The sequence below is a fragment of the Hyperolius riggenbachi genome, chromosome 1 (assembly GCF_040937935.1).
Source record: "Hyperolius riggenbachi isolate aHypRig1 chromosome 1, aHypRig1.pri, whole genome shotgun sequence".
In the NCBI taxonomy this organism is placed as follows: Eukaryota; Metazoa; Chordata; class Amphibia; order Anura; family Hyperoliidae; genus Hyperolius; species Hyperolius riggenbachi.
The window spans coordinates 623,076,190-624,179,621 of record NC_090646.1 but is presented as its reverse complement, the minus strand read 5'-3'; the positions used below and the strand labels follow the sequence as shown (position 1 = coordinate 624,179,621).

General features: G+C 45.9%; 4 protein-coding genes and 1 long non-coding RNA gene across 16 annotated transcripts; 2 read left to right on the top strand and 3 right to left on the bottom strand.

The window, feature by feature from the left end:
• Nucleotides 1-37,730: 37,730 nt before the first annotated feature.
• Nucleotides 37,731-67,552, bottom strand: ZNF131 (zinc finger protein 131). 2 transcript variants are annotated; one of them, XM_068271816.1, is made up of 8 exons: nucleotides 67,368-67,552; nucleotides 51,997-52,122; nucleotides 51,250-51,351; nucleotides 48,571-48,715; nucleotides 46,059-46,422; nucleotides 45,734-45,956; nucleotides 42,299-42,429; nucleotides 37,731-39,599 (listed from the first exon to the last, which is right to left on the bottom strand). In XM_068271816.1, the coding sequence occupies exons 2-8, from the start codon at nucleotides 52,118-52,120 to the stop codon at nucleotides 38,955-38,957; spliced, it is 1,734 nt and encodes a 577-aa protein (XP_068127917.1). In that variant the 5' UTR covers nucleotides 52,121-52,122; nucleotides 67,368-67,552; the 3' UTR covers nucleotides 37,731-38,954. The 2 variants fall into 2 exon arrangements, with proteins under 2 accessions (XP_068127917.1, XP_068127916.1); XM_068271815.1 differs by having other exon boundaries at nucleotides 45,734-46,422.
• A 234,613-nt stretch (nucleotides 67,553-302,165) lies between these two features.
• On the top strand, nucleotides 302,166-324,676 carry SELENOP (selenoprotein P). The gene is made up of 5 exons (XM_068251133.1): nucleotides 302,166-302,256; nucleotides 309,388-309,597; nucleotides 312,857-313,069; nucleotides 317,385-317,502; nucleotides 321,960-324,676. The coding sequence occupies exons 2-5, from the start codon at nucleotides 309,401-309,403 to the stop codon at nucleotides 322,416-322,418; spliced, it is 987 nt and encodes a 328-aa protein (XP_068107234.1). The 5' UTR covers nucleotides 302,166-302,256; nucleotides 309,388-309,400; the 3' UTR covers nucleotides 322,419-324,676.
• A 14,273-nt stretch (nucleotides 324,677-338,949) lies between these two features.
• On the bottom strand, nucleotides 338,950-434,391 carry CCDC152 (coiled-coil domain containing 152). 3 transcript variants are annotated; one of them, XM_068251109.1, is made up of 8 exons: nucleotides 434,277-434,391; nucleotides 414,568-414,673; nucleotides 383,988-384,056; nucleotides 378,402-378,466; nucleotides 362,433-362,535; nucleotides 359,711-359,838; nucleotides 357,044-357,130; nucleotides 338,950-342,989 (listed from the first exon to the last, which is right to left on the bottom strand). In XM_068251109.1, the coding sequence occupies exons 2-8, from the start codon at nucleotides 414,608-414,610 to the stop codon at nucleotides 342,867-342,869; spliced, it is 618 nt and encodes a 205-aa protein (XP_068107210.1). In that variant the 5' UTR covers nucleotides 414,611-414,673; nucleotides 434,277-434,391; the 3' UTR covers nucleotides 338,950-342,866. The 3 variants fall into 3 exon arrangements, with proteins under 3 accessions (XP_068107210.1, XP_068107202.1, XP_068107220.1); XM_068251101.1 differs by lacking the exon at nucleotides 434,277-434,391 and adding an exon at nucleotides 432,454-434,238; XM_068251119.1 differs by lacking the exon at nucleotides 434,277-434,391 and adding an exon at nucleotides 430,842-430,862.
• Nucleotides 434,392-471,539: 37,148 nt separating this feature from the next.
• Nucleotides 471,540-967,994, bottom strand: GHR (growth hormone receptor). Of its 9 annotated transcripts, none has more exons than XM_068251067.1 (17): nucleotides 967,768-967,994; nucleotides 870,385-870,469; nucleotides 784,932-785,001; nucleotides 715,244-715,303; nucleotides 653,812-653,892; nucleotides 518,831-518,954; nucleotides 514,732-514,889; nucleotides 512,068-512,234; nucleotides 505,126-505,273; nucleotides 503,785-503,874; nucleotides 501,929-502,064; nucleotides 495,824-495,981; nucleotides 484,692-484,870; nucleotides 482,895-483,042; nucleotides 477,471-477,561; nucleotides 475,301-475,370; nucleotides 471,540-473,293 (listed from the first exon to the last, which is right to left on the bottom strand). In XM_068251067.1, exons 5-17 carry the CDS (start codon nucleotides 653,879-653,881, stop codon nucleotides 472,343-472,345), a joined length of 2,490 nt encoding a protein of 829 aa, XP_068107168.1. In that variant the 5' UTR covers nucleotides 653,882-653,892; nucleotides 715,244-715,303; nucleotides 784,932-785,001; nucleotides 870,385-870,469; nucleotides 967,768-967,994; the 3' UTR covers nucleotides 471,540-472,342. The 9 variants fall into 9 exon arrangements, with proteins under 9 accessions (XP_068107168.1, XP_068107123.1, XP_068107171.1 ...); XM_068251022.1 differs by having other exon boundaries at nucleotides 514,732-514,893; nucleotides 518,832-518,954; XM_068251070.1 differs by having other exon boundaries at nucleotides 514,732-514,893; nucleotides 518,832-518,954; nucleotides 653,818-653,892.
• Nucleotides 621,001-629,060, top strand: LOC137559569 (uncharacterized). Its single transcript, XR_011029809.1, has 4 exons — nucleotides 621,001-621,084; nucleotides 621,307-621,476; nucleotides 622,414-622,542; nucleotides 628,074-629,060. It is a non-coding gene; the product is annotated as an uncharacterized lncRNA (long non-coding RNA).
• Nucleotides 967,995-1,103,432: the final 135,438 nt, after the last annotated feature.

The following is a 1,103,432-nucleotide window of genomic DNA, read 5'->3' as shown; positions in this document are numbered from 1 at the left end:
CACTGCCTCCTCATGTTTTAAACTTTTTAGATTCTTTTATCCTTTTGGTGCCTCTGTATCCATACTACCAGTGGCAGTGCCAGGGTCGTAACTTTGGGGTGCTGAAGCACCCCCTAAAACTCTCCAAGCACCTCCCATCATGAACTGACTTTCGACGTCTAATAGATGCTGTGTCAGTTCACCAGCAGCAGCAGCCCGCAGCTCCGGCAGCAGCAGAGCAGGGCTACGGTAAAATGGCGTCCGAAGCCCTGCTCTGGAGACTTCGGAGTCTGCAGTGCAGGGCTTCAGGCGCCATTTTCCTGTAGCCCTGCTCTCAGTGCGGGAGTTACAGTTGCTGCCTGGCAGAGGATTGTGAGAGCTGCGCGCTGGACGGAGGCCGGGACAGGAGGTCTGCTGCAGGTGAGTACATTTTTTTTTTATATTAGCAGGTGTATTTTCTGGGAAAGTCTGCCACATGATTGAAGTGTTTTCTGGTCAGGTCTGCCACATGATTGAACGTGTTTTCTGGTCAGGTCTGCCACACGATTGAATGTGTTTTCTGGTCAGGTCTGCCACACGATTTGTAGCAAGAGGAAAAGTTAGTCTGGCACTGTAGCTTTTAATGTGGATCAGCAAACATTTGTACATGAAAACAGTGTTGTGGCATGAGTAGCAAACTAATACACTGTGTCACAAAATACTCATCGTGCTGCTGCTGAGGTGAGGGATGGACGTCCGTGGGCGCCAGTGGGTGCACGGCCTTACGACCGTTTCGCTGTGGAATAAGCCTTGCTTCTTCTGAGGCCTGTGTGCACAAAGTGTAGAGCGGAAGACGCTAATGAAATAGCTGTCTTCCGTATAGTGTCCCCGCCTACCATACCCACGATCCCCATGCGCTAACCAATCAGAGCATCTGCTGTCCGGGAGTAAGCGTGATGACGCTGTATGCAGTCCGCTACGGCGGCGGGCGTGCGTTTGTTGCCATGGTGATTACTCCGCCTCCAAGCCCGCGTCACAGGCCAAGGAAGAAATCCTGGACCAGGACGCGGCCAAGGGGCGTGTAGCACAGGGAACTCCCAGATTACATATATTGTTACCAGGAAGATTACCTGGAACTAGCTTATTAGCTAAAGGAATAAAGTGTAAATGCAGGCTCTCCATGCGTTTGAGAAAGCAGTGCGGGAGTTACAGTTGCTGCCTGGCAGAGGATTGTGAGAGCTGCGCGCTGGACGGAGGCCGGGACAGGAGGTCTGCTGCAGGTGAGTACATTTTTTTTTATATTAGCAGGTGTATTTTCTGGGAAAGTCTGCCACATGATTGAAGTGTTTTCTGGTCAGGTCTGCCACATGATTGAACGTGTTTTCTGGTCAGGTCTGCCACACGATTGAACGTGTTTTCTGGTCAGGTCTGCCACACGATTGAAGTGTTTTCTGGTCAGGTCTGCCACATGATTGCACATATTTTCTAGTCAAATCTGCCGACATGATTGAACGTATTTTCTGGTCAAGTCTGCCACATGACTGAACGTGTTTTTTGGTCAAATCTGCCGACATGATTGAACGTGTTTTCTGGTCAAATCTGCCGACATGATTGAACATATTTTTTGGGCAAATCTGCTCACATTCCGTGTATTTTCTTGAGAAAACCTGCACAATTATGTGAATTTTATGGGGAAAGGGTCACCAAAACTTGGGCCCTCTGCCCCTCTGTCTTTGCGTTGCACTTTTAAAGGGAACCCGATGTGAGAATAATAGTGAGGCTGCCATATTTATCTCCTTTTAAGCAATACCATTTGCCTGGCTGCCGTGCTGTCCTCTGCCTCTAATTCTTTCAACCATAGACCCTGAACAAGCATGCAGCAGGTCAGGGGTTTCTGACAATATTGTCAGAACTGACAAGATAAGCTGCATGCTTGTTTCTGGTGTAATTCAGTTCACTACTGCAGCCAAATAGATCAGCAGGGCTGCCAGGCAACTAGTATTGTTTAAAAGGATATAAATATGGCAGCCTCCATATCACTCTCACCTCGGGTTCACTTTAAATTACAGTTAGCTCCGCCCTCATAAGGTGGCTTCGCGTGCCGCAGGTTATAGCCACACCCATTTTTTGCACGAAGCGCGCCACGGATCATCAGCTACCCCAGAAGTTGGTCCAGCACCTGCATAGCACGTCCCAAACAAATAATCCTGGAGCCGCCATTGCATACTACACTATATTAAGTCCACCCCTGGTGGAGGGGTGTTATCCCCTTTTTTTCCTCATCTACGGAGAGCGGGGTCAGGTCTAATCTCCCCACCTGCCTATACAGTGGTTGCCTTGGAGGTAACTCTGCTTTGTGAGTATAGTTTATTACTCTATCATACTTCATTTCGACTACCAGTACATACTACACTATATTTGGCTCTTGGTGTCCCTACTTTGAGTAGCTGAGCTGATATTCCCTGTTCCATGAATGTAAGTATTAAAACTCACTGAACTCAGGAGTTCTACTCTCTACTGCACAACCCCTGGCACTAATCACTGCAGCTTGTATGTCCTGCTCCTCATACAGAGGACGGAAACATCAAGAGATTACATGCAGCAGAGCATGTGAAGGAGATGCAGGGAACTCTGAAATTCAAGCTGCAACAAGTGTGTGCGGAGCAAAGCAGGAATGCTGCAGACCAGGAGAGATGATTTACTTTGACATGTGACCTTTTATCTCTATGACTCCTGCCACCCTTCTGTTTTAACCGCCCAAGGCCATGGCCTTTGTGGCCTTTCCAGAAATCCATCCATGTTCTTGCGAATGCCCAGTTCTTTAGGCTGTGTGGTAAAGACATACATGCAATTTAAATCTACTATTATTTAAACCAGTGTTTCTCAAACCTATCCTGGTGGCTCCTCAATGGTGCATGTTTTGCAAGCAGCCTCACCTATGCACAGGTGGGGTAATTAGTGTCTCAACTAGGTGGATTTCATGTAGCTGAGACACTAATTACCCCACCTGTGCATAGGTGAGGCTGCCTGCAAAGCATGCACCATTGGGGAGTCACAAGGGTTTGAGAAACACTGATTTAAAGAGGAACTGTAACAGCAAAACGTCCCCTGGGGGGTACTCACCTCGGGTGGGGGAAGCCTCCGGATCCTAATGAGGCTTCCCACGCCGTCCTGCGTCCCTCGGGGGTCTCGCTGCAGCCCTCCGTACAGCCGTGACGTAATATTTACCTTCCTGGCTCCTGCGCAGGCGCTCTGATGGCTGTCAGCTCCGAAGTAGGAGGAAATACCCGATCGCCGTCGGGTCCGCTCTACTGCGCAGGCGCAAATCTCCGGCGCCTGCGCAGTAGAGCGGACCCGACGGAGATCGGGTATTTCCGTCTATTTCCGAGCCGAATGCAGCCACAGCGCCTCCGCTGGAGCCAGCAAAGGTAAATATTGAAATTACAGTCGGGCCTGTCGCCGGCTGTTCAGAGGGCTGCAGCAAGACCCCCGTGGGATGCAGGACGGCGTGGGAAGCCTCATTAGGATCCGGAGGCTTCCCCCACCCGAGGTGAGTACCCCCCAGGGGATCTTTTTAAAGTTACAGAGTCTCTTTAAACATTATATTCTCAATAGAATCAATGGAACCTTGCCTTCTATAAATATGTCCCATGTACGATTGGAACACAACGTGCCAGTGTTTGCCAACAAAAGTCACATTGCAGATCAGGCTGTACTTACAAGTTGTGTGCTGGCAGCTTAGGTCTCATCTGTGTACAGTACTAAGTCTCAGTTAATCTTGGTAAACAGAGTGAAGCACTGTAAATTAATTAGACAGCACCTTCCTGTATTGTATATTATTGCTTCTCTCCACACTCCAGCTTCCTTAATACACCATCAAAAATCATGTGCTTTAATCAGCTAGTGTACATCAAAAAAAAAAAATCGCTAGTCTGCCAGATGGGTTATTACAATGGCTGCTCATCGCATATGGGGAGGCGTTATGACTGTACTTGTTGCAAAAGTGATTTTTTTAACAAATATATTAAAGGACCACTATCACGAAAAAGTAGACATTTAGAATCTGACAGAACGGAATAGTTTTGGGCCAGTCCATCTCCTCATGGGGGATTCTCAGAGAAAAAGAGGCCTTATGAAGATTGGACTTGAATAGTGAAGCCCAAATTTATTTATTTGTAAATAATGTGTACCACAAGGTTCTGTTCTTTAACCACTTCTCTTCTGCATGCACACTTGTGGTCACTGCAACTAATACGCTCATTTAGTTTTTACCATCACTACTATGATGCTAAAACCCAACCCCTGGCCTGGCTACCTTATCTCTGACTGCGGTTTCTACATACATACTAAAGTCACAACACCTAAATTCTGCTGTCTAGGGGAACAACTGATTCTGTGCTTTCATTCAAGCTTCCCACCACCACCTAATTAATTACCTTGTGCTACTTCCATTTTGAAACTATATCCTGAATATGCCTCTTCCTCCAAGGAAGCTTGGACTACCAAGAAAGACTTGTACCTCTCCAGTCCCTTCTGAAGTGTGCCGCTAATCTCATCCGTGTTTCTTCCTGCTAGTTTAAAGCTGCCCCTCATGCCACTGGATGCCAATTACCCAGAGAATCCATGTGAAACACCTAAAGGTGGCCATTAATGATACAATTTGCCGAACGATCGATTACAAGCGATTCTTCTTATGAACGATCGTAAATGGACAAAAATCTCCTAACCAATCCGATCAGATTAATGAAATCGATCTAAATTTTGTATCGTCTGCATATAAGCGGTATTGTAACCCAAATGAGTTGATGAAGTTTCCAAGACTGTGCATGTAGATGTAAAAGAGGAGGGGGCAAGGACAGAGCCTTGAGGTACTTCCACAGACAAAGGATGAGGAGAAGACATCTAATCTGAGTGAGAGACTGTGAAGGACCTCCCAGAGAGATAGGAAGATAAACAGGAGAGAGAGCAAGGTCTTTCATGCATACAGATGAAAGTATCTCTAGGAATAAGGTGTGGTCAGCAGTATCAAATGAAGATGACAGATCAAGAAGGAGGAGTATAGAAAAAGGACCTTTGGATTTAGCTGTAGGAAGATCATTGGCCATGTTAGTAAGAGCTGTTTCTGTGGAGTGGTTAGATCAAAAGCTAGACTGGTACTTATCAAGCAGGGAGTTAGACTAGGTCCACACTAGGTACATTAACGTATCCGTGGCTACGTATTTCAGACCAGTTCAAAACCGTAGCCACGGATACCAGTGTTTTAGATAGCAGCTGTCTTCACCCATAAAAAAACGGATCCGTCTGCATTTGCGGCAGTGATAATCGTAATAAGCTACTGTATTTTTTGGACTATAAGACGCACCTAGGTTTAGAGGACAAAACCAGGGGAAAAAAATATTTACTAAACCTTGTGCATCCATGGTGAAGGGCATCTTGTGGATTATGCCCCCTTTGTACCTCATGCCCCCTTGTACCTCTTGTGTCTCCCTGTATCCTCCACTGTCCCCCTCGTGTCCTACTGTGTACGCCGCTGTCCTTCTTGTGTCCTCCTCTATGCCTCTGTGTCCTCCTTTATGCCCCTTTGTGTCCCCCAGTTTCCTCCATTTGTCCGCCTGTGTCCTTCTCTGCATGGGCACAGTACAGGGAGTCCCTGACATTGCGGCGGGTTGGAGCTTCGTATTGGCAGGTGTTCACAAGTCAGGAACTCCCTGCATTTGGACTATAAGACGCAGTGACTTTTTTCCCCCCACTTTTAGAGGAGAAAAAGTAAGTCTTATAGTCCCAAAAATACAGTAATTACGATTACGCAAAATTTCGTATTTATGCTTATACGTAATTACGATTTGTAAATCCAGTTGATTTCGTATAGTGATTCGTAATTTTGCCTAAAATTTTGCGTAATTTTGGCGTAATTTCGTGCCAACTTTGGTTGTGAATAACAAAGCCCCCATATATGGTAGTTCCACCAAAATTGCTACATATGTTAAGGTGAGTACAAAAAAAGAATTTTTCAAAAAGACATTGTAGTTTTTGAGAAATTCGATTTTAAAAATGCAAAGAAAAAATGGTTTTTAAACTAAAAAAATGACATGTTAAAAACAATTTTTCTTTGCATATTTAAAATCTATTTTCTCTAAAACTACAACTTTTTGAAAAATTCTTTGTTTAGCTTGTACCCAATATTCTCCTTCACATATGCACCAATTTTGGTAGCAATAGCATGTGTGGGGGGCTTTGCTATTAACCACCAAAATCAGCACAAAATTTTGCTAAATTGCGTGGAAATTGCACGAAAAATTACGCGAAATTATGAAATACTACTATTACATATGAAATTAATTACGATTTTCCCTTAAATTTCGCATTACGATGTGTAAATGCGAATTTCCATACAAAATTTTGCACCCACCACTGGTTTGCGGGGACCCGTTTTCAAAACCTGAACGGAAGGTCCGGATCTGCTGCATTTTCACGCAACGGATCTGGATCCTGATGCACGGATCCCCCTCTACATAGGCAGATTTGGACACAGAAATGGATCAGTTTCTGTGTCACAGCCTGTGGGGGCAGAGGGGGCCGCCGTGCTGGATGGGTATAGCAGGCAGGACGGGGATGGCAGTAGTCAGCAGGAAGGGGGAACGTCCCCCCACCCCCTCACCTGGGCATACGTTTCCACGTACTGGAAACTTATGCTACAAAAATGCATTTCTGGAAAAACGAGGAATAAAAAAAAAAATATTCTAGAAAAACTGATCCGTTTGAAACAGATGCGATCCTGAACAGACCAGTGTGGACCTAACCTTAGCAGATAAATAATGGTTTAGTTCAGCAGGTATATGGCGTTCAAGTAATTTGGATGCAAATGGGAGAAGTGACACTGGTCGGTAGTTGGTGGGTGCGGTAGGATCTAGGGGTGGTTTTTTAAGTAGTGGTGTCACAACAGCCTTTTTGCATGGGGCACAAAGATGACAGTGGAGAGGGACAGGTTAAATAGTGATCAGAATCAGAATCAATTTTATTTCGTAAGTAAGTTTGCACCTACAAGGAATTTGTCTTGGCAGTTGCTTAACAAACACAAACAAAAACAATGCAAGGACAGACAGTGTGTATATTACAAGTCAAGGACATTATGCAAGTATAGTTAGTACAGGAATGAAAGATGAGGAAAGCTGTGGAATGAGAGGAGAGAGAATGTTCAGAAAGTGGAGAGAAGGCAGATAGAGAGCAGTCGGATGAGAGGTGTGGAGGTGAAAGACGCTACTAGGTGCTCACTGGAGGGAAGTTGCATAGCTAAATATTAACTCTTTCAGGCAGAGAAAAAAAGGAAGGATAACAGCCTAGTTATATGTATGCTAAATGCTTTACATACACATCTATCATCATGTCACTTAAAGTGTACCAGAGCGGACATAAAGTAAACGTTTTATACTTACCTGTGGCTTCCTCCAGCCCCATGCGCACGGATCGCTCCCATGCCGTCCTCAGTCTTCTCCCTCTTCTGCATCAGGTACTGTAACTTCCTCCAGTCGCGGCCAGTCTGTGCAGGAGAAGTGCGCCCTCTATGTATCTCTCCTGCAGCTGCTGGAGAGATACGTAAATAGCACACTTCACTTACGTCACACTGGCCGCGACTGACAGAAGTGACGGGACCCAGTATAGAAGAGGGAGAAGACGGAGGACGGCGGCGTGGGAGCGATCTGTGTGCATGGGGTTGGAGGATACCCCAGTAATGTATAAAACGTTTACTTTATGTCAGCCTGGTTTTCTTTAAAGGAAACCAGAGATGAACGCTTTGGCACAAAATAAACATATCCCCCAATAGATTTTACAAAATAAATACTACACCTGTTTTTTTCGCCGCTGTGGTGTGCCATTTTTTATGTTTTGTTTTTTTACTAAAACTCCATGCAAAAAAAAGCACAGTTCATCAGAAAAGCATATTATTTAGTGGGCTGTGTGCAAAATTAAATCACCATTTCTAAAAACCTCTTATGACTAAAAACAAAAACGTTTTTCAATATACCCTTACATTAGCAGCTCCTCCTATCTCATCACTGTTCTCTGTGATGCTGTGAATATACAGAACAGGAAATCAGAGCCAGAAGGGGGCAGGCTTGGGCTTGAAAAGAAATCAGAGAAGAGACTCTGCTATAATGATTCATGAGCAAAGCCAGATTGAATGCTCAGTCAAGGATTTTATCAGGGCTGATAACAAGCAAGCTGAGCAGTAAAGGATGGAACAGAAAGTAGGTGTTTTCTCTAATGTTCCCACTTATAAATATGGTAAAATACATGAAGGTGCTTCGTCTCTGGTTCACTTTAAGGTTCCCTTTAACAGCGTTCCTCATCTTTGAATACACTGAGCATTAGCAATGAGACACCCACTTACTGTACGAGCATTTGTAACGTTCCAGAGAAGATACTTGATATCTGCTGAGATGAGAGTCCTGAATGTTACAGCGCACTGAGGGTCTTCTGATGCTTAACAGAATGTCATGGTTAACTCACTGGACGGGATCAAGTTACAAAGAGGGAGGCCGAGGTAATTAGCCTTGGAATTTCATCACTCCCCTCTGTTGGCTCATCTAAGAGCTCTGACGCACAAATAAGCAGGTCATATGAAACAGTCTGTGGTGCATTTTTTAGACCCCCCCCTCCCCCCCAAAAAAATTTTTTAAGTGCACCCGAGGCGATATGTGACATGATGAGATAAACATGTGTATGTACAGTACAAAACATATTCATAACCAGGCTTGTTTACTTGTTTTATTTTGCTGCTTAAAGAGACTCTGAAGTCTCAAAAAAAGTTTCTTTTTATTTAATAAAAGTGTTTAACCTAATAGCCCCAACTAAACCGCCGCATTCCCGCCGCTCTAATCTAGCTAAATCCCCCCCCACAAACTCTCTGGGGCAATCCGGGCAGCGCTTCCGTGTGAGGCAGGGCTATGAGCCGCAGCTCTGCCTCTCAGCGCGTCTGTCAGCCCGGATCGCCGCCTCTCAGTCTTTCTTCACTGAGAGGGGTGGGGAAGAGGCGGAGATCCGCCACTGACAGACGCGTGTGAGGCAGGGCTGCAGCTCATAGCTCTGCCTCACACGGAAGCGCTTAGGGCAGCAAAATCCACTACCAAGAAAGTTGTGGATTTTGCAGGGGAGAGGGAGGAAGGAGTTAGGGGGAATTTAGATAGTTTACAGCGGCGGGGATGCGGCGGTTTAGTTAGGGCTATTAGGTTAAACACATTTATTAAATATAAAAGATGTTTTTTTAGACACTTCAGTGCCTCTTTAACAGAGTTAATTTCTAGGAAGGAAGTCACAGCTGCTGACTTGTCAGTACCTTGTCAGGAATATAGTAAACATCAATGATAAGCAAATTACAGCCATAAACGTTTTCCTGGCAGAATACAACTTTTGAGCTCGGGGGAGAGATAAAAAAAAGGTCAAAAGTTCATGTATTTTAAGTCTGGGAAACTGAATAGGCTGCCACTGATTAGAGACAGTAAAACATTCAACCTACTTTGTAAATGTTTAAATATAAAAGACAACCAAGGGATACTTAAAAAAAAAAAGTTATTTTTAAGAGTAGGAGGATAAATATAATTGTTTATCTCATAGTTGAGGCAGGAATGAGGCTGAGATGAGGCAGGAATTAAAAAAAAACCAAACAAACAAAAAAAAAACATACTTGGTGCTTCCTCCATCCCGATCGTTCCAACGCCGTTGTCCTCCACCACCTGGATCATCCGCAATTGGCCCCAGAAAGTACTACGATCAGGGGCCAACTGCACATCCAGGCAACCGAGGAGGATGGCAAGGAGCGATCAGTCTGGAGCAGGGGTGTCAAACTCAAAGACAAAGTGGGCCGAAATTGTCCACTGGGACCTAGTCACGGGCCATCCTCAATGTCTAGTGGCCACCTCCCTCCCTCATAAAGTTCCCAGGTGGCCCCCCTCCCTCCCCTATACACAGTGTCGGACTGGGAGGTGGGAAAGTTAAGGAAAACCACCTGCTGGCCAAGCAGCAGTAATCGGGTGTTGCTGCTCACAGTGAAGACTTGCTGCAGGTGTCTATTGGGAGTGATAACACAGGGCTACTGCTGCTCCCAGTCTGACACTGCCTATACAGTTCCTTTGTGTCTAGTGCTTTCCCCCTCGCTCAGTCTTATGGCTTCTCTGGTGATCTAGGGCTTCACCTGCAATATAGCTTCTCTGGTGGTCTAGAGTGGGCCGAACACAATGAAAAGTGGGGAAACCACTTGAAGGCCACATTGAATGGCTCCGAGGGCCAGATTTGGCCCGCAGGCCGGAGTTCGACATGTATGGCGTAGAGGAAGCCCCAAGTATGTACAGTATATTTTTTTTTCCTGCCCCATCTCAGATACTCTTTAAGGGCTCGTTTCCACTATCGCGAATGTTTCCACGATTCGCACATTTAATGCAAGTGGATGGGCCTGTTTCCACTGTAGCGTTGTTTAGGTGTGTTTTTTTCAGCGGTGAAAAAACGCACAAAAGAGCCACAGAATTTGCCTGCGAGTGGAATGCATGCGAATCGCCGGCAATGTATTTAATAGGGAAATCGCATGCGTTTTTCTTACGCGATTCCGCGTGCGATTCCGCATAGGAACCAATGTAAATTAACACAGGCAGTGACATGGTTAAAAACGCATATAGCCTAACCTATGCGAAATCGCATGCGTAATCGCGTAAAATAACGCGTAAAAAAACCTGCATGCGATTTCATCAGCGGTGTAATCCAGGCGATTCCACACCGCAATAGTGGAAACGAGCCCTCAAAGAAACCTGAACTGAGAAAAAGAAACTGAAGGAATAATTGCTAACTCCCTGAAAAATGCGGCTTGCCTGGCTGCTGTACAGATCTTCTGTTTACATTACTTTAGTTACTGATCCACAGCAAGCTTGTACTGTATATCAAGTATCTGAATGCCTGTATGTGTGTTCCAGTTGTGCGATCCTGACTGAGACATCTGAAACCAGAAAAGGAGCATGACAGCCAGTTAGCATTATTTAAAGGGAAGCTTAATGAGACACTGAAGTGAGAAAAAAAAACTTATGATATAATGAATTGGTTGTGTAGTACGGATAATTACTAGAACATTAGTAGCAAAGAAAATATTCTCATATTTTTATTTTTAGTTATGTAGTTTTTTTTATAACATTGCATCATTTTCTAATATTTGCAGTTTACACACTACTCAGCATTCTGAATGATTTTACAGAGCAGGCTAGTGAACTTTTGAACTGTACTCTACAAAAAAATAAATAAAAACAATACAGTGCAAGACGCTTGAGATAATAAGCTTCAGAAGGCAGAGCTCTCTGGGACTTTGAAAGTCGTGGAGCTCAATGGCTCTTTTGTATAGATAACAACTGGAGTTTCTGAACTCTTCCTGTACTGGAAACAATATTAGACTGATGCCTCTGTTCCTAAAGTTTAATTTCTTAACTGTACTACACATACAAATCATATTTTTTTCCGCTTCAGTGTCTCTTTAAGTGACATGTGACATGATGAGATAGATTAGTCATGTGTATGTACAGTGCATAGCACACAAATAGCTAGGCTGTGATGCTTTACTTTTTTTTCTCTGCCTGAAAGAGTTCATATTCAGCCATGCAACTTCTCCAGTGGGGAGGTGGTCAGCCTACTAATGAGGAATCACAGCCATAAAATACTTAACTCTAGGAAGCCCAGTTCTCTGCCAGGAGAGGATAGACCAAAAACATCAATAGTTCATATATTTGAGTAACTAGACCGTGGCTACCTGAAACAAAACCATAAATCTGCTTTTTTAAGTTTTTAAACATAACATAAAATTGTGGTATATCTAAGTCATTTTAGGAGTAGGAGGATAGATATAATTGTGTATCTCTTCACTTTGTTTTCACTTAAAGTGAACCAGAGACGAAGTACCCTCATATAATGATTGCTGAGCAAAGACAGACTGAATGCACAGTCTGCGATTTTACCAGGGCTGTTAACAAGCAGGCTGAGCAGTGAAGAATGAAACAGAGAGCAGGGTAGGTATTTTCTCTAATGTTCCCACTGATATATATATATATATATATATATATCTGGTAAAATACATGAGGGTTCTTCATCTCTGGTTAAGTATCACTTTAAAAAGACTCTGAAGTCTCAAAAAAAGTATTTTTTATTTAACAAATATGTTTAATATGTTAGCCCTAACTAAACCGCCGCATTCCCGACGCTGTACACTATCTAAATCCCCACAAACTCTCCGGGGGCAGGGCTATGAGCCGCAGCTCTGCCTCTCAGCGCGTCTGTCAGCCCGGATCGCCGCCTCTCAGTCTTCCTTCACTGAGAGGGGCGGGGGAGAGGCGGAGATCCGCCGCTTACAGACGCGTGTGAGGCAGGGCTGCGGCTCATAGCTCTGCCTCACACGGAAGCGCTTAGGGCAGCAAAATCCACGAGCAAGACAGTCGTGGATTTTGCAGGAGAGAGGGAGAGGGGAGTTAGGGGGGATTTAGATAGTTTCCAGCAGCGGGAATGCAGCGGTTTAGTTAGGGCTAATATGTTAAACACATTTGTTAAATAAAATACTTTTTTTGAGACTTCAGTGTCTCTTTAAGGGGAACAAGAAGTGAGAGGATTATGGTGGTTGCCATATGTATGTCCTTTTAAACTATATCAGATGCCTGGCTGTCCTGATCTATTTGGCATCAGTAGTGTCTGAATTACACACCTGAAACAAGCATGCAGCTAATCCAGTCTGGCTTCAGTCAGAAACATCTGCATGCTTGTTCAGGGTCTGTGACTGAAAGTATAAGAGGCAGTGGACCAGCAGGATGCCAGGCAACTGGTATTGCTTAAAGGACACCCGAGGCGAAAATAAACTAATAAAATAAACAATTGTATCTATCATCCTTCTCCTTAAAATGACTTTTTAAAGAAATTCCACGGATTTTATGTTTAAATCTACTTTTTAAGTTTTAACTGTTATATTGTTTTTGCTCAATGACACATTCATTGAAGTATGCCAGAGCTAAAATCTATAAACTATTGACCCATTTTATCTCTTTCCTGCTCTCAGAAGCCATTTTCTGCTAGGAAAGTGTTTTATAGTTGGAATTTCTCATCAGCGAGGGTCACACTGTAGTCACTTCCTGCCTGAGTCAGAACTGAGTCAGCCACTTACATACCTGATATTTAACTCTTTCAGGCAGAGAAATAGGGATGGTCGGAAATGCCAATTTCCGATTCCGCGGTAATTCCGCATTCCGCCATTGCCAAATACCAATTCCCGCTACCAATTTCCACATTCCAATGCGGAATTTCCACCGGAAATCGCGGAAATTCCGCCCGCCTTTAACATCGATTTTCTCAAAAACTATAAGGTCTTTTTGAAAACTTTTTTTTGCATCTTGTTCAGAAGATTCTGTTTAATAAACCCTGAATTTGGTGTTTCTGGGACGTACGGGGGCTTTGCTATTAACAGTTAAAGTCGGCGGAGTTTTCCTGTAATGTAAATGCAGAAAATACGCAGAAGCAGATTTTCTGCATATTACAGGAAAAATCCGCTGATTTTAGTGGTTAATAGCAAAGCTCCCGTACGTCCTAGGAACACCAAATTTTCAAGGTTTATTAAACAGAATCTTCTGAACAAGATGCAAAAAAAGTTTTCAAAAAGACCTTATAGTTTTTGAGAAAATCAATGTTAAAGTCGGGCGGAATTTCCGCGATTTCCGGCGGAAATCCGCCTAACGCACTTGCATTACCGATTTCCGCATTCCGATGCGGAAATGCAATTTCCGATCGGAATTTCGGAAATTGCATTTCCGCGGAATCCGAATGAGCATCCCTACAGAGAAAGAAAGAAAAGGAACACAGCCTGGTTATTGGTGTGCTTGGCACTGTACATACTTATCTCATCATGTGACATGTCACCTCGGGTATCCTTTCAAATTAAAACAAAAGTCAGCCTTCATATCCCAATCCGCTCAGGTAACCTTGATTTTCTGCATGAGGAAGTATGAAGGGATGGCCAACACCTTCAGCCTCCTCATGAGCAACAGGAAAATCCCCATTCTCACGGTGGCAGAGGTCACTTGGTGTTTGGAACCCCAACAATGAACTGTACCTGAAAAGTATCACATTCCCCCATAAGGTGGGGCAGCAGGTAGAATCAGTTGCTGCAGGTGTGAGTTTCAGGAATGGGAAGATCCCAATGAGTTACCACAAAGGGCTCTATTCACAAAGCTTTTCAACCTGTTTTCCTATGTCCTTTTCTATGTTACTTCTTAAAGCTTCCAAAGAGCAAAAATATATAATTAAGGTAAGAAAAGTAATGTTGAAATGAAGTTAACCATTTCTGCCGCCCGGACGTGCTGCGGTGCCGCGCTTCGGTGCGCGATCGCAGGTGCGCCCCTGTGCCGTCCCCCAGTAGCCCTGGGATCAGTGAATGGGAACATGGTTCCCGATCACCGATCCATGTCCCAAACAGAAAAACCGAAGCGCTCTTACAAGAGGTTTCAGTCTTTCTGCACGTAAAATTTTCTGCGTCCCCCTTGTGCTTCCACTTAGCGAGAAGCACAAGGAGGGAAAAAAAACTCAAGGTGGCCATCTTGTGGCCAAATAGTAAAACTACATCTACATATTTTTTACATTACAATTTACACATATAACATTACAAATTAACTGTTTATTTCCCACACCAAAATATTACCCAAATAACATTTTTAATGGAAAAAAAAAATTACAATAAAAAAAAGACAAAGAGTTACCTAAGGGTCTGAACTTTTTAAATATGCATTTGAAGGGGGTAAACTACGAACATTTTTTAAATTATAAGCTTGTAAATAGTGATGGACGCAAAACGGAAAAATGCACCTTTGTTTCCAAATAAAATATTGGCGCCATACATTGTGATCAGGACAAAATTTAAATGGTGTCATAACCGAGACAAACGGGCAAATAAAATACATAGGTTTTAATTATGGTAGCTTGGATTATTTTAAAGCTATAATGGACGAAAACTGAGAAATAATTAATTTTTTCCATTTTTTTCTTATTAATCCATATTAAGGGGGCATTCTGCCTATTTATGTGAAATGCTGTCTATTTATGTGCCTCATGATTGCTGAATTTGTGTTGTTGGGGGCCTCATGGTTACTGAATTTGTCTTGTTGGGGGCCTCAAGATTGCTGAATTTGTCTTGTTGGGGGCCTCACGATTGCTGAATTTGTCTTGATGGGGGGGGCCTCATGATTGCTGAATTTGTCTTGTTGGGGGTCACATGATTGCTAACTTCGAGACTATGGAAAAAGCTGGTTCATCATCACATGAGACAATAGCATTAAACCTACTTTTTCAGCTTTTTTAAAACCGAAAATGGAACACATTTTTCAGGAGTAGGATGGATGGATGAAATTGTTTATTTTCAACTTGGATTTTCTATAATGTTCATGTACGAGTTAAAACGTTTGTATTTATTTTAAATTACTGTTGGCACTTTGCGATAGTAAAGTGACTTTTGGGTTGCAGTTTGGGCACTCGACCTCCAAAAGGTTCGCCACCACTGTCCTAATCTAATGTCCCACCATTGCTAAGTTCATGTAAACTTGTCTCCACCCGCGACCACACCCACATTCTGGTTCATGACCACACCCATTTTTCAGCACGTGACATAGTCCCATTTTTTTATGCACTACGTGCGCCACACAGCGCCGCCCCACTTTTTCCTCCCCCCCTTTTTGCCCCCCCCTGTGGACGCCCATGGCTATAGGAAGTGTTTCTGATGCTGAAACCAGGATATAACATAAAAGTGGGTATCCTGAATAATTTACTGCGTTCTACTATATGCCACTACAGTTTCTGTATAAAGAAAAAGGCAATATGGACTGTGTTAAAGTGGATCCGAGAAACTTTTACACATTGTATAGTTGTGTTCCTTTCATATAGTTTATAGGGCATTCCTCAAGCGAAATACATTTTTTTGTTTAGTTTTAAAACTAAACAAGCCTCACCCACAGCTTCTCCAGAGAGCCATGGCTGCCTTCATTGTATCACAGGAATAAATAATCATATACTGTTGAGGCTGTTTGCAGCTAGATTTGCTATCTAAACTTTAGATAAGATATATAGACAAGTCACTTGTTATAGTTCATCTCGCATCCGCTTTAAGTGACAAAAAGAGGATAAGTTTTGAAACTATCTATACGCTAAATGTAAAACAAAAAATTCAATTTTTGTAAAAAAAAATAAAATAAAAAAAATAACCTACAAATGTAGATGGTTGCTGCTCAAGTCTTTGTAATTTAATGTTAAATATAACCTTTCCACCTGCAGCCAGCCAATAACTTCCAAAACGGACAGGAATCTCATTTTTGTTTACGTAATCACCATGGTAACAATACTCTGTTTAGAGCACTGTTGCCATACTTACGGCACAAGTAATTTGTTACCCGAAGCAGGAGTCCTTGAACACTTGCACTAATCCATTACTGGCAGAAAATTTGAATTTGAACACTCCTGCTGTTTAGATAGAAATGCTGTAACTAGGCCAGTGTTATGTAAGCACATGAAATAAAGAGTAAACATGCTGAGGTAATGTCTGCATACTACTGGCAATATACAGAGGCACACTGAAAGCAGAGTTTTACTCAGCTCAAGTATCATTTCCTTCTAAAAGACCACTCCAGCAAAAAAAAAGTAAGCAGTTAAAATCTGACAGAACCGACAGGTTTTGGACTAGTCCATCTCCTCATGGGGGAAGTTGCAGGGCATGCTGGGTTGTCCTTAATTGCTTCTCTACTTTCCTCTCAAACTTAACGTATGCAGCCTGATTCGCTGAAGCCTCTTTCCCTCCTGTTTTCCCCTCCCACACCTCTGTTCCTCTCTGATTGGCCAATATTTCTCATGCTAAGACAATGCACTTTCTATAGTGGAGGGTAGGCAACGCATACACAATCAGGCAGAGGAGAGTAAGGGAGGAAAGGACATCAGGATTGGCTTCAAAATAGCCACAGTTAAAATGCGAAGAAGTTTTTTCTCTTTCTTTACTGTAGAAAAATCACTAAAATCAAAACGTGGACAGTGCAATACATCTGTTATTCAAGTAGAGCGAGTATTTATCTACTTATATATGAGGTTTTTTTTTCTGAGATAATATGGCTAACCGCTCCTCTTTAGTTTCGCCATACTTGTTAAAGTGGACCCAAATTAAAAATACAAGATTTCAGAAATAAAATCTATTTTCTAAATTATAATAATAAACAGCAGCCTTTTTTCATCTGCATGATGACAAATATAAAATATTTTAAATTTATTGGAAGAAGCCCTCCCTTTCTTTCATATTGCCGGGACAGAATGCGGCAGACTGGTGGAGTAGGAGGTGTCCGGCAAAGGAGGAATTGCTAATGGCTGCCACCTGCATCACCCTAGTTATGCAAAGAGAAGGGTGAAAAGCATGCCCTGAAATGCTCATAGGCTTGAAGGAGTGTTTATTTATCTTTGAAGGTGTCAGAGTGGTGCAACTAAATATTTTGAATTAAAAAAATGTTTTGGTTTGGGTCCGCTTTAAACTGCAAACTATAACAGTAAAGGCAGCTAAACACATCAATTTTCCTGTTCGATTCCCTGCAGATCCGATGAATTGACAATATCAGACAGGACAGAGGTTCTAGGAGGTGAATTGGGGCGGCACAGGAGCGGCGTTAGGACAGCCCATTGCACTACATCGAAACAGCACAACGTTGCCTGCTTGAATCTAATGAAAATCGATGTGCGGAGTATAGTAGGGATGGATTCATTCCTGAATGTATTCCTTTCATAGAGGAATGAATTGTTCTGCCACATCGGGTGGCAATCTATAAGTGTATGGCCAGTAGAGATGATCATAATCAGCTAATTACGATTACGGACATTTTCACAATTTCGCCTATACGTAATTACGACTTGTACATTTAAATGATTTTGCAGTCATTCGTAGTTTTGCGTAAAATTTTGCTTAATTTTCACATAATTGTGTGCCGATTTGGCAGGGAATAGCAAAGCTCCCATATGTGCTATTGACACTAAAATTGCTACATATGTTAGGGAGAATAGTAGGTACAAGTAAAAAAAAATTCCAAAAAGGCCTTGTAGTTTTTGAGAAAATCGATTTTAAACCTGCAAAGAAAAAATGTTTGTTAAACGCAGAAAAATGACAAATTTAAAAACCATTTTTCTGCATTTTTAAAAAATCGATTCTTTTTGAAAAATTCTTTTTTTTATTTTACTTGGACCCACTATTCTGATTAACATGTTGCAATTTTGGTAGCAATAGCCTGTATGGGAAGCTTTGCTATTACCCACTAAAGTTGGAAAAAATGATGGAAAGTTCGTGAAAATTACACAAAAATTACATATTACTATTACATACGAAATTATTTACGATTACAATGCGTAATTGAGAATTTCGGTGCAAAATTTCAGCCCAACACTGTGATGGCCAGCTTTACAGTAAGGCTGTGTTCCCACTAGCGTGGAAAATTGATTTTTTTGTCCATTCTCCACTCATTGCTAAACTGACACTGAATGGCTCCTATTTTATAAATAGGAGCTGTTCAAACTAGTCACTCGGTCACTTGCAGTAAGCAAACCGCACTTCTGTGCAGTCCGCCATAATCCCAGGCAGGTGGATGCATCTACCCCAGTTTACCTCCCACTGCCGATCACTCCCTATACACAGGGAAGAAGCATGGGAAACCCCATTGGGCTGCAAAAGACCTCATCTGGAATCCTCAGCAACAGGGAGTATTGTCATTGGTTCATGGTGAACCAATAAAAATTCTCCATTGGGCAGCACGGTGGTGTAGTGGTTAGCTCTCTCGCCTTGCAGCGCTGGGTCCCTGGTTCGAATCCCAGCCAGGGCACTATCTGCAAAGAGTTTGTATGTTCTCTCCGTGTCTGCGTGGGTTTCCTCCGGGCACTCCGGTTTCCTCCCACATTCCAAAAACATACAGATAAGTTAATTGGCTCCCTCTAAAATTTGCCCTAGACTACAGTACTTACACTTCATAATATAGACATATGGCAATGGTAGGGATTAGATTGTGAGCTCCTTTGAGGGACAGTTAGTGACAAGATATATATATATATATATATATATATATATATATATATATATATACACACACACACACACACACACACTGTACAGCGCTGCGTAATATGTCGGCGCTATATAAATACTAAATAATAATAATTGCTAGAGAGAATTGGCCTAATGCTGCCTATGGAAAGCCCCATGCTCCTGCAACCCTCCACCCTGGAAATAGAGGGACTGAGCGACGGGACACATGAGCAGCGATCGCGTCGGCCGGCATGGAGCAGATGCAAAATAAACAGAGTACATCTGCCTAGGGGACGCACTTACCTTGGGAACAGAGCCTTATGGGGGAAAAAACTGCTTAGAGCCTTAGACCAACAATAAAAAGATACAATTCAGGTTAGAAGTGATTGAACAATTAAATGCTTTACTGCCACCTAGTGGCGAGGTGTGTAGTCTCATCCCCATTGACTGCAAGGAAATTAAAGCATACTTGAAATTAATGCATTTAACCCTTAGACTGCCACAGATGTCTCTAGGTGTTCTGTGTTTTTGCATCGATATGCCACGGAAGTCTAAAAGCTTTTTAATACACGTGTTTTTGTTTCCTCATATCCTGTGCCATGGAGCACAGAGCTTTGTCTCAGAGCTAACTTAAATTACTTTACTTGAAATATGCAAATAATTCTGAGTTGATGCAAAAATATGCAAATGTTACTGCATATCCATGCAGATCGGAAAATGGACCAGTGAAATGCTTAAGGGCCCGTTTCCACTTCTGCCACGCGGCTGCGAGACACGTGGCGGTACTTACTGGTCTGCAGGTACGCAGACGAATCCCATCAGCCGTGCGTAAGCAATTCAGGCGGCCGCGCCACTGTTTCCTATGGCAGAGTTTCTCCGTGCGATTTGCCTGCGAGGAAACTGCGGATTCGATGTAGAAACCGCGCTAGTTGAAATGAGCCCTTAAGCCCCATCTACACGATACGATTCTTTATACGATTCTATTACAATTCTATTTACGATCCTATTAAATCCAACATGTCCGATCGGGATTCGATTCAATTCGATTTGCCATTGCAAAACAATGGCAAATTGAATTGAATCCTGATCGGACATGCTGGCTTTAATCGAATCGTATAAAGAATCGTATCGTGTAGATGGGGCTTTAGTTCACACTGCAGCATTTTACTAGCAATTTCAGCAGCGCTTTCAATCGCTAGTATGGCAGGATTCTCACTGCAGCGATTTGCTGAAATCGCAGACGCGGCGCATGCAGCTTCTTTGAGCGAAAAGTAGAGCCTCCGCCGCCTAATGTCGCCCTCCTTCCTCTGGTCAGCTGTAACCCATAAGGGCTCCTTCACACAGATATGCAATGTATGTGACATTCATATTACTGTATGCTAAAGGAAGAATATGCTCATAGTCACAGCACCACACAACTATATATATATATATATAATATAATAGAAAAATGTCACAATTTTATTGATTAATTGTATACTTCCAAAAAGATGTTAAAAACACTAAAAACAAGCCACCACAGTCAATTGGCATATAACAATATCAAGTAATGCTCATAACAATAATTGGCCATCATATTGATTCTAAATAGTATTAGGTAGAAAAAAAATGGTGTGGCTATGCTCAAACTGAGCATGCCCCCATTTGAACCCGGGTTCAGTACCTCTCAAGGAACAATATATAATAAAGTGCATATATTAGTGCAAATGGTGCATATAAAACAATCAGTGACCATATACAATGTAGAATATATATATCTCAATAGTGCAAAAATGATGACCAGAAACCTGGAGGAAAAGTGGCAGGAGGAACGTTTGGGAGAGACAGAAAGTGGGCAAGATACAGTGGAGTGAGGCAGAGGGATACTTATCCGGTATGGATGGCCAAGACAGGAGCTCGTGGTGGCTGAAAAGAGGCCCTCGGTGGACTACTCCACCGGTTCCGCGGCCGTCACGCCGCTTTTTCAAGAGTGCGAGGGGTTCTCCGTGAAGGTACAGCGTGTAACGCTGTTTAAGTACAGGAAGCTGAATACGTCGCGTGTGCGCCATCAAGGACGTCACACGCGGCGTGAATGGGCGTGGCTAGTGGATCGAGGCAATGTGGATTCCGGAGAGACCAGACTGGAGCGCACCAAGAGGAAGTGAGATGACGCAGAGTGAGGAAGTGTCCACGCTGGAGCGCATACAGAAGACGTAAGTATAAAGGAAACACCAGATGGAGAAAAAAGCCACGTAGGAGCGCATTAGAGGAAATAAGCATATAGGCAATAGGTAATACATAGCAAAACTATAATATATATCAAAGAGGAAATATCCATCATTGACTATACATATAATCATCCAAAAGTATATCAATTTACATCAGGGGAGACAATAATCTATCAATTCATTTTTACCCCAAGCCACATCAAAAATCATAAGAATACCCTAATTATATCATAAGGGGCGATATTGTATGGATACTCGCCCTCAGGGAGCACCCACATAAGGGGAACCCCAGAAAAGAGAGGGGACCACGAGAGCAATGAGTAACAGGTTGGCACCCTGTAAAAATAGAAAATATACAGATATATAAACAGTATATATGAAAAATGCTGGATCCATGTACAGTTCAAAATCCATATTGCACCAATAGGATCGATTCCATTTATATAGTTCCACAGGGATAAACAGCGGCGTAAAATGTCAAAAAAGCGCGACGTACAAAAATTCATTGATGAAGGTCCAATGAGTCCAATAAAGTGATTACGAGTCCACAAGGGTCCAATATATGCATAAACAAGAGTACAATATGCTGTAGAATACACGAGGTCACAATATATATGAACAATCTGTAACAGAAGAGACACAAGGTGAGTACACAATCAAAGAAACCCAGAATAGTCTATCTCCTCATTTAAGCCCTTGGGGGACATGGATTCCAACATAAAAATCCATCTCGCCTCCCTCTGCAAGAGTCTAGAGACGATGTCTCCACGTCTATTGGTGGTCTTAATGTGTTCAAGGCCAAAGACCTGTAAACAATTATATGAACCTGCATGGAAATCCAGAAAATGGGCTGCCACTGATGTAAGACTGTGACCCTCCCTCCGGTCACGTTCAGCCAGTCTTATTTTGGACATGTGCTGCTGAATTCTGACCTTTAATGCATTCTTAGTTTGCCCCACATAAAGTTTAGGGCAGCTACACCTAAGTGCATATATGACCCCTTGTGTCCGACAATTGATATACTGGTTCAATTTAAAATTATGAGACTGTGAAGAGTTACTTATCTCAGACCGGCCACTCATGTATGGACAAACATTACAGGCCCCACATGGGTAACTCCCACGTATGCCTGCTCCAATCGTACGGCCTGTACAAGAGGAAAAATGACTGGTGCAGAGTTTGTCCTTTAAAGTGGGACATCTCTTAGCAGTGATGGATGGATAAGGTGCAATACAGCCCTTCAAATCAGGGTCTGATTGCAAAATTGGCCATGTATTTTTCAAAGCCCCATGAATTTCTCTCCAGCTATTGTTGTAAACAGTGCTGAGTCTCACCAGTTTATCATCCACGCGTGGCCTCTGATTGATAAGTTCCGTTCTCCTCTTGTTTTTGGCAGAAAAGAAGGCTTGTTTGACCACTTTTTTAGGATATCCACGCTCCAGAAATCTCTGCTGTAGCTGTGTTGCTTGTCTGTGGAAATCAGAATCATTAGTACAAATCCGCCTAAGTCTCAAAAACTGGCTGGTCGGTATATTGTTCTTAAGGGCATTATTGTGAGCACTTTTATAATGAAGCAAACTATTTACCGCAGTGGGTTTCCTATACAAATCAGTGGCTAAAGTACCATCCTCATATATCTGGATCGACAGGTCCAAGAATTCAGCTCGTGAGGGAGACATCTGCATAGTTAAAAAAAAAAAATCATTTTTTTTTTTTAACTATGCAGATGTCTCCCTCACGAGCTGAATTCTTGGACCTGTCGATCCAGATATATGAGGATGGTACTTTAGCCACTGATTTGTATAGGAAACCCACTGCGGTAAATAGTTTGCTTCATTATAAAAGTGCTCACAATAATGCCCTTAAGAACAATATACCGACCAGCCAGTTTTTGAGACTTAGGCGGATTTGTACTAATGATTCTGATTTCCACAGACAAGCAACACAGCTACAGCAGAGATTTCTGGAGCGTGGATATCCTAAAAAAGTGGTCAAACAAGCCTTCTTTTCTGCCAAAAACAAGAGGAGAACGGAACTTATCAATCAGAGGCCACGCGTGGATGATAAACTGGTGAGACTCAGCACTGTTTACAACAATAGCTGGAGAGAAATTCATGGGGCTTTGAAAAATACATGGCCAATTTTGCAATCAGACCCTGATTTGAAGGGCTGTATTGCACCTTATCCATCCATCACTGCTAAGAGATGTCCCACTTTAAAGGACAAACTCTGCACCAGTCATTTTTCCTCTTGTACAGGCCGTACGATTGGAGCAGGCATACGTGGGAGTTACCCATGTGGGGCCTGTAATGTTTGTCCATACATGAGTGGCCGGTCTGAGATAAGTAACTCTTCACAGTCTCATAATTTTAAATTGAACCAGTATATCAATTGTCGGACACAAGGGGTCATATATGCACTTAGGTGTAGCTGCCCTAAACTTTATGTGGGGCAAACTAAGAATGCATTAAAGGTCAGAATTCAGCAGCACATGTCCAAAATAAGACTGGCTGAACGTGACCGGAGGGAGGGTCACAGTCTTACATCAGTGGCAGCCCATTTTCTGGATTTCCATGCAGGTTCATATAATTGTTTACAGGTCTTTGGCCTTGAACACATTAAGACCACCAATAGACGTGGAGACATCGTCTCTAGACTCTTGCAGAGGGAGGCGAGATGGATTTTTATGTTGGAATCCATGTCCCCCAAGGGCTTAAATGAGGAGATAGACTATTCTGGGTTTCTTTGATTGTGTACTCACCTTGTGTCTCTTCTGTTACAGATTGTTCATATATATTGTGACCTCGTGTATTCTACAGCATATTGTACTCTTGTTTATGCATATATTGGACCCTTGTGGACTCGTAATCACTTTATTGGACTCATTGGACCTTCATCAATGAATTTTTGTACGTCGCGCTTTTTTGACATTTTACGCCGCTGTTTATCCCTGTGGAACTATATAAATGGAATCGATCCTATTGGTGCAATATGGATTTTGAACTGTACATGGATCCAGCATTTTTCATATATACTGTTTATATATCTGTATATTTTCTATTTTTACAGGGTGCCAACCTGTTACTCATTGCTCTCTGGGTCCCCCCTCTTTTCTGGGGTTCCCCTTATGTGGGTGCTCCCTGAGGGCGAGTATCCATACAATATCGCCCCTTATGATATAATTAGGGTATTCTTATGATTTTTGATGTGGCTTGGGGTAAAAATGAATTGATAGATTATTGTCTCCCCTGATGTAAATTGATATACTTTTGGATGATTATATGTATAGTCAATGATGGATATTTCCTCTTTGATATATATTATAGTTTTGCTATGTATTACCTATTGCCTATATGCTTATTTCCTCTAATGCGCTCCTACGTGGCTTTTTTCTCCATCTGGTGTTTCCTTTATACTTACGTCTTCTGTATGCGCTCCAGCGTGGACACTTCCTCACTCTGCGTCATCTCACTTCCTCTTGGTGCGCTCCAGTCTGGTCTCTCCGGAATCCACATTGCCTCGATCCACTAGCCACGCCCATTCACGCCGCGTGTGACGTCCTTGATGGCGCACACGCGACGTATTCAGCTTCCTGTACTTAAACAGCGTTACACGCTGTACCTTCACGGAGAACCCCTCGCACTCTTGAAAAAGCGGCGTGACGGCCGCGGAACCGGTGGAGTAGTCCACCGAGGGCCTCTTTTCAGCCACCACGAGCTCCTGTCTTGGCCATCCATACCGGATAAGTATCCCTCTGCCTCACTCCACTGTATCTTGCCCACTTTCTGTCTCTCCCAAACGTTCCTCCTGCCACTTTTCCTCCAGGTTTCTGGTCATCATTTTTGCACTATTGAGATATATATATTCTACATTGTATATGGTCACTGATTGTTTTATATGCACCATTTGCACTAATATATGCACTTTATTATATATTGTTCCTTGAGAGGTACTGAACCCGGGTTCAAATGGGGGCATGCTCAGTTTGAGCATAGCCACACCAGTTTTTTTCTACCTAATACTATTTAGAATCAATATGATGGCCAATTATTGTTATGAGCATTACTTGATATTGTTATATGCCAATTGACTGTGGTGGCTTGTTTTTAGTGTTTTTAACATCTTTTTGGAAGTATACAATTAATCAATAAAATTGTGACATTTTTCTATTATATTATATATATATATAGTTGTGTGGTGCTGTGACTATGAGCATATTCTTCCTTTAGCATATGGTTTTTTGGTGCTCTAGCACACACAAAAGGGTTTTTGAGTGCAGTGCTCTCTCTTGCTATTTACATTCATATTACTGGGTTTTTAAGGGACACCCTGCACCAGAGAGGGAAATAGTGATACAAATGAAAGATTGTACTGATCACCAATGCAGGCTTTTTAAACTAGTGGGAGGGTCCTGTAAAATCGGTCAAGCACAGTTCTATGCATGCCATCCGAGAGCCAAGTCAATAGAATCCCTTTTTGTTGATTACATTCTCTAGAGTTAAAAATCCTGTTTGAATAATGTGGTTTAAAGTAAGGGCCGTTTCCACTAGGAGCAGTGCAATGCGGCTACATAGCCACATCGCACGTGTCCTGAAACACATGCACAGCAATGGAAGAGTTTCCACTGTGTGCATGTTATGCGGAGAGATCAGAAAATCTGCAGCACCTCTGTTTTAAAGTACCCCTAAATAGTGGTTTGTATGCTTAATATTTTGTTTGTGGTGCTGAGACGTCACAGCACCATCCTCGTGATACAGCGACGAGCAACACAATTGATACGTGGGATGGAAGGTCTCACTTACCAAGAAAGGTTACATAAACTGGATTTATTTCGTCTGGAGAAAAGACGCCTTAGAGGGGATCTAATTAACATGTATAAATACATCAGAGGGCAATATAAAAGCTTGGCGGATGAGCTTTTTGTCCCTAGGCCTTCTCAAAGGACTAGAGGACATGATCTGCGCATGGAGGAAACACGTTTTAGCCATTTATTTAGGAAAGGGTTCTTTACAGTAAGAGTGATTAAGATGTGGAATGCATTGCCACAGGAAGTAGTTATGGTAAATTCTACACCTGCATTTAAAGGGGGCTTAGATGCTTTCCTTGCGTTGAAAGACATCCATGGCTACAATTACTAGGTAATGCCCAGTGATTTTGATCCAGGGATTATATCTGATTGTCATCTAGAGTCGGGAAGGATTTTTTTTTCCCTTTTGGGGCCAATTGGACCATGCCTTGTAAGGGTTTTTCACCTTCCTCTGGATCAACAAGGATATGTGAGGGAGCAGGCTGGTGTCGTACTTTGTTCTCTGGTTGAACACAATGGACGTATGTCTTTTTTCAACCCAAATAACAATGTAACTACTCCCGGGTCGGCGTCACTGCTGTAAAAATGGTGGGGCTTACGAGAGGAAACTCCAGTGGAACAGAAGAGCTGACAGGACAGAAAAGACAGCAAGTGGAACGTGGAGTAGGCGAGTTCTGACCTGGAGCTTTTTTCCCAGAAGTTCCAAGCTGATAAAGTTTTTAACACTCTCTAGTCAGCTTGCCTGTTCACCTGTTTGAAGGAGTTTGGAGATGGTGGGGGTGAAGGGGGGACATATCCATTGCAGGTCTGAGGACAACAGTATAATCCCTTATGAGACACTGAAGCAAAAAAAATAAATTAAAAAATTATATAATGAATTGGTTATGTAGAACAGATAATTACTAAAACGTTAGTAGCAAAGAAAATATTCTCATTTTTATTTTCAATTAGTGTTTTTTATAACATTGCATCATTCTCTAATATTTGCAGTTTACACACTACTCGGAATTCTAAATGATTTTACAGAGCAGTCTTGTGAACTATTGACCTCTCCTCTGGAGAGAAAAATAAAATACAGTGACTGACAGTTGAGATAACAATCTTCAGAAGACAGAGCTCTCTGCGACTTTGAAAGTCCTGGAGCTCAATGGCTTTTTTTGCATAGATAACTGGAGTTTCTTAAATCTTCCTGTACTGGAAACATTATTATGTCTCTACTCCTAATGTTTTATTTCTTAGCTGTACTACACATACAAATCATTTTATCATATTTTTTTTCGCTTCAGTGTCTCTTTAAACACAAAAGGAAACCTGATTGAAGCAGCTCATCAATGTAAACACAACAGGTAGTGTGAAAACGTCCACAGTTTACAATAGCAGAATTATGTGTTCAGTAATGTTTCAAAGTGCATTATAAGCAAAGGAAATAAAAATTCAAAGATTAACTGCAATAACTGATAACCAGAGATTGGGTTTATTTAACACATCCTCAAGTTTTCCTTTAAATTAACTGCACAGCTCTTTAATAAAGATGTAAACTAAGAAAATCTCAGACAGACGGATCAGACTGAGGACAAAACTGAGAACAACTGACGATGTGAAAGGATGAAAAATTGTAACGCTTTGGTCCCAGTAAGATTTTTCCCATCTCCACTGTTGAGATGTTTTCAATGCCTCTGTAAAGAGATTTAGGTTTAAGAATAACAGCCAGGTACCCATAATTCCCCTGAAAACCAACCATACGTATAGATAGTAAACAACAGATGTATAGGAAACGTAAACCACATCATCCAACTGGCTAAAGAGGAACCAACAATAGGGGATAAATATGACCTGGCTGCATCAAAACAAAAACAAATCATGGCAGAATATTAACAGTGAAGTCTGAATCCATCTAGTAGCAGCTGTTACAGTGACACTCCACCCTTAAAAAGGACCACTCCAGTGAAAAAATTAAGCAGTTAAAATCTGACAGAAAGGTTTTGGACTAGTCCATCTGCTCATGGGGGATTCGTAGAGTTTTCTTTGTTTTCAAAAGCATTTCCTGAACAGCAGTTGCAAAGTCTAACTGCCAAAATAGAGTGCACGTGAGTAGGGAGGCTGGCTGGTATCTTACTATTTAGTTAGGGCCAGTTCACACTTGTTATAAAAAAAAAAAAGTGTCCGTGGGAGACGTTTTTAAAGCTCAGCAGAAACGCAGGAAGCGAATTCTTTGTTAAAAATAGGACCTGTTTCCACTCGTGCAGAAAAATGGATCGCACACGGATCCATGCTGCACGGAAAGAAAACGTCGGAGTCTGGATTTGCCACTTTTCCCCGGACTGGACGGGACAACGTGTCCAATGCAAGCCTGTCTGCTCTCACTAGGCTAGTCCCCGCATCCACGCCACTGCCGCGTAATACTCACACTTCCCGCCATCCATCACCACCGCTCGGTCAATTCAGAGCAGCCTGGAGGGTGACAGAAGCATTGGGATTCTCCATTGGGCTGAAACCGACCAATGGGAATCCTCAGCAGAAGGGAGAATTCTCCATTGCTAGGGAGACTTGGCAGCCTATGGAGAGCCATGCTTCTGCTGGCCCCCGGACTGCTAAAGGGGCCAAGCGGCGGCATGCACGTGACGTCACACGCATGTGATGTGCAGCGTGCCCCTGCCAACCAGAAGAGGATCCTGGGGATCTTTTAGGTGAGCTATAGGGGGCAGGTAGTAAGACAGGCAGTAGTATATGCCTGCTCCTCCAGTTTGTCCAAAGGCTCTGGTATCATTTAACTGCTTACCCTTAAAGGAGGGGTCCTTTAAGAACATTAGCTGTTCCACTGCTTGTCAGCAAGGTATGATGCCACCCCAACCTAAAGATGTGATATAACTGTGTGCCCATCTCTTCCAAATGTATTACGGAAAGAGCATATGTCCATATTCCTTCCTAGGGGCCAGATCTCTGCAAATATCATGCAAACCTTCTATGCCTGATGATTTTACAGCATAGGGTATAACACCACTTCCACCTGCTTGAAAAGAGCTTTCACCTGCTTCCCCAGCCCCATTACACTAAAAGTAGGGAAAAAGAGCAGCTCACTGATAAGTTTATGAATCCCTCGCAGGGCATAGGAATGCAAGTCGCTATCCACTTGGACACAGATCTTGCCAAGACATAAAAAATGTGTACTTCACAGTCAGCCTTGTTTATCAGAATGTCTTCAACCCTGTACACACGGAGGGATTTGAACCATTCGGGTGATTCACCTACACGAAGGAAGATTCTCATGGATTACCGCAAAGCGACAGACTGCGTAAGGCAATTCTTCACACGTATGCAAGAAAAACACGTCAGGAAATCTGGGGGGTGAAACCAAAAGACTGCTTGCCCTGCTTTTCCAAATTTCCAACTATTTTCGATACTATTCCCCTACTGATAACCTTATTGAATAGGAGGGGACGTAATTCAGGCTCCAGCTATTGCTGGCGGCCAAATGATGCAGTTTATATCTCATAATTGAGGGCCAGTGCACAGCAAAAAGCGATAGCATAATCGCAAACACTCAGTGGTTTTTGAAATTATTTTTCTAGGCGATTCTAGGCATGTACTTTTTTGTTACAGTAGAGCTGGAACTGAACAGCTTTTGTAATAAAAACGCTTGAAAAATTGCTCTGATATAGCGTTTTTCCACTTTCCTATACTGAACATTGCGGCTGAATCGCCTCAGAAAAGCTCAGAAATGCTGCAGGTCCCGCATTTGGGGAAAAAAAGCTCATCGCTCTGGTGTGATCCACCCAATTCAAATACATTAGCCAAATGCTTTTCAAAGCTCTAGCATTTTTATAAGCGCTCAGAAGCAAGCGCTCTTGGTGTGCAGCAGATCATACTTGGTGAGCACCACTATAGCCATAATTCACATTATGGCCTATGGCGGCGCCCGTGCCCCAATTACCGGTCTTGCAATTCTTCACTTAGAACCCCTGTCTAGTGGAGTGTAAGAGGGAGGGCCATTTCTTTTTAATAAAAGTATCTGGAAAAGTGATTTAAAGAGAACTGAACTGTATTTAGCCAAGTAGTTCTCCTCAGGAACTGCTTTTTGTCCGGTTATTAAACTATTATTTTTTTCCTACGCTTCAGCACTGGCCAGTCTGGAGGGATTCCAATAAGCCTATCATACTGAACTCAATGCTTCTGGGTGAATTCTCACAGTTTTGTATAACTGACAGACTTGGAGATGTGACAGTAACAGGAATAGGACTAACAACCTCAGGCAGCTGCTAAAACCCCTCTCATTTAGACACTTAGGCCCATATGCAATTCCTTTTTTCACCTCAGTTTTCTCCCAGGTGATATTTTCAAATTTGTCAATAAAATGTCTTCTAAACTATCAGCAGGCAAAAAATTACTCAAAATAAGTTTGATAGTACTTTTTCACCTACTTTTTGGTACTTTTACAATTGCAAAGTGCTGAAAAATTATTTTAAATAGTTGAAAAATTATCTCCTAGGAGAAAACTCTGGTGAAAAAGTGAATTGCATGTGGGTCTTAAAGTAATACTAGAACTGTGGGAAAAAAAGATTTGATACTCTCCCGCAGCTTCCTCCAGCAGCATAAACACGAGAGTCCCACGCCGTCCTCCCGCGGTCTACAATTCAGCAGGGTTCTGCCCCAGTAACAGGCTCGGTTGCGCCAGTCCAAGTTTACTGTGCATGCGCAAAAGACCCAGACTGGACCAGACTTTTCCCACAGCTCTGGTACACTTTAAAGGGACTCCGAGCTCTAAATAAAAACTAAATTGGAACTCACCTGGGGCTTTCTGCAGCCCAGTGTAATCGCGCATGCGCCGTACTGTCACGCCGGCCGCCGTGGTGACGAGAGACGTGACGTTTCAGGAAGAAGGAGCCTGACACTCGGGCCCAGTGTCACCGGGAGTCATTTCTGGCCAGGCCCTGGGAGTAGATCCAGATGGACGCCGTGGGACCTCCCGACCTACGGTGGGCTGCAAAAAAGCCCCAGGTGAGTACCGATTTCGTTTTTATTTAGAGCTCGGAGTCCCTTTACACATTGACATAAAGGAATACAGAGGTGAAAATAACCCTATCTGTACAGTGCCAAGCATACAAATAACTAGGCTGTGTTCCTTTGTTTCCTGTGTCTGCCTCAAAAGAGTTAACATTCAGGTATGCAAGTGACAGTTTCTCTCCAGTTGCGACTCTACTGTACCCATTTATTTTCACTTCTGCATTCCTTTTTAAAAGTATGGATCACCGATTCTGTGAACAAATGTCACTGCACTAGACCAGCACCAGTACCAACAGTCGCTTAATAAGTTGGCAGCACTAAATTCTATCACAAATCATAAGGACAGGAGCTCGATGATCTTTGATTAGGTGCAACTTAACCTGCCTGGCGTTCTATTGCCAGGGAGGCTGCGGGAGGGTTTTTTTTTTAATTAAAAAAAAAAAACTATTTCATGCAGCCAACTGTAAGTTGGCTGCATGAAAGCCCACTAGAGGGCGCTCCGGAGGCGTTCTTCCGATCGCCTCCGGCGGCCAGAAGTAACACGGAAGGCCGCAATGAGCGGCCTTCCGGGTTTCGCTTACCTCGTCGCCATGGCGACGAGCGGAGTGACGTCATCCGCCTCCGATCCAGCCCTTAGCGCTGGCCGGAACTTTTTGTTCCGGCTACGCTGGGCTCAGGCGGCTGGGGGGACCCTCTTTCGCCGCTGCATGCGGCGGATCGCCGCACTGCAGCGGCGATCAGGCAGCACACGCGGCTGGCAAAGTGCCGGCTGCGTGTGCTGCTTTTTATTTGAGCCAAATCGGCCCAGCAGGGCCTGAGCGGCAGGCTCCGGCGGTACTGGACGAGCTGAGCTCGTCCAGACCGCTCAGCAGGTTAAAGAGAACCCGAGGTGTGTTTAAAGAATGTTATCTGCATACAGAGGCTGGATCTGCCTAAACAGCCCAGCCTCTGTTGCTATCCCAAACCCCACTAAGGTCCCCCTGCACTCTGCAATCCCTCATAAATCACAGCCGTGCTGTGAGGCTGTGTTTACATCTGTAGTGTCAGTCTCAGCTGCTCACCCGCCTCCTGCATAGCTCCATTCCCTGCCCCTGTCTCTTCCCTCCAATCAGCAGGGAGGGAAGGGATGCAGGCAGGGACTGGAGTTCTGCAGGAGGCGGGGAGAGCAGCAGACTGACACTATAGAGATAAACACAGCCAGCTCTGACAAGCTGTTTGTCAGCAGCGTGGCTGTGATTTATGAGGGATTGCAGAGTGCAGGGGGACCTTAGGGGGGTTTGGGATAGCAACAGAGGCTGGGCTGTATAGGCAGATCCAGCCTCTGTATGCAGATAATATTCTTCAAACCCACCTCGGGTTCTCTTTAAACTGGTTTCTTGAGACCAAATGGCATGAAAGAATAGACACTGTGCAGCCAGCAGAAATAAAGGTAGCAAAAGATACAACAACAAATGGCAGATGGAATAAAACATGGAGCCTGGAAGTGGTTTTGCTTATCATAAGACGCTGTATTATTAATGAAAAAACTCAATACAAAATTGATAAGGCAGGCTGTCATTGCTCCCAGAATCCTCTGCACGGCACAGTAAGAGCTGCTGTTTTTAAACTTTCATGCCTCCAAAAAAAAATAAGAGACCATGCAAAAACAAATAAAAAAAAAAAATGTACAAAAAGGAAGCTAAAATCTTCATATTGAAATTTCCATTTACTCCTCCATGGCTATGAATCTCTTGTGGCTTGTAATGTATTGTAGAGCATCCACTCAGGCGCCTGCTTGAACATTTTACTTTTATTAGAAAAACTTAGGACTATACTTTTTCAAGGATTCTTCCATGACAGCTCCCACCTGACGGCGTAGAACACCCTCCGCCCCCATTACAACCTTTCATCCCCACAAACCCCTCCCACAAAAAAAAAAAAAAAAAAAAAAAAAAAAAAAAAAATGATCACACACATTATTAATAAATAACAGGGAAACAATGTAATACTACAATGCTGATGAGAAAAGAAAAAAAAAAAAGGTTTAAAGGACATCCAAGGTGAAAAACTAGTGAGATAAACAATTGTATCTATCCTCCTCCTTCTAAAAAGGACTTCTTTAGTCATCCCACAGTTATTTTATATTTAAATCTACTTTTTACGGTTTCATGACCTCTTCTCAATGACACATTCATTGGGGTGTGCCAGAGGTAAAATCTATGAGCCGTTGACCCTTTTTATCTCTTTCCTGCTTTCAGAACCCATTTTCCTGCCAGGAAAGTGTTTTATGGCTGCAATTCCTTATCAGTGAGGGTTACACCGTAGTCTGACCCAGACAGGAACTGTCACATGCATACCTAATTTTTAACCATTTCAGGCAGAGAAAGAAAAAAAGGAACACAGCCTAGTTATTTGAGTGCTTGGCACTACACACGTCTATATCATCATGTCACCTCTGATGTCCTTTAAAGGACCTAAAGTTGATTTAAAAGAATAAAAATAAAATAGATACCCCAGTACAGGGAATACTTTAGAGGCTTCCTGGATCATTCTTAAAAAGGAACCCGAGAGTGAGACACCTATGGAAGCTGACATTTTTATATCCTTATTTCCTTCTAAACAATACCAGTTGCCTGGCAGCCCTGCTGATCCTTTTGGTTAGTAGGGACTAAACAACACACCTGAAACAAACATTCAGCTAATCATCTCAGATTTATCAGAAATCTGATCTGCTGCATGCTTGTTCAGCTAAACATATTAGAGGCAGAGATTAAGCAGGACAGCCAGGCAGTGTGCATTATTTAAAGTGTACCCGAGACTAAAAGCATATCTGGTACCCTACGTACCTGGGGCTTTCTTAAGCCCCCTTGAGGCAGCTCGTTCCTTACTCTCTCTCCGGGTGGCTCCGTTCCCCCAAAATTCAGCCTGAAATCTTGGAAGTCGTGCTTCTCTGCACATATGCGACTCGGCCATGAACCCTACAAGCTCCCGCGGCCGGGAGTTTTTTCCCCCCGAACTACAACCTCTCCCAGCCACGGGAGCACGCAATGAAGCGCAACTAGGCAAAGCTTTCGGGCCGAATTGCGGGTGACAGAAGCCATTCGGAGAGACGCTGAGGGACTGAGCAGCCTCAAAAGGGCTCAAGGAAGCCCCAGGTAAGTATGGAACCTGAGACGCTTCTCTTTAAAAGGAAATAAACAGGTCAGCCTCCACATCTCTCTCACCTCATGTTCTCTTTAAGCCCACCATTCCTGGGCGGGGCCGTGCTGACCACAGCAAACAAAAGCTTGCTCCTGGACACGTTACTGTACTGGGGAGATGCAAATGCAGTCAGTGCCCGCGCAGCAGCATGAAGACCCTTTGTGCAGCCTCTTCCTCCATGCCCATGTGGATTCATGCTACTGCAGACCATATCTGCACATGCAGTCCACCCGGTAACAAGGGGTCCCAAGCAGCAGTGGTGGCATCAAGGACAACATGGGAATCCTTTGGAGCAGCCAGAGCCTTCTCACTACTTAGATAAGGATATATTTATTTATTTTAACTCTCGTTTCCCTTACAGGTTTGCTTTAATGGAAAGGCTCACTTACCCAACCCCTGCCTTGCTGAATCAAAACATGAAACAGAAGTCTTTGTATGGGCAATGCAGATTCTCCTGCTTAACCAAATGAATCATAAAGCACAGCCAGTGGCTGCATTCTGATGTCACACAGGGGGTGGATGGATAAGTGATCTCCATATTTTAAGTTGATCTATCCTAATATTCAATGACACACCCAAAACCAATAAATTCCAGACTAAGTGCTAAATGGGAGTGTCTGCCGGATATAATCATGTCAGTTTCAGCATTGTGCTAAGATACACACCGCATCTCTGGATGTGTAACAATATTCATCAAAGACAAGCGGTCACTGAAGCCCCCTCTACACCATTCAATTTCAGGCGCAAATCGATCGAATTCGATTAGATCGATTCAATCAAAATGTCTAATCGGGATTCGATAGATCATGTGATCGATTTGCACTGAAAACTAGCCAAAATTGATCACATGATTGAATCCTGATTGGACATGTCGGATTTAATCGATCTAATTGAATTTGATCCAATCGAATTCGATCGATCGCGCCTGGAATTGGTATAGAGGGGGCTATAAATAAACTGAAGGTTAAGGCCCCTTTTCCACTGGCAGAAGAGATGCGATGCGACTGTTGCATCTCCTGATGTGGACATGTATAGGAGGAGATGGGCGGGTGCGGCCGTACAAGATTCTGCAGCATGCTGCAGATTCTACGATCGCTCCGCACAACCAGCATGCAGTGGAGTTTGTTCCATTGCCATGCATTGGTGTCAGTACAGCCGCGGTGCATCTGTGTAGCGGAAACAGGCCCTAAGGATCTGCTCCCACTAGAGCGGAGTGTGGACATTTTTTTTGTTCATTCTCATCGTATGAACGGCTCCAATTTTATAAATCAGAGCCGTCCGTTCACACTGGTCACTCTGCAATGGATCCGCAGCCTATCTGTGCAGTCTGCGATAATCCCCAGGCAGATGGAGGTGTTCCCCATAAAGCCTATGGGGGTTGAGCATCTGCCCCGGGCCGCAGCCAGACCACCGGAGTGGACGTTACACTGCCTGCTCCTGCTGTTCCGGCACAAGTGGGAACCGAGCCTTACTCTGTGGAGGCATCATTTTGAAGTGAACTGAATTTTTTTTTTCCCTAATGAACCTCCCCTTAAAAGGGGAACTGAAGAGAGAGGTATACGGATGCTGCCATATTTATTTCCTTTTAAAGAGAACCAGAGATGAAGCAACCTCATGTATTTTACCTTATAAATCAGTGGGAACATGACAGTAAACACCTAATCTGCTCTTTGTTACATTGTTCTCTGTTTAATTTGCCTGTTATCACCTCTAAGATAAGAATCCCGACTAAGCAGTCGGTCTGGCTTTGCTACAGAATAATTATAGCTGAGACTGTGTTCTTTGCTGTCTTCAAGTCCAAGCCTGCCCCCTGCTGGCTTTGCTCAGGAATCATTATAGCTGAGTCATTATAGCAAAGCCAGAATCAATGCTCAGTCCGGGATTCTTATCTCAGCTAGATAACAGACACTTTTAGCAGTGAGGATGGAACAGAGAGCATGGTAAATGTTTTCTCTAATGTTCCCACTGATTTCTATGGTAAAATACACAAGGGTGCTTCGTCTCTGGTTCACTTTAAGCAATACCAGTTGCCTGGCAGCCCAGCTGATCCTCTGCCTCTAATACTATTAGCCATAGCCCCTGAACAAGCATGCAGCAGATCAGGTGTTTCCGACTTTAAAGTCAGATCTGACAAGACTAGCTGCATGCTTGTTTCTGGTGTTATTCAGATACTACTGCAGAGAAATAGACCAGCAGGGCTGCCACTTAAAAGGAAATAAATATGGCAGCCTCCGTATACCTCTTACTTCAGTTCCCCTTTAAGGGAGTTTCATAATAGTGTCGTAGAGGGCAGTAGGGGTTGGGTTAAGCGGCATTACCAACAGGGGCTGCTCCTTGTGTCCTCTCATCCACGTAATGGCTGCCATATCCTCCGCAGTGTTTCATCAATGCCTACTGGGAGATGTAGTCCGTGGATGAGAGTGCATCTCTTAACGCCGAATAGATGAAAACACGGCACTGAACAGAGGAGATGGCAACCACCATACAGATGAGATAAGATCATTTTATCTATCCTCCTCATCCTAAAAGTGACTTTTTACGATATCCCGCAGTTTTATTTTATATTTAAATAGACTTTTTAAATTTTTACTGTTTCATTGTCTCTGCTCAATGACACCTTCATTGAAGTATGCCAGAGCTCAAATCTGTGAAAGAATTACCCTTTTTATCTCTTTCCTGTCAGAAGCCATTTACGGACAGGAAAGTGTTTTATTGCTGTAATTCCTTATCAGTGAGGGTTACGATATAGTCTGACCTGAACAAAAACTGTCACTTACATACCTGATTAACGCTTTCAGGCAGAGAAAGAAAAAAAAGGGAACACAGCCTAGTTATCTGTGTGCTAGGCCCTGTACATACACATGTCGATCTCATCATGTCACCTCGGTTGTCCTTTAAGCACTGTGCAGGCTTCTATTAAAATGAATTAGCCAGTTACCCATGCAGAGAAGTTGGAATTCTAGAAAATCCTGGACATGCACCAAGTATATTAATGCTGACTGAAAGAAGGACATTTTGAATGTAATACAAGATAATGTTTAGTAACTAAGTTACAAAATGCTTTTACACAATTATTATATCCGGGTTTTAACAAAAGTTAAACTCTTTTGAAATGTTCTCTTGGAGTATTCCTGGAAACTTTAAAGTGTTTAATTCGTTCTCTCCAGGACCCCCACCAGACCAACAAAATCTCACGGGGCCCATAGAATGTACACTTCAGTGCCCCCTTTAAAGAGAACCGGAGGTGGGATTTAATGATGTTAGTGGGGCACAGATTCTGGTTGTGCACACTATTACCAGCCTCTGTTGCCCTATGGTGTGCCCTAGGACCCCCCTGCGCTCTGATATCCCCAGCAGGCTGTTTACCTGTGACTGTCTGTCAGCGCCGCCCTCCCGCCTGCTCTTTATCGGCGCTACCCGCCCACGTCCCTTCCCTCCCGCTGATTGGAGGGAAGGGACGCGGGCGGGTAGCTGATACAGAGGAGGCGGGGGAGCGGCGCTGACAGACAGTCACATGTAAACAGCCTTGCTAGCATGGCGCTGGGGATAGCAGAGCGCAGGGGGGTCCTGGGGGCACACCATAGGGCAACAGAGGCTGGTGATAGTGTGCACAACCAGCATCTGTGCCCGACATCATTAAATCCCACCTCGGGTTCTCTTTAAAGTGGACCTGAACTCTTGCACAGGACAGGAGGAAAACAGAGAGAAATGCACCCTGTATGTATTTGAAGAATTTAGGCTGTCTAATCCCCCCTCATCTGTGACTAAAAAGTTTTAATTTGATCCCTCCGCTGTGTCAGCTGCCAGCGAGCTCATTTGATAAACACAGGATGTTAAGATTATGTCCGCTTCCATGAAAGAAGGATGTAGAATCTCTGCAGATTTATTGCAGGATTTGTATCAGTAACAAAGAAATGTTTTTCATTAAAGGTCATTATGCTGCTGCGTATCTTATAGAGCAGCGAGGAAGTTCTGAGTTCAGATCCATTTTAAGTTCTAAAAGCAAGCTACTAGAATGGTTCGATCCCAGGCATGGGCAAACTTGACCCTCCAGCTGTTAAGGAACTACAAGTCCCACAATGCATTGAAGGAGTGACAGCCACAGTCATGACTCAAAGGCAAATGCATTGTGGGAATTGTAGTTCTGTAACAGCTGGAGGGCCGAGTTTGCCCATGCCTGTTCTATCCCATAGTCTTAGGCCCAATACTGCAATACCCCAGTGGCAGCCCCGATTCTGACACCATCCACTGCCACAGCTAGAGGAGAACCTGGATTCGAATACAACACCTCCCTAACAAAAGCAATCATGAGGCTTACTTAAAGCCAAAGTGCCTCAAAACAAAAGAAACCGAGGTTACAGAAAATGACAAATTGAACAAACTATACCCCATGGGGCAAGACAACACTGAAACGGTGCAGCACAACTTCCTGTTTTAGTTGGCAGATAGTGTCAGCTCTCAGGTGGGGGCTGTCATTAAGAATCAACTAAAAATACTAGGCTCCAATCTGGTTGTTCTACTACGCCAAAACATTTGTTCAGGGGGTCGTTTGATTCCTAGAAAAAAAAATTCCTACAGCTTATCACAATTTAGGAATACCCATTGGTTTATACTGTCTGTCAAACAGTTTCTCTGTAGTTCAAAAGTATCTGGAAATGTAGCCCACCCTGTTAAACATTGGCTTTTGTTTGGTTGCCATCAGTGCAATGTGCTACTCGGCTGCAGCCTCTATGTGTGTAATCTCCATCTGCCGGATTTGTAAGTCTTCAGTTTCCGTGTGAACTATTTGATGAAGTTCTGCTTCCTCTGTGTGGCAGGTCTGCTCTTCAATATGTTCAATGTGCTGAATATTGGAGTCATCCAGAAGTTCGGCCTCAACTTCCTCCATGTGTATCTGATTTACATGTACCTCCTCAACGTGAACCTCTGTACCTGGTTCCAGCTGAAGATGTTCCACCTCAATGTGTCCCATGTGTACCTGTGTTTGTAGATCCAATATGTGGGCGCCTTTCACTTGGCTGACTTCTAGGAGATCTTGGTGTAACTGGCCTACCGTAAGCTGTGGAGGGTCTACTTGCACTTGGATAACTTGGTCGACAGGCACCATATGGACTTGTTCCACCTGCTCCACAAAAGTCATAGAAGGCACAGACTCCATTTCCCCCGATTCGGACGGAAGCATGACCTCAGTTACTATTCTCTCTGAGATGCTGTGCATTTCACGAAGGTGTTTCCTCAGTTCACTGCCTTGCATGAACCACACATCACACAGAGTACAGTGGTTGGGTTTGTCTCCGGTGTGTAGAACCAAATGATCTTTAAACTGGTCCCAGCAATTGAAGACGCTGTTGCAAACCTAAAAAAAAGAGAATTTCATTGTAAGAAGAGTATTACTTTGAGGCATTACCATCCCATTTCACCAACATTTCAAACAACATTACCCCTCTCTACTTCTAAAGACTGTCCGAAATGCGTGCAAGAGGTTTTTAGGCATCTCGGAAGCAGGCTCCTGCAGAAGATTGCTAAAAATTAGGATCAGCATTTCCAAAGGATATTAGCAGAAGTAAGCTGATAGGATTTACATACACAGTATGTATGCACAATACTAAGCAGAACTAAATTACAATAAATGTAGATGTCTAATCTAGAATAAAAATAAAATAAATGTAAGAATGGTCAGCGAGATAAAATTATTCAGAGTTAGTGCAGGATTATACAAATTGAATGCAAATCTATGCAGCTTGAAAATGGACTGATTGGATCCTGCCAAGGTTTAATTTGAGTCATTTTCTGGTTCATTTTCAAGCTACATATATTCACATGCAAAACCTGCATAATCCTGCATCAACGTTGAAAAATACTTGAACTGCAAATAATTATGACACCAAGACGCACCCCCCCCCCCCCCCAAAGTGTGGGAGAAAGGTCAGTGCGTCTTATGGTCTGAAGTTGCTGACCCCAGTGGTGTCTCTTTCGTATGGAAATCATGCCTATGCAATTCCAGCAGCGTGAGAGGAGTGAGACCAGAGCAGCAACACTGAGCGCCTGGATGGGGGTGAGAGCCTCTGGCAAATCACAAACTGAAATCACTCAAATTGCAAAATATGCTCATTTGAAGCTATGCTATAGTGACTAGACTGCTAATTTCAAGCCTGCTTATACAGTAAAGGTGCGTACACACATGCGACTATAGTCGTTTGAAACGATCGTTCCCCGATCATTTCAAACGACGATCGTTTGAAAAAAGCAGCCAACGACCATGAAGTCTAACGACGGACGAGCTAGATTGTTCAAAACGAATGATCTAGCTTGGCGGATTTTTCCCAACGACGATCGTTTGCAAAAGTAGTACATTGTTGGAAACGATCGTTCGTACTAGGCTTGACATGCGCATTTCGCTATTTCTCCATGGAACTTTTCATTTTTATGCGCAAGCGCAATCGTTGCTTTATGTGATGTAACATTCGTTTTAACGATCAGATCGTTACACACCTTTACAACTAACTTTACTTAGGTCGTTCTTTCTTCAATTAAAAGTTCGTTCGTCGTTCATAACATAAGCATAAGGCACAACACTATTCCAGGGGACAACCTGCAGAGCAAGTATCATTACCAGGAACTCGCTGCGACAATCAAGCAACATTGTAGTGTCTACAAACATACAATCAGGATTGCCAATGAATTGGCTGAAGCCATATAGTAAATTAGATGAACGAGTAGGGATTCCATGTGAGTTTGCTGTGAGTGGATGCGCCTACAAAGCCGGCTGTGAGCTTATTCAACACCATTCTGTGGTCATGTTTGCATTTTTATGAGGGGGGGGGTTAAATTATATTGTGCATTTAGTGATCTATGGAATTTCAAATAAAATTTTGTATTTTTGAATGACATTAAAAGCAAGGTGCCCTAATCTGTTTGTATCACTTTGCCTATTTTTGAGGGGAGCACCCACTCCCCCCTTCAACTAAGGGGTTAAGTCACAATTAATTAATTGGTATTGAGATCATTGGAAAACGTATTTTGTCAGGGGGACGAGAGATGCAATTCGGGGACACGGAAGACACACAGGGGACAGAAGAAGCACCTGGGGACACAGGACACTGGAGGGATACACGGGGGACAAAAGAGGCAATCTGGGGACACTGAGTACAAGGACAGAGGGGGACAAAAAAGAGGCAAAGGGACACAGGGGTACAAAAAAAAAGAGGCCTTGGAGGTCATGGGGACAATAGAGGCACCTGGGGACAGACACGGGGGGGGGGGGGGGGTAGGACAGAGAAGAGGCATCTGGGGACAGAAGAGACACAGGGGGACAGAAGGACACAAGAGGTATAAGGGGGTTATAATTGGGGGGGGGGGGGGGGAATTGAGGGGAAAAAAAATCCACAAGACGCCCCCTAACCATGGACGCACCAGGTTTAGTTTTGTTGTTTTTTTTTACCCTGGTTTTAGTCCTCTAAACCCAGGTGTGTCTTATGGACCGAAAGTTACGGGTAAGTGACCATCCCTAGTTGAGTTACAGCTAAGCCACACCACCCACTGCTGTGTCATGACTGGGAAGGGTACTGAGCAGCAGATGGCCCCACTGGTCACCAAGGAGGAGAACCCAGCAGGAGCAAAGGTAATTCTATTAAATGACACCTGGAACAAGAGGGATATGGAGGCTGCCATATTTATTTCCTTTTAAGCCATACCAGTTGCCTGGCTATCCTGCTGATCCTCTGCCTCTAATAATTTTAGGCATAGACCCTGAACAAGCATTTTGCAGATAAGGCGTTTGACATTATGGTCAGATCTGACAAGATTAGCTGCGTGCTAGTTTCTGGTGTGATTCCAACACTACTGCAGCCAAATGGACAAGCAGGGCTGCCAGGCAACTGGCATTGTTTAAAAGGAAATATAGCAACTGCCATATAGTTCTCGCTTTAGAGGTTTACGTAAAAAGGTATATGCACACCTTTATTTTTACATCTTTTATTTTGATGTAACATGAGTACTAGGATGGGAAGGGAGAGAGAGACCACTGAAGCAGGCAATTACCAGAGTAGTGCTCACCTGACATTCATAAAGCTTCTTCCTTCCTTTCTTAGCACCGACTCCATACTGGCAGGCTGACAAGTGGCATTTCAGTGTGCTGTTCCTGGCAAAATGCTCGTGACAGTTGGGACATTCAAATGGCTTTTCTCCTGGATAAAAAAAAAAATAAAAAAAAAAATTATACACATTTTAAGTCTATGTTGTGATGCCTGGTTAAAATAGATCAACTCTTTATCTGAGCACCACAACTATTGGAAAGCATATATCAACAATTCAAAGAAAATGATCACTTTAGTACCAAAAATGATTTCTTTGTTTTTATTTTGGAAAAGGTTTGATACTAAAGCTAAAATCAGTTTTCATAGATTACACAACACAAATCAGTAAGCAGGATTTACCATAAGGCACTGCAGGCACGTGCCTACAGGCGTCTGATGATGGAGAGGTTACTCACTGCCCTCTCCTCGCGCCCATCTCCTGCCTTCCCTATGCAGAGTCCTGATGAGAGTATAAATGAGAGGTTACTCACCCTACTCTCTGTATTCCACTGACAAGAGCGCCCTTCAGTCAGGGGCACCTCTAGCTACCTAATACTTGGTGAAACCTCTAGCTATTTAGTGTTAGAGAGCAAGAGGTAGCCTCAGCATTAAGACACACCTGTAGCTACCCATTACTGCCAAGGGAAGTAAGGGTGAAGTAACAGCTGGGCCACCCAGCACACTCGTGGTGCACTTTGGTGGGGGTTTGTGGGTTCATGGAGTGAGAAGTCTAAGATGCCAGGACACCTGTGCCTATAGGCTCCTGTGAGGTAAATCTGGGTCTGTTGTATGTAATATTTGCAGCCTACTGAAGAGATAACACTTGTAGAAGATAAAGTGCCCATACACTTATAGATGGATACCCAACATGGCCAAGATAGATCCCTCTAAGACCAGCATCTGATCAGAGGCATCCATTCCTGCCACATTGCAAATCTATGAAACCTGCCTAATACTGTCTCCCCAAGGTCCCACAAGCCAATAGCGGTCTCTCTCTCTGGGCCCCTGCAGGGTTTTCACTCATCTATCCAGCCGGCATGCTCCCTTTAGTCTTTGTCCTTCCATCCTGGTGACCTGGCGACATGTACGCACTCACATAACATGCTGACGGGTCACAAAAGTATGCCAAAATGAAGATGGAAGGACACATACTTCTGGCTTGAGAGAGGAGTTCGCTCCACTGTCGCAAGTACTCCAGAGAGGCCCCAGGGAAGCACTATTAGCTTAGCAAAGGGAAGGGGGACGGGGTGATCCTGGGGGGGGGCCTGAGAGAGCTGTCACTGGCTCTGGGGTCCTAAGCAATTACCTACCATTGTGCCCTACTCAAGCTAGATCTTTCCTGAAGTACGATTGATAATTTTGATCGATTTCATCCTAAGATCGATTGAAATTACGATCAGGCAACCATTTTTGAACATCGATCTCCGGCAGATAGAGTGTGCACACTTTAATCCTCCAGCTTTAGGTTTTTAGTTTTACAATTGCTAAGCCTTAATCACATGGACGGATCGGGAGGGTGAAGAATGAGTTCTACTTGCATAGTCTAAGCCAGGAACACATGCTAGAGGCCACTCCCTGAACAGTCGCATCAGCTGAGAATCGTGTATATGTACAGGTGCTACTGGGTTTTACATAAATATACAGTATGCCAGATCTTTAGCGCCAGCGAAGCCTGGACCCAAGGTTTCCCTCCTTCCCCTTGAACACGCTATCGAGCGACTCTGCGTAGTCTCTCTTCCCCTCTCCATCGAAGCAGAACAGCACTTGGCCACAAATGGTCATGTGCGATATCGGGTACCAATCTGTGCAACCAGCAACCTTCATGCATGTGTGCAAACCTCACGGAGCAGTTACCTTCCTCAACCTCATACAAAAGTACAGGATTGGCAGTTTTTATGCAGCCCATGGAAGAACAGTAGCATGAATAAACTGCCACACAACTACCCATGCTGGGACAGACAACTATGTGCAATTATGAGAGTAGTAAAACATCTGCACTTTACCACTCATAACAACTCATGTTAACTTACCCTTTACATCTAAAATAATGTTTAAAAAGAGTCTGAAGCCTAAAATTCTATTTAACATTTATCTTCAACAATATCAGCATAGCTAAAACGCTGCATCCCTGCAGCAGAACGCTGTATTTAAACCCCCCAAAACCTGGGGGGAGGGTTAAATCACGACTTTCCAGGTCGTGGATTTTGCCGCCCAGGGAGGCAGAGCCTAGTGCTGTAGCTCTGCCTCCATTAGCGTCAATCTCCGCCTCTCACAGTGAAAGAAGACAGAGGGGCGGGGAGATGTGGCAATCAGCTGGGATTGACGGGATTAGAGGCAGAGCTACTGCACAAAGCTCTGCCTCTACCAGGAATCGATCCCCGCATTTTGCACCGGGAATTTGTTTTGGGGGGGGGGGGGGGGGGGGGGGGAGTTGGTGGCTGACCAGGGTTGGCTGTTCCTGTTTAGTAAGCCAGCGCCTATTCGGTAAGGAGACCTTCACAAAGACTCCCTAACACTGCTACTGCCTATAGAGCGCGCCCTAGTGGCTGCAGCTCTGGCGCTTTGAGCCCACCAGGAGAAAAAAAAAGTGTGACAAATGTTCCCGTGTCTTCTCTTGTCTATTGGTAACAAACAGCTTATGGGAACAGGCAGGATTATATATAAGCACCCACATTGGAGCTACTAAGCAAGCCTGGAGTCCTATGCAGATGAGACTCCATCTTGCTTGTTCTTCTGCCATAAAAATACAGACCAAGCTGCTATCGGTGCAATCATCCCTTGCACTGCGGAAAGCCAGAGGTGCCATGAAACTTACTCCATTTTCAAGTCTTATTGTAAAAAAAATAATGGCTTTCATTGAGGGGAGGAGGAGGGGGAAAAAAAAAACAAAAAAACACCCTAAAAACCTGGAAACATTATTAAAGCGGACCTGGACTCAGAACTTCTCTCCTATAAAGATATGCAACAGCATAATAACCTTTAAAGAAAATAAAATTGTTACAGCTGATACAAATCCTACAATACATCTGCAGTTTGCCTACTTCCTGCTTTCGTAGAAGCAGATATATTGTTAGCATCCTGTGTTTACAAATGAGATCTCTGCCGTGGCAGGCAGCGGACACAGCTGAGGGATCAAATTACACTTGTGATTAGTCACAGGTGAGGGAGAATTAGACGGGCTAAACTCTCTAAATACATACAGGGTGCATTTCTCTGTTTTCCTTCCTTCTGTCCAAGAGTTCAGGTCCATTTCAATCAACAAAACGCATGTATGTTGATGTTATACTGCTGGCCACTACAGATCACAGCCCGCTATCTTCCCTACATCAAAGCTGTTTTAGGAGTACAATGCAGATTGGCTATGGTAAGGCTGCCCTCTGCTGGACAGTACCATAATACCACGGGGTAGGTTTACCTGTATGTTTCCGTAGATGCTCTTTAAAGTGTCCAAAGTGATCGAACTGTTTATCACAGTACTGACAAACGTGGATTTTTTTGCCTGGCTTTGGCCTCTTGGATGCCCCGCTTTCCTCCACATGGTAGCAGGTGAGGTGTTGCTTCCAGGCGATCTCGCGGACGTAGCTTTTATTGCATATTTCGCACTTATAATTGTCAGCGGTGTGCGCTTTCATGTGTTCCTTGAAATGGTAAAACAATTTAAATGAACGATTACATTTCTGACAATGGAACATGTTGTTGACATGTGAGAGATGAACTTCCATAATTTCAAAGCCTTCTACCTGTTTGCCCGCAGCATCGATTTCATTGGCATTGTCATCCTGCAGCTGCCTTTTTCTCTCGCCCTGGCGATATTTGCTGGTGATATCAGCCAATAGGGCGAGAGCAGAGTCATCAGTGCCGCTAGCCTGGATGTACTTCACCGACTGCTCGGGAGAGGTCACTGCTTCCAAAGCCTCCATGTTGTCGTCTAACTCGATTCCTTCAGCTATTTCCACTTCAATTTCCACAGGTTCCCCCTCAGAAGACGGTACGGCCTCTGATATCAGGCTACTGGAATCCTCAATATTCCACTTCTTACCGCTTTCATCATCGTCATCATCATCATCATCGGCTTTCTCTTCGATCAATACAGTCTCTTTACTCCTAGGAAACACACAGTTAAAGTTTATAAACGACTAAATATGCATAATCAAAAATATAAAACATTCAACCAGTTCAAGACCTTTCCTAGATAAAACTACGCTGTACTTGTGGCTGCTTAAGCCTGACACGGCGTAGTTTTAATTACGCCGCCACTAAAGTCATCTGTCTAACGACAACTGAGTTACACACCGTGGTCAGGAGCCAATGACCCTGTGAGTCAATCACAGTGATCACAAAAAAAACCTCATGTCCTTAAAGGGGAACTTCAGCCTAAACAAACATAATGTCATTAAGTTACATTAGTTATGTTAATTAAAATAGATAGGCAATATAATCTCTTACCCACCCTGTTTTAAAAGAACAGGCAAATGTTGATTTTATGAGGGCAGCCATCTTTTTTGGTTGAAAGGAGGGACAGGGAGCATGAGACACAGTTCCAACTGTCCTGTGTCCTGATCACCCCTCCCAGTTGCTAGGCAACGTGAATAACATAGCAAATCCTATCATACTTTGCACAGCATCAGGGGAAAAAAAAGCCCTGGCAGTTCTCTTTGATGGGTGGAGCTTAGCTAAAAATGCAGCTAAAAATGATGCTTTGGTAAGAAAAACAAAGTTATGATGCTGTGAAACTGTTAAACACCAAGCCTTTTCAGTGCTGCTGAGGAGATTTTTAGTCCAGAGGTTCACTTTAACTATTTTCGCCTTTTGGACGGGACTTTCACGTCCAAAAGGCTGCTGTGCTCCGGCGCCCGCTTCCGTGCAGCCACCCATTAATCCCATTCATCGATCTAAGTCCCCGGTAGGAAAATCGACGGCTTCTTTTCAGAGGCCGCGGTCTTTCTGAAACAAAATATAAAAAAAAAAAAACGAAAAAAAAAAAAACCATATCCTCGTAGTTCGCTCACAGGATAGAAAAACAAAAACTCACTGTGGCCCTCTTGTGGCCAAATAGTAAAAATACATGCACATACATTTTGAATACAAAAAAGACACAAATTACATTTAAAATTAACTGTTTACCCCCCACACCCAAAAATATACCCAAATAAAACTTAAAAAAAAATTTACAATTAAAAAAAAATAAAAAATAAAAAAAAGTTACCTCACCCTGTAGACATACATATACTCTTAATTAATCTCACATGCTAGGGGCTGTGTATTAGCATTTGATAGCCATAAACATGTGTTTGTGCAGGGCAGGGGTCTTCTGGTACAGTCAAGTAAAGAAACATGTTTTAACAGGGATCGGGAGGAATGCTAAAGGCACAAAGACTTGCGAGTGAAATAAAATATGTATAGGACTTGAAATCTTTTTCAAATTTTAAAATCAATCTGTCAGTTCAGGTTTGCTTTAAAACATAGCCATCCAGTGTTCTCCCTAGAATTTGTTTTCCAGCCATGTGGCAGGAAAATGTAGCCCTTATAGAACGGGACAGGAATACGCAGGGACGGTGCTTCCGTAAGGCCAAGGGCCCCACAGCCATCTGACAGGAACACAGAAATCACACAGTACGCTTTTCTCAGACATAGGAAAAGCTTACCCTGGCAGCACCTTGAGGAGGAGGGGCCAGCTAAGACTACAGTGAATATTAATGAGAGGCACACACTAGCTCAGGCATGGGCAAACTTGGTCCTCCAGCTGTTAAGGAACTACAAGTCCCACAATGCATTTGCCTTTATGAGTCATGACTGTGGCTGTCAGACTCCTGCAATGCATTGTGGGACTTGTAGTTCCTTAACAGCTGGAGGGCCAAGTTTGCCCATGCCTGCACTAGCTGCTCCCTCATAGTGTGTGTCAGCAACAGAGAGTGTGAGGAAGTTCGTCTGCTGTACCAGGGTACAGCACTGCTGTCCCCTAGAGGATGCTACCTGAATTACATGATTCATGTTTGCAGTATTGTCAGGCCGGCTCCGATAGGCGGGGAGTGAGGAGGAGAGCGAGGAAGGGAGCAGAGGACAGCCGGGCGCTCATTATAGCTAGCCGGGGGCGGAGCGCCCAGCTAATAGGGCATAGGGAGAACACTGGCCATCCAACTATCGCCTCACCACAGCACAGCTTGACATGATCCATTAATGTTGACCACTGAATGGGGACCCACTAGAGATACATACAATGCAGCTGTGGAATGTGCAGGAACTCTGCAGTACCTGATCTCAAGTGCTTTGATGGCCTCCTGCATCTGGAGATACTCTGCAGCTTTATAGATGTCGCTGGCCTCCTCTTCTCCTTGCAGCATCAGCTTTGCTGTGTATGTAAATTCTATGAGATGCCGGAAGGCTTCATTGCTCACACCTAGAGTAAAAGAATAAATGTAAGATTACCTTCCTGCGGAAAATAAATTATGTAAATAAAAATGCAAAGTGAGTCAGAAGGCCATTTTATTTAGCAGATATGTTGCCTTTAATTCTTAGGCTGCTATTCCACTTGCTATGTGTGCAGCGGTAGCATTGTGCACATTGCAACAACAGAGATTAACATGTAAATCGTGGTGCTAATATGCCACCAGCACATTTTGTTTTTGCACAAGTGCAATCATATGCCTGCATGATTTTCAGTGCGATCAGAGTTCCATTTCGTGCAATTGCAGCGAGTGGAAAAAGCAGGTTTCGGGGTCACAAACACAGCACGATTGCGCTCTCAAGTGGAAAAGCAAAATTGTGGTGCTTCTTTTCCATTACCGCAATCTGTTTTTGCTTGATTTTTTTCACAAATGCGATTGTATGCCTGAACGATTTTTGCTGTGATTGCAGGTGGAGAAGCAGCCTACAATTCCCCATCCTTAAGGCTCATACACACATTAGACTATAGTCTTTGGAAAATGCAAGATCACAGACCAATCTTACCACCCTTCCTGTAGTATGAGAGCCATACTCTACACAGTCTATTCTATGGAGCTGAACTCCACATCAGAAAAAAATCTTTGCAAGATGCTGCACACACAGATGCTGTACAGACACAAAAGATCAGTATCTGCAAAAGATCTGTTCCTGCCAAAAATCCATTCCTGCAAATTGCAATGATAGTCTATGAGATCTGCAGATCATCATACACACATGATTTAACTGACATTCATCTGCAGATCAAGCAATCATCTGCAGATCTGAAAATCCATCCTGGTGGATCTGATCTGCAGATGAATGTCAGTTAAATCATGTGTGTATGATGATCTGCAGATCTCATAGACTATCATTGCAATTTGCAGGAATGGATTTTTGGCAGGAACAGATCTTTTGCAGATACTGATCTTTTGTGTCTGTACAGCATCTGTGTGTGCAGCATCTTGCAAAGATTTTTTTCTGATGGGGAGTTCAGCTCCATAGAAAAGACTGTGTAGAGTATAGCTCTCATACTACATGAAGGGTGGTAAGATTGGTCTGTGATCTTTCATTTTCCAAAGACTATAGTCTGATGTGTGTATGAGCCTTTAGCAATATGTCAGTGAGGATACTCAACATCGAGTCTGTCCCTGAAGATCTTCACTAACAATCCCCCTGCTGGGGAGGCTGGGAATGAGGGAAAGTAGGAGACAACTGTGAACTGCTCCAGCCACAGTTTCAGATTATGATATTGCAGGAATGTGACATTTGTGCAATTCTATTTGTGAAATTAGTAGCTGAATCATGATTTTAAATCAGGTGTCAGGAACCTTTTTGGCTGAGAGCGCCACATTTTAAAATGTTATTCAATGAGAGCCATACAATATGTTTCAAACTGGGACAGTGGGGCTCTCGTCCCTGTTGCCATGGTGATGTGTATACAGTTGATCCTCCAGGTAGCGGAAGCGTCAGACAAGTCTTTAGCTTCTCTTGAGGTTCAGCAACATCAGCAATTTCCCCGAGAGTGGCTCAAATGACAGACAGCCTATTGGGTCAAAGTGTGGGGTTCTCATCCTAGAAACTCACTGGACCTGGCAGGATCAGGATAAGGTTTGACAATTGGAGCAGCTAATCGTTTTGGGGGGAGTGCAAGTAAGTCAGTAGTGAATGCTACAGCAGTAGCGTGCCTACTCTGAAAATTTTACTTACGCTGTCACACTAAGCCGTGCTGCTTGAGCAGTGTAGCTTAGTGAATCAACCCCTGCTGATTTGTATGCGAGCCAGATGTAGCCATCAAAAGACCCACATCTGGCTCCCGGGCCATACGTTTCCTACCCCTGCTTTAAACGGGCCTCAGCACCAAACATATCAAACGAATCTCTCCCTAAAGGAGGTTTGTAAATGGTCGGGGCCATCGAGCATTTAATTACCTTTCGGGAAGCTGCTCCCTAGCCCCACACCAGTATGCAGTCTCCCATCTCGATTCTCCCAGCTGCTGCATGACGCGGCTGCAGTAATATTTGCACAACCCTGGCATTGCATGCTGGGAAATATAATCCCATTAATGGACTACATCTCCTGACATTCATTGCGGCGGCCAGGTCAGTGCAAATATTACCGCGGTAAATCGGAAGCTGCGGCTGGGAGAACCAAGATGGAGGCCCATAGAATCTTCCAGAAGCTTCCGACCTCCTTCAGACCACCGCTTCTTGCCGGGACCCTCTGAATGTTCACGGTCACGCAGCTGCGCTGAGTAAGAGAAGGGCTACTGCACAGGTGCGGCTGTGCTAGTACATGGACAGCAGCATGGCCAAGCACTCCTCTTCTAAAAGCCCTCATCAAAGATGTTCAAGGGGTCGCAGGGCTGGAACGGCGAGGTGGAGGGGAATGGGGGAGACTTCCCTCTATAAAGCCACGTACCGATTTAGGGTACTTTTTCTCTACAGGTCCACTTTAATAGACGTTCCAACCAAACCATGCAGAATGAAATGTAATCCACAGTGTAAATACCTTCAATTTCTACCAAGGGCTCTTCTGTGAAATCCTGGAAAAACTTGTAGAAGAAATGGCTGCAGGCAGCGAGGACGGCTTTGTGGGCTTTGAACTGTTGTCCTGCACAGGCGAGAGAGAGAGGAGGTGTGTGATTATTTGGATGCAGGAACTGTACAGCGAGTTACAACCCTCTTCTGAATAACTGCCATGATGAAAGTACCAATTCTCATATTAAAGAGAACCTGAGGCGGTGCGGCAGATGGGACACAGCGGCATGTTCTCTGCCTCATGACATGCCTCTGCCCCCCCCGCGCTATAACCACCCAATATTGGCAACAAGTCGCTAATCTCAAGTGCAAAGGAGGAGAAGGATTCCCTGCTCAGAACGCCCATTCATGCAGCCACGTTGCGGCATTGATCAGATCGAATTAGCCGGATGCTGATGCTGCAAATCGAGTAAAGTATGGTCACTTCACTGATCCTACTGACAACTTAACATCTAGGCAGTCATCTAATGTCAACACAAAAAGTTGCAGTGCTTTTAAAATATAGTATTAAAGGGCTGCACGGAGCATATGGAGTTACTCCCACCCCCACCGTAAAGAAACAAAATAAACAAAAATAAAATGTTATTGCTAAGGCGCAGGAGTTTATTCATTTTTACTTAGTCTTCTAATGCCCACTGACACCTAGATTTTAGCAGATACAGGCACAGACATGCACGCAACATTGAGCCAAATGCAGCGGAGCAGAGCTGAGGCTTACCATCCACAATTAAAGTGATGTCAGTAAACTGGTCCCGCTCCCGCTGTTCATTCAACCGGTCCATCATAACTTTATAATGGTCTGGAAACTCCTGAATACAGCCCATCGTCTCTTCAGCTTCCATACCTGTGCAGGAGCATACATAAGGGAGAGAAGATGAAATAGCCAAAGAATAACGTAACATTCAATGGAAACAGCATGCGAGTTCCGCTCAGCCATTGTTTTCCTGCACATATACATACACACATACACTGTACAGACCAAAAGTTTGGACACACCATCTCAAAGAGTTTTCTTTATTTTCATGACTATGAGCATTGTAGATTCACACTGAAGGCATCCAAACTATGAATTAACACATGTGGAAGTATAGTAAGTACATAACCAAAAAGTGTGAAACAACTGAAAATATGTCATATTCTAGGTTATTCAAAGTAGCCACCTTTTGCTTTGATTACTGCTTTGCACACTCTTGGCATTCTCTTGATAGGCTTCAAGAGGTAGTCACCTGAAATGGTCTTCCAACAGTCCTGAAGTAGTTCCCAGAGATGCTTAGCACTTGTTGGCCCTTTTGCCTTCACTCTCCGGTCCAACACACCCCAAACCATCTCGATTGGGTTCAGGTCTGGTGACTGTGGAGGCCAGGTCATCTGGCGCAGCACCCCATCACTCTCCTTCCTGGTCAAATAGCCCTTACACAGCCTGGAGGTGTGTTTGGGGTCATTGTCCTGTTGAAAAATAAATGATGGTCCAACTAAACGCAAACCGGATGGAATAGCATACCGCTGCAAGATGCTGTGTAGCCATGCTGGTTCAGTATGCCTTCAATTTTGAATAAATCCCCAACCGTGTCACCAGCAAAGCACCCTCACACCATCACCCCTCCTCCACAGTGGGAACCAGGCATGTAGAGTCCATCCGTTTACCTTTTCTGCGTCGCACAAAGACACGGTGGTTGGAACCAAAGATCTCAAATTTGGACTCATCAGACCAAAGCACAGATTTCCACTGGTCTAATGTCCATTCCTTGTGTTCTTTATCCCAAACAAGTCTCTTCTGCTTGTTGCCTGTCCTTAGTAGTGGTTTCCTAGCAGATATTCTACCATGAAGGCCTGATTCACACAGTCATCTCTTAATAGTTGTTCTAGAGATGTGTCTGCTGCTAGAACTCTGTGTGGCATTGACTTGGTCTCTAATCTGAGCTGCTGTTAACCTGCGATTTCTGAGGCTGGTGACTCGGATTAACTTATCCTCCGCAGCAGAGGTGACCCTTGGTCTTCCTTTCCTGGGGCGGTCCGCATGTGAGCCAGTTTCTTTGTAGCGTTTGATGGTTTTTGAGACTGCACTTGGGGGCACTTTTAAGTTTTCCCAATTTTTTGGACTGACTGACCTTCATTTCTTAAAGTAATGATGGCCACTCGTTTTTCTTTACTTCGCTGCTTTTTTCTTGCCATAATACAAATTCTAACAGTCTATTCAGTAGGACTTTTAGCTGTGTATCCACCTGACTTCTCCACAACGCAACTGATGGTCCCAACCCCATTTATAAGGCAAGAAATTCCACTTATTAAACCTGACAGGGCACACCTGTGAAGTGAAAACCATTTCAAGTGACTACTTCTTGAAGCTCATCAAGAGAATGCCAAGAGTGTGCAAAGCAGTAATCAAAGCAAAAGGTGGCTACTTTAAAGAACCTAGAATATGACATTTTCAGTTGTTTCACACTTTTTGGTTATGTACTATACTTCCACATGTGTTAATTCATAGTTTGGATGCCTTCAGTGTGAATCTACAATGTTCATAGTCATGAAAATAAAGAAAACTCTGAACTTTTCTCTGCAGAAAAACCATAAACAAAGAAGAAACAATGAAAGTTGAGATAAGAGCTTCAAAAGACAGTGCTGTCCAGGACTTCACAAAGACGCAGAGCTCAAAGAAGCTCCTTTGCATAGATAAGAACTTAACCTTCCTGGCGGTAAGCCCGAGCTGAGCTCGGGCTATGCCGACAGAAGGCACCGCTCAGGTCCCACTGGGCCGATTTGCATAATTTTTTTTTTGCTACACGCAGCTAGCACTTTGCTAGCTGCGTGTGCAATGCGATCGCTGCCGCTACCCGCCGATCCGCCGCGGCCGCCCCCCCAGACCCCGTGCGCTACCTGGCCAATCAGTGCCAGGCAGCGCTGTGGGGTGGATCGGAGTCTCCTTTGACGTTACGACGTCGATGACGTCAACCGGCCCGTCGCCATGGCGACGGGGAAGCCCTCCAGGAGATCCTGTTCTTTGACTGGGGGGATGCCGCTGAGCAGCGGCTATCATGTAGCGAGACCTCGTCTCGCTACATGGGAAAAAATAAATAAATAAATGAATAAAAAAAAAATGACTTTGCTGCCCCCTGGCGGATTTTGATAAACCGCCAGGAGGGTTAAAGAGACACTGAAGCGGGAAAAAAAATTATGATATCATGAATTGGTTGTGTAGCAGGGACAATTACTAGAGCATTGGTAGCAAAAAAATATTCTCATTTTTATTTTCAGTTATACAGCTTTTTTTTTTTTTTTTTTTTTTTTTTAATAACATTGCATCATTCTCTAATACTTGCAGTTTACACATTATTCAGCATTCTAAAAGTTTTTGCAGAACAGGCAGTGAACTTTTGACCTGTCCTGAACGTTTTTTTGCAAAAGAAATACACAATACAGCTCAGATAACCGAATCATAAATCAGAGCTCTCAACTACTTTCAAAGCTGCAGAGCTCAATGGCTATTTGCATAGATAACAACTGGAGTTTAACTCTTCCTGTACTGGAAACAATTAGACTCATGTCTCTGCTCTTAAAGGTCCGTACACACGCCGGACTGCAGGCAACGACGGGTCCGTCGTCACCTCCCGCTGGGTGACGACGGATCGCTCAGAGACAGCCGTATCAGTCTGCAGACAGACTGTACACACGCCGGACTGTCGCTGGAACGCCCACCCAGAGGGAGGTGACGACGGACCCGTCGTTGCCTGCAGTCCGGCGTGTGTACGGACCTTAATGCTTACATTTTTTTTCGCTTCAGTGTCTCTAAGTTTCTTAAAGCGGATCCGAGATGAAAAACTAACTATAACAAGTAACTTGTCTATATATCTTATCTAAAGTTTAGATAGTTTACACAGCATATCTAGCTGCAAACAGCTTCAACATTTTATGATTATTTCTGTGATACAGTGAGGTCAGCCATGTTCTATTTGTCACATTATCACAGGGCTGGACATGCCATCAGCTTGCCTGTGTGTATATTCAGTCCCCTCTCCTCCTCATCCCCTCTGCCTCTGAAATATCTGGTTAGTAACCTCCTCCGCCCAGACTGAGCCCTCATAAGCCCTTGCTACATGGGACTGAGTGCCAAGGCACTGTGAAAAGCTGTGGGCGAGGCTTGTTTAGTTTATAGGGAAGTAGAGTATTAAAACAAAAGTATTTGGCTTGTGGAATGCCCTATAAACAATATGAAAGGAACACAATTATGCAATGAGTAAAAGTTTATCTCGGATCCACTTTTTGAATTTGAGCTCACCCTGGTCGCAGCGCTCCACATCTCATCTCTGGCTGAGAAGGCGAAAGTATCGGAGTGATGGAGTGCTGTGGCCAGAGGTGACCAGTGCCAGTTAACCGCCTCTGACGCAAGCAGTATTTGTTTCTATTCTGAACCAGTTCATATTTCAGAAGTTCCTACCTACTCCTTACTAGAGATGATCACAGATATGCAAATATATGCAGTATGAAAATGGACCAGTCAATTTAAACCCAGGTTTAAATTGATTGGTCCTTTTTCAAGCTGCATATATTTGCTTAAAACTTTGCATAATGTCAGAACAATCTGCATCTCATTGATCATTCCTACTCCAGCTGGAAGCCACTGTGTTGTGTACCACTCCATTGTCCCTCTTTCCTGCTCCATAACAGCAGCACATTTATTCTAAATGCTGCACTATCAAAAAATAAAATGTAAAGGCAACCAAGCACCACTGCAAAATCTTTTAAGACTGAACCTCCCCATAAGGGATATTCTTAAAGTTTGGCAATGGGGGAGGCGGAGGTTGGGGGGGGAGAGAATTATTACTTACCTATGGGGTCCTCTGGTCACCCCGTCCGTTTGGGATGCACATCTCCTCAGACTTGCTGAAGTGACCACAATTTGTATGTCTCCGGCACTGTTGTGTGCCCTGTAATGCATGCTGGGACATGCAGTCCTTGACTGCGAGTACAGAAGTGAATTCAAAGTACACATGATCCAACCACCATCACCACTGCTTCAGATCTCACATCATCTTCACACTACCATACACTCCAGAGATTGCTCACTAGTGATCACTAGAGCCCTATTCAAGAAGATGTCCTAGACGGGAACACCTAATGGATCAAACTGAGTGGTAGCTACTGCATTGGTATTGCATTTCTATCCCACATGTGGGTATACTGGCAGCTCTGTATATACTGCCTTCTAATGCTGCCATGTGAATAGAGTGACAGGCAGGAATCATGGAAGTCAAGCCAGTCTGTCTAAATCAGGAACCATCAGAAACCGTTTAGCTCCACTAACAGACAGAGGTAAACAAAGTCAGCCACCACCTTGGATACCTAGCTCTGTTTACAGCTCTAGACATATAGTGCCTGATTCACAAAGCAGTGATAACCCAGTTATCACGCCTAAAAGACTTTAGGCGCGATAACCTTTGCACTAGTCACGTTATCACCGCTTTGTGCTGCTGATCGCGTGCAAAGTTTTGCGCGTGCAGCACCCATAGGGTTTAATGGGCGCTGCGCATGCACTGCATGATTGCGTGCAGGAATTTCACGCGAGTTTCTTTTTATCACACCTAAACTTAGTTTAGGCGTTGTCACGGACGGTTGCGGGGCCGCAGGCGCGTCCTGGAACCGCCCGTGAAGAAAAGAACGATCGCACTCGATTCCCTGCATCGATTGCGCTTCAGATCAATAGAACCAAGATTTGATGTGTAGTATCCCTCTGCCTAGGAACAGCTGGGGGATCTGTCTTAGCTGAGTGGAAGCCTGGGGGGGGGGGGGGGGGGGAGGTGTTAATTAGCTTGAACATCTTCCCTGTGGAAGGCACAATTTCCCTTTCTGGTCTGGGAACCAGGTGACACCTAGCTGATCTCATGTAGATGTTAATTAACCAAAGGGTGATCAGGATGCCTAGGTGCAGCCAGGCAGGCTACGAATCTCCGGGAGGTCTTGACACCTTGCTCACTGGTAAAGATCAAAGGGAAGTCAGCTGTTAGCAGCTAGAACACATCCTGAATAAACCTGAGTCTCATAGCATAATCCATAACTTCCCAGATCGGTCATATTTCTGGGGTTCCTGAGATGGCAGCTTCGCCAAACGTGGGGGAAGTGTAGCATGAGTCCCGATGCTGGTTCTGAGGAAGTTTCAGAACATTCTGAGGTAAGGACTGCCAGTTAGGCAGTTTAAAAAAGTGCCCTGATGATACCACAGGGGTCCCACCCCTCATGTCGGGTATCAGGGCGCTGGGTAAATCGAGACCGACCTGAAAATATTAGTAAATCTGCCCTGACCTGTACGGTTCTGTGAGATAGAGCCCATATATGGTTAAGGCATGATTTCTGGTCTCCAGGACAAGGGGAGGACTCATCTCATGTTCTAAGGGGGTGTGTGGCCCCGCCCTCACTCCCTCCTACTGAATCAGGGGCATAAGAATGGCAGAGGAGCCAAACTCAGTGTCCTCCACCCTGAAAACATCTTGAACTCATCGGTGCCAGCTTGAGGATATGCTGGCATCCACCTGGTCTGAACTCTGAACTTTGATTGAAACCCAGAACTCTGTTTTTCCCACAAAAAGGACATCTTTCCAGGAACTAAGTATTTTTCTCCCTTCTTTTATTTTTTATACTGGCTATTACTGTTTTAATAATTGTTGATTTTAATAATTGTCTGTATATATTAATTATTTATATTGCGTGAATAAACGACTTTCTCCAAGTCATTCACTGTCCGCTACCCTGCTTATCAGCACACACAGAACTGATCCCAGGTCTCTGAAGATACGCTACTGTTTGTTCGTTGTTGGCTAGACAGAATACCGTGTGTTTAACCGTTTTATTCGCAGGACTAGTCAGTCAGTTAGTGGGCTCCACGGTCCCATGGTAACCGCGGTGGTGGCAGTTTACTCTGAACCAGTGGGTGACGTTGTAATTATAGTAGCTCTAAAGATCAAAGTGGTAGGTGTGGCACGTCCCATTCAGTGAGTGAGGAACACAAACAATACCCTCACAGTCCAGCAGGTCTGCACTAGCTACACTTGAATCCACTGACACTGGCCGTGTGCTCCGCCAACACCAGGAAGAAACAGTACAAGTAATGATTGAAAGAAAACAAAGGCGTGCACCTTCCGTCCAGGGTTTTAATCTCATGTAGTGACAGTGGTACAAGTCAAAAAGTACATCTCAGCGTGTCAGCGTGCAAAATCCAACATGAGGGGTGAACATTGATGTGAAGCTTACGTGTCCATCCAAATGGCCGGTCTGTGGAAAGGAGGTGGGTGGGAGGCACAGAGGTGGCGAGCGACGGCCGTTTTGCGTCTCCTGACGCTTGGTCACGCTACGTGCCACTAATGGAGGAAGGAGTGAACGGCCGGAGTTAAAGACGAGAAACAACTCCCGCCCCTTCCGGCTACGTCACTTCCTCCTCGTGAGAGCCCGTTGGCCTGGAAACGGGGACGCTACTGCCGGGGACCCAGCGGGGCGGAGTGAATAACTCCATCCTTCAAAACGAGACCACCCCCGCAAACAACACTCACGCTTATGGTGCTGTAACGAGTCGGTGCTACGTGTTCAGTAAGCGGCCGGTGCTCAAAAAAGGCACATCCGCCGCCACTCAAAACGCATCTTAACCAGCTGGGCGGTATGGACGAGCTCAGCTCGTCCAGTACCGCCGGAGCCTGCCGCTCAGGCCCTGCTGGGCCGATTTGCCCCAAATAAAGTGCAGCACACGCAGCCGGCACTTTGCCAGCCGCGTGTGCTGCCCGATCGCCGCCGCGAGCAGCGGCGAAAGAGGGTCCCCCCAGCCGCCTGAGCCCTGCGCAGCCGGAACAAAAAGTTCCGGCCAGCGCTAAGGGCTGGATCGGATGCGTCTGACGTCAGGACGTCGGCTGACGTCCATGACGTCACTCCCGCTCGTCGCTATGGCGACGGTGTAAGCAAAACAAGGAAGGCCGCTCATTGCGGCCTTCCTTGTTTATTCTGGGCGCCGGAGGCGATCGGAAGAACGCCTCCGGAGCGCCCTCTAGTGGGCTTTCATGCAGCCAACTTTCAGTTGGCTGCATGAAATAGTTTTTTTTTAATTTAAAAAAAACCCTCCCGCAGCCTCCCTGGCGATCTTATCAGAACGCCAGGGTGGTTAAACGCACCATTCTCGTAATAGAAAAAAGAGCAAATCAATAACTATAATTGTTAATACTAGCGGGGGTAGCCCGCTGCCTCCCCTTACGAACGCCCCCACAGCCAGAACACTCCGGGAAGGGGTGACTCAAACTGTAAATATTGTGATAGTGCCAATAAAATCACAAAGACGGGGATTACCACATGGCCAATAAAAACATCAAAACTAACATACGGACGTGGCTAGATTCCTGGATATTAGAGGAACAAAAAAGGGGAGAGATACACAGGGGGGGGGGGATGCAAGTCCATGCCACCAATCAGGCGGGGCATAGGGGGTGGAGCTCATTATAATAGACCACCTTAAACAATTGGATGGACCAAAAGGAAGCACCTAAACTTCACATCAAATTTCAAATTCAGAATTTATAAGCCGACAACCCCCACACATTCCACACTTTAGACAGGTTATATTGACACCTAGGCAAGCCTATTGGTGGCAAATTACATGGCCCCCCCAGAAATAGAATACACACCAGAAAACAATACAGGGATAAAACATTAATAACTTCACTGAGTTGCCAGCATATTGTTGCCTAATATATGGCATATATGAACCCAGTTGGCTTATGTAAAGGCAAATACAAACTGTCGTCAATCACAAAAAAACCTTTTTAGGGGTCTAACATACAGGACAATTCTGTTTCATCGTTCAACCCTAAAGGCCCCATCGCTTCCATTCTCAGAATCAATCTCGTCTCCTTCCTCAAAAGTAACCTTTCTCTATCTCCCCCTCTCCGGGGTATATCCTGTTTTTCCAGGGCTGCAAACTTTAAATTAAATCTGTCAGCATTATGGTCATTTCTCATATGTTCAATCAATCGTGTGCAGCCTTTTCCTGATTTAATTGACCCTATATGTTCTCCAAATCTTGTCTTCATCGACCTAGTTGTCTGTCTGATATAGAACTGGTTACAGGGACAGATCATAACATAAACGACAAACTTCGTTTGACAGGTAAAGAATTCCCTAATCTGGAACCGTTCCCTTCCCACCTGGATATTTTTGTGGGTCAGTAGCTTATCGCACCATTTACACCGGCCACATTTGTAATTCCCACAGGGCAGAGAAGAATTAAGCCAGTCATTATTTCCAGGCGAGACGAACTCACTGCTGGTCAGGATATTACCAAGTGTTGGGGCACGTCTAAAGGCTATCCTTGGAGCCTTTCCTGCAATCAGACTCAGATCAGGATCTCTCCTGACCATGGACCAATTTGTATATATGGCCTTCCTGATACGATTAGCCATCGGTGAAAAATCAAAGGTAAATGTGGTTCTATCTGAACCTTCAGCAATAATTTTTTTAGGGGCCAAAAGGGCACTCCTACTTTGCTTTGATGCTCTCATTCTCGATTTGGTCAGGAGGTCCTGATCGTAGCCTCTTCTCCTAAACCTGGCAGTGAGCTAGTCAGCCTGTACTTTAAAATCACATTCCCTAGCATTATCGCATTTTAACCTAAGGTACTGTCCATAGGGGATAGCATCAATGACCGAACCCGGATGGAAGCTGTGTGCATGCAATATAGAGTTGGTGGCCGTACTTTTTCTGTAACCTTTAGTAAACAACCGGCCATCTTCCACCACCAGCTTCACATCCAGGAATGCCATTTCTTTTTCATTAATCTCATAGGTGAATTGCATGTTCACTTGGTTGTTGTTGAGATAACCCATAAAGTCTACAAATTCCCCTTCTGTCCCCGACCACACCACCAGGATGTCGTCCACGTACCTGGACCATCGTCTAATGCACTTTCGGAATGGATTTCCCTCAATAAGCACATGAGACTCCTCCCACGCCCCCAAAAAGAGGTTTGCATAGGAGCATGCCACGGGGGTCCCCATGGCCGTCCCCGACACCTGGTGATACCAGCCGCGGTCAAATAGAAAAGCATTATGCGTCAATATAAAGGAAAGACACTCCAGGATGTAGCCGACATAGCCTACATCTTTACTGGTTCGTAATAAATAACGTCTGACCGCGGCAACACCTAAATCGTGGGGGATCCGGCTGTACAAGCTGACCACATCAATCGTGGCCAGCCTGTCACTCGGGACCCACGTGGCATGCTCCACCATACGCAACACCTCAAGGGTGTCCTCAAGATAGGACGGTACTCCCTTCAGAAGGGGACGTAGGAGGTGGTCCAGGAACCTGGACAACCTCTCAGTGAGGGACCCACAGCCCGACACTATGGGTCGTCCTGGCGGTGCGGTCATGGACTTGTGGATTTTTGGTATGTGATACCAGACTGGTCGTCGCGGATGGAGGGGGAGCAAGTCAGTGGCTAATTTGTTAGAAAGATATCCCTCTTCTACCCCTTTGCGTAATAAAGTACGCAAAGAATTCAGATAACGTGGAGTGGGGTCAGAAAGCAGAGGATGGTATACTTCTGTATCGTTCAATTGTCTTAAAGCCTCGTCTCTGTACTGTGTACTAGATAAAATGACAAGGTTCCCTCCTTTGTCTGCCTTTCTGAGCACCACCTCACGATTCTTCTGCAACCACTTCAATTCTCCCTTCTCCTCCGCTGTTAGGTTGGACCCTGCTTTCTCATAAATTTCTGCTTTAATATCCTTAAGAGTATTCTCAAAAAAATGCTCCAGTGTAGATCCAGGGGTTGTGGGGAAGGGTTGCAATGACCTACATGCCCTAAAGGTGGCAATGTCACCTAGACTCAAATTGTCGGAGTCACCCAGCTCGGGGGTCTGTTTGTTTTCCATCATTAGATCCTCTAACACCTGTAAAATCTCCTCATCAGTGGGGTTCAACTGCACATATGGGTAAAATCCCAGAGTGCTGGTGTCATTTACCCCCATCATTTGAGTATTAGAGGAAAAAAGATTTGAGTTAGTAAACAACCCCTCAATATGTGTCTGTAGGGGGTTTGGGCATAACCCTCCCGTCCCTACTTCGGCACTATTTGTCATTGGGGTATTCAAAATTGTCTGAAGGCTATGCCCTGCACATAGTCCCTTCGACCTAGTCGAAGAAGGGGAGACATCTTGGGGCTGAAATTTCTGCGCGATCACCAACTTTCGCACGGACTTGAAAAGGTCTATTGTAAAGGAGCAGAAATCGAATTCCTGGGTAGGACAAAAGTTAAGACCCTTTTTTAAGAGTATATAACAGGCTTGAGGGATATCAAATCCAGAGATGTTAATAATTTGCAAATCTTCATTTTTCAATTCTCCGCTTTTTTTTTTGACTGGTTTCAAAATGCTGGATCCCTCCCAACTGACCGCTTTCAGCCTTCTTACTAACTCTTCTCCTTCCTCCTCTTCTGATTCTTCTCCCAAAGGGGCTGCTGCACCTACACATTCTCCCTTATTATCTTGGTTATTTGGGCCCTTCTTTTTATCTTTGTTTTTAGGGTTGTTCCTCTTTTTTGGGATATCTCTTGTTCACAGGTGTTTTATTCCCTTTCTCTTTCTCTTCACTATCTGACCCCGAATCCGTGGTCGGGGACAGAAGGGGAATTTGTAGACTTTATGGGTTATCTCAACAACAACCAAGTGAACATGCAATTCACCTATGAGATTAATGAAAAAGAAATGGCATTCCTGGATGTGAAGCTGGTGGTGGAAGATGGCCGGTTGTTTACTAAAGGTTACAGAAAAAGTACGGCCACCAACTCTATATTGCATGCACACAGCTTCCATCCGGGTTCGGTCATTGATGCTATCCCCTATGGACAGTACCTTAGGTTAAAACGCAATAATGCTAGGGAATGTGATTTTAAAGTACAGGCTGACGAGCTCACTGCCAGGTTTAGGAGAAGAGGCTACGATCAGGACCTCCTGACCAAATCGAGAATGAGAGCATCAAAGCAAAGTAGGAGTGCCCTTTTGGCCCCTAAAAAAATTATTGCTGAAGGTTCAGATAGAACCACATTTACCTTTGATTTTTCACCGATGGCTGATCGCATCAGGAAGGCCATATATACAAATTGGTCCATGGTCAGGAGAGATCCTGATCTGAGTCTGATTGCAGGAAAGGCTCCAAGGATAGCCTTTAGACGTGCCCCCACACTTCGTAATATCCTGACCAGCAGTGAGTTCGTCTCGCCTGGAAATAATGACTGGCTTAATTCTTCTCTGCCCTGTGGGAATTACAAATGTGGCCGGTGTAAATGGTGCGATAAGCTACTGACCCACAAAAATATCCAGGTGGGAAGGGAACGGTTCCAGATTAGGGAATTCTTTACCTGTCAAACGAAGTTTGTCGTTTATGTTATGATCTGTCCCTGTAACCGGTTCTATATCGGACAGACAACTAGGTCGATGAAGACAAGATTTGGAGAACATATAGGGTCAATTAAATCAGGAAAAGGCTGCACACGATTGATTGAACATATGAGAAATGACCATAATGCTGACAGATTTAATTTAAAGTTTGCAGCCCTGGAAAAACAGGATATACCCCGGAGAGGGGGAGATAGAGAAAGGTTACTTTTGAGGAAGGAGACGAGATTGATTCTGAGAATGGAAGCGATGGGGCCTTTAGGGTTGAACGATAAAACAGAATTGTCCTGTATGTTAGACCCCTAAAAAGGTTTTTTTGTGATTGACGACAGTTTGTATTTGCCTTTACATAAGCCAACTGGGTTCATATATGCCATATATTAGGCAACAATATGCTGGCAACTCAGTGAAGTTATTAATGTTTTATCCCTGTATTGTTTTCTGGTGTGTATTCTATTTCTGGGGGGGCCATGTAATTTGCCACCAATAGGCTTGCCTAGGTGTCAATATAACCTGTCTAAAGTGTGGAATGTGTGGGGGTTGTCGGCTTATAAATTCTGAATTTGAAATTTGATGTGAAGTTTAGGTGCTTCCTTTTGGTCCATCCAATTGTTTAAGGTGGTCTATTATAATGAGCTCCACCCCCTATGCCCTGCCTGATTGGTGGCATGGACTTGCTTCCCCCCCCCCCCCCCCCCCCTGTGTATCTCTCCCCTTTTTGTTCCTCTAATATCCAGGACTCTAGCCACGTCCGTATGTTAGTTTTGATTTTTTTATTGGCCATGTGGTAATCCCCGTCTTTGTGATTTTATTGGCACTATCACAATATTTACAGTTTGAGTCACCCCTTCCCGGAGTGTTCTGGCTGTGGGGGCGTTCGTACGGGGAGGCAGCGGGCTACCCCCGCTAGTATTAACAATTATAGTTATTGATTTGCTTTTTTTTCTTTTACGAGAATGGTGCGTTTAAGATGCGTTTTGAGTGGCGGCGGATGTGCCTTTTTTGAGCACCGGCCGCTTACTGAACACGTAGCACCGACTCGTTACAGCACCATAAGCGTGAGTGTTGTTTGCAGGGGTGGTCTCGTTTTGAAGGATGGAGTTATTCACTCCGCCCCGCTGGGTCCCCGGCAGTAGCGTCCCCGTTTCCAGGCCAACGGGCTCTCACGAGGAGGAAGTGACGTAGCCGGAAGGGGCGGGACTTGTTTCTCGTCTTTAACTCCGGCCGTTCACTCCTTCCTCCATTAGTGGCACGTAGCGTGACCAAGCGTCAGGAGACGCAAAACGGCCGTCGCTCGCCACCTCTGTGCCTCCCACCCACCTCCTTTCCACAGACCGGCCATTTGGATGGACACGTAAGCTTCACATCAATGTTCACCCCTCATGTTGGATTTTGCACGCTGACACGCTGAGATGTACTTTTTGACTTGTACCACTGTCACTACATGAGATTAAAACCCTGGACGGAAGGTGCACGCCTTTGTTTTCTTTCAATCATGACGTTGTAATTACCCGTGTCTCACAGGCTCCCTTCTGAGTTGTCTGCGGCTAATTCTTAACGGTTCCTGCGCATTGACTGCGACCAGAGTTCGCACGATCCGTGCGCTGGCACCGTTTAGAAGGCTAAGTGCGGTCAGCCACTAGGGCTCCTGTGACAGGCGTGATAAAGGGATTTTCACCAGCGTGCAAACACTTTGCACCGCTTTGTGAATCAAGCCCATAGTGTGGTGACAACAAAACATTTGTAAAGTGCTTTTCTTCCATAGGACCCAAAATGCATAAGCTTGTCTCAGATCAGTACATAGTTGGTTATGTGTTACAGGGAAAAGTTATGTGGTCATAAATGCCAGATTAAACGGTTGGCTTATAAATTTTTTATTTAGAGACTCTGAAGTCTCACAAAATACAGGTTTTTCTTTTAAAAACCTCTGTAACATCAATGCCCTAACTGAAACGCTGCATCCCCTTGCTGAACACTAAATAAAGCACACCACACGCCCGGGGCAAAAATCCACGACTTACCTGGTTGTGGATTTTGCTGCCCGGGGAGGCAGAGCTTAGCGCTGTAGCTCTGCCTCCATGCAGGTCAATCTGCACTGATCACCGCCTCTCCCCGCCCCTCTCAGTGAAAGAAGACTGAGAGGAGCGGGGAGAGGCGGCGATCAGCGCAGATGGAGAGCTGCAGCCCAAAGCTCTGCCTCTATAAGGAAGCGCTCCCCGCAATGTACCGGTGGATTTGGGGTGATTTATTCAGCGTTCAGCCGCGGGGATGTGGTGTTTCAGTTAGGGCATTGATGTTAAATAAGGTTTTTAAAGGAAAAAAAATATGTATTTTGCAAGACTTCAGTCTCTTTAAACACCTACAGGGTGGGAGTTGTCTTGATTAGGTGTAGCAAGGCATTCCAAATGGTAGGGGCAGCATGACAGAAGGCTCTGTGGATACAGTGACTGCTGTGCATACAAAGCCATATAGGCATAGTGCCAGCATAGCCTCCACACATGGGTACAGTGACAGCTATGAATATATGGCATGGTGACAACTACATGTGGGTAGTGGTACAGTGACTGCTGTGTATATAACAGCCATATACTGTAGGCATAGTAACAGCTCTGGATTTATGGCATAGTGGCAACCACACATGTATACACTATACACAGCATCCACACCATATATCCAGAGATGATACTATGCCTTTATATACACAGCAGTCACTATACTCACATGTGGTTGTCACTATGTCCCCATGTACACAGCACTCATAGTGACAGCTCAGGATAGCATGGTGACAGCCACACGTGGTTACAGTGACTGCTGTGTATATGAAGCCATATAGGCTTTACAGTGACAGCTCTGGATAAATGGTGTGGTGGCGACCACATGTTGGTACGTTGACTGTTGTGTATATTGTACCCACATGTGGTCGCCACTATGCCATATATCCAGAGCTGTTACTATGCCTACAGTATATGGCTTTTATATACACAGCAGTCACTGTACCACTACCCACGTGTAGTTGTCACCATGTCATCTATCCAGAGCTATCACTATACCTACGTGTGGACGTTATCTATCCAGAGCAGGCACTATGCCTATATGGCTTTGTATGCACAGCAGTCACTGTATCCACAGAGCCTTCTGTCATGCTGCCCCTACCATCTGGAATGCCTTGCCACACCTAATCAAGACAACTCCCACCCTAGTGACAGCTTACAGTAACTGTCATGTATATAAAGCCATACACCGCCCCTCTGGGGGTGAACACACAGCTGTGCATACTGTATATACAGCCCACACTACAAGCACACAGCTTTAGTCGGATCTGGAAGGCGAAACTCTCCGCTCTGCAGAATGCCCCGCCCCTCAGTCCCTCCACTGGCTGCCAGCCTGAACTTCCCGCAAAGCTGCAGCCAATCAGACGTCAGCTCCGAAAACCGGAAGGCCTAACCTCCCGCCCTCCACCTTATCCACGTTCCCGGGGTCCCATGCGGGAGAGCAGAGCACCGCCGGGGGCAGCGAGCAGCCGCACCTCCTCTCCAGCACCCCGCGGCTGTACAGCCCGCCCTCCACTCCTCTCCCCGCCGCTCACACAAAGCCACCCGGCCCAGCCTGTCAGTGACGGCGCCAGCCGCTATTACGTCATCAAATCGCGCATTAAAAATCTCCCCCTCACCTGGCTAGCCCTTCTGCTGAGTCAGTGCAGGTGCGCGAGCCAACGATCCCGCCCAGCACCGGCTTTCCCGGCCTCTCCTCACCGGCTCCAGCGAGCCCGGCTGTCCGCGGCCTCTTCCTCCCGTCTGTGGATGGCTGTGGGGAAAGGGCGGGCGACTCGGCTTCCCGGCGGCCCCCGCGCGGGAAGTGACGTCATGGCAGCAACAATGGGATTGCAGAGTTCCAGGGAACAGAGGGATTTTGGAGTGGCGTAATGGTCACGTGCCAAGTATAAGCAGAAAGGCGTGGTTTCATGCAAAATAATACACTCAGCTACTGGGATGTGCAGGGCAGGCAGGGACTTGCCTTCTGAAACAGGAGATACCGTATCTGCGATTATTCAGGAGTTATGCTATGGCCGATTCATAAAGCATTCCTTCATGCGAAAATGCTGAAAACAGCTGACTTTATTGAGCACTCAGCAAAATGTCAATTCATAAAAGCTGTTCTTCCGCATGAAAAGCTGACATTCCTGAGCAGTGAGGAAAATTTCCGCCTTATGCAGTGGTTATCTTAACACATGTCACTAAATGTCAATTCATAAAGATTAGAGCAGGTGGTAATGACATGGAGATTACTGACTGCTATGAAGAGGTGATAAGACTGCAATAAGTGCAGGGATGAATGGAGACTCAGCAGAAGCAGCGAGACACCGGTGTAATATCAGATAGTGCAGTCTGGAAGCAGCCTTCCTCACTATCGCGCATGCTCAGTTGGAAGTTAGATATTATTTTCCTGAAAGATCTCCGCACCACGTACACTACCGACATTTTTAGGGTAGGGAGACCCCCCCCCTGATCTAGCTCTGTGCCAAATTGCAGCCCCCGAGCCCCGCTGGTTCCTGAGATTGATTACAGCAAACCTATCTTGAGAAGCAGGGGGGCTTGGGGGCTGTAATTCGGTACAGAGCTAGAAGGGGGGGGGGGGTTTTCCCCTCCCTACCCTGAAAATTTCGGGAGTGTACGCGGTGCGGAAGCGGAGATATTTAGGACGTTTTACGTGGCAGCACAGTTAAATGGGATGCAGGCTCCTACTGCACGCGCAAGGCTGCACTATGTCATAACACCGGCAGCAGCAGAGAAATCGGAACAAGGAAGGCTTCCCTGAATACCCTAGGCTGAGTTTTTAACCTCTTGGTACCTGTTTTTCAGATGTATATTAGCAGGAGATGAACATCACGCCTGGCATGTGCAAAGTTTCTTAAAGTTTTTTTTAAGCTGTGGCAATTAAATAGTGTTTAGAAAGACTAATAGACCGATACAGTGCAGATTCAGGGCAAGGAGAGGCAGTAAAACTAAACATGCTCATTTAAAGGGAAGTTGGGGATGTCTCTTATTGTATTGCTGTTTCTGCACCAGAACAGCCAAATGTAACAAACCAGCCAGCTGCTCATTAATGTAACAACTCCGACAGTTCAGTTTGGTAATTATCGCACCCGTGAAATTGTTTATGAATTAGCACACAGAAGTCTAAAATACCGAATGCGGTATTTTCCCTCCCAGATTTTTTTTTACTGCAAAGCCTTTTATGAATCGAGGCCATTGTGGGAGACCTCATTTGCTCACTCCAACCAGAGTAATTGCAAATACCTTCTGTTTTAATGGCAAAGGTTCTCTTTTGCATAGCATCTTGGGAGGCGTTTTTTGCCACTTTTAGCCCCTTACACACTCCTAGGAGTTCTGGTCCACTATGAGCTTGCTGGGCACTCTGTAACTGGGGTGTCCAGTTGTCTGATTCTGAAGGAACTGCTGAAGTTGGCATTGTGTGGTTGACTGACAGGTACTCAAAGTATGAAATCAGGGAATTAGTGTGAAGGGTAGGATGCCAAGGGGTGCACAGTGAGGGGAGCAGGATTGGTAACATGGAGTGGGGTGTGAGGGGAGCAGGATATAATATCATGGGGTGCACTGTGATGGGAGCAGGATTGGTAACATGAAGTGGGGTGTGAGGGGAGCAGGGTTGGTAACATGGAGTGGGGTAAGAGGGGAGCAGGATATAATATCATGGGGTGCTCTGTGATGGGAGTAGGATATAATATGGGGTGCACTGTGAGGGGAGCAGGATATAATATCATGGGGTGCACTGTGATGGGAGCAGGATTGGTAACATGGAGTGGGGTGTGAGGGGAGCAGGATATAATATCATGGGGTGCACTGTGATGGGAGAAGAATTGGTAACATGGAGTGGGGTGTGAGGGGAGCAGGATATAATATCATGGGGTGCACTGTGATGGGAGCAGGATTGGTAACATGGAGTGGGGTGTAAGGGGAGCAGGGTTGGTAACATGGAGTGGTGTGTGAGGGGAGCAGGATATAATATCATGGGGTGCACAGTGAGGGGAGCAGGATATAATATCATGGGGTGCACAGTGAGGGGAGCAGGATATAATATCACGGGGTGCACTGTGATGGGAGCAGGATTGTTAACATTGAGTGGGGTGTGAGGGGAGCAGGATGTAATATCATGGGGTGCACTTTGATGGGAGCAGGATATAATATGGGGTGCGCTGTGAGGGGAGCAGGATATAATATCATGGGGTGCACTGTGATGGGAGCAGGATATAATATCATGGGGTGCACTGTGAGGGGAGCAGGATATAATATCATGAGGTGCACTGTGATGGGAGCAGGATATAATATGGGGTGCGCTGTGAGGGGAGCAGGATATAATATCATGGGGTGCACTGTGATGGGAGCAGGATTGGTAACATGGAGTGGGGTGTAAGGGGAGCAGGGTTGGTAACATGGAGTGGGGTGTGAGAGGAGCAGGATATAATATCATGGGGTGCACAGTGAGGGGAGCAGGATATAATATCATGGGGTGCACTGTGATGGGAGCAGGATTGGTAACATGGAGTGGGGTGTGAGGGGAGCAGGATATAATATCATGGGATGCACTGTGATGGGAGCAGGATATAATATGGGGTGCGCTGTGAGGGGAGCAGGATATAATATCATGGGGTGCACTGTGATGGGAGCAGGATATAATATGGGGTGCGCTGTGAGGGGAGCAGGATATAATATCATGGGGTGCACTTTGATGGGAGCAGGATATAATATGGGGTGCGCTGTGAGGGGAGCATGATATAATATCATGGGGTGCACTGTGATGGGAGCAGGATATAATATGGGGTGCGCTGTGAGGGGAGAAGGATATATCATGGGGTGCACTGTGATGGGAGCAGGATTGGTAACATGGAGTGGGGTGTAAGGGGAGCAGGGTTGGTAACATGGAGTGGGGTGTGAGGGGAGCAGGATATAATATCATGGGGTGCACAGTGATGGGAGCAGGATTGGTTACATGGAGTGGGGTGTGAAGGGAGCAGGATATAATATAGGGTGCGCTGTGAGGGGAGCAGGATATAATATCATGGAGTGCGCTGTGAGGGGAGCAGGATATAATATGGGGTGTGCTGTGATGGGAGCAGGGTTGACAGCATGGAGTGGTGTGTGAGGTGTGCAGGATTGATAGTGTTATAAATCACCTTTTTCTCCGGCACCAGCAAACTCATCAGCGAGAGTTGCACACACGACTCATCACAGCAAGCAGGAGATAGACTTTCTCAGTTGTCTTCAAAGTATAAGTTGTTTATTCAGGAAACAGATATACAGATACAGTTCATCATATCCTAGCCAAGCAAATCCTCATGTTGCGTTACAGCTGCGTGATTAACTTCCTGCTGAAGATAATCAGGTCCTCCTTATGTAGATACTACGTTACATCTAGACTATGTACAGCATACATTATATCAGATTACATAAAGAAAGGAAATTATTAGGTGTTCCAGTCCGCAAATAGAGAGCATGAAAGTAGGAATCAGAGTGCGCTCCGTTGGTCCCTCCGGCCCTTTAATACTGACTAGGAAAGAGTTAAATGTGACCTCATCTTAGCCATCCCCCAGACCCGGCTATTGGCTTCGACCCCTCGTGGTGTCATAATACACACCTACTCGATTAATATTCAATGCCACTTTTCACTTACTTACAAGAATGTGGTATTTTGAAAATATGGCCTATGTTGATTGTTCTCGTAGTCCATTGTGATGATTTGCTCAGCTGCCTGTGCAGGCAGGCAGCCTTTTGACCATTGTGTAGGTTTGCATGCTGCAGGACTCTGGAAAGAAGAGCTTCTGTCAGTTTTGCAGCTTGTGCTTGCAGAGGAATTTGCATACGTTGTCATGCAAATTGCCTGGCCACATTCATTGGAGGCGTGTACTATAAGTACTATGTCTTTCCCACAATGCTTCTCTGGTCATAAGGATTTCGTCCTATGTAACACTCCTGGTGGGGTGTCAGCCTTACTCTCTGTTTGAAGATCAGCTTAGAGTAATTCCTGGAAACTATGCTAGGCAGATTTCCCTAGTGCAGTTAGGATTGTTTATCTGTTTTGTTTGTCTGTTGCGATTGTCCTGTCCCAGCGGTGGTCGATAGGAAGTCGTTCTGATCTCTGTTCTTGGAGCATAGCTGGTGCAGCGGTTGCTACCAGCTATCTCTTCTGTTCTGCCTCTCTGGATCGCACTAGCCACTTTTCGCTAGCGCTGTGGATCCTTCTGTTCTGTCTCCTGGGATCGCGCTAGCCACTTTTCGCTAGTGCTGTGGATCCTTCTTTTCTGCTACTCTGTACCTGGATCGCGCTAGCCACTTTTCGCTAGTGCTGTGGATCCTATCTCTCGCTTGTCCCTGTTTTCGTGTGTCTGTCTTGTCTGCTACGACCGCTTGCTGGAGGCTCGGTGAGGTAACCGTTAAGCAAGCGTTCGCGTCCTCTGTTTCATGTTTGTCTGTTGATGGTTAGTTAGGCGTGCTTGTCTCTATTGTGCTTATCACGTGGAGACCGCGCATAAACGCGTGCACTGTTGCGAATGAGTGCAGTGTTCGCGGTTAGCTAGCGTTTGTTGTTTTCCGCATCTTCTCATTGTATTAATTGCTGTGCCTTTGCTACCCTCGTATTCTATTCTGATCTGCCTTGTGTCACGTCTGGCGATCGCACCTCTCGCGATCGCGTTCTTATTTCATATCTGCTGTTGTGTGTGCGCAGTCGCGGGGTGGCGACTGGATTGGCGCACACACATACAACCTGTCCCTTTGCTCGTTCTCATTCGCAATCGCCTCTCTTGCGATTGCGTTCTGCGCTTCGTACAATTCCTGTCTGGCATTTGTGGAGGTACAGAGGATTGGTTCCTCTGCACTCCCCAGCGCCATCTGCCGACAGGAATTTCCCTATACAGGTGCGTAGCACCTTTTGCTGGGTGCCTGCAATTACACGCTTGTGGAGGATTTCCGCCGTGTCAGCGCACGCGTTGTGCGCTGATCACGGAGAAAGTTCCACAATCGTTACAGTATGACCAGCCCAACCCAAAACCCCAGTGTAGACGGAATTTCTGATTTGTACGATTTTGTCGAGTTTGGGTCCTGAGTCTTTAAGAGCTTTAAAAGGCTAAATTCAGAGACCAAGGCGGAATTTATTTCTGAATGTGTGAGGTTTTGCCTGAATCCCACCTTTCAGATTTCTGATCCGTCCACGTCGGCTCTTCTGTTTGCCTATGTGCTCTTAAAAAACGATTTGTTCACCTGGGCAAATGATGTGCTAAAAACCAATTCTTGGAATGATAATCTGTATCAGTTTCTTGCAGTGATATTCTCTCACTGGTTTAAACTGCCTGGCTTACCACCTGCTCTGATTGATTGTGTAGCTGCTGATAAGTCAGCTGATCTTTCCCTTCCATGCAAAACCTTTCAGTATGACATTGGGCTCTATTCTCAAAGACTTCCCGCATGCGGTAAAGTACATGCGGGAAGTTTGCACCCAAAATACCGGCAAGTTGGGATTCTCAAAATGTTCCGCATGTTTTTTCCGCATGCGGAAAAAGTGTGATAAAAGTGCGGGATTCATGCGGTAAAATTTCCGCAAAAGTCGGTATTTTCCGCAATAAAAGATCAATTCTCAAAGATGTTCAGGCGCATCTTTTCTTCGTTAATTACCGAATTTTTATCACCTACAAGAAGTAGGTGATATATTCCGCATCCCATTGACTTTAATGAAGTGTGGAGGCTTAAGGGCTGTGCTTGGTGGACTTTAACTTTTTTTTTTTAAACACTTTTTCATGCGACCTTTTTACCGCATGATTCCCGCATGAATAATGCCTGTTTCCGCATCTTTTTTCCCGCATGCGGCAAACATGCGGAAAATGTTAGTGAATGCTAAAAAAATGCGGAGTTTACCGCTGGCGGGAATTTACCGGTAAAATTTTGCGGTACTTTTGGCTCTTTGAGAATAGAGCCCAATCAGTTCAATGTGTCAGTTGCCCCTTCAGGTTTTAAAAAGCAGCCATCCAAAGCCTCTAAGTCTAAACGTAAAAGATCTAGGAAGGCTTCCCAGCGGAAAGATCTGTTGCCCATAGCAACCACAAATAAAGAGGTTATTTCTGTCAAGTCTGAAATGTGCAAAACCATTCAGTATAACAATGATGTTTTGTCTCCTGGTTTTTTGTCTCAATCCAGAGCTTATGTGGATCCTGCTATAGGTAGGATCGCACACTATATTAAAGCAGTTAAAAAATCTGTTCTTGTTCCTGAACTCCACCCATATGGAGATTATCTAGATACTGGCCTGTTTGAACCCCCATTTGCTTCCTGGGATGTTGGGGCCTTGCTGGAAGAATTCTATTTTGATTGGAAAGCCTTTTGCGATTTTTACATCGCAAAAAGCAAAAATGTCTTGAATGCTTGTCTCGATTCAATGTACCTTCTGATTGATTCTGATGAATGTGACAAGGATGATGTGGATCTGGTGATTTATGTGTGGCAGACGATTTTGGATGAGTTGCACACACACTAACCAATTGATTCCAATAAAGAGACATCGTTGTCGGATGATTGTTCCTGCCTTTCTGGGGTAAAGCATGAGAGTCTTGACTTTGTGCAATCTGAAATGAATGGGTGTGCCACTGTGGTTGATTCCTGTGCGAATCCTAAAGGATTCTCTCCTGACAGTGTGCAGTTTGAATCTGTGCGATCTGATGCCTGTTTCTCGGATGTTCCTGCAGATTGTGATCGGCATGAGTCTGCCGGTTTCCTCAAGGATGTGTGGGATCCTTTTTCATTTAGAAACAGATCTTTGAGATCTTCCGTCTGTGACCCTGCTATGGGGAAAATTTCTCGACTATGCAGCGTCAAAAGTAAAATTAATATGCCTAATAAAGTTTATCCTGTTGATGTCGCTATTTCTTCTGCAAATGATTCCGTCTCACCCTGTTCTTGCCTGTAAGGGCCCGTTGCCTGGAGACAGTTGCTCCAGTGTTTCGGTCCTAGATGCCTTGCAGTCTGCTCCGCAGATCGCGGAGGTTTGCGCTATGGAAGCATCAGTTTCACAACCTAAAGTGAATTTTGATTCGCAGGTTTTGCGTTCTGATTCCTCGGATTCCACATTGTTAGCCGAATCTAAGAGTGAGACAGCGCTTCGGTTTTGTGAATCTGATGCTGAACCTTCTTTGCCTTATTCAGAGACGCTTTCTCTGAGCCTGCCCTGTACCATGAATAACAAAATGATGTCCAATCACACTGACATTTGGGAGTCCCTTTCTTGCTTTGAAGAAAGTTCTGACTCTCCACCCTGTACTCTGGATGAGTCAATATTGCCTTGTACAATATCTCCTGCCCTGCCCCTAGAGGCTCGTCTAGGTATTGCTGCTATTTTTACCTGTCTTTCTGCAGTTTTGGAGTTGCAAGCTAGTTTGACTGCTACGCAGAATTCTGGGTGCAGCGAGATTAAAGTTAGGGAGTCAGTATGTGGTCCAGTGAATATTCCTGTACGTTCCACTCATGATGATGAAATTCAGTCTCAGTTTATGGTGGAACCTTCCCTGGGACATCTGCCCTGTTCTCAAAATAAAGTTCCAGTTTTGCCCTGTAACATGGATAGTACAGAATCCTTCTTAGAAAACTTGAAAAATGATGTTCCTGAGGTCTTGTTTGATGTTCTGGAGGTCTCCGAGTTCCTCCCAAAGGGTGCAGAACTTGTAGGAGATGTCTCCTGCCCCCCAAGTCCTTCTGAGGTGTTACCCTCTTCCGTAGGCATTGCTGCCTTGCTGGCTACCTTTTCAGCTCTGATGGAGCTTCACTCATATGTAGTCAATGATGATATTATTGTCACAGAAATTTCTGAATTTGTATCTGAGTCTTCTTTTGAAAGTCCAGTGCCTGTGACCTCCACTCATGATGATTCTCTGTCCGGTACTGGTTTTGGTCTTGTCGTGCCGGACTCTGAGGTTGGCAGTTCCCCGACATGTCCTGAGGTTTCTCCTGTGCTGGTGTACCCCAGTGTGCTCTGTGACCCAGAAAGCCCAAGTGTGCCTCGGTTACCAGCGTACTCAGATGCTTCCTCGGTGGAGACATGCTCTGATATGGCCTGCCTGCTTGCATGCCCAGAAGTGGTCCCTGAAAGTCTTGATCTTGATGGGTGTCCTCGTAATTCTGAATCCGGAATTGTCATTGGTTCCATGGGGGTTCTTGGTAATTCTCCATGTGAGCCTGGTGATTGTTCTGCCATCTTGGGATCTCTATGGAGCTTCAAAAGGTTCTGGGAGATTCTGGGAGAAATTTTGCTTGGTACCCTGGATAAGATCAAAGGTGGCTTTTGTGTTGTAAGGGACACTTCGAACAGGTATTGTGGCAGGTTTGGTATTTTCGGACGCTCCTTGGAAGGTGGTGGGTATTGTCTGGAGGGTGTCGATGGCTTCTTCTCTGGCGTTCACAGTGCTGATGGGTGTTATACTGAGACTGGTAGTACTGATGGGCATGTTTCGGTGGCTTCTGTTTCCGATGAGGTCGGTTTCGGGTGGACTGACTCTGGAATTGGACCTTGTTGGGCTGCCCCGACCTTCATGAGTCTTCAGTTTGAGTCTGTTGCTAATAGCAGTTTTGAGGGTCGTCTGGAATTCGACCCTGGAGGGGGGGGGGGGGTACTGTGATGATTTGCTCAGCTGCCTGTGCAGGCAGGCAGCCTTTTGACCATTGTGTAGGTTTGCATGCTGCAGGACTCTGGAAAGAAGAGCTTCTGTCAGTTTTGCAGCTTGTGCTTGCAGAGCAATTTGCATACGTTGTCATGCAAATTGCCTGGCCACATTCATTGGAGGCGTGTACTATAAGTACTATGTCTTTCCCACAATGCTTCTCTGGTCATAAGGATTTCGTCCTATGTAACACTCCTGGTGGGGTGTCAGCCTTACTCTCTGTTTGAAGATCAGCATAGAGTAATTCCTGGAAACTATGCTAGGCAGATTTCCCTAGTGCAGTTAGGATTGTTTATCTGTTTTGTTTGTCTGTTGCGATTGTCCTGTCTCAGCGGTGGTCGATAGGAAGTCGTTCTGATCTCTGTTCTTGGAGCATAGCTGGTGCAGCGGTTGCTACCAGCTATCTCTTCTGTTCTGCCTCTCTGGATCGCGCTAGCCACTTTTCGCTAGCGCTGTGGATCCTTCTGTTCTGTCTCCTGGGATCGCGCTAGCCACTTTTCGCTAGTGCTGTGGATCCTTCTTTTCTGCTACTCTGTACCTGGATCGCGCTAGCCACTTTTCGCTAGTGCTGTGGATCCTATCTCTCGCTTGTCCCTGTTTTCGTGTGTCTGTCTTGTCTGCTACGACCGCTTGCTGGAGGCTCGGTGAGGTAACCGTTAAGCAAGCGTTCGCGTCCTCTGTTTCATGTTTGTCTGTCGATGGTTAGTTAGGCGTGCTTGTCTCTATTGTGCTTATCACGTGGAGACCGCGCATAACTGCGTGCACTGTTGCAAATGAATGCGGTGTTCACGGTTAGCTAGCGTTTGTTGTTTTCCGCATCTTCTCATTGTATTATTTGCTGTGCCTTTGCTACCCTCGTATTCTATTCTGATCTGCCTTGTGTCACGTCTGGCGATCGCACCTCTCGCGATCGAGTTCCTATTTCATATCTGCTGTTGTGTGTGCGCGGTCGCGGGGTGGCGACTGGATTGGCGCACACACATACAACCTGTCCCTTTGCTCGTTCTCATTCGCAATCGCCTCTCTTGCGATTGCGTTCTGCGCTTCGTACAATTCCTGTCTGGCATTTGTGGAGGTACAGAGGATTGGTTCCTCTGCACTCCCCAGCGCCATCTGCCGACAGGAATTTCCCTCTACAGGTGCGTAGCACCTTTTGCTGGGTGCCTGCAATTACACGCTTGTGGAGGATTTCCGCCGTGTCAGCGCACGCGTTGTGCGCTGATCACGGAGAAAGTTCCACAATCGTTACATCCATATGTCTGGGGCAGTGTAGGCCTGTGGCCTTCCTTCATGAACATGTTCTCAGTATCTGCTTGTATCATCTGCTTCAAGCAGACACTGAGATGCTTCTGCCTGCATCACAAGAAACTCTATTTTAAAGGTATATTCTGCGACCAAGCCTTTTACCTAAATCTCAGTCCAAATAACTGAGGCCTACTTAAATTATAACAGATAGCATGACGTGCATTGTGAGGCGTGCCAGGTATAGTATCATGGGTGGTGTGTGAGGTCCCTGGAAACATTGGGAGGTGCACTTAGAGGTCTGTCAAGTGCAGTATTGTGGCATGCACTTTCAGTTCTGCAGGTCACAATATTGCAAAGAGTATGGAGTGCAGTACTGTGAGAGATACTCCATCCAGTTACCCTGCTGCTGTTAATCATCCCTGAGCAGTTGCGTCCCTACTTCGATACCAGAAAAGCCACATGTTTACACTATATTCTTCTTTATAGTAAAACATTTTCTCACTAATTTCCAAATAGCTTCCTTACTGAAAAGCCTGCTTTGCTGACTGTTTTCTGTTAGGCAGGGGTCTCACTTTGGTAAATCTGTAGCATTTTGCAGCAGCTAAAAAGTGCATGTAATAATTGTCTATCATGCAGCTGCGTTTTCAGGAGAAATTTGCGATTCTGCATAGTGTAAAAAAAAATGCGTTAAATGCAATGAAAATGCATGTAACATGGAAAACCGCTTGCGGGAAATCGCCTGCGGTTTCTACAGACACAGGCGTTATCTCACCCTTATGGTGCCCATACACGGTACAATTAAAACGTTCAATACAATTCAAACGTTTAAACAATTCATTTGTCACTATTTAAAACGATGAAGACATAATTCAGCTAAAAGCTAAATACAAGCACAGGTGCTGTAGATCTGCCATTTATGGGCTTGATTCACAAAGCGGTGCTAACCTACTTAGCACGTCTAAAGTCTTTAGACGCGCTAACCAGGGTGCTAAGTAGGTTAGCACCGTATTTCTCAATCAGATCGCGCGCTAACTTTGCGCGCGCAAAGTTTTATGCGCGCAAAGTTTTACGCGCGCTAAGTCCCATAGGCTTTAATGGGCACTTCGCGCGGAGCGCCCTGCGCTCTGTGCAGTACGCGCGTAAAGTTTTACGCGCATAAAGTTTTGCGCGCGTAAAGTTTTATGCGCGAAAAGCTTGTTTAGACGTGCTAAGGGGGTTTTCACAGGCGTGCTAACAGTTAGCACCGCTTTGTGAATCAAGCCCTATGAGTATTCAGTCAAGTAAAGGTTGGACATCAGTAGAATTTAGTTTTAGTAAACTCTGATATCCAGTACAATCCAATACTTCAGCGCAGATATTGCATCACCACACCGAAAAATGGAAAGTCTTACCAGATCCTATAGACCCACATTATATACAGTGATGTGGAAAACTATTTGCCCCCTTCCTGATTTCTTATTCTTTTGCATGTTTGTCACACTTAAATGTTTCTACTCATCAAAAACCGTTAACTATTAGTCAAAGATAACACAATTGAACACAAAATGCAGTTTTAAATGATGGTTTTATTATTTAGTGAGAAAAAAAAACCTCCAAATCTACATGGCCCTGTGTGAAAAAGTGATTGCCCCCCTTGTTAAAAAATAACTTAACTGTGGTTTATTACACCTGTGTTCAATTTCTGTAGTCACCCCCAGGCCTGATTACTGCCACACCTGTTTCAATCAAGAAATCACTTAAATAGGAGCTATCTGACACAGAGAAGTAGACCAAAAGCACCTCAAAAGCTAGACATCATGCCAAGATCCAAAGAAATTCAGGAACAAGCAAGCAGCAGCTACATCACCTGCCAGCAGTAAAAATGTCACCATGTTATAAATGTCAGAATGTAAATCAGGGAGAAGAAAGATTTTATAATGGGCAAACAGTAACTAGTAGATTTCAACTCACCAACGCTGCACGTTCTCGCAGCTCCCGCTGATTGTGTCACTCTTTGCCCACCGCAGCTCACTCGCTCTGACATCTCTATAACGGCAGAGCCCTATGAGACAGTCAGGAGCCGATTTCATTGGCTCCTGACCCTGTCTATCAATGTAAGCAATTCCCATTGGCTTACATTGATAGGCAGGGTCAGGAGCCAGTGAAGGCGGCTCCTTATCGGGTTACAGAGCTCTGCCGTCATAGAGAGTGTGGTGGCGCGAGGTTCCCGTCATGTCGCGTGAATGGCATTGACAGTGGGTATGTGCGGCGATTCGTCTGTATTCCGCTGTCTCTTGTATCAGCAGTCTCTGGTCCTCAAGGGGGCGGAGACCGCTGGTACTTAAAGAGAAATCGTGACCAAGAATTGAACTTTCTACCAATCAGTAGCTGATACCCCCTTTTTACATGAGAAATCTATTCCTTTTCACAAACAGATCATCAGGGGTCCTTCGTATGGCTGATATTGGGGTGAAACCCCTCCCACAGGAAACTGTGAGGACCATGGTCCTGGCAGTTTCCTGTCTGTGAATCTTGTTGCATTGTGGGAAATAGCTGTTTACAGCTATTTTCAACTGCCCAAAAAGTGCTTCATTTTTACAGTAATTATGTATAAATGATTTAGTCAGTGTGCAGCTATACGATAACAGGTATGTAGCTACTGCATTGTAAGGGGGTTAATAGGGAAATTTGAGGCCTCATTCACACCTAAAAACGCAAGTGTTTTGCGTTTTTGTGCGCTTTTTTCTCCCTTCTGGCGCTCCACTGTGCGCTGCTTTTTTGGAAAAAGTGCTTTTCTAAGCACTTTGCCAGAGCGTTTTTGAGATTTACTCCCTGACGCAAGTCAGGAAGTGAACTCTTTGACCAGGAAAAAAATAAATACAATGGGCCTGATTCACAAAGCGGTGCAAAGTGTTTGCACGCCAGTGAAAAGCCCTTTATCACGCCTAAACTCAGTTTAGGCATGATAAGAAGAAACTCGCGCAAATTTTCCGCGCGCAATCGCGCGGGCGTGCGCGCAGCGCCCATTAAGCCCTATGGGACTTTGCGCGTGCACGTTTGCGCGCGCCTTTGCGCGCGATAATCAGCACAAATCGGTGCTAACTCAGCGGCGCAAAGCTTATCATGCCTAAAGTCTTTTAGGCGTGGTAACTGAGTTATCACCGCTTTGTGAATCAGGCCCAATGTATTTATTCTAAAAAAAAAAACGCCATCTCCGCAAGGTTTACTCTGGTTTTGTGAGCGTTTACGCTCTTCTTATACCTTCAACACCTTCAAAAAAGCACTCAAAACTCACTTCTTCAAGGAGGCCTACATCAACTCAACACAGCCCTAATGCTTTCTGCCAATAACTTCTTGCTGCACCCCCTCCTTTTGTGTCACCAACCCCTCCCTCTAGATTGTAAGCCTTTGGCAGGGCCCTCTCCCCTTGTGTATCATACATAACTGTGTGCACTTTACCCAGAATTTGGAACTTGTTATCACTACCACTCCAGTTTATGATCTGGCATTGTACTACTGTCTGCATTGTGTTGTGTATCTTTTTGCTATTACCTGTATTTAGTTGTATCTGTTGTCTATTACCTGTATTGTTCCGTCACCCCTGTTATCATTGTCTGTAACCTTATTTATTGTACAGCGCTGCGTAATATGTTGGCGCTATATAAATCTAATAAATAATAATAATACCTTCCATTATATGAACATCACCCAATAAATGACGATGAACCGATGAACGAACCGCGCTGATATGAACCTTCTCATAGAGATTCCTTGCACAAGCTTTTTGTGGGCAATTTTAAAAATTGCCTGCGCTTGAAAGAAGGCCGAAAACGCCCCTAGTGTGAACGATCCCTTACTATGTTTATCGTTGGCTTTGTTAGATTACATAAATCTGTTAGATTACACAAAGCCTATCTCTTTTTTTAAATAGACTTATTTGCAGATACTATTCTACATGCGATTTCTGCTCTACTAACAATATTCTCTTCTTATCTAGTCACATCTTCTCACTCCCGCTTGCAAGACTTCCCTTGATCCTCTCCCCTCCTCTGAAACTACCTTCCTCAATTCATCTGCTATTCACCCACACTTGCCCTTTTTAAGCGCAATCTGAAAACTCACCTCTTCAGGCAAGCATCTGCTATCTTCCACTATTATTATTATTTTTTTATCTATATAGCGCCAACACATTCCGCAGCGCTTTACAAAGCACAATAAGATGACAAAGGGACAGTGCAGTTTCTAGGCTAAAATGCACCCAGGGCGAGGGTGTAAAAATTGCGCCCCCCCCCCCCCCCCCCCCGGAGCAAGGTATGGGTGCCCGCAGTATAGGTTAGCCAGGTCTAGTTTAACTTAGTATAGGTCCCCCCAGTATAGGTAGCCAAGAATAGGTACCCCAGTATAGGTAGCCAGGCATAGGTGAGCCAGTATAGTTGCCCCCGCTATAGGTTAGCCAGGTAGGTGCCTCCAGTATAGGTAGCCAGTATAGTTGCCCCCAGTATAGGTTAGATAGGCAGGCGCCCCCGGTATAAGTTAGATAGGTAGGTGCCCCAGTACAGGTTAGCTAGGTGGGTGCCTCTAATATAGGTAGCCAGAATAGTTGCCCCCAGCATAGGTTAGATAGGTAGGTGCCCCCAGTATAGGTCATTTAGGTAGGTGTCTCCAATATAGGTAGCCAGTATAGTTGTCACCTGTATAGGCTAGCTAGGTAGGTAGATGCCCCCAATACAGGTTAGATAAGTGCCCCCAGTATAGGTTAGATAAGTAGCTGCCCCCCAGTATAGGTTAGATAGGTAGCTGCCCCCCAGTATAGGTTAGATAGGTAGGTTCCCCCTTAGTATACGTTAGATAGGTAGGTGCCCCCCAGTATAGGTTAGATTAGGTAGCTGCCCCCCCCCCCCTTCCAGTATAGGCTAGATTAGACAGGTGCCCCCCAGTATAGGTTAGATAGGTAGCTGCCCCCAGCATAGGTTAGATTAGGTAGGTGCCCCCCAGTATAGGTTAGATAGGTAGCTGCCCCCCAGTGTAGGTTAGATAGGTAGCTGCCCCCCAGTGTAGGTTAGATTAGGTAGGTGCCCCCCAGTATAGGTTAGATAGGTAGTTGCCCCCCAGTGTAGGTTAGATTAGGTAAGTGCCCCCCAGTATAGGTTAGATTAGGTAGCTGCCCCCCAGCGTAGGTTAGATTAGGTAGGTGCCCCCCAGGATAGGTAGCTGCCCCCCAGTGTTGGTTAGATAGGTAGCTGCCCCCCAGTGTAGGTTAGATTAGGTAGGTGCCCCCCAGTGTAGGTTAGATTAGGTAGGTGCCCCCCAGTATAGGTTAGATAGGTAGCTGCACCCCAGTGTAGGTTAGATTAGGTAGGTGCCCCCCAGCGTAGATTAGATTAGGTAGGTGCCCCCCAGGATAGGTTAGATAGGTAGCTGCCCCCCAGCGTAGGTTAGATTAGGTAGGTGCCCCCCAGGATAGGTTAGATAGGTAGCTGCCCCCCAGCGTAGGTTAGATTAGGTAGACGCCCCCCAGGATAGGTTAGATAGGTAGCTGCCCCCCAGCGTAGGTTAGATTAGGTAGGTGCCCCCCAGGATAGGTTAGATAGGTAGCTGCCCCCCAGCGTAGGTTAGATTAGGTAGGTGCCCCCCAGGATAGGTTAGATAGGTAGCTGCCCCCCAGCGTAGGTTAGATTAGGTAGGTGCCCCCCAGGATAGGTTAGATAGGTAGCTGTCCCCCATAATGGAGGGGGGAAGCACCGTAGCCGCGGGGAGGGCAACCCGACCTCTCCCGGGCCGCCCTCCGTGCTCCCCCCTCAGATGTATAGTGAGCAGCAGCAGCCAGGGAGGGAGCGCTGTATACAACATACCTCCCTGGCTCCAAGCGCTGCTCTCTCGTCGCCGGTCTTCTCCCATCTGCCTACACGCGTATACATACGCTGCTTCCGGCTAAACAGGAAGCAGCGTGTGTATAAGCGTGTATGCAGAGAGAAGAAGTCCGGCGGCGAGAGAGCAGCGCTTGGAGCCAGGGAGGTATGTTGTATACAGCGCTCCATCCCTGGCTGCTGCTGCTCACTATACATCTGAGGGGGGAACACGGAGGGCGGCCCGGGAGAGGGAAGGAGAGGTCGGGTTGCCCTCCCCGCGGCTACAGTGCTTCCCCCCTCCATTACAGCGCCCCCCTCCCAACAGCGCCCCGGGCGGTGGCATGCCCCGCACGGGGCTAGAAACGGGCATGCAAAGGGAACATAGGTACAAAAAAATGTGCCAAAAACAGTAAACATTAGGAGGAGGACCCTGCCCTTGCGAGCTTACAATCTATCTCCCAGAACACTTTGGCCATTTTATTTTACCATCTCATACACAGCTTCCCTTACCTATTGGCCTACCCCTTACCTTTTAGACTGTTAGGCTCGGTTCTCACTTGTTGCAAAAAAGTATTGGGTATGTTTTTGCAAGCTCCGCTCAGTGTATTTTCAACAATAGGAGCTGCTTCCACTTGTTAAAAAAAGGTTGGTGCAAATGGATTGCAGAGTTCGAACCTGCTCCCTATCTACGGCATCGTAATGGCATAGATTTCAACTAGCATTTATTGCATAATTTTGCGGTGTTACAGCATACAAAACAGCACAACGTTTCGGGCCTGCTGCCCTTGCACTTTTGTATGCTGTAACACCCCAAAATTATGCAATAAAATCACATTGGAAATGTACCTGAGAAGGTAATACTTACATTGGCCGTAGATTTCATCTACAATCAGCATTGTTTTAGGCCCGGTTCACATTAGCGGTTGTTTGCCAAACGGACCGGATGACCTGACCGGATCCGGACCGGATCCGGATCGGAACCGTACGGTTCTGATCCGGATCCGATCCGGATCCGGTCAGGTTGCATCAGGTGGTAATCAGGATGCGATCCGGATCCGTTTGGCAAAGTTAACGTAAAAAAAAAAAAAAATGTTGGGGTCTGGGAGGTCAGCAGAAGGGGGACCTGTGGAATCAGGCCCTCTGCTGTTTAGCACTCACCTCCACCTCCGACATGCTGCCAACATCCTGCCAACACCTCCAGCTCGTGCTGCTCCACTCCAAAATGCTTGCCCATGTGTCCCCAGCCAATATCGCCGCAAAAATCCGCATAGGAAGTGGGGTAGAACATCCGGATTTCTCAGCCAGTGTGTTGTGCGGCCTCCGGTTCCCATTTGTTTGTATTGGCCGGATGGTGCAGTCCGGCTCCGCCCCGGATACGGCTGCCGGAGGGGCCGGATGAAAAAATAGCGCATGTTGGAACGGAGGCCGGAGTCCGGATCCGGCCCGGATCCGGTCCGGCTCCGGTTCTGCAGAACGGACCCATGTGAACGGACGCATAGGCTTTAATTGCTATGCCGTGCGTCCGTTCCGTCCGTTCTGCAGGCGGTGCGGCTCCGGCACGGCGATTCCGGAGGGCCACCGCAAGTGTGAACCGGGCCTAAAAGGAAATAAAATATGTCACCCTCCCAATCTCTTACTACAGAGTCACGTTAACTGGTTAAGGACGACGCTAGTTGAATGCTGATTGTCTAAAAAATTTCTGTTGATGGCTTGTAACTAATAAAGGAAGTGTTGTTTTTGTGTCGTACTGTTTTGTTTTGATTGTTAATAGAGTTGGGCCGAACCTCCGATTTTCGGTTCGCGAACCGGGTTCGCGAACTTTCGCGAAAGGTTCGGTTCGCGTTAAAGTTCGCGAACCGCAATAGACTTCAATGGGGATGCGAACTTTGAAAAAAAAAATTAATTATGCTGGCCACAAAAGTGATGGAAAAGATGTTTCAAGGGGTCTAACACCTGGAGGGGGGGATGGCGGAGTGGGATACATGCCAAAAGTCCCCGGGAAAAATCTGGATTTGACGCAAAGCAGCGTTTTAAGGGCAGAAATCACATTGAATGTTAAATGACAGGCCTAAAGTGCTTTCAAACATCTTGCATGTGTATACATCAATCAGGTAGTGTAATTAAGGTACTGCTTCACACTGACGCACCAAACTCATCGTGTAACGCACCGCAAACAGCTGTTTGTGTAGTGACGGCCGTGCTGGACTGGTGCGCACCATGGCGAGAGTGCAGGTTTTGGTGGCTTTACAGCCCATATGGTCAGTCACCTGGCTGATGTAGCTGAATGACAGAACAGTGACTGTCCAGCTGATCAAATTTGGTCTGACCACAATGAGGCAACGACCTTATTATCGTGGGTGTGCCCCCCGAGACACTCATCTAGGCGCCGGTCATTGCTCCATTGTGATACGCAAGCCCCTTCACCACGGCAAGGTAATGATCACGAAGGGGAATGGGCGCATGTTCATGCCTTTTCTTTTGTTGTTGCAGCTGCCCGCAGTGCAGCCAGAAAAATTAGGCAGTCATGTACACGCACCCGAAAAATTATTACAGCGGCCGCTGCTAGCAGCGGCCTAAAAAATTCAGCAATCCGCCTGGAGTCCCGGACCCTGTTGGTGGTGGCGGAGAAGGTAGTGAAGCGGCCTGCAGGCAGACATGCTGTGTGGAGGGACTGGGAGCGACTTAGTCTTCTTGGGGCAGGCCAGGCAGCCAGTCACACGGCGTGCAGGCAGAGATGCTGTATGTGCGGGGACTGACTTAGTCTTGGGGCGGGCAGCAGCCCTCCGGGATCCATGCCTCATTCATTTTTATAAAGGTGAGGTACTTAACACTTTTGTGACTTAGGCGACTTCTCTTCTCTGTGACAATGCCTCCAGCTGCGCTGAAGGTCCTTTCTGAGAGGACGCTTGCGGCAGGGCAGGAGAGAAGTTGGATGGCAAATTGGGACAGCTCTGGCCACAGGTCAAGCCTGCGCACCCAGTAGTTCAAGGGTTCCTCATCGCTGTTCACAGCAGTGTCTACATCCACACTTAAGGCCAGGTAGTCGGCTACCTGCCGTTCCAGGCGTTGGTGGAGGGTGGATCCGGAAGGGCTACGGCGAGGCGTTGGACTAAAGAACGTCCGCATGTCCGACATCACCATGAGATCGCTGGAGCGTCCTGTCTTTGACTGCGTGGACACGGGAGGAGGATTAGTGGCAGTGGTACCTTGCTGGCGTTGTGCCGTCACATCACCCTTAAAGGCATTGTAAAGCATAGTTGACAGCTGGTTCTGCATGTGCTGCATCCTTTCCACCTTCCGGTGAGTTGGTAACAGGTCCGCCACTTTGTGCCTGTACCGAGGGTCTAGTAGTGTGGCCACCCAGTACAGCTCATTCCCCTTGAGGTTTTTTATACGGGGGTCCCTCAACAGGTAGGACAGCATAAAAGACGACATCTGCACAAAGTCGGATCCAGTACCCTCCATCTCCTCTTGCTCTTCCTCAGTGACGTCAGGTAAGTCAACCTCCTCCCCCCAGCCGCGAACAATACCACGGGAAGGTTGCGCAGCACAAGCCCCCTGCGACGCCTGCTGCGGTTGTTCTCCTGCCGCTGTCCCCTCCTCCTCCTCCTCCTCCCCCAAAGAAACACCTTGCTCATCATCCTCTGAGTCTGACTCATCTTCTGCACATGACCTCTCTTCTTCCTCCTCCTCCCCCCTCTGTGCTGCCGCAGGTGTTGAGGAAACAGCTGGGTCTGATGAAAATTGGTCCCATGCCTGTTCCTGCCGTAACGGTTCCTGGTCACGCTCATTCGCAGCTTCATCCGCCACTCTACGCACAGCACGCTCCAAGAAGTACGCGTAGGGAATTAAGTCGCTGATGGTGCCCTCACTGCGGCTCACCAGGTTGGTCACCTCCTCAAACGGCCGCATGAGCCTGCATGCATTTTTCATCATTGTCCAGTTGTCGGGCCAGAACATCCCCATCTTCCCAGACTGTTTCGTTCTACTCCAGTTGTAGAGGTACTGGGTGACGGCTTTCTTCTGTTCTAGCAGGCGGGAGAACATGAGGAGGGTCGAGTTCCAGCGAGTGGGGCTATCGCAAATGAGGCGTCTCACCGGCATGTTGTTTTTACGCTGAATTTCTGCAAATCGTGCCATGGCTGTGTAAGAGCGCCTCAAATGCCCACAGAACTTCCTGGCCTGCTTCAGGACATCCGCTAAGCCAGGGTACTTTGCCACAAATCTTTGAACCACCAGATTCATGACATGTGCCATGCAGGGTATGTGTGTCAGCTTCCCCATATGCAAAGCGGCAAGCAGATTGCTGCCGTTGTCGCACACCACGTTGCCTATCTCCAGGTGGTGCGGGGTCAGCCACTCATCCACCTGTTTCTTAAGAGCAGCCAGGAGAGCTGCTCCAGTGTGACTCTCCGCTTTGAGACAAGCCATGTCTAAGATGGCGTGACACCGTCGTACCTGGCATGCAGCATAGGCCCTGCGGAGCTGGGGCTGTGTAGCTGGAGAGGAGAACTGCCACTCAGCCAAGGAGGAGGAGGAGGACAGCGAAGAGCATGTAGCAGGAGGAGAGGAGGTGGCAGGAGGCCTGCCTGCAAGCCGTGGAGGTGTCACAATTTGGTCCGCCGCTTTCTGCTTGCCATCGTTCACCACCAGGTTCACCCAATAGGCTGTGTAGGTAATGTAGCGGCCCTGCCCGTGCTTGGCAGACCAGGCATCCGTGGTCAGGTGTACCCTTGACCCAACGCTCTTCGCAAGAGATGACACCACTTGCCTCTCAACTTCACGGTGCAGTTGGGGTATGGCCTTTCTGGAAAAATAAGTGCGGCCTGGCATCTTCCACTGCGGTGTTCCGATGGCCACAAATTTACGGAAGGCCTCAGAGTCCACCAGCCGGTATGGTAACAGCTGGCGAGCTAACAGTTCCGCCACGCCAGCTGTCAGACGCCGGGCAAGGGGGTGACTGGCCAAAAGTGGCTTCTTCCGCTCAAACATTTCCTTCACGGACACCTGACTGCTGCTGTGGGCAGAGGAGCAGGAACCGCTCAAGGGCAGAGGCGGAGTGGAGGAGGGTGCCTGTGAAGGTGCAAGGGAGAGAGCGGCATAAGCAGATGATGCACCTGAAGGAGGAAGAGGAGAAGGAGGGTGACTTTGCTTTTGTGTGCTGCTGCTGCTTTTGCTCAGGTGGCCATCCCATTGCTGTTTGTGCCTTTTCTGCAGGTGCCTTCGTAAGGCACTTGTCCCTACGTGAGTGTTGGCCTTTCCACGGCTCAATTTTTGTTGGCAGAGCGAACAGATGGCTTTGGTCCGATCTGAGGCACACACATTAAAAAATTTCCACACCGCTGAGCCACCCTGGGATGTGGGCACCTCAGCAGCTGATGCTGAAGGGCAAGTTGGCTGGCTGTACATAGGTGGCGAATCTGGCGATACATGGTGCCGGACTCTGCCACCAGCTGTTTCTGACGAAGAGCTGCCCCAGCTTCTTTCAGCAACTTCTATCCTCCTACTACTCTCTGACTCCCCCTCTGAACTGTCCCCCTCTTCATCTCCTCTATTGGGAACATACAGAGGATCCCTATCATCGTCATCATCGTAATCATCCTGCCCAGCTTCGCTTGCCTCAGAAAAATCCAAATGTGTAGGTCCTTCATCCTCCTTACACGTTACATCCATAGTGTTGTCGCGTAACGCAGACATATGAGCTGGTGAAAATTCATCTGGCTGTAACAATGGCTGTGCATCAGTGATTTCACCACCACTAAATAATTCTTGCGAAGTGTCAAATGCAGCGGAAGTGGTGCTAGTAGTAGCGCTGGTGGCTGAGCAAGATGAGGTGTTCTGTGTCGCTAAATACTCAACCACGTCCTGACAATCTTGGGAGGTGATGGGACGTGCCTTCTTCCGAGCACTGTACTGTGGGCCAGGTCCACACGAAATTACATTTACACGACCTCGCGCAGACCTGCCGGGTGGCCTTCCTCTGCCTCTGCCACTACCTCTTCCTCTTCCTCTACCTGTTTTGTCCATATCGGGTATGCACGGAGTGGTATATCACACTGCGTGCACTCACGTAGGTAGGTGGGTTCACTTAACTGCACAGGTATGCGCACTGATGCGGTGGGTTCACTGAACAGTACAGGTATACAGTGGCGGGTTCACTGAACACAACAGGTATGCAGTGGCGTGTTCACTAAACAGGTATACAGTGGCAGGTCCACTGAACAGAACAGGTATACAGTGGCAGGTCCACTGAACAGAACAGGTATACAGTGGCGGGTCCACTGAACAGAACAGGTATACAGTGGCGGGTTCACAGAACAGGTATGCAGTGGCAGGTTCACTGAACACAACAGGTATGCAGTGGCGTGTTCACTAAACAGGTATACAGTGGCAGGTCCACTGAACAGAACAGGTATACAGTGGCGGGTTCACAGAACAGGTATACAGTGGCGGGTCCACTGAACAGAACAGGTATACAGTGGCGGGTTCACAGAACAGGTATACAGTGGCGGGTCCACTGAACAGAACAGGTATACAGTGGCGGGTTCACAGAACAGGTATACAGTGGCGGGTCCACTGAACAGAACAGGTATACAGTGGCGGGTTCACAGAACAGGTATACAGTGGCAGGATCACTGAACAGGTATGCAGTGGCAGGATCACAGTACAGGTGTCACACTCACCATCTCAGGTCCCGGCGTCAGTCTCGTGTCCGTTCCGGGGTGCGCACGCACAGGGGGTCATTGGCTGTTGTGTCTGGACTTCCTGGTTGGCGGCGCGCGGCGTTGCGCGGTGTGCGCATGCGCGCGGGCTGTTGTGCGCGCGCATGTGCAAGGTTTTGCGCGGTTGCGCGCGCCTGTGCGCGGCGCTGCGCGTGCGCGCGCATGCGCGCATCACTGTGCGCGCAGTGCGCATGCGCAGGGCGTTAATTTCGGCGCCAAAATCCAGTATAAAAGCAGCACTGGCCATTACTCCAGTGCTGCTCGTTCTGACAGCTTGGCGTAAGCCCCGTGGAAGCTCTGCCCTATTGTTTGCTGTATTGACTCCTGGATTTGACCCTTGGCTTGTGACCCCGACTTCTCTTGATTGCCGCCTGCCCCGACTCTTGGATTGTACCTCGTTTTGCTGATTGCCGCCTGCCCCGACCTCTGGCCTGTGACCCAACTACGCTGATCTCTCCTGCCCCGGACCTCTGGCAACTGTCTGACTACGTTTACTCATCTCATATATTAGCGTCGCTGTTCTCCTGACCACTTGCTGAGGTTATCCCAGTTGTGACCTGGCTGGGCACTAGGCAGCGAAATCCTGCACTCCCCTCCTGGGGGTGTGGGCGAAGACCCGTGGTCGCTTAGATCCACTTCTGGGTAACGCCTCTTCCTTCAGTGGAAAGGTCAACAGCGTCTGAAGATACCATTGAAGATAACAGTAACGAGCAGCCATTATGGACGCTAGTGAGACTCGTTCACCTGTAGAGATTCTATATGAACTTGTGACGCAGCTACGTCTGTCTGTGGACGAGGTCCAAAAAGGCTATATGGAGATTCGGGACCAACTTCGTCCTCCTGCTACTCCGCCGGCCGGATCTGTGGTGCCAGCTTCTGCTCCTGCCCCTGCTCCTCCCATCAATCCTGAACCTGCCGCGGCACAGGGTGCTGTGGGTCCTGCACCAGAACCAAGATTGCCTCTTCCTGAGCGGTTTTCTGGCGACCGCACGAAGTTTCGTTGGTTTCAGAGTGCCTGTCGACTGCATTTCTCCTTACTCCCAAGAACCTACTCTAATGAGGAGATCAAAGTGGGGGCCGTCATCTCACTGCTTCAAGGGGAACCACAAGCCTGGGCGCTCCGTATGGTCGAACAGCGCCATCCTGCCTTAAGTGGTCTGGACTCCTTCTTTACTGCCATGACTGAGTTGTATGATGACCCGGGAAGAGCTTCTTCTGCTGAGTTGGTCCTAGAGACCTTGCGGCAAGGGAGGCGGCCAGTAGAGGATTACGTCACAGAGTTCAGACGCTGGGAAGCTGACGTGTCATGGAACGACTCGGCCCTGAAGTTCCGCTTCCGTCAAGGTCTATCAGATGCCATCAAGGACGAGCTGGCCAGGGTGGGAGTTCCTGACACCCTGAAGGAGCTTATCCGCCTGGCTATTCAGATCGATAGGCGTCTGAGGGAGAGACGTGCGGAGAGGTCAGGAAGCTCTCGTCCCTTGGGAAGTCCGCCCGCTTGGCCTTCCCCTTCTGGCCCGGTCTTTGACCCCACTCCTGAATCTGATGAACCTGAACCAATGCAGTTGGGTCTGGCCCGGCCTGCGATATCCGCGGAGGAGAGATTACGGAGAAGATCATCTAACCTATGTCTCTACTGTGGAGCTTCTGGCCACTTTCGACTGAACTGCCCTGTCCGCCCTTCGGGTGAGCCGCAGTCTACGTTGCCTTTCAATAGAACTCCTGGTCTGCCGCCTACATCTTCTCATGTTCCTCTCCTCCTTTCTTTGCAGGGCCCCAGAGGAAGGATCGTCGAAATTAGGGCTATCATCGACTCTGGAGCTTGCTCCTGTTTTCTGGATTCATCAGTGGCTCAACAACTCCAGCTCCCTACACGGACCAGACACCACCCTCTCACCATTCAGCTGGCCGACGGATCAAGTCTTGGGTCTGGTCCCATTGTCTCGGAGACTTTACCTATATTAGTGTCCATTCAAGGAGAGCATCAGGAGTATCTATCTTTTGACTTACTCCCATCACCTCTGTTTCCTGTAATCCTGGGAATGCCCTGGTTACGGACCCATGACCCTACGATTAATTGGGCTACTGGGGAAGTTTCCTTCCGCTCTGAGTACTGTGCACGCTGCTGTTTCCCGCGTGCTGGGGTCCTGTTTTGCTTGAACTCTCCTAAGAAGGACATAATCCCTGCCATATATCACGATTTCCTAGATGTCTTTGATAAGACCGGGGCAGATTCTCTTCCACCTCATCGGCCGTATGACTGCCCCGTTGATCTCCAGCCAGGGGCGCCTATTCCATTTGGGCGAATTTATCCTCTCTCGGAACCGGAGACCCTGGCCCTGAAGGAATATATCGAAGAGAATCTTCAAAAGGGCTTCATCCGTCCCTCCACTTCACCGGCTGGAGCAGGAATATTCTTCGTTGAGAAGAAGGACGGGTCACTTCGCCCTTGCATAGACTATCGTGAACTTAATAAGATTACAGTGAAGAACCGCTATCCCCTTCCTCTCATGCCTGACCTGTTTCGCAGACTCCGTTCTGCCCGTATCTTCTCCAAGTTGGATCTGCGAGGGGCGTATAATCTGATCCGGATCCGGGAAGGGGACGAATGGAAGACCGCCTTTCGTTCCCGGTTTGGCCACTACGAGTATCTAGTGATGCCTTTCGGCCTCTGCAACGCTCCTGCTACGTTTCAGCATTTTGTAAATGACATCTTCAGGGATTTCATTGATGACTTCCTAGTGGTTTACCTTGATGACATCCTTATTTTCTCAACCTCGGAGAGGGAACATCAAGGGCATGTGAAGAAGGTCCTTGCTCGTCTCCGCACTCACAGGCTGTATGCCAAACCAGAGAAGTGTGAGTTCAACAAGGAGAATATCCAGTTCCTAGGCCTGAAGATCTCCCCTGCGGGGGTGGAGATGGACTCCCAGAAGGTCTCTGCCATTCAGGAGTGGCCCGTACCGGCTGACCGGAAGGCAGTCCAGAGATTCATCGGGTTTGCCAATTTCTATAGAAAGTTCATAAAGAATTTCTCGTCGATCGTGGCTCCCATTACTCAGCTGACAAGTACTTGTACTCCATTCAGATGGACACCACAGGCTCAAGGGGCTTTCGAGCAACTCAAGGCCAGTTTCACCTCCGCTCCCATTCTCAAGCATGCGGATCCTTCCAGGGCTTTCACTTTGGAAGTTGATGCGTCCGAGATTGCTATCGGGGCCATCCTCTCTCAGCGCTTTGGCCCGAGTTCCATCCTCCATCCAGTGGCCTTTTTCTCCAGAAAGTTGAACTCCGCGGAGAGAAACTACGATGTGGCAGACAGGGAACTGCTGGCCATCAAAGCCGCACTAGAAGAGTGGCGCTATCTCTTGGAAGGGGCGGAGCATCCCATACTCATTCTCACGGACCACAAGAATCTTGAGTACCTCCGCTCAGCAAAGAGACTCAGGCCACGCCAGGCTAGGTGGTCCCTCTTCTTCTCCCGGTTCAAGTTCCATCTTACATATCGGCCAGGTTCCAAGAATACTAAGCCTGACGCCTTGTCCCGGATGTTCCATTCAGAAACTGCTCCTGGTCCAGAAGTAGAGGGGATACTCTCTCCTCAGCACTTCCTCATGATTCAGTCCGACCTTCTGAATTCTATCAAGCAAGCTCAGATACCACAAGATCTGCTCCCGGATTTAACGGCCAAAGAAGGGCTACACTTTTTCCAAGGCAAGCTGTTTGTTCCCTCTGAATTCCGTCTCTCAGTTCTCCAAGCCTGCCATGACGGTAAGCTTGCGGGTCACTTCGGTGAAGACAGGACCCTTGATCTGGTCCGAAGGGATTTCTGGTGGCCTGACATCTCCAAGGACTGTAGGCAGTTTGTGACTTCATGTGAAGTGTGTGCCCGTTCGAAGTCCCCACGTACAAGACCATGGGGTCTCTTGAACCCTTTGCCTATACCCGAGAAACCTTGGGAAAATATAGCCATGGACTTTGTGGTCGAATTACCTTCCTCCCAGGGTTTTACCACCATCCTGGTTGTAGTGGATCGCTTCTCTAAAATGGCTCATTTCCTTCCCTGTAAAGGAACACCTTCTGCTGCTGAGACAGCTGACCTCTTTCTCAGGGAGATTGTTCGCCTGCACGGCTTACCTTTGGATGTGGTCTCTGACCGAGGGGTCCAATTCACATCCAGATTCTGGCAAGAACTTTGTAAAGACCTAGGAGTACACTCATCACTGTCCTCGGGTTATCACCCTCAATCCAATGGACAAACTGAGAGGACCAACCAGACCCTCGAACAGTATCTAAGGTGCTTCATCTCGGCTTCACAGGATGACTGGGTCCCTCTGTTAGCTACAGCCGAATTTGCTTATAATAATTCCATCCATTCTGCTACAAACCAGTCTCCTTTCTTTGTGAACTATGGGTTCCACCCTTCTTTTCTACCCGGTATTAACTTTACATCAACAGTTTCTGGAGTCCAGGAGAGGGTGGCAGCACTCAAGGACAACTTCAACACGATTCAGAAAGTCCTGAAACAAGCTGTGGAGAAAGGGAAAAGGGCCGCTGATAAACTGAGAAGAGAGGGCCCTGAGTTACTTCCTGGAGATCTAGTCTGGTTGTCCACTACAAACCTGAAATTACGTTGCCCTTCCAAGAAGTTGGGCCCTAAATTCATTGGTCCTTTTCCAGTATTGTCTCAGATCAATCAAGTGGCCTTCAAGCTTTCCCTTCCTAAATCCCTGCGAATCCACCCGGTGTTCCATGTGTCATGTTTGAAGAGAGTTAGGCCCAGTACCTTCCCGAACCGTTCGGTTGCTCCCCCTCCACCAGTCCTGGTGGATGGAGCTGAAGAATTTGAGGTGGAGAGGATCCTGGACAGCAGGAGGGTTAAGAACTCTGTCCAGTACTTGGTGAAATGGAAGGGATTCGGCATGGAGGAAAACACCTGGGAACCTGTTCTTAATGTTCATGCCCCAAGACTGGTCAGACAGTTCCACCAGAGGTTCCCTGAAAAACCAGCCCCTGAGGGCACCCAGAGGTTGCCCGTAGGGGGGGGCAATGTCACACTCACCATCTCAGGTGCCGGCGTCAGTCTCGTGTCCGTTCCGGGGTGCGCACGCACAGGGGGTCATTGGCTGTTGTGTCTGGACTTCCTGGTTGGCGGCGCGCGGCGTTGCGCGGTGTGCGCATGCGCGCGGGCTGTTGTGCGCGCGCATGTGCAAGGTTTTGCGCGCGTGCGCGGTTGCGCGCGCCTGTGCGCGGCGCTGCGCGTGCGCGCGCATGCGCGCATCACTGTGCGCGCAGTGCGCATGCGCAGGGCGTTAATTTCGGCGCCAAAATCCAGTATAAAAGCAGCACTGGCCATTACTCCAGTGCTGCTCGTTCTGACAGCTTGGCGTAAGCCCCGTGGAAGCTCTGCCCTATTGTTTGCTGTTCTGACTCCTGGATTTGACCCTTGGCTTGTGACCCCGACTTCTCTTGATTGCCGCCTGCCCCGACTCTTGGATTGTACCTCGTTTTGCTGATTGCCGCCTGCCCCGACCTCTGGCCTGTGACCCAACTACGCTGATCTCTCCTGCCCCGGACCTCTGGCAACTGTCTGACTACGTTTACTCATCTCACATATTAGCGTCGCTGTTCTCCTGACCACTTGCTGAGGTTATCCCAGTTGTGACCTGGCTGGGCACTAGGCAGCGAAATCCTGCACTCCCCTCCTGGGGGTGTGGGCGAAGACCCGTGGTCGCTTAGATCCACTTCTGGGTAACGCCTCTTCCTTCAGTGGAAAGGTCAACAGCGTCTGAAGATACCATTGAAGATAACAACAGGTATGCAGTGGGCTGAGGGCTCACTGAACAGAACAGGTATGCTGTGGCAGGATCACTGAACAGCTATGCAGTGGCAGGATCACAGTACAGGTATGCAGTGGGCTGAGGGCTCACTGAACAGAACAGGTATGCTGTGGCAGGATCACTGAACAGGTATGCAGTGGCAGGATCACAGTACAGGTATGCAGTGGGCTGAGGGCTCACTGAACAGAACAGGTATGCTGTGGCAGGATCACTGAACAGGTATGCAGTGGCAGGATCACAGTACAGGTATGCAGTGGGCTGGGGGCTCACTGAACAGAACAGGTATGCTGTGGCAGGATCACTGAACAGCTATGCAGTGGCAGGATCACAGTACAGGTATGCAGTGGGCTGAGGGCTCACTGAACAGAACAGGTATGCTGTGGCAGGATCACTGAACAGGTATGCAGTGGCAGTATCACAGTACAGGTATGCAGTGGGCTGAGGGCTCACTGAACAGAACAGGTATGCTGTGGCAGGATCACTGAACAGGTATGCAGTGGCAGGATCACAGTACAGGTATGCAGTGGGCTGAGGGCTCACTGAACAGAACAGGTATGCTGTGGCAGGATCACTGAACAGCTATGCAGTGGCAGGATCACAGTACAGGTATGCAGTGGGCTGAGGGCTCACTGAACAGAACAGGTATGCTGTGGCAGGATCACTGAACAGGTATGCAGTGGCAGGATCACAGTACAGGTATGCAGTGGGCTGAGGGCTCACTGAACAGAACAGGTATGCTGTGGCAGGATCACTGAACAGGTATGCAGTGGCAGGATCACAGTACAGGTATGCAGTGGGCTGGGGGCTCACTGAACAGAACAGGTATGCTGTGGCTGGATCACTGAACAGGTATGCAGTGGCAGTATCACAGTACAGGTATGCAGTGGGCTGAGGGCTCACTGAACAGAACAGGTATGCTGTGGCAGGATCACTGAACAGCTATGCAGTGGCAGGATCACAGTACAGGTATGCAGTGGGCTGAGGGCTCACTGAACAGAACAGGTATGCTGTGGCAGGATCACTGAACAGGTATGCAGTGGCAGTATCACAGTACAGGTATGCAGTGGGCTGAGGGCTCACTGAACAGAACAGGTATGCTGTGGCAGGATCACTGAACAGGTATGCAGTGGCAGGATCACAGTACAGGTATGCAGTGGGCTGAGGGCTCACTGAACAGAACAGGTATGCTGTGGCAGGATCACTGAACAGCTATGCAGTGGCAGGATCACAGTACAGGTATGCAGTGGGCTGAGGGCTCACTGAACAGAACAGGTATGCTGTGGCAGGATCACTGAACAGGTATGCAGTGGCAGGATCACAGTACAGGTATGCAGTGGGCTGAGGGCTCACTGAACAGAACAGGTATGCTGTGGCAGGATCACTGAACAGGTATGCAGTGGCAGGATCACAGTACAGGTATGCAGTGGGCTGGGGGCTCACTGAACAGAACAGGTATGCTGTGGCAGGATCACTGAACAGCTATGCAGTGGCAGGATCACAGTACAGGTATGCAGTGGGCTGAGGGCTCACTGAACAGAACAGGTATGCTGTGGCAGGATCACTGAACAGGTATGCAGTGGCAGGATCACAGTACAGGTATGCAGTGGGCTGAGGGCTCACTGAACAGAACAGGTATGCTGTGGCAGGATCACTGAACAGCTATGCAGTGGCAGGATCACAGTACAGGTATGCAGTGGGCTGAGGGCTCACTGAACAGAACAGGTATGCTGTGGCAGGATCACTGAACAGGTATGCAGTGGCAGTATCACAGTACAGGTATGCAGTGGGCTGAGGGCTCACTGAACAGAACAGGTATGCTGTGGCAGGATCACTGAACAGGTATGCAGTGGCAGGATCACAGTACAGGTATGCAGTGGGCTGAGGGCTCACTGAACAGAACAGGTATGCTGTGGCAGGATCACTGAACAGCTATGCAGTGGCAGGATCACAGTACAGGTATGCAGTGGGCTGAGGGCTCACTGAACAGAACAGGTATGCTGTGGCAGGATCACTGAACAGGTATGCAGTGGCAGGATCACAGTACAGGTATGCAGTGGGCTGAGGGCTCACTGAACAGAACAGGTATGCTGTGGCAGGATCACTGAACAGGTATGCAGTGGCAGGATCACAGTACAGGTATGCAGTGGGCTGGGGGCTCACTGAACAGAACAGGTATGCTGTGGCAGGATCACTGAACAGCTATGCAGTGGCAGGATCACAGTACAGGTATGCAGTGGGCTGAGGGCTCACTGAACAGAACAGGTATGCTGTGGCAGGATCACTGAACAGGTATGCAGTGGCAGGATCACAGTACAGGTATGCAGTGGGCTGAGGGCTCACTGAACAGAACAGGTATGCTGTGGCAGGATCACTGAACAGCTATGCAGTGGCAGGATCACAGTACAGGTATGCAGTGGGCTGAGGGCTCACTGAACAGAACAGGTATGCTGTGGCAGGATCACTGAACAGCTATGCAGTGGCAGGATCACAGTACAGGTATGCAGTGGGCTGAGGGCTCACTGAACAGAACAGGTATGCAGCCAGGAAGAAGTTAAGCCTAACTAATCTTTCCCTGAGAGACAGTCTGCAGCAGCTCGCCCTACTCTGACTAATGCAGGCACACGAGTGGCCGTAATGGCCGCCGCTGCCTGCCTTATATAAGGGGGGGTGGGGCTCCAGGGGCTAGTGTAGCCTAATTGGCTACACTGGGCCTGCTGACTGTGATGTAGAGGGTCAAAGTTGACCCTCAGGTGCATTATGGGGCGAACCGAACTTCTTCCGCAAAAGGTTCGCGTGCGGTACCCGCACGCGAACCACCTAAGTTCGCGCGAACCCCGTTCGCCGGCGAACCGTTCGGCCCAACTCTAATTGTTAATAGTTTTGTGAAAAAAAAAAAAAAACTCAAAAATTCTCTTTAAAAAACAAAACAAAAAACTTTAGATAAGATATATAGACAAGTTACTTGTTATAGTTAGTTTTTCATCTCGGATCCGCTTTAAAGTCATTGGGAATCGATGAAAAAAAAACCCAGCAAGATACTTACCTAAGGAGAGGGAAGGCTCTGGGTCCTATAGAGCCTTCTCGGTCGCCACGTTCCAGTGCTAGTTTCCCGGTAGCAGTATTTGACCAATTTTGGTCGAATACTGGTCTAATCCACCGCCTCGGAAGTCTTCGCGTGCTCGAGTGCTCAATACTGCACACACGCAAGCACTCTCTCTCACAGAGAGAGAGAGATGTGGCGCCGCCTGTGACTTCCAAAGTCCCCCGCAGCGGGGAATTCAAACAGAAGCTAGCACTCAACAGAAGAGACTGGGAGAGAAGCGGAAAGGCTCTATAGGACCCGGAGCACTCCCTCTCCATAGGTCAGTATCTTGCTGTTTTTTGTTTTTTTTAGGGGCTCACAATCTAATTCCTACCATAGTAATATGTCCATCATAGACTAGGGGCAGTTTAAGGCGGAAGCTAAATAACTTATCTGTATGTTTTTGGGGTGTGAGAGGAAACCCATGTAGAGAACATACAAACTCCTTGAAGATAGTACTGGAATTTGACCCGGGGACCCATCGCTGCAAGGCGAGAATGCTATCCACTACAGCACTGTGCTGCCAGTCCAAAACCTGTAGGTAAGAGGTTCAAATCTATCAAATATCTACTGCAACTGACAGTTACAGTGGGTTGCAAAAGTATTCGGCCCCCTTGAAGTTTTCCACATTTTGTCATATTACTGCCACAAACATGAATCAATTGTATTGGAATTCCACATGAAAAACCAACACAAAGTGGTGTACACGTGAGAAGTGGAACGAAAATCATACATGATTCCAAACATTTTTTTACAAATAAATAACTGCAAAGTGGTGTGTGCATAATTATTTGGCCCCCTTTGATCTGAGTGCAGTCAGTTGCCTATAGACATTGCCTGATGAGTGCTAATGACTAAATAGAGTGCACCTGTGTGTTATCTAATGTCAGTACAAATACAGCTGCTCTATGAGGGCCTCAGAGCTTGTCTAAGAGAATATTGGGAGCAACAACACCATGAAGTCCAAAGAACACACAAGACAGGTCAGGGATCAAGTTATTGAGAAGTTTAATGCAGGCTTAGGCTACAAAAAGATTTCCAAAGCCTTAAACATCCCACAGAGCACTGTTCAAGCGATCATTCAGAAATGGAAGGAGTATGGCCCTACTGTAAACCTACCAAGATAAGGCCATCCACCTAAACTCACAGGCCGAACAAGGAGAGCGCTGATCAGAAATGCAGTCAAGAGGCCCATGGTGACTCTGGATGAGCTGCAGAGATCTAAAGCTCAGGTGGGAGACTCTGTCCATAGGACAACTATTAGTCATGCACTGTACAAAGTTGGCCTTTATGGAAGAGTGGCAAGAAGAAAGGCATTGTTTAGACAGAACAAACAGAAAGCATAAGAAGTCCCGTTTGCAGTTTGCCACAAGCCATGTGGGGTACACGGCAACCATGTGGAAGAAGGTGCTCTGGTCAGATGAGACCAAAATGGAACTTTTTGGCCAAAATGCAAAACGCTATGGCCTCGATTCATAAAGCATATCCGCATGAGGAAATGCTGAAAACGGCTCACTTTACCGACCACACAGCCAAATCTGTATTCATAAAGGCTTTTTCCGCCTGAAAAGCCGACATCCACGAGCAGAGTGATAAATCACCGCCTTGCGCGGTGATTATCACAGCAAAAGTAACAAATGTCAATTCATAAAGATTAGAGGTAGCGGTATGCGGACGGGTATTACCGCTACCTCTGATGTGGCGAGAAGCGTGCGGAATCCGTTGCAGTGAATGGGACAGACCTCCCAAGCAGCTGCAGAGAGAACACCGCACGGAGGGATTCCGCCTGCTTCTCCTGTTTCCGCATGTCTCCCGACAGCCTAACGCCTGCCTACAGCGGAGTATCTCCGCACGCCTGTCACAACTAGCTAAATTTTTATGAATTACCACCCTGAAGGCGGAAATACCGACAGCGGTGTTTCCCCGCTCGACTTTCCCCGCTCGCAGGCACTTTTATGAATCGAGGCCTATGTGTGGCAGAAAACTAACACTGCACATCACTCTGAACACATCATCCCCACTGTCAAATATGGTGGTGGCAGCATCAATGGACTTTTCACACCTATTCTAGCAGATCCTGAAGGCCAGCATTTGCTTTTGTCTACCCCCCACTGATAAACAACAACAATCAAAGGAAGAGCTTACTTAACCCATTCCTTCCCAAAGAGCAATGTTAATCTATACAGCCAGCTTCTTACTATCTCTCAGGCCATTGAGAGCTGCATCTCACATTGGAAAAAAACAAGCTAATTTGCTGGAATCTCTAGGGATTTTAAATAAAACGCACAGAGGTAAAAAAGGCGGCCAGGCCCATAAAAAGTGCCACACTCAGTCTCAGTCCAACTTCAGGGACCCAGGTCCATTCAAAGAAAAGAACTTTCCAGCGATCTCTAGTGATGTGTACTGGAAATCAGAGGCTGAAAGTAGCAGAAGTTACCATGTCCCTAGTCAGAGATGCAGTAACACCCCGGCAGTGAACCCAGTCGCCATTGCTAAGCCCCATGCAGTCACTGCATTGCTCTGCAATGCCCGTTCTATAAACAATAAGACAGCCATTATTGCGGACCTTATTCAGACATGCGATTTTTCATGCATCACTGAAACCTGGATTGAGGCCAATGCGGGCCCCACATTGGAAGCAACCATCCCATACAATTACTCAGTCCTAAGTGAGGGAAGACGAGACCGCAGAGGAGGGGGTGTAGCAATTTGTGGCAAAACAACTCTGCAGCTCAGGGCCCTGAATGTTGGCTCAACAAAGTCCTTTGAATGTATAGGTGCCCAGATCTCAGCTGGTAAAGGCTTCAAAATTTTAGTGGTTTATCGTCCCCCCGGAGATGCTGACCCTTTCCTACAGGAATTCCCAGAACTTCTGGCCATGCTGGCTCTGTCTTATCCGAGATGGATCATCCTTGGTGACTTCAACATCCGGGCTGATAACACTCAATCACAAGATGCAAATGAACTAATAAATCTCATGGGTGGACTAGGCTTCACGCAAGTTGTAAAATCAGCTACCCACAGAGGAGGGCATACGCTAGACTTACTGTTCCACCTCGGAATGGACATTAGTAACATAACAGTAACCCCAGTGGTGTGGTCAGACCATCACATAATACAGTTTACTATTGAACATCACCCTATCAAGCAGCTCCCTAAAGAAACAATCAAAACCCGTCCCCTGAGTAAATTAACACCGGAGAGGATAACTGCCAACCTGGATTTTACAAATCTGCTCCACAGTCAAATGGACCCAAACTCTCTAGTAACCCAGTACAACAACACGATATATGAAACACTCATGGCGCACCAAATCAGCAACCAAAAAGCAGAAAGCTAATTGGTTTGACAAAACCATCATGGATCTAAAAAATAAAGGGCGCAGACTAGAAAGACAGTGGCGTAAATCAGGGACTGGGGAGCACAAATCTAGCCTAGTTCAACACCTCAGACAATACCAACAAGCAATAAACAAGAAAAAATCAGACTTTATCTCACACAAAATATCTACAGCCAACAACAGAGCTGCTCAACTCTTCCACACAGTGGAATCACTCTGCAATCCTTCCTGCCTAAAAGCCCCAACCACATACTCCAGGGAAAGGTGTGAAGAATTCTCTGCCTTCTTCTCAAACAAGGTGTCTACCATCCGTGCCAGCATTACACCAACAACATCAATTGACCACTGGACGTTGCATATGCCTACTACCGTACCACCATGGCAAGTCTTTGACACTCTGAGTGTAGAAGATTTTGGAATTCTCATTCAAAGTCTCCGCCCCACTACCTGCGACCTGGATCCTGGCCCAACTGGATCCTTAATGCAGTGCCCAGCGCTGTTCAGGCCAGCACTTCACAAAATCACTCAGTGCTCCTTGCAAAGTGGACTTTTCCCAGAAGAACTAAAGAAAGCAATCATAAAACCCCTCCTGAAGAAACCATCACTAGATCCTGATTCTGTAACCAACTACAGACCTGTGGCGAACTTACCATTCCTATCAAAAGTTATCGAGAAAGCAGTCGCCAACCAGCTAGAAGCCAGGCTTACAGATAACAACATCTTTGATACTTTTCAGTCAGGATTCAGGAAAAGGCACAGCACTGAAACAGCATTAGTCCGAGTAATGAATGATCTACTTACTGCAAGGGACAAGGGTGATTGCTCAATTCTGATTCTTCTTGACTTGTCAGCAGCATTTGATACTGTGGACCATGAAATACTAATCCAGCGACTGAAGAATTACTGTGGCCTAAGGGGTACTGTTCTTAGCTGGTTTCAGACCTTCCTATCTGGCAGGACACAGCAAGTATGTCTGGGCACACACTACTCTAATCCAGTGCCACTTGCCTATGGAGTTCCACAGGGTTCTGTACTATCACCATTACTCTTTGCAGTCTACATGCTCCCACTGGGCAAAATAATCCAGAACTATGGTTTAGGATACCATTGTTATGCAGATGACACACAACTGTATCTGTCCTTCAAGCCTGGCACCCAAGACCCATCAGCATCCATAAATGCGTGTCTAGTGGATTTACAAAATTGGATGAACACCAGCTGGCTGAGGCTGAACTCTGACAAAACAGAGGTGTTGGTGGTAGGTGGTCCACACATGATGGATAAAGTTCAAAACGCTCACCACCTCAAACTAGCAATTGGGGGAGATACTGTACAGTATAAAGACTCTGTGCGAAACCTTGGGGTGATCCTGGATGGAAATCTAAAACTCAGACAGCAGGTATCAGCTGTCGTCAAGTCTTCCTTCTTCCATCTAAGAAATATAGCGAAAATAAAACACCTTATCCCAGCTGAAGACCTACCTGCCCTGGTTCACGCATTTGTATCCTCCCGCCTAGACTACTGCAACGCCCTGTTAATCGGATCTACAGATAAGGTTCTGCGCCCCTTACAGCTAGTACAGAATGCTGCAGCCAGACTCCTAGCCAATGCCCCCCGCAGCTCACACATCACCCCAGTACTGCAAACTCTTCACTGGTTGCCAGTAAAATGGAGAATCAATTTTAAGATCTGCCTGCTGACATTCAAGGCTCTACACCACATGGGACCCAAATGCATAGCGGATCTATTGGAACTTTATGCCCCTCCACGCACCCTCCGCTCTGCCAACAAGATGAAGCTGGTTATTCCCAGGATACACTTAACATTTGGTGCTCGGGCCTTTTCCTATGCAGCCCCTACTCTATGGAACTCACTTCCACAATCAGTACGAGAGGCTCCTTCTCTGGACAGCTTTAAAAAAAAGGCTAAAAACTCACCTCTTTTCCCTAGCCTTTGAGACTGCATAATGCAGGGTCACAGCGCTTTGAGTCCCCAGGGAGAAAAGCGCTATATAAATATTATTGTTATTGTTATTGTTATCATGCGCGGGGGGTGCATCTCTTCAGCAGGGACAGGGAAGCTGGTCAGAGTTGATGGGAAGATGGATGGAGCCAAATACAGGGCAAACTTGGAAGAAAACGTCTTGGAGACTGCAAAAGACTTGAGACGGCGGCGGAGGTTCACCTTCCAGCAGGACAATGACCCTAAACATAAAGCCTGGGGAACAATGGAATGGTTTAAAACAAAAGATATCTATGTGTTAGAATGGCCCAGTCAAAGTCCAGATATAAATCCAATCGAGAATCTGTGGCAAGATCTGAAAACTGCTGTTCACAAACGCTGTCCATCTAATCTGACTGAGCTGGAGCTGTTTTGCAAAGAAAAATGGGCAAGGATTTCAGTCTCTAGATGTTCAAAGCTGGTAGAGAGGTACCCCAAAAGACTGGCAGCTGTAATTGCAGCAAAAGGTGGTTCTACAAAGTATTGACTCAGGGGGCCGAATAATTACGCACACCCCACTCTGCAGTTATTTAATTTGTAAAAAATGTTTGGAATCATGTATGATTTTCGTTCCACTTCTCATGTGTACACCACTTAGGGCTCGATTCACAAAGCGGTGCTAACCCAGTTAGAGACTTTAGGCATGATAACCATTGCACTACTCTGGTGAAAAGCCAGTTTAGGTGTGATAAGTTTAGATAAGTTTAGATCGCTTGCAAAGTCCCGCACGCAAAGCAGCGCCAATCTTTATACGAAGTGCACCAGTCTTTGCTAGCGTAAAACTTTTGATCAGCTGTGCACTGCGGTGCTAACGCAGTTGGCGCTTAAACTTATCATGCCTAAACTTATCACACCTAAACTTATCATGCCTAAACTGAGTTTAGGTATGATAAAGGGCTTTTCACCAGGGTGCTAACTGTTAGCACCGCTTTGTGAATCAGGCCCTTTGTGTTAGTCTTTCATGTGGAATTCCAATAAAATTGATTCATGTTTGTGGCAGTAATATGACAAAATGGGGAAAACTTCAGGGGGGCCTAATACTTTTGCAACCCACTGTACATAGGCATAAAAGAAGTAATTTACAGTTTATTGTAGTCCTGGACAAATGTACCTTGTTTATGTGTGTGTGTACTTAAATTTTACATTTCTTTCATCACAGGGGTCCTTTAATGTATTCTGATTTCTTACCACTAGATGGCAACTGAGCACTATCAAAAAACTTATAGAGCAACCTTCCTCTAATAATAGTTACTGTTTTGCATCTGTTTGTATGTATGCGAATTTAACCATGTCAGTGCCTCTGTGTAGGGCTGACCGGAACAGCTGAATTCCAATTTCGTCGAAATTTCGTGTACCGCATGCGAAAACCGAGTTTCGTGTTCCGAATTTTCGTGTTCCGAGTGCATTTCTATTGAATTAAATAGTGTTAACTTCTGCGGTTAATTGTAAAGCCCCCGTACATGCTATCATTGCCAAATTTGCCATGTTTATTAAGCAGATGAGTAGGAACATGGTAAAAAAAAAATTTGTGAAAAGAGCTTATAGTTTTTGAGCAAATCGATTTCAAAGTTTCATAAGAAAAATGTTTTTTAAACTGTGTAAAATGACACTGCTGCAGAACAGGTTACTGCATTCCGAGTTCTGTATACATATTGTATACATTTCATGAAAACAGACAGCGTGGGGTCCCCCCTCCCAAGCCTCCTTAACCCCTTGTCCCCTATGCAGGCTGGGATAGCCAGAATGCGGAGTCCCGGCCACGTGGGGCTTCGCACCCTGAGCTATACCAGCCCGCATGGTCCATGGTATGGGGGGCTCTGGAGGAGAGGGGCGGCCAACCTCCCCCTCTCCTCCAGAGCCCTTGTCCAATCCATGGACAAGGGGCTCTTCCCCACCTCCGGTGCCCCAGGAGCAGGTGGGGGCCGCCGACGTCCTGGGGGGTTCATGGTGCCATCCGGGGTTCCCCTTTAACAAGCGGACCCCGGAAGCCGCCCCCTCCCCAGGAGAAATGAGTATAGGGGTACACGGTACCCCTTACCCATTTCAGCAGAGTTAAAAAAAAGAAATAAAAACACGACAACGAAAAAAGTCCTTTATTGTTCCAAATTAACCAGGGACACTTACCTTGGGATAATCTCACGCCAGTAACCTCAGGAGTGGTCCCACGGCAGTATCCTCTTATGACATCCCACCTCCCTCCCACACTGACGAACTCCCACCACTGAATGGTCACAGTCAGCCTCTGCATCTGTATAGCAGAGGCTGAGAACACAAAAATTTTGCCTTTAAAACAAGAAATTTCGGCAAACAGTGATGCAATCAAAGTGGCCACTGGGAAATGCCCGATCGCTGGAGGCCACACTAGAGTGGCGAAACCAGTGATTTTTCACATAGATGGTGGGTCCAGGTGACTAGAGCAGGAGGTGCCCTGATCCCCTGGACCCACCCATTCATGTGAAATAACGCGTATTCTGACACTCTGAGATGGCCTCCGGGGAACAGGAATTCCCCAGCAGCCATTTTGTTTATGACACTGTTTGCCGAAAATTCTTGTTTTAGCAAACAATTTTCGTGTTTCTAGCTTATGCAATACAGATTGCAGAGGCTGTCTACAGCCATTCATCCCCAGGAGTTCTGCAGGATCGGCAGGTGCGCGGGACCTCCTAAGAGGATAGAGGGGGGCACAGCGCAGGAAGGTGGGAAAGTGGGCACAGAGCGGCGGGGAGGGGGGGGAGCCTCCCCTCCCTCACCTAGGGCCCCCCCTTGCGCACTCCCCCCCACCTCCAGAATTCCAACCAGCCAGCGGAACGGCTTACAGAGAGCGATAGCTCTGTGTGCCGCTGGTCTGGTATTCTGCACTGACACTGTCCAATCACGCTCTCGCAGTACTTCCTGTGAGAGCGTAATTGGACAATGCAATGCAGGAGACCAGACCAGCAGCGGCACACAGAGCTCTTCTCTCGGTAAGTGACTCCCGCTCGCTGCTAAGTTTCCAAGTTTAGGTAGGCAGGTATATAGGTGTCCCCAGTATAGATATACCCAGGTCTATAGGTGTCCCCAGTTTAGGTAGGCAGGTCACCAGTTAGTGGGGGCCCCCATGCTTTAAGGGGGGGCAGTGGGCACAGAGTGGCGGAGAGGAGTGGAAGCCTTCCCCCCTCCCTCACCTAGGGTCCCCCTTCCGTGCTCCCCATCCAAATTTGCAGCCAGCAGCGTCAGCGAGCGGGAATCACTTACCGAGAGAAGAGCTCTGTGTGCCGCTGCTGGTCTGGTCTCCTGCATTGCATTGTCCAATTACACTCTCACAGGAAGTACTGCGAGAGCATGATTGGACAGTGTCAGTGCAGAATACCAGACCAGCGGCACACAGAGCTATTGCTCTCTGTAAGCCGTTCCGCTGGCTGGCTGGAATTCTGGAGGTGGGGGGGAGTGCGCAAGGGGGGGCCCTAGGTGAGGGAGGGGAGGCTCCCCCCCCTCCCCGCCGCTCTGTGCCCACTTTCCCACCTTCCTGCGCTGTGCCCCCTCTATCCTCTTAGGAGGTCCCGTGCACCTGCCGATCCTGCAGAACTCCTGGGGATGAATGGCTGTAGACAGCCTCTGTAATCTGTATTGCATAAGCTAGAAACACGAACATTGTTTGCTAAAACAAGAATTTTCGGCAAACAGTGTCATAAACAAAATGGCTGCTGGGGAATTCCCGTTCCCTGGAGGCCACCTCAGAGTGTCAGAATACGCGTTATTTCACATGAATGGGTGGGTCCAGGGGATTAGGGAACCTCCTGCTCTGGTCACCTGGACCCATCATCTATGTGAAAAATCACTGGTTTCGCCACTCTAGTGTGGCCTCCAGCGATCAGGGATTTCCCAGTGGCCATTTAAGTTCTCAGCCTCTGCTATACAGATGCAGAGGCTGACTGTGACCATTCAGTGGTGGTAGTTCGTCAGTGTGGGAGGGAAGTGGGATGTCATAAGAGGATACTGGCGTGGGACCACTCCTGAGGTTACTGGCGTGAGATTATCCCAAGGTAAGTATCCCTGGTTAATTTAGAACAATAAAGGACTTTTTTCGCTGTCGTGTTTTTATTTCTTTTTTTAACTCTGCTGAAATGGGTAAGGGGTACCGTGTACCCCTATACTCATTTCTCCTGGGGAGGGGGCGGCTTCCGGGGTCCGCTTGTTAAAGGGGAACCCCGGATGGCACCATGAACCCCCCAGGACGTCGGCGGCCCCCACCTCCTCCTGGGGCACCGGAGGTGGGGAAGAGCCCCTTGTCCATGGATTGGACAAGGGCTCTGGGGGAGAGGGGGAGGTTGGCCGCCCCTCTCCTCCAGAGCCCCCCCATACCATGGACCATGCGGGCTGGTATAGCTCACGGTGTGAAGCCCCACGTGGCTGGGACTCCGCATTCTGGCTATCCCAGCCTGCATGGGGGACAAGGGGTTAAGGAGGCTTGGGAGGGGGGACCCCACGCTGTCTGTTTTCATGAAATGTATACAATATGTATACAGAACTCGGAATGCAGTAACCTGTTCTGCAGCAGTGTCATTTTACACAGTTTAAAAAACATTTTTCCTATGAAACTTTAAAATCGATTTTTTCAAAAACTATAAGGTCTTTTCACAATTTTTTTTTTAACCATGTTCCTACTCATCTGCTTAACATACATGCCAAATTTGGTGATGATAGCATGTAAGGGGGCTTTACAATTAACTATGGAATTTAGCACTATTGACTTCAATGTAAACGCGAATTCGGTACTCGGAATTGCCGAATTTTTGGGTTTCGAGAGCTTACTTGGAACTGCCAAATTCCAATGGCAAACTCGAAAATTCGGAATCCGAGAGCTCAGCCCTAGTCAACAAGCCTGCAGACATGGGAGGATGACATCATACCATGTGCCCCTCAGTTAAAGCAGCGCTGCGGTCAACAAGTCTGCAGCTCTGGGAAGGGTGACGTAGATCACAAATTGTGGCAACCTGCAGAGCTGAACTCAGGGGTATATTTAAAATGATTTAAATATACCCCTAAGTATGGCCTCTTCCTCCCCTACAGCCATGCCAATCCTCTCCAAAAAAGTACAAAGGATAACACTTGCAAACCAAACAAAAATTCTGCAGGCTGACAATTGTGATTAGGAAAAACATGAATTACTCTAGTAATAAACCAGCACCACGGTCTACATGTTCATCATGGTGCTGTTGCAATTGGCTGAAGGGCATGATACACGTCCCGTAAGCACCTCAGTGAAGCCTGCACCCATTGGAGGAGTGACGTTGTCCCATGTGCTCCTCCTTGAACGCAGCCCTGCGGTCCACAAGCCTACAGCCATGGGAGGGGTAACGTTATCCCGTGTGCTCCTTAGAGCATGCAGCCCTGCGTTCAACAAGCCTGCAGCTCTGGGAGGGTGATATCATACCATGTGCCCCTAAGTGCACGCATCCCTGCGTTCAACAAGCCTGCAGCCCTAGGAAGGTGGCATCATACCGTGGGCATGCAGCCCTGCGGTCAAAAAGCATGCAGCCCTGGGAGGAGTAACATCATTTTTTGTGCCTCTCAGTGCATGCAGAAATGCGGTCAACATCATACCGTGTGCCCCTCAGTGGACGCAGCCCTGCGGTCAACAAGCCTGCAGTCCTGGGAGGGTGACATCATACCGTGTTCCCATCATATCATGCAGGCCTGCGGTCAACAAGCCTGCCGACCTGGGAGGATGACATCATACCATGTGCTCCTCAGTGCACGCAGCCCTGCAGTCAACGTGCCTGCAGCCCTGGGAGGTGTAACGGCATCTTTTGTGACCCTCAGTGCATGCAGTTCTGTGGTTAACATCATACCGTGTGCCCCTTAGTGAATGCAGCACTACTGTCAACAAGCCTGCAGCCCTGGGAGGGTGAAATCATACCGTGTGCTCCTCAGTTCTTCCAGCCTTGTGGTCAACAAGCCGGCAGTCCTGGGAGGGTGAAATCATAAAGTGTGCCCCTCAGTGAACGCAGCCCAGCAGTCAACAACCCTTCAGCACTGGGAGGAGGTTATCATACCGTGTGCCCCTCAGTTCATGCAGGCCTGTGGTCAAGAAGCCTGCAGACATGGGAGGATGACATCATACCATGTGCCCCTCAGTGAAAGCAGCCCTGTGGTCAACAAGTCTGCAGCTCTGGGAGGGGTGACGTAGATCACAAATTGTGGCAACCTGCAGAGCTGAACTCATGGGTATATTTAAAATGATTTAAATATACCCCTAAGTATGGCCTCCTCCTCCCCTACAGCCATGCCAATCCTCTCCAAAAAAGTACAAAGGATAAAAATCGCAAACCAAACAAAAATTCTGCAGGCTGACAATTGTGATTAGGGAAAACATGAATTACTCTAGTAATAATCCAGCACCACGGTCTACATGTTCATCATGGTGCTGTTGCAATTGGCTGAACGGCATGATGTGCGTCCCGTAAGCACCTCAGTGCATGCAGCCCTGCGGTCAACAAGCCTTCAGCCTTGGGAGGGTGACATCATACCGTGTGCCCCTCAGTTCATGCAGGCCTGTGGTCAACAAGCCTGCAGACATGGGAGGATGACATCATACCATGTGCCCCTCAGTGAAAGCAGCCCTGCGGTCAACAAGTCTGCAGCCCTGGGAGGGGTGACGTAGATCACGCATCCTGTAAGCACCTCAGTGCATGCAGCCCTGCTGTCAACAAGCCTGCAGCCATTGGAGGAGTGACGTTGTCCCATGTGCTCCTCAGTGAATGCAGCCCTGCGGTCCACAAGCCTATAGCCATGGGAGGGGTAAAGTCATCCTTTGTGCTCCTTAATGCATGCAGCCCTGCGGTCAACAAGCCTACAGCTCCAGTAGGGTGATATCATACCGTGTGCCCCTAAGTGCACGCATCCCTACGTACAACAAGCGTGCAGCCCTGGGAGGGTGACATCATACCGTGTTCCCCTCCGTGCATGCAGCTGTGCGGTTAACAAGCCTGCAGCCCTGGGAGGGTGACATCATACCGTGTGCCCCTCAGTTCATGCAGGCCTGTGGTCAACAAGCCTGCAGACATGGGAGGATGACATAATACCATGTGCCCCTCAGTGAAAGCAGCGCTGCAGTCAACAAGTCTGCAGCTCTGGGAGGGGTGACGTAGATCACAAATTGTGGCAACCTGCAGAGCTGAACTCAGGGGTATATTTAAAATGATTTAAATTTACCCCTAAGTATGGTCTCCTCCTCCCCTATAGCCATGCCAATCCTCTCCAAAAAAGTACAAAGGATAAAAATCGCAAACCAAACAAAAATTCTGCAGGCTGACAATTGTGATTAGGAAAAACATGAATTACTCTAGTAATAAACCAGCACCACTGTCTACATGTTCATCATGGTGCTGTTGCAATTGGCTAAACGGCATGATATGCGTCCCGAAAGCAACTCAGTGCATGCAGCGCTGCTGTCAACAAGCCTGCAGCAATTGGAGGAGTGACGTTGTCTCATGTGCTCCTCAGTGAACGCAGCCCTGCAGTTCACAAGCCTACAGCCATGGGAGGGGTAAAGTCATCCTTTGTGCTCCTTAATGCATGCAGCCCTGCGGTCAACAAGCCTACAGCTCCAGTAGGGTGATATCATACCGTGTGCCCCTGAGTGCACGCATCCCTACGTACAACAAGCCTGCAGCCCTGGGAAGGTGACATCATACCGTGTGCCCCTCAGTGCATGCAGCTCTGCGGTCAACAAGTCTGCAGCCCTGGGAGGGTGACATCATACCGTGTGCCCCTCAGTTCATGCAGGCCTGTGGTCAACAAGCCTGCAGACATTGGAGGATGACATCATACCATGTGCCCCTCAGTGAAAGCAGCCCTGCGGTCAACAAGTCTGCAGCCCTGGGAGGGGTGACGTAGATCACGCGTCCTGTAAGCACCTCAGTGCATGCAGCCCTGCTGTCAACAAGCCTGCAGCCATTGGAGGAGTGACGTTGTCCCATGTGCTCCTCAGTGAATGCAGCCCTGCGGTCCACAAGCCTATAGCCATGGGAGGGGTAAAGTCATCCTTTGTGCTCCTTAATGCATGCAGCCCTGCGGTCAACAAGCCTACAGCTCCAGTAGGGTGATATCATACCGTGTGCCCCTAAGTGCACGCATCCCTACGTACAACAAGCCTGCAGCCCTGGGAGGGTGACATCATATCGTGTTCCCCTCAGTGCATGCAGCTGTGCGGTTAACAAGCCTGCAGCCCTGGGAGGGTGACATCATACCGTGTGCCCCTCAGTTCATGCAGGCCTGTGGTCAACAAGCCTGCAGACATAAGAGGATGACATAATACCATGTGCCCCTCAGTGAAAGCAGCGCTGCAGTCAACAAGTCTGCAGCTCTGGGAGGGGTGACGTAGATCACAAATTGTGGCAACCTGCAAAGCTGAACTCAAGGGTACATTTAAAATGATTTAAATATACCCCTAAGTATGGCCTCCTCCTCCCCTACAGCCATGCCAATCCTCCCAAAAAGTTCAAAGGATAAAAATCGCAAACCAAACAAAAATTCTGCAGGCTGACAATTGTGATTAGGGAAAACATGAATTACTCTAGTAATAATCGAGCACCACGGTCTACATGTTCATCATGGTGCTGTTGCAATTGGCTGAACGGCATGATACGCGCCCCGTAAGCACCTCAGTGAACGCAGCCCTGCGGTCCACAAGCCTACAGCCATGGGAGGGGTAAAGTCATCCTTTGTGCTCCTTAATGCATGCAGCCCTGCGGTCAACAAGCCTGCAGCTCCAGTAGGGTGATATCATACCGTGTGCCCCTAAGTGCACGCATCCCTACGTACAACAAGCCTGCAGCCCTGGGAGGGTGACATCATACCGTGTGCCCCTTAGTGCATGCAGCTCTGCGGTCAACAATCCTGCAGCCCTGGGAGGGTGACATCATACCGTGTGCCCCTCAGTTCATGCAGGCCTGTGGTCAACAAGACTGCAGACATGGGAGGATGACATCATACGATGTGCCCCTCAGTTCATGCAGGCCTGTGGTCAACAAGCCTGCAGACATGGGAGGATGACATCATACCATGTGCCCCTCAGTGAAAGCAGTGCTGCGGTCAACAAGTCTGCAGCTCTGGGAGGGGTGACGCAGATCACAAATTGTGGCAACCTGCAGAGCTGAACTCAGGGGTTTATTTAAAATGATTTAAATATACCCCTAAGTAGGGCCTCCTCCTCCCCTACAGCCATGCCAATCCTCTCCAAAAAAGTACAAAGGATAAAAATCGCAAACCAAACAAAAATTCTGCAGGCTGACAATTGTGTTTAGGAAAAACATGAATTACTCTAGTAATAAACCAGCACCACGGTCTACATGTTCATCATGGTGCTGTTGCAATTGGCTGAACGGCATGATACGCATCCCGTAAGCACCTCAGTGAAGCCTGCAGCCATTGGAGGAGTGACGTTGTCCCATGTGCTCCTCCGTGAATGCAGCCCTGCGGTCCACAAGCCCAGAGCAATGGGAGGGGTAACGTTATCCCATGTGCTCCTTAGAGCATGCAGCCCTGCGTTCAACAAGCCTGCAGCTCTGGGAGGGTGATATCATACCATGTGCCCCTAAGTGCACGCATCCCTGTGTTCAACAAGCCTGCAGCCCTTGGAAGGTGACATCATACCGTGTGCCTCTCAGTGCATGCAGCCCTGCGGTCAAAAAGCCTGCAGCCCTGGGAGGAGTAACATCATTTTTTGTGCCTCTCAGTGCATGCAGAAATGCGGTCAACATCATACCGTGTGCCCCTCAGTGGACGCAGCCCTGCGGTCAACAAGCCTGCTGCCCTGGGAGGGTGACATCATACCGTGTTCCCATCATATCATGCAGGCCTGCGGTCAACAAGCCTGCCGACCTGGGAGGATGACATCATACCATGTGCTCCACAGTGCACGCAGCCCTGCGGTCAATGTGCCTGCAGCCCTGGGAGGTGTAACGGCATCCTTTGTGACCCTCAGTGCATGCAACTCTGTGGTTAACATCATACCGTGTGCCCCTTAGTGAATGCAGCACTACTGTCAACAAGCCTGCAGCCCTGGGAGGGTGAAATCATACCGTGTGCTCCTCAATTCTTCCAGCCTTGTGATCAACAAGCCGGCAGTCCTGGGAGGGTGAAATCATAAAGTGTGCCCCTCAGTGAACGCAGCCCTGCAGTCAACAACCCTTCAGCACTGGGAGGATGTTATCATACCGTGTGCCCCTCAGTTCATGCAGGCCTGTGGTCAAGAAGCCTGCAGACATGGGAGGATGACATCATACCATGTGCCCCTCAGTGAAAGCAGCCCTGCGGTCAACAAGTCTGCAGCTCTGGGAGGGGTGATGTAGATCACAAATTGTGGCAAAATGCAGGGCTGAACTCAGGGGTATATTTAAAATGATGTAAATATACCCCTAAGTATGGCCTCCTCCTCCCCTACAGCCATGCCAATTCTCTCAAAAAAAGTACAAAGGATAAAAATCGCAAACCAAACAAAAATTCTGCAGGCTGACAATTGTGATTAGGGAAAACATGAATTACTCTAGTAATAAACCAGCACCACGGTCTACATGTTCATCATGGTGCTTTTTCAATTGGCTGAACGGCATGATACGCGTCCCGTAAGCACCTCAGTGCATGCAGCCCTGCTGTCAACAAGCCTGCAGCCATTGGAGGAGTGACGTTGTCCCATGTGCTCCTCAGTGAACGCAGCCCTGCGGTCCACAAGCCTACAGCCATGGGAGGGGTAAAGTCATCCTTTGTGCTCCTTAATGCATGCAGCCCTGCAGTCAAAAAGCCTTCAGCTCCAGTAGGGTGATATCATACCGTGTGCCCCTAAGTGCACGCATCCCTACGTACAACAAGCCTGCAGCCCTGGGAGGGTGACATCATACCGTGTGCCCCATAGTGCATGCAGCTCTGCGGTCAACAAGCCTACAGCCCTGGGAGGGTGACATCATACCGTGTGCCCCTCAGTTCATGCAGGCCTGTGGTCAACAAGCCTGCAGACATGGGAGGATGACATCATACCATGTGCCCCTCAGTGAAAGCAGCGCTGCGGTCAACAAGTCTGCAGCTCTGGGAGGGGTGACGTAGATCACAAATTGTGGCAACCTGCAGAGCTGAATTTAGAGTTATATTTAAAATGATTTAAATATAACCCTAAGTAGGGCCTCCTCCTCCCCTACAGCCATGCCAATCCTCTCCAAAAAAAGTACACAGGATAGAAAACGCAAACCCAACAAAAATTCCGCAGGCTGACAATTGTGAATAGGGAAAACATGAATTACTCTAGTAATAAACCAGCACAACGGTCTACATGTTCATCATGGTGCTGTTGCAATTGGCTGAACGGCATGATACGCGTCCCGTAAGCACCTCAGTGCTGGCAGCCCTGCTGTCAACAAGCCTGCAGCCACTGGAGGAGTGACGTTGTCCCATGTGCTCCTCAGTGAATGCAGCCCTGCGGTCCACAAGCCTACAGCCATGGGAGGGGTAAAGTCATCCTTTGTGCTCCTTAATGCATGCAGCCATGCGGTCAAAAAGCCTGCAGCTCCAGTAGGGTGATATCATACCGTGTGCCCCTAAGTGCACGCATCCCTACGTACAACAAACCTGCAGCCCTGGGAGGGTAACATCATACCATGTGCCCCTTAGTGCATGCAGCTCTGCGGTCAACAAGCCTGCAGCCCTGGGAGGGTGACATCATACCGTGTGCCCCTCAGTTCATGCAGGCCTGTGGTCAACAAGCCTCCAGACATGGGAGGATGACATCATACCATGTGCCCCTCAGTGAAAGCAGCGCTGCGGTCAACAAGTCTGCAGCTCTGGGAGGGGTGTTGTAGATCACAAATTGTGGCAACCTGCAGAGCTGAATTTAGAGTTATATTTAAAATAATTTAAATATACCCCTAAGTAGGGCCTCCTCCTCCCCTACAGCCATGCCAATCCTCTCCAAAAAAAAAGTACACAGGACAAAAATCGCAAACCAAACAAAAATTCCGCAGGCTGACAATTGTGATTAGGGAAAACATGAATTACTCTAGTAATAATCCAGCACCACGGTCTACATGTTCATCATGGTGCTGTTGCAATTGGCTGAACGGCATGATACGCGTCCCGCAAGCACCTCAGTGCATGCAGCCCTGCTGTCAACAAGCCTGCAGCCACTGGAGGAGTGACGTTGTCCCATGTGCTCCTCAGTGAACGCAGCCTTGCGGTCCACAAGCCTACAGCCATGGGAGGGGTAAAATCATCCTTTGCGCTCCTTAATGCTTGCAGCCCTGCGGTCAAAAAGCCTGCAGTTCCAGTAGGGTGATATCATACCGTGTGCCCCTAAGTGCACGCATTCCTACGTACAACAAGCCTGCAGCCCTGGGAGGGTGACATCATACCGTGTGCAACTAAGTTCATGCAGGCCTGTGGTCAAAAAGCCTGCAGCCCTGGGAGGAGTAACATCATTTTTTGTGCCTCTCAGTGCATGCAGAAATGCGGTCAACATCATACCGTGTGCCCCTCAGTGGATGCAGCCATGCGGTCAACAAGCCTGCAGCCCTGGGAGGGTGACATCATACCGTGTTCCCATTATATCATGCAGGCCTGCTGTGAACAAGCCTGCAGCAATTGGAGGAGTGACGTTGTCCCATGTGCTCCTCAGTGAACGCAGCCCTGCGGTCCACAAGCCTACAGCCATGGGAGGGGTAAAGTCATCCTTTGTGCTCCTTAATGCATGCAGCCCTGCAGTCACCAAGCCTGCAGCTCCAGTAGGGTGATATCATACCGTGTGCCCCTAAGTTCACGCATCACTACGTACAACAAGCCTGCAGCCCTGGGAGGGTGACATCATACCGTGTGCCCCTCAGTGCATGCAGCTCTGCGGTCAACAAGCCTGCAGCCCTGGGAGGGTGACATCATACCGTGTGCCCCTCAGTTCATGCAGGCCTGTGGTCAACAAGCCTGCAGACATGGGAGGATGACATCATACCATGTGCCCCTCAGTGAAAGCAGCGCTGCGGTCAACAAGTCTGCAGCTCTGGGAGGGGTGACGTAGATCACAAATTGTGGCAACCTGCAGAGCTGAACTCAGGGGTATATTTAAAATGATGTAAATATACCCCTAAGTATGGCCTCCTCCTCCCCTACAGCCATGCCAATCCTCTCCAAAAAAGTACAAACAAAGGATAAAAATCGCAAATTAAACAAAAATTCTGCAGGCTGACAATTGTGATTAGGGAAAACATGAATTACTCTAGTAATAATCCAGCACCACGGTCTACATGTTCATCATGGTGCTGTTGAAATTGGCTGAACGGCATGATATGCGTCCCGTAAGCACCTCAGTGCATGCAGCCCTGCTGTCAACAAGCCTGCAGCAATTGGAGGAGTGACGTTGTCCCATGTGCTCCTCAGTGAACGCAGCCCTGCGATCCACAAGCCTACAGCCATGGGAGGGGTAAAGTCATCCTTTGTGCTCCTTAATGCATGCAGCCCTGCGGTCAACAAGCCTGCAGCTCCAGTAGGGTGATATCATACCGTGTGCCCCTAAGTGCATGCATCCCTACGTACAACAAGCCTGCAGCCCTGGGAGTGTGACATCATACCGTGTGCCCCTTAGTGCATGCAGCTCTGCGGTCAACAAGCCTGCAGCCCTGGGAGGGTGACATCATACCGTGTGCCCCTCAGTTCATGCAGGCCTGTGGTCAACAAGCCTGCAGACATGGGAGGATGACATCATACCATGTGCCCCTCAGTGAAAGCAGCCCTGCGGTCAACAAGTCTGCAGCTCTGGGAGGGGTGACGTAGATCACAAATTGTGGCAACCTGCAGAGCTAAACTCAGGGGTATATTTAAAATGATGTAAATATACCCCTAAGTATGGCCTCCTCCTCCCCTACAGCCATGCCAATCCTCTCCAAAAAAGTACAAACAAAGGATAAAAATCGCAAACCAAACAAAAATTCTGCAGGCTGACAATTGTGATTAGGGAAAACATGAATTACTCTAGTAATAAACCAGCACCACGGTCTACATGTTCATCATAGTGCTGTTGCAATTGGCTGAACGGCATGATACGCGTCCCGTAAGAACCTCAGTGCATGCAGCCCTGCTGTCAACAAGCCTGCAGCCATTGGAGGAGTGACGTTGTCCCATGTGCTCCTCAGTGAACGCAGCCCTGCGGTCCACAAGCCTACAGCCATGGGAGGGGTAAAGTCATCCTTTGTGCTCCTTAATGCATGCAGCCCTGCGGTCAACAAGCCTGCAGCTCCAGTAGGGTGATATCATACCGTGTGCCCCTAAGTGCACGCATCCCTACGTACAACAAGCCTGCAGCCCTGGGAGGGTGACATCATACTGTGTGCCCCTCAGTGCATGCAGCTCTGCGGTCAACAAGCCTGCAGCCCTGTGAGGGTGACATCATACCGTGTGCCCCTCAGTTCATGCAGGCCTGTGGTCAACAAGCCTGCAGACATGGGAGGATGACATCATACCATGTACCCCTCAGTGAAAGCAGCGCTGCGGTCAACAAGTCTGCAGCTCTGGGAGAGGTGACGTAGATCACAAATTGTGGCAACCTGCAGAGCTGAACTCAGGGGTATATTTAAAGTGATTTAAATATACCCCTAAGTATGGCCTCCTCCTCCCCTATAGCCATGCCAATCCTCTCCAAAAAAGTACAAAGGATAAAAATCGCAAACCAAACAAAAATTCTGCAGGCTGACAATTGTGATTAGGAAAAACATGAATTACTCTAGTAATAAACCAGCACCACGGTCTACATGTTCATCATGGTGCTGTTGCAATTGGCTGAACGGCATGATACGCATCCCGTAAGCACCTCAGTGAAGCCTGCAGCCATTGGAGGAGTGACGTTGTCCCATGTGCTCCTCCGTGAACGCAGCCCTGTGGTCCACAAGCCTACAGCCATGGGAGGGGTAACGTTATCCCGTGTGCTCCTTAGAGCATGCAGCCCTGCGTTCAACAAGCCTGCAGCTGTGGGAGGGTGATATCATACCATGTGCCCCTAAGTGCATGCATCCCTGCGTTCAACAAGCCTGCAGCCCTTGGAAGGTGACATCATACCGTGTGCCTCTCTTTGCATGCAGCCCTGCGGTCAAAAAGCCTGCAGCCCTGGGAGGAGTAACATCATTTTTTGTGCCTCTCAGTGCATGCAGAAATGCGGTAAACATCATACCGTGTGCCCCTGAGTGGACGCAGCCCTGCGGTCAACAAGCCTGCAGCCCTGGGAGGGTGACATCATACCGTGTTCCGATCATATCATGCAGGCCTGCGGTCAACAAGCCTGCCGACCTGGGAGGATGACATCATACCATGTGCTCCTCAGTGCACGCAGCCCTGCGGTCAACGTGCCTGTAGCCCTGGGAGGTGTAACGGCATCCTTTGTGACCCTCAGTGCATGCAGCTCTGTGGTTAACATCATACCGTGTGCCCCTTAGTAAATGCAGCACTACTGTCAACAAGCCTGCAGCCCTGGGAGGGTGAAATCATACCGTGTGCTCCTCAGTTCTTCCAGCCTTCTGGTCAACAAGCCGGCAGTCCTGGGAGGGTGAAATCATAAAGTGTGCCCCTCAGTGAATGCAGCCCTGCAGTCAACAACCCTTCAGCACTGGGAGGATGTTATCATACCGTGTGCCCCTCAGTTCATGCAGGCCTGTGGTCAAGAAGCCTGCAGACATGGGAGGATGACATCATACCATGTGCCCCTCAGTGAAAGCAGCGCTGCGGTCAACAAGTCTGCAGCTCTGGGAGGGGTGACGTAGATCACAAATTGTGGCAACCTGCAGAGCTGAACTCAGGGGTATATTTAAAATGATTTCAATAGACCCCTAAGTATGGCCTCCTCCTCCCCTACAGCCATGCCAATCCTCTCCAAAAAAGTACAAAGGATAAAAATCGCAAACCAAACAAAAATTCTGCAGGCTGACAATTGTGATTAAGGAAAACATGAATTACTCTAGTAATAAACCAGCACCATGGTCTACATGTTCATCATGGTGCTGTTGCAATTGGCTGAACGGCATGATATGCGTCCCATAAGCACCTCAGTGCATGCAGCCCTGCTGTCAACAAGCCTGCAGCAATTGGAGGAGTGACGTTGTCCCATGTGCTCCTCAGTGAACGCAGCCCTGCGGTCAACAAGTCTGCAGCTCTGGGAGGGGTGACGTAGATCACAAATTGTGGCAACCTGCAGAGCTGAACTCAGGGGTATATTTAAAATGATGTAAATATACCCCTAAGTATGGCCTCCTCCTCCCCTACAGCCATGCCAATCCTCTCCAAAAAAGTACAAACAAAGGATAAAAATCGCAAACCAAACAAAAATTCTGCAGGCTGACAATTGTGATTAGGGAAAACATGAATTACTCTAGTAATAAACCAGCACCACGGTCTACATGTTTATCATAGTGCTGTTGCAATTGGCTGAACGGCATGATACGCGTCCCGTAAGAACCTCAGTGCATGCAGCCCTGCTGTCAACAAGCCTGCAGCCATTGGAGGAGTGACGTTGTCCCATGTGCTCCTCAGTGAACGCAGCCCTGCGGTCCACAAGCCTACAGCCATGGGAGGGGTAAAGTCATCCTTTGTGCTCCTTAATGCATGCAGCCCTGCGGTCAACAAGCCTGCAGCTCCAGTAGGGTGATATCATACCGTGTGCCCCTAAGTGCACGCATCCCTACATACAACAAGCCTGCAGCCCTGGGAGGGTGACATCATACCGTGTGCCCCTCAGTGCATGCAGCTCTGCGGTCAACAAGCCTGCAGCCCTGGGAGGGTGACATCATACCGTGTGCCCCTCAGTTCATGCAGGCCTGTGGTCAACAAGCCTGCAGACATGGGAGGATGACATCATACTATGTGCCCCTCAGTGAAAGCAGCGCTGTGGTCAACAAGTCTGCAGCTCTGGGAGGGGTGACGTAGATCACAAATTGTGGTACCCTGCAGAGCTGAACTCAGGAGTATATTTAAAATGATTTAAATATACCCCTAAGTAAGGCCTCCTCCTCCCCTACAGCCATGCCAATCCTCTCCAAAAAAGTACAAAGGATAAAAATCGCAAACCAAACAAAAATTCTGCAGGCTGACAATTGTGATTAGGGAAAACATGAATTACTCTAGTAATAATCCAGCACCACGGTCTACATGTTCATCATGGTGCTGTTGCAATTGGCTGAACGGCATGATATGCGTCCCGTAAGCACCTCAGTGCATGCAGCCCTGCTGTCAACAAGCCTGCAGCAATTGGAGGAGTGACATTGTCCCATGTGCTCCTCAGTGAACGCAGCCCTGCGATCCACAAGCCTACAGCCATGGGAGGGGTAAAGTCATCCTTTGTGCTCCTTAATGCATGCAGCCCTGCGGTCAACAAGCCTGCAGCTCCAGTAGGGTGATATCATACCGTGTGCCCCTAAGTGCACGCATCCCTACGTACAACAAGCCTGCAGCCCAGGGAGGGTGACATCATACTGTGTGTTCCTTAGTGCATGCAGCTCTGCGGTCAACAAGCCTGCAGCCCTGTGAGCGTGACATCATACCGTGTGCCCCTCAGTTCATGCAGGCCTGTGGTCAACAAGCCTGCAGACATGGGAGGATGACATCATACCATGTGCCCCTCAGTAAAAGCAGCGCTGCGGTCAACAAGTCTGCAGCTCTGGGAGGGGTGACGTAGATCACAAATTGTGGCAACCTGCAGAGCTGAACTCAGGGGTATATTTAAAATGATGTAAATATACCCCTAAGTATGGCCTCCTCCTCCCCTACAGCCATGCCAATCCTCTCCAAAAAAGTACAAACAAAGGATAAAAATCGCAAACCAAACAAAAATTCTGCAGGCTGACAATTGTGATTAGGGAAAACATGAATTACTCTAGTAATAAACCAGCACCACGGTCTACATGTTCATCATAGTGCTGTTGCAATTGGCTGAACGGCATGATACGCGTCCCGTAAGAACCTCAGTGCATGCAGCCCTGCTGTCAACAAGCCTGCAGCCATTGGAGGAGTGACGTTGTCCCATGTGCTCCTCAGTGAACGCAGCCCTGCGGTCCACAAGCCTACAGCCATGGGAGGGGTAAAGTCATCCTTTGTGCTCCTTAATGCATGCAGCCCTGCAGTCAACAAGCCTGCAGCTCCAGTAGGGTGATATCATACCGTGTGCCCCTAAGTGCACGCATCCCTACGTACAACAAGCCTGTAGCCCTGGGAGGGTGACATCATACCGTGTGCCCCTCAGTGCATGCAGCTCTGCGGTCAACAAGCCTGCAGCCCTGGGAGGGTGACATCATACCGTGTGCCCCTCAGTTCATGCAGGCCTGTGGTCAACAAGCCTGCAGACATGGGAGGATGACATCATACTATGTGCCCCTCAGTGAAAGCAGCGCTGCGGTCAACAAGTCTGCAGCCCTGGGAGGGGTGACTTAGATCACAAATTGTGGTACCCTGCAGAGCTGAACTCAGGAGTATATTTAAAATGATTTAAATATACCCCTAAGTAAGGCCTCCTCCTCCCCTACAGCCATGCCAATCCTCTCCAAAAAAGTACAAAGGATAAAAATCGCAAACCAAACAAAAATTCTGCAGGCTGACAATTGTGATTAGGGAAAACATGAATTACTCTAGTAATAATCCAGCACCACGGTCTACATGTTCATCATGGTGCTGTTGCAATTGGCTGAACGGCATGATATGCGTCCCGTAAGCACCTCAGTGCATGCAGCCCTGCTGTCAACAAGCCTGCAGCAATTGGAGGAGTGACGTTGTCCCATGTGCTCCTCAGTGAACGCAGCCCTGCGATCCACAAGCCTACAGCCATGGGAGGGGTAAAGTCATCCTTTGTGCTCCTTAATGCATGCAGCCCTGCGGTCAACAAGCCTGCAGCTCCAGTAGGGTGATATCATACCGTGTGCCCCTAAGTGCACGCATCCCTACGTACAACAAGCCTGCAGCCCTGGGAGGGTGACATCATACTGTGTGCCCCTCAGTGCATGCAGCTCTGCGGTCAACAAGCCTGCAGCCCTGTGAGGGTGACATCATACCGTGTGCCCCTCAGTTCATGCAGGCCTGTGGTCAACAAGCCTGCAGACATGGGAGGATGACATCATATCATGTGCCCCTCAGTGAAAGCAGCGCTGCGGTCAACAAGTCTGCAGCTCTGGGAGGGGTGACGTAGATCACAAATTGTGGCAACCTGCAGAGCTGAACTCAGGGGTATATTTAAAATAATGTAAATATACCCCTAAGTATGGCCTCCTCCTCCCCTACAGCCATGCCAATCCTCTTCAAAAAAGTACAAACAAAGGATAAAAATCGCAAACCAAACAAAAATTCTGCAGGCTGACAATTGTGATTAGGGAAAACATGAATTACTCTAGTAATAAACGAGCACCACGGTCTACATGTTCATCATAGTGCTGTTGCAATTGGCTGAACGGCATGATACGCGTCCCGTAAGAACCTCAGTGCATGCAGCCCTGCTGTCAACAAGCCTGCAGCCATTGGAGGAGTGACGTTGTCCCATGTGCTCCTCAGTGAACGCAGCCCTGCGGTCCACAAGCCTACAGCCATGGGAGGGGTAAAGTCATCCTTTGTGCTCCTTAATGCATGCAGCCCTGCAGTCAACAAGCCTGTAGCTCCAGTAGGGTGATATCATACCGTGTGCCCCTAAGTGCACGCATCCCTAAGTACAACAAGCCTGTAGCCCTGGGAGGGTGACATCATACCGTGTGCCCCTCAGTGCATGCAGCTCTGCGGTCAACAAGCCTGCAGCCCTGGGAGGGTGACATCATACCGTGTGCCCCTCAGTTCATGCAGGCCTGTGGTCAACAAGCCTGCAGACATGGGAGGATGACATCATACTATGTGCCCCTCAGTGAAAGCAGCGCTGCGGTCAACAAGTCTGCAGCTCTGGGAGGGGTGACTTAGATCACAAATTGTGGTACCCTCCAGAGCTGAACTCAGGAGTATATTTAAAATGATTTAAATATACCCCTAAGTAAGGCCTCCTCCTCCCCTACAGCCATGCCAATCCTCTCCAAAAAAGTACAAAGGATAAAAATCGCAAACCAAACAAAAATTCTGCAGGCTGACAATTGTGATTAGGGAAAACATGAATTACTCTAGTAATAATCCAGCACCACGGTCTACATGTTCATCATGGTGCTGTTGCAATTGGCTGAACGGCATGATATGCGTCCCGTAAGCACCTCAGTGCATGCAGCCCTGCTGTCAACAAGCCTGCAGCAATTGGAGGAGTGACGTTGTCCCATGTGCTCCTCAGTGAACGCAGCCCTGCGATCCACAAGCCTACAGCCATGGGAGGGGTAAAGTCATCCTTTGTGCTCCTTAATGCATGCAGCCCTGCGGTCAACAAGCCTGCAGCTCCAGTAGGGTGATATCATACCGTGTGCCCCTAAGTGCACGCATCCCTACGTACAACAAGCCTGCAGCCCAGGGAGGGTGACATCATACTGTGTGTTCCTTAGTGCATGCAGCTCTGCGGTCAACAAGCCTGCAGCCCTGTGAGCGTGACATCATACCGTGTGCCCCTCAGTTCATGCAGGCCTGTGGTCAACAAGCCTGCAGACATGGGAGGATGACATCATACCATGTGCCCCTCAGTAAAAGCAGCGCTGCGGTCAACAAGTCTGCAGCTCTGGGAGGGGTGACGTAGATCACAAATTGTGGCAACCTGCAGAGCTGAACTCAGGGGTATATTTAAAATGATGTAAATATACCCCTAAGTATGGCCTCCTCCTCCCCTACAGCCATGCCAATCCTCTCCAAAAAAGTACAAACAAAGGATAAAAATCGCAAACCAAACAAAAATTCTGCAGGCTGACAATTGTGATTAGGGAAAACATGAATTACTCTAGTAATAAACCAGCACCACGGTCTACATGTTCATCATAGTGCTGTTGCAATTGGCTGAACGGCATGATACGCGTCCCGTAAGAACCTCAGTGCATGCAGCCCTGCTGTCAACAAGCCTGCAGCCATTGGAGGAGTGACGTTGTCCCATGTGCTCCTCAGTGAACGCAGCCCTGCGGTCCACAAGCCTACAGCCATGGGAGGGGTAAAGTCATCCTTTGTGCTCCTTAATGCATGCAGCCCTGCAGTCAACAAGCCTGCAGCTCCAGTAGGGTGATATCATACCGTGTGCCCCTAAGTGCACGCATCCCTACGTACAACAAGCCTGTAGCCCTGGGAGGGTGACATCATACCGTGTGCCCCTCAGTGCATGCAGCTCTGCGGTCAACAAGCCTGCAGCCCTGGGAGGGTGACATCATACCGTGTGCCCCTCAGTTCATGCAGGCCTGTGGTCAACAAGCCTGCAGACATGGGAGGATGACATCATACTATGTGCCCCTCAGTGAAAGCAGCGCTGCGGTCAACAAGTCTGCAGCCCTGGGAGGGGTGACTTAGATCACAAATTGTGGTACCCTGCAGAGCTGAACTCAGGAGTATATTTAAAATGATTTAAATATACCCCTAAGTAAGGCCTCCTCCTCCCCTACAGCCATGCCAATCCTCTCCAAAAAAGTACAAAGGATAAAAATCGCAAACCAAACAAAAATTCTGCAGGCTGACAATTGTGATTAGGGAAAACATGAATTACTCTAGTAATAATCCAGCACCACGGTCTACATGTTCATCATGGTGCTGTTGCAATTGGCTGAACGGCATGATATGCGTCCCGTAAGCACCTCAGTGCATGCAGCCCTGCTGTCAACAAGCCTGCAGCAATTGGAGGAGTGACGTTGTCCCATGTGCTCCTCAGTGAACGCAGCCCTGCGATCCACAAGCCTACAGCCATGGGAGGGGTAAAGTCATCCTTTGTGCTCCTTAATGCATGCAGCCCTGCGGTCAACAAGCCTGCAGCTCCAGTAGGGTGATATCATACCGTGTGCCCCTAAGTGCACGCATCCCTACGTACAACAAGCCTGCAGCCCTGGGAGGGTGACATCATACTGTGTGCCCCTCAGTGCATGCAGCTCTGCGGTCAACAAGCCTGCAGCCCTGTGAGGGTGACATCATACCGTGTGCCCCTCAGTTCATGCAGGCCTGTGGTCAACAAGCCTGCAGACATGGGAGGATGACATCATATCATGTGCCCCTCAGTGAAAGCAGCGCTGCGGTCAACAAGTCTGCAGCTCTGGGAGGGGTGACGTAGATCACAAATTGTGGCAACCTGCAGAGCTGAACTCAGGGGTATATTTAAAATAATGTAAATATACCCCTAAGTATGGCCTCCTCCTCCCCTACAGCCATGCCAATCCTCTTCAAAAAAGTACAAACAAAGGATAAAAATCGCAAACCAAACAAAAATTCTGCAGGCTGACAATTGTGATTAGGGAAAACATGAATTACTCTAGTAATAAACGAGCACCACGGTCTACATGTTCATCATAGTGCTGTTGCAATTGGCTGAACGGCATGATACGCGTCCCGTAAGAACCTCAGTGCATGCAGCCCTGCTGTCAACAAGCCTGCAGCCATTGGAGGAGTGACGTTGTCCCATGTGCTCCTCAGTGAACGCAGCCCTGCGGTCCACAAGCCTACAGCCATGGGAGGGGTAAAGTCATCCTTTGTGCTCCTTAATGCATGCAGCCCTGCAGTCAACAAGCCTGTAGCTCCAGTAGGGTGATATCATACCGTGTGCCCCTAAGTGCACGCATCCCTAAGTACAACAAGCCTGTAGCCCTGGGAGGGTGACATCATACCGTGTGCCCCTCAGTGCATGCAGCTCTGCGGTCAACAAGCCTGCAGCCCTGGGAGGGTGACATCATACCGTGTGCCCCTCAGTTCATGCAGGCCTGTGGTCAACAAGCCTGCAGACATGGGAGCATGACATCATACTATGTGCCCCTCAGTGAAAGCAGCGCTGCGGTCAACAAGTCTGCAGCTCTGGGAGGGGTGACTTAGATCACAAATTGTGGTACCCTCCAGAGCTGAACTCAGGAGTATATTTAAAATGATTTAAATATACCCCTAAGTAAGGCCTCCTCCTCCCCTACAGCCATGCCAATCCTCTCCAAAAAAGTACAAAGGATAAAAATCGCAAACCAAACAAAAATTCTGCAGGCTGACAATTGTGATTAGGGAAAACATGAATTACTCTAGTAATAATCCAGCACCACGGTCTACATGTTCATCATGGTGCTGTTGCAATTGGCTGAACGGCATGATATGCGTCCCGTAAGCACCTCAGTGCATGCAGCCCTGCTGTCAACAAGCCTGCAGCAATTGGAGGAGTGACGTTGTCCCATGTGCTCCTCATTGAACGCAGCCCTGCGATCCACAAGCCTACAGCCATGGGAGGGGTAAAGTCATCCTTTGTGCTCCTTAATGCATGCAGCCCTGCGGTCAACAAGCCTGCAGCTCCAGTAGGGTGATATCATACCGTGTGCCCCTAAGTGCACGCATCCCTACGTACAACAAGCCTGCAGCCCTGGGAGGGTGACATCATACTGTGTGCCCCTCAGTGCATGCAGCTCTGCGGTCAACAAGCCTGCAGCCCTGTGAGGGTGACATCATACCGTGTGCCCCTCAGTTCATGCAGGCCTGTGGTCAACAAGCCTGCAGACATGGGAGGATGACATCATATCATGTGCCCCTCAGTGAAAGCAGCGCTGCGGTCAACAAGTCTGCAGCTCTGGGAGGGGTGACGTAGATCACAAATTGTGGCAACCTGCAGAGCTGAACTCAGGGGTATATTTAAAATAATGTAAATATACCCCTAAGTATGGCCTCCTCCTCCCCTACAGCCATGCCAATCCTCTTCAAAAAAGTACAAACAAAGGATAAAAATCGCAAACCAAACAAAAATTCTGCAGGCTGACAATTGTGATTAGGGAAAACATGAATTACTCTAGTAATAAACGAGCACCACGGTCTACATGTTCATCATAGTGCTGTTGCAATTGGCTGAACGGCATGATACGCGTCCCGTAAGAACCTCAGTGCATGCAGCCCTGCTGTCAACAAGCCTGAAGCAATTGGAGGAGTGACGTTGTCCCATGTGCTCCTCAGTGAACGCAGCCCTGCGATCCACAAGCCTACAGCCATGGGAGGGGTAAAGTCATCCTTTGTGCTCCTTAATGCATGCAGCCCTGCGGTCAACAAGCCTGCAGCTCCAGTAGGGTGATATCATACCGTGTGCCCCTAAGTGCACGCATCCCTACGTACAACAAGCCTGCAGCCCTGGGAGGGTGACATCATACTGTGTGCCCCTCAGTGCATGCAGCTCTGCGGTCAACAAGCCTGCAGCCCTGTGAGGGTGACATCATACCGTGTGCCCCTCAGTTCATGCAGGCCTGTGGTCAACAAGCCTGCAGACATGGGAGGATGACATCATACCATGTGCCCCTCAGTGAAAGCAGCGCTGCGGTCAACAAGTCTGCAGCTCTGGGAGAGGTGATGTAGATCACAAATTGTGGCAACCTGCAGAGCTGAACTCGGGTATATTTAAAGTGATTTAAATATACCCCTAAGTATGGCCTCCTCCTCCCCTATAGCCATGCCAATCCTCTCCAAAAAAGTACAAAGGATAAAAATCGCAAACCAAACAAAAATTCTGCAGGCTGACAATTGTGATTAGGAAAAACATGAATTACTCTAGTAATAAACCAGCACCACGGTCTACATGTTCATCATGGTGCTGTTGCAATTGGTTGAACGGCATGATACGCATCCCGTAAGCACCTCAGTGAAGCCTGCAGCCATTGGAGGAGTGACGTTGTCCCATGTGCTCCTCCGTGAACGCAGCCCTGTGGTCCACAAGCCTACAGCCATGGGAGGGGTGACGTTATCCCGTGTGCTCCTTAGAGCATGCAGCCCTGCGTTCAACAAGCCTGCAGCTGTGGGAGGGTGATATCATACCATGTGCCCCTAAGTGCATGCATCCCTGCGTTCAACAAGCCTGCAGCCCTTGGAAGGTGACATCATACCGTGTGCCTCTCTTTGCATGCAGCCCTGCGGTCAAAAAGCCCGCAGCCCTGGGAGGAGTAACATCATTTTTTGTGCCTCTCAGTGCATGCAGAAATGCGGTCAACATCATACCGTGTGCCCCTGAGTGGACGCAGCCCTACGGTCAACAAGCCTGCAGCCCTGGGAGGGTGACATCATACCGTGTTCCCATCATATCATGCAGGCCTGCGGTCAACAAGCCTGCCGACCTGGGAGGATGACATCATACCATGTGCTCCTCAGTGCACGCAGCCCTGCGGTCAACGTGCCTGTAGCCCTGGGAGGTGTAACGGCATCCTTTGTGACCCTCAGTGCATGCAGCTCTGTGGTTAACATCATACCGTGTGCCCCTTAGTACATGCAGTACTACTGTCAACAAGCCTGCAGCCCTGGGAGGGTGAAATCATACCGTGTGCTCCTCAGTTCTTCCAGCCTTCTGGTCAACAAGCCGGCAGTCCTGGGAGGGTGAAATCATAAAGTGTGCCCCTCAGTGAACGCAGCCCTGCAGTCAACAACCCTTCAGCACTGGGAGGATGTTATCATACCGTGTGCCCCTCAGTTCATGCAGGCCTGTGGTCAAGAAGCCTGCAGACATGGGAGGATGACATCATACCATGTGCCCCTCAGTGAAAGCAGCGCTGCGGTCAACAAGTCTGCAGCTCTGGGAGGGGTGACGTAGATCACAAATTGTGGCAACCTGCAGAGCTGAACTCAGGGGTATATTTAAAATGATGTAAATATACCCCTAAGTATGGCCTCCTCCTCCCCTACAGCCATGCCAATCCTCTCCAAAAAAGTACAAACAAAGGATAAAAATCGCAAATTAAACAAAAATTCTGCAGGCTGACAATTGTGATTAAGGAAAACATGAATTACTCTAGTAATAAACCAGCACCATGGTCTACATGTTCATCATGGTGCTGTTGCAATTGGCTGAACGGCATGATATGCGTCCCATAAGCACCTCAGTGCATGCAGCCCTGCTGTCAACAAGCCTGCAGCAATTGGAGGAGTGACGTTGTCCCATGTGCTCCTCAGTGAACGCAGCCCTGCGGTCAACAAGTCTGCAGCTCTGGGAGGGGTGACGTAGATCACAAATTGTGGCAACCTGCAGAGCTGAACTCAGGGGTATATTTAAAATGATGTAAATATACCCCTAAGTATGGCCTCCTCCTCCCCTACAGCCATGCCAATCCTCTCCAAAAAAGTACAAACAAAGGATAAAAATCGCAAACCAAACAAAAATTCTGCAGGCTGACAATTGTGATTAGGGAAAACATGAATTACTCTAGTAATAAACCAGCACCACGGTCTACATGTTTATCATAGTGCTGTTGCAATTGGCTGAACGGCATGATACGCGTCCCGTAAGAACCTCAGTGCATGCAGCCCTGCTGTCAACAAGCCTGCAGCCATTGGAGGAGTGACGTTGTCCCATGTGCTCCTCAGTGAACGCAGCCCTGCGGTCCACAAGCCTACAGCCATGGGAGGGGTAAAGTCATCCTTTGTGCTCCTTAATGCATGCAGCCCTGCGGTCAACAAGCCTGCAGCTCCAGTAGGGTGATATCATACCGTGTGCCCCTAAGTGCACGCATCCCTACATACAACAAGCCTGCAGCCCTGGGAGGGTGACATCATACCGTGTGCCCCTCAGTGCATGCAGCTCTGCGGTCAACAAGCCTGCAGCCATGGGAGGGTGACATCATACCGTGTGCCCCTCAGTTCATGCAGGCCTGTGGTCAACAAGCCTGCAGACATGGGAGGATGACATCATACTATGTGCCCCTCAGTGAAAGCAGCGCTGCGGTCAACAAGTCTGCAGCTCTGGGAGGGGTGACGTAGATCACAAATTGTGGTACCCTGCAGAGCTGAACTCAGGAGTATATTTAAAATGATTTAAATATACCCCTAAGTAAGGCCTCCTCCTCCCCTACAGCCATGCCAATCCTCTCCAAAAAAGTACAAAGGATAAAAATCGCAAACCAAACAAAAATTCTGCAGGCTGACAATGGTGATTAGGGAAAACATGAATTACTCTAGTAATAATCCAGCACCACGGTCTACATGTTCATCATGGTGCTGTTGCAATTGGCTGAACGGCATGATATGCGTCCCGTAAGCACCTCAGTGCATGCAGCCCTGCTGTCAACAAGCCTGCAGCAATTGGAGGAGTGACGTTGTCCCATGTGCTCCTCAGTGAACGCAGCCCTGCGATCCACAAGCCTACAGCCATGGGAGGGGTAAAGTCATCCTTTGTGCTCCTTAATGCATGCAGCCCTGCGGTCAACAAGCCTGCAGCTCCAGTAGGGTGATATCATACCGTGTGCCCCTAAGTGCACGCATCTCTACGTACAACAAGCCTGCAGCCCAGGGAGGGTGACATCATACTGTGTGCCCCTTAGTGCATGCAGCTCTGCGGTCAACAAGCCTGCAGCCCTGTGAGCGTGACATCATACCGTGTGCCCCTCAGTTCATGCAGGCCTGTGGTCAACAAGCCTGCAGACATGGGAGGATGACATCATACCATGTGCCCCTCAGTAAAAGCAGCGCTGCGGTCAACAAGTCTGCAGCTCTGGGAGGGGTGACGTAGATCACAAATTGTGGCAACCTGCAGAGCTGAACTCAGGGGTATATTTAAAATGATGTAAATATACCCCTAAGTATGGCCTCCTCCTCCCCTACAGCCATGCCAATCCTCTCCAAAAAAGTACAAACAAAGGATAAAAATCGCAAACCAAACAAAAATTCTGCAGGCTGACAATTGTGATTAGGGAAAACATGAATTACTCTAGTAATAAACCAGCACCACGGTCTACATGTTCATCATAGTGCTGTTGCAATTGGCTGAACGGCATGATACGCGTCCCGTAAGAACCTCAGTGCATGCAGCCCTGCTGTCAACAAGCCTGCAGCCATTGGAGGAGTGACGTTGTCCCATGTGCTCCTCAGTGAACGCAGCCCTGCGGTCCAGAAGCCTACAGCCATGGGAGGGGTAAAGTCATCCTTTGTGCTCCTTAATGCATGCAGCCCTGCAGTCAACAAGCCTGCAGCTCCAGTAGGGTGATATCATACCGTGTGCCCCTAAGTGCACGCATCCCTACGTACAACAAGCCTGTAGCCCTGGGAGGGTGACATCATACCGTGTGCCCCTCAGTGCATGCAGCTCTGCGGTCAACAAGCCTGCAGCCCTGGGAGGGTGACATCATACCGTGTGCCCCTCAGTTCATGCAGGCCTGTGGTCAACAAGCCTGCAGACATGGGAGGATGACATCATACTATGTGCCCCTCAGTGAAAGCAGCGCTGCGGTCAACAAGTCTGCAGCTCTGGGAGGGGTGACGTAGATCACAAATTGTGGTACCCTGCAGAGCTGAACTCAGGAGTATATTTAAAATGATTTAAATATACCCCTAAGTAAGGCCTCCTCCTCCCCTACAGCCATGCCAATCCTCTCCAAAAAAGTACAAAGGATAAAAATCGCAAACCAAACAAAAATTCTGCAGGCTGACAATTGTGATTAGGGAAAACATGAATTACTCTAGTAATAATCCAGCACCACGGTCTACATGTTCATCATAGTGCTGTTGCAATTGGCTGAACGGCATGATACGCGTCCCGTAAGAACCTCAGTGCATGCAGCCCTGCTGTCAACAAGCCTGAAGCAATTGGAGGAGTGACGTTGTCCCATGTGCTCCTCAGTGAACGCAGCCCTGCGATCCACAAGCCTACAGCCATGGGAGGGGTAAAGTCATCCTTTGTGCTCCTTAATGCATGCAGCCCTGCGGTCAACAAGCCTGCAGCTCCAGTAGGGTGATATCATACCGTGTGCCCCTAAGTGCACGCATCCCTACGTACAACAAGCCTGCAGCCCTGGGAGGGTGACATCATACTGTGTGCCCCTCAGTGCATGCAGCTCTGCGGTCAACAAGCCTGCAGCCCTGTGAGGGTGACATCATACCGTGTGCCCCTCAGTTCATGCAGGCCTGTGGTCAACAAGCCTGCAGACATGGGAGGATGACATCATACCATGTGCCCCTCAGTGAAAGCAGCGCTGCGGTCAACAAGTCTGCAGCTCTGGGAGAGGTGACGTAGATCACAAATTGTGGCAACCTGCAGAGCTGAACTCGGGTATATTTAAAGTGATTTAAATATACCCCTAAGTATGGCCTCCTCCTCCCCTATAGACATGCCAATCCTCTCCAAAAAAGTACAAAGGATAAAAATCGCAAACCAAACAAAAATTCTGCAGGCTGACAATTGTGATTAGGAAAAACATGAATTACTCTAGTAATAAACCAGCACCACGGTCTACATGTTCATCATGGTGCTGTTGCAATTGGTTGAACGGCATGATACGCATCCCGTAAGCACCTCAGTGAAGCCTGCAGCCATTGGAGCAGTGACGTTGTCCCATGTGCTCCTCCGTGAACGCAGCCCTGTGGTCCACAAGCCTACAGCCATGGGAGGGGTGACGTTATCCCGTGTGCTCCTTAGAGCATGCAGCCCTGCGTTCAACAAGCCTGCAGCTGTGGGAGGGTGATATCATACCATGTGCCCCTAAGTGCATGCATCCCTGCGTTCAACAAGCCTGCAGCCCTTGGAAGGTGACATCATACCGTGTGCCTCTCTTTGCATGCAGCCCTGCGGTCAAAAAGCCCGCAGCCCTGGAAGGAGTAACATCATTTTTTGTGCCTCTCAGTGCATGCAGAAATGCGGTCAACATCATACCGTGTGCCCCTGAGTGGACGCAGCCCTGCGGTCAACAAGCCTGCAGCCCTGGGAGGGTGACATCATACCGTGTTCCCATCATATCATGCAGGCCTGCGGTCAACAAGCCTGCCGACCTGGGAGGATGACATCATACCATGTGCTCCTCAGTGCACGCAGCCCTGCGGTCAACGTGCCTGTAGCCCTGGGAGGTGTAACGGCATCCTTTGTGACCCTCAGTGCATGCAGCTCTGTGGTTAACATCATACCGTGTGCCCCTTAGTACATGCAGTACTACTGTCAACAAGCCTGCAGCCCTGGGAGGGTGAAATCATACCGTGTGCTCCTCAGTTCTTCCAGCCTTCTGGTCAACAAGCCGGCAGTCCTGGGAGGGTGAAATCATAAAGTGTGCCCCTCAGTGAACGCAGCCCTGCAGTCAACAACCCTTCAGCACTGGGAGGATGTTATCATACCGTGTGCCCCTCAGTTCATGCAGGCCTGTGGTCAAGAAGCCTGCAGACATGGGAGGATGACATCATACCATGTGCCCCTCAGTGAAAGCAGCGCTGCGGTCAACAAGTCTGCAGCTCTGGGAGGGGTGACGTAGATCACAAATTGTGGCAACCTGCAGAGCTGAACTCAGGGGTATATTTAAAATGATGTAAATATACCCCTAAGTATGGCCTCCTCCTCCCCTACAGCCATGCCAATCCTCTCCAAAAAAGTACAAACAAAGGATAAAAATCGCAAATTAAACAAAAATTCTGCAGGCTGACAATTGTGATTAGGGAAAACATGAATTACTCTAGTAATAATCCAGCACCACGGTCTACATGTTCATCATGGTGCTGTTGCAATTGGCTGAACGGCATGATATGCGTCCTGTAAGCACCTCAGTGCATGCAGCCCTGCTGTCAACAAGCCTGCAGCAATTGGAGGAGTGACGTTGTCCCATGTGCTCCTCAGTGAACGCAGCCCTGCGATCCACAAGCCTACAGCCATGGGAGGGGTAAAGTCATCCTTTGTGCTCCTTAATGCATGCAGCCCTGCGGTCCACAAGCCTGCAGCTCCAGTAGGGTGATATCATACCGTGTGCCCCTAAGTGCATGCATCCCTACGTACAACAAGCCTGCAGCCCTGGGAGTGTGACATCATACCGTGTGCCCCTCAGTGCATGCAGCTCTGCGGTCAACAAGCCTGCAGCCCTGTGAGGGTGACATCATACCGTGTGCCCCTCAGTTCATGCAGGCCTGTGGTCAACAAGCCTGCAGACATGGGAGGATGACATCGTACCATGTGCCCCTCAGTGAAAGCAGCCCTGCGTTCAACAAGTCTGCAGCTCTGGGAGGGGTGACGTAGCTCACAAATTGTGGCAACCTGCAGAGCTGAACTCAGGGGTATATTTAAAATGATGTACATATACCCCTAAGTATGGCCTCCTCCTCCCCTACAGCCATGCCAATCCTCTCCAAAAAAAGTACAAACAAAGGATAAAAATCGCAAACCAAACAAAAATTCTGCAGTCTGACAATTGTGATTAGGGAAAACATGAATTACTCTAGTAATAAACCACCACCACAGTCTACATGTTCATCATAGTGCTGTTGCAATTGGCTGAACGGCATGATACGCGTCCCGTAAGAACCTCAGTGCATGCAGCCCTGCTGTCAACAAGCCTGCAGCCATTGGAGGAGTGACGTTGTCCCATGTGCTCCTCAGTGAACGCAGCCCTGCGGTCCACAAGCCTACAGCCATGGGAGGGGTAAAGTCATCCTTTGTGCTCCTTAATGCATGCAGCCCTGCGGTCAACAAGCCTGCAGCTCCAGTAGGGTGATATCATACCGTGTGCCCCTAAGTGCACGCATCCCTACATACAACAAGCCTGCAGCCCTGGGAGGGTGACATCATACCGTGTGCCCCTCAGTGCATGCAGCTCTGCGGTCAACAAGCCTGCAGCCCTGGGAGGGTGACATCATACCGTGTGCCCCTCAGTTCATGCAGGCCTGTGGTCAACAAGCCTGCAGACATGGGAGGATGACATCATACTATGTGCCCCTCAGTGAAAGCAGCGCTGCGGGCAACAAGTCTGCAGCTCTGGGAGGGGTGACGTAGATCACAAATTGTGGCAACCTGCAGAGCTGAACTCAGGGGTATATTTAAAATGATGTAAATATACCCCTAAGTATGGCCTCCTCCTCCCCTACAGCCATGCCAATCCTCTCCAAAAAAGTACAAACAAAGGATAAAAATCGCAAACCAAACAAAAATTCTGCAGGCTGACAATTGTGATTAGGGAAAACATGAATTACTCTAGTAATAAACCAGCACCACGGTCTACATGTTTATCATAGTGCTGTTGCAATTGGCTGAACGGCATGATACGCGTCCCGTAAGAACCTCAGTGCATGCAGCCCTGCTGTCAACAAGCCTGCAGCCATTGGAGGAGTGACGTTGTCCCATGTGCTCCTCAGTGAACGCAGCCCTGCGGTCCACAAGCCTACAGCCATGGGAGGGGTAAAGTCATCCTTTGTGCTCCTTAATGCATGCAGCCCTGCGGTCAACAAGCCTGCAGCTCCAGTAGGGTGATATCATACCGTGTGCCCCTAAGTGCACGCATCCCTACATACAACAAGCCTGCAGCCCTGGGAGGGTGACATCATACCGTGTGCCCCTCAGTGCATGCAGCTCTGCGGTCAACAAGCCTGCAGCCCTGGGAGGGTGACATCATACCGTGTGCCCCTCAGTTCATGCAGGCCTGTGGTCAACAAGCCTGCAGACATGGGAGGATGACATCATACTATGTGCCCCTCAGTGAAAGCAGCGCTGCGGTCAACAAGTCTGCAGCTCTGGGAGGGGTGACGTAGATCACAAATTGTGGTACCCTGCAGAGCTGAACTCAGGAGTATATTTAAAATGATTTAAATATACCCCTAAGTAAGGCCTCCTCCTCCCCTACAGCCATGCCAATCCTCTCCAAAAAAGTACAAAGGATAAAAATCGCAAACCAAACAAAAATTCTGCAGGCTGACAATTGTGATTAGGGAAAACATGAATTACTCTAGTAATAATCCAGCACCACGGTCTACATGTTCATCATGGTGCTGTTGCAATTGGCTGAACGGCATGATATGCGTCCCGTAAGCACCTCAGTGCATGCAGCCCTGCTGTCAACAAGCCTGCAGCAATTGGAGGAGTGACGTTGTCCCATGTGCTCCTCAGTGAACGCAGCCCTGCGATCCACAAGCCTACAGCCATGGGAGGGGTAAAGTCATCCTTTGTGCTCCTTAATGCATGCAGCCCTGCGGTCAACAAGCCTGCAGCTCCAGTAGGGTGATATCATACCGTGTGCCCCTAAGTGCACGCATCTCTACGTACAACAAGCCTGCAGCCCAGGGAGGGTGACATCATACTGTGTGCCCCTTAGTGCATGCAGCTCTGCGGTCAACAAGCCTGCAGCCCTGTGAGCGTGACATCATACCGTGTGCCCCTCAGTTCATGCAGGCCTGTGGTCAACAAGCCTGCAGACATGGGAGGATGACATCATACCATGTGCCCCTCAGTAAAAGCAGCGCTGCGGTCAACAAGTCTGCAGCTCTGGGAGGGGTGACGTAGATCACAAATTGTGGCAACCTGCAGAGCTGAACTCAGGGGTATATTTAAAATGATGTAAATATACCCCTAAGTATGGCCTCCTCCTCCCCTACAGCCATGCCAATCCTCTCCAAAAAAGTACAAACAAAGGATAAAAATCGCAAACCAAACAAAAATTCTGCAGGCTGACAATTGTGATTAGGGAAAACATGAATTACTCTAGTAATAAACCAGCACCACGGTCTACATGTTCATCATAGTGCTGTTGCAATTGGCTGAACGGCATGATACGCGTCCCGTAAGAACCTCAGTGCATGCAGCCCTGCTGTCAACAAGCCTGCAGCCATTGGAGGAGTGACGTTGTCCCATGTGCTCCTCAGTGAACGCAGCCCTGCGGTCCACAAGCCTACAGCCATGGGAGGGGTAAAGTCATCCTTTGTGCTCCTTAATGCATGCAGCCCTGCAGTCAACAAGCCTGCAGCTCCAGTAGGGTGATATCATACCGTGTGCCCCTAAGTGCACGCATCCCTACGTACAACAAGCCTGTAGCCCTGGGAGGGTGACATCATACCGTGTGCCCCTCAGTGCATGCAGCTCTGCGGTCAACAAGCCTGCAGCCCTGGGAGGGTGACATCATACCGTGTGCCCCTCAGTTCATGCAGGCCTGTGGTCAACAAGCCTGCAGACATGGGAGGATGACATCATACTATGTGCCCCTCAGTGAAAGCAGCGCTGCGGTCAACAAGTCTGCAGCTCTGGGAGGGGTGACGTAGATCACAAATTGTGGTACCCTGCAGAGCTGAACTCAGGAGTATATTTAAAATGATTTAAATATACCCCTAAGTAAGGCCTCCTCCTCCCCTACAGCCATGCCAATCCTCTCCAAAAAAGTACAAAGGATAAAAATCGCAAACCAAACAAAAATTCTGCAGGCTGACAATTGTGATTAGGGAAAACATGAATTACTCTAGTAATAATCCAGCACCACGGTCTACATGTTCATCATGGTGCTGTTGCAATTGGCTGAACGGCATGATATGCGTCCCGTAAGCACCTCAGTGCATGCAGCCCTGCTGTCAACAAGCCTGCAGCAATTGGAGGAGTGACGTTGTCCCATGTGCTCCTCAGTGAACGCAGCCCTGCGATCCACAAGCCTACAGCCATGGGAGGGGTAAAGTCATCCTTTGTGCTCCTTAATGCATGCAGCCCTGCGGTCAACAAGCCTGCAGCTCCAGTAGGGTGATATCATACCGTGTGCCCCTAAGTGCACGCATCCCTACGTACAACAAGCCTGCAGCCCTGGGAGGGTGACATCATACTGTGTGCCCCTCAGTGCATGCAGCTCTGCGGTCAACAAGCCTGCAGCCCTGTGAGGGTGACATCATACCGTGTGCCCCTCAGTTCATGCAGGCCTGTGGTCAACAAGCCTGCAGACATGGGAGGATGACATCATATCATGTGCCCCTCAGTGAAAGCAGCGCTGCGGTCAACAAGTCTGCAGCTCTGGGAGGGGTGACGTAGATCACAAATTGTGGCAACCTGCAGAGCTGAACTCAGGGGTATATTTAAAATAATGTAAATATACCCCTAAGTATGGCCTCCTCCTCCCCTACAGCCATGCCAATCCTCTTCAAAAAAGTACAAACAAAGGATAAAAATCGCAAACCAAACAAAAATTCTGCAGGCTGACAATTGTGATTAGGGAAAACATGAATTACTCTAGTAATAAACGAGCACCACGGTCTACATGTTCATCATAGTGCTGTTGCAATTGGCTGAACGGCATGATACGCGTCCCGTAAGAACCTCAGTGCATGCAGCCCTGCTGTCAACAAGCCTGAAGCAATTGGAGGAGTGACGTTGTCCCATGTGCTCCTCAGTGAACGCAGCCCTGCGATCCACAAGCCTACAGCCATGGGAGGGGTAAAGTCATCCTTTGTGCTCCTTAATGCATGCAGCCCTGCGGTCAACAAGCCTGCAGCTCCAGTAGGGTGATATCATACCGTGTGCCCCTAAGTGCACGCATCCCTACGTACAACAAGCCTGCAGCCCTGGGAGGGTGACATCATACTGTGTGCCCCTCAGTGCATGCAGCTCTGCGGTCAACAAGCCTGCAGCCCTGTGAGGGTGACATCATACCGTGTGCCCCTCAGTTCATGCAGGCCTGTGGTCAACAAGCCTGCAGACATGGGAGGATGACATCATACCATGTGCCCCTCAGTGAAAGCAGCGCTGCGGTCAACAAGTCTGCAGCTCTGGGAGAGGTGACGTAGATCACAAATTGTGGCAACCTGCAGAGCTGAACTCGGGTATATTTAAAGTGATTTAAATATACCCCTAAGTATGGCCTCCTCCTCCCCTATAGCCATGCCAATCCTCTCCAAAAAAGTACAAAGGATAAAAATCGCAAACCAAACAAAAATTCTGCAGGCTGACAATTGTGATTAGGAAAAACATGAATTACTCTAGTAATAAACCAGCACCACGGTCTACATGTTCATCATGGTGCTGTTGCAATTGGTTGAACGGCATGATACGCATCCCGTAAGCACCTCAGTGAAGCCTGCAGCCATTGGAGGAGTGACGTTGTCCCATGTGCTCCTCCGTGAACGCAGCCCTGTGGTCCACAAGCCTACAGCCATGGGAGGGGTGACGTTATCCCGTGTGCTCCTTAGAGCATGCAGCCCTGCGTTCAACAAGCCTGCAGCTGTGGGAGGGTGATATCATACCATGTGCCCCTAAGTGCATGCATCCCTGCGTTCAACAAGCCTGCAGCCCTTGGAAGGTGACATCATACCGTGTGCCTCTCTTTGCATGCAGCCCTGCGGTCAAAAAGCCCGCAGCCCTGGAAGGAGTAACATCATTTTTTGTGCCTCTCAGTGCATGCAGAAATGCGGTCAACATCATACCGTGTGCCCCTGAGTGGACGCAGCCCTGCGGTCAACAAGCCTGCAGCCCTGGGAGGGTGACATCATACCGTGTTCCCATCATATCATGCAGGCCTGCGGTCAACAAGCCTGCCGACCTGGGAGGATGACATCATACCATGTGCTCCTCAGTGCACGCAGCCCTGCGGTCAACGTGCCTGTAGCCCTGGGAGGTGTAACGGCATCCTTTGTGACCCTCAGTGCATGCAGCTCTGTGGTTAACATCATACCGTGTGCCCCTTAGTACATGCAGTACTACTGTCAACAAGCCTGCAGCCCTGGGAGGGTGAAATCATACCGTGTGCTCCTCAGTTCTTCCAGCCTTCTGGTCAACAAGCCGGCAGTCCTGGGAGGGTGAAATCATAAAGTGTGCCCCTCAGTGAACGCAGCCCTGCAGTCAACAACCCTTCAGCACTGGGAGGATGTTATCATACCGTGTGCCCCTCAGTTCATGCAGGCCGGTGGTCAAGAAGCCTGCAGACATGGGAGGATGACATCATACCATGTGCCCCTCAGTGAAAGCAGCGCTGCGGTCAACAAGTCTGCAGCTCTGGGAGGGGTGACGTAGATCACAAATTGTGGCAACCTGCAGAGCTGAACTCAGGGGTATATTTAAAATGATGTAAATATACCCCTAAGTATGGCCTCCTCCTCCCCTACAGCCATGCCAATCCTCTCCAAAAAAGTACAAACAAAGGATAAAAATCGCAAATTAAACAAAAATTCTGCAGGCTGACAATTGTGATTAGGGAAAACATGAATTACTCTAGTAATAATCCAGCACCACGGTCTACATGTTCATCATGGTGCTGTTGCAATTGGCTGAACGGCATGATATGCGTCCTGTAAGCACCTCAGTGCATGCAGCCCTGCTGTCAACAAGCCTGCAGCAATTGGAGGAGTGACGTTGTCCCATGTGCTCCTCAGTGAACGCAGCCCTGCGATCCACAAGCCTACAGCCAAGGGAGGGGTAAAGTCATCCTTTGTGCTCCTTAATGCATGCAGCCCTGCGGTCAACAAGCCTGCAGCTCCAGTAGGGTGATATCATACCGTGTGCCCCTAAGTGCACGCATCCCTACGTACAACAAGCCTGCAGCCCTGGGAGGGTGACATCATACTGTGTGCCCCTCAGTGCATGCAGCTCTGCGGTCAACAAGCCTGCAGCCCTGTGAGGGTGACATCATACCGTGTGCCCCTCAGTTCATGCAGGCCTGTGGTCAACAAGCCTGCAGACATGGGAGGATGACATCATACTATGTGCCCCTCAGTGAAAGCAGCGCTGCGGTCAACAAGTCTGCAGCTCTGGGAGGGGTGACTTAGATCACAAATTGTGGTACCCTGCAGAGCTGAACTCAGGAGTATATTTAAAATGATTTAAATATACCCCTAAGTAAGGCCTCCTCCTCCCCTACAGCCATGCCAATCCTCTCCAAAAAAGTACAAAGGATAAAAATCGCAAACCAAACAAAAATTCTGCAGGCTGACAATTGTGATTAGGGAAAACATGAATTACTCTAGTAATAATCCAGCACCACGGTCTACATGTTCATCATGGTGCTGTTGCAATTGGCTGAACGGCATGATATGCGTCCCGTAAGCACCTCAGTGCATGCAGCCCTGCTGTCAACAAGCCTGCAGCAATTGGAGGAGTGACGTTGTCCCATGTGCTCCTCAGTGAACGCAGCCCTGCGATCCACAAGCCTACAGCCATGGGAGGGGTAAAGTCATCCTTTGTGCTCCTTAATGCATGCAGCCCTGCGGTCAACAAGCCTGCAGCTCCAGTAGGGTGATATCATACCGTGTGCCCCTAAGTGCACGCATCCCTACGTACAACAAGCCTGCAGCCCTGGGAGGGTGACATCATACTGTGTGCCCCTCAGTGCATGCAGCTCTGCGGTCAACAAGCCTGCAGCCCTGTGAGGGTGACATCATACCGTGTGCCCCTCAGTTCATGCAGGCCTGTGGTCAACAAGCCTGCAGACATGGGAGGATGACATCATATCATGTGCCCCTCAGTGAAAGCAGCGCTGCGGTCAACAAGTCTGCAGCTCTGGGAGGGGTGACGTAGATCACAAATTGTGGCAACCTGCAGAGCTGAACTCAGGGGTATATTTAAAATAATGTAAATATACCCCTAAGTATGGCCTCCTCCTCCCCTACAGCCATGCCAATCCTCTTCAAAAAAGTACAAACAAAGGATAAAAATCGCAAACCAAACAAAAATTCTGCAGGCTGACAATTGTGATTAGGGAAAACATGAATTACTCTAGTAATAAACGAGCACCACGGTCTACATGTTCATCATAGTGCTGTTGCAATTGGCTGAACGGCATGATACGCGTCCCGTAAGAACCTCAGTGCATGCAGCCCTGCTGTCAACAAGCCTGCAGCCATTGGAGGAGTGACGTTGTCCCATGTGCTCCTCAGTGAACGCAGCCCTGCGGTCCACAAGCCTACAGCCATGGGAGGGGTAAAGTCATCCTTTGTGCTCCTTAATGCATGCAGCCCTGCAGTCAACAAGCCTGTAGCTCCAGTAGGGTGATATCATACCGTGTGCCCCTAAGTGCACGCATCCCTAAGTACAACAAGCCTGTAGCCCTGGGAGGGTGACATCATACCGTGTGCCCCTCAGTGCATGCAGCTCTGCGGTCAACAAGCCTGCAGCCCTGGGAGGGTGACATCATACCGTGTGCCCCTCAGTTCATGCAGGCCTGTGGTCAACAAGCCTGCAGACATGGGAGGATGACATCATACTATGTGCCCCTCAGTGAAAGCAGCGCTGCGGTCAACAAGTCTGCAGCTCTGGGAGGGGTGACTTAGATCACAAATTGTGGTACCCTCCAGAGCTGAACTCAGGAGTATATTTAAAATGATTTAAATATACCCCTAAGTAAGGCCTCCTCCTCCCCTACAGCCATGCCAATCCTCTCCAAAAAAGTACAAAGGATAAAAATCGCAAACCAAACAAAAATTCTGCAGGCTGACAATTGTGATTAGGGAAAACATGAATTACTCTAGTAATAATCCAGCACCACGGTCTACATGTTCATCATGGTGCTGTTGCAATTGGCTGAACGGCATGATATGCGTCCCGTAAGCACCTCAGTGCATGCAGCCCTGCTGTCAACAAGCCTGCAGCAATTGGAGGAGTGACGTTGTCCCATGTGCTCCTCAGTGAACGCAGCCCTGCGATCCACAAGCCTACAGCCATGGGAGGGGTAAAGTCATCCTTTGTGCTCCTTAATGCATGCAGCCCTGCGGTCAACAAGCCTGCAGCTCCAGTAGGGTGATATCATACCGTGTGCCCCTAAGTGCACGCATCCCTACGTACAACAAGCCTGCAGCCCTGGGAGGGTGACATCATACTGTGTGCCCCTCAGTGCATGCAGCTCTGCGGTCAACAAGCCTGCAGCCCTGTGAGGGTGACATCATACCGTGTGCCCCTCAGTTCATGCAGGCCTGTGGTCAACAAGCCTGCAGACATGGGAGGATGACATCATATCATGTGCCCCTCAGTGAAAGCAGCGCTGCGGTCAACAAGTCTGCAGCTCTGGGAGGGGTGACGTAGATCACAAATTGTGGCAACCTGCAGAGCTGAACTCAGGGGTATATTTAAAATAATGTAAATATACCCCTAAGTATGGCCTCCTCCTCCCCTACAGCCATGCCAATCCTCTTCAAAAAAGTACAAACAAAGGATAAAAATCGCAAACCAAACAAAAATTCTGCAGGCTGACAATTGTGATTAGGGAAAACATGAATTACTCTAGTAATAAACGAGCACCACGGTCTACATGTTCATCATAGTGCTGTTGCAATTGGCTGAACGGCATGATACGCGTCCCGTAAGAACCTCAGTGCATGCAGCCCTGCTGTCAACAAGCCTGAAGCAATTGGAGGAGTGACGTTGTCCCATGTGCTCCTCAGTGAACGCAGCCCTGCGATCCACAAGCCTACAGCCATGGGAGGGGTAAAGTCATCCTTTGTGCTCCTTAATGCATGCAGCCCTGCGGTCAACAAGCCTGCAGCTCCAGTAGGGTGATATTATACCGTGTGCCCCTAAGTGCACGCATCCCTACGTACAACAAGCCTGCAGCCCTGGGAGGGTGACATCATACTGTGTGCCCCTCAGTGCATGCAGCTCTGCGGTCAACAAGCCTGCAGCCCTGTGAGGGTGACATCATACCGTGTGCCCCTCAGTTCATGCAGGCCTGTGGTCAACAAGCCTGCAGACATGGGAGGATGACATCATACCATGTGCCCCTCAGTGAAAGCAGCGCTGCGGTCAACAAGTCTGCAGCTCTGGGAGAGGTGATGTAGATCACAAATTGTGGCAACCTGCAGAGCTGAACTCGGGTATATTTAAAGTGATTTAAATATACCCCTAAGTATGGCCTCCTCCTCCCCTATAGCCATGCCAATCCTCTCCAAAAAAGTACAAAGGATAAAAATCGCAAACCAAACAAAAATTCTGCAGGCTGACAATTGTGATTAGGAAAAACATGAATTACTCTAGTAATAAACCAGCACCACGGTCTACATGTTCATCATGGTGCTGTTGCAATTGGTTGAACGGCATGATACGCATCCCGTAAGCACCTCAGTGAAGCCTGCAGCCATTGGAGGAGTGACGTTGTCCCATGTGCTCCTCCGTGAACGCAGCCCTGTGGTCCACAAGCCTACAGCCATGGGAGGGGTGACGTTATCCCGTGTGCTCCTTAGAGCATGCAGCCCTGCGTTCAACAAGCCTGCAGCTGTGGGAGGGTGATATCATACCATGTGCCCCTAAGTGCATGCATCCCTGCGTTCAACAAGCCTGCAGCCCTTGGAAGGTGACATCATACCGTGTGCCTCTCTTTGCATGCAGCCCTGCGGTCAAAAAGCCCGCAGCCCTGGGAGGAGTAACATCATTTTTTGTGCCTCTCAGTGCATGCAGAAATGCGGTCAACATCATACCGTGTGCCCCTGAGTGGACGCAGCCCTACGGTCAACAAGCCTGCAGCCCTGGGAGGGTGACATCATACCGTGTTCCCATCATATCATGCAGGCCTGCGGTCAACAAGCCTGCCGACCTGGGAGGATGACATCATACCATGTGCTCCTCAGTGCACGCAGCCCTGCGGTCAACGTGCCTGTAGCCCTGGGAGGTGTAACGGCATCCTTTGTGACCCTCAGTGCATGCAGCTCTGTGGTTAACATCATACCGTGTGCCCCTTAGTACATGCAGTACTACTGTCAACAAGCCTGCAGCCCTGGGAGGGTGAAATCATACCGTGTGCTCCTCAGTTCTTCCAGCCTTCTGGTCAACAAGCCGGCAGTCCTGGGAGGGTGAAATCATAAAGTGTGCCCCTCAGTGAACGCAGCCCTGCAGTCAACAACCCTTCAGCACTGGGAGGATGTTATCATACCGTGTGCCCCTCAGTTCATGCAGGCCTGTGGTCAAGAAGCCTGCAGACATGGGAGGATGACATCATACCATGTGCCCCTCAGTGAAAGCAGCGCTGCGGTCAACAAGTCTGCAGCTCTGGGAGGGGTGACGTAGATCACAAATTGTGGCAACCTGCAGAGCTGAACTCAGGGGTATATTTAAAATGATGTAAATATACCCCTAAGTATGGCCTCCTCCTCCCCTACAGCCATGCCAATCCTCTCCAAAAAAGTACAAACAAAGGATAAAAATCGCAAATTAAACAAAAATTCTGCAGGCTGACAATTGTGATTAAGGAAAACATGAATTACTCTAGTAATAAACCAGCACCATGGTCTACATGTTCATCATGGTGCTGTTGCAATTGGCTGAACGGCATGATATGCGTCCCATAAGCACCTCAGTGCATGCAGCCCTGCTGTCAACAAGCCTGCAGCAATTGGAGGAGTGACGTTGTCCCATGTGCTCCTCAGTGAACGCAGCCCTGCGGTCAACAAGTCTGCAGCTCTGGGAGGGGTGACGTAGATCACAAATTGTGGCAACCTGCAGAGCTGAACTCAGGGGTATATTTAAAATGATGTAAATATACCCCTAAGTATGGCCTCCTCCTCCCCTACAGCCATGCCAATCCTCTCCAAAAAAGTACAAACAAAGGATAAAAATCGCAAACCAAACAAAAATTCTGCAGGCTGACAATTGTGATTAGGGAAAACATGAATTACTCTAGTAATAAACCAGCACCACGGTCTACATGTTTATCATAGTGCTGTTGCAATTGGCTGAACGGCATGATACGCGTCCCGTAAGAACCTCAGTGCATGCAGCCCTGCTGTCAACAAGCCTGCAGCCATTGGAGGAGTGACGTTGTCCCATGTGCTCCTCAGTGAACGCAGCCCTGCGGTCCACAAGCCTACAGAGATGGGAGGGGTAAAGTCATCCTTTGTGCTCCTTAATGCATGCAGCCCTGCGGTCAACAAGCCTGCAGCTCCAGTAGGGTGATATCATACCGTGTGCCCCTAAGTGCACGCATCCCTACATACAACAAGCCTGCAGCCCTGGGAGGGTGACATCATACCGTGTGCCCCTCAGTGCATGCAGCTCTGCGGTCAACAAGCCTGCAGCCATGGGAGGGTGACATCATACCGTGTGCCCCTCAGTTCATGCAGGCCTGTGGTCAACAAGCCTGCAGACATGGGAGGATGACATCATACTATGTGCCCCTCAGTGAAAGCAGCGCTGCGGTCAACAAGTCTGCAGCTCTGGGAGGGGTGACGTAGATCACAAATTGTGGTACCCTGCAGAGCTGAACTCAGGAGTATATTTAAAATGATTTAAATATACCCCTAAGTAAGGCCTCCTCCTCCCCTACAGCCATGCCAATCCTCTCCAAAAAAGTACAAAGGATAAAAATCGCAAACCAAACAAAAATTCTGCAGGCTGACAATTGTGATTAGGGAAAACATGAATTACTCTAGTAATAATCCAGCACCACGGTCTACATGTTCATCATGGTGCTGTTGCAATTGGCTGAACGGCATGATATGCGTCCCGTAAGCACCTCAGTGCATGCAGCCCTGCTGTCAACAAGCCTGCAGCAATTGGAGGAGTGACGTTGTCCCATGTGCTCCTCAGTGAACGCAGCCCTGCGATCCACAAGCCTACAGCCATGGGAGGGGTAAAGTCATCCTTTGTGCTCCTTAATGCATGCAGCCCTGCGGTCAACAAGCCTGCAGCTCCAGTAGGGTGATATCATACCGTGTGCCCCTAAGTGCACGCATCTCTACGTACAACAAGCCTGCAGCCCAGGGAGGGTGACATCATACTGTGTGCCCCTTAGTGCATGCAGCTCTGCGGTCAACAAGCCTGCAGCCCTGTGAGCGTGACATCATACCGTGTGCCCCTCAGTTCATGCAGGCCTGTGGTCAACAAGCCTGCAGACATGGGAGGATGACATCATACCATGTGCCCCTCAGTAAAAGCAGCGCTGCGGTCAACAAGTCTGCAGCTCTGGGAGGGGTGACGTAGATCACAAATTGTGGCAACCTGCAGAGCTGAACTCAGGGGTATATTTAAAATGATGTAAATATACCCCTAAGTATGGCCTCCTCCTCCCCTACAGCCATGCCAATCCTCTCCAAAAAAGTACAAACAAAGGATAAAAATCGCAAACCAAACAAAAATTCTGCAGGCTGACAATTGTGATTAGGGAAAACATGAATTACTCTAGTAATAAACCAGCACCACGGTCTACATGTTCATCATAGTGCTGTTGCAATTGGCTGAACGGCATGATACGCGTCCCGTAAGAACCTCAGTGCATGCAGCCCTGCTGTCAACAAGCCTGCAGCCATTGGAGGAGTGACGTTGTCCCATGTGCTCCTCAGTGAACGCAGCCCTGCGGTCCACAAGCCTACAGCCATGGGAGGGGTAAAGTCATCCTTTGTGCTCCTTAATGCATGCAGCCCTGCAGTCAACAAGCCTGCAGCTCCAGTAGGGTGATATCATACCGTGTGCCCCTAAGTGCACGCATCCCTACGTACAACAAGCCTGTAGCCCTGGGAGGGTGACATCATACCGTGTGCCCCTCAGTGCATGCAGCTCTGCGGTCAACAAGCCTGCAGCCCTGGGAGGGTGACATCATACCGTGTGCCCCTCAGTTCATGCAGGCCTGTGGTCAACAAGCCTGCAGACATGGGAGGATGACATCATACTATGTGCCCCTCAGTGAAAGCAGCGCTGCGGTCAACAAGTCTGCAGCTCTGGGAGGGGTGACGTAGATCACAAATTGTGGTACCCTGCAGAGCTGAACTCAGGAGTATATTTAAAATGATTTAAATATACCCCTAAGTAAGGCCTCCTCCTCCCCTACAGCCATGCCAATCCTCTCCAAAAAAGTACAAAGGATAAAAATCGCAAACCAAACAAAAATTCTGCAGGCTGACAATTGTGATTAGGGAAAACATGAATTACTCTAGTAATAATCCAGCACCACGGTCTACATGTTCATCATAGTGCTGTTGCAATTGGCTGAACGGCATGATACGCGTCCCGTAAGAACCTCAGTGCATGCAGCCCTGCTGTCAACAAGCCTGAAGCAATTGGAGGAGTGACGTTGTCCCATGTGCTCCTCAGTGAACGCAGCCCTGCGATCCACAAGCCTACAGCCATGGGAGGGGTAAAGTCATCCTTTGTGCTCCTTAATGCATGCAGCCCTGCGGTCAACAAGCCTGCAGCTCCAGTAGGGTGATATCATACCGTGTGCCCCTAAGTGCACGCATCCCTACGTACAACAAGCCTGCAGCCCTGGGAGGGTGACATCATACTGTGTGCCCCTCAGTGCATGCAGCTCTGCGGTTAACAAGCCTGCAGCCCTGTGAGGGTGACATCATACCGTGTGCCCCTCAGTTCATGCAGGCCTGTGGTCAACAAGCCTGCAGACATGGGAGGATGACATCATACCATGTGCCCCTCAGTGAAAGCAGCGCTGCGGTCAACAAGTCTGCAGCTCTGGGAGAGGTGACGTAGATCACAAATTGTGGCAACCTGCAGAGCTGAACTCGGGTATATTTAAAGTGATTTAAATATACCCCTAAGTATGGCCTCCTCCTCCCCTATAGCCATGCCAATCCTCTCCAAAAAAGTACAAAGGATAAAAATCGCAAACCAAACAAAAATTCTGCAGGCTGACAATTGTGATTAGGAAAAACATGAATTACTCTAGTAATAAACCAGCACCACGGTCTACATGTTCATCATGGTGCTGTTGCAATTGGTTGAACGGCATGATACGCATCCCGTAAGCACCTCAGTGAAGCCTGCAGCCATTGGAGCAGTGACGTTGTCCCATGTGCTCCTCCGTGAACGCAGCCCTGTGGTCCACAAGCCTACAGCCATGGGAGGGGTGACGTTATCCCGTGTGCTCCTTAGAGCATGCAGCCCTGCGTTCAACAAGCCTGCAGCTGTGGGAGGGTGATATCATACCATGTGCCCCTAAGTGCATGCATCCCTGCGTTCAACAAGCCTGCAGCCCTTGGAAGGTGACATCATACCGTGTGCCTCTCTTTGCATGCAGCCCTGCGGTCAAAAAGCCCGCAGCCCTGGAAGGAGTAACATCATTTTTTGTGCCTCTCAGTGCATGCAGAAATGCGGTCAACATCATACCGTGTGCCCCTGAGTGGACGCAGCCCTGCGGTCAACAAGCCTGCAGCCCTGGGAGGGTGACATCATACCGTGTTCCCATCATATCATGCAGGCCTGCGGTCAACAAGCCTGCCGACCTGGGAGGATGACATCATACCATGTGCTCCTCAGTGCACGCAGCCCTGCGGTCAACGTGCCTGTAGCCCTGGGAGGTGTAACGGCATCCTTTGTGACCCTCAGTGCATGCAGCTCTGTGGTTAACATCATACCGTGTGCCCCTTAGTACATGCAGTACTACTGTCAACAAGCCTGCAGCCCTGGGAGGGTGAAATCATACCGTGTGCTCCTCAGTTCTTCCAGCCTTCTGGTCAACAAGCCGGCAGTCCTGGGAGGGTGAAATCATAAAGTGTGCCCCTCAGTGAACGCAGCCCTGCAGTCAACAACCCTTCAGCACTGGGAGGATGTTATCATACCGTGTGCCCCTCAGTTCATGCAGGCCTGTGGTCAAGAAGCCTGCAGACATGGGAGGATGACATCATACCATGTGCCCCTCAGTGAAAGCAGCGCTGCGGTCAACAAGTCTGCAGCTCTGGGAGGGGTGACGTAGATCACAAATTGTGGCAACCTGCAGAGCTGAACTCAGGGGTATATTTAAAATGATGTAAATTTACCCCTAAGTATGGCCTCCTCCTCCCCTACAGCCATGCCAATCCTCTCCAAAAAAGTACAAACAAAGGATAAAAATCGCAAATTAAACAAAAATTCTGCAGGCTGACAATTGTGATTAGGGAAAACATGAATTACTCTAGTAATAATCCAGCACCACGGTCTACATGTTCATCATGGTGCTGTTGCAATTGGCTGAACGGCATGATATGCGTCCTGTAAGCACCTCAGTGCATGCAGCCCTGCTGTCAACAAGCCTGCAGCAATTGGAGGAGTGACGTTGTCCCATGTGCTCCTCAGTGAACGCAGCCCTGCGATCCACAAGCCTACAGCCATGGGAGGGGTAAAGTCATCCTTTGTGCTCCTTAATGCATGCAGCCCTGCGGTCCACAAGCCTGCAGCTCCAGTAGGGTGATATCATACCGTGTGCCCCTAAGTGCATGCATCCCTACGTACAACAAGCCTGCAGCCCTGGGAGTGTGACATCATACCGTGTGCCCCTCAGTGCATGCAGCTCTGCGGTCAACAAGCCTGCAGCCCTGTGAGGGTGACATCATACCGTGTGCCCCTCAGTTCATGCAGGCCTGTGGTCAACAAGCCTGCAGACATGGGAGGATGACATCGTACCATGTGCCCCTCAGTGAAAGCAGCCCTGCGGTCAACAAGTCTGCAGCTCTGGGAGGGGTGACGTAGATCACAAATTGTGGCAACCTGCAGAGCTGAACTCAGGGGTATATTTAAAATGATGTACATATACCCCTAAGTATGGCCTCCTCCTCCCCTACAGCCATGCCAATCCTCTCCAAAAAAGTACAAACAAAGGATAAAAATCGCAAACCAAACAAAAATTCTGCAGTCTGACAATTGTGATTAGGGAAAACATGAATTACTCTAGTAATAAACCACCACCACGGTCTACATGTTCATCATAGTGCTGTTGCAATTGGCTGAACGGCATGATACGCGTCCCGTAAGAACCTCAGTGCATGCAGCCCTGCTGTCAACAAGCCTGCAGCCATTGGAGGAGTGACGTTGTCCCATGTGCTCCTCAGTGAACGCAGCCCTGCGGTCCACAAGCCTACAGCCATGGGAGGGGTAAAGTCATCCTTTGTGCTCCTTAATGCATGCAGCCCTGCGGTCAACAAGCCTGCAGCTCCAGTAGGGTGATATCATACCGTGTGCCCCTAAGTGCACGCATCCCTACATACAACAAGCCTGCAGCCCTGGGAGGGTGACATCATACCGTGTGCCCCTCAGTGCATGCAGCTCTGCGGTCAACAAGCCTGCAGCCCTGGGAGGGTGACATCATACCGTGTGCCCCTCAGTTCATGCAGGCCTGTGGTCAACAAGCCTGCAGACATGGGAGGATGACATCATACTATGTGCCCCTCAGTGAAAGCAGCGCTGCGGGCAACAAGTCTGCAGCTCTGGGAGGGGTGACGTAGATCACAAATTGTGGCAACCTGCAGAGCTGAACTCAGGGGTATATTTAAAATGATGTAAATATACCCCTAAGTATGGCCTCCTCCTCCCCTACAGCCATGCCAATCCTCTCCAAAAAAGTACAAACAAAGGATAAAAATCGCAAACCAAACAAAAATTCTGCAGGCTGACAATTGTGATTAGGGAAAACATGAATTACTCTAGTAATAAACCAGCACCACGGTCTACATGTTTATCATAGTGCTGTTGCAATTGGCTGAACGGCATGATACGCGTCCCGTAAGAACCTCAGTGCATGCAGCCCTGCTGTCAACAAGCCTGCAGCCATTGGAGGAGTGACGTTGTCCCATGTGCTCCTCAGTGAAAGCAGCCCTGCGGTCCAAAAGCCTACAGCCATGGGAGGGGTAAAGTCATCCTTTGTGCTCCTTAATGCATGCAGCCCTGCGGTCAACAAGCCTGCAGCTCCAGTAGGGTGATATCATACCGTGTGCCCCTAAGTGCACGCATCCCTACATACAACAAGCCTGCAGCCCTGGGAGGGTGACATCATACCGTGTGCCCCTCAGTGCATGCAGCTCTGCGGTCAACAAGCCTGCAGCCCTGGGAGGGTGACATCATACCGTGTGCCCCTCAGTTCATGCAGGCCTGTGGTCAACAAGCCTGCAGACATGGGAGGATGACATCATACTATGTGCCCCTCAGTGAAAGCAGCGCTGCGGTCAACAAGTCTGCAGCTCTGGGAGGGGTGACGTAGATCACAAATTGTGGTACCCTGCAGAGCTGAACTCAGGAGTATATTTAAAATGATTTAAATATACCCCTAAGTAAGGCCTCCTCCTCCCCTACAGCCATGCCAATCCTCTCCAAAAAAGTACAAAGGATAAAAATCGCAAACCAAACAAAAATTCTGCAGGCTGACAATTGTGATTAGGGAAAACATGAATTACTCTAGTAATAATCCAGCACCACGGTCTACATGTTCATCATGGTGCTGTTGCAATTGGCTGAACGGCATGATATGCGTCCCGTAAGCACCTCAGTGCATGCAGCCCTGCTGTCAACAAGCCTGCAGCAATTGGAGGAGTGACGTTGTCCCATGTGCTCCTCAGTGAACGCAGCCCTGCGATCCACAAGCCTACAGCCATGGGAGGGGTAAAGTCATCCTTTGTGCTCCTTAATGCATGCAGCCCTGCGGTCAACAAGCCTGCAGCTCCAGTAGGGTGATATCATACCGTGTGCCCCTAAGTGCACGCATCTCTACGTACAACAAGCCTGCAGCCCAGGGAGGGTGACATCATACTGTGTGCCCCTTAGTGCATGCAGCTCTGCGGTCAACAAGCCTGCAGCCCTGTGAGCGTGACATCATACCGTGTGCCCCTCAGTTCATGCAGGCCTGTGGTCAACAAGCCTGCAGACATGGGAGGATGACATCATACCATGTGCCCCTCAGTAAAAGCAGCGCTGCGGTCAACAAGTCTGCAGCTCTGGGAGGGGTGACGTAGATCACAAATTGTGGCAACCTGCAGAGCTGAACTCAGGGGTATATTTAAAATGATGTAAATATACCCCTAAGTATGGCCTCCTCCTCCCCTACAGCCATGCCAATCCTCTCCAAAAAAGTACAAACAAAGGATAAAAATCGCAAACCAAACAAAAATTCTGCAGGCTGACAATTGTGATTAGGGAAAACATGAATTACTCTAGTAATAAACCAGCACCACGGTCTACATGTTCATCATAGTGCTGTTGCAATTGGCTGAACGGCATGATACGCGTCCCGTAAGAACCTCAGTGCATGCAGCCCTGCTGTCAACAAGCCTGCAGCCATTGGAGGAGTGACGTTGTCCCATGTGCTCCTCAGTGAACGCAGCCCTGCGGTCCACAAGCCTACAGCCATGGGAGGGGTAAAGTCATCCTTTGTGCTCCTTAATGCATGCAGCCCTGCAGTCAACAAGCCTGCAGCTCCAGTAGGGTGATATCATACCGTGTGCCCCTAAGTGCACGCATCCCTACGTACAACAAGCCTGTAGCCCTGGGAGGGTGACATCATACCGTGTGCCCCTCAGTGCATGCAGCTCTGCGGTCAACAAGCCTGCAGCCCTGGGAGGGTGACATCATACCGTGTGCCCCTCAGTTCATGCAGGCCTGTGGTCAACAAGCCTGCAGACATGGGAGGATGACATCATACTATGTGCCCCTCAGTGAAAGCAGCGGTCAACAAGTCTGCAGCTCTGGGAGGGGTGACGTAGATCACAAATTGTGGTACCCTGCAGAGCTGAACTCAGGAGTATATTTAAAATGATTTAAATATACCCCTAAGTAAGGCCTCCTCCTCCCCTACAGCCATGCCAATCCTCTCCAAAAAAGTACAAAGGATAAAAATCGCAAACCAAACAAAAATTCTGCAGGCTGACAATTGTGATTAGGGAAAACATGAATTACTCTAGTAATAATCCAGCACCACGGTCTACATGTTCATCATGGTGCTGTTGCAATTGGCTGAACGGCATGATATGCGTCCCGTAAGCACCTCAGTGCATGCAGCCCTGCTGTCAACAAGCCTGCAGCAATTGGAGGAGTGACGTTGTCCCATGTGCTCCTCAGTGAACGCAGCCCTGCGATCCACAAGCCTACAGCCATGGGAGGGGTAAAGTCATCCTTTGTGCTCCTTAACCACTTGAGGACCTAGGGCTTTCTACCCCTTAAGGACCGGCCACTTTTTTTCCATTCAGACCACTGCAGCTTTCACGGTTTATTGCTCGCTCATACAACCTACCACCTAAATGAATTTTGGCTCCTTTTCTTGTCACTAATAAAGCTTTCTTTTGATGCTATTTGATTGCTCCTGCGATTTTTACTTTTTATTATATTCATCAAAAAAGACATGAATTTTGGCAAAAAAATGATTTTTTTAACTTTCTGTGCTGACAGTTTTCAAATAAAGTAAAATTTCTGTATACATGCAGCGCGAAAAATGTGGACAAACATGTTTTTGATAAAAAAAAACCCATTCAGTGTATATTTATTGGTTTGGGTAAAAGTTATAGCGTTTACAAACTATGGTGCCAAAAGTGAATTTTCCCATTTTCAAGCATCTCTGACTTTTCTGACCCCCTGTCATGTTTCATGAGGGGCTAGAATTCCAGGATAGTATAAATACCCCCCAAATGACCCCATTTTGGAAAGAAGACATCCCAAAGTATTCACTGAGAGGCATAGTGAGTTCATAGAAGATATTATTTTTTGTCACAAGTAAGCGGAAAATGACACTTTGTGAGAAAAAAAAAAAAAAAAAAAAAGTTTCCATTTCTTCTAACTTGCGACAAAAAAAAATGAAATCTGCCACGGACTCACCATGCCCCTCTCTGAATACCTTGAAGGGTCTACTTTCCAAAATGGGATCATTTGTGGGGTGTGTTTACTGTCCTGACATTTTGGGGGGTGCTAAATTGTAAGCACCCCTGTAAAGCCTAAAGGTGCTCATTGGACTTTGGACCCCTTAGCGCAGTTAGGCTGCAAAAAAGTGCCACACATGTGGTATTGCCGTACTCAGGAGAAGTAGTATAATGTGTTTTGGGGTGTATTTTTACACATACCCATGCTGGGTGGGAGAAATATCTCTGTAAATGACAATTTGTTAATTTTTTTTACACACAATTGTCCATTTACAGAGATATTTCTCCCACTCAGCATGGGTATGTGTAAAAATACACCACAAAACACATTATACTACTTCTCCTGAGTACGGCGATACCACATGTGTGGCACTTTTTTGCACCCTAACTGCGCTAAAGGGCCCAAAGTCCAATGAGTACCTTTAGGATTTCACAGGTCATTTTGAGAAATTTCGTTTCAAGACTACTCCTCACGGTTTAGGGCCCCTAAAATGCCAGGGCAGTATAGGAACCCCACAAATGACCCCATTTTAGAAAGAAGACACCCCAAGGTATTCCGTTAGTAGTATGGCGAGTTCATAGAAGATTTTATTTTTTGTCACAAGTTAGCGGAAAATGACACTTTGTGAAAAAACACAATTAAAATCAATTTCCGCTAACTTTTGACAAAAAATAAAATCTTCTATGAACTCACCATACTCCTAACGGAATACCTTGGGGTGTCTTCTTTCTAAAATGGGGTCATTTGTGGGGTTCCTATACTGCCCTGGCATTTTAGGGGCCCTAAACCGTGAGGAGTAGTCTTGAAACGAAATTTCTCAAAATGACCTGTGAAATCCTAAAGGTACTCATTGGACTTTGGGCCCTTTAGCGCAGTTAGGGTGCAAAAAAGTGCCACACATGTGGTATCGCCATACTCGGGAGAAGTAGTACAATGTGTTTTGGGGTGTATTTTTACACATACCCATGCTGGGTGGGAGAAATACCTCTGTAAATGGACAATTGTGTGTAAAAAAATCAAAAGATTGTCATTTACAGAGGTATTTCTCCCACCCAGCATGGGTATGTGTAAAAATACACCCCAAAACACATTGTACTACTTCTCCCGAGTACGGCGATACCACATGTGTGGCACTTTTTTGCACCCTAACTGCACTAAGGGGCCCAAAGTCCAATGAGTACCTTTAGGATTTCACAGGTCATTTTTGTTTCAAGACTACTCCTCACGGTTTAGGGCCCCTAAAATGCCAGGGCAGTATAGGAACCCCACTAATGACCCCATTTTAGAAAGAAGACACCCCAAGGTATTCCGTTAGGAGTATGGTGAGTTCATAGAAGTTTTTATTTTTTTGTCACAAGTTAGCGGAAATTGATTTTAATAGTTTTTTTTCACAAAGTGTCATTTTCCGCTAACTTGTGACAAAAAATAAAATCTTCTATGAACTCACCATACTCCGTACGGAATACCTTTGGGTGTCTTCTTTCTAGAATGGGGTCATTTGTGGGGTTCCTATACTGCCCTGGCATTTTAGGGGCCCTAAACCGTGAGGAGTAGTCTTGAAACCAAATGTCGCAAAATGACCTGTGAAATCCTAAAGGTACTCATTGGACTTTGGGCCCCTTAGCGTACTTAGGGTGTAAAAAAGTGCCACACATGTGGTACCGCTGTACTCAGGAGAAGTAGTATAATGCGTTTTGGGGTGTATTTTTACACATACCCATGCTAAGTGGGAGAAATATCTCTGTAAATGACAATTGTTTGATTTTTTTACACACAATTGTCCATTTACATAGAAATTTCTCCCACCCAGCATGGGTATGTGTAAAAATACACCCCAAAACACATTATACTACTTTTCCTGAGTACGGCGGTACCACGTGTGACACTTTTTTGCAGCCTAGGTGCGCTAAGGGGCCCAACGTCCTATTCACAGGTCATTTTGAAACATTTGTTTTCTAGACTACTCCTCGCGGTTTAGGGCCCCTAAAATGCCAGGGCAGTATAGGAACCCCACAAGTGACCCCATTTTAGAAAGAAGACACCCCAAGGTATTCCGTTAGGTGTATGGCGAGTTCATAGAAGATTTTATTTTTTGTCACAAGTTAGTGAAAAATGACACTTTGTGAAAAAAAAAACAATAAAAATTAATTTCCGCTAACTTTTGACAAAAAATTAAATCTTCTATGAACTCGTCATACACCTAACATAATACCTTGGGGTGTCTTTTTTTTCTAAAATGGGGTCACTTGTGGGGTTCCTATACCGCCCTGGCATTTTACAGGCCCAAAACCGTGAGTAGTCTGGAAACCAAATGTCTCAAAATGACTGTTCAGGGGTATAAGCATCTGCAAATTTTGATGACAGGTGGTCTATGAGGGGGCGAATTTTGTGGAACCGGTCATAAGCAGGATGGCCTTTTAGATGACAGGTTGTATTGGGCCTGATCTGATGGATAGGAGTGCTAGGGGGTGACAGGAGGTGATTGATGGGTGTCTCAGGGGGTGGTTAGAGGGGAAAATAGATGCAATCCATGCACTGGGGAGGTGATCGGAAGGGGGTCTGAGGGTTTGGCCGAGTGATCAGGAGCCCACACGGGGCAAATTGGGGCCTGATCTGATGGGTAGGTGTGCTAGGGGGTGACAGGAGGTGATTGATGGGTGTCTCAAGGTGTGATTAGAGGGGGGAATGGATGCAAGCAATGCACTGGCGAGGTGATCAGGGCTGGGGTCTGAGGGCATTCTGAGGGTGTGGGCGGGTGATTGAGTGCCCTAGGGGCAGATAGGGGTCTAATCTGATAGGTAGCAGTGACAGGGGGTGATTGATGGGTAATTAGTGGGTGTTTAGGGTAGAGAATAGATGGAAACACTGCGCTTGGGTGGTGATCTGATGTCGGATCTGCGGGCGATCTATTGGTGTGGGTGGGTGATCAGTTTGCCCGCAAGGGGCAGGTTAGGGGCTGATTGATGGGTGGCAGTGACAGCGGGTGATTGATGGGTGGCAGTGACAGGGGGTGATTGATGGGTGGCAGTGACAGGGGGTGATTGATGGGTGATTGATAGGTGATTGACAGGTAATCAGTGGGTTATTACAGGGGAGAACAGATGTAAATATTGCACTGGCGAATTGATAAGGGGGGGTCTGAGGGCAATCTGAGCGTGTAGGCGGTCGATTGGGTGCCCGCAAGGGGCAGATTAGGGTCTGATCTGATAGGTAACAGTGACAGGTGGTGATAGGGAGTGATTGATGGGTGATTGATGGGTAATTAGTGGGTGTTTAGAGGAGAGAATAGATGGAAACACTGCGCTTGGGTGGTGATCTGATGTCGGATCTGCGGGCGATCTATTGGTGTGGGTGGGTGATCAGATTGCCCGCAAGGGGCAGGTTAGGGGCTGATTGTTGGGTGGCAGTGACAGGGGGTGATTGATGGGTGATAGGTGATTGGCAGGTGATTGACAGGTGATCAGTGGGTTATTACAGGGAAGGACAGATGTAATTAATGCACTGGCGAATTGATAAGGGGGGGGGGGGGGGGGGTCTGAGGGCAATCTGAGCGTGTGGGCGGGTGATTGGGTGCCCGCAAGGGGCAGATTAGGGTCTGATCTGATAGGTAACAGTGACAGGTGGTGATAGGGGGTGATTGATGGGTAATTAGTGGGTGTTTAGAGAAGATAAAAGATGTAAACGATACATTTGGGAGGTAATCTGACGGCGGGTTTGCGGGCGATCTAATGGTGTGGGTGGGTGATCAGATTGCCCGCAAGGGGCAGGTTAGGGGCTGATTGATGGGTGGCAGTGACAGGGGGTGACAGGGGGTGATTGATGGGTGATAGGTGATTGGCAGGTGATTGACAGGTGATCAGTGGGTTATTACAGGGAAGGACAGATGTAATTAATGCACTGGCGAATTGATAAGGGGGGGGGGGGGTCTGAGGGCAATCTGAGCGTGTGGGCGGGTGATTGGGTGCCCGCAAGGGGCAGATTAGGGTCTGATCTGATAGTTAACAGTGACAGGTGGTGATAGGGGGTGATTGATGGGTAATTAGTGGGTGTTTAGAGAAGATAAAAGATGTAAACGATACATTTGGGAGGTAATCTGACGGCGGGTTTGCGGGCGATCTAATGGTGTGGGTGGGTGATCAGATTGCCCGCAAGGGGCAGGTTAGGGGCTGATTGATGGGTGGCAGTGACAGGGGGTGACAGGGGGTGATTGATGGGTGATAGGTGATTGGCAGGTGATTGACAGGTGATCAGTGGGTTATTACAGGGAAGAACAGATGTAATTAATGCACTGGTGAATTGATAAGGGGGGGTCAGAGGGCAATCTGAGCGTGTGGGCGGGTGATTGGGTGCCCGCAAGGGGCAGATTAGGGTCTGATCTGATAGGTAAAAGTGACAAGTGGTGATAGGGGGTGATTGATGGGTGATTGATGGGTAATTAGTGGGTGTTTAGAGGAGAGAATAGATGTAAACAATGGATTTGGGAGGTGATCTGATGTCGGATCTGTGGGCGATCTATTGGTGTGGGGGGGTGATCAGATTGCCCGCAAGGGGCAGGTTAGGGGCTGATTGATGGGTGGCAGTGACAGGGGGTGATTGACGGGTGATTGATGGGTGATTGACGGGTGATTGACAGGTGATTGACAGGTGATCAGGGGGATAGATGCATACAGTAAACAGGGGGGGGTGGTCTGGGGGGGGGGTCTGGGGAGAATCTGAGGGGTGGGGGGTGATCAGGAGGGGGCAGGGAGCAGGGGGGGGGCTAAAAAAAAAAATAGCGTTGACAGATAGTGACAGGGAGTGATTGATGGGTGATTAGGGGGGTGATTGGGTGCAAACAGGGGTCTGGGGGGTGGGCAGGGGGGGGTCTGATGGGTGCTGTGGGCGATCTGGGGCAGGGGAGGGAGAAATCAGTGTGCTTGGGTGCAGACTAGGGTGGCTGCAGCCTGCCCTGGTGGTCCCTCGGACACTGGGACCACCAGGGCAGGAGGCAGCCTGTATAATACACTTTGTAAACATTACAAAGTGTATTATACACTTTGTATGCGGCGATCGCGGGGTTAACATCCCGCCGGCGCTTCCGTATAGCCGGCGGGATGTTGCGGCGAGCGAGCGGTGACAGGCGCCGGCGGAGGATCGCGTCACGGATGACGCGATCGCTCCGCCCATGCCCTTAAATGGACCGCCGCCTCTGTGGGTGAGGCCGTCCTGCAGGGCTCCACTTCCCCGCCGCCCCTGTGTAGTGGGCGGTCGGGAAGTGGTTAATGCATGCAGCCCTGCGGTCAACAAGCCTGCAGCTCCAGTAGGGTGATATCATACCGTGTGCCCCTAAGTGCACGCATCCCTACGTACAACAAGCCTGCAGCCCTGGGAGGGTGACATCATACTGTGTGCCCCTCAGTGCATGCAGCTCTGCGGTCAACAAGCCTGCAGCCCTGTGAGGGTGACATCATACCGTGTGCCCCTCAGTTCATGCAGGCCTGTGGTCAACAAGCCTGCAGACATGGGAGGATGACATCATATCATGTGCCCCTCAGTGAAAGCAGCGCTGCGGTCAACAAGTCTGCAGCTCTGGGAGGGGTGACGTAGATCACAAATTGTGGCAACCTGCAGAGCTGAACTCAGGGGTATATTTAAAATAATGTAAATATACCCCTAAGTATGGCCTCCTCCTCCCCTACAGCCATGCCAATCCTCTTCAAAAAAGTACAAACAAAGGATAAAAATCGCAAACCAAACAAAAATTCTGCAGGCTGACAATTGTGATTAGGGAAAACATGAATTACTCTAGTAATAAACGAGCACCACGGTCTACATGTTCATCATAGTGCTGTTGCAATTGGCTGAACGGCATGATACGCGTCCCGTAAGAACCTCAGTGCATGCAGCCCTGCTGTCAACAAGCCTGAAGCAATTGGAGGAGTGACGTTGTCCCATGTGCTCCTCAGTGAACGCAGCCCTGCGATCCACAAGCCTACAGCCATGGGAGGGGTAAAGTCATCCTTTGTGCTCCTTAATGCATGCAGCCCTGCGGTCAACAAGCCTGCAGCTCCAGTAGGGTGATATCATACCGTGTGCCCCTAAGTGCACGCATCCCTACGTACAACAAGCCTGCAGCCCTGGGAGGGTGACATCATACTGTGTGCCCCTCAGTGCATGCAGCTCTGCGGTCAACAAGCCTGCAGCCCTGTGAGGGTGACATCATACCGTGTGCCCCTCAGTTCATGCAGGCCTGTGGTCAACAAGCCTGCAGACATGGGAGGATGACATCATACCATGTGCCCCTCAGTGAAAGCAGCGCTGCGGTCAACAAGTCTGCAGCTCTGGGAGAGGTGACGTAGATCACAAATTGTGGCAACCTGCAGAGCTGAACTCGGGTATATTTAAAGTGATTTAAATATACCCCTAAGTATGGCCTCCTCCTCCCCTATAGCCATGCCAATCCTCTCCAAAAAAGTACAAAGGATAAAAATCGCAAACCAAACAAAAATTCTGCAGGCTGACAATTGTGATTAGGAAAAACATGAATTACTCTAGTAATAAACCAGCACCACGGTCTACATGTTCATCATGGTGCTGTTGCAATTGGTTGAACGGCATGATACGCATCCCGTAAGCACCTCAGTGAAGCCTGCAGCCATTGGAGGAGTGACGTTGTCCCATGTGCTCCTCCGTGAACGCAGCCCTGTGGTCCACAAGCCTACAGCCATGGGAGGGGTGACGTTATCCCGTGTGCTCCTTAGAGCATGCAGCCCTGCGTTCAACAAGCCTGCAGCTGTGGGAGGGTGATATCATACCATGTGCCCCTAAGTGCATGCATCCCTGCGTTCAACAAGCCTGCAGCCCTTGGAAGGTGACATCATACCGTGTGCCTCTCTTTGCATGCAGCCCTGCGGTCAAAAAGCCCGCAGCCCTGGAAGGAGTAACATCATTTTTTGTGCCTCTCAGGGCATGCAGAAATGCGGTCAACATCATACCGTGTGCCCCTGAGTGGACGCAGCCCTGCGGTCAACAAGCCTGCAGCCCTGGGAGGGTGACATCATACCGTGTTCCCATCATATCATGCAGGCCTGCGGTCAACAAGCCTGCCGACCTGGGAGGATGACATCATACCATGTGCTCCTCAGTGCACGCAGCCCTGCGGTCAACGTGCCTGTAGCCCTGGGAGGTGTAACGGCATCCTTTGTGACCCTCAGTGCATGCAGCTCTGTGGTTAACATCATACCGTGTGCCCCTTAGTACATGCAGTACTACTGTCAACAAGCCTGCAGCCCTGGGAGGGTGAAATCATACCGTGTGCTCCTCAGTTCTTCCAGCCTTCTGGTCAACAAGCCGGCAGTCCTGGGAGGGTGAAATCATAAAGTGTGCCCCTCAGTGAACGCAGCCCTGCAGTCAACAACCCTTCAGCACTGGGAGGATGTTATCATACCGTGTGCCCCTCAGTTCATGCAGGCCGGTGGTCAAGAAGCCTGCAGACATGGGAGGATGACATCATACCATGTGCCCCTCAGTGAAAGCAGCGCTGCGGTCAACAAGTCTGCAGCTCTGGGAGGGGTGACGTAGATCACAAATTGTGGCAACCTGCAGAGCTGAACTCAGGGGTATATTTAAAATGATGTAAATATACCCCTAAGTATGGCCTCCTCCTCCCCTACAGCCATGCCAATCCTCTCCAAAAAAGTACAAACAAAGGATAAAAATCGCAAATTAAACAAAAATTCTGCAGGCTGACAATTGTGATTAGGGAAAACATGAATTACTCTAGTAATAATCCAGCACCACGGTCTACATGTTCATCATGGTGCTGTTGCAATTGGCTGAACGGCATGATATGCGTCCTGTAAGCACCTCAGTGCATGCAGCCCTGCTGTCAACAAGCCTGCAGCAATTGGAGGAGTGACGTTGTCCCATGTGCTCCTCAGTGAACGCAGCCCTGCGATCCACAAGCCTACAGCCATGGGAGGGGTAAAGTCATCCTTTGTGCTCCTTAATGCATGCAGCCCTGCGGTCCACAAGCCTGCAGCTCCAGTAGGGTGATATCATACCGTGTGCCCCTAAGTGCATGCATCCCTACGTACAACAAGCCTGCAGCCCTGGGAGTGTGACATCATACCGTGTGCCCCTCAGTGCATGCAGCTCTGCGGTCAACAAGCCTGCAGCCCTGTGAGGGTGACATCATACCGTGTGCCCCTCAGTTCATGCAGGCCTGTGGTCAACAAGCCTGCAGACATGGGAGGATGACATCGTACCATGTGCCCCTCAGTGAAAGCAGCCCTGCGGTCAACAAGTCTGCAGCTCTGGGAGGGGTGACGTAGATCACAAATTGTGGCAACCTGCAGAGCTGAACTCAGGGGTATATTTAAAATGATGTACATATACCCCTAAGTATGGCCTCCTCCTCCCCTACAGCCATGCCAATCCTCTCCAAAAAAGTACAAACAAAGGATAAAAATCGCAAACCAAACAAAAATTCTGCAGTCTGACAATTGTGATTAGGGAAAACATGAATTACTCTAGTAATAAACCAGCACCACGTTCTACATGTTTATCATAGTGCTGTTGCAATTGGCTGAACGGCATGATACGCGTCCCGTAAGAACCTCAGTGCATGCAGCCCTGCTGTCAACAAGCCTGCAGCCATTGGAGGAGTGACGTTGTCCCATGTGCTCCTCAGTGAACGCAGCCCTGCGGTCCACAAGCCTACAGCCATGGGAGGGGTAAAGTCATCCTTTGTGCTCCTTAATGCATGCAGCCCTGCGGTCAACAAGCCTGCAGCTCCAGTAGGGTGATATCATACCGTGTGCCCCTAAGTGCACGCATCCCTACATACAACAAGCCTGCAGCCCTGGGAGGGTGACATCATACCGTGTGCCCCTCAGTGCATGCAGCTCTGCGGTCAACAAGCCTGCAGCCCTGGGAGGGTGACATCATACCGTATGCCCCTCAGTTCATGCAGGCCTGTGGTCAAGAAGCCTGCAGACATGGGAGGATGACATCATACTATGTGCCCCTCAGTGAAAGCAGCGCTGCGGGCAACAAGTCTGCAGCTCTGGGAGGGGTGACGTAGATCACAAATTGTGGTACCCTGCAGAGCTGAACTCAGGAGTATATTTAAAATGATTTAAATATACCCCTAAGTAAGGCCTCCTCCTCCCCTACAGCCATGCCAATCCTCTCCAAAAAAGTACAAAGGATAAAAATCGCAAACCAAACAAAAATTCTGCAGGCTGACAATTGTGATTAGGGAAAACATGAATTACTCTAGTAATAATCCAGCACCACGGTCTACATGTTCATCATGGTGCTGTTGCAATTGGCTGAACGGCATGATATGCGTCCCGTAAGCACCTCAGTGCATGCAGCCCTGCTGTCAACAAGCCTGCAGCAATTGGAGGAGTGACGTTGTCCCATGTGCTCCTCAGTGAACGCAGCCCTGCGATCCACAAGCCTACAGCCAAGGGAGGGGTAAAGTCATCCTTTGTGCTCCTTAATGCATGCAGCCCTGCGGTCAACAAGCCTGCAGCTCCAGTAGGGTGATATCATACCGTGTGCCCCTAAGTGCACGCATCCCTACGTACAACAAGCCTGCAGCCCTGGGAGGGTGACATCATACTGTGTGCCCCTCAGTGCATGCAGCTCTGCGGTCAACAAGCCTGCAGCCCTGTGAGGGTGACATCATACCGTGTGCCCCTCAGTTCATGCAGGCCTGTGGTCAACAAGCCTGCAGACATGGGAGGATGACATCATACCATGTGCCCCTCAGTGAAAGCAGCGCTGCGGTCAACAAGTCTGCAGCTCTGGGAGGGGTGACGTAGATCACAAATTGTGGCAACCTGCAGAGCTGAACTCAGGGGTATATTTAAAATGATGTAAATATACCCCTAAGTATGGCCTCCTCCTCCCCTACAGCCATGCCAATCCTCTCCAAAAAAGTACAAACAAAGGATAAAAATTGCAAACCAAACAAAAATTCTGCAGGCTGACAATTGTGATTAGGGAAAACATGAATTACTCTAGTAATAAACCAGCACCACGGTCTACATGTTCATCATAGTGCTGTTGCAATTGGCTGAACGGCATGATACGCGTCCCGTAAGAATCTCAGTGCATGCAGCCCTGCTGTCAACAAGCCTGCAGCCATTGGAGGAGTGACGTTGTCCCATGTGCTCCTCAGTGAACGCAGCCCTGCGGTCCACAAGCCTACAGCCATGGGAGGGGTAAAGTCATCCTTTGTGCTCCTTAATGCATGCAGCCCTGCAGTCAACAAGCCTGCAGCTCCAGTAGGGTGATATCATACCGTGTGCCCCTAAGTGCACGCATCCCTACGTACAACAAGCCTGTAGCCCTGGGAGGGTGACATCATACCGTGTGCCCCTCAGTGCATGCAGCTCTGCGGTCAACAAGCCTGCAGCCCTGGGAGGGTGACATCATACCGTGTGCCCCTCAGTTCATGCAGGCCTGTGGTCAACAAGCCTGCAGACATGGGAGGATGACATCATACCATGTGCCCCTCAGTGAAAGCAGCCCTGCGGTCAACAAGTCTGCAGCTCTGGGAGGGGTGATGTAGATCACAAATTGTGGCAACCTGCAGAGCTGAACTCAGGGGTATATTTAAAATGATTTAAATATACCCCTAAGTAGGGCCTCCTCCTCCCCTACAGCCATGCCAATCCTCTCCAAAAAAGTACAAAGGATAAAAATTGCAAACCAAACAAAAATTCTGCAGGCTGACAATTGTGATTAGGAAAAGCATGAATTACTCTAGTAATAAACCAGCACCATGGTCTACATGTTCATCATGGTACTGTTGCAATTGGCTGAACGGCATGATACGAGTCCCGTAAGCACCTCAGTGAAGCCTGCAGCCATTGGAGGAGTGAAGTTGTCCCATGTGCTCCTCCGTGAACGCAGCCCTCTGGTCCACAAGCCTACAGCCATGGGAGGGGTAACGTTATCCCGTGTTCGCCTTAGAGCATGCAGCACTGCGTTCAACAAGCCTGCAGCTCTGGGAGGGTGATATCATACCATGTGCCCCTCAGTGCACGCATCCCTGCGTTCAACAAGCCTGCAGCCCTTGGAAGGTGACGTCATACCGTGTGCCTCTCAGTGCATGCAGCCCTGCGGTCAAAAAGCCTGCAGCCCTGGGAGGAGTAACATCATTTTTTGTGCCTCTCAGTGCATGCAGAAATGTGGTCAACATCATACCGTGTGCCCCTCAGTGGACGCAGCCCTGCGGTCAACAAGCCTGCAGCCCTGGGAGGATGACATCATACCATGTGCTCCTTATTGCACGCAGCCCTGCGGTAAACGTGCCTGCAGCCCTGGGAGGTGTAACGGCATCCTTTGTGACCCTCAGTGCATGCAGCTCTGTGGTTAACATCATACCGTGTGCCCCTTAGTGAATGCAGCACTACTGTCAACAAGCCTGCAGCCCTGGGAGGGTGAAATCATACCGTGTGCTCCTCAGTTCTTCCAGCATTGTGGTCAACAAGCCAGCAGTCCTGGGAGGGTGAAATCGTAAAGTGTGCCCCTCAGTGAACGCAGCCCTGCAGTCAACAACCCTTCAGCACTGGGAGGATGTTATCATACCGTGTGCCCCTCAGTTCATGCAGGCCTGTGGTCAAGAAGCCTGCAGACATGGGAGGATTACATCATACCATGTGCCCCTCAGTGAAAGCAGCCCTGCGGTCAACAAGTCTGCAGCTCTGGGAGGGGTAATGTAGATCACAAATTGTGGCAACCTGCACAGCTGAACTCAGGAGTATATTTAAAGTGATTTAAATATACCCCTAAGTAGGGCCTCCTCCTCCCCTACAGCCATGCCAATCCTCTCCAAAAAAGTTCAAAGGATAAAAATCGCAAACCAAACAAACATTCTGCAGGCTGACAATTGTGATTAGGGAAAACATGAAATACTCTAGTAATAATCCAGCACCACGGTCTACATGTTCATCATGGTGCTGTTGCAAATGGCTGAACGGCATGATACGCATCCCGTAAGCACCTCAGTGAAGCCTGCAGCCATTGGAGGAGTGACGTTGTCCCATGTCTTCCTCCGTGAACGCAGCCCTGTGGTCCACAAGCCTACAGCCATGGGAGGGGTAACGTTATCCAGTGTGCTCCTTAGAGCATGCAGCCCTGCGTTCAACAAGCCTGCAGCCCTTGGAAGGTGACATCATACCGTGTGCCTCTCAGTGCATGCAGCCCTGCGGTCAAAAAGCCTGCAGCCCTGGGAGGAGTAACATCATTTTTTGTGCCTCTCAGTGCATGCAGAAATGCGGTCAACATCATACCGTGTGCCCCTCAGTGGACGCAGCCCTGCGGTCAACAAGCCTGCAGCCCTGGGAGGGTGACATCATACCGTGTTCCCATCATATCATGCAGGCCTGCGGTCAACAAGCCTGCCGACCTGGGAGGATGACATCATACCATGTGCTCCTCAGTGCACGCAGCCCTGCAGTCAACGTGCCTGCAGCCCTGGGAGGTATAACGGCATCCTTTGTGACCCTCAGTGCATGCAGCTCTGTGGTTAACATCATACCGTGTGCCCCTTAGTGAATGCAGCACTACTGTCAACAAGCCTGCAGCCCTGGGAGGGTGAAATCATACCGTGTGCTCCTCAGTTCTTCCAGCCTTGTGGTCAACAAGCCGGCAGCCCTGGGAGGGTGAAATCATAAAGTGTGCCCCTCAGTGAACGCAGCCCTGCAGTCAACAACCCTTCAGCACTGGAAAGATGTTATCATACCGTGTGCCCCTCAGTTCATGCAGGCCTGCTGTCAACAAGCCTGCAGCCATTGGAGGAGTGGCGTTGTCCCATGTTCTCCTCAGTGAACGCAGTCCTGCGGTCCACAAGCCTACAGCCATGAGAGGGGTAAAGTCATCCTTTGTGCTCCTTAATGCATGCAGCCCTGCAGTCAACAAGCCTGCAGCTCCAGTATGGTGATATCATTCCGTGTGCCCCTAAGTGCACGCATCCCTACGTACAACAAGCCTGCAGCCCTGGGAGTGTGACATCATACCGTGTGCCCCTCAGTGCATGCAGCTCTGCGGTCAACAAGCCTGCAGCCCTGGGAGGGTGACATCATACCGTGTGCCCCTCAGTTCATGCAGGCCTGTGGTCAATAAGCCTGCAGACATGGGAGGATGACATCATACCATGTGCCCCTCAGTGAAAGCAGCGCTGCGGTCAACAAGTCTGCAGCTCTGGGAGGGGTGACGTAGATCACAAATTGTGGCAACCTGCAGAGCTGAACTCAGGGGTATATTTAAAATGATTTAAATATACCCCTAAGTAGGGCCTCCTCCTCCCCTACAGCCATGCCAATCCTCTCCAAAAAAGTACAAAGGATAAAAATCGCAAACCAAACAAAAATTCTGCAGGCTGACAATTGTGATTAGGGAAAACATGAATTACTCTATAATAATCCAGCATCATGGTCTACATGTTCATCATGGTGCGGTTGCAATTGGCTGAACGGCATGATATGCATCCCGTAAGCACCTCAGTGCATGCAGCCCTGCTGTCAACAAGCCTGCAGCCATTGGAGGAGTGGCGTTGTCCCATGTGCTCTTCAGTGAACGCAGCCCTGAGGTTCACAAGCCTACAGCCATGGGAGGGGTAAAGTCATCCTTTGTGCTCCTTAATGCATGCAGCCCTGCAGTCAACAAGCCTGCAGCTCCAGTATGGTGATATCATACCGTGTGCCCCTAAGTGCACGCATCCCTACGTACAACAAGCCTGCAGCCCTGGGAGTGTGACATCATACCATGTGCCCCTCAGTGCATGCAGCTCTGCGGTCAACAAGCCTGCAGCCCTGGGAGGGTGACATCATACCATGTGCCCCTCACTTCATGCAGGCCTGTAGTCAACAAGCCTGCAGACATGGGAGGATGACATCATACCATGTGCCCCTCAGTGAAAGCAGCGCTGCGGTCAACAAGTCTGCAGCTCTGGGAGGGGTGACGTAGATCACAAATTGTGGCAACCTGCAGAGCTGAACTCAGGGGTATATTTAAAATGATTTAAATTTACCCCTAAGTATGGCCTCCTCCTCCCCTATAGCCATGCCAATCCTCTCCAAAAAAGTACAAAGGATAAAAATCGCAAACCAAACAAAAATTCTGCAGGCTGACAATTGTGATTAGGAAAAACATGAATTACTCTAGTAATAAACCAGCACCACTGTCTACATGTTCATCATGGTGCTGTTGCAATTGGCTAAACGGCATGATATGCGTCCCGAAAGCAACTCAGTGCATGCAGCCCTGCTGTCAACAAGCCTGCAGCAATTGGAGGAGTGACGTTGTCTCATGTGCTCCTCAGTGAATGCAGCCCTGCGGTTCACAAGCCTACAGCCATGGGAGGGGTAAAGTCATCCTTTGTGCTCCTTAATGCATGCAGCCCTGCGGTCAACAAGCCTACAGCTCCAGTAGGGTGATATCATACCGTGTGCCCCTGAGTGCACGCATCCCTACGTACAACAAGCCTGCAGCCCTGGTAAGGTGACATCATACCGTGTGCCCCTCAGTGCATGCAGCTCTGCGGTCAACAAGTCTGCAGCCCTGGGAGGGTGACATCAAACCGTGTGCCCCTCAGTTCATGCAGGCCTGTGGTCAACAAGCCTGCAGACATGGGAGGATGACATCATACCATGTGCCCCTCAGTGAAAGCAGCGCTGCGGTCAACAAGTCTGCAGCTCTGGGAGGGGTGACGTAGATCACAAATTGTGGCAACCTGCAGAGCTGAACTCATGGGTATATTTAAAATGATTTAAATATACCCCTAAGTATGGCCTCCTCCTCCCCTACAGCCATGCCAATCCTCTCCAAAAAAGTACAAAGGATAAAAATCGCAAACCAAACAAAAATTCTGCAGGCTGACAATTGTGATTAGGGAAAACATGAATTACTCTAGTAATAATCCAGCACCACGGTCTACATGTTCATCATGGTGCTGTTGCAATTGGCTGAACGGCATGATATGCGTCCCGTAAGCACCTCAGTGCATGCAGCCCTGCGGTCAACAAGCCTTCGGTCAACAAGCCTTCAGCCTTGGGAGGGTGACATCATACCGTGTGCCCCTCAGTTCATGCAGGCCTGTGGTCAACAAGCCTGCAGACATGGGAGGATGACATCATACCATGTGCCCCTCAGTGAAAGCAGCCCTGCGGTCAACAAGTCTGCAGCCCTGGGAGGGGTGACGTAGATCACGCATCCTGTAAGCACCTCAGTGCATGCAGCCCTGCTGTCAACAAGCCTGCAGCCATTGGAGGAGTGACGTTGTCCCATGTGCTCCTCAGTGAATGCAGCCCTGCGGTCCACAAGCCTATAGCCATGGGAGGGGTAAAGTCATCCTTTGTGCTCCTTAATGCATGCAGCCCTGCGGTCAACAAGCCTACAGCTCCAGTAGGGTGATATCATACCGTGTGCCCCTAAGTGCACGCATCCCTACGTACAACAAGCCTGCAGCCCTGGGAGGGTGACATCATACCGTGTTCCCCTCCGTGCATGCAGCTGTGCGGTTAACAAGCCTGCAGCCCTGGGAGGGTGACATCATACCGTGTGCCCCTCAGTTCATGCAAGCCTGTGGTCAACAAGCCTGCAGACATGGGAGGATGACATAATACCATGTGCCCCTCAGTGAAAGCAGCGCTGCAGTCAACAAGTCTGCAGCTCTGGGAGGGGTGACGTAGATCACAAATTGTGGCAACCTGCAGAGCTGAACTCAGGGGTATATTTAAAATGATTTAAATTTACCCCTAAGTATGGCCTCCTCCTCCCCTATAGCCATGCCAATCCTCTCCAAAAAAGTACAAAGGATAAAAATCGCAAACCAAACAAAAATTCTGCAGGCTGACAATTGTGATTAGGAAAAACATGAATTACTCTAGTAATAAACCAGCACCACTGTCTACATGTTCATCATGGTGCTGTTGCAATTGGCTAAACGGCATGATATGCGTCCCGAAAGCAACTCAGTGCATGCAGCCCTGCTGTCAACAAGCCTGCAGCAATTGGAGGAGTGACGTTGTCTCATGTGCTCCTCAGTGAACGCAGCCCTGCGGTTCACAAGCCTACAGCCATGGGAGGGGTAAAGTCATCCTTTGTGCTCCTTAATGCATGCAGCCCTGCGGTCAACAAGCCTACAGCTCCAGTAGGGTGATATCATACCGTGTGCCCCTGAGTGCACGCATCCCTACGTACAACAAGCCTGCAGCCCTGGGAAGGTGACATCATACCGTGTGCCCCTCAGTGCATGCAGCTCTGCGGTCAACAAGTCTGCAGCCCTGGGAGGGTGACATCATACCGTGTGCCCCTCAGTTCATGCAGGCCTGTGGTCAACAAGCCTGCAGACATGGGAGGATGACATCATACCATGTGCCCCTCAGTGAAAGCAGCCCTGCGGTCAACAAGTCTGCAGCCCTGGGAGGGGTGACGTAGATCACGCGTCCTGTAAGCACCTCAGTGCATACAGCCCTGCTGTCAACAAGCCTGCAGCCATTGGAGGAGTGACGTTGTCCCATGTGCTCCTCAGTGAATGCAGCCCTGCGGTCCACAAGCCTATAGCCATGGGAGGGGTAAAGTCATCCTTTGTGCTCCTTAATGCATGCAGCCCTGCGGTCAACAAGCCTACAGCTCCAGTAGGGTGATATCATACCGTGTGCCCCTAAGTGCACGCATCCCTACGTACAACAAGCCTGCAGCCCTGGGAGGGTGACATCATACCGTGTTCCCCTCAGTGCATGCAGCTGTGCGGTTAACAAGCCTGCAGCCCTGGGAGGGTGACATCATACCGTGTGCCCCTCAGTTCATGCAGGCCTGTGGTCAACAAGCCTGCAGACATAAGAGGATGACATAATACCATGTGCCCCTCAGTGAAAGCAGCGCTGCAGTCAACAAGTCTGCAGCTCTGGGAGGGGTGACGTAGATCACAAATTGTGGCAACCTGCAAAGCTGAACTCAAGGGTACATTTAAAATGATTTAAATATACCCCTAAGTATGGCCTCCTCCTCCCCTACAGCCATGCCAATCCTCCAAAAAAGTTCAAAGGATAAAAATCGCAAACCAAACAAAAATTCTGCAGGCTGACAATTGTGATTAGGGAAAACATGAATTACTCTAGTAATAATCCAGCACCACGGTCTACATGTTCATCATGGTGCTGTTGCAATTGGCTGAACGGCATGATACGCGTCCCGTAAGCACCTCAGTGAACGCAGCCCTGCGGTCCACAAGCCTACAGCCATGGGAGGGGTAAAGTCATCCTTTGTGCTCCTTAATGCATGCAGCCCTGCGGTCAACAAGCCTGCAGCTCCAGTAGGGTGATATCATACCGTGTGCCCCTAAGTGCACGCATCCCTACGTACAACAAGCCTGCAGCCCCGGGAGGGTGACATCATACCGTGTGCCCCTTAGTGCATGCAGCTCTGCGGTCAACAATCCTGCAGCCCTGGGAGGGTGACATCATACCGTGTGCCCCTCAGTTCATGCAGGCCTGTGGTCAACAAGACTGCAGACATGGGAGGATGACATCATACGATGTGCCCCTCAGTTCATGCAGGCCTGTGGTCAACAAGCCTGCAGACATGGGAGGATGACATCATACCATGTGCCCCTCAGTGAAAGCAGTGCTGCGGTCAACAAGTCTGCAGCTCTGGGAGGGGTGACGCAGATCACAAATTGTGGCAACCTGCAGAGCTGAACTCAGGGGTTTATTTAAAATGATTTAAATATACCCCTAAGTAGGGCCTCCTCCTCCCCTACAGCCATGCCAATCCTCTCCAAAAAAGTACAAAGGATAAAAATCGCAAACCAAACAAAAATTCTGCAGGCTGACAATTGTGATTAGGAAAAACATGAATTACTCTAGTAATAAACCAGCACCACGGTCTACATGTTCATCATGGTGCTGTTGCAATTGGCTGAACGGCATGATACGCATCCCGTAAGCACCTCAGTGAAGCCTGCAGCCATTGGAGGAGTGACGTTGTCCCATGTGCTCCTCCGTGAATGCAGCCCTGCGGTTCACAAGCCGAGAGCAATGGGAGGGGTAACGTTATCCCGTGTGCTCCTTAGAGCATGCAGCCCTGCGTTCAACAAGCCTGCAGCTCTGGGAGGGTGATATCATACCATGTGCCCCTAAGTGCACGCATCCCTGTGTTCAACAAGCCTGCAGCCCTTGGAAGGTGACATCATACCGTGTGCCTCTCAGTGCATGCAGCCCTGCGGTCAAAAAGCCTGCAGCCCTGGGAGGAGTAACATCATTTTTTGTGCCTCTCAGTGCATGCAGAAATGCGGTCAACATCATACCGTGTGCCCCTCAGTGGACGCAGCCCTGCGGTCAAAAAGCCTGCTGCCCTGGGAGGGTGACATCATACCGTGTTCCCATCATATCATGCAGGCCTGCGGTCAACAAGCCTGCCGACCTGGGAGGATGACATCATACCATGTGCTCCACAGTGCACGCAGCCCTGCGGTCAATGTGCCTGCAGCCCTGGGAGGTGTAACGGCATCCTTTGTGACCCTCAGTGCATGCAGCTCTGTGGTTAACATCATACCGTGTGCCCCTTAGTGAATGCAGCACTACTGTCAGCAAGCCTGCAGCCCTGGGAGGGTGAAATCATACCGTGTGCTCCTCAATTCTTCCAGCCTTGTGATCAACAAGCCGGCAGTCCTGGGAGGGTGAAATCATAAAGTGTGCCCCTCAGTGAACGCAGCCCTGCAGTCAACAACCCTTCAGCACTGGGAGGATGTTATCATACCGTGGGCCCCTCAGTTCATGCAGGCCTGTGGTCAAGAAGCCTGCAGACATGGGAGGATGACATCATACCATGTGCCCCTCAGTGAAAGCAGCCCTGCGGTCAACAAGTCTGCAGCTCTGGGAGGGGTGATGTAGATCACAAATTGTGGCAAAATGCAGGGCTGAACTCAGGGGTATATTTAAAATGATGTAAATATACCCCTAAGTATGGCCTCCTCCTCCCCTACAGCCATGCCAATTCTCTCAAAAAAAGTACAAAGGATAAAAATCGCAAACCAAACAAAAATTCTGCAGGCTGACAATTGTGATTAGGGAAAACATGAATTACTCTAGTAATAAACCAGCACCACGGTCTACATGTTCATCATGGTGCTTTTGCAATTGGCTGAACGGCATGATACGCGTCCCGTAAGCACCTCAGTGCATGCAGCCCTGCTGTCAACAAGCCTGCAGCCATTGGAGGAGTGACGTTGTCCCATGTGCTCCTCAGTGAACGCAGCCCTGCGGTCCACAAGCCTACAGCCATGGGAGGGGTAAAGTCATCCTTTGTGCTCCTTAATGCATGCAGCCCTGCAGTCAAAAAGCCTTCAGCTCCAGTAGGGTGATATCATACCGTGTGCCCCTAAGTGCACGCATCCCTACGTACAACAAGCCTGCAGCCCTGGGAGGGTGACATGATACCGTGTGCCCCTTAGTGCATGCAGCTCTGCGGTCAACAAGCCTACAGCCCTGGGAGGGTGACATCATACCGTGTGCCCCTCAGTTCATGCAGGCCTGTGGTCAACAAGCCTGCAGACATGGGAGGATGACATCATACCATGTGCCCCTCAGTGAAAGCAGCGCTGCGGTCAACAAGTCTGCAGCTCTGGGAGGGGTGACGTAGATCACAAATTGTGGCAACCTGCAGAGCTAAATTTAGAGTTATATTTAAAATAATTTAAATATACCCCTAAGTAGGGCCTCCTCCTCCCCTACAGCCATGCCAATCCTCTCCAAAAAAAGTACACAGGATAGAAAACGCAAACCCAACAAAAATTCCGCAGGCTGACAATTGTGAATAGGGAAAACATGAATTACTCTAGCAATAAACCAGCACAACGGTCTACATGTTCATCATGGTGCTGTTGCAATTGGCTGAACGGCATGATACGCGTCCCGTAAGCACCTCAGTGCTGGCAGCCCTGCTGTCAACAAGCCTGCAGCCACTGGAGGAGTGACTTTGTCCCATGTGCTCCTCAGTGAATGCAGCCCTGCGGTCCACAAGCCTACAGCCATGGGAGGGGTAAAGTCATCATTTGTGCTCCTTAATGCATGCAGCCATGCGGTCAAAAAGCCTGCAGCTCCAGTAGGGTGATATCATACCGTGTGCCCCTAAGTGCACGCATCCCTACGTACAACAAACCTGCAGCCCTGGGAGGGTAACATCATACCGTGTGCCCCTTAGTGCATGCAGCTCTGCGGTCAACAAGCCTGCAGCCCTGGGAGGGTGACATCATACCGTGTGCCCCTCAGTTCATGCAGGCCTGTGGTCAACAAGCCTCCAGACATGGGAGGATGACATCATACCATGTGCCCCTCAGTGAAAGCAGCGCTGCGGTCAACAAGTCTGCAGCTCTGGGAGGGGTGTTGTAGATCACAAATTGTGGCAACCTGCAGAGCTGAATTTAGAGTTATATTTAAAATAATTTAAATATACCCCTAAGTAGGGCCTCCTCCTCCCCTACAGCCATGCCAATCCTCTCCAAAAAAAAGTACACAGGACAAAAATCGCAAACCAAACAAAAATTCCGCAGGCTGACAATTGTGATTAGGGAAAACATGAATTACTCTAGTAATAATCCAGCACCACGGTCTACATGTTCATCATGGTGCTGTTGCAATTGGCTGAACGGCATGATACGCGTCCCGCAAGCACCTCAGTGCATGCAGCCCTGCTGTCAACAAGCCTGCAGCCACTGGAGGAGTGACGTTGTCCCATGTGCTCCTCAGTGAACGCAGCCTTGCGGTCCACAAGCCTACAGCCATGGGAGGGGTAAAATCATCCTTTGCGCTCCTTAATGCATGCAGCCCTGCGGTCAAAAAGCCTGCAGTTCCAGTAGGGTGATATCATACCGTGTGCCCCTAAGTGCACGCATTCCTACGTACAACAAGCCTGCAGCCCTGGGAGGGTGACATCATACCGTGTGCAACTCAGTTCATGCAGGCCTGTGGTCAAAAAGCCTGCAGCCCTGGGAGGAGTAACATCATTTTTTGTGCCTCTCAGTGCATGCAGAAATGCGGTCAACATCATACCGTGTGCCCCTCAGCGGATGCAGCCATGCGGTCAACAAGCCTGCAGCCCTGGGAGGGTGACATCATACCGTGTTCCCATTATATCATGCAGGCCTGCTGTGAACAAGCCTGCAGCAATTGGAGGAGTGACGTTGTCCCATGTGCTCCTCAGTGAACGCAGCCCTGCGGTCCACAAGCCTACAGCCATGGGAGGGGTAAAGTCATCCTTTGTGCTCCTTAATGCATGCAGCCCTGCGGTCACCAAGCCTGCAGCTACAGTAGGGTGATATCATACCGTGTGCCCCTAAGTTCACGCATCACTACGTACAACAAGCCTGCAGCCCTGGGAGGGTGACATCATACCGTGTGCCCCTCAGTGCATGCAGCTCTGCGGTCAACAAGCCTGCAGCCCTGGGAGGGTGACATCATACCGTGTGCCCCTCAGTTCATGCAGGCCTGTGGTCAACAAGCCTGCAGACATGGGAGGATGACATCATACCATGTGCCCCTCAGTGAAAGCAGCGCTGCGGTCAACAAGTCTGCAGCTCTGGGAGGGGTGACGTAGATCACAAATTGTGGCAACCTGCAGAGCTGAACTCAGGGGTATATTTAAAATGATTTAAATAGACCCCTAAGTATGGCCTCCTCCTCCCCTACAGCCATGCCAATCCTCTCCAAAAAAGTACAAAGGATAAAAATCGCAAACCAAACAAAAATTCTGCAGGCTGACAATTGTGATTAGGGAAAACATGAATTACTCTAGTAATAAACCAGCACCATGGTCTACATGTTCATCATGGTGCTGTTGCAATTGGCTGAACGGCATGATATGCGTCCCATAAGCACCTCAGTGCATGCAGCCCTGCTGTCAACAAGCCTGCAGCCATTGGAGGAGTGACGTTGTCCCATGTGCTTCTCAGTAAACGCAGTCATGCGGTCCACAAGCCTACAGCCATGGGAGGGGTAAAGTCATCCTTTGTGCTCCTTAATGCATGCAGCCCTGTGGTCAACAAGCCTGCAGCTCCAGTAGGGTGATATCATACCGTGTGCCCCTAAGTGCATGCATCCCTACGTACAACAAGCCTGCAGCCCTGGGAGTGTGACATCATACCGTGTGCCCCTCAGTGCATGCAGCTCTGCGGTCAACAAGCCTGCAGCCCTGGGAGGGTGACATCATACCGTGTGCCCCTCAGTTCATGCAGGCCTGTGGTCAACAAGCCTGCAGACATGGGAGGATGACATCATACCATGTGCCCCTCAGTGAAAGCAGCCCTGCGGTCAACAAGTCTGCAGCTCTGGGAGAGGTGACGTAGATCACAAATTGTGGCAACCTGCAGAGCTGAACTCAGGGGTATATTTAAAATGATGTAAATATACCCCTAAGTATGGCCTCCTCCTCCCCTACAGCCATGCCAATCCTCTCCAAAAAAGTACAAACAAAGGATAAAAATCGCAAACCAAACAAAAATTCTGCAGGCTGACAATTGTGATTAGGGAAAACATGAATTACTCTAGTAATAAACCAGCACCACGGTCTACATGTTCATCATAGTGCTGTTGCAATTGGCTGAACGGCATGATACGCGTCCCGTAAGAACCTCAGTGCATGCAGCCCTGCTGTCAACAAGCCTGCAGCCATTGGAGGAGTGACGTTGTCCCATGTGCTCCTCAGTGAACGCAGCCCTGCGGTCCACAAGCCTACAGCCATGGGAGGGGTAAAGTCATCCTTTGTGCTCCTTAATGCATGCAGCCCTGCGGTCAACAAGCCTGCAGCTCCAGTAGGGTGATATCATACCGTGTGCCCCTAAGTGCACGCATCCCTACGTACAACAAGCCTGCAGCCCTGGGAGGGTGACATCATACTGTGTGCCCCTCAGTGCATGCAGCTCTGCGGTCAACAAGCCTGCAGCCCTGTGAGGGTGACATCATACCGTGTGCCCCTCAGTTCATGCAGGCCTGTGGTCAACAAGCCTGCAGACATGGGAGGATGACATCATACCATGTACCCCTCAGTGAAAGCAGCGCTGCGGTCAACAAGTCTGCAGCTCTGGGAGAGGTGACGTAGATCACAAATTGTGGCAACCTGCAGAGCTGAACTCAGGGGTATATTTAAAGTGATTTAAATATACCCCTAAGTATGGCCTCCTCCTCCCCTATAGCCATGCCAATCCTCTCCAAAAAAGTACAAAGGATAAAAATCGCAAACCAAACAAAAATTCTGCAGGCTGACAATTGTGATTAGGAAAAACATGAATTACTCTAGTAATAAACCAGCACCACGGTCTACATGTTCATCATGGTGCTGTTGCAATTGGCTGAACGGCATGATACGCATCCCGTAAGCACCTCAGTGAAGCCTGCAGCCATTGGAGGAGTGACGTTGTCCCATGTGCTCCTCCGTGAACGCAGCCCTGTGGTCCACAAGCCTACAGCCATGGGAGGGGTAACGTTATCCCGTGTGCTCCTTAGAGCATGCAGCCCTGCGTTCAACAAGCCTGCAGCTGTGGGAGGGTGATATCATACCATGTGCCCCTAAGTGCATGCATCCCTGCGTTCAACAAGCCTGCAGCCCTTGGAAGGTGACATCATACCGTGTGCCTCTCTTTGCATGCAGCCCTGCGGTCAAAAAGCCTGCAGCCCTGGGAGGAGTAACATCATTTTTTGTGCCCCTCAGTGCATGCAGAAATGCGGTCAACATCATACCGTGTGCCCCTGAGTGAACGCAGCCCTGCGGTCAACAAGCCTGCAGCCCTGGGAGGGTGACATCATACCGTGTTCCCATCATATCATGCAGGCCTGCGGTCAACAAGCCTGCCGACCTGGGAGGATGACATCATACCATGTGCTCCTCAGTGCACGCAGCCCTGCGGTCAACGTGCCTGTAGCCCTGGGAGGTGTAACGGCATCCTTTGTGACCCTCAGTGCATGCAGCTCTGTGGTTAACATCATACCGTGTGCCCCTTAGTAAATGCAGCACTACTGTCAACAAGCCTGCAGCCCTGGGAGGGTGAAATCATACCGTGTGCTCCTCAGTTCTTCCAGCCTTCTGGTCAACAAGCCGGCAGTCCTGGGAGGGTGAAATCATAAAGTGTGCCCCTCAGTGAACGCAGCCCTGCAGTCAACAACCCTTCAGCACTGGGAGGATGTTATCATACCGTGTGCCCCTCAGTTCATGCAGGCCTGTGGTCAAGAAGCCTGCAGACATGGGAGGATGACATCATACCATGTGCCCCTCAGTGAAAGCAGCGCTGCGGTCAACAAGTCTGCAGCTCTGGGAGGGGTGACGTAGATCACAAATTGTGGCAACCTGCAGAGCTGAACTCAGGGGTATATTTAAAATGATTTCAATAGACCCCTAAGTATGGCCTCCTCCTCCCCTACAGCCATGCCAATCCTCTCCAAAAAAGTACAAAGGATAAAAATCGCAAACCAAACAAAAATTCTGCAGGCTGACAATTGTGATTAAGGAAAACATGAATTACTCTAGTAATAAACCAGCACCATGGTCTACATGTTTATCATGGTGCTGTTGCAATTGGCTGAACGGCATGATATGCGTCCCATAAGCACCTCAGTGCATGCAGCCCTGCTGTCAACAAGCCTGCAGCAATTGGAGGAGTGACATTGTCCCATGTGCTCCTCAGTGAACGCAGCCCTGCGGTCAACAAGTCTGCAGCTCTGGGAGGGGTGACGTAGATCACAAATTGTGGCAACCTGCAGAGCTGAACTCAGGGGTATATTTAAAATGATGTAAATATACCCCTAAGTATGGCCTCCTCCTCCCCTACAGCCATGCCAATCCTCTCCAAAAAAGTACAAACAAAGGATAAAAATCGCAAACCAAACAAAAATTCTGCAGGCTGACAATTGTGATTAGGGAAAACATGAATTACTCTAGTAATAAACCAGCACCACGGTCTACATGTTTATCATAGTGCTGTTGCAATTGGCTGAACGGCATGATACGCGTCCCGTAAGAACCTCAGTGCATGCAGCCCTGCTGTCAACAAGCCTGCAGCCATTGGAGGAGTGACGTTGTCCCATGTGCTCCTCAGTGAACGCAGCCCTGCGGTCCACAAGCCTACAGCCATGGGAGGGGTAAAGTCATCCTTTGTGCTCCTTAATGCATGCAGCCCTGCGGTCAACAAGCCTGCAGCTCCAGTAGGGTGATATCATACCGTGTGCCCCTAAGTGCACGCATCCCTACATACAACAAGCCTGCAGCCCTGGGAGGGTGACATCATACCGTGTGCCCCTCAGTGCATGCAGCTCTGCGGTCAACAAGCCTGCAGCCCTGGGAGGGTGACATCATACCGTGTGCCCCTCAGTTCATGCAGGCCTGTGGTCAACAAGCCTGCAGACATGGGAGGATGACATCATACTATGTGCCCCTCAGTGAAAGCAGCGCTGCGGTCAACAAGTCTGCAGCTCTGGGAGGGGTGACGTAGATCACAAATTGTGGTACCCTGCAGAGCTGAACTCAGGAGTATATTTAAAATGATTTAAATATACCCCTAAGTAAGGCCTCCTCCTCCCCTACAGCCATGCCAATCCTCTCCAAAAAAGTACAAAGGATAAAAATCGCAAACCAAACAAAAATTCTGCAGGCTGACAATTGTGATTAGGGAAAACATGAATTACTCTAGTAATAATCCAGCACCACGGTCTACATGTTCATCATGGTGCTGTTGCAATTGGCTGAACGGCATGATATGCGTCCCGTAAGCACCTCAGTGCATGCAGCCCTGCTGTCAACAAGCCTGCAGCAATTGGAGGAGTGATGTTGTCCCATGTGCTCCTCAGTGAACGCAGCCCTGCGATCCACAAGCCTACAGCCATGGGAGGGGTAAAGTCATCCTTTGTGCTCCTTAATGCATGCAGCCCTGCGGTCAACAAGCCTGCAGCTCCAGTAGGGTGATATCATACCGTGTGCCCCTAAGTGCACGCATCCCTACGTACAACAAGCCTGCAGCCCAGGGAGGGTGACATCATACTGTGTGCACCTTAGTGCATGCAGCTCTGCGGTCAACAAGCCTGCAGCCCTGTGAGCGTGACATCATACCGTGTGCCCCTCAGTTCATGCAGGCCTGTGGTCAACAAGCCTGCAGACATGGGAGGATGACATCATACCATGTGCCCCTCAGTAAAAGCAGCGCTGCGGTCAACAAGTCTGCAGCTCTGGGAGGGGTGACGTAGATCACAAATTGTGGCAACCTGCAGAGCTGAACTCAGGGGTATATTTAAAATGATGTAAATATACCCCTAAGTATGGCCTCCTCCTCCCCTACAGCCATGCCAATCCTCTCCAAAAAAGTACAAACAAAGGATAAAAATCGCAAACCAAACAAAAATTCTGCAGGCTGACAATTGTGATTAGGGAAAACATGAATTACTCTAGTAATAAACCAGCACCACGGTCTACATGTTCATCATAGTGCTGTTGCAATTGGCTGAACGGCATGATACGCGTCCCGTAAGAACCTCAGTGCATGCAGCCCTGCTGTCAACAAGCCTGCAGCCATTGGAGGAGTGACGTTGTCCCATGTGCTCCTCAGTGAACGCAGCCCTGCGGTCCACAAGCCTACAGCCATGGGAGGGGTAAAGTCATCCTTTGTGCTCCTTAATGCATGCAGCCCTGCAGTCAACAAGCCTGCAGCTCCAGTAGGGTGATATCATACCGTGTGCCCCTAAGTGCACGCATCCCTACGTACAACAAGCCTGTAGCCCTGGGAGGGTGACATCATACCGTGTGCCCCTCAGTGCATGCAGCTCTGCGGTCAACAAGCCTGCAGCCCTGGGAGGGTGACATCATACCGTGTGCCCCTCAGTTCATGCAGGCCTGTGGTCAACAAGCCTGCAGACATGGGAGGATGACATCATACTATGTGCCCCTCAGTGAAAGCAGCGCTGCGGTCAACAAGTCTGCAGCTCTGGGAGGGGTGACTTAGATCACAAATTGTGGTACCCTGCAGAGCTGAACTCAGGAGTATATTTAAAATGATTTAAATATACCCCTAAGTAAGGCCTCCTCCTCCCCTACAGCCATGCCAATCCTCTCCAAAAAAGTACAAAGGATAAAAATCGCAAACCAAACAAAAATTCTGCAGGCTGACAATTGTGATTAGGTAAAACATGAATTACTCTAGTAATAACCCAGCACCACGGTCTACATGTTCATCATGGTGCTGTTGCAATTGGCTGAACGGCATGATATGCGTCCCGTAAGCACCTCAGTGCATGCAGCCCTGCTGTCAACAAGCCTGCAGCAATTGGAGGAGTGACGTTGTCCCATGTGCTCCTCAGTGAACGCAGCCCTGCGATCCACAAGCCTACAGCCATGGGAGGGGTAAAGTCATCCTTTGTGCTCCTTAATGCATGCAGCCCTGCGGTCAACAAGCCTGCAGCTCCAGTAGGGTGATATCATACCGTGTGCCCCTAAGTGCACGCATCCCTACGTACAACAAGCCTGCAGCCCTGGGAGGGTGACATCATACTGTGTGCCCCTCAGTGCATGCAGCTCTGCGGTCAACAAGCCTGCAGCCCTGTGAGGGTGACATCATACCGTGTGCCCCTCAGTTCATGCAGGCCTGTGGTCAACAAGCCTGCAGACATGGGAGGATGACATCATATCATGTGCCCCTCAGTGAAAGCAGCGCTGCGGTCAACAAGTCTGCAGCTCTGGGAGGGGTGACGTAGATCACAAATTGTGGCAACCTGCAGAGCTGAACTCAGGGGTATATTTAAAATAATGTAAATATACCCCTAAGTATGGCCTCCTCCTCCCCTACAGCCATGCCAATCCTCTTCAAAAAAGTACAAACAAAGGATAAAAATCGCAAACCAAACAAAAATTCTGCAGGCTGACAATTGTGATTAGGGAAAACATGAATTACTCTAGTAATAAACGAGCACCACGGTCTACATGTTCATCATAGTGCTGTTGCAATTGGCTGAACGGCATGATACGCGTCCCGTAAGAACCTCAGTGCATGCAGCCCTGCTGTCAACAAGCCTGCAGCAATTGGAGGAGTGACGTTGTCCCATGTGCTCCTCAATGAACGCAGCCCTGCGATCCACAAGCCTACAGCCATGGGAGGGGTAAAGTCATCCTTTGTGCTCCTTAATGCATGCAGCCCTGCGGTCAACAAGCCTGCAGCTCCAGTAGGGTGATATCATACCGTGTGCCCCTAAGTGCACGCATCCCTACGTACAACAAGCCTGCAGCCCTGGGAGGGTGACATCATACTGTGTGCCCCTCAGTACATGCAGCTCTGCGGTCAACAAGCCTGCAGCCCTGTGAGGGTGACATCATACCGTGTGCCCCTCAGTTCATGCAGGCCTGTGGTCAACAAGCCTGCAGACATGGGAGGATGACATCATACCATGTGCCCCTCAGTGAAAGCAGCGCTGCGGTCAACAAGTCTGCAGCTCTGGGAGAGGTGACGTAGATCACAAATTGTGGCAACCTGCAGAGCTGAACTCGGGTATATTTAAAGTGATTTAAATATACCCCTAAGTATGGCCTCCTCCTCCCCTATAGCCATGCCAATCCTCTCCAAAAAAGTACAAAGGATAAAAATCGCAAACCAAACAAAAATTCTGCAGGCTGACAATTGTGATTAGGAAAAACATGAATTACTCTAGTAATAAACTAGCACCACGGTCTACATGTTCATCATGGTGCTGTTGCAATTGGCTGAACGGCATGATACGCATCCCGTAAGCACCTCAGTGAAGCCTGCAGCCATTGGAGGAGTGACGTTGTCCCATGTGCTTCTCCGTGAACGCAGCCCTGTGGTCCACAAGCCTACAGCCATGGGAGGGGTGACGTTATCCCGTGTGCTCCTTAGAGCATGCAGCCCTGCGTTCAACAAGCCTGCAGCTGTGGGAGGGTGATATCATACCATGTGCCCCTAAGTGCATGCATCCCTGCGTTCAACAAGCCTGCAGCCCTTGGAAGGTGACATCATACTGTGTGCCTCTCTTTGCATGCAGCCCTGCGGTCAAAAAGCCCGCAGCCCTGGGAGGAGTAACATCATTTTTTGTGCCTCTCAGTGCATGCAGAAATGCGGTCAACATCATACCGTGTGCCCCTGAGTGGACGCAGCCCTGCGGTCAACAAGCCTGCAGCCCTGGGAGGGTGACATCATACCGTGTTCCCATCATATCATGCAGGCCTGCGGTCAACAAGCCTGCCGACCTAGGAGGATGACATCATACCATGTGCTCCTCAGTGCACGCAGCCCTGCGGTCAACGTGCCTGTAGCCCTGGGAGGTGTAACGGCATCCTTTGTGACCCTCAGTGCATGCAGCTCTGTGGTTAACATCATACCGTGTGCCCCTTAGTACATGCAGTACTACTGTCAACAAGCCTGCAGTCCTGGGAGGGTGAAATCATACCGTGTGCTCCTCAGTTCTTCCAGCCTTCTGGTCAACAAGCCGGCAGTCCTGGGAGGGTGAAATCATAAAGTGTGCCCCTCAGTGAACGCAGCCCTGCAGTCAACAACCCTTCAGCACTGGGAGGATGTTATCATACCGTGTGCCCCTCAGTTCATGCAGGCCTGTGGTCAAGAAGCCTGCAGACATGGGAGGATGACATCATACCATGTGCCCCTCAGTGAAAGTAGCGCTGCGGTCAACAAGTCTGCAGCTCTGGGAGGGGTGACGTAGATCACAAATTGTGGCAACCTGCAGAGCTGAACTCAGGGGTATATTTAAAATGATGTAAATATACCCCTAAGTATGGCCTCCTCCTCCCCTACAGCCATGCCAATCCTCTCCAAAAAAGTACAAACAAAGGATAAAAATCGCAAATTAAACAAAAATTCTGCAGGCTGACAATTGTGATTAGGGAAAACATGAATTACTCTAGTAATAATCCAGCACCACGGTCTACATGTTCATCATGGTGCTGTTGCAATTGGCTGAACGGCATGATATGCGTCCTGTAAGCACCTCAGTGCATGCAGCCCTGCTGTCAACAAGCCTGCAGCAATTGGAGGAGTGACGTTGTCCCATGTGCTCCTCAGTGAACGCAGCCCTGCGATCCACAAGCCTACAGCCATGGGAGGGGTAAAGTCATCCTTTGTGCTCCTTAATGCATGCAGCCCTGCGGTCCACAAGCCTGCAGCTCCAGTAGGGTGATATCATACCGTGTGCCCCTAAGTGCATGCATCCCTACGTACAACAAGCCTGCAGCCCTGGGAGTGTGACATCATACCGTGTGCCCCTCAGTGCATGCAGGCATGTGGTCAACAAGCCTGCAGACATGGGAGGATGACATCGTACCATGTGCCCCTCAGTGAAAGCAGCCCTGCGGTCAACAAGTCTGCAGCTCTGGGAGGGGTGACGTAGATCACAAATTGTGGCAACCTGCAGAGCTGAACTCAGGGGTATATTTAAAATGATGTAAATATACCCCTAAGTATGGCCTCCTCCTCCCCTACAGCCATGCCAATCCTCTCCAAAAAAGTACAAACAAAGGATAAAAATCGCAAACCAAACAAAAATTCTGCAGTCTGACAAATGTGATTAGGGAAAACATGAATTACTCTAGTAATAAACCAGCACCACGGTCTACATGTTCATCATAGTGCTGTTGCAATTGGCTGAACGGCATGATACGCGTCCCGTAAGAACCTCAGTGCATGCAGCCCTGCTGTCAACAAGCCTGCAGCCATTGGAGGAGTGACGTTGTCCCATGTGCTCCTCAGTGAACGCAGCCCTGCGGTCCACAAGCCTACAGCCATGGGAGGGGTAAAGTCATCCTTTGTGCTCCTTAATGCATGCAGCCCTGCGGTCAACAAGCCTGCAGCTCCAGTAGGGTGATATCATACCGTGTGCCCCTAAGTGCACGCATCCCTACATACAACAAGCCTGCAGCCCTGGGAGGGTGACATCATACCGTGTGCCCCTCAGTGCATGCAGCTCTGCGGTCAACAAGCCTGCAGCCCTGGGAGGGTGACATCATACCGTGTGCCCCTCAGTTCATGCAGGCCTGTGGTCAACAAGCCTGCAGACATGGGAGGATGACATCATACTATGTGCCCCTCAGTGAAAGCAGCGCTGCGGTCAACAAGTCTGCAGCTCTGGGAGGGGTGACGTAGATCACAAATTGTGGTACCCTGCAGAGCTGAACTCAGGAGTATATTTAAAATGATTTAAATATACCCCTAAGTAAGGCCTCCTCCTCCCCTACAGCCATGCCAATCCTCTCCAAAAAAGTACAAAGGATAAAAATCGCAAACCAAACAAAAATTCTGCAGGCTGACAATTGTGATTAGGGAAAACATGAATTACTCTAGTAATAATCCAGCACCACGGTCTACATGTTCATCATGGTGCTGTTGCAATTGGCTGAACGGCATGATATGCGTCCCGTAAGCACCTCAGTGCATGCAGCCCTGCTGTCAACAAGCCTGCAGCAATTGGAGGAGTGACGTTGTCCCATGTGCTCCTCAGTGAACGCAGCCCTGCGATCCACAAGCCTACAGCCATGGGAGGGGTAAAGTCATCCTTTGTGCTCCTTAATGCATGCAGCCCTGCGGTCAACAAGCCTGCAGCTCCAGTAGGGTGATATCATACCGTGTGCCCCTAAGTGCACGCATCCCTACGTACAACAAGCCTGCAGCCCTGGGAGGGTGACATCATACTGTGTGCCCCTCAGTGCATGCAGCTCTGCGGTCAACAAGCCTGCAGCCCTGTGAGGGTGACATCATACCGTGTGCCCCTCAGTTCATGCAGGCCTGTGGTCAACAAGCCTGCAGACATGGGAGGATGACATCATACCATGTGCCCCTCAGTGAAAGCAGCGCTGCGGTCACCAAGTCTGCAGCTCTGGGAGGGGTGACGTAGATCACAAATTGTGGCAACCTGCAGAGCTGAACTCAGGGGTATATTTAAAATGATGTAAATATACCCCTAAGTATGGCCTCCTCCTCCCCTACAGCCATGCCAATCCTCTCCAAAAAAGTACAAACAAAGGATAAAAATTGCAAACCAAACAAAAATTCTGCAGGCTGACAATTGTGATTAGGGAAAACATGAATTACTCTAGTAATAAACCAGCACTACGGTCTACATGTTCATCATAGTGCTGTTGCAATTGGCTGAATGGCATGATACGCGTCCCGTAAGAACCTCAGTGCATGCAGCCCTGCTGTCAACAAGCCTGCAGCCATTGGAGGAGTGACGTTGTCCCATGTGCTCCTCAGTGAACGCAGCCCTGCGGTCCACAAGCCTACAGCCATGGGAGGGGTAAAGTCATCCTTTGTGCTCCTTAATGCATGCAGCCCTGCAGTCAACAAGCCTGCAGCTCCAGTAGGGTGATATCATACCGTGTGCCCCTAAGTGCACGCATCCCTACGTACAACAAGCCTGTAGCCCTGGGAGGGTGACATCATACCGTGTGCCCCTCAGTGCATGCAGCTCTGCGGTCAACAAGCCTGCAGCCCTGGGAGGGTGACATCATACCGTGTGCCCCTCAGTTCATGCAGGCCTGTGGTCAACAAGCCTGCAGACATGGGAGGATGACATCATACCATGTGCCCCTCAGTGAAAGCAGCCCTGCGGTCAACAAGTCTGCAGCTCTGGGAGGGGTGATGTAGATCACAAATTGTGGCAACCTGCAGAGCTGAACTCAGGGGTATATTTAAAATGATTTAAATATACCCCTAAGTAGGGCCTCCTCCTCCCCTACAGCCATGCCAATCCTCTCCAAAAAAGTACAAAGGATAAAAATTGCAAACCAAACAAAAATTCTGCAGGCTGACAATTGTGATTAGGAAAAGCATGAATTACTCTAGTAATAAACCAGCACCACGGTCTACATGTTCATCATGGTACTGTTGCAATTGGCTGAACGGCATGATACGAGTCCCGTAAGCACCTCAGTGAAGCCTGCAGCCATTGGAGGAGTGAAGTTGTCCCATGTGCTCCTCCGTGAACGCAGCCCTCTGGTCCACAAGCCTACAGCCATGGGAGGGGTAACGTTATCCCGTGTTCGCCTTAGAGCATGCAGCACTGCGTTCAACAAGCCTGCAGCTCTGGGAGGGTGATATCATACCATGTGCCCCTCAGTGCACGCATCCCTGCGTTCAACAAGCCTGCAGCCCTTGGAAGGTGACGTCATACCGTGTGCCTCTCAGTGCATGCAGCCCTGCGGTCAAAAAGCCTCCAGCCCTGGGAGGAGTAACATCATTTTTTGTGCCTCTCAGTGCATGCAGAAATGTGGTCAACATCATACCGTGTGCCCCTCAGTGGACGCAGCCCTGCGGTCAACAAGCCTGCAGCCCTGGGAGGATGACATCATACCATGTGCTCCTTATTGCACGCAGCCCTGCGGTAAACGTGCCTGCAGCCCTGGGAGGTGTAACGGCATCCTTTGTGACCCTCAGTGCATGCAGCTCTGTGGTTAACATCATACCGTGTGCCCCTTAGTGAATGCAGCACTACTGTCAACAAGCCTGCAGCCCTGGGAGGGTGAAATCATACCGTGTGCTCCTCAGTTCTTCCAGCATTGTGGTCAACAAGCCGGCAGTCCTGGGAGGGTGAAATCGTAAAGTGTGCCCCTCAGTGAACGCAGTCCTGCAGTCAACAACCCTTCAGCACTGGGAGGATGTTATCATACCGTGTGCCCCTCAGTTCATGCAGGCCTGTGGTCAAGAAGCCTGCAGACATGGGAGGATTACATCATACCATGTGCCCCTCAGTGAAAGCAGCCCTGCGGTCAACAAGTCTGCAGCTCTGGGAGGGGTAATGTAGATCACAAATTGTGGCAACCTGCACAGCTGAACTCAGGAGTATATTTAAAGTGATTTAAATATACCCCTAAGTAGGGCCTCCTCCTCCCCTACAGCCATGCCAATCCTCTCCAAAAAAGTACAAAGGATAAAAATCGCAAACCAAACAAACATTCTGCAGGCTGACAATTGTGATTAGGGAAAACATGAAATACTCTAGTAATAATCCAGCACCACGGTCTACATGTTCATCATGGTGCTGTTGCAAATGGCTGAACGGCATGATACGCATCCCGTAAGCACCTCAGTGAAGCCTGCAGCCATTGGAGGAGTGACGTTGTCCCATGTCTTCCTCCGTGAACGCAGCCCTGTGGTCCACAAGCCTACAGCCATGGGAGGGGTAACGTTATCCAGTGTGCTCCTTAGAGCATGCAGCCCTGCGTTCAACAAGCCTGCAGCTCTGGGAGGGTGATATCATACCATGTGCCCCTAAGTGCACGCATCCCTGCGTTCAACAAGCCTGCAGCCCTTGGAAGGTGACATCATACCGTGTGCCTCTCAGTGCATGCAGCCCTGCGGTCAAAAAGCCTGCAGCCCTGGGAGGAGTAACATGATTTTTTGTGCCTCTCAGTGCATGCAGAAATGCGGTCAACATCATACCGTGTGCCCCTCAGTGGACGCAGCCCTGCGGTCAACAAGCCTGCAGCCCTGGGAGGGTGACATCATACCGTGTTCCCATCATATCATGCAGGCCTGCGGTCAACAAGCCTGCCAACCTGGGAGGATGACATCATACCATGTGCTCCTCAGTGCACGCAGCCCTGCAGTCAACGTGCCTGCAGCCCTGGGAGGTATAACGGCATCCTTTGTGACCCTCAGTGCATGCAGCTCTGTGGTTAACATCATACCGTGTGCCCCTTAGTGAATGCAGCACTACTGTCAACAAGCCTGCAGCCCTGGGAGGGTGAAATCATACCGTGTGCTCCTCAGTTCTTCCAGCCTTGTGGTCAACAAGCCGGCAGCCCTGGGAGGGTGAAATCATAAAGTGTGCCCCTCAGTGCATGCAGCCCTGCTGTCAACAAGCCTGCAGCCATTGGAGGAGTGACGTTGTCCCATGTGCTCCTCAGTGAATGCAGCCCTGCGGTCCACAAGCCTATAGCCATGGGAGGGGTAAAGTCATTCTTTGTGCTCCTTAATGCATGCAGCCCTGCGGTCAACAAGCCTACAGCTCCAGTAGGGTGATATCATACCGTGTGCCCCTAAGTGCACGCATCCCTACGTACAACAAGCCTGCAGCCCTGGGAGGGTGACATCATACCGTGTTCCCCTCCGTGCATGCAGCTGTGCGGTTAACAAGCCTGCAGCCCTGGGAGGGTGACATCATACCGTGTGCCCCTCAGTTCATGCAGGCCTGTGGTCAACAAGCCTGCAGACATGGGAGGATGACATAATACCATGTGCCCCTCAGTGAAAGCAGCGCTGCAGTCAACAAGTCTGCAGCTCTGGGAGGGGTGACGTAGATCACAAATTGTGGCAACCTGCAGAGCTGAACTCAGGGGTATATTTAAAATGATTTAAATTTACCCCTAAGTATGGCCTCCTCCTCCCCTATAGCCATGACAATCCTCTCCAAAAAAGTACAAAGGATAAAAATCGCAAACCAAACAAAAATTCTGCAGGCTGACAATTGTGATTAGGAAAAACATGAATTACTCTAGTAATAAACCAGCACCACTGTCTACATGTTCATCATGGTGCTGTTGCAATTGGCTAAACTGCATGATATGCGTCCCGAAAGCAACTCAGTGCATGCAGCCCTGCTGTCAACAAGCCTGCAGCAATTGGAGGAGTGACGTTGTCTCATGTGCTCCTCAGTGAACGCAGCCCTGCGGTTCACAAGCCTACAGCCATGGGAGGGGTAAAGTCATCCTTTGTGCTCCTTAATGCATGCAGCCCTGCGGTCAACAAGCCTACAGCTCCAGTAGGGTGATATCATACCGTGTGCCCCTGAGTGCACGCATCCCTACGTACAACAAGCCTGCAGCCCTGGGAAGGTGACATCATACCGTGTGCCCCTCAGTGCATGCAGCTCTGCGGTCAACAAGTCTGCAGCCCTGGGAGGGTGACATCATACCGTGTGCCCCTCAGTTCATGCAGGCCTGTGGTCAACAAGCCTGCAGACATGGGAGGATGACATCATACCATGTGCCCCTCAGTGAAAGCAGCCCTGCGGTCAACAAGTCTGCAGCCCTGGGAGGGGTGACGTAGATCACGCGTCCTGTAAGCACCTCAGTGCATGCAGCCCTGCTGTCAACAAGCCTGCAGCCATTGGAGGAGTGACGTTGTCCCATGTGCTCCTCAGTGAATGCAGCCCTGCGGTCCACAAGCCTATAGCCATGGGAGGGGTAAAGTCATCCTTTGTGCTCCTTAATGCATGCAGCCCTGCGGTCAACAAGCCTACAGCTCCAGTAGGGTGATATCATACCGTGTGCCCCTAAGTGCACGCATCCCTACGTACAACAAGCCTGCAGCCCTGGGAGGGTGACATCATACCGTGTGCCCCTTAGTGCATGCAGCTCTGCGGTCAACAAGCCTACAGCCCTGGGAGGGTGACATCATACCGTGTGCCCCTCAGTTCATGCAGGCCTGTGGTCAACAAGCCTGCAGACATGGGAGGATGACATCATACCATGTGCCCCTCAGTGAAAGCAGCGCTGCGGTCAACAAGTCTGCAGCTCTGGGAGGGGTGACGTAGATCACAAATTGTGGCAACCTGCAGAGCTGAATTTAGAGTTATATTTAAAATAATTTAAATATACCCCTAAGTAGGTCCTCCTCCTCCCCTACAGCCATGCCAATCCTCTCCAAAAAAAGTACACAGGATAGAAAACGCAAACCCAACAAAAATTCCGCAGGCTGACAATTGTGAATAGGGAAAACATGAATTACTCTAGTAATAAACCAGCACAACGGTCTACATGTTCATCATGGTGCTGTTGCAATTGGCTGAACGGCATGATACGCGTCCCGTAAGCACCTCAGTGCTGGCAGCCCTGCTGTCAACAAGCCTGCAGCCACTGGAGGAGTGACGTTGTCCCATGTGCTCCTCAGTGAATGCAGCCCTGCGGTCCACAAGCCTACAGCCATGGGAGGGGTAAAGTCATCCTTTGTGCTCCTTAATGCATGCAGCCATGCGGTCAAAAAGCCTGCAGCTCCAGTAGGGTGATATCATACCGTGTGCCCCTAAGTGCACGCATCCCTACGTACAACAAACCTGCAGCCCTGGGAGGGTAACATCATACCGTGTGCCCCTTAGTGCATGCAGCTCTGCGGTCAACAAGCCTGCAGCCCTGGGAGGGTGACATCATATCGTGTGCCCCTCAGTTCATGCAGGCCTGTGGTCAACAAGCCTCCAGACATGGGAGGATGACATCATACCATGTGCCCCTCAGTGAAAGCAGCGCTGCGGTCAACAAGTCTGCAGCTCTGGGAGGGGTGTTGTAGATCACAAATTGTGGCATCCTGCAGAGCTGAATTTAGAGTTATATTTAAAATAATTTAAATATACCCCTAAGTAGGGCCTCCTCCTCCCCTACAGCCATGCCAATCCTCTCCAAAAAAAAGTACACAGGACAAAAATCGCAAACCAAACAAAAATTCCGCAGGCTGACAATTGTGATTAGGGAAAACATGAATTACTCTAGTAATAATCCAGCACCACGGTCTACATGTTCATCATGGTGCTGTTGCAATTGGCTGAACGGCATGATACGCGTCCCGCAAGCACCTCAGTGCATGCAGCCCTGCTGTCAACAAGCCTGCAGCCACTGGAGGAGTGACGTTGTCCCATGTGCTCCTCAGTGAACGCAGCCTTGCGGTCCACAAGCCTACAGCCATGGGAGGGGTAAAATCATCCTTTGCGCTCCTTAATGCATGCAGCCCTGCGGTCAAAAAGCCTGCAGTTCCAGTAGGGTGATATCATACCGTGTGCCCCTAAGTGCACGCATTCCTACGTACAACAAGCCTGCAGCCCTGGGAGGGTGACATCATACCGTGTGCAACTCAGTTCATGCAGGCCTGTGGTCAAAAAGCCTGCAGCCCTGGGAGGAGTAACATCATTTTTTGTGCCTCTCAGTGCATGCAGAAATGCGGTCAACATCATACCGTGTGCCCCTCAGTGGATGCAGCCATGCGGTCAACAAGCCTGCAGCCCTGGGAGGGTGACATCATACCGTGTTCCCATTATATCATGCAGGCCTGCTGTGAACAAGCCTGCAGCAATTGGAGGAGTGACGTTGTCCCATGTGCTCCTCAGTGAACGCAGCCCTGCGGTCCACAAGCCTACAGCCATGGGAGGGGTAAAGTCATCCTTTGTGCTCCTTAATGCATGCAGCCCTGCGGTCACCAAGCCTGCAGCTCCAGTAGGGTGATATCATACCGTGTGCCCCTAAGTTCACGCATCACTACGTACAACAAGCCTGCAGCCCTGGGAGGGTGACATCATACCGTGTGCCCCTCAGTGCATGCAGCTCTGCGGTCAACAAGCCTTCAGCCCTGGGAGGGTGACATCATACCGTGTGCCCCTCAGTTCATGCAGGCCTGTGGTCAACAAGCCTGCAGACATGGGAGGATGACATCATACCATGTGCCCCTCAGTGAAAGCAGCGCTGCGGTCAACAAGTCTGCAGCTCTGGGAGGGGTGATGTAGATCACAAATTGTGGCAACCTGCAGAGCTGAACTCAGGGGTATATTTAAAATGATTTAAATAGACCCCTAAGTATGGCCTCCTCCTCCCCTACAGCCATGCCAATCCTCTCCAAAAAAGTACAAAGGATAAAAATCGCAAACCAAACAAAAATTCTGCAGGCTGACAATTGTGATTAGGGAAAACATGAATTACTCTAGTAATAAACCAGCACCATGGTCTACATGTTCATCATGGTGCTGTTGCAATTGGCTGAACGGCATGATATGCGTCCCATAAGCACCTCAGTGCATGCAGCCCTGCTGTCAACAAGCCTGCAGCCATTGGAGGAGTGACGTTGTCCCATGTGCTCCTCAGTGAACGCAGTCATGCGGTCCACAAGCCTACAGCCATGGGAGGGGTAAAGTCATCCTTTGTGCTCCTTAATGCATGCAGCCCTGCGGTCAACAAGCCTGCAGCTCCAGTAGGGTGATATCATACCGTGTGCCCCTAAGTGCATGCATCCCTACGTACAACAAGCCTGCAGCCCTGGGAGTGTGACATCATACCGTGTGCCCCTCAGTGCATGCAGCTCTGCGGTCAACAAGCCTGCAGCCCTGGGAGGGTGACATCATACCGTGTGCCCCTCAGTTCATGCAGGCCTGTGGTCAACAAGCCTGCAGACATGGGAGGATGACATCGTACCATGTGCCCCTCAGTGAAAGCAGCCCTGCGGTCAACAAGTCTGCAGCTCTGGGAGGGGTGACGTAGATCACAAATTGTGGCAACCTGCAGAGCTGAACTCAGGGGTATATTTAAAATGATGTAAATATACCCCTAAGTATGGCCTCCTCCTCCCCTACAGCCATGCCAATCCTCTCCAAAAAAGTACAAACAAAGGATAAAAATCGCAAATTAAACAAAAATTCTGCAGGCTGACAATTGTGATTAGGGAAAACATGAATTACTCTAGTAATAATCCAGCACCACGGTCTACATGTTCATCATGGTGCTGTTGAAATTCGCTGAACGGCATGATATGCGTCCCGTAAGCACCTCAGTGCATGCAGCCCTGCTGTCAACAAGCCTGCAGCAATTGGAGGAGTGACGTTGTCCCATGTGCTCCTCAGTGAACGCAGCCCTGCGATCCACAAGCCTACAGCCATGGGAGGGGTAAAGTCATCCTTTGTGCTCCTTAATGCATGCAGCCCTGCGGTCAACAAGCCTGCAGCTCCAGTAGGGTGATATCATACCGTGTGCCCCTAAGTGCATGCATCCCTACGTACAACAAGCCTGCAGCCCTGGGAGTGTGACATCATACCGTGTGCCCCTCAGTGCATGCAGCTCTGCGGTCAACAAGCCTGCAGCCCTGGGAGGGTGACATCATACCGTGTGCCCCTCAGTTCATGCAGGCCTGTGGTCAACAAGCCTGCAGACATGGGAGGATGACATCATACCATGTGCCCCTCAGTGAAAGCAGCCCTGCGGTCAACAAGTCTGCAGCTCTGGGAGGGGTGACGTAGATCACAAATTGTGGCAACCTGCAGAGCTGAACTCAATGGTATATTTAAAATGATGTAAATATACCCCTAAGTATGGCCTCCTCCTCCCCTACAGCCATGCCAATCCTCTCCAAAAAAGTACAAACAAAGGATAAAAATCGCAAACCAAACAAAAATTCTGCAGGCTGACAATTGTGATTAGGGAAAACATGAATTACTCTAGTAATAAACCAGCACCACGGTCTACATGTTCATCATAGTGCTGTTGCAATTGGCTGAACGGCATGATACGCGTCCCGTAAGAACCTCAGTGCATGCAGCCCTGCTGTCAACAAGCCTGCAGCCATTGGAGGAGTGACGTTGTCCCATGTGCTCCTCAGTGAACGCAGCCCTGCGGTCCACAAGCCTACAGCCATGGGAGGGGTAAAGTCATCCTTTGTGCTCCTTAATGCATGCAGCCCTGCGGTCAACAAGCCTGCAGCTCCAGTAGGGTGATATCATACCGTGTGCCCCTAAGTGCATGCATCCCTACGTACAACAAGCCTACAGCCCTGGGAGGGTGACATCATACTGTGTGCCCCTCAGTGCATGCAGCTCTGCGGTCAACAAGCCTGCAGCCCTGTGAGGGTGACATCATACCGTGTGCCCCTCAGTTCATGCAGGCCTGTGGTCAACAAGCCTGCAGACATGGGAGGATGACATCATACCATGTACCCCTCAGTGAAAGAAGCGCTGCGGTCAACAAGTCTGCAGCTCTGGGAGAGGTGACGTAGATCACAAATTGTGGCAACCTGCAGAGCTGAACTCAGGGGTATATTTAAAGTGATTTAAATATACCCCTAAGTATGGCCTCCTCCTCCCCTATAGCCATGCCAATCCTCTCCAAAAAAGTACAAAGGATAAAAATCGCAAACCAAACAAAAATTCTGCAGGCTGACAATTGTGATTAGGAAAAACATGAATTACTCTAGTAATAAACCAGCACCACGGTCTACATGTTCATCATGGTGCTGTTGCAATTGGCTGAACGGCATGATACGCATCCCGTAAGCACCTCAGTGAAGCCTGCAGCCATTGGAGGAGTGACGTTGTCCCATGTGCTCCTCCGTGAACGCAGCCCTGTGGTCCACAAGCCTACAGCCATGGGTGGGGTAACGTTATCCCGTGTGCTCCTTAGAGCATGCAGCCCTGCGTTCAACAAGCCTGCAGCTGTGGGAGGGTGATATCATACCATGTGCCCCTAAGTGCATGCATCCCTGCGTTCAACAAGCCTGCAGCCCTTGGAAGGTGACATCATACCGTGTGCCTCTCTTTGCATGCAGCCCTGCGGTCAAAAAGCCTGCAGCCCTGGGAGGAGTAACATCATTTTTTGTGCCTCTCAGTGCATGCAGAAATGCGGTCAACATCATACCGTGTGCCCCTGAGTGGACGCAGCCCTGCGGTCAACAAGTCTGCAGCCCTGGGAGGGTGACATCATACCGTGTTCCCATCATATCATGCAGGCCTGCGGTCAACAAGCCTGCCGACCTGGGAGGATGACATCATACCATGTGCTCCTCAGTGCACGCAGCCCTGCGGTCAACGTGCCTGTAGCCCTGGGAGGTGTAACGGCATCCTTTGTGACCCTCAGTGCATGCAGCTCTGTGGTTAACATCATACCGTGTGCCCCTTAGTAAATGCAGCACTACTGTCAACAAGCCTGCAGCCCTGGGAGGGTGAAATCATACCGTGCGCTCCTCAGTTCTTCCAGCCTTCTGGTCAACAAGCCGGCAGTCCTGGGAGGGTGAAATCATAAAGTGTGCCCCTCAGTGAACGCAGCCCTGCAGTCAACAACCCTTCAGCACTGGGAGGATGTTATCATACCGTGTGCCCCTCAGTTCATGCAGGCCTGTGGTCAAGAAGCCTGCAGACATGGGAGGATGACATCATACCATGTGCCCCTCAGTGAAAGCAGCGCTGCGGTCAACAAGTCTGCAGCTCTGGGAGGGGTGACGTAGATCACAAATTGTGGCAACCTGCAGAGCTGAACTCAGGGGTATATTTAAAATGATTTCAATAGACCCCTAAGTATGGCCTCCTCCTCCCCTACAGCCATGCCAATCCTCTCCAAAAAAGTACAAAGGATAAAAATCGCAAACCAAACAAAAATTCTGCAGGCTGACAATTGTGATTAAGGAAAACATGAATTACTCTAGTAATAAACCAGCACCATGGTCTACATGTTCATCATGGTGCTGTTGCAATTGGCTAAACGGCATGATATGCGTCCCATAAGCACCTCAGTGCATGCAGCCCTGCTGTCAACAAGCCTGCAGCAATTGGAGGAGTGACGTTGTCCCATGTGCTCCTAAGTGAACGCAGCCCTGCGGTCAACAAGTCTGCAGCTCTGGGAGGGGTGACGTAGATCACAAATTGTGGCAACCTGCAGAGCTGAACTCAGGGGTATATTTAAAATGATGTAAATATACCCCTAAGTATGGCCTCCTCCTCCCCTACAGCCATGCCAATCCTCTCCAAAAAAGTACAAACAAAGGATAAAAATCGCAAACCAAACAAAAATTCTGCAGGCTGACAATTGTGATTAGGGAAAACATGAATTACTCTAGTAATAAACCAGCACCACGGTCTACATGTTTATCATAGTGCTGTTGCAATTGGCTGAACGGCATGATACGCGTCCCGTAAGAACCTCAGTGCATGCAGCCCTGCTGTCAACAAGCCTGCAGCCATTGGAGGAGTGACGTTGTCCCATGTGCTCCTCAGTGAACGCAGCCCTGCGGTCCACAAGCCTACAGCCATGGGAGGGGTAAAGTCATCCTTTGTGCTCCTTAATGCATGCAGCCCTGTGGTCAACAAGCCTGCAGCTCCAGTAGGGTGATATCATACCGTGTGCCCCTAAGTGCACGCATCCCTACATACAACAAGCCTGCAGCCCTGGGAGGGTGACATCATACCGTGTGCCCCTCAGTGCATGCAGCTCTGCGGTCAACAAGCCTGCAGCCCTGGGAGGGTGACATCATACCGTGTGCCCCTCAGTTCATGCAGGCCTGTGGTCAACAAGCCTGCAGACATGGGAGGATGACATCATACTATGTGGCCCTCAGTGAAAGCAGCGCTGCGGTCAGCAAGTCTGCAGCTCTGGGAGGGGTGACGTAGATCACAAATTGTGGTACCCTGCAGAGCTGAACTCAGGAGTATATTTAAAATGATTTAAATATACCCCTAAGTAAGGCCTCCTCCTCCCCTACAGCCATGCCAATCCTCTCCAAAAAAGTACAAAGGATAAAAATCGCAAACCAAACAAAAATTCTGCAGGCTGACAATTGTGATTAGGGAAAACATGAATTACTCTAGTAATAATCCAGCACCACGGTCTACATGTTCATCATGGTGCTGTTGCAATTGGCTGAACGGCATGATATGCGTCCCGTAAGCACCTCAGTGCATGCAGCCCTGCTGTCAACAAGCCTGCAGCAATTGGAGGAGTGACGTTGTCCCATGTGCTCCTCAGTGAACGCAGCCCTGCGATCCACAAGCCTACAGCCATGGGAGGGGTAAAGTCATCCTTTGTGCTCCTTAATGCATGCAGCCCTGCGGTCAACAAGCCTGCAGCTCCAGTAGGGTGATATCATACCGTGTGCCCCTAAGTGCACGCATCCCTACGTACAACAAGCCTGCAGCCCTGGGAGGGTGACATCATACTGTGTGCCCCTCAGTGCATGCAGCTCTGCGGTCAACAAGCCTGCAGCCCTGTGAGGGTGACATCATACCGTGTGCCCCTCAGTTCATGCAGGCCTGTGGTCAACAAGCCTGCATACATGGAAGGATGACATCATATAATGTGCCCCTCAGTGAAAGCAGCGCTGCGGTCAACAAGTCTGCAGCTCTGGGAGGGGTGACGTAGATCACAAATTGTGGCAACCTGCAGAGCTGAACTCAGGGGTATATTTAAAATAATGTAAATATACCCCTAAGTATGGCCTCCTCCTCCCCTACAGCCATGCCAATCCTCTTCAAAAAAGTACAAACAAAGGATAAAAATCGCAAACCAAACAAAAATTCTGCAGGCTGACAATTGTGATTAGGGAAAACATGAATTACTCTAGTAATAAACGAGCACCACGGTCTACATGTTCATCATAGTGCTGTTGCAATTGGCTGAACGGCATGATACGCGTCCCGTAAGAACCTCAGTGCATGCAGCCCTGCTGTTAACAAGCCTGCAGCAATTGGAGGAGTGACGTTGTCCCATGTGCTCCTCAGTGAACGCAGCCCTGCGATCCACAAGCCTACAGCCATGGGTGGGGTAAAGTCATCCTTTGTTATCCTTAATGCATGCAGCCCTGCGGTCAACAAGCCTGCAGCTCCAGTAGGGTGATATCATACCGTGTGTCCCTAAGTGCACGCATCCCTACGTACAACAAGCCTGCAGCCCTGGGAGGGTGACATCATACCATGTGCCCCTCAGTTCATGCAGGCATGTGGTCAACAAGCCTGCAGACATGGGAGGATGACCTCATACCATGTGCCCCTCAGTGAAAGCAGCGCTGCGGTCAACAAGTCTGCAGCTCTGGGAGGGGTGACGTAGATCACAAATTGTGGCAACCTGCAGAGCTTAACTCAGGGGTATATTTAAAATGATGTAAATATACCCCTAAGTATGGCCTCCTCCTCCCCTACAGCCATGCCAATCCTCTCCAAAAAGTACAAACAAAGGATAAAAATTGCAAACCAAACAAAAATTCTGCAGGCTGACAATTGTGATTAGGGAAAACATGAATTGCTCTAGTAATAAACCAGCACCGCGGTCTACATGTTCATCATGGTGCTGTTGCAATTGGCTGAACGGCATGATACGCGTCCCGTAAGAACCTCAGTGCATGCAGCCCTGCTGTCAACAAGCCTGCAGCCATTGGAGGAGTGACGTTGTCCCATGTGCTCCTCAGTGAACGCAGCCCTGCGATCCACAAGCCTACAGCTATGGAAGGGGTAAAGTCATCCTTTGTGCTCCTTAATGCATGCAGCCCTGCAGTCAACAAGCCTGCAGCTCCAGTAGGGTGATATCATACCGTGTGCCCCTAAGTGCATGCATCCCTACGTACAACAAGCCTGCAGCCCTGGGAGGGTGACATCATACCGTGTGCCCCTCAGTGCATGCAGCTCTGCGGTCAACAAGCCTGCAGCCCTGGGAGGGTGACATCATACCATGTGCCCCTCAGTTCATGCAGGCATGTGGTCAACAAGCCTGCAGACATGGGAGGATGACATCATACCATGTGCCCCTCAGTGAAAGCAGCGCTGCGGTCAACAAGTCTGCAGCTCTGGGAGGGGTGACGTAGATCACAAATTGTGGTGACCTGCAGAGCTGAACTCAGGGGTATATTTAAAATGATTTAAATATACCCCTAAGTAGGGCCTCCTCCTCCCCTACAGCCATGCCAATTCTCTTCAAAAAAGTACAAAGGATAAAAATCGCAAACCAAACAAAAATTCTGCAGGCTGACAATTGTGATTAGGGAAAACATGAATTACTCTAGTAATAAACCAGCACCATGGTCTACATGTTCATCATGGTGCTGTTGCAATTGGCTGAACGGCATGATATGCGTCCTATAAGCACCTCAGTGCATGCAGCCCTGCTGTCAACAAGCCTGCAGCCATTGGAGGAGTGACGTTGTCACATGTGCTCCTCAGTGAACGCAGTCATGCGGTCCACAAGCCTACAGCCATGGGAGGGGTAAAGTCATCCTTTGTGCTCCTTCATGCATGCAGCCCTGCGGTCAACAAGCCTGCAGCTCCAGTAGGGTGATATCATACCGTGTGCCCCTAAGTGCATGCATCCCTACGTACAACAAGCCTGCAGCCCTGGGAGTGTGACATCATACCGTGTGCCCCTCAGTGCATGCAGCTCTGCGGTCAACAAGCCTGCAGCCCTGGGAGGGTGACATCATATCGTGTGCCCCTCAGTTCATGCAAGCCTGTGGTCAACAAGCCTGCAGACATGGGAGGATGACATCATACCATGTGCCCCTCAGTGAAAGCAGCCCTGCAGTCAACAAGTCTGCAGCTCTGGGAGGGGTGACGTAGATCACAAATTGTGGCAACCTGCAGAGCTGAACTCAGGGGTATATTTAAAATGATGTAAATATACCCCTAAGTAAGGCCTCCTCCTCCCCTACAGCCATGCCAATCCTCTCCAAAAAAGTACAAACAAAGGATAAAAATCGCAAACCAAACAAAAATTCTGCAGGCTGACAATTGTGATTAGGGAAAACATGAATTGCTCTTGTAATAAACCAGCGCCACGGTCTACATGTTCATCATGGTGCTGTTGCAATTGGCTGAACGGCATGATACGCATCCCGTAAGAACCTCAGTGCATGCAGCCCTGCTGTCAACAAGCCTGCAGCCATTGGAGGAGTGACGTTGTCCCATGTGCTCCTCAGTGAACGCAGCCCTGCGGTCCACAAGCCTACAGCCATGGAAGGGGTAAAGTCATCCTTTGTGCTCCTTAATGCATGCAGCCCTGCAGTCAACAAGCCTGCAGCTCCAGTAGGGTGATATCATACCGTGTGCCCCTAAGTGTACGCATCCCTACGTACAACAAGCCTGCAGCCCTGGGAGGGTGACATCATACCGTGTGCCCCTCAGTGCATGCAGCTCTGCGGTCAACAAGCCTGCAGCCCTGGGAGGGTGACATCATACCATGTGCCCCTCAGTTCATGCAGGCATGTGGTCAACAAGCCTGCAGACATGGGAGGATGACATCATACCATGTGCCCCTCAGTGAAAGCAGCGCTGCGGTCAACAAGTCTGCAGCTCTGGGAGGGGTGACGTAGATCACAAATTGTGGCAACCTGCAGAGCTGAACTCAGGGGTATATTTAAAATGATGTAAATATACCCCTAAGTATGGCCTCCTCCTCCCCTACAGCCATGCCAATCCTCTCCAAAAAAGTACAAACAAAGGATAAAAATCGCAAACCAAACAAAAATTCTGCAGGCTGACAATTGTGATTAGGGAAAACATGAATTGCTCTAGTAATAAACCAGCGCCACGGTCTACATGTTCATCATGGTGCTGTTGCAATTGGCTGAACGGCATGATACGCATCCCGTAAGAACCTCAGTGCATGCAGCCCTGCTGTCAACAAGCCTGCAGCCATTGGAGGAGTGACGTTGTCCCATGTGCTCCTCAGTGAACGCAGCCCTGCGGTCCACAAGCCTACAGCCATGGAAGGGGTAAAGTCATCCTTTGTGCTCCTTAATGCATGCAGCCCTGCAGTCAACAAGCCTGCAGCTCCAGTAGGGTGATATCATACCGTGTGCCCCTAAGTGCACGCATCCCTACGTACAACAAACCTGCAGCCCTGGGAGGGTAACATCATACCGTGTGCCCCTTAGTGCATGCAGCTCTGCGGTCAACAAGCCTGCAGCCCTGGGAGGGTGACATCATATCGTGTGCCCCTCAGTTCATGCAGGCCTGTGGTCAACAAGCCTCCAGACATGGGAGGATGACATCATACCATGTGCCCCTCAGTGAAAGCAGCGCTGCGGTCAACAAGTCTGCAGCTCTGGGAGGGGTGTTGTAGATCACAAATTGTGGCATCCTGCAGAGCTGAATTTAGAGTTATATTTAAAATAATTTAAATATACCCCTAAGTAGGGCCTCCTCCTCCCCTACAGCCATGCCAATCCTCTCCCAAAAAAAGTACATAGGACAAAAATCGCAAACCAAACAAAAATTCTGCAGGCTGACAATTGTGATTAGGGAAAACATGAATTACTCTAGTAATAATCCAGCACCACGGTCTACATGTTCATCATGGTGCTGTTGCAATTGGCTGAACGGCATGATACGCGTCCCGCAAGCACCTCAGTGCATGCAGCCCTGCTGTCAACAAGCCTGCAGCCACTGGAGGAGTGACGTTGTCCCATGTGCTCCTCAGTGAACGCAGCCTTGCGGTCCACAAGCCTACAGCCATGGGAGGGGTAAAATCATCCTTTGCGCTCCTTAATGCATGCAGCCCTGCGGTCAACAAGCCTGCAGCTCCAGTAGGGTGATATCATACCGTGTGCCCCTAAGTGCACGCATCCCTACATACAACAAGCCTGCAGCCCTGGGAGGGTGACATCATACCGTGTGCCCCTCAGTGCATGCAGCTCTGCGGTCAACAAGCCTGCAGCCCTGGGAGGGTGACATCATACCGTGTGCCCCTCAGTTCATGCAGGCCTGTGGTCAACAAGCCTGCAGACATGGGAGGATGACATCATACTATGTGCCCCTCAGTGAAAGCAGCGCTGCGGTCAACAAGTCTGCAGCTCTGGGAGGGGTGACGTAGATCACAAATTGTGGCAACCTGCAGAGCTGAACTCAGGGGTATATTTAAAATGATGTAAATATACCCCTAAGTATGGCCTCCTCCTCCCCTACAGCCATGCCAATCCTCTCCAAAAAAGTACAAACAAAGGATAAAAATCGCAAACCAAACAAAAATTCTGCAGGCTGACAATTGTGATTAGGGAAAACATGAATTGCTCTAGTAATAAACCAGCGCCACGGTCTACATGTTCATCATGGTGCTGTTGCAATTGGCTGAACGGCATGATACGCATCCCGTAAGAACCTCAGTGCATGCAGCCCTGCTGTCAACAAGCCTGCAGCCACTGGAGGAGTGACGTTGTCCCATGTGCTCCTCAGTGAACGCAGCCTTGCGGTCCACAAGCCTACAGCCATGGGAGGGGTAAAATCATCCTTTGCGCTCCTTAATGCATGCAGCCCTGCGGTCAAAAAGCCTGCAGTTCCAGTAGGGTGATATCATACCGTGTGCCCCTAAGTGCACGCATTCCTACGTACAACAAGCCTGCAGCCCTGGGAGGGTGACATCATACCGTGTGCAACTCAGTTCATGCAGGCCTGTGGTCAAAAAGCCTGCAGCCCTGGGAGGAGTAACATCATTTTTTGTGCCTCTCAGTGCATGCAGAAATGCGGTCAACATCATACCGTGTGCCCCTCAGTGGATGCAGCCATGCGGTCAACAAGCCTGCAGCCCTGGGAGGGTGACATCATACCGTGTTCCCATTATATCATGCAGGCCTGCTGTGAACAAGCCTGCAGCAATTGGAGGAGTGACGTTGTCCCATGTGCTCCTCAGTGAACGCAGCCCTGCGGTCCACAAGCCTACAGCCATGGGAGGGGTAAAGTCATCCTTTGTGCTCCTTAATGCATGCAGCCCTGCGGTCACCAAGCCTGCAGCTCCAGTAGGGTGATATCATACCGTGTGCCCCTAAGTTCACGCATCACTACGTACAACAAGCCTGCAGCCCTGGGAGGGTGACATCATACCGTGTGCCCCTCAGTGCATGCAGCTCTGCGGTCAACAAGCCTTCAGCCCTGGGAGGGTGACATCATACCGTGTGCCCCTCAGTTCATGCAGGCCTGTGGTCAACAAGCCTGCAGACATGGGAGGATGACATCATACCATGTGCCCCTCAGTGAAAGCAGCGCTGCGGTCAACAAGTCTGCAGCTCTGGGAGGGGTGATGTAGATCACAAATTGTGGCAACCTGCAGAGCTGAACTCAGGGGTATATTTAAAATGATTTAAATAGACCCCTAAGTATGGCCTCCTCCTCCCCTACAGCCATGCCAATCCTCTCCAAAAAAGTACAAAGGATAAAAATCGCAAACCAAACAAAAATTCTGCAGGCTGACAATTGTGATTAGGGAAAACATGAATTACTCTAGTAATAAACCAGCACCATGGTCTACATGTTCATCATGGTGCTGTTGCAATTGGCTGAACGGCATGATATGCGTCCCATAAGCACCTCAGTGCATGCAGCCCTGCTGTCAACAAGCCTGCAGCCATTGGAGGAGTGACGTTGTCCCATGTGCTCCTCAGTGAACGCAGTCATGCGGTCCACAAGCCTACAGCCATGGGAGGGGTAAAGTCATCCTTTGTGCTCCTTAATGCATGCAGCCCTGCGGTCAACAAGCCTGCAGCTCCAGTAGGGTGATATCATACCGTGTGCCCCTAAGTGCATGCATCCCTACGTACAACAAGCCTGCAGCCCTGGGAGTGTGACATCATACCGTGTGCCCCTCAGTGCATGCAGCTCTGCGGTCAACAAGCCTGCAGCCCTGGGAGGGTGACATCATACCGTGTGCCCCTCAGTTCATGCAGGCCTGTGGTCAACAAGCCTGCAGACATGGGAGGATGACATCGTACCATGTGCCCCTCAGTGAAAGCAGCCCTGCGGTCAACAAGTCTGCAGCTCTGGGAGGGGTGACGTAGATCACAAATTGTGGCAACCTGCAGAGCTGAACTCAGGGGTATATTTAAAATGATGTAAATATACCCCTAAGTATGGCCTCCTCCTCCCCTACAGCCATGCCAATCCTCTCCAAAAAAGTACAAACAAAGGATAAAAATCGCAAATTAAACAAAAATTCTGCAGGCTGACAATTGTGATTAGGGAAAACATGAATTACTCTAGTAATAATCCAGCACCACGGTCTACATGTTCATCATGGTGCTGTTGAAATTCGCTGAACGGCATGATATGCGTCCCGTAAGCACCTCAGTGCATGCAGCCCTGCTGTCAACAAGCCTGCAGCAATTGGAGGAGTGACGTTGTCCCATGTGCTCCTCAGTGAACGCAGCCCTGCGATCCACAAGCCTACAGCCATGGGAGGGGTAAAGTCATCCTTTGTGCTCCTTAATGCATGCAGCCCTGCGGTCAACAAGCCTGCAGCTCCAGTAGGGTGATATCATACCGTGTGCCCCTAAGTGCACGCATCCCTACGTACAACAAGCCTGCAGCCCTGGGAGGGTGACATCATACTGTGTGCCCCTCAGTGCATGCAGCTCTGCGGTCAACAAGCCTGCAGCCCTGTGAGGGTGACATCATACCGTGTGCCCCTCAGTTCATGCAGGCCTGTGGTCAACAAGCCTGCAGACATGGGAGGATGACATCATACCATGTACCCCTCAGTGAAAGCAGCGCTGCGGTCAACAAGTCTGCAGCTCTGGGAGAGGTGACGTAGATCACAAATTGTGGCAACCTGCAGAGCTGAACTCAGGGGTATATTTAAAGTGATTTAAATATACCCCTAAGTATGGCCTCCTCCTCCCCTATAGCCATGCCAATCCTCTCCCAAAAAGTACAAAGGATAAAAATCGCAAACCAAACAAAAATTCTGCAGGCTGACAATTGTGATTAGGAAAAACATGAATTACTCTAGTAATAAACCAGCACCACGGTCTACATGTTCATCATGGTGCTGTTGCAATTGGCTGAACGGCATGATACGCATCCCGTAAGCACCTCAGTGAAGCCTGCAGCCATTGGAGGAGTGACGTTGTCCCATGTGCTCCTCCGTGAACGCAGCCCTGTGGTCCACAAGCCTACAGCCATGGGAGGGGTAACGTTATCCCGTGTGCTCCTTAGAGCATGCAGCCCTGCGTTCAACAAGCCTGCAGCTGTGGGAGGGTGATATCATACCATGTGCCCCTAAGTGCATGCATCCCTGCGTTCAACAAGCCTGCAGCCCTTGCAAGGTGACATCATACCGTGTGCCTCTCTTTGCATGCAGCCCTGCGGTCAAAAAGCCTGCAGCCCTGGGAGGAGTAACATCATTTTTTGTGCCTCTCAGTGCATGCAGAAATGCGGTGAACATCATACCGTGTGCCCCTGAGTGGACGCAGCCCTGCGGTCAACAAGCCTGCAGCCCTGGGAGGGTGACATCATACCGTGTTCCCATCATATCATGCAGGCCTGCGGTCAACAAGCCTGCCGACCTGGGAGGATGACATCATACCATGTGCTCCTCAGTGCACGCAGCCCTGCGGTCAACGTGCCTGTAGCCCTGGGAGGTGTAACGGCATCCTTTGTGACCCTCAGTGCATGCAGCTCTGTGGTTAACATCATACCGTGTGCCCCTTAGTAAATGCAGCACTACTGTCAACAAGCCTGCAGCCCTGGGAGGGTGAAATCATACCGTGTGCTCCTCAGTTCTTCCAGCCTTCTGGTCAACAAGCCGGCAGTCCTGGGAGGGTGAAATCATAAAGTGTGCCCCTCAGTGAACGCAGCCCTGCAGTCAACAACCCTTCAGCACTGGGAGGATGTTATCATACCGTGTGCCCCTCAGTTCATGCAGGCCTGTGGTCAAGAAGCCTGCAGACATGGGAGGATGACATCATACCATGTGCCCCTCAGTGAAAGCAGCGCTGCGGTCAACAAGTCTGCAGCTCTGGGAGGGGTGACGTAGATCACAAATTGTGGCAACCTGCAGAGCTGAACTCAGGGGTATATTTAAAATGATTTCAATAGACCCCTAAGTATGGCCTCCTCCTCCCCTACAGCCATGCCAATCCTCTCCAAAAAAGTACAAAGGATAAAAATCGCAAACCAAACAAAAATTCTGCAGGCTGACAATTGTGATTAAGGAAAACATGAATTACTCTAGTAATAAACCAGCACCATGGTCTACATGTTCATCATGGTGCTGTTGCAATTGGCTGAACGGCATGATATGCGTCCCATAAGCACCTCAGTGCATGCAGCCCTGCTGTCAACAAGCCTGCAGCAATTGGAGGAGTGACGTTGTCCCATGTGCTCCTCAGTGAACGCAGCCCTGCGGTCAACAAGTCTGCAGCTCTGGGAGGGGTGACGTAGATCACAAATTGTGGCAACCTGCAGAGCTGAACTCAGGGGTATATTTAAAATGATGTAAATATACCCCTAAGTATGGCCTCCTCCTCCCCTACAGCCATGCCAATCCTCTCCAAAAAAGTACAAACAAAGGATAAAAATCGCAAACCAAACAAAAATTCTGCAGGCTGACAATTGTGATTAGGGAAAACATGAATTACTCTAGTAATAAACCTGAACCTCGGTCTACATGTTTATCATAGTGCTGTTGCAATTGGCTGAACGGCATGATACGCGTCCCGTAAGAACCTCAGTGCATGCAGCCCTGCTGTCAACAAGCCTGCAGCCATTGGAGGAGTGACGTTGTCCCATGTGCTCCTCAGTGAACGCAGCCCTGTGGTCCACAAGCCTACAGCCATGGGAGGGGTAAAGTCATCCTTTGTGCTCCTTAATGCATGCAGCCCTGCGGTCAACAAGCCTGCAGCTCCAGTAGGGTGATATCATACCGTGTGCCCCTAAGTGCACGCATCCCTACATACAACAAGCCTGCAGCCCTGGGAGGGTGACATCATACCGTGTGCCCCTCAGTGCATGCAGCTCTGCGGTCAACAAGCCTGCAGCCCTGGGAGGGTGACATCATACCGTGTGCCCCTCAGTTCATGCAGGCCTGTGGTCAACAAGCCTGCAGACATGGGAGGATGACATCATACTATGTGCCCCTCAGTGAAAGCAGCGCTGCGGTCAGCAAGTCTGCAGCTCTGGGAGGGGTGACGTAGATCACAAATTGTGGTACCCTGCAGAGCTGAACTCAGGAGTATATTTAAAATGATTTAAATATACCCCTAAGTAAGGCCTCCTCCTCCCCTACAGCCATGCCAATCCTCTCCAAAAAAGTACAAAGGATAAAAATCGCAAACCAAACAAAAATTCTGCAGGCTGACAATTGTGATTAGGGAAAACATGAATTACTCTAGTAATAATCCAGCACCACAGTCTACATGTTCATCATGGTGCTGTTGCAATTGGCTGAACGGCATGATATGCGTCCCGTAAGCACCTCAGTGCATGCAGCCCTGCTGTCAACAAGCCTGCAGCAATTGGAGGAGTGACGTTGTCCCATGTGCTCCTCAGTGAACGCAGCCCTGCGATCCACAAGCCTACAGCCATGGGAGGGGTAAAGTCATCCTTTGTGCTCCTTAATGCATGCAGCCCTGCGGTCAACAAGCCTGCAGCTCCAGTAGGGTGATATCATACCGTGTGCCCCTAAGTGCACGCATCCCTACGTACAACAAGCCTGCAGCCCTGGGAGGGTGACATCATACTGTGTGCCCCTCAGTGCATGCAGCTCTGCGGTCAACAAGCCTGCAGCCCTGTGAGGGTGACATCATACCGTGTGCCCCTCAGTTCATGCAGGCCTGTGGTCAACAAGCCTGCATACATGGGAGGATGACATCATATCATGTGCCCCTCAGTGAAAGCAGCGCTGCGGTCAACAAGTCTGCAGCTCTGGGAGGGGTGACGTAGATCACAAATTGTGGCAACCTGCAGAGCTGAACTCAGGGGTATATTTAAAATAATGTAAATATACCCCTAAGTATGGCCTCCTCCTCCCCTACAGCCATGCCAATCCTCTTCAAAAAAGTACAAACAAAGGATAAAAATCGCAAACCAAACAAAAGTTCTGCAGGCTGACAATTGTGATTAGGGAAAACATGAATTACTCTAGTAATAAACGAGCACCACGGTCTACATGTTCATCATAGTGCTGTTGCAATTGGCTGAACGGCATGATACGCGTCCCGTAAGAACCTCAGTGCATGCAGCCCTGCTGTCAACAAGCCTGCAGCAATTGGAGGAGTGACGTTGTCCCATGTGCTCCTCAGTGAACGCAGCCCTGCGATCCACAAGCCTACAGCCATGGGAGGGGTAAAGTCATCCTTTGTGCTCCTTAATGCATGCAGCCCTGCGGTCAACAAGCCTGCAGCTCCAGTAGGGTGATATCATACCGTGTGCCCCTAAGTGCACGCATCCCTACGTACAACAAGCCTGCAGCCCTGGAAGGGTGACATCATACCATGTGCCCCTCAGTTCATGCAGGCATGTGGTCAACAAGCCTGCAGACATGGGAGGATGACCTCATACCATGTGCCCCTCAGTGAAAGCAGCGCTGCGGTCAACAAGTCTGCAGCTCTGGGAGGGGTGACGTAGATCACAAATTGTGGCAACCTGCAGAGCTTAACTCAGGGGTATATTTAAAATGATGTAAATATACCCCTAAGTATGGCCTCCTCCTCCCCTACAGCCATGCCAATCCTCTCCAAAAAGTACAAACAAAGGATAAAAATCGCAAACCAAACAAAAATTCTGCAGGCTGACAATTGTGATTAGGGAAAACATGAATTGCTCTAGTAATAAACCAGCACCGCGGTCTACATGTTCATCATGGTGCTGTTGCAATTGGCTGAACGGCATGATACGCGTCCCGTAAGAACCTCAGTGCATGCAGCCCTGCTGTCAACAAGCCTGCAGCCATTGGAGGAGTGACGTTGTCCCATGTGCTCCTCAGTGAACGCAGCCCTGCGATCCACAAGCCTACAGCTATGGAAGGGGTAAAGTCATCCTTTGTGCTCCTTAATGCATGCAGCCCTGCAGTCAACAAGCCTGCAGCTCCAGTAGGGTGATATCATACCGTGTGCCCCTAAGTGCATGCATCCCTACGTACAACAAGCCTGCAGCCCTGGGAGGGTGACATCATACCATGTGCCCCTCAGTGCATGCAGCTCTGCGGTCAACAAGCCTGCAGCCCTGGGAGGGTGACATCATACCATGTGCCCCTCAGTTCATGCAGGCATGTGGTCAACAAGCCTGCAGACATGGGAGGATGACATCATACCATGTGCCCCTCAGTGAAAGCAGCGCTGCGGTCAACAAGTCTGCAGCTCTGGGAGGGGTGACGTAGATCACAAATTGTGGTGACCTGCAGAGCTGAACTCAGGGGTATATTTAAAATGATTTAAATATACCCCTAAGTAGGGCCTCCTCCTCCCCTACAGCCATTTCAATTCTCTTCAAAAAAGTACAAAGGATAAAAATCGCAAACCAAACAAAAATTCTGCAGGCTGACAATTGTGATTAGGGAAAACATGAATTACTCTAGTAATAAACCAGCACCATGGTCTACATGTTCATCATGGTGCTGTTGCAATTGGCTGAACGGCATGATATGCGTCCTATAAGCACCTCAGTGCATGCAGCCCTGCTGTCAACAAGCCTGCAGCCATTGGAGGAGTGACGTTGTCCCATGTGCTCCTCAGTGAACGCAGTCATGCGGTCCACAAGCCTACAGCCATGGGAGGGGTAAAGTCATCCTTTGTGCTCCTTCATGCATGCAGCCCTGCGGTCAACAAGCCTGCAGCTCCAGTAGGATGATATCATACCGTGTGCCCCTAAGTGCATGCATCCCTACGTACAACAAGCCTGCAGCCCTGGGAGTGTGACATCATACCGTGTGCCCCTCAGTGCATGCAGCTCTGCGGTCAACAAGCCTGCAGCCCTGGGAGGGTGACATCATATCGTGTGCCCCTCAGTTCATGCAAGCCTGTGGTCATCAAGCCTGCAGACATGGGAGGATGACATCATACCATGTGCCCCTCAGTGAAAGCAGCCCTGCAGTCAACAAGTCTGCAGCTCTGGGAGGGGTGACATAGATCACAAATTGTGGCAACCTGCAGAGCTGAACTCAGGGGTATATTTAAAATGATGTAAATATACCCCTAAGTAAGGCCTCCTCCTCCCCTACAGCCATGCCAATCCTCTCCAAAAAAGTACAAACAAAGGATAAAAATCGCAAACCAAACAAAAATTCTGCAGGCTGACAATTGTGATTAGGGAAAACATGAATTGCTCTAGTAATAAACCAGCGCCACGGTCTACATGTTCATCATGGTGCTGTTGCAATTGGCTGAACGGCATGATACGCATCCCGTAAGAACCTCAGTGCATGCAGCCCTGCTGTCAACAAGCCTGCAGCCATTGGAGGAGTGACGTTGTCCCATGTGCTCCTCAGTGAACGCAGCCCTGCGGTCCACAAGCCTACAGCCATGGAAGGGGTAAAGTCATCCTTTGTGCTCCTTAATGCATGCAGCCCTGCAGTCAACAAGCCTGCAGCTCCAGTAGGGTGATATCATACCGTGTGCCCCTAAGTGTACGCATCCCTACGTACAACAAGCCTGCAGCCCTGGGAGGGTGACATCATACCGTGTGCCCCTCAGTGCATGCAGCTCTGCGGTCAACAAGCCTGCAGCCCTGGGAGGGTGACATCATACCATGTGCCCCTCAGTTCATGCAGGCATGTGGTCAACAAGCCTGCAGACATGGGAGGATGACATCATACCATGTGCCCCTCAGTGAAAGCAGCGCTGCGGTCAACAAGTCTGCAGCTCTGGGAGGGGTGACGTAGATCACAAATTGTGGCAACCTGCAGAGCTTAACTTAGGGGTATATTTAAAATGATTTAAATATACCCCTAAGTATGGCCTCCTCCTCCCCTACAGCCATGCCAATCCTCTTCAAAAAAGTACAAAGGATAAAAATCGCAAACCAAACAAAAATTCTGCAGGCTGACAATTGTGATTAGGGAAAACATGAATTGCTCTAGTAATAAACCAGCACCACGGTCTACATGTTCATCATGGTGCTGTTGCAATTGGCTGAACGGCATGATACGCGTCCCGTAAGAACCTCAGTGCATGCAGCCCTGCTGTCAACAAGCCTGCAGCCATTGGAGGAGTGACGTTGTCCCATGTGCTCCTCAGTGAACGCAGCCCTGCGATCCACAAGCCTACAGCCATGGAAGGGGTAAAGTCATCCTTTGTGCTCCTTAATGCATGCAGCCCTGCAGTCAACAAGCCTGCAGCTCCAGTAGGGTGATATCATACCGTGTGCCCCTAAGTGCATGCATCCCTACGTACAACAAGCCTGCAGCCCTGGGAGGGTGACATCATACCGTGTGCCCCTCAGTGCATGCAGCTCTGCGGTCAACAAGCCTGCAGCCCTGGGAGGGTGACATCATACCATGTGCCCCTCAGTTCATGCAGGCATGTGGTCAACAAGCCTGCAGACATGGGAGGATGACATCATACCATGTGCCCCTCAGTGAAAGCAGCGCTGCGGTCAACAAGTCTGCAGCTCTGGGAGGGGTGACGTAGATCACAAATTGTGGCAACCTGCAGAGCTGAACTCAGGGGTATATTTAAAATGATGTAAATATACCCCTAAGTATGGCCTCCTCCTCCCCTACAGCCATGCCAATCCTCTCCAAAAAAGTACAAACAAAGGATAAAAATCGCAAACCAAACAAAAATTCTGCAGGCTGACAATTGTGATTAGGGAAAACATGAATTGCTCTAGTAATAAACCAGCGCCACGGTCTACATGTTCATCATGGTGCTGTTGCAATTGGCTGAACGGCATGATACGCATCCCGTAAGAACCTCAGTGCATGCAGCCCTGCTGTCAACAAGCCTGCAGCCATTGGAGGAGTGACGTTGTCCCATGTGCTCCTCAGTGAACGCAGCCCTGCGGTCCACAAGCCTACAGCCATGGAAGGGGTAAAGTCATCCTTTGTGCTCCTTAATGCATGCAGCCCTGCAGTCAACAAGCCTGCAGCTCCAGTAGGGTGATATCATACCGTGTGCCCCTAAGTGCACGCATCCCTACGTACAACAAGCCTGCAGCCCTGGGAGGGTGACATCATACCGTGTGCCCCTCAGTGCATGCAGCTCTGCGGTCAACAAGCCTGCAGCCCTGGGAGTGTGACTTCATACCATGTGCCCCTCAGTTCATGCAGGCATGTGGTCAACAAGCCTGCAGACATTCGAGGATGACATCATACCATGTGCCCCTCAGTGAAAGCAGCGCTGCGGTCAACAAGTCTGCAGCTCTGGGAGGGGTGACGTAGATCACAAATTGTGGCAACCTGCAGAGCTTAACTCAGGGGTATATTTAAAATGATTTAAATATACCCCTAAGTATGGCCTCCTCCTCCCCTACAGCCATGCCAATCCTCTTCAAAAAAGTACAAAGGATAAAAATCGCAAACCAAACAAAAATTCTGCAGGCTGACAATTGTGATTAGGGAAAACATGAATTGCTCTAGTAATAAACCAGCACCACGGTCTACATGTTCATCATGGTGCTGTTGCAATTGGCTGAACGGCATGATATGCGTCCCGTAAGAACCTCAGTGCATGCAGCCCTGCTGTCAACAAGCCTGCAGCCATTGGAGGAGTGACGTTGTCCCATGTGCTCCTCAGTGAACGCAGCCCTGCGATCCACAAGCCTACAGCCATGGAAGGGGTAAAGTCATCCTTTGTGCTCCTTAATGCATGCAGCCCTGCAGTCAACAAGCCTGCAGCTCCAGTAGGGTGATATCATACCGTGTGCCCCTAAGTGCACGCATCCCTACGTACAACAAGCCTGCAGCCCTGGGAGGGTGACATCATACCGTGTGCCCCTCAGTGCATGCAGCTCTGCGGTCAACAAGCCTGCAGCCCTGGGAGGGTGACATCATACCATGTGCCCCTCAGTTCATGCAGGCATGTGGTCAACAAGCCTGCAGACATGGGAGGATGACATCATACCATGTGCCCCTCAGTGAAAGCAGCGCTGCGGTCAACAAGTCTGCAGCTCTGGGAGGGGTGACGTAGATCACAAATTGTGGCAACCTGCAGAGCTGAACTCAGGGGTATATTTAAAATGATTTAAATATACCCCTAAGTAGGGCCTACTCCTCCCCTACAGCCATGCCAATCCTCTTCAAAAAAGTACAAAGGATAAAAATCGCAAACCAAACAAAAATTCTGCAGGCTGACAATTGTGATTAGGGAAAACATGAATTACTCTAGTAATAAACCAGCACCATGGTCTACATGTTCATCATGGTGCTGTTGCAATTGGCTGAACGGCATGATATGCGTCCCATAAGCACCTCAGTGCATGCAGCCCTGCTGTCAACAAGCCTGCAGCCATTGGAGGAGTGACGTTGTCCCATGTGCTCCTCAGTGAACGCAGTCATGCGGTCCACAAGCCTACAGCCATGGGAGGGGTAAAGTCATCCTTTGTGCTCCTTAATGCATGCAGCCCTGCGGTCAACAAGCCTGCAGCTCCAGTAGGGTGATATCATACCGTGTGCCCCTAAGTGCATGCATCCCTACGTACAACAAGCCTGCAGCCCTGGGAGTGTGACATCATACCGTGTGCCCCTCAGTGCAAGCAGCTCTGCGGTCAACAAGCCTGCAGCCCTGGGAGGGTGACATCATACCGTGTGCCCCTCAGTTCATGCAGGCCTGTGGTCAACAAGCCTGCAGACATGGGAGGATGACATCATACCATGTGCCCCTCAGTGAAAGCAGCGCTGCGGTCAACAAGTCTGCAGCTCTGGGAGAGATGACGTAGATCACAAATTGTGGCAACCTGCAGAGTTGAACTCAGGATTATATTTAAAGTGATTTAAATATACCCTTAAGTAGGGCCTCCTCCTCCCCTACAGCCATGCCAATCCTCTCCAAAAAAGTACAAAGGATAAAAATCGCAAACCAAACAAAAATTCTGCAGGCTGACAATTGTGATTAGGGAAAACATGAATTACTCTAGTAATAATCCAGCACCACGGTCTACATGTTCATCATGGTGCTGTTGCAATTGGCTGAACGGCATGATATGCGTCCCGTAAGAACCTCAGTGCATGCAGCCCTGCTGTCAACAAGCCTGCAGCAATTGGTGGAGTGACGTTGTCCCATGTGCTCCTCAGTGAACGCAGCCCTGCGGTCCACAAGCCTACAGCCATGGGAGGGGTAAAGTCATCCTTTGTGCTCCTTAATGCATGCAGCCCTGCGGTCAACAAGCCTGCAGCTCCAGTAGGGTGATATCATACCGTGTGCTCCTAAGTGCACGCATCCCTACGTACAACAAGCCTGCAGCCCTGGGAGGGTGACATCATACTGTGTGCCCCTCAGTGCATGCAGCTCTGCGGTCAACAAGCCTGCAGCCCTGGGAGGGTGACATCATACCGTGTGCCCCTCAGTTCATGCAAGCCTGTGGTCAACAAGCCTGCAGACATGGGAGGATGACATCATACCCTGTGCCCCTCAGTGAAAGCAACCCTGCGGTCAGCAAGTCTGCAGCTCTGGGAGGGGTGACGTAGATCACAAATTGTGGCAACCTGCAGAGCTGAACTCAAGGGTATATTTAAAATTATGTAAATATACCCCTAAGTATGGCCTCCTCCTCCCCTACAGCCATGCCAATCCTCTCCAAAAAAGTACAAACAAAGGATAAAAATCGCAAACCAAACAAAAATTCTGCAGGCTGACAATTGTGATTAGGGAAAACATGAATTGCTCTAGTAATAAACCAGCACCACGGTCTACATGTTCATCATGGTGCTGTTGCAATTGGCTGAACGGCATGATACGCGTCCCGTAAGAACCTCAGTGCATGCAGCCCTGCTGTCAACAAGCCTGCAGCCATTGGAGGAGTGACGTTGTCCCATGTGCTCCTCAGTGAACGCAGCCCTGCGGTCCACAAGCCTACAGCCATGGGAGGGGTAAAGTCATGCTTTGTGCTCCTTAATGCATGCAGCCCTGCAGTCAACAAGCCTGCTGCTCCAGTAGGGTGATATCATACCGTGTGCCCCTAAGTGCACGCATCCCTATATACAACAAGCCTGCAGCCCTGGGAGTGTGACATCATACCGTGTGCCCCTCAGTTCATGCAGGCCTGTGGTCAACAAGCCTGCAGACATGGGAGTATGACATCATACCATGCGCCCCTCAGTGAAAGCAGCGCTGCGGTTAACAAGTCTGCAGCTCTGGGAGGGGTGACGTAGATCACAAATTGTGGCAACCTGCAGAGCTGAACTCAGGGGTATATTTAAAGTGATTTAAATATACCCCTAAGTATGGCCTCCTCCTCCCCTATAGCCATGCCTATCCTCTCCAAAAAAGTACAAAGGATAAAAATCGCAAACCAAACAAAAATTCTGCAGGCTGACAATTGTGATTAGGAAAAACATGAATTACTCTAGTAACAAACCAGCACCACGGTCTACATGTTCATCATGGTGCTGTTGCAATTGGCTGACCGGCATGATACGCATCCCGTAAGCACCTCAGTGAAGCCTGCAGCCATTGGAGGAGTGACGTTGTCCCATGTGCTCCTCCGTGAACGCAGCCCTGTGGTCCACAAGCCTACAGCCATGGGAGGGGTAACGTTATCCCGTGTGCTCCTTAGAGCATGCAGCCCTGGGTTCAACAAGCCTGCAGCCCTTGGAAGGTGACATCATACCGTGTGCCTCTCAGTGCATGCAGCCCTGCGGTCAAAAAGCCTGCAGCCCTGGGAGGAGTAACATCATTCTTTGTGCCTCTCAGTGCATGCAGAAATGCGGTCAACATCATACCTTGTGCCCCTGAGTGGACGCAGCCCTGCGGTCAACAAGCCAGCAGCCCTGGGAGGGTGACATCATACCGTGTTCCCATCATATCATGCAGGCCTGCGGTCAACAAGCCTGCCGACCTGGGAGGTTGACATCATACCATGTGCTCCTCAGTGCACGCAGCCCTGCGGTCAACGTGCCTGCAACCCTGGGAGGTGTAACGGCAGCCTTTGTGTTCCTCAGTGCATGCAGCTCTGTGGTTAACATCATACCGTGTGCCCCTTAGTGAATGCAGCACTACTGTCAACAAGTCTGCAGCCCTGGGAGGGTGAAATCATACCGTGTGCTCCTCAGTTCTTCCAGCCTTGTGGTCAACAAGCCGGCAGTCCTGGGAGGGTGAAATCATAAAGTGTGCCCCTCAGTGAACGCAGCCCTGCAGTCAACAACCCTTCAGCACTGGGAGGATGTTATCATACCGTATGCCCCTCAGTTCATGCAGGCCTGTGGTCAACAAGCCTGCAGACATGGGAGGATGACATCATACCATGTGCCCCTCAGTTAAAACAGCGCTGCGGTCAACAAGTCTGCAGCTCTGGGAGGGGTGACGTAGATCACAAATTGTGGCAACCTGCAGAGCTGAACTCAGGGGTATATTTAAAATGATGTAAATATACCCCTAAGTATGGCCTCCTCCTCCCCTACAGCCATGCCGATCCTCTCCAAAAAAAGTAGAAAGGATAAAAATCGCAAACCAAACAAAAATTCTGCAGGCTGACAATTGTGATTAGGAAAAACTTGAATTACTCTAGTAATAAACCAGCACCACGGTCTACATGTTCATCATGGTGCTGTTTCAATTGGCTGAACGGCATGATACGCGTCCCGTAAGCACCTGAGTGCATGCAGCCCTGCTGTCAACAAGCCTGCAGCCATTGGAGGAGTGACGTTGTCCCATGTGCTCCTCAGTGAACGCAGCCCTGCGGTCCACAAGCCTACAGCCATGGGAGGGGTAAAGTCATCCTTTGTGCTCCTTAATGCATGCAGCCCTGCGGTCAACAAGCCTGCAGCTCCAGTAGGGTGATATCATACCGTGTGCCCCTAAGTGCACGCATCCCTACGTACAACAAGCCTGCAGCCCTGGGAGGGTGACATCATACAGTGTGCCGCTCAGTGCATGCAGCTCTGCAGTCAACAAGCCTGCAGCCCTGGGAGGGTGACATCATACCGTGTACCCCTCAGTTCATGCAGGCCTGTGGTCAACAAGCCTGCAGACATGGGAGGATGATATCATACCATGTGCCCCTCAGTGAAAGCAGCGCTGCGGTCAACAAGTCTGCAGCTCTGGGAGGGGTGACGTAGATCACAAATTGTGGCAACCTGCAGAGCTGAACTCAGGGGTATATTTAAAATGATTTAAATATACCCCTACGTATTATGCAGCCATGCCAATCCTCTCCAAAAAAGTACAAAGGATAAAAATTGCAAACCAAACAAAAATTCTGCAGGCTGACAATTGTGATTGGGAAAAACATGAATTACTCTAGTAATAAACCAGCACCACGGCCTACATTTTCATCATGGTGCTGTTGCAATTGGCTGAACGGCACCTCAGTGAAGCCTGCAGCCATTGGAGGAGTGACGTTGTCCCGTTGGGAAATACTGCCAAATTATTAGTATTTTGGGGAACTGCTTAACGCCGGGAGAATCCACTGTTTTTAACTATAGCCCATATACAGTGCTGGGACTAACTCCGATCTCTTTGACAGCTCCCATCAAACTGCGCCAATATTGTGTCAATAGTTATATAGCACTGACATCTTCTACAGCGCTTTACAGAGCACATATAGTCATATCACTGATTGTCCCCAGAGTAGCTCCCAATCTAATCCTGCCATAGTCGAATGTCCTGCCATATTATTATTATGTATATTTATAGCACTGACATCTTCTTCAGCAATGGGGGCACCTACCTATATAACCTGTACTGGGGCACCTACTTATCTTGCCTATACTGGGGCACCTACCTATCCAACTTATACTGGGGGCACCTACCTATCTAGCCTATACTGGGGGCATCTAGCTATCTAACCTATGTTGCGGGCACCTACCTATCTAATCTATACTGGGGGCACCTACCTATCTAACCTATGCTGGTGGCAACTATTCTGGCTACCTATATTGGAGGCACCAACATAGCTAACCTAGCTGTACTGGGGGCACCTACCTATCTAACCTACACGGGGGCATCTGCCTATCTAACCTATACTGGGGCAACTATACTGGCTACCTATACTGGAGGCACCTACCTGGCTAACCTATACTGGGGGCAATTATACTGGGGCACCTATACCTGGCTACCTATACTGGGGGGACCTATATCTGGCAACCTATACTGGCTACCAATTTTGAGTGCAACTAGACCTGGCTAAACTATACTGAGGGGGGCACCATTTTTACACGCTCGCCCTGAGTGCATTTTGGTCTAGAAACTGCCCTGATGTACACATATACTGTATCATTACATTACATTCATTTTATCAATATATTTGAAAGAGAATTGGTATAGGTGCGAGGCCCCGCCCCAAACCGTCACTGAGCTCCGCCCCCCAAACTCCACCCCCAGCCAAAGTACTTTATGTAATATAAACATGTACCATAACATTACTTTCTTTATTTTCAATCTATTTGTAAGAGCTCTAAGACCAGTGTGAAGCCCCGCCCAAACCGCCTTTAAGCCCCGCCCCCAAATGGCATGAGGCCCCGCCTACAGCTCCCCTGGCCAAATGACTTTAGAATTGCCTATAGTATGTATGGGGCATTTAGCTGTAATTTTCAGCAGTTCCCTGTTGCTGTGCAGCTCTGCATGCAGCCGCCCTATTCCCTTGTGTTCAGCAGCCTTATGTACGGAATTTCCCATAAGGCAGAAATAAGGCTAAGAATATCCGCTCACTGCTCATACCTCAATTGCCTCCCCGATATGTATTTCTATCTCCAGGGTATAAGACATTGTTACAGTAATGTTACTTATCAGGTCCAGCAGAGGGCGCTCCGGCACAGCTAATGCCTCCTCTCTGCTCACATGCGGGATCCTGGCTGCTCCGTGATGCCGCTGGCTGCTGCTCAGAGATGTCCCCTCCGCTGCAGCCACAGACACGTCCAGCTCCTTCGCCTGTCCCCGCGGAGGTTTGCTAACAGGAGACAGCTGCTCTACTATGACGTCACGCTGATGCCTCGAGCTTGTGATGTCACGCTGATGCCTCGAGCTTGTGGCTGATGGGAGCTGTCGAGCTTGTGGCTGATGGGAGCTGTGCAACCTGCCCCCCTGGCCAAAGTAATACATATATACACACACATATACCATAACATTACATGAATATATACTGTACCATAACATTGCATTCATTTTATTACCAATAGAGTTGAAAAAGCACTGGTGTAAAGCTCTTCCCCCAAACCGTCACTAAGCCCCGCCCCCCGGTTTCCCTGGCCAAAGTACTGTACTTTATGTAATATATACACAAATGCCATAACATTACATTAATATATACACATATACTGTATCATGACTTTACATTCATTTTATTATCAATACATTTGAAAGAGCATTGGTATGGTTGTGAGGCCCCGCCCGCAAAGCGTCACTAAGCTCTGCCCCACCCCCAAACTCCACCCCAAGCCAAAGTACTTTATGTAATATAAACATGTACCATAACATTACATTCTTTATTTTCAATCTATGTGTAAGTGCTCTAAGACCAGTGCGAAGCCCTGCCCCAAACCGCTTTTAAGCCCCGCCCTTAATGCCACGAGTCCCCGCCCACAGCTCTCCTGGCCAAATGACTTTAATATTGCCTATAGTATGTATGTGACATTTATTAGCTGTAATTTTCAGCAGTTCCCTGTTGCTGTGCAGCTCTGCATGCAGCCGCCCTATTCCCTTGTGTTCAGCAGCCTTATGTACGGAAATTCCCATAAGGCAGAAATAAGGCTGAGAATATCCGCTCACTGCTCATACCTCAATTGCCTCCCCGATATGTATTTCTATCTAGAGGGTATAAGACATTGTTACAGTATTGTTACTTATCAGGTCCAGCAGAGGGCGCTCCGGCACAGCTAATGCCTCCTCTCTGCTGACATGCGGGATCCTGGCTGCTCCGTGATGCCGCTGGCTGCTGCTCAGAGATGTCCCCTCCGCTGCAGCCACAGACACGTCCAGCTCCTTCTCCTGTCCCCGCTAGTGTCCCCGCGGAGGTTTGTTTACAGGGAGGCAGCTGCTCTACTATGACGTCACGCTGATGCCTCGAGCTTCTGACCTCACGCTGATGCCTCGAGCTTGTGGCATGATGGGAGCTGTGCAATCAGCCCCCCTGGCCAAAGTAATACATATATACACACACATATACCATAACATTACATGAATATATACTGTACCATAACACTGCATTCATTTTATTATCAATATATGTGAAAAAGCACTGTTGTAAAGCCCCGCCCCCAAACCGTCACTAAGCCCCGCCCCCCAGTTTCCCTGGCCAAAGTACTGTACTTTATGTAATATATACACTAATACTATAACATTACATTAATATGTACACATATACTGTATCATTACATTACATTCATTTTATCAATATATTTGAAAGAGAATTGGTATAGGTGCGAGGCCCTGCCCTAAACCGTCACTAAGCTCCGCCCCCCAAACTCCACCCCCAGCCAAAGTACTTTATGTAATATAAACATGTACCATAACATTATTCTTTATTTTCAATCTATTTGTAAGAGCTCTAAGACCAGTGCGAAGCCCCGCCCAAACCGCCTTAAAGCCCCACCCCCAAATGGCACGAGACCCCGCCTACAGCTCCTCTGGCCAAATGACTTTAGAATTGCCTATAGTATGTATGTGACATTTATTAGCTGTAATTTTCAGCAGTTCCCTGTTGCTGTGCAGCTCTGCATGCAGCCACCCTATTCCCTTGTGTTCAGCAGCCTTATGTACGGAATTTCCCATAAGGCAGAAACAGGCCCGTTTCTTGGGCCGTGCGGCTGCCCTGAGCGCTGGGTGGGAGGGGCGCCGTGATGGAGGGGGAGCCGCAGCTGCACCCTCCCTCCCTGGTGTATATGGGACAAGTTGGGGTTGGCGGCCACGGGCGCAAAGGGGGGCGGAAAGGTGTTGGTGACGTACTGCTTAAGTGTCACTTATCCAGCGGCGAATCTCGCTGCTCTCCCCGCGCTGCCTGGGAGTCATCATGGTAAATCGATGCTAAGCGTTCAGTTACCATGGCGACTGTCACTGTTCCAGGCAGTGCAAGGAGAGCAGCGCAAGATTCGCCGCTGGCCTAGGGGACACGTGAGCAGTGTTCTCTCTCCCTCCCTGTTTACCTCTAGTGCCGGCTTTTATTTATCGCGTCATTACGCGACCCCTTCAGGAAGCAGTGAGGGAGGGAGAGAGGTGAAGTGCTGCTGCTGCTCCCGGGCCCGGGGGGGGGCCGGAGGTACTAAAAATAGGGGGAACAGGCAGACCTACAAAGAGGACAGAGGTGACGCACGGGGTCAACGAAACAGGCGGCACAAGGATGACCGAGGTGACACACAGGTGCAAACGTGTGACCAAGGTGACACACAGGGGAGCATATTGGAGGCATATAAACGACACAAGGAGGACAGAGGTGACACACAGGGAAGAACAGGCACATAAGGGGAAAGAGGTGACACAGAGGCGGGACAGGTGGCACAAGAGGGGCACACAAGGGTGACCGAGGTGACACACACGGGAACACAGGCACACAAGGGGGACACAGGTGACACACAGGGAAGAACAGGCACACAAGGGGGACAGAGGTGACACACAGGGAAGAACAGGCACATAAGGGGGACAGAGGTGACACACAGGGAAGAATAGGCACATAAGGGGGACAGAGGGGACACACAGGCAGGACACGTGGCACAAGGGGGCACACAAGGGTGACCGAGGTGACACACACGGGAACACAGGCACATAAGGGGGACAGAGGTGACACACAGGGAAGAACAGGCACATAAGGGGGACAGAGGTGACACACAGGGAAGAACAGGCACATAAGGGGGACAGAGGTGACACACAGGCAGAACAGGTGGCACAAGGGGGCACACAAAGGTGACCGAGGTGACACACACAGGGAACAAAGGTGCATAAGGGGGACAGAGGTGACAGACAGGGAAGAACACGCACACAAGGGGGACAGAGGTGACACACAGGCGGAACAGGTGGCACAAGGGGGGCACACAAGGGTGACCGAGGTGACACACATGGGGAACACAGGCACCAGAGTTGGGCCGAACCTCCGATTTTAGGTTCGCGAACTTTCGCGAAAGGTTCGGTTCGCGTTAAAGTTCGCGAACCGCAAAAGACTTCAATGGGGATGCGAACTTTGAAAAAAAAAAAATTATGCTGGCCACAAAAGTGATGGAGAAGATGTTTCAAGGGGTCTAACACCTGGAGGGGGGCATGGCGGAGTGGGATACACGCCAAAAGTCCCCGGGAAAAATCTGGATTTGACGCAAAGCAGCGTTTTAAGGGCAGAAATCATATTGAATGCTAAATGATTCGCCGCTGGCCTAGGGGACACGTGAGCAGTGTTCTCTCTCCCTCCCTGTTTACCTCTAGTGCCGGCTTTTATTTATCGCGTCATTACGCGACCCCTTCAGGAAGCAGTGAGGGAGGGAGAGAGGTGAAGTGCTGCTGCTGCTCCCGGGCCCGGGGGGGCCGGAGGTACTAAAAATAGGGGGAACAGGCAGACCTACAAAGAGGACAGAGGTGACGCACGGGGTCAACGAAACAGGCGGCACAAGGATGACCGAGGTGACACACAGGTGCAAACGTGTGACCAAGGTGACACACAGGGGAGCATATTGGAGGCATATAAACGACACAAGGAGGACAGAGGTGACACACAGGGAAGAATAGGCACATAAGGGGAAAGAGGTGACACAGAGGCGGGACAGGTGGCACAAGAGGGGCACACAAGGGTGACCGAGGTGACACACACGGGAACACAGGCACACAAGGGGGACAGAGGTGACACACAGGGAAGAACAGGCACACAAGGGGGACAGAGGTGACACACAGGGAAGAACAGGCACATAAGGGGGACAGAGGTGACACACAGGGAAGAATAGGCGCATAAGGGGGACAGAGGGGACACACAGGCAGAACAGGTGGCACAAGGGGGCACACAAAGATGACCGAGGTGACACACACAGGGAACACAGGTGCATAAGGGGGACAGAGGTAACAGACAGGGAAGAACACGCACACAAGGGGGACAGAGGTGACACACAGGCGGGACAGGTGGCACAAGGGGGGCACACAAGGGTGACCGAGGTGACACACACGGGGAACACAGGCACACAAGGTGGACAGAGGTGACAAGACAAGGGGGGGGGAACAAGTACATAAGAGGGACATAGGTGATACACAAGGGAACACAGGCAGCACAAGGGTGACTGAGGTGACACATAGGTAGAGATGAGCGTAATGACGTAATTACGATTTCGCGTAATTAGTGTAATTACGATTATGGCCGTAAGTACATAATCGTAATGAAGAAGGATTTCTCGAAATTTCGCGTAAGCGTAATTTTTCGCGTAATTTTCGCATTACAGTTGGTATTACGAAGTTAATGCGTATGGCCATGCTCCCAAGCGGAAAAGTTGACGCATGGATCAATGTTAGGTAGCCGCCGACTTTAAGGGTTAATAGCAAAGCCCCCTTAAATGCTAAGAGCCTCAAATTTAGAGAATATATTAAGGAGATCAGGAGGAATAAGAGGAAAAATTATTTTTTCAAAAAGACCTTATAGTTTTTGAGAAAATCGATGTTAAAGTTTCAAAGTAAAAATGTATACAGTTAAAAACCCGCCGACTTTAACGGTTAATAGCAAAGCCTGCTTAAAGTTTAGGAACACCAAAATTCCTAGGGTATATTAAGGGGATCAGTGGGAATAAGAGGAAAAACATTTTTTCAAAAAGACCTTATAGTTTTTGAGAAAATCGATTTTTAAGTTTCAAGGGCAAAAATGTCTTTTAAATGCGGAAAATTTCAGGTTTTTTTGCACAGGTAACAATAGTGTATTATTTTCATAGATTCCCCCAAGTGGGAAGAGTTTTACTTACTTCGTTCTGAGTGTGGGAAATATAAAAAAACAAAAAACGACGTGGGGTCCCCCCTCCCAGACCTCTTTAACCCCTTGTCCCCCATGCAGGCTGGGATAGCCAGAATGCGGAGCACCGGCCGCGTGGGGCTCCGCACCCTGACTATACCAGCCCGCATGGTCCATGGATTGGGGGGTCTCGGAAGGGGAGGGGCAGCCAAGCTTTCCCCTCCCCCTCCGAGCCCTTGTCCAATCCAAGGACAAGGGGCTCTTCTCCACCTCCGATGGGCGGTGGAGGTGGAGGCCGCGATTTCCTAGGGGGGGGGGGTTCATTGTGGAATCTGGAAGTCAGATGCCCACCCCCCCTCCCAGGAGAAATGAGTGTAGAGGTACTTGTACCCCTTACCCATTTCCTTTAAGAGTTAAAAGTAAGTAAACACACAAACACTTAGAAAAAGTATTTTAATTGAACAAAAAACATAACCACGAAAAAAGTCCTTTAATATTCTTAATTAACCAATAATACTTACCTGTCCCTTTAAATAAATGATCCCTCGCAATATCCTCGGAAATGTTCTATCAGTTACAATGTAACAAAGTTATTACAATGTAACAACTTTGTTACATTGTAACTATGCCGCACCCGACGTCACTCGCCGCTCAGCCGCCGCATACGCGTCCGTGCAGGACGCTAAGTCCCCGCTGGCCCCCGCTGTCCACCCCGCCCACATCTGTCACCCACATGTCACCCACATGTGGGTGACATGTGGGTGACATGTGGGAGAGGCGGGGAGGGCAGCGGAGTCCGGACCCGACAGAGCTCTGAGCTATATAGCTCAGAGCTCTCTAAGCATTTTTGTATTTGGGCTCCAAGGAGCCCCATTGGTCCTTAGCAGACCAATGGGGTTCCTTCAAATCAGAAGGAACCCCATTGGTCTGCTAAGGACCAATGGGGCTCCTTGGAGCCCAAATACAAAGATGCTTAGAGTGCTCTGAGCTATATAGCTCAGAGCTCTGTCGGGTCCGTGCAGCACGGATGCGTATGCGGCGGCTGAGCGGCGAGTGGCGTCGGGTGCGGCGTAGTTACAATGTAACAAAGTTGTTACATTGTAATAACTTTGTTACATTGTAACTGATAGAACATTTCCGAGGATATTGCGAGGGATCATTTATTTAAAGGGACAGGTAAGTATTAATGGTTAATTAAGAATATTAAAGGACTTTTTTCGTGGTTATGTTTTTGTTCAATTAAAATACTTTTTCTAAGTGTTTGTGTGTTTATTTACTTTTAACTCTTAAAGGAAATGGGTAAGGGGTACAAGTACCTCTATACTCATTTCTCGTGGGAGGGGGGGTGGGCATCTGGGGGACCCTTTTTTAAAGGGGACTCCCAGATTCCACCATGAACCCCCCCCCCCCCCCCAGGAAATCGCGGCCTCCACCTCCACCGCCTATCGGAGGTGGAGAAGAGCCCCTTGTCCTTGGATTGGACAAGGGCTCGGAGGGGGAGGGGAAAGCTTGGCTGCCCCTCCCCTTCCGAGACCCCCCAATCCATGGACCATGCGGGCTGGTATAGTCAGGGTGCGGAGCCCCACGCGGCCGGTGCTCCGCATTCTGGCTATCCCAGCCTGCATGGGGGACAAGGGGTTAAAGGGGTCTGGGAGGGGGGACCCCACGTCGTTTTTTTTTTTATATTTCCCACACTCAGAACGAAGTAAGTAAAACTCTTCCCACTTGGGGGAAACTATGAAAATAATACACTATTGTTATCTGTGCAAAAAAAACTGAAATTTTCCGCATTTAAAAGACATTTTTGCCCTTGAAACTTAAAAATCAGCTTTCTCAAAAACTATAAGGTCTTTTTGAAAAAAAAAAATTCCTCTTATTCCCACTGATCCCCTTAATATACCCTGGGAATTTGGTGTTCCTAAACTTTAAGCAGGCTTTGCTATTAACCGTTAAAGTCGGTGGGTTTTTAAATGTATACATTTTTACTTTGAAACTTTAACATTGATTTTCTCAAAAACTATAAGGTCTTTTTGAAAAAAAAAAATTTCCTCTTATTCCTCCTGATCTCCTTAATATATTCTCCAAATTTGAGGCTCTTAGCATTTAAGGGGGCTTTGCTATTAACCCTTAAATTCAGCGGCTTTTTTATATTATACGGAGCGTTACGGTTTAACGCGAAATTACGGTAGCGTTTAATGCGAAATTACGGCATGAACGAAACGCGAAATTACGCGTTGAAAATTACGCTTACGGTATTTTCAATTACGATTTTAATGGCAATTACGCTACCGTAATTCTCCATCGTAATCGCAAATTTCGCATGCGTAATTATAGTAATGCGAAATTACGAAAATTTCGGCTCAACTCACACAGGCAGCACAAGGGAGACAGAGGTGATTCATGGGGGAACAGGGGAACAAAAGGGACAGAGGTGACACATGGGGGGGGGGACAGACATACAAGGGGGACAGAGATGACACACGGGGAACAAAGGCGGCACAAGAAGGACATGGGTGACACAAAGAGGAGCATATGTGGCACAAGGGGGACAGAGTGACACAAAGGGAAACACAGGTCACAAAGGGGACAGAAGTCACACACAAGGGAAACAGAAGTGGCACACAGGGGTAACAGACGTGGCACAAGTGAAACAGACTTGACATGGGGACAAAAGAGGCCCACCGTGTGTATTTTGGGGAATACGTTGCCACATTATGTGTATTTGGGGGATACACAGTCGGATTGTGTGTATTTTGAGTGATACGCTGCTGCACAATGTGTGTTTTGGGGGATACACTGCTGGATTGTATTTTAGGGGATATGCTACTACACTATGTGTATTTTAGGGGATACACTGCCGGAGAAGTATTTGCTAGGGAAATACTGCCAAATTATTAGTATTTTGGGGAACTGCTTAACGCCGGGAGAATCCACTGTTTTTAACCATAGCCCATATAGAGTGCTGGGACTAACTCCGATCTCTTTGACAGCTCCCATCAAACTGCGCCAATATTGTGTCAATACTTATATAGCACTGACATCTTCTACAGCGCTTTACAGAGCACATATAGTCATATCACTGATTGTCCCCAGAGTAGCTCCCAATCTAATCCTGCCATAGTCGAATGTTCTGCCATATTATTATTATGTATTTATATAGCACTGACATCTTCTTCAGCAATGGGGGCACCTACCTATATAACCTGTACTGGGGCACCTACTTATCTTGCCTATACTGGGGCACCTACCTATCCAACTTATACTGGGGGCACCTACCTATCTAGCCTATACTGGGGGCATCTAGCTATCTAACCTATGTTGCGGGCACCTACCTATCTAATCTATACTGGGGGCACCTACCTATCTAACCTATGCTGGTGGCAACTATTCTGGCTACCTATATTGGAGGTACCCACATAGCTAACCTGGCTGTACTGGGGGCACCTACCTATCTAACCTACACCGGGGGCATCTGCCTATCTAACCTATACTGGGGCAACTATACTGGCTACCTATACTGGAGGCACCTACCTGGCTAACCTATACTGGGGGCAATTATACTGGGGCACCTATACCTGGCTACCTATACTGGGGGGACCTATAGCTAGCAACAGTGGCGGCTCCAGCTTCAGATTTTTGGGGGGGCTCAAAGGGGGCACGAGGGCTGGCAGGCCGGGCTTGGGCGCGCCGCGGCGAAAAATTGGGCGTGGTCATGATGTCATGTGGGCGGGGCTAACTGTAATGTAGTTGTACCAGCTAACGTAGTTACATGGAAAGAAAAATGAAGTAAACGCACATAATGACAGGTAGCCTTTCACCAGTAAATGCACATAAGAATCAGCTTTTCACCAGTTAATGCACATAATGACAGACTGCGTTTCTGCAGTAAATGCACATAAGAGCCTGCTTTTCACCAGTTAATGCATGTAATGACAGACAGTTTCCCCATTAAATGCACATAAGAGACAGCTTTTCACCAGTTAATTCACATAATGACAGACAGCATTTCTCCAGTAAATGCACATAAGAGACAGCTTTTCACCAGTTAATGCACATGACAGACAGCCTTTCACCAGTTAATGCCCATAAGAGACAGCTTTTCACCAGTAAATGCACATAAGAGACAGCTTTTCACCAGCTAACGCACGTAATGACAGACAGCTTTTCACCAGTAAATGCACATAGTGACAGACAGCTTTTCACCAGTAAATGCACGTAATGACAGACAGCTTTTCACCAGTAAATGCATGTAATAACAGACAGCGTTTCCCCATTAAATGCACATAAGAGACAGCTTTTCACCAGTAAATGCACGTAATGACAGACAGCGTTTCTGCAGTAAATGCACATAAAGAGACAGCTTTTCACCAGTTAATGTATGTAATGACAGACAGCGTTTCCCCATTAAATGCACATAAGAGACAGCTTTTCACCAGTTAATGCACATAATGACAGACAGCCAGTGTCCCCAGTATATGTAGCCAGGCGTATAGCTGTCCCCAGTATATGTAGTCAGGCTAGTGATGGTGGGCTGGGGGCCCCAGGGCACCTCAGGCCTGGCCGGTGGTGGGCTGGAGGCCTGAGACCTGGCTGGTGGTGGTGGGCTGGGGGCCCCAGGGCAGCTAAGGCCTGGCTGGTGGTGGTAGGCTGGGGGCCCCAGGGCAGCTAAGGCCTGGCTGGTGGTGGTAGGCTGGGGGCCCCAGGGCAGCTAAGGCCTGGCTGGTGGTGGTAGGCTGGGGGGCCCCAGGGCAGCTAAGGCCTGGCTGGTGGTGGTAGGCTGGGGAGCCCCAGGGCAGCTAAGGCCTGGCTGGTGGTGGGAGGCTGGGGGCCCCAGGGCAGCTAAGGCCTGGCTGGCGGTGGGAGGCTGGGGGCCCCAGGGCAGCTAAGGGCTGGCTGGTGGTGGGAGGCTGGGGGCCCCAGGGAAGCTAAGGGCTGGCTGGTGGTGGGAGGCTGGGGGCCCCAGGGCAGCTAAGGGCTGGCTGGTGGTGGGTGGCTGGGGGCCCCAGGGCAGCTAAGGCCTGGCTGGTGGTGGGAGGCTGGGGGCCCCAGGGCAGCTAAGGCCTGGCTGGTGGTGGGTGGCTGGGGGCCCCAGGGCAGCTAAGGCATGGCTGGTGGTGGTCGGATGGGGGCCCCAGGGCAGCTCAGGCCTGGCTGGTGGTGGTGGGATGGAGGGCCCCAGGGCAGCTCAGGCCTGGCTGGTGGTGCTGGGATGGAGGGCCCCAGGGCAGCTCAGGCCTGGCTGGTGGTGGTGGGATGGAGGGCCCCAGGGAAGCTCAGGCCTGGTGGGAAGGCCTCAGGCCTGGCTGGTGGGATGGGGGGCCCCAGCCCCCAGGGCAGCTCAGGCCTGGCTGGTGGTGGTGGGATGGGGGGCCCCAGGGCAGCTCAGGCCTGGCTGGTGATGGTGGGAGGGGGGGCCCAAGGGCAGCTCAGGCCTGGCTGGTGGACTGGTAGGTGGGCTGGGGCACCAGAGTCAGGCCTGGGGGTTGTTGGTGGTGGTGCTGCTGGTGCTAGGCTCAGGAGGCCTGGGGGGGCTGCGGCAGAAAGACAATTTGGCAGTTGACTGAGAGAGGACAGCCACCGCCCACCGCACCCACCTTTTCGCGGAGTTCCGACTTCAAGTCCTGCTCCTGCTGCCTGGCTGTCAGGTCCAGAGTCCAGCCCCGCTGCCGCTGTCCGTGTGTCGGTGCCTGGGTGTCCGTGTCTGTGTCACACACAGGCAGCGTGACTAGCCCGCCCCGCAGAGAGAGTCTGACTGTGACGCACTTTTATAACGCCGCTATACGCGGCGCCAGCGAGTCGCCACCACCACGTTACCCCTGGGGCGGGCTGCTCTGCGTGACTCACTCAGCTGAGCCTGCGCCCGGCCCAGGGACAGAAGAACGGAAGCGGACATGTCGGCCGGCCAGGGTGGGTGGGTCCGTGGGATCGCTGCTGGGGTGGGTGCCAGCCCAAGCCCTTGCCCAGTCGCCCTCCTCCCAGAGTCCCAGACTCCCAGGCAGCCCTCGGCTCCACTCACTGCAGTGCAGCCAGAGAGTGACGACGAGCCAGGTCGGGTTTGACACAGCCGGCGGCGGCGGGGGGGCTTTGAGGGGGGCTAATGACTTGCCAGCTGGGGCTTAAGCCTGGGTAAGCCCCAGCGTGGCGCCGCCACTGGCTGGCAACCTATACTGGCTACCAATTTTGAGTGCAACTAGACCTGGCTAAACTATACTGAGGGGGGGCACCATTTTTACACACTCGCCCTGGGCAGTCGTGCTCAGCAGAGCTCGAATATTCGAGTAGCTCGAATATTCGAGCTCTTTTTCAGCTATTTGAGCTCGAATACCGAGCTCGAATAGCTGCAGCTATTCGAATGGGGCATTCGAGTGAACTCGAATAGCCCATTCACTATTCGAGCTAACAGCACTATTCGAGCTCGAATACCGAGCTCGAATAGCGTCATAGCCCAGATTGATGTCCTTAGAGCCATTTAGAGGGCTCCCAGGCCCTCTGACGGCAGCCAATCACAGAGGGGGACCCTGGCCAGCCCCTACCCCATAAATAGCGGCCGCCATGTTCCGTTTTTCCGTCCTTGCCTGACTTTGTACAGAGAGAGATCTGCTCCTTTGTGCTTTGGCTTAGCAAGAGCTTTATTGTGGTCAACTACCTAGCGTTTTTGCTCACATACACCTCCTATATACACCTATATTGTTGTTAGTTAGATAGACATTGTATTTTAGTTAGTAGCTTGTGTGTTACATAGAGACAGTCCAGACACAGCTGCTGCAGGCAAGCTCACAGCTTTAGGCCTCAGGGCCTTGCCTGTGTGGGCAGCTGTCCTCCTGTCCTCTGTTAGTTTATTATACCAGTGTTTCTGCTGTCCTTTACTACTGAGTGATTGTATTTTGTAGTAACTGTACTAGGACACTCACTGTCACTGTTTGTTCATAGCTCCTGCGTGTGTGCGTGCAGTACACACACTCTATTTCCTTCTGATTACTATTGATTATTGTTCATAGGCTAGCTCCTGCATGTGTGTGTGTGTGCACTGTCTGTACAGTACACACACTCTATTTCCTTCTGATTACTATTGATTATTGTAATTTCTAGTTGTACTTACTAACTACTTACTACTAGGGACACTCAGTCACTGTTCATAGGCTAGCTCCTGCGCTGCGTGTGTGCGTGCACTCAGTCAGTACACACACACACTCTATTTCCTTCTACTTAATCTGATTACTACTGATTATTGTATTTTCTAGTTAGTGTACTAGGGGACACTCTCACTGTTCACTGTTCACACTTATACTGATTACTGAATTATTGTATTTTGTATTAGTACTGATTTTTCACCATGCCCACAGTGTACAGCAAGTACGCCACTTGCAACCACTGTCAGCGGAAGTTGAGCAGAGGTGCAGACCCCTTAAAGTTCAGCACCAGCTCGCTCATCAACCACCTTGCTGCGAAACATTTCCACCAGCATGAGGAGTTCCAGAGGCTGAAGGCATCTGGTGCTGGCAGTGGCACCACACCCATCACTGCACAGCCTTCAGCAGCAGCAGCAGCAACAGCAGCCACCCGCCCTCCTGCTCCTCCAGCAGCACCAGCAGGAGTGCGGAAACGCACTGCTCCTCCCCCCTCTGCAACTCCTGCCGCCGACACTGAGGCCTGTTCTGGCAGCCAGTCCTCAGTGGCCTCCTCTGCTGTGTCCGCTGATTCCCGTGCCAGCAAAAGGCCACGCCAGAGCCTTTTGAGCGAGTCCTTCCAGGGGGTGGTTAGGGCTCTGCCTCCCAGCAGCCATCGCGTGCATCAGCTGAACGGCTTGCTGGCACGGGCCATGTGCTCCCAACTCCTGCCGTACACGCTCGTGCAGGAGGGGAGCGACATGCGTGCGCTGCTTGCTTGTGCAGCCCCAGACTGGCAGCTCCCGAGCAGACACTTTTTCGCCCGCAAGGCCATTCCTGCACTGCACCGCTTTGTGATGGCCAATGTGGAGCGAGGGCTGGAACACGCGGTTGGTGAAAGGGTCCACGTCACCATGGACTCCTGGAGCAGCCGCTTCGGGACAGGCCGCTACCTGTCCTTCACTGTCCACTGGGTCAGCTTGGTGGAAGGGGGTGAGGATGGGAGAGCAGCAGCGGGCACAGCAGCAGCAGCAACACAGTGGGTGGTGCCACCCCGCAGGGTCAGGGGGAACTGCAGCAGGTTCCTCCGATCCTCTGCCATCCTCCGGCACACCTGGCCAAACCCCCCGCCTCAGCAGCAGCGTGAAGGCCCGCCACTGCCAAGCGCTGCTGCAGTTGGTCAGCCTTGGGAAGACCAAACTGACAGCAACCCATGTGTTGGCCAAACTCCAGGAGCAGGAGAGGATTTGGCTGACCCCCAGAGGCCTCAGAGTCGGAGAGGTGGTGGCCGACAATGGGGCCAATCTGGTTGCCGCAATTGACAGGGGAAACCTGACCCACATCCCCTGTCTTGAACACGTGCTGAACCTGGTGGTGCAGAAGTTCTTGTGCACCTACCAGGGGATGGGCGAACTGCTGGAAACGGCAAGGAACGTTGTGCGTCACTTCCGGCACTCGGCTGCAGCCTGTGCAAGCCTGGAAGACGTGCAAAAGGAGCTGGAGCTGCCACGCCATCGGCTGATCCTTGACGTTCCAACTCGCTGGAACTCCACCCTGGCGATGTTGGAGCGTCTGGTTGAACAGAAGCACGCTGTCAACCAGTACCTTGCCCTGGCCACTGTTTCCGCCGCTCAGAGAAGGGACAAGACCAGCAACATCCCGTCCATCGTCCCCGATGATGACTGGAGGCACATGCAGCAGGTGTGCTTAGTGCTGGCTCCCTTTCTGCAGGCCACTAACATGGTGAGCAGGGACCATGCTATGGTCTGCGAGTGGGTGCCCCTGGTTTGTCTGCTGAACAGGGCCCTCGATGCTTTGCTGGAACAGGGAGCGGCAGCCTTGGACCAGCAGGAGCGGCAAGCAGCTGCACAGTCCACCTCTGAGGGGGAGGAGGAGGAGGACTTGGTGGAGGTCCCTGACCTTGCTGCTGATGAGGGGGATCAGCACAGCGCAGCTGAGTTGGTGCGGGGGTGGAGAGAGGATGAGGCTGAGGAGGCAGAGGAGGAGGATGAGGACAGCACTGCCGTCGATGTGCCAGCACACGTGGCCCGCCTCTTCCCAATGGCAGCGCACATGCTGACGTGCCTGCGCAAGGACCCCAGGGTGATCCAGATAAAGCAGAGGGAGGACATCTGGATCAGCATGATGTTGGACCCACGCCTCAAGGGGAAGTTGAGCCAGTTCCTGCCGCCTGCAGGAGGAGAGCCAGCGCAACAAATAAGGAGCTTGCAGCAGGCCCTTGTTGAGCGCTTGGAGGAAGCCTTCCCCCAGCCTTCCACCCCCACTGTCCAGCCAGCACAGAGGCAGCAGCAGGTGCCTGCATCCAGCAGCAAGTGCCCAAAAGACCTGCTGTCTCTCAGCAACGAGCTCTACAGGACTGTAGAGGCTCCGGCAGCAGTGACTAGAGAGGAGGTGCATGCAGCAGCATCTTCCTCCGAACACAGCCAGCACCTGACCCGCATGGTGGCTGACTACATGGGGTCCTACAGCGGGCTTGACAGCGATGCCCCTGTTGATCCAATGGAGTATTGGGTCAAGCGCCTGGAGATCTGGAGTGAGCTGGCGCAGTACGCCCTGGAAGTGCTGTCCTGCCCCCCTTCCAGCGTGCTGTCCGAGCGCTGCTTCAGTGCAGCTGGTGGTGTGGTCACCGAGAAACGCTCACGTCTGTCTCACAAGTCTGTGGACAGACTGACGTTTCTCAAGATGAACCAGGCGTGGGTGGAAGGCGAGTTCCTGGCCCCTGTTGTCGGCGAGAGGGGGACATGAACTGGCTGCTGGAACCATCGTTAATGTGCCTTACCACCCTTTACCACCTCCTGGCTCCTGCTCACTAAGCCAGCCTGGTTCACTTTGACTATTACGTCGCCTGCAGCCACACATTTTACATCTACAGTGGGCTGCTGTGTACTGCCCTTCTGCTGTCTGTCTGTCTGTTTCCCACTGCCAGGGTACACAGATTTACCTTCTGCTGCCGCTCTGCCACCAGCTATTACGTCAAACAATAGCTATATCTGTGTAATTTGCTGTTAAAAAAAAAAAAAGTAAACCATTACAAAAAAAAAAAAAAAAGGTTTAATTTTTCTGAGGTGCCCGGGTTGAAAACTGTGTTGTCCCAGTTGTGTATTGGACACGATGTGGGCTGCACGACCGCTGTCTGGGACCTCCTGTTGTGTTTATTTACAGCCCTGGTATCAACGCTAGGTACCAGGGCTATTATGTCACGCTGCCTACCTACCTGCTGCCACACTCACACTACTCTCATCCATTCCTCCTGCTGCTGCTGCTGTCTGTCTGTGTTTCCCACTGCCAAGGGTACACAGATTTTACCTTCTGCTGCCACTCTGCCACCAGCTATTACGTCAAACAATAGCTGCTCGCCTACTCCTCCATTCCTCCTGCTGCTGCTGCTGTCTGTCTGTGTTTCCCACTGCCAAGGGTACACAGATTTTACCTTCTGCTGCCACTCTGCCACCAGCTATTACGTCCAACAATAGCTACTCTCATTACTCCTCCATTCCTCCTGCTGCTGCTGCTGTCTGTCTGTGTTTCCAACTGCCAGGGTAAACAGAATTACCTTCTGCTGCCACTCTGCCACCAGCTATTACGTCAAACAATAGCTACTCTCATTACTCCTCCATTCCTCCTGCTGCTGCTGCTGTCTGTCTGTGTTTCCCACTGCCAGGGTACACAGAATTACCTTCTGCTGCCACTCTGCCACCAGCTATTACGTCAAACAATAGCTATATCTGTGTAATTTGCTGTGAAAACAAAACAAAAAAACATTAAAAAAAAAAAAGGTTTAATTTTTCTGAGGTGCCCGGGTTGAAAACTGTGTTGTCCCAGTTGTGTATTGGACACGATGTGGGCTGCACGACCGCTGTCTGGGACCTCCTGTTGTGTTTATTTACAGCCCTGGTATCACCGCTAGGTACCAGGGCTATTATGTCACGCTGCCTACCTACCTGACTGCCTGCTGCCACACACTCATCCTCCTCCTCCTGCTGCTGAATTTACCTCCTGCTGTCTGTGTGTTTCCACTGCCAGGGAGCACATACAATGGCGCTTCCACCATGCGCCACCAGCTATTTGTTACGCTCAAAAATAGCTGCATTTCTTTAAAAAAACAAAAAAAATATATATACTTTTTATTAATACTTTGTGATATTATTTTTAAAGGTGTCCGGGTTGAAAACTGTGTTGTCCCAGTTGTGTATTGGACATGATGTGGGCTTCACGACCGCTGTCTGGAACCTCATGCTGTGTATTTACGGCCTGGTACCACCGGTAGGTACCACACAGCCTATTATGTCTCGCTGCCTGCCTCATTGACTGCCTGCTGCCACACAATCATCCTCCTCCTCCTGCTGCTGCTGCTGCTGAATTTACCTCCTGCTGTCTGTGTGTTTCCACTGCCAGGGAGCACATACAATGGCGCTTCCAACATGCGTGCGCCACCAGCTATTTATTACGCTCAAAAATAGCTGCATTTCTTTAAAAAAAAATATATAAAAGAGAAATAAGAGAAGAAGAAGAAGAAGAAGGAGGAGGAGGAGGAGGAGACTACTGAACAGAATTTTGGACACAACTTCTCTTCTCTTTCCACCTTTTTTTTTTAAAGGAACATCCCCACATAATCACTTGCTGTTGTTACTTGGAAAAACAGATGTTTCTTGCATCATTCACCCTCAACACAAGTGTTGGAAGCTATTTAAGGCCAATTCGAATAGTCAGCTCGAATAATGAGCTCGAATACCGACTCGAATAGTGAGCTCGAAGTCCGAGGTCGAATCGAATAGTAAAAAATATTTGACTCAAATATTCGACCGAATTCGAATAATTTACTATTCGAATTCGACCAAACTCGAATAATAAAAAGGGGTATCCGAGCATCACTGGCCTTGGGTGCATTTTGGTCTAGAAACTGCCCTGCATGAATTACTCTAGTAATAAACCAGCACCACGGTCTACATGTTCATCATGGTGCTGTTGCAAACCGAGTTTCGTGTTCCGAATTTTCGTGTTCCGAGTGCATTTCTATTGAATTAAATAGTGTTAACTTCTGTGGTTAATTGTAAAGCCCCTGTACATGCTATCATTGCCAAATTTGCCATGTTTATTAAGCAGATGAGTAGGAACATGGTAAAAAAAAAATTGTGAAAAGAGCTTATAGTTTTTGAGCAAATCGATTTCAAAGTTTCATAAGAAAAATGTTTTTTAAACTGTGTAAAATGACACTGCTGCAGAACAGGTTACTGCATTCCGAGTTCTGTATACATATTGTATACATTTCATGGAAACAGACAGCGTGGGGTCCCCCCTCCCAAGCCTCCTTAACCCCTTGTCCCCTATGCAGGCTGGGATAGCCAGAATGCGGAGTCCCGGCCACGTGGGGCTTCGCACCCTGAGCTATACCAGCCCGCATGGTCCATGGTATGGGGGGCTCTGGAGGAGAGGGGCGGCCAACCTCCCCCTCTCCTCCAGAGCCCTTGTCCAATCCATGGACAAGGGGCTCTTCCCCACCTCCGGTGCCCCAGGAGGAGGTGGGGGCCGCCGACGTCCTGGGGGGTTCATGGTGCCATCCGGGGTTCCCCTTTAACAAGCAGACCCCGGAAGCCGCCCCCTCCCCAGGAGAAATGAGTACACGGTACCCCTTACCCATTTCAGCAGAGTTAAAAAAAAGAAATAAAAACACGACAACGAAAAAAGTCCTTTATTGTTCTAAATTAACCAGGGATACTTACCTTGCGATAATCTCACGCCAGTAACCTCAGGAGTGGTCCCACGGCAGTATCCTCTTATGACATCCCACCTCCCTCCCACACTGACGAACTCCCACCACTGAATGGTCACAGTCAGCCTCTGCATCTGTATAGCAAAGGCTGAGAACACGAAAATTTTGCCTTTAAAACAAGAAATTTCGGCAAACAGTGATGCAATCAAAATGGCCACTGGGAAATCCCCGATCGCTGGAGGCCACACTAGAGTGGCGAAACCAGTGATTTTTCACATAGATGGTGGGTCCAGGTGACCAGAGCAGGAGGTGCCCTGATCCCCTGGACCCACCCATTCATGTGAAATAACGCGTATTCTGACACTCTGAGGTGGCCTCCGGGGAACGGGAATTCCCCAGCAGCCATTTTGTTTATGACACTGTTTGCCGAAAATTCTTGTTTTAGCAAACAATTTTCGTGTTTCTAGCTTATGCAATACAGATTGCAGAGGCTGTCTATAGCCATTCATCCCCAGGAGTTCTGCAGGATCGGCAGGTGCGCGGGACCTCCTAAGAGGATAGAGGGGGGCACAGCGCAGGAAGGTGGGAAAGTGGGCACAGAGCGGCGGGGAGGGGGGGAAGCCTCCCCTCCCTCACCTAGGGCCCCCCCCTTGCGCACTCCCCCCCCCACCTCCAGAATTCCAGCCAGCCAGAGCGATAGCTCTGTGTGCCGCTGGTCTGGTATTCTGCACTGACACTGTCCAATCACGCTCTCGCAGTACTTCCTGTGAGAGCGTAATTGGACAATGCAATGCAGGAGACCAGACCAGCAGCGGCACACAGAGCTCTTCTCTCGGTAAGTGACTCCCGCTCGCTGCTAAGTTTCCAAGTTTAGGTAGGCAGGTATATAGGTGTCCCCAGTATAGATATACCCAGGTCTATAGGTGTCCCCAGTTTAGGTAGGCAGGTCACCAGTTAGTGGGGGCCCCCATGCTGGAAGGGGGGGCAGTGGGCACAGAGTGGCGGGGAGGAGTGGAAGCCTCCCCCCCTCCCTCACCTAGGGTCCCCCTTCCGTGCTCCCCCTCCAAAATTGCAGCCAGCAGCGTCAGCGAGCGGGAATCACTTACCAAGAGAAGAGCTCTGTGTGCCGCTGCTGGTCTGGTCTCCTGCATTGCATTGTCCAATTACGCTCTCACAGGAAGTACTGCGAGAGCATGATTGGACAGTGTCACTGCAGAATACCAGACCAGCGGCACACAGAGCTATCGCTCTCTGTAAGCCGTTCCGCTGGCTGGAATTCTGGAGGTGGGGGGGGAGTGCGCAAGGGGGGGCCCTAGGTGAGGGAGGGGAGGCTTCCCCCTCTCCCCGCCGCTCTGTGCCCACTTTCCCACCTTCCTGCGCTGTGCCCCCCTCTATCCTCTTAGGAGGTCCCGCGCACCTGCCGATCCTGCATAACTCCTGGGGATGAATGGCTGTAGACAGCCTCTGCAATTGGCATTCAACATACAGCCTAGCTTGAGAAAGGAGTTGATGTTACTCTGAAACGTTGCAATTATGGCTGTTATCGGAAATGGAAGAATAAAAGAGCGTTAATATTGGATGGTGTCGGCTGTCTTCTTCTCTACATAAGCTAGAAACACGAAAATTGTTTGCTAAAACAAGAATTTTCGGCAAACAGTGTCATAAACAAAATGGCTGCTGGGGAATTCCCGTTCCCCGGAGGCCACCTCAGAGTGTCAGAATACGCGTTATTTCACATGAATGGGTGGGTCCAGGGGATTAGGGAACCTCCTGCTCTGGTCACCTGGACCCACCATCTATGTGAAAAATCACTGGTTTCGCCACTCTAGTGTGGCCTCCAGCGATCGGGGATTTCCCAGTGGCCATTTTGATTGCATCACTGTTTGCAGAAATTTCTTGTTTTAAAGGCAAAATTTTCGTGTTCTCAGCCTCTGCTATACAGATGCAGAGGCTGACTGTGACCATTCAGTGGTGGTAGTTCGTCAGTGTGGGAGGGAGGTGGGATGTCATAAGAGGATACTGGCGTGGGACCACTCCTGAGGTTACTGGCGTGAGATTATTGCAAGGTAAGTATCCCTGGTTAATTTAGAACAATAAAGGACTTTTTTCGTTGTCGTGTTTTTATTTCTTTTTTTAACTCTGCTGAAATGGGTAAGGGGTACCGTGTACCCCTATACTCATTTCTCCTGGGGAGGGGGCGGCTTCCGGGGTCCGCTTGTTAAAGGGGAACCCCGGATGGCACCATGAACCCCCCAGGACGTCGGCGGCCGCCACCTCCTCCTGGGGCACCGGAGGTGGGGAAGAGCCCCTTGTCCATGGATTGGACAAGGGCTCTGGGGGAGAGGGGAAGGTTGGCCGCCCCTCTCCTCCAGAGCCCCCCCATACCATGGACCGTGCGGGCTGGTATAGCTCACGGTGCGAAGCCCCACGTGGCCGGGACTCCGCATTCTGGCTATCCCAGCCTGCATGGGGGACAAGGGGTTAAGGAGGCTTGGGAGGGGGGACCCCACGCTGTCTGTTTTCATGAAATGTATACAATATGTATACAGAACTCGGAATGCAGTAACCTGTTCTGCAGCAGTGTCATTTTACACAGTTTAAAAAACATTTTTCCTATGAAACTTTAAAATCGATTTTTTCAAAAACTATAAGGTCTTTTCACAATTTTTTTTAACGTGTTCATACTCATCTGCTTAACATACATGCCAAATTTGGTGATGATAGCATGTAAGGGGGCTTTACAATTAACCATGGAATTTAGCACTATTGACTTCAATGTAAACGCGAATTCGGTACTCGGAATTGCCGAATTTTCGGGGTTTCGAGAGCTTACTCGGAACTGCCAAATTCCGATGGCAAACTCGAAATTCGGAATCCGAGTGCTCAGCCCTACCTCTGTGCTTTTACATTAATTTAACGCGAAACCGTACGTGAATTTGCATAGCAGAAACGCATGCAAATTTCCTATTAATTACATTACAGGCGAATTGCACACAAGCCTTGCGGTGTGTGAATTCTGGTGGCTCTGCTGTGCAGATTTTTCTGCACAGTCCACCGCACAGATTTCCTGACAAGTGGAAACAGGCCCATCGACTTTTATTGGCTATGCGAATCTGCATGCAGAAAACGCATGCAGATTCGATCTAGTGGAAATGGGCCCGTAGCAGGTTCCAAACAGGGCGACGATTTCAATCAGCGCGCTCTGGAAGCGGTTAAAAAAGTTTTTGCTTCTGTTCCCTATAACTAGTCTTGACGTCTTTTCTTGACCTCATCAACAGGGACATCAAGAAAGCTTTTAGGGAAGCGTTTTATAACAGTAGAATTTATAGAATACGTTGCTGTTTGCCTTCAGTACATTTCATAATAAATTATGGAAATACAAAATTCCCTTTCCCTCTCAGGACCACTCAGAGACTGAGATGCGGGCTCTCGGCTGGCAGTGGTACGATGGTTAATACACTCGCAGTTACATTTCCTAAACGAAGATCTATTCATTATTGCTACAAGTGTCCCTCAGTATGAGAATTCTTGTACTGATCAACCTTGGCTGCATTGAGCAGTATTGCCGGGCTTTTATATTGTGAACTCTGACTCTGTGATCAAGGCTCGGGAGCTATGAAGTTTATTTCAGACTAAGCCTATGTAATGGAAGTACTGATGTGTCTTTTAAAGGGATATTGTAGGGGGGGTCAGGGGAAAATGAGTTGAACTTACCCGGGGCTTCTAACGGTCCCACGCAGACATCCTGTGTTGGCGCAGCCACTCACCGATGCTCCGGCCCCGCCTCCAGTTCACTTCTGGAATTTCAGACTTTAAAGTCTGAAAACCACTGCGCCTGCGTTGCCGTGTCCTCGATCCCGCTGATGTCACCAAGAGCGCACAGCGCAAGCACAGTATGGTCTGTGTCTGCGCAGTACACTCCTGGTGACATCAGCGGGAGTGAGGACATGGCAACGCAGGCGCAGTGGTTTTCTGACTTTAAAGTCAGAAATTCCAGAAGTGAACTGGAGGCGGGGCCGGAGCATCGGTGAGTGGCTGCGCCAACACAGGATGTCTGCGGGGGACCATTAGAAGCCCTGGGTAAGTTCAACTCATTTTCCCCCGACCCCCCTACAGTGTCCCTTTAACTCATGGAAGTACAAAAACTGGTAAACCATCCCCGCAATGTAGAGTACAGGTACAGCCGCTGCATAAGGTAAACAGAGTAATCCTTTGGAGAAAAGAAAAATACAGTATATAAATACTGTGTTCTGTCGTTGGAATTTCATGATCTTAGCAAAAGTTAACACAACTCAGCCAAACTGAAATTGGGAGTATACAGAACTTTACTGACAACTTAAAGCGGATCCGAGATGAAAAACCAACTATAACAAATAATTTGTCTATATATCTTATCTAAAGTTTAGATAGTTTACACAGCAAATCTAGCTGCAAACAGATTTAATAGAAAATGGTTATTTATTCCTGTGATACAATGACAGCAGCCATGTTGTTTGTAAACATTACACAGAGGCAGGCTTATCTGCACCATCAGCACTCAGACTGAAAAAAAAACCTAATCCCCCCTCCTCCCTCCTCCCCTCTGCCTCTGAAATCAATGGCTAGTAACACCTCCTCCTCCCCCTGCCCAGACTGAGCTCCCATGAGCCCTTGCTACTGCCAAGGCTCTCTGAAAACCTGTGGGCGTGGTTTATTTAGTTTTTAGGGAATTAGAGTATTAAAACAAATACAAAAAAGTATTTGGCTTGAGGAATGCCCTATAAACAATAGGAAAGGAACACAATTATGCAATGAGTAAAAGTTCACCTCGGATCCACTTTAACCACTTGATGACCCACCCTTTACCCCCCCTTAAGGACCAGCGCTGTTTTTACTGATCTGTGCTGGGTGGGCTCTGCAGCCCCCAGCACAGATCAGGTAGCAGGCAGAGAGATCAGATTGCCCCCCTTTTTTCCCCCCTATGGGGACGATGTGCTGGGGGGGTCTGATCTCTTCTGCCTGCTGGGTGTTGCGGGGGGGGCACCTCAAAGCCCCCCTCCGCGGCGAAATTCCCCCTCCCTCTCCTACCTGCTGCCCCCCCCCGGCGATCGAGGCTGCACAGGACGCTATCCGTCCTGTGCAGCCAGTGACAGGACGTCCCCTGTAACATGGAGGCGATCCCCGGCCGCTGATTGGCCGGGGATCGCCGATCTGCCTTACGGCGCTGCTGCGCAGCAGCGCCGTACAAATGTAAACAAAGCGGATTATTTCCGCTTGTGTTTACATTTAGCCTGCGAGCCGCCATCGGCGGCCCGCAGGCTATTCACGGAGCCCCCCGCCGTGATTTGACAGGAAGCAGCCGCTCGCGCGAGCGGCTGCTTCCTGATTAATTAGCCTGCAGCTGGCGACGCAGTACTGCGTCGCTGGTCCTGCAGCTGCCACTTTGCCGACGCACGGTATAAGCGTGCGGTCGGCAAGTGGTTAAAGAGAATCTGAAGTTAAAATAAAAAAACAGATACTCACCTAAGGGAAAGGCCTGGGTCTTATAGAGCCTTCTTGTTCTTCTCACAGTCCCTCGTTGTAGCGCTGGATACCCGATTAAAATCTCCCGCTGCGGGAGGCTTCAGAAGTCTTCAGGAGCACTCACACTCGTGAAGAAGGGCAGCTCTCGAAGCCCACTAAAAGTGGAAGAGAGCAATCGGTCGGAGACTGTTAACGGGGGATCCGGAGCCTTCCCTCTCCTTAGTTGAGTGTCTGTTTTTTATTTTTGTTTTCACTTCAGTCTCCCTTTAACCACTTAAAGAGGAACTCCAGTGAAAATGTAATAAAAAAAAGTTACGATGCCGATGTGGCTTCCAGGGCGTAGATTTCAACTCTGTCGACTCAAATTCCGCTTGACCTCAGGGTAGATGTATATATCACTCGGGGAGTCCTACTGGGAGGTGAGGTCCATCACACCTCACACAACCAATCCACAGCCAATGTAAGTTTTCCCACAGGACTCGACCCTTCACAGGTACATTTCCAATGTGATTTTATTGCTCCCTATCTCCGGATGGAGGGGATGCATTGCCACAGCCCCCACAGAGGCGTAGCTAGGGTTTTCAGCATCCGGGAACAAAGACAGGTTTAGTGCCCCCTTCCCATGTTGAGGCCTGCGGTGCTTATAATGCCCTCCTCTGATCGCCTGTGCCCTCCAGACAGTCAAGACCTTTGACATGGAACTACTGGCTGCCGCACGCCCAGTAGCTTTCCTTTACATGGGTAGACCGCACAGTCCAGACTCCCAGCGGCTCTCACTGCCAGCCACACATTCTCCTCAGCTCAGTTTCTCCGTTGGGGGTGAGGGAGGGTGGGAAGTTAAACAAAGAAAAAATGTATTAAAAAAACAACAACAAACAAATACAAAAAAAAATAAACACAGAAGCAGCAATTAGAACCCACCAATAGAAATCTCTGTTGGTGGGCAGAATAGGGGAGGAGAAATCACTTGTGTGCTGAGTTGTACGGCCCTGCAGCGAGCCCTTAAAGCTGCAGTGGCCTGAATTGTAAAAAGTAGCCTGGTCACTAGGGGGTGTAAGCCTTTGGTCCTTAAATGGTTAACCTCCTGGGCGTTATGGACGAGGTCAGCTCGTCCAGTAACGCCGCAGTGCACTGCTCAGACCCTTGTGGGCCGATTTGCACAATTTTTTTTTCAAACACGCAGCTAGCACTTTGCGCCGATCCGCCGCTACCCACCACGAAAATGGCCCCCCCCGCAGACCCGTTGCGCAGCCTGGCCAATCACCGCCAGGCTGCGCTATGGGGTGGATCGGGACTCCCCCTGACGTCACGACGTCGATGACGTCATCGCGATCGTCACCATGGCGACGGGGGAAGCCCATACAGGAAGTCCCGTTCAGAACGGGATTTCCTGTTGGGTATTTGCGCTGGCAGCGATCGGAGGGGTGGGTGGGAAAGCGAAGAGAGGGAGGAAGCATGTTGCTAGCGCTAGGCTAGCTACATGTTAAAAAATTGCTTCAAAAAACCCTCCCGTGGCCGTGCGCCGCAATAAATCAGAACGCCAGGGAGGTTTTAAAGAGAAAATGTGAGCATCAAAAGAGAGATACACTCACCTAAAGGATTATTAGGTACACCATACTAATACGGTGTTTGACCCCCTTTCGCCTTCAGAACTGCCTTAATTCTATGTGGCATTGATTCAACAAAGCATTCTTTAGAAATGTTGGCCCATATTGGTAGGATAGCATCTTGTGGTTGATGGAGATTTGTGGGATGCACTTCCAGGGCACGAAGCTCCCGTTCCATCACATCCCAAAGATGCTCTATTGGGTTGAGATCTGATGACTGTGGGGGCCATTTTAGTACAGTGAACTCATTGTCATATTCAAGAAACCAGTTTGAAATGATTTGAGCTTTGTGACATGGTGCATTATCCTGCTGGAAGTAGCCATCAGAGGATGGGTACATGGTGGTCATGAAGGGATGGGCATGGTCAGAAACAATGCTCAGGTAGCCCGTGGCATTTAAATAATGCCCAATTGGCACTGAGGGGCCTAAAGTGTGCCAAGAAAACATCCTAGACACTATTACACCACCAGCCTGCACAGTGGTAACAAGGCATGATGGATCCATGTTCTCATTCTGTTTACGCCAAATTCTGACTCTATCGAGACTCAGCACACCAGGCAACATTTTTCCGGTCTTCAACTGTCCAATTTTGGTGAGCTTGAGCAAATTGTAGCCTCTTTTTCCTATTTGTAGTGGAGAAGAGTGGTACCCAGTAGGGTCTTCTGCTGTTGTAGCCCATCCGCCTCAAGGTTGTGCATGTTGTGGCTTCACAAATGCTTTGCTGCATACCTCGGTTGTAACGAGTGGTTATTTCAGTCAATGTTGCTCTTCTATCAGCTTAAATCAGTCGGCGCATTCTCCTCTGACCTCTAGCATCAACAAGGCATTTTCACCCACAGGACTGCCACATACTGGATGTTTTTCCCTTTTTACACCATTCTTTGTAAACCCTAGAAATGGTTATGCGTAAAAATACCAGTAACTGCACAGATTGTGAAATACTCAGACCGGCCTGTCTGGCACCAACAACCATGCCACGCTCAAAATTGCTTAAATCACCTTTCTTTCCCATTCTGACATTCAGGGCTGGAACCCACTAGAGCAATTTTTTGAGCATTTAGGGAGCGTGATAAATCGCTAGCTAGTAGCGCGAGTGTGTGCAGTGGGGATGATTGCAATGTATGCCCTGGCAGGAATAAGGGCCAGTTTCCACTAGTCTGATGTGATTCCGTTGCAGCAAATCCAAAAACGAATTTGCATGCGGAGCAAATTAGAAGGAGTTTGTATGCAAATTTTAACATGAAAACGCGTTCAAATTTGCATCTGTTTGTACGTATGCGAATTTAACCATGTCAGTGCCTGTGTGCTTTTACATTAATTTAACGCGAAACCGTACGTGAATTTGCATGGAAAATTTGCATAGCAAAAACGCATGCAAATTTCCTATTAATTACATTACAGGCGAATTGCACACTAGCCTTGCGGAGTGTGAATTCTGGTGGCTCTGCTGTGCAGATTTTTTCTGCACAGTCCACCGCACAGATTTCCTGACAAGTGGAAACAGGCCCATTGACTATTATTGGCTATGCGAATCTGCATGCCGAAAACGCATGCAGATTCGATCTAGTGGAAACGGGCCCGTAACAGGTTCCAAACAGGGCGAAGATTTCAATCAGCGCGCTCTGGAAGCGGTTAAAAAATAGTAGAATTTATAGAATACGTTGCTGTTTGCCTTCAGTACATTTCATAATAAATTATGGAAATACAAAATTCCCTTTCCCTCTCAGGACCACTCAGAGACTGAGATGCGGGCTCTCGGCTGGCAGTGGTACGATGGTTAATACACTCGCAGTTACATTTCCTAAACGAAGATCTATTCATTATTGCTACAAGTGTCCCTCATATGAGAATTCTTGTACTGATCAGCCTTGGCTGCAATGAGCAGTATTGCCGGGCTTTTATATTGTGAACTCTGTGACTCTGTTATGTCAGACTAAGCCTATGTAATGGAAGTATTGATGTGCCTTTTAACTGATGGAAGTACAAAAACTGGTAAACCATCTCCGAAGTGTAGAGTACATGTACAGCCGCTGCATAAGGTAAACAGAGTAATCCTTTGGAGAAAAGAAAAATACAGTATATAAATACTGTTTTCTGTCATTGGAATTTCATGATCTTAGCAAAAGTTAACACAACCTAAGGGAAAGGCTCTGGGTCTTATAGAGCCTTCTTGTTCTGCTCACAGTCCCACGTTGTAACGCTGGATACCCAATTAAAATCTCCCGCCGCAGGAGGCTTCAGAAATCTTCGGGAGCACTCACACTCGTGAAGAAGGGCAGCTCTCGAAGCCCACCAGAAGCAGAAGAGTGCAATCGGTCGGAGACTGCTAACAGGGGAGCCTGCGGGGGATCTGGAGCCTTCCCTCTTCTTAGTTGAGTATCTTTTTACAATAATTATGTATAAATGATTTAGTGAGTGTTTGCCCATTATAAAATCATTCCTCTCCCTGATTTACAGTGGGTTGCAAAAGTATTCGGCACCCTTGAAGTTTTCCACATTTTGTCATGTTACTGCCACAAACATGAATCAATTTTATTGGAATTCCACATGAAAGACCAACACATTAGAAGTGGAACAAAAATCATACATGATTCCAAACATTTTTTACAAATAAATAACTGCAAAGTGGGGTGTGCATAATTATTTGGCCCCCTTTGATCTGAGTGCAGTCAGTTGCCTATAGACATTGCCTGATGAGTGCTAATGACTAAATAGAGTGCACTTGTGTGTAATCTAATGTTAGTACAAATACAGCTGCTCTGTGAGGGCCTCAACGGTTGTCTAAGAGAATATTGGGAGCAACACCGTGAAGTCCAAAGAACACACAAGACAGGTCAGGGATCAAGTTATTGAGAAATTTAAAGCAGGCTTAGGCTACAAAAAGATTTCCAAAGCCTTGAACATCCCAAGGAGCACTGTTCAAGCGATCATTCAGAAATAGAAGGAGTATGACACAACTGTAAACCTACCAAGACAAGGCCATCCACCTAAACTCACAGGACGAACAAGGAGAGCGCTGATCGGAAATGCAGTCAAGAGGCCCATGGTGACCCTGGACGAGCTGTAGAGATCTGCAGCTCAGGTGGGAGACTCTGTCCATAGGACAACTATTAGTCATGCACTGTACAAAGTTGGCCTTTATGGAAGAGTGGCAAGAAGAAAGGCATTGTTAACAGAAAGCATAAGAAGTCCAGTTTGCAGTTTGCCACAAGCCATGTGGGGGACACAGCAACCATGTGGAAGAAGGTGCTCTGGTCAGATGAGTCCAAAATGGAAATTTTTGGCCAAAATGCGAAACGCTATGTGTGGCCAAAATGCGAAACACCATCCCCACTGTCAAATATAGTGGTGGCAGCATCATGCTCGGGGGGTGCATCTCTTCAGCAGGGACAGGGAAGCTGGTCAGAGTTGGTGGGAAGATGGATGGAGCCAAATACGGGGCAAACTTGGAAGAAAACCTCTTGGAGACTGCAAAAGACTTGAGACAGGACCTTCCAGCAGGACAACCCTAAACATAAAGCCAGGGCAACAATGGAATGGTTTAAAACAAAACATATCCATGTGTTAGAATGGCCCAGTCAAAGTCCAGATCTAAATCCAATCGAGAATCTGTGGCAAGATCTGAAAACTGCTGTTCACAAACGCTTTCCATCTAATTGACTGAGCTGGAGCTGTTTTGCAAAGAAAAATGGGCAAGGATTTCAGTCTCTAGATGTGCAAAGCTGGTAGAGACATACCCTAAAAGACTGGTAGCTGTAATTGCAGCAAAAGGTAGTTCTACAAAGTATTGACTCAGGGGGCCGAAAAATTACGCACACCGCACTTTGCAGTTATTTATTTGTAAAAAATGTTTGGAATAATGTATGATTTTCCACTTCTCATGTGTACACCACTTTGTATTGGTCTTTCACGTGGAATTCCAATAAAATTGATTCATGTTTGTGGCAGTAATGTGACAAAATGTGGAAAACTTCAAGGGGCCTGTGAGGAAAGCCGCTGCAGGTGTTCAGAGCAAGGCGGCTGATTCCGCGTCCAAAGCGGCGGATTCCGCATCTGACGCGGCGGTTTGCACGCATAGGCCTACAGCTGTCCACATGGCTGAACGCGGAGAAACCGCCGCATGCTCGGATAGCGGTGCGGCTGGTTCCGCGCCCTGCACAGCGGATGCATTACAACACAGGTCTGGTGTGGCTGGGACTGATAGTCCACCCAGGTTCAGAAGGACGCGCACGCGCGCTGAGAGGCAGAGCTTTTATGACAGCCAGAAGGGAGTCAGCTGACCAAGCCGGCCAGCTGACAATTCCACCACTTCCCATTGGTCCAGCACTTAGGGGAGGCACTGGAGAGTGCCTTGCTATATATACTGGGTGCTGGTCATTCTCTGGTTGTCTGCCGTTGCGATCACTACGTGGTAGCACTCAGACCTTTTTGTCAGTATCTGTGTGATTGTTATTCTGTTATACTTCAGACTAGTTCCAGGGTGTTGATGATCAAGGAACTCACACCCAAGACTAGGGAGTTGTATTATCATTCTGTTATACTTCAGACTAGTTCCAGGGTGTTGATGATCAAGGAACTCACATCCAAGACTAGGGAACTGTATTACCATTCTGTTATACTTCAGACTAGTTCCAGGGTGTTGACGATCAAGGAACTCACACCCAAGACTAGGGAATTGTATTATCATCCTGTTATATATCAGACTAGTTCCAGGGTGTTGATGATCACGGAGCTCACACCTCAGACTAGGCATTGTTATTATCTGTTATGACTTCCTGCTTTCCTGACCTCTCTTTTGAACTCTGATTTGGTACTTCGCTATATCTGATACTCTGTTGCTGAACCCCGCTTGTCTTAGGACCACGTATCTGTCTCCTGTCTCTGTATCTGATCTGTCTGTCCGTTGCCGACTTGGCCTGTCCGACCTCGAGAACTATCTCCCCTGTTAAGAGATAGTTCACAGATCAGTCAGTGACATCCTCCTATTGGTGTCACTCACACTCTGGTCCTTCCTACTCTCAGCCTGGCTCCACCCCTTGGGGAGCCTCAGACCAGTGGAAGGAACCTGCTTTGGACAGTATCTCCTACTGCCTTGCACCCTCTTTACGGGTGCTCTCCTCAAAGTATTACTGTTGCACCAAACACTCATATTACTCAGGTGTCCAGAGGTTAGAGATTGATCTGATTATCGGTGATACTGCAGATCATCTATAATCGGGTATATATCTGTATTGTCAGTGATACTGCAGATCACCGATATGCAGATCCTCTCTGTGTTACACCGATCGTTACAGAGCCGAATACTTTTGCAACCCACTGTACATTCTGCCATTTATCACATGGTGACATTTTTACTGCTGGCACATCACGTAGCTGCTGCTTGCTTTTTTTAGCAGTTGGAAACAGCTGTAAACAGCTACTTCCCACAATGCAACAAGATTGACAGACAGGAAACTGCCAGGACCATGGTCCTTAGAGTTTCTTGGGGGAGGGGTTTCACTACAATATCAGCCATACAGATCCCCCTGATGATCAGTTTGTGAAAAGGAATAGAATTCTCATGTAAAAAGGGGGTATCAGCTACTGATTGGGAGAAAGTTCAATTCTTGGTCACGGTTTCTCTTTAAGTACCAGCGGTCTCTGCCCCCTTGAGGACCAGATACCGCTGATACAAGAAACAGCGGAATACAGACGAATCGCCGCACATACCCGCTGTCAATGCCATTCACACGACATGACGGGAACCTCGCGCCACCACACTCTCTATGACGGCAGAGCTCTGTAAGCCGATCAGGAGCCGCTTTCACTGGCTCCTGACCCTGCCTATCAATGTAAGCCAATGGGAATTGCTTACATTGATAGACAGGGTCAGGAGCCAATGAAATCAGCTCCTGACTGTCTCATAGGGCTCTGCCGTTATAGAGATGTCAGAGCGAGTGAGCTGCGGTGGGCAAGGAGTGACACAATCAGCCGGAGCTGCGAGAACGTGCAGCATGGTGAGTTGAAATCTACGGCCAATGTAAGTATTCCCTTCACAGGTACATTTCCAATGTGATTTTATTGCATAATTTTGCGGTGTTACAGCATACAAAACAGCACAACGTTTTGGGCCTGCTGCCCTTTCCCAAGTGCAAGGGCAGGAGGCCCGAAACGTTGTGCTGTTTTGTATGCTGTAACACCGCAAAATTATGCAATAAAATCACATTGGAAATGTACCTGTGAAGGGTTGAGTCCTGTGGGAATACTTACATTGGCTGTGGATTGGTTGTGTAAATTGTGTGATGGACCTCACCTCCCAGTAGGACTCCCCGAGTGATATATACATCTACCCTGAGGTCAAGCGGAATTTGATTCGACAGAGTTGAAGTCTACGCCTTGGTAGCCACATCGGCATCGTAACGGCATAGATTTAAACTAGCGTCGTCCTTAACCAGTTAAAGTGACTCTGTAGTAAGAGAGATGGGGAGCATGACATCTTTTATTTCCTTTTAAACAATGCTGATTGTCTAAGAAATTTCCCCCAGAATACTGCGCTCTCATGTAGCAACTCAGTTCACTGTAGTGATGCCACTCGAGAAAAAGACAAAAACAAACAACCATAGTGGAATACTGTATTGATACAAATTCCTCCTTTCCAAAACACCCAGTGTTTAAAACCAACTGTATGTACAGTTGTGTTCAAAATTATCCACAGTTAAATCAAAGAGGGCGAGGCACTTGTAAGTCAGAAAAATATAACATAACATTTATAATGAAATAACCACAAATGTCTTTTCTGTGCTCACATCATTATCAGTTTTATTCAACCCCCAAGTGACATTCATTCTTAGTACTTAGTACTACATCCTTTTCCAGTTATAACAGATTTTAAACGTGAAGCATAGCTTGACACAAGTGTCTTGCAGCGATCTACGGGTATCTTAGCCCATTCTTCATGGGCAAAAGCCTCCAGTTCAGTCACATTCTTAGGCTTGTGCGCTGCAACTGCTTTCTTTGAAGCGGTATTGTCACCATAAAAATCAAATTTCAACAGCAACTGGTCTGAGTGTATTAAGTGATAAAGATGCTAATCCTGCATTCAAAACTTACAAAACTTTTTCTGCTGTTATTGTCTGTAGTTATCACATACTTTAGGAGCACTGGCCCTAGTGCCAAACAGTGCCAAAGAGTTGAATGCTGGGAGTTATTTTTATCCATAATATGTTCCTCCTCTTCCATTTATTTTCCTGCCTAGCTCCTTATCAGAAACCCCCTCTGATAACTTGTGTTTACAAGCAAGGCTGAGGGGGCCCTAACCATATATTAACGCTGCCAGGTGTCAGTCAGCAATAAAAGCACTTTATATCTCACAGGTATTGTTCTTTCTCTCCATGCATAAATCTCCTCCACCAAAACCCGTGGCCTCTCACCTGATGTTCTGCTGCCCAAACTATAAGACAGCAAGATCGCTTCTGTTATCTCCCAGCTGGTCTCAGAATTGCACAGCCTCAGCAGAATGGATCACTGTTCAGATAATGGAGCTTGCAGACTCACATGTCACGCTGCACACCTAGCAACTGAAGCAGCTTCTCATAGTGTGAAACGTACAATTTATTTAAAGTCTTGAAAGTAGTGCACTCACATTTCCATGGTAAAAACACACATATCACAATGTAGGTTCCATCGTGCCGACTCCCCACGCCTGTAGCTCCGCCTACGTGTTTCATACTCCGTACTCCTGCTGATTGTCTGGTTGTCCTGCTTATCTCCAATATCTTAAAGAGACTCTGTAACAAACTTCTCAGCCTTATTTCTTCTATCCTATAAGTTCCTATACCTGTTCTAATGTGGTCTGTCTTACTGCAGCCTTTCTTAGTTGCACAGTGGCTGTATTATCTCAGTTATATAATCTAATCTTCTCTCTTCTGTCGTCTTTGTCGGGCTCAGGCACTCAGGCTGGAATGTGCTGCTCTGTTTGTGATAGAATAGAAGCTATACACACCCTCCGCACGCCCCCCTGCAGGCTTTGTGTGAGTTACAGACTGAGCTTCTCTCAGCCTATCACAAGCTGGTAACAGCCATGTCTTTTGTTTGTAAACACTGCCTAAAACTGGCAATTACAAGCCAGGATTACAGCAGGGAGTGGCAGAAACAGCACAGAGTGGCCCAGGAGAACATAATGAATAGAATGGTATGCTTTTTATTGTAAGAATATTAGAGTACAGAGTCTCTTTAAAGTGGGATTATACTCTGAAAATTAAAATTCGGATCTTCCTGCACCACCTGCACAATCACACAAAATGGAGCGCACAAAGCATGATTTGGTGAACACTGCTATTCCAGCGCTATAGACCTTGGCACAGCAGGCCGTAATAGAAATTACGGCTATAGCGGCGCACAGTAAGTAACTTTGGCGCCGTCAGAAAACTGAGCTGAAGTTACTTTTAAAACACTAGAATTCAGCCTCCAGCAATTGCTGGAAGCCAAATTATTTCATTCCTCACCATCCATGGCGGCCTGGAGGGGGAATAGTATTTACCACAGCCAGGAACTTGTGCAACAGCAGGATGAGCCATATACTGGCTGTATCCTGCGCCCAAGTCTCCCGCGCCGTTATCTCTCGTACGCTGATTCGGAGTGTCCCTTTAACTTTGTAGCTTTGCTTAAAACAACAGTGTTTATTTCAGCCCAGGCCTCTGCTCCATAGGATGCAATTGTTTATTCTTCCCTAGAGAGAGGACAATCAACCCTAAAGCAGACCCGTCATAAAACCCTAAATGCCAAAGTGACATTCAAAGAGATATTGGCCTGGCCTGTCCTTCGGAAGCCCAGAGCCAGTGTGCTCCGCGACTTTGATATATATTTCTACATAATGCCATCATTTGAAGAATATTTCAGAACCGCTTGGGCGCAGTTGTTCATGATTCAGAGTGCATAATGCTGCAAGGTCAATACACCTTTTGAGACGTTAATGGTTCGGATAGCTGGTTCACGCGCTAAGATATCAATTCCCTAGACAGGTAAGGTGGTAAAACAAGCATGATTGATATCTAAAGGTTCAGCGCATGATGGCAGTCTGAAATGTTGGTTTTTATATCATGTCGGATATCCACAGAGTTATGGCATAATTGGAGAAAATGCCAAACTCTCTCCCTAAAGCAAGGGACCAGATCGGACTCAGCCTGAGGTTGGATTGCTAGGGGTGAGGGGAATCATCTCTTGTTACCTTCTCCACCCTCCAGCGGAGAGAGAGTTAAATTGCTGCACACAGGCTGTGAGATTGGCCTTCCTTTGCCAATCCATATACCATCAAGGATTTAGGTATTTACCATTGGACTATTACCCACATAACTAGTTAATTCTACAGACTGCTTCAGACATTGTCCAGTGATTTTCACTTTTAATCCCAATTTGTTTACTGTATAAATCTGTTAATTTTCTATATTCATATTATGCATTATTTTCCTATAAAATAAATGATTAAAATCGTTTGTCTAAGTGCTTGTTCTGAAATCTCTGCAAAGAGTTCCGTGTTTCCTGAGAGAACATTACCATAACCATTATTATTGATATTGTTATATTTTGCTATCTCTAGAAAGGATGTTAAATTAACCCATTTTCCTACAGGATTTTGCTAGAGTTAGATTTGCGTATTTGCACGTTAAAATGCGAATTGATGGCAGCAACTCGATCTCTATATGAGATCGCAGATTATATCGATTGAACGTACAATCAAAATTGTATTGTGTGTGGACTCATCAACCAATTCAAAAGGTTACTTTGCCTGCAGTGATGAATGCCTTCAGGATTCCCCCAGGGTCTGAGGCTGAATGTTAAACTGTGGCAAAGGGAACAGGCATTGGAAGATGATGTCACACTCTTTGGTACATAAAAGAACATTTGAAAGCATTCCCTGGGTGTATTCCCTGAGTGTAAAAATGTTGATGACGCTTCAAAAATTTATGACGTGTCATTAGAAGCCGGCACTAGAGGAAGCCACACAGAGAAGACGGATGTCTGCAATCGCCACGGGCATGATGGATGAGGTAAGCCGCTGTCGCTGCGGGGGGGGAGGGGGGGGCAGAGATGCAAGGGGAAGGGAGGAGAGGCACGTGGTGGGGAGCCAGGCACAGCGAGGACACAGGAGGAGACCGGAGGACACTTGGGGAGACAGGAGAAGGCTAGGGGGAGACAAGAGGACACTTGGGGTAGACAGGAGGACACTTGGGGGTAGACAGGAGGACACTTGGGGGTGACAGGAGGACACTTGGGGATGACAGGAGGTGGCATGAGGGTGACCGGAGGACACTTGGGGGAGACAAGAGGACACTTAGGGGTGACAGGGGGACACTTGGAGGAGTAAGGAGGACACTTGGGGGTGACAGGAGGACACTTGGGGTAGACAGAGTACACTTGGGGGTGACAGGAGGACTCTTGGAGTAGACAAGAGGACACTTGGTGGAGACATGGGGTGACAGGAGGACACTTGGGGGAGACAAGAGGACACTTAGGGGTGACGGGGACACTTGGAGGAGTCAGGAGGACACTTGGGGGTGACAGGAGGACACTTGGGGTAGACAGAGGACACTTGGGGGTGACAGAAGGACTCTTGGGGTAGACAAGAGGACACTTGGTGGAGACAGGAGGCATGGGGTGACAGGAGGACACTTAGGGGTGACAGGAGGACACTTGGGGGAGGCAGGAGGACAAGGGGAGATATGGGGGATACAGGAGGAGACATGGGGACACAGGAGGACACCATTTGGGGGAGGTCATGTATATGACGCTCCTGAAATATGGACGCTCCAGGTTTAGTTTATATTTTTTTTCTCTGGTTTTTGCTCTCTCCTAAACCTCGGAGCGTCTTATACGGCGGAAAATACGGTACTTTCTGTAAAATATTTTTATCAATTTTTTCATAGAAAAACGATGGTTCAGATATACTTTAACAGATATGAAAGAGATATATGTTTAGAGCTTAGAGCTTCACCTGCTGGTGTTATTGGCACGTCTCGCATGTAACTATAAGAAAGGCCTCATTTTGCAGGGAATAAAGATAAGATGGCTCCATAAACAACAGTAGGACTTCGTTTTAAGACACTTAGACCGGGGACTTTGTTCCTGAAATGTTAAAGCCTAACTGAAGGGACATGTGGCATAATGAGATAAACAGAGGTACATGTAGTACTGAATTAATAACTTGGTTCAGCTAATCATTGCCAAACACTGGACCTGTAAAACAGTTCCTAAATTCAGCCCTTCTCTGTATGGTATCGTGATAACTAAAACATAACTTTTAAAGGGACCTTGAGGCATAAATTGAAAATCTGGACTTACCTGGGGCCTCCTCCAGCCCCCCCATAGCCCGCAAGGTTTCCCGGCATCATCTTCCCTTCCATGGTCCCGTTGGCGACTCCGGTAATACGGTGACTTCGCACACGGCACATCATCACAGCAGTCGCCGCAAGCGTCTGGCACATGCACGGTTCTGTAATGACTGAACTGCGCATGCGCAGGACACTTATAACGACCAGCGTAATGACTAGGGATGATCAATGAGATGCAATTTTTTTTCAAAATTATGCATTATCTGTGATGATCCCTAGTGATGACGCGCTGGGTGTGTGCAGCACGCACTACTTCAGCCGGGGAGGTAGGATTACCAGAGCCGCCAGTGGCACCACGGAAGAGACCAAGAGAATGCCGGGGGACCTCCTGGGCTATGGGGGGCTGGAGGAAGCCCCAGGTAAGTCCAGATTTTCAATTTATGCCTCTGATCAGGGTCCTTTTAACAAATATTGATCAAATGAAATGGGCCTAAAACATAAACCATCTTGCTGCTCTTTGCTTGCTGCAGTTGGTGCCGCAGGATCGCAGGGTTGAAGTGCCCGCGGTGATATCAATTACTTCCCTGGCTGCCTCTTTGTATGCCAGGAGATGTAGTCCACTAATGTCCCTACATTTCATTGCCGGAGAGTAGAGCAGCCCCATAGGTAAGTGAATCAACGCCACCCCCCACAAAAGCCCACATACATAAAAGAACCTCTCACTAAGGGAGGTTCGTAAAAAAAATTTAAATTTTTTTAACTATTTGCTCAGATGCCTTCATGTCTTGAATAAAAGCAGCAGTATTAAAAAACAGATTATAAAGATCATGGCAGCTAAGAGTTAGCCGCAGTACTGCTAGAGGAGCAAACATGCATGGAAGCGCTTGTATGCTGAATAACATCCCCTCACATTCATAGACATTTATAAATACATGAGGGGGCAATATAAAAGCTTGGCAGATGAGCTTTTTGACCTTAGGCTTGTGCAAAGGACAAGGGGACATGAGCTGCGCATGGAAGAAAAAAGTTTTAGCCATTTATTTAGGAAAGGGTTCTTTACAGTAAGAGTAAAAGAGTTAAAATGTGGAATTTATTACCCTAGGAAGTAGTTATGGCAAATTCTACTGTATACAGTATCTGCCTTTAAGGAAGGCTTATATTCTTTCCTTGTGTTGAATTACTGTATTTTTTGGACTATAAGATGCTCCTGACCATAAGACCGCAACTAGGTTTAGAGGACAAAACCAGGGGAAAAAATATACTAAACCTGGTGCAGCCATAGTGAAGGGGCATCTTGTAGATTATGCCCCCTTGTACCTCTCGTGTCTCCCTGTGTCCTCCTCTGCCCCCCTTGTGTCCTTCTGTGTCGGCCTCTATGCCCCTTTGTGTCCTCCGTTTGTCCCCCTGTGTCCTCCTCTGCATGGGCACAGTACAGGGAGTCCCAGACATTGATGCGGATTGGAGGTTCGTATTGGCAGGCGTTCACAAGTCAGGAACTCCCTGCATTTGGACTATTAAGACGCGGTGACTTTTTTCCCCCACCTTTGGGGGAGAAAAGCGAGTCTTATAGTCCAAAAAATACAGTACTAGGTAATTCCCAGTGGTGTTGATCCAGGGATTTTATCTGATTGCCATCTGGAATTCTTTCCCTTTTGGGGTTAATTGGACCATGTCTTGTAAGGGTTTTTGTATTTTTGCCTTTCTCTGGATCAACAGGGATATGTGAAGGTGCAGGCAAGTACCTTACGATCTGGTTGAACTCGACTTTTTAAACCGAAATAACTATGTAAAAAACAGCGCCACAAGAGGACAGATGATTTTAAGAGCACCCCTTAACAGAAATTGGCAGATACACATGCTCCCAGCCCCTAGAAGTCTTCTGGGTCCCTTGACACAGCTCTGGTGCTCCCCGGTGTCCTGCTGGCCGCCCGTAAGGCTCGCTGACCCATCGGCGGGTTGACGCCTCTACGCGAGTGTGGGCAATGACCTGGGCACATTCGTGCAGGACGGCAAGCTTTACGGGCAGCCATCGGGACACTGGGGAGTATTGGAGCTGCGGTGAGGTACTTAGAAGACTTCTAGGGGCTGGAAGATACTCCAGGTAAGTAAAGATTCATTACCATTTTCACCTTGGGATTCCTTTAAAGAGCAACTTCAGCCTAAACAAACATACTGTCATTAAGTTACATTAGTTATGTTAATGAATAGGCAAATGTTTGTGATTTAATGGGGGCAGCCATGTTTTTGGTTGAAAGGAGGTGACAGGGAGCATGAGACACAGTTCTAACTGTCCTGTGTCCTGAGCACCCCTCCCAGCTGTGCGCGCTAGGCTTCAAATCTCAAATTCCAAATTTAAAAAAACTTTGCACCAAAACAGCAGAATGAGAACAACGTCAGAAATCCCATCATGCTTTGCACAGCACCAGGGAAAAATGCCTGGACAGATTTCTTCTGTGCAGCTAAAAATGAGGCTTGTATAAGAGAAACAAAGTTCTGATGTTGTGAAACTATTAAAGAAACACCAAGCCTTTTCAGTGCTGCTGAGTCGATTTTTAGTCTGGAAGTTCATTTTTAAGTCAAACATCTGATCTGCATGCTTGATCAGGGTCTATGGCTAAACGTATTAGAGGCAGATGATCAGCAGGGCAGCCAGGCAATGTGCATTGTTTAAAAGCAAATAAATATGGCAGCCTCCATTTCCATCTCACTTCAGTTGTCCTTTACCAGCAGATGGCAATTTATCAATCCAGATTTAGTGTATAGTCTGTTATATCCCCACTGGAGATGTCTGGAGATTAGTAAATGAAATTGTTACATATAAGAAGATCAGATCAGACTGTCCCACACAACAAGGCAGAGGTGGACTTGTTACCTGCTGAACTTTACTTGCAATAAATAAGAAATAGCTCTTTTTTGTTGAGTTTTTATTGTTGTGTTACTTTGGAATTTGAATAATAGGCCATCATGAACTTTTAACTGTTCTCTGTGATAAGATGCTGATCCTGACAGTTATTGCACACACTGTCTTTCCTGCTATAAACAGTTAGCTCCATAAACATTCAGTCAATGATCAGCATTTCTTCTTTGCTTTGAAAGAATATTTGCAGCATGAAATCTACCACCAGAAAAAATAGTAAGAGTCAAAAAACAGCATTCAAACAGTTTAACACAGCAGTTTCTTATTCAGTGGGAAGCTTAGTTCCGATGCCAAGGAGGTGGTTATATTGTCTTTTGATTACACAGGTCCTTCTCAACAAAGTAGCATATTGTGATAAAGGTCATTATTTTCTGTAATGTACTGATACACATTAGACTTTCATATATTTTAGATTCATTACACACAACTGAAGTAGTTCAAGCTTTTTATTGATTTAATATTGATGATTTTGGCATACAGCTCATGAAAACCCCAAATTCCTATCTCAAAAAATTAGCACATTTTATCCGACCAATAAAAGAAAAGTGTTTTTAAAACAAAAAATTCAACCTTCAAATAATTATGTTCAGTTATGCACTCAATACTTGTTCGGGAATCCTTTTGCAGAAATGACTGCTTCAATGCGGCGTGGCATGGAGGCAATCAGCCTGTGGCACTGCTCAGGTGTTATGGAGGCCCAGGATGCTTCAATAGCGGCCTTAAGCTCATCCAGAGTGTTGGGTCTTGCGTCTCTCAACTTTCTCTTCACAATATCCCACAGATTCTCTATGAGGTTCAGGTCAGGAGAGTTGGCAGGCCAATTGAGCACAGTAATACCATGGTCAGTAAACCATTAACCAGTGGTTTTGGCACTGTGAGCAGGTGCCAGGTCGAGCTGAAAAATGAAATCTTCATCTCCATAAAGCTTTTCAGCAGATGGAAGCATGAAGTGCTCCAAAATCTCCTGATAGCTAGCTGCATTGACCCTGCCCTTGATAAAACACAGTGGACCAACACCAGCAGCTGACATGGCACCCCAGACCATCACTGACTGTGGGTACTTGACACTGGACTTAAGGCATTTTGGCATTTCCCTCTCCCCAGTCTTCCTCCAGACTCTGGCACCTTGATTTCCGAATGACATGCAAAAGTTGCTTTCATCCGAAAAAAAGTACTTTGGACCACTGAGAAACAGTCCAGTCAGTGCTGCTTCTCTTTAGCCCAGGTCAGGCGCTTCTGCCGCTGTTTCTGGTTCAAAAGTGGCTTGACCTGGGGAATGCGGCACCTGTAGCCCATTTCCTGCACACGCCTGTACACGGAGGCTCTGGGTGTTTCTACTCCAGACTCAGTCCACTGCTTCCGCAGGTCCCTCAAGGTCTGGAATCGGTCCTTCTCCACAATCTTCCTCAGGGTCCGGTCACCTCTTCTCATTGTGCAACGTTTTCTGCCACACTTTTTCCTTCCCACTAAGGTGGCTTGATACAGCACTCTGGGAACAGCCTGTTCATTCAGAAATGTCTTTCTGTGTCTTACTCTCTTGCTTGAGGTTGTTAATGATGGCCTTCTGGACAGCAGTCAGGTCGACAGTCTTACCCATGATTGCGGTCTTGATAATGAACCAGGCTGGAAGTTTTTAAAAGCCTCAGGAATCTTTTGCAGGTGTTTAGAGTTAATTGGTTGATTCAGATGATTAGGTTAATAGCTCGTTTAGAGAACCTTTTCATGATATGCTAATATTTTGAGATAGGAATTTTGGGTTTTTGGGAGAAATGATCATTAGATCGATTTAAATATATAATTATAGCAGCTATGCAATAAAATGCAATAGCAGCATTCAGTGCAGATAAACTATACTTTGGGAACTTTTTTTGTAAGTAGACCAGCCTTTCTCAACCTTTCTACCCTGGAGGAACCCTGCAAATCACTTTGGGATATCAGGAAACCCCTGCAAACAATTGTTTGATCTCGAGGAACCCCTGCATTTATTTTGGAGGAGGCATGGTCTTTAAAAGTATGTGTGGCTGTTTATTTCCTTACCCCTATTACACTGCCACTCATTATACTGTCTCCTGAGCCCCCAATTTAGTGCTTCTTGTTGAAGTATCACCTATTATAATGTGCTCTATTATACCTCCCCCACGATGGGGGAAAATGCCAAGGAACCTTTGCAGAGTATCTCGAGGAACCCTGGTTGAGAAAGCCTGAAGTAGACAATATTACTTGTCCACAAAAGCAAATATGGTAACTATGGGTAGGTAGGCACATTTTTACTGAATGTTATGTCAGAGTACTATCCCACATTAAGCCTCTTACACATGTAGGAGACAAATCTCCCAGCAGGGATCAGGACTCGATCCCTTGGGTGGCAATGCAGGGTCAATGATGTACAGGGAGTCATGGCAGCAGGGGTGGGGGAGGAGAACAATGCTCTCGGCTACAGCTCAGCCAAGTCGATCCGCTGGGCTGATGGATAGCGACACTGTATACATGGTAGATTATTTGCAGAGGCATTATGTGTATGAGGCTTATGGGTACGTACTCACATCCTATTTTGATAATTTATGAGTTTTACCTCTTCTATTTACCTACGCAATCTGTTCATAGTATTAAAAATCTGTTGGCCCCAGTGGCGTAGCAATAGGGAGTGCAGAGGTAGTGACTGCATCGGGGCCCTTGGGCCAGAGGGGCTCCGAAGGGTCCACCCTCTATCACAGTATTAGCTCTCTATTGGTCCTGTGCTTGTAATAATCACTTCTATATATGCTTTGAATAGTGGCAATCCTTAACACACTGTTCCCCATCCTCTTCTTGCAACCCTAACACTGTGGTTGTCCTTGGCAAGTTTTGGTACGTCATATCAATTATTATGTATAGAGGCCCATAGCTCCTTGGATATGTACACTCACCTAAAGGATTATTAGGAACACCTGTTCAATTTCTCATTAATGCAATTATCTAATCAACCAATCACATGGCAGTTGCTTCAATGCATTTAGGGGCGTGATCCTGGTCAAGACACTCTCCTGAACTCCAAACTGAATGTCAGAATGGGAAAGAAAGAGGATTTAAGCAATTTTGAGCGTGGCATGGTTGTTGGTGCCAGACGGACCAGTCTGAGTATTTCACAATCTGCTCAGTTACTGGGATTTTCACGCACAACCATTTCTAGGATTTACAAAGAATGGTGTGAAATGGGAAAAACATCCAGTATGCGGCAGTCCTGTGGGCGAAAATGCCTTGTTGATGCTAGAGGTCAGAGGAGAATGGGCCGATTGTTTCAAGCTGATAGAAGAGCAACATTATCAGCAAGAGCTGATAGAAGAGCAACATTGACTGAAATAACCACTCGCTACAACCAAGGTATGCAGCAAAGCATTTGTAAAGCCACAACACGCACAACCTTGAGGCGGATGGGCTACAACAGCAGAAGACCCCACCTGGTACCTTTCCTCTCCACTACAAAGAGGAAAAAGAGACTGGAAAAATGTTTCTCGATAGAGTCAGAATTTGGCGTAAATAGAATGAGAACATGGATCCATCATGCCTTGTTACCACTGTGCAGGCTGGTGGTGGTGGTGTAATGGTGTGGGGGATGTTTTCTTGGCACACTTTAGGCCCCTTAGTGCCAATTGGGCATTGTTTAAATGCCACGGGCTACCTGAGCATTGTTTCTGACCATGTCCATCCCTTCATGAACACCATGTACCCAGGGCTGGATTACCGACCAGGCAACAAAAGCAGTAGCTTGGGGCCCCATTCAGAGTCAAAGGGGCCCCAAGGGACTCTGAGCAGTGCAGTAACTATGGAAAGATGCATATCATTTTAAAGCTCTCTTTCTCCTCTTTCCAATGATATATAAACCGCCGCCCTATGCCTTTTAGTTTGTTATTTTTGCGATCGAAATTCCGGCCACGTAGGGTGGCAGGTTATCCATCATTGGAAAGAGGAGAAAGAGAGCTTCAAAATGATATGCATCTTTCCATAGTTACATTGTATTACACAGGACGACTTTTCTCCAAAGTCGGCAGCTCGATTCAGCACAATGCAATGAAATATAAGGAACCCAGGGGGATATAATTACAAACATCATGCTGGTAGGTGTGAGGATGTTATTAATTAGTTGTGGGTATGCTTAAAGGCATACCCACAGGCACTGCTCGGAGTCCCTTTAAGGGCTCTGCCTCTGACACAGGAGACCAGGGTTCGAATCTCGGCTCTGCCTGTTCAGTAAGCCAGCACCTAATGAGTAGGAGACCTTAGGCAAGTCTCTCTAACACTGCTACTGCCTATAGGGCGCATCCTAGTGGCTGCAGCTCTGGTGCTTTGAGTCCGCCAGGAGAAAAGCGCGATATAAATGTTATTTGTCTTGTCTTGTCGAATGATGCTGTGTGCTGCTGATTGTCTTCAGAGCCAGGCTCTCCTCCTAGGTCCCCCTCCTGCTACTGTGCGCTCTGCCACTGCCCACTCCTCCCTCCCTTCCCACAGAGAACCACAGCTGCAGCAAGAATGATAGCAGCAGATGGCAAACGCTCACTCACCTATCCATGATCCAAGCGATAGAGATCCCGTCATCTGAAACCCATCTGTCTCTTCTACAGTGCAGCCGCTCGCTCTGAACTTCCTGATTCTCAGCTCAGACAGGAAGTAGGAAGTAGTAATAGTAGTAGTAACAGAGTGGCAGCACTCTAGAGGAGACAGATGGGCTCCGGGTGACAGGACCTCTATTGCTTGGATCGCAATAGGTGAATGTGAGTCATCTGGTGCTGTCATTCTCCCCGCTGTGGCTGCCTTCTCTGCTGGACTATCGTATTCACTGGGATGGAGGCTGCATGGTGGCTGTCTAGTTTGGGAGGAAATCGGTTGTTCGGTGGTGTGGGTGGTTATGTAATTCTGTCTGGGGAACGGCTTCCGGTTTGGCGGTGTCCAGAGCTTTCTGCTATTGCCAGGCTGGAGATGCAGGGGGAAGGTGCTGCTGCTGTGATATCTGGCGCCCTCTTCACAGGGGGGCCCCAGCTCCTGAGTGCTATTCCCTGCACTGTGCACCCACAGAGGAAAGCGGGTTGTTGCCCATAGCAACCAGTAGCTTGGCTGCCCCGTTGTGTGCGGCATGTTGCTGTGCAGCTGCATCTTCTGATTCTATTACGACATGATGGGGGGGCCCAAATCAGTTACTTTGCTTAGGGCCCCATTTAGCCTTAATCCGGCTCTGCATGTACCCATCCTCTGATGGCTACTTCCAGCAGGATAATGCACCATGTCACAAAGCTCAAATTATTTCAAATTGGTTTGTTGAACATGACAATGAGTTGCGTCCAGTTAAAAATGGCGCCAGCCAAATAATGGCGCCTGGTTACGCACGATATTTTTTTAAAAACGAAAAAGATATTTATCGTTTTTACGACAAACAATATTTTTGTGTATATGTGTGTATATATATATAGATATATATGTGAGTGTGTGTGTGTGTATATATATATATATATATATATATATATATATATATACACACACACACACACACACATATATATATACACACATACACACACATATATACACACACACAAATACTCACATCTATACACACACACACCCCTATACATACACACACACAAATACAAATACACACACACACACACACCCCTATACACACACACACACTTATTATTATTATTATTTAGTATTTATATAGCGCCGACATATTACGCAGCGCTGTACAGCGTATATATATATATATATATATATATATCTTGTCACTAACTGTCCCTCAAAGGAGCTCACAATCTAATCCCTACCATTGCCATATGTCTATATTATGTAGTGTAAGTACTGTAGTCTAGGGCCAATTTTAGTGGGAGCCAATTAACTTATCTGTATGTTTTTGGAATGTGGGAGGAAACCGGAGTGCCCGGAGGAAACCCACGCAGACACGGAGAGAACATACAAACTCTTTGCAGATAGTGCCCTGGCTGGGATTCGAACCAGGGACCCAGCGCTGCAAGGCGAGAGAGCTAACCACTACGCCACCGTGCTGCCTACACATATATATACACACACACACATATACACACATATCTATACACACATATATACACACACCCCTATAAACACACACACACACATACACACAAACATACACACAAATACACACACACACACATATACACACACACACAGCAAAACCCATATTCAACACATTTCAAAACGATATTTATCGTTTTATGACTTACATTTCAAAACGATAGTTATAGTTTTATGGAAGTCATAAAACGATAAATATCGTTTTTAGTGCGGCTGTGCCCTTGCCGGAGCTCCGGAGGCTCCTGGTCTTCTTACCTGGCGGCACGGGTCACGTGGTCCAGCCGACGTCATCAGGACTGTACTGCGCAGTAGTTCTGTGCCTGCGCAGTACCATCCCGATGACGTCGACCGGACCATGTGACCCGTGCCGTGGAGCGCAGAAGACGCCGACCTGGAACCCGACCTGGCGAGGTCGGCTGCGCCAGGGAAGAAGACCAGGAGCTTCCGGAGCTCCGGCGAGGGCACAGGACGGCTGCCACGGGCTGGAAGAAGCCCCAGGTAAGTGGATCTTTTTTTTTGTTTTTTTAGTAGGACACTCCCTTTAACATTGAGGCGGAAACGCCTCAGAAATCTAAAAAATGCTGCAGCCTCCAAGTTTGCGTTTGTGGAAAAAAATGAACAGCTCTGGTGTGCTCCAGCCCATTGAAATACATTACCCAAGCAGTTTTCAAACCGCTAGCGTTTTCAAAAACGCTCACAAACCGCTCTGGTGTGCACCAGCCGTTATACTACATGGAGGTGGTAAAATTGGTCAGTGATTGGACAATCATATTTCAAAGTGTGCACCAGTCTGAAACCTAAAACGTGTGCATTAGTTGTGCAGTAGAAGTCGGCACACCATCTACAGTCCCAGGTGCTTGATAAAGTAACATAGGCAATGCTGCACAGCAATAGAATCCATAGTTATTATCAGCACACCAGCAGTTTCAGCACACACTGTTATTGTACCAGTTTCCACAATACAGGTGTCACGGACGGTTGCGGGGACGCAGGCGCGTCCTGGCACCGCCCGTGAAGTAAAGAACGATCGCACTCGATTCCTGCATCGATTGCGCTTCAGATCAATAGAACCAAGATTTGATAAGAAGTATCCCTCAGCTAAGACAGATTCCCCAGCTGTTCCTAAGCTACAGTGACAGCCTGGGGGGAAGGTGTTAATTAGCTGGGACATATTCCCTGTGGAAGGCACAATTTCCCTTTTGGCTCTGGGAACCAGGTGACACCTAGATGTTAATTAGCCAGCAGAGAACTCACTCTGCCGTTTGAAGAAGACAGGATGAGCTCCCAGCAGGGGGCTATTCAAAAAATCTGCTCTGCTCAGACCGGCCGGAGCCATATTAGAAAGCATGGAGTTTAGTATTTTGAGCATGTTTAAGCAATACCGTTCAGGTGAGAAATGTGAAAGTTAGATCATTCTGCTGGTCCGGATCTTGTGAGTGTTTTGATATTAAATTTGGGCCACTGTCCTAAACAGAACTCGGGGAATTCCACCGTTTTTTAACCAGGCATGCAAACATGCCCAAGTTTGATATCATATTAATCGGTAGGTTCTGGGGATCGAGAATATGTACTTATTATTTGTGTGCCGGCCGCGCAGGTCTGCCTAGGGAACATGTCAGGATTATGAGGTTGCTAAAGCCCCTGCCCACATGTGATTACCATAGTCCGGCCTGGAGGGCCGACTCTGGGAGCCCGCCTCTGAGCTCAGCTCCATAAAAAGTGAATGAGCTGCCTGGGAAGGAGATTCCTCCCTTTACCATCTTCATGACAATCTGCTGCCAGCCAGAGGACATAGGGCTGGTGGCCATTTTGCTGACCCATGTGAACAAAGAACTCTAAGAACTTGAAACCGTTTTGCTTGAACTTGATTGGAAACCAGAACTCTGATTTTTCCCACAAACAGGACATCTTTCCAGGAACTAAGTATTTTTCTCCCTTCTTTTATTTTTCATACTGGCTATTACTGTTTCAATAATTGTTGATTTTAATAATTGTCTGTATATATTAATTATTTATATTGCGTGAATAAACGACTTTCCCCAAGTCATTCACTGTTTCGCTACCCTGCTTATCAGCACACACAGAAATGATCCCGGGTCTCTGAAGATACGCTACTGTTTGTTTGTTGTTGGCTAGACAGAATATCGTGTGTTTAACCGTTTTATTCGCAGGATTAGTCAGTCAGTTAGTGGGCCCCACGGTCCCATAGTAACCGCGGTGGTGGCAGTTTACTCTGAACCAATAGGTGACGTTGTAATTACCCGTGTCTCACAGGCTCCCCTCTGAGTTGTCTGCGGCTAATTCTTAACGGTTCCTGCGCATTGACTGCGACCAGAGTTCGCACGATCTGTGCGCTGGCACCGTTTAGAAGGCTAAGTGCGGTCAGCCACTGAGGGCTCTTGTGACAGTGGTAGGCAGCGGTGAGACCTGTGTTGTGCTGAAAGTATCTGCGATAGCGCTAGCGCTATCGAGAAACGAACTAATTCGTTGGTGTAGCTGGAAGGCAATATATTTTTTATATATACAGAGAGACTGTGTAGCCAGTACCCCTTCCCCAAAGTTTTATTTTATTTGGCATGGAAATGTCCGGGAACTACCAGAACATGTGCCTAGCAGACCTGGAAAATCTTTGCGAAGAGAGGGGCATTGGCATCCTCCGCAAGACAAAACGGGACCTGATAGCAGACTTGTCCAGATGGGATGCCCAGCAACTGCGGGAGCCGGGAGTGTCCGCTGAGGTGGATACCAGCCCATCTGACAATCAAGGGGAACCAGAGGCTGAAGATCTTAGGCGTACAGAGGTTGAGCATCCTGCGGGCCCTGTTGCAACAGTTACGCCAGAGACTGTCAGTATGGACCCCAATCCCAGAGTTTCTGACATTACTCGCCCGGAACTGGCCAGTACTGGACTGTCCATGGGTGCTGACCCGGTAATGCAGCAGGCATTACAAAAGCTGATGGAGACTGACCTGGACAAGTACATGCAGTACATGGAAGCACGAGAGGAACGGGAGCGGCAAGCTGCTGCTGCTGAACGCCACGCAGAGAGGGATGCCGCTGAGCGGGAGCGCCAACGACAGCATGAGCTCAACATGGCAAAGGTTCAACAGGCCAGCCGGAGTTCACCGCCCAGCCTCCCTGCTGAAGGAGCTGCAGCACCCGTAAGTGCAAAATTTAAGTTTGCTAATATTGAAAAAGACACAGACATTGACTTGTTTTTGCGATCTTTTGAAAAAGCATGCCGTCAGTATCGTCTGTCCCAAGACCAGTGGGCCAGACATCTGACACCTTTGCTGCGCTACAAAGCGCTTGATGCCTTCGCAGAATTGCCTGCGGAGAAGGATAATGATTATGCTGCTATAAAAGACGCTATCATTACTAAGTACCAGCTGACGCCAGAAGCCTATCGCAAAAAGTTCAGGGCCTGGCAGAAAAAGTCTTCTGATTCGTACCGAGATGTGGTCAGCAGCTTGCTCACCACACTCCGTCAGTGGACTCTAGGCCTCACCAAAGGGTCTTATGGCGTCCTGGAGGACTTGATAGTCCTCGAGCAATTTCTGAACATTTGCCCTGCTGATGTACGCCAATTTGTGCTAGAACGCAAGCCAGCTTCAGCAACTGTCGCTGCAGACCTTGCTGAGACTTTTGCAACTACCCGGGTGGCTGATACCCGCAGAACTGTCCCATCCAGCTGGAGAGGAGGTCAGCCCAATACCTCGGCAGACCCTCCTGCCCCTGTGAGCCGTCCGCCACAGAGGCCACCCAGCGCAGCTGCTGCACCCAGGCCTGCAGCGCCTGGAGAGGTCACCTGTCACTACTGCCGCCAGCCCGGACACATGAAATTCGACTGTCCGGAGCGGAGACAGACCCCACCAGCACCTGGATCATCTGCATCACCTGCACCTCACCCACAGCAGAGGCAACCCGCCAGCGAACCACAGTCTGGATCATCAGATTTTGTCCTGTTTGCCCGCGGAAAGGAAATCCGCAACCGAACCGACCAGCAGCAACTTGTTAGAGTGAACGGCAAAGTTGTCACCGGATTTCGAGACACCGGAGCTGACATCACGTTAGTTCACTCACATCTTGTGCCAAAGGAGAGCATCAGCTCCAGCCGATCCCTTGCCCTTACTGGAGTAGAGGGCACCCTTTTCCACATAGCCCACGCCAGAGTGAAGCTGGATTGGGGAGTGGGAGGGGTCCACGAAAGGGTTGTTGAGGTTATGAAGGATCTCCCAGTCCCTGTGTTGCTAGGGACTGATTTGGGCAAGCTTGTGTCCTACTATGAACCTGCCACGACCGCCTTGTCGCTCACGGAAGGAGACGGACTTTCCACCCACCACCAGGTACTTTATACACTTGGGGGAGCACCAGGGGGAGGTGGGTTGAATGTGCCCAGTTCAAGGGTACCAGGTTCAATAGTGCCTGCTTCAAAGGCACCTGAGTTTGATGTACAGACTGTCTGTTGTGATGATGCTGTAACTGTACCTGAGTTTACTGTACAACCTGTCTGTAATGAAAAAATGTCTATACCTGTCAATATCATTACTGCATGCAATGATGATTTGAGTACTGTCCGTCTGTGCCATTCTGACAGTGTACCTGTGCTAGCAGTACCGCGCAGCTGCACTGCTCAGAACCTGAGCTCAGAACAGGTGGAGGGGGTTCCGGCCTCCTCCCCCTCCTCTGACCGCAGGGATGAGACCTTTCAGCCGCTGGCCTCGTGTGACATGAGCCAGTTGGCTGAAACTGACAGCGCCGTATTCTCAGCTGCACTACAAAGTGACCCAAGCCTGGAGGTGCTCAGGCAGCAAGCCGCTGAGCCCCTCGCAGACGGGGCCGCTTTCAAGGTGTACTGGGAAGGTGGGAGACTGTACAGTGAGTCTGTACAGCCCCCTACAGGTAGATCCCACGCGAATACCAAGTGGCTTGTGGTCCCGAGTGCGTTCAGGGGACATGTGCTGAAATCCGCACATGGTAATCCTCTGACAGGGCACTCGGGTGTCCGCAAGACACTCGCCGGTATTCGGAACCAGTTTTATTGGCCCCGGATGAACAGGGATGTAGCAAACTACTGCAGGGCATGTGCCGTCTGTCAGGAGCTGGGAAGGTCCAGGGATTCCCGCGGGGTTCCCTTAGGTCCACAGCCACTCAGCAGGGGAACCCTGCGTGGGCTGGCTGTTGACCTAACCAACCCACTGCCCGTTGTCAGCAGTCCCGGCAGGCACCACGTCCGACTGCAGTGGCGCAAACGCCCTGTCCAGAACGGTCCATGTTGGGTCAACCCTGAGGGTAGCAGACCGCGACCGCTCCAGGGGAACCGAGCCACAGGCTCCAATAGGTTTTCCCGCCGTACCGGCAACTCGAGGCCCGTCAGCCAGGTTAGCGGCGCCGCCACACATCTTGCAGATGAGTGGCTGAGCCGCGGACAAGGGGGAGGGCTGTCACGGACGGTTGCGGGGACGCAGGCGCGTCCTGGCACCGCCCGTGAAGTAAAGAACGATCGCACTCGATTCCTGCATCGATTGCGCTTCAGATCAATAGAACCAAGATTTGATAAGAAGTATCCCTCAGCTAAGACAGATTCCCCAGCTGTTCCTAAGCTACAGTGACAGCCTGGGGGGAAGGTGTTAATTAGCTGGGACATATTCCCTGTGGAAGGCACAATTTCCCTTTTGGCTCTGGGAACCAGGTGACACCTAGATGTTAATTAGCCAGCAGAGAACTCACTCTGCCGTTTGGGGAAGACAGGATGAGCTCCCAGCAGGGGGCTATTCAAAAAATCTGCTCTGCTCAGATCGGCCGGAGCCATATTAGAAAGCATGGAGTTTAGTATTTTGAGCATGTTTAAGCAATACCGTTCAGGTGAGAAATGTGAAAGTTAGATCATTCTGCTGGTCCGGATCTTGTGAGTGTTTTGATATTAAATTTGGGCCACTGTCCTAAACAGAACTCGGGGAATTCCACCGTTTTTTAACCAGGCATGCAAACATGCCCAAGTTTGATATCATATTAATCGGTAGGTTCTGGGGATCGAGAATATGTACTTATTATTTGTGTGCCGGCCGCGCAGGTCTGCCTAGGGAACATGTCAGGATTATGAGGTTGCTAAAGCCCCTGCCCACATGTGATTACCATAGTCCGGCCTGGAGGGCCGACTCTGGGAGCCCGCCTCTGAGCTCAGCTCCATAAAAAGTGAATGAGCTGCCTGGGAAGGAGATTCCTCCCTTTACCATCTTCATGACAATCTGCTGCCAGCCAGAGGACATAGGGCTGGTGGCCATTTTGCTGACCCATGTGAACAAAGAACTCTAAGAACTTGAAACCGTTTTGCTTGAACTTGATTGGAAACCAGAACTCTGATTTTTCCCACAAACAGGACATCTTTCCAGGAACTAAGTATTTTTCTCCCTTCTTTTATTTTTCATACTGGCTATTACTGTTTCAATAATTGTTGATTTTAATAATTGTCTGTATATATTAATTATTTATATTGCGTGAATAAACGACTTTCCCCAAGTCATTCACTGTTTCGCTACCCTGCTTATCAGCACACACAGAAATGATCCCGGGTCTCTGAAGATACGCTACTGTTTGTTTGTTGTTGGCTAGACAGAATATCGTGCGTTTAACCGTTTTATTCGCAGGATTAGTCAGTCAGTTAGTGGGCCCCACGGTCCCATAGTAACCGCGGTGGTGGCAGTTTACTCTGAACCAATAGGTGACGTTGTAATTACCCGTGTCTCACAGGCTCCCCTCTGAGTTGTCTGCGGCTAATTCTTAACGGTTCCTGCGCATTGACTGCGACCAGAGTTCGCACGATCTGTGCGCTGGCACCGTTTAGAAGGCTAAGTGCGGTCAGCCACTGAGGGCTCTTGTGACAACAGGTATGATTCAACAATTGTTTCGGGGCCGCGCAGGTCCCCCCTTTATCAAGGCATGTGGTTGATAAACATGCCTTGATAAAGGGGGACCCTGCGAGGCCCCGAAACAATTGTTGGATCATATTGTTAAAACTGGCACAATAAAACTATGTGCTGAAACTGCTGGTGTGCTGATATTAACTGTGGATTCTAAAACGTGTGCATAACGTCAATCAACAAAGACAAAAAAATGCAAATCTCTGAAACCAACATTAAAAAAGGGAACTGAACTCATGTCCTTGGAAAATTAGCAGAAATAACAGCATGTGATGCACAATCAGCATTTTTTCTCTCCTCGGTTTTGGCAGGAAGGCCATCATATGTCCTTGGTCAAACTTCTGATGTCACATGGCTCTGCAGTTCGCATGGATTAAGACAATAGCCTGCAGTGACGGTACAGCTGGCCTTTTGCTGATTTTAGAATTTTACAGCAAGTTCTCAAGAAACATTATAAATGATGGTTAACAAACAGCGTCGATACTTTGTTATTCATTAAAGGGACACTACTTTCAGCTTACATTCGATCTGTATCTTTGCATCTTGTACAAAATATGAATGGAATAACAAGCATGCACTCCATCATTCTGTACATTTATGCACAGTCAGCAGGGCCAGGCAGAGGCGAGAGAGGCTCCAGCCTCAGGGCGTACTGTAGGAGGGGGCGCACAACTCCCTCAACTATCATTCCCCTATTGTGTTTGAAGCAGAAATAAATAAGAAAATGGGATACATGGCAGTGACTGCAAGCCAGATAACTAGAGATTAAGTTGTTGGGGGCCCTGGGGATCCTCTTAGTTTAATAGCAATCAGTGTGTGACGGCTGGGGTGGGAGGGATGGAGGGGCGCAATTTGGTGTCTCAGCCTTGGGTGCTGGAGGACCGTCCCTCGGCTCTGACGGTCAGGCCTGGATTTACATCACAGGAGCCTATAGACACAGATGTCCTGGCACCCTAGACCTAGCCCTCCATGAGCCGACGAACCATGCCGAATCGCACCGCAAGTGTGCTGGCTGGCCCAGCTGTCACTTCCCTTGCCTGTCCCTTCCCTTACTTCCCTTGCCTGTCATAGGTAGCTACCAGTGTCCCTTGGCATTCGGAAGCCAGAGGTACCTCTCATTTATGCTCTGCTCAGGACTCTGCATTGAGAATGAGGGAGAGAAGCAATGGAATGAGGGAGGGAGGCACTAGGGGATGAGAGTAAGACACCTTTCCATCATTAGGTGCCTGCAGGCACGTGCCTACGGTGCCTTATGGTAAATCCAGCCCTGTGCAGGGCAATTTGAGGGTGCTGTAGATACTGGAATCTGTCCAAATACTAAAAAGAAAAACAACCCACATATACCTCTTTGAAAAAATAGGCTAACAAAATAAAATATGCAGAAATCACTATTTGTAGTTTATGCTGAATGAAATTGTATGCAGTATGCACATTTTTGCAACAGTATTTGCAATATGTATGTACGGAGTAGCTAGCAACAGTTTCAGCAGTATGGAGCCATTGTTCAAATCATTTAAACGAGATAGCACTCGTAACTACAGTATATGATGCGCGGTATCCACCGCTGACCTCTAAAGCTACCGATACCAGATGGGATGTCACCTGTCGGGTATCGGGACCCCGGCTACACAGACGCGAGTCAGGTGTGTAGCTGACGACATGCTGTGTTGCTATGCGGGGGTCAGAGGGACGATGGAGCTGAACTTGCGTTACATCATGCGGCAGGTGGGGGAGCGGCGTGCATAAAAGAATCGCAAATCGCTTGTGGGTCGCTAATCGGAGCCTTTTTATACACGCATGATTATCGGCTGAAGTGGTCGTTTTCAGCCGGCTTGAATTAGGGCCCCATTCACACTGGGGATAGAAAAATCGCTATCGTTTTGGGACAGGGATGTCACATGACTCTAAGTGCTTACTGGACAGTTCTTCTTGAAGGGTGAATGCTGATCTAGCTGTAGACACGTCTGTGCAAACAAACATTAGCACTGAAGATGACTTCTGGTCTGATAAAGGACTTCCTGTTCAGCAGTTTTCCGCTATGAGTGAACTTGTTCCCTCCTTGTTCCCTGCACAGTGTGCAAAGTTCACCAGAACAATTTGTTTATCAGAGTGATGTGGAACCAGGTAATTGCTGGTTGCCAGCAACAGATGACATCTGAAAGGTTTAATTATTAGAGCAGCCGAATGGAGACTTCGTCCTCTGGTACTTCAATACAGCTGATGCATTCTATACAGTTTCATAATCACTAAGAACCTTTATCAAAATCTGTTCGTACTTTGCATTCAGACACTAGACAGACATAAACAGAAAGCCTGGAGACACCCATTCAGTTGAAAGCTGTCAGAGAGTTTCTTTTAAAGCAAATGTATTTTTCAAGGCTTAACGTTTTGAAAGGAAAGGGTTGCAATGTGGGGGATACTCACACAAAGTTTATTGAAACTCACATAGACGTTTAACCAGATAACGACCGCGACAGGCCAATGGGCATGAACGTGGCGGCACTGCAGCCCCAGGACCGCCTAACGCCAATTGGTGTTAAGTCCTGGGGCGGGGGTTTTGCAGGAGATGGCACGCATCTCTTCTCTGCTGGTGGCCACAAAGCTCTGCTGGTGGCAAGAAAGCTCTGCTGGTGGCCAGAAAAGGAGGAGGGGGGATCACTTGTGTGCTGAGTTGTACGGCCCTGCAGCGAGGCCTTAAAGAGAACCTGTACTGAGTAAAAATATTTAAAATAAACACATGAGGTAACTTCAAATGAACATTGCATAGTTACCTTGCCATCAGTTCCTCTCAGAAGCTCACCATTTTCTTCTGACAATAATCCCTTCCAGTTCTGACAATATTTTGTCAGATAGGAAATATATCAGTTGCTGTCAGTAAAATATCAGTTGCTGTCAGTTATAGCCGAGAGGAAAATGGATGTACCAGGTAATGTCCATGTTTCCCTATGGCTCAAGTGGGCGATGTTACAGTTTAACAGTGTGCTGACCAGAAAGCTGTTATGGGTAATGGCCATTTTCAAAATGGAGGACGGAAAATTCCCTTGATCACAGTGAACAAACAGGACGCGGGACAGGAGAAAGACACTGAGGAGTAGACTACATGGAAGGTAAGTATGACTTGTGTATGCTTATTTTGACTTTTAATTTTCAGTTCAGGTTTTCTTCAAAGCTGCAGTGGCCTAAATTGTAAAAAATAGCCTAATCACTAGGGGGGTGTAAGCCTATGGTCCTTAAGAGTTTAAAGGGGCCCTGAACACAAAAAATAACCAGAATCTGGATTCCCCCCATAGCCTACGAGGTCCCTTCGCATCCTCTGAGTCCCTTCTGTGGTCCCGCTGGCGGCTACGTAAACCCAGTGACACCGGCCGAACAGTACAGGGTTTTAAAAGGGGTACATACCAATAAAATGTTGAGAAACACTGGTGTAGTGGATAGCACTCTCGCCTTGCAGCGCTGGGCCCCCAGTTCAAATCCCAGCCAGGGCCCTATCTGCCCGGAGGTTGTCGGTTCTCCCCGTGTTGGTGTGGGTTTCCTCTGGGCACTCTGGTTTCCTCTCACATCTCAAAAACATACAGATAAGTTAATTGGCTTACCCCTAAAATTGGCTCTAGACTATGATGGACATATGACTATGGTAGGGATTAGATTGTAAGCTCCTCTGAGGGACAGTTAGTTACATGACTATGTACTCGGTAAAGCAGATTGTTGGCACCAGGCCCGGATTTACATCACAGGAGCTTATAGGCACAGATGTCCTGGCACCTTAGACTCCGCCCTCCATGGACCAACAAACCCTGCCGAACCACACCACAAGTGTGCTGGCTGTCCCAGCTGTCACTTCTGCCTTACTACACCTGCCCAGTGTAGGTAGCTACAGGTGCCCCTTAGTATTAGGAAGCCAGAAGTACCCTCAATATTAAGTAACTAGAGGTGCCCCCAAGTATTAGGTAGCTAGAGGAACCTCAGCATTAAGTAGCTAGAGGTGCCCCTGACTGAAGGGAGATCTCGTCAGAGGAATGCGGAGAGCAGGGTAAATAACCTCTCATTTACACTCTCATCACGACTAGTTATAGAGAAGGAGGAAGACACTCAGGGAGGGGAGGGAGCCACCTTTTCATCATAAGGCGCCTGTAGGCATGTGCCTACAGTGCCTTATGGTAAATCCGACCCTGGTTGGCACTATATAAATGCTAAATAATAATACAATCTGTGATTGCATGACAAGTCCCACAATAGACAGTGTACTTTTAAAAAAAGTAGTGAAGCAAACATGTGTTACTGTGAGCAAGTAATACAGGGCCAATTGCAGATCATAAAATATGATTTTAGCTAATCTCAGTTTGGTATTGTCCAATAGAAGCTGGTGATTTGCCAGGTCAGAGTGTCTGAAATCTAGGTTCAAGGAATGTGTCACAGCAATGGTATCTTTGCTGGGCAAAGTCCATCACAGAAAGGGCACAAAAACCTGCCAAGCAGCCAAAAGGCCATGGCAAATATTCAATTAACTTTTCAGCCAAATTTTCTCCTTTTTTTACATTTTTTTTTGTCTGTCTGGATTTTCCATCTTATCTTCAAAATAACCCGTCAGCATTTAGCAATTGAAACTATAGAAAAAAGTAGGTAAAAAAGTAATATTAAACCATTAGCAGCTTCAATAGAGTTATTTTGTTTGAGATAAGTGCTCTTTTTTTGACCTCAGTCGGTAGAACTTGTTGTGCTGTAAATTCTTGGAGTGCTCTGATCTCTCTCTCTACTAGAAGAAAACAAACTGAAAGCAGAATTATTGTCTCATACTGCCACAAGTGGCCATAAATACACAGCAGTACTAATTAGAAGCAAGGAACTGTAACAAATAAGGATTTAAAAAATGTGCTAAAATACATTGGCCTGGAGCACTTTGGTCCCTGCAAAATCACATAAACACTCCTATGATGAATCCTGCGCATTCATGGATACACCAAAACCATTCACCCATAGACTAAATACAGGTAACTGAGCTGGAAAGGTGTTATGTGTACAGAAGAGACACATGCACAGCACAGAGTATATCTTCCTGGATGCAGAAGTGCTGGGTAAAGAGGGGCAGCCTGTGCAATGCTATGTAGTGTCATCCTGGAAATAAAGTGCCTACACACGCGCACAGGGGCCCCTACACTGCCAAACCCCCCCCCCCCCCCCCCCCAGATGACCTCCCCTGACTGCTCCCCATGGATCCCGCATATTTAGTAGTTCAGCTGCCTTGAAATCTCTCACCTGTCCCGGCAGCTGCTGCATCCCGATCTCTGTCTGCCTCTTGTTTATGTATGCTATTTACACATGACATGCTCAGTATGGAGAAGACGCAGGCAACTGGGCTGAAGCAAAGATCAGGACAGAGCAGCCACCGGAACAGGTGAGGGATTTCAAGGCAGCTGAACAACTGAACATGCCACAGGAAGCAGTCAGGGGGAGGCCACTTGGATGGGGGGTAGGTGCCCCCAAGTTACTTTTTCCCTGGGGCCCCCCATGTGGCTTAAACCAGCCCTGCATGTGTAGAAAAGTTATACCTGCATCATGGGGATCACATCCCGATCGTATAGATCAGTGATCACAGCAATCAGATAGAAGTATGCCTATGTATCTTGCTATACAAAGATGCTGCCCATCATATGTCTGAGTCTATATAGTACATAATGTGCACAAAGTGATGGCCCAAAATGGACAAGCTCACCCTTTTCTAAACTGCACAACAAGTCTTACCCCTTTCCAATCCTATGTTGCACTATGCCTGTCTGACATTGGCCTTTTCCAGCATAGGTCAAATGTTGGACATATTCCGGCATAGGAAAAATTGCTGCTACTAGGCAGCACTGCTGCTGGATAAACTCCATCATAGCATTAGCCCCTTTAGATCATAGTCTGTTCATCTTTGCAGACACCCCGTCTCTTTAGAGGAGTCCATGTCTTCATAGCTTGCATTATTTTGCATGTTTGTTTGGCAGGTCATTATAAAAGTAGTAGGAAAACGAAGTAGAAATTCTGAATCTCGTTCAAGTCGAAACTATCTCCCTGGAACACAGTGGCGTAGCTAAGGAGCTGTGGGCCCCGGTGCAAGTTTCACATGGGCCCCCCCAAGCACTCTATACATAACAATTGATACGGCGCACCAAAACCTGCCAATGGCAACTACAGAGTCAGAGATGCAAGAAGGGGATGGGGAACTGCTCGTGATCACTACTATTCAAAGTATCTATAGAAGTGATTATTATGAGCACAGGAGCAATAGAGAGCTAATACTGTAGTTGAGGGAGGGCCCTCCGGGGCCCCTCTGGCCCAAGGGCCCCGATGCGATCGCTACCTCTGCAACCACTATTGCTACGCCCCTGCTGGAACAGAAACTGTCCTGTTGTGGTTTTATGCATGATATTTGTTACAAAATAAAGTCACTAAATGCACATGCTTCTCTGTTCCCCACTTCCCTTTTCCATTCAAAACACAGATTGCTTGAGGCTGCTTTTATACTTGTACGATTAACCCACAGCAGGGGAGCCACGGGATCACCGCAGGAATCTGCATTTTATATGACCAGGGGCGTTGTTAGAATCCTAAGAGATCTGGGGCACTTTTGGGCATTCCGACCAAAAAAATGGGTGGGGCCATGCACCAGAATGGTGGTGTGGCCATTGGTGGAGCCAAATTTACATGAACTTAACAGTAGTCTAAGTAGGCCTACCCAGAAAAATGTTGGATGAAGCCCCCCTGCAACATATCATATAGACTGGAAGTGCCACTTAAACATAGCTAGGCAGAGTTACCTATTTAAACATAACTAGGCAGAGTTACCTACCGTAGTTAAACATAACTAGGCAGAGTTACCTAGAGGGCGCTCTTACTGTGAGATGAAACACAAGAACAGGAAGAAATTTGTAGCTGCAATGCTTGGATCTCGGTGAAGTGAGTATCTGACTCCCTCAGCGGCCGCAGGTGGGGAGGACGAGCGGGCCCCTCAGGGGCCCAGGCCCGGTCGCACAGGAGACTGCTACAACCGTGGCCCATACGTCCCTGCTCATGATCACGGGTAACCTGTGATCATGAGCTGTTTTTCCTGATCACGAGGTCGGATTCCGAATTCGTGATCACCTCTCGATCACCGATTCAGTTCTGAACGCACCCGTGATCGTCGTCCAAATCCGGCTTGTGATCACGGATTCTACATGTAATCACGGCTAAAATCCGAGTTGAATTCGGATTTCAGCATTAAATCCACATCACGATCACTGCGTATCCGGATTTTGATACTGCCATGGCCGGATCTACTCGAATTTGTGATCGGGGGTATCCGAGCACCACTGCTCTTGACTACTCAAAGTGATTCCAAAGCTCTGTGGCTAGGTACTCCACTTGAGATGAGTGTCTTATCTCAAATATTTTGTATGTTTTCTCTTACTAAGAAGTAGCTTGACTTTACTATTATATTCTGCATGGGTAATATTGTGGAATAGCGTACTGGTTAAGGCCTACCTCCCGACTTTTTGAGAATTCCTTAAAATGAACCTCCGGACTAAAAATGTACTCAGCAGAACTGAAAAGGCTTGGGGCTTGAATCACAAAGCGGTGCTAACTGTTAGCACGCCTGTGAAAAGCCCCTTAGCATGTCTAAAAGAGCCTTTGGCGCGCAAAGTTATGCGCGCAAAGTTTTGCAAGCGCACTGCACAGAGCGCAGGGCGCTCCGCGCGAAGTGCCCAAAGCCTATGGGACTTAGCGCGTGCATAGGACTTTGCGCGCGATCTGATTGAGAAATCCGGTGCTAACCTACCTAGCACCCTGGTTAGCACGTCTAAAGACTTTAGATGTGCTAAGTAGGTGAATCAAGCCCTTTGTGAATCAAGCCCTTGGTGTTTCTTTAACAGTTTCACAGCATCAGAACTTTGTTTTTCTTACCAAAGCATCATTTTTAGCTGCATTTTTAGCTAAGCTTCACCCATCAAAGAAAAAAAGCCTGGGCTTTTTTTCCCCTGATGCTGTGCAGAGCATGAAGGGATTTCCTGTGTTGTTATTCACGTTGCCTAGCAACTAGGAGGGGTGATCAGCACACAGGACAGTTGGAACTGTGTCTCATGCTCCGACACCTCCTTTCAACCAAAAAGATGGCTGCCATCATGAAATCAAACATTTGCATGTTCTTGTAAAACAGGGTGGGTAAGAGATTATATTACCTATCTATTTTAATTAACATAACGAATGTAACTTAATGACAGTATATTTGTTTAGCCTGGAGTTCCTCTTTAAGAAAGAGGAACACTTTAAAACACGCCCCTGCCACACCTCTAACCACACCCCTCACCATGATGTAGGGTGGGAGCCTTTAACCAGCGTTCAAATCCAGGGTCAAGCCAGTAAGTAAAACAGTAAAGAGTCTTAACCTCCCTGGCGGTTTAATTATTTTGCCAGGGAGGCTGCAATGTGGTTTTTTTTGAATAAAAAAAAAAATATTTCATGCAGCCAACTGAAAGTTGGCTGCATGAAAGCCCACTAGAGGGCGCTCCGGAAGCGTACTTTCGATCGCCTCCGGCAATCGAAAGTAACAAGATAGGCCGCAATGAGCGGCCTATCTTGTTTCGCTTTCCTCGTCGCCATGGCGACGAGCGGAGTGACGTCATGGACGTCAGCCGACGTCCTGACGTCAGAGCCGCCCGATCCAGCCCCTAGCGCCGGCCGGAACTGTTTGTTCCGGCTGCGCTGGGCTCGGGCGGCTGGGGGGACCCTCTTTCGCCGCTGCACGCGGCGGATCGCCGCGGAGCGTCGGCGATCGGGCAGCACACGCGGCTGGCAAAGTGCCGGCTGCGTGTGCTGCTTTTTACAGAATTCAAATCGGCCCAGCAGGGCCTGAGCGGCGACCTCCGGCGGCATACCCCGAGCTCAGCTCGGGATTACCGCCAAGGAGGTTAAGGCAAGTCCCCGTAATGATCCTGGTCGCCTGTGCAGTGTTCCCTATGTTGCTGCAGCCCTGAAGCGCTTTGAGGGCTTTTTTACACTACATGCGATTTCATTTTTTTGATGCGATTAAAAAAAGTCCTGCATGCTGCGTTTTTCTACGTTTCTCTTCTTGTGTTGCTAGCATCCAGTAAAAATCACAAATGTGTAAAGGAAAGCATGAGTCCGCCAGACGAAAGACGCAATATGAATATTCTTTTTTTATCCGCCAATCAGGCCCGGATTTACATCACAGAAGATTATAGGCACAGATGTCCTGGCACGCAAGACTTTGCCCTCCGTAAACCAACAAACCCTCGCTGAACTGCTCTGCAAGTAAGCTGGCTGGCCCAGCTGTCACCTCTCCCTTACTTTCCTTGCCGATCATAGGTAGCTGCATCATGTGCGTCTTAGTATTAGGTAGCCAGAGGTACCCTCAGTTTAAAGTTGCTAGAGGTGGCACCAACTGAAGGAAGATCTCTAAGAGCAGGGTGGGTAACCCCTCATTTACACTCTCATCAGAACGCTGCATAGGGAAGGAGGGAGGGAGGCACTAGGGGAGAATAGGGGAGTGAGCCGCCTTTCCATCACCAGGCGCCTGTAGGCATGTGCCTACAGTGACTTATGGTGAATCCAGCCCTGCTGACAATTATGTGCTCCATACCATTTGGGGTTTTATTATAGAAATTACCGTTAAAGTGAATTGTGCCGCACACTGAGCAGAGTCTGGAAATATAAGCTTTGCTGATTTCTGAGTGAAATGATTCTGGAACAGCACAACTCATATCATTTGTATTTAATACTCCTTCAATGCTTTCATGATGCAAACTTTGGAGTTTGGAAAATAGGAGTTATTATGAATACTTCCATTGAACTGTACTATAGTTAAATAGTTTCGGTGCCCGGTAATCCAAAAATAAAATAATGGATTTCAGATAAATGCCGTGAAGCAGAACATAATATCAAACGGCTTTTATTTGTATTCAGCCTATATAACAAAAACAATCAAGTCTGCATAGATTGCAGAGGAAGCATCGGCACTGGCACATGCTGTGCTCTGCAGATGGGCAACGCTATTTCATTCTAAAGCAGCCAGGACAATAAAGCAGCAGTTTACATGCTGCTACCCATAAATCAGCACTTTTTGTAACAATAGATAAATAGATATTAAATAGAACCTGTACTTCAATACCTCCCACCACCCTACTTAAAGAGGAACTTCAGCCTAAACAAACATACTGTTATTAAGTTACATTAGTTATGTTCATTAAAATAGACAGGTAATATAATCTCTTACCCACCCTGTTGTAAAAGAACAGGCAAATGTTTGTGATTTCATGGGGGTAGCCATCTTTTTGGTTGAAAGGAGGTGACAGGGAGCATGAGAGACAGTTCCAACCCTCTCAGTTGCTAGGCAACGAGAACAACATCAGAAATCCCATCATGCTTTGCACAGCATCAGGGGAAAAATGCCCGGGCAGATTTCTTTGATGGGCGGAGCTTGGCTTCTGTGCAGCTAAAAATGAGGCTTGGGTAAGAAAAACAAAGTTCTGATGCTGTGAAACTGTTAAAGAAACACCAAGCCTTTTCAGTGCTACTGAGTAGATTTTTGGCTGGAGGTTCACTTTAAAGAGTACCTGAGATTGGCAAACAGAAAAAAATATATACATATGTGGGACTTTCTCCAGCCCCCTCCAGGCTGATCGCTTCCTCGCTGTCCTCCACCGCCTGGATCATCTGCAACTGGCCCCCGGTAAGGCCTCCATTCAGGGCCAGCCGGTGCAGGTGCAGTCTAGCCACATGCGAACCCATGTTGTGCTCCCCCGTTGCATTCTGTGCCCACGCATTAGTACTACACGGACGCAGAATGCTCCCTTCGATGGGAGCACACACATGGTCGGGCTGCGCATGCACAGAACATCCCAGACCGGAGGACTTTCCTGGGCCAATTGCAGACGATCCAGACAGCAGCAGAGGAGGACAGCGAGGGAGCGATCATCCTGGAGGGGGCTGGAGGAAGCACCCAGGTATGTATATATTTTTTCTTTTTGCCCATTGCAGGTTCACTTTAAAGCTTTAGTTCAGTCTCCAGTTTTTGGGGTTGCCATGTTTAGGGCTGGCTTCACTGTGATTCACTTGTATATAGTAACACTTCTTAGTTTTTGCTGTAAACGGTGATCTTTTGCTCTGCTACTAGTGCAGCCGTTATATATAGAGCCAACCTGTTCAAGTCACATACATATACTTGTAGCAGAGACTTGCAAGCATTACTGGCCTTTGCCCTGAGCAACCTGACCGGTCTCTCAGGGCATCGCAATTCCTTGTATTTCCTGACACTTCCTGGCCACTGCCAGAGATTACCTCTTGGTGCTCCTGTGACAACGGCACTCTATCAACCGCACATCTAGGCCCATATGCAATTCACTTTTTCTCCTGAGTTTTCTCATGGCTTTTAATCCACCAGCAAGCAAGAAAACACTCAAAATAATTTTGATAGTAACTTTTTACAAATTTTGAGTACTTTTTCAATTGTAAAATGCTGAAAAGTTATTTTAATCACTTGAGGACCGCAGTGTTAAACCCCCCTAAAGACCAGCCTGTTTTTTCCCTAAATGGCCACTGCAGCTTTAAGGCCAAGCTGCAGGACCGCACAACACAGCACACGAGTGATCCCCCCCCCCCTCTTTCCCCCCACCAACAGAGCTCTCTGTTGGTGGGGTCTGATCGCTCCACATTTATTTATTTTTATATAAATATTTATTTCCTTTTTTTTTTAAAATAAAAATAGCCTTTTTTTTTCCTTTTCCCCTGCTCCCTCCCTCCCACCGCCAGCCAATCAGGGTGATCAGCTGTGATAGGCTTCAGTCTATGACAGCCGATCACTGTCCAGCCTATGGAGGGGACAGCCGTGTCACACGGCTGTCCCCAGTACAGCGCTGCTGCCGATCGCAGCGCTGTGCATGTAAATAGACGATGATTACGCCGCTCGGAGACTGAAGGCGGGGCGGAGCTACGCCCCCCCCCCCCCCCAGAAGGAGATGCCGGCTCCAGGACCTGACGCCAATTGGCGTTAGGCGATCCTGGGGCTGCCGCGGTGTCCACGCCCATTGCCGTGGGGCGGTCTTTAGGTAGTTAAAGAGAATTTAAAGATTATCTCCTAAGAGATAACTCAGGAGAAAAAGTGAATTGCACATGGGCCCTAGTGTCCTGTCTTCACGGCTACAGCGTTGGCAATGCAGAGTTAATAGAGAGCTTCCATCTCTGGAATGCCGAGAGGTGAGTAACCTCTCATCTAAGCTCTGCTTGCAATTCTGCACGGGTGACACACATCTTCTACTAATGCTGGAGGCCTACCTAATGCAACCGGGGCCGGTTCTGTCATGAAGCAAGCTGAAACATTTGCATTCAGGCGCAGAGACTACAGGGGCAGCATGTTTGTGCTGTGTTTACACTAACAGCATGCAGTCAGAGAAGGAGAAGAAGCGAGAGCAGTTTGTTTGTCACAGGCTCACAGCCAGCGGTGTGCTATTGTGTTGTGCTGCAGCATGTCATGTGAGAACATTAAATGAAGCAGAGTAAATTGGTGCTGTGCATTCATTACAAATGGCGGGGGGAGGGGGCGGTAAGAAGGGTAAGAAAATGGAATGCAGCATAGAATGTATCAGGCAGTGGTTAGGTGAGTTAACCCCCGCATACACAGCTCTCACCTCCCACACACTGCAGGACGTTCTCACGCATGCCTATCTCCTACCTCCGATTATCAAAAGGACCATAAGGTTGAGTCAAAGCCTTGCCTAAGGCCCTATTTCTTCTTCATCTATCTTTGACTCTTTGACTGGGGGGGGGGGGCACATCTGCTACCTATAGGGCCAGCACCAGGGCCGTGCAGAGGGTCTTTAAGTGGGGGGTGCTCAAATTTAAAAAAGGGGCCTGGCAATGCCTTCCCCCACATACCCCCCCCCAGCGCCCCCCCCCACACACACACACACACACACACCTTTATAGCAGTGTCAGGCAGACTTTGTGTCTCCTTCCAACCAACTCTTTTGGTGCTACCACCCTCAAATCAGCAGTGATAGGCAGGGCCGGGCCGAGGCATAGGCTAGAGAGGCTCCAGCCTCAGGGCGCAGTGTAGGAGGGGGCGCACAATTCATTCAGCTGTCATTCCTAATTGTGTTTGAAGCAGAAAGAAATAAGAAAAGGGGATACATAGCAGTGACTGCAAGCCAGATAACTAGATATTAAGGTGTTGGGGAGGTTGTGGGCTCTGTGGCACCTCTTAGTCTAATAGCAATCAGTGTGTGACGGCTGGGGTGGCAGGGATGGAAGGGCGCACTTTGGTGTCTCAGCCTTGGGTGCTGGAGGACCTTGTCCCGCCTCTGGTGATAGGTGCCCACTGTTAGTGGGTTAGAGTGGGCACAGTGGAGCCTACAGTGGAGACACAGACTCACCTTTCATTACTGGGACCTCTGTCCCTCTTGATCAGCAGAATCCTCTTTTCAGGCAAATAAGTGGTTACCAATATGCAGTGGTTGCTAAGCATTAGTAGATGCAAAACTGCAGTAAGTGCCAAGGTGCAGTGGGTGCCCAGATGCTGTAGATGGTAAGACGCAAAGGTTCACTGTGTGCTAAGTTGCAGTGGGTGCTGAGATGCCAAAGTAAAGTCTGTGTCAAGCTGCTTTGGGTACCAAGGTCCAGTTTGTATTGGGTGTTTATTTGCAGTGGGTGCTATGCAGTATTGGGTGCTGAATGAGTAGCAGATGGTGATAAACAATAGTGGGTGCCATGTGATTGCTAATTGGTACAGGGATCCATGTGAGTAAGGAGTGCCATGTGTGGTCTGGATGTGTGCCATGGGAGAGTACTGAGTCTCATACGGGTTCAGACCAAGGATGGGTACTATAATGGCTTTGGAACTTGGTGACGTGCGAGTACTGTGCCATGTGGGTGTTGATTATGGGGGTATGTGGGTCTTAGGTGCAAATACTGAGTGCCAAGTGGGTACTGGGAATGAGTACATGGTGACATATGGGTGATGGCTAGTGGGGTATTAGTTGTCATGTGGGTGCTAAAGGCAGATGCTGGGTGCCATGTGGGTTCTTGGTGCTGGCACAGGGCGTCATGTGGATTCTGGCTGTATGGGTGTGTATCAACCATCATGTAGGTGTTGATTGCAGGTACTCAGTCCCTTGTGAGTTCTAGGTGCATGTACTGGATGTCATGTGAGTGCTTGGTGTTTGTGCTGGGCACCAAGTGGAGGCTTAGTGCAACTGGAACTACTGCAGATGAAGCATGTGGGTGTTGGGTGCAGGTACTGAGTATCACATAGGTGCGAATACTTGGTGCCATGCCTGTACTGGATGCTAGCTATGGGTGGGCATTGTGTGTTATGTGGGTTCTGAGTGCAGGTACTTTAGGTGCTAGTACTAGTTATGTGAGTACAGATAGTGGGTGCCATGTGAAGGCGGTGTGCAGGTGTGAGTAGTGAGTGCCATGTTGGGGCTGGGTGCAAGTACTGTGCCATGTGGGTGTGAGTACTGGGTGCCAGCTATAGGGTGAAGGGGTGCAGGTACTGGGTGTCATGTGGCTGTTTGATGCAAGTTCTAAGTGCCATATTGATGCCGGATGTGAGTATTGGATGCAGAGTGCTTGGTGCAAGTACTGGGTGCTTGGTGCAAGTACTGGGTGCTTGCTATAGTGGGGGTTACTAGTTTAGTGTAATGTGGGTGCTGGATATTGGTGGGATTGCTGTGGGTGCAGGGGTTGGGAGATCACTGTGGGTACTGCTAGGGGAGGTAGAGGTCAGTGTGGTTGATGGGGGAAGGGTAGGTCACTGTGGGTGCTGTGGAAGGTAGAGGTCAGTATGGGTGCTGGAGGAAAGGGAGGTCGCTGTGGGTCTTTTGGGGGAGATCACTGTGGGTCTCGGGAGGTAGAGGTCAGTATGGGTGCAGGGGGTGGGAGGTCACTATGGGTGCTGCTATGAATGGCATAGTTGCTGCTAAGGGAGGTAGAGGTCAGTGTGGATGCTGGGTGAAGGGTAGGCCATTATGGGTGCTGTGGAAGGAAGAGATCAGTATGGGTGCTGGAGGAAGGGTAGGTCACTGTGGGTGCTGGGAGAAGTCAGTGTGGTTACTGGAGGAGGGAGTGGATGCTGGATGTTGGGAGAGGCCACTGCGGGCGCTGGCAATGGGAGAGGTCACTGTAGGTGCTGCTTTTGGGATGGGACGTCCCTGTGGGTGCTGCAGGGGACAGGAGGGTAGCCACTGGGGGAGGGAAAAATCACTGTGGGTGCTGGGGGAGGGATAGGTCAGTGTGGGTGCTGGGGTAGGCAGGATCACTGCTAAAGCTGGGGAGGGAGAGGTCACTGTGGGTGCTGGGGGAGGGAAAGGTTACTGTGGGTGCTAGGTGGAGGGAGAGGTCACTGTGGGTGCTGGGGGAGGGAGAGGTCACTGTGGGTGCTGGGGGAGGGAGAGGTTACTGTGGGTGCTAGGTGGAGGGAGAGGTAACTGTGGGTGCTGGGGGGAGAGAGGGGTCACTGTGGGTGCTAGATGGAGGGAAAGGTCACTGTGGGTGCTAGATGGAGGGAAAGGTCACTGTGGGTGCTAGGTGAAGGGGGATGTCACTATGGGTGCTGGGGGAGGTAGAGGTCAGTATGGGTCCTAGGTGGAGGGAGAGGTCACTGTGGGTGCTGGGGGAGGGAGAGGTCACTGTGGGTGCTGGGGGAGGGAGAGGTTACTGTGGGTGCTAGGTGGAGGGAGAGGTAACTGTGGGTGCTGGGGGGAGAGAGGGGTCACTGTGGGTGCTAGATGGAGGGAAAGGTCACTGTGGGTGCTAGATGGAGGGAAAGGTCACTGTGGGTGCTAGGTGAAGGGGGATGTCACTATGGGTGCTGGGGGAGGAAGAGGTCAGTATGGGTCCTAGGTGGAGGGAGAGGTCAGTATGCCACACTAGGAATTCTGTCTGGGCCTCTTCACTTGAAAGTGTCCCAGGCGGGGGAGGAGCTTCCCGCGGGTGGGCGGAGCTTATCGCGGTTGGGGGCGGAGCTTATTTTGCACGCGAGAGGGGCCTTTTTTGAAGATTTTAAAAAAGGGGGGTGCCTGGGCACCCAGAGCACCCCCCTGTGCACGTGCCTGGCCAGCACTACCATAGAGGTAAAGGGGGCAATTGCCCCAGGGCCCCCACAGGTCTTCCTATGACTTGTACTCACTGGGCCCCTGCAAAGTTCTGTCAGCATAGCAACTCACCTGTCCCAGTGTTGTGCTCTGTCCGTGCTCCCATCTGAGTACCTATTACTACTTGTGCAGCTAAAGCTAAATACCTCAATATTAAGTAGCTAGTGGTGGCCCGAATATTAGGTAACTAGAGATGCCCCTGACTGAAGGGAGATTTGGTTAGTGGAATGCCGAGACCAGTGTGAGTAACCTCTCATTTACACTCTGCTCAGGACTCTGCATAGGGAAGGTAAGAGGCAGGCACTTGAGGGGGAGAGTGAGCCGCCTTCCATCATCAGGCGCCTGTAGGCACGTGCCTACAGTGCCTTATGGTAAATCCGGCCCTGGCAACCCCTATTTAATGTCCATGTGCCCCCTTGGGCTGCATCCACTCAAAGCCCAGGCCTTGGTGGCCTTTCCAGAAATCCAGCCCTGAGCACAAGTGCTGAGTTAATCATCACACAACAGGGGGAAAAAGGCAGCTTGTTATGCTTGTTTTGAAATGTCTTCATATTTATGTTCAGCAAGTTCAGATGACATTTAATCCCCAGTGAAAATAACAGATCTGTCCACACTGTGTCCTAGTTAACAAGCAGGTGATAATGCCCAGGCACTGTGCCAGTAGGATCTCTAATTCATACATCTAACATCACGCATTGTAAGAGTGTGCAACCTGACCTTTCACAGCTTTGTACAGCAGGTAAGAGAAAACCAAACCAGGCACAATAAACACAAAGAAAGGATCAGCTGCACTGATTTACTGCATAACGGTAACACCCTCCACCAAAGGTGGACAATCAGCATTACAAACGATGTAACAGAGGCACCAACAAGTATAAAATGTTAAAAAGAGGTAGTGGTGGTGGACTTACTTCCTATTTGATGACTCAAACGGTCAATTTCAAATATACTTTTATTTATTACATTACAAAAACTCCAAAATGCGACACGTTTCATGGGTCTAGGCCATAGGTTCTCAACGTGTGGTACGCGTACCCCAGGGGGTACTTCTGAGGGTTCTAGGCGGTACTCGGGCTTGATATACTTAACCAAAAATAACAAATTTAGAGTTTTAGAAAATGATAAATCCTATTTAAACAGCAAAAATTAGTATTTTAGCTGATTAAAAGCAATAGTAAAGGCTTGGAAATGGTTTAGAACCAATTATGTACTACGATTAAGTATATATTTGTCAAGGGGTACTTGTGATAATGTTTACCATGCTAGGGGGTACTTGGTGAGTACAGGGTTTTAAAAGCGGTGCATACCAATAAAATGTTGAGAAACACTGGTCTAGGCCAGCTTCTTCAGGCAAAGAGGGAGGCATAGAATGTACACATTAAATAGCCCAGCATCAGGACTAAAAATTAATTTTGCACTGTAAAAAAGTATTTAAAGAGGAACTCCAGTGAAAATAATGTAATAAAAAAAGTGCTTCATTTTTACAATAATTATGTATACATGATTTAGTCAGTGTTTGCTCATTGTAAAATCTTTCCTCTCCCAGATTCACATTCTGACTTGTATTACATGGTGACATTGTTACTGTGGGCAGATTATGGAGCTGTTTCTAGCTGGTCTGGCTTTAACAGACAGCTATTTCCTGTCTGAACATTGTTACATTGTGACAGTTTGCCCAGAGTACCGTACGGTACCAGAGCCTCTTGTGGGAGGGGTTTCAGCACAAAATCAGTCATACAGCGCCCCCTGATGGTCTGTTTGTTAAAATCATTATTTTTCTCATGTAAAAGTGGGTATCAGCTACTGATTGGGATAAAGTTCAATTCTTGGTCGGAGTTTCTCTTTAAATAAAACATACTTTCAGACAGGGGCGTTTTTAGGCATAGGCATTACAGGCCACTGCCTAGAGTGCTATTGGTCCTTGGGGGCCATGCTCCTGATTAAACCACGCCCCTTTATGTAAGTTCCACCCACACGGATGAAGCCACACCACCTATGAGTGTTTGTACCTCCTTCTGTCCCCTTGTGTCTCCTTCAGTCTTCCTGTCCCAGTTCTGCCCCCTGTGTGTCCCTCTGTCCCCCTGTGCCTCCTTCTGTCTCTCCCTCTGTCCCTTTGTCCTATTATCAGTTCCCATCCCCCTCCTGCGCTGCCCCATTCCAGTGTGTAAAGGTAGAGTATAGTGCAGCAGAAGCTGTGCTCTAACCTACCCTCTGGAGTCCAGAGCTGTGCCCGTGTGACCATCCTGTCCGTCTCTTGCTCCGTCTAGTGCTGGCTCTCCTCGTGTAGCGTGTAATCACGCTACATGTGGTAGGAGATGCTGGGCACTAAGGTGAGTGGTGAGCATACAGTCGGAAGCACAGCACTAGACTCCAGTGGAGAGGTAAGAGCACAGCTTCTGCTGCACTATACTCTGCCTTTACACACTGGGTTGGGGGAATGAAGGAAGAGGGTGTGCAACGAAATGCGTCAGGATCGGCGGGTTGTTTGTATCTCAGTGACTCCCTGTTTTGTGTATCCACCCTATACAGCACATGGTTTATATTTTGTAGTGTTTTTTTTTTTTTGGGGGGGGGGAGCATGACTCTGGACTTCTTGCCTGGAGTGGCAAATAGGCAAGAAATACACCTGCTTTCAGACATAATGAAATCATAAAATAGAATGTTTCTATTGTCAGTAATTGATTTGTCAATCTCACTAGTATGATAAAACTATGAACATTGTAAAATAAAGGAATCTAATGTAAGGGTAATCTGCATTCCAATTACATCCACATGTCATTTTTATATACTTTATACTTACGCTTCTGTAACATCATTTGTATTCCCTTCTTATGTTGGCCTTCTCTCCATCTTCTTCAGGCACACCCGCCGCTGCACCAGTTTGAAGTTTTGTGGCAGTGTTGCGGTTTCCTGCTGCCGCAATGCATGCCGGGAGATGTAGTCACATCTGTGGTGGCCAGAAACAAGTGACACAGCCGCGGATGCTTCAGGCCCCTTTCACACTGGGACGGTTTCATTGCATTGCGTTACCCTTTTTTACCGCAGGGTGACGCTAAAGCAATGAATGTCTATGGGGCATTTCATACCTGACGCAGTGTGATGGGCTGGAAGTATCAAATCTGACATGAAAACTGGGGGACTAACCTTCGGGAGGAGGGGGGTGGGAGGGAGAGGCCCCCTAGCTTAAAGAGGAACTCCAGTGAAAATAATATAATAAAAAAGTGCTTAATTTTTACAATAATTATGTATAAATGATTTAGTCAGTGTTTGCTCATTGTAAAATCTTTCCTCTCCCTGATTTTTATTCAGACATCACATGGTGATATTTTTACTGCTGGCAGGTAATGTCACTGGAAGGAGATGCTCCTTGCTTCTTTGGCAGTTGGAAACAGCTGTTATTTCCCACAATGCAACAAGGCTCCCACAGTGTGATGTCAGAACCATGGTCCTGACATCACACTGTGGGAGGGGTTTCACCACAAAATCAGCCATACAGCGCCCCCTGATAATCCGTTTGTGAAAAGGAAAAGACTTCTCATGGGAAAGGGGGTATCAGCTACTGATTGGAATGAAGTTCAATTCTTGGTTATGGTTTCTCTTTAAAGAGAACCTGTACTGAGTAAAAATATTTAAAATAAACACATGAGGTAACTTCAAATGAACATTACATAGTTACCTTGCCATCAGTTCCTCTCAGTAGCTCACCATTTTCTTCTGACAATAATCCCTTCCAGTTCTGACAACATTTTGTCAGATCTGAAATATATCAGTTGCTGTCAGTAAAATATCAGTTGCTGACAGTTATAGCTGAGAGGATAACTGATGTACCGAGTAATGTCCATGTTTCCCTATGGCTCAAGTGGGCGATGTTACAGTTTAACTGTGTGCTGACCAGAAAGCTGTCATGGGTAATGGCCATTTTCAAAATGGAGGACGGAAAATTCCCTTGATCACAGTGAACAAACAGGACACGGGACAGGAGAAAGACACGGAGGAGTAGACTTCATGGAAGGTAAGTATGACTTGTGTATGCTTATTTTGACTTTTAATTTTCAGTTCAGGTTTTCTTTAAGTTGGTCTTTATACCAGCCCTGGCAATGAGTAAAAGCAAAAAGTTTTGTATCAGGATGATACCATTTATTCTAAGTTAGCCAATTAATGGTATCATCCTGATTCAAGACCTTTTAATTTTTCACAGCAGCATCATGCCTAAACTGACTGGTTGAAACAGTGCCTATGTCCCAGAGAGTTAAAAACCTTGGCAGGAAGGCATTGTCAATATTGGCAGAGCAATGGGCGTTTGCAGTGCTGAACGCCTGGACAGCTGCCTAAAGCAGCTCTCATACATCAGCTCTCTGACATGCATTTTGTACTATCTGTACTTGGGCAGGTTGGAGCCTAATCTTCCCTTTTATCTGAAACTCTTTCACAAAGGTTTAGACGCCTTGTGCCTAACCTGCAGTGCTTTAGTGACTAAGTGCTGCCTCCAGACTGTTTAACCCATGAGAAAAAAATTCAATCACCATATCATTTTTGGGCACATGCAGCTCCACTCTTACATTTAGTGGCCACTTTGTTAAGTACACCTTTTGCATAGTTCAGTACAGTGGAGTACCAGTTATGTGGAACCCTACTAACCAGAAGTCCAGGGCCGAATTAACCATAAGGCATTGTAGGCACGTGCCTACAGGCGCCTGTTGATGGAAGGGTGGCTCAATCCCCTCTCCGAGCGCCTTCTTCCCTATGCAGAGTCCTGAGCAGAGTGTAAATGAGAGGTTACTCAAGCGGTTCTTGGCATTCCTTTGATGAGAGCTCCCATCAGTCAGAGGAAACTTAATACCGAGTGTACCTCTGGCTACCTAATAGAGGATGCCTGTAGCTACCTATGACAGGCAAGGGAAGTAAGTGAGAAGTGACAGCTGAGACCGCCAGCACATTTGTGGTGCACTTTGGTGGGGGTTTGTAAGTTCATGGAGGGAGAGGTCTAAGGTGCGAGGACATCTGTGCCTATCGGCTCCTGTGAGGTAAATCCGGGCCTGCAGAAGTCTCAACCAACCAGCACAAATCGCCGGCAGTACTCACATTGGTGAAGGCCAATTTCTCCGGATGTCTGTGGAATCTGCTGTACTTAAAAACTGGGTTCCAGGGCTCCCCCAAGGTTAAAGTGGTCTGAAACTCAGCATATCTTTATATTGTAGTTTTAAAATTTTCTTTACAGCATAAAACCTACTACCAGATAAAAAAATTGGTAGCAGAACAGCATTCAGATAGTTAAACACAGCATTTTCTTCTTCAGTGGGAAGCTTAAGGTGACTCAGAGATGAATAAAAAGACTGTTTTTTACTTATCTGGGGCTTCCTCCAGCCCCAGAAGCACGGATGCGTCTCTCGCCATCCTCCTGCTGTCCTCCGTTAAGCCACAATCTGCTCCGTTAAGCGGCTGTATGATGTCAGCAGGGGACCTTCTGCGCATGCGCGGATCTTCAGCGCAAGTGCAGAAGGGCCCCGGCTGACGTCACTCAGACTGTGCCCGACTGAGCAGTCTACATTGGTTTCGTTGCGGCTACATGGAGGATTCCGGGCTGACCGCGTGATGACGCCGAGGGACGCATCCATGCTTATGGGGCTGGAGGAAGCCCCGGGAAAGTAAAAAAAAACAGTCTTTTATTGATCTCTGGGTCACTTTAAATCCGATGCTGAAGTTGAGGAAGCGATTACATTACCTTGATTGTTTTCTTATCAGCCAATATAAGTAAACATTGCTAGTAGTGTTTCAGCTGAACAAAATAAAAAAGTGTACACAGAAGACACATTCTCACTGGATACATTATAATATACACAGTGGCGGACATACGGCCGTGCAGGCCGTGCCGCCGCACGAGGGCCCCTGAAGTTCCGTTTTCTTCAGGGGCCCATTAAGTATTTTTTTTTTTTTATTTTTTTTTTATTATTTTATTCCCCGGGGGGCCCCCCGATTCCTATCCTCCCTCCCTCCCTCCCTCACCTCGGGGGGCCCCCCTCCCGATATGCGCGGCGGGAGAGCGAGCGAGCGAGCGGCAAATGCAGGAAGTCTTTAGGGCTCTCCAGGCATCCGCTAGAGGCCCAGCCGCTTAGTCTCCAATATGTCTCCAGTTGGAGACATATTGGAGACTCAGCGGCTGGGCCTCTAGCGGATGCCTGGAGAGCCCTGAAGACTTCCTGCATTTGCCGCTCGCTCTCCCGCCGCGCATATCGGGAGGGGGCCCCCCGAGGTGAGGAAGGAAGGGAGGGAGGGAGGATAGGAGTCGGGCCCCCCACCCGGATAGCTACCCACCCGGCTACCTAACCACCTACCCACCCGGCTACCTACCTACCCACCCACCAGGCTTCCTACCTACCCACCCGACTACCTAACCACCCACCAGGCTTCCTACCTACCTACCCACCCGGCTACCTACCCACCCACCAGGCTTCCTACCTAACCACCCACCCAACTACCTAACCACCCACCCGGCTACCTACCCACCCGGCTACCTACCCACCCACCAGGCTTCCTACCTAACCACCCACCCGGCTACCTACCCACCCGGCTACCTACCCACCCGGCTACCTACCTACCTACCCACCCGGCTACCTACCTACCTACCTAACCACCCACCCGGCTACCTACCTAACCACCCACCCGGCTACCTACCTAACCACCCACCCGGCTACCTACCGGGCTAGTTACCAACCCACCCACCAGGCTACCTACCCACCCACCAGGCTACCTACCCACCCACCAGGCTTCCTACCTACCCACCCGGCTACCTACCTACCCACCCGGCTACCTACCCACCCACCAGGCTTCCTACCTACCCACCCGGCTACCTACCTACCCACCCACCCGGCTACCTACCTACCCACCCACCCAGCTACCCACCCACCAGGCTTCCTACCTACCTACCCACCCGGCTACCTACCTAACCACCCACCCGGCTACCTACCTAACCACCCACCCGGCTACCTACCGGGCTAGTTACCAACCCACCCACCAGGCTACCTACCCACCCACCAGGCTACCCACCCACCCACCAGGCTACCTACCTAACCACCCACCAGGCTACCTACCTAACCACCCACCCGGCTACCTACCTAACCACCCACCCGGCTACCTACCTAACCACCCACCCGGCTACCTACCGGGCTAGTTACCAACCCACCCACCAGGCTACCTACCTACCCACCCACCAGGCTACCTACCTAACCACCCACCCGGCTACCTACCGGGCTAGTTACCAACCCACCCACCAGGCTACCTACCCAACCACCCGGCTACCTACCTAACCACCCACCCGGCTACCTACCTAACCACCCACCCGGCTACCTACCTAACCACCCACCCGGCTACCTACCTAACCACCCACCCGGCTACCTACCAGGCTAGTTACCAACCCACCCACCAGGCTACCTACCTACCCACCCACCAGGCTACCTACCTAACCACCCACCCGGCTACCTACTGGGCTAGTTACCAACCCACCCACCAGGCTACCTACCTACCCACCCACCGGGCTACCTACCTACCTACCTAGTTACCCACCCACCCACCCACCAGGCTACCTACCCACCCACCCACTCACCCACCCACCCACTAGGCTACCTATCCACCCAACCACCCATGGGAGCTGCGCGCCGGATGGAGGCTGGGACAGGAGGTCTGCTGCTGCAGGTGAGTAAATGTTTTTGTTTTATTTATATTAGCAGGTGTATGTTCTGGGCAGGTCTGCCACATGATTGCATGTATTTTCTGGGCATATCTGCCGACATGATTGCACGTATTTTCTGGGCATATCTGCCGACTTGTTTGCACGTATTTTCTGGGCATATCTGCCGACTTGATTGCATGTATTTTCTGGGCATATCTGCCGACTTGTTTGCACGTATTTTCTGGGCATATCTGCCGACTTGATTGCATGTATTTTCTGGGCATATCTGCCGACTTGATTGCACGTATTTTCTGGGCATATCTGCCGACATGATTGCACGTATTTTCTGGGCATATCTGCCGACATGATTGCACGTATTTTCTGGGCATATATGTGTATTTTCTTGAGAAAACCTGCACAAATATGTGAATTTTCTGGGGAAAGGGTCACCAAAACTTGGGCCCACTGTCTTTGCGTTGCACTTTTCAAGGGAACCTGAGGTGAGAATAATATTGAGGCTGACATATTTCTCTCCTTTTAAGCAATACCAGTTGCCTGGCTGCCGTGCTGGTCCTCTGCCTCTTATTCTTTCAACCATAGACCCTGAACAAGCATGCAGCAGGTCAGGGGTTTCTGACAATATTGTCAGAACTGAGAAGATTAGCTGCATGCTTGTTGCTGGTGTAATTCAGTTTATTACTGCAGCCAAATAGATCAGCAGGGCCGCCAGGCAACTAGTATTGTTTAAAAGGAAATAAACCCTCACCCCGGGTTCGCTTTAAGTTACAGTTAGCTCCGCCCTCATCCGGTCATTGCCACGCCCATTTTTTGCCGCGGCGCTACGCGCCGCAGGTTCTATCCACTATTTTTGGCCGCCCATTTTTTGCCACGGCGCTACGCGCCGCAGGTTCTATCCACTATTTTTTGCAGGTTGTAGCCACACCCATATTTTGCCGCGGCGCACTAAGCGCGCCGCAGGTCGTATGGGGGCCCACAATTACAATTTTGCACAGGGGCCCACTGCTGGCTGTGTCCGCCACTGAATATACAGTATAAATACAGCAGCTATGTATTAAATTACAATGGCAGCTTTCAGAGCAGATAAACTGCAAGTTGTAATTTGTAAATGGATGATAATACTTGTGCACAAAAGCAAATATGATAACTGTAGGGGTAATAAAAAGAAGGAAAACATGTTTTATTGAATGTTATGTCAGAGTTTAATCCCGCTTTAATATACTTTCAATTACTGCATTTTAACACTTAAAGGACAACTGAACTTAGAGGGATATGGAGGCCATATACTGTACCTCTCACTTCATGTGTCAGACAGGAAGAAGCCCAGATGGGGGGTCCATCCTATTGGTCGGTCAGCCAAAAATCGGTTAAATCATCGATCGGGCATGTTTGTTGCAGCACCAATTTTCATCCAATTCCCCAAAATGGGCATTTTTTATGTTACAATGTCTCTTTAAAGTGTAACTGTCGGGCATAAAATTAAAATTCAATTCTTTATTTTTATCTGGTAAACAAGTAATAAGGATGATAACCAGACAATCCTAAAATTTAAATTTCTATACCTTTTCTTGTTGATAAATGATCATTCCCCAGTTTACCTGACTCCAATTTGGTACACACAAAATTTGGTACACAAAAAGGAAGTTGCAGGGCATGCTGGGTTGTCCTTTTTTGCTTCTGTAAATTACCTGGGGGGAAATAAAGAAGCAAAAAAGACAACCCAGCATGCCCTGCAACTTTCTTTGTGCGGCTATGTACCAAATAAGAGTCAGGTAAACTGGGGAATGATCATTTATAAACAAGAAAAGTACCGGTAATAGAGATTTTAACTTTTGGATTGCCTGGTTCTCATTCGTATTACTTGTTTACCAGCTAAAAATAAAAAATTGATTTTCGATTTTATGCCCGACAGTTACACTTTAAGTATCTAATAATATATTAGAATACTGGGACCCTTCCTCAACTGTAACATGCAACAAAGATGTTTCCCTTGTGAAGAGAAAAGCAGAACAAGCATTCAATAGCTTTGCCCTACTTCAGTCGTGCACCATTGAGTTTCTTACCTCCTCCTTTAGGAGTCTAATACAGTCCACCTTTCTTTTTTTTTAAAGTTGATATACTTGGGTCAGATTTGGTATCCCTAGCGATTTGATTTTCAGCTTCAATCTTTGCCAGCCTAATTTATGTTTTTTTATAACTTTTATTGCACTCCTAGGGGCTTGTTCGCACTTAAGGTAGCCATACACTGGTCGATTTGCCATCAGATTCGACCAACAGATAGATCCCTCTCTGATCGAATCTGATCAGAGAAGGATCGTATGGCTGCCTTTACTGCAGATTGTGAACCGATTTCAGCCTGAAACCGTTCACAATCTGTGGTGGTGCTGCCGCTGCCCCCGCCCGCATACATTACCTGCTCCGCCGGCGCGACTCCCCAGGTCTCCGCTGTCTTCTCCGCTCTGGTCTGGTCTCCGGGTCCGGCATGCTTCACTTCTTCCTGCCCGGCAGGAAGTTTAAACAGTAGAGCGCCCTCTACTGTTTAAACTTCCTGCCGGGACAGGAGGAAGTGAAGCATGCCGGAGACCAGACCAGAGCGGAGAAGAAGACAGCGGAGACCTGAGGAGTCGCGCCGGCGGAGCAGGTAATGTATTGCCGCTCTATTGCGTCGGTCGTCAGGCACTCGAACGCCGCTAGCGACGCGCTCCGTACCCGCGGGCGATCGACGGTAATTTCCCGCACGGAGCGATCGATGGGATCAATCTATTTCGGGACAAAAGCATGTAGCGTGAAGGATGTGACAGCAGATTCGATCCCAGTGATCGAATCTGCTGTCGATCGGCGGGGAATCGGCCTAGTGTATGGCCAGCTTAAGAGTGATTTCACTCTTTTTTTAGCACTGGTGATTTAAAAAAATCACCTTAAAAGCGCTAGTGTAATGTTAGCTTATGTGAGTTCTCTTATAAGCAATGAGCTTTCTATCCAATCACAAACGTGGCTCCTGCACCATTTTCTGAGCATTTGCAATTCAATAGAAAGTATAGGGAAAATGCAAAGCGCTTGAAAAAGCGATTTGAATTGCAATTTCTCAAGCTCTTTAATGAATTGTATTCATTTATTTCTGGGTCAAATAGCTCACAGAAAAGCGATTTTGTTAGGGAAAATCACTCAGAAAGTGCTTGTAAAAGCCATGCAGGGTGCTGTGTTGACTTTATGGGGGTGTTCAGGGAGCTGTGTATCTTCTATGGGGGCATGCTGGGAGTTTTGGTGCCTCAATGGGAGGCCTGTGGTAGCATGGGAGGTGGTCCACTCCACTAGAAGGTCAGGGAAGCTATGGGGGACTGCCAGACAACCTGGCGCCAGGCCAGCCCACCCAGGGCCAGCTCTAGGGGGGCGATTGCTTTGCCCCCTCAAATTGGAAAACTCAGCCGTCTCCACCTGTTTCCACACTACCCACGGACGCAGAGCACTTTGAATGTGGAAGTGATGTACTTGGCTATGCAAAGTGCACGGGTGGGTAATGTGCACCCTCTCAGAGCTGCAGAGCCACTGGTGCGAGTGGTTTCCCTGTCTTTGCACCCTGCACTCACCTCAGCTGCAGCCCAGTCAGAAGAGTGCCGGCTGAGAGTCTCTTCTACCATAGCTGAAAAAAAAGTGCTTAACCATGATGCCCCCTTCACATGTCTGACTGCCCCTCATATGAGTCCACCCAGCAGAAAGTCAGACCAGCCAGCACAGAAATCAGATAACTCTGCCTAGTTATGTTTAAAGCGGTTTAAAATTTTCAACAAAAATGTGTTTTCCTACTTTTTATAACCCATACAATTATATTTGCTTTTGTGCACAAGTATTACTATTCATTTAGATATTATAACTTCCCACAGTTCAGTTAATTTACTTTGAAAGCTGCTGGTGCATTTTATTTATAACAGTTGTCATTCTGTTGTAAATGCTGCCAGCAGTTATCTCTGATCTGTTTTTCACCCCAGCACTCATCAGCTGAAGTCCTGCACAGCCAGAGTATGTTTACATAAATGTATCAAGTAAAGAATGTGTACACAAGATAAGATTATAAGCAGCTCAGATGTGGGTTCTCCCTGCAGAAGAAAGAGTCAGCCCTGTGATGTAACCCTTTGAATGCTGTTTTACTAAAAAAAAAAAAAAACATTGTGTTAGTATATAATATGCTGTAAATAATCTTTTAGAGCAAAGAAGAAATTCTGGGTTATATTCCGCTTTAAGTGACACTCCCTATTTATGTGATATGCTGCATTTTTTTTGTATTAATGGGGGTGGGGCTTCATCCAACATTTTGCTGGGCAGGTCTACTTCTACTAGTTCATGTAAATTTGGTTCCACCCATGACCACACCCACATTCTCGTGCAGGGCCACACACATTTGGGAATGCCCAAAAGTGCCCCGGATCTCTTAGGTTCCCGACTTCCCTGTTGTATTTGCAGTAGTGTCTGCGTTGCCCATTGACATACATGCATTCGGTTGCCGTGCCGTGGAAGTCCAACACTAACATGCCGTTGCATTTGAATCGGACACTTCTGGTGCAACTAGTGTACTAGGCCCCATAGACTTTCATTGCTGTTGCGTTACCCTGCAGGCAGAAAGGGTGACGCAACGCAAAGAAAGTGGCCTAGTGTAAAAGGGGCCTCAGTGTCCTTCCCTTGTAGTATACTTAGTGTTTCCCTGAATTTATTAAACTTTGCTTCTCTAAAATTTATATTTTCGTTTTTGCTCCACGACCTGTTAATCACCAGATCAAACGTTATCATGTTGTGATCACTATTCCCCAAATGTTCTATAATCTCATAACCAGAAAACAACCAGTAAAGACACTTTCTAGGAATTTCCAAGCACAAACCATCATTGTCCCTGAGACACATGGGAACTGACAGTCCCATACTTTCCCTGGGTTCCAAAAAACCATCACAGGCTGTTGGAAGCTAATCTGTGTTGTGAAATTGCACACTCCGCCCTGTGGCTGCCTCTTCTTCCTTCCAGACTTTGGTTCTAAGGAGGAATGTGAGTTTAGAACACGCCCTGCCATGTGTGGAGCAATCCATTCCAGCACACAGGGGGGACAATGCCCTGCTGTATTATTTTATTTTCATTGCTGTGGGGCATCAGCCTTTCAGAAATAAGGGTTTATCTCACTGAAGCAGCACAACATGAGGCTGTAAATGTGGGCTTTGCATCCTCTGCCTGCCTGATGGCTCAGAGGCTTGGCTGTATTCTGACCACCCTCCCACATGACTGGTCTGGACTTTGAGTTTCTGTGCAAACTGATAAACAAGTTGAGTATAAATAGGGAGGAGAAAGCCTATTGTGCAGAGCAGCAGTCTGCAGAGGACAAAGTAAGCTATTGCATGTTATGCATTCTTTTCTCCGCAACTATTCTACTCAGCTATTTTTTTAAAACTTTTTTTTTATACTTAGGGGGTATTGAAATAACATTTTGCATCAATCAGGGATGCCTTACTGCTGAAAAGATTAATGTCAAAATGATTTATTAGTAGCACTCCTATAGTGCCAACATCTTTTGCAGCGATGTACAGCGTATATATTGTCTTGTCACTAACTGTCCCTCAGAGGGGCTCACTATCTAAACCCTACTATAGTCATGTGTCTATGTATGTATCGTGGTCTAGGGCCAATTTAGGGGGAAGCCAATCGGTTTGAAACTCATCGATCTGATGGGAGATTGCATGGTGTGTACCTAGCATTTATTCCAGTTTGCCAGAAATCTATTGCCCCAATGTGTCCAATTGATTGGATTTCAATTGATTTTTGACCTGAAGGCAATCGATTGGACAGAACTTTAAATCTCAGTTGATTGGGAATTGGGCAGATACACTGTTCAATCAACAATACTATATAGACTTCCATGCAAACTGCACACGTAAAGTTTAGAAGGCGGTATGTTAACAGCGCATTATACATGTATAATTCGCATTATTACATTGCTTGTATAAGGTGTGTTAGTGGCTAACTTGGTCAAAATTAGCCAGTGACACATATACAAGCAACACAAATATTGTGCAAAGTTGTATGTTCTGTTCCAACATCTTGTAAGCAAACAGGATTTAAAGTGTACCAGAACTGTTAAAAAGAAAACGTTTTATACATACCTGGGGCTTCCTCCAGCCCCATATGCACGGAGTGCTTCCACACTGCCGTCCTGGAAGCCCCAGGTATGTATAAAAGTTTTCTTTTTACCAGCTCTGGTTTCCTTTAAGTCTGATGAAGGCTGCACAGCCTAGAGCGCTTCTGAGCATTTTTCAAAACGCTAGTGCTTTGAAAAGAACTTGGCTAATGTACTTGAATGGGATGGGTCACACCAGAGCGATGTGATTTTTTTTCCTAAACGCAAATGTGGGTCCTGCAGCATTTTGAGGCAATTCAGCCTCAATGTTACGTATAGGAAAGTGGAAAATCGCTCTAAAAAGCACTAGAACAAAGCGATTTTCCAAACCTTTTTTCCCTCCCAAAAGCTGTACACTTTCAGCTCTACTGTTCAAAAAATAAAAAATTACTACCCCAAAATGCTCCAAAAATCGCTAGCTATAAATAGAAAATTGCTATGCACATGCCTAGAATCGCTCCGAAAAATCTCTTCTAAAAACGCTGAGCATTTGCGATTAGGCTAGCGCTTTTAGTTGTGCACCAGCCCTTAGGGTAGGAACACACTAGGCATAATCGCATATGTGTTTTCCGCTATGTGCTTTGGAAAATGCATATGCGATTCTGCCTAGTGTGTTCCTAGCCTTAGCCAATAAAAGTTATCATCCTGATTGAAAACGTCTTGCTTTTGCTGATGGCTAACATAGTGCAATACTCTGCTCCTATTAATATTATCAAAGATAGAGATGGAAATACTCTACTGCTACATATATTGTGCGTATAACGCAAGTTACGTTATTTGCGTACAACATGCCCGGCAGCATTGAGCAGTACAGCAGGGGTGGGGGGACATTTGATTCTCAAATCTGAGATCAAGAGGTGAGAAGTCAGTCATTTCTATCCCACTTTGTTTCTGATCATGGAGTCCTCAATGACTTGCCAGATTGGGATGCTATTGACTTATATATAGCTAGGCTTATGGTAGCCGGGGCATGTTCGCAAATAGCTAGTGTATTGTTATATAACAGGCACTAGTGCTGGCAAGTGGAAAGGGTTGTACCACCTCGTGATTTTGTGCGGGAATCTTTTTGAGGCTTGAGCGATCATTTCCGCGAACTTGCAATGTGCGATTAGGCAGTTGATGCTTTGAGATGCACAGCGATTACGACAACTCCCGTGCAAAGCGCTCGCGATCGTTTTAACTCTCGTTCACGCCCATCCTGCGCTGTCGCGTGACATTGCGTCTTCCCACAGGCAGAAAGATGGATTAGGGAGAGCTCCTGGTCTGGGGCCGTCGCTGGGATCTGTCTATCTGCTTCACCAGGTGAGTTTTTAACTTCAGACCCTTTTCGGCCGTTAGCCGCCATGAAAGCCTTTCGGATGCAAAGAACTGCGACATCTCTATTTTGAGCAAGCCAATGGCTCCATGGGGGAGGGGGGCTCACCAACACCTGTGCTAGCAAGAGCCTGGCTGGTGCACGGGAGCAGCTGACAGCCGGTGAACTCACTTACTTCAGCCTTCCATGTGAACGAGGCATAACTTTTATCTAAGAAACACAAATTCTTGGCCTCTGGCCATATTTTTATTTGCAGACATCACGGGATAATCTTGGTAAATATACAAACCACCCTATCAGGTTCCACAGCTGCAGTAAACAGGGCTGTGATCAACAATAATAATAAAAAAAAAACATTCTGTTTCCTCAGAATACAAAAACAAGAATAAACTATTCTATAAGTACTCTTCTGCACATAAATATTACTTTTTTTAAAACAAAAAGTATCTGGGCTCACTGTGTCTGGGCCATCCTTTTACCTACATTGACAATCTTACTACTTTTTAACACCTCCATGTACCGGTAGTTACAAAAAACGCTTTAAAGAGAGCACGAGGTGGGTTCAGATATAAAAAAAAAAAAGTAGGCTACCTGATCCGGGGGGCTGAGCAGATCAGGTAGCCGCGAAAACTGCCATTCTCCATCACTCCTGTGGGCCCCACTGGCCCACCTTCACTTTTGTGACCTCTGGGTCACGATGCTGGAATGAGTCTGTGGGCCATATGCAATTCACTTTTTTACTAGTGTTTTCTCCTAGGAGATAATTTTTCATCTTCTATTTAAAATAATTTTTCAGCACTTTGCAATTGAAAAAGTACCAAAAAGTAGGTGAAAAGGTACTATCAAAAATATTTTGAGTATTTTTTTGCCTGCTGATGATTTTAAAGACATTTTATTGAAAAGTTTGAAAATATCACCTAGGAGAAAACTGAGGTGAAAAAAGGAATTGCATATGGGCCTAAGTGTCTCTTATTCACAGTGTGTAGTGAGGCGGTGGAGCGGCAGCCGCAGGGGGCACGGCCAGGGAGAGAGAGATGCTGTTCTCGGCATGTTCTCGGAAACCGAGGCATGTCAGGAGGCAGAAAACATGCCTCTGTGTCCCATCTGCCCCTTTCCCCCACAAACCACTTTGGGTTCTCTTTAACACATGCTCAGCTTCCAGGTCTACCTGAACTGTAAGCAGCAGTTTCAGCTTTTCACCTACAGTGCTACCTGCTGGTGAGACGTGGTTTAGCAATATGAAAAAAAAAAGAAAAGAATTTTGAGGAAAAAGTTTTGAAATCCATGGCTGGATTTTAAGCACTGCCTCTATGCCAAAATCTCCCGTCACTGTGTACAGGTGCTCAAAGCAAGGAATTCTAAAGAAAGTCCATATTATGTATTAAACCACATGCAGTTTGATTCACAAAGCTTTCTCATTTTTCACCTTAACTGTAATGGTGGCCATACATCAGGCGACTTATCGGCTGATCGACCATACAATTCGATTATTATTATCGGATGAAAATTGGTACCGCCAAGAGCATGCCTGATTGACGTTGCAACCAATTTGGGGCTGAAATTGGTTGCATGTATCGATCGGACATGCTGCAAGATGTAGGGCGGACATGCTTAATCGTTTGCACTGCGGTAATGGCGTGCGGTATCGGGACGAGTGAGGAACGTGACGGAACCCCTGGCACTGTCCCCTCCCCCCCCCCCCCCCCAATGCAAACTGTGCAGTATACGTTACCTGTCGGTGTCCACCACTGGCTCCGCCTCCGCACTGCCTCCCATACATGCGTCCCATGTGGTTGCCGCCGTATACACCCCTACGATATGCCGGTGCAATGTCAGATTGCGCTGCCCGGAAGCTCCCTTCCTCACTGAGTAGCATGCATGCTCAGTGTGAAGTTAATGATGCTGCTGGTGGTAAAATACTAAATATCTTCACTTGCACACCTCTTACACTGCCCAAATTTTCAGGGTAGGGAGAGGACCCCCAGAACTACCTCTATACCAAATTGCAGCCCTCGTGTCCCACTGGTTCAGGAGATAGATTAGAGAAACCTATCTCGGGAACCAGTGGGGCTCAGGGGCTGCAATTTGACATAGAGGTTGTTTGGGGGGTCCCCTCCCTACCCTGAAAATTTGGGGAGTGTAGGATGTGAGGAAGCGGAGATATTTAGTATTTTACCACCAGCAGCATCATTTAATAGGAACTGTGGCCGCACAGTCTCCTACTGCGCAAGCGGGGCAGCGCAATCAGACACAACACCGGCAACTGAAAACTTGCTGAATTGACGCTAAACTTTATTCCTATCCTTTAAATTGATACATTTCTTTCTTTTTAAAGGTTTTTATGAAGGTAAACAAAGGCTTTGTTTCCATCTTTGCAATCTAGTCACATTTTCAGAAACGCACGGCAATACGATCCGCAGGGACATCAGGAATGTTTCCATCCATGTGCAGAATTGCAATCCATGGCCGCATGTATTTCGGCATGGTAATGATGCAATACCATTCATTATGATGAATCCCAACTGCGTCCGGGAAAATCGCAGTGCAGGGGGTCGTGGCAGCCACCCGCAACACAAAGATGGAAACAAGGCCTGAGGATGAGAGACAGGACCAGTGTAGTCTGAATCATAAATAGAGAGAACCAGTGTAGTTTGAATCATTCAACTAATTCTTTTGTGAATTAGTTATTTTGTATGCGTGACTAGAAGCGTGTCAGGGGCATGACTAGAAGTGTGTCAGGGGCGTGACTGGAGGTGTGTCTTAAAGGTGTCCCTTTTTCTTATCTCAAAAACGTTGTAGCTCTACCGATTGCAGAGTTTGTATACCCATACAGGGGTATAGATGTGTTCATTCTTGCTGTATCCACGATTTGGAAAGGGAGCAATTTGGTCCAGCCAATAGAAAGTCCATCAGCAGACCACCCAGCAAGAGGACCACATGGTCCCTGCATGCTGGAACTAATGCCTTTCAGCTTCTATTTCTCACATGCTGGAGTGTGATGGTTTTCTCCTCTCCTCAGAGAGTCTCCACAAGCTGAGTCTAACAATTCTCCCTCTACCACAAGGGGACAGTGAGATAATACACTAGCCAGGGGCATAACTACAAATCATGGGGCCCCCATTAAAACTTAGATGGGGCCCCCAATGTTTACACCCTTTCCCTTGTCTACCCCTGGTGGTGACCCTCACAGCCTTAAGGCCCATCTTGCAAGGGTCCTAAAACAAAATCGTAATCTTCACACCCATAAAAAGTGTAGCCACAAAAATACCTGATCTAAGATATGGATCCTTTTATCAGAGAGTGTGAGGTAGTAGTAGGGGCCCCCTACAGCTCTGGGCCGCCCTGAAGTCACAGGGGCTGGTCCACTCAAGTTACGCCCCTGACACCAGCCAACCCAGACGCTGTGCTTGCTCTCTTGTAAAACAGATCTCAGATGTGCTCCTCCTTCTTTTTGTGTTTACAATGTGGAGAAGTCCGGGCATTAGGTAAAAATTCAGGCTTTAATTATCCCATAGGACAAAAGTGTACAAAAAAAGACAAACGTTACCATACAGTGGGGGCACAAGTCTGCAGCCTTACAGCTGTTTCGCAGACTTCCGCTTCCTCAAAGACCAATTGGCATAGTCACTCTGGTCTCTGAGGAAGCGGAAACTTGGGCCCCCACTGTATGGTAATGTTTGTACACTTCTGTCCTATGGGATAATTAAATCCTGATTTTTTTTACCTAGTGCCCGGACTTCTCCACATTGTTTACAAGATATCTACCTCTGCCGTGAACAGGGGTGGTTGAGCTAAGTTGTGTACTGCCGCATGCTGTATTGTGGGCACCAATCTCTTTTTGAACAAGTCTTTTTGTGTTTACATCATAGATGATACTCAGGTGATACTGCTAAACGTGCCTATTAACGGTACAATTTTTTCATATGTGATTTTAATGATTAAATTGTATAGAAAATTTGCCATTTATGAAGGCAATCGATAAGGAAAGATTCTTTGTTCGATTGCTAAATAGGATAGAATTGATCCGAAAGTTGAAATTTATGATCGAATTTGATAAAAGAATAGTTCAGTAAATGTGAACAATCGATAATTACCTTCCAATTATTTTTGATCATAAAAATCGCATTGGAAGATCACATTCAGTGAAAAAATTGTACCGTTAATGGGCACCTTAACAGCTGCATATCCTCTGCCACTGACTTCTCTAATACCTACAACACACCCTACTGGGGTACCTCAGCCTTGTCTGCCTAGTCAGTATACAGCAGAGTAGGGGGTCAGCAATACAATATTACCTCACGTCTTCACTTACAGTTTTACTGTGGGTGTAGACAGCCTTTTGTTCTTGTCTGCATAAAATCACGCAGCAATGCTACAGAGCTGAAACCTGATATGGGGAAACCAATCATTAGATTTGGCCTTCAGGCCAGGATACGCCTATTGGTGAATGTTGTGTTCTGTGTTAGTTGGATGGAGGCCCAAATGGCTTTGTTCAGATCATTGTGCCTGTATAAAAGGACAAATTGTGCTCCGTGCTGTACGTGTTTTGTGTTCTGAATATCAGGTGTGCCAGAACAGGTAAATAAGTAACTGGATGGAACAGCGTGTTACCCGGCGCAAACCTGTCCCAAAACACAACGCCAGACACTGATAGCCAAACGTCTTATCTGCACCATCGAAGGAGGGTTCCGCACACAGACTTATATGGAGCAATGCAGCTTTAATTGTTCCAGCCCACATGTAAGACATCTGACTGTCTCAGCCGACGACCGTTTCGGGGGCCTATCTTTTCTCCAAGTGTTCGGATCCCTCCTTCGATTGTTTGGATTAAGTTGCTACAGGGTTCCAGCAACAACTCACCAGCAGGTGTGGGATTCTTTTCGATTGGATATTCTGCAGATCAGTCTGTCAAAGGTTTTCAGATTTGTAGGTTCTAAAATGCGTACGTCTACATTCTGCAGTGGTGTGAAGATAAGAGTCTCTGATGGTTGAGGGATTGTTCCTAATGATTTGATTATCTCTTTGCAGGTGAGGCTCTGCCATGTGGAAGGGCTTTGCTCTTGCCCTGGCTCTCTGTCTTCTCCCGTGGGGAGGGGCAGAGAGCCAGGGTCACCAATGTAAGAAGCCACCAGACTGGAAAATAGGAAACGTGAATCCCATGCAGGACACGCTGGGCTCGGTCACAGTTGTGGCACTTCTTCAAGCAGACTGATACCTGTGCCTGATCCAGGCTTCCAGGTGGGACAACTGACCCCAGTTACTTTAAAGTGGACCTGAACTTTTGCACTGGACAGAAGGAAAACATAAAATACAGAAGGAAAACATATAAAAATAATAATCCTAACATTTAGTGCTTTATAGTGCTTTTCTGCTGTTGGACTCAAAGCGCTCAAGAGCTGCAGCCACTAGGCGCACTCAAGAGGCCACCCTGCAGTGTTAGGAAGTCCTGCCCAAGGACTTCTTACTGAATAGGTACTGACCCTAGCCAGGATTCAAACCCTGGTCTCCCATATCAAAGGCAGAGCCGCTAATCAGTACACTAGGCACCCTGTATGTAAGGCTTAGCCTGTCTAATTCCCCCTTTATCTGTGTCCAAACACAAGTTATAATTTGATCCCTTAACCTCCTTGGCGGTAATCCCGAGCTGAGCTCGGGGTATGCCGCCGGAGGTCGCCGCTCAGGCCCTGCTGGGCCGATTTACGTTCTGAAAAAAGCAGCACACGCAGCCGGCACTTTGCCAGCCGCGTGTGCTGCCCGATCGCCACCGCTCCGCGGCGATCCGCCGCGTGCAGCGGCGAAAGAGGGTCCCCCCAGCCGCCCGAGCCCAGCGCAGCCGGAACAAACAGTTCCGGCCGGCGCTAGGGGCTGGATCGGGCGGCTCTGACGTCAGGACGTCACTCCGCTCGTCGCCATGGCGACGAGGAAAGCGAAACAAGATAGGCCGCTCATTGCGGCCTATCTTGTTACTTTCGATTGCCGGAGGCGATCGAAAGTACGCTTCCGGAGCGCCCTCTAGTGGGCTTTCATGCAGCCAACTTTCAGTTGGCTGCATGAAATATTTTTTTTTTAATTAAAAAAAAACCACATTGCAGCCTCCCTGGCAAAATAAATAAACCGCCAGGGAGGTTAAGCCCCGTACACACACACACTCAACAGTGGTCTTTGGTGCCGGGAATACACGGTGCGTTTAGATGGCTCGATTGATAATTTCCGACGTGTCCGATCACCCGCCAGATCGATACCGCGGGTGGGACAATAGAAAAAGATAAGGAAAACGAGCAGAAGATAAGAGAATCGCCCCCCGCGGGAATCGATCTGGTGGCATAATCGAACCGTGGAAATGTCCTGTGTATGCCCGGCATTAACCTCTCAACAACTTTTCTTGTGAAACACCTAAAAAAAAATCTCTTGCTATTGTTCAAGCAGCTGATAAGACTGATAAGAAGTCAATTCAACAGTTGGATTGACTTTTTATCAATCTTATCAGCTGCTTGAATAATAGCAAGAGATTTTTTTTAAGGTGTTTTACGAGAAAAGTTGTGAGAGCCTAAAAGACCGCTGTTGAGTGTGTGTATGGGGCTTTAGCTGTGTCAGCTGACTGCAACGGCAGAGAGCTCATTTGTAAACACAGGATGTTAGCTTTTTTGCAGCTTTAGAGTCCCCAGGGTTAATGTAAAGATTGCATGGCTGCAAAACCTTTAGTTAGCACTAGGCTAGCTAGTATAAGTAACCGGCACCCCCTGATTGCCCCCGATCACCTGATCCAGCCACTTATACATTACCTAGCATGGCTCCAGCGATCGGCGCAGCCTCCCGCACAGCTCCGGTCTTCACTATGGGGAGGATTGTACATGACGTCATGCGCAGACCCGATCCTCCCCATTGAGAGACCAGAGCTGTGCGGGGAGGCTGCGCCGATCGCTGGAGCCAGGCTGGGTAATGTATCAAGTGACTGGATCAGGTGATCGGGGGCAATCGGGGGGTGCTGGCTACTTACACTACGGTAGCTAGCCTAGTGCTAGCTAAAGGTTTTGCAGCCATGCAATCTTTTACATTAACCCTGGGGGACTCCTGAGGCCAGTGGGCGGTATCCCCAACACAGTGTCGGGCATACCGCTAAGGAGGTTAAAAGACCACTATTGCGCAAAAAGTAGGCAGTTAAAATCTGACAGAACTAACAGGTTTTGGGCCAGTCCATCTCTTCATGGGGGAATCTCAGGTTTTTCTTTGCTTTCAACGGCATTTCCTGAACAGCAGTTTAACTACCAAAATAGTAAAATACCAGCCAGCCTCCCTACTCCCTACTCACTTGCACACTATTTTGTCAGTTAGACTTTGCAACTGCTGTTCAGGAAATGCCGTTGAAAACAAAGAAAATCCCGAGAATCCCCCATGAGGAGATAGACTGGCCCAAAACCTTTCGGTTCTGTCAGATTTTAACTGCCTACTTTTTTCACGATAGTTGTCCTTTAACCACCCTGGCGTTCTATTAAGATCGCCAGGGCGGCTGCGGGAGGGTTTTTTTTAAATAAAAAAAAAACTATTTCATGCACCCAACTGAAAGTTGGCTGCATGAAAGCCCACTAGAGGGCGCTCCGGAGGCGTTCTTCTGATCGCCTCCGGCGGCCAGAAGTAACACGGAAGGCCGCAATGAGCGGCCTTCCGTGTTTTGCTTACTTCGTCGCCATGGCGACGAGCGGAGTGACGTCATGGACGTCAGCCGACGTCCTGACGTCAGCCGCCTCCGATCCAGCCCTTAGCGCTGGCCGGAACTATTTGTTCCGGCTGCACAGGGCTCAGGCGGCTAGGGGGACCCTCTTTCGCCGCTGCTCGCGGCGGATCGCCGCAGAGCGGCGGCGATCAGGCAGCACACGCGGCTGGCAAAGTGCCGGCTGCGTGTGCTGCTTTTTATTTCAACAAAATCGGCCCAGCAGGGCCTGAGCGGCAGCCATCGGCGGTGATGGACGAGCTGAGCTCGTCCATACCGCTAAGATGGTTAACAATATGTCTGCTTCCATGAAAGCAGGAGGTAGACACGCTGCAGATTTATTGCAAGTTTTGAATCAGCTGTAACAAAGAAATGTTTTTCTTTAAAGGCTATTAACTGTTGCTTATCTTTTAGAGCTGTGATGAAGTTCTGAGTTCAGGTCCGCTTTACACAGTATATTCATTTATTATTGTTTACATTTATTAGTGGATCCAAATAAAATTAGAATATCACTGAAAAGTGAATTTGTTTCAGTACTTTACCGTAATTTCAAAGTAAAACTCATATATAATGTAGATTCATTATTACATAGATTTAGTATATATTTCAAAAAATTGTTTCTTTTCATTCTACATTTTTGTAAAAAGTTGAAAAGAGAATTGTTTTTTTTTTTTTTTTATTCTCCTCTTGGTATGTAAACTGTTCCCCAGGTATTGCAGACCTTTATATATGTATTTGGTAAAGGATCTGGTAGTGGTAAATCTAACCTGCTTCTTGTGGTTCTGTTAGTTTGGAAGACCTGCGGCAGAAGCTGAAGAATGAACGCTACACAGATGTGTCCTTCCTGGTAGTAAACAACCAAGCGGAACGCTCCCGCCTGAAGTACCACGAGCTGAGGTCCCGGATCTCTGCCCACATTCCTGTGTACCAGCAAGAGGAGGGGCAGCCGGACGTCTGGACACTCCTGCACGGAAAGAAGGACGAATTCTTTGTTTACGACAGGTACTTACCGGCTTCGCAGAGCACATTCCATATAACGGTGGCGCCTTATTCCTTTCATTCAGCATCACCAGATTTAAGCACTGAGCTTGTGTTAGAGACCTAAACTGAACTTCAAACCTTCTGCTTCTACCAGCCCCATGCAGCCCCCTGCAGCCGCACTGTCATGAAACAATCTTTTGGTCAGCCGCAGTAGCTGAGTTTTGCTTTCAGCGACTGGGCTAGTCGATGGCCAATGCTTCTGCACGGCCTTGGCTGTGTGTGTCCGCAATCACACTCCCTCTGCCAGGAGTGTCCTGCGCACAACACAACCCTGATCGAGTACACGCGAGGCCAAAGCTGCGCAGGCGCAGTGGCTGTTCACTCACCTGAGTCACCAAAACGAAACTTTGCTGCAGCGGGGCCCCGGAGGATCATTCCGTGATGACGTGGCACAGGGCGACTGCAGGGGGCTGGTAGAAGCCCCAGGTAAGTTACTGTTTTTAATGTTTCATTCCTTTGAAGATTGTGTGGAATATATCAAACTTTGCAATGTACAAGAATTTTGCACATTGTACAGTAAATCAACCATTTTTGCATTTATTTTAGTACTGTCAGGCTGCTAGGTTTGCAGTCCCTGTGCAAATATCAGATACTGCTTGAAGGTAGTCAAGGAGGAGGCAGCAGCTAGTCTTTCACTGTGAACAGAGCAGCCTCCGCCCACCTCCACTGTGCTGCTGATGTGAATTTAACTCTTTGTGGTCAGCACTGCATCTACAATCAAATATTACGGTATTTTTAAAGGTCCAGATCCATTAAAGAGACTCTGTAACATCAAAAACCTCCCCTGGGGGGTACTCACCTCGGGTGGGGGAAGCCTCCGGATCCTAATGAGGCTTCCCACGCCGTCCTCTGTCCCATGGGGGTCATGCTGCAGCCCTCCGAACAGCCGGCGACAGAGCCGACTGTAGCTTCAATATTTACCTTTGCTGGCTCCAGCGGGGGCGCTGTGGCTGCTTTCGGCACGGAAATAGACGGAAATACCCGATCTCTGCTCTACTGCGCAAACTTGCGCCTGCGCAGTAGAGCAGACCCGACGGCGATCGGGTATTTCCGCCTACTTCGGAGCCGACAGCTGTCAGAGCGCCTGCGCAGGAGCCGGGAAGGTAAATATTGACGTCACCGCTGCACGGAGGGCTGCAGCGAGACCCCTGAGGGATGGAGGACGGCGTGGGAAGCCTTCATTAGGATCCGGAGGCTTCCCCCCACCTGAGGTGAGTACCCCCCAGGGGACGTTTTGTCGTTACAGTTCCTCTTTAAGTAGAATCTGGAACCTCCTTGGTTAATTGTTACAACTTAATTGTGATGAGTAAAACTTGACAAAGTCTCAAGAACTTGCAGAGTCTATTTATGAAAATGTGATGTGCTCAACAAAAATCTGATGGGCTGCCAAAAAGAGTTCCAATAAGTCAGGATCATGGACGGGGGTGATCTTGCTATTTGGACAATGCACACTTCTTCTGAGTGGGTATTCAGAGGTGAACACACCCCATCTATGATCCTAACTTGTTGGAACTCTTTTTGCACACACTACCCCCCCCACCCCCCCACCAGGCTCCACACCCGTTCCGCTAAATTTTTGTTTAGCATCACGTTTGCCAATAGTGAAGGTGATCACCCTCAGGCTCATAGTGTATAAAGAAAACAAGAATTACACAGCGAGAAGCAATCATTTCTTAATCTATCTTCTATTTTTTACTTCTCAATAAATCTATTGATTTATTCCCCCCCCCCCCCCCCCCCCCCTATTGCTATCCCTAGGAAAAGTTTCTTCTTAAAGGATATATCTTGTAATGTTAAGGCTTTAGTACAGGCCCAGCATGTCCCGAATTGCTGATAAGATCTACTGAGAGTAAAAACCCTGAATATTATTTTTTATAGTTAAATAAAAATAAAAGAGCTGTTCATTCTTCTCTGACTCTTGAAAGCTTCTGTGTTGAAATCCTGTTTAAAAAGAAGAATGCTAAAGAGGAACTGTAACCAAGGATTGAACTTCATTCCAATCAGTAGCTGATACCCCCTTTCCCATGAGAAATATTTTTCCTTTTCTATCATAGATTATCAGGAGGTCTGTATGGCTTATATTGTGGTGAAACCCCTCCCACAGTGTTATGTCATGACCAAGGTCTTGACAGTTTGCAGTCTGTGAACCTCGTTGCATTGTGGGAAATAACAGCTTTTTTTTCCAACTGTCAAGCCACCAATATCTCCTTCTGTGCACAGAACTCTCAGTAATTAACATTCCATCACTAGCGTTGTGGCGGGGGGTGCGACCCGCACCGGCTGGGGTGACCCCAGCCTCCCTAGAGGGGGTGCGCTGTAATGGAGGGGGAGCCGCAGCCGCGGGGAGTGCAGCCCGACCTCTCCCTCCCTTCCTCTCCCAGGCGCAGTGCTCCCCCCTCCAGACTGCAGAGAGCAATGCGCAGGGAAGCCTGTACTAAACTACTCAACTACCTGGTTCCAATCGCCGCTGGTCTTCTCCTCTCTGCATACGCTGATATACACGCTGCTTCCTGTTTAGCCGGAAGCTTCCGGCTAAACAGGAAGCAGCGTGTATATCAGCGTATTGCAGACAGAGAGTAGAAGACCAGCGGCGATTGGAACCAGGTAGGTGAGTAGTTTAGTACAGGCTTCCCTGCGCATTGCTCTCTGCAGTCAGGACGGGGGAGCACGGATGGCAGCCCTGGGAGAGGAAGGGAGAGAGAGGTCGGACTGCCCTCCCCGCGGCTGCAGCTCTCCCCTCCATTAGGGGGGGGGGGGGGCACCTACCTAATACTGGGGGGCAGCTACCTATCTAACCTATACTGGAGGGCACCTACCTAATCTAACCTATACTGGGGGGCAGCTACCTATCTAACCTATACTGGGGGAACCTTCCTTATCTAACCTATACTGGGGGGCAGCTACCTATCTAACCTATACTGGGGGGGCAGCTACCTATCTAACCTATACTGGGGGGCAGCTACCTATCTAACCTATACTGGGGGGGCAGCTACCTATCTAACCTATACTGGGGGAGCAGCTACCTATCTAACCTATACTGGGGGGCAGCTACCTATCTAATCTATACTGGGGGAACCTATCTAATCTATACTGGGGGGCAGCTACCTATCTAACCTATACTGGAGGGCACCTACCTAATCTATACTGGGGGGCACCTAGCCAATCTAACCTATACTGGGGGGCAGCTACCTATCTAACTTACACTGGAGGTACCTACCAATCTAACCTATACTGGGGGCAGCTACCTATGTAATCTACTGGGGCACCTACCTATCTAACCTGTATTGGGGGCACCTACCTACCTAGCTAGCCTATACTGGTGGAAACTATACTGGCTACCTATATTGGAGGCACCTACCTAACTAACCTATACTGGGGGCACCTACCTAACTAACCTATACTGGGGGCAACTATTCTGGCTACCTATATTATCCCACTGCCTTACTATTAGTTACCCCCACCCATGTGATGTCATGTCCACACCCATTTTTTTGCCGCTGTGCACTTCGCTTTTTTTCGGGGGGGGTTAAATTACCTACACCGGGTGTCAAACACCCTAGCTACGCCACTGCATTCCATGCAGATCACCTGGCAGAACTAAAGATGTCACCACCAGTGATACATTTCAGAATGTAAGTCAGAGAGAGGAAAGATTTTACAATGGGCAATCACTGACTAAATAATCTATTGATGAATAGTGTAAAAAAGTAAGCAATTTTATTCATTACATTATTTTCACTACAGCTCCTCTTTAAAGGGAAACTGAGATGAGTGATTCGGAATAAAATATACATACCTGGGGCTTCCTCCAGCCGTCTCCTACCGGATCGCCCACCACGGCGTCCTCTTCTCCCTCTCTGTTCGCCCGCAATTGGCCTCGAAAAGTCCCCTGGACTGATGCCAACTGCGCAGGCACGACCTAGCAGCAGTCACGTCACCGGGAGCGGTCTGCGCGGTACTACTGCACATGTGCAGGACGCTCCTGGCGATGGAAGCAAGGCGGGAGCGCACCTTGCAGGGACTGCATATGCGCCGACTGATGGGGTTTCCGGGGCCAGTAGTGGGCGAATGGTGAGGAAGAAGAGGACACTCTGGGAGTGGTCCGGCCGGAGGGGGCTGGGGAAGCCCCCGGTATGTATATTTTATTCCTGATCCCCCATCTCTGGCACACTTGAAGGATGATGCTTAGTGTGATACCACCATTTTTATTGTAACGCATGTAATTTATGCCAACATTTCCATGATGAACTTACTCAGGTTTTCCGCTTCTCCTCAGGTGTGGACGACTGGTCCAGCACATCCAGCTTCCCTACTCATTCTTACAGTTCAGTTATGTTGAAGAGGCAATAAAGTCGGCTTACTGTGAACATACCTGCGGGGAGTGTGGACACCAGGTACTCCAACTCTACCGTAATCATGATGCATGTTGATGTTTTTATGAATTTGTCAATTACTGATTTTCACATTCCAAGTATTTCTTGGAGCCTTGCACTATAAGGCCTCGTTCACATTGGCTGGGTTGAAAAACGTGTAAAAGTGCATGATAAAGAACGCATGTGCTTGTGCGCGTTGCAGTGCACTTTTTTAAAGCCTGTTTTGCTTATTGTAGCAATAGCAGTTGTCAATAAAGCTTTGTTTTCATATGTAAATGTATTTTTTTTTTGTCTCCAAATAGGGGTAAGGTTCTATGCTCTTAGAAGCGCTAAAAAAGCGCACCCATTCACTTGCATTGATGTACGCTTTACAGCTCAATGCACAGACATGCATGCAACACTACGTTTTTGTGACACAGCTCAGCGCATAGGTGTGAACCAGGCACATTTAATTACGTGGGAAAATCAATAACTTGCAGAACGAACAGGGCAATGTGCTGTGAAAAGCGCTTAAAACGGCCCTGTTGTGAATGAGGCCTAAGGGTGCATACACACAACCAATTATGATTGGCCAATTTTCCATGTGCTATGAGGGTCAACAGATTTTGAATACATGTACTAGGAACAGATTTTGAATGCATATATGTAGAGGTCCATGGACTGTCTCTGATGAACATGCATCCCCAGCGATACACAGTTTACACTGTAATATGTGAAATGTGAAACGTCAAACGTTTTGTAAAAGAAAGGGGCTAAATGGTGTCAAAGTAAATTTGATAAAGAATCACATTACATTCATCAATATAAAACCTTGATTTTTATTTTCAACATATTTAAAAGGGCAAATAGTACAAACATCCGAAATATGAGAAAGGCCCATAATATTAATGAATCTTGATACAGTACAATCATTATTACAAGGTTTGCCATGACATCACAAATGTGTCTTTACAAAGCTCATTGGGTAAGATAAAGGTAGATTTATTTGTGGCATTTAAGAATTGATTTCCAAGTCAGCCACCAAAGGAAATTAAAGTGGACCTGAACTCATAACTTCATCTCAGCTCTTGGCACCCGTTTCCACTGTACGTGGTGCAGCGATGCGGCTACATAGACTCATCGCACTGCCGCTGCACTGTAACCAATGCACGGCAATGGAACAGTTTCCATTACGTGCTGGTTGTGCGGAGCGGTGTGGAGTGATCCGAGAATCTGCAGCATGCTACAGATTCTCGCACAGGTTCTCGCATCCCGTCTCCTCCAATACACTTCCGGTTCTCGCATCCCGTCTCCTCCAATACACTTCCGGTTCTCGCATCCCGTCTCCTCCAATACACTTCCGGTTCTCGCATCCTGTCTCCTCCAATACACTTCCGGTTCTCGCATCCCGTCTCCTCCAACACACTTCCGGTTCTCGCATCCCGTCTCCTCCAACACACTTCCGGTTCTCGCATCCCGTCTCCTCCAACACACTTCCGGTTCTCGCATCCCGTCTCCTCCAACACACTTCCGGTTCTCGCATCCCGTCTCCTCCAATACAACACACTTCCGGTTCTCGCATCCCGTCTCCTCCAATACAATACACTTCCGGTTCTCGCATCCGGTCTCCTCCAATACACTTCCGGTTCTCGCATCCGGTCTCCTCCAATACACTTCCGCATCTCCTGGTGCGGAAGAGACGCAGAAGTGATGCGTAGCCTCATCGGCTCCCATTCGCAAGTGGAAATGGCCCCTAAAATATAAGCAACAGCATAATAACCTTTAAAGAAAAATGTTTCTTTGTTACAGGTGATACAAATCCTGCAGTTTGTCTACTTTCATGGAAGCAGCCATACTGTTAACATCCTGTGTTTACAAATGAGTTCTCTGGCTCAGCAGTCATCTGACACAGCTTAGGGATCAAATTACAAATTGTGATTAGTCTCAGATGAGGGCGAATTATACAGGCTAAACTCTAAGTACATACAGGGTGCATTTCTATATATTTTCCTTCTGTCCTATGCAAGAGTTCAGGTCCACTTTAAACCGATACATTTTGGATGTATTTTCCCAAGGTTGAGCACGTAGCTCGATGCATTTCGTGAAGACAGACTTCACTTCCTCGGAAGGTGTTTGGCCCTTGAGTGGGCAATTTAAAATACCCCTTCAAGTCCACAAATCCATGTGGAATTTACCCCTTCAATATTACAAACTCCAGGTGGAGCTATTCAGTATTTAGGTAGTATCCACTCAATACAATAATGTGATTAACCACTTCCCTGCCACAGGTTATTTCCCCTTACAAAACTACAGCAATTTTCACATATCACGCTTCTTCCATTCATTCGTCAATAACTGTATCACTACTTATCACACCAAATTGATCTATAGCAATAAATAATAGGGGTCTGTTTTACATTTCTAATTTTTTATGTTTATACTGTTTCCCCTTTTGATTGTTTCCCATTTTAATATGTTTTATATTGATGAATTACCACGTGATTCAAAATTTACTCTGACACCATTTATCCCCTTTAAAACTCCCATAGGTTGAATCAATTTATCCAGCTATATTAAAAACCTTAAAGGTGGCCATACACTGGCCCGATTTGCGGCAGTTTCGACAGCAGATTCGATCACTGGGATCGAATCTGCTGCCAATCGTTCGCGCAACACGCACCCGCCGATCCGATTTCCTCCCGAAATCGGATCGGTCCGTCGATCGCGCCGTGCGGGAAATTACCCTCGATCGCCCGCGGGTAGGGAGCGCGTCGCTAGCGGCGGCCGATCCGATCAGGTATACATTACCTGAGGCTGGCTCCCGGGCATCCCGTCCGTCACTGCTCCCGTCATGGCACCTCCGGCATCCTCGTATAACTTCCGCTGTCATGCCAGTGACAGCGGAAGTACAACTAGAGGGCGCTCTATTTGAACTTCCGCTGTCACTGGTGTGATAGCTTAAGTTCTATGCGGATGCCGGAGCCGGAGGTGCCACATGACGGGGACATCACGCCCGGGAGCCAGCCTCAGGTAATGTATACCGGCGGGGGGAGCGGCGGCAGCACCACCACAACAGATTGTGATCGGTTTCAGGCTGAAATCGATTCACAATCTGTTTGCAGGAAAGGCAGCCATACGATCCCTCTCTGATCAGATTCGATCAGATAGGGATCTGTCAGCTGGTCGATCTGATGGCACATCGACCAGTGTATGGCTGCCTTAAGAAGTGCTTTTATAAATCTAGATGTAGATTTAAATGCTTAGAACAGACTTATATTTAGACACAACAAACTCTGTAGTTGCTGAACTTATCACTTAAGGACCAAGCCAATTTTTATTCTTCCTGCTATGCCATTGTTTGAGTTGGAAGATCTCGAGTTGAACTCTACTATACTTTCTGGTTGAACTCAATGGACAAATGTCTTTTTTAACCCAACCCAATGTAACTAACTAGTAATCGATCCAAACAAATTTAGTCTTGTCTTTGGAATAATTTAAAAAAAAAAATAAACTTCTCCAATATAGGAGGTTTGTAATGGAGTGTGCCATGGGGGGGGGGGGGGGGGGGTGTTTGGGATGAGCGTCATAACTTAGCTATGGGGTGTTGCTCCCCTGGCCCACCATCCCACACGGGATCCACCATCCGCAGCTGCTGCATTAGCTTCCTGGCATGTGCCTGCTGCAATGCATCCTGGGAGATGTAGTCAGTGGGTAATAATTCCATTATTTTGTATAGTGCTTTTTCCCTGTCGGACTCAAAGCGTTTGCAAGGCAGCCACTAGAGCGCCCTCAGTAGGCAGCAGCAGTGTTAGGGATTCATGCCGAAGAAATCCTTACTGAATAGCTGCTGGCTTACTGAAATGGCAGAGCCGAGATTTGAACCCAGGTCTCCTATGTCAGAGGCAGAGCCCTTAATCATCACACTATCCATCACCATCATCATGGCCGTCAAAGACATGGCCACCATCACCACTATAATAGAAAAGATGAAGCTAGAGAGGATGTGGCTAGGCCACATCATCATCCTCACGACTAGCTGAGCATCATAGGCAAGGTGCGAGTACAGAGATGCTCTCACATCCTTAGACTACATCTCCCAGTATGCATTGCAGCGGGCATGTGCAACTTTTTCGGGAAGTTGAAAATGCAGCAGCTGTGGGCTCTCCCTGGAGAAGATGTTGTGTCCCAGATGGACGGAGGGCAGGGGAGCAGCACCCTGTAGGTAAGTTACGACGCTCACACCAATTGTGAAGTTTACTGGCCTGCACAGTGGATCAAAACGGCACCAGGAGGACAGTGAGGAACCTAAAGACTACAGGTGCTGGAAGAAGCCCCAGGTAAGTTTCATTATGACTCTGATGGTATCCTTTAAGTTTTATTACAATGTAACATGCAGCCTTTCTGTGAGATTTTAATCTAGCATACGGCTAGTACAAACCTGGAAAAGTCATTAAAGCATGAACAGACTAACTTTTGGGTTGTGCTCATGTCTATTCTAGATTCCAGATGTGTGCAAGAAAACTGAAGAAACCCCAACAAAAGATAAGGTTGAGGAAGAAGCAGTGGAAACTCACAGACATCCCCATCATCATCATCATCATCATCATGGTCATCACAGGCATGGCCACCATCACCACCATCATGGAAAAGATGGAGCTGGAGAAGACAGGGTAGCTGAGCATCATGGGCAGGGTGAAAAGGTGGGAGGTGCATCCAATGGAGAGATTGTGATTACCCCACACAAACTCTGAAAAAAGGCTAAGAGGTGAAAAAAGCAGTATCTCTGAGATTGGGAGGAGGAGTCAGGAAAGGCCATCAGCAGCTGTCACTGACACTGCAGACAGCTGTCTTTTGAGACAGCACAGAATGGAGTCACTTGACAGTGCAGTGGGGCTCTCCCAGCCTCCTGCAGGTGACAAAAATTGCTCTCAGACACCCCCTCAGAGTCCTGTCAGTGACGTCAGCCTCCGGCTGAGTGACAAACAGCCAACGTGGAGCAATCTGTACAACGTGATGTCACATGTGAATGATCAGAAGAGACAGGAAGCTGACAGTGATGGCAGCCTCTGGTTGTATGACAAACAGCAGGCGTGGGGCAGTCTGATGAGAAGGTCCCCTCAGCTAAAAAACAACAAGTTGCTTGAGAATGATCAAAGAAGACAGAAGACTGACTGTGACATCAGCTTCCAGCTCCATGACAGACCGCCGGTGTGGGCCAACCTGATGACAAGCTCTCCTCAGCAACCAAACACCACGTTGCTTGAGAATGATCAAAGGAGTCAGGGGACTGACAGTGACGTCAGCTTCCAGCTGCATGACAGACAACCAGCGTTGGACAACCTGATGACAAGCATCCCTCAGCTGCAGGACAGCGTGCCACATGAAAATGATCGGAGGAGACTGGGGACTGACAATGACGTCAGTCTCTAGCTCCATGACAAACAGTCAGCATGGGCCATCCCGATGAGAAGATCCCCTCAACTTCAAAACACCGAGTTAGTTGAGAATGATCGAAAGAGGCAGGGAGCTGACAGTGACATCAGCTTCATACTCCATGAGAAACAGGCAACGGGGGCCAACCTGATGACAAGCTGTCTTCAGCTACAAAACATCATGTTGCTTGAGAATGATCAAAGGAGATGGGAAACTGACAGTGACGTCATCTTGCAGCTACATGACAAACAGCCAATGTGGGCCAGCTTGATGAGAAGGTGTCTTCAGCTACAAAACACCGTGTTGCATGAAAATGATCAGTGGAGACAGGAGCCTGACAGTGAAGTCAGCTTCCAGCTGCATGACAAACAGCCAGTGAGGACCAACCTGATGACAAGAACTCTTCAGCTACAAAGCACCGTGTTGCTTGAGAATGATCTCAGGAGACTAGAAACTGACAGTGACCTCATCTTCCATCGGCATGACAAATGGCCAGTGGGGACCACCAGCACATGATAAGGTTGCCCTCAGCTAGGGAATACCAAGTCACATGAGAATGATCAAGGGAGATGGGAAACTGACAGTGATGGGTACTGTGCAATGTTCATGAGTAAATGCCTTAAATATTGCACAGTATAAGAAAACACTAGTTTTCCAGCTGTGATGGAACTCCCATTTTTGATAGTTCCTGCTAGGATCTGTGGAACTTGGAGGTTCTACAATGTCTGGAGCACCACATGTTCCACATTTCTGTCTCCTAAGATCTTCTTGTTCACTATTCAGCAGTGAACTGCTGTCAGTTGCTGGGCTTTCCAATGTTCAAACTCTTAACCATGGCGACATAACATCTGAGCAGTGTGCTGGAGAACTCCATAATTAACAGCAAATACCTAGAGGGCATGTGTCGGGGTAGGATGGTTCATGAAATCTATTGTTTTGCCTCTGGCAGGCAAACGGTTCTTTCGGTGAGTCCTTTTGTCATCTCTTTTTGTAGATCCTGCTGCACCTTCTGCCTCTCTTTGGCTGTTACACCTTTAAGGTTTCCACCACTGAAGCCTATCTAGATTCTTCTGAGAAGGTCTTGGTGCTGCAGGACAGAAGGAAGTGTAAAGGGCTCCTCAAAAGGACTAACTGCCTCACCAAAGGCAAAAAGGTAGGTAACATGAACTCAGGTCCCTAACGCTACTCTTCCCTTCAAATATTTGTTTCTGCTGAAGTTCTTTAGCATCTGAAAACGCCTTCAACATCTGAGAACACCAAGATGCAGCCTACTTTTTGCGCCTCTCTCTTTCACCTCCTGATATCATGGTTGCATTAATGACGGCATAAGCGTAAACTACAAAATAGGGGCTTTTGTTAGATATCTTGCAATCAGTATTGGATGGTGGACTTGAGAAGAATTACTACTTTGTGAGTTTTTTTTTTTTTTTTTATAAAACCTTTTTCTTTTTACAGCTAATAGCTTAAAATCTGCACAGAACAGTTTATCCAAAGATCAGTAGATGACACAGCCTTAACCCTTGAGAGCAAATAGTTTAGCTACTAATGTGTTTTTTGATACAAACCTTTGTTTTTGTTATGAACTCAGAATACCGTTGTATTTCAGTTTGCTGTTTCTGTAGCACTTGCTGTAAACGGATGATGGTTTATAGGTAAATAAACTCCCAATGAACCTGAAATAACACTTTATAACAGTGCTATGAAGCAGAAGCGTGGTATGTTCCAAGAGGCTAGAGAAAGTGTCTAACATCCCAAAACAATTACAATAAAACTTTAAGTGCAATTCAGTGTCCTTGTCGTTTTTGTAGCTATTATTCTGGAAATGTGTAGAAAACAAGCACAAAACAATTACATTTCTAAGCTTTGCAGCTTTATAAAATACGTACAACTTTATTACTGTATAGAGCTGTAGGAAAATATTTGCCCTTTTCAGCAATCTCCCAGTTCATATTTTTTCATACTGAATCAGGCGAGAGGTACAGAATATGGAGGCTGACATATTTATTTCTGTGGTTTTTTTTCCAAGTTTATTTTTTTTACCTTATTTTCCCGTAAATTATAGAAAATTTAAGTAATTACAAAAAAATAATCCCCAAAAACCACAATTTGTGGTGAAAAAAAAACAAGATATAGATCATTTAGGTGTGATAAGTAATGATCAAGTTATTGGCGAATAAATGGGAGACACACTGAAAAGTAAAAATTGTTGCTGGCGGGAAGTGGTTAAACAATACCAGTTGCCTGGCAGCCCTGCTGATCTTTAATCAGTAGTGTCTGAAGCACGCACCTGAAAATAGCACGCAGCTAACCTTGTCAGAAACATCTGATATGCTGCATGCTTGTTCAGGCAGGGAACACGCTTGACTGTTTTCGTGCGCATCTTCTGCACAGAAAAACTGAGAACTCATGTAAATCAATGGGCTAGTCCACACTTAATGCGTTTTTCGCCCGCAGAAAAAAAACTGAAATTTTGCATCATGATTCTGCACATTTGGTCAGTTTTCTCTATAAGTTACATTAGCTGCTAGGAAAAAACGTGCGCATTTTCCTGCATAGAAACACACTTGGTGTGCAGAAAAAGCATGCAGAAAAACGCATGAGGAAAACTGAAAGACAAGTGTGTTCCCTGCCTCAGGCTTATGGATAAAAGTATCAGAGGCAGAGGATCAGCAGGACAGCCAGGCAATGTGCATTGTTTAAAAGTAAATAAATATGGCAGCCTCCATATCCCTCTCAGTTCAGGTTCCCTTTAAGTACAAATCATAGGGCCTCACAATTAAACTTTACATCTCCTTTCTTGGTGGAGTCCCTCACTAGAGATAGGCCGAACGGTTCGCCGGCGAACGGTTCCAGGCGAACATCGGGAAGTTCGATTCGCCCCATAATGCTCTATGAGGGTCAACTTTGACCCTCTGCATCACAGTCAGCAGGCGCATTGTAGCCAATCAGGCTACACTAAGCCCTGGAGCCCCACCCCCCCTTATATAAGGCAGGCGGCCATTAGCCTCACTCGTGTGCCTGCTAGAGACAGACTAGGGACAGCTGCTGCAGACTTGTTCTCCTAGGGACAGATTAGTCAGGCTCTTGCCTTCTTAGCTTGCTCCTAGCTGAATCTTATTGCTATAATAGCGCCCCAGAACAGCTCTTTTCAGAGCTCATCCTGCTCGTGTGATGAATTTTTTTTTTTCTGTGTTTGAAACTGACACTTGTGTTGCTTACTAGACAGCATTGCTAATTCATACTGTTGTCCCACTGCAGCAGCAGCAGCACATCCAGTGACTACCTGTGTGTGTGAGACACTTGTGTTGCTTAGACAGCATTGCTAATTCATACTGTGTGTGTCCCACTGCCAGCAGCCCACCAGCATTCAGCAGCACATTTAGTGACTACCTGTGTGTGTGACAGGGAGCTTCACATTGTACTACCCACCCAGTACTGCATTTACCTACTACTACCTGTTGTGTTTAGTTAACCCACCTCATCACTGCATACACCTACGTTTGGGTTGAGTGAACTCACCTCACTGCATCTAGCTACCTTTTGTGTTCAGTGAACTCACCTCACTGCATATATGACTACCTTTGGGTTGAGTGAACTCCCCTTACTGCACATAGCTACCTTTTGTGTTCAGTGAACTCACCTCACTGCATATATAACTACCTTTTAAGTTGAGTGAACTCAGCTGACTGCATCTAACTACCTGTTGTGTTCCGTGAACTCACCTCACTGCATACTGTATATAACTACCTTTGTGTTGAGTGAACTCACCTCACTGCATATAGCTACCTTTGTGTTCAGTGAACTCACCTCTCTGCATATATAACTACCTTTTAAGTTGAGTGAACTCACCTCACTGCACATAGCTACCTTTTGTGTTCAGTGAACTCATCTCTTTGCATATAACTACCTTTTTTGTGTTCAGTGAACTCACCTCACTGCATATATGACTACCTTTGGGTTGAGTGAACTCACCTCACTGCACATAGCTACCTTTTTGTGTTCAGTGAACTCACCTCACTGCATATATAACTACCTTTGTGTTGAGTGAACTCAGCTGACTGCATCTAACTACCTGTTGTGTTCAGTGAACTCACCTCACTGCATATATAACTACCTTTGGGTTGAGTGAACTCAGCTGACTGCATCTAACTACCTGTTGTGTTCAGTGAACTCACCTCACTGCATATATAACTACCTTTGGGTTGAGTGAACTCAGCTGACTGCATCTAACTACCTGTTGTGTTCCGTGAACTCACCTCACTGTATACTGTATATAACTACCTTTGTGTTCAGTGAACTCACCTCACTGCATATACAACTACCTTTTAAGTTGAGTGAACTCACCTCACTGCACATAGCTACCTTTTGTGTTCAGTGAACTCACCTCTTTGCATATAACTACCTTTTTTGTGTTGAGTAAACTCACCTCACTGCATATAACTACCTTTTGTGTTCAGTGAACTCACCTCACTGCATATATGACTACCTTTGGGTTGAGTGAACTCACCTCACTGCACATAGCTACCTTTTTGTGTTCAGTGAACTCACCTCACTGCATATATAACTACCTTTGGGTTGAGTGAACTCACCTCACTGCATATCTACCTTTTCTGTTGAGTGAACTCACCTCACTGCATATACCTAGCTTCCCCCCGAGATGGACAAACCAGGTAGAGGAAGAGGTAGAGGCAGACCCAGAGGAAGGCCACCTGGTGCTGGCAGGTCTGTGCGAGGTGATGCTGCTGTGATTTCGTGCGGACCTGGCCAAAGTACAGTGCTCAGAAGAAGGCACGTGTCATCACTTCCCAAAATTGTGAGGATGTGCTTGAGTATTTAACACAGAACACCTCATCTCCCCCAGCCACCAGCGCTACAACAAGCACCACATCCGCTGCATTTGACACTTCGCAGGAGTTATTTGGTGGTGGTGGTGGTGAAATCACTGATTCCCAGTCACTACTGCAACAACAAGAAGAAGGCGCAGGTACACCACCTCATACGTCTGAGTTAGGTGGCGATAGTATGGACGTAATGTGTGAGGAGGGGCATGATGAACCACCTGAAGTTGGTGCAGTTGTGGAGTTGTCTGAAGAAAGCGAAGCTGGGCAGGAGGATTATGATGATGATTATACGGATGTCACGTATGTTCCCAATAGAGGAGATGACCAGGGGGACAGTTCAGAGGGGGAGCCAGAGAGGAGTAGGAGGAGACGACTCCATGATAGAAGCAGAGGGAGCTCGTCCTCAGAAACAGCTGGGGGCAGTGTCCGGCGCCATGTATCGCCAGCTATGGCCAGCCAGCCAACATGCCCTTCAAGGTCAGCTGTTGATGCCACCGTAGTGCCATCACCCCAGGGGGGCTCAGCGGTTTGGAAATATTTTACGGTGTGTGCCTCAGATAGGAGCAAAGGCATCTGTTCTCTCTGCCTCCAACAATTGAGCCGTGGAAAGGCCAACACTCACATAGGGACAAGTGCCTTACGAAGGCACCTGGAGAAAAGGCACAAACAGCTATGGGAAGAACACCTGAGGAAAAGCAGCACCCCTCAAAAGACAAGCCACCCTCCTTCTCCTCTTCCTCCTTCAGGTGCATCGTCTTCATCCGCTTTCTCCCTTGAACCTTCACAGCCACCCTCCTTCACACCGCCTCTGCCCTTGAGCGGTTCCTGCTCCTCTGCCCACAGCAGTAGCCAGGTGTCCGTGAAGGAAGTCTTTAAGTGGAAGAAGCCAATTTCGGCCAGTCACCCTCTTGCCCGGCGTCTGACAGCTGGTGTGACGGAACTATTAGCTCGCCAGCTATTACCATACAAGCTGGTGGAGTCAGAGGCTTTCCGTAAATTTGTGGCCATTGGGACACCGCAGTGGAAGATACCAGGCCGCACTTATTTTTCACGAAAGGCCATACCCAAACTGTACCGTGCAGTTCAGAGGCAAGTGGTGTCATCTATTGCGAAGAGCGTTGAGTCAAGGGTCCACCTGACCACGGATGCCTGGTCTGCCAAGCACGGGCAGGGCCACTACATTACGTACACAGCCCATTGGGTCAACCTGGTGACCGATGGCAGCAAGCAGGGAGTACGTAGCTGCGCAGCGGCCCGACTTGTCACACCTCCACGGCTTGCAGGCAGGCCTCCTGCCACCTCCTCTCCTTCTCCTCCAGCTACATCCTCTTCACTGTCAACCTCCTCCTCCTCCTTGGCTGAGTGTCAGTTGAACTCTAGCGGTGCTGCCATCTCCTCTTCCTCTCCAGCTACACAGCCCCATCTCCCCAGAGCCTACGCTGCATACCAGGTACGACGGTGTCACGCAATTCTAGACATGTCTTGCCTCAAAGCGGAGAGTCACCTGCATGGCACATGTGCTGAATCTGGTCGTGCAAAGATTTGTCTCAAAGTACCCAGGCTTAGAGGATGTCCTGAAGCAGACCAGGAAGTTGTGTGGGCATTTCAGGCGGTCTTATACGCCCATGGCACGCTTTGCGGACATTCAGCGGAAAAACAACTTGCCGGTGAGACGCTTGATATGCGATAGCCCAACTCGCTGGAATTCCACCCTGCTGATGTTCTCTCACCAGCTAGACCAGGAGAAAGCTGTCACCCAGTACCTGTACAACTACAGTAGAAGGACACAATCTGGGAAGATGGGGATGTTGTGGCCCAACAGCTGGACACTGATGCGAAATGCATGCAGGACCATGCGGCCGTTTCAGAATCAGAATCAGAATCATGTTTATTTCGCCAAGTACAACATAGTTGTACCCGGAATTGGTTTTGGCACAAGCAGGGTCGGTGATGGTACAGTCACATAAAAGTACATACAGTGAATACAGTAGATAGACAATAGTTACAGAGTATATGCAGTGTGTACAGGTACATACATATATTCAGTGGTACATTGCATATATAGGCATAGAATAAAGGAATAGACAGGAAGATACATATAAGAGACACCCAGGGGAAGGACCAAGGGGGTAATCCGCTGCCATCTAGGCACTCAAAACGCTTTTGTAGCGATATTTTGAATCAGATGCCCCATGGTCTGACCCAGGGAAAGAGATGGAGGAAAGATAGGAGAGAGGTGAAAAAGTGAAGTAAGTCCCCTTGGATTCCGATGTAATCTGGCTGTAGTGTCCTGGTCCTGATCTTACCCCCTTGGGTGCATGTAGTGGGTCCTGGCAGTAGTCAAGCAAGGAGCTGCTAGTTGGCCGAAGAGCCAAAACAGGCTGATCCCACGCAGCCTAGCAGGGGCAGAGATGGCTCCCAGCAGAAGGCTCTCGGATGGTGTGCTGGCAGGCGAGGTGGCCTGGTGTGGAGTGGCTGCAGTGTGTGCAGGCAGCTTTGGCAGCGATGTCAGAGCTGTACCTTTAAAGGAGTCCTGGTTCCCTAGGCAGCGGCGGTGTGGAGCGACGTGGGTCATCCAAGGCTGCGTGGTGTCCCAGTCACGGCGATGGAGGGCTCGATCAGCGGCCGGGGGACCGTGTCTACAGTGTTCCAGGCAGCGGCGGTGGAGGGTCTCCAGGCAGCGGTGGTGAAGCGGGCAGCAGGGAGGAGATCGGGGCGGCCGGTGGTGAAGCCGCAGCAGCATGGAGCTCTCCCACAGGCAGTGCGAGCGATGTCCCTGGGCAGCGGCGATGAAGTGGTGGATCAGCGCCGGCGGGGACCTGCTCATCAGAGCCTCCAGGTCGAGCGGCGGCCCAGGCAACGCGAGTGAGGAGTCCCGGACGGTGGCGGCGAAGAGGCAGCGGTGGAGCGGCTGGGGCCGGCACCACGTGGGAAATCAGCTAAGCCGAACACGTGGTGAGCCGAACCCTATGCAAGTGTGCCCTGTCGCCGGAGTCCGGGGAGCCAGAGTGTCCCCCAACCTCCCGATGGTATGGCGGAGCTGGAGGGACACCACCAGTGCGGTCATGGCCGTGAGTCCAGGGGGGAAGGGTGGAAAAAAGTTAGATTTAGCCGGAGCCCTGTGGCCGTGGCTACCAGCAGTCAGGCGCCATCTTAGTTAGAGGTGACCAACCTGGTGAGTCGCGCAGAAGGCACCATCAGCGACTTGATCCCCTACGCTTACTTCCTGGAGCGTGCTGTGCGTAGAGTGGTGGATGAAGCTGTGGAGGAGCGGGAACAGGAACAGCTACAGCAGGAGGATTCGTGGGAGCGATTTACATCCGAACCACATGTTTCCTCGACACCAGCGGCACCACAGAGGGGGGAGGAGGAGGAAGAGGAGTCGTGTGGGGAAGGAGAGGAGTCAGACTTGGATGACGATTATGAGGAAGGTGTTTTTGTGGAGGAGGAAGAGGCGGCGGCAGAAGAACAACCGCAGCAGCCATCACAGGGGGCTTCTGCTGCTCCACGTTCCCGTGGTATTGTTCATGGCTGGGGGGAGGAAGAGGAGTTGCGTGACGTCACTGTGGAAGAGCAAGAGGAGATGGAGAGTACGTCTAGATCCGACTTTGTGCAGATGGCCTCTTTCATGTTGTCCAGCCTGTTGAGGGACCTCCGTATCAAAAAACTCAAGGGGAATGACCTGTACTGGGTGGCCACGCTACTAGACCCTCGGTACAGGCACAAAGTGGCAGACCTGTTACCAACTCAACACAAGGCGGAAAGGATGCAGCACTTGCAAAACAAGCTGTCAATGATGCTTTACAATGCATTTAAGGGTGATGTGACAGTACAACGCAATAAAGGTACCACTGGCAGTAATCCTCCTCCTCCTCACCAGTCCACGCAGGCAAGGACAGGACGCTCCAGCGATCTCGGGGTGATGTCAGACATGCGGACATTCTTTAGTCCAATGCCTCGCAGTAGCCCTTCGGGATCCACCCTCCACTAACGCCTGGACCGGCAGGTAGCCGACTACCTGGCCTTAAGTGTGGATGTACACACTGCGACTGCGAGCAGCGAGGATGAACCCTTGCTCTACTGGTTGCGCATGCTTGACCTGTGGCCAGAGCTGTCCCAATTTGCCATACAACTTCTCTCTTGCCCTGCCGCAAGCGTCCTGTCAGAAAGGACCTTCAGTGCAGCTGGAGGCATTGTCACTGAGAAGAGAAGTCGCCTAAGTCATGACAGTGTTCAGTACCTGACCTTTATCAAAATGAATGAGGCATGGATCCCTGAGGGCTATTGCAGGACCGAAGACTAAGTCACTTCCCACACACGGCATTTCTACCTGCAGGCCGCTTGACTGCCTTCTCCGCCACCACCACCAGGGTCCAGGACTCTAGGCGGATTCCAGAATTTTTAAGGCCGCTGCTAGCAGCGGCCGCTATACTAATTTTTCTGGGGCGTGCACATGCCTGCCTAATTTTTCTGGCTGCAGGCGGCTGCAACAAAAAAACAAAAGGCATGTACATGTGCCCATCCCCCTTCGTGATCATTACCTTGCCGCGGTGAAGGGGCTTGCGTATCACAATAAAGCAATGACCGCCGGCTATATAAGTGTCTCGGGTGGGGGTGGCACACCAAAGATAATAAGGTCGTTGTTTCATTGTGGTCAGACCAAATTTGATCAGCTGGACAGTCACTGTTCTGTCATTCAGCTACATCAGCCGGGCGAGCATATGGACTGAAAAGCCACCAAGCCCACCATCACCTGCACTCTCGTCATGGTGCGCACCAGTCCAGCACGGCCGTCACTACACAAACGGCTGTTTGCAGTCACTGCATACCTTTCACTGCATCTGTGAGTGCACATTATACCTGGCAGTCAGTGCATAACTTGCACTTGAATGGATGGCAGACTTGCCCTCCATAACGGATTCCCGTTAAAAGATTTAAAGTTGATTCATTACAATTAGGGCCGCAAAAGGTCCTCCTGAATCCTGTATTGTTATTTTTGGTCACTACCTCGGGGCAGGCATGCCTGCCTGCTGCCCTCCTTGCCTGGATGTGTGGTGGGAGCTGTTTGTTAGGCTCCAACTCCGGAATGCAATCACACCTGGAAGGGTTCCCCCGCCATTAGCTATGGTCGGTGGTCACGATGGCAGACTTGACCTCCATAACAGATTCTCGCCGGAGACCAACCTGGTGAATCGCAGTGAAGGCACCATCAGACTTGCCCTCCATAACGGATTCCCGTTAAAGGATTTAAAGTTGATTCATTACAATTAGGGCCGCAAAAGGTCCTCCTGAGCCCTGTATTGTTATTTTTGGTCACTACCTCGGGGCGGGCATGCCTGCCTGCTGCCCTCCTTGCCTGGATGTGAGGTGGGAGCCGTTTGTTAGGCTCCAACTCTGGAACGCAATACAACCATCTACAGTTTCAAACAATTTAAAAATACAACCATCTACAGTTTCAAACAATTTAAAAATACAACCATCTACATTTTCAAACAATTTAAAAAATGGCAAAAAAAAATTGCCCTCCGTAAAACATTCTTGGCAAATGCTTTCGACTTGGTTTGTCTTCCGCTGGGTCAAGGCTCCATCTGACCACAGATGCCTGGTCTGCAAAGCACGGTCAGGGCAGCAACGGCATGGGTCTCAGCAGGCTCCCACTTCGGGCCGGAATCCAACCTTCAATCCCCGCCCATTACCCGTGGTGACAATGGCAGACTTGCCCTCCATAACGGATTCCCGTTAAAGGATTTAAAGTTGATTCATTACAATTAGGGCCGCAAAAGGTCCTCCTGAGTCCTGTATTGTTATTTTTGGTCACTACCTCGGGGCGGGCGTGCATGCCTGCCTGCTGCCCTCCTTGGGTGTGTAGTGGTAGCCGTTGCTCAGGCTCCACACCGGATTCCATCCCTCATTCCCCGGCCATTACCCGGGGTCACAAATGGCAGACTTGCCCGCCTCCATATGATTCTCGTGAAAGGAATGTGGTGTCATCTTTGCATAACTGGTTCTCATTAAAGGATTTAAAGAACATTCATTTCAAATACACAGCAGGGCCTCGAAAGTCCTCCTCCTGTATTGTTATTTTTGGTCACTACCTCGGGGCGGGCGTGCATGCCTGCCTGCTGCCCTCCTTGGATGTGTAGTGGTAGCCGTTGCTCAGGCTCCACACCGGATTCAAACCCTCATTCCCCGGCCATTACCCGAGGTCACAATGCCAGACTTGCCCGCCTCCATAGGATTCTCATTGTAGCGGTACTGAACAAGTACACAGCAAGTAGAAAATGTAATTTAAAAACAAAACGTAAGCTTTTTAACAATGCCATGGAAAGTTGATAAGGAAGTCACACATTACCTGACATCACTGAGTGAGGAAGAGCAATCTCGCCATGTTGCGCAGTAGTCCAGCATGGCTGTCACTACACAAACAGCTGGTAACTTGCGGTGCGTTACACAGTTAGTTTGGTGCGTCAGTGTGAAGCAGTACTCTAATTACACTACCTGATTGATGTATACACATGCAAGATGTTTTAAAGCACGTTAGGCCTGCAATTTAGCATTCAATGTGATTTCTGCCCTTAAAACGCTGTTTTGCGTCACATCCAGATTTTTCCCCGGGACTTTGGGCATGTATCCCACTCCGCCATGCCCCCCTCCAGGTGTTAGACCACTTGAAACATCTTTTCCATCACTTTTGTGGCCAGCATAATTTTTTCTATTTTTCAAAGTTCGCCTCCCCATTGAAGTCTATTGCGGTTTGCAAACTTTTTAGCGAACCGAACCTTCCGCGGAAGTTCACGAACCTAAAATCGGACCATCACTATCCCTCACATCCAGGAAGCTCATCTGCCTAGAACACCATTTAAAGAGACTGTACTAAGAGAAAAGCCCCTGGGGGGTACTCACCTCGGGTGGAGAAAGCCTCTGGATCCTATTGAGGCTTCCCCCATCCTCCTATGTCCCACAGCGGTCTCGCTCTGGCCCACGAAAAGCTCAGCCAACAATTTGTCAAGCTGTGCAGGGGGCGCTGTTGCGGCTCTCTGCTCGGAAATAGCCGATCTCTGTCGGGTTCGCTCTACTGTGCAGGTGCAGGAGACTTGCGCCTGTGCAATAGAGCGGACCTGACTGGGATTGGCTATTTCCGCCTATTTCGGAGCCAAGAGCCGCTACTGATCCTGTGCTGGAGCCAGGAGGGTAAATATTTACATGGCTGCCATTCCTGGACCTGCAGTGAGACCACCGTGGGACAGGGGAAGCCTCAATAGGCACCAGGGACTTCCCCCTCCCGAGGTGAGTACTCCCCATGGGCCCCTGTCCTGGAGGAAGGGTAAGAAGTTGCCCCCCCCAAGCTATGGGTCCCTCTGCAGCTGCATGAGCTGCTCGCCTCTAGATATACTTCTCCACTGAATGGTTCTTGATCGTTAAAGAGAACCTGCGACCAACTATCAATGATGTGAGACTCGGGCCTAAGTGGTAGATCATTCCTGCCCCTTCCAACCTCAGTAAGCTGCTGTCATTGGCGAGCTATCACCATTTAAAGTCATGTGATATTGATAAATGAGCACTGGTCTGGTGACAGCTGGCCATTGAGAGCAGCTCAAGAGGAGGGCACAATTTACAGGGTCGGTCCAATTCTCACTTGATAAACCATGGGACACTGGATCACTTTAGTCCTGTCAGGTGCAACTCTGTGAAATGTTTGGTTACTGAGAGTTCTGAAGGCAGTACAAAATATACCTGGTCTCCCAGAATGCTCTGCGGGTGGAGAATTACACATGTAGTCAGTCTTGGCTAAACATCACTAGAAGGGCGGGGCTACAATCAATACTCAAGAATATATGGGAAGTGTTTCTGATGCTAACACCAGGAAAATTACAGTAAAGGTGGGTATCCTGAATAATCTACTGCTTTCCACAATATGTCACTACAGTGACTCTTTAAATCATTAAAGGAAAATTAAAATTTCAATGTAAAAATATGAAGCTTGGGTCAGTGCTGTGGAAACATTTTGTAATGTAACATTACTTAAAGGAACACTATCGTGAAAAAAGTAGGCGGTTAGAAAATGTGACAGATGACAGGTTTTGGGCCAGTCCATCTTTTTAAGGGGGATTCTCAGGGCTTTCTTTGTTTTCAACAGCATTTCCTGAACAGCAGTTTAACTGGCAAAATAGCAAGATACCAGCCGGCCTCCCTAATCACTTGCGCACTATTATGTCAGTTAGATTTTGCAACTGTTGTTCAGGAAATGCTGTTGAAAACAAAGAAAGCCCTGAGAATCCCCCTTTAAATGATGGACTGGCCCAAAACCTGTCATCTGTCACATTTTTTAACTGCCTACTTTTTTCGCGATAGTGGTCCTTTAACATTTCAGTTACAGTTGGAAGTTTATCGTAATTTTGCCTTCTTAAAACAGAAGGTATTTACAATAATTCAGCTTTATGTGGGAAACAGTGGTTACCCATGATGCATCACTCAGGAAAATGCAAATCCTCTCTTTATGCCCTTGAAAGTCAGGCTCATATTCAGAACCACTGGTGTATAGCAAGCCCATAGCTTATACATTTTACAGAGCCACACCAATGCAACATGCGTACAGCCTGCTTTTGACTTTCTGGTCCTCATCATTGTATGGCAGGCAGGGCCGGCCCGCTCATGAGGCGGGGTGAAACTTTTGCCTCAGGCGGCACATTTCTAGGGGCGGCATCCACCCGTCGGTGGGTGCGGGGAGCCGGCCGCCGAGCTGGAGGGGTAGCGGGCAGGACGGGGGTATTGGGCCTAGTGGCGGGGAGGGGGGTCGGACCCCCCCCCCTCGCCTGGGTCCCCCGATCTGCGCTCCCCTCCAGCCTTAAATAGTTCAGAAGCAGCCGCTACTCGTAAGAGGCACGGGCGGGGAAAACTCCTCTTCCTCGTTCCAGGCCAGCGTGCGCTCCACTGACGTCACTTCCTGCAACGCCGCCCACTTACAATACAGTAGCAGCAATAATTTTTTTCAAAATTTTCCTCAGGCGGCAAAAAGTCTAGGGCCGGCCCTGATGGCAGGGATTCATGCGACTCTATGGGATAGGGTTTGGACGAGTAATAAGTAAGGCCCCGTTGGAAACGCGCGCAGGTGGCCGACACGCACGACATCAGACAGTGCATAGAGTGCACTGTCTGATGTTCACACTGCATGCGTTCCCGGACCTGTGCGGTCCGGGAACGCATGCTGCACGCATTTTTTGCAAAAACGCGTGGTTGTCCCATTCACGTTTCAGTGATGGGATCAGCCACGCAACGTACACAAACGCGGATGGCTTGCGTTCGCATGCGTTGCGTTCCACACGCATGGCCATCCGCGTTTGTGATGTGAACGGGGCCTAATACCCAGATGGCTCATGGTTACACAGAATGCCAAAATGTTTCATTTCTATACAGACAACAGAAATCTGGAGTACTGAAGTCTCCCATTGGTGCAGAGAACACCCCCAAACTCCCATCTTCCTGCTTGAGTGCTTCTCAATAGACTAGCTCCAGCCTCACCATCGTGTGGTAGAAATGTCCCTGTCAGCAGCTTTCGGTGGTGGATAGAGATCAGCGTGGGCTCTCTGACTTGTTTACACAGCAAGCTGGGATCCACTGAGTGTTCGGACACCTTTCAGGTCTTTAGTGGGATCAGACCAGATGGGCTAGCCTTCCCTCCCCACCTGCATCAGTAAACCTTGAGTGCCCATCTTCCTATCTGTGGTTTGCCAATAGCAGTTCCTTAGACTGCATTTGGGAGGTACTACCGTAGCCACTGTATACCCGGTTGTCTACACATCACAATTTGGCTCTTTTCAAAGTGTCTCAGAACCTTATGCTTGCCCATGTTCTCCCCTTCCAACACATCTTCAATAATTGACTGCTTGCTGCTTAAAATAGCCCAACCCATAACAGGTCCCACTGTAATGAGATAATATTATTTACTTCATCTATTAGAAATCTTCCTTCCTGGGCAGGGGCAAACCCAGGATTTTCAAGGGGGGGGGGGGGGGGGATTCCTGAAAGGTATCCCTCAGCTACACACAATACAGTAAAATAATATGGTAGGGCATCATGCTGGTGGGACATAATGCAATTTCCTGTCTTTTCCGACCAATCGACAACTTCAGCCTATCAGATGCCGGCGATGCCCGGCCAATCAGAGGCCGGGGATCGCAGATCTCCTTTACGGTGCTACTACGCAGCAGCGGCGTATGATGTTAACACAGGGGATTTCTTCCCCGCGTGTTTACAGTTCGCCTGCGAGCCGCGATCGGAGGCTCGCAGGCTGTTCACGGAGACATGGAAACCACTTACGACCTGCCGTCGCCTATCGAGTTAGGCGGTCGTTAAGTGGTTAAAAGACATTTTATTGTCAAGTTAAAATATCACCTAGGAGAAAACTCAGGAGTCAGGCCTTGTTCGCATTACAAATCACTATCGCAAGTGCTGAGCAATTTGATGAGCGATTTTAGAAAAACTTTTCCCTGCGCGTTGCGCCTAGAAAAGCGTTTTTATAAGGGCTTTTAATAAGCGATTAATGTTGACATTTCCTGAGGTCAGTCAGGAAGTGAACTCTTGTACCCGGAAATGAATAAATACAATGTATTTATTCATTAAAGCGCTCGGGAAATCGCAATTCAAAGTGTTTTTTCAATTGCTTTGCGATTTCCCTGTACTTTCTATTGAACACAAACGCTCAGAAAATGGTACAATATGCGATTCAATAGAAAGCAGAGCGCTCATATATGAACTCTACCATAGGAAATCATTGCACAATCGCTTTTAGAGCGATTTACAAAATCGCCAGTGCTTAGAAAAAAAAACACAAACGCTCATGGGGCTTGATTCAGTAAACCGTGTTAACCCATATCCAGGCCGCACTAGCGTTTTCGCATGCGTTTTGCATTTTGTGCGCAATCACAAATTTTCGCATGCATTCTCGAGGGAAAATTCGCGATTACGTGCAAAAACACTAGCGCGCCTGTGATATGAGTGATCACGGTTTACTGAATCAAGCCCATCGGGTGAACAAGCCCTCAAAGTTAATTGCATATGGGCCAAGGATTGTGATTGGCGATAATAAAAGCCACCAGCACAGTGCGCCTCTGGGGGAATCAGGGCCTCCCCTGCCATTGCCAGGTGCTCTCTCGGGCACACTTTTCCTCACCACGTAATCTTAGGATATTACCTTAAACAAAGTACAACCAGCACATAGCAGAAAAAAAAAACTTTAATAATAAAAGCAGTAAAAATAACTCAAAAATTTACTGTAGACTTTTCCCGTCTGTCGGCCCTTGGCTGGCCAACAATTCCTCTCCTAGGAAACTACAACTTGAAGATAAGATTTCCCCCCCTGGACAAACACTGCATGTAAGTTATATCGATCTCTTCCATGCCAAGATCGCCCTACATGTTTCGTCACTGCATGTGACTTATTAGGGGCTTATACTATCACAACTTTCTACATCTGTGTACTGGATTAAAGTGGCCACGGATATGTCTATTGCACTGGCCACTATAAAGACAGGTGCTTTTTGGCTATTTATTTGATGTGCTGTTGGTTTGTAGTTTGGCTGTTCAGTGAATGTAGTAGTGGGGTATACAGTCTTCTATTCTCATCCTAACTCAGGATGTACAACAGCCAGGGCCGGATTTGTACTCTTTACCGCTCAAGGCCACTGTCACCAGCCGCCCCCCCTTCAGTATAGGTAGCCAGATGACCCCTCCTTTCCTCTATTATAGGTAGCCTGATAACCTCCCCCAGTATAGGTAGCCAGATGACTCCCATAATCCCTTCTTTTCCCACCCCCCTGTCAGTATAGGTAGCCAGCTTACCTTCACACTGCAGCAGCCATCAGTGTCACTAATTTCTCCACTAGTCTCCATTGCAGAAGCTTCCTCTCCCCCTCTGTCTCCAATGCTGTCCAAGTCCATAGCCGGAAGCCACAATGCAAACGTGCTCAGAGAGGAAGATGGCTGCTGCACTGGCAGCTAGCAGCAGAGTACCGCGGTCAGACACTCGCCTGATCTCCCTGCATGGTAGCATTTGCAGGCTTGCAAATGCTGCACCAGTTTAGCCTGCTGCTTTGGTGCCCTTACTCCTGTGGTGCCCTAGGCCATGGCCTAGGTGGCCTTGGCCTAAATCCGGCATTGACAACAGCCATATTCATTTTTTTTAACTTCTGCAGGAAAGTACATTACATAACAGACAAGCAAACTTGCAACAATATCTCCATGTAACTGTAATCCTCTACACGTGGCACATGTCTTTGTTTTACATTTTACCCAGAGATCCTCCTGCAAATAACTGCAGGATAATTAGGAAAGCTGCAATTATTGACCTCTTTCTAAAATAAATACCAGTTTACCTGGATGTCACTCTAAACCTTTGGCTTTACCAGTGTCAGTCACACACCCAAGGATACATGAAAGCAATATAGCGCCCTAAGCATCATGGTGCATTGGTCCGACTACCACCAGCTAGCTACCGGACTTGTTTGGTAAGATGAGATCAGATCAGGCCTTAAAGCGGACCTGAACTCAGAACTTCCTCTGTGCTCTAAAAGATAAGCAACAGCATAATAACCTTTAAAGAAAAACATTTCTTTGCTACAGTTAATACAAGTCCTGAAATAAATTTGCAGTGTGTGCACTTCCTGCTTTCATGGAAGCAGACATAGGGTTAACATCCTGTGTTTAAAAATTAGCTGCTCTGGCAAGACAGCCAGCTGACACAGCTGAGAGATCAAATTATACTGGTGATTAGTCACAGATGAGGGGGAAGTAGACAGGCTAAACTCTCTAAATACATGCAGAGTGCATTTCTGTTTTCTCTCTGTCCTGTGCAAGAGTTCAGGTCCACTTTAAAGCCTGGTACACGCCTTTAATTTTGGTTGGCCAATTATTGGACAATTTTACCACCTCCATTTAGTATGAGGATCGACAGACTTTGTAAATAAACTCCTAAGCTAGCCATACATCTAGCGATTTTGTCGATCAACTTTATTAAGGAATCGACTTCAGTATGGTTGATTGAAAGTCGATCGACTAGTGACCCACATACTACAAACACTATCCTATGCAATTTGCGATTCACCTCTACATTCGATCTGACTGTTGTTGTGTCTCCATGCTCTGAATGCAAAATCGATTCAGAGTCGATCGAGTGACATGTGAACAGTAGCCGATTCCTGTGCAATCGACCGATATCTTGCATCCTGCTCGATCGACTAAGCTGGTCAATTCGACATGAAATCATCCACTTTTCATTGATTGGGAATTCTGGGACGCACTCGATTCCCTCTCGATTCTACAAAGTGATTTGTACAACCAGATCACTAGATGTATAGCCACCTTTATAGTATATAGAAGTGGTAAAATTGCCCAATCAAAATTGAAGGTGTGTTTATCACCTGGTTCAGATTTGCTGGCCTACTCATGTTCTCCTCCATACTCCAGTTTCAGTAAATCAACTCAGTAATCTGCATACTTATTCGGAGTCAGTGGCCCTAATTTACAAAAGCGTCTGCAGAGATCTTCCAGCACCTCCAGTGGAGATATCATAAGAGATCCACCAACCCTGGACTGATCTTATTAGCACTAGCCTGATGTTCTGCGATTAAAGATAGCAGCCGTTTTCTGGATGAGGGTTCCTGAAAGGTTGGTGCATTAGAAGCTGTGGGATTGCCGTCTCATGCAGGCTCTGCATGCAACTGCATTCATACAACCAACTATCCACATGCCTTCCGGAACACCCAGTGAAAGCTGCAAATCCTAACCACCTAATAACAGAGAATCTTTAATAAATCTAGTCTGTAAATGTATTAAAGCCCTTCCAAACCAAAAATAAAAAACACAAGAGAGCTAGTTCTGGTTAGTACAGCACTGCCCTGCTGTTCTCACTGTTTCCAGCTGCTATTTTCCATAGGAACCTCCTTCCTCTGAAAGATGACATTACTATTGTTAAAGCAACCTATATCTGGCGGTCCAAGGTGTCATAGACAAACGCTTGGTGGTACGTGTACACATTTGGGTTGCCTCATATTAAAGTTTAGTTGATAGAAACACAGTCATAACTAACGATACAGCCAGGAGCCCCCAAAGCAACATTATCATGGGCCTGCCCATGCATGGTGGGCAGTAAAACCTCAAACCTTCGCCCCCCTCCAACCTTGTAGAGTAGCGCAGGGAGCAGTGTAATATTTACCTGCTCCTGCTGCATCGGGTGTCCTCTTCCTCTCAGCAGCCACTAGCTCTATGCTGCATACGTGGCTCCTGATCACATGACATACATCAGGAGCTTGAGGAAAATAGTATAGAGCACGCAGCTCCTAGGAGACGGAGACCCAGAGTGGTGTCGATATTTTACTGCAGACTTACCCCTCCTAGTGCCTAAAGGTGGCCACTAATGATCCAATCTTTTCCAACCAATCTTACCATTTCTATGTAATATAAGGTAACTGCCTGAAGTATCCATTCAGTATATTCACTCAATTTACCCTTATACTACATAGATTTGGTAAGATTGGATGAAAAAGATTGGATCATTAGTGGCCACCATAACACTAACTTCCCCATCCTAATACAGTAACATCCAGCACCCAAACAAAGGCAATTCGTAGCCGATCGTCTAAAAAATAGAAGGTCGGCTCCTCTAATTCTTCCCTATGAGGTAGCTGATCAGACTACGTAGAAGCGATCGCTTACTAGTACCGTATTAGACACCCAACTTACCGCCTGAGTGTCCAATTAAAGTTAATTTCCATTGGCGCCTATTAGATGCCTGTTGATCCCAGCACCCAAATGACCTTACACATGGAGCGAGCCCCCATACCCCAAACTCCCACCCAACCCCAACCTGCATTCTCCAGTGGTTAGGACAGTGCCTGGCAGGGGGTCGAGGAAGCATCGCCCCTAGCTATGGAACTCGATGGCAGAAAGTGGTGAGGGAAGCAGGGCAATGTTGAGCCAGTCAATACTGGCACTGTGGTGTATTTTTTTGTGTGAGGTTTTAAACTTAAAAGATAGTACCGTACTACAACTAGGCAAGCATCATTTTTACAACTATATGAACTTTCGTAACCTCTTAGTATAAATCATCTGACACAACCAGCTACATCATAAGGTCCTTCAGAAACGTCTCCTTTTCAATCGTGAATCCGAGTCCCCACCGAGCCGTTTCTCTAAATTCTTGATTGTGTTCCGGAGGCCTTCAATTTCTCTGTTCTTTTCTTCCTGCAAATGTTGCAGTTTCTGTGGGGAGAGAACCAGCTGTGATCCCATCAGGAACAGGCAACAAACACTTGAACTCATCTGCATTCACACATTCCAAACATTTGCGTTCTCAGCAATGATTAACCTGAGCAAGGTTATAGAATCACAGAATCAAGCTCTGTTTACCACAGGTTTCCGAGTTACTGAGTTTTCAGACGTTTTCCTACAAGGACAACTCGACATCTCAGAAGTTATGTCTTCTAACTTGCATAGCTAAAGTAAATTCAGTAATTTCTTCACATTAACTTAGCCATGTTCTAAAGCTACTGAAGCTTATTTGGATGGGTGAGGCTGAATTGGTCATTAACTACTTAAACCACATGGTCGCGGCTGCTATAGCCACACGGATGTGAATATTATGTCTGTGTACTCAGCCATGTAGCGGCTCGAAGCAGGAAGGATTGGTGGAAGGGGACATATGTCCCCTGAGCCAATCCATGGTTGCTTAGTGAAAATAATTGCTGTTACTGAGAAATCAAGCAGAGTGGAACTTTTTTTCATGTACCAAGACAATGTTCAGTTAGAACTCCACGTAGGCTATCTCATTCCTCTTCCTAAAACACCCGTGAGTTATTTGACTCACCTATTTGGTTAGACAAGCATCACATTACCCAGCCCAAGCAGATGGGGTAGTCAATACACTGCCAACTACACAAAGAATGCAATTTAAAAACCTTATACTCGCTTACAAAGCTCTCTATAAACTAGCTCCTTCTTATCTAAATAAACGTATTTCCAGATACAGTACCATCCTACATGCTATCTCCACTCTACTAACAATGTTCCCCTGCCTTCCTCTCTTGTCACCTCTTTTCAGTCCTGCTTACAAGACTTTTCTTGATCCTCTCCCTTCCTCTGGTACACGCTCCCCCAACACATCCGCAGTCACCCACACTTACCCGTTTTTTTGGCACAACCTGAAAATTCACCTCTTCAGGCAAGCATACTCTCCTACTTAGGAAACTTTGGCCACTGACCACCATTTCTCCCATCTCAGTTTCCCTTTACCTATTGTCAGGGCCGAGGCAGAGGCGAGAGAGGCGCCAGCCTCAGTGCAGTGAGTATAGGAGGGAGCGCACAACTCACTCAGCTATCATTCCCACATTATGTTTGAAGCAGAAAGACTGCAAAACAGATAACTAGAGGTTAAAGAGTAACTGTTAGCCCCCAAATTGAAATTTAAAACACTATTGCAATGTTATATTTATTATATAAGTGAGCCAAAAAGCCAATGTACAAGTTAAAAATCAATCTAATTTTGTTACTATCTAACCTTTTCCCCCAGCTCCGGACGCAAGCCGCATATCAGATACTGTAGCATGCAGAGCATGCCTATGTCTGGCCGACCCCCCTCTCCCCCCCAGGACCAGGTGCCAATATATTCTCCCCACCGCAGCTGACCGCTCTGACACGGAGAGAGCGGCAGCACTTCCAGAGCAGCACCGCAGAGCAGCCAGCGCCGTGCATCTCTCTCACATGTGATTCTCTCACATGTGACTCGGCGGCGGCTGCTCCCAACTGCCATAAAAGCATGCAGCAGCTACATCACCTGCCAACAGTAAAAATGTCACCATGTAATAAATGTCAGAATGTAAATCAGGGATTTAAAAGATTTTACAATGGGCAAACACTGACTAAATCATTTATACATAATTATTGTAAAAATGAAGCACTTTTTTTATTACATTATTTTCACTGGAGTTCCTCTTTAAGGTGTTGGGGTGGGGGGTGGGGTCGGGGGCCCTGGGGCATCTTTTAGTCTAATAGCAATCAGTGTGTGACGGCTGGGGTGGGATAGATGGAGGGGCGCACTTTGGTGTCTTGGCCTTGGGTGCTGGAGGACCTTGTCCCAGCTCTGCCTATTGTCCTATCCCTTAAATCTTTAGACCAGGGGTCTCAAACTCGCGGCCCGCGGGCCATTTGCGGCCCTCGATACAATATTTTGTGGCCCTCGCCGGCAAAAGCTTCCTTTTAGTTCGCTTCAGTGCTCCCAAGTAATCCGCCGCATCCCTGCAGCTAAACGAGGGCTGCAGAGCCCCCAAATCGCCCGGGGGCAATCCGCCGTCATCTCCTGGAAGGGGCAGAGCTTTCAGCTTCAGCTCTGCCCCTCCTGACGTCAATCGCCGCACGGATCGCCGCCTCTCCCCGCCCCTCTCTGTGAAGGAAGAGTGAGAGGGGCGGGCAGAGGCAGCGATGCGCCGCGTTTGTGAAATTCCTTATGCGGCCCAGCCTCATCCTGACTTTGCCTCCTGCGGCCCCCAGGTAAATTGAGTTTGAGACCCCTGCTTTAGACTGTAAGGCCTCTTGGCCAGGGCTCTCTTCCCTTTTTGTCTCACAATGCTGTGTAATGGGTGTACATACCTCTTACCCCTGTGTAAAAATATGAAGTTGATTTGTTCACTGTATCAGCTGTAATCCACACGTGTCTTGTATTAACTGTTGTATTGTTTATTTTGTATTGTTATACCCTGTATGCTGTTGTACATGGCTAGAGGATGCTAGTGCCATATAAATCAATAATAATAAAAACAGGCTCCCCACACCTCAGTCAGATCTCTTCAATATGCACAGTCGCCACATGCAAATACGCTGCCAAAAAGTTTCCGCCGTAGTCTACCAACACTTCACAGATGAGGCCTTTTGAATTGGATTTCCAATTCTTTGTTCATCGAGAACTAGCACCCAATCATATCACTCTAAAGCCACACATAACGACCTGTGCACAGGGCCGGCCTTTGACCTGAGCGACCGGTGCGATCGCTCAGGGCGCCGGCTTCCAGGGGGCGCTCCTCTCCCCTGGCTGCGTGTTTTTGCGGCCCCGGCTGGGTACTCCCGCTCCGCCCCCTGGTGCCGCTGCTGGGGGTGATGTGCGTGCGCCGTGATGGAGGGGGGAGCCGCGGGGAGGGCAGCCCGACCTCTCCCTCCCTTCCTCTCCGGGCCATCCTCTGTGCTCCCCCCTCCGATGCAGACTGCAGCAGAAAGAACTCACCTCCCTGGTTCTGATCGCCGGCGCCTCACACTTGCCGCTGGTATCTTCTACATTAGTTACTGATGCACACTAAACTTCCTGCTTAACAGGAAGTTTAGTGTGTATCGGTAAACTATGTAGAAGAGAGTAGACCAGCGGCAAGTGAGAGGCGCCGGCGATCGGAACCAGGGAGGTGAGTTCTTTCTGCTGCAGTCTGCATCGGAGGGGGGAGCACAGAGGATGGCCCGGAGAGGAAGGGAGGGAGAGGTCGGGCTGCCCTCCCCACGGCTCCCCCCTCCACTATGCGGGGGGGGGGCACCTACCTACCTTATACTGGGGGCAGCTACCTATCTAACCTATACTGGGGGCAGCTACCTATCTAACCTATACTGGGGGGCACCTACCTAATCTAACCTACGCTGGGGGGCAGCTACCTATCTAACCTATACTGGGGGCGGCTACCTATATAGCCAATACTGGGGGCACCTACCTATACTGGGGGGCACCTACCTACCTAACCTATACTGGGGGGCAGCTACCTATCTAACCTATACTGGGGGCGGCTACCTATATAGCCAATACTGGGGGCACCTACCTATACTGGGGGGCACCTACCTACCTAACCTATACTGGGGGGCACCTACCTATCTAACCAATACTGGGGGCAGCTACCTATCTAACCTATACTGGGGGCAGCTATCTAATATATACTGGGGGCAGCTACCTATCTAACCTATACTGAAGGGCACCTACCTATCTAACCTATACTGGGGGGCAGCTACCTATCTAACCTATACTGGGGGTGGCTACCTATATAGCCAATACTGGGGGCACTTACCTATACTGGGGGGCAGCTACTTATCTAACCTATACTGGGGGGCAGCTACCTATCTAACCTATACTGGGGGCGGCTACCTATATAGCCAATACTGGGGGCACCTACCTATACTGGGGGGCAGCTACCTATCTAACCTATACTGGGGGGCAGCTACCTATCTAATCTACACTGGGGGCAGTTACCTATCTAATCTATACGGGGGGCACCTATCTATCTAATCTATACTGGGGGGCAGCTACTTATCTAATCTATACTGGGGGCACCTACCTATCTAACCTATACTGGGGGCAGCTACCTATCTAATCTATACTGGGGGCATCTACCTATCTAATCTATACTGGGGCAGCTACCTATCTAACCTATGTTGCAGGTACCTACCTATCTAACCTGTACTGGGGGCACCTACCTATCTACCTACACACTACTAAGCCCCCCCCCCATTAGTGTATGTGTGTGGTGCGCTCACACGCGAAGAGGATGAATGGGGGGGGGGGCACCAAAATCTGGTTCGCTCAGGGCGCTGTGAAACCTAAGGCCGGCCCTGCCTGTGCATTGATATTTCAGAAAAACGAGTGTAGTAATACAGTATGTATATAATACATGAACAGGAATAGCTAGGATTACAAATTAATTTGCCACTAGAGGGTGCTGGTGTATATAAAGAGAAGTGTCTGTAAATTCCCAATAGAGGGAACTATTTGTATATGAATAGACTGCCCTCTAGAGGCTGATGCTAAAAAAAACAAAACATAAAATGAAGTTATTTTCTTCAATATGAAGCGCGGGTAACTAAAACTCATGACATTTTGAGATCTTTAGGCTGTATACATACTAGAACTGACTGGATTTAAATCCCCAGCTCTATAAGATCTCTGTCTTTTTTAGTGGTCTGCTTAATTGTTTAATACAGAAATAACATAATTTGGAGACTATGGAGAATCGTTTTGTCAGACAGGAATGCAAACAAACAGGCCTTCAGGGAAAACCATATTAGCACGCGGTGTTCCCTAGCAGGAAGTGATGTGCGCTTGCCGTCACTTTCTGCTTCGGGTATGCGAAAGTGCATGGAAGTGTATTGTTAAAATACGCTTCCATGCATGTGCGCCACAACGTCAGGACATCAACATTTTTATAATCACCGTGTCACCATAGAGTAACATGACTTCTGGTCTAATGCAGAGCGATGCAAGTATGCACGTTAACGCAGTTTTATCCTAGCGTCGGGGATGCGGCAAAAACGCCAACGCATCGCAAAGTACCGAGCAGTATGAAAGTCTCCATAGACTTTCATTGCCCAGCAGTGGGGTGAGGGCCCTCAGTCTTTTACTTACCTGGGGCTTCTTCCAGCCTCCCGCAGTCTGTGAGGTCCCAACTGTGCACCCGGCTCGATCACGCTCCTGGCCCTGGGAGCGTTCTGCGCATGCACTGTTCTCGAAAGAATGTGTGTGACAGTCTAAAGCATTCCGTTTGTATCCAACGCTTTCAGCTGGAGTCTTGTTTAACTATTTCTGCCACCCAGACGTGAAGCTCACGTCCGGGCGGCTGCTCTGCTGCGGTGCTGCGCTTCGGCGCGATCGCGATCTGCTGCTTCAGGAGGAGCTGAAGCAGCATTTGCAGAGTGGTTTCCCAGGGACCAGGATTGTAACTGCTTAACACTTGTTTTTCCTGCTGGCATGTGAGTGCAACTATTTGTAATCCTTTTAATAAATATATGGAATTATGCTATGTTAGCCCCTCTCAGTTACAGTTTGGTGTGACGCTGGATTGTGAGATAAGAGGATTGCTTGACCTTTTCAACCCCCACAAACTCTCAATCCTACCTCCGGAGACACAGGAGGCTCATAGGGTGAGTGCGGGCACTTAGGGGGGAGTGTCTACGCACTGGTGATTGCAAGGGTGATTAAGTTAATCAGTTCACAGGCTATTGATCGAGGTGACGGGACCTACATCTGGCATAGTGATACGCTATATGGCGGTTTCTCTTATTCTTTTTGCATGGTGAGGCGATTGTCTTGAAGTTAAGAGCCAAAAAGTTTTGGAAGACAGCTGAACTTTCAACGCAGCCTGGTGTGAAAACTAAAGGTGCATACACACATCAGACTATAGTCTTTAGAAAATGAAAGATCACAGACCAATCTTCCCACCCTTCATGTAGTATGAGAACCATACCTACAGTCTATTCTATGGAGCTGAACTCCTCATCAGAAAAAAATCTTTGCAAGATGCTGCACACAAAGATCACAAAAGATCAGTATCTGCAAAAGATCTGTTCCTGCCAAAGATCCGTTCCTGCAAATTGCAATGATAGTCTATGAGATCTGCAGATCATCATACACACATGATTTAACTGACATTCATCTGCAGATCAAGCAATCCTCTGCAGATCTGAAAATCCATCCTGGTGGATCTGATCTGCAGATGAATGTCAGTTAAATCATGTGTGTATGATGATCTGCAGATCTCATAGACTATCATTGCAATTTGCAGGAACAGATCTTTGGCAGAAACAGATCTTTTGCAGATACTGATCTTTTGAGTGTCTACAGCATCTGTGTGTGCAGCATCTTGCAAAGATTTTTTTTCTGATGTGGAGTTCAGCTCCATAGAAAAGACTGTGAAGGTATGGCTCTCATACTACATGGAAGGGGGTAAAATTGGTCTGTGATCTTTCATTTTCTAAAGACTATAGTCTGATGTGTGTATGCACCTTAAGTGGCAACGAACTGTGAGACTGTTTACTCTTACCTTTTTTTGACAGAGAGCGCTGTCTTTTGCCTAACACAAATAAAATACATAGGTTTTAATTATGGTAGCGTGGATTATTTTAAAGCTATAATGGCCGAAAACTGGGAAGTGGGTGCAGATTCATGAAATGCATTGTTTGTGCTTATTACAATTCATATTTATATGAACTTGTTGTTATTGAGTTTTATCTACTTCTGGGGACCTCTTAACCCCTTTGTGTTTCACATAAAATAAGCGTAAATACCTTTGTTTGATGAATCATATGATTGATGTGCTCTCTAGCACCTGATCCAGGTTGTGAGGAAAGAGCATTACAATGCTCAGGTCTAGACTTTTCACTAAGCATATAAGGTATCTACATGGCGTACGTTAAAAAAGGGCGCCGGGAAAAAAGGGCGCAGGGTTTTAAAAGATAATCATGAATAACGTTTGAAAAAAATTTGTGTTATATTTCGTTTAAAAATAATGTTTTATAAAGTTATAAATCATTAAATAATGTGTATAAAATCGGCAATTTTAAAAACGTTAATCTTCCCTGTTTAAAAATTGAAATTTATAATAACGTTTTATAAAACATTAATAAGAATTTTACTAAAGCTATACCTAACCCTACTCTCACACAGAACCCTCCCTGTACCTATCCCTAACCCCTAGACCCCCCTGTTGGTGCCTAACCCTAAGACCCCCCTGTTGGTGCCTAACCCTAAGACCCCCCCCCGGTGGTGCCTAACCCTAAGACCCCCCTGTTGGTGCCTAACCCTAAGACCCCCCTGTTGGTGCCTAAACCTAAGACCCCCCTGTTGGTGCCTAACCCTAAGACCCCCCTGTTGGTGCCTAACCCTAAGACCCCCCTGTTGGTGCCTAAACCTAAGACCCCCCCCCGGTGGTGCCTAACCCTAAGACCCCCCTGTTGGTGCCTAAACCTAAGACCCCCCTGTTGGTGCCTAAACCTAAGACCCCCCTTTTGGTGCCTAAACCAAAGACCCCCCTGGTGGTGCCTAAACCTAAGACCCCCTGTGATAAGCATTAATAACGTTTTAAAAAAATATGGTGCGGTTTTTCGTTTAAAAATGTAAAAAAAAAAATTGTACGGTTTTTCGTTTAAAAGTAATGTTTTAAAAAATATTGTACTGTTTTTCGTTTAAAAATAATGTTTAAAAAAGTATAAATCATTAAATAATGTGTAATCATGAGAAACAGTTATAAAACATTAAAAGTCTCCGGGCGCCGCTTTTAAAACGTTATTTTTCTCCGGCGCCCTTTTTTCCTGTTGGGCGCCGATTAAACGATATTTATTATGGGAGTGAATGGCTGCGCCCTTTTTGTCCACCTGCCTCATGCGCCCAAATTTCCTGCTTCCATCTACATGACCACTACTGGAGGTTGTTGCTTAGAGGTAGTGTTGGGTGAACAGTGTTCGCCACTGTTCGGGTTCTGCAGAACATCACCCTGTTCGGGTGATGTTCGAGTTCGGCCGAACACCTGATGGTGTTCGGCCTTTTAAGTTCGGGTTCGCCCCGAACTACTGAATGGCCGCTGAACAGGGCCCCTGTTCGGCCGAACAGGGCCCTGTTCGCCCGAACATGCCGCAATATGGCCCCCCTATGGGGTCGCAGGCATAAGGGGGGAGCATGCCCCGATCGCGGGGGGGGGGGGGGGTCGGAAATTCCCCCCACCCCCTCCGCTAGCGCTCCCCCCTCTGCCCGCTTCCCCATAAAAAAAGTTTAAGGCAAGTTAAATAGTACTTGGTGGCTGGCCTGGCACTGGCAGTGGAGTGAGGAGGAGGAGGAGTCCGAGTAGCAGAGTGACGCGTTGAGGCCGGGCAGCGGGCGGTTCAGCGGTAGTACCCTTGTGGTACTTCCGCCCTTTCTCTGACCTCACGTCCTCTACGTGATGACGCATACGAGGGTACGCGTGACGCGTACCCTCGTATGCAGAGGACGTGAGGTCAGAGAAAGGGCGGAAGTACCACAAGGGTACTACCGCTGAACCGCCCGCTGCCCGGCCTCAACGCGTCACTCTGCTACTCGGACTCCTCCTCCTCCTCACTCCACTGCCAGTGCCAGGCCAGCCACCAAGTACTATTTAACTTGCCTTAAACTTTTTTTATGGGGAAGCGGGCAGAGGGGGGAGCGCTAGCGGAGGGGGTGGGGGGAATTTCCGACCCCCCCCCCCCGCGATCGGGGCATGCTCCCCCCTTATGCCTGCGACCCCATAGGGCCCCAAAAATGGGCATGTTCGGGGGTCCCATTGACTTCCATTGAGTTCGGCGTTCGGGCCGAACATGCCGAACATCTGGCCCATGTTCGGCCTGTTCGGCCCGAACCCGAACATCCAGGTGTTCGCCTAACACTACTTAGAGGGACCTGTTCCCAAGTGCTACACCACATTGTTACTAAGTGTTATGTGTTTAGTAGTCACAGATGCAGAATAACTGGAGCCTGGAACTAGGTTTATTTATAGGCTGTGTCTTTTCTCGGTATCTCCAGCCTGGCAGAACAAAAACCAATGATCCACAACAGTATAGATAATCAAAACATTTCAAATGCCTTTTAACAGGAAGACAATGACATCTACAGGCCAGACGTATGAACACCACATAACAGATGTATGCCTTCTTTGCTGGATAATTTTTGAAGCCACTTCTCTTATACTCTGTGGCCTGAATGTTTATTTTGGTTAACACCAGTTCATTTTGACCATGCCTCTGCCTGCCTCTTCAGTAGTGTTGGGCGAACAGTGTTCGCCACTGTTCGGGTTCTGCAGAACATCACCCTGTTCGGGTGATGTTCGAGTTCGGCCGAACACCTGATGGTGTTCGGCCAAACCGTTCGGGCACATGGCCGAACTAAGAGCGCATGGCCGAATGTTCCCCGAACGTTCGGCTAGCGCTGTGATTGGTCGAACGGGTCACGTGGTTTGGACCCGAACGCGCTCTGATTGGCCGAACTGTCACGTGGTTCGGGTAAATAAATACCCGAACCACGTCATATCTTCGCCATTTGTCTGTGGGTTTAGCTTTGGGCAGGCAGGCAGGCAGGGTAGTTCGCGCTCCAGCCACGCTAGCCAGGGTCCCCCCAGTCATTGTGTCGATGCTGGGAATAGTAGTACACAGCTCGCTCAGCCACACTATATAGCATTCTGTTTACTGCCACTCTGTGTACCTCGCTCAGCCACACTATATAGCATTGTGTTTACTGCCACTCTGTGTCTGCTGGGAATAGTAGTACACCGCTCGCTCAGCCACACTATATAGCATTCTGTTTACTGCCACTCTGTGTACCTCGCTCAGCCACACTATATAGCATTGTGTTTACTGCCACTTTGTGTCTGCTGGGAATAGTAGTACACCGCTCGCTCAGCCACACTATATAGCATTGTGTTTACTGCCACTCTGTGTACCTCGCTCAGCCACACTATATAGCATTCTGTTTACTGCCACTCTGTGTCTGCTGGGAACAGTACTACACCGCTCGCTCAGCCACACTATATAGCATTGTGTTTACTGCCACTCTGTGTCTGCTGGGAACAGTAGTACACCGCTCGCTCAGCCACACTATATAGCATTGTGTTTACTGCCACTCTGTGTCTGCTGGGAACAGTAGTACACTGCCGCTCACTCAGTCACCCCATTACTATATAGCATTGCTGGGATCTGTAGTACTCTGCTCACCCACCCATACCATTGTACTGCCAGTCACTGTGTATATTGCTGGGATCTGTAGTACTTCACTCACCGTCAACCACTATATAGCATTGCGTACTCTGCCAGTCAGTGTGTATATTGCTGGGATCAGTAATACTCCACTCAACGTCAACCACTATATGAGCTCACCATGAGTTCCTCAGAGACCTCCGCTGTAAGCAGCACTCCCAACAACAGCAACAGCCAACGCCCCACGCAAGCTATAACATCCACCCCAGCAGCCAGTGGTCAGCAGCAGCCCTCCCCGGAGGAGAACGTTGTGTCCATCGGTCCGGCGCCAAAGCGATTATTGAGGGCTGCCATTGAGGAGATGATGGGGCCTGATGTGGAGGAGGAGGTCGGGCTCAGGCCAGCATCCCAAGTTAATGTTGAGGACGATGAGGGGTCTGTGTCTGGGGATGTTGGGGTGGCAGAGGTGGTGGGTGGGTCAGACTCAGGAGAAGAGTTGTATGATGAGGATGATGATCGGGACCATCTGTATGTGCCTCAGAGTCCGACCCCGGAAAACATGTTGTATTGTGTGTTTAGGTACTAAAATCTGCGTTCCCACTTCCCAGTACTGCCCGGGTCCACGGATCCATATAATTTTTTGGGCAGCACTATCAAACTGTGGTACTATGAGTGAGTTGCCATGGTCCTTCTGTGCTGTCACACTCACCGTCTGTCTGCAGATGGATTGTTCAACACCGCTACGCCATCTGACATGTAGTCCTTGACCATCTTCTCCAGGCGATTGGTGTTGGAGGACGTGGAACTGCCCGATTGCTGTTCTGTGGGCTGCTGCATGGGTGTCAGAAAATGTTCCCACTCAAAGGACACTGCCAATACCATTCCCTTTTGGGCACTAGCAGCAGCTTGTGTTCTTTGCTGCCCTCCTGGTCCTCCTGGGTTTGCTGAAGTCAGTCTGTCGGCGTACAACTGGCTAGAGAAGGAGGAGGATGTCAATCTCCTCTCTAAAGTCTCCATCCTCAAGGGCCTGCTGGAATTGTTCCATTTTTGACCTGTCTGACACTTTCTTCAATCAGTTTTTTAACATTGTGTTTGTATAAACTGGGTATAAACCCAGTAATTGGTGTTGTCCAGAATAATGAATAATAATGAATAGTGAATAATGCGCGGGCCGCGTTCAATGCAGTCTAGCATGAATTGAGCCATGTGTGCCAGAGAATCCTGCCAGACTCCTCTGTCTTCATGTTCTTGTGAGCGTTGTGATTGTTGTGATGCACCATATTCGTCACCAGCATCACTTTCTTCCTCTTCTGCTGTCCATTCCCGCTAAATTGTGGAAGTCCAACGTGCACCGCTCTGTCCCTCGGCAGTGGGGGCATCCAATTCCTGCTCCAACTCCAGCTGTTCCTCGTCCTGTTCTTTGTCATAGCTGGGACCAGCGTTTCCTGAGGCAGGTTGCCTGATGTTGGTATCATCACGCTGATCGTTTTCATCTTCAGATTCCCCCACTTGCATCATGCCAGCGGTTTCCATCTTCAACATTGATTTCTTCAGTAAACACAGCAGTGGTATTGTAATGCTGACTGTAGAGTTGTCACTGCTCAGTCACAAGCAACGTGGATTGCTCAAAATTTTGGAGGACTTGGCAGAGATCCAACATGGTGGCCCAATCAGATCCACAGAAGCTTGGTAGCTAGCTGCTGGAATGCGCCTCGGCACTGCGCAAAAGCGTGCTAGCATGTGCAGCGTAGAATTCCAGCGCGTAGGGAGGGACATCACCCAGCGAGCGATGGTGCGCTAGATTGAAGCGCTCCTGCATCTCTTGGTGAGTCCTTCAGAAGCGGTACTGGACTTTAAAAAATGTTTTTTTTTTCCCTTCAACAGAAGATCTGCCACGTTGGAGTGAGGAGGACGCCGCCGACCCCGACACCAAGCTGAACCCCGGGGAACTCCAAGCAGAGGATCTTCAGGAACCCTCAAGGCTTTGAGCAAGCTGAGGAGGATCAGCAGTCCCGACGAGACCTCTCCTCATATGTGACTGTGTGCAGTGGAGTAGAGCTCCCCAGAACAACCTCTCACTTGTCACTTTGTCACTGGTCACTTTGTCACTTTGTCATTTTGTCACTTTGTCACTGGTCACTTTGTCACTGGTCACTTTGTCACTTTTCACTTTGTCACTTGTCACTTGGTCACTTGTCACTTGGTCACTTGGTCACTTGTCCAGATGATCTCGGTACACCTCCTGCGATTCAAATTCCTGCACACATTGCTCTGGGATTTGGGTGTGATGAATGATGCATCTAACTGGCCACCGGTGCGAGGTGCATTTTCCACAGAAAAAGGTTGTGAATCCGGGCACAACATTTGTGGCTGTTCCATTGACCTTTCACAGGTAGAAGATTGTGGGGGTGGGAATAGCTCCTCCGAATAGCCCATTGTGTCCTGAAAACTACTCATTGCATTGCTTTGCGCACGCATTTTTTTGTCCTCATGCAAGGCCTGAGTTGCGCCTGAAAGCATGGCCTTCTCCTCCTGCGCCTCCTCCTGTTCCATCATGTCTGCTGCTGCTGGGTTAGCGTTGCCGCCCGGTCCCTGTTTATTGAACCTCTTATCTTTATTACATTTATGACTACATGGCGGTACAAAGCATGCTATCCGCACGCTTCTTGTCCTCATGCAAGGCCTGGGTTGTTGTGTCTCAAAGCGTGGCCTTCTCCTCCTGCGCCTCCTCCTGTTCCATCACGTGTGCTGCTGCTGCTGCTGGGTTAGCGTTGCCGGTCCCTGTTTATGGAACCTCTCATCTTTATTACATTTATGACTGCATGGCGGTAAAAAGCATGCTATCCGCACGCTTCTTGTCCTCATGCAAGGCCTGGGTTGTTGTGTCTCAAAAAGCGTGGCCTTCTCCTCCTGCGCCTCCTACTCCTGTTCCATCACGTGTGCTGCTGCTGGTGCTGGGTTAGCGTCACCGGTCCCTTTTCCTGGAACCTCTTCTCTGTATTACATTTATGACTGCATGGCGACAAAAAGCATGTTACCTGTGCAAAGAAACATGACATTTTCCACATTTAAAAGACAGTTTTTCCTTTGAAACTTTACAATCAATTTTCTCAAAAACTATAAGCTCTTTTTCAAATATTTTTTTTCCTCTTGTACCCACTCCCAAGGTGCACATACCCTGCAAATGTGGGGTATGTAGCATGTAAGGAAGCTTTACAAAGGACGAAAGTTCGGGTCCCCATTGACTTCCATTATGTTCGGAGTTTGGCGCGAACACCCGAACATCGCGGCGATGTTCGGCGAACGTTCGCGAACCCGAACATCTAGGTGTTCGCCCAACACTACTCTTCAGTAGTTTTCTTGCGTAGCCTAATCTCCAGTTGCTGTCCTCTGTAACAGTTGCCCTTTGACCTTGTCCGGCTTGCCATCATTGTACTGTTTGATCTCCAGTAGTGGACATCTTCTAGTAAATGAGAATCTCTTTTTCTCTTCCCTAACAATTCCTGCATGCACTGGTTTCACCACTTCTGAACGAATCTCGCTCACCAGCCCTGTTTGGGGGTGAACCTGATATTTGTCAACATATATTGATCAACATTCTCCCCATTAAACACTCTAGAGAACACCTGGCTGCTACTTCGACTCTGTGCTTCAATTCATGCACTGCCAATGAAACAGGTTAGGTCCTGTCCCAACCTCTGTCAACCCAACCTCTGTCATCCACCTACAGCAAGGACAAGGACCACCAGCGGTAGTCTTTACTCATTTTGGGGAACATTATTAACAAAGCCCAACTTTCTCCTCAAGGGAGTTTAATATAATATTACCATTCTGTAGATGTTCTGAGATAAAGTGCTTGTTTCACTGTGGGATTTCGTATTCCGGTTTTCTATTCTTGCCAGCTTAGCACTGAACTGAAATACAAAAGAAAACTACTTTCACTAAAGTTAAACATACTGTATACACAGACATTGCCATGTTCATGAAAGGAGCAAATACAGATCTACATATACGGTAATCTTCACTAGGTACGAGACTACTGATAAGCTTTGTGCGCTCACATATGGTGCTTAAACCGTAACCAAGAATTGAACTTCATCCAAATCAGTAGCTGATACCCCCTTTTACATGAGAAATCTATTCCTTTTCACCAACGGATCATCAGGGGGCTCTGTATGGCTGATATTGTGGTGAAACCCCTCCCACAGGAAACTGTGAGGACCATGGTCCTGGCAGTTTCCTGTGTGTGAACCTCGTTGCATTGTGGGAAATAGCTGTTTGCAGCTGTCTCCAATTGCCAAAAAAAAGCAAGCAGCAGCTACTTCCACTGACATCACCTGCCAGCTGTAAAAATGTCACCATGTGATAAGTGTCAGAGTGTAAATCAGGGAGAGGAAAGATTTTACAATGGGAAAACACTGACTAAATCATTTATACACTAGTTGACCTAAGCCCGTTTAAAAACGGGCTCTAGGTCTCTGTGACACCGCCGCCACATGTTAGTGCACATGCGCGCGCACCCATCTGCCCATGGCCCTGTCCTCCTGTCCCAACAGCTGTCCGTGCTGCACATGCGCAGTAGCGCAAACGCACGGATGCACTGTGGAAGATGTCAGCGCTATATAAATGCAAAATAATCAGATAGAATTTAATAATAATAATAAATAAGAATTTTAAATCTGCCATATCAAAATAATCAAACAAACCACAGAAATACAGTTGGCCAAGGTATAGGCCTTGGAATGCCACCTATCTCAAAGCTGATTAGTTATACTCATACATGAACAATAGGTGGTCTGCACATTCAATGAAAAGTGATTACGTGAGGGCCCAGCCTGCTTCGAACAGGCCACCCACTAAATTGGACATGCCTGAATGCACTAAATAAATGGTGAGTACATACACCCCTGAAGTATTACCCTACATGTTTCACCCTTTAAAGGACCACTATCATGAAAATCGTAAAATTTAATATATATGTTAACATATGCAAATAATAAGTATGATTCTTCCAGAGTAAAATGAGCCATAAATTACTTTTCTCCTATGCTGCTGTCACTTACAATAGGTTGAGGAAATCTTACAGAACCGACAGGTTTTGGACTAGCCCATCTCCTCATGGGGGATTCTCAGGGTTTTGTTTTTTTTCAAAAGCACTTAGTGAATGGCAGTTGCTCTGTCCAACTGCCAAAAAAGTTTGCCCAAACAAATGGAAAAAGATAATGGAAAAAGATAATGATAAAGCTACCACTAACTCTTTGTGTTATTGTGAAATATGAGGGGTTGAGATAAGTGGTCACTTGGAAAGGACCCTGGCACTGGTAGTCTGCTTTAAAGGGAACGCAACTCATATGACTTTATACGCTACTTAACAAACTCTGGTATTTAGAGACTATTTATGCATACAGCAGGGAGTAAGGGCTGCAGGGGCCCTTTTAAAATGAGAACCAGTTTAGTGAAAGGTTTAAGTTGCTGGGTTGCTTTAAGATGTGAGAATCCAGGCTTGGTTCCCACCTATGATGGTACCTTATACAGGGCCAGTTTTAGAGTTTTTGCTGCCTTAGACAAACTTGTGAGGCTGCCCCCCCCCCCCCCCCCCCTTCCCTGATTTGGAATGATCGCACAGCACCCGACAATTTACTCTGTGTCATTTAACTTTCTCACATGTCATGCTGCAGCTCAACACAACAGCACACTGGCTGGCTTTGAACTGCTCACCCTCAGCCTCTCCATTCCTCCTCAGTCATGATAGCAGTACCACCTCCTCACTTCTGCTGTGCAATTCAAATGAAACACTGCTGCTCTCCTACCTCCCTCCTCCTCACTCACTGGCAGACTCCTCGCACAGCACAACAAGCTGCTTTTCCCCAATGATGCTCTCCTGCCTCCTCACTCACTGGCAGACTCCTCACATAGCACAGGAAGCTGCTCTTCCCCAATGATGACCTCTTCACCTCGCTTGCTCTCCTCTCGCTTCTCCTCTTACTCTGACTGCATGCTGTTAGTGCAAACACACAGTACAAACATGCTGTCCCTGTAATCTCTGCGCCTGATGCAAAAGTTTCACCTTGCTTCATGAGAGGACCGGCCCTGACCTTATATGACCACGAGTCACTCCGAGCTGAGGCTGGCAGTGATTGGATACAATATGATGAGAGTCATGTGTCAGGCAATGTACAAGACCTGGTTGTGGGAATGAGAAGGACAGTCCATGGAAACAACATGTTCCTGATGAAGTCTCATTTAAGTGGACGACCCCTCTGATTCATGTAAAAATATTAACATAGGATTGATCCAGCCTCCACAAGAACGTATGACTATAATTATAACTTGTGTGTGCTTTGTGGGTCTTGATTGGAAATTGAAAGACGAGGTCAATTTTCTTGTGAGCTGTTAGAGAACAAACACGCCCACAATCTGCCATTCCAGCAGCGCATTCATACTACAGACTGTAAAGTCCTGAATACAGTAATTAGAACAATTGCTAATCATACCTCTATTTGTTGTTTGATCAGCTCACTTTGCTTTTCCTTCTCCTGAGTTTGCAGTCGCTGTGTCAGCTCACATAGCTCCATCTCCATTTTAGAAAGCTGCTTATTTTTTTCCTCCTCTTTAAGCAATACTGTATATCCATAAAATGCAGAATAAACTAAGAGTCAGTGCGTATTAAAGAGGACCTGAACTCAGAACTTCCTCTCTGCTTACAATCACAATTTAAAACATTTTATCATGCTTAAAGGACAACTGAGCCCAGGGCCGGGCCGAGGCATAGGCTGGAGAGGCTCCAGCCTCAGGGCGCAGTGTAGGAGGTGGCGCAGAATTCATTCAGCTGTCATTCCTAATTGTGTTTGAAGCAGAAAGAAATAATAAAAGGGGATACATGGCAGTGACTGCAAGGCAGATAACTAGATATTAAGGTGTTGGGGAGGTTGTGGGCCCGGTGGTGCCTCTTAGTTTAATAGCAATCAGTGTGTGACGGCTGGGGAGGCAGGGATGGAGGGGCACACTTTGGTGTCTCAGCCTTGGGTGCTGGAGGACCTTGTCCCGGCTCTGACTGAGCCGACATGTGACATGATGAGATGGACATGTGTATGTACAGTGCCAGGCACACAAATAACTAGTCTGTGTTCCTTTTTTCTTTCTCTGCCTGAAAGAGTTAAACATCAGGTATGTCAGTGATAGTTTCTGTCCGGGTCGGGACCGGGTCAGGCTATAGCATAACCCTTACTGATAAGTAAATACAGCCATAAAACAGTTTCCTGTCAGTAAACGGCTTCTGAGAGCAGGAAAGAGATAAAAAGGGTCAATATTTCATAGATTTGAGCTCTGGCATACTCCAATGAAGGGGTCATTGAGCAGAGACAATGAAACAGTAAAAACCTAAAAACTAGATTTAGGCTAGGTCCACACTAGGCACGGTTGCAGGATGGACGCTGCAGTCCGGGTTCCTTTTTTTAAAAAAAAAGTGCATCAGTTTTGCATCAGTTTCCGTTCATTTTTTTACCCCAAAAAACGAACAAAAAATGTCTCTATCATTAGGAAGGTCGTGGCAGGAGGTTTTGGGCCAATGATAGTTCAGGCTATCCGTTTTTTCATCCGTTTTTGGTGCTATTTTGCCTGTGGAGATGGAGTTGCATTTTCTCATTGCTTTTCACTACCCATCCGTGTATCCGTGGTCCGTAAAAATGCAGCAATTCCGGACCTTCCGTTCAGGTTTTGAGAACGGGTCCCTGCAAATGCAGACGGATCCGTTTTTTCTTGGGTGAGGACGGCTGCAATTTTTAACATTAGTATCCGGGACTCCGTTTTTCATCAGGGCTGAAAAACGCAGCCACGGATACGTTTCCGGACCAGCACTTAAATATAACATAAAACTGTGGGCTATCTAAAAAGTCATTTTTAGGAGGAGGAGGACAGATACAATTCTTATCAGTTTATTTTCACCTCGGTTGTCCTTTAATGGAAATCTGAAGTGAAAATAAACGTATGATATAATGAGCTGTATGTGTAGTACAGCTAAGAAATAGAACATTATTAGCACAGATATGAGTCTCATATTGTTTTCCAGTACAGGAAGAGTTAAAAACTTCAGTTGCAAAAGACTTTCTCTGAGCTCTCCGACTAATTTAGTCAGAGAGCAGTGCTATTTTTTGAAGCATTTGTACATCAAAGAAACAAAGAAATACAACTTCAGATAAGATTTTACTCTAAGGATGTTCAAAGGGTCATTAGCTCTGCTCTGTTTTATAGTTTAAAATGCAGAGTGTAGTTTGTAAACTGCAAATATTAGAGAATGATGCAATGTTATAAAAAAAAAAAACGACATAACTGAAAATAAAAATATGAGACTCTTTTCTTTGCTACTAATATTGTATCAACTATCCGTACTACACATACAATTCATTATATCATAAGTTTTTGGTTTTTTTTAGCTTCAGTGTCTTAAGTCCACTAGCAATTTGAAAAGAAAAGAAATGGTGGCAGCCTCCACATTCCAATTTCAATATTTTTTGTTATTGTTATTATTGTACATTTAGCAAAACATACACCTCTTGTTACAACATTGCTTCATGGAAAGGTACACAGAATTTGCAGAATTTGCAACACAAACGTTCAACCTATGCGAACAACATTTTACATAAAAATAAAAAAAATAAAATTTTTAAAGTATAAATGCACGCATGGGGGCACATTTACACTAGGGGGCAGCGAGGGAGGCGGTAGATTCTGCGTCACGAGGCTGAATCCTGAGAGTTTTTATGCTGAAATCGATTGGTAATCAGCCTGCGGTTTACAGAGGCCAACAGATCTCTCTCTCCGATCAGATTCATTCAGAGAGAGATCTGTCTCTTTGTCGATCGGCCCCCCAATCGCTAGATGTATGGGTACTTTACTGCACAGCTACTGGACAGCTTTTTATAAAATCGTTCTGTCTTGCAGATAAAAGATCCGCAAGTTTATCTCCTGCATTCAAAGATAAAAAACCTGCGGCCACCTGGATAGCTCAGTGTGGGCTGCTCAGCACTGCACGAGTGACTAATAAAGCTTCCAAGAGAAGATGAAAGTTAAACTATTAACCCTTCCATGCAATTCGATGTATAAGAGTTTGTTGAATAGTTTGGCTAATCTACTGGAACAGTGTGGGAATCTTTTCCACTTTAAGATAATGACTTAATAAATATAAAGGACATGTCTAGTAAACACAATGATACCCACATTTTGCCTCCATCTCACAATGCATCTTCTGCAGCTTTGCCTTCAGTGCTTCCTCCTTGGTTCTCATGTCACTCATCATTAAGTCAATCTTTTTCTGATGTTCCTGAAGAAAATATACCTAATTAAATATGGAATGCGATCTATTTCAAGAATCACAATATCTTTTTAACCATTTCTGCTGCCCGGACGTGATCCTCACGTCCAGGCGGCTGCTCTGCTGTGGTGCCGCGCTTTGACACGCTTCCGCGCATGATCGTGGGCGCGCCCCAGTGCCCCCGTGCTGTCCCCCGGTAGCCCTGGGATCAGTGAACGGCAACATGGTTCCCGATCACCAATCCGTGTCCCAAGCAGAAAAACCGAAGCGCTCTTACAAGAGGCTATAGTCTTTCTGCAAAAAAAAAAAGTTTCCCTGTCCTCCTTGTGCTTCGGGTGATCGAGAAGCACAAGGAGAAAAAAATAAACTCAAGGTGGCCATCTCGTGGCCAAATAGTAAAGCTACATCTGCATACTTTTTACATTACAGTTTACACATATAATAACATTAAAAATTAACTGTTTATTTCCCACACCAAAACATTACCCACATAAAATTTTTAATGTAAAAATAAAATTACAATAAAAACAAAAAAACAAATAGTTACCTAAGGGTCTGAACTTTTTAACTATGCATTTGAAGGGGGTATACTACAAACATCTTTTAAATTAGAAGCTTGTAAATAGTGATGGATGCAAAACGGAAAAAATGCACCTTTATTTCCAAATAAAATATTGGCGCCATACATTGTGATAGGGACAAAATTTAAATGGTCAATATTAAAGAAATGCTGAATACGGTGGGCTGACGTCTGATTAAGACCAATAATTATAAACACAAAACCAATCACACCCTTTCCAGGGTGTGTATATTAATAGAAATTGCAAAATAATACTTCACATGCACCATGTCAACAAATAAGTATAAACTGGCACAAAAAGAGGATTGACTAATGGGCGCATGTGAAAAAATAGAACAATCTTTAATATATCAAACTATTATAAATACAAAAACACACAAATATTAAAATCAGTAAACAAAAGCATTAATGATCTCATACATTAGCATGTTAGGTCACTATATCCCACTGACTGTAAAGAGAATAGCAAGGGGCTGCAGTCCCCTATATCCAGTATAATGGTTTGCCTCCTGGCCCATCAATCACAAGTTACTGTATGTGGTGCTACCATAAATGATAGAAGGGGCCACAAAAGAAAAGGGGGTGATTGTAATCAGGACCGTGTATCTCCACTTGTTTTGACCAAAATGTCCTGCTTCAAATGGCAACAAGAAAAAATGCAGATAAGAGCTATGTGACTGTATTCTCAGCAGGGCCGGATTTGTACTCTTTACCGCCCAAGGCCACTGTCACCAGGCGCCCCCTTCAGTATAGGTAGCGAGATGACGCTTCCCTCCAGTATAGGTAGCCGGATGTCCCCTCCCCCCTTCCCTCTAGTATAGGTAGCCTGATGACTCCCCCCCCCAGTATAGGTAGCCAGTTGACCCCTCCCCCCTTTCCCTCCAGTATAGGTAGCCAGATGACTCCCTTAATCCCTTCTTTCCCCCCCCCCCCCCCCTTCAGTATAGGCAGCCAGCTCGCCTTCACACCGCAGCAGCTATCAGCTCGTCTCCAGTGCAGAAGCTTCCTTTCTGTCTCCAATGGTGCCCAAGTCCATTGCCGCCAGCCACAATGCAAACATGCACAGAGAGCAAGGTGGCTGCTGCACAGACAGCTAGCAGCAGAGTACCGTGGTTAGGCACTCGCCTGATCTCCCTGCATTGCAGTATTTGCAAGCTTGCAAATGCTGCACCAATTTAGCCTGCTGCTTTGGTGCCCTTGATCCTGTGGTGCCCTAGGCCAAAGCCTAGGGGGCCTTGGCCTAAATCCGCCCCTGACCACATACAGTACAGCATCAGTATCGGTTCATACATAGCACCAGTTTAAGATGTTTTTTTTTTATTTTTATTTGGTGTGCGTTGGAAGAGGTGTGTTGTCTTATACGCTGAGTATATCCCAAACGCAATATTTTAACTGGAAAATTTAGGGGGTTGACTTATACGCCAAAATATACGGTATGTTTTCTTCCTGAGTAAAATGAGCCATTCATTTACTTTTCTCCTATGTTGTTGTCACTTACAGTAGGTAGTAGAAATTTGACAGAACCGACAGGTTTTGGACTAGTCCATCTCTTCAAGGGGCATCAGCAAGGCTTTTATTCTTAATAAAGACATTTCCTGAAAAGGATTTATACAAAGATGCTGGCCAGCCTCCCTGCTTGCTGCACACTTTTTTGGCAGTTGGACAGAACAACTGCCTTTCACTAAGTACTTTTGAAACTAAACAAAACCATGAGAACACCCCATGAAGAGATAGGATAGTCCAAAACCTATCGGTTTTGTCAAAATTCTACTAACTACTGTAAGTGACATCACCGTAGGGGAAAAGTAATTTATGCCTCATTTTACTCTGAAAGAAACGTACTTCTTATTTGTATGTGTTTGTATGTATTTTACATTTTACAATTTTCGTGACAGTGATCCTTCAAGTGTCCCTCTTTCTCATCTCAAAAAGTTGGGAGGTATGCTATTCCCCCCCCCCCCCATGTAAATCTATGTGCTGAGCCCACTATGAGCATAGTCACCGGAGCTTGACTTGGATATGGTGGCTGTGTCTCCGCCTACTTTGTAACATCATTCCCCACCTGCCTGCATGCTCATGCTGACCTCTGCCAGTCATATGACACACCCACATCAAGAACTTATATTTCAAGCCCTAATTTAACCTCTCATTTTATGACAGTAATTTTTCATTACTTAGCAAAACATTTTTTTTTCACCATATCTGGATTTTTTAAAGTAATTATAATTAAAGTACCCAGTGGCTGGGTCATGTGAGTCCTTCTTACCAGCAAAGTGGGAGTTCCTTTTCCAACAAAGATTCTTTGTGTCCAGCACTCAAGCTGCTCAAGGGGTATGTCATATTTTTCATGTGACTGCATGAAGTGGGGTGGCAAGTGTGCAGTGTAGCTCCAAAAAGCAAAAATAATGTATTTGTCATTTTTGGAGGTGTAATGTATAGTTTTGTTTAATTGTCTACTTGTCTGAAAATATATATATATTTTTTTTTACTACACAAATTATTTGTGTACCTCTCATCCCCTTACCTTACCTACAATAAGCAGCCACTTTTGTTTAACGGGTGTAACAATAGCCCCTGTGAGCCCGGGGGCTAATGCTGGGAATACACAATGAGATTTTTTAGCAGATACTCTGATCGATTTTCCAATCGTTTTTCTGAACGATTTCTATTCACTTCTATGAGAAAATCGGTCTGAAAAATGATAAAAATCAGATCAGACCTGTCGGAAAATATCTATCTGCCAAAGCATAAGAGGGCCTGATCCTGGGGTACGGAGTAGTGCACTAATGGAGCTTTATACTGTACCTCGTTCCGGAAGTGTGACAGGTTCTCTTAACTTCCTCTTCAGAGTAGCCTATCACTAGCAGGTAATATACAGTATAATGCTCTGCTCCGGTACCGCTCTGCAAAACCGACCCCCGCTCCTGCCCCTACCGGCTCTCAGGCCCTCTCACCATGGGGATGGGGTTTTTGGGGGATATTGTTACACCAATGGTTGCATCCCATAATAGATAGGAATAGATTTGTGAGATGTTTTTTAGTTGCAGCAGGTTTATTTTCTGGTGTGAGGTTTGAATGAGATTGCTCAATCAAATTTTACCCTTAAGCAACAAACTATAATCACTGGAATGTTGTCATTGTTAATGGTTATCTCAGGTAATAACGCCTATTCAGAAGGTAGAAAGATTACTGTTTCTGTTGTATCTCTTATAAATGTAAAACACTGAGAGAACATGAATGAGGACATAGTATTGGTAGATAGTCACAGACACAAAGAAGTTAAAGAAGGAAGCGTAAGAGCAGAGAGATAAATTTGGATGTCAACCACATACACACTACATTATTTTGGAAGCTCAAAGAGACCATAAGTTGCCCAAAGCAAAAGGGGGAGATGAAGAAAAAGGTCCAAGGGCTGAACCCTGTGGTACCCCAACAAAGAAACATTCAGAAGAGCTGATGGTTTTGAACTAAGTGGGCAATGTTGCAATATTTGGTGTTAAGGTGCTGGCAAGATGACACCATGTGGGTATGTCTAGTGTGAGGTTTGAATGAGATTGCTCAATCAAACTTTACCCTATAGCAACAAGCTAAAATGACTGAAATGTTGTCAATGTTAATGGTTATCTCAGGTAATAACGCCTATTCAGAAGGTAGGAAGATTACTGTTTCTCTTCTGTCTCTTCTGAATTTAAAACCCAGAGAATATGAATGAGGACGTAGGTATGGACAGAAAGAAGGTAAAGCAGAAAGCATAAGAGTAGAGACATACATTTGGATGTCAACCATATATATACAGTACATTATATTGGAAGCTCAAAGAGACCATAAGTTGCCCAGTGCAATAGATGTAGATGAAGAAAAAGGCCCAAGGACTGAGCCCTGTGGTACCCCAACAGAGAGAGTCAGAGGAGCTGATGGTTTTGAAGTAAGTGGGCAACGCTGCAAAATTTGGTGTTAAGGTGCTGTCAAGACAACATCATGTGGGTGTAGGAAGGGATATGTCATCATTTTCATGTGAGTATGTGAAGTTGGAAGGCAAGTGTGCAGTGTGTAGCGCCAAAGAGCTACAGATCTTATTATGGACTGAAATCTCCGTTCCTCTATTGTTTGTGCCCTTTTTTTTCGAGAAACTGATGTACAGTAGAGCAGGATAATCCAAAAGGCAACTTAGGCACGCGCTTGGGGCCTAGTGGGTGTCAAGGAGCCCACCTGCCACCTTCTCTCACCTCTCTTCACTTCATCACACCAAAAGGACCACAAGGGGGCTTCAAATCTACTACCTTGACTAGGGTCCCATTACATCTTAATACATCTCTGGTGTACAGTTTAGTGTTATTGTCTATTTGTTTGAAAATATGTTGTTGTTTTATCTCATGACTGATATTACAGTCTGTGTGAAACGTAGAAGCAGCAGGGGTGTGTCTTTTACACAAATATATTTTGGCTTGGAAGCACGTGAGGAAGACAGCAGGCCCTACTTATCACAACTGCTGTAGGCACCGCATGGTGTTGAGTAATCCGTCCTGGAAGATATTGCACTTGTTTTCTACAGACCACAACCAGTTTTCAGCAGTAATTCATACTACTGTATTGATCTGACTTGTTTATCGCTGTAAGGGGCACTTCACACATCAACTGGCAGCGAAAGAAAGTTAGTTGCTCTTCCAATGCATTGAGTAATCTTCTCTTCAGTTCCATGGAAATTCCAAACACTCTAATTAAATCCAGGCGTCACTAATTAGTCTCAGGGTGTTCGTCACACGAATAAACAGTATTGAACTGCATACAGTTGTTGCTAATGCACTGAATCACTTCTCTCTCATCCTAGCTAATAGGAAACGTTCGTGTGACACAGGTTCCAAACTGGGGACCGATGTGTCTTAAAGTGGCACTGGAGTCACATATAGCATAATAAGGCCTGGATTTATCTCATAGGAGCCTATAGGCACAGATGTCTTGGCAACGTAGATTTCGCCTTCCATATACCTACAAAACCCCACCGAACCGCACCTCAAGTGTGCTGGCTGGCCCAGCTGTCACTCTTTCCTTACTTCCCTTGTCCGTCAAAGGCAGCTACAGGTGCCTCCTAGTTTTAGGTAGCCAGAAGTACCATGGACTTAGCAAAAGCCATAACAGCTGCTATGGGGCCCTAGAGCAGAGGGGGCCCAATAGTTATTGATGTATTCACTATGAACGTGTGTTTATTTTTCCCTCTGACTTTGTCTTAGTGCCCATGGACTTTACTAGATTGCATATGTTAATTGTCCAATTAACTCATATCCATAGGGTAGGGGCAGGTGGCATTGCTCAAGAGTGCCTTCATCTGAGGGCCCCATGAAAGTTTTGCTATGGGGCCCCATAATATCAAGCTACACCACTGAGAAGTACCATCAATATTTAGTAGCTAGAGGTGCCCTGAAGTATTAGGTAGCTTGGAGAACCTCAGTATTAGGTAGCTAGAGGTGCCCCTGACTGAAGGGAGATCTGGTCAGTGGAATACAGAGAGCCGGGTGAGTAACCTCTCATTTATACTCTCATCAGGACTCTGCATAGGGAATAAGGGAGGCACTGGGGGAGGGGAGTGAGCCATCCTTCCTTAATCAGACACCTGTAGGCACATGCCTACTAGAGATGTATGAACGGTTCGCCGGCGAACGGTTCCAGGCGAACATTGGGGGTTCGCGTTCGCCTGCACCAGGCGAACTTTTGCGGAAGTTCGATTCGCCCCATAATGCACTATGAGGGTCAACTTTGACCCTCTGCATCACAGTCAGCAGGCACATTGTAGCCATTCAGGCTACACTAAGCCCTGGAGCCCCACCCCCCCTTATATAAGGCAGGCTGCGGCGGCCATTACACTCACTCCTGTGCCTGCTAGACAGACTAGGGACAGCTGCTGCAGACTTGTTCTCCTAGGGAAAGATTAGTTAGGCTCTTGGCTTATTGTTATTGCTAAAATAGCACCCCTCAACAGCTCTTTTGAGAGATAATGTTTTCCTGATGTGTTTTTTTGTGTGTGTTGCTCACTGACACAGACATTGTACAGACCTATCTGTTGCAGCTGGACCTTGGTAATTGTTATTACTGAGCCAGCCAGGCCCTGCCTAACTATCTATACTGGGACACCTACCTATGCCTAGCTAACTACTGGGGCACCTACTTACCTATACGGGGACACCTACCTACCTACCTATACTAGGGGACCTACCTATGCCTACCTACCTATACTGGGACACCTACCTATGCCTACCTAACTACTGGGGCACCTACTTACCTATACGGGGACACCTACCTACCTACCTATACTAGGACACCTACCTATGCCTACCTACCTATACTGGGACTCCTACCTATGCCTAGCTAACTACTGGGACACCTACCTATGCCTACCTACCTATACTCGGTCTCCTACCTATGCCTAGCTAACTACTGAGGCACCTACCTATGCCTACCTACCTATACTGGGACTCCTACCTATGCCTAGCTAACTACTGAGGCACCTACCTATGCCTACCTACCTATACTGGGACTCCTACCTATGCCTAGCTAACTACTGAGGCACCTACCTATGCCTACCTACCTATACTGGTACTCCTACCTATGCCTAGCTAACTACTGAGGCACCTACCTATGCCTACCTACCTATACTGGGACTCCTACCTATGCCTACCTACCTATACTCGGTCTCCTACCTATGCCTAGCTAACTACTAGGACACCTACCTATGCCTACCTACCTATACTGGGTCTCCTACCTATGCCTAGCTAACTACTGAGGCACCTACCTATGCCTACCTACCTATACTGGAACTCCTAGCTATGCCTAGCTAACTACTGAGCCACCTACCTATGCCTACCTACCTATACTGGGACTCCTACCTGTGCCTACCTACCTATACTGGGTCTCCTACCTATGCCTAGCTAACTGCTGGGACTCCTACCTATGCCTACCTACCTATACTGGGTCTCCTACCTATGCCTAGCTAACTACTGAGGCACCTACCTATGCCTACCTACCTACCTATACTGGGACTCCTACCTATGCCTACCTACCTATACTGGGACTCCTACCTATGCCTACCTACATACAAGAAGATAATAAGGTCGTTGCTACATTGTGGACAGACCGAATTCGATCAGCTGGACAGTCACTGTTGTTCTATCATTGAGCTACCACAGCCCGGCGACCATATGGGCTGGAGAACTGCCACGGCCTACACTCTGGCCATGGTGCGCACCAGTCCAGCATAGCCGTCACTACACAAACAGCTATTTGCGGTGCGTTACACAGTGAGTTTGGTGTGTCAGTGTGAAGCAGTACACTAATTACACTCCCTGATTGAGGTATACCCATGCAAGATGTTTGAAAGCACTTTAGGCCTGCAATTTAGCATTTAATGTGATTTCTGCCCTTTGCGTCAAATCCAGATTTTTCCCTGGGGCTTTTGGCGTCCATCCCTCTCCGCCATGCCCCCTCCAAGTGTTAGACCCCTTGAAACACGTTTTCCATCACTTTTCTGGCCAGCATAATTTTTTCTATTTTTCAAAGTTCGCCTTCCCATTGAAGTCTATTGCGGTTCTCAAACTTCTACGCGAACCGAACCTTCCGCGGAAGTTCGCAAACCGAAAATCGGAGGTTCGCTACACCTCTAATGTCTACAGAGCCTTATGGAAAATCCTGCCCTGAGCATAATGCAGTAAATTATTCAGGTTACCCACCTTTACAGGATTTCCCTGGTTTCGACTTCATAAACACTACCAATATCAATATATTGCTGTTTACTGATATGTAGCCTCGCCCTACCAGTGATGTCAGAGCCTAGGCTGTTTAGCAATGCGGAACCCCCCTCCCCCCAATCATTCTGGGGGACCAGGTATGTTTTCTACTGACTTCAGGACTCTCAGTAAACAAACTTTTTACAGAGATCACCTGACAGGACTAAATATGTCACCACCTGTGATAAATGTCAGAATGTAAATCAGGGAGGGGAAAGATTTTACAATCGGCAAACACTGACTAAATCATTTATAAATTAATTTTGTACAAAAAACAGCAATTTTATTCATTATGTTATTTTCACTACAGTTCTTCTTTAACAAAAAAATCATGTGTTTAACATTGAATTAAGTGGACCTCGAGCAATACTTTTTTTTTACTGTAAATGTGAAAATGGCTGTAAGAATGCAGTACAAAAATACCCATAGTTCTTACATCATTGACTAACTGCAACACTTTTTGTTGTTGTTGTGGGAATACTTGAAATATTTTATTACAAGCGTAAGGGACATGTCTCTAATCCAAGACAGAGTACAGTATTGCTTCACAAGTGACTGGGCTCATATCCTGGCTTGCTATTGTAAGGAAAGGTTTTCATTAGAACCATAGATCCATTTTTGTGTATACATTTGATCTTTACGCTATTTATACTCTGGCTAAGTAGGATGTAATTGGTTGTTTGATCACCAGAATATAAGTGACACTGCTTATGTCCATATGTTGGCCTATTATGGTTTGCTTGTAATTTTTCCTTATTTGGACTAGTGAGCTTGGAGTGTACTTGTTGTTACTGGTTACTTTGTGTTTAAAATCAATAAAACTTCTCAGTGGAAAAAAAGAACCATAGATCCAATGCACAAATTGCATCCTCTGTTCCCCTGACTGACATGATTTCTGTCTCTGAGGCCTCGTTTTTCAGAGCAAATAATGTTATCCTGAACAGTTCTTTTTACCTTTTACTAATCATCTAAATTTGTTCAATCAGGAGTGATAAAGTTTTGAGTCGTGCTTCTTAAACAGGTACAGTAAATGAGCAATGGGGGAAGGGGGTGAGGGGGGGGGGGGGGGGTTGTGGCTATAATTCATTATGATATAAGGAATTGTGTAGTACGGATATTTACTAGAACATTAGTAGCAAAGAAAATATTCTCATATTTTTATTTTCAGTTATATAGTGTTTTTTTTTTATACCATTGCATCATTCTCTAATATTTGCAGTTTACACACTACTCAGCATTCTAGATGATTTTACAGAGCAGGCTTGTGAACTTTTGACCTGTCCTCTGCTGGGAAAAATAAAATGCAGTGACTGACAGTTGAGATAACAAGCTTCAGAAGACAAAGGTCTCTGCGACTTTGAAAGTAGTGGAGCTCAATAGCTCTTTTGCATAGATAACAACTGGAGTTTCTTAACTCTTCCTGTACTGGAAACAGTATTAGAATTATGTCTTTGCTCCTAATGTTTTATTTCTTAGCTGTACTACACATACATACACATTATATCATAATTTTTTTTTTCGCTTCAGTGTCTCTTTAAGTGACAAGACTATATACTGTATACTGTATAGCGCTGCAGAAGAATGCTAAATAATAACAAAGAAGGTACCTGTATGTATTTATGTTGACATAAAACCACCACATTTTGATTCAGGTAGTATCTTGAATGACTGCACATGGTTTTCTTGCACTCTTGAAACTTTAAGTTTCTTCTTAAAGTTTCTTCTTCAAACAGGATACAGAACTGGAACACAACAAACAAAATCTATTTGGTTCTGATCCATTTCTGTATGATGCCTGAAGAAGAAACTTAAAGTTTTGAGAACTTGCAAAAAAACAGCGTTTGTTGGTTTGATGTCAGAATCTGCTCCACGACTGACTCCGGACCATACCTCAGTTGCTCTTTTACATCTAACAACGCGTGCAGGAGCCGTTCTCCTGCACGCATTGAATAGCCTGGGGCGTGTCATCGAGATGTTGCGGTGCGACACAATCAGAGGCGGTAGGTATTAATTTACCAGATGAGAAAACGCCGGCTCCTGACGATTAAAAGCTCCCGGGTGCGTCGAACCACAATGCACCGAAACGCAGCATCGGTTGTGAAAGGTAATATGAAAGTCTATAGACTTTCATTTTACCTTGGTTGATGCAAAGTTTCGACTTTGCATTACACTGCAGAAAACGGGCTCTGGTGTGAAAGAGCCCTTAGAATTTGGATTTTAGATTTATTTGTTTTTATCCCAAACATGCTTTTTTTTGGTGGTGATTCCACACACCACCCAGTCCACATTCCAGTTTTAATGTCCCCTGACCCCGTGATTGCTGTGAGCCAATCACATCAATTACAACACTTAAGATGGTGCGGACAACTCTGGTCTTAAAGCGGACAGAGCCATCCAGTCTGCAAGAGATTAACTTATGCAAGGAAAAAGGAAAAAAGTGATAAGAAACACTGTTCACTACCTCTATGACTTCATGCTAACTCAAAACTGTCCACAAGATGTCACTATATGAAATGGAGTTTAATAGAGTCTACAGTAAATCCAAAAGGAGCTAATAATTTAAAACCCTAGTTTCTCAATCAGTGGTATGTGTACCAGTGGGTACTTCTGATGGGTCCAGGAGGGCGTACGTTAAAAAAGGGCGCCGGGAAAAAAGGGCGCAGGGTTTTAAAAGATAATCATGAATAACGTTTAAAAAAAATTGAGTTATATTTCGTTTAAAAATAATGTTTTATAAAGTTATAAATCATTAAATAATGTGTATAAAATCGGCAATTTAAAAAACGTTAATCTTCCCTGTTTAAAAATTGAAATTTATAATAACGTTTTATAAAACATTAATAAGAATTTTACTAAAGCTATACCTAACCCTACTCTCACACAGAACCCTCCCTGTACCTATCCCTAACCCCTAGACCCCCCTGTTGGTGCCTAAACCTAAGACCCCCCTGTTGGTGCCTAACCCTAAGACCCCCCTGTTGGTGCCTAACCCTAAGACCCCCCTGTTGGTGCCTAACCCTAAGACCCCCCTGTTGGTGCCTAACCCTAAGACCCCCCTGTTGGTGCCTAACCCTAAGACCCCCCTGTTGGTGCCTAAACCTAAGACCCCCATGTTGGTGCCTAAACCTAAGACCCCCCTGTGATAAGCATTAATAACGTTTTAAAAAAATATGGTGCGGTTTTTCGTTTAAAAATGCAAAAAAAAATTGTACGGTTTTTCGTTTAAAAGTAATGTTTTAAAAAATATTGTACTGTTTTTCGTTTAAAAATAATGTTTTAAAAATTATAAATCATTAAATAATGTGTAATCATGAGAAACAGTTATAAAACATTAAAAGTCTCCGGGCGCCGCTTTTAAAACGTTATTTTTCTCCAGCGCCCTTTTTTCCTGTTGGGCGCCGATTTAAACGATATTTATTATGGGAGTGAATGGCGGCGCCCTTTTTGTCCACCTGCCTCATGCGCCCAAATTTCCTGCTTCCCCAGGAGGTACTTGGGCTTGATGTAGTTGATTAAGTATAACAAATGTATACTTTTTGAAAATGATAATCCTATATAAATAATGACACCAAATTAGTATTTTAGTTAAGTAAGAGCAATAGTACTGTATATACGCGAATACAAGTCGACCTCGTGTATAAGTTGACTCCAATATATGACTCTCTTAAGCTGGAATTTTTTATTGACTCAAGTATAAGTCTACCCAGCAAAGTTAATGGCTGCACTTGGGGCTCAGGAGGGGTTATTGACTGCACAGCATACAGTATTTCAGCCATTAACCCCTCCTGTCCCTTAAGTGCAGTCAGTAACTCCTCCAGGTCCCCCAATAGCTGCAATTATTCACTCCCCTTTCTTCCCCCCTGCCACTTTCCTTGTTAATTGATGTGGCCCGGACTTTTAGACCTGTGCTTTCTTGGCATTTCCATTATCAAGAATGTATCACTTACCACTGGGTAAATTGCTGCAAATGGGAATGTCACTATTAGTACACACATTACTCAGTGTGCTCAGCATTGCCTGTGACTCATGTAGAAGTCGACCCCTATACTTTTATTTAGTTACGGTGACCATACGTCCCGCTTTACCCGGGACGCGTCCCGCCTTTGGGGGGCGCTGTTCCAGGCTGCATGAGGTACCGGGAAACATCCCGCTTTCAGCAGCGGGACGTCCCGGCCCCGGGACTCTGGTCACCGTACATGAACTAGCCGCAGCGTCTAATAGACGCTGCGCTAGTTCATTCCCCACAGCCCCGCTCCAGCAGCCTGCATTGTCCTCCAGCAGGCAGAGCAGGGCTACGGCAAGATGGCATCCAGAGGCGGAGCCCTGTACTGGAGACTATTTGTGTCTCCAGTACAGGGCTCCGCCTCCGGACGCCATCTTGCCGTAGCCCTGCTCTGCCTGAGCTACGAGAGGCCGGCTGCGTGAGAGGACTTCTGTCAGGTGAGTACATGCTTTTTTTCCAGGTGAAATGTGCACCCATTGCATTTTTGTGCTGACATGTTTGCCCCCATTGCGTTTAATTGGTGCTGACATGTTTGCCCCCATTGCGTTTAATTGGTGCTGACATGTTTGCCCCCATTGCGTTTTTGTGCTGACATGTTTGCCCCCATTGCGTTTAATTTGTGCTGACATGTTTGCCCCCATTGCGTTTTTTGTGCTGACATGTTTGCCCTTATTGCGTTTTTGTGCTGACATGTTTGCCCCCATTGCGTTTATCTTGTGCTGACATGTTTGCCCCCATTGCATTTATCTTGTGCTGACATGTTTGCCCCCATTGCGTTTTTTGTGCTGACATGTTTGCCCGCAGTACGTTTATTTTGTGCTGACATGTTGCCCGCAATACGTTTATTTTGTGCTGAAATGCTGCCCGCAATGCGTTTATTTTGTACTGACATGTTGCCCGCAATGCGTTTATTTTGAACTGACATGTTTTCCCCCATTGCGTTTATTTTGTGCTGATATGTTGCCTGCAATGCGTTTATTTTGTGCTGAAATGTTGCTCGCAATGCATTTATTTTGTGCTGACATGTTTGCCCCCATTGCGTTTATTTTATACTGACATGTTGCCCTCAATACGTTTATTTTGTGCTGACATGTTGCCCATTGCGTTTATTTTGTGGTGTCTGGGGTAACTGTTGCTGCATTATTATTTAATGGTCATAGTTGGCTATGTTTGCTTCTTTAGGGTTACGGTATACTATTAGCATCACACAGTTTCTGCACACCCATGATGCGAATCCTCGTTTAACCACATCATGGCGTTAACACTGCTTTCTTATGCCTCGCTATTACATCATTACGGTAGCTCCGCCCATTTGTTGGCGCGGCAGCCACCCATTTTTCGGCGCGGTGCACCCCCCCCCCTTTCCCCCACTGCCCTTTCCCAGGTTGAGCCTTCAAAAATCTGGTCACTGTAATTTAGTGATGCAGACCTAAATTTCTAGACTTATACTCGAGAATATATGGTAAATGTTTGGAAACTGTTTAGAGACTACTGTGTACTATTGTTAAATCAATCTGTGTCAAGTGGTACTTGAGATAATCTCTACTATATGAAGGCATACTTGATGACTACAGACCTTCAAAAGGGGTACATACCAAAATAATGTTGAGAAATAACAATACCAATTGCCTGGCAAAGTGCTGATCTACATTACTTAATTACATAGTTATTTGGGTTGAAAATAGACATACGTCCATCGAGTTCAAACAGAAAATAAGGTACAGCATTAGCCTACACCCTCACATAGTGTTGATCCAGAGGAAGGCGAAAAACCCTTAGATAGCATGAAAACCCTTACAGGGCATTTCAGTCATCAGTAGTGATGCTCAAATCTGATCTGGATAAAATCCAGATAGTTGTGATTTCATCCTGTTAAAATCAAGTCACCTGTGCGGGCTGGGCGGGGGGTTTAATCTTACCTATTATGACGTCTTCTTCATCCGTCCCTCGGCGCCTCCCACGATGCGGTCCAGTCCGGCGTTATGTGACTAAAAACATTTCCTCCTTCCGGGTTGAAGGAGGAAGTGTATAGTCACGTAAGGCCGGATTGGACCGCATTATGGGAGGCGCCGAGGGGCGGACGAAGAAGACGTCATTGTAAACCATATAAAACCATATAAAAGGGCAGCGAACCACCTGTACCACCCGATTATTAATATCAGCGCGGTATCTTTTTATTGAAGAAGACGTCATGATAGGTAAGATTAAACCCCCCGCCCAGCCCGCACAGGTGACTTGATTTTAACAGGATGAAATCCGGATCACAACTATCCGGATATCATTCGGATCGGATTTGAGCATCACTAGTCATCAGTAGTGTCTGAATCACACACCTGAAACAAGCATGCGGCTATTCTAGTCAGAAGCACTTGATATGCATATGCTTGTTCAGGGTCTATGGCTAAAAGTATTAGAGCCAGAAAGCTCAATAGGACTGCAGGAAAATTTTTATTGTTTAAAAGTAAATAAATATGTCAGCCTTAATTTCCCTCTCATGACTGGTGTGCTTTAGGGCCCGCTCTCACTGCAGCGGAAAACGCTGCATTTAACTGAACACATTTAAATGCATCCTATGTTCATAGCTCACAGCTGTCCCTCTTTCTGAGGGACAGTCCCTCTTTGGGAGCCCTGTCCCTCTGTCCCTCTTTCCTCCTCATTTGTCCCTCTTTCAGAACTTTGTCCCATTTTCTATGTAAATATATATATTTCTCTACTAAAAATGTGTTTGATTGACTCTAAACTTTATCCCCATTCTTTAAATTGATATATTACTTATTTAAAAATTTTACTATGAAGGAAAATAAACCAGGATAGACCAGTGTGCTTTGAAATTTAAAACAACACAATTTTCTTATGAAATCTTTATGGTACGTGTCACTAGGGGTGTGATGGGGCGTGGTTAGGGGTGTGGCATGGGGCGTGGCTTAAATGTCCCTCTTTCTCATCTCAAAAAGTTGGGAGATGTGTATGTTATCAACAGGATGCATTTGCACTGTGAAACGGAAGGCAAATGCACAACACACCGACCTGCGGCATTTTCCCCCAGCCTTAAACACAAAACGATGATCACACGCAATGCAAGCCCATGGGAACAGGCAGTGACCGTTTCCACTAGGCATGTCGCCACATGAAAAATGCTACCTTTCCTGTCAAAATTCAGCGGTGCCGTCCAATCGCGATGGCTCCTGATCACTGAGGTGAGATGTCAGCTGTCATATGACCGCTTAATCTCCTCTCTCAAGTTCGCACGGTCGCGTCGGGAGTGAAAATGGCAGGTGGCGTCAATCCTATGCCGCATCAGGCTTAGAAAGCCACAAGTGCAGCATAGGATTTACGCAAAAGGTTTACCCAAAAGGTTAGTTAGCCTGGCGCTTTTGGAACTAGTGATTCCAAAGCGCAGCTAAAATCGATGTAGTGGGCCACTGACCTTAGAACGTTTTATTACAGGTTTGCTTTAAATTCTGTCTATCGATATAAGAACCAGAGTGCTAGCTCTGTAGTCCATTGTGAGTCCCACCTGCATAGCAGCTTGTAGTTTCTCCTCCAAGGTATTTATAGTCCTCCTAAGGCTGGAGTTTTCATCTACATGTACAGAAGAATATTTATTTATTCAAAGCCACATGAAACAAGAACAGTTGCTGCATTATAAGGAATACAATCAGCTGGAGCACATAATCAAATGTTTATTTCACTGCCATTTAGTCCTGATTAAAAGCAACAGCAACATACTCTTTATATAAGCTAAAGCAATTGGACTGTAAATATTGATGAAGGGGTAAATAAACACATAGGCACATGGCATTTTACTCAGAAACTCTGTATTTTCCTTACAGAATAGTTTGTAAAGTGTGACTGAGGTGGAAGGCCCAGCTGCCTACACATCTAATACAATATAGCGGCCATGCAGTGAAAATGTCCCAACCTGTACAGGTACAAATGGCGCAGGGTGAAAAATGGTGCACCGTTCCGCCAATAAATGTATCATAAAACGCTATTTACCGTTTTAATGTAAATACATTGTTTAATACATTAAAACGGTAAAAAGCGGTTTATTACATTTATCGGCGGAACGGTGCGCCATTAAAAAATGCATGGGGGCTAGCATTAGGCAGCGAGGGTGAGGGGGGGGGGGGAGGCAGCTGGGTGGAGGGAGAAGGATTAGGGAGGTTGTGTGCATATGCATACATTACCTTGTCCCGGCTGGCGACCACTCCTTCACTTCCTAGTTATATTGCTGTAGTCCTTCATCCAGCCAATCACCATGTGGGGACTGAAGCCACATGTTGATTGGCTGGATGCAGGAGTACAGCAAACTGAGGAAGTGAAGGAGCGATCGCCGGCCGGAACAACGTAATGTATGCATATGCACACCAGTGGTGCTCAGCAAGATTTCGGATATCCGAACTACCCAGATAATTCAAACTTTTTTCACTATTCGAACTTTGAATAGCAATTCGGATATTTTTTAAAATCCGAATAGACTATCCGGGCAAACTTGGATTTCCCATCTAAAATCGGAAATCCGGGCGGATAGTTAGTTCAGATATCCGAGGAGAGAGAGAGAGAGAGAGAGATAGAGAGAGACCTCCGAAAGGAGTTTTTGCCATTTGAAGAGACTTTTGGAAGCATTTTAAGCCATTTTCCGGTCCCTTCCGGTTTTCTATCCGGATATCCGAATCCGGCCGGATATTGGGTTCGGATATCCGATTCGGATCGGGATATCTGGGTATCTGGATCCGAATCAATTTGGATTTTAAAAAGGGGTATCCGAGCACCCCTGATGCACACATCTTCCCTAATCGTACTCCCTCCAGAGTCCCGCTGCCTCTCCCCCCGACCCCGCTGCCTAACAGTAGCCCCCTGCATTTTTTAAGACTTATAATGCTATTTAGCGTTATAAGTGTAAGGCACACTGCATGCGCCATTTTTTAACACTTATAACGCTAAATTGCATTATATAATTCATGTCAGTGCAGCGCCTTTTCTATTGCCCCGACGCTGTACGCCATTTTTTATCTGTCCCGACCTGTACACATGGATGCACATGGGGGTGGCTGCCCTGGACATGGAAGAGGGGTTGCTGGCTGCTTTTGGAGAAGGAGGCTACAGAGGGAAAAGAAAGGCTGCAAATGGAGAGGAATGCATGGAATAGAGGAGTTGCTACCCAAGGAAGCTACACCTGAAGGAGAGTGATTGCCGCACATGGATGTAATACATAGAAGTGGGTGTGGCACATGGAATGAGAGGGGGACTACTGTACATACCCATGGAATACGGAGCTGCATATGGAAGGGATGGGCGCTTCTGCACATGGAGGTCACAGTAAATTGGCCCAGGGGTAGAAAAAGTATAAATCCATCCTTGGACTTACTCAACATGGAAGCTCCTGTGGCCTAAGCTACATACCCACGAGGGAGTGTCTTGCAAGGAATTGACAGAGCATGGGCGTCCCCAGAAATATTTCCAGGGGGGAGGGGTGAAAAAAGGCGGAGACGAAAAATGGGGGTAAAGCGCACCAAGCCAAAAAATGAGACTGGTCATGGACCAAGATTTGGGTTTAGTCATGGGTGCCCCCTAGTTTAGGTAGTGACAGGTGCCCCCTAGTGTAGGTAGTGACAGGGACCCCCACTCAGCATCAGTCGTCACAGCAAGCAGCGTCGGCGACCAGTGAGAGTGGGCGCATGGTACCCCCGTGGACATTGCGCTGCATATGCGCCCACACTCACTGGTCACCGACTGATGGGAGGTCTGACGATGGCTGCTGGAACTATGCCTATTACATTATACTAGCCGACCCGCGGCGCAGCATACGCCGCATAAGAGGGTAGAGGGCAGGAAGGGGGTATTGGGCACAGTGGCGGGGAGGGGGTTGGACCCCCCCTCAACTGGGTCCCCCTTGTGTGCTCTACCTCCAGCTTAAGCTTAGCAGGAAACCCCCCCCCCTCTCTCATCTCAGTCCCCCATGTGCACTCCCCCTCCTACTTAAGCACAGTAGCAGCCGCCACTATGAGTAAGAGGCAGCGGGCGGGGATGACTCACCTCTTCCGTGTTCCATCGTGCGTTCCACTGTCGTCACTTCCTGCAATGACGCACACTGTATTGGTGTAATTTGCCTTTTTAAAACAAAAGGAAATCTGCAATAATTCAGCTATAAGTGAACATTTGTGGTTACCCACAATGCACTGCTACTAAACATGCAAATTACCCCTTGGAAAGCCAAGCAAGCATCCAGAGTGTATGGTGTATAGCAAGCCTATAGCTTTACATTTTACACAGCCATATCAAACCCACCTGTGACAGCCTGTTTCAGACTTTTGGTCCTCATCTGTACATGGCAAGGATTGATATGGCTGTATGAGATAGGGCTTGGACCAGTACAACAGACTAACCAAGCAGCTCGGGGTGACCCAAACCACTCGGCATGTATAGGGGGATAAAAGGAACCAAAAGGAGCCAAAAGGAGCCAAAAAAGCAAAGCTTGGTGTAATTTGCCTTCCTAAAACAGAAGTAAATATGCAATAATTCAGCTATAAGGGCCCTTTTCCACTTGCAGTCGCTAGCGTTCACGCTGAACGCTAGCGATTGCTGAATCGCAATTACCGGCGATTCCCCGACGTTCACGGCCGCGATTTTGCTATGCTATGCACTGCATAGCAAAATCGCGGCAAATATCGCTCCGCCGCGCGTTCGCGTTCCTGTAAAAAGCGAATCGCGGTAGTGGAAATGACCTACCGCGATTCCTATGTTAAAAAGCAAACCGTAGCGATTGTAAAATCGCTAGCGGATTGCGTTTTTGCGATTCAGCCAGCGCAAACGCGCTGGTGGAAAAGGGCCCTGAGTGAACATTTGTGATTACCCACAATGCACTGCTTCTAAATATGCAAATAATTACTTTTCACCCTTAGTAAGCCAAGCAAGCATCCAGAACCACTGGTGTATAGCAAGCCTATAGCTTTAAATTTTACACAGCCATATCAAACCCACATATGACAGCCTGTTTCAGACTTTTGGTCCTCATCTGTACATGGCAAGGATTGATATGGCTGTATGAGATTGGGCTTGGACCAGTACAACCGTGTAACCAAGCAGCTCAGGGTGACCCAAACCACTCGGAATGTATAGGTGGATAAAAGGGACCAAAAAGACCTTCTACTAAAAAAATCAAAGCTTGGTGTAATTTGCCTTCTTAAAACAGAAGAAAATCTGCAATAATTCAGCTATAAGTGAACATTTGTGATTACCCACAATGCACCGCTACTAAATATGCAAATTTTTCCTTTTCACTAGTGTTGTCCGGATCATGAACAAGGAATCTCTTTTGTGAGTCGAATCATCCGAATCATCAAAATGAGTGATTCGGATCGCAAAGGGGGCGGGGGCGGGAGCGGCACGCCCCCCTCTCAGCGGGCAGCGGGGTCCTAGAAGCAGAGCAGAGATGGATCGCTCTGTTGGAGGGGAGCCAGCCTTGCAGGGACAGGTAGATCAGAGTGAGGGGACATCGGTGCCACTGCCAGATATGTGTAGAGCACACATACTGGCTATAATGTGCTGCTGATTATAGGCTGTCTGTTCCGTAGTTGTGCACAGTGAACAAATGGGAAAGTTTTGGCTCAGAAGCACAGCTCAGTAACTTTGTAGACAGCGTGCTGGGCTAGAAGGGCAGGCACTGTGATTGCAGGGCAATATGATCCTCCTGCACTGCGCTAAACAGCTGCACTTCACTTCTGGGAATGCTTTGGGGAATGCTTTCTTTCACTGTGCGACGTTTGCATTCAAAGTATACAGATGAACATATAGGGGAAATATATGTAAAGCATATGATTGCAGCATGTGGGTATTGTGTGCAAACAAACATTTCTGCTCTCTGCTCATCCCTCCTCCCTTCTCTGTCCACTCCCTGCCCGTCTCTGTCCACCAACCATCTCCCCTGCTCTGTCCACCGCAGGGAAAGTCCTGTCTTGCTAGTCATTTCACCCCCAAATGCTTCCCTAGTAAAATGATCCGAAATTCGGATCAAAGATCCAGATCTTTTCAATGAGCCGATTTGAATCATCTGAATCATTAAAAAAATCCAAACTTCCCATCTCTACTTTTCACGCTCGGTAAGTCAAGCAAGCCTATAGCTTTAAGTTTTACACAGTCATATCAAACCCACATGTGACAGCCTATTTCAGATGTTTGTTCCTCCTCAGTTCATAGCAGAGATTGATAAGGCTGTATGAGATAGGGCTTGGACCAGTACAACAGAGTAACCAAGCAGCTCAGGGTGACCCAAACTACTAAGAATGTACAGGAGGATAAAAGAGGCCAAAAAGCCCTCCTACTAAAAAAAGCAAAGCTTGGTGTAATTTTCCTTCTTAAAACAGAAGCAAATCTGCAATAATTCAGCTATAAGTGAACATTTGTGGTTACCCACAATGCACTGCTACTGAATATGCAAATTATCCCTCTTTGCCCTTGGTTTGATATGACACTACTTCTTCTTCTTGCTTGGACCAGCCCCTTCTTCTTGCTTGGACCGGCCCTGGGGGCAGGGCGCTACTTCTTCTTCTTGCTTGAAGGTTGAGGCGCTTACTCTATTATATATATAGATAGCCAATGTGTTCAAATTCTAAGGCAGTCTGCTTCCATTGGGAGTTAATAAAAACTTTTACAGAGGCTAGGATATGTTTGAACCAAATACATTTTTTGAAATAAACACACGGTGTACCTGCAAATGAATATTACATACTTACCTCGCTGTCAATTCCTCTCAGAAGCTCACCATTTTATTCTTACAACTATTCCTCCCAGTTCTGACAGGTAATGTCCATGTTTCCCTATGGCTCAAGTGGGTGATATTACAGTATAACAGTATGCTGACCAGGAAGCTGTTATGGGGTAATGGCCATTTTTAAAATGGAGGACTGAGAATTTCATCGATCACAGTGGACAAACAGGACAGAGGAGAGGAGGAAGAGATTGAGGAGTAGACTACATCAGAGGTAAGTATGATGAGTGTATGTTTATTTTGGCTTTGAATTTTCAATTAAGGCTTTCTTCAATACATGTAGTTTGGCATAAAGTGTGATTCACCTGTGTGCTGCGTCAGCATCTGGCTTACCTTTCATGTTGCACTGTAACTCCAACGTATCTTGCAGCCCTTTAATCATGGTCTGTAACGCTGAACACTCTGCACATTATCAAACAAAACTACAGCTGTGAGTGGATCCTCGACACAGTGTAACAAAATACTGCCATGCTTCAGCATCAATGTACAGATTACATATTTTAGTAAGTTGTGTGAAAAGTAGTAAAAACCTACAACATAATTACCAATATGAATGCACAGTTTCATCAGATAATACACATAAATGCATCATGGCAACAACAGTAACTTGTAGATGGAACCATATTGGTCTTAAAGGGTGCCTAAACATGTTGTCAGGATCTGTGCCTCTGTTATCCTGCCGGTGGCATCATTAGTGAACTTTGCTGTAAACTTCCACTGTCAACCAGCTGATGTCTCCCTTGTTACTGAGAACTGTGCAGTTCCCCGGATCACCAGCAGGTGGAACTATAATGTCAGGATCTGTGCCTCTGTTGTCCTACTGGTGAAATCACTAGTGAACTTTGCTGTGAACTTCCACTGTCAAGTGTCAACCAGCAGATGTCTCCTTTGTTGCTGAGAACTGTGCAGTTCCCCGGATCACCAGCAGATGGAGCTATGAGAACTTTCTGAGAGATCACCTGATCAATGTGCTGCTATTTAAAGGAATACTTAAGTCAAAAAAAAAAAAATGACATTTACTCACCTGGGGCATCCCTCAGCACCCCGAAGCTGGATGGTGCCCTCGCAGCCCCGCTCCGATCGTCCTGTCCCCGCCGGCGGCTACTTCCGGTTCGGCGACAGCCGCCGACAGGCTGGGAACGCGGCTGATTTTCCGCGTTCCCAGCCGCTGCTATCACTCTCTATGCTGCTATAGCGTATATATAGACGCTATAGCAGCATAGAAAGTGATAGCAGCGGCTGGGAACGCGGAAAATCAGCCGCGTTCCCAGCCTGTCGGCGGCTGTCGCCGAACCGGAAGTAGCCGCCGGCGGGGACAGGACGATCGGAGCGGGGCTGCGAGGGCACAATCCAGCTTCGGGGTGCTGAGGGATGCCCCAGGTGAGTAAATGTCATTTTTTTTTTTTGACTTAAGTATTCCTTTAACCACTTAACGACCGCCCCCAGCCGATGGGCGGCGGCAAAGACCGGTCCCAAACGACCGCAATACGCCCATCGGCGGGGGGCGGCTGCGGGAGTGGCTATGCGGCGATCGCGTCATTCGTGACGCGATCAGCCGCCGGGGACTGGCTCCGCCCCCCGTTCGCCGTAACCCGCCGGCCGTTCGGAAGCGCCGGCGGGTTACTGGCATCCGGATCGCCGCTGCAACAGTGTATAATAGGCTTTGTAATGTATACAAAGCCTATTATACTGGCTGCCTCCTGCCCTGGTGGTCCCAGTGTCCGAGGGACCACCAGGGCAGGCTGCAGCCACCCTAGTCTGCACCCAAGCACACTGATTTCCCCCCCCCTGCCCCCTGATCGCCCACAGCACCCCTCAGACCCCCCCCTGCCCACCCCCCAGACCACTGTTTGCACCCAGTCACCCCCCTAATCACCCATCAATCACTCCCTGTCACTATCTGTCAACGCTATTTTTTTTTTAAGTCCCTAATCTGCCCCCTACTCCCTCCTGATCACCCCCCCACCCCTCAGATTCTCCCCAGACCCCCCCCCCAGACCCCCCCCCCCCCCGTGTACTGTATGCATCTATCCCCCCTGATCACCTGTCAATCACCTGTCAATCACCTGTCAATCACCTGTCAATCACCCGTCAATCACCCCCTGTCACTGCCACCCATCAATCAGCCCCTGATCTGCCCCTTGCGGGCAATCTGATCACCCCCCCACACCAATAGATCGCCCGCAGATCCGACATCAGATCACCTCCCAAATCCATTGTTTACATCTATTCTCTCCTCTAAACACCCACTAATTACCCATCAATCACCCCCTATCACCACCTGTCACTGTTACCCATCAGATTAGACCCTAATCTGCCCCTTGCGGGCACCCAATCACCTGCCCACACGCTCAGATTGCCCTCAGACCCCCCCCCCTTATCAATTCGCCCGTGCAATATTTACATCTGTTCTCCCCTGTAATAACCCACTGATTACCTGTCAATCACCCATCAATCACCCCCTGTCACTGCCACCCATCAATCACCCCCTGTCACTGCCACCCATCAATCAGCCCCTAACCTGCCCCTTGCGGGCAATCTGATCACCCACCCACACCAATAGATCGCCCGCAGATCCGACATCAGATCACCTCCCAAATCCATTGTTTACATCTATTCTCTCCTCTAAACACCCACTAATTACCCATCAATCACCCCCTATCACCACCTGTCACTGTTACCCATCAGATTAGACCCTAATCTGCCCCTTGCGGGCACCCAATCACCTGCCCACACGCTCAGATTGCCCTCAGACCCCCCCCCCTTATCAATTCGCCCGTGCAATATTTACATCTGTTCTCCCCTGTAATAACCCACTGATTACCTGTCAATCACCCATCAATCACCCCCTGTCACTGCCACCCATCAATCACCCCCTGTCACTGCCACCCATCAATCAGCCCCTAACCTGCCCCTTGCGGGCAATCTGATCACCCACCCACACCAATAGATCGCCCGCAGATCCGACATCAGATCACCTCCCAAATCCATTGTTTACATCTATTCTCTCCTCTAAACACCCACTAATTACCCATCAATCACCCCCTATCACCACCTGTCACTGTTACCCATCAGATTAGACCCTAATCTGCCCCTTGCGGGCACCCAATCACCTGCCCACACGCTCAGATTGCCCTCAGACCCCCCCCCCCCCCTTATCAATTCGCCCGTGCAATATTTACATCTGTTCTCCCCTGTAATAACCCACTGATTACCTGTCAATCACCCATCAATCACCCCCTGTCACTGCCACCCATCAATCACCCCCTGTCACTGCCACCCATCAATCAGCCCCTAACCTGCCCCTTGCGGGCAATCTGATCACCCACCCACACCAATAGATCGCCCGCAGATCCGACATCAGATCACCTCCCAAATCCATTGTTTACATCTATTCTCTCCTCTAAACACCCACTAATTACCCATCAATCACCCCCTATCACCACCTGTCACTGTTACCCATCAGATTAGACCCTAATCTGCCCCTTGCGGGCACCCAATCACCCGCCCACACCTCAGAACGCCCTCAGACCCCAGCCCTGATCACCTCGCCAGTGCATTGCTTGCATCTATTTCCCCCCTCTAATCACACCTTGAGACACCCATCAATCACCTCCTGTCACCCCCTAGCACACCTACCCATCAGATCAGGCCCTAATTTGCCCCGTGTGGGCTCCTGATCACTCGGCCAAACCCTCAGATCCCCCTCAGACCCCCTTCCGATCACCTCCCCAGTGCATTGATTGCATCTATTTTCCCCTCTAACCGCCCCCTGAGACACCCATCAATCACCTCCTGTCACCCCCCTAGCACTCCTATCCATCAGATCAGGCCCAATACATCCTGTCATCTAAGAGGCCACCCTGCTTATGACCGATTCCACAAAATTTGCCCCCTCATAGACCACCTGTCATCAAAATTTGCAGATGCTTATACCCCTGAACAGTCATTTTGAGAAATTTGGTTTCCAGACTACTCACAGTTTTGGGCCCGTAAAATGCCAGGGCAGTATAGGAACCCCACAAGTGACCCCATTTTAGAAAGAAGACACCCCAAGGTATTCTGTTAGGTGTATGATGAGTTCATAGAATATTTTATTTTTTGTCAAAAGTTAGCGGAAATTGGATTGTTATTGTTTTTTTCACAAAGTGTCATTTTTCACTAACTTGTGAGAAAAAATAAAATCTTCTATGAACTCACCATACCCCTAACGGAATACCTTGGGGTGTCTTCTTTCTAAAATGGGGTCACTTGTGGGGTTCCTATACTGCCCTGGCATTTTAGGGGCCCTAAACCGTGAGGAGTAGTCTAGAAAACAAATGCCTCAAAATGACCTGTGAATAGGACGTTGGGCCCCTTAGCGCACCTAGGCTGCAAAAAAGTGTCACACATGTGGTATCGCCATACTCAGGAGAAGTAGTATAATGTGTTTTGTGGTGTATTTTTACACATACCCATGCTGGGTGGGAGAAATCTCTCTGTAAATGGACAATTGTGTGTAAAACAAATAAAAAAATGTGTCATTTACAGAGATATTTCTCCCACCCAGCATGGTTATATGTAAAAATACACCACAAAACACATTATACTACTTCTTCTGAGTACGGCGATACCACATGTGTGACACTTTTTTGCAGCCTAACTGTGCTAAGGGGCCCAAAGTCCAATGAGTACCTTTAGGATTTCACAGGTCATTTTGAGACATTTGGGTTCAAGACTACTCCTCACGGTTTAGGGCCCCTAAAATGCCAGGGCAGTATAGGAACCCCACAAGTGACCCCATTTTAGAAAGAAGACACCCCAAGGTATTCTTTTAGGTGTATGATGAGTTCATAGAAGATTTTATTTTTTGTCACAAGTTAGCGGAAATTGATATGTATTGTTTTTTTTTTCACAAAGTGTCATTTTCCGCTAACTTGTGACAAAAAAAAAATCTTCTATGAACTCACCATACTCCTAACAGAATACCTTGGGGTGTCTTCTTTCTAAAATGGGGTCACTTGTGGGGTTCCTATACTGCCCTGGCATTTTAGGGGCCCTAAACCGTGAGGAGTAGTCTAGAATCCAAATGCCTCAAAATGACCTGTGAATAGGACGTTAGGCCCCTTAGCGCACCTAGGTTGCAAAAAAGTGTCACACATGTGGTATCGCCGTACTCAGAAGAAGTAGTATAATGTGTTTTGGGGTGTATTTTTATACATACCCATGCTGGGTGGGAGAAATCTCTCTGTAAATGGACAATTGTGTGTAAAAAAAATCAAATAATTGTCATTTACAGAGATATTTCTCCCACCCAGCATGGGTATGTGTAAAAATACACCCCAAAACACATTATACTACTTCTCCTGAGTACGGCGGTACCACATGTGTGGCACTTTTTTGCACCCTAAGTGCGCTAAGGGGCCCAAAGTCCAATGAGTACCTTTAGGATTTCACAGGTCATTTTGCCACATTTGGTTTCAAGACTACTCCTCACGGTTTAGGGCCCCTAAAATGCCAGGGCAGTATAGGAACCCCACAAATGACTCCATTTTAGAAAGAAGACACCCCAAGGTATTCCGTTAGGAGAATGGCGAGTTCATAGAAGATTTTATTTTTTGTCACAAGTTAGCGGAAAATGACACTTTGTGAAAAAAAAACAATTAAAATCAATTTCCGCTAACTTGTGACAAAAAAAAAAAATCTTCTATGAACTCACCATACATCTAACGGAATACCTTGGGGTGTCTTCTTTCTAAAATGGGGTAATTTGTGGGGTTCCTATACTGTCCTGGCATTTTAGGGGCCCTAAACCGTGAGGAGTAGTCTTGAAACGAAATTTCTCAAAATGACCTGTGAAATCCTAAAGGTACTCATTGGACTTTGGGCCCCTTAGCGCAGTTAGGGTGCAAAAAAGTGCCACACATGTGGTATCGCCGTACTCAGGAGAAGTAGTATAATGTGTTTTGGGGTGTATTTTTCCACATACCCATGCTGAGTGGGAGAAATATCTCTATAAATAGACAATTGTGTGTAAAAAAAATAAAAAAATTGTCATTTACGGAGATATTTCTCCCACCCAGCATGTGTATGTGTAAAAATACACCCCAAAACACATTATACTACTTTTCCTGAGTACGGCAATACCACATGTGTGGCACTTTTTTGCGGCCTAACTGCGCTAAGGGGCCCAAAGTCCAATGAGCATCTTTAGGCTTTACAGGGGTGCTTACAATTAGGCACCCCCCAAATGCCAGGACAGTAAACACACCCCACAAATGACCCCATTCTGGAAAGTAGACACTTCAAGGTATTCAGAGAGGAGCATAGTGAGTCCGTGGCAGATTTCATTTTTTTTTTGTCGCAAGTTAGAAGAAATGGAAACTTTTTTTTTTTTTTTTTTTTTGTCACAAACTGTCATTTTCCGCTAACTTGTGACAAAAAATAAAATCTTCTATGAACTCACCATGCCTCTCACTGAATACTTTGGGATGTCTTCTTTCCAAAATGGGGTCATTTGGGGGGTATTTGTACTATCCTGGAATTTTAGCCCCTCATGAAACATGACAGGTGCGCAGAAAAGTCAGAGATGCTTGAAAATGGGAAAATTCACTTTTGGCACCATAGTTTGTAAACGCTATAACTTTTACCCAATCCAATAAATATACACTGAATGTTTTTTTTTTTATCAAAGACATGTAGCAGAATAACTTTCGCGCTCAAATGTATAGGAAATTTTACTTTATTTGAAAAATGTCAGCACAGAAAGTTAAAAAAGTCATTTTTTTGACAAAATTCATGTCTTTTTTGATGAATATAATAAAAAGTAAAACTCGCAGCAGCAATCAAATAGCATCAAAAGAAAGCTGTATTAGTGACAAGAAAAGGAGGTAAAATTCATTTAGGTGGTAGGTTGTATGACCGAGCAATAAACCGTGAAAGCTGCAGTGGTCTGAATGGAGAAAAAGGCTCTGGTCCTTAAGGGGCGAAAAGACTGTGGTCCCGAAGTGGTTAAAGAGACTCTGAAGCTTTACAAAATCTCCCTTTTTACTTACAAACCCTCTTGAGCATTATGGTAGTAGCTGAAACTCCGCTATCCCGCGGCTTAACGAGTCCTCTTTGTCTCCCAAATCCCCGGGGCAAAATCTGGGGATCGCTTCCTATAAGAGGCAGAGCTTTCCGTTGTAGCTCTGCCTCTAGGCGCTTCAATCTGCTCCGATCGCTGCCTCTCCCCGCCCCTCTCAGTCTTCCTTCACTGAGAGGGGCGGGGGAGAGGCGGAGATCCGTGCACAGATTGACGCGCTTGAGGCAGAGCTACAACCGAAAGCCCTGCCTCCCGGGCAGCAAAATCCACAGTGAAGAAAGTCGTGGATTTTTGCCCCTGGGATTTGGGGGACAAAGAGGACTCGTACAGCAGCTGGATGGCGGCGTTTTAGCTACTACCATAATGCTCAAGAGGATTTGTAAGTAAAAAAAGGGAGATTTTGTAAGGCTTCAGAGTCTCTTTAAGACCAGACTTCCTAGCAGCACATTGCTAGGTCATTCTGTTTGCTTGTGCAGTATTGTGATTCTGGCCATTGATCCTGTGTTTCCTGCCTTGCCTTATTACTCTGAATTCCCGGTATGGATCCTTGCTAGCCTGACCTTTCTCTGCCTGATGTTATTGCCTGATCCTGATTTCCTGGTTTGACTCTTGCTTGTATGACTCCCCTTTGTGTATGCTGATTCGGATTATTCATTGTTGTATATATTCTGTGTGTTGCTGTATATATTCTGTATAGATAGATAGATCTCTAGGGGTTCTGGTATTGTGCTGCACCACATATTGTTTGATTGTATGTGTATGGTGGATGGTGCAGCACGGTGGCGTAGTGGTTAGCGCTCTCGTCTTGCAGCGCTGGGTCCCCGGTTTGAATCCCAGCCAGGGCACCATCTGCAAGGAGTTTGTATGTTCTCCCCGTGTCTGCATGGGTTTCCTCCGGGTACTCCGGTTTCCTCCCACATCCCAAAAAACATACAGATAAGTTAATTGGCTCACCCCTAAATTGGCCCTAGACTACAGTACTAACACTACATAATACACACATAGACATATGATAATTGTAGGGATTAGATTGTGAGCTCCTTTGAGGGACAGTTAGTGACAAGACAATATATATACTGTACAGCGCTGTGTAAGATGTCGGCGCTATATAAATACTAAATAATAATAATAATGTATATGTGAATTGCTGCACCTTTGTAAATAAAACACGTTTTCCACCTTCAAATCCAACCTGTGCAGACCTCAGTATTTTCATATATGTGATTTCTTGTTCTTGCATTGTCTTGATAAGAATCTGCATGTGCAGATCCTTACACTAGTGGTGCTTTCTGCCCTCTGAACATATCCAACAAGAGTTTGTGCTCCTGCCGTGTATGAGTGTGTCCGTAACTGTGCAGTAAGACAAAGCCGCTTGCCCACTAACAGCTCCGTTGCTACGATGCAGGTGCAGCCGTACTTGTACTTAGGCTTATGCACAGAAGCAAACTCTCAGAGGGTCCCGGGCAGTGGTGCTCAGCAGAGCTCGAATATTCGAGTAGCTCGAATATTCGAGCTCTTTTTCAGCTATTCGAGCTCGGTATTCGAGCTCCGAATAGCTGCAGCTATTCAAATGGGCTATTCGAGTAAACGCGAATAGCCCATTCACTATTCGAGCTATTCGAGCAAACGGCGCTATTCGAGCTCGAATACCGAGCTCGAATAGCGTCATAGCCCAGATTGATGTCCTTAGAGCCAATCAGAGGGCTCCCAGGCCCTCTGACGGCAGCCAATCACAGAGGGGGACCCTGGCCAGCCCCTACCCTATAAATAGCGGCTGCCATGTTCCGTTTCTCCGTCCTTGCCTGAGACTTGCATAGAGAGAGAGTTGCTCCTTTGTGCTTTGGCTTAGCAAGAGCTCTATTGTGGTCATTTACCTAGCGTTTTTGCTCACATACACCTCCTATACACACCTATATTGTTGTTAGTTAGATAGACATTGTATTTTAGTTAGTAGCTTTTGTGTTACATAGAGACAGGCCAGCTGCTTCAGGCAAGCTTACAGCTTTAGGCCTCAGGGCCTGCCTGTGTGGGCAGCTGTCCTCCTGTCCTCTGTTAGTTTATTTCTCATTAGTATTAGACAGTATTAGATAGTATTAGACAGTATTTCTGCTGTCCTTTACTACTTAGTGATTGTATTTTGTATTGTAGTTATATACTGTAACTGTACTAGGACACTCACTGTCACTGTTCATAGGCTACTAGCTCCTGCGTGTGCTTGCACTCACTGTCTGTGTACACACACTCAATTTCCTTCTGAATAGTTATATACTGTAACTGTACTAGGACACTCACTGACTGTCACTGTTCATAGGCTACTAGCTCCTGCGTGTGCGTGCACTCACTGTCTGTACTGTACACACACTCTATTTCCTTCTGAATAGTTATATACTGTAACTGTACTAGGACACTCACTGACTGTCACTGTTCATAGGCTACTAGCTCCTGCGTGTGCGTGCACTCACTGTCTGTGTACTGTACACACACTCTATTTCCTTCTGAATAGTTATATACTGTAACTGTACTAGGACACTCACTGTCACTGTTCATAGGCTACTAGCTCCTGCGTGTGCGTGCACTCACTGTCTGTGTACTGTACACACACTCTATTTCCTTCTGAATAGTTATATACTGTAACTGTACTAGGACACTCACTGACTGTCACTGTTCATAGGCTACTAGCTCCTGCGTGTGCGTGCACTCACTGTCTGTGTACTGTACACACACTCTATTTCCTTCTGAATAGTTATATACTGTAACTGTACTAGGACACTCACTGACTGTCACTGTTCATAGGCTACTAGCTCCTGCGTGTGCGTGCACTCACTGTCTGTGTACTGTCCACACACTCTATTTCCTTCTGAATAGTTATATACTGTAACTGTACTAGGACACTCACTGTCACTGTTCATAGGCTACTAGCACCTGCGTGTGCGTGCACTCACTGTCTGTGTACTGTAGTGTACACACACTCTATTTCCTTCTGAATAGTTATATACTGTAACTGTACTAGGACACTCACTGTCACTGTTCATAGGCTACTAGCTCCTGCGTGTGCGTGCACTCACTGTCTGTGTACTGTACACACACTCTATTTCCTTCTGAATAGTTATATACTGTAACTGTACTAGGACACTCACTGTCACTGTTCATAGGCTACTAGCTCCTGCGTGTGTGTGTGCACTCACTGTCTGTGTACTGTACACACACTCTATTTCCTTCTGATTACTGATTGATTATTGTAAATTCTACTTCCTGACAGTTACTACTTACTTACTGTAGTAGGGACACTCACTCAGTCACTGTTCATAGGCTAGCTCCTGCACGTGTGTGCGCGTGCGTGCACTCACTGTCTGTAGTGTACACACACTCTATTTCCTTGTGATTACTACTGATTATTGTAACTTCTAGTTGTACTTCCTGACTGTTACTACTTACTTACTGTACTAGGGACACTCACTCACTCTCTGTTCATAGGCCAGCTCCTGCGCGTGTTTGCGCGTGTGTGCACTCACTGTCTGTAGTGTACACACACTCTATTTCCTTGTGATTACTACTGATTATTGTAACTGCTAGTTGTACTTCCTGACTGTTACTACTTACTTACTGTACTAGGGAGTCGGGACACTCACTCAGTCACCTCACCCACCAACCCACTCCATTAAAGTACCCCACTTTTCACCCGCCCTTTTCAAAAACTTTTGTGTTTACGCCCAAAACATCGAAGATGTCTGGAAGTGGCAGCCAGTGCGGTTTGGGCAAGGGGAAGGGCAGCAAGGGAATCAGGAGGAGAGGGAGCAGCATTATGGCAAGCCGCGGGCGCGGCCGCGCCACCATGCACAGTTCCGCAGCAGCAGCGTCAGTGGCTAACATTCCTCCCATAGCCACTGGCCGTGGACGCCTTGGGCGCTGCCCAGCAGGAGCATCTGCAACTCACGCTGCAGAGACACAGCAGCAGCAGCGTGTAGCACCTGCTCCGATTTTCCTCCAGCCGGGTCGGAAACGTCCCATTGAGGAAAAGGATGCAGACACTGTGGTGCAACTGATGACGGAGGATGAACAGCCCGCCATCAGCTCTGCATCCGAGGCCTCCACCCTCACCACCACCACCACCACCCCTGTTCGCAGCAGCCGCCCAGCAGGGCCTGGGGAGGAGGCCAGTTCACTGTCACAAGTTGGCGACCTGTCACTCAGCAGTATTTTTACCCCAGGCACCATCAGGGTATTGTCTGCTGTTGTTGGCGATTTGGAGGAGGAGATGCTGATGGGCACTTTGGGGGATGAGGGATTGGACAGCAAGACTGTGGCGACAGTCAAGCAGCCCATCCATGCATCAGGAGAGGAGTTTGGGGGGTCATCATCCCAGCAGGACATATTTCAGGAGGGGGAGGATGATGATGACACGGTGACAGACAGAGACTGGGTGCCACCAGCTCCAGGGGATGTCGTCATCAGCAGCTCTGAGGAGGAGGAGGAGGATGCGCTTGTGGGCCTTGCAAGGAGGCGCATCATTGCAAGCATTGGCAGCAGTAGGCAGGTCCCACAGCCTGCTGGTGTCTCAGGCTCAGCAGCAGCAGCAGCAGCAGCATCTGCCAGTACCACCACCAGCCGCACCCAAGCCCCCCCCCAACCACCACAGGGAGACAGGCAGCAGCGGTTCCATGCCGTAGGGGGTTGTTTTTGTCACCAATCTGGCGCTTTTTCACCATGCCCACTGTGTACAGCAAGTACGCCACTTGCAACCACTGTCAGCGGAAGTTGAGCAGAGGTGCAGACCCCTTAAAGTTCAGCACCAGCTCGCTCATCAACCACCTTGCTGCGAAACATTTCCACTAGCATGAGGAGTTCCAGAGGCTGAAGGCATCTGGTGCTGGCAGTGGCACCACACCCATCACTGCACAGCCTTCAGCAGCAGCAGCAACAGCAGCCACCCGCCCTCCTGTTCCTCCAGCAGCACCAGCAGGAGTGCGGAAACGCACTGCTCCTCCCCCCTCTGCAACTCCTGCCGCCGACACTGAGGCCTGTTCTGGCAGCCAGTCCTCAGTGGCCTCCTCTGCTGTGTCTGCTGATTCCCGTGCCAGCAAAAGGCCATGCCAGAGCCTTTTGAGCGAGTCCTTCCAGGGGGTGGTTAGGGCTCTGCCTCCCAGCAGCCGTCGCGTGCGGCAGCCGAACGGCTTGCTGGCACGGGCCATGTGCTCCCAACTCCTGCCGTACACGCTTGTGCAGGAGGGGAGCGACATGCGTGCGCTGCTTGCTTGTGCAGCCCCAGACTGGCAGCTCCCCAGCAGACACTTCTTCGCCCGCAAGGCCATTCCTGCACTGCACCACTTTGTGATGGCCAATGTGGAGCGAGGGCTGGAGCACGCGGTTGGTGAAAGGGTCCACTTCACCATGGACCACTGGAGCAGCCGCTTCGGGACTGGCCGCTACCTGTCTTTCACTGTCCACTGGGTCAGCTTGGTGGAAGGGGGTGAGGATGGGAGAGCAGCAGCGGGCACAGCAGCAGCAACACAGTGGGTGGTGCCCCCCCGCAGGGTCAGGGGAACTGCAGCAGGTTCCTCCGATCCTCTGCCATCCTCCGGCACACCTGGCCAAACCCCCCGCCTCAGCAGCAGCGTGAAGGCCCGCCACTGCCAAGCGCTGCTGCACTTGGTCAGCCTTGGGAAGACCAAGCTGACGGCAACCCATGTGTTGGCCAAACTACAGGAGCAGGAGAGGATTTGACTGACCCCCAGAGGCCTCAGAGTCGGAGAGGTGGTGGCCGACAATGGGGCCAATCTGGTTGCCGCAATAGACAGGGGAAACCTGACCCACATCCCCTGTCTTGCCCACGTGCTGAACCTGGTGGTGCAAAAGTTCTTGCGCACCTACCAGGGGATGGGCGAACTGCTGGAAACGGCAAGGAACGTTGTGCGTCACTTCCGGCGCTCGGCTGCAGCCTGTGCGAGCCTGGAAGACGTGCAAAAGGAGCTGGAGCTGCCACGCCATCGGCTGATCCTTGACGTTTCGACTCGCTGGAACTCCACCCTGGCGATGTTGGAGCGTCTGGTTGAACAGAAGCACGCTGTCAACCAGTACCTTGCCCAGGCCACTGTTTCCACCGCTCAGAGAAGGGACAAGACCAGCAACATCCCGTCCATCGTCCCCGATGATGACTGGAGGCACATGCAGCAGGTGTGCTTAGTGCTGGCTCCCTTTCTGCAGGCCACTAACATGGTGAGCAGGGACCATGCTATGGTCTGCGAGTGGGTGCCCCTGGTTTGTCTGCTGAACAGGGCCCTCGATGCTTTGCTGGAACAGGGAGCGGCAGCCTTGGACCAGCAGGAGCGGCAAGCAGCTGCACAGTCCACCTCTGAGGGGGAGGAGGAGGAGGACTTGGTGGAGGTCCCTGACCTTGCTGCTGATGAGGGGGATCAGCACAGCGCAGCTGAGTTGGTGCGGGGGTGGAGAGAGGATGAGGCGGCAGAGGAGGAGGATGAGGAGGACAGCACTGCCGTCGATGTGCCAGCACACGTGGCCCGCCTCTTCCCAATGGCAGCGCACATGCTGGCGTGCCTGCGCAAGGACCCCAGGGTGATCCAGATGAAGCAGAGGGAGGACATCTGGATCAGCATGATGTTGGACCCACGCCTCAAGGGGAAGTTGAGCCAGTTCCTGCCGCCTGCAGGAGGAGACCCAGCGCAACAAATAAGGAGCTTGCAGCAGGCCCTTGTTAAGCGCTTGGAGGAAGCCTTCCCCCAGCCTTCCACCCCCACTGTCCAGCAGCCAGCACAGAGGCAGCAGCAGGTGCCTGCATCCAGCAGCAAGCGCCCCACAGACCTGCTGTCTCTCAGCCACGAGCTCTACAGGACTGTAGAGGTTCCGGCAGCAGTGACTAGAGAGGAGGTGCATGATGCAGCAGCATCCTCCTCCGGTCACAGCCAGCGCCTGACCCGCATGGTGGCTGACTACATGGGGTCCTACAGCGGGCTTGACAGCGATGCCCCTGTTGATCCCATGGAGTATTAGGTCAAGCGCCTGGAGATCTGGAGCGAGCTGGCGCAGTACGCCCTGGAAGTGCTGTCCTGCCCCCCTTCCAGCGTGCTGTCCGAGCGCTGCTTCAGTGCAGCTGGTGGCGTGGTCACCGAGAAACGCTCACGTCTGTCTCACAAGTCTGTGGACAGACTGACGTTTCTCAAGATGAACCAGGCGTAGGTGGAAGGCGAGTTCCTGGCCCCTGTTGTCGGCGAGAGGGGGACATGAACTGGCTAAGAACCATCGTTAATGTGCCTTACCACCCTTTACCACCTCCTGGCTCCTGCTCACTAAGCCAGCCTGGTTCAGTTTGACTATTACGTCGCCTGCAGCCACACATTTTACACCTACAGTGGGCTGCTGTGTACTGCCCTTCTGCTGTCTGTCTGTGTTTCCCACTGCCAGGGTACACAGAATTACATTCTGCTGCCACTCTGCCACCAGCTATTACGTCAAACAATAGCTATATATCTGTGTAATTGGTTTTACAAACAAAACCAAAAAACCATAAAAAAAAAAAAAAAAAAGGTTTAATTTTTCTGAGGTGCGTGGGTTGAAAACTGTGTTGTCCCAGTTGTGTATTGGACACGATGTGGGCTGCACGACCGCTGTCTGGGACCTCCTGTTGTGTTTATTTACAGCCCTGGTATCACCGCTAGGTACCAGGGCTATTATGTCACGCTGCCTGCCTGCTGCCACACTCACACTATTCCTCCATTCCTCCTGCTGCTGCTGTCTGTCTGTGTTTCTCACTGCCAGGGTACACAGAATTACCTTCTGCTACCACTCTGCCACCAGCTATTACGTCAAACAATAGCTGCTCACATTACTCCTCCATTCCTCCTGCTGCTGCTGCTGTCGGTCTGTGTTTCCCACTGCCAGGGTACACAGAATTACATTCTGCTGCCACTCTGCCACCAGCTATTACGTCAAACAATAGCTATATATCTGTGTAATTGGTTGTACAAACAAAACCAAAAAACCATTAAAAAAAAAAAAGGTTTAATTTTTCTGAGGTGCCCGGGTTGAAAACTGTGTTGTCCCAGTTGTGTATTGGACACGATGTGGGCTGCACGACCGCTGTCTGGGACCTCCTGCCTGCTGTGTTTATTTACAGCCCTGGTATCACCGCTAGGTACCAGGGCTATTATGTCACGCTGCCTGCCTCATTGACTGCCTGCTGCCACACACTCATCCTCCTCCTCCTGCTGCTGAATTTACCTCCTGCTGTCTGTGTGTTTCCACTGCCAGGGAGCACATACAATGGCGCTTCCAACATGCGTGCGCCACCAGCTATTTGTTACGCTCAAAAATAGCTGCATTTCTTTAAAAAAAAAAATTGAAAAGAGAAATAAGTGAAGAAGAAGACGATATAGAAGAAGATGAAGAAGATGAAGAAGAAGAAGATGAAGAAGAAGAAGAAGAAGAAGGAGAAGAAGAAGAAGATGAAGAAGAAGAAAATGAAGAAGAAGAAGAAGAAGATGAAGAAGATGAAGAAGAAGAAGATGAAGAAGAAGGAGAAGAAGAAGAAAAAGAAGAAGAAGAAGAAGAAGAAGAAGAAGAAGAAGAAGAAGAAGAAGATGAAGAAGATGAAGAAGATGAAGAAGAAGAAGGAGAAGAAGAAGAAGAAGAAGAAGAAGAAGAAGATGAAGAAGATGAAGAAGATGAAGAAGATGATGAAGAAGATGAAGAAGATGAAGAAGATGAAGAAGAAGATGAAGAAGAAGAAGATGAAGAAGAAGAAGATGAAGAAGATGAAGAAGAAAAAGATGAAGAAGAAGAAGAAGAAGATGATGATGAAGAAGATGAAGAAGATGATGATGAAGAAGATGAAGAAGATGAAGAAGAAGAAGATGAAGAAGAAGAAGAAGAAGAAGAAGAAGAAGAAGAAGACAATATAGAAGAAGAAGAAGATATAGAAGAAGATATAGAAGAAGAAGATATAGAAGAAGAAGAAGATAGAAGATAAAGAAGAAGAAAAAGAAGAAGAAGAAGTATATACAGTACTGAACAAAATTCTGGACACAACTTCTCTTTTCACCTTTTTTTTTTTTAAAGGAACATCCCCACATAATCACTTGCTGTTGTTACTTGGAAAAAAAGATGTTTCTTGCATCATTCACCCTCAAAACAAGTGTTGGAAGCTATTTAAGGCCAATTCGAATAGTCAGCTCGAATAATGAGCTCGAATACCGACTCGAATAGTGAGCTCGAAGTCCGAGGTCGAATCGAATAGTAAAAATTATTCGACTCGAATATTCGACTGACCTCGAATAATTTACTATTCGAATTCGACCAAACTCGAATTTTAAAAAGGGGTATTTGAGCACCACTAGTCCCGGGCAACAGCACTGGTCTCAAGGTAGTGAAAGTAGAAAGGTTTGGAGTGGCACACCTTACCGCATCAGGAGGGTGCACAGGCACGGGTGCAAAGCAGACACCCCCTGTACATCAACAAGTCCAAAGTTCGGCTAGCACACCAGGCTTCTCATGAGCAGAAAATGAAAATGTATTTCTTCAAAGCATGTGTCAAAATACCATTGATTGACAATTGTTTTGGGGCCAAACAGGATCCCCTTCCCCAGAACAGTGCAGACATATAACAATAGGTGCACCCCTGAATATATACAGACAAGTGCTGCAGTACCACCCATGGTAATTGGGTACCACCTTCTGATCAATTTGCAGGTAAACAATACACCCACTGAATAAAATCAATGACAGTAAATCCACAACCAGCATGACACATGGATCATAGGAGTGCAATACCACCTCAGATCATTATCCAGTACAAAGGATCACACTCAGGGTGCCCCTTATCCAAGAAGATCCCCCGGTACCTCACCTGTCAATCTGCTGACATTTCAAATCCATCTATCCCCGAGGCTGGAGCCGTTACTGAGCTCCGATGCCAGTGCTACCATGGTAACACTTCGTATTTCCGCTGAAGGGCCCGTGGGACTTGCTGGTCTCGAGGCAGGGGCGTAACTACAAATATGGGTCCCCCAGCAAAACTTTGATAGGTTCCCCCAATGTTTACACCCCTCCCCTCGCCTACCTCTGGTCACCCTCACAACCTGGGCGCCTATCTCACAAGGGTCATAAAACAAGTGTGGCCATCATAATCTTCACAACCATAACATGTGTAGCCACAAATACACCTGATCTGAAGGATGGATTCCTATATCAGAGGAAGGGAAGTAATGATTGGGGCCCTTATAGCTCAAGCCCCTCCCCCTGCAGTTAAAAGGACTGCTTCACTGTAGTCACGCCCCTGTCTTGAGGAGGACATGGGAAGCCTTCGGAGGATGCAGAAGTTTTCCTCTTCATAGGTAAGGATCAAACTTCTTGCTTGTATTCACCTCTGGTTTGCTTTATTTGTATGTAGAATTAGTAGAGTGTTGTACTGTATTAGCCATCAGTTAAAGCAAAACGTTTTGAATCAGAATGATACCATTTATTATTGGCTAACTAAAGGTGGGTACACACATCAGATAAAAGTCTTTGGAAAATGAAAGATCACAGACCAAATTTTACCCCCTTTCCTGTAGTATATGAGCATACTCTACACAGTCTATTCTATTGAGCTGAACTCCCCACCAGATAAAAATCTTTGCAAGATGCTGAAAACAAGGATGCTGTACACATGCAAAAGATCAGTATCTGCAAAAGATCAGTTTCTGCAAAAGATTAGTTCCTGCAAAATGCATTCATAGTCTATGATATCTGCAGATCTCATACACACCTTAACGGACAATCATCTGCAGATCAGATCCACCAGGATGGATCTTAACCACTTCACCACTGAGGGGTTTTACCCCCTGACCACCAGAGCAATTTTCACCTTTCAGCGCTCCTTCCATTCATTCGTCTATAACTTTATTATTACTTATCCCAATGAAATGAACTATATCTTGTTTTTTTTGCCACCAATTAGGCTTTCTTTAGGTGGGACATTATGCCAACAATTATTTTATTCTAAATGTGTTTTAATGGGGAAATAGGAAAAAATGTGGGAAAAAATTATTATTTTTCAGTTTTCGGCCATTATAGTTTTTAAATAAAGCATGCTACTGTAATTAAAACCCATGAAATGTATTAACCCATTTGTCTCGGTTATAAAACCATTTAAATTATGTCCCTATCACAATGTTTGGCGACAATATTTTAATTGGAAATAAAGGTGCATTTTTTTCAGTTTTGCATCCATCCCTAATTACAAGCCCGCAGTTTATAAAGTAACAGTGTTATACCCTCTTGACATAAATATTTAAAAAGTTCAGTCCCTAAGGTAACTATTTATGTTTTTTTTTTTTATTGTATTTTTTTTTTTTTTAAATTACAAAAAATAAAATAAAAATTGGGGAGTGTGGGAGGTAATGAGTTAATTTATTGTGTAAATGTAATGTTTGTATATGTAAAATGCTTTTAGGGTTTAGTTTACTATTTGGCCACAAGATGGCCACAGAGTGTTTGTTTACATGCGACCTGTAAGCGTCCGGAAGGACGCTTACAGGAAGCAGTAGGAGGCTGGGAGACTCACAATGATCTCGCTGTTTCTGAAAGAAGCAGCAGATCATTGCGGGGGCTAGATCAACGAACGGGAATGGATTTTCCCGTTCATTGATCTCCGGGCGAGCGGGCGGCGGCGTGCACGAGCGGCGGGTGCGCGCGCACGAGCGGCGGTAGCGCGGACAGCGGCGGTAGCGTGGAAGGTACGGATTTCTCCGTCCCTGGTTTTTTAGGAGGGAAAAAAGGGGCGGAGAAATTCGTACCGCTGGGGGTAAAGTGGTTAAGATCTGCAGATAATTGTCTGATCCGCAGATGAATGTCCATTAAACAAGGTGTGTATGAGGATCTGCAGATATCATAGACTACGAATGCATTTTGCAGATACTGATCTTTTGCAGGAACTGATCTTTTGCAGATACTGATCTGTTGCATGTGTACAGCATCTTTGTGTGCAGCATCTTGCAAAGATTTTTATCTGATAGGGAGTTCAGCTCAGTAGAATAGACTGTGTAGGTATGGCTCTCATACTACATGGAAGGGGGTAAAATTGGTCTGTGATCTTTCATTTTCCAAAGACTTTTATCTGATGTGTGTACACACCTTTAGATGAATAAAAAGTAAGCTTTCGGCTAATAATAAGCCTGGTTTCTGCTAGGAACCACGTCAGATGAAGGCTTATTATTAGCTGAAAGCTTACTTTTATTTATTTCTAAGTTAGTCAATAAATGGTATCCTCCTGATTCAAAACTTCTTGCTTTGTATGTAGAAGGAGAGAGAAATCTTTGGGCACCGGCTTGTAACTCAAGACATCTACCGTACCACTTAGATGCTGATCAAATCCATCTTCAGCTGCAGTTTATTTCCATCCATAATCCAGCTGAAGGTGATTTCTATCAGCATCTATGAATTCCTGTAAATAGTACAATAAATGCTTTGAGTTACAGGCTGGTGCCCCACACACCTCTCTGTCCATTTACATGGGATTGATTCTCTGATGTAACGGAGGCACAGCACTATACAACTAACATTTCACACATTTAAAGGGAACCTGAAGTGAGAAGAATATCCAGGCTGCCATGTTTACTTATTTCCTTTTAAACAGTACCAGTTGCCTGCCAGCACTGCTGATCTATTTGCTTGCAGTGGTGTCTGAATCACACCAGAAACAAGCATGCAGCTCAGATCTGACAATAATGTCAGAAACACCTGATCTGCCGCAGGCTTGTTCAGGGTCTATGGCTAAAAGTATTCGTGGCAGAGGATCCACAGGCTAGCTAGGCAACTGGTATTGCTTAAAAGGAAACAAATATGGCAGTCTCTATATCCCTCTCACTTCAGGTGTCCTTTGAGGGCCCTTTCTCACTGGGGCAGTGCAGTCAAATTGACCCAGGCTATGCATATGCATAGATTAGGATTTAGTTAGTGTTAGGTCCCCTCCCATCGAGGATGACTTCTCCGCAGTGGGAGGGACGAGTACCTAACAAGTTGCATGCAAGCTGTTACAGGAAACCAACATCCTCCAGTGGTAGACAGGTCATGTGTATGCTCAGTGTGTATTTTATCCCACAAGTGGGGCTTGCACTCTCTTGCAGGTAGGCACTTATCTGTTTTTAAGTAGCGCTGCTCATTTCCTTGCCATGTACGCATTGCTACTGCAGCCTAATAAAAGTCTGTGGAGAAGTTCATACTTCCCATGTTGCGGTACGCTCCACCGGAGGTGCTTAATTTAACGCTAGTGCATACCTATGTCAGCATGTGGCTCCTGCGGTGATCTGCATCAGCCTGGAAGTCATGTTAGTCTATAGCGACGCAGGGTTCTTTAACCACTTTAGCCTTCAGGATGTAGCTCCTACGTCCAAATATGCATGCTGGACCTAGAAGCTACGTCCATGAGAAAACGGGTCCGCAAAGCCGGAACTGCCGGGGTACGCGGGCCGACTAGAGATCAATGAATGGGAAAGCAGTTCCCATTCATTGATCTAAGTCCCTTAGAACGATCGCTGGCATCCATGGAGAAGCCGCGATTGTTCTGTTGCACATCCCCTCTTCACTTCCTGTAAGTATGCTTACAGGAAGCCACCCCCCCCCCTCAAAAAAAAGTGACTGTGGCCATCTTGTGGCCAAATAGTAAAACTACATCTACATATATTTTTATTAAAATGAATAGAAATTTTTACATTTAAAATTAACTGTTTACCTCCCACACACCCAAAAATATTTAGATAAAATTTTTAATTAGAAAAACATTACAATAACAATAAATATATATATAATAACAAATAGTTAGCTAAGGGTCTGAACTTTTTTAATATGCATGTCAAGAGGTTAAATTACTACTATTTTTTAAATTATAAGCTTGTAAATAGTGATGGACGCAAGTCTGAAAAAAGGCACCTTTATTTCCAAATAAAATATTGGCGCCATACAATGTGATAGGGACATAATTTAAATGGTATAATAACCGGGACAAATGGCCAAATAAAATACGTGGTTTTTAACTATGGTAGCGTGTATTATTTTAAAGCTATAACAGCCGAAAACTGACAAATCGTGAATTTTTTCCCATTTTTCTCTTAATATTCTTTTTAAAATGCATTTAGAATAAAATATTTCTCAGCAAAATGTACCACCCAAAGAAAGCCTGATTGGTGGCGGAAAAAACAAAATATAGATTATTTCATTGTGATAATTAGTGATAAAGTTATTGGTGAATGAATGGGAGGTGAAAATTGCTCGGATGCATAAGGTGAAAAAACACTAAGGCCTCGTTCACATCATACGCGCCTCGGTGCGGATATGGAAGCGCGTATGATGTGCTGAAACGCAGGAACGGCAGAAGGGCATAGACTGTCCTTGTACTGTTCACATCTACTGCGCTGCGCAGCAGTACAATGCACTGGGAAGCGCTTGCGTACTGCTGCATGCATTTTGCCCGGAAGAGCTGATCCCATCACTGTCAATGGATGTGATCAGCAGCGCAGCGGGTAGCGGCGCAGATGGCGTGCGATCGGATGCGCTGCGTTCCGATCGGATGAGCTGCGTTCCGATCGCACAGCCATCTGCGTTGGCTAGATGTGAACGAGCCCTAAGGCCTCATTCACACCAGTGCGCTTCTGTCCGCTTTTTTTCAGCAACATGTATCTGTAAACATTGATGTGCTGGAAGGAAAAGTGGACAGAAGCGCATGAAGTGTGATCGAGGCCTAAAGGCTGAAGTGGTTAAGGGCAATGGTGCTGCAACGTTGTGGCGTGTATGCGCCAAAGCATATTTTTAAAAATACGCTTCTGTGCACTTCCGCATACCCGAAACAGGAAGTGACTGCAAGCGCACGTCACTTACGTCACTTCCTGTTTGGATGGATGGCAGACACCGTGTTATAATGTGGTGTTCCCTGAAGGCCTGTTTCTGGCATTAGCGACGCAATGCATAGCTAATGCCAGTTTACACTGTGAAACCAGCCTAAAGAGGAAATTTAACCCAAGACCGAACTTCATCCCAATCAGTAGTGGATACCCCCTTTTCCCATAAGAAATCTTTACCTTTTCTCGAATAGATCATCACGGACATCTGTGTGGCTGATATTGTGGTGAAACCCCTCCCACAGTGTGATGTCAGGATCTAGGTCATGAAAGTTTGTGGTGTGTGAACCTTGTTGCATTGTGGGAAATAACAGCTTTTTCCAGCTACAAAGCAAGCAATATCTCCCTCTGTGCATAGGACTCTCAGTAATGAACATTCCGTACAGATCACCTGGCAGATGTCACCACCAACGCTGTGGCGAGGGCACAGCACGGCTGCCAGGGCTGGAAGAAGACAGAGGTAAGTTGATTTTTGTTTATTTTTTTGCCCTGACCTCCCCTTTAATTAAATGCATTATACTGTAGAATATCTTGAAAAATAAACAATAGTCTGTATGTGTCAATCAGTACTTAATTTCACCTACCCAGGGGCAACTTGGTAAACATCAGCTTTCATGATATACGGTAATAATGTTAAGAAAGCCTGGCTTAGTGTAAGACCACACATGCAGATGTGCTGCTTTATGTGATGTACTAGTTGTCACCTCCAATTGCATTAGAAATGGGACACTGAAAAAATAACCTCTTCACCAGGTGTGATACAAATAAAGGAACATGCGTGTGTTCCTGTCGTTAGACTGACATAAAATATGCTTGAAGGAGATACAAACAGAAACAAAGGCAATGCTTACCAAGCAGTACCTGGCTATTTAAAGTGTACCCGAGGCGACATGTGACATGATGCGATAAACATGTATGTACAGTGCAAAACACATTAATAACCAGGCTGCTTTAATGGTTTTATTTTGCTGCCTGAAAGAGTTAATTCTCAGGCATGGAAGTGACAGCTTCTGTCTTATCAGTACCTTGTCAGGAATATAGTAAATGTCACTGATAAGCAAATTACAGCCATAAAATTTTTCCTGGCAGAATTTAAGTTCTGAGAGCTTAAGGTATTGGGGGGGGGGGGGGGGGGATAGAAAAGGGTCACTAGTTCATGTATTTTAACTCTGGGACACTTAAAGGGGAACTGAAGAGAGAGGTATATGGAGGCTGTCATGTTTATTTCCTTTTAAGCAATACCAGTTGCCTGGCAGCCCTGCTGATCCTCTGCCTCTAATACTATTAGCCATAGCCCCTGAACAAGCATGCAGCAGATCAGGTGTTTCAGACTTTAACCACTTAAGCCCACGGGGTTGAAATTTTTTTGCATCTGAGCAACTTTCACCTCCCATTCATTTGCTAATAACTTTATCACTACTCGGCACAATGAATGGATCTATATCTTGTTTTTTTCGCCACCAATTAGGCTTTCTGTGGGTGATACATTTTGCTGAGAATTAATTTATTGTAAATCCATTTTAACAGGAATATTAAAAAAGAAATGGAAAAAAATCATTATTCCTCAGCTTTTGGCCATTATAGTTTGAAATAAATACATGCTACCATAATTAAAACCTATGTACTTTATTTACCAATATGTCCCGCTTATTACACCATTTAAATTATGTCCCTATCACAATGTATGGCGCCGATATTCAATTTGGAAATAAAGGTGCATTTTTTCAATTTGCGTCCATCACTATTTAGAAGCCCATAATTTAATAAATCATATTGATATACTCCTTTGACATGCATATTTAAAAAGTTCAGACCCTTAGGTAACTATTTATGTTTTTGTTTTTTGTTTTATTATTGTAATTTTTTTATTTTTTTTTTATTTAAACTTGTATGTGGGTATTTTTTGGTGTGGGAGGTAAACAGGGGTTTTTTTTAATGTATTAAAATGTATTTATTTAACACAAAGTGTGTTTTTGGTGTAATTTGCTATTTGGCCACAAGATGGCCAAAGTCAAAAAGTCCTGGGAGCGATCGATCTCGCTCCCAGGCAGAAGAAAGGAGACCAGAGCTCAGAAAAGCCGCAGCGTCTGAAGAGACGCTGTCGGCTTTTCTCCGGGGGGGGGTCCGATCAGCGAAAGGGATTTATAATCCCTTTCACTGATCGGTGGGCTAACGGCCAGCAGCGGGGGCGCGCACGGGTGGGCCCGCGGGAGCGCACGTGACCCGCGGGAGTGCACGCAGCCTAACTGGATGAAAATTTTCATCCAGTTAGGCTGAAGTGGTTAAAGTCAGATCTGACAAGACTAGCTGCATGCTTGTTTCTGGTGTTATTCAGATACTACTGCAGAGAAATAGACCAGCAGGGCTGCCAGGCAACTGGTATTGATTAAAAGGAAATAAATATGGCAGCCTCTGTATACCTTTTACTTCAGTTCCCCTTTAATAGGCTGCCACTGAACAGAGACAACAAAACATTGTAAATGTTTAAATATAAAATTAAACCATGGGATGTCTAAAAAATAAAGTAATTTTTAGGAGTAGGAGGATAAATACAATTGTTTATCTCATCAGTTTATTTTCACCTCAGGTTCACTTTAACCACCTTAGCAGTATGGACGAGCTCAGCTCGTCCATTACCGCCAGAGGGTGCTGCTCAGGCCCTGCCGGGCCGATTTTGATGAAATAAAGAGCAGCACACGCAGCCGGCACTTTGCCAGCCGCGTGTGCTGCCTGATCGCCGCCGCTCTGCGGCGATCCGCCGTGAGCAGCGGCGAAAGAGGGTCCCCCCAGCCGCCTGAGCCCTGCGCAGCCGGAACAAATAGTTCCGGCCAGCGCTAAGGGCTGGATCGGAGGCGGCTGGCGTCAGGACGTCGGCTGACGTCCATGCGTCACTCCGCTCGTCGCCATGGCGACGAAGTAAGCAAAACACGGAAGGCCGCTCATTGCGGCCTTCCGTGTTACTTTTGGCCGCCGGAGGCGATCAGAAGAACGCCTCCAGAGCGCCCTCTAGTGGGCTTTCATGCAGCCAACTTTCAGTTGGCTGCATGAAATAGTTTTTTTTTTATTTAAAAAAAACCCTCCCGCAGCCGCCCTGGCGATCTTAATAGAACGCCAGGGTGGTTTTAAGGCTGGGTGCACACTTAGATGCATTGCAGCATGCTTTGTTTAATGGGATACAACGCGATGCAACTCAACACAACCCATCTAAGTGCTAATTTCAGCCTAAAGAGAACTTAAAGCCGGGTACATCCTAAAGAGGCTTCCATCGATTTCCTCCCCAATCTCGTTCCAGCAGTGTGACCCCCAAAAGTCTGCATGTCAGGCTGTCAGGACTCGCTGATATAGGATTCAGGTAAACACTGTATGCAAATGCAGCCGACTAGCTAACACTTCCAAAGAGTGACCTAACCACACACACTGACTCTTTGTAAGTAGATTTTGCATACAATGTGAGACCTGAATATATAACAGCAATCCTCTGCGAGACAGGTAACAAGGCACAGATAGTATATAAGTAGAACTGGTAATAGTCATCTGAATCTTAGTGGCAACAGTAATCCAGAAGATAGGAGGAGATGTTAACACAGAAGTCCAGAAACAATAGCTTATTGGTATGCAGGTTCCAGGACCAGGAGAATAGACCAGGAGGTTGTTAGTCCTATAATGATGTTCTTATGGGTATGCAGATTCCAGGGCAGGATGAAATAAAGTGCAGAACACATGAGTACTTTATAAATGTCACAGTACAGAAGGGCTAGGCAGAAATCAAGGTCAGGCAATCCAATGGTCAGGGCAGGCAGCAAACAGGTAGAGTCCGTTAACAAGCAATAGATCAGTTCAGGCAGCAAACAGGCAGAGTCCAGTAACAAGCAGTAAGTCAAAGTCCAGAAAAGCAATCCACAAGTTTTCAAAGAGCACCCACCAGTAAGCAGAAGCATACGCTAACACAGGCAAAGTCAAAGTGCACTCAGTAACCTTAAATATATCAGGCAACCAATCAGTGGCCGGCCACATGCACACAACAGCCAATCACACGCATACATTAATCTAGTTAAAATATAAGCTGAGAGAGAGATCAGCTGACATGGGTGCCAATACATGTCAACTGGTAACCAGTACTAACTAGCAAAACATCCTGGCAGTGTCTCAGCTGAAGCACAGTGGCAAGAGCACTGCCTCCGAAGTGAGAGACCAGGGTTCAATCCTAGGCAGGGTCAGCATCCACATATTATTATTTATTACATAAACCCCTGCCTAATTGTCAGCTGACTCCTCAGACCATACTGCGGCCGAGTGGAGCGATCCCTTACAGGCGCCTTGTGCATCCGTGCTAACTCTGTCCTGCTTAATAATAGCCATAGGCACGAGCCATCTCCATCTGCAAGGACTCGATTAGGCTTGGCTATTTCCGACAGACCCTGAGTGGGATGGTGGTAGTGCGCATGCACACAAAGGCAGTGGTGTAGCTTAGAAACCGTGGGCCCCAGTGCAAGTTTTGCATTGGGGCCCCCCAAGTATGCAATATATAACAATTAATATGACGCACCAAAACCAATCAATGACAACCACAGAGTTAGAACTGCAAAAAGGGGATGGGTAACAGTGTGTTAATGATCACTGCTATTCTAATCATCTATAGAAGTGAATATTATCAGCACAGGACCAATAAAAAGCTAATACTGATGTTGAGGGTCAGGGCAGTTTCTAGGCTAAATTGCACTCAGAGCAAGGGTGTAAAGATTGAGCATTCTCCCCACCCCACCCCAGGGCCGGTGCTACCATAGAGGCAAATGGGGCAATTGCCCTAGGGCCCCAGAGCCTGTAGGGGCCCCCAAGGTGTCTCCCCACAACTTAACTGTTGTTCCTCTGTGCCCCTGCAGAGTCTTCAGCTGCCTCAAGGTCCTTGGGTGGAAATTTGGCTGCAACAAAGGGTCCCTACTGCCGATTATTGATTGGGGGGGGTGTCTATTGGGGGGCCCCTGGGTTAATCTTGCCCGGGGGCCCCATTGTTATTAGAACCGGCCCTGCCCCACCCCGTGGACTCATGAACCTTTACTCTTTAGGGACAGTCACACAGCCACAGGTCACAAGTAGATCTGCCTATTTACTAGTGACCAGCCGCTCATCCAGGAGGAAGCAGGGACCAGGAGACACATAGGCTAATAGAGCCCGGAAATCCGATTACTCAATGGGCGCCGCGCATTGCCAGCCTGCAGTACTGCTAGAGGAAATCGGGTGTCATCACGTGGTGGTGACATGATGATGACTTGACGTTGGATGCAGGCAGCCCAGTAGGAGTCAAGGAAGGTGATCGCGCTGGTAATCTTCTTTCTTCTTCCATTTGGCATCACCACACGTCACCAGCTCCCTAGCGGTTATGTCCTTCTGCCTGTGCCCCCCTTTTTCTGCGCCCAGGATGGTCATCCTGCCCACACTGCCCAAGAAACAGCCCTGTTGAGGGTGGGCCCCGCGGGGCCCTTTTAGCCCAAGGGCACTGATGCGGTCGCTACCCCTGCACCCCCTATTGCTAGCCACTGCACGAAGGCCACACTTCCGGGATCTCAGCGGGTAAAGAGGTCTGCGGAGGATGATGGGAGAAGCCTCTTTAGGATCCAGAGGCTTCCCTCACCTGAGGTAAGTATCAATAAATCTGCATTGCAAACCTTCTGGGTATGCTTTAAATGATCTGCAGGGTAAAGCCAGTCAGCAAATGTAAAGGCTCAGTAAATGTGCCTGGATCTGCAGCACCAGATCTAGCATGGGCTTAAAGAGAAACTCCGACCAAGAATTGAACGTAATCCCAATCAGTAGCTGATACCCGCTTTTACATGAGAAATCTATTCCTTTTCACAAACAGACCATTAGGGGGCGCTGTATGGCTGATATTGTGGTGAAACCCCTCCCACAAGAAGCTCTGAGTACCGAGGTACTTCTGGCAGTTTCCTGTCTGTGAACCTTGTTGCATTGTGGGAAATAGCTGTTTACAGCTGTTTCCAACTGCCAAAACAGCAAGCAGCAGCAACATCACTTGCCAGCAGTAAAAATGTCACCATGTGATAAATTTCAGAATATAAATCAGGGATTTAAAAGATTTAACAATGGGCAAACACTGACTAAATCATTTATACATAATTATTGTAAAAATGAAGCACTTTTTTCATTACATTATTTTCACTGGAGTTCCTCTTTAACCAATTACACTACCTCCTCTATCCCAAACTGAGACATTGGCCTCAATTCACTAAGGGCAGTTCGGTAAAATCATTTAGGTTGGTAAAATACCGCATTTTGGATTTGTGGAAAACAAAAAATACAGCATTCAGTATTCTACAATTTTCTCCCAAATTCAATAAGATTTCCCGATAGAAGTTCGTTAATTTACAGAAAAACATGCTTCAATTTGCAAAGTCCTGCTCGGTAAGTCTCACCAGCTGTGGATTCTGGAGCAGGTCAGGCAGGAAGCTGTGAATCTTCCCACAAGGGGTGTGCATGAGTCGGGGGTTTTCTGTCCACTGCATCCCCAGCATCCCTTTAGCTGTGCTGCAGCCACCAGAGGGAGCTCTTCTGTATACCAGTGTACAGATATGCACATCTTAACCTCTTGACGACCAGCTAACGCCGATTGGAGTAAACTGGTCGTCTGTGGGTTACCATGGAAACGGCCGCTCGATCGAGCAGCGCCGTAAGGCAGATCGGCGATCCCCGGCCTCTGATTGGCCGGGGATCGCCGGCATATGATAGGCTGAAGCCTATCCTTTAATGCGCAGGACGGAAATCCGTCCTGCGCAGCTCACAGGGGGAGGGAGAGGGAGGGAGCGGGCAAGACGGCGGAGAACGCTTCGGAGGGGGGCTTTGAAGAGCCCCCCCGCTAAGCAAATGCAGCCGGCGGCGATCAGACCCCCCCAGCAGGACATCCCCCTAGTGGGGAAAAAAGGGGGGTAGTCTGATCGCCCTGCTGCACTCCTGATCGGTGCTGCGGGCTGTAGAGCCCACGCAGCACCGATCATTGAAAAATCCCCTGGTCGGCAAGTGGTTAAAGCGGACCCAAACCAAACATTTTTTTAATTAAAAATATTTAGTTGCACCACTCTGACACATACAAAGATAAATAAACACTCCTTTAAGCCTATGAGCATTTCAGTGCATGCTTTTCACCCTTCTCTTTGCATAACTAGGGTTATACTGGGGGCAGCCATTAGCAATTCCTCCATTGCCAGACACCATCTACTCCACCAGTTTGCCGGAAAAATCCCGGCAATTTGAAAGGAAGGGAGGGGTTCCTCTAATAAATGTAAAATATTTTATATATGTCATCATTCAGCTGAAAAAGGGCTGCTATTTATTATTATAATTTAGAAAATAGATTTTATTTCTGAAATCTTGTATTTTTAATTTGGGTCCACTTTTACAGAAAAGCCTTTTAAAATGTCTTTTTCTCCTGCTGTGCTTTCTGAAGTCCCGCCCCTCAGAGTATCGGACCAAATGGGGTGAGAAGCAGGGCTATGTGGCTCTCCCTATTGGCTGCCTGGCTCTCCCTATTGGCTGTCTGCTGCATCTGTCAATGTTACCGCATGGAGGTTGTAAGTTACCTGCTGGTCAGAGCTGGAGGTAAATACCGAACAATTTTGCTTGATTTACCGAATGCTTTAATATTTGTGAATTGCAATTTTTTGACGTATGTACTGCACAAGTTGGTAATTTACCTCACTAGTCGGTAATTTTACTTTTCAGTGCAGTAATAGGTTTAGTGAATTATCATTTGGCAAGGTGATCGGTAAAATCGGTAGGTTTAGGTGTGTGAGAGTTGATTTAGGTTTTGCCATAGTAAAATATTGGTATTTACCATATATACTCAAATACAAGTCGACCACATGTATAAGTCGAATCTAATAATCAACCCTCTTAAGCCTGATTTTTTTTTATTGACTCAAGTATAAGTCTACTCAGCAAAGTTAATGGCTATACTTGGGGCTCAGGAGAGGTTAATGACTGTACTGCATACAGTATTGCAGCCATTAACCCCTCTTGTCCCTTTAGTGCAGCCAATACCTCATCCAGGCCCCCAAGTGCAGCAGTTATTCACTCCCCCTCCTGCAGCCCAGTATTCAAACCCCCCCCCCCCCCCTTCCTTGTTAATTGTTGTGGCCAGGACTTTCAGACCTGGGTTTTCTTGGCATTTCCTTTCCTCAAAGTGTCACCACAGGGTACATTGCTGCAAATGGGAATGCCACTATTAGTACACACATTACTGCCCGTGACTCGTGTATAAGTCGACAGATATACTTTTATGAAGTGAATCAGACCTAAATTTCTAGTCTTATACACGACTATATACAGAGCAATACTTATATTTTTTACTTTAACTACTTACGGACCGTGCTAATTAAAATCTACACCCTGTTTTGATTGCTATCTGGCTGCCAGGGTGTACATTTGAATTCACTGCCGTTGCTACCGCCGATCTCGCTGCTGAATCCCCGCCATCTCCCATTGCAGCTCACTCACTCTGCCTGTCTCTATGACGGCAGAGCCCTGTGAGCGGGTCAGGATCCGATTCCATTGGCTCTTGACCTTGTCTTTCAATGTAAGCATCTCCCATTGGCTTACAATGAAAGATAGGGCCAGGAGCCAATGAAAGCAGCTCCTGGCCGGCTTACAGGAACTCTGCCGTCATAGAGACGGCAGAGTGGGTGGGCCAGGTTCCCGACGTGCGGCGGTGATGGTGGTTCATCAGGATTCCGCCGTTCCTGTACCAGCGGTCTCTGGTCCTTAGAGAGGCAGAGACCGCTGGTACTTAAGTGGTTAATAATAACATATTGGTATTAACTACCAATATTTTACGATTGGTATTACTGGGCTCTATGCGCCTATTTTGGATAGATGCCCTGTGGGAAGCCATCCCTGTGCTTTGCTCAGTGGTACAGACCAGATGACTATTGGAATGAGAACACACAGTATCAGATTGTACCTTGCGCGAGGCTCTGCTCTTTTGTCTGGCTTATTTTCCACATTCTGCTCAGTTTTTCCAGCTGAATCTCAAGCAGGTTGTTTCTTCCATTCACATCTGCAAATTTCTGTATAGGTAGAAAATGATGCAATCAGACCTATCAGGCTGAACTTGGCGAGCGATTATCCCACAGAAGAATAGCATGCTTTATGCAGTGTTCTCTACCTGCAGCTACGGCACTGTACTGATCGCTGTCCAGACGTCAGTATGGCTGAGACAGACACAGTTTTACATGAGGTTTTTGCTTTATTATTTCCTTTTGCCATTACTAGGCTTCTTAGTCACTTTGCATTCCAGCAGGGGCGTAGCAATAGGGGGTGCAGAGGTAGCGACCGCATCGGGGCCCTTGGGCCAGAGGGGCCCCAAAGGGCCTTCCCTCAACTACAGTATTAGCTCTCTATTGGTCCTGTGCTCATAATAATAACTTCTATAGATAGTTTGAATAGTGGTAATCATTAACAAACTGCTCCCCATTCCCCTCTTGCACTTCTGACACTGTAGTTGCCATTGGCAGGTTTTGGTGTGCCGTATCAATTGTTATGTATAGAGCGCTTGGGGGGCCCCAATGTAAAACTTGCATCGGGGCCCACAGCTCCTTAGCTACGCCACTGCATTCCAGTATTTTACCCCTTAAGATTTCTGATCATTTTGCCATTTAAAGAGAAACTGTAATGAAAAAAACCCACCTGGGGGATATTTTGGGAGGAGGAAGCTTCTGGAGCCTAATGAGGCCTCCTCCGGTCTCCTCTCTCCCCCCGATCCAGCGCTGGCTGCTCCACACCAGACAAATATTTACCTTTCCCGGCTCCAGCGCAGTCACAGTAGTGGCTTTTGGCTCAGGCTCAGGCAGAAATAGCCGAGCCCAATCGTGTCCGCCTGAGCCTGTATGGAAAGCCCCTACAGCGCCTGCGCTGGATCGTGGTAGGTAAATATTTATCTCCCCACAGTTCGGAGGCTTCAAGCAACGCAACAGAGGAATGGAGGAGGATGGTGAAGCCTTATTAGGATTCAGAGGCTTCCCCCTTCTGAGGTAAGTATCCCCCAGGTGGGGGTTTTCTCATTACAGATTTTCTTTAAGTTGTGCCCAGGGCCTTTGCTTCCACATGGGAAAAATATGCAATTGCCAAAGAGCCCCCTGATGGCCCCTGCAGGTCTCTCCACAAGTTAATAGGGGTCCCCCTGCTCCCTATTTTACATCAAGGTAATTGCAGCAGAGCAAACTCACCTGTATGGCCAACACGCTCCCCCTTTCTACATTCAGCGTTCTCTCATCCCCGTGGCGTCTCTGTTCCCGTGACCCAATGTAATGTTATGTGAGTAGTACATGCTTGTAGGGGATGGAGAGGAGGCACCAGCAGGGATGGAAATGGAAGGGGACACTGGCCAGACAGGTAAGTTAGATCCAGTGCGAGTACTCTGCAGCAAAACGGGGACTGGGGGGGGGGGGTGTCTTGGACAACCTAAATAGATTTGGGGTGGTGGGTGGACAAAAACCACCTGATACTACTACCTGAGGGGGTGGCTGTATTCGGGTGGAGGTGGGTGACGTAATTTTTGCCCATGGCCTCAGCTTATGTAGAACCTTCCTGCCTGTTCCGCAAACATTTTTTAAACTTCTATCCAATTCAAGAACTGCAATCCATTTTTCTGACTGATTGACCAATATACCACACACATTAATTTTTTCCCTAATTATGACAAAAATAATGATTGAAAACTCTGAAAACATTGCTTTGGTCTATACATTGAGGGCCCGTTTCCACGCCAAATCTGCAGAGTTTCCCCGCAGGCAAATCACGCATGGAAACTCTGCCATGGGGTATAATGGCGCCGCCAGCCGAACCGCTGGCTCTAGCGATTCGGCTGACACTACCATCCAAAATGGTGCGGGAAGCTGCAAATCCCATAGCCGTGCATGGCTGATGGGATCCGTCTGTGTATCCGCACACCAGGGTGGGATCCGTCTCGCAGACGCGTGCGTTACAATTGGAAACGGGCCTTAAGAAATTGACAATATACCCCACACCATTCAATTTTTATTAAAAATGGATCAGAAAAATCCAGCACTCCCGATCGACTTATATAGAAAAAAACAGGAAACCCGATCGAATCGGATTTCCAGCACAGTGACATAGTGGATAGCACTCTTGTCTTGCAGTGCTGGGTCTCCGGATTTGAATCCCAGCCAGGGCACTATCAGCCTGGAGTTAGTATGTTGTCTGCGTGGGTTTCCACCGGGTACGCCGGTTTCCTCCCACATCCCAAAACCATACAGATAAGTCAATTGGCTTCACTCTAAATGGCCCCTAGACTACGATACACGCACTACACCAGGGGTGCCCACACTTTTTCGGCTCGCGAGCTACTTTAAACATTCGCAGAGGCCAGGAGATCTACCAACATTTCAAATACTGAACTTAGCAATAATAATGCTGGTATATTACTATACAAGTCTTGTATAGTCATATAACAACATTATAAATGCTAAGTTTAGCATGGGACGACCACAAAATGCAATCTCATTGGCAGAGGATTTCCCCACACATGCAATCTCATTGGCAGATGATTTCCACACAAATGCAATCTCATTGGCAGATTTCCCCACAAATGCAATCTCATTGGCAGAAGATTTCCCCACAAATGCAATCTCATTGGCAGATGATTTCCCCACAAATGCAATCTCATTGGCAGAAGATTTCCCCACAAATGCAATCTCATTGGCAGATGATTTCCCCACAAATGCAATCTCATTGGCAGATGATTTCCCCACACATGCAATCTCATTGGCAGAAGATTTCCCCACAAATGCAATCTCATTGGCAGAGGACTTCCCCACAAATGCAATCTCATTGGCAGATTTCCCCACAAATGCAATCTCATTGGCAGATTTCCCCACAAATGCAATCTCATTGGCAGATGATTTTCACACAAATGCAATCTCATTGGCAGATTTCCCCACACATGCAATCTCATTGGCAGATTTCCCCACAAATGCAATCTCATTGGCAGATGATTTCCACACAAATGCAATCTCATTGGCAGATTTCCCCACAAATGCAATCTCATTGGCAGAGGATTTCCCCACACATGCAATCTCATTGGCAGAGGATTTTGCCACACATGCAATCTCATTGGCAGAGGATTTCCCCACAAATGCAATCTCATTGGCAGATGATTTCCACACAAATACAATCTCATTGGCAGATTTCCCCACAAATGCAATCTCATTGGCTGATGATTTCCCCACAAATGCAATCTCATTGGCAGATTTCCCCACAAATGCAATCTCATTGGCAAAGGATTTCCCCACAAATGCAATCTCATTGGCAAAGGATTTCCCCACAAATGCAATCTCATTGGCAAAGGATTTCCCCACAAATGCAATGTCATTGGCAGAAGATTTCCCCACAAATGCAATCTCATTGGCAGATTTCCCCACAAATGCAATCTCATTGGCAGAAGATTTCCCCACAAATGCAATCTCGTCATTGGCAGAAGATTTCCCCAAAAATGCAATCTCATTGGCAGATGATTTCCCCACAAATGCAATCTCATTGGCAGAAGATTTCCCCACAAATGCAATCTCATTGGCAGATGATTTCCCCACAAATGCAATCTCATTGGCAGATGATTTCCCCACACATGCAATCTCATTGGCAGAAGATTTCCCCACAAATGCAATCTCATTGGCAGAGGACTTCCCCACAAATGCAATCTCATTGGCAGATTTCCCCACAAATGCAATCTCATTGGCAGATTTCCCCACAAATGCAATCTCATTGGCAGATGATTTTCACACAAATGCAATCTCATTGGCAGATTTCCCCACACATGCAATCTCATTGGCAGATTTCCCCACAAATGCAATCTCATTGGCAGATGATTTCCACACAAATGCAATCTCATTGGCAGATTTCCCCACAAATGCAATCTCATTGGCAGAGGATTTCCCCACACATGCAATCTCATTGGCAGAGGATTTTGCCACACATGCAATCTCATTGGCAGAGGATTTCCCCACAAATGCAATCTCATTGGCAGATGATTTCCACACAAATACAATCTCATTGGCAGATTTCCCCACAAATGCAATCTCATTGGCTGATGATTTCCCCACAAATGCAATCTCATTGGCAGATTTCCCCACAAATGCAATCTCATTGGCAAAGGATTTCCCCACAAATGCAATCTCATTGGCAAAGGATTTCCCCACAAATGCAATCTCATTGGCAAAGGATTTCCCCACAAATGCAATGTCATTGGCAGAAGATTTCCCCACAAATGCAATCTCATTGGCAGATTTCCCCACAAATGCAATCTCATTGGCAGAAGATTTCCCCACAAATGCAATCTCGTCATTGGCAGAAGATTTCCCCAAAAATGCAATCTCATTGGCAGATGATTTCCCCACAAATGCAATCTCATTGGCAGAAGATTTCCCCACAAATGCAATCTCGTCATTGGCAGAAGATTTCCCCAAAAATGCAATCTTATTGGCAGATGATTTCGCCACAAATGCAATCTCATTGGCAGAAGATTTCCCCACAAATGCAATCTCATTGGCGGATTTCCCCACAAATGCAATCTCATTGGCAGATTTCCCCACAAATGCAATCTCATTGGCAGATTTCCCCACACATGCAATCTCATTGGCAGAGGATTTCCCCACACATGCAATCTCATTGGCAGAGGATTTCCCCACAAATGCAATCTCATTGGCAGATTTCCCCACAAATGCAATCTCATTGGCAGAGGATTTCCCCACAAATGCAATCTCATTGGCAGATTTCCCCACAAATGCAATCTCATTGGCAGATTTCCCCACACATGCAATCTCATTGGCAGATGATTTCCACACAAATGCAATCTCATTGGCAGATGATTTCCCCACAAATGCAATCTCATTGGCAGAGGATTTCCCCACAAATGCAATCTCATTGGCAGAAGATTTCCCCACAAATGCAATCTCATTGGCAGATTTCCCCACAAATGCAATCTCATTGGCAGATTTCCCCACAAATGCAATCTCATTGGCAGAAGATTTCCCCACAAATGCAATCTCATTGGCAGATTTCCCCACAAATGCAATGTCATTGGCAGAGGATTTCCCCACAAATGCAATCTCATTGGCAGAAGATTTCCCCACAAATGCAATCTCATTGGCAGAAGATTTCCCCACAAATGCAATCTCATTGGCAGAAGATTTCCCCACAAATGCAATCTCATTGGCAGATTTCCCCACAAATGCAATCTCATTGGCAGAGGATTTCCCCACAAATGCAATCTCATTGGCAGAGGATTTCCCCACAAATGCAATCTCATTGGCAGATGATTTCCCCACAAATGCAATCTCATTGGCAGATGATTTACACACAAATGCAATCTCATTGGCAGAAGATTTCCCCACAAATGCAATCTCATTGGCAGAGGATTTCCCCACACATGCAATCTCATTGGCAGAGGATTTCCCCACAAATGCAATCTCATTGGCAGAAGATTTCCCCACAAATTCAATCTCATTGGCAGATGATTTCCCCACAAATGCAATCTCATTGGCAGATGATTTACACACAAATGCAATCTCATTGGCAGAAGATTTCCACACAAATGGAATCTCATTGGCAGATTTCCCCACAAATGCAATCTCATTGGCAAATTTCCCCCACAAATGCAATCTCATTGGCAGATTTCCCCACAAATGCAATCTCATTGGCAGATGATTTCCACACAAATGCAATCTCATTGGCAGATTTCCCTACACATGCAATCTCATTGGCAGATTTCCACACAAATGCAATCTCATTGGCAGATGATTTCCACACAAATGGAATCTCATTGGCAGATTTCCCCACAAATGCAATCTCATTGGCAGATTTCCCCCACAAATGCAATCTCATTGGCAGATTTCCCCACAAATGCAATCTCATTGGCAGATGATTTCCACACAAATGCAATCTCATTGGCAGATTTCCTCACACATGCAATCTCATTGGCAGAGGATTTCCCCACACATGCAATCTCATTGGCAGAGGATTTCCCCACAAATGCAATCTCATTTTCAGATGATTTCCACACAAATGCAATCTCATTGGCAGATTTCCCCACAAATGCAATCTCATTGGCAGATTTCCCCACAAATGCAATCTCATTGGCAGATTTCCCCACAAATGCAATCTCATTGGCAGATTTCCCCACACATGCAATCTCATTGGCAGATTTCCACACAAATGCAATCACATTGGCAGATGATTTCCACACAAATGCAATCTCATTGGCAGATTTCCCCACAAATGCAATCTCATTGGCAGATTTCCCCACAAATGCAATCTCATTGGCAGATGATTTCCACACAAATGCAATCTCATTGGCAGATTTCCTCACACATGCAATATCATTGGCAGAGGATTTCCCCACACATGCAATCTCATTGGCAGAGGATTTCCCCACAAATGCAATCTCATTGGCAGATGATTTCCCCACAAATGCAATCTCATTGGCAGATTTCCCCACAAATGCAATCTCATTGGCAGAAGATTTCCCCATAAATGCAATCTCATTGGCAGATTTCCCCACAAATGCAATCTCATTGGCAGATTTCCCTACACATGCAATCTCATTGGCAGATTTCCACACAAATGCAATCTCATTGGCAGATGATTTCCACACAAATGCAATCTTATTGGCAGATTTCCCCACAAATGCAATCTCATTGTCAGATTTCCCCACAAATGCAATCTCATTGGCAGATTTCCCCACAAATGCAATCTCATTGGCAGATGATTTCCACACAAATGCAATCTCATTGGCAGATTTCCTCACACATGCAATCTCATTGGCAGAGGATTTCCCCACACATGCAATCTCATTGGCAGAGGATTTCCCCACAAATGCAATCTCATTGGCAGATGATTTCCACACAAATGCAATCTCATTGGCAGATTTCCCCACAAATGCAATCTCATTGGCAGATTTCCCCACAAATGCAATCTCATTGGCAGATTTCCCCACAAATGCAATCTCATTGGCAGATTTCCCCACAAATGCAATCTCATTGGCAGATTTCCCCACACATGCAATCTCATTGGCAGATTTCCACACAAATGCAATCTCATTGGCAGATTTCCACACAAATGCAATCTCATTGGCAGATGATTTCCACACAAATGCAATCTCATTGGCAGATTTCCCCACAAATGCAATCTCATTGGCAGATTTCCCCACAAATGCAATCTCATTGGCAGATGATTTCCACACAAATGCAATCTCATTGGCAGATTTCCTCACACATGCAATCTCATTGGCAGAGGATTTCCCCACACATGCAATCTCATTGGCAGAGGATTTCCCCACAAATGCAATCTCATTGGCAGATGATTTCCACACAAATGCAATCTCATTGGCAGATTTCCTCACACATGCAATCTCATTGGCAGAGGATTTCCCCACAAATGCAATCTCATTGGCAGATTTCCTCACACATGCAATCTCATTGGCAGAGGATTTCCCCACACATGCAATCTCATTGGCAGAGGATTTCCCCACAAATGCAATCTCATTGGCAGATGATTTCCACACAAATGCAATCTCATTGGCAGATGATTTCCACACAAATGCAATCTCATTGGCAGATTTCCCCACAAATGCAATCTCATTGGCAGATGATTTCCACACAAATGCAATCTCATTGGCAGATTTCCTCACACATGCAATCTCATTGGCAGAGGATTTCCCCACACATGCAATCTCATTGGCAGAGGATTTCCCCACAAATGCAATCTCATTGGCAGATGATTTACACACAAATGCAATCTCATTGGCAGAAGATTTCCCCACAAATGCAATCTCATTGGCAGAGGATTTCCCCACACATACAATCTCATTGGCAGAGGATTTCCCCACAAATGCAATCTCATTGGCAGAGGACTTCCCCACAAATGCAATCTCATTGGCAGATGATTTCCCCACAAATGCAATCTCATTGGCAGATGATTTACACACAAATGCAATCTCATTGGCAGAAGATTTCCCCACACATGCAATCTCATTGGCAGCTTTCCCCACAAATGCAATCTCATTGGCAGATGATTTTCACACAAATGCAATCTCATTGGCAGAAGATTTCCCCACAAAAGCAATCTCATTGGCAGAAGATTTCCCCACAAATGCAATCTCATTGGCAGATGATTTCCCCACAAATGCAATCTCATTGGCAGATTTCCCCACAAATGCAATCTCATTGGCAGAAGATTTCCACATAAATGCAATCTCATTGGCAGATTTCCCCACAAATGCAATCTCATTGGCAGATTTCCCTACACATGCAATCTCATTGGCAGATTTCCACACAAATGCAATCTCATTGGCAGATGATTTCCACACAAATGCAATCTCATTGGCAGATTTCCCTACAAATGCAATCTCATTGGCAGATTTCCCCCACAAATGCAATCTCATTGGCAGATTTCCCCACAAATGCAATCTCATTGGCAGAGGATTTCCCCACAAATGCAATCTCATTGGCAGATGATTTCCACACAAATGCAATCTCATTGGCAGATTTCCTCACACATGCAATCTCATTGGCAGAGGATTTCCCCACACATGCAATCTCATTGGCAGAGGATTTCCCCACAAATGCAATCTCATTGGCAGATGATTTCCACACAAATGCAATCTCATTGGCAGATGATTTCCACACAAATGCAATCTCATTGGCAGATTTCCCCACAAATGCAATCTCATTGGCAGATGATTTCCACACAAATGCAATCTCATTGGCAGATTTCCTCACACATGCAATCTCATTGGCAGAGGATTTCCCCACACATGCAATCTCATTGGCAGAGGATTTCCCCACAAATGCAATCTCATTGGCAGATGATTTACACACAAATGCAATCTCATTGGCAGAAGATTTCCCCACAAATGCAATCTCATTGGCAGAGGATTTCCCCACACATGCAATCTCATTGGCAGAGGATTTCCCCACAAATGCAATCTCATTGGCAGAGGACTTCCCCACAAATGCAATCTCATTGGCAGATGATTTCCCCACAAATGCAATCTCATTGGCAGATGATTTACACACAAATGCAATCTCATTGGCAGAAGATTTCCCCACACATGCAATCTCATTGGCAGCTTTCCCCACAAATGCAATCTCATTGGCAGATGATTTTCACACAAATGCAATCTCATTGGCAGAAGATTTCCCCACAAAAGCAATCTCATTGGCAGAAGATTTCCCCACAAATGCAATCTCATTGGCAGATGATTTCCCCACAAATGCAATCTCATTGGCAGATTTCCCCACAAATGCAATCTCATTGGCAGAAGATTTCCACATAAATGCAATCTCATTGGCAGATTTCCCCACAAATGCAATCTCATTGGCAGATTTCCCTACACATGCAATCTCATTGGCAGATTTCCACACAAATGCAATCTCATTGGCAGATGATTTCCACACAAATGCAATCTCATTGGCAGATTTCCCCACAAATGCAATCTCATTGGCAGATTTCCCCCACAAATGCAATCTCATTGGCAGATTTCCCCACAAATGCAATCTCATTGGCAGATGATTTCCACACAAATGCAATCTCATTGGCAGATTTCCTCACACATGCAATCTCATTGGCAGAGGATTTCCCCACACATGCAATCTCATTGGCAGAGGATTTCCCCACAAATGCAATCTCATTGGCAGATGATTTCCACACAAATGCAATCTCATTGGCAGATTTCCCCACAAATGCAATCTCATTGGCAGATTTCCCCACAAATGCAATCTCATTGGCAGATTTCCCCACAAATGCAATCTCATTGGCAGATTTCCCCACACATGCAATCTCATTGGCAGATTTCCACACAAATGCAATCACATTGGCAGATGATTTCCACACAAATGCAATCTCATTGGCAGATTTCCCCACAAATGCAATCTCATTGGCAGATTTCCCCACAAATGCAATCTCATTGGCAGATGATTTCCACACAAATGCAATCTCATTGGCAGATTTCCTCACACATGCAATCTCATTGGCAGAGGATTTCCCCACACATGCAATCTCATTGGCAGAGGATTTCCCCACAAATGCAATCTCATTGGCAGATGATTTCCCCACAAATGCAATCTCATTGGCAGATTTCCCCACAAATGCAATCTCATTGGCAGATTTCCCTACACATGCAATCTCATTGGCAGATTTCCACACAAATGCAATCTCATTGGCAGATGATTTCCACACAAATGCAATCTCATTGGCAGATTTCCCCACAAATGCAATCTCATTGTCAGATTTCCCCACAAATGCAATCTCATTGGCAGATTTCCCCACAAATGCAATCTCATTGGCAGATGATTTCCACACAAATGCAATCTCATTGGCAGATTTCCTCACACATGCAATCTCATTGGCAGAGTATTTCCCCACACATGCAATCTCATTGGCAGAGGATTTCCCCACAAATGCAATCTCATTGGCAGATGATTTCCACACAAATGCAATCTCATTGGCAGATTTCCCCACAAATGCAATCTCATTGGCAGATTTCCCCACAAATGCAATCTCATTGGCAGATTTCCCCACAAATGCAATCTCATTGGCAGATTTCCCCACAAATGCAATCTCATTGGCAGATTTCCCCACACATGCAATCTCATTGGCAGATTTCCACACAAATACAATCTCATTGGCAGATTTCCACACAAATGCAATCTCATTGGCAGATGATTTCCACACAAATGCAATCTCATTGGCAGATTTCCCCACAAATGCAATCTCATTGGCAGATTTCCCCACAAATGCAATCTCATTGGCAGATGATTTCCACACAAATGCAATCTCATTGGCAGATTTCCTCACACATGCAATCTCATTGACAGAGGATTTCCCCACACATGCAATCTCATTGGCAGAGGATTTCCCCACAAATGCAATCTCATTGGCAGATGATTTCCACACAAATGCAATCTCATTGGCAGATTTCCTCACACATGCAATCTCATTGGCAGAGGATTTCCCCACACATGCAATCTCATTGGCAGAGGATTTCCCCACAAATGCAATCTCATTGGCAGATGATTTCCCCACACATGCAATCTCATTGGCAGCAGAATTCCCCACAAATGCAATCTCATTGGCAGATGATTTCCCCACAAATGCAATCTCATTGGCAGATTTCCCCACAAATGCAATCTCATTGGCAGAAGATTTCCTCACAAATGCAATCTCATTGGCAGATTTCCCCACAAATGCAATCTCATTGGCAGAGGATTTCCCCACAAATGCAATCTCATTGGCAGATGATTTCCCCACAAATGCAATCTCATTGGCAGATTTCCCCAGAAATGCAATCTCATTGGCAGATGATTTCCCCACACATGCAATCTCATTGGCAGCAGAATTCCCCACAAATGCAATCTCATTGGCAGATGATTTCCCCACAAATGCAATCTCATTGGCAGATTTCCCCACAAATGCAATCTCATTGGCAGAAGATTTCCCCACAAATGCAATCTCATTGGCAGATTTCCCCACAAATGCAATCTCATTGGCAGAGGATTTCCCCACAAATGCAATCTCATTGGCAGATTTCCCCACAAATGCAATCTCATTGGCAGAAGATTTCCCCACAAATGCAATCTCATTGGCAGATTTCCCCACAAATGCAATCTCATTGGCAGAAGATTTCCCCACACATGCAATCTCATTGGCAGAGGATTTCCCCACACATGCAATCTCATTGGCAGAGGATTTCCCCACACATGCAATCTCATTGGCAGCAGAATTCCCCACAAATGCAATCTCATTGGCAGAGGATTTCCCCACACATGCAATCTCATTGGCAGAAGATTTCCCCACAAATGCAATCTCATTGGCAGGAGATTTCCCCACAAATGCAATCTCATTGGCAGATGATTTCCACACAAATGCAATCTCATTGGCAGATTTCCCCACAAATGCAATCTCATTGGCAGAGGATTTCCCCACACATGCAATCTCATTGGCAGAGGATTTCCCCACAAATGCAATCTCATTGGCAGATGATTTCCACACAAATGCAATCTCATTGGCAGATTTCCCCACAAATGCAATCTCATTGGCAGATTTCCCCACAAATGCAATCTCATTGGCAGATTTCCCAAATATGCAATCTCATTGGCAGATTTCCCCACAAATGCACCCCCACACAGTGACTTTATCCCCCCTCCCCACCCCAGCATATTTGGCAGCAATCCTTCCCTCAACTAGGGGTGCCCACATTAAGCTCAGTTAAACCCCCTGCCACCCCCCAATGCATCCCCAGCCCTCTCCCCCGCATGGCTTCTATGGATAATAACTAAATCCCCTTCCCTCTGCAGCCCCACAGTAAACTAATTGGCCCCGACCTGCAGCGCGACCCGACCCACCAGCACCATAATCCTATTCCCCACCTTGGCAGCAATGCAATTCCTCCGCTCTCCAGTCTCCAGTCCAGTCCTTCCAAAGATGGATGCGGTGGTTGATAGAAGCCCGCGGGACCTGGGGGAGGCGTGGCCACAACGCTTGACCATCACAGAGGAGGGAGAGAAGACGCTCACAATTGGCTCCTCTCCCCCTCCAGCCACGCCTCTCCTATCAGCGCTGCTCAATTGGCTCCTCTCCCCCTCCAGCCATGCCTCTCCCATCAGCGCTGCTCAATTGGCTCCTCTCCCCCTCCAGCCACACCTCTCTTTTTAGCCACGCCTCTCCCATCAGCGCTGCTTCGCTCGGAAGCAGATTCTGACAGCCGCAGCACGACACAGAGAACACGCGCGGCTATATTTAACAAGAGGCCGCGATCTACCAAATAGGCGGTCGCGATCTACCGGTAGATCGCGATCGACCTATTGAGCACCCCTGCACTACACAATACATGCACAGACATAAGACTATGGTAGGGATTAGATTGTGAGTCCCTCTGGGGGACAGTTAGTGACAAGACAATATACTCTGTACAGCGCAGCAGAAGATGTCGGCGCTATATAAATAAAAAAAAAATTATTTTTACATTTTACAACAGGATCTCTAAAACATGGCCTTATGGACAGAATCACGAGATGCCAGTATACTACTCCCTCTGTATAAATCACTTCTGAGGAGGCCACATCTGGACTATGGGATACAGTTTTAGGCACCACCCTATAGGAAGGTCATTAACACACTAAAACAGGTACAAAGATGGGGAACTAAATGAATCAGAAGGTCTCACTTACCAAGAAATGTTGGTATATTTGCTTGGAAAAAAGACAGCTAATGGGTGACCTGATTAACATGAATAAATACATCAGAATGCAATACATAGGCTTGGCAGATAAGCTTTTTGTTCCTAGCCCTGTACAAAAAACAGGGGGCATGATCTGTGTAAGGAGGTATAAAAAAGGATTTGCTATCTATTTAGGAAGGGGTTCTTAAAGAGGAGCTGTTAGGTATAGGATCTCAGAGAAAAAAAACATATATATCAGTAGCTAAATATTGGCTCTACTTACATTACATATGCATTTCACTGTCCTCGTTTGGATTTTACAGAATTTGTATATAGTATTTGCAGAGAATGATGCTCCTGACAGCTCATGGCAGGTTCCATGTTTGTCTGTCTCCTATGAAGCCAATTGTGTCGTCGTGTCCTCCCTGCTTCCTGATGATTCGACTCACAAAAAAGATCCTAATGGACAACACTACTGTGCAGTGAATATTAATTAGCCATGTGGCTAGGAACAATAGCGGACTCATGCAGTATACTCTAATGGAACATGTGCCGTGATTTTTCAGTGCTGTGAGCTGGGCTGCGTTACAAGCTGCTGTAACTTGAGCCTGTAACTTTTCACTAGCAGCCTTAGGGCGTGATTGGGAAATGAAGGGGATGACCCAAGGTGGAGAGAAGAAGCCCCAGAATGCTTTGCAGTATGTTATGCGGCCTGTCGTCCTACTTAAGAGCTTGGGAATAACAGCCTTGCTGTTCAGCACACATCAAAAGTAAGAGAGATTTTTAACTTCAGTATTGCCTTTTTGGCTTCCTTCTAAACTGTTTAACACAGGAGAATAGAGGTTTAAATTAGTTTCTGCAGCCTGACAGTAACTCTTTAACATAGTAGTTAAAACGTGGAATATTATACTACAGGAAGTAGTTATGGCAAAATCTAAATCTGTATTTAAAGCAAACCTGTGAGATATTTATGGAAAAAATGTTGATACCTACCTCGGCAGAGGGATGCCTCTTGATCCTCCAGAGGTTCCCTTTGTCCTCCTCCACCTCACCGTTCCAGCGTGGGACCCCAAAGCTTGCTGCCAGGCTTCTGTACAAGAACGAGCACGGCAGCACTGCCCAGAAGCAAAGGAGCCGCCACCAGAGCTTGGCTTCTTCCACCAAGCCCAAGCGACTGGCTCAGTGCTAGCGCATGGACGCGAGCTGCCTGCACCTGTGCACACTAGTGCGGCCAAGCTCTGTTTACAAGCCCAAGCGACTGGCTCAGTGCTAGCGCATGGACGCGAGCTGCCTGCACCTGTGCACACTAGTGCGGCCAAGCTCTGTTTACAAGCCCAAGCGACTGGCTCTGTGCTAGCGCATGGACGCGAGCTGCCTGCACCTGTGCACACTAGTGCAGCCAAGCTCTGTTTACAAGCCCAAGCGACTGGCTCTGTGCTAGCGCATAGACGCGAGCTGCCTGCACCTGTGCACACTAGTGCAGCCAAGCTCTGTTTACAAGCCCAAGCGACTGGCTCTGTGCTAGCGCATGGACGCGAGCTGCCTGCACCTGTGCACACTAGTGCAGCCAAGCTCTGTTTACAAGCCCAAGCGACTGGCTCTGTGCTAGCGCATAGACGCGAGCTGCCTGCACCTGTGCACACTAGTGTGGCCAAGCTCTGTTTACAAGCCCTTGTCGACTGGCTTTGGAGTGGATCCCATCACTGGAATGGTGAGGATGAGGGGGATGGGGAAGGCCCTAGGCAGAAATGCTAGCGTTGTAAAAACCACAAGTAAAAACGCATATGTGTGATGCAGCATGTGAAAAGCACATAATGTATCTCAATGGAGACGCAGAGGTAAGCGTTTTTACATGCATTTTGGATGCCTTTTAAAAAAAAAATTTCTGTAATTGATTCCATTGATTAGGAAAATTAATAAAAACGCAAAATACTAACACAAAAAAATCAATAAAAACCGCAAATGTGAAATGCAAGCGCATTACAAACACATACAAAAACACAGCAAAAAAATAAAACCGCGCAGTGCAGAAAACACATGGTTTACTGCACTGCTAAGTGTGTTCCCAGCCTCAGAAGTCTCCCCCTCAGGAGTATCTAGAGGACTTACCATTACTGAAGTAAGTACCCAAATTGGACACTTTTGCCTTGCCCTGGCTGGATCAACTGGAATACATGAGGGTACAGGACAGAAATGTACCTATTTTTTCCTTATTTGTTTTTTTCTACTGGTTGAACTTGATGGACAGATGTCTCTTTTTTTTTCAACCAAACTAATAACCCTCGAATATGTTTGGCAATGACAGCATCTCTATAAACAACGTTTGGGTGCAGTGTCAGAACGCAATCTTAGAAAGCCGGCATATTGACACATGAAAGTGGGGAGCAGTGCTTTGTGTTGTGCAGATGAAGAGACATGCTGATGCATACACCAGTTCCGTTCATGTGAGCTTCTTGAACTGTCAAAATGCTAAATGGGGTGGTGCTCATGCATGTGGGGGAGCGAGTGGTGGGAGCTTTTTTAGAGTAAACCTGAGATGAGTAAAAAAAAAAAAAGTTTTATACATGTCTGTGGCTTCCTCCAGCCCCCTTCAGGCTGATCGGCCCCTCACCATCTTCCTCTGCCACCTGAATCCTCTGGTAGGCGGCCCCATAACTTTGCAAGTGGGGCGTACTGTGCATGCACGGCCTGGGTCAGTGTGCGTCACATCATGCTCCTGTCATCAGGAAAGTTCTGGGCCTGTGCAGTACTACCGGGGGAGCACCGACTTGTGAGATTACCAGGCCGCCTAGTGGAGGATCCAGGCAGCGTGCAAGTTCCCCCAAACGTCCTGGATCCAACGGGACTGTCCGGGTTTTAGGGGCTATCCCGCCCAACCCCCTTTGTGTTCCGAGCAGGTGAAAGGTACAAAAAAAGGGACGGGAGGAGAACCGGGAGCCCAATCTGGTGTAGTATGATATGTAGATTTTGGATAAATACAGTAGTTGTATAGTTGTTATACTCACAAAATTAGGTTGCTAGTCTGGCAACCACTTGTTGTACATGCGAGGAGGTACCGTCCCCGCTCGGCCTTGTCTGGTAGTGGTCGCAGCTCCTAAAGGAAAAAGAATCCACTCGCCGGAAGTGGTGACCCCACACAGGGGGTGGTTGATCAGTAGGGTGGAGAAGGAGGCACCCGGAGTATATGTATGATTTATGATTAAATTGTACTAAACAATATTCAAATGAAAAAATAAAAAATAAAAAAAAATTAAATAAAAAAAATCAATTGGTCCTACCTTATTAAAGTGGACCCTTCATTCAGTCAAAGAAAGAAAAACTTTTATTTGGCACTTAAAAAGACAACGCGTTTCGCGGATAACCCGCTTCCTCAGGTCGTGTGATATGCCAGAAGGCAGACTTCCGTGGTTTTGGGCGCCTGTATCAAGGCCCAGGACCACAGAAGTCTGCCTTCTGGCATATCACACAGTACAATTTAATCATAAATAATACATATACTCCGGGCGCCTCCTTCTCCACCCCCTTGTGTTCCAGCCAGCAGAGCAGAGAGGAGGCAAAAAAAAAATGTCGAGGCACCAACCGCGCCAATGCGGGATGCGGGACCGGCATCAGTCCTCCCTCCCTCCCTCTGAAAAGACCCCCTTCTGTGTTCCCCTGCTTGCAAAATTTGCGCAGTAGAGTGGGCGGTCATCGTACCGTCCATCCATGCATACCGGCAGCCAGCTCTTCTTTGCCTCCTGTTTCGTATGATGTCATAGAAGCAGGAAGCAGAGAGGAGTCGGCTGCTGGTATGCGTGGATGGACGGCAAGATGACCGCCCGCTCCGCAAACTCTGCAAGCAGGGGGACACAGTAGGGGGGCCCATTCAGAGGGAGGGAGGAATGATGTCGGCCCCCCATCCCGCATTGGCGCGGCTGGCGCCTCAATCAATTTTTTTGTTTGATTACGTGAAAGCCCCATTACATGCAATAGCCTGGGGAACATGCGGCAAGCAACTCCCCCTATAACATGCCCCCTCAAGGCTGTTTCTGTTCTGGGCACAGTCCATGCAGGGAAAACCTTGGGAGTGTACAGTGCGCAATACTGCACCCTTCATATGAATTAAATTCTGTTTCAGGCAGTCTGAAGTGCACAGTGCAGTATATTCCAGTTTCTAAAGTGCCCCAGTGATATGGTGTAGCTTTCTAGAGTTCCCTGTAGAACATACAGCCTTTGCTTTCACACCACTTGAAATTCATTAATTTTAAATTTGAAAACCATAGAATTTTACTATTATTTAGTATTTATATAGTGCCGACATCTTACGCAGCGCTGTACAGCACGGTATGTATGTTGTCTTATCACTAACTGTCCCTCAGAGGGGCTCACTATCTAATCCCTACCATAGTCATGTGTCTATGTATGTATCATGTAGTATAGACTAGGGCCAATTTAGGGGGGGGGGGGCAATTAACTTATCTGTATGTTTTTAGGATAGAATAGGATTCCTGACAGGAAGTGGATAAATCACTCCAACTAGCCTTCCATAGAAACAAGTGGCAGATATTTCTAGGGATAGCTCATTGAAATCTGACACTGTCCCCTGTGTTCAGAGAGATTTCACAGCTATGGATTTACCTTCTCGATCTGCGAATAATCCTCTAGAAGCTTATCGAGGTCAACAGGAAAATGTCTCTTCATTCCTTTACTATTATCTTCATCCATTATGAGTGAAGTGTAAGGATACAGGAGGTACTGTGCCAATATAACCTCTCCCCCCTCACACTCCTGTGGAAATCTCCCGTCACACACCTATGGAAATCTCCCCTCACACACCTGTGGAATCTCCCCTCACAAACCTCTTGGAAATCTCTCCTCAGAAACCTGTGGGGATCTCCCCTTCACACACCTGTAGAATCTCTCCTCACACGCTCCTGTTTAAATCTCTCCTCACACACCTGTGGAAATCCGCCCCTCAAAACACCATTGGGGATCTCCCCTCACACACCTGTGGAATCTCCCCTCACAAACCTCTTGGAAATCTCTCCTCAGAAACCTGTGGGGATCTCCCCTTCACACACCTGTAGAATCTCTCCTCACACGCTCCTGTTTAAATCTCTCCTCACACACCTGTGGAAATCCGCCCCTCAAAACACCATTGGGGATCTCCCCTCACACACCTGTGGAATCTCCCCTCACACACCTGTGGAAATCTCCCCTCACACACCTGTGGAATCTTCCCTCACACACCTATGGAATCTCCCCTCACTCACCTGTGGAATCTCCCCTCACACACCTGTGGGATCTCTCCTAGCACACCTGTTTAAATTTCTCCTCACACACCTGTGGAAATCCGCCCCTCAAAACACCTGTGGAAATGTACCCTCACACTCCTGTGGAAATGTACCCTCACACTCCTGTGGAAATGTACCCTCACACTCCTGTGGAAATGTGCCCTCACACTCCTGTGGAAATGTGCCCTCACACTCCTGTGGAAATGTGCCCTCACACTCCTGTGGAAATCTCCCCTCACACACCTGTGGAAATTTACCCTCACACTCCTGTTGAAATTTACCCTCACACTCCTGTGGAAATCTCCCCTCACACTCCTGTGGAAATCTCCCCTCACACTCCTGTGGAAATCTCCTCTCACACTCCTGTGGAAATCTCCCCTCACACACCTGTGGCAATCTCCCCTCACACACCTATGGAAATATCCCCTCACACTCCTGTGTAATTCCCCCCTCACACACTCCTGTGGAAATACCCCCTCAGACACCTGTGTGAATCTCCCCTCACACTCCTGTGGAATTCCCCCCTCACACACTCCTGTGGAAATCCCCCCTCACACACTCCTGTCGAACCTCTCCTCACACTCCTATGGAGATCTCCCCTCAAACACTTCTGAGTAAATCACCCCTCACACACTCCTGTTGAAATCTCCCCTCACACTACTGTGGTAATCTCTCCTCACTCACCTGTGGAAATCTCCCCTCACACTTCTGTGGAAATCTCCCCTCACACACTCCTGTGGGGATCTCCCCTCACATACTCCTGTGGAAATCTCCCCTCACACACCCGTGGAAACCTTTCCTCACACACTCCTGTGAAAATCTTTTCTCATACTCTCCTGTGGAAATCTGCCCTTATACGTCTGTAGGAATCTCCCCTCACACTCCTGTGGTAATCTCGCCTCACACTCCTGTGGTAATCTCCCCTCACATGGTTTGTCTTATCTAGCTAAGAGAGTCAATTACTTCAATGAAATATGACCTGAATGTGATATAAGGAATTACATTTATTTCCTGTCCTGCTATGAGGGGAATATTTATAACTGGTATCTATGTAGGTAAATATGTATTCATGCAATACAATGACACAGGTCACTGGGAAATGGGCAGGTGTTCACCCCTCTGCTGTATTTTGGTACACTCCTGACCTCCTGCTGGTGTTTGTTTTACCTCAGATTCTCTCTAATGTTGCAGCTGCTTTGTAATAAGGCAAAGCCAGGCAAAACCATATGGACAGAAGTGATGTCATCGCCAGCCACTCTGTAAACCATCAGGCCCATCTAGCAGAGTCAAATGCCGTTAAAAAAAAGCAGTTATTTCACACACAGTGATTATCGGATAGCTTTACAGAGCAAACAAATGACAATATTACCCAGGAGACTGATAGTTAAACAAGTCATTACCGCTTGGCGATTGTTTTGCCTGGCTGTCCTGCATCTGTCTAAGGGCTTGTTTACACCTAGGGCGTTTTCGTTTTTTGTTAAGCGCTGGTGATTTTCTAAATCGCCCTGAAAGCGCTTGTGCAGTGATTCCCTATGAGGCTCCCTGCACACTGCATGCGATTCCGATTTTTAATCGGTTTTTACATCCGATTCCGATTTTTAATCGTGCTGCGTTTTTTCCTTCGTTTTTCTGTTGATTGCATTCAGGGAAAATCGGAATTGCAAATCGGAATCGCAAAACGGACTTGCAGTGTGCAGGGAGGCTGAGAGTGTTCACATCTGAGCGGTTTGTTTCTGATCTGCTCAGCAAAGCGCTGCCTGTACCATTTTCTGAGCTTTTGCTCAATGGAAGGTATCGGGAAATCGCAAAGCGCTCGAAAAAGTGCTTTGTACAGCGATTTCCTGAGCGCTTTCATTAATAAATACATTGTATTTATTCATTTCCGGGTGAAAGCGTTCACTTCCTGACTAGAAAAAAACACATATATCCAGGCACATCGCCTCTAGTTAGGACATTAAATAATTTATTAAGGAAAGAGAGGTGCTGAAGGGGGTGAGGCCAGAAAATGAGCAAAAAGCAGTAATCCTTCACACACTCGCATGCAAATGTTCAAACAAATGCATTCACAGATTCAATCATCCAGGCACCACTATTATCCCTACAGCTAAGTTAAAAGCCGGGGTCTTGGTTCACAGAAGAATGCATTCTTATGCTTAGTCACCTATACTGCGCAGAAGTACCCAGATAAACGTAGGTGTCCTAACTCTGGCCCTGTAACATGCATAGTGCAAACATGCAAACACATTAATTGCATCAAACCTATCAATGGATTAGGAGCACACATCCTGACGTCCTCTCCTGGGATATCAAGACCCCGGCTTTTAACTTAGCTGTAGGGATAACAGTGGTGCCTGGATGATTGAATCTGTGAATGCATTTGTTTGAACATTTGCATGCGAGTGTGCGAAGGGTTACTGATTTTAACTTCCTGACTGACATCAAGAAGTGAAAAAACGAATCGCTCTGCAAAAGCGCTTAGAAAACGCAAAACGCAGGGAAAAGCAGAGAAAAAACCTCTTAATAAATCGATCAGTGCTTGTGATAGCCCTGGTGATTTACGATGCGAACAAAGCCTAAAGGTGGCCACTAACTATACAATTTGCTGAGCGATCATTTACGAACGATTCTTCATTTGAACGATCATAAATGATTGCTTGAGACCACTGATGGACAAAAATCTCCTAACCAATCCGATCAGATTGATGGGATCGAACTAAAATTCGGATTGATTTCATTAATCTGATCAGACTGGTTAGGAGCTTTTTTCCATTAGTGGTTACAAATGATCATTTACGATCGTTCATATGAAGAATCGTTTGTAAACGATTGTTCAGCAAATTATATTGTTACTGGCCACCTTTACCAGTACATAAGGTGGCCACTAACGATACAATTTGCTGAACAATCGATTACAAACGATTTTTCGTATGAATGATCGTAAATTATGGTTTGGGACGACTGATGGACAAAGATCTCCTAACCAATCTGATCAGATTGATGGGATCGAACTGAAATTTGGATCATTTTCATTAATCTGATCAAATTGGTTAGGAGATTTTTGTCCATTAGTGGTCCCAAACGATCATTTACGATTGTTCACAAGAAGAATCGTTTGTAATCGATCATTTGGCAAATTGTATCATTAGTGGCCACCTTAAGGGCTTGTTTCCACTGTTGCGACGCGATTTCGCCGGCATTCCGACGCTTGTAAAAACGCATACGGATGCGTTTCCACGTGCGTTTTTACCCGCGATTTCGCGTGCGATTTCGCATGGCAGGGTGCCATGCGAAATTAACCATGACACTGCCAGGGCAAAATAAAATTGAAAAAGGTGCGAAATCGCACGCGAAATCGCGGGTAAAAACGCATGTAACAAACGCATGCGTTTTTACTATTAAATACATTAGCGGCGATTCGCATGCATTCCACTCGCAGGCGAATTCGCAGGCGCTGAAAAAAACGCACCTCAACAACGCTACAGTGGAAACAGGCCCATCCACTTGCATTACATGTGCGAATCTGCATGCGTTGGACGCATGCAGATTCGCGATAGTGGAAACGAGCCCTAATACTTTTATCCATAGACCCAGAGCAACTATGCAGATCAGTGTTTCTGACAAAAGTCTGACAAGATTAGCCGCATGCCTGTTCAGGTGTGCGATTCAGACACTACTCACCAGAAAGACCAGTTGCCTGGCAGTCCTGTTGATATGATTTAAAAGGAAATAAATATGTCAATCTCAGATCTGCACATGACCTTATTTTGTCCTCCTTTAAAATTACCTCCTTGCATTCACATATACAAGATTATGCACAATGCTAGTGGAAACGGGCCCTTACTGCTGATACAAGCCACACATGAGGGGAAATTAGACAGGCTAAACTTTGTAAATACAGTACATACAGGTTGCATATCTGATTCCTTCTGCCCTGTGCAAGAGTTCAGGTCCACTTTAAATAGGATGGTTAAGGGCCCGTTTCCACTGTTGCGACGCGATTTGGCCGGCATTCCGACGCTTGTAAAAAACGCATGCGGATGCGTTTCCGCATGCGTTATTACCCGCGATTTCGCGTGCGATTTCGCATGGCAGGGTGCCATGCGAAATTAACCATGACACTGCCAGGGCAAAATAACATTGAAAAAGGTGCGAAATCGCACGCGAAATCGCGGGTAAAAACGCATGTAACAAACGCATGCGTTTTTACTATTAAATACATTAGCGGCGATTCGCACGGATTCCCGACGCAGGCGAATTCTGTGGGTCCCGTCATGCAGATTTGGCCCGCCGCCAAATCGCTCCCGCACGCCGCACATGTGGAAACAGCCCCGGCCACTTCAGTGTAACAAGCGAATCCGCATCTCGTCGCCGCATGCGGATTCGCTATGGTGGAAACGAGCCCTAATACAAGGAGCAGCGGTAAGATGGGAAGAGGCTGTTTTATCAGCCAGGTTAGGACGTTTGGGTTAGCCATGAGGAGGGAATTACCCAGTATGCTTTGCAAAGTGAGTAACATGGCTGCAAAACAAGACTTTTAATATAAATAAAAACCACTATACTTTTAACCATGTGAAGCGCCTCATAGAAGCTTCATCATTTGGCCTTAGAGCACCCAATGTTCTTCTGAAGAAGAGAAAACAGCAAACACCTCCCCTTAATGATCTAATAGGCAATAAAAGTCATTACTGCAGCGTGATGTTGTTAGCCCTATTACCGTGTGGTATGATTGCGTTAGGTTTGTAGCTGCAGGACGGTAGTTGGGTTAATGTCCTGATCAGGATACAAGACACATTTCCTCTATAATTCACACACAGACTTGCTAGGTAAACAGCCGCAGGAGCTGCTCTAGGCATGCTCGCTTCCTCCTAAATCCTATAAACATCACTTGGCTTCAGGGAAATTAGATTGACTGCCCTGTACTGCTGGCTGTATAATTAGATTGAACTCAGAAGATGGCACAGGGCCAGTCAATGGCTCACTACATTGATCAGTTGTGTTGTTCTGCAGAAAATCGTTGCATGCTGCCCGCCAAATGCCAGACTCTGCGTCTTACAAGAGAGATCAGCAGCAGTCGTGAGGCTGTTTAATCAGAAAACACAGAGCGAAACTCTGGACCTCTGCTCTGAATTATGTTTATTAAGAATTTATATAGTGCCACCATGTCCTGGTGAGTATTATATAGAGGCTGATAGTGGCTCGATTGGCCAGACGATCAATATTTAGCAATCAGAGTGTAGCAATTGCTATAACACAAATCACACTTCATCTATAGCCTGGTACACACATATGATTTTGATTGCCAAATCGTTGGCCATTTTGTTCTCCAAAGTGCATAAAAAATAAATATGACTTAGTAGGTAAGTAAACTTGCCATCTCTCACGCAAGGCACCACTTCAGTGCTAAATGGAAAATGGACTGGCAGAGGCAGCTCCCTGCATCTCCTTCTGCTCACTAGGTGGCTGTACACCGTACTCATTTTTTTTTAAAGATCTTTGGAATTCAATTAGGTTTCTTGATTGATTGTATTGTTTGAAAAATCAAACCAATGTACCATACACTATTTGATTCTTTCTATACAACCAATTGTTTTTATGGAAAATGGGAACATTGAATATTTTGTTTAAAGTGCATATGGCATTAGGCCTGGAGAGGGGGCTGGTTGAGCAATCGATGCATGTCCCATCTGTGGTAACGGTGTCTACATTTCATATCTGTGATAACAGTTTCTGCATTTCATATGGAGGGTGCACAGTGATGGGAGGGGGTCCACCGAGGTGAGTTGCCTACCAGCCACCAGTGTTTCCCACCCCAACAACCATCAGTGTTGTCCACCCTCCCACCCCACCAGCATCGTCCACTCCACCAGCATTTCCCACCCACTTCACCAGCCTTTCCCACCTACACCCACTAGCATTTCTCCCATCCCACCAGCATCTATCGTTTATCCCTTCCTCCCACCCCACCAGAATCCAGCATTTATCCCTTCCTCCCACCCACCCCAACGGAATACAGCATTTATCCCCTTCTCCCACCCACACCACCTGCACCCATCATTTATCCCTTTCTCCCACCCACCCGACTCACACCCAGAATTTATTCTTTCCTCCCACCCCACCAGAACCCTGCGTTCGTTTATCCCCTCCCACCCCAACTGCACCCAGCGTTTATCCATCCCACCAGCACCTGGGGGGGAGGAGGGAACTTTTATGTCTGGAGGTAACATTTGCTGTACTTTATGTATGTGAAGTTATATCTGATTCATGTGTAGAAGGTAACGTTTTCTGCATGTCACATCTGTGGTAACAGTTTCTGCATTTCATATATGTAGCATAATGTTTTCTGCATTCACAGTTGTGGTAATGGTTTCTGCATTTCATATCTGTGGTAACAGTTTCTGCATATGCATTATGTGACATAACAGTTTCTACCTTTAACATGTGTAGTAACTGTTTCTGCATTTGGTATTTGGGGTAATCATTTACGCATTTGACCTTCAGAGTGATGGTTTCTGCATTTGACATCAGGGGTAATGGTTTCTGCATTTTATATTTGGCGTAGTGTTTGTTTTATTAGCAACATCTTTCTAGTACTGAGTTGGATCCCTGTTTACAGAACTGCCTTTATTCTTCATGGATTTTGATCCTCAGATTTTGGTCATATTGACATAACCGCATCATGCAATTTATGCAGATTTATCATCTGCACATCCGTGATGTGAGACCACCACATCATGGGGGAAACGCTCTATTGTTGTGTTTTTTTATTTTTTTGGGGGGAAATGCTGCCTTGTTATATGTGTGTGTTTTTTGGGGGAAAACGTTTTCTAATTACCCATAGGGAAAACCCAACTTGGGGCCTGTAATTATCCGCTCAGCTGCCTGCGCAGGCAGGCCGGGCAGCTTTTTGACCACTGTTCAGGTCTGCATTCTGCAGGTCTCTGGAAGAGAGACCTTTTGTCAGTTTTGCAGCTTGCTGCTGCTGAGGAATTTGCATACGTTTGTCATGCAAATTGCCTAGCCACATCCTTTGTAGGCTTGCTCTATATATACACCATGTGATTCCACAGTACGTCGCTGGTCATAAGGGTTTGTCCTGTGAAACACTCCTGGAGTTTCAGCCTTGCTTATTGTTTGAAGATTAGCCTAGAGTAATTCCTGGGACTGCACTAGGCATCCTTGCTAGAGCAGTTAGGATTGTATTATTTGTATTGCCTGTTCTGTCTGTCTGTCGTGCTTGGATCACACTAGCCTCTAGCAGTAGCGGCTGTGGATCCTTCTGGTTTGCAACTCCCTTGCTATACTTGGATCGCACTTGCTCTGACGGTAAGAGCAGTGGATCCTGCTAGCTCTCTTGCTGTACTTGGATCGCACTTGCTCTGGTGGAAAGAGCAGTGGATTCAGCTCGCTCTGTTTCTATACTTGGATCACACTCGCTCTGGTGGAAAGAGCGGTGGATCCTGCTAGCTATCTTGCTATACTTGGATCGCACTTGCTCTGGCGGAAAGAGCAGGGGATCCTGCAAGCTCTGTTGCCTTACTTGGATCGCACTCGCTCTGGCGGAAAGAGCAGTGGATCGTATCTCGCACTTATCCCTGTTTTTGTGTACCTGTCTTGTCTGCTACGAACGCTTGCTGGAGGATCGGTGAGGTAACCGTTAAGCAAGCGCTCGCGTCCTTTGTTTCATGTTTGTCTGTCGGTGGTTAGTTAGGCGTGCTTGTCTCTGTTGTGCTTATCACACGGAGACCGCGCATAAACACGTGCACTGTTGCGAATGAGTGCGGTGTTCGCGTTTAGTTAGCGTTTGTTATTTTCCTTATCTTCTCATTGTATGATTTGCTGTGCCTTTGCTACTCTCGTGTTCTGCCTTGCTGTAGCCTTGTGTCACCTCTGGCAATCGCCTCTCTCGCGATTGCGTTCCTACTTCATATCTGCTGTTGTGTATGCACCGTCGCGGGTTGGCAACTAAATTGGTGCACACACATACAATCTGTCCCTTTGCTCATTCTCAATCGCTTCTCAGGCGATTGCGTTCTCACTCGGTTTCCTCTGTTGTGTGTCCACCATCGCAGGTTGGCGACTAGATTGGTGCACACACATACATTCCTCCTCTGTGCTTATTCTGTCTTGTGTCGCTGTTAGCAATCGCCATCTCTTGCGATTGCCTTCTCACCTGATCTTCATGGTTGTGTGTTCATCGTCGCAGGGTGGCGACTAGATTGGTGGACACACATACCCTCTGTCGCTTTGCTCTCTCTCTTTCAGGGCTATCTTGCCCTGCGTTTCTTCCCTTCGTACAATTCCTGTCTGGCGTCTGTGGCAGGGCAGAGGATCTGTTCCTCTGCACTCCACAGCTCCATCTGCCGACAGGAATCTCCCTCTACAGGTGCATTGCACCTTTTGCTGGGTTCCCGCCAATTATACGCTTGTGGAGGATTTCCGCCGTGTCAGCGCACGCCTTGTGCGCTGATCACGGAGAGAATTCCACAATCGTTACAGGGCCCTTTTAAATTACACTGTTGTAGTGGGGGATGGAGTGTGTGTGCATGTATAAGTGTTGTCATTTACGTATCATGTGGGGAAGTTGGTACAAGCAGAGATGCATGCACATGGAGTTGCTAGCCAAAACACCAATTTACTGGCTGCAAATGCCCCCTTACACTTAGTTCTGATCATGAGTTTTAGTTCCTGTGCTCTCCCTTGTGTTCCAGTTGTTCCGAATAGTTTGTGACCTTGCGTTTCTGACCACTCTTGATCCATTGAACTTGTTGCTGATCTGGCTTGCCTGACCTTCCCAGCTCTCCTCCTTTTGTAGCTCTGACTTGTGCACCCAATACTGCCTATAATCGACATCATCTTTGTCATAGTTGGTAGACTGAGTTTACACTACACTGCAACCACAACGTGTTTTTAATCTTCCTCCCACCTTGTTGGCGTCATTGCTTGTCCTTATTCTCTGTTGACTTAAATAACACATTTCTCATGGTAACATTTGTATTGCCTGACCAGGGCTTACGCTTCTGCGCTTCTTTTTCCCTTGTGTGTCTTTTACGAAAAAATTGTCTCTTTTTAGGTTCAAATTTATTTTTCTTGGGAAATGTAGTCTTTTTACTGGCGGTACGTTCTAATACTTCCTGTATTTGTGGCCCGAACAATAAATTGCCAGAAAATGGACGATTTCAAGCTCTGGACTTCGATGTTTGACTTCCATCCCATGTCTTCAACCACAAATTTCTACGAGCATTATTTATTAGGGCTGTAGACTTTGCTGTAACTCTTAATGACTCAGATGTTGCATCTATGACATAGTCATTACCTCCTTGTACTACTTCAATTGCTTCCAGGATATCCTTCTTTGGTGCATCCTCATTAACTAATTTCTTTATTCTATCTAACCAAACCAACATAGTACGTGATACACAGGTTGTTGCAGCGGCCAGTTTAAAGAGGAACTCCAGTGAAAATAATGTAGTAAAAAAAGTGCTTCATTTTTTACCATAATTATGTATAAATGATTTAGTCAGTGTTTGCTTATTGTAAAATCTTTCCTCTCCCTGATTTACATTCTGACATTTATTACATGGTGACATTTTTACTGTGGGCAGGTTATGTAGCTGCTCCTAGCTGTTTTGGCTGTTAGAGACAGCTGTAAACAGCTAATTCCTGTCTGTGAACATTGTTACATTGTGGCAGTTTGCCCAGAGTACCGCGGTACTCAGAGCTTCTTGTGGGAGGGGTTTCAGCACAAAATCAGTCATACAGCGCCCCCTGATGGTCTGTTTGTGAAAATCATTATATTTCTCATGTAAAAGGGGGTATCAGCAACTGATTGGGATAAAGTTCAATTCTAGGTTGGAGTTTCTATTTAAAATTAGTTGCACAAGCTGACCATGCCTTTTTCAGAGAAAATTCAATCTTTTTATCCCCCGGGTCCTTTAGCCAACCTAGGTTTTCTCTTTCCACTTGACTGAAAGCTGCATCAAGCTTGGGACATGAATTCCATGGTTTGGCATCTTCGTCAGAGAACGGAAATCGTCTCTTGAAGCCCTTAGATATAAATAGTCTTTTATCTGGCTCCTTCCATTGCTTAGTAATCACATTTTTCATGGTACTATGTACTGGAAAACAGAGTTGTTCTGAAGGCTCCATTCCTGTATATAGTTTATCATGTAACGATATTGCAGATGCAGTCTTTTGTGGTATATCAAGTGTAGAACAAATAGCTTTCAGCAATTCCTCTGTCTCTTCTGATGCAAACTTACATTTAGAAGACCTAACAGTCTCCTCTATTTCACTTTGCTCAGATAATTCTTCTGAAGACGTGCTCGACGGGCTTCGATCGTTTCTGCCGTCGATTTGCATGTTAAGTATGCAAAATCGACGGCAGGAACGGTCGAAGCCCGAATCAAGCACGACGGATATAGTCGAATCGATCCCGATCGACCCGCGGATCGAGCGGGAAAACGCATGGTGTGTACCCAGCATTAGAGTCTGGCTTCCAGGCTTCATGGTGACCATCTTGCTCCGCATCAGAAGAGTAAATTATTCTAGGAGATTTACTTAAAGAGAATCTGTATTGTTAAAATCGCACAAAAGTAAACATACCAGTGCGTTAGGGGACATCTCCTATTACCCTCTGTCACAATTTCGCCGCTCCTCGCCACATTAAAAGTGGTTAAAAACAGTTTTAAAAAGTTTGTTTATAAACAAACAAAATGGCCACCAAAACAGGAAGTAGGTTGATGTACAGTATGTCCACACATAGAAAATACATCCATACACAAGCAGGCTGTATACAGCCTTCCTTTTGAATCTCAAGAGATCATTTGTGTGTTTCTTTCCCCCTGCAGCTATCTTCCACTGAAGTGTCAGGCTGTTTCTTCCTGCAGAGTGCAGACTGCTCTGCCTGTATGTAATTCCTCAGTATGTGAAAGCCCAGCCAGCTCAGAGGAGGATTTATCCAGCTTGCAAAAGATAATAGAGCAGAGAGAAGCTGCACTAATCTAAATAACACACAGGCAGTGTGCAGAGAGGGGCCTGGAGGGGGGAGATGCATCACAGAACCACAACACTGAAGAACTTGGCAGCCTTCCAGACACAGGCTGACAAGTCTGACAAGAGAGAGATAAGTTGATTTATTACAGAGACAGTGATAGTATAAAGTGCTGCAGTTAGCCAGAAAACATTAGAATAGCTTTTGGAACTTGTAGGATGATAAAAAACAGGATGCAATTTTTGTTACGGATCTCTTTAATGCTTTTTTTAGGCTTAATTGGCTGAGCTGCTTGTAGACCTTGTGAAGTTGAAGTGGCTGATAAGCTCTCTCTAAAAGCCTTAAATGTTTCTACCATCTCTTGTCTTATGGTGAACATAAATTCCTTGCAAGATGCTGTATTGTCTTCATTAATTATACTTGATATGCATTTTTGACAGGATGCTTTAGGCCAGTCTAGTTGCAATCTTTTGTTACATAAAAGGCAATTCCTGGGCCTATCAGAGCTATTCAGTCTCCATAGCATCCTGAAAAACATGCAAATAGGGTAATTAATTACTTATACTAAAACCCCTTTCCATCAACATCAAATAGGATGAATCTCGGCTTCAGTATAGTCTGGAATATATTAGCACTCTTCTATGGCTAACATAAACAATAACCTAGATCAGTGGTCCTCAAACTAAGGCCCGCGGGCCGAATGCGGCCCCCTGAGCCTTTTTTACCGGCCCCCATACAGAACATGTATTACTTATAGATGCGGTCAGCTACATCTTTAAATATTGTTGGTCAGCATATAGAATAGCAGTGCTGGCGCCACCCATCCACATGTAAGCCAGAAAGCAGTAATTAGCTGGTTTCCAATCAAATTCCACATCAGGTGACACTGCTGTCCAATTGGACTTCGGTTGTCACCTGGGTATGCTTCACTTTCTGGCCCGCAAAGACGTAATTTTATGTATACTCCGGCCCCCCAGCAGTCTGAAGTATGTTGACCCGGCCCCCGACCCAAAATGTTTGGGGACCCCTGACCTAGATGGTATCAGACATATATAATTTGTGCTAGATATAACAAATGTAGAATTAAGTAGTATATCTTGTGAATTTCAAATACGCATATGAGTAAATAACTGTAACATATCAGCCACTAACATAAACATGCAATGTAGGAATGAACAGCATATAGTCACTTGATTATAAAAAAAATTATTACTGTACAACCTCTTTTAAAGTATCTGACACTATGACAGTGACTTGTTACAATAAGTACAAATAAGAAGATCCACTTAAGTTCAGCAAAGAAAAACTTTAGGACCATCAACATAAAGCAGACCTGCTTGATCAGACTGCAGCCCGTTACAGTTAAAGTAACCAAAATTTCGGTATTATCCCCTCAAGACCGAAATATCAAGCAGACCTCATCGATCAGACGGGCGGCTGTCCTCCGACATTCCGCCTCCATCTCTTACCTAGTCTGCCGTCTTCCGTTTCGCGTCCATCGCGCCAAACACTGCGCAGCGTGTGGATGGACACCGCGGCATCTAAACAGGTGCGCGACCCGGAACCGGAAATGACATCACCGGATGTGACGTCACTGTGAGAGCCGAAGTGCCATTCCGACAGCGCAATTGCCCTTGCCTCCGCCTGGACACGCCGAGCCGAGCACTACCCCCTCAGAAAGCCACCATTCCGCCTCCGCTTGGTGCAAGCCTTCCTCCGTCACGCGTATGGCCTCCACCCCAGCTGCCTCCAATGCCGCTTCCAAGTCTCCGAAGCTCCTGCCTGGCCACTGACTTAGAAATACACCAACCAGTGGATAAAGGTAACCTCTAGGTCCTCCAGGACAGGCCTACATAAGCTCGTTCTACTGGCCTCCATACTGCCTGGCTGCTGACCATTTCACTAGCTAAGAGAGCTGGATGTTTCCCGAAACAGGAAACACAAAAAACTGGCAGGTAGATGTTAAGGGTGGAACTTATAGAGAGCTAGTTCTTTGTGTTTCCTGTTGGGGCAGGCCCAAATCTCATATGTAGCAGCTGTCCTGGAGGGTTATTTGAAAAAGCATGTTAAAGGGACACTTAAGTCAAACAAAAAAATGAGTTTTACTCACCTAGGGCTTCCAATAGCACCCTGCAGCTGTCCGGTGCCCTCGCCGTCTCCCTCCGATCTTCCTGGCCCCGCCAGCAGCCACTTCCTGTTTCGGTGACAGGAGCTGACAGGCTGTGGACGCGAGTGATTCTTCGCGTTCCTGGCCACAATAGCGCCATCTATGCTGCTATAGCATATATCATATACCATATAGCAGCATAGAGGGTGCTAATGTGTCTGGGAACGACAGAATCACTCGCGTCCCCAGCCTGTCAGCTCCTGTCACCGAAACAGGAAGTGGCTGCTGGCGGGGCCAGGAGGATCGGAGGGAGACGGCGAGGGCACCGGACAGCTGCAGGGTGCTATTGGAAGCCCTAGGTGAGTAAAACTCATTTTTTTTGTTTGACTTAAAGGGAAGGTTCAAGCAAAAAAAAAAAAAATGAGATTCACTTACCTGGGGCTTCTACCAGCCCCATGTAGCCATCCTGTGCCCTTGTAGTCACTCACTGCTGCTCCAGTCCCCCGCTGGCAGCTTTCTGACCTCGGAGGTCAGGGCCACATTGCATACATTTTTACGCATTCCAGCTAGTGCAGGAACAAAAATTTACGCGTTTCACCACTAACGCGTAAAAATGTATGTGTTAATGTTCCTGCACTAGCGGGAATGTGTAAAAATGTACGCAATTTGGCCCTGACCTCCGAGGTCAGAAAGCTGCCAGCGGGGGACTGGAGCAGCAGTGAGTGACTACGAGAGCACAGGATGGCTGCATGGGGCTGGTAGAAGCCCCAGGTAAGTGAATCTCATTTTTTTTTTTTGCTTGGACCTTCCCTTTAAGTGTCCCTTTAAGTCTGATAAAGCATGTTAACTCTGATAAGGCATGTTAACTCTGATAAGGCACGCTATTTGTTATAGTGAATCAATCACATTGTGTGCTCAATACAGAGAATAAAGTAAACAGCAAACTTCAATGTAGAAGAAGGATCATCATCTAGGTACCTTCCAGTATATAAGTATATTCAAGTCCAATATGATTACAAGCTGCGGTGCAAATACAAAGATCTGCTGCAGTAGATGAGGATCCTGGAGGTGGCTGCAGGGCTCAAGCCATTTTGCACTTGCAATAAATTGGTTTGATGCATGATATGTGTGTAGCCTTTATGTAAGGTTCTCAAATGCAATATGCTCCCAATTATGATGCATGGCAATCTGACTGCTTTTATGACTGGCATGAGGCAGTGAAAGGATAAATGCGTCATAGGAAACCTTGTTGAGGTAAACTGGCTTGGCTCCAAATACTACCGTTTTTGTTACCCAAGATCCTCCAGTTTACAAGATATGGGCCCTGATTCATTGACCTGCGTTAAGATTGCTGTGCGTTACAGCAATCTTACAATTTTACAGTTATTACCGCTCACAGCATAGTGCACGTTGCCTAATGAGCGCAACCTGCATTACCTAAAGCAGGTCGCGTTATTATGCAAAGCACGCTACACTGCCAGCGGTAGTAATGGTAAAACGACTGTGCGCTGCCTGCAGACAGCAATCGTACCATAGGCTAGTGAATTAGGGCCATGGTTTTCATTGATACCTGTCCCCGTTTTACAGGTTGCTGTGTGCATTAATTTTGGAGTGCAAATGATTATTATTATTAGTATATTTTAGTCCATTGGGCTACACCCTTTTAGCACTCTCCCTAATCTAATCCGTTTAAAGTCTCTGGGAGCACAGGTCCGTTATTGTGTGAATGTTGGGATTAAACCGCTATTAAAATCCAAAAATCAAGATTAGGTGGTGGCTTAACTCAGGGGACCTGATCCCCGCACTCTGATTGGTTCAATAGGCTGTCCGTCCGATTACGCACACTATATAGCGCGAGTAGCGTGCAGGGACACTAAATTAAGGGCCTGATTCACTAGCGCGCATAACAGCAGATAACTCGCGCTGTTACGCCGCGCTAAGTTAAGTGAATCAAGCCCATGGTGTGAAAGGAGCCTAAATAGTTTCTTGTCCCACAGTAACAATTCTCTCTATGTGCAGCACATTGTGCTCTTTCTCTGCGACATTCCGTGTCCTCTGTGCACCCCAAGCAGTATTAGGGTCTCCCATAACCACACAGTATTTCCTGGTGGACCTAGTGGTCCTCACATTAATGCAGGCACCGTGTGGCCCCACCCTGCGTCATAGGGAGAGCAACATTGCTGCTGCCGTGACAGGAAGCCATGGCATCAGGTTTGGCCTTGTGCTGGATGAAGCCAAGAGACAGGACTGAGCATCCATAGCAGGTAATGTATGTTCCCTTCCCCCTGCTGCCCAGTGCCGTCCCTTCCACATAATTCCGTACCTGGCCTGTGCGGTCAGCGGCTGTGACTTATTTTGAGATGAGGTGATGGGGGACACTTGGGGGGCCCCTATGGACTCTGGGGCAATTGCCCCCTTTGCCTGTATTTCTGGCGTCCAAGCTTGTGATCATATTTTAAAAGCACTTGTATTGACCTGAAGAAGCGGGCTGAGATCCGTGAAACGCGTTGTCCTTTTAATCATGCTGAATATTTTTTTTTCACATTAACCCTGTGGTTTGGGTTCTTCCATCTGGAGTGGTAAAAACACCTCCCTCCACCTTATGATTATTTTTTGTTTCATCACATTCCCTATCTTGGGTGCCTCCACACCCCCCCCCTCTCCCAATACCCCTTGCCTGTATGGTAGCGCCGGCCCTGGCTCCAACACTTTGCTGTCTCACACTCTCTCCAACAGTTCACTGTGTCTCCCTGACACACTTTTTTTATTGACTCAAGTATAAGTCTACCCAGCATAGATATGACTGCAAATGGGGGACCAGGAGGGGTTAGTGACTGCACTGCATACAGTATTTCAGCCATTCAGGCCCCCAAGTGCTGCAATTATTCATTCCCCTTCCTGAAGCCCAGTATTTCCCTCCTGCCCCTTTCTTTGTTTATTGTTGTGGCCAGGACTTTCAGACCTGTGTTTTCTTGGCATTTCTGTTCTTCAAAGTATCACTTACCACAGGGTACATTGTTGCAAGTGGGAATGTCAGTATTAGTACACACATTACTCAGTGTTGCCCATGACTCGTGTATAAGTCGACCCCTATACTTTTATGAAGTGTTTCAGACCTATATTTCTAGACTTATACTCAAGTATATACACTAGTTGTCTTTCTCCCCTCAGGCTGGATGCACACTTTTCTATCAGTTTTCTGTGTCAGTTTTTTTGCACGAGTTGTCTGACAGTGCTGCATTGCTGTCAATGTATTTTTTGCACGTGAAAAACGCATTCAAGGTTGAACTAGCCCATTGATTAACATTGGTTGCAGTTTTACTGTGCAGAAAATGTACAGAAAAACTGACACGTGTAGAGAGGCCCTTCTCAGCATTATTATTATTATTATTATTTAGTATTTATATAGCGCCAACATCTTATGCAGCGCTGTACAGTATATATATTGTCTTGTCACTAACTGTCCCTCAAGGAGCTCAGCATCTTCCATACCTCATACAACTACAACCCAAATTCCACCTGCGCCCAAACAGGCACACTCTTGCTAGTTAAGATAAAAAAACACTCAGGATAACAAAGTCCAAGAAAATAAATTTATTTAAGACTGAAAGAAAATAAGAGAACACAGATATAACAATGATGAACATCCAATATAAACTGAAATACACATTAATGGCTTATAATGGTTTATGTAACCAGAAGAAGTACCAAACTGACATTCAGAAAATTGATTGAGGTATATAACTATTTTTGGCTAGGAAACCTTATATAGCATAAGAAATTTTGCTTTCATAATAAAATATATACTTTCTATGAGGATCTGTACAAGAGAAATGATTAGAGAGCGCTTTACAACTTTCCTGGTTTCATTTTTTGCACACATTTCATATGTTCAGCTTCTACGCATTTCATATGTTCAGCTTCTATCACTTGCGGGCGGAGCCATAGCAGGTGGTAAATATTCTTACTGTAGGCAGCATTTTTATCATTCACAGGTAGTTTAACATTACGTAGTTGCATTTAGTGTTAACAATAATACTATAGATTGAAATTTAGCTATATTATTAATAAAACTTAATTTACACTGCTATCATTTTGATCTAGTCCTGCAAACAAATAAGGAATAGGGGTGGGGGAGAGCGGAAAGTAGCAGAGAAGAAAGTGTGGATGAGGGGAGGAGGGAAAAGTGAAAAAAGAGACAGAGGCTTCAGCTCACAAAGCCTTACAGTGTTCGGTAAAGCAGAAAACAGCTGATTTTACTGAACATTTTGTGAAATTCACAGAGTCTGTTTCCGCATGGAAAACCAAAATTACTGAGGTAAATTATAGACTATAGATGAGGCAAATTACCAACTTGTGAGGTAAATATCTCAATAAATGTCAATTCACAAAGAATAGAGCATGCAGTAAAACAAGTGAGATGTTCAGTATTTTTCTCCAGTCTAGAGCTGTCGGTATGATAACAAACAGACAGACATTCGGAAGGTGACAGAAGGGAGGACACTCAGCAGAGAAAAGGTGAAAACTCATTAAACTGTTCAGGAAAATAGGAACGTTGTTAATAAAAACATATTTACCGAATGTCACAATTTTATTATGCAGTCATTCAAATTAGTTAAAGTGGTCTAACATCCAGCATTTCAACTTTTCCTTAAAAGATTGCTTACAGCTTAGAAACTATTATGCCAGTGTCACGTTCTGTGAAGATAGATAGGCCCAGAGAGAGTCTGATTGCCGGTAATCTGCAGTATCACCGGAATGCAGATATATATCTGATTATAAGTGAGCTGCAGTCTCACCGACAATCCGATATATTAACTAACCTCTGGCACCTAAAGAGTGTAGTGATTGGTGCAACAGTAACACTAGAGGACTAGGCCTCAGTACAGCAAGGCGTACTGTACAGATTCCTTCCGCAGCCCAAGCTCTCCTAGACAGAAGGAGTCGGGCAGCCAGCAGGAAGGATATACTGAAAGTAACCCTAAATAGGAAGGGTCACTGTCAGTGCGAGGAACCGCCTCTGACAGCAAGGTCGGTTCTCGAGGTCGGACAGGCCAGGTCGTACACACACAGGCAAATAAGGTACAATATCAGGAGGCTAAGGCGGAGTCTAAGAGCGAGCCGGGGTTCGGCAACAGGAGATCAGAAATATCAAGGTACAGTATCACAAGTTCAGAGGCGAAAACGAGAGACAAGGCAAGGTCGGCAACAGGAGATAAGATCGGCAGAAGTACAAGAGGATGAGGCAAGAGCAAGGTCAGAAACAGGCAAAAAGGTCAAAGGCACAGATAAATCACAATGGTATGGTCTTCCAGTACTTATATATTGGCAGCACCAATATATAGGTATACTGTGGATCCGAGAGCTAACACGGGTGTGATCGCTACAGCGGACACAGAATACTGACAGTCTGCTGCTTAAATGCAGACTGTCACTTCAGCAATCTCCACCCCCCCCGATGACGTCAGAAAAGGGGCGGCAACTGTCCCGGCAATCTGCTCATGGGATCCTCCTTCTCAGGGCATAAAGGGCGTGACGCTCCGTGCGTGCGCGCGTTGCCCTGCCCTGCTGAGACATGCTCCTAGTGACCCGTTGAGCGGAGGAGGAGGCCGCCGGGACAGACCGGAAGTTCGGGGTCCCGATGACGTCAGCCGCGAGCGCGGCGTTCGTACTACCGCTGGCGGTGGGGGTGAGTCCATGCCTGACATTACCCCTCCCCTGAGGCGTGGTCTCCGAACGCGCCAATGAAGGTCTATCAGGATTAGTATCATGAAATTCTCGTATGAGTTCCTGTGCATGAAATTGATGTGCTGGTACCCAGGATCTCTCCTCCGGGCCATAACCCTTCCAATGAACCAGGTATTGAAGAGAATTCTGAACAAACCGGGAATCCAGAATTCTCTCAACCTCATATTCAGGTTCACCGTCAACAAGCACAGGAGGAGGACCAGAGTCCGCATGTACTGCGGGTTTCAGTAATGACACATGAAATGTTCTTACTCCCCGCATTGACTGAGGTAATGTCACTTGATAAGATACCCGATTGATCCTTTTAGCTATAGGATATGGACCTATAAATTTAGGTCCCAGTTTTGCTGATGGCTGTCGTAAGGCGATGTGCCGAGTAGAGATCCAGACAAGATCTCCGGGAGAAAACTCCCACTCGGGAGAACGCCTTCGGTCAGCCTGTTGTTTCTGGACCGACACTGTTTTCTTTAAATTATTATTAACCTCCCTCCAAAGAGATCTTAGCGTCTCTTGCCAGACCTCCAGAGCAGGGAAAGGTGAGGTCCTGACAGGGAGTGATGAAAACCTTGGGGACCTTCCATTGACAATTTGAAAAGGTGAAAACCCTGAGGAAGAACTCCGAAGATTATTATGGGCAAATTCAGAATATGGTAAGTACTGAACCCACTCCGTTTGATTGTCAGCCACATAACATCGGAGATACTGTTCCAAGGACTGATTCATTCTCTCCGTTTGCCCATTGGTCTGGGGATGAAACCCAGAAGAAAAGGAGAGGGTGATTCCCAGTGCCTTGCAAAATTCTCTCCAGAATTCCGAAACGAACTGCACCCCCCTGTCAGATACTATGTTTTCAGGAACCCCGTGAAGACGAAGAACGTGGATTACGAAAAGGTCAGCAAGTTCTTTAGCGGAAGGAAGTTTCTTCAAAGGTACAAAATGGGCCATTTTAGAGAATCGGTCAACAATGACCCAAATCACCGTATTACCGTCCGAGGGTGGTAACTCCCCCACAAAATCCATGGATACATGAGTCCAGGGCTCGGAGGGTATGGGCAGCGGCTGGAGGGTACCCACCGGAGATACACGTGAGGGTTTACTCCGTGAGCACACTGAACAAGATACAACAAAATCCTCGACATCACTCCTCCAAGAAGGCCACCAGACGCTCCTGGACAATAATTCTCTAGTTCGAGCCACTCCAGGGTGACCAACTAGCTTATGAGCATGAAAGAATTGAAGTATTTGTAATCTGAACTGTAACGGTACAAACATGAGATCGGACGGTTTCCCTGCAGGACTATCCTGTTGGTAGGGAAGCAGAACAGATGCAATATCCCCCATAGAGTCTATACTGGCTAACACCACCTTCTCGGATAAAATTGGCTCTGGTTCGGAGGGCAGTACTGATTCAATGTCAAAGCATCGTGAAAGAGCATCAGCCTTGATATTTTTACTTCCAGGTTTGAACGTGATGATGAAATCAAACCTAGAAAAGAATAAAGACCACCGTGCCTGCCTGGGATTTAACCTCTTAGCCCCCTTCAGATATTCCAAGTTCTTATGATCTGTATAGACCGTAATAACATGTTCCGCCCCCTCCAGCCAGTGTCGCCACTCTTCAAAAGCCAATTTTACAGCCAATAGCTCCCTGTTCCCAATATCGTAATTTCTCTCTGCCTCAGAAAATTTTTTCGAAAAAAATGCGCAAGGGTGAAGTCTCCCTTGTGATCCGGAGTACTGTGACAAGACTGCCCCAACCCCAATTTCTGATGCGTCTACCTCCACGATGAATGGCCTGGATGAATCGACATGGTGCAAAATGGGAGCAGAACAAAAAGCAGTTTTAAGACTCGAGAAAGCAGAAATGGCTTCAGGAGACCAATTGTTAACATTAGCCCCTTTCTTAGTCATGTCAGTAAGGGGAGCTACCAGAGCAGAGTACCCCTTTATAAATTTCCTGTAATAGTTAGCAAAACCCAGAAAACGTTGTAAAGCTTTTAGACCAACTGGTTGCGGCCAGTCCAAAACTGCCGCAACTTTACTGCTATCCATAGCTAACCCAGATCTGGAAATGATATAGCCAAGGAATGGAACTTCATTGATCTCAAACAAACATTTTTCCAACTTGGCATATAATGAATTCTCCCGTAACTTTTGTAATACATATTGGACCTGAGACCTATGCTCCTTGATATTGCGAGAAAAGATCAGAATATCGTCCAAATAAACGACCACAAATTTCCCCACCACCTCCCTAAAAATGTCATTAACTAATTCTTGGAAAACAGCGGGGGCATTACACAGACCGAAGGGCATGACTAGGTATTCGTAATGCCCATCCTGAGTATTAAATGCCGTCTTCCATTCGTCACCCTGTCTGATTCTGACCAGATTGTAAGCTCCCCTGAGATCTAGTTTAGTGAAGATCTGGGCACCTGTGACCTGAGAAAAAAGGTCATCAATCAGGGGAAGTGGGTAACGGTTCTTTATCGTTATGGCATTAAGGGCTCGATAGTCGATGCAGGGACGCAGCCCCCCATCTTTTTTCTTCACGAAGAAGAATCCTGCCCCCGCGGGAGATCTAGAGGGTCTAATGAACCCCTTATCTAAGTTCTCCTGAACGTACTCCCTCATGGCCACCTTTTCAGGTCCTGTGAGATTATAAAGATGACCTCTAGGGGGCATGGTTCCTGGTCTAAGCTCGATTGGGCAGTCATAAGGCCTGTGAGGAGGTAGTGAATCGGCCGATCGAGGACAAAACACATCGGCAAAGGAGCTATAAGGCTGAGGTAAACATTGAGGAGTTAAGTGAGTGGCACGAAGAGGGCATTTTGATATGCAGTGCTTCTGACAGTAGGATGACCAAGACAGCAACTGACCAGAAGCCCAATCGATCTGTGGAGAATGTAGCCGTAGCCAGGGAAGCCCCAGTATAATCGAGCAAGAAGGCATTCTGATAAGGTAAAATCGTAATTTTTCACAATGTAATACCCCAACGGTACAGATTAATTCAGGAGTAATAGAGACAGGTTGACTACCTTGTAATGGGGAATCGTCAATTGCAGTGACTATAATGCGTTTCTCAAGAGGAACCACTGGAATGCCTAATTTAAGTGCTAAATTAAAATCCATAAAATTGGCTGCGGCGCCCGTATCAACAAAGGCCTGCAGTGCAATGTTTTGTTTGTCCCAAGAAATGGAAATAGGAAATAGGATTTTATCTTTTGGAGGTATGGAATTCTCGCCCAGGGTAGTACCCCCGACTAACCCTAGGCGGAGAAGTTTTCCGGCTTCTTGGTACAAACAGAGGCGATATGACCTTTGTCCCCACAATATAAGCACAAACCCTCCTTCCTCCTTCTTAATTTCTCTGTCTCAGATAATTTAGAGTGACCCAGCTGCATGGGCTCCTCAGTAGAAGAGGAAGAGGCAAAACTTGTGGAAGGCTGTGAGCGCATGAAGGGTCGTTGCCTGGTAGACCTGTGAAACCGTACTCTGCGGTCTATCTTGATAGCAAGACTTATAGCCTCATCTAAAGTTCTAGGTTCAGGATGACTCAACATTAATTCTGACACAGAATCAGACAACCCTGTTAGGAAGCGATCCAAGAGAGACTGCGCCTCCCACCTGGTGGAAAATGACCATTTGCGGAATTCTGCAGCATAGATTTCCACTGAGTTCTGACCCTGTTTGAGTCTTTTTAGTCTCCTCTCAGCGGTGGCGGAAGTATCTGGATTGTCATATACGACCGCCATGGCTTCGAAAAAATTCTCTACAGAGGTAAGAGCCTCATGACCCACGGGTAAACTGTAGGCCCATGTCTGTGAGTCTCCTTGCAAAAGGGTTTTTATGAGCGTGACCCTTTGCAATTCAGAACCAGAGGAAATGGGACGCATTTGAAAATATGATTGACACCGATCCCGGAAATTACGGAAATCGGAGCGTTCCCCTGAAAACAACTTGGGTAACGACATTTTGGGTTCAACTGGCAAAACAGGAGTGGGATTAACTGGTGCCTGCAGGTTTTGCACAACCTCTGCTAGTCGGTTAAGCTGGACCTGTTGATCTTTAACGGTCTGGTTTAATTGAGCGACGGCTGTCGTCAAGTTGTTAACCTGCTGGACCAGAGCATCCATATTATTGGTCCGCTGTACTGTCACGTTCTGTGAAGATAGATAGGCCCAGAGAGAGTCTGATTGCCGGTAATCTGCAGTATCACCGGAATGCAGATATATATCTGATTATAAGTGAGCTGCAGTCTCACCGACAATCCGATATATTAACTAACCTCTGGCACCTAAAGAGTGTAGTGATTGGTGCAACAGTAACACTAGAGGACTAGGCCTCAGTACAGCAAGGCGTACTGTACAGATTCCTTCCGCAGCCCAAGCTCTCCTAGACAGAAGGAGTCGGGCAGCCAGCAGGAAGGATATACTGAAAGTAACCCTAAATAGGAAGGGTCACTGTCAGTGCGAGGAACCGCCTCTGACAGCAAGGTCGGTTCTCGAGGTCGGACAGGCCAGGTCGTACACACACAGGCAAATAAGCTACAATATCAGGAGGCTAAGGCGGAGTCTAAGAGCGAGCCGGGGTTCGGCAACAGGAGATCAGAAATATCAAGGTACAGTATCACAAGTTCAGAGGCGAAAACGAGAGACAAGGCAAGGTCGGCAACAGGAGATAAGATCGGCAGAAGTACAAGAGGATGAGGCAAGAGCAAGGTCAGAAACAGGCAAAAAGGTCAAAGGCACAGATAAATCACAATGGTATGGTCTTCCAGTACTTATATATTGGCAGCACCAATATATAGGTATACTGTGGATCCGAGAGCTAACACGGGTGTGATCGCTACAGCGGACACAGAATACTGACAGTCTGCTGCTTAAATGCAGACTGTCACTTCAGCAATCTCCACCCCCCCCGATGACGTCAGAAAAGGGGCGGCAACTGTCCCGGCAATCTGCTCATGGGATCCTCCTTCTCAGGGCATAAAGGGCGTGACGCTCCGTGCGTGCGCGCGTTGCCCTGCCCTGCTGAGACATGCTCCTAGTGACCCGTTGAGCGGAGGAGGAGGCCGCCGGGACAGACCGGAAGTTCGGGGTCCCGATGACGTCAGCCGCGAGCGCGGCGTTCGTACTACCGCTGGCGGTGGGGGTGAGTCCATGCCTGACAGCCAGATTTTTTTTTTAGCAGATATTCACTGAATGGGTTAAATATGACATTTTAGTGTTGCATTTAGCTAGAAATCCGCGTCTGTGCTGAGGTTTAGATACAAATGTATCTATTTACAATGTAAATAAACAAACACCTCTCTGAGAGAGCACAGAGGGCTTCCCAGACAGGCTTTTCAGAGGTCTATTTGCATTTCAAACAAAGATACATTTGTATCTAAACCTCAGCACAGACACAGATTTCTAGCTAAATGCAAAACTAAAATGTCATGTTTAACCCATTCAGTGAATTTCTGCTTAAAAAAAAATCTGGCATAATAGTTTCTAAGCTGTAAGCAATCTTTTAAAGCAAAGTTGAATGCTGGGTGTTAGACCGCTTTTGGATGCTAATAGTCTTGAGCCGTTACAAATTTAATGTTCATTTTTTGCACCTTAGACTTGCACATTAATTTACAGTATAATAAAAAAAAATGGTATCTGCATCACATCTTTCATCTGTTTTCCCTGCACTGCAATATTCCATCAAATACCAAATTAAATGTCACATGATTCCTTAAAATACCGAATTAAATACTACAGTAAATTGTCATACAGTTTTTCGGTAAATTATCAAATGATTACTGCCTGTGTGAAAATCTTAGTAAAATAGGAAAACAAAACGTATCGCATGAGGTAAATTACCGAACATTACATTTTTACCGAACGTGTCTTAGTGAATTAAGCCAGGAAGTGGGGCAGAAGAGGAGTGGACAGGTGATGGGAGGGGAGAAGGAAGAGGAGGAGTGATGAGGAGAGGAGGCAAAAAGAACAATCATAACCAATTACGTTTTGTAGGTAGCTAGTAGTATATCCTGAAAAAGAACAATACCATTTAAGCTATATATTTTGATACGTACAAATCTGGGTAAGTATAGTATTGTTTAATGATGACCATATAGATTTTTGACAGGACTTTATACAAAATATACTCTATAGACATAAAATGTATATATATATATATATATATATATATATATATATATATAAAGAAACCAGCTTACAGCATTGTTTATGTTTGTTCAGCACTGCTAAACAATTTACTAGGGAGAGGCTACTAAGGACGGTAGTGGGCAGAGATAAGCTGCTTTATAACTGCAAATTCACACATTTTACATAATGACTTATTTAAAGGATACCTTAGCTTTCAGGAATTTTCAAAAAAGGTGGAGCAGGCATGCGCAGCAAGCGGTCTTGATGCCTGCTGCTTCCCCCGTTATTCCCCCCCCCCCCCCCGCCGTTGTATTGTAAAAGCCTCCCGAAGCTACTTCTGTGTCAGTGAGCAGAGTGCAGGCGCTGCCCAGCAACGCCCGTCCTTGGTGGCACGCCTGTGGCCGGGAGCTCTCTGACGTCACGACTATGTAGTGGGCATGCACAGAGCGCTCCCGGTCAGGCAACCAAGGACGCGTGTCGCGGTGCAGCGCCTGCGCACTGCTGACTGACCCTGGCTGACCCAGAAGTAGCTTAGGGTGGCCTTCATAAGATAACGGTGGGGGATGGTAAAGAACGGGGGGAGCAGCAGGCATCAGGACTGCTTGCTGCACATGCCTGCTCCACCCGTTTTGCAAATTCCTGAAAGCTAAGGTCTTCTTTAATGAGCCAATGAGCATAGCGCTAAAGCCCACCACCTATTATACCCAATGTATAGATTATAGAACCCATTTTTGCTCACAGTGTTTCACAGAGCACTGAACCAGTCATTTTTGCACCTCCAAGCACCTTACACTCCCGGGGCTTGATTCACAAAACGGTGCTAACTGTTATTTTTGCGTCCGACAACGGTTATCACACAAAATTTCGTGAACCACTTTTCACAGTGTGCTAACAGTTTGCACCGTTTTGTGAATCAAGCCCCAAATGCCCTTACCCTGGTGGTACACACAGGTTTACAAGCGCATGCACGCACCCACACACGCATATACATACTGATGCATGCGCACACGCTGCAGGGCCCAAAAAAAGTAAAAGGCCAATTAGCTCTCACAGGCATTTTTCGGTGTAAATATGGTGATATTTGTCATTCCACGATATACATATATTAAAATAAAAACTTAAAATAGATATTGAATTTATTAAATGTTATAAGTTAAAATAAGAATGGATGAATGGTGCATATAATAAAATTCCAGTTTTTTAGGATTTAGGAAAAAAAAAAATATATACATTATAAAATATTTCTAACTTTTTGTGATGAAAATATTCCTTTCAAATTCCATCAAAAAGCTTACTCATTTCTTTCGCAGTGACTTCGGGATCCACATTCGTAGCCGCCACATAGCTTAGGCTGTTTATATTGCGGCTTTAGAAATATAGATGTAGGCAGCGACCTTCAGCAGAAATCCACATTTAGGCCTTGTTCACATTATAAATCGCCAGCCTAATCGCTGAGTGTTTTTTTAGCGCTTTTCAAATCGCTTTTTCAAGCGCTTAGCGATTTCCCTATACCTAGGAAATCATTGCACAAGCGTGTTTATAAATCACCAGCACTTACAAATAAACGAAAGCACTCATACTGTGAAACAAGCCCTTAGAGCAGGGGTCTCAAACTCACGGCCCGCGGCCCATTTGTGGCCCTCGATACATTATTTTGTGGCCCTTTGCTGGCAAAAGCTTTCTTATAGTTCGCTTCAGTGCTCCCAAGTAATCCGCCCTAAACGAGGGCTGCAGAGCCCCCAAATCGCCCGGGGGGCAATCCGCCGGTATTTCCTGGAAGGGGCAGAGCTTTCAGCTTCAGCTCTGCCCCTCCTGACATCAATCGCGGCGCATCGCCGCCTCTGCCCGCCCCTCTTACTCTTCCTTTACAGAGAGGGGCGGGGAGAGGCGGCGATGTGCCGCGATTGACATCAGGAGAGGCAAAGCTGAAGCTGAAAAGCTCTGCCCCTTCCAGGAAATGCCGGCGGATTGCCCCCGGGAGATTTGGGGGCTCTGCAGCCCTCGTTTAGCGGCGTTTTTGTGAAATCCTTTATGCGGCCCAGCCTCATCCTGACTTTGCCTCCTGCGGCCCCCAGGTAAATTGAGTTTGAGACCCCTGCCTTAGAGGGAATTTCTTATCTACAAGGGGCTGCTTCTCTGGCGTTAAGTCAAGTGTTGTAAAACCTGAAAATATTATAGCTATGAATGCACAATGGGGCCTTTAGGACTCTTTCTCATTGGTTCACACTGCCTCAATGACGCACGCTACATTTACTCGTATTTCCTCAAATGGGACATCCTAAAATACCCCTCAAGTAAACAGCAACACTGACATGAATGAGATTTCACACAAGCATTATTGGGGGCTTAAGCACTGGAAAACCATCTGGATACACTAGGCCTTGAGTGACATGTGACATGATGAAAGAGGCATGTGTATGTACAGGGCCGGTTCTCTTATGAAGCAAGGTGGAACATTAGCATGAGGCAGCAGGATTACAGCGGCAGCATGTTTGTACTGTGTTTACACTAACAGCATGCAGTCAGAGTATAAGGAGAAGTGAGAGGTGAGTGAGGTGAAGAAGTCATAATTGGGGAAAAGCAGCTTGTTGTGCTGTGTGAGAAGTCTGACAGTGAGTGAGGAGGCAGGAGAGCAGCAGTGTTTCATTTGGCTTGGACAGCAGAAGGGAGGAGGTGGCACTGCTGTCCTGACTGAGGAGAAATGGCGTTGCTGAGGGTGAGCAGTTTCTTTGTTACAGACTCCCAGCCAGCCAGTGTGTTAATGTGTTGAACTGCAGCATGTCATGTGAGAACATTAAATGAAGCAGAGTAAATTGTCAGGTGCTGTGCGGTCATTCCAAATCAGTGTAAGAGTGTGTGTGTGTGGGGGGGGGGGAAGCGCATCCTCACAAGTTTGCCTCAGGTAGCAAGATGCCTAGAACCGGCCCTGTGTATGTACAGTGCATACCACGCAAATAACTATGCTGTGTTCCTTTTCTTCTTTCTCTGCCTGAAAGAGTTAACATTCAGCTATGCAAATGACAGTTTCTCTCCATTTAGAACCCAGTCAGACTATAGCTAATCTTCCCTGATAAGGCATTACAGGTATGAAACACTTTCCTGGCAGAAAACGGCTTCTGAGTACAGGGGCTAGATAAATTAGGCAAATAGTCCATATATATTTAGCTGTGTGGGACACAGAAAACACTGTGTTATTGAGCAGACAAAACATTAAATGTACATTTTTAAGTTTTTAAACATAAAATTGTGGGATACAGTATCTTTAAAGGTGGCCATACATGGTACAATTTTTTCATCCAATCTTACCAATTCTATATAGTATAAGGGAACTGCCTAAATTACCCTTTCAGCATATTCACTTAATTTACCCTTATACTACATAGAAATGGTAAGATTGTATGAACAAATTGTACCTTGTATGGCCACCATTAAAGTCATTTTTTAAGGAGTAGGATAGGTACAATTGTTTATCTCATCGGTTTATTTTCACTTCAATATTTAGTCAATAAAAAATGAAAAAAATAAAATAAAATCAATTGTTCATAAGAGCAGTGCAAACAGCAAAAGACATTTGCACTGTTCAGTAACCCATAACAACAGTTTCACCTCACTCACTTTGGTTGCTCTGGAGTTGCTGCACACTCATCATATATAGAACAGGCACACAACAGCCATGAAGACATTTCTTTTGCACAGATCCCATTAGTGTCCAGCATGAATATTATTTATTATAACACTAAGTAATATAAATGTAAGACAATTTTAGCAGCAGGTTAGAAGCTATTTATCATTAAGTTTTCTTACATAGTTTTTTTGTTGTTTTTGTTTAGGTTTGTTATTGTTTTTTTATGCTGGCAGAATTGTATTTGAGTATCAGTCCTCATTTACATACATGCGTAGCTTACTGTATTGCACCATTATACATGGTACATAATAAAAAGGCCAGTCCAGCAGACACAGCTGAAACGTTGTTCTCATATATCGCAATGCATTTATCTGATTTATACAAACAATAAGAGGAGTTGGGTTGACAGAGGATCAGTGCCATTTTGATTACCGGTAGATATTGGTGTCACAAGGCTGATCTGGGTAGAGCATTACCTGGATTCAGCTGTATGAGCCAGTGTACATACTGCAAAAGCAAACAAGCAAAAAAGCCTGCTAGGCCTATGTCTGAGGGGCGATATCCACCCTAGTAACACCGTTATCAACAAAGAGTTGGTCACATGATCTCTCCACTTCCTGCACAACAGTACTAACAATAGTATTGCACCTAGCGATGATCATAATGGCAAATTTCACTTATACGTAATTTTGTGTAAATTTTCTCGATTACAAATGTAATAGCTCATTCGCTTTTGTGAAAAATTATGCCAAATTTCACCCAATTACGAGTATATGCATCATTTTCATAATTATGATTTTTTTGCGTAATAGGTGATTTGTAATTAGCACAATTATGACCGATTTTTCAAATACATTTTCTGTAATGACGATAAATTACACAAAATTATAAAATTACGACTAATCACAAAATTACATAGAAGATTAAATACCTGTTGCCAGAAATTACAGTTTTGCATAGTAATTGCAAATTTACGCATTTACAAAATGTCAGCACTAGTTGCACCACTCCACTGTTATTAGCTGAATGCCAGCAGCAGTTCGATCATCATCACCGCTACTCTATGCTATGAAAAAATATTTGAGGTGGGATACCCAGACAGAAGGAAAAAGAAGAAATGGTCTGTTCAAAACATGTAAACTTTATTAATTAAAATACACCAAAAAAAAGTTTCAAGCTCCCATTTTCAAGGTAGTCAAATATATTATTCTAATATAGATAAAACATGATGTACAATAGCGACAACACTAGTACGTTTCGGACCTCTACAGGTCCTTTATCAAGTTTTTATTCATTGTAGGAGTCCTCCTCTTTGCAAGCATATTCCAATGACTAGAAGCTTGATAAAGGACCTGTTGAGGTCCAAAACAGACTAGTGTCATCGCCACCGTACATCAATTTTTTATTTATATTGGAATAACACAGCATATTTTACAGCATTGAAAATTGAAGCTTGGAACTTTTTTTTGGTGTATATTCATAAAGTTTGCATGCTTTGAACGGACCTTTCTTCTTTTTCCTTCTGTCTGGGTACCCCCATCAAATATTTTTTTTATAACAAGTGGGAGTAGTGATCTTCTTTTGGGATTACCCTTTCCTCCACAAAGATTTGGATTTCCTCCACTATGCTACCCATGAGACATTCATTTGGGCAACTTCCTGCTGGTGATCATGTTGCAAGCATGGAATTCATCTATGTGACTTGGGCAATCCAGTATTCACAGCCCTCTCCATTCTCAGCTTCTCTGCCTAGATCTCTTCCGAGTACCCCTTCTGATTGATTTAAATAAAAATGATATATGATATAGAGCCCTGACCCTTCTCCTCTATCTAAAGTTTCCCTTTTTACCTTCCTGAATGCATCCATCATAAGGCGCCCTGGGGGTGCAACTGGGGAGAATATCCAACAATTATTTATAGTAGCTAGTGGAGGGTTAATTAAAATGGACTTGGAGAGAACACTGAACTGAGTTGTAAGTAAACATGAACCTTGAGTGTGTTATACCACCTTGTCCCACCAGGTTTGAGTTGACATCCCACCTGCCAGCCATGGGTGAACCACAAAAAGACTGCCCATGGCACAGGCCAGCTGACAGCCATTAATATAGATAATGCACGCTGAGTCGGGTGTGGAAGTCAAACCCACAACCTCATTCTTGGTAGGCAATAGCAGTACCTCTGTATCTTCTCACCTGACTGAACCTAGATAGTGTAGATAACTGGCAGATTTTTCTATTGGGGTACTTCAGATTTGATGGGAATTGTAGATCATTAGCAATCATTTGTCAATACATTATATACTACCTTTATCTCTGCACCGACTCTCATTGTAAACACAGCAATAGTGTCAGCTACAACCACACCACACCAATACATAACACTTAGTCTAGTTTGTGCTTTTCTATCACCAGAATGAAGAGCGTACACGTACACAAGCACTCTACAATATCCACAAGTCACATTTTCAAACTCTTTCCCAGACTTTCAGGAAAGAGGAGAGAAACATGGAGGATTATCCTTTGCTTCATTAAAATATATTACTTGACAACATTGAACATGTAACGTATTTCCTGCCCATTTGTGTGTCTTAGAAAGCACACGTAACCTGCATACACATTGTAGTGTTATCCTCCTATACTTATTTGGCCCACCTAACAAGCTCACTTGCAACAGAAATAGTAAGATTAGATAAAAGGCCCTGATAAAGCTTTCAGGTTATAGTGAACCTGTGTCCAACTATTTATGGAGTGAGACTTAAAGAGAAACTCCGACCAAGTATTTAACTTTATCCCAATCAGTAGCCGATGCCCCCTTTTACATGAGAAATCTATTCCTTTTCACAAACAGACCATCAGGGGGCGCTGTATGATTGATATTGTGGTGAAACCCCTCCCACACGAAACTCTGAGGACCGTGGTACTCCTGACAGTTTCCTGTCTGTGAAACTTGTTGCATTGTGGGAAATAGCTGTTTCCAACTGCCAGAAAAGCATGCAGCAGCTACATCAACTGCCAACAGTAAAAATGTCACCATGTAATAAATGTCAGAATGTAAATCAGGGATTTAAAAGATTTTACAATGGGCAAACACTGACTAAATCATTTATACAGAATTATTGTAAAAATGAAGCACTTTTTTATTACATTATTTTCACTGGAGTTCCTCTTTAAGCCTGAGCTGTAAAATATATCCACTTCTTCCCCCACTCACTGAGCTGCTCTCATTGGTCAACTGCCAACATCTAGTAATGTGATTTTGGGACCAGTTAGCCAATGGTAGCAGCTTTTCCTTGACCGTATCCCCAGTAACATTTCCTGTTTTGGAATCTATACACTTTTGGAAAATCCACTAGGATTTAGTGACTAAAGATGGTTAATACTTCCTGTGTTGATGTAACACTTTTGTGTAAACCAAAAACACCTTTTAGTAGACAGAAGTTCAGATTTGAATAATTAAATAATCAAATCGATAGGATACTCTTCCCTAAATTCACCTGGTGGAGACACTGGCTTTCTAACAAATTCTAGGAGAAAGATATCTAGAGATGTTCATAAATGCCTAGAGATGGAGAGTAGAAGCCCACAGAGGTCTAGTGTTAGAGGGGAGATGTCTAGAGAGGGAGAGATGTCTAATGATGGGGAGGGGATGTCCACAAATGTCTAGAGATGGAGAGGAGAAGTGTAGTGATGGAGAGGATATGTCTACAGGTGGAGATGAGGTGACCACAAATGTCTAGTGATGGAGAAACGTCCAGAAAGCAACAAAAATAATATGACATGAATGTGCTCTGAGTGTCACCAAGAGAAGAATTGGCAGTATAGAACACAATATAACGGGGGTACATAAAATTGTTAACATCTAAAAGAATTTCCACCCCTTTCTTCTCCTAAAGAAAATGTAAGTTGAGTAAAAATGAATGGACGGTTTTAAAATGCGATTCCTGCTACAGATTCATCAAACGGCAATAATTATGTCACCCTACTGAGTTAAAATGGGAGAAATAATCCATCTGCACTCATATTTGTATTAAAGTACACAGTCTTTTTTTTTTTCTTTTAATTATATCACTGTGGGCCTTCCACATTCAGCGGTCCAACTGCAGTAGGACCAAAAAGGACTCCTTTATAAAGTGCTGCAGAGAACTCAGACACGGCTTTATGTGTTACATTTTGCCACTGTATTGTTTAACCCTTTAGCAGTCAGGCCAATTTATTTTAGCACATTTTTTTTTTTATTTGTTAGATTTCCTAGCTTCCAATTAGTACTGCTGTAATGTTCATTTATGGCCACTTGTCACTAGGGGCAGTGTGAGACAATAAAAGAGGACTTCTGCTTTCAGTTTCTATTTTTTGTGCTTGGAGAGAGAGATCGAAGCAAGCCAAATATTTACAGCACAAGGAGTTCTCCTGGCTGAAGACAAAAGCAGTGCATTATCTAACTCGTTAACTAGTTTGTGGCTGTTAAATGGGGCCATATCTCATTTGTCACTGAATATTATTTAAATGGTGAGTATACTTTAGAAGCAAATTTAAAAGAATATATCTACACAATTTTTGAAGGGCTTGTATATTGTTTTATTCTCATGCCCATGAGGACTGGCTATTTAATATTGCAGTGCTCCTCCCGATTCCTGGACTTTTTGACACTGAGAAAACTCCCTTCAAATGAATTAGACTACCTGTGTCACACCGTAGAGGCACACACAGGACCAGACATGCTGCCCAATAGCCTGCTCTAAAGCTGGATACTTGGTTGTGTAATTTCAGCTATAAATTCCTGGCGCTGGGTGGTTTTGTCAAGAAAATTTACACTGTGCTATTTTTAGGAAGGGGGGGGGGGTAGTTTTTAGCACCAGGAAGAATGTAGCTGGGTTTAGGGGCTGTAATACCACTGAAAACATGCTGACAGCTTGTGGAGAACAATACATGATGTTGTGCTATCAAAGCCAGAATTACCTAGGAAAAGGATTGCTAAACTGCCTGAAAATCATGAGAAACAAGTTAACTGGGCTTGTTAGGGTCCACAGATAACTGGAGCATTCAAAGTAACTGAATCTGCCAGAAATATTGCCCTGTGCATTGCAACCTTAACCAACTGAGAAAATGTTAAGAAAACATATGTTCAGGCAACGTATACAACATCTATAATAGCTCTGATCTTCAGCCCTTCAGAACATAAGTAAATAAGACCCAACGTCATAATGGCAACAACCCCAAATGTAATATACCAATCACCAGTCAAAGACGGTTGCTATAAAGCTCTTATCTTTAGATACCCGACTTGATAAGCGGGCCACTGAATCTCAACAGAAAAAGTTGAATCTCAACTCCAGACACCAAGAGCCCTGCCTAAAGCCCAATCTACATGATACAATTCTATTTACGATCCGATTAAATCAGACATGTCCGATCAGGATTCGATTAAATTCGATTTGCCACTGCAAAACAATGGCAAATCGAATCGAATCCCGATCGGACATGTCGGATTTAATCGGATCGTAAATAGAATCATAATCGAATCGCACAAAGAATCGTATCGTGTAGATGGGGCTTAAGCCACAACCCTTGCCAAAGTCAAATTTCTTTGCCAAATTAAATAAAACCAACCTTTTATTACATTTCTTTTCTTAACGTTTAGTCACAAGACTGCTCTGGTAGCTTCCTCTTATGGCATTCTTCTGACAAAGGAGGATGGGCAATAAGTCACAGGCTTGTGACATAGTTCTGTATCATCCTCTACAAAGTCAGGGGGTGTGTTCTAGACTTCCTAAGTGCTGCACCATGGCTTGGAGGTCTGAGACCAAACAGGAGCAACCTGGTGTAGTCACATGATTGCCAACTCTAAAGCGAAGATGCAATAAGTAGAGATTCTATATTTTATTTGGTACACAAAGCCGAGAAAGATGATTGAAAGGGAATTGTAAGGGCCCTTCATAACTGTGGGTAAAGCTGGACTTCAAAGGCAATTTAATTTCATTACATTCAAAAAAGTGTGTATCCAAATCCCTCACAATAAAAATGGTGCACAATGATTTTTTTGTAAATTTGTGGTGTCTGCACAGTGATTAACTTTTAGCTCAGGTTACACTCCATTGTATAAAATGACTGTAAAAAAATTAGAGCTGTCATTGTCTAGGACTGCATGATAGCCTGAGCGCCAATCAACATACCCACCACATCGGCAGAATGGTCACGTGATGCAATTCGTACAACGTGCAGCGCTATATAAAAAATCATGCTTCAAATCTTACCGTAATAAAATAGATGAGCTCACACCTATCTTTTTTTAGTGTTCAGAAATATCCTGTTCAGGTTTTGATTAGTAATTGACATAGTTGATGAAAACATGCATAAAAATTGTTGCATTTCCAACCTACCGTAAACCCTGATTTCATTGCATAAACTCATTCAACATTTAAAAGGCATTTTCCATTTTTGGATCGAGCTGAATATTTAAGAAAGTCCTTCTTCCCATGGACCATCTTAAGAAACCTCTCAAAAACCCGGCACTACACATAGTACACGTCTTGCTTAAAAAGACACTGAAGGAAAAAAAATTATGATATAATGATTTGTAGGTGTAGTACAGCGAAGAAATAAAACATTAGGAGCAGAAACATAAGTCTAATATTGTTTCCAGTACAGGAAGAGTTAAGAAACTCCAGTTGTTATGCATGCCAAGAGCCATTGAGCTTCATGACTTTCAAAGTCGCAGAGAGCTCTGTCTTCTAAAGCTTGTTATCTCAAGTGTTAGTCACTGTATTTTTTTTTCCTGCAGAGGACAGTTTAAAAGTTCACTAGACTGCTCTGTAAAATCATTTAGAATGCGGAGTAGTGTGTAAACTGCAAATATTAGAGAATGATGCAATGTTATTAAAAAAAAACTATATAACTGAAAATAAAAATATGAGAATATTTTCTTTGCTGCTAATGTTCCACTAATTATCCGTACTTTACAACCAATTCATTATATCATTTTTTTTAGCTTCAGTGTCTCTGAAAAGCGGACCTGAACTATGAACTTCCTCTCTGCTTTAAAAAATAAGCCACATCATCATAACCTTTAAAGAAAAACATTTCTTTGTTACAGCTGATACAAATCCTGCAATAAATCTGCAGTGTGTCTACATCCTGCTTGCTTGGGAGCAGACATATAGTTAGCATCCTGTGTTTACCAATTACCTCTCTGCCTTGGCAGTCAGCTGACACAGCTGAGGGATCACTTTACGACTTGTGATAATTCACAGATGAGGGGGAATTACACAGGCTTAACTCTCTAAATACATACAGGGTGCATTTCTTTAGGTTTTCCTTCTGTCCTGTGCAAGAGTTCAGGTCCACTTTAATGTGAGTGTAGGTGGGCGGGGCTGATTCACTTAGGAGTAGACACCTACTTGATAACTTGGTTCACTCATTGCTGTTGTGCAGTAGACTCTCATGAGCACACGAACCTGGGGCACTTAAAGGGCTTCTGAAGTGATCATTCATATTGGTTTGATGCAGGAATCAGTGGTAAATATGACAATATTACTGCTGCTACCGCCGCTACACTAATTGTGCATACTGTGGAACTTGAGTAACACCAGCGTTGCTATGGTAAAGCAGGTTACTAATAGGCATTACTGTAGTGATCAGAGGCGTAACTAGAGAGGAGCAGACCCTGTGATAGCAGGGGGGCCCAGAACTGTAAGGGGGCCCCAACTACTACTTCCCTCCCTCCGATGAAGGGGTCCATCCTTCAGATCAGGTGGTTTTGTGGCTACACTTGTGATGGGTGTGAAGATTATGATGGCCACATTGTTTTATGACAGTTACAAGATGGGTCCCAGGCTGTGAGGGTCACAAGGGGCTGGCAAGTGAAAGGGTGTGAACACTGGGGAGGTCCCATTATGTTTTGTTGGGGGGGCTCCATGATTTATAGTTACACCCCTGGTAGTGAGTGTTACAACGTGATTGTAAGACAAGTTCTTTCATTAAATTAACACTGAAGCTTCCTGGAAAAAAATAAAGTCAGATTCTCACCTATAGAGGCAGAAGGCTCTGGATCCCTTCCTGGTCCTTCTCTCCACATCCTCAGACCACCGCCCCCCCCGTTGAAGCTATTGGACCAATTGGTCGACTTCAACTGCCCGAATCCTTGGAAAGCTTGGAAGCACTTGTATCTCCGAGTACTTCTGATAACGGGTGGCTCCACACTGCGCATGGGCAAGCGCTCATGCAGTGCGGAACTGTCCGTCTTCTAAAGCACTCCCAGGGCTGGTGCACACCAGAGCGGTTCTAAAGCGTCTTTTAAAATGCTTGCAGGGGGAAAACCGCTTGGCTAATGAAAGTGAATGGGATGGTGCACACCAGAGCGGTTAGTTTTTCCACAAACGTAAACTCAGGGGCTGCAGAATTTTTTAGATTTCTGAGGCGTTTCTGCCTCAATGTTAAAGTATAGGAAAGTGGAAAACCGCTCTGAAAAGCTCTAGATCAGAGCGATTTTCCAGGTGTTTTTGTTACAGAAGCTGTTCAGTAACAGCTTTAATGTAACAAAATATGACATCTGCTACCCCCCAAAAAAAAAACACTCCAACAAACACTAGGCATGTTTAGAAAACTTCTCTAAACATGCCTAAAATCGCTTTGAAACTCTGCGTTTTGCAGATCTGCTACAGGTTTTTGGTGTGCACGAGTACTTTCCAAGCCTTTCGAGGACTCCCAGAGGCTGAAACTTTAAACAGTGGACACCGGGTGAACAAGGACACCAAGAGAGGACTAGGAGGACTCTATGAGATCCAGAGCCTTACCTTTCCATAGGTGAGTATCTGAGGATTTTTTCTTTTTTTCCAGGACTCTTCACATTTGCTTTAACACAGTACAGTGGGGTTGATTCCCTATAACAAATAGTGTGCCTTATCAGAGTTAACATGTCTTATCAGAGTTAACGTGCTTTATCATAGTTAGCATGCCTTATCAGTTAACATGCCTTATCAGAGTAGCATATCAAGTGCTACGAACGTATGCCTGCTCATTGGCAATGACGAGAGCGCCACTCGTCCTTCCCTGAGCCCCTGCGGGTCCAATCACTGTAAAGGACATTATCCCCGCACTTTGATTGGCCCAATAGGCTGCCTGTCAAGTTTTCTGTCAAGTGACAGGCAGCCTATTGGGCCAATCAAAGTGCGGGGATAATGTCCTTTAAAGTGATTGTAACCGCAGGGGCTCAGGGCAGGACGAGTGGAGTGCTCATCATTGCCAATTACCAGGCATAAGTTAGTAGCACTCGCTATGCTACTCTGATAAGGCACGTTAACTGATAAGGAATGCTAACTATGATAAGGCATGCTAACTATGATAAGGCATGCTAACTCTGATAAGACACGTCAACTCTGATAAGGCATGTTAACTCTGCTTAGACCGGACCTGTGCATCTCTAACATCACCTTAACTTCATTTCCACTGCTTGCTAAAGATGCTGGAAAGAGGTGCTGTCAAAATAGGCAGCAAATCATTAACTGTTTGTTCTATCTAGAGTAAATACTGTCTGCAAAGTCCTCAAACTGTGAGCAACGTGGGAATAAATGTTAAAGGGGAACTCCAGGCTGTGATCAACACACACATATCCCTCGTTATATCTTGTAATTCATTGTGCACTTCTTGTCCTTTGCTTGTAATCTGCTTTGAAAAATGGGCTTTTAGTTGCTGTAAAAGTGACTTGTCACAGCTTGAGTTTTCATAAACTTATAAACTTTCAGAAGGTGTCTAACAGCTCCTGTTGTGTTAATAAGTATGTAGAGTTCTGTTGTTTGAGCTGTTAATCAAGCAATCCGTCCGTCTGCTCATTTGTCAGTTTTATTCAAATTGCATGAGTCAAATATCTGGTTACAAAAAAAAAAAAAAAATCATAAAAACTTAGCTTTTGAAGGACAGCCAATTTTTAAAGGCCATAGAGTACAAATTATTCTTTTCAGTGCTCAATCCAATTGCACTTCATGCTTAAAAAGTCAGTCCTAGCAGAATAGAGGTTGCCGTTGTTGAACCGTTTGTTAGAGACCCAAGCTCCAGGGCTCTCTGTTATGCTGCTCCTCACTTGACTACATTGTGAAGGCCTGATCTTTAGATAGCATGCAGGATGAAGAATTCTTATTCCAGAACCGGAACACACTTGGCAGTGAAGCCAGAATAAGGGATGACAGCTCACATTAGGTCTATTTCAGATAATATGAAAAAAAAATACTGATCAAGAAATAAACTGTGGTCTTTCTAAGTCACTCAGCTTTTCCAAAAGTGGACGATCCCTTCAACAATGGAACAGGCAACCTTCGTCAGCTCTGCAAAAGCCACAATGTGAACAATCGTCTGATAAAAAGACGTGACCCGCAAAATTCCAGAGGCTGCCAATTCCTGGTTAACGGCACAATATCGATAGCTAACATTAACGAAAAGCAGGTTCCCCTGCGCTACATTCTAGGATATAAAAGAAATTATCTGATGAAACATTTTGGCATTTTTACACTGAATATATTAGCTTAAGCTTTACGAGATAAAACACAAAAAAAAAACTTGTAGACCTTTTTTTTGCCTTTTTCTTTTTGGTTTAAACATACAAGCCCGTGCTTTTGAAATACAATGGAACTGTGCATTATGGCATCACTTTGTTCACTTGATCTGTGGACATGTAGCCACAGGGTGGAGAAAACGCCTTGCCTGGTGGAGCAGTAGTGTTGAGCACAAGGTTTTGTGGTGAGTTTATGATGTGAACAGAGGTATAGTCCGCCACGGGGGCCTCGTAGCTTGACGCTTTTTCGGAGGCACGAGAACTCATGGCAGCGGCTGTAAGGCTTTCCGGGGTGAAGTAGCTATCCATGTTGGGGCTCTGTGGAGCCATCTGTGAGGCCACTGTTGGGAAATTCACAGGACAGAATGCCACCACAGCCGACTCACAGATATAAGAGTTGTCCATGTTGAGGGCTGCGGGACGTTGGGTGGCTGCTGGTTCGCTGCATTCTTCATTCTCCATCTTCAGTCTTTGCCCTGGCGAGAGCAGAAGTCTTCCTGCTGGTGTGATATCGCTTACGAGAGCATAGAAATCTGTACTTGGCTTTGAACCAAGGCTGTTTGGTTGGGTTGATGCAGGCACATTTTTTCCATTAGCAACTAATGGACAAAGCTTAGCTTCTTCTGGATTTGTGCTCAGATTTTCTGTGTTTGGCATCTGAGAATCTGAGGACACTCCTCCAGTATTGGATTTCTCATTAAGGCACAGGAGATCGGCTTGGTTGTCCTTAGTGTTCTGAGGCTGAGCGGGGTCTGAGGTTGCATCACAGGGGTCACCACTGCTGAAGTCGGTTTCTGGGATATCAGGCTCACAGCAGCTGGCACGACCAGAGTCATCGTCTTTGACACCCAGGCAGCTATGAGCCTTGGGGTATTCTTCCCCTAAGAGCCGGTCAGTGTCTGTTCCTTCATTCTTTTCATCCTGCTCGTCAAGGTCGAGCTCTATAAACTCTACCCAAGGGTCATCGATGCACAACTGCTGCTTATAGCTGTCATGGTTGGCGAGTATCGAGCTGACTTCATCCAGTTTTCCATTCTGTGGACACAGTGGGATCATCATGAATAAATAACAGGAAAATAATGGAGAAACAAACAGGAAACAATACAAATTTAGGAATAGTGTCTGATAAAAAAAATAAATCAACCAGATACTTACCTAAGGAGAGGGAAGGCTCTGGGTCCTATAGAGCAGTGCTCCCCAACTCTGTCCTCAAGGCCCACCAACAGTGCATGTTTTGTAGAAATCCACAAAGGTAGTTAATCAGCTCTGCTGAGAAACTAATTACCTCAAGTGTGCATGCTTGTGGTTTTCTGCAAAACATGTACTGTTGGTGGGCCTTGAGGACAGGGTTAGGGAACTAGGCTATAGAGCCTTCCCGCTCCTCTCACAGTCCCTGTCTTCCAGCACTGGCTCCCTGGTAGCAGTATTCAACCATTTGGTCAAATACTCTCCCTGGCACCAAAGGAGGCTTCAGAAGTCTCCTGGAGTCCGAGTGCTCCTGAAGACAAGCGGCTCCATAATGCGCATGCCCAAGCACGCTCTCTTGTGCACTCACGCATGCACAGTATGGAGCTATCCGTCTTCGGGAGCACTCAGGCTCCCGAAGCCTGCCACTGGGTGGGGGATTCAAACGGTGGAGCCAAAGCTTAACGGAGGGGACTGTGAGGGGAGCGGGAAGGCTCTATAGGACCAATAGCCTTCCCTCTCCTTAGGTAAGTATTTAGTTGATTTTTTTAAAATATTTCTTTAAAGAGAACCTGGAGCCAGGAACAAATTATAATAAAAAACAAAACCTACTACCAGCTTGTGGGCGCCCCTGCACCGTGGATGTACCAAGTTTAGTATCCCCCCTACCCCCCTGATTTTTGGCCTCTAAACTTAGGTGCTAAAATACGGTACTTTAACCACTTCACCACTGAGGGGTTTTACCCCCTGACCACCAGAGCAATTTTCACCTTTCAGCGCTCCTTCCATTCATTCGTCTATAACTTTATCATTACTTATCGCAATGAAATGAACTATATCTTGTTTTTTCCGCCACCAATTAGGCTTTCTTTAGATGGGACATTATGCCAAGAATTATTTTTTTCTAAATGTGTTTTAATGGGAAAATAGGAAAAATGTGGGGAAAAAAAAATTATTTTTCAGTTTTCGGCCATTATAGTTTTTAAATAATGCATGCTACTGTAATTAAAACCCATGAAATGTATGTGCCCTTTTGTCCCGGTTATAAAACCGTTTAAATTATGTCCCTATCACAATGTTTGGCGCCAATATTTCATTTGGAAATAAAGGTGCATTTTTTTCAGTTTTGCGTCCATCCCTAATTACAAGCCCATAGTTTATAAAGTAACAGTGTTATACCCTCTTGACTTAAATATTTAAAAAGTTCAGTCCCTAAGGTAACTAATTATGTATTTTTTTTAATTGTAAATTTTTGAATTTTTTTTTAATTACAAAAAAAAAAAAAAATGGGGAGTGTGGGAGGTAATGAGTTAATTTTTTGTGTAAAAGTCATTTATTTGTATGTGAAAAATGTGTAGGGTGTAGTTTACTATTTGGCCACAAGATGGCCACAGTAACTTTTTGCTTTATTGCGACCTCCAAGCCTCCTTCCGGAAGCTTGGAGGAAGAATAAGGAGGCTGGACACGTGAGTTTCTTCTCACAATGATCGCGCTGCCCATAGGAGAGCAGCGGGTCATTGTGGGGCTTAGATCAACGAACGGGAATGGATTTTCCCGTTCATTGATCTCCGGGCGAGCGGGCGGCGGCGTGTTTACTAGCGGCGGGCGGCGTGTTTACGAGCGGGAGCGCGGGCAGCGTCGGGAACGCGGAAAGTACGTGTTTCTCCGTCCCTGGTTGTCAAAGGATGGAAAAAGGGGCGGAGAAATACGTACGCGCGGGGGTAAAGTGGTTAAATTATCTTAAAAAATTAATTCAACCAGGAAACCACAATTGATTTTTTAGAGTGCTTTTGAATGCTGCAAGGCTCTCTTTACTTATATCATGCATGGGGTACAAATAGACCATGTTTTACTTACCTGAAGAAGAATAGGGTCAATCCCTTTAATCTTTGGAACTGGCACTGGGGGTAGAATCAACATCTTCAGCCTGCAGGTGCAAAAAAGGCAAAGTTAGGCAAACCACATAATCTCTGTGGACTCTGTATACAAAGTTATGGCGGTATCCAACATTCACCACTGGAAAAGCTTACCAAACCATAACATTTTCTGCAGTGGTAAAAAGATTATGTAGGCAGGCACTTTTATTTCCTTTTACTAATACCAGTTGCCTGAAAGTCACCAGGTGCACCTGATGAGTCAGTAGTGACGAAACATGTTGGGCGGAGCTAAGATGCAGAAGTGAGAGTCCAACATGGAGACTGGTGGGACAGGAGTGGGGAGAGTGTCCATGACAGGGGTGTTGCTAGCCCCAAAGATCAGTGGCACGTGCCCCGGATCTATTGTGGGATGCCCCGAATGTCCCTCAGGCAGTGGGCAGCAGTACTCACCTCTGGCCGCTTGGTCTCCAGATTCTGCAGACATCTCCTCTTCCGGGCTTCTTTCCCTTCTCCACCACAATATCCAGCATGTCCAGTGGAGGCACCACTCCACCCAGCATGGCGCCACAGGGCATCTATGTGGGCCTATTCGGTGCCATGCTGGGTGCTATGATGCCTTTATCAGGGCATGCAGGCCAGGAGTTGTGGTGCCTCAACGGTAGGCCCGTGAGAGCATGGGAGGGGGTCCTCTAGAAGGTCAGGGAATGCTATGGGGGAATTGCCAGATAACCTGGCGGCAGGCCAGCACACCCAGTAGAAAGCCAAACTAGCCAGCCCAGAAGTCAGGTAACTCTGCCTAGTTATGTTTAAATTACACTGCCTATTTATGTGATATGCTGCATTTTTGTTTTTTTGTATTAATGGAGAGGGGGCTTCATCCAACATTTTGCTGGGCAGGCCTACTTAGACTGCTGTTAAGTTCATGTAAATGTGGCTCCACCCATGACCACACCCATATTCTGGTGCATGGCCACACCCATTTTCTGGCTGAAATGCCCAAAAGAGTCCTGGATCTATTAGGATCCTAGCAACACCCGTGGTCCAAGAGCAGGGTTGAAAGCCTGATCCATGGCAGGAACGCATGCCAGCTGGTGGACAGCTACATGGAGTAATTCAAAGTCTGAAAATTGTGAGTTTTATATATGAATACATTTAAACAATGTACGCTATGGGGCATTTTTATTTTAGGTGAAATTTATCTTGCACATGGCTGCTGAGGAATAGTGTTGATAGTGAAGGGGAGAGTGTATCTGGGATTCTCTATGCAGATCCGGAGAGGTGGGGACTGGGGGGAAGCCCTTAAAGAGGAACTGAAGTGAAAATAACAATGAATAACATTGCTTTTAGTTTACAATATTAGTTTATAGATTATTTAGTCAGTGTTTGCCCATTGTAAAATCTTTCCTCCCTCCGATTTACATTCTGAAATTTAAAACTGGTGGTTATATCTTAAGTTCTACCAGGAGATTTGTGCGGAATGTTCGTTACTGAGCGTTCTATGCACAAAGGGATATACTGCTTGCTTGGCAGTTGTAAGCAGCCGTTATTTCCCACAATGCATCGAGGTTCACAGGCAACAAACTGTCAGGAGCTAGGTCATGCTTATAGCTTATTTGTAGAGATAATCACTTTTCCTAGTACAGGGCTTCCCAACCCTGTCTTCAAGTACCACCAATAGGAAACAGCAACTGCTAGTTTTGATTGGTTCGTTTCCAAGCTGTATTTGCATAAAATTAGCATCAATGTGGAATTGCTAGCATTTTATGGACCATTCCTAAAGGTGCATACATACCTTTGAATGATGTTGCCGGTCAGGGATTGGGACCCGATCCCTCGGACCAGGTTGCTGACATTGCAGCTGCAAAGCTGATGAAGAGCTCTATTGCTGCTGGTGGTGGGAGAGGGACGGTGGGACAAAGGAGCAGCACGTACACAAAGTCATGCGGTGAGCGGTGTGCACAATGGAGTTGCTCATTGCACAGCCACGTTGATCCACCAGGCGGATGGATTGCAGAGCGGCGGTCTGGGATCAGGGGCCGCTGTACACATGCATGATTATCGACTGAGGTGAGGTGGTCATTTTCAGCCGTCTCAGACGACTTTGCGTGTGTAGTACCTTAACAGTTTGTGATGTGTTTGCAATTGCATACCTTTTCTTTTTACAGGATATAAGAACTGCCAGTGACACCGCCACAGCAAACAATCCGCTGATAAGGAATAGTGCCCATGGAACATCTACATCTGCAAGAAAAAAATTAGCATATTAATATGAGCCTTTTTTTTATTTAACTACACTAACAGTAACATTTGCTGCATGTCTAGTGATAATGTAATGGTAACATTTGCTGCATGTCTAGTGATTATGTAATGGTAACATTTGCTGCATGTCTAGTGATTATGTAATGGTAACATTTGCTGCATGTCTAGTGATTATGTAATGGTAACATTTGCTGCATGTCTAGTGATAATGTAATGGTAACATTTGCTGCATGTCTAGTGATAATGTAATGGTAACATTTGCTTATCTAGTGATAATGTAATGGTAACATTTGCTGCATATCTAGTGATAATGTAATGGTAACATTTGCTGCATGTCTAGTAATAATGTAATGGTAACATTTGCTTATCTAGTGATAATGTAATGGTAACATTTGCTGCATGTCTAGTGATAATGTAATGGTAACATTTGCTGCATGTCTAGTGATAATGTAATGGTAACATTTGCTGCATATCTAGTGATAATGTAATGGTAACATTTGCTGCATGTCTAGTAATAATGTAATGGTAACATTTGCTGCATATCTAGTGATAATGTAATGGTAACATTTGCTGCATGTCTAGTAATAATGTAATGGTAACATTTGCTTATCTAGTAATAATGTAATGGTAACACTTGCTGCATGTCTAGTGATAATGTAATGGTAACACTTGCTGCATGTCTAGTGATAATGTAATGGTAACATTTGCTGCATGTCTAGTGATAATGTAATGGTAACATTTGCTGCATGGCTAGTGATAATGTAATGGTAACATTTGCTGCATATCTAGTGATAATGTAATGGTAACATTTGCTGCATGTCTAGTGATAATGTAATGGTAACATTTGCTTATCTAGTGATAATGTAATGGTATCATTTGCTGCATGTCTAGTGATAATATAATGGTAACATTTGCTGCATGTCTAGTGATAATGTAATGGTAACATTTGCTGCATATCTAGTGATAATGTAATGGTAACATTTGCTGCATGTCTAGTGATAATGTAGTGATAACATTTGCTGCATGTCTAGTGATAATGTAACTGTAACATTTGCTGCATGTCTAGTGATAATGTAAAGGTAACATTTGCTGCATGTCTAGTGATAATGTAAAGGTAACATTTGCTGCATGTCTAGTGATAATGTAATGGTAACATTTGCTGCATGTCTAGTGATAATGTAAAGGTAACATTTGCTGCATGTCTAGTGAGAATGTAATGGTAACATTTGCTGCATGTCTAGTGATAATGTAATGGTAACATTTTCTGCATGTCTAGTGATAATATAATGGTAACATTTGCTGCATGTCTAGTGATAATGTAATGGTAACATTTGCTGCATGTCTAGTGATAATGTAATGGTAACATTTGCTGCATGTCTAGTGATAATATAATGGTAACATGTGCTGCATGTCTAGTGATAATTAACAGTAACATTTGCTGCATGTCTAGTGATAATGTAATGGAAACATTTGCTGCATGTCTAGTGATAATGTAATGGTAACATTTGCTGCATATCTAGTGATAATGTAATGGTAACATTTGCTGCATGTCTGGTAATAATGTAATGGTAACATTTGCTTATCTAGTGATAATGTAATGGTAACATTTGCTGCATGTCTAGTGATAATATAATGGTAACATTTGCTGCATGTCTAGTGATAATGTAATGGTAACATTTGCTGCATATCTAGTGATAATGTAATGTTAACATTTGCTGCATGTCTAGTGATAATGTAATGATAACATTTGCTGCATGTCTAGTGATAATGTAATGGTAACATTTGCTGCATGTCTAGTGATAATGTAATGGTAACATTTGCTGCATGTCTAGTGATAATGCAGTGATAACATTTGCTGCATGTCTAGTGATAATGTAGTGATAACATTTGCTGCATGTCTAGTGATAATGCAATGGTAACATTTGCTGCATGTCTAGTGATAGTGTAGTGATAACATTTGCTGCATGTCTAGTGATAATGTAGTGATAACATTTGCTGCATGTCTAGTGATAATGTAAAGGTAACATTTGCTGCATGTCTAGTGATAATGTAAAGGTAACATTTGCTGCATGTCTAGTGATAATGTAAAGGTAACATTTGCTGCATGTCTAGTGATAATGTAATGGTAACATTTGCTGCATGTCTAGTGATAATGTAAAGGTAACATTTGCTGCATGTCTAGTGAGAATGTAATGGTAACATTTGCTGCATGTCTAGTGATAATGTAATGGTAACATTTTCTGCATGTCTAGTGATAATATAATGGTAACATTTGCTGCATGTCTAGTGATAATGTAATGGTAACATTTGCTGCATGTCTAGTGATAATATAATGGTAACATGTGCTGCATGTCTAGTGATAATTAACAGTAACATTTGCTGCATGTCTAGTGATAATGTAATGGTAACATTTGCTGCATGTCTAGTGATAATGTAATGGTAACATTTGCTGCATGTCTGGTGATAATGTAATGGTAACATTTGCTGCATGTCTAGTGATAATATTATGGTAACATTTGCTGCATGTCTAGTGATAATGTAATGGTAACATTTGCTTCCTGTCTCGTGATAATGTAAAGGTAACATTTGCTGCATGTCTAGTGATAATATAATGCTAACATTTGCTGCATATCTAGTGATAATGTAACGGCAACATTTGATGCATGTCTAGTGATAACGTACAGTTATTTGTTAAAAGTACATTTATATAAATGGCTTCAGCTCCTTTTTAACCTAACACTGTTTTCTATTGCTTTCAATCTATATTCCCAGCAAGCCACATAACTATTATCATTGTTTATTTATATAAGATCAATATCTGCTGCAGCACTTTACAGAGTACATAGTCATGTCTCTAACTGTACTTCAGAGGAGCTCACAAACGAATCCCTTATACCAGTGTTCCCCAACCGCTGTTCCGCGGCACACTAGTGTGCCGCGGGATGTTGCCTGGTGTGCCGTGCGGGGATCCCCAACCTGTGGTCCGCGGGACGCAGGACTGTCCTCTTCCTCCCCCCTCCCGCCCGTCCCCGCGGCCGCCGCTTTTATTACCTTAGCAGCGGCCGCTCTCCCCTCTCCAGCGCATGTATTTATTCAAGCAGCGTATCTCCTGGCTGCTCTGTGTGTGATGCGCAGGAAGCAGGGCTCGGTTACCATAGTAACGGCGATACATATCGCCGTTACAGGAAGCCGCTGCTCTGCTTCCTGCCGCATCACACAGAGCAGGCGGGAGATACGCTGCTTGAATAAATACACGCGCCGGAGAGGGGAGAGCCGCCGCTGTTAAGGTAATAACAGCGGCGGGGACGGGCGGGGGCACCGCCTACCCATACTGGCTATACCGGGGCAATACTGGCTATCCTGGGGCACTATACTAGCTATCCTGGGGCACTATACTAGCTATCCTGGGGCACTATACTAGCTATCCTGGGGCACTATACTAGCTATCCTGGGGCACTATTCTGGCTATACTGGGGCACTATACTGGGACACTATACTAGCTATACTGGGGCACTATTCTGGCTATACTGGGGCACTATACTAGCTATACTGGGGCACTATTCTGGCTATACTGGGGCACTACACAGGCTATACTGGGGCACTATACTGGCTATACTGGGGCACTATACTAGCTATACTGAGGCAACTAAACTCCCTATACTGGGGCAACTATGCTAGCTATGCAGCCGCACCCCCAGCCCCCCCCCATAGCCTGCTGCGCACGGCACTGTCCACTAGGTCGCGCAAACACCCGGCACCCCCCCCCCCCCTGCCGTTCCCCGGAGAAATATTTGGTCAGAAAGTGTTCCCCGGGCCGGAAAAGGTTGGGAACCACTGCCTTATACCATGGTCATAGTCTAGTGTCCCTATCGTAGTTTAAGCTAATTTTTGATGGGGAGACAATTCGAGGCAGCGGATTTTGGCGCTAGAGCTTCAGCTAGGTGCTGCACAAATAAAAAGAGTAATTCGGCCAAGGGTAATACTTGGTTCGGGTTCACTTTATACACTTGGAGGGATGCCGGCCAGAGGTCCAACGGTCATCACAGTATCGAACACTGCTACCACTGCTCGTTACCGATTGAGCCCGATGAGACTGAGATTTTTCCGCCATTCCCAACCAACCCATTTGACCGATTTCAAACAGAAATCGATCGAAAGATTGATCAGGCGGCCATGTTGCGGCACCGATTCTGTTCTGATTCGATAAAGTGATTGAATTTGAAGGTTGAATGGGCTGTAATCTCAATAAATGTATGGGCAACTTTACTCTCTCTTAGCACAGTTTACTTCGTAGGTTAGATATCCCATAAGGCACTTCTGCCTTCTGAGCAGCAGAAGTTCGTACCTGACAGAAGCAAGGTCAGAGTAGCAAACCAACATCAGACACTTGTCCTGCCGGTGGAAGTAAAGAAGAGACATTCTCTGTTGAAGGTATCATGCTGCTTCAGATTACTACAAAAAATAACCCTATTTTATTTCTCCTTCGTTTTGGTGGTTTGGAAAACCTGGCCAAATGTGTCGCAATATATCTGGAGTTTTGTGGCCAGAGCCGCAGTTACAGCTCAGGAGCCTATCGGCACAGGCGTTCTGGCGCCCTAAACTCTGATCCTCAACTCAGAACACACCCCCATATTAGGTAAGCACCCCTCCTCCCCTGACTAGGTAGCCAGATTTTACTCAGTATTTGGTAACCAAGTATAGAGACTAGGATGTTCCCCCACCCCAGATGTTGTGAAGGGGGATATTTGGGTAATGGTGCTGCCTCTCCTGCATAAGGTGCCTGTCGGCACAAGCAGGGGCGTAACTAGAAATCACCTAGCCCCCTGCAAAACTTTGGATGGGGCCACCTTTACATGATTCCTTATCAGTGACTGAGATGATGCAGTCATTAGAACAATTGTGCAGAGAGCAGAAAGCTTTTTCTCTTCTAGATTCCTCAAGCATCACCACAGCACACAGCACTTGCGGAGGGGTAGAGAGGCTGGCGGTAGAGGAGCGCTGAACACAAGAACCCGCTGCACACTGAATAGGGACTGTCTACAAATCTTTGTCTGCAAAATTTTGCAGGATTCCTTATCAGTGGCTAAGCAGACGCAGTCATTAGAACAATTATGCAGAGAGCAGAACATTTTTCTCTTCGTGCCCTTAGTCTCCCGGGACAGGGAAAAGATACTTCTACCCCACAGGGCCCCCCTGCGGCTACATCCCTTGCAGGGTCTATTGTTACGCCCCTGGGCACAAGCCTACAGTGCCTTATGGTAAATTCGGCCCCGTTCATGGCTGATGGTTCACAGTCACTGCGCTACAATACTTACACATTGATACAGAGGGGTGAATCACCAGAACTTCACTGAACTCTCCAAACTTGTCATTTCCTTTCCGTCTGCAGTGGATCCTCACATGGTACTCCTTCCATGTCTTCAGGCCATACATGGGTAACTCTGTAGCAGTCACTAGCTCATACTAAGAAAAGGAAACAACACGTTATTTGCAAGTCGAACAAAACACATTTCTAGCTCTGTTCTCTTTTACATTGAAATTAGTCTCATATAATTTCCAGTACAGGAAGAGTTAAGAAATTTCCGTTGTTTTCTGTGCAAAAGAGCTTCTCTGATCCAACTTGGGTGGAAGACAGCGCAGTTTTCTGAAGCACTTATACATCAAGGAAACAGTGACAGACAACTGCAGATAAGGTTTTACTGCAGGGAAGTTCAAAGGGGCATTAGCTCTGCTCTGTTTCATAGTTTAAAATACAGAGTGTAGTTTGTAAACTGCAAATATTACAGAATGATGCAACATTATAAAAAAAAAAGTTATATGACTAAAAATAAAAATATGAGACTCTTTTCTCTGCTACTAATGTTCTATAATTTATCCCTACTACACATACAATTCATTATATCATACGTTTTTTTTCTCTTCAGTGTCACTTTAAACTTCAATTGTTATCTATGCAAAAGAGCTTCTCTGAGCTCTCTGACCCATTGGGTCGAATGCAGTCCTGTATTCAGAAGCACAACATGGTGTATGGTTGTGCTGTTGAACATGATGTGAATATTCGGGAGGGGTGGTGCAGCCCGGGGCGTTAGAATCAGGAGCTCACTGTTATCCAAATTAGGCATCAGGAATCTGGCTAATATCCAGGAGGAGATAGTCGAGAGGAAGGAAAAGAGCTTGTCCATGGTGGAGGAGGAAAGATCAGGGGTATGGGGATAAATCTGGTTGTCATCAGCATATAGGTGGTATTTGACGCTCAGGGAGGAGATGACTTTGCTGATGGAGGAGGTGTAACTTGAGAACAGTAGGGGACACAGAACAGAGCCCTGGTGGACCCCAACCGAGAGGAGGAGGGAGGGGAGAGGTAAAGGAGGTTGAGGTGGGGTAAGGGGCAGGACATGGCAATGGCCTGGGGGAGAGGTGAAGGGAAGTGAGGGATGTAGGCGTGAGATTTACTTTGGATAGCAATTTTACCAGTGAAGTAGGTAGCTGAGAGGGTGGAGCTAGGGGGAGGGGGGGGGGGGTGCAGGAATGGGGTTGAGTAGGGAGTTGAAGGTGGCGAAAAGATGTCAAGGGTTGGAAGGTTGGGTTCAAAGTTCCAGTTCTCACTGTAATCCCCAGAGCAGCCAAACCTCCCTATCAACCGTTCTTATCCACAGAGAGACAAGTCCATGATAAAGTTCATTAATACCTGGGACCAAAGACACCCCATGGCGGGAAATAGTTTTAGAAGCCCAGAGGGTGATTAATATTACCAAAAGTTGTAGCGATTGGCGGAAAAGGAGACTGAACTTTTAAATGACAACACACTCACAAATAACTACTTAAAGAGGCAGAAATTCTTTATCTCCCCCGAAATAGCTCCTTTCAGCAGGTAAGACATTTTTGGAACAGAACTCGCAAACAAAGTTTGGTAAAATTCTGTGGTGGGAGAGGACTTTTCCAACTCTCACTGCTGAGCTTTAACTTCCCAGAACTTTGCCTGGAGGCTAAAGGCACAGAAGAGTAACAAAAACCTATTTTATATACTGACACACTTGAATTGTTTGAAAACGTTATAAATTGGAACTCCCCCAACCTCTGATTGCCATTAGTACTGGAGCCATTTTCCTTACCGGTTTCCAATCCATCTCATTGGCCACTTTTATTTGCACCTCATATTCCAGGGAGAGCCATCCGCTTTTAACGTCTGCTGTGGCTGGATGTTCCCATGTCAGACGGATGTCCATGTGCAAGCGGGTCTCGCTGACATTCAGAGCGGTCCAGTTCAGGGCTACAGGCGGGTCTGGCCTCACTGGAAGTAAAGTTTTACAACTTAGAGTCAGTTGCGTGTGGCCCGGTATTACTCATGGAGAGAATACAAAGACATAACAACAAAAGTTTTTTAGGTGATACCTTTAATGTCTAACTGTACAAGATTTCTTTGCGAACTTTTAAGTTCCTTCTTCAGGCATGTTTCAGAACTGAATCAGAACCATGCAAAGTAGTGTCACATAAAGCCTCTGAACGCGACAGTACTTTGTATGGTTCTGATCTAATTCTGAAACATGCCTGAAGAAGGAACTTAAAAGTTTCGAAAGCTTGCAAAGAACTCCTGTACAGTTAGTCATTAAAGAGGAGCTGTTAGGTATAGGGTCTCAGAGAAAAAAAACACATATATCAGTAGCTAAAGATTGGCTGTACTTACATTACATATGCATTTCACTGTCCACGTTTGGATTTCACAGAATTTTTATATAGTATTTGCAGAGAATGATGCTCCTGACAGCTCATGGCAGGTTCCATGTTTGTCTGTCTCCTATGAAGCCAAATGTGTCGTCATGTCCTGCCTGCTTCCTGATGATTCACTCACACAAAAGATCGGTAATGTAAAACACTACTGTGCAGTGAATATTGATTAGCCATGTGGCTAGGAACAATAGCGGACTCATGCAGTGTACTCTGCCAGGAGTTTTTTCAGTGCTGTGGGCTGCTGCTTTTGTAACACGAGCCCTGTAACTTATCACTAGCAGCCGAGGGGAGGGCCCCAGAATGCTTTGCAGTATGGTATGCGGCTCTCGGCTTCTTAAGAGCTTGGGTCTAACAGCTTTGCTGATAAGCACACATCAAAACTAAGAGAGATTTTTAAGTTCAGTAGTGCCTTTTTGGCTTCCTTCTAAACTGTTTAACACAGGAGAATAGAGGTTTAAATTAGCTTTTGCAGCCTGACAGTTACTCTTTAAAGAGAAACTCCAACCAAGAATTGAACTTTTTCCCAATCAGTAGCTGATACCCCATTTTACATGAGAAAGACAATGATTTTCACAAACAGACCATCAGGGGGCGCTGTGTGACTGATTTTGTGCTGAAATCCCTCCCACAAGAACCTCTGAAGACCGCGGTACTCCTGGCAAACAGCCACAATGTAACAATGTTCAGAGACAGGAAACAGCTGTTATTAGCTGTCTAACAGCCAGAGCAGCTAGAAACAGCTAAATAACCTGCCCACAGTAACAATGTCTCCATGTAATAAATGTCAGAATGTGAATCTGGGAGAGGAAAGATTTTACAATGAGCAAACACTGACTAAATCATTTATACATAATTATGGTAAAAAATGAAGCACTTTTTTTACTACATTATTTTCACTGGAGTTCCTCTTTAAAGGTATCAACTAAACAACTTTTGTTGTTATGCAGGGGTCGAGTGGTGCGTGGACGCGGGTGAACGGCGTCCACTTACTATTTCCCTGGGGTGGACGCCGTTCACCCTGCCATGTTCGGAGGGGAGCAGCGCAGTGGAAAGAGAGCTGTGAGCAGCGGTGGAGAAGGGGGGCCATTTCCCCCCCCCCTCCCCTCACCTTAGGTGCTCTCTTTCCCTCGCTCTCCCCTCCTGAAGTAAAGTGCAGGCAGCCGGCAGCGGGCGGGACTTACCTCTCCTCGTTCCGGCGTCGGATCTGCGTGCAACTGCTCTGGTCTGTATCAGACCAGACTTGCGGCACGCAGATCCGGAGTTCCGACGACGAGGAGAGGTAAGTCCCGCCCGCTGCCGGCTGCGCGCACATTACTTCAGGAGGGGAGAGCGAGGAAAGGAGAGCACCCTAAGGTGCTGCTCACAGCTCTCCTTCCACAGCGCTGCTCCCCTCCTGCTGGGGGACACCTATTCTGGGCACATATACCCCTGGCTACATATGGGCACATATACCCCTGGCTACATATGGGCACATATACCCCTGGCTACATATGGGCACATATACCCCTGGCTACATATGGGCGCATATACCCCTGGCTACATATGGGCACATATACCCCTGCCTACATATACTGGGCATATATACCCCTGGCTACATATACTGGGCATATATACCCCTGGCTACATATACTGGGCATATATACCCCTGGCTACATATACTGGGCATATATACCCCTGGCTACATATACTGGGCATATATACCCCCTGACTACATATACTGGGCATATATACCCCTGGCTACATATACTGGGCACATATACCCCCCTGACTACATATAGTGGGCACGTATACCCCTGGCTACATATACTGGGCACGTATACCCCTGGCTACATATACTGGGCACGTATACCCCTGGATACATATACTGGGCACGTATACACCTGGCTACATATACTAGGCACATATACCTCTGGCTACATATACTGGGGACTACTATACTCATGGCTACTTATACTGGGGACACCTATAGACCTGGCTACCTATGCTGGGGGTACCTATTTTGGGGGAACTGCTGTCAGATTATCTGCTGTTATGTATTTTGGGGAACAGCTGCCAGATTATGTGTATGTTAGAGGAACAGCTGCTGCCAGATTACGTGTATTTTGGGGAACAGCTGCCAGATTATGTGTATGTTAGGGGAACGACTGCTGCCAGATTATGCGTATTTTGGGGAACTGCTGCCAGATTGTGTATGTTTGGGGGACCACTGCTGCCAGATTATATGTATTTTGGGTGTTACGTGTATTTTGGGTGATCCGCTGCCAGGTTTTGCGTATTTTGGGGAACTGCTTCCAAATTATGTGTATGTTGGGGGAACTGCTGCTGCCACACTGTCTATTTTGGGGGAACCACTTCCATATTATCTGTATTTTGGAGGAACTTCTACCAGATTATGTGTCTTTTTGGTGAAATGCTGTCAGATTACATCTATTTTGGGGGGATACACTACGGCAGAGCTCAAACTTCCCTGGCAGACCTTTTACATCACTGCTAAGGTCATGTATATTTGGCCCCACCCATGACCACGCCCACATTATGCTTGACCACGCCCACTTTTTGGCGCGGCGCAGAAGTTTTCCGGGTGAGTCCACTCACTTCTTTTTCCAGGACTAGACCCCTGTTGTTATGTCTTCAAACTTGAGTCAGCCTCCATATATAGATCTCATTTAGTGCAATGGTACAAGTGCGGTTCCTCCTCTGTAACTGTTGTTAGCAGGGATATCACACAAGTGCATTTACATTTTCTATTTCAAACTTTTCATTGAGGCAAAAACAATATAGTAACACAAGCACAAGTTACTGGAAGAGCTAGATAATAAAGGTAGAGTCTCGGTTATCCGGCACCGATAGGAATCGGCTGATGCCGATTAACTGTGTGGTTTCTGTTTGCTCGAGACTCAATGGGCTCAATTCTGGTAGCTGTGGGAGGTGATAAAAGCATCAGTCGGGAAAATACCTCATTCATTATTTTTTTTTTTTTTAACCTCCCTGGTGGTATAATATGTGCGGCTGCGCCGGCCGTGGGAGGGTTTTTTCAACTTTTTTTTTTTTTAGCATGTAGCTAGCCTAGCGCTAGCTACATGCTTCCCCCCGTACTCACCGATCGCCGCTTGCCCATAAGGAAATCCCGTTATCCCGTTCTGAACGGAATTTCCTTGAGGGCTTCCCCCGTCGCCATGGCGACAAACGGAGTGACGTCATCGACGTCGCCGACGTCACAGGGAATCCCGATCCACCCCATAGCGCAGCCTGGTGGCGCATAGCCAGGCTGCACAAGGGGTATGCGGGGGGGGTCTGTATCGCGGCAGGTAGCGGCGCATCGGCGGCGGCGATCAGACCAAACACGCAGCTAGCAAAGTGCTAGCTGTGTGTTTGAAAAAAAAAAATTATGTAAATCGGCCCAGCAGGGCCTAAGCGGCACCCTCCGGCGGCTTACCCCGTGTCACACACGGGGTTACCGCCAAGGAGGTTAATTCTTGTACATTTTCCCGCCTGTTGCTTATAGTCGATAAATTAGCGACACAGGGGGAAAACATGCTTTACCGAGTGCTTTTCACTCGGTAAACAATGAGGTATTTTCCCGACAGTTGCCTCTTATACTGCTCCGCGATCTCCCTCCAGACCCCAGCCTGTCATTTTGCTCCGTCCACCCCCCTCCCGAACCCAGCCTCTCATGCTGCTCCCCGACCCCCCTCCCTAGCCCAGCCTGTCATGCTGCTCTGCTCCCAGACCCCCCTCCCGACCCCAGCCGGTCATACTCAACCCCGAGCCCCCTCCCGAGCCCGGCCTGTCATACTCAACCCCGACCCCCCTCACGAGCCCAGCCTGTCATACTCTTCCAGACCCCCCTCCCGACACCCTCCCCACGGCACTCGGACTCCCGGAGGGACAATCAGTATGGATTCCCTTGCAGTGCTATAAAGTATAGGTGCTACTCACCATTAAGGCACGCTCCTGCGTTGACCGGGCATCCTCCTTCTCCTCCTCCGTATAGCTCCGGCTGTTTACCGTACCGGGGACGCGGCTTAATGACGTCATCAAGCCGCGTCCCGGGTACGGTAAACAGCCGGAGCAGTACAGAGGAGGAGAAGGAGGATGCCCCGTGAACGCAGGAGCGTGCCTTAATGGTGAGTAGTAGCACCAATGCTTCTTAGCGCTGCAAGGGGATGCATATGGATTGTCCCTCCGGGTGCCGCGGGGGGGGTCGGGTCGGATGAGGGAGGTCGGGGCACTATACTAGCTATATACTGGGGCACTATACTAGCTATATACTGGGGCACTATACTAGCTATATACTGGGACACTATACTAGCTATATACTGTGGCACTATACTAGCTATATACTGGGCACCACACTAGCTATATACTGGGCACTATACTAGCTATACTGGGGCAACTAAACTCCCTATACTGGGGCAACTATGCTAGCTATGCCGCCGCACCCCAGCCCCCCTCTCCCCCGTAACCCGCTGCGCACTAGGTCGTGCAAAACACCCAGGCGCTCCCCCCCAGGTCCCCAGAGAAAAATTTGGTTGGAAAGTGGTCCCCTGGGCGGAAAAGGTTGGGGACCCCTGCCTTATGTGCTGTGGGATGGGCATCCGCAAGACTACTCACTGTCATGGCTTTCCAGTGTTGATCGCGCACCTTCCACTGTTCAGCTCAGGGCTACTGTTTACCGTACTGGGGACGCGGCTTGATGACGTCATTAAGCCGCTTCCCCCGGTATTGTGAACGGCAGCCCGGCAGTGATCTGCCGCCAATCTCATTGCATTTGTGGGGATATCTGCCGCCAATCGAATTGCATTTTGTGGGGATATCTGCCGCCAATTTGCATTTTGTCGGAAAATTTGCTGCCATTTGAGTACTTTATGAATTATCATGAGGCATGTAACTACTTGATTATTTTATCTAAAATGTATCTGGTCAGACCTAATCTCTGTGCATAACACCGCTACTTACTTTGTGGGTTTTTTCGGAGCACTTTTAGGGCCCGTTCACACTTGTAATCGCAGAACGCCGGCGTAAAACCGCCGGCGTTTTGCGGGAGTGATTTTCCCGCGATTAGCGCGGAAAAATCACTGGACACTGCGGCAGTTTTGGAGCGATCGCGATTAGCGTGCTTTGCACGCTAATCGCGGAGCGTTCGTCGCCGGCAAACCGCTGCCACTCGCTACATTGTGTAGCGGTTTTTGCTAAACCGCTAGCGGTTTGCCGTGAGCGGGAATCGCGCGATTCCCGCTCAGGTGAGAACGGGCCCTAAGAGGCTGGGGGTCGGGAGGGGGAGGTCAGAACAAAGAACAAGCTGAAAAGGCTCCATGTTATGTGGCTGATATCACAATTCTATCACAACACTCCATTTATCATGTGGTAGAGGTAGGTCTAATTATGTGAGGTAAAAGACATGCAAACGCACCTTATTTCACTTCAGAATTCAAGTGTGAGGTATTTCACTACTAAATACCACACGTTTTTAGTAGAAAATTACCACATGAATTACCTCATGAAATTATACGAGGTAAAACTTTACTTAAACTACCAGAATTCAAAAGTTGATTTCCCTCATGAGGTAAACCCAATTCCATGAGGTAATTATTTACTAAACGCTACCAGAATTGAGCTCAATGTTAAAAATAGGCCTAGCTAATGTAGTACTGTACCCCACTCTATATACTGTACACACCATGAAATCTGTATGTACTGCAAGCGATTTGTACTGGATGGTTGAGACTGCTGGTTAGTTGAGTTCTGAATAACCAGGACTCTACTGAAAGAAAACCCAAGGTGGGCATTTTTGTTACAAAAAAAACCCCAAAACCATGCTGCAAGATTAGGTAGCGTCAATGTCGCCGGTCCTACATCCCTCAATCACCGACTTTTGGTAAAAAGAAAAAAAAATGCTTGCGACCCCTGGGGTCACGATGCTGCAGCTCTGGCTTTGTGTGTCTCAACAGAGCAGGGTGGCTGGGAGGCGGCATGGGAGAGGCAGGGGAGAAGCAGAGCTGCCCAATTATAGCTGGGGAAGGGGCATTCCTAACACCATTGTGGGCGTTTTGCAGAAGTGCCTCTCCTGCAAGGGACACCCCTTCCCCTTTAGATTGCCGACAAGCAGCTTGTTGGTAGATTCAGGGGGTCACAGCGTGGTGTGGGGGATGCTGAGAGCGGTGCATAGGGGACACAGAGGCATGGAAAAGGGCAGGGAACAAGCTTCTATGTACCATCTGCCCCCCTCCCCCCCCTCTCCACCCGGTGTACACTTTAAAGTGGATCCAAAGTAAACTTTTACTCATTGCATAATTGTGTTCCTTTCATATAGTTTATAGGGCATTCCTCAAGCCAAATATTTTTTTTTGTTCTCATGTACCAAGGGCTTATGAGAGCTCAGTCTGGGCAGGAGGAGGAAGTTACTAGCCAGAGTTTTCAGAGGCAGAGGGGAGGAGGGAGGAGGGGAGTTAAGTTTCACAGGCTGAGGGCTGGAGATGCTATCAGCTTGCCTGTGTGCAATGTGACAAACAGAACATGGCTGTCCTCATTGTATCACAGGAATAAACAATCATAGACTGTTGAAGCTGTTTGCAGCTAGATATGCTGTGTAAACTAAACTTTAGATAAGATACAGTATATAGACAAGTTACTTGTTATAGTTAGTTTTTCATCTCAGATCCGCTTTAAGCAATGTGAGTGTATAGATACTCAAACATGTTATAAAACATTGCTATCATAGTTACAAATACAGGGAGGATACAACACATTGCTTTCTCTATACATAGGGGTTCTACAGAAACTTTAGGTTTTTACAAGTAAAAATAAGAAGAAAGAGTGCCTTAGAGGGGACACAAAGAAGAAGAAAAGATAAAAACAAAAGAGAAGACAGAGAAAGAGGCAAAAAAGAGGAATAGAAGAAGATAATATCCATAAACTATCACACGTTATAGTGTATAATTTAAGAATAACTGTCTTAAAAGGACCATTATCGCGAAGTTGTAAAATTAAAATACACGTGTACACATACATACTTACTGTATAAAAAGTACATTTCTCCCAGATTAAAATGCACTATAAATAACTTTTCTCCTATGTTCCTGTCACTGACAGGTTTTGGACAAGTCTATCTCCTTATGGGGGATTTTCAGTTTTTTTTTATCTTGAAAAGTACTTACTAAGCTACAGTTGATCAGTGCAACGGCCAAAATAGTGTGCAGATGAGCAGGGAGGCTGGTGAGCATCTTTGTATAGATCCTTTCCAGGGATTTCTTTTGTAAATATTAAAGGAGATACTGAGAATACCCCATAAGTTAATGGACAAGTCCATATAGGTCAGATTTGTGCTGCCTACTGTAAGCGACAGTAACAAAGGAGAAAAGTAATTCATATTTAATCTAATGTGCTTCTTATTAGTGTATGTAAACATGTATTTTACATTTTATAATTTCTCGCGATAGTGGCCTGATGTACAAAAGTGCTGCGAGGTCCCTAAATATTTACCTGTACGCTTTATTAGAGACCATAGAGTGCCATAAGCCCCTCCCCCCACATTCCTGTACCCCATCTCATTTTTGGGGCACGCAGAGGTAGAGATAAAACGCTCGTCCTTTACATTGTGACAAGGGTGCTTTGCAAGAAGGGTTTAGGACACGCCCCCCACCCCTTCACAGCCATGGGGCTCAGCCCTGGTCTTACAGAGGATTAATTAGCATTAATATAATATTTATTCCAGTTTGCAGGGATGTGTTGTAAACATTTCCTTGGCAAAAGCCCTGTTTATAAGCCATCATAGCCAGCTGTTATCTTGTGAGTACTGCAGCCAGGAATAACACAGTGAAGTCCTGAGGTGAACTGCTATCCAATTTGAACAGTGAATCTGCGATTTTTGTAGACTACAGATCAAGGCCGCCTATCGCAGCAGTAGTAAATCACCCAAGCTTCCAGCAGAAAATGCCAGATGGGTGTGTCAGAGACTGATGATAATTATTGAACTGTGGAGTAAAAACAGCTTCTTGGCTATGTAGCTAATTGTGATTGGCCAATGATATGCAGGTGATGCAGAATTATGCAACATTTTACTGCAAATTTATGCATCCTGAAAATCGAAGGAAGCTGAGGTAGGAGATGATTGATACATTTTCAAGCTGCATAAACCTGCATAAAACAAATTGTACAGCTCTGCATCAACTTAGAATGATTTGCTTCCATCATAGCTTAGCAGAGTCTGTACTTTTAAGAGTAAGCTTGTAATGAAGGGCAAAGGTTTGAACAGCACTGATATAAATTTATAGCAAATGTAACCACTTCACAACTGAGAGGTTTTACCCCTTGAACACCAGAGCAATTTTCACCTTTCAGCGCTCCTTCCATTTATTCGTCTATAACTTTATTATTACGTATCGCAATGAAATGACCTATATCTTGTTTTTTTTCGCCACCAATTAGGCTTTCTTTAGGTGGGACATTATGCCAAGAATTATTTTATTCTAAATGTGTTTTAATGGGAAAAAAGGAAAAAATGTGGGGGAAAAAAATCATTATTTTTCAGTTTTTTTTATTGTAATTTTTTTTTCTTTTTATTACACAAAAAATAAATAAATTGGGGAGTGTGGGAGGTAATGAGTTAATTTATAGTGTAAAAGTATGTATTTGTATATGAAAAATGTTTTGGATGTAGTTTTACTATTTGGCCACAAGATGGCCACAGTCATTTTTTGCAAATGCGTCCTGTAAGTGTAGGAAGTACACTTACAGGAGGTTCAACGAGGCTGGGAAACTTTTTTTTTCAACAATGATCGCGTTGCTTCTCATAGAAGCAGCCGATCATTGCTGGGGGGCCGAGATCAACGAACGGGAATGTTTTTTCCCGTTCATTGATCTCCGGGCGAGCGGCCGGCGGCATGCACGAACCCGGGAGCACGCGCACGAGCGAGCGGGAGCGCGGACAGCGGCGGTAGGTGCATATATCTACACTCCTGGTGGGCAAAGGGTGTTAAAAGGAGCGTAGATATACGCACCTGTGGTGGTAAAGTGGTTAAAATAACTAAAGAGATTCACTTTAAAGAAAACCAGAGCTGTTGATAAAAGAGGAACCGATACTTACCCGCTGCTTCCTCCTGCAGCATAAACACATGGGAATCCCTCATCGTCCTCCCGTGGTCCGCCATTCAGGCACGATCATGCGCAGCAGCCCAGACTGATCCCGACTGAGCCTATTACCGGGGCTGATCGCAGCTGAACAGCAGACCGCGGGAGGTCGGCGATGGACTCACATGTGTCTATGCGGCAGGAGGAAGAGGCAGGTAAGTATCGCTTTTTCTTTTATCGACAGCTCTGGTACACTTTAAACGCTTAAAATGTTCTTACACATTAACTCATACTTAGCTTTCTTGCCCAGCCTTATAATAGAATTCAGTTTGTTTTTATTAGATCCACAACTTTAACCACTTCAGCTCTCAGGGTTATTGTCACCTTATGGACCATAGGAATGTTCATATTTCAGTGCTCCTCCCATTCATTTGCCAATAACTTTATCACTACTTATCACATCTAAATGGTCTATATCTTGTTTTTTTTCAGGACAAATTAGTCCTTTTTGTGGGTGATATTTTTTTTTTTGTTATAATATTTTCTATGCATTTGCATAGGGAACAAAAAGAAAATCAAGAGCTGTAATAGTGATCATTGAAGGTCTGGGAGAACACTGGTCAAGGGATCACATGAACCCTTGGGCCAATTAGTGCTGTCACAGGGTGAAGAGATCACATGATTCCTTTGGCCAATAACTGCTGCCTTCGGAAGTGCGCATGATCGTTCCTGGAAGTAATGGAAACTTTTCTGTTTACTTTTTAAAATGTTCTCAATGATCACTGTTACTATATGTAATAGTGATCATTGAGGGTTAAAACATCACTGATCAAGTTCAGGGACCACATGGTCCCTTGCAGGATTGGGGCTGCTGTGGGAGTGTGTGCGGTCTTCTGCGGCGGCATTCTCAATCTACGTCTGGGCGGCATGAGCGATGACTTTTCTGGACTTACAACTTACATTCAGGTGGCAGAACATGAAAAAGAGAGCCCGAGGTGGGCTCATAAAATAAAAACAAAAAAAGTAGGCTGCTTGATCCGGGGGGGCTGAGTGGATCATGTAGCCTCAAAAACCGCTGCTCCTCACCGCTCCTGGGGGAGGCTATAGTGCGGCAGTGGGGGGGCAGAGAGCGGTGGTTGGGGGACACAGAGGCACGTCATGAGGCAGAGAACATGCCTCTTTGTCCCATCTGCCACCCCAAGAACCACCTCAGGTTCTCTTTAAGCAGTCATGCAACCAGAGAAACATTGGGACACCTAACCCCCATGAGCCATGACTGGCTATTCACCATGCAATGAAAAAACAAAAATTACAGCCCCCAAACATGCACCTTTAAAAATTAGTCATCAACTAGTTATCCACTCCCCCCCCCCCCCAATTTTTTTTGTAAAAGGTTACTTTATTTCAATCATTTAAAAGTTCAAACTATGAGAAGTCTGCAGCTTACCAATATCATCCACCATGAAGATGTATTCATCAAAGGTGACATTGCCACCAATGAGGCGGACTTTATAGCCCACCCAAACGGCGGTGTAGTTCTTGCTGAAATAACAGGAGTTTTCTCCAGCAGACGTGGTATCGGGGCAGTCGGTCCAATTCATTGGTCTGAAAAGAGGGGATAATTTGGATTTTCATAGGAATTTACTGCATCGGTAATGCATTAGATAACACACTTTAAAGTGGCCTGAAACTCAGCATTTTTTCTTTGCTCTAAAAGAATCCTTACAGTATTAAACCTCCTAGCACAAAAAAATGTGTAGCACAACAGAATTCAAACAGTTAAACACAGTACTTAGTCCTGCAGTGGAATGCCCCTTCAGCTTATGATCTGCATCTGAGATAACATTATCTTTTTTTTACATTCCTCAGTTGTTACATTGTGTATAACAACAAGCTCTCTCTGCTTTAAAGAGAAACTCCAACCTAGAATTGAACTTTATCCCAATCAGTAGCTGATACCCCCTTTTACATGAGAAATATAATGATTTTCACAAACAGACCATCAGGGGGCGCTGTATGACTGATTTTGTGCTGAAACCCCTCCCACAAGAAGCTCTGAGTACCGCGGTACTCTGGGCAAACTGCCACAATGTAACAATGTTCACAGACACGAATTAGCTGTTTACAGCTGTCTCTAACAGCCAAAACAGCTAGGAGCAGCCACATAACCTGCCCACAGTAAAAATGTCACCATGTAATACATGTCAGAATGTGAATCTGGGAGAGGAAAGATTTTACAATGAGCAAACACTGACTAAATCATTTATACATAATTATGGTAAAAAATGAAGCACTTTTTTTACTACATTATTTTCACTGGAGTTCCTCTTTAAGCATGCACACAGTTCAGAAGAGCTCACTAGCAGGTTTTAATATATAATAAAAAGCAGCTTCAATAAAATGCCATGGCAGCTTTCAGAGTAGATAAACTGTACTTTGGGAATTTGTAATTTGTAAAAAGGCAATATTACTTGTGCACAAAAGCAAATATGGTAACTGTATGAGTAATAAAAAGTTGGAAAATACATTTGTATTGATTGTTATGTCAGATTTTCACACCACTTTAATGAAAGAAGTCAAACCTATGATACTTAGAAGTGCTCTCAACATTATCTCATAGAATTCGGGAAGGTGGGGTTCAGATTCCTTCTAACGTTCCCATGCTATCTATGTACACAAGCAGGATCCAGCATAGGATCCAGTAAATCTTTTACGAAACATATGTGGTATGAGTGCCATTTAGAGGTGACAGGGTACTGAAGTCCCGGAATAAAAGCTGGATTAACAAGAAAAGGTCGCAAATGATATCCTGGTTGAATAAAGTAGATTGCCATTTCAACTTATGCCACCAGGACAGATTTGTAGTAATTAAAGAGGAACTGTCGCGAAAATCTTAAAATTTAAAACACATACAAATAAGAAGTACATGTCTCCAATAGTAAAATCAGAATCAGAATCATTTTATTTCGCCAAGCACGACTGGGTCGTGCCCGGAATTGGACTTGGCATACAGGGTTGAGAAAAAACACAAAACACAATATAAATGTTATACAAACAATACAATACAAATATAGTTCCGAACACAATTGCTCTACTGCTATAAATGTTTTAAACTTTGGACTGCCGTAAATCATCATCCTGGATGATTGAGCCATAAATTACTTTTCTCCTATTTTCCTGTCACTTACAATAAGAAGTAGAAATCTGACATTACCGACACATTTTGGACTAGCCCATCTTCTCATAGGGGGGTTCTCAGGGTTTTCTCTATTTTTAAAAGAACTTAGTGAATGGCAGGTGCTCCGTCCAACTGCCAAAATAGTGTACAGCGAGCAGGGAGGCTGGCCAGCATCTTTGTATAAATCCCCTATGGAGAGATGGACAAGTCTGAAACCTGTCGGTAATGTCAGATTTGTACTACCTACTGTAAGCAACATAGGAGAGAAGTCATTTATGGCTCATTTTGCACTGGGAGAAATATACTTCTTATCTCAGAATCAGAATCGCTTTTATTTCGCCAAGCACGACTGGGTCGTGCCCGGAATTGGGCTTGGCACAACAGATACAGATACAGGGCGTATGCATAGAAACGTAAGAGACATCAGGACATAGAACATAGTAGACACATTTCATCGCATAAACATAACCATAAGCCACATAAACATAACCATAAGCCACATAAACATAACCATAAGCCACATAAACATAACCATAAGCCACATAAACATAACCATAAGCCACATAAACATAACCATAAACCACCAATCCCATCACTTCATCACATAAACATAACTGTAGGCCATAGTTTTCCATAACCAGGTGGGTTACATGCCTAAAAGTCAGCGTGGAGGAACAGGGGCAGCCTAAGGGGGGAGGGCATGAGCAGAGTTTATCGCGTTCAGCAAATTTACCGCTGAGGGGAAGAAGCTGTTTTTGTGTCTCGTGGTCTTTGTCGCGATGGACCGAAACCTCCGATACCTCCGCCCCACAGGGAGCTGACTGAAAAACTGGTGGCCAGGGTGGGAGGGATCGTTTGCAATCTTCAGTGCTCTGGAGCGTAGTCTGGCCTTATAGAGGGAGTCCAGGGCAGGAAGTTGGTTTCCGATGATCCTTTCCGCTGACCTGATGACCCTCTGTAGTTTGCGTCTGTCGCTATCGGTGGAGCCAGCATACCAGACAAGGATGGAGGAGCAGAGGACAGATTCAATGGTTGCGGTATAGAAGCTCCTCAGGAGTTTTGGGGACATGCCGAACTTCCTCAGTTGGCGGAGGAAGTAGAGCCTCTGCTGGGCTTTCCTCTGGGTGGAGACAGTGTTTGCCTTCCACTTCAGTATTCACTATTGGAGATGGTGGTGCCCAGAAGGCGTACACCGGGCACTCTTTCCACCACCATCCCTCCAGTGTGCAGTGGAGGCGGGGTGGAGGCGTGCTTCCTAAAGTCGATGATAGTCTCAACGGTTTTTGCATTGTTGAGGACCAGCTAGTCCTGTCAACCTGCTGGCGGTATGCCTGCTCGTCATTGTTGGAGATCAGGCCGACTATGGTGGTGTCATCTGCAAATTTTATTACCTTGACAGAATCTGCCGAGGATCTGCAGTTGTTCGTGTACAGGGAGAACAGGTATGGTGACAGGACGCAGCCTTGTGGGGCCCCTGTGTTGGTGATCCTTGGTTGCGAGGAGGTGGAGCCCAGCTTGACAACCTGAGATCTGTTTGTAAGGAAGTCTTTGATTCACAGTTGTAGGGTGGGGTGGACCCCGAGCTCAGCTTGTATGTGTTTTAAATTTTAATATTTTCAGGACAGTTCCTCTTTAAGGAAAAAACTTTCGCCAACTGTGGAATATATTTTTAAAGTTCCAAAGAGCAGAGCTAGGGTGCCAAGGTGCAAAGTGTGGAAACTCCATTTGAGGCCATGTAACATGTGGGTACTTAGATATTCAAGCTAACATTTGCCTCAATTGACAGTCCACATGGTGATTATAAAGATTGGGTACTAATAACCCCCCATTTATCCTCTTCTATGGCATTAATACATTTCTAGCAATTCCCGGAGGCCTATGGTGCCAGATAAATTGAAATAACTTCATTTTCAGAGGGGGAAAAATAAATTTCGGTTTCAACAAAGGGATAACCAACACCAATTTGGGCAAAGAATTCATCTTAAAGGGAATATGAAGTGAAAATAAACTAATCAAATAATGATTTTTATGTGTGGTACAGCTAATAAACAGAACATTAGTAGCACAGATATGAGTCTTATATTGTTTCCAGTACAAGAAAAGTGTTAAAAGTGTTATCTATGCAAAAGAGCTGCTCTACAACCAAGTTTGGTCAGCTACAATGCTGTTTTCTGAAGCACTTAACCTGTCTCTCACGGTTTCTTGTTTGTTTAAGGTTTTACTGCAGGAGAGTTCAAAGGGTCATTAGCTCTGCTGTGCTTCGTAGTTTATATTACAGAGTGTGGTCTGTAAACTACAAATATTAGAGAATGATGCAATGTTATGAAAAAAAAAGATATAAAGTATAACTGAAAATAAAAATAGGAGACTCTTTTCTTTGCTACAAATGGTCTATTAATTATCCGTACTACACATACAATCCATTATATCATAAGTTTTTTTTTTGCTTCAGTGTCACTTTAAGTTACACCATACGACCTATCCAGGATATAGGATAATCTTCAAAAAGGCAGAGTATGGGGAGTACTAAGCTAGTGGAAAAATATATAAATTTATTGATTGAAACCTATTACAGTTGAACCAATGACATACACTGACATACAAACATTCAACCTCCCAATAAAAACACTGGTGGAGCCAGCTGACATCTGGGATAACTGCGTTTGAGTTGGAGTGCTTGTTCCAACTAACTAGCATACATTGACAGAATAGCATACATTTAAAGTGATATACCCCTTGTTAGTAGAATCAGTGTCCCCTTGCCCGTTTTCCCGACCTGAGCTCGGGGTAGAAAAAAAAAGCTATTAGCGGTGATCCCGAGCTCAGGTCGGGGTAGGCATTGCAGAGCTTTACCTTGATTTGTGGAGTCCCGCGCACGATCGTGCTGCTCAGCGGGACTCCAGCCTCTCTCCCCGGCAGTGTGGGGTCTTTTCCTGGCCGCCGGGATCCCCCATGTCCCCGCTATTCTTCCGGGGACCCGGCAGCCAAGCAGAGCAGCAGAGCGGTGGTGGCAGCGTGACGTCATTGGGGGCGGGGCTAATATGTAAAACGAACTTCTCTATATTAGAGAAATATAGAGAAGTTCGTTTTTTACGTACATTAGCGCCATCTTGTGGTGAAAGTGCAAACTGCAGCACTGGAGCCCAGGAAGGTAAATTTTTTATTCTGTTGCACATCTCCCTGCCAGAATGATTTTTTTTCAGGTTTTAGGGTCTGAAAGAGTGACCCTAAAATCTGGAAAGAATCAGAACGGCAAGGAGGTTAAGGGAACCTGAGACTAAAATCTGTACTCTAAAATTCTTACAATAAAAAGCATACCATTCTATTCATTATGTTCTCCTTGGCCCCTCTGTGCTGTTTCTGCCACTCCCTGCTGCGATCCTGCCTTGTAATTGCCAGTTTTAGGCAGTGTTTACAAACAAAAGACATGGCATGTGATAGGCTGGGAGAGCTCAGTCTGTGACTCATACAGAGCCTGCAGGGGGCCTGGAGAGGGTGTATAGCTTCTATCCTATCACAAGCAGAGCTGCACATTCCAGCCTGAGCCTGACAAAGCCATCAGAGAAAAGAAGATTAGATTATATAACAGAGATAATACAGCCACTGTGCAACTAGGAAAGGCTGCAGTAATCCAGAGCACATTAGAACAGGTATAGGAACTTATAGGATAGAAGAAATAAGGCTGAAAATGTTGTTACAGAGTCTCTTTAAGGTCGCTCGTCAGGTGGCTTCGGTCCCCGTCAATTCATCTTGAAAGCCTGGCCGAGTTGCGGCCTCAAAAATGTTTATTTGTTAATGGTTGAGCCCATGGGGGGTACTTTGCTCGGGAGGGGGAAGCCTCTGGATCCTAATGAGGCTTCCCCCGCCCTCTTCAGTCTCAGGGATCCAGTGCTGGTAACCACCGATATATCAGCGTGCAGAATCACCTGCAGCGCGGCCATATTTACTATCTGTGCTCCTGCGCAGTAGCAACTTCCCGATGGGCTCCAGCGAGAATAGCCGAACCCGATCAGGTACGCTCTACTGTGCAAGTACAAGTCACCTGCACCTGTGCAGCAGAGCCGACTTACCACCGGAGGCCATCGGGAAGCCATTACTAGGGTTGCACAGGAGGTAAATATTGACGTGTGTGCTGTTCGGGGGTTGCCAGCGCTGGATCGACGGGGCTTAAGAGGACAGCGGAAGCCTCATTAGGATCCAGAAGCTTCTTCCTTCCAAGGTACATTACCTCCAGGGAAAGTTTTCTTTATTACAGATTCCTTTTAACCAGACATCATTAATTGAATTTGTGCTCCCCTACAGGGTTTTTATCTACACGAGTTTGCCCATCTTACACCAAGCAGGGAGCATCCTGTGCATGGCATTATATTGTACCTTCTGTATTGGTCCTGTTTATACTGCAGCTTCAACAAGCCCGTTAAGTTATGAAAATCTCCATAAGTCCAGTAGCATGTAAAGGTTTCCTGCTGGGGAGAGCGGCAGTCTGTGATAGTTGGCCAGCCAGGAGGATCTACAAGAAAGTGAGAAGAGTGAGCTGATGAACATAAGTGATGAGCTTATTCATCTACTACAAGACAATCATGAGTTAAGAGCTTATTCATCTACTACATGACAATCATGTCAGGCCACAGGGGGTTTTACCACTACGTTGTCAAACGTTTGCCATTGTATCTTCACAAAATGATAGTGATATGTACTGTTTAAAGGGAATGTCCAAGCAAAATAAAAAAATGAGTTTCACTTACCTTGGGCTTCTACCAGCCCCATGCAGCCATCCTGTGCCCTCGTAGTCACTGCTGCTCCAGTCCCCCACTGGCAGGTTGCCGACCTCGGAGGTCGGCGGGACGCATTGCGTACATTTTTACGCATTCCCGCTAGTGCAGGAACATTAACACATACATTTTTACGCGTTACTGGTTCAATGCGTAAAAATTTACGCATTAAACCAGTAACGCGTAAAAATGTATGTGTTGATGTTCCTGCACTAGCGGGAATGCGTAAAAATGTACGCAATGCGTCCCGCCGACCTCCGAGGCCGGCAAGCTGCCAGCGGGGGACTGGAGCAGCAGTGACTACGAGGGCACAGGATGGCTGCATGGGGCTGGTAGAAGCCCCAGGTAAGTGAAACTCATTTTTTTATTTTGCTTGAACCTTCCCTTTAAGTACTATATGGCCGAGACTACAAACTCACCAACCAGTGCAACCAGCCAGTAGAAGTCCACTAGTAAATACATAACGAGAGAGTGGCAGTGCATATCCAGGGAAAAAAATGTCTTTATTCCAAAAATGTAAAATCAAAAATCAACCCATCACAACATAGCAATAGTATACCCACGCCTGCGGTGAAAAGTGTTTGTAATATATTCAGGACTAATTCTATTACTAAAACATTTCAGTGCTGGTGCCGCATATCACACAATTGCATAACTGCTGTTTCACAAACCACTTTGAGTAATCTTTGGTAGCCTGTCTATGCACTATCCAGCACTCATTGCCACTTGAACCCTCTCCTTCTAGTGTAAAAAAAGAAACCCCCCCACCCAATGCCTATCCCCCGCCCTTACGTGACTCTACCCCCCCCCCCCCCGTCCCATAATTGCCTAAAACTAACCTCCAAACCCCGACAACTAAACGGCTGCTAGTTGTAGCTGATCGGCTACAACCTTTGATTCCTATGAGGCAGCCCATAGGCTACTTGACGCGTTAGCACCCAACCCACCGCTTGGATGACTAATTACCGAAAATTAACAAAGGGGTCTAACAGACACTTGCAGATCCTTTTGCCAAAATGACCTGATCCGATCCAGCAGGCATGTAGATAGCAAAATAAACCCAAGCAAGGGTTTACCACCACCCCATTCTGCCCAAAACTAAAGGACAACTTGTGTCAAGCAGATATTAAGACAATGGCACCATGGTGCCAAAAGCAAGAGAGACAGCACTAAGGATTGTCAAGCCTCCTTGCTATTTTCATTTCCTAGACTTTGGCACCTATTTACCAAGCTTTACACCTGCCCACATTATTCAGATAAGCCAAATACACATGTACAGAGCTTGTGATAGATCTTCTTCCTTATGGGTATATGGATTGGGTCAGTACATCTAATGGACATCCTGTGTCTCTATTCAGTGTACAAATGCACACAAAATCCAAGTCATTATCAGCAAAAACCTGGAGCAAAGACAGTCTGTATGCAGGAGAGGATTAAACAGTGCAATAGTGATATTACATGTTTTTTTGATGATCTTCTGAATAGGCCCTCTAGTGGTGGCCACTGTGGAGCTTTGCTGTTTCCAGGGGTCGAGTGTGGTGGGCTTCACTGGAAAGAGAAGACAAAACCACCTATGTCACATGTATAATCCATCACCAACATTTTATTCTACTGTGTCGGACTATCAACCCATCCCCTGCTGTAACTGGGGTCGATAGAGCGTCCCAGTGCTGCAGGAGGGCAGCACTGGGATGCTCTATATCGTCGCTGAAAATATAGTCGCTCTATGCTACCTCTCTTCAGTTTTCAGATTGCGGTGATATTCAACATTGACATACTGATGTTTGAATATGATGTGCCTCTGAGGAAGTGGCTTTTAGCCGTGAAACACGTGTCAGGCAGTCTTTTTATGTGAATCAGAAGTCATATATATATATGAAGAATAAACTAGAGGATCTGGTTCAAGAAAAACCCCACTGTGTGCTTTTGTCTGGCAACCAGCAGGGGGAAAAGGCAGTTCTTATAGTCCAGGTAGCAAACAAGATGCATGTGGTAATTGCTGAACATCAGAGCTGCTCACAGTCCACAGATCCCTCCAGGGTTGCTACATGTCCATAAAGCCCTCTGCTGGTGGCACAGTGAAAAGTCAAGGCAGTCAAAGTATACACCACCACCAGCATGCAGGAAAAAAGCAGCACAGTTCCTAAAGCTACATACACATGAGGCACGGATGTCTGCAGTTGCATGGAGACAAGCAACAGTTGAAAGTCTCCAGCAACAACAGTTGTATACAAGCAACGATTGTATACACGCGGCAACAACCTGTCTGCAACATAGCGGAAACTGTTGCTCAGCAACTTCTGTCACAGGTTCAATGAACTGTCGGACTCACAAGAGTTGCTAGAGACTAGCATACACACGACCGCACCGACTTGAGACTAGGGACGGTTGCTGCAACAGCTGTTGCCGGGGATTGAACAAGTCAATCGCCTGGAGACAGCTCTGATTAGCAACAGTTGATGGCGCGCGCCTCATACACATGGAGGACCTGTTGCCGCAACATGCGCGCGCCATGTGTTTCCAGCAACAGTTGTAGCCCGTGTGTATGGGCTTAACACTGGCCAAGAAGGTCAGTTGTCATACTACTAGCGTCAGGCACCCCCTCCAGGCTGGAGGAGCAAAGAGGCCGGTTCAGCCTAGAATCCCAGCCAACGAGGTCCCCTGCTGTAAGCACACACAGGGGTCTCATGGAGGTATCACATGGTTTGCCAGCAGGGGCAGTCTCTTCTCCATCCTTGTAATAACAATCCCTCTGACTAGCCACATTTACTAATGCAGATTCTGTACTCTGAACCATACCTTCTGAGTTGACAGGAAGGATTGATAGTGCATTGCTAAATTCTCCAAACTTCTCAATGTCAGTCAGTCGGCTCCGGACCCTCACCAAATACTCCGTCCCAATGTGCAGGTCTTGTAGTGACAGCTGTGTGCGATCTACTACTTCAACCTAAGATGTAAAAGTCACAAACAGATGAAATGTCAGTTGTTTATAGGTACATTATGTACATTATGGTGGTTTTATTACAAGTTTTACCTGTATATAACATTATTCCACAGAGAGATCATTTCTTAAAACCAACCTGAAGAGCAAAAACAAACTTATATAATGAATTGTATGTGTAGTACGGATAAAGAATAGCACACTAGTAGCAAAGAAAAGAGTCTTGTATTTTTATTTTCAGTGATATAGGTTTTTTTTATAACATTGCATCATTCTGGCACAGTTGCAGTTTTAAAACTACACGCTGTCTTTTAAGCTATAAAACAAAGCAGGAATAATGATGCTTGGAAAGTTCCTGCAGTATAACCTTTTCTCAAGCTGTCTCTCGCTGTTTCTTGGCTTTTTAGAAAACATGACTGTTTTCGACATCAATTGGCTCAGAGAAGCTCTGATAACGACTAAAGTTTTTTTTTTTTTTTTTTTTTAATCTTCTTGTGTTGGAAAACTATATGAGACTCTTTTCTTTGCTACTGTTTTATTTCTTAGCTGTACTACAAATACAATTCATTCTCTCATAAGTTTATTTTTGCTTCAGGTTTGCTTTAAGGCATACAAGTAAATCTATATATGTCATTTCATTTAAAGCGGGATTGTCACCATAAAAATCAAATTTCAACAGCAACTGGTCTGAGTGTATTAAGTGATAAAGATGCTAATCCTGCATTCAATACATTTTCTGCTGTTATGGTTTGGAGTAATCACATACTTTAGGAGCACTGGCCCTTTAATAGTCAGTGCCAAACAGTTGCATGCTGGGAGTTCTTTTTATCTATAATATATTCCTCCTCTTCCATTTATTTCCCTGCCTAGCTGAAACACGATCCCCTGCTCACTTGTGTTAACAAGCAATGCTGAGGTGACTCAGCGATTGAAGGAGAAAAGAAAAAAAAATTAAGGGCAGAAATGACATCAGGATTTAGCCTCAAACGGTGGGCAAAAGACAGGGTTCCCACCAGGAACAAAGTTCTCTTCATTTACTATATAACATTCACTGAAATAAAAAGTGGACAGTACGATACATGTGTTATGTAAGTAGATCAAGTATTGATCTACTTATATGTGTGTTTTTTTCCCTGGCATAGTATGGCTGATCCTCCTGCTTTAAAGATTACTGAGCTTGACTGATGCTGGGAATACACGGTTCGTTTTTGCCTTCGTTTTAGCCTTCGTTTCATTCGGTAAACGAATCGAGTGTTGAAAACGTATGTGAAAATAGTCATAATCTCATTATAGTTTCGATTAATAGACCCCAAAAACGAACGACTAGTGATCGAACATGTTTGATATTATCTCTCTTTATCCATCTAATCGAGCCATTGGTAGGCTTGATGGCTGTTCAGATCGATTATATGTTCGTTTATGCTAGTCCGTCCCTGTAAAAAGGGATTTTCGTTTCGTTTCTTTGCAGCCTTCGATCATTGGAAAAACGAAACCATCAGAATCGAAAAAAAAAAGCGAAACCGTGGGTGGTGATATTAACCGTATGTTCGATTATTTCGGGATCGAAAAGGACAAAAGGCACAATCGAAACGAAGGTTTAAACGAAGGCAAAAACGAACCGTGTATTCCCAGCATGAGCCTTGGGTTAGCCACAGAGATAATACCCGCCCCTACTATTGTAAAGCACTATTTTATATGCTGATGCTTCAGAAAAAAAAGGATAAAAATAACGTCTCTAGACTTGGGAACAATTTCATTAGCAAATTGTACTTTCATAAGCACTAACAATTAGTCTAAATTGAAAAGATAGTTCATCTTAACGACCATGCAAGGTTTAGAGATGATATCAAAACAATACTTCATACAATACTTTATTCTTATTATCCTTCATTTTAGAAAGGTGAAATGTAGCACACAGTGACATCCAATAAATTAGTAAGAGATTTGTCTATAAATACACTAATTCTCAATAGGGAATTATATCTCCAACACATTTCACAGAGAAAATACATATACAGTGTGTGCAAGTGGCATATATGTGAGTAATCTTGCCTTGCAGCACTGGAATCCCCAATTCAAATCAGGGTCAGGACCATATCTTCATGGATAGGGCCACTACAATGTACCTATTATTACCTGCAGCTACTACAATCTAACTATCACTACCAGCTGGCCACTACAATCTACCCATTACTACCTGCTGGCTACTGCAATACACCTATCAATACCTGCTGAGCACTACAATCTACCTATCACTACCTGCCGGCCACTACAACCCACCCATCACTACCTGCCGGCCACTACAATCTACCTATCACTACCAGCTGGCCACTACAATCTACCTATCACTACCAGCTGGCCACTACAATCTACCCATTACTACCTGCTGGCTACTGCAATACACCTATCAATACCTGCTGAGCACTACAATCTACCTATCACTACCTGCCGGCCACTACAACCCACCCATCACTACCTGCCGGCCACTACAATCTACCTATCACTACCTGCCGGCCACAACAATCCACCTATCACTACCTGTTGGCCACTACAATCCGCCTATCACTACCTGCCGGCCACTACAATCCACCTATCACTACCTGCCGGCCACTACAATCCACCTATCACTACCTGCTGGCCACTACAATCCACCTATCACTACCTGCCGGCCACTACAATCCACCTATTACTACCTGCTGGCCACTACAATCTACCTAGCACTACTTTCTGGCCAATACAATCCACCTAATGCTACCTTCTGGCCACCACACTACACCTATCACTAACTCCTGGCCACTATAATCTACCTAACACTACCTGCCGGCCACTACAATCTACCTATCACTACCTGCTGGCCACCACACTACACCTATCACTAACTCCTGGCCACTATAATCTACCTAACACTACCTGCCGGCCACTACAATCTACCTGTCACTACCTGCCAGTCACTACAATCTACCTAACACTACCTGCTGGGCATTACAATCTACCTAACACTACCTGCTGGGCACTACAATCTACCTAACACTACCTGCTGGGCACTACAATCTACCTAACACTACCTGCTGGGCACTACAATCTACCCATCACTACCTGCCGGCCACTACAATCTACCTATTACTACCTGATGGCCACTCCAATCCACCTATCACTACCTGCTGGCCACTACAATCCACCTATTACTCCCTGCTGGCTACTGCAATACACCTATCAATACCTGCCGGTCACTACAACCCACGTATCACAACCTGCTGGCCACTACAATCCGCCTATCACTACCTGCTGGCCACTACAATCCACCTATTACTATCTGCTGGCCACTACAATCTACCAGTCACTACCTGCTGGCCACTACAATCTACCTGTCACTAACTGCTGGCCACTACAACCCACCTATCACTACCTGCCGGCCACTACAATCCACCTATCACTACCTGCCGGCCACTACAATCCACCTATCACTTTCTGTTGGCTACTGCAATCCACCTAAAAATTGCTGTGTGGGTGCAGAGGGGAGGACCCAGTAGATTTGCCCAGTATGGGGCCCAGAAACTTCTGATGGCGGCCCTGACTTACCAGCAATGGGGGTGGGGTCAATCCAGGATACTGATTCATTTTTTTTTAATTTTCTGATATGCACAGGTGAAATATAGTGAAGAAATGACAAACTGTCTCTAATGTACTGTCCAGCTGGAGTTAGAGTATTCCAGGCCATAATGCGTTGCCTGTGATCTGTGCGCTGGGCTGTGTGGCTTCATTGTACCCACCATGACCTGTGTTTGTTTGTGTAGGCGGATGACGTTCCCAGGTGGCTCAGTGGGCAGCAGACTAAGTATCCTGTTTATTAAGGGAGGCTCTAGCTGCTCATGCCAGCGGCTGCCCTGTAACGGAGCACAGCTAAGCTCTGCCAGCCTCACTGTATACACAGCTCTTGTGGCCAGGCCTGTGTGGGTTGTAGTTTGGAACTCAGTTTGGATAATTTACAAATCCATATTTTTTTTTACGAAGAAATACTATTTTTGTAAGATAAACCCAGTTTAAACCCAATTTAACTTTGGATAATCAATCTCTTCTGTGAAAATGTATCTGTGACATACAAAGTCTCCAGGTAACTAAACAAACGGGGACACGTGGAAGAATACAGAAGACTGCCACTGTCACATGGCCACTCCTGCTGCTCAGCATGTCACGGAAGGGCATATCCGAATCATGATAGGACAACAGCTTAAAGATGAATTGTAACCCAGGATTACTTCATCCCAATCAGTAGCTGATACTAGAGGCGTAGCTAGGGGTTTCAGCGCCCGGGGACAAAGACAGTTCTCGTTTCCCCAATCTGGAGAAAATTGGTGTGGCCACGCATCAGAATGTGGTCGTGGTGATGGGTGGAGTCAAAAGTAAAAATGCTGGTTAGATAGCCAGATATGCCCCCCTTTCCCTCCCGAATAGAAGCCTTCCACCATTCAGATAGCCAGATGTGCCTCCTATAGATAGCCAGATCTGCCCCACTTTTTCTGCTGCTAACTCTTCTACACTCCTCTGCAGCGGGAGGCAGAGAAGCAGGGGCAGTTCGGGCAGCCAGCGAGCCGCTTCTCATGGTGCAGCGGCCATGCTGAGCGACCTCACAGTGCTGCGCCCGGTGACATACGTCCCCCCTTGCCCACCTATAGCTACGCCTCTGGATGATATCTCCTTTCCTATGAGAAATATTTACTATTTCTTAAGCAGATTATCAGGGGTATTTGTATGGCTGATATTGTGATGAAACCCCTCCCACAGTGTGATGTCATGACCATGGTCCTGATCGTTTGCTCTCTGTGAACCTTGTTGCATTGTGGGAAATAACAGCTGTTTCCAATTGCCAAACTTGCTTCTTTCCTTGATTATAAGATTGCCGGGATTCCCCAATACCCAAACAAGCAAGCAGCCGCTCTAACCCTCCCAAACATCTAGCAGCATCAAGCAGAGAGTCGGGGTCTGACACACAACGCCAGCCAGGCTTCAATAATTAGTGAAAAGGTTTCATTTCACTTTTGGATTTAGTACATATATCTCTGGGACAATACAAATTTTCTATTTTACATGAGACATGCTGGGTACACACGTTACGTTTTTTCGTGCGATTTAGCCACCCGATCGTTTTTTCGGCACGATTTCACACTCGATTTCGCGCTCGAGTCTTTTATCTTCATTCGATTTTCTTATCTTTTTCCATTCACCGCTATGAGAAATCGAGCGCGGAATCGATCGGGAGCAATATCGGACATGACGGATGTTATCTATCTGATCCATCTATCGCACGGAAAAACGTAACGTGTGTACCCAGCATTAAGTTAATGCATCCATTGTTGTCTTTAACTGTTCATATGCCTGTTACATTTGTTCAGGAAGCCAGGGACTTTGGTTGTGGCGGTATTCTGAAACAACTGCAGATATATACTGTATGTACTTTCATCCATCAGAAACAAGGCACTGTACAATGGGAAATGCATTGGTGTATTCTATTATTGTATCAGCAATTATGTTTAATGTCACCAATCAAAATTGAACATTTGGGTTTTCCTGGGATTCCTTCACATGGTCTTTGCTGTGCTCGAGCCCGGGGGTCCCAGAGTTGTGACTTATGTTTGTGGATTATAGAGAAGAAGAACTAAAAGAGAAACTTCAACCAAGGATTGAACTTCATTCCAATCAGTAGCTGATTCACCCTTTCCCATGAGACATTTTTATCTTTTCTCGAATAGATCATCAGTGGCCTCTGTATGGCTTATATTGTGGTGAAACCCCTCCCACAGTGTGAAGTCAGCGCCAGGGTGCTGACATCATACTGTGGGAGTCTTGTTGCATTGTGGGAAATAGCAGCTGTTTCCAACTGCCAAAAATGCAGCATCTCCCTCCACTGACATCACCTGCCGGTAGTAAAAATGTCACCATGTGATAAATGTCAGAATCTAAATCTGGGAAAGGAAAGATTTTACAATGGGCAAACATTGACTAGATTTATAAATTATTGTAAAAATTAAGAACTGTTTTCATTACGTTATTTTCACTGGAGTTCTTTTTTTAAAAGGGGGATGAAACTGGTAATTGAAAACTCTAGTACCTATTGCTAGGTACAAGAGTACTAGTGCAACATTTTTCCCTTCCACCACTTCATGTTAGAAATAGAATAGTTTATACCAGAAGTAGGTGCTGAACGACAGGAAGCGCTGTTCTACCTCTCCACTCACAGTGATTTGTTGCTGTGGCAACACTTGACGTGTCATTCCGAAATGGACCCATGCGGCATGACTTTCCACTACCCCAACATCGCTGTCAGTCACTACAAAGTTTTCGGTATCAGGCCATTGGAAAGCCTGCACAGTTCAGAACCATGTCCGAATGATGCCTCAGACGTTTCCATGGTAACATGTTACTATGAGTGAGCTATAAGCGGAAGAGAGCTTCCTGTTACTAGTCACCTGCTTCCAGTATACAGGCACCTCAAGGACACAGGTAACTCTATAACATTATCTACAGTATTTATAACATAAAGTGGTGGGAGGCAAACATGTTCCACTAATACTCTTGTACCTAGCAAAAGGTACAAGAGTTTTTAATGACTAGTTTCATCCCACTTGGGGTCCAAAGCCTGTGGAAGCAACGTTGACCACTACAAATAACATTATTACTTGGCCAGTTTTGGGGGCACCAGTGGTGTGGAACACTTGAGGTTCCTGGAATTGGGTCATGCCAGTCAGCACAGTTCAGCTACCATCTAATCTGCTTATCTTTGGAGGTTACGAAGCAGTTCTCACCACGTCCCATTGGGTTTCATTGGCCCCTTTTATCTGCACTTCATATTCCATTGGCTTCTCCTGGCCAGAAGGTGGAGGATTCCATATTATCTGGATGTCCCTATGCAGTAGACTTGTGTTGGCTTCCAGGATAGACCAGGAAAGATTAACTGGGGGATCCGGCTCCACTGAAAAACAGAATTAAATGGCATAAATGTGTCCATCTTTTTTAAATTCAAAGCAAATGTCAAGTAAGTCTTTATTAAGCACATTATTCATACAAACACCCTCCCTTCTAAGGTGGGTCATCAGCATAAATTGTGACAGGGACATCATTTTGTGATAAGCGGGAGAACTAGCCCAATACATTTTCTGTTTTTTTTATGTACAGTAGCACTTTTTACTTTAAAACTATAATGGCTAAAAACTAAGAAATAATGTATCTTGTTTAGTTTTTTTTACTTCCATTTTGCTTTAAAAAGCATAAAAAAATAAAATCAATCAATCTTGGGAAAAGAAAACTTCCCAAAGAAAGCCTAATGACATAGCTAAAATGTCAAAACTGATCTAGTCCTTAAAGGGAACATTAACTGAACTAAGACATTCTTTTTTCACTTACCTGGGGCTTCCCCCAGCCCCCGCAGATGTCCCGTGCCTGCGCCGTCTCAAACCGATCCTCTGGTTCCCCGCAGGCAGCTAGTTTAGTCACCGGCTAGTGCGTCTGCGTTGCCCAGGCTGTGCGTGTACTCGATTGCGCTCCCGCCACCATTGCCATCCTGCGCAGATGCAGTACACATACCACGTGTATATGTACGTAGCACACGATCTACACAGGACAGTCACGGCAGCAGGAGCACAATCGAGTACACCCACAGACATGGCCACGCAGATGCACTGGGCGGCGACTAAACGAGATGCCTGCGGGGAACCAGAGGATCCGTTTGAGACGGTGCGGACACAGTACTTCTGCAGGGGGCTGGGGAAGCCCCACAGAGGCGGCCTTAGAGTACGCAGGGCCTGTGGCGGGTGTCATATGCGGGGTCTAGAGATACAGATATGCTGTGGATACACACATACATGCTATATATGCGTGCACTCTCTCTCTCTCTCTCTGTCGCGCGCGCGTACACGCACGCGCACACACGCGCGCTTTGGAAACGCACACACTGTGGAAACACACAGTTAGGTAGGTAGGTGGATCCAGTGTAGGTTAGATAGGTAGGTGCCCGCAGTATAGGTTAGATAGGTAGGTGCCCGCAGTATAGGTTAGATAGGTAGGTGCCTCCTGTATAGGTTAGATAGGTAGGTGCCTCCAGTGTAGGTTAGATAGGTAGGTGCCTTCAGTGTAGGTTAGATAGGTAGGTGCCCCCAGTATAGGTTAGATAGGTAGGTGCCTCCAGTATAGGTTAGATAGGTAGGTGCCTCCAGTGTAGGTTAGATAGGTAGGTGACTCCAGTGTAGATTAGATAGGTAGGTGCCCACAGTATAGGTTAGATAGGTAGGTGCCTCCAGTATAGGTTAGATAGGTAGGTGCCCCCAGTGTAGGTTAGATAGGTATGTGCCTCCAGTATAGGTTAGATAGGCAGTTGCCTCCAGTGTAGGTTAGATAGGTAGGTACCCCCAGTATAGGTTAGATAGGTAGGTGCTCGCAGTATAGATTAGATAAGTAGGTGCCTCCAGTATAGGTTAGATAGGTAGGTGCCCGCAGTATAGGTTAGATAGGTAGGTGCCTCCAGTATAGGTTAGATAGGTGGGTTCCCCCAGTATAGGTAACATAGGTATGTTCCCCCTGTATAGGTTAGCTAGGTTGGTTCCCCCAGTATAGGTTAGATAGGTAGGTGCCTCTAGTGTAGGCTAGATAGGTAGGTGTCCCGCAGCGGCGGGGTGGAGCAGGCATAGTAGTTACAACTCACCTACCTTCCACCGATCTCTCCTTCCTGTCCCAGCATCTGTCGCATTGGTAACAGTGCCTGTGATGACATGCGGTCACGTCATTACAAGGGGCGCTGTTAGCAACGCGACGGATGGCGGGGAGTAGGGAGATAGAGGCTGCAGAGGATCAGTGGAAGGAAGGCGAGTTGTAACTACTATGCCCGCCGCAGAGGGTGCGGGGCCTTCTCCAGGCGCAGGGCCTGGGGCGATTGCCCCACTTGCCCCCCCCCCCCCCAAAGGCCGCCTCTGAAGCCCCAGGTAAGTGAAACTTTTTCTTCTTAGCTCAGTTAAGGTTCACTTTAAGGAGGTTTTATATGTGTGGTACTTAAAGGGGCACTATGGCGAAAAATTGTAAAATATGTCACTGCTGTCAGATTTCTACTACGTACTGTAAGTGACAGCAACATAGGAGAAAAGTAATTTATGGCTCATTTTACTCTGGAAAAAACATACTTCTTATTTGTCTGTTTGCACATATTTTAAATTTTACAATTTTTTTACCATAGTGCCCCTTGGAGTGGTTAAACAACATAAAAGGAAGAGACAAACAAGAGCAGCAGGACCACCAACAGGGTCTGCTATTAACTCTCTCAACTAGGTTGATTATCATTATTTTTTTAGAAGGTTGCTTTTGGCAGCAGAAAGAAGCCGCATTGGACAGGAAAGGGTAACATTTGGACACTGTGATTTGTTATCAGATCGGGTATGGTGGGCTGTAAGTAGATGTCTGCTGCAGTTTAAGCTTAAACTTACCAATCTCTTTAAGGGTGAAGGCATCTGCACTGAGCGTGACATTGTCATTGACCAGGCGGATGACATAATTCCAGAGGACGGAGGTATGCTCCTGGCTGAAATAGCAGCTGTTCTCACCGCCAGACACAACGTCGGGACAATCCATCCATGGCTGGTCACTACAGAACAAAACATGACACATTCAGGTAAAGGCTTACATACCTAGACCCTGTATAAATGTAACACAGGAACAGGCTCCTGCATAATCCCTAATGCTCAAGCCTGACACATCTATCATTAGGTTCACCCAGGACCAGTTCTGGACCTTTTGCCACCTGAAGCAATACATTGTGAGAACTTCCCCTGTGTGTGTGTGTGTGTGTGTGTGTGTGTGCAAAGCTGGACCGGAAAGGATAGACACATTGGGCTGTGCATTGCCGGCACTGGCACTACGCTTACCTCCCTCTGCTTCTTACAAGACAGCATCTCCTTGCTGGCCAGCAGCATCTGATCCCCAGGATGCCGCGTAAGTATAACACCGGCGCCGCATCACTCACCCATTCTCAGCAGATTAATGATGGGATCACCAGCCACACGTGAAGTCCTGCTTCCTCTCTGACTACAGCGGCACCTCATGTAACCCGGCAGCATGTAACAGGTCACGTGAGGCACCGCTGTAGCCATGGATAGAGGACATTGGATGGGCGGATGGAGATCGCATCGCTGGAATGCTGAGAGCAGGTGAGTGAGGTGAGGCCGGGCATCTAGGGAGGGGGAAGAGTGCAAGGAGGGAGACATTTGGAGAAAGGAACCACCTCTTGCCACCCTCTAATTGTGGCCCTGAAGTCTGTGATTCACATTGCTTCATGGAAGAGCCACCCCTGGGTTCACCTTAAATCATGCAAAAAATGAAACTTACTTCTTTAAAATAGTTTTGCATATGCTTATGCCAAGATTACCCCCTGAGTTACAGGTAATGTCATTTGCTGCCAACCATGGCTGTGGAGTCGGTCCAAAAATCCACCGACTCCGACTCCTCAGTTTAGGATTCCACCGACTCCGACTCCACGACTCCGACTCCTCTAATTTGCATATTACAATTTTGTTTTTTAAAAGTATGTAATATGAAATTCGTCTCTTAACTGCCAACGCTTAGGAATTTTACAAGACAACTGAAGTGAGAAGGATATGTAGACTACTATATTTATTCCCTTTAGACTAAAACTAGTCCTTGGTAAGAGTACTTGTAAAAGGTACAACCGGAACAAAGAACATCTATCAAGTGTGGGTGCATGTAAGAATGTGAGGAGATTGTAAACAGACAACACCTCTGTGTTCAATGTGCACAGCATTCTCAGTGGATTCCCTGCAGCTCTGTGGGGAGTGCATATGTAGAGTATAGTACTACTGTGTAACAAAGTAAACCTGAGACAGATGAAATTAAAGTTTTATACATACCTGGGGCTTCCTCCAGCCGCCTTCAGGATAATCAGTCCCTCTTTGTCCTCCTCCACCACCTGCATCTTCTGCTATGAGTCCAGGTACTTGAGCCAGTCAAGTGTAATGCGCATGCACACACTCCGCCGCCAGGAGCATACTACACCTGTGCAGCACTATTGCGCAGGTGCAGAATGTTCCTGGCTGTGGGAGCGGCATGCGGCCGGACAGGGTTGACTGGCTGAATTACCAGGACTCATAGCAGAAGATCCAGGTGGTGGAGGTGGACAGCGAGGGACTGATTAGCCTGAAGGGGGCTGGAGGAAGCCCCAGGTATGTATAAAACTTTACTTTTCATCCGTCTCAGTTACCCTTTAATTTGTAATCACCAAACCAAATTTTAATAACATATCAAATTATTTTATTTCATCAGCAAAGGGAGTGCATACATTTGCATAAATCAGCATCAATGCAGAATTATTTCCATCTCGTTGACCATCTCTATTAGTGACATAGCTACACATCAGGCTTTATTCTTACAGCATAGATGTTATTTAGTATATATAAGAGATTCCTGTGTACACATCATATATACAGTCACAATCAGATATGTATATCTGACCTTAAAAATACGGGGACTGCTTTATTGAAGCAGCACAAGTAACTAATTTTGATTGGTTTATTTCATTTTTGTGGACTAAGCACAGCTATTACTGTATATATACATTATTTTTAATGACTATTATCTGAGAAATAGAACATTTTATCATATTTTCTATTTTAATTACAGTTACAAATTCATTAGGAGTCGGAGTCGGTGCATTTTTTCCCGACTCCGACTCCAGGCTCCCAAAATTGCCCGACTCCACGACTCCGACTCCACGACTCCGACTTCACAGCCCTGCTGCCAACACATATAAAATGTAGCATTACCATTAAACATGCTAACTGATCGTTTGCATTTTAATCTCCCTGGCATTATGATTATTTCCAGGTTAAGGGTCTAAAAGCCATGCAATTTTTTCACAAGCTTTTAGACCCTAAAACAAGATAAAAACATACCACAGAGAGATCTGCAGCAGCTCCTGCATATAACTCACTCAGGCACGGGATTATCGCTCTGAAAGGTGGATTTTCATCCTGAGCCTGATTTGGGATTACCGCTAAGGAGGTTAAAGTGCACACAAACTCTTGCATAGCGCACACTGAAAAGTCCTCATTCTACATATAGTTGCTGAAGAAATCTACTGCTCTGTGTTCCCGTGCTTGTTTAGCCAGATCAAAGTGTCTAATTCAGGCTTTCTCAACCAGGGTTCCCTGGAACCTGAGGATTTCTTGAGTACTCTGCAGGGGTTCCTTGGCATTTTGCCCCATCGTGGGGGAAGTATAACAGAGCTCATTATATTAGAGAGTACTGCAAGAAGAAGCCCTAAATTGGGGCACTAATGAGCACATTAATAAAAAGCTCTAGGATAAGGAGACAATATAATGAGTGGCAGTGTAATAGGGGGTAGTGAAATAAACAGCCTCACCTACTTCTAAAGACCACGCCTCCTGCAAACTAAACATAGGGGTTCCTCGAGATCAAAAATAGTTTGCAAGGGGTTCCTTGAGATTCAAATGTTATTTTCAATGTTCCTTCAGGGTAAAAAGGTTGTGAAAGGCTGGTGTAATTAGATCTTATCAGCTGCTGAGAGTAGATTGCAGGAGCACAGCAGCTCTCTTGCCATAGAGTAAACACTGAAGCTTAACCCTTTCAGTTCTCCCTGCAAAGTGAAAGCAACTTGTAAACTTCAGTTTTTTAGGATTTCCATAAATTGTAATGGAGACATTTTGGGCTTGATTCACTAAACCGTGCTAACTCATAGCACAGCCACGGTAGCGTTTTTTTGACGTGGAAATTCGCAAATACGTGTGCAAATACGCTAGCACGGCTGTGATATGAGATAACACGGTTTAGTGAATTAAGTCATTTATGTCCATCTTCCATCATGCTGTGATTGATCTTTTACAGCAGAGTGAATTCTGAGTTTAGTTTCCCTTTAAAGTGGGATTGTCACCATAAAAATCAAATTTCAACAGTAACTGGTCTGAGGTTATTAAGTGATAAAGATGTTAATCCTGCATTCAAAACTTTTTCTGCTGTTATGGTTTGGAGTTATCACTTACCTTAGGAGCACTGGCCCTTTAATTGCCATCGGCAAGTTGCATGCTGGGGGGTCTTTTTGTCTATAATATATTCCTCCTCTTCCCTTTAGTTCCCCCTCCTTCTAATGACATAAGACAGTGCACATCCTAGTATAGATCTCAGTGGGAGTGTCTACAATTAGACATGTTGGAGATAATCGATCTGACAGTAAATCTGTCAGAAAATTGCACTGTGTGTACCTTAGCATTAGGTGAATGGGGCTTTGAGCTCACAGCACGGGGAGGAGAGAAATCAGCTTTTATCATAGTCTAACTGAACAGAGAGTACGTCACTTCCCAGTTACTGATGCCAGGATCTGCACATGTGATATTAATTATCCTTTCCAGCTGACCTTTGTGAACAAAAAATACTACCTAATATGTATTGCTCTTCCTATTACCAACATGCTACTAGGGTCATCCCAGTAGCCTAAATTTCACTGTAGTGCCCCTTTAATCTATCTTTATGAATAGACCCCCATAGTACATACAGTACCTTATCTTATACTGGAGTTGTAATATCTTGGACAGATTGTGAAAGCTTCCGTACGTCCAATAACAGGTGAAGGTCTCCAGCTGTGCCGATCGGCAATGTGTGATTCTGGGCCGTCCCGATGAATCTGAAGAAAGGTAGGGAAAAAAAGAGAAGGGTCAGAAAAGCGACTATTTCTGGGATTCTGATAATTCTTCTACTCGTGTTTCAGTGATGCCTGCTGTGTCTACATACAAAAACAAACTGGTTTTACTTTTCAGCATAGAAATCTATTACTGACACCTCTGCAGTTCACCACGGGAGCTGAGCGGCAGTGTTGTGTTTTCACAAGGCTTCTCCATGGACCTAGAAATTACTCTTGCATCTTATATAGACCTCTCAGGCTTGCCGCTGGTTTCATTTTATCATGTAGATGTTTTCCTCTTGCACATACAAGGTCTCTCTTAGGCTAGGTGTACACTGAGTAAGTTGCAGTGACCCTGAAGGTACTTTCACTCTATTCACATTGGGTTGCACATCCCGAAAAAAAGGATTGCAAAGGAAAGACCATTGTAGCAAAAAAAATTAAGCAGTTAAAATCTGTCAGAACCAACATGTTTTGGACTAGTGCCTCTCCTCGTGGGGGATTCTCAGGGTATTCTATGTTTTTAAAAGCATTTCTTGAACGGCAGCTACAAAATCTAACAGCCCAAATAGTGTGCAAATGAGTAGTGAGGTTGGCTGGTATCTTACCGTTTTGACAGTAAGATACCAGCCGGCCTCACTACTCATTTGCACACTATTTGGGCTGTTAAGATTTTGTAGCTGCAGTTCAGGAAATGCTTTTGAAAACAAAGAAAATCTTGAGAATCCATCATGAGGAGACGCACTAGTCCAAAACCTGTTGGTTCTGTCAGACTTTAACTACATACATTTTTTGCTGTAGTGGTCCTTTAAGACAGAGCCTGGGATGAAGGCCGTTGTCTTTTTTTTTACTGTAGGTATTCTTTGAAGGACTACTCCATCCAAAAAAGTAAGCAGTTAAGATCTGACAGAACCAACAGGTGTTGGACTAGTCCATCGCCTCATAGGGGATTCTCAGGGCCCGTTTCCACTAGGAGCGGTGCGATGCGGCTACATAGCCGCATCGCACCGCAGGTGTGCTGAAACACATGCAAGGCAATGGAAGAGTTTCCACTGTGTGCATGGTGTGCGGAGCGATCCGAGAATCTGCAGCATGCTGCAGATTCTCGCACGGCAGCATCCGCCCGCAGCCACGTCCGGTCTCCTCAATTGACTTCCGCATCGGGAGATGCGGAAGTGATGCGGCCGGCGGTGGAAGTGATGCGATGCGGCTAGGTAGCCGCATTCACATCACTTTGTAGTGGAAACCGGCCCTGAGGGTTTTCTTTGTTTTTTAAAAGCATTTCCTGGACAGCAGTGGCTAAGTCTGACAAAATGGTGTGCAAACATGTAGGGAGGCCGGCTGGTATCTTACTATTTTGGCAGTTAAACTGCTGTTCAGGAAATGCTCTTGAAAACAAAAGAAAAGCCCGAGAATCTCCCACGAGGAGATGGAATATTCGAAAACCTGTTAGATTTTAGTTTACTTTATAAAACAAGGATATGAGACTCTGAGAAAGTATTATTTTGATTTAGTTCTGTGGAAACAATGGATTTTTTTTTACTTTAGGTACAACACAGAGGTTACTCTGATCTGTTCCACATGTGCAGCTACAAAACATGAAAAAAATGCAGTTTCTCTATTTAAACACTGGAAACAATTTTGCAATCATGAAACAAACAACTCTGTTCTACAAAAGAAGGAGCGGCTCTTTACAAGCATGCTAAGAGATTGATGATGCTGTCAGTGAGCCTTGATATGTATTGCCTGGCAAGTGACCTGAGTGGGGCGGCTGCATGCAATGCATACTACCTGCCTGGGGGATGGACAGTGGCCTGATCACTGCTCACACCCATGTGACCTCCTGGATTAATGAAACAAACGTGCGGCCAACAATAAAGGACATGGCTTCCATTTACTCAACATGGAAGCAGTCATTTCAGAAATAAATATTCAAAATATTGATTATTTTTTCCTAACTGCCCTGCGCATTTCCCACTCCCATGCACATCTGCAGGATTTCTCAAGAGCCGTCTTCACCCTCTGGAACTCCTTTCCAATGCTCATCAGACTTGCCCCTTCCTTCAACACGTTCAAGCAAGCCCTCAAAACCCACCTCTTCGAAATGGCCTACCCACCCCCTACTACAGAGTAACTCTCAAAATGAATACTTATTCTACAGCACTACCTAGTGTCTCCATTGCACCTCCCCTTAGATTGTAAGGCTTTGGCAGGGTCCTCCCTTTCCCAGTGTATTCTACATGATTATGTGCTACTTTCCTATGACTGCCTCATACTTGTATTACTGGGCCAACTAGGCCTTCCTACCCAGGCCAAAATCACGTGATCATGTATCTTGTACCCAGTTTGCCTTGTATAGCTTTGTCTTATGTGATATATAACCTTGTTAGGTCTGTAATCCTTTGTATCATTGTATGTATTTATTGTCCAGCGCTGCGTAATATGCTGGCGCTTTATAAATAAAATATTAACAGAATGAACAGATGATTGCAATTCTACAGCATATGTACTGTATATATCAGCCTTTCTCAACCAGGGTTCCTTGAGTACTCTGCAGGGGTTTCCCGGCATTTTCCCCCATAGTAGGGAAAGTATAATAGAGCACATTATAATAGAGGGTACTGTAAAAATAAGCAATAAATTGAGGGTCAGAATAATAATGAGCACATTATTAAAAAACCACTAGGACAAGAAGACAGTAAAATGAGTGGCACTGTAATAGGGGATAGTGAAATAAACAGCCCCACCTACAAAATAAATCCAGGGGGGTTCCTCGAGATCAAAAAATTGTTTGCAAGGGTTCTTTAAGATTCAAAAGTTATTTGCAGGGTTCCCCCACGGTAAAAAGGTTGAGTAAGGCTGGTATATATAATACAAATCCAGTTATTGTAGTATAAAGTAGAAGTTTGTCTGAAAAAATATAACTAGGACCAAAGTTTTCAAACAAAATGGCTTCTCAGGTGTTCTATATACCAAAAATGCTACTCTACAAATTTGGTAGCAGCAATTACACTCAGGGGATTCCTTTACATCCTGGCAGCTGCTATGGAGCAAGGGGGCCCGGTGGTCTCAGTCAGCATTAAGAGGGTCTGTTGCGGAACTCTCGAAGTGCAGAGTAAGTGAGCGGAGTCCGGAGTGCAGTAATATATCATGTCTAGGCTCCACCAACAATTGGCTTTGCTCCTAGCATCCTCGTATCCATGACTATAGCACCCTCTGTCTGATCACGAGTGTAACGAGACAAGAGGGGGCGCTGTAATCACACAGCTCGTATGTAAAGAGGAAGGTAGATTGTGAGTGGAGCTTACTCTGCATGTCAGGGAATTATCTATACTTGGAGGACTAATCTCACTACCTATACTTGGGGGGCTACCTATACATGGGGCTAATTTGTCTACCTATACATGGGGAGTTATGTATACATGGGGAATAATCTGGTTACCTATACTGGGGATTTTGGGGGGAAGGGGGAGATGGCTACCTATACTGGGGCTAATCTGGCTACCTATACTGGGAGCTAATCTGGCTACCTATACTGGGGGCTAATCCTACTACCTATACTGGGGGCTAATCCTGCTACCTTTACTGGGGGCTAATCCTGCTACCTTTACTGGGGGCTAATCCTGCTACCTTTACTAGGGGCTAATCCTGCTACCTTTACTAGGGGCTAATCCTGCTACCTTTACTGGGGGCTAATCCTGCTACCTATACTGAGGGCTAATCTGGCTACCTTTACTGAGGGCTAATCCAGCTACCTATACAGGGGGCTAATCCAGCTACCTATACAGGGGGCTAATCCAGCTACCTATACTGGGGGCCAATCTTGCTACTTACACTTGGGAGGTTTATCTGGCTACATATATTTGGGGAAGCAATGCCTACTTGGGGGACTACCTATACTTGGAGCGGATGTCTAATCTGGCTACCTATACTTTTGGTGGTTACCTATACCAGTGGGCTAACCTGGCTACCTATACTGGGGACACTTTTCGCTACCTATACTGGAGGGCTACTTCAGGCAACCTAAACTAGGGGGCTCATCTAGCTACTCACACTGGGGGTACCTCTACCTATCTATACTCGAGCTACCTAATACTGGGGGGGGGGGGAGTGTATCACTAGCTCCCTATACTGCGAACTAGCTGGGGCACAAAGGTACCTTATATATTTCTTTTTACTAGAGGTATTATTATGAGTACCTATGTTTATCTCATCATGGCATCGCCTGTCACTTTAGATAAACTTTAATAGTTCACTTAAAGATGGCAACTTCTGCTTTACAAATAAATGGAGGCTGAAGGTAAGTTTCAGCTAAGGGGTAGCTCTTGCCCAGACAAGACTATTCCAGCCAAAGAAACAAGGATTCTGAATGGTTGCTCTTTGCAACTGCTCTACGTTTGTTCCAATCTTGATAAAACAACCCCAATGCATCTCCCAGTGAGTCCCCCTAATAGATATACAAAGAAGTTTGCTGGGAAATAACCGCTAACATGAAATGACAGCTTGAAGAATATGCCACTTGCCTTATCGCTCCACTGCCTGCAATGTAGGAGTGAAATGCAATAGTCCTTGAAAGGTCTGCCAAAGTAACGTGTTGGCAAAGTATTTATATCTCTTATGCCTTGATGAACTACTCAATTATTATTAGTGATGTTCACAGCAGAAGGTTAGACAAACAACCTTGCAGATCCCTCTAAAGGTGGCCATATACTTGACGATTATGGGCAGAATTGACAAAGAGACAAATTTATCTCTAATCGAATCTGATTAGAGATACATTTGTCTCTTGTCGATTCTGCCCATATACTACAGGCCGCTTCCCGTTCGATTTCATGCGCGCGACCTAGTTGAAAGTGTTGTGTGTGCAGCGGGTTATAGGGGGGGGGGGGGGGTAGGGTTGTAAGGCATAGCTAGCATAGTTGTCCCAGTATAGAGAGTTTAGTTGCCCCAGTATAGCTAGTATGTTATAGTGCCCCAGTATAGCTAGTATAGTGCCCAGTGTACAGCTAGTATAGTGCCCAGTATATAGCTAGTATAGTGCCCCAGTATAGCTAGTATAGTGCCCAGTATATAGCTAGTATACTGCCCAGTATAGCTAGTATAGTGCCCAGTATATAGCTAGTATACTGCCCAGTATATAGCTAGTATAGTGCCCAGTATATAGCTAGTATACTGCCCAGTATATAGCTAGTATAGTGCCCAGTATATAGCTAGTATAGTGCCCCCAACCCCCCCCCCCCGCAGCCGCTGCTCCCGTTACCTTATGAGCAGGCGGACACTTCTCTTCTTAGACTCCCCTAGCCGTTCTCCTCTTAGCAGCATTTCGTTTTACAGCAGCGCGTATTGCGGCTACCGTAAGGAGGGTAGGAAGTAGGGCAGTGGCTTCCTGTAGCAGCAATATGCATCGCCGTTACCATAGGTACCGCTGCCCTGCGTTCTTCCCTCCTTACAGCAGCCGCAATACGCGCTGCTGTAATACGAGATGCTGCTAAGAGGAGAGCGGCTGGGGGAATCTACAAAAGGAAGCGGCCGTCCGCTCATAAGGTAACAGGAGCGGCGGCCGCCGGGGGGGGGGGCGAGATGACAGACCCGCCGCGGCCCGGTGGTAAACTGCCAATGGACCGGCAGTGGGTCGCGGCCCGGTGGTTGGGACCTCGTAAAATGCAAGGAAGTATAGAGCCTTTCCGGTCTCCTTACCGTCCCCGCATTCCCCTGTTAACAGTCTACGACCGATCAGTTGGAGACTGCTCTCTTCCACGTTGGGTGGGCTTCGGCAGACTTGGGAAGCACTCGGGCTTCTGAAGTTGGGCCGCTCCGTACTGCGCATGCGTGAGCGCCCTCTCTCGCGCGCACGCACAGTACAGAGCCACCCATCTTCGGGAGCCTGAGTTCTTCTGAAGACTTCCAAAGTCTCCCGCTGCGGGAGATTTGAACGGAGAAGCCTACAGATGAACGAGGGGACTGTGAGGAGAATGGGAAGGCTCTATAGAACCCAAAACCTTCCCTCTCCATAGGTAAATATCTGAATTTTATTTTCCCTTCAGACTTGCTGAAAAGTATACACCTGCCATTTAGGTCACCCAAAACATAATTGTAAGGCTAGGTCCACACTTGTCCGTTTCAAATAGATCCGGTTTCACTTTTTTTCCCCTCCCCTGTTTTGTCATTTTAACAGCATACGTTTCCAATCCGTGGAAACGTATGCCCAGCCCTGGCAGCCAGGGCGGGGGAGCAGCGGGCGGCTGGGAGGGGGAGGTCACCCCCCCCTCACCTGGGTTCCCCACCCCCCCTCCAGCTATTTGCGCCAATGTTGTTAAATTTAATGGAATTTATGCAAAAATCGGGGAAGCTTACCTTACTTCCTTGCATTCCACGGCTCGCCGCTTGACTTCCTGCAATGCCGCCCTCTATACTTTGGAGGGCGGCATTGCAGGAAGCCATTTGGCGAGCGGAGGAAGGAAGGTAAGCTTCCCCACTCACTGCATACATTACATTACAGTTACATTGCCGCAAATAGCTGGAGGGGGAGCGGGGACTGGGGACCCAGATGGGGGGGGGGGGGTGACCCCTCTTCCTCGCCACCCGCTGCCCCCCCCTATCCTGGCTGCTTCCCTCTTCATCCTAAACACCTGAGGGGAACAGGCAGTAGGCAATCTGGATCTCCCTCCGTTTCTGTATCTGTGTAGAGGGAGATCCATTTTTGCATTGCCTGCCACTACCCCTCCATGTATCTGGCTCCATGTGCGGTCCGTGAAGTCCCGACAAGTCCCACACCATCCGTTCAGTTTTTCAAAACTGATCCCCTGGAACGCACATGGATCTGTTTTGAAACTGAGTGAAGGCGGCTGCTATTTTTAACACTGATATCCGTGGCTCCGGTTTTGGTTCGGGACCACAAACAGAGCCACGGATACGTTTTAACTATGAGTGTGAGTCTACTCTAACCACGTGCATCGAGATAAGGAAGGCCCAGATCTTCCAGAGTGTCAGGAGCAAAGAAGGACACAGGAAACCTCAACAGGATTCAGAAACTTCCCTCTTATTAGATAAGTATCTGCTTTATGACCTCAGGTTCACCAAGTCAAGTTGAGCAAGCCAGACTTATTTGCGTCTCATTGACCATGTTTAGCCTTAATTTGCCAGCTGGATTGTGTTTTGATGCCATTGTTTTATTGAATCAAAGGAGAAATCACAACTGAAGTTGAAGGCAGTGAATTCACCGCCTGTCAGTTGCTACGATGCACCAACCGGGTGATTGCTAGTGCTTGGCACAGGCGATGTTGAGGCAATCCCTCCTACTGAGTCACATCTTGGATACCTGGTGCTTGGATTTATGTTTAGACTGAGAGGAGGCGGAACATCAGAAAATGACAATATGACAAGAGTCAAATTCTTTACATGAGGTAATCAAGGAGATTCTATAAAAAAACAAAACCATCCCTGCTACTGAGAGTTTCCATATCACTAAGGAAAGACAAGACATAGAACATTTATATCCCACTTTTTTCCTGGAGGACTCAAAGCGTCAGAGCTGCAGCCACTAGGGTGTGCTCAGTAAGCAGAAGCAGTGTTAGGTAGTCCTGCCCACGGTCTCCTTACTAAATAGGTGCTGGCTTACTGAAGAGGAAGAGCCAAGATTCGGACCCATGTCAGAGGCAGAGTGCTTAACCATTACATTATCCAGCCACTGGATAACAGGTGTCTGCTGATATTTTATGTCAATGTGTATGCATTTTGCAGTTTTTAGTGGAGTTCCTATTGCTGTTTTAGTGGAGTTCCTATTCAGGCTGTGTAATAGAAAAGAATAGAATAGAAATACAACTCCAAATATTTACTGCATATATTTTTGTAAGGGATGCCTATAAATATACTTTTCATACGTTGCTACATAATCATATACACCTTCCCACCTCAAAAAAAAAATCTTCCAAAGACGATCCTAACTTATGGAAGACAATTAAAGACTACTATAATTTATTTACGGCATGCTTACCGCTGAAATAGCTCATGTTTTACCTCACTTTATGCATTTACCTCATGTTTTTCCTCATGTTCTGAATTTTTTCTCTATTTACGAATTGCTAAAAAAGAGGAAAATACCACATGAGGTATTTTACATACAAAAAATATTTACCTCACACAGCTACCAGAATTGAGGCCATATGTTACTATTGCCACTGTAATTACCAATTCTGTATTTTGTACCAACTCTGTATTTTGTATATAGTTGTATACCAATGTCTGTATTATTATGTACCCCATGTTTGTTTCTTACTTTGTACAGCACCACTGAATATGTTGGTGCATTATAAATAAATAATAATAATAAGCTGTAATGAGGAAATGTTTTTCTATAAAGGTTATTATGCTGTTGTCTATCTTTTAGAGCAGAGAGGACATTCTGAGTAAAGATCCCCTTTAAAGGGAACCTAAACTGAGCAGGATATGGATTATTCCTTTTAAAATAATACCAGTTGCCTGACTCTCCTGCTGATCCTGTGTCTCTAATACTTTTAGCCACACCCCCTGAACAAGCATGCAGATCAGGTGCTCTGACTGAAGTCAGACTGGATTAGCTGCATGCTTGTTTCTGGTCCGTGATTCAGCCACTACTTCAGCCAAATAGATTAGCAGGACTGTCAGGCAACTGGTATTGTTTAAAAGGAAAAATCCATATTTTTCTCAGTTTAGGTTCCCTTTAAGCACCCTTACAGTGGCTTTTAAAGAGACTCTGTAACAAAAATGTCATCCTTTTTTCTACTATCCTACAAGTTCCTAAACCTATTCTAATGTGCTCTGGCTTACTGCAGCACTTTCTACTATCACCCTCTCTGTAATAAATCAACTTATCTCTCTCCTGTCGGATTTGTCGCCCTGTGTCTGAAAGGCTGCCAACTCTTCAGTGTTGTTGATCTGTTATGCACACCCCTCTCCAGGCCTCCTCTATGCACACTCCCGTGTGTGTTATTTAGATTAGGCAACCTCTCTGCTCTCTCAGTGAGAGAAGAGAGCTTTACAAGCTGGATAAATCGTCCTCTGTTAGGCTGTGAAAGGAGCTGAGCTGTCGCATGCTGAGGAATTACAGACACGGCAGAGCTGTCTGTAGGAAGAAACAATCAGCCTGTCACTCTTCAGGGGGAAGAAGGTAAACACACAAATGATCTCTTGAGATTTAAAGGGATACTTAAGGCTGAGAAAAAAAATGACTTTTAATCACTCGAGGCTCCCCTCAGCCTCCTGCAGCTGAACGGTGCCCTCGCCGTGTCCCTCCGATACACCTGGACTCGCCGGCGGCCACTTCCGGTTTGGCCGTCACCGGCCAACAGGCTGGGAACGCGGCTGATTACCCGCGTCCCCGGCCGCAATAGCGCCCTCTATAATGCTATTGCGGCCGGGGACGCGGATAATCAGCCGCGTACTCAGCCTGTCGGCTGGTGACGGCCAAACCGGAAGTGGCCGCCGGCGAGTCCAGGTGTATCGGAGGGACACGGCGAGGGCACCGTTCAGCTGCAGGAGGCTGAGGGGAGCCTCGGGTGAGTAAAAGTCATTTTTTTTCTCAGCCTTAAGTATCCCTTTAAAGGGAAGGCGGTATACAGCCTGCTTGTGTATGGATGTATTTTCTATGTGTGGACATACTGTACATCAACCTACTTCCGGTTTTGGTGGTCATTTTGTATGTTTATAAACAAACTTTTTAAAACTGTTTTTGACTACTTTTAATGCGGCGGGGAGCGGCGAAATTGTGACAGAGGGTAATAGGAGATGTCCCCTAACGCACTGGTATGTTTACTTTTGTGCGATTTTAACAATACAGATTCTCTTTAAGGCATATTTAATTCACTGGTAATTGCAGAGTTTCTCCAAATGTTTCCTGAGGAGAAGCATGGAGAAATACTTGTCCACTTTGGGCCATCAGACAACCTACAGCATCATAAAAAGGTTCCACAGACCAGGCAATAACATTAATTGATGCTCCAGCAGCAGAAGGTCTACAAGGCCCAACACGCATCCCTGCCAGCCATATATCCCTTACTGCTTTTCCATGCACTGTTATTTATTGGCTACAGGCAGAGAAGCAGCACTCTGTCAGAAATCTATGGAGAAACTGTGAATTCATACGCTGGAAGGGAAAAGGCCGGAGAGGAGCCAGACAATCGCTGCCAAGAAATGTCCGAGTTGGACGCATTCCTGAAGGGAAAGAATGTTGGGGCCTTCATCGGTGGGAGTTCACTATTTACTGACTGAGTAAACAATGAGTTATTGACCTCCATGCACAGAATCCCTCCTCTGTGAACACTGTGGAAAAACACAGCTATACTCCCAAGTATTACATTTTGGTATTATCGGGCAAATATTAAAACTGGCCAGAATCGCTAAGCCGCAAACTGGCGTGGAATATCGCCCTTTTACCCAGCGCGTTCCAAGGCATAGAGAGACACAGGAAAATAGCATAATCCTATATGGAACGTTGGACGGTTCACAGATAAACAGCGTGTTGTGAGGATTGTGCTTAGACCAGGTGGTGGCGCTCTTGCTGTCCTAGTTGAGATCTGCAGCTGCTTTTTACAACTGAATTAAATAGAGTTAACGTTCCCCTGTCACCTTGCTAAGGTAGTTCAAGGAGAGCTGTGTGAACTGTCATTGGTCTGGATAATGATAATGGGTAACGGGCAGCACAGTGGCGTAGTGGTTAGCGCTCTCGGCTTGCAGTGCTGGGTCCCTGGTTCGAATCCCAGCCAGGGCACTATCTGGGGGATGTTATCTTTGTGTCTGTGTGGGTTTCCTCACATATCCCTAAAACGTACAGATCTGTTTATTGGCTTCCCCCTAAAATGACATAGCTGCCAACTGTCCCTCTTTTGGAGCCCTGTCCCTCTTTCCTCCTCATTTGTCCCTCTTTCTATGTAAATGTATATATTTCTCTACTAAAAAATGTGTTTGAGATATTACTAATTTTAAAATGTTAATATGAAGGAAAATGAACCAGGACAGAAAGGACCAGTGTGGTTTGAATTATAAAATAACATATTTTTCTTATGAAATCTTTATGGTATGTATGACTAGGGGTGTGATCAGGGGTGTGATAGGGGCGTAGCTTAAGTGTCCCTCTTTCTCATCTCAAAAAGTTGGGAGGTATGAAATTAACCCTAGACTATGATACATAAACTACACGACATAGACATAGGACTATGGTAGGGACAGGGCTGGGCCGAGGCAGAGGCGAGAGAGGCTCCAGCCTCAGGGCACAGTGTAGGAGGGGCGCACAACTCACTCAGCTATTATTCCCCTATTGTGTTCGAGGCAGAGAAGAATACTAAGAAAAGGGGATACATGGCAGTGACTGCAAGCCGGATAACTAGAGATTAAGGTGTTGGGGGCCCTGGGGATCCTCTCAGTCTAATAGCAATTAGTGTGTGACGGCTGGGGTGGGAGGAATGGAGGGGCGCACTTTGGGGTCTCAGCCTTAGGTACTGGAGGACCTTGTCCCGACTCTGGGTAGGGATTCGATTGTGAGCCCCTCTGAGGGACAGTTAGTAACAGGACAATATACTCTGTGCAGCACTGCAGAAAATGTCGGTGCTAGATTAATACTAAATAATAATAATGAATACCAATAATATTTTTTGTTTACACTTTATTCTTGTGCCCTCCATCCCTGGCCATGGTAGAGTCATGAGCAAAGCACTGTGAAGCTTGGCGGCGGGATTTCTCTTCAGCCACGTCCAGTGTCTCCTCGCTATGCCTCCTCTAGCAGCATCTCACTCATTATAGTATGCTGGTGAAGGGAGTCATAGAGAGTAGTCACTGTGAAGGTATTGGCACAGAGAGGTGAGTAACTTCTCCATAATGCTCTACTCACAACTGCATATGGAGGAGCACATCTGGCTATCTATACTGGGGAGAACTTATACTGGGGGACACATCTGGCTACCTATACTAAGGGGAAGAAACCTATTTAATACTGGGGCACATCTGCCTCTCTATATTGGTGAGAGGAGCTGTCTAGTACTGGGGGCACACCTGTCTCTGGTGCATAAGTAGAAGCTTAGTTATCCAGAATGTATCCAGCATGTACCAACCCCCGGTAGGTGGCAGGTAACTGAAATTCCATTGTATTATTGATCAGGGCACCGGATTGAGAAATTCTAGGTACCCTTGCCTATAAGTGTCCTGACACTTGAACCCGGTCTTGGTAAATTAGCTGCTGTGTGTCCACTTATAAAGCAACACTTGAGAGGGTGCCTGATGACAGGTCCGTGAATGGGACAATCTTGTCAGACGTGTAAGTGAGACTGCGGTGAAATGCCGGTGGAGAATGCCTGCCAGTCTCTTGTGTCCTGATGCCAGGGCAGAAGCACTGCAGGCTGGGAGAAGGATTCCCGCTCAGCTTTCCGTGGAGAAGGCAGGTCTGATCCTCAACCAAGAATTCTAGTCCGGCGGCAGAAGAAGACATCGAGGCAGCATTTGTGTCTAATTATCTCTCAAGCCTCCCTTAAGCAAAGTGGTGATGTGTACATCGATTGTCACTGACACCGAACACCGTACGCTGGTAAATAGGAAATATTACCAGCATCAAACACGACTCAGCTGAGCAGAAGCCCGATAAGATCAGACTTGGCTGCTCCGTCCCTTTTCCCAGCTCTCCTTTTGGCAAAACAAAGTGCCTCAATTAAATGTGTGTCGCTGTGGAAAATTGTAATTTGCAAATTCTCAGAGCTTGAAGCTCGTGTTGCAGAGCCGATTTTCGATTGGCTCAGTAACTGCTTAAAGTGGACCTGAACTCTTGCACTGGGCAGAAGGAAAACAACGAGAAATGCCCCCTGTATGTATTTAGAGCTTTTAGCCGGTCTAATTCCCCCTCATTTGTGTCTAATCACAATTTGTAATTTGATCTCTCCCCTGTGTCACCTAACTGCCCTGACTGATAAGCTTATTTGAAAGCACAGGATGTTAACAATAGGTCTGCTTCCATGAAAGCAGGAAGTAGAAACAGTGCAGATTTATTGCAGGATTTGTATCAGCAGTAACAATGAAATGTTTTTTTCTTTAAGGCCTCTTTCCCACCAGGACGTTGCGTTTTAGGGGACGTTATAGGTCGCATAACGTGCCCCTAATGCAACGCCTGGTGGTGTTGTAGCAGGACGCTACCAAGAGCCGCGTTATGCAGCTCTTGGTGTGCCTTTTTTATGCTATGGGATGCGGAGACCACGTGATCCGCATCACGTGGTCCCGCCGACCAATCGCAGCACAAAGCGGCCGCTCCAGGAAGTTAACACTGCACGTCACTGAGTACAGTGAATATTAATTAGCCATGTGGCTGGCCGCGGAGGAGGAGGGGAGACCTCCTCCTCCAACATTACTGAGCATGTGCAAACAGTCTAACACGGCTTAGCTGCGTATAACGCACAGCATGCAGTACTTTGTAACGCAACGTGGGTACTGTGAACAGCCCATCGATTTTTCATTGCTGTGCGGTGGGCTGCGTTACTGGCTGCACTAGCATGCGCCTTTAACGTCCCTCTGTGAAAGCAGCCTAAAGGTTACTATGCTGTTGCATATATTTTAGAGCAGAGAGGAAGTTCTGAGTTCAAGTCTGCTTTAACAATAGTGTAAGTTGATTGGCTCAGAGGGCCCGGCTTGAGGCTGGCTGTGGCCTGTTTTTTTGTAGTGCCATATAAATAAAGAGGACCAGTATGTTATTTTCTAGCGGTCCAGTCGCTGACCCGGTAATAAAGCTATTCATAATAGATGTGGCCATCTGCTAACTAGAGATGCTCAAAGAGATTGTAATTTTCAACCTGATGCGAACTTTGTCGCAATCAGTGGCGTAACTATATAACATGGAAACCCCCAGCGCAAAATTTTGATAGGGCCCAAGATAGACTGCAACACAATTACACTACACAATACATACATAGACATAGGACTATAGTAGGGAATTAGATTGTGAGCTCCTCTGAGGGACAGTTAGTGACAAGACGATATACTCTGTACAGCGCTGCAGAAGATGTTGGCGCTATATAAATACTAAATAATAATAATAATAAATATGCAGGATGGACCCCTTCATCAGAGGGAGTGAAGTAGTACTTGGAGCCCCCTCCCCTTATAGCTCTGGGCCTACCTGTAGTTACGCCACTGGTTGCAATTTGTATGAAGAATGAAAGTGGACTAATCGAACACAGTTGCAGGCTATTTGGATTGCTCCAATTGCAATCCGCATACATCATTTTTTAAGGGTTACTATGAGTCTTTAATTAAAAAGTACCTGTGACAAAGAAAGAGGGAAAAGATAGTTACTTACTTCAGCAGAGGGGAGCCTCAAACTCTCCACCCCAATCCAGTGCTGGGACCCTCTGGGCATATTTGACAAGCCTTATGCAAATACGGCCTTCACACGCGAAGCAGCACAGAGCGTATGGAGGAAAATCCATGCAAGAGTGGCTTTGTGCTACATCGCAGGCAGGACACGGCATATATGAATGGGAGCACGGCGCAAGTGCTGCATAGTATTAATAATACTAGCAGTCACACACAATGGGGTAGTAGGCAGAACTTGGAAAATATAAGCAAAGAATAGAACTCGGGGGGACATTTATCAAGAGTGTCTGAGACAAAATATAGGTAGGTTTTTAGAAATCCGTGCAGAATTGTCTCAGACATCCTAAGAAATCACTAAATAGTGCAGATTCCTTCTTAAACTGTTAGGAATAGGAAGAGTTGGGAAGGTCTCTCAGACAGTGGAGTGTGTGAGGGGAATTGCTGTTGCTGAGGTAACCAATACATCTGCTGCATTGCATCAATGTCCAGCACTGGAAGGGGCACAGAACAGCTTCACAGGACACTTGGCAGCAGGGGGAGGAGCACTTCACAAATCATGCTTAGCCTGCACTGCTGCACTATCTGTAGAACTGCTATTAAGCACTTCTTAATCTGCAGCACTTTAGGAATGGATTTGCACTTTTCTTAACTGTAATGCAGCTCTTGAAATCCACGGTAAACTGGCGCTATTGTAATGATCGCTGCTGCAGCAGGTGTTGCTGGAAGTAGTAGTGCTGCAGCTCAGGCAGTTCTGATCTCTTTCCATGCAAGCTGCATCGCTTTGTCTGCCTTTCCCTGCTGTCAGCTTGTGACTGATTATTATTCACCTGTGTGGGAATCTGCATGTCTGCTCCCATTGGATGACCTCAGTATAAAGATCTGCTTCCTGCAGGACTCCTCGGGTTTTCATAGCTTCAGTTTAAGCCTGTCTTGCTGTCGCTTCAGCCCTCGATCGTGTTTCTTGTTCTAAAGATACTTTGCTGGTCTTTGCATCATATATTGGTTCATTGCCAATATATATGCATACCAGCACGTTTATTATTTTCCTTGTATTTGTGTTACGTTGATACATCAGTGTCGCTGATGTATACGTACACGAACTGTTTATATCCTGTGTGCAGTTAGTCAGCTTTCCAGCACGTTTTGGTAGGTTGCGCGTACCGTGACCACCCGTGCTGAGGTAGTTACCCTGCTCCTGGTTCTGTTTGTGGATTGCGTTCATCTCTGCGAAGAGATAACGAATCCTTCTGAATCCTGTTCTGTTACCGTTTGTGGATTGCGTTCATCTCTGCGAGGAGATAACGAATCCTTCTGAATCCTGTCCTGTTACCGTTTGTGGATTGCGTTCATCTCTGCGAAGAGATAACGAATCCTTCTGAATCCTGTTCTGTTACTGTTTGTGGATTGCGTTCATCTCTGCGAAGAGATAACGAATCCTTCTGAATCCTGTTCTGTTACCGTTTGTGGATTGCGTTCATCTCTGCGAAGAGATAGCGAATCCTTCTGAGTCCTGTTCCCTGTATTACTCCAGTCCTAGTCAGCGTTCCTGCTTATGTCATATATCGGTTCATTGCCGATATATACATATGTTAGTCAGACGTTACAAATAGTTTCATTGATAGCTGTAATTGTAATACGCTAGGAAAACATACTTATTGTATATTTGTCTGTGTTACGTTCATCTATCTTGATCCTGCTATTTCCTGACTATCCTGTCCTGTCTTTGTGAGGCACGCCATCGCTGCAATCGCATTGGCTGCCTCATTCCAGTCTGTCTTGTTTTGGACACTTGCTGTCGCTAAGTAGCCGCTAGCTAGCAAGCGTTCATTCTGTCTACCTGTCCTGATCTCATCAGTTCTGGTTTATGCGCTCAGCGCTACTTTGCGCTGAGACGTTATAACGAAAGCATTGTTTGTGGCTGTCAGATCTGCACCGGCTCTGTGCGCCACAATCTCCTATTGGAGTCAGTCCTCCCCTCCACTATACTAGGGATAGCCTGTTTCCTTGTGCTGGTGTGTGTACCTCCTCCACGCCAGCTCATGCGTTGCATGCTGACTGTGGAGAATACACCACCAAGCCTTACAGCTATTAAGTAGGATTTGAGAAGTTTCTTATTATCATGCAGAACAGTTTCTCTGCCGGTTAGAACAGTTTAAGAAGAAAAAACTGTCTGTAATGCTGTGATAAATCTGTCCCTTACAGATCACACCATACCGAGCTGCTCACATCACATGGAAATCTCAAAGCTACACAATGCTGAACTTAATTTCTCCCTTTAACAACTCATCCTCCTAACAAGTATGTCCACCGGAGTGAAGCAGGGCACAGTCCTGCGGAATTCCATACCCCATCCAATAAATTAGCTATATCTATAGTTTTAGGCAGCAGGATTTGGTCTCCAAGCAAACAACCGCACTAGCTTAAGTCTGTTTATAGAAAACTCACAGCTGGGGTTGTCTTACGTAGGAGCTCAATTTATTGTGGGCCTGGGATTGCAACTCCGCCATAAATTTCACAATAAAGAACTTCTAAACATAAAAATCCAGTAGTCGGAACCTCACAGAACACAAATGAAAACCATTCTTTGTGGAGATGTATGTGGTTATATAATGCAGCTTGTGGGACAAACAGAACATAAATCTGGTAGATAACTTAAGGTGGCCACTAACTGTCCAATTTCTAGTGAAAAATCGTTCGAGCGATCAGAAATTCTGATCGGACGAAAAATCGTTCACTACACCATCAACTAACCAATCTTTGCTTCCTATCTATCACGACCACCAAGAAAATCCAAGTTTTCGTTCGACGAAAATTCATTCGGGCGACATTTTTTTCACTCATTCATAATCGATTGTGTCCACCAATGGAGATTATTTACAACCAATCCGATCAGAATTTCTGATCGCTCGAACGATTTTTCGCTAGAAATTGGACCGTTAGTGGCCAGCTTAAGATAGCACTAATGCGTAAAACTAGCAAGGGAAACATTTTTTTAGATGGATGGCACAAAAGTTCCTTCATATACAAGTATATATGCCTATGGTAGCATCGCAACAGAAGATGAAGAGGTTTGCAACCGCACCGGGGCCCTTGGGCCAGGGGGGCACACTAGGGGCTTGCCCTCGACCGCAGTATTAGCTCTTTTTTTTCACATTCAAGCTTTATTGAAAACAAAACATGGAGCAACAAGAAATGAACAGTCACAGGCGAAATACTGCCGAAATGTTATACAGTATGACAAAATATAAATCAGCAAGTTAACAAAACATATTTAGGAGAAAAAAAAGATGCTCATAGGTCAGTGAAGTAGTTGACATGATGGAGTAAACAGAGACATAATTCTAGAGACTAGATACATGTCTCAGTGTAGCCTTGGCTGGATTAGGTGAAACGTAAAACAAGTATACTGAGAGCATAAAAACTAGCATGAGCATCTTGCTTTCTATAAAAACGTTAGAAGAAGCTATAGAAATAATATATAGGTATTAGCTCTTCAATGGTGCTATGCTGGTAATGATCTAATATACTCGTATGCTTTGAATAATAGTAGTCATTAAAGTGACATTGAAGTGATAATTAAAGTGAACCTCCAGACTAAAAATCGACTCAGCAGCACTGAAAAGGCCTGGTGTTTCTTTAACAGTTTCACAGCATCAGAACTTTGTTTCTCTTATACAAGCCTCATTTTTAGCTGCACAGAAGAAAACTGCCCGGGCATTTTTCCCCTGATGCTGTGCAAAGCATGATGGGATTTCTGATGTTGTTGTTCTCGTTCTGCTGTTTTGGTGCAATTTTTTTTTTTTTTACATTTTGAATTTGACATTTGAAGCCTAGTGTGTGCAGCTGGGAGGGGTCATCAGGACACAGGACAGTTGGAACTGTGTCTTATGCTCCCTGTCACCTCCTTTCAACCAAAAAGATGGCTGCCCCCATGACAAAGATGGCAGCCCCCATGAATCACAAACATTTGCCTGTTCTTTTAAAACAGGGTGGGTAAAAAATTATATTACCTATCTATTCTAATTAACATAACTAATGTAACTTAATGACAGTATGTTTGTTTAGGCTGAAGTTCCCCTTTAAGAAAACAAAACAAAGCAGATACTTACCTAAGGAGAGTGAAGGCTCTGGGTCTTATAGAGCCTTTCCATCCCTCTCCTCATCCTCTCGTTCCTCTGCAGTCTCCTCCGTTCAAATCTCACGCTGCGTTAGGTTTCGGAAGTCTTCAGGAACCCAAGTGCACCCAAGCATGGACGGCTCTGTATTGCGCACACGCGAGTGCATGAGAGAGAGAGCTCTGACGCGTGCACAGTGTGGAGCGGCCCATCATCGGGAGCCAGAGTGCGTCCAAAGACTTCTGAAGCCCACCCGGAGTAGAAGAGAGCAGTCTCCGACTGATTGGTCAGAGACTGCTAACGGGGTAGCCAGCGCAGGAATGGCAGGATGAGGAGAGGGGAGGCTCTATAGGACCCAGAGCCTCCACCCTCCTTAGGTGAGTATGGGCCTATTTCTACTAGTTCTGCATCAGTTTTTCTGCACCCAGATTTCTGGATGTGGCTATTTAGTGCCAGTTTCCACTACACACAGATTCTGGATGCAGAAAAACTGACTCCAGTGAATGCCTATGGGCCTGTTTCCACTAAACGCGATTTGCAGATTTCTGCATCGTGCATCGTTTCCCATACAATAAACATGTTAGTGGAAACAGGCCCATAGACATTCATTGGAGTCAGTTTTTCTGCATCCAGAATCTGATGCAGAAATCTGCAACATGCCATCAATAATCTGCATCAGAAAAATTGCATTTAGTGGAAACAGACCCTATAGGCATTCATTGGAGTCAGTTTGTCTGCAATCAGAATCCGTGTACAGTGAAAACAGGCCCTGTTGTTTTTTTATTTTTTTTATTTTTGCTTCAGTCTCCCTTTAAAGGAATTGTCCAGGCAAAAAAAAAAAAAAATGAGTTTCACTTACCTGGGGCCTCTCCCAGCCCCCTGCAGCCATCCTGTGCCCTCATAGTCACTCACTGCTGCTCCAGTCCCCCGCTGGCAGCTAGCCGACCTCGGAGGTCGGCGGGCCACATTGCCTACATTTTTACGCACTCCCACTAGTGCAGGAATATTAACACATACATTTTCACGCGTTACTGGTGCGACGCTTAAAAATGTACGCATGGCGCCACTCACGCGTAAAAATGTATGTGTTAATGTTCCTGCACTAGCGGGAATGTGTAAAAATGTACGCAATGCGGCCCGCCGACCTCCGAGGTCGGCTAGCTGCCAGCGGGGGACTGGAGCAGCAGTGAGTGACTACGAGGGCACAGGATGGCTGCATGGGGCTGGTAGAAGCCCCAGGTAAGTGAAACTCTTTTTCTTTTTTGCCTGGACAATTCCTTTAACAAACTGTTTCCAATGTCTGCTTACACCTCATGTACTGTGAGGATGTCCTTGGCATGTTTATTTGTGCCATATGAAGATTGCTTGGCGGGCCCAATGTAAAACTTGCACTGCGACCCAAAGCTCCTTCGCTACACCACTGTGTGTGTGCAAGTTACTTCGCATAAGGCACACAGATGGCAAGCAGCCTAGCAGCCTCAGGCCTGGATCCCACTAGAAAGCGCAAAGTGGTATCGCAATCGCTAACGATTTGTGGTAGCGCTTTGCAAGCGATTTTGGGAGCGATTCCCCTGCTTCTATACAATTCATTAGAATGGAAACACTCCCAAAATCCTGCGATTGCGATTTCCTTAATCGTAATCGCCAAAAAACTCCGCTCTAGTGGGCTCCAGGCCTAACACACAGGCGCTCCATGGCTGGCTGATCGCTGAACCACTGATTTGCATCGTGTGCTGTAACCTTCAGATATGTAATATCGAGCTGTAATAAGAATGTCACTTCCCTCCATGCTCTGATATCCTATTCCCCGGGTCCCCGGCCTTATCACTGCTGGCCAGCCATGAGCGGGATTAACACATTACTAGAAACAAGATTTATACCCAGCGCCTTCTAATTAAAAGGGAAATTACTCTGGAATGGAATGGTTCCCACTCCGAGCTGCTTATGATTTATATGCTGGTATTTGCAGAATAAAGCGCCAGAGGCAGATTGTTTTTTTTAATTAATACACATATGGTCAGAAATAAGATTAACATACGGACTACATTTAACGCACAAGTCCCTTCAGCCCATTGTTTACTAATTTTATTTATTTATTGAGTGTGTTTCATATTTAAAAAATGTGTTATGGGTTGTTGCCTTCTTACATGACAACATGGGTTCCCCTGCTTGACATTAAAGCACCACTCCAGCGAAAGAAGTAAGCAGTTAAAATCTAACACAACCAACAGGTTTTGTACTAAGGACCTGAGCCCACTAACGCAGTTGTGTCCGCTTCTGTCCTCTTTTCCGCATCTGTAAGATTGATGTGTAACTGAAAAGCAGATGCAACTGCGTCAGTGGGCTCAGGCCCTTATCCATCCCCTCACGGGAGATTCTCAAGGTTCTCTTTGTTGTCGAAAGCATTTCCTGAATGGCAGTTTAACTACCAAAATAGTAAGATACCAGCCAACCTCCCTACTCCCTTGCACGCTATTTTGGCAGTTGGATCTAGCAACTGCCTTTCAAGAAATGCTTTTGACTACAAAGAAAACCCTGAGAATCCCCCATGAGGAGATGGAGTAGTCCAATACCTGTCGGTTCTATCAGACTTTAACTGCTTACTTTTTCCGCTGAAGTGTACCTTTAAGCTGTGCATTTCGAATTTTACAGAAGAAAGTATATCAAAATGTGATACGGCCTTTCTTATTGAATCTCTTTTCTCAGCTAAACAATTAACTGTAGCTTTTTGTTGGTTGTCTCTGATCTGTCCCTCCCTGGAGGACTGGAAAATCAAAGTTAAAGCCTCACTGCCCTATAATAAGTTGGATTTTAAACATAGAGGCTGCCCAGCTAAATGTATTCACATTTGGGATAGATGGGTAAGCAGCCCACACGTATAATTCATCCTGAGTCCTTTCAATTTACGTTCAGCTAATTGTATGATTCTTTAGTTTTACATATTGACAATGCAGACTTTGTACACATTATACATTGGTTATTGTATATTGAACTTTTCCGATACCTTGTTTATTACTAGGTTTTGCATCAAAAAACACCCTTTTGGTCCATAACTATTGGTCTATATGAGTCCACAGCTGCTTTACAGCATTAGACAAGTCTTGTGATTTTTTTAGAGCAGTTTGTGTGGAACTTATTATCACTTGCAAAGTACAACATTTTTCCTTTTTACATTTTTCATAATTCAGAGGGCTGGGTTTGCAGTGTTGTCTTGATGTGTAGATTCTAATTGGCTGAGAGAACAGCATTAGGTCTGCCATTTAAACTCCTCCCCCTACATCACCATTACCCACAAGGTAGAGGAGCAAGGCGAACACACAAATTGGGCTGGAGTTGCGTCTCGGATAATCAGCGCAGCCATAGGTCACAATATAAATATTCAGGGCTGTGTAGTGGAGGAGTCGGAGCAATTTTGGGGGACCTGGAGTCGGAGTTGGTGGTTCCATAAACTAAGGAGTCAGATGAATTTTGTATAAACTCCACAGCCCTGGTAAATATCAGTAAAGAATCGGAGTTGAGGAGTCAGAGCAATTTTGGGTACCTGAGGGTCAGTGGTTTCATAAACTGAGAAATCGGATGATTTTGTACCGACTCCACAGCCCTGTAAATAATCACGATGCATTTGTCACTTTAACTATTTTAGGGTCTACTACAATTGCATTATGTACCAATCGAAACTATTCCACAAATGTTGATAAAGCTGCCCTGCGCAGAGAGTGCGTAGCGATGTTACCGTTATCACTGACTGTGAGGTAGTGTGCGTGGCACAATTAGTGAGTTACCTAGGTAACACAAACATTACCAAGATACCCTGCACTACACAGTATCCTCGTAAAGTTTGTTGCCATTTACCTATTTTTGGAATTTTTTTGTATCCGTTATTTATTTATTTTACTCTGTACCACCCCATGGAAGATGATGGCGCTATATGAATCATAAATAATGCCAACATACTTTGTGTTGTCTGTGTGTTCTTTGTGCTATGTGGATGATATTATATGATATGATATCTGTATGTAGCCCATGGCTGATAAATCCAATGGGCCTGCCAGAAGATGCACCCCGGAAGAGTGGCATGTACCTGCCGGGGGATCTTCTATGCAAGCAAGTTGATAAATAGACAGTTGCCATATGACACTTCTGCCCACACTCACTTCCACTTATACTGCCATGCAGTGGTGGCTGGAGTTCTTCTTTAACAAGCTCCTACTGTACATGGGTCTTGCATAGGATCAAGTTTGTTCTAAATTGCAAAGGGGTTACCCTTATTCAATTCACTTTTACACCAACGTTTTCCCCTACACATTTTCTCACCTTATCAATAAAATGCCTTTGTTAAGTTTAACAAAACTCAGAATTTCCTCTCTACTCTAAAAGATTAGCCACATCATGATAACCTTTATGGGGGAAAAAAAAATCTTCATTACAATTTATGGAAATCCTAAAAAAATATCCCTTTTAACGTTTTACTTGGTTAACAGGGAGCACTGAAAGGGTTAAGCCTCAGTGTTTACTGTATGGGGAGAGCCTCTACAGCAGTGCTCCTCCACTCTGTTCATTAGAATTAATTAGACACTTTGATCTGGATAAACAAACACAAAACAGGGAACAGTGAATTTCCTCAGCAACTATATGTGGAATGAAAAGACCTTTCATTGTGTGCTGTGCACGAGTTTGAGTCCAACATAATAAAATGGCCAAAATAATTTTGGCAGTACTTTTTTTCACCTACTTTTTGGTGCTTTTTCAATTGCGAGGTGCCAAGAATAGGTGGCTGGATGGTGTAATGGTTAAGGGCTCTGCCTCTGACACTGGCGACCAGGGTTCGAATCTCAGCTCTGCCTGTTCAGTAAGCCAGCACCTATTTAGCGGGAGACCTTAGGCAAGACTTCCTAACACTGCTACTGCCTATAGCGTGCGTCCTAGTGGCTGCAGCTCTGGCGCTTTGAGTCCGCCAGGAGAAAAGCGCAATATAAGTGTTTGTCTTTGTGTTTTGTTTTTTTTTGTCATTTGCAGCTTCAATAGAGTTATCTCGTTTGGGATAAGTGCCCTGCTTTTGACCTCAGTTGGCAGAACAAATAAGAAGTAAAGGATACCCGAGGTGACATTTGACATGTGTATGTACAGCGCCTGGCACACAAATAACTATGCTGTGTTCCTTTTTTTCTTTCTCTGCTGAAAGAGTTAAATATCAGGTATGTAAGTGGCTGACTCATTCCTGACTCAGACAGGAAGTGACTACAGTGTGACCCTCGCTGATAAGAAATTCCAACTATTAAACTCTTTCCTAGCAGAACATGGCTTCTGAGAGCAGGAAGGAGATAAAAAGGGTCAATGGTTCATAGATTTTAGCTCTGGCGTACTTTAATGAATGTGTCCTTGAGCAAAAACAATAAAACAGTTAAAACTTAAAACGTAGATTTAAACATAAAATAAAACTGTGGAATATCTTAAAAAGTCATTTTTAGGAGACGGAAGATAGATAGAAATGTTTATTTCATTCGTTTATTTTCGCTTCCGGTGTCCTTTGAAAAAATGTGCTAAAATAAATTGCACGGGAGCACTTGCAAGCTTTAGAATAAATTGGCTGCTAAAGAGTTAAAGAGAAGATGAAAAATGATTTACTAGGATGAGAAAAAGTGAACTGAATAAGGGCCAAAGTAGTGTGTAGGGAGAGAGGCCTGCTGGGAAAGATACGACTATGTAGGGCTTTAGTGAAAGGTAACTGTAGCAGTACCTGCATTCATGGCTGTATAATAATATAGGAGCAGCTGATGCACACTTCACACTGGGGTAGAGGGTAATCGAGCTGCCACTTGTGGTTACTGGGCACTGCCCTGTGGTTTTATGTTTATAGAAAATAGTGAAGGGAAACATCCGCAAGTCTACAAGAAGTACTTTAGATGTCATACAAGATTACTCTAGCCGTGCATCCCTAAACGCCTACAACATTTATAGAGTAGCTAATACAGTGTTTACACAAAGCCTGCCAAGCTCAATAGGGGAAGGGGCTGTGTGGACTGCCCTGTGTATGGAAGTCATACTGTCACAACACATTACCTGCTTTATCCATGTGCCCTAACACATATATTTACACCCAGAGTGCACACTGTGGCCCATATGCAATAAGCTTTTTATCCTAAGTGTCTACGTTTTCTGCTAGGGGATATTTTCACATCTTAATAAAATGCTTTTTAAACCACCACCAAGCAAGAAAATACTCAAAATGATTTTGGCAGCACTTTTTCACAAATGTTTTCAATTGCAGAGTGTTGAAAAGTTATTTGAAAGTGTACCTGTAGTGAAAAAAGTGCCACAAATCAGTACCTAAAGGGGTTCTGTGGATCAGTAAAAAAAAAACAAAAAACTGACACTTACCTGGGGCTTCTATCGGCCTCCTGCAGCTGTCATGTCCCGCGCCGTCCTCCTACGATCCTCCGTTCCCCGCCGCCGGTCCCATTATTCCTCTGACACAACTGCAGCTGCACAGCTGTGGCGGCGCTCGTGCTCACTACCGCTCGCATCTCCGGGAGCTTACTGCGCAGATGCGCGCTGTACAAGAAAACATTGTACTGTGCCTGCGCAGTAAACTCCCGGAGACTCGAGCGGGAGCGAACACTATTTGTCTAGTTAGATGAATAATTGACTGGTGGCGGGGAACGGAGGATCATAGGAGGACGGGGTGGGATATGACAGCTGCAGGGGGCCGATAGAAGCCATAGGTAAGTGTAAGTTTTTTTTTTGTTTTTTTAATGATCCACAGAACCCCTTTAAAGGACAACTGTAGAGAGAGGTATATAGAGGCTGACATATTTTTTCCCTCTTAAGCAATAGCAGTTGCCTGGCAGTCCTGCTGATCTATTTGGATGCAGTATTGTCTGAATAACACCCGAAACAAGCATGCATCTAAACTTGTCAGTTCCAACATTAATGTTGGAAACACATGATCTGCTGCATGCTTGTTTAGGGTCTCTAAAAGTATTAGAGACAGAGGATCAGCAGGACAGCAAGGCAAATGGTATTGCTCAAAATGAAAAAAACATGGCAGCCTCACTACAGTTGTCCTTTAAAGAACAAGCGACACCCATGCTAACCTAGAAATAAAAAAAACACATATATAAGTAGATAAATACTACTTCTACGTACATAACAGATGTATTGTGCTATCCACGTAATGAATCCTGTGAATTTTTATGAAGGAAAAGTAGAAAATCCTATTCTAGGCAGTGGCCATCTTGCCAAGCTAATGCTGACATCATATCCTCCCTGACTCTTGTTTCCCCACCTCCCTTCTCTTGCTCATTGTGTATTCATTAGCTGCCCTCCTCCCAATGTCTTCAGACACTCCCACTGAGGTGTATACTAGGAACTGCACTGTCTTTTTTTTTATTTACACATCCAATCACTGAGTCACCTCAGCCTTGCTTGTAAACAAAGTAATAAGAGGGTGTTTCTGATAAGCAGCTAGATAGGGAAATAAATGGAAGAGGAGGAATATATTATAGATAAAAAGAACTCCCAGCATGTAACTCTTTGGCACTGTTTGGCACTAGGGCCAGTGCTCCTAAAGTATGTGATAACTACAAACCATAACAGCAGAAAAAGTTTTGCAAGTTTTGAATGCAGGATTAGCATCTTTATCACTTAGTACTTTACACTCAGACCAGTTGCTGTTGAAATTTGATTTTTATGGTGACAATACCGCTTTAAAGAGGAACCTTAACCAAGAATTAAACTTCATTCCAATCAGTAGCCGATACGCTTTTTCCCACAAGAAACCTTTACCTTTTCCCAAATCGTTCCCCTCGGGGGGGGGGTCGTCTGTGTGGCTGATATTGCGGTGAAACCCTTGACACAGTGTCATTACCATGGTCCTGACAGTTTGCGGTCTGTGAACCTTGTTGCATTGTGGGAAATAACAGATTTTTCCAACTGCCAAACAAGCAATATCTCCTCCTGTGTATAGAACTCTTAGGGCTCGTTTCCACTAGTGCGGCATGCGTCTCGCAGACGCACGCCGGCACTGAGCGGGTGGGCGGGATCGCAGGTGAATCCCATGAGCCGTGCCATGGGATTCACAGCCTCCGCCGCAAATTCTGTGTGTGGGGGGGGGTTCGGCCGAATCGCTCCCGCAAGCGATTCGGCCGCGGCGCCGTTATCCCCTATGGCAGAGTTTCCCCGTGCGATTCATGTGCGGGGAAACTCTGCGGAATCGCGGCGAAAACCGCAATAGTGGAAATGGGGCCTCAGTGACAAACTTTTTGTACACATCACCTGGCAGAACTAAAGAAGTCACCACCTGTGACACATTTCAGGATGTAAATCAGGGAGAGGAAAGATTTTACAATGGGCAAACACTGACTAAATAATGATTAAATGAATATTGTAAAAAAAAAAAAAAAAAAAAAAGCAATTGTATTCATGATGTTATTTTCACTACAGTTCCTCTTCAAGTAGAGAGATGCCTCTAGATAATGCAAAGCCTCCCCCGTCCCCCTCGCTGTTTCATCACTGAGACCCTCCGAAGCGCGTTGAAAAGGGCTTGTTGATGAAGCTCACTGTGCAGGCGCAGAAAGCTTGTGTCTATGCAGCAGCACAGAGCCTAATGGGCTATCATCTGATAAAGTACATGCTACTCGGCTGGGGTATCAAACTGATTTTAAATGGAATATAAATATGTAGCCCCGCTCTCCCAGTGATGTTTAGCCTAAGCGGTTCGTTAAAGGGACCATGAGCAGTAAAAATAAATGAAATCGGTACTTACCTGGGGCTTCCTCCAGCCCACCGTAGGCCGCGAGGTTCCCCGGCGTCCTTCAGGCTTCTCTCTGGGTCCCGCTGCAGACTTCACTACCTACTGCGCCTGCGCATTACAGTCCTGATCACGTCAGCGGTGTATCGGTGGAGTGCGGAAGAAGCTGACCTGGGCTTCTGCAGCGGAGGCCACCGGGAGCCACCGGAGCTGCATGAAAGGGCGCAGGGGGGCTGCCAGGGGCTGGAGGAAGCCCCAGGTAAGTGGATTATTTTTCCCCCCTGGACGTATCCTTTACAACTACCAGCAAGCGAAAACATGCTTAAAATAATTTTGATAGTACCTTTTTCAACTACTTTTTGGTACTTTTTCATTTGCAAAATGCTAATAAGTTATTTTAAATATAAGTTGAATTTTTTTTCTCCTGGGAGAAAACCTAGGAGAAAAAGTGAATTACCGGTACATACGGGCCAAGATGTCTATTGACTTTTACACAAACTGGTAGAGAGAGAGACAGAAGCACCCTCTGGCACAACTCCATAAGCACTCAGAACAGAGTTCTACAGTAACTGTATCCGAGGGGAATAAAATATGATCTGCACACAGTGTACCCGCTGGGTGACCACAGGTCTGAGAGAGACAGGGCAAAGCTCCACTCCTCCATTTATAGCAGCGAGAGATGGATATAGTTATAATGCTAGTTGAAATATTTTGATGGCCTGAGTAAGAATGCATAATGTCACATTTCATAACTGAGATTAAAGTCTTTTTTTTGAAGTTCCATATGAATTACAAGTAGACTAGGTCTAACAGATCTATCACATATGGACATTTATATGAATGCCAATGTGTGATAAATGGACTCAATTCACAAAACATTATCAAATCAAAGATAGCTTTATTGGCATGACCAAGATTTATACAGGCATTACCAAAGCAGGGGAAATGAGGGACATGGAAGGGGTTGGGGTAGAGGTACAGTGCATCAGCAGTTTGTGGCCATTTTTAGATTTACAGTTCATGTATGCTCCTCTCAGCCTGTGGCATGCTGTGACATAGTGCGCATCGATTGTCACTCTGGCATTACCACATGCAGTAATACAAAAAAACAGATAATATCACTTTATGAAATGTCAATGCACTGCCAGAGAAAAGGGGAAAACGAATTAAACTATTCAGGAAAATTAGAAAGTTAATAAAACATATTTCACTAATGTCACATATTGTATAACACAATTCCACAAAATTACTTTATGTTAATTTCATGCAGCTTGGGTTTTCACTTTACTAGTCAGTACAGCAGAGTCCCCATTATCTGGAATTCGGGCAACTGGAGGTCTCAACTAACTGGCATGCCTGAGGGATAAAACGGACCTCTTTTGGGGGGCTTTCTGAGGGGACGAGCAGGCTTAAAACTACTTACCGAAGCTCCAGCGACGTCTGGCAGTCTTGCTGTATCTCCCTGTGGGCTCCTAGCGGCTTCTGACATCTGTGTGCGGAAGTCGGAGTGTCACATGACCCAAAGCGTGCACCGGGGAAGCCGGAAAGCTACTCCAAGCCAATGAGGAGGTTCAGGGAGACTGGCAGACATCGCTGGAGCCTCGGTAAGTAATTTAGGGGGGAGGTTTGTGCTATCTCGGTTGGTTGGTCAAGCAACCGGCAAGCACATGTAATCGCTATTAGGCGATCCCCGCCGGTATCGGATACTGGGGACTTTGCTGTAGACAGTAATAAGAAAAAATTCTACCTGCATCACATTTGTTGTCTTCTACTGTACTTGGACTGCAATAATCCATCAAATATCTATTGAAATACTGTATGATTCCTTCAAAAACGGAATATTGCATGAGGTAAACACCTTTGTGAATCGTCGCACAGTTTTTTGATAATTCACCAAACCATTTCCGCATGTGTAAAAATCTTAATAAAAATATTTTTTATCGCATGAGGTAAATTATCACACAAATTTTTTTTTACCAAACAGGTCTTAGTGAATTGAAGCCATAATATCACTTCAGCAATATGAACCCAAGCCTTCACATAATCTTAGCTGGTCTTAAATTCACTTTTTGGGAATCATACCATGGATTGACTATTTGAGTGGGGAAAAGGTTCCATATCCCACCTCCTCTTGCAGTAGCTGTCTAGGCAACAACCCTTGTTTAAAATACCCCTTTCTTCTACTAAATCATACAAGTAAACCAGTCCAACAGTGACATAGAGTAATGTAACAAAGCAGAGTTGCTTATATAAGGAACGTTCAGCTTCAGGTGACGTAGTTTCATGGAAGTTAATGTCAAAATGGCAAAACAAAAGATTTAAGAGACTTTGAACGAGGGATGATCATCGGTTCAAGAAGAGTTGGTACTAGCATCTATGAAACAACATTTTTTTTAGGATTTACTCACCCCAAAAGTATCTTGGGTGTTTAGAGACTGAAAGTTGAGAAAAAACTTAAAGCGACTATTCTGGTTGAAAAGGCCGGTGAACGAGAGAAGTGAAATGCGATTAGCACACACAACAGAAGTTCAACATGACAAATTACAGCTGAATTCAATGAAGGTGCTTCAAAAAACATATCCAAAAGCACAAACAGACAGACTTTGCAAAGGATGGGCTTTAGCAGCAGGAGACCATCAAGAGTGCCTTTGGTGTCACTGAAAATAGGGCAAGATGCCTGTTTTGGGCCCTTGCCACTGTACTCGATAGGTCTCAAATTGGTTTGAGGAACATCAACCAGATTTTAACCTGCTTCCATGGCCAGCTCAGTCCCCTGTCCTCAATGCTATTGAGCATTTGTGGGACGAAGTCAAAAGATCACTTCAAAGCTTGGAAACGCCACTACCAAATCTGACCCAACTTGGAGCTGCCATTATGTCAGTATGAGCCAACATTTCTCAGCAACGATATCAGCATCTTGTTGAGTCCATGCCAAGAAGAATATTGCCTGTGATCAGAGCTAAAGGCGGACCAGCTCCTTATAAAGAGTGTCTCATTTTTTACCATTCTTTTTTTTTTTTTTTTTCTTGAGCTCCTTGGCCAATCTCTAAGCGCATGTCCAAAGTTTAGAACCAGTGGTGCTCAGCAAGATTTTGGATATCCGAATTACCGAGATAATCCGAACTTTTTCCACTATCCGAACTTTGAATAGCAATTCGGATATTTTTTAAAATCCGAATAGACTATCCGAGCAAACTTGGATTTCCCATCTGAAATCCAGGCAGATAGTTAGTTCAGATATCCGAGCAGAAGCCAAAATCACCTTCAATGGCCAAAATCCCTTTCGAAGGCATCCAGGCCGAGAGAGAGAGAGAGAGAGAGAGAGAGAGCTCCGACTTTTGGAAGCATTTTAAGCCATTTTTAGGTCACTTTCGGTTTTCTATCCGGATATCTGAATCCGGCTGGATACTGGGGTCAGATATCCAATTCGGATTGGAAAATTTTAAACTCGGATATCCGACCCGGATCGGATATCTGGGTATCCGGATCCAAATTAGATCCAGATAGTGAATAGTGGTATCCGAGCAGCACTGTTTAGAACTGATCTGGAGTGGTTATTTTTGGTCTATGAATGTTGTTTTTTCATTTTCTCAGGAAGCACTCTGTGTACCCTGAAACTCAATCCCCTTTAGACCTGAAATAGCTGCTACCAATCCATATAACTGCCAGGAAACATGGTTTAAATGAAAAAAATAAACTGTACGCCCTGCAATACTACCTGCCCAGGGCCTCCCAGGGTCATATTCATACTTTTATTATTACCTGGATACTTCGTCAAGTTAATGAGGTATAAATCTTGTGCTTTTCTAAGATACATATAATAAAAAAAGTATTTTGACTTAAAGCAAAACATAAAAGTAAAAAAAAAAAAATCTTATGGAAATCAGAGGAAAATGATATGAACACTAAAGAGGTGCTTAGAAACACACGAGGTGTCCCTAGAGTGTCAGCAGACTGACATCTGACAATAAACATGTCACGCCTCCTGCCGTCTGCACATGGCTGTCTGTATCCCGGGTCTAAATGAGCTCAGTGACCCAGATGAGATAATAACCTCTGGGACTCTTGTCTTGTTGCAGCTGAGAGCATCAATATTTCTTTCTAAGCATTTCTACACAGAAGGGACCCGAGGATGTTTGCTTAGCAGATACCAAGGTTAAAGACAAGACTAATACAACACCACATGCGTAAGCAGAGCACAATGCAACAAGAGAAGGGCTCTATCTAATCCCCTGAGAATACTTATCTGTAGAAAAAATTTGGCACTTAAAACAAACCAGAAGCAAAAATAAACCTATAAGATAATGCATTGTATGTGTAGTACAGCTAAGATATAGAACATTAGTAGCAAAGAACAGTCTTAGGCCAGAGACCCACTAGGAGCGATTTTCTGAGCGCTTTGCGACTTGAAACCTCTTGCTAATATAATACTATGGGTGTGATCCCACTTGAGCAATGTGATTTTATAAAAATCACCCATAGCATTGCTTTAGCAAGAGCTTTTTCAGATCACTAGCGATTATAAATCGCTCCTAGTGGGTTTCTGGCCTCATATTGTTTTCCAGTACAGGAAGAGTTCAAAAACTTCACTTTTTTATATATGCAAAAGAGCTGTTTTGAGCTCTTAGACCAAACGTTGGTCTAATACAGTCCTGTTTTCTGAAGCAGATACCCGAAGTGACATATGACATGATGAGATAGACATGTGTATGTACAGTGCCTGTCACACAAATAATTCAAAAGTTCATTATTTCTGCTTTGTTTTATAGCTTAAAAGACAGGGGCCCATATGCAATTCACTGTTTCTCCTGAGTTTTCTCCTAGGTGATATTTTCAACCTCCTCAATAAAATGCCTTTTAAACCACCAGCAAGCAAAAGAAAAAAAATACTCAATGGCTCAGAGTACGGTTTATAAACGGCAAATATGACAGAATGATGCACTGTTATAAATAAAGCTATGTACCGTATCTGAAAATAAAATTCATGCTACTAATGTTCTATTCATTATCCGTACTACACAGACACATACAATTCATTATCTCACTTCAGCTTTTCTTTAAGTGAAACTCCGCATAGACTAACAAAAAGCACTTTACTTTAGTTCTGTGCATGGCAAGGATTGGTGAAATTATATTTATGTGAACTTATAATAACGTAGAATGATAGCTAATACTCATGCACCGTTTCCATTAGTGTTTATCTTTGCAGCATTAATCTCTTTTCCTAGCAGTATTTACTACACTTACACAATGAGGCTTTGTTCACATCTAAAATCGAAATTGCAAACGCCAGCGTTTTGTGAGTGATCTTTTTTCCCCCTCCCGCCGCTCACCTGCGCACTACGATTTTGTGAACATCGCTTTTCAAAGCGCTTCTATTCTGACGCAAGTCAGGAAGTGAACTCTTTGATCTGGAAATAAATACAATGTATTTATTCTTAAAAGCGCAAACGCAATCACCGCACAAAGCGATTTTGTGAGCGTTTTGCTTTTTTCCTATACATTCCATTGTAGCAAAAACGCCCTAAAAATGGTACAAGCAGCGCTTTGCTGAGCGGAAAGCAGACTTTACCAAAGGAACACTACAGCAGAAAAAGAATCAAGTTCGGATTTATACGTTTTTCGGCCACTAGGCCAAGTATGTTGTGGCTCCCCTTCCAAGTGCAGCAGTGCCCCTCCCATTCCATGTGCAGCCCCCTCTTCCATGTGTAACATCCACGTGCTGCAGCCCTTCTTTTCCTTGTACAGCTCCCTAGGACACCAGCTTCCCTCTTTTTCATGTGTTTCTCCCCATTTACAACTTTCTCTTGGGCTTCTCACCGTGAGAAGGCAAAATTGTCCGCAACTTGTCCACTTGATTGTTGACTTTATTAAGGACGTATCCAGCGACACAAAGCCGACATGTTTCGGACCCAAAGGTCCTTACTCATTACTACTACCATTACTACTGCCATGAGTAAGCACCTTTGGGTCCGAAACATGTCGGCTTTGTGTCGCTGGATACGTCCTTAATAAAGTCACTAATCCAAGTGGACAAGTTGCGGACCATTTTGTCTTCATATAGTTTCGTTTGGACTAGAGCCTTCAGGGTCCAGCACTGTCCAGTGCCAGGGGTTTGAGTGGTATCACCACGTCCATTTTTCTCACCTTGAGCTGCTGCGGTCCAAGGCCCGGGCCTCTGTGGCCATTCCAGAAATCTGGCCCAGAGGGTAGCAAGGTGCTTAGGGGGTGGGGCAGCGTTCGCTCCCTTCCCCTGTACATCAGCCATAGATGACAGGCAGGCTTTTCCCAAAATAATTGCAAAAAATTGCAATAGAGAGATGGAACTGGTATTCCTGCCGGACGATTTTACTATGGAGAGGAAGATACGAGGCCTCAGCTGTCCTGTGAAGCCAATGAGAGCTGTGTAGTGAAGTCTCCCACAAGAAGCAGACAAGAGGCTGCCTGTCATCTGACAAGTGTTCTACATACATACATCTCTGGCAGCTCTGCATCTCCCCTTGTGTGAGGACACTAACAATGCGTTCCATTGTTACTCACAGTTCTCTGCTAACTGCCAATCCTCTTCAGGCACTGACACTAGCTGGCACTCACCTCAGAGAGTTCTCATGTAAAACTTTGTGCCAGGAATTATTTTCATCTCCCAGGGGCATAACTGCAAGAAGCCACTACCCGCCTTGGAGAGGTCTGTCTATTCCCCCCCCCCCCCCCCCCAAGTATTTAGGTGATGTTCATTATGATGAAGCTCGCTCCTGTACGTAATGCAGAGCGGCAGTGTGAAGTTATACATTACACGCTCCTGGTGGCATGACAGGTCCTCTTTATTCCTCATCAGTGCAGCGCAATCACCATGCGGCTTCCACCCCTGTCACATGACCCCGTGAGGTGATTGGCTGCACGGCACGGAAATTAACTGCACTGAAGAGGACCTGTCATGCTGCCGGGAGCAGGTAACGTATGCTGCTCTGAATTGTACAGGCTGGACCCCCAAACCCACGGAAGCCCTTCAAAGGCGAGGGTCATGAGGGCAACTGCTCCTGCAATTACCATTCAGTACGTTTTTTTTGTAAATAAAGAAATACCCTAGAACCCCCCATAAGGAGATGGACAAGTCCAAAACCTGTCAGATCTGTCAAATTTTCACAACCTCTAGCTGTTGTAGAGCCAATCTCTGCAGCACAAACCTCCAGAGCTGCTCTTTCAACTAGCGACACACTTGGGAATGTGTACACAAAACCAAAGTAGGCAAGCTGAAATAACCTTTGCCTTTATTCCTTGTGTTTGCCTCCTTGATCGCGATGCCATGGCCAGGAGCATCCAGCGCACGTGTGGTTATGGGTCTTAATATACCGTGCATGTGCAGAACGCTCCTGGCCCCCAGAGAGCAATCAATGAGGTGCAGCAGTGTGCAACTTAACTAAGTTGTGCACTTTACCGGTCCGCACAGGCGATCAAGGATGAGGACTGTGAGGAGGGAACGACTAGTCTACGGGGGCTGGAAGAATGCCCAGGTAAGTAAAATAATACTCTTTATTTTCAACTCGGGTGTCCTTTAAAGGGAACCTGAACCAAGTAAAATTCTTTAAAATAAACACATGATGTACCTGCAAATGAATATTACATACTTACCTCACCGTCAGTTCCTCTCAGAAGCTCACCATTTTCTCCTTACAACAATTCCTTCCAGTCCTGACAAGATTTTGTCAGAACTGAAATATATAAATTGCTGTCAGTTATATATCAGTTGCTGTCAGTTAAAACTGATGAGCAAGTTAATGTGTCAATGTTTCCTTATGGCTCAAGTGGGCGATATTACAGTGTGACAGTGTGCTGACCAGGAAGCTGTTAGGGGGTAATGGCCATTTTCAAAATGGAGGACGGAGAATTCCATCAATAACAGTGGACAAACAGGATACAGAAGAGGAGAAAGAGATTGATGAGTAGACTGCACAGGAGGAAAGTATGACGTGTGTATGTTTTTTGGGGGGCTTTTAATGTTCAGTTCAGGTTTGCGTTAAGAAATGTGAGCGCCTGCAATTTTGAATTTACCCAGCTGATTCTAAGCACATGAAGGCAGCTTTGAACTCTGGCTCATGGTGTAAACACTGCATTTTTCAGCGATGCCTACATAAACCACTGTCCGCTGGGTGCTCGGCCATGATAATGATATACAGTGTGTTGACAGAGAAAGAAGGATGAGGTTTGGCATGTGTTGTGCAGCGATGCTCTGCCATACCTCCCTGCTCGCTAACAGGAGGACTGAGTGGAAAATATGGAAGCTCTGAGGGTAATAAATACCCCAATTAAATGGACGGATGTGGTAAATATAAAGGCTAATGGAAAAAACGATTAAAAATAAATATAGCATGGATGGAGGAAGAAATAACCAGACGCAGTAGCGAAGGCATTACTGTAAGCTGCAATAGTCAAACGGATACACCCTCTCAGTACATTATAAAGGTATTTATTAGCTGAATTCAGTAGAAGTGTGTGTATATATATAAATCCATGTACATTTCATATGTCCATTGGGAATTTGCTGAAGCCAATGCTGACTGATTACAGAAGTTATGTTTAAAGAGAAACTCCAACCTAGAATTGAACTTTATCCCAATCAGTAGCTGATACCCCCTTTTACATGATAAATATAATGATTTTCACAAACAGACCATCAGGGGGCGCTGTATGACTGATTTTGTGCTGAAACCCCTCCCACAAGAAGCTCTGAGTACCGCGGTACTCTGGGCAAACTGCCACAATGTAACAATGTTCACAGACAGGAATTAGCTGTTTACAGCTGTCTCTAACAGCCAAAACAGCTAGGAGCAGCTACATAACCTGCCCACAGTAAAAATGTCACCATGTAATAAATGTCAGAATGTAAATCGGGGAGAGGAAAGATTTTACAATGAGCAAACACTGACTAAATCATTTATACATAATTATGGTAAAAAATAAAGCACTTTTTTACTACATTATTTTCACTGGAGTTCCTCTTTAAAGAGGAACTCCAGTGAAAATAATGTAATAAGAAAAAGCGCTTCGTTTTTACAATATATATATGATTTAGTCAGTATTTGGCCGTTGTAAAATCTTTCCTCTCCCTGATTTACATTCTGACATTTACCACATGGTGAAATTTTTACTGCTGGCAGGTGATGTCAGTGGAAGGAGATGCAGCTTGCTTTTTTGGCAGTTGGAAACAGCTATTTCCCAAAATGCAATGAGGTTTACAGACAGGAAACAGTCAGGACCACGGTCCTGACATCACACTGTGGGAGGGGTTTAACCACAATATTAGCCATACAGACTCCCCTGATGATCCGTTTGAGAAAAGATTTCTCATGAGAAAGGGGGTCTCTGCTACTGATTGAGATGAAGTTCAATTCTTGGTTACGATTTCTCTTTAACTAAAGTTATGTTTTAGACCTCTTTCACACCAAGATGTTGTGTGTTAGGGGACGTTAAGGTCGCATAACGTGCCCCTAACGCAACGCATGGTGGTGTTGAAGTTGGACGTCAGATTGAGATGCGTTATGAGGCTCTTGGTGCTATCCTGGGAAGTCCGGATCTTTTCAATGATTCGGATGATTCGAATCGGATAATTGAAAAGATCCGGATCTTTGAACCAAATGTCTGAATCATTTTACTAGGGAAGCAGGAAGCAGGGGTGCAGCAGAGTGAGAGGTGCAGGAGAATGAAGGCACATTGAGGGTGCTATTGGGGAAGGGAGAGATGCAGCAGGAAGATTGTGCTTGTGCACAGAAGCTGCAGTTCCTGTTTCTTCCAGACATCCACCGTGGTTCCAGACAACCAAATCCTTCATTGTGATGATCTGGATGATTCGACTCACAAAAAAGATCCACAAAGATCTTAATCATTCATAATCTGGACAAGACTACAGTGCAGGGAATATTAATTAGCCATGTGGCTAGGAACAATAGCGACTTTCCCCTCACTGAGCATGTGCAAACAGTCTAACGCAGCTAAAACCACATCAGCGCTGCGTAATATGTTGGCGCTTTATAAATACAATAAATAAATAAATAAATATAATGCACAGCATGCTGCACAACGTGGGCACTGTGAACAGTCCATTGATGTTTCATTACTGTGAGTTGGGCTGCGTTAGAGGCTGCTCTAACGTGCGTCTGTAACGTCCCACTGTGAAAGCAGCCTTAACTCTCAGTACCTTTACATAGGAGCAATGTTCTCCCCGGGCTCTTTCAGCCAGGCACTCCACCCATCTAATTTTGGTGAGCACCCGGCTGTCATCAGCTTGTCTCCTCATCCTCCACCTATGCTGTAAGCAGAGTTGTGCTGACCCTTCATTGCCCCATTGCTCCCCATGTGGCTTCTTGTTCATGCCACCCAGCTGGGAAAAAATTTCTAGGGAGAACACTGTATTCAGCAGTGGTCATGTGACAATGCAGAACCCTCATTTCTAATTGCTGCAGAGCCGTGCTGTCTTTGGGAGCAGAGGCGTGGCCAAGCTGCTGCTCACCACCACTCCCAATCAGGAAATGGGAGGAAGCCTGGCAGTCATACGCTCAGCCCTTGTTACACAAGTGGGATTTGGAGGGGTGGAATGGCAGTTGGTGGGGAACTGTTACGATGCACTGGCAACGTTTACGATCACGTGCGATGCATAAGAATTGCAAGAAATGTAGGTTAGTCACTATTGTGGGAATACACGGAGACTCAGACCAGGAATAAGGAAAATAACATAAAGGTTTATTGCAATAGTAAACATAAATTAGGCAAGTAGCAAAATAACTTAAAAATTGAATATCAGTGGCTGATTAAAAAACAATGCCTATGCAAAGTGTAGTCCAGCAGTTCATATTTGCATAGGCATTGTTTTTTGATCAGCCACTGATTTTCAATGTTTAAGTTATGTTGCCATTTGTATTATATGCTGCTACAGAATGCAATCTGTCTTGATTGGTGCACTCTGATAGGGTTTGTGTACTGCTGTTCATTCATGCATGCAGTTTTGGATAAGTTGTGCATTTATACACATCATATCAGAATCAGAATCCCTTTTATTTTGCCAAGTACAGCAAGAGCTGTAGTCGGAATTGCTTGTGGTACACATGGCACAGGCAGAGTACAAGACGGACGCACAACACGTACAGTTACGAAAAGCAATAGACAGTTCGTATCGGCCTTTCACCGCTGTGAAAATACGGACCAGTAAGGTAATAAAGATTACGCTGGTATGCGGGCCAGACGGAGGGGGGGGGGGGGGGGCGGGGAGGAGGTTGGAGTTCAGTAACCGAACAGCTTGGGGGAAGAAGGTGTTCTTTCGCCTGGTGGTTTTGGATGGTATAGTCCTGTTACGACGTCCCAGCGGGAGGAGCTTGAAGTAGTGGCTGTCTGGGTGAGAGGGGTCACGGGAGATCATGGTGGCCCTCTTCCTCATCCTAGCGGAGTGGAGGAGATCAAGAGGTGGAAGAGGAGAACCGATGATCTTCTCTGCGTCCATTATGACACTCTGCAGTTTGTGTTTGTCGCTGGCCGTCGCGCCAGCATTCCAGACAATAACTGAGGAGCAGAGGATGGATTCTATGGTGGCAGTATAGAAGCAGGTCGGCAGCTCCCTGGGCATGCCAAATCTCTTCAGTTGGCGCAGGAAGAACAGGCTCTGCTGAGATTTCTTCTGGAATTTGGTGGTGTTTTGCCCCCATTTCAGGTTGTTAGTGAGAGTCGTGCTGAGGAACCGAACAGATGTTACTTTAGAGACTTCTGTTCCTCCAATGAGGACAGGTGGTGGTGAGGGGGTGAGGGGGTGGGGGGGGGGGGGTGGAGGGTTCCTTCTGAAGTCTACAAGTAGTTCAACAGTCTTTGCTGCGTTGAGAACTAGATTGTTGTCTCTGCACCAGTTGCATATTCTCTCAACTTCGCTGCGGTACTCCTGCTCCGTATCGCTTCCGATTAGGCCGATGATATAGTGGTGTCGTCTGCAAATTTGATAACTTTCATCGAGTCAGCGGATGAGATGCAATTGTTGGTATAGAGGGAGAACAGTAGAGGTGACAGAACACAGCCTTGTGGAGCCCCTGTATTGGTGGTTCGGACGCTGGAGTAGTAGTTGCCAAGCTTCACCTGTTGCGTTCTGTTTGCCAGGAAGTCTCTAATCCATGCTCGAAGAGTAGGATCAACTCCGAGCTGTGTCAGGTTGGTGATCAGGATGTCTGGGCAGATCGTGTTGAACGCTAAGCTAAACTCTATATACTGTGAGCGCTATCCTCCCAGTTTGCCATTGCATTTATATAAGGGGTGAGCGAACCAGCAAGGGTGTGCTTGTTTCATACCAATTTCTTTTTTGCATTGATTGCCCAGCGCACAGGTGTGTTTCTTATAAATTAGAATTATTGATGACACCATTGTAGACTTCCTCTGAAAAAATACTCTTCTCCTGGCCTTTATGTTGATCTATCTGCTTCAACAAGTTCTGAGTCACTGAGCCAGAACATGTATGCAGATTGGGTGCTATTATTATTATTATTTTTTTTTATTTATATAGCGCCAACATATTCCGCAGCGCTTTACAAAGCACAATAAGACGACAAGGGGAACATAGATACAACTAACAAATATACAGCAGAGTTCCAAGCAGCACAAATATTGTTACAAAGACAATAAACATTAGGAGGATGACCCTGCCCTTGCGAGCTTACAATCTAATGACTCACTCTGACTCTACTGGCCATATGTTTGCTGAAGGTGGGACTCGGCCAAGACTGAAGCCAAACCTCAGCATAACAACCAGGCAACTGGAGGTCTTCAAATGTTATCAATCAGTATGGAGGCCTCCATCTTCCTCTCACATTAGGCTCCTTTCAACCTCTTAGGGACCACGCGTAATTAGGTCTATGCTATGCCTGAGAATGGGGACATGAGGTAAGAGGGATACGGAGGCTGACACGTTTATTTCCTTTTAAATAATTCACATTGACTGGCTGTCCTGCTGATTGCCTGCACTCTAATACTTTACGCCAAGATAATCTGTACTCTAAAATTCTTACAATAAAAAGCATACCATTCTATTCATTATGTTCTCCTGGGCCCCTCTGTGCTGTTTCTGTCACTCTCTGCTGCAATCCTGGTTTGTAATTGCCAGTTTTATGCAGCGTTTACAAAGACATAGCAATTGATAGGCTGAGAGTAGCTCAGTGTGTGACTCACACAGAGCCTTCGGGGGGCCTGGAGAGGGTGTGTATAGCTTCTATCCAATCACTAGCAGCACAACACATTCCAGCCTGACTGCCTGAGCCCGACAGAGGAGAGAAGATTAGATCATATAACAGAGATAATACAGCCACTGCGCAACTAGGAAAGGCTGCAGTAAGACAGACCACATTAGAACAGGCATAGGAACTTATAGGATAGAAGAAATAAGGCTCAAAATTTTGTTACAGAGTCTCTTTTAAGCCATAGACCCTGAACAAGCATGCAGGTCAGATATGACAAATCTGATAAGACTAGCTGCATGCTTGTTTCAGGTGATTTAGACCCTACTGACCAGTCAGATCAGCAGGACTGCCAGGCAACTGGTATTTTTTTTTTAAAGGAAATAAATATGGCAGCTTCCATAGGTCTCACACCTCGGGTTCCTTTTAAGCCTGACACAGCGTAGATTTAACCACACCATCTCCCGTGGCCTCACATGCCCTCCACCACCAACATCAACTAATGACAGATCCATGTGCTGTTCAGTAGCCAACTTTATTGGCTCCAAACATTTTTTTTTTAAAGTCTCTGGTTCTGAAAGGGCCAGAGCCTGACTGTCCCAAAGAGGCTAAAGTATCGACTCAATTTTAGCAATTTCCTTATTGTTAAAATGTTATTATCTTGCAATACAAAATGTCAAGCAGTAGGAGCACCAATGAATCCAAACGGTGTGCCCAGACCCCAACCCCAGTACCTCTTGGGGTCCTCTGTAGTAAAGAATGCAATGTGGGTCGGCACCACCTAAGTGGTATAAAGCTCTTTATTCCTTGCAAGCAGTGACAGACGCTGTTTCAGGCTGAATAGCCTTTCCTCAAACTGCTACAAACAAACAGTGTGAAAACTAGCCACCTTAAATACACCCCCTAAAAGAGGGCGGAAACACTATGCGCGGACCTGATGGGAAACAATATAAACTTACCGATGTATGACGAGTGTCACCTCGGAAATACAGCAATCGGTATACCACATGCGGGTCAGGAAGTAATCCGCGTGTATAAGCGGATAAGAGTCATGCGCAGTGACACTCTATGCGCCACCAATCAATGAAGTGTGGTAACGCCGCTCAGCCAATACGGCTGGCGGCAAGGAGAAGTCCGCCCACACCACAAGTGAAAGGCCGCCAGCCAATGGGTGTCGATTGTGGCTATAATGCCACTCCTCCGCAACCAACGCGGAGAGATACACACCCTCAATACCGCCCAACGGTCAGCTGGCGCCACGCTGCCTCAATAAACCACACCGCTCGTCAAAACATGGCCGGCCTCCCCACGCCCCCCGTTGCTATGTAAACACAGCAACAGCAGGGGCTACAGTTCACCGGCCAATGCCATATGTTATTGACAAGTCGCATAATAAACACTCAGCAATTAACGCTGAGTATATACTAAAACCAAAACGAGCAAGGTCACCACCTCTATGTTGATATTAATAACTAAAAGCCTCACCACGCCCCCATTGCCAGATAACCATAGCAACCCTCAGGGTCAACGGCTCACTGGCAAAAAGCCACTAAGAGAATGTTAAAACACCCTGCTCCGCATGTGTATATACAAAAACAACGATTGCAATTAGGTAATAAGTAAGAAGTAAAATTACTTACGATAAACTCCCATCAAGTCCGCCTAGCAAAATTTCTAAAAACATCAGAGCATATGTGGAATAATCTATAAATAAATACAGAGAACAATATAAGATAACAGCACCAGATATCAAGAACACAATGAATTAGATGCAAAACCGTAGGTCATATTCCCTATTTAGTCCCCCCGCCCCCATGGTACCCAACTTCCTAATCCAAAACGCCTCTTTGCGTAATAATGCTTTGTCCCTATCCCCACCTCTCCAATTGGATGGAACACTATCAATGACCGTTACCCTCAGTTGAGATACTGAGTGTCTATATTCATGAAAGTGATCCGCTACTGCCAGAGTGCATGACATGTTGCGGATATTGGACTTATGAGACGCTATTCTATCCTTTAGACGCTGAGTGGTCTTGCCTATATAGGCAAGACCACATGGGCATTTCAACATATAGATAACAAAAGAAGAGTCACAATTGTACAGTCCATGTATCCTAAGTGGGGCACACAATGAAGGATGTGACACAGTATCTCCCCTTATGACACTATTGCACATGTGGCAATTGAGACAGGGATACATACCACGCCGTGTGGTATTGGGACCACTGCGTTTGATTTTTTTAGTCTTAATCTTATCACGAACCGTGGGTGCTCGTTTAAAAGACATCAGGGGTGGGTACCTGAATTCTGGAACTGACGGGAGTCCATCCCTGAGTATATGCCAATGTCTGCGGATGATCTGTGAGATCCCATCATTGCAAACATTGAAAGTAGAAACGAATGGTAACCTTGGGCCTATTCTCCTGGCACCACTCCCTGTCTTAGGCCTGAGACTGTGTTCAGGATAGCCACGTGTCTTAAACTTTTCCATCATCTCACGCCCACGCGCATGCCTCACCTGGTCACTGCTGACAATCCTATTAACCCGTGATAATTGGCTACACGGAATGCCATCCTTGGTGCTCTTGGGGTGGAAACTCTTATAATGCAGGACCGAATTGCGATCCGTCTCTTTTACAAACAAGTCAGTGTTTAAACCCCCGTCACCAATGGATACTAAAACATCCAAAAATGGGACACTTGTACTGTCAGCATGTACCGTGAGGCGCACGTGGGCGCAAGAGGCATGGAGCTGAGACACGAACCTATGTAGCTCACTTAGTGGCCCCCTCCATACGCAAAAGATATCATCTATAAATCTCCACCAGCACAAAGCGTGCTGGTGGAACAACGTATTCGTATAAACAAAGGCCTCTTCAAAGAGGCCCATGAAAAGGTTTGCGTAGGAGGGGGCCACATTAGAGCCCATCGCCGTACCACGGCGCTGTAAATAATATGCACCTGAAAAAGAAAAATAATTAAACTTCAACACAATTTCCAAAAGGGCAACAGCAAATCTGCGCTGTTCCAACGTTAGGTCCGTGCTCGTCATCAGATACCAATCAACCGCCTCTACACCTCCGTCATGTGGGATGGAGGTGTAGAGGCTCTCCACATCCATTGTAACCAAAATGATACCATCATTATCTATAGACAACCCCCGCAACTTGTCCAGAAACATAGATGTATCCTTGAGATATGAAGGAATATTTTGCACAATCGGCTGTAACAGGCCATCCAAAAACTTGGCGATGGGTACAAAAATAGACCCAATACCCGCCACGATAGGTCTTCCAGGTGGCCTGTCAAGCCTTTTGTGAATCTTTGGTAGAATATATAATTCGGGTGTGACGGGATGATCTTCCCTAAGGAATTGAAACAAACCCAAATCAATAAGACCTTTTTGTAATGCTTCATTTAATATTAGATCTATTTTGTTGCGAATCATATTAATGGGATCAAAAGCAATGGGTTCATACACAGCCAAATCGGTTAACTGGCGATACACCTCAGCCTCATACATACTAGTATCCATTACCACCACTGCCCCACCCTTATCAGCAGGGCGGACAGTGATGGCTGGATTATTTTGTAGCAAATTGAGGGCCCTGCGCTGAGACAATGTCAAATTATGCTGTACACCATATGTGCCTTTAGCAAACGAACACTCCAGTTTCTTAAGGTCCTCCTGGACCTTATTGGCAAAAGCATCAATCACAGGATGACTAGGTGGAATAAAGGAACTGGGATTACGCAGCCCCAAAGACTTGAGTTCAAACCGACCCTCCACCGGATTGGCAGTAGTAGGAAATTGTGGAAGAGTTGAAAAAAACTGTTTGAGCTTGATAGTTCTGAAAAAACGGTACAGTTCCTGATCAAGTGTGAAAAAATCTGGGAAATTCGTCGGGCAGAATGACAGGCCCAGCTCTAATACATCCGTCTCATCCCTAGACAGGCAGTACGAGGATATATTGACCACAAGGGAATGCTCTACTTTCTTGGTCTCAGGATCCGAGGACTGGCTTGCTGGGGTGGTCTCTTTGCCCCTCCTGCGCCTGCGGCCGCCCCTCCGTCTCCTCCTGCTGCTCCCACGTTTGGGGAGACATCCGAATCGACATTGGAAGAATCAGAAGGTGACCCGGCATCGGAACCCGAGGCTGGAACTCGAGGTTTGCGGCCTCTAGGAGGTTTACCTCCTTTCGGTATAGGACGACGTGGCTTAGACTGGCGCTGCCACGCATATACATACCCTGACACATAGTCAGATGAGTCACGTGTAAACTTGCCCCTCTTTTCATTTTGGATTGCTTTCTCAAATGTCTCCATCTTATTGCCAAAGCTCTCCATATAGCTATGAAACTCATCAGATGAGAGAATATCTTGAATTTGTGAGGTCAGGAGGTTAAGTTTAGCATCAAGAACAGGTAACTCCTGATGGATGCGCACAATGGTGTGGAGCATAGCATCAAAAGATGCCTTATTCCATATTCGCTCCCACACCTTTGTGAACGCAGCGTCAGTGGGAAACATTATTGGTGCCACCTGAGATCTAATAGCCCTCGGTATTCTCCGCACCCTACAATATTCCCCAAGTGTCTTGGCATGCAGATGTAAGCTGATCCGCCTCTTTTTGGTCATCTCAAACTCACGTTGAATGAGCTTGGCGTCTGGGGTTTGTAAAAAGTCCACCTCATTCGCATCAAGGGCCAAAATCTCAGTTGCCTGCTGTTCATTGTAGAAAAAGGTATCAGGCGCTTGCATCTGCTCTGTAGTGGTCATTGTGCTTCACTACCAAAGGCACCGCATAGAATCCAAAATGTCAAGCAGTAGGAGCACCAATGAATCCAAACGGTGTGCCCAGACCCCAACCCCAGTGCCTCTTGGGGTCCTCTGTAGTAAAGAATGCAATGTGGGTCGGCACCACCTAAGTGGTATAAAGCTCTTTATTCCTTGCAAGCAGTGACAGACGCTGTTTCAGGCTGAATAGCAGTTTGAGGAAAGGCTATTCAGCCTGAAACAGCGTCTGTCACTGCTTGCAAGGAATAAAGAGCTTTATACCACTTAGGTGGTGCCGACCCACATTGCATTCTTTACTACAGAGGACCCCAAGAGGCACTGGGGTTGGGGTCTGGGCACACCGTTTGGATTCATTGGTGCTCCTACTGCTTGACATTTTGGATTCTATGCGGTGCCTTTGGTAGTGAAGCACAATGACCACTACAGAGCAGATGCAAGCGCCTGATACCTTTTTCTACAATGAACAGCAGGCAACTGAGATTTTGGCCCTTGATGCGAATGAGGTGGACTTTTTACAAACCCCAGACGCCAAGCTCATTCAACGTGAGTTTGAGATGACCAAAAAGAGGCGGATCAGCTTACATCTGCATGCCAAGACACTTGGGGAATATTGTAGGGTGCGGAGAATACCGAGGGCTATTAGATCTCAGGTGGCACCAATAATGTTTCCCACTGACGCTGCGTTCACAAAGGTGTGGGAGCGAATATGGAATAAGGCATCTTTTGATGCTATGCTCCACACCATTGTGCGCATCCATCAGGAGTTACCTGTTCTTGATGCTAAACTTAACCTCCTGACCTCACAAATTCAAGATATTCTCTCATCTGATGAGTTTCATAGCTATATGGAGAGCTTTGGCAATAAGATGGAGACATTTGAGAAAGCAATCCAAAATGAAAAGAGGGGCAAGTTTACACGTGACTCATCTGACTATGTGTCAGGGTATGTATATGCGTGGCAGCGCCAGTCTAAGCCACGTCGTCCTATACCGAAAGGAGGTAAACCTCCTAGAGGCCGCAAACCTCGAGTTCCAGCCTCGGGTTCCGATGCCGGGTCACCTTCTGATTCTTCCAATGTCGATTCGGATGTCTCCCCAAACGTGGGAGCAGCAGGAGGAGACGGAGGGGCGGCCGCAGGCGCAGGAGGGGCAAAGAGACCACCCCAGCAAGCCAGTCCTCGGATCCTGAGACCAAGAAAGTAGAGCATTCCCTTGTGGTCAATATATCCTCGTACTGCCTGTCTAGGGATGAGACGGATGTATTAGAGCTGGGCCTGTCATTCTGCCCGACGAATTTCCCAGATTTTTTCACACTTGATCAGGAACTGTACCGTTTTTTCAGAACTATCAAGCTCAAACAGTTTTTTTCAACTCTTCCACAATTTCCTACTACTGCCAATCCGGTGGAGGGTCGGTTTGAACTCAAGTCTTTGGGGCTGCGTAATCCCAGTTCCTTTATTCCACCTAGTCATCCTGTGATTGATGCTTTTGCCAATAAGGTCCAGGAGGACCTTAAGAAACTGGAGTGTTCGTTTGCTAAAGGCACATATGGTGTACAGCATAATTTGACATTGTCTCAGCGCAGGGCCCTCAATTTGCTACAAAATAATCCAGCCATCACTGTCCGCCCTGCTGATAAGGGTGGGGCAGTGGTGGTAATGGATACTAGTATGTATGAGGCTGAGGTGTATCGCCAGTTAACCGATTTGGCTGTGTATGAACCCATTGCTTTTGATCCCATTAATATGATTCGCAACAAAATAGATCTAATATTAAATGAAGCATTACAAAAAGGTCTTATTGATTTGGGTTTGTTTCAATTCCTTAGGGAAGATCATCCCGTCACACCCGAATTATATATTCTACCAAAGATTCACAAAAGGCTTGACAGGCCACCTGGAAGACCTATCGTGGCGGGTATTGGGTCTATTTTTGTACCCATCGCCAAGTTTTTGGATGGCCTGTTACAGCCGATTGTGCAAAATATTCCTTCATATCTCAAGGATACATCTATGTTTCTGGACAAGTTGCGGGGGTTGTCTATAGATAATGATGGTATCATTTTGGTTACAATGGATGTGGAGAGCCTCTACACCTCCATCCCACATGACGGAGGTGTAGAGGCGGTTGATTGGTATCTGATGACGAGCACGGACCTAACGTTGGAACAGCGCAGATTTGCTGTTGCCCTTTTGGAAATTGTGTTGAAGTTTAATTATTTTTCTTTTTCAGGTGCATATTATTTACAGCGCCGTGGTACGGCGATGGGCTCTAATGTGGCCCCCTCCTACGCAAACCTTTTCATGGGCCTCTTTGAAGAGGCCTTTGTTTATACGAATACGTTGTTCCACCAGCACGCTTTGTGCTGGTGGAGATTTATAGATGATATCTTTTGCGTATGGAGGGGGCCACTAAGTGAGCTACATAGGTTCGTGTCTCAGCTCCATGCCTCTTGCGCCCACGTGCGCCTCACGGTACATGCTGACAGTACAAGTGTCCCATTTTTGGATGTTTTAGTATCCATTGGTGACGGGGGTTTAAACACTGACTTGTTTGTAAAAGAGACGGATCGCAATTCGGTCCTGCATTATAAGAGTTTCCACCCCAAGAGCACCAAGGATGGCATTCCGTGTAGCCAATTATCACGGGTTAATAGGATTGTCAGCAGTGACCAGGTGAGGCATGCGCGTGGGCGTGAGATGATGGAAAAGTTTAAGACACGTGGCTATCCTGAACACAGTCTCAGGCCTAAGACAGGGAGTGGTGCCAGGAGAATAGGCCCAAGGTTACCATTCGTTTCTACTTTCAATGTTTGCAATGATGGGATCTCACAGATCATCCGCAGACATTGGCATATACTCAGGGATGGACTCCCGTCAGTTCCAGAATTCAGGTACCCACCCCTGATGTCTTTTAAACGAGCACCCACGGTTCGTGATAAGATTAAGACTAAAAAAATCAAACGCAGTGGTCCCAATACCACACGGCGTGGTATGTATCCCTGTCTCAATTGCCACATGTGCAATAGTGTCATAAGGGGAGATACTGTGTCACATCCTTCATTGTGTGCCCCACTTAGGATACATGGACTGTACAATTGTGACTCTTCTTTTGTTATCTATATGTTGAAATGCCCATGTGGTCTTGCCTATATAGGCAAGACCACTCAGCGTCTAAAGGATAGAATAGCGTCTCATAAGTCCAATATCCGCAACATGTCATGCACTCTGGCAGTAGCGGATCACTTTCATGAATATAGACACTCAGTATCTCAACTGAGGGTAACGGTCATTGATAGTGTTCCATCCAATTGGAGAGGTGGGGATAGGGACAAAGCATTATTACGCAAAGAGGCGTTTTGGATTAGGAAGTTGGGTACCATGGGGGCGGGGGGACTAAATAGGGAATATGACCTACGGTTTTGCATCTAATTCATTGTGTTCTTGATATCTGGTGCTGTTATCTTATATTGTTCTCTGTATTTATTTATAGATTATTCCACATATGCTCTGATGTTTTTAGAAATTTTGCTAGGCGGACTTGATGGGAGTTTATCGTAAGTAATTTTACTTCTTACTTATTACCTAATTGCAATCGTTGTTTTTGTATATACACATGCGGAGCAGGGTGTTTTAACATTCTCTTAGTGGCTTTTTGCCAGTGAGCCGTTGACCCTGAGGGTTGCTATGGTTATCTGGCAATGGGGGCGTGGTGAGGCTTTTAGTTATTAATATCAACATAGAGGTGGTGACCTTGCTCGTTTTGGTTTTAGTATATACTCAGCGTTAATTGCTGAGTGTTTATTATGCGACTTGTCAATAACATATGGCATTGGCCGGTGAACTGTAGCCCCTGCTGTTGCTGTGTTTACATAGCAACGGGGGGCGTGGGGAGGCCGGCCATGTTTTGACGAGCGGTGTGGTTTATTGAGGCAGCGTGGCGCCAGCTGACCGTTGGGCGGTATTGAGGGTGTGTATCTCTCCGCGTTGGTTGCGGAGGAGTGGCATTATAGCCACAATCGACACCCATTGGCTGGCGGCCTTTCACTTGTGGTGTGGGCGGACTTCTCCTTGCCGCCAGCCGTATTGGCTGAGCGGCGTTACCACACTTCATTGATTGGTGGCGCATAGAGTGTCACTGCGCATGACTCTTATCCGCTTATACACGCGGATTACTTCCTGACCCGCATGTGGTATACCGATTGCTGTATTTCCGAGGTGACACTCGTCATACATCGGTAAGTTTATATTGTTTCCCATCAGGTCCGCGCATAGTGTTTCCGCCCTCTTTTAGGGGGTGTATTTAAGGTGGCTAGTTTTCACACTGTTTGTTTGTAGCAGTTTGAGGAAAGGCTATTCAGCCTGAAACAGCGTCTGTCACTGCTTGCAAGGAATAAAGAGCTTTATACCACTTAGGTGGTGCCGACCCACATTGCATTCTTTATTATCTTGCAATAGTCGGCACCTCCATGCTTAATAGGAGGTGAGTGCCATTAAATGATGTACAGTAAGTAAAGGAATTTATCATGTGTGTCAGGTCTGCACCTCCTCATTTGACCTCTAGAGGGCAGTGTTGCAGCAGGCATGTTGTTCCACGGAGAATGTGTGAAACTTCAGTCAAGCTGAAGATAGTCAATAAAGTTACATAATATCAGCTTACGCGCATTAGCGTTTTGTTCTTTCTTCAGTCATTTAGCTTTATTTCAAATGTGATCTCCAGAAGTCCCTTTATGTAAGATTACCTCCAGTTTCCAGCTGCTATACTGCTTACCAAAGGAATTTGCGTAGGTCTACCTTAAACATAATGTTAATTATTTATTAAAGTGGAACTCTGGGCTAGAGGAAGATGTATGCCCCTAGTGGGCATCCGCTCAACGGATGATTTCCATATTAGAGAAAATCTGCTTCATAGAAAGAATGGAGATCATGTGACCCCTAAGGCTGGGTTCACATATGATATAGCGTGAAAAAGTAGCGGTTTAGGATGGTGATTTCCTATTGCGTTTTTACAGCATTTTTGGTGCATTTTGTTTTAAACGCAGATGCGTTTGTCATGCGTTTTGAGGCGCTTGCGGTTTGCTAAAGTAAAACGCATATGCGTTTTCTATGCGTTTTTTTGTTTACATTTATGCAAATCACTAGGAAGACAACAGGAAATGGAAACACATCAGAGATCTTTACTTTTTAATTAAAAACGCATAAAAAACCGCATGACAAATGCAATGCATATGCGTTACCATAGACTTTCATTATGTGCGTTTTGGCAGCCAGCCTGCATTTTATGCAACACTACCAGCGTCTGCAGAACGCTTACTGTAAAACTGCAGTACAACTCTGGTACTTCTGCGTCCCATAGACTAACATTGCTGCATAAAACGCAGCGTTTCCCGCTACGCTAGCGTTTCTGCTATGTGTGCATCCGGCCTCAGACTTTCAAAAACCATCTAAATTCAAAAATGAAGAAATCAGTGCATGATTTGCAGGTCCATATTCTGACTCTTATTCAATTTACTTTTCTTCCTAAGTTTTCTCCTTGGTGATAGATCGCAAGGGCAGAGCTCTCTCACCCTTTTGTGTCTTGGATCTTGTTATTCATTTCACAGCTTGCACTCGGTTATATATTTTATTCATCATATTATATTTGTCACCAGTTCTGTATTTTGTACCAGTGTTCATATTTTTTGAATATCATTGTCCGTATCAATATGTACCCCTTGTTTGTTTAACTACTTTGTACAGCGTCACAGAATATGTTGTCGCTTTATAAATCAATAATAATATTTTCACACCTTGAATAAAATGTTTTATAACCTTAGCGGTATGATTCTTTCTAGATTCTAGTTTCTAAAAGCGGTACAAGGGAGCCAGAGACCCCCCCCCTCCCCAGATTAGGCAGCCAGAGAGTGATCACCGAGTACAGGTAGCCAGAGTGTACCACCCTAACTTAGGTTCTGGGGTGCAGATGACCAGAATGTGCCCCCCCCATTACTGGTAGCCAGAAAGTGCTACCTCCTCCTTCAGATTCGATAGTCAAAGAGGTCCTTAAATTATAGGTAGGCAGAGAGTGCCCATCCTTTTCATAGGTAGCCAGGAAGTGTCCCCCAGTTTATTTAGACTGAAAGTGCTCTCACTGTTATAGGTAGCCAGATAGCCCCCCCAATACATGTAGCCATCAGAGATAGCTCCTCCTCCATCAGTATAGGTGTTTAGTAAGTGCTCCCCCTCCACTATGCAGAGTGTGCAGCAAAGCCTGTAGATCACCCAACTCCCTGGGATTCGTCCACATGCTGCAAGTCTTCCTTCTGTCTTGGGGGGCAACACTGTGCTGAGAATTCCTCTGTCGTCATGTGGTAGACGGCGATCTCCACATAGTGATGGGGCTGGACTATGGGGAGGTGAGTAACACTAGAGCTCCACTGCAGACAGGGCCATATTGCATAAATTCGTATATAACCAATGCACATAAAGTGCTACTGCAGTATACTGTAAGACTTGCCCACTCTCCAAACCTGACTTGTTTCATCCAATTGCTATTACCATTGTTAGGGGTGATGACTGCTCATCAAGAAAAAATCTAGCACATTCAGCTCCCCCCTCCCCCCGCCCAAATAATAAAAAAAAAATCTGAACTTGATAGCACTCATCAGGGCTGTGCGCTGTTTTGCCTTTCTGTCGTTAAGTGATCCCGTTCCCCATGATTGCTATTAAACGTCGTGGGGCAACTATGAATGCGCTAGATTCCCAAGCGAGGCTTCACAGAACGATCGCCTCAGCCATGTTTTTTTTCTAGCATGTGTACAAGAACTTATACCGAAACTTATCCAGGAAGTTGATGAAATCTATGTACACAGCGTGCATAAAAGTGATATTAGGGTAACTATAGAGAATGCCAGGCCTTTAGCACAGCTGTGCAGTATCCTGGACATGATGAACAATGCAGTGATTCTCCCCATTCCCCGAGCTGCTCTCAGTGCCTCCAGCATCCAATGCCAAGTCCGTTTTTTCCACCTCTGACTATGACGGGAGAGTGACAGGCCTCACTGTGTTACATCACTACAGCCAACCCTCACCCACCAGAGCATACATCTGAAATATGTCAACATCTGCAGAGAAAATACATTCCGCAGATACTGGAATTCCCGGAGGAGGAAGCCATAGGCATAGGAAAGTTCTCCATGTGCTTCTATGCTTATATTCCAGGAGCAGTATGGATTTCATTAGCGAAAGAAATGGCCTATACAGGGGCGTAACTAGAAGGAAGAAGGGAGGGGGGGGGGGGCAAACCTGTGGGGGAGGGGGCTACTACTACTACTACTAATCTACCCTTCCTCCAATGCAGAGGAATATACTTCAGATCAGGTGTTTTTCTGGCTACACTTGTTATGGACGAGAAGATCATGATGGCTACACTTGTTTTATGACCCTTGTGAGATTCAGTCTGTGTCCTTTTTTCTTCCCTTAGAACAAGGTGCATCCTACCTAATAAACCCCCTGTGTCTCTGCTTCCCATGTCCGTGTGTGTGTCCTTTTGCGCTCTCCACATGTCCAGGGACGCAGAGACACGGAGGGGGAGTGACGCATGGCTTACAGAAGAGGACGGGGCCAATGGACGGGCAAGCACGTGCATGCGTGAGGCGGACGTGCGTGCAGCGGGCGCATCCACGGTGACAGACCTGAAGCTGTTTTGAAATGGGCTTAGATCAGCTAGTATTAACATGAAAAATAAGTGCAAATACCACCTTCTTTCCGCCATGCCGCCCAATACCTGCCATTGACTTCTCCATTTCAACAGTCCTTTTACTTGTATTCTAAATACGGGTGGTGCGATGACATAGGGGATAGCATTCTTGCCTCGCAGTGCTGGGGAAACAAGGCTTGTATCTGGGAGCTTTTCTTTTTTGTAACTCAATTTTTCATTAAAAGCTTTTTTATTCAATTTTACAGCATAGTGAAAGTCAATAAAGTCATCAGAAAAATAGACGGTCATCACAACATAGCAATGGTTACACAAAAGAATTCAGCCAGATATTCAGCATACATCAACAAGAAAAACAGCTTATGCGTATTAAAGTACAATACACCTGAACTGAGATTTGGAGGTGGCCATATTTATATCCTTTTTTCCTCCAGTGCCACATACCGTGCAAGGTCCCCCGGTGTCCTCTGGGTCCACTCCGTGGTCCAGTTGGCAGCTCCGCAAACCAGGCGACAAGTACCACGCATGCGCCGGACTGTTACGCCGATGGACGTGGCAACACGCTGGGTGCTGGACGGGCCACGCATGGGAGACTTCAGCCAAAGATGCCAGGTTTACCCTTTAAATAATACCAGTTACCCACAATTCATGCTGTTTTCTTTGGCTGCAAGTAGCATCTGGATCACACACCCAAAACAAGCATGTGGCTTCCAGTCAGACTTCAGTCAAAAACGTCTGATCTGCATGCTTGTCCAGAGTCTATGGCTAAAAGCATTAAAGTCAATGGATCATCACAACAGCCATGCAACAGGTTTTGTTTAAAAGAAAATAAATATAATATCCTCCGTATCACTTTAAGTTCAGGTGTCCTTTAAACAGTTGCCCTTCCTCGGGACGAGTATCTACGTCCCTGAAAAGTTCACTTTAGCTTCCAGGGGCAAAGGTCCTGAGAAGACAACAGCCTTTATCACAGACAGTCTTTAGTGCAGGAAATGGCCAGCGTCCTTGTTCCTGATTGAATATTTTAAGGCAAATCTGTAAGATCCATAGAAGAAAAAGTTAGATACTTGTCTTGGTAGAGGGAAACCTCAAGATCCTCCAGAGACTTTTCACGTCCTTGAGACCACCAATCTAGCGCTGAGACGTTCTGGACGTTTGAGGCCACGCTGCTGTTCATAAACGAGCGTGGCTGCACTGCGCAGGAATCCTTGTGCCTGCGCAGTGCGATGGTGCTCGTTCATGGGCGGGTTAGTTATTTACATGAGATCTAATCAAGAACATTTCCTCTATATGCAGATCTTTTTTTATTGACGATAATTCACAACATAATAATTGAGACCACGGAGTAATATTAGCAGCTGTGGAGCACCTAAATGCACGAGAGGACCATGAGGTCTTCAAGACGGAGACAAAGCTATCCAAGCAGAAAACTAGCAGGTCAGAGGTGGCGTCTTCCCCTTTATGGCTGCTGATTGCACGCTTGTTCAGCTGATTGTAAATATGTAGCGGGGAATCCATCACCAGCAATGAAGCATTTCATACATCAATAGCGCTGGATAAGGTCCATAAATAAGGCACCATAAATCCTCCAGCTCACATGGCCCCGGCACATGTTTCTGAGCGCTACCCTGGAAAAATACTGATTAAACAGCAGGGCAGCATCTGACCTGAGACTGTCACCCATTCCATTTCCTATAATAAAGATCTGGCAATCACTGAACCTATGCCATTCTACAACTGACACTTTCCTTTTCATGCATTTCCAGGTACGCCCAGTGGCTGATACCGGCAATGATGAGATCCTTTTGAAGACCTAGATCACTTAAAACAAACCTAAAGTGAAAATAAATAGAAGAGATAAATATATTTATGGATTCTGTATGTACAGTATATCTCTGATGTTGAAAATTAAATTTCATATTTTATTAACTGTTGTCCACCAATGATCCTTAGAACTGTCTCTTAGCGTATTGTTTTCTGCCTCCCAGTGACTCCTTTAGTGCCCGATGAAGCAGGTTCTGCCTGTAAAACGCGTTGCACAGTAGAGTGTACTGCAAATAAAGTTTTCTGTTTACTCAAATCAGATGATTTGTGTCATCGATTGGGAGCTAAGTCCACCACTACCTCAAACGATCAGTGTTAGTGTCACTTAGGGCCCGTTTCCACTAGCTGCGATTCCATTCAAAAATCAGAATGCACGCTTTTTGCGGATTGGAAGAGCATCGCAGCTAACATGTAAATCGCAGAGCTGTTTTTCCATTAGTGTGATTTATTTATTTTTCCAAATCACAACTGCCGTGCTGCTGCATTTTTTTTGCAGGAAAATCGCAAAGCAATCATGCCACTATGCGATTTTCCCCAGGACTCAGCAATTCAAGCTAAGTTTCCCACCAAGTTTTTTTTCCTCCTGTCAGAAATCACAAACACACCACAATTGCTCCATACACCGGACGGATCACAATCAAATCGTGGCAAAATCATGGAAATCATTTAGAATGCTGAGTAGTGTGTAAACTACAAATATTATAGAATGATGTAATGTTATAAAAATGTGTATAACTGAAAATAAAAATGAGACTCTTTTCTTTGCTACGAATGTTCTAGTAATTATCTGTACTACACATACAATTCATAATATCATATTTTTTTTCGCTTTAGTGTCTCTTTAACTGAGGAGAATAGCGCTTTTTTTACACTTGACATTATTGTGGTTAACGGAAAAGTAGGATAAGTACCGCATGCACTTGCAGATAAGCACAGTAGCACAGTGGTTAGCACTCTCGCCTTGCAGCGCTGGTTCCCTGGTCCGAATCCCAGCCAGGGCACTCATCATTTGCACGGAAATTTGTATGTTCTCCCTGTGCCTGTGTGGGTTTCCTCCGGGCACTCACGTTTTCTCCCACATCCCAAAAAACATACAAATAAGTTAATTGGCTTTCCTCTAAATTGGCCCTAAACTATGATACATGCACTACATGATACAGTACATAGATCGACATGTGACTATGGTGGGGATTAGATTGTGAGCCCCTCTGAGGGACAGTTAAAGTGAACCTCCACACTAAAAATCTACTCAGCAGAACTGAAATAACTTGATGTTTCTTTAACAGTTTCACAGCATCAGAACTTTGTTTTTCTTACCAAATCATCTTTTTTAGCTGCATTTTTAGCTAAGCTCCACCCATGAAAGAAAACTGCCGGGCAGTTTTTCCCTGATGCTGTGCAGAGCATGATGGGATTTCCTATGTTGTTATTCACGTTGCCTAGCAACTGGGAGGGGTGATCAGCACACAGGACAGTTGGAACTGTGTCTTATGCTCCCTGTCACCTCCTTTCAACTAAAAAGATGGCTGCCCTCATGAAATCACAAACATTTGCCTGTTCTTTTAAAACAGGGTGGGTAAGAGATTATATTACCTATCTATTTTAATTAACATAACTAATGTAACTTGATGACAGTATGTTTGTTTAGGCTGAAGTTCCTCTTTAAGTGACAAGACAATATACTCTGTAATGCACTGCAGAAGATGTCGGCGCTATATAAATATTAAATATAATAATAAGCTCACCCTCCCACTTTTGGCCTAAGCAGTTGCCATAAAAAATTCAGCTTGTTCACAAAAAAAACCCTGACAGTCCGCTATGAGGAGATGGACTAGTCCAAAACCTGTCTGATTTTAACTGCCTACATTTTTCGCGATACTGGTCCTTTAAGAATCAATTCAGTATAACGCCCGAAGGAGAAATTTCTGCAGCAGTTTGAAAACTGGCTTTTCGGCCTGTTGAGTCAGCCAACAAATGATATCATCCTTATTCAGAACTTTTAACTTTAACTGATGGCTAACACGACACAATACACATTTCTTTTCCATCTGACTTCAATTCTCCAATTGTTTCTTTATTTTACTGTGGTGGATTCCACAAAGTCACGGCAAAACTCACAGAAAGGGGAGTGCGTGTTATTGTATAACAAAACTGGAATACTGTACTGAATTTTGCTTTGAAACTATTCGGATATAACGGATAAGCTAAAGGCTAACGTTTTAGGTAAAGGTAAGGAGGCTCTTAAAGGGGTTCTCTGCATGTCTAAAAACACACAAAAACTGACACTTACCTGGGGCTTCTATCAACCCGCTGCAGCTGTAATGTGCCGCGCCGTCCTCCTCGATGCTCCGTTCCCTGACATCAGTAACCTGCTAATTATCCGTCTAACTAGATGAATAGAACTGTGGCTGCATGCTCGCTCCCGCGCGTGTCATCGGGAGTTTACTGCGCAAGTGCAGTACAAGAAAACGTCGTACTGCACCTGCGCAGTAAGCTACCGATGGCGCGTGCAGGAGCGAGCACACGTGCAGCCACAAAGCCACAGTTCTATTCGTCTAGTTAGACGAATAATTAGCAGGTTACCGGCGGCAAGGAACGGAGAATTGGAGGAGGACGGTGCGGGACATTACAGCTGCAGGGGGCCGATAAAAGCCCCAGATAAGTGTAAGTTTTTGTATTTTTAGACATACAGAGAACCCCTTTAACTTCAAGATGAAGACTGTGTGATTCAAAAAAAGTTTACTCTGCACATAGGGCAACGTGTTTCTCTGCATAAGCTGCTTCATCAGGTCAGCACTGTGCCATTGCTGGAACTCAGGAACAGCCTTGAGAAAAGGCGCTCAAGGCTGTTCCTGAGTTTCAGCGACGACCCTATACTGACTTGGCGAGGCAGCTTATGCTGAGAAACGCGTAGTCCTATGTGCAGCATAAACCACACAAGTGAGTCTGCTTCTTGAAGATAAGATCCTCCTTACCTTCGCCTAAAACATTAGGCTTCATAAAAATATTTTTTAGGGGGTCACCTTCTTTAAAGCGGTATAAAACCCTGAGATAATATTCAATAAAAACATGTTTTCCTACTTTTTATATGCCATACGATTATCATATTTGCTTTTGTGCATAAGTATTATTATTCACTTAGAAATTATACGTTCCCAAACTACACTTTTTTTGCTCTAAAAGCTGACTTTGCATTTTATTCATAACTGCTTTATTCATCTTCTAACGTAAGCAGAAATGCTTTCTGATGCTTTCTGATTGTCTCACTGTCTTCAGCAGAGCCTGCAGTGTCAGAGAAGGGTTTGTTTACATTCCTCACTTGATACAATTAAACACAAGATAACATTATCTCCAGTTCGGATTCGTCCAGCTTTCCCTGCAGGGGAGCTTCTAAGGCCTGTGTTTAACCCTTTGAATGCTGTTCTAGTAAAACAAAAATGCTGGTTGTATATAATATGCTGTAAATAATCTATTAGAGCAAAGAAGAAATGCTGGGTTTCATTCCGCTTTAAGGGACCCTGAGGAGTGACAAAAAATTGAATTTTGAACATACCTCGGGCTTCCTCCAGCCCCCCGTAGCCTGTGCGGTCCGTTAGCATCCTTTGGGTCCTCTCCATTTGTCAGGGGGCTTGTGCAAATGCGCATGCGCGGCCTGTCCATGTGCCCAGATTGATGACGAGTCCATCGCTGTGAGCGTTCTGCGCAAGAGCGGTTCAGACTTTCAAGAACTGCGCTTGCACGGAACACTCACAAAGATAGGCACGTGATCAATCTGGGCGCATGAACAGGCCGCACATGCGCAGTTGCACACTACTCACGGTAAACTTGCGCACCTTAAAAAGCCGCCAGTGTGAGCATGGAGGGGACCCACAGGATGCAGAGGGACCTCGTGGGCTACGGGGAGCTGGAGGAAGCCCCAGGTAAGTTCAGAATTCCATTTTTAGCCACTGCTCAGGGTCTTTAAGTATCTTAGTCACCCCTGCTAGAGGACATACTTTGTGATTTACCATAAAGAAACCGCCACCGACACACAAGGCTGAGTAGGGACGGTATTTCCCCACCTGCCAGTACAAGTGGTAGCTTCTTTCAGCAACCTACACTTGTGAGTATATCATATATACTACACCTTTGCTACCTTGTTTACATCGTATTACATCAAATCGGCCTCCCAGTGTATCTGAAGTTCCTCATAACTGATTTGAACTTTTATGACAACCAGAAAACGTGTCACTAGAAGGAACATGGTTTGTTATATCCTTGTTAAACTTATAAAACGTAAAAAAAAACCAAAAAGCAGTACAAAACATTAACAGTAACAGATTATTTGCATGAACGTGATCTTTATCATGCTCTTAGCTGAAATGTTATGAGAATCTCAACAGTGGGGGATTTTCAAAAACATGTAAGCGGACAGTTAAACATTAACGTGCAGAGAACTATATGTTCTGAAAGTCCTCTGTAAAGTTACAAAGCGCAAACACAACAATGTGTACTAATGTACACACTAAGCAACATATAGAGGTTAATGATTGAAAGGGTCATCATGAAAGAAAATGCAGATCGGTGAACAAGTTTGTTAAATAAATTTGCCTTTAAAGGGAAACACCCCCTTAACGCCAAGCAGACAGCTAAATACACAGACCAAAAACAGCAGATATGAAAATCTTATCTCGCCTGCCAAAAGATTTGCAGTACCACTTAACTGGTCCTGTTATTCTGTTTACACAGTAATGCTCACAGCTAGCGTAAGCAGCTTTGTGCCGCAAGGCTCTGTCCTTGGCCCTGTTCTTTTGTCTCTCCACACAAACCTCCTGTAATAAGCTTATTTCCTTTTTGACCTTCTATAGCCACGGTATGCTGATAACACTGAACATTATCAGTTTATGCTGGATTTGTAACCTCCCATCCTATCACTTCAAACTTTCTGTCAGTCAACTCTTCACAGATGTTTGAGAGTTGCATAAAACATAACCTGAGTAAAATGTCATGTCACACCTGTGATAAATTAAAGAATGTAAATCAGGGTAAAGAAATATTTGACAATGGGCAAACACTGACTGAATCCTATATAACAAAACCCTCGTCCCTGCGTCCTTTTCTGTCCTTGTGACGGTACGTCAGTGCTTGGCCGCACGCACGCGGGGGGACTTCAGACAGCAGTGGGGGACAGGCACACCCTACTGAGCGTACGGGTCACGTCGTTGGCCCCACAGTGAGGCGGGGGCGTGGCCTAGCACCCGGGGTTTTTATTTACGGAAAGCCCTTTTACTGGTATTTTATAAAGTAATACTGTAAAAAATAAACGATTGTATTCATGAAGTTATATTTCTTAAAGTTCCTCTTTAATGTCTCTAACTGTCTCTCAAGAAAGTCTAAAGCCAATTGTGGTGGGAAACCAATTAAAGCGCACCTGAACTCAGCACTTACTCTCTACTCTATAAGATACGCAACAGCATAATAATATTTAAAAAAAACAACATTTCTTTGTTACAGCTAATACAAATCCTGCATTAAATCTGCAGTGTGTCTACATCCTGCTTTCATTAAAGCAGACATATTGTAAACATCCTGTGCTTATCAATTAGCTCTCGGCCTTAGCAGCCAGCTAAAACAGCTGAGAGATCAAACTACAACTTGAGCTTAGTCACAGATGAGGAGGGATTAGACAGGCTAAACTCTTTAAATACATATAGGGTGCATTTCTATATGTTTTCCTTCTGTCCTGTGCAATACTTCAGGTCCACTTTAAGAGGGGGGCCATGGAGTATAAAACACAGCAGAATCTGCAATTGGACAGTTACATCTTCAAACCTTGAATTTTAGTCCAAAATAAAAATATGGGACTCCAGCAAAGCCCATTTTAACAGAATCTGTACTCTAAAATTCGTACAATAAAAAGCATACCATTCTCTTCATTATGTTCTCCTGGGCCCCTCTGTGCTGCTTCTGCCTCTCTCTGCTGCAATCCTGGCTTGTAATTGCCAGTTTTAGGCAGTGTTTACAAACAAACTAACCAGCTTGCGATAGGCTCATATAAGCAGAGCGTGTGAGTCATACAGAGCCTGCAGGGGGCCTGGAGAGGGTGTGTATAGCTTCTACCAATCACAAGCAGCCCTGCACGTTCCAGTCTGAGTGCCTCAGCCGGACAGAGCTGACAGAGGAGAGAAGATTAGATCATATAACAGAGATAATACAGTCACTGTGCAACTAGGAAAGGCTGCAGTAAACCAGACCACATTAGAACAGGCATAGGAACTTATAGGACAGAAGAAATAAGGATGACAATTTTGTTACAGAGTCTCTTTAAGCCTATACAATGATGGATCTTGCCGATGTATTTGCTCCATAGATTCATTTGAAGATTTTTATACTCAGAATTTTATTTTATTTTTTTTGCAATATAATGCTGAAATGCCCTTTTTTACATTTTTTTTTCATTTCTATAAAATACACTTGTACAAATGTGCTGAACTAACTAAAGGTTGTACAATGCCAAATAGGTGAACAATGGAAATGATGGAAAGGACGTGGCTAACCCAATCATCATAAAGCAAGAGAGGCCAAAATAACCAAACTGATTTGGGCCTCTGTTGCGGCAGCTCAGCTGATCTACATACGAGCCGCCCTGCCTGATTCACAAACCGAGACAAAACCTGATAATGAGATCTATTTATAGATCCAAACGCCATTCCAAACAATGCCACACACTTCCTTATGGAGTTCAGCTATTTTTATGTTCAAAACGAGTACTAGCAAAGCCGCTCGGCACTAGGTCTGGGGAGAGCAGGATTCCACACCCCTATATAGCAAACACACTTCAGTCCTCACCCGCTTAAACTCGAGGCTAGGGTATTGGAGACGTGCTCTCGGTAATCATTATTGGGAAGGAACATGTAGACCAGTAGTACAAAGCTGGATTTATACTCTTTACCGCCCAAGGCCACTATCAGCAGCCGCCCTTCTTCAGTATAGATAGCTAGATAGCTAAATCCCCCCCATTCCTGTATAGGTAGATGACCCCCCCCCCCCCAGTATAGGTAGCCAGATGACCCTTCCCCCTCCCTACAGTATAGGCAGCCTGTTGACCCCTCCCTTCAGAATTGTTAGCCAGATGACCCCCCCTTCAGTTTAGATAGACCAATGACCCCCCTTCTCTCCTGTATAGGTAACCCCATAACTCTCCCTCCTTCTCTTTAGTATAAGAAGCCAGATGACCCTTCCCCCTTCCATGTAGATAGCCCGATGGCCCCCCTCTCTCCAATATAGGTAGCCAGGTGACCCTTCCCTTCCCCCTAGTATAGCCCGCCACCCACCCGCCCTCGGTCTTGTGGTGCCCTAAGCCATGGCCTATGTGGCCTTGGCTTAAATCCCCCCCTGGTTCAGACTGGGCTCTGCCTTGGTACTGATGTTTATTTCCCATAGGTTACAGCCAACATTGCATATGTTAAGTCACACAAAGTTACAGCAAAACTGCAAAACTGTTGTCCTCCTGATACCTCCACCTCTTCCCACCCGCACATGCGGCAGCACCAGGTTTGATGTAACTTTGTGTGACTTGCGTATGCAATGTTGACTGTAACCTATAGGAAATAAACATCAGTGACAAGACAGTGCTCGGTCTGCACCACTTTGTACTACTCAAGTATTTTTATATCAGCAACGATCATAAACCAGCTATTAAAAGGCTTACAGGTGCTTGTGCAGCGTACTGGATCCCCTGACCTCTTCATGAATGGGTGAACAACTCACCAGACGCTGAGCCATACTCAGGGCTTATATGAAACAAAGATATCTCTGTTAAATAATTACAGAGATGCACTCAGCTGACCTCTGGGCGACCGCAGCTACACTATAGGTGCAAGACAGAGGTAGAGGAGATATCGGAGTAATGGCAGCATACAGACACAAGCTGCTGACGTCAACCTTCACGCGGAAGGATATGGTCATGCCCAACCAACGTGTCCCCTGCCTTACAAAGGACACGCAGTCTCCCTTCCTTCCTTGTGAAATGAATGGATCAGTGCAAAATAGCACACAAATGTGTTACATTATCCAATAACACCTGAACTGGACTTTTACTTACCTGGAGCTTCGTCCAGCCCCTCAGTGTCTTCTGGGTCCTCTCTGTTGTGCTGCTGTCATAAAAACCTCTGACCAGTGACCAGAGGGCAGCTGTATAGCTCGCTGGTTAAGGATGTTGGCTTTGATGTAGGATTTGAGACTTTGAACAGGGTTTGAAATCCGGCTCAAGCCAGTACATAAAACAGTAAGGAGTCATTAGATTGACTAAAAGTTTATATTTGCACATGCAACGCATTTCGTCGGTACAAGCCCACTTCTTCAGGTCAATAACAGTGCAAATATTCCACCAGCCAGAAGGTTTGGAGCGCCTCTCTCTACATAACAGAGGAATACAGCGATGCCCCTGGTAAACATTTCTCATTGCGAATTAATAATTCACTGCTGCATTGCTGTATCTGTCAAGGCTCTTCTCTCATTACTCTACTGGGAATCCTTCCCTTGTTTCCTGACAGAATCTGTGGGGTCATCTATTCTGACAGCCAGCTACGCATCTCTGTCAGCGCCTGTCTCCAGTTTCTACAGACTCACTGCAGGTGCAGCTATACATAAAACGGACGTCTGCCTTCAGACACAGCCAACTCATTCACTGAGTTCAGGTACAGCCTGTTTATAGGTATTTAATGGAACACTATTTAAAATGAAGGTACTTCGGTATTTTCTCGTCTAGCAGGATGGGCTTGGTAGTTAGACAGGCTGGAAAAGTGTGCACTGTGTATCTTGAGCAGCTGATTCACCACGGATCAGCTGCTCCGTTATGCACCTCGTGACAAGGTGCCCAAGTGTTTTGTGGGATTGCACACACTGTGGGGACCTCTGTAAATAGAGACAGAGCAGTTCTCGCTCTCTCCGCTCACCAGGAGCTGTCAGTTTCCCACCCTGTAGTATCAAATGGAGGCGGGGCCGCGGCGCTCAGTGTTTGGCTGGGTTGCCATAGAGTTGCCGGCTGCTGTTGTTCTGGTAACCGGAACTCTCTGCGAACGAACTTCGGGAGGGAGTGACAGTGACCCGGGCTGCAGCTAGAGGCCAGCGGGGAGCAGAGGCTCTGAACTCCATATCGGGCCTGATGATCCCCCACCGACTCCACTATCCTGACATCCCCGAACTGTCCCTCTCCATCACAACCTGGGTGGCCCCGCTACCTCCTCCGGTTCCAGGCTAGCTCCCGAGGGAGTCAGTGTAGGAGGGAACCCGCCGGGAGCACAAGCCCCGCACACTGCACTGTGATCACCACCCTTCCCTCACTGTTAGCCGAAAGGAATTTGTGTTGAATCAGCTGCTGAAGAAATGTTGCACACACTTTTCCAGCCTGTCTAACTACCCAGCCCTTCCTGCTAGACGGGATAATACGTAAGTACCAAAATGAATTTTGCATAAAATAAAGTGATTAAAAGGAAATAAATATGGAAACCTCGCTCTAGGTACCCTTTAAGGCTCGTACACAGCTAGTCAGGCGTGTGTACAGCGACTCCAGACCCGCATACGATTGGCCCGGTGGATCAACTCTACCCCTCCCCGATGGCATTGTCTGTGCCGCTCCCCTGCATGACATCATGCAGGTGTCACTCTGTTGTCCCTCCGCCCCCACCTCACGCATAGCAACAGCACGCGTTGTCAGTTACATAGATGACAAGTGTCTGTACAGGCCGGCCAGCGATGTCACCCTAGGGCAGTGATGGCTAACCTTGGCACTCCAGCTGTGACAAAATTGCAAATCCCATCATACCTCTGCCTCCCTGAGTTATGCATAGAGCTGTCAGAGTAACGCAGTGCCTCATGGGATTTGTAGTTCCACCACAGCTGGAGTGCTAAGGTTAGCCATCACTGCCCTAGAGGGTCGGGTCCCGATCTCCGACGAGCGACATAAGTCCATAGGTGTGTACGCCCCTTTAGGCCGCTCTCACACAGAGGCTGAAGTAGCCAAAATAACCGCCTGTTAGCTGCTCCCATGCACTGGCCAGGCGCTCGGTAGCAGGGACGTTGGTTACATCAGATTGTGGCCGTGGCTGTGCTCTGACGCAGCATGTCACATGTTTTGCCACCGCACCACTGCAGCTCAATGACGACAGGCAGCCTCCAGGCTACCAGCGCATTAGGTTGTTGTGGAGGAACGACGGTATGCTGCACGATGGAGTGGGAAAGAGCAGAACATTAGCCTCGGCCTGCGCTCTGATGAGATGATCCGGAAGGCCAGGACTCTCACCGATGCCTCAGGGCTGCAGTACACAGGCTGGATTCTAAGCGGAGGTGGCCGTGGCCATCTAGTGTTACACTTACAGCTGGCAGCAACTGATATAGTGTAAAAGGACCCTTTATTGTCCTTTTACACTGCAACTGCTTCATTCCGTCACAACAAACAATATAAAGTACAATGGTATGTTCACATCAGCACATCAGTGGCTCTCTGGGGCAGGATATAGGGCTTGACTAATTAAGCTGCGCTGATTAATTTAAGCAATCCTATGCGCACGGTACGAGCTGTAGCACTGCGTAGCGTTCGCTGTTAATTTATGCAGGCTCCTTTGTATGTACCGGCTGCTCCATTAATCCCGCCCTGAGACCCGTCGGATTCTTTAGCTTTTTAGGACGTGATCCCCGCACTTTGATTGGCCAAATAGGCTGCCTGTCAATGAGGATCAACCAATCCAAAACCGTATGCATGTATGTTGGATTATTGTAGCTCTATAATATGAACAAGCTGACACATCATTGCATTCCAGCGGCTCTGAAGGTGTGTCTAGCTATCACGGATAACAAAGATGATTTGCATATTCAGCAGTGATGCATTGTGGGACACCTCGGAACTCACGCCAACATGAATAATCACAAATACCTTCTGTTTTAAGAAGGTAAACATCTGTTTTGCACAGCATTTTAGTAAGGAGGCTTTGGAGCCCCTTACACACTCCGGCTTTGGAGCCCCTTACACACTCCTGGGAGTTCTGGTTCACTGTGAGCTTGCTGGGCAATCTGTTACTTTATCGTACATTTCCGTGTTTTTACATTGTTGGAATTATTTTTGGCGCAGTGTGTTTTCAGTGTAGCCGTTACTGATCTGTGTAACAACTGAGTTCATTCTGTGTGTGACCCTGACCAGGACCACTTAGCTAAACTTTCACATGCTGCTGCTGGCTGCAATAGCAGCTGTGGGGTTACAGCCTTTTGGAAAACTAATGGCCCATGATAGTGTGATGTGTGTGACTGTCTGGCAAGGACCAGCTTTTTATCAATATTTCCTTGGAAATTATTAGGAAATACTGACCGCTGTAATCATAATAGAACTGTGGTGCACAGTGGTCATCATGTATCGTTGAGCAATTAGGTTATTGAACGACAACAACAAAACATTTGTAAAGTGCTTTTCTCCTGTAGGAACCAAAGCTCATAAGCTTGTCTCAGGCCCCTTTCACACTGGGACGTTTTCAATGCGTTGCATTACCCTTTTATATCACAAGGTAACACTAATGCAATGAAAGTCTATGAGACATTACATACCTGATGCAGTGCGATGCGGCAGAAGTATCCGATTTGGCGCTAAAGCATCAGCACCAGGGCCGAATTTACCATAAGGTGTGCCTACAGGCGCCTGGTGATGGAAAGGCAGCTCCCTCCCCTTCCTGAGTGCCTCCCTCTCTCCTTCCCTCCTTCCCTATGCAGAGTCGTGATGAGAATGTAAATGAGAAGTTACTCAACCTGCCCTCAGTATTCCACTGATAAAATCTACCTTCCACTGGTGTCACCTCTAGCTACTTAATACTGAGGGTACCTTTGGCTACCTAATTCTTTAGGGCACCTATAGCTAGTGGGCAGAGGAAGTAAGGGAAAAGGGACAGCTGGGACAGCCAGCACATTTGCATTGCAGTTCAGTGGTGTTTGTAGGTTTGTGGAGGAGGAAGTGTAGGGTGTCAGGACATCTGTGCCTATAGGCTCCTTGTAAAAAGATGTCATTCTGGGCTTGATCAGCACATTATGGATCAACAATTTTACAATACACCTCCTTGCAATTTGTATTTCCGCCACAGGAAGTGAGCGCTATTGAGCCTCACATAAAGTTTAGCTTGCTGAAAAACAATTTACATTATCGCGCATTACCGCCGCTATCTCCAAAGCCTGTTTTTAGCGTTCTTGTGCGATCATCTAACTGCACCACAACTAAAATGTAGGCGGCTAATGTGAAACTGGCCTGAGATCAGCACATAGTGATGTGTACAGGGGAAAGAGTTATGCAATCATAAATGCCTAAAAACAGGAGTCTTTTCAGTTTTGATTCAAAACGGACCTGAAGTACCTAAAAAACAAAAAAAAATTACCTGGGGCTTCTGCCAGTCCCTGCAGTCGTCCTGTGCTCGTGCCGTTTCCAAATAATCCTCTGGTCCCCGCCGTGGCGCAGTTTCGGTATTACCGACTTGGAAGTCGACGTCCACTGTGCCTGCACGGCCCTGGCTGCGCACGTCCTTGTTCGGTCTACGGGAGTGTCCTGTGCAGGTAAGAGAAAAATCTCTACTGCGCCCGCGCAGGTCGCTCCCGACGACAGCGACTGAAGAAAGCTAAACTGAGCCGTAGCAGGGGATCGTTGAGTACTGGCGCGGGCACAAAACGGCTGCCGGGGGCTGGCAGAAGGCCCAGGTAATTGAGACTTTTTTTTAGGTGCTTTAGGTTTCCTTTACACGTAAACAGTGAAGCATCCATCCCTGGCAATGACCAGCAAATGAAGGCAACAACTCATTAGTTTAATGCTGGTCTTATATTAAGCTGCTTGACTGTACAGCTTGAATATATAGTCATACTTATGAAGTATAAAAGGAGACTGTGACTTAAAGAGAATCTGTATTGTTAAAAATCACACAAAAGTAAACATACCAGTGCGTTAGGGGACATCTCCTATTCCCCTCTGTCACAATTTCGCTGCTCCCCGCCGCATTAAAAGTAGTCAAAAACAGTTTTAAAAAGTTTGTTTGTAAACAAACACAATGGCCACCAAAACAGGAAGTAGGTTGATGTACAGTATGTCCACACATAGAAAATACATCCATACACAATCAGGCTGTATACAGCCTTCCTTTTGAATCTCAAGAGATCATTTGTGTGTTTCTTTCCCCCTGCAGCTCACTGAAGAGTTACAAGCTGATTGTTTGTTTCTTCTTGCAGACAGCTCTGCCCCGTTGTCTGTAATTCTGCAGTATGTGACTCATCAGTATGTGAACAGAGAATTTATCCAGCTTGTAAAAGATAAGAGAGCAGAGAAAAACTGGCTAATGTAAATAACACGCACACACAGGGGAGTGTGCATAGAGGGGGCATGCATAGCAGATCACACTGAAGAGTTGGCAGCCTTCCAGACACAGGACGACAAGTCCGACAGGGGAAAGATAAGCTGATTTATTACAGAGATGGTGATAGTAGAAAGTGCTGCAGTAAGCCAGAGCACATTATAATAGGTTTAGGAACCTGTAGGATGGTAGAAAACACAATAACATTTTTGTTACAGAGTCCCTTTAAAACGTAAGTGTTTAGTCTGGTAGGTTGGCAAGCATGTGGCCAATCATCTGCAGATCAGCCCCCATTCAACCCAGAATTTAAAGTGTGCTTCCTTTCTCCCAAAAGCACCCTCTTGAGGTCATCAGGGTTAGCTGTATGGTTTTAGTATATTTTGTAAACATTTTTGCTTTAAGCAATGCTGTTGCCCCCATTTTTTTTTCTTTAAAAAAAAAAACTAACAACAAAAAAAAACAACACACTTTTCACAGAAAAACCTTTGGTATGCAGTTATATTAATATTATTATTATTGTTGCTCTGCATTTCTATAGGACTGACATTTTTTTTTCCTGACCCGAGAGTCAAACTCATGACTTCATCCTTCAAAGGCAGAGGTAGTACATCTGTACCTACTCATCAACCATGCATATTTTAAAGAAACACACAGAGCTAGTTATTTTTATTATTATATTATTTAGTATTTATAGAGCGCCGACATCTTATGCAGCGCTGTACAGTATATATTTTGTCTTGTCCTTAACTGTCCTTCAAAGAAGCTCACAATCTAGTCCCTACCATAGTCATATGTCTATGTCTGTATTGTATGTATCATAGTCTAGGGCCAATTTAGGGGGAGAGCCAATTAACTTATCTGTATGTTTTTGGGGTGTGGGAGGAAACCGGAGTGCCTGGAGGAAACCCACGCAGACACAGGGAGAACATTAAAACTCCTTGCAGATAGTGCCCTGGCTGCGATTCGAAACGGGGACCCAGCGTTGCAAGGCGAGAGGGCTAACCACTACGCCACCGTGCTGCTAGTTAATCAGTTCTGAGACACCAATTACCCCACATGTGAATTGCTTGTGGTTTCCTGCAAAACATGCACTATTGGTTGGCTCTGAGGACAGGGTTAGGGAACTCACAACACTTTGCCTCAGTGCTGCCCATGTACGTGTATGCTGTCTTTTTGAGCTGCCTAATTATTAAGTGCCTTGTTAAAGCCAAATTAACCCGAAGAATGAAAAGGCAAACTCCCAAAGCAATCATTTTATATAGTGTAAATTATAAGTATTACTTTTTGTAACAGATCTTTTCACATTCAAACACCCATTGCGTAGCTCTATGGTTACACTTATCCATACAGGCTTGGGGCCTCTAGAGTAATTTCCTGTTAGGTTACTGTTTTTTACTGGTTAGGGGTGAGGGCAGTGGTGCTGGTAAATGTTGAATCAGGTAATTTGGGCACCAGAGGCGCAGCAGATGTTGGGCCTAAGCCATTGCCGCCCATGTCAATAGCCGCTATCAGAGGCTTTGAGTGAACATTTGGGTGCCGAAAGCAGGCAATAAAATAACGGCCGCCCGGCGCCCGCTATGCAAACTGCAATATGAAAGGAAGGATCCGCACACAGACTTAAGTACGGAACAGTGCAAATGTATTGTACCATTATACATGAAAAGACATGTTTGTCTGTCCTAGCCTTGACAAAGGGGACCGGATAAGCCCCGAAACGATTGTCGGTGTGCTGTCAGATTTCTTTTAGTGTATGATGGGACAACTGGCTGCTTGATCTGCTTTCAGCTTTTATGTGCTTACCTGCAATGAACTGCTATTGCCAATATTTGTTAATATCTGCCTGTGTTCATCTGAGCTATTGCTATATGGACTGAATACTCACAGTCACAGAGATGAGCGGAGGAGCGGCGTGGGACATGCGGCGAGCCGGAACGATGGAGGTATGTTTTTTTGTTACATTTTAAATAGGTAAGGAGTCAAAGCTGACTACTTTACCTATTTAAATCCCTGGCATCTGGGGTTTCCTTAGTAAAGGAGGCTCCCAGATGCCAAAAAGAGCCCGCTGACAGCAGCGATAGGTCTTTGCGCCTGCTCAGAGCAGGTGAAAAGTTAGCACCTATGTTTGGCGGGAAGCATCGCTTCCCGGGGAGTGAAAAATGCAATTGCATAGGGGGAAAGGAACTTGCTGGGCGATTATATTTCCTTTCATGATTCCTATCTTTCATTACACAGGAAAAGTGCGTGGGGAACCATGCAAAACTAGAGGTACATACGGATGCGGGGGCTGCCCGTATTGTCAGTATGTATATAGAGGACAAAATTTGGAAATAAAAGCTAGAGATAGAACCATTAAACTACGACATTATGCCAACTGCAGTACTCCAGCTGTAATTTATATAGCCGTTTGTAGGTGCAATGCCTTTTATGTTGGTAAAACAAAGAGAGAATTAAAAGACAGGATATATGAACATATGTATGATACAGGCAAAAAGGGTGAAAAATCTGCAATAGCAAAACATCTTATAGAGGCCCATGGAGGGAACAGAAGATTTATAAAATTTGCAGTATTGGACAGGATCCACCCCAATCTCAGAGGGGGGGACATAGATAGGAAATTATATCAAATGGAGGCAAGATGGATTTGGGAGTTAAAGGCAGAAGAAAAACCAGGGCTTAATGATTTTATTAGCTATAAGATGTTTCTATAGGGTTATATATTATATCATCTTTATGTACAGGACATGCATATCGCGGGGACAGGGTTATTCCTTTCCTTTTCCCCCGCCCTCCCTTCTTTCTCCCTCTTCCCCCCCCTCCCTCTCTCCGGTTCCCGTTATTCCTTTTTGTATCCCTGCATTATTGTGGGATGTTTTTTGTATCTATCCATTTATATATGGACCACTGGTCATTTATCTATCATATATCTTCTTTTTGTGGATATATAGGGGGTTCGTGGATTTTTCTGCGCCCTTTATGCCGGTGGGGCGGCTGTGCCAGTTACCTACTGGAATATGGGACTTTATCATTTCTTTTTACATCATGGGAATTTCTTTGCACTTATCCACGTATGTGGTATGGGATGGTTTTCTATTTTCTTCATCTGCTTATCTATCTTTCACTTTTGGTGGGTCTCAGAGTGGGTCCTATCAATATTTACTCATATTTGCTACATTTGGGGCGACACTATGGGGATTCTACATTCTCTAGGTGCCTTCTTTTATTTGCCCAGTAGATGGCATTGGGCTGAACTTATGCACTGTTTGTACATACTGTAGTGCTTATAACGCATGCGCGGAGGTGTCTTCCGATGCGCACAATCGAGGTGGCTCACACCCCTTATCACGCACTGCGTCATTACGCTTAGTACCCACGGGACCTGCAGGTTGCATTCTGGGAGCGCGGGCTCTTCACACTTCCGTGCACTCCACGCATACATGTAGCGTGCGGGTCACCGCGGCGTGCGGGCGGAGGGGCTTCCGCCTTTCTCTCTGCATGCCACACTTAGCACACTCCCATTGGTGGATGGAGGGTTTATATGACCCAGCGCACCTCCTGTCTTTACACTTCCGCATTGGCGCTGACGGTGGTGACTTCAGGACTGCGTCCACTTGGTGTGATTCTTCATATCTTTACAGGTACTTACTGATGTATGCATGAGACATATAGATGGGCACATATACACTGCCAAGTATGGGGGAGTTTATTTGTTTAACTTTAATCAGCTATATATATTACAGTCATTGCTGGACTTTTCTTTGGTCACACATGGACATGCCTTCATGCATCTGAGCATGTCCATGAGGATATCTAGATGCACTAACTTTATATGTAGATATATATGTTTTCTCTTTTCACCCATTTTCTAATTTTCTCTAAACCCTTGTATATATGATACTCTATGTATTAATCTATGGATTTTTGCAGCATGCAATGTGTGCATTGGTACACATGCACAATATATATTGATATACATAGGGTTAAAAAATATATATATGCACTGGTGATTATGTATCTATTACTATTATGGGCACTATCATTTGCTCGTTTGCATGGCGATATACATAAGAGGTGATGTGAATCTTGGGGCTATATAGTGGTGTAGGATAATATCTATCGGCACTTTAGGGCTTTCAGATCTACACACGGGTACTTTAGGTTGGCATTTATACTGGCGTTTTCTCCATCCCGATATTTATGGAATCCATAATTTTTACAGATTGGGATCTGTGGTCTCTATTTGGACTCACTTGTGGTAAGATTGTTTACCTTTTTCTTATCCTGTATCCCGCGAGGTGCATATACCTAGAATGGTATGTATTATAAAATTGTTTATTATGTGTGGTTTTTTAACAGATATACATGTATACTGTATGCCTCTGAAGAAGCGATCTCTGATCGTGAAACACGTGTCAGGCAGTCGGTTTGGTTGTTATGTGGAATTCTGGAAAATTTTGTCTACTTGTGTGTCCGCAACTATGAAGACTCTTTGATATGAAGAAATAAAAAAGACAAATATTTGTTCATTTAAAGCCCCATTTTTTGCTGTGTTGGTTAAAATTGATATTTAATTAGGGGTGGAACTGTACTGTGGAGTTTTATCTGAAACATGTTGTATACCATGTAATAAATGTCAGAATGTAAATCAGGGATTTAAAAGATTTTACGATTGCCAAACACTGACTAAATCATTTTTACATAATTATTGTAAAAATGAAGCACTTTTTTATTACATTATTTTCACTGGAGTTCCTCTTTAAATATCTACAAACACACATGGGATACGTTGGAAAATACACACAAAACTGTGTACACATGACAGTGATCATCCAATGTAGCCTGTTTATAAATCTTCCAGAAAAAAACGACAGCTGTGACACACACACACACACACACCATACACATACACACATACACACACACACACACACACCATACACATACATATACACACATACACACACACACCCACCATACATACACACACACACACACACACACACACACACACACACACACACACACGTACACACGCACACACGCACACACGCACACACGCACACACGCACACACACACACACACACACACACACACACACACACACACACACACACACACACACATACACACATACATACATACATAAATCAGAAGTAAGTTTTCAGCTCAAAGTTAATAAAGTATGAGCGCTAGCAGATTGCAGCATTTAATCATGATTATTATGTCTGCAGTGTCTCATGATGTATTTATGGTGTTATTAGGCTGTCTTGCTGTATGATGCACGGGGTCGAAGGCTCAGCTTCCTGACAGTCGGAAACATATGGTGGAGAGGGGCTGACAAAATAAATTATCTGCAGTTTGTTTATAGAGGTTTAGGATCAGTTGCTTGGAAGCCAAATGTGTACAAAATTCCATTCATGTATAGAATAAAAAGGTTTAGAACATTCTTAAAGTGGATCGGAGATAAACTTTTACTCATCGCATAATTGTGTTCTTTTCATAGTTTATAGGGCATTCCTCAAGCCAAATCCTTTTTTTGTTTTGTTTTAATACTCTAATTCCCTATAAACTAAACAAGCCTCGCTTTTTGGTAGACCACAGAGTAGGGTGTTGCAGTAGTCTAGACGGGAGATGATTAGGGCATGCACAAGCATTTTAGTTGCTTCTTATAGTTAGTTTTTCATCTCGGATCCGCTTTAAAGTGTTAGTTATTTAATCTCACTATACAGTGTTAAAAAACTGAGGCTCAGATCAGTTATGTAATATACCCACATTACAATTTTTAGGGTCAGTCCATGCTTGTCAGGTTACAGATCGGATTGCGTTTTAAACGGATTCGTTTTTCTAAACATTGCTCCGTTTTTCAAAATGTGTTTTTGCAGCATACGTTTCCAGTCCGTTTAAACATATGTCAAAAACGTGTCCTTCCTTCCTGTGTGTTTCTATTGGATAAAGAGGTCCTCAAAGATGAGGCTGAGGGGAGGAGGAGGCTGTAGGCAATCCGCTTTGGCATCAGTTTTGTGTGCAACAGTTCTCTGTGTAGAGGGAGATCCGTTTTTGTGTTGCCTTTCATTGCCTACACGGGTATTCGGGCTCCGTGAAAATCTGCAAAATCCGGACTCTCCGTTCAGTTTTCGAAACGGAGCCCACGGATCTGTTCTTTGAAGTGTGTGAAGACGGCCGCTATTTTTAACATTGGTATCCGTGGCTCTGTTTTTGTCCAGGGCAAAAAAAAAAATAGAGCTATGGATACAGTTTTGAAACTGTGAACCGACCCTTAGTTCTGGCACATATGCAATTAACTTTCCTTCCTGAGTGGTGTTCTTGGAGATAATCTTCCAACTTATTTTTTAAACTTACTTTTAAAAAAGTACCAAAAACCTCGGCCCCTATGCAATTACCCTTTTCTCCTGAGTTTTCTCCTGAGTTTTCTCCTGAGTTTTCTCCTAGGTGATATTTTCACAACTTGTCAATAAAATGCCTTTTAAACCACCAGCAAGTAGAACATACTCAAAATAATTATGATAGTACTTTTTCATCTTCGTTTTGGTACTTGTTTATTTAAATAATTCAATTGCAAAGTGCTGAAAAATTATTTTAAATAGAAGATGAAAAATTATCTCTTAGGAGAAAATGTCAATTGCATATTTTGAGTTATCTCATTGGAGATCATTTTTTATCTTGTCTTTAAACTAACTTTTTAGCATTAACAATTGAAAAAGTACCCCAAAGTTGGTGAAAAAGTACTGTCACGTTTATTTTGAGTATTTTCTTGCTTGCTGGTGGATTAACATGCATTTTATTACAACTTATGAAAAAGTTATCACCTAGGAAAAAACTTGAATTGCATATGGGTCCCTGTTTTCATCAACATTTTGATTGTACTAAATTGAATTGATCAGTTTCTGATCACTCTGAAACTAATGCTCTAGATTTCTAAGCAATTATCTTAAAATCAATGGTTTTAGAGTACATTTAAAGAGAATCTGTACTCTGAAATTCTTACAATAAAAAGCATACCATTCTATTCATTATGTGCTCCTGGTCCCCTCTGTGCTGTTTCTGCCATTCTCTGCTGCAAACCTGGCTTGTAATTGCCAGTTTTAGGCAGTGTTTACAAACAAACTAACCAGCTTCTAATAGGCTCAGCTAAGCAGAGTGTGTTAGTCACACAGAGCCTGCAGGGGGTGTGTACAGCTTCTAGCTAATCACAAGCAGCCCTGCACATTCCAGTCTGACTGCCTCAGCCTGACTGTGCCGACTATAGAGAGAAGATTAGATCATATAACAGAGATAACACAGCTACTGTGCAATTAGGAAAAGCTGCAGTAAGCCAGACCACATTAGAAAAGGCATAGGAACTTATAGCATAGAAGAAATAAAGATAAACAATTTGTTACAGAGTCTCTTTAAAGAGGAACTTCAGCCTAAACAAACATACTGTCATTAAGTTACATTAGTTATGTTAATTAAAATAGATAGATAATATAATCTCTTAGCCACCTTGTTTTAAAAGATCAGACAAATGTTTGTGATTTCATGAGGGCAGCCATCTTTTCGGTTGAAAGGAGGTGACAGGGAGCATGAGACACAGTTCCAACTGTCCTGTGTGCTGATCACCCCTCCCAGTTGCTAGGCAACGTGAATAACGACATAGGAAATCCCATCATGCTTTGCACAGCATCAGGGAAAAAAAGCCCGGGCAGCTTTCTTTGATGGGGTGGAGCTTAAGCTTTTGTGCAGCTAAAAATAATGCTTATGTAAGAAAAACAAAGTTCTGATGCCGTGAAACTGTTAAAGAAACACCAAGCCTTTTCAGTGCTGCCAAGTAGATTTTTAGTGTGGAGGTTCACTTTAAGTCTGAGCCTGTGTGGCTAGCATTATACTGGCCTCGTGCATAAGGATTTTACTGATTTTTTACACATTTTAAAATTTCAAGTGATTCTAATTACATAAATATATATATATATATATATATATATATATATATTTATATATAGGATTAATTTGATTCTGAAAGCTACCAAACGTTTCCAACTCTCCACTTTACTAAAACCAACTGCCTGCAATAGAAACTGCTCACAAGAAGTAAGGTTAAAGTCATGGTGTATCCAAATTAGGGTAGTTATAGCGGGATACCTTTTATTAATTTTTGAAGATTTTATTTTACTATTCTATTGCAAGACACTTTTTAAGTTGAAATAGTCTAAAGGAAATATTAAATACATATTCAAATACTAAACTTAGCACAAAGCAGTAGACTCAACAGCAGAGTCAACTGGCTAGACATTTGTACATATAGTGAGTTACATAGTTTGGTTAAAAAAAAGACATCCATTTATCAAGTCCTAGCAGAATAATAATAATAAAAAAACGAATTAATAGTAAATAAAAAGTAAACATAAGGTACCATTCTCTCTTGCACCCTCACATATCCCAGTTGATCCAGGGAAAGGCAAAAAAGAAACCCTTTCAAGTCCTGGGCCAATTAAGCTTCAAGTGGAAAAAAAAATCCTTCCTGACTCCAGGTGGCAGCCAGGTAAAATTCCTGGATCAACTCCGCTTTGAAACTACCTTATTTTATTTCTGTGGATATGATTATTAATAGTGTGTTTTATTCATAGAAAGCCAATATATTACACAGAGCTGTATAACAAATAAGCGACTGTGCATAATACAAACATACATAGATAACAAGTACAAGCCCTGACACAGGAGGAGAAGAGGACCTGGTCAGTCAGGCTTACAGTCTTAAAGTGAATCCAAGGTGAAAATTAACTGATGTGATAAACAATTGTATTTATCCTCCTACTTCTAAAAATGATTTTTTTTTTAGATATCCCATGGTTTTATTTTATATTTAAACATTTACAAAGTAGATTTTTGCTCAGTGGCAGTCTATTAAGTGTCCCAGAGTTAAAATACATGAACTATTGACCTTTTTATATCTCCCTCTGCTCTCAGAAGTTGTATTCTACCAGGAAGACTTTTTTGGCTGTATTTTACTTATCAGTGAAGTTATTATGCTCCCAACAAGGTACTGACAAGACAGAACCTGTCACTTATATACCTAACAATTAACTCTTTCAGGCAACAAAATAGCAAAATACAACAAGTAAAACAGCCTGTTTTTATATGTTTTCCACTGTACAAACACATGTTCATCTTACATTTCGCCTCGGGTACACTTTAAAGTGAATGTTTACCGGTAAAAAAAAGAAAAAGTCAGATACTCACCTAAGGAGAGGGAAGGCTCGGTCCTAATGAGCCTTCCCTCTCCTCTCCCGGTGCCGCGCAGGATCCCCCGTAGCAGTATTCGACCAGTTCGGTCAAATACTGACACTTCCGCATGCCGAAGGGAGCTTTCGGAAGCCTTCGGGAGCACTCAGGCTCCCGATGACGCGGCCGCTCCATACTACGCATGCGCGAGCGCCCTCTATGACGCGCTCGCGCGTACGTAGTATGGAGCGGCCCGTCTTCGGAAGCCCGAGTGCTCTCGAAGACCTCCAAAGTCCCTGCGGCGGCGGACGCAAACGGGGGAGCCAGCGCAGCACCGAGGGCACCGGGAGAGGAGAGGGAAGGCTCATTAGGACCGAGCCTTCCCTCTCCTTAGGTGAGTATCTGACTTTTTCTTTTTTTAAACGGTACCCATTGGCTTTAAACATAAAGATATAATACAGTAAGTCATGAAAATTAAACACCTGAAGTGAGAGGGAAATTGAGGCTGCCATATTTATTTTCTTTAAAGAGAACCTGAACTGAAAATAAAAAGTCAAAATAAACATACACAGGTCATACTTACCTCCTGTGTAGTCTACTCTTTCTCCTCTCCTGCGTCCTGTTTGTCCACGGTGGTCAATGGAATTCTCGGCCCTCCATTTTGAAAATATCCCCATAACAGCTTCCTGGTCAGCGCATTGTTAAACGTTATATCGCCCACTTGAGCCATAGGTAAACATGGACATTACCTTGCACATTCAGTAGTAACTGACAGCAGCTGATATATAACTGATATATAACTGACAGCAACTGGTATATTTCCCTATAAAACAATGCAAATCCTGGCTGTCCTGCTGATCCTCTAATACTTTTAGCCATAGACCCTGAACAAGCTGCATGCTTGTTTTAAGGGTGTTATTCAGACACTACTGCAGCTAAATATATCAACAGGGCTGCCAAGCAACTACTATTATTTTAAAGGAAATAAATATGGCAGCCTCTATATTGTTCTCACTTCCGTTGTCTTTTAACTATAGTGTTCCACTTGTGCCCTGATTTGAGGATTATGGCAGGTACACGCAGGCACCACAGGGTAGCAGGACTCTGGAAATGCTGGTAATCTAGTCAGAGCCTTGTGATGTTACAGGTTCCCTGTAAATATGTCCATATGGGAAAAACATGTTTCATCATAAACGTCTTGCAATAAACAACAAAAAGAATCAAATGACCACACGTCACAAACCACCAACCGCAAATGTGAATACATGGCGAAGGGGAGCCCCTAAAACAAATAAACTGAAGGGAAGTATCAATAGTGTGTACATGAACTGGGCTGTAGACAAATGGATTACAGATGTGCGAGTCGGACTGACACAGTATCCGAGAGCAGCTGGGAGGTTACTGGATAATATCATCACATTGATTTCTGGGCGATAACAGAGCAGGTCAACTTATTATCCAAAGTGATTCAGGAAGTGGTCACATGACACACATTAGTCACAAGTAACCTCTGAAATAAAAACATGGTATAGCTCTGCTGCTAGTCAATAAACTCCTGCTGGAAAGAAAGATGTGTCCAGGCTGCTGGGCTCTATTACATCTGTTAAGCCCCATATCACACTGTGTGACAACCTGATCTTATAAACCCGCTGACAGTTTTATTTATATTTTTCACTTTTGTAAGATATTCTGCTGACTAAATCCTAATATGAAAATATGATGCCCGATACGGAGGGAATAATAGAGAGAACAACAGGAAACTGCAGTGTGGGGTCAGAAGAAAGCCAGTACCTAATTGCTATGGTATCCCAGTCAGTGGCATACTTAGGGTATTAACACCCAGTGCTGATTAACAGACACCTCCCCTGCCTCCAATCACAAACATTTCTTAGAGGTTGGTGCACTAAGTGCATTGTGGCAAAATTGTGGGGAAAAGGAGTGAATGCAGTGCGCATGGCAAAGACAGGGTGAGGGTGGAGCTAACTGTAATGTAACAGAGTAAATGCAGCAAACAATACCCCACGCAAGAAATGTACGCACATTCCGCCCAATATGAAATGCAGCAAACATTACCCCACATAAAAAATGCAGCAAACAATACCCCACGCAGGAAATGTACGCACATTCCGCCCAATATGAAATAAAAAAAGTTGAAAAAATTCACTCAATGAACATTTCCATACAACTGTATGCATTCCACTTTAAGATACAGTATATAGTGTGTTTTTAGGCTAAAAAATGGTCTAAAAACATATATTCTGATATATTCATTGGTTATATGGAGACTGGCTGTACCACTGTCATGCTAATCACATTGTGGCTGTTAACCAAATCAGGGAAATCTATGCAGGCATTAAATTATGAACTCATCCCTTCCTCAGTGTGACAAGCCATGGTGTGTAAAGATCGGTGTGCTTGGACTGATTTTATAGCTTTCCCAGCAGGCGTCCATCTAGTTAACCGTCTAGGTTGCCTATGCATAAAAATGGCCAGAGCAAGTGCAATCATGTTTCAGCTGAGAAATGAAGGGTACCTGAGTGAGTGTATCATTCAGGGGGGGGGGGGGGGGGGGTTAATGAAAAACTGTGTCATGTTCATCAATGTATTGCTAGGCATACACCATAAAAATAGATATAAATGGCAAAGTTGCCACTTTTGTAAACATGGCGATCTAACAAAATTACATTATTTCTGCAGATTGCCAGTCCTAGATATCTGTCTAGGTTGCCTATGTCTGAAAACGGCTCTGGGAAGTGCAACCACGTTTCAGCTGAGAAATGAAGGGAACCTGTTGCCACTTTTGTAAACATGGCGATATAACAAAATGACATTATTTCTGCAGATTGCCAGTCCTAGATATCTGTCTAGGTTGCCTATGTCTAAAAACGGGAAGTGCAACCACGTTTCAGCTGAGAAATGAAGGGGAAAAATTGTATCATGTTCATCAATGTATTGCTAGACATACAGTGGTATGCGAAAGTTTGGGCAACGTTGTTAATCTTCATGATTTTCCTGTATAAATCGTTGGTTGTTACAATAAAAAAATGTCAGTTAAATATATCATATAGGAGACACACACAAGTGATATTTGAGAAGTGAAATGAAGTTTATTGGATTTGCAGAAAGCGTGCAACAATTGTTTAAACAAAATTAGGCAGCTGTATAAATTTGGGCACCACAAAAAATAAATGAAATCAATATTTAGTAGATCCTCCTATTGCAGAAATTACAGCCTCTAAACGCTTCCTGTAGGTTCCAATGAGAGTCTGGATTCTGGTTGAAGGTATTTTGGACCATTCCTCTTTACAAAATATGTCTAGCTCATTCAGGTTTGATGGCTTCCGAACATGGACAGCTCTCTTTAAAGTGGACCCAAATTAAAAATACAAGATTTCAGAAATAAAATGTATTTTCTAAATTATAACAACAAATAGCAGCCTTTTTTTAGCTGCATGATGACAAATATAAAATATTTTACATTTATTGGAGAAACCCCTCCCTTCCTTTCCAATTGCCGGGACAGAATCCGGCAAACTGATGGAGTAGGTAGTGTCCAGCAATGGAGGAATTGCTAATGGCTGCCACCTGTATAACCCTAGTTATGAAAAGAGAAGGGTGAAAAGCATGCACTGAAATGCTCATAGGCATGAAGCAGTGTTTATTTATCTTTGTATGTGTCAGAGTGGTGCAACTAAATATTTTGAATTAAAAAAATGTTTGGTTTGAGTCCACTTTAACTCATACCACAGATTTTTAATTATATTCATGTCTGGGGACTGAGATGGCCATTCCAGAACATTGTACTTGTTCCTCTGCATGAATGCCTTAGGCCCGGTTCACATTAGCGGTGGCTATCCGGAATAGCCGTGCCGGAGCCGCACCGCATGCTGGCCGGACGAAACGGACGCACGGCATAGCAATGTAAGTCTATGCCAGGGTTCACATGTGTCCGTTTCGTCCGGACCGGAGCCGGACCGGATCCGGACTCCGGTGTCCGTTCCAACATGCGCTATTTTTTGGTCCGGCTCCTCCGGCAGCCGTATCCGGGGCGGAGCCGGACTGCACCATCCGGCCAATGGAAACCAATGAGAACCGGAGAGCGCACAACACACTGGCAAAAAATCCGGATGTTCTACCCCACTTCCTATGAGGATTGTTGCGGCGATATTGTATCGGGGACACATGGGCAACCATTTTGGAGTGGAGCAGCACGAGCTGGAGATGTTGGCAGCATGTTGGAGGTGGAGGTGAGTGCTAAACAGCGGAGGGCCTGATTCCACAGGTCCCCCTTCTGCTGACCTCCCAGACCCCAACATTTTTTTTTGTTTTTATACAGGTTGTTATCTCTTTAAGAATCCGGATCCGGACCGCAACCGTGTTCATACCGCACGGAAACCGTATGCAACCGGACCGGATCCGGACAGGAACCGTACGGTTCAGGTCCGATCCGGCTCCGGTGCGGTCCGGACATCCGGTGCGGTTTTTGCAAAACCGCAAGTGTGAACCGGGCCTAAGTGGATTTTGAGCAGTGTTTAAGGTCGTTATCTTGTTGAAAGATTCAGCCCCAGCGCATCAGAAAGAATCAGCTTTTCCACGAATTCCTGGACATTGGTCTCCAGAATCTGCTGATACTGAGTGGAATCCATGCGTCCCTCAACTTTGACAAGATTCCCAGTCCCTGCACTGGCCACACAGCCCCACAGCATGATGTAACCACCACCATATTCTACTATAGGTAGCAGGAGTTTTTCTTGAAATGTTGTGTTCTTTTTCCTCCATGCATAACACCCCTTGTTATGCCCAAATAACTCAATTTTAGTTTCAGCAGTCCACAGCACCTTATTCCAAAATGAAGCTGGCTTGTCCAAATGTGCTTTAGCAAACCTCAAGCGACTCTGTTTGTGCTGTGGGCGGAGAAAAGGCTTCCTCTGCATACAGCAATTCCTTGTGTAAAGCGCGCCGAATGGTTGAACGATGCACAGTGACTTCATCTGCAGCAAGATGATGCTGTAGGTCTTTGGTGCTGGTTTGTGGGTTGACTGACTGTTCTCACCATTCTTCGCTTTTCGTTTATCTGAGATTTTTCTTGGTCTGCCACTTTGACCCTTAACTTGAACTGAGCCTGTGGTCTTCCATTTCCTCAAACTGTGGAAACAGACAGCTGAAATCTCTGAGACAGCTTTCTGTATCCTTCCCCTAAACCATGATGGTGAATAATCTTTGTCTTCGGGTCACTTGAGAGTTGTTTTGAGACCCCAATGTTGCTACTCTTCAGAAAAATTTAAAAGAGGAGGGAACTTACAATTGACCCTCTTAAATACTCGTTCTCATAATTGGATTCACCTGTGTATGTAGGTCAGGGGTCACGGAGCTTACCATGCCAATTTGAGTTACAATAATTAGTTCTAAAGGTTTTGGAATCAATAAAATGACAAATTTATGCACCTGCCTGATTTTATTTAAACAATTATTGCGCACTCTCTGTAAATCCAATAAACTTAATTTCACTTCTCAAATATCACTGTGCGTGTCTCCTATATAATATATTTAACTGACATTTTTTTATCGTAACAACCAATGATTTATACAGGAAAATCATGATGATTAACAAGGTTGCCCAAACTTTCGCATCCCACTGTACAAATAGATAAAGATAGTCAAGTTGACAAATATGGCAATCTAAAAAACAAATGCTATTTTTTCCATAGAATGCCATTTCTAGATATCTGTCTAGGTTGCCCATGCCTAAAAACGGCCCTGGCAAAGGCAATCCCATTTCAGTCTATCTGAGTGGGTCATTCAAGGCAAATAAAAAAATTGTGTCATGTTCATACCATATTTCAGTTTCTTATTATTTTGTCTGTCTGTCTATAGCTGCACTATAACCCTGAGCAAGTTGTTGCTTTCTTTCATGTTCTGCCGATAAACTCTCTGTAATACGATCACAAAGACTCCACAACAAGCTCAATTATCTTGGGAACAGGCCTACTTAACAGTCCGCTCTCCAAACATTTATAATAAATCACATTCGATTATTGAAGCCATTTTTGAAAGTCAAAATAGCACAGAGTGGTTGGCACTTAAGATCTCAAGTTGGCCGGTTAAGCATGAAAACAATTTTTTTTCTTTCCTTAGCGTAAAGTGATAGGAGAACACAATTACGGGGAATGACTCAGAACTGACTTTTTGTTCAGGATATGAAATTAAATGTAAATAGAGAAGGATTAACAATACCACCGAGATTCTCAACAAAGCCAGTTCGGCCTGACTCAATAACAGCAAGCTGAAAGATAATTGCCATTACTCCCAATTTTATAGATGCGGACAGAAAATTGCCAGAGCAACCTCTTCTTGCATGAATATATTTACTTTATTACTGGTGAAAATAAGGTTTGATTGTGCCGGACAAACATTTTTTTTTTTTTGCTTATGCATGTGAAGTGGCCAGCTTAGGGAAATCATCGTAAATGAGGGATATAGATTGATACAAGCAGAACAATTAGATTTGCATTTATTAAGCCATTGCCGTGTTTTCGGAAGACGCAACATCAACAGTGCTGACTTAATGTGTAGATATAGCTTGAGGGATCACACAATAATATAAATGTAAACAGATAAGCCTTAAGGTTGGCCATAGGCTGGAGAACATAACACTCTAAACCTGGTCTATTAAGGTTGGCCAAGGGCTGGAAAACACACCACTCTAAACTTGGTCTATTAAGGTCGGCCAAGGGATGGAGAACACACCACTCTTAACCTGGTTTACTAAGGTTTGCCGGGGCTGGAGAACATACCACTTTTAACCTGGTCTATTTAAGGTTTTCCAGGACTGGAGAACATAACACTTTAAACCTGGTCTACTAAGGTTTTCCCGGGGCAGGAGAACATACCACTCTAAACCTGGTCTACAAAGGTTGGACGGGACTGGAGAACATACCACTCTGAACCTGGTCTATTAAAGTTGGTCGGGGCTGGAGAACATAAGTACATTTTTAAACTTGGACTGAGATCAGCGCCTAGCAGCAAAGCAGCTTCAGACACAGTCAACACCACTGAGGGTAGGGAACTCAGACCTTACTAGCTCCAACACTGTGCACAGCTTGTGTTTACCTATTAATGGGGAATTAAACTTCAGCTGTTTTAAGTATTATTGCAAAAATTAAGCACCTCATTCCTTCAGATGATCTTCCCACCCTAGTTCACACCTTTGTCACATCACGGCTGAATTATTGCAATGCCCCCTATGCAGGCCTTCCAAATAAAGACCTACACCACCTGCGGCTAGTACAAAATGCTGCCACCAGACTTATCAAGCCAACCCCACCATTGCCACATAACATAATCCTTAGCTCATCACAGTAGATACCCATAAAATAGAGAATCCTTTTCAAAATTGGCATGCTCACATTGAAATCTCTACACGACCCAGGCCCCGGATACCTGAAGGATTTGTTACAACTGCATCATACCTCCCACAATCTCAGATCAAAAGTATCCAATAACTTGACCCCCTGACAGTCCAACTAAAATCCTTTGGAGCCAGAGCTTTCTGTCATGCTGCTCCTACCCTGTGGAATGCCTTGCCAAATGTAATCAAGACAGCTTCAACCCTGGACATGTTTAAATCAAAAACTGAAAAGCTATCTGTGTAGTCTGGCATTTATGATCGCATACCTTTTCCCCCTGTTCACACCACTATGTACTGATCTGAGACAAGCTTTGAGTCCTACAGGAGAAAAGCGCTTTACAAATGTTTCGTTGTTGTACTTTATACACTGAAAATTAGTACAACACAGACCCTGCCCCACCACTTCCCAACCACAAGCTAGAGGTGAGATCCAACCAGAAGCCAGAAGTTATAACCATCAACAGGACCTTTAGTTCTCCATTGGCCTCTTCAGAGGAAAAAAATGAAATTACAATGAAGTCACAATTATCCTTTGGCTCTAAATGACACAGTCGTTTCAGTGCCACAAAACTTGTTAATGTATACTGTTTGCTCATTCTCTCCCGTGGATCGATATTATTGTAATAAATATAAGCTGACATGTATTTTGCAATATATTACATGGAAATGATGCAATTTTCTTTGTAACAGCTTCATATTATGCAGGAATACAGCTGCTGATGTGAACTTTGAGACAAAAACACGACGTGAACAGCTAAATTAGTCAGAATAAAAAAATCCCATAAATGAATACTTTTAAGCTACTCTTCATTAGGGGAAACCAGAGCAGTGCCATTTTCATTCAACTAACTAGATCTAACTAGATCAAACTGAAAACTTAACACCGAGTGGTGTTAACTGCGGAAAAGCAGCAGGACGTACATCTGCCGATGGAAGTATGAGCTACTAGTTTTTCTTCAGCTCATGTTCACAAATACGCCAATCACAGAAGCTTTGCAGTTGGTCCTAAGCCAATTCTCCTATAGGTGAAAGCGACCACATCCAAACATTTGCCACCTCTTGGACCATAACTGAGGAAAGTACCGTCTTTTGATTTAATCCCTCTTACACAATCCAAAGTAATTATTTCAGTAGATCAAACCATATATTCTTTACGTGTCCTGTTTTTATTATGAACCAACCTATTTTCAGGCAACTTGTCCACTATACACTCTTCCCAAAAGTAACACATTCTTTCTATCCTCTTGAATCAGTCTATTTTTCCTAAATCCAATCTATTGTTTACTCATAATTGGTTCAAAAGCTTTCTTTGATCGAGAAGCTAAAATTCCTGAATACATTCCCCGTTATTACAAATAAGAGAAATTGGACCATAATTTGCGCATTAGATTTACCTTTTTTTTGGGATGATAGTTATATTAATATCATTTGAGAAGGTTGTGTTTGAGCTGTCTGAGTTTACTATTCTGGCAGAACAGGGATGGTAGCTCTTTTGAAAAACATTTATAGAATGAATTTGTAAATCCATCGGGTCCCGGGCTCTTTCCAAACTTGGATTTTGTAGCTGCCTCAACAAATTATTGTTCCAAGATTGGGGCCTCCAATGCCTCCCAGTCCTATTTTTCTACTGTCTATAACTCAACTTGATCTAAAAAAAATGTACAGGGTCTGTATCAGTAATGCAGTCTAAATGATATAATTTGCTGTAATAGTGAAGATTGCTCCTATTTCTTGAGTTATGATTTAAGTTACCATCCTCCTCTCTAAATTTTTATATACCATTTTTGCTAATCTCTTTCTTTAGAGAGATTTGAGTGTTTTCCCTGCCCTGTTTATATATTTTTTGTATTGAATCTTATTCTTAGTGAGCTCCCACTCCCTTTTTTTGTCTAGTAGCAGATTCACTTCCAATCTGTTGTTTATTAATTTGGTGGGATTTCCTAAAGAGGGATTTGTTTTAAGTTTTCTTTCTTCTTCCTCCAACCTTTTAAATAGCTCAATTATCTTCTACTTTTTTCTTAATTTCTCCTGCTTTTCAGTCCTATTAATACTCCCCGCATTACACACTTCATTGAGTCTCATAACGTGGAGGGCAATATTTATGGATTATCAATGAATAATAGAACTTGTTTTAGTCTTTCTAACAGCTCTTTCTTAAAGTGAACCTAAAGTCAGGGGAAAAAAATGAGATTTACTCACCCGGGGCTTCCCTCAGCCCCCTGCAGCCGATCGGTGCCCTCGCAGCTCCGCTCCGATGGTCCAGGACCCGCCGGCGAACACTTCCGGTTTGTCCGTCACCGGCCGACAGGCATGGGAACGCGAGTAATTCTCCACGTTCCCAGCCATAATAACGCCCCCTATGCTACAGGAGGCCGCAATAGCAGCATAGGGGGCGATATACAGGCTGGGTACGCGAAGAATCACTCGCGTTCCCATGCCTGTCGGTCGGTGACGGCCAAACCGGAAGTGTTCGCCGGCGGGTTAAATTTTTCCCCAATTATGATAAAAATAATTGGAAATTCTGAGAAAATTGGTAGGGTGTGCATATTAATACATTGACAATCTAACACACACCATACAATCTTTAGAAAATTTGTAGAAAAAATTTCAGCATTCCTGATCAATAAAAGTCGAAAAGAAAAACGGGAAATCGGATCGGATTTTTCAGTCGAATGAAAAAAGAGCTTTCGATTTTTTTCGGGAGATCCGATCATATTTATCAAATTGGCGTAAAATTGGATCATTTTATTGTATCGTGTGTGGCCACCTTTAGATTCTACATCTTGCAATAGCTCTATGGTCTAGTCTCCATATTTTATTTTGTAAATGTGTCCGTACTTTTTATTTTAACCAAGCAGAAGCATGGTCGGAGTATGTTATTGGACCTATTTTGGTGTCAATTATGTCTAGGGTAAGTTTTTCCCGCATTAAAAAATAAACCAGCCTAGAAGAACAACAATCATGCCTGTTTGAACAAAAAAGTGTATTCCTTCGAGCTATGATTATGCATACATCAAACGTTAACCAGGCCAAGTGCCTCTAAGCTATTTTTAAATTCCATTCGGTCTCTATCCAGCATAACTAATTTGTGCCGGTTTTAAGGTATGGATTTTATTCTGTGGGATATAACATTTTTTGGGGAATATAAGATGCACTTAGGTTTAGAGGGCAAAAAAAAGCGGGAAAAAAAGATATACTAAACCTGGTGCATCCATGGCCCCGAAGCATCTTGTAGATGCTCTGCCCAAATTATTGCGTCTCCCTTGTACCTCTTGTGTCTCCCATGTTCTTCCTGTGTCCCCATGTCCCCTCCTCAGTTCCCCATGTCCTCTCCTCCGTTTCCATGTCCCATCCTCCGTTCCCCATGTCCCATCCTCCGTTCCCCATGTCCCATCCTCCGTTCCCCATGTCCCATCCTCCGTTCCCCATGTCCCATCCTCCGTTCCCCATGTCCCATCCTCCGTTCCCCATGTCCCATCCTCCGTTCCCCATGTCCCATCCTCCGTTCCCCATGTCTCCTCCTCCGTTCCCCATGTCCCATCCTCCGTTCCCCATGTCCCATCCTCTGTTCCCCATGTCTCCTCCTCTGTTTCCCTTATGTCCTATGTCTCTCTTTGTCATCCTCCAATCTTTCCGTGTCCTCCTCTGCTCCTCCTGAATAGATGAAGGCAGTAGCATGTCTCACCTAATCCATCAGAGACCTCTCCTATCTCTAACTGTTGTAGTGTCGGCTTCTGCTCATCGCATCATAAGTAGAATCCAGCACTAGAGGAGCAGTGAGAGAGAGGTCTCTGATCGCCGTGGGCTCCGATGGATTAGATGAGAGACGCATTGCCCCTGCTTTCATCTCTTCAGGGACAACGGAGGACACGGAGGGGGCAGAGAAGGACATGGGAACAATACAAGGGGTTCCCGACATTGCGGCGGGTCGGTGGTTTGTATTGGCGGTTGTTCTTAGGGACTCCCTGTATTTGGGGTACAAGATGCAGTGAATTTTTCTCCCTATTTTTGGGGGAGAATAAGTGTGTCTTAGATTCCGAGAAATACAGTTCTTCCTCTACTCCTAAAAGTATTGGAGGCAGTGGAGCAGCGGGACAGTCAAGCAATGTGCATTGTTTAAAAGGAAGAAAATATGTCAGCCTCCAAATCCCTCTCACTTCAGGTTCCCTTTATGAAGTGAGGAAGACAGAAATGCATGCTGGTAGATGTAAGTAATAATGAACTAGGTTCTCTTTAATACTATATAGAAGCCTAGCTGTCAGAGAGGACGTTGCGGGATAACTCCGCAGAAATATTACCCCTTGCAGCCAGGTAAAGGAGAATCAATATTTGACTTGGACAAACAGAAAACAATCTAGCGCCACTGGCAATAAGCCGGCTATAATTTGTAGCCTCTATGGGAAAGCTGCAGCACACATCTATCTGGATTTATGGGCATTGCAGTGTCTGTCTGCACTTATTATATATACTTTACATTCATCTCCACGAGGCTTCGCTAGACGTACGCCCAAAACAAACAGGTCAGCATTACCGGGATTCACAATGCAGCGAGCATTACCCCTCATAAAACAGCACGCGCTCCAGGCTGCGCCTAATAAATTCTAAGACTGTGGGGAAATGCAGAATAAATTACATGGAAGAAAGAATCAATAATTCTGCAATAACATCTCTAATACAAATCAAATCCCTTATAATGCCCATATGTTATAGAACCTGTCCACTTACAACTGATTTATTGGACAGCAGCAAATAAGGTGTGTTATGTGCAGGAGAATGTGGGGACTGGAGCTGGGCTCTAAAGGACAGGTGAACTTATAACAAATATATATAAGGTCTTAAAATATATATAATATAAGGTCTTAAAACAGGAGGGGACAGAGGCTGCACTAAGCAATTATAAGGAGTGCAATAAAAATTGTAAAAAAGAAATTAGGCAGGCAAAGATTGAAGCTGAAAAACAAATCGCTAAGGATATCAAATCTAACCCAAAAAAGTTTTACAAGTACATTAACTCTAAAAAAAGAAGGGTTGACTGTATACGACTCCTAAAGGATGAGGGTGGGAACTCAATGGTGGATGACCAAGGTAAGGCAGAGTTATTAAATGCTTTCTTTGCTTCTGTCTTCACAAAAGAAACAGCACTGTTGCAAATTACAGAGGCAGAAGAGTCTCAATCTTCTAACTGTAATATTAAATACTTAACGCAGGAAGAAGTGAAGGCAAGACTAAATAAATTAAAAATAGACAAGGCACCTGGCCCGGATGGCATGCATCCTCAGGTCCTAAGGGAATTAAGTTCAGTTATAGATAAACCCCTTTATCTTATCTTTTGTGACTCTCTTGCAACTGGCAGAGTCCCAGTGGATTGGCGTACAGCCCACGTTTTCCCATTATTTAAGAAGGGCAAAAAATCTGATCCAGGAAATTATAGACCAGTAAGTTTAACATCAGTTGTATGCAAACTATTTGAGGGGTTACTAAGAGATACTATACATGACTTCATAGTAGAAAATAATCTTATTTCTCAGCATCAACATGGGTTTACTAAAGACAGGTCCTGTTTGACTAACATGCTCAGCTTTTATGAGGTAGTGAATGCTAATATGGATATTGGGAATGCTGTAGATGTGATATACTTGGACTTTGCAAAGGCCTTCGACACTGTTCCCCACAAAAGTCTGGTGCAAAAGTTGAGGATGCAAGGACTGGGGAAGAGTCTGTGTTCATGGATAGGGAACTGGCTAATGGACAGAAAACAAAGAGTTGTGGTCAATGGATCGTACTCAAAATGGGAGACTGTTAGCAGTGGGGTCCCACAGGGGTCTGTTCTGGGTCCAGTGCTCTTCAATTTATTTATTAATGACCTAGTAGATGCAGTAGTGAGCAATGTTGCTATTTTTGCAGATGATACAAAATTGTGCAGAATCATCAACTCTCAGGAAGATAGTGTCATATTGCAACAGGATCTGGATAGGATGGCTATATGGGCACATACATGGCAGATGAAATTCAATGTTGACAAATGTAAGGTCATGCATTTTGGACGTACTAATGGTCTAGCACCATACAAAATAAATGGGATACAGTTGGGGACATCAAACTTGGAGAAGGACTTAGGAGTACTCATTGACAACAAGTTAAATAATCGTACTCAATGCCAAGCAGCTGCAGCTAAAGCTAACAAAATTTTGGGATGCATTAAAAGGGAAATAAAAACTCGAGATGCTAGCATAATATTGCCCCTGTTTAACTCTCTAGTAAGGCCACATCTGGAATATGGAATTCAGTTCTGGGCACCACATTACAAAAAAGATATTGCAGTTTTAGAGCAGGTGCAGAGACGAGCAACAAAATTGATGCGTGGGATGGAAGGTCTCACTTATCGAGAAAGGTTAGATAAACTGGGTTTATTTAGTCTAGAGAAAAGACGCCTTAGAGGGGATCTAATTAACATGTATAAATACATCAGAGGGCAATATAATACCTTGGCGGATGAGCTTTTTGTCCCTAGGCCTTCTCAAAGGACTAGAGGACATGATCTGCGCATGGAGGAAAAACGTTTTAACCATTTATTTAGGAAAGAGTTCTTTACAGTAAGAGTGATTAAGATGTGGAATGCATTGCCACAGGAAGTCGTTATGGCAAACTCTATACCTGCATTTAAAGGGGGCTTAGATGCTTTTCTTGCGTTGAAAGACATCCATGGCTACAATTACTAGGTAATGCCTAATGATGTTGATCCAGGGATTTTATCTGATTGCCATCTGGAGTCGGGAAGGAATTTTTCCCTTTAGGGGCTAATTGGACCATGCCTTGTAAGGGTTTTTTTCGCCTTCCTCTGGATCAACAGCGATATGTGAGGGAGTAGGCTGGTGTTGTACTTTATACTGGTTGAACTCGATGGACGTATGTCTTTTTTCAACCAAAATAACTATGTAACTATATTAAATAAGTTAATAATTCAGCGGCAATGAATAGGTGATATTGCTTCTGATAGAGATCTGTGAATCCATGGTTGCCTGTTAGTTTATAAATATCTCCTTCACAGTAGTATGTATACCTGCTCTACTATTCACCATGCCTCTCTTTGCAGAACCTCGTCATGCCTCTCCTCACACAACTTTCTCAGGTCTCTCGTGCCTCTGCTGACACAACCTCATCATGGCTTCCCTCACACAACCTCATCATGCTTCTCCCACAACCCCCTCATGCCTCTGCTACACATCCTCTCCTCACGGTACCTCAACATACCTCTCCTCACACAACCTCCTGAAGCCTCTGCTACACAACCTCCGCATGTCTCTCCTCACACAACCCCCTCATGCCTTTCCTCACACAACCCCCTCATTCCTCTGCATCACATAACCTCCTCATGCCTCTACTTAAAGAAACTCCTTATGCCTATCCCTACAGAACCAGATCACACCTCTTCCCACAGAACGTCCTTATGCCTCCCCTTTAGACTCTCTACCAATTCCACCCTGCAAACCCTCCTCACACCCACACTAGCCGATGTATAGGTTTATCCCATCATACTGGATCTTTATGGCCCATACTCACGGGCAGCAAAAGTTGCCTGTCGCCAGCACACGTGAGCGTGTGGGCGACAGGCCGACGACAGCTCCTCGCCAGGTCCCTCCGCGTACACACGCGGAAGAGGGACCAGCGGCGCGACGGAAGCTGTCACCGACGTTCCTCCTCCCCCCGCCGGAAGCTCCGCATTCTCAATGGAGGTTGCTGTCGCTAGTCCGCATACTCACGCGGACTAGCGACAGTTGCGGCGGAGGTGCGGCGGCGACTGTCGCCAGGCGATTGAAACTTTCAATCGCCTGGCGACATCAGCGACGGGCGACAGTTCGGGTTGCGCGCCCGTGCGACGGCCCATACTCACGGGCGACCTGTAGCCGCAACACGCGCGTGCCGCGTGTTGCGGCGACAATTGTAGCCCGTGAGTATGGGCCATTAAGCAACAATCAGCAGCTGAGTCCATAGCTCCCCTTCTTTCCCCACCTGCAGAAGTCGCTCCATTGTTCCCCATGCTGCTGGACCTCCATCACTATTGACCCAGCGATGCATCTGTACAGCAATCCTGGCAGCCAACATAAATTGTTGGCAAGTTGCGAGTGTATGCATCTTAAAGCGGATCTGAGATGAAAAACTAACTATTAAAAAACGAACTATTAAAGTAACTTGTCTATATATCTTATCTAAAGTTTAGATAGTTTACACAGCAAATCTAGCTGCAAACAGCTTAAACAGTACATGATTATTTCTTCCTGTGATACAATGAGGGCAGCCATGTTCTGCTTGTCATCATTACACACAGGCAAGCTGCTCTGCATCTCCACCCCTCAGCCTGTGAAAACTCCACTCCCCTCTCCTCATTCTGCCCCCTTGCCTCTGAAATCTCTGGCTGGTAATGCCTCCTCACCCTCCCCAGACTGAGCTCACATGATCCACTTGCTACATGGGACTCAGAATGTCTTGGCGCTGGAGGAGCTGTGGGCGAGGCTTGTTTAGTTTATAGGGAATTAGGGTATTAAAACAAACAAAACAAACAAACAACAAGTGTTTGGCTTGAGGAATGCCCTATAAACTATATGTAAGGAACACAATTCTGCAATGAGTAAAAGTTTATCTCGGATCCACTTTAAAGGACCACTATTGTGAAAAATTGAAAAATACATGTAAACATACAAATAATAAGTATGTTTCTTCCAGAGTGCAATGAGCTATACAGTACTTTTCTCCTATGCTGCTGTCACTTAGTGTAGGTAGTAGAAATCTGACAGAACTAACAGGTTTTGGACTAGTCCATTTCTTCATGGGGAGTGCTCAGCATGGCCTTTTTGTTCTTTATACAGCCACTTTCTGAAAAGGATTTATACAAAGATGCTGGCCAGCCTTGGTGCTGGGCAGAAAATCCTGAGAATCCCCCATGAGGAGATGGGCTAGTTGTGTTTCTACTAACTACTGTAAGTGACAGCAACATAGGAGAGAAGTAATTTATAGCTCATTTTACTCTGGAAAAAACATACTTCTTATTTGTATGAATTTACATGTATTTTACATTTTAGAATATTCACCATTAATTAAGGCCCACAGCCTTCTGGATAATCTCTAAGGCTAATTTCACACCAGGACGTTGCGTTAGAGGGGGCGTTAAGGTCGCATAACGTCCCCCTAACGGAACGCCTGGTGGTGCTAGATCTGGACGTCAGAGTGAGCCGCGTTGTGCAGCTCACTCTGGCGTCAGTGATGCCGTGATGCGCACTCATGTGCGCATGCGGCATCACGTAGTCCCGCCAGCCAATCGCCGCACAGAGCGGCTGCTCCAGGAAGTAAACACTGCACGTCATAACGTGCAGTGCATATTAATTAGCCATGTGCCTGGCCGCTCTCCGCTCCTCCCCAACATTACTGAGCATGTGCAAGCAGTCTAACGCGGCTCAGCCGCGTCCAAAGTACTGCATGCAGTACGTTGTCTTGTGACGCAGCGTTACAATGTAACGCAACGTCCGCACTGTGAACAGCCCCATTGATTTTTCATTACTGTGCGGTGGGCTGCGTTACAGGCTGCTCTAACGTGCGCCTGTAACGTCCCACTGTGAAACCAGCCTAAATGGCAACTAATACCTACAGAGAATATAAAGCAATCAGAGCAGCTTATCTGTACCAGGAAGCTGGGATTCAGTGCACTTTGCTGTATCCACGTTTCTACTTTTCGTTATCCTGCCCAAATCTGCCGCAGGCTTTCTACTGCATACTGAACATCTCTTAATTTCATGGCTGCAATTACCTGCGTATCATCAAATCTTTCACAAAGGAATGTAGAGCTATTAGAGCTGGTGTACAAAGCAATCTTGAGCTCATCTGATGATGCGTTTGCCGGTATGTTGTAAGTACACCAATCCTGTTAAGTGTGAAATGAGAGGACTACTTAGCAAGTTAATTTATTTTCAATTAGAAATCATTATGAAGGCTGATGAGTTTTGACACCAGTAAGGAGGCCGGATAGAAAGTGCGAATTCCTAGAAATTCTCTTCCTGTGTGAAAATATGAGTCACTTTGAATAGAGCCAGTGTAAGACTATTGGCAGCGACAAGGCATGTGTGCCATAGCTATTAGTAGCTGCACTGAGCAACAGCAGTATTAGCCTAAGTGACACGTTGCAGCTACTAACAGCTACTAACTACCTTTTGTGCAATAACACGGAGTACATGATCTCCATTACAGGAGGTGAGAGCAGAATGAATCCCCCCCCCCCCCCCCCCCGATTAGTCTACTGGGATCCTTTCATGTCCGATCAGCAAGCTATGGGTGGGTCTATGCTGATGCTGTGTTGCTGAGCTTGTCCGATCAGCAAGCTATGGGTGGGTCTATGCTGATGCTGTGTTGCTGAGCTTGTCCGATCAGCAAGCTATGGGTGGGTCTATGCTGATGCTGTGTTGTTGAGCTTGTCCGATCAGCAAGCTATGGGTGGGTCTATGCTGATGCTGTGTTGCTGAGCTTGTCCGATCAGCAAGCTATGGGTGGGTCTATGCTGATGCTGTGTTGCTGAGCTTGTCCGATCAGCAAGCTATGGGTGGGTCTATGCTGATGCTGTGTTGCTGAGCTTGTCCGATCAGCAAGCTATGAGTGGGTCTATGCTGATGCTGTGTTGTTGAGCTTGTCCGATCAGCAAGCTATGGGTGGTAGTGTTGTCCGGATCATGAACGATTCGGATCTTTGATCCGAATCTATTTTATGAGTCGATCATCCGAATCATCAAAATGAGTGATTCGGATCGCAAAAAGGGGCGGGGCCAGGAGCGACACGCCCCCTCTCAGCGGGCAGCGGGGTCCTGGAAGCAGAGCAGAGATGGATCGCTCTGTTGGATGGGAGCCAGCCTTGCAGCCACAGGTAGATTAGAGAGAGGGGACATGGGTGCCACTGCCAGATATGTGTAGAGCACACATACTGGCTGCAATGTGCTGCCCATTATAGCCTGGCTGTTCCGTAGTGCTGCACAGTGATCACATTGGAAGCTTATGGCTCAGCTCAGCACAGCTCAGTAACTTTGCAGGCAGCGTGATTGCAGGGCAATATGATCCTCCTGCACTCGCTCTAAACAGCTGCACTTATCTTCGGGGAATGCTTTGGGGAATGCTTTCTATTCACTGTGCGACATTTGCATTCAGAGTATACAGATGAGCATATAGGTGAAACACATGTAAAGCATGTGATTGCAGCATGTGGGTAATGTGTGCAAGCAAACATTTAAAATTATGCTCTCTGCTCGTCCCTCCTCCCTTCTCTGTCCACTCCCTGCCCTCTGTCCATCTTCTTCCCTTCTCTGTGTGTCCACCCCCTCCCCTTCTCCTGTCCACAGCAGGGAAAACCCTGTCCTGCTAGTCATTTCACCCCGGAATGCTTCGGTAGTAAAATGATCCGAGATTCGGATCAAAGATCCGGATCTTTTCAATGATCCGATTCGAATCATCCGGATCATTGAAAAGATCCGAACTTCCCATCTCTAATGGGTGGGTCTATGCTGATGCTGTGTTGCTGAGCTTGTCCGATCAGCAAGCTATGGGTGGGTCTACGCTGATGCTGTGTTGCTGAGCTTGTCCAATCAGCAAGCTATGGGTGGGTCTATGCTGATGCTGTGTTGCTGAGCTTGTCCGATCAGCAAGCTATGGGTGGGTCTATGCTGATGCTGTGTTGCTGAGCTTGTCCAATCAGCAAGCTATGGGTGGGTCTATGCTGATGCTGTGTTGCTGAGCTTGTCCAATCAGCAAGCTATGGGTGGGTCTATGCTGATGCTGTGTTGCTGAGCTTAAAGGACAATCGAGGTGAAAATAAGCTAATGACAAAAACAATTGTATCTATTCTTCTCCTAAAAATTACTTTTTTAGATATCCCACAGTTTAATTTTATATTTCAAACTAAAGTTCTTGGTGTTTCATTGTCTCTGCTCAAGTTTTTCAAACTCTGCTCAAGTTTTGAAGTTGTTACTGTTTCATTGTCTCTGCTCAATGACACCTTTCTTAAAGTATGCCAGAGCTGAAATCTATGAATTATTTACCATTTTTATCTTGTTCCTGCTCTCGGAAGTCCTTTACTGACAGGAAAGTGTTTTATGGCTGGAATTACTTATCAGTAAGGGTGATGCTATAGTGTGACCCAGCCTGACCTGGACAGAAACTGTCACTTGCATACCTGATATTTAACTTTTTTTCAGGCAGATAAAGAAAAAAAAATGAACACAGCCAAGTTATTTTTGTGCTTGGTACTGTACATAGTACCCACAACCCCCGTGACCTAGCTACACCTCCTATAGCAAAGAACTGACAGAGGTTAGTGGCTACCTGTAATAGAGAGAAATGAGAGCATAACAAAGGTGAGCATGCAATGAAAAAGCACTGAGGAAGGCCTGGCCTCTTTAATATGGTTCTGAGACAAAGACGGTAATCTGTTGGTGGACTACACCTAAGGGCTCTAGTATCAGCAGACAGTATTATGCTAACCTCCTGGACTAGCTGAAGGGAGCAATTAAGACGAACTTTGTGGAAAGTTGACTAAAGGGATCCTCTTTTTGTCAGGACAATGAACCTGCTCATATAGCCAACATTGAATACCCTAGGTTTCCAGTTGGTCCACAATCCCCCCTACTCACCTCACCTGGCCTCTTCAGACTATAATTTGTTCCCAGACTTGAAGAAACACCTGATGGGGCAACGTTTTGAGGGTATTTCTGCCGTCAAACATGCTGCTGTGAGCTGGTTTGAAAACCAAACAAAGGGGTTTTATTTGAACAATCTAGAAAACAACAACTGCGCTGTACCAAGTGCATCAGTCTCAGGGGGGAATATATTGAATAAATGTGTTCTTTCCCAACCATCTACTTTCTGGGCAAAGCCAGGAACCTATCAGCACCTCCTCGTAACAGAACAGCCAACCTCCAGAAGACACTGGGACACCGTATGGAAGCATCCATGTGATGTCATCACTTAGCCAATGCCAGAGATACAGGTGAGTATGAGAACTTTTTTTTGATGGTGGGGGAAATTTAAAGTTACTTGGAGTAAAAAATCTAAAGAGACAGATAAGCCGATAAAAAAAATAAAGGTATCAGCTTTAAAAAGGATACCCGAGGCAAATGTAATGTGTCCCCTTTTACTTACCTGGAGATTCTTCCAGCCCCACTAGGCTTGTAGGTTCTTCGCTGTCCTCCCCTTCCTCCATCCGCTGTAGGCCTGATAGGGTCCACAGTCAGCCAAGTCACGCTTTACGCACATGCGCTTGCCCGACGGCCCATGTCCTTGATCACTCGCCCAATGCTGTGAGCGTTCTGCGCATGCACAGTACATTAAGACTCATTACTGCACATGTGCAGAATGTTCCTGGCTATGGAAGTGCAATCCAGCATGCACTGCCAATTTATCCCATGCACATTAGAGCACTACTAGGCCGACCTGTGGATCAAGAAAGAGGATCAGGAGGACAGCGAGGGACCTACAAGACTATGGGAGCTAGATGAAGCCCCAGGTAAGTAAATGGGGACACATTACATAGGCTTCGGGTATCCTTTAAGAATGTGGAGGCATCTAATATATCTATTTGAATTAAATACAATTCTGAGAAAAATATGTTTTCATTTCAAAAGGCTCACATTATTTAACTACCCTGGCGTTCTATTAAAATCGCCAGGGTGGCGGCGCAGCAGTTTTTTTTTTTTCTTAAATCATGTAGCTATCCTAGCGCTAGCTACATGATAGCCGCTGTGCAGCGGCATCCCCCCACCCCTTCCGATCGTCTCTGGCGATCAGAGCAAACAGGAAATCCCGTTCAGAACAGGATTTCCTGTTTGGCTTCCCCCGTCGCCATGGCGAGGATCGGGATGACGTCATCCACGTCATGGCGTCGGAGGGAGTCCCGATCCACCCCATAGCACAGCCTGGCGGTGATTGGCCAGGCTGCGCAAGGGGTCTCGGGGGGGGGGGGGGGGCCTGTAATGCGGCGGGTAGCGGCTCATCGGTTACAAACACGCAGCTAGCAAAGTGCTAAGCTGCGTTTTTTTGTTTTCAATTGTGAAAATCGCCCCACCATGGCCTAAGCAATCCACCGCGGTGGTCATAGACGAGCTGAGCTCGTCCATACCGCTAAGGTGGTTAAAGTGTACCCGAGGCGACATGTGATATGATCAGATAAACATGTATGTACAGTGCAAAACATTAATAATAACCAGGCTGCTTTACCGTCTGTTTTGCTGCCTGAAAGAGTTAATTTCTAGGCATGGAAATGACAGCTTCTGTCTTCAGGGTACCTTGTCGGGAATATAGTAAACATCCCTGATAAGCTAATTACAGCCATAAATGTTTTCCTGGCAGAATACAACTTCAGAGGGCAGGGGAAAGATAGAAAAAGGTCAAAAGTTCATGTATTTTCATTTAGGCACACGTAATAGACTGCCACTGAGTAGAGACAAGAAAACATTCAATCTAGTTTGTAAATGTTTAAATGTAAAATAAACCATGGGATATCTAAAAAAAAAAAGTCATTTTTAGGAGTAGTAGGATACATACAATTGTTTATCTCATCAGTTTATTTTCACCTCGGGATCACTTTAAACAATGTGCAGTGTTAGAATATCTGAGCTTTACCCCGAAGCAAGGTTTTCCAGCTTGCAGTTTTATAAACGCTCCAGTCGCCACCTGTAAGCCGATTCTGTGACACCGAAGAGTTTAAATGATTTAGCAGCATAACTGTTTTGCCAGAGTCTATATTTGGAGGCCTGGAAACTAAATATACATTCAGCATTATCTGATATGCGTGTGCAGGCCAGCTCCCCGTCCAAAGGTCACACGGTAAAATCCTATCCATACAGCCACCCAGCTAAAAACAGCAGAATCAATACCTAAACTCGTAGCACACGGTAACCGAATAACACACAGGACTGATTTGATTATTCCACAAATGGAACCCGGAGGCTGATATTCTCTCATTCATCAGGGATTATCTACACTGCTCCGATTTTTCTTGTAGGCCAAAAATAAATACAAAAAAATGATATTTTCTGAAAATAATTCAGTCAAATGTGGGCATGTCTGGGCACATCTATGAGGATCTAAACAAGGTTTGAATGAAGTGTAGTCAGACCCAAGGATTAAATGTCCTAAATAAACCAAAGCCCTGCTGGAAATAGATACTGCTGGTATAAGGATTCAATGACTAGTGCATGAGACTTTTTGGTATTTGTTGCAAAACAATGGTTTTGAAAATATTTTACTGTGTGCATTCAGCAGAGTTTCTGGTATCAGGCACCAATGGGGATCGCCTGATGCCGAATACATGGGCTTGCTGGTTGCTGAGCTACCGGCCTCAAAAAGCACCTCCCCCCCCCCCCCCACACACACACACACACACTCACAAGCTTCCTTTGCTGGAAGGGCACTTCTACATACCGCCCACACCAGCATTAGGAACACCACTTCCCGCCTCCCTCAGCTCACTACTCCGCCTCCCTCAGCTCACTTCCCTACCTCCCTCAGCTCACTCCCCCGCCTCCCTCAGCTCACTCCCCCGCCTCCCTCAGATCACTACCCCGCCTCCCTCAGCTCACTCCCCCGCCTCCCTCAGTTTTCCTCCTATCATGGCTGGGCCGCGAGCGGGGGAACTACTTCCATGTCGCAGCAATCTTGGATTTCTTCTCCCGGCTGCGAAGGGCTACAGAGAGCAGCGGGGAGCGGTGCAGATTCAACCAGGAGATGGCGCAGATCAGGTAGTATGTTTTATTTATCATCATCATGCCGCCTTGAGTTCGCTTTCAAAAATGGGACTTTTGGATAAAGTCACATTTTCATACAGGAAGAGGAAGGTTTGTGGTGATATTTTCTCCTATAAATTATATAAAATCAGAGCAGAATCCAAAAACAGAACACGAGTCTTCAACAAAGAATAAGAGCGGGCACCTCCACCACAGTAAATATCGGGGTCACGGCACAGCTCTGCAATCATGGATACCCAGAAAAAGTAAAGAGGCTTACCAGCTGGTGACAACCCACATTATAACCCACATTATAAGGTTGTATCAACGTTTTGGTAGGACATCGGGAAACAGTCCGTCCAGGATCCTCCAATTCAGCAATGATTCGTCTCACGAATGGATATCAGTAAAACGTCATAAAAAACAAACAAAAGGCAACTCTAAGTGTAAACCCTTTAATATAGACTTTTCATAGTAAAAACAGCATAAAAATAGCATAAAAAAAAAAAACTTACATACGGGGCCCATGCAATGGGAGCCCCGATGACGCTAGTTTGCGAAGCCAGTCGGGAAGGAGATAGGCAGCACCTTTATGGGTCTGACCCATACACGCGTCCAACTTTCTTGGGGTTCCCATTGCATGGGCCCCGTATGTAAGTTTTGTTTTTACACTATTTTTTATGCTGTTTTTACTATGAAAACTCTATAATAGACGGTTTACACTATGGGCTTGATTCACTAACCGGCGCTAAGTGATAGCGCGGGAGTGAACAGCCGCTTAGTGCCCCATAAGTAGCTTTGCGGGCACTAATATTCCCGTAAAACTACATCGCGCACAAGACCACCCAGCTCGGCTGGATAGTAATAGTGCGCGGTGCGACGTTATCGTCGCACCTGCTGCCCTGCAAACGAAAACGGTGCATCGGATGCCCCCTGAAACGGCACGTTGATGCACCATATTGGGGGCACCCGATGCGCCGTTTACAGGGCAGCGGGTGCGACGATAACGTTGCACCGCTCACTATTACTATCCAGCCGCGCGCGATGTGAGTGGTCCTGTGGGTGCAAACCACCTAACCCTTTGGTTTGCGTCCATAAACTATTAAGGCCTCCTAACCGGCTTAGCGCCGGATAGTGAATCGAGGCCTTAGAGTTGCCGTTTGTTTGTTTTTTATGATGTTTACTGATATCCAGTCGTGAGACAAATCATTGCTGAATTGGTGGATCCTGGACGGACTGTTGCTTCCTGATGTACTACCAAGAGCGTTGATACAACCTTATAATGTGGGTTGTCACCAGCTGGTTAGCCTCTTCCCTTTTTCTGGGTATCCATGATTACAGAGCTGTGCTGGGACCCCCATACTTATTGTGGTGGAGGTGCCCGCTCTTATTCTTTGTTGAAAACTTGTCTTCTGTTTTTGGATTCTGCGCTGATTCTATATAATTTACTTGTTTGTGAACTCTGGGCATTGTTCTTCTCTCAGCGGCGGCCTCTTTGTTTCCATGGCGCTGATACACATATGCAAACATATTTCCACCTATACCTCTCCTGTTCCCTCCTCTTACCCGCCCCATTGGCTCCCCTAAGGGAACTTAGCTGCAAGCCCCGCCTCTTTCTGTCTGAAAATGTAAGTTAAGCCAAAAGATTACAAAGACCGGGGGGAACAAGAACAGGAATGGACAATGTAAAAGTGCTGTGTGCTTACATTAGGTAACTTTCCCTTGAGTCAGGTGACCATAGCTTACTTTCACTTTCATTTCTTTCACTTCCTGACGATTCATCAAGCTACATCTCTAGTAAGAACTACTGATTACTTTGATATGAAGTTTCCATAGAAGTTAGCCTCTAGCAATATATTTTAATAATGTAAATCGTTCATTTGTAGGCTTTTCTAATAGCACATTCTGTTTCTCACAATTGTTTTCTCCTCAGAAGAAGCAGCTGGAAGCCATTCTCAGCCAAGTCCTGATCTGGAATGGGGTGAAGAGTGACAAGCAATGTAACATAGCTGATAAGATTCGCAGATTAAAATGGATTTAGTCACAAACAACAGATATGATGCTTCCACAAAGCGTGCCAAAGTTTAGGCCTCCTCTCTATTGGTGTGAAGTAATTTGTGTTTGTGATCTTACCCTGTAAGGCAAAGTGCAGAAATCAGAAGCATGAGAGAAGAATCCATCTTTCCCAAGAATGACCTAATTGAATTGAAATATGATTAGCTGCTAGGGGTTACTTCCCATTCATCTTGTGTCACCAACAAGAACACAGAGAACTTGGAATCTCCCAGAGTGTCAGAATCAGAATTTACTTTATTTGCCAAGTACTCCGATTGTCGTACCCGGAATCGGTTGTGGAACACATGGCATAGGCATTTATACACGGACAGGATGTACTTGACAAACACAAGATGTACATTGGATAGGCATAGCAGCAACATTCCTGCCCTATACTACACTGAACTAACACAACTACATAAAATAATGAAAACTACACTACAAACTATGCCAGAAGACAAAACGCCTGCAGTCGATGAGGGCGAGGCGACTGCTCACGGTGCCCTCTTTTAAGGCCATTGCAATTGCATTTAGTGCTGCTTCTGTAGGCAGAGCGGGAGTTAGTGTTAGGCATTGGAGAGGGGGAGGTTAGTGTTGGTGAAAATGGGACATGGGTAGATGTCAGTGTAAGCATTGGAAAGGGTAAGATGAGTTTCTATGTCTGTATCGTGTAGTGTAAGCAGGGCTGTGGAGTCGGTACACAAATCATCCGACTCCTCAGTTTATGAAACAACTAGCTCCGACTCCAGGTACCCAAAATTGCTGCGACTCCACAGCCCTGGATGTAAAGCCTAACGTGCTAACCACTACACTACTGTGCTGTGGCTTTCCTATTCTAGAGTTTCCTGTCTATATTGTGCTTTTATAGTCATCTGTATTAATAATTACTGTATGTCACACAGGAAGGTGATTAGTTGCTTTCCTAGAGGAGAATTGTGATGTCTTCTCAATAAACTCCTACCTTTCATGTCTTTACCTTTTGAAGCCCCGGTTCACTGTTCCAGTGGGGTGGCACTGGCAAGTCTTCAGCATGAAGGATGGTGTGAGGAAGTGGCCATTATTTCTAGAAAGATCAATCACCACCAGTATCTACTGTCTACCAAGCACACTCAAGGTGCGTACACACGCCTGATTCCTGCAAACGACTGGTCGTCACCATTGTGCCGACAGTTTCCCCGTGTGTAGTCTGTCGGCAGGCTGATAAGGCTGGTTTTGACCGATCCGCTCGGTCAAAACTGACTTTAGGGCCAGTACCCCAGGAGGCTGCTGGTGGCTCGTTTCGCAGTGACCTTGCAGTTTACTGGTACCGCACAGAAAAGTGGTTGACATTGTTTGTTGTCGAACCGTCATCACATTGCAGCCTAGCTGGATAGTCCATAACCGCGAAAGCCACAAGCTACTTGTAGAGTTCAGGAAATCTCGATAGACTGTGGCACTTGACTAAATGACAGCAATCGATGGTAAATGACGTGAGATGAATGCAACCATTCCTCTCAATGACGACGGAATTGTGACACAGTGGATCCCGAGTGGTTCCATATTAACTGGCCCTTAAAGGACAACTATAGCAAGAGGGATATGGAGGCTGACATATTTATTTCTTTTTAAACAATACCAGTTGCCTGGCTACTCTGCTGATTCTCTGCCTCTAATACTTTTAGGTCGCATTCACAGTGCCACGTTGCAGAGCTGCGTTATAAAGTCTTATAAAGCAGCTTGCCGCACTGCAATGATAATCCTATGGGCTGTACACAATGCGAAGTTAATGTCGCATTGAGAATGTTGCGTTGTGGTAACTCACTGCTTACAGTGCGTTACCTCTAAACACAGACACGTTGTGACTTTAACGTTACATTAAAACGCAACGTCCCACTGTGAATATGCCCTGAATCACAGACCCTAAACAAGCATATGTGAGGGAGCAGACTGGTGTTGTACTTTGTTCTCTGGTTGAACTTGATGGACGTATGTCTTTTTTCAACCAAAATAACTATGTAACTATGCATGCAGCAGATCAGGTGTTTCTGACACTATTGTCAGATCTGGCAAGATTAACTGCATGTTTGTTTCTGGTTTGATTCAGACACTACTGCAGCCAAATAGATCAGCAGGACTGACAGGCAACTGGTATTGTTTAGAAAGAAAATTAAATATGGCAGCCTCCATATTCTTCTCAATTAAGTTGTCCTTTAAAGAGAAATTGTAGTGAAGTAACATAATTAATAAAATTGCTTTTTTTCTTTACAATATTCATGTATAGATTATTTAGTCAGTGTTTGCCCATTGTAAAATCTTTACTCTCCCTGATTGCATTCTGAAATTTATTACACATGGCAACATCCTTAGTCCTGTCAGGTGATCTCAGCAGAATGCTCGTTTACTGAGAGTTCTGTCCCTGTGTTCGAGGAAGATATTGCTTGCTTAGCAGTTGGAAAAAGCCTTTATTTCCCACAATGCAACAAGGTTCACAGACATAAAACTGTCAGGACCTTTGGTCATGACTTCACACTCTGGGAGGGGCTTCATCACAATATCAGCCATGCAAACCTTGCCTGATGATCTATTCGAGAGAAGGTAGAGATTTCTTGTGGGAAAGGGGGTATCAGCTACTGATTGGGATGAAGTTCAATCCTAGGTCAAAGCTCCTCTTTAAAGGGAAGGTACGAGCACCTGAAAAATCAAAAATCCACTTACCTGGTGCTTCCTCCAGCCCCTGGCATCCGTTCTGTGCCCTCGCCGCAGCTCCGGTGGCTCCCGCTCCCCTCCGGTGCAGATACCGACCTCGCCAGGTCGGCATCTGCTAGCGCTTCACCATGCGGCTCACTGAGTCGCACTGACGTCATCCGGACTGTACTGCGCAGGTGCAGAACTACTGACCCTGCGCAGTACAGTTCGGATGACGTCAGCGTGTCTATGAGAACTGCTTGCACAAACACAGAGGACATCTTACGCCGGAGGGGACCCTGGGCCACCAGCGGGGAGCTGAGCTGCAGCGAGGGCACAGGACGGCTGGCAGGGGCTGGAGGAAGCTCCAGGTGACTGGATTTATTTTTTTCAGGAGCTCGGATGAGTCCTTTAAGGGTATTTTTTCATTAAGTTGCTTGTTTTGCATTGTGCTTGAAACGACATTCTGCAGAGAAATAATATTGTTATTTGATGACCACAATAATGTGCTCCTTCTGTGCATTTTCGTATTCAGCGAAAAAATGACTAGTTTGCCATTAGCTTCTATAGCCGAGAGACTCAAATGTAATAATAACGGCAGCTAAACATTCACTGCCAACAAACCGTTATAATGAATGAATTCATTTGTGAATGTGAAATCTGCTGGCTTTGTTAATGGCTAGACTGACAATTTAATTCTAAGTATAGGCTTTTATACCAACCAGCCTTATCGCTTAATCTCCCTCTAGAATAAACAGAGGAGGAAAGTGATATGGCTGCAGTCATAAACCGAAGCAATGTGTACTGTTATCATCTGATGCGAGGCTTCCAACCGCATACATAATCCTGTATATCTAAACACAGACTAAGGACAATACCAGGGGGTCAGAAAATGTGTCCATGATGATGTAAAAAATACTGAAAATATGAGACAGTAGCTGAGAAGTTGTTACTTAAAGAGGAACTGTAACGACAAAACGGCCCCTGGGGGGTACTCACCTTGGGTGGGGGAAGCCTCAGGATCCTAATGAGGCTTCCCACGCCGTCCTGCGTCCCTCGGGGGTCTCGCTGTAGCCCTCCGTGCAGCGGTGACGCAATATTTACCTTCCTGGCTCCTGCGCAGGCGCTCTGATGCCTCTCGGCGCCGAAGTAGGCGGAAATACCCGATCGCCGTCGGGTCTGCTCTACTGCGCAGGCGCAAGTTTCCGGCGCCTGCGCAGTAGAGCGGACCCGACGGAGATCGGGTATTTCCGTCTATTTCCGTGCCGAAAGTCGCCACAGCGCCCCCGCTGGAGCCAGCAAAGGTAAATATTGAACTGACAGTCGGCACAGTCGCCGGCTGTTCGGAGGGCTGCGGCGAGACCCCCGTGGGACAGAGGACGGCGTGGGAAGCCTCATTAGGATCCGGAGGCTTCCCCCACCCGAGGTGAGTACCCCCCAGGGGAGGTTTTTGTTGTTACAGAGTCTCTTTAAAGGAATCCATGCAGCTTTTTTTGCAGACTGTCCTGGTTTCTAATAGCTGCAGGAGCTGCCATTTCCCCACCTCCCTAGACTCTCTAAACTGTTTGACGTACAGTGTCCAATCCACCCCCCCCCCCAGCTGATGAAAGCTTTTGTTTGCTCAATGCTACTGCTAATTTCAGCACTCCTTATCTGCCTGCTCTTTCTGGGGACCACATGGCCGCGGAACTAGGGCAATAAAAATCCTAAGGGCCCGTTCACACTTAAAATCTTAAAACGTTTTGCGGGAGTGATTTTCCCGCGATTAGCGCGGAAAAATCACTGGACACTGTGGCGGTTTTGGAGCGATCGCGATATCACGATCGCAAATCGCGGGACGCTCGTCGCCGGCAAACCGCTGCATGCAGCGCGGTTGCGGTTATCGCTAACCGCAACCGCGGCAGTGAGAACACTACCACTTGCTACATTATGTAGCGGTTCTTGCAGAACCGCTAGCGGTTTGCCGTGAGCGGGAATAGCGCGATTCCCGCTCAGGTGTGATCGGGCCCTAAATGTAAAAATAAGAGATAAAATTGATTTTTTTTTGTAATGAGCCACATTGTAAGCATACATTTTAATGTTTTCAGCAGCTGTGCTGAATGAGCAGGCTACTGTGCATGCCACGCGCCTCCCGGATCGCGCCTCGGATCAGTGCATGTGTGGTTGCAATTCTTATGAACTGAGCAAACAAAGAATGTTCCCCGTCATGGGAACGCACTCAAGGAGGCGTGCAGCCCAGGGCCACCCGTGTAGCTTTCAGAGGGCCAGAGCTGTTGAATGGAGCAAAGTGGAATAATGGCAAGGGACTAAAAGGACTACAGGGGGCTGGAAGAAGCCCCAGGCAAGTTAAAGTGGACCTAAACTCTTTCACGAGAGAAGGGAAACACAGAGAAGCCCACCCTGCACGTATTTAGAGATAATAGCCTGTCTAATTCTCCCTTATCTGGAAGTAATGAGACACTGTAATTTGAGCAGTCATATCTGTCTGATCTGTACCACGGGTGTGCAGTTCAGTCAGGCTATATCTAAACACAGGAGGTTAACTGTTTCTGTGCTCCCATGAAACCAGGAAGTAACCACTCAGCAGAATCTCAGTAGGAGTTCTGTGGGCTGCAACAAATAAATGTTTTTCTTTAAAGGTTGTTATGCTGTTGTTTACCTTTTAGAACAGAGAGAAAGTTCTGGGTTTAGGTCCTCTTTAATCTGGCCACCTTTGTTTCACTTTAGGTTTCCTTTAAAGCGTACCTGATCTGACATGGGCCCATATGCAATTAACTTTTTCTCCTGAGTTTTCTGCTAGGCGATATTTTCAATAAAAATGCCTTTTAAACCACCAGCAAACAAGAAAAGAAGTCAGATCAGAATCAAACATCTGATCTGCATACTCATTCTGGGCCAGTGACTTATAGCATTAAAGAGTACTAGAGGTATAAATGACAGAGCCTGCTATGCTAGGCTCAATTTATTTTTTTAAAACTGCCCATCGAGGTTTAGGCCACACCCACCTGCGGCCCGCTCCCAGCTGAGGTGTAAATGACAGAGGGTGTTATGACAGGCTCTGTGTAAATGATGAAGGACGTGGGGGGTGGTGTCACGGGGTTAAATACTTAACTCACCAGGTGTCAGCCCTCCAGGCAGGTGATAAACCCACCACCACAACCTCCTAAACTTCCCCCTCCGGAGATGGGCCCTGACGATTTCTTTTTAAACTGCCTGCCAAGGCTCTGTTCATGCCCACTGTGTGGCAGCCAGGGCTGTGGAGTCGGAGTTGGAGTCAAGGAGTCTGAGCAATTTTGGGTACCTGAAGTTGGAATCGGGTGGTTTCATAATCGGATGATTTTTGTACCAAATCCACAGCCCTGGTAAGTATTAGACTAAGGAGTTGGAGTCAGAGCTATTTTGGGTAACCTGGAAACGGAGGAGTCAGAGTTGAAGTCGGGTGATTTTTGTACCGACTCCACAGCCCTGGTGGCAGCGGCCCGCCTCCAACTTGGCAGTCACTGCTGAATGATGGCTACCCAGCTGGGGGCCAGCTACTGCCACTTAGGTGGAAGCTTCCATTGAGCTTCGGCAGTCTTTGGAAACATAGCCACCATTGCACTGCCTAGAAGGTGGCGGGACATCACCAGTACCCCTTAGATGCCAGGACAGGTATATATTTAACTCCATGATCCTCCCATCCATCCTTATTTTCCCCGTATGTACTCTATAGTGACAGAGCATCAGCACAGAAGTCAGGCAACAGGCCTTATTAGAAAATGGCAGCCTCCATAGTCCTTCAGGTTCCCTTTAAACTATTAAGCTCACTACTGATATGCGTTTGCTTAAAATAAAAACTACAGTAATAAAAAAAATCAGACACATTCCCTTGATTACAAGGCACATCCACTATACTCTGCTTTACAAGCTGTGTCACATGCCGTTACTATTAATATTGATTTATATAGCACTGGGTTTGAAATAATTATACTTTGCCTTTAGGAGGACCAGGCAAGGAGCCAACAAAGGCCACAGCTGAGTCGTATAATCAGAACAATTACATTGCGTCGGCACCACTGAGAAGCATTTGTTCTTCAATCAATGGTTAACACGAAGGATATGCCTTTGCAACGGTGAATAAGACAAAAAAGCTAAAAATGGCCAAGAAGCATGAAGACGGACACAAGCTGAGATGTGTTATGCTGCTTTTCCACTACAGTGCGGAGAGCGCCTGGGTTTTTGGAGCGCTGGTTCCTCGCTTTTTAACTTGTTCCATTTTCTTGGACCCCTTCCTAGATTATTCTGTCCCTGTCCTCGTCTGACCCAATCTGGCGAGCTCCATCCCTAAATATACAAGTCAGCGCACGAGGGCAGTCCAATCTCAGACACTCATCTTGTTTATGCAGAAGTATTAGCTTTCATTTTTTTATTACACGATTGTTTTTGTTGTGTTAAGATCCAAACTTTTTAAACAAATGCCCTTTGAACAGGTAATAAAATAAGGCCGGCATTCAGGGTAGGTAGATATTAAAAGCAATAAAGGAGTTGATTTAATTTAAAGCACTACTCCAACCTATACTTGATACATTTGCACGTTTTCTGTATTTCTAGTTGAAGTTTTTACCGTAAATATATTGATAGTACTTGGCTAGCTGGGTTTGCAAAAACTCTCTTCATGTGCCAATGTCAAATGCGTGAACAGGAACTACATAAGCCACCCAAACTCCACCTCCTATGACATCTCACGTGAGGAGGAAGGAGCTAGCGGAGGGCAGTCAGTATTTTCCTAGGTGCACAGGCCTGAACCTCTCTGTTAAAGGGGAACTTCAGCCTAAACAAACATACTGTCATCAAGTTACATTAGTTATGTTAATTAGAATAGATAGGTAATATAATCTCTTACCCACCCTGTTTTAAAAAAACAGGCAAATGTTTGTGATTCATGGGGGCTGCCATCTTTGTCATGGGGGCAGCCATCTTTTTGGTTGAAAGGAGGTGGCAAGGAGCAGGAGACACAGTTCCAACTGTCCTGTGTCCTGATTACCCCTCCAAGCTGCACACGCTAGGCTTCAAATGTCAAATTCAAAATGTAAAAAAAAAAAAATTGCACCAAAACAGCAGAACGAGAACAACAAAATCGAAATCCCATCATGCTTTGCACAGCATCAGGGGAAAAAAGCCCGGGCAGTTTTCTTCTGTGCAGCTAAAAATGAGGCTTGTATAAGAGAAACAAAGTTCTGATTCTGTGGAACTGTTAAAGAAACACCAAGCCTTTTAAGTGCTGCTGGGTCGATTTTTAGTCCGGAGGTTCACTTTAATGTGGATACTCTTTGGGTCCAGCACTGCAGCTAAAGCTAAAACAAATACTGCTTCAGTGCTCACTGTACAGCCATCAGCATGGCCTTTATTTATGGACTCAGCCAGGTGAGCAGGCTTGCTTATGTTAGTGGAGACAAGAAATCAAAGAGTTGTCCTCCAAGAGAGAAGATGGTAGAAGCCTGAGCTGTTAGGTGAGATACTAGAATGTACAAGGATATCAAAATTAAGCACCAGACCAATGCAAAGAGTAGAGGACCACAAAGTGATCTCATACATAATAGGATATTATTAATAATTAAAGGATACCCGAGTTGTAACTAAAGCATGTGGTTCTTCTCAATTGATGCTTCTTCCAGCCCCCGTAGTCGCATTGGTCCCTCCCTGTCCTCCCGGTCCCCTTAGTTGATCCGCCGTGTGGCCTGGCAAAGTCCATGTCTTAGCTAAAGGTGGCCATACATGAGGCGACTTGACGTTCGATCGACCATCCAATTTAATTATTATAATCGAAGTGGATGAAAATCGGTGCCGCCAAGTGAGTGCCCAACTGACAATGTGACAAATTTTGGGGACGAAAACTGGTCGAATTCTGCAAGATTTTGCTTTATTGGGTTTGCGCGGAACTGCGGGAATGTGTTCAAGGAGGCACGCCTTTGGGTCAGTGCATGCACAGTAGTGCACAACTTAGCGGATCAAGGAAGGGGACCAGGAGGACCGCGAGGGACCTACAAGACTATGGAAACTGGAAGAAGCACCAGGTAAAAAGAACCACACTCGTTAGTTATGACTTGGGTATTGCTTTAAATAATACATACGAATGGCGAGAGAGACGGGTCTGTGCAATGTAATATAAGTGTGCCCCGTTTTTTTTTTACCCAGAAGGACCAGAGACTTCTAGTACTGAAGTGGTTAAACAAAAGATATCTACAAAATGTTTATTCTAACTGAGGAAAAAATGAGGACACCCTATGCCCTAATACCCACAGTGAGATGCTTCTTGCAGCCACCTACCATTCTCTGACATCGTTCTGAGGAAAGTTTGCCTCGCTTCTTAATGCAGAATTCATTTAGCTGATAAAAGAAAATTCTAATTGCAATTAATGTTTGTGTTCTGTTCATCCACAGTCTGCATTCCGCTAACCTATAGCATAGCTGGGCTTTCAAAATAACCACAAGATTTTCTTGGCCCTGGCCCCACGCTCCCTTGTGACCTGGAAAGACACTAAACTTAGCTGCCTGTGTTTTCACTGCATTCAGAGCCTTTATGAACTAACCACTCTTACAAAGGGTCAGCCCCCAAGGCCAGCACAACAATGGCCATGCTTAGAAAACACATTCATATAACAGTGCAGACTTTGTGTGGGACAGAGTCATGCAGCAACGTCCTTGGAACAAGTTGGTTCGCAAGGAACATTGAACTGTAATTTCAGACAGCAGGTAGCTTTGTATCAGCAGCAGCCTACAGCATGTTCCATATCTTCCGTTCTTTCAGCACGCTGCTCCCATATCTGCTCTGTGTGATCGATCTGACAGCACCGATCACGGCAGCTTCAGCTAAGGCACATAGGACAAGCCAAGAACGTTCCCTCTAAAAATCACATGGTGGAACAAGAAAGATTGTGTTCTGTGAAAACTGAAAGCTCTTTACATAGCGCGCATACAAAAAACCTCAAAGGTTGGCAATGTATCAGTCAATTCGGCGCATGCAGCTCCTCGACAAATGGATGTTGCAATTGACTTCCATATGACATGTCGGCAAGCCAGCGGCAAAGTGAAAAATTAGGGCGCACTAAGTTTCTTTTTCTTATGGTGGCCACTAACGATCCAATTTCTAGCGAAAAATCGTTCAAGCGACCAGAAATTCTGATTGGAAGTGAAATATTGTAATACATCGTTCACTACACCATCAACGAACCAATATTTGCTTCCTATCTATCACAACCAACAAGAAAATCCAAATTTTGGTTTGCCGAAAATTCATTCGGGCGACATTTTTTTCACTCGTTCATAATCGATTGCGTCCACCAACGGAGATTATTTACTACCAAGCCGATCAGAATTTCCGATCGCTCAACCGATTTTTCGCTAGAAATTGGACTGTTAGTGGCCACCTTAGGGCCTGTTCAGACTATGCGCGTTCCTAGACGTTTTCAGGGAACGGGTCTGGGTACCAAAAACGCATAGAAACGGCTTCTAATGCTTTTGAATGGGCTAGTTCACATGTATGCGTATGAGACGCATACGTTTCTCATCCGCATTGCTGCACGCAGTTCTGTGCGTCACGCATAGAAACGGACGCAATGAAAGTCTATGGACGCGTATCAAAAACGCGTACTATTGCGTTTTTAGCGTCCGTTTTCCTCTGCGGTTCCCATAATTCTTTTTTTCCCCCTGGGTCACGTGTGTGTGCAAAACGCAATAGAATACGCATTAGAACGCAAGAAAAACGCATGCGTTCTTCAACTTGCGTTTCTTTGATTTTAAACGCATTCTTCATACGCAGATAGTCTGAACAGGCCCTAAAGGTGTAGTTCGGGTCCCATTAGAATGGCTTTCTCCGACACCTGCAACCTATTTAATACAAAAGAACCTTGCGATGTGCCATCAGAATGAAATTGCAAATCGCAGGGTAGTGGGAAAAGGCGCTGAGGTCCACTTTATACTTGACTTGGGGATCTAGCCATGGTGTCGCTCACAGCAAGGATACAGGTGGCAAAGTATGCCCTGCATGCGTCATAAGACACTGCTCGTTTAGCTGACAGTGTGGCTTGCAGCAAGAACACAGCTGGCAAGAGCCTTATGACGCATGCATGGCGTAAGTTGCCACCCGTATCCTTGCTATGAGCGATACCGCCAGCGGTGGCTTGCAGCAACAACACATGTAGGGCGTACGTTGCCACTCGTGTCCTTGCTGTGAGAAACACAACCACAGGCACAGCTAGCGTGTAGTATAGGTATCACATGGTGTGCTTCAGCCAGCCCACTTCCTTGATGCACCTCCCACGGAGTGATGACAACTCTATTGTGGGCTGGACAGAAGATCGACCGTTCAGGCGATCGCATATCGATACTACACTACCAACGATTCAATTGCCGCCATCGCACTCGATTTAATCAGATAAAATCCAACCTGTCCGATTCAATTTCGATCTCAATTCCCATCGAATTCGACCACAGAATCGAATAGACACGCTTTTTTGGCACCCAATTTTGTACCCAATTCGATGTTTTTATCGAATCGCGTATCGAATCGTGTAAAAAATCGTACCGTGTAGATTGGGCTTTAGGCTCTTTGCTGCATTAGGTAAGAATGGGATCACTTAGGCTTTATTTTTCTTAGTGTGGTAATGGAGAAGAGAAAAAGCGTGCACCTTCCATCTTGAAATATTCGTATCTTTTATTGCAGCAGTGAAGACAACATCATTGGACTCTATGTGGTAGTCAAAAGGATACTTAACATACCATTATGTAGAACGGTGGAGGTAGAGGAGGTGGGTGGCGGGTGCGGATGGCGGAGAGCGACGGCCGTTTCGTGTCTCAGGGACACTTGGTCACGCTGCGTTCCACCTGGATATGGAGGAGCGACTGATTCCGGATTATGACGGAGACAAGCACCGCCTCTTCCGGAACAGCCGTTCCCTCCGTGATTGGAGCAGCGGTGATGGCCAAGTCGGGCACGTCAGGCGTCATGCATCTATTGGGTACGTCCATACGGACGTCCGCATTGGGAACTACATTACCCATAAGTCCAAGGCAGAGCGTATACATTAAAGGTCTGCCATACTTACTATATTAGTAACAAAATCCCAAAAAATGGGTAAGGACTGGACACTGGAGACATTTGTCATCCAATAGTCCTGGGTAAAGTAGTTTCAATTATACAGTGCAAAGGGGCGGGTTATATTTACAAAGCCCACCAATCACGCCTGTGCTGTCAGATCTGGCCAGCCTCGCATGATAAAACTGTGTCATTGTATTTTAAAGTGACAGTGACTCGTTATAGTGAACCAAACAATTAAAAACAAATTGGACACTCAGCAGCTGTTAATGGGCATGTAGATGATATCAAATTAGGTAAGAATGGGATCACTTAGGCTTTATTTTTCTTAGTAGCCATTGGTGCTAGGTAGAAAACCTGCCATGGGTGTGCCTCAAGTTCTACAGCCGTAACTAGTTTACTAAAGCTACGTACACATATGCGACAACGATCGTTCGTTGTCAACGACGAACAAACTTTTAATTGATGAAAGAACGACCTAAGTAAAGTTAGTTTTAAAAGGTGTGTAACGATCAGATCGTTAGAACGAACGTTACATCACATAAAAGTAACTAGTGCGCCTGCGCATAAAAATGAAAAGTTCCATGGAGAAATAGTGAAATGCGCATGTCAAGTCTAGTATGAACGATTGTTTCCAACGATGTACTACTTTTGCAAACGATCGTCGTTGGGAAAAATCCGACGAGCTAGATCATTCGTTTTTAACGATCTAGCTCGTCCGTCGTTAGACTTCATGGTCGTTGGCTGCTTTTTTTCAAACGATCGTCGTTTGAAAGGATCGGGGAACGATCGTTTCAAAAGACTATATCGCATGTGTGTACGCAGCTTTATAGTGATAAGGTGTAATTAGCGTCATTCTGTCTGGTGGGTCTACCACAGGGTCTACCTTGCTGGGCTTTAGAATATAGTGGTTTGCAAAAGTATTTGGCCCCCTTGAAGTTTTCCACATTTTGTCACATTACTGTCACAAGCATGAATAAATTTAATTGGAATTCCACGTTAAAAACCAATACAAAGTGGTGTACACATGAGAAGTGGATCGAAAATCATACATCATTCCAAACATTTTTTTACAAATCATTAACTGCAAAATGGGGTGTGCGTAATTATTCTGCCCCCCTTGGTCTGAGTGCAGTCAGTTGCCCATAGACATTGCCTGATGAGTGCTAATGACTAAATAGAGCGCACCTGTGTGTAATATATTGTCAGTACAAATACAGCTGCTCTGTGATGGCCTCAGAAGTTGTCTAAGAGAATCTTGGGAGCAACAACACCATGAAGTCCAAAGTACACACCAGACAGGTCAGGGATAAAGTTATTGAGAAATTTAAAAGATTTCCAAAGCCTTGAACATCCCACGGAGCACTGTTCAAGCGATCATTCAGAAATGGAAGGAGTATGGCGCAACTGTAAACCTACAAAGACAAGGCCGTCCACCTATACTCACAGGCCGAACAAGGAGAGCGCTGATCAGAAGTGCAGTCAAGAGGCCCATGGGTACTCTGGACGAGCTGCAGAGATCTACAGCTCAGGCGGGGGAATCTGTCCATAGGACAACTATTAGTCGTGCACTGCACTTTATGGAAGAGTGGCAACAAGAAAGCCATTGTTAACAGAAAAGCATAAGAAGTCCCGTTTACAGTTTGCCACAAGCCATGTGGGGGACACAGCAAACATGTAGAAGAAGGTGCTCTGGTCAGATGAGACCAAAATGGAACTTTTTGGCCAAAATGCAAAACGCTATATGTGGCGGAAAACTAACACTGCACATCACTCAGAACACACCATCCCCACTGTCAAATGTGGTGGTGGCAGCATCATGCTCTGGGGGTGCTTCTTTTCAGCAGGGACAGGGAAGCTGGTCAGAGTTGATGGGAAGATGGATGGAGCCAAACACAGGGCAATCTTGGAAGAAAACCACTAGGAGTCTGCAAAAGACTTGAGACTGGAGCGGATGTTCACCTTCCAGCAGGACAACGATCCTAAACATAAAGCCAGGGCAACAATGGAATGGTTTAAAACAAAACATATCCATGTGTTAGAATGGCCCAGTCAAAGTCCAGATCTAAATCCAATCGAGAATCTGTGGCAAGATCTGAAAACTGCTGTTCACAAATGCTGTCCATCTAATTTGACTGAGCTGGAGCTGTTTTGCAAAAAAGAATGGGCAAGGATTTCAGTCTCTAGATGTGCAAAGCTGGTAGAGACATACCCTAAAAGACTGGCAGCTGTAATTGCAGCAAAAGGTGGTTCTACAAAGTATTGACTCAGGGGGCTGAATAATTACGCACATCCCACTTTGTAGTTATTGATTTGTAAAAAAAAATGTTTGGAATCATGTATGATTTTCGTTCCACTTCTCACGTGTACACCAACTTTGTATTGGTCTTTCACGTGGAATTCCAATAAAATTGATTCATGTTTGTGGCAGTAATGTGACAAAATGTGGAAAACTTCATGGGAGCCGAAAACTTTTTGCAAACCACTGTAACTAGTAAGTATTAGCGCCTCTGTTGGGCATTGGAATAACTAGGAAGTATTAGCATCTCTGTGGGGCTTTCTAATAACTAGGAAGTGTTAACATCTCTGTTGGGCATTGGAATAACTAGGAGGTATTAGCACCTCTGTGGGGCTTTGGAATAACTAGGAAGTATTATAATCTCTGTTGGGCTTCGTAATAACTGGGAAGTATTAGCACCTCTGTTGGGCTTTCTAATAACTAGGAAGTGTTAGCACCTCTGTGGGGCTTTCTAATAACTAGGAAGTATTACCACCTCTGCTGGGCTTTCTAATAACTAGGAAGTGTTAGCACCTCTGTGGGGCTTTCTAATAACTAGGAAGTATTATCACCTCTGTTGGACTTTTGTATAACTAGGAAGTGTTAGCACCTCTGTGGGGCTTTCTAATAACTAGGAAGTATTATCACCTCTGTTGGGCTTTCTAATAACTAGGAAGTGTTAGCACCTCTGTGGGGCTTTCTAATAACTAGGAAGTGTTAGCACCTCTGTTGGGCTTTGGAATAACTAGGAAGTATAAGCCCCTCTGGTTGGGCTTTTATTTATGCCTTTATCCTTCCTAGGAAGATTCGTTTAACTTGCTGTTCCAAAAATACAATGGGTAAGTGAGCAGTCATATCTCTGTTGGAAGTCAATGTCATGCTTCTGATCTCTGTCACCAGATATCTCCACAGGAGCTCCTTGCCCAATTGCAGTTTTGGTGACAACTGAAAAATGATGAATCCAAGTTTAAAATTCAGGTTAGTATGTCCTGATTTGTAACTAGTGTGCTGCTTTACATAGCCGTGATGTCAGGCAAAGAAGTACGATCACTGCAGATGCCCCCATAAGGGGCAGAGCTATAATTGATCATTCAATTCCATAAAAGTATGAGATCTGTAAGGCCACATTCACAGTGGTGCATTGCGGTGTTGCACAATGGCTGCTTTGTAAAGAAGGTTGCCACACTGCAATGCACCACCCAGGGCCAGGACAAGGTTCTACAGCAGTAGAGAAAAAGATTCCAAAGTGTGCCCCTCCCCTCAAATTGTGCTCACCCCAGTATAAATAGCCAGCTTTGCCTCCCCCAGTATTGGGTACACCGCAGTATAGATAGCCAGATAAGCTCCACCCCCAGGATTGGGTATGCCCTAGTTTAGACAGCCAGATGTACCCCCACCCCAGGATTGAATACCCCCTAGTGTAGATAGCCAGATGTGCCCCCCCGCCCGCCGTATTGGGCACACCCAGTATAGATTGCCAGATGTGCCCCCCCCATGATTGGGCACCCCCATTATAGATAGCCAGATGTGCCCCCGAGGATTGGGCACCCCCAGGTATAGATAGCCAGATGTGCCCACCCCCACCAGATTGGCTATCCCCTAGTATAGATAGCTAGATGTGCCCCTCCATGATTGGGCACCCCCAGGACTGAGCACCCTCCAGTATAGATAGCCAGAAGTGCCCCCCAGGATTGGGCACCCCCAGGACTGAGCACCCTCCAGTATAGATAGCCAGATGTGCCCCCCAGGACTGGGCACCCCCCAGTATAGCCAGATGTGCCCCCCAGGATTAGGTAGCACCCTGAGTACAGATGTACCTGAAGTGGAGTGGAGAAGGAAGCAAGGGTACAACTAACCTGTCTGCACTGTCGGTGTAATGTCTGATTGCGCTGCCCGGAAGCTCCCTTCCACACTGAGTAGCACGCATGCTCAGTGTGAAGTTAATGATGCTGCTGATGGTAAAATACTAAATATCTCCGCTCCCACACCTCTTACACTCCCCAAATTTTCAGGGTAGGGAGAGGATCCCCTGAACGACCTATATGCCAAATTGCAGCCCCCGAGACCCGTTGGTTCCCGAGACTGATTACAGAAACCTATCTCAGGAACCAGTGGGGCTCCGGGCTGCAATTTGGCATAGAGGTAGTCCAGGGGGTCCCCTCCCTACCCTGAAAATTTAGGGAGTGTAGGATGTGTGGGAGCGGAGATATTTAGTATTTTACCACCAGCAGCATCATTCAATAGGACCAGTGGCTGCACAGTCTCCTACTGCGCATGCGGGGCAGCGCAAATTAACAGGCAGCGCAATCAGACACAACACCGGGAACTTCACTATACTGACACAGTGACACTACATGACACAGTGACACTACATGACACAGTGACACTACATGACACAGTGACACTACATGACACAGTGAAAACAACATTATGCACAAACGTAACTTTGTTAATTAACATCAACGAAAAATAAAGGATGGCATACATAAGCATACAGTTTTGTTCGGATATTGCTTCATTTTTGACCAAATACCACAGGAACATTATGAATACAAAGAATTCAAGCTAAAGCTGGTTGGAAGACCACAGCTCACAAGATCTATTAGGGCTTGGTCACACTGTGAGCGGTTTCGATTTTTTTAAGCACTGGCGGCGAGTTATAAAATTGCCATAAAAGTGCTTGAGCAATGTTGCTGTATGTAAGCGTTCTCACACGAGCGATGAGCTTTCCTTCCAATCACAAACACGGCTCCTGCACCATTTCCTGAGCGTTCGTGCCTCAATACAAAATACGGTATAGGGAAATCGCTATGCGCTTGAAAAACATTTTAAATTACCCGATCGTGTTTATGGGCCTGATTCACAAAGAGGTGCAAACTGTTTAGCACGGGTGTGCTAAACAGTAGCACGTTAACTGCCGTTTGCGGACTTTTGCGCGCAAAGTGCCGCGATTCATGCGATCGCGGACTTTTGCGCACGCAAAAGTCCGCGAACGGCACTTCACATGCTAACTGTTTAGCACACCCGTGCTAAACAGTTTGCACCGCTTTGTGAATCAAGCCCATTGTATTTATTCAGTTCCAGGTCAAAGAGTTCACTTCCTGATTGTCTTGAGGAAGAAAAACTCAAATCGCCGGACAAAAGCACTTTGAAAAGCGCTTAAACCGCAAATCACTCTGAAAGCGCAGGGAAAAGTGCTCACAAAAGCGCTCATCGCTTGCATTGGCAATTTATAATGTGAACAAGGCCTTAATGTGATAGCAGTGTTTAAAGAGGAACTCCAGTGAAAATAATGTAAAAAAAAAGTACTTCATTTTTACAATAATTATGTATAAATGATTGAGTCAGTGTTTGCCCATTGTAAAATCTTTTCTCTCCCTGATTTATATTCTGACATTTATCACATGGTGACATTTTTACTGCTGGCAGGTGATGTATCTGCTGTTTTGGCTGTTGGAAACAGCTGTAAACAGCTATTTCCCACAATGCAACATGGTTCACAGACAGGAAACTGCCAAGAGTACATACTCAGAATTTCTTTGTGGGAGGGATTTCACCACAATATCAGCCATACAGTGCCCCTGATGGTCAGTTTGTGAAAAGGAATAGATTTCTCATGTGAAAGGGGGTATCTGCTACTGATTTGGATAAAGTTCAATTCTTGGTCAGAGTTTCTCTTTCACATACTGATATCAGGCTGCTGCCACCACCACCAGTCATGTCTTCATCCCAGTTAAGGGCAGCATAGCAGATATTTACAGGGGTCTTGAAGACCCCTACGGTGGTCCACTTTTTTCAATGAATTTTTTCATTTCTTGACTTATTTTTACAAAAACATAACAGGAAAGAATGTTTTTTTTTTCAAGTTACGTCAATTAAAGAGGCACTGTAGTGACGGACATACAGTAAAATGCAGTAAATTATTCAGGATACACACTCTTATGGTAATCTTGCTGGTTTCAGCATCAGAAACACTTGCTGTTTATTGGTCTGTAGCCCTGTCCTCCCAATGATGCTTAGCCTAAGCTGTTTAGCTATGCGGAATTCTCCTTTCACAGCATTCTGGGAGATTAAGCATTATTTTCACTGGCTTCCGAATTCTCAGAACTAAACATTCCGCAGGATTCACCTAACCGGACTAAACATGTTGCCACCAGTGATGCATTTCAGAATGTAGAAAGATTTTACAATGGGCAAACACTGACTAAATAATTTATAAATGACTATTGTAAGGAAAAAAACGTATTCATTACAGTTCATCTCTAAAGGACCGCTATCGTGAAAAATTGTACATTTTAAAATATGAGTAAAAACACATAGAAATAAAAAGTATATTTTCTCCTATGTTGCTCTCACTTACAATGGTTGGTAGAAATCTGATGGAACTGACAGGTTTTTGACTAGTCAATTTCTTCATGGGGGATTCTCAGTATTTTATTTATTCTTTACAAAAATGGTCTCTGGAAAGGATCTATACACTATTCTGGCAAATGGACAGAGCAACTGCTGTTCACTAAGTGCTTTTGGAAATAAAGAAAACCCTGAGAATCCCCCATGAGTAGATGGACTAGTCCAAAACCTGCCAGTTCTGTCAGATTTGTACTACCTACTGTAAGTGACAGCAACATAGGAGAAGGGTCATTTACAGCACATTTTACTCTGGTAGAAAAGTAGTTTTTATTTATGTGTTTTCATGTAAGAGGTATACGGAGGCTGCCATATTGATTTCCTTTTAATCAACACCAGTTGCCTGGCAGCCCTGCTGGTCTATTTCTCTGCAGTAGTAATTGAATAACACCAGAAACAAGCATGCAGCTAGTCTTGTCAGATCTGACTGTAAAGTCTGAAACACCTGATCTGCTGCATGCTTGTTCAGGAGCTATGGCTAATAGTATTAGAGGCAGAGGATCAGCAGGGCTGCCAGGCAACTGGTATTGATTAAAAGGAAATAAATATGGCAGCCACCGTATACCTCTTACTTCAGTTCCCCTTTAATTCCACAGCACCAAATAACTGCTGCGATCTGTGTCCTATATGGTCCATCAGAGAGGAGTGCTTAGCTCCAGAGCCGGGACAAGGTCCTCCAGCACCCAAGGCTGAGACACCAAAGTGCGCCCCTCCATCCCTCCCACCCCAGCTGTCACACACTGATTGCTATTACACTAAGAGGGCCACAGGACCCACAACCTCCCCAACACCTTAATATCTAGTTATCTGGCTTGCAGTCACTGCCATGTATCCCCTTTTCTTATTTCTTTCTTCTTCATACACAATTAGGAATGACAGCTGAATGAATTGTGCGCCCCTCCTACACTGCGCCCTGAGGCTGGAGCCTCTCCAGCCTATGCCTCGGCCCGGCCCTGCTCAGCTCAGCTACTTTCCAGCAGTATCTCCTAATGAAACACGCTCATTTACATTGTGGGAGCGAGGAAGCGCTAGCGTCTATGGAAGTCTTATTAACTGTGTTTGCAGAGCTATAAATAATAATGAATGTCACATAGCCGAAGACATAAAGTCATGGAACTTCAGTCTGCTGTCTGCCAGTGATAAATGGCGTCCATATAAAATGCCATTTTAGCAGAATGCTTCTGCTAAAATGGCATTTTATATGGACACTATTTATCACATGCTGTTGAGCGAAATTGAAATATAGAAGTAAGGCCTTTGATTAGCAGCCACACACACATACACAGGCCCGCCACATGCACACACACAGGCCCGCCACATGCACACACACAGGCCCGCCACATGCACACACACAGGCCCGCCACATGCACACACACAGGCCCGCCACATGCACACACACAGGCCCGCCACATGCACACACACAGGCACGCCACACGCACATACACAGGCCCGCCACATGCACACACATACACAGGCCCGCCACATGCACACACATACACACGCCACAGGAACGGTATACCAAATACGATATCTGATTATCAGGAGGATGCTGAGGAGTGCCTGCTATCTGCTGCAGAGAACCTCATGTGCACATAGGCCTAGTGCACACCAGAGCGGTTCTGCTGCGGTTTGCGATCCGCTTGCGGGTGCGGATCCGCCAGGGTAATGTATTTCAATGGGCTGGTGCACACCAGAGCGGGGGGCGTTTTGCAGAAACGCATACTCCCGGGCTGCTGCAGATTTTGGATTGCGGAGGCGTTTCTGCTTCAATGTTAAGTATAGGAAAACCGCTAACCGCTCTGAAAATGGCACTTCAGAGCGGTTTGCCAGGTGTTTTTGTTACAGTAGCTGTTCAGTAACAGCTTTACTGTAACAATACATGAAATCTACTACACCAAAACCGCTACACAAAACTGCAAAATGCTAGCTGAAACGCTACTCTGCTAGTGGTTTTTGGTGTGCACCAGGCCATATAGGATATATAATGCGCTGATCCTGAATTCTTAGAAACTGATGAAACAGGTTTGACTTTACATTTGGCAGGCTTTGCTGTATATAGATTGCATAGGAATAAATAAAAGATCTCATGGTTACAAAAACTAAAACTAAAAATGGGTACTGACATTTTTCGATGCAGGTGTTCAGATTAAAACAGATTACTTGACACAGACAAGACACAGAACATTTTATATTGCACTTTTCTCCTGGCAGACTCAAATCGCCAGAGCTGCAGCCAGGGAGGGAGTGTTGGTAAGTTTTGCCCAAGGTCGCCTCACTGAATAGGTGCTGGCTTACTGAACAGGAGAGATTCAAACCCAGGTTTCCTGTGTCAGAGGCTGAGCCCTTAACCAGTACACTATCCAGCCACTGCTACTAGTGGATGAGGGGCAGGACTGTCAGGAGAGGAGCAACTGACATAGGGCAGGAGCAGACAATATTTTCCCTTCGATACAGAGCCCCCAACTGCACTTCTCCAGTAACTACAATGTATTCCGCTCCGCCACCAACACCACCACCTTTCCATTGCACAGTTCTGCAGCGGCTGGTGGTAGAGATGGGTTAAGGTTAAATGGTGAAATGGGTTCCTAGGCAAGTGACAATTTAGGCCCTCCTTAAAGAGACTCTGTAAGATCAAAAAGTTCCCCTGGGGGGTACTCACCTCGGGTGGGGGAAGCATCATGATCCTAATGAGGCTTCCCACGCCGTCCTCTGTCCCACGGGGGTCTCGCTGCAGCCCTCCGAACAGCCACCTGACAGACCCGACAGCCTGTTCAATATTTACAGCAGGGGAGCTCTTGCGGCTTTTGGTTCCGAAGTAGGTGGAAATACCCGATCTCAGTCGGGTCCGCTCTACTGCGCAGGCGAAGTGAAAGAAGACTGAGAGGGGCGGGAGGAGGTGGAGATCCGCGGGGATTGACGCGATTAGAGGCAGAGATACTGCACAAAGCTCTGCCTCTATCAGGAAGGAGCCCCGAATTTTGCCCTGGGGATTTGGTGGGTTTAATTACATTGTTCTGCTGCGGGATTGTGGCGTTTTAGCTCTGCACATATTACTTAACATAAATGTCAAGGAAAAAGAGGATTTTTCTTAAGGCTTCAGACTCTCTTTAAAAAGTGTCACCACTATTTTCCCTCCAATAAGAGAAGTGACCACCATCCACCCCAATGACTCTCCCTCTAGACCCCACAATGCAGTTTGGCAGGGCAGAACAGTTGGCCTCTCCTCTTCCCCACAGCCACACCCACTGGCAGTCACTTCCATAGAGTAAATATATCTATCAGCTTATGGTAGAAATCCAAGCAGATGTTCATCTTGGAATGTCATCACTAGAAATGTTCACATGTTCATTTAGACTGCTCTGCTTAGCCCTGGAAACATTTTTGTCAGTCCTTTTTCTCTTCACATAACATTTACAATGTGTAAACGAATACCAGCGTTTCATTTCTGCGGACTATTCGCTGCAGGGGGGCTGGAGGGCAGCCAGGAGTGAGGAGGAATACCTCACACAGCTCCTGTAGCAGGTCTCAGGACCTCTATCTTTGCTGGATTTGGGAATAACGCCATTGCCCCGCTCTGAGGGGGAATCCATTAATCATCCATTAAGTAGGAAGAGCTCCCCCAGGGCTGCCCTCATTACTGCTGACATCATATCACTGCTCCTTCCCTCTTGCTAAGTGTCTACATGGAAGCTACTATGGAGGATGAACAGGAAGCTGTCATTAAAAGACTTGTTTGCCTTTGGTAAGAAATTATGTATGTAAGTTATGTAAAAAACAAGCAATTTTATTCTTTATGTTATTTTTACTACACTTCCTCTTTAAATCATTTTTACTTGATTCAATCTTGTAACAAAAATACCTTTTTAAAAAGTATCACCTCGGGTGATTTTGTACCATGTCCCCAAAAGCCCTTCTCTGCCCCTGTCAATGCCTTCTGAGGATCAGACGTGAATCAGGGAGCTGTGGAGGTCAGTCAGATACCATGCATGATCGGTATGTGTAATAAAACTATAATACAGCCCAGTGGCAGTGCTAATGTCACTCATGACTCGACTACCATAGCAGTATAGATGTATTTTGAACACAGTAGTCTCCCTCATAACAAGATGTGTGACATCTAGAAGCCTTTTCTAATGACCGTGCATATTTCCTGGGATAGCAGGCGGTCTCTTGGCAACATCAGTCTCTCCTGACGACACTGCAGCGGTCATAGGTTACCTTCGCAGATCAGCAGTTTGTCTGGCTAGCCATGTTTGATACAGAAACTGTACGGAGAATAACGTAATAAATAAAAATGCTTATATTTTACAATATTCACTTATAAATTATTTACTCCGTGTTTCAGTTGATTTCTGTGGAATATTCGTTTACTGAGAGTGCTATGTTCTACTGCTTGTTTGGCAGTTACATAGTTACATAGTTATTTTGGTAGAAAAAAGACATACGTCCATCGAGTTCAACCAGTAATTGGAAAAAGCCATTATTTTCCACAATGCAACAGGTTCACAGAAAGGAAACTGTCAGGGCCTTGACTCTGACATCACACTGTGGGAGGGGTTTTGCCACAATATTAGCCATACAGATGTCCCTGATGATCTAATCAAGAAAAGGTAAAGATTTCTCATGGAAAAGGTGATATTGAGTACTGATTGGGATGAAGTTCAATTTTGGGGTAAAGTTCCTGTTTAAGGTAGCCACACATGTATAGATACTTGAAGAGAACACAAAGTGGAGAAACCAAGAGCCCAATATAGTGCAGTAAGTCCCAAACGTAGGTGGTCTCAAATTACATAGAGTAGTAATAATAAGAAACGTAGGTCACCTCAGAGGCAACCACTGTAAGAGCGAGCATGTGGGGAGAACAATCAGAACCTCACTCAGGTCAACAAGTCACACTCTGTAGCAGTTGGAAGTACAGAGTAGCACTCCTCCACAGAGGGTGGACAACAGGTAATGTAGCAATTGGTAAACAGACACCAACAAGACAAAAATATACTTAGAGAGAGATAGCAGTGGACTTAAAGTCTAAAGTGTAATTTTAAAGAAATTGATACCTAAGGAGAGGTTCCGTTCCTCCTACGGTCCCAGCTTTTCAGCGATGGCTCCCTCATTAGTAGCGAGTCTGCTCACTTCCACCAGTGCAAGAGGCTTCGGCAATCGTCGGGAGCCCAAATGCTCTGGAAAATAGGCCGCTCCATAGTGCGTGAGAATGCATGTGTGAGTGCATGAGAATGCGTGCTTGCACATGCGCAGTAAGGAGTGGTACGTCTTTGGGAGCACTTGGGCTACTGAAGACTGCCGAAGGCTCCCACAGCAGCAGAGAGCAGTCTCCGACCCAACAGTCGGAACTGCTAACGGAAGATACAGGACTGGAACGTAGAGGCCTTGAGAGGACCGGGAAGGATCTATAGAATCCAAAGCCTTCCCTCTTTTTAACCTCTGACCAGAAGACATTGATGGTCTATTTCAGTCAAAAAAAACCCTGCTTTATGCTTTTGTCCATATGTAAGACTTTGTACTTTAAAAATGACCAAAATATTCAAGTGCAGCACCTACTTCAGTGAAGGAGGTCAAAAAAATAGAATCAGTGGCCCCGCCCTTGCAGAGCACTCTGGCCAGTAGTCCATGGAGACTCTATGCTTCCAACTATTGATAACAACAGGGGATTGTAAGATGAGGGGGCGAGCTTCCCATGTCCAACCACAGAAAATAAATGCTGTGATGTCAGAAGTCCTGATCCTCGGCCTACGTTACCTGTGGTCATTAATGCATGGAGGCAGACAGCTTTCTTAGACTACCACAGAATGTTGTTGATTATACATTGGTCATCCCCCACAGGACTGTTGAAACCTTTTGAGTGCCGCAAACATGTTTAGACATTTCACAATTGCCGTCTCTATGTGCCGCGGACGTCTAAAGGCATTTTCCGCCAAGACTACGGAACTTCCACGTTTCGTTCTTTGCTTTTTGGAATAAAGGTATGATTGTCTAATGGCTTAATGGATGTTGCTCCTTTCGTTTTTCTTTACATGGTTTATTGCACTTCGCTACACTTCAACTGTAAGAAGTTGGGTGTTATTGCACTCTCTTCAGTTGGCTAGAGATACGCAAATAAGTTGACATAGGATTATGCAAATCAAAATTGCATGTCTGTATGCACCTACATGGAACCATTTTTTCATGTTTTTTCGATTAGATAATTTTGTTCGATTATTCTGCTAGATCGAATATAAAGATTTTTCCAACATGTCCGATCAGATTTTTATTGAAAAGTTGGGATAATCTATTCTATTATCTTGACCTCCCCCCCCCCCCCCCCGAAAAAAAAAAAGATTATTTTTAACATTCACTCAATTCGATCGCTTTTTTATTGTACCGTATATGGGCACCATAACAACAAACAAAACCACAATTAAAAACAAAACAGAAGTTCTTCTACATGCCATTCAGAGTTGTAAAGGAGAAAAAGACAGACTTGATAAAACTGGGAGGGTTCACACTTGTCCTTTTGAAATGCGTGTTCTCTACGCACAGTTCGCTGACAGCAGCAGCCGGCAAATAGGAATCACATCCGGTGTGCTTGTAAAAGCAGCAATGCAAAGTGTCACAGCACCTTGTCCGTGTGTTGCACACAGTCAATGAAAAGTTTGCTTCACTGTCAATGTTGACAGGTCTTGTGGTAACCCACTGCATACAGTTCTTGGGATTGCGCACACCATTATATTGCACCAGCTGCACTGTGAGCATTCCATAGGTGTTGCATTGCAGCGCGACATGAAAACATTACAATGGAGCTGTTAAGTTGCCCACAATGCCCCACTGTAGACGTAGCCTTACATAGCTACACAGTGGGTTGGGTTGAAAAAAAGACATCCTTCCATCAAGTTAGTGAATAAATATCCCCCATTAAAGTGGACCTGAGCTCTTGTACAAGACATTAGGAAAACAGAGAAATACACCCTGTATGTATTTAGAGAGTTTAGCCTGTCTAATTCCCCCTTATCTGTTACTTATCACAACTGTGAATTTGATTTGTCAGCTGGCTGCCACAACAGAGCAGTGAATTTGTAAACACAGGATGTTAACCCTATGTCTGCTTCCATGAAAGCAGGAAGTAGACACTGCAGATTTATTGCAAGATTTCTATCAGCTGTAACAAAGAAATGTTTTTTTTAAGGTTATTATGCTGTTGCTTATCTTCAAGAACAGAAAGAAAGTTCTGAGTTCAGGTCCGCTTTAATTAGCTAAGCCATATGCATATGAAATTATGGGTTGCGCCTAAAAAAATAAAGACAGAATAATAATGTTTTTAAGCAAAAAATAAAACTGCAAGGTATCTAAAAAAAAATCATTTTAGGAGTAGGAGGATATATACAATGATTCTTCGGTTTATTTTCAACTTTGTTTTACTTTAAAGGACCTCTGTTGCGAAAATCTTAAAATGTAAAAGATATGTAAACATATACAATTAAGAAGCATGTTTCTTCCAGAGTAAAATGAGCTATAAATTACTTTTCTCCCATGTTGCTGTCACTTACAGTAGTTAGTAGAAATCTGACAGGACAGGTTTTGGACCAGCCCATCTCCTCATAGGGGATTCTCAGGTTTTTTTTTTAATTACGAAAGCACTTAGTGATTGGCAGTTGCTCAGTCCAACTGCCAAAAAAGTGTGCGCTGAGCACGGAGGCTGGCCAGCATCTTTGTATAAATCTTTTTCAGGGAGTGTCTTTATAAAAAACTAGCAGACCCAAGCCCATTTAAAAACGGGCTCTAAGGTCTGTTTCTCGCCGCTGCCTGCCGTGTGTTACTGTGCGTGCACCCGCCGCGCACACCCGGCCGCCTGCTCACACGTCCGCCCGTCTCCCTGGCCCCGTCCCCATCCTCCTGTCTCTGTGAGGCTGGGTCCGTGCTGTGCACATGTGCAGTAGCAAAAAGCACGGACCAAGCTACAAAGGGACAGCGTGACGCAGGGACACAGGGGTTTTATTATAGAGGATAAAAGGTCATGCTGAGAATCCTCTATGGAGAGATGGACTAGCCCAAAACATGTCGGTAATGTCAGAATTCTACTTCTTATTGTAAGGGACAGCAACATAGGAGAAAAGTAATTTATGGGTCATTTTACTCAGGAAGAAACGTACTTATTATTTGCATGTAATTTAAATTTTAAGAATTTTGCGACAGTTCCTCTTTAAGGTTGTTGACGAAGAAATAAGCTAGTGTCAACTCAGGAGCAATACACCCAGATGCTCCCAGCCTATCACGACAGGCACACGGCCTTATTAAGACATTTTGTACTTCGTTCAGATTTGCCTCTCTGCAATCTATGAGGCTGTGTACACATTGTCAAGTGCTCTGTGTCCCTGGTCACCTTGTGTCTCTTATGCACAAATATCCATCTAGTTCATCCTAACCTTTCAAAAATAAGAAGAATTCTTCCTGGCTGATGGTTACCATGCAGGCAGCAGCACAGTGCGGGGGACTGCTAATAACTCATTCCACCGGCACTCCAGCCTTGTAATTACAGCAGATCGGAAAAAGTCAACAGAGTTATCAAACAACAGGGAGCAATGCTGGTAAATGACCACTTCACAATAAAAAACACAGGAGCCTTCTTCTAGGGGGACCGTTAGCATGAGGACCCCGTGTTCCTTCTCTCTTTTTGGGCGCATTCACACGAGGACGATTAGCAGGTGATTCTCGCTAATCGCTGAAGCGATATCGCTTTTTAATGAGCAACCACAATAGTAAGTATATGGCAGTGATCTCACTGTCGTGATTGCCGCCGATCGTGGACCATTTTGCAAACGGCAAGCGCGTTACCTGCAGCATTTTTGACGACTTGGTAGCGATCGTGATTAGCATATATTGAAGGACTAATCACGATGGCTCCAAGAACGTGTATTTGGCCAGTGATTTTTCCGCGTTAAATTGTGGAAAAATCATCCGCGCAAAACGTTTTGTGAATGGGCTCTCAGAGTTCTTATTTTTGGATGGAACAAGGACATGAAAGTTAAAATTTGTGGTTTAGCTGCGATCTAGGATTATTTTATATACCGTATATACTCGCATATAAGCCGACTCACATATAAGCCGACCCCCCAACTTTTACCTGAAAAACCAGGGGAAAATGATTGACCCCCAGCCAGGGGTAGGAAATGCTGGATTGGTGCAGGCGCGTGATCCCCCAGTGTGTCCCAGTATAGCTAGTATAGTGCCCAGTATAGCTAGTAAAGTGCCCAGTATAGCCAGTATAGTGCCCAGTATAGCTAGTATAGTGCCCAGTATAGCCAGTATAGTGCCCAGTATAGTGCCCAGTATAGCCAGTATAGTGCCCAGTATAGCTAGTATAGTGCCCAGTATAGCCAGTATAGTGCCCAGTATAGCCAGTATAGTGCCCAGTATAGTGCCCAGTATAGCCAGTAAAGCCAGTATAGTGCCCAGTATAGCCAGTATAGTGCCCAGTATAGCCAGTAAAGTGCCTAGTATAGTGCCCAGTATAGCCAGTATAGTGCCCAGTAAAGTGCCCAGTATAGCCAGTATAGTGCCCAGTATAGCCAGTATAGTGCCCAGTATAGCCAGTAAAGTGCCCAGTATAGCCAGTATAGTGCCCAGTATAGCCAGTATAGCGGACGCCGCTGCTATTACCTGCTTTAGGCAGTGGCCGCTTCCTAATCCGGGTTCCCCTCTTCATCATGCGTACACCGTAAGTGTACCACAGCAGCGCGCCCGGCGCTGCTGCTGTGACGATGCAGGGGGCAGGAAAGAGCGCGGCTTCCTGTAACGGCGATGTGTATCGCCGTTACCAGGGGAACCGCTCTTTCCTGCCCCCTGCATCGTCACAGCAGCAGCGCCAGCCGCTGCCTAAAGCAGGTAATAGCAGCGGCGGCCACGGAGGGAGGGAGCGGGCGGGGGCGCGGACCATGGACCACCACCCACGACTCACATACAAGCCGACCCCCCAACTTTTGGCCCCCTTTTTGGGGGTCAAAAATTCGGCTTGTATGCGAGTATATACTGTATATATATATCGTGCTATTTTATTATGCATCACTGTAAATTAAATAAGTGTAGATTGTAGTGTAGTAGTGTTGATTAAAAACTTAAAACACCAATTAAAATGGGAAATAGACATCTGTTGTTGGCAGCATTTGCTACTAAGTGTATTTTTCTGTTATAAATCAGGGCTAAACCGCAAGAATTGTAACCAGAGACCTTCACTGCAAATTGTGATCACAATCAACTTGCAGAATTTTTAAATGGGATTTCCTGTACCATTCTTAGTGCGATTGTCATTATGTACGGCATGATTGCGATTTTCTCTGAAAAAATCAAAAGGTGAAACTAATAGTCTGAGGCCCTGTTCACATTGCATTCGGCTCGCGTGCCCGTCTGCGGTGGGCTTTTCTTTCCAGCATTTTTTTAAAGTGTTTTCCGTCGATTTTCTGCATGTTCGCTCAATGTTGTGGGCGTTTTTGTAAGCGTTTTTGCAGAGCCCTTCCGTCTTTTGATCCGGAAAAAAATCCGGAAAAAGTAAATACAATGTATTTTTTTTAAAAAACAACAGCAAACTCTTGCTAAAGCGATTTTGTGAGCATTTTGCGTTTTTCCTATACCTTCCATTGAGGCAAATCACCTCAAAAATGGTCCAAGTACCGCTTTTCAAAGCGGATCGCAACCGAACCACTCAGATATGAACTCTCTTGTAGAGAATCATTGGACAAGCACTTTCAGGGCGATTTTAAAAATCGCCCATGCTTAAAATTTACAAAAACACCTATAATGTGAACAAGGCCTCAGGAAGTGAATGTCAGCCTGCTCTAGAGAAGTATTTGCTTATGAGAGTAGAGCTATACAGTAGGTGGAACGTGAGCATGAAGTGATATGAAAGAAAGGCATAGAATTGGAAAATATACCCACAGTAATGCACGGGTGAGAGAGAGAAGAGGACCTCCTTCCAATGTTACCACAGACATATCCTGACCTCAAATGATACTTTAGCTGCAAATCTGTTCGCAAGAAATAAAGTGCTATAGAAGCACACTGCCAGGGCCGGATTTCCAGACAAGCCACCAAGGCCCGGGCCTCGGGCAGCTGCAGCCCCAGGGAGGCACCTGGACATTAAATAAGGGTTGCTACATATGAAAGAGAAAGCTGCAAACAGAGAGCAACACATGGAAAAGGAAGCAGATTTTAAAATGGCAAAGTACCACAATAAACCCTATAAATCTTCAGTTGAGGCTCTATGGAAAATCATGTGCATATACTGTATGTCCTTCAAAAACATGAGTAAAAAAACAAAACAAAACAAAAACAAACAAACAACACAATAATTGTGTAGTGTAAAAGGGTTGAAAGACTAATTTTAAATAGCAGTTGGCTGATGGTGTAATGGTTAAGGGTTCTGCCTCTGACACGGGAGACCAGGGTTCGAATCTCGGCTCTGCCTGTTCAGTAAGCCAGCACTAATTCAGTAGGAGACCTTTGGCAAGTCTCCCTTACACTGCTACTGCCAATAGAGCGCGCCCTAGTGGCTGCTGCTCTGCTCTGGCGCTTTGAGTCCGCAAGGAGAAAAGCGCAATATAAATGTTATTTGTCTTGTCTCTGTCTTCTAAATAGGAGCTTATTTTATATGCCTTTCAAAGTAATGTATAGTATTTGTTGTGTGATATATATATATATATATATATATATATATATATATATATATATATATATATATACTAGCTGATGACCTGGCGTTGCCCGGGAATGTATTTGGCTGGTGTTGGCTCCGCCCACTTTTTCTAACCCTAACACTAAATTACTCAATGACCAAGTTTGTGAGCTTTGCGGTCTTTGGCATCAATATTTTGCATTGAAATGACACAAATCTGATTGGCTGTGGCTCCACCCCCTTTTCTGAATTTGAACCCCAGTCACCGAATGACCAACTGTATCAGGTTTGATGCTTGTGCCATTAACAGTGGAACAATGTCAGCAATTAAATATTCCCCTTGAAAATCAATATGAGAGTTTTGTGATTTGCTTTTGTAGGCTCCACCTACTCTTCTGGATATTAATCCCAGTCACCTAGTGACCAACTGTGCAAAGTTTGAGAACCCTGCCATTAACAGTGTGAGAATGGCTGCAGTTTAAATTTTCCCAGTGAAATTTGTATTTGTCTCCGCCCAATTTTGGTTATGGGGATAAAAAGTATCCTATATGTTATTCCAGGTACTGTACTATGTGTGCCAAATTTCATTGAAATCCGTTTAGCCATTGTTGCGTGGCTGAGTAGCAAACATCCAAACTTTCTATAGATACACGCTGTTTATTTCTTTAATGTATTAGGCAGTAAAAGAATGAATAAAGAAATGCTATCTGCCGTTATACGGATATAAATTATCACACACAAAGGTTTCAGCTTTGTTTTTAGCTGCACCAGCTGGTCGTTGCTGCAGTACAAAACTCAGAAATAATACAAAAGCAAAGTCTCTGGATTTCCTTACTGGGCCCTTTAATTTTCTATCTCATATTTGTTACATTGCTACCAAATGAGGACTTTCTCGATTTTACCAAACTTAGCTGTCAAATCAGCACACTGAACAAATGTTATATTTTTGGTGGCGATACCAAATATATTGCTAATGAAAATAAAAAGACTTAAAAATATATATATTACTGTTAGTAAAAACAAAAACAATTTGCAAACAATATACATACACTAGAACAGCATTATAAATATATTGAATATTATCTTTAATGTCTTCTTGAAGGTGGTGGTTGACCGGTAAAGTTTTATGAGCAGAAGAGGGTCTCAATTCATTGCTGCAATATATAAATCTCTATTATAAAATGAAAGAGCCCAGACTTGGTCATTGGACCCCACTGTTTTCTATGGAACAAACAAACAAGGTCCCTCTTGATTTTTAGAGAGCATTTCTGGAACCATCAGGTAGAACTCTAAACAAATATAAAAAGTTTGATGATATTGAAGCAAAAACTAAAATCCTTCAGCAGACAATAGTTATGTGTATATAATGCAAACTATGCATATGCAGATCTTAGCAATCCAGCTACAAACGAGCTACAAGTCAGCTCACCACCTGCCTATGTGATTTGCAAGTGTAAACTTAATGGCTCATAGCTTTTAGCTGAAATTATAAACACCTTCAGCCACCGGTAAGGCTGAGAGAGATGAGGAAGTTAAGCAGTAAAAATGTGGGAGGCATTAAAATGAACCTCCAGACTAAAAATCTACTCAGCAGTACTGAAAAGGCTTGGTGTTTCAAAGTTTCACAGCATAAGAACTTTGTTTTTCTTACCGAAGCCTCATTTTTAGCTGCAAAGAAGAAATTTGCCAGGGCATTTTTCCCCTGATGCTGTGCAAAGCATGATGGGATTTCTAAAGTTGTTGTTCTCCTTCTGCTGTTTTGGCACAAATTAGTTTAAAAAAATTGAACTTGAGATTTGAAGCCTAGCGCGCGTAGCTGGGAGGGATGATCAGGACACTTGGAAATGTGACACATGCTCCCTGTCACCTCCTTTCAACCAAAAAGATGGCTGCCCTCATGAAATCACAAGCATTTGCCTGTTCTTTTAAAACAGGGTGGGTAAGAGATTATATTACTTATCTATTTTAATTAACAGAACTAATGTAACTTAATGACAGTATGTTTGTTTAGGCTGGAGTTCCTCTTTAAGCCTCAGGGTAGAAACACTTGAAGACATTTTCAGAAGTTTAAAAACAAAAAACAAAATGCAATACATTCACTTTAGAAGATAACCATATGGTCCTGAGAGAGGACAAATAACAAGCAAGCAGTTATGACTGCAGATAAATAACTCAAAGAGCAAAAAAGAATATTGTCCAACACCGCCAACAAACACAGTATTATAACTGGAAACACATTCTTTAATTTTTATTGTTGGTGCACCCATATAGTGTTTATACAAATATTGTTATTATTAGGTCTTACCGTCACCTGCATTGCCGAGGCTTCCTGGGTAGACCAGCACCAGTGTTGCCAGTAGCAGCCAAAAAGCCATTCCTCTGTGAGCTGCAAAGGAGGAAAAAAAATTCCTGATTAAATTATATTCAAGTGTCAAATCAACAAAGTACAATGCACACTAAACATACAGGTAATTATCACCAAGCCTGGGGCCCAGCAGCACCACTGGCGATGGCAAAAAGCCTGGAAACAGTGGATCCCTATGGGCGTGGTTTCACAGCGGAGTGATCACACAAGTGTTTCTGCAATCCCGGAGCGACGGCATTTAAAGGTATTAGGGGCAAATCGCGACCGCTCTGGGAAAGCCACGGTACTTTGAGGTTCAGAAATTGCAAGAGAACGGAAACGTAGCCGATAGTGGGCTCCAGCACTCCTGCTAGGTGTATTTAAAGTGTAGCTCCATGTTCATTCAAAAAATTGTCATCAAATATCAGTGATCAGCAAAACCCAACAACTATCTATCTTTCTAATCAACAACAGAAACTTGTAGAAAAAAATTCAGCCTAGGCGACTGCAGTTCAGGCAAAGCCTGTGCAGACAGAACTGTGATGCTCAGATCAGACCATAAACAGCCATATTGAGCAATAATCATCTAATGCTAGCTTAAAACCAGTGCCAGGATTCTAAAAAACTATTTTAGTGCTGAATAGCATGGAAACAGCTTAGATTTTTTTTTTTATTTATCTTTTTTTTTATTTTTTACTAATGTTCTATTTACCCTTTTTACTACACATGCAGTTTGCTATCTCCAAATGGGCACTATGGTGAAAAATTGTAAAATTGTAAATATGTGCAAACATATACAAATAAGAAGTATGTTTTGTCCAGAGTAAAATGAGCCATAAATTACTTCTCTCCTATGTTGCTGTCACTTACAGTACGTAGTATAAATCTGACAGAAGCGACAGGTTTTGGACTAGTCCATCTCTTCATAGTGGATTCTCAGGGATTTATTTATTTATTTTCAAAAACACTTAGTGAATGGCAGTTGCTCTGTCCAACTGCCAAAAAAACTGTGCAGCGAGCAGGGAAGCGGGCCAGCATCATTGTTTAAATCCTTTTTAGGGAATATCTTAATAAAGGATAAAAGCCTTGCTGAGAATTCCCTATGAACAGATTTTTCGCCATAGTGACCCTTTAACTTTAAAGTGGACCCAAATTAAAAATACAAGATTTCAGAAATAAAATCTATTTTCTAAATTATAATAATAAATAGCAGCCTTTTTTCAGCTGCATGATGACAAATATAAAATATTTTACATTTATTGGAGGAACCCCTCCCTTCCTTTCAAATTGCCGGGATTTTTCCGGCAAACTGGTGGAGTAGATGGTGTCTGGCAATGGAGGAATTGCTAATGGCTGCCCCCAGTATAACCCTAGCTATGAAAAGAGAAGGGTGAAAAGCATGCACTGAAATGCTCATAGGCTTGAAGGAGTGTTTATTTATCTTTGTATGTGTCAGAGTGGTGCAACTAAATATTTTTAATTAAAAAAATGTTTGGTTTGGGTCCGCTTTAAGCTCATGGTTGCTTTAAATTCAGCTTAAAGTGAGCTTGTAGTTAGAGGAAGGATGCCTATATTATTATTTTTTTTAAGGCAACTTTTCTGACTGTCATGTTAAGTCAGGCTAGTCATAATATAGCCAATCATCTAGCATCGGACACATCGTGCGGCAGGGATGGTCGGCATTGCCGATTTCACAGAAATTCCGTTTCCACAAATTCTGAATTTGGCTACCGCAGTTTACTGACAGTAATGCAATTTCCAAATTCTGAAAATGTACTTTACTTTACAATATACTTGTGAACAGTTAATTGGCTAAATACTTCGGAACTCGGAAGCATTCAACCAGAGAAAGCATATTTTTCAATTTTCAAAATAGAAAATGGATTGCTGAAGTAATTATAGGCCAATCAAAAGACTTGGATTCTACAGAGTATTTTCAAGTCTTCTGATTGGCCTAAAATGTCTGGGTCACTGATACAAGAATTAGAGGCAGAAGAAAAGCCCAACAGTTACACTTGTAGCATCTGAGCAGTAACAAAAATGGTGACCTCCATGTGCTTTATATCCTTACTTTAAGCTCTTAAAGACCACAGCACTCTGCTGCTTTAACGGTTTATTGCTCAGCCATACAACTTAACAGCCAAATGAATCTTACCTCCTTTTCTTGCCACCAACAGAGCTTTCTGTTGGTGGGATCTCATTGCTGCTGCAATGTCATTTTTTTAAATTAATTTAATTTTTTATTAATTTAAAAAGTATTTTTTTTTATTTTTATAAAAGCAATTATTTTTAATTTCTTCCCTCCCCCCGAGATCCAGGACTAAGATCACCTATCATAGTCATCAGCCTATGAGAGGGATCAGATTGTGAGCCACTCCAGGGGACAGCCAAGTGACAGGGCTGTCCCCAGTACATCGCTGCGCTAGATCGCAGCGCTGTACAAATGCAAATAGGCTGTTTGCTTGTTTCTAACAGCCTGCCAGCCGTGACCGTGGGCTAGCAGGCTGATCATGGATCCCTGTACTGTTTATTTACTGTCCCTCACGCTAGAGCGAGCTCCCTGCAATTCTTGCACATCATGAGATGACGCACCGGTGAGTGACTAGACTAGAAAATCACTCTGAGGCCGCCATCCTGCGTTAGGCGGTCACAGAGTGGTTAATAGGCAGTTTTGATCAGAGTGCGAGAAGAATCCAATTCAGTTAGACGTACTTAATGTGGGAAGAATTCAGTTAGAGGCACTTAGCTCAGGCAGTTCAATAGATAACCTTTCCCATCTGATAGGAAGTCAGGACTAGAAAAACAATACACTTAAAGTGGACATGTAATCCCTAAGTACATTTTCCATTTATTGTAGAAATTAATTTTGCTATCAATACCAAAATAACTTCAGTTTCTCCTCGTTCACACAGATTTAATTAGCAAGGACAGAGCCATTTTGAAAATTACCCGTTGTCTGGTTGTGTAATGGTTAAGGGCTCTGCCCCAGGAGACCTGGGTGCAAATCTCGTCTCTTCCTATTTCAGTAATCCAGCACCTATTCAGTAAGGATTCACCTATTCCTTAGGCAAGACTCCCTAACACTGCTACTGCCTATAGAGCGCGGCGTAGTGGCTGCAGCTCTGGCGCTTTGAGTCCGCCAGGAGAAAAGTGCAATATAAATGTCATTTGTCTTGTCTACACTGCTGCAATATGATTACTTGGTAGCCATAGAATAAGGAAATTAATAAAAGCAAGTGTGCTCAGCATTTTCTCTTCGGGAAAATATTCTCTAATGCTGAGTGGTATTTATGGGGCTCAATTAATATTTATTTTTGGATTAGTGGGTCAATCTTCATTTTCATAATATTGATTAGTCATTGTTTTTCCAATCAAAGGCTTCACAGCACTTTTCATTGTGTATAATCATATTTATAGTGGTCTTTAAACAGCCTTCACACAAGTGAGATGGATTTGCCATACTGCGACATAATGGAGAAATAAACTGAAATCAATAATTGCTTAAAGCTTAACTGTTCTCCACAGCCATGGTTCTGGCCACAAAGATAGCAAGAACTGGAGTTTTCTGAATACTTTCTGGATTGCACGACAACCACGAGCCAAATTTGACTTGTTGAAATATTTCATGGTCAGAACTTCATATGTTACAGAATATATTTTTGCACGATTGCCTAGTCACGGAAGGCAGGAGATTCCATTTCTCTACTCAGACAATGGTGGTCGCAATCAACCGAAGCCACCAGTGAGAGGTTAGGCATAGCTCATCAGGGCATACTAAGGGCCCGTTCACACTGCACGCGTTTCCAGCCGCGTTTTGGAAACGCGTGCAGGTGGCCAAAACGCACGACATCAGACATTGCATAGAGTGCAATGTCTGATGTTCACACAGCATGCGTTCCGGACCTATGCGGTCCGGGAACGCATGCTGCACGCAGATTTTACAAAAACGCGCGGCTGTCCCATTCACTTTTCAGTGATGGGATCAGCCACGCAACGCATACGAACGCGGACATGCGTGCGTTCGTACGCGTTGCGGTCCGCATGCGTTGCGGTCCGAATTTTGTAGTCTGAACGGGCCCTTAGGGTTCATGCATGTTTGCTAACCCAAAGGCAACCTTTTGGTCAATCAATCAGCACATCTGATCACTCAACGACCTATAAGGCGACTGTTTTTTTTTGTTTTCAATTGGTCAGCAGAAGAATTCAATTCAGATCAATGGACAATCAGATCATTTTTATCTTATTGTTTATAGTTAGTGTGTAAAAGACATACAGTATTTATATATGGCTAAAGCTCAAGGGTTAGGGTTCCTATCTTGCAGCACCAAAGATCCAGGTTCCTATACCAGCTAGGGCCCTTTTTGTAGGCTGTCCCTCTGTGTGATTTCTCATTTTTCCTTCCATGTGCCAGAAACATGCTGGTTTGTTAAATGGAACCAATTACACTTGAAGTGATCCCTTCCATGTTCTCTGTGCATAAAATTGGCTAATTTCAGGGGTTGGAAAGATCATGAAAGGGGTATTAATTAACTGCTTGAAGACCACAGGCTTACTCCCCCCTAGTGACCAGGTGATTTTTTTACAATTCAGCACACTGTAGCTTTAACGGTTTGCTGCACGGCCATACAACTTAGCACACAAATGAATCTTGCCTCCTTTTCTGATCACCAACAGAGCTTTCTGTAGGTGGCTTCTGATGGTTGCACTGTCATTTTTATTTTTAGTTAATTTAAAATGAATTTTTTAAAATTAAGTTTCATTATTTTTATGTTATTTACCTTCCTCCCCCCGAGATCCAATCATCATTAGCCTATGAGAGGGGATCACATTGTGAGCCACTCCGGAGGACAGCTTTGTCACAAAGCTGTCCCCTGTACAGCGCTGAGCTAGATCGCAGCGCTGTACAACTGGAACAAACTTATTTTTCTCCTAACAGCCTGCTAGCCATGATCGCGGAGCTGACCCATTAACTGTAGTGAATGGGATCGGCAGTGAGTAGCGGCGCAAAAGGCCCGCGATCGTATGTGTTGCGTTCCGATGACACAGTCATCTGCGTGTCGTGATGTGGACGAGGCCTAAGGAAAAGGGGAACATTACATTTTCTTTTTAAAGGAAAATTTATTTCTTGACCTGAGAATGGTTTTAAAGCGGAATGAAACTCAGCATTTCTTCTTTGCTCTAAAATATTATTTACAGCATATTATATACTACCACCATTTTTTTTTAACTAGAACAGCATTCAATTAGTTAAACACAGGAGTTACAAGCTCAGTGCAGAGAAAGCTGGACGCATCCGAACTGGAGATAATGTTATCTTGTGTTTACTTAATTGTATCAAGTGAGGAATGTGACACATTCTCTGACTGTGCAGACTCTCCTGAACACAGACAGACAATCAGAAAGCACGAACTGGAGATAATGTTATCTTGTGTTTACTTAATTGTATCAAGTGAGGAATGTGACACATTCTCTGACTGTGCAGACTCTCCTGAACACAGACAGACAATCAGAAAGTTTTTCTGCCTTTAATACAAGATGAATAAAACCAGATATGTATAAAATGCAAAGGCAGCTCTCAGAGCAAAAAAAAGTGTACTTTGGGAACTAGTAATTTCTACATGAATAATAATACTTATGCACAAATGCAAATATGATAACCGTATGGCATATAAAAAGTAGGAAAACATGTTTTTATTGAATATTATGTCAGGGTTTTATAACGCTTTAAGTTTCTGGCCCAGTTTGTAATTTTAGATCACAAATTCTGGGACTCTTCACATTCCCAGCCCAGTTTGTGTTACTATCTCCGTTTGTGGAAGAGAAAGAAATCACATCACATTAATGCATCTGATTTCCGCCATGTAAACGGTGCTTTCTCAGATAGAAAAAAAAATCAATCTATACATCGGTTACACTGGCATGAACAATGTAATGGAGGTAATCAGTCAATCGTAATGGCTTGCAGACCTTCCTGTCCTGCTACACAGAGATATAACCGGCTGCTCTGGAAATAGACTGCACAGGAAGATCACATGTCAGAACAACGATTAAAGTGCAACTCTACCCGTCTCCACGTGTCCCATAAATCTAATGCAATCAGGTCAATCTGTGAGTACAAATAAAAACCTTTCGCCCTGCACACTCTCTACATATTCATTACCCGAGGTGATCGATCATGATCCTCTCAGGAGAGCCTCTCCTGTCCATCTAGAGTCATTAGTGCCGGTCTCGTCTAGGAGAACTCATGGAGAAGCATGTATGATCAGCTGACAGATTTGCAAAGCTCTGATTTGCTGTGATCACATCCAGCTTTAGCACATGATCATGACTAGCAAGTCAGACACTTGCATATCTATCACCTGGCCAAACTGATCACATGCTTCTCTATGAGTTCTCCTAGACATAACCATCACTATTGCCTAACTTCATTTAGCAAACCACTCATAATGGATCACTAAACAATAAACAAGCACTGCTATTTTATAATTGTTGTGTCCTCGGAGTGGCAACTTTCACTTAAAAGGAACCTCAGGTAAGAGTCATATGGAGGCTGCCATATTTATTTCCTTCTATACAATGCAAGTGCCCTGGTTGTCCTCCTGATCCAGTGTATCTAATACTTTTAGCCATAGACTCTGAACAAACATTCAGATCAGGTGCTCTGACTCAAGTCTGACTAGATAAGCCACATGCTTGTTTCAGGGTTGTGAGGCAGACACTACTGATGCTAGAAGATCAGTAGGACTGCCAAGCAACTGGTATTGTTTAAAGGGAACATAAACTGAGAGGGATATGGATGTTTCCTTTTAAACAACGCCAGTTGCCTGGTAGTCCTGCTGATCTCTTTGCTGCAATAGTGGCTGAATCACACACCTGAAACAAGCATGCAGCTAATCCAGTCTAACTTCAGTCAGAGCACCTGATCTGCATGCTTGTTCAGGGGCTGTGGGTGAAAGTATAAAGCCTCATCTACACGCGTAGATGAGGCTCCGATCCAGCTGCTCGATTAGCCGCCGGATCGCCTCTTCCGCCGTCCCTGCTCGCCCCGGCTTCGATACCCGCTTGTCCCCGCGTCGCTTATCTTCCGCTCGATTCCCTGCCATTGTCCCCTCGCGGGGAGCGAGCAGGGAATCGACGGTAGCAAGATCCGACCTGTCGGATCTTATCAATCGAGCCGCATTAGCGGCTCGATTGATAACACACATCGGAGCCTCATCTACGCGTGTAGAGACACAGGATCAGCAGGAGAGTCAGGCAACTGGTATTCAAACTATCCAGATTAAAAGATAAGATTCTATTTAGTAGATCCACACCATTAAAGAACACAAAGTTGTGAATTTATTAAAAAAAAAAAAACAATGAGAAAGAATGAATTGGGTCCAGCCCACCAGCTTCTCTGTTTTCATACAATGCAATCTAACCAATCTAATTGATTTGAATTAAAAAGATGATAAGTCACTTAAAATTGTACTATTAATGGACACCTTAAGGTGCGTACACACAACACACTCCTGATTTCTTTAAACTATGGGTCGTCAGACACTTTCGCGGGGCGGCCGTTCTGACGACAGTTTGCCTGTATGTACAGTCTGTCGGCAGGCTGATAAGGCTGGTTTTGACCGGCCATCAAAACCAGCCATATCAGCCTACTGACAGACTGTACATACAGGCAAACTGTCGTCAGAACGCCCCCCCCCCCCCCCCCGCCACACACACACACTGCGGGCGGGACTGTCAATTTGTATTTTGAACAAATCAGGAGTGTGTTACGCACCTTTAAAGGGGCTATCTTGGGTTTTTTTTAAAATAAAAACGAACTCTTACTTGGGGCTTTTACCAGCCCCCCGAATTTGTAATGTCCTACGCCTTCCTCCGACTATCCCCGGTTCTCCGCCTCTGGTCCCTGTAATATATTTGTGTAACAAGACGAATAATGCTCGCTCCCGTGCGCGTCATTGGGAGCTTACTGCGCAGTACGAAGTTTTCTTGTACTGCGCCTGCACAGTAAGCTCCCAATGACGCGCACGGGAGCGAGCACCGCGCAGCAGGTCTCAGATACCGATCAGACCGAGACCGGCAGCGGCAAACGGTGGATCTTTGGAGGACGGCGCGGGACATTACAGCTTCAGGGGGCCGGTAGAAGCCCCAGGTAAGTGTCCATTTTTATTTTTTATAAAAAAAATACCCAAAGAACTCCTGTAAAGCAAACCTGAAGCGGAAAAAAACGCTTTGATATAATGAATTGTATTGTATGGATATGGAAATAAATTGTATGGATAATGAATAGAACATTAGTAGCAAAGAAAAGAATCTCATATTTTAATAGCTTTTGTTCATAACATTGCATCGTTCCGTCACAGTTGCAGTTTAGAAACCACACTCTGGGCCATATCCTATTCAAGGTGATAAGTAGCTTGCAGATGCGAGCTACTTATCACCTTGCCATCGCGCGAGGATTACCGGCAAATCCTATTGCCCATATCCTTCGCGCGATGGCCGATCGTTAGGGAGCATTATTTAGGCGAAAGCCTGAGCGATTCTCCCTTTTACCGAGCGATGGGGAGTGAGGTTTACGCTGTGGTGCTGTCCATCAGCACCACGGCCTCACTCCCCAAACATGTGCACTCGCCCGCCGAACATCGCCGCCATCTTCCGCCGCTGCATCTGGGGGTCTCTTTTAATAAGAAGACCCCCAAAGCACCCCGTCGGGTCGCCGCACAGTTTAGAAGACCCCGCGCAGCTCTGCAAAGGTTCCCCGTCATACGTACCGCCGCCGATCACCCGCCGCCTTTCGCCGCAAAATCCGTCGTGTAATTACAGTATATCTAACACTGTAATTACTGTTCGCATAAAAGGAGCCCGGGCAAAGCATCTTTGAATCTGCAGCCGGGCTCCCCATTGGTCCGCTGTCTGAACCAATAAAATGGCTCAGACAGCGGACCAATGGGGAAATCGGCTGCAGATTCAAAGATGCTTTGCCTGGGCATCTTCTATGCGCACAGTAATTACAGTGTTAGATACACTGTAATTACACGACGGATTTTGCGGCGAGAGGCGGCAGGTGAACGGCGGCGGTACGTATGACGGAGAACCTTTGCAGAGCTGCGCGGGGGCTTCTAAACTGTGCGGCGACCCGACGGGGAGCTCTGGGGGTCTCCTTATTAAAGAAGACCCCCAGATGCTGCGGCGACGACGTGCGTTAGCTAGTTTAGACCTGCTTATTGCAGGTCTAAGCTAACGCTCATGTCTGTCTCCGGAGACATGATAAGGATAATTGGATTCCGTGGTAAGAACTCGCTGGGCGATTATATCGCCCAAGCGAGTTCTTTTCCGCCTGGGGGGGTCTAAAGTTTAATTAGATTAGGCGATGCCCCCATCGCCTAAGTTAAGAACTCGCCAGTGCTTAGCGCTGGCGAGTATAGCAATAGAATATGGCCCTCTGTCTTTTAAGCTATAAAAGAAAATCAGAAATAATGAACTTTCCTTCAGTAAAACCTTATCTCAAGCTGTCTCTCACTGTTTCCCTGCTGTTTAAGTGCTTCAGAAAACAGGACTGTATTCGACCCAGTGCGTCAAATAGCTCAGGGAAGCTCCTTTGCATAGATAACAATTTTTAAAGATTTTAAACAATTTTTAAAGAACAAGCGTTAAAGATTTTTAATGCTTCCTGTACAAGAAAACAATATGAGACTCATTTCTTTGCTACTAATGTTCTATTTCTTAGCTGTACTACAAATACAATTCATTATCTCAAAAGTTTTATTTTCGCTTCAGGTTTTGCTTTAAGCTTCCACTTCTTGATCAACAGCAAGAACGGTAGACTGTTTCTGCTCAAACAAAGTTTGCCACAAGTTCCAAGTGGAAAAGAGTGTGGGGGAAGAGGAAGGGCGAGCAAATAATCAAATGGCGTGTTCCATGTAATGAACCTCACAGGGCACCATCCCCTATGACTATACAATGGATCACTGGCTCAATGCCATCAGGATCAATAAGACATGACAATTTAAATAGAAAAGGGAAAAAGAGAAAGATAGTTGACTTGTGTATACGCCTGTTTTCATTTAAAAAATAAATTAGGTGCTTCCGGCTCTCTGTGCAGAGTTGCTGCTCTAAGTGTAGGTCTGTGTGACCTTTCCACAGATAAATACATGGGCTGCATAGCAACCAGATTCCCCGTTGATTCCGCTATGATGCACCATTTCCTTATGAGGGTCCATCTATAATAATCTTTGAACTAGCCTCAGAGGAGGAACAAGAAGGTCCACACTGATGACCCTGGTTGCCATAGTGATGGTTGCTCAATAACCATTTCTGTAGCCCATTTTTATTTACTCAAGGTTGGTCTATATATAAATATATAGTGCAAGCCTTACTGGTCTAACAAACAAACCTGTGGTGAGTGTAAAGTTATTAATGTTTGACTGCAGTGAACAACAGGGACTCTTCTCTCTAGAGATTATCCTTCAACATATCCTTGCCCTTACAGACGGCAATGAGGTCTGGAGAGGCCACAATGGAATAATGGCTGTAGGAGTCTCACTTCTGGAAGAAGGATTCTGGGAAATATTGCACACTGCACATTTCCTCTATGGAACACAACAAAACAGCCACTTTCTTCACCAAAACACATAAGGGCTCCATTCACTAAATTTCAGGGGTGATCTTATCATTTCCAGAGGTATTTGTTCATTGCATATGATTTATCACAGAGGTGAATTCATTCACTAAGCTGTTTGTTCTCATTTTACTACCTTCAGTGCTAAAATAAGGACCATTCTTAAAATACAGACAAAATTCATGATTTACCGACGAAATTCAATAAGAAATTCTGTTATGTGGTAATAAAGTCTAAAGGTGGCCACACACCGTACAATTTTTAAATATCTTCCCAAAGCAAGAATTGCAATCCATTTTTCTGACGGATTGTAACATTTCACAAATCTCACCAATGTACCACACACGTGTTCAATTTTTCCCCAAATATGAAAAAAAATGAAAACTCAGAGAAAGTTGCTTGGATAAGTATATTAATAAATTGACAATCTACCACACACACCATTCAATTTTCATACAAATAGATCAGAAAAATCCAGCACTCCCGATCGACTTTTATCGAATAAAAACGAGAAATCCGATCTCTTGCCCGAATAAAAAAAAAAAAGCTTTCATCTTTTTTGAGAAATCTGATCGTTTTAATCATGTGTGGCCACTTTAAAGGAAATCAGAGCTGAAAATAAATTGATGAGGAAAATAATTGTATCTATCTTCCTTCTCCTAAAAATGACTTAAATATCCCACAGACAGGTTTATTTTATATTTAAATCTAGTTTTGAAGTTTTTACTGTTTCATTGTCTCTGCCCAATGACACTTTCATTGAAGTATGTCAAAGCTCAAATCTGTGAATTATTGACCCTTTATCTCTTTCCAGCTCTCAGAAGCCATTTACTGACAGGAAAGTGTTTTATGGCTGTAATTACTTATCAGTGAGGGTTATGCTATAGTCTGACCCAGTCCTGACCTGGGCAGAAACTGTCACTTGCATGCCTGATGTTTCACTTTTTCAGGCAGAGAAAAAAAAAGCACCACAGCCTAGTTATCTGTGTGTTTGGCACTGTACAAACACATCTATCTCATCATGTCACCTCGGTTGTCCTTTGAGCCTGTTCTTATTTCTCACCATTAGGGATGCTCATTCGGATTTTGTGAAATTAAAATTTCCGAATTTCTGATCGGAAATCTGAATTTCCGATCGGAACTCGGAAAATGGAACTCGGAAATCGGATTTCTGCAGAAATACTGCATTACTGCAATTCACTAATTTTAGCCCAATCACAGAACTCGAAATCAATGGACCAATCAGAGAAATCATCAAAGCACCATCCAGTATTCGAGTTTCTTTATTTATAGCTCTTAGTAAGAAGACATTAGTAAAAAACAGGTCTGCATGATGATGACGCACAGGTGTTCCGACCCTTCATTCTCAAATCATTGCAGAGTCTAACAGTCCATTACACATCACACATAGGTCTCAAGAGGACCTGATAGAAGACTTACAATTTACATATTCATGAGTGAGATCTACCAATCACAAACGATAATGTGAATATAATAGCAAATTTAGATAAATTCTCACAGCAACACACTAATCACAGTTAAAATCCATTGTAGTTTTCAATTCTGACATGAATTCACACTTTAAGCGTCCATGTCTCACATAATGTTTCTCTGGCTCAAGGGAGGAAAATACCATATTGTGGGATACACAACCAATCACCTGCAGGCCTACAGCGTCCGCTTGAAAGCTACGCGGATACGCAACATACTGCGCATGAAAATCTTCCCACAGCGCCCGCCTAAAGACTTCTACGCATCACATCCGTACATACGTACGTATAGGTCATGACCAATCAGAATCATGCCTACAACGTCCGCATAAAGTCTTGTCGCGTCACACCCGTACACAAGTACGCGTCCAATTACCGAAGCGCCGTTGTAGATGCGTCAAGACTTTGAAAGATTATAGTGATGTTGAGCCAATTACTAAATGACAATTACCCAGATCCCTGCAAGCGACAGTCCTTGTATGTGTGTGTGAATCTGAAGGGCCTGAGCACACCACTGCACTGCTGACCGAATTTCAGCAACAGAACTCCGCATGCGATAATGCAGTGACATCAGCACCGTATGATAAGACAAGACAAAAAACACTTTTCTCCTAGCGGACTCAAAGCGCCAGAGCTGCAGCCACTAGGGCGCGCTCTATAGGCAGTAGCAGTGTTAGGGAGACTTGTTTAATAGGTGCTGGCTTACTGAACAGGCAGAGCTGAGATTTGAACCCAGGTCTCCTGTGTCAGAGGCAGAGCCCTTAACCATTACACCATCCAGCCACTGATAGGCATGCTAATGCTCTGGAGATGGATGCAGCTTGAAAATTTACCAATCAAATTCCTCTTTGTTAGGATTTGATTGATCCATTTGCAAGCAGCATAAATTTGCACAATCTGTATCATCCTGCATTAACTTGTAACTTATAATTACCGTATGTACTTGATATATAGTTGAATATAAGTCGATCTTAAATGTAAGTCGACCCCCAAATTCAACCCTCTTAAAGGGGAACTACAGCCTAAATAAACATACTGTTATCAAGTTACATTAGTTGTGTTAATTAGAATAGATAGATAATATAATCTCTTACCCACCCTGTTTTAAAAGAACAGGCAAATGTTTGTGATTCATGGGGGCTGCCATCTTTGTCATGATGGCAGCCATCTTTTTGGTTGAAAGTAGGTGACAGGGAGCAGGAGACACAGTTCCAACTGTCCTGTGTCCTGATCACCCCTCCCAGCTGCACACGCTAGGCTTCAAATGTCAATTAATTCATTTAGTCCGGAGGTTCACTTTAATCTAGAAAACTTTAGTACCTCAAGTATAAGTCTACCCCACAAAGGTAATGGCTGCACTTGGGGACCAGGAGGTGTAACAGCTGCACTGCATAAAGTATTGTAGCCATTAACCCCTCCTGGCAGACAAGTGCAGCCATTAACCCTGTTGGTCCCCAGATGCAGTATTTATCAGTCTGCTCTGCTTTGCTGCTAAGCATTAATCACTTCATTCTCCAAGTTCTGCACATCATCAGCTTGGTCATCCTTGTAGATGGCTACACATGTGCAGCCCAGATAATTGCCAATCACCGCTATACCGTTGCTAAAGCCAAAGTAACAAATAGACACAGGTGAAACTGTCACCTTACGGCAACATCCCCAGGCTCCAGCTCTGTGTCAAGCCACGATCAGTCTGCACAAAGCCACCATAATAGTTAGCTGCAGTGGAAAACAGCACCAGGTACTCCTCTCTGCTCTTCACTTGCTGATCTGTGTTTATCATCATACCCCCCAGTGCCTCGTGCACTAGCGGAAGCCATGGACCGATTATTGCAGCGCAGGGTCCTCTCATCTGTTCTTCAAGTTGTCTATCAGCGTCTCTCCGGCTTCCGATGTCACGTGACACCGAGGGTTATTCTGGTAGATGCAGACCAGCAAGTGAAGAACAGAGCGGAGGACACAGCGCTGCACTTGTAGGTCTGTGTCTTCTGCTACGGCACCCTGGGAGAGAGAGAGAGGCAGCCCACCCAACCCCAAACCTGGCTATGAGACGGGAAATTTGGGATTGACTCGTATACAAGTCGAGGCTTTGCTGTTTTTTTGAATAACACAGTCAAATGCCTTATTTACTATTTACTCTCCCAGAATTCCAAACCATTCTGAATATACTCGTCCCCCCACTGGGAAGAGTTATGCTGGGAATACACCATGAGTTTTTTCAACAGATAGATGGCTCAATAGATAATTTCTGACAGATCCGATCTGATTTCGATCGTTTTCCTGATCGATCTTCTCATAAAAGTGAATGGACGTTGATCAGAAAAAAACGATTTGAAAATCGATCAGAAAAATGATCGGAAAAGCAATTGGAAAGTAAATCTGCCAAAAAAAAGTGTATTCCCAGAAATAAGTTCCCATTTGTGCCTGTGCAGACATCCGGCCATGTTCTAGTCTCACAAATGATGGCGGTCTAACCGTAACCTTGTGGTCCCGGCCGCTTCTGAAGATAGGCCGCCTTTCATGATACACAAGCAACACGCAGAGATATAACCGCACTCCGTTCTTCCTGAATTATTTAGCATAGCTTTCTCCTCTCTCTTTGTCTGAGTGACAAATTACTCACAACACAAAGAAAGAAACGCACAGCATTAAAACAAATGATTTTCGTTAGCATGTGCCAGAGTAATAAATAGGCCAATTAAATGCTACTTTACAAAGATTAAGCTGAAATCTTATTATATAAAGCTTATTATCTGCCAGTGAAAAGTATACAGCCTGTAAATCTCAGGTATTCCGAAGACAGGAATAAGAAGCTGTTCTTGTTGGAGAAATATACGAGATAAGGGCCGTATAAAACACGTTGTAAGGTCCAAACATGAGGTCAAAAAGCCCACAGATATCCCCAAATGCTGTGGTGTCCTGTGTATTTACCAGCACAGCGTATAACACCTTATTGAAGTTTATTTAAAGGATCACTGTCGCGAAAATCTTACAATTTAAAATACATGTAAACACATACAAATAAGAAGCATATTTATTCCAGAGTAAAATGAGCCAGACATTTTTTTTCTACGATTTTGCTGTCACTTACAGTACATAGTAGAAATCTGACATTACTGATAGGTTTTGGCCTAGTCCACAGGGTATTCTCAGCATGCCTTTATTCTTTATAAAGATACGCCTTGAAAAAGATTTATAAAAAGATGCTGGCCAGCCTCTGTGCTCAGTGCACATTTTTTGAGGGCAGCTGGACTGAGCAACTGCCACCCACTACGTGCTTTCAAAAATAAGGAAAGCCCAGAGAATCCCCATAAGGAGATGGGGATGGGCTAGTCCAAAACCTCTTGGTTCTGTCAGATTTCTACTACAGTACTTCCTGTAAGTGACAACAACATAGGAGAGAAGTCATTTATGGCTCATTTTACTCTGGAAGAAACGTACTTCTTATCTGTATTTTTACATATATTTTAAATTTTAAGATTTTCGCGACAGTGGTCCTTTAAGTTTTGTTTTATTTAAGTTTATTAAAGTGGGAGTATACTCCGATAAGTTACATTTTGGTAACTACTCTTAGTCACATAAAAGAAAGTTTGCGCAAATGTGGGAGGGACGAGTACTTAATAGGTTGCATGCAAGCTGTTAATGGAAACCAACATCCTCCTCTAGTGGAAGACAGGTCATGTGTATGCTCGGTGTGTATTCGACCCCACAAGTGGGGCTTGCACTCTTTTGCAGGTAGGCACTAGTCTGTTTTTAAGTAGCGCTGCTCATTTCCTTGCTATGTACTAATGTAATTCGTTTTTGGTCAGCTGCTCCCACTTAATAGCCATGCTTTTGGTGTATATGCAGAGCTTCTGTTTGGGTTCAAGGTGCGTTTGTAGTTTCTGGGGGGGCTCAGCGCATCTCTGATGGAGGCCATTCGGAGGCGGCCTCGTGTTGCGCTGATCCACCTTTTGCGCAATTTTCAATTTTCGATTTTATTTGATTAGCCGCACCCAGGCTATGCATATACATAGGTTAGGATTTAGTTAGTGTTAGGCCCCTCCCATGGAGGATTGACTTCTTCGCAGTGGGAGGGACGAGTACTTAATAGGTTGCATGCAAGCTGTTAATGGAAACCAACATCCTCCTCTAGTGGTAGACGGGTCATGTGTATGCTCGGTGTGTATTTGACCCCACAAGTGGGGCTTGCACTCTTTTGCAGGTAGGCACTAGTCTGTTTTTAAGTAGCGCTGCTCATTTCCTTGCTATGTAATAAAAGAAAATTTGGAAATATTCCCAAGCACTCCATGTCTGTACAACCGTTTTTTTTTTCACTACCTGCTGGACTGTCTTTGATACGGGCCATACTAACAGAGTAGCCTTTAGTTCATATGCTATTACCAAACAAGGAAATTGTACGACCGAGGAAGACTTATCCTTGTGTGTATGTAGGTGAACGCTGGTTTGGTGCAGCGGCGTGTCGCTGTGTGTGTGTGGGATGGTCATCTTGCATTTTTAATTAAATGTTATAATTTGTCAATTTTTGTATTACTGTATAAAATTATGATAGTTTACATTTAGTTATCTTGTTATGCTGTTTTGACTCGTTCTCTTCCACTTAGCTACCGTACCCTATGGTTTCCCTACACTTTAAAATACCGTATTTTTCGGACTATAAGACGCTCTTGACCATAAGGCGTGCCTAGGTTTAGAGGAACAAAACCAGGGGAAAGATAAATATACTAAACCTGGTGGACCTTTTCTGTCTCCCTGTGTCCTCCTCTGTCCCCCTTGTGTCCTCCTCTGTCCTCCATGTGTCTGCCTCTGTCCTATTTGTGTCCTCCTCTATGCCCCTTTGTGTCCCCCTTGTGTCCTCCTCTATGCCCCTTTGTGTCCCCCGTTTGCCCCCCTGTGTCCTCCTCTGCATGGGCACAGTACAGGGAGTCCCTGACATTGCAGCGGGTTGAAGGTTCGTATTGGCAGGCGTTCACAAGTCAGGAACTCCCTGCATTTGGACTATAAGACGCAGTGACTTTCCCCCTGACTTTATAGTTCAAAAAATACAGTAAACATCTCACAACTACTTTAATTAGGTTAATTGGTATCAGGTAAATAACATAACTGGCTGTGTCTCTCAGAAGTAATGGTGGCATGCTTTCCTCAATGTAAATTAGCAAAGAATTGATAATTTCATAAGCTACATATACTCATAACCACAAGTTATGTGGGATTTTTTTTAATGGGTTGTAAAAGGAGTGAATTTAGCACTGCCTGTAGGACACATACACCAACACTGGGAGAACATAAAAATCCATGCAGATCCTGTCCAGGCCGACAGTCAATTCTAGGAGAGTGCTAATCACAGGGCTTCCTGTTTTACAGAAGAACTGTAGTGAAAATGTACCACAAGTGGTGACATATTTAGTCTTGTTAGGTGCAGCTCTGCAGAATGTTTCTTTTAGAGAATTTCTAAAGCCAGTGAAAATAATGCCTGGTTACCCAGAATGCTCTGGGAGGGTGGGGTTACAACATACCAATATACAGCAATATATGTGATTCTAATGCTAAAACTAGGAAAATGACTGCACAAGTGAGTATCCTGAGTAATTTACTACATTCTATAATGTGTCACTACAGTGTCTCTTTATTTAGGCTAGTATAGCTATTCTCATGACACAAACCTGTAGACCACGGACACAGTTCATGGTTGTTGAGAACAGTTATGCTCGTTACCCATAGTATGCAATTTATATTTGTAGTACAACACTATAAAAATGACAGCTGGAAGCAGAACTAATGCTTCTGGGGAGTTAACATTCATTCTCACATATACTGAAGACCGCAGGAGCAGGGCAGGAATTTCCTGTACTTGTCAAATATTTAAAACATGCTTTATAAAACCTACCCAGGAGTATTGCTGCCGGGACTAAGCTGGGATTTAACCCTAGAAGCACAATCTATAGCCCAACACGATACGATTCTTTGTGCGATTCGATTACGATTCTATTTATGATACGATTAAATCCGACTTGTCCGATTGGGATTCAATTCGATTTGCCATTGCAAAACAATCGAATTGCACAAAGAACTGTATCGGGCAGCACGGTGGCGTAGTGGGCAGCACGGTGGTGTACTGGTTAGCGCTCTCGCCTTGCAGCGCTGGGTCCCCAGTTTAAATCCCAGCCAGGTGAACATCTGCAAGGAGTTTGTATGTTCTCCCCGTGTCTGCGTTGGTTTCCTCCGGGCACTCCTGTTTCCTCCCACATCCCCAAAACATACAGATAAGTTAATTAGCTTTCCCCTAAAATTGGCCCTAGACTACACTACACAACACTTACAGAGACGTAGGACTATTGTAGGGATTAGATTGTGAGGTCCTCTGAGGGACAGTTAGTGACACAACAATATACTCTGTACAGCGCTGCGTAAGATGTTGGCGCTATACATAAATACTAAATAATAATAATCGTGTGGATGGGGCTTAAGTAAATAATATCTGCATGGCTGGCTGTCAAGAAATGGTAGTTGACGTCTTATCTTCAGGTAGCTGTCCTAAAAGGCTCGTACACACGCCTGACTAATGTCGGCTGATAACGGCCGCCTCAGCTGATAATCAGGCGTGTGTATACAGGCTTGTGACCCCCGACCCCTAACCAGCAAGAGATCTGCCCGGCGGATCAAATCACCCCCTGTGTTGGCCGATCCCATCAGGGCTGTGGAGTCGAGGAGTCAGAGCAATTTTGGGTACCTGGAGTCGGGGGTTTCATAAACGGAGTTGGATGAGTCCACAGCCCTGTATCCCATGGATCCCTGATCCCGTTGCTCCGTCATCCCTCCGCCTCCCTGCATAGCATGCAGTGCATTGTTAGATACAGCCCAGCAATGGCCTTGATTCATAAAGCATTACCGCATGCGTTATCGCCCAAGCGGTAAATTACTGCATGGTATGTTGTGGATAGTGGATTCATAAAATGTAACGCAGTAGTGCAGTAATGAAAACGTTTGTGTCGGTTAACAGAATAAAGTGTATTCATGTAAAAAAAAAAAAAAAAAAAAAGGGGCGTAAGGAAGCGATAAATAACATGCTGTTATCGCCAACAAAGACCTGGCGAGTTTGCTCTACACAGTAGCCTTTTAGGTGACAAATGGAGCCCTTTCAACTTAAAGGGATACTGTAGGGGCGTCGGGGGGAAAATGAGCTGAACTTACCCGGACCTTCTAATGGTCCCCCGCAGACATCCTGTGTTGACGCAGTCACTCCCCGATGCTCCGGCCCCGCCTCCGGTTCACTTCTGGAATTTCTGACTTTAAAGTCAGAAAACCACTCCGCCTGCGTTGCCGTGTCCTCGATCCCGCTGATGGCATCCATCAAAAGTGTGTACGCACCTTAAAGGGAACCAGAGGCCCCAGAAAGAAGATTTTATACATACCTGGGGCTTCCTCCAGCCCCATACGCACGGATCGCTCCCACGCCGCCCTCCTCCGCTTCCTGTATCCGGCGGTACCGGGTCCCGTAGTTTCAGCCAGTCGGCGGCAGCACGCGGACAATTGTCCGCATCACAGGGGCTCCCGGCATACCTGTACGCGTGCAGCTGCATACTGCGCAGCCGCACGCGTAAGGGTATGGAGGGAGCCCCTGTTTATGCGGACATTTGGCCGCGTCCGCCGGAAGTGATGGGACCCGGTACCGGCGATCCAGGAAGCAGAGGATAGCGGCGTGGGAGCGATGCAGGCTTATGGGGCTGGAAGAAGTCCCAGGTATGTATAAAATCTTTTTTTCTTTTTAGGATTCCGGCGTCTCTGGTTCCCTTTAAAGAGAGCCGGAAGGGGGCTCATGAAATTAAAATATAAACTAGGCTACCTGATCTGGAAGGCTGGGCAGATCAGGTAGCATCCAAAACCACCGCTCCTGTGGGCCGCAATAGTTTCGCTGGGGTTGAGTAGAACCCTCTGGCGTATCGCTCGCTTGGGTTGGGCATCGGTTGCTGTTGCTGTACACAGGCCTGATTGTTGGCTGAGACTGTCGTTATCAACCAACTCAGGCAACTTAAGTCAGGCATGTGTATATTTTCTGGAAGATTTATTGTCAGATCTATTATTCCCAACAAGTCCGATCTGATTTCCGATTGATTTTACATTCACTTCCATGGAAAAGCGATCAGAAAAGCGATCCGAAATCAGATTAGATATGCTGGAAATAATCGACTATAAATCTGCCGGAAATTCTCATCGTGTGTACCTAGTATTAAACTTTCTGGACTCACATCTACACTGAGGCTGGCTAGCAGGCCCGCCATCAGGGGGGGACATCCGTGACTCCCGTCACGGGCCCGGGCCTGCAGGGGGGCCCCATCCCCGCCGCGGCCCTAGCGGGTGCCGCCGACCGCCGCTCAACCTCCCCTGGCCACTGCTCCCTCCCTCCATCCCTCTAGCCACCGCCTCCGCCGCCGCGTCAGACCCCGATCAGGCGGCGACAATAGTGCGGGCGCTAGGACCCAGCGCCCGCACTGATATGCGGAAGTGACGTCACTTCCGCATATAGAGCGGGTGCGTCCAGCGCCCGCTCTTACTGGTCGGGTCGCCGCTGATCTTGAGGTCTGATGCTGCTGGCAGCCTGGCAAGGTAGGGGAAGCAGCGGTGGCGGCTGGGGGGGGGGGCTCCCTGTCACTCACTCACTAGCTAAAGGGCCTCCCTGTCACTCACTCACTGCCTAATGGGGCTCCCTGTCACTCACTCACTAGCTAAAGGGCCTCCCTGTCACTCAGTCCCTAGCTAAAGGGCCTCCCTGTCACTCACTCACTGCCTAATGGGGCTCCCTGTCACTCACTCACTAGCTAAAGGGCCTCCCTGTCACTCACTCACTCACTAGCTAAAGGGGCTCCCTGTCACTCACTCACTGCCTAATGGGGCTCCCTGTCACTCACTCACTAGCTAAAGGGCCTCCCTGTCACTCACTCCCTAGCTAAAGGGCCTCCCTGTCACTCACTCACTGCCTAATGGGGCTCCCTGTCACTCACTCACTAGCTAAAGGGCCTCCCTGTCACTCACTCCCTAGCTAAAGGGCCTCCCTGTCACTCACTCACTGCCTAATGGGGCTCCCTGTCACTCACTCACTAGCTAAAGGGCCTCCCTGTCACTCACTCCCTAGCTAAAGGGCCTCCCTGTCACTCACTCACTGCCTAATGGGGCTCCCTGTCACTCACTCACTAGCTAAAGGGCCTCCCTGTCACTCACTCACTCACTAGCTAAAGGGGCTCCCTGTCACTCACTCACTGCCTAATGGGGCTCCCTGTCACTCACTCACTAGCTAAAGGGCCTCCCTGTCACTCACTCCCTAGCTAAAGGGCCTCCCTGTCACTCACTCACTGCCTAATGGGGCTCCCTGTCACTCACTCACTAGCTAAAGGGCCTCCCTGTCACTCACTCACTAGCTAAAGGGGCTCCCTGTCACTCACTCACTAGCTAAAGGGGCTCCCTGTCACTCACTCACTAGCTAAAGGGGCTCCCTGTCACTCACTCACTAGCTAAAGGGGCTCCCTGTCACTCACTCACTAGCTAAAGGGCCTCCCTGTCACTCCCTCACTAGCTAACGGGGCTCCCTGTCACTCACTCACTAGCTAAAAGGGCTCCCTGTCACTCACTCACTAGCTAAAGGGGCTCCCTGTCACTTACTCACTAGCTAAAGGGGCTCCCTGTCACTCACTCACTAGCTAAAGGGCCTCCCTGTCACTCACTCACTAGCTAAAGGGGCTCCCTGTCACTCACTCACTAGCTAAAGGGGCTCCCTGTCACTCACTCACTAGCTAAAAGGGCTCCCTGTCACTCACTCACTAGCTAAAGGGGCTCCCTGTCACTTACTCACTAGCTAAAGGGGCTCCATGTCACTCACTACCTAACCTGGGGGTCCCTGTCAGAATCCAGGTGAGAGGTGTCTACCATAATAAGGGGGCATTATGTGCCTCATGTCTGCTGAATTTGTCTTGTTGGGGGCCTAATGATTGAATTTTTACTTGTTGGGGGCCTCATGATTTGTTGGGAGCCTCATTGCCTCAAGATTGCTGAATTTGTCTTGTTGGGGGCCTCATGATTTGTTGGGGACCTCATGATTTGTTGGGGCCTCATGATTGCTGAATTTGTCTTGTTGGGGGTCTCACGATTGCTGAATTTATCTTGTTGGGGGCCTCATGATTGCTGAATTTGTCTTGTTGGGGGCCTTATGATTGCTGAATTTGTCTTGTTGGGGGTCACATGATTGCTAACTGCGAGACTATGGGAAAAGCTGAATCATTACCATATGAGACAATAGCATTAAACCTACTTTTTTAGTTTTTTTAAACAGAAAATAAAACTGGGAGGTTCTAAAAAAATGATGGAGCACTTCCTCCTTCCGGCTTGAAGGAGGAAGTGCTCGATATCGAGGCTTGCAACGCGTCCATTCGGAAACTTGCACCTCGTTGAAACGCTGGGCGGAGAGCGGCGGTCTGGGTAATTAACCCCGCCGCATCTAGCCGCTCAGCTGTGGCAATTAGAGCTAACTTGAATCACGAGTATCCACCGTGGTTATTCGTGATTAATTTGTGGACAGCAAGCCTCCAACTAGCTCTGCCAACATGTAATGGCTACGCACATTTCTCAGTTTGGGGGGGGGGGGGGGCCCGGACTGATGATTTGTGAGGGGCCCCAAAATTTCTGATGGCGGCCCTGCTGGCTAGACATACAAATACGTAAAAACAAACAATGCGGATGGCGGATAAAGGTCAAATGACTTTTGTGTTTGCTCATTTACATTGCCGGTAGTTTATCAATATCACGGTCGCCGTTTAATAGCACGACTTCTGCACTAATCTTCCTGCACACTGATGCAGAAGAGAGAAAATGATGTAGGAACACAATGACTGAGCAATTGTTATGTGGAGACAGCAAAACAATTTCCCCTGTCACCAGATCAGAGAGCTAACGGGCGGGAGAATCAGGCGCTACCATGACAGCGGCTGCGGCGTGTAACTGATATTAGACAATTTTTTGCTGAAATTTTAGCTAATATCAGTTTGTGAAGGTGGTAGTCCAGGTTAATGATAGATTTCAGGCCCATTGCAAGGGACCATTATCATGAAAAAGCAAAAAACAAACTTAAAATATATGTAAATCGATACATATAATATGTACATTTCTTTCAAGGAATAATGCACTAAAAATTACCTTTTCCCCTATGTTGCTTTTGGTTACAGAAAGTAGCAAAGATTAGATAGTCCATCCTTATGGGATATTTTCAGTATTTCCTTTATGCTTTACTCCTTCGCTACTGCTGTCCAATAAGAGCTTTTTAACCTTCCTGGCGGTAACCCCGAACTACGTAAGCTGTGCAGGAGGTTTTCTCAGGCCCTGCTGGGCCGATTTGCTTAATTTTTTTTTTGCTGAACGCAGCTAGCACTTTGCTAGCTGCGTCAGCACACCGATCGCCGCCGGCCCGCGCTCGATCGCCGCTATCCGTCGCGCCCCCCAGACCCCGTGCGCTGCCTGGCCAATCAGTGCCAGGCAGCGCTGAGGGGTGGATCGGGACTCCCAATGACGTCACGACGTCGCTGACGTCATCCCGCCCCGTCGCCATGGCGACGGGGGAAGCCCTCCAGGAAATCCCGTTCTTTGAACGGGATTTCCTGATCGAAGCGGGCGGGGGGATGCCGCTGAGCAGCGGCTATCATGTAGCGAGCCTTTGGCTCGCTACATGATTTTAAAAAAACAAAGAAAAACTGCTGCGCTACCTCCTGGCGGAAAACATTAGACCGCCAGGTGGGTTAATAAAGAAAATCCTGCAAATCCCCCATGAGGAGATGGACTAGTCCAAAACCTGTCAGATCTGTCAGGGCCGGTTCACACTCGGAATGCAAATTGCGAGAATCACAATGCAATCACCCTCAAAGCACGTTTGAGATTAATGCAAATCACAAACGCTGCAGTGAGAATGATCCCACCAAACTCCTCATCCATGCCCTCATAATTTCCCGCCTTGACTACTGCAATGCTCTGCTGTCTGGTCTCCCTATGACCCGAACAGCCCCACTGCAGTCCATCATGAATGCGGCAGCCAGAATTATCCACTCCTCCCATCGCTCCACCATGTCGGATCCCCTCCTTGAATCCCTCCACTGGCTTCCTATCCAGTCCAGAATCAGATTCAAGATACTGTGTCTGACCTACAAATCTGTCCACAAAACCTGTCCAACCTACATTTCCGATCTTACTCAGAGGTACACACCTAGCCGCTCACTCCGCTCTTCCAATGAACTTTGCCTAACCGCCCCCCGCATCACCCAGTCCCATGCACGCCTCCAGGACTTCTCAAGAGCTGCTCCAACACTGTGGAACTCCCTACCTCCACCCATTAGGGAAGCCCCCTCCTTCAACATCTTCAAGAAAGCCCTCAAAACTCACCTTTTCACTCTGGCCTTTTTCTTGTGAAGCATACATTAGCAAGAGCGCTTTGCTGACTGACAGCGATCAAAGGGTTAACCTCCTGTGTCTACAGATTAGCCGGGTCTGCCAAATTTCTGTGCTGACACAGCTGAAAGCTCAAATTGCATTTGTGATTAATTACAGATGAGAGGAGATTAGACAGGCTCTTCTCTCTAAAAACACACAGAGTGTATTTCTCGGTTTCCCTTGTGTCCTGTGCAAGACTTCAAGTCCACTTTAAAGTCATTTTAATTATGTATACAATACTGTAGCATTTAACAACAGTGATAAAAGACAGTATTGTATAGTTTATGCATGAAAACAACTTTGTATCTCAGAAACGTTGTAACTTCAGTCATTTGTAAGTCGGGGACTGTCTGTACAAGAATATATATTCAGCTCTATTTATTTCCAGCAATATCCCAGCTTACATTCCTCTCTCCTTGCCTCATGGCAGCCTTGCTGCAGCACAAAAGACATTTCTCTGTTCTTACATAAGATAGAGCTCCAGTGTCTAGCAAATGCCACGCTGTATTACTCCGCAACTGGCTACTTTTCTCTGCTTAAAGACTTGTAATCCCATTTATCCAGATCACAGAAAAATGCATCTGAAGAAAGCTTTATAACTTCATGGCAGAACTAATAGTGAGTAAAGACGGCAGCTTGCCAGAGAGCAATTCCACGGTAGCAACAAAGTTTACACTGAAATTTCTGACAGACACAACTCTCAGATTAGTGCAAAAAAATAATAATATTTTACTTACAGTATATTAATGCCGTGTGATAACAGTGGCAGGTCTGAGTAAGGCCACATTCACACTGTAGAAAAAAATGGCGTACATATTAGTATGCTGCCAGTGAGTTGGGCGCAGGGTGAGACAGATGACGACTCACCCTGCTGCCGCTCAAATTCCTGGCGGTGCTAAATAGTCATAGTCTGAGTCATAGCAACTCTCAGGGAGATACAAAGGTTTTGAACAGAGGCGCCAAACAAGAGTAAAAATGTCTAAAAACAATTTAAAAGGGGGAAGTTGGTGGACTTACCTCCCTCAAGGATAAACAGACAAGGATTCGTTATTTTATTACAAAAATAACATTTGTAGCTCCAATATGCAACGCATTTCACGGGCAAGGTCCCGCTTCATCAGGCAATCAATGGAGAAAAGTACTAGTTGTAGTCTGTATCGCAGCCGAGCGCCTCAGATACAGACTACAACTAGTTCTTTTCTCCATTGATTGCCTGATGAAGCGGGACCTTGCCCGTGAAATGCGTTGCATATTGGAGCTACAAATAAATGTTATTTTTGTAATAAAATAACGAATCCTTGTCTGTTTATCCTTGAGGGAGGTAAGTCCACCAACTTCCCCCTTTTAAACTGTTTCTAAACATTTTTATTCTACATTGGCTCCTCTGTTCAAAACCTTTGCATTTAGTCTAGAGTGGGGTCAGGTCATAATTCTCCCCACCTGCTGTTTAAGTGGTTACCTAGCTGGTAACCCATATTTGTGAGTATATTCACTATCGTTTTATCCTCACTGTTGACATCCAATCTACTGGGGCCATGGGGGGTGCTGTCAGCATTTCTCTGCTCCCCCTCTCGGTCGCACTGCTCCCGGGCAATGAGAGAGCTTTGTGGGGGTGTCTTCACTGCTCCCCATTTCTTGGAGGCATGAGGAGGCCTACACCCGGTGCCCCTGTTGAGATGCAAAGCATTTTGGGTGGGCCAACTCCTGCAGGATACGGCAGTGAGATAGTTTTAGATCCTGTATATTTTAGCAAGCAGATGCAATTTGCCATTTTAATGAATAAACAGACACGAGGCAGCCAGTATATACAGTAAGTCAGGTGACACCTGGTCTGAGCACACACCCCTTTTTTCTTAGTTTTCAGACAATAATGATAATTTCAGTCTAGTTACGACAACACAGCATGATTGAGTTGTCTTTAATTCAAATGTTTGGCGGAGAGGCAGGAAGCCAGATGAGCCAATATATGGTCAAAGAAAAGCAAGCATTGTGCACGCTTGAAGGCAACCACCACGTCCAGAAGACACTGCATGCAATGCTCTGATATGACGCTAAACAATAGCCAAAAATGAATGACAGCCCAGGTGTATCATCAGCTATGTTCATAGAATTCCTAAGTGCTGCGCTCATTTATTTTTGAAGGGAAATAAAAATTCCTAACTGCAGAAGATGCCGGGAAAACGTGCAGGATCTGGATGTCCAAGTAAGTCAGTCCTTAAAGGCACAATAAGGGAAAGAGGCGCCCTGATTTGAATAAAAGCTTTTAAAACCAGTTTAAAAAACGAAAAAGAAAAATGAGGTATCTTACCTCAATGACGAAATCTCTGTAAACTTACAAAAGATTTTTATTTGAGCACAGGCAACACGTTTCGCGGGTCTGAGCCCGCTTCCTCGGGCCAATACAGTGCCAAATGACAGAAATCATGTAGCATAGGGAGCCTCTCTATGCTACATGATTTCTGTCATTTGGCACTGTATTGGCCTGAGGAAGCGGGCTCAGACCCGCGAAACGCGTTGCCTGTGCTCAAATAAAAATCTTTTGTAAGTTTACAGAGATTTCGTCATTGAGGTAAGATACCTCATTTTTCTTTTTCGTTTTTAAACTGGTTTTAAAAGCTTTTATTCAAATCAGGGCTCCTCTTTCCCTTATTGTGCATAGTTATACCCCCGTACATGTTTGTCCGAGGGGTGGTGACAGAACACCCGTTGTTTTACCACGGTTAATGTTTTGTGCATCCTTTTTCATCTAAGAGAGTGACCGCAACCAGGTCCGTCCAGGACCACCCCGAGTGGAGTCGGGTTTATGGTCTCCACTTGCTTCCTGTGGTCGGTTGCCCCTTGCAACCCTCCTTTGTGAGTAGCCCTTTCAATCAATTGATTTCTCCACACACCTATTATTGACATACTGCACTGTCGGGCTCCCTTTTTTGTCTCCTGTATCTTTTTTTTCCCATAGGGTGCCAAGACACCAACCACGATTACAGTCCTTAAAGGGCACCTGAAGTGGGAGGGATATGGAGGCTGCCATAGCAGTGGTTCAGCTGATGTCTTTGTCTGCAGTGGTATCTGAATCACACACCTGAAACAAGCAAGCTAATCTTTTCAGATTTGTGTCACATCTGATCTGCTGCATGCTTGTTCAGGATGTATAGCTAAGAGCACAGTACTGTATTCACAGTGCTCAGTTGCGTTGCAGAATGATTCTGAACGTCAACTCACTGCCCATAGAAGTCTATGGGTCGTTTTTACATCTCTGTGCTGTAATGGATTGCATTATTCCAACTCCATGCATGCAGGCTTTGAGTTAACGTCTATATCCAGCCTCCACTGCAGTTCACACACATTATACCACGTGCATTCTGCAATCACTGGGAATCCAGACTAAGACTCAGAGCGTCAGCAGGGCTGCCAGGCAACTGGTATCGTTTAAAAAGGAAATAAACATGGCAGTCTCCATATCCCTCTCACTTGTCAAATCATATTAGGACACAGAGGCATGTTCTGTATACAATGCCCAGCCTCTGTGTCCTTACAGTGTGCCTCCAGCCCCCTGGGCTCTGCTGTCCCCCATTAAAAAAAGCGGCAGGCTAGCGACACGCAGATTGTCGCTAGCCAGATATTTACCTCAGCCTGTCAGTCACAGCCGCTCCCCCGCCTCCTCTATATTGCGGATCCCCTCCTGCATCACTTCCCTCCCCGCCTCTGTAGGCCGATTGGAGGAAGCTTACACAGGGGGGAGGGAAGGGACATGGGCGGGGAGCCGCGCTATGCAGGAGGCGGAGGAGCAGCGGTGACTGACAGGCTGAGGTAAATAGCAGGCTAGCGACAATCTGGGTGTCACTAGCCTGGCGCTTTTTTTAATGGGGGACAGCAGGGGGGGTCGCTTCCGGTCATCGTATAAAGAACGTGCTTCTGTGTCCTAATATGATTTCACAAACCCACCTCGGGTTCTCTTTAAGGCCAGTTTTACACTTGGCCACTGCGTTGTAGTGCGATGCTCCGCCCCATTGCATCAGACCGCAATGCGGAGAACATCATTCATATGAACCTGTGGCAGAGTGCACCGACAGGGTCATATGCATAGCGCCGCACCCCCTACCCCCCCACGCCCTTCGCCAGCCCTCGCCCAGTGACATACACCCTGCTGGACAGGAAGTACGTCACTAGGATTCCCGGGTTACCTCATCGTATTGACATCATTCCCACACTGCAGCTGACCGCATTTTCAAAATCCTTGCGTTGTCCATTGATTTACACGGGTCAGCAACCAATCGGACACTTCCTGCGCAATGCGGTAGTGTGCTGGTGCCTTGCATTGCCACTGTGGTACCGTGCAGTAAAACAGGGTACCCCCCCCCCCCCCACCCCCAGAAGAAAAAAAAAGATATACAAGTAGAATAATAAAAGGAGCGAAAATTAAACAGATAATTATTCCATGTGACATTTAATACAATCTACATTAGTAACACTGCTAATATCAGCCAATGTAGATTAAATTCTCCACTATCTCTGAGAGAGAGTTTTTGTCTTGATGCACAGCTGACACTGAAGACTATGGGTGAACCTCACTGTGCGCACAGATAACTCGCCCTCTGTTTCCACACAGACGCCTCTAAATGCCACTCCAAACTCATTACACTGACCTGAACAGAGTCCTCTGAGATCAGAAAACACACTGAACAAACACACTGCTATAAGACAACAGAAAAGTAGCTGCCCGCTGTGCATAGAAGCGTATAAAATAACTCAGAACCTGTTAGGTGAATGCAGTTCCGGTCCAAGAATCACTATATTCCCCAGATATCCAGCACTGCTCCCGCCAGTGTGTCTCCTCTGCTCTCTCCCATGTGCTGCAGAGCAGCGATTTAACCAAACAGTGCATGCCCCTTGGCCTCTGTGAGCAAATACTGACACTGCTGGGGAATGGCTGCCTCTGAAGGGATTTTATTATGTGTGTATTTAACTGGGCAATGTGTACTTTATGCTCTCCTCCAAAAAGATTAAAAATAAAGTTTGGGGACACTGATAACGTTTTTCTCTTAGCTCACTTATGATTCATTGTTTGTCTGAAATCTTTATATGTATTTGACAAATAGCCAGCAGGGGGCAGCAGGTTGACCTCACTGATACAGGAGTCTAGGGCTGGATCCCGCTGTATCTCCTATGCCAGATAAGCCGACACCCCCTACACACCCCCAGCATGGCAGCCCACTAGCGCTGAGTTCCAGGCTCAGTCCCTGGTGCTGACGTTTATCTTTCTGCAATAAATCTCTCGCTTTTTTCCAATGTTTCCTCACAGCTGAAAACCATTCTAAACTTTGGAACTTTCCTGACATTCTAACAGACCTCACTTAAAAGGACCCATCCAGCGAAAAAAGTAAGCAATTAAAACCTGACAGAACTGACAGGTTTTGGACTAGTCCCAGAGGCGTAGCAATAAGGGTTGCAGAGGTTGCGACCGCATCAGGGCCCTTGGGACAGAGAGGCCCTGAAGAGCCCTCCCTCAACTACAGTATTAGCTCTCTATTGGTCCTGTGCTCATAATAATCATGTCTATAGAAACTTTGAATAGTGGTAATCATCAACAAACTGTTCCCCATCCCCTTCTTGCACCTCTGACACTGTAGTTGCCATTGGCAGGTTTTGGTGCGCCATATCAATTGTTATGTATAGAGTGCTTGGGGGGCCCCATTGTAAAACTTGCATTGGGGCCCACAGCTCCTTAGCTACTCCACTGACTAGTCCATCTCTTCATGGAGGATTCTTAGGGTTTTCTTTGTTTTCAAGAGCAATTTCTGAATGGTTACATAAGGTTTTGGGGCACTAACTATTTTTGGGAATATTTTTTATTTTTGAATGTTACAAGCCCCTTTAAGTCTTGATTGTTTGAAGCTCCGCCTGCTGCCTTCATTTGGAGCGTGTGAAAAATTAGCGAAGTGAGGTTTTCATAGTTACATGATTAAAAATAAAAAATGTATAAGTAAACAAATGTTCCCTTTTAAGTGTGCAGTACCGGGAAATAATTTGCGATCTGGATCCGAACATTTGAAGCCCACCGCGACAATCAGGACTATAATTGTTATCTGAAACCTCCAAGCTTCCTGTAAGTTTACTAATGACGCTGGGTCAGGAAACACGCCAGAGCTTTGGAATGCTTAGCGAGGTAAAAAGACTTTGAAATATAAACCGACGCGGAGGAGCACAAACTGCAGTAAATTTAGGCATTAAAGCATTGTTACAGCAAAATAAACACAAAAAAAAAATGTCTTCAAAAGTGATCTGTGTTTTGTGTAACGCTCTCGTTTCCGAATAAGATGGTCGACTTCCTTGAATTCACAGGTCAACGTGCTATCATACACATGGCTGGAAGTCAGAATGCTTATGTGGTGTACAGAGGGCATTTTTAGCATTATCATTATTGATGTATTTTTTGATTGAATGCTGCCGATATGTTTTGTGGAGCTGCAGAGATAAACAGCATAGCCCGGTGGCGTAGTGGTTAGCACTCTCGCCTTGCAGCGCTGGGTCCCCAGTTCGAATCCCAACCAGGGCACCATCTGCAAGGAGTTTGTAATGTTCTCCCCGTGTCTGTGTGGGTTTCCTCCGGGCACTCCGGTTTCCTCCAGCATCCCAAAAACATACAGATAAGTTAATTGGCTCACCCATAAATTGGCCCTAGACTACAGTACTTACACTACATAACTCATACATAGACATATGATAATAGCAGGGATTAGATTGTGAGCTCCTTTGAGGGACAGTTAGTGACAAGACAATATATATATATATATATATATATATATATATATATATTTATATATATATATATATATATATATACACACTGTACAGGGCTGCGTAAGATGTCGGCGCTATATAAATACTAAACAATACTGATGCAAATTACAGATTATGGACAGGCAGATAAACTGAGATGTACATAGCAGATTATTGAATTATGACAATGGCCTCCCCTGAAGTGTACGTTAAATAAGGTATTGAAAAAACAAAGAGCACGGGGTGAAGCTGAAATGTCAAAATATTGTTTATAGTAATGTTTTTTATAATTTCTTCATTTTTATCTCCATTAGACTAATGAATATCGTAAAATAACGGTGTTAAAAGAGCACAGGGTAAAGCTGAAGTAAGTGTAAACGATAAATACCGTTGTATACTGCGCACCAAATGAACGCGGAAAAATATTTACAGTGGTAATGACGGTAGTAAAACATTGGTAAATATTAACAATATTTTACTACAACTAAACCTAACCCTACTCTCACACAGAACCCTCCCCCTCCGATACCTAACCCTAAAACCTCTCTTCCTTATATATAACCCCCCCTTCCTGATACCTAACCCTAATTCCCCTCTTCCTTATATATAACCTCCCCTTCCTGATACCTAACCCTAATTCCCCTCTTCCTGATGTCTAACCCCAAAACCCCTTCCTGATGTCTAACCCCAAAACCACTTTCTGATGCCTAACCCTAAAACCCCCCTTCCTCTGCCGCAAATAACGTAAATTCAAAATACCATTCTACTAATATTATAAATGGGAAAGTTTGGTTTGGTTGTTTGTTACTCGATCACGCAAAAATGGCTGAACGGATTTGAATGAAATTTGGCACACACATAGTACATTACCTGGAATAATATATAGGATACTTTTTATCCTCATAACCAAAAAATGGGCGGAGACCAATACAAATTTCACTTGGAAAATATATACTGCAGCCATTCTTACACTGTTAATGGCAGGGTTCCCAAACTTTGCACAGTTGGTTACTGGGTGACTGGGAGCCTACAAAAGCCAATCAAAATTCTCCTATTGATTTTTAAGGGGAATATTTCATTGCTTCCATTCTTGCACTGTTATTAGCACAAGCCTCAAACCTGGGACAGTTGGTCATTGGCTGACTGGGGTTCAAATTCAGAAAAGGGGTGGAGCCGCAGCCAAACAGATTTGTTTCATTTCAATGCAAATTACTGATGCCAAAGACCGCAAAGCTCACAAACTAGGTCATTGAGTAATTGAGTAATTGTGTGTTAAGGTGCATACACACATCAGACTATAGTCTTTGGAAAATGAAAGATCACAGACCTATCTTACCACCCTTCATGTAGTATGAGAGCCATACCTACACAGTCTTTTCTATGGAGCTGAACTCCCCATCAAAAAAAATCTTTGCAAGATGCTGCACACAAACATGCTGTACAGACACAAAAGATCAGTATTTGCAAAAGATCTGTTCCTGCCTAAGATCTATTCCTACAAATTGCATTCATAGTCTATGAGATCTGCAGATCTTAATACACACCTTGTTTAACTGTACACACCTTGTTTTGCGGTAAGTCTCATTGCCATCTGCAATCACTCTGCAGCTCAGAGCAGCCCAGGATGCTGTCATGAATCCACCTAAGGCTCCCTGCACACTGCAAATCCGTTTTCCGATTCCGATTCCGATTCCGTTTCCGATTCCGATTCCGTTTCCGATTTTCCTTGAATACATTCAACAGAAAAACGGATCAAAAAACGCAGCATGCAGTTAAGATTAAAAATCTGAATCGGAATCGGATGTAAAAACAGATTAAAAATCTGAATCTGAATCTGATTTGCTTGCAGTGTGCAAGAGGCCTAAGGCTTACTGCAGTTGAACTGCAGCCAGATAGCTATGGATTTCTTACATGCATGTTGTTGCATAATTTGGCATGCATTTGTAATGAGAGTCCTTTCCATTCACAGTCAGTTTGCAGCCTTCAATCAGCCTAACACGGGATTGTGTGATTACCATTCAGCTGTGTGAGAATTTGCATGTTTGCTCTCATTGGTTGATGTCCATAGAAAAGCCTGCTTCTCCTCTCACACCTTGCCCCTCATAGTGTTCAGCTTTGCCTTAGTTGACTGCTGGGTTCCTTGTGTAAAAGTTGAGTTGAATTGTACTGTATTACCTTACCTTGCCTGCTTGGACGTTCACTGCACCCGCAGGTGTACATTGAAGTCTTTTCCTAGCCTGATAGTTTGGAGACTGTTTTCACCACGTTGGTGACTAGTAGTATTCTTGCTAGTCCTGTTCCTGTGCATGTAACTATAGGCTGCGGTTGCTATTAGTTACGCTCCTACTTGTTTGTCTTGTCCGTGCCAGTGTGGATGTTTGCTATTGCTGGGGCAGCGATTACATTGGCAAGCATTCCCTCTGTCTGTCTGTTGTCTGTCCTTGTTACTCAGTGTGGTGGACATCAGATGCTCAGTGCTGCGGTCGCACTGAGCAACCATCGTGTCTTGTTTATTGTGGTGGTTATCGGAAGCTCAGAGCTGCGGTCGCTCTGAGCAATCTTGCTCCCTTGTTCATAGCTCCTGGTGTGATCTGTGTAACCTCCTCCACAAGAGCATTCCGCTCTACTACCTAGCACCTCTACTGCCTATCACCCAGCTGCATAGTCTTGTTTGCTCTAGTGGTACTCAGGTTTTCTGGTCCTCAGTCGCTAAACCTTGCACGTTAAGACCTGGGGGAAAAACAAAAGTCAGGATCTGCCCCTGATATCACGCTCCCCCCCTCCCCCGCTGCTGTCCCCCCACCCCACAGCTTCCTGGGTCGTGGCTTGGCTTCCTATTGGAGGAAGCTAATAGAGGCGGAGAGCGGCGGGGGGAGCGCGTTATGGAGAGGGAGATTCTACGAGGCTGACTGACAGCCTTACATAAATAATGCCAGTTAGCGACAAGCAGATTGTTACTAGGCTGGCGATCTTTTAAGGGGGTGCAGCGCGGTGCAGGTTTAGCTGGCAGCAGCGATAAAGTGACCCAGAGGCATGTCTTTGTGCACATGACATGCCTCTGGGTCCTATTAGGATTGCAGTATGCTCGCCTTGGGTTCTCTTTAACCTCTTTAGCGGTAAACCCGTGCCTGAGTAAGTTATATGCTGGAGCTGCTGCAGATCTCTCTGTGGTATGTTTTCTTTCTTGTTTTTAGGGTCTAAAAGCTTCTGAAAAAATGTCATGGCTTTTAGAGCCTAAATCTGGAAAAATACATAACTCCCATGGAGGTTAAGACAGACCTCTGACACACCCCAACCACACCCCTCTTTGTGCATATCACAAAGAATTCAGAATCAAAAAAATTCAGCACTGGCGTTCAAGTCAGGGTATTTAGACCCTGACTAATCAAGCGCCCAGTGATTCCTTACAGCTGCATCAGCCCTGTCATGTCAGTTCGTTCAAGTCTCGCTAGTCGGTCCTGTCACGCCGGTCTAGCCAATCAGTCCTGTCATGCAAGTCCTACCACGCTAGTCCTGTCACACCACTCCTGACACATTGATTCTCTTTCTCCTTCCCTTACTGCAAGGTAACTCCTTCTATTCTTCTCGTCTCTGGTGGGGCAGTCTTAGGGTTTGTAACCTGGTGGACACCAGGTGGCAAAGTAGGTCGTCGTCCATTAACTCATTCCTTGTGGGGTGCGTTTGTGAAGGCTCGTGCTCACTTAGACTCCATGCCCTGGCAGTGTCCACACCAATCATCGTGCAAAATGTGTTCCTCACCATCTTCAACATATTGTCCCTCCTAGTTGAGATGTAGGTTGACAACAAAGTGTTGGGCCATGTTGCTTGGTAGTGTATAAAGCTTTGCACTCCTCAGTACACTGCCCTGGAGACACCAAGCTGCTTTGCTTGCAAGCAAGGGGAATTAATCTTGATCTTCAGTTACTAATCAGTGGCAGACAGATTTTCAAGGTTACCACAAATTACATATCATTCGCAATTCACTTACAGTGGATATTTATAACCGCCTACACATAGTTTTGTGTGTGTGTGTGGGGGGGGGGGGGGGGGGGCGGGGGTAGGGGGAGGATTTCTGACATGTTCCAAAGAGTCCGCCCCCTGCAGATGTGTCTGTGGAGCTGCAATATCATTTGCAGATTACAGTCTGTTCCTCCTATGCGTCTTCATCTAAGTTCTGACCAGATGATGAGAGGAGTGATGAGATAAATGAATGGAACGGCATGCCACTGCAAAGGAATTGAGAGTTTTCAAGTAGGAATGTTCTTGGCTGATCTTCCCACATATGTGATGGATGAGTACAGAGGATGATTTGCGGCCTGGATGTAATGACCTGAAAAATGCGATAACAGGAACCAGATAGCTGCAGTCTCAGTCTATGCTGTACGATGACACAAGTAGTTTATGTATATAAAGACATTATAGTTAGCCCATGAAACGGTTGTTAGTGACTGTTTCGGGGGGCAGGTCCAGGCATCATCCATGACCTCCAACCTTCTCTGCCAGGCACCAGCTACTCCACTTCTAGTCTGAACTTGACCTCATTCACTTGCTAATACATGGCACTGTCTTAAAGTGGAACTAAACTCAAAACTTCTGCAATAAAATATTAGCCACAGCATGATAACCCTTAAAAAAAAGATTTTTTTGCACTAGTTTTCGGATATACTTCCAAAAAAAGCCTCATGTTTTACTTGGATTAACCTCTCTAGAAGCACTGAAATGTTTAACCACTTCACCACTACAGGTTGTGTTCCCCTCCTCCCATTCATTTCCCAATACTTATCACACCTAAATTGTCTATACATCGTTTTTATCGCCACAAACTGGGCTTTTTTGAGGTGATTTTTTTGTTTAGTCATTACTTTATTTTCTATACATTTTAAAGGGACAATAAGAAAAAAAAAATGAAAAATACATTATGCCTCCATTTTTAACCACTATAGTTTCAAAATAAACAATGCTACTGTAGATAAAACACACAATATATTTGCCTATTTGTCCTGGCTATCACAATATTGAAATTACGTTCCTACTAGTACAATGTATGTTGACAATATTATATTTTGAAATACAGGTGCATTTCTTCAATGTGTGTTTTTGGTTGTCTCATCTCTATAAATAATTACAAGTTCTTATTTGCAAAAATAACAATAATATACACTTAAGGTATACATATATAGATAGTTAAGTCCTTAAAGAGACTCTGTAACAAAAAAAAGGTCCCCTGGGAGGTACTCAACTCGGTGGGGGGAAGCCTCAGGGTCCCAATCAGGCTTCCCCGCCACTGTAGCTGCAGGCAATCCAGCGCTGGCTCCCTCGAAGTGTCCCGGAATCCTCCCTCGACAAGGCTGACAAGCACTGATAACCGCTAATTTATTTAACTTCCTGGCTCCTGCGGGGGCGTTGTTGAGGCAAACCGTACGGAGAAAGGCGAAAATACCCGATCTCTTTCGGGTCCGTTCTACTACGCAGGCACAGGAGACTTGCGCCTGCGCAGTAGAGCGGGCCGACAGCGATCGGGTATTTCCGCTTATCTCCGAGCGGAGAGCCGATACTGCGTCTGTGGTGGAGCCGGGGAGGTAAATATTTACATGCCCGCTGTTCGGATGGGGCACAGCGAGACCGCCGTGGGACACAGGAGCACGGGGGAACCCTCGATCGGATCCGGTGGCTCCCCCCTACTGAGGTGAGTACCCCCCAGGGGAGGTTTTTGTAGTTACAGGTTCTCTTTAAGATAATCATTTCCATATGCTCCTATAAATTCCATCACCTCTTTTTTCATTCTTTTTTACAAGTGTTTTATTTTGGTAACTAAAGGAGAGGAAGGGTGTAGAAGGGGTGAATAATTATGGGAAATTTAATTTTTTTTATGTATTTGTAATGTCACTTTACTATTTATCCATTAGATGTTCTCACACTTTATCCTGTGTACTTATAAAAGTGAGTCCAGAAATACTTTTTTTTTCTTTTTTATAAATCTTTTTGACTGGGCTGCCTCAGGTCACATGGCCAATTTAAAAAAAAAAAAAATTAGCTGCATGAAGGTTAGATTCAAAAACGTTAATGACTAACCTGTGTGATGGTCTATGTAGATTTGTGCCTGCAGTTGGGCTTTAGGTATGAGTACAATTAGCAGTGTGGCTTGTTCTATGCATTATGTCTTTGTGCGTTTAGAGCAAAAAACATTTTGAGCAGCATTACCCTTTTAGTGTATAATTAGCTGTTTGTTGAGCAGAAGCATTAGAGCTCCATACTGGATAAGCAGCCACTTAGCTGTCATGTGTGCCATACCACTAGCAATAATTTCCCTGAACGTCCTTCATTACCTACTGAACACTGGAAATTGCATGTGGGCCATATGTAAGCAGCTGGCTCTGGACCTAAATGGTTGTTATTGATCCTGGTTTATTAGAATCCGCAATGTACATGGTGCGTTGTTCCAGAAAATATGCTGAAGATTTCAATTTCCATCCACTTGACAAAAACATCTATTGAAGATACGTATGTGGAGTACAATCAGTGTCCATGCAAGACTTTGGCAATGGACAGACCTCAGAGGCCCCTGAGCGTTTCTGAGCACGAGGACTGCTCACTATCACAGCCCGCCCCTTCCCCTAGTACTCAATTCAAACACACTTTCAAGATGCACTAACCAAAAGTATCTTAAAGTGGAGCTGTCAGCCATGCTTTCTCAGGAAAAAAACACATATATAAGTAGTGGTGGAGTGGTTAGCGCTCTCGCCTTGCAGCGCTGGGTCCCCAGTTCCAATCTCAGCCAGGTCAACATCTGGAAGGAGTTTGTATGTTCTCCCTGCATCTGTGTGGGTTTCCTTCAGGCACTCCGGTTTCCTCCCACACCCCAAAAACATACAGATAAGTTAATTGGCTTCCCCCTAAATTGGCACTAGACTACAATACATACACTACACAATATAGACATATGACTAAGTTAGGGATTAGATTGTGAGCTCCTTTGAGGGACAGTTAGTGACAAGACTATATATACTCTGTACATCGCTGCGGAAGATGTCGGCGCTATATAAATTCATAATAATAATAATAGATAAACACTTGCTCTACTTACATAACATATGTATTGCGCTGTCCACATTTTTATTTTATTGGTTTTTCTATAGTAAAAAAAAAGAATCCTTCTTATGATTTTCCATTTTGTCTGTGTCTATCTATCTGTCTAAGCAAAACCTGAAGTCATTTCCTCCCTTACTCTGTCTGTGTATCATTTCCATTAGTGTTGTCCGGATCATGAACGATTCGGATCTTTGATCCGAATCTATTTTGTGAGTCGAATCATCCGAATCATCAAAATGAGTGATTTGGATCGCAAAAGGGGCGGGACCAGGAGCGACACGCCCCCTCTCAGCGGGCAGCGGGGTCCTGGAAGCAGAGCAGATGGATCGCTCTGTTGGATGGGAGGCAGCCTTGCAGGGAGACAGGTAGATGAGAGAGAGGGGACATGGGTGCCACTCTGCCAGATATGTGTAGAGCACACATGGCAATTGCATGAAAAAATGCCTTAAAACTTATACTTTAATGAAAATACACAAACCTATATAATAATATATAATAACATTAAAGAAAAGAAATCAGACACGTGGAGGCGTTTAAAGGCCGCGGCCCTTCTTTATTGGGGGTTTAACCAAACTTTAAACTTTAATTGCAACGTTATCTTAAAATAAACTGCAACCTTTATTAAGATTCACCTGTTGCTTACTTTATACCAACATGAATTATTGCCCTGTCAGTAGACCCAGGCAATATAACCGTTGCCCATAGCAACACACCAAAATGCCCGCCCCTCAGAGTGGGAAGCACTACCCCCCCAATAAGATTGGTACCGCGACAAACTGTCCTGCAGAGAAATAAAGGGAGGGAGGGTGGGAGAAGCTCGTCTGTTCCCAGCCAACTGATACAGTGACCCAGGTACCTCAGCTTTTATACTGTCCAAAGCTGCATTCTCATTGGTTCAGCTGGTGACCCAGCACCCAGACCAGAGCCAATCACCTCCCTTGCTCACAGTTCATCCTCTGATAAGCAATGTCAAAGCAGCATCCTCAGCAACAGATTGTTCTGGAAGCTGAGATGTATCTCCTCACAGCACCGCACCTGTAACAATAAAGAAAGACACAGCCAGAACCCATAGACCTGAATACATTTTCTTATCAGCCATTTCCCAGCAATTGCCATGAGTCCGTCACCCAAATTGTGTTCCTCCCTAACCATGGCAATTGCATGAAAAAATGCCTTAAAACTTATACTTTAATGAAAATACACAAACCTATATAATAATATATAATAACATTAAAGAAAAGAAATCAGACACGTGGAGGCGTTTAAAGGCCGCGGCCCTTCTTTATTGGGGGTTTAACCAAACTTTAAACTTTAATTGCAACGTTATCTTAAAATAAACTGCAACCTTTATTAAGATTCACCTGTTGCTTACTTTATACCAACATGAATTATTGCCCTGTCAGTAGACCCAGGCAATATAACCGTTGCCCATAGCAACACACCAAAATGCCCGCCCCTCAGAGTGGGAAGCACTACCCCACCCGGCAGGCTACGCCTGGCACCCCCCCAAAGCCGCAGCCTTCTCCACTGCCTCCTGAAGATTGACATTGAAGATGTCAAGTCCAATCTCAGACAGATGCACCGCATCCCACCTAAACAGGCCAGGCACAAACCCCTCCAACTCCACGTGCCTGTAGGCCATACCACCAATAACCGGCATGAATTTATTCATTTGCCTGTTGATCCTCTTGCGCATCTTGTTCAAGAATTTTAAACCGGAATACTTGTTCCACTTCAGACGAGGAACAATCTCCGAGAAAACAAAAATCGTATTTGGCAGCTGCTCATGCCAAACTTTCAGATCCGTCATCATCTCATGCATAAGGTCAAGAGTTTTACATTTCCCTAAATCATTCCCCCCGGCATGAATTACCACAATGTCGGGTGGGTGAGCGATTGACACACTTTCCTGCAATAAATGGTTTAAGTGATCCCACCGCAGCCCCCTAATACCTTTCCAGATCACGGTGAAGGACTGCTCAGGTAAGTCCAAATTAACAGTATAGGGCCTGACTGCAGCCCTTTTATTGGCCCAATAGATAAAGGAGTGCCCACATATCCAAACTGTTTTATGAGCACCTGCAAAACAAATAAAACAATTAGGACAAACAAAGGTTAGGCCGAACATAAATCTGGAATCGCTTGGATTCCCATCTGCCCAATCTCCTGATCACTTCCTCGCTCAAACCCATGCGGGCAGCCTCGGTTGCAGCTCCTATTCTAAAAGAGTGGGAGGAAAAACACTCCCCTCCCAAGCCCAATCTGTGAAGGCACAACTTAAACACAGAAGAGAACTGATATTTAGTTAAAGGAAAACCGTCAGCGTGACACAAAAAGGAATCAGACACACCACGAACCGACAGAAAAGATGACAAGACAGTTACAGGACATAGCACTGAGCCAGGCAACGCGTGCAGACGCAGCCAAACGCCTTTTGCCAGCTGGTCTGTTTTTGAACTCCTGATGAATATCAGGACAACCTCCTGCTGAATCACTACATCTCCGCACTTAAGTGGTGAGACCACCCACTTTGAGGGGGAGACAAACTCAGAAATGCGCAAAGCACCAAAATAAGCCAAACAAAAAGCCGTTTTAAACAGCATAGCCTCATAGGCAGAGCTGCAAATCAAAATCAAAACTGAACACAGATCACCCAATAAGTTAAAGCAAACAGGGCGTCTACCATCTCTCACTGGGAACTGTTTCCTATAACCTCTAAGGAATTGTTTCACTACAAACTGATCATGAACAGGCTGACCCCCCCTAAGTTTCCTAAAAAATGAAATACCCGCCAGACATTTGGACAGCATGCTGAACGATGCGCCAGAACTAACTCTATCACAAATGAACCATAACACCAAAGATACATCAGTAGACATTATAGATTCCTGATTAGCCATGCAAAATACAGACCATTTGTCCCAGGCCTCTTTATACGATGCCCACGTGGACGGAGCCAAGGAACGCTGCACTGTGTCTTCTATGAGTCCCATATAACCCTCCACAGGTGGGGCGGACACGCCTCCCCCTCCGGCTCTGCATCTGGCACCAAACTCCGAAAAACCTGAAATTGTTGCCGAGAAAGGGCATCAGCCACCGTATTTTCTTTTCCAGGCAGATATACAGCCTTGAGCCATATGTTATATTTTAAGCAATACAAAACCAAAGCTCTCAAAACCTTCAATACCAAAGGGGATTTGGAAGTTTGACAATTCACTGCATAAAGGACCCCTTTGTTATCCGTTTGTAACAGGATGCGTCTGTTCTGAAAAAGGCCGCCCCATAAGACAACGGCCACTAACACAGGAAAAAGTTCTAGTAAAACAATGGATTTTGTGGCTCCACAAACAATCCAATCAACCGGCCAAGTTTCCGCAGACCATTTACCTGCCCAGAAGGCTCCAAAGCCCACTGAACCAGCTGCGTCAGTGAATAACTTTGCTTCAGAATTCAAAATAAAATCCCCTTGCCAAAAAGACCGGCCATTAAATTCACTCAGGAAATGCTTCCACATAAACAAATCCGCTTTTATCTCGGCTGAAAGCCTAACATGCCAATATGGGTGCTTAATACCTGCGATGGACAGAGCGAGCCTCCTGCAAAATACCCTTCCCATTGGTAAAACCCTCGTGGCGAAAGCTAACATGCCAAGAACAGATTGTATGACTCCAACCTGAGCTTTCTTTACACTACACAAAACACCCACCTCTTTCCTCAGCTTTTCAATTTTTTCGTCCGGCAGCCTGAACTCCATCGCTATTGTATCAATGGTGATACCTAGAAAAACTAAACAAGTACATGGGCCAACCGTCTTTTCCGCGGCGAGTGGGACGCCGAAAAACTCCATCAGTGAACAAAAAGAAGATAAAAGCGAAGCGCATATCATGCTGTCCTTAGGCCCTACAAAAAGAAAATCGTCCAAATAATGCACTGTTGCCCCCAGCTCGTGCTCAAGAGACACAGCCCACTCCAGGAAGGAAGAGAAAACTTCAAAGTACATGCAAGATAAAGAACAGCCCATGGGCAAACATTTATCAAAATAAAATTTTCCATCTAAATGAAAACCTAAAGAAGAGAACCCCCCTGGCCAAATGGGCAATAAACGGAAGGCGGATTTGATGTCTGATTTAGCCATTAATGCACCCGGGCCATATTTTTTTACCACTCCTACCGCCTGGTCAAAAGATATGTAGCGGACTGAAGACCATTCCTCTGGGATGGTATCATTGAGGGAGCCACCCGTTGGATAAGACAAGTGATGTATAATGCGGTATTCACCAGGCTCCCTCTTTGGCACCACCCCAAGCGGAGAAAGTCGGATATTGGGAAAAGGAGGGGCTGAAAAGGGGCCAGCAACCCTCCCCAAGTCAATTTCTTTTTGAATTTTTGCCCGAACAATTTCAGGGAAATCAGCTACTGATTTTAAGTTATCAACCCAGGTACAGCCACTACCCGTAAAAGGGGGGATAAAAAAGCCATGGGTAAAGCTGTCAAACAAAAATTTAGCTATCCGCTGGTCTGGAAAGGCCTCGAGCCATGGCAGAAGCCTTTCCAGAATCACCGGACTCGGGGCTTTTAAGAAAGGACTGCTGCGAGCCAGAAGATTTTTTTAGGCATTTTATCACCGCATGAGAACCCCCACAAAACGAGCACTCATGTTTAAAACGACAATTGGTGAATTTACAGGTGGACTCATTAAATGAGAAACATACTCCCTTCCTGAGCTGCTGCGGGGCACCGCCAGCAGGCTTTGGCTGCTGTGACCTGTAAGGCATCATTACTGACAGCCAAAGGTCCACGTCCTTAGAGCCCCAATTAAGATTTGGATGCACTGCCATCTTTTGCCTGAAAGACTCGTCATATTGAAACCAGCTAAGCGGACCCAAGTTTTTGTATGCTTCCAGCACAATGTCAATATGACGAAATAAGCCTTTGCATTTCTCAGGGAATTTGTCAGTAAGAATACTCGCATATATACAGAAAGCCTGAAGCCAGTTGTTAAAAGTTCTGGCTACAGGCCTCCTCCTGTCTACCTCAGCATCTTTCTTGTCCTTTGCCACAAATTCCTTATTGGAAGGCAATAATGATAATAAATCAATGTACTCTAAACGCCAGATCTTTTCCTTCACACTGTCAGGCAAATGGAAACCCAAAGGGGAACCCTCGCAAGGAACTGCCTCCTTGTAACAGACTTCCGCCACCCCGGACCGTTGCATGTTGAATGCGGGTGCTGGCGCAGAAGGAAAAGATGTACCAGAAATAGTGTTAGTTACTGTAGTCACAGGAGGAGATGAAAAACCTACATAAGGGTTAAACCAAGAAGAGGTAGATAGAGAGCATGTACTAGTAACAGGAACAGAAGACATAACAGGCACAGTGGGGACATCAGCTGTTGGTGTGTTAACATTAGACAATGAAAATACAGGGGCAGGCTGCGGTGTAGACACACTAGGACCAGCCCAAACAGTCGCAGGAGATGCCTGCAAAACACTGCCCCCGCCTCCCCCTACAGCTCTCCCCACACCCAGCTGCCCCACTATGGCTTGCAATGATGACAAAACTAAATCCAGTTTAAGACTGGTAGCATCAGGGGCAGAGCCCCTAGACTCACCCAGTCGTCCGGGTCTGGCATCCTCCGGTGCTGGAGGGTCCCCTCGCACAGGTGCAGGGGTTGGAGGTCTCACTTCCGAGTGCTGGGCAGAAGCAGCTGGGAATCCATGAGAGGGCCCCGCTCCCCCCGACAGGGGCAGCGGGCCTGAGGCACTGTGGGTCCCGGAGGATGAAGCAGTAGGCGCAGTGGTACGACTCCCCGCACTGAAAGGAGTGCATCGGCGGCTTCCGTTCCGGGCAGGGGGCGGAGAATATGGCCGGGTCTTCTTCTTCTTCCGGATAGACGTCCTGGGAACTTCCGGAGCAGGCTCCTCCCCTTCCACCTCCTGCGCTCCACAGTGGACAGCAGCGGAAGCGCTCGGAGGGAGGTCGGAGGGGCCCGCCCCCAGCAGCAGGGCAGCATTATCTGATGGCTGTAGGACAGCCTGACGGGTCTCCAAAGTGGGAACCAACGGGGTCGGCGGGGTCGCAGCAGCCAAACCAGCACTTGATGAAGGCACAGCCGGCGGTTGAGAAGAGTTCATCGCCGCTAGTAGAAAGCGCAGTCTCTCCACACCATCAGGTGATTGGGCAGTAGCCAAGAGCTCACTGAGGACATCCATGGAAGCACCAGGTAAGGAAATGCCAATGTCCAGAATAGGTTAAATCCTGTCCCAGTCCTTGTCGAGGTAGAATGTAAAGGGAAAAACCTGAGGCAGAAAATCCTCAAAAACGTCCAAAAACCCAGAGGGTAAATGAAAACAAAGTAGATGAAAGAACAAACAAAAGGAATAAATAAATAAAGGAAATTAAAATAAAAGAGAAATAACAGAATCAGTAAGCAAAAGCAGGGCTGTGACAGAGAACACAGAAGCTCGTCTGTTCCCAGCCAACTGATACAGTGACCCAGGTACCTCAGCTTTTATACTGTCCAAAGCTGCATTCTCATTGGTTCAGCTGGTGACCCAGCACCCAGACCAGAGCCAATCACCTCCCTTGCTCACAGTTCATCCTCTGATAAGCAATGTCAAAGCAGCATCCTCAGCAACAGATTGTTCTGGAAGCTGAGATGTATCTCCTCACAGCACCGCACCTGTAACAATAAAGAAAGACACAGCCAGAACCCATAGACCTGAATACATTTTCTTATCAGCCATTTCCCAGCAATTGCCATGAGTCCGTCACCCAAATTGTGTTCCTCCCTAACCATACTGGCTATAACGTGCTGCTGATTATAGGCTGTCTGTTCAGTAGTTGTGCACAGTGAACACATTGGAAGCTTTTGGCTCAGCTCAGCACAGCTCAGTAACTTTGCAGGCACTGTGATTGCTGTGCAAAATGATCCTCCTAAACAGCTGCACTTTACTTCTGGGAATGCTTTGGGGAATGCTTTCTTTCACTGTGCGACACAGATGAACATATAGGTGAAATATATGTAAAGCATATGATTGCAGCATGTGGGTATTGTGTGCAAACAAACATTTCTGCTCTCTGCTCGTCCCTCCTCCCTTCTCTGTCCACTCCCTGCCCTCTGTCCATCTTCTCCCCTTGTCTGTATGTCCACCCCCTCCCCTTCTCCTGTCCACAGACCTGTCCTGCTGTTCATTTCACCCCCGAATGCTTCGGTAGTAAAATGATCCGAGATTCAGATCAAAGATCCGGATCTTTTCAATGAACCGATTCGAATCATCCGGATCATTGAAAAGATCCGAACTTCCCATCTCTAATTTCCATCCTCCACCCAGTCTTCAGACACTCCCACCCAGCTCTGCAGTTGAAAGTGCATTGAGAAATATTGGCCAATCAAAGAGGAACAGATGTGTGGGAGGGAAACCAGGAGGGAAAGAGGTTTCAGCCAATCAGGTTTCCTTAGTTAAGTCTGAGAGGAAAGCACAGAAAAAAAGTAACCCCAGCATGCCCTGCAACTTCCTTTGTGAGGCAGATGTACAAAATAAGAGCCAGGGAAACTGGGGAATGATGTGTTATGGAGAAGAAAAATAACAGAGATGTTTAACTTTTGGATTGCCTGGTTAGCATCCCTATTACTTGTTTGCCAGATATGAAATAAAGAATTGATTTTTTTATTGTATGCCTGACAGTTACTCTTTAAAAGTGGACCTAAACTCTTGCAAAAGACCTATGGAAAATATAAAGAAATGCACCCTGTATATATTTTTCAGCAAAATTGAACTGAAAATAGGTGCTGAATAGAGTACTGGTTAAGGGCACTGCCTTTGGCACAGAAGACCAGGGTTTGAATCCTGGCTAGGGTCAGTACCTATTCAGTAAGGAGCACTTGGGCAAGACTTCCTGCACTGCAGGGTGGCCTCCTGAGTGCGTCCCAGTGGCTGCAGCTCTTGAGCGCTTTGAGTCAGACAGGAGAAAAGCGCTATATAAATGTTTGGATTATTATTACTATTATTAAAATAAACATATGAGAGAATTAATTGTATGCGTAGTGCAGCTAAGAAATAGAACATCAGTTTCAAAGGAGAGTCTTAGGCCTCTTGCACACTGCAAGAAATTCAGATTCAGATTCCGCTTTTTAATCAGTTTTTACCTCCGATTCAGATTCAGATTTGCAGTGTGCAAGGAGCAAACTGCAAATCTGAATCTGAATCAAAAACAGATTAAAAAGCGGAATCTGAATCTGAATTGCTTGCAGTGTGCAATTGTTTTCCAGCTCAGGAAGAGTTAGGAAGCTTCATTTGTTTGAAAAAGAGCTTCTCTGAGCTATTCTGCAGTCCTGTTTTCTGAAGCACATAGAGAGAGACAGCTTGAGATAAGGGTTTACTGCAGGGAAGGTAAAGCAGTAGAGTCTTGTACCGTGTTAGCCATCAGTAAAAGCAAGACGTTTTGAATCAGGATGATACCATTTATTGGCTAACTTAGAAGATAAACTGCAAGCTTTCGGCTATGAAGCCTTCTTCAGACTCTTCAGCTATGAAACCTTCATCAGACTTCAAGCTTACTGCTTTTCTTCTAAGTTAGCCAGTAAATTGTATCATCCTAATTTAAAACTTCCTGCAGGGAAGTTCAAAGGTTCATTATTTCTGCTTTGTTTTATAGCTTAAAGCGGATCAGAGATGAAAAAAGAACTATAGCAAGTAACTTGTCTATATATCTTATCTAAAGTTTAGATAGTTTACACAGCAAATCTAGCTGCAAACAGATTTAATAGAATATGATTATTTCTTCCTGTGATACAATGACAGCAGCCATGTTGTTTGTGAACATTACACAGAGGCAGGCTTATCTGTATCTTGAGCACTTAGCCTGTTAAAAAACCGAATCCCCCCCTCCTCCCCTCTGCCTCTGAAATCTCTGGCTAGTAACACCTCCTCCTCCTCCTGCCCAGACTGAGCTCCCATGAGCCCTTGCTACTGCCAAGGCTCTCTGAAAACCTGTGGGCGTGGTTTATTTAGTTTATAGGGAATTAGAGTATTAAAACAAAAAAGTATTTGGCTTGAGGAATGCCCTATAAACAATAGGAAAGGAACACAATTATGCAATGAGTAAAAGTTCATCTCATGTCCACTTTAAAAAACAAAATGTGGTTTATAAATGGCAAATATGACAGAATGATGCAATGTTATAAATAAAGCTATATATCTGAAAATAAAAATGAGACTTGTTTCTTTCTTTGTTCTATTCATTACCCAAACTACACATACAATTCATTATAACAGAATTTTATTTTTTTCGCTTCAGGTATCTGCACAGGGTACTTGGCTTACATGAATTGAGACTGTGATTATCTCTATGTACTAATTCATTAATTCATTTATTTAATCATCATATATTGCTTGGTTATTACTTATCATACTTGCATAGAGTTGGATTATATGGCTGATATTGTGGTGAAACCACTCCCACAGGGTGATGTCATGACCATGGCTCTAACAGTTTGCTGTCTGTGAACCTCATTGCATTGTGGGAAACAACTTTTTCCATCTGCCAAGCAAGCAGTATCATCCTCTGTGCATAGAAGTCTCAGTAATGAACATTCCGCACAGATCACCTGGCAGGGCAAAAGATGTCACCACCAGTGATACATTTAAGATTGTAAATCAGGAAGAAAAGAAAGATTTTACAATGCGCAAACACTGACTAAATAATCTATAAATGAATATTGAAAAAATAAGCAATTTTATTTACTCTGTTATTTTCACTACAATTCCTCTAAGTGTTCAAAATATTTGAATGTAATAAAGTTTAGAGATAAGGATTTGGGGTCGGCATTTTCCTGCACTGCATTGCCACCAATCATCATTTTCTAGCTAATTTCAGTGCTCATCTACTACCCTCTTTGTATTTTTGTTACCATAGCGAGGCACAGGTTACCCCAGCAACACAATTTGTGCTAATTGTGTGACACATGCTACTCCAGCAGTATTGGTACTGGTAGAATTTACAGACAGTTTATGCATCAGGCCCTATGTTGCTGTGTTTTTACGCCTATCACTAATGCATAGCAACGCAATGCCCATAGCTGTGGATCTAGCTTGTACACTATGCACATTGTACAATGCACTGTAAATTGAATGCACTGCCATACACACGTTTCCACTGACCGTAGATATGGAATAATGCACCTTTTATGTCATGGCCAGTAATATTCCAACCAGAGGTCTCTAAACTAAACCTGACACTTACATTATCAGAACAGAGAAGGATCTGCCCTAAATGGAGTAAGTTTACATCATACTATAGATTTTTTTTAAAATATCCGTTCTCAATGCTCAAATATTTGAAGATTAATCATTTATCTGTCATCTCATCTCATCTCTACGAATGACTAACCAATCAGCCTCTGCTTGCTGAGGTTAATGTCCCCTTGATGCATTCAAGTGAACCTGATATGAAAATAAACTGATGCTATAAACAATTATATGTATCCTCCTACTCCTAAAAATGACATTTTTTTTTGCATATTCCATCATTTTATTTTATATTTAAACATTTACAAAGCAGAATGAATGTTTTGTTGTCTTTACTCAGTCGCAGCCTATTAAGTGTGCGGAGTTCCTCTTTAAGTGGCTGCTTAAAGGCTCTCAGAGAGGAGTCTTCCTTCTTTTTTTTATTTATCCGTGGCTTCCTCCAGCCCCATAAGCATGGATGCATCCCTCGCTGTCCTCCTGCGATTTCCCGTTCAGCCGCGGTGAGCCCCGTTAAGCGGCTCAGTGACATCAGCGGCGGACCCTCTGTGCATGCGTGGACCTTCAGTGCAAGCGCAGAAGGCCCCTGGCTGACGTCACTCAGTCAGACTGAGTCCGACTGAGCCACGTACCAGGAGTTGACGGCGGCTGAACGGGAGGCTGCAGGAGGACGGCGAGGGACACATCCATGCTTATGGGGCTAAAGGAAGCCCCGGGTAAGTAAAAAAAAAGGCAAGAAGACTCATCTATGAGTCTCTCTCCTCACAGCACTGTATAAGTGATCACCTGACTCTCCTCACAGCACTGTATAAGTGATCACCTGACTCTCCTCACAGCACTGTATAAGTGATCACCTGACTCTCCTCACAGCACTGTATAAGTGATCACCTGACTCTCCTCACAGCACTGTATAAGTGATCACCTGACTCTCCTCAGAGCACTGTATACGTGATCACCTGACTCTCCTCACAGCACTGTATAAGTGAAACCGAGTGTGATGTCACAGTTTTTCATTGCAAATAATTTTCGTTTCTAAATCACTGTCATGGATTAGACATGGGAAGACTGGGTTAGAAGGCTGCACATACAGGGGAACGTTAATCAAGCACGACTGCACAGGAATCTGGCACTGATCCAGGACAAATGCATGAAAGGAGTTATGCCCTTTTTATTGACTTTGTGACCCGTTAGCCTACAGTTTCACAGCACCATTTTGGTAAAGATCTGCATTAACACTGGCAGTTTAGACAAGTTTAAACAAATGCAAAAACAAGAAGTGGTAAACGGTGAATATTATTTTTACACAAACAAAGAAAGTTTATGAATAAAATTGTAAATTTTGCGAAAAAGGGGAAAAAAATAAATCAATACATTCCAAAGTAAAAAGTAAAAAAATAGAAGAGAGATCAAGAAATTATAAATAATCCCCATGTAATTTGTTCATATTGTTTGATCCACAATCATCCTGCACGTAATCATCTTTACTACTGGCAGACATGGAAAAAAAACTAGATAGTACCAACTGCCATTATTAATACTCCCCTCCCCCCCCCCCCCCCCCACACACACACACACAATGCAATAGGCTAGAAGGTTGTTGTTTTTTTATAGATACACATACGCACAGAGGGAGATACCGGTTGCTTGGCCGTTGGAAACAGCTTTTATTTCCCACGATGCAACAAGGCTCACAGAAAGGGAACGGTTAGGACCATGGTCATGACATCACGCTGTGGGAGGGGTTTCACCACATGTCATAAAGACCCTTCTGAAGATCTGTTTGAGGAAAGGTAAAGATTCCTCATGAGTGGGGGGTGTGGGGGGGGGCATCAACTACTGATTGGGATGAAGTTTAAGCCTTGGTTACAGTTCCTCTTTAAAGGGCATCCGAGGTGACATATGACATGATGAGATTGACTTGGGTATGTACAGTGTGCACATAAATGACTATGCTGCGTTCCTTTTTTTCTTTCTTTGCCTGAAAGCGTTAAATATTAGGTATGAAAGTGACAGTTTCTGCCCGGGTTGGAACTGGGTCGAAATATAGCATAACGCTCACAGATGAGGAATTACAGCCATAAAACCTTTTCCTGGCAGTAATTGGCTTCTGAGAGCAGGAAAGAGATAAAAATGGTAAATAGTTCATAGATTTTAGCTCTGGCATACTTCAATTACTGTGTCAATGAACGGAGACAATGAAACACTAATAACTTAGAAAGTAGATTTAAAATTAAACTGTTAGATGTCTTAAAAAGTCAATTTTCGGAGGAGGAGGATAGATACTATTGTTTATCTCATCAGTTTATTTTCACCTTGGATGTCCTTTAAGCAGTGGAGCATACTTTACTATGAGACAGAGGCTCTGAACTGGCTGCTGCTGTGCATCTAATCCTATAAGTTTACCATAACTGTGTCTTATCCCTGAGGTCACCAGCAGGGGGCGGAGGAAGTACTCCAGTAGCATGCCCAAGGTGGGGAGGCCAAATATTGTATCTTGCGTGTGGCATCCATGTTGGGCTTTGATGTGTACTACAAGTTATCTCCCCTTTCCAGCAAAACTTTAGTGTAGTGAGGTGCCCAACGGTCTCACTCTCTTCCTCCTATAGCGAACCCCACAGCCGCAGGAGTCATATACCAGTGTGCCCACCCCAAACCCATAACACCCCCTCATCTATAGGAAGTGTGGCCACAAATTCTTCTCTGGAGATAAGGTGTCTCTTAGTAGGTTCCCCTTTGTACTCTGTATGCATCATCAGAGCAGGATTATCCACCAGGCAAACTAAGCAAGTGCTTGGGGCCTACTAAGTGTCAGGGGGCCCACTGTAATGGCAGCACTGTTTATCCCATACAGAGAAGCTTGTGTATAGCTACAGTATATAAGATAAAGAGACTCTGCAGTGTATAGTTTGCCTTCTTAAAGAGGAGCTGTCAGCAATACTATCTCTGGAAAAAAAGCACATATATAAGTAGATCAACACTTGCGCTACTAACATAACACATGTATTGCAAGGTCCACATTTTCATTTTAATGATTTTTCTATCGTAAAAAAAAAGAGAAAATCTTTCTTAGGATTTTCCTTAATAACTGTGTCTATTTTGAAGCCAATCCTGATGTCATTTTCTCCCTTAATCTCCTTTGCCTGATTGTGTATGCATTGCCCGCCCTTGTCCCAGTCTTTAGGCACTCCCACCCAGCTCTGTAATAGAAAGTGCAGTGTCTCAGCATGAGAAATATTGGCCAATCAGAGAGGAACAGAGGTGTGGGAGGGGAAAACAGGAGGGAAAGAGGCTTCAGCCAATCAGGCTGCATTAGTTAAGTCTGATGGGAAATAAAGAAGCAAACAAAAGACAACCCAGCATGCCCTGCAACTTCCTTTGTGTGGCAGGTGTACCAAATAAGAGCCACAGAAACTGGCGAATGTTGTTTTATGTATAAGAAAACTTATGGTGCCCATACAATTTTTTAATTTTTTCCGATTAAATAATTTTGTTTGATTATTCTGTTAGATTGAATATTAAGATTTTTCTAACATGTACGATCGGATTTTTATTGAAAAAACAGAGTATTCGTTCATTTTTCTTGATCGAATTAAATGATTCTTTTTTACTTTCATTCTATACGATCGTTTAGTTGAATAAACAGGAAAAATTGAACGTTTTTATTGTACCCTATATGGCCACAATAAGAATGATTTTTTTTACTTTTGGATTGCCTGGTTAGCATCCTTTTTACTTGTTTACCAGATAAAAATAGAAATTTAGATTTTTGATTTTATGCCTGACAGTTACAGAAGGTATTTGTAATAAATCAGCTTTAAAGAGAACCTGTACTGAGTAAAAATATTTAAAACTAGCCGACCCGCGGCGTACCTTACGCCGCATAAGAGGGTAGAGGGCAGGAAGGGGGTAATGGGCACAGCGGCGGGGAGGGGGGTTGGACCCCCCCCTCAACTGGGTCCCCCATGTGCACCCCCCCTCCTGCTTAAGCTCAGCAGGAACCCCTCCCCCGGGTCCCCCATGTGTGCTCCCCTTCCTGCTTAGCAGCCGCCACTGTTAGTAAGAGGCAGCGGGCGGGGATGACTCACCTCTTCCGTGTTCCATCGTGCGTTCCAATGTCGTTACTTCCTGCAATGCCACACACTGTATTGGTGTAATTTGCCTTTTTAAAACAGAAGAAAACCTGCAATAATTCAGCTATAAGTGAACATTTGTGGTTGCCCACAATGCACTGCTACTAAATATGCAAATTTCCCCTTTTCCCCCTTGGGGAACTGGTGTATAGCAAGCATAAAGCTTTGAATTTTACACAGTCATATCAAACCCACATGTAGACAGCCTGTTTCAGACTTTTGGTCCTCATCAGTACATGGCAGGGATTGATACAGCTGTATGAGATAGGGCTTGGACCAGTACAACAGAGTAACCAAGCAGCTCAGGGTGACCCAAACCACTCGGAATGTATAGGGGAATAAAAGGGACCAAAAGACCTCCTACTAAAAAAAGCAAAGCTTGGTGTAATTTTCCTTACTAAAACAGAAGGAAATATGCAATAATTCAGCTGTAGGTGAACATTTTTGGTTAACAAAAATGCACTGCTACTAAATATGCAAATAATTCCTTTTCACCCTTAGTAAGCCAAGCAAGCATCCAGAACCACTGGCGTATAGCAAGCCTATAGCTTTAAATTTTACACAGCCATATCAAACCCACATGTGACAGCCTTTTTCAGACTTTTGGTCCTCATCTGTACATGGCAAGGATTGATATGGCTGTATAAGATAGGGCTTGGACCAGTACAACAGAGTAACCAAGCAGCTCAGGGTGACCCAAGCCCCCCGGAATGTATAGGGGGATAAAAGGGACCAAAAAGACCTCCTACTAAAAAAAAAAGCAAAGCTTGGTGTAATTTGCCTTCTTAAAATAGAAGGAAATCTGCAATAATTCAGCTATAAATGAACATTTGTGATTACCCACAATGCACTGCTGCTAAATATGCAAACTATTCCTTTTCACACTTGGTAAGTCAAGCAAGCCTATAGCTTTAAAGAGAATCTGTATTGTTAAAATCGCACAAAAGTAAACACACCAGTGCGTTAGGGGACATCTCCTATTACCCTCTGACACAATTTCGCCGCTCCTCGCCGCATTAAAAGTGTTTAAAAACAGTTTTAAAAAGTTTGTTTATAAACAAACAAAATGGCCACCAAAACAGGAAGTAGGTTGATGTACAGTATGTCCACACATAGAAAATACATTCATACACAAGCAGGCTGTATACAGCCTTCCTTTTGAATCTCAAGAGATCATTTGTGTGTTTCTTTCCCCCTGTTCTCATGCACTGAAGTATCAGGCTGCTTGTTTCTTCCTGCAAACAGCTTTGCCCTTGTCTGTAATTCTTCAGTATGTGAAAGCCCAGCCAGCTCAGAGGACGATTTATCCAGCTTATAAGAGAGAAGAGAGAAGCTGCTCTAATCCTAAATAACACACAGGCAGTGTGCATAGAGGGGCCTGGGAGGGGGAGTTCATACCAGAACCACAACACTGAAGAACTTGGCAGCCTTCCAGACACAGGCCGACAAGTCTGACAGGGGAAAGATACATTGATTTATTACAGAGACAGTGATAGTATAAAGTGCTGCAGTAAGCCAGAACACATTAGAATAGCTTTTTGAACTTGTAGGATGATAAAAAACAGGATGCAATTTTTGTTACGGAGTCTCTTTAAGTTTTACACAGTCATATCAAACCCACATGTGACAGCCTGTTTCAGACATTTGGTCCTCATCTGTATAAGGCAGGGATTGATACGGCTGTATGAGATAGGGCTTGGACCAGTACAACAGAGTAACCAAGCAGCTCAGGGTGACCCAAACTACTAAGAATGTATAGGAGGATAAAAGAGACCAAAAAGCCTTCCTACTAAAAAAAAGCAAAGCTTGGTGTAATTTTCCTTCTTAAAACAGAAGCAAATCTGCAATAATTCAGCTATAAGTGAACATTTGTGGTTACCCACAATGCACTGCTACTGAATATGCAAATTATCCCTCTTTGCCCTTGGTTTGATATGACACTACTTCTTTTTCTTGCTTGGACCAGCCCCTTCTTCTTGCTTGGACCGGCCCTGGGGGCAGGGCGCTACTTCTTCTTCTTGCTTGAAGGTTGAGGCACTTACTCTATTATATATGTTACGGCCAGAACCCGAAGTTTGGCCAGAACTAGAAGTGGCCGGCCACTTCGGGTTCTGGCCGGCCAATGCGCGAACTGGCCGCTGCGCTGCGGCCAATGTGAGAAATGAAACAATTCCTGTAAGGTTTAATGTGATGTTGTGACCGCAGCGCAGCGGGCAAATGTATCACATCTTTACTTTATTCAATGGCATTAAGCCGCCCGGCTTTTTCCTCTGCCTCTCTCTCCTCCCCCCCCCCCGCCTCTCTCTCCCCTTCTCTTATGGGCACAGCCGGGCGGGGACACGCGTGTCCAGGAGAGTCGTTCCTCGCGGCAGGAGAGCAGAGCGGGGAGGCTGCAGACATTGCTTCTGCCAGCACCCGCTCTGCAAGAACGGCAGGATTCCCCTGCCGCGACGAACGACTCCGGAGGGACACGCGTGTCCCCGCCCAGCTGTGCCCATAAAGAGAAGGAGAGAGAGAGGCGGGGGGGAGGAGAGAGAGGCAGAGGAAAAAGCCGGGCGGCTTAATGCCATTGAATAAAGTAAAGATGTGTGATACATTTTGCCCTGCTGCGCTGCGGTCACAACATCACATTAAACCTTACAGGAATTGTTTCATTTCTCACATTGGCCGCAGCGCAGCGGCCAGTTCGCGCATTGGCCGGCCAGAACCCGAAGTGGCCGGCCACTTCTAGTTCTGGCCAAACTTCGGGTTCTGGCCGTAACATATATATAGATAAACACATGAGGTAACCTCAAATGAACATTACATAGTTACCTTGCCATCAGTTCCTCTCAGAAGCTCACCATTTTCTTCTGACAATAATCCCTTCCAGTTCTGACAATATTTTGTCAGAACTGAAGTATATCAGTTGCTGGCAGTTACATATCAGTTGCTGTCAGTTATAGCTTAGAGGAGAACTGATGTGTCCATGTTTCCCTTTGGCTCAAGTGGGCGATGTTACAGTTTAACTGTGTGCTGACCAGAAAGCTGTTATGGGGTAATGGCCATTTTCAAAATGGAGGATGGAAAATTCCCTTGATCACAGTGAACAAACAGGACGCAGGACAGGAGAAAGACACTGAGGAGTAGACTACATGGAAGGTATGTATGACTTGTGTATGCTTATTTTGACTTTTAATTTTCAGTTCAGGTTTTCTTTAAAGAGGAACTGTCAGCCATAATATCTCAGAGGAAAAAAAAAAAAGTATAAGTAGATAAATACTTGCTCTACTTATATAACATATGTATTGCATTGTCCTTATTTTGATTTTAGTGATTTTTCTATAGTAAAAATAGAGAAAACCCTACTTAGGATTTTCCATTTTGGCTGTGTCTATCTTGAAGCCAGTCCTGGCATCATTTCCTCCCTTACTCTATCTGTATCATTGCCTGCTCAGCTCCCATTCTTCAGACACCCCCACCCAGCTTCTCAGCATGAAAAATATTGGCCAATCAGAGAGGAACAGAGGCATGGGAGGGGAAACCGGGAAGGAAAGAGTCTTCAGCTAATCAGGCTGCATTAGTTATGTTTGAGGGGAAATTAAAGAAGAAAAAAAGAATCCCCAGCATGCCGTGCAACTTCCTTTGTGTGGCAGATGTACCCAATAAGAGCCAGGAAAACTGGGGAATGATATTTTATGGAGAAGAAAAACAAGAGAGTGATTTTTAACTTATTACCAGATAAAAAAATATAAGAATTGATTTTTGATTGTATGCCCGAAAGTTATACTTTAAGTGAGCAACTGTGGTTTCCCATGATGCATCACTCCAGAATATGCAAATCATCTCTTTATGCCCCTAAAAGCCAGGCGCACATCCAGAACCACTGGTGTATAGTGAGCCTGTAGCTAGCAGATTTAACAGAATAACATCAAACCAACATGCAGACAGCCCATTTTGGACTTCCTAGTCCTCATCAGTACAGGACAGTCCTGACAGGAAATGAAGCAAGACTCAAGCACTACAATTTAGATCCATTACCCATAATGCCTCTCCACAGACAATCTGACCAATATTCAGAGCTATGACATCTTCTGCTTTGCATTTTACCCAGAATAGCACAGGCTGTACTTTATTTTTCTGCTACACCCACAGGTTCACTGAGTATCCAGACAACACAGCTATAGTAAGGCTGTTTTACAATTCTTATTGCTAATAACATGTGTGCTTTAGATAACAGGTGTCCGATTAGAAGGTACATTAGTTAATCTTTAGCACCAATTCAATGAGAATTCTGACACCGCAATGAGGTAAAAGAATAGTAATTTCCAGTACAACAGGAGGTATGAGAGGATAATGCCTACTAAGGCCCTGGGCCATGTTCTTAGACTGGGATAAAACTCTGACATAACATTCAATAAAAATTAATTTCCTACTTTTTACTCACACAGTTATCATATTTGCTTTTGTGCACAAGTAATATTGTCTGTTTGAAAATTATAAATTCCCACAGTACAGTTTATCTGCTCTGAAAGCTGCCATTGCATTTTATTGCATAGCTGCTGTAGTTATATAATAAAATCTATCTAAAGATCACTTCTCAGCTCAGTACAGCACAGTTTCGGCAGTTAGCGAATGTTTACTAATTGTATCTGACAAAGGAATGTAAACAAAAGATAATGTTATCACGTTCCTTGGATGCGGCCAGAAGTTGCGCACTGAAGCAAGGAGCTTTCCACTAAAGAACACAGTGTGTTGTTTAACTGTTTGAATGCTGTTCTGCTACATTTTTTTTTTGTGTTAGTACATTTGAGGGCCTAAGCCCACTGCTGCGTTTTTAAAAACGCATAGAAATGCATGTGTTTTTTAAGCATTTTAAAACACGTTTAAATGCGTTGAAACGCATTATAACGCCTTCAAAAGCGTTAAAACACATTCAAACCCTTTAAAAACGCATGCGTTTCTATGCGTTTTTTAAAACGCAGCAGTGGGCTCAGGCCCTTTGCTGTAAATAATATTTTCGAGCAAAGAGGAAATGCTGAGTTTTATTCCACTTTAAAGTGACAGTATACTTATACACCAGTGTGATTAAAATATCTTAAAATGGGTCCTTCAATAACAATGCAATGTACTTGCATTATTGATATTACTCTTTTTTTTTTAAAAGACCTGGGCCCACATGCAATTCACTTTTCTCCTATGTTTTCTCCCAGGAGATAATTTTCATCTTCTATTTAAAATAATTTTCCAGCGCTCTTCAACTAAAAAAGTACTGAGAAGTAATTGCAAAAGTACTATCAAAACTATGTTGAGTATTTTCTTGCTTGCTGGTGGCTTGATTTGCATTTTATTGACAATTTTAAAAATATCACTTGGGAGAAAACTTGGATGAAAAAGTGAATTGCATCTGGGCCCAGGGCTCATGTGCCATTCATGTTTTCACCTAAGTTTTCTCCTGAATGATATTTTTAAATTTGTCAATAAAATGTGTTTTAGCCATCAGAAAGCAAGAAAATGCCTAAAATAATTTTGATAGTACTTTTTCATTTACTTTTTGGTACTTTTTTTTAGTTGAAAAGTGCTGGAAAATTATTTTAATTTGAAGATGAAGAATCATCTCCTAGGAGAAAAGTCAGGTGAAAAAGTGAATTGCATATGGGTCCGTATGCAATTCACTTTTTCCTCCAGAGTTTTCTCCTAGGAGATGATTCTTCGGGCTCGTTCCCACTGTTGCGACGCGATTTCGGCCGCATTCCGACGCTTGTAAAAACGCATGCGGATGCGTTTCCGCATGCGTTTTTACCCGCGATTTCGCATGCGATTTCGCATGGCAGGGTGCCATGCGAAATTAACCATGACACTGCCAGGGCTAAATAAAATTGAAAAAGGTGCGAAATCGCACGCGAAATCGCGGGTAAAAACGCATGTAACAAACGCATGCGTTTTTACTATTAAATACATTAGCGGCGATTCGCACGGATTCCCGACGCAGGCGAAATCGTTGGCTCTTTTGTGCTTTTTTTTACCGCTGAAAAAAACGCACCTCAACAACGCTACAGTGGAAACAGGCCCATCCACTTGCATTACATGTGCGGATCTGCATGCGTTGGACGCATGCAGATTCGCGATAGTGGGAACGAGCCCTTCATCTTCTCTTTAAAATAACTGTTAAGCACTCTGCAACTGAAAAAGTGTGAAAAAGTAGGCAAATAAGTACTTATTTATTAAGAAATTATTTTGAGTATTGCTTGCTTGCTGGCTGGAGGTTTCAAAGGCATTTTTTTAGCAAGTTATGCAAATATCGCCTAAGAGAAAACCCAGGAGAAAAAGTGAATTGCATATGGCCCCAGGCATGTCCACCCCAGTTGGTGCAGTATAAAGTTACAGCCGCACAGGATTAATGGCAGCCTTAGGCCCCGTTCACATCTGAGCGTTTTGCCGGCGATTTCGGCAAAATGCTCAATCGCTGGCGCTTTTTAAAGCACTAGTGCCATAATACCCTATGGGCCGTTCTCACTTAGGCGATTTGCATTAATCGCCGGCGATTAACGTAAATCGTCAAACGCAAATTTGTACCCTGCACCATTTTCAGGCTATTTCCCGGCGATCCCGTTTAGTGCTACAGAAGCGCTGAACGCGATCGGGAAAAAATTGCCAAGTGTGAATGCCGATTTTTTTTTCGCGTTAATCGACAAAAATCGCCAGAGCAAAACACTAGCAAAAGTGCTAGCGTTTTGCAAATGTGAATGGGCCCTAAATCCTGTGCGGTGTGAAACAGCTGCAGGCCTCAGTTTCTCTTCACAACGCTGCAGAAAGCTTGAAAGCAGAGGAGCATCTATAGGGGTATAAGACACTGCCATAGCAGAGCCCAAAGCTATTGGGGACCCCGGGCCCAGTTTACACCGTCACGGATAGAAAACTGATCTCTGCAAAAACCAGTCCATGGAACAGATCAGTTTTTAAAAGGCTCTGTTTTCTAACCGCGACCCTCCATTGCATTATTGCACGGTCAATGCGACGCATCCGTCGGTCCTGAAAAATTGCTGCAGGCCCAAACTTGAGGTACGCTCAGTGGAACATGCCGAATGGATCCATTCATACGGACCAATGTGAACAGATCCATTTATTAAAGGGTTAAATAAGTAAAATTGAGAATGAGTTTAATTTCCCTGGGGGTTCTTGCAGCCCCCCGGAGTCATCCTGTGCCCACCACGTCAGTCTGAGTCCCTCCAACCAGCAGCGGTGACCCACGCAAAGCTGGCCAGCGCACTCTGATCAAGCTCCCATGGCAGGGAGCACTCTGCGCATGCACAGTAGAAATTTTCATGTACTGTGCAGAATGCACCCAGGAGTACGGTGAGGATGTGCATGGCCAGCGTTCGCCGCAGCTTGCCGGAGGGTCTCAGATCGACGTTGTGAGCACAGGATGACTCCAGGGCGCTGCAAGAAGCCCCAGGTAAGTTCTTTAAGACCGCATCACGGCGTTTGCTTCCCCAGGACCGCTTGACGCCGATCAGCATGAAGTCCTGGGGGCGTGTTTTGCAGGAGATTGTGCCCGAGTGGCAAGGCACAGTAATCTGATGTCATAGGCTGATTGGCTGGCAGGGGAGGGAGGGAGGGAAGAAGGGTAAAAAAAATAAAATAAAAAAAATAGGGAAATTTATTTATAAAATAAAGACAAAAATATTTGCAAAAAACAAACAAACACACCAGGAGTGATCAAAGCCCACCAACAGAGAGCTCTGCTGGTGGGTAGAAAAGGGGGGGGGGGGGAGTAATAACTTGTGTGCCAAGTTGTAAGGCCTTAAAGGGATACTGTAGGGGGGTTGGGGCAAAATGAGTTGAACTTACCCGGGGCTTCTAATGGTCCCCCACAGACATCCTGTGCCCGCGCAGCCACTCACCGATGCTCTGGCCCCGCCTCCGGTTCACTTCTGGAATTTCAGACTTTAAAGTCTGAAAACCACTGCGCCTGCGTTGCCGTTTCCTCACTCCCGCTGATGTCACCAGGAGCGTACTCCGCAGTCGCAGACCATACTGGGCCTGCACAGTACGCTCCTGGTGACATCAGCGGGAGCGGGGACACGGCAACGCAGGAGCAGTGGTTTTCAGACTTTAAAGTCTGAAATTCCAGAAGTGAACCGGAGGCGGGGCCGGAGCATCGGTGAGTGGCTGCATGGGCACAGGATGTATGTGGGGGACCATTAGAAGCCCCGGGTAAGTTCAACTCATTTTCCCCTGACCCCCCTACAGTATTCCTTTAAAGCTGCAGTGGCCTAATGAGCAAAAAATGGCCTGGTCTTTGGGGGGGAGGGGGGGTTAAGCCTTTAATTTGACTTAAGATTTCCTTTAAGATTAGATTCGTTTGCATCCGTTCTTGTCCGCTTAACCTGCAGGGTTTTTTTTTTAGGCCAATGTCAACCGGGACTCACCTTCTCTCTCCTAAACAAGTTTTTGCTTTAGAGGACCAAAAAGAACCTAAAAGCTATTATATAAAACACAAGGCAAGCATTACACACCATATAAATGAAAACATTAACAGAATTACACATCCTATAAATGAAAAGGTTAACAAAAATTAGATTTAAAAAAATGTGCCCTTACCCTACATCCACAATCTGGAGATAAGGCTGGGCTGGGGAGAGTCAAACGGAGATCAATGTCCTGTGAACAAAAATAAAGTTAATTACATTGTGTTGACATGGAACACAAGTGAAACCACCAGCACGGCTCTGACCTGTCTGAACACAAACTAAATATATCAGTTAATCTTTAGAAGCAGAGCAGTGTTCCCTTGAGCCCCAGGCTCTAATTTCACTGCAACAGGAACAAACCGCTCCATTCATGCTCATAACAATATCACATAAACATCTGCAGGTCAGATAGCCTCTGACCTCTCCCAATTGTTCACAGGTATTATAAATATTATTATTATTTATTGTATTTATAAAGCGCCAACATATTACGCAGCGCTGGACAATAAATAGGGATACATACATTGCAACAAGGCGTGACAGAAAGAGAGGTAGCAAACGGTTATACAACATAGCACAAGGTTATACATACAATCAGGGTGTAAAATGCGGTTTACAGAGACCCGGCAAAACAAGTATGAGTTAGTCCATGAGAAGGGTGTAATTGCTGGGGTAGAAAATTTAAGAAGGACACACTAAGGGAGGGTGAGGCCCTGCTAAGGCTTACAATCTAAAGGGGGGGGGGGGGGGATACATAAGGTAGGACTGTGGAAAAGGTGATTGACAGAGAGTTAGAGTGTGGTAGATGTGGGGTAGGCCAAGAAATGTGTTTTGAGGGCTTGCTTGAAGGTGTTTGAAGGACTCTATGGCCTCAATTCACTAAGATCATGCTGGAGATAATAAAGCAAGAGAAAACTTACCTCCACACGTGAGAGAGTTATCTTACCTCTTCATTCCTTAAGTTACCTCTCCTGTAGTTAATTTACCTCCTCTGTAGTTAATTTACCTCCTCTGTAGTTAAATTACCTCCTATGTAGTTAATTTCACATGCAGCTAATTAACAGCTTGTCTTTAACTCTGGAGTTATTTTAAGGATTGGAGAGTTAATTTAAAGACAGAAGAGTTAACTTTAGGCTTGCCTGATGTAAAATGTTTCCTGAATACTACATGCCTTATCACCATGGTAACAACTCTAGAAGAGTTATTAAAGACAGGAGATAAGTTTAGTGAATTGAGGCCTATGTCCTCTATGGACTTTAATAACTTTAATAGTATGAGGGACTCTAATATTATATGTATATAGGGCAGCCATATTTGTTCATTAGCATGGGGGTTTTCCACTCTGCTTCGTGGTGTAAGAAAGGGATGAACGGGGACAGTTTCGCAAAATGTTAACCTATCCCGGCATGTACAGAGGATGCAGGTTATGGCAGAGCGGGTTAAAGCGGACCTGAACTCAGAACTTGCTCTTCACTCTAAAAGATACACAACAGCATAATATCCTTTAACCTCCTTAGCGGTAACCCCGTGCTGGACACGGGGTAAGCCGCCGGAGGGTGCCGCTCAGGCCCTGCTGGGCCGATTTTCATAATTTTTTTTTTGCTGGACGCAGCTAGCACTTTGCTAGCTGCGCCAGCACTCTGATCGCCGCCGGCCCCCGCCCGATCGCCGCTATCTGCTGCGGCGCGCGGCCCCCCCCCCCCCAGACCCCAGCGCTGCCTGGCCAATCAGTGCCAGGCAGCGCCGAGGGGTGGCCCGGGACTCCCAATGACGTCCCGACGTCAGTGACGTGGGTGACGTCATCCCGCCCCGTCGCCATGGCGACGGGGGAAGCCCTCCAGGAAATCCCGTTCTATGAACGGGATTTCCTGATCGGAGATCGCCGAAGGCGATCAAAGCGGGCGGGGGGATGCCGCTCAGCAGCGGCTATCATGTAGCGAGCCCTGGGCTCGCTACATGATTTAAAAAAAAAAAAAAAAAAAAAACATTGCTGCGCTGCCCCCTGGCGGGATTTTTCATACCGCCAAGGGGGTTAAAGAGAAAAAAAAAAAACATTTCTTTGTTACAGCTGATACAAATCCTGCAATAAAGCTGCACTGTTTCTACTTCCTGCTTCATAGAATTCATATTGGTAGCATCCTGTGCTTAGCAGGACACAGAGGACATATCAAATTACAACTTGTGATTAGACACAGATGAGGGGGAATTATACAGGCTAAACTCTCTAAATACATACAGGGTGCATTTCTCTGTTTTCTTTTGGGCCTGTGCAAGAGTTCAGGTCCACTTTAAAGGAACACTATAATGAAAAATTGTAAAATTTTACATACATGTCTACTCATTCTCGAAGGAAGTACATTTGTTCCAGAGTAAAAGGACTATCGAATATATGTTAGATAGCTCTGTCGCTCGTTATATAGTCAGGGCCGCCTGACTGAGAATCTAGCGTGTGTACGGTGGCCTGGATGCTTCACAGTGAGATCTACCCAGAGACCAAATGCAGGCCAGTGTGTTAGTGAGTTCTCTTACCTCACCCGCTGAAAGCTACTCTGTTGTGTGCCATAACATTGCTCCCCCCCCACCCCCCCATAACAACAGAATCCATCGCTAAGCTACAGGCTTGACTGTATAGCCTCCAAGGACTCGGGTTCCTATCTATGCAGATGGCAGTAATTGTGCGCCAGAATGTATCTTTAGAAGCTTACAAGCCTGTAAAGACATCCCATAAGTAGCTGGACACCCTGTATTTCATGTGAATGTAGGTGCTTCAGTGTAATTATCTGTGTGCACCTGTCTTCCTGTATACATGTTTGGTAAGTCCAAAAATATGCCTTGAACCCCTTGTGCGGGGGAATTAATTTCAAATGAGGACATATGGTGGTGCAACAAAAAAGTGGTATAAACCAAAGCAAATTCTCTAAAATGTCACTGCCCACCATCATTACCTTGATTTTTATATGTAGCAAAACATGTATGCAAATACTCCACTACAGATTCCCTTTAAATATTCATTATATTTAGTCAGTGTTTGCCCATTGTAAAATATTTCCTCTCCCTCCCTGATTTACATTCTGAAATGTATCACTGGTGGTGACATCTTTAGTTCTGCCAGGTGATCTCTGCGGAATGTTTGTTTACTGAGAGTTCTATGCACAGAGGAAGATACCGCTTTCTTCACAGTTGGAAACAGACGTTATTTACCACAATGCAATAAGGTTCACAGACAGGAAACTGTCAGATCCATGGTCTTTTTTGTGGAAGGGGGGTATGGGCCACTAATTGGGATGAATTGCAATCCTGGGTTAATGTTCCTCTTTAAAGAGACTCTGAAGCGAAAAAAAAAATATGATATAATGATTTGTATGTGTAGTACAGCTAAGAAATAAAACATTAGGCGCAGAGACATGAGTCTAATATTGTTTCCAGTACAGGAAGAGTTAAGAAACTCCAGTTGTTATCAATGCAAAAGAGCCATTGAGCTCCACGATTTTCAAAGTTGCAGAGAGCTCTGTCTTCTGAAGCTTATTATCTCAAGTGTCAGTCTGCAGAGAAAAGTTTAAAAGTTCTTTAGTCTGCTCTGTAAAATCATTTAGAATGTAGAGTGTAGTGTTTAAACTGCAAATATTAGAGAATGATGCAATGTTATAAAAAAACAACCTATATAACTGAAAATAAAAATATGAGAATATTTTCTTGCTACCAATGTTCTAGTTATTATCCGTACTACACAACCATTTCATTACATAAATTTTTTTATTTTTTGCTTCAAAGTCTCTTTAACGAAAAGAGGCAAAGTGACCGGGAGGTTATGGAGAACCACAAGGTATTGCTGAGAAAGCCAGTCTCTAAAGCAGGGGTCTCAAACTCAATTTACCTGGGGGCTGCAGGAGGCAAAGTCAGGATGAGGCTGGGCCGCATAAGGAATTTCACAATCGCGGTGCATCACCTACTCTGCCCGCCCCTCTCACGCTTCCTTCACAGAGAGGGGCGGGGAGAGGCGGCAATCCGTGCGGCGATTGACGTCAGGAGGGGCAGAGCTGAAGCTGAAAGCTCTGCCCCTTCCAGGAAATGCCAGCAAATCCCCCCCCCCCCCCCCCGGGCGATTTGGGGGCTCTGCAGCCCTCGTTTAGCGGCGGGGATGCGGCGGATTACTTGGGAGCACTGAAGCGAACTATAAAGAAGCTTTTGCCAGCGAGGGCCACAAAATATTGTATCGAGGGCCGCAAATGGCCCGCAAGTTTGAGACCCCTGCTCTAAAGGTACTATTAAAGTTACTACTAAGTTCAAGATCTTTGGCTCACAAAACAAATTTTTCCTCACAAAACAAAGAACAAGGGGTTTACTTATTCCTGTGCATCCACTTTTATACAGTACAAATACAGCCCTTTTGAAAGTCCTCTATTTCAACTTGAATATAGCTATCATCAATTCAAAGCTTGGAAAAACCTGTTTCTGTGGTAAGGCTCAAGTAGGTTATAAATCACATCAACGCAGGTAATGAGAATGTGCAAACCCATGCTAGAAGCAGCCCAGTGGAATCCTCATCTTGATAGGAAAATATTAATAGTTTTGGAGGTTAGGTAACCCATGGTGCGACTTAGGTTAGTGATTGAGTAGGGATAGGATTACTGGGTAGGGTTAGCTGAAAGTCTGGGGCTAGGTCAAAGTTGATGGACGAGATATGTTTAGGAACCCACTCACTCTAGGACGATTCGCTGGCGTTTACCACTGACCGCCAATGATGGCTAGCACTTTGAAAAGCGAGACAGGCAGAGCAAGTGAGCTGTGATGGGAGACGGTGGGGATTTAGCTGCGGGAGCGCCGAAAAAGGCAGATGTGTGCAGCAGAGGTGAGTTAAAATCTACGACCCTGGCAGCCAGATAGCCATCAAAACAGGGCGTGGTTTCAACTATCGTGGTCCTTAAAGAGAATCTGTATTGTTAAAATCGCACAAAAGTAAACATACCAGTGCGTTAGGGGACATCTCCTATTACCCTCTGTCACAATTTCGCCGCTCCTCGCCGCATTAAAAGTGGTTAAAAACAGTTTTAAAAAGTTTGTTTGTAAACAAACAAAATGGCCACCAAAACAGGAAGTAGGTTGATGTACAGTATGTCCACACATAGAAAATACATTCATACACAAGCAGGCTGTATACAGCATTCCTTTTGAATCTCAAGAGATCATTTGTGTGTTTCTTTCCCCCATGCACTGAAGTTTCAGGCTGCTCTTTTCTTTCTGCAAACAGCTTTGCCCTTGTTTGTAATTCCTCAGTATGTGAAAGCCCAGCCAGCTCAGAGGACGATTTATCCAGCTTGTAAAAGAGAAGAGAGAAGAGAGAAGCTGCTCTAATCTAAATAATACACAGGCAGTGTGCAGAGAGGGGCCTGGGGGTGAGTTCATATCAGAACCACAACACTGAAGAACTTGGCAGCCTTCCAGACACAGGCCGACAAGTCTGACAGGGGAAAGATACATTGATTTATTACAGAGACATTAGAATAGCTTTTGGAACTTGTAGGATGATAAAAAACAGGATGCAATTTTTGTTACGGAGTCTCTTTAAGTAGTTAACATCTTCAGTAAAGTGATTGTGTTTTGTCACTAATTTTTTTACACTATTGTGATTTTGCACGAGCAATGCACTTGCATTGCAAAATCGCTTTACAAACCTCTCCCGACTGCGATCGCGCTTTGGGCAAAATCAAATCGCGGTAGTGGAAAATACCTACCGCGATTCTTATGTTAAATAGCAAACCTAGCGATTAAAAAAAAAACGCTAGCGTTTTGCGATTCAGCACTGTAGTGGAAGAGGGCCCTTAGAGTAGCCAGGTGCTGAATCACAATTCCCGAAAAAAAATTATATTTATCTTGAACAGCATGGAAACGGTAAGAGCTCCTGGGAGGAGAGAGGAGTTATTGTTCTCTGTTCCTCCACTGAGATTATCCATCACTTTGTCTTTTTCTGGTATGGAAGCAGGTAGTATGGAAGCCGGTAGCAGGTAGTTTCGGTGTCAACAAATGAAGGCAGGAAGAAAAATGTATCTCAAAGTCTCACACAGCAACATGTCTGATTTGATCCCATTTTTGCAGCTCTTTGCTGTACGTATCGGTGATTATTTTGCAGAGTTGGCAGCAGGGGCACAAAAAAGTCTGCCAAAGAGTCACCAACTTGTATGGTATGTGGCTCTCAATGCTCTCGCCGTCAAGCCAAAACTTGAAACATCTCTGTGAACACCTTCTGCTATTGTTTGATGCCTTCTGGAATCTTGGCCGGGCTATCTAAGTGTAATCCCACCTTTTGATGGATGCATTTACTGAACTATCATCACAATATTAGGTCTTGCCAATGTATTCTTTTTAATGTGTATTTCATGCAATGATTCATACGGGCATTGTGTCTTTTCGTATAAACATTGAGGGCTCCACTTACTAAGGCTAGAGAACAATATAAATATGGAGTGTGAGCTTCAAAGCCAAAGGATTGCAAGTTGTAAACATTCGGTTTAGCTGGGCCAATGCGTATAACATAGGAATTGTATCCCACAAGGGGAGCCAGCAGCCATTATGTGCAAGGACAGCGGGATACATAGTTAGTTTTGTTAAAAAAAAAAAAGACATCCGTCCATCAAGTCCAAGCAGAATAATAATAATAATAAAAATAAAGAAAACAAATAATTAAGTAGACATTAGGTACATTTCTGTCCTGCACTCACACATATCCCATTTTATCCCAAGGAAGGCATAAACATCACTTTGGCCACTTATCCTTAAAAGCAAGTGAAAATAAATGAGGATATAAATTGAATTGTATGTGTAGTACAGATAAGGAATAGAACATTAGTAGCAAAGAAAGAGAGAGTTTCAGGAGTGTCCAGAAACTCGGGTTACATGCACAAAGTTCTGGCACTGATTAGTTCTTGCAGGGCTCTTAAAGGATAACAAAGCCAAAAGGCTCTAGTAAAAAGTGAAGTTGCAGTGGGTAGATAATATAAGCAAATATTTACCGAGCCTCCTTACAATTTGTGGCTCTGAAAGTGATACTGAAGCGGAAAAACCTTATGATCTAATGAATTGTATATGTAGTATGGATAAATAATAGAACATTAGTAGCAAAGAAAAGTCTCATTTTTATATTCAGTTATACAGGTTTTTTTAGAACATTGCATCATTCTCTAATATTTGCAGTTTACACACTACACACAGCATTCTAAATGATTTTACAGAGCAGGTCAGTGAACTTTTGAACTTTCCTCTGCAGAAAAAACAAAATACAGAGCTCTCTGAATCTTTGAAAGTCGGAGAGATCAGTGAAGCTCTTTTGCGGCGTAGGTAACAACTGGAGTTTCTTAACTCTTCTTGTACTGGAAACAATATTAGACTCATATCTCTGCTGCTAATGTTTTATTTCCTAGCTGTACTACACATACAAATCCTTATATCATAAGTTTATTTTCACTTCAGATTCCCTTTAAAGTGAATCCAAGACAAACTTTTGCTTCCTTCATTTTTCTGCCCCTTACATATAGTGTATTGGGCATTCTTCCCCCAAATGTTTTTTTATTTTATTTTATTTATTACCCGATTGCATGTAAATGAATGTATCCATGCCCCCAGTGCCTAGGCATTCTGAGTCCCATGGTGCAAGTTCTCATGGGAGCTCAACCTGGGGAGGAGGAGGCTTTTGCTGAAGCAAGCATGAGATTTCAAAGGCAAGGGGGCGAGAGGGGAGTGGAGTTTTCACAGGCAGAGGGGAGGAGATGCAGAGCAGCTTGCCTGTGTAATGATGACAAGCAGAATATGGCTGCTCTCATTGTATCACAGGAAGGAATAACCATATACTGTTGAAGCTGTTTGCAGCTAAATTTACTCTGTAAACCATCTAAATTTAGCTAAGACATATAGACAAGTTATTTGCTATAGTTAGTTTTTTCATCTTGGATCCGCTTTAAGTAGAGAGGCCACACCTGCTGCATGTTTAGGCCAGGGAAAACTAAGGGCTGTCTTCAGATATGCTTGTGAAATGCAGAAATCTAGGGCAGCCAGAATCTGAATAGAGCCACCTGCTGATGGGCAGAGGAAGCAGTAAAAGTCAATACTGCCACCAGCAGGCAGAAAGTGTCAGTACATGGTTCCTAACACCAGACATCTGTGATTGTCAGGTGGAGATTCTAACCCTTCTGCTGTCTGTACACAAAACTAAAATATTTTTGTGAGGCTGCAGATTTATTTTCAACCTCTTTTGCTATCTAGATTAACCAGCTGGGCGGTATGGACGAGCTCAGCTCGTCCATCACCGCCGGAGGCTGCCGCTCAGGCCCTGCTGGGCCGATTTGCGCCAAATAAAGAGCAGCACACGCAGCCGGCACTTTGCCAGCCGCGTGTGCTGCCCGATCGCCGCCGCTCTGCGGCGATTCGCCGCGAGCAGCGGCGAAAGAGGGTCCCCCCAGCCGCCTGAGCCCTGCGCAGCCGGAACAAAAAGTTCCGCCCAGCGCTAAGGGCTGGATCGGAGGCGTCAGACGTCAGGACGTCGGCTGACGTCCATGACGTCACTCCGCTCGTCGCTATGGCGACGGTGTAAGCAAAACAAGGAAGGCCGCTCATTGCGGCCTTCCTTGTTTATTCTGGGCGCCGGAGGCGATCGGAAGAACGCCTCCGGAGCGCCCTCTAGTGGGCTTTCATGCAGCCAACTTTCAGTTGGCTGCATGAAATAGTTTTTTTTTTATTTAAAAAAAACCCTCCCGCAGCCTCCCTGGCGATCTTATCAGAACGCCAGGGTGGTTAAAGGGATACTGTAGGGGGGTCGGGGGAAAATGAGTTGAACTTACCTGGGGCTTCTAATGGTCCCCCACAGACATCCTGTGCCTGCGCAGCCACTCCCCAATGCTCCGCCCCCCCCTCCGGTTCACTTCTGGAATTTCAGACTTTAAAGTCTGAAAACCACTGCACCTGCATTGCTGTGTCCTCGCTCCCGCTGATGTCACCAGGAGCATACTGAGCAGGCCCAGTATGGTCTGTGCCTGCGCCGTGCACTCCTGGTGACATCAGGGGAAGCAAGGACACAGCAACGCAGGCGCAGTGGATTTCAGACTTTAAAGTCTGAAATTCCAGAAGTGAACCGGAGGCGGGGCCGGAGCATCGGTGAGTGGCTGCATGGGCACGGGATGCCTGCGGGGGACCATTAGAAGCCCCGGGTAACTTTAACTCATTTTCCCCCGACCCCCCTACAGTATCCCTTTAAGTTGTCTGCTCTTTGATTTGCACACCTGCAGAAAATCACCTTCCTACAACCATGTTTCCATGGTTATAAACTGAAGGGCTAATGACCATTCCATCACTCATAGCCGGTGATATCAATGACTCCTGATAGGGGATTGATGAGGGCTGAGACTGATGATAGCTGTCTCCTATCCTATAGAACGCTTCTCTAATAATCAGCTATACATCACCCCTTGTCACTTTTGAAGAACAATCTGAACTTCAAGAAAAATGGCATCAAGTTAAACATTTCCAAAGCACATGCACAACATGTGTTGACAAGAAACAGTAAATAAACCTAATTCAAAAGGACAGCAGCAAGGACTTGTAACCACCATTACATGCAAACTCCACAGCAAAAATGCTTAAATTGAACCCGAGATGAAAAATAAACTGATGAGATAAACAATTGTATTTATCCTCTTACTCATAAAAATGAAACTTTTTTTTTTTATAGATATCCCATGGTTTTATTTTGTATTTAAACATTTACTAAGTAGATTAAATATTTGTTGCCTCTGCTCAGTTGCAGTCTATTGTTCCAGAGTTAAAGTGCATGAACTACTGACTTTTTTCTATCTCTCCCCCTGCCATCAGAGGTTGTATTTTGCCAGGAAAAGTTTTAGGACTCTTTATCAGTGAGGTTTGCTATAGTTTTGTCAAGGTATCAAGACAGAAGCTGTCACTTGTATGCTTGAAAATTAACTATTTCAGGCAGCAAAATAAACTAAAAAAAAAAAACCTACCTGGTTATTTATATGTTTTGCACTATATATACATGTTTATCACGTTTGTCACATGCAGCCTCGGGTACACTTTAACTCTTTCTGGTATTGTGTTGTAGTGGTGCAACGTGTGCATTTGCATTACCATATGGAAAAAAAATATCATTTCATAATTTAAAAAAAAAAAAAAATGAAAACATTAGCCCCTCGCCAAGTTTTTTTTTTTTTTTTTTTTTTTTTTTTTTTACAATTTATCCAACATGCAAGCTGAAATTGCCCAGGGTGACTGAGCCAGCATGGGGCTTCATTCTCTGAATAATAGCAGCCCAGATTGTTAGTGAAATATTCTGCACACACTTATCTGTGCCCTGGTGTGGCTTATGGTGGAATGTGGAAGCCCTGTTTAATAAGTGCATGGCATGGATTAATTTGGCTCTATGCAGTCGGGCTTGTAACACCGAGAGGTACAGACTAACCAGCAAGCTCATGGTGACCCAGAACTCATTGGAGTGTGTAAGGGGCTACAATGGTCCTAAAAGCCCCCTTACTAAAATACTAAGGAAAACAAGAGTTTGCTTTCTTAAAACAGAAAGAATTTGCGATAATTCAGATTGGAGTGAGCTTGAGATGTCTCCCAGTGCATCACTGCTGAATATATGCAAATTAACCATTGATGCACTGGGAGACATCTCAAGCTCACTCCAATCTGAATTATCGCAAATTCTTTCTGTTTTAAGAAAGCAAACTCTTGTTTTCCTTAGTATTTTAGTAAGGGGGCTTTTAGGATCATTGTAGCCCCTCACACACTCCAATGAGTTCTGGGTCACCATGAGCTTGCTGGTTAGTCTATACCTCTCGGTGTTACAAGCCCTCCTGCATAGAGCCAAATTAATCCATACCATGCACTGATGAGAATTAAACAATCCAAAACAGTCTGTATGCATGTTGGAATATTATGGCTCTGTACAAATCAACAAGCTGACACATCGTTGCATTCCAGTGGTTCTGGAGGTGTGTTTAGCTTCTAAGGGTAACAATGGTTAATTTGCATATATTCAGCAGTGATGCACTGGGAGACATCTCAAGCTCACTCCAACCTGAATTATCGCAAATTTCTTTCTGTTTTAAGAAAGCAAACTTTTGTTTTCCTTAGTATTTTAGTAAGGGGGCTTTAAGGACCATTGTAGCCCCTCACAATACTCCAATGAGTTCTGGTTCACCATCAACTTGCTGGTTAGTCTGTATCTGTTTAATAAGCTAATTAATAGACAAAAACCAGCCTGCAATTATTTAAATGGTTATATGTAAAAAAAAAATCAATCAGTATTTCATACTGTATTAAAACTGAGTGTTAGTTATTGTGCAAGGTATGATTCGTTTTTGATTTGGGTCTTCTTTAAAGGGAAGGTCCAAGCAAAATAAAAAAATTAGTTTCACTTACTTGGGGCTTCTACCAGCCCCATGCAGCCATCCTGTGCCCTCGTAGTCACTCACTGCTGCTCCATTCCCCCGCTGGCAGCTTGCCGACCTCGGAGGTCGCCGGGCCGCATTGCGTACATTTTTACGCATTCCCACTAGTGCAGGAACATTAACACATACATTTTTACGCATTACTGTTTCAATGCGTAAAAATTTACGCATTGAACCAGTAATGCGTAAAAATGTATGTGTTAATGTTCCTGCAATAGTGGGGATGCATACAAATATACGCAATGCGGCCCGCCGACCTACGAGGGCACAGGATGGCTGCATGGGGCTGGTAGAAGCCCCAGGTAAGTGAAACTCATTTTTTTATTTTGCTTGAACCTTCCCTTTAACCACTTCAGCCTTCAGTGTTGTTTTACCTTATGCATCCGAGCAACTTTCACCTCCGATTTATTCGCCAATAACGTTATCACTACTTACAGTATCACACTGAAATGATCTATATCTTGTTTTTTCCGCCACAGTTTAGGCTTTCTTTGGGTGGTACATTTTGCTAAGAAATATTTTATGCTAAATCCATTTTAACAGGAAGATTAAAAAAAATGAATAAATTCATTATTTCTCAGGTTTCGGCCATTATAGTTTTAAAATAATACATGCTACTGTAGTAAAAACCTATGTATTTTATTTGCCCATTTGTCCCGGTTATTACACTGTTTAAATTATGTCCCTATCACAATGTATGGCGCTGATATTTTATTTGGAAATAAAGATGCATTTTTTTCAGTTTTGCATCCATCACTTATTACAAGCCGATAATTTAAAAAATAACAGTAATATACTTTACTACATAGATATTAAAAAAGTTCAGTCCCTAAGGTAACCAGATTTCCCGATGTAATTTTACTATTTGGCCACAACATGCCGTTGCAGCTCACTTCTGTTTTGCATAGTAATACTATACATGCAGAAGTAATGCGAAGATGGGACAGAAGGGGATTTGTGATAGACGGAGCCGTCTCTTTGATGGTGTCGGTCTTTCATACAGGAACTTAGATCAATGAATGGGAACTTCGTTCCCATTCATTGATCTTCGGGCTAACGGAAGACGGCGGGAGCGTGCACAGGACCGCGTGCGATTGCACGCCTCAGGCAGCAGCAGCAGTCCAGGCTATCTGCCAGAAATATCCGTCCAGATAGAATTAAGTGGTTAAAGGACAACAATCATAAGCCTTCTAAAAAATGAAAGAAAAAATGTAAAATGTAAAAGATTTAAAATACATACTCAAACTATAGATTACTCCCAACGTAAAACCATGTTGCTGACACTTACAGTAGGTAATGAAAATATGACAGGTTTTGGGCTAGTCCATCTCCTCATGGGAGATTCCCAAGTATTTCTATTTTTTTTTTTACAAAAGCACTTACTGAATGGCAGTTGCTCAGTCCAAATGCCAAAATAGTGAAAGGCTAGCCAGACATTTTCTACAGATCCTTTCCAGGAAGTGATTTTGTAAAGAATAAAGGAGATACTAAGACACCCCCATAAGGAGATGGACTAGTCAAAAATCTGTCAGATCTGTTTTACAACTTACTGTAAGTGTCAACAATGTAGGAAAAAAAATAATTCACACTGCATTTTACCCTGGGAGAAAACAACACACACACACACACACACACACACACACACACACACACACACACACACACACACACACACACACACACACACACACACACACACACACACACACACAGAGTATATACATACATACAATTTTTTTGTGATAGTGGTCCTTTAAAGTGGGATTGTCAGCGATAAAATCAAGTTCCATTTGCCCACTGCTCTGTGTTTATTATACAGGCTACAACATGACCATGGATTGCAATATAACCATAAATGTTTCTGCTGTAATAAATCTTATCTCAGTCAGCTTGGCTCTTTCTGGTACATTGCCGGGGAGAGGGAAGCTTTCTATCTCCCCTCCTACATTCCTGCTCCTCACTGATTGGCTGAGGGCAGTTTAGTGTGACACAAGGCTGAGAAGGGAAAAACTGTGTTTACAAAGCAAGCTAGATATGACAGTGCAGTGTTTATGAGGGGAAAAAAGCATAAGGGAGGAAATATCATTAGGATTGGCTTCAGCCAGAGGCAGCAACAATGGAAAATGGGTGAAATAGTTTTCGCTTTAGTTACTATATAGAATTCACTGAAATCAAAATGTGCACAGTACAAAACATATGTTATGCAAGTAGAACAAGCATTTATCTGCTTATATGTGTGTGTTTTTTTCCTGGGAGAGTATGGCTGTTCCTGCTGCTTTAATAGTGCGCAGTGTACATAATCTGTGACCTCCTGACTGAGCACAGGACAGTTACTCGATCTTCTATGGTGACTAACAAAGGTATGACTCTAAGATATTCACTGTCTGGTGCAGCCTTGTGCAACGATTAGGGAGCCAAACACATTGAGTTCTATGAGGGTTCATCACCCACTGACAGCTGTTTATCATAAATATCACATCCAGCTCCCAAGGGACACCAGAAGAGCTTTCATTTGAGTCTGGATTCAACCACACGCAGAGAAGAATTCCCTGAAGGAGGAGAAGAGCATCATTAGGGAATCTGGGCACCTAACCAGCCTTCATTTGGACTCCCTATTGAGCATGATTATCACGGACTTGTGAACACAGGATGAGGAGCTTCATGACAACAGAGCTGAATATGAGGGACATATAATTATTATTCAGAGCCGAGGACACAGGCATACAATGAGAGGTGCACAATCACATACTCTTATTTTGTAAGCAATAAGTGATGCGGTTACCGCACATTCCTGGTAGTATCGGCACTTGCCGGCAAAAGCTGTAGAAGAAGCTGAGATTGTAATAACTAGTGGAGGCAGGAGACGCCCGAAAATTAAAAAAATGGAGGTATACATACAAGCAGTATATGCTGGTGGTAATAGGGAGTCCTACCATCAAGGAGTAGATAGGAGTACCGTCAAGAAGTAGATAGGAGTACCGTCAAGGAGTAGTAAACTTTATTGAGCACTTTCAACAATGCGTTTTACGGTAATAACCGCTTCCTCAGGTCAGTTATTGTGCCTCTTTCTGAACGTCCCCGGGGCACCAGGGGCTTATATTCATACATAGAGAGGAACAATAACTGACCTGAGGAAGCGGTTGCTACTTTCAAATGCGTTGTCGAAAGTGCTCAATAAAGTTTTTACTTCAAACATATAAACCTTGTAATCTACCCTTTGAAGGTAGGACACCCTTACTTTCACTCTACTACAGCCAGCATATAGTGCTTGTAGGTATGCACCTATTTTTTATTTTTGGGCTGCCTCCTACGTCCACTAGTTATCTCCAGTCTCACCGACCTAGGGGGCGCACTCTATGAAATCTCTCTAGAGTGTTAAAAAAAAAACGTAACCAAGAATTGAACTTCATCCCAATCAGTAGCTGATACCCCCTTTCCTATGAGAAATCTTTTCCTTTTCACAAAAGAATCATCAGGGGGCTTTGTATGGCTGATATTGTGGTAAAACCCCTCCCACAGTGTGATGTCAGGCCCATGGTTCGGACATCACACTGTGGGAGCCTTGTTGCATTTTTTTTAAAAAAACAGCTGTTTCCAGCTGCCAAAAAAGCATGTAGCTTCTCCTACCGACATCACCTGCCAGCAGTAAAAATGTCACCATGTGATACATTTCTGAATGTAGCTCAGGGAGAGGAAAGATTTTACAATGAGCAACCACTGACAAAATCATTTATACAAAATTATTGTAAACATTAAGCACTTTTCTTATTACATTATTTTCACTGGAGTTCCTCTTTAAACAATTTTTTTGAGTTGCGTCCACCACACCTCTACTTACAAAGCCGAGTGGGGATGGTACTTCCCAACATGCACCTATGAGTAGTTGCCTCCTATAGCAACCCAGCTTTGTAAGTATTTTTTACTTAAAGATTATACCTGTACCTGAAATAACAACACCACACCAAACTGCACTCCTGGTGTCTCTGTGTTATTTTCCTTCACAAGTTCTGAGATTGTAATGGCCTTACACAGTTGCATAGTTATTTGGGTTGAAAAAAAAAACATACGTCCATCAAGTTCAACCAGAAAATAAGCTACAACACTAGCCTGCACTCTCACACATTCCTGCTGATCCACAGGGAGGTGAAAAACCCTTACAAGGGATGGTCCAATTAGCCCCAAAAGGGAAAAAAATTCCTGGATCAACACCAGTATACTACAGTGTACTTGGATCAACGTTATGGATCCAAGTATGTGAATCCACTACCATGTCTTGAAAGAGAATGTTTACTAAAACTTCAGTTGTATAAGTTCTCTTCCTAATGCAGCCAGTTGAAAACACTGTTGAGATGGACCATAGCAAATTGGTACCATCGCCGTTAAAAGGTTTTAGAGAATAGACACCCCGATGCTAGCACTGGTAAACAACAACAACACACAAAAATGAACCAAAAACCAGCATAGCTGCACTCAAAGAGATAAATCTTTATTGCAAAAACTGCATTAACACTAATCCAAAGACAGCAATTGCCATAAAAACATGGTTTGTTTTGCATACATTAACCATAATCGTAAAGAGACCCTGCATACACATAACCCTGATTTGCTAGCTAAATGCATAGCAAACACAACGGTGAGATTAAAGGAGAACTGTAGTGAGAGGTATATGGAGGCTGCCATATTTATTTCCTTTTAAGCAATACCAGTTGCCTGGCTATTCAGCTAATCCTCTGCCTCTAATACTTTCAGCCATAGGCCCTGAACAAGCATGCAGCAGATCAGGTGTTTCTGACAAATTTAGACAGATATGACAAGATTAGCTGCATGCTTGTTTCTGGTGTGATTCAGACACTTCTTTAGGCAAATAGACCATCAGGGCTGCCAGGCAACTGGTATTGCTTAAAAGGAAATAAATATGGCAGCCTCCATATCCCTCTCACTACAGTTCTCCTTTAAAGGGAACCTAAACTGAGGAGTATATGGATGTTTCACTTTAACCACTTGAGGACTGCAGTGATTAACCCCCCTAAAGACCAGGTACATTATTGTGAAAATAGACACTGCAGCTTTAAGGCCAAGCTGCAGGGCTGCACAACACAGCACACAAGTGATTCCCCCCTCCTTTTCTCCCCACCAACAGGGCTCTCTGTTGATGGGGTCTGATCGCCCCCAAGTTGTTTATTTGTTTGTTTATTTTGCCCTAAGGTTTTTTTTTTTTTAATAAATTGTGCTGTTTTTTTTAATTTGTTCCTATTCCCCCCCCCCCTCCGCTGGCCAATCCATGTGATCAGCCGATCACCGCCAATAGTCAGGAGGGGCCAGCCGTGTCACACCGCTGTCCCCAGTGCAGCGCTGCACTATGTAAATAGACTGCGATCACGCCGTCTAACAATCTCCTGCCGCTCGGATACTGAAGAGGGGGCTGAGCTCCGCCCTCCGAGCATGAGATGCGCGTGCAGCAGGAGGACAGAGGGTTACATGGGAAAAAGAAGTTTAGGGGATAAAGGAGGACACGGGAACAGAGGGGGACACCAGGAGGACACTAACGATACAAGGGGGACACAAGTGGTGGATAGTAGAGGAAGAGGCGGCACAGTAGGGAAGGCAGGAGGACACACAGCACAGGAACTTGTGTGTTCATAGAAATACAAGATATCCACTGCAAATAAGCTCTAGCACAAAATTGTGGGCAAAAATAATATAAAACACTGTCTTATTTTCAGGGAAACAGGGTAGATGTGGAAAAAATAATAATTGCAAACAGGTAGCCTTCAATCCAAGGGAGTGTGACCTACAATTAGTCCAATCAAAATCACTTTAGGTCTTCAAACACAAGAAATAAATTGCATACGACCTGAATTAAAATAGTTGTCATTCTGGCAGTAGGCCTCCAAGTACAACACGGAAGTTTAGCAGTGCAGAGCAAACCATCAATATGGGCCCCCCTCGTCCAATAACTAACTGTCCTTACATAGGAATCCGGTTACGTACCACCGGATGCTCAGTTTTGAGTTTCCACTAACAGTTCGATTGATAGACCATTGTCGTGCTTTTGTTGCATTCAAACATGCCTGGTTGCCATCAGATGTTCATTTGTCGCATTGTTGATTCTGATCGTTAGTTTACTAATCTAGCATTTGTATGCAGCTTTAGTTCTAGACCTCAATGAACACACAGAGCAGCTGTCTTGTCTCTGCACACAGCCACAAAATAGACAGGTGATATGCAGCATCTGCTGTATTTCATTGGTCCATTATAAAGTTGCATAAATTTGCATAAAAGTATCGCATCGGCTTGAAATTCTTTGCACCTCCTTCCCCATCCCATCCCTATTAAAGGAAACCAGAGATCAAAAAATAAAGATTTTATACATACCTGGGGCTTCCTCCAGCCCCATACGCGCTGATTGATCCCACGCCGCCATCCTCCTATGCCGCAGCTACGAGAACCGGCTCCGCGCTTTTCCGTCAGTCGGAGCCAGTCTAAGCGTAGCAGAGGTGCGCTCTTTGCGTATCTCTGCAGCAGTGTATGGAGAGATACGTAGAGGGCGAGAGGGCAAGTGTATGGAGAGATGCCGATCGACTGTGTGAATGCTTAAGACTCAATGTTAAAAACAGTCCTAACTAATACAGTACTATACCCTTCTCTATATACTGTACATACCATGAGCTCTGTATTAAATGTTAAAATACAATGGTTGAAAGTATATTAACCTTGGGGGAGCCATGGAACCCAGCCTTTAAAGGGACTCAGAGCTCAGCATACTAAAAAGATTTATGCATACCTGTGGCTTCCTCCAGCCCCATAAGCTCCAATCGCTCCCATGCCGCTGTCCTCAGTCTTCTGCAGCGCCGGTACCGGGTCCCTGCACTTCCGACAGTCGCAGCCAGTCTACGCAGGAGAAGTGCGCTCTTTGCAGCTGCTGGAGCGATACGTAGAGAGCGCACTTCTCTTACGCCAGACTGGCTCCGACTGACGTAAGTGACGGGACCCGGTTCCCGAAGCTGCGGGCAGCGGAGGAATGCGGCGTGGGAGCGATTGGAGCGGATGGGGCTGGAGGAAGCCCCAGGTATGTAAAAAATTGTTTTAATTTTAAAGCTCTGGTACACTTTAAACACAGCAGAGACACAAACAGCCTAAGAAGTTGGCCTTCACCACTGTGAGTACTGCTGGCCATTTGAGCTGTTTGGTTGAGACAGCTGTTTTAGTGGAGTTCCGGGACTCTACTGTAACATCGTTACCTCGAGTTCACCTTTAAAACATTTAGTAGAAGGCGGGCTGCTTTTTAAATTCTCAAAATCCTACAAATTCATGGGTGTTTTTTTTTTTTTTCTCTCTTTTTTGTGTTTCAATCGATATTAGACGACCTCTTGCTGAGTAATGTTATCTTCTGGCAGCTGCAATCAGCTCTGGCAGACTTTTCTGACTTGGCTGAAAATGATGAAAACAAACATGTTCTGAAGGTTAGAGCAGCTTCCTTCCCACCCTGACAAAGCGCCTTGTCTTCCCCTCTCCACCTCAGTTGTGATCTGGACAAAAATAGAACAGCGGACAACAGAACATTTCTCTCATGAAGCATACCAGAGTTCCTCAGAAAAATGCTTAATGAAGCTTTTCTAATGAAAACAGGACACTTGGCAGAACTGTTCCTTCACTCTACTGACAACCGACAACTTTGTCTATCAAACACACTGGTTGGCTCACATATTTTTAACTTAACAGTAAATTGTAAGTGAAAAGTATAGTGGCCAGATAATTACCTGGGGCTTCTTCCAGCCCCCTAAAGTCCTCTAGGCCCCTCACCTTCATTTTGCGCTGCTCTGTTCCTCCACTGCCACCCCCCCTGAACGCTGCATGTGTGGCCCTGTGCCTCCTCCATCACGCTCCTGTGGCCAAGTAAAAATTGCTCCTGTGCCGGTGTTCTGCTCCTGGCCATGGGTGTGTGATCCAGGAGGTGCATGCATGTGCAGTGGTCGGTGACTGCTTATAAAGGGGGGCACTGGGGAAATGGAGCAGCACAACATGACGGCGAGGGACCAGGAATACTTCAGGGGGTTGGAAGAAGCCCCAGGTAAGTAACTGGAGACTATATTTTTCACTTAGCATTCTCTTTTAACTGTAATGAAAGATAATTAATGCATGAGAGAAACAAATAAGGAGAGAGCTATAAATAGGCTATGTTGCTTGCTGCAACAAGACATTTGTATTGACCCGATGAAGTGAAATTCAAACCGCAAAACGCGTCATACATTATGTTTAATGAATGGCAATTTTCAGCTTGTGCCGTCTGGTTGACTTCCTCAAGGCAGGCCTACCTTTATGTGTTAAAGTGTTCTTAGTGTCTTTTATCTTTGGGGGGGGGGGGGGGGGGGGCTACTCTCACAAATAAGGAGTGATAACTCATGAAATAAACAGGTAAGGAGAGATAACTCATGAACTAAATAGATAAGTAGAGAAAAATCATGAGTTACAGTAAGTCAAATAGGGAAAGAGAGAAACCACGAGTTAAGTCATTTAAGGAGAGATAAATTTGAGTTAATAAGGTAAGAAAAATACAACTGAAACGCTTTGTGAATCAGCCCCACTGCGTGCTTCGCTTTTCTTCATGTGTGGTATGCACAGAACAAGAGGCAAACCTATGGCCTTAGCCAGTTTTAAGGGGCAGGTAACGGGGCAGGTCACCACATAGGGTGAAGTTGAGGTCATGGGGGGGGGGGGGGGGAGAACAGACCAATTTTCCTCTTTATTTATTTATTGTATTTATAAAGCGCCAACATATTACGCAGCGCTGGACAATAATTTCCAGGCATTCCGTCTTTGGTACCAGCCAGCCACAGCGTATATATTTATCCTCCTGTGTGAATCAAGCCCATAATTGGCACTTTCCAATAAATAAGTGGGTTTTGGGATTGCAGTTTTGGCACTCGGCCCCTAAAAGGTTTGCCTTCATTGCGAATGCTAAAAAGTATGCTTGCTGCCCCTTCGCCATGTAGAGTCCAGATTATCCGGAACTCAACTAACCAGCAGTCTCCACCAACCAGCACAAATTGCTGGCGGTACTCACAGTGGTGAAGGGTCACTTCTGAGGCGGTCTGTGGCCTCTGCTGTGCTCCACAGCTCCCCCAAGGGTAATATACTTTCAAAGACTGTATATTCACATGTAATACAGAGTTTATAGTATGTATATAAACCAAGGCATAGTACTGTATAAGTTGGGCCGATTTTTAACAATGAGCCTCAAGCAACCAGAAAGCACACTTATCCGGCATTGCCCAATCCTCTTCCGTGCCCGATAACTGAGACTCTACTGTACATACCAGCATTTGGGGGTTGATTCACAAAGGTTACTTATTTTTCACCTTAAAGAGACTCTGTAAGATCAGAAAGTTCCCCTGGGGGGTACTCACCTCGGGAGGGGGAAGCCTCAGGGTCCCAATGAGGCTTCCCACGTCGTCCTCTGTCCCACGGGGGTCTCGCTGCGGCCCTCCGAACAGCCGCCCGACAGACCCGACTGTTAGTTCAATATTTACCTTTCCAGGCTCCAGCGGGGGCGTTGTTGCGGCTTTCGGCTCCGAAGTAGGCGGAAATACCCGATCTCAGTCGGGTCCGCTCTACTGCGCAGGTGCGGAGACTTGCGCCTGCGCAGTAGAGCATACCTGACGGCGATCGGGTATTTTCGCCTACTTCTGAGCCGACAGCTGCCACAGCGCCTGCGCAGGAGCCGGGAAGGTAAATATTTACATCCCCACTGTTCGGAGGGCTGCAGCGAAACCCCCGAGGGACAGAGGACGGCATGGGAAGCCTCATTGGGACCCTGAGGCTTCCCCCTCCCGAGGTGAGTACCCCCCAGGGGACTTTTTCACGTTACAGGTTTTCTTTAACTGTAAGGAGCGCTAATGTATGAGATAAACCAATAAGGAGAGATAATTCATGAGATAAATAGATAAGGAGAGCTAAACCATGAGTTACGTCAAATAAGGAGAGCTCAGCCATGAGTTTTGTCGAATAAGGAGAGCTAAACCATGAGTTATGTCAAATAAGGAGAGCTAAACCATGAGTTTTGTCAAATAAGGAGAGCTAAACCATGAGTTTTGTCAAATTAGGAGCGCTAAACCATGCATTAAGTTAGATAAGGAGAGGTAAACCATGAGTTATATCAAATAAAGAGAGCTAAACCATGAGTGACGTCAAATAAGGATAGCTAAACCATGAGTTTTGTCAAATAAGGAGAGCTAAACAATGAGTTATGTCAAATAAGGAGCGCTAAACCATGAGTTATGTCAAATAGGGAGAGCTAAACCATGAGTTATGTCAAATTAGGAGCGCTAAACCATGCGTTAAGTTAGATAAGGAGATGTAAACCATGAGTTATATCAAATAAAGAGAGCTAAACCATGAGTTATGTCAAGTAAGGAGAGCTAAACCATGAGTTATGTCAAATAAGGAGAGCTAAACCATGAGTTAAGTTAGATAAGGAGAGCTAAACCATGAGTTACGTCAAATAAGGAGAGCTAAACCATGAGTTTTGTCAAAAAAGGAGAGCTAAACAATGAGTTATGTCAAATAAGGAGCGCTAAACCATGCGTTAAGTTAGATAAGGAGAGGTAAACCATGAGTTACGTCATTTAAGGAGAGGTCAATTGTTAGTTAGTAAATAAGGTGAGATAATTTAACAGAAAAGCTTTGTGAATCAGGCCCTTCATGTTTTGTATACTACGTTTGTTGCTGGTTACTGAACATTGGTGCCCACACATTACAGTTTGGACCAAGGAATTGCGTGTGGCCAATAATATGCACCGACTCTATATCGCACTTAACTTCTCTGCTGCTATAAAGATCTGCTTCATGTGGATCTCATGTAAAAGCCACAATAGAGAACTGCGAAGTGGAAATCATTCCTGAAGCACGTCACTCTATAATCAAGCAATGGTCTCTCTTTAGACAATTGCACTTGATTGGCCACTTAAGTAACATTACAGCTTAAGGTATCGGCTTCATTCTGTTCTCTCCTCACTTTTACGATATATATATAACGTTTATGATTCCTAAGCAATGCGGCAGAACAAAAGCTGGTTACATAAACTGAGATCATATATTTATTGTGCAAATCTCCCACCACTGTAGACTTGAGGTGAAAGAAGACTATCCATGCAACCTAACCTAATCCTTTCATGAAACCAGAGAAAGGTTTATATAGGAAGATGCTTGGCGCAGTATTTTTCCATTCAGTGTAATATAGCCGAGCTTCGCGGCACAGACAGGAAATGGCGAGCCACTTAAAAAAAGATGCAAAACAAGCTGGGCAGACATGAACCTTCTTTTGAAGTTTAGGAGCACCAGTCCTTTGCTCGCTACACTGAAAAACCATAAAATAGAAAATCCTTCTCAAAATTGACATGCTAACATTAAAATCCCTACACAACCTAGGCCTGAAGGATCAAAAGGATCCAATAATTTGACCACCCCTAGAGTCCAACTGAAAACATTTGGAGCCAGAGCCTTCTGTCATGCTGTTCCTACCCTTTGGAACACCTTGCCACACCCAAACAAAACAGCTCCAACCCTGGAGATATTTAAAGCAAGACTGAAAAGCCACCTATTTAGTCTGGCATTAATGATCACATAACTTTTTTCCCCTGTACACACTATGTACTGATCTGAGACACGCTTATGCCCCAAGGGCCCATATGCTATTCACTTTTTCTCCTGAGTTTTCTCCTAGGTGATATTTTTAAACTTTTCAATAAAATGCCTTTTAAGACACCAGAAAGCAAGAAAATACTCAAAATATTTTTTATAGTATATTTTTACCCACTTATTGATACTTTTTTTGTTGAAAAGTGCTGGAAAGTTATTTTAAATGGAAGATGAAAAATGATCTGCTAGGAGAAAACTTAGGGGAAAAGTGAATTGCATATGGGCCTTTGTGTCTAAACAGGAGAAAAGCACTTTACAAATGTTTTGTTATTGATGTTGTTAGATAAAACTTCTATCCAGTTCATGTTGCTGTAGTGATTTCTGCTGTCACCCTCTCTCCCTCCTGGCTGAAGAAGTTATTCCAGGCCAATGGCCTCAATTCCCTAAGATCATGCTGGAGAAAATAAGGCAAGAAAAAAAAACTTACCTCCACACAGTGAGAGAGTTATCTTATCTCTTCATTCCTTAAGTTACCTCCTCTGTAGTTAATTTACCTCCTCTGTAGTTAATTTACCTCCTCTGTAGTTATTTTCACACGCAGTTAATTAACAGCCTGTCTTTAACTCTGGAGTTATTTTAAGGACTGGAGAGTTAACTTAAAGACAGAAGAGTTAACTTTAGGTTTGCCTGAGGTAAAATGTTTCCTGAATACTACATGCCTTATCACCATGGTAACAACTCTAGAAATGGGAGATAAGCTTAGTGAATTGAGGCCAATGTGTTTTGTGGCTATGAGTAACTTCTTCAGGTAAATATATATTACAAGAAACAAAAAGGTGTTCTAAGCATCGCAGACAATCCAAGACATGGGCCTCAATTCACTAAGATCATGCTGGAGATAATAAGGCAAGAGAAAGCTTACCTCCACACAAGAAAGAGTTATCTTATCTCTTCATTCCTTAAGTTACCTCCTCTGTAGTTAAGTTACCTCCTCTGTAGTTATTTTACCTCCTCTGTAGTTAAGTTACCTCCTCTGTAGTTATTTTCACACGCAGTTACAGCCTGTCTTCAACTCTGGAGTTATTTTAAGGATTGAAGAGTTAACTTAAAGACAGAAGAGTTAACTTTAGGTTTGCCTGAGGTAAAATGTTTCCTGAATACTACATGCCTCATCACCATGGTAACAACGCTACAAACGTTATTAACGACAGGAGATAAGCTTAGTGAATTGAGGCCAGAGCCGGGACAAGGTCCTCCAGCACCCAAGGCTGAGACACCAAAGTGCGCCCCTCCATCCCTCCACCCCAGCCGTCACACACATTGCTCTTAGACTAAGAGGCACCCCAGGGCTCCCAACACCTTAATCTCTAGTTATCTGGCTTGTAGTCACTTTCATGTATCTCCATTTCTTATTTGTTTCTGCTTCAAACACAATTAGGAATGACAGCTGAATGAATTATGCGCCCCCTCCTACGCTGCGCCCTGAGGCTGGAGCCTCTCCAGCCTATGCCTCGGCCCTGCCCTGATTGAGGCCATTGTGTGCTGGTAGAATAAACAATTACATTTAACGTAAAAAATATGTAACGATGATTCAAGGCCCCTATGTATACGTCTTGGAATATATGTGATGCTTAGAGCATGTTTTTGTTTCTTTTAAGGCACGTTTACCCGAAGAAGTGGCTCCTGGTCATGAAACACACTGTTTTTAGTCGGGGATGGGGACACAAATTTAGATTTAAATTAAAAAAAAAAAATTTAAAAAATGTATTTGTTCCTGCAGATGCAGTCCTGAGTGGGGATGGTACTTCCCAACACGCGTCTGTTCTGGTTGCATGTTGGGCAACCTGCAAAGTGTGAGTACCCATTTACTGTAATTTATTGATACTATAACACCATAAGTACTACACTAGATTGGGCTCCCGATGTTCCCGTGTTATCTTTTTTTTGCTTTGTTTCTCTGCATATTACGTAAAAATATTACTGTTTGGAAGATAGGAGATCCTCCCTAGATGATAAAGTAGCTATCTCCTAACCTCATTTACTTTTAGTACCTCTTGTGTCAAAATTGACTGGCTGGGAATTCAAAAAGAGGTCCTAACACGGATATCCTACGGTTGGACAAGACCATCCTCCACCATAGACAGCTGGTGTCTATGACGCCGCTTCACCGCGGCTGTATTTTATCTCACTGCCCTTGCTGGTTTTGAAGAGGTTTTTAACTGAAGCACTTGCAGCTCTTAAAATGATGTAGCCGCTTTCAGTTAACCGTCTCCGTAGAGCGTTTGAAGAAGCATAAGGATTATTCTCTAAGTGGCCAGACGTGTTCTTTCTTGAAGATTATGAAGATGAATTGCTTGGTTTAATTGGCACAGTTATGGGTTGTTGAAATTAGAGGTTTATGTGGATGAACGTTGAATCAGTCCTGTAACCTCACATCAAAGCTTTATTGTGCACCAGAGACACTGAGCGGCTTATTATTAGACAAAAGGATACTACACATAGGATTCATTATTTTAAAGGCAACTCTACAGTTCCACACCCAACATGAAGGCCCAGGTCTGTGTCAGAGGGTTGTGGAACCTCTCAGTCACCAGTTATGGTATGTTATTCATAACCGGCCCTCGCATGGGTGAAATGACCTGTATGGCTTTTTCCAAGTTATGGCTATCAAGTTTGTCCGAATAGGGACAGCTGTTGCAGGCAAGTAAACATGCACTCACACTAAAGGTAGCCATACACTATGGAATTTACTGTGGATTGAACAATCAATATCTCCCTGACTTGCACAATTCAATAGTAGATCTGATCTCACCAGAGCTCTTATCTAATATTGACGGAAAATCTACCACCAGTTTTGTACTGCTTCATGCAGTACAAAGCTATGCAAAGGTAGATCAGGTACTACTCCGACCTGCAGCCTCCCTGTGTTCCCACCGTGCAACAAACCAAAGTAAAAGTCTGGAAGAAAAGTTCAAGAATGTACAAGAACATCAGCACTGCAAAGGACCTCATTGTTCAGGCATCTGTACAGTGCTTTGTGCTTTATTTTAAACCAGGTAACTGCAAGTGATGAAGCACAAGGGAGGCAACTGCCTATGGAACACATGTGACTCAAACTTTGTGATGAAGAAATAATGAAAGTGGCCAAAACAGACAGAATGGAAAGACACAGCAAGGACCAGAGACATAAAGGTAAGCAGAACAGCAGATTATCACTACCACATGTAGGTGGATGTAAAGCCTCAAGAACTGGAGGAGCAAGTAGAGTAGAACATCGTAACGTCCCTTCCAGGGCTGTGGAGTCGGAGTTGAAATCGAGGAGTCAGAGTTGGAGCAATTTTTGGTACCCGGAGTCGGAGTTAGAGTCGGTGATTTTATAAACTGAGGAGTCGGGAGTCGGATACATTTTGTACAAAATCCACAGCCCTGGTAAGTATTAGACTAAGGAGTCGAAGTCGAGGAGTCTGAGCCATTTTGGGTACCCGGAGTTGGAGTCGGTGGTTTCATAAACTGAGGAGTCGGAGTCAAAAGATTTTTGTACTGACTCCACAGCCCTGGTCCCTTCAGCTACGAACATATTGACCTCAGGGAAGGGTGGGTCAAAAGGGTATCTGAACAACAAATGCATCTGGAAAACGTGCTCCTAAATGCACGCTTTTACTTATTCAGCAATTTAGCTGAGGTTGCATTTCTAAATGGTGTACAGTACACCAGTCAATCAATGTCAACTGTGCCAGGCATGTGATCTGTTCCAGCATATACAGGTTAAATGTCACAGGAAGGGAATGCGACTCAACACACCGTACCACTCTTTATATAGATTAAGAGACGATTGTTTACGTACTTCACATTGACCTTGGTTTAAGGCAGGGATGAGAAAATCACCAGAGGAATTGCATCTGGCAAGTCTATTAAACATCAAATACCCAATCAGTTCCTTTTCACTCTTCATAAAACCATCGCCAAAGTAAAGATGGATATCACTGTCTGGAGCAATCAATAATTGTGACACTTATGTTGAATTTATGAAGATGTGCAGACCTTACACATGGCTTTGATAAATAGGAGATACTTCATGCAGAGAAGTAAAACAGCCTTCCTCTCCATCTCTCCTCTGCATACTATGACATTGTTTGTGGTGCAGTTTCTACCAGATTATTAATCCTGTAAAAAGAGAAAAGGTGGGCAGTGACGAAGCAGGACAAAAAAGGGCACAGAAGCCCTTTTGGGAAAAATGGCAGCGCCGTAGGCACCTATAATAAAATTTGGGCAGGTATTATTTTTCACAATAGCGAATTCTAAAATCAAAATTAGGAAGCATTTCCACCACAAAAACCATAATTAGGCAACGTGTCTCCCCAAACAACATAAAGAGGCAGTATGTATTCCTCTAAAAGCATAATTGGGTATCTTACCTCATAAACAACATAAATAGAGGGCAATTCCCCCTACAAACACCACAAACAGGCAGTGTCCCCTTAAACAACATAATTAGACAGAGTGCCTCGAAGGATATTCTTGCAAAGCGTCTTCCAAAAATAATGTCCAACTAGGCATAATTAGATAATACCCCATCACCAAATATAATAAGGCACTGTGTTCCTTCCTAATCAATATTTTAGGTATAGCATGCCCCCGCCCCCATAACCCCAATGGTCAGTGTGGCAAACAGTAACTGAAAGTAAAAAAAAAAAAAAGACAATTCTAGTTTCCCAGACTACACAGACAGATTTGGCACATGGAAGGATTATATTGCATGGTGCCTCCTGACTGGCCACACAGAGCCCAATTCAGGATTGCTCAGTTCCACAGAAGAAATAAAGTGAACCCAAGGTAAATATAAACCAGGGCTGTGGAGTTGGTACAAAATTCTTCCGACTGACTCCTCAGCTTATGAAACCACCGACTCCAGGTACCCAAAATTGCTCCGACTCCTCGACTCCGACTCCACAGCTCTGAAATAAACTGATGAGATAAACAATTGAATCTGTCCTCCTACCAAACAGATCCATAAATATTCAATCACCTTCTTTAAAAAAACAAACTTCAAACATCCAATCCAAAAAGACACCTACTAGCGTAGGCATATGCCCTCTTACACCCTCATGACTCAGAGGACCTCCTCAATTACCAGACAAAATGGAATATAGCTCTAAACAAAAATATCTCGAAAAAACAATGGGACTACATAGCCTTAAATACACATAAATCTGCCAGAAAAACTCGGCCCCAAGAACAAAATTTCAAGTTCCAAACTCTCTGGTATTAAATGCCTGAAAATATACACAAATTTTCCCCTGAAATCCTAAACAAATGTTGGAGATGTGATGACACTGATGGATCCTTCCTCCATCCAGTATGCAATTGTCGATTTCTGAAGTCCTATTGGAAACAAATACATAATTTAATACAATTAATACACAGGTCATCTGTCCCTTTCGAACCAGATGTATTCCTGCTACACAACTTTGGTGGAGATCACAAAACCTCTAGAAACTCTGTTTTATCTCATTGGTGCGGCAAGAGCACAGATAACTGCTCTCTGGAAACAAAAAAAAGTCCCCTCTATACAAATTGGATCATGAAAGTAACCAAAATTAAAAACTGGGAAGAACTAATCCACAGTGTACAGTCTTCCTTGAAGAGACTCTGTAACAAAATTTTCAGCCTTATTTCTTCTATCCTATAAGTTCCTATACCTGTTCTAATGTGGTCTGTGTTACTGCAGCCTTTCCTAGTTGCACAGTCGCTGTGATATCTCTGTTGTATAATCTAATCTTCTTTCCTCTGTCGGCTTTGTCGGGCTCAGGCATTCAGGCTGGAATGTGCTGGTCTGCTTGTGATAGGATAGAAGCTATACACACCCTTTCTCCTCCCCCTGCAGGCTCTGTGTGAGTCACAGACTGAGCTCCTCTCAGCCTATCACATGCTGTTAGCAGCCATGTCTTTTGTTTGTAAACACTGCCTAAAACTGGCAATTACAAGCCAGGATTGCAGCAGAGAGTGGCAGAAACAGCACAGAGGGGCCCAGGAGAACATAATGAATAGAATGGTATGCTTTTTATTGTAAGAATTTCTCTTTAAGGTGGCCACTAATGATCCAATCTTTTTCATCAAATTTTACCAAATCTATGCAGTATAAGGGTAAATTGAGTGAATATATTAATGGATAATTTAGGCAGTTCCTTTAGATTACATAGAAATGGTAAGATTGGATGAAAAAGATTGGATTATTAGTGGCCACCATTAGAGAAATTCAATCAAACCTGGGCAGGTTGGCAAGCTTTTGTCCAATCAAAAAAGTAATTCTCACCACATGATTCCTTTCGAGATTACACCCTACAGTCTATCTTTAAACACCCTCCCACCCCAATCAGATTCCTAAACAACAACCCTGGTTGAGAGTAACTATTCATATCAACATTAATAACAAATTCCGGCTATTATACCATACATTAGAATAGGTGGCACTATGGTCATAAATTTACCATGACCAACATTGTTATACTAGTTAATATGGTTAATGTTTTGGTTAAATGTTATATATTACTCCAAAATGATATCTTAATATAACATTTCATTCAATGAAACTTCTCACTGATGTATATTGAAAGCAAAGATTACAAAGTTGAATGCTGGTATATACCAATATCTTTAAAATATATTGTTAAAGAGGAGCTGTTAGGTATAAGGTCTCAGAGAAAATAAACACATATATCAGTAGCTAAAGATTGGCTGTACTTACATTACATATGCATTTCACTGTCCACGTTTGGATTTCACAGAATTTGTATATAGTATATGCAGAGAATGATGCTCCTGACAGCTCATGGCAGGCTCCATGTTTTTCTGCCAAATGTGTCGTCATGTCCTGCCTGCTTCCTGATCACAGATAAGCTTGTACTTGAACAACACAGTGTGCAGTGAATATTAATGAGCCATGTGGCTAGGAACAATAGCTGACTCCTGCAGTGTACTCTGCCCGGATATTTATCAGTGCTACGCGCTGGACTGATTAGAAGCTCCTGTACCGTCTCATTAGCAGCCGAGGGGAGGGCCCCAGAATGCTTTGCAGTTTAGTATGCGGCTTGGGTCCTTATGGCTCTGTAACAGACTTGCTGATAAGCACACATCAAAGGTAACTGAGATTTTTATCTTCACTAATTGCTTTATGGCTTCCTTCTAAACTGTTTAACACAGGAGAATAGAGGTTTAAATTAGCTTCTGCAGCCTGACAGTTACTCTTTAAGAACAATTGATACACAACACCGGCACTAAATTACCTGAATTAATGATTGTTTAATTGTAACAATGTTCTCTTTTTACATTTTTACAGAATGTACTTGCAATTTTGTTACCTTGTTTGAATGTACTTTATATATCTGTTATGCTCGTGTTGTTCAACAAACATTAATGAAACAGAATCTGTCCTCCTACTCCTAATGTATAAATATTTACAAAGTAAATGTAATGTTTTATTGTCTCTTCTCAATTGCAGTGTCTAAAGCATCCCAGAGGCAAAATACACGAACTATTGAACTTTTCATCTATCCCTTGCAGTCAGAAGCCCAGTTACCCGTTTAGGAAATTGTGATGCATGTGTCAGATGCATAGCTGGATATTAACTCTTTCAGGTGGGGAAAAAAAGAAAAGGCGCACAGCATAAGTGTCTGTGTTCTTGCAACTGTATATACACATCTTTCTCATGACATCACATGTCATGTCATCTCGGGTACACTTTAAAGAGAATCTGTACTCTAAAATTCTTACAATAAAAAGCATACCATTCTATTTATTATGTTCTCCTGGGCCCCTCTGTGCTGTTTCTGCCACTCCCTGCTGCAATCCTGGCTTGTAATTGCCAGTTTTAGGCAGTGTTTACAAACAAAAGACATGGCTGCTAACCAGAGTGTGATAGGCTGAGAGGAGAGCTTGGAGAGGGTGTGTAAAGCTTCTGCCTATCACAAGCAGTGCTGCAAATTCCACACATTCCAGCCTCAGCCCGACAGAGACAACAGAGGAAAGAAGATAAGATTTATTACAGAGACAGTGCAACTAGAAAAGGCTGCAGTATGCCAGAGCACATGAGAACAGGTATAGGAACTTATAGGATAGAAGAAATAAAGCTCAAAAGTGTGTTACAGAGTCTCTTTAAAGAGAACCCGAGGTGGGTTTGAAGAATATTATCTGCATACAGAGGCTGGATCTGCCTATACAGCCCAGCCTCTGTTGCTATCCCAAACCCCCCTAAGGTCCCCCTGCACTCTGCAATCCCTCATAAACCACAGCCACGCTGCTGACAAACAGCTTGTCAGAGCTGGCTGTGTTTATCTCTATAGTGTCAGTCTGCTGCTCTCCCCGCCTCCTGCAGAACTCCAGTCCCCGCCTGCATCCCTTCCCTCCCTGCTGATTGGAGGGAAGGGATGGGGGCAGGGACCGGAGCTATGCAGGAGGTGGGGGAGCAGCTGAGACTGACACTACAGATGTAAACACAGCCTCACAGAACGGCTGTGATTTATGAGGGATTGCAGAGTGCAGGGGAACCTTAGTGGGGTTTGGGATAGCAACAGAGGCTGGGCTGTATAGGCAGATCCAGCCTCTGTATGCAGATAACATTCTTTAAACACACCTCGGGTTCTCTTTAAGGGCCCCCGGGCCCAGGTGTCACAAACCACTGAATGGCAGTCTTTCAGGGAAGGAGAATATCATTTTTTCTCCTCAAAGCTACTTATTTTTGCCTAGAGTAGAGCTATGTTGAGCAGATGTGTTTACATTGCTCAGTGCTCTCCCCAGGCTCTTTTAGCCGGGTGCTCCACCCGGCTAATTTTGGTGACCACCCGGCTGTCATCGGCTCACCTCCTCCTATACTGTAAGCATAATTGCTCACAGAAGCACCAGCCCTGCATTTCTCATATTGCCCCACCCGGCTACTTTTTCATGCCACCCGGCTACTATTTCATGCCACCCAGCTGGAAAAAAATTCTGGGGAGAACACTGTTGCTTGATAGCAACTCTTAAGCCTAGTTCACATTATAAATAGCTAGCACAATCGCAAGTGCTAAGCGCTTTTGTGAGCGCTTTTCAAAGCGATTTTCCCTTCGCTTTTTAAGTGATTTGCGATTTATCCAAGCGCTTTTGTAAGTGCTTTTGTTTGGCGATTAGCGCTTTTTTCTTTTTTACAACACAATCAGGAAGTGAACTCTTTGACCTGGAAATGATTCTATGCAATGTTATTTTTTACAAAAGCACTCCTAAAATCGCGTTTTCAATTGCAAACGCTCTAGAAATGATGCAGGACCCGTGTTTGCGCTCAGAAAGAAAGCTCATAGTTAATGTGAGAACACTCACATAGAGCAACATTGCACAAGCGCTTTTAGGCTCCCTGCACATGCAAATCCGATTTGCGATTCTGATTTGCGATTACAATTTTCCCTGGCTGCTAGCAAAAGAAAAACACAGAAAAAACGCAGCATGCAGTACCGATTAAAAATTGGAATCGCATGAGAAAATCGATTAAAAATCGAAATCGGAATGGCATGTAGTGTGAGATTCCGATTTTTTATCTGATCCAATTTTGGATTCTGATTAAAAACACATACTAAATGCTGCTAAGATGTGTAATCGGAATCCAAAATCGGATGAATAAAAAAAATCAGAAACGCATGTTGTGTGCAAGAGGTCTTAAAGGATACCCGAACTGAAATGTGACATGATGAGATAGACATGTGTATGTACAGTGCATAGCACACAAATAACTATGCTGTGTTCCTTTTTTTTCTTTCTCTGCCTGAAAGAGTTAAATATAAGGTATGTAAGTGGCTGACTCAGTCCTGACTCAGACAGGAAGTGACTACAGCGTGACCCTCACTGATAAGAAATTCCCCTTTTTTACCTCTTTCTTGCTCTCAGAAGCCATTTTCTACTAGGAAAGTGTTTTATAGTTGGAATTTCTTATCAGTGAGGGTCACACTGTAGTCACTTCCTGTTTGAGGCAGGACTGAGCCAGCCACTTGCATACCTTATATTTAACTCTTTCAGGCATAGAAAGAAAAAAAGGAACACAGCATAGTTATTTGTGTGCTAAACACTGTACATACACATGTCTATCTCATTATGTCACATTTCAGTTTGGGTATCCTTTAAAGCGATTTAAAAAATTGCCAGCGCAGGCTAAAAAAAAAAAAAAAAAAAGAAAAAAACAACAACCACCATCAAGTTAAAATGGAGCAAAACATTCACACATCTTCCTGAGAACAACTTGTCCTTGTGCATAATAGTTGCCTCCAAACAAAATTTCCCTTGGTATAAACATCACAGAGTAGTACAGAGCATAATACAAACAACACATGCAAATAAAATGCATAACATAAACTCAGCCTGCAGCGTATATTTCTTATCCCGTGCCGACTATACAATTTCCACTCTACTTGTGTCCACGGACATGACTCACCACAAAAATACTTGGTCAAATTAACTTCTAACCGAAATTCTGATTTGGGTGTTTTTGTTTTTTTTCTTTTCTAAAGCGGAGAGCCAAAGCTCAAACTGAAAATTAGCCAGAAATTGTTTTAATGTCCTAAGAAGCCACTTTATAATGCCTAAAATGCTCACACTGCTTTAGCTGGCATTCATTTTTTTAATTCTGAAGACCGACAGCCAAAAGAGGAGGAAAGCGGCAATTTGGAAGCGGACCAATTCGATCAGGCATCTGTTTTGTAAAATAAACACGTTTCACAAGAGACATTTGTAATAAGGTTCACTGAACTGTTTGTGCTCTGCGAAGAGAAATAGAATGCAGTGTATCTCCAGTTTTACTTAACTAAAACTAATTTAAAGTAAAAAAGACAGAGTCCGTCATGCCAAAACAAAGGGTGGGGAGGGGGCTAAGGGTTTAATACTTACCTGATCCAACGTAATTCATCCAGGCAGGTGATCGCTACACCCCCCTCGTTATTGCAGCCATGGCTGTTTTTTTTTTCAAAGTTCTGCTGCAGCTCTGGCCACCCCATCTGCATTACCACGGCCAGCCGCCAGCTCAGCATCCACAGTCTAATTGGTCGCTGCAGAGCTGGGGGCGGGCCACAGCAATGCAGGAGGAGGTTACCAAAGAGCTTCATCAGACTTCAAAAACATGGCCACGACTGGGTTCCCAAGGAGGGGGCAGAGCATCAACTTAGTCCCGCTTACGTTGGATCAGGTGAGTGTTTAATACTGAGATTCCCCCCCCCCCCTCCCGATCTTACAATATTACGACACCGGAGGTATTCTTTAATAATTCTTCCATTATGTGAAAAAAGGTGAAAATTCGTCTTTCACTTGGAAGCCAATGACGCCCTTCCTCCATCCTCACCCAGATGAGGCAACACGTCTACCCCAAACAACATAAACAGGTAGTATGTATCCCTCTAAAAGCAAAATTAGGTTGCCCTTTTTATAAGGAGGCCAAAGACCTGCCGATGTGTAACTACAGAACACAGCTATGCTTTCCAATAATAAAAAGCTGCCACATAATTTTAGCTTTTATCAAAGTTCAGAATTATATTTTATATACTCCACACCAGAGGTTCACTTTAAAAAGTACTACCAGTGTAAAAGGCAGAGCCTATGTAAGACTTTGACTTAAAGTGAACTGAGCACCATTTTTAGCACCCAGGGCATCTCAATAGCACAATAAAAATGCATGCCAACAATGTGTCTCAATATTTAAAAAAAACCTTCTATTTTACCTTTTCTTTTTACATTTAACAGTAAGCAGAGAATTTATTAGCTTACTACAGCCAGCAGAGGTTTCAGGCAGCTTTGGACTAATTTGTTTTATTGCACACATTAGCAAAACGTAAACAATACCTTTCATCCACAGGGGGGTGGGTAACTAGGATAACTGCTTCAAAGATTTTATCTAGAGGGAAGGTGTGAAGATAGCATCTGTGACTTCTATAAATAAGGAAAGCTAGAAGGGGGGGGGGGGGCATGGCGGGACCTATAGCTATTAGAAGCTAGGAGAAATTCTAGGGAAAAAAGGGTGCTTAGCTCCCTTTAAAAGGGACATTTAGCCAGGGATAAAAAAAAAAATCAGTTTTACTTGCCTGGGGCTTCTACCAGCCCCCTGCAGCCGTCCCATGTCCTTGATTTTTTATTCCTGGCTTAAGTGTCCCTTTAATGATGCAAGATTGGGTGAAGGGGGGCCCTCAGGGTTACTAACTTACCTGATTGCCCATAATTAATTTGACAGGTGATGCCCCACCCCCCTCTTGGAACAGCTGCTTGTGGTGCTTTTCTTTAAAAACTCTTCTGAAGCTCTGGCCACTCCCACCTGCCTTGCCATGACTCGCCCCCAGCCTTGGCAGCCGCGACCTAACTGATGTCTGTCGAGTTAGGGGTGGCCCTCGGTAACGCAGCTAGAAAAATTCTTCAGATTTCAGAATAATGGCCGCGTCTGTCTTGCTGAGGGCAGAGCTTTATGTGACAAGTGATCAAGTAAATTATTAACTCGTAAGTTGCTGAGAAGGGGGTGGGGTTTCATGTAACAGGTGATCAAGTAAGTAATTAACTGTAAGTTGCTGAGGAGGGGGCAGGGTTTCATGTGACGAGTGATCAAGTAAGTCATTAACCGTAAGTTGCTGAGCAGGGGCGGGGTTTCATGTGACAGGTGATCAAGTAAGTCATCAACCATATGTTGCTGAGGAGGGGGCGGGGTTTCATGTGACAGGTGATCAAGTAAGTCATTAACCGTAAGTTGCTGAGGAGGGGGCAGAGCTTCATGTGACAGGTGATCAAGTTATTAACCCTGACACTCCCGGATCCTGCAGCATTAAGACAGAGCCTGGCATGACAGGCTCTGTCTTTTACACTGGAAGTTCTCTTTATGTTTGAAAAATAACATTTCTTATCTTAACTGTTTCTCGTTCCACGGTTTTTACACCTTAAAGGGATACTGTAGGGGGGTCGGGGGAAAATGAGCTGAACTTACCCGGGGCTTCTAATGGTCCCCCGCAGACATTCTGTGTTGGCGCAGCCACTCACCGATGCTCCGGCCCCGCCTCCAGTTCACTTCTGGAATTTCTGACTTTAAAGTCAGAAAACCACTGCGCCTGCACGTCTGTGTCCTCCCTCCTGCTGATGTCACCAGGAGTGTACTGCACAGACACAGACCATACTGGGCCTGCGCTGTGCGCTCTTGATGACATCAGCGGGATCGAAGACACGGCAACGCAGGCGCAATGGTTTTCTGACTTTAAAGTCAGAAATTCCAGAAGTGAACCGGAGGCGGGGCTGGAGCATCGGTGAGTGGCTGCACCAACACAGGATGTCTGCGGGGGACTATTAGAAGCCCCGGGTAAGTTCAGCTCATTTTCCCCCGACCCCCCTACAGTATCCCTTTAAAGAGACTCTGTAACATCAAAAACGTCCCCTGGGGGGTACTCACCTCGGGTGGGGGAAGCCTCAGGATCCTAATGAGGCTTCCCACGCCGTCCTCTGTCCCACGGGGGTCTCGCTGCAGCCCTCCGAACAGCCGGCGACAGAGCCGACTGTATCTTCAATATTTACCTTTGCAGGCTCCAGCGGGGGCGCTGTGACTGCTTTCGCTCCGAAGGAGGCGGAAATACCCGATCTCAGTCGGGTCCGCTCTACTGCGCAGGCGCCGGAGACTTGCGCCTGCGCAGTAGAGCGGACCCGATGGCGATCGGGTATTTCCGCCTCCTTCGGAGCCGACAGCCGCCAGGGCGCCTGCGCAGGAGCCGGGAAGGTAAATATTACGTCACCGCTGTTCAGAGGGCTGCAGCGAGACCCCCGAGGGACGGCAGACGGCGTGGGAAGCCTCATTAGGATCCTGAGGCTTCCCCCATCCGAGGTGAGTACCCCCCAGGGGACGTTTTGTCGTTACAGATTCTCTTTAAAGTTCCTGACATTTTTGACACTTTAGCTGTGTCGTTTTGATACAGCAGTAACTTTTTAATTATCTATGCAATCTTAGTGATACATATCTTTTTTTTCATTACAATCTAGGCTTTCTTTGGGCAATATTTTTCTCCCCAAACTATTTTGTTTTATAGTCCATTTATGGGGGAAAATTTGGCGTAAAGGCAGAAAACACATTTTTTTTCATTTTTCACCCTCTCTAATTTTCATATCACACGTCCCACAGTTATAAAAAATTTACAAATAAATTATTTGACCCTTCCCGATTAAAATGATACCCCATATGCCACATTTTATTTCTAGCTGAGCATGTGGCATAGAGCTGTACAGATGCATCACTAGGCAATGGCAGAGCGTTACATCTGTAGAGCATTGGGGCCTGAAACTTTCGCCCTAGCGATTGCATCCGATCGCTACTGGCGGCAGTCATTAAACGTTTATAAACAGGCATAGGTATTACAGGGGTTAATAATGGGTTATTAGGCTAAATTTGGGTTAAAAATTAATGGGGAATTACAAAAAATACTTTTTATTTTATAGAGACAGTCACTTTAAACATTTATTTTTTACTTTTAGAACTTTTTTTTTTCTCTAACTTTATTTAATGATTGTTGCTAGCTAAAAGCAACAATCATTAACTTCACCATTCACGTGCACAGTCACGTGCACGCGCGGTGGCGGCAGACAGCAGGCATTAATGCAGGACCTAGATTCTACATCCTAGATCATAGGTTCTCAACGTGTGGTACGCGTACCCCAGGGGGTACTTCGGATGGTTCCAGGGGGTACTCGGGCTTGATATACTTAACCAAGAATAACAAATTTAGAGTTTTAGAAAATGATAAATCTTATTTAAACAACACCAACTTAGTATATTAGCTAATTAAAAGCAATAGTAAATGCTTAGAAATTGTTTAGAACAAATTAGCATGTACTACGATTACTTATATATTTGTCAAGGGGTACTTGTGATAATGTTTACTATGCTAGGGGGTACTTGGTGAGTACAGGGCCTTAAAAGGGGTCCATACTAATAAAATGTTGAGAAACACTGTCCTAGATCACACAGGGGGGCTAATTAGGATGTAGAATCTGCGTCCTGAAACTTTGATCAGTTAAAAAAAACAAAAAACAAAGGGTACGTTCATGAATTAAAACTTTACCGGGAGTGTGAACTTCCCGAAGCAGTGCTGGTACGGTACAGATGAGAGCCCCTCACAGAGCAGATCCATACAGAGGAGCTCTGTACAAGCCAATGAAAATGTACCGGCTCTATAGCTGAAGAGGGGAGAGAAAAATGAAGCGGTAAGACAAAGCGCGCTTTCACTGCGACATAAGATGAAACCTCGCACTGCTCGCTCGCGGCCAGACATAATTACCAACGCCGAAGCACCGACTTCCCATGCTGCCCCATATGGTTGTATTTAAAGGACCACTAAAATACATTATACCTTATGCAGAAGTGGGATTAATAACAGTCCTATCGCCTACTGAGTATGTATGAATAGTGGTTTATTACAACTACAGTCTGGACCTGTGAGACGAAAATTACCACCAATTACCCTGTCAGTTTGTTGGGACACTGCACTTATTTCAGAGGACAGGTCCAAAGGGTTGCTGTGTGTCCACTCACAGCGGGGCAGGAATGGAGGTGCCTTAAGGGTGACGATGGAAGTATAACGTATCATTGCACTCACATTCCAGATATAACATTTTACTGGGCTGGTACTTCACGGGGAAAAGCCGATATTCTTCAACAAATTGACAAATATAAACCTGAGCTGCAAACATCTTTTTATAATATAAAGAGGAACTGTAACCGAGGATTGAACTTCCCAATCAGTAGCGGACACCCCCTTTCCCACGAGAAATCTTTACCTTTTCTTAAACCGATAAACAGGGACATCTGTATGGCTGATATTGTGGTGAAACCCCTCCCACAGTGTGATGTCAGCACCTGGGTCCTGAAAGTTTCCTGTCTGTGAGCCTTGTTGCACTGTGGGAAATAACGGCTGTTTACAACTGCCAAGGAAGCAAAATCTCCCTCTGTGCATATGAACATCTATTAAAATAACAACTTTTAGCCTATTGCATTGTTAGGGGGTGTGGTTATACATAATGGCAGTTGGTGTTAGTTTTTTTTAATGTCTGCCAGTAGTAAAGATGATGACATGCAGGCTGGTTGTGGATCAAACAATGTGAACATATTGCATGGGGATTATAAATCAATTTTACTTTTCACTTTTCAGTTTGCAAAGTATTGATTTATTTATTTTCCATTTTTCGCTAAAATTCCTCTTCAATGCTAATTTCCAAAACTGAAAGTGAGATCTCTTCTTTGCAGCCTCAGCAACAGTGCTATGCATACTCTGTTAGGGAAGATACAGACAGGCGGAAAACACAGTTTTTTTCGGCCAGTGGCAAAAGCATGGTTCATAAGAGGCACGGATAGCTTTTTGCGTCATTTGCATGAACAACGCAGCAAATCCCACTGTCTGGTCTTGGATGTTACATGTAGTGTCCAAGATGGCCGAGTTTGAGTATCCAAGTGCCACCCTTGGGAGCTCAAAACACGATAAAGAAATACTGGGAACTGATGCCGAGCTCTTCTCTGTCCGGTAGCAGAAAAGCGCTTAGCATCGGTTAAACTAGCCACGGAAAGCTGAAGTCCTCGGTTATTGTCTCACACGGCGCGCTAGTGACAAGTGGCCATAACAAATAAAATGTGCGAAAATAAATTGGCCTAGAGCACTTGCAAGAAGGGCAGTGGAGTCGGTACAAAAATCATCCGACTCCTCCTCCTCATTTTCTGAAATCACAACTCCGACTCCAGGTACCCAAAATTGCTCCGAATCTGACTCCTCGACTACGACTCCTTAGTCTAATTTCTTAGTCTAATTTTGACAAAGGCTATGGATTTGGCTCAAAAATGATCCGACTCCTCAGTTTATTGAAACCACCGAGTCCAACTCCGGGTACCCAAAGTAGCTCAGACTCCTCGACTCCGACTCCACAGCCCTGCTTGCAAGTCTGTAAAACAAAATTGGCTGTTAACCACTTGAGGACCGTAGGCTTACATCCCCCCTAGTGACCAGGCTATTTTTTTAGCAATTAGGCCACTGCAGCTTTAAGGGCTAGCTGCAGAGCCGTACAATTCAGCACACAAGTGTTCCCCCCGCCTTTTCTGCCCACCAACAGAGCTTTCTTCAGCACACAAGTGTCCCCCCCCCTTTTCTGCCCACCAACAGAGCTTTCTTCAGCACACAAGTGTCCCACCCCCTTTTCTGCCCACCAACAGAGCTTTCTTCAGCACACAAGTGCCCCACCCCCTTTTCTGCCCACCAACAGAGCTTTCTTCAGCACACAAGTGTCCCCCCCCTTTTTTGCCCACCAACAGAGCTTTCTTCAGCACACAAGTGTCCCCCCCCCCTTTCTGCCCACCAACAGAGATTTCTGTTGGTGGACTATGATCGCTCCCAGGATGTTTATTTATTTTTTTATAAATATTGTATTTATTTAGTAATAAATAAATCTATTTTTAATAAATTTTCTATCCCCCCCCCCCCCCCCCCCGTCGCCAGCCTATGACAGCGGAATGTTTCTGTTTGCAGAGGGGCCTTAGATCACAGCGCTGTACGCGGTAAATAAATGGCGGTTTCGCCATCTAAGAGTCCCCTAGCGGTGATCGCCGCTCAGAGACTGATGGCGGAGCAGAAATGCGCGCAACATTGTGCGCAATCTCCTGCAAATCCCTGCCCCAGGACTTGACGCCAATCAGCGTTAGGCGGTCCTGGGGCTGCCGCCGTGTTCACGCCCATTGGCGTGACGCGGTCGTTAGGGAGTTAAAGGGTTCAAATAGTGGAGGATAAAAGCACTGAGCAGTCATTGCCAGAATGTTCTGATTTTCTTCTAAATCTAAAAAACAAATTGCTGTTTGATTGCCCCGCCCTTCAAGACATTCACAGCAGGCTGTCCAATACAATGGAAATAGAATGTTTAATATAAACTTACAAAAGGACTTGCATAATACTGACACATGTTGCAGCAATTGTTTTTTTGTAATGAATGCCGTGTTTCACTTTAAAAAGACTATAGATCCCCACGACACACTACATTTTTGTGGCTTTGAGTCCAGTTCTTTCCCATATTGTGTTTCTTCAGCTTGATGCAAATATTTAGCAGATGCTTTTTTTTTCTGGGCATATTTGCAGCATTCTGGATGAGAACCTTGTAATCTGCTGCAGACTTAAGTATACCATGTAGGGTATAAATCACAGCCGGACACAAAGCAAAGCAATCGCAGACCGTAAAAGATAAACAGAAAAAGCTATAATTTCATAGTAACGAGAACTAATTGTTCTCCCGCCTCCGCCCATCATGCGATCTGCGTAAACCTACTTGTTCTCCTAATACCGGCCCAATCTGTGAGGATGTCCAGTGCAGACAGCTGCTGTGTATAGGAACATCCACTACGCTGACTTCTCTATTCAGCCTCTGATATCACCTTACAGGCGTGACAGGAATGAGTAAACAGGCAAATCCCAGAGGGGACTGAAATAAAGAGCACCTCAGTTCTCTGCCTATGGAAGCTGACCTCTTATGGCCTCTGCAGTTGAGATGGTCAACTTGTATTAAAGGACAATTGTAGTGAGAAGTAATGTATTTTTTGGACTATAAGACTCACTTTGACTCCCCTAAAAGTGGGTAAAAAAAGTCACTGCCTCTTAGGGCTCGTTTCCACTATCGCGAATCCGCATGCGTCCAACGCATGCGGATTCGCACGTGGTATGCAAGTGAATGGACCTGTTTCCACTGTTGCGTTGGTGATGTGCGTTTTTTTGAGCGGTGAAAAAACGCACAAAAGAGCCAACTAATTCACCTGAGAGTGGAATGCATGCGAATCGCATGCAATGTATTTAATAGGGAAATCTCATGCGTTTTCCCCATGCGGTTTTTGCCGCGAATTCGCATGCGAATTCGCATAGGTACCGATGTAAATTCACACAGGCAGTGACATGGAAAATCGCATATACCCTCACCTATGCAAATTCGCGGCAAAAAACGCATGGGGAATCGCATCCGCATGCGATTTCATCAGCGGTGGAATCCAGGCGATACCGCACTGCAATAGTGGAAACGAGACCTCATAGTCCAAACGCAGGGAGTTACAGACTTGTGGACACCTGCCAATACGAACCTCCAACCCGCCGCAATGTCAGGGACTTCCTGTACTGTGCCTGTGCTCGTGCACGCTTATGTATTTAACAGTAATTGAGTGCTGCTAATAGCAGCACTCATTCATGAAAACAAGAAAAAAAATGTTTTATTAAAAAAAAAAAAAAAGGTGGTACTTATCCGTTAGCCGGGCGCATCCGGCAGGTGGCGCTAATTACTATTCCCCCTCCAGGCCGACATGGATAGTAGGGAAAGATGTAACTCTGGTGGAGTTTTGTCGCCACCTAGAGGATGCGCCCGGCTAACGGATAAGTACCAAAAAGGTATTAAAGTGACAGTGTCCCCCTTAAAGGAACCCTAAACTGAGAAGGATATAGATTTTTCCTTTTAAAATAATCCCAGTTGCCTGACTCTCCTGCTGATCCTGTGTCTCTAATACTTTTAGCTACAGCACCTCAACAAGCATGCAGATCAGGTGCTCTGACTGAAGTCAGACTGGATTAGCTGCATGCTTGTTTCAGGTATGTGATTCAGCCACTACTGCAGCCAAAGCGATCAGCAGGACTGAAGGCTGGTGCACACCAAGAGCGCTTTTAAAAACGCTAGCCCTTTAAAAAGCAATTGGTTAACTTATTAGAATGGGATGGATCCCACCAGAGCAATGTGATTTTATCCCAAACGCAAATGCGGGCAGGGCCGGTTCAAGTAACAATTGGGCCCTAGGGTAAAATTAGCCTGGGGGCCCCCTAACAGACACCCCCCAACCAAAAAGCACTATTAGAGGCCCTTTGTTGCAGCTAAATTTCCCTCCTGGGCCCCTGAGCTGGCTACTTACCCTCCCCCAATCACCTCCCAACTTAACAGACTCTGCAGAGTCCCTGGGGAGCAACAGTTTAGATGGGGGAGGGACACCTTGGGGACCCCTACAGGCTCTGGGGCCCTGGAGTAATTGCCCATTTTTTCCTATGGTAGCTCCGGGCCTGAATGCAGCATTTTTGCTGATTTCAGAGGCGATTCAGCCTCAATGTTAAAGTGTACTAGAAACGATAAAAGATAAACATTTTATACATACCAGGGGCTTCCTCCAGCTCCAAGCAATCGGAGTGCTCCCACGCCGCCGTCCTCAGTCATTTCCAGCTCCGGTACCGGGTCCTGTAAGAGATACGTAGAGAGCACACTTCTCTTACGTCAGACAGGCTGCGAGTGACGGAAGTTACGGCACCCGGTACCGGAGCTGGAGAAGACTGAGGACGGTGGCGTGGGCGTGATCCGTGTGCATGGGGCTGGAGGAAGCCCCAGGTATGTATAAAACTTTTATCTTTTATCATCTCTGGTTTCTTCTAAAGGAATCATCAGGATAATATACAGTAGTGCAAATCTGATTTACTTACCTGGACCTGCGCAGTACGCTGCAGACAACGTGGGCTTGATAGACAGAGGCGCTCCACGCAGGCGCAGTAAGGACGACCTCTAGGTCGTCCTCTGCATCCAGTAGGGACCCCGGCCGGCAGCTGCAAATAGAGCTCTCGCCGTGGGACCGACAGCTGCAAGGGGCTGGAGAAAGCCCCAGGTAAGTAAATCAGATTTGCACTATATTAGCCTGATGATTCCTTTAGGTAAAGGAAAAGTGGAAAATCGCTCTGAAAAGCGCAAGATCAGAGCGATCTTCCAAGCGTTTTTGAGGCCAGTACACTAGCAGCTGTACTGTACATAAAAAAAAATGCTACACAAAAACACTCCAAAAATTGTTTGGTATAGATAAAAAAAAAATCGCTAGACATAGCATCGCCTTGAAAAATCACTTCAAAAAGCGCAGAGTATTCGCGATTACGTTAGCACTTTTTGGTGTGCACTGGCCCTCACAAGCAACTGGTATTGTTTAAAAGGAAACATCCATATCTCTTTCAGTTAAGGTTCCCTTTCAATAATAAAGAGTTTATCTCCTCCCTAAGTAAAATATGAACTCTTACCTAACCCCTTGTGTCACCATTACTTAGATTAGTGGACACCTGTAATGGCTGCTCCCCCTCGGGATCGCACGTGATCGCTAGGGCGACCGCTCCGGGACCTAACACTGTACAGATGCATTACTGAGCTGTTGCCTAGCAATGTATCTGTACAGCACTGGGGTCCCCAAACTGTGCGCCATAGCGATAGGATCCAATCGCTACAAACACACAAGCTGGCGATAATGGTACGCAACATTCCCAACTAGTGATAAAATATAGCTGTTTTAACCGGGAAAAGACGGGTAACATTTTTTGAGATGTTTTATAACTGTGGCACCTATCATGTGAAATTTGTGAAGGGTGAAATATGAAAAAAAATTGTATTTTCTACACTTACACCTATTTTTTCATAGGTGTAATGCCTATATAATTTGATAATCATCGAAAACAAATATTGCCCAAAGAAAGCCTAAATTGTGCACAGAAAAACTATAAGTGTAACACTTTGGTGGCATAAGTAATAAAACAAGCTATTGCTGTATCAATAGTGACAGCTGAAATGCCTAAAAATTGTCAGGAATCTTAAAGGGGGTGAAAAAAACATAGAATGCGAAGTGGTTAACAGCTAGTAGAGTCAAGCCTGCTCAACTTTGCATTTAGCAGAGCTTTGAAGAAAAAAAAAAGTCAGAGCTGCAGAAACACTTTATACAAAAAATATTCTAGGCGCAGCTGGTCGCTCTGCTTGCAAAGCATCTTCTCTGAATATCTCCGCTGGCATATTTAGCGATGAGCCTGGAACTAGGTTTTAAGGTTGCAATACATCCTATCCAGTGTAACTCCTAATAAATGTCCCAGAGCATTACACTTGTACGATACTCTGTCATCATGCCAAGACCCGCTGTGTTACTACGCAAAGCAGCAAAATCCTCCGCACTAGGCTGCAGATTCCCAGCGGCCCACGTCTACGCTATAGGAACTCTGCCCACATCAGCTGACCTACTAGAGGAGACAACAGAACAGAGCAATATGGTGGCTGCTTATTCCCAGCGGCCATGTCTCTACGCTACAGGAACTCTGCACACATCAGCTGACCACTAGAGGAGACAACAGAACAGTGCAATATGGTGGCTGCAGATTCCCAGCGGCCCATGTCTCTACGCTATAGGAACTCTGCCCACATCAGCTGACCTACTAGAGGAGACAACAGAACAGTGCAATATGGTGGCTGCTAATTCCCAGAGGCCATGTCTACACTACACGAACTCTGCACACATCAGCTGACCCACTAGAGGAAACCACAGAACAGTGCAATATGGTGGCTGCCGATTACCAGTGGCCATGTCTCTACGCTACACAAACTCTGCCCACATCAGCTGACCTACTAGAGGAGACAACAGAACAGTGCAATATGGTACCTGCTTATTCCCAGTGACCCATGTCTATACCCTACAGGAACTCTGCACAAATCAGCTAACCTACTAGAGGAGCAAGAAGTTTTAAATCAGGATGATACCATTTATTGGCTAACTACAAATGAATAAGAATAAACAAGCTTTCGGCCTTGCAGCCTTCGTCAGGTTACATCAGCTAACCTACTAGAGGAGAGAACAGAAAGGTGCAATATGGTGGCTGCTAATTCCCAGTGGCCATGTCTCTACGCTACACGAACTCTGCACACATCAGCTGACCTACTAGAGGAAACCACAGAATAGTGCAATATAATGGCTGCTGATTCCCAGAGGCCATGTCTCTACGCTACAGGAACTCTGCACACATCAGGGCTGAACCACTAGAGGAGACAACAGAACAGTGCAATATGGTGGCTGCTGATTCCCAGTGGCCCACATCATGTATGTACTCACTCAACACTGCAGGGTCGCTGAGTATGGGCATGGATGCAGACAGGAAGTAGCATGCTGGCCGGACAGGTGAGTGTTAGTTTGCTCTGTTAATGCTCAGCAGGGGCTCAGAATTGAGCAGTATAGGTTAAGAAGAGACTGGGAAGGGGGGCAGGGCGTCACTGACTCTTTGGGGTGCACCGTACTATAGATTTTTAATAGATTTCATGGTGGTTAAAATCAAAGTCCAGTTTGTTGCTGTAATAGATCCTCCCCGATCAGATGCAGACCAGAAAGGGATCTATCTTTTAAGCACATCAGGTGACAATCTGCCAGTGTATGCAAGCTGGACTTTTCAGCATCTCATTGACTATCTCTCCTCCTTAGCATTCGAAGAGTCAGTGAAGCCTTCTATGACAAAGGGGAGGGTCTTCCTCCTGGTACAGGAAAACTTTCTCCTGACACTATTAGCAAAAGTAATTTCAAATCATTTCGGGTCATGCTTTATCTCTGGAACAGGAAATCATTATGTCATCCAGTTTTAACTTCATGTAACCTGTCTAGAGATATGTTCCATTTCCATTGAATATTGTTTACTGCAGGGTGGCACTAAATACAGAAAGGTCAGAGTGTACGCCATATAACGGAGTCTTACCACGTCTAGTACATGTACATGTGTCTTCTGTCAGCTCTGGCATCGTTAGCTTCTGTCTTGCAGCTGTCAATGCACTATGGTGCAGTATATCATCAGCAAAACCCCACAAATACCAGCGTCTCCCACCCCAGCCATAATTCACTCTCCTTCCTAGAAACTATGGTACTATTCTCCTTACACGTTCCAGCAATCCCCTCCCCCAAATGTAATTCTCCCAGATTGTAACCTCCCCCCCCCCCCCTTTCCCCCACCATGACCTAGAAACAAACATATACTTATAAACAAACATAAACTTATACCTCGGGGAGGGGGAAGCCTATGAATCCTAAAGAGGCTCCCCCCATCCTCATACATTAGCCTGTTCCAGCGCTGGCACCCCTGTAGAATGGCCTCCCTGCGCATGCACACTAGCACCATCCCACTCAGGCTCTGGCGGAAATAGCCGATCAGGTTCATGCTACTGTGCAGACACTTGACCTGGGGGGAGGGGGTGGGGTCACAAAATGCTGCTTAGGGCCACAAAAAAATTAGCAGCACTCCTTGCAGTGGACAGCAATATAACAGTCTATAGCCACTATCAGCCACTGTTACGTAGTCCTGGGAGTGGCCTCATGCTCCTACTGCAGCTGTGCAGAGCCTTCTGCCTGCTGGAGTTGTCTCCTCCCCTTTGTCTACTAGTGGACCTGTAGCAGAACGGTACCACAACCAGTGGATGTGCAGAGCAGTGCATGTTCACACGCCCTGAAAATAATAAAAAAAGCAGCAAATGTGCATTTGTTTTAATGAACATGATACATGGATTTACTGCAATTTCAATGACAACCTGCATGACGTATTCACCCCAAACGTACAGTTATCCTTTAAAGGGACACTGAAGTGAAAAAAAAAACTAATGATATAATGAATTGTATGCGTAGTATGGATAATTCATAGAACGTTAGTAGCAAAGTACAAAGTCTCATTGTTTTTACTTTCAGTTATATAGTTGTTGTTTTTTTAATTTGCATTATTCTCTTATATTTGCAGTTTACAAACTACACTCTGTATTTTAAGCCAGGAAACAGAGCAGAGCTAATAACGCTTTGAACTTCCCTGCAGTCAAATTGTATCTGAAGCCGTCTTTCACTGTTTCTTTGATGTATAAATGTATCTTATGCTGGGAATACATGATGAGATTTTTTCAGTCGATTTACTGTCCAATCTTATTTCCGATCGATTTTCTTATTATCAATTTCCATTCACTTCTATGAGAAATCGATCAGAAAAAAATATCGAAAATAAGATGGAACATGTCGCAAATTATCTATTGTACCATTTATCCAACACATACATGTCAAACTCCAGCCCGCGGGCCAAATCTGGCCCTCAGAGCCATTACATTTGGCCCTCAAGGGTTTTCCCCACTTTGCATTGTGTTTGGCCCTCTCTAGACCACCAGGGAAGCTATATTGGAGGTGAAGCCCTAGATCCCCAGGGAAGCCATATAGGGGAGGTAGGGGAAAGCACTAAACACTAGGGAACTGTTTAGGGGAGAATGGGGGCCACTAGCCACAAGGGAGCTGTATAGGGGAGGATGGGGGCCGCTAGACACCAGGGAACTGTATGGGGAGGGAGGACCACTAGACACCAGGTAACTGTATAGGGAAGTGAGGATGACCAGCAGACACCAGGGAGCTGTATAGGGGTTGGAGGGGAGCCATTAGACACCAGGGAACTTAATAAGGAAGAAAGGTGGCCAGTAGACATTGTGGTTGGCCAGCGGCTAAGTCCCAGTGTTTAATTTCAGCCCACTTTGTACTTGAGTTTGACACCCCTGATCTATCACAAAATCTAATAGTGTATTCCCATCATAGACCCAAGTTGGGTGGGAGAGCTCAGAGAAGCTCTTTTGCGTTTCCCTTTTCCCCTCCCTATTATCCTTCATCCAAGGGCCTTAATCCACCCATGTTCCCTTCAATACGTGCTGGATTTATCCACTATATAGATTAATGTCTGCAGCCATTTTTATGGCTGGGGTGATGTTTCAGTTATATAATATGCCTCCCCCAGATAATATGTTTCTGGTGTGTGTTTTTCAAAATACTTCCCCACTCCACATCCAGGTGGCTCCTAAAACATACACTATACCCATCCAAAAATCACATATATTAGATTTTAATATTTTTTTTTTATATAAGAAAGATCGCCCATCAGTTTTATCACTAAATTTTGATGAATGAGAGCTTTGATCCGTTAGAAAGACACAGATAAAGCCAATTAGTCTATATTAGTTGGAACGGGGATGTTTTGATTTTTTAATTGTTGATTCACTTAATGTTTCCTTTGTGTGTGTGTGTGTATATATATATATATATATATATATATATATATATATATATATATATATATATATATATATATATATATATATATATATATATATATATATATATATATATATATATATATATATATATATATATATATATATACACAGGATCTTCTAAAAAAAATTAGCATATTGTGACACAGTTCATTATTTTCTGTAATGTACTGATAAACATTAGACTTTCATATATTTTAGATTCAAATACACACAACTGAAGTAGTTCAAGCCTTTTATTGTTTTAATATTGATGATTTTGGCATACAGCTCATGAAAACCCAAATTTCCTATCTCAAAAAATTAGCATATTTCATCCGACCAATAAAAGAAAAGTGTTTTTAAAACAAAAAAAGTCAGCCTTCAAATAATTATGTTCAGTTATGCACTCAATACTTGGTCGGGAATCCTTTTGCAGAAATGACTGCTTCAATGCGGCGTGGCATGGAGGCAATCAGCCTGTGGCACTGCTCAGGTGTTATGGAGGCCCAGGATGCTTCAATAGCGGCCTTAAGCTCATCCAGAGTGTTGGGTCTTGCGTCTCTCAACTTTCTCTTCACAATATCCCACAGATTCTCTATGGGGTTCAGGTCAGGAGAGTTGGCAGGCCAATTGAGCACAGTAATACCATGGTCAGTAAACTATTTACCAGTGGTTTTGGCACTGTGAGCAGGTGTCAGGTCGTGCTGAAAAATGAAATCTTCATTTCTATAAAGCTTTTCAGCAGATGGAAGCATGAAGTGATCCAAAATCTCCCGATAGCTAGCTGCAGTGACCCTGCCCTTGATAAAACACAGTGGACCAACACCAGCAGAACACCAGCAGCTGACATTGCACCTCAGACCATCACTGACTGTGGGTACTTGACACTGGACTTCAGGCATTTTGGCATTTCCCTCTCCCCAGTCTTTCTCCAGACTCTGGCACCTTGATTTCCGAATGACATGCAAAAGTTGCTTTCATCCGAAAAAAGTACTTTGGACCACTGAGCAACAGTCCAGTGCTGCTTCTCTGTAGCCCAGGTCAGGCGCTTCTGCCGCTGTTTCTGGTTCAAAAGTGGGTTCATGCTTCCATCTGCTGAAAAGCTTCATGGAGATGAAGATTTCATTTTTCAGCATGACCTGGCACCTGCTCACAGTGCCAAAACCACTGGTAATATATATATATATATATAAGATGTTCTGCAAAGGACTTTCAACCATGTTGATTTTCATTGGCATATTTTATTGGCAAGTTTTATGTAATCTGAATTTTATTCATTGATGTTATAGTGCTGATATTTGCGAATAATGTTTGTACTGATAATATGCTGTGTTCAATGTGACCTTAAAGGATACCCAAAGTGACATGTGACATGATGAGATAGACATGTGTATGTACAGTGCCTAGCACACAAATAACTAGGGTGTGTTCCTTTTTTTCTTTCTCTGTCTGAAAGAGTTAAATATCAGGTATGCAATTGGCTGACTTAGTCCTGACTCAGACAGGAAGTTACTACAGTGTTCTAACTAATGATAGTATAGTATTAATTTACATTTTGAACTAACTAAGCCACTGCACGCACTGTGTGCCACCAAGCAGCGATGCAAATGTGCGTATATGACATTTCCCGTAGGACAATAAAGTTTGTTGATAGTTTCTAACATTTGGTTGCCGTGGCGACAGCTCCGAATGCCGATAAATGTGCGGACAAGTGCACGTGACGTCATCTGATGAAGGCCCAGCGCCGAAACGCATAATGACGTCACACGCACATCGAGACTAGGCCCCGCCCACCGCCTCGCTAGACAAGCCTCCCGGGTGATCGGAGACCGCGCTGCTGGCCACAGCGCGTGCAGCCGCAGAGCAGTGTAGCTGTTGGCCTCACCGCTGACAGGCGACTTTTAATCATTCATTTTGTAAGCACCCACCTTTTACTTTGCGCAATAAAGCTAAATTTTATGGTAATGCACTTAGAGCTCCTTCTTTTCTTAGATGTTTTTGCACTATCCCACACTGGAGCAGCACTGTGCATGATTGCCAGGAAAGGACAGACAGTTCTTTGGATGTGACTGGTTTTCTTTGGACTGAGAGCGCAAGGACTGAGAGCGCAAGGAACTATCGTTTGTTACTGGATTGCTTTTGCATAGATAACAGCTGAAGTTTCTTAACGCTTCCTGTACTTATATCTGCGCTACAAATGTTCTACTTCTTAGCTGTACTACACTTAAACTTATGTGGTAATGAATTGTATTTTTTTTGTTTGAGATTCCCTTTAAAGGGGCACTACAGCGAAAAACTTTAAAATTTAAAATAAGTGCAAACATATACAAATAAGAAGTAAATTTTTTCCAGAGTAAAATGAGCCATAAATTACTTTTCTCCTACAATGCTGTCACTTACAGTAGGCAGTAGAAATCTGACAGAAGTGACCGGTTTTGGACTAGTCCATCTCTTCATAGGGGATTCTAAGCAAGGTTTTTATTCTTTATAAAGATATTCCTCTGAAAAAGGATTTAAACAATAATGCTGGCCAGCTTTCCTGCTCCCTACACAGTTTTTTGGCAGTTGGACAGAGCAACTGCCATTCACTAAGTGCTTTTGAAAATAAATATATCACTGAGAATCCCCTATAAAGAGATGGACTAGTCCAAAACCTGTCACTTCTGTCAGATTTCTACTACCTATTGAAAGTGACAGCAACATAGGAGAAAAGTAATTTATGGCTCATTTTACTCTGGAAAAAATGTGCTTCTTATTTGTATATGTTTGCACATATTTTACATTTTACAGTTTTTCGCTGTAGTGCCCCTATAAGTAGGCAAAACTGAATTGAGAGAAAGGGAGTATCCTTTACTTTGCAATCTTCCCATGTTGAAAATAGGCATCCTGTAAATAGGATTTCCAAGAAATGTGGTTAAAAAATTGCTAAGCCATTGAGGAAATTGCTGTTGTCCAATGTCCCAAGCGTGTATTTCTCCTCAGGATTGCGATAGAACAGGAAAATGCTACCGTTTGCTGTAAGAAGTCCGCATGTAAACCCGTTTTACGAGCTGTCTTGTTTATTTGAGCGGAGCTGCTGCTAGTAATGGGGCTTGGCTCTGATTACTGAAAATCAGCTAGTGAGATGCCTTTCCAAGCTGTGGCCATGCAATCACAATAGCAGCTGTCCCACGTATATTATAGAGAGTGTGGTGTCACATGATGGACTGACACTCATAACGATTACCACAGACTGGCAAGAGCAGCTCGTAATGGATTCTGGCAGAGAAGCATTAAGACAAAACAGAGACCAAGGCAAGGCAACAGCTTTGGCTTGAACTGAGGTGGGGGAAGAGTTAAAGGAAATGTCAGCTGGACCCCTTTTAACCCACTAGGCCCAGTAATCTGCCTGGGTTACCTTGTGGATGATCCTGCTCTGGTTCTGCTTTTTTGATGCCATGGAGCGGATAGTGTGTATACAAGAGCTCCAACAACCCCCTCTTAACCACCCCATGCATCTTGCACTCCCATGCATGACAACAGGACTTCACTAGAGCTGCCCCCATCCTGTGGAATTCTCTCCCACTGCCTATCAGGCTCGCCCGCTCCTTCAACACCTTCAAACAAGCCCTCAAAACCCACCTCTTCAAGGCCTACCCCACATCAACACTGCCCTAACTCTCTCTGCCAAGAACCTCTCGATATATCATCCCCTCCTTTTGTGTCACGGCCTCCTCCCTCTAGATTGTAAGCCGTTGGCAGGGCCCTCTTTCCTTGTGTATCATACTTGATTGTGCACTCTACCCAGAATATGGGAACTTGTATTATTGGGACTACTACTCCAGTGTACGATCTGGCATTGTATTACTACCTGTATTGTGTTGTCAATCACCCCAATATCATTGTCTGTAATCTTATGTATTGTACAGCGCTTCATGATATGTTGACGCTATATAAATGCAATAAATAATAATATGAAGAGGTTGGTTAGCTTTACCGAGAAAGGCTGTAATGCCGCAATACCAAATCGGTGCCCACCTTCCTTCCTCTGCTCGCCGCGCCCCACTAGAGGGCGGCATTGCAGGAAGTCACGCAGTGAGCAGAGGAAGGAGAGTAATGCTTCCCCGCTCGATCATTGTTTTGCCTTTTTTCTACGTACGTAGCTGGAGGGAGAGCGGGGATGGTGGACCCAGGTGTGGGGGGGGGGGAGGAGGTGCGACCCCCCTCCCCGCCACTGTGCCCGCTGCCCCTCTTCTTGGCTGCTACCCCCTCCAGCATAGTGGAAACCAATCCATTTGTGAAAGCGTAAACGGACGGGAAACGTGCTGCAAAAAGTTTTCCATCCGTTTACATTCCCGGTTTAGGAAACCGGAGCCCGGACCGCATTCTTCAACAGCATGTAGTGTGGACCGAGCCTTACTGTATATTAAAACATTCACTAAGTAGATTGAATATTTTGTTGTCTTTGCTCAATGGCAATCTATTAAGTGTCCCAGAGTTAAAATGCATGAACAACTGACCTTTTTCTATCTCTCCCCTGCCCTCAGAAGTTGTATTCTGCCTGCCGTTTGCTTATCAGTGATGTTTGCTATATTCCCAACAAGGTACCGATAAGACAGATGCTGTCACTTCCATGCCTAGAAATGAACTCTTTCAGGCAGCAAAATAAAGAAAAGATAAACAGCCTGGTTAAGTGGTTATGAATATGTTTTGTACTGTACATACACGTCTATCTCATCATACCACATGACACGTCGGGTACAATTAAAAGGGAACCTGAAGGAAAGTAACTCGCTGCAGATTTGACACAAACTTACCATATTTTTCGGACTATAAGACGCACCTAGGTTTAGAGGACAAAAACCAAGGGAAATATATATATATATATATATATACACATATACACACACACACTAAACCTGGTGCATCCATGGCGAAGGGGCATTAATTGTGGATTATGTCCCCTTTGTACTTCTTGTGTCTCTCTGTGACCTCCTCTGTCCTCCTTGCGTCCTCCTCTATTCCCCTTCGAGTCCCCTTGAGTCCTCCTCAATGCCCCCTTGTGTCCCAGAGTCCTTCATTTGTCCCCCTGTGTCCTCCCCTGCATGGGCACAGTACAGGGAGTCCCCGACATTGCGGTGGGTTGGAGGTTGGTATTGGCAGGCGTTCACAAGTCAGGAACTCCCTGCATTTGGACTATAAGACGCAGTGACTTTTCCCCCCACTTTTCTGGGAGAAAAAGTGAGTCTTATAGTCAAAAAAATACAGTAAGTAGCAGGAAGGCTCAGGATAACAAAGAGCCCTTCCTGCTCTTGGTCCATTCCATTGTTCCTGCGCCATCCCCAGTTGAAGTTATTTGACCTTTGGTACTCCTCAGACAGCCTTCACAACAATTCATGTCCGAGTAGTTCAGAAGACAAGCAAATCCGTACTGCGCATGGGTGAGCCCAGGCTTGCACTTATGCAGTACAGATGTGCTTGTCTTTGGAACTACTCAGGGACTGAAGACCTAGCAGGTCGAATAACTTCATATGGTGACAACACAGGAACGACAGGATGGAGAGAGGATCAGGGAGGCTCTATGGTATTCAGAGCCTTCCCGCTACTTAGGTATGTATCAAACCTGAAGTGAGTTTCCTCATTTTAGGTTTGCTTTAACCACTTTGGTACCAGTGGTCTCTGGCCTCTTAAGGACGTTACTGTTGACCGCATTGCTCTCCCGTTGCTGAAGCTCACTCGCTTTGCCTTCACTATGGTGGCAGAGCTCTGTGAGCCAGTCAGGAGCTGTTTTCATTGGCCCCTGACCCTGTGATCGGTGTGAGCCAATGAGACTGGCTCACAATAATCATGGGGTCAGGGGCCAATTAAATCGGTTTCTGACTGGCTCATTGAGCTCTTTTTTCATACCGACCACAGGGCAAGTGGGCTGCAGCTACGAGAGAGAGGCATGATTGACGGAGCGTGAGGCGGGCTAATTAGAATCTACGCCCTGACAGGGATAACAGCTCCCAAACAGGGTGTAAATTTAAATTAGCGTGGCCTGGAAGAAGTTAAACTTACTGTCATTTCTCAGGTGGGGGACAACACAAACAGGTCATCAAGGTCTGCACATTCCTGTTCTATAGCTACAGGTAATTATTTAATTGCAAAATGAGCCCTGTACAAACAAGCAGGTACTCTCCATGCCTCTCCACCACAGACAGAGTCACTGCGCCCAGATCACTTCAGTAAGTTTTATAGGGTTAGTCTGTATAAAGTTAACATGATAAGATTTCGGATTACATTTTACACAAAAATTAAAGAAAAAAGAATGCTTATCTGTTCAGTGTTTGCCTCACATCGTAGACTATTTACCCAGACTTGCCTTTTTTGCCAGCCTGGTTAGCAAATGTTTGATGCAATTTTTTATTTGGTTTTGGTAAAAAAAAATGCCAACGGTCGATTAAAGTCTATTTTCCTGGCAAAATAACAGTTCCACGGTGTACCCGGACCATACCCCCAAGATAAGGGCTCAAAAAGAATCAAAATACACTTGATGCCACCCCTATAAAAGCAATGGCAAAAAATTAAAGTCTGCGTAGTCTACAATGTGAGGCAAACACTAAGCAGATCAGCATATTTGTAAAAATTAATCAGACATCTTACCATGTTACCTTTATACAGACTAACCTTATTAAACTTACTGAAGTAATCCAGGACTGAGTGGTGGATAGGCATGGACAGTACATGGCTCATTAAGCAGTTACATAATTTGCAACATACAGTACTTCACTGATAAAATTGACAAAATCCGAAGTGTTTTTTCCATGCAACCCTCAAATTCCATCTCCACCTCTCTCATCGATTGCTCTCTATCTGCCTTCTTTCCACTCTATGAACATTCTCTCTCCTCTCTAATCTCCAAAGAACCAAATCCCATCTAACCATCTGTTCTTTGGATCCTATTCCCTCCCACCCCATTCCGCAGCTATCCTCACCCTTCATGCCTTTACTAACATCGCTATTTAACTTATCCCTCTCCACTGGCATCTTTCTGTCCACACTCAAAAAGGCTGTTGTGACACCACAACTTATAAAAAACCTTCTCTAGATCCCACTGCATTCACCAACTACTTCCCTGTGTCACTTCTCCCATTTGCATTCACAATTACCTGACTGCCATAAACATGCTGAACTCAGCCATTATGTATATGCTAACTCCCTGCTTGATCAGTTCTGGTCTGGTTTTTGCTCTAACCACTCCACAGAAACTACTAAAGTGGTCAATGATCTTCTTACAGCTAAATCAAAAAGGTCATTATTCCATACTCATCCTTCTTGAACGATAATCAATGTCTGATACTGAGAAAATTACATAGGCGCCAGCAGAATAAAATCAATGTTGATCTCTAAAAACATATAAAATGCTGGTGGCAAGGGTGGGCTTGCCTACCTGCTAAACAACACACCTACTTTATATGGTATATATAGAAACATTTTAATTCGTACTCCAACAAACAACATGCAACACGTTTTGCGGGTCCAAAGCCCACTTCCTCAGGCAAAGATATACAGGTAGGAGTAACCACGAGGTTGTACACACAAGTGTAGCGCCTCTGTCTGACACTGTTGACCATACCTTATTCCTACAGATTGGCCTCAATTCACTAAGCTTATCTCCTGTCTTTAATAACTCTTCTAGAGTTGTTACCATGGTGATAAGGCATGTAGTATTCAGGAAACATTTTACCTCAGGCAAGCCTAAAGTTAACTCTTCTGTCTTTAAATTAACTCTCCAATCCTTAAAATAACTCCAGAGTTAAAGACAGGCTGTTAATTAACTGCGTGTGAAAATAACTACAGAGGAGGTAAATTAACTACAGAGGAGGTAAATTAACTACAGGAGAAGTAACTTAAGGAATGAAGAGGTAAGATAACTCTCTCACGTGTGGAGGTAAGTTTTCTCTTGCCTTATTATCTCCAGCATGATCTTAGTGAATTGAGGCCAATGCCATCTGTAAGCATACTGGTGAGTGAGAGCGTGTAGCAGAGAAACTAAAATCATACAAAACAATATATGTATAAATAGAAGATGGTGTTTCATGAGAAATTTGTACAGTTTAAAGAGAAACCGTAGCCAAGAATTGAACTTCATCCCAATCAGTAGCTGATACCTCCTTTCCCATGAGAAATCTTTACCTTTTCACAAATGGATCATCAGGGGGCTCTGTATGGCTAATATTGTGGTGAAACCCCTCCCACAGTGTGATGTCAGGACCATGGTTCTGACATCACAGTGTGGGAGCCTTGTTGCATTGTGGGAAAAAACAGAGGTTTACAACTGTTTCCAACTGTTTCCAACAGCCAAAAAAGCAGCATCTCTTTCCACAGACATCACCTGCCAGCAGTAAAAATGTCACCATGTGATAAATGTCAGAATGTAAATCATTACAATGGGCAAACACTGACTAAATCATTTATACATAATTATTGTAAAAATGAAGCATTTTTTTATTACAATATTTTCACTGGAGTTCCCCTTTAAAGGCCCAAAATTGTAAAAGTGTAAACATACTGTATATACAGTAAATAAGAAATATGTTTCTTCCAGAGTAAAATGAGCCATACTATTCTCCTATGTTGCTGTCACTTACAGTAGGTAGTAGAAATCTGATGGAACCGATAGGTTTGGAGTAGTCCATCTCTTCATGGGGGATTTTCAGCAAGGCATTTATTCTTTATAAAGACATTCCCTGAAAAGGATTTATACAGAGATGCTGGCCAGCCTCCCTACTCCCTGCACGTTTTTGGCAATTGAAAAGAGCAAATGCCATTCACTAAGTGCTTTTGAAAATAAACAAAACCCTGCAGAATCCCCATGAGAAGATGGGCTAGTCCAAAACCTGTCAGTTCTGTCAGATTTCAACTACCTCCTGTGACATCAACATAGGAAAAAGGTATTTTATAGCTAATTTTTGTGATAAACAGCGGAAAAGCCGCCGCATGTTCTGGCAGCAAGGCGGCTGATTCCGCGTCTGATGCGGAGGTTTGTCCGCGTCAGCAGGTGTCTGGTTTGTCTGGAGCTGGTGGTGCCCATGGGCAGAGTGGCGTGGGGGCCGCCGCATGTTCTGACGGCAAAGCGGCGGATTCCGCGTTCAGTGCGGCGGGTTCCCTGCAACAACATGCGTCTGGGTTAGCTGGACCTAGTAGTGCACACAGATGGAGAGCTACGCGCGCCGCAAGACAGGCTCTTTATACCAATAGGAGGAAGATCAGCTGATCGGGACGGTCAGCTGATTCCTGCTCGGCTATTGATTGGTTGATGGGAGCTGTGCGGCGCTGTGGGGTGCTTTACTATATATATCTCTTGCTGTTCAGTTGCTGCTTGTCTGGCGTTGCGAATGCTTATGTGTTAGCACTCAGACCTTAGTCAGATCTTTCAGTGTGGTGGAACCAGGAGGACCTGGGAATCCACACTTAGCCAGTTACTGTATATCATCTGTGTTATTCTCTAGCATAGTTCCAGGGTGTTGAGATCACGTCCCTCACACCCCAGACTAGGAATACTGTATATCATCTGTGTTATTCTCTAGCATAGTTCCAGGGTGTTGAGATCACGGACCTCACACCTCAGACTAGGCCTTGTTCTGATATCCGTTATGACCTGTAGCTTTCCTAACTATTCTTCTGAAATCTGATTTGGTACTTTGCATATCTGATACTCTGTTGCCGACCCGGCCTGTCTGACCTTCTGGCTGTCACTCTCCGCAGGGTGTCCAGCCTTTCCGCAGGGATCCCCTGCTCTTCAGAGGGGACACTGCTCCTTATCAGTCAGGGACTCCCTTTCCAGGTGTCTTTGACTGCAGTAGAGTCTTTTCTACTTACTGGACCACCTGCTACCCCGGTGGTCCAAAGGTTTCTGTTGCACCAAAACACTTACACAATCAGGTGTCTAGAGGTTACTCATATTTTGATTATTGGCGATTCTGCAGATCCCCAATAATCAGGTATATCTGTATTCTTGGGGATACTGCAGATCGCCAAGAATCAGATTCTCTCTCTGGTTGCTGACACCCATCGTTACAATTTTACTCTGGAAGAAACGTACTTCTTATTTGTATGTGTTTACAAGTATTTGAAATGTTATGATTTTCGTGATAACGGTCCTTTAAGGACTGTTTTCCTTCTGCATCAGCAGGCCTTCTCTGCTATTTCCAAAACACTCACTGCCCAGGGCTCCCCTCTCCTGGCGAGGAATAATGAATCGTGTCAGTCAGATATTTCCTGCCCCACCATTTCCAAAACACACTTTTTCACATGCCTTTATTGCATCTGAACCCCTTTTCTGCCTCCCAAAGAATCGTCAACATTCCTTGCCTAACACTCCAAAAAGAAACTTTATAAACCGTAAGAAAGTTTTTTTTTAATAGCAAGTTTCACATTTCACCAATGGGAATTAATGCGTCAAAAGAATTTAGCATCAATTTCACTAGGGCTTGTGTACAAGAAAACTTGCTAATTCCCAGAAACGACACTTGCATTTTCCAAGTGTGATTGCCCGATCTCGTGACACTGAGCAGCTGCACTCACTCAATCCGAGGGGACCTGAAACCACGTCCAACTACCATTACCAACAAAAGCAATTGTTAAAGCAAAATTGTCAACTATAAAATCAATATTTACCCACTGCTCTGTGTTTGTTATGCAGCCTGCAACCTAATCCTGCATTGCAAGCACTCCAATATAATCAGAAATGTTTCTGCTGTAATAAATCTTATCTCGATCAGCCTTGCTCTATTTGGTACATTGCCAACAGGGAAGCTTGATCTCCCCTCCCACATTCCTGCTCTTCACTGAGTGGCTAAGGGCAGTGCAGTGTGACACAAGGCTGAGAAGGCAGAAGCTGCTGAAATACGATCTAGGCTGATCTCACATGTATTTACAAAGCAAGCTAGATATGACGGTGTAGTTTCCAGGAGAGGAAAAAAAAGTAAGGGAGGAAGTTACATCAGATTGCATTCAGACAGAGAGAATAAACATGGAAAATGCCTGAAACCGTTTTCTCTTTATTTACTATACAAAAAATCAAAACGTGGACAGTACAATGTATATGTAAGTAGAACAAGTATTTATCTACTTATATATTTGGTTTTTTTCCGTAGGATAGTATGGCTTTTTATTATTATTTTTGTTACCTTTACTTTCTCCCCTTATAAGTGTCAGGAATATTACCACATGTTGCCTGCTGGTGGCAGCATACGTATGAACTGTGGTGGATGGCCATCTCCAGCCTTTGGACAACACCTGCAGTTCTCTTGGTCACCTATGGGTGGTATTTGGAGCATTGTTTATTTGTGTGGTTCCGCCTGTAGATGCTAGCTTCATTAACTATGTATCATTTCCCTTATAGGCCTTCTGCTGCAATGCAGTGTATCCAAATCATCTTGTAGATATCCTTGAACTCTGGATTCCTCTGAACGTGTTTCCTGATCCCTGATCTGGGTATGGGAGCCCCAACACCTGCATAATGGGAACGTGGAATACTTACCTGATCCGATGTACTTGGCACACAGGTGATGCTCCGCCTCCCCTCCTTAGGAAAGCAGTCGCGGGCATGTTTCTGAAGTTTGTCAAAAGTCTGTCGAAGCGATATAAAACCTCCTCCTGCGTTGCCATGGCCCGCCTCCATCTCAACAGCCCCCAATTAGGCTGTGGCTGCCAAGTTGGGGGCAGGCCACAGCAATGCAGATGGCCATTGCTATAGCCTTGGCAGAAATCTTGAAATAAACTTGCCATGGCTGCATTTCTGAGGGCTATTCCAGGAGGGAGCCAGTCAAATATGAAGTGAACTGGGAAAGGGGAATGGGAAGAACCCTGAATACAACAAGCAGTAGGAGGAGTTTTAGGATTAGGTAATGTAGCCCAGCATGGGCTTAAAGTGAACCAGAGGTGGTTTTGCATTCCTGCTTGTACTGTTTTGCATATTAAAACGTTTCTTACAAAAAGGTTTATAACATAATTACCTGAAAATAATGTTCGGATAAAATATATATATATATATATATATATATATATATATATATATATATATATATAGTTATAGTTATAGTTATAAACTGTCTGGACTGGGATTTGTAAAGTGATATGAAAGTCAGATTTACCTCTTTGCTCTAAAAGAATATTTAAGCATAAAATCTACTACACATAAAACATTTTGTAGCAGAACAGCATTCAAACAGTTAAACACAGCACTTTGCTTTTCAGTGGAAAGCTCCTTAATTAGGCAGCAGTGCAAAATTACGCCACAGTCATTAAAACATTGAAAATGCAATATAGTCAAGGCAAACAATTTTTTTTCTTTCCGATGCGAAAACAAGAAAAATTGGTAACGTTACCGTAAATATTTGTTAATTTTCACTGAGAAAATTTGTGAAAATATAGCGTGAAAAATTTGCATTTTCCGCTCATCACTGTTGGCCAGCTTCTGGCCACATCTGAAGAGATAATTACATTATCTTTTGTTTACATTCCTTTGTCAGATACATTTAGTAAACATTGACAAACTGCCCAAATTGAGCTGTACTGAGGTGAGAAGCAGAAAGACCTGGGGAAGTGATCGCTAGATAGATTTTAATATATAAATACAGCAGCTATATTTAAGAAAATGCAATGGCAGCTTTCAGAGCAGATAAACTGTCATTTGGGAATTTGTTATTTGCAGACAGACAATATTACTTGTGCACAAAAGCAAATATGGTAACTGTATGGGTAATAAAAAGTAGAAAAACACATTTGTTTGAATATTATGTCAAAGTTTTATCCTACGTTAAAGCGGAATGAAACCCAGAATTTCGTCTGTGCTCTAACAGATTATTTACAATTGAAAAATAATAATAACTGGGTCCCTTATTTACAGCCTATTATATACAACCAGAATTTTTTTTTTTTACTAGAACATTCAAAGGGTTCAAACACAGGCCTTATGCTGGATACACACGTTGAGATTTCCCGTTCGATTCCCGGGATCGAACGGATCTAATCGATTATTTCCAACATGCTCGATTCGGATTTTGATCGTTTCTGCCGTCGATTTGCATGTTAAGTATGCCAAATTGACGGCAGAAACGAAATCCGTATCGAGCATGTTGGAAATAATCGATTCGATCCGTTCGATCCCGGGAATCGAACGGGAAATCTCAACGTGTGTATCCAGCATTAGAAGCTCCCCTGCAGGCAAAGCTGGAGGAATCTGAACTGGAGATAATGTTATCTTGTGTTTAATTGTATCAAGTGAGAAATGTAAACTAACCCTTCCCTGACACTGCAGGCTCTGCTGAAGACAGTGAGACAATCAGAAAGCATCAGAAAGCATTTCTGCTTAAAGTGAATCTGAGATTAAAGAGAACCCAATGTGTGTTTAAAGAATGTTATCTGCATACAGAGGCTGGATCTGCCTATACAGCCCAGCCTCTGTTGCTATCCCAAACCCCACTAAGGTCCCCCTGCACTCTGCAATCCCTCATAAATCACAGCCGTGCTGTGAGGATGTGTTTACATCTGTAGTGTCAGTCTCAGCTGCTCCCCCGCCTCCTGCATAGCTCCGGTCCCTGCCCCCGTCCCTTCCCTCCAATCAGCAGGGAGGGAAGGGATGCAGGCGGGGACTGGAGTTCTGCAGGAGGCGGGGAGAGCAGCAGACTGACACTATAGAGATAAACACAGCCAGCTCTGGCAAGCTGTTTGTCAGCAGCGTGGCTGTGATTTATGAGGGATTGCAGAGTGCAGGGGGACCTTAGGGGGGTTTGGGATAGCAACAGAGGCTGGGCTGTATAGGCAGATCCAGCCTCTGTATGCAGATAATATTCTTCAAACCCACCTCGGGTTCTCTTTAACTTTTACTCATTGCATAGTTGTGTTCCTTTCCTATTGTTTATAGGGCATTCCTCAAGTCAAATACGTTTTTCTTTTTGTTTTAATACTCTAATTCCCTATATACTAAACAAGCCAAGCCCACAGCCTTTCAGAGAGTCTTGGCACTGTAGCAAGGGCTCATGGGAGCTAAGTCTGGGCAGGTGGAGGGGGAGGTATTACTAGCCAGAGATTTTAGTGGCAGAGGGGAGGAGGGAGGAGGAGGGGGGATTAGGCTGAGTGCTGAAGATGCAGATAAGCTTTTGCCTCTGTGTAATGTTTAGAAACAACATGGCTGCTGTCATTGTATCACAGGAAGAAATAATCATATTCTATTGAAGCTGTCTGTAGCTAGATTTGCTGTGTAAACTATCTAATGTAAACTTTAGATACACTATATAGACAAGTTACTTGTTAGGTAGTGTTTCATCTCGGATCCGCTTTAAGTTAGAAGATGAATAATACAGTTATGAATAAAATGCAAAGTCAAATAATAATAATACTTCTGCACAAATGAAAATATGGGTAGCCGTATGGCATATAAAAAGTAGGAAAACATGTTTTTATTGATTATGTCAGGGTTTTACATCGCTTTAATTGGAAAACCCCACGCTTACTCATATATACTGATAACTATGACAAATATATTGATAGCTCATATTCGGATGCTTTGTTGTATTTTGTTTGTAGTTATGTTGTCCAGCTTAGCGGCTGTTGTGTTTTGAAGCCACAGAACTGAACACAGGTTCACAGACTAGCATTAGAGCGTGAGCGCCCGCAGACAGAATACTATCAGTGTCAAGCAGCAATCCCGCTTTGTCTAAGCTGCTTTTCCACATAGTAATTACATAAATCAAGCTGTATATAATTTACTCCGCTATGCAGCGATTAGCATAAACATTAGCGAGTCAGGCAACAGGCAGTATATCAATCAAGTGCTATAAAAGTGAGCGGGAGGCTTCCTCTCATCATACATTTAATGCATCCGTTTTATCAGGCTCTGGGGACATTACTTTAAAGTGTTGTAAATGCTACTGAACAAGCCGTAATCTCCCTCTCTCTGCATCCTCTGTACATGCATGAAACGTTTTAACCCTGTTGCTGCTAAAAGAAGTACAATCTCGTGTTAACAGCATTTCACTGCCACAGTCATCCCAACTAGATTTAAAGAGCAACTCCAATCACAAAAATAAGGTCAGCAGAGCTATCAGATTGGCCGGCGTGGAACAGCTGTCCGAGCACAGCTGTACTCAAGTCCTTTATTGTGCTGTCTGGGCACAACTGCTGCTTGTAGAACATCTGAAACTACATCAGGTAACGTAAGATGGACAACCTTAAAGGGGCTCTCTTGGGGTTTTTTTAAAATAAAAACGGACACTTACCTGGGGCTTCTACCAGCCCCCTGAAATGTAATGTCCTACGCCATCCTCCTACGATCCTCGGTTCCCCGCCTCCGGTCCTGTAATGTATTCATCTAACAAGAAGAATAATGCTCTCTCCCGTGCGCGTCATCGGGAGCTTACTGCGAAGTTTTCTTCTACTGCACCTGCGCAGTAAGCTCCCGATGACGCGCGCGGCCACGCGATTGGCCATGCCGCTCAGACCGAGACCGGCGGCGGAGAACGGCGCGGGACATTACAGCTTCAGGGGGCCGGTGGAAGCCCCAGGTAAGTGTCCGTTTCTATTTTTTTTAAAAAACCCCAAATAACTCCTTTAACCTGTTTACCTCACAATGCTGACATTACTGCACTTCTAAATTAGCAAACTAGATTTTTCCGTATTTACTTTCTGATTTACCACAGGTGGCGACATCTTTAGTATTGCAGTCTACATGCTCCCACTGGGCAAAATAATCCAGAACTATGGTTTAGGATACCATTGTTATGCAGATGACACACAACTGTATCTGTCCTTCAAGCCTGGCACCCAAGACCCATCAGCATCCATAAATGCGTGTCTAGTGGATTTACAAAATTGGATGAACACCAGCTGGCTGAGGCTGAACTCTGACAAAACAGAGGTGTTGGTGGTAGGTGGTCCACACATGATGGATAAAGTTCAAAACGCTCACCACCTCAAACTAGCAATTGGGGGAGATACTGTACAGTATAAAGACTCTGTGCGAAACCTTGGGGTGATCCTGGATGGAAATCTAAAACTCAGACAGCAGGTATCAGCTGTCGTCAAGTCTTCCTTCTTCCATCTAAGAAATATAGCGAAAATAAAACACCTTATCCCAGCTGAAGACCTACCTGCCCTGGTTCACGCATTTGTATCCTCCCGCCTAGACTACTGCAACGCCCTGTTAATCGGATCTACAGATAAGGTTCTGCGCCCCTTACAGCTAGTACAGAATGCTGCAGCCAGACTCCTAGCCAATGCCCCCCGCAGCTCACACATCACCACAGTACTGCAAACTCTTCACTGGTTGCCAGTAAAATGGAGAATCAATTTTAAGATCTGCCTGCTGACATTCAAGGCTCTACACCACATGGGACCCAAATACATAGCGGATCTATTGGAACTTTATGCCCCTCCACGCACCCTCCGCTCTGCCAACAAGATGAAGCTGGTTATTCCCAGGATACACTTAACATTTGGTGCTCGGGCCTTTTCCTATGCAGCCCCTACTCTATGGAACTCACTTCCACAATCAGTACGAGAGGCTCCTTCTCTGGACAGCTTTAAAAAAAGGCTAAAAACTCACCTCTTTTCCCTAGCCTTTGAGACTGCATAATGCAGGGTCACAGCGCTTTGAGTCCCCAGGGAGAAAAGCGCTATATAAATATTATTGTTATTGTTGTTATTGTTATTGGTAGGTGATCTCTTTGAAATGTTTGTTTGCTGAGAGTTCCAAAGCCAGTAAAAAAGAAATCTGGTCTCCCAGAATGCTTTTGTTGAGGAGTATTCCGCATAATGAACAGCTCAGGCTAAGCCTCGGTGGGAGGACAGGGCAACATTATCAATGTTGGCGCTTTATAAATATAATAAATTAATTAATTAATTAAAAACATATACAGCAATATATATAGCTATGGGAAGTGTTTCAGAGGCTGAAACCAGACTATTAAATGTAAAAGTAGGTGTCCTGAATAATTTACTGCACTTACTATATGTGGTTACAGTGCCTCTTTAAAGCAGTAGGATTAGCCATACTATGCCAGGGAAAAAACACATATATAAGTAGATAAATACTTGATCTACTTACGTAACACATGTGTTGTACTGTCCACGTTTTGATTTCAGTTAATTTTATATAGTAATTGAAGAGAATTCTGTTCCTGGTGGGAGCCATCTTTTTTGCCCACAGTTTGAGGCTAAATACTGATGTCATTTCTTCCCTTAACTTTTTTTTCTTTTCTTTTCCAATCGCTGAGACACCTCAGCCTTGCTTGTAAACACAATTGAGCAGAGGATCATGTTTCAGCTAGGCAGGGAAATAAAGGGAAGAGGAGGAATATATTATAGATAAAAGATAAAGGACCCCAGCATGCAACTGAATGGCAATGGCTATTAAAGAGCCAGCGTTCCTAAAGTATGTGATCACGCAAAACCATAACAGCAGAAAAAGTTTTGAAAGTTTTGAATGCAGGATTAGCATCTTTATCACTTAATACACTCAGATCAGTTGCTGTTGAAATTTGATTTTTATGGTGACAATCCCGCTTTAATCTGTCTGCTTGAAGCTCAGCTTTGACATTTACTAAGCGGTAGAGAACCCTTACACTGCCTGCGAGCTCTGCAGAGTGTTTGCTATTCAAGAGTCAGTTGCCCAGGTCACATGCTGAACTGTGTGACATTCCAGCTCATTCATCTTCCACATCACGATTTCCATATGATGGCGGGTCTGAGATTTACACTGCATTGTTACACTCTATAAAATATGAGCGGTTCATCCTATCTATGTGTAGATTTTACAAGATGCAGCACTGCTTGCCTGGAAGCCTGAACATAATTAATAGAATATGCGGCATCGCTCTTGTCTACACTGTTATCAGATGCTGAAGGCGGCACCTACAGATGATTGGAATATTCTCATATACATCTGAAGCTAGGTACCCACGGCACAATTTTTCCCATGACGCACAATTTATTGCGTGACGAGTGATCGTATCTGTGGGTAATTGTATGCGATTTGGCAAACAACACTTTTTTGACGGGTGGCGATTGCGACCATCACGGCGCTACTGGCATAGAGGCAGCTGCTAATCAGTGGCTGCTACAGTGTTGGCTACAGTGGCTGCTATTGCAGCTGCTACTGTTACAGTGTTGGCTACAGTGGCTGCTACTGCAGCTGCTACTGTTACAGTGTTGGCTACAGTGGCTGCTATTGCAGCTGCTACTGTTACAGTGTTGGCTACAGTGGCTGCTACTGCAGCTGCTACTGTTACAGTGTTGGCTACAGTGGCTGCTATTGCAGCTGCTACTGTTACAGTGTTGGCTACAGTGGCTGCTATTGCAGCTGCTACTGTTACAGTGTTGGCTACAGTGGCTGCTATTGCAGCTGCTACTGCTACAGTGTTGGCTACAGTGGCTGCTACTGCAGCTGCTACTGTTACAGTGTTGGGCTACAGAGGCTGCTATTGCAGCTGCTACTGTTACAGTGTTGGCTACAGTGGCTGCTATTGCAGCTGCTACTGCTACAGTGTTGGCTACAGTGGCTGCTACTGTTACAGTGTTGGCTACAGTGGCTGCTATTGCAGCTGCTACTGTTACAGTGTTGGCTACAGTGGCTGCTATTGCAGCTGCTACTGTTACAGTGTTGGTCACGGCTGTGGAGTCGGAGTAATTTTTGGGTACCTGGAGTCGGAGTCGGGAGAAAGTGCACCGTCTCCGACTTCTAATGAATTTAAACTGTAATTAAAATAGAAAATATGATAAAATGTTCTATTTCTCAGATAATAGTCATCATAAATAATTTATACAAACAGTAATAGCTGTGCTTAGTCCACAAAAATGAAATACACCAATCAAAATGAGTTACTTGTGCTGCTTCAATAAAGCAGTCCCCGTATTTTTAAAGTCAGATATACACATCTAATTGTGACTGTACAGTATATATGATGTGTACACAGGAATCTCCTATATATACTTAATACCGTCTATGCTGTAAGAATAAAGCCTGATGTGTAGCCGTGTCACTAATAGAGATGGTCAATGAGATGGAAATAATTCTGTTTTGATGCTGATTTCTGCAAATGTACGCACTTTGCTCATGAAATCAAATACTGTAATTTGATATGTTGTTAAAATTTGGTTTGGTGACTACGAATTAAAGGGTACCTGAGACAGATGAAAAGAAAAGTTTTATACATACCTGGGGCTTCCTCCAGCCCCCTGCAGTCTAATCCAGTCGCTGTCCTCCTCCACCACCTGGATCTTCTGCTATGAGTCCCTGTAATTCAGCCAATCAGCGCTGTCCGGCCATGTGCCGCTCCTACAGCCAGGAGCATTCTGCACCGCACGCTCCCGGAGGCGGAGTGTGTGCATGCGCACTATGCTAGACTGGCTCAAGTACCTGGATTCATAGCAGAAGATCCAGGTGGCGGAGGAGGACAGCGAGGGACTGATTAGCCTGAAGGGGGCTGGAGAAAGCCCCAGGTATGTATAAAACTTTAATTTCATCTGTCTCAGGTTTACTTTGTTACACAGCAGTACTATACTCTACATATGCACTCCCCACAGAGCTGCACTGAGAATGTTGTGCACATTGAACACAGAGGTGTTGTCTATCACCCATAAACCTGGTTCAGATTGCACATGAAGAATGTGTAATAGAGGAAGAATCCACTGCAGAGTACCTGCACATCACTCTTACATGTACCCACAGTTACATTGCCTATGGCCTGATCCACCTTCAGATTGTGCATGAAGAATGTGTAATAGAGGAAGAATCTCCTCATTCCCCTGCAGAGTACCTGCACATCACTCTTACACGTACCCACAGTTACATTGTCTAGGGCCTGATAGATGTTCTTTGTTCCTGTCTTCTACAAGTACTCTTACCAAGGACTAGTTTTAGTCTATGACTAAATGTATTAGAGGCAGAAGATCAGCCGGCTAGCCAGGTAACCGGTATTGTTTAAAAGGGAATAAATATGGCAGCCACCATTATCCCTCTCACTTCAGTTGCCTTTTAAAATTCATAAGCGTTGGCAGTTGAGAGATGCATTTCACGTTACATACTTTCAATCAACAAAATTGTAATATGTAAATTAGAGGAGTCGGTGGAATCCTAACCTGAGAAGTCGGAGTCGGTGGATTTTTGTACCGACTCCACAGCCCTGGTGTTGACTACAGTGGCTGCTACTGCTACAGTGTTGGCTACAGTCAGGGTCGGTTCAAGTAACAATTGGCCCCTAGTGCAACATTAGCCTGGGGGCCCCCCAACAGACCCCCCCCCCGACCAAAAAGCGTCATTAGAGGCCCTTTGTTGCAGCCAAAATTTCCTCCTGGGCCCCTGAGCTGGCTACTGACCCTCTCCCAATCTCCTCCCAACTTAACAGACTCTGTAGAGTCCCTGGGGAGCAACAGTTAAGATGGGGGAGGGACACCTTGGGGGCCCCTACAGGCTCTGGAGCCCTGAGGCAATTGCCCATTTTTTCCTATGGTAGCTCTGGCCCTGGCTACAGTGGCTGATACTGCTACAGTGTTGGCTTTGCTATCTACAGGAAAGCAAAGAGGGAGGCAGAGCAGCAACACAAGGTGGCCCCTACATGAGGCACCTCAGCTACGGCCTGCTGGCCGCATGGAATTAACAACTGTAGAGAGCTTTGAGGGTCACCCAGAAAAGACTTGTTGGGCCGCATTTGGCCCCCTTTGGATATGCCTGCTTTATGGGACCCAGAGCCATTCCTCTGGTGAGTATCACAGTTTTTTATTGCACTGGTTCACATTTACATCAAGTGGAATTTTGCTTTGCAGATATAAAGCAACGCTTTTCGTACTGTATTTGAATAAAGTAAGATATTAATGTATTCTTACCTCCTGCTGCTGAAGCTCTAACGGTGGCCCATGGGGATATTAAGGGAAGATATTTTTAGAGAATATGAATCTACAAGAGAAAATAAAACCACAAATAATAAACACAATAAAATCTGTGAAGCTGAATATATATAAATATACAAGTTCAAAGGGTCATCTACAGCCGACAATTAGAATCAGTGAGCAGGATGTCTAAAATATTGTCACAAAAATGATGGAGGCCAATTTACAGAACTTAAATTCTGGGGCATGAACAATGCTCAAGCCAAAAATAGCTAAATTTTATAGTTTTTTTTTAGGATTTCAACAAGAAATAAATATTCTCAAATATAGGAAAAATAAATAGATGAAACAGGTTAACATGGGATGGCTGCTACGGAAAGCAACAACACACAAATGAAACAACACGAAAACACATAAAGTAAACCTGAGACTGATGCAACACAAGGATGTACATATATCTGTGGTTTCCTCCAGCCCTGTAGTTCGTGGGTTCCCTTGGTGTCTGTCCGGCTAGGGATGCTCATTCGAACTTCCGAATTTCCGATCGGAAAGCGGAACTCTGATTTCTGCGGAAATACTGCATCACTGCAATTCAGTAATTTTAGCCCAATCACAGAACTCGAAATCAATCGAAAATCAGAGAATGCAAAAAACAACTCAGAAGTATTTGGCCAATCAGAGAATGCAAAATATGACCAAAAAAACACTACTTGGAATTTCTGCGGAATTGGAAATCGACATTTACGACCATCCCTAGTCTGGTCCCCTCTGTTCTCCTCCCCTTGTCAGCCCTGGTAGTCAAGAACTACTACACATGCGCATCCCTGGCCATGCGCGTCCTTGGTCATGCTGCCATGCCCAGAAGTCGGTATCGGTTGAAAAGGGCACCTGAGCTGCCTGTATGAAAAGGGCGCCGCCATAGACATCAGTGTTATTTCTGGAAATATGGGCTACAAGGTGTAGAAAAGGGCGCCCCAGTTTTGATATAGGCTACAAGCGGGCTCCCCTTTGTAGCCCATATTTTTTGGCTACAAGGTTTTCGGCTACAGTAGGGCGCCCCTTTGTAGCCCATATATTTTTCGGCTACGTTTTTGGCTACAGTAGGGTGCACCTTTGTAGCCCATATTAGTGCCTTTTTTTTTTTTGTAGCCGAAGTTTTTATATGGGCTACACCAGGCGCCTTTTTTGTAGCCTAAGTTTTTATATGGGCTACAAGCGCTGGAAGCCGCATTATTTCATTCCCCCACTATCCATGGCAGCCTGGAGGGGGAATAGCAATTAACACATCCCGGAGTATTTTTGTAGCCGAAGTTTTTATATGGGCTACAAGCGCTGGAAGCCGAATTATTTCATTCCCCCACTATCCATGGCAGCCTGGAGGGGGAATAGTAATTAACACATCCCAGAGTATTTTTGTAGCCGAAGTTTTTATATGGGCTACAAGAGCTGGAAGCCGAATTATTTCATTCCCCCACTATCCATGGCGGCCTGGAGGGGGAATAGTAATTAACACATCCCAGAGTTTTTTTTCTAGCTGAAGTTTTTATATGGGCTACACCAGGCGCCTTTTTTTTGTAGCCAAAGTTTTTAAATGGGTAACACCAGGTGCCTTTTTTGTAGCCAAAGTTTTTATATGGGCTGCACCAGGCGCCTTTTTTTTGTAGCCGAAGTTTTAATATGGGCTACACCAGGCGCCTTTTTTGTAGCTGAAGTTGGTATATATGGGCTCCACCAGGCGCCCTTTTTTACAGGCGCCCTTTTCATATAAACCCCCAGCAGCCTTTGCACCTTCAGAATTAGTTAAGCTTGTAACTGTGCAAAACACTCCTGACCATGGGAGCACGACGAGTAGTAGTCCTCAACTGGCTCAGTCGGGGACTTTACCAAAACTGACTGCGGAACAACAGATGGGACTGAATGGACACCAAGACAGGGGGCTGGAGGAAGCTCCAGGCAAGCAAGCATAGAATCTTGTGTTTCATTAGACTCAGGTTCACTTTAAACTAGTGCTAACTAGTTAAGCACTGTCATACACTAACCTGCATACCAATGTGTGTCAGTAGTTTTGCAATAAATACACTAAAAGTGCCTGTTTGGCTTCCGTCAAACTGCATCCAGTAGCCTCTTATTGCCGAAAGAGCAGGCGTTTCTTCCCCAGCACAAAGCAGATAGTCTGACCTGGTCCACCTCCTCCCACTACATTATTGGTGGCCTGCACTGCATTGTCATTCCCTACCTGGGCAATATGTTATAAAGCAGATAGCTACCCAACGTGTTTATAAGCCATACACACTTCTCATCTTTTTCTCTGCCTGCAATAAAAAGAAAACATTTCTAACATGGCTGCTGTGCAGAGAAAGGTGGGGCTTATTTTTGAGAGGGGGCCAACACTGTATTTTTTGGACTATAAGACTCACCCTTTCTCCCTCAAAAGGGGAAAAAGTCACTGCGTCTTACAAATGCAGGAGGTTCCTGACTTGTGAACGCCTGCCAATACGAAACTCCAACCCTCCGCAATGTCTGGGACTCCCTGTACTGTGCCCATGCAGAGGAGGACATAGGGGGACAAACAGAGGACACAAAGGGCCATAGAGAAGGATACAAGGGGACACAAAGGGGCATAGAGTAGGGCACAAGGAGAATAGAGGAGGACACAAGGAGGACAGAGGAGGAAACAGGGAGACACACGAGGTACAAGGGGGCATAATCCACAAGATGCCCCTTCACCATGGATGCACCAGGTTAAGTATATATTTTTTCCACCTGGCTTTTGTCCTCTAAACATAGTTGCGGTTTATGGTCGGGTGCCTCTTATAGTCCGACAAATACGGTACTATCCTTAAAACTGGCATATTATATTTCATATTCACAGGAGAGCTGCACACTCAGAGGTGATTTCTCTTACTTGCTCTATTCAGTGGGTGTACATAAAGAAATTAGGTCAGACAGTACAGTACAATATGTATCCAGTAATAATGACACAAATAAGATATTGGATTAAGCCTAGCCACACCGAAACACATACTAATTTCTGTGCCTGGCACAATATGTAATGCAAACGATAATCTCACTAATCAAATATGGGATTCTTTCTATTCTGGTCACTGTGACACTCCCCAAAAGAAAAAGCAAGCGTGCTGCACCGCTGCTGCCAAGCAAATAAACATATCTGCGTTGGCCATTCTGTGCCGCTGCAGAAATCGCCTGGTAATGCACTGTTGACTTTTTGGCGGGTCAGATACTTCCGTTGAGACGTGGTTAGGTCAGTGGGCGCTATACACTTTCTTTGCTGTTGCGTTGCCCTGCGTGCAGAAAGGTTAATGCAATGCAAAGAAAGTGGCCAAGTGTAAAAGTGGCCTCAATGTGTCCAGTGCGTTTTATTAATAACAGAGCCTTTAAATGTATTTTACATATATGTGGAAGGGAGCAGGTGAACATAAAGTACTGAATATGTATGTCTGAAATATAACTTGATTTATCCAGCAAGTGGGGTGTTCCTTCAGAAAATAGAATCCAGTCTGCCTGCAAATGCTGTATTGTTGCACCTCTAATAATGGCTACACAAGTTAAGGCACACCTGAAGCAATGTCATATGATGGAGTGGCTGGATAGTGTACTGGTTAAGGGCTCTGCCTCTGACACAGGTGACCTGGGTTCAAGTCCTGGCTTTTCCTGTTCAGTAAGCTGCACCTATTCAGTAAGGAGATTGTGGGGGTAGACTCGATTACACTACTACTGAGCAGGGCTTTGAAATCGGAGTCGGGGCAATTTTGGGCACCCGGAGTCAGAGTTGGAGGCGGATGATTTTTGTACAAAATCCACAGCCCTGTTAAGTATTAGACTAAGGAGTCGGAGTCGAGGAGTTGGAGCCATTTTGGGTAGCTGGAGTCGGAGTCGTGGTTTCATAAACCGAGGAGTCAGAGTTGGAGTCGGAAGATTTTTGTACCGACTCCACAGCCCTGCTACTTAGTACTCTCTACTGGCTGCCTCACAAACGCTTTGAGTCCAAAAGGAGAATGTCATGATGGCTTCTGCAGCATGTACTGCTGGCTGCAGAGGTACTGCAGCCAAGCAGCTCTGATTCCTTTACATGCCTTTGCTAGCATAGTTCTGCATGCATTGCTTGTGATAGTCTGTCAGCTAGGGAATGGTAGTCAAGCCAGCCTGCTTGTGACTGATTACCATTCACCTGTGTGGAGATTTGCATCTCTGCTCTCATTGGATGACTTCAGTATAAAGGTTTGCTTTCTGCAAGCGTGCTCCGCTCATCATAGTTTTCAGCTTTAGCTCGGTCTAAGCTGTGACTGGGTCTTTTGATACTGTGAAACATATTCCTTGTCTTGTTACGTTCTAGTTCAGATATCTTGTGGTGTTACGTTATATATTTCCCACAGGGACATATATACATACTCCTTCTAGTGTAGAGTATTGTAGTATTGTATTGCCTAGCTCAGTTTGCTGTATTGCTCCAGATTTAGCTAGTCTTCCTGATTTATGTTATATATTGGTTCATTGCCAATATATACATATTCTAGTCAGCGTTTGTTATTTTGCTGGTCTTGCGTCATATGTTGGTTCATTGCCAATATATACGCATACTAGCGCGTTTGTTATTTTCCATATTGCGTTTGCGGATTATTGTATCACATTGATAGCTTATGAATTCTTTGTGATACTCTTGTGTGATTTATCTGTGCTCTTGTACTCTGCCTTGTGGGTTGCGCCAATCTCCTGCGCAGGAGCGGCGAATACTTCCAGTCCTGTCCTTGCGAGGTAGCCATTGCTGCGGTTGCTATTGGCTACCTCTCTCCAGTCTGTCTCAATGTTTGCTATCGCAAAAGTAGCGCAACATCACACTGCGCTCCCATTGCGTATTATCAGAAGCCCAGAGCTGCAGTTGCTCTGGGCGCTGCCTAACAAATGACCACTACACTCCCGCTGCCTAACCCTAATCACCCCACCCCGCTGACTATCCCTAGCCACTCCATCTCTTTGCCCACCCTAACTACTCCACCCCCACTGCCCATCCCTAACCACTCCACCCCCGCTGCCAAACCCTAACCACTACATCCCCGCTGCCTAACCCTAATCCCTACACCCTGCTGCCTAATCCTAACCCCTCCAACCCCGCTGCCTAACCCTAATCCCTACACCCTGCTGCCACCCCTAATCACTTCACCCCGCTGACTATCCCTAGCCACTCCATCTCTCTGCCCAACACTAACTACTCCACCCCCACTGCCCATCCCTAACCACTCCACCCCCGCTGCCTAACCCTAACCACTACATACTTGCTGCCTAATCCTAACCCCTCCAACCCCGCTGCCTAACCCTAATCCCTACACCCTGCTGCCAACCCTAACCACTACATCCCCACTGCCTAACCCTAACCACTCCACCTCTCTGCCGAACCCTAACTACTCCACCCCCACTGCCCATCCTTAACCACTCCACCCCCGCTGCCTAACCCTAACCACTCCATTCCCGCTGCCTAATCCTAACCACTTAAACCCGCTGCCTAACCCTAACCACTACATCCCCGCTGCCTAACCCTAACCCCTACACCCCGCTGCCTAACCCTAACCACTACATCCCTGCTGCCTAACCCTAACCACTACATCCCGCTGCCTAACCCTATCCCCGTTGCCTACCCCTAATCACTACATCCCCGCTGCCTAACCCTAACCCCTACACCCCGCTGCCTAACCCTAACCACTACATCCCCGCTGCCTAACCCTAATCACCCCACCCCGCTGACTATCCCTAGCCACTCCACCTCTCTGCCCAACCCTAACTACTCCACTCCCATTGCCCATCCCTAACCACTCAAACCCCGCTGCCTAATCCTAGCCACTCCAACCCGCTGGCTAGCCCTAACCCCTACACCCCGCTGCCTAATCCTAACTCCTACACCCCGCTGCCTAACCCTAACCACTCCACCCCGCTGGCTAACCCTAACCACTACACCCCGGCTGCCTAACCCTAACCCCTACACCCCGCTGCCTAACACTAACCCCTACACCCCGCTGCCTAACCCTAACTGCTACACCCCGCTGCCTAACCCTAACCCCTACACCCCGCTGCCTAACCCTAACCCCTACACCCCGCTGCCTAACCCTAACCACTACATCCCCACTGCCTAACCCTAACCCCTACACCCCACTGCCTAACCCTAACCCCTACACCCCGCTGCCTAACCCTAACCACTACATCCCCGCTGCCTAACCCTAATCACCCCACCCCGCTGACTATCCCTAGCCACTTCACCTCTCTGCCCAACCCTAACTACTCCAACCCCATTGCCCATCCCTAACCACTCAAACCCCGCTGCCTAACCTTAACCCCTCCATCCCCGCTGCCTATTCCTAGCCACTCCAACCCGCTGGCTAACCCTAACACCTACACCCCGCTGCCTAACCCTAACTCCTACACCCCGCTGCCTAACCCTAACCACTCCACCCCGCTGCCTAACCCTAACCCCTACACCCCGCTGCCTAACCCTAACCACTACATCCCCGCTGCCTAACCCTAATCACCCCACCCCGCTGACTATCCCTAGCCACTCCACCTCTCTGCCCAACCCTAACTACTCCACTCCCATTGCCCATCCCTAACCACTCAAACCCCGCTGCCTAATCCTAGCCACTCCAACCCGCTGGCTAGCCCTAACCCCTACACCCCGCTGCCTAATCCTAACTCCTACACCCCGCTGCCTAACCCTAACCACTCCACCCTGCTGGCTAACCCTAACCACTACACCCCGGCTGCCTAACCCTAACCCCTACACCCCGCTGCCTAACACTAACCCCTACACCCCGCTGCCTAACCCTAACTGCTACACCCCGCTGCCTAACCCTAACCCCTACACCCCGCTGCCTAACCCTAACCCCTACACCCCGCTGCCTAACCCTAACCACTACATCCCCACTGCCTAACCCTAACCCCTACACCCCACTGCCTAACCCTAACCCCTACACCCCGCTGCCTAACCCTAACCACTACATCCCCGCTGCCTAACCCTAATCACCCCACCCCGCTGACTATCCCTAGCCACTTCACCTCTCTGCCCAACCCTAACTACTCCAACCCCATTGCCCATCCCTAACCACTCAAACCCCGCTGCCTAACCTTAACCCCTCCATCCCCGCTGCCTATTCCTAGCCACTCCAACCCGCTGGCTAACCCTAACACCTACACCCCGCTGCCTAACCCTAACTCCTACACCCCGCTGCCTAACCCTAACCACTCCACCCCGCTGGCTAACCCTAACCCCTACACCCCGCTGCCTAACCCTAACTGCTACACCCCGCTGCCTAACCCTAACCCCGCTGCCTAACCCTAACCAGTACACCCCGCTGCCTAACCCTAACCACTCCACCCCGCTGCCTAACCCTAACTCCTACACCCCGCTGCCTAACACTAACCCCTACACCCCGCTGCCTAACCCTAACCCCTACACCCCGCTGTCTAACCCTAACTCCTACACCCCGCTGCCTAACCCTAACCACTCCACCCCCGCTGCCTAATCCTAGCCACTCCAACCCGCTGGCTAACCCTAACCACTACAACCCGCTGCCTAATCCTAACCCCTACACCCCGCTACCTAACACTAACCCCTACATCTCGCTGCCTAACCCTAACCACTACACCCCGCTGCCTAACCCTAACCCCTACACCCCGCTGCCTAACCCTAACCACTACACCCCGCTGCCTAACCCTAACTCCTACACCCCGTTGCCTAACCCTAACTGCTACACCCCGTTGCCTAACCCTAACCCCTACAACCCGCTGCCTAACCCTAACCGCTACACCCCGCTGCCTAACCCTAACCGCTACACCCCGCTGCCTAACCCTAACCGCTACACCCCGCTGCCTAACCCTAACCACTACACCCCGCTGCCTAACCCTAACCACTACACCCCGCTGCCTAACCCTAACCACTCCACCCCGGCTGCCTAACTCTAACCACTCCACCCCGCTGCCTAACCCTAACCACTACACCCCCATGCCTAACCCTAACCACTACACCCCCATGCCTAAGTTTAACTACCCCCAGCCTAAACCTAACCTCCCTGCCTAATGTTAGCTACTCCCTGCCGCCAGAGGCGGCAATAGTAAAAACCATGATAAACGGCGGGCACAATAATTTAATGTCCTTGCCACTAATCACGTCCCTTATTTCCACATCTCCCCTTCATAATTAAGTGCATGCATGGAACCTACCAATGCAAGAGCTGTCAGCTGGTAGTGCCTGCAGTGCCGATCTGGAAGTTATGCTGGGTTCAGCACAATTATAAAAAGATGGAAGCTACAAACTGGAAGCATAAATACAGAGCAGGAGGGGGGTCTGCAGAGAAAATTGCAGGTAATACTTTGTTACATATTGTTCTTTTGGGTGATTTTTTTTTAATCTTTTTAATGATGTTTTAGAATCCAGGTTTATTTTAAGGGAACCACAATCATCTGCTATTTTACGCCATCTGCTATTTTAGATTTCCATATTTAAAGAAGGAATATACATTTTGTGGTACTGAGTACAATGCAACATAAAACAAACAGTACTCCCTTTTATCAGAATTCCACTTAGGCCAAGCTTTAATCTTTTACTTTCATCATATGTCATCCCTGGGCAATCTACACTGAGCATACAATGATACAAATTCAGAAAAAATCAGGTCTTAAAGCACACCAGACCTCACCAGGTCAAAAAAGAAATGGAGTTTTACTTACCCGTGGCTTCTTCTAGTCCCTAGAACAGGCATGGGCAAACTTGGGTCCCCAGCCGTTAAGGAACTACAAGTCCCACAATACATTTGCCTTTATGAGTCATGACTGTGGCTGTAAGACTCCTGCAATGCATTGTGGGACTTGTAGTTCCTTAAGAGCTGGAGGGCCAAGTTTGCCCATGCCTGCCCTAGAAGTAATTTGAGTCCCTCAGTAAATCTCCCATCCTCTCCTGGGTCCCGCTGACAGCCTCTAAGGATCCCTCCTCACCTATGGGTTGGCGCCTTCTGCGCATGCAGAACTACTGCACCGGTACGTGCTTTCAGGGCGGGCACACACCCACACATGGGCAGAGGGGGCTGACCCATCAGGGGTCATCTGCCAGCCGGACCCTGGAGAGGACCGAAGGTGCACCGAGGGACCCAAATGACTTCTAGGGGCCAAATGACTTCCAGTCCCAGTTAAGTAAGACTACATGTCTTTTTTTGGCCTTGTGAGTCCTTTAAAAAATGGGGGGGGGGTGTCACGGACGATTGCGGGGACGCAGGCGCGTCCTGGAACCGCCCGTGAAGAAAAGAACGATCGCACTCGATTCCTGCGTCGATTGCGCTTCAAATCGGTACAATCTGGATTTATTGTGTAGGAGGTCTGCAGTCCTTTTCTTAGCAAAGAGAGCACCATTCCAAATGCTGGTTGGCCCTTTTGATATGCTAATGAGCCTGGGCCCAGAGAGTCCCTGGCTTCAAGCTGTGCTGATGGCCCATCCATCAGGTATAAGGTGACAAGCAGCTGGCAGGAAGACTGGCCCTGTGACTGCTGATCAAGCCAGAGGTGTACACTCAAAGTTGTCTAAGCAGATTTCACATTCAGATGTTAATTGAAGGAGCCAACAGGGCCTTTTCATAGACAAGAAGCAGACACAGCTGGACTCCAGTCAGGCTGACTCCGGCCTTAGCAGGAAGAAATGAATGTACAATATAATCTTTTGCCCATTTACAGAATACAATAAATAGGGTGGTTATGAGAGCGGTATCATTGGATCCGTAGGGTCATGCTGGATCTCTTGATACCAGTCGAGAGGGGCCCGGGGCCCCTACCACCCAGGTATGAATCTACTCAGGACCCTGATCTGATGCACTAGCCATGTCAGGTATCATATTAATCTGTATTTTCCTCCAAGTATGAAGCTGTTACCCCCCTAAATGTAACGTGTATGGTTCAGGAGTTACAGCAATTCATAAGTTTAGCTCTAAAATCTCTCAGAGGGAATGAACTGTCATTTGCTGGTAGCTCAGAGGGGGCTGGCATTGCCACACCCCCAAACCAGCTTCATCAAAAGCACAGAGCCAGCAGGCGGGCTGGGTCCTCCACACTGAACCATCTTGCACTCATCAGATGCCAGCTTGAGGATATGCTGGTACCCACCTGGTCTGAACTCTGGACTTTGAAACCAAGGACTTTATGATTCTTCCCACAATAAGGACATCTTTCCAGGAACTAAGTAATTTTCTCCCTTCTTTTATTTTTCATACTGGCTATTACTGTTTTCATAATTGTTGATTTTCATAATTGTCTGTATATATTAATTATTCATATTGCGTGAATAAACGACTTTCTCCAAGTCATTCACTTTCCGCTACCCTGCTTATCAGCACACACAGAAATGATCCCGGGTCTCTGAAGATACGCTACTGTTTGTTGTTGGCTAGACAGAATATCGTGTGTTTAACCGTTTTATTCGCAGGATTAGTCAGTCAGTTAGTGGGCCCCACGGTCCCATAGTAACCGCGGTGGTGGCAGTTTACTCTGAACCAGTAGGTGACGTTGTAATCACCCGTGTCTCACAGGCTCCCTTCTGAGTTGTCTGCGGCTAATTCTTAACGGTTCCTGCGCATTGACTGCGACCAGAGTTCGCACGATCTGTGCGCTGGCACCGTTTAGAAGGCTAAGTGCGGTCAGCCACGAGGGCTCCTGTGACAGTGGTGACAGTGTTAGGCAGCGGTTGGATCTGTGTTGTGCTGAAAGTATCTGCGATAGCGCTAGCGCTATCGAGAAACGAACTAATTCGTTGGTGTAGCTGGAAGGCAATATATTTTTTATATATACAGAGAGACTGTGTAGCCAGTACCCCTTCCCCAAAGTTTTATTTTATTTGGCATGGAAATGTCCGGGAACTACCAGAACATGTGCCTAGCAGACCTGGAAAATCTTTGCGAAGAGAGGGGCATTGGCATCCTCCGCAAGACAAAACGGGACCTGATAGCAGACTTGTCCAGATGGGATGCCCAGCAACTGCGGGAGCCGGGAGTGTCCGCTGAGGTGGATACCAGCCCATCTGACAATCAAGGGGAACCAGAGGCTGAAGATCTTAGGCGTACAGAGGTTGAGCATCCTGCGGGCCCTGTTGCAACAGTTACGCCAGAGACTGTCAGTATGGACCCCAATCCCAGAGTTTCTGACATTACTCGGCCGGAACTGGCCAGTACTGGACTGTCCATGGGTGCTGACCCGGTAATGCAGCAGGCATTACAAAAGCTGATGGAGACTGACCTGGAAAAGTACATGCAGTACATGGAAGCACGAGAGGAACGGGAGCGCCAATCTGCCGAGGCGCGGGAGAGACGACAGCATGAGCTCAACATGGCAAAGGTTCAACAGGCCAGCCGGAGTTCACCGCCCAGCCTCCCTGCTGAAGGAGCTGCAGCACCCGTAAGTGCAAAATTTAAGTTTGCTAATATTGAAAAAGACACAGACATTGACTTGTTTTTGCGGTCTTTTGAAAAAGCATGCCGTCAGTATCGTCTGTCCCAAGACCAGTGGGCCAGACATCTGACACCTTTGCTGCGCTACAAAGCGCTTGATGCCTTCGCAGAATTGCCTGCGGAGAAGGATAATGATTATGCTGCTATAAAAGACGCTATCATTACTAAGTACCAGCTGACGCCAGAAGCCTATCGCAAAAAGTTCAGGGCCTGGCAGAAAAAGTCTTCTGATTCGTACCGAGATGTGGTCAGCAGCTTGCTCACCACACTCCGTCAGTGGACTCTAGGCCTCACCAAAGGGTCTTATGGCGTCCTGGAGGACTTGATAGTCCTCGAGCAATTTCTGAACATTTGCCCTGCTGATGTACGACAATTTGTGTTAGAACGCAAGCCGACTTCAGCAACTGTCGCTGCAGACCTTGCTGAGACTTTTGCAACTACCCGGGTGGCTGATACACGCAGAACTGTCCCATCCAGCTGGAGAGGAGGTCAGCCCAATACCTCGGCAGACCCTCCTGCCCCTGTGAGCCGTCCGCCACAGAGGCCACCCAGCGCAGCTGCTGCACCCAGGCCCGCAGCGCCTGGAGAGGTCACCTGTCACTACTGCCGCCAGCCCGGACACATGAAATTCGACTGTCCGGAGCGGAGACAGACACCACCAGCACCTGGATCATCTGCATCACCTGCACCTCACCCACAGCAGAGGCAACCCGCCAGCGAACCACAGCCTGGATCATCGGATTTTGTCCTGTTTGCACGCGGACAGGAAATCCGCGACCGAACCGACCAGCAGCAACTTGTTAGAGTGAACGGCAAAGTTGTCACCGGATTTCGAGACACCGGAGCTGACATCACGTTAGTTCACTCACATCTTGTGCCAAAGGAGAGCATCAGCTCCAGCCGATCCCTTGCCCTTACTGGAGTAGAGGGCACCCTTTTCCACATAGCCCACGCAAGAGTGAAGCTGGATTGGGGAGTGGGAGGGGTCCAAGAAAGGGTTGTTGGGGTTATGAAGGATCTCCCAGTCCCTGTGTTGCTAGGGACTGATTTGGGCAAGCTTGTGTCCTACTATGAACCTGCCACGACCGCCTTGTCGCTCACGGAAGGAGACGGACTCTCCACCCACCACCAGGTACTTTATACACTTGGGGGAGCACCAGGGGGAGGTGGGTTGAATGTGCCCAGTTCAAGGGTACCAGGTTCAATAGTGCCTGCTTCAAAGGCACCTGAGTTTGAGGTACAGACTGTCTGTTGTGATGATGCTGTAACTGTACCTGAGTCTCCTGTACAACCTGTCTGTAATGAAAAAATGTCTATACCTGTCAATGTCATTACTGCATGCAATGATGATCCGAGTAATGTCCGTCTGTGCCATTCTGACAGTGTACCTGTGCTAGCAATACCGCGCAGCTGCACTGCTCAGAACCCGAGCTCAGAACAGGTGGAGGGGGTTCCGGCCTCCTCCCCCTCCTCTGACCGCAGGGATGAGACCTTTCAGCCGCTGGCCTCGTGTGACATGAGCCAGTTGGCTGAAACTGACAGCGCCGTATTCTCGGCCGCACTACAAAGTGACCCAAGCCTGGAGGTGCTCAGGAAGCAAGCCGCTGAGCCCCTCGCAGACGGGGCCGCTTTCAAGGTGTACTGGGAAGGTGGGAGACTGTACAGTGAGTCTGTACAGCCCCCTACAGGTAGATCCCACGCGAATACCAAATGGCTTGTGGTCCCGAGTGCGTTCAGGGGACATGTGCTGAAATCCGCACATGGTAATCCTCTGACAGGGCACTCAGGGGTCCGCAAGACACTCGCCGGTATTCGGAACCAGTTTTATTGGCCCCGGATGAACAGGGATGTAGCAAACTACTGCAGGGCATGTGCCGTCTGTCAGGAGCTGGGCAGGTCCAGGGATTCCCGCGGGGTTCCCTTAGGTCCACAGCCACTCAGCAGGGGAACCCTGCGTGGGCTGGCTGTTGACCTAACCAACCCACTGCCCGTTGTCCGCAGTCCCGGCAGGCACCACGTCCGACTGCAGTGGCGCAAACGCCCTGTCCAGAACGGTCCATGTTGGGTCAACCCTGAGGGTAGCAGACCGCGACCGGTCCAGGGGAACCGAGCCACAGGCTCCAATAGGTTTTCCCGCCGTACCGGCAACTCGAGGCCCGTCAGCCAGGTTAGCGGCGCCGCCACACATCTTGCGGATGAGTGGCTAAGCCACGGACAAGGGGGGGGGCTGTCACGGACGATTGCGGGGACGCAGGCGCGTCCTGGAACCGCCCGTGAAGAAAAGAACGATCGCACTCGATTCCTGCGTCGACTGCGCTTCAAATCGGTACAATCTGGATTTATTGTGTAGGAGGTCTGCAGTCCTTTTCTTAGCAAAGAGAGCACCATTCCAAATGCTGGTTGGCCCTTTTGATATGCTAATGAGCCTGGGCCCAGAGAGTCCCTGGCTTCAAGCTGTGCTGATGGCCCATCCATCAGGTATAAGGTGACAAGCAGCTGGCAGGAAGACTGGCCCTGTGACTGCTGATCAAGCCAGAGGTGTAAACTCAAAGTTGTCTAAGCAGATTTCACATTCAGATGTTAATTGAAGGAGCCAACAGGGCCTTTTCATAGACAAGAAGCAGACACAGCTGGACTCCAGTCAGGCTGACTCCGGCCTTAGCAGGAAGAAATGAATGTACAATATAATCTTTTGCCCATTTACAGAATACAATAAATAGGGTGGTTATGAGAGCGGTATCATTGGATCCGTAGGGTCATGCTGGATCTCTTGATACCAGTCGAGAGGGGCCCGGGGCCCCTACCACCCAGGTATGAATCTACTCAGGACCCTGATCTGATGCACTAGCCATGTCAGGTATCATATTAATCTGTATTTTCCTCCAAGTATGAAGCTGTTACCCCCCTAAATGTAACGTGTATGGTTCAGGAGTTACAGCAATTCATAAGTTTAGCTCTAAAATCTCTCAGAGGGAATGAACTGTCATTTGCTGGTAGCTCAGAGGGGGCTGGCATTGCCACACCCCCAAACCAGCTTCATCAAAAGCACAGAGCCAGCAGGCGGGCTGGGTCCTCCACACTGAACCATCTTGCACTCATCAGATGCCAGCTTGAGGATATGCTGGTATCCACCTGGTCTGAACTCTGGACTTTGAAACCAAGGACTTTATGATTCTTCCCACAATAAGGACATCTTTCCAGGAACTAAGTAATTTTCTCCCTTCTTTTATTTTTCATACTGGCTATTACTGTTTTCATAATTGTTGATTTTCATAATTGTCTGTATATATTAATTATTTATATTGCGTGAATAAACGACTTTCTCCAAGTCATTCACTTTCCGCTACCCTGCTTATCAGCACACACAGAAATGATCCCGGGTCTCTGAAGATACGCTACTGTTTGTTGTTGGCTAGACAGAATATCGTGTGTTTAACCGTTTTATTCGCAGGATTAGTCAGTCAGTTAGTGGGCCCCACGGTCCCATAGTAACCGCGGTGGTGGCAGTTTACTCTGAACCAGTAGGTGACGTTGTAATCACCCGTGTCTCACAGGCTCCCTTCTGAGTTGTCTGCGGCTAATTCTTAACGGTTCCTGCGCATTGACTGCGACCAGAGTTCGCACGATCTGTGCGCTGGCACCGTTTAGAAGGCTAAGTGCGGTCAGCCACGAGGGCTCCTGTGACAGTGGTGACAGGGGGGATTTTACTTACCCGGGGCTTCTTTCAGGTCCAACCTTTGGGTCCACTCTGCTGCCTCGCTGCCAGTTGTGAAATATCTGTGACTGGAACTCCAGTTGCATCTATGGCACATGTGCGTTCCAGACCACACACCTCATTGATTGCGATCCTTTTGTCAGAGTTTTGCGCAAGCACGGTTCATTCTTTTGAGAACCAAACATGTGCAGAATTTTCCCATGCGACAGGAGCGCAATCGAGGAGGAGTGGACCCAAAGGGACACCGAGGGACCTGACACACTACACAAGGGACTGGAAAAGCAGGTAAGTAAGTAAAAAGTCCCCTTTCTTAAAGGGACACTTAAGTCAAACAAAAAAAAATGAGTTTTACTCACCTAGGGCTTCCAATAGCCCCCTGCAGCTGTCCGGTGCCCTCGCCGTCTCCCTCCGATCCTCCTGGCCCCACCGGCAGCCACTTCCTGTTTCGATGACAGGAGCTGACAGGCCGGGGACGCGAGTGATTCTTCGCGTTCCCAGGCACATTAGCACCCTCTATGCTGCTATATGGTATATAATATATGCTATAGCAGCATAGATGGCGCTATTGTGGCCAGGAACGTGAAGAATCATTCGCGTCCCCAGCCTGTCAGCTCCTGTCACCGAAACAGGAAGTGGCTGCCGGTGGGGCCAGGAGGATCGGAGGGAGACAGCGAGGGCACCGGACAGCTGCAGGGGGATATTGGAAGCCCCAGGTGAGTAAAACTCATTTTTTTTTTTTTTTTACTTAAGTGTCCCTTTAAAGTTCAGGTGTGCTTTAAAGACCCATATGTACACCACTGGTTAACTGCTATCTTCATAGCTCCAACCTCCTGCCTTAGACATATACCCTAACTCCTTATGTGTCCCTCTCCTCCAATAAATGCCTATAGGCCTGTTTCCACCAAATGCGATTTTTCTGATGCATAAAAATGATAAATGGCATGTTGCAGATTTCTGCATCAGATTCTGAATGCAGAAAAACTGACTCCAATGAATGCCTATGGGCCTGTTTCCACTAACATGTTTATTGTATGGGAAACGATGCATGATGCAGAAATCTGCAAATCGCATTTATAGAGGAAACAGGCCCATAGGCATTCATTGGAGTCAGTTGTTCCGCATCCAGAATCCGCGTGTAGTAGAAACAAATACGGCCCGTTTCCCTTAGAAGCGGTGCGATGCGGCTACATAGCCGCCGGGTGTCCTGATCCCAATGCACGGCAATGGAACCGTTTCCATTCTGTGGATTGTGTGCAGAACGGTGAGGGAATCTGCAGCATGCTGCAGATTCTCGCACAGTCGCATTCGCCCGCCGCCTCCTCCATACACTTCCGCATCTCTCGATGCGAAAGTGACGCGACCAGCAGCAGAAATTATGCAATGCGGCAAAGTAGCCGCATTCACATCACTTTACAATGTAAAAAGGCCCATAGCCACATGGATGCAGAAAAACTGATGCAGTACTGATGCAGAACTAGTAGAAATAGGCCCTTAGATTGTAAGCCAATTTGGCAGGGTCCTCCTCCCTGTGTACACTTCTCCACCACCAAATGGACTCGTCTACTATGTTTATCCCTACATTGTTACATCACTATTTTGTGTACCACAGATAAACTCTATAATGACCCTGTGTACCATTGTTTAACATTGTAATGTCTCCCCTACCTAACGTACAGCGCAGCATAATATGTTAGCACTTTATAAATAAAGTTAAATTACCGTAATCAATAAACGGTAGCAGTGGTGAAACTGTCAAGTCAGATCGTTAGTTCCAGAGAAATTAGCTGCGGATTTTAAGTGGAACTAAACTCAGAACTTTCTCTCTGCCACTAAAGATAAGCCCCTGCATGATAACGTTGGGGGGCACTTAATTACAATTTATGGAAATCCTAGAAAAAAAAAACGGAAGCGTTAACTTGCTGCACATTCATGGGAGCACAGAAAGGGATAAGCTCCAGTGTTTACTTATCATCACAGAGCCACTGCACAGCTCACAGCCTTGATTCACAATTGCTGATGTGAGCTATTTAAACAGGCTGATCTTTTTTTTTAAAGGGAATCTGAAGTCAGTAAAATTATTTAAAATGAACACACGATGTAGCAGCAAATGAACATTATATACTTACCTCACCATCAGTTCCTCTCAGAGGCTCACCATTTTCTTCTTACAGTGATCCCTTCCAGATTTGACTATATTTTGTCAGAACTGAAATATATCAGCAGCTGTCAGTTACAACTGAATGTGCAAGGTAATGTCCATGTTTCCCTATGGCTCAAGTGGGCGATATTACAGTTTAACAGTGTGCTGACCAGGAAGCTGTTATGTGGTAATGGCCATTTATAAAATGGAGGACGGAGAATTCCATTGATCACAGTGGAGAAATGGGACGCAAGAGAGTAGAAAGAGATTGAGTAGCAGACTACATGGGAGGTAAATATGACCTGTATATGGTTATTTTGACTTTTTATTTTCAGTTCAGGTTCTTTTTAAGCAAACACAGCAACATTGAATTTCTGAGCAACGACGACTTTTCATTGTGTTTTGTGCAAGAGTTCTGGTCCGCTTTAACATGTAGATTTTAATTCTTTTTATGAAAAATGGACTTTGGCTCCACCCCTTCCACTTCCAGACCCTTCTAAACTCAGGTACTCGACTCACTTTATTTCCACGTTCATTTCCAGAGGTCTGTAGCCGGCACTAATGGAACTACTGAAAATGTTGCTGTCCAGTCTTCACTGTACATAACCTCCTCCAGCTGTGTGCTTTATAATAAAAGAACAGGTCTACTTTCAAGCCAGTAAATCGCTGCAGTCCAGCTTCAGTGCTAGGAAACTACAAACAGGTTTTCACTCACCTATTGATTGTAATTACTGCTCACTGCATGTGTCACATGACTGTACTGTTTTCTTGTAGAGACATAAGCCCCAAGCCTGGAGTGACAGGTATATAGAGGTAGCCATCTTTATTCCCTTTTAGCAAAATATTACCGGTACTTACCTGACTGTTGCACTAATTCACTTCCTTTAATATTGTCTGAAATGGTACACAGACCTGGCGTTCGGACTTCCCTAGTAGCCTGTGTGTAAATGTATATACTGTACGTACGTATGTATGTATATATGTATATACAGTATGTATATATATATATATATGTATATGTATATATGTATGTATATATATATATATATATATATATATATATATATATATTGTGTGAGACTCTGGGGCCTGTTTATAGATCGCCACTTTACAGCTTGACCTTCATTGCTTCCCATCGCGAAACAGGGCGTTGGCCAAAGAATATCACTGCTGTGATGAGTAGCAATGTCTCTCTCCTGGACATCAGCTCTTTATTGGCTTAAATTGGTCACATGACACCGAAATCATCATTTGACCTCACTGGCTCATTACAGAACAGAAGAATTTCTCTTTAACATAAACCATTAAAGCCTACCTAAAGTGACAAGTGACAAAATGAGATAAACAGAAGTACATATAGTGCTAATAAGAAATCTCTGAAGTCATTTTCTGCTTTCTAGTACAGCTTGAGTTGTTATCGATGCAAATTAGCTTGTTGAACAGCTTATCAAATTCGGTCAGGTTTCCTGAAAAGTAGATAGAAGCTGAAACAGCTGAGCAACAGTAAGAGAAGGCTTCTGATATGGTGTTAGAACAGAGAAGTTCAGAGGTACATTACTAAGCTTTGACTTCTTCCCACAGAATCAAATTTCACATTGTTGAGTCATTCGTAAGACAGGGACTACCCGTTGCTGGTAATCATTTGTGCATTTATTTTCTATTTATTTGTTATTTTATTTTTATTTATTTTCCTACGCAGCTCTCCCTATACTTCTTCACTGTTTCTTTTCAAACAACCTTCCAAACATCAGCAAGTGAGGCGGCTTTCCCTATGGCACGGGGGTTAATCCTTTCTGGCCGGGACCCAAGTTATGCCTGTAAATTGGCTCCACCAGCCACACTGTAGTGTTTAATTAATAATGTACTTCCTTTTAATTACATCTACAAATGAAGTATAGCGCTGCTGAACACAATGATTAGCAAATTAAGCACTAGCATAAAACACTAATAAAACCACCAGTAATAACTTGTTTATGACTTGGCAGCACATAACGGGACTGCAGGATTTAAAGCATGCGAACGCCAGTGCAATCCACTTTCTGGACTTTAATTAATGCAAATGAGTGCATGGAGAGGATTCTATGTAAAGGATATTGCATGGGGCCGATTTATAAGTACTTCCCCTAGTACATGGCTTGGTCATGTTGTTCAGGGTACTTGAAGTGACCCGAAACACGATGAGATAAACGTGTATGTACAGTCCCAATCCTACCTAGAACTAGCCCGTGCTCCTTTTTTCTTATTGTAATGGATAAAGCAGGATTGTCAGCCATAAAATCAAATCCCATTTACATACTGTTCTGTGTTAATTATGTAGTCTAAATGCGGCGAACATTGCAAACATTTCAATATAATCATAAATGTGTTTGCTGTAATGAATCTTATCTCGGTCAGCCTGGCTCTATTCTGGTACATTGCCAGGGTGAGGGAAGCTTGTTATCTCCCCTCCCACATTTCTGCTCCTCACTGATTGGCTGAGGGCAGTTCAGTATGACACAAGACAGAGGGGAAATACACGTCACCCCTCTGCAGAAGCTACTGAAATCCGATCTATGCTGTGCTACTGCTAACATGTATTTACAAAGCAAGCTAGATATGACATGTCAAATTTTTAGCACAGAGCTGAGTAAGGAAGAGGTCTGGCAATGCATAAACCATTTCAGGCAGGAGAAATAAAGAATAGGGGAGGAAATTACATCAGGACTGACTTCAGTCAGAGGGTGTTAAGATGGAAAATGCCTGGAACAATTTTTGTCTGAAGAGGAGCATTGTTCCTATCGACAAGCCCTTGATGGTTTTCTTGAAGGAGGAGGGGGGGGGGGGGGGGGTCCACGCTCGGCAATATGGGACCGGAGTTTGGAGTGGGAAGCCTCAATAGGATCCAGAGGCTTCCCTCTTCTTAGCTAAGTGTTTTTTGTACCCGAGGTTTGTCTCGTGTGTACCTTAAATATGAAAAGTTATTTTTGACAATGATACCAGAGATTAGGATAACAGGAAGTATTTCCTCTGATCTGTGAAAAAACTATGCTATTACTGTTGCTACAATAAACGGAGGGTATACGGGCCGGTTGGAAAACTATAGTTCCACGTTTTGATTGATTAGGTAGTGGAGGAATTGAACTGTAAATGGTCTGACATGAGGCTACATTTCTGTAAAGGGAAAGTAAGTCCTATTTGGTGATCACAACAGACCTCGGTGAACTCAGCTGCTTCTTCCACTCTCATCCCACCCTTCAGTTTGATAATGTTACAAGAAACTATGGAAGACAAGACTTTGCTAATCCCAGAAGCTCATCACTGTGGACAAGCAAGTGGGAACACGGAGAGACCCATGACCGTGTGGCTGCAGCCTTACATAACTGACACATCATAAATCTCCTAGCAAGTGTTTTCGGAATAATGTATGCGGGAGAGATTGACAGTGTTTTGTGGGCCGCGCTACAGAGTATTCCCTCTCCTGAGGTTATTTATCACAGAAAAGTGAGGCCTGCAGCCAAACACCACGATACTCGCTTACAAGGAAACCCGCTGGAGTCTTCATGTCTCCAAAACCTTTTATACCCCATGGTGGAACATGTCTTCAGCTTGATTTATGATTTGAAATGTAGTTGTTTTGTAGCAGCTAGATACAACCTATATTCTAGATCCAACTTGTCTTTACTTATAAATACCGTATTTAAAAAAGGAACAGTGTATGTATTCCTACTACCAGGGGCTTAGCTAAAAGGGTCCCCATACCAGTTTTTGGTTGATCACCAATTTTAGGTAGCCAGGGGGCACCCAAGTATTAAAGAGGAACTTCAGCCTAAACGAATACACTGTCTTTAAGTTACATTAGTTATGTTAATTAAAATAGATAGGTAATATAATCTCTTACCCACCCGGTTTTAAAAGAACAGGCAAATGTTTGCTTTCATGAGGGCAGCCATCTTTTTGGTTGAAAGGAGGTGACAGAGAGCATGAGACACAGTTCAAATTGTTCTGTGTGCTGATCACCCCTCCCAGTTGCTAGGCAACGTGGATAACCACATAGGAAAGCCCATCATGCTTTGCACAGCGTCAGGGAAAACAGCCAGGGCAGTTTTCTTTGATGGGTGGAGCTTAGCTAAAAATGTAGCTAAAACGCTGCTTTCGTAAGAAAAACAAAGTTCTGATGCTGTGAAACTGTTAAAGAAACACCAAGCCTTTTTAGTTCTGCTGAGCAGATTTTTAGTCCGGAGGTTCACCTTAAGTAACCCTATAGTAATGGTAGCCAGAGGCACCCCTCAGTATTAGATAACCCCAGGAAGCCTGAGCCCTCCCCCTCACCAGTGTAGGTAGCCTGAAGCAGTGTCCCCCCAGTATAGGTAGCTCCCGCTGACCCCCAATAGAGGCAGTCTGAAGTTGCCCCCTCCCAGTATAGGCAGCACCCTCAGTATAGGTAGCTAAAGGGGCCCCTGTATAGGTAGCCAAAAGTAGTCCTCTCCCAATACATAGTGTTAGACATATCACTGGGAAGGTGTTAGGTATATCATAGTAAGGTTGGTGATGGGCATATTGGTGGTAGGTTAGAGTTGGGAATATTCCAAGAAAGGTTAGTGTTAGTCATATCATACAAAATGTTAGTGTTGGCCATATCGGTAGATAGGTTAGTGTTAGATGTATGGTAGGAGGGTTAGTGTTGGGTATATGGGTAGGAAGATTAGTGATAGGCGTAGAAGGAGGAAGGTTAGGGTTAGGCTTATCTGTAATTGGAAGGAAGGTTAGTATTAGGCATAGCAGTAGAAGGATTGGTGAGAGAGGATAGGGTACAAGGGGGTTAGATTAGTGTTTGGGGTGCCACTTTTCCAGTCGAAACAAGCATAGTGGGTAAATATTGTATAATGAACAACTGACAAGGCCTTTCCCCATGAAAACTGCACCACAACAAGTTAGAAAAGTACAAAAAAGTTTTATTGTATCATAATTAGGTTCCACAATAAAAACAATTAAAATAAATGTCCAGGGTACACACCATAGATGATAAATATATATCTTGGGTTAATAATAGCAATATCTCACAACTTCCACTACAACCCACTATAATAATATTAAAGCAAGAATCAATTAAAGTAAGAATCAATGGAATCAGAAAGCTGAAGGACCGGTGCTAGCCTCCCCCTCTTTTTCTGTTTTCGATATGGTAAATATTATATAGGCGCCTGATAGTTTTGGTAATATTATATAACCGATTTTATACTATCACTTTTGGCATCAACTCTCTCCAAACTCACTAGCACTGGGGTGTCAAACTCAAATACAAAGTTGGACAAAACTGAACACTAGGACCTAGTCGCGGGCCAACCTCAATGTCTACTGGCCACCTTCCTCACTTATTAAGTTCCCTGGTGTCTAATGGCTCTCCTCCAACCCCTATACAGCTCCCTGGTGTCTAGTGGTCCTCCCTCCCCTATACAGTTCCCTGGTATCAAGTGGCCCCCACCCTCCCTTATACAGTTCTCTAGTGTTTAGTGCTTTCCCCCTCCCTCCCCCATAAGGCTTCCCTGCTGATCTGGGGCTTTACCTCCAATATAGCTTCCCTGGTGGTCTAAAGAGGGCCAAACATAATGAAAAGTGGGGAAACCACTTGGGGGCCAAATTTAATGGCTCCAATGGCGAGATTTGGCCCGCAGGCCGGAGTTTGACATGTATGCACTAGCATCTGTACATACAACACAGGACTTAGGGGTTGATAATTTTAGAAAAACAGTGGCACAGATTGGTAAGTAAAGATTTGTTTTCTAAGAACCGGTCAGGTAGGTTTCAAAGCTTATCCTGAGATTGGCGTCCACTGTATTCCGCTGACTCAGTCGAGCAATTGCCATGCTGTTAGGACAGTGACAATTTTCTGTGCTGATTGCTAGCAGCCAGACAGTGCTCATAATGACAATCAAGCGTAATGTGCCTTTTATGCCTCCAGCATTGCGGTAAAACTGATATCATCTAACAGAAGTGTTCAGTGTAATTTACAGTTTTGGCTCCTGCTCAAGGAAGACATAAAAATACATACCTGACCGGCTTCAAGGCTGGGGCTGTTATGTCTTTCTCTGTGTGTGTAATCTGCAGATACTCGTTGTGAAGTCAGGCTGACCTAGAGGTGAATTATCGCATGTCCTCTGCACTGTATTAAATATATGGATCAATATTTTTCTGACCTCAGAATTTATATCTCTTTCATTTAAGGTGAATCTCCTATTTTCCCAGCCTAGGACTCCGGCACAGGACAATTACGCAGGTGCCGGCAATGCGATGGTGCATGTTTAAACACGGAGTGCCTCTGGACATCATCTTCAATCCAAGGACAGCGCAAAAACGTTTTTAATATTTAGAATAGGTGAAAACACATGAATAAAAAGTGCATTTCTTCCAGAGTAATGGGTGCTACAAATGTTCTTCTATGTTGCTGTCACTTACATTAGGTAATAGGATTCTGACAGAACTGAAAGCATTTGGACTAGCCCATTTCCTCAGGAATCTCAGGGTTTTCTTTATTAACAAAAGCACTCAGTGAACAGCGGTTGCTCAGTGTAACTGCCAGAATAGTGTGCAGACAGGTGTGTGTGTGTGCGTGTGTGTGTGTGTGTTTGGGGGGGGGGGGGGGTCTGCAGCCTGCATCTTTGTATAGATCCCTTTCATGGGGTGCTTTTGTAAAATGTAAATGAAATACTGAGAATCCCCCATGGAGAGGTGGACTAGTTCAAAACCTGTCTGTTTCATCAGATTTCTAATACCTACTGTAAGTAACAGCAACATAAGAGAAAAGTAATGTATAGCTCATTTTACTTTGAAAGAAACCTACTTCTTACTTGTATGTGTTTAGGTGTATATTACATTTTTTCACGACAATGGTCATTTAAAGTGCTGGACAGTTTGTGTAGCTACCTATCTAGGCTTAAAGGGAACCTGAAGCGAGTAAAATTATTTAAAATAAACACAGGACGTAGCTGCAAATTAATATTACATACTAACCTCACCATCGGTTCCTCTCAGAAGCTCACCATTTTCTTCTTACAGTGATCCCTTCCAGTTCTGACAAGATTTTGTCAGAACTGAAATATACCAGTTGCTGTAAGTTATATATCAGCAGCTGTCAGTTACAACTGAATGTGCAAGGTAATGTCCATGTTTCCCTATGGCTCAAATGGGCGATATTACAGTTTAACAGTGTGCTGACCAGGAAGCTGTTATGGGGTAATGGCCATTTTTAGAGAATTTTATTGATCACAGTGGACAAATGGAACGCAGGAGAGGAGAAAGAGATTGAGGAGTAGACTACCCAGGAGGTAAGTATGACGTGTGTATGGTTATTTTGACTTTTTATTTTCAATTCAGGTTCTCTTTAAAGTGTAAAGAGGGAAGCTTCTGGAACCTGTAGAAACATACCACGCCATCCTCCTATCCTCCATTACTGGGTGCGGACCCCCCAAAGAAATCTTGTCGGATTTCAAGCTTGCCATCACACTTCTCTTCAAGCATGAGTGCAGCCGTGTTGCGACTGTGCGAAAAATGCTGCACCTATGCAGTACGCCGGAGCTGCTCTTGTATAAGCAGCTCTTTGCTACTAAGCAGGTGTGGCCGTGCTCTTGCGAGTACAGCGCTGCCCACTCTCGTCCATAAAGAGGAGAGCGGTCATGATGTGCATCGAACCAGAGGACATCGAACCAGAGGACAGCATTTGAGGCCTTTGAAACTTTTTAGGTAAGTACGGTATTTTATTTTTGAACTACCTTAAAGCACACCAGAAGTGATCTCAATTTTCTTTTTTTTACTAAAATATGCTACAGGGAGCTTGTTAATAGGTCTTCCAAACCTTTTTAGTTGTATGTAAATATTCTGTACTTTTTGGACAGTGTTTAAAATCTCCTAGAGACACATCCAAGAAACAATCTCACTGGCTAAGCGTGGATGTAGCAATTGGCTACTGAGAAAACTTGTCAGGTCGCCTGGAGATTTTTAACATTACCTAGTGGTGGAAGATTAAAAGGAAGTGCAGTCAGGCATTCTATTGTTCTGTCTATTTTGGGTGTCACATGGTCACACCTGACGGACCTGCCAAGCAGCTGAATCCAAGAGGAGCAGAGTAGAGGAAGCAAGCTGTATTGCAGTTTCAAGCACATTTGCCCATGAAAAATGTTTTCTGTCTTCTTAGATTCAGCTTGCTTGCCCTATGCTAACCCTGGCCTGCTTCTAAGTCTGGTTCTGCCTGATGACTTGGCGCTGCTTACTGGTCTGGCTCCACTGCTTACCGACGGGTCTGCCTGCTGGTCCAGCCTCTCTAGAAGAGATGATCAATGTTATGAAATAATTCCAGCCTGCATGCAAATTATATGCAGCTTGGAAATGGGCCAATCAAAATCCAAATGAAGTTAATTTGATTGGCCTAATTTCAAGCTGCATTACATTTGCATGCAAGACAGAATAATATGCTTGTCACTGACCACCTCTACTGCCTAAATACTGCTGAGCGTGGCCTGCTTCTCTCCGTTCTCCTACCTACTGACTTGCTGCTGCTTAGTGACCTTGATTCTGTGTCTATACTCCTGCCTGCTGACTTGATCTTGGATCTGTGGCTGCTTCTGCCTGCTTAATGGCTGCTGCCCACTGATCTGCCTGTAACTGAGCTTAGCCTTGCATCTGTGTCTACTCCTGCCTGCTGACTTGCTGCTGCCCACTGATCAGCCTGCCTACCTGTTACTCACCTTCTTCTCCTGCCTGCTGACTTGCTGCTGCCCACTGATCAGCCTGCCTACCTGTTACTCACCTTCTACTCCTGCCTGCTGACTTGCTGCTGCCCACTGATCTGCCTGCCTACATGTTACTCACCTTCTTCTCCTGCCTGCTGACTTGCTGCTGCCCACTGATCAGCCTGCCTACCTGTTACTCACCTTCTACTCCTGCCTGCTGACTTGCTGCTGCCCACTGATCTGCCTGCCTACATGTTACTCACCTTCTCCTGCCTGCTGACTTGCTGCTGCCCACTGATCTGCCTGCCTACATGTTACTTACCTTCTTCTCCTGCCTGCTGACTTGCTGCTGCCCACTGATCTGCCTGCCTACATGTTACTCACCTTCTTCTCCTGCCTGCTGACTTGCTGCTGCCCACTGATCAGCCTGCCTACCTGTTACTCACCTTCTACTCCTGCCTGCTGACTTGCTGCTGCCCACTGATCTGCCTGCCTACATGTTACTCACCTTCTCCTGCCTGCTGACTTGCTGCTGCCCACTGATCTGCCTGCCTACATGTTACTTACCTTCTTCTCCTGCCTGCTGACTTGCTGCTGCTCACTGATCTGCATGCCTACATGTTACTCACCTTCTTCTCCTGCCTGCTGACTTGCTGCTCCCCACTGATCAGCCTGCCTACATTACTACAGACAAATCTACAACTTCAGCAGCACATATAAGGAATGTCAATGGCTGAATCAGACGTGGACTTATCTTTAGCTGGGGTTTGAGTGTTTGTAATTACTCTACAGGTTCTCCCTGTTACACCGACACTCATTGTTCTGGTTTTATGACACTAGTAAGCTCTTGCGCTCTTTTGTGTGTGTTGGGTGAGGCTAGCTATCAGCCCATTTTTCATTCCACACTTGAGGCCACTGTTAGGTTCACTTGCAGTGCATGAACCCTGACACAGAAGATGGCTGTGTCTTTCTAGGGAGATGGAATGCTATGTTATTCAGTATTCTAGTATCACGAGGCTGATGCATTCTGCATGTAGGTGGTGTTAGCATTCCATCTCTGAGACCTTTCAGCACATTTGGAAGGTAACTGGTATTATAGAATGAAAAGATGCGACTTTCAGCTGACCCTTCCCTGGCTGAATATATTTCACTGCAAAATCAGTCTCTTTTATGCAGAGCTTTCATGAAGCTCTATAGATCTAGCTGGGAATTCTGCACATAAACTGTCCCTCTGAGAAGAGACAACTCTGCCCGCAGCTGCATAACCTATAGATTGTACTGCCGGTCTGTTTAATAGCGGCAAAAGGGTGAACATTAAAATCCAATATAAATGGAAAAAAATTACGCTCTTTCTTTCTCTCTTTCCGGTCACGGGAGTTCTACACAGACCTTGTCACACCGGTCACCCCCATATCCCTGCATTTAAGTAAATGTGGGGAAAAAAAAAAAAGATACTTGTCTAAGGAAAGGCAAGGCTCTGGTCCTTTAGAGCCATTCCATTCCTCTTATGGTTCCCTGGTTCCAACGAGTCACCCCTGTTTGAATCCACCGCCCTGGGAGGTTCCCAAAGACGGATGGCTCTATACTGCGCATGCATGCATGAGTGAGAGAGATTGCTAGCACAGGCACAGTACTTCATCTTTGGGAGCACTAGGGCTCCCAAAGACTTCCAAAGCCTCCCGCGATGGCAGAGAGCATCATATACTGCCACAATGGGCGACAATGAAGGGACCATAAGAGTAGTGGGAAGGCTCTATATGACCCAGAGCCTTCCCTCTCCATAGGTAAGTATTGGAATTAGGCAACCACTGTTGTGAGCATGTGGAGAAATCCATCTCCTCTCGCATGGAAAGTCCTCTTCCGGACTTGGGTCCCACACAAAAAAAAAGGATCCACGGGAACCAATAGGGTGCAGGGATAGCCTCTAGAACGGGGAATGGAAATATACTGGGAGGGAGGAGGCATCCCACCGATGTGTCAGGATACTGGCTGGTATAACAAAACAGTTTTACCTCCTCAGGAGATTTTTTTTTTTAGTGTTTTATTGGACACCACAAACAAACAACACATTTCTCAGGATTCATCAGCTTCTTCAGGTCAATAATCCAGTGTCTTACTTCATCCTCCACCTGACACGTGTTCTGCAACCATAGGTTGCTTCTTCAGAGGCAATATTGTATGTACACTCAGATGCCGGAGACCCTAAGTCACAAAAATGAATGAGGCTATACCAGTGATGCACCCCAATCCCGAGGGATGGTCGCAATGTGCATCACTGCTCACAGATTGTTGGGACTCTAACCATGTTGTGTTTCACTACCCCAGCATTGTAAGCTTGTGAATACATTGCTAGTATAATCTAGCTAAAGCTACCTCATTTTTCTTTAGAAATCTGAGCATTGTAATTACTAAGCAATTAGATTATATTTTTAGATATATGCATGGAGATGTAAATATAAATCATATCTCCAGGTAGAGATCTAAAAATACCATCTAGCTGTTTAGTAATGACGAAATGTTACCTTTTTGTGTGCAAAATGGGTTTTCAGCAACTAAAAATCCTCTCTTTTGATCACATGAGAGGAAGCAGGTATGTTACAGGACTTGGATACAGGCTCTGTAGGTGGGTCTACTGCTGCTGCCTGGATTGCATCATCCTGTTGTTCAGATTGCAAGGGAAAAGGCACTTGCTGATTCTGCCTAAAAAGGCCATAAGCATTGATACTCTTGCGCAGGAAGTGGGATTATGGCTTGATTTGAGGGTGAGGCCTGTTGACAATGGCACCAGAGGTAGGCGTGGCCTCCCCGGGGGCCGAGTGTAAGTTGCTGCATGTCTTCACCAGAGTAAATTGTAAGGGATGTTGGGCTGCCCCCCAAGTGGTAGACAGACTACTTTGCTGCCTAGTAGCCCCCTGGGATTGCCCCACTAGATACAGAAAGAACAGAGGCTCCCCGGTACTGATAGTAGCAGGTGTGCGGGTCAATGTTTGGAGGTAGAGTAGTCTTAGAATAAAATGAAGGTCGAGGCAGGCAACTGACAGACATATTCAGGGATACAAACCAAAGAAGAGACAGACTGCAGTGCTTCCGAAATCAGGGCAGATAGAGATCATACATACTAGCTAGCCAGATCACAATAGCTAATAACTGAGATGCAGGTACTGAGAGAGCTAGGCCAAAAATTGCAGACTTAACCCTTTAGTAGCCAATTTATTTATAGGTTGCAAGTGCTCCAGGCCAATTTATTTTTGAAAAATATTTATTTCTTATTTGTTACATTTCCTTGCTTCTAATTAGTTATCTATTAGCTAATTAGCTTCTAATTAGTACTGCTGTAACGTGTATCTATGGTCACTTGTCACTAGGGGGCAGTGTGAGACAATAACAGAGGACTTCTGCTCTCAGTTTCTATATTTTCTTCTAGTAGGTAGACATCAAAGCATTCCAAGAATTTACAGCACAACGAGTTCTGCCAGCTGAGGTCAAATGCAGAGCACTTATCTCAAGCAAGATAACTCTATTGAAGCCGCTAATGGGTTAAGGGCTGATTCAGAGAGGTGTCTGAACCAGCGGCACAACATTTTAGTGAAATGCTTTTCCGTTAGTGAACAGAAAAGCATTTGGCAACCTTCTGCCCCAATTCCCATTGTTCATAAAATGTGTTACATTTTGACCCCTCAGAGAGACAGGGAAGCACTATGGTTAGCCAATCCTGAACGTTGATGAAACGAGATGACAGGAACAACGGGATCAAGCGCAGTGTTTGTGTGAGCAACAGTAAATGATTGTTGTACCAACAAGCTGTTCTTTCATTTGCATGGATAGTGCTTAAACTATTGGCGAAACGATCCTCGATTGATGCCGGGTTTATCGCTGGTCTGAACCAGCCCTTACAATAGTGGCCTGTTGTGAAACCCAAAACTTGGGTGCCCACATAGGAACCATCATGCACTGACCGATTGCTGGTGCATATGTGGTACAAGAGTGCATAAAGGAACTGTGATGTCCAAAGTGCAGAGGCAGGAATAATCCACATCGGCCTAGGCATGTGAGGTAAGTACCAATAACAAGAAAGAGGCTGCACAACTCTGGTTGCAAAAGATGCTTTGTATTGTGAAAAAGATACACTATATGGTACAGACCTCTCTTGGTCCTTCATCAGGTGTACATCCTGGCACCATCCCTGGTAAAAGTACTTGGGTCACTGTCTCCTTGGAACTCTATATGCAGCTTGATATGTTGGAGGTAAGCCCTGGCATGGCCAGAGTCTAAACCAGTTGTTCCCAACCTGGCGATTTGGGTTATAAGGGGGGCGGTAAATTTGTGGGGGGCGACAGGGGGGCGATCAGTATGAAAAGGCAGAAAAAATAAAGTGTCGCAGTGTCACTCGTTTTTAAGAAAATTATGGGCAAAAAATATGATCTGTATAAAATATGCAAGTGTGCATGATAGAGTTGCGTAATTCCTCAGGGCTCGTTGGTCACGCGCCGGTGTAATGTCAGATATTGCAGCCCGGAAGCAGCCTTCCTCACTGAGTATCGCGCATGCTCAGTGGGAAGTTAGATATTATTTACCTGAAATATCTCCGCTTCCGCACCACGTACACTCCCGAAATTTTCAGGGGAGGGAGGGGACCCCCAGATCTAGCTCTGTGTCGAATTGCAGCCCCCGAGCCCCGCTAGTTCCCAAGATAGGTTTTCTGCAATCAGTCTCGGGAACCAGCGGGGCTCGGGGGCTGCAATTCGGCACAGAGCTAGATCTGGGGGTCCCCTCCCTTCCCTGAAAATTTCGGGAGTGTACGTGGTGCGGAAGCGGAGATATTTAGGACGTTTTACGTGGCTGCACAATTTAATGGGATGCAGGCTCCTACTGCGCATTCGGGGCTGCACAACGTGCGGGGCTGCAATAGCTGAAATTACAGGGCCTGTTCAGACTATCTGCGTATGAAGAATGTGTTTAAAATCAAAGAAACGCAAGTTGAAAAACGCATGCATTTTTCTTGCGTTCTAATGCATATTCTATCGCGTTTTGCACACACATGTGACCAAGGGGAAAAAAAAGAATTATGGGAACCGCAGAGGAAAACGGAAGCTAAAAACGCAATAGTACGCGTTTTTGATACGCGTCCATAGACTTTCATTGCGTCCGTTTCTATGCGTAACGCACAGAACTGCGTGCAGCAATGCGGATGAGAAACGTATGCGTCTCATACGCATACATGTGAACTAGCCCATTCAAAAGCATAAGGAGCCGTTCCTATGCGTTTTTTGGTACCCAGACACGTTCCCTGAAAACGTCTAGGAACGCGCATAGTCTGAACAGGCCCTAAGGGCATTGGCGCAAAGTAGTTGAGTCACCGGCTATTTTTAGCTGGCAAGGTCACAGCGCTACCCCCTCCACTGGCACCACCACCTGGCGTAAGGATATACCGTACTAAGAGAAGGGGGGCGACAGGGGTGAGTCGTCTTCCCCTAAGGGGCGATACCTCATAAAAGGTTGGGAACCACTGGTCTAAACACTCCAGACCATTCATTTTATGTGATATCAGCTACAGCAGAAACTTCAGACAAAAGCAAGCTGGCACTATAACCTTAAAGTGCTATGAAACTCAGAATTTCCTCTTCGTTCTATAAGATTATTTACAGCATAAAATCTACTACCACAAAAAAAAATTGTAGCAGAGCAGCATTCAAACAGTTAAACACAGCCCTTTGTTTTACAGTGGAAAGTTCCTTGCTTTAGTAGGCAGCTTCTGGCCGCATCGAAGAGGTGATAACATTATCTTTTGTTTACATTCCTTTGTCAGATACATTTAGTAAACCTTAAAGTGCAGAAACTAAAGGTACGTGAACACACGCCTGATCTCTTCAAACGATGAGTCGTCAGACCCGCCCGGGGGGGCGGCCGTTCTGAAGACAGTTTCCCCGTGTATTTAGTTTGTTGGCAGGCTGATAAGGCTGGTTTTGACTGATCTGCTCAGCGGATCAGTCAAAACCAGCCTTATCAGCCTGCTGACAGACTGTACACACTGGAGAACTGTCTTCAGAACGTCCGCTCGACGACCCATCGTTTGAAGAAATCAGGCGTGTGTACGCACCTTAAGCTGTACTGAGCTGAGAAGCAGAAAGAGCAGAGAAGGGATCACTAGATAGATTTTAATATATAAATACAGCAGCTATGCAATAAAATTCAATGGCAGCTTTCAGAGCAGATAAACTGTACTTTGAGAATTTTAGAAACAGACAATATTACTTGTGCACAAAAGCAAACATGATAACTGTAAGGGTAATAAAAAGTAGGAAAACACATTTTTTATTTTATCTCACTTAACCTCTTGACGACCAGCTAACGCCGATTGGCGTAAACTGGTCGTCTGCGGGTTACCATGGAAACGGCCGCTCGATCGAGCGGCCTTTCCATGTCAGTTCACGGAGGGTGTCTCCGTGAACAGCCGGAGAGCCGCCGATGGCGGCTCGCCGGCAAAATGTAAACAGGCGGGGAAGAAATCCCCGCTGTTTACATCATACGGCGCTGCTGCGCAGCAGCGCCGTAAGGCAGATCGGCGATCCCCGGCCTCTGATTGGCCGGGGATCGCCGGCATATGATAGGCTGAAGCCTATCCTTCAATGCGCAGGACGGAAATCCGTCCTGCGCAGCACACAGGGGAAGGGAGAGGGAGGGAGCTGGCGAGAGGGCTGAAAGCGCTGCGGAGGGGGGCTTTGAAGAGCCCCCCCCCGCTAAGCAACTGCAGCCGGCGGCGATCAGACCCCCCCAGCAGGACATCCCCCTAGTGGGGAAAAAAGGGGGGTAGTCTGATCGCCCTGCTGCACTGCTGATCGGTGCTGCGGGCTGTAGAGCCCACGCAGCACCGATCAGTGTAACATCCCCTGGTTGGCAAGTGGTTAAACTAGACTCGACCAGGAAAGCATTAGCTGCTTAGAATTAGTGGTAATTATAACCGATATTCTCCTGCTTAGACCACAGACTAGAAGAGGTTTTCTCAACCTTTTTACTCTGGAGGAGCCCTGCAAATAACTTTTTGATCTCGAGGAACCCCTGCATTTATTTTGCAGGAGGCATGGTTTTCAAAAGTGAGGCTGTTTATTTCCCTGACCCTTATTACACTGCCACTCATTATACTGTCTCCTTATCCTAGGGCGTTTTATTAATGTGCTTATTATCATTCGGATTCCCAATTTAGTGCTTCTTTTTACAGCACCCCCTATTACTTCCCCCACAATGGGGGAAAAAGCCAAAGGAACCCTGGTTGAGAAAGCCTAGTCTAGAATAAAATTAGATCTCCTTTTGAATATGTCTCAAAACTACAAACTTCTCTTCCCAATATTTCTCCTCAGCGAGACTATGTCTGAGGGCAGCGAGGAGGAGTAGGATGTGAAGTGGGATATGTTGCATTTCTTCAGCATGCATGAAGAGAATGGTTTTGTGTCCGGTTTACAGGAAACGGAGCAGCTTCTCAGAAAACAGCTGCTTCCATTCCCAGATCCAGAAGACAGCAGAAGAGGAGTGACAGCTGCCCCATCAGGACTCCATTCTGTATGAAAACTTCACTTACGGTCCGCCAGCACGGTCGCTATTCTGAGCAGGTGTCTGAAGCCACGGTTTAGAACATGTCATTATACACATAAATGCCCTCATTCCAGCAGCCTCTTCACTGACAGATAAAGGAATTTCTGGATTAACGTAATCTCCAGAAAAAGACAGTTGGAGGATAATTAAAAATATATTGGACAAAACAGGTACCTAATATGTATCAAAAGTGTATTACTTACACAAATATCTTCCCTGGTGCAGGGAAAAAATGGGCGCCTGTTTTCGTTAATAAAATTATTGTTAATATCTACTAATGTTTGTTTTTAACCCTTTCTGGACCAGCACCCTCTGCCCCCTTAAAGCGGACCCAAACCAAACATTTTTTTAATTAAAATTATTTAGTTGCACCACTCTGACACATACAAAGATAAATAAACACTTCTTCAAACCTATGAGCATTTCAGTGCATGCTTTTCACCCTTCTCTTTTCATAGCTAGGGTTATACTGGGGGCAGCCATTAGAAATGTCTCCATTGCCGGACACAATCTACTCCACCAGTTTGCCGGAAAAATCCCGGCAATTTGAAAGGAAGGGAGGGGTTCCTCCAATAAATGTAAAATATTTTATATTTGTCATCATGCAGGTGAAAAAAGGCTGCTATTTATTATTATAATTTAGAAAATAGATTTTATTTCTGAAATCTTGTATTTTTAATTTGGGTCCACTTTAAGGACCAGAGGGTGCTGGTCCCGTAAATCGCCGCTTCCCGACGAATCGCCGCAATGATCCGCCGCACCCGACGAACACGCCGCTCTGTCCCTGCCGCAGGCTCCTCTCTCTGCCGTCGCTATGACGGCAGAGCGCTGTGCGCCGGTCAGGAGCCGCTTTCATTGGCTCCTGACCCTGTCACTCCATGTAAGCCAATGAGAGCGGCTTACATGAATGACAGGGCCAGGAGCCAATGAAAACAGCTCCTGCCCGGCTCACAGTGCTCTGCCGTCATAGAGGCAGCAGGGCAGCAACGAGCGGTGGGGGCAGAGCGGACCGAGCGGCGGAGACGGGCAGGGGCCGTCTGGGGGTCAATGGGACCGCAGCGCCCCCTGCCCGACGTAGATTCGCACTCGCTCGGTCCGAAAGTAGTTAAAGGATACCTGAAGTGACATGTGACATTTTGAGATAGACATGGGTATGTACAGTGCCTAGCACACAAATAACTATGCTGTGTTCCTTTTTTCCTTTCTCTGCCTGAAAGAGTTAAATATCAGGTATGTAAGTGGCTGACTCAGTCTTGACTCAGGCAGGAAGTGACTACAGTGTGACCCTCACTGATAAGAAATTCTAACTACAAAACACTTTCCTATCAGAAAATGGCTTCTGAGAGCAAGAAAGAGGTAAAAAGGAGAATTTCTTATCAGTGAGAGTCACACTGTTGTCACTTCCTGCCTGAGTCAGGACTGAGTCAGCCACTTACATTCCTGATATTTAACTCTTTCAGGCAGAGAAAGAAAAAAAGGAACAAAGCATAGTTATTTGTGTGCTAGGCACTGTACATAAACATGTCTATCTCATCATGTCACATGTCACTTCAGGTATCCTTTAAAGGGAAGGTCCAGGTAACAAAAAAAAAATGAGTTTCACTTACCTGGGGCTCCTACCAGCCCCCATGCTGCTCCAGTCCCCCGCTGGCAGCTAGTTTAGTTTTTGCCGACCTTACGCATTCCCGCTAGTGCAGGAACATCAACACATACATTTTTACGAATTAGTGGTGCAATGCGTAAATTTTTAGGCGTTGCACCACTAACGAGTAAAAATGTATGTGTTGATGTTCATGCACTAGCGGGAATGCGTAAAAATGTACGCAATGCGTCCCCCAACCACCAAGGTTGGCAAAAACGAAACTAGCTGCCAGCGGGGGACTGGAGCAGCAGTGAGTGACTGCGAGGGCACAGGATGGCTGCATGGGGCTGGTAGAAGCCCCAGGTAAGTGAAACTCATTTTTTTTTTGCCTGGACCTTCCCTTTAAAGTGTAAATAGTGTAAATTATCGTAATAAAATATCGGTATGTATTAACAATATTTTACTACAACTTAACCTAACCCTATTCTCACACAGAACCCTCCCTTCCTGAGGACTAACCCTACCCCCCCCTTCCCCGCAACACCTATCCCTAAAACCCTCCTTCCTGATGCCTAACCCTAAACTCCCCCTTCCTGACACCTAACCCTAAACCACACCTTCCTGATTCCTAACCCCCCCCCCCTTACTGACACCTAACCCTAAACCCCACCTTCCTGATTCCTAACCCCCCCCCCCCTTACTGACACCTAACCCTAAACCCCACCTTCCTGATTCCTAACCCCCCCTTACTGACACCTAACCCTAAAAACCCCTTTCCTGAGGCCTAACCCTAAACCCCCCCTTCCCGACACCTAGCCCTAACTCCCTCCATCCTGACGCCTAACCCTAAAACCTCCCTTCCTGATGCCTAACCCTAAAACCGACCTTCCTGACACCTAACCCTAAACACCCCTTCTGGACGCCTAACTCTGCCCCCCCCCCCCCCCTTCCTAACCTTACAATGTTAAACACGATATAATTCAAAGCAATAATTTTCAAGAATGAATAATTTGTAAATACAAAACATTAAAAATGTCAAAAGCCATACATTTCTACTTTTCAAAATGATAAAAAAAAGCCGCAATGAAATTTTCAAAACGATAATTATAGCACACCCCGTTTACGCACTTTGCTATTATAGCTGCTAATCACTGCTTTTAACATTGTCGCCTATGGCAGTGCCAGTTTTAGATACCCTTTGACCTGCTTCACTCTGGGGGTCCGCTCCCTTAGTAGTTGCACTACTGTTGTCATTTTTAAAACAAGGAATTTTATAGATTGTTACTAGTGACTTTGCTGGAAGCTGGCTGCTGTATTTGTTTGCCTCGATTTCTCGTATACAGAGCAGATGTCTGACACGTCCAGCGAGCTGTTACTTTATTAATGAATTATTGGTGGATGATGGCTGTTTATCCTATTTCTATGGATACGACACCGGCGTTATGAACAGAGACAACTATTCTGCTGGAATACCAATGTGACCTTTTGTATCATAATTGAGTTTATCTCGGGAATGAGAACACGATAATGAGATGTAACATGTTATATTAGCATTAACACCGAGTACAAAGTACAACATTTCCCATTTATTCACACGGCTTCCAAATGAATAGCTGAGAAAGATCGCACAGAGGTGACGCAACACATCCATGTGCTGCAGGTGTTTCCTCATTAGCTGAGATAGGACGGATTCTGCTAATGGTGGCTGCTGTAGCACCTTGTGCTGTTCCCTGGCAAGGGAGCCTTCTCCACCATCCACTGACCACCTCTGACTCAGAGCGCAAGTCCTTTCAAAAATCTGTCCAGGACAGGGCGGTATTTTTTGTGACCAACAGAGGTACCAAACATCAGCTCTGATGCATATAAAAATTACTCATAACTTAACTACTTTGCATCCAGACCCTGTTTTCCCCTTATGGACCACAGCAGTTTTGACATTTTAGCTATGTCACTATTTAATCACCAACAACTTTATTTCTACTTATGACACCTCGTAAATGAAATATGTGTCTTTTTTTTCCAAGACAAACTAGACTTTCATTGTATGGCGTTTTTCCCCCTAAATCAATTAAACACAATATCAAATAAAAAAAATAAAAATAAATATATTGTTTCGCTATTTCTACCGCTTATCACAAAACTTAGGCTAGGTTTCCACTTGTGCGTTTTGTGTCAGATTTTTCTCTCGGAAAATTTGCATTGATTTGGCAACTGATGGTAGTGAATGGGGCTGTTTCCATTCAACGCGAATTTTGGTACGCGTGAAAAAATCTGAGATCCTGCAAAAAATTTTCGGACATCGCGTATGATTCAGGTACAATGCTTTGCATTGGAAACACATTGCAATGCGAATTTCCGCGTTATTTGCATTCACATTAAATCTATGGTTACAGGAAGTTGTCAGCAGTCATGACTAAACTGTTACTAGGCAGATTATGTTTTATTTGACTAATGCAAATTTTCACACTCGTACAAGTTTACAAGCAAATTTTCACCAATCAAAAAAATCTTATAGGAGGTTTTGGACGCGAAACTTTTCCGCTACAGTGGAAACGTAGCCTTAGATTATGTTCCTGTCACAATTTATGGTGAGGATATTTGATTCTGAAATAATGCCACAGTGTGTATTTTTTAGTATGAACTATGAACATTTTAAATAGTAAAAATCAATCTTATTGGCTCAGGGAACATATATTCCCTTTCACTAATTAGTGATGCAGCAGATAGTGCTGGAAGTGTGCACAGGAGCATGCCTAATCGTGCACAGCTGTGCTTCAGCAACAAGACATATATCTACGCCCTCATGGCTTAGATGAAGTCACAGAGGACATAGATATAATATAGCTGAGGCTAAAGTGGTTAAAGTGGACCTCCAATGAAAAAATAAAACCTTCACTATCGGCACAGGAAGCAGAAGTTATAACAGTAGTAGTGTAGCAAGAAAAAAAATGTCTACAAAAAACAACCAAAACTGTCAACAAATTTTCTGCCTTTGCAAAGACTTAAGAAATGTCATCTGTGGAAGGAGGAGCCTCATAGTGTAGTCCATGTAGTGAACCAGCCTATTGGAGAGAAGAGAGGCTAAGAGAGAAGTAGTGCATTACAGAGCTGCCACACTGATTCCCTGCTGCTTAATGGAGTAGTCAGCCATTGCTGCATTGGGTAAAAAGAAGAGGGAGAACAATCACCCTAGATTTTTTTTCACTTTGGAATTTACAGCGGAGGTCACTTTAAGTTAGCAGTACACTTTGCACCGTTTTTAAATGATTTAATGCTCAATTCAGTAAACTCATAATATCAAATATAAATCAATTACTATATAAACCCTTGTATACTGTAAATTGATTCACATATAAGCCGAAATACCCACTTTTACCTCAGAAACCAGGAAAAGTGATTGACCCGTGTATAAGCCGAGGCAGCTCCTACATTTCAGTAATCAAAATAAATGCCAATAAAATTACATTCTAGGAAGCCGCAGATAAGTATAAGTGTTTGCATTTATAACTTCTCTGGTACACTTAAAAATATTTATGGTGAACATACACAAGTGCTGCATACACATATGCATCGGTTTGGGGACAGGTTTTCATGCTTAAAGAGAAACTCTGACCAAGAATTGAACTGTATCCCAATCAGTAGCTGATACCCTCTTTTACATGAAAAATCTATACCTTTTCACAAACAGACCATCAGGGGGCTCTGTATGACTGATATTGTGGTGAAAGCCCTCCCACAAGAAACTCTAAGGACCGTGGTACTCCTGGCAGTTTCCTGTCTGTGAACCTTGTTGCATTGTGAGAAATAGCTGTTTACAGCTGTTTTCAACTGCCAAAAAAGCATGCAGCAGCTACATCACCTGCCAACAGTAAAAATGTCACCATGTAATAAAAGTCAGAATGTAAATCAAAGATTTAAAAGATTTTACAATGGGCAAACACTGGCTAAATCATTTATACATAATTATTGTAAAAATGAAGCACTTTTTTATTGCATTATTTTCACTGGAGTTTCTCTTTAAGTCTTACTTCAGGTTCTGACATCACTGCTGCACGCTGATTCAATCGGCAATGCACTCGCAGGCAAAGGTCAGTCTTCACACAGCAAAGTAGGCGACTTGCGTATAAGCCGAGGGGGTAACTTTTCAGCACATTTCTTGTACTGAAGATTTAGGCTTATATGCGAGTATATAAGGGAAGAACTATTTTGCCTGGTAGTAAGTGTAATATTGCCATGCGATGTCTGCACGGCAATATTACTGCGCTTTCTTGCATCAGGCCATAGGCCTGGAACCCACTAGCAGCACATTTCTTAGCTTTTTCCGGGCGCTTGTGATTTGTAACACTCTTGCTAATGTAATGCTTTAAGTGTGATCCCACTTGAGCGATGTGATTTTATAAAAATCACGCATAGCAGTAAATTAGTAAGAGCGTTACTAATCACAAGCGCTTAGAAACCCGCTGCTAGTGGGTACCAGGCCTAAGATCTTATTTCTGTGACATCTTCACAGCAAGCAGAAAGAGTTTCTTTTGCCCCTGCCTGTGGACAGCAGAGATTCAGAGCTGGCAATTCTCCTGCCATCTCCCAGTAGAAATCTGTTTAAAAAAAGCACCGCTGGAACTGTAACAGGTCACTCTATCAATTATTCAGCTCCCAGCTTTGCATAAACACAGCGCTGTAGTGAACCTCAATGCAATGGTTTGTAACAAAAACAATTTCATTAGTCATACAAGACAGATCAGAGAACATCAGTGCCATCAACTGGACATAAAATACCTGCTGCACACCGCCACCTGGCCAATGCATAATCACCAGGCGGCCCTGACACTGAGAACAAACTGGTGAGGAACAGCAGAAGACGTCATTGAATTCACATCGCAGACCCATTACCAGTCAGATTCATTACAGCATTACATTTCATCACAGCGTCGCCACCAAACCACGTAAAGTCAACAGCAATTTATGCCTTATCAAGAGAGTTAAAGTGAACCCGAGGTCATAGTGATATGGGGACTGCCATATTTATTGTCTTTTAAAGTGGGATAAAACTCTGACATAACAGTCAATAAAAATGTGTCTTCCTACTTTGTATTACCCATACAGTTACCATGTTTGCTTTTGTGCACAAGTAATATTACATGTTCACAAGTTCCCAAAGTATGGTTTATATCTGCTCTGAAAGCTGCCATGGCATTTTACTGCATAGCTGCTGTATTTACCGTATTTGTCGCCGTATAAGACGCACTTTTTCTCCCCCAAAAATGGGGAGAAAAAGTCCCTGCGTCTTATACGGCAAAGGCAGGGAATCCCGACTTAACAACGCCCGCCGATACGAACCGCGAACCGCCGCCACGCCGGGGATTCCCTGCCTTTCTGTGCCTGCCTTCCCCTGCCTGCCAGAGTCCTGGCCCCCAATGGAGTGTTAATAGCGGCGGCGACTTACCTTTGGCAGGCTCCTGCGCAAGATCCTATATCATCGCGCTGCCCCCCGCTAGCCTCCTCTGCCTCCCCCCTGCTTATCTGGCCCCCCCGGGTGAAGGAATAAGTATCGGTAGCTTACTTCCGTAGTGCACCCGCGATGACTGCAGACGTCCGTCTTCCAGGCACTTCTCGCTCTAGTGACCGACTTGAACTGCGCGTCATCAGAGATGCTCCTGGAATATGGACGCACCAGGTTTAGTATTTTTTTTTTCCTGGTTTTTGCCCTCTAAAACTGGGTGCGTCTTATAGTCCGGAGCGTCTTATACGGCGCGAAATATATTAATATCTCTTTAGTGATCATTTCTCACTTTTCTCTGCTTCTCAGCTCAGTGCAGCTGTGTTTCAGCAGCTGCTGGCTGTATACTAATTGTAGCAACAGAGGAATGAAAACCAAAGTTATATCACCTCTTGGGATGCAATGTGGTCAGAAGCAGCAAAGAGCTTTCCAATGAAGAACAAAGTGCTGAGTTTAACTGTTTACATGTTGTTCCGCTACAAATTAATTTTGTGGTAGTAGATTTTATGCTGTAAAAAAACTCGGGAAATCCTGAGTTCCATACCACGTTAAAGAGAATCTGTAACGTCAAAACGTCCCCTGGGGGGTACTCACCTTGGGTGGGGGAAGCCTCAGGATCCTAATGAGGCTTCCCACGCCGTCCTCCGTCCCTCAGGGGTCTCGCTGCAGCCCTCCGTAAAGCGGTGACGTCAATATTTACCTTCCCGGCTCCTGTGCAGGCGCTCTGACGGCTCCGAAGTAGGCGGAAATACCCGATCGCCATCGGGTCTGCTCTACTGCGCAGGCGCAAGTCTCCGGCGCCTGCGCAGTAGAGCGGACCCGACTGAGATCGGGTATTTACGTCTACTTCGGAGCCGAAAGCAGCCACAGCGCCCCTGCTGGAGCCTGCAAAGGTAAATATTGAATTGACAGTCGAGTCTGTCGCCGGCTGTTGGAGGGCTGCAGCCTGCAGCGAGACCCCCGTGGGACAGAGGACAGCGTGGGAAGCCTCATTAGGACCCTGAGGCTCCCCCCTCCCGAGGTGAGTACCCCCCAGGGGATATTTTTGATGTTACAGAGTCTCTTTAAGCAGCCACTTTGGATGTCCTGCTGATCATATGGCTTTAAAGGGGAACTGAAGAGAGAGGTATATGGAGGCTGCCATGTTTATTTCCTTTTAAGCAATACCAGTTGCCTAGCAGCCCTGCTGATCCTCTGCCTCTAATACTATTAGCCATAGCCCCTGAACAAGCATGCAGCAGATCAGATGTTTCAGACTTTAAAGTCAGATCTGACAAGACTAGCTGCATGCTTGTTTCTGGTGTTATTCAGATACTACTGCAGAGAAATAGACCAGCAGGGCTACCAGGCAACTGGTATTGATTACAAGGAAATAAATATGGCAGCCTCCGTATACCTCTTACTTCAGTTCCCCTTTAATGCTTTTAGCCATTGACCATGAACGAGCATGCAGCAGATCAGGTGTTTCTGACAGCTGCTTGCTTGTTTCTGGTGTAATTCAGACATTACTGCAGCTAAATAAATCAGCAGAGCTGCTAGGAAACTAGTATTGTTTAAAAGAAAATAAATATGTCAGCCTCCATATTACTCTCACCTCGGGTTCACTTTAAAGTATACCTCAGATGAAAGGCTCAAAAAGATTTATACTTACCTGGGCCTTTCTCCATCCCCTGTAGTCTGTTCCCTTGATGTTCCCAGTCTTCTACGTTGCGCCACTGTCAGCGCTATAAAGTCACTGACTCTGCTGTGTGCACCACCCAATCGCCTTCTGAGCATCTGCAATTTTTTAAGACGATAATTGCTTGTGCAAAGCGCTCCTGAACATGGGAGCACGATATGGTGGTGCGCACAGCCAGGACCATGGATGTGCAGTAGTCTGCAACCCAGTTGGATCAGGTACTTCACGCAACACAACACAGAGGCCACTGGAAGGACATTAAGTAAGCAGTCAGACTGCAAGGGACTGGAGGAAGCGCCAGGTAAGTACATTGCACAGTAATTCACCTGAAGGAGAAGATCAGTCACTGTCGTGTACGCCGCACAGCGCTTCACCTGGAGATCAGTCATTTTCCTGTATGCTGCACAGCGCTACACCCGGAGGAGATCAGTCATTTTCCTGCATGCTGCACAGCGCTACACCCGGAGGAGATCAGTCATTTTCCTGCACGCTGGACAGCGCTTCACCCAGAGGAGATCAGTCACTGTCCTGCACGCTGCACAGCGCTACACCTAGAGGAGATCAGTCACTGTCCTGCACGCTGCACAGCACTACACCTGGAGGAGATCAGTCACTGTCCTGCACGCTGCACAGCACTACACCTAGAGGAGATCAGTCACTGTCCTGCACGCTGCACAGCACTACACCTGGAGGAGATCAGTCACTGTCCTGCACGCTGCACAGCACTACACCTGGAGGAGATCAGTCATTATCCTGCACGCTGCACAGCACCTCACCCAGAGGAGATCAGTCACTGTCCTGCACACTACACAGCGCTTCACCTGGAGGAGATCAGTCACTGTCCTGCACGCTGCACAGCACTTCACCCAGAGATCAGTCACTGTCCTGCACGCTGCACAGCACTACACCAGGAGGAGATCAGTCACTGTCCTGCACGCTGCATAGCGCTTCACCCAGAGATCAGTCACTGTCCTGCACGCTGCACAGCGCTACACCTGGAGGAGATCAGTCACTGTCCTGCATGCTGCACAGCACTACACCTGGAGGAGATCAGGCACTGTCCTGCACGCTGCACAGCACTACACCAGGAGGAGATCAGTCACTGTCCTGCACGCTGCACAGCACTACACCAGGAGGAGATCAGTCACTGTCCTGCATGCTGCACAGCGCTACACCCGGAGGAGATCAGTCACTGTCCTGCATGCTGCACAGTGCTACACCTGGAGGAGATCAGTCACTGTCCTGCATGCTGCACAGCACTACACCAGGAGGAGATCAGTCACTGTCCTGCATGCTGCACAGTGCTCCACCTGGAGGAGATCAGTCACTGTCCTGCACGCTGCACAGCGCTACACCCGGAGGAGATCAGTCACTGTCCTGCATGCTGCACAGTGCTACACCCGGAGGAGATCAGTCACTGTCCTGCATGCTGCACAGCACTACACCAGGAGGAGATCAGTCACTGTCCTGCATGCTGCACAGTGCTACACCTGGAGGAGATCAGTCACTGTCCTGCACGCTGCACAGCACTAGACCTGGAGGAGATCAGTCACTGTCCTGCACGCTGCACAGCACTACACCAGGAGGAGATCAGTCACTGTCCTGCATGCTGCACAGCGCTACACCCGGAGGAGATCAGTCACTGTCCTGCATGCTGCACAGTGCTACACCTGGAGGAGATCAGTCACTGTCCTGCATGCTGCACAGCACTACACCAGGAGGAGATCAGTCACTGTCCTGCATGCTGCACAGTGCTCCACCTGGAGGAGATCAGTCACTGTCCTGCACGCTGCACAGCACTACACCTGGAGGAGATCAGTCACTGTCCTGCACGCTGCACAGCGCTACACTCGGAGGAGATCAGTCACTGTCCTGCATGCTGCACAGTGCTACACCTGGAGGAGATCAGTCACTGTCCTGCATGCTACACAGCTCTACACCCGGAGGAGAGCAGTCACTGTCCTGCACGCTGTACAGCTCTACACCCGGAGGAGATCAGTCACAGTCCTGCATGCTGCACAGCACTACACCAGGAGGAGATCAGTCACTGTCCTGCACGCTGCACAGCGCTACACCCGGAGGAGATCAGTCACTGTCCTGCATGCTGCACAGTGTTACACCTGGAGGAGATCAGTCATGTCCTGCATGCTGCACAGCACTACACCAGGAGGAGATCAGTCACTGTCCTGCACGCTGCACAGCACTACACCAGGAGGAGATCAGTCACTGTCCTGCACGCTGCACAGCGCTTCACCCAGAGATCAGTCACTGTCCTGCATGCTGCACAGCTCTACACCCGTAGGAGATCAGTCACTGTCCTGCACGCTGCACAGCTCTATACCCGGAGGAGATCAGTCACAGTCCTGCATGCTGCACAACACTACACCAGGAGGAGATCAGTCACTGTCCTGCACGCTGCACAGCGATACACCCGGAGGAGATCAGTCACTGCCCTGCATGCTGCACAGTGTTACACCTGGAGGAGATCAGTCACTCTCCTGCATGCTGCACAGCACTACACCAGGAGATCAGTTATTATCCTGCACGCTGCACAGCGCTTTAGAGGAACTGTAAAAACAGGTTTTGCGAAATTCCAGAATTTGGTTTAAAGGCAGAAGAATTCCTGAGGAGATTACGCGGGTTCACTGTTCATCTGCCAAGAGCTCCAAAATAACTTCCTTTTTATAGTCTGCCAACTGTTACATCTAATTAAATAATTACTACATAAAAACTCACTTCCAATCTTTTAAAACCTCTAGACTGAACATATGAATGCTTCAGCTTATTATTAATAGTGTACTTAGTGAATGGTAGAAAGCGCAAATCAAATATTGGGGAACATAGCTACATGAGAAGCTCAATACACTATACAGTCATGACAATCCTGCAATAAAAGTGCAAATACATACTTAGTTAGTGTGTGGTTTGAAATATATGGTACACATATGATAAATTACAAAAAAATAAGAAGATGTATGACCTTAAAGGACAACTGAAGTTAGAAGTACATGGAGGCTGCCATATTTATTTCCTTTTAAACAATTCCAGTTGCCTAGCTGCCCTGCTGATCAATTTGGCTGCAGAAGTGTCTGAATAACACCAGAAACAAGCATGCAGCTAATCTTGTCAGATCTGACAATGTCAGAAACACCCGATCTGCTGCATGCTTGTTCAGGATCTATGGCTAAATGTATTAGAGGCAAAAGACCTGCAGGATAGCCAGGCAATGTGCATTATTTAAAAGGAAATAAATATGGCAGCCTCCATATAACTTGTTACAGTTGTCCTTTAAAGGGAATCTGAAGTAAAAATAATCTGTCATAATGAGATAATGCTAGATAATTAATTGTATGTGTAGTACAGCTAAGAAATGGAACATTAGTAGCAAAGAACAGAGTCTGATATTGGTTCCAGTACAGGAAGAGTTAATAAACTTCATTTGTTCTCTATGCAAAAGAGCTTCTCTGAGCTCTCCGACCCAACTTGGGTCACAGACAGTTCTATTTTCTGAAGTAGTTATACATCAAAGAAACAGAAACACAGATAAGATGTTACTGCAGGGGAGTTCAAAGGGTCATTAGCTCTGCTCTGTTTCATAGTTTAAAATACAGAGTGTAGCTTGTAAACTGTATATATATGTTTGAAAGCTATATAACTGAAAATAAAAATATGAGACTCTTTTCTTTGATACTAATGTTCCATTAATTATCTGTACTACACATACAAATCATTATATACGTTTTTCCCCCTTTAACAGGTAGTTTCTCTTTTTTATGTCGCAAAAACATCAATATTTCCTACAAAAAAATTGAGTGCAAAAATTAAATTAAAATACAGTTTTTATGAGATCCATAATTAAAAAAAAAACCCTAAACCTGCAATTCTAGAAACTTAAAGCGGTTTAACACCCAGCATTACAACTTTGCTTTAAAAGATTGCTTACAGCTTACAAACTATTATGCCAGACTTTTTTTTAAGCAGAAATTCAATGAATGGGTTAAACATGACATTTTAGTGTTGGATTTAAAGAGACTCTGTAACATTAAAAAGATCCCCTGGGGGGTACTCACCTCGGGTGGGGGAAGCCTCCGGATCCTAATGAGGCTTCCCACGCCGTCCTCTGTCCCACGGGGGTCTCTCCGCAGCCCTCCGAACAGCCGGCGACTCTGCCGACTGTCATTTCAATATTTACCTTTGCTGGCTCCAGCGGGGGCGCTGTGGCGGCTTTCCATTCCGAACTACACGGAAATACCCGATCTCATTCGGGTCCGCTCTACTGCGCAGGCGCAGGAAACTTGCGCCTGCGCAGTAGAGCGGACCCGACGGCGATCGGGTATTTCCGTGTAGTTCGGAGCCGACAGCCGTCAGAGCGCCTGCGCAGGAGCCAGGAAGGTAAATAATGACGTCACCGCTGCCCGGACTCCACGGAGGGCTGCAGCGAGACCCCTGACGGATGGAGGACGGCGTGGGAAGCCTAATTAGGATCCGGAGGCTTCCCCCACCCGAGGTGAGTACCCCCCAGGGGATCTTTTTATGTTACAGTTCCTCTTTAACTAGGAATCCGCATCCGTTCTTATCTGTAGTTACAAAATGTATCTTTATTTGTAATACAAATAGACCTTTGAAAAGCCTGCCGGGGAAGCCCTCTTTGTTCTCTCAGAGCAGTGTTTGTTTGTTACATTGTAGATAGATACATTTGTAACTAAACAAGCAAGCACTGAGGAGGATTTCTAGCTAAATGCAGCACTAAAATGTCATGTTTAATCCATTCAGTGAATTTCTGCTAAAAAAAAAATCTGGCATAATAGTTTATAAGCTGTAAGCAATCTTTTAAAGCAAAGTTGAAATGCTGGGTGTTAGACCACTTTAAGGTTTGGACCTAATGGTCCAATTTCTAGCGCTAAAATCATTCGAGCGATCAGAAATTCTGATCGGAAGAAAAATCGTTCACTACACCATCAACGAACCAATCTTTGTTTCCTATCTATCACAACCAATCAAGAAATTCCAAAGTTTGGTTTAACAAAAATCCAATCGGACGACTATTTTTATAATCGTACATAATCGATTGTGCTCATCAACTGAGATTATTTTCAAACAATCCCATCAGAATTTCTGATCGCTCAAACGATTTTTCGCTACAAATTTGATCTTTAGCGGCCACGTTTAGAAGCTTAAAGAGACACTGAAGCGAGAATAAAGCATGTGTGCCCCTGCTAAAACGCCGCTATCCCGCGGCTAAACGGGGGTCCCTTACCTCCCAAATCCCCTCCGTTCTTTGCGGGGATCTCTTCCTGTTCGAGGTAGGGTTAATGCACGTAGCCCTGCCTCACGCGCGTCTGTCAGCGCGTATCTCCACCTCTCCCCCGCCCCTCTCACTCTTCATTCGCTGAGAGGGGCGGGGGAGAGGCGGCGATGCGCCGCTGATAGACGGCGCTGAGAGGCAGGGCTGCGGCTGTTAGCCCTACCTCAACAGCAGCAAAATCTACGACCAAGTTGGTCGTAGATTTTGCAGGGGGTGGGGGGTTGGGGGGTAAAGGACCCCCGTTCAGCCGCGGGATAGTGGCATTTTAGCAGGGGCACACATGCCTCTGCTGAATATAAGCTCTGAAGCAAGATTTATTCTCGCTTCAGTGTCTCTTTAAGCTTCATACACACCCTCAACGAAAGTCTTTTAAATGCACAATTATTAAACAACTTTTGTTGTTGAAACAACCAAAAAAAGTTGTTTGCTATTGTTCAAACAACCAAAAAAAGTTGTTTGCTATTGTTCAAACAACTGATACAACGCAGCTCAAGTCAATCCGACTGTTGATTTGAGCTGCATCTTATCAGTTGTTTCAACAGCAAAAGTTGTTTGATAATTGTGCATTTAAAAGACTTTTGTTGAGCGTGTGTATGGAGCTTTACACCCAAATGAACCTTTGCTGTCACTAAGGTCCAGTGCATACCAAAACCACTAGCAGATCCTCAAAACGCTAGAGGTTTTTGGAGCTGATTTCAGAGCGATTCTAGGCATGTTTAGAAACGTTTTCTAAACATACCTAGCGTTTTTTGGAGCGTTTTTATGTAGCAGATTACAAATATTGTTACAGTAAAAGCTGTAACTGAACAGCTTCTGAAAAAAATCAACCGCCTGGAAAATCTCTCTGATCTAGCGTTTTCCAGAGCGGTTTGAGCTTTTCCTATACTTTGCATTGAGGCAGAAACGCTTCTGCAAACCGCAAAAGTGCTGCAGGAGCCACGTTTGCGTTTTGCTACCACGTTTGCAGTTTGCTAAAAACCTCAAACCGCTGGTGTGCACCAGCCCATTGAAATACATTAGCCAAGCGTTTTCACAGGTGGAAGCAGTTTGGAAAACGCTACAAAAACCGCTCGGTGTGCACCAGGCCTCAGTGTTTACAAGAGACTAGGAGAAGTATGTGCTGTAAATTCAGCTTATCAGACAGGTAGACAAACCACATTTTTGCAGGAGGAGGGTGGTGTAAGCAGTCTCTACAAGACTGTAAAGCGAAGGTTTCCATGAAAGCAGAAAGCGAAGTACCCACTACCGACAAATCTGAGCGGCGCTTTACCACCACGGCTCCGATTCAAGTCACTACGCCTGTCCCTCTGCAGCTTGTGCCACATAAAACGCACAGTTCCAAGAATAGGAGTTCTGCGAGCAGTCAGAACAGTCACTGTACAAAGGATCATCCAAATGTGCCGTGCTCTGGTGTAAGTGATCAGAGGGACGGCCCCCCGGCCTTGCATAACCGGATGTCAAATTTAGATACTCAGAATAGCCAGTGACAGCAAACTGGGCATCAGTTATGTCTTGAAACTGAACCCATGCCAAGCACATGGTACTGTACATCTGAGCGAGATCCCAGAGGCGGGGCCTGTCACTACATGATACGCATTCACACAGGGAACACAGCCGGAGGTCACATTTCCACTGCTATCCACATATGCAGCAACTACAGGCCACTAGACGAAACAACAACAAAAGTCTTCTACAGATGTGATAAAGTAAAACGTTTGTAAAGTGGACCTGAACTCTTGCACAGGTCAGAAGGAAAACGTAGAGAAACGCACCCTGTATGTATTTAAAGAGTTTTGCTGTCTACCTCCCCCGCATCTGTGACTAATCCCAAATGGTAATGTGATCTCGCAGCTGTTAGCTGGCTGCCACGGATGAGCAGCTAATTGGTAAACACAGGGTGCTAACACTATGTCTGCTTCCATGAAAGCAGGAAGTAGACAGATTTATTGCAGGATTTGTATCAGCTGTAACAAAGAAATGTTCTTCTTTGAGGCCTCTTTCACACCAAGACGTTGCGTTTTAGGGGACGTTAAGGTCGCATAACGTGCCCCTAACGCAACGCATGGTGGTGTTGAAGTTGGACGTCAGATTGAGCCGCGTTATGAGGCTCTTGGTATCCTGGGAAGTCCGGATTTTTTAATTTTAAGGATTCGGATGATTCGAATCGAATCATTGAAAAGATCCGGATCTTTGAATCAAATCTTTGAATCATTTTACTAGGGGAGCAGGAAGCAGGGGTGCAGCAGAGTGAGAGGTGCAGGAGAATGAAGGCACATTGAGGGTGCTAATGGGGAAGGGAGAGATGCAGCAGGAAGATTGTGCTTGTGCACAGAAGCTGCAGTTCCTGTTTCTTCCAGACATCCACTTGAACCGAATCCTTCATTGTGATGATCCGGATGATTCGACTCACAAAAAAGATCCGGATCAAAGATCCGAATTGTTCATGATCTGCACAACACTACAGTGCAGTGAATATTAATTAGCCATGTGGCTAGGAACAATAGCCAATCTCCCCTTACTGAGCATGTGCAAACAGTCTAACGCAGCTAAAACCACATATAATGCACAGCATGCTGCACTTTCATTGAACGTCCAGCGTTACACTGTAACGCAACGTGGGCACTGTGAACAGCTCATTGATTTTTCACTACTGTGAGTTGGCCTGCGTTACAGGCTGATCTAACGTGAGCCTGTAACATCCCACTGTGAAAGCAGCCTAAAGGTTAGTATGCTGTTCTTTTATTATTGTACGTGTATCTTTTAGAGCAGAGAGAAAGTTCTGAGTTAAGGTCCGCTTCAAAGGGAATCTGGAGTGAGTAGGATATGTTGACTGCCATATTTATTCTCTTTTAAACAATGCACATTGCCTGGCTGTCCTGCTGATCCTCTGCCTCTAATACTTTTATCTCTAAGCCTGAACAAGTATGCAGATCAAGTGTTTCTGACAAAAATCTGACAAGATTAGCTGCATGCTTGTTTCGGGCGTGTGATTCAGACACTTATGATGGCAAAAAAAAAAAATCAGTAGGGCTGCCAGACAACTGGTATTGGACAAAATGAAATAAATATGACGGCCTCCATATCCTTCTCAGTTCAAGTGTCCTTAAAAAAAGCAGTTTTGTCTTCCTAAAACAAAAAAAGTGTTAGCAAATATTCAGCATTATATGAGCGAGACAGTACTCCCTTAATGCTCCGCTTCAGAACAGCGAGTTCTGAATATATTAATGATTCTTTTATGTCCCTAAAAAGCCAGGTGTACATCCAGAACCACTGAATTCTAGCAATAAATATAGTCCATTAAATTTAGACAGCTGTTTCGGGCGTTTTATCTTCTATCAGTGCCAGGTATGAGGCGATACAATTGTACAGTGGCTTGTGAATTAAGGGAATGTTACAAAGTAACCAGCTCTGTTACCCTGTCTGCAGAAGGTTTTCAGTTTATGGCCCAAGATATAAGATACAATGATTGTTTAACAAAACCTATTTTTTTTCAATATCTCTTCCTATATCTGGAAGGTATTGCTTCTATACCTGATCTACCACCAGTTGAATGTAAGCCACTTAAAGGGAACTGAGCATCATTTTTAGCTCCCAAGGCAGCTCAATAGCACATTAAAAATGCATGCTAAAATGTGGCTGATTACTAAAAAAAACTTTAATTTTAACTCATCTTTTCCATTTAAGGGTTAATTACAGGCAGTATTCTTCTACTTCCTCTACTTACTTCATCCACAAGCAGCAGAAAAATTAGACTTGATTGCCCAGAGAGATCATACAAAACAATTGAGCATTAGGGAGGTTAGAGGAGGGGGGGGACACTGTGCTTTAAACAGATAAGATAAGTCACACTTGATGAACTTCACACCAACCCTGGCAAATGGCAGTGATAATGGCAGTGCTGCAGCTGTGGTCACCCCGGTGAAGAAGACAGATCTCATATAGATGGGGGTTAGGGGAGGAAACCCCCCTCCTTCAATAGGTAAGTAATGCAGATCCCCCAACCCCGCCCACCAACAGCACACTCTATTATGAATGTCCCATATGGGGAGGTTCTTTTTTTATATTTCCATATAGTGATGTTCAGGTCCCTTAGGCTTTAAATCAAGGAACTGGGCATGCAAAGCCTGATCCAACAAGCCAAGTGCTCAGGGCCATATCCTATTACTGAATTTGCCAGCGCTAAGCACTGGCGAGTTCTTAATTTAGGTGATGGGGCATTGCCTAATCCTAATAAAGTTAAGATCCCCCCAGGCGGAAAAGAACTCGCTTGGGCGATATAATCGCCTAGCGAATTCTTTACACGGTATCCAGTTACCGTTTTCGTGTCTCGGAGAAGCCATGCTTCCCGGCAGACATGAGCATTAGCTTAGACCTGCAAAGAGCAAGTCTACACCAGCTAACACACGTCGTCGCCGCAGTATCTGGAGGTCTCCTTCAATAAGACCCCCTCCCCCCGAGCTCCCCGTCGGGTCACCGTACACCTTAGAAGCCCCCACGTAGCTCTGCCGGTCACCCCTGTAAAGATGCATACCGCCGCTAATCACCCAACGCCTCTCGCCACAAATTCCGTCGCGTAACTACAGAGTATCTAACCCTGTAATTACTGTGCGCATAGTAGGAGCCCGGGCAAAGCATCTTTGAATCTGCAGCCGGGGCTCCCCATTGGTCCGCTGTCTGAGCCACTTTATTGGTTCAGACAGCGGACCAATGGGGAGCACTTTAATTACACGACTAAATTTGCGGCGAGAGGCGTCGGGTGATCAGCGGCGGTATGTATCTTTACAGGGGTGACCGGCAGAGCTACGTGGGGGGCTTCTAACATGTGCGGTGACCCAACTGGGAGCTCTGGGGGTCTCCTTATTAAAGAAGACCCCCAGATGCTGCGGCAAAAGATGGAGGCGATGTTCAGCGGGGGAGTGCGCATGTGTGGGTAATGAGGCTGTGGTGCTGATGGACAGCACCACAGCGTAAGCCTCACTCCCCATGGTTCGGTAAAAGGGAGCATCGCTCAGGCTTTCGCCTGAGTAATGCTCCCTAATGATCATCCAACACGCAAAGGATATGGGCAATAGGATTTACCGGTAATCCTTGCATGATGGCAAGATGATAAGTAGCTCACATCTGCAAGCTTCTTATCACCTGGAATAGGATATGGCCCTCAGTGTGCAGCTGAAAATGTATGCCTATACCTCTAAAGGAGGAGAGGGGGGGACAACGCACTATAGGTTAATACAAAATGAATTGCAGGACTGTGGAGTCAAAGTCGAGGAGTCGGAGCAATTTTCTGGTACCTGAAGTCAGTGGTTTCATAAACTGAGGAGTCGAAGTCGGATGATTTTTGTACAGATTCCAAAGCCATGAATCGGCTGTGGAGTCTGAGTCAAAGCAATTTTTGGGTACCCGGAGACGGAGTCATAAACTGAGGAGTCGGATGTTTTTGGTTCTGACTCCACAGCCCCGAAATTTGCCTGGAAAATCCACCTGCTATGTCACTTATCCCCAAGAAGGCTGCTCTCAAAGGATGGCAGAAATCCCAGCCAGGGCACTATTTGCACTGAGTTTGTATGTTCACCCCGTGTCTGTGTGGGTTTCCTCCGGGCACTCCGCTTTTCTCCCACATCCAAAAAACATACAGATAAGGTAATCGGCTTCCCCCTAAAATTGGATCTAGACTACGATACATGCACTACAAACTACATACATAGACATATGACTATGGCAGGGATTAGATTGTGAGCTCATCTGAGGGACAGTTAGGTGAGAATATACTCTGTACAGCACTGCAGAAGATGTCGGCGCTATATACATACTATATAATAAAAATAAAGTGAGACAGATATAAGATTGCAGCTTATTCTGTAATATCTGTACAGAGCCTGACATCCGCTATTCACAAGTCTGTATGCATAGATCTCATCTTTGTATCACATGGTCCTGGCATACCTCATTACTTTCCAATACATTATTATTCTGCCTCCAGACATGTACAACTGTTTATAACAATGGGTTAAAGGTCACTGATTTGTAAAGGGAACCAGTCACTTCAAAAGAGAGTGCAAACTAGTCAGCCTCTCTGATGCCAATACCAAAGGACCGTCACATTTTCCTCTTGCACGGCTCATGCTGTCTTGAACCTCTGCTGAGCCATGTTGTATCCCAAATCCCAGTTCTATGTGTAGGAGAATACTCAGTCACATTTTACCATTTAATGCAACATGGATAGCTAAGGCTGGATGCACTCTGTGGGTGTGGCATAATGCACACGTTATAATGAGTGTGAACTGCAATGCAGACTGGACATAGACTTAAATACAAAGCCTGCATGCAGCGAGTTAGAATAACATGATCCATCACAATGCAGTACTGTGAACAGGTCCATAGAATTGTATTGGCATTGAGTTGCATGCAAGAGAGAGACAAAAGAGACATGCAAAAGTATTCTGCAATGCAACTGATAATGCAACCGATGCACTGTGAAAGGACCACAACCGGATCATCCACAAGACAAAACTAGGCAGTTGCCTAGGGCCTGGAGAGAGTCTAGGGGCCCCTTGGATGCTAGCCCCTACAGAGTCTTATTTAAAAAAAAAAAAAGCTAGGTGATCACCAATGGTGGGCAAAAACTGCCATCCTGCCTAGTGCTCCATTTCCCCTTAATCCTTTTCTGGTAAGGGCCCTTAGCAATTTGATGCCAAAAGAGGGACTGTCCCTCCAAAAAGGGACATATGGGAGCTATGCAATTGGTAAGGTTGTTGGCAAAAATAGGCGGAGTCCATAAATACGGGGCTCCATCCTCTGTCTATACTGAGTTGCTCTGCTGTAAAGATTGGGGAGCGGTAAGTTCCACCTCCCACAAATTCCTCTCCTCAAAGCATCACTGTCCCAATATTAAAGTGGACCTGAACGCTTGCACAGGACAAAAGAAAAAAAAACAGAGAGAAATGCCCCCTATTTATATTTAGAGAGTTTATCCTGTCTAATTCCCCCTCATCTGTGACTAATCACAACTGTAATTTGCTCTCTGTTTCGGCTGACTGCCACGGCAGAGCAGCTATTTTTTAAACACAGGATGTTAACCCTACGTCTGTTTCCATTAAAGCAGGAAGTAGACACACTGCAGATTTATTGCAGGATTTGTATCAGCTGTAACAAAGAAATATTTTTCCTTTAACTTCAGCCTCCAGTGCCATTTCACCAACCGAGCAACTTTCACCTCCCATTCATTCGCCAATAACTTTATCACTACTTATCACAATTAATTGATCTATATCTTGTTTTTTTCCGGCACTAATTAGGTTTTCTTTGGGTGGTACATTTTGCTAAAAATTAATTTTTTTCTTAATACATTTTAACGGGAATATTAAGACAAAAATTGAAAAATGCATTATTTCTCAATTTTCAGCCATTATAACTTTAAAATAATACATGCTACCATAATTAAAACCCACGTATTTCATTTGCCCATTTGTCCCGGTTATTACACCATTTAAATTGTGTCCCTATAACAATGTATGGCGTCAATATTTTATTTGGAAATAAAGGTGCATTTTTTCAATTTGCGTCCATCACTATTTACAAGCTTATAATTTAAAAAATTATAGTAATATTCTCCCTTGACATGCATATTAAAAAAAGTTCAGACCCTTAGGTAACTATTTATGTTGTTTTGTTTTCATTGTAATTTTTATTTTTTATTTTTATTAAAAATTTTATTTGGATTTTTTGCAGTGGGGCGGTAAACGGGTAATTTAAAATGTAATTGATTGTTTTTTGTTTTTTTAAAAAAGTATGTAGATGTAGTTTTACTATTTGGCCACAAAATGGCCACAGTCATTTTTGGGTTTTTCATCCTGTAAGCGAGAGCTCTACAGGAACTGAAGGGATGACGTTAAACTTTTTTTGCGGCTTTTCAGAGAAGCCGTCGGTTTTTCATAGGGAGACATAGATCGATGAATGGGAACTGTGTTCCCATTCATTGATCTCCGGGACAGCGGAAGGCAGCGGGAGCGCGCAGGAGCATGCCCGACACTGCAGCAGCAGAGCAGGCTATCTGGATGGATACATCCGTCCAGATAGACCTAAGTGGTTAAAGTTTATTATGCTGTTGTGTATGTTTTATAGCAGCAAGGAAGTTCTGAGTTCAGGTCCTTTTGGCTGGGTGCACACATAACACAATGTGAAAGGCTGCATTTTATGTCATGGTTTATGTTAATGTGGTGTGCGGTTTTCTGCGTTTTAATGTGTTTTCGGTTCGCATATACAAAACACATATGCATTTTGTATGCGTTTTTATATTTCCATTTATGCAAATCACTAGGAAGACAACCGGAAGCGGAAATACACCCCAAAAAGTTATTTTAGGGAAAAAGCGCATATAAAAACGCACGGAGAAAAGCATGAAAAACGCATACCATTGCGTTCCTATTGACTTTCATTATGTGCATTTTTGATGTGTCTATGAAAATTATGCAAGAAAACCTGCGGTTTTAAAAACGCACATGCGTTTTTTCCTGCGGACCATAGCCTTTCATTAGCTGCAAAAACGCAGCGTTTTCCGCAATGCTAGCGTTTCTGCTATGTGTGCACTCAGCCTCAAGGACAAGGCACTGTTCCCCAGCCGTGCTGCCCAGATGTGTTAAACAGGATTTTCATTTGCAGAAACCTTGTATAATAGAAAAAAAAGGAAATATTTGGCTTTGCTCGCTAAGCTGTCAGATGGTATATTTAGTACCGTTCCTTGGATTCAGTGTGCTGCACTTACACTGCTAAGTACAGCGCCCTCTACTGGATTCACAATAATGTGAGCCAGATGTTGAAAGTAAACTCCCTCCTCAGAGAGAGACATTAGCTAAACGGCTCTTCCTGCTTAATTTGTATTATACAGCCCAGAATTGTCTCTGCTTTTACAGTGTGTGCCGTTACCCTCCATTATCAACTCCTTGTGCCAGATTTCACAGAATTAGGTGATTATACAGCATACAGTCATTGAAAAAGCCGTTCACTTGACCTGGAGTCCGGATGTTTCATCTGATATTGTATCATCAGAATCACTGAAGTACTTCATGGATGTAGTAATAGAGGTGAGAGAAAGGTGAGTTTCTTCAGCATCTCTGTATATATCTGCTGTGTCACCAGCCTTTAGGCTAGTTACACACCAGGACGTTGCGTTTAGGGGACGTTATAGGGCACGTAACGTGCCCCTAACGCAACGCCTGGTGCTCTCTGGTGTGGACGTCGGAGTGAGCCGCGTTGTGCAGCTCACTCTGGCGTCCGTCACTGAGTGCAGTGAATATTAATTAGCCATGTGCCCGGCCACTCTCCCCTCCACCCCAACACTACTGAGCATGTGCAAGCAGTCTAACGCGGCTTAGCCGGGTAGAACGCACAGCATGCAGCACTTTGCTGCGTTACAATGTAACGCAACGTGGGCAGTGTGAACAGCCCACTTGTGTTACATTGCTGTGCGTTGGGGGAGCGCTACAGGCTGCACTAACGTGCGCCTGTAACGTCCCTGTGTGCAAGAAGCCTTAAAGTGAACCGAGCACCATTTTTTAGCACCCAGGGCATCTAAATAGCACATTAAAATTACATGCCAAAAATATGTCTCATTATTTAAAAAAATCATCCATTTAAACATTTATTTTTATATTTAGAAGTTAGCAGAGGTTTTATTAGCCGACTCCAGCAGGCCTGCCCGTCTGAACCGTCCACAGAGATTTCAGGCAACTAAGGACTTAAGTAAAAGGGCCCATACACTGGTAGATTTCAGCCATCGATCGATCGATGATAATTAATAGAACATTAGTAGCATAGAAAAGAGTATCATCTTTTTATTTTCAGTTATATAGCTTTATTTATAACATTGCATCATTTTGTCATATTTTCAGTTTAGAAACCACACTCTGTATTGTAAGCTGTAAAACAGAGCAGAGCTAACGACCCTTTGAACATTCCTGCAGTAAAACCTTCTCACAAGCCATCTCGCACGGTTTCTTGGCTGATTAAGCCATTTCGAAAACAGGACCAAGTTTGACCAAGTTGGTGGAATAGCTCAGAGAAGCTCTTTTGCATAGAGAACAACTTAAGTGTTTTAACTCTTTCTGTACTGGAAGGCAACATACTTATTTCTTTGCTACTAATTTTGTTATCTGTACCACACATACAATTCATTATCTCATAAGTTATTTTCACTTCAGATTTGCTTTAAGGCACACCCTGCCATACCTCTAACCCCACCCTTGCCCAATCCCTAGTCACACCCCTGCCATACCTCTAACCCCACCCTTGCCCAATCCCTAGTCACACCCCTGCCATACCTCTAACCCCACCCTTGCCCAATCCCTAGTCACACCCCTGCCATACCTCTAACCCCACCCTTGCCCAATCCCTAGTCACACCCCTGCCATACCTCTAACCCCACCCTTGCCCAATCCCTAGTCACACCCCTGCCATACCTCTAACCCCACCCTTGCCCAATCCCTAGTCACACCCCTGCATACCACAAACACGTCTTCAGCAAAAGACCCAGTTTTATAAACCATACTACACTGGTCCTTTCTATTCCCATTAGATGTCCTTCATTTTAATTTTTGAAAATAAAAATATCAAATTTATCAATTTACATCATAGGAATAACGTTTAGAGTGAATTAAACACTTATTTTAGTAGAAAAAGACCTATATTTACATAGATCTGCACATCAGTCCTGAAACATGGACAAATGAGGAAGGAAGAGGGATTTGGTTCCCAAGGAGGGGCTGTCACTCCAAAAAAGGGACAGTTGGGAGCTATGTTGTTACTCCAGATACAGTTTGAAGCTAGACTGCATTTGTTTAGTTTTTCCCAGACACAAAAATGTGTCGGAGGCCGAGCTATAAAAGAATCATAACAATGATGCACTGAAATGTATGCAATGTTCAGCGGATGGTGGGAACGGACAGGAGATAATGGAAGGTAAACCAGAATTCTTCTGAGAGGCTCCAGCTCAACTCCCCCCCTATTTTGTTTGTAAATCTATGTTGTGTGGCATATACTGACATTTGCACACACTGTTGCTCACTGCACATAGATCATTTCTGAATTATTTAATTTTATTTATTACCTTGTTAGCTGGGATTGCCAAACGGTTTTCCAGATAAGTGTGCTTTCTGGGTGCTTGAGACTTAGGCTGGTTTCACACCAGGACGTTGCGTTTTAGGGGACGTTATGGTCGCATAACGTGCCCCTAACACAACGCCTGGTGCTCCCTGCTTTGGACGTTGGAGTGAGCCGCGTTGTGCAGCTCACTCTGGCGTCCGTAATGCCGTGATGCGTACTCTTGTGCGCATGCGGCATCACGTGGTCCCGCCGGCCAATCGCTGCACAGAGCGGCCGCTCCAGGAAGTAAACACTGCACGTCACTGAGTGCAGTGAATATTAATTAGCCATGTGCCTGGCCGCTCTCTGCTCCTCCCCAACGTTACTGAGCATGTGCAAGCAGTTTAACGCTTAAAAAGTACTGCATGCAGTACGTTGTCTGGTGGCACAGCGTTACTATGTAACGCAACGTGGGCACTGTGAACAGCCCATTGATTTTTCATTGCTGTGCGGTGGGCTGCGTTACAGGCTGCTCTAACGTGCGCCTGTAACGTCCCACTGTGAAACCAGCCTAAATGTTAAAAAAGGCCCAGCTAATACAGTACTATACCATGAACTCTGCATTAGACTCTGAAAAGACAGCCTCACTATTTCACATTGCATAACGGAAGTAAATCATCTCAGCTCATAACAAGAAAAAAAAAGAGTGGCGAGCACAGAAAACAACATATCCAGCCTAATAAAAAAATACGCTAAACCCAATTGTGGGGGGATATGTGAAAAGGAATTTTGGGTAACCAACCCATATACTGTATCTACATAAGCAAACAAAGTTCAAAAAGCAAACCAGAATTCCCAATATTAGTCACAACAGACTATAGCAATTGACTCCTATAGTTCAGCTAAATAATCAACTAATTATTCATGTTGATTATTTAGCTAAACTATAGGAGTCAATTGCTCTCCGTATTGAGTCATACTTATTATAACATGTCTATACCTTGAGGGCTTGTTCACATCTGAAATTGAAATTGCTGACGCCAGCTATTTTCGATTTTTTGCGCGTTTTTTTCTTCTCCTGGCATTTACCTGCGCGCTTCGATTTTGTGTAAAGCGCTTTGCAAATCGCTTTTGTAGAGCGACTTGTTTTTTCACTTCCTGACGCAAGGAGGAAATGAACACGCAGGAAGTGAACTCTTTGACCCGGAAAAGAATAATTACAATGTATTTATTCTTAAAAGCACTGGGGAAATAGCTATACCAAGCGCTTTTTCAAGCGTTTTGCGATTTCCCTATACCTGCCATTCTAGGCAAATCGCCCCAAAAATGGCACAGGCCGTGCTTTGCTGAGCAGATTGGAAACAAACCTGCTCAGATGTGAATAGGGAATCATTGCACAAACGATTTTAGGGTCATTTTGAAAATCGCTGGCGCTTAAAAAAAAAAGGGCGAAAACGCCCTAGGTGTGAACAAGGCCTTACAGATGGATTCATGTGGCCTTGTCTTGTTTTTAAATCATGCAAGTTTGATGTAATAAAGCGTTTCTGATTAGTGAAGCAGTGGTCAGTTGTCCTATATTATATATAGTCTATTGTGACTAATATTGGGAATTCTGGTCATTCATCTCGGCCTCGCACTCTGGCTGCTATTACGTTGCAGAAGACATATTCTTGGTAGCCTGTTTACATATTCATTTAACTTGTCATTCAGTTCCTCAGCCATGTCGCCAAAACAAATCCTAACGCAAACAGGTTATGAAGCCAGAAGCAAGAGCTTGGTGTTTGCTAACCTGAAAAAGGAGATAACATCGGGACAAAGTCCTCTACATGACAATCAACTTGCTCAAGAGCACTGAGCATGGCAAGAGCGTCCCACTGCAGGAGATACTGGTGACACTAACAGGCGGAACGTGTCACAACGTATTTCCTCCCCAGGAGTCTGAAGACTCAACGGAGTACCCGCTAATTGTATGGAGATAAAAATCTCACCAGCCGCTAAAAACAACAACAAAAATAGTAATACATGCAGTTCTATATACCTACTTCATTTTCATCACTGAGGTTTCTTATGCCATGCTTACTGTACTTAATGGTGTACTTAATGGTTCCATTGTATTACTGCAATTTTTTATTTCAAACTGAATGTTTACTGTGCTGTATTTCTTCAAAAAAAAAATTAATAAAAATTTCAACTGTTAAAAAAATGCAGTGGAACCTCGGTTTGCGAGCATAAATCGTTCCAGAAACATGCTTGTAATCCAAAGCACTCTTATATCAAAGCAAATTTCCCCATAGGGCTCGTTTCCACTAGTGCGGTGCGGAATCGCCTGCATTCCACCGCGGACGAAATCGCATGTGGGTGCGATTCCGCATGCGTTTTTGCCGCGATTTCGCATGCGATTCCGCATAGGTAAGGTATATGCGAATTTAACCATGTCACTGCCTGTGTAAATTAACATTAATACCTATGCGAAATCGCATGCGATTTCGCGGCAAAAAACGCATGGTCACCCCGCATGCGATTTCCCTATTAGATACATTAGCGGCGATTCGCGCACATTCCTTCTGCACGCGAAATCTGACGGCTCTGCCGTGCAGATTTCTGCCGCCCCAAAAAATGCTCCCGCAGCCGCACAAGTGGAAACGGCCCCATCCACTTACATTGCCTTTGCGAATCCGCGTGCAGTGCCCGCATGCGGATTCGCTATAGTGGAAACGAGCCCATAAGAATTAATGGAAACCCAAGTGATTTGTTCCACAATTCAAAACAGTTCTAGTAAAAAAGTATAAAACAAAAATGTAAACAACACTTTCATTGTAACAGAATTATTGCCATCTGTTGGCTCACCCCAATTTTTTTTTTCCCGTTTTTTTACAAGGAACTTATCTAATGACACATTCAGATTAAAGTGAACCTCCAGACTAAAAATATGCTGAGCAGCACTGAAAAGGCTTGGTGTTTAACAGTTTCACAGCATCAGAACTTTGTTTTTCTTACCCAAGCCTCATTTTTAGCTGCACAGAAGCTAAGCTCCGCCCCATCAAAGAAATCTGCCCGGGCATTTGTCTCCTGATGCTGTGCAAAGCATGATGGGATTTCTGATGTTGTTGTTCTTCTTGCCTAGCAGCTGGGAAAGGTGATCAGGACACAGGACAGTTGGAACTGTGTCTCATGCTCCGTCACCTCCTTTCAGCCAAAAAGTTGACTGCTGCCATGAAATCACAAACATTTGCCTGTTCTTTTAAAACAGGGTGGGTAAGAGGTTATATTACCTATCTATTTTAATTAACATAACTAATGTAACTTAATGACAGTATGTTTGTTTAGGCTGAAGTTACTCTTAAGCACTATTAAGTACAATCCTGCAGCGCCAGTGGCCAATGGGAGAACTATTGGCTCCGTTTTAATCAGGGCTATAGAGTCAGATGCGGAGTCGAGGAATAGGAGTCGGAGCAATTTTGGGTACCTGGAGTCGAAGTCGGAGGTTTCAATAAACTGAGGAGTCAGAGTTGGATGATTTTTGAACCAAATCCATAGCTTTTGTAAAAATTAGACTAAGGAGTCAGAGTAATTTTGGGTACCTGGAGTCAGAGTCGTGGTTTCATAAACTGAGGAGTCTGAGTATTTTTGTACCGACTCCACAGCCCTGGTTTTAATGACGTGACATGTACACTTTTTCGTTTGTATATCAAGACGTTGCTTATAAATCAAGTCAAAATTTACAATAACTTTTGCTTGTATTGCAAAGCGCCTTTAACCTAAGTTACTCTCAATCCAAGGTTTTACTGTACTCTCCAAACTTTAAAAGGACCACTATCACCAAACATTGTAATATAAAATACATGGGTATGCATACATACAAAATGTGCAATTGTTCCAGAGTAAAATGCACCATAAATTACTTTTCTCTTATGTTGCTGTCCAGTAGAGTAGTCAGTAAAAATGTGACAGATGTGACAGCTTTTGGACTAGCCCATCTCCTCTTGGGGAGTTCTTAAAGGAAACATTTTTAACAATAGAAACTGTTTCCATAGTCATGCCGCTTTCATGCAGACATTCCTCCCGCTGTAATCATTTTCATTCTGCAGCTGCCGGTGTCTCCCGATCGGTGACCGTCGTTTTTTTTCATCAATTAAGTCGAAAACTTGCAGACAGGAAGAGGCAGAGCTTATTCGTCTGTTGGACCCCTGTTTCCGCCCACTCTGCACCTCGTCATTTCTCACAGCCGGCCCCCCTGTGGGCACACTGACTAATCACGGCTCATTCCTGCACAGACGGCTCAGAGCGAGCCGTGACGTGCAGCACCTGACAAGGAAGTACTAATAATATTGCGGCCATCTTGCTCACAAGGACCACTTTAAAAAAATGATAAACTCCACTGATGCGAGCAGCAGGGAGCGAGGAAATAGGTGGACATGATCTGCGAACAATGCCAGGAATAAGAGGATTTTTTTATTTTTTTTATAACTTTTGAAGAAGATCGGCTTTTAAGTTTTCCTTATTTTTAAACACAGACCAATTGAAAACATGGTGTGCAAACAAGTAGAGGGGCTGGCTGGCATCTTTGTATACATACTTTCCAGGGAGTGTTAAAAAAGTAAATGTTGAGAATCCCCCCTGAGGAGAAAGACTAGTCCAAAAACTGTCATATTTTTACTGCCTAGTGTGACAGCAACATAGTAAAAAATAAAATTCTATATAACATCACCGTAGTCTCTCCCCCCTTCCCCCATGGTAGTAAACCTTAAACCCCCATGATCGTCCTATTCTTATACCCCCCTGGTGGTGCCTAACCTCAAACCCCCCTCCCCGGTGATGCCTAACCTTAAAGCCAATGGGTACCGTTTAAAAAAAGAAAAAGTCAGATACTCACCTAAGGAGAGGGAAGGCTCGGTCCTAATGAGCCTTCCCTCTCCTCTCCCAGTGCCCTCGGTGCTGCGCTGGCTCCCCCGTTCGCGTCCGCCACCGCAGGGACTTCGGAGGTCTTCGGGAGCACTCGGGCTTCTGAAGATGGGCCGCTCCATACTACGTATGCGCGAGCGCGTCATAGAGGGCGCTCGCGCATGCGTAGTATGGAGCGGCCACGTCATCGGGAGCCCGAGTGCTCCCGAAGGCTTCCGAAAGCTCCCTTCGGCATGCGGAAGTGGCAGTATTTGACCGAACTGGTCGAATACTGCCACGGGGGATCCTGCGCGGGACCGGGCACCGGGAGAGGAGAGGGAAGGCTCATTAGGACCGAGCCTTCCCTCTCCTTAGTTGAGTATCTGACTTTTTCTTTTTTTTAACGGTAAACATTCACTTTAAACCCTCATGGTGGTGCCTAACCTTATCACACCTTCTGGTGTCCCGTTTTAGCGGGTGCCCTTTTTCAACAGGACCCGACTCTTGTTCTTTTCAACTTTTCCAGTAAGATACAGCAAATTCTGCGGTTCCACACAACATGCTGGCTGGGAAAGCTTGTAGGACCACAGCTAACTACATTGTTAAAAACAGATTTAAGGCCTTGTTCACATTATAGGCGTTTTTGTAAAAATTTAAGTGCAGGCGATTTTCAAAACTGCCCTGAAAGCGCTTGTGCAATGATTCTCTATGAGAGTGTTCATATATGAGTGGTGCTTGGGCCATTTTTGAGGCAATTTGCCTCAATGGAAGGTATAGGTAAAATGCAAAACTTTGGCAAGCGATTGCGTGAGCGGTTTTTATAAAAAATACATTGTATTTATTGTTTCCTGATCAAAAGACGGAAGCGCTCTGCAAAAGCGCTTACAAATACGCCCACAAAAACGAGCGAATGCGCAGAAAATCGCCAGAAAAACGCTTAAAAAAAGTGGAGAAAAAAGCCCACCGTGGACGGACACACGAGCCAAACGCAATGTGAACAAGGCCTAATGAGGTATTAAAAAGGGAAAAAAAAAACCTTAAACTTCTATTTGTGTCAAATTTAAAAAATAGCTTTTTCAAAACTTGTGAGTTCTAACTCCTGTCTGCTTATAGTACCAAATCTGGTGAAACCGTCATGCAGAGTCGGGGAGCCGTGCCGCGCTGCTCATTACCACCCACCGAATGCCACATCGCAGCAGAGAAACTCCATTGTGCTCATCTCTCCGCCCCGCTGACTGCGGTCACAATAGCAGCCTGGTAACGGCATCTCGTTTTCTTATAATTAAATTCTGGAAATATATCAGACGAGCGGGGCCGTTTGCGACGTGATTGAGCAAAGTTACCAGATGAAGTTTGAAGTAAAGAGAAAAGATTTGATTCCTCTTGCAGGCACGGAAAATATAATATTTCTGCTTGAGAGAGCCCTTTCACATCTCGGGACTGGGCAAAGGACAAAATCCCCCATGCCTAATAATCCCTGTAGAATGGAGAGCAGGCACGGGGCGAGAACGTCGTGTGCGGTTATGCAGGGAAAATGTCACTCCTCGTCCAAGCCACCGCTAGCTTACCCAACCTGCATTCTTCAGCATGGTTCACACGGGGTAGCCGACTCCTCTGCAGTGCCAAGCATGATGTGTTGGTTACAAGTATAACTCTCCATTTAACAAAACTGCTGTAACATGCAGTGTATCAAAAGTCATTTTATCATTTTAGATTACTAAAAAGATGAACTTTTCATCAAAATGTATAACAAGTCATGATTTCTGGAAAGTACCAGTAAGTTAAAGAGGAGCTGTCAGCTATGCACATACATAAGTAGATAAATACTTTCTCTACTTACATAACATATGTATTACAATGTCCACATTTTGATTTTAGTGACTTTTCTACAGTAAAAAAGAGAAAATCCTTCTTAGCATTTCCCATTTTAAGTGTGGCTATTTTGAAGCCAATTTTGATGTAATTTCCTCCCTTAGTCTCCTCTGCCTGATTTGCCTGCCCTTCACTATAGAAAGTGCATTGTCTCAGCATGAGAAATATTGGCCAATCAGAGAGGAGCAGAGGTGTGGGTGGGGAAAATAGGAGGGAAAGAGGATTCAGCCAATCAGGCTGCATTAGTTAAGTCTGAGGGGAAGTAGAGAAGCAAAAAAGGACAACCCAGCATGCACTGCAACTTCCTTTTTGTGTACCAAATTGCGTGTGCACCAAATTATCAACAAGAAAAGTAATAGAGATTTTAACTTTTGGATTGCCTGGTTAGCATCCTTACTTCTTTACCAAATAAAAATTAAGGATTGATTTTTTATTTTTCGCCCGACAGTTACTCTTTAAAATGGGATTATACTCAAAATTACATTTTTGCTTTATAACATTAAAGTGAACTCAAGGTGAAGATAAACTGATAAGATAAACAATTATATTGATTCTCCTACTCCTAAAAATGACCTTTTTAAGTATCCCAGGGTTTTCTTTTACATTTAAACATTTTCAAAGTAGGTTGAATGTTTTGTGTCTAATCAGTGGCAGCCTATTAAGTGATCCAGAGTTAGAAAAAGATCAATAGTCCATGTATTTTATCTTTCCTTGCCCTCAGAAGTTGTATTCTGCCAGGAAAAGGTGTATTGCTGTAATTTGCTTATCAGTGATGTTTACTATATTCCGACCAAGGTACCGACAAGACAGAAGCTGTCATTTCCATGCCTAGAAATTAACTCTTTCAGGCAGCAAAATAAAACAAGTAAAACCGCCTGATTATTAATAGGTTTTGTACAGTACATACTCATGTTTATTATCATCATGTCATATATCGCCTCGAGTACACTTTAAGAACAGTAAAAAACGAATATGAAACACTATAGCACTGGTCTGATGTCATATGAACTCATTATTTACACTTCACTGAAGCTAGCTCATATCATTGTCGGCTGCAGGAAAAATTAACAGATAGACTTGTAATGAAGTAATTAGTGAGCAAACAAAATAGAGAAAGTTCCCTGCACAGGTGCCAATTTCGCACTGCACCTGCGCAGGGAACTTTCTCTTCTTTGTTTGCTCACTAATGTTCAGAAATCACTCAGAGCAATGTCCGGGGAGCCGGGGGAGAAACAAGAACTGGGGGGGAGGGGAAGAGAACCCCAAGGACAACGAGCGGCACCAGGACTCTTACCATTGAGTAGTCTATCCCACCATAGGCTTCATTCATTAGGTTTGGCCCTAATGCACAGGGGACTTTAAAGTTGTTTTTAAAGTAAGCAAATGTGAACTATTACCTATGAAGACTGCATATGCTCCATTTGGAATCAGTATGTAGAGCCTCTGGGCTAAATAGTTAGTAATGCCTTATTGTTTAAAGACGCCCTCTGGCATAAACAGATGAAGGTCAGACTGAGTGTTATGGATGTATAGGTCCTGTGATCAGTGTTTTGAGTTTATGTATTTCTTAGACATATTTTTCTGTAGGGCTTCTTACACGGAACAAGCAAACTATTCATATCAGCCAGGTCTGAACTATATTAGACTTGACTTCCTAAAGGTTTTCACAGTGGTGGAGACAACAGGAGATTATAAGCGATTCCACAAAGAAAGCCCAAATTTGGTATTACAGAACCTCCACCTGAGTCATATCAGAAAACAAGGTTAGCGAATTGGTGGAATGAGAGGTTAGTGAATTAGTGCTCAGTGGCGTAACTAAGGAGCTTGGGGCCCTGGTGAAAGTTTTACATGGGGCCCCAAGATATATGATATAGATATGGAGGACCAAAACCTATTAAAGGGAATCTGAAGTGAAAATAAACTTATGATATAATGATTTGTATGTGTAGTACAGCTAAGGTCATTAGCAGCAGAGATATGAGTCTAATATTGTTTCCAGTATAGGAAGAGTTAAGAAACTCCAGTTGTTATCTATGTAAAAGAGCTTATCTGGGCTCCATGACTTTGAGAGCTCAAGTTTCTGTCACTGTATTTTATTTTTTTCTGCAGAGTAATGTTCAAAAAATCACAAGCCTGCTCTGTGAAATCATTTAGAATGCTGAGTAGTGTGGAAACTGCAACTATTAGAGAATGACACAATGTTATAAAAATAACTATATAACTGAAAATAAAAGTGAGACTATTTTCTTTGCTACTAGTGTTCTTTTAATTATCTGTACTACACAACCAATTCATTATATCATAATTTTTTTCACTTCAGTGACACTTTAAAGAGGAGCTGTTAGGTATAAGGTCTCAGAGAAAATAAACACATATATCAGTAGCTAAAGATTGGCTGTACTTACATTACATATGCATTTCACTGTCCACGTTTGGATTTCACAGAATTTGTATATAGTATATGCAGAGATAGATGCTCCTGACAGCTCATGGCAGACTCCATGTTTTTCTGTCAAATGTGTCGTCATGTCCTGCCTGCTTCCTGATCACAGATAAGCTCCTACTTGAACAACACAGTGTGCAGTGAATATTAATGAGCCATGTGGCTAGGAACAATAGCTGACTCCTGCAGAGTACTCTGCCCCGAGATTTATCAGTGCTACACGCTGGACTGATTACAAGCTTCTGTAACGTCTCATTAGCAGCCGAGGGGAGGGCCCCAGAATGCTTTGCAGTTTAGTATGCGGCTTGCGTCCTTATGGCTCTGTAACAGACTTGCTGATAAGCACACATCAAAGGTAACTGAGATTTTTATCTTCACTAATGGCTTTTGGGCTTCCTTCTAAACTGTTTAACACAGGAGAATAAAGGTTTAAATTAGCTTCTGCAGCCTGACAGTTACTCTTTAAGCACAGCTGCAGTATCAGAGAGGTGTAGAGGTGTTCATTAACAGCACAGCATCAATGAAAAGGTAATAAGAAGGATGAAGTAGGGCCCCTAGTGGGCCCCTCTGGTCCAGGGGCGGTCGCAACCTCTGCAACCCCATTGCTACGCCACTGTTAGCGCTTGTGTGACAGCAGCTCCCAGCAGTGAGAACTTTATTTATTGGAGTAGACAATAAAAAACAAATATATGCATACCATTAGTACAGTAACTCTTGCTGATTGGTACTGCCCACTGGTGCCAGCTGCGCACCCTGCGCTCTGATGCTCCAGCTACTTCACCTCGCTGAACAGCCACAGGGGACCTTGGCCTGGTCTCTCCCCCTGGGCTGCAGCTGGTCTCGCCACATCAGGGGTGGGGGCTACTGGTGCTTGCAAATTTTCACCAAAGTCACTTTCGCATCAAAAATGCTATTTTCGATTTCGATAAATCTTCACACAAAAAAAGCTTGTATTTTTTTGAAAAATCTATATTTTTACAGTGAAAAATCGAATTTTTTTATTTAAAAAAATGTGAAAAGCATGACAAAGTAGAAAACCGTTACTTTTATTGCAACAATTTTTACAGTGAAATCGATATTTTTACCACCAAAAATTGTGAAAAGGCACGAAAAACATCAAAATTAATTGTCAATGGAATGTTTGCTCGAAAAATTGAATTTAACAATATTTTCGCTAAAATGTATGTGGAAAGAATATTGGCATTTTCGCTCATCACTTGTGGGGGCAGAGTGACGCTGTTGAGGACTGTTAATTTGGGCTTCCTTGTATTCAGTCTTAAGTAAAGATCCAGGCAATGTCGCTAGGAAGCAGGGGAGAGCAATCTATTTTTATTTAGATGGACCTTGCATTATTTTTATTTATCCCAGAACATGCAATCTAAGCTCATACTTACACGCATCCATTCAGATCCACTGCGTATTACTGGAGTGATGACTGCATTAAAGAGAAACTTCGACCAAGAATTGAAGTTTATCTCAATCAGTAGCTGATACCCCCTTTTACATGAGAAATCTTTTCTTTTTCACAAACAGACCATCAGGGGGCGCTGTATGACTGATATTGTGGTGAAACCCCTCCCACAAGAAGCTCTGAGTACCGTGGTACTTCTGACAGTTTCCTGTCTGTGAACCTGGTTGCATTGTGGGAAATAGCTGTTTACAGCTGTTTCCAACTGGCAAAAAAAGCATGCAGCAGCTACATCATCTGCCAACAGTAAAAATGTCACTATGTGATAAATGTCAGAATGTGAATCAGAGATTTAAAAGATTTTACAATGGGCAAACACTGACTAAATCATTTATACATAATTATTGTAAAAATGAAGCACTTTTGTTATTACATTATTTTCACTGGAGTTCCTCTTTAAGGCATACCTGAAGTGAGTTAATTTAAAAACATGTTGGGCTAGAGTACCCACTAATAACTGTCCTCCTGCTGCTCATTGTCACTTCTGCTCCCTGTTTCAGAATCTTTTCCCACTACAGCCTCCCGGATGATCAGCAACCAGTAAACAAGAAATTCTGAACTGAGCATTGCAAGATCAGAGTTGCGCATGTCCACTGAAGATTAGTGTCACGGACGGTTGCGGGGCCGCAGACGTGTCCTGGAACCGCCCGTGAAGAAAAAGCGATCGCACTCGATTCTCTGCATCGATTGCGCTTCAGATCAATAGAATCTGGATTGATTGTGTAGGAGCATCTGTCTTTTCTCAGCAGAGAGAAGACATCAGCTTAACTGCAGGATGGCTCTTTTGATATGCTAATGAGCAGGAACAAACCCTTGAGTTCAGGAAGCTAATCTCCACAGGAGGGGCCATAGAAAGCCAGCCAAAGCGGCTCCGACCAGGCCAGATATTAATGCATGTGGGGTATGGTTTCTTGACGATTATATGGCAACCATACCTCGCACAGCTATAAAATTCATATCGTCTTGTTCGGGAAAATCTGGCCATCGGGCTGATATGAAATTCATTGTGATAGTCCGTCCGGTTATTGAGGTATGACCCTTCTCAAGAACTGGACCTGCTGCCCTAGCCATGTCTGATGTCATATTAATCTGTATTTTCCGACAAGTATGAATCTGTTATCCCCCTAAATATATAACGTGTATCGTTTGTGTGGTACGGCAGTTTGTAAGTTTAAAACCTAAAATCTCTCAGAGGGAATGAACTGTCATTGGTGGGTGACTCAGAGGGGGCCGGCATTGCCACACCCCCAAACCAGCTTCATCAAAAGCACATGGCTGGCAGGCGGGCCCTCATTCCTCCATTTTTCCACCTTCATGAACACACGGCCACCGTGAGAAACAAGTGGTGGCCATTTTACTTGAACTTAGCTGTAACAAAGAACTTTGCGGAACTTGAAACCAAGGACTTGATGATTTTCCCACAAAAGGACATTTTCCATGAAACTAAGTATTTTTTCTCCCTTTCTTTTATTTTTCATACTGGCTATTACTGTTTTAATAATTGTTGATTTTAATAATTGTCTGTATATATTAATTATTTATATTGCCGTGAATAAACGACTTTATCCAAGTCATTCACTGTTCCGCTACCCTGCTTCGCAGCCGCACAAACTGAACCAGACTTCTGAAGAGACGCTACTATGGTATTGTTGCTAGCTAGACAGAATACAGCGTGTTTTAACCGTTTTTATTTGTAGATCTAGGTTCAGACAGTCAGCGGGCTCCACTGTCCCATGGTAACAGAGGTGGTGGCAGTTATACCCTGAACTAGTGTGTAAAGTTGTAATTACCGTACCTCACAGGCTCCCTTCTGGTTTGTCTACGGCCAATTCCCAACGGTTCCTACGCATTGACTGCGACCAGAGTTCGCACGATCCGTGCGCTGGCACCGTTTGGAAGGCATTTCGCGGTCTGACCACTAGGGCTCCTGTGACAATTAGTGCTTGTGCATGTCTTCTTTCATGTACAAGTGCTTCATTTTACTGGCTGTCAATACTTGCGCATGCCCAGTTTAGATTTCTTTGTGCACTGCCACGGGCATTTCCTCTGGATTATTCTACTGGCAAGTCAATCAAATATTTAGGGTCCTTTCACTCTGTGCAGCTTGCGTTGCTATGAGATAGTAACACAACGGTGCCGAAAAGCTGCACCGCATGTAAAGAATAGAGTATAATGAAAGTATGCTTTACCGCCACTGTAAACACACGTGAAACCGGGTTAACATACAATGTTGGAATGCTATGATATTGGCCATAATTCACTAAGATTATCTCCTGTCTTTAACAATAATTCTAAACTGTCTTTACCTCAATGATAAAGCATTTAGCATTCACTGAGCAATTTACCTCATGCTGCCCTTAAAATAAGGATTCTGTCTTTAAGTTAAGGAGTGATTCTTAAAGTTAAGGTTTCAATCCTTAAGATAATGACAGAATTCTAAACTTAAAGACAGGATGTTAATTCACAGAGAAGTGTGTGAGGAATTATCACCTGGCCTGAGTTGTCGTTAAATGTGGCGTTCTTAGAGACTCCAATGTAAAGTGTAGGTTTCTGAGCTGCCTGCTTTATTTAGTAGTTTAAGCAGAAGGGAACTCTATATAGAGAGAAATACTCAACAGGCACACACAGAGTGAGAGAGACATCAAGCTTATGTATACAGAGACATGCACACATAGCCACAGACAGACACAGACGACAGCCACAGGCTCTCGCTCTTCTTCCCTGGCTGCCATACAGTAATCATGCTGGCAGGAGTCAGGAGATAGCAGGAGGGGCGGAGCTACATCCTGCCTGAGTGTGCTCCTCCCTTCTCTATATACTGCATGTAAGAATAACTACAGAGGTGATAACTCAAGGACTGAAGTGACAAGACAACACTCTCACTATGAAAACTTTTCACTACACCTTAATAAGGCAAGTTTTTTAGTGAATCAATACTTAAAATAGTTATTATTACCAGGATGATCCTAGTGAGTGGTGGCCATTGTCCGTTGCGACGCAGCGCAATATAGTCTTAGTGTGAAAGGGACCTAAAGGAATTAGATCCCGAAACAAATGGCAGAGTGAAGAGTTTTATTACGGGTTTTTAATTCATGCCTATTTTAATCCTCTTCTATTGCTGTGTTGTTGTAGAAGAAATTGTGCCTTAATTAAATGCCATTTCTATTGTGTTATCTATGTTCCTATCATGCATGTCTAAGTGTTTAGAATTACTGTAGATGTAAAAAAAAAATCTTTTAAAAAGGTCCACAAATTCATGAAATGTACGCTAATAGAAAAAAATCTTTATAAGCTCTAGAGATCATAAAACAAATGTGTTCCTCTATAGATAACAAAATCACTTATTTCTATCTCATTTAGTTAGACAAAGGATGCTGAGTGCTTTACATACATTTTATAATGAATGAAATGTAACGATACTCAAAATGTAATTTTCTGTGCTCAATTTACATACTAATTGTTAGAGGTATTGTCACAATTGCCTGTGAATGTAAATGAGAAAAGTGATCAGCTGTATAAGCAAGCACCTGGAGGATGCTCAGGAGTTTAAAGAATTGAAGTGAGAGGGATATGGGGGTTGCCATATTTATTTCCATTTAACCCCCCTGGTGAATTGATTCTTTCTGGATTTTAGGGTCTAAAATCGGTTCCTTTTTTTTGCAGGCTTTTAGACCCTAAATTCGGGGGGGGGGGGGGAGGGGGGGGATTCACACCTCAGACAAAATCCCGAGCATTTTCTCACCTCCCTGGAATCCAGTACTGCAGTTCTCCCTCTGTCCTCCGGGCGGCGCTATAACCCTGTAGTGAGATTGCCAGCTCTCGCCATGACGACTGACAGTGATCTCACCAGGGGGATGCAGAGCCTCGGAGGACAGGAAGGAGAATGGATGCCAGTGTCTGGATCCCCGAGGAGGTGAGTTAAAGAGAACCTGAGGTGGGTTTTAAAAATGCTATTAGGACACAGAGGCTGGTTGTGCATATTATCACCAGCCTCTGTTACTATACCGTGCCTCCCCCAGGCCCCCCCCCCTGCTCTCTGCTGCCCCCACTCCCCAAAAAAACCCTGTGCTAGCCACATGCAGCGTGTCGCTAGCAAGCTATTTACATCCAGGCTGTCATTTTCCACCGCTCCCCCACCTCCTCTATATCGCAGCTCCCTGCCTGCGTCCCTTCCCTCCAATCAGCTTACAGAGGCGGGGAGGGAAGGGACGCAGGCAGGGAGCGGCGCTATAAAGGAGGCGGGAGAGCGGCTGAGAATGACAGCCTGGATGTAAACAGCCTGCTAGCGGCACGCTGCATGTCGCTAGGCGATTTTTTTTTTGGGGGGGGGGGGGGAGGAGGAGAGCAGAGTGCAGGAGGGGGGGCTGGGGGGGGGGGCACAGTATAGTAACAGAGGCTGGTGATAGTATGCACAACCAGCCTCTGTATCCTAAAAGCATTCTTAAAACCAACCTCAGGTTCTCTTTAAAACACCCCCTGCACGCTGTATTTTGAAAAAGGCTCTCGTCAGCTACCATGAGTCATGCTCGGGGTTACCGCTCCTGGATTGCTTTTTCTGCCCTGAGCCTAAATTGTAATAACCGCCAAGGAGGTTAAGCAATACCAGTTGCCTGGCTATCCTGCCGATCCTCTGCCTCTAATAACTTTAGCCACAGACCCTGAAGCATATCAGGTATTTCTGAGACTGTTGTCCTATCTGACAAGATTAGCTGCATGCTTGTTTCTGGTGTGATTCAGACACTTCTTCAGCCAAATAGATCAGCAGGGCTGCCAGGCAACTGGTATTGTTTAACAGGAAATAAATATGGCAGCCTCCATATTATTCTCCCTTCAGTTGTCTTTTAAAGCAAACCTAAACTTAAATGTGCATTGTGCAGGGGCACAAGGAGTCTGGTGCAGTAAACACTGGTAAAGTAATTTTACCATTACTAGTGCATGGCGGGCAACAGCCATCATAGCCGTTAACACATGCATTTCTATGGTAAACTGTGTTACGCCTGGCAATATAATAGCAATTTGTGCATTAATACGGTAACATGAGCGGTGCTAAGGGTTAATGGCCGATGCTCCCTTCTGCGCTAGTAATGGTAAGATTGCCATGACAGTGATGTAATTTCCTGTCTATTTAAAGAAACTACAATGTAATCAGGAAGTAGGGTGATTTTATGGGAAAAGACCACACAGAAATTGTGACTGATGTTTTAGGCGACTTTAGTCACAAATGTACATGAGCCTTAAGTCATCTCCAGCTCTGTTGTACCCTCTTAGCACATAACATAGCTCCCAACTGTCCCTCTTTTGGACGGACAGTCCCTCTTTGGGAGCCCTGTCCCTCTTTCCTCCCTCTTTTAGGACTTTGTCCTTCTTTCTATGCAAACATATTGTGAGAATCCGCTCAGCTGCCTGCGCAGGCAGGCAGCCTTTTGACCATTGTTTAGGTTTGCATGCTGCAGGACTCTGGAACAGAGACCTGTCTTTCCATTGCAAGTTCTGGTCTGTTCTCTTGCTGGGGAATTTGCATACATTCGTTATGCAAATCCCCTACCTGCCTTCTTTGATGACTGGCACTATAAGAGCTTTATGTTTCCCAGAAGGCTTTGCTGGTCATTTCCCTTCCATGGTCTGTTCCTGATGGACACTGCTGGAGTGTCAGCCATTGCTATCTAGTATAGTTAATTCCTGGGGGTTGCTTTAGGCTCCCCTTCTAGCCCAGTCAGGTTGTATTATCTGTTTGTTTGTTCTGTTGCCATTGTCCTGTCCCAACGGTGGTCGACAGGAAATGGTTCTGATCTCTGTTCTTGGAGTATAGCTGGTGCAGCGGTTGCTACCAGCTATCTCTTCTGTTCTGTCTCCTGGGATCGCGCTAGCCACTTTTCGCTAGCGCTGGGGATCCTTCTGTTCTGTCTCCTGGGATCGCGCTAGCCACTTTTCGCTAGCGCTGGGGATCCTTCTGTTCTGCTTCTCTGTACCTGGATCGCGCTAGCCACTTTTTGCTAGTGCTGTGGATCCTATCTCTCGCTTGTCCCTGTTTTCGTGTGTCTGTCTTGTCTGCTACGCTTGCTGGAGGCTCGGTAAGGTAACCGTTAAGCAAGCACTTGCGTCCTCTGTTTCATGTTTGTCTGTTAATGGTTAGTTAGGCGTGCTTGTCTCTATTGTGCTTATCACGTGGAGACCGCACATAACCGCGTGCACTGTTGCGAATGAGTGCGGTGTTCGCGGTTAGCTAGCGTTTATTTTCCGTATCTCCTTATTGTATTATTTGCTGTGCCTTTGCTACCCTCGTGCCCTGTTTTGCTCAGTCTTGTGTCTCTGTCGGCAATCGCCATTCTTGCGATTGCATTCCCACTTCGTTTCCGCCGTTGTGTGTTCACCGTCGCTGGGTGGCGACTAGTTTGGTGGACACACATTGGTTCTGTCCCTTTGCTCTGTTTCTTGTGGGCTATCCAGCCCTGCCTGATCGTACCTTGTCCTGGATCTGTACAATTCCCGTCTGGCATCTGTGGCTGTGCAGCGACTGTGTTCGCCTGCACTCCACAGCGCCATCTGCCGGAGGGAATTGCCCTCTGCGGGTGCATAGCACCTAGCCTGGGTGTCCTCAAATATACGCTTGTGGAGGGTTTCCGCCGTGTCAGCGCACGCGTTGTGCGCTGATCATGGAGAAAGTTCCACAATCGTTACAGAATGACCAGCCCAACCAAAATTCCCAGGGCAGAGGGAACCTTTGATTTGCTTCAGATGTCATTGCCTGAGACAAAAGCGTATGTGGATCCTATTATAGGTAGGATCGCACACTATATTAAAGCAGTTAAAAAATCTATTCTCGTTCCTGATCCGCACCCATATGGAGATTATCTAGATACCGGGTTGTTTGAACCACCATTCGCCTCATGGGAAATCGGGGCCTTGGTGGAAGAATTTGATTTTGATTGGAAAACCTTTTGCGATTTTTATATCGCAAAAAGCGCGGATGTCCTGAACGATTGTCTTGACTCTATGTACCTTTTGATTGATTCTGATGAATGTGACGAGTGTGTTGTGGATCTGGTGATGTTTGTATGGCAGAACATTTTGGATGAATTACACACACACCAATCAATTGATCCCAATAAAGAGGTAAAAGATTCCCGTTCTGTTCCTGCTCCAGTTCCATCTGTAGACTGTGCTCACTATGATTGTTCATCCTTTGTTAAGTGTGCATGGGAGCCCCCGTTTGAGAAATGGGAGATCGAGCTCCTGGTCTATGAATTGGAATGTGATTGGAGATCGTTTTGCAATCATTACCTTTCTAAAAACGAAGCAGTTTTGTATGCGTGCATTGAGTCTGCGTGCACTTTAATCAAGACTGGTGAATGTATCTCTGACTTTGTGACTCCGCTGTTTGACGTGTGGAGAATGATTTTGGATGAACTACATGCGCTTCAATCTGCTAAAAACACATTGTCAGCGGACGATTGTTCCAATCCTCTGGATTTAAAGAAAGTGAATTTTGAATGTATTCCCTTTCCCAAAGCAACTGAGTGTTTGAAGTCTGAGTGCAAGTCGTTCAGAGCAGTTGCTTGTGTGGAAGTTGAACCAGTGCGGTCTGATGTCGCCACCGCACGTATGGCTGCAAAAGGTCTGTGTGGTCCTGTGTCTAAGGAAGACAGATTTTTTCCCTCAGGTTCTCTAAGATTGTCCGTTTGTGAGCCTGCCATGGGGAAAATTCCTAAGTTATGCAACTTTAAGAAAATTATTGATGTGTCTAATAAAGTTTCTCCTGTTGTTGTCGCCACTTCTTTTGCAAATGAATCTATGTCTTATTCTGTTTGCACCTGTGCAGGCCTGTTGCCTGATGACAGTTGCTCCAGTGTTTCTGTCCTAGATGCCTTGCAGTCTGCTCCGCAGATCGCGGAGGTTTGCGATATGTAAGCGTCAGTTTCGCAACCTAAATCGATCTTGGATCCGCAAATTTTGCGTTCTGATTCCTCGGATTCGACATTGTTAGCCGAATCTAAGAGTGAGACAGCGCTTCGGTTTTGCGAATCTGATGCTGAAGCTTCTTTGCCTTGTCCAGAGAAGCTTTCTCTGAACCTGCCCTGTACCATGAATGAAGGCATAATGTCCAGTTGCATTGACATTTGCGAGTCTGATTCTGAAGAAAGTATTGACTCTCCACCCAGTACTCTGGATGAGTTAATATTACCTTGTTTAAAATCTCCTGCAGTGACCCTAGAGGCTCGTCTAGGTATTGCAACCATTGTTACCTGTTTCTCTGCTATTTTGGAATTGCAGTCTGGTTTGACTGCTATGGAGGAATCTGTCTGTAGTGAGGCAAAACTCAGAAAGTCAGAGCTAGTGTCACTAGATATTCCTGTGTATCCCTGTCCTGATGATAAAATTCAGTCTCAGTTTATGGTGGAACCTTCCCTGGGACATCTGCCCTGCACACAAAATAAAGTTCAAGTTTTGCCCTGTAACATGGATAGTACAGAATCCTTCTTAGAAAACTTGGGAAATGGTGTTCCTGAGGTCTTGTCTGATGTCCTGGAGATCTCCGAGTTCCTCCCAAAGGGTGCAGAACTTGTAGGAGATGTCTCCTTTCCCCCAGGTCCTTCTGAGGTGTTGCCCACTTCAGTAGGCATTGCTGCCTTGCTGACTACTTTTGCAGCTCTTGTGGAGTTTCATTCATGTGTAGTCAATGATGATATTACAGTTACAGAAAATTCTGAATTTGAGTCCGAGTCTTCTTTTGAAAGACCAGTACCTGTGACCTTTACTCGTGATGATTTTCTTCCCGGTACTGGTTTTGGTCTTGCCGTGTCAGACTCTGAGGTTGGCAGTTCCCCGACATGTCCTGAGGTTTCTCCTGTACTAGTGTACCCCGATGTGCTCTGTGACCCAGAAAGCCCAAGTGTGCCTCGGTTACCAGCGTACTCAGATGCTTCCTCAGTGGAGACATGTTCCGATATAGCCTGCCTGCTTGCATGCCCAGAAGTGGGCCCTGAAAGTCCTGATCTTGATGGGTGTCCTGCTAATTTTGAGTCTGGAATGATCATAGGTTCCATAGGGGTTCTTGGTGGTTCTCCATGTGAGCCTGGTGAGCGTTCTGGCTTCTTGGGATCTCTGCGGAGCTTCAAGGCGTTCTGGGAGATTCCGGGAAAGGTTTTGCTTGGTGCCCTGAATACGATCAGTAATGGCTTTGGTGTTGTAAGGGACACTTCAAACAGGTATTGCAGGAGGTTTGGTATTCTTGGACGCTCCTTGGAAGGTGGTGGGTATTGTCTGGAGGGTGTCGATGGCTTCTTCTCTGGTGTCCACAGTCCTGATGGGTGTTACGCTGAGACTTATAGTGCTGATGGGCATGTTTCGGTGGCTTCCGCTTCCGATGAGGTCGGTTTCGGATGGACTGACTCTGGAATTGGGCCTTGTCGGGCTGTCCCGACCTTCATGAGTCTTCAGTTAGAGTTTTGTGATGATACCAGTTTTGAGGGATGTCTGGAATCCATCCCTAGAGGGGGGGGGGGGGGTACTGTGAGAATCCGCTCAGCTGCCAACTGTCCCTCTTTTGGACGGACAGTCCCTCTTTGGGAGCCCTGTCCCTCTTTCCTCCCTCTTTTAGGACTTTGTCCCTCTTTCTATGCAAACATATTGTGAGAATCCGCTCAGCTGCCTGCGCAGGCAGGCAGCCTTTTGACCATTGTTTAGGTTTGCATGCTGCAGGACTCTGGAACAGAGACCTGTCTTTCCATTGCAAGTTCTGGTCTGTTCTCTTGCTGGGGAATTTGCATACATTCGTTATGCAAATCCCCTACCTGCCTTCTTTGATGACTGGCACTATAAGAGCTTTATGTTTCCCAGAATGCTTTGCTGGTCATTTCCCTTCCATGGTCTGTTCCTGATGGACACTGCTGGAGTGTCAGCCGTTGCTATCTAGTATAGTTAATTCCTGGGGGTTGCTTTAGGCTCCCCTTCTAGCCCAGTCAGGTTGTATTATCTGTTTGTTTGTTCTGTTGCCATTGTCCTGTCCCAACGGTGGTCGACAGGAAATGGTTCTGATCTCTGTTCTTGGAGTATAGCTGGTGCAGCGGTTGCTACCAGCTATCTCTTCTGTTCTGTCTCCTGGGATCGCGCTAGCTACTTTTCGCTAGCGCTGGGGATCCTTCTGTTCTGTCTTCTGGGATCGCGCTAGCCACTTTTCGCTAGCGCTGGGGATCCTTCTGTTCTGCTACTCTGTACCTGGATCGCGCTAGCCACTTTTCGCTAGTGCTGTGGATCCTATCTCTCGCTTGTCCCTGTTTTCGTGTGTCTGTCTTGTCTGCTACGCTTGCTGGAGGCTCGGTAAGGTAACCGTTAAGCAAGCGCTCGCGTCCTCTGTTTCATGTTTGTCTGTTAATGGTTAGTTAGGCGTGCTTGTCTCTATTGTGCTTATCACGTGGAGACCGCGCATAACCGCGTGCACTGTTGCGAATGAGTGCGGTATTCGCGGTTAGCTAGCGTTTGTTATTTTCCGTATCTCCTTATTGTATTATTTGCTGTGCCTTTGCTACCCTCGTGCCCTGTTTTGCTCAGTCTTGTGTCTCTGTCGGCAATCGCCATTCTTGCGATTGCATTCCCACTTCGTTTCCGCCGTTGTGTGTTCACCGTCGCTGGGTGGCGACTAGTTTGGTGGACACACATTGGTTCTGTCCCTTTGCTCTGTTTCTTGTGGGCTATCCAGCCCTGCCTGATCGTACCTTGTCCTGGATCTGTACAATTCCCGTCTGGCATCTGTGGCTGTGCAGCGACTGTGTTCGCCTGCACTCCACAGCGCCATCTGCCGCAAGGAATTGCCCTCTGCGGGTGCATAGCACCTAGCCTGGGTGTCCTCAAATATACGCTTGTGGAGGAAATCCGCCGCGTCAGCGCACGTCTGGTGCGCTGACCGCGAATACGATTCCACAATCGTTACACATATATATTTCTCTACTAAAAAGTGTGTTTAATTGTCTCTATACTTTATTCACATCCTTTAAAGTTATATATTACTAATTTTAAAATGTTAATATGAAGGAAAATGAACCAGGATAGAGAGGACCAGTGTGCGTGATTAGGGGTGTGTCAGGGGAGTGGTTAGGTGAGGCAGGGGTGTGGCTTAAGTGTCCCTCTTTCTGATCTCAGAAAGTTGGGAGGTATGTGAAGGATCACATCTAAACAAAATATCACTGTCAAGTACACCAAATGAAGTGTTCATTGGTATATGCAGAGATAAGGGCTGAATCCCAGCTCCTATGAAACCTTTTGTCTGATTGGTTGCCATTGGTTACTGAGCATTATTTACATCTGAATTATCATATAAAATAACTTATTATTAAAACAAAAGTAATCTTTTATTTCAGGCAAGTGAGTCACAAGGAAACAATAGAATTTAAAAATGAATGCACTGCCCACTTCTGTTCTCCGAGCAGACAGCTCCTTCAGTGCTTCATTACCGGGGAAAGTGATTTGTCGTTTTTAAGGACCTGGACTATTTTTCAAGAGGGAACTCAATTACAGCGTAAACACCTCGGGCTACTTGAAATGAAAGAATTATAAGGGAGCTGTTAAATTGCTGATGAGCCCGAGATCTGACTAGAAAACTGCTTCAATTTTCCTGCCAATTCACTTGCCCGGTAACGCATTCATTATCTAGGGACATTGTATAAAAAATAAAAGAGGAGCTTAGAAATAACACATTTGGCGCCAGTGATAGCAGACTTGCCAGTAAGTGTTCCACTATAGTAGCCAAACGGCTACTGAAGCCAACACACACGTTTGGCATTGACAATATCGTAATGGCATTTGGCTGAAGTAGCCACGGTGGCATAGTGGATAGCACTCTCACCTTGCAGCGCTGGGTCCCCGGTTCAAATCTCAGCCAGGGCACTATCTGCACAGAGTTTGTATGTTCTCCCTGTGTCTGCGCGGGTTTCCTCTGGGCATTCTGGTTTCCTCCCACATCCCAAAAACATACAGATACATTAACTACCTAACGACCAACGGGCGTGAACGCGGCGGTAGCCCCAGGACTGCCTAACGCCAATTGGCGTCAGGTCCTGGAGCCGGCTACTGAAGGAGATCGCGCGCAGGGTGTGCACGCATCTCCTTCTCTGGGGGCGGAGCTCCGCCCTGCCTTCAGTCTCCAAGCGGTTATTGCCGCTCGGGAGACTGTTAGACGGCGTGGCCGTCTATTTACAAAGTGCAGCGCTGCGATCAGCAGCAGCGCTGCACTGGGGACAGCCATGTGACACGGCTGCCTCCCTGGGGGACAAGAGAGTGATCGGCTCTCATAGGTAGAAGCCTATGACAGCTGATCGCCGTGATTGGCTGGCGGGGTTGGGAAGGAGGGAGAGAGGGAAAAAAACATAAAAAATAGATCTTTTTAATACAAATAAATATTTGTTAAAAAAAAAAAAAAACTTGGGGGCGATCAGTCCCCACCAACAGAGAGCTCTGTTGGTGGGGAGAAAGGGGGGGGGGGATCACTTATGTGCTGTGTTGTGCGGCCCTGCAGCTTGGCCTTAAAGCTGCAGTGGCCATTTTATTAAAAACAGGCCTGGTCTTTAGGGGGTTTTAGCACTGTGGTCCTCAAGTGGTTAATTGGCTTCCACCCTAAATTGACCCTACATACACTACATGATATAGACATATGACTATGGCAGGGATTAGATTGTCTGAGGGACAGTTACGTGACAAGACAATATACTCTGCACAGTGCTGTGGAAGATGTAAGAGATATATAAATACTTAATAATAATAATAATAATAGTATAGCCAAAATAACATTTGTGTGATCTGGCCCCGCTGCACCACAATCAATTTGATAGCCCCACAGGAATACCTTTGCATTGCGTTGCGATGTGATGATACTGTCCACTGCGACGCAACAGACACAGTGTGAAAGAAGCATTATAATGAGTTTTAACTGCATTGAAAACAGACGTTCATTCAAAGCCTGCATGCAGCAAGTTGGAATAACGCCATCAGCTACAACACAGTACTGTGACAGGCTCATAGAATTGTATGGGCAGTGAGGTGACATGCAGAATAATTCTGTAACTCAACTGATGCAGCATAAATGCACTCTAGGTCTTATTTTAATCACTGACCCTTTCTGTGCATTATGCATAAACGGAGTAAAGTTATTCAAGGAGGATGAGTGCAGTCTATTGCAGACAGCAGAAGAGCCATGTTAGCCATGCAAATAGAAAAACAAACAAACAAACACCTAGTCTTCTTAGCAGTCTATACTGACTAATAGAAGCTGCATAACCTACTGGTAATGCTGTTGTAGGGATTTAACTTGTAAACAAAGATGGCAGCTGCCATCTCCTCATGGACCTGTTCAATGGAAGATAAGGGAGTAAGGTACAGCATCACATCATGGTCACACACAATAATGGCTGCCATCTGTATAAAGACAAAGATGGTCCGCAACTTGTCCACTTGGTTTAGTGACTTTATTAAGGATGTATCCAGCGACACAAAGCCGACATGTTTCGGACCCGAAGGTCCTTACTCATGGCTAAAAGGTACAACACAGCACACCTACTATATGCATGTGCCTATACACCCCGCCCTAAGGAAGGGGTGGGGTAAGGAGGAGGATCCCTCTGCAGTCCACCCACAAGACAAGCAGAGAGATACCCCTCATTTACAAACAGTGTACAGTCATCTAAAATCAAAATAGACAGCATAACAATAAGAGTACAAGTCTAAAAGCATAGACAATAAATGTTAAAAACCTATAAGATAAATGGCACACCTCAAAGCGATAGACAATATAGACCATTGTCACCATATATACTTTAAAATATACTAGAGAGAGCATGGAGAGCCAGAAGAGCCAAGGGAGCAAAAAGACCCCTCTAGTGGGGTAACAAGGGCAATATGTCCTCTTTTTCCTTTCATGGTCTGGATCGTGTACGGTTTTCACGGAGAAGAGGAGACCCTTATAGGCGCTTGCTGGCCTTGGAAGCCCTCTGTATTTTTAAGTTGGGTACTAGGACCCCACTGGGCTTGAATTCAAGATGGGATTTGGCCCTCGTTACCCACTAGAGGGGTCTTTTTGCTATTTTGATTTTAGATGACTGTACACTGTTTGTAAATGAGGGGTATCTTTCTGCCTGTCTTGTGGGTGGACTGCGGTGGGATCCTCCTCCTTACCCCACCCCTTCCTTAGGGCGGGGTGTATATGCACATGTATATAGTAGGTGTGCTGTGTTGTACCTTTTAGCCATGAGTAAGGACCTGGTCTGAAACATGTCGGCTTTGTGTCGCTGGATACCTCCTTAACAAAATCACTAATCCAAGTGGAGAAGTTGCAGACCATTTTTGTCTTTATACAGTTTTGTTTGGAATACCAACCAGGGGTTGAGCGGTATTACCACTTTCACCTTCTAATGGCTGCCATCTGCTACTGAGGTGGAGCATAAGCTCTTGATGACATCTCTTTCTACCTTTCTTCACATGTCATGGTGGCAGCGTGGAAAGGTGGGGAATGAAGCAGTGGTAAAATCAAAATGGGATAAAACTGACACAACATTTAATAAAATTGCTTTTTGCCATTTGCTTTTGTGCACAAGTAATATCGTCTGCCTACAAATTCCCAAAGTACAGTTTATCCGCTCTGGAAGCTGCCATTGCATTCTATTGGAGGCGCCCGTAGGTGAAATATTTGGTAGCTACATATATTACTCTATATGGTAGTTTCCCAATAGTAATCTGGACAGTGTCCTACCTTAGATGTCTCTTATTCTAGACAAAGGTAATTGTAGTTCAAGGTAAAATTCAAACATTTTTTATTTGCACTCGACAACGTGTTTCTCGGCCAAAGCTGCTTCTTCAGGTCAATAAACGTGCCTGACGTGTCAGAGTCAGTTTTTTTTGTTTTGTTTTTTTGTTGTTGGCGCCCAGAACTGACTCTGACACATCAGGCATGTTTATTGACCCGAAGAAGCGGCATTGGCCGAGAAACGCGTTGTCGAGTGCAAAACAAAACATTTGAATTTTACCTTGAACTACAATTACCTTTGTCTAGAGTAAGAGACATCTAAGGTAGGACACTGTCTAGATTACTATTGGGATACTACCATATAGAGTAATATATGTAGGTACCAAATATTCCACATAGGGGAGCCTCCAGTCTCTGTTACTTAATTAAAAACCCTAGTTTAGGGGGATAGAACTACAGTCACCCGTAGTCCATAAAATCCCTTTTTTGGAGTTGCATCCAAGACCACCAAAGGCCGAGTGGGGGGTGGTAATCTCCCCACATGGCAGACTAGTGATTGCCTCATATAGCAACCTTCCTTTGTGAGTATATTACTTGTTGTCTAACTCATTTTATTTTATTGCATAGCTGCTGTATTTATATATTAAAATATATCTAGAGATCACTCCTCAGCTGCACACACTAGAAGCAGAGAAAGCTCAGTTTCGGCACTTTGCTCATGTTCACTAAATGTATCTGACAAAGGAATGTAAACAAAAGCTAATGTTATCACCTCTTCAGATGCATCCAGAAGCTGCCCACTAAAGCAAGGAGCTTTCCACTAAAGAACAAAGTGCTGCATTTACCTGTTGGAATGGTGTTCTAATACAATTTTTTTTCTTTGTGGTAGTAGATTTTAAGCTGTAAATAATCTTTTAGAGCAAAGTGGGACAGAGTTTCATTCCACTTTAAACAGTCTAAACCCTTTTTCTGAAGAGTTCAGGAATCCAAATACACATTAAATAATACATAGGGTCTAAATGTTGTCTAACGCAAGACTTATCCATTTGCAATGAAGTCATAGAAGGCGTAGAAGCTGCGATCTCTGGTCTGTGTGTAACGCTGGCAGCTCTGATAACTGCTGGCATTGGCTGCTGATTCGCACATCAATATACTATTACATTTCAATCTTCCACAACAAGTTGCATTCTGCCGTCGATGTGAAACATTTTCGCCTGATAATTGCAGTCACCGACTTAGAACGCGGTTTGGCAAGCTCTGAAGACTTATAAGGAGGAAAGTAAAGAGTACCTGTCGCAGCCAGGCTCCGTGTCCGCCGTGCTTGCCGCTGTCATTGATGTGACTTCCTCAGGACGGCCTCAGGGCAGCATCTGTTCTGTAACACAGGAGTTGCAGGAGTCAGGCTCATTCTGTATGTGTCTGAGAAAGCAGCAGAGGGAGAGCAGGGAAAGGACTTTTCACGTTCTCTGACACATTCCAGCCTCTCACAGACAGACATAACAGTTTACAGTACATGGAACTGAAATACAATGAGAAGAAGAATGTTTTATAACATAACGACAATGCAGCTCTCACACACTTAGAGAGTATGCTGTCCAGAGTCACTGTCAGTGGTATGGCTGCAAAGCACCCCCCCTCCCTCCACCTTCCACCCAGAAGCTGTGGACAGCCATGGTGACAGGCGCCTCAGCATGGAAAGGGGAGAGGTTTATTTACTTAAAGTGGAACTTTAACCAAGGACTGAACTTCATTCCAATCTGTGGCTAATACCCCCTTTCCCATGAGGAATCTTTACCTTTTCTCAAACAGATCATCAGGGGGCTCTGTATGCATGATATTGTGGTGAAACCCCTCCCACAGTGTGATGTCATAGCCAAGGTCCTGACAGTTTGCTGTCTGTGAACCTTATTGCATGATGGGAAAATAACAGCGTTTTCCAACTGCCAAGCATGTAGTATCTCCCTCTGTGCATAGAATTCTCAGTAATGAACATTCCGTAAAGATCACACCTGGCAGAACTAAAGATACATTTCAGAATGTAAATCGAGGTGAGGAAAGATTTTGCAATGGGCGAACTCCGACTAAATCATCTATAAATTAATATTGTAAATAATAAACAATTGTATCCATTATGTTGTTTTTACTACAGTTCCTCTTTAAAGCACATACATTGGTGATCACCACCACTATAAGACCACTGAAATGTGGATACAGTGGCTAACACAGGATCCTATATAGGCCACCTGCGACAGGAACTTGATTCAAAGTCTACGACGACTAGAGCAATAAACTATGGAATGTATAAACCTCTGCTAAATAATGCCCTGTGTAACACCTATCACTGTAGAGCAAACATGAAAGCAGACTTTCCTGTAAAATAACCTTGTCACATGATCAGCTGGGCAACCACTGGAAACAGAAAGGGGTTGTGGAGCAGTGGCATGCTTCCCAACTGTTGGAGACAGGAAACAGGGAATCTAAAACACGCTCTTGCCATACCTTTAGCCACACCCCAATAGTACATGTGGCACTGCCCCCTCCCTCCCCTATAAAGTTCCTTGGTGTCTAGTGGCCCTCCTCCCTCCTCTATTCAGTTCCCTGGTGTCTAGTGATCCAGCTCCCCCTTATACATCTTATATCTCCCTGATGTCTAGTGGTCCACCTCCCTTACGTTTTCAGGTCCCTGGTATTTAGTATCCCCCTCCCCATACAGTTCCCTGGTGTCTAGTGGCAGCTCTCTCTCTATAAAGTAAACATTGAGGCTTGACCCCTTCAGTGTTCCCTGCAAAGTGAGACAAAATTTCAAACTTCAGGATTTTCATAAATTGTAACAAAGAAAATGTCTTGTCCATATAGGTTATCATGCCATGGCTAAACTTTTAGAGCAGAGAGGAAATTTTGAGTTTAGTTACACTTTAAGAGGTTAGGCCTACTTTGCAAATGTTTGCAAGCGTTTAGCATAGTGACATTCATTAGGTCCAAAAACCAGACAGGATGTCCACAAAGATGCTGCAGGCAGGCTAGTTTTTTCCACGCATGCAAAAATGTGGGCATTTGCAAGTTCCCGGGGATATAATTTGGGCCTAGGGAGAGGCCCAGAGATGGTTTACCTGAGCTAGGTAATCTTGGGGAATATAACAAATATATTCCTCTACTGATTATCTTATTTACTACTTTTGTGGTGACATTTGGGGTCCAGCTATTGACGGCACCCAAATAATATTTTTAGCGAAATTTCCTCTGTGCCCTAATTAATATTACTGTCTATGGAGGCACCTAAATCGAATGCTGCGCAGCGACAGGCAGGTGCCAAAGCGACAATGCAGATTAAGGGTACGTTCACATCATGATGCGCAGACGGCCAATGCGATCAGAATGCAGCGCATATGATCGCAAGCCATCTGCGTCGCTACGCATCCCATTCATTACACTGAATGGGTCAGCGCTGCGCTTGCAGGCACAACGCATGCAGCAGTACACAAGCACATCACAGCAAATCGTACTGTTGCACAGCGCCTATGATGTGAACTCTCATGCATGTCGCACATCATACGCGCTTCCAAATGTGCAAGGAAGCTGTTGTGAACGAGGCCTTAGTGTGAACAGTACATAGAAATCACACTGCCATCAGGCAGAATGCAGTTTTGCTTTGCGAAAATACAAAAGGTGAATTCAGATCAAGTAGAAACAGGGCATAAAGTGTATATTTATATGCAGCAAAACTGGTATTTATTCCGGGGGAAAAAAATATCATTTTCACCAGAATCCTACTGGAAAGGAATGTGCTGTGAATTTTGATAAATTCCTGGCACTATATATGGTTGCCATGGCGGTATTTTTCATAACAAAATAGTTTGATGTAACGAATGGGACACAAACAGCAAGAGGCAGACGATTTAGCGAAGCTCCAGAACTAAGCTAGGTAGAAACAAAGAAGCCAGTGTACGGTAATTGCTGTAATGACTAGGCTATTCCTGCATAAACACAATAATCACTGTACAGAAGTTCACACTGATCAGCTCTGCATAAATCTGTATCTTCCACATGATCTGCAGCAGATCTCCCCTCTGGTAAAGAAACAAACACCCTACAGGAAGTTAATCCTGAGGCATTAATGCTCCAAAGTCTGTTTCTTATCACCACAGTAATGTGTGTATGTGGCAATACTTGCGCCTTGGCAGTGATTACAGAATTAGCATGCATGTCTCTGCATTACTCCACTGTGGACTCTGCTTACACCTGCGCCGGGATTCAGGATGGCAGACGGCTTGTCAAGTAAAGACTGGCACATTTTCCAAGGAAAACACAGATGTGTACAGTGGTTTAGCCAGAGCAGGATCATCCACTAGGGAACTCAGGCAGGTGCTTGGGGCCTAGTGGGTGTTAAAGGATACCCAAAGTGACATGTGACATGATGAGATAGACATGTGTATGTACAGTGCCTAGCACACAAATGACTATGCTGTGTTCATTTTTTTTCTTTCTCTGCCTGAAAGAGTTAAACATCAGGTATGTAAGTGGCAGTTCCAGTCGAGTCAGGAACGGGTCAGACTACAGTGTGACCCTCACTGATAAGAAATTACAACTATAAAACACTTTCCTGGCTGAAAATGGCTTCTGAGAGGAGGAAAGAAATAAAAAGGGTCAATAGTTCATAGATTTTAGCTCTGGCATACTTCAATGAAGGGGTCATTGAGCAAAAACAATAAAACAGTAAAAACTTAAAAAGTAGATTTAAATATAAAATAAAACCGTGGAACATCTTAAATGTTTATTTTTAAGAGAAGGAGGATAAATACGATTGTTTATTTCATTAGATTATTTTCAACTCGGGTATCCTTTAAGAGGCCCACCTGACCCCTTCTGTGACATCTCTTTACTTCAGCTTACCAAAAGGACCCCAAGGAAACCCCAAATCTACAAGCTAGTGTCCCGTTACATCTGAATCCATCTCTAGGCTTAGCTACAAAGCCATGGGCCCCAGTGCAAATTTTACACCAGTACTGAGTCCCCATGTAGTTTCAAAGTTGAGCACATTTGTACTGCGCATGCGAAAGTCTGCTGGACTGCCAAAAAAGTATATCTCCGTAAGGCTGGCCCCGTATATGGCCCCGTACAATCAGCACAAACACAAATTTCATAATGCTTGGGGAGTGTTACATGTGTGCTGCACATATTAAGATTTGTGGTGGTTTTGTTTTGAGGACAATAGCACTTATTTTCTCCAAAACTATAACATCACCCAGCCCCTGTACAACAACCTACAGGCATGGAATAGATATGGGTGGGTAGTGATGTGCGTGTGCTCATTTGTGCTGCAAAAGTATCATCTATTTTTTATAGTTTTTGAGATTTTCAAGTCTTTATAAAAGGTCAAAAGTTCACTCAGCCCTTCCCCCCAAAAAACGCAAAGGCTAAGTGAACTTTTGACCTTTATAAAAACTTGAATATCTCAAAAACTATAAAAGATAGAAGATTTTTATTGTCTTTAAAACAAAAGAAGCACAAATCTTAACTTTTTGCTGCAAAAATGGGCACAAATGTAGCACTAACCAAACATGATGGAATTTTTTTTGTGCTGAGTGCAGGGGAGCCAGCTTCACGGAGCCAAAAGCTATTTGACCTAGCAGGTCAAATAATTTCAATCGAGGATGGCACAGGAACGACAAGATGGGGCGAGGACCGGGAATGCTTTATGTTATTCCGAGCGTTCCTTCTACTAAGGTAATTCTCAAACCTGAAGGGAGTTTCCTCACGTTACATTGGTGGTTAGCAAGAGCAGGCGTAGATAGCAGGTGTAGCTGAACGGACAAAAAGTAGGGATAATAAAAATTGCACATTGCAAAAAAAACCAAACAAACACAGAGACACAAAAGGAGCCCAAATGGTGCAGTATGTCACAGTACCAGAAGTATTTAACATATGCGGATGGATTATACTCACAAAGGTGGGTTGCAGAAGGGCAACCGACCACTAGAAGCAGGTGGAGATGTATTACCCCGACTCCACTCGGGTGACCAGGCGGAGCTGGTGATGGCCGCACTCTTGGTAAAAAAAACAAACCTCAAATGACCTAAACTGGTCAAGAAGGGATGATACCACAGGGAACAGCCACCCAGAGAAGATAAAATGCATTAAAAACAAATAAAATGAAAAAAGTGAGGTGGCTTCCCTCAATGAAGACAAATTCATGTATTTATATAATTTTATTGCACTGGCAACGCATCTCGTGGGTGACTACCCACTTCCTCAGGCCAAATGGCAGTGTCCAATAGTGCTTGTAGTCACAAGACGCCTCGCTTTTTTTCATTTTATTTGTTTTCAATGCATTTTATCTTCTCTGGGTGCCTCTTTCCCCTTTATCATGTGTAGCTGATGTTTGGAAAGCCGCAGACAAAGAGGCGAAGGAGCACTGCAGCTGAGGTCTGCACCATGTAGCCAAGTAACTGGGTGTCTGGGGTATTGGTAAGGCATCGGTGGGGGGGTGTCAGTGTTAGCCGTTGATAGATGAGAGTTTTAGGAACAGGTATAGAAAGGTTGGTGTGAGGGATAGATTAGGAACAGCCATAGTAGAATATGGGTTACATTACCTACATTATATTATCACGCAAATTACTGGACACCCAGGGAAGCTGCAGAAAGTGAGTGATCAGCTGAGGCTATTGGGCCTTTTGTTTCACTAGCGCTGCTTGTGCTATGCCAATCATTCATTGCTGCGCTTATCAGCGATACACGTTCACACGTTGTACTGATGAAGGCATAAATAGACACAGCGTTATGCAAGCTGGAATAAATGAATCTTTGAAAAATACAAAAACAAAAAGTCCATATAAATAGAGATTGTGGGTGTAGGGCGGTTCCATAAGAGGATACAGTAATGATCTGCAGGCTCCGCCCACAGTCCTGAGCTGCTGACCTGCAGTTACTTGATGATATAAGGGGCAGTCTTGTGCTTTGCAGTGTAATTCCTCTCACACAGCCCGGAGCTCCAGCATGGCTGTATTATATGGGCTCAAAGAAAACAAGATTATAGACTGGCTGATAACAAATCTCAGCAACAAGGGACAGATGGGTAAAGGGTTATAAGTGTAAATTTTCTTTAACCAGCCTGGCGGTATGGACGAGCTCAGTTCGTCCATTACCGCCGGAGGCTGGCGCTCAGGCCCTGCTGGGCCGCTTCTCATCAAATAAAAAGGAGCACACGCAGCCGGCACTTTGCCAGCCGCGTGTGCTACCTGATCGCCACCGCAGCGCGGCGATGCGCCTGCGTGCAGCGGCGAAAGAGGGTCCCCCCAGCCGCCCGAGCCCAGCGCAGCCGGACCAAACAGTTCCGGCCAGCGCTAAGGGCTGGATCGGAGGCGGCTGACGTCCATGACGTCACTCCGCTCGTCGCCATGGTCCTTCTTGTCATTCTGATCGCCGGAGGCGATCAGAAGTACGCATTAGGAACACCCTCTAGTGGGCTTTCATGCAGCCAACTTTCAGTTGGCTGCATGCAATCGTTTTTTTTTAATAAAAAAAAAACGTCCGGTCGCCAGCCTGGTGATCTTAATAGAACGTCAGGCTGGTTAACCACTTGAGGACCACAGAGGTAAACCCCCCTAAAGACCAGGCACATTTTTGCTAAAATGGCCACTGCAGCTTTAAGGCACAGCTGCAGGGCCGCACAACTCAGCACACAAGTGATTCCCCCCCTCCTTTTCCCCCCCACCAACAGAGCTCTCTGTTGGTGGGGTCTGATCGCCCCCCCAGTTGTTTATTTATTTATTTATTTTATAAATATTTATGTTAGCCCTTTATATAAAAAAAAAACCCTTTCCTCTTCCTCCCCCAGCTAGCCTCCCTCCCCCAGCCGGCCTATCACAGCCGATCGCTCTCTTGTCCCCCAGGGGGACACGGCTGTCTCCAGTGCAGCGCTAGACGGTGTAAATAGACGGCGATCACGCCGTCTAACAGAGTGGCAATAGCCACTTGGACACTGAAGAGGGGGCGGAGCTCCGCCCCCCGAGCATGAGATGTGCGCGCAATCTCATGCAAATTAGAGCCCCAGGACTTGACGCCAATTGGCGTTAGGCGGTCCTGTGGCTGCTGCTGCGTTCATTGGCGTGAGGCGGTCGTTAGGTAGTTAAAGCGGACCTGAATTCAGAACCTCCTCTCTGCTCTAACAGATACGCAACAGCATATTAACCTTTAGAGAAAAACATTTCTTTGTTACAGCTGATACAAATCCTGCAATAAATATGCAGAGTGTCTACTTCCTGCTTTCATGGAAGTAGACATAGGAATATGCAGAGTGTCTACTTCCTGCTTTCATGGAAGTAGACATAGGGTTAAAGGTGGCCATACATCTAGTGATTTGGTTGTACGATTCGATCATTTTATAGAATCGAGAGGGAATTGAGTATGTTCCAGAATTCCCAATCGATGAAAAGTGGATGATTTCACGTTGAATCGACCAGCTTAGTCAATTGAGAGGATGCAAGATATCGGTCAATCGCACAGGAATCGGCTGCTGTTCACATGTCACTCGATCGACTCGGAAATGATTTTTGCAATCACAGTATGGAGCCACAACATTGGTCAGATCGGATGTGGAGGTGAATCGCATTGGATATCGTTTGTAGTGTGTGGGTCACTAATCGATTGACTTTCGATCAACCATACAGAAGTCGATTCCTCAAAGTTGATCGCTCTGTCGATTGAATCAGAATAGTTAGAAGTATGGCTAGCTTAACATCCTGTGTTTACGAAATAGCTGCTCTGCCATCGCAGCCAGCTGACACAGCTGAAAGGTTAAATTACAACTTGTGATTAGTCACAGATACTTAAACAGGCTAAACTCTCTAAATACATACAGTGTGCATTTCTCTATGCTTTCCTTCTATCCTGTGTGACTTCAGGTCCAGAACGCTTGAACTGAGACAAGAAAAAAAAAACCTCTTTCTTATCTGGGGCTTCTTCCAGCCACCACCCTCCTCCCCCTCCCTTATAGTCTTTGAGGCCCCTCAGTGTCCTTCGGGTCACCTTCCCCTCCGAAGTCCCGCTGTCACCCCAAGTCTCCAGCCTGGCTAACTGTCCCAGCTGTGCACCTCCTCAATCAGGTCACAAGTCTTTACAAACTTTACAAAAAATGTACCCTGTGTGTTTGTAGAGAAATGAGCCTAAGGCCCTGTTCAGACTATGTGTGTTCCTAGCCGTTTTTCCAGAACGTGTACGGGCAGACTTTGCGCATAGAAATGGCTACTAATGTTTTCTAATGGCCTCGTTCACATGTATGCGTATGAGACTCATATGTTTCTCATCCGCATAGCTGCACGCAGTTCTGTGCGCCACGCACAGAAACGGACACAATGAAAGTCTATAGACGCGTATCAAAAACGTGTACTATTTCGTTTTAGTGTACGTTTCCCATTGTTTCCTGTGTGACGCACTTCCTTTCAACATGCAAAAACGCAATAGAAGACACAAGAAAAACGCATATAAATGCATGCGTTTTTCAACTTGCGTTTTCTATTCGTTCTGCAAACGCTGACAGTATGAACAGGGCCTAATTCCCTTTTATTTGTAAGAAATCACTAGTGTAATTTGATCTCTCAGCTGTGTCAGCACAGAAATATATCAGTCTTGGGCAGACAAAGCTATTATGTAAACACAGGATGTTAACCCTTTGTCTGCTTCCATGAAAGCAGGAAGTGGGCTGGAGCACTCTGCGCAGGCGCAATAGCTGCCAACCTAGCGACGTCGGCATCTGCAATAGAGGAGACCGTCTGGGAGCGAAGCTGCAGCGAGGGACAGATAGGCTACTAGGAGCTGGAGGAAGTCCCAAGTAAGTAGATCTACTTTTGTATTTTTTTTTTACCTTTTTGTTCTTTTACCTTAAATTAAATGTAGTTTTCACAAGTTTTAGTGACAATTTTAGAATGACTCAGCCTAGCGCTTATTGTTGAAGTGCTCAACGCAGATCATAATAGCTAATAAAGCGATAAAATGATGACTTGGATACGTTTCATTATTTCTGGGAACACTTAAGAAGCCTGTAGGGAAATTCAGCAATAATAATTGGCCTCTGTTAACGTGTCTCACTCTGGAGATGTGATTTTATCTGGTAATAATACTGATAAGTGATTCTCTTATTTCATACTCTCCAGAGCGAGTGGCTGCTATTTATTCTTTGGAACAGTACGGCCCCCTTGTGTGTGATGGCTTCATTACCGTGTATCTCCTGACTCGAAAATAGGACAGTACCTCTTTCTACAAAGCCACGCCAATATCTGATAGGCAATCCATACTACACACTGTTTTTCTTTTTATGCTGAAACAAACAAATTACTATATGCGAGTCCTCTCTCCTCCTGCCTACAGCACTGGTGGTTTCAGCTTCTGTTCTCGACTAGAACATAGCCAGTACCAGCCTCCACTCATACCCTGTAGCTACTTCTTTCCTTTTCCACTTCAGGACTTTTCATGAGCTTCTACTGTCTTCTGAAACTCCTTCCCACACACTGTTTAGCACCCTCTCCCCCACAAACACACCTATTTTCAAACGCAGCCCATAAATTCTTCAACTACGAGACAAGCACACAACCTGACCCGAGGACCAGGGACAGGTTTTGTCAGTTGACATTATACAGGTTCAAACAATGCAGAGACAGCCCACCTGGGACAGCCCACCACCAGCGCCCACACTAACAACAGGAGCACTGAAAGTTGCAACAACTCTATAGAGAGACTGAAGCTGTGCAGATAGGCTGCACGATCGCTGGATCCAGGGGGGGAAGTAATGTATTAACGGGGGGATCAGCGGGGATCGGGGGGTTCCTGGCACTTGTACTAGCTAGCCTAGTGCTAGCTATAGGGTTTTCAGTCGCGGGATCTCATTTATTCTGCGTGGGGGACTCCTGGGGCCAGGAAGCGGTATGACACAGTGTCGGGCATACCGCTAAGGACGTTAAAGAAATGGTGGATTTTTACACAGATATGATCATAACTGGAGAAAGTATGATCGCAAGTTGGATGCTTTAGTAGTGTGGATCGTTTAAATACGATCTTTTCCATTAACCTCCCTGGTGCTCAATTTCCCCAGGATTTCTGTGCAAAAGGTGATCCAATTAATTTTCATAACCTTTTTTTCCTGTAACTTACCAAAATGTGTCAAGCAAAGGTCTAGTATACAGTGCAGGAGAGTATTGGCGTGTATGCACATCAATACTGGTCACGGCATGTTTTGTATTGACGTGTACAACCGTCAATACTGCCAGGGAGGTTAATCTGAATGATCTTATTAAATTGTTTGCTAAAAATTGTACTGTTAATAAGGGCACTTTTAGGGTCCTTCCATACTAGAAAATGTGGATGATGCCACCTTGATGGTTGATGTATGAAGTTTACAGTGCTGATTGCTGTCATAAATCTATCCAAGACTTGCTACTAAATAGACATGAAAAGTAGCTGGTGCCCATGTGAGTGTTTTTTTTTTTAGGTTGCAATACTAGAACATGTGAATGCACTTGCAACACCGTAACCCTTTCATAGGATTTTTGGGGGGCACGTTAGGCATAGGCCTAATGTAGTTTCTGAGTCACGTTAAAGGATGCCAGAGCCCAAAAACAGATGAGAAACTGGGGGATCATGGTGAGCTGTCCTGATGCTCACCGCTCCCCCCGTTCTCCTTTCGCCTCCCTCCTATAGCTGTAATTGCCCCGTTTTCTGGATGGCCGGGTTGGGAAGCATTGCAGCTTTCTGGCCGAGCTGCATGCGTGCTATAGCACGAGACCTCTGTCGACACGCGTACCACAGTACGTAACCCCCTGCGGGGAGCGCTATGTGCATGCGTGTGATGTCACACGCATTCAGTCATTCAACATCATCTAACTTTTGTTAAATGATGTTACACGATGTTGAACGATCGGTCGTCATTAAAGATTTGTCGTGAAAATCTTCTGGTGGGTATAAGCTTTTAGTTTAACTAATAATAATTCTTTTTTTTATAGCGCTTTTCTCCTGTCGGACTCAAAGTGCTTGTGAGGCAGCCACTAGAGCGCACTCAGTAGGCAGCAGCAGTGTTAGGGAGTCTTGCCCACAGAACTCTTTACTAAACAGGTGCTGGCTTACAGAATAGGAAGAGCCGAGATTTGAACCCAGGTCTTCTACGTCAGAGGCAGAACCCTTAACCATTACACTATCCAGCCAATAACTAGTATTTATCTTCTGATTTATGCATTTTCTATTTTTCACTTAATCTCCCAGGTGGTACTACTGAGTCAGGCTTGGGGTGAAGAAAATAAGACAGGAGCGGTAATCCCGAGCCTAACTCAGGCTAGCCACTGGGAGGTCTGAGCAGAGCCTGAAGGGCAGCAGGCTTTTCAACTCACCTCCCCCAGGATCCAGGCGCTGGCAGCTACTCTTCTTCCAGTCCTTGGAAGCTCTGGAACCCTCAGGTGAAATCACGGTTTGTCGTCATGGCGACAGATGGCAATCTAACTCTAGTGTTACAGCGCCACCCAGAGGGCAGAGGGAGAACTGCAGAGCTGGATCCCAGGGAGGTAAGTGCAGGGGCTGCTACACAGCTCAATGCAGCATCATTTTTTCCTGGTTTTTAGGATCTAAAAGCGTGTGAAAAAACTGCACCGCTTATAGATCCTAAATTCCGGAAATAATCATACCGCCAGGGACTTTAACTATGTCGTATAATTCTGTTTAAATATGCAAGAAGCGGTAGTTATGCATATGATCCATGCTATGTACAGTACAATGCGATCCTTTCTACAGTTTTCCCAGAGTTGTATATGTTAAGCAGATGCATTTCATTCAACAGACTTGACACTCATTTTTTCTAGTAATAGCAGATGGGATTCTCCATGCGAAAGGTCATTAGCAGTTAAAATAACAATCATAAAATTAATGAGCAGTGAAGTGGCTGTTAATGTCTCAGACAGCAGAAGATCAGTGGCTCCTGTAATCTCCTCTATAGAACACAAGAGAGCGTATCAGGGCCCTACACCACTCCTGCAAGGGCTCAGGGTCAGTCTTGTACTGTAAATCTCCAAGTATAGATAAAAGAACATTACATCTAGCTAATACACTCGTTAAAAAAGTGATTACACATGAGGGTCATCCAGAAAGTTATATTCGTTTGATTGTATCTGCTATGAAGGGTATTCTTTCTGTGTGTAATATAACTTGTGTCCATCAGGTTAATCACTTCTCTCTCCCTGCACCGCTTGTCACGTGACTGCAGAACGCCAGTGAGGTTCGGTTCCCACTGCCGCATTGGAAAACTGACAGCGAATGTTTACGTTTTTGGGAAATGGAACGAATCGCAGAGCAGAAACAGAACGGATCTCGGAGCGGAACCCAACATACTTTTGTGCGGTCTGGAATTTTTCCGATTAGGCGGGTGCGTTCTCCATATAGCGTATTATAATGTCGCCGGTGAGCTGAATGACCGCTCATCCTGCTGCCGCTCAAAATCCCATCAGCGTTAAATACTATCCCCCCCCCCCCCAGGGTGCTCGCCGGGTCCTGAATTACTCTTGGGCGGGGCGCGCATTGTAGCATTACTTCTACAGCGGCGCCTAGTCCCGAAATGACCCGCTTCATCCAACCGGACCCCAAATGGACCATCAGAGGGGACACTATATTGTCTGCTCCCGCTGGCCAGTAGCTCTTGGACCCACTGGGAGCGGTGGTCGGCAAAGCGCTAACCAGTGGATCCCTATGAGGGTGATCCCACATGCCGCGTTGCGTTTGTAGACTGATAGAAAATCGATGCTTCGAACACTTTGGGACCCATCGCATCAGTGGCTGCAGTAGCCAAATCGCAACCTCTCTGGAAATTTCTTTGAAGTGGCAACACTTTAGCAATTCCGCAAAACGCCCCTGCAAAACGCCGTAGCGGACCCCAGACCTCAGAGTCCGGCTCAAGTGGAAACCAAGCTGTTTTGCTCACCAGCATTAAAATGGCCCCACCGCCACTGGCTGTGACCTGAACTTGTACACAGAGGGGAGGGCAGCCACGAGGACATATTTGACAAGCTCTTGTCCTTGCACAGAGAAGGTGGGTTCCAAGATGGATCGGTAAGCCTCTGGAGGCCCCCCATCTCTATGTGGGTGATTATCTAGCTTTTCTATTTATTACCTAGAGCAAGGGAAGTCTCGGGATCCTATTGAGGCTACCCCGGTGTTCTGCTGCCCCCCATCACTCAGTGTATCCCCCCCTGTGTGGAAGGTTGGTGACAAGGCATTGTCAGCAATGGACAGAGGATGCTGAGGGAAGCCTCAATAGGACCCTGAGGCTTCCCTCTCTACAGGTAATCATCTCTATTTGTACCTGAGATTTGGCTCGGGTACAAAGGGCATTTTATTGATAAGGTGTGAAAATATAACTTAGGAGAAAACTTAGTATTGGGGGAGAAAAAGTGAACTGGATAAGGGCCGTAGGAGTTGACTCCTAAGTTACGCGTGATTGTTCTCAGTGCCGTGCGCTATACTTCTAGTGCGACCGCGATAATTTACTAGCACTCCCACTATTATGTAATCAAAATTTCGAGACAGAAATTGTAGCTGCAGAAGCCTCATTCCACAAAAAAAGTTAGCATTTGTGGACTCTGATTACTGAGCTGTTAGATGCTATTCTTAGATCCAAGTATGCAGATGAGATTTAAAATTAGAAGTGAAAAGTAGTAAACAGCTGCTGCAGAGAACAGCATGTTAATATCCAAGACATTGCTCTTGCAAATTCACAGCTATTTTTATATCAATGACAAAACACAGGAACAAATCCAATAACAATAGTGGCTGATTAACACCTGAAACAGGCACGGGGCAAATCCAGCCAGACTTTTGTCAGAAACATCTGATCTGCATGCTTGTTTAGGGTCTATGGCTAAAAGTATTAGAGGCAGAAGATCAGCGGGGCTGCCAAGCAACTGGCAGGGCTGGTGCACACCAAAACCCGCTAGCAGATCCGCAAAACGCTAGCAGATTTTTAAACGCTTTTTTTTATTTTTATGAGGCGTTTTGCTAGCGTTTTGCGGATTGCTGCTGCGGTTTTCAGTATAGTAGATTTCATATATTGTTACAGTAAAGCTGTTACTGAACAGCTTCTGTAACAAAAACGCCTGCAAAACCGCTCTGAAGTGCCGTTTTTCAGAGCGGTTTGCGTTTTTCCTATACTTAACATTGAGGCAGAAACGCATCCGAAATCCAAAAAATGCCTCACCCAGGCATTTTTCGTTTCTGCAAAACGCCTGCCGCTCTGGTGTGCACCACCCCATTGAGATACATTGACCAAGCAGATCCGCAGCCGCAAGCGGATCTGAAAACGCCCAAAAAGCCGCTCGGTGTGCACCAGCCCAAATTGTTTAAAACTCCTAGGAGTTCTGGTTCACCATGAGCTTGCTGGGTAATCTGTAACTCTGGGTGTTTCGAGTGCTACCCCATAGAGCCACATTAATCCATGCCATGCACTGATGAGGATCAACCAATCCAAAGCAGTTTGTATGCATGTTGGATTATTGTGGCTCTGTCATATTAAAAAGCTGACACATCAATGCATTCCAGCGGCTATGGAGGTGTGGTCAGCTTACAGGAACAACAAAGGATGATCTGCATATTCAGCAGTGATGCATTGTGGGACATCTCAGAGCTCACTCCAACCTGAATAATCACAAATACTTTCTGTTTTAAGAAGGCAAAATTCTGCTTTAAAATTTACTGACAGCCTACTTTTTTTCACAGACATCCCAGACAGGTCTACAAAGGAAGCACTTAATCATTCATTTTCCTTTCATTTTTAGACATGAGGCAGCCCTGGAGAAAGCAGCAGGAGAGGACCAGACAGCCCCTCTGTCTCTGTGAGGATGAGGGGGTGAAGTGGAGAAGAGAGAGAGAGAGAGAGTTATAATAGGTAAGTTTGCTTATTATAATGTAAACATTGCCCCCTCCAGTGGCAGCGCCAGCTCTACGATTTATTGTGCAATGTAAACAGGGATGGGGAGTCTAGACCAGGCTGCAGAAGGATAAAAGTAAAATACGCTACTTTTTTTTAAAGCGAAATCATGACCTCATCAGCATTACAGTGAGTTACAGGGCGGAACATCACTCGTACGAGGTACGACGGCTACATAACTGTAAAAAGCTTTCGCGGCCTCGTAAAGGTTTACTGAAGCCTCCACCTTTTCCACAGAGGAACCAGACGCTTGGTGGATACAAAGTACAGGATCAAGCAAGGTGAGTGAGGGATTGGCATGGCTTGTCAAGACACTGCCCAAAGGACAAACACCTCTTTTCTTTCTACTTTTTTTTTTCTATAAAAATCTGCCACACCAATTTATGAACAACTCTTAAAGAGGAACTCCAGGGAAAATAATGTAGTAAAAAAAAGTGCTTCATTTTTACCATAATTATGTATAAATATTTTAGTCAGTGTTTGCTCATTGTAAAAACTTTCCTCTCCCCGATTTACATTCTGACATTTATTACATGGTGACATTTTTACTGTGGGCAGGTTATGTAGCTGCTGCTAGCTGTTTTGGCTGTTAGAGACAGCTGTAAACAGCTATTTCCTGTGTGTGTACCTTGTTACATTGTAACAAACTGCCAAAAGTACCGCGGTCCCAGAGCTTCTTGTGGGAGGGGTTTCAGGACAAAATCAGTCATACAGCGCCCCCTGATGGTCTGTTTGTGAAAAACATTATATTTCTCATGTAAAAGGGGGTATCAGCTACTGATTGGGATAAAGTTCAATTCTAGGTTGGTGTTTCTCTTTAAAGGGAACCCGAGGTGAGAGGCGAATGGAGGCTGACATGATTATTTCCTTTTAAATAATGCACATTATTGCTGGTTTGTTAATTAGTTAGAGGCTAGAGTCCCCTCCAAAAGGATGGCCTCATCATGGTGGGAGGGTCCAATACAGAATATTTTGCATGAAAACTGTTTTGGAATCTAACATCCTCCATTAATGTTAATTGGCACATCTGTTTGGAATGCAACGTTTACCCTGCCTGTAATTAGGCTCTGCACACCTATGCTGGTAGTCATTCATATGCAGCCTGCTTTGGAAACCGCTGCCACCTCTGTCTGCTGTATAAATAATGCACATTGCCTATCCTGCTGATCCTCTGCCTCCTACTGTAAGCCATAGACCCTGAATAAGCATGCAGATCAGATGTCTATGACAAATCTGACAAGATTAGCTGCATGCAAGTTTCAGGTGTGTGATTTAGACCCTAATGTCCAGAAAGATCATCAGGACTGCCAGGCAACTAGTATTGTTTAAAAGGAATTAAATATGGCAGCTTCCATAGGTCCCACACCTCGGGTTCCTTTTAGGCTGCTTTCACAGTGGGACGTTACAGGCGCACTTTAGAGCAGCCTGTAACGCAGCCCAACTCACAGCAATGAAAAATCAATGTGCTGGTTCACAGTGCCCACGTTGCGTTACAGTGTAACGCTACACGTTGAATGAAAGTGCATCATGCTGTTCGTTATACTGGGCTTTAGCTGCTTAGACTGCTTGCACATGCTCAGTGACTAGCCACATGGCTAATTAATATTCACTGCACTGTGGTGAGGTAACCTGGACTCCTAGTGTTGTCCAGATCATGAATGAATAGTTCATTTGATCCGAATCTTTTTTGTGAGTCGAATCATCCCAATCATCACAATGAACGATTCAGTTCACAGTGGATGTCTGTCTGGAAGAAACAAGAACATACAGAATGTACAGTGCAGGGAAAGTTGTGTCCTGCTAATCATTTCACCTCCAGTCTGCTTCCCTAGTAAAATTATTCAAATGATTCGGTTCAAAGATCCGGATCTTTTCAATGATCCGATTCGAATCATCCGAATCCTTGAAAAGATCCGGACTTCCCATCACTATCCTGGAGTGGCTGTTCTATCAGTATAGATAGAACGAAAACAGCACACCAAGAGCAGCATAACGCAGCTCAATCTGACGTCCAACTTCAACACCACCATGCGTTGCGTTAGGGGTACGTTATGCGACCTTAACGTCCCCTAAAACGCAACGTCTTGGTGTGAAATAGGCCTTAAGGGTTTAATTTCGGGGGAAACCTACTATATCATTTTTGTGGCTGTTCCACCCGGTGGCATAGCTAAGGAGTTATGGGCCTTAGTGCAAGTTTTACATTCCCCCCCCCCCCCCCCCCCCAGCGTTCTATACATAACAATAGATACAGTGCACCAAAACCTGCCAAGGACAACACAGTGTCAGAGGTGCAAGCAGGGCCGGCCTTAGGTTTCACAGCGTCCTGAGCGAAACCTGATTTTTTTGCCCCCCCCTTCATCCTTTTCCCACGTGCATATACACGCACGCACGTACACACGTATACACACACACAGGCCCATATGCAATTCCCCTTTTCTCCTGAGATATCTCCTAGAACAGTGGTTCCCAACCTTTTTGATGCCGTGACACATCACGCCAAATGCTCAGATCTCTGTGTCACGTATGTATAATAGAAAAAATACTACTGTATATTCCTGCGTATAAGACTACTTTTTAACCCTTGAAAATCTTCTGAAAAGTTAGGGGTCGTCTTATACGCCGGGTGTCATTGATGCTGGGTGATACACCCTATACTGTTACCGCCTCTCAGATCTCCCTGCTGAGGGAATGCAATCTATTCTTCCATACCGCTCTGATAAACAGGTAGACAAGGAGAGCTGACCAGTCAACTTAAGGAGAGTTGACCAATGCAACAAGTCAATTGACTATATACTGTTATATACTGGGTAACACATACAGTACAGCACCAGTATCTGTTCATACACAGCACCAGTATATGATTTTTTATGTTTATTTCAATTTGGTGTGCGTTGGAAGAGGGGTAGTCTTATATGGCGAGTATATCCCAAACTCTATATTTTAACTGGAAAAGTTGGGGGGGTCGTCTTATACACCCAGTCGTCTTATACACCGGAATATACGGTATTAATAACCATGAATGGATGGAAAGAGTGCATTATCATGAACACACTTAAAATGAAGGCTAGAACCTTTCAGGAATATTAATAAAAACAATCAGTGGGACAGTTAGCTGCCCCCCTCCCCATTTAGAATGATAGCATAGCACTTAAAATTTGCACCACGCATTATAGCTGCAGTGCGCCACCCCCCCCCCCCCCCCCCCCCAAAATGCCCTCAGACTCAGTAAAGATAGGTAGCCAGGTATAGGTGCCCCCAGTATAGGATCTCATGTATAGGTGCCCTCAATATAGGTTGCCAAGCATAGGTGCCCCAGTATAGGAAGTTAGTTTAAGGTCTCCATCCCCCCCATAGGTAGCCAAGCGTAGGTGCCTCCAGTATAGGTAGCCAGGAGTAGGTGTCCTCCCTCAGTATAGGTAGCCAACTATAGGTGTCCTCAGTATAGGAAGTCAGGTGTTGGAGCGCTCAGTATAGGTAGCCAGCTATAGGTGTCCCCAGTATAGGAAGTCAGGTGTTGGAGCCCTCAGTATAGGTAGCCAGCTATAGGTGTCCCCAGTATAGGAAGTCAGGTGTTGGAGCCCTCAGTATAGGTAGGCAGCTATAGGTGCCCACAGTATAGGAAATCAGGTGTAGGTGCACTCAGTATAAGCAACCAGATATAGGCGCCCGGTCGCTCATATCAAAGGCCGGCTATGGGTGCAAGAATAGGATGGTGAACAGTTTGGTAATGATTACTACTATTTGAAGCATCTATAGACATGATTGTTACCAGCACAGGACCAATAAAGAGCTAATACTACAGTTGAGGGAGGGCTCCTAGGGGGCCCTCTGGCCCCAGTGTGGTCGCAGCCTCTGCACCCACCTATTGCTACGCCACTGGTTGCACCTAATGGCTTCTAACACCGCCAACACTGCTTGCGAGTTGTCTGTACTGAACTTGCCATAATACATCTACATGGTGAGAGACTCCTACTCTGCCTGCTGAATCTTTATTCATTTCATATGACTAATCAGGGTTAACCCATGCCAAAGATTGCATGCACTTTTCCGCACAGCGCAAATGTGAAGTAATGCACACTAAATGTAAGGGTCCATTTCCACTAGTGTGGGGCAATTTCTTTGTGGAAATCTGAATTCGCATGCGGATGCGAATTCCTACGCGTTTGTATGCAAATTTTAACGCAAAAACGCGTTAAAATGCGCATCTGTTTGTAAGTACGCGATTTTAACCATGTCAGTGCCTCTGTGCTTTTACATTGATTTTACACAAAAACGTATGCGAATTTGCATGGAAAATTCACATAGCAAAAACGCATGCAAATTTCCTAATAAATACATTACATGCGAATCGCACACTAGCCTTGCGGTGTACAAATTCTGGTGGCTCTGCTGTGCAGATTCTTTCTGCACAGTCCACCGCAAAGATTTCCTGACAAGAGGAAACAGGCCCATTGACTATTATTGGCTATGCGAATCTGCATGCAGAAAACGCATGCAGATTCGCTCTAGTGGACAGTTCATGCCAGTTCACCTCACATACCCTTTTTCCTTTGCAACGTATGAATGGACCGCTTGTTGTATCCTCTCAGACACCACGCGGGTTTACTCAGTTTTTTACATTAGCTAGGCCGGGTGCAGAAAACTAAAAAACATGTGTGACTCTTGCCTGACTGGAAAAACACAAACATTTTATTTACATACAAGCACACGTGGTCTCCAGAAAAAACGTATGTTCCTATGTGGGAAAACGTTCCCCGGTGAACGGTTCATCCTTTATAGGACCACTGTCGTGAAAAATCTTAAAATTTTAAATATATGTAAACACATACAATAAGAAGTACATTTCTCCCACAGTAAAAATGAGCCATACATTACTTTTTTTCCTATGTTGCTGTCACTTACAGTAAGTAGTGGAAATCTAACAGAACCGACCTGCCCATCTCCTCATGGGGGGCTTTCAGGGTTTTCTTTATTATCAAAAGCACTTAGTGAATGGCAGTTGCTCCGTCCAACTGCCAAAAAAGTGTGCGGTGAGCAGGGAGGCTGGCCAGCATCTATGTGTAAATCTTTTTCAGGGAATGTCTTTATAAAGAATAAAGGCCATGCTGCAAATCCCCCATGGAGAGATGGACCTGTCGGTAATGTCAGATTTCTACTACCTACTGTAAGTGACAGCAACATGGGAGAAAAGTAAAAGATTGTTTTATTGTGAACAGTGTTCTGTTGTAGTTCAGATGCATTTTTACCTGAATAGCACATTTCCTTGTGTAAACATTCTGAGCCACATACATCCTTCCCCACATCCATGCACAAGAATTTTTACACTGATGCTGATTAAATATATGTGCACTAAATATTGGTAATATGTGCAGGCAGCACACAGCTTTTTTATCAGTACTTACATTGGCTACGCAATTACCGCAATCCACATTGCTTGAGTAACGCAGGCGTTGCTGGGGTAACGTGTGCTACTCAAGAAGCATAGTGGTCCTTACTTAGTTCACTTTGTCTTTGCCACGGCAATGCAAGTGAATGGGGCCACTTACGGCATTGCGTCACAATGCGCCGGAAGTATGCAATCCACCGCCATCCAGACACACACCCTGCAGCGCGTTACAGCAAACGCCGTGCTTAAAGTATGTTGCTGAGGGTAATGGAAGTATATACAAAGTAAGTTGCGTGACGGCAGCGTGGTGTGATGCGGCTCGCACGTGCCGACCAACGGGAATTCCCGTGATGTACTTCCTGCCCAGCAGAGAGTACGTCAGTGAGCGGGGAGGCGGCGCTATGCAGATGACCCTGTAGTTGTACGGTGGCACAGGGTCATATAAAGGCCGGTTTCTGAGTGTAAAACCAGCCTTAAAGAGGAGCGGTTAGGTATAAGGTCTCAGAGAAAATAAACACATATATCAGTAGCTAAATATTGTCTGTACTTACATATGCATTTCACTGTCCACGTTTGGATTTCACAGAATTTTTATATAGTATATGCAGAGATTGATGCTCCTGACAGCTCATGGCAGGTTCCATGTTTGTCTGTCTCCTATGAAGCCAATTGTGATGTCATATCCTCCCTGCTTCCTGATGATTCCACTCACAGAAAAGCTCCTACTGAATAACACTACTGTGCAGTGAATATTAATTAGCCATGTGGCTAGGAACAATAGCGGACTCCTGCAGTGTACTCTGCCTGGAGATTTATCAGTGCTGTGCACTGGACTGAGTTACATGCTGTTTTAACTTGACCCTGTAACTTCTCACTAGCAGCCGAGGGGAGGGCCCCAGAATGCTTTGCTGTATGTTATGCGGCCTCTCGTCTTTTTAAGAGCTTGGGAATACAGAGCCTTGCTGTCAGCACACATCAAAAGTAAGAGAGATTTTTAACGTCAGTATTGCCTTTTTGGCTTGCTTCTATACTGTTTAACACAGGAGAATAGAGGTTTAAATTAGCTTTTGCAGCCTGACAGTTACTCTTTAAGCCACCAAGAAGTAAGGTAATAAAATGCCTTTAAACCACAAGCAAGTGAGAAAATACTCAGAATAATTTTGATAGTACTTTTTCACCAACTTTTAGGTACTTTTTCAATTGTACACTGCTTAAACGTTATTTTATAGAGAATATGAAAATTACCTCCTAGGAGATAACTAAGGAAAAAAGCGAATTGCATATGGGCCAAGGTGCTACCCCAACAGCGCATGCAATACCTAGGTAACACGAGTTGTGCTAGTTACGCAATGCATGCTATGTAGTCAGCATAAGTAATGGTAAAACTGGCGTGCGCACATAGGGGCTGTGCGCAGGAATTTTACACTAAGACTGTATCCACACTTTTGCTAATAATGTCGGAATTAACACGCATCACCCACAGTCATGGGCTATGGGAATCCCCCACAGTGCTATATTATGGTGCTATGCCCTGGTTCATGCATTTGTATCCTCCCGCCTAGACTACTGCAATGCCCTGTTCGTCGGATCCCCAGATAAGGTTCTGCGCCCCTTACAACTAGTACAGAATGCTGCAGCCAGACTCCTAGCCAATGCCCCCCGCAGCTCACACATCACCCAGTACTGCAAACTCTTCACTGGTTGCATTATGGAGAATCCATTTTAAGATCTGCCTGCTGACATTCAAGGCCCTAAACCACATGGGACCCAAATGCATAGCGGATCTATTGGAACTTTATGCCCCTCCACACACCCTCCGCCCTGCCAGTAAAATTAATCTGGTTATTCCCAGGATACACTTAACATTTGGTGCTCGGGCCTTTTCCTACGCAGCCCCTACTCTATGGAACTCACTTCCACAATCAGTACGAGAGGCTTCCTCTCTGGACAGCTTTAAGAATAGGCTAAAAACCCACCAGCTTTAATAGGCTAAAAACCCACCGCAGGGACACAGCGGTTTGAGTCCCCAGGGAGAAAAGCGCTATAAAAATATTGTTATTATGCTGCAGGATAAAGAAATTAGTTTTCAGCTCTGTCCCTCTCAAGGCAAGTGGAAACCCAAATGCAACAATCACATATTACATACAAGCAGATTCCAGCTGATTCTGTAGGACTGCATGAAACGCAGACTAAGAATTCTGTAATTTAATATAAGCTTAGAACAAACCTTCTATTCATCTGCTTACATAGCAAAGACATTAATCTTACAAATGAAAATACTCTTTGATTAAGAGAGTAATTATGGATCATTAAACGCTATCTTTCAACTGCTAGAGGGAAAATCCTCTGCACAGAGACAACAATATTATACCCGCAAGCCAATGCAAACATGACTGCACATGGAATAAACAGAAGTCCATTATCCATTATATTGAGTGTTAAACCCCCTAAAGACCAGGCCATTTTTCTGCAAATAGGCCACTGCAGCTTTAAGCCCTAAACACAGCACACAAGAGATTCTCCCCGCCCCCGTTTTCTCCCCACCAACAGCACTCTCTGATCGCTCCCCAGTGTTTATTTTTTTATATATAAATATTTATTGTATTCATTTTTTTATAAATTTGCTTATTTTTTTATATATATTTTTTGTAACTCCCTCCCTCCCCCCAGTCAGCCAATGACGGTGATCAGCTGTCATAGGCTTCAGCCTATGAGAGCCGATCGCTCTCCTGTGTCCCAGGGGGACAGTCACACGGCTGTCCCCAGTACAGTGCTGCTGTAGATCGCAGTGCTGTACAACATTTATAGACGGCGATTTCGCCATCTAACAGTCTCTAAACAGCGATCGCCACTGGGAGACCTTCAAATCGGAGATGTGCGCGCATCGGCGTGGGTGGTCTACTGCTAGCCCCATTCACGCCACTCCCCATTCACGCCACTCGGCGTGGAGCAGTCCCGGGGCTGCCACCGCGTTCACGCCAATTGGAGTGGACTGGTCGGCTAGTGGTTAAAGGGAACCCAAGGCGAGAGTGAAACGGAGGCTGCCATATTTATGTCCATGTAAACAACAGCCTGAACAAGCACAAGTGGGGGGGATCAGCAAAGACCTCTCCTCCGTTGGTTGTCCGTTTTTTATACCTCACTCATGATGTGATGTTTGTAGACCTAACAAAGTCTGTGCCTCTGTAGGTCTCTGCACCACTCACATTACCTCTCCATTTCCAGCTGGTCTTTTACACAATTTACCGACCAGCTGATAAGGAGTGATTGGCGGTATCACTTATTGTACAAATATGTTAGGTCCTGACGGACAACGGGCCTGATTCATCAAGCTGCAGTGCTAAAGCAATGACCAGCCTATTGGGAACAGACAGCCATAGGCTTTCATTGCGTCCGATTTTCAGCGTTTGTGGCCAGCTTGGAGTCATGTAACAATGCTCAAGTCAGTACTTTGCATTTGCAGCCCCGTCCACGTGCCCTCCATTCGCACTCTGCTTGACAGTGGAAAGCCTCCTACGGTATTACTAACATAAAATACATTTACCGTCAGATTTCGCATTTATTTCCGTTGCGGAAACCGCTGAGTTTTTCAAGCTCAGTGTGAATAGGCCCTTACAGTACAAAATAGGGAACAGATGGCACTTGGTTGACACCAGACAGAATCTCCAAATGAAATCCAGAAAAACCAACATGCTTCAGATGTCCCCAAAGACCAAGGGACCTACAGACACAGACTATGGGCTGACTTCATAAAGAACATACTGAACCAGCATAACCTTAGACATAAAGATGGCAAATCTGGGTGAAAGCCAAAGCATAATAAAGCAGGGAAGACAACACACTCATTTACATAATCATAGAAGCAATTAAAAAACTCCTAGTAAACAATTGGCAAAAAGAAACCGTAAAGGAGTGAGATAATACAATAGCAAAGTTAATAGAGCTAGAACAGCGCTGGGCAAACTATGGCCCGTGGACTGTATCTGGCCCGTTAGTGCAGTGAAAATCCGGCCCGCCGATAGAGGGACAGATTCCTTTCCTCTCCTCCCTCAAAGTTGCAAGTGTGCGTAATGATAGTTTAACTTTCCAGCTGCAATCTCATCTCCTATAATTAGGTGCGCAGCGAGGCACGCTCCTGAGACTTCACCCAAAGTCGCCTGTTACCGGAGCCGACAGCAGGACTAGGAGAAGAAAGAAGAAGATGTCGGAGGACCTTGTGGGCTACGGGGGGCTGGAGGAAGCCCCAGGTAAGTCCAAATTCCGTTTTTTAATTACAGCTCAGAGTCCCTTTAAATGGGAGAAATGGTCACAAGTAAACAAGCTGAAGATGTCAGCAGGTTCATAGCAAACTGCATTCCTCGATGTGACATCATGCAAACTGCCGGTATAGACAGGAAGCCTTGAAGGTACGGAGTGTATCAGTCATAACGCTCAGAGAATATGACTGTAAGAGGCAAACACAAGCTGGGATAAGCACCTAACCCTTCTGATCTCCATTTAAAAAAAAGGTTCTGGCTGGAGATCTATAAGTGAAGGCTTAAAAAAGAGGTCCCCCGTTGACCCCCTATAGGCCAGTTCACACACAGATTACAAGTCAAGCGTCTATCAAGAGATACCAGGCAGGTATTGTATGGAGTACCTAGTTACATCATGCTGGTCATGAACTACTACGTGTTGTAGGTACTAAAAAAGGATCCTAAAAGCCACTATAGCTTTTTTAGTGGGACTTTTCGGTTACTTCTACTCATGTGCAGTATGTTAGCGGGAGTACGCATGCACTCCTGCGGGAAGACGTACCTCGCACACCTGCTCTCTGACACAGACATACTACGCAGTATGTCTGCTTGGGCACCTTGTGACCGCACACCCTGCCGAGCTCAAGTCCAGAGCACGTCTTCCTGCTGGGGAGTGCATGCGTACTCCAATGGACATACTGTGCATCTCTGCCGCATCATGTTTGCAATATGTTGAGAACTAAGGTATCCTTTAAGGGCTCTGCCTCTGACACAGGAGACCTGGGTTTGAGTCTCAGCAATTCCTGTTCAGTAAGCCTGCACCTATTCAGGGAGGAGTCCTTGGCCAAGACTCCCTAACACTGCTACTGCCTGTGGCTGTGCATGCAGCCGTGGCGCTTTGAGTCCGCCAGGAGAAAAGTGCAATGTAAAACGTTCTGTGTCTTGTCTTGTCTCCAGCCATGAGCTTGCCATGCCTGGCTGTGAATTCTGCCTCAGGTTTCGGAATACTCTGCATCTAAGGAGCATTGTCTCATAAGAAAGCCTTGAACGTTGCCGGTAGAAGCTCATGCTGGGGGAAGTCAAAATATACTGAGACAACTTATCTCTTCATCGTTCCAATACTCTCTGTGTAACAGAGCTCAGAAATGGATTAATACGGACGAAGGCCAAAAGATAGGAAAAACAACATGTGAATCTGGTGAGGAACAGCAGAAAGGTTAGCTTCCACCAAAACCTTCTGACTGGGGAAAACTGGCTTCAATATAAGCATTAAAACATACACTGAACCAAGTCAAATAATCATTTCAGGTTTGTAACAATAACAGGGTAAGTGGTTCCATTTCCTCTACAGCTCAGTTTGCACTGTATGTGGCTGTCTGCATTTTTATGCAAGAGGAAATGCAGTAGCTCTGACAGCCGCATGTTAAATCAATAGGCTACTTCCAGAGCAAAGGAGCACAGACCACTTGGGACTTCTGTGGCTGTACAATGGGTGTACGTATGGCTTTAGTGTTAAGCATCTAACTTAAAGTACCCCTGATCTCGCTGTAAAATAACATTTGTTTAATGTTATTTTATTAGCTGTGCTGTGATATAAATCACAGCACTTTCCTCCCCCTTTAGCGCCACCTCCCCCCATTCTGCTCAGCTGAAATCTTAAACTTCAGCATAATGTCGAGGATGGGCCGGGAGGAAGTGTCAGTACTTCCTCATCTCTGCCCGTCATAAGACACGCCCCCTCCACTCGCCGCTATTAGTTCCTAGTGAGCACTACTGAGGTAATTTTGTGTACTATTGGCTGTTAGCACACTACCGTTCTGAGCTAAATTACCTCAGTACCGCACACAGCACTGCTCTGCTGCACGCTATGCAGATAGAAACTAATAGCGGCGAGTGCAGGTGGCATTGCTGATGACGGGCAGAGAGGAGGAAGTACAGGCACTTCTTCCCTGCTCATCCTCAAGCTCTACATTTCATCAAAGCAGAGCAAGTGACCTATATCACAGCGCTGATTATAAAAAAGCATTCAAAACATTTTAATCAAAGAAATGAGGTAAGGGGTACTTTAACCTCCTTGCCGGTCTAAAAAATCCGGCAAGGAGGCAGCGCCGCACTTTTTTTTTTTTAAATCATGTAGCGAGCCCAGGGCTCGCTACATTATAGCCGCTGAGCGGCGGCATCCCCCCACCCACTCCGATCGCCTTCGGCGATCAGAGTATGCAGGAAATCCTGTAGAGAACGGGATTTCCTGCAGGGCTTCCCCAGTCGCCATGGCGACGTGGCGGGATGACATCACCGACGTCATGGACGTCGGGACGTCACGGACGTCACAGGGAACCCCGATCCGCCCCTCAGCGCTGCCTGGCACTGATTGGCCAGGCTGCGCAGGGGTCTGGGGCGGGGGGGGTGGCACGGCGCGGCGGGTAGTAGGCGAATCGGCAGCGATCGCGTACTGCACGCAGCTAGCAAAGTGCTAGCTGCGTGTAGGGAAAAAAATTATGCAAATCGGCCCAGCAGGGCCTGAGAAATCCTCCTGCGCAGGTTACCCCGAGCTGAGCTCGGGATAACCGGCAAGGAGGTTAAAGGCATAGTGTGTATTGCCTGCGGTACTGCTGTTTTCCCTCCTTTTTCTTTCCAGGCTGATGCTGTTACAGAGAAGGTTAACTGGAGCTGCTGTCGCTGTGCAGAGGTGAAGATATCACTTCCCATTGATTGGCAGCTTTCAGAGGAGGTGGAGCTCCTGGCAGCCAATGGACGCCGATTCCTTCTCACGTCAGGTGATGCTGTCTGCCTCTCTCACTTTCTGTCAGAAAAAGCTGGGATCTCCATCCCGCCCTCCCAATTTCTATTGGACTGGTGCATGGACTAATGTAATGGTCTGTCAAAGGCCTTTATTGTTGGTAAAAGTTGCCCACTGGTGGGCGGGCTATTTTGGTTACCTCAAGTTTTTATTAACTGGAGCCTAAAGACTGATATTTATGGAGTCAATGGATAAAGTTATTTATAGATCATTTACACCAATGATAAGTTATCATTGAATTTATACTTGAAGCAAACCTGCACTGAAAATTAAAAGTCAAAATAAACATACACATGTCATACTTACCTCCTGTGTAGTCTACTCAGCAATCTCTTTCTCCCTGCCCGCGTCCTGTTTATCCACTGTGATCGATAGAATTCTCCGATCTCCATTTTGAAATTACCCCAGCTTCCTGGTGAGCACACTGTTAAACTGTAATATTGTCCATAGGGAAACGTGGACATTACATTGCTCATCAGTAGTCCTTTCAGTTATTATAACTGGCAGCAACTGTTATATTTCAGTTCTGACAAAATCTTGTCAGAACTAGAAGAAATTGTTGTTAGAAGAAAATGGAGAGCTTCTGAGAGGAACTGACGGTGAGGTAAGTATGTAATATTCATTTGCAGCTAGTATCGTGTGTTTATTTTACATAATTTTACTTGGTTCAGGTTCCCTTTAATTATAGATAATTGTTAAGCCGGGTTAAGCCGCGATAAACAGCGCCTATTTTTATTCCATACAGGTGTGTGTTTGTTTTATAGAAAAGGGTTATGGTAATGGGTTGTCATCTCTTGTATATATGCCACATAAAGCCCCAAGTCCTGGAAAGACTCATTAGTTCTATAGCTGCAGACAGGAACTATGGTAATGTGAAAAGCCTTTTTATCACATTAGAGCAGATTTTTGCGGCGTTGCCAAGACAAAGTTTGCTTGTCCAGTGTGTTTCTTTAGTGGGGCGCTGACATGGGTTGGCTGCATCAGATTATACGGAGTTGCACAGACATCCAAGCGTTTTATCCAGGCTCGAGCTACGAGGATCACTAGCGCTACACGTGGGAGGCGATTTACTGGAAATTGCGTAGAGCCTCTGCCAGACAGTCTATACCAGGCTTACGCTTAACATTAACCACTTAATGACAAGCTGACTTATAAAAACGTCCTGGTAGAGCCTCTTAATGGCTCCAGGATGATTTTATAAGTCAGACAGTGCTGCTGCCGCTGAGCGCATGCGCGCATGCACGCTCCCGCACGTGCATTCCCATGCGCGTGAAAATAGTGGAAAAAAAACACCAAAGAAAAAATACACCGTTATTTCCAAATGATATATTGTCACCATACTTTGTACTAGGGACATAATTAAAATCTTGTGATAACCAGGACAAATAGGCAGATAAAATGTGTGGGTTTTATGCACAGTAGCAGTGTTTATATTAACACTAAAGGGGATGGAATTGGAGAAATAGTGTATTTTTTTAATTTTTTCCTTGTTTTTCCCTTTAAAATACATAGAAAATAAAGTAATTACTGAAAACAAATATCAACCCCAAAAAGCTGAATTGGTGGTGAAAAAAACAAGATATACTGTAGATCATTTCATTGTGATTAGTAGTGATTAAGCTATTGGCAAATGAAAGGGATGAGCACTGAAAGGTGAAAATCGCTCTTGTCCGTTAGGGTAAAAATTGCTTTGGGGTGAAGTGGTTAAACAGTGATTTGTGAAAGTGCGTGTTAGTGTCTCCTAAGGGTCTCTGCTTCTAACAGCTCTATCAATCCCTATTAGATTTCTGCAGTAGTCTAATGAAGAATGAGCGGGCAAGGTGGTAAAATTGATCCCTATTAACCAACTGATTTTCGATCAGGGAGGGGCCCGAATCGACCCATGTATGGCAAGCTTTACATCACATACTTAAAGGATACCCGAAGTGACATGAGACATAATGAGATAGACATGTGTATGTAACAGTGCCTGGCACACAAATAACTATGCTGTGTTCCTTTTTTTCTTTCTCTGTCTGAAAGAGTTAAATATCAGGCATGTAAGTGGCTGACTCAGTCCTGACTCAGACAGGAAGTGACTACAGAGTGACCCTCACTGATAAGAAATTCCAACTATAAAAAACTTTCCTAGCAGAAAATGATTTCTGAGAGCAAGAAAGAGATAAAAAGGGGAATTTCTTATAAGTGAGGGTCACACTGTAGCCACTTCCTGTCTGAGTCAGGAATGAGTCAGCCACTTACATACCTGATATTTTACTCTTTCAGGCAGAAAAAGAAAAAAAGGAACACAGCATAGTTATGTGTGTGCTAGGCACTGTACATACACATGTCTTTCTCATCATGTCACATGTCACTTCGGGTATCCTTTAACAATCCTTTTGTATTATTTAACACATTAGAAACTTCAATAGAGTTGTCTCGTTTGAGATATGTGCCCTGCTTTTGACCTCAGTCGGCAGAACTTGCTGTGCTGTAAATTCTTGGAGTGCTTTGATCTCTTCTTACTAGCAGAATATATAGAACCTGAAAGCAGAAGTCCTCATTGTCTCACACTGCCCCCTAGTGACAAGTAACCAGAAATACACATTACAGCAGCACTTATTAAAAGCAGAGAAATGTCACAAATGAGAAATTTAAAAAAAATGTGCTACAATAAATTGGCCTGGAGCACTTGCAAGCCTCTAAATAAATTGGCTGCTAAAGGGTTAATGAAATGGAGCATAGCTACATTTTTGGTGCCTTTTAATGGGGGAAGAAGCTAGGACATTAACATGCACAATAGCGAGCAGAACAGGGCTGTGAAGTCGGTACAAAAATCATCCAACTCCTCAGTATATGGCACCTCTGACTTCAGGTACCCAACATTGCTGCGACTCCACAGGCCTTGTAGGGCTATGGAGTGGGTACAACAACAACATAACCCTCAGTTTGTGAAACCACCGACTCCAGGTACCTAAAATTGCTCTGACTCCGGCTCCTCAACTCCTATTCCGACTCCACAGCCCTGGTGCGGTATTCCTACATTCCAAACCTAATGTTATACATACAGTTGGACTAGCCTAGGCCTGCTTGGGGTCTAAAGAGGCAACAATCCTAGTTCTAAATACCAAAGTATCAATCAGCGACAAAACTGGTCCAAATATAATGTAAATAATAAAATTTCTTATTTTTTTTACAATATTAATTTAAAAATTATTTAGTCAGAGTTTGCTCATAGTAAAATCTTTCCTCGTTCTGCTTTACTCTCTGAAATGTACTTCAGGTGGCAACATCCTTACTGATGGTAGGTGCATCACTGAGGAATGTTTACTGTGTGCTCCAAGGCCAGCAAAATAAAAATAACATCTAATCTCCCAGAATGTTCTGGGAAGACGCTTCTGCATAATAAACAGCCTAGGATAAACCTCTTTGGGAGGGCAGTGTTACATACTAATATTGTGGCATGAAGACAGAACGTGAAGAAAACCGGCACTGCTGCAAGCTGACTTTAATAAAGCATCAGGTTGTAGTACAAAGTTATGCAGTGTGGCATATCGCGGTGCTGCAACAGTACAATAGTATAACGTTCATAAGGGATACCTTGTGATGTGGTGGGTGCCGGGTGGTTCTATGCCTGACGGCCGTTTCGCGCACGTCTGCGCATCTACGGAGGCTACCGGTAGCGCATCTAACGGTAGCCTCCGTAGATGCGCAGACGTGCGCGAAACGGCCGTCAGGCATAGAACCACCCGGCACCCACCACATCACAAGGTATCCCTTATGAACGTTATACTATTGTACTGTTGCAGCACCGCGATATGCCACACTGCATAACTTTGTACTACAACCTGATGCTTTATTAAAGTCAGCTTGCAGCAGTGCCGGTTTTCTTCACGTTCTGTCTTCATGCCACAATATATATCTTGTTACCAGAGCACGCTCAGCTGGAAGAGGGATCAGTGAAGGACCACTGCAAAGCACCCGCTCATTAAGTAGTGCCAACCCGCTTCTTTCTTCGATATTTACATACTAATATGCAGCAATATGTAGCTATAGGAAGTGTTTCTGATGCTGAAACCGGGATAATTAATGGAAATAATTCTGCAATTTATTATACTACTCAATAATTCACTACATTCTACTATATGTCATTATGGTGCCTCTTTAAAGAGACTCCGTAACAAAAATTGCATCCTGTTTTTTATCATCCTACAAGTTCCAAAAGCTATTCTAATGTGTTCTGGCTTACTGCAGCACTTTATACTATCACTGTCTCTGTAATAAATCAACTTATCTCTCTCTTGTCAGACTTGTCAGCCTGTGTCTGGAAGGCTGCCAAGTTCTTCAGTGTTGTGGTTCCTCTATGAACTCCCCCTTCCAGGCCAATCTATGCACACTGCCTGTGTATTATTTACATTAGGGCAGCTTCTCTCTTCTCTCTTATCTTTTACAAGCTGGATAAATCATCCTCTGAGCTGGCTGGGCTTTCACATACTGATGAGTTACAGACAAGGGCAAAGCTATTTGCAGGAAGAAAAGAGCAGCCTGAAACTTCAGTGCATGAGAGATGCAGGGGGAAAGAAACACACAATGATCTCTTGAGATTCAAAAGGAAGGTTGTATACAGCCTGCTTGTGTATGGATGTATTTTTCTATGTGTGGACATACTGTACATCAACCTACTTCCTGTTTTGGTGGCCATTTTGTTTGTTTATAAACAAACTTTTTAAAACGGTTTTTAACCACTTTTAATGCGGCGAGGAGCGGCGAAATTGTGACAGAGGGTAATAGGAGATGTCCCCTAACGCACTGGTATGTTTACTTTCGTGCGATTTTAACAATACAGATTCTCTTTAACGGACCACTATCGTGAAAATCATACAATGTAAAATACATATACAAAAAAAGAAGTACCGTATTTTTCGGACCATAAGACGCACTTTTTCTCCCCCAAAAGAGGGGGGGAAAAGTCACTGCGTCTTATGGTCCGGATGTAAGTTTGTAACACCCCCCCAGCCTCCGGGAGTGCAATGCCGGTGGAGTGTCCATGGGTACTTCTTGCCTGTGAAGACCCGAGTGAGGAGAGGAAGCAGAGGAGCAGCATTTGCAGGAGTGATTTTACCGGCAGATGAGGATGCCGAGCTCCTGCACCGCGATCGTGCCTTGGATGAACCCTGAGCAAAGACCCCAGTGAGGAGGGCAGCAGATGTGCAATGTGGGTTACTAGGAAGCGAGAAGGTAGAAGATTTAATGCCAAAATGCGATCGTACCTCACCACTAACGAGCGGCTTCTTCCTGGCACGCCCCCTGCCTGTATTGGCTGCTGGCCCTGCAGTACCTAGTGATTGGTCAAGACGGGACTTCAAGGTTCGCCCCCCGCAGTGTATGAGCCTATAGCTTTAGCCCCAACACCTCCGTGGGTGGGATCAAGAAGTCCCGTTTCGGCCAATCACCATGTACTGCAGGGCCAGCAGCCAATACAGGCAGGGGGCGTGCCAGGAAAAAGCCGCTCGTTAACGTGCGAGGTACAATCACGTTGTTGCCATTGAGCCTTCTACTCTCTCGCTTCCCGGTAAGCTCTCTTCCGCCCACATTGCACCTCTGCTGCCCTCCTCACTGGGGTCTTTGCTCAGGGTTCATCCAAGGCACGATCGCGGTGCAGGAGCTCGGCATCCTCATCTGCCGGTAAGATCACTCTTGCAAACACTGCTCCTCTGCTTCCTCTCCTCACAGGGGTCTTTGCTCAGGGTTCCTCCGAGGCACGATCTCGGTGCAGGAGTTTGGCCTCCTCCTCCGCCGGCAAGATCACATCTGCAAATGCTGCTCCTCTGCTTCTTCTCCTCACTGGGGTCTTTGCTCGGGGTTCCTCTGGTCGCCCTGCACAGAAGTCTATTTGAGGTCTGATTGGTGCTAATTGTGCTATTGCGCTAATCTCCTCTTTTATCATTACAATTGCTGCCATAATGGTTAATTATATAAAGTTATATACAGTATGTATTAGTATAATTTATTGGTTCCTCATTGTGTGCCTTTCTGCATACTTTTTATCTTCTTTGATAGAGTACAGAGACAGCTTGGGGGCAGGAGGTCCACAAGACGCCCCTGCACCATGGGCGCACCAGATTTAGTATATATTTTTTTTCCTGATTCTTGTCCTCTTAACTTAGGTGCTTCTTATGGTCCGGAGCGTCTTATGGTCCGAAAAATACCGTACATTTCTCCCAGTGTAAAATGAGCCATAAATTACTTTTCTCCTATGTTGCTGTCACTTACAGTAGGTAGTAGACATCTGACAGAACTGACAGGTTTTAGACTAGCCCATTGTACTATTGATTGAGTCAAACTGCCTGACAGTAAGGGCCCATTTACATTCAGGCGCTTTTCTCCCATGATTCGCTGATCACTGGCAATCAGCAAAGCGCTGCTGCACAAGCAATCCTATGGGATTACTCTTACTGCAACGATTGCAGAGCGTTTGCGATTAGCACAGATCACAAACACGCTGCATGCAGCATTTTCCCCATCGATTGAATCACTACTCATTCACCAAAAGGAGAATTGCAAAACACAGCTGCCGAAATGTAGTTGCTGGGTGATTGCAATGGCGATTTTGGTTTACAAGAGTGTACCTAAGTCCCACCCCACCAAGAATAGAATCAAAAATCAATTCTTTTTTATCTGGTATACAAGTAATAAGGATGCTAATCAGGCAATCCAAAAGTTAAAATCACTATTACGTTTCTTGTTGATAAATGATCATTCCCCAGTTTACCTGACTCTTATTTGGTACACACAAACTTTGGTACACAAAAAGGAAGTTGCAGGGCATGCTGGGTTGTCCTTTTTTGCTTCTCTATTTCCCCTCAGACTTAAAGCGGTAATTGTCACCATAAAAATCAAATTTCAACAGCAACTGGTCTGAATGTAAAGTGATAAAGATGCTACTCCTGCATTCAAAACTTTTTCTGCTGTTATGTTTTGTTGTTATCACATACTTTAGGAGCACTGGCCCTAGTGTCAAACAGTGCCAAAGAGTTGAATGCTGGGAGTTCTTTTTAGCTATAATATATTCCTCCTCTTCCATTTATTTTCCTGCCTAGCTGCTCATCAGAGACACCCTCTGATCATTTGTGTTCACAAGCATGGCTGAGGTGACTCAGCGATTGGATGTGTAAATAAAAAAAAAAAAAAAAAAAAGACAGTGCAGTTCCTAGTATACACCTCAGTGGGAGTGTCTGAAGACTCTGGGAGGAGGGCAGCTAATGAATACACAATGAGCAAGAGAAGGGAGGGGGGAAAACAAGAGTCAGGGAGGATATGATGTCAGTATTAGCTTGGCAAGATGACCACTGCCTTGAATAGGATTTTCTGATTTTCCTTAATAAAATTCACAGGAATCATTACATGGATAGCACAATACACCTGTTAAGTAAGTAGAAGTAGTATTTACAGTGGCTTGCAAAAGTATTCGGCCCCCTTGAAGTTTTCCGCATTTTGTCACATTACTGCCACAAACATGAATCAATTTTTTGGGAATTCCACGTGAAAGACCAATACAAAGTGGTGTACATGTGAGAAGTGGAACGAAAATCATACATGATTCCAAACATTTTTTACAAATAAATAACGAAAGTGGGGTGTGCATAATTATTCAGCCCCCTTTGGTCTGAGTGCAGTCAGTTGCCCATAGACATTGCCTGATGAGTGCTAATGACTAAATAGAGTGCACCTGAGTGTAATCTAATGTCAGTACAAATAGAACTGCTCTGTGACGGCCTCAGAGGTTGTCTAGGAGAATATTGGGAGCAAAAACACCATGAAGTCCAAAGAACACACCAGACAGGTCAGGGATAAAGTTATTGAGAAATTGAAAGCAGGCTTAGGCTACAAAAAGATTTCCAAAGCCTTGAACATCCCACGGAGCACTGTTCAAGCGATCATTCAGAAATGGAAGGAGTATGGCACAACTGTAAACCTACCAAGACAAGGCCGTCCACCTAAACTCACAGGGCGAACAAGGAGAGAGCTGATCAGAAATGCAGTCAAGAGGCCCATGGTGACTCTGGATGAGCTGCAGAGATCTACAGCTCAGGTGGGGGAATCTGTCCATAGGACAACTATTATTCGTGCACTGCACAAAGTTGGCCTTTATGGAAGAGTGGCAAGAAGAAAGCCATTGTTAACAGAAAAGCATAAGAAGTCCCGTTTGCAGTTTGCCACAAGCCATGTGGGGGACACAGCAACCATGTGGAAGAAGGTGCTCTGGTCAAATGAGACCAAAATTGAACTTTTTGGCCAAAATGCAAAGCGCTATGTGTGACGGAAAACTAACACTGCACATCACTCTGAACACACTATCCCCACTGTCAAATATGTTGGTGGCAGCATCATGCTCTGGGGGTGCATCTCTTCAGCAGGGACAGGGAAGCTGGTCAGAGTTGATGGGAAGATGGATGGAGCCAAATACAGAGCTATCTTGGAATAAAAAATCTTGGAATCTGCAAAAGACTTGAGACTGGGACGGAGGTTTACCTTCCAGCAGGACAACGACCCTAAACATAAAGCCAGGGCAACAATGGAATGGTTTGAAACAAAACATATCCATGTGTTAGAATGGCCCAGTCAAAGTCCAGATCTAAATCCAATCGAGAATCTGTGGCAAGATCTGAAAACTGCTGTTCACAAACGCTGTCCATCTAATCTGACGGAGCTGGAGCTGTTTTGCAAAGAAGAATGGGCACGGATTTCAGTCTCTAGATGTGCAAAGCTGGTAGAGACATACCCTAAAAGACTGGCAGCTGTAATTGCAGCAAAAGGTTGTCCTACAAAGTATTGTCTCAGGTGGATGAATAATTATGCACACCCCACTTTGAAGTTATTTATTTGTAAAAAATGTTTGGAATCATGGATGATTTTTGTTCCACTTCTCACGTGTACACCACTTTGTATTGGTCTTTCACGAGGAATTCCAATCAAATTGATGCATGTTTGTGGCAGTAATGTGACAAAATGTGGAAAAATTCAAGGGGGCCAAATACTTTTGCAAGCCACTGTATCTACTTATATATGTGTTTTTTATTTCTAGGTTAGCATGGGTCTCTCTTGTTCTTTAACTAATGCAGCCTGATTGGCTGAAGCCTCTTTCCCTCCTGTTTTCCTCTCCCACACCTCTGTTCCTCTCTGATTGGCCAATATTTCTCATGCTGAGTCAATGCACTTTCTATAGTGAAGGGCGGGCAATGCATGTACAATCAGGCAGAGGAGAGTAAGGGAGGAAATTACATCAGGATTCGCCTCAAAATAGCCAGACTTGAAATGGGAAATGCTAAGGAGGATTTTCTCTTTTTTTAATGTAGAAAAATCACTAAAATCAATACGTGGGCAGTGCAATACATATGTTATGTAAGTAGAGCAAGTATTTATCTACTTATATATGTGGTTGATTTTTTCTGAAATAAAATGGCTGACAGCTCCTCTTTAATGCTTGTCACATGACCGGTCACCAGCAAGAGCTCAAAATCTTGCTTTAATTTTTACACAGAAAGAAACATTTTCAAAGCCTCAGTTAGTATTTAGTTAATGTAGCAGGATTGTGAAGATATTTGTGGTTTGGTTGAGAGCAAAGCGTACTTCTCAAGTTTCATGCTCATTAAAGTGATTGCCTTTGCTAATGTAAAAATAATACTTTAAAACCATCCAGCTATATTTAGATTATTTTCCAGGTCCAAATGCACAGATATTGCTTTTCTCTGCAGGGATGAGATCTGGATACACAGGACCCCGTGGTTCAATAAATACATTTCAATTGCAGTATTTATGACATATAAGGGAAACGCATTCGCATCTTTTCCCGTTTTCGATTTTATAACTGACAGCACTCAGCCTGTTCTCACATATGGCATGCGCAATGCATGCCATATGTGAGGCGTTTGTAAGCCATTTTTAGTTCAATTTGGTTCTCCTTTCCTGGGGTGTAGAATGTGTGTGTGTGGGCAGGGGCGTAACTAGAAATCACTGGGCCCCCCTGCGAATATTTGGATGGGGCCCCCCCCCCCCCATAGGTGCCAAATAATCGTAATGGGGCAGCGTTTCGCTGTAAATTAATTGTAAAGTGGGCAGCACCAGTCACCAGAAAATAGTAACGTGAGCAGCAGTCACCAGAAAATTGTAACGTGGGCAGCATTCACCAGACAATCGTAATGTGAGCAGCGTTCACCAGAATATCGTAATGTGGGACAGAAAATCGTAATGTGGGCAGAGTTCACCAGAAAATTGTAACATGGACAGCATTCACCAGACAATCGTAACTTGGGCAGTGTTCACCAGAAAATCGTAATGTGGGCCAGAAAATCGTAATGTGGGCAGGGTTCACCAGAAAATCGTAACGTGGACAGCATTCACCAGACAATCGTAACGTGGGCAGTGTTCACCAGAAAATCGTAATGTGGGCCAGAAAATCGCAATGTGGGCAGCAGTCACCAGAAAATCGCCATGTGGGCAGCAGTCACCAGAAAATTGCAATGTGGGCATCAGTCACCAGAAAATCCTAATGTGGGCAGCAGTCACCAGAATATCGTAATGTGGGCAGCAGTCACCAGAAAATCCTAATGTGGGCAGCAGTCAGTCACCAGAATGTCGTAATGTGGGCAGCAGACACCAGAAAATTCTAATGTGGGCAGCAGTCACCAGAAAATCCTTATGTGGGCAGCAGTCACCAGAAAATCGCAATGTGGGCAGCAGTCACCAGAAAATCGCAATGTGGGCAGCAGTCACCAGAAAATCCTAATGTGGGCAGCATACACCAGAAAATCGTAATGTGGGCAGCAGACACCAGAAAATCGCAATGTGGGCAGCAGACACCTGAAAATCGCAATGTGGGCAGCAGACACCTGAAAATCGTAATGTGGGCAGTAGACACCTGAAAATCGTAATGAGGGCAGCAGACACCTGAAAATTGCAATGTGGGCAGCAGTGACCAGAAAATCGCAATGTGGGCAGCAGTGACCAGAAAATCGTAATGTGGGCAGCAGACACCTGAAAATCGCAATGTGGGCAGCAGACACCTGAAAATCGTAATGTGGGCAGCAGACACCAGAAAATCGCAATGTGGGCAGCAGACACCAGAAAATCGTAATGTGGGCAGCAGACACCTGAAAATCGTAATGTGGGCAGCAGACACCTGAAAATCGTAATGAGGGCAGCAGACACCTGAAAATTGCAATGTGGGCAGCAGTGACCAGAAAATCGCAATGTGGGCAGCAGTGACCAGAAAATCGTAATGTGAGCAGCAGACACCTGAAAATCGCAATGTGGGCAGCAGACACCTGAAAATCGTAATGTGGGCAGCAGACACCAGAAAATCGCAATGTGGGCAGCAGACACCAGAAAATCGTAATGTGGGCAGCAGACACCTGAAAATCGTAATGTGGGCAGCAGACACCTGAAAATCGTAATGAGGGCAGCAGACACCTGAAAATTGCAATGTGGGCAGCAGTGACCAGAAAATCGCAATGTGGGCAGCAGTGACCAGAAAATCGTAATGTGGGCAGCAGACACCTGAAAATCGCAATGTGGGCAGCAGACACCTGAAAATCGTAATGTGGGCAGCAGACACCAGAAAATCGCAATGTGGGCAGCAGACACCAGAAAATCGTAATGTGGGCAGCAGACACCTGAAAATCGTAATGTGGGCAGCAGACACCTGAAAATCGTAATGTGGGCAGCAGACACCTGAAAATCGTAATGTGGGCAGCAGACACCTGAAAATCGTAATGTGGGCAGCAGTGATCAGAAAATCGCAATGTGGGCAGCAGACACCTGAAAATCGCAATGTGGGCAGCAGACACCTGAAAATCGTAATGTGGGCAGCAGACACCAGAAAATCATAATGTGGGCAGCAGACACCAGAAAATCGTAATGTGGGCAGCAGTGATCAGAAAATCGCAATGTGGGCAGCAGACACCAGAAAATCATAATGTGGGCAGCAGACACCTGAAAATCACAATGTGGGCAGCAGTGACCAGAAAATCACAATGTGGGCAGCAGACACTAGAAAAAAAAAAAATGCACCTGTGAAAAAAAACAAATCACTTACCTGGCAGAAGTCTTCTCCTCTCCCGGCATCTGGCTCGCAGCTCCCCGAGTCCTCCTGCAGCACATCTCCCGCGCTGACAGGCAGAGTGCAGGGCTACGGCAAGATGGCTGCCGAAGCCCTGTACTAGAGACACAAATAGTCTCCAGTGTAGGGCTTCTTCGGCGGCCATCTTGCCGTAGCCCTGCTCTGCCTGCCGGAGACTATGCAGGCTGCTGCTGGAGCGGGGCTGCGGGGAATGAACTGGCGCAGCGTCTATTAGACGCTGCGGCCAGTTGAGCACCTTGCTGGGGGGTCCAGAGCAGTGCTCCCCCCACGCACAGTGAGCGGGCCCCAGAGCAGCCCCGGGCGGCAGGGCCCCCCTGCGGCTGAGAGAGTCGCATCCCCGGTAGGTACGCCGGTGGTGACAGCCTTTCCTCCTCCGGGCCCCTGACTTGCTAGGGGCCCCCCTGCAACTGCAGGGGCTGCAGGGTCTATTCCTACGCCCCTGTGTGTGGGGGGTACATGGTCTCCCCGGCGGTGGCAGCACCTGTCTGGAGTGTTCGCTATCAGGACATGCATTTTGAACAATCTTGCAATTGGCCAAAGTTTGCAAAGGTAAGTAATCAGGGGGGTGCGGGGGGGATGAATAGTCCCTCCTGGCACTGGAGACATCCGTGGGGGTGCTGTCTACATTTCTCTGCTCCCCCCTCGGCCGCAGTGTTGCCGGGCAATGAGAGAGCTTTGTGGGGGTGTCTGCACTGCTCCCCATTTCTTGGGGGCATGAGGAGGCCTACAGACAGTGCCCCTGTTGAGATGCAAAGCATTTTGGGTGGGCCAACTCCTGCAGGATACAGGATTACAAAACGCGGACGGCCATGCGTGTGGATCGCAGCACATGCGAACGCACGCCATCCGCGTTTGTATGCGTTGCATGGCTGATCCCATCACTGAAAAGTGAATAGGACAGCCGCGCGTTTTTGCAAAAACTGCGTGCAGCATGCGTTCCCGGACCGCACAGGTCCGGAACGCATGCAGTGTGAACATCAGACAGTGCACTCTATGCACTTTCTGATGCCGTGCGTGTCGGCCTCCTGCACGCATTTGAAAACGCGGCTGGAAACTCATGCAGTGTGATCATGCATATTCTGGCAAGCAGATGCAATTTGCCATTTTAGGTACTGTATATACTCAGCTATAAGGCCTCTTTCACAGTGCAACGTTAAAGTTGCATGTTATAAAATGTCTTAATGCACACTAAAGCACAGCAATACTAAGTCTGTGCAACATTCACAGTGCACACGTTGCGTTTGTAACATGTAGCGTTATTAGAAAGTGCTGCATGCTGTGCGTTATACACGTTATTAGCTGCGTTGGACTGTTTGCACATGCTCAGTAAGGACTTGGAAGCAAACTTTTTATTGCCTGTATGCTCTACTGTATGTGACGATAACGGGGCATTAAGTTGCATTAAGAGTGTTTTGGGACGTTGCTTTGTTAGTTTGCGTTGCGACTTTAACGTTGCATCAAAACACAACGTCCCACTGTGAAAGTAGCCTAAGTCTAGAAATTCAGGTCAGACTCACTAAATAAAAGTATAGGGGTCGACTTGTACATGAGTCACACGCAACACTGAGCACACTGAGTAATGTATGTACTGTTAGTGACATTCCTATTTGCAGCAATTTACCCAGTGGTAAGTGACACTTTCTTGATAAAGGAAATACCAAGAAAACACAGGTCTGAACAATTAGCAATGAAAGGGGCAGGGAGAAAAACACTGGGCTGCAGGAAGGGGGTGAATCATTACTGCACTTGGAGGCCTGGAGGAGGTATTGGCTGCATTTAAGGGACAGGAGGGGTTAATGGCTGCAATACTGTATACAGTGCTGTCATTAACCCCTCCTGGTCCCCAATTGCAGCTGTTAATTCTTCCTGTCCCCCAAGTAAAGCCATTAACTTTGCTGGGTAGACTTATACTTGAGTCAATAAAAATTCCAGCTTCAGAGGGTCAAATATTGGAGTCGACTTTTACACAAGTTTGGCTTATATTGGAGGATAAGGTAGTCAATAGACATGAGGCAGCCAGTATATAAGTTAGGTGACACCTGGTCTGAGCACACACCCTTTTTTTCTTTGTTTGCAGTAGTAAATGAGGCGCTGATATAAGCAGACATTGTGGCAGGGGTTACCAGGTTCAAATGGGTCATTACTTGTTTTTTTTTATCTCAGGCCAGCAAGGCAGATTAGTCACACCTGCTGTTTCGAATCTTAAGTCTTAAAGTGGAACTGTTAAGGTATTTTAGACACATAGTTTCACTTACCTGGGGCTTCCCTAAGCTCCCAGCTTCCCTGTAATAACCCACTGATCACCTGTAAATCACCTATCAATCACCCATCAATCACGCCCTGTCACTGCCACCCATCAATCACCCCCTGTCACTGCCACCCATCAATCAGCCCCTAACCTGCCCCTTGCGGGCAATCTGATCACCCACCCACACCATCAGATCACCTCCCAAGTGCATTGTTTACATCTGTTCTCTCCTCTAAACACCCACTAATTACCCATCAATCACCCTCTGTCACCACCTGTCACTGCTACCCATCAGATTAGACCCCTATCTGCCCCTAGGGCACCCAATCATCCGCCCACACCCTCAGAACGCCCTCAGACCCCAGCCCTGATCACCTCGCCAGTGCATTGCTTGCATCTATTCCCCCCACTAATCACACCTTGAGACACCCATCAATCACCTGCGGTCACCACCTGTCACACCTACCCATCAAATCAGGCCCTAATTTGCCCCGTGTGGGCTCCTGATCACTCGGCCAAACCCTCAGATCCCCCTTCCGATCACCTCCCCAGTGCATTGATTGCATCTATTTTCCCCTCTAACCACCCCCTGAGACACCCATCAATCATCTCCTGTCACCCCCCTAGCACTCCTATCCATCAGATCAGGCCCAATACAACCTGTCATCTAAGAGGCCACCCTGCTTATGACCGGTTCCACAAAATTCGCCCCCTCATAGACCACCTGCCATCAAAATTTGCAGATGCTTATACCCCTGAACAGTCATTTTGAGACATTTGGTTTCCAGCAGACTACTCACGGTTTTGGGCCCGTAAAATGCCAGGGCAGTATAGAAACTGCACAAGTGACCCCTTTTTAGAAAAAAAGACACTCCAAGGTATTCTGTTAGGTGTATGAAGCGTTCATAGAAGATTTTATTTTTTGTGAAAAGTTAGCGGAAATAGATTTTTATTGTTTTTTCAAGTTTCATTTTTCACTAACTTGTGACAAAAAATAAGATCTTCTATGAACTCACCATACACCTAACGGAATACCTTGGGGTGTCTTCTTTCTAAAATGGGGTCACTTGTTGGGTTCCAATACTGCCATGGCATTTTAGGGGCCCTAAACCGTGAGGAGTAGTCTAGAAAACAAATCCCTCAAAATGACCTGTGAATAGGACGTTAGGCCCCTTAGCACACCTAGGCTGCAAAAAAAGTGTCACACATGTGGTACTGCCGTACTCAGGAGAAGTAGTATAATGTGTTTTGGGGTGTATTTTTACACATACCCATGCTGGGTGGGAGAAATCTCTCTGTAAATGGACAATTGTGTGTAAAAAAAAATCTAAAATTTGTCATTTACAGAGATATTACATCCCCTGTTATTACAGGGAAGCTGGGAGCTTAGGGAAGCCCCAGGTAAGTGAAACAAGTCCTGGGGCTCTAATTTGCATGCGCATCTCATGCTCGGGGGTGGAGCTCCGCCCCTCTTCAGTCTCCGAGTGGCTATTGCCGCTCAGGAGACTGTTATATGGCGTGATCGCTGTCTATTTACGCCGTGCAGCGCTGCGATTAGCAGCAGCGCTGCACTGGGGACAGCCGTGTGACATGGCTGTCCCCCTGGGGGACAAGAGAGCGATCGGCAGTGATAGGTTGAAGCCTATCACAGCCGATCACTGTGATAGGCTGGCTGGGGGAGGGAGGGAGGCGATCAGACCCCACCAACAGAGAGTTCTGTTGGTGGGGGGAAAAGGGGGGGGGGGATCACTTGTGTCCTGTGGTTTGCGGCCCTGCAGCTGTGCCTTAAAGCTGCAGTGGACATTTTAGCTAAAATGTGCCTGGTCTTTAAGGGGGTTTACCACTGTGGTCCTCAAGTGGTTAAAGGACATCAGTCAAGAAAAAGGTTATAAATAGCAATGAAATGGTGTTAAGAAATGTACAAAAATTAATAAAAATAAACATTTATAATAAAACCTCTATAGGAAGTCAATGTATGACAACATTGACGGTTGACGAACTGCAGGCACTATTAACGAGGTAGAGGGGCATAAACGAATAATAATAATTGTTCACAGTCTCTATGTATAGCGCTATACATAGAGACTGTGAACATTTGTGGTGGAAAACTTTAACAGCGCACCATTTTAATTGTGTTGTGAGAGGAATCAGTGTGCGCTTGTGAATATATTGTGCATATCTGAATAATAATTGGCATGTGCAAGCAATATTACTACCATAGTAGCGTTTGCGTTAATCATGTATCACGGCTCACACTAGTAGTGCAAGCGTACAACGCTGGCGGTAGTAACGGTAATATTGCTGAGTGCATAATGCATCAACCCCCAGGTGGTATATCCTGAACTCTAGTGGAACGCTGATCACCGTGGTTATCAGAAAACGCCACAGGCTGAATGAGGAATTGATCTGCGGGAGCTTCTCCTAGAGAGGACCCCGCAGGTACAAGCAGGCAAGCGCAGAACATCCACACCATGAGCCTCAATGCCTTTTCATATTCAGCTACGCCACACAGAGCGATGGACACTGGTGACTTGCTGCCATGGCCCAGGACATTGCACGTGAGAAAGCACCGGTTTTGGCGTAAACCGGCTGTAGTGCTGTCCTGTTCGTCCCCTGGTCACCCTTCCCAGCTCACCAGACACCCTCCATCACCCAGGTTTGATGCATCTTCACTTTTTGTCAAGGTGTTGTATTCGTGGCTGTGTAACTGAATAAAAGGTCTTAAGGAGACAGCTGCAAAGTTATCTCTTTATGTGCTATATGTCCTACAGTTGTGCTCTGCACTGTTTATACTTGCTGCACGTCTCGCATTTAGACCTTTACAGCCAAACAGAAGAGTGTGTGGCCCAGGTGAAGCATTTATCAATACGTTGTGTGCAGGCTCATGCAGAAAGGCCAACCCTCTAGAGAATCAGCCGAGTGCCAGGTGTAATCATCAACTTTAGTGTACTAAGACATGCCCACTAGGCCCTCTCTTCAGATTGGCTGTTCGGCGCTCGCCTGCTGCTACCTGCGGGGTCCTCTCTGTACATTACCCGCAGATTACTTCCTAATTCAGCGGTTAAAGAGAACGGCGGTGATAAGCGTGCCACTGGAGTCAGGGATATACCACCATCAGAGGCCACAAGGTGCCAGCCACACTGACTGCACTGCTGCCATGTACAAGATTTGATTGCAATAGCACATAAATGGCACGGCCCGTACAAGCAGAGTCCTCTTTATGCTTCACCTGACTCATTCATTGCCTCATCCACTATCCCCTTGATCTCTTTATCCATTGTCTCCACCCCATTACCCTGTAGCACAGGATTTACTAGGAGCCAAAGAGATCCGTGGCACTTTTGGGAACTTGAGCTGGAAAATGGGTGTGGCCACGCATCAGAATGTGGGTGTGGTCATGGATGAAGCTAAATGTACATAAACTTAACAGCGGTCAAAGAAGGTCTGCCTAGCAAAATGTTGGATGAAGCCCCTTCTCCATTTATACAAAAAACAGAATTCAGCATATCACATAAATAGGCAGTATCACTTAAACATAACTAGGCAGAGATACCTGGCATCTGTGCTGGCTGGTCTGGCTTTCTGCTGGGCGGGCTGGCCTGCTGCCAGGTTATCTGATAGTTCCCCCATAGCATACCCTGATCTTCTAGTAGACCCCCTCCCATGCTCCCACGGGCCTCCCTCCCATTGAGGCACCACAACTCCCAGAATGCCCTCATAAAAGAACCACAGCTCCCTGCATGCCCCCATAAAGGCAACATAGCACGCAGCATACATCTGATTAATGCTCCACAGCTCCCCATTGAGACACCACAGCTGACTGCCTGGGAGACATCTGGGGCACCCCAAAATAGATCTGGGGCACGCGCCACTGATCTTTGGGGCTAGCAACTCCCCTGCCCTGTAGATAGTAAGATCACAAGGGCAGGGTCCTCCTCAAACTGTTTCTCTTGTACTAACCACTTTATCCACCAGTACAGTATATCTATGTTCTCTGTGACTTCATCTAATGCTATGTATACACAATACAATTTGTTTGGGCAGATTACCTGCAAGATCGACTACTTCCAACATGTCCAATCTGAATTTCTACCATTAACAACGCTTTTTATTTGCTAAGTTCACAAGTCAAAAACACACTCTGTAACATTATTTCAGAATCAAATATCCTCACCATAAACTGTGACAGGAACATAATCTAAGTTTTGTGAAATGGTACAAACAACATTTGTGGTTTTTATCTACAGTAACACTTACTTTTTTTTTTTTTCGAAGTAATTTATTGTGGTAAACATTCAAATTATTACAAAAATGTAAAGTTCTATAGCAAGATTACATTTCCACATTTTGTGAAAAAAAGAATATTAAAATAGCCGTAAACTAGACATTGTAGAAGCTATGTGAATGCTTTAACCCGAAACAAACACAAAAAAGAATTATACAGCTAATAACCTTTTAACAATTTATATAATATCTGTAACGATTTGTGTCATCAAGTAACAGAGTTCTGATTATTAGGTGATCTGCAGTATCACCTATAATGCAGATATATACCTGATTATATGGTGATCTGCAGAATCACCTATAATGCAGGTATATCTGACAGCTGATGTGACAGCAATAGCAAGTATAGTGATTGGTGCAACAGTAGTACTGATAGGTTTAGCTATACCTCACCAGAGGAGCTGGTGGGTACTAACAGTACAGCGCCCCTCACCAGAGTCAAGGGCCCTCTTGTGAGAGTAGAGTGGTCAGACTAATCAGGTTGGCAACAGACAGACAGATGCAGTAGAAAATCGGAAGGCAGAGACAGGAAGGTTTAAACAGGCAGAGTCGGCAGCAAGATCAGATGGGCAGAGGTACAGAATCACTGAGCAGAAGAGTAGTCAGAACGAGCCAGAGTCATGCACAGATAATAACACAGTAATGAATAATCTTATAGCTATCAAACAATTCCTATCTTGTGAGAAATCCCCGGTTTCCTCCCGGATCAAAGCACACCGGAACTATCTAAGGTCTGAGTGCTAACACCAAGTATTCGCAACAGCAGACAAGTTGCGAGTGATTCAGCTAGGCTTATGAAGCAGAGGAGACCCCTCCGTCACGCCTACTCCTCTCAGCCAATGAGGAGCGGCGAGTGTCTCCTCTGACGTCAGCCGACCAGCCGGTCAGCTGACGCGCCTCCTCCCCGCATAAAGGTCCTGTCTGAGCGCGCGCGCATGCGATAAGGCGACCTTATGTGCAGCTGACAACCCCGTCCTCGGCGTGCTAGACGCCCGAGGCACGAATAGATTGATAGGCAGAGAGCTGGAGGCAGCTGCGGTGGTAGCGCTGTTCACTGCAACTGCCTCTCCAACGTTTGTAACAATATCCTATTTGGTCTCTCTCTTCTTGATAAAAGGAGTGATAAAGGGTCTTACTAGATCTTGTGAGCTTGAAATACTACCGTAATACTTATATTATACTTATGGAAATTTTGTGTGTGTCCAACCAACCAAATTTCCCAAGGTATTTTTAAACTGCAATTGGTGAAACTGAGAAATAATGTATCTGTTTCTATTTCTTTACCATTAAAATACATTGAAAACAAAATTGTTCTAGAGAAAAAATGCCATATAATGAAAGTCTAGTTTGCCTAGAAAAAAAAAGATGTAAATTTAATTTAGGTGTCGTAAATAGGGATATAGTTATTGCTGATTAAATAGGAACATAGTTAAAATGTCAAAACTGCTCTGGTTCATAAGAGAGAAACAAGGTATATCAAATCGGACCTGTATTGCTGGATGTTTTCATACCACACACTAAGTACCTACATAGTTTGTACTTGTGTTGCTGCATGTTACCAATGTACTGTGCGTGACCTAAGTATGAATGTATTTATGGTCTGCACTGTTGTCTGCTTTGTACTCTGTACAGCACCATGGGAGGCGGGCCATAAACACGAGTGTCAATCTCACAAACACGTGTATCTGCACAGGTGACTGGAGCCTCTCTGGAGGTACTCCACACCTTCAGGTAAAAAGAATGTCCTCCACTCCTGCACCATCTGCACTGTCCCAAGTGCTGCGACTGTATATCCTGGCATCTTTCCCTCTCTCTATCCGCATGCAGGGCAGCACTCAGACACCCACCACATGCATCACCCATTTGCACATGGTTTTGTCAATTAGCCTCCATGAGAAACCTCTTTATCAGTTTCCTGTAACAATTTATATTAAAGTAAATCTGAGGCAAATAAAAAAATAGTTAGATACCTACCTTTGTAGAGGGAAGGCTGTGGATAGCATAGAGGCCTTCCAGCCCCCTCGCCATCCCCTCATTCCAGCGCCGTGTCCGGGTGAAGATCTTCTATAGGCTTGGTTAAATATCCATTTGTTCTGCTCATTTCAGTGACAGAGTGCAGCAAATTAATACCTCCTCGTCTTTCGTCGGGCAGCCTTGGGAAGTACTTGCATCCCCCAGTACCCATCCGATCCCATCTGATGTGCCGTTCTCAGAAGCATTCGGGTATGCAAGTAATTCCAAAGGCTGCTCAAAGAGGGTTGAATAGGTATTTACTCACTGAACTTCACTGGGGTACTGAATATATTAGGTTATAGTTGGAACAGAGGCGTCAGTGTAGAGTAAAATATGTAAACGAACATTATCAAACAATGCATTTTTGTGCAAACATCGTTAAAGAGGAGCTGTCAGCCATACTATCTCAGTAAAAAAAACACATATATAAGTATGTCTTTTCCTCCCTTAGTCTCCTCTTCCTGATTTGCCCGCCCTTCACTATAGAAAGTGCATTGTCTCAGCATGAGAAATATTGGCCAATCAAAGAGGAACAGAGGTGAGGGGGAAGCAGGGGCTTCAACCAATCAGGCTGCATTAGTTAAGTCTGAAGGGAAGTACAGAAGCAAGAAAGGAAAAACCAGCATGCCCTGCAACTTCCTTTTTGTGTACCAAATAAGAGTCAGGTAAACTGGGGAATGATCATTTATTAACAAGAAAAGTAATAGAGATTGTAACTTTTGGATTGCCTGGTTAGCATCCTTATTACTTGTTTACCATATAAAAATAAAGAATTGATTTTTGATTTTATGCCCGACAGTTACTCTTTAATGCATGTAAAAACAATGTAAATAAAGGACTCTGTGTGAGGTGATTTTTTATTTAACCACTTCAGCCTATGTGGACGACTATTCTCGTCCAGGTAGGTGCAGGTAAAGTCAAACTGGACAAGTATTCTCATCCAGTTTGTAAGTGGCGGTGCGCGCGGGGCCATAGCCCTGTGCACCCTGGCAGTTTTCCATTTCGGCGATTGGGGAAGGGAAGCAAAGTTTCCCGGAACCAATTGCAGTGCCGGTAAGGAATGAACATGACCCCGATCAGTGGCCATGTCCATTCATAATAAAGTAAATAAATTAAAGGGAACCAGAGAGGAATGCTTCTGTAAAATAGAAAAAAGATTTTATACATACCTGGGGCTTCTTCCAGCCCCATAAGCCTGGATCGCTCCCACGCCGCCATCCTTCGCTTCCTAGATCCGCCGGTACCGGGCCCGTCACTTCCGGCGGACGCGGCCAATTGTCCGCATCACAGGGGCTCCCTCCATACCCGTACGCATGCGGCTGTGCAGTAAGCAGCCACACGCGTACCTGTATGGAGGGAGCCCCCTGTGATGCGGACAATTGGCCGCGTCCGCCGGCCGACTCGCGGCAATGACGGGAACCGGTACCGGCGGATCCAGGCAGCGGAGGACGGCGGCGTGGGAGCGATCCAGGCGTATGGGGCTGGAGGAAGCCCCAGGTATATATAAAAGCTTGTCTTCATCCTCTCTGGTTCCCTTTAACTACAAAACAAAAACAAACAAAAAAAAAAAAAGAAAGAAACATAAAACATTTCCTAGTAAACCAGGGAGTGTTTCTAGCGCCATTTACTGGCGAAAAGTTAAATTGCACACCAGAGGATTTTTACATTAAAAGAAATATGATTAACCACTTCCAAAGCCCCCCAACCCCCCACCCCAGTTACCATGCAAACAAATGAAGATAAAAAACATAGATCGTTGCCTTAGGGATTCTGCTTTTTTTAATATAGATATGTATGTCATGAAGGTATATTACTGTTATTTTAGGACACAAGTGTTCCGTTCCAACAGAGTGCTGTAATACATTTGAATGTATTTGCATCACTCTGTCAGAAGGAGAAGGAACATTTCTACCCTCCTTTGCCTCAACGGGAAACATCCACTGATCCACTGCGGCGGGACACTAAGCGCATATGGAAGTGTGATGAGCGAGAGAAGATAGAGACACTCTCGCTCTTCTTACATACTATTGGCCGAGGCCGGGCATAATAGGAGCAGAATGAATGGCTTGTTACTGCGACGGCCAGGTGAGTTACAACTCGCTCGGGTGGGCATAACCTACAAACATGGACTGTTCCTACGCCACGTCACTGTCCGTGCCCTCAGGGCACGCTGTCTTACACGTATATTAAGAAAAAAAATCACTGCACACAGAAATATATGTGAAGTCCTTTATTTACATTGTTTTTACATGCATTAACGATGTTTGCACAAAAATGCAGTGTTTGATAGTGTTCCTTTAACAACAGCTTAAAAAAGACTCAAACAGTCAATTTTCAATAGAAAAAAAATCTTTATTCGTAACTCCAAAAGTGCATCGCGTTTCTAAAGCTTACACCCACTTCATCAGGCAGGAGTAACGGTTTGTTGATTGTTAGCCAGCACGGAAGCACTTTTGCTGTTGAGTTGACTGTTTGAGAATTGACAGTTTGAGTCTACTTGAGGAGGTAAGTCCACCATTACCTACCTTCTTAAACCAATTTTTTTCTAATCTGGGGCCTCTGTTTAAAATTAAATCAAATATTTATAAAATTATATTTCTACAGTCTTCCCTGAAGCATAATTAGCTACACACCATTTCTTGGTTTCTGGGTAACCCCATTCTACAGATAGTCCCACTTCCTGCCTGTAATCTAGCAGCAAATCTGCAGGCAAGAAGTGGGACTATCTGAGGCATGAGACTTCACAGAGACAAAGTAAAGGTATGTAACTTTCCTGAGAAGAACACACGCATACAGTATATATTCGCATATAAGTCGACCCGTGTATAAGCCGAGGTACCCACTTTTCCCTCAGAAACCAGGAAAAAGTGATTGGCTCACGTATAATCCCCCCCCCCAGTAGCCAGATGTGCCCCCAGTACGCCTCCCTCCTCATAGCCGGATGTGTCCAAAGGATAATACAGCTGTGTCTCAAGGCCCCACTAGATGGCGTCATAGATATGAGACACAGCGATTGCCACACAGGAAGAATCCTCAATCATTGCACCGTTGGCACATTGCTTGTATGCTCTGCTCCACAAACCAGGGGACACAGGTAGTCCTGAGCAACGCATTCTGCACACCATGTTGCAGGGGATGCGGGGCACAGCCACAGCAGGGAGCCATTAACAAAACCTGCACCACCATCTGTTCTGCTACACTGACTCACGTATAAGCGAGGGGGTAACTTTTCAGCACATTTTTAGGCTGAAAAATTAGGCTAATACACAAGTATATACAGTACTTTTTATTTAAAAAAAAAAAATTATATATTTATATATATCCAGAGTTCAGGTGCACTTTAAGAAATATTTGCTGAGTAAGGTTGCATAACTGGTAAAGCGTGTTAGAATCCCCTGTATGCATTGTGCTCATGTGAAAACAAGAGAGCTTAGAAAAACTGTACAGCCTTCAGATGGTCAGATAAGGGGAGGCAGAGAGGGCTGCTACTAAAATCTCAGCCTGGGCTGACATTCTAAACACAGGGAGCAGAGGCTGCCTCTAATTCCCTGCCAGATAGAGCAGCGTTCAAGGACAGCTTCCCAGCTGCAAGCTGTATCAAGCAGGAGAATTCTTCTGTTAACAAGACGTGTATTGATGATCTCAGCTACATGCACAGCCCACAGCCACTCAGGAGAATACACAGAGGATACCCACATCGGATAGGCTTACCCAAGCAAAAATCTGCTGTGATCAGCTCTGCTAAACAGCTCTGCTGTCACACAACAAGAGGCTAAAACACACACACAACACTTACACAAGACGTACTCTCATTTCAGGTGGACCTGAACTCCTGCACAGGACAGAAGGAAAACCTAGAGAAATGCACCCTGTATGTATTTAGAGAGTTTAGTCTGTCTAATTCCTCCTCTTCTGTGACTAAACACCACTGTAATTTGATCTCTCGGCTGTGTCAGCTGGCTGCCTCAGCAAAGCTGATAATTTGTAAACACAGGATGTTAACCCTACGTCTGCTTTCATGAAAGCAGGAAGTAGACGCACTTCAGATTTATTGCAGGATTTGTATCAGTTGTAACAAAAAATGTTTTTCTTCAAAGGTTATGTTGTTGCTTATCTTTTAAAGCATAGAGGAAGTTCCACTTTAGGATACCTGAAGTCAAATATAGAGATAAAACTGAAAACTTACCTCAGCAGTGGAAAGCCCTTTAACTTCTTGCCGACCGCTCCGCATCAATTGGCGTGAACGCGGCGGCAGCCCCAGGACCGCTCCACACTGATTGGCGTGAGCGGCCTTCTAGGAGGCTAGCAGGAGAGCGCGCACGCCGATATGTACAGCGCTGCGATCTAAGGCAACGTTGTACTGGGGACAGCCATGTGACACGGCTGTCCCACTGGGGGACACAGATGCGATCCGCTGACTGGGGGGGGGGGGGGGGGAAAGGGATGTGAAAACTATAAAAAAAAAAAAAAAAAAAAAAAAATAAATAAATAAATATTGGGGGAGCGATCAGACCCCACCAACAGAGAGCTCTGTTGGTGGGGAGAAAAGGGGGGGAATCGCTTGTGTGCTGAGTTGTGCGGCCCTGCAGTGAGCCCTTAAAGCTGCAGTGGCCCAATTGATGAAAAATGGACTGGTCTTTAGGGGGGGTTTAACACCGCGGTCCTCAAGTGGTTAAATACGGACACATATGAATTATAAGAAGTATGGTGCTGTGTTAGTTGTGTTAAAGAAATGTAGAAGTCAAACCAACAAATGTTGATTGCAGTACTAACTCTAATGACTACCTGTACATGGTTTATTGCAAGCTTTCGAAACATTACGTTTCTTCTTCAAGCATAATACAGAACTGGATCAGTCCTGAGGACAACACTATGTACTCTTTAAAGTGCTGCAGGTGATATCAGCGCTATATAAATACATGTTGATAATATGGTAGAACATTAGTCTATGACTTTGGTAGGGATTAGATTGGCAGTGCTATATAAATACTAAAAAAAAAAAAAAAAAAACCTGTTAACTGACAAGTTGCTGAAAGCTCTATGTTTACCAATAACACTGCATAGGTCATACGGCTTCCAACCAAGGAACCAGGTTAATTGGAATTCTTATACTTGTTCAACATACCCTAGAAATGTATGGGGTCAGTATATAAATATCTGAATGTTTTTTTATCCTTTATGCTTCTCTCACAATCATGCTGGATTGCTTCCAAGATTTTTTTTAAAAAACTCTGAAATATAAAAGTGAGAATGTGAACATTGCTAAACTGATGTCGGAAAAAAATTAACTGTTTAGCAGCCAATTTATTTAAAGGTTTGCAAGTGCTCCAGGCCAATTTATTTCAGCACATATTTTTATTTCTTTTTGTTACATTTCCCTGCTTCTAACTGCTGTAATGTTTATTTATGGCCATTTGTCACTAGGGGGCAGTGTGTGACAATAAAAGAGGATTTCTGCTTTAAATTTTCATAGTTTCTGCTAGCAGAGAGAGATCATAGCATGCCAAGAATTTACCCAATGAGTTCTGCCAACTTCTGTCAAGTTCTGTCAAAAGCAGAGCGCTTGTCTCAAACGAGATAACGTTATTGACACTACTAATGGGTTAAAATCTGTAAGGCCTCTTACAAGTGGTGCTGATCTCGGCCACCAGCCCGGCGCTTGCAGGTGCCCCCTGATGGAGTTGCGTCTAAGCACAACAGTCACCTTGCTCAGACGCGACATGAGACTGTTTTTAGCCGTACGGTAACGCCACTGCTTGTTAACGCTTGACATGTGTAGTGTTACAACCGCTGCCATGCGGCTGCACTTTAATTGCACCTGAATGCCTGTTGTGGGTGGCAGACAGGACGCTGAGCTGTTTTCTGTGGACATCTGAACTTCTTGTTTGTCAAAGAGGCCTAAAATATTGAAGGAGAGGCAAAAGTTGAAGTACTGCAGCTTACAAAAGCGCCCCGCAAGGTTAGCCTGTCACTGGCTGCTGTGTGGCAATGGCAGCAGCTCCTGACAGTGATACATGAGACCCTTTCAGAAAAGCCTGACTGATTTACAGAAACTACAATGCATGTCTTTTCTACACCACACTGGGCCTCATTCATCAATGCTTCTTAATGAAAAACTGCCATAGTCTTCCCTTTCTCCTCCGAAAGCGGAAAATGAAAACAAATCAGAGCTGGAAGACTCTACTTTTGTGAATATAGGATTTCAGAAACAGCTGTAACTGCTGAAAGTCAAGGTCCCTTGGTGAACAAGACTCCTCTGCCCAGACCCATTCTTGAGGCCCCAATTAGAATGATGCTTTTTGAGCATTTACAGGCAGCAGGCTATGAGAGGGTGACTCCCCATCAACTGCCAATCAACCGCCAAGCCGTGTCAGTATAATGCCTACAGAGCGCATATACAGTTGTGTGTGATTGGAAGTTGCTTGCTCAGGTGTCTGTTAACCACTGGAGTTAATTGGAACAGTAAATTCAGTAGTAAAATCAAGACATTGCAAAATGAGAAGTTAAAAAACAGAAGACAGATCAAGAAATGACTGATGCTCGCTGTGTAATTCATTCACATTGTTCGATCCTCTGTGAGCCTGCAAGCCAGCATCTTTACTGCTGATAGGCATGGAATAAAACTGACAGCGCCAACTGCCCTTATCGATAAATACACCCACTAACAATGTGATTAATTAAAAGGTTGCTTTTTTGTTTATACAAAAATATGAAAAGATGGAGATACTGTAAAGTGCGCCGCAATAGCCCCACCCCCCACCCCAGTATAGGCAAGATCGCTTTCATTTGACAAAAACACTTTAGCAGACTATGAGCCCGATCCAATTCACTAGGTTTTTTCCTAGCTTTTCAAGTTATAAATAAAATGCTAAGCCACCGAGCAAGAAAATACTTTTTAATTTTGGCAATACTTTTGCATCTACTTCTTGATATTTTTCCAATTGCCGAGTGCAAAAGTTATTTTAAACAGGAGGTGAAAATTTTTCTCCTAGGAGAAAACTTAGCAGAAAAAGTGAATTGACTCATGCCCTATGGATGGTATCCAAGCATTTCCTATTAAGCTACTTAGGGCTCAGACACACTATAAGGGCCCATTCACACTTGTGTTTGCAAAACGCCGGCGATTTTTGCTGGCGTTTCGCTGGAGTGATTTTTTCACGATTTCACACGGAAAAATCACTGAACACTGCGACGATTTTTCCGCGAACGCGTTTAGCGCTTCTATAGCACCTAAACGCGATCGCTGGGAAATCGCCTGAAAATGGTGCAGGTGACGCATTTGCATTTCGCGTTTTGGGGCGATTTGCGGCGATTAGTGCAGATCGCCCAAATAAGAACGGGCCAATAGACTTTTATTACACTAACGCTTTGAAAAGCGCTAGCGTTTGAGCATTTTGCCGAAATCGCCGGCAAAACGCTCAAGTGTGAATGGGCCCTAAGAGTTTTTCTAAGCGCTTTTTGGCCTCCAGAGCTTTCTGAGAGCTTTTTAAAAAAATGCTCCCATTGACTTACATTAAAATCACGGTAAAATTGTGGTAAAAAAAAAGTCCTTATAGTGTCTCTGAGCCCTAAATCTATTTCATTTGGTTTATGGTCAATCAAAAAATGTGTTATATTTAATTAACCAAAGCCAGGTGTCCCCTGAAACCATAAGACAGGGGTTCCGACACTGTATGTTGGGAACCGGGAGTTAAAATAAGCCATCATATTCTACAAAAGCAGAAGAGGAAGACATGTTCCACATAGCGACCACCCACATTTCAGGCGTAACACTTCTAGAGCAGGTCAGAAGACGAGACATCAGGCAGGCATGAGACATTTCTCTTCTCCTCGGGGTTTGCAGAATACTGAGTAGCTGTGGCTTTCCAGCCGAGGTCAGCACTTGGAACGACATCTAAATAAATGCAGGCCAAAAGGTAAATAAAGCAGAGCACCAAGAACGTGCTCAGCAAAGAAGCTTTGAGAAGGTTAGCAGACCCTCGGAGGAGTCACTTTACAAGTCATATTTACTGGAGACCTCACACATGAACTGTGGAAAGGTCTTGCAAACCAGAAATGGCGGAATGTGAAGTACATCGTATACAACTTGTTAAAAGATCATTTAAAGTTATGAACACTACATAAAAGTGGTTTCATAACAGCACAGTATAACATAAAACGTTCAGCACTTGGACAGTGATTCATGGTACGATGGTAGAGATTTATGGTCCTCTGCCCCTCACCCCATCAGTTCAGTTGTGATACCTGCAGGCAAGGTTTCGCCCGTGAGTAAAAGATGGCGCTAAAATTGGCATAACAGCACTGCATAGTAGGTATAAACTATCCTATTTATTATAGCAATGCCAGAGGTAGGCGCTCACAGTGCCAGCAAAGTATCTGGCCCCCGCCTGCCCAATTCTAAGGTGCGGATGGAAATTAATCTATATGTCTAGGCATAGTCATCAACAGCATGTATAAACAAACAAATGTTCCAGGTTGCGGAGACAATGCTTCCAAATTGCACACAGTTCCAATCCAGGAGTCAAGGATCTATACACATAGCATCACTCGCTCCACGATGTTTTCAAGCATGTATGCTATCAGCAGCACAGTGAGTTCAAGTCCCTTATGCTGGGAATACACGGTTCGTTTTTGCCTTCGTTTAAACCTTCGTTTCGATTGTGCCTTTTGTCCTTTTCGATCCCGAAATAATCAGTCATACGGTTAATATCACCACCCACGGTTTCGTTTTTTTTTCCGATTCTGATGGTTTCGTTTTTCCAATGATCGAAGGCTGCAAAGAAACGAAACGAAAATCCCTTTTTACAGGGACGGACTAGCATAAACGAATATATAATCGATCTGAACAGCCATCAAGCCTACCAATGGCTCGATTAGATGGATAAAGAGAGATAATATCAAACATGTTCGATCACTAGTCGTTCGTTTTTGGGGTCTATTAATCGAAACTATAATGAGATTATGACTATTTTCACATACGTTTTCAACACTCGATTCGTTTACCGAACGAATCGAAGGTTTAAACGAAGGCAAAAACGAACCGTGTATTCCCAGCATTAAGTAGCTATAGGTCTCCTCTCAGGAACAGATGAAAAGCCGTCACCACACCCCTGTGAGATACACTCACCAGATATTAGGACCTACTCATAGGTCATAGGAAGCCTTGGGACAGTCACCGGGTCGTCCCTCACCACATCGGAAAACCTTAGTCCAAGTCCAAACGGCCTTAATATACTTTAATCTTCCTCAGCCTTAAAACCTCAATAAGAAAAACTCCACATAGCGTAATACTGTTACTTTAATAAAACCTTTAAAAATCAGTTGCACTTACAATTTCCATGAAGTAAAAACAGCGTAGAGTTTTTTTCCACGCGGGCTCTCCCCCGCTATGTTGGCCGGCTGGCACAGGTATCCCCCTGCTCTGGTGGACTTCCGACCGCCGCGCGCTCAGTCAGTTCCGTCCTCCCAGCTGCGAGACCCCGCCGAGCCGCGTGTATGATCGTGCTGTCTCTTCCGCGTTAGGCCCCGCCTTACATGTTTCGTCACTACGTGACTCATCAGAAGCTGGGGCCCAACGCTTCAGACAGCCATTTATACATCCGCCCCTCACACCGCCGCTCCGCCGCTCTGCCACCGTAATGGCTCTAATATGCTGGTCACCATATTTCTCCTAAATTGCAAGCCCTTCAGACTAATATCCTATTCACCACCCCACATTATACGATCCAATGCTTGCATTTACAAAGATCAGCATATTAGCACCCGGCCAGTCAACCTTACATGCACATTCTCTTGATATAATTCCTTCTATTGTACATACATATACCATTCTCCACCCCCTACTAACCGCTCCAAGTTGCATTTTAATACTTAAGATAATATAAGAAACCATGGAAAATAATAAAAACTGAGGAAATCTAAAAATGACATTTTGCGGCTGTGGTTGCGGCCTTGACCACTGATGCCCTGCCCCCAATCATTGTAAACCCCAAAAAAAAATATATATACCCCCCCCCCCTCCCATAGGCCATAAATATAATATCCCCTCAAGGTAATAATGGGTCTGGGCACTCAGTGGGCAAGCCCCACCCCCTTACATAGCACTAAAAGGACATAGTATAAGTCCAAATATTATATTCACAGTACATGTCATACTGCAGGAGTGATCACACTAGAATTCTTATTTTTGGGCCATATATCTTTCCTCCCTGAGCATCCTACTATATCAGATATTATTGGACCTGTTCCAAGGGATCCACAGGATGGGCACCCCACGCCTAGTCCCCCAGAAAACAAACCAAGTCAATATCAATATTTAACCCCTCAGGTCTCAGAGTGCCCATGCTGTAGATCCATCTCGTCTCAGCCTGTGAAACCTGCCTCACCCTGTTGCAGCCCCTCCAATCCGGGGTCATTTTATCTATAGCACAGAAAGACAAATCTCTTGGGTCACATCCATGTTCATGAGCAAAATGTGCAGACAAACTGTGATTCAGATAACCCTTTTTTATATTCCGCACATGTTCTCCCATGCGTTCCTTGAGGGTTCTGGTGGTCCTCCCTATATATTGCCACCCACACTTACACCATGCAAGATATACAACGTATCTGTCATTGCATGTAATGAATTTCCTAATGGGGAATTCCTTGCCATTACTAAATGATGTCACCTTTGTAGTTTTCACCCCCTTACTTTCTCTGCAACTTTTACAAGCCCTACATGGAAAGAAACCTGGGCTCTGCCAGCCCTGCATCCTCTCCTTTCTCTGCGGTTCCACACAGCTTGGTGCTACTATCTGTTTCAGGTTCTGGGCTCTCCTATATATGAATTTTGGTCTATGTGGGATGATACCCCCCAGTATGTAATCTGTACCCAGAATTCCCCAATGCCTTTCTATTATTTTTTGTATCCCCCTATATTGCGTACTGTACCCGGTAATGAAGGCCAATTCATACTCACCTTTCGTTTCTCCCATCTCTGTATTCTCCAGAAGGTCTTTTCTTTCCCTATCCCTAACATTCTTTATTTCTTCCACCAAAAATCCAGGATCGTAACCTTTCTCTCTAAACCTTTCTCTGAGGATTTCTGCCTGCTGGTCATAATCCCCAATATTAGTACAGTTCCTTCTCATTCTTAAAAATTGGCCCCTCGGTATCGCCTTTATCCAGGTAGGGTGATGGCAACTGAGCACAGAGATGTATCCATTTCTATCCGTTTCTTTAAAGAAGCTTTTTGTTTGAACCTGCTCTTCTCTTTTCATAATTTCTAAATCCAAAAAATGTATGTTATTTTCCCCTACCTCTGCTGTGAGGGTTATTCCAAGGCTGTTGCTGTTCAAAGTTTCCAAAAAAATCTCCAAAGTTTCCCTTCCTCCCCCCCAAACAAAAAACAGATCATCAATGAATCTGCTATACAGCTTAAGATGGACATTTTCCCCCATCATGGTCTCCTCCCACTTTCCCATGAAAAGATTAGCCATGCTTGGGGCATAGCTTGCCCCCATGGCACAACCCTTATGTTGCCTATAGAAACTCCCACCATACCAAAAATAATTCCTTTCCAGTGCAAACCTCAAAAGCCTAAGAATATATTCCCTCTGTTCTTCCTTGAGTGTTCCATCTTTGTTCATATAGTATCTTACTGCCTCTATGCCCAGATCATGTCTAATATTTGTATACAATGAGGCGACATCAGCCGTCACCATCAAATCCGCCTCCCCCATTTTCTGGCCTTCTAACTTTTGTAACATATGTTTAGTGTCCTTTAGTACATGAGGTAGTTTTTCCACCAACGGTTGCAAATATTCATCAATATATTGCCCTAATCTGTGTGTCACAGAGCCTATGCCACTAACTATGGGCCTGCCTGGGGGATTGGTTTTGTCCTTATGGATTTTTGGCACTTGATATATAATAGGAATTCTAGGGGTATCTGGCACTATGTATTTGAATTCCTCATCCGTAATTAGACCTTTGTCTAATCCTTCCTTCATAATTTTCCTTAGCTCCTTCATGTACTCACCTGTCGGGTCACCTCTCAGTGGAGTGTACGCCTCCCTATCTGCCACCAACCTGTCAAGTTCTTTCTTATACTGTTCCTTAGTGAGGACCACCACACCCCCACCCTTGTCTGCCGGACGCACCACCAACCCCTTCTTTTCTAACATATTCCTAGCAATGGTCTTCTCCTTACCCCTTCTAATATCTGGTATTTTATTCAAATCATTAACCACCATTTTTTTGAACACCTCAATAGCATTATATGACCCATCCTGAGGATTAAAAGTTGATTTGGACCTTAGGTTCGTATGTTTAAATTCTCTGTTAATCATTTGGTGACCCTCCCTCCCCTGTTTTCCCGCAAAATACTTTTTCAAGTGCAATTTTCTCACAAATGTATTAATGTCAATATAGGTTGCAAATTTATCCAACCCCTGCTTGGGTGCAAACTTTAAACCCTTATCCAACATCCCCAACTCTTCATGATTCAAATATGTGCCACTCAAGTTGTATATTCCTTCACCTATAAGTTTCTCATCCTTTTTATTCCCCCTCTGCCCCCCCCCCCTTGTGCCTCGTCTTGCCCCCTTTTTCCTGGGTAATCCTGGTACGGGTTCTGAGCCCTCTCCTCCCTCCTCCATTCTCTCTCCCCATATCTCGGGTCCCCTTCTAAAAAAGGTTCCATCTGTCTTTGTTGTCTAATTGGGTCATATCTGTTTGATATGGGCACATTGTAATATTGTTGTTGTTCATACCTCCCTCCCCTTCCCCCTCTACTATGGCCCCCGTTTTGCCACATATTATCCTTGTGCATCCCTCTTTGTGCACCCCACCCACCTCTGTAGATCCCTGTACCCCCTAGATGTGAATTGTTCCCCTGTGCATGATTAATGATTACATTGTTATTCTCCTGTGTACCTTGACTGTTTCTGATCTCAGTACTCGCCTGCTCTGTTCTATTCTCCAATTTCTCCCTAATTTCCAATGCTTTTTTCTCCTCTTTCTTTTTAATTTGCCATTTGTAGGCCTCTTTCTTCCTAGTGACATCCGCGTCCCTTTGAAATTTCTTTTGTTTTTCTATTTTAATCTCTTTCTCATTTTTATCTAACATTTCTGTTAGTCTTTTGGACCTTTCCTTATATTCCTCTGTGCTGCTGACCGGGGCCAGTTTGTTTTTTATACCCTCTATTTCCCCTCCCAACCTTTCCAATCTCCTGTTTTTCCTTTTCATCAACAATTTAACTAGACCTTGCCCACATTTATCAAAAAATTCCTCCCATTCTTTATCGTTCACCTCATTATCCTCCCCATCATTAGCCATGAGGTCCCACCTGAGTCTCTTAGGTATGATACCCTCTTTATCATACTTGGTGAGAGCCGCCAGCTCCCACCAAGTGCTTTGTTCTTTACTCATGACATTATGCAATTTTTTGAATTCCTGTAGCATAGTGCTCCCAATCTCTCCATTATCAATAAATATTTCATCTAGATTAACTGTTCTCCTAGCCCTGTGCTCAAACACATCCATATCTGCACCATTAGGTATACTATCCATGTCTGCTGCGTTGTGTGTAAATGGTAAAAAATGAAGAAAGAAAACACACTTCGCGCTGACCACAAATGTTGTGCACTGGATCGCCCCTCTGGAGATCAATGACAAACTATAGCAATGCCAGAGGTAGGCGCTCACAGTGCCAGCAAAGTATCTGGCCCCCGCCTGCCCAATTCTAAGGTGCGGATGGAAATTAATCTATATGTCTAGGCATAGTCATCAACAGCATGTATAAACAAACAAATGTTCCAGGTTGCGGAGACAATGCTTCCAAATTGCACACAGTTCCAATCCAGGAGTCAAGGATCTATACACATAGCATCACTCGCTCCACGATGTTTTCAAGCATGTATGCTATCAGCAGCACAGTGAGTTCAAGTCCCTTAAGTAGCTATAGGTCTCCTCTCAGGAACAGATGAAAAGCCGTCACCACACCCCTGTGAGATACACTCACCAGATATTAGGACCTACTCATAGGTCATAGGAAGCCTTGGGACAGTCACCGGGTCGTCCCTCACCACATCGGAAAACCTTAGTCCAAGTCCAAACGGCCTTAATATACTTTAATCTTCCTCAGCCTTAAAACCTCAATAAGAAAAACTCCACATAGCGTAATACTGTTACTTTAATAAAACCTTTAAAAATCAGTTGCACTTACAATTTCCATGAAGTAAAAACAGCGTAGAGTTTTTTTCCACGCGGGCTCTCCCCCGCTATGTTGGCCGGCTGGCACAGGTATCCCCCTGCTCTGGTGGACTTCCGACCGCCGCGCGCTCAGTCAGTTCCGTCCTCCCAGCTGCGAGACCCCGCCGAGCCGCGTGTATGATCGTGCTGTCTCTTCCGCGTTAGGCCCCGCCTTACATGTTTCGTCACTACGTGACTCATCAGAAGCTGGGGCCCAACGCTTCAGACAGCCATTTATACATCCGCCCCTCACACCGCCGCTCCGCCGCTCTGCCACCGTAATGGCTCTAATATGCTGGTCACCATATTTCTCCTAAATTGCAAGCCCTTCAGACTAATATCCTATTCACCACCCCACATTATACGATCCAATGCTTGCATTTACAAAGATCAGCATATTAGCACCCGGCCAGTCAACCTTACATGCACATTCTCTTGATATAATTCCTTCTATTGTACATACATATACCATTCTCCACCCCCTACTAACCGCTCCAAGTTGCATTTTAATACTTAAGATAATATAAGAAACCATGGAAAATAATAAAAACTGAGGAAATCTAAAAATGACATTTTGCGGCTGTGGTTGCGGCCTTGACCACTGATGCCCTGCCCCCAATCATTGTAAACCCAAAAAAAGTATATATATACCCCCCCCCCTCCCATAGGCCATAAATATAATATCCCCTCAAGGTAATAATGGGTCTGGGCACTCAGTGGGCAAGCCCCACCCCCTTACATAGCACTAAAAGGACATAGTATAAGTCCAAATATTATATTCACAGTACATGTCATACTGCAGGAGTGATCACACTAGAATTCTTATTTTTGGGCCATATATCTTTCCTCCCTGAGCATCCTACTATATCAGATATTATTGGACCTGTTCCAAGGGATCCACAGGATGGGCACCCCACGCCTAGTCCCCCAGAAAACAAACCAAGTCAATATCAATATTTAACCCCTCAGGTCTCAGAGTGCCCATGCTGTAGATCCATCTCGTCTCAGCCTGTGAAACCTGCCTCACCCTGTTGCAGCCCCTCCAATCCGGGGTCATTTTATCTATAGCACAGAAAGACAAATCTCTTGGGTCACATCCATGTTCATGAGCAAAATGTGCAGACAAACTGTGATTCAGATAACCCTTTTTTATATTCCGCACATGTTCTCCCATGCGTTCCTTGAGGGTTCTGGTGGTCCTCCCTATATATTGCCACCCACACTTACACCATGCAAGATATACAACGTATCTGTCATTGCATGTAATGCATTTCCTAATGGGGAATTCCTTGCCATTACTAAATGATGTCACCTTTGTAGTTTTCACCCCCTTACTTTCTCTGCAACTTTTACAAGCCCTACATGGAAAGAAACCTGGGCTCTGCCAGCCCTGCATCCTCTCCTTTCTCTGCGGTTCCACACAGCTTGGTGCTACTATCTGTTTCAGGTTCTGGGCTCTCCTATATATGAATTTTGGTCTATGTGGGATGATACCCCCCAGTATGTAATCTGTACCCAGAATTCCCCAATGCCTTTCTATTATTTTTTGTATCCCCCTATATTGCGTACTGTACCCGGTAATGAAGGCCAATTCATACTCACCTTTCGTTTCTCCCATCTCTTTATTCTCCAGAAGGTCTTTTCTTTCCCTATCCCTAACATTCTTTATTTCTTCCACCAAAAATCCAGGATCGTAACCTTTCTCTCTAAACCTTTCTCTGAGGATTTCTGCCTGCTGGTCATAATCCCCAATATTAGTACAGTTCCTTCTCATTCTTAAAAATTGGCCGCAAAATGTCATTTTTAGATTTCCTCAGTTTTTATTATTTTCCATGGTTTCTTATATTATCTTAAGTATTAAAATGCAACTTGGAGCGGTTAGTAGGGGGTGGAGAATGGTATATGTATGTACAATAGAAGGAATTATATCAAGAGAATGTGCATGTAAGGTTGACTGGCCGGGTGCTAATATGCTGATCTTTGTAAATGCAAGCATTGGATCGTATAATGTGGGGTGGTGAATAGGATATTAGTCTGAAGGGCTTGCAATTTAGGAGAAATATGGTGACCAGCATATTAGAGCCATTACGGTGGCAGAGCGGCGGAGCGGCGGTGTGAGGGGCGGATGTATAAATGGCTGTCTGAAGCGTTGGGCCCCAGCTTCTGATGAGTCACGTAGTGACGAAACATGTAAGGCGGGGCCTAACGCGGAAGAGACAGCACGATCATACACGCGGCTCGGCGGGGTCTCGCAGCTGGGAGGACGGAACTGACTGAGCGCGCGGCGGTCGGAAGTCCACCAGAGCAGGGGGATACCTGTGCCAGCCGGCCAACATAGCGGGGGAGAGCCCGCGTGGAAAAAAACTCTACGCTGTTTTTACTTCATGGAAATTGTAAGTGCAACTGATTTTTAAAGGTTTTATTAAAGTAACAGTATTACGCTATGTGGAGTTTTTCTTATTGAGGTTTTAAGGCTGAGGAAGATTAAAGTATATTAAGGCCGTTTGGACTTGGACTAAGGTTTTCCGATGTGGTGAGGGACGACCCGGTGACTGTCCCAAGGCTTCCTATGACCTATGAGTAGGTCCTAATATCTGGTGAGTGTATCTCACAGGGGTGTGGTGACGGCTTTTCATCTGTTCCTGAGAGGAGACCTATAGCTACTTAAGGGACTTGAACTCACTGTGCTGCTGATAGCATACATGCTTGAAAACATCGTGGAGCGAGTGATGCTATGTGTATAGATCCTTGACTCCTGGATTGGAACTGTGTGCAATTTGGAAGCATTGTCTCCGCAACCTGGAACATTTGTTTGTTTATACATGCTGTTGATGACTATGCCTAGACATATAGATTAATTTCCATCCGCACCTTAGAATTGGGCAGGCGGGGGCCAGATACTTTGCTGGCACTGTGAGCGCCTACCTCTGGCATTGCTATAGTTTGTCATTGATCTCCAGAGGGGCGATCCAGTGCACAACATTTGTGGTCAGCGCGAAGTGTGTTTTCTTTCTTCATTTTTTACCATTTACACACAACGCAGCAGACATGGATAGTATACCTAATGGTGCAGATATGGATGTGTTTGAGCACAGGGCTAGGAGAACAGTTAATCTAGATGAAATATTTATTGATAATGGAGAGATTGGGAGCACTATGCTACAGGAATTCAAAAAATTGCATAATGTCATGAGTAAAGAACAAAGCACTTGGTGGGAGCTGGCGGCTCTCACCAAGTATGATAAAGAGGGTATCATACCTAAGAGACTCAGGTGGGACCTCATGGCTAATGATGGGGAGGATAATGAGGTGAACGATAAAGAATGGGAGGAATTTTTTGATAAATGTGGGCAAGGTCTAGTTAAATTGTTGATGAAAAGGAAAAACAGGAGATTGGAAAGGTTGGGAGGGGAAATAGAGGGTATAAAAAACAAACTGGCCCCGGTCAGCAGCACAGAGGAATATAAGGAAAGGTCCAAAAGACTAACAGAAATGTTAGATAAAAATGAGAAAGAGATTAAAATAGAAAAACAAAAGAAATTTCAAAGGGACGCGGATGTCACTAGGAAGAAAGAGGCCTACAAATGGCAAATTAAAAAGAAAGAGGAGAAAAAAGCATTGGAAATTAGGGAGAAATTGGAGAATAGAACAGAGCAGGCGAGTACTGAGATCAGAAACAGTCAAGGTACACAGGAGAATAACAATGTAATCATTAATCATGCACAGGGGAACAATTCACATCTAGGGGGTACAGGGATCTACAGAGGTGGGTGGGGTGCACAAAGAGGGATGCACAAGGATAATATGTGGCAAAACGGGGGCCATAGTAGAGGGGGAAGGGGAGGGAGGTATGAACAACAACAATATTACAATGTGCCCATATCAAACAGATATGACCCAATTAGACAACAAAGACAGATGGAACCTTTTTTAGAAGGGGACCCGAGATATGGGGAGAGAGAATGGAGGAGGGAGGAGAGGGCAGGAGGGAGGAGAGGGCTCAGAACCCATACCAGGATTACCCAGGAAAAAGGGGGCAAGACGAGGCACAAGGGGGGGGCAGAGGGGGAATAAAAAGGATGAGAAACTTATAGGTGAAGGAATATACAACTTGAGTGGCACATATTTGAATCATGAAGAGTTGGGGATGTTGGATAAGGGTTTAAAGTTTGCACCCAAGCAGGGGTTGGATAAATTTGCAACCTATATTGACATTAATAAATTTGTGAGAAAATTGCACTTGAAAAAGTATTTTGCGGGAAAACAGGGGAGGGAGGGTCACCAAATGATTAACAGAGAATTTAAACATACGAACCTAAGGTCCAAATCAACTTTTAATCCTCAGGATGGGTCATATAATGCTATTGAGGTGTTCAAAAAAATGGTGGTTAATGATTTGAATAAAATACCAGATATTAGAAGGGGTAAGGAGAAGACCATTGCTAGGAATATGTTAGAAAAGAAGGGGTTGGTGGTGCGTCCGGCAGACAAGGGTGGGGGTGTGGTGGTCCTCACTAAGGAACAGTATAAGAAAGAACTTGACAGGTTGGTGGCAGATAGGGAGGCGTACACTCCACTGAGAGGTGACCCGACAGGTGAGTACATGAAGGAGCTAAGGAAAATTATGAAGGAAGGATTAGACAAAGGTCTAATTACGGATGAGGAATTCAAATACATAGTGCCAGATACCCCTAGAATTCCTATTATATATCAAGTGCCAAAAATCCATAAGGACAAAACCAATCCCCCAGGCAGGCCCATAGTTAGTGGCATAGGCTCTGTGACACACAGATTAGGGCAATATATTGATGAATATTTGCAACCGTTGGTGGAAAAACTACCTCATGTACTAAAGGACACTAAACATATGTTACAAAAGTTAGAAGGCCAGAAAATGGGGGAGGCGGATTTGATGGTGACGGCTGATGTCGCCTCATTGTATACAAATATTAGACATGATCTGGGCATAGAGGCAGTAAGATACTATATGAACAAAGATGGAACACTCAAGGAAGAACAGAGGGAATATATTCTTAGGCTTTTGAGGTTTGCACTGGAAAGGAATTATTTTTGGTATGGTGGGAGTTTCTATAGGCAACATAAGGGTTGTGCCATGGGGGCAAGCTATGCCCCAAGCATGGCTAATCTTTTCATGGGAAAGTGGGAGGAGACCATGATGGGGGAAAATGTCCATCTTAAGCTGTATAGCAGATTCATTGATGATCTGTTTTTTGTTTGGGGGGGAGGAAGGGAAACTTTGGAGATTTTTTTGGAAACTTTGAACAGCAACAGCCTTGGAATAACCCTCACAGCAGAGGTAGGGGAAAATAACATACATTTTTTGGATTTAGAAATTATGAAAAGAGAAGAGCAGGTTCAAACAAAAAGCTTCTTTAAAGAAACGGATAGAAATGGATACATCTCTGTGCTCAGTTGCCATCACCCTACCTGGATAAAGGCGATACCGAGGGGCCAATTTTTAAGAATGAGAAGGAACTGTACTAATATTGGGGATTATGACCAGCAGGCAGAAATCCTCAGAGAAAGGTTTAGAGAGAAAGGTTACGATCCTGGATTTTTGGTGGAAGAAATAAAGAATGTTAGGGATAGGGAAAGAAAAGACCTTCTGGAGAATAAAGAGATGGGAGAAACGAAAGGTGAGTATGAATTGGCCTTCATTACCGGGTACAGTACGCAATATAGGGGGATACAAAAAATAATAGAAAGGCATTGGGGAATTCTGGGTACAGATTACATACTGGGGGGTATCATCCCACATAGACCAAAATTCATATATAGGAGAGCCCAGAACCTGAAACAGATAGTAGCACCAAGCTGTGTGGAACCGCAGAGAAAGGAGAGGATGCAGGGCTGGCAGAGCCCAGGTTTCTTTCCATGTAGGGCTTGTAAAAGTTGCAGAGAAAGTAAGGGGGTGAAAACTACAAAGGTGACATCATTTAGTAATGGCAAGGAATTCCCCATTAGGAAATTCATTACATGCAATGACAGATACGTTGTATATCTTGCATGGTGTAAGTGTGGGTGGCAATATATAGGGAGGACCACCAGAACCCTCAAGGAACGCATGGGAGAACATGTGCGGAATATAAAAAAGGGTTATCTGAATCACAGTTTGTCTGCACATTTTGCTCATGAACATGGATGTGACCCAAGAGATTTGTCTTTCTGTGCTATAGATAAAATGACCCCGGATTGGAGGGGCTGCAACAGGGTGAGGCAGGTTTCACAGGCTGAGACGAGATGGATCTACAGCATGGGCACTCTGAGACCTGAGGGGTTAAATATTGATATTGACTTGGTTTGTTTTCTGGGGGACTAGGCGTGGGGTGCCCATCCTGTGGATCCCTTGGAACAGGTCCAATAATATCTGATATAGTAGGATGCTCAGGGAGGAAAGATATATGGCCCAAAAATAAGAATTCTAGTGTGATCACTCCTGCAGTATGACATGTACTGTGAATATAATATTTGGACTTATACTATGTCCTTTTAGTGCTATGTAAGGGGGTGGGGCTTGCCCACTGAGTGCCCAGACCCATTATTACCTTGAGGGGATATTATATTTATGGCCTATGGGAGGGGGGGGGTATATATATACTTTTTTTGGGTTTACAATGATTGGGGGCAGGGCATCAGTGGTCAAGGCCGCAACCACAGCCGCAAAATGTCATTTTTAGATTTCCTCAGTTTTTATTATTTTCCATGGTTTCTTATATTATCTTAAGTATTAAAATGCAACTTGGAGCGGTTAGTAGGGGGTGGAGAATGGTATATGTATGTACAATAGAAGGAATTATATCAAGAGAATGTGCATGTAAGGTTGACTGGCCGGGTGCTAATATGCTGATCTTTGTAAATGCAAGCATTGGATCGTATAATGTGGGGTGGTGAATAGGATATTAGTCTGAAGGGCTTGCAATTTAGGAGAAATATGGTGACCAGCATATTAGAGCCATTACGGTGGCAGAGCGGCGGAGCGGCGGTGTGAGGGGCGGATGTATAAATGGGTGTCTGAAGCGTTGGGCCCCAGCTTCTGATGAGTCACGTAGTGACGAAACATGTAAGGCGGGGCCTAACGCGGAAGAGACAGCACGATCATACACGCGGCTCGGCGGGGTCTCGCAGCTGGGAGGACGGAACTGACTGAGCGCGCGGCGGTCGGAAGTCCACCAGAGCAGGGGGATACCTGTGCCAGCCGGCCAACATAGGGGGGGAGAGCCCGCGTGGAAAAAAACTCTACGCTGTTTTTACTTCATGGAAATTGTAAGTGCAACTGATTTTTAAAGGTTTTATTAAAGTAACAGTATTACGCTATGTGGAGTTTTTCTTATTGAGGTTTTAAGGCTGAGGAAGATTAAAGTATATTAAGGCCGTTTGGACTTGGACTAAGGTTTTCCGATGTGGTGAGGGACGACCCGGTGACTGTCCCAAGGCTTCCTATGACCTATGAGTAGGTCCTAATATCTGGTGAGTGTATCTCACAGGGGTGTGGTGACGGCTTTTCATCTGTTCCTGAGAGGAGACCTATAGCTACTTAAGGGACTTGAACTCACTGTGCTGCTGATAGCATACATGCTTGAAAACATCGTGGAGCGAGTGATGCTATGTGTATAGATCCTTGACTCCTGGATTGGAACTGTGTGCAATTTGGAAGCATTGTCTCCGCAACCTGGAACATTTGTTTGTTTATACATGCTGTTGATGACTATGCCTAGACATATAGATTAATTTCCATCCGCACCTTAGAATTGGGCAGGCGGGGGCCAGATACTTTGCTGGCACTGTGAGCGCCTACCTCTGGCATTGCTATAGTTTGTCATTGATCTCCAGAGGGGCGATCCAGTGCACAACATTTGTGGTCAGCGCGAAGTGTGTTTTCTTTCTTTATCCTATTTATTAAAAAAATATTTATTTGCCAACGATGCCCTCCTTTTTCAGTCTTTCTTTGTTTCTTAACTAACCTCTCTCAACCCCGCTATGCAGCCTGAGCCTAACATTACGCCACTCTCCAAAGCACTCCCATAATCCCTTCAGAGTCTTTATAACCTTGGCCATGTGACCCTCCACCACCAGGCTGCACAGTCCATGAAGCCAAAGGCACCTCCAAATAGCCTCAATTTGTATTTGCAGAGTCCAGACCAGGGCTGTGGAGTCGGAGTCAGAGTCGTGGAGTCGGAGCAATTTTCGGTGCCTGGAGTCGGAATCGGGAAAAAATGCACCGACTCCGACTCCTAATGAATTTATAACTGTAGTTAAAATAGAAAATATGATAAATGTTCTATTTCTTACATAATAGTCATTAAAAATAATGTATATATACAGTATATATACAGTAATAGCTGTGCTCAGTACACAAAAATGAAATAAACCAATCAAAATTAGTTACTTGTGCTGCTTCAATAAAACAGTCCCCGTATTTGTAAAGTCAGATATACATATCTGATTGTGACTGTGTATATGATGTGTACACAGGAATCTCTTATATACTAAATAACATCTATGCTGTAAGAATAAAGCCTGATGTGTAGCCGTGTCACTAATAGAGATGGTCACTGAGATGGAAATAATTCTGCGTTGATTCTGATTTATGCAAATGTGTGCACTCTCATTGCTCATGAAATCAAATAATTTGATATGTTGTTAGAATTTGGTTTGGTGACTACAAATTAAAGGGTACCTGAGACGGATGAAAAGTAAAGTTTTATACATACCTGGGGCTTCCTCCTGCCCCCTTCAGGCCAATCAGTCCCTCTCTGTCCTCCGCCACCTGGATCTTCTGCTATGAGTCCTGGTAATTCAGCCAGTCAGCGCAGTCCAGCCACGTGCCGCTCCTACAGCCAGGAGCGTTCTGCACCTGCATAATAGTGCTGCGCAGGTGTAGTACGCTCCCAGCGGCATAGTGAGTGCATGCGCACTACACCAGACCTGGACTCATAGCAGAAGATCCAGGTGGCGGAGGAGGACAGCGAGGGACTGATTAGCCTGAAGGGGGCTGGAGGAAGCCCCAAGTATGTATAAAACTTTAATTTCATCTGTCTCAGGTTTACTTTGTTACACAGTAGTACTATACTCTACATATGCACTCCCCACAGAGCTTCAGGGAATCCACTGAGAATGTTGTGCACATTGAACACAGAGGAGTTGTCTATCACCCATAAACCTGGTTCAGATTGTACATGAAGAATGTGTAATAGAGGAAGAATCTCCTCATTCTCCTGCAGAGTACCTGCACATCATTCTTACATGCACACACACTTACATTGCCTAGGGCCTGATCCATGTTCAGATTGTGCATGAAGAATGTGTAATAAAGGAGAGGAAGAATCTCCTCATTCCCCTGCAGAGTACCTGCACATCATTCTTACATGTACCCACACTTACATTGCCTAGGGCCTAATAGATGTTCTTTGTTCCGGTTTGTACCTTTTACAATTACTAGTACTTGTACTTACCAAGGACTAGTTTTAGTCTAAAGGGAATAAATATAGTAGTCTACATATTCACTTCAGTTGTCTTGTATAATTCCTAAGCATTGGCAGTTAAGAGACGAATTTAACGTTACATACTTTAAATCAACAAAATTGTAATATGCAAATTAGAGGAGTCGGAGTCGAGGAGTCGGTGGAATCCTGAACTGAGGAGTCGGAGTCGGTGGATTTTTGGACCGACTCCACAGCCCTGGTCCAGACAACTGGTTGTTGGCCACATGGGGCTTGATTTACAAAGCGGTGCTAACCTACTTAGCACGTCTAAAGTCTTTAGACGCGCTAACCAGGGTGCTAAGTAGGTTAGCACCGGATTTCTCAATCAGATCGCGCGCTAACTTTGCACGCACAAAGTTTTACGCGCGCAGTTTTACGCGAGCTAAGTCCCATAGGCTTTAATGGGCACTTTGTGCGGAGCGCCCTGAGCTCTGTGCAGTACGCGCTTAAAGTTTTAAGCGCATAAAGTTTTGCGCGCGTAACGTGCTAAGGGGGTTTTCACAGGCGTGCTAAAAGTTAGCACCGCTTTGTGAATCAAGCCCATGGTGGCTTAATGCCCAAAAAAAGATAAGACACAGAACATTTACATTGCCCGCTTTTCTCCTGGCGGACTCAAAGCACTTCAGAGCTGCAGCCACTTACGGCCTGCTCCATGGGTGACCAGGATCCTTACTGTTTTAGTTACTGGCTTGAGCCAAGATTCGAACCCTGGTCAAAGGCTCAAATACTACATCAAAGGCAACAGCCTTACCAGCACGCTATCCAGCTGGCCTGAAAATAAAGACAGTGGGGAGCAGGTTTTGGGCATACTGACACTGACACTGACACACACACACACACACACACACACACACACACACACACACACACACACACACACACACACACACTTTCCAATCACTCTCAATCCACATAAGTGTTTTATTTTGGATGTTTTCCCTTTAATTTTACGACTCACTGAAAAAGATGTAGCATTACTGTTGCTAAGGTCATGCTGTCATATTCTTATCCTATGTCCATTATTGCCTCATATCTGCTCCTTCATTAGAGAGTCCTGTGGAGAGAGTGGCCTTGCAGTACTGGTTCACATCTGGGCCAGGATACCATCTGTCAGGAATTTTCATGTTCTCCCCGTGTCTGTGTGGGTCTCCATGAGGCATTCCAATATCCTCCCACATCACAAAACATACTGATAAGCTGACCAAATCCACCAAAATTGGCAGTAAACTACGAGGAACACATAACTGTGGCAGGGATTAGATTGTGAGTCCCTCTGAGGTACAGTCAGTAACCACGCAATAGACTGTAAAGCCCTGTGGAAGATGTAAATGCTCTCTACGGTAAATAGTAATTAAATCCACGCTGGTGTAGTGGACAGCACTAGTGGATAGAACCTGGTTCGGATCCAAGCTAGGGCACTATATGCACTGAATTTGTATGTTCTCCACATGTTTATGTGGATTTTCTCCCACATCCCAAAAAAACATACAGATAAGTCAAGAACCAGAGCCTATTTTTCTTTTTACACTTTGAGGGTTCGTTCACGCTAAGGGAATTTTTGCCCTTTTTTCAAGCGCAGGCGATGTTCAAAATCGCCCTAAACCGCTTGTGCAATGACTCTCCATGAGAGAGATTACATCTGAAAGGTTTGTTTCTGATTTGCTCAGCAAAGCGCTGCATGGACCATTTTGGAGGCGATTTTGCTTCAATGGAAAGTATAGGAGAAACGCAAAAACACTCAAAAAAATCGCTTTTTGCAGCGATTGCGTTCACATTTTTAAAAATAAATACATTGTATTTATTCTTTTCCGGGTCAAAGAGTTCACTTCCTGACTTGTGTCAGGAAGTGAATTTAAAAACCGCACTGGAAAAGCGCTTAGAAAAGCGCTTTTAACAAAAATGCAGCGCGCAGTGGAGCGCCGGGAGGGGGAAAAACGCCACACAATATCGCAAAACACTTGCGTTTGCAATTACAATTTTAGTTATGAACAAGGGCTTACACTACACCAATGAAAACGGCTCCTGACTGAGTAAAGGGCCGTAACCACCATGCAATTACCCCAACGATTGTTCTGGCTACCCTTTTTTTTCTTGAGCATCGTGCAATCTTTTCCGCAATCTCGCGACATATCTACAGGTGCGCAATCACATGAACATCGTTTAGCATTGCGCGATGATAACAACAGTCATGGTGGATCAGATCTTAGGATTTGTATAAGATGTAACAAAGAAATGTTCTTGTGCTGTATTATGCTGTTGTGTATCTTTTAGAGCAGAGAGGAAATTCTGAGTTCATGTCCGCTTTAATTGCTTCCCTGTAAAATTGGCTCTAGAGCAGTGATGGCTAACCTTGGCACTCCAGCTGTGGTAGAACTACAAGTCATATTAGGCATTGCAATACTCTGACAGCTCTAAGCATAACTCGGGGAGGCAGAGGCATGATGGGATTTGTAGTTTTGTCACACCAAGGTTAGCCATAACTGCTCTAGACTATGATGGACATACTGTATAATAAATGTCAGGGATCAGATTGTGACCCCTTTCTAAAAGGCAGTTAGTGACAAGACTACTCTGTACAGCGCTACAGAAGATGTTGACGCTACCTAAATAATATTAATTCCTGAAAAAAATTGCACTCCATCACATCAAGCTTAAACCGCCCATACAACTTTGTTGAACTTATTTTATGTAAAATCTAATCAGGATAACACATTAGAGCAAAATCATTCATTCGATCAGTATGACTTTTACATAAAACAATGGCATAAAGAATACGCAAAACGCCCACTCAGCAGCCATGAGAAATAGATGAAAGTGCTCACTGCATATGGCCAACAAATGATAGCTGAAAGACAAATGAATCATATGTGCGCCCTTATTCATCCACCATTCATTTTCATTTCAATAACCTGCTCATATCTTCAGGGAAGCACTGCGAGAACTCTCAATGCGGGAGAGGGAAAAACAAGCGAGTCTGTCTCAGCCGACAATACGATGGTAACGTGACAGTAAAAAGACATTTCTATATATTCCCATTCTGTCATCTGCGGTCACTGAGACCACACCACCATCATTAACCGAAACTATAAAAGCTTTGTAAAAGGTCTCTATTAATGGCCTGTAGCGTAACCTCTCCTTGTGATACAAGAGTCAAGCGGGAAAAACCTGAGATCTGATTGGCTGTCGCTGCTCACCACTCATCTACAGCTATATAAACAGCGCTAAACACAGACAAGGACATCATCAAATGAAAAGGAAAACATCTGGGTTGTGTGCGGAGGTCAGACGCCAAACAGCAGAGAAAAGAAAGACAAAACCTCTCAACGTCAAGCGGAAACGCCACGGAAAAGAGCAATTGAGGAATACATGAAGAAAGAGGAGGGAGGTCAGAGAAGAAGAGGGAAGCCTAACAAAAAATAAAATAAAAGACTAGATCATGAAATGAACATCTAACGATCTAATGATGCTAAAGCGCAAATCACTAGCGATTTTAAAATCGCTAGGGTTTGCTACACAACATAAGAATCACGGTAGGTAATTTCCACTACCGTGATTCATGCGGCGATTTTGCTATGCTATGCAGTGCATGGCAAAATCGCAATCGCCGGGAAAAATTAAGACTTTGCTGAATCCCAACCGTTAGCGTTTAGCGCAAATGCTAGCGGAAAAGGGCCCTAATGGTGATCATACATGGTACAATAAAAACGTTCAATTTACCCGTTTATTCGACCAAAACGATCAAATCGAATGCAAGTTTAAGAGAGTCTTTTTCTCGATCAAGAAAAAAGAATCAATTATCCTGTTTGAAACATGTTGGAAAAATCTTTATATTCGATCTAACGAAATAATCGGACAAAATTATTTAATTGGAAAAAAAAGAAGAAAAATTGTACCATGTTTGGGCACTATTACCTTTACCAAATTACTAAGGAATAGTTCACTCTATACGCAGTGCCGTGCGCATTTCGGCAGCGTATATAGGATAGTACTTCTGATGTTGAGACAATGCTCGCTGTGCAGCAGTGTGATGCACTATCACACTGCTGCAAGCATATTTGCCAAAGTGCATTGCTGATCCCATTCACTGTAATGAATTGGATCAGCAGCGTAACGCACAGCAACTCGGATGGCGTGCGATCAGGTGCGCTTGTGTCCCAAACGCACGGCCATACGCGTTGCTTAATGTGCACGAGGCCTTGTTCTAACCCTTTTCCTAACACTTAACCGTAGCCTTTACTTAACCAGCCTGGCGGTATGGACGAGCTCAGCTCGTCCATTACCGCCGGAGGCTGCCGCTTTCAGTTGGCTGCATGCAATAGTTTTTTTTTTAATTAAAAAAAAAACGTCCGGTCGCCAGCCTGGCGATCTTAATAGAACGCCAGGCTGGTTAAAGAGAACCTCCGGACTAAAAATATACTCAGCAGAACTGAATAGGCTTCGTGTTTCTTTAACAGTTTCACAGCATCAGATCTTTGTTTTTCTTACCAAAGCATCATTTTTAGCTGCATTTTTAGCTAAGCTCCACCCATCAAAGAAAACTGCCCAGGCTTTTTTCCCTGATGCTGTGCAAAGCATGATGGGATTTCCTATGTTGTTGCTCACGTTACCTAACAACTGGGAGAGGTGATGAGCACACAGGACAGTTGGAACAGTGTCTCATGCTCCCTGTCACCTTCTTTCTACCAAAAAGATGGCTGCCCTCATGAAATCAAACATTTGCCTGTTTTTTTAAAACAGGGTGGGTAAGATATATTACCTATTTTAACTAACTTAACTAATGTAACTTAATGACAGTATATTTGCTTAGGCTGAAGCTCCTCTTTAATCCAACCTTGCCCCAATTCCTAAGGCCCTATTTCCACTGGAGTGCGTGCCACGACCAACACCCTCAATATCGGCCAGATTTCATATCTAACATTTAAAATATCTGCTAACACACCTCATTCCTTTTAGTCAACTATATAACCCATGTCGCCTATCTTGACCTTCCTCATACACTGCAGCACCCATACACAGTGAGTCGGTCAAGTTTTGAATCAGGATGATACTATTTATTGGCTAACTTAAACGAATAAGAGTTAGAGGTTGTTCACAGAAGTCCACTAGGAGCGATTTCTAATTGCTAGTGATTTTGAAAAAGCTCTTCCTAATGCAATGCTATTGGGGATTGTTATAAAATCACATCACTCAAGTGGGATCACACCCCATAGCATTACATTAGCAAGAGTTTTCAAATCGCAAAGCGCTCAGAAAATCGCTCCTAGTGGGTTTCTGGCCTAAAAGCGCTTATGAGAGTGTTCACATCTGAGCGGGTTCGATTCAAATCCACTCACCAAAGCGCTGCCTGTACCATTTTTGGGGCAATTTGCCTCAATGAAAGGTATAGGGAATTCACAAAGCGCTTGAAAAAACTCTTTGTATAGCGTTTTCCCAAGCGCTTTTAACCACTTGCCGACCGCCCACAGCCCATGGGCGGCGGCAAAGTGGACGCCTAAAGGACCGCAATACGCCTTCAGGCGGCGCGTCCTTTAGGCATGCCGGGGGAGCGATCGCGTCATTGATGACGCGCGCTTCCCCCGGCAACTGGCTCCGCCCACCCGCCGTAACATCCCGCCGGCCATACGGAAGCGCCGGCGGGATGTTAACCCCGCGATCGCCGCTACAAAGTGTATAATACACTTTGTAATGTATACAAAGTGTATTATACAGGCTGCCTCCTGCCCTGGTGGTCCCAGTGTCCGAGGGACCACCAGGGCAGGCTGCAGCCACCCTAGTCTGCACCCAAACACACTGATCTGCCCCCCCCCCCGCCCACTGATCGCCCACAGCACCCCTCAGACCCCCCCCTGCCCACCCCCCAGACCCCTGTTTGCACCCAATCACCCCCCTAATAACCCATCAATCACTCCCTGTCACTATCTGTCAACGCTATTTTTTTTTTATCCCCCCCCCCTGCCCCCTCCTGATCACCCCCCACCCCTCAGATTCTCCCCAGACCCCCCCCCAGACCCCCCCCCCCTGTGTACTGTATGCATCTATCTTCCCTGATAACCTGTCAATCACCCGTCAATCACCCATCAATCACCCATCAATCACCCCCTGTCACTGCCACCCAACAATCAGCCCCTAACCTGCCCCTTGCGGGCAATCTGATCACCCACCCACACCAATAGATCGCCCGCAGATCCGACATCAGATCACCTCCCAAATCTATTGTTTACATCTATTCTCTCCTCTAAACACCCACTAATTACCCATCAATCACCCATCAATCACCCCCTATCACCACCTGTCACTTTTACCTATCAGATCAGACCCTAATCTGCCCCTTGCGGGCACCCAATCACCCACCAACACGCTCAGATTGCCCTCTGACCCCCCTTATCAATTCGCCAGTGCATTAATTACATCTGTTCTTCCCTGTAATAACCCACTGATCACCTGTCAATCACCTGCCAATCACCTATCCCCCATCAATCACCCCCTGTCACCCCCTGTCACTGCCACCCATCAATCAGCCCCTAACCTGCCCCTTGCGGGCAATCTGATCACCCACCCACACCATTAGATCGCCCGCAAACCCGCCGTCAGATTACCTCCCAAATGTATTGTTTACATCTGTTATCTTCTCTAAACACCCACTAATTACCCATCAATCACCCCCTGTCACTGCTACCTATCAGATTAGACCCCTATCTGCCCCTAGGGCACTCAATCACCCGCCCACACCCTCAGAATGCCCTCAGACCCCAGCCCTGATCACCTCGCCAGTGCATTGCTTGCATCTATTCCCCCCTCTAATCACACCTTGTGACACCCATCAATCACCTCCTGTCACCCCCTAGCACACCTACCCATCAGATCAGGCCCTAATTTGCCCCGTGTGGACTCCTGATCACTCGGCCAAACCCTCAGATCCCCCTCAGACCCCCTTCCGATCACCTCCCCAGTGCATTGATTGCATCTATTTTCCCCTCTAACCACCCCCTGAGACACCCATCAATCACCTCCTGTCACCCCCCTAGCACTCCTATCCATCAGATCAGGCCCAATACAACCTGTCATCTAAAAAGCCACCCTGCTTATGACCGGTTCCACAAAATTCGCCCCCTCATAGACCACCTGTCATCAAAATTTGCAGATGCTTATACCCCTGAACAGTCATTTTGAGACATTTGGTTTCCAGACTACTCACGGTTTTGGGCCCGTAAAATGCCAGGGCGGTATAGGAACCCCACAAGTGACCCCATTTTAGAAAAAAAGACACCACAAGGTATTCTGTTAGGTGTATGACGAGTTCATAGAAGATTTTATTTTTTGTCAAAAGTTAGCGGAAATTGATTTTTATTGGGTTTTTTTCACAAAGTGTCATTTTTCACTAACTTGTGACAAAAAATAAAATCTTCTATGAACTCGCCATACACCTAACGTAATACCTTGGGGTGTCTTCTTTCTAAAATGGGGTCACTTGTGGGGTTCCTATACTGCCCTGGCATTTTAGGGGCCCTAAACCGCGAGGAGTAGTCTAGAAAACAAATGCCTCAAAATGACCCGTGAATAGGACGTTGGGCCCCTTAGCGCACCTAGGCTGCAAAAAAGTGTCACACATGTGGTACCGCCGTACTCAGGAAAAGTAGTATAATGTGTTTTGGGGTGTATTTTTACACATACCCATGCTGGGTGGGAGAAATTTCTATGTAAATGGTCAATTGTGTGTAAAACAAATCAAACAATTGTCATTTACAGAGATATTTCTCCCACTTAGCATGGGTATGTGTAAAAATACACCCCAAAACACATTATACTACTTCTCCTGAGTACGGCGGTACCACATGTGTGGCACTTTTTTACACCCTAAGTACGCTAAGGGGCCCAAAGTCCAATGAGTACCTTTAGGATTTCACAGGTCATTTTGCGACATTTGGTTTCAAGACTACTCCTCACGGTTTAGGGCCCCTAAAATGCCAGGGCAGTATAGTAACCCCACAAATGACCCCATTTTAGAAAGAAGACACCCCAAGGTATTCCGTTAGGAGTATGGTGAGTTCATAGAAGATTTTATTTTTTGTCAAAAGTTAGCGGAAAATTGATTTTTATTGTTTTTTTCACAAAGTGTCATTTTCCACTAACTTGTGACAAAAAATAAAATCTTCTATGAACTCACCATACTCCTAACGGAATACCTTGGGGTGTCTTCTTTCTAAAATGGGGTCATTTGTGGGGTTCCTATACTGAACTGGCATTTTAGGGGCCCTAAACCGTGAGGAGTAGTCTGGAAATCAAATTTCGCAAAATGACCTGTGAAATCCTAAAGGTACTCATTGGACTTTGGGCCCTTTAGCGCAGTTAGGGTGCAAAAAAGTGCCACACATGTGGTATTGCCATACTCGGGAGAAGTAGTACAATGTGTTTTGGGGTGTATTTTTACACATACCCATGCTGGGTGGGAGAAATACCTCTGTAAATGACAATCTTTTGATTTTTTTACACACAATTGTCCATTTACAGAGTTATTTCTCCCACCCAGCATGGGTATGTGTAAAAATACACCCCAAAACACATTGTACTACTTCTCCCGAGTACGGCGATACCACATGTGTGGCACTTTTTTGCACCCTAACTGCGCTAAAGGGCCCAAAGTCCAATGAGTAACTTTAGGATTTCACAGGTCCTTTTGCGGAATTTGATTTCCAGACTACTCCTCACGGTTTAGGGCCCCTAAAATGCCAGGGCAGTATAGGAACCCCACAAATGACCCCATTTTAGAAAGAAGACACCTCAAGGTATTCCGTTAGGAGTATGGTGAGTTCATAGAAGATTTTATTTTTTGTCACAAGTTAGTGGAAAATGACACTTTGTGAAAAAAACAATAAAAATCAATTTTCCGCTAACTTTTGACAAAAAATAAAATCTTCTATGAACTCACCATACTCCTAACGGAATACCTTGGGGTGTCTTCTTTCTAAAATGGGGTCATTTGTGGGGTTCCTATACTGCCCTGGCATTTTAGGGGCCCTAAACCGTGAGGAGTAGTCTGGAAATCAAATTCCGCAAAATGACTTGTGAAATCCTAAAGGTACTCATTGGACTTTGGGCCCTTTAGCGCAGTTAGGGTGCAAAAAAGTGCCACACATGTGGTATCGCCGTACTCGGGAGAAGTAGTACAATGTGTTTTGGGGTGTATCTTTACACCTACCCATGCTGGGTGGGAGAAATAACTCTGTAAATGGACAATTGTGTGTAAAAAAAATGAAAAAATTGTCATTTACAGAGATATTTCTCCCACCCAGCATGGGTATGTGTAAAAATACACCCCAAAACACATTCTACTACTTCTCTTGAGTACGGCAATACCACATGTGTGGCACTTTTTTGCAGCCTAACTGCGCTAAGGGGCCCAAAGTCCAATGAGCACCTTTAGGCTTTACAGGGGTGCTTACAAATTAGCACCCCCCAAAATGCGAGGACAGTAAACACACCCCACAAATGACCCCATTTTGGAAAGTAGACACTTCAAGGTATTCAGAGAGGGGCATGGTGAGTCCGTGGCAGATTTCATTTTTTTTTGTCGCAAGTTAGAAGAAATGGATTCTTTTTTTTTTTCTTTTTTTTTGTCACAAAGTGTCATTTTCCGCTTACTTGTGACAAAAAATAATATCTTCTATGAACTCACTATGCCTCTCAGTGAATACTTTGGGATGTCTTCTTTCCAAAATGGGGTCATTTGGGGGGTATTTATACTATCCTGGAATTCTAGCCCCTCATGAAACATGACAGGGGGTCAGAAAAGTCATAGATGCTTGAAAATGGCAAAATTCACTTTTTGCACCATAGTTTGTAAACGCTATAACTTTTACCCAAACCAATAAATATACACTGAATGGTTTTTCTTTTATCAAAAACATGTTTGTCCACATTTTTCGCGCTGCATGTATACAGAAATTTTACTTTATTTGAAAATTGTCAGCACAGAAAGTTAAAAAAATCATTTTTTTGCCAAAATTCATGTCTTTTTTGATGAATATAATAAAAAGTAAAAATCGCAGGAGCAATCAAATAGCACCAAAAGAAAGCTTTATTAGTGACAAGAAAAGGAGCCAAAATTCATTTAGGTGGTAGGTTGTATGAGCGAGCAATAAACCGTGAAAGCTGCAGTGGTCTGAATGGAAAAAAAGTGGCCGGTCCTTAAGGGGTAGAAAGACTGTGGTCCTCAAGTGGTTAAAAATAAATAAATTGTACACTATGGTACTCCCTACCTCCACCCATTAGGGCAGCCCCCTCCTTCAATATCTTCAAGAAGGCCCTCAAAACTCACCTTTTCACTGGCCTACCACCCCTCACAAGTGCTCTAAACCCACAGCTGAACTCTGGTCCCCTACCTCTCCCTCTAGATTGTAAGCCTTTGGGCAGGGTTCTCCTCCTTTTGTGTCCTACCTGATCATGCACCTCCATTACTGTGAACCCATGCTATGCATCTGAGTGAACCTAATTTTCCTAATCTCCATGCTCCATCCAGTAACTGACTAAGCATTACCTTGTACTCATACTGTGCTGCATGATCTGGTTTTCATGTTTTCCTGTATTGTCATATTGCTGTATGTCACCCCTAAACATTGTCTGTAACCTAAACTAATGTCCAGCGCTGCGTAATATGTTGGCGCTTTATAAATACAATAAATAAATAAATGATTCCCAATTACTTTAATACCAAGGACTTTTTGTCTCCCTTTTGTCTTTTTTCCCGCTCTCTTCTCCCGTTACCCTCGTTGCAGCGGCAGCTCCTCCGTTTGAATCCCCCGCCGCAGGGGACTTCGGAAGTGAAGTCACAGACAATCAGCTCCATACTGCGCATGTTCGCGCTTGCGCAGTATGGAGCGGCTCATCTTCAGGAGCACTTGGGTTTCTGTTCTCCCCATGCGGCGGGGAATTAGAGCAGTATACGACCACATTGGTTACATTCTGGTACGGGGAGCCAGCACTGGAACAAGGACTGGGAGAGGAACGGGAAGGCTCTATAGGACCCAGAGCCTTCCCTCTCCATAGGTAAGTATCTAGCTTATTATTGGGGGAACCAATTCTAATTCACTTAGTTACTGCAGTTACCTGAATGTGCCAAACTAGCAAGATGCAAAAATTTGCGTTCAGTTTTATTGCATGTCGATACATACTACATGTTTCAGGCTCCGCCCTTCATCACCTGATGAAGGGCAGAGCCCGAAACATGTAGTGTGTATCGATATACAATAAAACTGAACGCAAGTTCTTGCCTGTGGAGTGCCTCCTTCTACTGTATCTTGTAGCACTGTGTGGAGCAGAGGTGGTGCACCTGCCTGGAGGAGTTGCACCGGCAATTACTCTCCCAACTGAGGATTAAGCTAACAGAGTAAGGTTCAGTCAAGCAATTACAAGATGCAAAAATGCCTGATTTTTTTTAGGGTGGGGGGGGGGGGGGGGCAGAATTACAATTTCTGATCAATTAATCCAAGGCCGTTAAGTCAGTACAAAAATCATCCGACTCCAACTCCTCAGTTTATGAAACCACCGACTCCTCCTCCACAGCCCTGAATTGATCGAGTGCATTTGATTACCAGCACCTGGCTGCTGACACTATGGAAATGGTGAGGGTTAGTTTGCAATATGAACGCAAATCGTGTCATGATTTTGAAACGATTTGTGCTGTGATTCCCGTTCCACAGTATCGCCCCTAAAGCGCTGCACGAAGCACATTTGCAATTTATGTAAATAACAAACGCTGTAGGGAGAATGATGGCATAGGGATACATTAGCAAAACATCAAAAAGAACTTGCGCACACTCATGCAAATCCTCATGCGAATCCACTTACGAAAAATCATGCAGCAATCAATGCTGTCCCTACAGCTAAGTTAAAAGCTGGGATCTTCGTTACAAGAATAAAGTCTCTTGCGTAGTCGCATACACCGCGTAGAGGTAGCGCAGTGTCGTAGGTGTCCTAACTCTGGCCCTGTAACATGCACAGCACAAACATGCACGCATTCAGCGCATCAAAACCTATCTAAGGATTAGGAGCACTTATCCTTAACGTCCTCTCCTGGGACAGATAGTGCATCCAACTAATCCTGCAAGGGAGCTGCTAGTACCTGCATATGTGCCATGCTAACACACCAGCAAGCTGTTTGTTAAGATCACTAATAGGGGAAGAAGGAGAGCACTAGAAAGCATGGATTTTGTGTGTTTTAATAGGGATACATTAGCCTCATAGCAGTGATGTTATACTGCACGGGGCACATTAGGGTTATTCAAGGCTCCGGCTGCAGGACCCTGAATGACTTCTCTATCCGAGTTGCGATGATTAAGAGGGGGAATAGTATTGTACATCGCAGGGGATTGGAGCAGCAGCAGCAGGGCGAGTCATCAATCTTCTCACCCTGTGCCCAGCTCCCCGGCAGAGTACCTATCCGTACACCTGAAAAGCGCCCCAGTGTGAAAGGGCCCTTAGGCCTTGTTCACATTACAAATCGCAAGCGCTTTGGATTTGGTGAGCACTTTTCAAAGCGCTTTTATCTGCACTTTCCGCTTAGAAAAGCTTTTTTTCTAAGCGGTTTTGCTCAGCGATTACTTTTTTCACTACCTGACGTCAGTCAGGAAGTGAATTCTTTGACCCGGAAATGAATAAATACAATGTATTTATTCATTAAAGCGCTCGGGAAATCGCTATTCAAAGTGCTTTTTCAAGCGCATTGCGATTTCCCTATACTTTCTATTGAACACAAATGCTCCAAAAATGGTGCAGGAGCCGCATTTGCGATTCAACAGAAAGCAGATCGCTTACTTATGCGAGAACACTCTAATAAGCGACCATTGCACTAGCGCTTTTAAAGGGAACTAGAGACGAAGCACCATCATGTATTTTACCATATATATCAGTGGGAACATTAGAGAAACACCTACCCTGCTCTCTGTTTCATTCTTCACTGCTCAGCCTGCTTGTTAGCAGCCCTGATGAGCATTCAGTCTGGCTTTGCTCAGTGATCATTATAGCTGAGTCTCTCTTGTCTGATGTCTTTTCAAGCCCAAGCCTGCCCCCTTCTGGCTCTGCTATAATGGGTCAGCTATAATGATTCCTGAGCAAAGCCAGACTGAATGCTCAGTTGGGGATTTTAGCAGGCCTGATAACAAGCAGGCTGAGCAGTAAAGGATAAAACAGAGAGCAGGGTAGCTGTTTTCTGTAACGTTCCCATTGATATATATGGTAAAATACATGAGGGTGCTTCATCTCTGGTTCACTTTAAGGTGAGTTTTAAATCACCAGCGCTTAAAAAAAAAAAAAAAAAAAGAGCACAATCGCTCTTAAAGTTAACCTAAAGCCTAGAAAAAAAATGAGGTTAACTCACCTGGGGCTTCCCTCAGCCCCCTGCAGCCGATCGGTGCCCTCGCAGCTCTGGTCCGATGCTTCTGGACCCGCCGGCGACGACTTCCGGTTTCGCCGTCACCGGCCGACAGGCATGGGAACGCGAGTGATTGTTCGCCCCCTATGCTGCTATTGCGGCCTCCTTGCCTCACTCGCGTTCCCATGCCTGTCGGCCGGTGACGGCCAAACCGGAAGTGTTCGCCGGCGGGTCCAGAAGCATCGGACCGGAGCTGCGAGGGCACCGATCGGCTGCAGGGGGCTGAGGGAAGCCCCAGGTGAGTTAATCTCATTTTTTTTTCTAGGCTTTAGGTTCACTTTAAGGTGGCCACACACCATACAATTTTTTAAATATCTGTTCAATTTACTGCTAGTAACATTTCAACAATATGACCAATGTACCACACACGTATGTTAAATTTTTCCCCAATTATTATAAAAATGATTGGAAAATTGCTAGGGTGTGTGTATTAATAAATTGACAATCTAACACACACCATACAATCTTTAGAAAGATTGAAGAAAAATATCTGGCATTCCGGATCGATAAAAATCAAACAAAATGGGAAATCCGATCGGATTTTTCAGTCGAATGAAAAAAAAAAAGCTTTCTTTTTTTGGGAGATCTGATCGTTTTTATCTAATTGCTGTAAAATCAGATCATTTTATTGTATCGTGTGTGGCCGCCTAACATGTCCTAAGGTTTTGCTAAGCTTCATTTTTCACACACTGCTCCTAAATTTTGGCAGTCATTCCTTAACAAATAATGACACAGGGTAATATGTCATGTGCTGAGTACATCGCAGGTTGTATTTACATCTTTTCAAGACTTGAGAAGGATCACGTGTATTGTTTGATTATCATTCTTACGTCCTGATAAGGAAAACCTTACAGAGAGGGTATAAAGGGGGAGAAGCAAGAGGAGAGACGGATGAGACGGGTGTGAGTGAGAAGGGAGTGCACAGAAAATACACGGTCATAAATAGCATACACAAATCAACGTACGATCTGTCAATATGTGTACACTATCCTTTGCTCTATGTTCATATAAGTAGACCGAGGAGGGTGATCAGCTGACACCATTATATCATAATAATAGCAGAAGGAAGGAAGTCAGTGCAGCAAGCCACACACAGGGGGTCACTCAGTGCAGCACCTACACACGGGGAGTCAGTGCAGCACCTATACACAGGAAGTCAGTGCAGCACCTATACACAGGAAGTCAGTGCAGCACCTATACACAGGGAGTCAGTGCAGCACCTATACACAGGGAGTCAGTGCAGCACCTATACACAGGGGGTCAGTACAGCACCTATACACAGGGAGTCAGTGCAGCACCTATACACAGGGAGTCAGTGCAGCACCTACACAGGGGGTCACTCAGTGCAGCACCTACACACAGGGGGTCAGTGCAGCAGCCATACACAGGGGGTCACTCAGTGCAGCACCTACACACAGGGAGTCAGTGCAGCACCTATACACAGGGAGCCAGTGCCGCACCTATACACAGGGAGCCAGTGCCGCACCTATACACAGGGAGTCAGTGCCGCACCTATACACAGGGAGTCAGTGCAGCACCTACACACAGGGAGTCAGTGCCGCACCTATACACAGGGAGTCAGTGCCGCACCTATACACAGGGAGTCAGTGCCGCACCTATACACAGGGAGTCAGTACAGCCCCTATACACAGGGGGTCAGTGCAGCACCTATACACAGGGAGTCAGTGCCGCACCTATACACAGGGAGTCAGTGCAGCACCTATACACAGGGAGTCAGTGCCGCACCTATACACAGGGAGTCAGTGCAGCACCTACACACAGGGAGTCAGTGCAGCACCTATACACAGGGAGTCAGTGCAGCACCTATACACAGGGAGTCAGTGCAGCACCTACACACAGGGAGTCAGTGCAGCACCTACACACAGGGAGTCAGTGCAGCACCTACACACAGGGAGTCAGTACAGCACCTATACACAGGGGGTCAGTGCAGCAGCCATACACAGGGGGTCACTCAGTGCAGCACCTATACACAGGGAGTCAGTGCAGCCCCTATACACAGGGAGCCAGTGCAGCCCCTATACACAGGAAGTCAGTGCAGCCCCTATACACAGGGAGTCAGTGCAGCACCTATACACAGGGGGTCAGTGCAGCAGCTATACACAGGGAGTCAGTGCAGCACCTATACACAGGGAGTCAGTGCAGCACCTATACACAGGGTGTCAGTGCAGCACCTATACACAGGGAGTCAGTGCAGCACCTATACACAGGGAGTCAGTGCAGCACCTATACACAGGGGGTCCGTGCAGCACCTATACACAGGGGGTCACTCAGTGCAGCACCTATACACAGGGAATCAGTGCAGCCCCTATACACAGGGAGCCAGTGCAGCCCCTATACACAGGAAGTCAGTGCAGCCCCTATACACAGGGAGTCAGTGCAGCACCTATACACAGGGGGTCAGTGCAGCAGCTATACACAGGGAGTCAGTGCAGCACCTATACACAGGGAGTCAGTGCAGCACCTATACACAGGGTGTCAGTGCAGCAGCTATACACAGGGAGTCAGTGCAGCACCTATACACAGGGAGTCAGTGCAGCACCTATACACAGGGAGTCAGTGCAGCACCTATACACAGGGTGTCAGTGCAGCAGCTATACACAGGGGGTCTGTGCAGCACCTATACACAGGGGGTCACTCAGTGCAGCACCTATACACAGGGAGTCAGTGCAGCCCCTATACACAGGGAGCCAGTGCAGCCCCTATACACAGGAAGTCAGTGCAGCCCCTATACACAGGGAGTCAGTGCAGCACCTATACACAGGGGGTCAGTGCAGCAGCTATACACAGGGAGTCAGTGCAGCACCTATACACAGGGAGTCAGTGCAGCACCTATACACAGGGTGTCAGTGCAGCAGCTATACACAGGGAGTCAGTGCAGCACCTATACACAGGGAGTCAGTGCAGCACCTATACACAGGGTGTCAGTGCAGCACCTATACACAGGGAGTCAGTGCAGCACCTATACACAGGGAGTCAGTGCAGCACCTATACACAGGGGGTCCGTGCAGCACCTATACACAGGGGGTCAGTGCAGCACCTATACACAGGGGGTCAGTGCAGCACCTATACACAGGGGGTCAGTGCAGCACCTATACACAGGGGGTCAGTGCAGCACCTATACACAGGGAGTCCGTGCAGCACCTATACACAGGGAGTCAGTGCAGCACCTACACACAGGGAGTCAGTGCAGCACCTACACACAGGGAGTCAGTGCAGCACCTACACACAGGGAGTCAGTGCAGCACCTATACACAGGGGGTCAGTGCAGCACCTATACACAGGGAGTCAGTGCAGCACCTATACACAAGGGGTCCGTGCAGCCCCTATACACAGGGAGTCAGTGCAGCACCTATACACAGGGGGCCCGTGCAGCCCCTATACACAGGGAGCCAGTCAGTGCAGCCCCTATACACAGGGTGTCAGTGCAGCCCCTATACACAGGGAGCCAGTCAGTGCAGCCCCAATACACAGGGTGTCAGTGCAGCCCCTATACACAGGGTGTCAGTGCAGCCCCTATACACAGGGAGTCAGTGCAGCCACTATACACAGGGAGTCAGTGCAGCCACTATACACAGGGAGTCAGTGCAGCCACTATACACAGGGAGTCAGTGCAGCCACTATACACAGGGAGTCAGTGCAGCCACTATACACAGGGAGTCAGTGCAGCCCATATACACAGGGAGTCAGTGCAGCCCCTATACACAGGGAGCCAGTCAGTGCAGCCCCTATACACAGGGAGTCAGTGCAGCCCCTATACACAGGGAGCCAGTCAGTGCAGCCCCTATACACAGGGAGCCAGTGCAGGCCCTATACACAGGGAGCACCTACAAAAAGAATGTCAAGTCATAGGAGAACCTACACATAGCCTGTCAGTCACAGGAGAACCTACACATAGCCTGTCAGTCATAGGAGCACCTCCACATAGCCTGTCAGTCATAGGAGCACCTCCACATAGCCTGTCAGTCATAGGAGCACCTCCACATAGCCTGTCAGTCATAGGAGCACCTCCACATAGCCTGTCAGTCATAGGAGCACCTCCACATTGCCTGTCAGTCATAGGAGCACCTCCACATTGCCTGTCAGTCATAGGAGAACCTCCACATAGCCTGTCAGTCATAGGAGCACCTACACATAGGGCAAGGTTCACAAAGCCATGTTTTTCCGTGCGCAATCGAAAATGTTCGCGTGAAACCGGTTGCGGTTTGCGCAAAAATTCGTGATTGCGCACAAAAACCATTACGCGCGTTGTAGCGTGCACAATATGCTAGCGCAACCGTGATAAGAGTTATCATGGCTTTGTGAATTGAGCCCATAGAGTGTCAGTCATAGGAGCACCTCCACATAGCCTGTCAGTCATAGGAGCACCTCCACATAGACTGTCAGTCATAGGAGCACCTCCACATAGCCTGTCAGTCATAGGAGCACCTCCACATAGCCTGTCAGTCATAGGAGCACCTCCACATAGCCTGTCAGTCATAGGAGCACCTCCACATAGCCTGTCAGTCATAGGAGCACCTCCACATAGCCTGTCAGTCATAGGAGCACCTCCACATAGCCTGTCAGTCATAGGAGCACCTCCACATAGCCTGTCAGTCATAGGAGCACCTCCACATAGCCTGTCAGTCTTAGGAGCACCTCCACATTGCCTGTCAGTCATAGGAGCACCTCCACATTGCCTGTCAGTCATAGGAGCACCTCCACATTGCCTGTCAGTCATAGGAGCACCTCCACATAGCCTGTCAGTCATAGGAGCACCTCCACATTGCCTGTCAGTCATAGGAGCACCTCCACATTGCCTGTCAGTCATAGGAGCACCTCCACATAGACTGTCAGTCATAGGAGCACCTCCACATAGACTGTCAGTCATAGGAGCACCTCCACATAGACTGTCAGTCATAGGAGCACCTCCACATAGACTGTCAGTCATAGGAGCAGCTCCACATAGCCTGTCGGTCATAGGAGCACCTACACATAGACTGTCAGTCATAGGAGCACCTCCACATAGCGTGTCAGTCATAGGAGCACCTCCACATAGACTGTCAGTCATAGGAGCACCTCCACATAACTGTCAGTCATAGGAGCAGCTCCGCATAGCCTGTCAGTCATAGGAGCACCTCCACATAGACTGTCAGCCATAGGAGCACCTCCACATAGCCTGTCAGTCATAGGAGCACCTCCACATAGCGTGTCAGTCATAGGAGCACCTCCACATAGCCTGTCAGTCATAGGAGCAGCTCCACATAGCCTGTCAGTCATAGGAGCACCTACACATAGACTGTCAGTCATAGGAGCAACTCCACATAGCGTATCAGTCATAAGAGCACCTCCACATAGCCTGTCAGTCATAGGAGCACCTCCACATTGCCTGTCAGTCATAGGAGCACCTCCACATTGCCTGTCAGTCATAGGAGCACCTCCACATAGACTGTCAGTCATAGGAGCACCTCCACATAACCGTCAGTCATAGGAGCACCTCCACATAGCCTGTCAGTCATAGGAGCACCTCCACATAGACTGTCAGTCATAGGAGCACCTCCACATAGACTGTCAGTCATAGGAGCACCTCCACATAGCCTGTCAGTCATAGGAGCAGCTCCGCATAGCCTGTCAGTCATAGGAGCACCTCCACATAGCCTGTCAGTCATAGGAGCACCTCCACATAGACTGCCAGTCAGAAATACACAGACACACAGAATGCAAGTAACCTATAAGCAGCCAACACTTCCTCATCTATAAGCACTATCTGTCACTACACTCTGTATTCCCTCAGTCCAGCCAGCCGCACAGTAGGAGATATACGAGATTCATGGTTGATACCGACTAGCAGCACGATTCCAGATCTCACATGAAACTGTAACCTTAGGACTTAACCACATGGATGATTTTAATCTCCTGCCACGAGTAATCAAATTAATCAATGTTTGCAGATGAGATCATACGACTAAATAGCCCAGAGGCATGAAATTACAAATATCCCAGCAGTACAGCAGCGCTACATTAAATCCCACATCGGCCCTGTATACTGCTGGCCAACTACAAAGCCCAGCATTTCTTGGAGGTCAGTGATCGTACTTTACACTACACAACATCAGTCTATTAACACATACAACGCCTGCTAGTATTAAAATAAAGCTGTGTGGTTTCGTAAGAATTGATGTAAATATTGGAGTATTTTTTGCGGTCATCAGCTTCATATTACTGTCCTGCCAGCTCTCTCGTTTACAAAACATTAAAATCAGAATGTGCTTCAAATAAGGAAAACTAACAACACTAGAAACCCAATGAAGTCTTCTGTGTAGTTTAGTCTGAACTTAAAGGGACTCCGAGCACCTCTCATGGGCATGCCTTTAAAGGGGAACTGAAGTAAGAGGTATACGGAGGCTGCCATATTGATTTCCTATTAATCAATACCAGTTGCCTGGCAGCCCTGCTGGTCTATTTCTCTGCAGTAGTATCTGAATAACACCAGAAACAAGCATGCAGCTAGTCTTGTCAGATCTGACTTTAAAGTCTAAAAAACCTGATCTGCTGCATGCTTGTTCAGGGGCTATGGCTAATAGTATTAGAGGCAGAGGATCAGCAGGGCTGCCAGGCAACTGGTTTTGCTTAAAAGGAAATAAACATGGCATCCTCCATATACCTCTCTCTTCAGTTCCCCTTTAAGACTCCGACCAGTACTGCACTTAAAGATGCATACCTTTCTGTAGCTTGTGCTCTCCTCTTTCATTTGCTTCCTTGATATGCCGTTCTACACAAATAGTTTTCGTTCGATTTCAATTTAAAAATCGCGGCTGCAATCTTGGCTATGTTATAACTTCTGGGTCACCCATGTCTTCTCTGTTAGAGAAGTGCACCCATCACTGAATGAAGCAGGAAGAGGAAATGACACACATGGCCATTGCAAGAGGCTCCTCCAGAGGGGTCATAGCACAACTTTGTTGGAAATCGTCTGGCTTAAAGGCATGCCTATGACAGGTGCTCGGAGTACCTTTAAACGAGGGTGTCCTCAGACCTGTGACATAACAGAAAATGGTCTTGATTCACTAAGTTGCGCTGCTAAAGCAGTGCAGCTTAGTGACAGCAGGGAGTGTTATAATGCCCATGCGCATGCTATGCAGCCATAGAGTGCGCAGTTAAAGTACAGAAGGCTCAGATAGTTTAAAGAGCGCTTCGTTTTACTTAACGAGCACTCCACTGAACCCGCCCTGGTGGCCGGCGGGTCCGGTAGCCTCAAAGTACGATAGTCCTGCACTTTGATTGGCCCAATAGCCTGACTGTCACCTGACTGTAGCAGCGCAGATTAGTGAATCAAGCCCCTTGTTCTTTAGGGGATACCTTTAATTACGGGCCTGTACACACTGAAAAACGCAAGCAAAAATCGCAAATGCATGTAGTTTTAAAAACACATTGTATGCGTTTTTAAAAACGCATGCGCTTTTGCCTGCGTTTTTGATGTGTTTGCGTTTTTCTTGTAATTGCTGATTGGCTAAAGAATCCTATGTTTTTTTTCTAGTTTGATTTCTGAAAAACACAATGGAATCGCATTGCGTTGCATTTTTTCATGTGTTTTTCAAGCGCTGCGCTTAAAAAAAAGCACAGCAGGCACTGCGATTGCGTTTTTCTAAAAATGCATCGCACCATTGTGTACAGGTCATCATGATTTTCATTATTTTTCAAAAGACCTTGCGATTTTAAAAACACAGCGCAAGCCTTTATGAGGATAGAAAAAGCGCATCGCACCAGTGTACAGGTCTTTATGATTTTCATGATTTTTCAAAAGACCTTTCTATTAAAAAACGCATGCGATTTGAAAAGCGGAGCACAAGCGCAGCAGTGTGTACATGCCCTAACTGTACAAGTGCCCCCGGGGGGGTATTTACCTCGGGAGGGGGAAGCCACTGGATCCTAATGAGGCTTCCTCATCCTCCTGTGTATCCTCATCCTCCTGTGTATCCTCATCCAGCCATGGCTCCTGCTGAACAAGCGTGCAGGAGCAGTAGCACCTGCAGCACGAGGTGATATTTACTTTAGGGATCCAGCACAGGCCATCCTCTCCCTTGGGCTGCAGGGGAAATAGCCTCGCCCAATTGGGTTTGCTCTGCTGCACAGGTGTGAAATGCCTGTGCAGTAGCCAGGGCTGTGGAGTCCTAACAAAAATCATCCGATTCCAACTCCGATTCCAGGTACCCAAAATTGCTCAGACTCCACAGCCCTGGCAGTTTCATAAATTCCCTCAGGCTCGGCGGGAAATGCCAAACCTAATGGCTACGTGCTGCTGCGCAGTGTGGCTGCGCTCATTCCCGGACAAGTGTGCGGCTACGCAAGCCCTTGTCGAAGAGGTTCATGGTCCCAGCACTAGATCAGTGGAGGCGAGGAAGTAGAGGTTTCCTTCTACTGAGGTAAGTATCTATTTGGGGCACGTTATTCCCTGTAATAAAAAAAAAAAAATTCCCCTGGGGGGTCCTCACCTCGGTAGGAGGAAGCCTCTGGACCCTATCGAAGCTTCCCCCATCCTCCTGTGTCCCACTGCGGTCTCGCTGCAGCCCACTGAATGCACAGCTGACAATTTGACAGGCTGTGCAATATTTACCTCTCCCTCTTCTAGTGGGGGGGTGGGGGGGCACTGTTGCGGCTCTCGGCTTGGAAATAGGCGGAAATAGCCGATCTCAGTTGGGTCCGCTCTACTACGCAGGCGCAGTAGAAGGATGTTTTTGCCATTGCGGTGCAATGCGACCCCCGGATCGTGCCGCAAAAAAGAAAAAATAAAATTTAAAAAACAGTGTGAAACCGGCCTTAAAGTTTCAAAAGCTTGCAAGGAAATCTTGTACAGTTAGCCAATAAAGTAATTATATGATCAAGTTCCTGGGTGCTACCTACAGTCCCATGTGTCCAGAACAGTGCAGGTCATGGACTAGCCCCCTCACCAACAGGTGTAGTGGAGATTTCCTTTAAAAGCATATTCGAGGGCCTAAAATCTCACTTGTAGGGCCCTTTTCACTGGCTGCATTTCAATTGCGTTTTTTGGATTACACACGATTTGCAGATTGCAAGGGCACCACGATTAACAAAGGTAATCGTGGTTCATTGGCCGAAAAAGGGCACCACGATTTATAGTGGTGTTTTTTTCCGCCGGTGCGCTTCGATATTTGGCCAATTGCAAATACGCTGCATTTTTTGTGCGTTTGCGATTGGCCTATAATGTTTCTTACAAGCGAAAATAGCAGCTAGAAATGTGTTCAGTGTAAATAGAGAAAACCCCGAGCTCACTGCAGCATGCTTGCCACACTGATCGCAGTTTCCAGTGGAAAAGAGCCCCAAGATGCAAGAAGTGTGATTTAGCCTTACACATACTAATTTATCAAGACAGCTTCAAGAATAGCTGGAAGACAAGTGAAGCAGTGACCCAAAGCAGCCAATCAGGTTTCAGGTACCAGATGAAAACAAAAACAAAAACAAAACAAAAAACTCTGGTTGCTCTGGGCAACTGTGCCACTTTTCTCCAATTCTCTTTTTACTGGTTAGAATAATTCAACTTCACTGATCTGTAGGCCTCATTCACTATTTAGTTGTTTTTTAATTTTCGTATGATTTTAGGTACAAATCTCTCATACTAAAGCTGCACCTAAAAAGGGTGAATAAACATGTCAGCTTCCATATCCCTCTCACCTCGGGTTCCCTTTGAAAAAGTATCTGGCTGTCATGCTGACTTGTATACTGGTTATGGGGTTAGTACCTCAAAAGGTGTTATAGAAACCAGCAGGAATGGCCCCTTCCATGTTCCTCTCACTTCAAGCTTCCTTTAAAGGAGAACTCTGCATCATTGTTTTAACGCAAGTGCATAAAAACTGCATCAAAAAATGCAAGCACCAAAATCATATGTGAAAAGTATCACCCTTCATACACAACACATATACACTGCATAATCCAGAGAAAGATGTGAATACCTCTGCACTTCACATAGCAGGTAGCCCCGGCGCCCCCGGTATTTAATGGTAAGTTAGGCGGGGGAGGGGTTAAGGGTTACGTTTTAAGAGTTACGCTTTAAACTCCGCGCCCAAATCAGCTTGCGGTGCTTTTGTATGCATGGGTAGAATATAAAAGTAATAATAATAATAATTATTATTATTATAACTACTATCAATATTATCATTATATAAAAAAAATGTAGTTAATTGCTAAAACTTACTCCAAATAGGTATTGTTGTAAATACAAAAAACAAAAAAAATATTATGATCATTATTACTACCACCACTTGTTTCTGCTACATTTGCAAAATATATGCAAAAAATGTTTAACACTTTGTGTCCTAGTTAAAGTGAACCAGAGACGAAGCACCCTCATGTATTTTACCATATATATCAGTGGGAACATCAGAGAAAAAACCTACCCTGCTCTCTGTTTCATTCTTCACTGCTCAGCTTGCTTGTTACCAGCCCTGTTAAAATCCCAAACTGAGCATTCAGTCTGGCTTTGCTCAGGAATCATTATAGCTGAGTCTGTCTTCTCTGATGTCTTTTCAAGCCCAAGCCTACCCCCTTCTGGCTCTGCTATAATGACTCAGCTATAATGATTCCTGAGCAAAGCCAGACTGAATGCTCAGTTAGGGATTTTATCAGGGCTGTTAACAAGCAGACTGAGCAGTGAAGAATGAAACAGAGAGCAGGGTAGGTGTTTTCTCTAAAGTTCCCACTGATATATTTGGTAAAATACATGAGGGTGATTCGTCTCTGGTTCACTTGTTCAGTAAGCCAGCACCTATTCAGTAAGGAGACCTTGGGCGAGACTCCCTAACACTGCTACTGCCTATAGAGCGCGTCCTAGTGGCTGCAGCTCTGGCGCTTTGAGTCCACCAGGAGAAAAGCGCAATATAAATGTTATCTGTCTTTTATGTTGAGTATTTGGCGTAAATATAAACAGCTACCAAATATGAGAACTAAATTTCTGGAGGGTATTAAGAAATAATAACAATTTGCTTTTGCAATAACCTCGGTGACTGAGGTTCATAGACACTGGAAGATCATCATCATTTGAAAGGAACGATGCATGAATGACAAAAGACCGTTGGGAACGATCGAGAACACAGGATGTTAAATGATAGACGCGGTGGACGGCAACAATGGTTTAACGATATTTGAACAATAAGATCGTTAAATGGTGCAGGATGTGATGAAACGGATAGAGCATTGGGGGAAGATGATGCGTTCGAAAACGCTACGCGATTCCGCCTTTTCAGCGCATTTCATGGACACACCAGTCTAACTGTTGCTGCACACACTGTCTTCAGAAAAACGATTATTTGCCAAAAGTGACCCATCAAGATGGTCTTTCAAAAATGCCCAAGATTGTCGCTGATCGGGAATTTCTGACCGCCATTCATAGATCATTAAACAACATATGGAAGATATTGGAGCAAACTATGACATTTCTCCGTGTGTACATAGCTCTCTCTAGCAATAAAGTTATGACAATCTCCCAAGTCATTCCTTATAATGCCTGGTACACACCATGCAATTCTTCGTCAGATTGACAGCTGAATCGATTATTTCTGATAAGTTCGATCTGATTTCCGATTGTTTATCTGATCGATTTTCCAATCCCTTCTATACAAAATCTATCAGAAAAAAACGATCAGAAATTAGATCGGACCTGTCATAAATAATCGATTCGACTGTCAATCTGACCGAAAATTTAATTGTGTGTGATCGTTCAGAAGAATGATCGGGAATCAAATCTGGCCTGTTGGAAATAATCGATTCGACCATCAATCTGACGGAAAATTGTATCGTGTGTAATCGATCAGAAAAATGATCGGAAATCAGATTGGGGCTGTCGGAAATAATCGATTCATCTGTCAATCTGACAGTGTGTGTACCAAGTGAAAGGTCCTGTATGTAATGCCTGATGCAATTTCCCATGAATTCAACAGGTCGCAACGATAATTGCCGACTGCTCCAATCAGGTTTCCGATCAATTTTGTGCAGAAGCGATTGGAAAATCTGTTTGGACCTGTCAGAAATGATCGATTCGACCAGTCGATCTGACAGGAAATAGCATGGTGAGTACCAGTCATAACATTCCCAGTCCAGGCTGGTGCTCAGGGACAGAATATCCTGCACCCTTCTGCACTCCATTCAGACTGTCTATAACTTGGCAATGAAGTACTCCAGCTCTCATGTCACAGCAGAGGAGGTCACAGCTCCCAGCTAAGTCCCATAACAACTTAGAAGTATCTGATCCCTCCACTGACCGCAGGAGAAAGTTTCCTGGCAGTGTAACTTCAGCCATGGATATCAGGAGCTCAGGCAGAGAATGTGAAAGTAGCTGGCTATCCTTCCCAGCCTGCAGCTCCGGATCCCCCCTTCCTTGTCCCCCCTCCATACACTCCAGATCACATCCCATCCACAGGAAAGCGCATGCATGGCAGGAAGAGTGCAAGCTTCTCTGCCAACCTACCCTGTGCACAGCTGTACGCCTGGCTGGCTCCGGGCTGCAGGTTCTGGAGGGCTGCAGGCAGTTGTGCTGATCAGCGGGCTCCGGGGTCAGCTGTCAGCCGGGACGTGCTGCTCTCCCTGCAGGCTTATCCGGGCTGCGGCCAGTGCAGCGCTCCCGTCCCGAACTCCTGCTGCTGCCGCTGCTGCTGCGCTCAGGGTGAGGCTACGAGGCTCGGCTCCTGCTTGCCAGCCTGTTACTTACTAGTGGGGAAGCAGCAGCCTGGTGCGTGTCACTTGGCTGCGGAGCCTCCAGGCGCCCTCCAGAGGAAGGCAGGGGGTACTGCAGCCCGGAAGACCTGCAGGAGATACACAAGTGCTGTATTGACTCTCCAAGTGCTGTAGGGCAAAGTTGCTGAGAGGTTTTCTGCTCTGACTTGTACTGTATATAGTTGCAATCTCACCAAATAAAAGTAATGGTGGTTTTCAGAAAACGTCCACCTTCGCTATGAAATGGCTGTTAATAAAGTTGGATAATTAAATATTTTTTGATGCTATTAGAAATGATCTTGTCACTTGCAGCAAGTTAAGAATGTACTAATATAGGGCTGGTGCACACCAGAGCGGTTCTGGAGCGGCTTTTAAAACGCTTGCAGGGGGAAAACCGCTTGGCTAATGAAAGTGAATGGGATGGTGCACACCAGAGCGGGTTCGTTTTTTCCACAAACGCAAACTCGGGGGCTGCAGCATTTTTTAGATTTCTGAGGCGTTTCTGCCTCAATGTTAAAGTATAGGAAAGTGGAAAACCGCTCAGAAAAATGCTAGATCAGAGCGGTTTTCTCAGCGTTTTTGTTACAGTAGCTGTTTAGAAACAGCTTTAGGGCCCATTCACACTTGAGCGTTTTGCCGGCGATTTCGGCAAAACTCTCAAACGCTAGCGCTTTTCAAAGCGCTAGGGTTATAAAAGTCTATGGGCCCGTTCTCATTTGGGCGATTTGCACTAATCGCCGCAAATTGCCCAAAAACGCTAAACGCAAATGCGTAGCCTGCACCATTTTCAGGCGGTTTCCAGGCGATCGTAAAACGTGATAGCTAAATAATCGCCAGGTGTGAATGGTGATTTTTAGGCGTTAATCGCCAAAAAACGCCAGAGCAAAACGCTAGCAAAATGGCTAGCGTTTTGCGATCAGCAAATGTGAATGGGCCCTTACTGTAACAATATTTGTAATCTGCTACACAAAAACGCTCCAAAAAAACGCTTTAGAAAACCTCTCTATACATGCCTAGAATCGCTCTGAAATCTGCTTCAAAAACTTCTAGCGTTTTGCAGATCTGCTAGAGGTTTTTGGTGTGCCCTGGGCCTCACACTGACAAAATCAGTGTAATGCAGAGGCTTATCTAGAGAGGTGCAGGCATGGCTTGTGCCAGGGGCGCCACAGCACCATGTGCTCGCCATGGCTCCCTCCTCTTCCCTCATGCTCCACCACCATACTGAGGGATGCGGCTCTCAGGCATTTGTACCTGCTCTTATGCTGGAGGACATCTTTCACTACCTATACTGGGGGGTCTACTTATACTGGGAGACACCTGCCAAACCTATACTGGAGGGGGTTACTTATACTGAGGGGAACCTTTCATTACCTATACTGGGGGGCTACTTATATTGGGGGATACCTCTTACCACTTATTCTAAAGAAGGCTACTTATACTGGGGAGACATCTCTAACTACATATACTGTGAGGGCAACTTAAACTGGGATCTACTTATACTGGTTGAACTACCTCTGGCTACCTATACTATGGTGCTGCCTCTAGTTACTTTTACTTGGGGTCTAAGGGCCCGTTTCCACTATCGCGAATTTGCATGCGTTTTTCGCATGCAAATTCGCATAGCAATACAAGTGAATGGGACTGTTTCCACTTGTCAGGATTTCTTTGCGTTTTTCTGTGCAGAAAAAATTCGCATGGCAGAGCCATCAGAATTCGCATACCGCATACCGCTATGCGAATCGCATACAATGTATTTAATAGGAAATTCGCATGTGGTTTGGGTATGTGAATTTTCATGCTAATTCGCATGCAAATTCGCATAGAAACAATGGAAAATAACACCAGCACTGCCATGGTTACATTCGCATACATCGTCATCCATGCGAATTCGCATAAAAATTTGCATGAAAATTCGCATAGACCCGCATGCGAAATTCGTATCCGAATGCGAATTTTTCCCGCGACGATTCCCACCGCACAAGTGGAAATACAGCCTCACTCTAGCAACCTATACCGGGGAGACTTGTATCATTGCAAGAAAAGAAGCTGATATTATGGGACAAGGTGGACTGATGGGGAGGAGGTTGGGGGGGGGGCAATTTTTAGTGTTTGCCATAGGCGCTATATTACCCAGATATACCCCTGGTGTAATGACTGGTTGTTCCTGTGCCCCCTATGTGGTCATTGTAATCATGGGGGTGTTTTTAAGGGTTTGACATAAGGGGGTGGTTAAGGTTAGGTGTGGGGAAATTGTTTTTAAGTGTTAGGCATTGGGAGGGGGGCGGTTAAGATAAGACATTGGTAAGGGCCGGTTCACAGTCGTCTTTTTTTTTTTATCCCTGGGATATATTTTTAAAGCTCTGCAGAAATGCAGCAAGCGGATCCTATGTTAAAAATAGGACCTGTTTCCACTCATGCAGAAACACGTCCAGTCCGGATTTTACACTTTTTCCCGGACTGGACAGGAAACAGGAGCAATGCAAGCCTATGAGAATAGACTCTGTCCGCTCTCACTAGGCTAGTCGCCGCATCCACGTCGCTTGTTTTGGCCGCATCCCGTTGCTGTTGTAACGTCATACTCACGCGTCCCGCCGTCCATCACCACCGCATGGTCCATTCTGAAGAGCTCGGAGGCCGACAGAAGCATGGGGTCTCCATTGGGCTGCAATAGACCAATGGGAATCCTTAGCATTCATGTTGAACCAATGAAAATTCTCCCTGTTGCTAGGCAGAATTGGCCTGTTGCAGCCTATGGAGAGCCATGCTTCTGCTGGCCTCCAGGCTGTGGAAGGGATCGAGCGGCGGGACGTGCGGTGGCAGCGAGACAGGTGAGCGGCAATGCATACATTGTAAAACTTGCATCAGGGCCCACAGCTCCTTAGCTACGCCACTGGTTGCAACATCTTTCCGTAGCACTGTCCAAAACAAATATTTGGGAGCATAGATAATTTAGATGTTCAAAACTCTGTATAATTAGTATTATTTTTTATTATTATTATTGACTAGCTGATTGCCCGGCGTTGCCCGGTTATGTATTTGGTTGGTGTTGGCTCCGCCCACTTTTCTAACCCTAACACACAATGACTCAATGACCTAGTTTGTGAGCTTTGCATTGTTTGGCATCAATAATTTGCAGTGAAATGAAACAGATCTGATTGGCTGTGGCTCCACCCTCTTTTGATTTTGAACCCCAGTCACCAAATGACCAACTGTAGCAGGTTTTAAGCTTGTGTCCTTAACAATGCAAGAATGGCAGCAATTGAATATTCCCCTTGAAAAGCAATAAATGAATTTGGATTGGCTTTTGTAGGCTCCACCCTCTTTTATGAATATTAATCCCAGTCACCCAGTGACCAACTGTGCAAAGTTTGAGAACCGTACCGTTAACAGTGTAAGAATGGCTGCAGTTTACATTTTCCCAGTGAAATTTGTATTTGTCTCCGTCCACTGATGACCCGGCATTGCCTGTGTATGTATTTGGCTGGTGTTGGCTATGTCCACTTTTTGTAACAGTAACAGACAATTACTTAATTACTCAGTGACCAAATTTGTGAGCTTTGCAGTCTTTGGCATCAATAATTTGCGTTGAAATGAAACAAATCTGATGGGCTGTTTGTGTCTCCACCCCTTTTCTACATTTGAACCCCAGTCACCCAATAAATAACTGTACCCAGTTTGGGGCTTGTGCCATTAACAGTGCAAGAATGGCAGTAATGAAATATTCCCCTTCAAAATCAATAGATTAATTCTGATTGGCTTTTGTAGGCTCCATCCACTTTTATGAATAATAGCTGATGAATCGGCATTACCCGGGTATGTATTTGGCTGGTGTTAGCTCCGGACACTTTTTCTAACCCTAACACACAAATACTCAATGACCAAGTTTGTGAGCTTTGGGGTCTTTGTCATCAATAATTTGTATATTCCCATAGAAATTAAACAAATCAGATTGGCTGTTTGTGGCTCTGCCCCTCTCCGGCATTTGAACCCCAGTCACCCAATGACCAACTGTAGCAGGTTTGAGGCATCTGCTATTAATAGAGCAAAAATGTAAGCAAATTTAAAAATTCCCCTTGAAAATCAACAGGTGAATTTTGATTGGCTATTATAGGCTCCACCCACTTCCCATAATATTAATCTCAGTCACCCAGTGACCATCTGGGCAAAGTTTGAGAACCCTGCCATTAACAGTGTAAGAATGGCTGCAGTTTATATTTTCCTAGTGAAATTTGTTTTTGGCTCCGCCCAATTTTTGTAACCTTGACACACAGTCACTCAATGACCAAGTTTGTGAGCTCTGGGGTCCTTGGCTTCAATAATTTGTAATTTGCCAGTGAGATGAAACAAATCTGATTGGCTGTTTGTAGCTCCACTCCTTTTCTGAATTTGAACCCCAGTGACCCAATGACCAACTGTACCAGGTTTGAGGCTTGTGCCACTAACAGTGCAAGAATGGAAGCAATTTAAATATTCCCCTTGAAAATCAAAAGGTGAATTTTGATTTTCTTTTTAGGCTCCACCCACTTTTTTGAATATTAATCCCAGAAAATCCCAGTGACCAAGTTTTAAGCTTTTGGGTTTCTTCCATCAAAATTGTGTGAATGGAAGCAGTTTATCCAGTAAAGTAATCTGATTGGCTGTTTGTGGCTCCACCCCTTAAGTGCATTTGAACCCCAGCCACTTCATGACCGACTGTAGCTGGTTTGAGGCTTCTGCCATTATTAGTGTAAGAGTAGCAGCAGTTTCAATATTTCCCTTAAAAATCAATAGGTGAATTTTGATTGGCTGTTGTAGGTTCCACCCACTTTCCTGAATATTAATCCCATTCATCCATTGACCAACTGTGTCACGTTTGAGAACCCTGCCAATAACAGAATGGCTGAAATCAATCTAACAAATCTGATTAGCTGTTTGTGGCTCCGCCCCCTTTAGTGAATTTGGACCCCAGTCACCTATCAGCTAAGAGGCCTCTGCCATTAACAGTGTAAGAATAATAGCAATGTAAATATTCCCCTTGAAAATCAATAGGTGAAATTTGATTGGCTGTTGTTGGCTCCACCCACATTTCTGAATATTAATCCCAGTCACCCAGTGGCCCACTGTGTCAAGTTTGGGAACCCCGTCATTAACAGTGTAAGAATGGCTGCAGTTTATATTTTCCCCTGGAATAAAATGTAGTTGTTGGCTCCGCCCACTTTTTCTAACCTTAACATACAGTCACTCAATGATCAAGTTTATGAGCTTTGGGCTTTTGGTATCAATTACTTGTATATTCCCATTGAAATTAAACATATCTGATTGGCTGTTTGTGGCTCCGCCCCCTTTCCAAATTTGAACCCCAGTCACCCAGTGACTAACAGTACCAGGTTTGAAGCATCTGCTATTAACAGTGTAAGAATGGCAGCAATGTAAATATTCCCTTTGAAAATCAACAGGTGAATTTTAATTGGCTGTTGTAGGCTCCACCCACTCTCTTGAATATTCATCCCATTCACCCAGTGACCAACTGTGCAAAGTTTGAGAACCCTGCCAGAAACAGTGTAAGAATGGCTGCAGTTTATATTTTCCTAGTGAACTTTATTTTTGGCTCCGCCCACTTTTTGTAACCTTGACACACAGTCACTCAATGACCAAGTTTGTGAGCTTTCAGGTTCCTGGCATCAAAAATGTGTGAATGGAAGCAGTTTATCCAGCAAGGAAATCTGATTGGCTGTTTGTGGCCCCGCCCCTTTAGTGGATTTTGACCCCAGTCATCCAATGACCAACTGTACCAGGCTTGAAGCCTCTGCCACTAACAGTGTAACAGTTACTGAAAAAATGCTGCGCCACCACAATGAAGACAATTAATATGTCGTTACTACAATAATATCACTAAACACAATACACATAAATGTCCTTAGGTCCAGAGCAATGGTTGGAGTGCGCTGTGTTGAATCCTCTAGAAGTGTTTTTACATCAGTAACATCCACTGCGCGCTACCATATCTGCAAAACAATCTGACATAGCGTAACCTGCTTTCTTTGCATATAACTACACCCACATCAACCGTGTCAATGGTGAGATAGTGCCCGTGCAAAACTCCCTCCACCTCTAATAACAGAGCAGCTCACCAAATGATGACCAGAGCAGGGACAAGGTCCTCCAGCACCCAAGGCTGAGACACCAAAGTGCGCCCCTCCATCCCTCCCACCCCAGCTGTCACACACTGATTGCTATTAGACTAAGAGGGCCACAGGGCCCACAACCTCCCCAACACCTTAATATCTAGTTATCTGGCTTGCAGTCACTGCTATGTATGTCCTTTTCCTATTTCTTTCTGCTTCGTACACAATTAGGAATGACAGCTGAATGAATTGTGCGCCCCCTTCTACACTGCGCCCTGAGGCTGGAGCCTCTCCAGCCTATGCCTCGGCCCGGCCCTGATGACCACCAATCTACAGGTGGGATTCAAGCTCAGCATGTGGTACTCAGGGGCTCATCAGTAATCCACATCCATGATATCATAAAAAAGGCCTTTATTCCTCAATAAAAAACATAAAAAACTTCATTGCGTAACATCCAACTGTCATATAAAACACACTGCGCCTCTCGCGCCCTCTATGAACTTACAAGCTCCAGAGGAAAAGTAGGCATATCACAACGGCAGGGCTGTCCGGCTTCCACTGTTCCACTGTTTATATGACAGTTGGATGTTACGCAATGAAGTTTTTTATGTTTTTTATTGAGGAATAAAGGCCTTTTTTATGATATCATGGATGTGGATTACTGATGAGCCCCTGAGTACCACATGCTGAGCTTGAATCCCACCTGTAGATTGGTGGTCATCATTTGGTGAGCTGCTCTGTTATTAGAGGTGGAGGGAGTTTTGCACGGGCACTATCTCACCATTGACACGGTTGATGTGGGTGTAGTTATATGCAAAGAAAGCAGGTTACGCTATGTCAGATTGTTTTGCAGATATGGTAACTAACAGTGTAAGAATGGCAGCAGTTTTAATATTCCCCTTGAAAATCAATAGGTGAATTTTGATTGGCTGTAGTAGGCTCCACCCACTTTCTTGAATCTTAATCGCATTCACCCAGTGACCAACTGTGGCAAGTTTGAGAACCTTGCGATTAACAGTCTAAGAATGGCTGCAGTTTACATTTTTCCATTTAAAATGAATGGCTGAAATTTGATTGGCTGTGTTATGCTCCTCCCACTTTTCCTGGATTCGTAACCTCGGTCACCAAGTGACCAACTGTGCCAAGTGTGGGGACTCTTGCTTGATTACTGTGAGAATGGCAGCCTTTTACATTTTTTCCATTGACTTGAATGGGTGAAATCTGATTTGCTGTTTGTAGCTCCGCCCAGGTGTGCAGGGGGGCCGCGAGACCCCCAGAACATATCATCCCAGGTAGTAAGGGATCTGTGTACCAAGTTTCGTTCAAATCGGTCAAGCTGTTTTCGCGTGATCGCGGCACATACACACATACATACATACATCCGATTTTATATATATAGATTTATTTATAAATCGCCAACATATTCCGTGGCGCTGTACAAAGTAAGAAACAAACATGGGGTACAAAACAATACAGACAATGGTATACACCAATACACAAAATACAGAGTTGGTACAAAATACAGAAACGGTACATAGTACACAACCGGTAATTAGAAATGGCCGTAACGGTTCGCCAGCGAACGGTTCCTGGCGAACTTCCATGGTTCGCAATCGCGGCGAACCGGGAACTTTTCCGGAAGTTCGGTTCACCCCATAGTGCACCATTAGGGTTAACTTTGACCCTCTACATCACAGTCAGCAGGCACATTGTAGCCAATCAGGCTACACTCACTCCTGGAGCCACTCCCCCTCCCCCCTATAAAAGGCAGGAAGCGCCGGCCATTACACACACTCATGTGCCTGCAGTAGTGAGAGAAGGGACAGCTGCTGGCAGACTCTCATAGGGAAAGATTAGTAAAGCTCGCCACTAACGGTCCAATTTCTAGCGAAAAATCGTTCGAGCGATCAGAAATTCTGATCGGACGAAAAATTGTTCACTACACCATCAACTAACCAATTATTGCTTCCTATCTATCACGACCACCAAGAAAATCCAAATTTTCATTCGACGAAAATTCATTCGGGCGACATAATAATCGATTGTGTCCACCAATGGAGATTATTTACAACCAATCCGATCAGAATTTCTGATCGCTCAAACGATTTTTCGCTAGAAATTGGACCGTTAGTGGCCAGATTTAGTCTCTAGTAGGCTTGTTAGCTTGCTCCTGGCTGTTTCTTATTGCTAAAACAGCACCTCACAACCGCTCTTTTGAGAGCTAATCTTGTTCTCGTCTATTTTTTTTTTCTGTGTGTCCCACTGACACTTGTGTTGCATAGACAGCCTTGCTAATTCATAATGTGTGTGTGCCACTGCCAGGCCCAGCACATTCAGTGACTGTCTACCTGTGTGACAGGCAGCTGCACATTGTAATACCCATTACTGCATATACCTACCTACCTGTTGTTCGCAGTGCACCCACCTACCTAACTGAGCGCATTTAGTGTCACTGTGCCTTTCCACTACCTGTCTGTGTGACAGGTGCACATTGTAATACATTACTGCATATACCTACCAGTGGCGTAACAATAGGGGATGCGGCCCCTGCTGTCGCAGGGGGGCCCGCTCGGGGACTTTTTGGGGGCAGGAGGGGTCGCAGCATAAGAGGAGAGCTGTGGCCGCAGATCGGTGGGGAGGGGGGAAATTCCTCCCCCCCCCCTCACCTCGGGCTCTCCTCTTAGCGCTCCCCCTCCTGCAATCATTGGTGGTGCTCGTGGCAGCAACGGCGGCGGCGGCAGGCAAGCTGAGCACATACCTCCTTCTAGCTGGTCTCCGATCACTAAGTGCTTTATGGAACTTCCTGTGCAAACAGGAAGTTCTATGAAGCTCTTAGTGATCGGAGACCTCCGGCCAGAAGGAGGTATGTGCACAGCATTCCTGCCGCCGCCGCGGCTGCCACGAGCACCACCAATGATTGCAGGAGGGGAGCGCTAAGAGGAGAGCCCGAGGTGAGGGAGGGGGGGGGAGGAATTTCCCCCCTCCCTACCGATCTGCGGCCACAGCTCTCCTCTTATGCTGCGACCCCTCCTGCCCCCAAAAAGTCCCTGAGCGGGCCCTGGGGGAGGGGAGGGGGGGCCTGGAATTTTTGTTTGCAGGGGGGCCCGGGGCTTTCTAGGTACGCCCCTGATACCTACCTACCTGTTGATTCATTTCACATATACAGCAGGGCCTCAAAAGTCCTCCTGTATTGTTATTTTTGGTCACTACCTCGGGACGTGTATGCCATGCCTGCTGCCTTCCTTGGATGTGTGGTGGTAGCCGTTTCTTAGGCTCCCACTCCGGACCGGAATAGAACCCTTAATCCCCGGCCATTACCCGTGGTCACCCACAATGGCAGACTTGCCCTTCATAACAGATTCTCTCCCCCTTGAGGAGGTGACCAACCTGGTGAGTCGCAGTGAAGGCACCATCAGACTTGCCCTCCATAACAGATTCTCGTTAAAGAATTTAAAGTTGATTCATTTCACATTTACAGCAGGGCCTCGAAAGTCCTCCTGTATTGTTATTTTTGGTCACTACCTCAGGACGTGCATGCCTGCCTGCTGCCTTCCTTGGATGTGTGGTGGTAGCCGTTTCTTAGGCTCCCACTCCGGACCGGAATCAAACCAGGATTCCCCGGCCGTTACCCCTGGTCACTCGCAATGACAGACTTGCCCTCCATAACAGATTCTCGATGCAGGTACTGAACAGCAAGCAGAACAAGTATTTACATAATTAATAGATGTAAGCTTTAACAATGGTAGAGAAAGAACCATTGAAAGTTGATAAGGCAGTCAGACATTACCTGATATAATCACTGAGGAAGAGCAATCTCGCCATGGTGCGCACCAGTCCAGCACGGCCGTCACTATGCAAACAGCTGTTTGCGGTGCGTTACACAGTGAGTTTGGTGCGTCAGTGTGAAGCAGTACACTAATTACACTCCCTGATTGATGTATACACATGCAAGATGTTTTAAAGCACTTTAGGCCTGCAATTTAGCATTCAATGTCATTTCTGCCCTTAAAATGCTGCTTTGCGTCACATCCAGATTTTTCCCCGGGACTTTTGGCATGTATCCCACTCCGCCATGCCCCCCTCCAGGTGTTAGACCCCTTGAAACATCTTTTTCCATCACTTTTGTGGCCAGCATAAATGTTTCTAGTTTTCAAAGTTCGCCTCCCCATTGAAGTCTATCGCGGTTCGCGAAAGTTCGCGTGAACCGAACCTTCCGCGGTAGGCTCGCGAACCGGGTTTGCGAACCTAAAATCGGAGGTTCGGGTCATCTCTACTGGTAATAACAGTGGCAAAATGAATATGAATAAATGTGTAAAAAATTCCAAGACACAAAAGGGTGAGAGAGCCCTGACCTTGCGAGCTTACAAGCTAAAGGACATCCAGCAAGTACAGATACATACATAGTTATTGTGTGGTTTGAGACATCACCAATACTGGTACATGTTCATATGATAACTTACAGCACAATAAGAAACAATAGGAGGGGGTCCCTGCCCTTCCAAGCTTACAATCTAGAGGGTAATAGGTTGAAGACATTAGAGAAGGAGACACAGGGATAGAGAATGAGGCAGTGAGCTTCTACTGCGACCTACAGCAAATTACAGACTTGTCTGAACAGGTGTGTTTTGAGAGTACGTTTGAAGGTTTCCAAGCTCAGAGCATAACATTGGCAGACAGGCTCTGAGAGAGCGTTCCAAAGCAGAAGTGATGCTTGTGAGAAGTCCTGGATGCGAGAGTGAGAAGAGGTGACCAAGCTAGAGGACAAGAGGGTCTCCTGGGAAGAGCGAGGATTCCGGGTGGTATGGTTTCTTGGGATTTATTAGGAAATGTACGGAGGTGACAGCCGATACACAGCTTCTTACTCCAGTGCAGATCTTATCAGGATACCCGAGGTGACATGTGACATGAGATAGACATGGGTATGTATAGTGCCTAGCACACAAATAACTATGCTGTGTTCCTTTTTTCTTTCTCTGCCTGAAAGAGTTAAACAACAGGTATGTAAGTGGCAGTTCCTGTATGGGTCAGGACTGAGTCAGACTACAGTGTGACCCTCACCGATAATAAAGTACAACTATAATACACTTTCCTAGCAGAAAATGACTTTTGGAGAGCAGGAAAGAGATAAAAATGGCCAATAGTTCATAGATTTTAGCTCTAGCATACTTCAATGAATGTGTCATTGAGCAAAAACAATACAACAGTAAAAACTTGAAAAGTAGATTTAAATATAAAATAAACTGTGGGATATCTTAAAAAGTCATTTTAAGGAGAAGGAAGATATATATAATTGTTTATTTCATTAGTTTATTTTCACCTCTGGTATCCTTTAAAGAGACACTGAAGCGGAAAAAAATGATGATATTATGATTTGTATGTGTAGTACAGCTAAGAAATAAAACATTAAGATCAGATACATCAGTGTAATTGTTTCCAGTACAGGAAGAGTTGAGAAACTCCAGTTGTTATCTCTATGCAAACAAGCCATTAAGCTCTCCGACTAAGTTAGTCGTGGAGAGGGCTGTTATCTGACTTTTATTATCTCAACTGTTCCTGGACTATTTACTTTTTCTCTGCTAGAGGAGAGGTCATTACTTCACAGACTGCTCTGAAAGACTCATTTTGAATGCTGAGTGTTGTGTAATCTGCACATATTATAGAATGATGCAATGTTAGAAAAAACACTATATACCTGAAATTAAAAATATGAGCATATTTTCTTTGCTGCTAATCTTCTAGTAATTATTTATAGTACACAACCAATTCACTATATCATATTTTTTTTTCCCTTCAGTGTCTCTTTAAGCAAACGCTGACCTGACCTGGGTCAGGTGTGAGTTGGTGGAGGATACAGAGGACCTGAGGCAAAAAAAAAAAAAGATATGAGATTGAATACTTACCTCAGTAGTGGGAAGCCTCCAGAGGCCTCCCTCATCCTCCTGGTGCCCATCGATCTAGCACTGAGAACCTCTGAACATATTCAACAAGACCTCGTGGAATATGTTCTCATCATAACCACACTCCTGTCCATGTACAAGCAGGGCTGCACCGCAGTGGCGTAGCTAGAAATTGTGGCCCCCATAGCAACATTTTCATGATGGGGCCCTCAGATGTAGGCACTCTTGAGCAATGCCACCTGCCCCTACCCTATGGATATGAGTTGACTGGGCAATTACATTCCCGCACAATGTACACTGTGTATAGTCCTTGGGCTAAGTGACAAAGTCAGAGGGTGGAGAAACAATGGAAAGTGAAAGGGCAACTGTAGTGAGAGGAATATGGAGGCTTTCATATTTCGTTAGTTTTAAGCAATACCAGTTGCCTAGCAGTCCTGTTGGTCTATTTGGCTGCAGTAGTGTCTGAATCACACCAGAAACAAGCATGCAGCTAATCTTGACAGATCTGACAAAGTCAAACACCTGGACTGCTGCATGCTTGTTCAGGGTCTATGGCTAAAAGTGGCAGAGGATCAGCAGGACAGCCAGGTAACTGGTATTGCTTAAAAGGAAATGAATGTGGCAGACTCCATATCCCTCTCTCTTCATTTGTTCTTTAATAGTAAACACATCAAGCACAACCTTTTTCTACCAATTATTACTTTGCAAACAGAAAGCAACAGTCAGACTCTACTCAACAGCTGACTCAGGTCTGTATGCAGCTTATAGTGAGTGTGAGCTCAACAACACTAAGGCCTGGTGCACACCAAAAACCGCTAGCAGATCCGCAAAATGCTTGCAGATTTTGAAACGCTTTTTCTTATTTTTCTATGGCGTTTTTCTAGCGTTTTGCGGATTGCTGCAGCGGATTTCAGTATAGAACATTTCATATATTGTTACAGTAAAGCTGTTACTGAACAGCTTCTGTAACAAAAACGCCGGCAAAATCGCTCTGAACAGGCGTTTTTCAGAGCGGTTTGCGTTTTTCCTATACTTAACATTGAGGCAGAAACGCATCCGAAATCCAAAAAAATGCCTCACCCCGGCATTTTTCGTTTCTGCAAAACGCCTCCCGCTCTGGTGTGCACCACCCCATTGAGATACATTGACCAAGCGGATCCGCAGCCGCAAGCGGCTGCAGAAATGCTGAAACAGCCGCTCGGTGTGCACCAGCCCTAAGGCCTAGTGCACACCAAAAACCGCTAGCAGATCCGCAAAATGCTAGCAGATTTTGAAACGCTTTTTCTTATTTTTCTGCAGCGTTTCAGCTAGCGTTTTGCGGTTTTGTGTAGCGGTTTTGGTATAGTAGATTTCATGTATTGTTACAGTAAAGCTGTTACTGAACAGCTACTGTAACAAAAAAACGCCTGGCAATGGCAAACCGCTCTGAAGTGCCGTTTTTCAGAGCGGTTTGCGTTTTTCCTATACTTAACATTGAGGCAGAAACGCATCCGCAATCCAAAATCTGCAGCAGCCCGGGAGTATGCGTTTCTGCAAAACGCCTCCCGCTCTGGTGTGCACCAGCCCATTGAAATACATTACCCTAGCGGATCCGCACCCGCAAGCGGATCGCAAACTGCAGCCGAACCGCTCTGGTGTGCACTAGGCCTAAATGAGCATTAACCCTTTCTCTAATCTGGTATGCTAAGGGGGGGGGGGGGGGGGGTCGTAGGGGATTGCGAAATTGCTGTGATGGCTGTGATCCAGAGGGTCTGTACCCTCTTGCTTTAGAGCAGTGGTCCTCAAACTAAGGCCCGCGGGCCGAATGTGGCCCCCTGAGGATTTTTTACTGGCCCCCCACACAGAAAATGTATTACTTATAGATGCGGTCAGCTACATCTTTAAATATTGGTGGTCCACATGTAGAATAGCAGTGCTGGCACCACCCATCCACATGGAAGCCAGAAAGCAGTAATTTGCTGGTTTCCAATCAAATTCCACATCAGGTGACACTGCTGTCCAATTGGAATGCAGGTTGTCACCTGGGTATGCTTCACTGTCTGGCCCGCAAAGACTTCTACATGATTTTATGTATACTCCGGCCCCCCAGCAGTCTGAAGTATGTTGACCCGGCCCTCAACCCAAAACGTTTAGGGACCCCTGCTTTAGAGCATACATGTCAAACTCCGGCCCGTGAGCCAAATCTGGCCCTCAATGCCATCAGATTTGGCCCTTAGGTGGTTTCCCCACTTTGCATTATGTATGTGCCATTCTAGACCATCAGAGAAACTATATTGGAGGATAATCATTAGATCACCAGGGAAGCCATATAGGGAAGGGGGCAAACTAGATACCAGGGAACCCATGGCGTAGCTAAGAAGCTGTGGGCCCCAGTGCAAGTTTTGCATTGGGTCCCCCCAAGCATGCTATACATAACTGATACGCCACACCAAAACCAATCGAGGACAACCACAGTGTCAGAGGTGCAAGAAAGGGATGGGAGACTGTGTGTTAATGATCACTGCTATTCTAATCATCTATTGAAGTTAATATTATCAGCACAGGACCAATAAAGAGATAATACTGTGGTTGAGGGTGGGCCCTTCAGGGCCCCTCTAGCCCAAGGACCCCGATGCAGTGGCTACCTCTGCACCCCCTATTGCTACGCCCCTGCAGAGAACTGTATAGGAGGGGGAAGGGGGCCACTCGACACCAGGGAACTGTATAAGGGAGGGAGGACCACTAAACATAAGTGCATTGTATAGATGAGGGAGGGATTACCGCTAAACATCAAGGAACTGTATAGGGAATGGAGGGGGCTATTAGACAGTAGACACCATGGAACTTTATATGGGAGAGAGGTAGCCAGCAGACATTAAGGTCGGCCCTTGACTTGGTCCCAGAGCTCAATTTCCGCCCACTTTGTATTTGAGTTCGATAACCCTGCTTTAGAGTGAGAAAGCGACCCGGCATCAGGAGGGGTGGGGTCATCACCAGCTCATGTGATGCAGCTCCGCCCCCTCGTACCAGGATCATTTTGTTATTACAAGGAGCTGCGTAGTCCTCAGGGGGGATCTGAGTGCCAAACTTTAATAACAGTATAATAATAATACACTTTGATCCACATAGGGATGCCATGCTGGAGCACCCCCGGCAACCTCAACCCTAATGACAGCCCAAAATGTGCGCAAATATTTATACTACATGGCACAGCAGCCTGATGGAGGCCGGAAGGGGTGGACACTGTGCTGAATTTTATCAACTAGTGTTAGCAAGTTTTCCTATGTCGGACTATGTCAGACATTGGACCGATGGAGGAAAAGGCCCCCATACAATGGTAAAGGGTTAATCTTGATGGAGCAGAGTGTTCCCTACATGCAGATAGGCACCCAGTATAACTGGTTAGAACTCCTTACTGAAGAAAAACATGTAGATCATACACAACAATGCAGCTTACATAGAACAGAGAGAAACACAGTGTGACTACAGGAAATCACAACACCATAGAGATCTTCACATCATACTACAGACAGTGACATCTTGTGGTTGCTTTACTATACTGCAGTTTAGGTAATTCTGTTGAAACTGCCAACAAATCTTCCCCCTAATATAGGGATGTATAAAGTGCTGGTTGACAGAGACCGTCCCCCTATCTTTATAAGATGCTCCTGACGGTTTAATATTTTCAGGCATAGCCAGGCTTTTCTAGTTATGTGAGAAAAGGGTTTAGAAGGGGCTTGTTATTGCTTTATGTGTTTTATATTTGGAAGAAATGAAGCCCTCTGGTACACTCTTTTTCTCCTGAGTTACTACTTTAGCCATATAATATCTTTTCTACACGCATAAACCAAGAAGTGCTCAAACTAAGGTAAGATAAGTTTGATAAAAATGTAATATTGCTTTCATAAAAAAGGAAGTTTGTGTTGATCAGATAAAAATACTAATAAGAACCCCTGGGATTTTAAGTGAAGAAAAAGTATTAAACAAAATATATTAGGACCGATTTAGTAAAGCAGATAAGAGAAAAGCAAATGATGATAGAGAGATGTACTCTCTCTTAGCAACCACTTAAAGAGAACCTGAAGTGAGAGCAATATGGAGGCTGGCATATTAATTTTCTTTCTGCTGATCCTCTGCCTCCAAAGATACGTACACACACTAGATAACGATTGCCTCTGCCAAAAATCTAGCATGTCTACAGAGTCCCCATATCCCCCTCATGTGCTAGCGTTCTGTCCATTCACCCTGCCCACTCTGTGACGATCCTCATTTAGACCTCCCCCCCTTGTCCACAGAATGCATCGCTAGGCGATAGCCTAGTGACACGTCTGTAAAGTCCATGCCCCCACCATTGGGCAGAATGCCTCATACATGTGTGCGAGGGTTTATGTCTGAGAGTAAAAGGGAACCTTAAAGAGGACCTCCAGAGTAAAGAAGAAAATCCTGCAGCATGCTAGTAAAAAAAAAAAGTTATATTTACCTGAGAAGCCTTGTTCCGCGAAGCCGTCCTGAAGACTCCGCATCACTCGACTATCGGCGTCTGGCCCCACCTCCCCTCTCTCCCCAGGGAGAAACTGCAGGAAATGTCTTAGCGTTTTTCTCTGGGGAGAGAGGGGAGGCGGGGCCAGGCGCCGGTAGTCGAGTGATGGAGGGTTTTCGGGATGGCTTGTTGGGACAAGGCTTCTGAGGTAACTATAACTTTTTTTTACTAGAAGGCTGCATGATTTTCTTCTTTACTCTGGAGATCCTCTTTAAGGGAATTGTGAAATAATGAGATAGACATGTGTATGTACAGTATAAAATCTCAAAACACTGCGCTGATATAAATTTACAGGGTGGTAAAACAATCGGTGGTGCGCTGCTATAAAATTCCTAAAAGTCCAATGTTGTACAATTTAGCTGCGCTCATAAAAGTCCCAACAGATATTTCTTGTGTGCAGCTAGTATTCAGGTTTTGCTCTCCGCTTCCACTCAGGAATGGTAGCCGTGCCCACTTCGGTAAGAAACCACCACCACACCCCACGCAGTGGCCACTCACCGCTATGTTATGACCCTCAGTCAAGTGGGTCTTCAGCGCCTATGGGGTCATCTGGCCGCCCCCTGCCTTTCACCGGAAACCTTCTCCCGAGTTCCAAAACTGCTGTCTGTTGGTCTTTTAATCACCTCAAAAGAGACATACCAGAGCTCCCATAGCGTAAAATTGTAAAAAACTTTTAATTATAAAAAAAGATTGCACACTCACAAGCTAGGCTGAGGTTGTTCACATAGAGTTTTTTTGGGCTCCACCCCAAACGTTGGCCGCCGGGTTGGCTTGTTGCGCTGTGTTGCCTCCCACCGCTTGCCACGTCCGTCCCCACGCCTGCTAGTTTGTAGGCCGCGTGCGCTTGACCGGTTTCGTCGCTAAATGCGACTCCTCAGAAGCATGCTCGCTAAATGCGACTCCTCAGAAGCATGCTCCTCAGAAGCATGCTTCTGAGGAGTCGCATTTAGCGACGAAACCGGTCAAGCGCACGCGGCCTACAAACTAGCAGGCGTGGGGACGGACGTGGCAAGCGGTGGGAGGCAACACGTTTGGGGTGGAGCCCAAAAAAACTCTATGTGAACAACCTCAGCCTAGCTTGTGAGTGTGCAATCTTTTTTTTATAATTAAAAGTTTTTTACAATTTTACGCTATGGGAGCTCTGGTATGTCTCTTTTGAGGTGATTAAAAGACCAACAGACAGCAGTTTTGGAACTCGGGAGAAGGTTTCCGGTGAAAGGCAGGGGGCGGCCAGATGACCCCATAGGCGCTGAAGACCCACTTGACTGAGGGTCATAACATAGCGGTGAGTGGCCACTGCGTGGGGTGTGGTGGTGGTTTCTTACCGAAGTGGGCACGGCTACCATTCCTGAGTGGAAGCGGAGAGCAAAACCTGAATACTAGCTGCACACAAGAAATATCTGTTGGGACTTTTATGAGCGCAGCTAAATTGTACAACATGTGTATGTACAGTGCCTAGCAAACAAATAAATATGTTGTGTTGCTTTTCTTCTTTTTCTGGCTGAACAAGTTAATATTCTGCTATACAGCTAACAGTTTTTCTCCAGTGGGGTTCAGTTTGTTGGAATTAGAGTTTGGTCTTAAAGAGAAACCGTAACCAAGAATTGAACTTCATCCCAATCCGTAGCTGATACCCCCTTTCCCATGATAAATCTTTTCCTTTTCACAAATGGATCATCAGGGGGGTCTGTATGGCTGATATTGTGGTAAAACCCCTCCCACAGTGTGATGTCAGTACCATGGTTCTGATATCACACTGTGGGAGCCTTGTTGCATTGTGGGAAATGACAGCTATTTACAGCTGTTTCCAACTGCCAAAGCAGCAGCTCCTTCCACTGGCATCACCTACCAGCAGTAAAAATGTCACCATGTGGTAAATGTCAGAATGCAAATCAGGGAGAGGAAAGATTTTACAATGGGCACACACTGACTAAATCATTTATACATAATTGTAAAAATGAAGCACTTTTTTATTGCATTATACTCACTGCAAATCCTCTTTAACCTTTCTTTGACTGTAGGCCATATTCTAATCCAGGTGATAAGTAGCTTGCAGATGCGGAGGATTACCGGCAAATCCTATTTCCGGTTTCCTTCGCGCAATGACGGATCGCTGGGGAGCATTTCTCAGGTGAAAGCCTAAATGATGCTCCCTTTTACAGAGCAATGGGGAGAGAGGTTTTAACCTGTAGTGCTGTCCATCAGCACCACGGCCTCGCTCCCCACACATGCACACATCCACCGAACAACGCTGCCATCTACTGCCGCAGCATCTGGTGGTCTCCTTTAACCACTTGCCGACCAGGGGATTTTTCAATGATCGGTGCTGCGTGGGCTCTACAGCCTGCAGCACCGATCAGGAGTGCAATCAGACTACCCCCTTTTTTCCCCACTAGGGGGATGTCCTGCTGGGGGGGTCTGATCGCCGCCGGCTGCATTTGCTTAGCGGGGGGGGAGGCTCTTCAAAGCCCCCCTCCGCAGCGTTCTCCGCCGTCTCTCTGCTGCCTCCCTCTTCCTCCCCCTGTGAGCTGCGCAGGACGGATTTCCGTCCTGCGCATTGAACGATAGGCTTCAGCCTATCATATGCCGGCGATCCCCGGCCAATTCAGAGGCCGGGGATCGCCGAGCTGCCTTACGGCGCTGCTGCGCAGCAGCGCCGTATGATGTAAACAGCGGGGATTTCTTCCCCGCCTGTTTACATTTTGCCGGCGAGCCGCGATCGGCGGCTCTCCGGCTGTTCACGGAGACACCCTCCGTGAACTGACATGGAAAGGCCACTCGATCGAGTGGCCGTTTCCATGGTAACCCGCAGACGACCAGTTTACGCCAATCGGCGTTAGCTGGTCGTCAAGAGGTTAATAAGGAGACCCCCAGAGCTCCCTATTAGATTGTCGCAGATACCTAAAGCCCCCCATGTATCTGCGCCGCCACCTTGGAGAAATTTACATACCGCCGCTAATCACCTGCACATCGGGCAACTGACCACTTAAGGCAGGTGGAGTGTCTTATACCTGACTCCATTCAGGTATGCCAGCAATCCTGGAGGCGGTCGCTCTCTTGTTGAAGAATCTCATGCACTCTAGACCCGTAAGGTGGGTGAAGTCCACCTCGGGTTAGGTGTACGGAATTCCCTTTACTGGAGTGTAGAGGGGAGTATGGCACAGAAGAAGGTAAAGAGGCGCCCAGGGGGTATAAAAAAGCTAAAAACACTCAAATTAAAAGTTTGAGGTGGCTTACTTCACAGATGACAACTCACTTTGAGTAGAACTATTTATTAATAAGCACAGGCAACATGTTTCATGGGATCTAGCCCACTTCCTCAGGCCAAATAAAGTGCCACTGACGTCCAATAGCCATATTTGGGGTGCCTCTGAATACGGCTATTGGACTTCAGTGGCACTTTATTTCGCCTGAGGAAGTGGGCTAGATCCTACGAAACACCTTGCCTGTGCTTATTAACCATTTAAGCCTCCTGGACATAGAAGCTACGTCCAGGAGTCCATGTGCACTCCCGCGGCCGATCGCACACGTGCACGCGCTCGATCGGCCACAGATCGATAGCCCAGGAATCAATCAATTGGGACATGGTGCCCGATGATTGATTCCTTTACCCTGCAGAAAAAGCTACCGCTTCTCTCGGAAGCCTCGCTTTTTCTGCCTCTTGCGTCCCCCTTCATCCCTCTAAGCATACATGCTACACTTAGAGTGACGTCATGTAAAAAACTCATGGCTGCCATCTTGTGGCTAAAAGTAAACCTACATCGAAATGTAAAACAAAATAAAAATACACACATATTTACATAAAAAAATTACTATTTACATCCCACCCTCCCAAAAATACCCAAATAAAATGTTTAATTAAAAAAAAAAATACAATAATTAAAAAAAACATAAATATTTACCTATGGGTCTAAACTTTTTAAATATCAATGTAAAGATTAAATAGTTCTATTTTTTTTAATTATAAGCTTGTAAATACTGGTAGTGCTGGATGCAAAACGGAAAAAAATGCACTTTTATTTCCAAATAAAATATTGTCGCCATACATTGTGATAGGACCATAATTTAAATGGTGTCATAACCGGGACATATGGGCAAATACAATACGTGGGTTTTAATTATGGAGGCATGTATTATTTTAAAACTATAATGGCCAAAACCTGAGAAATAATGAATTTTTTCCGTTTTTTTCTTATTCTTCCTGTTAAAATGCATTTACAGTAAAGTGGCTCTTAGCAAAATGTACCCCCCAAAGAAAGCCTAATTGGTGGCGGAAAAAACAAGATATAGATCAGTTCATTGTGATAAGTAGTGATAAAGTTATAGGCTAATGAATGGGAGGTGAAAATTGCTCAGATGCATAAAGTGAAAACGACTGTGGGGCTGAAGTGGTTAATAATTAGTTCTACTCAAAGTGAGTTGTCGTCTGTGAGGTAAGCCACCTCAATCTTTTAATTTTAGTGTTTTTAGCTTTTTTTATACCCCCTGGGCGCCTCCTTACCTTCTTTTATACCACAGAAGCAAAGTAGTGGAAAGTAATAGAATGTAGTAAATTATCTCAAGAGACCTTCTTGTTGTCCAGCTTGGTTATCTCCTATCACGTTCACATCCAGGACTTCTCATGAGTGTCACCTCTCCTTTGGAACTCTTTACCACAGCCAGAGCCGGTACACGGTCCTCCAGCACTCAAGGCTGAGACACCAAAGTGCGCCCCTCCATCCCTCCCAACCCAGCCTTCACACACTGATTGCTATTAGACTAAAGATGGCCACACACGATATACAATAAAATGATACTATTTTACGGCAATTCGATAAAAATGATCAGATCTCCCGAAAAAATTGAAAGCTTTTTTTTTCATTCAACTGAAAAATCAGATTGGATTTCCCATTTTCTTTGATTTTTATCGATCTGGAATGCCAGATATTTTTCTTCAATCTTTCTAAAGATTGTACGGTGTGTGTTAGATTGTCAATTTATTAATATACACACCCTAGCAATGTTGTCATTTTTATCATAATTGGGGAAAAATTGAACATACGTGTGTGGTACATTTTTGAAATGTTACAATCAGTCAGAAAAATTGATTGCAATTCTTCAATTGAACAGATATTTAAAAAATTGTATGGTGTGTGGCCACCTTTAGAGGCACCCCAGGGCCCCCAACACCTTAATCTCTAGTTATCTGCCCTGCAGTCACTGCCATGTATCCCCTTTTCTTATTTCTCTCTGCTTCAAACACAATAGGGGAATGATAGCTGAGTGAGCTGTGCGCCCCCTCCTACACTGCGCCCTGAGGCTGGAGCCTCTCTCGCCTCTGCCCGGCCCTGATCACAGCCTATCCACCATTTTCAAACGTGCCCACATTAGTAATCATGATTTCTGCATCAGAAACACTTCCTATATCTATATATTGCTGTACAATTGTATGTAACCCCACCCTCCCAGTGATGCTTAGCCAAAGCTGTATATTATGCAGAACTGGTCTCTAGGAGACCAGGTAGTCTTTCTACTGGCTTTGAAACACAGTGTAAACAAATATTCTACAGAGAAGCACTAAAGATGATGCCACCTGTGATGACTTTTAAAATGTAAATCAGGGAGAGGAAAGATTTTACAATGGGCAAAAATGACTACATGATTTATGAGTGAATTTTGTAAAATTTTAGTTGTGTTACTTTCAATACAGTTCCTCTCAATCAGTAATTGAGTATGTGTACCAAGCCTTAGAGTGTAAGCTCAGAAGAGCAGGGCCCTTCTAATGTGTTCCAGTACTGCTGTGTAATGGGTGTATATATGTTACGGACAGAGAACCCAAAGTAAAGCCTGACCACTTCGGGTTCTGGCCGGTCAAAACTAGAAGTGGCGGTCTCACTGCGGCCAATGTCAGAAATGAATTGATTCCTGGTGGCTCAGTTATTCTGTTACAGCTCTGGCTCCTCCCCTTGCCTGCCTCCTATTGACATTTGTCAGCTGGGGACACGCATTACCCAAAGTCGTTCGTTGCGGCAGGGATTCCTGCAGAGCGGGGTGCTGGCAGAAGCAATGTCTACAGCGTTCCCGCTCTGCTTCCCTGCCGCAACGAATGACTCTGGAAGCATGCGTGTCCCTGGCTCACAATACATGAACGGCTCTGTGTGCATTGCGGCTGAGAGATGTCAATAGGAGGCGAGCAAGGGGAGGAGCCAGAGCAGTAACAGAATAACTAAGCCGCCAGGAATCAATACATTTCGGGTATTGGTCGCAGTGTAACACCAATTCTAGTTTTGACTTCAGGTTCTGGCCGTAACATATACTGTAACTCAGACCAAGAATTGAACTTAATCCCAATTAGTAGCTGATACCCCCTTTTACATTAGGAAATCTATTCCTTTTCACAAACAGACCATCAGGGGGCGCTGTATGACTGATATTGTGGTGAAACCCCTCCCACAAGAATCTCTGAGTACTGAGGTACTCCTGGCAGTTTCCTGTCTGTGAACCTTGTTGCCTTGTGGGAAATAGCTGTTTACAGCTGTTTCCAACTGCCAAAACAGCATACAGCAGCTACATCACTTGCCAGCAGTAAAAATGTCACCATGTGATAAATGTCAGAATATAAATCAGGGATTTAAAAGATTTTACAATGGACAAACACTGACTAAATCATTTATACATAATTATTTTCACTGGAGTTACATTATTTTCACTGGAGTTCCTCGTTAAGCTAGTTTATTCATTTGTCAATTTTCTGTACCTCCTCACTGATCAACTGCAACTGTATGTACTATTTATTGTCTGTTGTACAGTGCCACGAAACATGTTAGCGTTAAATTAATAATAAAAATTACAATATACGGTAAACAATAATTTGGACCTCCAGTATCTCATCTTGGTCTTTCTTGCCGTTACAGAGCTTGCCAGTTGGACCACAAGGTGGAGCTCTAAACAACTATTACATCTTAATTGTATATTTTGATTAAAAGAAAAACACTTCAAAAATGTTTCTTAATACCATACTGAAAACATTTCCTTTAAAGAGGAACTTAAACGCAGGATTGAACTTCATTCCAATCAGAAGCCGATACCCCCTTTCCCACGAGAAAACGTTACCTTTTCTCCAATAGATCATCAGGGGGGTCTGTATGGCTGAAATTGCGAAGAAACCCCTCCCACGGTGTGATGTCATGACCGTAGTTCTGACTGTTTGCTCTCTGTGAAGCTCATTACATTGTGGGAAATAACAGCTTTCTCCAACTGCCAAGCAAGCGATATCTCCCTCTGTGCATAGAACTCTTAGTAAGGAACATTCCGTACAGATCACCTGGCAGAACTAAAGATATCACTACCAGTGATACATTTCAGAATATAAATCAGGGAGAGGAAAGATTTTATAATGGGTGGGCAAACACTGATTAAAAAATGTATTTGTGACTATTAAAAAAACAAAAAAAAACAAAACAGCCATTTTATTCATTATGATATTTTCACTACGGTTTCTCTTTAAGTCTGTTTAGTGGGGAAAAAATTGAGGAGACTTGCTGTATGTAATTGAACTTTGGTCTTTGCCCAGATGAGTGAGGCGAGTGTGCACAGACTGTTGTTTTATTGTGCTTATTACTGTATTAGTGTGTTTGTGATAAAACAGGAGGCGGCACTGGGACAAAGGCAGCATGGAGGCAGCTAATGGAAAGACACAGAAGCTTGTTTGTAGAATAGGAGAGCTTCAAGTGCTGCTCCGCGGATGTATGTTGTGGAGTGCCCTGTAATACAGTCTGCACTGTGCTATTAAAAGAAGTCATGTAAGTAGCATAGGAAAGAAGCCCTGAAGATGATAAATGAGCAGGGAACTCATGCAGAGTAGATGTGTATGCTGAGCGCAGCCAGTGGAATGTGTAACTGATCAATGCTGGAATAAGTTATTAGTGTATAAAGAAACTCTTCTAGAATTTAAGGCATGTTTTAAGGAATTATTAACCATTTCAGCCCGCGGGTATTTTCACCTTATGGACGAGAGGAATTTTCACCTGTCAGCGCTCCTCCCATTCATTCCCCAATAACTTTATCTCTACTTGTCACAACAAAATGATCTATACCTTTTTTTTCTGCCACCAATTCGGCTTTCTTTGGGTGGTACATTATGATAAGAATTATTTTATTTTAAATGCACTATGATGGGAATAATAAGAAAAAATGGAAAAAAAAAATCATCATTTTTCAGTTTTCAGCCATTATAGTTTTAAAATAATTCATGTTACCATAATTAAAATCCACACATTTTATTTGGCCATGTGTCCCGGTTATTGCAACATTAAAATTATATCTCTAGTACAATGTATGGTGACAATATTTTATTTGGAAATAAAGGGGCATTTTTTCAGTTTTACATCCATCACTAATTTTTAGCCCATTATTTATTAATTATATGCCCTCTTGTCATAGATATAATTTTTTTCCCCCTAAAGTCAGTAGGTGTATTTTACTATTTGGCCACAAGATGTCTCAGCTGAGCAAAAATCCTGTTAGTGTACTTTGTATGCTACATGGGATAAAATGTGTTATTACATTGTAACTAAGGAAGTGACACAGGTTTCCATTGGAAACCTGCCATCACAGTGCCGGCGGGGAAATTATGAATGGGTACATCGTTCCTATTCATAAATTTAATGATCAGGCGGCGGAAACCGGCACAAATCATGGCGGGGCTCTGTGTAAGAATAAACACTGTTTTTGAACAAAAACAGTGTTTATTCTCGGTGGACATGCTCGGATTGGCACAGGGGACTAGCAGCAGCAGCGCGATCGTGGGCATCTGCCTGCACGATCGCCTGAAAACCCCCCAAACTGCAGGGACATGACTAGCGCGTCCCTGCGGCTCTAGCTGCTCAAATCCGCGTGGCATAAATGGTTAAAATTGCTTAAAGGAATACTGTAGGAGGTCGGGGGAAAATGAGTTGAACTTACCCGGGGCTTCTAGAGGTCCCCGCAGACATCCTGTGCCCGCGCAGCCACTAACCGATGCTCTGGGCCCGCCTCCGGTTCACTTCTGGAATTTCAGACTTTAAAGTCTGAAAACCACTGCGCCTGCGTTGCCGTGTCCTCGCTACCGCTGATGTCACCAGGAGCATACTACGCAGTCACAGACCATACAGGGCCTGTGCAGTACGCTCCTGATGACATCAGCAGGAGCGAGGACACGGCAACGCAGGCGGAGTGGTTTTCAGACTTTAAAGTCTGAAATTCCAGAAGTGAACCGGAGGCGGGGCCGGAGGATCGGTGAGCGGCTGCGCGGGCACAGGATGTCTGCGGGGGACCATGAGAAGCCACGGGTAAGTTCAACTTATTTTCCCCCGACCCCCTACAGTATTAATTTTTACAATATTCATTTATAAATGATTTATTCAGTGTTTTCCCATTGTAATATATTTCCTCTCCCTGATTTACATTCTGACATTTATGAAAAGATGGCCACATCTTTAGTCCTGCCAGGTGATCTGTACAACCGCAACAGGCAACACCACCTCCCCCACCACAGCCCCTCCAATTGAATTGGATTGCTCAGAGGAGCTATTTCCCCAGGCATACACCATGCCCATTTACTTCTAGCAGTACTAGAGCGGATCAACAAGGCTCATTAGTATGGAAATACTTCTGTGTGTGCTGCTGACTGTTCAGAAGCCAGCTGCATCCCGTGTCAACAGCGACTTAAAGTGTAACTGTGTGGCATAAAATCAAAAATCAATTCTTTATTTGTATCTGGTAAACAAGTAATAAGGATGCTAACCAGGCAATCCAAAAGTTAAAATCACTATTACTTTTCTTGTTGATAAATGATCATTCCCCAGTTTACCTGACTCTTATTTGGTACACACAAAATTTGGTACATAAAAAGGAAGTTGCAGGGCATGCTGGGTTGTCCTTTTTGCTTCTCTATTTCCTATCAGACTTAACTAATGCAACCTGATTGGCTGAAAGAGACTCTGTAACAACATTTTTAGCCTATAAGTTCCTATACCTTAATAATATATCTAATCTTCTTTTATTTGTCAAGTTTTGTTGACCCAGGGAGGAATCAGCTGCCTCTGTAATGAATACAAGTTATGCACGCCCCCTGCATGCCCCCTCCAGGCTCTGTGTGCTTTGTTTATTCCTCACAGACACCGTCTCTGCTCTCAGTTTCAGCTTGTCTGTGATGCAGTTTGTGAGGTTGAGGGGGGTGGGAGCTGCCTGTCACATGTCGAGAAATTGTGAGAATCCCAGACTGGAGTGCTGATAATTCACTATATAATAAAAACTTGTAGTATACTGCAACATGATATATACATGATATATATATATATATATATACACATATCTATCTATCTATCTATCTATCTATCTATCTATCTATCTATCTATCTATATATATATATATATACAGTGGTGTGAAAAACTATTTGCCCTCTTCCTGATTTCTTATTCTTTTGCATGTTTGTCCCACTTAAATGTTTCTGCTCATCAAAAACCGTTAACTATAAGTCAAAGATAACATAATTGAACACAAAATGCAATTTTAAATGATGGTTTTTATTATTTAGTGAGAAAAAAAACTCCAAATCTACATGGCACTGTGTGAAAAAGTGATTGCCCCCCTTGTTAAAAAATAACTTAACTGTGGTTTATCACACCTGAGTTCAATTTCTGTAGTCACCCCCAGGCCTGATTACTGCCACACCTGTTTCAATCAAGAAATCACTTAAATGGGAGCTATCTGACACAGAGAAGTAGACCAAAAGCACCTCAAAAGCTAGACATTATGCCAAGATCCAAAGAAATTCAGGAACAAATGAGAACAAAAGTACTGTAATTGAGATCTATCAGTCTGGTAAAGGATATAAAGCCATTTCTAAAGCTTTGGGACTCCAGCGAACCACAGTGAGAGCCATTATCCACAAATGGCAAAAACATTGAACAGTGATGAACCTTCCCAGGAGTGGCCGGCCGACCAAAATTACCCCAAGAGCGCAGAGAAAACTCATTCCGAGAGGCCACAAAAGACCCCAGGACAACATCTAAAGAACTGCAGGCCTCACTTGCCTCAATTAAAGGGACTCCGAGCTCACGAAAAAAAGAAAAGTTGTACTCACCAGGGGCTTTCTCCAGCCCAGTGCTGGTCGGGAGGTCCCACGCCGGCGTCCTGGCTCCTCTCCTTCTCCCCGCTCCGGTATAGCTGACAGGCCGCAGCCCGGGCGACACTCGGTGGAGTGTTGGGCTGCAGCTTCCGCGTATGATGCGGATTACGTCACACGCCGGCCGCCTCGCGTCATCACGGCGGCCGGCGTGAAAGTACTGCGCATGCGCGATTAAAGCGCGCATGCGCAGTACTTTCACGCCGGCCGCCGTGATGACGCGAGGCGGCCGGCGTGTGACGTAATCCGCGTCATACGCGGAAGCTGCAGCCCGACACTCCACCGAGTGTCGCCCGGGCTGCGGCCTGTCAGCTATACCGGAGCGGGGAGAAGGAGAGGAGCCAGGACGCCGGCGTGGGACCTCCCGACCAGCACTGGGCTGGAGAAAGCCCCTGGTGAGTACAACTTTTCTTTTTTTCGTGAGCTCGGAGTCCCTTTAAGGTCAGTGTTTACGACTCCACCATAAGAAAGAGACTGGGCAAAAACAGCCTGCATGGCAGATATCCAAGGCGCAAACCACTTTTAATCAAAAAGAACATTAAGGCTCGTCTCAATTTTGCTAAAAAACATTTCAATGATAGCCAAGACTTTTGGGAAAATACCTTGTGGACCGACGAGACAAAAGTTGAACTTTTTGGAAGGTGCGTGTCCCGTTACATCTGGCGTAGAAGTAACACAGCATTTCAGCAAAAGAACATCATACCAACAGTAAAATATAGTGGTGGTAGTGTGATGGTCTGGGGTTGTTTTGCTGCTTCAGGACCTGGAAGGCTTGCTGTGATAGATGGAACCATGAATTCTACTGTCTACCAAAAAGTCCTGAAGGAGAATGTCCGGCCATCTGTTCGTCAACTCAAGCTGAAGCGATCTTGGGTGCTGCAGCAGGACAATGACCCAAAAAACACCAGCAAATCCACCTCTGAATGGCTGAAGAAAAACACTATGAAGACTTTGGAGAGGCCTAGTCAAAGTCCTGACCTGAATCCTATTGAGATGTTGTGGCATGACCTTAAAAAGGCGGTTCATGCTAGAAAACCCTCAAATAAAGCTGAATTACAACAATTCTGCAAAGATGAGTGGGCCAAAATTCCTCCAGAACGCTGTAAAAGACTCATTGCAAGTTATCGCAAACGCTTGATTGCAGTTATTGCTGCTAAGGGTGGCCCAACCAGTTATTAGGTTCTTTTCACACAGGGCCATGTAGGTTTTGAGGTTTTTTTTCGCACTAAATAATAAAAACCATCATTTAAAACTGCATTTTGTGTTCAATTATGTTATCTTTGACTAATAGTTAATGGTTTTTGATGAGCAGAAACATTTAAGTGTGACAAACATGCAAAAGAATAAGAAATCAGGAAGGGGGCAAATAGTTTTTCACACCACTGTATATATATATACTAGCATCACTTCTTGGTTAGCGGCCATGTTTTTTGCTTGTAAAACTGGTGATTAAAAGCCAAGATCACGACGGGGAGGAGCGGAAACGGCAAAGAGGGATCAAGGAGATCACAGTGAATTAATTATAATGTTTTTTGTTGTACAAATCAGACAGTACAGATTCCCTTGAAGCCTCTTTCCCTCCTGTTTTCCCCTCCCACACCTCTGTTCTTCTCTGCATTTATAATGGAGGGCGAGCAAATCAGGCAGAGGAGAGTAAGGGAGAAAATGACATCAGGATTGGCCTCAAAATAGCCACACTTAAAATGGGAAATGCTAAGAAGGATTTTCTTTTCTTTTTTACTGTAGAAAAATCACTAAAATAAAAATGTGGACAGTGCAGTACATAGGTTATATAAGTAGAGCAAGTAATTATATACTTACATATGTTGTTTTTTTTCCTGAGATAGTATGGGTGACAGCTCCTCTTTAAAGAGATGCTTAAGTCATCCAAAAAAAAATCAGTGTTACTCACCTGGGGTTTCTACCAGCACCCTGCAGCCATCCTGTGCCCTCATAGTCTCGATCAGATGCTCCTGTCCCCCACCGGCAGCCACAACGCGAGTGATTCTTTGCGTTACTGGCTGCCACAGCGCCCTCTCGCGATTCTTTCGAAGACTTTCCCGATGACCTGCAATTTTTTTTAGTGATGAGCAGTTTTTTGAGTTACTACAGTAAATAGCTTGGCATTTTTCTCTGCGGAGAGAGAGGAGGCGGGGCCAGTCGCCGGAAGTCGGGTGATGCAGGGACTTCGGGGTGGCATCGCGGGACAAGACTTATCAGGTAAATATAACTTTCTTTTACTTGCAGGCTGCTGAATTTTCATTTCTACTCTGGAGGTTCTCTTTCAGCTAAGTATTCACCTCGCGATGCAGGGACATGGATCCAGTGACGTCTCCCTGACAACGAGCGCTCTGCCAATCAATCATCTTCCATCTTCCGGCCGGCGGGTATGTGCGACGTTACACGATGGGCGCAGTGAGACTTCAAGGGTTCACGGTACTTTGCGCAGGAGTCGTCGGGGATCTTAAAGATCCGATCCATCACGGTCATTATTGCCGAACGGGGCTTTGTAATGTTCGCGCGCCTGTACCCATGTCGCAAGAGCACGTAAATAACCGACCATCGCTCCAAAAAAAAAAATCACTGGTCATCGGGAAAATCGTCGGAAGAATCGCGAGGTGGGTATGGGCCTTTAGTCGTGGGAAAACCAGCACCTACATAGGAACAATTTGCAATGTACTGAATAATTTAAAACATTTTAAAAATTGTCTGGAGCATGCCAATAATAATAGATTTTTTTTCTTCATGTATTACATTATTTAAAATTTAAAAAAGTTGCCTGTTACACCAGGCCTAATGCCCGCCTTGGCCACAGGGACAGCTATCCTGCACCACCGTCAGCGCACTCTATGCCATTTGTTCCTACTAACATTGGATTATGCAAAATAATTTATTTGGTGCATGACAGTTCTAATGTAAACATTAGTAAAAATATAAAATTGTATTATACAATGCCGATATTTCAGGCCTCTCATACAGTGGATGCAATTGCAATGTTATACACCAATTGACATGACATATTTGAAAGGCCTCTCTGAGGAGGACTGGCGTTCTTTTCCGTAAGGAAGGAAGGTATCAGCTAGGTATCTAATAGCCAAATACTGGAAGGTGGACTATCAAGCGGGGTTGTTGAGTTACTTGAGGCCAATGAATAATACAACGAGAATGGAGGAATTTGTGCTTACTGCCCAGGATAAAGGAGACATTTTCTGGACAGTGGGCAGTTTGGATAGTTTTCAGAGAAAAAATTCAGGGCACACCAGAAACGTATTATTAAGTATTGCAAGGGGTAGGGGAAGTTTTTGAGGTTTCTGGGGATATCTGAATTTCATAGCTCTAACAAACCTAATATACTCATTTCACTGTAAGAATCGGGTTGATCTGATAAAACAATACTTAGGGCCCATTCACACTAGTATCGCTTTTCTGAGCGTTTTGTGATTGATTAGCGATTTTTAAATTCACTCCCATTCACTTTCATTAAAATGTGATTTTCGCGTATGCAATTGCAAAATCACTGCAATTTTTCTGCTTTTTTTACCACGATTTTAATGAAAGTGAATGGGAGCGATTTAAAAAAACGCTAATCAATCGCAAGAAGCTCGAAAAGTGCTTCTAGTGTGAATGGACCCTCAGTGTGTACATTTGAAGTTTGCTGAGCTCTTTTCTCATTTCTTGTTTCTTGTTTTTTGTTTTTTTTCTTCCTTGTTTTCTTATTTTTTCTTTTGTTTCTTCTTTTCTCTGTGTAATAAGAGATTAAATATGAGATCTGTGTAGGTTAGTGGAGTACATAATAAGGCAATATATCTAGTGATGTATAGGGGTAATACTATGCTGAGGTATTGTGTGACTTCATGTAGTAGGGATTTTGTATGGTTATAGTGAGATTGTACTCATTGTAATAATAATTACATATTTTATGACTGATCTAATAAAAATTTGATTTTTAAAAGAAGGAAGGGTGGTGTGGCTGTAGGGGTGGAGTTTTGGCACCACATATTTTTCAATCCTCTCAAACAGTGGATACAATTACAATGTTTTACACCAGTTTGCATGACATATTTAAAATTTAAAATTTTGAGGACATACAATTTTTAAAAATGCAACACATACATTTGGAATGGTACTGGTTGAACTTGATAGACTGATGTCTTTTTTCAACCTAACTAACTATGTAACTACAGTACCAACCTATACGTTTATGTGGATATCAAATACTAATGACTCCTATAGAGTGTAGATGGTTTTAATTGCTTTAAATGTGTGTCCATAAAACTGCTATGTGTTTTTTGATATGATAAACTTGTTATACTTTTTTGACTATACCTGGAGTGGTGCTTTTAATATGGGGAGATCTTTCTTTCTTCTTTGTATGTAACCACAGTACGTAACGTGTCAGGGCTTTCTGAGGACAGGCATTCTTTTCCATCTGGCAGGAAGGATAGCGTGACAGTGGAGTCGTTGGCAACATGGCACGTTCCGTTGAAATATCTGAAATGATTAAATTTTAGGTCACAAAAAGTTTCAAAATGTAATAGATAGATTTGTAACGACACACATTTCTGGTCTCTGCTAAAGTGCCGGCAAATAACTATTATAGGGTAACCCTGTTGGTCATTTTTGGCATTTACCCATGAAAAAGAAGCCTCTGCATGAAACACATATTTTTGGAGGAACATTTTGCCATGCCACTGCTCTGATTTTTGTATACTTTGTACACCTTTACAAAAGAAGCCCTGAAGGTTTTTGTTGTTAGTCTTCCAATAAAGTCAATGAGGCTCACCACAAAATTCCGGTTCACAAAATTTTGCGGCAAAATTGTGAATGTGAAATAGTGATGTTCAGCCATCCCAAACCATCAGTGAGACAAACTAGTGCCAAGTCAGGGCACCATTTACCTCACACAGTTACTATAAATATCTGTGTCTTTCAACCTCCTCTTTCCACAGGAACAATGTATTTCATCACTGTCTGATATAACCACACTGCCCCACCCAGGGTAGCTTCCTGTCTCCAACACAGCACAGCTTCCCATCTTCCATCCAGCTCTATGAAGGCTTCCCTACCCCATCCCATGACACAATGCCTCCACCATAGCATGCAACACAAAACCCCTCTCTTAACCCAGCCCACACTGTAGGGCTCCTCCCTACCACACAACACCTCCCCTACCAGCCCATTACCAGCACCACACTGCACAACCTCTGCCCTACCTCAGACTGTTTTGTGTTGCTTTACCTCGAACCCAGCCGACACAAGCCACTCCAGCCACTCCACCCTTTCCCTAAGTTCAGCGTGTGCCGCCCCTCCTCTACCCATGCCATACATTCCCTCCCCATACCCATTCCACGGCCCCTTTTCAACCCCAGCCTGTGCCATGCAGATCCTACCCAACCTTTATATTGTGCTGCACAGTTGCTCCTTAGCTCTGGCTACACCAGTCCAGAGGCGGGACAAGGTCCTCCAGCACCCAAGGCTGAGACACCAAAGTGCGCCCTTCCATCCCTGCCACCCCAGCCGTCACACACTGATTGCTATTAGACTGAGAGGTGCCACAGGGCCCACAACCTCCCCAACAGCTTAATATCTAGTTATCTGGCTTGCAGTCACTGCTATGTATCCCCTTTTCTGATTTCTTTCTGCTTCAAACACAATTAGGAATGACAGCTGAATGAATTGTGCGCCCCCTCCTACACTGCGCCCTGAGGCTGGAGCCTCTCCAGCCTATGCCTCGGCCCGGCCCTGCACCAGTCTATCCAGCAGCCTCTCCTCATGCCTTCTAGCCCCTTTCCCTGCCCCAGCTCACACTGTGGATATGACCCATCCTCCATCCTAGCCACCTTAGGCCACACTACTGAAAGATGAGGTCCCTCATGGGAATGCTGGCTATTCTTAAAGGTTTTCATTTGGTTGTCAAAATAAATCGACTATCGTCTCAGGGAAAGCCCTTAAAGAAAAAGGGGGCTTCACAACCTCTTTGGGGATCTTCAGCTCCAGCCTTGCCTTCACTATCGTCAATCAGTCTGGCTCCAGTTTCTTCTTCTGATGACCCTGAGATCATACAACTTAAGGGGCCCATACACCTAACAATCACTGTGATCGCATCTGCTGTGAAATCATTGCGCAAATGCAAACGCAAACGATTGATTTCCGTCCGAAATCAATCGTTCCTGACGATTCCCTGCCGTTCCGTCCTTGCGGGTCGGGAGTGCGTCGATGGCGGCGTTCGAATGGCCGACGACGGACGCTAGCGGCAATACATTACCTGCTCCTGCCGGCGCGAGTCCCCGCGAGCGAGCTTCACTGAACTTCCTGTCCCGGCAGTAAGTTTAAACAGTAGAGCGCCCTCTACTGTTTAAACTTTCCCAGACAGGAAGTTCAGTGAAGCTGCAGCCTTGGAGCCCAGAGTGGAGAAGAAGACAGCGGAGACCGGGGGAGTCGCACCGGCCGGAGCAGGGGATGTATGCGGGGGAAGGGGGGGGATGCGGCAGCTGAAATCGATTCACAATCTGTTTGCAGTAAGGCAGCCATACGATCCCTCTCTGATCAGATTTGATCAGAGAGGGATCTATCTGTTGGTCGAATCTGATGGCAAATCGACCAGTGTATGGCCACCTTTGGGCTAGCCAAATCTCCTTTGTCCCTGGGCCTTGAAGGACATCAGTGCATCAGGAAAATTTGTGTATGTTCTTCCCTATGAAACCCATGAGTAAAGCTGGCCATACACTGGCCCGATTTGCGCCCGTTTCGACAGCAGATTCGATCACTGGGATCGAATCTGCTGCCAATCGTTCACGCTACACGCTGAATTTCGATCCATTTCGTCCGATCCCGTCGATCGCGCCGTGCGGAAAATAACCGTCGATCGCCCGCGGGTAAAGAGCGCATCGCTAGCGGCGTTCGAGTGCCCGACGACCGACGCAAAAGAGACCGCATACATTACCTGCTGCGCCGGCGCGACTCCAGTCTCCCGGTCACCGCTGCTCTGTCTGCGCTCTGGTCTCCAGGTCCGGCATGCCTCACTTCTTCTAGCCCGGCAGGAAGTTTAAACAGTAGAGCGCCCTCTACTGTTTAAACTTCCTGCCGGGCTAGAAGAAGTGAGGCATGCCGGACCTGGAGACCAGAGCGCAGACAGAGCAGCGGTGACCGGGAGACTGGAGTCGCACCGGCGGAGCAGGTAATGTATGCGGGCGGGCGGGGGCAGCAGCAGCAGCACCACCACAACAGATTGTGAACGGTTTCAGGCTGAAATCGGTTCACAATCTGTTTGCTGTAAAGGTAGCCATACGATCCCTCTCTGATCAGATTCGATCAGAGAGGGATCTATCTGTTGGTCGAAGCTGATGGCAAATCGACCAGTGTATGGCCACCTTAACCACTTAAGGACCAGGCCTTTCTGCAGTGATCGGTGCTGCGTGGGCTCTCCAGCCCGCAGCACCGATCAGGATTTAGCCTTGGCGATCAGACTTCCCCCTTTTTTCCCCACTAGGGGGATGTCCTGCTGGGGGGGTCTGATCGCCGCCGGCTGTTTTTGATCTGCGGGGGGGGGGGGGGCTCTTCAAAGCCCCCCTCCGCAGCGTTTTTGGCACTCCCTCCTTCCCCTTACCTCCCTCTCCCTCCAGCGGCTGCGCAGGACGGATTTCCGTCCTGCACATTGAAGGATAGGCTTCAGCCTATCATATGCCGGCGATCCCCGGCCAATCAGAGGCCGGAGATCGCCGATCTACGTCACGGCGCTGCTGCGCAGCAGCGCCGTGTGATGTAAACAGTTCGCTGGCGACCCGCGATCGGCGGCTGTCCGGATGTTCACGGAGACAGCCTCCGTGAACTGGCATGGAAAGGCAGCTCGATTGAGCGGCCGTTTCCATGCAATACCACTAACGACCCGCCGACGCCTATGGGTGTTAGGCGGTCGTTAAGTGGTTAAAGGGGAACTGAAGAGAGAGGTATATGGAGGCTGTCATGTTTATTTCCTTTTAGACAATACCAGTTGCCTCGCAGCCCTGCTGATCCTCTGCCTCTAATACTATTAGCCATAGCCCCTAAACAAGCATGCAGCAGATCAGGTGTTTCAGTGGTTCAGACTTATAAGTCAGATCTGACAAGACTAGCTGATTGTTTCTGGTTTTAATCAGATACTACTGCAGAGAAATAGACCAGCAGGGCTGCCAGGCAACTGGTATTGATTAAAAGGAAATAAACATGACAGCCTCCATATACCTCTCTCTTCAGTTCCCCTTTAAGCACCTTGACATTTTTAATCTTATTGACCATCTTCTGCCAGGTCAGACCTCTCCTATTCTTCTGTCATTGTAATTGCAGAGGAAATTAAGGCCATCATGGACTCTGGTGTTTGTTCTTGTTTAATTGAGAATCATCTGGCTTTGCAGCTTGGACTTCCCATAAGCAAAAGGCACCAGGCTGTAATCATTCAACTTGCCAACAGGTCTGACTAATGCTGGGTACACACTAAGAGATTTTCTGGCAGATTTACTATCAGATCGATTATTTCCAACATGTTCGATTTGCATTCCGATCGATCTCCGAGCATTTTACAAGCGTCTTCCTATTAAAGTGAATGGAAATCAATCGCAAAGCGAAAGCAAATCGAACATGTTGGAAATAATCGATCTGAGAGTAAATCGGCTAGAAAATTTCATAGTGTGTACCCAGCATAAGCCCATCCCACAAGGAACACTTTCATTTCTCATTATGACTGCATCCAAACATTAAGTGTTCCTTTATTTCTTTAACTATTGTCATTATCACTATTCCCAGTAGTCCCTACCATAGTCATATGTCTATTGTAGTCTTAGGTCAATTTAGGGGGAAGCCAACTGACTTATCTGTATGTTTTGGGGATATTGGAGGAAACTGGAGTGCCCAGAAGAAACCCACACTCACACAGGGAGAACATACAAACTCTGTGCAGATAGTGCCGAGGGTGGGTTTCAAAACCTGGATCCAGCGCTGCAAACCAAGGGTGCTACCCATTACGTCACTACTGCTGCCCATGCTTACAGGGTGGATAACTTGTTGGATGTTTTGTCCAACGTTAGCAAATTAGTCCAGCAAATATTCAGCCCGCTCTGTTACAGCTTCTATTCTTATCAGATATATTTTTAGCCGTGAAGTATTTACAGAACCGTTTAAACTTTAATGTTTGTGAACAAGACTTGATGGTAATTAATAATGTATCTGCATTATCATCTTTTATCCAGCTGATCAATGCCGTGTGTATTCCGCTGCAGCCACTGTACACTCCTGAGAGCTACGGACCATGCTAACTAGTCACCATGTAACAAAGGTCATGAGAATGGCTCTGCCTGTAGCGCAATAAGCATTTACATTCCTCCGAGATATGGTAAGCGCAGGAGTACATTCTATATGGGCTTGTTTACATTGAATAACAAGACTATCTGCGGCTATTTCTGTTTCACTTTACCAGTGGACTTCACTGCTGCATTGTGACTTTCCTGGTAAGTCGCAGCTAGGAGGTCTTTGTCTATATCCGTGTCCCATTGCAGGACTTAATTACAGCACAATTATTAAAAATACAAAACAAACACTTTTTTGTATTGTAAAGAACACAAACAAAAAGAACACAAAACTGTTGAAGCTCCAGAGAAGACAGCAGGCTTGCTTTCTGGAATTGAAGTCTCTAGGCAAAGCCACCTACTTTGGCCTTCATCTCACTTTTGGATAAACAGACTTGTCCATTGCAGCTACCCTCAACTTCTCCCCTCTTCAAACCATAGGAAGCAGTCCCCATAGCCGCTAGGGGAGGAGGCCCAACTTTGTCCGTTCCCTTCCTCTCCAAACCGGAGGACTCCTTCCTGGGCTACCCTTTAGCCAACTGTTCAACTTCCTATACAGAGAACTGCAGTGGAGGAGATATGTTACCTGAACCAGCAGCCCATTGTCATTCTCCTCTGTCTGGGTCTCCTTGACATCCTTTATAATGTTATACAATCAAGGGGAAGACTTAAAAAGACTCTGAAGCGAGTCAAAATCCAGGCTTTTAACTTTTATTTATGTTACGCACTATAGCTAGTGCTAAAACTCCGCATCCCTGTGGCAAAACGAGGGGTTTATACCCCCCAAATCACAGGGCTAAAATCCATGACTTTCTTGATCGTGGATTTTGCTGCTAATGGAGGCAGAGCTTTGAGCTGCAGCTCTGCCTCCATTCGCGTCAATCCACCGGGGATCTCCGCCTCTCCACGCCCCTCTCAGTGAAGGAAGATTGAGGCGAGGAGAGGCGGCAATCAGTGGGGATTGAAGCGATGAGAGGCAGAGCTACGGCCCTAAGCTCTGCCTCAATCAGGAAGCGTTCCCCGCATTTAGCATAGGGGATTTGGGTGATATAAACCCCTCCCCACCACACCTCTACCAAATAATAATTAGGTACTTACCTCGGTGGTGGAGTCTCTGGTTAGTCCGAAGTCTTCCATTACTTAGGCCTAAAGGCTTAAGCACCCAGCACCCACCGCACCAGAAGATAGCCCACTCCAACTTGGTATGTCTACACCGCAAGTTTGCCTATGTGATTTATGCACATGATGTTTATATTCCACCTTTTGATACAATAAATCAGCATTTTAGCAGTGCCAGTTCTTTTTACACTTTGGGCCATATGCAATTCAATTTTTCTCCTGACTTTTCTGCTAGGTGATATTTTTACAACTTGTCATAAAATGCCTTTTAAGTCGCCAGCAAGCAAGAAAACACTCAAAATAAATGTGATAGTACTTTTTCACCAACTTTTGAGTACTTTTTCAGCTGTAAAATGCTGAAAATTTAGCTTACAGGGAAGATGAAAATTATCTCCTAGGAGATAACTAAGGTGAAAAAATGTATTGCATAGGCCTTTGTCTCTTTTGCCCTATTATTAGGCTGCTGGTTTTAGAATTCAAATCATAATTCTGGTCCTTTCTATCACACTAGTTGTTTTTTTATATATATATTAATATTTTAAAATAAGAAATATATTAAAAGATGGGAACTAAGTTTAGAGTTAATTATATAAATTTTTTGTAGAAAAAATACATATATTTAGAGTTGTACACCAGTCCTGAAAGAGGAACAAAATGAGGAAGAAAGCAGTACAGAGATTGGAGATTTTTCCATGTGTGGTCAGTATAGCCATACCTCCCAACTTTTTGAGATAAGAAATAGGGACACCTTAAGACACACCCCTGCCAGTTTCCTTGTCACGCCCCCACCACACCCCCTAGTCACTGATACCTGGAATAATTTAGAAGCATTTCAGTTCAGTCCACACTGCTCCTCTCTATCATCAATAGTTCTTCATTTTAACATTTAAAAATAAGAAATATATCAATTTTTAAATAATAGAAATAACATTTAAACTATATCAAAGAATAGAACAAAATGCATATAGTTACATAGACCTGCGAACTTCAGTGGTTCGCGTTCGCGTCCCGCAGGCGAACCTTTGCGGAAGTTCGGTTCGCCCCATAATGCACATGGAGGGTCAACTTTGACCCTCTACATCACAGTCAGCAGGCCCAGTGTAGCCAATTAGGCTACACTAGCCCCTGGAGCCCCACCCCCCCTTATATAAGGCAGGCAGCGGCGGCCATTACGGCCACTCGTGTGCCTGCATTAGTCAGAGTAGGGCGAGCTGCTGCAGACTGTCTCTCAGGGAAAGATTAGTTAGGCTTAGCTTGTTCCTGTCTGGCTGCATACCTGTTCTGTGAACCCACCACTGCATACCTGTGCTGTGAACCCACCACTGCATACCTGTGCTGTGAACCCACCACTGCATACCTGTTCTGTTCAGTGGACCCGCCACTGTATACCTGTTCATTGAACCCACCACTGCATACCTGTGCTGTGAACCCACCACTGCATACCTGTGCTGTGAACCCACCACTGCATACCTGTGCTGTGAACCCACCACTGCATACCTGTTCTGTTCAGTGGACCCGCCACTGCATACCTGTTCTGTTTAGTGAACCGCCACTGTATACCTGTTCTGTTTAGTGAACCCGCCACTGCATACCTGTTCTGTTCAGTGGACCCACCGCATCAGTGCGCATACCTGTGCAGTTAAGTGAACCCGCCACTGCATACCTGTTCTGTTCAGTGGACCCGCCACTGCATACCTGTTCTGTTTAGTGAACCCGCCACTGCATACCTGTTCTGTTCAGTGAACCCACCGCATCAGTGCGCATACCTGTGCAGTTAAGTGAACCCGCCACTGCATACCTGTTCTGTTCAGTGAACCGCCACTGTATACCTGTTCTGTTTAGTGAACCCGCCACTGCATACCTGTTCTGTTCAGTGGACCCGCCACTGCATACCTGTTCTGTTCAGTGAACCCACCGCATCAGTGCGCATACCTGTCCAGTTAAGTGAACCCGCCACTGCATACCTGTTCTGTTCAGTGGACCCGCCACTGCATACCTGTTCTGTTTAGTGAACCGCCACTGTATACCTGTTCTGTTTAGTGAACCCGCCACTGCATACCTGTTCTGTTCAGTGAACCCACCGCATCAGTGCGCATACCTGTGCAGTTAAGTGAACCCGCCACTGCATACCTGTTCTGTTCAGTGGACCCGCCACTGCATACCTGTTCTGTTTAGTGAACCGCCACTGTATACCTGTTCTGTTTAGTGAACCCGCCACTGCATACCTGTTCTGTTCAGTGGACCCGCCACTGCATACCTGTTCTGTTTAGTGAACCCGCCACTGCATACCTGTTCTGTTCAGTGGACCCGCCACTGCATACCTGTTCTGTTTAGTGAACCCACCACTGCATACCTGTTCTGTTCAGTGGACCCGCCACTGTATACCTGTTCATTGAACCCACCACTGCATACCTGTGCTGTGAACCCACCACTGCATACCTGTGCTGTGAACCCACCACTGCATACCTGTGCTGTGAACCCACCACTGCATACCTGTTCTGTTCAGTGGACCCGCCACTGCATACCTGTTCTGTTTAGTGAACCGCCACTGTATACCTGTTCTGTTTAGTGAACCCGCCACTGCATACCTGTTCTGTTCAGTGGACCCACCGCATCAGTGCGCATACCTGTGCAGTTAAGTGAACCCGCCACTGCATACCTGTTCTGTTCAGTGGACCCGCCACTGCATACCTGTTCTGTTTAGTGAACCCGCCACTGCATACCTGTTCTGTTCAGTGGACCCACCGCATCAGTGCGCATACCTGTGCAGTTAAGTGAACCCGCCACTGCATACCTGTTCTGTTCAGTGAACCGCCACTGTATACCTGTTCTGTTTAGTGAACCCGCCACTGCATACCTGTTCTGTTCAGTGAACCCATCGCATCAGTGCGCATACCTGTGCAGTTAAGTGAACCCGCCACTGCATACCTGTTCTGTTCAGTGGACCCGCCACTGCATACCTGTTCTGTTTAGTGAACCGCCACTGTATACCTGTTCTGTTTAGTGAACCCGCCACTGCATACCTGTTCTGTTCAGTGAACCCACCGCATCAGTGCGCATACCTGTGCAGTTAAGTGAACCCGCCACTGCATACCTGTTCTGTTCAGTGGACCCGCCACTGCATACCTGTTCTGTTTAGTGAACCGCCACTGTATACCTGTTCTGTTTAGTGAACCCGCCACTGCATACCTGTTCTGTTCAGTGGACCCGCCACTGCATACCTGTTCTGTGAACCCGCCACTGTATACCTGTTCTGTTCAGTGAACCCACCGCATCAGTGCGCATACCTGTGCAGTTAAGTGAACCCACCTACCTACGTGAGTGCACGCAGTGTGATATACCACTCCGTGCATACCCGATATGGACAAAACAGGTAGAGGAAGAGGTAGTGGCAGAGCCAGAGGAAGGCCACCCGGCAGGTCTGCGCGAGGTCGTGTAAATGTAATTTCGTGTGGACCTGGCCCACAGTACAGTGCTCGGAAGAAGGCACGTCCCATCACCTCCCAAGATTGTCAGGACGTGGTTGAGTATTTAGCGACACAGAACACCTCATCTTGCTCAGCCACCAGTGCTACTACTAGCACCACTTCCGCTGCATTTGACACTTCGCAAGAATTATTTAGTGGTGAAATCACTGATGCACAGCCATTGTTGTTACAGCCAGATTAATTTTCACCAGCTTATATGTCTGAGTTACGCGGCAACATTATGGATGTAACGTGTAAGGAGGATGAAGGACCTACTGATGTTGGTGCATGTTTGGATTTGTCTGAGCAAGCGAAGCTGGGCAGGATGATTACGATGATGACGATGATAGGGATCCTCTGTATGTACCCAATAGAGGAGATGAAGAGGGGGACAGTTCAGAGGGGGAGTCAGAGAGTAGGAGGAGGAGAGAAGTTGCTGAAAGAAGCTGGGGCAACTCTTCGTCAGAAACAGCTGGTGGCAGTGTCCGGCACCATGTATTGCCACCTATGTACAGCCAGCCAACTTGCCCTTCAGCATCAGCTGCTGAGGTCCCCATAGTGCCCACATCCCAGGGTGGCTCAGCGGTGTGGAAATTTTTTAATGTGTGTGCCTCAGATCGGACCAAAGCCATCTGTTCGCTCTGCCAACAAAAATTGAGCCGTGGAAAGGCCAACACTCACGTAGGGACAAGTGCCTTACGAAGGCACCTGGAGAAAAGGCACAAACAGCAATGGGATGGCCACCTGAGCAAAAGCAGCAGCAGCACACAAAAGCAAAGCCACCCTCCTTCTCCTCTTCCTCCTCCATCAGGTGCATTATCTGCTTCTGCCGCTTTCTCCCTTCCACCTTCACAGGCACCCTCCTCCACTCCGCCTCTGCCCTTGAGCGGTTCCTGCTCCTCTGCCCACAGCAGCAGTCAGGTGTCCGTGAAGGAAATGTTTGAGCGGAAGAAGCCAATTTCGGCCAGTCACCCCCTTGCCCGGCGTCTGACAGCTGGCGTGGCGGAACTGTTAGCTCGGCAGCTGTTACCATACCGGCTGGTGGACTCTGAGGCCTTCCGTAAATTTGTGGCCATCGGAACACCGCAGTGGAAGATGCCAGGCCGCACTTATTTTTCGAGAAAGGCCATACCCCAACTGCACCGTGAAGTTGAGAGGCAAGTGGTGTCATCTCTTGCGAAGAGCGTTGGGTCAAGGGTACACCTGACCACGGATGCCTGGTCTGCCAAGCACGGGCAGGGCCGCTACATTACCTACACAGCCCATTGGGTGAACCTGGTGGTGAACGATGGCAAGCAGGGCGCAGCGGACCAAATTGTGACACCTCCACGGCTTGCAGGCAGGCCTCCTGCCACCTCCTCTCCTCCTGCTACATGCTCTTCGCTGTCATCCTCCTCCTTGGCTGAGTGGCAGTTCTCCTCTCCAGCTACACAGCCCCAGCTCCGCAGGGCCTATGCTGCATGCCAGGTACGACGGTGTCACGCCATCTTAGACATGGCTTGTCTCAAAGCGGAGAGTCACACTGGAGCAGCTCTCCTGGCTGCTCTTAAGAAACAGGTGGATGAGTGGCTGACCCCGCACCACCTGGAGATAGGCAACGTGGTGTGCGACAACGGCAGCAATCTGCTTGCCGCTTTGCATATGGGGAAGCTGACACACATACCCTGCATGGCACATGTCATGAATCTAGTGGTTCAAAGATTTGTGGCAAAGTACCCTGGCTTAGCGAATGTCCTGAAGCAGGCCAGGAAGTTCTGTGGGCATTTGAGGCGGTCTTACACAGCCATGGCACGCTTTGCGGAAATTCAGCGCAAAAACAACATGCCGGTGAGACGCCTCATTTGCGATAGCCCGACTCGCTGGAACTCGACCCTGCTCATGTTCTCCCGCCTGCTAGAACAGAAGAAAGCCGTGACCCACTACCTCTACAACTACAGTAGAATGAAACAGTCTGGGAAGATGGGGATGTTCTGGCCCGACAACTGGACACTGATGGAGAATGCATGCAGGCTCATGCGGCCGTTTGAGGAGGTGACCAACCTGGTGAGCCGCAGTGAGGGCACCATCAGCGACTTAATTCCCTACGCTTACTTCTTGGAGCGTGCTGTGCGTAGAGTGGCGGATGAAGCTGTGAATGAGCGTGACCAGGAACCGTTACGGCAGGAACAGGCATGGGACCAATTTTCATCAGACCCAGCTGTTTCCTCAACACCTGCGGCAGCACAGAGGGGGGAGGAGGAGGAAGAAGAGAAGTCGTGTGCAGAAGACGAATCAGACTCAGAGGATGATGAGCAAGGTGTTTCTTTGGGGGAGGAGGAGGAGGAGGGGACAGCGGCAGGAGAACAACCTGAGCAGGCATCGCAAGGGGCTTGTGCTGCTCAACCTTCCCGTGGTATTGTTCGCGGCTGGGGGGAGGAGGTTGACTTACCTGACGTCACTGAGGAAGAGCAAGAGGAGATGGAGGGTACTGGATCCGACTTTGTGCAGATGTCGTCTTTTATGCTGTCCTGCCTGTTGAGGGACCCCCGTATAAAAAACCTCAAGGGGAATGAGCTGTACTGGGTGGCCACACTACTAGACCCTCGGTACAGGCACAAAGTGGCGGACCTGTTACCAACTCACCGGAAGGTGGAAAGGATGCAGCACATGCAGAACCAGCTGTCAACTATGCTTTACAATGCCTTTAAGGGTGATGTGACGGCACAACGCCAGCAAGGTACCACTGCCACTAATCCTCCTCCCGTGTCCACGCAGTCAAAGACAGGACGCTCCAGCGATCTCATGGTGATGTCGGACATGCGGACGTTCTTTAGTCCAACGCCTCGCCGTAGCCCTTCCGGATCCACCCTCCACCAACGCCTGGAACGGCAGGTAGCCGACTACCTGGCCTTAAGTGTGGATGTAGACACTGCTGTGAACAGCGATGAGGAACCCTTGAACTACTGGGTGCGCAGGCTTGACCTGTGGCCAGAGCTGTCCCAATTTGCCATCCAACTTCTCTCCTGCCCTGCCGCAAGCGTCCTCTCAGAAAGGACCTTCAGCGCAGCTGGAGGCATTGTCACAGAGAAGAGAAGTCGCCTAAGTCACAAAAGAGTTAAGTACCTCACCTTTATCAAAATGAATGAGGCATGGATCCCGGAGGGCTGCTGCCCGCCCCAAGACTAAGTCAGTCCCCGCACATACAGCATCTCTGCCTGCACGCCGTGTGACTGGCTGCCTGGCCTGCCCCAAGAAGACTAAGTCGCTCCCAGTCCCTCCACACAGCATGTCTGCCTGCAGGCCGCTTGACTACCTTCTCCGCCACCACCAACAGGGTCCGGGACTCCAGGCGGATTGCTGAATTTTTTAGGCCGCTGCTAGCAGCGGCCGCTGTAATAATTTTTCGGGTGCGTGTACATGACTGCCTAATTTCTCTGGCTGCACTGCGGGCAGCTGCAACAACAAAAGAAAAGGCATGTACATGCGCCCATTCCCCTTCGTGATCATTACCTTGCCGTGGTGAAGGGGCTTGCGTATCACAATGGAGCAATGACCGGCGCCTAGATGAGTGTCTCGGGGGGCACACCCACGATAATAAGGTCGTTGCCTCATTGTGGTCAGACCAAATTTGATCAGCTGGACAGTCACTGTTCTGTCATTCAGCTACATCAGCCAGGTGACCATATGGGCTGTAAAGCCACCAAAACCTGCACTCTCGCCATGGTGCGCACCAGTAAAGCACGGGCCGTCACTACACAAACAGCTGTTTGCGGTGCGTTACACGATGAGTTTGGTGTGTCAGTGTGAAGCAGTACCTTAATTACACTACCTGATTGATGTATACACATGCAAGATGTTTGAAAGCACTTTAGGCCTGTCATTTAGCATTCAATGTGATTTCTGCCCTTAAAACGCTGCTTTGCGTCAAATCCAGATTTTTCCCGGGGACTTTTGGCATGTATCCCACTCCGCCATCCCCCCCTCCAGGTGTTAGACCCCTTGAAACATCTTTTCCATCACTTTTGTGGCCAGCATAATTATTTTTTTTTCAAAGTTCGCATCCCCATTGAAGTCTATTGCGGTTCGCGAACTTTAACGCGAACCGAACCTTTCGCGAAAGTTCGCGAACCCGGTTCGCGAACCGAAAATCGGAGGTTCGGCCCAACTCTACTGTCCATCAGTCCTGAAAGAGGGACAAATAAGGAAGAAAAAAGGACAGAGGGATTTAGTTCCCAAAGAGGGACTGTCCGTCCAAAAGAGGGACAATTGGGAGCTATGGTATAGCAGCATTAGAAAAATAGCAGCTGACAATGGTGTTTGCAAATACTATTTTTTATTTTAAGAACATTTTTACAAAAATACGTTGTATTTTCGCAATGTGGTCAAAAAAAACCACCACATTTTTCTATCCAATGTGAAAATTTGAGAATCAACAACAAAAAATAATTTTTATTTTATTTTTTTGAAAATTCGCAAAAAGTGCATCATTATTTATTTTAGGGCGACAATTTGTGAAAAACTTGAAAAATCTGAAAATTATTACAAAATGATTTTTGACGGCATTTTAACTTAAAAAAAACAAAACAATTTTACATTTTATTCGCAAAAAGAATAAGGGCATTTTTGCACATCACAGACAGCTGATCACTGAAGCGGTACGCACTGTAGTCTGGCCTGTGCTGGAGATGGTAGCTGTCAGTAACTCCTGAACCTGCGGTGTTCTGTGCAGTGTGAGTAGTGTGGACACTGGATATTGCTGGATCAGTTTCAATGTATGTGTCAGGGTGTCGGTTGATTAGAGATATTCCGGCAGGTGGTAGACTCCATAATATGTGAGCTCATTGTTTTCCACATTTGCTTTCATCTATTTAAAGCGCCTTAAATATAAACATGTTTAGAGAATCACTCCAGGCAAAATTATTATTTGACGTTTATCAAATGTGGATATCCTCTCCATAAAAAAGAATAACAATCTTGTCTCCAAAATCTCTGCGGTTTTGAAAACCACATACGGAAATGAAGTGCTACAATTTCTTATCCGTTGTGTTTCTATTTAGAGACCGCTGAGGTTCTTTTTTTCGAGCTGTTAATAATGGGAACAAAAGGGGATAATCGCCAAAACTATCAGTGAAAACGCGTTACAAAACAATTGACTACTGTTTAAATAAAACCCGCCATCAGTGCTCAATCCTTCCACACCAAACACAAATGTTCTTTCTTATGCTGGGCATACACGGCTCGTTTTATATTATCAATCGAGCCGTTGATGGCTCGATTGATAATATTTAACCTGTCCGATACCCCGCCGGATCGATTCAGCGCTCGATACTGGCGGGGAGAACAATCGGAGCAAACGAAATGCTGGTTAGCAGCACCCGCGGGGACGAGCGGGAATCGATCCACGCACCCACGCGGATGAGCGGTGACGCGCCGGCAACGAGCCGCTGGCTCTATACCGGCGCATTCTCGAGCCGTGTATGCCCAACATCACTGGCGTACCAATAGGGGATGCGACCCCTGCCTTCGCAGGGGGGCCCGGGGCCCCCCTAGGGCCCGCTCGGGGACTTTTTGGGGGCAGGTCGCAGCAAAAGAGGAGAGCTGTGGCCGCAGATCGGTGGGGAGGGTGGAAATTCCCCCCCCCCTCCCTCACCTCGGGCTCTCCTCTTAGCGCTCCCCTCCTGCAATCAATCATTGGTGGTGCTCGCGGCGGCAGGCAAGCTGAGCACATACCTCCTTCTGGCGGCTGGCCTCCGGTTACTAAGAGCTTCATAGAACTTCCTGTTTACACAGGAAGTTCCATAAAGCACTGTGATCGGAGACCTCCGGCCAGAAGGAGGTATGTACTCAGCTTGCCTGCCGCCGCCGCTGCTGCCACGAGCACCACCAATGATTGATTGCAGGAGGGGAGCGCTAAGAGGAGAGCCCGAGGTGAGGGAGGGGGGGGGATTTCCCCCCTTCCCACCGATCTGCGGCCACAGCTCTCCTCTTATGCTGTGACCCCTCCTGCCCCCAAAAAGTCCCCGAGCGGGCCCTGGGGGAGGGGGGGGGGCTGGAATTTTTTTTTGCAGGGGGGCCCAGGGCTTTCTAGGTACGCCCCTGCCCAACATAATGCTGGGAATACACCATACAATATTCTGTTAGACTCTTCTGTTGGATTTTTCTGTTAGAATGCATAATTAGATTATTTTCTGTAGAGACTGGTCATTGTCTCTCGTCCATTGTCTTTTGGTGATCTCCTGCTGAGTAGAACAATGCCTAATTGCTAGGCAGATAGGTGGTTAGATAGATCATTTCCAACATGTTGGAATTTATTTATCTGGCAGGTAAATCTAATGCTGGATACACACCATGCGTTTCTGCGTCTAATGCGTCCGTCGATACGCGCCGATTTGATTATTTCCGAGCATATTTCGATGACTTTTTAGGTTGATCGCCATGTAAAGTATGGCAAATCTACCTAACGATCCATCGAAACCTGAATCGGATTAGTTGGTAATAAATCGATTCGATACGTATCGGACGCGGAAACGCATGGTGTGTATCCAGCATAACAGAAAATCTAACAGAAAATTCTATGGTGTATTCCCAGCATTATGGTGCCCATACATGGTACAATTTTTTTTTTTTTTTTTTTCTATCAGACAATTTCAATTGATTAATCCATTTGCTCATATAGTTTTTAAAATTCTTTATGAGGTACCTTACAGAAACTTTAGATTTTTCTGAAAATCCGAGAAAAACTATTGCATATAAAGAAAAAGTAATTTTTATCTAATAGTATTTTCTTATACAACCTACCATACACTATACGATTTCACAAACAATCACCCAGATTTTTCCAACATGTCTGATGAGATTTAAAAAAAAAAAAACGGAATAAACGTTCATTTTTTTATTAATTTAAGCTAGTAGGATCAGGTCCTCACACCAGTTTCAAGATGCAATGTTTCCATTTATTGCATTTGTCAGCACAGATTGACAATTGTTTAAGAGGTCCCCTTCATCAGAAAAGTGCACACATATCATCTTTTTTTTCATATATGTTTGCACTTTTCTGATGAAAAGGACCTCCTAAAGCAGGAGAACTGGGATGGCATAGAACTGGGGCCTGCTTACCGCAATGGTTTCCACGGAGAAGGCTGGATTCCCCTAGGCCAAGTATATTGCGGCTTCCCTTTTATGTGCGGCAGCCCCCTCCCATTCCATGTGCAGCCCCCTCTTCCATGTGTATCATCCATATGCTGCAGCCCCTCCCATTCCATGTGCAGCCCCCTCTTCCATGTGTATCCCTGTACAGCAGTGCCCCTCCCATTCCATGTGCAGCCCTCTCTTCCATGTGTATCATGCATTTACTGCAGCCTCTCGCTTTCATGAACAGCTCCCTTCGGCATTAGTTTCCTCCCTATTTTTATCCTCCTCTTTCATGTTCAGGTGCTCCATTGGGCTGCAGCCACCCAAGACCTGGACCTTTGTGGCCTTTCCAGAAATCTTGGTCGATGGTCAGATAAGTTACAAAGTGACAAGTTTGAATGGCTCCTGTTTATAAAATTGGAGTTATTCACTGCCAGTTTTGTGATGAGCGGAGAATGGGTAAAAAACTGTTCTCAGCTCAAGTGGGAAGAGAGCATGAAAGGCTTGAATAGCACTTAGTGGGAAAGCTGATGATGATGTGATTGCTGAGGCCTATCTGTCTATCCTGCTCAAGCAATGCTTCTATTTCTCCTGACCTGCTGTGAACAATTATCTGGACTTGCATTAAGTTACAGATGTTAACATCTCCTTTAAATATACATAAGAAAAAAGTTTGGAGAAATAGCACTTTAAAGCAAATCTGAAGCGAAAATAAACTTATGATATAATGAATTGTATGTGTAGAACGGATAATAAATAGAACATCAGTAGCAAAGAAAAGATATTGTTTTCCAGTACAGGAAGAATTAAAACACTTCAGTTTGTATCTATGCAAAAGAGCTTCCCTGAGCTCTTCCACCCACTGGGTCAGTCAAATACAGTCCTGTTTTCTGAAACACTTAAACTGCCACGAAACAGAGAAAGCTTGAGATGGGGTTTTACTGCAGGTAAGTTCAAAGGCTCTTTATTCCTGCTTTGTTTTATAGCTTAACCACTTAAAGGACTTACGAGGCCAGGACAGTAAAAAAAGTTAAATACCTATTTTGTTTTATGATCCTTAGGGGACGCCATCTGCATCCCCCTTTCATTCTGCCGCCAGGTCCAGCCGCGGCTGCGCAGTTCTCACAGCCGCAAGTGCGGCTGCGCAGCTCTAAGTCCTCCTCCAGTTCCGACCTCATTCATGGCAGTCTCAGGTGCTTTATATATGCAAGACTGCCATGAATGAGGTCGGAGCTGGAGGAGGACTTAGAGCTGCACAGCTGCACTTGCGGCTGTGAGAACTGCGCAGCCGCGGCTGGACCTGGCGGCCATCTTCAGTGGGGAAGCTGAGGATGACACGAGGGATCGGGTCGGGACCCCCCACAAGCCTGGCAATTGCTATACAAACGCGGCGGAATGAAATGGGTGATCCAGATGGCGTACCCTAAGGATCATAAAATGAAATAGGTATTTCACTTTTTTTTACTGTCCTGGCCTCGTAAGTCCTTTAAAGGGAACCTAAATTGAGAGGGATATGGATGTTTCCTTTTAAACACCAGTTGCCTGGCAGTCCTGCTGATCTCTTTGGCTGCAGAAGTGGCTGAATCACAAACCTGGAACAAGCATGCAGCTAATCCAGTCTGACTTCAGTCAGAGCACCTGATCTGCCTGCTTGTTGAGGGGCTGTGGCTAAAAGTATTAGAGACACAGGATCAGCAGGACTACCAGGCAACTGGTATTATTTTAAAAGTAAAAATCCATATCCTTCTCAGTTTAGGTCCCCTTGAAGGACCACAGGCTTAAAGGGACTCCGAGCTCAACCAAAAAAGCAAAATAGTACTCACCCAGGGCTTTCTCCAGCCCAGTGCTGGTCGGGAGGTCCCACGACGGCGTCCTGGCTCCTCTCCTAGGCCCCGTTCCGCAATGGCTGACCGGCAGCAGCCTGGCGACACTCGGCAGAGTGTCGGGCTTCTTCTTTCTGGTATGACGTGGCTGACTTCACGACGCCGGCCGCCTCGCTCCATCACGGAGGCCGGCGTGGCAGTACAGCGCATGCACGCTTTTTTGGTTGAGCTCGGAGTCCCTTTAAACCCTCCTAAAGGCCAGGCCATTTTTGCAAAATAGGCCACTGCAGCTTTTTAGGCCTCGCTGCAGTGGCCTATTTGTACAACTTAGCACGCAAGTGATTCCCCCTCCCTTTTCTGCTCTCTGTTGGTGGGATATGATCCCTGCCAGCATGTTTATTTTTTTACAAATATTTATTCCTTTATTTTTTTAAATAATTATGCTATTTTTTTACCCTCCCTCCCCCCACCAGCTAATCAGCACGATCGGCTGTCATAGGCTTCAGCCTATGACAGCGGATCACTGTCTTGCCTCCCCAGGGGACAGCTGAGTGACACGGCTATCCCCAGTACAGCGCTTCCGTCGCAATGCCTGGAGTGAATGGACGTGACCACAAACAGCGGCCGCGTCCATTCATAAAACAGGAGGCCGACACAGTGTAATAAAATATTTTAAAAAAAGTAATTATCCCTATAATGGGAGAGTGTTCACTTTCGCCATCTTGTGGCCAAAAAGTATATTACACATACAGGGACATACATACATACACAATAATAAAAAAATAATAACTTACACTTCCAAAGCTAAAAAAAAACACTTGTAAAAAAAAAAATCAGCTTAAAAAAATACATAAATAGCTGCCTTAGGGACTTTTTTAATCTATATTTTATGAGGGAAAATTACTTTTACTTTACTACATAGGGGCTTGTAATTATGGACTGGACAACAAAAAAACAAAACAGAAAAATAACACCTATATTTCAAAACAATAAATTGTTGCCATACATTGTGATAGGGACATAATGTAAACGGTTTAATAATCGGGACAACTGGGCAAATAAAATGTGTTAGCTTTATCCACAGGAGAACATTTAATTTTAAAACTATAATTGCTGAAAACTGAGAAATAATGAATTTTTCCATTATTTTTGTATTTTTCCCATTAAAACACATTTAGAATAAAAAAATTCTTAACAAAATATACCACCCACAGAAAGCCTAATTGGTGGCGAAAACAACGAGGTATAGTTCATTTTCTTGTGATAAGTAGTAATAAAGTTATTAGGGAATAAAAGGGAGGAGCACTGACTGGTGAAAATTGCCCTGGTCCGTCAGGGTGAAAAACCCTTGGGGGTGAACTGGTTAAAAAAAAAAAAGAAAGAAAGAAAGAAAAGCTGGATAACTAACTGAAAATAAAAATATGTGACTCTTTTCTTTGCTTGTAATGTTATATTCATAATACATACTACACATATAATTCACTATATCATAAGGTTTTTTTTTCACTTCAGGTTTGCTTTAACATCATGTCGTACTATGGGTCTTACATTGTAGCTCACAAATGCTGTATGGTAAATGCTATGAGGCCCATTTTGGTGACTAGGACTGAAGCAGCATAAGCTGCTACATTAGTCATGTAAGCTGCAGATTTTCATGTTGAATCCTGTGCCGTCTCAGCAGAGAGAATGTAAGCAGATATTGCGAGCCTCCGAGTCAGACGTAGAATTAATAGCTCTGTATATCAATGAGCCAGAGAGGAAAAGTACTGCAAGGCAGCGCAGAGCCGAGCACCGTACAAACAGCATTCATCTCCCTGGACTTCCTGTGCGCTGACACGCTGCAGTGTTTGCTCTAATACTGTAAACTCAGTCATCTGCAAACAGTCATCTATCAGTATTTAGGTTCCAATGCAGCCGGTGAGAGTGCGCCTTCATAAGTGTGGGAATTGGATGAAAAAAAAACCCTCACGCTGTAAAAAATACAAACACACACTGTATGCATACACCGTACAAATGTAGCCATGTGAGGTCCCCATAGTTAGTAGCATTAGGAAGCCATATCTGCCCCAAATCAGATAGCAGTATTGAGATTCTCCCCTCCCTCCCCCATGCAGAGTAAACAGCAACAGCAGAGTGTGGTGATGGTGAAGCAAGCCACTCGCCCTGACAAAGCCATGTAGGGCGAAACACATAGATAAGCAGATTGTGATGATTTGCTCAGCTGCCTGTGCAGGCAGGCAGCTTTTTGACCATTGTGTAGGTTTGCATGCTGCAGGACTCTGGAAAGAAGAGCTTCTGTCAGTTTTGCAGCTTGTGCTTGCTGAGGAATTTGCATACGTTGTCATGCAAATTGCCTGGCCACATTCATTGGAGGCGTGTACTATAAGTACTATGTGTTTCCCACGATGCTTGGCTGTTCATAAGGATTTCGTCCTATGTAACACTCCTGGTGGGGTGTCAGCCTTACTCTCTGTTTGAAGATCAGCTTAGAGTAATTCCTGAATCTGCGCTAGGCAGGTTTTCCCTAGTGCAGTTAGGATTGTTTATCTGTTTGTTTGTTCTGTTGCCATTGTCCTGTCCCAACGGTGGTCGACAGGAAATGGTTCTGATCTCTGTTCTTGGAGTATAGCTGGTGCAGCGGTTGCTACCAGCTATCTCTTCTGATCTGTCTCTTTGGATCGCGCTAGCCACTTTTCGCTAGCGCTGTGGATCCTTCTGTTCTGTCTCCTGGGATCGCGCTAGCCACTTTTTGCTAGTGCTGTGGATCCTTCTGTTCTGTCTCCTTGGATCGCGCTAGCCACTTTCCGCTAGTGCTGTGGATCCTATCTCTCGCTTGTCCCTGTTTTCGTGTGTCTGTCTTGTCTGCTACGCTTGCTGGAGGCTCGGTGAGGTAACCGTTAAGCAAGCGCTCGCGTCCTCTGTTTCATGTTTGTCTGTAAATGGTTAGTTAGGCATGCTTGTCTCTATTGTGCTTATCACGTGGAGACCGCGCATAACCGCGTGCACTGTTGCGAATGAGTGCGGTGTTCGCGGTTAGCTAGCGTTTGTTATTTTCCGTATCTCCTCATTGTATTATTTTCTGTGCCTTTGCTAACCTCGTATTCTGTTCTTATCTGCCTTGTGTCACGTCTGGCGATTGCACCTCTCGCGATCGCTTTCCTGTTTCATATCTGCTGTTGTGTGTGCACTGTCGCGGGGTGGCGACTAGGTTGGCGCACACACATACAACCTGTCCCTTTGCTCGTTCTCATTCGCAATCGCCTCTCTTGCGATTGCGTTCTGCGCTTCGTACAAATTCCTGTCTGGCATTTGTGGAGGTACAGAGGATTGGTTCCTCTGCACTCCCCAGTGCCATCTGCCGACAGGAATTTTCCCTCTACGGGTGCGTAGCACCTTTTGCTGGGTGCCTGCAAATATACGCTTGTGGAGGATTTTCGCCGTATCAGCGCACGCGTTGTGCGCTGATCACGAAGAAAGTTCCACAATCGTTACACAGATCTTATTTGGGAGGAGTGTCTATTCTCTGAGCTTCATGCTGATCCCTGCTGGGTGAAGATTCTTACCTCAGTAGAGAGTAGGCTCTGGATGCGAAGTAGGTGTTTTGGGCGCTCGGGAGGGACTCAGCGGCAAGCGCTGAAGCTGGGCACCGCTATAGCACTAATGCTATGGTGCGCACCTCGCACAAGGGTAATTCAGGGTTCTGGCAATCGCCAGACCCCAAAATACTTCCCCTCCGAGTTCCTCCGACTCAGAGGGGGAACAGTATTTAACGCCGCCGGGAATTTGAACGGAAGCAGCGTGAGCCATCAATCGGCTCACCCTGCGCCCAGCTCACCGGCGGCATTTTACATAAATACTTCTTAAAGTGAACCTGCAATGAAAAGAATAGATACTTACCTGTCTGCCGAGGCTCTCTCTGAACATATCCATCAAGAGCTTGTCTCATGGCCACTCTCTTATCTGTGTACATGTGTGGACCGTACTCGTGCATGCATAGTACGGTCACGCTCATTCACGGATGAGAGTGCGGATGTAAGAATATGTGGATGTAAGGAGAACATAGAAATCCCTGGAGCAGCCTGATGCTTCCCACTACTCTGGTAAGTTTTTACCCTTTGTTAGCTTAGAACAAATGTGAAGCATCCTGAAAAAAAGTCAGATACTCAACTATGGAGAGGGAATGCCCTGGATCTCATAGAGCCTTCCTGATCCTCTCTTGGTGCCCTTGTTCCACCGGTGTCCTCCATTCAAATTTGCCACCTCCAGGAGTCCTTGGAAGGTCTTGGAAGCTCCTCGAGTGCTTCCAAATATGGGAATCTCCGTACTGCGCATGCAGTGGACCAAGAGCATGGAGAGAGGACTGGGAAGGCTCAATGGGATCCAGAGCCTTCCTTCTCCATAGGTTAGTATCTACTGTATTTTTTGGCATATAAGATGCTCCAGACTATAAGACGCACCTAGGTCTAGAGGGAAAAAAATGGGAAGAAAATATACTAAACCTGGTGCGTCCATGTTCCAGGAGCGTAGATGTTCTCCCCAAATTATTGTATCCGCCTTGCACCTCATGTGTCCTCCTTTGTCCCCCATGTGTCCCTCATGTGTCAGCTTCTGTCACCATGGGCCTGATTCACAAAGCGGTGCTAACAGTTAGCACGCTGGTGAAAAGCCCTTTATCATGCCTAAACTCAGTTTAGGCATGATAAGTTTAGGTGGGATAAGTTTAGGTGTGATAAGTTTAGGCATGATAAGTTTAGGCGTGATAAGTTTAGGCGTGATAAGTTTAAGCGCCAACTGGGTTGGCACCGCAGTGCACAGCTGATCAAAAGTTTTGCGCTAGCAAAGTCAGGTGCACGTCGCATAAAGTTTAATGGTGCTGCTTTGCGTGCGGGACTTTGCAAGCGATCTAAACTTATCTTAACTTATCATGCCTAAACTTATCACACCTAAACTTATCACGTCTAAACTGGCTTTTCACCAGCGTTGTGCAATGGTTATCATGCCTAAAGTCTCTAACTGGGTTAGCAAAGCTTTGTTAATAGAGCCCCATGTGTCCCCTGTGCCTCCTCTGCTCCCCCTGTGTTCCCCCCCCCCCCCCCGAATAACAAAGCTGCGGCTGCCCGGCTCACCTAAACCATCGGAGCCCGCGGCGATCAGAGACCTCTCCTCTCACCCTCATGGCCAGCTTCTGCTGATTGTGTCATCAGCAGAAGCCGGCGCTAGGGGAGCAGTGAGGGAGAGAAGCAGTCTCAGATCGCTGCGGTGAGATGGATTAGGTGACACATGCTGCCACTGTTTCATTTATTCAGGAGGAGCGGAGCAGGACACAAGGGGGGGGATGGATAAGACAGGGGACTGTACAGAGAGTCCCCGAAATTGGGGTAGGTCAGCGGTTCATATTGGTGGGTGTTTGTAAGTAGGGAACTTCCTGTACTTGGCGTATAAGATGCAGAGATCTTTTCTTTTCTGGGGAAGAAAACATGCATCTTATATGCCGAAAAATACAGTAACTGTTTTCTCAGAATGCTTCAGTATTACTTTAAACTTTCCCTAAAGCTTTTAACTAACTATAAATACGTATTCAGGTTGTTTATATAGGATGAATCCTTTTTAATCTCCAAACTTTTTATAGCGGATTGACTATGACAAGGTAAAGTATCCCCCTAACCCCAAACTAAAATACCTCCAGGGGTATAAATTCCACACGTTGTGACGATAGACTCTAGAACATAGTGTCAGTCATTTGTCTGTGCTCTCTACCCAGAATGCCAATCTACTGCAGAGTATCTCATCATTACTTTGCACAACGTTGAAACGCGCTGAAATATCGGGTAACATAACAATTTTATGTTTCATAACTTTAAGTGTCATTTCATTCAGGCAGGGCAATACTGACAACCTTTGCTTCTTGCGAAAGGATGCTGAGCAATGCTTGTGATGGGGTGAAAAAAGTATTATTTGCTGCCTGAAGTAATTAGAGATAACAGGAACTCATAAAAACGCCTCACATGAAAGCAGTTGCGTCAGGAAGACATGTAGAAGTAAACGAAAATGGTTATTATGTGCAAGTCTCACGCAGAGCTGTGGAAAGATACGGGGGAATTTTTGAAGCGCTGCCACGCCACACCAGAATCTGGCACCGAACCAGAAATCAAGCTGCTAACTACAGTTCCTCAGCAACTTTCCCATTAACTGCGTCACTTTTGTGCACATCCGTGACAGCTTTCTGAGGGCAATTTAGACAGGAAAACTGGCACAAATATAAGATGGAACTTGTTGAGCAAGAAAATTTATACATTTCTCTACTAAAAATGTGTTTGATTGATTCTAAACTTTATTCCCATGCTTTAAATTGATATATTACTAGCTTTAAAACAGGGGTCTCAAACTCAATTTACCCGGGGGCCGCAGGAGGCAAAGTCAGGATGAGGCTGGGCCGCATAAGGGAGTTCACGTGTCCCCGCCACAAAACGAGGGCTGCAGAGCCCCCAAATCGCCCCGGGGGGCAATCCGCCGGCATTTCCTGGAAGGGGCAGAGCTTTCAGCTTCAGCTGACCCCACATAATTAAAAAAAAAAAAATTTGCACACTCTAAACATAAAATTTGTTGGGGGGAAAATAGGAAAAAATGCCAGGAATCTTCATACAGCCATATTGCGGCTGTATAGCGATCCCTGGCCAAAGCGCTGCGGCTGCGTATGGACCCCCTGGAAACCCTGTCAGGAAATGTATTGCTCTTTCTTTTGATACATGTAAAATTACACTACCGTTAGGCTTGCTACTAAAAGTGACATTTACCGCATTTAAAAGTATACTATTTTCCTTCGAAACTTTAAAATCGATTTTCTCAAAAACTATAAGGTCTTTTTGAAAAATTGGTTTTTCCTCTTATTCCTAATGATCTCCTTAACATATCCTGCAAATTTAGGGTTTCTAGCATTTATGGTGGATTTGCTATTAACCATTAAAGTCGGCGGGTTTTTAAATGTGTATTTTTTTCCTTTGCAACTTTAAAATCGATTTTCTCAAAAACTATAAGGCCGATTTGAAAATTTTTTTTCCTCTTGTAGCCACTGGGGGCCCCTACAAGCTCTGGGGCCCTGGGGCCACAAAATATTGTATCGAGGGCCGCAAATGGCCCGCGGGCCGCGAGTTTGAGACCCCTGCTTTAAAATGTTACTATGCAGGAAAATGAATCAGGTTAGAAAGGACCAGTGTGGTTTGAATGTAAACATATTTTTTTAATGAAATCTTTATGGTAAGCGTGCCTAGGGGCGTGGTGGGAGCATGATCAGGGGTGTGGCTTACATGCCCCTGTTTCGCATCTCAAAAAGTTGGGAGGTATGAGTGAATTAAAGGGAAACTGAGGCGAGAAGGATATGGAGGTTGCCATTTTTATTTCCTTGAGGGCTCAGGCACACTATGGGCTAGTGCACATCAGAAGAGCTTTTCTGAGCGCTTTGTGATTTTAAAAGCTCCTGTTAATCTTATCTAATGTGTGTGTGCACACTGGAGCGATGTGATTTTGTAAAAATCCCCCATGGCATTGCATTAGCAAGAGCTTTTAAAATCTCTAGCGTTTAAAAAGCTCTTGTGGTGTGCACCACCATCAGAGCTTTCTGAGAGCTTTTTAAAAAATGCTCCCATTGACTTCCATTAAAATCGTGGTAAAATGCCAATTGTGGTAAAATCGCATGATTTTACTGCAATGTTACCGTGATTTTAATGTAAGTTAATGGGAGCATTTCTTAAATAGCTCTCAAAAAGCTCTGATGGCCAAAAGTGCTCAGAAAAGAGCTTGTAGTAATGCTTATAGTAAGTCTGAGCCTTTAACCTCCCTGGCGGTAAGTCCGAGCTACGCTCGGGTTAGCCGCCGCAGGGGATCACATGGCGCCGGGAGGATTTTATGTAGAAAAATGTGTTTTATATTTGTTAGCTAGCACTTAGCTAGCTAACTATGTTCCCCAAGTGCCGCCGTTCCCCCCCGATCCCCTGCGATCGCCGCCGTAATACGTACCCCCCAGGGATCCCGCGATGGCATCTCCTCCCAGTCAGCTCCAGGCCTCGCTATGGTAGCGCTCTCCGGTCGTCATCATAGCGACGAGTGAAGCTCAATGGGAAGCTGCGGCTCTCGCGGGATCGCGGAGGGGTACGCATTTCTGGCGGCGATCGGGGGGTGCTAAATGGTGCGGCGGGGCTTGGGGGACGTAGTTAGCTAGCCTCCCGGCGGATGCAGCCTCTGAAACTGCGTACCGCTAGGAAGGTTAAGCAATACCAGTTGCCTGGCAGTCCTGCTGATCTTCTGCCTCTAATACTATTAGCCAAAGACCCTGAACAAGTATGCAGCAGATCAGGCCTTTCTGACATTATTGTCAGATCTGACAAGATTAGCTGCATGCTTGTTTCAGGTGTGTGATTCAGACACTACTGCAAGGCTGCCAGGCAACTGGTATTGTTTAGAAGGAAATAAATATGGCAGCCTCCATATTCCCCTCACTTCAATTGTCCTTTAAGCTGGCCATATACTGGTCGATATGGGCAGCAGATAGATCACTCTCAGATCATTATCTGATCAGAAAGGGATTTATCTGATCGAATTCCTGTACACAGACTTTCAATAGATTTCAGTATTACATCTATTGAAAATCTGCATGCCCTGAGTCCAACGGTGCTTCCTCCTGTGTCTTTTTTCCACCGCCGGGCTTCTTCCGGTCTCTTCACTCCCAGGGAGCTAATTGTCCCTGTCGCTAGAACACTAGAAGTACTGTCGCATTAACCTTACATGATGACCACTAGAGAGTAGACCCCTAGTATTTGGCCTCCAGTGTTTATGTCATGTGACACGCAGCTCCCTAGGAGTGAAGAGACAGGGAGATGCCTCAATGGTGAGAGAAGACATGGGTAGAAGCACCAGCAGAACAGAGACAAGCTTGGCTGTTGTGTCAATCGAACGCAGCTAGTGACATGCTCCTGACCCGCCGCCACTCAAGCAAAATCTTCCATCTGGCACAATTGATGGAATCTTTGGCTCGTCGGGAGAAAAGTGATTTACAAATGTTTACAAAAGTGATATTTTACTATAACTAAACCTAACCCTACTCTCACACAGAACCCTCCCCCTATCGATGCCTTACCCTAAGACCCCCTGGTGGTGCCTAACCCTAAGACTTCCCCTGGTGGTGCCTAACCCTAAGACCCCCCTGGTGGTTCCTAACTCTAAGACCCCCCTGGTGGTGGCTACACCTAAGACACACCTGGTGGTGTCTAACCCTAAAACCCCCCTTCCTGATGTCTAAGACTAAAAACCCCTTTCTCCACTGCAAATAAGGTTAATACAAATGATATACATTCCTAAGATAATACACTTTTTAAAGCAATAATTTATGATATTATAATTCTGAAAACTAATTTCAAAATTATATAAAAAAGTTAAAACAATAATTTACAAAATAATAATTGTCAAAATGATTTTCAAAACATTATTTTTCAAAACACTAATTCTTAAAACAAAAAATGTTGGTTGGACGGGCCCGGTGTCCTCTATAAGGTGCCAAAATTTCTTCTTTGGTGCCCAATAGCCGATATTTTACATTAGCGCCTATGGGGCGTCCAAATACTCCATTAGCCCCAGGCGCCCAAATTTCCTGATTCCAACTGGGAAAGAGCAGGAGAGGACAACTGGATGCTGCCTTCGTGTAATACTGAATATTAGAACATTCTTGTACCTAAATTTATGTAAGGAACAAAGTCTACGCAACAAATTAGGCCGTGAATTAATAAAGCACATCAAATCTATAGACTTCTGGCTGCTTCTCATTCATAAAATAACACAGCGTACCTTCTGACTAATCTTTCACGTATCGTGTTAGAAGCTGCTGTATCCTGGCCCGACCTTTGACTGGCAGTCTCGGGATTCGTACAGGCAGCTTGCCCTGCTACGTCCTCTACTGAGGCCAACCTGTGAATCATCGAGAACATTTTGTGGCACTTTCACAAATTAAACAATTGTGGCATCCAAATGAAACAGCGTCTGTGACTGAAAATGCCACATTCACCTCAGTGTTTCCACTATCTGCGATTCTGTCTTCTAGTGAACAGACTGCAGTATTGTGAACCTTCATAATTGCACAGCAGTACAGCAAAACAGTGTCATGTACAATATGTTATACATGGGATGTTTACTTATTAATTATTATTTACTGTATTTATAAAGCGCCAACATATCATGCAGCGCTGGAGAATAAATACGTACAATGTTACAAGAATGGCAGACGTAACAAGGTTATACAACATAGGTCAAAGCTATACAAGGCAAACAGGGTACAAGATACATGAAGAAGAGAGGAGAGGAAGTGCTCCTATAGTACATTCAACTTCTTTATTAGGTATCTATATATATAAAATCGGATGTATGTGTGTGTGTAATATATATGTGTGTTTGTGTGTATGTGCCACGATCACTTGTAAAACGCCTAAGGGCCCGTTCAGACTACAAAATGCGGACCGCAACGCATGCGGACCGCAACGCGTACGAACGCACGCATGTCCGCGTTCGTATGCGTTGCGTGGCTGATCCCATCACTGAAAAGTGAATGGGACAGCCGCGCGTTTTTGTAAAATCTGCGTGCAGCATGCGTTCCCGGACCGCACAGGTCCGGAACGCATGCTGTGTGAACATCAGACATTGCACTCTATGCAATGTCTGATGTCGTGCGTTTTGGCCACCTGCACGCGTTTCCAAAACGCGGCTGGAAACGCGTGCAGTGTGAACGGGCCCTTAACCGATTTGAACGAAACTTGGTATACAGATCCCTTACTACCTGAGATGATATGTTCTGGGGGTCTCGCGTCCCCCTTGCACACCTGAGCGGAGCTAAAAGCAGCCAATCAAATTTCACCCATTCAAGTCAACGGAAAAAATGGAAATGGCTGCCATTCTCACTGTAATCAAGCCAGAGTCCCCACACTTGGCACAGTTGGTCACTTGGTGATCAAGGTTACAAATTCAGGAGAAGTGGGTGGAGCATTAAACAGCCAATCAATTTCAGCCATTCATTTTAAATGGGAAAATGTAAACTGCAGCCAAATCGCAGGGTTTTCAAACTTGGCACACTTGGCCACTGGGTAACTGGAATTAATATTCAGGAAAGTTGGTGGAGCTTACAACAGCCAATCAAAATTCGCCTATTGATTTTCAAGAGGAATATTGAAACTGCTGCCATTCTTACATTGTTAATGGCAGAGGCTTCAAACATTCTACTGATGGTCATTGGGTGACTGGGGTTTAAATTCACTAAAGGGGCGGAGCCACAAACAGCCAATCAGATTTCTTTGGTGGATAAACTGCTTCCATTCACACATTTTTCGATGCCAGCACCCTGAAAGCTCACAGACTTGGTCATCGAGTGACTGTGAGTCGAGGTTACAAAAAGTGGGCGGAACCAAAAACAAAATTCACTGGGAAAATATAAACTTCAGCCATTCTTACACTGTTAATGGCAGGGTTCCCAAACTTTTTGTATTAACAAGCTTTATTGATCAGATCAACAATTATACAAAGCTTTTAAAAGCAGAACAAATAAAACATAGGGTATTAACATACCAACTAGAAGACAAGAAAAAAAATATGGTGGAGCATCTGAAGGACATAGCCTAGATAGTTGGGCCGTCCGGCCTGGGAAATGGGGTAGCTGGAACCTCCTTCTGAGATCCCAGGGGTCAGTCCATCCTATCTGATCTTAGTGTAAAAATATATTGCTCCCTCTAACACATACGTCAAGCTAAAAGGAAAAAAAAAAAAGAAAAAAAGAACAACATACATAAAAGCAAGAGACAGAAAAAAAAAAAAAAGAAAAAAAAAAAAGAAGGAACGAGCAATCCAGATACATTCCTGCTTAAGGTGTCTGGTATCAAGAGTCCTGAATAATTTCAATCCTGTACATCATACTATAATGAATAAACACATATGTCCGAGGGAAATTAAGCACTCCTATATGTTTTCCAGGGTTCCCAAATGAGATCAAATCTTGTCATATTCTCAATGCTATAAAAATAAATCCGATCCATTATCATCATTAGGTCTAGACGTTGGGTAACTAGTGTTAACTCTAGATCTGTGGTTTTCCATTTGAAGGCTATTGACCACTGAGCGGCTAGTAGCATGTATCTATATAAAGGCCTAAATCTACCTGGCACATCATCATTAAAAGTATATAGCAGGGCCTGGGAGGCAGATAACGAAACCGGAAAGCCAAACACCTCTCGGATCATGGTTTTCCATGAGTCCCAGAACCGCTGAGCTCTGGGGCAGTCCCAAAAGACATGCAGTATCGTTCCTTCCATTCCTCATCCTCTAAAACAAGTCGATGGAACCGAGGGATACATTTTGTGAATTTTAGCCGGGGTGTAATACCAGCGAAACAAGATCTTGAGTGCCGTGTCCTTGACCATATTAGATTTGACTACACCAGAGACAGCGGTTCGGATATAAGACCAATCTGATGGCTCAAATTGAGTTCCTAAGTCGCGCTCCCAAGCTCTCATATATATTAGTTTATAGGGTTCCCAAACTTTGCACAGCCAGTCACTGGGTGACTGGGATTAATATTCAGGGAAGTGGGTGGAGCCTACAATAGCCAATCAAAATTCACCTGTTGATTTTCAAGAGGAATATTTAAAATGCTGCATTTTTTCATGGTTAATAGCAAATGCCTCAAACCTGGTACAGTCACTCATTGGGTTACTGGGGTTCAAATTCTGGAAAGGGGTGGAGCCACAAACAGCTAATCAGATTTGTTTATTTTCTATGGGAATATACAAATGATTGATACCAAGGACTGCAAAGCTCATAAACTTGGTCATTCTCCCCTCTGGCCTCCCCTCTGGCCCAGAGGAATGACCTCACTAGCAAATTAGTATTCTTCTTGTTCAAATTAGGGAACTGGGTCAAACTTAGTGTCTACTAGTCCTGGTTACAGAGGCAAGCACTGGAAACTTAAATCTACTACTATCTTCACTTTTCTGTCTTAATTCTTCCCCCCCCCCCCCCCCCCCTCTTTCTTCTCTTTCTCTCCCTAATTCCTCTCAACTTTCTCTACAGTTGGCATAGCTCAAGCAACTCTGACCAACTCAGGAGATGTAATAATGTTGGATATCCTTGCATATGTCTCAAAGATCTTAATATGTAATCCTGTTTTGTTCATACTGTATTGCAGAGGCGTAGCTAGGGCTTTCAGCGCCCGGGGACAAATACTATTAATGCGCCCCCTAAGGTGAAGGCTGTGGCGCACGCAGCGCCAAAAAAGGGGCGTGGCCACATAAAATGTGGGTGTGGTTATGGGTGGAGCCAAATGTACAGGAAGTTAACTTAGCAGGTTCACGCTCACCCACCCTTCCTCAGTATGTACCTTCCAGCATGTTCCAAGACAAATTCAGCAATCATGAGCCCCCCCCCATCAAGACAAATTCAGCAATCATGAGGCCCCCAACATGACCAACTCAGCAATCTTGAGGCCCCCTACAAGACAAATTTAGCAATCATGAGGCCCCCAACAAGACAAATTCAACAATCATTAGGCCCCCAACAAGACAAATTCAGTGATCTTGATGCCCCCAACAAATCATGAGGCCCCCAAGTCAAATTCAGTAACCTTGAGGCCCCCAACAAGACAAATTCAGCAGTCATGGGGTACATAAATAGACAGCATTTCACATAAATAGGCAGAATGCCCCCTTAATATGGTAGACACCTCTCACCTGGCAGCAGTTCCCCAAAATACTCTCAATCCGACAGCAGTGGTTCCCCAAAAATAGGTAGCCCCAGGTCTATAGGTGTCCCCAGAATAGGTGGCCAGCAGTATAGATGTCCCCAGAATAGGTGGCCAGCGGTATAGATGTCCCCAGAACAGGTAGGCAGGGGTAGAGATGTCCACAGAACAGGTAGCCAGGGGTATATGTGCCCAGTATATGTAGCCAGGTGTATATGTGCCCAGTATATGTAGCCAGGGGTATATGTGCCCAGTATGTGTCGTCAGGGTTATATGTGCCCAGTATATGTAGCCAGGGGTATAATATGTGCCCAGTATATATAGTCAGGGGTATATGTGCCCAGTATATATAGCCAGGGGTATATGTGCCCAGTATATATAGCCAGGGGTATATATGCCCAGTATATGTAGCCAGGGGTATATATGCCCAGCATATGTAGCCAGGGGTATATGTGCCCAGTATATGTAGCCAGGTGTATATGTGCCCAGTATATGTAGGCAGGGGTATATGTCCCAGTATATGTAGGCAGAGGTATATGTCCCAGTATATGTAGGCAGAGGTATATGTCCCAGTATATGTAGGCAGGGATATATGTCCCAGTATATGTAGGCATGTGTATATGTCCCAGTATATGTAGGCAGGGGTATATGTCCCAGTATATGTAGGCAGGGGTATGTGTCCCAGTATATGTAGGCAGGGGTATATGTCCCAGTATATGTAGACAGGTGTATATGTGCCCAGTATATGTAGTCAGTGGGTATATGTCCCAGTATATGTAGGCAGGTGTATATGTGCCCAGTATATGTAGTCAGGGGTATATGTGGCCAGTATATGTAGGCAGGTGTATATGTCCCAGTATATGTAGGCAGGGGTATATGTCCCCAGATTAGGTAGCCAGGTGTCCACCAGCAGGAGGGGAGAAGCGCAGTGGAGGGAGAGCTATGGGGACAGTGGGGAAGGGCGGACGTCTCCCCCCCCCCTTCCTTCACCTTAGGGGGCTCTCCCTCCCTCGCTGTCCCCTCCACAACTAATGTCCGGGTGGCTGGCAGCGGCAGACGGAACTTACCTGCGTCTCGTCGCAGCGCGGGCTGGATTTGCCGCTACTCTGGTCTGGTCCAGACCAGAGCAGTGGCTGCAGGACCCGAACTTCCGGCGCTGGAGCGAGACGGAGGTAAGTCCCGCCCGCTGCACCAGCCACCCGGACATTAGTTGTGGAGGGGTGAGTGAGGGAGGGAGAGCACTAAGGTGAGGGAAGGGGGGGGGAGATGGCCCCCCTTCTCCACCGCTGCTCACAGCTCTCCCTCTTCTCTGCGCTTCTCCCCTCCCAAAAAAAAAAATCCCTACAGCTCAGCTGGGCGCCCTTGGGGGCCTAGCGCCCGGGGGCACGTGTCCTACCCCGACCCCCCCTAGCTACGCCCCTGCTGTATTGAATATATGCATGGCCGGATTTCTGGCAAGGCCACATAGGCCATGGCCTAGGGCACCAGATAAACAAGGGGCGGCCTGCAGGCAGTGGGCATTATTTTCAGGGCATTATTTGCAAGTGTCCAAACAAATGAAAGGGGTCAGGATAACTGCACTCTTAGTACCAGCTGGCATCTGCCTGTGCTGTGCTACAGGCAGCTGCAGTCCGTTAACCAAACATCTGTGAACAGTGTGTGACTAGCAAAAGCCAGACCTTGTCCAATGACATAGTAGCAGCTGCAGGCAGTTACAGAAGGCCGGGTCTCACACACTTGGTGTGGGGGATGAAAGGACCAGGGGCAGCACCAGCAAATAGTACATAATACAGAAGGCATCCTATCACAGTACCCATTTCTTAATTATTGATTGGCCAGCGCTGCTACCCTGGAGACAGCAGTGGGTACAGGACTCACTTTTACGTGTTGCTGACCCCACCCAATGTCCAATTGTGAGCCACTTGTGACTATGTGGGTGTGGTGGACGGCTCCCACCACGCCCATCACCTGTAGATCGCTTGATTGACCAGTTCCCCCATGTGACATGATTGATTCACTTCATGTTACCATGGAGACCTCGGCACTAGCCGCAATAGTGGACACCAGCGACCCAAACATTTTTGGGTGGGTGGGTGTGTGGAGAGAGGTGGTAGGATACGGTTTCGGTTGGGGCGGCTGGTAATAGTCGGCCTTGGGCGGTAAAAAGTACAAATCCGGCCCTGAATATATGTATATACTGCATAAGATGCTCACAGCTTTCCTTCCTTTATGTTTTACTTCTCATGTAATTTCATATTGTATACAACTGTAGTTCATCTAATTACTGTCCTTTTGGGTACCTGCGTGTACTTGTTTGTACGTGTTTTCTTGAAATTCAATAAAATTGAATTGTTAAAAAAAAAAAACTTGGTCATTGAGTGACTGCATGTCAAGGTCAGAAAAAGTGGGCAGTGCCAATTGGTGTGAATGTGGCAGCAGCCCCAGGACCGCTCAATGCCAATTGGCGTGGAGTCCTAAGGCAGGGCTTTGCAGGAGCTCCGCATCAGACTGTTAGACAGCGAAACCGCTGTCTGTTTACAATGTACAGCACTACAATTTAAGCCAGCGCTGTACTGGGGACAGCCGTGTCACTTGGCTGTCCCCTACAGAGGATCAGGAGCGATGCCTATGACAGCCGATCGTGGTGATTGGCTGGCGGGGGGAGGGAGGGCTGGGAATTAAAAAAAAAATAGACAAATTTGTTTAAAAAAAACAAAACAAAACAGGGCAGTAGCAATCAGAAAGTTCTGTTGGTGGGCAGAAGGGGGGGGGGGGGGGGGGGAAATCACTTGTGAGCTGACTTGTATGATCCTGCAGCGGACACTTAAAGCTGCAGTGGCCTGAATTGTAAAATATTGCCTGGTCACTACTAGGGGGATGTAAGCCTACAGTCCTCATGTTGTTAATAGTCAGAAAAGTGGGTGGAGCCTACAACTGCCAATCAAAATTCACCTGTTGATTTTCAAGGGGAATATTCACATTGTTGCCATTCTTAAAGGCTTAATGGCAAAGGCCTCAAATCTGGTACAGTCGGTCAATGGGTGACTGGGGTTCACATTCTGAAAAGGGGGTGAAGCCACAAACAGCCAATCAGATTTGTTTCATTTCAGTGGGAAAATTTAAATTATTGATGCCAAGGACCACAAAGCTCACAAACTTGGTCATCGAGTGACTGTATGTCAAGGTTTGAAAAAGTGGGCGGAGCTAACAACTAAATTTTTTACCTGGAAAAATACAAACAGCAGCCATTCTTACTCTGTTAATGGCAGGCTTCTCAAACTTCACAAGGTTGGTCACTGGGTGAATAGGATAAATATTCAGGAAAGTGGGTTGAGCTTAGAGCAGCCAATTGAAATTTCCCTATTGATTTTCAAGGGTAATATTTACATTTCTGCCATTCTTACGCTGTTAATGGCAAAGGCCTCAAATCTGGTACAGTCAGTCACTGGGAGACTGGGGTTTACATTCTGAAAAGGGGGCGGGCCACAAACATCTAGATTTGTTTAATTTCAATGGGAAAATGCAACCTACTTGATGCCAAGGACCCCAAAGCTCATAAACTTGGTTAGAAACAGCGGGCAGAACCAAAAACAACTAATTTTTTACATGGGAAAATGTAAACTGCAGCCATTTTTACACTGTTAATGTCAGGGTTCTCAAACTTGACACAGTTGGTGATGGTGACTGGGATTATTATTTAGGAAGGTGGGTGGAGCTTAAAACAGCCAATCAAAATTCACCTATTGATTTTCAAGGGGAATATTTACATTGCTGCCATTCTTACACTCATAGACAAGATAAAAATGATGTGGTTCCACCCCTAAGTATTATGACAAATTACAAACGGACAAAAAAGCGGGGTTTTCTAAGAACCAATATTCTCTTATTTATTCTTTGTTCATAAATTCTTCATATTGCGGACAAGATGTGTAGATACAAAACCAGACCTCCAGTTCACATAAAACGACTGCCTGACATGTGTTTCACGGGCAGAGACCGCTTGCTCAGAGGCATACCGTATACAAACATCCGTGGGCCAATGCCAAATAACTCCACAATCTGAAGTCTAAAGAGAAGCTGCACTCAGCGACGGTCCCATATGTGTATGGGCTACAAGAGTACTTAAAGATGCATACTTTTCTGTAGCTTGTGCTCTCCTCTTTCATTTGATGCCTGAATGCCGTTCTACACCAAATAGTTTTCATTTAATTTCAATTTAAAAATTGCCATCTTGGCTATGTTATAACTTCCGGGTCACCCCTGTCTTCTCTGTTAGAGAAGTGCATCACTGACTGAAGCAGGAAGAGGAAGTGACACGCATGGCCATTGCAAGACGCTCCTCCAGAGGGATCATAGCACGACTTTGTTGGAAGTCGCCTGGCTTAAAGGCATGCCCATGAGAGGTGCTCGGAGTCCCTTAAATATGAACCTTCTTGCGGAGGGCAGGTACATAGTATTTATAACAAGTTGGAAACCATCACTATGCACATTAAAGGCTTTATTTGTGCTGTACACACTATAACAAACGGGGGGCTCAATTAGAAACAGGTGTTTAAAGAGGAACTTTAACCCAGGATTGAACCTCATCCCATTCAGTAGCCGATACCCCCTTTCCCATGAGAAATCTTTACCTTTTCTCCAATAGATCATCAAGGATATTGATATTGCCGATATTGTGGTGAAACCCCTCCCACAGTGTGATGTCAGGGCTCTGACAGTTTCCTGACAGTGAACCTCATTGCATAATAGATGTTTCCAACTGCTGAGCAAGCAGTATCTTCCTCTGTGCAAAGAACTCTCGGTAAACGAACATTCTGCAGAGATCAACTGGCAGGACTAAAGATGCTGCCACCAGTGATACATTTCAGAATGTAAATCGGGGTGAAGATGGATTATGATGAAATGGGGCCCTAAGCAAGGTAATAGGTTTGGCTCTTCCTTATGGTCGTTTTTTTTACTCTAAGATAGGAGAAGGATCAGAGAAAGTGGCAGTTGGGCCCCATGACACCCACTGGGTGTCACCTACTGTTCCTCTTAAAAGTAAAGAAAAGGATTGCACAGTCCTTCTCGCTGTTCTGCAGTGATAAATGAATACTTTGTAGGATATATGTTGAACATGACAACATATACATGCCCTCTGCTCAGTGGCGTAGCTAAGAAGCCGTGGGCCCTGGTGCAAGTTTATCATATAGATAACAATTAATGCGGCGCACCAAAACCTGCCCAGGACAACCAAGTGTCAGAGGTGCAAGAAGGGGGATGGGAAACTGTGTGTGTCACTACTATTCATATCAACTATAGAAGTGAATATTATCAGCACAACACCAATAAAGAGTGTCTGAGGGGTGGGCCCCTCGGGGCCCCTTTAGCCCAAGGGCCCCCCGATGCGGCCGCTACCTCTGCACCCCCTATTGCTACACCACTGCCTCTGCTTTAAAGAGACTCTGAAGTCTCATAAAATTCAGGTTTTTATTTGTAAAATCTCTTTAACATCAATGCCCTAACTAAACCGCCACATCCCCCATGGCTGAACACTAACTAAATCACCCCAAACTCCCCAGCAAGAATCCACGACTTTCTTGGTCGTGTATTTTGTTGCCCTAAGGAGGCAGAGCTTTGAGCTTCAGCTCTGCCTCCATGCGCGTCAATCCATGCATATCTCCGCCTCTCCCCCGCCCCTCTCAGTGAAAGAAGACTGAGAGGGGCGGGGTGAGGTGGCGATCCGCGCTGATGGATGCGTGTAGAGGCAGAGCTGCAGCCCGAAGCTCTGCCTCTTCACGGAAGCGCTCCTCGCAGTGTGCCCCGGGGAGTTTGGGGGGATTTAGTTAGTGTGCAGCGTTTCAGTTAGGGCATTGATATTAAAGAGATTTTTTAAATAAAAACCTGAATTTTGAGAGACTTCAGTCTCTCTTTAAGAAGACAATGTTATGCATTCTTTGAATGTGACAACATTTGCAGTTTTTTTAATAAATGGATCTTTCTGTGTTTGACACTTACTGTAAAAGTTGACTGATCAGCTGGTTTGCAGATCTCATTAGCCTGAAGGGTTTTATAACACTCCCAGCACCTGCCTTGTAGAGACATCTCTTCCGTCACCACGTTCTGCAGATACCTCCAGGAACCGTGGCTGGACATTGCAGTCATCCATCATCTTCTCCAGCAATCTGCCTGCAGACACTAGCTACAGTTCTGGACACACTGTCATACACATTCCTTTCTCAAGTGCGCAGCAATATTTTCTAGGTTTGCTTTTACAATGTAGTGGTCGAAGACTAGCACTGCCCGTATAAATGGTTCTAAGCCCCCTGTAAAGCTGGGCCCTATAGCAGCTCCATATACTGCCAGGCTACAGCAGAGCAGGGTCATCCACCAGGCAACCTAAGCAGGTGCCTGGGGCCTAATGGGTGTCATTGGGCCCAACTGCCATCTACTTTCACCTCTTACCAAAATTTACTACAAGGAGGCCACAAATCTACGACCTTGCCTAGGTCCCCATCACATCTTAACCTCTTGCCGACCACATCACGCCGATGGGCGTTGACGCAATGGCAGCCCCAGGACCGCCTTACGCTGATCGGTTTAAGGTCCTTGGGGCGTGGTTTGCGAGCGATCGCGTGAGGAGAAAAGGGGGGGAGGGAATTACTTGTGTGCTGAGTTAAGTGGCCTATTAAGTGAGAACTGGCCTGGTCTTTAGGGGGGGTTTAACACTGCGGTCCTCAAGTAGTTAATCCATCTCTGGTTTACAGTGCCATAATATAGAGAGGTCTTGGTGATTTGATAGAGGTGGGGATTAGCTGATGCCAGATATGTGTAATTTCTGATTGCTTGAAAGTTCACGCAAACCGGGGGCCTCAACAAAACACTAACCTCCCCAATGGCATAGCTAAGAATTTGTGGGCCCCAGTGCAGGTTTAACATTGCCCCCCCCCCCAAGAATGCTATAGATAACAATTGATACAACACACCAAAACCTGCCAACGGCAACTACTGTGTCAGAGGTGCAAGAAGGGGATGGGAGACTGTGTGTCAATAATCACTACTATTCAAATCAACTATAGAAGTGAATATTATCAGCACAGGAGCAATAAAGAGCTAATACTGTGTATGAGGGGTGGGCCTCTCGGGGTCCCTCTAGCCCAAGGGCCCCGATGCGGTTGATACCTCTGCACCCCCTATTGCTTCGCCATTGAACCTCCCCCACACAGAACAAATGCAGAGCAGCGCGATATGAAAACCATTTACCACAGCTCCAGTCACCGGTCCTCTTCACTGATACAGCCGCCTGCTTCTCTGCTGCATCCTCTGTATGGCTCTTGATCTATGGAGCAGACCTACATCTCTGAAAAATGAGAGACAGGGAGAGAGGCTCTCACCCAAGGCTCCCCTTGTTTACTGCCGTTTGGTGGAGTCCCAGTTAACCGGCACTCTTCTGTATTTACTCAAACACGACGCTCTATACCTAGTTATGAAAGAGTGCAATGATTCTCCCTTTAACTCCTTGCCGACCGCTCCACGCCAATCCGCTCCGCCTTCAGTCTCCCAGTGGAGTTTCGCCGTCTATAAACATTGTACAGCGCTGCGATCTGCAGCAGCGCTGTACTGGGGACAGCCGTACTGAAGCCTATGACAGCCGATCACACTGATTGGCATGCGGGGGGAGGGAGGGAGGGAGGGATATAAAATAAATAAAAAAGGTCAAATGTATTCAAAAATGTATAAAATAAATATTTATATATATAAAAAAAAAAACAACAACTGGGGAGCAATCGGACCCCACCAACAGAGAGCTCTATTGGTGGGGAGAAAGGGGGGGGGATCACTTGTGTGCTAAGTTTTGCAGCCCTGCAGCTAGGCCTTAAAGCTGCAGTGGCCCAATTACAAAAAAATGGCCTGGTTACTAGTGGGGTTTATCTTCGCAGTCCTCAAGTGGTTAAACAGCTATATTAACCTATTTTAGTTCCTGGACGTAGAAACTACGTCCAGGAACCATGAGCGCTCCCGTGGCTGATCGCGCGGGTGCACGCGCGCTCCCGGCCACGGTTCGTTAGCCAGGCTATGGTGCCCGATCACTGATTCCTCTCCCCCGCTGAAAAAGCGACAGCTTCTCTCGGAAGCTTCGCTTTTTCTGGCTGTAGCGTTTCCAATGTGTCTCTCTAAGCGTATGTTACGCTTAGAGTGACATCATGTAAACAAACTCATAGCCGCCATGTTGTGGCCAAAAAGTAAAACTACAACTAAAAGTAAAAAAAATAAAATTCAAACACACATTTACATTATAAATCTATTGTTTACATCCCACCCTCCCAAAACAACACAAATAAATTGTTTAATATATATAAAAAAAAATTACAATAATAAAAAAAAATGTAAATATTTACCTAAGGGTTTAAACTTTTTAAATATCAATGTAAAGATGAAATATTTCTATATTTTTTTTATTTTAAACTTGTAAATAGTGATAGATGCAAAACAGAAAAATGCACCTTTATTTCCAAATAAAATATTGTCGCCATACATTGTGATAGGGACATAATTTTAACGGTGTAATAACCGGGACAAATGGGCAAATACAATACGTGGGTTTTAATTATGGAGGCATGTATTATTTTAAAACAATGGCTGAAACTGAGAAATAATGAATTTTTTCAGTTTTTTTCTTATTCTTCCTGTTAAAATGCTTTTACAGTAAAGTGACTCTTAGCAAAATGTACCCCCCAAAGAAAGCCTAATTGGTGGCGGAAAAAACAAGATATAGATCAGTTCATTGTGATAATTATAGGCTAATGAATGGGAGGTGAACATTGCTCAAGTGAAAACGACGGAACGCAAAAGGGTTAAAGAGGAACTGTAGCGAAAAGGGGAAAAAAATAAATCAATACATTGCAAAGTGAGAAGTTAAGAAATAGAAGAGAGATCAAGAAATGATTACTTTACTACTGGCAGACAAGAAAAAAAAATTGATAAGCACCAACTGCCATCATGTATAACCACACCCACTAACATTGCGCTAGGCTAAACTTTTTTGTTTTTTTTATCGATAAACATATGCACATACTGGTTGCTTGGCAGTTGGAAAGAGCTGTTATTTCCCACAATGCAACAAGGCTCACAGACAGGAAACTGTCAGGACTTACAGTAGGTCCTGACATCACACTGTGGGAGGGGTTTCACCACAACATTAGCCATACAGAACCCTTGATGATCTATTTGAGAAAAGGTAAAAGAGTCTCATGGGAAAGGGGGTATCAGCTACTGACTGGGATAAAGTTCAATCCTTGGTTGCAGTTCCTTTAGAATTCGGTTATACTATCGAACATCCAGATTACTAATCACACCAGTGGCTCAGTGAGAACCCAAACCTGAGATGTAACTGAGATGGTCAAATCAATGGCTTCCATTATCCTTATCTTATTAAAACATAAGCAACCCGTGTGGGTGTCATGCTATACATAGAACTGCGGCGATAGGAGCCAGGGAGAGGCTAGAAGGGAGGTCAATCCTTTGAGGTCTATTAGTTCCAGGTTAATGTTTCCATTTATTCCATTACTACTCCAATGCAAACAACCAGAATAGCTGTGTTGACAGGTAATGGACCTTGATGAATCATCCGTATGTACATTGCAGTCTATGCATTGGAACCAGCTGACCTCCGGATGAAGGCAGAAATATGAAGTGTAAGCGATATAATTTCCACCAAGGCAGATTGTTTTCCAGTCCTGGCCGTTGTTGACCAGTGTTGAATAACCAACAGTTAGCTCTACATTTTATGCAACATCTATATCCAAAAGTGTAAGCAATTAGCTACACTTCTCTTCCTAAAGTGGGATCTTCAGCCATAAAATCAAATTCCCTTTACCCACTACTCTGTGTTTCTTTTGCAGTCTACAACCTGACCCTGGATTGTGAGCATTCCAATATAATCATAAATGTTTCTGCTTTAATAAATCTCATCTCAGGCAGCCTGGCTCTATTTGGTACATTGCCGAGGAGAGGGAAGCTTGTTATCGCCCCTCCCACATTCCTGCTCCTCATTGATTGGCCGTGTGACAGGAGGCTGAGAAGGGAAATACACCACTCCCCTCTGCAGAAGCTGCTGAAATATGATATATGCTGTGCTCACGTGTGTTTACAAAGCAATCTAGATGTGGCAGCGCAGTATCTAGGAGAGAAATAAAAAGTAAGGGAGGAAATGACATTAGGATTGGCTTCATTCAGAGGCAGTAAAGATGGAAAATGCCTGATACAGATTTCTCTTTATTTACTATATAAAATTCACTGAAATCAAAATGCAGGCAGTACAATACATATGTTATGTAAGTAGAACAAGCATTTATCTACTGATATACAGTATGTGTTTTTTTTCCTGCGATAGTATGGCTGTCCCAGCTGCTTTAAAGAGAATCTGTAATAAAAAAAGTTCCCTGTGGGGTACTTACCTTGGGAGATGGAAGCCTCTGGATTCTACTGAGGCTTCTCCCGTCCTCCTTTGTCCCAAGGTGGCAGCGCTAGAAGCCCCTGAATGGTGGACATGTCAATATTTACCTTCCTGGCTCTAGCACAGGCGCAGCCGCAGCTCTCTGATCGGGATCAGACAGAAATAGCCGATCCCAGTCAGGTCTACTCTACTGCACAGGCGCATGTTGCCTGCGCAGTAGAGTGGACCTGTCTGATCCCATCGGGGAGCCACTACTGCAGACGTACATTTGCGCCAGAGTGAGATGCATTGTAAATAACTTATTTCCTATTTTGCTGTCACAGTAAGCAGTAAAAACCTGACAGATCTGACTGCTTTTGGACTAGTCCATTTACTCATAGCGGAGTCTCAGTTTAAATTGATCCATTTTCAAGCTGCATTAGTTTGCATATAAGATTTGCATAATTCAGCCTATCCAGCTATAATAATAATTTCCAAGCTGGCCACTCTGTTTATTTGTGTCTTTCTGGCCTCCAAATGTCCCCACCTGCCCTGCTCCACTCTGATTGGCCATGGGGCTGTGTCTGTCCACCTCTTACATGCTCCCTCCTGCCCCATGTCCCCTCCTGCCCCACCCGCTCTGATTGGTATGCTTCAGGTATGCTTAACCCCCAACAGCAGAGGAACAGTGTGATGACCATGTGGTGTCAAATGTTTTTTTCAGGAACCCCAAAATCAATATGTAGGGAAGAATATGTCCACACCTGGCCAGGGGTTAATGAAATCCTGTATAATTAAGGACTGCTAATAGATCTAAAATGCAGCTATGTGCTATCATGCTGTAAGAAAAAGAACAAAGGCCTGCTGCTGCAGACGTTGCTTTGTTTCTGGTATGATATTGCTACAAGTCAGTATGATATTTCTCTTCACAGGCTTTATACAGAATGCAGAGATTTTCTTTTCATGACACAACGTTGTGTTTTGTGAACTTTTTGTCTTCTGCCGTAGTATGGCTTTTTACTAACCTTTTACTAACTGTTACAAATAACCAAGATCGATGAAAATACTTCTTTGATGACATTTTGCTATTGTTCTCTATTTCTATGTGAAGAAGAAATGAGGGTGCGATTGGGACTGTAGCAGGAGTGAATAGTTGCCAGGGCCGGCATTAGGTTTCACGCAGAGCTGGATTTACCATAAGGCACTGTAGGCACATGCCTATGGGCACCTGATGATAGAAAGGCAGCTCACTCTGCTCCTCAAGTGCCGTCCTCCCTCCTTCCCTATGCAACTCACTGAGGGTACCTCTGGCTACCTAATTCTAAGGGCCACCTGTAGCTACCTATGACTGGCACGGGAAGTAAGGGAGGAGTGACAGCTGGGCCAGCCACAGCCAGCACACTTGCGGACCTGCGGCGCGGTTCGGTGGGGGTCTGTAGACTCATGGAGGATGAAGTCTAGGGTACCAAGATATCTGTGCCTATAGGCTACTGTGAGGTAAATGCGGGGCTAGTTTCACAAGGCCTTGAGTGTAGCTAGTCTTTGGTGCCCTCCCCCGCTACGTAGCGTGGATCCGGGGGGGTTGGCCTCTAAAGCTGCGCAGCCGCCCTTGCGGCTATGCGGACTGCGCAGCCACGGGCAAAGGAAGCGGCCGTCTTAGGAGAGGCGAGAGAGCCCCACTCGGGCAGTGGGGTCGGCAGCCGGCCCGGGGGGCTAATGAGCGGGGGGACCCGGCGGATCGGCACGGAGGTCGCGGACGGCGTCCTCCGTGCCTTAAAAGATGAGGCAAGTGATTCACTTTTTTTCCGCGTTTCGCCTCGTAAGTCCTTTAAAGCTGTGTGTTTAACCCTTCCAATGCTGGTCTAGTAAAAAAAAAAAATGCTGGTTGCATATAATATGCTGTAAATAATGTTTTAGAGCAAAGTTGAAATGCTGGGTTATATTCCGCTTTAAGTGGTTAAATGTCCCTGAGAGGAGCTCACAATCTAATCCCTACCATAGTTATGTCTATGTATGTATTGTAATCTAGGGCCAATTTAGAGGAAAGCCATTCAACTTATCTGTATGCCCTGGATGCCAAGAGGTAATGCTCTGCTCTGCCCATTGCGCTTGGTAAATGTAGTGCATCAGAAAGGTTGATGGTTATGTAATACTATGCAAACTGCTCCTGTATCCACAGGGAGACCTCCACAGAAGCTGAGGGAAACAGGCCATGCTTCATGTACATCTTTTCCAGTGTCAATCAAAACCTGGAGCAGGTGCTGAAGAGGCCCTTCACAATGCATTCATCCCACTCTCTCCCTTCTAAGTGCTGCTGTTGTCAAGCACTCTGTATAATAAAGCTTTTTCGATGCAAGTGAGACACATTTTCAGTTAACCCTCTGCACACTGTGCTCTTAGGATCAGCACAGTTTTCAGTATCCGGCACCAGCAGGGATCGCCTGATGCTGGATACGTGTGCTTGCCGGACCGGTTGCTTAACCAACCGGCTAAAAAAGCACAGACCTTCCCCTGCCAATACTTACCGAGCCTCCAGCGATGTCTGGCAGCCTCCCCATACCTCGTAACGGCTCTCTGGTGTCCGTCGTGCACGCAAGTCTGTGTGTCACATGACCTGCATCGGGTCAGGGGACACACCATCGGCTTTGGTGCACCACGCCGGAAGGCCGCTAGGAGCCCGCGAGGAGGTTTGGGGAGGCTGCCAGACATCGCTGGAGGCTTGGTAAGTATTTCAAATGCCTCCAAACCCCCCAAATACCCCAAAACTATGGTCCTCGTCAGGGCCGGCCTTAGGTTTCACAGCGCCCTGAGCGTAACCAGATTTTGGTGCCCCCCCCCCCCCCCCCCAGTATTGGCTAGACAGGTAGCTGCCAGCAGTATAGATTCGATAGGTAGCTGCCCCCCAGTATAGGTTAGATAGGTAGCTGCCCCCAGTATAGATTAGATAGTAGCTGCCCCCCAGTATAGATTAGATAGGTAGCTGCCCCCCAGTATAGGTTAGATAGGTAGCTGCCCCCCAGTATAGATTAGATAGGTAGCTGCCCCCCAATATAGGTTAGATAGGTAGCTGCCCCCCAGTATAGGTTAGATTAGGTAGGTGCCCCCAGTATTGGCTAGATAGTTAGCTGCTCCCAGTATAGATTAGATAGGTAGGTACCTCCCCTCATAGTGGAGGGGGGAGCCGTAGCCGCGGGGAGGGCAGCCCGACCCCCGACCTCTCCCTCCCTTCCTCTCCGGGCCACCCTCCATGCTCCCCCCTCTGATGCAGACTCAGCAATGCAGAGAGAACAACTCACCTCCCTGGTTCCGATCGCCGGCGCCTCTCACAGTGTCTCACTTCCCAGTGTTCGCCTCTTCTACATAGTCGCTGATACACTGTTAAGAAGGAAGTTTAGTGTGTATCAGCAACTATGTAGAAGAGGCATTGCTGAGTCTGCATCGGAGGGGGGAGCACGGAGGGTGGTCCAGAGAGGAAGGGAGGGAGAGGTCGGGCTGCCCTCCCCGCAGCTGCGGCTCCACCCTCCATCACGGCGGCCGCATGTTTGCCCCCCAGCACCCCCAGCAGCGGCACCAGGGGGTGGAGCGAGACGGACCCAGTCGGGGCCCGCAGCAGCCACATGCAGCCAGGTGGCAGGAGCGCCCCCTGGAAGCCGGCGCCCTGAGCGATCGCTCCGGTCGCTCAGGTCAAAGGCCGGCCCTGGTCCTCATTATCCTTAAAGAAAACCTGTACTGAAAATTAAAAGTCAAAATAAGCATACACAAGTCATACTTACCTGCAGTGTACTCTACTCCTCAATCTCTTTTTCCTCTCCTGTGTCCTGTTTGTCCACTGTGATCAATGGAATTCTCTGTCCACCATTTTGAAAATGGCCATTACCCCATAACAGCTTCCTGGTCAGCACACAGTTAAACTTGAGCCATAGGGAAACATGGACACATCAGTTCTCCTCTCAGCTGTAACTGACAGCAACTGATGTATAACTGACAGCAACTGATATATTTCAGTCCTGACAAAATGTTGTCAGAACTGGAAGTGATCATTGTCAGAAGAAAATGGTGCGCTTCTGAGACTAACTGATGGCAAGGTAACTATGTAATGTTCATTTGAAGTTACCACATGTGTTTATTTTAAATAATTTTACTCAGTACAGGTTCTCTTTAAAGGGACTCCAAGCAGTGCCTGTGGGTATGCCTTTAAAGGAGTTGTCAGGCAAATTTAAATTTTAACTCCTATTAAAATTTGCCTGACAACTCCTTTAAGCATACCCACAACTAATTAATTATATCCTCACACCTACCAGCATGATGTTTGTAATTATACCCCCCTGGGATCCTTATATTTCATTGCATTGCACTGAATGGAGCTGCCGACACTGGGGAAAGTGTCGTCCTGCATAATACAATGCTGAATAAGGAATCCAAGATGGCGGGCGTGATTTTGATCGCGAAAATAACGAAAACTAGAAGGCGTAGGCAGTTTATATATCATTGGAAAGAGGAGAAAGAGAGCTTCAAAATGGTATGCATCTTTCCATAGTTACTGCACTGCTTGGAGTCCCTTTAAGGCCCGGTTCACACTTGCGGTGGCCCTCCGGAATCGCCGTGCCGGAGCCGCACCGCCTGCAGAACGGACGGAACGGACGCACGGCATAGCAATTAAAGCCTATGCGTCCGTTCACATGGGTCCGTTCTGCAGAACCGGAGCCGGACCGGATCCGGGCCGGATCCGGACTCCGGCCTCCGTTCCAACATGCGCCATTTTTTCATCCGGCCCCTCCGGCAGCCGTATCCGGGGCGGAGCCGGACTGCACCATCCGGCCAATACAAACAAATGGGAACCGGAGGCCGCACAACACACTGGCTGAGAAATCCGGATGTTCTACCCCACTTCCTATGCGGATTGTTGCGGCGATATTGGCTGGGGACACATGGGCAAGCATTTCGGAGTGGAGCAGCACAGCTGGATCCGGATCCGGAGATGTTGGCAGCATGTCGGAGGTGGAGGTGAGTGCTAAACAGCAGAGGGCCTGATTCCACAGGTCCCCCTTCTGCTGACCTCCCAGACCCCAACTTTTTTTTTGTTTTTAACGAACTTTTGCCAAACGGATCCGGATCGCATCCTGATGGACACCTGATGCAACCTGACCGGATCCGGATCGGATCCGGATCAGAACCGTACGGTTCCGATCCGGATCCGGTCCGGATCCGGTCAGGTCATCCGGTCCGTTTGGCAAACAACCGCTAATGTGAACCGGGCCTAAGGCATGCTGGTTAGTGAGACTTCTAGTTGGCTGAATCCCAGATAACAGGGACTCTGCTGTATTTATAAAGTTGTATTAAAAGCAATACTTAAAAAAGGGCATAAATCTAACTACATGAGCAGGGGCGTAACTACAAATCATGGGGCCCCCAGCAAAACTCTAATGGACTCACTCACTGTTCATTCCCTTTCTCTTGCCCCCCCCCCCTGGAGACCCTCACAGCCTGGGGGCCCATCTCACAAGGGTCATAAAACAAGTGTGAACAAATACACCTGATCTGAAGGATAGACCCTTTTATCGGGGGAAGTGAAGCAGTAGTTGGGCCCCATCACAGCTCGGGACCCCCCTGCAGTGATATGTGAGGGATAAAAAGGGGCAGTTGTGGCATCTGGTGGAAGAAATTTGGTGTTGTTCCATAGTGGATACATTTGCATGAAATTAACACACTGAAGTGAATAGGGAAACTGTGCACACTCACGCGCATGGCTCCATTGAAATGAATAGGGAAACTGTGCACATTCATGCGCATGGCTCCATTGAAGTGAATATTGAAACTGTGCACACGCATGGGTATGGCTCCATTGAAATGAATAGGGAAACTGTGCACACTCATGCGCATGGCTCCTTTGACATGAATAGGGAAACTGAGCACATTCCTGCGCATGGCTCCATTGAAATGAATAGGGAAACTGTGCACACTCATGCGCATGGCTCCTTTGACATGAATAGGGAAACTGAGCACATTCCTGCGCATGGCTCCATTGAAGTGAATAGGGAAACTGTGCCCTATTAACTACCTTATGGACTTAATATGTATGTCATGAGGCTGGGTTCACATATAACATAGCGTGAATGCTTATAAATTAAACTAATTATTAGCAAAAAGAACTCACCCAAAGAAAGCCTTATTTGTGGCGAATAAAGTTATTTTGATGTGATAAGTAACGGTAAAGTTACTGCGAATGAATGGGAGGAGTGTGATGTGAAAACTGCTCTGGTTTTTAAGTGGTTAAAAATTGATCAGTTCCATGGATCAGTTTTTTATCCATGCAGGGTGAACTGGCCCAGGAGAATTTCAGAATGCCGTAAGTGAGAAATTCTGTTATGATAACTCCTTCCTCGGGCCCCTCTTCTGTGTGTCAGACCACGCCTCCCTGCTGTATCATAAGTTTTCATAGGTGAAATACAAAAATATAATAACAAATCTCTTTCTGTAACATGCTGCAGGCAGTATGTGCTGCACAGGCCACAAATCCAGGCATAGTAAGGAAGAAAGAGCTGTGCGCCGAGCTCAGAGGGGGTGAAAGACATCTTCACAGGGCACCAGCCACAACGTGTTGCTATATTGTTCTCTCTAATGCCGTTTATCCATCAAGTAGATGTCTGTCTCTTAATGCGACAGGTCCGGACTACACCCAACTATTAGCGCTTCTCCCACCCTGACATTAGAAAGCCGCTTCTTTCCTAGAAGGTGATGAGGAGGGTGTGTCCAGGAATCAATCAGTCACATGGATTTTACCAGGAGAAATACATACATATATATATATATATATATATCTTTTGGAGGGACTGTCCCTCTTTCTCCCTCATTTGTCCCTATTTCGAGACTGATATGCAGATCTGTGTTAATATATGCATGTTTCTGCAGAAAAATGTGTTTGACTGTAAACTTTATTCCTATCAATTAAATTGATGTATTTCTTATTTTAACACGTTAAAAATGAAGAAAAACGAATGAGGATAGAATAGGTCAAGGGTCAGGAACCTTTTTTGGCTGAGAGAGCCATAAACGCCACATATTTTAAAGTGCAGTTCTGTGAGAGCCATACAATATGTTTCAAATTGGGACAGTGCGCATGCACAGCAGAGAGCTCACGTCCCTATTGCCATGGTGATGTGTACACAGTGGATATCTCGAGGCAGCAGAAGTCTTAGTCGCGTCTTCAGCTTCTCTTGGGTTTCAGCAACATCAGCAATTTCCCTGAGAGCCAGACAGGAGAAATACCAACTAACCGCTTGTACAATAAGCTGGCTGACTTGGGGGTTTGTGGGACGAGATCCTCGCACTTTGGCCCAATAGGCTGCCTGTCAAGTGATATGCAGCCTATTGGGCCAATCAAAGTGCTGGGATCTCATCCTACAAAGTCACAGGACCTGACAGGGTCCAGAGTGGGACAGTTGGAGCAGCTGTTCGTTTTGGGGGGAGCGCAAGTAAGTTAGTAGTGCATGCTACAGCAGTAGCGGGCCTACTCTGAAAATTTTACTTGTGCTGTCACACTAAGCTGCGCTGATGAGCAGTGTAGCTTAGTGAATCAACCCCTACTGATTTGTCTGTGAGCCAGATTTAGCAATCAAAAGAGCTACATCTGGCTCCCGAGCCATAAGTTCCCTACCCCTGGTATAGACCATTATGGTTTGAATGATAAAACTACATCTTTTGATTCTGAATTCTTTGGGATATGCATGGTGAGGGGTGTGACAGGGGCGTGTCTTAAAGGGACTCTGACCAGTTAATAAAATCAAAATCTGAACTTACCTGGGGCTTTCTCCAGCCCACCGTAGGTCGGGAGGTCCCTCGGCATCCTTCTGCCTCTTCTCCCAGGCCCTGCTCCGAAATGGCTCCCGGCGACACCGGGACCGAGTGTCGTGCTCCTTCTTCCGGAAAGATGACGTCAGTCGGCACCACGCCGACCGCCTCGCGTTATCATGGCGGCTGGTGTGACAGTACTGCGCATGCGCCAGCCGCCGTGAGCCAGAAGGACGCCGAGGGACCTCCCGACCTACGATGGGCTGGAGAAAGCCCCAGGTAAGTTCAGATTTTTTATTTTATTTACTGCTCGGAGTCCCTTTAAAGAGTTATGCTATATAGTTGCTGAAGATACTTTTGTGGTAGGTTGCTTCAAGCATTCCGAAGAAGTTTCATTGCAGCACTTTGGTGTATTACTTGCATCAGTATCTAGGTGTGTCTCTGCAAGTATCCCCAGACTGGCTTGACAATAATAAGATCGGGACTTTGCAGGAGTCATCTCTTGTTTTATTCTTTGCTTTTATTGGTTCAGACAGTTAGTTATGATATATGCAGCTTGTCTGGGATCCTTGCCATACTGCAGAATTAAAATGAGATTAATGAGATGGCTCCCTAAGAGAACTTAAAAAAACAACACTTCAAAAAAAAACAGAGGCAGCCATATTTATTTCCTTTTAACCCAGTGTTTCTCAAACCTGGCCTCGTGACATCCCCAACGGTGCATGTTTTACAGGCAATCTCACCTATGCACAGGTAGCGTAATTATTGTCTCAGCTACATGGAATACACCTAGCTGAGACACTAATTACCCCACCTGTGCATAGGGGAGGCTGCTTGCAAAACATGCACCAATCGGGAGTCACGAGGACAGGCTTGAGAAACACTGTTTTAAACAATACCAGTTGCTTGCTTGGCAGTCCTGTTGATCTTTCTTGTCACTAGGCTCTAAATCACACACCTGAAGCAAGAATGCAGCTAATCTTGTCAGATGTGTCCTAAACACCGGATCTGGATGCTTGTTCAGGGTCTATGGCTTAAAGTAATAGAAGCAAAAAATCAGCAGGACTGCCAGGCAATCTGCATAATTTAAAAGGAAATAAACAAGTTATTATTGCTGTATATCACCCCTAAATATTGTCTGTAACCTTAAAGAGGAACTGTAAATTCCTTTAAATAAAAACAGTTTCACTTACCTGGGGCTTCCCCAAGCCCCCCCAGCAGCCGTCCTGTCCCGTGGCGGTCCTGCCCGAGCCTCTGTTCTCCCACCGCCAGCTACTTTAGTTACTGCCGTTAACGGCAACTGGCCCTGCGCGCCCCGGGCTATGCGATGCTTTCTTCTCGTTCCCGCCCGCTATAGCGTCCTGCACTATTAGCGCAGGATGCTATTGCGGGCTGGAACGTGAAGAATGCTTCACCCAGCCCGGGGCGCGCAGGCGCAGTTGCCATCGACTTGCAAGTTGGCGGTAACGAATAAATAAATAAATAAATATCAGCCTCCATATCCCTCTCACCTTGGGTTCCCTTTAACAATGAAACATCTGAGAGAATGAACTAGGACTTTAATAGTATACCTTAAACTACTACCTTAAAGGGAACCTGAAGTGAGGAAAATTACTTAAAATAAACGCATGACGTAGCTGCAAATGAATATTGCATACTAACCTCACAGTCGGTTCCTCTCAGAGGCTCACCATTTTCTACTTTCAGTGATCCCTTCCAGTTCTGACAAGATTTTGTCAGAACTGAAATATACCAGTTTCTGTCAGTTATAGATCAGCAGCTGTCAGTTAAAACTGAATGTGCAAGGTAATGTTCATGTTTCCCTATGGCTCAAGTGGGTGATATTACAGTTTAACTCTGTGCTGACCAGGAAGCTGTTATAGGGTAATGGTCATTTTCAAAATGGAGGACAGAGAAATCCATTGATCACAGTGGACAAATGGGACGCAGAAGAGGAGAAAGAGGTTGAGTAGTAGACTACACGGGAGGTAAGTATGAACTGGGTAAGGTTATTTTGACGTTTTATGTTCAGTTCAGGTTCTCTTTAAACTACGTATGCATAAATGCTTTTTGCTAAATAAATGAAAATGACTGTTGCACTGATTTAAAACTTTTTGATAGACCTCCAGCTGTCTGCTTGCACTCAGTCAGTCTGAACCGCTTCCTGTATAGTCACATGGTCATGCAGGGGAGAGAGCGATTGCTCCATTGGCGGAGGTCATGCCTCCCTGATGACTCATAGCTTAGCATGAGGAGTGGCTTCAGACTGAGGGAGGGAACTGGCAGGCAGCTGGTGATGGCTGAGCATATGTGTATATACTGTATTAGTTCTTCAGATATTTCCCTTACTAATTAGCAAAGACTGCAACATTAATTTTTTCTTTGCATGCATAATTAACGATTAAAAATACTCTATTAAATATACTGTATATAAAAAAAATATCTGAATGTGGTCTTTGGCGTGCCAAAGACCACATTCAGATATTTTTTTAGTCTAAGGGCCCTTTACACTAGCAATCGCTAGCGTTCGCGCTAAATGCTAGCGATTGCTGAATCGCAAGTGCAGGAAACTTCCCGGCGATTGCGTTCATGATTTTGCTATGCAATGCACTGCATAGCAAAATCGCGGAAAAGATCGATCCGCGGTGCGATCGCGTTTGAGTCAAAAACAAATCGCGGTAGTGGAAATTACCTACCGCGATTCCTATGTTAAAAAGCAAACCGTAGCGATTTCAAAATCACTAGCGGTTTGCGATTTTGCGATTCAGCATCGCAAACGCCGCTAGTGGAAAAGGGCCCTTAGAGTACCTGCATCTTTAGCATCCAACTTTACAGGTAAATACGTTTTTGTCAGTCTTATCTGCATCTGCCACCTTGTGGATAGAAATATAGCTGCAGGTCCTGTCCTGGGATCCACAAGTCAGTTGCAGAGAGGGTGTGCAGTGATAGGGTTTGAGGAGCCAGGATATGCAGGCCTGTGTAAATTGCACACAAAACCTCCCTCTATCTGTGCCATCTATACCCCCATCATACATTTTCTTAGAAACATAAACAACATACAACTCTAACTGAGACTTATAAAAAAATTAAAAAGTTAGTGCCCTATGCAACAAAGTACTGAGTTGGGCCTGGGAACCGAGTTGCATGCTTCATTTCTAGGATTGAATTCTAAACAGCAGCCATGACAGTCTGATGTAAAATCTTCTTTGTTTAGCTGCAAAAAAAAAAAAAGAATCAAAAAATATGTCCACACTGACCATCAAAGAAGTGTGCAAATGAACACATAATCGTAGATCAAGAATTTTGCCACTGCAAAATAGCACCACCGTCAAGCATATCAGGATAATAAATATTACACTTTAATTGGATGTTGTTCTTGGACGTTGTTCTTGGACGTCGATTCTACATCCCAAAAAGTACTGCTGTAGGTTCTTGGACATAGAATCTACATCCAAGATTAAATAACACTGTCTGCTGCTGCGCATGCAAGTGCTCATTCATGCACATGCATTAGCTGCCATAGGCGCTAATGCAAATATCGGCTATTGGGCACCAAGAGCAGAAATTTGGACGCCCGATAAATATAGTTTTGAAAATTAGAACATTATAGTTTTTGACAGTTGTTTAGTTTTGAGAACATTAGAATGTTACAGTTTTTTAAGTTTTTTTTTATCATTTGTAAAATTAGAAAGTTGTAGTTATTGAAATTGTGGAGCTCTGCACATCTACTGCAGGTAGTCAATTCGGGTGCAGCCTCTGTTTGGAAGTGCTGCCAATGTCTCCTGCTGTACAAAACTCATGTAAGTATACTTATGGCTAGCTGCATCCATGTGCATCAATTTGCTTTCAAATTATAGATTAGGACTAGTACATGATTTGCATCTGATTTGCATTCAAGGCATGTATTTAGCCCTGTGGGGCTCTGCATGCCTCTGTTGGTCTACAATTAAGTTGCAGCCTATAAACGCTGTCATTTGTTTAATGTCTGATTGAAATTTTTGTACTTTTGTTTTTAACAATTTTTCTTTTTAGAAAAGTATAATTTTCAAATATAATTAGAACGTTATAGATATTGAAATTTAGGCGTCAAGAAGGAGGGTTTTAAGGTTAGGCATCAGTAAGGGGGGTTTTAGGGTTAGACCTCAGGAAGGGGGGTTTTAGGGTTAGACCTCAGGAAGGGGGGTTTTAGGGTTAAGCTTCAGGAAGAAGGATTTTAAGGTTAGGCGTCGGAGGGGAGAGCGTTCTGTGTAAGAGTAGGGTTTGGCTTAGTAAAATATACCAATGTTTTATTATCATTATTACCCACTGTAAATATGTTTTTGTTTTTATCTGGCGCCCAATTCCCAGCTCTATTTATTGTTTAGGCTTATATTGGCTTCACCTGACGCCCATTTTTCCTGGTGCTCCTATTTCATGCACGCTTAACAAGTTGGTACCAAGATTGTGTAAACCAGATGAATTCGATAACCTACTGTATGATTGTGGAAATTGCCACAACACCAAAAACAAAAAGTGACCTGTTAATGACAAGCGCTTCTGCTGGTAGTGCGGAAGTGGAAGGCACGTATATTGTATTATTGATCAGGACCTCATTTTAAGTTATTTTAAACACATGCACCCAATTCCCAGCTCTATTTATTGTTTAGGCTTATATTGGCTTCACCTGACGCCCATTTTTCCTGGTGCTCCTATTTCATGCACGCTTAACAAGTTGGTACCAAGATTGTGTAAACCAGATGAATTCGATAACCTACTGTATGATTGTGGAAATTGCCACAACACCAAAAACAAAAAGTGACCTGTTAATGACAAGCGCTTCTGCTGGTAGTGCGGAAGTGGAAGGCACGTATATTGTATTATTGATCAGGACCTCATTTTAAGTTATTTTAAACACATGCACCTCAACCGCGGACTGCGTTAAGGTAATTAAATTTGCGGACGACACCACCATCCTTGGTCTCATCAGTGAGGGGGACGAACGCACCTACCGCAGTGAGATTGAGCGAATCTGCAGCTGGTGCAAGGACAACATGCTTGTCCTAAACGCTGCAAAGACAGTCGAGCTGGTTATCGATTTCAGGAAACGCCCCCCCCCACTCAGCCCGGTACTCATCGAAGGCACTGAAGTCACCAGAGTATCAAGTGTTCGGTTTCTGGGCACTACCATCACCAACGACTTGAGATGGAGTGAAAACACCACCAAATGCCAAAAGAAGGCGCAGCAACGGCTGTTCTTCCTAAGACAACTCAGGAAGTTTGGCATGCCGCAGGAACTGTTATCAAGCTTCTACACTGCCACCATCGAGTCAATCCTGTGCTCATCTATCATCGTGTGGTATGGGGGTGCCACCACGAGCGACAGGTACAGACTTCAAAGAGTAATCAAGGCAGCGGAAAGAATCATTGGGTCACCCCTGCCACCTCTGGACCTCCTCCACGCATCCAGATTGAAAACAAGGGCATACAGGATCACGAATGACCCGCACCACCCCGGTGGCCGCTTTTTCAACCGCATGCGCTCGGACCATCGTTTCAGAGCTATTTCCACCAAAACCTCCAGGCACAGGAACTCCTTTTTCCCCCAAGCAGTGTGCCTTCTGAACTCAAGTCACACACACAGAAAAACTAAATAGAACACCTGCGACCCAGGCCTAATTAAATATGTACTTTTCCGTGGTTCCGCACGCAGTTTTTGCACTACAATACCCTAAAGTCTCTTGTCTGCACATGTTTTGCTTGCACTATGTTGTTTTATTGTTCTATGTCTGTCATTGCATGCTTTGCACTACTATGTCTTATGCCGATGTGTACCACAAACAATTCCGAGTGTGGCAACTGCTGCACTTGGCGAAATAAATCTGATTCTGATTCTGATTCTGATTCTGATATTATTTTAAGTACATTAGCATTTCCAGGAACAGGCCATCTTGAGTGGTTGCTAGGCATCACAACACTTTCACCACTTGGCATCTGGCGGCTTTGTGCACCTAATGGACCAGAGCAGCCTCGAGCTTTGCCCTGCATTGATTCAGCTATTAATTTCTACCACTACCTATCATCATTATTATTGATGTACAGTATATGATGCCCTCATCTTCTGTAGCACCATACAAAGTAAGAAGCAAACATGGGTACATGACACAAGCAATGGTACGTAATACAGAGATGGAAGACAACAAAAATGTTACAGTGACTAATATGATTAGTTGAACAGTACAGCATTTATTATATGATATATTATCATAGGTAAGGCACCGATTCAGGCTGGTTTCAGAGTGACATAGGGTGACTCTGCCTAAGGGCACAATCACCCCAGGTTGAACCAGCTCTAAGTTATATATTTGTTAGGCTAGGTCCACACTTATCTGTGACAGATCGGATCCGTTTAAAACGGATATGGTTGGGTAATTATTTTTTTCCCCTCTGTTTCTTATAACTTTTAATATGTTTGGAGCATACCATTCCAGTCCCTGGATACATATGCCGGGGGGGGGGGGGGGGGGAGTGACAGCAGTCACGGGAGAGGCAGGGCCGAATTTAGGCTAAGGCCACCTAGGCCATGGCCTAGGGCACCACAGGAGCAAGGGCACCAAAGCAGCAGGCTAAACTGGTTCAGTATTTGCAAGCTGCAATGCAGGGAGATCAGGCGAGTGCCTAACTGTGGTACTCTGCTGCTAGCCGCCTGTACAGCAGCCACCCTGTTCTCTGTGCACGTTGGCTTTGTGGCCGGAGGCTATGGACTTAGACAGCATTGGAGACGGAAAGGAAGCTTCTGCAGTGGAGACGATCAGAGAAATGAGTGACACTGATGGCTGCAGCGGTGTGAAGGCGAGCTGACTACCTATACTGAAAGGGGGTGGTGGAAAAGGAGGGATACACTGAAGAGAAAGGGGGGACGGGTCATTTGGCTACCTATAACGGGAGGGAGGGGGCATCAGGCTATTTATACCAGAGAGAAGGAGGAGGGGTCATATCGCTACCTATACTGAAGGGGGGCGGCTGGTGACGGTGGCCTTGGGCGGTAAAGAGTACATATCCGGCCCTGGGGAGGGGGGTTACCCCCCCCCCCCCTTCTTCACCTGGGTCCCCCGTCCCTGCTCCCCTCCTGTTATTTTAGCTAAATTTGTTAAAATGTAAAGTATGCGGTGAGTGGGGAAGCGTACCTTCACTCCTTGCATTCCACCGGTCGCCGCTTGACTTCCTGCAATGTCGCCCTCTATACTTCGAAAGGAGGCATTGCAGGAAGTGATGCGGCGAGCGGAGGAAGTAAGGAGGGAAGGTAAGCTCCCCACTCGCCGCATACTTTACATTTTAACAACTTTTCCACAATTAGCTGGGGGAGGAGCGGGGACCCAGATGAGGGGATGGGGGGGGCGACCCCCTTCCCACCACCCGCTGTCACCCTAGTCCTGGCTGCTTTACCCCTCCAGCATGGCGGCCCCCTCCCCACCCACAGGCTCTGACACAGAAAACTGATCCGTTTCTGTGTACAAAGCTGCCTGTGTAGAGGGGGATCCGTTTTGCTATTTCATTTCACGAGCTCTCCGTGTATCCGGCTCCATGTGCGGTCCTTGAAGTCCTGACAAATCCGGACCGTCCGTTCAGTTTTTCAAAACGGATCCCCCGGAACGCAGACGGATTTGTTTTGAAACTGAGTGAAGAAGGCTGCTTTTTTAACATTGATCCGTGGCTCCGTTTTTCATCCGGGCCAAAAAACGGAGCCACAGATACATTTTTAAAAAAAGTGTGAACCTAGTCTAAGGAACTATGCCCTTGCTCACCCCCTGGTGGCAACAGTTGTTTCACCAACCACCAGCAGGTGGCTCTGCTGTTTGTTGTTATTCCTGACCTTGCCTGCGGGTGGTGCGTAGAGCCCCTTGTATAGACTTTTCCATCAGCAGAGCCTTCATCAGCCATCTGTCAACTGCGCTGTCAGTTGCAGGTGGCCATAGGATATATAACGACTGCTCTGGCTTGCAGAAAGTGCCAGAACTTCAGTACCCTTGTCCTGAGGAGATGCCTGTCCTCTCCTGTCTCTTGCTTTTTATAGAAAAAGAAAAAGAAGCTGCTCCACCTCACCACATATTGCTGTGCTGTGTGTAGATGGGTGCAGGAGACACACCACTCCTAATGACCTTGCTCTCGCCTGGCAGTGCTGGGTCCCCGGTTCGAATCCCAATCAAGTCAACATCTGCAAGGAGTTTGTATGTTCTCCCTGTGTCTGTGTGGGTTTCCTCCGTGCACCCTGGTTTCCTCCCACATCCCAAAAACAAACAGATAAGTTAATTAACTTCCCCCTAAATTGGCCCTAGACTATCACACATGCACTACACGATATAGACATATGACTCTGGTAGGAACTAGATTTTGAGCCCCTCTGTGGGACAGTTAGTGGCAAGACAATATACTCTGTAAAGTGCTGCGTAATATTTCGGCGCTATATAGATACATAAAGGACCTCTGTCGCAAAAATCTTAACCACTTGAGGACCACAGTCTTTTCGCCCCTTAAAGAGACTCCGTAACAAAAATTGCATCCTGTTTTTTATCATCCTACAAGTTCCAAAAGCTATTCTAATGTGTTCTGGCTTACTGCAGCACTTTCTGCTATCACAGTCTCTGTAATAAATCAACTTATCTCTCTCGTGTCAGACTTGTCAGCCTGTGTCTGGAAGGCTGCCAAGTTCTTCAGTGTTGTGGTTCTGTGATGCATCTCCCCCCTCCAGGCCCCTCTCTGCACACTGCCTGTGTGTTATTTAGATAAGGGCAGCTTCTCTCTGCTCTCTTATTTTTTACAAGCTGGATAAATCGTCCTCTGAGCTGGCTGGGCTTTCACATACTGAGGAAATTCAGACAAGGGCAAAGCTGTTTGCAGGAAGAAAAGAGCAGCCTGAAATTTCAGTGCATGAGAGATGCAGGGGGAAAGAAACACACAAATGATCTCTTGAGATTCAAAAGGAATGCTGTATACAGCCTGATTGTGTATGGATGTATTTTCTATGTGTGGACATACTGTACATCAACCTACTTCCTGTTTTGGTGGCCATTTTGTTTGTTTATAAACACATTTTTTAAAACTGTTTTTAACCACTTTTAATGCGGGCGGGAGTGGCAAAATTGTGACAGAGGGTAATAGGAGATGTCCCCTAACGCACTGGTATGTTTACTTTTGTGCGATTTTAACAATACAGATTCTCTTTAAGGACCAGAGCCTTTTTCTCCATTCAGACCACTGCAGCTTTCACGGTTTATTGCTCGGTCATACAACCTACTACCTAAATGAATTTTACCTCCTTATCTTGTAACTAATACAGCTTTCATTTGGTGCTATTTGATTGCTGCTGCAAGTTTTAGCTTTTATTATATTCATCAAAAAAGACATGAATTTTGTCAAAAAAAATGATTTTTTTTACTTTCTGTGCTGACATTTTTCAAGTAAAGTAAAATTTCTGTATACATTTTTGTCTAAATTTATTGTGCTACATGTCTTTGATAAAAAAAAACAGCATTCAGTGTATATTTATTGGTTTGGGTAAAAGTTATAGTGTTTACAAACTAGGGTGCCAAAAGTGAATTTTTCCATTTTGAAGCATCTCCGACTTTTCTGAGCACCTGTCATGTTTCATGAGGTGCTAAAATTCCAGGATAGTATAAATACCCCCCAAATGACCCCATTTTATTTTTTGTCACAAGTTAGCGGAAAATGACACTTAGTGACCAAAAAAAAAAGTTTCTATTTCTGCTAACTTGCGACAAAAAAAATGAAATCTGCCACGGACTCACTATGCTCCTCTCTGAATACCTTGAAGTGTCTACTTTCCAAAATGGGGTCATTTGTGGGGTGTGTTTACTGTCCTGGCATTTTGGGGGGTGCCTAATTGTAAGCACCCCTGTAAAGCCTAAAGGTGCTCATTGGACTTTGGGCCCCTTAGCGCAGTTAGGCTGCAAAAAAGTGCCACACATGTGGTATTGCCGTACTCAGGAGAAGTAGTATAATGTGTTTTGGGGTGTATTTTTACACCCCAAATATCTCTGTAAATGACAATTTTTTGATTTTTTTTTTACACACAATTGTCCATTTACAGAGATATTTCTCCCACCCAGCATGGGTATGTGTAAAAATACACCCCAAAACACATTATACTACTTCTCCTGAGTACGGCAATACCACATGTGTGGCAATTTTTTGCACCCTAACTGCGCTAAGGGGCCCAAAGTCCAATGAGTACCTTTAGAATTTCACAGGTCATTTTGAGACATTTGGTTTCAAGACTACTCCTCACGGTTTAGGGCCCCTAAAATGCCGGAGCAGTATAGGAACCCCACAAATGACCCCATTTTAGAAAGAAGACACCCCAAGGTATTCCGTTAGGAGTATGGTGAGTTTATAGAAGATTTTATTTTTTGTCACAAGTTAGCGGAAATTGATATTTATTGTTTTTTTTCCACAAAGTGTCATTTTCCGCTAACTTGTGACAAAAAATAAAATCTTCTATGAACTTCTATGACACGAATGACGCGATCGCCGCATAACCATGCCAGCCGCCGCCGATGGGCGTATTGCGGACGTTTGGGCCCAGCCCTTGCTGCCACCCATCGGCTGTGGGCGGATGGCAAGTGGTTAAAATTACAAATACATGTAAACACATACAAATAAGAAGTACGTTTCTTCCAGAGTAAAATGAGCCATAAATTACTTTTCTCCTATGTTGCTGTCACTTACAGTAGGTAGTAGAAATCTGACATTACTGACAGGCTTTGGACTAGCCTATGTTCTCATGGGGGTTCTCAGGGTTTTCTTTATTTTTAAAAGCACTTAGTGAATGGCAGTTGCTCCGTCCAACTGTCAAAAAAGTGTATGGTAAGCAGGGAGGCTGGCTAGCATCTTTGTATCACAGCAAAGAAAAGCACTGCGCTGTCTAGACACACTAATGGACTCGAAGGTGTAGGTGGGTGCAGCTCCACATACTGGGTGTCTCCAGTGAATCTGTTTAGGAAAGGCAAGAAAACAGGAGTGCACCGCTGGTGTAATAAATGTTTTACTTTAAAATACACACGCTTAAAAATACATTCACAGTGTATAGTAGAACAAATGCGCCTGTCAGGCCTGCCGGCAATCCTCTCCTGTCAGCCGCGCTTGGCCAGAGCTGCGGGGACCGATGTAGATGGCGAGGAGCTGGATGCGGTGGGCGGAGTCAGGTCGCGGGGATGCCATCTGACGTCATGACGCGTAGCATCTTTGTATAAATCTTTTTCAGGGAGTGTCTTTATAAAGAATAAAGGCCATGCTGAGAATCCCCTACGAAGAGATGGACTAGCCCAAAACCTGTCAGTAATATCAGATTTCTACTACCTACTGTAAGTGACAGCAACATAGGAGAAAAGTAATTTATGGCTCATTTTACTCTAGAAGAAACATGCTTCTAATTTGTATGTGTTTTAAATGTTAAGAAATGTTAAGATTTTCTTATCTTTATTTGATCATCATTAAAAGATACCACAGTGGTACATGGCACTGGCAGCACAAGAGCTTCAGCTCGTGTCTACTATGCTGTTCCCTGAATTCCTGCTGGTTACCTTATCTGTAAATATCTGAACTTGGTTTGTTGGACTACGATTCTTGAATGCCAATTAGGTCTTGTGTTTCTTATATACAGTATATGCCCTGTGTATAATTGAATATATTTGCATTATTAGTTACATAGTTAGGTCCCATTCACACTGCACGCGTTTCCAGCCGCGTTTCGGGAACGCGTGCAGGAGGCCGACACGCACCACATTAGACAGTGCATAGACTGCACTGTCTGATGTTCACACTGCATGCGTTCCGGACCAGTGCGAGAACGCATGCTGCACGCATTTTTTCCAGAAACGCGCGGCTGTCCCATTCACTTTCAGTGATGGGATCAGCCACGCAACGCATACAAATGCGTATGGCGTGCGTTGGTACTCGTTGCACTCCGAAAGCACGGCCGTTCGCGTTTGCTAATGTGAACAAAGCCTTAGTGGTGTTTTGGGGGTTTATGATTGTGATGTTTCTGCATTGCTGTGGTTACATCACTGATGCACTTATATAATAAACGTGTGTGTAAACTTTATACAGGTAATGGCCTCAATTCATAAAGCATTACCATCGGTAATGCAGAAAACAGCTGACTTTACCGAGCATTTAGGAAAATGTCAATTCATCAAGGCTGTTACCGCATGAAAAGCTGAAATTCCCGAGCAGTGAGGTAAATTACCGACTTGTGTGGTAAATACCTCAGCACATGTCAGTAAATGTCCATTTATAAAGACTACACCATGTGGTAAAGTCCAGAAATTTTACCAGCACCTCTGGTATGTCATAGTCAGTGCGAGACTGTGTGAAGCCTGCCGTGACTCACAGAAGCAGAGAGGGATAATCTAGGATTGACAGGAGCAGAAGCCAATAGGAACAGCCCCTGTCTCCTGCAAGTCCCGTTGATCGGATGCTGATAGGTTTCACAGGCTTCTCGGGAGGTTCCAGCTTTTCTACCCCCCTGGCAGTGAGCAGAGAGATTGGAACAAAAGAAGCTTCTTTACAGCCATTCAGCAGTTTAACTGCCTTAGGTTCCTGTTTGAAGACGCGGAACAGCTAGTGGGGAAATCACCTAAGCAGGGCATGTGTAATGTTTCCTGGAAGTTCTTCTAAGCTATAGAAATTAAATAAAATGATGAGAAAGACTAATAGACAGATTCAGAGCGAGCAGAGGTAGTATAACAAACATGTACATCTAAAGGGATGTGGGGATGTCTCTTATATTTGTAATGCCCTTACTACACAGAACAGCACACTGCTCAGCTGTTACTGAACGATTTTTTGTCTATTGAAACCGGTAAATTACTGAACATCTGCCGCTCCTGTGAACATGTTTATCAATTAGCACACAAAAGTCTAAAATACTGATTGTGATATTTTAATATCCAGATTTTTTTTAATCGCACAGCCATCGAGCCCTCTGTCTTGTGTTTCTCTGCCATTGTTGTGTTGATTAAAACCTTTGGTAACAAGATCAGAATCAGAATCAGATTTATTTCGCCAAATACAGCAAGCCAGTGGCGTAGCTAAGGAGCTGTGGGCCCCGATGCAAGTTTTACAATGGGGCTCCCCAGGCACTCTATATATAACAATTGATACCGCGTACCAAAACCTGCCAATGGCAACTACAGTGTCAGAGGTACAAGAAGGGGACGGGGAACAGTTTGTTAATGATTACCAGTATTCAAAGTGTCTATAGAAGTGATTATTATGAGCACATGACCAATAGAGAGCTAATAATGTAGTTGAGGGAGGGCCCTTCGGGGCCCCACTGGCCCAAGGGCCCCGATGCGGTCGCTACCTCTGCACCCCCTATTGCTACGCCCCTGCAGCAAGCGCTATATTCGAAATTTTTTGTGGTACACATGGCATAGACATAGTACAGGAGGACAAAAGGCCCAAACACAGACAATTAACAACTGCAGTAATGATATACATGACAAACTGGGTCGTCGGTAAGGGTTTGTTCCTGCCGTGCAGGAGCAGTCCAACAATAATAATCGTAATAAAAATAATAAAGATGATGGTGATGGTGGCCCCAGTACAGTCTCTGGGCAGTGAGAACAAGGGCGTGCAGGGGCGTGAGCTGACAGGGAGACCCGCTAGGGCATGCCGGTAGGCGGGCCCCGTGGGGCAGGTTGGAGTTGAGCAGCCTAACCGCTTGGGGGAAGAAGGTGTTCATCCATCTGGTGGTTTTGCATGGTATGGACCTGTAGCGGCGGCCCAGTGGGAGCAGCTTGAAGTAGCGACTGCCTGGGTGGGAGGGGTCACGGGAGATCACAGTGGCCCTCTTCCTCATCCTAGCGGAGTGGAGGAGGTCAAGAGGTGGAAGAGGGGACCCGATGATTCTCTCTGCATCAGCTATGACTCTCTGCAGTTTGTGTTTGTCGTTGGCCGTTGCGCCCGCATACCAGACAATGACTGAGGAGCAGAGGATGGATTCTATAGTGGCAGTATAGAAGCTGGTCAGCAGTTCCTTGGGCATGCCAAATCTCTTCAGTTGGCGCAGGAAGAACAACCTCTGCTGTGATTTCTTCTGTATTATGGAGGTGTTCTGCCTCCACTTCAGGTTGTTAGAGCGAGTCGTGCCGAGGAACCGCACCGATGTCACCCTAGAGACTTCGGTACCCCCAATGAGGATAGGTAGAAGGGGGGTTCCTCCTGAAATCTACGACTAGTTCAACAGTCTTTGCGGCATTGAGAACTAGCTTATTTGCTCTGCAGCAGTTGCAAATTCGCTCAACTTCGCTGCGGTACTCATGCTCACCGTTGCTGCCAATTAGGCCAATGATGGTGGTGTCGTCTGCAAATTTGATGACTTTCACAGAGTCAGTGGATGATATGCAATTGTTGGTATAGAGGGAGAACAATAGCGGTGACAATACACAGCCTTGTGGAGCCCCAGTGTTGGTGGTTCTGACGCTGGAGTAGCAGTTGCCGAGCTTCACTTGTTGCGTTGTGTTAGTCAGGAAGTCCTTGATCCATGCTCGAAGCGTGGGATCTACTCCCGAGCTTCGCCAGATTGGTGAGCAGGATGTCTGGGCAGATAGTGTTGAACGCCGAGCTAAAATCCAGAAACAAGATCCTAGCATATGAGACAGGGTTGTCTAGGTGCTCCATGATGTAAGCCAGGCTGGCATTGATGGCGTCCTCCACGGATCTGTTTGCCCTATAAGCAAATTGGAGCTGGTCGAGGTGAGCGTCTGTGTGTCTCTTCAGGTGGGCAAGGACCAGCCGCTCAAGATCAGTAGGCAATGTGCTCTTGAGACAAATTCAGCAAGATGCAGAGATTGGTCAGTGGTAGTGATAATCAAACTTGGCACGGTGGAGTTTGCTGGGAAAACGTGGTCAAGTAAACGTGCAAACAGCCAAAATGCAAATCCCACCATGGAGAACTCCATCCCTATTGGCCAACTGACCTTAGTTTAAAAGTCATGGGGCCATATGCAATTCACTTTTTCACCTGACTTTTCTCCCAGGAGATAATTTTTCATCTTCGATTAAAATAACTTTTCAGTACTTTTCAACTAAAAAAAGTACCAAAAAGTAGGTGAAATAGTACTATCAAAATTATTTTGAGTATTTTCTTGTTTTCTGATGGCTTAAAAGGCATTTTATTGACAAGTTTAAAAATATCACCTAGGAGAAAACTCAGGTGAAAAAGTGAATTGCATATGGCCCCATGTTGAGCATTTTAAAGAGAAAAGATCTTGCTTAAGAGCAGTGTTGCTTGCACATTTTCAATTTCAAGTAAATATCAGCGATAATACATAATTTACATACAGTAATATACAATAATACAATACAATACAATACAATAACATTTCTATAGCGCTTTTCTCCCACAGGACTCAAAGCGCTTAGGCTCTCTCAGATTCAGTAATTAGTAGGATGAAGTATTCACACAACAAAAGTTATATTTCTGCAAATGCCAAACTGAACAGGTGGGTTTTCAGTCTGGATTTAAACATGTCCAGGGATGGGGCTGTCCTGATCTGTTGAGGTAAGGAGTTCCAAAACGTAGGGGCAGCATGACAGAAGGCTCTGGGACCAAAAGTTTCCAAGTGGACTCTGGGTATGACTAGATTATTAGAACCTGTGGATCTGAGAATGCGGGGATTGCTACGCAGCTGTAACATATCTTTCATGTATCCAGGGCCTAGATTATTCAGGGATTTAAATGTCAGTAGGCCGATCTTGAATAGGACCCTCCATTCTATAGGTAGCCAGTGAAGGGAGTGCAGGACTGGCATTATGCGGCAGTGACGGGGTTGGTTGGTTAGCAGTCTGGCAGCAGTATTCTGTATCAGCTGTAGGCGGTACAAGGCCTTTTTTGGAAGGCCAGTGTAGAGAGCACAATAAGGTAAAGAAAGCAAATTTTTCATTCTGTGCAGGCGCTCAACATAAAAATAGTTCAAAGTCCCAGAATAGTCTGTATTCAATTGGGAAAAAAAGACGATCTCACACGTTCACAGATAAATATCCACCAGGTACTCTCACCAGATATGTAGGCTGACTCAATCACAAATCAGCAAAGACAGCTTAGCAACAAACTCCAAAAGTCTTCTACTGCTCTTAGCATCTGTGGATTAAACATAATATGCGGACATAGCGTAATACAGTGGCGTCCCTACCATGGGGCGGCCAGGAGCGCTCCGCTCCGGGTGTCAGCTCCAGGGGGGGGTGTCATCAAGGCCTCCCCAGAAGCCTTGATGACACAGGAGGGGAAGCAGCGCTGAAGGAGGGGTGGCAGCGTCGGCGGGGAGGGGGGAAATACCCCCCCCCACATCTCCCTCACCTGGGTCCCCTCCTTCGGCGCTTCCTCTCCAAGGGCAGAACGGGCACTGACAGGGCGGCTGATAGCCGCCCTCAGTTTACCCGAGCAGGGCTACGGGAAGATGGCCGCCGAAGCCCGCACTGGAGACAAAAATAGACGGCAAGATGGCCGCCGACGCCATCTTGCCGTCTATTTTTGTCTCCAGTGCGGGCTTCGGTGGCTATCTTCCCGTAGCCCTGCACTGATGACGCAGCAGGAGACGGCGCGGGACATTCAAGAGGAGCTGCGGAGGCTGCCTGGGATTCGGAAGAGAGGTTTCATCTGCAGGTAAGTGAATGGGTTTTTTTTCTTTTACAGGTGCACCGGCCCGGCCACCCACCGCTGCTGCCCACCACCTACCCACCACTGCTGCCCACCTACCCACCAGGCTACCCACCGCTGCTGCCCACCTACCCACCGCTGCTGCCCACCTACCCACCACTGCTGCCCACCTACCCACCAGGCTACCCACTGCTGCTGCCCACCTACCCACCAGGCTACCCACCGCTGCTGCCCACCTACCCACCACTGCTGCCCACCTACCCACCACTGCTGCCCACCTACCCAGCAGGCTACCCAGCAGGCTACCCACCACTGCTGCCCACCTACCCACCACTGCTGCCCACCTACCCACCACTGCTGCCCTCCTACCCACCAGGCTACCCAGCAGGCTGCCCATCTACCCACCAGGCTACCCACCACTGCTGCCCACCTACCCACCACTGCTACCCACCTATGCACCACTGCTGCCCACCTACCCACCACTGCTGCCCACCTACCCACCAGGCTACCCACCGCTGCTGCCCACCTACCCACCGCTGCTGCCCACCTACCCACCACTGCTGCCCACCTACCCACCAGGCTACCCACTGCTGCTGCCCACCTACCCACCAGGCTACCCACCGCTGCTGCCCACCTACCCACCACTGCTACCCACCTACGCACCACTGCTGCCCACCTACCCACCACTGCTGCCCACCTACCCACCAGGCTACCCACCGCTGCTGCCCACCTACCCACCGCTGCTGCCCACCTACCCACCACTGCTGCCCACCTACCCACCAGGCTACCCACTGCTGCTGCCCACCTACCCACCAGGCTACCCACCGCTGCTGCCCACCTACCCACCACTGCTGCCCACCTACCCACCACTGCTGCCCACCTACCCAACAGGCTACCCAGCAGGCTACCCACCACTGCTGCCCACCTACCCACCACTGCTGCCCACCTACCCACCACTGCTGCCCACCTACCCACCAGGCTACCCAGCAGGCTGCCCATCTACCCACCACTGCTGCCTACCTACCCAGCAGGCTACCCAGCAGGCAACCCACCACTGCTGCCCACCTACCCACCACTGCTGCCCACCTACCCACCACTGCTGCCCACCTATCCACCACTGCTGTCCACCTACCCACCACTGCTGCCCACCAACCCACCAGGCTACCCACCACTGCTGCCCACCTACCCACCACTGCTGCCCACCTACCCACCAGGCTACCCAGCAGGCTGCCCACCTACCCACCAGGCTACCCACCACTGCTGCCCACCTACCCACCGCTGCTGCCCACCTACCCACCGCTGCTGCCCACCTACCCACCGCTGCAGCCCACCTACCCACCACTGCTGCCCTCCTACCCACCAGGCTACCCAGCAGGCTGCCCATCTACCCACCAGGCTACCCACCACTGCTGCCCACCTACCCACCACTGCTACCCACCTACGCACCACTGCTGCCCACCTACCCACCACTGCTGCCCACCTACCCACCAAACTACCCAGCAGGCTGCCCACCTACCCACCACTGCTACCCAGCAGGCTGCCCACCTACCCACCACTGCTGCTCCCCTACCCACCAGGCTACCCACCATGCTACCCACCTACCCACCACTGCTGCCCACCTACCCACCAGGCTACTCAGCAGGCTGCCCACCTACCCACCACTGCTGCCCCCCTACCCACCACTGCTACCCAGCAGGCTGCCCACCTACCCACTAGGCAATCAGGGTGCTCACCCTTAACCACCTACCCACCAGGCTATCAGCTTGCCAACACTCAAATCTGCTACCGATATTGTGTATTTTGTGGTCAGATCTGCTACCGACATTGTGTATTTTGTGGTCAGATTAACTGCCGACATTGTGTATTTTGTGGTCAGTTTAACTACCGTCATTGTGTATTTTGTGGTCAGTTTAACTACCGTCATTGTGTATTTTGTGGTCAGTTTAACTACCGTCATTGTGTATTTTGTGGTCAGTTTAACTACCGATATTGTGTATTTTGTGGTGAAATCTGGTGTTGACATTGTGTATGTTCTGGTCAAATCTACCGCAAGATTGAATGATTTTTTTCTGGTCAAATCTGCCGACATGATTGAATGTATTTTCTTGTGAAATCTGCTCACATAACGTGTAATGTCTGGTGAAATGTTCTCGCATTACGTGTATTTTATGTTGAAAGCTTCTGACATTTTGTGTATTTTCTGGAGAAAAGCTGCGCAATGATGTGAATTTTCTGGAGAAAGGTTGACTAAAACTTGGGTGCACTTTTAAATTAGCTCCGCCCCATCCGGTCATAGCCACGCCCATTTTTTCGCCGCGGCGCGCTTCTCTCCAGTTTATTTTTCCCTCCGATTTGGCCCTGTGAGGATGGTTATGTGAGTGGCTGACTGCAGGAGCATTTCCCAGCATTGCAGAGGCTAGATTGGATGGCTAAGGAAGCCTTGTATAGACAACTATCATTCATAAAAGCAGTGCGGAAGTACTTCCCATCTGGGCAACTAGGATTTAAACACAAGCGTGCATAGCTGATCGATACAAGGGGTCAGCATTGAAATCTGGTGAGCGGTTAACCATTACAGTGCTGGTGGTGGGAACACGCAGTGGATCACTTGATCACCTAACACGGGGTGAACTGTCACATTGATCTGCAGTTTAGCAGTATTACGCTATGTCCGCATATTATGTTTAATCCACAGATGCTAAGAGCAGTAGAAGACTTTTGGAGTTTGTTGCTAAGCTGTCTTTGCTGATTTGTGATTGAGTCAGCCTACATATCTGGTGAGAGTACCTGGTGGATATTTATCTGTGAACGTGTGAGATCGTCTTTTTTTCCCAATTGAATACAGACTATTCTGGGACTTTGAACTATTTTTATGTTGAGCGCCTGCACAGACTTTATTCCATTGATTTAGGGAGGTTGTTCCCATCCCACTGTGTGGCGACCCATGTCCTTTTGTTTCATTGTTTGTTCAATATATCCTAGTTTGGAGGAGCGCCTATAACCACATTAATTACAAATTTTTCATTCTGATGCGAAAATTAGCAAAAAAAAGTGAAAATGTTATTTTTATCATAAAAATTTGCGAAAAGCATTTATTTTAGTATGAAAATTTAAAGTGTGTTTTAATTGAGATAAGTCCCTAATAAATGTAAATGACTGTTTGACTATTTAGACAGCCTAGTCCAGGGTCGGCTTTACCAAAAGGCACTGTAGGCACTCCCCTCCCAAGTGCCCCCTTCCCTTCCCTATGAAAAGTCCTGAATGGAGTGTAAATGAGAGGTTACTCACCTGGCTCTCTGCATTCCACTGATCAGATCTCCTTTCAGTTGGGGGCACCTCTAGCTGCTTAATACCAAGGATAGCTCTGGATATCTAATACTAAGGGGCACATGTAGCTACCTATGATGGGCAAGGGAACTAAGAGAGATGTGACAGCTGGGCCAGCCAGCACACTTGCGGTGCGATTAGAGATGAGCGTAATGACTTAGTTACGATTTCGCGAAATTTCACGTAATTAGTGTAATTACGATTATGGCCGTAAGTACATAATCGTCATGAAGAAGGATTTCGCGAAATTCTGCGTAAGCGTAATTTTCGCATTACAGTGGGTAGCGCGAAATTACGTTTGCCTTGCATGCAACCGTTTCTAAGCGTAGTTACATAACGTAATTTCGCGATAGTTCATATTACTGTAAGCGTTAATTTTCGCGTCGTTCTCACGTTACGGTGGGTATCGCGAAATTACGTTTGCCTTGCATGCAAACGTTTGTAAGCGTAGTTTACACCCTTGAACTGCGCATGCTTGGTTTTTACATTATTTAACACGAAAAAGCGTTTATATGCGAAAATTTGTTAGCGTTCGTCTGACTACCGCGGATTCGCTTCTGATTGGCTAATGCGAACAAGTAATTTTTTATAGCTAACAAGTAATTACGAAATTCGCGAAATTACGAAGAAATGCGAAATTACTGGATGGTTTAACGCGAAATTACGTTATGGTTTAACGCGAAATTACGTTATGAACAAAACGCGAAATTACGCGTTGAAAATTACGCTTACGGTATTTTCAATTACGATTTTGATGGCAATTACGCTACCATAATTTCGCATCGTAATAGCAAATTTCGCATGCGTAATTATAGTAACGCGAAATTTCGAAAATTTCGGCTCAACCCTAGGTGCGATTCGGCAGGGTTTGTAGGTTCATGGAGGGCGAAGTCTGGGGTGCCAGGATATCTTTGCCTATAGGCTCCTGTGATGTAAATCTGGGCCTGGCCTAGTCTGTTTACTTACTTAAAGGAGTTATCAGGCTATTTTTATCAAAATAAGCACTACTTACCGTGGGCTTTCCCCAGCCCCAAGCTCCCAGCATGTCCCTCGCCACAGCGCTGCACGCAGCCATTCGCCGCACCTCCAGGTCGGCCTGTACTGTGCCTGCGCGAGCGGCACTGTCAATCACCGCCATGTGGACTGGAGTGGACTGCGCAGGCGCAGAACTCCTGCGCCTGCACAGTCTGGAGCGGTCCAAGTGGCGGTGATTGACAGCGCCGCTCGCGCAGGCGCAGTACAGACAGACCTGGAGGTTGGCCTGATGTCATCGCCGGGGACTGGGACGGAGCTGCGGCGAACGGCTGCGGGGAGAGCTGCGGCCTGCGGCGAGGGACATGCTGAGAGCTTGGGGCTGGAGGAAGCTCCCGGTAAGTAGTGCTTATTTTGATAAAAATAGCCTGATAACTCCTTTAAACCTCCCATGGGCACTTTTTTTCTTTTTTAGTTTAGGGCCTGTTTCCGCTACACGATAGATTAGATGCAGATTGGGTGCAGAAAAACTGACTCCAGTGAATGTGTATGGGCCTGTTTCCACAAAACGCACTTGTTCTGATGCAGATTTTTCCATAGGCATTGGAGTCAGTTTTTCTGCATCCATTCTGCATCCAATCTGCGTGTAGTGGAAACAGGCCCTTAAGGTGGCCACTAACTATCCAATTTCTAGCGTTAAAATCGTTCGAGCGATCAGAAATTCTGATCGGACGAAAAATCGTTCGCTACACCATCAACTAACCAATCTTTGCTTCCTATCTATCACGACCACCAAGAAAATCCAAATTTTCGTTAGACGAAAATTCATTCGGGCGACATTTTTTTCACTCGTTCATAATCGATTGTGTCCACCAATGGAGATTATTTACAACCAATCCTATCAGAATTTCTGATCGCTCGAACGATTTTTCGCTAGAAATTGGACCGTTAGTGACCAGCTTTAGCCAGTAAAAAGTGTCTAATAAGCTCTTATCAGCAGCTGTGAAGAAACTGCACATTGTAGTTGCCAAGGCAGCTCTCCACCATACAGTAAACAATGAGACTCATCCCTTTAAGTGCTACCTACAAAAGTGAAACCACGTTAATACTTCCGGGTTATTTTAGGATTTCCATGAATTGTAATGAAGACTTTTTTTTTTGTTGCCATAAAGGTTATCATGCTAAGGCTAATCTGTAAAACCATGGAGGAAGTTCTGAGATTAGTTCCCCTTTAAGGCTAATTTCACACCAGGACGTTGCGTTAGAGGGGGCGTTAAGGTCGCATAACGTCCCCCTAACTCAACGCCTGGTGGTGCTGGATCTGGACGTCAGAGTGAGCCGCGTTGTGCAGCTCACTCTGGCGTCAGTGATGCCGTGATGCGCACTCTTGTGCGCATGCGGCATCACGTGGTCCCGCCGGCCAATCGCCGCACAGAGCGGCTGCTCCAGGAAGTAAACACTGCACGTCATAACGTGCAGTGCATATTAATTAGCCATGTGCCTGGCCGCTCTCCGCTCCTCCCCAACATTACTGAGCATGTGCAAGCAGTCTAACGCGGCTCTGCCGCGTCCAAAGTACTGCATGCAGTACGTTGTCTTGTGACGCAGCGTTACAATGTAACGCAACGTCCGCACTGTGAACAGCCCCATTGATTTTTCATTACTGTGCGGTGGGCTGCGTTACAGGCTGCTCTAACGTGCGCCTGTAACGTCCCACTGTGAAACCAGCCTAAAGGATACCAGAGGTGACATGATGAGGTAGACATGTGTATGTACAGTGCCTAGCACACAAATAACTATGCTGTGTTCCTTTTTTTCTTTCTCTGCCTGAAAGAGTTAAATATCAGGTATGTATGTGGCTGACTCAGTCCTGACTCCGGCAGGAAGTGACTACAGTGTGACCCTCGCTGATAAGAAATTCCAACTATAAAACACTTTCCTAGCAGAAAATAGCTTCTGAGAGCAGGAAAGAGATAAAAAGGTTCAATAGTTCATAGATTTTAGTTCTGGCATATTTCAATGAATGTCTAATTGAGCAAAAACAATAAAACAGTTACAACTTATAAAGTAGATTTAAACATAAAATAAAACTGTGGAATATGTTAAAAAGTCATTTTTAGGAGAAGGAAGATGCATACAATCGTTTATTTCATTAGTTTGTTTCCTGTAAGTGTTTTTTTTTTTTTTTTTTTAGAGAAGTTGCAAAAATGTGATCCTGGAAGAACAGGTAGGGCTTTATTCTGACAGCACACTATAAAAATAAACATTTTACTTTGTGCTTATTGTTTTAGAAAAAAATAAAAGAAGAACAAGCAATTTTCTTCAAATAACCTTTAAAAGAAATTGTCATGATTATACCCAGATGCAGCTCTAAAAATATCCTCCTGCGTTTATGAGATATAGACAATAGCAGACGTACGGTGATGATGACATTTTGTTCAGTTTTTTTTTTTTTTTTTTAATTACCGGTAAGTCTTGAAGTAAATATTAACCGCTTCACAACTGAGGGGTTTTACCCCTTCAGCATCCGAGCAATTTTCACCTTTCAGCGCTCCTTACATTCATTCATCTATAACTTTATCATTACTTATCGCAATAAAATGAACTATATCTTGTTTTTTTTGCCACCAATTAGGCTTTCTTTAGGTGGGACATTATGCCAAGAATTATTTTAATCTAAATGTGTTTTAATGGGAAAATAGGAAAACATTTGGAAAAAAAAATATTATTTTTCAGTTTTCGGGCCATTATAGTTTTTAATAATGCATGCTACTGTAATTAAAATCCATGTAACTTATTTGCCCATTTGTCCCGGTTATTACACCGTTTAAATGATGTCCCTAACACAATGTATGGCGCCGATATTTTATTTGGAAATAAAGGTGATTTTTTTTTAAATTTGCGTCCATCACTATTTACAAGCCCATAATTTATAACGTAACAGTGTTATACCCTCTTGATATAAATATTTAAAGAGTTCAGTCCCTAAGGTAACTATTTATGTTTTGTTTTGTTTTATTGTAATTTTTTTTTTATTACAAAAAAAAACTGGTAACAATTGGGGAGTGTGGGAGTTAATGAGTTAATTTATAATGTAGAATAATGTATTTGTATATGAAAAATGTTTTTGGATGTAGTTTTACTTTTTGGCCACAAGATGGCCACAGTACATTTTTGGGAATGCGTCCTGTAAGCTTTGGAAGTACGCTTACAGGATGTTCAGGGAGGCTGGGAAACACTTTTTTTCACAATGATCGCGCTGCTTCTCATAGAAGCAGCCGATCATTGCTGGGTGGCAGAGATCAACGAACGGGAATGGCTTTTCCTGTTCATTGATCACCAGGCGAGCGGCCGGCGGCGTGCACGAGCACGGGAGCGCGCGTACGTGCGAGCGGGAGCGTGGACTGCGGCGGTAGCAGTGGGGGGTGCGTATATCTACACTCCGGCTGGGGAACTCAAGTCCAAAGGAGCGTAGATATACTGTATCCGGGCGGGGAAGTGGTTAATTTATCATTTGAAAGTGAACCTGAGGTGAAAACAAACTGATGAGAGTCACAATTATATTTATCATCCTACTCCTAAAAATGACCTTTATAAGTATGCCAGGGAGTCCCAGTATAGGTAGGTAGGCATAGGTAGAAGTCCCAGTATAGGTAGGTAGGCATAGGTAGGTCCCCTAGTATAGGTAGGTAGGTAGGTGTCCCCATATAGGTAAGTAGGTGCCCCAGTAGTTAGGTAGGCATAGGTAGGTGTCCCAGTATAGATAGTTAGGCAGGGGCTGGCTGGCACAGTAATAACAATTACCAAGGTCCAGCTGCAACAGATAGGGCTGTATAATTCAGTGAGCAACACACACAAAAAAAAAAACACATCAGGAAAACATTAGAGCTCTCAAAAGAGCTGTTGAGGGGTGCTATTTTAGCCATAACAATCAGCCAAGAGCCTAACTAATCTTTCCCTAGGAGAACAAGTCTGCAGCAGCTGTCCCTAGTCTGTCTCTAGCAGGCACACGAGTGGGTGTAATGGCCGGCAAACCTGCCTTATATAAGGGTGGGGTGGGGCTCCAGGGCTTAGTGTAGCCTGAATGGCTACAATGTACCTGCTGACTGTGATGCAGAGGGTCAAAGTTGACCCTCATAGTGCATTATGGGGCGAATCGAACTTCCGCAAAAGTTCGCTTGGTCCAGGTGAACGCGAACCCCCAAAGTTCGCCTGGAACCGTTCGCCAGCGAACCGTTTGCTACATCTCTAATAATGATTTGTATGTGTAGTACAGTTAAAAAATAAAACATTAGGAGTAGAGACATAAGTCTAATATTTTTTCCAGTACAGGAAGAATTAAGAAACTCCAGTTGTTATCTATGCAAAAGAGCCATTGAGCTCCACAACTTTCAAAGTCGCAGAGAACTCGGTCTTCTGAAGCTTTTTATCTCAAGTGTCAGTCACTGTAAGGGCCCTTTTCCACTAGCGGCGTTTGCGATGCTGAATCGCAAAATCGCAAACCGCTAGTGATTTTGAAATCGCTACGGTTTGCTTTTTAACATAGGAATCGCGGTAGGTAATTTCCACTACCGCGATTCGTTTTTGACTCAAACGCGATCGCACCGCGGAGCGATCTTTGCCGCGATTTTGCTATGCAGTGCATTGCATAGCAAAATCGTGGACGCAATCGCCGGGAAGTTTCCAGCACTTGCGATTCAGCAATCGCTAGCGTTTAGCGCGAACGCTAGCGATTGCTAGTGGAAAAGGGCCCTAATTGTTTTTATAGTTCACTGGCCTGCTCTGTAAAATAATTTAGAATGCTGAGTAATGTGTAAACTGCAAAGATTAGAGAATGATGCAATGTTATAAAAAACACTATATACCCGAAAATAAAAATATGAGAATATTTTCTTTGCTACTAATGTATCTAGTAATTATCCATACTACACAACCAATTCATTATATCATAATTTTTTTTCGCTTCAGTGTCTCTTTAAGGTATTAGTTAAATGTGCACTTTTGTAGACATTGGGCATGATTCATAAAGCTTTCTCACCTACTTTCCTCTGTTTTCACCTTATCTATGATACTTGTTTAGGCTCCCAAAGAGCAAAAATATAATATAATTAAGGTAAGAAAAGTAATATTGAATTGAAGTTAATTAGGAACAACTTACTTTGTGCGATTAATTTGCCTGTAAATGTGCTGAAATGTTATTTTTATCAAATAGGTGATAGATACGTCATTTATGAGAAGTTTTGTAAATAAAGGGCATTGTCTTTATGGACAGCATGTTGGCATAGTGGTTAGCGCTCTCGCCTTGCAGCGCTGGGTCACCCGGTTCAAATCTCAGCAAGATCAACATCTGCAAGGAGTTTGTATGTTCTCCCCGTATCTGTGTGGGTTTCATCCGGGCACTCCAGTTTCCTCCCACATTCCAAAAACATACAGATAAGTTAATTGGCTTCCTCCTAAAATTGGCCCTAGACTACGATACATACACTACACGATACACACATAGACATATGACTATTGTAGGGACTAGATTGTGAGCCCCTCTGAGGGACAGTTAGTGACAAAAACTATATACTCTGTACAGCGCTGCGTAATATGTCGGCGCTATATAAATACTTCAATAAATAATAAAAAAATTGTCTTTATATGAAGGTAATACATTTTGGGAGAAAACTGGATAAATTCAACTATTTATAATGAGAGCTACGGTATAGTCAGGTGTATGTGGGGAGGGAGGGACAGGTGGCTGGAGGATCTGTTGGGGAGGACAGGACAGGGGAAGGGAGTATCTCTGGGGAGGAAGGGACAGGGGAAAGGAGTGTCTGTGTGGAGGAAGAGACAGGGAAAGGGAGTGTCTTTAGGGAGGAAGGGAGTGTCTGTTGGGAGGAAGGGAAAGGGAAAGAGAGTGTTTGTGGGGAGGAAGGGACAGAGGAAGGGAGTGTCTGTGTGGAGGAAGGAACAGGAGAGGGGAGTGTCTGTGGGAAGGAAAGGACAGGGGAAGGAAGTGTCTCTGGGGAGGAAATGACAGGGGGAGAGAGTGTCTTTAGGGAGGAAGGGAGTGTCTGTGGGGAGGTAGGGACGGGGAAGATAATGTCTGTGGGGAGGAAAAGAAAGGGGAAAGAAGTGTCTCTGGGGAGGAAAGGACAGGGGAAGGGAGTGTCTTTAGGGAGGAAGAGAGTGTCTGTAAGGAGGAGGGAACAAGAGGAGGGAGTGTCTGTGGAGATGAAAGCACAGGGGAAGGAAGTGTCTGTGGGGGGGAAGAGACAGGGTAAAAAAGTGTCTGTAGGGAGGAAGGGACACGGGATGGAAGTGTCTGTGGAGAAGAAGAGAGTGTCTATAGGGAGGGATATTTAGCTTTAGAAGTCAAATTTCCCACCAAAAGATAATATCTGAGCACTGTGATTGGTAAGCCATTCAGTAGTGTAGTTCTGGACCTGGTGACGAGCTTTAGGAAGAGCAAAATATTCAATATATTTATTGGTGCATAAACTTACAAAAACAGTTAAGCAAAATCCCATTACATTTACACTTCAGAAGCAAAAGTTTGACGCTCAGCCCCTCTGAATTATGGGAATGTACGAGTGTCTGTCACATCTCTCATTTCATTTAGTATAATTTTCGTAAAGTGTGGTCTGAAGGGAACGCATAATGACCCGTCATTATGAGGATTTGTACGTCTGGTGTAGCGGAACAAAAGATTGCCATTGTTATACGCTGTAGCGCTTGATAATGTGACAGCCGGGTTATGGCAATGTTAGAACTGTCGCTTTTTGAACAATGGCAGAACATAATAAACCCCGGTAGAAGCTGAGCCTGTGGTGTTCAGCTCTCATTATGTTTCCTCTGATCTTATTTGTAAAGTGTCAGATTTTGTTTATTGTGCCATGCTTAGAGGGGTATCAGTATAAAGAGGAGAATAAAATAAATGTGTCTATCGAGAATTAAGTAAACCGATTGCAGGAGCTCTTACTGTTAAAAGGAACCTGTCCTTAATGTGACCCTGTAGTATAGCGAGCCCAAGCAAATGCTTGCCTTGTATAACTTTATCCTATGTTATATAACCATGTTACGTCTATTATGCTTTGTATCATTGTATATACTGTTTATATAGTCCAGCACTGCGTAATATGTTGGTGCTTTTTAGATAGAATAAATAATAATAGCCTAATGTAGTTCAGTCTAGCCTGACTGCTGTTGTATCCAATGGTCACGCCTCACCCCTCCCCTCCGTTGACTCATGCTGTCAGTTCTGCTAGAGGGGATAACAGGAATCATTAGAAGGGAAGGGGTGAGCGGAGATCACATGGGAGCAAGCTGAGCTACTCAGTTTCACTTCAATTTCAATTTGACTTTTAAAAAGAGAAGAAAATACTCTATATTAAGAGTGATAATTGGGATGTGGGCCTTTATTTAAGCAAACCTGAACTGAAAATTAAAAGTCAAAATAAACATACACACGTCATGGCAATGACCCTATAACACAGGGGTGTTGAACTCAAATACAAAGTGGGCCGAAGTTGAGCTCTGGGATGAAGTTGCGGGCTGACCTCAAGGTCTAGAGGCCACCTCTCTCCCTTATAACATTCCCTGGTGTCTAATAGCTCCCCTTCATCCCCTATACAGTTCACTGATGTTTAGTTGTCCTCCATTCTTCATCTATACAATTCACTGATGTTTAGTGGTCCTCCCTTTCCTATACAGTTTCCTGGTGTCTTGTGGCCCTCTCCTTTCCTTATACAGTTCCTTGGTGTCTAGTGGGACCTTCTTTCTCCAATACAGTTCTAGTGCATCCCCCTCCCTCCCCCATATGGCTTCCCTGGTGATCTAGGGCTTACCCTCCAATATAGCTTCTCTGATGGTCTTCAGTGGGACAAACATAATGCAAAGTGGGGAAACCACCTCAGGGCCAAATCTGATGGCTTTGAGGGCCAGATTTGGCCCACGGGCCGGAGTTTGACATGTATGCTATAACAGCTTCCGGGTCAGCACACTGTTAGACTCCAATATCGTCCACTTGAGCCATAGGGAAACATGGACATTACTGGAAGGAATCATTGTAAAAAGAAAGTGGTGAACTTCTGAGAGGAACTGTTGGCGAGTTAAGTATGTAATATTCATTTGCAGGTACATCATGTGTTTATTTTAAATAATTTTACTCAGTTCAAGTTTACAGAGATACGGAGTGCCTTCATATGCATGGACCTACTATTACGGATGAGCTAGAATTTTTGCCAAGCCATTTTGGCATTGATGTTTACATTTTTATCTGGACAGAAATTTTTGTGAAAATATAATGGACAGCCTGATTGGGTGATAAGGGGTTAAAGAGGCTTGGAAGGGGGGACCCCACATAATTTTTTATGTACCTGTTAATAGCACAAACAATAGGTATATGCTAGTGATCCTTATACAGCTTAGTTACATATATAGTTTGGTTGAAAAAATACATCCTTCCATCAAGTCCAACCGCAAAATAATAATTAAAAAATAATAATAAATAAATAAAACTAAAAACACCATCCTGAACCTGCACTTTTCCCAGTTGATCCAGGGGAAGGCAAAAACCATGTCTGCTCCGATACGCGTGAGCTTTTATACTGTGTGTCCATCAATGTCACAATAAAGATTGGACTTTTAACCAAGCCATTGGTGTAGCGGGATATCCTTCCCATACAAACCCTTGGAAAGTCACAAAAGTAAGAAATAGAGTAGTTCAGTAATCCAGTCGTTACATACTTTTTATTATTATTTAGTATTTACAGAAGCAATAAAACAGTCACAAAAACAGCTTAAACTAATACCATGCAAATAATTAAATGTTTCCTTGTTTTTTATTGAACACACCATGAAAATATTCACAGTGCAGGTGGAAAAAGTATGTGAACTCCTAGACTAATGACATCTCCAAGAGCTAATTGGAGTGAGGTGTTAGCCAGCTGGAGTCCAATCATAGGCCTCAATTCACTAAGCTTATCTCCTGTCTTTGATAACGTTTCTAGAGTTATCACCATGGTGATGAGGCATGCAGTATTCAGGAAACATTTTACCTCAGGCAAACCTAAACTTAACTCTTCTGTCTTTAAGTTAACTCTCCAATCCTTAAAATAACTCCAGAATTTTAAAGTTAAAGACAGGCTGTTAATTAACTGTGTGTGAAAATAACTACAGAGGAGGTAACTTAAGGGATGAAGAGATAAGATAACTCTCTCACTGTGTGGACGTAAGTTTTCTATTGCCTTATAATATCCAGCATGATCTTAGTGAATTGAGGCCAATGAGATGAGATTGGAGGTGTTGGTTACAACTGCCCTGCCCTATAAAAAAAACACACACCTGTTTTAGGTTTGCTTTTCCCAAGAAGCATTGCCTGATGTGAATGATGCCTCACACAAAAGAACTCTTAGAAAACCTATGATTAAGAATTGTTGACTTGAATAAATCTGGAAAGGGTTATAAAAGTATCTCCAAAAGCCTTGCTGTTCATCAGTCCACAGTAAGACAAAAATTGTCTATAAATGGAGAAAGTTCAACACTGCTGCTACTCTTCCTAGGAGTGGACATCCTGTAAAGATGACTGCAAGAGCACTGTGAAGAATGCTCAGTGAGGTGAAAAAGAATCCTAGAGTGTCAGCTAAAGACTTACAAAAGTCTCTGGCATATGCCAGAGACTTTTAGCGAATCTATGATACGTAAAACACTAAACAAGAAGTTCATGGGAGGATACCACAGAGTAAGCCACTGCTGTCCAAAAAAGAAACAATGCTGCATATTTAAATTTTGCAAAAGAGCACCTAGATGTTCCACAGCAGTACTGGCAAAATATTCTGTGGACAGATGAAAACAAATTTGAGTTAATTGGAAGAAACACATAATGCTATGTGTGGAGAAAAAGAAGTACAGCACATCAAAACCTCATCCCAACTGTGAAGTATGGTGGTGGAGTCATCATAGTTTTTGGCTGCTTTGCTGTGTCAGGGACTGGATGGATTGCTATCATTGAAGGAAAAATTAATTCCCAAGTTTTTCAAGACATTTTGCAGGAGAACTTAAGGTCATCTGTCCACCAGCTGAAGCTCAGCAGAAGATGGGTGTTGCAACAGGACAATGACCCAAAGCATGGTGGCAAATCAACAACAGAATGGCTTAAACAGAAGAAAATACGCCTTCTGGAGACTTCTTCAGAGTCCTGACCTGAACCCGAATGAGATGTTGTGGCATGATTTCAAGAAAGTAAGGGCCTGGAGCTGGAGCCAGCGTATGCGCAGGGCCCAGCATGATGGGGTAGCCGTTCTTCCCCTGGGGATTAGAGGGTTAAGGAGGTGGGTGTGTTCCAGGCTGGGCGGAGAGGAAAGCAGGGGTCTGCTGGGTAAGGCGGCAAGGGAAGGGGGCGGGGCAGTCCGTTAGTGTAGAGGAAGAAGAAGCTAGCAATGGAGACCCTGGAGCAGCTTGTTGAAAAAATCCGGGCAGAGGCTGCGTCAAGGGGCCCTTCCTGGGTCCAGCTTCAGTTGGCAGCAATGGATGTGGGCACTTCTACGGGGACTGTGGTGCCCAGTGAGCCGCCAGCGGCTGCTGCGCCCAGTGCCCCCGCCGAGCAAGGTGAGGAGAGGAGACTGTCCCGGCCGCCGGAGCGGCTTAGCCCAGAACCCCAGAGCAGAGCGCAACGCCGCGCAGGGAGCCCCCCCCGGGACCCTCCGCCACCCCCCGCTAAGCGATCTTCCGCTGGGTCGCGCGGGTCGGGCGGGAGGAATCCCACACGCCGGCAAGGCTCTCCAGGAGAAGGGACATCCGGTTCCTCCGCCAGCAGACGGGCAGCTTCGCCTCCAGGACATGCGGCCATTAGTCCCCGCGCGGCGCGCCAGACTAAGAGGGCCCAGCAGAAGGACACCCACACTGCGGGCGCCGCTACCTCCAAAGCGGCGGCGGCCCGTCCGGGTAGTGGAGGGGGCAAGACCTCCAGCAGCGGGGGCAGGACAGGAAAATCCTCCAAGGCAGCACAAGGCAAGAGAGGCCAGGAAACGAGGGGACAGCAGGCCCAGCAGCGTCACCACCACCCCAGTGGCCAGGCGGCCAGGGGTAGCTCTACGCCGGTGGAAGAATCGGAGGAGGAGGATGTCGTGGACGCAGCGGAAGGATCCGGAGTGACGGCTGGCGGGGACTTGCGTCCAGAGCAGCCAGGTGAGGCCGGTTTAGCGGCTGTTAAAGCGTTAGCCTCTTTGCTGTGGGGTATGTGTGGGGGTGGTCCAGGGGGTGTGGGTGGGGTTCCCAGACCAGGTGAGCAACCACAAGGTGGGCAGGCCCAAGGGGTGCTGGGTGGGCCAATAGTATCGGGGGGTCCCGTGGGGTCTCTCTTCGCAGGGTCACAGGGGTCACCGGTGGGGGCGTGGGCCCCTCCGGTCCCAGGGTTGGTGATTCCGGGTGTGGGGTCTGGGGTTCCCACCGTTCCCCCAGCAGCGGCAGCTCCCCCTAGTTTGGTGCCACTAGCACAAGGGGTGGTTCAGGTAGCACCCCCTGTGGGGTTAGGAGCGGTCGGGGTTCAGGCCGAGGTCGCGGTACAGACGCAGGTTGTTGCGAGCGAATTGGCAAGTTCCCATGGGGCGGGTCAGGTGCGGTTGGCGGATGCGGCGCATGCAGAATTGTACGTTTGTTTTAATGGCCTCCTGGGTTCTCATTTGAAACAGGAGGTGAAGGAGCGTATTTGGAGAGGGGAGTATATCGAGATATTCTCGTTGCTGCCCCTTGAGAAGTTTAATTTAGATAAGGGGAAGCCAGACGAAAAGAAAAGAGAGGAGGAGCGGAGGTATAGGTTAATACCACGCACTTTCCAGAATTGGTTTCAGGCGTTCTCGACTCTGGCAAGTGTGATTGGAGAAAGGCAGCCGGAACACTGTTCTGCTTTGTTCGGGTATATGGACTCCATTGGGGAAGCCTGTCGGTCGTACGGGGGTAACGCATGGTTGCGTTACGATGAACAATTTCGGCAAACGAAAGCGGTGCGTCCGGAGGTCCGGTGGGACCACAAGGACATTACCCTGTGGATGCGGCTGATGATTCCTACCAGGGGCCCTCAGTCCTTTCTCGGGTCGGGCAGCGGGTCGGCTTCAGGCACCCAGCCAGCAAATAGAGGAAAAGGGGTTTGTTGGCAGTACAATGAAGGGTCCTGTCGTTTCGGGCACTCCTGCCGCTTTAAACATGAGTGCTCCTTTTGCGGAGGCTCGCATGCTGCGGCAAAGTGTTACAAACAGAAAAAGAACAAGTCCTCCGATTCTGGGTACAAAAGGGACGACGCCAGTGAGGGTGGCAGAGATGGCGGGGTTTCTAAGACGGTATCCTAAAGGGGAGGTGGCGGAGTTTTTGAGTTTAGGTTTTGAGGAAGGTTTTGTGATCCCGAGCAGTTGTTCGTTGCGTTCAGTACCCCCCTTTCGGAATTTGAAGTCCGCAAATGATCGCCCTGAAGTTGTTGATAAAAAGTTAGAAAAAGAGGTTGTTGCAGGTCGATTAGCGGGCCCTTTCCAATCCTGTCCATTGGAGGACCTAGTGGTATCACCGTTAGGGGTGGTCCCGAAGAAGGATCCGGGATCCTTCCGTTTGATTCACCATTTATCCTTTCCTCGTGGCTCGTCGGTTAATGATGGTTTGTCCAGCGATGACGTGTCAGTTGTTTACACGTCGTTTGACGAGGCTTTGAGCTGGGTTAGGCGTTTGGGTCAGGGCGCACTTTTAGCGAAGACAGACATTGAGTCCGCTTTTAGGTTGCTCCCGGTGCACCCGTCTAGTTTTAGGTTATTGGGATGTTTTTGGAAAGGTGAGTATTTCGTGGATAGGTGTCTTCCCATGGGGTGCTCCATTTCCTGCGCATATTTTGAACGGTTCAGTAGTTTCTTGGAATGGGTGGTGAAGGATGTGTCGGATGTTCAATCAGTCATCCATTACTTGGATGATTTTTTGTTCATGGGGGCGGCGAATTCTCCCGATTGCGCCTACGTGCTGGCCACTATGCGGCATGTTTGCGAGCGTTTCGGGGTTCCATTGGCGGAGGAGAAGACGGAGGGGCCGGCTACAGCATTGAAGTTCTTGGGCATTACCATTGATACGGTATCTATGGAATGCAGTTTGCCACAAGACAAGGTGGATGACCTCAGGGAGTCCATTTTGGCTGTTTTCAGGAGCAAGAAGGTTACTTTGAGGGAGGTGCAATCACTGGTGGGGAAGTTGAACTTCGCCTGCAGGATTATGCCCATGGGGCGGATATTCTGCAGGCGGTTATCCTTGGCAACAGCAGGAGTGTCCGCCTCGCATCACCGCATTCGGATGACTGCGGAGCTGCGGGCGGACCTGAAAGTGTGGCTTACATTTCTGGCAGAATTCAATTGCAGGGCCTTTTGGATGCAGGAAACGGTGAGTAACGGGGATTTAGATTTGTTCACCGACGCGTCGGGCTCCCAGGGCTTCGGGGCGTTCCTGGCGGGGCAGTGGTGTGCGGCCCCGTGGGATGCTTCGTGGATTGAGGCAGGCTTCACCTCCAACTTGGTCCTGTTGGAATTGTTCCCCATAGTAGTGGCACTACAAGTATGGGGTCAGCAGTTGACGAACAAACGAGTGAGAATTCATTGCGACAACATGGGAGTGGTGATGGCGATCAATAGTTGCTCGGCATCCTCTCTCCCGGTTATACGCCTACTGCGGCAGCTGGTGTTGGAATGCCTGCGGTTGAATACGTATTTGTTTGCTGTTCATATACCGGGGGTCGACAACGTGATTGCTGATGCCCTTTCTCGTTTTCAGTGGGACAGGTTCCGGGCTGCGGCTCCCACGGCAGAAGAGCGTGGGGTTCCTTGCCCATCCACGGCGTGGAAGATTCCCTTCGGGCCGTTTCCTGCATGATTGGGAGGTCGTTATCGGCGTCGTCATCAGCAGCGTACACGGTAATATGGAACACGTGGGACGCTTTGACGGCGCAGGTGGGGGGCTGCAATTCCGATGAGGACAGGCTGTGCTTGTTATTGTATTTTTTAGGGAATAATTTCGTGGAAGGGATTGGGGCTTCTGTGGTGGCAAAGAAATTATCGGCGTTGGCGTTTTGGTTCAAGATTAGGGGGCTTACGGATGTTACAAAGGATTTCAGGGTTCGACAGGCGTTAAAGGGTTATCGAGTAGGGGCTGTGCGCAGGGAGGCCAGGCGCCCGGTCACGTTTGATTTGCTGGGCAGGCTGGTAGGAGTTCTCCCTGGGATATGCTCGTCCACTTATGAGGTGGGTTTATTTAGAACAGCATTTGTCCTTGCTTTTTTTGGGGCTTTTAGGATTAGTGAGCTGGTAAGTCACAGTAAGGCAGGAGTGGGAGGCATCCTCGCAAAGCATGTCACGGTACACGGCGACTCCTTGGTTATTCATCTGCCACGCTCTAAAACCGACCAGGCGGGCAGGGGCAGGTCTATTACTCTTTTTCCGGTAGGCGGGCCTTTGTGCCCGCACGCGAACGTGGCTGGGTTTCAGGCAGGTCGGCCTTCCCAGGCTACGGTATTTTTGGTGCATCAGGATGGCATTCCCCTGTCAAGATTCCAGTTTGTGGCGTTATTTCGCAAATGTTTACGTTCATTGGGTCTTCCGCATTCCGAGTTCGCCTCCCACTCCTTCAGAATTGGTGCGGCTACTGAGGCGTCCCACTGGGGTTTAGGGGAGGAGGTTATCAAGCGCATTGGTCGCTGGGAATCACTGCGCTATAAATCATACATTAGACCCCATTTAATGTAGGGGGGGGGGGGGGGAGAGAGGGGGCGGCCGACTACAAGAGTTGTTGCTGTCAGCTCGTTTTTTCTTGTTGCAGGTTCTCCGATTCATGTTTGGATCGTCGGCCACTCTTATGTGAGCAGGGGCGCCAGAAGGGCTGATGTAAGGCCCGAAGGTCGCCAGTTGGGATTTCCCCGGGATCAGGTTTGTATCCGCTGGTTGGGTTTCCCAGGAATGGTGTGGCCTGGCTTGCTGCCAGAGCTGCATAGGTTGGCAAGATTGGACAGGGCTCCGGACATCTTAGTGCTTCATGTTGGGGGCAATGACCTTGCCTCCAGGTCCACTCGGATCATCATTAAGGAAATTAAGTTTGATTTTCTGAGGATCAATTCCGTATTTCCAGAAGCGATCCTAGTGTGGTCTGATGTCGTGGCCAGGAAATATTGGAGGTTGGCGAATTCAGTTATAAAGGTGAATAAGGCTAGGATTAAGCTAAACAAGGAGGTGGGAAGATTTTTTGTGCGAAATGGTGGGTTAGCCATCAGGCACATGGAGTTGGAAGAAGACACTGGCGTGTTTCTCCGAAGAGATGGGGTACACCTCAACGAAATTGGAACGGACTTGTGGGCTCTCGGGATTGAGGAGGGGATACAGAGAGCTTTGAGGTTGGGGGCCTCAAGGGCATAAGGGTTCATGCCTTTCGTGGTGGAGGGGTAAAAGGGGGATCCGGAGGGTGGTTACGTTTGGAAGCGGATTTGCCGCGGGGCAAAATCCGGTTTGCTTAAGAGCACGACAAGAAAAGATGACTTTGGGGCATGCAGCTGTCCCCGAGCCGGGGCTCGCGGCTGGGGGCCGGTTACAAGGCTGCATGTCACGCGGGGGTTGTTTTGATACTCCAGTCGGTTACCTCCGGACCCCTGTACCCCAGCTCTCTGTGGATTGTTTGATATAGTGATTTATTGTTCCTTATATGATGTGTTTGGTTTATTGTTAATTGGGCTTAATAAAAGTTGGGCTGCTATGGCCTTAAATTATTCCAAAGTCAAGTAGTCCGCGTATTTATTATTAGGATAAGTGAAGGGGACAATATGTGTGTGTAATCAAAGTAGTGGTATAATAAGGGGGGAGTAGGCTCTACCATTATCAAGTAAGGGCCTGGAGCTGGAGCCAGCGTATGCGCAGGGCCCAGCATGATGGGGTAGCCGTTCTTCCCCTGGGGATTAGAGGGTTAAGGAGGTGGGTGTGTTCCAGGCTGGGCGGAGAGGAAAGCAGGGGTCTGCTGGGTAAGGCGGCAAGGGAAGGGGGCGGGGCAGTCCGTTAGTGTAGAGGAAGAAGAAGCTCCCTCCCTCCCTCCCTGTATGTTTTCTGTTTACTTCCTTTAGGTTTCGATTGTCATGGCAGTGGAGGGGTAAAAGGGGGATCCGGAGGGTGGTTACGTTTGGAAGCGGATTTGCCGCGGGGCAAAATCCGGTTTGCTTAAGAGCACGACAAGAAAAGATGACTTTGGGGCATGCAGCTGTCCCCGAGCCGGGGCTCGCGGCTGGGGGCCGGTTACAAGGCTGCATGTCACGCGGGGGTTGTTTTGATACTCCAGTCGGTTACCTCCGGACCCCTGTACCCCAGCTCTCTGTGGATTGTTTGATATAGTGATTTATTGTTCCTTATATGATGTGTTTGGTTTATTGTTAATTGGGCTTAATAAAAGTTGGGCTGCTATGGCCTTAAATTATTCCAAAGTCAAGTAGTCCGCGTATTTATTATTAGGATAAGTGAAGGGGACAATATGTGTGTGTAATCAAAGTAGTGGTATAATAAGGGGGGAGTAGGCTCTACCATTATCAAGCCATTTACACCAGACATCCCCAGAAAATTGCTGAACTGAAACAGTTGTGTAAAGAGGAATGGTCAAAAATTACTTTTGACCGTTGTGCAAGTCTGATCTGCAATTACAGGAAACATTTGGTTGAAGTTATTGTTGCCAAAGGAGGTTCAACCAGTTATTACATCCAAGGGTTCACATACCTTTTCCACCTGCACCTTTTCCATATGCAATTAACTTTCTCTCCTGAGTTATCTCCTAGGAGATAATTTTCATGTTCGCTTTAAAATAATGTTAAAGCATTTCACAAATGAAAAAGTACCCTACCCAAGTTCTTGCTTGCTTGCTGGTGGTTTAAAAGACATTTTATAGAAAGGTGTGATGCAGGATACATACGGGCCTCTGTCTTTTAAACTATAAAACAAAGCTGAAATAATGACCCTTTGAACTTTCCTTATCTCAAGCTGTCTCTCACTGTTTCTTTGCTGTTCAAGTGCTTCAGAAAACAGGACTGTATTCGACTGAGTGGGTCAAAGAGCTCTGGGAAGCTCTTTTGCATAGATAACAACTGACGTTTTTGAACTCTTCTTGTAGTGAAAAACAATATGAGCCTCTTTTCTTTTCTACTAATGTTCTATTTCTTAGCTGTACTACACAGATTCAGTTTTGCTTTACATGGGCACTGGTCATAGTGTATAGGGATGGTCGGAAAATTCCGCGGAATTATTAATTCCGTGATTCCGGCTGGAATTAGCTAATTCCGATTCCGGTGGTCGGAACGGAATTCCTATACCTCTTAAACGGAATTCCGCGGAAATGTTATAATTCCGACGGAATTTTCCTGAATAACAACCAAAAACTCCTCCTCCTCCTCCTCCTCCTCCTCCATCCATCCATCCATCCATCCTCTTATATCATCAAGTAGGGAATTGCAGATTTTCAAAACAGCTTATATACCATAGCTGGGATTTGAACCCAACAAGGACAACAAGTCAAATAATTATTTACTGCTGCATGCTACACTCTTTGAGCAGAGAGGGTGTGTGCTCTCAGAACATGTCTGTTTTGTTCTAGCACAATAAAGTTGGTTTTGAGCAGGGGGGAGGGCTGTTGAGCTAGAGGAGAAAGGTTTTGTCACATGGTGGGCAGAGAGTGAGTGCTGAAGGAAGAGAGGGCCTGTGAAAAGGATTCTAGCTTGTTCTGAAGGAGAAGAACATTAAAGTGAGGACCCCAAGTACAGCTGTCTGCAGAGGAGAGCACAGTGATACCTCAGGAGAGGACCATCTCACATTAGAGAAAGCAGTGAGCCAGACACCCAGCACCCACAGACAGGACTCCAGTCCCCCAAGTACAGCTGTCTGCAGGGAAGAGCATAGTGATACCTCAGGAGAGGACCATCTCACATTAGAGAAAGCAGTGAGCCAGACACCCCAAACCCACAGACAGGACTCCAGTCCCCCAAGTACAGCTGTCTGCAGAGGAGAGCATAGTGATACCTCAGGAGAGGACCATCTCACATTAGAGAAAGCAGTGAGCCAGACACCCCGAACCCACAGACAGAACTCCAGTCTGCCAAGTACAGCTGTCTGCAGGGAAGAGCACAGTGATACCTCAGGAGAGGACCATCTCACATTAGAGAAAGCAGTGAGCCAGACACCCAGCACCCACAGACAGGACTCCAGTCCCCCAAGTACAGCTGTCTGCAGAGGAGAGCATAGTGATACCTCAGGAGAGGACCATCTCACATTAGAGAAAGCAGTGAGCCAGACACCCCGAACCCACAGACAGAACTCCAGTCTGCCAAGCTGCATGTGGCTGCAGCTCTCAAGATAAGTCTCCCACTCACTCTCCACACAGACTGATATATCATATGCATAGGAGGTGTGTCTCAGGCCATCCAGACAATCTGTGCTGTGTAGCTCCTGAGAGAGAGTCCTTATTGCCAAGAGATGGTATCCTACTGATACATGATGCTCAGTTCTGGTGAATGTTCTGTTCATGAAGGATCCTTAAAGAGACAGTGTTGTATTGCAAAGTGAAAGTGTTCTACTGCTGTAACTTTGTTGAGTCACCGAAAGAGGTTAACACATTGCTTGTTATGAGATTGTGAGACATTGCCTTACAGTGGATAGAGAAGTGTGTTCTCTCACTTTACATTAATATAAGACAAGATCTTCCTCTGGGAAAAATATTTTCTGCATTCACAGCTCAACTTAATTAAACTTGTTATACATTTAATCTACATAAAATGAGTTAACGCTCTGATGTCTGGCCTTTTCTTTATTGCCATATTCAAGAAAAGTATAGTGTCTCAAGGTTAAAGAAGAACCCCACACAGGGTTACATTGGGATGCCTGTAGGTAGCTTTACACAATGGCCTCAATTCACGGAGCTTTATCAAACACGTTATCAAATGTTTGATAATTTACCTCATGGGTAAAATCTAATGTTGAATTCACTAAGGTGTTATATATTTATTGAACGTTTTATGGATAAAACATTTCATAAATATATAACACCTTAGTGAATTCAAAATTAGATTTTACCCATGAGGTAAATGATCAAATGTTCGATAAAGTGTTTGATAAAGCTTAGTGAATTGAGGCCAATGTGACTCTACGTTTTCTGTCTTTCCCCGCAGTGGAGATTCTTCAGGAACCTCTTTTTTCTGTATGGTTAAAACTTTGACTCAATATTAATCTAAGGTTATATCTTTATTGCCTGCGGTCAGTCAGATTCGTTCTCCATCATTTAAATGATTTCTGCAAGGAGCAAGTGAAATAGCTTCGAACATATTGAGCCTGAAATTACAGTCATTCATAATTCACTAGCCGTCAGTGTCTGTTTGAATTGTTAATGCTTTGTCGTCGTGGCATGCTGCTGCCGCTCAGGCACGGTAACACCAACGGTTTGCTGTGTCCTGGATATTGAGTACATTTTAACCTTACATTTTTCCCTCATTTCTCCTTGAGTCACCATGACCAACAGTTTTAAAGAAATTGAAAAATATGATAAGAAGAAGAAATTTTTGCAAAGTTAAAGCAAACCTAATGTGTAAAGAAACTAAATACCGTAGATAAACAACTGTACAGCAAAGTCTGCGTTATCCAGAACTCAGGTATCCCGAAGTTTCAACTAACCGGCATGCCTGAGGTGGACAATGGCCAGGGGCTGGTACTTTTGCAATGTGTAGAGTTTAGTAGGGCTGATCGGAACAGCTGAATTCCGATTATGTCGAAATTTCGTGTACCGCATGCGAAAACCGAGTTTCGTGTTCCGAATTTTCGTGTTCCGAGTGCATTTCTATTGAATTAAATAGTGTTAACTTCTGCGGTTAATTGTAAAGCCCCCGTACATGCTATCATCACCAAACTTGGCATGTATGTTAAGCAGATGAGTAGGACCATGGTAAAAAAAAAAATTGTGAAAAGAGCTTATAGTTTTTGAGCAAATCGATTTCAAAGTTTCATAAGAAAAATGTTTTTTAAACTGTGTAAAATGACAGTGCTGCAGTACAGGTTACTGCATTCCGAGTTCTGTATACATTTCATGAAAACAGACAGCGTGGGGTCCCCCCTCCCAAGCCTCCTTAACCTCTTGTCCCCCATGCAGGCTGGGATAGCCAGAATGCGGAGTCCCGGCCACGTGGGGCTTCGCACCCTGAGCTATACCAGCCCGCATGGTCCATGGTATGGGGGGGGGGCTCTGGAGGAGAGGGGCGACCAACCTCCCCCTCTCCCCCAGAGCCCTTGTCCAATCCATGGACAAGGGGCTCTTCCCCACCTCCGGTGCCCCAGGAGGAGGTGGGGGCCGCCGACGTCCTGGGGGGTTCATGGTGCCATCCGGGGTTCCCCTTTAACAAGCGGACCCTGGAAGCCGCCCCCTCCCCAGGAGAAATGAGTATAGGGGTACACGGTACCCCTTACCCATTTCAGCAGAGTTAAAAAAAGAAATAAAAACACGACAACGAAAAAAAGTCCTTTATTGTTCTAAATTAACCAGGGATACTTACCTTGGGATAATCTCACGCCAGTAACCTCAGGAGTGGTCCCACGCCAGTATCCTCTTAGGACATCTCACCACCCTCCCACACTGACGAACTCCCACCACTGAATGGTCACAGTCAGCCTCTGCATTTGTATAGCAGAGGCTGAGAACACGAAAATTTTGCCTTTAAAACAAGAAATTTCGGCAAACAGTGATGCAATCAAAATGGCCACTGGGAAATCCCCGATCGCTGGAGGCCACACTAGAGTGGCGAAACCAGTGATTTTTCACATAGACGGTGGGTCCAGGTGACCAGAGCAGGAGGTGCCCTAATCCCCTGGACCCACCCATTCATGTGAAATAACGCGTATTCTGACACTCTGAGGTGGCCTCTGGGGAACGGGGATTCCCCAGCAGCCATTTTGTTTATGACACTGTTTGCCGAAAATTCTTGTTTTAGCAAACAATTTTCGTGTTTCTAGCTTATACAATACAGATCAGGGGTGTCTCTAGCCATTTTGTCACTCCAGGCGAGAAAACCTGTGGCGCCCCCGCCCCCCTCCTTGGCACCTTCAATGAGAATAATCGTAATGCGTCAGCATTTCACCAGAAAACAATCGTGATGCAGCACCGTTTCATCAGAAAATACACGTATTGCGGCACTGTTTCACCAGAAAATAATCATAATGTGGGAAACATTTCAACAGAAAACAATTGTACTGCGGCAGTGGTTCACCAGAATATAAACGTATTGCGGCAACGTTTCACCAGAAAACAATGATAATGCGGCAACGGTTCACCAGAAAATACACGTATTGCGGCACTGTTTCACCAGAAAATAATCGTACTGCAACAGCGCTTTAACAGAAAATACACGTATTGCAGCACTGTTTCACCAGAAAATACACACTGTACATACACACACTATACATACACATCCACTGTACATACACTATACATACACATCCACTGTACATACACTATACATACACACATGCACACACTGTACACACACTGTACATACACACTGTACATACACACTGTACATACATGCATACACACACTCTGTATATACACGCATGCACACACTATACACACACGCATGCACACACTATACACACTGTACATACACGGATGCACACATGGTACATACACACATGCATAAATATACACTGTACATATACACATTCATAAAGACTGTACATACACTGTATATATGTATATAAACACACACTGACTGTACACACGAACGGACACACACACTATACACAACACACAGACACACATACACACACACACTATACTCAACGCACGCACGCACACACACCTAAGAGGGAAAGAAAAAAAACACGTGTTCACCACCCTTTGTAGCTGTCTGTCGTCGGCTGAAGCTGAAGGACCACAAGACTGGAGGGTGGATCTGTGCAGTGTAGCGCAGCCGGCGGTGGCACTGGTCCCTGGTGCATGTGACCGGCGGGGGGCGGAGTTAAGGGCGGTGGCTGCACGCGTATAAACAAACTAGCGTGCGGCCGCTCGCTCTGCACTGAGAAGGAGAGGGGGCGGACCATTAGGCAGCGGCACCGCACGTATAGCTAACTAGCGTGCGGCTGCTCGCTCTGAAGGGAGAGGGAGGGAGGGGGGCGGACCAGTAGGCGGCACAGGCTGAGCTGCCTGTCACAGCCAGCCCGCTGCCGTCCTGATAGCGAAAAATAAATAAATAAATAAACACACACTGCGGCGAGTGAGCGCCCACGGCCACCCATGGCGCCCCAGGCCAAAATTTATAGTTGCCTGATGACAGAGACGGCTGTGATACAGATTGCAGAGGCTGTCTGCAGCCATTCATCCCCAGGAGTTCTGCAGGATCGGCAGGTGCGCGGGACCTCCTAAGAGGATAGAGGGGGGCACAGCGCAGGAAGGTGGGAAAGTGGGCACAGAGCGGCGGGGAGAGGGGGAAGCCTCCCCTCCCTCACCTAGGGCCCCCCCTTGCGCACTCCCCCCCACCTCCAGAATTCCAGCCAGCCAGCGGAACGGCTTACCGAGAGCGATAGCTCTGTGTGCCGCTGGTCTGGGACTCCGCATTCTGGCTATCCCAGCCTGCATGGGGGACAAGTGGTTAAGGAGGCTTGGGAGGGGGGACCCCACGCTGTCTGTTTTCATGAAATGTATACAATATGTATACAGAACTCGGAATGCAGTAACCTGTTCTGCAGCAGTGTCATTTTACACAGTTTAAAAAACATTTTTCCTATGAAACTTTAAAATCGATTTTTTCAAAAACTATAAGGTCTTTTCACAATTTTTTTTTACCATGTTCCTACTTATCTGCTTAACATACATGCCAAATTTGGTGATGATAGCATGTAAGGTGGATTTACAATTAACCATGGAATTTAGCACTATTGACTTCAATGTAAACGCGAATTCGGTACTCGGAATTGCCGAATTTTCGGGTTTCAAGAGCTTACTCGGAACTGCCAAATTCCGATGGCAAACTCAAAATTCGGAATCCGAGAGCTCAGCCCTAGAGTTTAGGCGCAGCAGAAGTGACTTACCAATCCTCCGGGTACCATCTTCTACACTTCTGCAGTTTCCAGCAGCTTACCTGCATCTACTGTATGTACAGGTCCTGGCATGCCATAGGCTTACACAACATGCCGGGACTTGTAAACAGAGGATACCGCAAAGCTGATGGGAGCTACAGAAATGTAGAAGCAACATAAGGAAGAGATGGGTTCCGGCACTCGGTATAAATTGCACTTTATTTAAACACGGTAAATCACAACAGATGGACAGCACGGTGGCGTAGTGGTTAGCGCTCTCGCCTTGCAACACTGGCTCCCCGGTTTTAATCCCAGCCAGGTCAACATCTGCAAGGAGTTTGTATGTTCTCCCCGTGTCTGTGTGGGTTTCCTCTGGGCACTCTGGGTTCTTCCCACATCCCAAAAACATACAGATAAGTTAATTGGCTTCCCTCTAAACTTGGCCCTAGACTATGATACATACACTACATAAGACATATGACTATGGTAGGGATTAGATTGTGAGCCCCTCTGAGAGACAGATAAGTGACAAGACAATTTACTCTGTACAGCACTGCCAAAGATGGCACTATATAAATACTTAATAATAATAATAACAGATTAAAAAACACCAACGTCGACGTGTTTTTCACGCCTCCTCAGGACACACAGGCTCACCTTTTCCTACCCACCCCACATAAATACCTGACGGGGGGAGGGAAAAATGTAGAAGACGGCATCCGGTGGATCGGTAAGTTGCTTCTGTTGAACTGGGGGGAAAGGGTTGGGGAGCCGGGTATAGAGCGTACTTTTGCTATTTTCAGCTGGCAAGCACATATATCCAGCATGGCAATCCCTGCCTGTGTTGGGTACTGGGGACTTTGCTGTATCTCATAAATGGGACTTTACTGTCTTATTTTGTTCTAAAAGTTTCAAAATCTATGGCCACTAGGCTAATAGAATTAAGCAGCCACACGCCTCAAAATTAAATAATTAAGTAGTCACATGCCTCCAGATAAAAGAATCAAATAGTCACATGCCTCCACATAAAAGAATCAAGTAGTCACATGCCTCCAGATAAAAGAATCAAATAGTCACATGCCTCCACATAAAAGAATCAAGTAGTCACATGCCTCCAGATAAAATAGTCAAGTAGTCACATGCCTCCACATAAAAGAATCAAGTAGTCACATGCCTCCACATAAAAGAATCAAATAGTCACATGCCTCCACATAAAATAATCAAATAGTCACATGCCTCCACATACAAGAATCAAGTAGTCACATGTCTCCACATAAAATAATCAAATAGTCACATGCCTCCACATAAAAGAATCAAGTAGTCACATGTCTCCACATAAAATAATCAAATAGTCACATGTCTCCACATAAAATAGTCAAGTAGTCACATGTCTCCACATAAAAGAATCAAGTAGTCACATGCCTCCAGATAAAATAGTCAAGTAGTCACATGCCTCCAGATAAAATAGTCAAGTAGTCACATGCCTCCACATAAAAGAATCAAGTAGTCACATGCCTCCACATAAAAGAATCAAATAGTCACATGCCTCCACATAAAAGAATCAAATAGTCACATGCCTCCACATAAAAGAATCAAATAGTCACATGCCTCCACATAAAAGAATCAAATAGTCACATGCCTCCACATAAAAGAATCAAGTAGTCACATGCCTCCACATAAAAGAATCAAATAGTCACATGCCTCCACATAAAAGAATCAAATAGTCACATGCCTCCACATAAAAGAATCAAATAGTCACATGCCTCCAGATAAAAGAATCAAGTAGTCACATGCCTCCACATAAAAGAATCCAGTAGTCACATCCCTCTAAATCACAGGTGTGGAACTCCAAGCCTGGAGAGCCAGATCCATGCCAGTGTTTAGGATGGACTGAGAGAGAGGAATGAGTTCTACCTGATGGGCCACACCTTTCCTGATTCAGACCAATCAATTTATTTGAGTTGTGTCAAAAGTGTGTGAGGACTTTGGCCCTTGTAGGACCGGTTTGACATCCCTGCTCTAAATAATATAATCTAGTAGTCACATGCCTCCAGATGAAAGATCAAGTAGACAAACGCCTCCAGATAAAAGAATCAAATAGTCACATGTCTCCAAATAAAATAATCTAGTAGCCACATGTGCCTCAAGATAACAGAATTAAATAGTGACATGCCTCCAGATTAAAAATGGCACATGTCCCCTGTCCCCCAATAAAAATATGAAGTTGTCACAAACTACAAGCAAGATAAAATAGTTGAGTAGTTAAACCCCTCTTCAAAAAAATAATGAAGTAGTCAGATGCCTCAAGATAAAATAATGACTGTAAATATCCAGATGCCTCAAGGTAAAACATTTAGCCATGTATCCCCTATGTACAAAGTAGCCATGTTTCCCCAGATAACAGAATTAAACAGCCATGTGCTCCTAGATATCAGTACTTAATAATAGAATATCAGTAAATTTACCAATATTCTATCAGCTTCTCTGGGCGCCCTTTTTTGATGTACGCATAAAATGCTGACAAAGTTTAATCCTTCCTCACTCCGTCCAAACCTGTAAAAGAAAAGGTTTTGCCTTGATATTAAAGGAAACCAGAGACGAAATACTAAAAAAAAACAACAAAAAAAATCATACATACCTGGGGCTTCCTCCAGCCCCCTCCGGCCTGATCGCTCCCTCGGCACCGTCCTCCGCCTCCTGGTATCTTTAACAGTCAGGACTTACTACGCATGCGCGGTCTGACCATGAGTGCCTGCCCCACCGTGCTCCCGTTGCCAGGAGCTCTCTGCGCCTGCGCAGTAGTACCGCACAGGTGCAGAGCTCTCCAGCCCACTGGAGCGAGATGTCAAATTGCCTGAAAACCTACGCAACCCAGCTCACTCCTGTCCTCACCTCTCTCTTCAGTAAATCACTGAAGGAGGGTAAAGTACCTGCCTGCCTTAAAAAATCCACAATTATTCCGGTCCCCAAGAAGCCTTGCATCTGTGATCTTAACAACTACAGGCCCGTAGCCCTTACTCCCACTATCATGAAGATCCTGGAAAGACTGGTCCTCTCTCACCTTAAGCGAGCCACTGACTCCATCCTGGACCCACTTCAGTTTGCATACAGGGCAAACAGGTCCATCGAGGACGCCATTAACATTGCTTTGACATACACCGCAGAACACCTCGATGGCCCTGACACCTACGCCCGGAACCTCTTCCTTGACTTCAGCTCGGCCTTCAATACAATCTGCCCAAACATCCTATACGACAATCTGTTGCAACTTGGTCTTGACCTCACTCTGTGCTCCTGGATCAAGGACTTCCTCACAAACAGGACGCAACTGGTGAAGCTTGGCAGCTGCTCCTCACAGGAAAGAACTACAAACACAGGTGCCCCGCAAGGGTGTGTACTGTCCCTAATCCTGTTTTCCCTTTACACAAACAGGTGCACATCAGCCGATAACTCGGTCAAGGTCATTAAATTTGCAGACGACACCACCATCCTGGGACTTATTGGCAGCGACGGTGAACATGCATACCGGAATGAGATTGCACGTATCTCCAGGTGGTGCAAGGACAACCAGCTTGTACTCAACGCAGCAAAGACAGTTGAGCTGATAGTGGATTTCAGAAGGCGCCCCCACACACTCGACCCAGTCTCCATTGAAGGCACCGACGTCTCCAGGGTGTCGAGTGTCCGCTTTCTAGGTGCCACCATCACTAATGACTTGAAGTGGGCTGAGAACACCACCAAGGTTCAGAAGAAGGCCCAGCAGAGGCTATTCTTCCTGAGGCAGCTGAGGACATTTGGAATGCCGCGGGAATTGGTGACAACTTTTTACACTGCCACCATTGAGTCTATACTTTGCTCCTCCATAGTCGTCTGGTATGCAGGCGCCACTGCGACCGACAGACTCAAGCTCCAGAGAGTAATCAATACTGCAGAGAGAATCATTGGGTCATCCCTTCCACCTCTGGACCTCCTACACACCTCTAGACTGTGGTCGAGAGCAAATAAAATACGGAACGACCCCTCCCACCCCGGCAGTCGCTACTTTGACCGCCTGCCATTGGGTCGCCGTTACAGATCCATCTCTACCAAGACCACCAGACATTTAAACACTTTCTTTCCCCAAGCCGTCCGCCTGCTAAACTCGAGCTACCACCCACGCGAAACACGATAGTCTCGCACTGCGGCCCAAATCAAGTTGCACCCTTTATCAAGTTATGCCTGTTATGTAATCTCGCTGTTGCTTAAACTATTATAGTTGTTATTATTTTTATTATCTTGTATTCTCTATATCTCTGTCTGTCTATTGTCTAAATGCCCCTTTCACATGTAACAAACTTTTCCATGCCGTGTGTACCACAAAAAATTCCGGGTTCGATGTCTGTCGTACTCGGCGAATAAACTGATTCTGATTCTGAGGATCTTGCGCAGCCACACTCCGCATGCATCGACTGGCCCCAACTGGCTGAAGATACCCGGACCCCGTACGGAAGATCGAGGTGGCGGAGGACAGCACTGAGGGATCGATTAGACCGGAGGGGGCCGGAAGAAGCCTCAGGTATGTGTGATTTTTTTTTTTTATTTAGTCTCTGGGACACTTTAAGGGCGTTTGTAACATACTTCATTCCTTTTTTAACTTTCCTTGCTTGAATGGTTCTTTGGCTTCTCTGCATTGCTTAAAAATATCAATAGGCAGAAAACTGGAAAATGAGATTTGTTTCACAGATTCCCTCAGTAAATCTCATCTGTGCACAAAGCTTAGCTGTGATAGCATCTGTCAGACAGCTGGATCAATACCTCCTGCAATGAGGCATTTGTTTTCCTCTTACTGCTGGGATATGGCGAGTTCCAAGTCAAATCATACGTGAAGACAAAATAGCTCGATAAACATTGACACTCTCACTACACGATGTCTCAAACAAACAGGATTAAAAAGAGAGAAAGGGGTATTTTTTTATTTTTTGCTTTATGAGTTGGAAATTTTGGCAGTATCCTGTGTGTCACTTGGTACCCTTGTGTAAGGAGTGAGGGATTCTGGGTAACACCACTCAACAGTTTGACAGGCGGAGGTTTGCAACTCTGTCATTTTCATATAATAACTAGCCGATTGCCCGGCGTTGCCCAGGTATGTATTTGGCTGGTGTTGGCTCCGCCCCACTTTTTTAACCCTAACACACAATGACTCAATGACCTAGTTTGTGAGCTTTGCATTGTTTAGCATCAATAATTTGCATTGAAATGAAACAAATCTGATTGGCTGTGGCTCCACCCTCTTTTCTGAATTTGAACCCAGTCACCCAAAACCCACTGTACCAGGTTTTAAGCTTGTTTCCTTAACAGTGCAAGAGTGGCAGCAAATGAATATTCCCCTTGAAAAGCAATAAATGAATTTGGATTGGCTTTTGTAGGCTCCACCCTCTTTTATGAATATTAATCCCAGTCACCCAGTGACCAACTATGCAAAGTTTGAGAACCGTACCGTTAACAGTGTAAGAATGGCTGCAGTTTACATTTTCCCAATGAAATTTGTATTTGTCTCCGCCCACTGATGACCCAGCATTGCCTGGGTATGTATTTGGCTGGTGTTGGCTATGCCCACTTTTTGTAACAGACAATTACTTAATTACTCAATGACCAAATTTGTGAGCTTTGCAGTCTTTGGCATCAATCATTTGCATTGAAATGAAACAAATCTGATGGACTGTTTGTGGCTCCACCCCTTTTCTGAATCTGAACCCCAGTCACCCAATAAATAACTGTACCCAGTTTGGGGCTTGTGCCATTAACAGTGCAAGAATGGCAGCAATGAAATATTCCCCTTGAAAATCAATAGATGAATTTTGATTGGCTTTTGTAGGCTCCATCCACTTTTATGAATAATAGCTGATGAATCGGCGTTGCCAGGGTATGTATTTGGCTGGTGTTAGCTCCGGCCATTTTTGCTAACCCTAACACACAAATACTCAATGATCAAGTTTGTGAGCTTTGGGTCTTTGTCAGCAATAATTTGTATATTCCCATAGAAATTAAACAAATAAGATTGGCTGTTTGTGGCTCCGCCTCTCTCAGGCATTCGAACCCCAGTCACCCAATGACCAACTGTTGCAGGTTTGAGGCATCTGTTATTAACAGAGCAAAAATGGAAGCAATTTAAATATTCCCCTTGAAAATCAACAGGTGAATTTTGATTGGCTATTATAGGCCCCACCCACTTCCCATAATATGAATCTCAGTCCCCCAGTGACCATCTGGGCAAAGTTTGAGAACCCTTGCCATTAAAAGTGTAAGAATGGCTGCAGTTTATATTTTCCCATGGAAATTTGTTTTTGGCTCTCTCCACTTTTTGTAACATTGACACACAGTCACTCAATGACCAAGTTTGTGAGTGTCACAGACCTCTAGGCCGGTCTGCGGATGGGGTAAATCGATCAGCGTCAGAAATCCTCTCACACGGTCATTTGTTCATCACGAAGGGTAACCCGCGTTCGCAATTTGATGAACTGACTCGCGAAGGGAGCATTCTGATACCCACCGACTCACCACACACATATACAATTCAAAGATCTGCCACCAAGCGAGTTACACAGCCCGCTACTGTAATTTTACTAGGACTTCGAGAACGCTATATTAACCCTTAGCAGTATGCAAGAATCTGGGTCAGATCGTTATGTCTGGGCCGGGTTCTCGCATACGGGTTATAAATGTATACTTCTATTAAACACAGGGTAGCGAGTTCAGGAGAATAGGTACGATTGTGTATGTTCAGCAACAGGTCATAACCGCTAAACGATTTTTCAAACGTTTAATAACAAAAATGCATTACATACAGTTATATACACCAATTAACATATACACAGAGCTTAAAAATAAAAAGGGATAAAATCAGAAAATTCTTACTTCGTTAGCTGAGCAGTCCATTTGAAGAATGAAGAAAATAGTCCAGTTTAAAGTAGGCATTCAGGTTAAAAGTCCTTTGTACACAACATGCACCCGGTTCTCCGTGAGCACATGTCTGGACTTCCCTAGTCGATGTAAATTGAAGAACTGGGAGGAGTTCCTTGCAAACGCTTTTTACTGACCAGAGTTTTGGGGCGGTCACTACCTGGAAAGTAGGTGTGTTTGAGGCAGGGTTACCTCCTGGCAGGCAGGTTGCCACCCACAGACTCAGAGCAAGGAATGTACCCATTTATTAATAATTTGTGTGACTCGGCCCAGGAGTGGCGTATCGCAAATCAGAGACTATATTCGTAAACTGCTCGCGACCCTCTTTTAAACGAGGCTATGCATGCCTAGTCTGTCGCATTCGCTCTACGCAGGCCGGATAAAGTGGATTCTCTGTTGATTCCTGATAGCCAGAAAATTATAAATCATGTGAGTGATAGAACTGATTTCTGGGTATCAGGAAATGTGTTTGTTGTCTTTCTGTGCCAAACCCATCTTGAATTATTAATAAAGTAAATGTTCCCATTGTGTGAAGCTATAAGCTTGGAGGGAAATTTGAAGTTCAACCAGTTGGAGCTGGTTTGGTGGAACATGAGCTGTGTGACCAAATGCTGCTCCCCAGGTGGTCTGGCCACTTGTGAATTCTTTCCTGACCTAAACAGGATGTGGGGGAGGGCTGCCCTCTCTCAGTAAGAGAGAGGGAAATTGACATCTATTGTGCATTTACCCAAGACTGACAGGAACTGTGCACGACCATGCGAAAGTCGATGGCGATTTTGCGCACGACTTTCCGTAATATTCGTCACATCTCCCCCTACCAGTCGGACGCACAGAGTGAGTCTGCCAGACCCGCTCTACGCGCCGCTTAGCTACTGAACGGGTTCTCGACTTCTTATCTGACTGCTCTTTAGACAACTCACCAGAAGCATAAGGCCTCATGGTCCGGTGTGTCCCAGTGTCCGCTTTGCGGACGGTGCGATGCACACCAACAGGCTTACCTCTAAAGGCCTGGCTGGGTTTGCGTAGCGCTTCCTGTAAGGGAGAGAGTCGCTGGCTGACATCCGGGTCACTTCCTGACTCTCGGGTGTCAGCCTGCGAATCTGGAAGCAGCGTGGCATACCCCTGCTCTAACTGACTACACCTTGGCACAACATTTTGGTCAGCACAACCTAGGTGGACATTAGAGCACATTTTAAAAAACGAATTAGCCTTCACCTGGGTGGCGAGGCTGGCCCCTTCTCCAGGAAGGATAGAGGGTGGACCTCTGGGCAGTTTTGCACTGGGTTGCTTCTGCAAGGGGAAAACATGCAAGGGTGAGACAGGGACGGTGCGGCCTGTCTCCACCAGCTGTTTGTTAACAGCAGGCAATGGTGGAGCACTCTGGCTGTCATAGCAGGAGGGGAGGTCTAGGCCCCCAGCTGCCTGCTCTGACACCTGGCCTGCTTCCACTGCCCTGCACGGATATGACCCAGGCAACACAAGACCGTTACCTCTTAGGTTAGAGGCAATCACACTTAAACATAAATCATTTTTAGTAATAGGAGATTCAGCATGAAATCTATTAGCAACATCTGGTACAACATTAACATCACAGTTACGTTCATTTTTCACATCATGTACACAGGTATCTGGAACAGCAGTGACAGGTTTAGAATCAGACAAACCGTGATTAGACAGCGGTCCATTAGAAGCAGGTACCGCTTCCTGGCCTCCTTCCCTAGGAGGGCTAGGTACCATTACCCTTGCTGCCTCCCTCTGTCCCACCCCAAGCTTGTACAGTACCTGAGTGGGTCCAGACTGGCAATCCAGGGTGTTGATCACAGGTTCATAAAAGGATCGTAGGGTGCCAAGATCGGTGCCCAACAGCACAGGCACTGGGATGTCATCTGTCACCCCCACAACTTTTGACTGGCGGCCCCTTCCCCAATCGAGAACAACACAAGCTTTGGCGATGCGTGCGTGTGTGCCACCAACTCCCACAAGTGT

Bases quoted from the DNA above. Each gene is read 5' to 3' on its own strand.
- GHR (XM_068251022.1), bottom strand. From the start codon at position 653,881: ATGGCTTTTTGGCTGCTACTGGCAACACTGGTGCTGGTCTACCCAGGA. The intron at 502,065-503,784 runs GTAATATCACTA...ACTTTCTTGTAG, and splicing joins GAAGATCATCAAAAAAACAT to ATCCTCCTGGCTGGCCAACT. The intron at 484,871-495,823 runs GTAAGCTGCAGA...CTTTACTTCCAG, and splicing joins CTTCATGGTGGATGATATTG to TGAGGCCAGACCCGCCTGTA.
- CCDC152 (XM_068251101.1), bottom strand. From the start codon at position 432,540: ATGGATGAAGATAATAGTAAAGGAATGAAGAGACATTTTCCTGTTGAC. The intron at 362,536-378,401 runs GTGGGACTCACA...TATTTTCTTCAG, and splicing joins AACTACAAGCTGCTATGCAG to GAACATCAGAAAAAGATTGA. The intron at 342,990-357,043 runs GTAATATTATAT...CTCTCCCCACAG, and splicing joins CTCAGAACATCTACAGAATG to AAACTGCAACATTTGCAGGA.
- ZNF131 (XM_068271815.1), bottom strand. From the start codon at position 52,120: ATGGAAGCTGAAGAGACGATGGGCTGTATTCAGGAGTTTCCAGACCAT. The intron at 51,352-51,996 runs GTAAGCCTCAGC...TCGCCTGTGCAG, and splicing joins CATCACTTTAATTGTGGATG to GACAACAGTTCAAAGCCCAC. The intron at 42,430-45,733 runs GTAAACCTACCC...TTTTTTATCCAG, and splicing joins GCATCTACGGAAACATACAG to GAGAAAAGCCATTTGAATGT.